Genomic DNA, 1153433 nt, shown 5'->3' on the forward strand with positions numbered 1-1153433 from the left:
TGTACGAGTACTGAATACAATACAGGGAAATTGGTGGAACACAAACGGCAGCTTAAATGGCACAGCAAGCGAGAGAATGAAATTGAATGGAGGAAAATAAACAAGAGCTTATGCAACAGTGGTAAAATATGATGATCTTAGAATTGTATGCCTTACAAACATACTGGATGTAACAGTAACAATTTGTACTGGCAAATACCTTTTCAAATTAATATATACAATTATGTTTTTAAATAATATTTGGCATTTGTTTCATTACAGAAAGGGAGTATCGATATGCTGGGCAGCACCTTCACGAGAAAAGATAAATAGGAAGACTGTAATCATAAACTAAAATGTTTTGAAGTGGTGGGTACAGAAATCAGAGGTATATTATTTACAGAATTCTGGCAACTTGGTAATTATGATCTCCAAAATGCTTATATCCATGGTCGATTGTCAGTGACATCTGTAAAATATAGATATACTCAAAGGGTGAAAGCAGCAGGTGAAGCAATAGTATCCCATATACTGTTTTGAAAGGTTCTAGTGCAACAAAGGTATGCAACACAGCATTTCTTAATACACATGGGCTTCAGGAACCAGGGGAATGGCAGAGAATTTGGCTAAAAATATATGAAACGGAATGAGCCCACTGCACTAGATAAAAGAAGGAAGAACATGTTCACACAGGTGCACAAAGATTTTGTGCTTCAGCATAACAACAAAATTCTGACATTTCAATGGCACTACTGCAGGCGACACAATATTGACAAGATATACACTGGCCATGAATTTGCAATAAGTAATATTAATGATGAGTACCAAAACAATTTTTGCAAAATGTGAGACATTAATCCAGTCTCAATGAACAAATACAGAAAAATATATCAATCACATAATATCTGTTTCAAACATCCCAAAAGTGACACTTGCAAAAAATGCAATTCATTTCATCTCCAAATTAGGGAATGCAGACTGATCCAGGAGTCCGTTGCACTGAACAAAGCACTTAAGGAGTAAGAATATCACTAAAGGAAGGCAGAAGCAAGGATATAAATTATAAGTAATTCAGAAAATTTGCTAAGGATGATACATATACAGTCATGTTAACATCTGACTAGCAAAAAGCTTTTCCTATTCTGAAATTGAGTACTGGACCAGCATTCTATTCAAGACAGATTTGGGGGTATGATCTCAACATACACAACTGCAAAAATGGAACAGGCTACTTTTACCTCTGGGGTGACTCCACTGCTTGAATAGGTCAGAGGAGAGAGTAAGCTCCTGAATAAACACTTTGAGTCATTGGACTTGTTGCATTCTGAAGTTACTTGGTTGCAAGTGGGTGTTTTGAAACAACAGAATATTACTTTCCCATCCCAGGCCACAAAATGCTATCTTCTGACCAAGATTTAGGGCAAGTGGAAACTTATGTTACAAGACACGTACAGTTTGTGTTCTCTCCTGAAGAGTGGCTGGAAATTTTAAAAATGGCCAGACACAAGAAACATTCTGCAGCTACACAGACGCATCAAACAGATTTTGTATCGCTCAAAAACCTAAGGAAAAAATTTACATTCCACATCAAAAATGAAGAAGGAAATTCTGCAAAGTTTAAGGAAGCTGTAACCTTTATCATCACAGAGCCTGATGTTCTGGAACTTAAGGTAAAGCATCATTACAGTGGGGGAGAGGTAACAGGAAATCTTTGTCATGGAGGACAAATAGGATGCCCGTGATCATCTCAGTTTTCACAGCAGTACAACAGCTAGAGAAAAATTGATGAAGCTAAATTGAAAAATTTAGCAGCTTTACAACAATATATTCTATCCATTGAGTACAATAACTACTTTGAGAAACTGCAAAAAAGCAAAAAACCTGAAGGAGAGTTGGATGAAGATATCAATGGAGATATGTATATGTCTGAAAGGGAGTAAGTGTGTTCAAATGTTTCTGTAAGGAATTAGTATCAGATGAAACAAGTGTTCCTAATAACATGTAATAACTCAAAACAGACATGAATCGACTGCTCAGTATTTCTTTCTTTGTACTAAATGGAATCATGCTTCTGCAATCACATCAAATAAATGCTTTTGTAATACTGACGACAACAAATTATCCACTTGAGTCACAAGGACTAAATAAAAGCCAAAATGTACAAATACAAGAATTTTAGTACATAAATTTATACCTACATATCAACAAACCACTCATAAAATAGAGACACAGAAAACTGAATCAAGTAGATTGCGTTAGATCAAATGCCAGATGTGTAGTTAAACAAAGAAAAGGCCAATGATATCTGCCTCATACTACTGAAAAGTAATCTGTAAAGCTATTTAGGGATAACATCAGATAGATATTACGTGCAGGAACACTACAGAAATGACACACACACCTTGAATCAACTAACAACCATTTGTTTACACATGAGATAGAACAAGAGAGAAATAAAAATATTATGCAGGTCAGTAACAGTAGTCGTAAATAGGAGACTACTATTTAGAGATTAAGTTTAAGTCTGCCATTCTAAATAAATAATAAAAATGTAGAATGATTACAAGTGTTAAATAACTTAAAATTTACCACAGTATAACTCCTGGAAGAAGTCTTACTGAAACTTATTTCTTACATATAATTAACAACTAATGTCAACTCTTTGGTACAGTCAGTGAGATTATACTCACACTAATTACAACTTGTTCACAGCTACAGAGCCCAACAACAGAAAAAAATGCTGACAAAAGCAAAGTTTCTAAAAAATGTGGGTTTTATACAACACAAATCAGGTACACTGTAAAAAAAAAATCTGCTGTCACAAAACATGCAACAACAGATTACATGTAAGCTATACAAAATAAAAATTACCAAACTTTAAAAAAACAAGAATGGCAAATGTTATGCTCATAAAAGTGAAAACACTTAACAAACAACAGCATAGAGAAATTCACATAGATCTCTATTATGCAGTCACTAGGAGCGGTTTCTAACAAGATGATTATAATACCTTCTCATTGGTTTGTTAATCCTATTAATTAAAACCACATCAATATTGATTTCATCAGAGAAAGAATAGATCACTACCATAAAGAATGGAGCACACATATTCTGAAATACATATGCCCTTCCATTAGCTATTATGTGTTTTGCAACACTTCTATATGATGCCTTTCTTACGATTGCCTTATACATTTGGTAAAAAGGTACAAACACCAAAGTTATGTCCACCTTTCAATAGCTATTTAATGGATGCTGCATATCTTTCCAATACTTAGACTTTTACAATACATGGACACAGACGTCACTTATTCTGTATATATTTATTCTAGACTACCACAACAAATAATTTCTTGAACATAAATATTAACATTGACACACATAATATAGCAAATATGTATACTTTTGTACTGAATATCACTGAAAAGATTTCAAGATTAGTTTTCAGTCTTCATTCACACTGTTACCTGAACATTTTGTACAATATTACTCCATTCTACCTTAGATGGTACAAAGTAAAATGCTGGCGAAATTTTGGACCCACAGGGACATTGGCAACCTGTAAAAATATTTATTATGATAAGTATACTTAAGCTGGTTGTTATAAATCAATGAGAAATAGCAAAATCAATTAAACTTATAAAGTTGTGTAGAATCAAAGTGTGTTATGGCACAAATAAAATGTAAAATGTAGTTTTAGACAAAAGACATATATTCAAAATTATAACATGTTTGAAATGTGTAAAATAGCTGTTCCAGCTTAATACAGCACGATGAATTACACACAGTAGGAATGCAGACCATAGAACAGTGTGCGAGGCTGGTTAAGGGTGGTATTTACGGGCTTCCTTAGGAAATGCTGTTTACAAAGCTATTCTGAATTTCACAAGGCTCTTAAGAGAACTACTGTCACTTTGATAGCTAACCTGCAACTCAACCACGAAGAGGACAGTCCCCCTCTGATCTGCAATTCAGTCTATTTTTAAGCTGAGGCTACTACAAGTAATCATGCCTTTGACAAACTGTGTATGGATGTCACACACCTGATTATCAAGCATACACAATATCTTCTGCATACAGTACTCAGTAATATCACGCTTCTAGTTGCCATAGTAAGGTGGCCTCACAAAAGAATTGAAAGTTCTTCAGTATTTCATATAACATCTCAAGAAAAAAGTTACACTGTCCTGAGAGCAAATGTGAATCACAAGGTACTGTTCACATTAAAAATTCTCTGTTAAAGCACAACAGTCACCTGGCCAAAACAATAACATTTTTCATTAATATACAATAACACAGGAGAACATATGCTTTGGCATGAAAATATGAAAAAAATATTCATTTCTGGTGGAGGATTTTCAATAGGTTTCCACCTGTAACCACAGCTGTCTGTAATCTGACTATGGCAGATCCTTATTTAGATTTACAAACATAAAACAAATAGTGGCCCTGATTTTTGTTCTCAAAAATTATATCTTCATATCTTTTTATTTCTTCTTACTAGTGTGGTCAAAAATGCACTGCAAGCACAGTATGTACAAGCAGTAGTCAATAACTATCTGTTTGTTTCTTTGCAAATACATGTCTGCAATCTTAGTACACACAAATGTACCACAGTACACAGCTAGAAGAGCTAAAACAAAATGACATAGCCCATTTATAAAATGGAATACATATGCGGGGGTAATCATAAAGTTTTAGTTATAACCTCGTAGTACAGAACTAACATATGGTGCACTGTTCTTCATAATCTTACTTGATATTTCATCACACCCATTCTTGCTTTGCTGGTTTCTTGTAGCTGCATGTGATATAATTGTCTCACAATATTAGCTTTTGTAAGAGTACTGCACATTTACTTGTAGCAATAAAATTTTGATTTGACTCATTATCTACTGACAGAAAATGATTATCAAATATTTTGCACTACTCTGGTAGGTCACAAACAGTTTCATTCTTACACAAAAGAGGTGTAATATGCTGAGCACTCAGTCTGCCCTGATGCCACTTTCAAAACTGACCATATAATGCTTTATTTTAAACTGACTGAAGACAATCTTCAGCACTTTCCAGTACTGTCTGAAATTCTGTAACTGCACTGTGATTATCCTTCATGTTACAATACAGGTTCCGTCACCTACACGATGTACCAATGTCTCTGGTTGCTTATTAGTACTGCACATCTGTGTGTAATGTTTTACAGGATAAGAGCTATCAAAGATGTTACTTAACGAGGAGGAAAAAAAAAACCCTCTTGTATATGAATGACCATCTCCTACAGCTTGTTCACAAGGTCCTGAAACATTATAAAGAAAGTATTGGTCTTGGGAGGTAGAGAACAATACTTGTTGACATTTACTGATTAATATTTAGTTAAGGACAGGCAGAAACAGGAAATGCAGATGAGATTTGAAAGATGTAACAGGTTAACCTGTCTTTATTTACACCACTTTATTCACTAGTAGATATTGAACTGGAGATTTTTCTATCATGTCATTACACCTTCAGTCCATGTTATGTACAACTGTTAAGATCTCATTCATTCCTTGCTATTTAAACATTTGGTTTAACTGTGATTTTGGTGTAACTTCTGCAGAGTGGCAGAGGATGACAATGAGAGCACATTACTAAAATCTTAAGAAGAAAACGTTTATACAGAAAACATAATTGATCTGAGGCTACAGGTAATTAACAGCAGTGCTCATGATCAGAATTTATATTATGAATCGGGAAGATATTGTGATTCTAGAAGAAGCAAGTCACAGTGAAATTTAAGTTCTGCACAGATCATAAACTGTTCTGCACATTAATGCAGTAAAAATTGTGCTGTGATAAGCATGGTGCACAAACCTTCTGCATTTTCTTTGATACTTGGTGTCTAATGGAACAGGATAGACTAACATGGAAGTTTGCTGGGGTGTTTTTCTTCACTTACCATCTGTTTGCCACAGGCCGTATTTTTTGCAACACCACTACAGAACCATGTCTGAAAGTGTGTGTATTCCTGATGTTTACACAGAAACTAATTCTTTTTGAAGCAACTTTGAGGAAATAATTTAGTTAAAAAACAGCTTATTATTTCACAGCTTGCAGTTTCACATCACTAGTTGATACTGAAGTAGCTATATTTCATTGATGGATACAGTTATAATATTGCTTTGAAATTAACCTTTCAGACCCACTGGCTACAATTAATATTGTTTTGAAATTAATTTTTCAGACCCACTGGCTACAATTAGGTACATTAGATTTTACTGTCTCTTAGTTGTTACAGAAATATTTTTCCCCAGTGGAAAAATCATATACACATTTGTGAACATTCAATCTTTTTATCAAGTACAAGCGTTCTCACTTGGTGTTCACTATAAAATTATTAAGTCACTGTAGCCCCGTGTAGCAGCTTGTGCCCATCAGAGTACATGGAAGTGGTTGGTTAGTTATATTCCATTGTATAAATGAATGTTATTATTATTTATTATTATTATTATTATTGTTGTTGTTATTCTGCATGGTAATTTTTGAATGATCAGTTTATTTATTAAAACAGTGACTATTTCAAAATTAGTTATTTTAGTTCACAAAAACAAGCTAAGTGTACATAGTATATTTTGAAAACAGGTACATATTTTGTATAAATCTTGCAACCAAAAATGATTAAAAATCACCCAAGAGCATTACAGCATAAAGAAAAATTTTCCTTCCTAAAAAAAAAAAAAAACTTGTCTGAAAGGATTAAGTAATGCATCATAATTCCTAGAGTTTCCAGTGAAAAATGTAGCTACCGGGTACTTTGCATCATACATTGTTGCATAAGAAATGAAACTACGATAACAAAACTTTTTCAAAAGTTAAAAGTAGAGCCATATTTATACTCAATATAGACTATATAGATTTCATATAATGCAGGAGCAGTGGCCGCCATCAAAGCTGCAAAGAGAGACTACATCATATCCAGTAGCATATTTATCAATCCCTGATATCTGCAGTGCGGAAATTTTATTTACTAAACAATATCCAGTAACTGTTATTGTTGCCAATATGTTAACGTCAATTTAAAGAAAGGGTAAGTGCAAAAAAGTTTAATAAATTTCAGAACACGTACTGTTTAATCTGAATGGAACATGTGATATATTTTTTTAACGATATCAAAAGACAAGACCACATAATTTTTTTCTTTTAATGGTATCATTTATGCAGAATCAAGTCAGCTGGTGAGTAAACATGAGAATAGAATTTATAGACAATTAGAGGTTACAATGGAATCGCCCTCTTCTGTAAGAGTTGTTATTGCTTTGGAACAAAAACTAAAAATAATTTTGGTGAAGCAGGCAATATACTTGTGGCATACGCCATGACGAAGAAACTTTCCTTAGGAAAATAAGCCTTTGCCAGACTAAAAATTGGTTGCTCAAGCATGCTTACACTTGGAGGAAATTGCGACACTGACAGAAAATAACAGTTACAGTCCAACACTATTAACTATGAGGGGCAGTCAAATTAGAACCTTAAAAATGTAATGAACATTTGACTTCCTGCAGCACTGTCCTTTGAGTTGACAGTACAGAGACAAGTGCTTTAAACAATGCCCAAAAGTTGGTAGCTTACTGCAGACAAGTGAAATATGGGCATAATACCAGTTTACAATGGTTGCATCACTTGCAACTAGCACCAGTGAAGAGCAGCATTCTGTCATATGTTTTTTCAGCAGTGAAGGTACACACTCTATTGAAATTCATCTGTGAAAGAAATTCCAGTATGGTGGGGCACATTTATCACTGCAGCAAGTGGTATAAGTGGAGCAGAGAGTTAAAAATGGTGCAACTTCTGTGGCAGATACTCCCCGCCCATGTCAGGCATACCACGTAGTGACAACAGAGTCTGTTGCAGCAGTGGAAGCCATGAGCCATAAGCTCAGCAAATCATATTATTCATGAAGTGCTTAGAGTTTCGAAAAGCATGTGCTAGGTGGGTGCCATGGCATCTCATTCCATAACTGAGTGCCACAACTGAGTGAGCCTGTGAAGAATTTCTGTGGTGCTTTGAAACAGAAGGTGATGGCTTTCCTGTGAGAATTGTTACAGGAGGTGAGACCTGGGTCCACTACTACCAATCAACCTGAAACCAAGAGAGCACAACCCAAGATGTCAGAGGCACAACTATCTGCAGAGAAGGTTATGCCAATTGGCCCTTGGGATGAATGAGGTGTTATCTTGGAAACCAGGAGAGAAATACTAGCAGAAATAAAGCTGTGCGCATGGGTGCCCAGCTAGCTCTGTCAGTGGAGCATTTCCCGGTGGAAGAAGGGTGATTTCATCTCGAACTATACAGGTCAAGAGCGAATGTGTCACATCACTATTTCAAAGTTTGCTGAAAAAAATATACGTTGAAGTTCTATGTGATCTCTCTCCAAAACTATAATATTTTGATCTTCTGATGATTTGTTAAAATGCTACAGATCACTCTAAATGAGAGGATGTGTGAAAATGTCATAACGAAAGGGAAAATTGAAAAATGTAATAAGTAAACCAAAAGTGATAGAGATCTGAATTTAGTTTCAATAAATACTTTGTTCCCAATACTATGAGACATGATTAATACAGATTTTTTTTTTTTTTTCCGGGAAAACAAACTATGAAAAGTTGTAGCTTTTCGTGAATTGCAAAATTATGTTTTGAAAATATGAATAGTCACAGGATGTTAACTGTCTTGAGAAATGATAAAGCGGAAGAACTGCTAACAGTCAGCTATGACATTAATGCATGAAATTCTTAAGCTGTCAAAGTATTTGTACACAAAGGTGAAAGAATCTGAATTTTCTGGTTATTCTGAAATTATTTTCTCCAAAACCCTCATCCTAAATGTTCTAAAAATTTCATGGTATGTTAGTCAGTCACTGTACTTAGGGACTGAACAATCAGAGTGGGCAATACTCGTCTGTACAAAATGTGAGAAATTTTTTAGGTAGACCTAGCTCTAATGTCAAGGTAAAAAAATCATGATCAATTTAAATCTTTTTTAAATATATATTTAAATATTTTGATTTTTAGCAAATGCCATGCAAAACTGGTATTTCTGAATAAAAATTATTACTTTACAACACTGTAAGTGCGTGTGACAACAATTCATAACTTCATTCAAAAGCATTTTATAACAAAAAGGAGATATAGGATATTTATACCCACTTTTCTTTTTATGAAATTATTCACAAATTATTATTGTCTTCTGTCATGACTTTCCACGAATTAAAATTGCCTACAATGTATCCAGCAATACTGCACTGTTGAAAAGTGTTCAATCGTTTTTTTCCATCTGCTTCTTGTTGAACCTGTATAGCCGAGCTGAATTTGCACATGGACAAGGATGATCCAACAAGAGCAGTACTTGGGAAATGGAAACCGTACACTGATCTTTTAATGATGGCCATTTGATAGCATTAGCAGGATGGACCATGAGGTGCCATAAAGAAGAAGGTTATATCTTCCAGCTCATGAGAGACACTTATGATCTGTCCCACCCACCACAGATTGTCATAGACACAAGAAATGAAGTAGCTCACTACAAAGTCTTCCCATGTATACTGTAGTCCCTGCATTTCACACACTGTAACAGGCTGCATTTCTTGGAGAACTGTTCTTGGGATGTATGTGCCACTCCAGGATGCGACCCAGTAGTGACTTGATTGAATTACTATCACAGGATTCACAGCAGACCACTCTTCTCTCTTTTTTAAACTGAATTTCCTTAATGGTCTTTCATTTAGAATTAAGAGTTTCATGTTTGTTACTAATGTTGATATGGTGTGTACAAATCCAGTAGCATCTCTTCTGGTAAACCTTCCGGGATGTAAGGTCGTGGTCCATTACCAGAAGATATGTCATCCGGTCGTGAAAGCCTTCATACTATGACCAATAGCATCTGTTATACCATCAACAGCTTCATGCTGGAGATTAAATCGTGTTGCAAGATGATTACAGAGACCTCCTACTCCATCACATGCAATTTTTCCATGACCTGTTGCTCAAAATATCCATTTTTTGTCTTAATTCCTGTATTACAGTGTTGAACAAGCTCATAAAGCTGAAAGCAGTTTTTAGAATGAGGTGTTGCACCATCAGTCACATACACATGTTCAGGAAATGCATGGCCTCTAGATGCTACGTCATCAATTATCATGCTGACAGCATAGCATGCACGTGCACTGTCATGAATGAGATAATCACTGACAACAGCAAAACAATGTGATGTTCCAAGGAAGTGAGCAACACATGAATACCAATACCTGCGATGTGTGCCAGTGGAAACTTTGAATTTTGTTCTGCAAAGCAACAGACCAGTCCTAAGCAACATGGAAATGAAGAACTAATGTGTCAGTATAGTGGGATGTGGCTGATTTTACTTCTGCTATGGTCTGTCTCTGAATCCTCCAGATATGACAGTGAGCTTTTCCTTTCATTACCCCAATGCCGAATCTCTGTAACAAACTTCTCTGGCTCTGCTGTCTTCTTTGCCAACTCTCCTCCCTGCCACAATGCATAGATTACATCACTGTCAGTATCCTGAAGGTGTATTGCTTCAACACCAGGACACATTGCACACTTCTGCAGCTAACATTTCTCTTGTGGCTCTTGACAAATATACAGAAGCATCAGGTCCATCTCTGTGTACTTCTTTCCTATGACACAGCTTATGGTGAAACAATGTGCATACTTCCTTCACTGGCTGGCATTTTACCCATTTTGACCAAAGGAGTAGAATTTTGTGAGACCAGTTTTTAAATTCGGATTCTCCTTTTTCATTAGGAGATATGTGGTTAGGACTTTGCCTGCTGCAATCTTTGACATCACTTTGGTAATATTCCAGAGCAACAGGAAGCATATCATGTAGCAACGGATGCCCACAGTAAGAATCTGGGCATGCCCAAATATCTTTTCCATTCTTTATTTTACGAGCTTTTGAAATCAAGAGGAAGTGGTATGTATTTCTGTATCTGTTGCTTACAGTAGCTACCTGGCATCAGTGTCAGTAACTGTACTGTCTCAGTATAGGTGGCTGCTGAGATAGCAGTATTTCGGTTTTGAAACCACACATCACATTTTGCGAATATATCACTATCTTCAGATTCTGCACACAGTGCATCTACATAATACACTTCATGAAGTTTTGGAGGTGTTGCTTGTGTAAAACTTGTTTCAATTTCTTCCACTTTTCTTTTTACAGTCTGTTTTTATCTCGTGCATCTTATGTTTCCCGGACTTTTAAGGAGGGGTATAGTAGGGGCTACAGCAGAAATGCTAACATTCAATGCATCAACAACTTCACACCCAGGAATATAAACATCTGCACTGTCTTCTTCAGTTTCACACTCGGGTGGTGGTTCAGGTGGGTTGTCATTAAATTTCTTGTAGTGAGTGTAGCAATTCCTGCACAATGAACATGATGCTAATACCGTTACTTGAGGACCAAGATATTTCTGCAATACCTCTGACAGATTTCCAACAACTATGAAGTGTTTTTTACGTTTCTTAAACACCATCTCCTTGTGTCTTTTTTTCATAGTCCAGACACCTCACTCTTTCAATCCTGTATTTCCTCACTGACACTGTACCTAACAAAAAGTTCAAACCAAACGCAAAACTTGGTGCAGAAACCATTATGTGCAAGTTCTTACTCGTTTGTTATAAACACAAGAGTGATGGAAACATTGTTGCCAACATGTATATTTTACACTAGAGATTCAGTGATGCGAATATGCAGAATGTTGAAAATTTTTTTAACACTTTACACAGAAAAACATTGCCCACTGTATGTGCTCTAACTATTAACATATTAACCAAACAATATTTTGTGTAACACTCAAAAGTTTTTGGATGGGGATTTTCGAGTAAATAATTTGTAAAAATGCAATTATTTTACATTTTTAGTAATAAATATTTGCATAATGAGATTTTCACTCTGCAGCGGAGTGTGCGCTGATACGAAACTTCCCGGCAGATTAAAACTGTGTGCCCGACCGAGACTCGAACTCGGGACCTTTGCCTTTCGCGGGCAAGTGCTCTAACAACTGAGCTACCGAAGCACGACTCACACCCGGTACTCACAGCTTTACTTTTGCCAGTACCTTGTCTCCTACCTTCCAAACTTTACAGAAGCTCTCCAGCTAAACTTGCAGAACTAGCACTCTTTCTGAAATTTTCCTTCCGAGAAACAATCGGACTGAAAGTGTCTAGAGTACTTATTTTTGCATTATTCTTAGTGTTTCTACAGTTGTAAAATGTAAACTTCCATGACTGCAAATGTCAAAGTTAATAAAATATTTTGGGATAGTATGCCAAGGGCAAATGGATTTCTCGATGGCCATAGATACTGAAAACACCCCAGGATTTCAGTAGCAAGGAGGGGGGCATGGAACTGAATAACACGTGGATCCCAGTGCTGAAGAAGACGTGTGTGACTCTTCCATCATGGGACGATAGCAACAGCGGACGATGGTAACTGAAATGGCCAATTGCACCCGGGTATTCAGAGCATGTGACAACACACCACTGCAAGAGAGCTGCAGTAAGTACCAAGCCAGTGTGTGAATCGGACACTCAAAGAAGGTACAATACTGCTTGGAAATGTTCTCCACAGATGGGCATGAAACATTGCATTTGAATGTAAAATTCATCTGACCCACAGTATTTTATTAACTTGTTCCTAAATTTGATGTATATCTTCTTGAAGTGATTTAAATTTTGTATGCCATGGCAACTTCTGGATTGCACCATTTCACTATATTTATTCAGTTTCAGAGCCAACAAATCCAGATTCCTTACCAAGCATTAACAAATTGGTGGAACCACAGGATCAAACACGACTGAAGCACAGAATACTGCCTCCTCCCTTCCACCCTTTCGATGGAAACCAACAGCAATAGACAGAGTAATGCATGCACCTTGAGCAGCACTTTGTACCTTACATAATTACAGGTAGCTTATAATTTTTTTTTCCTTGGCTAAGAGTGCATATTTTTGTCAGTGTAAGAAATTGTTCCCTCAAGTAGAGCCCCAAATCCTATCCCATTAGGATGAATTCTTTGAGGCTCAGATTCATGTAGCTGCTTATCGTTTCAAATTTTATCATTTGCATTGTCATAGGAATCAATCGTACAAGAAACGGCTCACTGAACTTAGGGGCATTGCTAGGAACTGTAAATTTAACTGCACTTGTGAAGATTCTTTTCAAGATGAAATGATTCACAATGCCACTGTTCAGAACCTTGTAAACACCAGATTCTAAAGCATAATGGCTCTTGTGTCAATGATATACTTAAAGTAATAAAAGTTCAGGAAATACAAGACTTCGTGGAACTCGACTTCAAAGTGCCTGTGCAACACTATCTGTGGGCACTATCATGTGTAGCACATGTTAACAGCCACAAGCCACAGCACATACAGTGGCCAACTTGTATTGCTAACTCACATGTTCGGAAGCCTTGTATCGAGCATTATGCCATGCACGATCACAAACACTGCTTCTTTTGACAAGTGGAAAGCCTACACTGGCACAAGGCAGAGGACACACAAGCAACTGTGCCTGCAAAACAAGTGCAAAGCAAACTCCATTCTACTTCAATTTAGATTTGAGCAAATGGAGGTAAATATGATTTCACATTCTGAATCTTTACCCACTACTCCTGGCAATACTCAAAAGAACTGTAGATGCAGGTGCACAAATTGCAAAGCAACATGCATGTGCAAAACTTGGGTAATTCAAATTAGCTGTCCTCATGTGGACAAATGCAAAAGGCTCTGCCTCTCACAAAACAGATAAAAGCAGTCGTCTGAAAGTGAGAACAGATAATAATACCCAGAAAAGAAACCACAAACTATTCATATCTTTATAGAATTGTAATCACTCTGTACCATTTCAGTTACATACTGGTGCTTCCGTCACACTGATTAATCAAACTACTTATGAGCAACTGGGACATCCTCAGCTCCAATAATTACGAATGTGCCTCACAGTCTACAATGGCTAAACTATCTGTGTTCTTGGTGTCTTGAAACCTATTTCTGCTAGTCAACGGGCTGCTTCTCTGGTTATCACACGAAAATCAAACAGAAAAATCAAATTTTGTGCAGACTTTAAAGCAACAGTTAATGTTCAAATGGTTAATGATTCATTCTCACCTCCACCTACTGAGAAGCTTATGGATCACCTAGTACTTACATAATTCTTTTCTAAAACTGATTTTGTCATATTTCCCTGGATGAGAAAACAAAAAACTTTATTGTTGGCTTGTACCAATACCAGCACTTTCCCTTCAGAAGCACACCAGCTTCTGCATTATTTCAAAGCAGTCTTGAACAAGTGATGTCGAATGTTTCATCGTATTCACATTATCTGGATGACATCAATGTGTTCAGACACACACCGGAATAGCATTTCAAAAATTTGGAGTATCTTTTTCAAGTTTTAACTGACACATGGCTTAAGTGTAATTTACAATAGTGTTCATTTTTCAGTACTGAAATTAAATATTAAGGACATCTCACTAACACCCACAACACTCGTCCCTCGATTAAGCATTTAGACGCCATCTGGAGATTACGTTCTCCTAAAAATGTATGAGAACTACAGGCAGTTCTGCGCAAGTTGACCTAATGTATCAAATTTATTCCGAATGCAGTGCAAATTGCTGTTACTTTGCATTGCCTTCTGAGTAAATATCTTCCTTTCCAGTGGACTGAAGAATTCAAACAACTGTTACAAAGGTCGAAAAATGCCATGCTTAGTCACCCACGCCTTACTTATTTTTACCCACAAAAACTAGTAGTGCTCGCAGTTGATGCATGATCACATGGAACAGGGGCAGTTTTAACTAACAAAGTTGGAAACACTGAATGGCCCATAGTATTCACATGGCCAAAGTCAACTACTGTCAGCTGGAAAAGGAAACTTTAGCAATCACCTAGAGTGTAATGAAATATCATCAATATCTGCAAGGCTGAAAATTTTTTCTCATGACTGATCATACACTGCTGACTGATGAAAGATGTACCTGATCGTACAGCACAGAAGCTGCAATGTTAGTCACTTCTTCTTTCAAATTACCAGTATGAAATTCTAGTGCCCTACAGCACAGCATGCAAATACACTCTATCTCACCCACCTACGACAAATAATTCACAATTTTATGCATAAAAAGCTTCTTATCCTCAGCTGATCAATCAGTTTCAAAAGCACTGGAAGGTTTCCCCACTAACTGTCAGCAGATTACACAAGCTACTGAACAGGATCAGCCACTATGACTGCTCCAGTATTACATTTGGATGGGTTTGCCTTGTAATATGAAATCAATTTTAGGTGGAGTAATATACAAATACTATGCACAACACAACAGCCTTTCTGTTCTGAATGGTGTAATTTTATTGCATACTCCTGATGAACAAATGTGTCATGATTCTCACATCTTTGCAGAAACATGTTTTGAAACTCACACATGAGGGTCATTGGAGAATCATTGGAACAAAGCAGCTAGCACAATAGCACTGTACGCAGCATGGGCTTGACAAGCAAATAGAACAGGTGACTACCAAATACCACGCATGCGCAGATAACCAGGCAGTGCTTGCCAGCAATTTTTCAATTGGCCTTGACCTGACAGTGTTTGGCAACGCATCCACATTGATTTTGCTGGTCCTTTCTGGAATACAAGGTAACTGATTACCAATGCCTACAGTAAATATCCACTTGTCAATTCAATGAATATGACAACTAGCACTAACACGATATGAACTGATTGTGTAACTGCAATGTGCAAGATGGTATCAGCATCTCTTCATACCCTACAAAAATATAAGCTCTTCTCCCTTGACCTGAACAAGAAACTTTTACAAACATATATACTTCCAATTATTGATTACAACGATTTTATTCAGCAAAGCCTCTCCCAAAAAAGGTCACGGAGCTTGGAACAGGTCATGAATGCCTGTGTTTGTTATATCTGGGATGTTCAGGTCTTTGATCACATTCCACCATCATATGCACAGCTATCCTGGCTGCGTGCAGGAAAGTACAGAACTTTGTATACCCCCCTGTCCTCTCTACCATATTATCAACATACATTGTCCCTGATATCTCTCTGTGACCTTAACGCTCATGTCTCAACAACATGGCAGAAACACCCAGTCCCATCAGAGCAAAATCCTTTCTGTCCCACTCCATCATTCAGCCACTTTCTCGAAGTCCTTCTCAGGAACAGGACCTTGACTCAGGGATAACCTCTCACAGTACATTAGAGAACAGAATAGCACCTCCAGCTTCAGGCGTCAGTTAATGGCACATCTACCAAAGCAACAATAATGATTACCATTGTCCCTTTATGCACTTGTTACCCCTGTACACCCTTCTTTCCACCCAGATGTTCCTCATTTCTCATTATTCTTAGCTGGTGCAGTCTCCTTAAAATTTCCTTTTCCCAGAATTCACTGTACCAGGGGTAATATCTAATTTGTACAATCATCATCATCATCATCCATCATCATCATCATCATCATCATCATCACTATTAGTGGCAGCAGCAGCAGCAGTAGTAGTAGTAGTAGTACAGGTACTGCCAGTATTAACTTTAGTTCATAGTCAGTATTACTTACTCGTATGAATGCGTGGCGTCCGTTCTTTTGGTCAAGTCCGAAAGAGCACAACAAACCCGCAGCTGTGATACATTGTATGTAAATTGAAAGTTCAGTGAGAGTGGAGGGTGGAGGGGTGGAGGTGGAGATGGGGTTGAGGGAAGGGAAGGGAGGGGAGGGGAAGGAGAGGGGAGGGGGAGGAGAGAGTGGAAGGGGAGGGGAGGGGGAGGAGAGAGTGGAAGGGAAGGGGAGGGGGAGGGGGAGGGGGAGGAGAGAGTGGAAGGGAAGGGGAGGGGAAGGGGAGGAGAGAGTGGAAGGGAAGGGGAGGGGAGGGGGAGGAGAGAGTGGAAGGGAAGGGGGAGGGGAGGGGGAGGAGAGAGTGGAAGGGGAGGGGGAGGAGAGAGTGGAAGGGAAGGGGAAGGCAAGGGGTTGGGAGGGGGAGGGGAGGGGAGGGAGGGGGAGGAGAGAGGGGAAGGGAAGGGGGAGAGGGGGGAAAGGAAGGGAAGGGAAGGGATAATTGATGTCAGTTGCATGGGGATTTGACATGGAATCAGCGGCGATAAGTGAAAAATGTGTGCCAGACCGGGACTCAAACCCATGATCTCCTGCTCACTACACAGTTGTGTTAACTACTGCGCCATCTGAACACAGTGGGTGTCCCACGCACTTATTTCACTCATCGCTGCTGACTCCGCGTCAAGTCCAGATGCAGCTGACATCATCAATAAACCCTTCCCTTCCCTTTCTCCCCCTTCCACTTTCACTTTCAATTGCACTTTCATGGCTCAGATGCCCAAACTTCATGCTTCATACTTGAGGGAAAATACTTTGTTTTTGTTCTCAGCACCTATTGCACTTTATCTCTTCACCACACTTTGCTGGCAGAATTACTATGTGAACACCAATCAAGTTTCAGTTTTGAGACAAACTCAGCCAGGAGTTGGAAACAATGTGAAACAAGACTCATCTGACCACATGACATTCTTCCACTGCTCCACAATCCAGGTTTTATGGCTTCAGTACCATATTTACTGTTAGGGGCACACCCACCTACAAGAAGGCTTGTAGAAGTGATCCACAAAGTTACTGTTTAATATCCCTGACATGAATCTGCAGTAGAATCTTAGAACAGTCTGAGATCAAATGTAACAAGGTATCCTGACCAGAATGATCTCTATGCCAACCGGTATGGATTTAGAAAACGTCGATCACATGAAACCTAATTCGCATGACATACAGAAGGCTTTGGATGAAGGTAACAAGGTAGATGTAGTACTACTTGATTTCCAAAAAGCATTTGACTTGGTACCATACCTATGCTCATTATCAGAAGTGTGATTGTATGGGGTACCAAGTAAAATTTGTTATTGGATTGAGGATTTTTTTGTAGGAAGGGTGCAGCGTGTCATCTTGGAAAAGGAGAGAGAGAGAGAGAGAGAGAGAGAGTGAGAGAGAGAGAGAGAGAGGGGGGGGGGGGGGATATGAAATGCAATGATCACATAGGCTCAGTCACAGGTAAAGCAAGTGGCAGCCTTCAGTTTATTGGTAGAATGCCGGGGAAATGTAATAAGTCTACAAAGGAGATTGCTTACAAATCACTTGGGTGAACCATCCTAGATTTTTGCTTGAGAGCGTAGGACCCGTACCAAATAGCACTAATAAGGAATATTGAATGTATACAGTGTGGGGCAGAAAAAAATGGCCAAAGGTTTGTTTGACCCTTGAGATAGTGTCACAGAGATGCTGACGGAACTAAAGTGGCAGACTCTTTAAAACAGCCATAAACTGACCCACTCATGGTGCTAGGAACAAATTCTAACAGATGGAGGAGTTGTTTGGCGAATTTTATCATAACTGTTATTTTTTTGGTACCTAATATTTTGGCCATTTTCAGGCTATGTGCCTTCTATCATACTCCTATTTAACTATTATACTGTACCATGGTGTATTTTAAGAAAACTCCTCCATCTTATCTCTCTCTCTCTCTCTCTCTCTCTCTCTCTCTCTCACACACACACACACACACACACACACACACACACACACACACAGTGAGGAAACTGATATTTTGGACAAGTTAAGTAGTCAGCTGTGTGATGGCAATCTACTTGCCATTCACTATGTAAAAAGAGAAATGTATACCTAATAAGACACATGTTCATAGTGGCATGAAAGAACATTTGTGTGTCCCAGTAATAATTTTAAAAATTCATAATTACAGTGAATCACACAGAGCAAAGTGTGATTACAAAAGTCAAGAAGGATATTAATGTGATCCAGGAAAAAACAAACTTGATGTAAATGAATCTGGCATTGTTGGTGGACTATGAAGCAGAACACAATTAAATGACTATACAATTTATTGAATTCTGGTTTCACCAAATTGGAAGTATATACTGTAATACATATTCAATAAATAAATCTTTAATGACTCAGATAATTAAATAATTAATTTCAGACACATGTAAACCTCATTAAAAAAAGGAAAGAAAGAACAGAAGGAAGGAGAGCTCCATTTAAATGTGTTCAGGCAAACCTAAAATTACTGCATACGCTGGATAAATGGAAATAGCACTGTCTAAAGAAACCATTTTAAAGAGAGCATCATATCTTTATAACTGGATGTGAGTCACAGGCTTGTGAATTTAAAAGACAACTCGTATCTCAAATATATGTAGGTCACATTACTTCAAAAAATTTGTCACCTGGGACTCTACAGGAAATTGTCGAGTGGCTACATCCAAAATACATCCTTGACTATAAAAAATGCTTTATGACCAACAAAATAGGAAAAAATTATCATAAATTCCAGCAGATTCTAAAAGAATTATTAATTCTTCATTGACAGAATGCAAGCTATATACAAATATCTTATTTCTCTGCCAAACCCACAGTATTCAAACATGAATTCCCTACTTTTAGTAAACAAATTTTGCTAAAGGGGTATTAAACTGACATCTACATACTGTACATACTCCACAAGCCATGATATGGTATGTCGTCGAGGGTATGTTATACCACTACTAATCATTTCCATTTCTATTCCACTAAAGAACAGAATGAGAGAAAAACAACTGTCTGCATACCTCCATATGGGCCCTCATATCTCTTATGTTTGTGGTCCTTAAGCCAATTGAAAAATTGGTGGCCGCAGGACCATTCTGCAGTCATCTTCATATACTGGTTCTCTAAATTTTCTCAACAGCATTCCTCAAAATTTACTTCATGTTTCCTAGATGGATTTCTATTTGCATTCCCAAAGCATCTACGTAACACTTGTATGTTGACTGACCCTGTCAGTAACAAATCTAGCAGCCTTTCTCTGAAATGCTTTGATGTCTTTGTTTAATCCAACATCGTGGGGATCCCAAACACTCCAGCAGTAGTCCTGAATGGATCACATCAGTGTTCTACATGTGGTGTCTTTTACAGGCGAACTATACTTTCCTAGAACTCTCCCAATAAATTGAAGTCACCTTCCCCACTAAAATCATTACAAACTCATGCCATTTCATATCGCTTTCACATCTATTATGATCCCACGCTGTTTGTTTCTAGCTGACGATTCTCTTTCACAGATAACAAATAGCAGCAGGGAATATTCGTTTCCAGTGGCCTTCACGAAAATGACTTCTGGAAACTGACAAATATAATTATAAAGATTACACAGATGTAAACTACATTAAATATTAGTTAAATTACCCATTGTCCAGCTGAAGGAACCCAGCTTTGCATTACACTTTGGGCAGTAAAGCTTCCCTTGCTGGGAGTTGGTGACTACTTTCATCCAGGCTAATGGCTCCACAAAGTAAGTTAATGTGCAGACATCAAGCTCGTTTGGCAAGCTCCATTTATTATCAGTCCACAATGGTTTCTCCTTTGCAATATGTGGCAACAAGTTCGATGCACTTGCCACAATTCTCCTGTTCAACAAGAACCATGTACAAATCATAAGTTGGAATTTGTTCATTACAGCTGAAGGTATATGCTAATGATCATTGGCCATAAAGAAATAGATACAAATAAGGCAATCTTTTCAGACTTGCATTCCGATTAATAAATATGTGTAGCAACAAATAGGTTAAGTATACATTACATGTATTTTTAGTCATTATAATTCAGTCATCCCTGGTGTAATTTATTTCTGATTGGCAACAAAACAATTCAATTTAATTGTATCTGGTGAAAGGGCTCCACTTGAAAGCAAATAAAATAAAATAAATTTTGACTTAAGGCTGATTAATAATGTTTTTTTTCCATCTCCTTCACCTTATTATAAGAACACAGAAATTCTTTTGTTTATACCTGCACAAAATAATATGACCATCTCTGGAAGCATACTGTCAGCTGATTGATATTAATTGTTTTAAAACTACACAGATGTGAGAATTTTATATTGTGAATGTGGTGTCTTACCCTATTGACACCACACCCAACATTCTACATCCAAAAGATTGGCAGCAACACATGTGACTGCCTTGCCAATCTGCAGTCAGCTCGTAGACAGCCCCTCTGCTACACATGTGAATAGTGCTGCCACCACACCAGCTTAAAAAGACACCGCACCAATGACAGCCAGTCTAATCATGGAGTTCACTTACAGCCTCCGCAGCTTTACTAATTTTTCTCTCTATTATTGTGATTATTTATGATGAATATGCTTGTGTAACAGACTAGGTTTGACTTGCAGAAGAATGCTAAGTAAACGATGTTACATACATATTATGTGTCATCCTAATTATTTTGCTCTCTGTCTTAGCACAAACCTATTCCTGGCATTCATTGCTGGACTGATCCAACAACACGCAACAAGACTGTAATCACAGGTGTTCCGAACTTTGGCCTGCACTTGCCTGTGTTTTTTCACTTTTCTCTGTATCTAATTCATTTTTTTCAGTGACTGTGCAAACTTTTTATTGTAATTTTTGTGTTTATTCATCACGGCTAGTTCTCCGCAAGAACTGTCAGTAACACAGATTGTTCAGATTGTACAGCAGATGCAAAATTTGATGGAAATGATGACAGGACTGCTCGCAGTGCAAGCTAACACACCATCAGCAGGGTCACCATTCCGTGCTTTTGACTCGACACATGAGAAATGGTTTGAGTACTGAGCACAACTCAATGCACCCATCACGGTGCATCACATTGAAGGTAGGGATAAGTAACCTTATATTTTTGCAACAATTGGTGTTTCAGTGTACGGGCTAAAAAAATTTCCACACCATCCGAATAATTAATTGCTGTGCAAGACAAATACTTTGATAAACAGAGTCAGCTCCACATTACAAATTCCTTCATTTGCGGAGGCAACCTAATCACACACATAAACAGTAGTTAAGCAGACTTACAAGGGCTTACACGCCATTGCATATTTAAGTGAGAGTGTGGACATTACACAGTGATGCCACAATCAGGAATACCATTACTCAAAATGTGTCAGATCCTTGTGTATGTGAACAGATTCTTGAGTATCCTGATTCTAGTTTTCAACATGTTTTGGAATCAGCGGAGCACCTTGTTTATATGACAGTGCAGTGATTGACTTTGTTTCCTCTCCTATTTGCACCATACATAGTAGTAGTAGTAGTAGTAGTAGTAGTAGTAGCAAACTGGTTGTGCTCATTGCTTGTGCACTGTGGCACACAAAGTATCAGCCAGGGCAGCAATTTAAAGATTCAGCTGACTGGCGGTGTTGAATCTTGCCCTTGGCATTTCACATGCACCAGTCATGCCCATCATGATGCTAAGCCTTATCATCGTGGTAAGCACTGTTGCATTTAAGCTGTCTGCAAAAATGCAAATCCAACAGGCACTTTACATGTTCTCCATAGTCTCAGTCAGTGAATGTTAATGCAGTTTTTTCAAAGCCCAGTGACTCCAGTGTAACACAGTACACATGACACTCAGTCTAAAGTTAATGCTAGAGTCAGAGTGAATAAAAACAGGGCTCAGACAAACAGTAGACATAGAGGTAAAAACTTTCAGTCTTGTAATACATGACATGTACTACAGAATACTATGAGGAAGTCTTATCCTTGGGGATTTTTGACTCATGATCGAAAAGCATGTTGTTGTCATGATGCAAAATGTTTCCAGTGTGGAAAGCAAGGTCAACAGTTTGTTTACAAGGCAACCCAGGCTTGAGCAACAGCAAATGCTGTGGAGGTATACAGCCGCAGCACAGCAATCAACAAGAGCACTCTGTAACGCCAAGGCCATTAAGCAACAGCTTGCACTTCTGCATCGTGAAGTCTTCCGCTGGAGTACGGAGACAGGAGAACAAACTTTCTGTTCAATTAAGAGCAGCTCAAAGGAAAACTAAATTGCAGTTCAACACTGGTGCATCAGTCTCTCTTATTAATAAAGGCACATATGAAAGGATGAGTGACCCATAGCTACAGCAGCCTACTTTTGTATTGCTGCATATAAACAGACACAAAATTCCAGTATCTGGCATCTGCAGTTTGCCAGCAACTTTTTATGAAGTTTCAAAATGCACAGTTTCGTGTACTCCATTCTTGAAACAGTGCAAACATTTTTGGTTTAGACTTGTTTGATTTGTTCAACCTTTGCACACAAGACAATGTTACAAATCAGTGTTTCAATGTCTCACACTAATGTTTATGGCTTGTGTAAGAAGTACAAGGAACAGTTTGAAACAGAATTAGGAATGGCTAAAAGATTTCGAAGTGCACATTACTGTTAAAGACAGTGCTCAACCATGATTTTTTCTTGCACAGCATTTCCCTCATGCAATACATGAGCAAGTTGCTCAGGAACCTGCAAAGATGTAACGGCAATGTGGTTATCCAATCTAAAACAGCCATCAGGTGGTTTACATCTGTGTCCTGGCTTTAAAGCAACAGTACACACACAATCTGTCGGATTCATTTCCTCTCCCACAACTGGAGGAATTAATGAATAGATAGGAATAAGGCAGATTCTTTACCAAGACTGATTTAAGTGAGACATTTTTACAGTTACCGCTGGACAAGCAGCCCAAGCAATATTTTGCAATCAACACTCACCTGGTTATGCTCCAGTCTCAAAGACTACCATTCAGAAGTGCTTCAACTCCTGGTATTTTTCGAAGTTTCCTAGAACAATTAACAGCCAAAGCACTTTCATGTATAAACCACCAGGATGATAATGTTGTCACGAGCCATACGCCTGCTGACCATTTAGGAAATTTAGAATGTTTGTTTAAAGTGCTTTCTGCAGCTGGCTTAAAGTGTAACAGGAAAAAGTGCTCCTTGTTCCACAAAGAACTTTAATATTTAGGGCATTTCATAAATGCACAGAGTATGCATCCTGCTTCTTCGCACTAGTCTGCAATTAATGATTTACTGGTGCCCTGCAACATCAGGGAGCTACAGGCTGTCATGGGCAAACTCACATATTATGTTAAGTTTATTGCAAATGCTGCGCAAATTGCTGATCCGCTGAACCAGCTGAGATGGGAGAACCGATAGAGGTACTCAGGGTACCCTCCGCCACACACCGCCAGGTGGCTTGCGGAGTATGGATGTAGATGTCGATGTAGATGGCAAGGTGTTCCCTTTGCGCTGTCCCAAAAATGTCAGGACACATATCTGCAATTAAAGGATGCACTGTTAAGATGATGATGTCGTCATCATCCTCTGATTCATTTTGATGCAGCTATGCCTATTCTGTTAGTATCTTCTTATGGGATACAAGCTGTGCACTCCCATAGAACCATTTCTTCAGACAGGCCCATTGCTTCCAATTCAAAAACTCTCAACAAAGAGCAGTGCAATTACTATTGACTTGAAAATGGGGAGCTCTTACCAAGTTCTTCCAATATTTATATGGTCAGAAGGTCTATTTGATTACTACAGATCATCAGCCTTTGATGGCTTCATTCAATCCTTCCACACCTGTCTCGAAGATTGCAACTTTGGGCTCTGTTGTTGTCTACTTATCAATATGAGTTGTTGTACAGACCCACTACACACAACAGTCGAACACAGAGTTCTTGTCTCAGTTACTGATTGATACCGTCAGATCATTTGACTCGTCTGAGGAATCATGTTATCAAATCAATACTTGAGATTTTGAAATTCTTAAAAATTTTCCACTTGACTTTTGGCATATTGCTGGGCAACTACTTCTGACCTAGCTCTTCATGTTGTTTTGGAATACATGCACTATGTATGGTCACGTGGTTTGAAAGAAATGCCCTACCCATTGACATGTTGTTTGTCACTAACTATCACACAGTCATGTGTTCTGCTGTTGCATAAGGAGAATGACAATGCATGTGTTGTGATTCCCCACTCCCTGCAGTGAGTAGACAATGGACCACAATTCACGTCAGCTGATTTTCAACAGTTTTGTGCAGCTAATAGCATCCACCATGTGACTACTACAGCTTTTCGCCCTCAGTCTCAGGGTAAAGCGGAACAGTTTATTTGAATGTTCAAAAGTCACATAGAGAAACTCTTCCTCCAATACAAGGGAGCAAGACTTAAAGGTTTTTCTATCCTTCTACTGCTCCTTGCCACATGATGATAAGCCGCTGGCAGAATTATTACACAGTTGTGGACACTGTACCCTGTTGCACCTCCTGTGGCTGCCATGGAAACAATTCGTTCCACCTTGTCAGAAAAGTTTCAACAGCAGGATCAAGCCTTCTTTAAAGTGCTAGACAAGAAACAGTGTTGGGAACATGGCGTCATTACAAAAGCCATCAACTGATCTCTTCACATCAACCAGTGTTTCACTATGCTGCATCAGCACCACCAGAACCAGCTATAGTGCACTTCCAAGTATGCTAGTGATTCTGCCACAGAATTTTTGCCCGCAGATAGAGTACGCTACTGGGGTCCACACCAGCAGTCACCTACACCTCTCCGCCAGTCGCGGCTGGCACCATCCACAGTAGTGCCCGTGAAGGTAGACATCCCACTGCCGTCGTTGACCCTAACAGATGTCGGCACCCATCCTGCAGCCTGAACTGTGTCCCCCAGAAGATCCCCTTGCTGCTCACTTGATAAGAGTGTAAGCTTCTCAGGATGCAGGCGTGCATCCTGTGACCGGTTTTTCAGTCGGTGTTCCTGGTCACTCGCAAGTGGGGTGCGGACAGGGAGCTGCCATTGGCAATTGTTACGGTCTCCTCATCTGCACCTGCATTCAGTCTTCTGGTCACCTGCCACTGCCCCACACGACGATGGTGCGGAAGGTTGGGGTGGTATTGGGGGGGGGGGGGGGGAGGGGGGGGGGCTTGTCATCAGACAAGCGAGGTGCCAAAGCAAGGTTGGTACTTCGCAACCACAAGAGAAAACTGTTGCTATATGCCGCATCAACAAAGGAGCGACACTGTGTAGCCACGCCCAGAAACCTTTCACTACACTGCTGCAACCACTGAGCACAGTACCACTCAGCCCAGTCTGCAATCATCGACTAAGATGACAGCATCATCCTCTAGTAGGCCAGTTGTGTGATCAGTGTATTAGGCAGAACTCAACATGAAGATAATTGTTAAATTTACTTTGAGTGAGACACTTGTATTTTACCTATATCAAGTGATATGTTAATGTTCAGAGACAGTACTAAATACTAACGATATTTCCACGGAAAGGGATAGTACAAAGTTAAGTAATTCTTCTTATATATGTTGTAACAAGGTGAACAAATATTTTATGCTTTAGAGTATCCACTTTGTCTCCTCCCACAGCAAAATAAAGAAACAAAACTAATTAAAAATATGATGAGAACAGTGGAACAGTATCTCGCACGTGTGCACTCTCTCTCTCTCTCTCTCTCTCTCTCTCTCTCTCTCTCTCTCTCACACACACACACACACACACACACACACAAAATGTGTATGTTTCAAATTTAACACTAGTATCTCCAAACCCACTCCTCTTTGCCAGCTACCAGTGAGTTACAAGTGGCAAGTTGTTACTGCAGTACTGGAGGTGCAACAAAACAAATAAAACCATCCAGGAACTAGAAGCAATTATTTCATTGGAATCCTTAATGTGAACAGTGTACTAAAGATGGTAATGGCAAAGAGTGTTACGTCCTTAACACTTCATTGAGGAGCACCAGTCTTGCGTTCCAATTTCTCAAACAGACCTTCACCAACACAGTGCATTAAAAACTACTGAAATTTTCATAATAAAACCTGCTTTAGAACTGACTCCACCAAGGTTAAGTTGTTGATGGTGTATAAATACCCTACACAGAGTGACTACAGAGCTTCCTGACCACTATGACCCAAATTGGTGGACCATTCATACCAACATCTTTCTTACACAGTTTTTTTTAAGGTGATGCTTCAGTACTTATTGGAGTATGAGATGCAGAATCAAGAGCCACTGACACTGCTGAATCCCAGTATCATAAGAAGGGTCGGAATCATTGGACCTGAAGTAAAACATATCCCTCTCCATGATATAACAGCTGGAGAAGGATATCAGATCCAGGTGGTCAGTTGTGGTAGTGTTGGCAAAAGACACTGCCATTGTATAGATGACTCTCCCCACCAAGCAGAGGCCCATTTTTCAAGCATATTACCGGTTTTAAAGTGTCAACAATCCCCCTAATAACCCTTTTGGATTTAAGAGAATGAGATTTCTTCAATTTTTTTCAGTACCAAAAAGATAGTCTGACATGCTATTTGTATTCTGTCCCTACTAGTTGTCTATCTTTTTTTAGTGGTTTTCTTGGGAGAACTCAACAGTCAACTATTTTTTGTTTGGTTGATTGTTGATACCCACCAGCAGCACACCCATTCTGCTGAGAAAGAGTACAGTCTGAACATTTCATCTTCATCCTGCAAGTAGACAGATAAATTTAGGTTGATCCAGAAAGTGGCTCACCATTACACAGCAAACATATTACATCTTGGTGGCAGATGCCCAGAGGTTGCCTGCCAATGACAGTTTCACCTCAACAGCTAACAGAGACAAAAATTTGTTCCTTGCAAGAACGTCAATGCTCCAGTACACTAGTCAAAATTTTCTATTGGTTTTTTGGCTGCAGTAAGCACCTAAAGCTGTTAAATGCGTCACCTAACCTCCACTTGAAGTTTTCACAAATGAAGACTTCGCTAAAAAATTTTATGGATCAATTTTCTAATAATGAAGAGCTCTTGCAGCTGAGGTATTATAAACTTGCCTAGCAACTCAAAGACTCAGTGGAACAAATAGTTTAGTCACTACAGCACTGAAGCACTGTAACAAATATGTATGAAAGGACCGCATAAAGAACTGCGGTTTGGGGAGATATTGGTGCTCGGTTCCTGTCTGAGATAGGGACATGGAGTACAAAGCTTATGGTTTAGCCTGAACCAGTGGCCATTTGTACAGCCATTCAAACATCTGTCCTCCTGTAGCTATGTTACACCAAATTAAGCAAAGTTTGAATGACAAGTCAGATCTGGTGTCCAGACAAATTGAGTGAATCAATTAATTCCTTTTGCAAAAGATTTTAAGTGGGGTGAAATTAATGTTCAGTTAATGGCACAGTTTGTATGTTTCAATCTTGTGTGAATCCGTTCAAAATTTTGTAAGAGGGTAGACAAATACATTTAATTAATGGTCATCCTCTTGTTCTATGAAAGGTTTATCCATTTCCACGAGATAAGCAACATGGTTCAAAAGTCAGTACAAAAACCTACACTGGATCAGTCATAAAAGTCAACAAAAATCTACATTGGTTGCCAAGCTATGGTACTCTAATGTCAAACTTTTGGTAGAGCGAAAGTTGGGAACCAGAATGAACTACCATATCACATAGTGGTGAATATGTCCTGGGCAGAGTTGGGGATGTAAAAGAACGGAACTAGCTTTTCAATTCGTTTGACAGCTTCAAAGACATTTAAATCAAAATATCTTTATATATATATATATATATATATATATATATACACAAGTTAACCCTACTTCCCCACCATGTGGGGTTTCCGTGGTGTGGACCGTGTAGATCCCCAAATCTTGTGGGACCAAGATGGACACGACTGACAAAAATAAATTAAAACAAACTGAGGGACAAACTGAGACCTCAGACACCCAAACATCGGGGTCAAGACTGATGGAATGCACTCCCACTACTGAATCAGTGGGAGCAAGAAGTGGGAACTGTAAATGAGAAGTTGGACCAGATCAAGATTAAAGCCTTGTCTGGGGCCCAAAGAAAGAAACTTCTCAGGGAACAGTAACAAAAGGAAGGAAAAGAATGGCTTCATAAACAAAATGGGGGAATTCAAAGGGCTTAAGCCCAAGACCCTCAAGGGAAAACTGTCTCAGGTTGACGGGGATACACAGACCCCCAAAATGTTGATGACAGGTAACAAGAGGATACAGGAGGAATCTAAGATTCCCTTCTCTCAGGATAAGTGAGCTGAAGCAATAAATAGGGAAACAGACTGGCTATCCACTGGTAGGCATCACCTCGCAGCAGGAGGAGCATGTACAGATGGCCCTCTTTGAAAAGATTAGGGGTGGGGATTCTGGTCCAGGACCCAATTTCAGGAGGGACTATCTAGATTGCGGGGCCCTCATCTTTTTCTGTGAGGGGGTGCATATGATGGAATGGCTCAAGGACAAGGTGCCCATGAGATCCCCGTGGGAGGATGCGAAGCTGCTGATCAGGATGGCATCTGAGCTTTTTAAGACTGCAAAGGTATTAATATGCGTACCAAAGATCCTTAAGGATGTTTCTCCAAAGACTCTATTCGAAATAATAGGGGTCCAGAACCCAAAAGTCTCGACAGAGGATTGGAGAGTAATCAACCAGAAGGCTGTACCGGAAGGACGAACCCTGGTGGTGGAGGTCGGAGAGAAGTCCCTGAAGGCGATGAGAGAGCAAGACCTGAAATTATTTTTAGGGTTCTCGCAGATCACCGTCAGGGTAATCAAATACCTCAAAGGCAATGATGGCAGCAAGACAGAGACTTGAGGTGCTGCAGATTAATCTGCAACACAGTTAAGGGGCCACTGCTGGCCTGAGCCATCGCCTGGTGAGACAGAAAGTGGACATGGCCCTGATACAAGAAACCTACTTGTTTAAAGGGGATGTATCGGGCCTCGTTGGCACTCGAGGTAAGCTGATTTATGCTAGAAATCTAAGAAACTCCAGAACATGTATCTATATGAGAAATGGAATCTCTTTCATGCCAATGGTGGATCTCTGTTCCAGGGACCTGGTGACCATCAGGATGCAGCAATGTGACGAAGGTACAATGATGGAAATTGTTTTGGCTTCGGGGGGGGGGGGGGGGGTTGGGTTGGGTTGGGTTGTGTGGGGAAGGAGACCAGACAGCGAGGTCATCGGTCTCATCGGATTAGGGAAGGATGGGGAAGGAAGTCGGCCGTGCCCTGTCAGAGGAACCATCCTGGCATTTGCCTGGAGTGATTTAGGGAAATCACGGAAAACCTAAATCAGATTGGCCGGACGTGGGATTGAACCGTCGTCCTCCCGAATGTAAGTCCAGTGTCTAACCACTGCGCCACCTCGCTCGGTGTTTTGGCTTCAGCATACCTTCCTTACGAAGACAGCTCTCCTCCTCCTCTGGAGCTGAGGAGACTGACAGAAGCTTGCCATCGGCAAGGCAATTGACTGTTGGTTGGCTGTGATGCCAATGCTCACAACCTAGTGTGGTGCAGCAAGGACACCAACAGCAGAGGTGAGTGCCTTCTTGAATTTCTCTTGTCTAACAACTTGGAGGTCCTGAACAGGGGTGATGAACCTACATTCAGGAACAGCTGAAGGGAAGAAGTAATTGACATAACTTTTGGTTCCATGATGATTGGCAGCTATGTCAAACAATGGCATGTGGCATTAGAGCCATCCTCATTGGACCACATGTACATTAAATTCAAGGTTGAAATGGGAATCAGACAGACTACAGCCTATAGGAGCCCCAAGAAAACAGACTGGGAGACATATAGGAGGGACCTTGACTTAAGCTTATCAGAAATTAAAACCTCGATAAGGAATCCAGTAAGTTTGAGGAAGTAGAAGGGGCTGTAACCTCTGCCATAGTGACCTCATACCAGGACAACTGCTCAGTCACCAAGAAGTGCACAAATAGGAGTGTGTCTTGGTGGAAAAAAAACAAACTTGGAAACATGAAGAAAACAGGTACGAAGACTGTTTAACCTTGTGAGACATGAAGGACAATGGGCAAAATATTATAAGGCCCTTGTCAACTAGACAAGCAAAGGAGGCATTCTGTGAGGAACTGGAAGACAGACTTCACAAAATCCTCACTAGAGTACCAACTAATCCAGGAGGTATGTTGAGGAAGGAGGATGGGGAATATACAAAGACAGCACGTGAGACGCTGGAACTGCTCCTTAATACTCGCTTTCCTCAATATGCTCTGGCGGATAAAATAGAGCAGAATGTGATCCATGAGAGAGAATGGTTCTCAGGCACTCCAAGAGAGGACTGGGAATCGGCCAAGGAGTGTGTCGACTTCAGTAAAATCCAACGGGCAGTGGGAACATTCCAACCGTTCAAGTCACCTGGCCCAGATGGAATCTTTCCAGCTCCCCTGCAACAGGCAGGAGACAATCTTATAAGAGTGCTATACAGGTTATTCAGGGATAGCCTAGCGGCAGGAATCTTTCCCAATACATGCAGGGGCTGTAACCTCTTATTCCAAAGCCAGGGAGAATTGATCATACCAAGGCCAAGGATATGAGACCAATCAGTCTATCCTCCTCCATTCTTAAAACATTGGAAAAAATGGTTAATGTACATGTTGGGGAGAGGAGGCTAACTGGGGTTTCTCTACATTCGAGGCTAATGGGGGTTTCTCTACATTCAAACCAACATGCATATCAACCAGGTAAATCATGTGAGACAGCTCTCCATCAACTCATTGGGAGGGTGGAGAAAGCACTCCACTTTCAAGAAACAGCCCTATGCATCTTCCTGGGCATCGAGGGGCTTTTAGTAACACAATCTACGATTCCATGGTTAGGGCAGAAGAGCTGTTTGACCACTATACATAGTTGGACAAGGGCCATGCTTAGTGGGAGGAAGATGGAGGCCAGGGCAGAGTGATGAAAGAAAAGATGGTAATTAACACCACTAGGGGTAATCCACAAGGTGGAGTTCTGTCCCCTTTACTGTGGAATCTAGAGGTGAATGAACTCATTGAAGAAATAAATTCCAGACAATGCTTTTGCCAAGGATACGCAGATGACCTTGTCATAGTAATATTTGGCAAATTTACTGACAAAGTTAGGAATATGGCACAAGGTGCACTGGACATTGTGCAGGACTGGTGTATTAAAAAGGATCTAATAGTTAATCCTAAGAAGAATGTTGCAGTACCATTCATGAAGAAGCACATCCAACACTCAAGTTGGAATCTAAAGCTTTTCGATAAAACTCTAACCTGTGAAGGGGATAGTGAAATAGCTACGGGTAATCTTAGATGAGAAACTAACATGGACCTCTCAAATTAAGAGCATCTGCTCCAAGGCGAAAGGTACCAGAAGAGCTTGTGGCAAAAACTGGGGCCTAAGTCCCAGAGGTAAGCACTGGAAATTTACCATGGTGGTTACACCTAGGATCTCCTACGGGGCCGTAGTGTGGTGGAAGAAGGTAGAACAGCAGGTTGCAGCTAAGGAGCTTGCTAAGGTGTAGAGACTGGCCTGCTTAGCCATAACAGGTGGAATTAGCAGCACACCAACTGCTGGAATGGAAGCCATGCTGGACATGCCTCCACTACATCTTTGGGTCAAGATGGAGGCAGCAACTAGTGCAGACAGTCTCAAAACTGGTAAAAACTGGATCTCATTGGGATATCCAGAATCACACACTAAAATAATGAGTGAGGTAAATATAAGAATAGCAGGGGAAATGCCGGCCGACTATATAACAACTCCTAACTGCTTCAACAAGCCTTACATTATAATAATTAGAAGCAGGGAGCGTCGGGAAAAAACAGTTTGACATCATACGTGGGACATCGTCTGGTTCTATGATGGGTCGAAATCAGACCGAGGCGCTGGGGTTACAGTGCACAGGGTTCAGCCAAGACTGGAGGGCATCATTTCTCTACGAAAACTGGCCTCGGTATTCCAAGCTTAAATTACCGCAATCAGGGTGTTTGTGGAGGAGAATATGCATATGTGTTACAAGGACAAAAGCATCTACATCTGTTCAGACAGCCAGGCAGCCCTGAAATCATTGGCAGCTCCTGCAACAAGATCTAAGATAGTTGCAGAATGTCATAGGGCTCTGGTGGAGGTAGGGCGAAGCAATAGCGTAAACCTAGTGTGGGTCCCTGGCCACTCAGGGATCTGTGGCAATGAACAAGCTGACAGATTGGCAAAGGTGGGGGCAAAGACTCCATTCATTGGACCAGAACCTGTCCTGACAATCACCAAGGCTATGATCAAAGTACAACTACGGAACTGGCTTAGGAGACAGCACATAGAATACTGGACCAAGGTCTATAAACAAAAACATGGTAACGTAATGATGCCAAAGCTGCATTTTAAAAGAAGCTCTGTAACCTGGGCTTGAACAGGAAAGAGATTAAACTCATGGTTGGACTGATGACCGGCCATGGGAATTTCAAAAAACACCTACATACAATGGGTATAACGGAAGAAGACACCCTGAATGTAGGATCTGTGATGAGAGTGAAGAAACTGCATCACACATAATCTTTGAATGCACGGCATTGGAGAGCGAGAGAGAGAGAGAGAGAGAGAGAGAGAGAGAGAGAGAGAGAGAGAATTTTCGGGACAACCAGATCTGAAGAAATTGTGACTAACAAAGAACGACTAAAGGGACTCCTTGCACTATTTAAGGGCATTGGTTTGCTTTACTAGGTATACAGGGAGTGATACTGCACAATAAACTCGGTTTCGGTGCGGACAGTGGAGGGTTAGACCAAAACTGTTTTAGCTTCCCTGCCAAAATCAAATCAAACGATAACATACTTGGCTGATGCCTCACCCAACTCATGCCAAACTTTTTTTTTAAGAAAATGAGAATTCTTTTAAAAGAAGTACTGCTGATTTATTGTGTCACATTGAATCATAAAATTGTGTATTCTCAGCACAAGTAGTTCACATGTCTGAAATTCATGGTGATAAGATATGCACTACGTAAGTACATCAGTTTGCCTCTGTTGACCAATGCAAAAATAGGTGTCGGATCAGAGGACTGCAGATGGCACGGAACTAAAGGAGGCAGAGCAAAGACTGATAAATAGCAGGTCCTAACATTTTCTGTAGGGGAAATTAACAGGTTCCACCGATAGAAACAATTTTTGTTGCAAAACACAGATTTGTGTGTGTGGGGGGGGGGGGGGGGGGGGAGTTAATTTATCCAGCTGCTGCTTTACGTTACTTACATCCTACTTTTCCTTTAAATTATACACTCCTGGAAATGGAAAAAAGAACACATTGACACCGGTGTGTCAGACCCACCATACTTGCTCCGGACACTGCGAGAGGGCTGTACAAGCAATGATCACATGCATGGCACAGCGGACACACCAGGAACCGCGGTGTTGGCCGTCGAATGGCGCTAGCTGCGCAGCATTTGTGCACCGCCGCCATCAGTGTCAGCCAGTTTGCCGTGGCATACGGAGCTCCATCGCAGTCTTTAACACTGGTAGCATGCCGCGACAGCGTGGACGTGAACCGTATGTGCAGTTGACGGACTTTAAGCGAGGGCGTATAGTGGGCATGCGGGAGGCCGGGTGGACGTACCGCCGAATTGCTCAACACGTGGGGCGTGAGGTCTCCACAGTACATCGATGTTGTCGCCAGTGGTCGGCGGAAGGTGCACGTGCCCGTCGACCTGGGACCGGACCGCAGCGACGCACGGATGCACGCCAAGACCGTAGGATCCTACGCAGTGCCGTAGGGGACCGCACCGCCACTTCCCAGCAAATTAGGGACACTGTTGCTCCTGGGGTATCGGCGAGGACCATTCGCAACCCTCTCCATGAAGCTGGGCTACAGTCCCGCACACCGTTAGGCCGTCTTCCGCTCACGCCCCAACATCGTTCAGCCCGCCTCCAGTGGTGTCGCGACAGGCGTGAATGGAGGGACGAATGGAGACGTGTCGTCTTCAGTGATGAGAGTCGCTTCTGCCTTGGTGCCAATGATGGTCGTATGCGTGTTTGGCGCCGTGCAGGTGAGCGCCACAATCAGGACTGCATACGACCGAGGCACACAGGGCCAACACCCGGCATCATGGTGTGGGGAGCGATCTCCTACACTGGCCGTACACCACTGGTGATCGTCGAGGGGACACTGAATAGTGCACGGTACATCCAAACCGTCATCGAACCCATCGTTCTACCATTCCTAGACCGGCAAGGGAACTTGCTGTTCCAACAGGACAATGCACGTCCGCATGTATCCCGTGCCACCCAACGTGCTCTAGAAGGTGTAAGTCAACTACCCTGGCCAGCAAGATCTCCGGATCTGTCCCCCATTGAGCATGTTTGGGACTGGATGAAGCGTCGTCTCACGCGGTCTGCACGTCCGGCACGAACGCTGGTCCAACTGAGGCGCCAGGTGGAAATGGCATGGCAAGCCGTTCCACAGGACTACATCCAGCATCTCTACGATCGTCTCCATGGGAGAATAGCAGCCTGCATTGCTGCGAAAGGTGGATATACACTGTACTAGTGCCGACATTGTGCATGCTCTGTTGCCTGTGTCTATGTGCCTGTGGTTCTGTCAGTGTGATCATGTGATGTATCTGACCCCAGGAATGTGTCAATAAAGTTTCCCCTTCCTGGGACAATGAATTCACGGTGTTCTTATTTCAATTTCCAGGAGTGTAACTCTCTTTTTTTCTCACTGGCGACCAACTGGGTCATATCTCAAATTGACAAGGTTAATGATGTAAAACGTACCAGAACTTTCTGGAAAATGAGACACGGATGTCAGCAACAAAAGTATGGGGTGCAGTCTTAATGTGGAAAAACAGTGTTTGTGGTAAGGGAGTGGAAGATGATTTTGCTTATTTTGACAACCATAAAAATGATTGTTTTTTTAACAAAACTTACATAATTTTCTGTTGATAATAGGATCAGGCAGTAGACACTAGCTGAACAGCTCCCAAAAATGGCACTGCAAAACAAGTAACTTCTCGAAATCTATCAGTTAAATGTCAAAGACTGTCATCCTGGGCAATTTCACATTCACTCTGGGGGTTGGTATTTACTGATTAAGTTAATTAATTTGAAACGAGCTTACACTGTGTGGAACACTTCACTCAGTGCCTGTGTTTTCATCAGGAGCCATACAAGACATTCCATGTGATGCAATTTGTGAAAACAATGTACTAGGTCATTATAAATACAACATTTACTCAAAAATATTATATGTAAGACTGAAATTGTTATTAAGAAGTACCTGTAGAACATAGCAAAGAATGATGCTTTTAAATTAATAACAAGCTATTGTTGGGAAAGGAATCGATAGAAGTGACTATCCAAAAAATATGTAACAATGAAACTGACCCTATATCAAGGGATGTTAAAAAAAAAGTCCTCAAATAATTCTCTATCATTAGGGTAATTTACAGTTTCCCATACAGCATCATCATCATCATCATCATCATCATCATAATAATATCAGTGTTCTGCCAAAAGGCAGGTTTTCACATGGTAGTTCTCCAGGCTGTCCGGTCTTCTGCCATCCTCTTCAGGTCTGCATAATTTCCTCTTCCCTTTATGTCGTCTATCATCTTACATCTCCTTCTTCCTCTCAGTCCTCTCCCACAAACCAATCCTTCCAAGGCATTCAATGAATGTCCCAACCAGTTCTTTTTCCTTTCTCTTACAACCTTCAGCAGACATCATCTCTCACCAACCCTTTCCAATAATCTTTCATTACTCACTCTTTCCATCCAGCTTATTCTCTCCATTCTCCTCCACATCCACATCTCAAATGATTCTAACCTTTTTTCATCCTCTTGTCTCAGCATCCATGTTTCCACCCCTTATAGTGCCACACTCCAGACGAAACTTTTGCCAAGCCTTTTCCTTAGACCTTTATCTAATTTGCCACATGAGAGTATGCTCTTTCTGTTGAATGCCTCCTTCGCTATGGCAATTTGCGTTTTCACCTCCTAGTGACGTCTCAAGTCTTCAGTTATTGTGCTTCCAAGATATTTAAATGCACTTACTTGGCTAATGGTACATTATCCTATTTTAATATTGGACAGTCTGTGTCTTGTACTGATGACCATACTCTTTGTTTTTGCTGTGTTTGTTTGCATCCCATATTCCACACAAGCTTCACTCAGATCTTTCAGCATGTTATTCACTGTCCGCTCACTTTCTGCCACTAATACCACGTGATCAGCAAATCTTATACATTCTATTCTCTTTCCACCGATACATATTCCTCTTTTCCCATCTAAGGCTTTTGCAATAATCTCTTCAAGGTATGCGTTAAACAACAGTGGGGAAAGGCAACAACCTTGTCTAACACCTCGTCCAATGCTGCTTCCTTCTGACATTTCATTTCCAATCCTTATCCTTGCTTTCTGGTGTAAATATAGATTCTGTATCAGCCGTCTCTCATTCCAATCTACTCCTTTCCTCTTCAAAAATATCCATCAGCTTATTCCACTGAACTCTGTCAAAAAGCCTTTTCTAAATCTATGAAAACAGCAAAGATTTCTCTACCTTTTCCCACATAATTTTTAATATTGAAAAAAATGTCAACTGTTTGCTAGATTCACATACAAATATACTCAACCCATATAAAAATAGTTCTTAACCAGTGTGATATAAAGTTTTAAAAAATTTTGTAGTGTATGGGAAACTTTCTCAAAAAAATAGTCTAAGTCAAGAGAAAGTTTCCCATACACTACAAAAATTTTTAAAACTTTATATCACACTGGTTAAGAACTATTTTTATATGGGCAGAGTATATTTGTATGTGAATCTAGCAAATAATTGACAATTTTTTTTTTCAATATTAAAAATTCTGTTAATTATTTAAACAAATATTCATATTATACCGCATATCCAAACACACTCAATATAGTTTGGATACTGGAGGCATCACCATCAACTTCTCAAACCGCATTTCTTGAAGCACCACAAGATATTAATTGAATGATTGATGAATTAAAACTTCAATTAAGCTACCAAAATATAAACCTCAACAAGAACAGAAGCTGATAAATTTGCTACAAATTACTAATAATTTTTTACTATAGCACACCAGAAAAGTAGAAATTTATAATGCACATCACAAGGAGTAGTAGCTGCGACATTTCACATTCAGAACTCTAAATCCATAAAATTAACAATAAAGCCAACAATGACACTCTGAAATTAGTAAAAGACACCTATCCTTAAATATTTCACTACATTTACATTCAATTTCCAAAGCTATCCTTCATATATATCGGTGCTAGACTGTGCAAAAGAATAAACGTAAAAACATTCTGTAGTATATATATTAATAATAGAAAACAATAATTACATGCATCCTTCCAAGATGCACACATGGGCAAAAAATCTGAAAACTGACATCCATCTGAGGCTATTGTCATTGGAGTTGTCAAAATTTTACGTTTTGTTGCACATTTCTCACACTGCAATGAAACATTGTGTATTTTTAGAGATTTAAAGCTTTCTGGCAGATTAAAACTGTATGCTGGACTGGGACTCCAACCTCGAACTCAGCCTTTCAAGTCCTGGTCTACGACACAGCTTTAATCCGACAGGAAGTTCCAATCACAGCACACACTCTGCTGCTGACTGAAACTCTTTTCTTGTAGAGATTTATTGGTAATTGAGCTAATATGCACACATTGTCAGCTAAAGCAGCTTATTTTTTTAAAGAAGTAAATTGCACTGAATGTAAATAAATTTGATCCATATTCCCTATCCACTTCCAAGGTTACAGTGTGAAACTCAGTATTATTTCCCACTTATAAAATACTCGATTCTCCTACAGTTCGTGTATATGTGAGAAAGAAACTAAAGTTTAAATACAAAAGCATATCTAATTAGACTTTTTATTATTTTAGATTGTTCTACATTTTATCTTAATGCAATTTCAAAAAAGCATGGGAAACAGACAATACTAAAGTTACACACTGTCCATGAGCACAAGGCACACACTGCAAAATCAGTTATCTGGTTTGCTTAGACTTATAAGGAAGAAAATTCAATGGTGGTTTAGAACTAGTGATGTAAACTAAACATTTACCAAAACTCACCTACATTTACGGCAACAATAGACCAGAGGCTCAGGTCTAACGGTGACTAAACCCGGATCTGGCTTCACAACATCTGCACAGCTTTTTGGCAATATCTTGACTGTAACAATTTTCTCTTGTTATGTTTTACCCCAAATCAAACAAGAAAGGAAACTATTTTAGGTTGAATTCATACTAGTTTCTTAAGAAGGCTGAAATGTGGTACAGTGGAACTTAGTTTCCCTGGACCTCATTAACCAGATTAGAGGCAACAATCTATGACAATACCGATTAAATTTAAATTTAACCGAGTGCTATATACAGATCCTGGCTACATGTCAATTAACAAGTTGACTCTGAGGTGTACGTACTGTATTGTCCTATTTGTTGAGTGTAAACTGGCAGCAAAGAAAAAGAAAGTTGTAGTGTCCATGGACAAAAATTTAGATGAACTGTATAGGATGGATAAAGGAAAACTGTTGAAAAACATTGCTGCTGAATTTGTCATGAAGCACTTGCAAAGATTTCAGCACGCTCAGTCATGCTGTGAAAAAACAATGACATTGGTTACAGTGTGATTTCTGATGATGAAATTATTGCCATTTGTTTATCTGCAAACAAAGATACCGTATTTACTCGAATCTAAGCCGCACTTTTTTTCCAGTTTTTGTAATCCAAAAAACCACCTGCGGTTTAGAATCGAGTGCAAAGCAAGCGGAAGTTCTGAAAAATGTTGGTACGTGCCGCCACAACTAACTTCTGCCGTCGACTTCACACTTTCACAGGCATGCTTTGCAGGCACAAAGATAAATACTGGCGCCAAAACCTCTGCGTCAGTAAATAAATTTAAAAAGGTGGAAGACGAGCTTTTTTTCCTTGGCCCCGGGTTTCAACCACTGCATTTTCATACATTATCCATCGAAGTAAATACAAATTCCGTATTGTTTATCTTCGAATGTTGCAGCGTTTGTCAATATGGCCAACTCTACGTTCTGAATTTTTTCCTACCTGTGAGAAGAGATGGTTGCTAATAGGAACTTTTATGAATTGTGAATCACATGCAGTATTCTCCTCACCATAAGAATAATACGAATATAAACATTTTGCCACGTATTCTTTCGTGTTTGCTGCTATCTCATTTAAATTCTATAACCTACTAAACTAGAGTGAGACAACAGCAAACTCGGAAGAATACACATATTATGTCATGTTTATATTCGTATTATTCTTATGCGTAATAGTGATACAGTCAGAAATGAAGCACGGCAATTGACTAGATTTTCAAATCTAAGATGACTAATTTCTGTGCAGAATGTGATGTACTAAAGAGGCGTCTGCAAAGATTTTCAAACGGAGAAAAATTTTCGCTAAACTCTCGTTCAGAACATATTCTATCATACGCAGTCTATTATTTGGTTCTTGTTGATCATTATCAAAGAAAGCAGCAGTGTAAGTAACAACAAATAGCAGTCTCTTGCCATTGTTTCGCTAATGAGACGATTGTAAGCGGCGGTAGCACGCACAAAAGCGAGCCATGCCGCGAGCGGCAACAGGCCGTAAACACTCATTATCAGAATGCGACAAACAATGCATGACACAGTACAGTAATGCATCTTCAGCTTAGAGTGACGTAAACACCTATAACAAAGAGAACGGCAATTATCAGATCAAAGAAAAATAATCAATCAATTCAAACCAGACGAAGCACGTGAAAAAGAAAGGGTAACCGTATAAACATGGACGGAGCGCCTGACACATAGCAATGGCTATCTGGTAAAGCTTAGCTGCTAAGCTTACATCTCGAACAAAACTACTGTAGCTGTATCGTCATTCATTCGACCTAAACTGTGTCTCATATTACAATGGACCAACTTCGTTTCGATTTGAAGGTGCGACCTAAAACTTTTCTCTCCACTTGAATTTCGAGTCTCGAATTTCAGGTGTGGCTTAGATTCGGGGAAAAAATTTTTTCCTTGATTTCGAGTCTCATTTTTCAGGTGCGGCTTAGATTCGAGTGCGGCTTAGATTCGAGTAAATACGGTAACAGAAATGATGGATTACCTGATGGAAATGGTGCTCACTCTAAAGGCATTATGACACATATGTAGGCAACAACACAGTTGGTCAAAATAATGATTTATTTCCATGACCATGAAGATTTGCTCCTCGATTTAGTCCTACAAGACTACAGGTGTAAAAAAACTCTTTAGCTGAACTGATGCTGGTGAAATCCCTACATTACGATGCTGCATGTAGGTGACATACAGATATGGCTCAAAAGAAATTTATTATTTCAGTGTATAAATCTCACGATTTTTTTACTTGATATCTAGTTATATGCAGTTCACTTGCAGGCCTCTGGTCCTCCTGCACTGGTACATTTAGGTTTGGAGTGTATAGTACAAAAGGACTCACTAACCTCCTTTTATTTCCTCTCCACAATGATGAGATGGAACACAACCTGTTAGGTAAAAATACTTTATTCCATAATACACAAGATGCTACTCCACAGTACTTTACAAACTGTACATTTCTATCTGCTGTAGTGCTTGGCTGGCCAGGATATAATTCTGTTCACTATGGTATCTCCAGGACACCCTATGTATCTGCTCTTAATGGCCACTTGGCAGAACTTGCACGTATATAAAACCTGGAAAGTCCAGTTCCATATATCTGAAGTCACAATATTCCCAGACAAGGAGAAGGTTATACTGTAAAAAGTGACCTATCCAGTTTGCAACATGCCACTAGATGGCATTTGGAGGGTGCAAAGTGAGTTATGGAACTCAACATACTACCACTCTTAGATTAGATTCATTCCATGGACCCAAAAATGAGATGATTCTTCTGGGTGTGGAACATGCCAGAAAGTACAACATAAAACATTCGAATACAATACTCACTACCCTGATTATTTGTCAGGGGATCGCCAAACAGATGAATACATTACAATAAACTGGAACTGCTAATATTTACAGAATACACTGTCAGGATGAAACATAGTTATGCACTTTTAATAAATTCATCTTACACAAGAATCTACTCTTGACTGTTGTGACCAAGTGCTCTCAAAACTGAAATCTAACAGACATTTTTACTCAAGCAGGTCTAACAGTCCTTGTTAAGATTTTCATCTATAGAGTAGAATGAGTTGCCCATAAAAAAGTCTTTCAAACTCTGTTTAAACCGTGCTTTATCTGAAACAAAAATTTTAATAATTCCTGGCAATTTATCGAAAATGTGGTTCCTGAATATTGGACCACTTTATGGACCAAGGTAAGTGATTTTAGGTCTTTATGTAGATTGTTCTTATTCCTCGTACTGACACTATGTATTGAGCTATTGGTTGGAAATAGATATATATTACTTGCAACAAATTTCATTAAGGAATAAATATACTGAGAAGCAGTGGTCAGAATACAAAGTTCCTTGAACAGTTTTCTATTAGATGGTCTCGAATTTACATCACAAGTGATACTTAGCACACAATTTTGCATGCTAAAAACTTTTGCTTGGTTTGATGAGTTGTCCCAGAATATGATCCCGTATGACATAACAGAATGAAAGTAAGCAAAGTATGCAAGTTTTTTTTTTTTATATTTATTTTTCCTACATCTGACATCATTCTCACTGCAAATACAGACTTGTTTAGGCACTTTGGCAATTCTGTGGTATGCCCTTCCAAACTGAATTTATTATTGAGTTGTAATCCCAGAAACTTAACACTGCTAACCTCGTCAATCTGCATGTCTTCATATGATATACACATGCTGGAAGGAAATCTCTTACAGGTTCTGAACTGCATATAGTGGGTCTTTTCGAAGTTTAATGACAGTGAATTAGCTTTAAAACATTTGTTAATGTCAGTGAAAATTTGATTAGCAGAAATCTGCACTTGACTAGCTACTTATTGCAATGTTTGTATTGTCTGCAAACAAAACAAACTTAGCATCTGGCAATGTAACAGATTTACGTATACAAGAAAAAGCGATGGAACCTTGAGGAACATCACATGTAATTAATTCCCAATCAAACGAAGACTGACTGCTTACTGAACAGGTATTTCACAATGACAACCTTTGTTTCTGGTTGGTTAGAGAAGACTCAAACTATTTCGTAGACTTACCAGTGACACCATAATATTCCAATGAGACTTCTCATTTTACAAGATAAATATAAATTTAACGAGCAACAAATGAAAATATCAATTCCAAACAAGGAAAACAATACAAACGAATATCACTAGACACAAAATCAGAGCACATAAAAATAAAATACAACATTAAGGATACACAAAAAGTAACAAAATATTACTGTCAGAACACATACAAAACATGAAAAATATTAACATTAAAAAGGGAGGGGGGTGAGGGGGTGGGAGACAGAGAGAGAGAGAGAGGGGGGGGGGAACAGAGGGGGGGGGGGAGAGAGAGAGAGAGAGAGAGAGAGAGAGAGAGAGAGAGAGAGAGAGAGAGAGAATATATTATTGCCACACTGCATAAGAGACATGAAGAGTACTTAACATTTAGGCCAGAAAAAGCAATAAAAATATTACTGCATCAATATGGCGGTTAAGAAATTAATACTGACAATAGTCACTCGATCCACAAGTGAAAATTTACAGTTTCTCAAGCTGAGATTGTGTCGTATGATTTGTTGCTGTAAACAGCAATTAGGTGATGGGCTTCTATTGTTTATCACCACACAAATGCGATGGAACACATAACTGATTCACTGCTAAGGCAGAAGAGACAGTTTTGCTGTAGGTCTCTTAATCTGTCCATTTGCAGTTTTTACTATCACTACACGCACACACTTGTCATGATTGGGAAACAGCTGCTCGACGACACCCAGCATCCACACCAAGGGAGACAAGGATACGTCTTGGTCAGAACATGAATGCCAATCCAGGGCTGCATTGCTCCCTCTGATGTGTATTTACTGCATTGCTACAGCTGATGCAAGTAATCAATAGATCACCTCTTCCAAGAGGACTGATGCAGCTGCTCTGTGCAACCTGTTGGCAGGAATCTTAAGGACAGAGGGTTCAGGATTGGCACAAACAGCTGTCCAATTAGAAAATGACCATGACTGAGAGCAGATGGAGAATCTATGTCATGAGAGAGAGCACATAATGGCCTTGAATTTAAACACACTTCTACCCAAGTTAACGCTGTACTCAAGTCTTCATATGTCAATACTGTGTTGCCAATGACACTTTTGAGATGTGACTTCATACATTTCTGTGCAGTAAGCTTAGTATAGCGCACAGTCCATCTTGCTTTACTGTGCCTAAGGCCTTGACAAGTCTATAAAAGCCATACACAATGGATAGCTTTGAGCTCTGTACGTCTCTTGCATCAGTTTGGCACTGAAAATTATGCACGGCATGGTATCATGTAGGATGAAATACATTCAAACATCCATCAGTGATTAGCAAAAGCTATTTTGCAAACTCAGCTTTAGGTAAGAATACTAATTACAGAAACTTGTTAGAAAGACCACTACATTTCATATGTTATATTTTGTTGTGTTTCTTAAGTTAATTTTTGAGAACTTCTAGCACATTCTCCTTCATTCACAATACATGAAATTGTAAAAAATATGCAGAATCAATAAAAACAAAGGATGCCGAAGTGACAACTATCTGATGACATAATAATTATTTAAAACAATAATAATTTCACTCCAAATGACATGATTACATACCTTTCTTTACATTTTCTGCTGCTATCTGTAGTCTGAAAAGACGAAACTGTAGGTTCTTTTTATCAATTTTCCACCCCATAACATGATAAAGTTGCAGCTGAAGCTGAAATCCTTGATTTGGCATTGTTACATTTCTCTTACTTTTCACTCTGAAACAACACAAATGAGTTAATCATAACTAAATCACAGTTTTCACATAAGTAATTCCAAGTGAAAACATTTAATCACTTGAGCATATTTATTGAGTTTTGATGCTTTACACATTCACTCGCTAAACATATATAGTAAGAAACACAGATTTCAACATAGCTTTATAAATGATATTAGTGAAACTCACAACATGTGGATGATTAGTATCAGTATGTATTGCCAATACAAACACTGCATCAAAATTTATGAAATTACATAAAATATTTTAATGTAAAAATGCTCATGAACAAGACATTTTGAATCACGAACAAATATTCCACTGATGTTCTGTAGGAATTTTGTTATTACGCATGCAGCAATTACATGTCCATTTATTATATTACTTCAAAGTAATGAGAAAAATGGAGAGAATCTGAAAATCCTGAGAAACAGAAATAGAGGTACACCTACAGCTATATGACTACCCTGTAACCCAAACTTACATGCTTGGTACAGGGTTCACAGAATCACTTTCAGATTATTTCTCAACAATTCAATTCTCAAATAGCATGTGAGGAAAAATGAATACCAAAATCTTTCTGTGTGAGCTCCGATTTCTGTTATTTTATGACAGAGGGCATTTCTCCTTATGTAGGTGAGAATCCACAAAATATTTTTGCATTTGAAGGATAAAGTTGGTGATTGAAATTTCATGCAAAGGTCTTGCCGCAACAAAAAACATCTTTGTTTTATTGATTGCCATCTGAACTTTTGTATCATACCATAACACACTCTCCTCTATTTTGTGACAAACCAAAATGAGCTGCCCTTATTTGAACTTTTTCATTGTCCTCCATCAATCCTATCTGGTAAGGATCCCAAATCGGGTATCAATCAATATTCTGGAAGAAGACAGACAAGTACAGTGTTGGTAATCTCTTTACTAGAACTTCGACAATGTCTGCTGAAATTCTACATTAAACAATTGGTTCTCTGTAAACTTGAGTGTCCCAGCTCTCAGGTTCTCACAGGAAAGGCTGGAAAACCTCACACACAGCCATATCCAGTAAAACACTGGTATTGAAACTGACAGACCACAGGTAGTGAAACTGCGGTCTGCATAATACTATACAAAACAAATAAGGAATTGTTATTTTTTCATCCTGGAATTATGACCCACAAAATGAATGGGTAAAAACTCATCTCATTGTAACATATGAGCAATCATGTAAGTCTATGTACACTCCATGTGGCTAACAGAGACAGAGTGTACAGTCTCGTGGCACATGAAATTTGAGATGTAAATGGAATGAGTACCCAAAGGCTCCATGAAAGCTTTTTACAGTGTGAACAAGTTGTGCAGTCTTCCAGATATTTCTTCTTGGCTTATCCATCCACACAGGGGTACTGTGGTGTGCGTACTGTAAGACCTCTGGTACACACACCATCAGATTATTTGACTTGTCGCTCTAACGAAGTAGGCGAGTGTCAGCAATATGTCTCGTGGTCTTATCGTGGCGTGTTTATCTTCTGCCGTTAGGTCAAACGATAGAAATGCCACTTGCATGCTTAGAGTAGCAGTTTGACAATGACCAACTTTAAACAGAACTTGATTAATTTTCACACATATTTATTAAAATAATAAAAAGCATAGAAATTACTTAGCTTGATTCTGGATGCTGTTTACAACTGACAATCTGAAGTTCCTTTGGTCTTGGTACGTTAATCTTATTCTCACATATCTCTGATACTTGACAAAGTGTTTATACATTTATCTTCATGGCTATGTAGAGGAATATGATAATCTTATTAGGCGCAGACTGAAACTTGACTATAGACTGGTACAGAGAAATGCAGACTAACTAATCGGAGGTCTGTACACTCGTTATAATACCTCACACGTTCAGGTATCACTGCGCGGGTGTGACCGCGAGGAGAAAAGGTTCTACGTTAGCAGCGATCTCATTGGCTGCGTTACATATTAATATGCGGATCGGCGGAAGCAGAATTTGGTCCATCTTTATGGCAGCGCCATCTTGTAGTGCGGAGACGGGCGAGCACTGCGCCTGTGCTTTTGTGCTTAGCGCGGCGCGCTCTAGTGGGAAAGTTGTGTACGCGCTGACTATGCGGAACTATGTACACAACAGGTACTCAAAAGTTCCACTTAGATTTCTCAGTTTTAATAAATTGGTTGCAGTGCCAGACACAGGAATATAGGAAAAACAATTTTGTGTTTGTATGTCAATGCCATTTATGGCTCACTGTGTATAGCTACTATTTCAAATTTATTCAGATTTAAACAACTACCACATAAATATAACTACTTTGAGTATTTATCAAAAAATGTACAACAAAAAGAGTATGCTCATAATGGACTCTCAATGATTTATTGAGACAAGATGGTGACAAGTTTTAAAACATGGCTCTGTGGGTACATCTCAGGTTACAAATCCTAATGTGTCTTTTACCACTGATACTGATTCAAGTTACAGCTTAGTTTGGATGCAACATTAAATTGTAGGTCTAACTGTAGGAAAGAAAAAACACATCTACTCACAACTATGTATAGTAAAGCACACAGTTGCAGATCAATAACTTGATGGGAGTTCTACTTTCTTGACAAAATAATGATTGGCAGGCAGATCATTACTCATTTTGAAGACAATATGATAGGCAGTAGACTTGTACAGAAGTAGAAATGACTTGTGTCCACTTGCAAATCCTCATTCTTTTTCAGGACAAAAAACTTGAGAAGTCGAAGTCAGTCTCTCTCTCTCTCTCTCTCTCTCTCTCTCTCTCTCTCTCTCTCTCACACACACACACACACACACACACACACACACACACACTACGATTGCTATCCTTCTGCCAATGTTCACTAATCTCATCTTCTTGTATTCCTCATGCATTCTTTCCATTTGTTGGCCACAAACTTCCCCAATTTATCTAGTATTTAGTTTATTGCTTCTTTATTATTATCAGTTATCCTGCACTCAGTAAGCTACAACCTTCAATCTTTTCCTCACTCTTTTTTTCTCTTTCTTTAATTTTTTTTCAGCTAGTTTTCACCCTCTGGGACTTTTCTCCTCAGCTCTGTGTACTGAACTGACCTTATCTGCACTCGGCTTTGAGAGGTACCCTGAAACAAAGTGATCCGATAAAACCTCACATTCTCCAGTTACCTGTAGTGCTGCCAGTAAAGGGACAATAGGAGTGGGGCTACCCACTTCCATTTATCACTCTCCTGCGATTATCAGTCAACATTACGCTGCAATCAGTAGTTCAGTGCACTTACTAAGGTAAAAATGGTTTCCAGAAACAACTGTTCTCTGATTGCTGTGCAAAGAGCTTTTTCTTAAAGCTTATTATTCCACAAAATGAAAATTTTCCTGACCAGAAGTATGTCTCACAGTAGGTCAAGAATATCTGTTATACGTTTAAAAAATAAAATCATCTAGTCTTCATACTACTGGCAATATTTCTGTATTTGATACTGATTAAATTTCGAAACAACAACATGATTTGCCAGGTTGCACAGCCAGTAGTATACCAAGACACTGATCTTCAACAAGAATGATGCACCGTTTGCTGGCCATCACCCTCTGCAACATATCATGTTATGTAGAAGAACCATGCAATCTCTGGGCCAGTTTCAGAAGTTGGTCTACCTTTGCATGATCTGCTTAATAAATACTACATGTTTCACACTAACACAGAGGAGAAAAGTCTCTACAACTTCATGCACTGTAAGATGGAAGAGAGCCACTGCAATTTCAGAAGCAATAACAATTCACAGCTCAAGAGGAACAACACAAGCAGTAGATCACCATTCTCCATCAACAGGTAGTAGAATTGTTAGCCACATCTTTGGATACAGCTCCATTGTACACATCATTTAAGGATGGTATTGAAACCACACACACACACACACACACACACACACACACACACACACACACACACACACATATTAGATCTGGTTGTTGCAGGAAATAGTTTTTTCTTCTTCAAAAGTTACATCCTCCTAAAGATCCAGAAAAGAAAACATACATCAAAATTTGTGAATGAGTTTCTGACTATTATAGGTACCCAACACACATCGTATGCTCCAAATCTGAAAGCAAATTTTAAAAGGCTACTCCTAATTTGCAGTTTTGTAGGTAAAAATGAACAGCTCAAGGAATCATATGATGAATCTCATCAGGGACTGGGTAATCACTATGCGCCTGACAAAGAAGTGTATAGTCAGATTTTGAGATTTGTCTTTAGGAGAAGTATTTTATATGAAACAAAAATTTTAAATTCACTCAAAAGTCAAAACAGCCCTGGCAACCATGCAAAGTTTCAGCATGGCGCACAGCTGAGTTTGACAAACAGTCAACGTGACCAGCATGGAAATACACTTGATTGGATTTCAGTGATAGTAAACACAGGAGTTCGAGGAGTAATCTGCCATGGCACAAAAAAAGAAACAAATCAGTACAACATTTTTCCGATTGAGAATCAAGCTCATCACAAAATTCCAGTCATGAAAATTCTGTGTTGCATATTCACAGAGCACCATTGCTACTTCTTTTATGAAGTTGGCTTGCACCTGTACACCATTCCCTATTCTGTCTGCCTCCTCCATCATACCCGCATTTGTAGTGCATCCCGTATCATTCACAATCTGCTGCATGTTTGACAGCTTTGGTCATGCCCCGCAATTCCTTCCCTCAACAGCTCCATCTGCCACTGTTCCACTGATGTTACGGAGTCTTAAAATGTGTCCTATGAGGTTGGCTATTCTTGTTTGGATGTGCCTCCAGAAAGATCTCATTTCTTGTATACTGCTCAGCACCTTTCATTGGTAATTGTCTCTCACCAGCTAATCTTCATCATCCCACTTAAGGTTACCTCAAGTATTTTGTACATATCACGTTCTAAAAAGAAATTTTCTGTCAACATATGAAATGTGGTCACATCAGCAGTGTGTGTCATTTGTAAGCTTCACACAAGACAAGAAAGCCAAACCCCTGTGCCACAGTGCACAAAATTCAAATGTTCAGGAACTTGGAAATAGACAACTCTCACACTATTAATAGAACAATAAAAATTAAGTAAAACAATATTATTTCATGTGGTCATGGAAGTATCTTCATCGCTGATTAATTGGATTACACACACTGCACTTTGATCTCCAGTAATATAAAAATGTAACAAGAAAATTAAGACATACAGTGGCCAACAAATACGTATAAGATTTCAAACTGATGTGTTGTATAAATGTGCAGTAAGGAAAATCTCTTGTTTGACTGGATCATTAAACATCTTTTTGTTTTCCCAATTAATGAAAAAATTCACCTAGTTTATGCTGACACTTCTTTTCAAATAGTAGATAAATTATGTACCAAATTCTGTGAGCTATTTTCTCTTCAGTTATGTTACCCAAAGGGGAAAAAAGCTTTCCCTGTGGCAGACTGCAGTTTCTAATCGTTCATATCCACTCCTGGGCACCCAGTTGGTCCAATGGATTTTTTATACATTCTTTTTCATGTGTCTGACAAGCAAATGTGGTGTCATTTCCTGTAACTGGAAAGTGTTCTCATTGTATTGGTGTTATGTACGCATGTTAATAAGCATTTTCTGAAAATCTAATGATGACAGCAAGATTCTGTCAAAACCATTCATCATGAAATAAAACAAAGATACCACATGATTTTGCTGGAGAAGATTTTCCTACAAAAAGAGACTGTCCATCAGTAATTGGGCAGACAGTCAGTTTTATGTCATGTTGCCATCTGCTCATTTTGGAGATAACATTGTCGGAGAAATTATCTTTTGACAGGTGATTTTATACAGTGTACCCCATGGGTGAAGATGTAGGTTCTGTGCCATGACTCGGTCCCAGCTTTTTTATTCTTGTTCGCCCCAAGTGGTCCTTAAATTGCTGTTTAAGTTCTCTGTACCTGCCTGGCCTGTGAGCTCTTTCTCTATAATGTGGCTTTTCTGGTAGGATCTTCTTGCCCTTCTGACTTATGTTCTCAGTATTTGGAGACACTAATTTTAAGGTACTTGTGAACTTGAACCTATTTGTTTTATGACTGGTACCGCATCTTTCATGGCTTCTTATGTTGCACTGATGAGTTCTTTAGCTTTTGTGTGCAGCTGTCATCTATTTCCACCTGCTCTGGACAGCAAAAAATACTTCTGAGAAGGTTCCAATCAGCTTTCTGTAAGTTCTACCATATCATGTCTTTAACGTGTTTAATGCATTATCATCTCAGAGTTCTTTCTGCAGGAGTCAACTGTAAAGTTTATAATGTTCTGGTCACTTGTGGTGAGGCCCCTTTCCAGGTTCTGACCTTCCTTACCATATGTTCATTAATTATTGTGACATTTATATTCAACTATGCACCATTTCTCCTTTTGTATGTGAATGTATTTCCACTTCTGTTTGCCACTTCCATATTTTACTTAGTTATGTTTTCCTGTAGTATGATGCCTCCTTCACCTTGCACTAAACTAAACCATAATGATGACATAGCATTCCCATCAATTGTATTGGATTCCTTTGACCACAGCTACTGATGTCTTTAAACAGCTCTATGTACTTATCTATGGCATCACTGAACTAGACACACGTTGATATGAAAGTCAAACTTGCCATGACCGTGGAAACAAACACATAAACATGACAATGGCTGTCATCAGTTTTTGATGTGACAACATGAGCTGTGACTAGCATTCCAGGGATTTTCCGATCTTTTATATACAGTTCCTGTAAGCATAGAATATCGAACTTCATTTCTTCAGCTACTTTGCATATTTCATGCATGACATACTGACTTCTCATACAATTTAGCTGGGCAATTTTTAAATACCTTCTGTCCATCTAAGGAGTGTATATGTTAAAAGTAGCAGTTTGGGCATGGTTGCTGAGGTTCAGATGCAGTTCTACCATGTGGTATAACAAACTGCTCAACAGCATACACTATATTTCTTCTACAAAAAACTAAGCAGTATGTTCTCCAGCAGCTGAGGACTCAGGGTCAATACGTAGTTTCTTCGACCCCAACTGAACACAATCTACAGCATCAGGTACAAGAAATGTTATAGATCTCCCTTTCGGATGCTTAGTCCTTATTATATGCCTCACTACTGGCAAGGCAGAGTGAATTTTCACTCCCTTCATAAAGTCGTTGCAGATTTATGTCCATTTTACTCTCAGTTAATTTCTACATTGCTCCCTCAATGTGTGTGTTGTGAAGTCTTTGTTGTGCTGACTCAAGATTTTAAGGTGTGTTGGCATCTCTTCTGTTGAACATAATATTTATCTTTGTGGTTGGTTCTGTTCCTTTACCAGTACTTGGCTGAAATGGGATGGTAGTTTGCAGTGTTTTTCATTTTTTTCTAGTTGCAATTGAAAGCTCATTGCATTGCATTTGGGTAACTTCTTTAGCGGAGGATTATTGTACTCTTTTTCAATGTGCAACCCATGTTTCCAGGTTTAGTAAATGCTGTACAGATTCCATTTGTTTTTATGGCATGGTTGTAAATGATTCTCCTCCATCTGAGTTACCTGCATCTCTCGTAAAACTTTTATTTTTTTCTTTTCTGCCAAAAATTCCATACTCTCACCTGCATAAAAATTTCTGCCTTCTTACATATTTGACAGTTATCTTCTCATTTCATAATGTTCAGTCATCAGATATGATTAGTCTTTTACCAAAAATTGATGCATAGGGCAAGTCTGTCTAGGAACATCTGATAGGTTTGGCTGTCATTCTGATTTTCATTATACTGGATTTCATTCTGATTTGCATTAATAACCTTGTACTTCTCACACACAGTACTAAAACTGGATTGTGTCTGCTCTTTCCACAGTCTAACTTCTTACATCCATCTCCCCCACAGTGAGCACAAGCGATTTCTTCCCTGGTGTAGGGTTATAATAATGATATTTATTGCTGTGGTGGACTACTACATATCCTTCACAGCTATATACCTTTTGCTCGTTGAGAAGGACTTTGCTCACGTCGGGTCCTACCTCCATTATGAGATGAACTGCTTTCCTTCCTTTTGGTCCAGTTTTACATTCTGGAATAAACTGAGTCAAAACGATCACTTTCATGTTCCCCTTCAAAGTTCTGTGCATACCCAATCTCCTTTAGTTGCAGCACCTCCACATCTGAATTGACATTGTAAGTTATAATGAAAGGGTTTATTTTTTGCAGTAGTTCGCAAGTGAGGCTCTTGCAGGGTAGTATTATTCATTAATCCTGCAGTATCATCTTCTGAAGCTGTTTTCACAATAACTGTATATTTCATTCTATCCATCTGTTTTACACAGATCTGCTCCTTTGTCCTCATTTGTACAAGACTTTACAAAAATAGTATTACTCTGTTTCTTAATTGCTATGTTAATTTTGTCAGTTACATTTTCTCATTTCTCTGCAGCACTTGTCTAGCCAGAACACTGGTACGAGGTGTACTCATTTTCTTTACTTGGCTCTCTGGCTCTCATTTTCCCATTTGACTTGCTGTAATTTCGTTGTTGTGATAACTTGTGAACTGCCCATAAGGTGATCATTTTCTTCATTTCTTCTGCCTTAACTGTTTTTTTTTTTTTAGATCCAGAGATCACTTAATCAATAAACTCCATAATCTCCTCTAAAATGTCACCCACACTGAGCATGTTTATTAGACCTCTCTGTCGTTTGCCATGAAAAGCTGAGAACAGTAGCTGTACACAGTCACTAACCAGTCCGCAACACACATCACAAGCCACACTACATCAGCAGGGCCAGGTGCCACTAGCCACAGCAGTCAATGCCAGCCTGATCAAACCACTGACGTCGCAGAGTCCGCCCAGTTGTTGCTGATGCCACACCACAGCATGCCCGTAGCATGACCTACTGGCTGCCCCCATAGCCAGTTAACTAGCTTCATCGACCAGGTACTTTCAATTTTAACTTCACATGTCCACATTATTGACTATGTCCAATTGATCACAGCCGAGGAGCTCTTTCATAGAAGACTACCAGTGTACTCATTCTTAGCACTGATAATTATCTCTCAACATCACTTTTAAACTGGTCCATAATTTTGCTGGTCTGTTCTTTCTTTAGGAACTTTGTTATAAATTTTTTCACAATTTACTGTTAAAATTTTGACATATACAATGTCTTTACTTTGTACACAATCTGACTGCACACACTGTATCACCTAGCTACCATTCATTGGAGAACCTCAAAACTATCGCCTAACCTAAGGGGGGGGGGGGTAAAAAGATCTGCACTCCACAAATTTTCTGCTGCCAGAGTTGCTGCTTCCTCTGTGTAGTGCACCCTTGCCCTTTGACAGGTCCTACAATTCCCCACCCCATCACAAAGGTCAAGAAATCTACAACCAAGTCTGGCACAGAATAGATTGAGCCTCTAGTTGAGACCCTACATACAACTCCAAACCAAAATACTCCAATCATGAACTGTAAATTGTAATCTCTGCTTGTGCCCGAGTGAGGCTAGTGGTCTTCACAATCACTGCCAGCTGCCCGAACAAACCGACGATAGCCTCCGAATCAAAGCAACACAACACAACATACAACTTGCAGATGACTGCACCCTCCACCTTCAACACTCACAGGACCCCTCACATATGTGTGGCCCCCAGCAGCCATATCAAGCACACACTAGACCTCTTTCCAGCCCTGGACACTATTTCCCTAAAGGGGTCTATAAAGTACCTAACATTAGAGCTCCTGGTAACACAAATCCTCCCAATGTGCCTGCATGGACCCCACTGAAGGGGCAGCCACCCATTCACAAGGTGTATTGGCAAGGTCATACAGCCACGGTCCACACACTGATTCTCTATCTTCAGCAATGTGAATGTGTTACCTGCCACTGATTCTGCAGTGAGCGCAGATCCCACACAGTGGGTACACTGCACTGGAGGTTGCCTCATTAGCAGAGCCCATGGATGAAATGCGCGACATCTGAGACATCCCATTTGACATGCCAGTTTCTCCGTTGCTGCTACAACCTGAAGCAACAGCTCGCAGAGGGCTGACCATAGCCAACATGCCTCACTGTCTTCAGTTGTTTGCGAACTGCTGTACGATGGTGGAGAAAACGGCTGCAGGAGGGTGGTGTGTGTGTGTGTGTGGGGGGGGGGTTGCATGTGGGGAGGGGGGGCAGCTGCATGAGCATTGTGTGGAGCCTGAGGGGGAGTGGGGGTAGTTTACACCATTTGTTTCATAAATATTTAGTTCAGACACATTACTGTTAGACACCAATATTAATAGTCAACACAACACTACTTTGAATTAGCTTCAGGAATTCACAACAAAATATCAACATTTTCATTATCGAGTTCCACAATCACATTATAAAAGCTAAATAGCTTGTTATTATTTCCAACTGGGTACTTACATTTCAAATGCATCATCATAGGAGAGGCAGTACTTCTTCATCATATATGCGATCACAACTGCTGGGCTTCGAGACATTCCAAAGTAGCTATAACAGAACAAAAACCTGCTTGTTACTGTTGGAGTAGAGAGCTCTCGATGAATTTTAAAAAGCTGACGTAGTTCATTGGATGAACTACAATACCTATATAGTCTCTCTCTCTCTCTCTCTCTCTCTCTCTCTCTCTCTCTCTCTCTCCCCACCAGTGTGTGTTTTCAGTCTATTAGCTCTGAGGAAGCACTTAATTTCTATCTCGTTGGTTGGTTGACTGAAGTAAGCGACTAAACAGCAAAGGAGCATTCATCTGGAGGTAGTGATATCCAACAGGAACGTGCTCGGATGGGTCATGTATGTAGGAATCGTGAAAGCAAGACACCAAAGGCAATACTGATGACTGAGCTGGAAACTGATTTATGGAGAAGTAAAAGTATATAGGTCTGATCGGTTCATAGGTTAGAGTAAACAAGTGGTCTCCCAGGACTCGGCCATGGCGAGAGAAACTCCACCTGGATCCAGCCCCCACCAACCCAACTAAGGGTGAAGACCGGTAAAGAGTAAAGAGTGCATCCTCATCAAGAGATATAGAACAGTAAAAGCACAAAGGCTAAAAATATAATGAGCATCCATTGAACCACCAATAATAAAAAACGACGAGACAGATAGTTAAGGATTCACGTGCATGTCCCTTGGGGCTCTGCATGCAAAGGGGGAAGGCACTTACAGTGTCCCACTCGCCGATTCATCACAGACAAAGCATTAAAGAAGAGCATAACACCCACTAATCAACAGAGTTCTACTCCAAACAAGTAAAAAAAGGATGTGGCAGGAAAAAACACAAATCACCTAAATGCAACTAAAACAGAAAATGGAGGGATTGGAGAAGCAGCAGTCAAAGGAGGTAGGATCATGAGGCCCACCTTGACACAGCATGTGGCATGAGAGACCTCCAAATACAATCACCCTGTCTCCACCCTGAAGACAGTTTAAAAAACTGTATCTGAGAATAAAAATAACTGTCAGGGAGAAAACAGAGAAACAGTTCAAGTGTCTGTGAGTCACCTGCCAACAAGGGAGGCAAAGAAGATCATTCTTAGCTTGGAGAGCCAGGAGGAGGGATCATTCCACCATGATATGAGCAAGTGTCAATAAGGCTCCACAACAACAATGTTGGGGTTGCTCATTACATACAATAAAACTATTTGAGAAGCAGGTATGACCGATGCAGAGGCAAAATACAATGACGAATTCTTAATGGGATGAACGGAAGAAAGAGTGCCACAAAGCAGTAGTCTCCTTGGTAGTGCAGAATTTATTTAGAGGGTGCAGTAGCCCACCAGTTGTTGTTCCATCTCGAGATGAGCAGAGGCCTTAACCGCACCTGCAAATCTGCACCTGGGAATGTAAAAGTGAATGACGGGAGGGGGAAGGAGTAATTGCTTCTCTAGTCACCCAGCCAGTTCATTCCCTGGGATGCCGAGAAAGGCAATACGATTAAGTTCAGAGAGGTCAGGGATAGTACATGTCACAGTGTGATACCTCACTGAGAAACCAAGGAAATTCAGGTCCTAAGTAAAATTGCCAAGCGAGTCAAAAGCTTCTATCCAGTCACTTGTTGATGAGTCTGGTGTGGCATTAAAAGACGACAAAAGGGAAGTTGAAGTTTTAAATTTCATATTTAAGAAATCATTCAAGCAGGACTTTACAAATATACCATTGTTTGAGTGTCACACAGACTCTCATATGGAGGACACAGTAGTAGGCAATCCTGCTGTTGAGGAGCAACTGAAAGAGTTGAAAACAAATTAGTTGTGAGGTCCAGGTAGAATCCCAGTTCAGTTTCACAGAGAGTACTCTTCAGCACTGACCCCTCAGCTTGCATTTATCATGAATCTCTCACCCACCAGAAAGTCCCAGGGTAAAGAACGGACTTGCAAAATTACTAACTGATATCCTTAACATCGGTTTGCTTTAGACTTCACGAACACATTCTCAGTTCGTATATAATAAATGTTCTTAAGATGGAAAAGATTCTGTCCACAAATCAGCATGGATTTAGAAAGCATGGCTCAATCAAAACACAGCTTGCTCTTTTCTTGCACAATATGCTGCGAACCATGGATAACCGACAACAGATATTTTTCATATTCCTTTCATATTCCTCGATTTCCAGACAGTGTTTGACACGGTGCCAAACTTCAAACTGTTAACAAAGGTATGAGCATACTGAACAGGTTTCCAAATAAGTGAGTGGCCTGGCGACTTCTTAAGTAATAGCACCCAGTACATTGTCCATGAAAGCGAGTGTTCATCAGAGACAAGGGTATCATCAGGAGTGCCTCAGAGAAGTGAGATAGTACCGCTCTTATTCTCTATGTACATACACTAGTAAACCCAGCAATGCTTTGCAATTGCTAAATATGTATGGGAATTGTACGTTCGTCCTAAACTACTCCTCGCCCTCTCTCAGTCCATGACCTCTTCCCACCTCGTTTCGCCCATCTCCTCTCCTCCTCTTCCCCTCTCTCACTGTCCATCTCCTCTCCTCCTCTTCCCCTCTCTCACTGTCCATCTCCTCCCCCTCCCCCCAATCTCTCTCATCTCCTCCTCATCCCTCTCTCTCTTTGTCCATCTCCTCTTCCCCTCTCTAACTGATCTTGAAACTTGTTTATTGTAATTTACAAACGAGATCTCAACTGGGAAAAGAAGTCACTTCATATGTATGGGTAAATCGGTTGGGATCATTAACCTATTGATCTAGAACAATGTGCGAAACTTGTGGTCAAGAATTCGGACCAACTGAGATGATCACAAGGCTGGCCCATGACATCAGTCATGTAAAATGCAAACCTGACGGGCCCAGCCTGCGGTATGATGGTCACAACTTGTGATGTGACCTCCTACACACAGCAGAGATCAGACTTGTGATAGTTCTTATCACTTTGTATCACATCTAGTTACATGTTATTCTCAGTCATGATTGCACATCTAAATATATGCAGTTTAATCTTAGGGATGTATCCCCATAAAACATAAATGTTGTGAGGAGAACAGAGACTGTTATTTTGATACTTCCGCTACCAACAGTGACATCGTACATCCTGTACGTCAAAAATGCAGGTAGATTATTTATTGAGGATGAACCACTGGTGAAGATCAACTGCCAGAACCTTGGATTTGAAAGAAATACAAGAGAGTCAAACAATCCAGAACTATACAATGACACCTGGCATGAAACAGGCAATCTTACATCAGGTAGGGGCAAATAAAAGTGAATAAGATAAATTCAATATAGTATTTGATAACATGATCTGAGAGAATACTGTAACTGAGACTAACCGGTATGCAGAACAAATACGAACCAATCCAAACAGAGTATGAAGGAGCATCAACAATTGCTTTCCTTTGAATTGTAATGAAGTTAAAAGATATTTAGCATTGTCCACAATACTGGTGCAGGTGAAAAAAAGAACAATAATTTAACCAAACTGGTCAAAGATGGCTGTTACAGAAATGCCCATATTTAGAAAAACAATGGTGCTAAAAAGATATCTACAAATTACAAGATGGTTACACTTTGCAAATAATGATCTGCTTGCCAATACAGACAAATTGAGCAAAATAAGACCTGTGACCAGTTATCTGAATCAAGACTTTAAAGAAGTGTAAAAAATGAAACACAACATTACTATCGATGATCATTCATGAAATTTAAGGGACGCATATCTTACAGACAATTCAATCCATCAAAAATGGGACCATTCCTCCGAAAGTGCTGTCAAAGAGCTATTGTAGTCAGTGTTACACAGAGGACACACTTTATATCTAGATAATTGGTACTTTTCATCAAAATTACTTATGACACTATCACGCAATTATAAAACAAATATCACTGTAACAGTATGTGTGAATAGAAAGAATACACCAAAATATTTCTGACGTTATATTAAAGAGAGGGAATACAGAATGACGAGCTGCAATCAAATACTCGTAAATTGGGAAGACAACCGAGATGTTCATTTTATGATGACAAAAATGACACAGTCGATATGATTACACAAGGAACCAATCGTACTTTGAAACTGAGTTGTGTTATTGAGTACCACAAGGGAATGATTGGGACTAATCAGCAAGACCAAATACTAGCATGCTTCCCAATCATGAGAAAATATGAGGGGGGGGGGGGGGCAGCCAAAAGAAACCAAACTAATTTTTTGGTGGGCAGAACTTTTGTAGTACCTTGTTTTGCTACTAGGAGTGAATACAGCAAACATTACAGAACCAATAAGCCAAGTGGCATTGCTGAAGGAGGTCAGGAATAGTTTCAGCAGAATTTATAGACACCTGTTTTGTCTGACTGTCATTTTTGCAATGGCTGATTTTCGTGAACAGCGTGCAGTGGTGAAATTCAGAGTTTTGCCCAGACAAAAGAACAGAAATGCTTGAAATGTTAAAAATGGCATAAAAGGACTATGCTATGGTAAAAACTTAAGTGTTTGAGTGGTTTTCCCATTTCAAAAATCGTGAGATATCAACTGATGACAAATCTCATTCTCGTCATCTTTCCACAGCCAGAACACATAAAAATATTGAAAACACTTATGCAATCGTCAATAAATATCAACAATGCACCAGTGAAGAAATTGTGGAGCTGTTGGGAGTGACTTGAAGTTCAGTGCAATGAACTGTGTCACAACATTTGGGAATGAAAAGGTCGGCTGTCAAATTCGTGCCATGACTGCTGACTGCTGAACAAAAACAAGGTTGTGTGGAAGCATGCTGTGCCTTGAAAGAAGAGTCCTAAAATGATCCAAACTTTCTCCAAAGTTATCACAGATGATGAAACTTGGTGATATGCTTATGATCCTGAATCAAAGCAACCATCAAACCAGTGGAAGACTTCAAGTTCACCTTGCCCCAAGAAAGCTTGTCAGATTAAATCAAACATTAAAAAAAATTAAAATTGGTGAGTTGTTTTTTCGATGTGGGAAGATTCGTCCATTCAGATTTTGTTCCACAGAATCAGACAGCTAACCAGGCGTTCTACTTGGAAATTTTGAAAATATTCCTCAACAGTGTGCGGCGGAAACGGTCTGATTTGTGGTAGTCAGGTGACTAGTTTTTCCATCAGGACAATGCCCCTGCTCACACAGACCTGTCTGTAAGACAATTCTTGACCAAAAATAGTATGACCCCTGTTCCTTGCACCCACACTCATGTGATCTTACCCTATGCGACCTCCCCCCCACCCCCACCCCCCTTCTACAAATTTATCTTCAACATGTACCACAAAAATTAATGGCTTTGTTTTAGTAAAAGCATCCCCACCAGTTCCAGTAGACACTAAGTATTGGATACATTCTATTGCTCCCAGATGTCTGGTTTGCCCCTCTTCCTTTAGGGTACCCAGAGTAGGAATAGTAGGGTTACATCTACCCATACTGAAATTTCTATGCCTGTCTGATGAGACGGCCACATCAGAACAGCCATTGTTTTGGTGTAATTTAATATGTTTCATGTACAAAACATCTGCCTTATGCCAGCTACTCTGCTCAAGGGTTCTCCCCACAAGAGTCATCCAGCCACAGCAAGGGTCATCTGGCACAATAGCCACTGCCACAGTAAGAAGGGAATCCACTTCTTGGCATGTGTGAGGAGCTACCAGCTCATGCAGTGTGATGCCAGTGTTGTCAGGATGCTCAACTGAATGGGTACATAACAAAACCACTACTTCAGACTGGCTGCACCATTGGCTTGAAAGTGCAAATCAGAGCATGCACAGTAGGTGCTGTTTACAGTGTTCTTTCCCAGTCCATCCACACTACAGAAAAAAATTTGGAAAATGAAGGTCAACCCAGAATGGGGCCAAAAATTACTTCAGGCAAAAGATGATATAAAGTAAATGAATAAATATTCCAAGAAAGGAAAGCCAAACCTAGGGAATAGCGAGGTTGACATCAAAGGCTGCTACCATTAGAAAGAGAGTACGGGAAGGAAGGATAGTCAACAAATGACAGACTGCACTACAGGAAAGGAAAAAGGTGCTGCAATAGTTTGAGGGCCTTTGCTCATCACACACATACTCACAAAAGAGTCATGAGCCACCTGTGGGAAATTTCAGCCTGATGTATGTGCCTGTCAACAACTAAACTATACAATAAGTGGTTACTGTTACTCTATCCATCATTGTATCCCACCCAGGACTTTCCAGTATTGTATTTACATAATTATGTATTGTTTTGAGTCATACCATACCTAACATAAATTTACATAGCTATATCAGTAGACATGGCTGTCGTTATCTAGTGAGTAGAACACTAGACTTGGGCACTGGAGATCTCAGGTTCAATCCTGGATAGGGGCAGGGATTTTCCATCGTTCCAGTCCCTCCAGAATGGCCTCAGGTTTACTCAGCCTGCTGTCAAAATGAGTACTGGGGATACTTCCAGGGGATAAAAGGCAGCCAGGGACAGGCACCTGCCACCCATCCCCTGCTCAGTGTTGTGGCAAATAGAAACGCTGCTCTCTACCTGAGTCAGGCCAATAGTCCAGTCACAGGCTTGCACCACAAACTTTCTACCTTATCAGTGTACACACACTAATTGTTATGCCTACAGTTTTTTTTTTTTTTTTTTTTTTTTTTTTTTTACAGCAATCTGGCAATTTTTTAAGCAACCTAGTCCTTCACGGTTCTCTCTATCAGTGTTTCCTGGTCCACTTGTAATTCTCACTCTTTTCTTCTTAAAAGAAACCTTGTATATACATAGCCTGAGACACAGGGGGAAAAGGATGGAGCCTCCAAGTAGAGGGTGTCTGCATCCCCTGGAAAGATTGCAATTTAAAGCAACACCCACTTCTTCCACATCTGGAAAACAAAGTGAAATGAGAGAGAGAAATGGTACTTGTCACTGATCACTGAATGCATAAAAGTCAAAGGAATCAGCAAAAATAAATAACTAATACTGTCAAAACTTTGCCACACACATGAATGGGATATACTGTGCATGCTAGAAATGCACCAAGGAGAAGGTGAAATAAAACCACACATAAGGGGAATGCATTAAAATATACAAACTTTACACCCTAAATATGGCAGCACAATCTCCACAAAACCTGATACTGCCATAGCATCAATGAACAAAACTGAATGCAACAACATTGACCTATTAATAACCGAATGCAGCACATTCACCTCAGTACAAAATCTTTGGAGATAGGCTCAAGCCTGACATTACTGCAGAATTTCTATAACAAAAACACACAGGAAGCTTGTTTTGTTGATTGGATTGGAGAGAAAGGGACCAAACTACAGGGTCATCAGTCCCTTTTTTCACATTCAAACAGGTTGCGGAGTAAAATTATTCCCCAAACAAGTCTGGGAAGTAAAAATGGCAGAAAACTAACTGGGAAACACATTTAAAGAGAAAATGAAAGAGGTAAGACAAAAGGGGAGAATAAGCATCAAAAGTAAAAACACAGGAGAAGGTATTAAAAGAGCATAGCACACACAAGAAGAAAAAAGAATGAGCCAGCCACTCTGCAACACACTAAAATCTCCAGCCTAAAAGACAAGGCCAGAGGAACACAGAGGGAAAAGACTAATACCAATGTGAACAAACCGCACAGAAAGAATGAGAAAGAGTTAAAATGGAGAGAGGGCAGAGGCCTGGGAGAGAAGGCCAGATGCCTACCATTAGATTGTGTGATAAAAACCCTGCCTCACGAATAAAATGTAAAACTATATCAGCTGTTGAGGCATTGTCTCCCAACACCTTAGGCAGTATGGCAGGAAGGTTAAAAATCCACTGCAGAGTGGCTAAAGTTGGGCAGTCCAACAAGATGTGGACAACAGATAATTGGGAACCACACCAACACTGAGGTAGGTTCTTGTGACAGCGGGGGCGGCCATGAGTCAGCTAAGTATGGCCATTGCAGAGCCGGCATAGGACAACAGAGTCCCTGCGAGTGCCTTGCACATATGAGCACCACACATTCGTTGTCTGCATGACAACAGGTAGTTTATTTGGTGCATTGAGAGTGCGCCATTCACCATCCCAGATCCCGAAAACTTTACAGTATAAGAACGATTGGCGATAAGTCTCCGGTGGGCCGATCTCCAGAGTTGGTTTACCGGTAGCTTGTTTAGCCAGCCTGTCAGCAAGTTCACTGCCCAGGATCTCAACATGTCCTGTGCTCCAAATGAAGGCCACTGAATGACCACTGTTTCCGAGGACATAAAGAGACTCCTGGATAGTTATTACATAAGTATGGCGAGGGAAGTACTGGTTGAGAGCTTGTAGGCTACTTAAGAAGTCACTACAGATGACAAAGAACTCACCTGCGCAGGAGCGAATATGCTAAACAGCTCGAGTGATGGCTACCAAATCTGCAGTGAAAACACTGCAGCCATCTGGCAAGGAGTGCTGTTCGGTATGTCCAATGTGAGCATAAGCAAAGCCAACATGACAGTCGACCATTGAGCCATCAGTGTAGACTATTTTTGAGTCCCAGAACTCGTTGAGAATAGAGAAAAATTGCTGGTGGGAGGCCTCAGGTGGAAGTGAGCATTTTGGGCCTTGTGATAGGTCCAAACAATGCTGTGGCCGAGGCATGGACCATGCAGACATATGTCAATGGACCTGTAGGAAAGGTGGTAGAAGGAAAGTATTGACTGCAATAAGAAGTGACTGGACACAGACTGCAATTGGAACCCCCAATCTGGGACACGGTTGCAGGAGATGGATCGCAGTGCTAGGGAAAAGGCAATGGTAATTTGGATGGTGAAGCGAACTATGGATGTGGGCAGTATAATTTTCAAGCAGTTGTTGTCACCTGATCCGCAATGGAGGAACACCAGCTTCCATGAGGAGGCTGTTCACTGGGCTCATTTGGAAAGCGCCCGTCGCAAGTCAAACTCCACAGTGGCGTATAGGATACAGCAGCCGCAATGCTGAGTGCAAGGCTGAACCATACACCAGGCTCCCATAGTCAAGACGGGACGGTACAAGGGCCTTGTACAGCTGCAGCAGTGTAGGGCAATCAGCACCTCAGTCAGTGTGGTTCAGGCATCGAATAATATTAACATGCCACCAGCACTTTTCCTTAAGCTGACGGAGATGGGGAAGCTCAGTTAAGCAGGCATCAAAGACCAGTCCCAAAAAGCGGTAAGTCCCCACTACATTAAGTAGTGATGAACTGAGAGCACGATCTAGCTCCTCGTGGTAAAGGCAGCATTGTAGCACTCACAATTCGGAGAAGAGAATGGTATCACCCAAGCCTCCTCCGATCATTTCCGATGGAAGAAGGCAGGGTGATAGTGGGAAGAGCTCGAAACTTCCGCAAAATGGCAGCCCCAGGTGATACAGATAGCAATAGGGTCCACGATGACATCGTCTGCTACTGTCACGCCAGAAATCAGCAAATGGACCTTGGTCCCAGAGAGCCATCATAAATTGGCCCACATGACAGAGGAAGGGGTGGAACCGTTAAAAGAACTAGTGAATGAAACCCAGCTAGCTTTTTTCTATCCCAAAGAACGCGACGAGATCCACGTTGCTGGAAACCAGATTTCCCGAACAGCAATGCAATAAGCAGGTGTAACGTGTAACAGGTGTCATAACTCAGCCAGGTGGGAGAAAAAAACTACTGCAATTCCACTGGAGGATGATGCTGGCTGTCGTCTAGGAAGGCAGGAAGGGACCAAGGAAGTAGCTTTTGCCTCAGGGTCACCTGCCGCCACCAGTCAGGTGCTGATATCCAGGACCACTGCGTTTGAAGCATTGGCAAGATCTATGTCCTCAGGAGATGCTAGAACCTCCACTTTCCTCGGACGTGGAACTGTTAAGGAGTGGTGGCATGGGGGTCACTGGAGTTCCAAGTTTCTTACCAATCTTCTTCTTGGACTGCCTGCCCCCTCACTGCTCTTTTGGGGTTTGCCTGGAGGGCTTCTGGGACACAGCTTCAGGTACAGATGAAGACCATGAAGCCCTTCGACCAGCAGCTTGTGGATCCTTCAGCCACTGGCTGGGCCACTTTTGCACAGGGGGAGACTTCAGAATAGAGTCCCAAGGGATATGAGCCGGAGGAGCTGTTGCTTCTCCAGCTGGGGTGAGGGGACCGATGTCCCTGACATTTGGGAAGGGTAGGTGCTTTGGGAGCAACAGAAGAAGAGGTGCCCCCAAACCACCAAGGGAGCGGATGTATTCAGGCACCCTGGAGGGGCCACTGTACGAGGCAGAGACGTGGGGACTACTGTTGCCAGTGCGGGTGACGTCGATGTAGCAGCAGCACATGAAGATGTCAAGCAAATGGGGTGCAACAGTTCATATATCCGTTTAGCCTCCAGGTAGGTCAGCCAGTCCAGGGTCCTTTACTCCCGTATTTTCCGCTCCTTTAGGAGTACCGTGCAGCCCGGTGAGCAGGGGGAGTGGTGCTCTCCATAGTTCACACAGGTGGGACGAGGGGCACATAGAGTATTTAGATGCAGTTGACGTCTCAGCATGTGGCACTGGAATTGCAGCAGGAAGACATGTGCCTGAACTTCCAGCACTTAAAGCACAGCACAGAGGAGGGACGTATGGTATGACGTCACAGCACTATACCATCACCTTGACATTTTCAGATTACGATTCACCCTCAAAGACCAATACGAAGGCACCAGTGGCAACCCTATTCTCTTTGGGCCTCCTATAGACACACTGGACAAAGTGAACACCCCATCATTCTAAATTGGCACAAAGCTCGTCATCAGACCTAAACTGAAGGTCGTGATGAAAAATAATTCCTTGGACCATGTTGAGGCTTTTAAATGGAGTGACCGAAACAGGGATACCATCCAGCTGGTCACAGACGAGTAACACCCAGGACTGGGCTGGGGAAGCCATCTGAATCAGAACTGACCCACTGCACATTTTGGACAGCACTGTTACTTCTCCAAACTTATCCTCCAGGGGTTCAACAAAAAATAGAGGTTTTGTATCCAGAAATGAGTCCCCACCAGTTCTGCTGCACACTAAATAATGAGGCGAATATGGCTCTCTTCTTCCTGTAGCCCTACATTCCTCCCATGGTGCAGCTTGGGAGGGGAACAATTTAGGGTCACACACAGCAGCATTGAATTCAACCTTCCCTTTCTTAGAGGCTTCAGGGGCCATTCAGTCCCCAACAAAAGATGACTTCATCTGCTTCACTGCAGTTCATCTGCCCTGATGACACCCAATCCGATCAGGGGCTCTCGCCATGGACACCACCCAGCAACAGCAAAGGTCCCAGACATGACGGCTGTTGCTGGGAGTCCCGACGTCCCAAGACAATGGGCATCTACTCCTTGGCATATGTGGGGAGTTTACAGCTCAGGGATCAGCAGTGTGATCCCTGTGTAGTCAGAGGGCTATGACCAAGAGGGTACACGATGACCCCTCCACGATGGACTGACTACCGTGCTGGATACTGTGTGTGTAGTTTGGGTCATGTAACAATAAGTAAGTTGTTTCAGCCCACTGTTCCAATAAGTGGTCATTGTCATCCATTGCATTGCAGTCTTGTGTAATGCTGTGACAAAGCCCCCTATCCCCCTTCAGGTTCCGGGATTAGAATAGTCCCGAGGTATTCCTACCTGTCGAAAGAGGAGGCTAAAAGGAGTCCGCCACTTTTCAGCCTAATACGTTATGGTCCCCTTTTAGGGTGTGACCTCCATACTGTCCAAATTTTCTGAAGTGAGGGCAATTTGGGAAAGGATGCCTTACATGGTGCATCTTATATCCCTCACACATTAGGATCTTCTGCACCTGATATTGTCATGGCGCTGCAACTCTGCCAATATTCCACCTATTTGGGTGAGGACACCTTACATGGTGCCTAATCTCCATCCATTGTTAGGTTAGTTGTTTTTGTTTTAACGTCTCGTCGACAACGAGGTCATTAGAGACGGAGCGCAAGCTCGCGTTAGGGAAGGATGGGGAAGGAAATCGGCCGTGCCCTTTCAAAGGAACCATCCCGGCATTTGCCTGAAACGATTTAGGGAAATCACGGAAAACCTAAATCAGGATGGCTGGAGACGGGATTGAACCGTCGTCCTCCCGAATGCGAGTCCAGTGTGCTAACCACTGCGCCACCTCGCTCGGTTCCATCCATTGTCCGCAGTCCTCTTTGCCACATGACAATATTGGATTTCTAATTTGTTCCTTTAACAGAAAAATATGGAAGTGTGATTACAGCTCTGACAGCTGCTTTGTTAGAGCAAATGTGCATAACCAATGTCTAAAAACTGCATACGAGTCTCCCTCTAAAACACAACACAGGCTAATTGTAAGCCAGACATATGCTGCTATTAGAATAATAAAAACAATATTCTGCAGATGGTTTGATTTTAGAAAGGTCAGACTGATGGCCTCAGCAATTTGGTCCCTTAGGAATTAACACACATTTGAACATTTAGAAAGGTCAAATACGTAGACTGCCTTAAAGGTTTCAAGGCAGAAATAAAGAAACTCAGCTCAAAACTGGGAAACTACAAAGGTTCACAGAGATTCTCCCAGTATCTTCCAAGAGACATACTCTGTTAGGCTGCAGATAATATTTTATTTTAGGCCTCACAGATGAACCAAAAGACACCCTGAATAAACACGAAGCACTGTACATACAAGCAAGAACCTTCTCATGAAAATATTATCTTGTATGGAACTGCACTAATGGAAATGTTCAGTGAGACACAACAGAGGAAGCAGACTGAGACCCTGTAAGTACTGGGACATGACCAACAGTAGCACAATGACCTGGAACTTAGTCAAAAAGCTCAACTGTGATCCACAAGTAGTGGAATAAATGTCAAAAGTAACACCAAACCAAGCTGCCATCAACTCCTCCTAACTAGATAGTCTCACAAAGGATGAAAAAAGCCCAAAATCAATAGATGCCTATAGCAAGATTCAAATTACTTCATTGAGCTATTTTCCTTAAAAGAATTCATCCTATGACTAAACTCAAAGAAAAATGAAAAAGCAGCAGAACAACATTGTGTGGAACGGATAAAACAGCCAAACAATGGATCCTGGACCTTATCAATCACTGCCTCAAGAAATGCGAGGTCCCAAAGATGTGGGAGGGGGGAGGAGGGAGAGGGGGGGAGAGGGGGGCGGGAGAGGGGGAGAGAGAGATTCAGCCTGTATACCAATGACCAACTGACACCAAGTTACATGACCCACTTCCCTTATACCAACGATCTGGTCATCACAGCTAAATGGAAGATTTTTGAGGTGGTAGAAGAAAACCCAGAATGTGCTCCAAGCACCACATCAGTATACTACCACAAAAACACCCTTAAATCTAATGCTGCAAAGACACAAATCGGTGACTTCCACCTTCACTCAAAACAAGCAAATTGAAAGCTGACTGTAACATGAAATGACATCATCCTGGAACACACAGATAAGCCATCATACCTGGGTACAATACAAATAAATATTTATATCTGAAAAGATGACACGGAAGGAACTCACTGCTGCCACTAACCTCTGATGTACAAACATCACAGTGAAAAGACCCTTCAAAGCTGCAGAAGACTTACTGAGAAAACTGGCTAACAGCAAATGGGGATCCCAGCCCAGGCACAGTACTTCTCCATAGCGCATAATATGCTTGCCTGGTGTGGTCGAGATCTGTACATGCCAAAAAGGTCAAATAAGATCAAATGAAACATGTCAGCTAATAACTGGTTGCATGAAACCCACGTTGCTAAATAACCTATACAAACCAGCCAGACTTACGAATCTCAACTCCTGAAAATATGGTTACAAACATACTGAGACGTTTAAGCATAATCTCAATGAATGACATACCATTTGGAGATTCCTGTGAACCTTGGAGACTTAAATCCCACATGAGATTCATGAACAAAAAACTCATCGAGCTTTGAAATGACTGGCCTGGCACTTCAGAAGATACCCAGTGACAAGAACTTGAGCTTGAAGATTTGGGCGAGCATGAACAGCATCAGAATGAGCAGAGTGCTAGTGAAAACAAAACTGATCAAGTGGGACATTATAGGTGCTTACGATAACAGATGTGATTGTGGCGAATATCAGGATATGGAACATCTTCTCACCTGTCCTAACCGTCCCAGTAAATACACCCTCAAAGAAGTCTGAAAATAAGAAAGTACTGAAGCACATAACAGTGCACACTCACCAATGAACAAGTACTGCACCATCCTCTTGTCCAGCCTTGATAAATTCAAATGTACCCTCAAAATAACTCAAAAGATCTTCACGGGGGTTGTCTGTAACTGAAATACGCACATAGTTTAGTACATCCAATGACATATAAGAAATAAATTATTAATACAGATAAATATTTATATCTGAAAAGACGATAAGGAAGAAACTAACTGCTGCCATTAAAACTGCAACACCAGGAAAGACAGCAAATAACAATATTTTACTTATTGTGCAAGTCCAGTAAAGCAGGAAGAATACATTATTAATTTTCTATGTCATTTGTGGGTATACAGAGTGTGTGATTCGCTACACAAAGCTGTCACCTCTGGCAGCAACAATGGCTGGTGCTCAACAGCGAGGTCATTAGTACCCTTACAAACATTAATAGGAACAAAATGGTTCAAATGGCTCTGAGCACTATGGGACTCAACTGCTGAGGTCATTAGTCCCCTAGAACTTAGAACTAGTTAAACCTAACTAACCTAAGGACATCACAAACATCCATGCCCGAGGCAGGATTCGAACCTGCGACCGTAGCGGTCTTGCGGTTCCAGACTGCAGCGCCTTTAACCGCACGGCCACTTCGGCCGGCTTAATAGGAACAAATTTGCTTGAAGTGTCATAATACTAAGAAGTCTTACACAAAAAGAAGCATTCTCTCTCATTCTCACTCACAATCACCGGACATTTCACACTAGGTCACATGTATTAAGACAGCATAAATGTGGGCAGATGCTTGAAAACTGCCAATTAAAACAGAAGAAAGATAAGAGGAAAGCTCAAATAATTATACATGGATATGTGACTGGCTGATCACTTACAACAAACATGGATAAGCCAGCCACCCTGATAATACATTAAAAAACTTCTAACTAATATTTTAGGGGACAATTCGGACATTTCACAAAACTAAAAAGTAGTCGCATTTTTTTTTTATTTTCAATTAAAATAGATGGCAAATGCATCAGCAAATGAGCTGCTGCCCTCTTGTCTGAATATAAAACACAGTCTACTAAAATGTGGTGCACCACGGTCTGTATGCTCCAAGCATCACACATTGGAAGCCCTCTATCCTCTCACTAGTCACAGGGCTGTGTCCTATGTGGAGACAGGTGAGAAGGACCTCATCCCATCTGCACGGCTGGAAGTCTGTGTTGTAGACTTCACTAGATGCAGCTTACTGTCTGCCACTTCCAGCCACTAGACTTCCAATTGATGCACGATTCTGTACCTCAACAGTGAGGTGATAGCAATGTAGGGGGGATGGCACACATGGAGCTGGTTTGAGGAGGGGTATCAGAATTGCATCCATCCATAAGTTGGGAAACTGGCCTGTCTGCCATATAAAATAAAAACAGTGTATTCCTTTGATGCCATTTTCAAGATCTGCAGCATACTACATCGGATTTTGTCGTGACCGGATGAAGTATCACAAGCCTCCAACTGTGATGCATCAAAGTCCTACGTAGAGAATAGGCAGTTGTAGGACTAAGAATTCTTGGACCTGAAGTCCAACTCACTCCTCTCCATGGTGGCATGGGAACAGTGGAACACTGGAGCTTGGCTGGCACTGGGAGTAATCACCGCAAAATGCTATGCCATTGTCTGGGCAATATTTTTGGGAACTGTTTGGAGACAACCACTGTTTTAGCACCACTGTTACAGGTAACTAACTGCGTTTACCAAAATTCCTGCCGACAGCTTCCCATATTTTCATAAAACAATTTGAGCAGTTGAGAGATTTCAGGAATACTTTTCATGACCTTTTCTTGCCCTCCTAGACGTATACTAATTGAAAGGCTGTGTGGTTTTCTGCCATTGGGCAGCATTTAAACCATCACAAAGCCATATGTCTGATGCAGATTGCTGAGTGGCACTCATTGGTCTACCGAGGTACAGGTTGACTCCGAAGATGACCTGAGGACTTTGGGATGGATAAATTAGGGGCATGGTGGACCACTGATGTGATGTGGTCCACCCATTCATGGATGCTGCCTTTGTGTTAAAACACAGCCACCTGGCAGAACAGTGTCTAGATAGCTCTGCTGATCATCCATCATGGTGGTGTCCTTTCAAGAATTGCTTCATTCGATAAGTGAATCTAATGTGGGAATAGGCCACTCAAATGAAGGTCATCACTGACTTCCCACTGGGCCGAATCCGCGAGGGCTGGGGAGGAGAATGAGCGGTGTACGGCTACGGGTGCCCAGTAGCAGTGTTGAAATAAGTAGGATTGCCTGTGTTGAGGATGCGAAGCTCTTGTGACATCATGAGACACTATAAATCTTGAGCCCTAAAAATACATTATGGGCATTGCAATTTCTCAGTAGGAGAAATGGGAGTTGATGTATAAGATCTCTGAGAGCCTCAGAATCTATTGCTCCCTGTGCTGGTAAGTACATCTACATCTACATCTACATGACTACTCTGCAATTCACATTTAAGTGCTTGGCAGAGGGTTCGTCGAACCACAATCATACTATCTCTCTACCATTCCACTCCCGAACAGCGCGCGGGAAAAACGAACACCTAAACCTTTCTGTTCGAGCTCTGATTTCTCTTATTTTATTTTGATGATCATTCCTACCTATGTAGGTTGGGCTCAACAAAATATTTTCGCATTCGGAAGAGAAAGTAGGTGACTGAAATTTCGTAAATAGATCTCGCCGCGAGGAAAAACGTCTTTGCTGTAATGACTTCCATCCCAATTCGCGTATCATATCTGCCACACTTTCTCCCCTACTACGTGATAATACAAAACGAGCTGCCCTTTTTTGCACCCTTTCGATGTCCTCCGTCAATCCCACCTGGTAAGGATCCCACACCGCGCAGCAATATTCTAACAGAGGACGAACGAGTGTGGTGTAAGCTGTCTCTTTAGTGGACTTGTTGCATCTTCTAAGTGTCCTGCAAATGAAACGCAACCTTTGGCTCGCCTTCCCCACAGTATTATATATGTGGTCTTTCCAACTGAAGTTGTTCGTAATTTTAACACCCTGGCACTTAGTTGAATTGACAGCCTTGAGAATTGTACTATTTATCGAGTAATCGAATTCCAACGGATTTCTTTTGGAACTCATGTGGATCACCTCACACTTTTCGTTATTTAGCGTCAACTGCCACCTGCCACACCATACAGCAATCTTTTCTAAATCGCTTTGCAACTGATACTGGTCTTCGGATGACCTTACTAGACGGTAAATTACAGCATCATCTGCGAACAACCTAAGAGAACTGCTCAGATTGTCCAGAGAGCAGAGAGTAATCTGTTGACCCAAATGAACTTCAATGGTAACTGCTCAGTAACGAGAGATAGACTAGAGGAGTGGTGTGTGTTATTGGCAAACACAGCGAACACTCGTTTGTCCCTTTCCCCAGTCAGGTCATCCTTGGGGTCAAGGGTATAGTCCCATAGCACAGGGGCATCAGTAGCTTTAAAACATGTTTCTTGCATACAGAAGCCCATGGGGTGTTCTTGTGCTATGAGTTTCAGTTCCTCCAATAACTGCAACGGGTGGAGGCTGTCTTGGGGTGAGATGGTTGCCACAGGCATTCATATTTCACTGGCTCTGAAACATGAGAACCGTCAAATAGAATGAGGTCTGCATGATCTGATGATATAGAACCTGGCTTCTTCTGACACTTGTCTGCCAAAGAAGGTTTTGTAGGAATGAGTGAGGCAATGGTAGCGACAATGCTGGTCTGTTTACTGGAGGTTGCCATTTAATGTGCCTGAAGCTCTGCCATGTTGGCAACCATGGTCTTTTCTGATGTTCTGGGGAGAGCTATGGGCTTCACAAAAACAGCACTTTTACAAATGCATTGACACTACCAACCACCGTTTGTGTAGAGGCATCAGCTTTCAGAATAGGCTTTCTAAGATCTGAAGTGAAAGAAGTAGTGACTGTGGGAGGCTGCATGGACTTCAAGGTCATTTTTGCCTGACCATAATGGTAACACTTGATTGTTATCAGTTCCTGCATATTCCTTTCTTCAAGACAGAAGCAGCAGTCCTTACTCCAGACAGGATGATCCCAGAGCAATTTACACGGGCTGCCCAGAAAGTAATGCACCACATTTTTTTCCTGAGTTGAAAACAATGCTACGAATGCAAAACATTATGTATGTATTATTTGAAGCCTCCTGAGTAAGCATGCCAAGTTTTCATCACTTCTGATAGATAGTGTAGCTGCAGGACAGTTTCAAAATGGTATCTGTAGGTGATGGACATTACAAGCAATGTGCTGCCATTGAATTTCTCACTGCAGAGAAAGAAAACTGTGGAGAATACTCACAAACACTTGTGCAAAGTCTGTGGAGCATCTGCTGTCAACAGAAGTACTTTTAGTTGCTCGGCACAGAGGGTGATGTCATCAGAAGGCGGTTCAGTAGACCTCCACGATTTGCAGCGGTCGGGGAAACCATCCACGGCTGTCACACCTGACATGTTGCTGCCAGCTGATGATGTCATCCACAGAGACAGATGCATTATGACTCGAGAAGACATTTCGAGGATGATGATGAGGTGATTCACACAGTGAAGCACTGGCTCTGCCACCAGGACAAGGGTTGGTACCGACAGGGCATATATGTCCTTGTTTCATGGTGGAAGAAGGCCATAGAATGGGATGGAGATTACGTGGAAAAATAGGGTGTGTAGATAAAACACCATTCTTTCATGTGTGTAACTCTCATTATGTTCAATAAAGAATTGTTGAAGAAAAAAAATGTGGTGCATCACTTTCTGGGCGACCCTCGTACATACTTTGGAGGAGATGAACAAATGACTCATTTGTGGGTGGCTTTACCACATTTGCCATAAATGGCTTCTCTGTTACATGCTAGTGTGATGTGCCCAAAGTGCTGCCATTTAAGACAGCGCATTGGGTTGGGGAGATAAGATCACATGTGTAAATGAAGGAAACCTGCCTTGATATGCTCTGGAAGTTCCCTGCTATCGAATGTAAGAATAAAGGAGTGCAATTTGAGCAGATCGACATCAGTCATTTTCATTATATTTTGCACGTCAGTGACACCTTCTTGGGCCCACTCATCTTTCAATTCTTCTTTGGGGATATTTACAAGTTTTCAACAAGATATAAAATGTTTGCTGTAGTTCAATGTGTCAAGTAGTTCTGTTTTGATCAAAAAATCCCAGAGGCACTTTCCTTTCTGGAAATTTGTTGCTTGTTGGGAACTACAAGTTTTGACCAACAGTATCCCACTTGACAATTGCTTCACAGATTTTGAAGTGTCAGCAATGCCCTCTAAATCCTTTTGAATGTACAAAGCTGTCCTCTTTGCTTTTAACTATTAAAAACACATTCTAACTAGCAGCACGTGTTCTGTTACTAGAAACAAAACTCTTTGAATTAACACTTGTATCAGGAGGACTGGCAACACAAGCTCTCTCTGTTGGAGCCAACCCCGTGTTACTAGTGGAGGCCGAAATGCACGCGTCTTAGCTCACGCAGGCTGGCGTGAGGAGGGAAGAACTATACTGACGTGAGGTCTGGAACATGACAAGGCATTAGAATTCAGAAAGCGCACGGAATTAGTTTGATACTTAACTTTAATCCATTAATGATGAACGTCGCTCTTGACGGTACATGAGTCACAATATTATCTGTTCAGAAGACATAGTAACTAAATGTGGCGCCTTGCTAGGTCGTAGCAAATGACGTAGCTGAAGGCTATGCTAAACTGTCGTCTCTGCAAATGAGAGCGTAAGTAGTCAGTGAACCATCGCTAGCAAAGTCGGCTGTACAACTGGGGCGAGTGCTAGGGAGTCTGTCTAGACTAGACCTGCCCCTGGGTCCCACGTATACTAACGGACCGCAGCCGATTTAAAGGCTACCCCCTATCAAGTGTGGTGTGTGGCGGTGACACCACACTCTCAGCTGGTGTTGGCACACACTAGCTACACCCATGCACTAGGATCTGAAAGAGAGAAAATTGGGGGTTCTATCTTAGTCCCAAGGGCAGCTACGGAAAATGGTCTGCCCAGACAGAGCCCTGCTTGTCTAGGTAAGCCTTCTAAAACTGAGGTGTGGCAGGTTCCTCAGAGGTTGACTGGTAATGACTGTTCACCTCAACAGCCACACATATATGTTTGGTCTGTAGCACACTTTGAGACTGACAGCTTCTTCTTCTTCTTCTTCTTCTTCTTCTTCTTCTTCTTCCTGAGGCTTTTACCATCTCCTCAACCTTGGCGGTTAAGCCAAGATCCCCATTCCCCGTGACACAACGTTCTACTGGCTTGCCACACAGTGATTGCCGAAGCATGCCCAGTGCTTACAGTGCCAAAGGACTGAAGGCACTCACTAGTCCCCAACTCAGGAAATCCGGGTTTCCTAAGCTCATAACATACCCAGCAAACGAATGCTGATTTCTCAGAAGTACTTGCCACTTAGCACAACCTGGGCAAGCAAGTGTAACTTATCAAATGTCATGGACACAGTGAGCAGTATTCTGAAGTACATCATTCCATGCCGCTTCAACTCTATACCAATCTGTTGTAGCCATGTTGTCTTGTAATGTTTTGTGTTCCTGGCTGTATGAGGAGAGGATGGTATGATAAGTGGGTGGCCAGTTTCCTCTCACTACTACACAAAATGCACACTTGGTTAAAATACACTTTATTACAGGAACCAAGTAAGTACTTAACTTCAATGATGTCCAGTCTGAAGTTCTGTGGTTAACAGCAATCAATCAACATGTACTAATTCTTGAATCTTGTCTGTATCCATATCACAACTACAGGGTGTTTCAAAAATGACCGGTATATTTGAAACGGTAATAAAAACTAAACAAGCAGCGATAGAAATACACCATTTGTTGCAATATGCTTGGGACAACAGTACATTTTCAGGCAGACAAACTTTCGAAATTACAGTAGTTACAATTGTCAACAACAGATGGCGCTGCGGTCTGGGAAACTCTATAGTACGATATTTTCCACATATCCACCATGCGTAGCAATAATATGGCGTAGTCTCTGAATGAAATTACCCGAAACCTTTGACAATGTGTCTGGCGGAATGGCTTCACATGCAGATGAGATGTACTGCTTCAGCTGTTCAATTGTTTCTGGATTCTGGCGGTACACCTGGTCTTTCAAGTGTCCCCACAGAAAGAAGTCACAGGGGTTCATGTCTGGCGAATAGGGAGGCCAATCCACGCCGCCTCCTGTATGTTTCGGATAGCCCAAAGCAATCACACGATCATCGAAATATTCATTCAGGAAATTAAAGACGTCGGCCGTGCGATGTGGCCGGGCACCATCTTGCATAAACCATGAGGTGTTCGCAGTGTCGTCTAAGGCAGTTTGTACCACCACAAATTCACGAAGAATGTCCAGATAGCGTGATGCAGTAATCGTTTTGGATCTGAAAAATGGGCCAATGATTCCTTTGGAAGAAATGGCGGCCCAGACCAGTACTTTTTGAGGATGCAGGGACGATGGGACTGCAACATGGGGCTTTTCGGGTCCCCATATGCGCCAGTTCTGTTTATTGACGAAGCCGTCCAGGTAAAAATAAGCTTCGTCAGTAAACCAAATGCTGCCCACATGCATATCGCCGTCATCAATCCTGTGCACTATATCGTTAGCGAATGTCTCTCGTGCAGCAATGGTAGCGGCGCTGAAGGGTTGCCGCGTTTGAATTTTGTATGGATAGAGGTGTAAACTCTGGCGCATGAGACGATACGTGGACGTTGGCGTCATTTGGACCGCAGCTGCAACACGGCGAACGGAAACCCGAGGCCGCTGTTGGATCACCTGCTGCACTAGCTGCGCGTTGCCCTCCATGGTTGCCGTACGCGGTCGCCCTACCTTTCCAGCACGTTCATCCGTCACGTTCCCAGTCCGTTGAAATTTGTCAAACAGATCCTTTATTGTATCGCTTTTCGGTCCTTTGGTTACATTAAACCTCCGTTGAAAACTTCGTCTTTTTGCAACAACACTGTGTTCTAGACGGTGGAATTCCAACACCAGAAAAATCCTCTGTTCTAAGGAATAAACCATGTTGTCCACAGCACACTTGCACGTTGTGAACAGCACACGCTTACAGCAGAAAGACGACGTACAGAATGGCACACCCACAGACTGCGTTGTCTTCTATATCTTTCACATCACTTGCAGCGCCATCTGTTGTTGAAAATTGTAACTAATGTAATTTCGAAAGTTTGTCCGCCTGAAAATGTACTGTTGTCCCATGCATATTGCAACAAACGGTGTATTTCTATCGCTGCTCGTTTAGTTTTTATTGCCATTTCAAATATACTGGTCATTTTTGAAACACCCTGTATATACAATGATTAATGTTTCCTCACAGCTAGCTAAGGTGCAAGGCGACAACTGTCACTGTCGAAGACTAGACCACAGTGCAACATATTGAGGTATGGAGATTGAGAGTTTGAGACAGCTCAGTCAGCAGTGGTGGCCTATATGCATGCTGCCCCGGTGTGTAGCCTGAGGATCATGTCTTGGTCTTCTCTTGTCATAGGCACACTTAGTTCAGCACCTGCCATACAATGTTTCCTTGTGTCAACAGGTGTGTTGGTGAAGGCATATGCCAGCACTCAATCAATGTGAGGGTTTGCTGTTCCCATGAAGGAAACTGTTACAAAAAAAAGTAAGGACTCTACAAGCAGTAGTTGAGAACTCTGCATGTCTGTGGAGAATCCCTCTGTTTACAGTTCATTAAACACCTGTAATTAATTTACTGTGCTCCACTCCACTTCCTTCTACAGATCCTTTTCACTATTATATCAGCATTAAAAATTAAATGAGTAAGCAAGAGGGTAACAAATTGGTTATTCTCTACTGACCCCTCCAACTCAAACTAATTTTTATTTTGATATTATGAGTCAAAACAACAATGCAATTATTTGTACACAGTTTTTTTCATTATAATGTAAAATTTAAAACAAATTGCATTAAGAGCAAAACAAAAAAATCTCTCGTATATATACAATGAAAGACCCTAGACCATCATGTAAGGAAGACTCTTAGCACTCTAAAACTTCCCACATAAGGCCTAACAAAAAATATCTGCCAGGCACACTGAATATCAACACTTTACTAAGACTGCAAAACTTAAACAATTGATGGATGTATTAAACAGATGTAACATACTCACACCAGCACTTCAGGAAAGCAGACACGGAGATAACAACATATTTGAAACGGAGGGCTACAGTACTTTTAAAGGTAAACAGACCATAAAGAATAAATAGAAAGTCACTATGCTTGGAGCAGCTTTTATGGTCAAATGGAATATAACAGAATCTATAACAAATTTTACATCCACATCACAGTGAATATCACTCATCCCATTTACATCAGCAAACTATGGCTATACCATCATAAAAGGAAATGAACCTACCATCTAGGACAATAAAAACATCCAGAAAAAGTCAAACAATTTTGGGAACCACTAGAAAAAGACATGTCAAAAATATGAAAGCATCATGCAGAAGTAGTCTTAGAAGACTTCAATCCACTGATTGGCAGAGAAGAGAATTAATTACAAAGAAATAATAGGAAGTTTGACATATTGCCTGTTGGCTTCTGTCACAAGTTCTTTGGTCAACATTTGTTTGAGGATTTTTCTGATGTTGGTTGGTTTAAAAGAGGGGGAAAGGGACCAAACTGTGAGGTCATCGGTCCCTTGTTCCTAATAAAACTACACCACAAGTGTGAGAATAAAACAGACGAGACATATAACACGAAAAAGAAAGAAAGGAAACACCACAAGAACGAAGGAAAGGCAACAAACACTAAAAGAAACAAAACAACAAGAAAATAGAGAGATGCAAGAAACAGTTAGAAGAGAGTAAAACAAGGAAGCAGATTACAGTGGCTGGCCGACCACAAAAATAAAAAGGACAAGCCAGCCACCCTGCAACACATTAAAACCTCCACCCTAAAAGCACTAGGGTGGAGGACACAGAGGGGCAAAGGACATGCACTAAAACTCAGATCGAATGATAAAACCCACCCTCACAAATGAAACTTAAAACCAAACCAGCCGATGAGGCGTTGCCTGCTAAAATTAATGGTAACGAGTCCGGCAACCGAAGATGAAGTCACAGGGCAGCCAAAGGAGGACACAGCAGAAGAATATGGGCCACTGTCAACCGGGCACCGCACCGACACTCACGCAGGTATTCACGGTGCAGGAGGTAGTTGTGGGTTGCCCAGGCATGGCCAATGCGGAGCCAGCAGAGAACCATGGAGTCCCTGCGAGAGGCCTTCATCAAGGACTTCCACACATTCGTGGTCCCCTTAATGGCTCGCAGTTTGTTGTGTGTACTGAGATTTTGCCATTCCGTCTCCCAAAGCTGAAAAATCTTGTGGCATAATGACAAACGCAGGTCTGTTGTGGGGATGCCCATCTACAGAAGTGGTTTCCGTGTAGCCTGTTTGACCAGCCTGTCATCAAGTTCATTTCCTGGGATTCCGATGTGACCAGGGGTCCAGAAGAACACCACTGAGCGACTGGACCGTGCCAGGGTACAGATGGGCTCCTGGATGGACGCTACCAAAGGATGACAAGGATAGCACTGGTTGATAGTTTTCAGGCTGCTCAAGGAGTCAGTACATAAAAGAAAAGACTCCCCAGGGCATGAAAGCAGATATGGAAGTGCACAAGAAATGGCCACCAGCTCTATAGTGAATGCACTGCAACCATCGGGTAAGGAATGTTGTTCAATATGGCCACCGTGAATGTAGCCAAAGCCAACGCGACCATCAGCCATCGAGCCGTTGGTGTAAATCACTTCAGAGCCCCGGAACACATCACAAATCAAGAGGAAGTCATAGCGGAGAGCCGCAGGGTTAAAGGAGTCCTTAGGGATACGTGAAAGGTCCAGACGAAGCTGCGGCCGAGGCGTACACCATGGAGGCGTACGTGAATGGGCCGCAAGTAGAGGTGGTAAAGGGAAGGACTCCAGTTAGGAGAGAAGGGACCGCACGTGAACCGCAATCTTTAGCCCCGATCTGGGCCGTCGATGCAGGAGATGGACTGCCGCAGGCGGGAAAACGAGACGGTGATTCGGATGCGCAGGAAAACTACGAATGTGTGCAACGTAACTGGTGAGCAGTTGTGCGTATCTGATTTGCATTGGAGGGACCCCAGCCTCCACCAGTATGCTGGTCACCGGACTCGCCCTAAAAGCCCCTGTCCCTAGTTGAATCCCGCTGTGGTGCACAGGTTCGAGTAAATGCAACAGTGAGGGCGCTGCCAAACCATAAACCACACTCCCATAGTCAACTGGGGATTGGACAAGGGCTCTGTAGAGCCGCAGCAGCGTAGAGTGATCTGCACCCCAATTGGTGTTGCTCAGGCGACGGAGGACATTGAGTGCTGCCAGCACTTCCACTTCAGCTGACGAAGATGAGGAAGCCAAGTCAATTGAGCATTGAAAACCAGTCCTAAGAATCAATATGTCTTCACTACAGTGAGTGGATCATCTGGGTCCAGATGAATGGTATGATGACGACAGAAGTGCATGACACATGACTTTGCAGCTGAAAACCGGAAGCTGTGGGCCACAGCTCAGGACTGTGCCTTGTACATGGCTCCCTGTAGGCAACGCTCAGCAACACCAGAACTGGGGCAGCAGTACAAAATGCAGAAGTCGTCTGCATACAGAGAAGGTGTGAGACGGAGGGCCTGACAGCTGCTGCTAGACTGTTGATGGCCACTAAAAATAAAGAGACACTCAATACAGAGCCCTGTGGGACTCCATTCTTCTGGATATGGGTGGAACTATGGGAGGCACCAACTTGGACATGGAAAGTATGGAGCAACAGGAAGTTTTGGATAAAAATCAGGAGCGGGCCCCGGAGACCCCAATCATACAATGTGCCAAGGATATGATGTCGCTACGTCATGTCGTATGCTTTACGTAAGTAAAAAAAGATGGCAACCAGGTGTTGCGGTCTGGAAAAGACTGTTCAGATGGCAGACTAGAGGGACACAAGAGTATCAATGGTAGAGGAACCCCGGCAGAAGCCGCTCTGACATGGAGCCAATAGGCCACATGACTCCAGGACCCAACCCAACCGACAACGTATCATACATTCCAGTAGCTTACAAAGAATGTTGGTGAGGCTGATGGGCCGATAGCTATCCACATCAAGCGGGTTTTTACCGGGTTTGAGCACTGGAATGATGGTACTCTCCCACCATTGCGATGGAAAGACACCATCGCACCAGATCCGGTTGAAGATGATGAGGAGATGTCGCTTGTAATCAGATGAGAGATATTTAATCATCTGGCTGTGGATCCGATGAGGCCCAGGGGCTGTGTCAGGGTAATGTGCAAGGGCACTGAGGAGCTCCCACTCTGTAAATGGGGGGTTATAGGATTGGCTCTGAGCACTATGGGACTTAACATCTATGGTCATCTGTCCCCTAGAACTTAGAACTACTTAAACCTAACTAACCTAAGGACATCACACAACACCCAGCCATCACGAGGCAGAGAAAATCCCTGACCCCGCCGGGAATCTAACCCGGGAACCCGGACGTGGGAAACGAGAACGCTACCGCACAACCACGAGATGCGGGCGGTTATAGGATTCACTGTGGGTGTAGTGAATGAGAGGACATTCCCTTCCAGCCACCGCTTGAGAGTGCGAAGGGGTGGGGGGTAATTCTCTAATGCAGAGGCTCGAGCAAACTGCTCAGCACAGTGCTCGGCAATCGCATTTGCATTGGTAGATAACATACCATTTATGGTAACATCGTGAACACCTGTTGGGGTCTGGTACCCGAAAAGATGTTTGATCTTTGCCCAGACTTGGGAAGGTGACGTATGGTACCCAATGGTCAAGACGTATCTCTCCCAACACTCCTGCTTCTGTCGTTTGATAAGATGGTGAACCCAGGCACGGAGCCGTTTAAAGACTGTGAGGTGCTCCATGGAAGGGCGCCACTTATGCCGCTGTAGAGCTCATCGAAGCTCCTTAATTGCTTCACCAACATTCGATGACCACCAAGGGACTGCCTTACACCTCAGGCACCGTAAAGAGCGAGGGATTGTGCTTTCTGCTGCAGAAACAATTGTTGTAGTCACCTGCTCAACCATCACATCGATGTTACTGTGTAGGGGAGATTCAACGGTGACAGTAGAGGTGAAAGTTTCCAGTCCGCCTTGTTTAAAGCCCATCTGGGCAGGCGTCCGTGGGCCTGACGCTGGGGCAGTGACAGGAAGCTGGGAAAGTGGCCACTACCACACAGGTCGTCATGTGCTCTCCAGCGGATAGATGGGAGAAGTCCTGGGCTGCAAATTGATAAATCAATGGCCAAGTAACTACCATGAGCCACAGTGAAATGTATAGCGGCCCCAGTATTTAAGAGGCAGAGGTCGAACTGAGACAGTAAAGTTTCGACATCCTTGCCTCGGCCAGTAAGCACAGTGCCTCCCCACAAGGGGTTATGGGAGTTATAATCTCCCAAAAGTAGGAAACGTTCAGGGGGCTGATCAATCAGTGCAGCTAATACATTCAGCAGTACTGCACCATCTGGAGGAAGATATACATTGCAGACAGTTATTTCCTGTGTCATCCTTATTCTGACAGCCACAGCTTCAAGAGGGGTTTGAAGGGGCACAGGTTCACTACAGACTGAGTTTAGGACATAATCGCAAACTCCACCTGGCACTCGATTATAGTCCCTACGGTTCCTGTAATATCCCTTATAGCCATGGAGTGAAGGGGTCCACATTGTCGGGGACCATGTTTCCTGCAGGGCAATGCAGATAGCAGGTGTAATGCTTCACAGTTGCCGTCGCTCAGCCAGGCGGTGGAAAAAACTGTCACAGTTCCGCTGGAGGATGACATCATCGTGAGACTGGGAAGGTATGGAACATTCAATGAGATAGTTTACACCTCAGAGTCACCTGCTGCCACCAACTTATTGCCTGAGCAGTCTATAACCATTGTGTCTGAGGGTCTAGCGAGATATAAGTCCTCAGCAGATGCCAAAATATCCACCCAATCCTCAGACGCAGAGCCTGTAGGTAGCCTGTGGGTGCCACCGCAATTTCCTTGGTCTTAGGGGTTTTCTTTTTGGATTTCTCTCACTGATCCTTGTATTTCCCTGGCTGGGAGGACTTCACTGGCTTAGTCTCCGGGACTGAGGATGAGTGTGAAGCTCTACCAGATGCTTTTGGGCTCTTCAGCCACTGGCGGGTGTCATCTTTCCCATTAGCAGAAACCTGGGGAGGGAGTAACCCCAGGGACCCTTTCCTAGCAAGACAAGCCAAATAAGCCTTATGCTTCTCTGGCTTAGAAGTGGGGACAGACGTCCCCGATGGTTGGGGGGGGGGGGGTGTTGCTCCCGAAGTAGGTGGTGTAGGAGCAACTGGGAGGGAAATGGCCGCCCCCCTCTCCCCCCTCCCCCGACCATCGATGGGGCAGGTGTAGTCTTCCGGTTCTGAGAGGTGACTGGGGTTGGTGGAGCTGATGGTGCCAGAACTGTTGTAGTGGCAGTGGCAGTGGCAGTGGCAGTGTAAGACGATGTCATACGTACAGGATGCAGGCGTTCAAATTCTCTCTTAGCCTCAGTGTAGGTCAGTCAGTCCAGGGTCTTGTACTCTGTGATTTTCCTTTCTTTCTGGTGAATCCTGCAGTCTGGCGAGCAAGGCAAATGGCGCTCTCCGCAGTTGACACCGATGTGAGGTGGGGCACATGGAGTACTGGGATGTGATGGGCATCTGCAATCTCGACATGTGATGCTTGAAGTACAGCAGGAAGACATATGGCCGAACTTCCAGCACTTAAAGCACCGCATCGGGGGAGGGGTAAAGGGCTTTACATCACAGTGGTAGACCATCACCTTGAACTTCTCGGGCAATTTATCACCCTCGAAGGCCAAGATGAAGGCACCGGTGGCAACCTGATTATCCCTCAGACTCCGGTGGACACGCCGGCCGAAATGTACACCACATCACTCTAAATTGGCACGCAGCTCATTGTCAGACTGCAAAAGAAGGTCCCTGTGAAATATGATACCCTGGACCATATTTAAGTTCTTATGGGGTGTAATGGTTACAGAAACATCCCCCAGCTTGTCACATGCGAGTAATGCCCATGAGTGGGCAGAAGATGCTGTTTCGATCAAGACTGACCAAAATCTCATTTTGGACAAGCCCTCCACCTCCCCAAACTTGTCCTCTAAATTCTCAACAAAAAACTGAGGCTTCATCGTCATGGAAGATTCCCCATCAGCTCTTGAACATACAAGGTACCGGGGCAAAGAAGAGCCGCTGCCATCCTTAGCTTGACGTCCCTCCCATGGTGTGGCCAGGAAGGGAAACGATTTGGGGTCGTACTTCTGTGCAATGAATTGAGCTTGTGACCGTTTAAAGACTGCTGGTGTTTCACCACCAGCAAGAGATCATGGACTACACTTCATCACATGTCATCCGTCCTGATGCCACCCACTCTGACTAGGGGACCACCCCATGGGAGCCACCCAGCTGCAGCAAAGGCCACCTGGCAGGATGGCCACTGCCGGGAGTCCTGATGCCCCAGGGGGATGGGCATCTACCCCTTGGCATACGTGGGGAGTTAACGGTGCAGGCATCAGCAGAGCAATCCCTGTGTGGTCAGAGGGCTACAACCAACAGAATACATGGCGGCCCCACCAAAACAGACTGACTACCGTGCTGGATATCAGGTGCAAAGACGTCCATGGTCATCATCGACGCAGAAAGCGACACTGCATAGTGCATGGTGGAAAGCGCATCCAGGAAGGTGTCCTCACCCAAGAGATGGAGAATGGGTGGGACTGCAATGCAACAACGAGAAAGTGGGCTGAAGATCTCAATGCATGATGGACACAATGCACCATGTAAGGTGCCCTTCCCCAATTGGCTCACTCTTCGGGAAAATTTTGAAAAATGAAGGTCAAACCCAACAGGGGACCATCACATTAAGGCCGAAACGTGTGAAACTCCTTTTAGTTGCCTCTTATGACAGGCAGGAATACCTCAGGCCTATTCTTTCTGATTTTTCGAAAGCATGAGTGGCTGGCATTGCCAGAGCTTCACCCTCAATTGCTGGTGGCCATGACTAGACTGGAGTCTAGCCCATGGCCAGAAATTATACGAACCTGTCATGTCAATGTCTGAAGGCTTTTCCATGGTTATTTCCACAGCACTTCTCCTCTTGCTACCTGTTACAGTAGTTCGCTGTAGCACAGGAATCCCAGATCCTTTTAGCTCGAGGCTTTCCTCTTTCTTACAAAGCAGTTGTCATGTTTGTGGATCTCTGTGGCTTCCATGAACAAGCGACCATGGTAGCTCTTCTCCACAACAATGGCTCCTGTGTCGACAGATTTCATTGTGTGGTTGGTCTCACGCAGCACGTGCTCTGCCATGGCCAATTTCTCCACCTGCCCCAACCTACAATGCCATTTATGTTCAGTGACCCACAAAATGGATCACCTAGTCATTCTCACACAGACTTTTCCACATGTAAAGGGTATGTTATATATTCCCAACATTGCGAGTGGGTCCTGAGACACACTTCGATCGCGGTATGTTTGTAAGTCATCAGTATGTCAAAAAGTGGCCATGAAAGCCTCAATACTTTTGCAATAGGAAATTTTCCCCCACACAAACACACCAACAAGATCAGAGAAAGGTATCAAATTCTGCAGACAATTCGACCTAAAAGTAATGTCAAGCTTTTTCAGAAAATTACCACAGAGAAGAAAGACCTAGTCTTCTCCTAATAACATTTAGGCTCATATCAACTGGATCATGTGGAAATAAACTAAACAAAACCATTGAGAAATCATGAACATATTTGTCAGAATGGAACAAAGCACAGACTCTTACATCTTTTCAACAGATATCAAAGCCAAATTTCAACCAAAACTATCAACACCTAACATTTAAGAAGTCCACATAATTGACACACACAATTTTTGTCAGACAACAGGAATAAATTCATTAAACAGATTCACACAAAGATGATGGGACACTGGACTGAGATCAGAGAAGCCATAATAGAACCAGTGAAAGAACAACAACAACCATGAAAAAGAAGAAAAAAAAAGATGGTGGAACACGATATGTGACTATGTGATAGAAGATATACATGAACACAATCCCTGAGATCAGGAAACAGACGAAACACAAATGCTACAAAAACTATTAAAAGTAATGAATACAAATTTCAGATAGAACAACAATAGTTACTTCTATAAAGTTTTCAAAAAATAAACAACACAGTAGAAGCCAGTAAGATTTCACTTCAAAGATTCGGCAGGCAGACTGATTACCAAAAATGAAGACAGATGCAAGTTATTAGCAAAATACTTCAGGAACCTTCTAAACAGCAACAAAAACCCCCCTTCAGAACCACCATCACTGCATCAAGCTGAAAAATACATTGGCCAGTTGAAAAATAGGGAAAGACAACAGGGTATAAGCTGAAATGTGGAAACTGAGAGGGAAGCAACCGGCTGAAATCATTCATGAGGTTATTAAAGATTTCTGGTAGAAAGAAAGAATATCAGATGATTGGAAATAAGCCATAACCCATCTACCATATAAGAAGGGAGACATTACAGATAGCAGCCATTACCGAGTCATGTCTTTACTTCCAGCCACCTATATCTTAACACTTTCAGAAAGCCTACAATTCTGTAAACAGACAGTATTTCTAACACTAAAAGAAGCAGATATCAACAAAGCTACCAGACAATTAACTGACTCACAGACATGACTTCGAAAAAATTTCTGCAAGAAATTCCCGAACCCTTCAGAATTAACTCAGGAGTTTAGCAGGGCGATAAGCTCTCACCAATTCTCTTCAGTTTGGTGTGAGGGAAGGATAAACAACTACAAGAGAAAAACATTGAAGGAAACCATCTGGGACAAGGCAGAGGAATATTCGAAGTGAAGTGTCTCACTTTTGCTGATGCTGATGCACTTATTTTTAAGGACAAATTAGTTGTAAAGACAATCACAGAAAAATGTCATAAAATTGCACCCTAAATCTAGATAACAAATATCATATGAGGAAACACAATACAGTGAACACATGCACACAGAGAGAAAAAATACATACAAATCAACATGGAGATATTGGAAGAGTTGATAAGTTTAAATATTTGGGAGAACAGATGCAATAAAATGGATCAGGCAACACATGTAAAGAAAGACGAAAATAAATAAATAAATAAATAAATAAAAATGGAATTTGCATACAATTTCACCCAAAACTGAATAATAAAAGATCAGTGACAAACAACAGTAACGCGAAGCACTACACAGATCTGAATGCCTTAGACCAAATAAGATGGGTGAATAAGAATGACCGGACAAGAAAGAAAGGCCAATACAAAGAAAAATTTTAGGGCCACAAAAGAACAAAAATAATGGGATTAATACGAGAAATGAAGATTTAAACAAACATACAGAAACAATTCCAGACACATTAGAGAAGAGGAGATTAAAGTTTTACAGCCATATTCATAGCGTGAATGACAATAGGCTAGGCTAATGAAGAACATTTTCAGTTTCATTTCAAAATAAAAAAAACTCAGAGATGGCTGGAAGAGACAAGAAGGCACTTCAGAAGACTTACAATCACAAAGGACACCACACAGGACTGGAAAAATTTCAGGCTACTGATCAACACTGCAAAATCACCCATCCACCAAAAAAAACCTAGGAGAGTTATATCAAATGAACAGAGGTAGGCCATTAGCCAACACATGAAGAACTTCTGGGAAGATAAAGACTGCACCATAGTTTTACGATCTAAGTGGTCTACAAGTGGTAAAATTTTGTAGACCTAATTTCTTCCTTTGGTAAACAGCCACTTTATACAACATACTAAATTTTGCAAAAACATGTTACTAACTCACCCTACAATAGTGAGACGGAATCAATAATCAACACAAAACTTTAAAGACACATACAACGTCTCAAGTTTCCTTCTGGTACACTGGATATGTACAAGAAAAGGTGTGCAAATTTCTCCCACCCTGGCCACCACTTGAAATGAGGTATCACTGTATGTACAAGCTGAAATGTGTTTTTTTCCACAGTTACTTTCATATTATGTGCACTTTGGTTTCAAATGAGATGTGACCTGCTTTCTTCAAATCATAATTATATCGAGACTGATGCATATAGGTAATGATATTTAATGTTATTTATTACAAAGTGTGTGAAAGAATACAAAACAATTCCAAGTTGCCATTCTTACCTTGAATAAATTTTGTTTTGATTCCTGGACCCATGACAATGTTCTTGGGAAGAGGACAAGAATCAACAGTCAGTATGTGATTTATTTTATATTTTTCCAGAGCTTCTAAATCAGTTGCTGCTGTAAGATTTCCTGATGGAGGAGATCATCACATGGTATAAATAGTACTTTTAGTAATTCATATATAAAGGCATGTAAAATATCATTTTAAAATATCTGAATGATAGTTCTTACTTATTTATTATACTTATCTAGTACATACCCAAAAGTATTATTAGAAAAAAAAACTGCATAAATATTCCAAATTATGTAGAGCAGAATTTGATCTTATGCAAGCAACGGTTACTAACATCAAACGTACAAAAATGCAGACTTGTACACTTCACTCAACTAAAAATGCAGTAGCAATTCATGACAGTATGAATGGCTCACAAGTGTGCTCACAGGGTGCAAATATGTATATGAGCAGTAACACGATATGGAACGATTGAAAATTTAGTTGCATGTCACTGACTCTTCAGTACTTGAGGATACTGCAGCCTATTCATGAAAAAAGATTGTTTGCAAAATCCTAGTCAAGATCTGTTTGGAATATCTACATCTACTGCTATATTCCGCAGATCACTGTGAATTTTATGGCAAAGTATACTTCCCACTGTACCATACATTAAGGTTTCCTCTTGGTCCATTAGCATACTGCAAATAGGAAGAATGGCTGCTGCCTCTGTGCATTGTGCCATAGATCTAATCCTGTCTTTGCAGTCACTACGGGAGTGTTACTTCCTTATGTTTGAGCTCATTATATGTTTTCAAACTCTACAATAGATTCACTCCAGAGACATTGGCTGGTACTTCTGTGGATCATTTCTGGTACTATTCTTGTAGACAGGTGTGACCAGTGTTTTCTTCCAACCATCTGACACACTTTTCTTTGGGAGGGGGGGGATTATGATTAATCATACAAATGATCCACAAAACATGAAGCTACAGCTATGGTATATTATGATTAAAAAAGGGGCTATCGCACAGTCAGCAAGAGAGAATCCTTGACAGCTGTCAGTGTTGTTGCTGCCTTTAAACTGTGAAGTGCAAATGGCTACAGGTGAAAACAAGTCATCCATACAGTTGCGACTACATTGAGACATTGCCATAGACACATACACAAAATTGCTTTAGGTGACTGGTTGACATAGATGTGCAAAGTAGATGCACCAAGACTATTGCAACTACCAGGGATCTTCTTTCACTGACTCTACTACAATACCTTAAAGTGTTTATTAATGATTCTGTCAACAGTCACAGTATATATATTAGGCAACTAGTTTCAAACTTTACAGGTTCTTTTTCAAGCCTGTCCTAACTGGGCTGCACGGACAGTGCTGATCTTAATAATAAACAGCAAAGTGGCATTCTGCAAACATTTATAAAGCATGTGTTGCAAGTCCGATTTTTATTATTACAATCTGGCACAGTCAGTGCACCTTCCATAGGTCAGGCATGAAAATGAACCTGTAAGGTTTGAAACTAGTTGCCGAATATAAATACTGCGACTGTTGACAGAACCGTTAATAAACACTTTAAGGAATTTAATAAAGTTGCTTGTTCCCTGTCAACAAAATGCTGAAACTGAAGTATCTGCTACATTATACTAGAAACTCAGCCTGGCTCCACACAGGGGGCACTAATTATCTACAGCTGGACTTCCTTGTGGGCTAGTCTACCTGTTAGTAAAATCGTATCAAAATCCCTACAGCACTTCCCGAGATTAGTGTTCACACTGACAGAAAAACGTGGCAATGGACTTTAATTTATAATTTGTATAGAAGTTATCTGTTGCAAATTGTGTATGATTAAAAGCACAATAGGAGCCAACCAAATGCAGCAATGTAGCTGTTAAACACATATTTGGGAGGATGGAGTTTGCTCTATCTGACTATCTACGTTAAATTTTCCTAAATCATTCAAGAAAATGCTGGAATGATTCCTTGAACCACTGTCAACCATCTGTTCTACCCTCTCAAAACATCTGTGTGTAAGTACATCAGAGTTAGTTCTTTTCATTGTACTACGATGACAAATCACGTAACTGAGAGATAATCCCTGCATGTTTAAATAAATAAATATTATCTAAAATTCTGGAATCTTAAGTTTTGAAGCAAATATCGGGTGGTTATAATTAAACTTTCCCCATTTTACATGTTACAACATGGAAACTAATTACCATACACGTACCAAACTTGGTAACATTAATGACAAGGACAAACGGAAGAGAAATAATGCAGAATCAATTCAATTGAAACACTTTTAATGTGCTGCTACAGTACATCATACCATTACACACCAGTGCCATTACTGCTACAAAAGGGGCTCAATATGGTGCGCATCAGTGTCCAGAAGAGTCTGAAAGCACAGGATTGCATTTGGCACAGCAGAAGGAAGCATATCTGTAGGTATGCTGGCTACCTCTCTTGATTTGCTGCACTTCAGATCAGCACATGTGAATGTTCCCCTGATAAACCCTGTCCTTCAGGTAGCCCCACTACCAGAAATCACAGGGAGTGGGATCACGTGATCATGCCAGCCAAGCATTTGGAAATGATCGGCTGATAATTTGATCATTTCCAAATGTATGTCGGATAAGCAGGTGAACTTCACAAGCAATGTGTGGTGGGCGCCATCTTGCATGAAAATTGTTGAGTTCAATGTGTCTCTCTCCGCTTGGGCAGGTATGACATGCTGGTGAAGCATATCACAGTAGTGCTGACCAGTCACACTGCACGTCTTTGGTCCTCGGGTGCCACCCTGGTCAAAAAAGAATGGGCCAATAATGAACACAGCCATGAAGCCACACCATACAGTGACGCGTTTATCACAAAGAGGAGCTTCATGCACAGTGACTGGATGTGAAGATCCCCACACTCAGCAATTCTGCGTGTTCATCTCACCCGTCAGAGAAAAATGAGCTTCATCTTCCCATAGGATGGTCCAGCACCAACCCTCATCAACTTCAATCCTTGCGAGAAAGTGGAGGTCGAAGTCAACATGTCATTGTGTGTCCTGTGGTGCAAACTATTGTATGATATAGATCTTGTATATATACCATTTGTTTGAAGCACCTTCTGTACAGTGGACCATGGGACGTTCAACTGTCGTGACATGGCATGCGCACTGCCTGACAATCGGGAATTGCGTATAACACTGTCTGCCATAGGAACAGCAATTCCATCAACCACCTGTGGTGCAACTGGTCGTCGGCCTCTTCCCAGAGCGACATCTATTTCTCCAGTTGATTCAAACTACTACTTCATGCTCAGCACAGCAGGTGGAGACAGATGGCCCTTCCATAATCCTTTCACCATGCTATATTCTCAAAGTGGGGCTGCAGCATTACTGTTGCTTTGATGTTAAGAGATTCACCAATAATGACCTGCTCCTTTTGTCCAAGCTCATGTTGACACGTCAACGCATGCAGTGCAACTGGTCAGGTATGTGAGACTATGAATCAAAATGACTGATGATGACACCTGGTGGCCACTGTTGTAGCTGGATGGAGGCGCCGTGATGCATAGAAATCATGCACCCCATACTCTGAATATTAGTTAAGTCACGTTTGATACTCATATGGTAATTAGTTTCTGTGTTATAACATGTTAAATAGGGAGATTTTAATTATAACCGCCCAATTATTGCTGAACATGGTGTGTAAGCAAACACGGAATATAAAATGTATACATGAAATAGCTGAATCCATGGACACATTTTACGTTCCACTGTTGAAAAACTTCAACAGATGAGAAGATTTCAACAGATAAGGTGAACAATATTGAATAGAAATCACTTTAAGAATGACATTAATTGTCCCATGGAAATTTCAAGAACTGATTTTCAGAGGGAATATATGGTCAAACTAGTCTGTAAAATTTTATTGGATGACATCATAAAACAAAGAACAGAAGACACAAACAAAACTTCTTGATTGTATGCAATGTCATTTCCAGTGGCCATAACACACTTTCAACAACATTATAAACAGAAAACCATCAACAAGGCTTCTAATCCAAGCACTGATGTCACAAGCCATTGGGTGCATGTCAAAATACGATACAGACAGCTGTATACTATGACCGTGTTGGATGTTTACCGTTCTTCTGATCTGACAGGTAGCACCAAATCTCATCATGTGTTTTGACGTTTGCAGAAAATATGGATCTCTGTCATATACATAAATGAAATCTAGTATTTTTTTTCTTCCCATGATGCTTTCTGTTCATCAGTCAATTTGAGTGGCATAAATTGGGAATGGGTCATCTATTTATTCAAATATTTGTAAATTATAGTGACCAAAATCTGCAGGAACGATTCCGAAACCGGTGGAACAGGCCAACCGACCGAGGGTGTCACAGTGAGTCGCCGGAAAGTAAACAGGTGGACAACAACTAGAGAAAGACAAGCAACAGAGACAGCACAGAAGAGTAAGTCCAGTGAATAAACCAAATAGTGAACCAAGACAACAATGTGTAGCGAGAGCAATACAATAGCACAGACAATCGCGACTGACTGACTGGCTGACTGACTGACCAGCTACACTGCTGGCTTTTAAAGGGCACCTGTGAGCATTGATGGGTCGGCAAGATGGGCATGTCTGCACAGTCAGTGCTGCACCAGCGCTGACAGATTAGAGCAGTACTGTCTAGTGTGGCCGTCATCGAGATCCCTGTCTTCCACAGACTTTGAAACTCACTGAGTCAGGATACCAGATGAATGACAGCTAATAACAATGTCCTTGATAATCCCCCTTTGATGTGATATTGATCTCAAGAGGTAGTAGCTAAATTTGTACCACTACCTGTTGTACTTGTTTGCACTTGTGCATCACTGACAGTTTCCTTTCTGGAAGAGTCTGAATGGGCTGTAAGTACATTTATGCTTCCAGCATTCATTTTGTAAAGTTTTACTAGTAATGAATGTGCCAAAATCAATGTCAGTTCTCCTTGACATACATCTCTGTGCACATACATGCATGAATTATTAACACACGCTGACATTTCATTGTAGGTCCACTCACTAAATATTTTAGATGCACCTCATTTAAACAACACTCACCTACATTTAACTGATGTACATGCCAAAACAGTAACAGTAATTGTAGGATATAAAGAAGGCACACGAGCAATCACTCTTCACATGTTCCTTCTGCAAATGTAGTGAGAGAAATGCATCAGATACAGTAGAGCATTAAGTACCAGTACTCACTGCCACACATTTCATTGTATAACGTAGATATGGATACAACAGTGCACATCTCTGTTGGAATGGTGTGACTCAGTCTTTGCATCAGAGTGATAGCCACCATGTGACCTCACCTTGGTCTTTTTAAAAAAAATTCAGTTCCCATGCCATCCACGAGTGTCTGGACAGTAACTCTGACATCACTAATAGCCTTTACATACGACCAGAATTTCTTTGGGTTTTGTGACAGATTTTTTGATATTATGTTGATATGACTGTCACTGAAAGTTTCACACATGACCCATTTGCCAGTTAAATGTGTTTCATTCAGCATCTCTTTACCTATAGCCCTTTGATTTCTTTTATATCTACAAGGCAATAGTTACTCTTTCTTTAGAAGTTCGTTTACAAAGACTGTACACTATGGAGGGTCCCTTCCAATATGAACTGTTCTACTAGGTACAAGGCTATGAAGTGTAAGGTGAAATACTCATTTAAACTTGAGCCAAATGTCCTCTAAGGTAAATGTTTTTAATTCCTCTTTCAGATATGACACTACTGTCTCTCTGCTTCAATTACTAAACATGTAAATTCTTCTACTTGTTTTAGCTACCATCTGTGCTTTCAACTTTGGTAATAACTGTTGATAAAAAAAAGCCACAGTGTTGTAGAGGCTATTTTAAATTTGTGTTTAACACAATGGGCACTAACTGGTGAAGGAAAATGTGTGTTAGGAACGTACATGTACATCAGTGCCCAGGTATGGATTTAGTGAGATATTATCCTACTCTAAGGGTGTTGAAAAACAGTGAAGATAAAATTTAAGATAGATACTGTATACCTGCTAGGCATGTGTGAACTGGAACTAAATACCTGAGAAACGAAGATAATGCCCTGCCTCAAAATGTTATAACTCAGACAAACACTAAAAGAAGAATTATGATCAGAGTAACAAAATGTCAACTATTGTAAAGTAAAATGTGTATCTCTTTCTAGGTGATAACTGTAATGAGGGTACGATGTGTCAGTCATTATAAAGTAAATGTCCATCTCCTTCAGGGAAGTAATTTGAAACCAGAATAGGAAGTGTCTTTCATTGTAAGGTAATTATGTATTGCTTCCAGGTAACTAGAATTACAGTCATGGTAGGCAATAAATAACTGTCTAAAAGAAATGTAATCATTCATGCTAAAGTAATACAATAGACTAAAACTTACATAAAAATTTGTAGTCACAGAGCACAGTACCCATAATTTTTTCCTCAGGGGAGGAAGGTGTCCCATATGGGGTCAATGCAACCCCTGCAAGCAAGAGTGGTAGCCATTGTGACTGATCCTGCTTGCTGAATACAAAGACACGCAAGTGAAAGGGCATTGATTGGGTGTAGCCCAATGTGAGATATGGCCGCCACAAGGAATGTAAGGTGGTGGCACATTGCCCAAGAGAGTTCAGTTAATCATGGAACAGTAAGTCAGAGGGCCCCTGTGTAGGTTGGGCCTGGACTCCGAATCTGCTCTGGCTCTGTTGTTTGATATTTGCTGTGTGTACCTTCCTCCAGGAGGTACTTTGTAGACTGTCTGGAGTGGACTACTGTACTTTCAAGTGTTCATTCAGGCAAGCTCTAAAGTTGTTAATCAAGTGTTGCATTCCTCTTCTGTTTGTATTTTCTTGGCAGCGTGCCATAATTCCTCAAAATATTCGATTACCCAACGCCATAAATAGCTAATTAAATAGACCTCCCTCTGAATACTGTCAACAAGTTCCTATATCATTTGCTGGATGCGAAAAGATGTGGAACACAAATGAATGAAATTCAACAGCATTATAAAAAATGTCATAAATAAATTTTTGATGAGGAACGTTTTGAGGGAAAGAACAGACACACCATGGTTCAACAGCCATTCCAAAAAGCTGCTACTAAAGCAACAAGAACATCACGGATTAAGCAAAGTCAGATACTTGTTGGGAGGGGGGAGGGGGGGGGGGGGGAGGGCTGGGTTCAGTTAAAGTTATAGTGACAGGAACCCAACAAATCCAAGGATGACAACAGAACCAATATTGGCTGGCCGACTTGGCCAAGAGTGTCGACAGCAAGTTGCCAAAGAACAACAGATGGACAAAATGAGAGAATGACAGACTATGGAGATGGCACGGCATAATAACAAGTCCAAAGGGAAAATCAGATTGAATACTAAGTCACAGCGAATTCAGAACTAAGGCAACAGTGTGTAGCAAGATTGATACAGTAATACAGAAAAATCACAAGTGAAGGACAGAGTGGCCCCACTGCTGGCCTTATAGGGCAGCTGCGAGCCATGATAGGCCGGCTGGACAGGTGTGGCTTATGGTGGTGCTTACATTGACACCCCAAATTGCAGCAGCACTGCCTAGTGGCCATCATTGATGTCCATACTGTTCCGCAGGTCTTCAAACGTGCTGCACTACGATACCAGAAAAGTGATCATAAGGAGCACAATGTGAGAAGCAGTTCAATGAACTGAAAAGTAAAATCTTGCCAACTGATCTGACAAAATTCTAATAAGTTTGTAGATTAAAATCAAAATAATCTATTTAGTTCCTCAGTGATCATACTGGTTCAAATGGCTCTGAGCACTATAGGACTTAACATCTGAGGTCATCAGTCCCCTAGAACTTAGAACTACTTAAACCTAACTAAACTAAGGACATCACACACACCCATGCCCGAGGCAGGATGCAAACCTGCGACCGTAGTGGTCTCGCAGTTCCAGACTGAAGTGCCTAGAACCACACGGGCACACAGGCCGGCAGTGATCATACTGGTACCAAAATGTAAGATGACAGAGAGACGGCTGAAACAATGTATTCGGTTTCTGGAAATGTTTCCTGCAGAAGATCATAATACATTTACTCCTTTCAATTCACTGCACGAATGCCAAAATGGCAGGTTTTGAGAGAATTTCTCATGGAACAGAAAATGTGAAACTGCTCAACAATGGAAAGGCATCTAGTCTGCACTTTATATTTTGAAGTTTTAAAACATTTTTTTCCAAATCCCTGCCTCACCAGTACATAACCTACCAGATATCACATGTCCGTAAGTCTCTTCCACATACACAGTTTTCTTTCATAATTCTTAAAACAAGTGTTTACATTATTCTTCTCTGTGCAACTTCTACCAAGTGGCTTCCACTTCCATTCCTTTTCCCCAGATCATTCTTTCCTTTCTTCTGCCCTCTATAAAAACCCAAAATACCACCACAATTAAATTTTCATTTCCCCTAACATACTGAATAACTTCTTTTATTTGAACGGAGACTCCATCAGGAGTTGCATGCACCAGGATCTTTACACCAATACTAATAACAACTGAGTCAGCGTTGGCCATTGAAGTAGAAATCTTTATTTCTGTTGCAATTTGATTCCAATCACTGTGTGACCATCTTCAGTGCTGTTGATAAAACAAAAATCTGCCTGCCCTACAACATGCTTCATCTGCCCAACTACACAGGTAACAACATACAGACAAGATTGTTTTTATCAACATACCTAGTATTAAAGCCCTCTGGACTCATAAATACAAGCAGTAACATTTGCAATATCTGCACATATCAATGAAGAGTACTTGTCAGATTGAAGGTACAAATGCAACTGAGCTAGCTGCTTACATGGACTTACACAGCTGTGCTCACTGCCAACACCAGACGCAACAGTGCCCTCTTTAGTGATCATTATTACAAGATCTTTTATTAATGACAATCAAAGACATAATAATGAAATGTAGTATCTAATCCATGCACCACACATCAAGAACATTACACAGCTCACACCTTCTGGCATGTGTTTCAGGAACCATGTCCAAAAGTATGCGATTTAGCATGAACCATCCTAGAACATAGTATTGCAACCATCATATTAACATAACAGTGAAATAATTCCACTAAAACCAAAAGAATTAGGTTCCCCTATTATGCCATTCGACATTTATTTTTATATTCATACATTTCCAAATGCCTTTTTAACAGACAATGTCTAAAATAAAATGTAGGTATAAAAATACACAACACCGTGAAAACATCTTTCAAATATCTCTTGACCTACTCAGATGTTTGTTTACCAGATTCCAATGTTGTCACATGGACATCTGTTGCTTCAAAAACAGATTCTCAAATTCTCTGTCCAAACTCGCAATTAGTTTCTTTTAAAACTATGAAAAGACAGGTAGTCAGTCTGATAAAACTATTTTGAGCCTCGTACTTGAGGACAAGAAACTTATTCATGTAATGATCCCCCAAATGCTCGAAGCAAAGGTACAGCTGTGGGACATATACGGCTTCCAAAGTTGGAAGAAATTTATGAGAAGATTTTCAGATCTAGTTCGGTTGAATGAGAATGATGTCAATCTCCACTTGAGAAATAATATAATGAAGCTGCAGTCACTAGTACACAATCAATTCTATTCACCAGAAGTCTTACGAATGTACTGATATATGCCCAATATTAATCCACTGTTTGATTTTTGCCTAAATTAAATCATGATGTTTAGAGGATCACCCACTATAATTTGAAATCCTGCTGAATTTTGCTTTATATTGCGCTCTCCATTGTGTGTATAATGTGAAGAAATTTTGTTCATCGTATGTGTATGGCAAAAAGCATTATGTTTTAATCATTTGTTTACAAATTATCACTATTGTAATGAGTTTGTATAATGATAATGTATTCTTTTAATTAGCAAAATACACTAATGTGAAACGGTAAAAAAATATGAATATAAAACAACAATTTAAAACATAAAACAAATATAAATAAAATAAATAATAATAATAATGATGAATATTCCAATATTTTGATTAGATATGTTGCAAATAATTCTATAGAACATTCTGTGCAGCTTGTTTTATACAAAAATAGTATTTCAGAGAGCACCTTTATTACACATGAATGTATGAGCTCAAACCTTCCGTAATTTATGTTGTAACAAAAGTTTTTATTTCTCAAAATTAATTAATGGTTGTGTGGTATTTAACAAAATTTCAAATTATTACAAAAGTTGATTATACAATTTACAAGAATATTAATTAAATATCAACATTTAAATGAGAATAATATTTTTTATATATCATTGTTTCGAGGATATTCTCTCTAAACTTAATATGCCAAATTACCTATCGGGGTGTTTTACCTCTTAAAAAGTGAAATTTGGCAGAAACAAAAATAGGCTACATGTATTGCATTATTTTGCTCCCTCTACACACCCACCAAGTTTCAACAACATCATTTGTTTATACTTCCAGGGAAGGTCCACTTACCAGTTTTATATTATGTACATCCCTCATGAGAGAACACATACAATGGAAACGGCAAAACTCACGAACTTTAATGTTTAATTACTTTTCAGTGACTGGAGTATGCAATATTAATGAAAATTTTTCTGCGCTGGGTTGCGATTGCCAAGAGAGTATAATTTTACTGTCATCGAAACCAGCTACTATTTGACCCAGTGATTTGTGTAATGGACTAATTTAAATGAATCACCAAATTGTAGTCACCTTTCACAAATTGCAAAAGACTACACTAAATTGGCACTGTGTCATTTTTTGATAAATTTGAACCATTAATCTTGTGCAATAAGAGAAGAAGTTACTTCCCACAGTAATTGCGAGTGCTAGTCTATAGACTTATGCTAATTATGTTTCATAGTGTAAAAAGTCATCACCGTAGTAAATGAGTGAATTCCACAAGTGTGTTGGATGTCAACCAAACAGCTGGTGTCATGTACATTATTGAATGAACGTCATGCCCCATTTATGTGAACTTCCAGCTTTGAGGTGTTCAAGAAGAGGTGCTACTGTGGGAGAGTTTATGAACACAAGATCAGCTATTAGCTATGCTGCACATGCAATTCTCCCATGCGTCTCTTGGCATTATCCGAAAATGGTAATACCAAAGACAAACTGTGACTTCTCCCTACTTATTGAACCCCCCCCCCCCCCCCCCCCCCCCAGATTAGACAGGCAGTAATTATTGCAAATGTCAATGTTACTTGTGCCACACTCTTTTAGTATGTAATGTATCCAGATGAACCAATGTTTAAAAATTACTGTGACTGCAGACAGGTTGAGATAATTCTATCACCTACACAGTGAGGTAAACTGGGACCAAATTACGTAAGTAAAATGATCTATGGGCATATGTGTGGGCAGAAAATGGCATTACAGCAAACAAAAAAATAGTTTTGAAACATAACATGACACCTTGCTTGCTAACATGCAAAATGAATAAACATTTAAGGGAATGAAATAAGTAAAGGAAAGGCTAATATCAATAATCATGCAACACTGATTTATGGTACTGGCCTGTCTGTATCTAAGCATATTCAGTTTACAATGTGAGTGTGCATGTAAACAAACAAATATTCTAACTGATTTGTTAAGGTTTTCGTGGCTAATTGTTGACAAACTGTCTCTTGGCTTCTGTCTTGGGTTCTTCGGCTAATGTTTGCTTGATGATTTTAGTAACATTAAGCCAGTACGAATGGCTGGCATTGTCAAAGCTTCACTTTCCACCACCTAGTCCACCACCAGCAATGGAGGGTGAAGCTTTGACAATGCCAGCCATTCATGCTGGAGAAATGTCAGAAAAACAGAAGCCAACAGGCAGTTTGTCAAATATTCTAATTCTAATTATCTATCACTACTCATATATCTTATAGAAGTATCAGTTGGTGCACCAAAAAATTCGATTTAAAAAAGAACACCTCACAGTAGCACCAGTTAGAGATGGTGTGATATTAGAAATCAAATGTTTTATTAAGAAGATACCATGCTGAATCTGTATTTTCAAAGTCAAAAACATCTAATATTTGCTAATGTAAATGTTTTGTCATAAGTATCTTGGTTGAACATTACATTCAAGGGAAAAGGACACAGCAATTATTTTCTGAATTATACGGAAGTGTACTACTCTTTCACATCCAGCTGCTCCAATGTTACAACAATAAGAGAGCATCAGTGAATGAGCTAAATAAACAGACAAATATACCCTACAAAAATTCAAATTTAGTCTGTTGTGGGAACCATCCAGCATTAACTGTTATCAACAAAACAGCAGCAGCACATGTTGCATGTCACAGGCTAAACGTGTACTGCAGCCTAACTTATCAATATTCATCTACTTGTAATGTGACTAATAATTCCTTCATCAATGAGATGTTAAGCTTCTTTCCTTCTGCATCCACACCCCAAAAGCAGCACTCCAGACAGTATGGAAGATACTTGTACACACACTATATCTCAATTAAAATAACTTTAAAATAATGTTTCAGTAGGTTAAGTGGTGGGCGCTACAAAATCATATTTCTTTCTCATGTGTAATGTGTTCACAGTGTTGCCAGTTTTGATCACCAAAAGGATGAACACATCAAAATCCAGCATATATACAGTATGCAACAACATGACAAAAATTATAGTTATTCTCATTACATCACATTTGTTGGCGTCACCAATTCAAACCTTATTGTCATCTTTCAACCTAACCTAAGCCTCAGGCTGTGCTACAGATCAGCCTGTCTGCACAACTTTCACTGCAAAGAGATTCTGGTCATACGTATAGTAGTGAAGCGCCAAGAAACAGTCAATGCCTTCTCTGCGCGATAGCAATGGAAATACTATCGACGACAGCACTACAAAAGCAGAGTTACTGAATGCAGCCTCCCAAAATTCCTTCACCACAGAAGAAGTAAATATTCCAGAATTTGAACCAAGAACAGCTGCCAACAGGAGTGACTTAGAAGTAGATATCCTTGGAGTTGTGAAGCAACTTAAATCACTTAATAAAAACAAGTCTTCTGGTCCAGACTGTATACCAATTCAGTTGATTTCAAGTATACTGTTGCAATAGCTCCATACTTAATCATATACAACCCCACACTCAACAAAAGATCCGTACCCGAAGATTGGAAAGTTGCACAGGTCACACCGATATTCAAGAAAGGTTATAGGAGTAATCTACTAAATTACAGGCCCACATCATTAACGTCAATATGCAGCAGGATTTGGGAACATATATTGTGTTTGAACGTTATGAATTATCTCAAAGAGTATGGTCCATTGACACAAAGTCAACATGGATTTAGAAAACACTGTTCTTGTGAAACACAACTAGATCTTTACACACACACACACACACACACACACACACACACACACACACACACAGACACAGACACACACACACACAAAGTGCTGCTGACAAATTATTTCAAATTGATCCCGTATTTCTAGATTTCCAAAAGGCTTTTGATACAGTACAACACAAGTGGCTTGTAATGAAACTGTATGCTTATGGAATATCATATCAGTTATGTGACTGGATCATCCTGTCAGAGGCATCACAGTTCCCAGTAATTGACGGAAAGTCATCAAGTAAAACAGAAATGACTTCTGGTGTTCCCAAGGTAGTGTTATAGGCTCTCTGCTGTCCTTTCTGGGCAGCCGTCTTAGGTTGTTGCAGATGATGCTATCGTTTATCATCTAGTTAACTCATCAGGAGAGCAAAACAAATTGCAAAATGATTTAGAAAAGATATAGGAATGGTGCAAAAATTGGCAATTGACCCTAAATAATAAAAAATGTGAGGTCATCCAAGTGAGTGCTAAAAGGAATCCATTAAAGTTCGGCTACATGATAAATTAGTTTAATCTAAAGGCCTTAAATTCAACTAAACACCTATGAATTACAATTCCAAACAATTTAAATTGGAAAGGACACACAGAAAATGTTGTGGGAAAGGCAAACCAAAGACTGCGCTTTATTGGCAGTGCACTTAGAAAATGTAACGGATCTACTAGAGAGACTGTCTACATTATGCTTGTCTCTCTTCTTTTGGAGTACTGCTGCATGGTCTGGGATACTTACCAGATAGGATTAACAGGATACATCGAGAAAGTTCAAAGAAGAGCAGCACATTTTGTATTAACGAGAAATAGGGGGCAGATTGATGAAATCTTCTCGGGCTTCCATCTGGGTCATTCTCATCATCTTCTGGCGAAGTTCGCCAATGAGAATGACACTCACTGAAATGTCGCAGATTTTCAACACAGCTACCCGGATGGAAGCCCGATAAGATTTCGTCAGCAGTATACACCGGGAAAGCCTACATTCACAGTGGACAGATAGTCACAGACATGGTACACGATTTGGGATGGAGACCATTAAAACAAAGGCATTCTTCGTTGGGCGGAATCTTCTCATGAAATTTCAATCATCAGGTTTCTCCTCCAAATGCTAAAGTATTTTATTGATGCCAACTTACATAGGGAGAAAGGATCATCATAATAAAATAAGGGAAATCAGAGCTCACGGAAAGATATAGGTGTTCGTTTTTTCCGCGCCCTGTTCGAGTGTGGAATAATTGAGAATTACTGTGAAGGTGGTTCGATGAACCGTCTGCCAGGCACTTAAGTGTGATTTGCAGAGTATCCATGTAGATGTAGATGTAGATAAAATAATACAGAGCCAAATAAACAATGTCAGTGTTATTTTTGCACACAAACTGGTATAGTGTCAGACACCACATAATTGCATCATAGATCATGGTTGATGCTTGGAATCAAGGGGTCCAACCCACCCAATTGCTTGTATTTAAAAATTGTGTACTTTCCTCACTGCATATCTACATCTACATCCATACTCCGCAAGCCACCTGACGGTGTGTGGCGGAGTGTACTTTGAGTACCTCTATCGGTTCTCCCTTCTATTCCAGTCTCGTATTGTTCGTGGAAAGAAGGATTGTCGGTATGCATCTGTGTGGGCTTTAATCTCCCTGATTTTATCCTCATGGTCTCTTCGCGAGATATACGTAGGGGGGAGCAATATACTGCTTGACTCTTCGGTGAAGGTATGTTCTCGAAACTTTAACAAAAGCCCGTACCGAGCTACTGAGCGTCTCTCCTGCAGAGTCTTCCACTGGAGTTTATCTATCATCTCCGTAACGCTTACGCGATTACTAAATGATCCTGTAACGAAGCGCGCTGCTCTCCGTTGGATCTTCTCTATCTCTTCTATCAACCCTATCTGGTACGGATCCCACACTGCTGAGCAGTATTCAAGCAGTGGGCGAACAAGAGAACTGTAACCTACTTCCTTTGTTTTCGGATTGCATTTCCTTAGGATTCTTCCAATGAATCTCAGTCTGGCATCTGCTTTACCGACGATCAAATTTATATGATCATTCCATTTTAAATCACTCCTAATGCGTACTCCCAGATAATTTATGGAATTAACTGCTTCGAGTTGCTGACCTGCTATTTTGTAGCTAAATGATAAGGGATCTATCTTTCTATGTATTTGCAGCACATTACACTTGTCTACATTGAGATTCAATTGCCATTCCCTGCACCATGTGTCAATTCGCTGCAGATCCTCCTGCATTTCAGTACAATTTTCCATTGTAACAACCTCTCGATACACCACAGCATCATCTGCAAAAAGCCTCAGCGAACTTCCGATGTCATCCACCAAGTCATTTATGTATATTGTGAATAGCAACGGCCCTATGACACACCCCTGCAGCACACCTGAAATCACTCTTACTTCGGGAGACTTCTCTCCATTGAGAATGACATGCTGCATTCTGTTATCTAGGAACACCTCAATCCAATCACACAATTGGTCTGATAGTCCATATGCTCTTACTTTGTTCATTAAACGACTGTGGGGAACTGTATCGAACGCCTTGCGGAAGTCAAGAAACACGGCATCTACCTGCGAACCAGTGTCTATGGCCCTCTGAGTCTCGTGGACGAATAGCGCGAGCTGGGTTTCACATGACCGTCTTTTTCGAAACCCATGCTGATTCCTACGGAGTAGATTTCTAGTCTAAAGAAAAGTCATTATACTCGAACATAATACGTGTTCCAAAATTCTACAACTGATCGACGTTAGAGATATAGGTCTATAGTTCTGCACATCTGTTCCACGTCCCTTCTTGAAAACGGGAATTACCTGTGCCGTTTTCCAATCCTTTGGAATGCTACGCTCTTCTAGAGACCTATGGTATATGTACTATACTGTGTTCTTTCATCAAAACGACATGTTCCCGAGTACTCTTCGCACTCCCGTCAGTTTTCTCATTCTGCTCTTTATTTGGTATAACAGGCATTACAGCACTCTCTCTTTCTTCTGCTGATTCTCCACAGTAAAAGACAAATTCTATTAGAATTACATACATTTTGCCAACCTGCTAACTGTATGTGACTTGCTTTCCCAAATCTTACTCAAGTCGTCTTGATACAGGTGATCTGAGTTTTCTTACCCCTTTTCCATGGCTTAAAGATCAGACAGACCAAAAAAGAATTAACTGAATTACATTCATGGAAAAAACATGAATAAAATAAATGACTTGAAATATTATCACTGAAATACGTTCCTGCAACTTAATCTACCCTGAAGTGATGTCAGCTTCATCCTGTAACCTAATGATAATGTGGCATGCAATGCCATATGTGAGCAAACAGAAACAGAACAAAACACTGTCAATGTTTCTTTCGCACCTTTATTAGTTTTGAGAACATATCAACTTCAGGTGACAGAATGGTCCGTAGTGCAGTGAAGGTCTAGGTTAGGTTGGAAGGTGATAGTTTGACTGATGATTAGTGAACCAGTATAAACACTTCCGTCACAGGTATGTGGGCCACAGGTTGGGAATCCTACTGGGCTTCAAAAGACATTTTTTCTCTTGGATGAAATTAGAAGCTCGGTGAAACTAAAACAACACGATGAATATTACTGTACAGGTAGTTTTTACTGCAAAGAGATTTTGTGAGACCACAATACTGGCTTATACACACAGGAACAAAAAGATTACTCTTTTGGGTCATGATATGGCAAATTCAAACTTGTGTCTAATGAGAATTTAATCCTAGATTATCAATTTACGTGCCATGTACAGGGAAAAAATTTCCATTTGAAACAATTCTTGTTTCAGTGTGTGTGAAATACTACATTTTAGATGGAAATTCATGTTTTGGGTTTTCTTCACAAAGAATTCTGATCAAATTGTTCTGCAGAAATTGCAAGTCAACCACAGCTCACAGTACCACCCATCTGCTTTCACTCATTTTGTGACGACATGATGGTGTGGCATACTGAAATGGATCTGTTTGCAGAGGGCACGTTGGAATGATGGGTGACACACACTAGTGAGGGATGCATATGTTCATAAATTGTTGCTGAGTGTTGCTTGTGATTCATTGGGCTGCTTTGTTGCTGTGTGTAACAATAATATTGGAAGTGTTTGTGGTGGTTTGTTAGCGAGTCATTCCGATATTGGCTAGCAGTTATGGGAAACAGAGTTGTTTTCAGGTCTGGAATCATTAGAATGGTGTGTTGTTTACTGCTGGAGACTATTTTTTCCAATTTTTTGTTAGTTACGGATATGACAACAAAGTTCATGAGTAGGTCACTGCATGCCACAAAGGGGGATGACAGGTTGACCATAATTAAATTTCTACAGTCATTCAGTCTAATTGCACAGTACATTAATTGTCATGCTTGTGAAGGTGGTACGAGACTGACCAAAGCTGCTACATCTCTGAGTATATATGAGGCAATGTCAGAGGGACAATGTATAGTGTTTTACCGAGAGGATTTTATGGTTTGAAAAGTATAGACTGGCCAGTTGAGAAACTGCGTTGATAACATACTGAAGACATCAGGGGTCAAAGCCAAAGGGTGATTTCGTAAATCTTCGGTTATTGGTAGTACAGTGATCTCACAGGGTCATTAATGTTACTTTCCAACTGTATAAGCCACACAAGGCCCTTGTGTCACATAATGATTTATTCTTTCTTACTAGATTTGTCCTCATCTCTGCCTGAAACAGAGTATAAACAATGCAAATCATTTGTTGATTCAGTAGAGCATAAGATGATCTGATCGACTGCCCTGTGAAATGGAGGAAAATTGCATCAGAAGTAGCAACAGAGATACCAACTGCCATGAGCATATCAAATGTAGTAGTACATATTTACAATGACTTAGAAATAAAACATATCCATTTTACAGCCTATATATTTGTGAAGCGATTAGAAAGATGGCTCAGTTCAAATTCTCCCCCCCCCCCCCCCCCCCTCCACAGAGAACATGGATTAATTTGTGTGATTCTAATTCTTGTGTAAAATCTAACTGGAAACATTGACACTCTTTTGTGAGCTTGTTGAATTTCACTTAACTAATAGACAGCTCGAACTACAATTCAACAGGCTAAGCATAGTTCCATAGCATACTGGTCCCTTCCACTAATGGTAAAATGCATGTGACTCCATAGTGATCTCACAGAGCATGAACAGCATTAAGGCCACATTGTTAATAGCAAGTTCCTATTTCTGGGCAGATTTTGTAGATATCAGTTCATGTTATTAAATTTTTTCTCCACTGATTTAATTAATTTCATTTAAGCGTACTTAAGTAAAAAGATACACAACCCTATTGCAGGGTACGCCGGTCCTCCACCCATCATCTTTCCCCAATTTCCTCATATTCTATGGAAGAACATCCAGTGCCAGTGTTTGAGAGCAACAGAGGAGTAAACATAATTAGCAATGAAAATCTGAGTCAGTTCTGGAGGGGTATCCTGATGGTGTATATCGATGGTTGGCAATCAAAACCTCGTAACTCCATCTGTCTGTGAAAACCTCATGATTCAAGTAAGCAGTAAATCCATTATCAATGAGAGAACTGAAAGTGCATGGATTTCTCTAATCTGTCAATAACTAGGATTCCACCATGTACACAGAAGTGTCAAAGAAACTGGCATAGGCATGCATATTCAAATAGAAAGAGAGGTACACAGTGCTGTGGTCAACAAAGCTATATAAGACAACATCTGTGTGGTGCAGTTGTTAGATTGGTTACTTCTGCTAAAATGGTACATTATCAAGATTTAAGTGAGTTTGAACATAGTGTTATAGTTGGCGCACGAGTGATAGGAAACAGTAACTCTGAGGTAACAATGAAGTAGGAATTTTTCCGTACGACCGTTTCACAAGTGTACCGTGAATATCAGAAATCCGGTAAAACACCAAATCCCGATCTCACTGTGAACGGAAACAGATCCTGCAAGAACAGGACCAAAGATTGAAATGAATCATTCAATGTGGCAGAAGTGCAACTCTGCTACAAATTGCTGCACATTTCAATGCTGGGCTATCAACAAGCGACAATGTGCGAGCCATTCAATGAAACATCATTGATGTGGGCTTTCGGAGCTGAAAGCCCACTCGTATAGCCTTGATGGCTGCACAACACAAAGCTTTACGCCTCGCCTGGTACCGTGAACACTGACAGTGGACTGCTGATGATTGGAAACATGCTGCCTGGTCAGATGAGTTTCATTTCAAATTGTATTGACTGGATGGACGTGTACGGGTATGGAGACAATGTCATGAATCCATGGACCCCTCATATGACAGCAGGGGACTGTTCAAACTGGTGGAGGCTGTGTAACGATGTAGGGCGTGAGCAGTTGGAGTGATATGGGGCCCCTGACACGTATGGATATGACTCTGACAGGTGTCATGTACACACGCATCCTGTCTCATCATCTGCATGCATTTCTGTCCACTGTGCATTCCAACGGACTTGGGCAATTCCAGCAGGACAATGCGACACCCCACAAGTCCAGAATTGCTACAGAGCGACTCCAGCAACACTCTTCTGCGTTTAAACACTTCTGCTGGCCACCAAGCTTCCCAGACATAAACATTATAGAGCATATCTGGGATGCCTTGCAGCTTCCTGATCAGAAGAGATCTCTACCCTCTCGTACTCTTACAGATTTATGGACAGCCCTACACAATTCATGGTGTCCAGCACTACTTCACACATTAGTCGAGTCCATGCCATATCGCATTGCAGCACTACTGCATGCTTGCAGGGGCCCTACATAATATTAGGCACATGTACCAGTTTCTTTGGCTTTTCGGTTAGTTACAAATGTAGCAAAATTATTTGTATCACTTTAGATGTTTTTTAAGAAACAACTGTTGCTTTTCTTGTAAAATTTAACAAAATGGAGTTATGAGATATTCAATGCCTCCACTGATATGGTTTAGGTGACTGACTGCAAAAAGAAAACAGGGGATTTGGTTTTTCCGGAGTGGCACATATTTTTTGTCATAAGATATTCACTGCACCATACGCCCAGTATTTTTACATGTATTTTAGTGATAAAATGTCACATCATTTACGTCATTCATTCCAATCAATGTAATGCAGTTGTTTCTGGTTCTGTATGATCATTAAGCCATGGGAAAGGATGTGGGAATTCGGCTAAAGTTTACAACAGGCCACCGATGTGCAGATGCTGGCAACACCTATGTGTGTATGATAAGGAGAAAATGTGTTAGTACTTTCAACAAAAAACTGAGATCACTTATCTGAAACACTGATTCACAATTCAGCTGTTTCGCCATCTTACATTTCCCCGACAGCCGTTTGTACAGTTTTTCTGGGAATTAAAAACATTTGTATCAAGAGGACAAGATTGAGCATTGCGGATAGCTACAGTCACTTACATTTAGCAAGCTGACAATAAGGCTGAGTTTTACTAAACCTTGGAGAACTAAAAGAAAACCAATGCAAGAAGAAATGAACAGTGCTGCAATGACTGTTATACAAAATAGAAGGCAGGAGGAGAAAACTAATGTGTTCGGTGAGTGGACCAAAAACTGGCGTTTTGAGAAAGCTGCACCCCACAGCTCTTATGTATTTAAAAAACGTCATAGTTCACTACCAAGAGCTGCTAGTGAATGGATTTTTATACAGCCATTCAAGCTGTTTTAAATGTATTAGGTTACCTTATGAAGGTCCGAGGACAAACAGTAATAAAGCAATATGAACTATCAGTTCCTGGTGGTGAATTGTAACATTATTTGATAAAATGTCATGTTTACGAAAGTAATACAATGCTAGTATCTAAAAGTAAAAAAACGATAATATATGTGAAACGAGAAAAGCAGACAACATACACATATATATTATTTGCGTTTAGTAGAAATCTAACTACGAGGCACACAAAAAGTTTTATTGCAAAAGCTGTAGAAATTCATAAACTAAGGCGAACAGATATTCTTACTTCAGTGAATTATAGCACTCTTCGTATCTTGTCTACAAATTTTCGGTCAATTTATATCAGAAGTGTAGAAGAATTCAGGCTATCACTGAACTGTGCATGCAATGACTTACCAATCCATAATTTCGGCTCTATTTCATTAAGTGTAGTTGGTCCTGCGTTAAAATCGTCTCGCAACAAAACGCTTACTTCTTTCAGTTTCAAGCCTTTCGTGCAATCCATTCGATGATTATCTTCTAAACTTAGTGGTCAACAACAAAGTTCTAGGTGAAATTTCTGAGGACCTGTCAATTGATTTTTCAATATTTCTATTTCAGTCTACGAGAACATTAATGACAATATTACTCGTTTACTGAAGATAAACATATTGTACGTAAACAATGATTAAGAGGGAAAACACTAATAAATCATTACTTTACTAAAATTTACCTATTTAGTTTCACTACGAGGACACAACAAGCAACAGTTTGAAAAACACACGCACAACACAATCAACAGAGCTGCCAACTGCCTTGACATTACCGAAGAAATTTTTGAGGTAAACGCAGCGAACATAGCAGCAGTAATTCCAAGATTTGCTACAACTTCTTTACAATTTCATTTATTTTAGTGTATTACTTTTCAACAATTTAAACTGGTTATTTGTAAAATATATAACTACAAAGCGCATAAATTCTGTTTAAAAGTTAAATCCAGTCTTTACGCGTTTGTATTAAACATTCATGCACAAACAATGGTGAAACATATTTTATTTTAACACCATCGGCGAATATGGAACTGTTTACATTACATACGATAAAACTTATTTACAATAATAAAATAAATGCTATGTAGCTGTAGCTATGTCAATGATAATGAAACTGCATCGCTATGAGATAGAGGAAAGTTGCCAATGTTATATAAAATATAATGTTACATTCGGAGAGTAAAGGGGTCCTCACACGCTCATTATTTCTTGCGCAGTAATTTGTGTCAATATATTGCACGAAAGTGCTAGGCCAAGAACGGTACATTATCGCTGCGTAATATTTACGCCAAATAGAACTCTTGTCTTCGTAGGGAACACGTCAGCCCTCAGCGATGTGGAACTCGTATGTATTGTGATTGAGTTGTTTGCCTTGAAAAACATAACTAGAAAGTACGCAGGGCGGACGAAGAAAGTCTGAAAAGTTTCCAGTAAACATTTCAATGCACCAGGGGCTCCAGCATAGATTCGTAAACTACAGCAACAACAACTAATTACAAATTAAACAAGCATGGTACGCTGTGTAATTTACCAAGTACATGTATGTGTTTCTCTACTGTGACAACCGTTGAAAACCAATTAAAACGATTATTTACTGGTTACTGATTGAAAGTTTACATGATCGTATGGCCATGGTGTGACAACTATTGTAAGGAAAAAAAAAGACATGTGAAGTATGTTCGTGTAATGTCCCACGGATCATTAGCACGATAAATCGTAATGCAGTGAACTTATAGTGGGGCGAGCACACTGTTATAGAAATAATTCAAAAGCCAAGACCGCTTAAATACTGTTTACTAGATAACAGGTTTCAACACACTAAAGGTGCCATCATGAATTGTGAAGATATAACATGACAGATTTGAGGGAGGGATTACATGAGTTACACTATATACATTGCTATTAGTACAGTACCACATATCTGAATGTAGATTAACATTTATAAACCATTTGGATATAACGATACATGAGGCAGACCAGCTGATATAAAATCATTGTCACAAAAAATAAAACACAACTGCTTTCATGGTCATTATTTTCCATAATATATGTAAAACCGCAGTCACAAGATTTGGCGCGTACGATACATAAGACCGTAGTGCCCAGACAGGTAAAACCCAGCATACAGGTTTTAATCACTCGTCACGTCGTACCTAAGTCGTGTTATGAACAGCGTACTATGTGTATATACCTGACTTCCATGTATGAATAAGGGTAAATTATAATTATGTAGTTTTGTATGGCGCTAATATGGATAATTCCTTTGCTTCAGATGTTTTTACTCTGTAATTGACGTACTTTATAGTGTGTATAGTACGCATAGTACGTATAGTATGTACAGTAAGTGTACACGAAAGTGTTCTTTGCATAAGTATTTGATTAGCAGTAATAGTAAAGTTGTATTGTAGAAGTAATGAGTGGTTATACCGTGGGACTGTGTGTGCACTGCTTGGACAGCGCTATCTAGTGGCCGGTTATGAACCATTAGAATCGCAGCAGGTATACATGCGCGGAATAGGGCAGTGTGATGCCGACCGTTGTTAGTCGAGCAGCGATCATGTACCAAATAGTTTTATCTTGTGACTGCAGTTTTACATATCTTATGGAAAAGAATGACCATGAGAGCAGTTGTTTTTTATTTTTTGAGATAATGATTTTATATCAGCTGGTCTGCCTCATGTATTGTTATATCCACATGGTTTATAAATGTTAATCCACATTCAGGTATGCGGTACTGTACTAATAGTAATGTATATAGTGTAACTCACGTAAGCTCTCCCTCAAACCTGTCATGTTACATCTTAACAGATCCGATGATGGCACCTTTAGTGTGTTGAAACTGGTTATCCAGTAAACAGTATTTAAGCGATTTTGGCTTTTGAATTATTTCATAAATCGTAATTATTTGTAACGAGTCATTTTACATTCACATCACAAAGTAATTTGTAAATATGACTATATGCTGAAAATTTATGTTTTTTTAAAACATACAGATGTCAGTTAGTAATTCTTAGCACCACCTTTTACACCTTACAATAACACAAATTCTTCTACAGAATAGGCGGAGTTGTCAAGGAGAAACGTATTCAGTTTGTTTTCAAATATCTGCTTTGCTGAATGTCTGACATTTTATATCATTGGGTAAGTTATAAAAAATTTTAGCTGCAGCATTGTGTAGCCCTTTTTCTGCTTGAGACCATCTTAATGTGGAGTAATGAATGTCATTTTTATTCTGGTATTGGAATTATCTGCATCATTGTTCCTCCTGAAGTTCAGTGGATTACTTACAAAAAACTTTATGAGGGAATAAATATACTGTGAAGCAGAATTTGGAATGTTCAACACCCTAAACATAAACATATGTCTACAAGACGATCATGGGTGAGCACCACACTCTATTCTCACAGCACCTCTTTGAGCGATGAAGACTTTCTTTCTTAAAGATGCGTTACCACAAAACATTATTCTGCATGACATTATTAAATGAAAATATGTCAACTTACTTATTTATATGACTGCAGGGTATTATGGCAATATGTAATGGCAAAATTCTCTCGAGCTTCCAGCCGTGTCAAGTGGTTAAAAATGCTTGAGCTTTTGGCCGAGTACTCCTCGGCTATTGTCAACTGGTGGCTGGTTTCCTGTTGCTGCTGCCGTCCTTATGTAGCCGCACTGCCTTCTGTGACATCACTGCTGCCAGGTCCAACGCCATACTTTGCTGTGTTTATTGATGGTGTTGTCAGCAGTGTTTACCTCGATCGCTTCATTAATTGCACTGTCCCAGAAACTTCTAGTCCGTACTATACATGATGTCTCTTTGAATGCAATACGATGCCTGTTTTTTAGAGCGTGCATATCTCGTGTTCTACATTGTGCAGTTCAGTAGTGCTTGTCCAACATAAAATTGTCCACATCCACACAGTAGTTCATATACTTTTGGCCTTCTGAGGCCTACATCGTCTTTCACAGGCCTCATTAGTTTTCGGGTTTTTGTTGGAGCCATGAAGACAGTATCTATTTTCTGTTCTTTAGGTGCCGGCTAATCTTTCCTGTTATTGAGTAAGCTTCTTCAAGTCCTCCTTGGTGTCACTTTCTTTCCATGTTTTCGGAAAGATGGCTTACGAAATCTGGAGGTTGTTGTAGACGTTTTCCTTGAATACTTTCCATAAGTGGCTTAGTTCTTTCGGCAGGCTTTCTGTGACGGAGATGAGTTCTGCTCGATGACCCAAGGTCCTCAGAACAGAACGTTTCTGTGACAGATGTTAGCGTGCAGATATAGGTATGTGTGAGTGGGTTTCTGGTAATCAGTGTGGGTGAGACACCTATTTGCTTTGCGGCAGACTCTTTGCAGGAGCCGAGTCGAGGGCGATGTCCTCAAAGTGCTCCATAAATAGGTTGGCTATAACTGAAGCTAATGGACTCCCTATTGCCACGCCGTCTATCTGATTAAAATATTCTCCATCATACAGAAATACGTTGACATCACAGTGCGCTTAAATAAATCCACAACAGTGTCGTCAGATAAGTGGGAGAGCAGATCTATGGAATCATCGACGGGAACGCGTGTGAATAACGATTCTTCGTCGAAGCTGACCATAATATTACCTTCTCCTAGATGCAGGCATTTAATTCGACCGATGCAGTCGGTCGTATTCTTGATGTGTTGCACACAGCGAGCAAAATGCAGAATAAGGAAGCTGGCCATATGTTTCGCGAGTCTGTAAGTCGGTGATGCAATGGTGCTCACAGTGGGACACAGAGGTGTGTTCTTCTTGTGAACCTTTGGAAGACAATACAGTGTAGTGGAGGTGCTCGAGGGAGGAGTTTTTCAATGACATTCTCTTCCAGTGAACACGTCTTGAGACTTCCAACTTCTTCCTCATTCATGTAGACGTTGGGCCCATTGGTAATTTTTGATATCCTTCTTCCTCCAGCATCAAAGGAATCTTCGCTTCATAGTCGGCTCATTCCATAATGACAACTGCATTGCCCTTGTCAACTGGCAAGGCTGTGAGGAGAGAAGCGTTGTCGATTTCCTTAACCCTAGGACGCCCAAGCCTTTTTTTCTAACTTGGATGCCTAAGGGGGGGGGGGGGGGTTCGGCGAGCCCACAGGTATTAAATAAGTCTACTGACGAAAAATTACAACTTTCAAAATGGTTTATGTATTTTAACTAAGACATCGGTTTATAAATGTTGTTAATTGTTATAAATATTGGACTGAGTGAATAAAAAATTGACATATTGCAATACAAAATACAGATGTATTCATACACAATAGGCTATCTGAGTCCTCAACTTCAAGGCAAGAGACACACTTCACAATTTTTTCTGAACGTGTGTACACACATGTTTATGACACTGTCCACAATACTGTTTTGGTTTTTCTTAGATTGTTGTACTTCTGCTTCTTTGTTTTAGCTTTTCTTACACAAATATGGCACCGACCTTTCCCTGCAGGAGGCTGACGTGCTTGTGTTGACACTTCTTTGATTTTCTTTTGTAGAATAGTCTCCACTGATTGAACAATTTGGTTAGATAACCCTCTTGCATTGGCACTTCTTTCTTCTACCTGCAATTTCACTAGTTCCATCCCAGCTTGTTGTGTTTCTTTTCATTCCATCTTGGACGTTGCTGGATGTATATGGTGATTGCATTGATAGAGCCGGCCGAAGTGGCCAGGCGGTTAAAGGCGCTGCAGTCTGGAACCGCAAGACCGCTACGGTCGCAGGTTCGAATCCTGCCTTGGGCATGGATATTTGTGATGTCCTTAGGTTAGTTAGGTTTAACTAGTTCTAAGTTCTAGGGGACTAATGACCTCAGCAGTTGAGTCCCATAGTGCTCAGAGCCATTTGAACCATTTTTGCATTGATAGGACAAATGTCAATGAGAGAGTAAAATAGAGATAGAGGCTATCTCTTTGTTCCCCTCTTGCAGGTGTACATACGCGCCATTTGATCAATGGTATCAGTTCCACCTTTAGTAGAATTATAATATGCATTTATCTCGGTTTTATTCTTCTCTCCTCCAACAGTGCCTTTATCTTGGTGCACTGTTGCCAAACATCAGTAAGTTTTTACTTGGTTTCGTTTTTGCTGTGTAGGACACCAAAGTTACTGGAGGCCTACGTGTTGGGAACTGCACTAACTCACTGCAAGTTTACAAGACAAATAACAGCTGACTGATATCAACAATCACTTCCTCTGAAAGTAAACCGATTGTTGTGAATATCAAGAATACCAACCAACAAGAAACTAACTTGCATTGTTGTAGAGATGAGAAATACGAAATCCTACTAAGGGAAATTTTCTATATCATGGAAGCCTAAGGGGGGGGGGGTTTGTTGGACCCATAATAAGTTTATTTATTTTTTCTTTCAAAGCAGGAATTTTCTATAAAATATATTGACACTAACGTTTCGTAAAATAGCCAACAAACAATAACTCAAAGGGAATATGTAGTATGAAAGTTACTTGGGCAAAAGCAGGGGACGTTAAAAAATTGTGGGTTCAACGAACCCCCCCCCCCCCCCCCACACCCCCTTAGGCGTCCTAGGGTTAAGACCGTTACGTTCAGCTGTTGTCATGTTCGAGGTTGGCGCCTTGGATTTTGAAAGAATGCTGCACATTTATCGACGAATTTATTCGCAAAATGCCCTGTGAAACTGCGGAAGAAATTCGTGGAGAAACGAACAGCATGCCTTCAAAATCCAAGCTGCCAACCTCGAACATGGCAAGAGCTGAACGTAACGGTCCTAAAGAAATCCACAACACTACTCTCCTCAGTAGTCCTGCCAGCTGACAAGGGCAGTGCAGCCGTCATTATGGAACGAGCTGACTATGGCGCAAAGAGTTGATTAATGCCGGAGGAGGAAACATATAAAAAATAATCAAGGGACCCAACATCCAGAATAATGATGAAGACGTCACAGCTTCCAAAGAGGTCTTCACTGGAAGAGAATGTCATTAAAAATCTCCCCCCTCGCGTACCTCGACCATCTACATTGTATGGCCTTCCAAAGGTTCACAAGAAGAACATACCTCTCTGTCCCATTTTGAGCACGATTGGATCACCGATTTACAGACTCGCAAAACATCTGGTCAGCCTTCTTACTTCGCACTTTGTTCACTGTGTGCACCACCTCAAGAATACGACTGACTACATCGGCCGAATTAAATGCCTGCATCTTGGAGAAGGAAATATGGTTGGCTTTGATGCGGTGTCATTATTCATGGGCATTTCCATCCAGAATTCCATAGATCTACTCTCCAAGTTCTTTGATGACACTGTTATGAATTTATTTAAGCAGACTCTGAAGTCGTATTTTTTGTAGGGTGAAGAATATTTCAATCAGGTGGACAGTGTCGCGATGTGGAGTCCATTAGCTCCAATTACAGCCAACCTGTTTACGGAGCACTTTGAGTACATCGCCCTTGACACAGCTCCTGAAAAGCCTAGTTGCTTTTATCGTTATGTCAACGATACGTTCATTGTCTGTTCTCATGGACGTGAAAAGATTCTTAAACCAAATCAATAATATCCATAACAACATCAAGTTCACGAGGTAGGTCGAGACTAATCGTGCCTTGCCTGTCCTTGATGTCCTTATGTGCCGTAAAGCAAATGGGTGTCTCAACCACACTGATGACCAGAAATCCACTCACACGGATCAATATCAGCACACTAACATCTGTCACCATCTGTCACAGAATTGTCCTGTTTTGAGGACATTGGTGCATCAAGTGGAAGCCATCTCAGATGCAGAAAACCTGCCACTTACGAAAATATTCAAGGATAAAGGCCACCACAACCTCCAGATTTCCAAGAACACGGAAGCAAAAGGACACCGAGGAGGAAGCAAAGAAGCCTGCATTTTTGCCATTTTGTGCCTCAACAACAGGAAAGATTAACCAGCTCCTAAAAAGGCAGAAAATCGATTCTGTCTTCATGGCTCCAACAAAAACTCGAAAACTAATGAGGCCTGTGAAAGACGATGTAGGCCTTAGAGCGCCAAAAGTATATAAACTACTGTGCGAGTGTAACATTTTTATGTTGGACGGCACTGTGTAGAAATGTTTTCACCTTCGGTACCCTGAGAAATCAGTGACAGCGCAGCATGCTCTAGAAAAAAGAGATCCTCTTGCATTGGAAAAGACATGAGTTATTACATGGACTATTAGTTTCTGGGATAGCGTAATTAAAGAAGCGACCGAGATAAAAATTTGCGGCAACGCCCTCAATAAAGATGGCGGTCTACAGGGCAGTACAGCTTCAGACCCGACCATCAGAAGGTTGAACCAAGTGCGGACAGGTGCGCAGTGAAAAAGTTATCTTATACTGCGTTGGAGCGGGCAGCAGTGATGTCACAAAAGGCAGCGCAGCTGTCTAAGGATGGCAGCAGCAACCAAAAACGAGACACCACTTGAAAATACCCGAGGATTACTCAGCCAAAAGCTCATGAATTTTAAACCACTTCATGCAGCTGGAAGCTCGAGAGAATTTTATCAACTTACTTGATTGTCTCTCCCCAAGATTTGCAATGATTCTAAGTGCAAATGTGGCTGAACAAAATTGTTTTAGGAGTTCCAAAATGTGCCTTGTCCAGTCGAGGGCAACCATTTTCAGGGGTAAGGGGGCTGCGGCGTCCCCCTCCCCCTGTGCCATAGCAAGGAAAAACTATAGTGCTTTCAGTTGTTTTTCTGTCAAGAAAATGATCAAAAATTCACTGTTATGTAGGGTCAGAACTGGACCTTTTTATTGGTTACTTGAAAGTTGCCATTTGTCTTCCAAAGTATTAAAAATACTCCATTCCCCATGTCTTGCCCCACTCCACCCTCTCTACAAACTATTGACTGGGCGCTCTTATTTCCAGTTTAAATTCTTATCAGTATGGACACCTAAGAATTTTGAAGTTTCAACCCTATTTATTATTTTCCCACCATGTGTTACACTTATCAATGTTGTAGTACCACTATATATGCAGAACTTTCTTAATAACTATTTCTCGGCACAATCTACCCCACAACACCCTTAGAAGCTTTTCAGACTGTTTCTGACCGCCCTGTATAGAGATGGGGTACACAAGGGAAATGAACTTGAAGGCAATATTACTGAAAGCGAAGAGGAATTAGGTGAAGATTGGATGGGAGGTATTCTGTGTGAGATATGCTGTAGGGAATATGCTTCTACTAGAACAATTTGAAGAATACTGAAAGTCCTTAGTGGAAACAAGGCTCTAGGAGTGGAAGACATCCCTCAGAGTTATTGATATCCTTGGGAGAGGTGACCATAAAAAACTATTCCACCTAGTATGCAAGATATATGAGACAAGCAAAATACTCTTAGCCTTAAGGAAAAATGTAATTATTCCAGTTCTAAAGAAAGTAGGTGTTGTCAGGTGTGACTATTGCTGAACTGTCAGTTTAATAATCCATGGCTGCAAAATACTGACACAAATTATTTACAGAAGAATGGAAAAACCGGTAGAACCTACCCTGTGGAAGATCAATTTGTGTTCTGGAGAAATGTAGGAGCATGCAGGGTAATATTGAACTATGATTCAGCCTAAAAGATAGGTTAAAGAAAGACAAACCTATGTTTGAAGAGTTAGGGAAAGTTTTCGACCATGTTGACTGGAATAAACTTTTTGAGTTTCTTAAGGCAGAAGGGGTATAATACAGGAAGCAAAATGTTTTTATACAGCTTGCACAGAAATCAGATGGCAGTTATAAGAGATGAAGGGCGTGAAAGGAACGCACAATGCTTGAGAAGGGAGGGAGACAGGTTTGTTGCCTGTACCCAATGTTATTCAATCTGTACACTGAGCAGGCAGTAAGGAAAACCAAAGAAACATTTGGAGAAGGAATTAACGTTCAATAACACTGTTATTTTGTCAGAGAGAGGAAAGGACTTGGATAAGAACAGTTGAACAGAATGAACAATGTCTTGAAAGGAGAATAAGATGAATACCAATAAAATCAAGAAAGGCCTATAAAAATTAGCTTCTACCTCAAGATGAATATTTCAACATCATGCTAGGCTTTTCCAAGTAAACTCTACAACAGATTCCAAAACACTACATCAAACTATTCTAAACATAAACTTCAGCAGACTCTGTCTTTCACATAATGTAGTACCTAAATTTATACATGGAACTGTATACAGAACATCACCTGCAGCACAATATGTCAAGCACAAAACCGAAATTAACTGGCTGAAACAGGAAATTAGACGCCTACCTACCATGAAAGAAACTCAGTGTAGAATTATTCATAATTCGTCTCAAACCATGAAAATACATCAAAATTTGCGAAACATTAGTGACATAATAAATACAGCCAAATAGCGTACAGAAAAACTAATAAAAATAAAATGGGAAAAATAACAACAGGTACTAACCACACACTTTACACACAAGACAGTGAAGAATCGTAGCACAGAAAGTGAGTACATAATAAAACAACAAGGAAAGTTCAATAGTTCAAACTTCAATGCTGGCCTGACAAAAGAATTTGTTGCAGAAGAAATTAGATGCATAATAACTGAAAATTAGAGTTACATAATCTCACAAACAAAATGAAAGAAAAAAACTCGCAGAAAAAATTAATAAATTGAGAAACAATGAAGCTCTCATCACAAAATCAATCAAGGTCAGCACTGTGTTAATAATGAAACAGGAGGAACGCAAAAAAAAAAAATCTCAAATTTTCTAGAAGCTGCCAGTATAGCAAAGATAGTCAGTAACCCAACAAAAAGACACTAGAAAAATACACATACTTCTAAAAAAATCTCACTCGCATTCACAAAACAGAAAATGAATTACGGAAAACAGATATCCAACAGCCATAAATGTATGGAATAATTTTATTATGCTGTCAGTATCAGAGCCTCACTGGCACCATCTTCAGGCCATTGTACAAATCAATAAAATCATCAACCTTACAGTAGCATGCAAATGTGTTAGTCAACTTCAACTGTCATTGTTTAAAATAATTTCACAATACATATGCATTAGTAAAAAGTAAAAAATTGAGCGATCTAAAATACAGAGATCGTAAGATAAAATGTATGACATACAAACACTGGTCACTGTAAACTGTCATGTGACTATTACTAGTGCTAATAAAAACAGCTCAAATAAAATTCAATACTAACGTAACTTAGAAAATGCTGCAAAAATTACTATATTATAGTAATTAGGAGAGTCTTCATTGCAAAATACACTGAAACATGACGTACAAACAGAAGTATCACATAAAATGGGCATACTATAACCAAATGGCATGAAGACAGAAAAGTAAGAAAAGGAAATAATGAAATCATAAGTGTCATAAAGGAAGAAGGTGAACTGATTATAATGGCGTAATTTAGCTGTTTGGAATGCAAAACCGCTGGAAAGAATAGAAAACCACAAATGAGAATCATGTACTTAGGTCAAAGCAAGTCTATGTTCGAAAATGTAAGTTTTTCTGTTTTTCCTTTTTTTGCTGTTGTGCAAATAAAAGACAAAACATGTGAAGCAAAACAAAATAAAAACGAAATACTGTCTTTAAACTTGTAGCATGTAGCTGTGACTAACGTGTCCTATTATTTGTGTGACTTATCCATTGGAAAACCGTTTTCATATAATGTAACCAAAGATATAAAATGGAAAAGAAAAATATAGAAGTGAAAATTTTGAATAAAGTAAACTTTCAAACTGTGTATGCTAGTGTAGGAGTAAAGAGGGAAATGAACTCTAAAATTCAGTCAACACCCATCACTATAAAACAGACATATAATAATTATTGTAATGAGAAACGTTATTAATCATTTTAAACTGTAATAGTATAGAATAAAATTGGGTATGACGGAAATTGATATGCTAAAAGAATATGAACTGATACTTACAAAAACATAAGTGTTGGAACAAAGGACCAAGAAAGACTAAATAATATTAATAAGACAGAATATGAACCAACATCTGTCAAATTGTAGAAGTACTGCGAATAATGTGTACAATAACACAGTGAAAGTTCAAAGTGTAGGTTTTTGCGGTGAAGAAAACGTAAGGGAAAACATACTGCACATGCAAACACATACACACACACACACACACACACACACACACACACATTCAGCGAGTGAGAGAGAGAGAGACTTTTCCACCTAGAATAAAACCATCCCAGTCATTTATTTCTGACGTAAATAATTTCATACATTAAGTTCTCTTGGTTGCAGATGACAAACTGTGAAAGAAAAGCAACTGGAGCCCAAAATACAGAAATCCACAGCATGTGATATCAAGTTGTACATCAAACATTTTGCCTGTTGTCAAATTTGCAAATACGTTTTCTATATGTGCAGATTGGAAAGAGCAAGATTGCTAGTTTTTCAATAGAAAGGAAATAAAAACCTCAGTGATGCCGCTATAACTTCAACAATACATGTCTGGGTAAAAAGAACAAAAAAGAAATGTTTCCTCAAAGCGAAACCCACCCAGAAAAGAGATATAATATGCTCGTTTCAGTAATTGCCAAAGAACTACTTTTAAGCATCAGAAAACAGGCACTGCTGTGCATGAGCATCTGTGATAATGTATGAACCCCATGTTCGGTGTATGTGCTGCTCAAACATGTCTACTTCCACATCTGTTTATAAATTCATTGCTTGGTCATCGGTGACACTAGTTATCAACCCCCAATTTATTTTACATCATGCTGGATTTCATCACTCCATAACTAAAATGTTGTGTTTGTCAGCTATCGTACTACAATTTTCATACTAAGAAAACGCCATGGTTAGATACACTGGTGCTTCAAAGATGTATCAAAATAACATAATTCTGTATAACTTGATGCACCATAGTTAAAATCGGGAAATGCGACGGCGGTGTATAAACGTGTTATCTTCAGTTTGTCTACATTTACAATTCCGAATCAAGCTCCTTTTTCAATCTTTTACATAATAGTATTAAATTATGTCCAGAAAGCATTTAAAACAAGTAGGTACATTCTTCTAGCAGAGCAGAAAAGTTTTAGCTGTATTGTATTTATGTTGGCAAGTTTTATATTTGAATTACTTGATGAAGAGGGCTATTTTTATAAAGAAAATGTTTCTTTTGTAAGAACATAGTGAGTCATTTTATGTCTTGTACTTTGAACATGGGCATTTAGTTTTTTTGCTGTTAGTTCCAACTATATCAGGTGATCTCAGTACGCTGCCAAGATGTAAAATAGGTACATTCTGGAAAACTAGGTCTTCCACATACAGATATTTGCTTTGTGCTGTTCACTGCTCCTTCCTGACTGAGATCAATGTTCGAAAAAGGTTGAGAGAGCAATCATAATATGTATGAAGCTATTAAACCAGGCTTATTACAGTGTCAGTCTCTGGTCTCATGTTGTGTTATGCACTAAATCAGTCTTAATTATTGTTCTTAAATATTGGAGTTAAGGAAAGTGTTTCTGCATAGTTTCAAGTAGAAATCGATCTGCTGCATCACTTACTTTTTAGCATTCTAATGTACAAACAGCATCAGAATTTAGTAAACCGCACTAAAAAGCACAATTCGGCTTAAAGTGCATGTGTTTTTGTCAGTATTCACACTGAACTACCAAACTTTTCTGTGTGATTTTCGGGACGCCAATTTTCTTGGAGTATTGTCTGATGTTCAATTGTTTATTTATCATATGCATGAGGAAATGAAAATTTTTACTTGAAATGGAGTGAACAGTTGAAGCCATCAAGAGTGTGGAATGAAACTCTTATTGCTTCGGCATAAAAGAATAGTTCGTTTTAGTTGATTTGTAAAAGCCAAACTTCTTCATAAATTCAACAAAATTAACTTTAGTGTTCTGAAGGACGATTAATGTTGCTAATAACGTGGGAATAAAACGAAATCAGAAAACTGAAACAAATAACATGTTATGCTAGTCTTTTGCAATTATGTGACTATATTTTATTTCACTTGACAGCTCCCAGTCACAGCAATCCGTTTTGTTTTCATTTGATATTTGAACTGTACCTGAAGCGAAAAAAACTGCAAAATAACGAAACATAAACTCAGGTCACATAGAGTCAACCCTTACTCCAACGGAGTGAATGTTGCAGCTTGGGAATGCCAGAAAAATATTTCATGGTAGATTCTGGCTGCTTGCTACTCACTACTTAAACACATATCAGCCACACTCCAAGTTGCCAGAAGCAGGAGATGGGACAGCTTAAATTCGACTTCAGCTCTGTGCATGCACATGAGCCGATTGGCAGCTGCTTAAAAGTGCCGCATGTGAATCACTGGGGTGTGTCAACTACTGAGGAAAGCTGTATTCATTTCATCTGATCTGTAATATTTTATAATATCGCTACCTCATTAAAGTAAGCCATACAAAGAGACAGACAGAGAGAGAGACGAAAAATTATACTGATTGTGGTGATTACATAGTGAGGCAAATGTATATATATTGTAAGTAATTTGTAGATGTTGAGTACACACATGTCAGTTGAAATTTAATGATGAGGCATTGCAGTATTTATAGAGGTGGAATCTCATGTATTGTGTTTGTGTTTCTCTGTGTGTGTGTGTGTGTGCGTGTGTGAAAAATTTGTAATGAGTTTCCCCCCAGATCTGTGTCAATTTACCCTGAAACTCTATCAATTTTTCCCCATCCCACCCTGAATGTGTGTTAGCTTGCCCCAAAACTATAACAACTTCCCCCCCCGCCCCCCCACAACCCAAAAATGTGTCAACTTGCCCCCTAAACTATATCAACTTGATCCCAAAACTGTGTTAATGTGCCCACCCCCCTCTCCCGAAACTGTACCAGCTTGCCCCTAAAACCGTATAGTTTAAAAAACGGAGGAGGTCGGAAAACAGAGACCATTTAAAAAACAGAACATGATGAGATTACATAGAATCTTTAAAAAAAGAGGACGGATATGACCATGCAGACTGTTTAAAAAAACTAAATAAATTCGAACACACACACCGTTTAAACAAATTGAATCTGATCAGAACACACAGACCATTTCAGAATGGAATGGAATCAAAACAACAAGACCATGAAAGAAACAGAACTGGACTGTAACGTAGAGAGAGGCAATGGTGGTCAACTGTTTAATTCTGTTATGTTTTTTTAAAAATGGACTGTGTATTTCGACCAGTTCCATTTTTTTAAATGGTCAGTCTGTTCCAAAGCCACTTCGTATTTCTTAAGTGATCTGTGTGGTAAGCTTCCAACGCAGGTGGGTAAAGACAGTAGGGCCTAACTGATAATGTTTTTCTTTGATGAAGCTCAAAGCAAGAAAATAACTGTTTTCCCAGTAATAAATGCCCTCCCTGATCGAGCTGCACAGTTAGTTACAATAGGTAAAATAATGCAATACAGTAAGGATATTCCTTAATTGAAATCAATTAGAATCAAAATGACTCTAGGACAAACGATTTTAAGAATGGTTTACAAGAGATGACATGAGATGAAATTTATAATGAACCAAATTCTAACATATAAATTCGTATCATTATTTGAAAATAGCTTCCTACACAGGGTAATCAGAAAAGACATTCAACAGCCCTGTACAAAACCACAGATCACTAGAGGGATTAAAGTATCTTGTAAAGGGAAAAAGGAAAGGTAAACTGCTAGCTAGAACAAGTAGAGATCGTGCAGAAGTTGCACACTATAAAAACTACACGAAATTAGTAAGAAAAGTTATTAAAATCAAAGAGCTTGCACATAATGTCCAATCAGTCATTTCGGCAACAGACACAAGGTTATATGGAATGTGGTGAAACGAGAGACAGGACAACCAGCCACAGAACAGGATTACATAAATATTGAGCTGAATGGAAGCGCTATAAACGATGTGTCACAGCTACAAATATGTTTAGTAACATTTATTAAGTATAACAGAAAGTAAAGCGACGAAGAGTTCAAGAGAAAAATTAGAACAGTGTGTTGAAAAAGCAACTCTAACAAAATTCAATCATTTTAATGTGTCACCAATTCCTCATTCTGAAATTAAGAGAATTATATATTCCTTCAAAAGTAAAAGCTCACCTGGTTTTGATGGTGTTTCCAATAGAGTACTAAAGATCTATTCTCATGCAATAAGCCCCATTTTATCTGAAATATGTAATGCATCACTAACCCAAGAGATTTTTCCACACAGAGTCCAATATGCTTTTGTTAAACCCTGCTATAAGAAAGATAATAAGAGAGATGGGGATGATTACCGATCTATATCACTACTGACATCATTTTCCACTCTTTTTGAGAAGGTGACGTGGTCTGGAACAATAACAGTAACATCCCCAGCGAATCATAGTTTGGATTTGAGAAGAGTTGCTCTACTGAGAATGCCATTCACATGGTCAGCCAGCTGGTATTTTCTGTGACATTTGTAAGGCATTTGTCTGTGTGAATTACATTATTATCCAAGATAAAGTAAAGATTTATGAGACTGATGGTATAGCCAACCAATGGATAATGTCATTCTAACCAAAAGAATACAGGAAATTGTACTTAATAATTCAACTAATCTAGGCCTGGGACAGTATTCTGACTGAGGAGAAATCACATATGGGGTTTCCCAAGGTTCAATCTTAGGTCTACTACTGTTCCTCTTATATGTAAAGATCTTCTGTCTAATACAAAACAAGTGAAATAAATTCTTTTTGCAGATGTCAAAGATATTGAAACCAGTCCTAGAATACATACAGAAATAAAACAAATGGTAATCACTGTCCTTAAAAGTATCATTGCCTGGTTTTCTGTGAATAGTCTCATCCCCAATTTTAGAATGATAGAACATATTCAGTTCTGTATATCTATGGGTGCAATGATAAATGTAACACAGGGTGAGGAAAGAATAACTAAGGTGGAAACTTCAAAGTTCTTATGTGTCTATGCTGACAAGAATTGAAATTGGAAAGAGAACATTTTGAAACTCCTAAAGCAGCTAAGTTCAGCCACATTTGCACTTAGCATCTTGCAGATCTTGGGGACAGACAAATAAGTAAGTTGACATATTTTGCATATATTCATTCAGTGCTGCCATAGGAAATAATGTTCTGGGTTAACACATCTTAAAGAAAGAAGTTCTGCATTGCTCAAAAACATTCTGTAAGAATATTATGTGGTATTCACCAAGATCATCTTGTATACATCTGGTTAAGAAGTTGGGCATTCTGACTAGTTCTTCACAATATGTTTATTCCCTTGTAAAGTTTGTTGTAAATAATCCGCTACAGTTCTAAAGGAACAATGATGTACATCATTACAATATGAGAACGAAAAAAGACGTTCATTGCTCCATATTAAGGTTGCCTTTAACAAAAAAAAGGGGTGCACAACGCAGTAACCAAAATTTCTAATAGCTTATGAAGTGATATAAAATATCTGACAGACAGCAAAGTAAAATTTGGAAACAAACGAAAAACATTTCTCCTTTACAACTCCGCCGATTCCATAGAAGAATTTCCATTATTGCAATGTGTAAAAAAGTGGTGGGTAGGAATTAGTAACTCACATCCATATTAAAAAAAACAACCCTTACAAAAGTACTTAACCACATTTATAAATTAATCTGCAACATGAATGTAAAATAACTTATTCCACATCATTATGATTTATCATGCAAATGATCCATGGAACATGAACTCCCATTCCTTTTTTTATGCAATTTGCGTGTTCCAATCCCATTCCATTTTTTTAAAACGATCTGTGTGTTCTGATCCTGATACATTTTTAGTGGTACGTGTGTTCTGATCAGGTTCCATTTTTTTAATATGATCTGTGTGTCCAGACCCATTCTGTTTTCTTAAACGACATAGTTTTTGCAGCAAGCTGATACAGTTTTGGGGGTATGTTGATACTGTTTTGGGTTCAAGTTGATATAGTTCTGGGGAAAGTTGATACAATACCAGGTGTATGTTGATATGATTTCATGGGCAATTTGAAATAGTTTTGGGGTTCAGGTTGATGCAGATTATGGGGCAAGTTGATACAGAATCAGGGCACATTGATACAGTTTTGTGGGGAGGAGAGGAAATGGACACAGATTTGGGGGGATTTGTTATTAACTTAAATACTCTCTCTCTCTCTCTCTCTTTCTCTCTCTCTCTCTCTCTCTCTCTCTCTCTCTCTCACACACACACACACACACAAAATCACACTTACACACTATGCATATGTTCCACCTTACTAAATACTCTACTTCCTCATCATTAAACTTCATCCTACATGTACCCATACAACTTCAAAAAATTATGTACAATATTTCCACATTTGCTTCATATCCATCATCATAATGAGTTAATATCAATGCTCTGATTTATATAACACCAGTCACAAAAACTGACAGAGCCAGGAGAGTGTTGTGCCGACCACATGCTGCTCCATCTCCGCATCCAGTGACGCCAATGGGATTAGGATGACACTGAGGCCAGCTGGTTTCAATAGGCCTTCAAGGCCCATTCCGATGGAGCTTAGTTTTAGTTTATATAACACAGTATATTTCCTGTCTTTATCTAGCTGTCTGTAAAACTTATTACAGTGAGTCAACAACGTATAATATACTACAGAGGGAATGAAGGGACAGCTGTTTTCGCAAGATTCCACAGTGCAACAGCAGAAGATGATTACATTTTGAACTGAAAGATGAAATTAATAACTTAGCGTCGAGTCACTAGGATACATGACTGACTTTGATATTGGAGGAGGTTTAGACAGAAGGGGAAATAACATTTTTTACTTTGGTAATTGACAAGTGAACTTTAAGTTGTAAGTTAGATGAGCAGTAAGGCCCATTTGTGTTTTCATTGTTGTAGAACCAATTTTTATCTGTTAAGATCAATTTAATATATGTTGCAGAGATTAAACTACACTTGTCTGCTAATGTACCCACATCAAAAAACGTTTCCCATCACCCAGATTCCCAGAACTCCTGAAGACAGACGTTGACTGTGGATATTGTGTGACAGACATAGTCCCTCTGACTGCACAGATATGTCACTAAACCTGCCCAAAGATGTAAACAACCATGCATTAGCAGCGCCTATTAGACAGAGGGGGTCCGACAGCCAATCAGTTCTAGTCGTTCCACCAGGAAGGAGGTACACAGCTCGTGTTGTCTGTAGTTCAACCAAGCCTAGACGGTCAATACCGCCGTTCGATCACATTGTTACTTTGTGCCAGGAAGGGCTCTCAACAAGCAAAGTGACCAGGCGCCTCGGAGTCAACCAAAGCGATGTTGTTTGGACATGGAGGAGATAGAGAGAGACAGGAACTGCCCATGACATGCCTCGCACAGGCCGCCCAAGGAATACTACTGCAAAGGATGACCGCTACCTACGGACTATTGCTCAGAGGAACCCTGACAGCAACGCCACCATGTTGAATAATACTTTTCGTGCAGCCACAGGACGTCGTGTTACGACCGAAACCGTGCGCAATAGGCTGCATGATGCGCAACTTCACTCCCGACGCAGATGGCGAGGTCCATCTTTGCAACCACGACACCATGCAGTGTGGTACAGATGGACCCAACAACATGCCAAATGGACCGCTCAGGATTGGCATCACGTTATTCACCAATGAGTGACGCTTATTCCTTCAACCAGACTAACGCCAGAGACTTGTTTGGAGGCAACCCGGTCAGGCTGAACTCCTTAGACACACTGTCCAGCGAGTGCAGCAAGGTGGAGGTTCCCTGCTGTTTTGGGGTGGCATTACGTAGGACCGATTTACGCCGCTGGTGGTCATGGAAGGCGCCGTAACGGCTATACGATACGTGAATGCCATCCTCCGACCGATAGTGCAACCGTAACACCAGCATATAGGCGAGGCATTCGTTTCCATGGACGACAATTAGCGCCCTCATGGTGGACATCTAGTGAATGACTTCCTTCAGGATAACATCGCTCGACTAGAGTATCCAACATGTTCTCCAGACATGAACCCTATCAAAAATGCCTGGGATAGATTGAAAAAGGCTGTTTATGGACGACGTGACCCACCAACCACTCTGAGGGATCTACGCCGAATCGCCGTTGAGGAGTGGGTCAATCTGGACCAACGGTGCCTTGATGATAGTGTGCCACGATGAATACAGGCATGCGTCAATGCAAGAGGACGTGCTACTAGGTATTAGAGGTACCGGTGTGTACAGAAATCCGTACTACCACCTCTGAAGGTCTCGCTGTATAATGGTACAACATGCGATGTGTGGTTTTCATGAGCAATAACAAGGGGAGAAGTGATGTTACGTTGATCTCTATTCCAGTTTTCTGTACAGGTTCCGGAACTCTCGGAACCCAGGTGATGCAAAACTTTTTTTGATGTGTGTATAATTTATTTCATTACTGACAATAAGTGAGCTATGTGATTTTCAATAAGTAGTAAAGACAACCTGAATGTGATAATACTTTCTTTGAAGGGCCATTATACTTGCAAAACATGGTGCAACATTCGAACTTTGTGGAGTGTAGAATAGTGACTGCTACAAGTCACAGTCGATATTTGGTTGTTAACAAGTCCCCTTGGCCTATAAATTTTTATCAATAGTGCCAATACGCAAACCACATTTATTTTTTAAAATCTTATAGAGTAATTAAATTACGATGTTACTACTATGTGTGCTAGGTACCAGAAGTCTTCCATATTTCGAGAAATAATACATTTTTTGTTTGCTGCAAAATTTTAATTTTCATATTTGATAAGAGATCTGGTATTACACTTACAAAATATGATAAGCTTCCTCTGTGTGTGTGTGCGCGCGCACGTGTTGAATCAATAAATTGTTAATAATTTTATTTCGGTTCCAAAGTTTATATTTTTGAAATACTTGATTTCCATCCCCATCCTATTATCTTCTTTTGCTATCTTTCATCTTTGTCTGATTCTAGCATAATCTTTTTTAATGTTTTGATGGATGTAAAGCTAGCAAACGTTCTCCTTTTGCATTACAAAAATACGTAGTTTATGTGAAACACAGCATTAAAAAAATCTCATCAAAACACCTCCTTCCTTCCTCCCTTCCTAAAATAGTGTTTAGTCAGTTTGTTTGCCGTTTGGCTGTTTTGTATGTGAGTGACTGTATTCTACATCATCTGTTTTGAGCAGATTTTGACGTTATTTAGTAGCTCGATTAAGGAGAATACAGGTTTAGAGTCTTGGTTCCACAGTTCTTGTTGTTATATATTGCAGCTTTCTGTGTTAGTTATTATTCCACATAACCTTGATAAAGCTCAATTATTTGTAATGGAAAGCAATAACTGCCAATTATCGATTCTATATAAAATTATGCATGATAAAGCAGACTATGACAGTTCGTTCTATGAATTGCCAACAACATTTCCTCAGGTTGCAGTGACAACGTCCTTTACATATTTTAGATGTGGAGATACCACTGTAGCACCTGACAAACATCACGGAACTATTTGGATCTTGAAATATTTCATTTGAGGATGCACTGTGTCTTACAATTCTGTAGGCCTTAATAATCAAATACATTATTCCAGTAGCTGGCAGAGCGTTAGTATTTTAGCTGACATGTGTTTTGTTCAGTTATAAGCTCAGTTATGCAACATCGTCTGATTGAGGCCTACACTGAAATGTTACATCTGTGTTTAGCATGTTATTTTTTACCCACATGTGTTTAGGTGTGAAAATAGCATTCAGACACTTTCTTTGTGAGTTCATCAATTTCACGTATATACATGGTGAATCACCTAAAACTTATACCGCAAATATTGTGGAGATGGAAAGAGCTATTGATGAGCGGCTTTCACAGAATGGTTTAACAGTCAAGGGTTCGTACTGTTAGCCAAACAGATTCTAGTAATACTTAGAAAGTGTATTTTTTGTGCTAACATACACACTTTAATTGGAACAATGCCTATTGACATTAACAAACTTAAAGTGTGATAAATTAGAATTCTTGCAGGATTCTAGTGCGTAAATCACGAGATATCATATTTTTAAAAGTTTCCACTCTGACACTTGTTTGTGCCATTCATCCTGCATAGTTCTTAGGTACGTTATTGTTATGTTTGCTTACAGAGTGCTTGTGTGTTTCTTGAATGCTTTGCGACTTGATAGCCAGTTAGTGTGTGATACTCCAAGCAGTAGGTCGTGAGGACACGATGGAATTTACTAATGCGGAAAAACCCGACATTCTCATGGTGTATAGAGAGTATGTAAAGAATGGTGTGTAGAGAGTATGGGAAGCACGCTGTGTGTATGCAGCAAGATATCCTAATAGACGTCAGCTATATGTCAACTTCTTCAACTAGTTACGTAAAAGTGGTAGTGTAACACTTAGACAACGTAATAGAAGGAAACAAGTGACGACAGAAGAGGGGTAAAAATTAACATTCTTGCTGCTGTTGCAATTGATCCGCAAGTTAGCTCCCGTGCTGTCACTCGATGAAGTGACAAAAATACTTTCTAAGTATTATTACAGTCTGTTGATTTTCTAACAATACGAGCCCCTGACCACCAACTCATTCTGTGAAAATCGCTCATCAATAGCTCTTACCAGCTCTGCAATATTTGCAGTGCAAGTTTTAGGTGATTCTCTCGCTCTCTCTCTCTCTCTCTATCTCATATACGAGTGTGGGTGCGCATGTGTGAGTACGCCCGCGCGAGGGCGCGCGCGCGCGCGCGCGCACGCGTGTGTGTGTAAAATAACATTGTGGCACTTGATGTAAACAATGCACTTTTTATGTTGCTGACGAATTACTCCAGGCATTTTAGACGTGGAAAGAACACTGTGACACTTTACAGGCATCATAGAACACTTTAGATGTGGAAAATATTAAATTTGTTGTGAATGAAATTTGACACTTCACATAAATATTTCATTTTTCTATCGCTGACGTATTTTTGTAGATCTTTTAGACATGTAAAGAGTAACGTGTCATTAGAAAAGCATAGTAGAACAATTGAGATGTGGGAAACAAATAATTTGAGGCTCTGTTGTGCCTTACGCCTTCTATGGCACAGGAATCGCACTTAGCACATTCACTAGTGCTCCTTGCATGTACATCTACGTGCGTACTCCACAAGCCACCATAGGTGTGGGGCAGAGGGTACCACGTACCACCACTAGTCATTACCTTACCTTTTCCACTCGCAAGCAGAACAAAGGAAAAACGACTATTTATAAGCCTTTGTGTGAGTCCTGATTTCTATTATCTTCGTGGTCCTTACTCAAAATGTACATGGGCGAGAATACAATAGTACTGCAGTTGGCATCAAATGCCAGTTCTCTAACTTACCTCACTTGTGTCTCGTAAAAAGAATGTCATCGTCCCTCCAGGGGTTCCCATTTGAGTTAACAAAGGATATTCGTAATACTGTGCTGACCGAACCTACCAGTAATGAATCTAGCAGCACACCTGTGGACTGCTTCGATGTCTGCCTTTAATCTGACCTGGTGCAGATCCCAAACACTCAAGCAGTACTCAAGAATGGATCGCACTAGTGTCCAGTATGCCTTCTCTTTATAGATGAGATACACCTCCCCAAAATCTCCCCAATAAAGTGAAGTCGATCATTTGCCTTCCCTGCTACCAACCAGACGCGCTCATTCCATTTTGTATTGTTCTGTAACATTACGAATAGATATTTACTCAAAGTTACAGTCTCAAGCAGCACCCTACCAATGCTGTATAGGAAAGTTACAGGATTGTTTTCCCTACTCATCCACATCGTCTTATATTTTTCTACATCTAGAGAAAACTGCCGTTCATCACACCAACTAGAAAATCTGTCAGAGTCATCTTGTATCCACCTACAGTCACTCAACGACGACACTTCCCTGTACACCACAGTGTCATCAGCAAACAGTAGAAAATTGCTACTCACACAGTCCATCAGATCATTTATATATGTGGAGACTAAGAGAGACTGGGGCAACCTGATGATACTCCTGATGTTTCTGATAAACACTCGCCATCGAGGACAACGAACTGTGTTTTTATTACTTGAAAAGTATTTAAGTCACTCACATATCTGAGAACTTAATCTAAGTGCTTGGATCTCTGTCAACAGGCTGCAACTTGGCACTGTGTCAAATGGATTCCAGAAACCTAGGACTACGGAATCTGCCTGTTGCCTCTTTGCTAACGTATGTTAGATATAGAAATGCTACAAAGCACATCTTTTGTCTCATTTTTTTATAAATAGTTTTCGATATGATGCACAGTTAGAATTCGTGCTCTGGGACTCTATGTGATGACTATTAAAATCCCATGCTGTGATTGACTCTTTTGTGTTGATCCTACAATGAAATTGTGTGCAGAGAGGAGGGGGAGTTGAAACATACCATATAAAAAGATGTATTATTTTTTATCATTTTTATGAAGAAACCACCATTCTGTAAAAACTCTTATGTCACAAAATGTACATATAATATCAAGGATTGAAGACGTTATGTCAACTACAGCTCACAGACAGTGCGCACAAGACATAACCCCTCTATTACATTAACCTTTGTGGGAAACAAACGATGTATTAGGAAGCAGGGACTTCCTCTTCTGGCTACTCACTTATGTTACACATCTCGATGTATTAGGAGGCATTTGTAGCTAGCTCCATGTCATATCTGATTTACTGAATAATAATCATATTATGCATCGTCACTGGTGTCTGCAGTTACCTTTGTCATTATCATATTCATTTTATTTAATGATCTCATGTGTTTCAGGTAGCTGTATCAGGAAATTGTGCACACATTGTTTGAAGACAGAAAGACTGATTGGTTGTTACATCTCATGGTTTATGTACTTTGTCTGCACAAGTCGAGCTTTCAGATCTATTTTTACAATGTCTGAATTAACATTTATTATCACTTCTTTCATGGAATTCAGCATATTATTTTTAGATGAATGACCCTTCAAACAGTGATGATCAATATCCACCAGAGCCTGATACATGAAAAGATCATGATGCATAATGACATAGGTATTGGAATGACAGTTATTCAGTCCAGTAGAAGATTTGATTTTATCTCGATGTGTGTCATATTATTAACCACATCATGCCGTCACACTTATAGTGTGTCTTTTTCATAAACCTTTATATATGCATTAGAATATTTTTAACAGAATTTAAATATTTATATCGCTTTTATTTGTTAGTGAGGAAAGAAAACTTGCAACTGGCGACTGTGCAGGACTCTTCTTGCGAAAATATTGAAATTTATGTATGTACATGTATTACAGATAATATCTTCCTTGTTTGTGATATGCCTAATAAAACAAAAAGTATATAAATGAGTCCAAGAAGAAGAAAGAGTCACGAAAGGGATGTCAAATTATATTTACTTGGATACAAGATAACTATATGATATTACGAAAATATTAGTCATTTCAAAAATCAACAAAAATACCACATAAGGACATCACTGCATTTCTCTCTTGCTGTCAGATGTCACAAATCTGGAGATTCTGCAGTGGACATATAATATATTACGAAAAAATTTCAATTTTCAACTTCAGAAATTTTATTTGTACTTATTATTGGATTATCACAGATGATGACATTAAGACTGCCATTTGTGCATTCCATGTAGTTCAAATCTTGGTGCGATTTTATCTTGTGTTGTAATGTTGCATGCATCTTCTTGAAAGTTCAAAAAGAATTTAATTATTGCTAATGGGCCAAGTAATGTGAATACCATTAGTTTTCAAAATTAGTAAGAGATAGAAAATATGGCTCATATAGAAGTAATACAGAGTCAAGAAAATGTTAAAAATGGCAACATGGTGGAGCCAAACGTCGAAATTTCAGATGCAGCCGCCATTGAAACTAAAATACAAGAACACCTGACTGCTACCAAAATAGTTTAACAAACATCTGCATGAGCAGATCAGTTCGTAGAGTTATATAAAACATTAGAGGCTATGCTGAGTACCACATTAAGCAATATTGTGAAAGAGCAACCAGAACTATCAGAGAACAGTTTTAATCACAGTTTGCAAGAGTTTGGCATGAAACTAAACAAATTTGACAAAACACAAGATCGTCAAATGAAAAACAATCTTGAATTCTTAGTGAAAAATTTAGATGTACAGGCAAAAGAGAAATTAAATCAGGTAGCAAAAGAACAATCAGTTCAAATCAAAACAATGCTTGATCGGGTCGTAAAAGAACTATCAGATCAGATCAATGCAAATTTTGTTGGAAGCACATTCTGATATAACAGCATGAAAAGAAGTAGGTCAAGGTATACCAGACGTGTTACAACAATTAACGAATGACATGGGCATGCTAATAACAGCGCATACGAAAATATAAACATTAGAATAAAGTCTCGCAACTCAATTTCAGAATTTAGTTGCGGAGCAAGTGGGTAAGATCAAAGAGAGTTTTGACAGGCAACGCCAGGAATTTGCAAATGAGTTTTAATCCTGGTTAAAGGTGCGACAGACTTAAAGTTAGTGAATCGACCAACAATGAATTACATGCTGCCGCACAAAGTGTGAGTCAAGAAGTAATGCGTGAGTGCAGCATCTATAATGATACTGTAAAAATGTATTAGCACAGATTAAGACTTAGTTTATACTATGGTGGTGTGAATAAGTGAATTCTGAGATTTATGGCCTGTGGCAAGAGATAGCAACGCTCAAAGTTGCTGTGCATTATAAGCCACCGGCAAGCACAGATACAGGTGATGTTTTCGGAAATGCATATTTGCTACAGTGTAGGGAGGAGATGGGACCAGTCAGTCCTTGCAGAGATAGACTCATGTGGGGTCAGGTCCGACATTATCCTCTACACTATTGGAAGAGAACCTTCTAAAACATAAGTATTTCCAGTTGATTTTTCTGCCGAAAAAGTTATCAAAAAATAGTTCAAATGGCTCTGAGCACAATGGGACTTAACATCTGAGAGCATCAGTCCCCTAAAACGTATAACTACATAAACCTAACTAATCTAAGGACATCACACACATCCATGCCCGAGGCAGGATTCGAAACTGCGACCGTAGCGGTCGCGCGGTTCCAGACTGAAGCGCCTAGAAGCGCTCGGCCACACCGGCCGGCTAAAAAGTTATCACATCCAGTTGAATTCATAAGAGGGTTCAGAGGTGTATTACTCCAAATGTGAAACGATCAGTGAAAGATCAAATTTATGGCCATTTACATACAAAGGTATGAAGCCTCTGGGTTATCGAAACAGCCAAAAAGTGTCAAAGAATTTGAAAGAATTTTCTTAAAAAAATACTGGTTTGCAACCGTAAAGGAGAGACTTCAGGAGGCAGTGTACAATCATCTACATCTACATCTACATGGATACTCTGCAAATCACATTTAAGTGCCTGGCAGAGGGTTCATCGAACTACCTTCACAATTCTTTATTATTAAAATCACGTATAGCGTGCGGGAAGAATGAACACCTATATCTTTCCGTACGAGCTCTGATTTCCCTTATTTTATCGTGGTGATCGTTCCCCCCATGTAGGTCGGTGTCAACAAAATGTTTTCGGATTCGGAGGAGAAAGTTGGTGATTGGAATTTCGTGAGAAGATTCCGTTGCAAAGAAAAACGCCTTTCTTTTAACGATTACCAGCCCAAATCCTGTATCATTTCTGTGACACTCTCTCCCATATTTCGCGATAATACAAAACGTGCTGCCTTTCTTTGAACTTTTTCGATGTACTCTCTCAGTCCTATCTGGTAAATATTCTAAAAGAGGACGGACGAGCGTAGTGTAGGCAGTCTCCTTAGGAGTCTGTTACATTTTTTAAGTTTCCTGCCAATAAATGCAGTCTCTGGTTAGCCTTCCCCACAACATTTTCTGTGTGTTCCTTCCAATTTAAGTTGTTCGTAATTGTAATACCCAGGTATTTATTTGAATTTACAGCTTTTAGATTAGACTGATTTATCGCGTAACCAATGTTTAACGAGTTCCTTTTAGCACTCATGTGGATGACCTCACACTTTTCGTTATTCAGGGTGAACTGCCACTTCTCGCACCATTCAGATACTTTTTCTAAATCGTTTTGCAGTTTGTTTTGATCTTCTGATGACTTTATTAGTCGATAAACGACAGCGTCATCCGCAAACAACCGAAGACGATGGCTCAGATTGTCTCCCAAATTGGCCGGCCGGTGTGGCCGTGCGGTTCTAGGCGCTTCAGTCTGGAACCGCGTGACTGCTACGGTCGCAGGTTCGAATCCTGCCTCGGGCATGGACGTGTGTGATGTCCTTACGTTAGTTAGGTTTAAGTAGTTCTAAGTTCTAGGGGACTGATGACCACAGATGTTAAGTCCCATAGTGCTCAGAGCCATTTGAACCATTTGTCTCCCAAATCGTTTATATAGATAAGGAACAGCCATGGACCTATATCACTACCTTGGGGAACGCCAGAAATCACTTCTGTTTTCCTCGATGACTACGAACTGTGACCTCTCTGACAGAAAATCACAAATCCAGTCACATAACTGAGACGATATTCCATAAGCACGCAATTTCACTATGATCCGCTTTTGTGGTATAGTGTCAAAAGCCTTCCGGAAATCTAGAAACACGGAATCGAACTGAAATCCCTTGTCAATAGCACTCAACACTTCATGTGAATAAAGAGCTAGTTGTGTTTCACAGGAACGATGTTTTCTAAACACATGTTGACTGTGTGTCAATAGACAGTTTTCTTCGAGGTAATTAGTAATGTTCGAACACAATGTATGTTCTAAAATCCTGATACATATCGACGTTAATGATATGGGCCTGTAATTTAGTGGATTACTTATACTACCTTTCTTGAATATTGGTGTGGCCCAGTCTTCGGGTACGGATCTTTGGTCGAGCGAACGGTTGTATATGATTGTTAAGTATGGAGCTAATGCATCAGCATACTCTGAGAGGAACCTAATTGGTATACAGTCTGGACCAGAAGACTTGTTTTTATTAAGTGATTTAAGTTGCTTCACTGCTCCGAGGATATTTACTTCTACGTTACTCATATTGGCAGCTGTTCTTGATTTGAATTCTGGAGTATTTACTTCGTCTTCTTTTGTGAAGGCGTTTTGGAAGACTGTGTTTAGTAACTCTGCTTTGGCAGCACTGTCTTCGATGGTATCTCCATTGCTATCTGGCAGAGAAGGCATTGATTGTTTCTTGCCGCTAACATACTTCACATACGACCAGAATCTCTTTGGATTTTCTGCCAGGTTTCGAGACAACGTTTGGTTATGGAAACTTTTAAAGGCATCTCGCATTGAAGTCCGCGCTAAATTTCGAGTTTCTGTAAAGATCGCCAATCTTAGGGATTTTGCATCTGTATAAATCTGGCAAGTTTGTTTCGTTGTCTCTGCAACAGTGTTCTAACCCGTTTTGTGTACCAAGGAGGATCAGCTCCGTCGTTTGTTAATTTATTTAGTATAAATCTCTCAATTGCTGCAGATATTATTTCTTTGAATTTAAGCCACTTATATTATTAATTTGGAATGAGTGGAGATTGTCTCTTAGGAAGGCGTCAAGTGAATTTTTATCTGCTTTCTTGAAGAGGTATATTTTTCGCTTATTTTTCGAGGATTTGGGGATTACAGTATTCAATCTAGCTACGACAACTCTGTTCACTAATCCATGAATCGGTTTTGATGGTCGTTATTAACTCAGGATTATTTGTTGCTACGACGTCAAGTGTGTTTTCACAACCGTTTACTATTCGCCTGGGATCATGAACTAACTGCTCGAAACAATTTTCAGAGAAAGCGTTTAGCACAATTTCGGATGATATTTTATGCGTACCTCCGGAATTAAACATGTATTTCCGCCAACATATCGAGGGTAAATTAAAGTCACCACCAACTACTATCGTATGAGTCGGATACGTGTTTGAAATCAGACTCAAGTTTTCTTTGAACCTTTCAGCAACTGTATCTTCTGAATTGGGAGGTCGGTAAAAGGATCCTATTATTATTTTATTCCAGTTGCCAACAGTGGCCTCTGCCCATACTAACTCACATGAGCTCTACAACATGAAACCAATTAGTTTGAGAAAGTATTTCGAGTGACATCTAAGCATAATGAGATACTGAGACGAACCCACGTCTTACAAAAATGTTATGAGACTGTTAAAATCGAAGTCACCAGCACGTATAAAGGAAAACTTATTCCTTGTGTGAAGAGGCGAATCTAGCACAATCGATGTTTGTTCTTGATCCACTGCATTAGCAGGCCCACCATGTAGCTGCGTGCCATTGCCATGCCATCTGGAGTTCCTGCTGTGATTGTTGTGACTGCTGCTGGCCAATGCCTGCAGGCCAGCACCATTGCTAGAGCTGACCTACAATCTTCATGTATTACATGAAGATTGTAGGTCAGCTCTAGCAATGGTGCTGGCCTGCAGGCATTGGCCAGCAGCAGTCACAACAATCACAGCAGGAACTCCAGATGGCATGGCAATGGCACGCAGCTACATGGTGGGCCTGCTAATGTAAACAGACCGCCACATAAAAATAGTACTCCGTTTTCAATAAAAGTGGAAGAATAATCACTGGTTTAACGCAGGATACAATAACAACCCACATGGGAATGATAGTCCGAACTGGCAGAGTAGACATGGACAATACTTGGGGGTCTCCTAGAATAAATGTCACTGGACCAATCCATGCACGCAACACGAGTGTTCGGAAAAGGCAGAGGCGTAATCCCTGCGACAACCCAAATTTGTTGCAGTCAGGCAACCAGAACTCGTCGCTACCGTGAAACCCATCTGTTAGAACAGTGGAGATGTCAGAAGACCATGCTCCACTGACCCCATTCGGTCGACTAAAACATGTTCATATTCAGCCCTCTGGTGCATGTCAAGGGGTGTAGTGTGGGCAATAGGTTGATTCCAGAATAGATATGCTGAGATACAACGACAATATGGACATTCATAATGAGTTATGCAATGACAATGAGATGCGCAAAGGGCAGACAGAGGGTTTGGTCCAGGAATCTTTAGTGTGTTAGTGGGAGAAGCTTTGCTATTGTTGTGGCAGGTACAGGTGCCATGGTGACTAGCAATTTATTTGATATACTCTGTGAGACATGATGCATACCCACTTTGCCAGTACAGAACTGCAAGGTTTTGGGAGCTATTGGCATGAAATCGCAAAGTGTGAAATAATAAGTGTATGTTAAATTAATATCAGGTAATGGGGTAATGAAATTCACATCCCTAAACGATAAAGGCTTAATTGTGAGTTGCATAATTGGTTAAAATTTAGATATGAGATAAACAGTGTCGTTGAACTTTCAGATGTTAAATGGATTTGGACAGTTCATGGCGAAGGAGTAATTTGAATCTGTTGAAAACTAAAGCACCAAATGGCAGATACTATCAGGATAACAGGATAAAAATTACATGTAAGGAATTACTGTGTATCAACTGAAACATCCCTTTGGAAAAATTATGAATGACTAGCCTGGTAAACCTCTTGCGTTATTTGATTTTCAAAGAGTGGAGCAAAACTGAACGTACTCAGACATTTCTTTCTTTACTTATTCTGATCATCAATAAACTAACACACAATATTTTTAGTGCAACTCAGTCTGACTTTCAATAATCCCTACAAAAGAATGGCTCTGACTAACAATAACCTATACCTTGAATGAATCAGTTACCTCACAAAAATCTTCGTTACTTGAACTACTGCAATACAGCAAGCACCAATACTGCCAGCTAAATAAAAGATTCTAACTACTGAAGGCACTAACAACTGATAGGCATAGTTAGAAAATGAAAGATTTTGATAGAGGACAGACAATGTATTTACCTTAATAATGTTCAAAAGTTATCATATATATATATATATATATATATATATATATATATATATATATATATATATATATATATACACATATATATACATATATCAATTCATGACATCCATCTTTACAAATTTCCTTTTTCTGGCGGACACACATCCAGGTTGTCCACTTATAGCAACCTCTCAAAACTCTGGCATCTCTCTCTCCACATCCACTACTGCTGGCGGCTCATCTCCAACTCCGCAACACTATGCGCTGTTCACATCCAACTGCCCAACACTACAATAGCGACTATTCCAACAATGCCACAGACTGCACACAGCACAGTCAGTGATTTTCATACAGAGCGCTACATGGTGTACCAACATAAAAACCTAAACAGCTTACTTACATAGCCCCCATGCTGCCCACAAAAAAAATTTACAAATTGTTTTGGGCAGTGCCCAATACTTACTTGAAAAAATGTTTTCATAATTACAATAACAAAGATATCAACTGCTCACAATTATTGATACACTGTTGGTCAAAAGCAAAATTGTCTACTATCCATAAAGACAGTCCTGATCATTCATCACCGTAGTAATTACACTGCACAAAGTCTGATCAGTAAAAGAAAATGCACAAGGAAGTAGTGGATTTCCATGCAGTCTTGAAGAAGTAGTGTTGTCCTTTCAATGGAAAGACAATGCTGACTCTTGACATGCAGACAGGTAATAGGCCACAACAGAGCAAACCCACAGCAGAGTCAGTCGAAGTTCTGAAGAATATTGGTAGGTAGGTCATCACAGAGCAGACCCACTGTAGTCCTGGTAGAGATTATGGTATTGGTGGGCCACCAGAGGTGCAGACCCACTGCAGTCCTTGTAGAGATAATGGTATTGGTGGACCATCAAAGGTGCAGACCAGCTGTAGTCCTTGTAGAGATGTCCTGCAGCCAACCGTTGCAACTGTACAGGTGCACAATCACTATCGAAGAGTCTTGCGATAATATAAGAGGTCCATAAGCCACCACTTGTGCAATCACAAAAAAATTCAAATGTGCTTAAAACCAGCAATGCTGTTAACCAGCCCCTTGCTGAATTATCAACACACTTGTGAGCACTAACAGTCCCTTTTTTTCTTTTTTTTTTTAACTTCTCATATATTATGCATGTACTCTGACCAACAGAAACGTGTAGAGTGAAATGAAAGTTAATTTGAAGAACTGGTGTCTATACAATTATAAATTTATGACATGAGAATATAATTACAAAGGTACAAAAAATATCATTAAAGAACATAATAATACAGATATCATTTGCAGTAATATGGGATTTACAAAAGAATAGAAATAAACATATACATCAGTGTTACAGGAATTATAACATAAGTAAATAAATAAAATAATGAGAATAGCTTTCAAAACATTAACTTCACCCATGAGCATTAAGACAGAACAGAATAAATAATGTCTAAACATCTTTACAAAGTAAATAACATTATTAATGCAAATTATATGTGAGGATAACAGTATTCCTAATCATATGAATGTAGCTTAGTATTAGAAAAATTATACAACATAACTCTTATCAGCTAAATACATAAAGACAGGAAGTACACAAATACACAAGGGTACACAAACACATAGTGGAATAACACAAAAGGGAAGGACAGGGTTTGTTTTCAGTATAACATTTGGTACTTGCGGTATTTATCGTATTTGATTTGCAAACAAAACTTTGTTTACTTCTTGAGGATCTCCCTTAGTTCATCATTATTCCCAAAAATTCCTATCTATACCTGTTGTCCCTAAACCCTACTTTTTTTGTTCATATCCTCTTTCAAAAGAATTGTTCTTCATTGTACACTACTTTTTTGGCCAAACCTTTTTCTTATACCTTGTCAATGCATTTCTTCCAATTCATCACAACTCATTCTCTTATAAAGCCTACCCCCTCTTAAGCTAACTTAAATCTACTGAGCTCAGATGCATAAACTAAGGGATGAGGCAATGCAGCAGCAAAAAACAATTAACACAAACAGCAATGACAAAAAATGTAAATTGGCAAAGCAAGCAGCAATAAATATAAATTAGCAAAGCATATGCAACATTATAACTAATATGAGCCAATGTGCAGCATCAAGAAAAATAAATCAGTAGTAAAACTGGCTTAGCAGAGTAACACAAAGTAAAATTCTGTAGCAGTATGTCCGGCAAACAGCAGCACCAGATGTAATAACTTATACCTAAACATGACAAAGCTCAAGCAGAAAAATATTACAGTAAAGATAGGAAATGTCTAATACCTATGTCACATCTTAAGATTCTAATGATGCATCGCAATAACTTACTCTCCCAAACAAGTTACCAAGTCGATAAAAAAATATGTCTGCAATTCCTGTGAAGGGAAATGTCTATTTGTGCTCCCTTTTCTAAGAAAGTAGATCATAAAATTATTATTAATGGGTCTGTAGACAGAAAACTTTCTATTAGTACATCTATTAAATTTTATTTTAACCAATGCTGCAGTGCAGCTAGAAACTAGATAGTAAACAAAATGAGCAAATATATACATAAAGCAAGGCATGAAACATCATTCACGAGCCATATGGAATTTCATAAGGCAGTAAAATATCTTTCAACTAGTAAGACATTAGCCATAATCCAGTGTATAGACATATAATATTTGTCATCATTTTATAGACATTTCAGTAAATATCAGAAAGTGCGAGCTCCAAAGTGTAATCATGTTGTATTTGCGATGCTTTCTACAAAGAAATGTCAACAGCGAAGTTAATGGCCTCTTTTTTGCCACCTAATGGCTTTTTTTCAGGCGACTGTCATGCAGCTGGATGCCCACAGCACATTACGTCAAGGTCACTTACTTTCCTTACCGAAACATTTACGACAGCAGTTTCCGCTACAGTGACAGTTTGATACCAATAAAATTTCACAGGTCAAAAAATTGCAGTAGAAATGTGCAGAAACGAAATCACATTAATAGCAGCGTTGTGATACTTTCACGCATGTACATATGGCATAACATTTAAAGTACGATTCTTGTTTTCCAACATCCTTTTCTGAAACCAAAGTCCCTAACTTCTACTCATTAGTCATATACATATAAACATGTAACCACATTCCTCATATAGCATCATTGATCATAAACATATCTCAACAGCATAGTACACATCGTTGTCGTAATAACATCATCATAACAGGTCAATCACATCTCAAAATCGTCGCAGCTTCTTTCAATAATCTGAAAACCTTAAGAAAAAAATGCTCTCTTCTCGTGTCAATAGTGTCAACTACCTCAAACGTACTTCAAAAATCATGATCCCTTACCAAATACATCATTCAAAGCTCTCATAGTATCACAATGGTTCCAAAAAAATATGAACAGTTGACAAAGTACAGACAAAATACAATTTCATAAGTGTGAAGTTATCCAACTGCGTAACTGCATAAACATCTGGCACTGATGTAGTAATATATATATATATATATATATATATATATATATATATATATATATATATATATATATATATATATATATATATATTTGTCTCTCTCAGTTAATGATCAGATAGCTGTGTAATTCTGTGTTAATGAAACATGGTACCGAAGAGTAAAGTTGTATAACCAAATACCATATTAGCTAGGGCTCCTAGCACTTGTCACATGCTTAGTACAGAAAGTAGGCGTGTACCCCCTGAGGATAAATGTAATTATACCCTCAGATGTTACTGATTACAGCAATCGAATGAAATGTATCACAAAAAACCTTTTTTGTATCTTTGTGATTCAAAAATCTTTAAAAATAAATGTTTTAAGTACAAAAATTAATCACTCAAACGCGTGTCCTGTAGTGCTAAACTGTGCGTCTTGCTGTAAGATAATTTCTGTCATTGCTTGGCGGTAAAAATGTGCCAAGTGTCGTAGTTATCGTCCTCCGCAAGCAAAGTTCTGCAGAAGTCAATGTACTTACCTCATGATAAACAAAGGTGAAATGCTTTGTGTATAGATATCGTAGTTATTACGCTTATTGCCGTAATCAAGAAAGTACCGTATTGTAACATATTGTTGTGCTACGGAAAAGGCTGTCTCATTGTAGCTATACCACAAAGTTACTACTAAAACATGTTTTACTTTCCAGAATAATACAGAAAAACTGTGCAGATATAAAACAGATACAGCGCAAAAGCAATAATATAAATTGTGTCGCTCATTAGTAGCGGCGTGATAAAATAGTGTAGCTGTCAAATAAACTAAATACTAAGTCATCTGTAACCTCACAGAAAGTACTTTAAAACCAGAATGTATTTTCAAGTTAACTTCAAAACATTGTTGCATGTTGACAGTTTCTAAGTGTGACAAAGCGTACTAGTAATGTGAAGTGAAAAATTTTATGGTAACGACTAATTCAGAAGGCAAATTATTTCTCAATAAATGTTTTTACATGTGAAATGTGGTGTAAGCCTTTACTCTTCCTAGTACACAGAGCTTCAGCTTCCACGCAATTATCATGTGGTATACATCAGTTAAGAATGCTCAAATTTTTCTCAAGGGTAGCGTCGATGTTAATTTTCTCTGAGCCAGCCGGCGCACGTCACTGCCTGCAGTGCGAGTCATTGTCTACTGTCTCTTTGTTGGCGAGCGTCGTTATTGGGATTAGGAGACCTAACTTCTACAAACTTACCTTGCCGAGAGGGCCCTGTCTTGTTTGAATCCCCCCAGTTCTGATGAAATTCAGGTCTGTCGTTATGATTATGTCGGTAGTTAAGTGGTGGAGAATTTCTCCCTGAATTGTAACTGCGCAGTGGACCATTGCGTCTGAAGTTATTCTGTCTCCCTTGATAATAATTATTTTGGTTCTCATATTGTCTGTTTCTCTGATTGCCTTTGTCATATTCATTACTGCAGAGAGACTACCTCCACTTACCTAACGCCCTCCCCACTCCCCTCCTTCCCTCCCATCCCCTCCTCCTCCCTCATCTGGAAATTGGCTGAGCTGCCAGATAGAATGGATGTAAGTCTTTATTTTATATGCATTGCTCCCCTCCCCTCCCTCATCTGGGAATTAGTGGGAAAAGGACTCAATCTGTGCTGGGCTGCCAGATAGGATGGACATAAGTCTTTATTTTCCATGCATTGTTTATTTAAACAATTTGAGTTGTCATAGGCAGTAGCTCCATCCAGTGTGTTCACCATGTAGTCCAGAGTCCAACTGACCTAGTTCGCAGTACTGCCACCAGAGGGCGCTGTCGTCTCTCCCTCTCTCCCTTCCATGACGAAATCCGAGACGGTGGTCTGGGGAGAAATGGCAGGAAAAGGACTCACTCTATGTATAGCTGCTGCACTGGGAGAATGGACGTAATTGTTTACTGTGTTCAATGGATGGGATGTCTGTACTGGAGAAGGAGGAATATACCAGCATCTGAGGACTGTGTCGATAGCATTGATATTTGGTGATGATGAATATGTGCTAAGTTACACTTCACAACTCATACGGATAAATGTGTGTACTGTAAATGTAGATCATTCGAGAAAAGCCCAGTCAGTCAGTCTTCCAAAACGCAAGAGACAAGATGTTCACTCACTCTGGCGCGTAGCCTTTTCCAACAGGCCCAGGGAATCAGGCAGGCAACGTGCCAGGCTACTTGCCCCAAGTCTCTGTGCCGGCTTATGGCATGGTCATGCGGTAGCTTTCTTACATCAACAGTGTTGTATTCCCCATGACTAATGGGTCAGAAACTTCAACAATCTAACATTATAACTTGTTTTAAGTGTAACCTTATAAGTGCATGTGATTATGTTCTCTCTTACCAATACCTTCTTGGAATTGACCCCAGAAACTAGAACAATACTTTAGAATTGATAAGGCAGTTGATTTACGTAAAATACTTCGAACTCCGTCCATCTGCAGCTCCATCATGCATAAAAACCACCCGTTTCTTATATTTAACCGTCTGTTATATCATCACAACATTTTCATATCTACTATACACCGACAGGGGATGCTGACCTCCTCGACATTCGCGCATAGAGAGAAATCTTGTGCTCTTGGGTGGGTGCGGGACAGCAGTTATGGTCTCAGTTCCCACTGTTTCTTCACGAAACGTGGAATGTAGCGCTCTACTTCTGGTTAGCTGCAGATTAAATCGGTGACAGTGCTGCAGGGAGCGTTAGTCATAGACAATGTGAGGAGGTCTCTCGGTCTCTAAGTCTATCCTAAGAATGCGAGAATGCCCTATGACTCTCATCCACATAGAGAAAGATCGTAAATTACGCACTGTCATCAGAGTGCTAGAAATATGTAGATCGCTGTTTGATATATTTTGGTGTATATGTTCGAGAATTAACAATGAATGGACATACTGCACAGTCATCTATCTACATTCGCAATGGTAGTCACAAAGTAGTGGAGGGGTAATTTACTTATAATATAGAAATTGGGAAGCATGCTGCTGTGGCACTGGTCGATGTTGAAATTACGTAAAATTGCTAAAACTGATCACACCATCAACTGTCATGCTTATTATCACAGTACATCGACGGTGTCTATTCCATCCCATCTGTCCACTGGTACGCTGTTGATTACCATATAATTATTGACTGAGATTGCTTATTTGAGATGGAGAAAGAGTCTTGGTGGAGACGCAATACCTTCTGGGGCTGGCTAGCACCGAAACAGTGATCACGTACATGACTGCAGTATGAGGAATCAGTCAAAATGGAACACGGAGCCATCAGCTATCCTGTCACAGTGAATGATGAGTTTAAATGTAGAGGTCGTCAATCACCGTTGGACAGCAGTTTGGAAACGCACCACGATGCCACAAAACTCTTCCAGTTTCCTTATGTTGTGACTGTCTTTTAATTCAATCACCCAGCATGTGTGTTGTGGGAGCAGCAGCAAAAACATGATTTACACCATGCGAGAGCCAATGGATTGAAACGTGTTAATGTCAGTTTAGAACCTGACACAGACCTCGAAGTCGTGGTGGAAAAAACAAAGTGTATGGAGGTGTACAAAGATGTGTCATATGTTGCTTGGACGTGTTACGGCAGATTAAAAAAACAATTTTTCAAACAATGACACATGGACACAGGGAGCCTCTCTTGCAACTGATAGTCTGTGGGATATGGTCCTCCTCCTACAGTACAGGTGATGACACCTTACACGGGTCTGTGCAGGCGACTGCGTGGTTTAACACCTGTATATTTAATAGTGTCGGCGCTTATTCTCAATGCCGGCACATAGGCAGTATTTGTTTTTGATATATATACCGAGTTCTCTGTCGGATGAAGTTAGGAAAATTTTTTATAGTTCGTAGTTTTTTATTCTCTGTTGAGTGGTACATGATAGAGAGAGTGTTTGGGTGACAGACGTGGATGCACTCTGAGAGACGCAGATCTCTTTAAGACTGCAATACCTGTATATAGTTTGGAGATGCGCTGCAATGCAGTAGCAACGTCGTCCTTTTCTCCCAGTTCCTGTAATGTCTTTTTATACTAAGATCTTGAGTTACAGGAGGAGCTTCGTTTGGTGTTGGGCTTACACATTGTACACAGTTGACGGAGCTACGACATGTTCCATTTCCACCAAATGGTCAAAGCTCCGTCCTATCGCACCAACTCAGCTTATCCTGTTTCTGCATGGGTCGCAGAAGGTGGTAGATATAACGCTCTCTGACTTCCTCTCAGTTCCCATTTAAATTGGAACGATCACTGTAGCAGATAGTTTCGAAAAGGGTGAATCGTTTTTGAAATACAAGAGTGCCACGACTATGATTCATTAGTGGCTGCAATCATTAAAAGACATCTCCATAGGATCAAACGTAGATATGTGGTTGAATGGAAAGACTTGATTCCAAATCGCAGACAGCATTTCTACCAGAAAGCGTACAGTTTAGATCTGAAAAGGTAGTGTACATTTCTTCTGACCTCAATCTAGCAATGCATTTTTTTAAAGTGATTCGTCGCATAGCGCACCATCGACCGTACGTTATTATTCTCAGTCAACCATCACCTATAACCCGCAGAATCTCTGACCTGGTATTGAGATAGAATGTGTTACAAATAGTGGAGAAATATTTAGTGGCGGCATGAGGGAGCTGCCAGTACCGGCTTCATACCACGTCCCTTAGCCGAATAACGTTTTAAATTTAGTGATATTATTGCCAGGTTACATCGTAGGCGAAGTGCACTCGCACTTTCGGTCTGTTAAGCCGCGCGGTCTTAGGTGTCTTGTCACGGTCCGCGCGGCTCCCCCCGTCAGAGGCTCGAGTCCTCCCTTGGGCATGGGTGTGTGTGTTGTCCATAGCGTAAGTTAGTTTAAGTTAGATTAAGTAGTGCGTAAGCTTAGGGACGAGGATCTAAGCAATTTGGTCCCATAAGATCTTACCACTTTCGGTTTGTTAAAACACACACAAGCGATCACCGTCTATATTCAATGTCGCGGTATTTGTGCGGAAAGCCACTTCATTCGGAAGCAATACCATAGCTCGATTTATAAAGCCAGTATCGTCTTTAACATGGATACTTGTGTGCGCTGGTAGAACCAAGACCGATTTTGATAGTAACATGGTCGTTGCCATCTTGTTTTTAACATCTGGTGGCTTGTAAAACGATTACATCCCCTTTTATGACACACTGGTACCACTCACAAGAAAAACTTATGAGACATTCCCATCCATAGCAGATGTTTGCTAAGTCTTGTTTGGTATCACAAGCATTCAGTTATTGGTGAAGTATTACAATTAGTTATAGGGGGTGCAGGACAGGTTCGCTGTGATCAGCGGCTTATAAAGTATGTGTGTGTTCCAACATGTGCAAAGAAAATTACTATGCCCTGCTTTAAGGAAGGTATGGATTTGACGTGGAAAACTTTGATAGCCGCTAGGGGAATGAACGATTTTTTTACTTGGAAAATTATGCCAGTCATAAGAATGCTACAGATTTTTCTATTTCCAGAGCCATATTCATCAGGAGGGGGTATCTCCAATACTTCGCTCAGTGTCAAATGTCGTCCGATTGGGGATGCAATCATAATATTTAATTGTAAGTACAGTGATAAAATATATGTGGCTGGTTTCCTAGGACGATTCAGTCTGCCGGCCGCGGTGGTCTAGCGGTTCTAGGTGCGCAGTCCGGAACCGCGCGACCGCTACGGTCGCAGGTTCGAATCCTGCCTCGGGCATGGATGTGTGTGATGTCCTTAGGTTAGTTAGGTTTAAGTAGTTCTAAGTTCTAGGGGACTGATGACCACAGATGTTAAGTCCCATAGTGCTCAGAACCATTAGATTCAGTCTGGGGCGGGCAGCGGCAGTGGCCTGTGGCGGGAACGACTAACGTTTTCGGCTCACGGCGGGAGCCGTCCGAGTGGAGAGGTCGGCTGGAGTACAGGGTTGTAGCTGACCTAACCGTGTCGCCCTCTAAACGGTTGAATAGCGAACTAATACTCAGTATGTGTTGGGCAGCCTTCGTGATCACGTGTGATCTCCGTGGGAATTTGATAAGATTCAATATGGATGTGTGTTTGCACTTGACAGTTATTCCCTCCCATGTCAATTGTCCGGTTGACTGGTTCTGCCCATTTCCCTTCTTAATATGATTGAGAGAACATCGATTGTGATGTGTGTTGTGTGCATCTAGATGGTGAGAGACGGGTGGAAGACATGTTTGCTGATTATGCAGGCATGAGAAATACCTTAGTTGACTTTGTAAATTGGAAGGATGATTTGGAATCTGTTGTATCACCGACATTCACGAGTGAAAATATCAATTACCTCTATTTTTTTCGAGTTTTCACGTAAAAGTCTTCGCAGACGAGAAAAGTTTCCAGTTTTCAGCGGTTTACAGCACGTTCCACCTGCACATCGCTGAAGTTTCGCATTTCTAGAGAAATAATTTCCAGTCTTTATCTACATCTACATGGATAATCTGCAAATCACATTTAAGTGCCTGGCAGAGGGTTCATCGAACCACCTTCACAATTCTCTATTATTTCACTCTCGGATAGCGCGCGGAAAGAATGAACACCTATATCTTTCCGTACGAGCTCTGATTTCCCTTATTTTATCTTGGTGACCGTCCCTCCCTATGTAGGTCGATGTCAACAAAATATTTTCGCATTCGGAGGAGAAAGTTGGTGATTGGAATTTCGTGAGAAGATTCCGTTGTAAAGAAAAACGCCATTCTCTTAACGATTTCCAGCCCAAATCCTGTATCATTTCTGTGACACTCTCTCCCATATTTCGCGATAATACAAAACGTGCTGCCTTTCTTCGAACTTTTTCGATGTACTCCGTCAGTCCTATCTGGTAAGGATCCCACACCGCGCAACAGTATTCTAAAAGAGCACGGACAAGCGTAGTGTAGGCAGTCTCCTTAGTAGATCTGTTCCATTTTCTAAGTGTCCTGCCAATAAAACGCAATCTTTGCTTAGCCTTCCCCACAACATTTTCTATAAAGTTGTTCGTAATTGTAATACCTAGGTATTTAGTTGAATTTACGACTTTTAGATTAGACTGATTTATCGTGTAACCGAAGTTTAACGAGTTCCTTTTAGCAGTCATGTGGATGACCTCACTTTTTTCGTTATTTAGGGTCAACTGCCACTCTTAGCACCATTCAGATACCTTTCCTAAATCGTTTTGCAGTTTGTTTTGGTCTTCTGATGACTTTATTAGTCGATAAACGACAGCGTCATCTGCAAACAACCGAAGACGGCAGCTCAGATTGTCTCCAAAATCGTTAATATAGATAAGGAACAGCAAAGAGCCCATAACACTACCTTGGGGAACGCCAGAAATCACTTCTGTTTTACTCGATGACTTTCCGTCGCTTACTACGAACTGAGACATGTCTGACAGGAAATCACAAATCCAGTCACATAACTGAGACGATATTCCATAAGCACGCAATTTCACTACGAACCGCTCGTGTGGTATAGTGTCAAAAGCCTTCTGGAAATCCAGAAATACGTAATCGATCTGAAATCCCTTGTCAATATCACTCAACACTTCACGTGAATAAAGAGCTAGTTGTGTTTCACAGGAACGATGTTTCCTAAACCCATGTTGACTGTGTGTCAATAGACAGTTTTCTTCGAGGTAATTCATAATGTTCAAACACAATATATGTTCTAAAATCTTGCTACATATCGACGTTAACGATATGGGCCTGTAATTTAGTGGATTACTCATACTACCTTTCGTGAATATTGGTGTGACCTGTGCAACTTTCCAGTCTTTGGGTACGGATCTTTGGTCGAGCGAACGGTTGTATATGATTGTTAAGTATGGAGCTAATCCACCAGCATACTCCGAGAGGAACCTAATTGGTATACAGTCTGGACCAGAAGACTTGTTTTTATTAAGTGATTTAAGTTGCTTCACTACTCCGAGGATATTTACTTCTACGTTACTCATTTAGCAGCTGTTCTCGGTTCGAATTCTGGAATATTGACTTCGTCTTCTTTTGTTAAGGCATTTCGGAAGGCTGTGCTTAGTAACTCTGTTTTGTCAGCACTGTCTTCGATGGTATCTCCATTGCTATCGTGCAGAGAAGGCATTGCTTGTTTCTTGCCGTTAACATACTTCAGATACGACCAGAATTTCTTTGGATTTTCTGCCAGGTTTCGAGACAAAGTTTCGTTGTGGAAACTGTTAAAGGCGTCTTGCATTGAAGTCCGCGCTAAATTTCGAGGTTCTGTAAAAGATTCCCAATTTTGGGGATTTTGCGTCTGTTTAAATTTGGCATGTCTGTTTTGTTGTTTCTGCAACAGTGTTCTAACCCGTTTTGTGTACCAAGCAGGATCAGCTCCGTCGTTTGTTAATTTATTTGGTATAAATCTCTCAATTGCTGCTGATACTATTTCTCTGGATTTAAGCCACCACTGGTCTACACATATATTATTAATTTGGAATGAGTGGAGATTGTCTTTCAGGAAGGCGTCAAGTGAATTTTTATCTGCTTTTTTAAATAGGTATATTTTTCGCTTATTTTTTTAGGATTTGGGGATTACAGTATTCAGTCTCACTACGACAACTCTGTTCACTAATCCCTGAATCAGTTTTGATGCTCGTTATTAAGTCATGATTATTTGTTGCTAAGAGGTCAAGTGTGTTTTCACAACCGTTTACTATTCGCGTGGGCTCAGAACTAACTGCTCGAAATAATCTTCAGAGAATGCGTTTAGCATAATTTCGGATGATATATTATGCATACCTCCGGAATTAAACATGTATTTTCGCCAACATATCGAGGGTAAATTAAAGTCACCACCAACTACTCTCCTGGAAATGGAAAAAAGAACACATTGACACCGGTGTGTCAGACCCACCATACTTGCTCCGGACACTGCGAGAGGACTGTACAAGCAATGATCACACGCACGGCACAGCGGACACACCAGGAACCGCGGTGTTGGCCGTCGAATGGCGCTAGCTGCGCAGCATTTGTGCACCGCCGCCGTCAGTGTCAGCCAGTTTGCCGTGGCATACGGAGCTCCATCGCAGTCTTTAACACTGGTAGCATGCCGCGACAGCGTGGACATGAACCGTATGTGCAGTTGACGGACTTGGAGCGAGGGCGTATAGTGGGCATGCGGGAGGCCGGGTGGACGTACCGCTGAATTGCTCAACACGTGGGGCGTGAGGTCTCCACAGTACATCGATGTTGTCGCCAGTGGTCGGCGGAAGGTGCACGTGCCCGTCAACCTGGGACCGGACCGCAGCGACGCACGGATGCACGCCAAGACCGTAGGATCCTACGCAGTGCCGTAGGGGACCGCACCGCCACTTCCCAGCAAATTAGGGACACTGTTGCTCCTGGGGTATCGGCGAGGACCATTCGCAACCGTCTCCATGAAGCTTGGCTACGGTCCCGCACACCGTTAGGCCGTCTTCCGCTCACGCCCCAACATTATGCAGCCCACCTCCAGTGGTGTCGCGACAGGCGTGAATGGAGGGACGAATGGAGACGTGTCGTCTTCAGCGATGAGAGTCGCTTCTGCCTTGGTGCCAATGATGGTCGTATGCGTGTTTGGCGCCGTGCAGGTGAGCGCCACAATCAGGACTGCATACGACCGAGGCACACAGGGCCAACACCCGGCATCATGGTGTGGGGAGCGATCTCCTACACTAGCCGTACACCACTGGTGATCGTCGAGGGGACACTGAATAGTGCACGGTACATCCAAACCGTCATCGAACCCATCGTTCTACCATTCCTAGACCGGCAAGGGAACTTGCTGTTCCAACAGGACAATGCACGTCCGCATGTATCCCGTGCCACCCAACGTGCTCTAGAAGGTGTAAGTCAACTACCCTGGCCAGCAAGATCTCCGGATCTGTCCCCCATTGAGCATGTTTGGGACTGGATGAAGCGTCGTCTCACGCGGTCTGCACGTCCAGCACGAACGCTGGTCCAACTGAGGCGCCAGGTGGAAATGGCATGGCAAGCCGTTCCACAGGACTACATCCAGCATCTCTACGATCGTCTCCATGGGAGAATAGCAGCCTGCATTGCTGCGAAAGGTGGATATACACTGTACTAGTGCCGACATTGTGCATACTCTGTTGCCTGTGTCTATGTGCCTGTGGTTCTGTCAGTGTGATCATGTGATGTATCTGACCCCAGGAATGTGTCAATAAAGTTTCCCCTTCCTGGGACAATGAATTCACGGTGTTCTTATTTCAATTTCCAGGAGTGTATTTTAGATTGTGTTATGTTCGGATGGATTTAGTGTTTTCGTGGTATTACCACAAGTATTTTTCTTTTACTGTTGTAGGGTTGTTGTCATGTCTCTTTGCGTTGTTTCTTGTTTTCTACTTCTCGTTAGTTACTCGTTTCGGCAGGATGGAGGGGATAATGGACAGTTCCTTTCTGCAGGCGGCAAGGTCGTGGGGACATCCTGGGTGATAGATAAGTATGAGGGTGTAAGAGGTGGCGTTGATTTCGGATAACAGGGAAGCTCATGTAGCTATGGTGATGGCGATTTGGAAAGTGCACTCAAGAGAGTATTGTTGTTTGTCCAGACAGAGCAGTACAGACTCATATGCGGACATGTGAGGCGACTAAGTTTTTTTCTGAAAACGAATGAGAAAGTTGCAAAAAGGGAATCTCACTCATATAGTCCTACTTCCAAAAGGTGGGGATGCACTGGTTGTAATCGGGAGTAGTAGTAGTAGTAGGAGTAGTAGCTTTATTCATCCGTAGATCTCTTTTCGCAAGGGTGTAGGACATGTCAAAGTATTTTCAAGTTTAGACTAATTTAAAAGAAGCTAATTCGTATACACATATATTTACAGACTTGTAGTTAGAGACAATCATTAGATTTACTCCTGTTATACAATACTTTTTTACAAATAACTTATTAAATAACGTAGTACCACACTGTTCACTCCTATCTCACGATCAGTCACTGCACACACTATACACACATTGTTTCAAAACACTTCACTCACTACACACACACACACACACACACACACACACACACACATCTCCTGGCCATTTTCTGTACCGTAACTTCCCATTTGCTATCCTGAAAAACTGAGTCAGCGTCCCTCCATAATGAGCGAGATGTTGAGCTCAGAAAGAGGAAGAGGTGTGCTATGCATAGCTTGGGGGTAAGTATTTCTAGAATGGAAAAAGGAAGGAAAAAAACATAAAGTGAAGGTGTTATGTGGAATGTTGGATGTTTTATAATCATTATTTATTTGTACAACATTTTTTATCAAACTTCTACTCTGTTTTATCTAAGTAATCCTTCAATGTATAAAATGTATTGCATAACAGGTACTTTTTAGCTGCCGTTTTAAATAAATGTAGTTTTGCAGTTTCTTTTATCTCTTTTGGTAATTTATTGTAAAGTTTTATTCCTTGGTAGAAAATGTTGTTTTGAGTTTTATGTTTATTTTTTCTTGGTAAATGTAAGGTGACTCTATCTCTTGTTGCATGGTCATGGACAGAGCTGTTTGTGCAGTAATTACCAATGTTATTTTTGATGTGTACAACTGACTGGTAAATATATTCACATGGAGCAGTTTATATCTCCAGTGTTTTGAACAGATCTTTACAATGAGCTTCACTAGTATTTTTGGTTATTCTTCTTATGGCTCTTTTCTGGAGTTTGAAAATTGTGTTCATATTTTGTGCGTTTGTTGCCCAAAAAAGAACGCCATAGCTAAGAACTGAGTGTACAGATGAATAATATGTAACTAAAAGACACTGCATGTTACAGACTGAGTATAGGATTCTAAGGGAATAACATGTTCACACCACTTTAACTGAGAATCAATATTCAGTCCTAGAAATTTTGCATGTGTTACACAGTCTATAGAGGTGCCATCTACATTTAATTTAACATTGTCATTCTTCCTCTTCAAACTGAAGTTCATGGCATTAGTTTTCTTTATGTTCAGTCTCACTTTATTGCTTATTGACCAATCATAAACTTCCTTGTGAGTTTCATTTGCTTTCTTGGCAAGGAGTTCTCTTGTTTTCTCAGTGACTATAATATTGTTGTCATCAGCGAAGAGAATTTTTTCACCATGAGTAACACTACTGGGAAAGTCATTGATATATATCAGGAATAATATTGTTCCTAATATGCTACCTTGTGGAATCCCTGTATTAATGTATTTTGGCTCTGATAAGTATTTTACTAAATGTTTAGATCTATTTGAAGTATGTGTTATCTCCACTCTTTGTACCTTATCTGATGGGTATGATCGAAACCAGTCATTAGCTACTCCTCTTATTCCTAATGCTTCTAATTTATTTAATAGAATCTTGTGGTCGACTGTATCAAACTCCTTAGAAAGATACAAAAATATGCCTGTGACACACTCATCTTTATCAAGAGCATCAAGTACAACTTTTGTGAATTCTACTATAGCTGACTCTGTATTTTTGCCACTTTGCAAACCAAACTGTGATTCTCTTAAAAGATTGTATTTATTCAGGTAATTCATTAATCTGTCTTTCATAATTGCTTCAATTATTTTTGAGAATGCTGACAGCAGGGAAATGGGTCGGTAGTTTTCTATGTCTTCTGCATTACCTTTCTTAAGCAAAGGTACAACTCTTGCCTGTTTTAACTGCTCTGGAAATGTCCCTGATGTGTGGGATTCACTTATTATATTTGTTAAGGGGCCTTGTATAATCCTTATGCATTGTTTCAGTACACACATTGGTACTTCATCAAAGCCTACTGACTTTTTATTTTTTAGTTTTTGAAGAGTTTTATTGACTTCATTCTCTGTGGTGGGAAGTAACATCATTGTATTTGGTGCAACATTATTTACAGGTGTTTTATCCGTTTTGGGAAATTTTTGCTGTAGCTTCTCTGCAATAGTTGAAAAATACTCGTTTACATATCTTACTAAGTGTTGCGGATCATTTATTACCTTATCCCCCTCCCTTAGCAGTATGTTATTCTGCATTTGTTTGCCTCTCCCCGTTTCCTTTTTTATAATATCCCAGACTGCTTTGCTTTCATTCTTTGGATTATATATTATTTTGTCATTAAATGACTTTTTTGCAGCACTCAGCACTTTCCTATAGATCTTTTTGTATCTATGATAGAAATTTAAGAATTCTGGACATTGCGAATCTTTTTCATGGAACTGAGGGGTTTAAGTGTTTGGGGCGACTTCTTAATGTTTTTGTTTTTGTGAGATGTTGATACAGACATGCATACTTTTGGAAATGCCTCTTCAAAGTTCAATTTAAACAATGTGGAGAATTTAGAGAATTTCATATTCACATTGTTTTCCTTATACACTTCATCCCAGCTTTGTTTTTCTAGTTCTTTTGAAAAAATCTTTTATTTTGATTTCTGATAGATTTCGTTTGTAGGCTTGTAGTTTATGGAATGATTCGATACCTGGTTTTACTGCTGTTATTTGACAGAAATGGTCTGATAGTCCCAGATCTGTTACAGCTACTTAACATTTTTCCCTGCCCGTATTTGTGGCCACATGGTCAATTACTGATGCAGTCACTGTAGTAACCCTTGTTGCACTATTGACCAATAGGGACACACTAAAACTTTGAAGGATGTTTATGAAGGTGCTGCTGGATTCATTTATGATATTAGTGTTGATGTTAATGTCCCCACACAGAATTATGTTGACCTTTGTGATTGAGACTTTATCTACAACTTCTGTTAATTTATTGAAAGAAGTGTCCACACTACCACTGGGAGATCTATACACACACAAAATGATTAATTTCTTGGTGGTATCAAGCCCTGTTATTTCAATAGCTGATATTTCAATGTGTTTGTCTTCACTTGCTGTACTGAGGTCATGTCTTGATTTGAACTGTTTTCTTTTTCTGATATAAATGCATTATCCTCCACCCCTTGAAGCAGTTCTGCAGTAAGAGTTTTCCCTTTCATACAATGATAATACTACATGTTGGATTTCTGTGCCTTTACACCAGTGCTCAGTAATACAAACTACTGTGCAGTTCAAAGATTGAAGCCCAGCTTCGAATAGTTCTATTTTATTTTTTATTGATTGCATGTTTTGATGGAGGACTGTTAAGTAAGTCTTTGAAATGCCCCATGTTACTCTTTCCAATCATTTGTTTTTCCTTGTGACATCTGTCATGTGTGATATTTGAAGTGTTAAAATCTGTCTTGTGAGTGACTGTTTCAGTATTTTTTGAACTACTGGAGATACTCTTTAGGCAGGGGAACCTGTTGTCTGGATTTATCCTAAAAAAGACCTACTTTTCCTATGACAACAGGTATTTGACCATATGTGGCCCGCCGGCCGAAGTGGCCGTGCGGTTAAAAGCGCTGCAGTCTGGAACCGCAAGACCGCTACGGTCGCAGGTTCGAATCCTGCCTCGGGCATGGATGTTTGTGATGTCCTTAGGTTAGTTAGGTTTAACTAGTTCTAAGTTCTAGGGGACTAATAACCTCAGTAGTTGAGTCCCATAGTGCTCAGAGCCATTTGAACCATATGTGGCCCAAGATCCACCCCCTACACTTTCATGAATCATCTGTACCAATCTTCCCTTCCCAGTCCTGTTTAGGTGTAGCCCATGCCTAGTGAAACCCCATTGATAGTCCTGACGAGCACCAGAGAAACATGAGCAAAGTTGGCTGTTCTTAGAGCCATCCCTAACCCCACATTGATTCGCCTCACAGCTCCATCAAGGTGTGGTCGATCATGATGCCGGAACAGGTCAACAAAGAGTACGTTGGTGCCATGAGTCAGGGAAACTATCTTGTCCAGGTCACCACCTATGTCACATGCCCCATCCCTGTCCAAACTGTTTCCTGCTCCACCCACTATCACTAGATGGTCCCCTTTTGTTAAGTCCTTACATAAAGACCCTAGGTCCTCTATCACATGACTTAGCCCTGCATTTGGTTTGAAGAAACTGATGGCCTGGTACGCTGCCCTTAAACTTTCCTGTAACTGAGGGCCTACCTCTCGCCCACGGCTGCTACGTAGCAGCAGCACTTTCTTCTTCCTAACACTTTGTACATTATTGGCCTCTGTTGAAGTGTGCTGCACATTTCCTGCTCCTCGTTATACCTGAGGCTCTTCTCCACTTAACTCTGGCAGTGGTAGATACCTGTTTATGGTGTTGATGACAAAACTGTCAGATCGCGTTCTCTTTCTTCCTATCCTCCTATCAGTTGCCAGTACCCAACCTCCCTCATCCCCCTGATCTCCCTTGATCCTTATGAGTTCCTTCCTTGCTTCCTCCAACTGTGCCTGAAGGGTACAGATTTTCCTTTCCTGTTCCCCAATCAAAATGTTCCTACTGCATACTCTGCAGTTCCAGGAGAGAGCCTCTTCTGTTCTCCAAACATTCTCCCCACTGCATCCCCCCCCCCCCCCCCCCCCAGTGAATATATTTCATACAAGATTGACAAGAAATCCCTCTACTCACTACCCTATAACAGCCCCCACACTCCTCATTCATGGTCAGTTTCTAAAGAATATTTAAGTTTAAAGAATGTTTTAAATTTGTCAAGGACGCGAGATTGCCTGTGTGTAAACAAAAAACGACACAAAGGTCTTACGTGCGGTGGTTGTTGTTTTTGCACAGATTTTTAAATTTGTCAAGGACGCGAGATTGCCTGTGTGTAAACAAAAAACGACACAAAGGTCTTACGTGCGGTGGTTGTTGTTTTTGCACAGATTTAGAGATACAGTGACAAAGAATGAATTTGTAATTACTTTTATATTTTGATTAAAATTCAGTCTTGATCACGTTATGTCTGTTTTAATGAGTAACCGGTTTCGGTTTTTTCTATAAAACCATCATCAGACCCATTGGCTCCCTTGGGTTGGTAGGTGGAGCTCTCCTTGCTGCTCTGATCAGTTGACTGCACAGCAGCAAGGAGAGCTCCACCTACCAACCCAAGGGAGCCAATGGGTCTGATGATGGTTTTATAGAAAAAACCGAAACCGGTTACTCATTAAAACAGACATAACGTGATCAAGACTGAATTTTAATCAAAATATAACAATTAATTGATCACTGTATTCCAAAAATGTTTACCAAAATTGTGTAATTACTTTGCTTTTAGAGAAAATTTAGGCCTAGACCCTGTCTATTTAACTAGTAATCAATACGAAATGTGTTAGTTAAATAAGGTTTAGCAACGTTTAATTACACTTTTATTGCGACAATAGACACTGATGAAACTAGTAGCTGTCCTTTTTAAACGAATTTGGCACTATCAAGAAAACTTGAATAGAATTTTGTTTTTTCAAGAACAAGCTCTGCTGAGACGCTAATATTCAGCTTTGTAACAAGAACGGGCACTACAGCATGTATACAAACAAAGAAAATTTAAATTTGACACTATTTCCTCTTAAATAAGTTCTTTTAGCGCACGAGGAAAATACCTGTGATCTCACTCGGCGGCCATCTTGGCGGTCTTCTCGCAGGAAGTGTGTTGACAAGTTGCAATGAAGAAGAGAAATCTGAGGGATTGCGGAAATAAGAGTCGCAGGTAAGTGGTGTTATTGTCAACGGTATGGCTTGTGAGATCTTTGGGAAGGATTTCTGTCTTCGGATTTCACTCATTGGTACAATTGTCATTTCAAATGGTTCAAATGGCTCTGAGCACTATGGGACTTAACATCTGTGGTCATCAGTTCCCTACAACTTAGAACTACTTAAACCTAACTAACCTAAGGACATCACACACATCCATGCCCGAGGCAGGATTCGAACCTGCGACCGTAGCGGTCGAGCGGTTCCAGACTGAAGCGCCTAGAACCGCACGGCCACAGCGGCTGGCCAATTGTCATTTCAATGACACGGAATACTTTACCGGAAGGGTCACTTAAGATATTACCCAGCCTAAATGTCCCTGAACTTATGCAGTCATTAGACAAATCTATCCAGTCACAGCAGGGTAAAATTTCAAGGTTTTCAACAAAGTCGTCAGCGCAAGTTTATATCGATAAGCATTTAAACTACAAGTTGTGGCGTGTTTCTACTAGATATTTCCATTTTTCTTTGTAATAAACAGACATGCACAGCCTACAGATTCACTGACACATCAGTTGCCAGTCGAGCGATTAGCTGGCATGGGACAAAGGAATAGTTGATGGAAGTAAAACCATGGTATTTAAGTAGTATAAGCATTAGTTTAAGGATCGTCCTGTAATAAGGTTCTGAAAACCCCACTTTAAGAGTAAGCTCATGTTGTAGTAGATAAGGGAGACACCCATATGGGACAGATAATGGTTAAAACTGGATGTTGCCGTCAGCATGCTACAGAGTTTTGTTGGTTAAGAGTAATTTCAAGGTAAAACTAGTCTTGGAAGGTGCAATACATCCCGAGAAAGTTCAGCGCCCGAATTGTAATTTTTTAAAGTTTAATTATAGCTGTGGACAGAAAGTAGAGGCCAGCTAGGACGATGTGCTAATCAAGTAAGCCACTAGTCAGCACTGTTGACATTACGTCACAACATGCCAGTCAGATGAAGTTTGCTTCACTGGCCGTGACCGAGGTATGTAGTACTGCGAACGTCTCAACACAGTGTGAGCAAGAGTGAAGTAATACTTTGTAACTAAGAGCACTTGCGTGTTTCTGAGAAACTCACACTTGGCATATTTAACCGTGCCTAGCAACCTGTGCTTGGGGCAGAACGGGCTAGGAAGAGCTGACAAGGCAACTAATATGGCAATCCCACTCAGCCCCTCCTCATCCTTCCTCACCCCCCACCCCAGTAGTGTGAACTCAGAAGTGTGGCTATAAAAGTATAATTAATCGACGTTAGAGGCTCAAGGCGTTCAGCCGTGCCGCTATTCTGTCAGCGTCTTCAACCGGACAGAATGACGAGCTTTTGAGTTACAGAGAAAGCACGACTATCTCTGGATGATGAAAATTGTCTGGCTACCTGTCCACTGATTAACTCATAATCTTCCGGCACGAAGCGCGCCATACCTGTGGCGAAGACTTGGGAGAAACTTCACCGACGCGGGGAGCAGTATCGGGCCAGACTCCGCCCGCTGAAGGACTTCGGCCGACGGACTGCAATGTGTTCACCTTCCACTTGCAGACAAGCACTTTCTCCTCCTTCATACATACAATCACATCTGGCCAGAGGGCACGTTTCCCAGATGCTGGAGTGAAGCCACTGTCATACCCATACCTAAGCTATGTAAGGACAAACCTCTTCCTTCTAGTTACCGCCCCAATTATTTTACCAGCTGTGTTTGCAGGGTGATGGAACATATGATTCAGGCCTGGCTGGTATGGTGGCTCGAGTCTTGCAATTTACTAACCACTGCACAATGTGGATTTCGAGCACGCCGTTCTGCAGTTGGCCGTCTCGTCACTTTTTCAACCCATCTCATGAATGGTTTTCTCCGAAAATACCGGCCTGTGGCCGTGTATTTCGATTTGGAGAAAGCCTAGAATACCTGCTAGACGACTGGTATCCTTCCGAGGCCGCGTGGCAGTTTCCTTCAAGAATTTTTAAAAGACCGAGTTTTCAAGGTACGTGTGGGTTCTGTCTTGTCGGACATCTTTAGATAGGAAAACGGTGTGCCTCAGTATTCCTTCCTGAGCGTCGCCCTCTTTGCTATTGCCATTAACCCTATTATGGCCTGTCTCCAGCTGGGTGTCTCTGGCTCCCTTTTAGTTGAAGATTTTGTCACCTATTGCAATTCTCCTCGGACTTTTCTCCTTGAGCGACGTCTTCAGCGTTGTCTGTATCGTCTTTACTCGTGGAGCATGACAATGGCTTTCACTTTTCCACCGACAAAAACGTTTGTATGAATTTCTGGCGGTGCCATTTGTTTCTTGCACCGTCTTTACATTTTTGGCCTGTTGCTCTTCTGTTCGTTGAAACTACGAAATTCCTGGAGCTCATGCTCGATAGGAAACTTTCTTGGTCCTCTCACCTGTCTTACCTGGCTGCCAACTGTAAGCGGTCCCTCAGTGTCTCACGTGTCATCAGTGGTACTTCCTGGGGAGTGGACTGGTCTGCTCAAAACTAGACTATGGGTTTTTCGTTTATGCATCTGAACGTCCGTCCATCTTACGGCATCTCAATACAGTCCACCATCGTGGCATCCGTTTGGCCACTGGCGTCCTTTACACTAGCTCGGTTGAGAGTCTGTATGCAGAAGCTGCTGAACTACTGCTGTCATATTACCGTGGTTTGCTCCTCAGCAGGTTGTTCGTCTGCCAAGCTTGATCACCCATTCTACGCTCCTTCTTCGATGACTCCTTCGATCACCAGTATGGGGTGCGTCTCTCTTCTCTGTTACCTCCTGGAGTTTTGCCTTCGGCTATTGCTGTGGCAGCTTAACATCACACTACCTGACACTTTCGAAATGGATGTGAATCCTTCACCACCTTGGATCCGTGTGGCAGCCCGTATTCACCTTGGACTTCATTCTGTTCCTAAGAACACTACTCCAGCCTCGAACTACTGGTGTAAGTTTCTCGACCTTCGTACGGATGGCTCTCGGACTGATCGTGGTGTAGGGTGTGGCTTTGTCATTGGCACCGACAATTTTTGGTATCGGCTTCTCGAACACTGCTCAGTATTTACAGCAGAGCTCTTTGCCCTGTATCAGGCCACGCAGTGCATCTGGCGACACAGGCTTTCCAATTGTATCATTGCTTCGATTCTCTCAGTGCCCTTCAGAGCCTCTGTTTGATGTACACCGTCCATCCCTTAGTGTCAAGGCTCCACTCCTCGTACCTTGGCCCGCTAGTTCTTCCATTCGCTCCGACGATCTGTGTTGCCGTCTGTCAGCAGGTGAAGTCATTGTGGCATCACCACTGGCTTTCCGTTCATGGGAACAAGCTCCGGGGAATTAAACCTCCCCCAGCGGCTTGGGTGATTTCCTCTCGGCCCCCTCATCGCTAGGAGACCGTTTTAGCTAGATTGCGCCTTGGGCACTGTCTTTTTACCCATCACCATTTGTTAAGTGGTGATCCCCCAGCTCTTTGAGCTCCTTGCCCCCAACCTTTGACGGTTCGCCATTTCCTGACGGATTGCCCTTTTTCTAATCACTCACGTTCTCATTTATGTTTGCCGTCTGAATTACCGGCCGTTTTAGCGAACGACACGCGGGCTGTCGACCGCGTTTTACTTTTTATCTGTCGTAGCAATATGGCGAAGGACATTTAATCTTTAGTTCAGGACCTCTGTTGTCTCTATGGCGTATTTTATAGACCTTTCTCCAAGTCCCTGTTTTTAGCCGTCATTCCTTCGGTCGACAGGGCTTAACGTGTAGTCGGTTTCAACTCCTTTTTCGTCGTGGTGTTCTCCGTTTCTGAGATGGGCGCATATGACCCTAGTTGTTTTTGCGTCCTAAAACAAAACAAAACAGACGGACTGCAAGCTGTCTACGATCCGTCTGGGGGAGACGTGCCCTCATGGCCTCCTAGCCACCTAGACGGCATCAGCCGTCATTCTACTTTACCCCTGGTGGTGACCAGGGCGTTGCTGCTCGGCATCAGGACATGTAGTGTCGGCTATCGCATCAAAGTGCACGACATAGGGGTGACGAGTATGCTTGAGTATGCCTAGACGACACAACTCTGGAGGGCCTGGGCAGGCTGCTCTCGTCTTCGCCTGCTGGCGACCCACATGGTGCTACGGCAGCTGCCGCCTGCGACCCAAGACAACAGACATCACCTGTGTGATCGGGACTTCAGCGAATTCCGCAACCGGCTGCGTTTGCATGCACATAGTATGAACCTGAGACGGGCCGGAGTCCGATATAGGGCAGCTTGAATAAACACATCAGTACGACCACTGTTTAACTGCACACCCTGCGTGAATTTACCTCCCCCTCACCATTTCTCTCCCCCATCCTATGCGTAGCGCCCCTGAAATAGGTCGGGTCGTTGCAATACCTTTCAGGTGATAAATAACATCCTTAACAAATGTACCTCCTATTTCAAACCCATCCTCTTCTCAAAAAGCTTTCGTTTTTGGGAAGCAATCGAACACATTAGTGTGTGCACAAGTTGCCTAAAATTCTGTTTTTCTTTTAAACTATGAAATTTTTGTGAACAGCAAATAAATTTACTTGTTTGTCTTTAAGGGATAAAGTATGTTCATTGACAGGTGTAAAAGTTTCGCTTGAATAGAAAATTTGCAACAGCTAATTCTATAAAATAATCTGTCATTCAATTCGAAAGTGTGTTCTAAAACAAAGCACGGACCTCATTCCTCAGGTAAAACATGTGGGTTAGTATTTTAACTCGAGATAACGATTTTGATTACCTCATCAAGAAAATTCTTGTAACTGGGGATAGTAGCAAGTGCCTGCCTATCGAGGGTGCAGAGGCTACTACAACAGTTTTAGAAGATATTCTTAATAACTTGTATCGTCTGATTAATTATGCCACTCGTGGCCTTTGCTCCATCGATACAGATATTAATACCGATATCTTACGGAATTTTATTCTCTTCAAGAAGCAAATTTAGGAGACCAAATATTTCATCTCCAGTAGTAAGTGTTAACAGAGATTTTCAAAAAAGAAAATCCTCAAGTATTGAGTTTTCTTGCTAATGCCTCACTGTTACACTTAATACTGCGAGTCCAACTACATATTTGGATTAATATGTTTGTAATGATAATTTGCGTGGTTTGAGACGAAAAGTAAATACATTCTTTATACACAGCCGCAGCTATAAATATATTAAATGAAAGCAACATTTTTACACTTACGCTGTATTTATTTATACTTCTTCATTCCTCGACCAGTTCTGGCTTTTTAAGCCATTGTCCAGTGATTAGCTACAAACAGGTGCCATACAACACGAGAACACGCAATAATTTTATAGCCCTAAACATAGCACCTTTTTGTAAACGCTGGATAATGATTTAAAAGGTTAAAACTAGTTGTGGATACAAACTAAGTTTAAATAAATAGAACGTAAATGAAAAATGCGTCATTCATTAATTTTTTATATTGTGTACTAAGTCTAATGCGCTGAGATACCATGTTATTCGTAAGTGGGGTCTTATCTATTTCTTTTTCTGATATTTCACCTAACAGACTTTTTACTATCTTTGTAGTGGAAGGATTGTGGTATCGATAGCTACGATGCCACTGCGTAGGTACAAGTTCTTAGATTGGCACTACGAGAGCGGACGAGTCGCACCGACGACAGTGCCCTCTAGCCGGCGCTGTGCAGCTCTACGAGCACCGTTCCAGATTCAGCCCATTTGATCACGAGCAGACGACCTAGCAAGATTGTTTCTACTGCATAGTGGGCGAGCCACTACAGATTTTGCCTGTGTAACTTCTGTGAGCTTTGAAACATCCGTCTTCGCACCTACGTGTTCCTCAGTGCAAAGTTATGTATTCACGTTATTATCTTGTTGTGATATAGTAAAACCACTTTTACTTTAATTGCAGTATCGCAAGTTCTACCTCACCTGCTCCTCCTAGCTTCCTACATTCGGCCTATCCTTCAGTTTTTAGGAGCAGACCCACGCGCCGCCTCCCAGACGGGATACAAAATGGATTAATAGAATTTTCCGGATGAGTAGACTTCACATTGAACTATCTGATTGCCGACTAAGTAGGAAGTCTCAGTTGAATTATTTACTGTGAAGACCATTTGCACACTCAGTTCAATAATGTACGAGTGTGCGAAATTTAAAGGACGAAAGTAACTTTCGTATGATGTGTAAGTAGGCTGTTTAAGTTTTTATATTGGTAACGCCACATAGCGCTCTGTATGAAAATCACTGGCTGTGCTGTGTGCAGTCTGTGGCTGGTTGACATTGTTGAAATATTCGCTATTGTAGTGTTGGGCAGTTGGATGTGAACAGCGCGTAGGGTTGCGCAATTGGAGGTGAGCCGCCAGCAGTGGTGGATGTAGGGAGTGAGATGGCGGAGTTTTGAGAGCGGATGATTTGGACGTGTGTCCATCACAGACAGTAAATTTGTAAGACTGGACGTCATGAACTGATATATATATATATATATATATATATATATATATATATATAATGACTTTTGAACTCTATTAAGGTAAATACATTGTTTGTTCTCTATCAAAATCTTTCATTTGCTAATTATGACTATCAGTAGTTAGTGACTTCAGTAGTTAGAATCTTTTATTTAGCTGGCAGTATTGGCGCTCGCTGTATTGCAGTAGTTCGAGTAACGAAGATTTTTGTGAGGTAAGTGATTCGTGAAAGGTATAGGTTAATGTTAGTCAGGGCCATTCTTTTGTAGGGATTATTGAAAGCCAGATTATTCGCGCTAAAAATATTGTGTGTCAGTTTAGTGTTGATCAGAATAAGTAAAGAGAGAAATGTCTGTGCACGTTCAGTTTTGGTCAGCTGTTTGAAAATCAAATAACTCTGAGGTTTATCAGCACAGTTATTCACTAATTTTTCTAAGGGGACGTTTCACATGTTTCACTGAAACTTGGACCATACACAGAAAGAACTGCTACAGTATAGTACAGAAGGTAACTGCAAGAAATTCACAGACGAACAAAAATGACCCTTTTATTCAAAGACAATAACGAGACTTAAGTTGGCACGATTTATTCCCCTGGACATTACTAAAGGCGGGAGGTGGTTCTTAATAGGGGATGTGATCACCACAGACAGCAGTGCATGTTCTGCGAAGTGCTCCCATGCTGTCCACAAATTTGACATCTGCTGGATGGCCGTTGGTACATCTGAACGTGTTGCAGCACGTCTCCCCAACACATTACACACGTGCTCGATGGAACTTAAGTGGTGGGGGGGGGAGGGGAGGGGGAAGGGGAATGTCAGGCCAGTCCATTCGTTGAATACCCTCTCGTGCCAAGAGCTCCTCTATCTGCGTTGTTCGATGTGGTCGCGCATTGTCATCCATCAAAGGGAAGGAGTACAGTGTTACAATAGCGTTGATCGGTGAGTGTCCGTGTTCATCATTATGCCTCCCCACACCATAACACTTGTAGCACCAAAACAATCATGTTCAACAAAGCTGGACCTACCCTCGTATGGTGAGGCACTCAGGAAATTTTCTCGAACATGATTGTTTCGGTTGTCCATGTGTTACAGTGTGGGGAGGCATAAATGCTACATGGGCGGCAGCGGTAAGCATTTTCCGCGGTAACGAGAGGCACGCGGAATTGGTGTTCCATCTGGAAGCAGCAGACGCTAGCGACTGCCAGTGACGGATCGTCTCTGAGATGTGGATGGGGACGCATGTAACGACTAGCATAATGGGCAAAGATTTATATGACAACATTTAAATTCGTCCATGTTGTCGGAGGATTGTATGTTAATGACTGCTGTAAATCCGGCAGTGCATGTGATTAACTATACCACGAAAGTGTGAGAAAGAAAGGCATACGAATTTAATTTCTTTATGGCATGCTAGCGAACCCGGGAATCCTTCTCAGTTGCTCAATATATATCGGAATTGGATATATGTCCTAATCTCCTTCTTCCCCTGTCTCTCTCCCTATATCTCCGGTCTCACGCTCTCCATCTCCTTCTTCCCTTGAGACTTGTTTATTGTTTATGCAAAGAAAATCTTGAGTGGGAACTGAAGTCGATTAAAATGAATGGGTAAAACGGTTGGGATCATTAATATACTCCGTATAAGCGTCTTCTCCTGCTGCTGGCTCTGTCAGGATAGGAGCTCTAATGACAGTCTTTCGCGTAGTTTTAATCTGCAGACAGGTACGACTACTAAGTTTCGGACGATTCAGATTCTGTAGTAGTAAACCGATAAGCCATAAATACAAATTTCGCGTTTTCTGCTAAAACCGGCTGCGTGGAAGAAAACATAACAGCACATAGCCGTGTATACAAATTTTTAAAATTATGCATAACGAAAAAGAATGTACAAGAGAAACAAATGGTATAATGGTTTCATTGTCCTGATATTGTACTTAAAACTGACAGCGAGAAAGAAAACGAAAGCGCAAATTTTCTCGGCACAACATTTTCTTTCTCGCATTCTGTTTTAACAGAAAACCTGTACATTGTTGTTTAAAAAATATATAGCATAAGTCCGTCTGAATGTTTATTAGAGTACAAAGTAAAAGTTTGAAGTAAATCAGTTAGGAAGTTTTCGATATATAGCCCGTACCCGTCCGAACGCCGAACGTTTGTTAGAATAGCATGAAAAATCTGAGGTAAATTATCCAAGAACTTTCTGAAATTTTTGGGTAACAACATTAAATGATGACTTGCATTTGTGAAGTAGTATAGTTTTTATGTATATATTTTTTTCACGTGTATTAAAAAGTATGCAGCCCATGTCCCTCCGAATGTTTATTAGAATATCGTGTAAAACTTTGAAGTCAATCAGTCAGGAACTTTTCGCGATTTTTGTTAAAAATATTTCCCCCTTACATGGTATATATATATATATATATATATATATATATATATATATATATATATATATGTAGCCTATGTCTGTCGGTACGTTTATTAGAATATCAAGTAAAAATCTGTAATATGTCAGTCAAGAACTTTTCGAGATTATGGTAACAACTTTAAACAACAACTTGTCTATGAAGTATTATAGTTTATCTCACATACTTCGTTATTAATGTTTTCTTATTTTACCATCAACAGATTTGACGAATTACCATTCGCTATTATTCTTTATCTCATTATGTAGTCGACAATATTTAGAAGAAGTCGTTCAAGTTGCTATGATTCTCATAACAGCTTTTAGTATTGCAATTTTCAGTAGTTAAATGCGGTTCACTAAATTGACAGTACATTACCTGTTATGCGGTAGGCACTTATTTATAACTGAAAATTTCTGACAGTTCCAGAATGAGATTTTCACTCTGCAGTGGAGTGTGCGCTGATATGAAACTTCCTGGCAGATTAAAACTGTGTGCTGGACCAAGACTCGAACTCGGGACCTTCGCCTTTCGTGGGCAAGTGCTCTACCAGTTCTGCAAGGTTCGCAGGAGAGCTTCTGTAAAGTTTGGAAGGTAGGAGACGAGGTACTGGCAGAAGTAAAGCTGTGAGGGCGGGGCGTGAGTCGTGCTTGGGTAGCTCAGTTGGTAGAGCACTTGCCCGTGAAAGGCAAAGGTCCCGAGTTCGAGTCTCGGTCCAGCACACAGTTTTAATCTGCCAGGAAGTTTCATTTCTGACAGTTGTTCCCCAGTATTTGCTTTTTTTATATCACGCATTTTCACCAGTCTGCAAGTGTTAGTTAAAGAAACAATCAATGAAGTTGTATCATAATACTCAACCATATCTTTAGCTATTAGCATTATCAGAGCAAAGATAGACACAAAGCCAACATCCACCACAGTGGTACAAGTTTACGTGCTTACTAACACCACATATGATGGAGAGATTGAAAGAATATACGATGAAATAAAAGACATTATTCAGATAGTTCAGGGAGACAAAAATTAGAAGTGTGATGATGAGTGGAATTCGTTAGTAACAAAAAGAAAAGGGAAAATAGTAGAACAACATGGATTTGGGGGAAGGAATGAAAGGGGAATCCACCTGGTAAAATTTTGCACAGACCATAATTTATTAATTGCTAACACTTGTTTCAAAAAGCTCTAAAAAGGTTCATATATGGAATAGACATGCAGAATCTGGAGGGTTTCAGGTTGACTGTATAATGGTACGATAGAGGTTTCGAAACCAGATTTTCAGTGGTAAGATATTCCACGGTGCAGATGCAGATTGATGATAATTTATTGGTTATGAACTGCGGATTAAAATTAGAGAAACAGTAAAAAGGAAATTAAGGAGATTGGACCTCTGTAAGTTAAGACCCAGAGCTTGTCAAGAATCTCAAAGGAATCATTAGACAATTATTGACTGAAACAGGGGAAGGTATACACTAAAATACGAATGGGTAACTTTGAAATATGTAGTGGGGGCAGCAGTGGAAGAAACTGGGATTAAGGTACAGTAGAAATCCTGGGATAGCATGCAGAAACCTACTGAATGTAACCGACAAAAGCGGATAATGTAAATATTCAGTAAATTACGTAGGCAAAAGGAAATAGATGGTTAAAAAATGAGATTAACAGAAAGTACAAAATAGAACAGCAATAATGGATGGCGGGAAAATTCAAGACTGTAGAAGTATGCATTGGAAAAGACAGATGCCACAAGTAGCAAAAATTAAATTAAAAAATTTGGAGGAAAGAAACTGTACGAATATCAAGAGCTTAGATGCCAAACCAGATCTAAGTAAAGAAGGGAAAGTTGGAGCGCGGGAGAAATATGTAGAAGGGGGGCTATACAAACGAACCTGGACACAGTGTTATATTCCTATAAAATATGTGAACACATGAGACAATACTGATCCTAGAATGTATCTTAGAGGATATATCAAAGTAATGCAATCTTACGTTAATAGCATTTATAGATGTAGAGAAAGCTTTTGATAGTCTTGACTGGAATACACTCTTCGAAAATCTGGAGGCATCACGTTTAAAACTCGGGGACACAAGGTTATTTACAACTTATACAGAAACCAGGCTGCAGTTACAAGAGTTCAAGGAGAACAGATGCAGAGAGAATGTAAAATGTGAACTGGCAAGAGCAAGAACAGCTTTTCTGAAAAAGAGAATTTTGTTGACATCGACTATAAATTTCAATGTCTGGAACTATTTTATGAGGTATTTGTGTGGAATGTTACCTTCAACATTAGTGAAAACTGGACGGCAAAGAGTTTAATCAAGAAGAGAATGGAAGCTTTCGAAATGTGGTGCTACAGAAGAATGCTGAAGATTAGATAGGTAGATCACGTAACTAATGCAGAGGTTCTGAATCGAACTAGAGAGAAAAAGGCAATTATGGCACAACTTAACTAAAAGGAGGAATTAGTTGATAGGACATATCATGAGGAAACAAGGAATCATCAATTAAGGCAAGAGTGGGACTTAAAAAATTGTAGATGGCGACCAAGATTTGACAACAGTAATAGATTCAAATAGATGCAGGAGGCTTGCACAGGATACACTAGTGCGGAGTGCTGCATCAACACATTCCTCAGGCTGAAGACCATAGCAAACGGTGACACAAACTGTCTTTCTGGTTAACACAATGTTGCAGCAACTGGAAACATCTTTGACTAGCTAGGTCAATTGCGTATTTATTGCAGAATATTTGTTTAGTATAGCCTCCAGCTCATATCACTAGTTACGTGCGCAATTTCTATTAGTCACTACAAACAGTAAAAAGTTACAGCTTGTAATGCAGTCTACTTACGGTGACCGTCAGAAAGTGATAATGTTGAATTACCGTGTTGGCCACTTTGCAGTTTCTGGAATTCCCTGTCAGACAAGTCAAATCATCTGAAATATCACAAATTCCTGCATCAACCAATAACGAATGACTGGTTACATTTTATCCATGACTTCAGAATTCATTGGGAGTTCTCAAACTGTTAAGAGCCATCAATGGCTAATATATCATATTGCAGTTCTGTAAATGTCGCCATACATATTTGATACAGAGGACTCTTTTCTACCGACTCGAGATATCATGTTACCATTCTCAAGCCGATTAAAGGATGCAGTAATCAGGTTAATCAAAAAACAAATTCTGCATTTTGACAACCAAATGTCGAATCGACTGTTGTGTTGCATCAGCTAAAGTGGAAACTCTAAACTAACTATTGTGACCATTGTGGTCCTACATAACTACTTGAAAGACAAGGTCCAGTGACATCGCCGATATATTACGACGTATTGTACTCCTGAGCTTGTAGATGGTGATGACGATGTACAGAATACTGTATTTGGTACTTTATGCCAAGGTGTTTCACTGAAGGATACGATCGGGAATGCATAATCTTTTGGTAAAAGAAACTGCATTAGTCGGAGGCTTTATTTCCCACTTACAAAAATTATTCTTGCGGTTCTGAAAAGACTATTTGGCAAGTTAGTGTTATTACACATAGTTATAAAATATTCTAAAAGTTACAGGTAAGCAAAAGGTCTTAATGCAGAATTAAATAGTAATTATTTGTACTGGTTTAAACTCAGTAGATCTATAAAGAATATAGTAAATATTAACCTGTTCCATGTCACTGTGCTTCTTACACAAGGTATTAAAGCTGTCAAAAAATACAGGGTGTCCCAAAAAGAATGACCCGATTTTAAATAGAATAATTTATATGGAAGAAGGGCTGAACACCAACAAATTGCATACTAAATTACTCAGAAAAGACAGAAGTTTATAAAAATCCATCATAAATGTTCAATATGTCCTCCATTGGCTGCACAGACGACATCGAGCCGATAGCCGAATTCATCCCAAACTGAGCGTGAGGTGGCTTCTGTCACTGAAGCTACAGCAGCTGATATTCTGGTTTTCAGTTCATCAATGTCACGAGGTAAGGGAGGAACGTAAACACATTGTTTAACATATCCCCACAGGAAGAAATCACACGGTGTTAAGTCAGGGGACCTAGGAGGCCAAGAGTGTAAAGCCTGATCTCGCAGTCCTGTACGCCCTATTCAACGTTGAGGCACACTGGCATTGAGGAAACTGCCCACGTTGTTGTGCCAGTGCGGTGGTGCTCCATCTTGCTGATAGATGAAATTGTCAGAGTCAAGTTGTGGGAATAACCAGTTCTGTAGCATTGCAAGATATGATTGTCGTGTTACGGTTTCTTCCTCAAAAAAGTAGGGTCCATAAACCTTGCTTTGCGAAACACCACAAAAAAATTCACTTTTGGTGAATCACATTCATGTTCAAGTGTTTCATGAGGATTTTTGAGCCCCAATATACGCACATTATGATGGTGAACCTTACGGCTAATATGGAAAGGTGCCTCAGCGCTGAATATCAACCGTGACATAAAAGTGTCATCTTCTATGTCCTCTAAAATAGCATTGCTAAAGTCCACTCGCTTCACTTGTCAGTATGCTGAAGAGCTTGTACCAGTTGTAAACGGTATGGTTTGAAGGCTAAATGACACCGTAACACACGCCACACTGTCATGCACGGTAACACCAATTCTTGGCTAGCACGACGATATACTTGCAGGGGCTCTGCTCAAAAGCTCTTCGGATTTGTTCCACTGTTTGTTCAGGAACGCGCTTCTGGCCAGGACTTTTGCCTTTACAGAGGCACCTTGTTTCTTCAAACTGTTTATACCACCGTCGAATGTTCTTTGGCGATGGTGGTTTAGCACGAAATTGAATATGAAACGCCCGCTGAACTGCGATCACTGATTGAGAACGACTTAATTCAATTACACAATACGCCTCCTACTGCGCGGACGCCATATTGCGCGAGACTGGCTGCACGCTCCAGGTCAGCGCTCGTAGCGACATCTAGCGGATTTTTTCTGAAACTCTAGACCATGTCGATTACATCTAGCGCTGTCTCAGTTACCTAGTGACATATTATTACAAGTTAAAATCGGGTCATTCCTTTTGGGACACCCGGTATATCCATTGATTGAAAAAAGTATAGTTACGTCCATATCTCGATAGATAAAAAAATCGTGTATTTATCACATGACAAACTGTGTGACTGTGTGCTATCATTTGCAAAAAGCTCATTTCCATATCTTGAACCGTTTATGAAGTATGACGATTCTTACGACCACATGAATCTCAATGCACATGGACTTCAGTTGGAAAGACCACATAGATAATATTGTGGGGAAGGCGAGCCAAAGGTTGCGTTTCATTGGCAGGACACTTAGAAGATGCAACAAGTCCACTGAAGAGACAGCTTACACTACACTCGTTCGTCCTCTGTTAGAATATTGCTGCGCGGTGTGGGATCCTTACCAGGTGGGATTGACGGAGGACATAGAAAGGGTGCAAAAAAGGGCAGCTCGTTTTGTATTATCGCGTAATAGGGGAGAGAGTGTGGCAGATATGATGCGCGAGTTGGGATGGAAGTCATTAAAGCAAAGACGTTTTTCGTCGCGGCGAGATCTATTTACGAAATTTCAGTCACCAACTTTCTCTTCCGAATGCGAAAATATTTTGCTGAGCCCAACCTACATAGGTAGGAATGATCATCAAAATAAAATAAGAGAAATCAGAGCTCGAACAGAAAGGTTTAGGTGTTCGTTTTTCCCGCGCGCTGTTCGGGAGTGGAATGGTAGAGAGATAGTATGATTGTAGGTTCGACGAACCCTCTGCCAAGCACTTAAATGTGAATTGCAGAGTAGTCATGTAGATGTAGATGAACTGGTCGAACCGCACGCGACCTGCACGCGACGCATCCACCAGACTTCCAATTCAAAATCTCGAGAGTGGAAAGAAATTTCTTTGTGCTTACAAATTTAAATACAATTTAGATATGTTGGCTACATTTCATATGCATCAGTATATGACCTAAATCGCACCATATGCAAAGTCAATTCAATGGGTTTTTACCTGTGCGTACTCTTAATATTTCGGCAATTGTTTACTTATTTCGTGCAGCACAGTAACTATGATGACTAACGGAAATAAGTTCAGTCCTTTATCGAGCGAAGGCATCAGGATGTAAAGTGAGAAATAATCAAATTGTTTCACTGAATAGTTTTCTTACAATCGGATGATGTATGTTTCAGCGTGCCCGCCACATCCGCTACAGCTCATTGCCGAGAATATGCATAACCCACTGTGGGCACAAATGACATTACACTCAGCTCGTTCTGTAATTGGCAGCATGGACCTGCGGTTAGGCTCGTGGCACCGGCGGTGGTTCAACATGCACAAACCGCGACATGGAGCTTGCCGCGAGATCCGCATAGTTTTTTCTACCGAAATCCTGCCGCTGCCATACACTTTTCCGCAGGGCAGCTCCTAAGGGAAAAATTTGTGAAGTCACAGAATTTTGTGCAGTGGTAGGAGGGAGTGCCCATGAACAACGTACTAAAAATCTCCATCGGTGGAGTGTGAGTGTGGGGTGAGTGGCTCAAACGTAACTTTGTTTTTCTTAAGTAACTCTCTCTAAAACGACGGATTCAAGTGAAAATGTTTCTCACTAAAAACTTAAACTTCAGTAAATTTCCCCCTAAAAAGGCCACAATTATTTTTTCTCTGGAACTTATAGTTTTTGCATAGCTGAGGATATTTTCCTTCCGCCTGGTTTTCTCACCAGACACGTTTCGTTTTATTGAGGTAAAGCATCATCAGGGATCTGTAATGAAAGATATTTACAATTTGATTAATTTTTAAGATCGAAAAACAGTTTGTTAACAATTTGTTGGTTTGTACTTACGGTAATTTCTGCTTTGTTCCTCGATTACGTCAGGAAAAGCAGTCTGCTAACACGTCTTTGGTTTCTTTCTTCATTAGACACTCATACTTACTTGTAGTCTAATTTTTTGCTGCTTTGTAGAACTATGAATTTTTTGCGTTTTACGCGGCATGCTTTTTCGTTCACCACTGTTACCTGTTTATTTTTATATTTCGAAGTGTGTGTGTGTGTTTTGTGTTTTGCAGTGATGCCAACATTGCCACTAGTCTGTCTTTGACCTATCCGTTTTTGTGGTTAATTATATATTATTCTATTTGTGTTGCTGTGCATTTGTATACTGTGTAAAAGTAATGAAGTAGTAATTGAGTGTTTTTTTTTGTGACTGTGTGGGAAAGGAGAAGAAAAGATAAGTTGACGTAAGTGCAGAGCAGAATGACGGAGAGCGAGTTGGAAGAAAAGATGAGGAGCAAGAAGTGAAATGAATCTGGGTGGGAGGACGGGAGCTGTGTGGGAGAAAACCTGAAAACACACAACCAGCTACCTCATGAACACACAGGTGAAACAATAAAATTGTTACACATGTTTTAGATATGCACAGAAACTGACGGCGAGAACTAACAAGTAAATCAAACGCTGTAAATTAAATCAGAAGTATTGTTTAGGTACCGCAGCCTCTTCAATTAATTTTTCTTTCCTAATTGCAGGGTTAGGGATTTTTGTTATTCGATCATAAATACGTATGTTTTCGTCTTGTTCTTGAAATGGTATTTTTCTCCGAAATAAGCATAATATACCTTTCAAACACCCATGTCCATGGTCTGTCAAATGAAAACATACTACACAGGCTGCTCTGTTCTGTTTTGTCTCACAGTGCTGCTAAGGGGAAGCTGGCCCACGCGGTTAGCCGTGCAGTCTAACGCACTGCTTCCCGAATCCGCCCGACGGATTAGTGTCGAGGTCCGGTGTGCCGGCCAGTCTGTGGATGGTTTCTAAGGCGGTTTTCCATCTACCTCGGCGAATGCGGGCTGGGTCCCCTTATTCCGCCTCAATTCCACTGGGGGCCGAACCGCATAGTAACCCTGGGTTCGGTGTGGGGTGAGTGGACTGCTGTAGCCTGTTGTGGGGTTGTGAACCACTGAGGGCTACGGCGGGGACGAAGCCTCGCCGTCGTTTCTAGGTCCCCACTTCCATACAATGCTACATAAGGGGACGTCCATCCAAAAATTAAGGTTCAAACTGTAGAATCAATACGTTAGAAACTGTATATTTTTCTGTAATTTTTTTTGCATGTATAGAACATAGCATCAACTACTTTTCCGTAAGTCAATACGTATTGTAACTATTGATATTTTCCCACTGTAGAAGCACTCTGCTAACGTCCTTAACCATTTTATTGTTCCGTCTTGTACCTCATTACCATCTGAATAAATTTGTCAACTGAGGTATTGCTTCGACTTCAGAAACAGCTGAAAGTCCGTTTTTTGACTCGAGATGTGGACTGTGGACTACATGGTGGGTCTTCTAGGACCAAAACAATTTGTGTCACATGTAACGTACGGACAGTTCTTTACAAGTAAACACATTACCTGCGACAGCATCCCTCAACGTTAAATGTGATGAGTCCAGAGCAGCTGTGTATCTTTTCACTGTAGCATTGATGTTCTGTTGATAGTTTGTGTCACATGTAATGTAGGGACAGTTGTTTAAAAGTAAACAAATTACCTGCGACAGCATCCCTCAACGTTAAATGTGATGAGTCCAGAGCAGCTGTGTATCTTCTCACTGTAGCATTGATGTTCTGTTGATAGTTTGTGTCACATGTAATGTAGGGACAGTTGTTTAAAAGTAAACAAAATACCTACGACAGCATCCCTCAACGTTAAATGTGATAAGTCCAAAGCAGCTGTGTATCTTTTCACTGTAGCATTGATGTTCTGTTGAAACCAAAATTGGACTACAAATGGGCCCTCGTATCCCAAAATTTTTGGAACTATTCTTTGTAGGGAAGATGATGTTTCGAAGGTTTCCCATGATATTCGTGGTGTATTATAAGAGCTGTAGTGAGCTGTACAGACTTTATCACCCTTCACGAGATTACAGCTTTACAGGCTATTTGGATCTCACTTGTTGAGCACAACAGCTTTGCAGTGGTTCAAAATGGTTCTAATGGCTCTGAGTACAATGGGACTTAACATCTGAGGTCGTCAGTCTCCTAGAACTTAGAACTACTTAAACTTAACTAACCTAAGGACATCACACACATCCATGCCCGAGGCAGGATAAGAACCTGCGACCGTAGCGGTCGCGCGGTTCCAGACTGAAGCGCCTATAACTGCTCGGCCACTCCGGCCGGCTTTGCAGTGGGGGGTCTGGAGAAGTAATACAGCGACCAGCACTGATATAAACTGTGGAACGAAATTTTTTTTTTACTTGTGTTACTTTTGTGTAACTCATGCAATTATGCAGGAGTACAAATTAAATTGTTAATTGCAAAACAAAGTAACAGTTGTTGAATGTGCAGTAGTGAGTGTCTTAGCTGCCATCTCTTGATTACTGTTTCTATAATATACATTCCTGCTCAGAACAGTACAACACATCATTTCATCAGAAGAAAAAGAAGGAAAAAGATATACATTCTAACATTTCAAGTGGGATTCTTACTAAGAATTTATTCAGATATTAATAGAAATGCTGGTACAGTAAGTAACATATTGAGAATAAAATTCGTTATGATCTTGGCAATCACAGTATGTTTTCACCAAATATTTTTAAATTATTTGACGTTTATGTACAAGAGGCTAATGTAATTACTTTCACATAGTTTTCAGAATACTGTTGTGTGATATTTCAACAGAGATAAATATTGTTTAAGTACAGAGCAAAACTCTTAAATCGCATAATATTTCTGTACCACATTCTTCAGTATGGCATGTTACAACAACAACAAAATGATTACAGGCTTTAAAAGTAGTTGGATGGTGAAAGAAAATTTCCAGTATAAAGTTCTCCTTTGTAAGGTGTAGAATAACTTCTTCTCTACCTGCACATACACAGGCTTGGACACGTCTGTATATTTAATCTAGTCTTGGTATATAAAAAGCTAGCAGCACTTTTTAAGCACGACAAAATTAGGTGCTCAAAAGTCTGTTTCGTTACAACATTAATGTTTAGCGTCTGTACCGTCCCGTTTGCTTATTTGTTCTGACACGAGCCCACCAAAGCTGCAGTGATTTGGCGTGATTTGCATTGATTACGACAATATTCGTGGATGAATGGACTGAAGGCGTCGATGTTAAGATATATAAGGTATATAATTGATCGTGTTGGTCCATTGCACTGAAGTGCATGTAGCACCTGATACACATGTGGGCCTTCTTTGACAAAGGGCCGGGTCCGTTGACGGCGTCGATGCTGAGCAGCCGGAGAGCTGGGTGTGTGAGATACTACAGCTTTCCAGGATGGATAGCGTACTGGTCCGCCCGCAGCCGTAGGTTGGCAAAGCTGTTGCTGACGCAGCTGTAGCTGGGTAGCGGCTGGGCAGGTTGTGCTGACGCGTAATGCGCCGATGCTGCGCCTGCTGAGAAAAGAATTCATTAAATCGAAATACATACAGTGTATGATTACAGTGTTCCAATTTAAACATGGCAGCCATAACAGTAAGGCACTACCAATATCTCGTGCGAGAGCATTTGCTAAATAGGCCGAGTAGGGAAAAAGATGCGTGATTAGCCACTGAAAGCAAATCAAACGGAACCCAGAACGTCAAACTTACACAGTCACCTCATCCACTCTCAATGCGATTTCAACTCTCACTCTACGGGGCTTTGGAGCCCATCCTAATATTCAGTCAGTCCCTACAGATATAGCAGATTACCAACTTCCCTTTCTATTTTTGGGGATCTTCCTATTCTCAACAGCACTGCTTTCCTTTTAAGAAGCTTGTTTGCAGATAATTCTTCTAAACTACACCACCCCCATCGTCTCCTCAACAGCACTTCACATTAAAGCAGAGGTGGCCAAGAATTCAGCACAGAGCTGCGCCCTAGCCCGCGTGCCATAGTGCTCAGTGAGACTATACGTTTACCGTAAATATGACTAAAAGTCATGATACAGGCATGCGATCACTGTAATCACAAGAATAAAAATGGCTGGTTGGTCGCGAAATAATAGTCACAGAATGTTTATAGACCCTTCTTTTATTCATTTCGCGTTTCAGGCTCTGCCTATCTTCAGATGACGCGGTGACAAATATATTTTTTCACAGCCTCACAAAATTAAACACGAGTATAAATGGAGCCCCTATGCTAAATCACCATACAATAAGACGTTTAAGACGTAACACATATCCTTTGAAACAGAGTGAATAAACAGTTTTGACGAAGTTGTCAATGAATGTCAAAAGCGACGTCATCAGAGAATGCTGTGTCGGTAAAGTCGACCACTCTAGCGGCAAGCTTATGTTTGCTTATTTTGCAATCAGGAACTGTAGTGCGGCTGTTGTCTTCCGCGATGAACCTATTCAATTTCTTCAAGTGCCTATGGCTGATAATTGAATAGGCTCATCGCGAAAGACAACAGCCGCAGAACAGTTCCAGCTTGCAAAGTAAGTAAACATAAGTTTACCGCTACAGTGGTCGACTTTACCGACACAACGTTCTCCGATGATGTCACTTTTGACATTCATTGACACCTTTGTCACAATTATTTGTTCACTTTGCATCAAAAGGTATGTGTTACGTCTTAAATATCTCGTTATATGGTGATATACGCTCATGCTCATAAATTAAGGATAATTGCAGAATATAGTGCCACACAACGTGGCACAACACAAAACAAGCGCTAGTAGCATAGACACGTTGGGAACACACACGACAAGATCTGTAAGTCCATGGTAGTGGTGATAAGTTGAGAAAACCTCCCCGAAATACATGTGCTACAAAACGCCATTCTTTCATGCGCATGTACCCCGACATCAATATGGGACATGATCACCATGCACACGTACGCAGGCCGCACAACGGGTTGGCATACTCTGGATCAGGTGGTCGAGCAGCTACTGGGGTATAGCCTCCCATTCTTGCACCACTGCCTGTCGGAGCTCCTGAAGTGTCGTAGGGGTTTGAAGACGTGCAGCGATACGTCGACCGAGAGCATCCCAGACGTGCTCGATGGGGTTTAGGTCTGGAGAACAGGCAGGCCACTTCAGTCGCCTGATATCTTCTGTTTCAAGGTACTCCTCCAAGATGGCAGGTCGGTGGGGCCGTGCGTTATCATCTATCAGGTGAAAGGTGGGATCCACTGCACCCCTGAAAAGGCGGACATACTGGAGCAAAATGACGTCCCGATACACCTGACCTGTTACAGTTCCTCTGTCAAAGACATGCAGGGGTGTAAGTGCACCAATCATAATCCCACCCCACACCATCAAACCACGACCTCCATGCAAGTCCCTTTCAAGGACATTAAGGGGTTGGTATCTGGTTCCTGATTCACGCCAGATGAAAACCCGGCGAGAATGTCTGTTCAGACTATACCTGGACTCGTCCCTGAACATAAACTGGGACCACTGTTCCAATGACCATGTACTGTGTTCTTGACACCAGGCTTTACGGGCTCTCCTGTGACCAGGGGCCAGTGGAATGCACCTTGCAGATCTCCGGGCGAATAAACCGTGTCTGTTCAGTCGTCTGTAGAATGTATGTCTAGAGACAACTGTTCCAGTGGCTGCGGTAAAGTCCCGAGCAAAGTTACCTGCAGTACTCCGTGGCCGTCTGCAGGCACTGATGGTGAGGTATGGGTCCTCTTGTGGTGTTGTACTCTGTGGACGTCCCGTACTGTAGCGCCTGGACACGTTTCCTGTCTGCTGGAATCGTTGCCATAATCTTAAGATCACACTTTGTGGCACAAGGAGGGCCCGTGCTGCGACCTGCTGTGTTTGACCAGCGTCCAGTCACCCTAATATTCTGCCCCTCATAACGTCATCAATATGTGTTCCTTGAGCAATTTTCAACACACAGTCACCATTAGCACGTCTGAAAACGTCTGCACACTTACTCGCTTCATCATACTCTAACATGTACCAACACACCTCTGCATATGTGGACTGCTGCCAGTGCCACCGTGCGACGACCGCAGGTCAAATGCACCGCATGGTCATACCTCGAGGTGATTTAAACCCACAAACCGCCCACCAGAGCGTTGTTTATTTATTTATTTATTGTTCCGTTGGACCAAATTAAGGAGAAGTCTCCATGGTCATGGAACGAGTCAATACATGAAATTATAACACGATAGTAGAAACAGATAACATGAAATACAAGAAACGTATTCAGGCGACAATTCGTAAGTTTAAATAAAGAAAATCAACAATGTAACACTGGAATTTGCTTAATTTTTCAGCTCTTCCAGGAGCTCCTCGACAGAATAGAAGGAGTGAGCCATGAGGAAACTCTTCAGTTTAGATTTAGTTGTTTCACCATGTATCAGCACTATGCTTAATTTATGAGCATGAGTGTAGTATAGGGACTCCATTTATACACGTGTGTAATTTTGCAAGATTGTGAGGAAACACCAGGTCATCTGAAGATGGGCAGAGCCTGAAAAGCGAAATGAGTGAAAGTGTCGAGAAACATGCTATGACTATTATGTCGCTACCAACCAGCTATTTGAAGCAATTTTTATTCTTGAGACTACACGTTCCCCACAACGTCACGCTATGCTGTCTGGGGGAAGTGGGAGAAGAGGGGTAAATGGTGGAAACGCCGTGTTTAAATGGGAGTGCAATCGTACTGTACACGACTTCGTTTCACATGTCTCAACTACATAGATGACAGAGGAAACAAATTTTCGCTATTATTTTTGGCCGGCTATAAAAATAACGTAATCTTTATCTGGTACAAAAAGTTGTCATACAGTCGGATGAAGAAAATTTCAATATTCGCACTCAGGATCCCACGTAATCGTGACTTATTTAGTTTCATAACAGAAAGAAAGCCTTTCACACACATTCTGATCAAAACATTTTATCACCTTTGCAAACTCGTTGTGGAGACGTGGAAATTCTGCCTGGGGAAAACAGTGTAGACACACTGGACAGTTTTAATGTCAAAGGATTTTAATTAATAAAAAGCGGCTCCCATTGCTTTTTTTAGAAATTTATTAAGTCCACACGATCGGTTTTGGCTTTTATATTACGAAATTAAGTGCATCTTTCAGATACACTTGATAATATCCTAATATACGAGTAAAGATCGAAACCGGTCGTGTGAACTTAATAAAATTTTAAAAGAATCATCTGGAGAGGCTTTTCATTAACTGAATATCGGTTACGGAATCAGCAGCATCATCAAGACAATGTGAAACTAATAATAGTAAAAGGATTTCTCTTTAAACGGAAATTACATTTCAGATCAACCAGTTACATCTGCACATACACAGGGGCGCTTTCAGCTGAAACGGCAAACGGTCTCGAAAACAGACGTAAGATTGGCGGTGTCCTCAAAAACGTTTAGAAAACTAACCTAGTAATTGTTTCAGGGCAACAATAAATTTTTCAAACGTCGCATTGTCTTTAATGCCATTTAACTTAGGGAGATGGGAGGTGTTTTTTGTCAGAATTTGTCCATTCTACAATACGATTTCCTTTTTAAATGCATCCCCATCAAATGAAAATACTTGTTTCTGACTTTGTAGAGTCATACTTTGGGCAGTGTGCAGCTAAGTACATTTAAAATGTGGAGCCTGCAATCCATTCCGAATGTTCTAATTTTCGTTCCTGCCCTTTTTTCCTTCATAAATTCAGCAATAGTAGGTTTTAAATAGAAAAATCGTTACAGGCATTCCCTTTGACGTAACCAATATACTTTGCAATATAAGATATACATCTACGTCAATACTCCGCAAGCCACCGTACGGTGCGTGGCGGAGGGTACCCTGAACCACTACTTGTCATTTCCTTTCCTGTTCCACTCGCAAATAGAGCGAGGGAAAAACGACGGTCTATATGCCTCCGTATGAGACCTAATTTCTCGTATCTTCGTGGTCCTTACGTGCAATGTATGTTGGCGGCAGTAGAATCGTTCGGCAGTCAGTTTCAAATGCCGGTTCTCTAAATTTTCTCAATAATGTTCATCGGAAATAAGATCTCCTTCCTTCCAGGTATTCCTCTTTGAGTTCCCGAAGCATCTCCGTAACGCTTGCGTGTCGTTCGAACATACCGGTAACAAATCTAACAGCCCGCCTCTGAATTGCTTCGATGTCTTCCTTTCATCCGACCTGGTATGGATCTCAAACACTCGAGCAGTACTCAAGAAAGGTCGCACTAGTATCCTATATGCAATCGCCTTTGCAGATAAACCGCACGTTCCTAAAATCCTCGCAACAGCCCGAAGTCGGCAATTCGTCATCCCTACCACAATCCTCACATGCTCGTTCCATTTCATATCACTTTGGAACGTTACGCCCAGATATTTAAAAGACATGACTGTGTCAAGCAGGGCACTACTAATGATGAATCCTAACATTTTCGGGGTTCTTGTTCCTCCTCATCTGCATTAACTTACATTTTTCTACATTTGCATCCAGCTGCCGTTCATCAAACCAAATAGAAATCTTTCTACAGTCACTCAACTTCGACACCTTTCCGTACACCACGGCTTTATCCGCAAACAACCGCTGATTGCTGCCCACCCTGGCCGCCAAATCATTTATGTACAAATCATTTATATACAAATCATTGTATATAGAGAACAACAACGGTCCTACCACACTTCCCTGGGGCACTCCTGACGATACCCTTGTCACTGATGAACACTCGCCGTCGAGGACAACATGCTGGGTCCTGTTACTTAAGAAGTCTTCGAGCCACCCCTATTTCTGTTAACTTATTCTATATGCTCATATCTTCGTTAACAGATTGAAATGAGGCACCGAGTCAAATGCTTTCCGGGAATCTAGAAATATGGAATCTACCTATTGCCCTTTAGTCGTTGTTCGCAGTACATCCTGTGAGAAAAGGGAAAGCTAAGTTTCGAGCGAGAGATGCTTTTTAAAACGATGCTGATCCGTGGACATAAGCTTCTCAATCTCGAAGTATATTATATTTGAACTGAGAATATGTTCAAGGATTCTGCAGCAAATAGAAGTTAGGGACATTGGTCTGTAATTTTGCGGGTCCGTTCTTTTACCTTCCTTATATACTGGAGTCACCTGCACTTTTTTCCAGTCGCTTGGGACTTTGTGCTGGGCGAGAGATTCACGATAAATGCAATCTAGGTAGGGGGCTAATGCCGTAGAGTATTCTTCATAAAATCGAACTGGAATTCCATCCGGACTTGGTGATTTATTTGATTTCTTATCTTTCAGTTGTTTGTCTTCACCAGGTATTCTTATTGCTATGTCGTCCATACGGGAGTCTGTTCGATCGTCAAATGACAGTATGTTCATAAGATTCTCCTGTGTGAACGATTTCTTGAACGTGACATTTAAAACTTCGGCTTTCGTTTTACTATTTTCAACTTACATACGACCAGAATTTTCTCGGGTTCTCTGCCAGATCTTTCGCTAAGGTGTGATGGTAGTTGTTGTATGCTTCGCGCATAGATTTTTTCACAGACGCACGACTCTCTACTAACCTTCGCTTGTCATAATTTGTGCGTTCCCTTTTGAACCGAGAGCGCAACAGCCTCTGCTTCTACCGTATCCGCCGAATCTAGTTAGTAAGCCAGGGTGGGTCTTTTCCATCCTTTATCCACTTTTTAGGCACTTAACTCTCCAGATCACGATTTACAATCTGCTTAAATTTTGCCCAAAATTCCTATGTATCCATCTTACTGAAACTACGTGATGCCAATTCACTATCTAATTGAGATGCTAATAACTGCTTATCTACTCTGTCTAGAAGAAACACTCTCCTAGACTTCTTGAATAGTTTATTAACTTTCGTAATCATAGTTGCTATAATATCATGATCGATAATCCCCGTTTCTATACTGACATTGTCAATAAGGTACGACCTATTTGTAGCTACAAGGTATAAAATACTTAATTGCGTGTGTGCTGCCGAGCTAGCTGCTCAAGACAGTTTTGAGAAAACCTGTTCAAAAGTATTACTGTCTATCTGTATCCTCCCCCCCCCCTCAACCCCTCCCCCTGTAATGAATCCATAGACATCCCAGTTTATATTCGGCAGGTTAAAATCGCCACCAACTAGTGTTGCATGATCTAGGTATTTACGCGCTACTGACCGTACACTTTCCGTGAATTGGCCGGTGGAAACATGGAACAATTAACTTGGTTTCACCTACACCTGATACACGTGACCAGATGACTTCACTGTCACACTCAAACTCGACGTCAATAGAAACACCATATTTGTCAGCTGAAATGAACACTCCCCCTCCTATGGCATCTAATCTGTCTTTCCGATATTCGTTCCATGACTCGCTAAATATCTCAGAGATTTCCAATTCAGGTTTCAGCCAGCTCTAGGTCCCAAGCGAGAGAACTTTGCTGGAGGGCAGTAAACTCGGGAACTTTATTACAAATACTTCGACAGTTTACTAATAAAATTGTGACAGTCGAAGTGTATTTTGAACGCTGTTTGACTTCCCTTGCTGTATATGGGCTGGAGAGTGATCATCAGACTACCTCAAACTACTGCCTAGTCTTAAAAACTCTCGTGTGCACTTCACTAGTACTCTGGTACCCGAGTAGCTGCTTCCTTTGTGTAGTGCACCCCTGACCTATCAAGAGGAGTCCTATAAATCCCCACACGACAACGCAGGTCCTGAAATCTGCAGCCAAAACCATCACAGAGTCGACAAAGCTTTTGGCTGAGACCCTTCACTCGGCTCCAAACCAAAGGACCCCAATCAACTCTGGGAACGATGCTGCAAATTGCAAGCTCTGCTTTCATCCCACGTGCGAGGCCAGCAGTCATAACCACCTCCGCCAGTCGCCTGCACGAACTGAGGATCGCCTCACAACCCATGCGACAGGCTTCGTCGGTGCCGATGTGAGCCACAACGTGCAGACTACTGCACACCGCACGCTTGGCAGCCACGTGCAAGGCAGCCTCCACACCTCGGATGAGGCCCCCCAGCAGACATTCTGAGTCTACATTGGCTTTCTTTCCAGCCTTAAAATCTATCTGCCAAAGGAGCTCCATAACGCCCCTAACATTGGAGCTCCAAATGACTAGTAAACACCTCCCCCCCCCCCCCCCACTCCCCGTCTGCCAGCTTGAACGCTTCTGGAGCACCGACCTGTCCACTCATAGGCTGAATGGGTGGCCTGTCTCCACATTGGCCCTCTGCCTTAAGTGACTCAAACGCATTAACACCCGCCACTCATCCTGCTGCAAGCGCAGGTCCACTGTGCCGGGCACACTAGGATGTGCCTGGGAAGCAGAGCCTGTGGGCAAAACAAACAACACCTGAGGTGTCTCATGCGACGCACCAATACTCCACCACCGCTACACCCCAAGACAGCTGCCTGGAGATGACTGACCGTAGTCAAAAGCACATTCAGCTAGATGTATATTCTCCATTCCCTTCGTTCAGATCCTCAAATTGTTGTAACTGACAATGAAATAATATGTGCAACTTCAGAAACTTTGCTATTCGTACCAACACTACTCGTACAAGCAACTTCTTCATAACAACTTTGCCTGAATTTAGTACAATGTCCTCCTTGATCTACACAACAACTTTTTTTGGTCTTTCATTATCAGTAAGCCTGAGAGATTGCAGAGCACTTGCACTTCTGATTCGGTGTAGGGAGTACGATCTACAGTGATTTGACTTCATACATTGTGATGAAATGGTGGGCAGCAGTTTATGGTCTCGTTTGCGTGCTCTAGGGAAAGAAATACGGTGGTAAGCTTTACCTGCATTCAATGGAACAGGGTGCCGACTTAAACGACTGCAGTCAAAGCACGACGTTGGTGGGGCGACAAAGCGCGTTTTTCTGGAGAACGATGAAGAGACATTTCCAGACGGCCCCATGGCGCGGTCGTAATGTGCAGAAACACATTAAGCTTGGCGCCATGGACAGGGGCAGACGTCCAGGTATACGGCCTAGCGCCGAAAAGTCGCCGACAGCGCATTGTAGGCCTTGTTAGCGAGCAAGCCGCCAAAAGAAATGTAAACGTTCTGAAAATGTCCATGGGACAGGAAAACTGGCGCCCAGACGTGCAGAGACTGTTTCAAAACATCTTTTGTCAATGCGAGTTTATGGCCGTTCTTTGCAAACTTTGAAATGGACGCAACAGGGGAGATAACAAGCTGCTTATGGAGGGCTGTGCTTCCACCCTGTATTGTGTTAGCAAAAGACATGGCAAACATGTGGGAAAGAGGCCGCGAAGCTGAACTTTTTCCGTTTTCTGCCAATTAACTTTAAGTCTCTGATTGGTCAAATCGGTTTGCAGTGCAAAGACCATTCACTGAGTTTAGAATGCCGTGCTCCATCTCGTGATTGGCTTGTGCGAAGTTGGGGGAAGTCAAAAAAGAGAAATGTGCTTTTGGAACCGAGCTGAGGAGGCAACACGGAGAAAGGGAGATCGTGGACTCTTGTACAAGTCTCTTGTACTGGCGCTTTGCTAGTAAAGAACTGCAGGTCTCTACCTAAACGGTGAGACTTGTGTCCTTTGCTTGGGTACAACTTAGAGCCTGTACCAGTCACCTTCTGAACCGTCAGAGGTACTGCTTATATCATCACCATCACAACGAGTGACGCGTGGGTGTACTTATTTGTCTTCAGTCGGCCGTCTAAACATTTGACATATTCCGACATGCACAGTAGTGGGACGGAGTTAAATTGGTTTGCAGGCCAGCAAAGCGAGTCCACCTGCACACTGGAATCCATCCGGGTTTCAGAGGCTCTTAGGGAAATACTTGCGTTTTGAATCAAACGAACGCGAGACCGTGTACTTGCATTTTTTGGGAACGCGCACTTAATAACAGATTTCCGCTGTCCCTGACTTCAGTCACCGAACGCATCGTAGTGTGCCGTCTTGACCAGTAGGATGGTAAAGTATTTGCTGCTGCGACGTAGGGCTATAATATCTATTGTTCAGCACCCTGTTCTTGCAAACCATATTTTTCCTTTTTTTTGTATGGTAGAATATAAATGCTTGGTGGTGCCATAGTTTGATGCCATAACCTGGATTCACGTGTGTGAAGTGAGATAGAGCGAGTAGTGTTCTGGTTAGTGTCGTGTGTCGATCCCCAGCAGATCACTTTGTCCACCATAGATCCCATTTTAGTAAGGCTTTTGTTAAATAAATATTTTTTTGTATGATGTTTCTTTAATAATTTTGTTGTCTTCTCTTGTTTAAGATCAATAAATCGATTGTGAATTAGACTACAACTTCTCCCTGAGTTCTGATTAACAGTTCCTTCGCATTTTTATGGCAGTCTAGATCAGAAACATAAGGTGTAGCTTTTTCATTTGGTGTCCACTACGTGGATCTTTTACTTCATTAACCGTAATCATCTTTCAAGTCTTCAAAGTTTTTTTCCTTGGTGTTGTAATGTCGTTTCATAGCAAATGTGCAGTACACATTGATTACGCAACTGCATAATAGATACTGAGAATCCTAATCCCTCTCTTCTATCATTCACAATCATTTTTCTAGGTTTATGACGATACATCGCTAGACTACCTTTTCTTGTGCGAACAGCCACTGGGCTGGTGAACGTTCGTTATACTACGAACAAATAGAGAAGGGTAAACAGCACTCACACCACGATTCTGCCGAGCTGAAGAGAGGCGTGCTGGCCGAAAAACGCCGCACCGAAACCCTAAATAAGTTGACGGCTGTACCGTGTACTTCCGAGAAAGAACAGGCAACCTGAACCAGACCGAGGCTTGGCCCGCCAACGGCCCGCACACCCCACACCCCACGTCCGCGTGCCGTTTGGCTCACCGTGGCTGGCCCTGTAATACAGGCATACCATCAGGATTCACCAAACGGATAACTTATATAATTACTTGATTCACATAATCCCCCTTAATGTTCCAGCCTTAATTTATACTACACTACCGGCCATTAAAATTGCTACACCAAGAAGAAATGCAGATGATAAACGGGTATACATTGGACAAATATATTATACTAGAACTGAGAAATCAGGACCCAGAACAACAACCTCTGGCCGTAATAACGGCCTTGATACGCCTGGGCATTGAGTCAAACAGAGCATGGATGGCGTGTACAGGTACAGCTCCCCATGCAGCTTCAACACGATACCACAGTTCATCAAGAGTAGTGACTGGCGTATTGTGACGAGCCAGTTGCTCGGCCACCATTGACCAGACGTTTTCAATTGGTGAGAGATCTGGAGAATGTGCTGGCCAGGGCAGCAGTCGAACATTTTCTGTATCCAGAAAGGCCCGTACAGGACCTGCAACATGCGGTCGTGCATTATCCTGCTGAAATGTAGGGTTTCGCAGGGATCGAATGAAGGGTAGAGCCACGGGTCGTAACACATCTGAAATGTAACGTCCACTGTTCAAAGTGCCGTCAATGCGAACAAGACGTGAACGAGACGTGTAACCAATGGCACTCCATATCATGACGCCGGGTGATACGCCAGTATGGCGATGACGAATACACGCTTCCAATGTGCGTTCATCGCGATGTCGCCGAAAACGGATGCGACCATCATGATGCTGTAAACAGAACCTGGATTCATCCGAAAAAATGACGTTTTGCCATTCGTGCACCCAGGTTCGTCGTTGAGTACACCATCGCAGACGCTCCTGTCTGTGATGCAGCATCAAGGGTAACCGCAGCCATGGTCTCCGAGCTGATAGTCCGTGCTGCTGCAAACGTCGTCGAACTGTTCGTGCAGATGGTTGTTGTCTTGAAAACGTCCCCATGTGTTGACTCAGGGATCGAGACGTGGCTGCACGAACCGTTACAGCCATGCGGATAAGATGCCTGTCATCGCGACTGCTAGTGATACGAGGCCGTTGGGATCCAGCACGGCGTTCCGTATTACCCTCCTGAACCCACCGATTCCTTATTCTGCTAACAGTCATTGGATCTCGACCAACGCGAGCAGCAATGTCGCGATACGATAAACCGCAATCGCCATAGGCTACAATCCGACCTTTATCAAAGTCGGAAACGTGATAGTACGCATTTCTCCTCCTTACACGAGGCATCACAACAACGTTTCACCAGGCAACGCCGGTCAACTGCTGTTTGTGTAAGAGAAATCGGTTGGTAACTTTCCTCATGTCAGCACGTTGTAGGTGTCGCCACCGGCGCCAACCTTGTGTGAATGCTCTGAAAAGCTAATCATTTGCATATCACAGCATCTTCTTCCTGTCTGTTAAATTTAGCGTCTGTAGCAAGTCATCTTCGTGGTGTAACAATTTTAATGGCCAGTAGTGTAATTTGATGCACCAACATTCTCTGTCAACTAAAACGTAAGAGAACGAATCACTAATCTGTATTTCACTTTATTTGAAGTATCAACTCAGTCGCCTAATTAAAATTTGTGTTTAATTTTATCCATTTCGTCTGCAACTGAAGAATCTTGAAGATGGTGAAACTGATGCGGAAAAAATTAATTTTTTTCATCTCGAGGAAGATGTGCTGGTCTGCTCCAGAAGGATCTTCAATGCGGAGAAATTTCCTCGTAGATTATTTGCTCTTCATCCCACCACCAATGATTTCGAAATGCATAACTTCATTTTTAGGTATACGCCGTCGTATGTTCACTGTGGCCAAAAGAGCACTCTGAAAATTGAATTATAAATTAGCCAGACAACACCTCTGTTGGAAATCTATACAAAACGAAGTTGCAGTCGTAAAGAAAGAAATGTTTCCATATTCCATTAAAATTTTAAATAACTACTCTCTAATAAAGTTTACTTTTTACAAGAACCGTTTTTCTTTTTATGCAGACTGCTTGACTATTACAGATACAAACCAAAGGGGCGAGCAGGGGACAATGAAGCAAGTAAATAATTCTGATAAACATAGGTACGGAAACCAATGGTTTTCCCGGTACGACTTACTACGACTGGGTAGGAGAACACGGCAAGTGCCATAATCCAATTTCCAAGAAACTTTATTCAGTGAAGGGAGTCAAAGCAAATGCAGATATGTCACGGCTTATCCATAAATACTGCACCCTTTCTGAGTAAACGACGCTCAAAGTCTTCGGCGTACTTTAGAAGCATTTCTCGGCAAATCTCAGCGAAATGGTGACACAGTGACTAGCCTGGCAGCCTTTCACGTTTGCGCCGCCACAGTGACTAGCCTGGCAGCCTTTCACGTTTGCGCCGCACGTTTGAAACCCCATTATTTTTATTTATTTTGTTTTTTCATTTATCTACCCATGTCTACAGGAGGTTACTGCGTGAATGTTTCTTATCAAGTTGAGAGATAAGAGGACGTTGATTAATTATAAAGTTACAGCTGGGTTTTAAAATGACATGCGTTTACTATAAGTACATGTATGGTATCAGAGATCACAAACCTTTTAAATTCTTATATTCTCATATTTCATTCTTGTATCAGTTCTTATATTTATTCTTATGTTCATTCTTCAAGAAAATTCTGTGCATTCTCTTGGATAATTCCGATCGTAAGAACATTCGAAACAGAAATTCCGAATACCACCAGTATTGCGCGAAGGCAGATTCGCCGCAATGACACTTCTTCGTATGGGTGTCACTCGGGAAAGAAACTTCATTAGCAATGCTAAAGATTTCGTGCGTTGGCAATAATTTCACAGCAAACAGAGCATAACCGATCACCTTTCCGAAAACTGGCTCTGGCAATTGATTGTAAACCAAGATACACTACAGGAATTTCGCCGAAAACAATTTCAAATAATTTTCTCATTCATTTATTATTTATTTTTAGTTCATTCACCAGACATACAATTATTAGAAGAATAAGGACAACGTTATTTCAATACACACTGGAAAACATTCGCATAGAAGTCTTCTTCGGACGTGGGTAGATAAATCAAAAATAAAAATAATAATAGAGTTTCTAACTCCGCCACTGCCGGTCCGAAGCCCGGGGCCTCATCTCGCAAGTGTTGAGGAAGGAGGAGGGGGAGGAGTAGCACCTCGTAAAACAACCTGGGTCCATCTGGCTCCGGATGGTAGAACCCTGTGAGGGCCCCTGCCTAGGGTTACAGGTGGAGCCCAGTCAACGGGAAGAGAGAGCGGAAGGACCTAATGGAGAAAACTAAGGAAAATAATCATTTCGGATTAACGATCCGATCTTACCTCGGAATTTATTCCCTACCATGTACAACGTACAATTTCAATTGCAGAATGGAAAGTCCGCTAGAAGAAAGCACTACCCCAGGTGGTAACTCGAAAGAGGAATCGACCATTGCTTTATGCAATGCATCGGGAGCTAGGGTTCTGGGGAGTCCCAGCGTCTGCATTAAGGATGAGTCTGAGCATTCTTGGTATTCTTCCAAACTCAAGTTCAAAAGAAAATTATTTGGAGGCACCTTGAACGTAAACTTATTACTAAAAATTGGTAACAAAAAGAACTTAAAATTCTCTTAGATAAGCATGAAATACAAATTTTAGCAGTTCAAGAAACAAGATTTTTGGATGAAAATGTTACAGAAACCAAAAACCATAGAATTTTTAAGGGTAAACTATCAACAAAACTCACGGAAGGCATGCCAAAACTTGGTACCGCTTTGTATGTTCATAAAAAATTAGTAGATAACATTACAGAATTCAAATCCAGTTCAGAAAGACTATCTCTTCTCACAGTTAAATGCAAAAATAAACAGTATACCTTTGTTAATTGTCAGTCTCCGATCAATGACGACAATAAGAAAAATCAGAGTAAAGTAGAAGAATTCTGGGAACTTTTAGAAGAAGAAATATCAAAAATTCCAAAATCAAATGTTATTATACTATGGGGGATTTTAATGCGCAAATAGGAGGGAAAAATCGTTTCGAAAAATAGTAGGGTATTATCCAGCCCATAAAAGAACAAACAAAAATGGCACAAGACTAATCAGTCTTTGTAGAACATTTTAGTTGAAGGTAATGTCAACCTTCTTCAAAAAATTACCAAGAAAGGCAAAAACATGGATCTCTCCAAATCCAGTGCTAGGGGAGTTCCAGTCAGATCACGTGGCTATTTCTAAATGAAACTTTAAAGAAATCATGAATGTAAAAGCAGCAAAAAACAGGGAATTTGATTTTGATCATTACCTGACTAAAATTAAACTGAAACTTCCCCCAAATAAAAACCAAAGGAGACAGCAAAAATTAATTAAATATAATACACACAGGCTCAACATCACCAAAAAGGTAATAAAAAATTTTCAGGAAGAAATTAAAGTAACTAAATCAGGGAAATGGGAAGAAATATCGAAAGAAATCAACAGGGCAGCGAAAAATTATTTGGAACAACAAAAATGAAGAAGAAAGTCTGGTGGAATGAAATCTGTGAAGAAGCAGTTACAGAAAGAACAAAATAGTGGAAGAAATGGAAATGTTCAGGGATGCCTGAACACCGAGATGAATTTAGAAGGCAAAGGAAAGAAACAGCAAGAATAATAAAGAGTGCTAAAAGATATTTTGAGAAATCACAACTTCTTGACATACAAAACAACTTTGTACAAAATAACTCCCGGAATTTGTGTCAGAAGTTTAAAGTAAAGTCATCTAAAGGGTTGCCAGGTTGCAAGTATTTGCTTCACAGATGAAAATGGTAAAGTAGGCCTAAGCAACAGCCAGAGCTGTGAAATACTAAGAAAGTACTTTGAAAAATTATTGAAGTGTGAAGAACCAAACTCTAAGCTAGAATTTCCAGATCTCCATGAAAATAGAGAAGCAGATCTACCACCTACAGCTGAAGAAATAATAAAAAAAAACAATAAGTACCCCGAAAGAAACAAATCCTGTGGAGAAGACTCTATTACAGATGAACGTTTTAAATGGTCTGAACCAAAAATTATAAGTAACCTTCAGCTCACGTTTGAAGAAATATGGGAAACTGAAAAGATACCAGAAGACTGGAAAGTGGATCTCATCCATCCCTTGCACAAGAAAAGTGATAAGCAAAATGTAAATAACTACAGAGGTATATGTTTGTTGCCAGTGGGTTATAAAATATTTTCAACAATACTACTAAACAAGGTAGAAGTAACACCTGATACCCATTTGGGAGGATATCAGAGTGGATTTAGAAAGGGCAGATCTTGCTCAGAACAGATTTTCAACCTGAAGTCCATAATTCGTCACAGGCTCACAAACTCCAAAGATTTAGTCGTAACATTTATAGATTTTAAAAAGGCATTTGACTCGGTTGATATGGAAACACTAGATCAGAGAATCTGGTATCAAAGTAAATAAGCAAACCTTATTCGTGAAACGCTAACAGACACCAAATCGAAAGTAAAGTTTAGGAGTGAAATATCGAAGGTGTAAGGCATGGTGATGGCCTGTCTCCACTCCTCTTTAACTGCGTACTAGATAAAATAGTAAGGGAATGGAAACAAAATCTAAAAGAACAGAAGCTATCACCAATAAGACTGGAAACTAAAAACAAAGGTATTTAAATTCACTGTTTAGCATTTGCGGATGATTTTGCCATTCTTTCTGAAAATCTAACAAATGCTAGAATACAAATCAAACTCTTAGAAGAAATAGCCAACAAAACAGGTTTAATAATATCTGTAGAAAAAACAAAATTTATGACAAATATAAAAAATGCTCCGGAATCCCTAGCAACAGATATTAGCCAGATAAAGAGGGTAAATAAATTTAAATATTTGGGAGAAGTTATACAAGAAAATTGCTTAGAAAAATTCGCTGCAGAAGCCAGAGTACATAAAATGGAGAGAGCGTATGGAATAGCTAGGAATGTCTACAACAAAAGGCGTCTGTCTAAAAATTTGAAGATACAGTACCACCACACAGTAGTAAAACCAGAATGTCTTTATGCAAGTGAATGTTTAGTACTGAACTACAAATTACACAAACTTGAAGTCCTAGAAAGAAAAATCATTCGAAAAATACTTGGGCCACCAAAAAATACAGAGGTATGGAAATTAAGAAGCAATGAAGAAGTTTATCGCAAGATAGAAAACACAAATGAAACACTACGAAAGAGGTGACTGCTATTTTTTTTCACTTATACAGGATGGACAGCAACAGGTTAACCAAACGGTTTTTTAAATATCTTTGGGACAAGAAGTTAACAATAGCCTGGATTCAAGAAATCAGGAAAGATTTGGAAAGACACAACATAAGTGAAAAAGATGCAACAGAAAGAGAGATTTTCAAGAGGAAAGTGTTAAAATGGAAGGATTTCAAGGCAGGAGGGAGAAGAAGATAGGTTGAAAATGGTCCGAGGAGAGAAAAAGGACACACAGTGAAAAGATGAAAGAGTATTGGAGGAAACAGAAAGAACAACAAAGAAGGAAGCAATGAAATTGGTGCGTGGTCCTTAGATGACCCAAACGAAAAAAGAAGAAAGAGGAATAGAGTTTCGAACATGGTGGCTCAAAATTGCAAAGCCGCAACGCTAGGAACTGTGCCATCGCTTCGGTTGACCTACTTACTCACTACAAGCCACATAAACTACCTCGAAAACTTTGACCGTAGTTTTATCACAAACGGTAGAGTATCTACGTACACTAAGGTGACAAGAGTCATTGGATAGTGAAATGCACATATGCAGATGACGGTGGTACCACGTAGACAATGTATAAAAGAGCAGTGCATTTGCGGAGCTGTCATTTGTACTCAGGTGACTAATGCGAAAAGGTTTCAAGCGTGATTATGACCGCACGACGAGAATTAACAGACTTTGAACGAGGAGTGATAGTTGGAGCTAGACGCATGGGACATTCCATTTCGGCAATCGTTAGAGAATTCAGTACTCCGCGATCCTCAGTGTCAAGAATGTCTGGAGAATACCAAAATTCAGGCATTACCCCTCACCACGGACTACGCAGTGGCCAACGGCTTCACCTAACGACCGAGAGCAGGAGCGTTTGCTTAGAGTTGTCAGTGCTAACAGACAAGCAGCATTGCTTGAAGTAACCGCAGAAATCAATGTGGAACTTGCGGTGAATGTATCAGTCAGGGCAGTGCGGCGAAATTTGGCGTTAATGGGCTATGGCGGCATAAGACCGATGCTAGTGCCTTTGCTAACAGCACATGTTCTGGGAAGCCTGAACGCCTTGATGAATTTAGAATGCAAAGGAAAGAAACAGCAAGAATAATAAAGAGTGCTAAAAGACCTTTTGAGAAATCACAACTTCCTGAGATACAAAACAACTTTGTAAAAAATAACTCCCGGAATTTCTAGCAGATGTTTAAAAGTCATCTAAAGGGTTGCCAAGCTCCAAGTATTAGCTTCACAGATGAAAATGGTAAAGTAGGCCTAAGCAACAGCCAGAATTGCGAAATACTAAGAAAGTACTTTGAAAAATTATTGAACTGTGAAGAACCAAACTGTAAGCTAGAATTTCCAGATCTTCGTGAAAATACAGAAGCAGATCTACCACCTACAGTTGAAGAAATCAAAAAAAGCAATAGGTACCCCGTAAAACAACTTAACAGCACATCGCCTGCAGCGCCTCTCCTGGGCTCGTGACCACATCGCTTGGCCCCTAGATGACTGGGGAATCGCGTACTGGCCAATTGAGTCCCAACTTCAGTCGGTAAGAGATGACAGTAGGGATCCAGTGTGGCACAGACCCACGGAGCCATGGATCCAAGTCGTGAATAAGTTAGCGTGCAAGCTAGTGGTGGCTCCATAATAGTGTGGACTGTGTTCACGTGGAGTGAATTGGATCCTCTGGTCCAACTGCTACATGGAGACCATTTTTAGCCATTGATGGACTTCATGTCCCCAAACAACAATGGAATTTTTATGAATGAAAATGCGCCATGTCACCGGTCCACAATTGTTCGCAATTGGTTTGAAGAACATTCTGGATAGTTCGAGCGAATGATTTGGCCACCCGGTTCGCCCGACACGATTCCCATCGAACATTTATAGGACATAATCGAGGGGTGAACTATTTCATAAAATCCTGCACCGGCAACACTTTTGCAGTTATGGACGGCTATAGAGACAGCACGGTTCAGTATCTCTGCAGAAGACTTCTAACGACGTGTTGAGTCTATGCCACGTCGAGTTGATATACTACGCCGGGCAAAAGGTTCGACACGATATTAGCAGGTATTCCATGTCTTTTGGCACCTTAGTGTGTAATCCGAGACACGTGTTCGCTTATTTTGACTCCTCTTCCAGTGAGTTATGTTTCTGGGAAAACAGTTTATTGCACTTGTCCTGTTCTCCTCGTGAGTACACGAACAGCTATTAAGAGAGTTTACGAGGATCCGAACTGCAGACACGCACTAGAAGACAAATACAGTAGCACACGTGTTCTTCATGGTCACCGTTCATGTGAAGGCTAGCTTCATCATGTCTCCATATCGATGCCTGTACACCCTCAAATATCCTAGGAGTGTTCTGAATCCATTGACAACGACCCACAATCCGTTTCCCGAGTTCATCAACACTATCAACATGGCTGGAATACGCCAAAGCATGTAAATACCCTCTCCCCCCCTCCCCCACACGCACACACTTACAAAAAATTCCAACGGGCTCAACTCGGGGTACCTTGGCTCATGGTATTGCCAAGCCACTACCGATACACTTGTTATTTGCTAGTAGTTATTTCTCGGCAAAGCGAAGTGGTTATCTCGCCACGGTGGCAGCATCGTCATGTTTACGTCCGATAAACAGGGAGGGGAAATAATGCTGACGTACACTCCATATTCTTACAGATGGAGCGCTGTCACACATCGTCCGTCATCACCACGTTTACAACCGCCACAGTTTGTGAATGACGAAAATCTAATGTCGAAATTCGAATGCGATATTTGCTGTTGTGGTTATATGTTAGGACAATATATTTTGATAACCCGATGAACCAGTGGTTCCCGAGTGTCACTTGTCTAACACCAATGGATTACCAGTATGTAAATCTGCTGTTTAGATTTAGCCAATTCTATGAAGTGAGACTATCGGCGCCAAAGAAACTAGTGTAGGCATGTGTATTCAAACACAAAAAGTGGTGCAAATGGCTCTGAGCACTATGGGACTTAACTTCTGAGGTCATCAGTCCCCTAGAACTTAGAACTACTTAAACCTAAGGACATCACACACATCCATGCCCGAGGTAGGATTCGAACCTGCGACCGTAACGGTCGCGCGGTTCCAGACTGTAGCGCCTAGAACCGATCGGCCACTCTGGCCGGCTATTCAAAACACAGAGACATGTAAACAAGTAGAATAGGCGCTGCGGTCGGCAATGCCTATGTAAGACAACGAGTACCTGGCGCAGTTGCTAGATCGGTCACTGATACTACAATGGCAGGTTATCAAGATTTAAGTGAATTTCAACGTGGTGTTATAGTCGGCGCACGAACGATGGGACATAGTATTTCCGAGGTAGCGATGAAGTGGGGATTTTCCCGTACGACCATTTCACGAGTGTGCCATGACTATCAGGAATCCGGTAAAACATTGAATCCCCGTCATCCCTGCGGCCGGAAAAAGATCCTACAAGAACGGGACCAAAGACGACTGAAAAGAATTTTTCAGTCTGACAGACGTGCAACCCTTTCGCAAATTGCAGCAGATTTCAATACTGGGCCATCAAAAATGAGTCAGCGTGCGAACCATTCAATGGAGCATCATCGATATGGGCTTCCGGAGCCGAAGTGTACCCTTGATGATTGCACGACACAGAGCTTTACGCGTCGCCTGGGTCCGTCAACACCGAAATTTGACACTTGATGACTGGAAACATGTTGCCTGGTAGGACGAATGTCGTTTCAGATTGCATAGAGCGGATGGATGTGTACGGGAATGGAGACAACCTCATGAATCCATGGACCCTGCATGTCAGCAGGGGACCGTGCACGCTGGTGGAGGCTCTATAATGGTGTGAGGCGTGTGCAGTTGGAGTGATAGTGGACCACTGATAGTCTAGATACGACTCTGACAGGTGACACATTCGTAAGCATCCTGTCTGATCATCTGTAACCATTCATGTCCATTGTGAATTCCGATGGACTTGGTCAATTCCAGCAGGACAATGCGACACCCCACACGTCCAGAATTGCTACAGAGTGGCTCCAAGAACACCCTTCTGATATAAAACACTTCCGCTGGCCACAAAACTCCCCAGACATGAACATTATTGAGAATATCTGGGATGCCTTGCAGTTTGATGTTCAGAAGAGATCTCCACCCTCGCGTACTCTTACGGATTTAAGGACAGCCCTGCAGGACTATTGGTGTCAGTTCCTTCCAGCACTACTTCAAACATTAGTTGAGTTGCGGCACTTCTACCTGTTCGCGGGGGCCCTACGTGAAATTAGAAGGTGTACCAGTTTCTTTGGCTCTTCAGTGTATATCGAGAGAGAGAGAGAGAGAGAGAGAGAGAGAGAGAGAGAGAGAGAGATTTAAGATGAGATGGTTAAAAGTCTTATATGTTATATGCGAGAAGGTAAAGACATTGCGAGTGATTAACACTAAGTATTTCGCTTGATCGGTGAAAACATTAAAACAAACGTTTTCTTTGTCGAGCAGTGGAGTAGCGTAGAGGCTTAAGACGCATTTGTGTCAGGCAAGAGGTTGAGAGTTCAAAGCAGGTGGCGTGGTTTTAAAGGTAAGCTTTTAAAAATTAATCAAAATGGTTTTATTCATTATTTTAATGCAATTAATGTATTTATTTTACTCCTAATCCTTTGCCGCGTCATTTTAATTATCTTATTAACGTTTTTACTTTTCCACCACCTTACATATGGTTTCAAAACGTCGATCCCACCCTTTCCCTTGCGAGGTACCGAACTGTTTGTTGCCACTAATGGTTGCTGACGAGAACGTTTGCTACTAAGAGAAAGTGGTTGTAATGATTTACAAATTAGACTGGTAACTGTTCTCGTCAATTGATTTCGTTTTGTTACGTAATAAAATATTTCTGATGCTCTATTCTTCCGTAAAAAGCTACTGTAGTATGCCGTTTATCGGCTATGTCCTATCGTTCGCACATAAAATATTTATTTTGGCACCTTTTAAAACTAAATGCCACAGACAGAACAACGATTCTAAGAACTTCCTTGCTAGCATTAAAGTTCAGTTTTCGCAAAGTGGTGTTTCTTCATATTGTTTGTAATAGCGTATAAACTGCTGCCTGGTAAAACATTGATCCATATCGTCAATGGAAAACTTACTGTGGGCGTCCTGCTTCTCCTTCTCTGGCTTAGAAACCTGAATTCCACTATGATCGGTTGCTTTGCAACCTGTACTCTTGCTCAGCTTTATCATTTTGGCTCCACGTTCCGTCATCTTCTCCGCCGGCATGATAAATCCCTTCTCTTTCTCATTGTCATCAAATGTAATCGTGTTTACCGCAAGGCGTCACGCATGCCCACGAACCGCGAAAACATTGCCCGCGATTATGTTTACTGCCACTGCAACACAGCAAGTACAGTGTTTTCATGGGAGCATGACTGAGCCTCGTCATGTGACAGCTTAGTTCCTGCTACTGCTGCATTACCACATCACCTTGCTGGATAACAGATATCATAAGTAAGTGTAAACTGCGGCAGTTTTCTAGTAGCTTTGGTCAGTTAAGGTCGTACCCGCGTTACCTGCGTATTGAGTGTGTTGCATACTTATCAGGCGTTGCCTCATAACAATCGCTTTCTTTACGTACCGGTATGTGATCGGTGTCTTACTAGATTCCCCTAAAAACCAGAAGTAGTGAACGATCTAGAAACTGACTGAGGATTTGTAAAGAGCCGTGTAATCTATGGAAAATTTTTGTTACTTAAGAATAATCAGTATTTATAGCAAAACTGAAATTTTCAATGTTAAATTTGGGTTTTATTCAAAAATTGCTGGTTTGAAAGGTGAAACAGATATGGCAATAAAAATAAAGAAAGCGATAAAGATATATCATATAGCTCTAAAACGCAATTTCCTGCATAAAAATGTAAAATAACAAAACTCACAAAATATATCAAACATCGCTTCAATACGTTGTTTCTGTCATTTATAAACAAATTTCGCATTTATCAGTAATAATAGGTAAGTCTTACCTTTGATGATGATGAAGAAAGTTCTACTGAGTACTAAATAATATACACTCCTGGAAATGGAAAAAAGAACACATTGACACCGGTGTGTCAGACCCACCATACTTGCTCCGGACACTGCGAGAGGGCTGTACAAGCAATGATCACACGCACGGCACAGCGGACACACCAGGAACCGCGGTGTTGGCCGTCGAATGGCGCTAACTGCGCAGCATTTGTGCACCGCCGCCGTCAGTGTCAGCCAGTTTGCCGTGGCATACGGAGCTCCATCGCAGTCTTTAACACTGGTAGCATGCCGCGACAGCGTGGACGTGAACCGTATGTGCAGTTGACGGACTTTGAGCGAGGGCGTATAGTGGGCATGCGGGAGGCCGGGTGGACGTACCGCCGACTTGCTCAACACGTGGGGCGTGAGGTCTCCACAGTACATCGATGTTGTCGCCAGTGGTCGGCGGAAGGTGCACGTGCCCGTCGACCTGGGACCGGACCGCAGCGACGCACGGATGCACGCCAAGACCGTAGGATCCTACGCAGTGCCGTAGGGGACCGCACCGCCACTTCCCAGCAAATTAGGGACACTGTTGCTCCTGGGGTATCGGCGAGGACCATTCGCAACCGTCTCCATGAAGCTGGGCTACGGTCCCGCACACCGTTAGGCCGTCTTCCGCTCACGCCCCAACATCGTGCAGCCCGCCTCCAGTGGTGTCGCGACAGGCGTGAATGGAGGGACGAATGGAGACGTGTCGTCTTCAGCGATGAGAGTCGCCTCTGCCTTGGTGCCAATGATGGTCGTATGCGTGTTTGGTGCCGTGCAGGTGAGCGCCACAATCAGGACTGCATACGACCGAGGCACACAGGGCCAACACCCGGCATCATGGTGTGGGGAGCGATCCCCTACACTGGCCGTACACCACTGGTGATCGTCGAGGGGACACTGAATAGTGCACGGTACATCCAAACCGTCATCGAACCCATCGTTCTACCATTCCTAGACCGGCAAGGGAACTTGCTGTTCCAACAGGACAATGCACGTCCGCATGTATCCCGTGCCACCCAACGTACTCTAGAAGGTGTAAGTCAACTACCCTGGCCAGCAAGATCTCCGGATCTGTCCCCCATTGAGCATGTTTGGGACTGGATGAAGCGTCGTCTCACGCGGTCTGCACGTCCAGCACGAACGCTGGTCCAACTGAGGCGCCAGGTGGAAATGGCATGGCAAGCCGTTCCACAGGACTACATCCAGCATCTCTACGATCGTCTCCATGGGAGAATAGGAGCCTGCATTGCTGCGAAAGGTGGATATACACTGTACTAGTGCCGACATTGTGCATGCTCTGTTGCCTGTGTCTATGTGCCTGTGGTTCTATCAGTGTGATCATGTGATGTATCTGACCCCAGGAATGTGCCAATAAAGTTTCCCCTTCCTGGGACAATGAATTCACGGTGTTCTTATTTCAATTTCCAGGAGTGTATATTTAATGTTTCGGCATGCAAACTGTACTTATACGAAAAATAATTGCTTTGTTTACATAAAAGAGCAGAAGTTACGCAATCACCTAATTCGTATTACTTATAAAATGCAATTTATATACTGCGAGGATATAAAATACACAATGGACGAACACTCAATGATTTACGGTTCTAATTATGTGCAAGGCAAGGGATCAGACAAACAGAAAACAAGAGCAGCCGTCGGCTCCCATTTTCTCTTTTACACATCCATTTACGTTTCTTTCACAACCAGTCTACGAATACTACCGGTGATCTTACTATTTACTGCGTCATTTATATAGTGCACCAAAATTACCGAACTGCACGCCTTGTACACGAACAGTGTTGTCATACTGGAATGATTACACTTGTGTACGTCATTTTGGGGAAACCATTGGTTTTCAGACCTATGGTCATTGGGATTATTTGGTTATTTCATTGTTCTTTACTCGCTGCTTTCGTTTGTACGTATAACAGTCAAACAGCCTATGTAATTTACTTGGTTGAAAGCCTTCGCATCTTTTACTAATGATAGCTCAATCTCTACCGGTATAGTGCTAGGCGGACGAAAGAATCAATAAGTAAACAAAAAGCAAATGAGTAGAGGTGGCCCAGTGATTGTGAACTTGAGTTGATTGCGTGAGTGATCGGGATTCAAATCTCGGTTCCATCATCATGATTTACGTTTCTCTGCTTTCGTAAATCTCAAAAGTTTCCTCTTACAAGTAAAGGACTACTTGCTTTCCCATTTCTGTCTAAGAAAAATCGTGTTACATCTCTAATGAACAGGTGTTTAAATTCAACGTTTTGGCACCTACATTACGCCATGTGAAAGAGGAAGAGAAAGAAAATATTAACTAATAGGAATAAACATGTGATTATCGTCACTTGTTTCACAGCTCGGTTACATTATTCTTAATGCCTCCTTCGTATGTTGTTGGCAGAGCGGCCCTTGAAGTTCGTCTCGTCGTTTCGTTTTGCTCGAAACTTTTGCTTGAACTTCACTCGGTTCTAGAAGTATTATTACTTCAAAATTTCAAACCATTCTTGTATGACATTTTGCTACAATGCTTAGATACATTTTTTGTTGATAATAAGTAATTATAGGCAATTTCACACTTTTTACGTCTCACTAAACAGGTTGTTTCAGCACCTCACCGACAATCTTTGCGCAATTATAAATTAAGTTTTGTGTCGTATTTAAGATGTCGTCTTTGAATTTTGCCCAAGATGTCTATAGGTTGCCGATAATGGAAAAAATGCTTGCATGAAACTCAAAATAATTAAGGGTCTAATGTCCCGCCAATCGAGCGATATGGAGACAAAGTAGCGGCGAAATTATTTGAGAGACAGATAGTTCCGTTTTGAGCTACCGCGCCTCTAGGGCTCCCAGCAAACACAGCAGATGAGAATGGCCATCGGCCCGCTTCGCAACAGGAAATTCACAAATAAAACTGCTCTGGATCTGAATTTTGATTTGGAATCATGTTGATCTGGCTATACACACATTACCTGATTTGCAGCAGTGAGCCGCCCAGTTCATGTCAGACTAGGACACAAAAAAGGTGTGTTCGAATAAATTTACAACAGATGTTCGAACAGTCTGCCTTGAGCCTCTCTGCATGCTTGTCATAGCAACGGACGCCAAGCTCCGTCAGGCATGACAGGACTCAGTTTCAAGTTGTGAAACCCGTAACTAATTTGGATAATCAATTGGGCTTTGGTGGTAATCGAAGTGATATACACAATCTTGATAAACATCGCAGAACCCCCTCCCCCCAACCAAAAAAAGAAGAATAATGGTTCCTTAAAGCTGGCAAACGTGCTGGCCTGGCTTCGGAATAGGTCTTACTCGACTTATAAGTAACCGTCTTCCTCAAAGTCAACAGATACTGAAAGTCGCGCGCCAACAATGAAATGTGCTGATGCTCCCCTCTATATCGAGTGGTTCTACAAGCACGGTATGCAGGCAGATGAGCAGATCGAAGAAGATGATTATCAACCATTCACCCAAAGTGTTCAAGGTAAGTCAGATTGAGCAGATCGAAGAAGATGATTATCAACCATTCACCCAAAGTGTTCAAGGTAAGTCAGATTTAACATCTATTAGTTAAATGAGGGACCTTATGGCTCTACTAGCCTTATTCCGCGAGTTCTCCTACGTATGCAGTTGACATACATATTGAAAACCCCTCCTCATCCCTCTCCCTGTGTCCATATCTTTTTCCTGACTATCCACCTTATCCTTCCACTTTTATCTGCATATCTCCTCCTTCCCCTCTCTTTGTGCATTTCCTCCACCTCCTCTCTCTGAGCATCTCTTCCTCCCCCTCCCTTTGACCATATCTTCTCTGCCCCATCTCTATCTCCACCTCTCCTCTCCTTTTCCACCTGCCCACAACCCCTCTACAACTTCCACCTTCCTCATTTATCTCTCACTCCTCCCCCTGTCTGCCTGTCTGCCTGTCTACCTGTCTGTTTCATCCTTCCCCTCACTGTGTCCATCCCCTCCTCTATCCAGCTCAACCTGTCTCCAGCCATGCTCATTGGTACATGTAGCCCCTGAAATACAATTCAATAAAGCAGGCCTATACTACTTCCACAACATACCTGTCATTCAGGGTAGGATACACAACAGGGGCTGAAAATCATTTATTTGCCCCTGACATACAGGCAACGAAGGAAAGTAGGTTGACAAAGCAGGCTAATACTGCTCAAACACAACACTCCTGTCATGCATGGCAGCCTACATGTTGGGACCTGGAAAACTGTTTTTTTCCCTGACAAGTAAGCTGTCCTGCATAGAGCTGGATGGTTGATTTGGCAGGCCTATTCTGTTCCCACACAGCATGCCAATAGTACAGTGCAGCCTATACATCATGGGCTGAAAAAGCACGTTTTTGCCTGTATCTCCACTCCTATTCGAGCTAGGAGTTTATGAACTCAACAGTGTTGACACTCATGAGGCCTGCTGATGCTGTACCAAATTTGGTTGACATCGATCATGGGGTTTTGGAGATCTCAGATATACACACCTACACACATTCACACATATACACTGCTTTATATATATAATAAATACGTATCTTTCTGACTGCTAAAATAAGTAACATGTATAAAGCAGACATCACCTGTGAGTTAAAAGTGTGTGTCAAAGGCAGTACCATTAATATTTTGAAGAAATCATAAAAAAACTGCTACTCGAGATGTGAAATCTGGTGGTTCTAGTACCTGAAGATGGTGCATGTATTGATTGTAATTCTACAATACTCTCTGATTGGTTTCATGATCTGTCCTTGTAGCATGTTTACTGGTTGAGGACACATTTCTAAACTTCTATTTGCTTCCATAAAATCTGACATTCTAACAATACACAATTCGTCACTAACATGCTCAGTGCTAAGACTCCCTGTTTTGCAAAGATGTTGATAAATTGCAGCTAGGGTACTGTGCAGTGGGTCTCCTGTTAGCAAATCCCTGCTCTTACATATCACGAGTGCCTTTTGTATTGTATGTCGCGTCATGTAGACATATACTCATGTCTACGAACTTAGTTTGTAGTTCAGAAAAATCACATGTAAGTATCACTGGTAAAGCGTATGGAAGGCTGAGAAACAGGACAACGAATTATGATTAGGTTTTGGTGCGTGGTTCTTTTGTACACATACTTCATAGACTAGGTGTTAAAAATGGCTTCTTCAACAAAAAATGATCTTCTGTGTGTGATTCGTCATCCCTCAACGTTTTTTGATGAGTACCAGGAACATTGTGTGTGTTTCTTGTGTGCAAAACTTTCATTGGTAGCGGTAGGTCCAATTTGCTGCTATTGTCTTGTTATGGACGAAAATACGAAATTCGTAAGAAAAAAAGATTATAGAACCATCCTTTAAAATTTTGCTGTGGGTTATGATTTCCTCATTTCCTTGTAAAGGTACAGTACTTTCACATTTCATAAGATGTGAGAGAACGTTAGAACCTATAGAATACAGGAAGTAAGCTTTAAATGGAGTATACAATAAGTATAAAACATTAAACGCATTCTGAAGAATAAAAAATTAAATATTAACTCATGAATATAAATTATAATAATGAGATTTGTTACATGTAGTGTATTACTTGTTTTGCTTACGTACCAATTTTTAGCTTTTGTATGAGACCTTTACTTTTCATTTGAGCTGCCTTTTCGGCTGTATTTGGTGAAACATCAATCATATAACAAAATATTTTCATCCGTTTTGTTCTACCTAATACCCCATCCATAACATTCTAATTGCGATTTAATCTGGGTTATGCATCAATTTAAATTGTATCTGATGCTGCGTCGTCTTAGTGAATGTTATACCTGACCGTTTTGGCATTAACACGAATATGTAATTCAAAAGTTTTGCTTTCGAAGCCATGTCTTTTAAATCTGAATCATTCGACTGATAGGTCTGTTTCTCTGTTTTACTGATGAAACTGGAGAATAATTGAGTTTTTACCGCTAACATTTCTATAGTTTTCTGTAGTGACTTAGCAAAACAATATCCTTAAGACTCAGTGAGGTTAAGGTAATAGACTTGTATTCGACGAGACTGGACTGCAAAAAGAGTCCTAAATTATTTATTACGTTTCCAGGATGATTTCTCATAACTACTATGTTATATTGATGGCGATGTGACGTATTAAATTGTCTTATTGATATAGTTAGCCTGGCTGAAGAAGTCTGCTACACAGCTCTCGGGTAGCTGGACTGAAATAATGGATTCTTCAACAAGTCTAACAAAAATACCTCTAAAATAGATGACTGGTCCGAGAAAACGGTACGATAATTAATCGCATGTGTTCTTCGAATGGTGATTTCAAAGAGCTACTTCTTTGCTCTCTCTTTACCGGAAATCCAACATCTGTCCGTTCGATGAAGCAGAAAACGGGATTCATCGGAAAAACAACCTTTTGCAAATCAGCAGTTATCTGATTTCAGCCCCTGCGTAACACAGAGTGAACAGAAGATTCGTGTTACACAATTCTCACGAGCAAAAAATATTTATGATGGTTTCTGTTTATCCAGTTTGTTTGTCCATGCAACCGTGTTCCTTGAAAATTCACTAAATCATATGTAATCGATTTCCGTGTACTTTAACCACATTCTCAGGAAACTTCCAGAACTCACAAGCAATCAGTGCAATTCTAAATTTTCAAAGAACGCTCCGGCCGAAGTGGCCGAGCGGTTCTAGGCGCTGCAGTCTGGAACCGCGCGACTGCTACGGTCGCAGGTTCGAATCCTGCCTCGGGCATGGATGTGTGTGATGTCCTTAGGTTAGTTGGGTTTAAGTAGTTCTAAGTTCTAGGGGACTGATGACCTCAGATGTTATGTCCCATAGTGCTCAGAGCCATTTGAACCTGCCGGCCGAAGTGGCCGTGCGGTTAAAGGCGCTGCAGTCTGGAACCGCAAGACCGCTACGGTCGCAGGTTCGAATCCTGCCTCGGGCATGGTTGTTTGTGATGTCCTTAGGTTAGTTAGGTTTAACTAGTTCTAAGTTCTAGGGGACTAATGACCTCAGCAGTTGAGTCCCATAGTGCTCAGAGCCATTTGAACCATTTGAACCATTTTTTCAAAGAACGCAGCAGTGTGGACAAGCTAATTCAGTTAACAGAAGTAAGATATTACAGGTGATCTGCACCTGTCCACCTTGCTATGAAATCTGTAACAATATTTTTGAGAACAGATGAAACTGATTTATATTAACATGGAAAGTGTAGTTTTTGAAGAAATAATACCCAGACAAGAATCTTAATGAATAAAAATTCTCCAATTTTATTCATACCCCCTAATTATGCATAACAATTATCTATGCGTTTTTTAACTGCTTATTTGTCTAATTTTTTGTAAAGGACTGCTATGCTTATTAAGCTGATTGTCACACACAGGTGAAACTATTCTTGTTAAATGTTATTAGGACTACATAACATATAAGGGTGAAAATGTTTTGTCTGACTGAGGACTGGCCTTAGAATGTTATTGCAAATGACATTAACGAATTGAAGTATGTAAAGTAAGCTATCTGTATGAAGCTTTCATTATCCTTCTGCGTCCTGAGGGCACATAAAATCTCATATTTTAATGGAAGTCTATTTCTGGGATACTACATGCATAAACTAACATGAAATTTTTCTTTTTGTAATTTTTATTTTTAATAAAATTTTACAGATGGTGTCATACTTGGTACCTGGGGACTCAACTACTGCATAATATACATGAAGCGGGAAAAATACATTGTCTTCCTACTTTGCAAATTTAAACATCAACTAATGTAGTTTTTTGATTACATACTGTGAAACTTCAAGAAACAATTGTGTTCACTTGTGATGCATAAAAATACCTTACATTATGTTCAACAAATGACGGTAAGACCCTTACATCCTGTGAACCAACATTTGGCTCTGCATTTCTGGTGAGAATTTCTCATAATCGTCACGTGTAAAGTGTTTGATGACCTAGACTGAACTGGTGGCATCGCCTGAGGTACTCTCGGACGTTTGGTCTCTTGCTGTTCATCATCCTCTTCTGAGCTGCTTTCATTTTGTTCAGCAGGCCTCTTGTCGTCCATCATATTTTGAGCAATATCATGTTTAAATGCGCAATACTGCATTACATTTCTTGTCCATTTATTTTGGATAGCATCCTGTGTGTATTGCAGCCATGCAGCAGCTATTGCAAAGCCCACAAAATGAAGTATTATTTTTACTGTTCACTTTTTTGTTCTCTCTCTCATCGCATACTTCCCAACAACCCTATCAAACAGATTTACTCCATCCATAAAACAATTTTACTGGATAACAGCGTTTGACTTAGGGATGCTCAAGTATTTTGCAACCTTCTTTCATTTTCAGAGAAGTGTGCAGGCAGTTAGAGTATGAATATAATCTCAATTATCAACACTGTGAGCTAACAAAAAACATGCTTTTAAAATTTTACTATCAAAGCATGATAATTAGGCGTAAGTATTTCAGGGTGTGGCTAATAAACGTAATTGCAGTAATATTCCCGGGGTATCATGGGTAATACCATGTAGACAACTGTTCGTTAGTAATAGTAATATTACTTTCAAGCACTGGTTTTTGCGTCATGTTAGATCTAAGGCATTTTAAAAACAAGACATAAAAACATCCGAAGTAATAACAATTGATAAAGCAGTCTAATTTGCCTTTGTTGTTTCACACGTCGTTGCAGTACAAAATCCATTTCTACCTGAACCTGGCTGTCCCCTGCTGGGGTAGTTGAGAATGAGAACCAAGTGAAAAAAATTGGAAATTCTTATGGGACAAAACTGCTGAGGTCATCGGTCCTTAAGCTTACACACTACATAATGTAACTTAAAGTACCTTACGCTAAGGACGACACACACATTCATGCCCGAGGGAGGACTCGAACCTCCGACGGGGGGAGCCGCGCGGACCGTGACAAGACGCCGAAGACCGCGCGGCTGAAACAAGTAACAGACGGCAAAAGCGTAACCTATAGCATACCATACCAGCAGCCCAACTCGCCAGCATCAACGCACAACGAAATAAAAAATAGAAACTGCGGTATCATATTTGATACCAAAGGACCCAGGAGGTTAAGAAAATTAGCAATCTTAAATAGTGAAAATGTTGGTATTTGTGGAAACCTATGAGTTCTTTTCGATTCAAGTTTTTATCAACATACACTAATTTTGAACCTTCGATGTTAATTATCTCCTTTACGCTACACTTTTTTTTTTTTTTTTTTTTTACCGATGGTGGTATATCATGCATTATGGAATGGAAATAAAGTCCCTTGCTTTTTGACACAGCGTAGGGGAACGATGCGGGAGACCCGCACCGCCGTGCTAGGCAAGGTCCTAATGGAAGTGGTTTGCCGTTGGCTTCCTCCGACCGTAATGGGGATGAATGATGATGATGACGACGATACAGCGACACCCATTCATCTCGGGGCAGGTGAAAATCCCTGACCCCGCCCGGAATCGAACCCGGGACCCCGCGCTAGGGAAATGAGAACGCTACCGTGAGACCACGAGCTGCGCACATTATGCATTATACAGAACTGAAACAACTTTTTTTCTAGTTAACTGGCAGAATTACAGAAAGCAAATCAACAATGTTCGTTAGAGTTTAGTTTAGCATTCTTTCTGTTGGTATATCTCTATAGGTCTTCTGATACTTTCTGCATCAGCAGAGATAACTATTTCTACGTTTTGGGCCTAAGCTTCACACAGAAATACCCTGGGTAGGCAGAAATTTGCTCGTTTTGATTCTCTGTGTTTCAACAGCATTTCACAGCGTGAGGCCCGGGCGAAGTACGAGTTGCTGAATTCGTATGAACAGTCATATAAAACTTCCTGGCAGATTAAAAATGCGTGCCCGACCGAGACTCGAACTCGGGACCTTTGCCTTTCGCGGGCAAAGGTCCCGAGTTCGAGTCTCGGTCGGGCACACAGTTTTAATCTGCCAGGAAGTTTCATATCAGCGCACACTCCGCTGCAGAGTGAAAATCTCATTCTGGAAACAGTCATATAGTTGAGTGCTGTAGTCACAACGGCAGCTCGCTGCTTTTCATTGCTCTATCAGGCCATCTAGCCAGTAGTGTTTACAGTTGTGGTACACGAAAATCACTATTTCTTCTTCTCTCTGCATGCTACATACTGCAGCGAACGAGGCTCTACAAAACTACAATTTGAGGTTGCAGTCGTTGGAGCCTCAGTGAGAGATATCTTGACGGTCATGTGGTCAATACACCATTTGACAGTCTTCGTACTCCAGATGAACCAATCGTCGACGTTTAGAGGAGTGTTGTCTCCAACAATAGTCGTTGATCCCTCCGTATAGTAAGCCATACAGCGACAGCTGAATTTCATGTTACTGTTAGATGCATGGATGACACACCTCGTTTTAATTTACATTGTGCCCACGCAGACATATTCCGTGACGATGTTACAAAACTTCAGGGCTGATGGAGAAGGGTAAATGCATCAATCTGAGAGATTGGTCTCTCGCCCGGAAACGAGCGAATCGTTGTGACATCTCTGACAGTGGGCCTCTCCTACTGCAAGATCTTTGCTTTCCACATTTGTGGAGGAGGTAGTATGGACCAGAAAAAGAACACAATGGACTGGTAAACATGGGCTCTAAAATGCATACCTTAAAAGTTACGAGCATTTGCACAGCAGACGAGATGTGTTTTACAGTATCAGAGATGAACAAGCGCTCATAGCTTTTAAAGTATGCAATTTTGAAGCCATGTTTACGAAACATTTTTTCCTTGGCAAAATACGGAAAGAATAGAGCTAGCAGTAGAAGAGGTCCACAGTCAGAGATATCAGGACAATTTTCGCTTATTTCCGGACCAGGGTCCTTTACCTCAGACTGATAAATTTAACCTTCTCCATCATCCTTGAAAGTTTGAAACATCATCACAGCTTTAACCTGAGTAGCAACCTCTACAGCATTACAGACTGCAGTTTCCGCGTAGAATGCCTAACGTCACTGGGTGAACCAATTGTACTCGTAATCATTGGGCTCACAACACGTAGGTGAACTCCCACCTGGCAACTTAATGTTCATGATCCAGTCATATTAATGTCACCACAACCTATGTTCGACGTCAAAGTGCAATAGTCACTCACAGAAGGCAGGTGGCAGCACTAGCAGTGGAGGATACGAGGGACTTTTGAAAAGTCCGTGCAAAGTCTGAGAGATGGCACCACCGGCGCGTATCGAGGTCATGTTTAGTTAGTAGCATCTTTGGAAAGAACGCACACCAAGGTTCAGCCATATTGGTCTATTTCTTTGTGTTTGGCATTCGTGTGAATCAAGAAATCGAGTGATTGTCAGAAAATGGATGAAGAAGAATTTCGTGTAGTGATTAAACATTACTTTATGAAAGGCAAAACGCCTCAGGAGACTACAGAGAAGCTTGATAAACATTACGGTGACTCTACACCTTCGATTAGAACAGTTTATAAGTGGTTTCAAAATTTTCGGAGTGGTCATATGGGCACAAGTGATGCTGAACGTTATGGACGCCCTGTGGAGGTTATGACTTCAGAAATCATCGATAAAATCCATGCTATGGTGATGGATGACAGAAGAGTTAAGGTTCATGAGATTGCTAGTGCTGTGGGCATCTCGAATGAACGGGTACATAATATTTTGCATAAACATTTGGACATGAGAAAGATATCTGCAAGATGGGTCCCGCGATTGCTCAAGCTTGACCGAAAACGGAATTGTGTGAAGTGTTTCAAGGATGGTTTGCAGCTGTTCAGGAAGAATCCGCAGGACTTTAAACGTCGTTTCGTCACTGTGAATGAAACATTGATACATTACTAGACTCCTGAGACCAAGCAACAATCTAAACAATGGGTTACCAAGGGAGAATTTGCACCAAAAAAGGCGAAGACCAGCCCTTCGGCCGGAAAGGTTATGGCGACTTTCTTTTGGGATTCTACTATCTGGAAAAGGGTAAAACTATTAAAGGTGCATATTATTCATAGTTATTGGACCGTTTGAAAACCGAGCTGCAAGAAAAACGCCGGCGACTGGACCGCAAAAAAGTCCTTTTCCATCACGACAAAGCACCAGCACACACCTCAGCAGTTGTGGTCGCAAAATTAATGGAAATAGGATTCCAGCTCGTTTCACATCCCCCCTATTCTCCAGACTTGCCTCCCCAATTTGAAGAAATGGCTGGCGGGACAAAGATTTCATTCAAACGAGGAGGTGATTGCAGCAACTAATAGCTATTTTACAGACTTGGACAGTTCCTATTAATCGGAAGGGATCAACAGATTAGAACAGCGTTGGACGAAGTGTATGAGTCTAAAAGGAGACTATGTCGAAAAGTAAAAGAAGGTTTATCCCAGACACGTAAGTAGTTTTTATTTTTGCACGGACTTTTCAAACGCCCCTCGCATATGAAGACTGTCGGGTGAAGTGGGAGGGGGCGGGGTGGGGGGGGGCGGATGGGACGCGGGAAGACGGTGTAGTTGTCGTAATGGGGAACCGGAGCGGTTTATCTGACATCCAAAAGGACATGATCGTTTCCTTTCAGGCCAAGTGTGGAAGGATTTCCGAAACGACAAAGTTTTTAAACTGTTCGCATGCCCGCCGTGGTTATGGTAAATTAGACTGTGCATGGCAAAATGGCTCACTCCAAACCTGGAGCCGAGTCACCAAGGGCCACAGATGAGAGGGATGAAAGACGACCGTGAAGATGTGTACGGGCGAATAGACGTGCTACCGTGGAGCAACTGACCGCTCAGATGAACCAATGAGCCACCAACAGTAACTCCTCTGAACGACCGTTCAGCGAACGTTGCTGTGTATGGGCCTCCGCAGTAGGTGCCTGGTTCAGCCACCCATGCGGACTGCTTTTCATCGGCGACGAAAGCTGGAATTTGCACGCCATTACCGCAACTGGAAGTCCACCGAGTGGTGACAGATGATATTTTCAGATGAATCACGTTTCATGCTCCATCGGGCGTTGGCGTAAACGATGTGAAATGTCTGACAGCAAACACACTGCAGCATTAATTGGAAGAATCCAGGCTGGAGAAGGGAGCGTTATTGTCTGGAGAATATTTCCGTGACATTCTGGAAGGCACAATGGATCAACACAAGTATCCATCTACACTCATGCTCATAAATTAAGGATAATGCTGATACGTGGTGAAACAACGCTCTGGTGGGCGGTTTGCGGGTTTAAATCACCTCGGGGCATGACCATCCGGTGCATCTGACCCGCGGTCGTCGCGCGGTGGCGCTGGCAGCAGTCTACATATGCACAGGCGTGTTGGTGCATGTCAGAGTACGGTGCTGCGAGTAAGCGTGCAAACGTTTTCAGACGTGCTAATGGTGACTGTGTGTTGAAAATGTCTCGAAGAACACATATTGATGACGTTATGAGGGGTAGAATACTAGGGCGACTGGAGGCTGGTCAAACACAGCAGGTCTTAGCACGGGCCCTCCGTGTGTCACAAAGTGTGATCTCACGATTATGCCAGCAGACAGGAAACCTGTCCAGGCGCTACAGTACGGGACGTCCACAGTGTAAAACATCACAAGAAGACCGATATCTCACCATCAGTGCCCGCAGACGGCCACGGACTACTGCAGGCAGCCTTGCTCGGGACCTTCAGACACACAGTCTACAGACAGGTGAACAGACATGGTTTATTCGCCCACAGACCTGCAAGGTGCAATCCACTGACCCCTGGTCACAGGAGAGCCCGTAAAGCCTCTTGTCAAGAACACAGTACATGGTCATTGGAACAGTGGTCCCAGGTTATGTTCACGGACCAGTGCAGGTATAGTCTGAACAGTGATTCTCACCGGGTCTTCATTTGGCGTGAACCAGGAACCAGATACCAACTCCTTAATGTCCTTAAAATTGACCTGTATGGAGGTCGTGGTTTGATGGTGTGGGTGGGATTATAATTGGTACACGTACACCCCTGCATGTCTTAGACAGAGGAACTGTAACTGGTCAGGTATATCAGGACGTCATTTTGCACCAGTATATCCGCCTTTTGACAGGTGCAGTGGGTCCCACCTTCCTCCTGATGGGTATAACGCACGGCCCCACCGAGCTGCCATCGTGGAGGAGTACCTTGAAACAGAAGATATCAGGCGAATGGAATGGCCTGCCTGTCCTCCAGACCTAAACCCCACCGAGCACGTCTGGGATGCTATCGGTCGACGTATCGCTGCACATCTTCAAACCCCTACGACACTTCAGGACCTCCGACAGGCACTGGTGCAAGAATGGAAGGCTGTACCCCAGCAGCTGCTCGACCACCTGATCCAGAGTATGCCAACCCGTTGTGCGGCCTGTGTACGTGTGCATGGTGATCATATCCCATACTGATGTCGGCGTACATGCGCATGAAAGAGTGGCGTTTTGTAGCACATGTGTTTCGGGACGGTTTTCTCAACTAATCACCAATACCGTGGACTTACAGATCTGTGTCGTGTGTGGTCCCTATGTGCCTATGCTATTAGCGCCAGTTTTGTGTTGTGCCACGTTGTGTGGCACCACATTCTGCAATTATCATTAATTTAGGAGCATGAGTGTATCTATCTTTAGGGACCATAATCATGCAGTTTGTTTTTCCTCAACACGATGGCATCTACCAGCAGGACAGTGCAACGTCTCACAAAGCTCACAGTTACGTGCGTGGTTCAAAGAGCGCCAGGATGAGTTTACCGTACTTCCCTAGTCACCAGACTCTCCAGATTTAAATCAAATCGAGAATCTGTGAGATCACGTGGATCGGGCTGTTCGTACCATGGATTCTCAACCGAGAAACCTAGCGCAGCGGGCCATGGTACCTGCATGTCTCGCAGCGATCCGAGCTGAACAATATGGTTGTTGAGGTTTTTGACAGGTGCTCACATTAATGCGACTGGGCGTGTGTAATCAATGTTCGTTGTAGATGGACTGCATTTTCCTAGCATCCACGAAAGCGCGACAGCCACCGTGGCCTAATGGAAAGGTCTCAAGATTGACTAGGCTTGTTAATGGTTAACTATCCATTTAAAATTTCTGTAAGATACAGTTCTATATCTGCCAGGCTATATTTCTTCAATTGACCAGCTTTACTTTTGTACACACAATGCATTTTCACGCTGACAACTCTTATGAACTGAACTCTAATGACGAAACAAGTTAACAGACAGGCACTTGCAATAATGACATCCTTATTCTACCACTAGCCTGTTACAGACAATTGTTGTCACGTTGTTTCTGCTTTTATTTAATCACGTTCTTGCTTCATTTGCCGCTCGGAGTGGCCGTGCGGTTTAACGCGCCATGTCACGGACTGCGCGGCGCCTCCCGCCGGAGGTTCGAGTCCTCCCTCGGGCATGGGTGTGTGTGTTGTTCTTAGCGTAAGTTAGTGTAAGTTAGTTTAAGTAGTGTGTAAGTCTAGGGACCGATGACCTCAGCAGTTTGGTCCCTTAGGAATTCACACACATTTGAACATTTTGCCTCATTTACGAATGTTTGTTCACAATCGAATGATTCGAGAAAAGATGGTCAACTTGACCCTGGTTCCAACAAGAATTTGCAAAGTTTTATATCTGTGTCTGTAAATATGTAAGTATAGTAGATTAACTTTTATTATTGCTGTAGTTTCGTTAGGCTAAGTGCACGACATACATAAGATCTAGACACATGAGCTGTTTGAGTCACACGGATAAAAGTCTTAGCTCATTAAAAAAGTTTAAAAAACTCGGTTCTTCTAAAAACGATTAGTATCCAGATGGGGGTACAGGATATTGCATATTTAGCTAGCGAATTAAGAACTTTCGAACAGTAAATATAATAATTAAAATAAGACTTTGCTTCACTAACGTGTAATTGTAGTACCACAGTTTCCCAAGCAGTACATGGCATGTCTCTCTCCATGTGAGAGAGCCCAGAGCTAAAATTTCCCCTCTCTCGGATCTTCGGAAGGGAAACACACTGAGAGGTGACGTATATAAAAGGAAGAAGAGAAGAATGAAGGAAGGAAAGATAATGATTGTAACACGGAATATCCGCACACAGCAGCAAGCACTAAAGCTAGGAAGTGCAAAACACGAGATGAAAAAGATCGTATTAGATATGCATAGCATGTGTGGAGTAAGTAGGTAAGTGTCGTGTGACTAGGGCCTCCCGTCGGGTAGACCGTTCGCCGGGTGCAAGTCTTTCGATTTGACGCCACTTCGGCGACTTGCGCGTCGATGGGGATGAAAAAACGATGATGATTAGGACAACACAACACCTAGTCCCTGAGCGGAGAAAATCTCCGACCCATCAGGGAATCGAACCCAGGCCCTTAGGATTGACATTCTGTCGCACTGATCACGCAGCTACCGGGGTCGGACATGTGTGAAGTGAGATGGGGGAGAACGGATAGGTAGAAAATGGCGATTTTAAGCTTTTATACCGAAGGGAAATAAAGAATGGTGAAAACGGAGAAGGAATACTGACACGAAATTACTTGAAAAATAAGATAATGAAGGTGCAATGTGTTGATAGAAGATTGATGATGATACGTCTGTGCAGGGTTGTTCGAAAGCTATAGCGAAGGAGGCGTTCGATAGAAAGGAGGTTCTTATGTCTCAAATTAGATAAAGGTCTAAGGAAAAGGTTTGGGAAGCGTTTTGTCTGGAGTGTGGCACCCTATGTGGCTAAGACAAGAAACATGGACACTGAGACGAGAGGATGAAAAAAAGGCTAGATGAATTTTGATCTGGATGTGGAGGACAATGGAGAGAATGAGCTAGATGGAAAGCATGTGTAGCGAATGGGTGTCGGAAAGGGCAGTTTGGAGGAGAAGACTGCTGCAGGTTATAAGGGAAAGGAAGAAGAACTGGATGAGACTTTCGTTGAGACGGGAGTGCTTGCTAACAGACGCTGTGGAAGGAACAGTTTGTGGGAGAAGATTGATAGAAAGGAGATATGAGATGATAAACGACATAAAGGGGAGCCCAAATCATGCGGACCTGAGGAGGAAGGCAAAAGACAGGAGAGCATGGAGAGTTACCCTGCGAAAACCTGTCTTTGGGCTGAACACTGATGATGGTTACGTGTAGTTATTTAACACAAAATGTTTTTCGAACTTTTCAGTCAACTTCACCCCGGCGGTCAGCCTCATCCCCTTTGACGGCATGACAGCGTGATCAGGAAATTACACACGACGTTCTCCAAGGTTCATTGAAACTTTCCGCCGCTACAGCTCTTGAGTCAGCTGGTCTGTAAAAGCGTCGGATTACTGTGTTTGGTACAGGTTTGATACCTACCTTCGTCCAGATTCTTCCGCGTTGGGAATATGTAGCCTAATAACATCACTAAAATTGTCGAGTTCTTTGTGGAAATAATTACATCACCACCCGTGTCCAGCCTACCCTCGCGAAACGAAATTTAAGGTTTTGGTCGCTACTGACTTTCAATTTTGAGATCGCTTTCTGTTCCTGTCACTGTTTTGACATAACGGAGACAAAGTATGGGACATTACTATGAACGATCCTAATGACTAATACCACATTAGAGTCTTCTCACTTTGATATGCAAGGGCTAATCTAAGGAGAGCGAATACGCACATTCGTATGTGTAAAGAACGACTTGAAGCATTGCCACTAGACACACAGCTGCTGGGCTTGACGATTAGGTTGCTTACCCGCTTTTCTATCTGAAAACGGCAAGTAATTAAACATCGATGTTAGTGAGGGCTCTTCCAACATAAAAAACAAACAGTTTGCACATCCTGTCTTCTCTGTTACCAGAGTAATCACTTCCTGTGTGTATTCCATGCCTGAGCCATTCAGAGTAAAAAAAAATCCCAATCCGATATCTTCGTAGAATCGTCTGAGTATCTGATACAAGGTTTCAAATCGGCGCCGGATCAAAGGACCGAAATCGATTCTGGGCACGATGTTGGAAATCACCAGCGGTACTTCCCCATTATTAGTTAAGCCAGTTGTGTAGAGGAACGGAGGACGGCCCAACAATACGGGCAACAGGCGTCACTGGTGTCAAAATGAGCTACGACTTACAGCCGGCTGCACCCAGCGCATCAAATAGCTAGAACTCTGACCGGATATGAGACCCACAAGTCTTTTATCTACACCTACGTATGCGGATATTAAAAAACCGTGGGTCGCTTTAATCAGTTCGGTCTGATGGAGCTCTAACGCTAGACTTGCCTCTGGCTTGAATTACCGTCTGTTGCAGCCAGTAATTACACCCCATAAATTAAGAACGTGGAGGCTGATCATACCCGCATTTAAATACAACATAGCCGGTCATATTCTGACACTTTTCTTAAGTTTCCTGTCATAATTCCTAAAAGGCATTTTCTGAAATTTTCACTGGAATATTTTATCGATGTTGGAAAGTCAAATGAATTCGTGTTATGAAATGTCTCATCATGCATACTGTTAAATACCAGCCATTCGTTCAGTTATCAAATGTAGGTCAATTCCCCATAATGTTAAATCATGGTAACTTCTCAATGTAATAACTGTTGGATTCTGTATTTGTAGGCATATTTCAGAACAACGTTGATAGATTCACTGATTTTATGCCGAACTTCATTTATGTCATATGTGATTCACGAACAGGAGTCGAACTATAAGCGAAGATTCCACTGGATGGAGTGATCTAGAACCACCTTCATGTAGCTTTGTGACAGCTTCAGCCAACTGCGTAAGTAACCTGTGTTGAAGTAAACGAAACAGCAATGACTCAGACGTAAGACAGCTCTCGGTATGGCGGAAGCAAAATGTAAGTGTAATTTTGTAGAAATGCAGGAAGATTGACTTTATCAAAATCAGTAACTCTTGCATATGTCAGTGACGCATCTACCATCTCGAGGATTCTACACATGCAATGGCACTCAGTCCTGAATTATTGATAGCAATGACTTAATTTATGAATGCATGGTTTGTTGGCGATATGTACTGATAAAACTCTCTCAAGCTTCCAGCGGCGTCAAGTGGTTTAAAATCCGCGAGCTTTCGGTCGAGTACTCCTCGACCACTGTCAAGTGGTGATTGTCTTTTGGTTGCTGCTACCGTCCGTATGTAGCCGCACCGACTTCTGTGACGTCACTGGTGCTCGCTCCAACACCACATAGGCTAATCGCGCCCGCTTCAACCTTCTGATAGCCGGGTCCCAAGTCGTGCTTAGCTGTAGGCCGCCCTCTTTATTGAGGGTGTTGTCACAAATTTTCATCTCGATCGCTTCTTTGACCCATTCAGATCTGATTTTTTTTCCTGGAGGAAGAAAAATTTTTATGTATGTGGTAATGCTTTTAAGCGATTTTTTAAAATGATTTTAGATGCAAGATTTATTCAGAAATATGTACCTGTTTTCAAAACATTATTTGTAGAGATGTGCATTTTCTGGTGCATACCGGAAGATTAACACAGATCCTACTAAAAAGGCGACAATAAGGACTGCTGCCTTGCTGAACGCTTAATCACTACCGAAGGGAGTCATAAGAAGTTTAAAAGTACGAGGTGCAGTACCACCGAGATTTTATGGTCTTCCTAAAGTTCACAAGATGGGTAAGGATGAGCGTCTAGAGGACTTGTCTATGAGACCTATAACGAGCACTATTGGTTCACCAACGTATTTTTCTGCCAAATATTTAGCTTCCTTATTAAAACCATTGGTAGGAAAACGTAGTCACCACATTCGTAATTCTCTGAATTTTATATAGAGACTTAGCAATGTCAGGCTAAATAGTACGGATGTGCTTGTTAGTTTTGACGTGGTATCGTTATATACCAAGGTACCTTTAAAGGATTCTTTATCTCTTATCGGCCAACATTTTGATAAGAACATTACGGCCTTATTTGAACATGTGGTTTTATCATCTTATTTTCAGTTTGGTGGTGAATTTTATGAGCAAATTGATGGTGGTGTCATAGGAAGCCCCCTCTCCCTTCTGGTAGCTAATTTATTCATGGAAGACTTCGAGGACAAGGCACTGGACTCAGCATGTTTTAAACCAACGGTCCTCTGGAGATACGTGGACGACACATTCGTCGTATGGTCTCATAGAATGGATGAATTACATCGATTTACTGAGCATTTGAATTCCATCCATGCTAGCGTTAATAGAAATAGAAAAAGACGCTGCTTCCCGTTTTTGGATGTTGTCGTTCGCCGTAAAGGTGATGGCACATTAGGATATGCCGTATATCGGAAACCAACACACACAAATCTATATCTTCATGTCAGTAGCTGCCATCACCATTCACAGACCATAGGTGTCCTTAAGACCTTAGTGCATCGGGCGCACTGTTTATTCGATAAAGACTATTTGCAAGAAGAGCTCACATACCTCAAGAGCATTTTTAAATCGAATGGATTTTCTCCGCAACAAATTCATAGAGCATTCGATGCAAAACCTAAAATGCAGGTATGTGACGGGACATAAGAGAGTAATTCCCTCAGATCTAGTGCATTTTTGCCCTATGTGGGTGCTCTTTCCTCGAAGATAGGCCGTATTCTTGAGAAACACTGTGTTAAGGTGATCTTCTGACCTCCCACGAAGATTGGTTCAAATGGCTCTGAGCACTATGGGACTTAACTTCTGAGGTCATCAGTCTCCTAGAACTTACAACTACTTAAACCTAACTAACCTAAGGACATCACAAACATCCATGCCCGAGGCAGGATTCGAACCTGCGGCCCTAGCGGTCGCGCGGTTCCAGACTGTAGCGCCTAGAACCGCTCGGCCACCCCGGCCGGCCACGAAGATTGCAGCTTCGTAAAGCGGGTGTGTATCAGATTCCTTGCGGAAATTGTGAGAAGTCGTACATAGGACAAACAACACGCACCGTCCATGAGAGGTGTGTGGAGCATCGAAGACACACACGCTTATTACAACCAGACAAGTCAGCTGTGGCCGAACATTGTATTGATACGGGGCATTCCATGAATTACAGTGATGCGAAGATTTTAACATCCACCTGTTCTTTTTGGGAATCTGTCTTCAAGGAAGTTATAGAGATTAGATTAGCTAATAATTTAATAAAAAGAGATGATGGTTTTAATTTGGACAACGCATGGAATCCTGCTCTTGGGGTAATTAAACTGCAGAGAAGTCGTCATGGTGTCACCGCCGCCGATCAAACATCGATAAGCGAATCGAATGTCTGTACATCTTCGCCACAGACGGCGCATGTGTAAGCGTATTTCTCTGCCGCCGACCAGCATCTGTGACTCGCATGCGCAGTACCGCCATGGTGGAGCATATAAGACCGCGCTTGGCATCTTGTCGTCAGTCTTGTGACTCACTCTGAGGATGGCCGGACGATATGCGGCCGAAATGTCAGTGGAGGAAATTTTATTTGCGCGGCTGCATGCCCGAAATTTTATGGACTATAATTTGTACGCCTGGCTTCAATTTATGGACTAAAATAACTAATTACGAAATATTCTTTATTGTAATAAATAGTAAAATGATCATTCAATAATTAACATGCAAAATGACAATAACAATATTGGATTATACAGTGGAATATAACGAACGAACCACACTCGTGTATTCGGGTGGTCACCAGCTGCTGCACAATGCTACATTGACTTACTGATGTTTTCATAGTGATGCCCAACAGTCGGCAGCACTTGCACACGAGGAAAGAGTTGAACATTCACGAATGTGTATCTCAGGTTTCCATTGGGAAAAGATACCGCTGTTGCAGCTAAGACACATTAAAATTTAATGTGAACAGTTGTAGCCAGGGTGTCTGAATAGTTTAATTACGCTATTCCAGAAACTACTAATCCATGTTATAACTGATGTCTCTTCGAATGCATTACGATGTCGGTTTTCTAGACCACGCTCATCTACCGCTGATTTCTCAGGGTACCGAAGACGAAAGCATCTCTCATGTTCTACACAGCCTTGTTCAATCGTATGCACAGTCTGCTCGACATAAAACTATCCATACACACACAGTGTTTTATATGCTCAAGGCGTGCTGAAGTCTACATAATTTTTCACAGGCCTCATTATTTGTCGAATTTTTGTTGGAGCCCTGAAGCCTGAATCGATTTAATGCCTCTTAGAAGTTGACTAAGTTTTCCTGTTACTGAGCCAAAGAACGGCAAAAACGCAAGATTCTTAGTCCTCCCCGGGGTCCTTATGCTTATTTATTATCAATGTTAACATTACTCATATTACTTTACCTACGCAAAATTTGTGCCTTTCTAACTCTACGTCTTTTAGTCCGATCCGTTAGTGTTCATCTTCAAGACGTAGCCAAAAACAAATATAGTTTCCGCATAATAAGCGAAGTCATAGCTATCAAAATCAAGAAATAGAAAATTAGAAACACTTCAACATTTGTGGTGATGGCGGCTAACGCACACAAAGTTAATTCCGTTTACTCATAGACTTAAGTAAGTAAAAAAACACTGAGAAACAACGTGTCTTGCCCCCGACCGCTTCGTTACTACGTTTCTTTTTCCGCTGCTGACAACATCAATATAGTAGATATGGTGTTGTAGGTACCCAGTAAACTTGCGTTACTGCAAATGAACTAACTGCACCATTTAAACGCGAGTGTTCGTAGAATGCATTTTTACGGAAAGTTGTTACCTTCATGTGCCATTTCTAGCATAGTACCTGGTCAGTACGCAGGACGGAAGTTGCTAGGACTTCAATTTTCGTTATTCATGTATTGGAGATTTTAATGCGTGAAGGAGAAGGTATCGTCAAAGCTACGAATATGGAATCACCTCCTTCCTTTTACAACTCTTAACAGGTACGTACTCACACGTTGCTTTTGTCGCTACGTCGACGACGCTGCCTTCGTCTGGTCTCATGGACGTGAAAAGTTGTATGAATTCTTGGGCCGCATAAACAAAGTCCATGACAACATCAGTTTCACGATGGAGGTAGACCGATGGTCCCTTGCCGTTCCCTGGCGACCCCGTTCGGCGTAAAGCAAATGGGTGTCTCAGCCACAGTTTTAACCGGAAACCCACCCACACGGACCGATATCTGCGCGCTAACAGCTATCACCATCTTCGCAGAAACGTTGTGTTATGAGGACCTTGGTGCATCCAGCGTAAGCCGTCTCAGACGTAGAAAACCTAACGAAGAAACTGAGGCACTTACAGAGCCGGCCGGTGTGGCCGAGCGGTTCTAGGCGCTTCAGCCTGGAACCGCGCGACCGCTACGGTCGCAGGTTCGAATCCTGCCTTGGGCATGGATGTGTGTGGTGTCCTTAGGTTAGTTAGGTTTAAGTAGTTCTAAGTTCTAGGAGACTTATGACCTCAGATGTTGAGTCCCATAGTGCTCAGAGCCACTTGAACCATTTGAACCACTTACAGAAAGTATTAAAGGAAATGGACTACAACAACCGCCAGATTTCGCAAGCCGTCCGCCCAAAAACATGGAAGCAGGAGGATCCCGAGGAGGACTCTAAGAAGCTTGCGTTTTTGCCGTTCTTTGGCTCAGTAACAGGAAAGGTTTGCCGGCTTACAAGAGGCATTAAATCGATTCAGTCTCCAGGGCTCCAACAAAAATTCGACTGCTAATGAGGCCTGTGAAAGATGATGAAGACTTCAGTACGCCATGAGTATATAAAACACTGTGTGCGTATCGATAGTTTTATGCCGGCCGCGGTGGTCTAGCGGTTCTGGCGCTGCAGTCCGGAACCGCAGGACTGCTACGGTCGCAGGTTCGAATCCTGCCTCGGACATGGGTGTGTGTGATGTCCTTAGGTTAGTTAGGTTTAAGTAGTTCTAAGTTCTAGGGGACTTATGACCTAAGATGTTGAGTCCCATAGTGCTCAGAGCCATTTGAACCATTTTTTTGGATAGTTTTATGTCCGGCAGACTGTGCGTACGATCGAACAGCGCTGTGAAGAACATGAGAGATGCTTTCGTCTTCGGTATCCTCAGAAATCAGCGATAGCGGAGCAAGCTGTAGAATACGGAAATCGTCTTGTATTCGGAGAGACATCAGTTATTACACTGACTAGTAATTCCTGGGATAGCACAACTAAAGAAGCGATCGACATAAAAATTTGTGACAACACTCTCAATAAGGACGGCGGTCTACAGCTAAGTACGGCTTCAGATTTGGCCATCGGAAGGTTGAACCGGTTGCGGTGGGCGCGTAAAGAAAACAATAACTTATATGGCGCTGGAGCGAGCACCAGTGACGTCACAGAAGGCAGTGCGGCTACATAAGGACGGTAACAGCAACCAATAGACAGTCACCAACTTACAATGGCCGAGGAGTACCCTGCCGAAAGCTCGTGGATTTTAAACCAATTGGCGCGGCTGGATATTAGAGAGAATATCATCAGGAAATTACAATAATCATGGTTACCGATCGCTTATAGTGGAAATATACGAAAACTGTAAAATTGACTCTTCCATTTAACTTTTAGATGCAAGGTACACTACTGGTGATTAAAATTGCTACACCAAGACGATGACGTGCTACAGACGCGAAATTTAACCTACAGGAAGAAGATGCTGTGATATGCAAATGATTAGCTTTTCAGAGCATTCACACAAGGTTGGCGCCGGTGGCGACACCTACAATGTGTTGACATGAGGAAAGTTTCCAACCGATATCTCATACACAAACAGCAGTTGGCCGGCGTTGCCCGGTGAAACGTTGTTGTGATACCTCGTGTAAGAAGGAGAAATACGTTCCATCACGTTTCCGACTTTGATAAAGGTCGGATTGTAGCCTATCGAGATTGCGGTTTATCGTATCGCGACATTGCTACTCGCGTTGGTCGAGATCCAATGACTGTTAGCAGAATATAGAATCGGTGGCTTCAGGAGGGTAATACGGAACGCCGTGCTGGATCCCAACGGCCTCGTATCACTAACAGTCGAGATGACAGGCATCTTATCCGCATGGCTGTAACGGATAGTGCAGCCACGTCTCGATCCCTGAATCAACAGAAGGGGTCGTTTGCAAGACAACAACCAGCTACACGAACACTTCGACGACATCTGCAGCAGCATGGACGATCAGCTCGGAGACCATGGCTGCGGTTACCCTTGACGCTGCATCACAGACAGGAGCGCCTGCGATGGTGTACTCAACGACGAACCTGGGTGCACGAATGGCAAAACGTCACTTTTTTGGGATGAATCCAGGTTCTGTTTACAGCATCATGATGGTCGCATCCGTGTTTGGCGACATCGCAGTGAACGCACATTGGAAGCGCGTATTCGTCAACGCCATACTGGCGTATCACCCGGCGTGATGGTATGGGGTGCCATTGGTCACACGTCTCGGTCACCTCTTGTTCGTAATTGACGGCAATTTGAACAGTGGGCGTTACATTTCAGACGTGTTACGACCCGTGGCTCTACCCTTCATTCGATCCCTGCGAAACCCTATATTTCAGCAGCCGAATGCACGACCGCATGTTGCAGATCCTGTACGGGTCTTTCTGGATACAGAAAATGTTCGACTGCTGCCATGGCCAGCACATTCTCCAGATCTCTCACCAATTGAAAACGTCTGGTCAATGGTGGCCAAGCAACTGGCTCGTCACAATACGCCAGTCACTACTCCTGATGAACTGTGGTATCGTGTTGAAGCTGCATGGGCAGCTGTACCTGTACACGCCACCCAAGGTCTGTTTGATTGAATGCCCAGGCGTATCAAGGCCGTTATTACGGCTAGACGTGGTTGTTCTGGGTACTGATTTCTCGGTATTGCGCGAAAATGTAATAAAAAAAATGGTTCAAATGGCTCTGAGCACTATGGGACTCAACTGCTGAGGTCATTAGTTGCCTATAACTTAGAACTAGTTAAACCTAACTAACCTAAGGACATCACAAACATCCATGCCCGAGGCAGGATTCGAACCTGCGACCGTAGCGGTCTCGCGGTTCCAGACTGCAGCGCCTTTAACCGCACGGCCACTTCGGCCGGCGAAAATGTAATCACACGTCAATTCTAGTATAATATATTTGTCCAATATATTTATATATTTATATATTTATCATCTGCATTTCTTCTTGGTGTAGCAATTTTAATGGCCAGTAGTGTAATTGTTATTACGGATCTTCGCAGTTTAACCATTTGATGTCCCAGGCCTTGATCTCCAATGTAAATATGACTGGATATTCACGTTTATATCAGCCACGAATGGAGCCGACACTCTGGCAAACATAACGATTGCTCAATGCTCTCGTCTCCCTGCTTTGCAGCTGCATCCCTGACAGGCTCCATTACCCGACAAATGGTTGGTTGGTTGTTTGGTTTGGATTGTTAAGGGAATAATCTGACAAATGCTGGAGCTTCAAGTAACCAACATACTCACCTCTGTTTATGTCGGGACTTTTCTGTTGTTGTTGTTGTTGTGGTGGTCTTCAGTCCTGAGACTGGTTTGATGCAGCTCTCCATGCTAATCTATCCTGTGCAAGCTCCTTCATCTCCCAGTACCTACTGCAACCTACATCCTTCTGAATCTGCTTAGTGTATTCATCTCTTGGTCTCCCTCTACGAATTTTACCCTCCACGCTGCCCTCCAATGCTAAATTGGTGATCCCTAGATGCCTCAGGACATGTCCTACCAACCAATCCCTTCTTCTAGTCAAGTTGTGCCACAAACTTCTCTTCTCCCCAATTCTGTTCAATATCTCCTCATTAGTTACGTGATCTACCCATCTAATTTTCAGCATTCTTCTGTAGCATCACATTTCTAAAGTTTCTATTCTCTTCTTGTCCAAACTAGTTGTCGTCCACGTTTCACTTCCATACATGGCTACGCTCCATACAAATACTTTTAGAAACGACTTCCTGACACTTTAATCAATACTCGATGTTAACAAATTGCTCTTCTTCAGAAACGCTTTCCTTGCCATTGCCAATCTACATTTTATATCCTCTCTACTTCGACCATCATCAGTTATGTTGCTCAGCAAATAACAAAACTCCTTTACTACTTTAAGTGTCTCATTTCCTAATCTAATTCCCTCAGCATCACCCGACTTAATTTGACTACACTCCATTATCCTCGTTTTGCTTTTGTTGATGTTCATCTTATATCCTCCTTTCAAGACAATGTCCATTCCGTTCAACTGATCTTCGAAGTCCTTTGCTGTCTCTGACAGAATTACAATGTCCCTGTATTTTACCCCTGCCACCTTTAGAATCTGAAAGAGAGTATTCCAGTCAACATTGTCAAACGCTTCCTCTAAGTCTACAAATGTTAGAAGCGTAGGTTTGCCTTTCCTTAATCTTTCTTCTAAGGTAAGTCGTAAGGTCAGTATTGCCTCACGTGTTCCAACATTTCTACGGAATCCAAGCTGATCTTCCCCGAGGTCGGCTTCTACCAGTTTTTCCATTCGTCTGTAAGGAATTCACGTTAGTATTTTGCAGCTGTGACTTATTAAACTGATAGTTTGGTAATTTTCACATCTGTCAACACCTGCTTTCTTTGGGATTGGAATTATTATATTCTTCTTGAAGTCTGAGGGTATTTCGCCTGTCTCGTACATCTTGCTCAGCAGAGGGTAGAGTTTTGTCAGGACTGGCTCTCACAAGGCCGTCAGTAGTTCTAATGGAATGTTGTCCACTCCCGGAGCCTTGTTTCGGCTTAGGTCTTACAGTGCTCTGTCAAACTCTTCACGCAGTATCGTATCTCCCATTTCATCTTCATCTACATCCTCTTCCATTTCCATAATATTGTCCTCAAGTACATCGCCCTTGTATAGACCCTCTATATACTCCTTCCACCTTTCTGCCTTCCCTTCTTTGCTTAGAACTGGGTTTCCATCTGAGCTCTTGATATTCATACAAGTGGCTCTCTTTTCTCCAAAGGTCTCTTTAATTTTCCTGCAGGCTGTATCTATCTCACCCCTAGTGAGATAAGCCTCTACATCCTTACATTTGTCCTCTAGCCATGCCTGCTTAGCCATTTTGCACTTCCTGTCGATTTCATTTTTGAGACGTTTGTATTCCTTTTTGCCTGCTTCATTTACTGCGTTTTTATATTTTCTCTTTTCATCAATTAAATTCAATATTTCTTGTGTTACCCAAGGATTTCTACTAGCCCTCGTCGTTTTACCTACTTGATCCTCTGCTGCCTTCACTACTTCATCCCTCAGAGCTACCCATTCGTCTTCTACTGTATTTCTTTCCCCCATTCCTGTCAATTGTTCCCTTATGCTGTCCCTGAAACTCTGTACAACCTCTGCTTTAGTCAGTTTGTCCAAGTCCCTCCTTCTTAAATTCCCACCTTTTTGCAATTTCTTCAGTTTTAATCTACAGTTCATAACCAATAGATTGTGGTCAGAGTCCACATCTGCCCCTGGAAATGTCTTACAATTTAAAACCTGGTTCCTAAATCTCTGTCTTACCATTATATAATCTATCTGATACCTTTTAGTATCTGCAGGATTCATCCAGGTATACAACCTTCTTTTATGATTCTTGAACCAAGTGTTAGCTATGATTAAGTTATGCTCTGTGCAAAATTCTACCAGACGGCTTCCTCTTTCATTTCTTAGCCCCAATCCATATTCACCTACTATGTTTCCTTCTCTCCCTTTTCCTACTGTCGAATTCCAGTCACCCATGACTATTAAATTTTCGTCTCCGTTCACTACCTGAATAATTTCTTTTATCTCATCATACATTTCTTCAATTTCTTCATCATCTGCAGAGCTAGTTGGCATATAAACTTGTACTACTGTAGTAGGCATGGGCTTTGTGTCTATCTTGGCCACTATAATACGATAACTATGCTGTTTGTAGTAGCTTACCCGCACTTCTATCTTTAATTCATTATTAAACCTACTCCTGCATTACCCCTATTTGATTTTGTATTTATAACCCTGTATTCACCTGACCAAAAGTCTTGTTCCTCCTGTCACCGAACTTCACTAATTCCCACTATATCTAAGTTTAACCTATCCATTTCCCTTTTTAAATTTTCTAACCTACCTGCCCGATTAAGGGATCTGACATTCCACGCTCCGATCCGTAGAATGCCAGTTTTCTTTCTCCTGATAACGACGTCCTCCTGTGTAGTCCCCGCCCGGAGATCCGAATGGGGGACTATTTTACCTCCGTAATATTTTACCCAAGAGGGCGCCATCATCATTTAACCATACAATAAAGCTGCATGCCCTCGGGAAAAATTACGGCTTTAGTTTCCCCTTGCTTTCATCCGTTCGCAGTACCACAACAGCAAGGCCGTTTTGGTTAGTGTTACAAGGCCAGATCAGTCAATCATCCAGACTGTTGCCCCTGCAACTACTGAAAAGGCTGCTGCCCCTCTTCAGGAACCACACGTTTGTCTGGCCTCTCAACAGATATCCCTCCGTCGTGGTTGCACCTACGGTGCGGCTATCTGTATCGTTGAGGCACGCAAGCCTCCCCACCAACGGCAAGGTTCATTGTTAATGGGGGGAGGGGACTTTCCTGGAGGATAAAAATCAGTAGACGAGTTATCTCGAGCTGGCTAAGGTGTGCTGTCAGTAATGGACAGCACCTTATATCTGTTGCGTAGGCATAAAGATCAACAGTGTGGGCAGTGTGTACATTCGTTTTCGTCCTGAAATGCCACTCACCGTCGGGAGAGGAAGAAGCGAAAAGCTCATGTGACTTGGAGGGCGCAGCTACATACACTGATCAGCCAGAACATTATGACCACCGACCTACCATAGATATAAACGTGTCCAGGCGACAGCAGATTCACCTGACGAGGAATAACTGTTGATCATACACAGGCTCGATGCATGTAGTATCAGTGAGCATGCTGTCCGTGTGTGCAATGCGGAAGGTGCGCGATCTATCTGAGGTTGACCGAGGGCAGGTTTGATGGCTAGGAAGCTCGGCACGGCATGACTTATTGAGTGTTGCAGAGCTGTGGTAAGCGTCTTCAACACGGGGCGAAACCAAGGTGAAACCACGTCCAGACGTTGTGGGATTGGGTTCGCCACCTCTCATTACAGATGTTGGATGTCGTAGGCTGGGCAGATTGGTAAAACAGGACAGGCTGCGAACAGCGAACTGTGGCGGAACTAACATCACAGTTTAATTGGGCAGAGTACAAGTGTGTTCAGACACACTGCTCTGACCACCCTTAACCATGAGCCTTTTCAGCCGACGACCTGTGCATGTGTCAGTGTTAACACCATGACACAGGCAACTACGACTGAAGGAACGGCTCCTTGACACACGTACTGTGGGAAGGAGACAAGCTATCGCCTGCTCCATTATGTTCTGCTGAACATCCACGTGGGCATCCATGTGTCCATTGGAGCTCGTGCAATGCACCATGACGGCCAAGGAGTATCGCGCACTGGTTGGAGACCATGTCCACTCCTTCAGGACGATCATGTCCCCTGACGGCAGTGGCATTTTTCAACAAGATCATGCGCCATGTCACAAGGCTGCAGCACACTTCGACAAGGGGCCTGCATCTCGTGGTCGTGCGGTAGCGTTCTCGCTTCCCAAGCCCGGGTTCCCGGGTTCGATTCCCGGCGGGGTCAGGGATTTTCTCTGCCTCGTGATGGCTGGGTGTTGTGTGCTGTCCTTAGGTTGGTTAGGTTTAAGTAGTTCTAAGTTCTAGGGGACTGATGACCATAGCTGTTATGTCCCATAGTGCTCAGAGCCATTTGAACCATTTTGAACTTCGACAAGGTGCTGTGTGGTCAGTTGAATGACACCTTTGGCAACAGATGGATTGGGTGTGAATGCCCTGTAGCCTGGCTGCATCGCTCATCGGAACTGACACCATTGGATTTTCATTTCTGGGGACACTAGTATACGAGACACCTGTGAGTAGGGTAGCAGTGGGCATTTCGGAACAGATAACGATCTTGTCACATCCGGTGTCAGGTTGGACACCCGGTGACAGGATCGACATTTGGGCTCCTTATATTCATGGTCACCCCCTCCCCCAGGAACCAGCGGGAATTGATAAAGGTCAGTCAGGGAAACCGCCACAAACCTTAGGTAGCTACGTGAGCTATAGCCCAGGTCATGGTATAACTTGATACTGGTTATGAAGTCCTACCCACACACATTAGGCAAGTGGACTATCTATAAACAAGGCCATGAAGTAACTCTATACTGGTCATGTGATACAAAATTGGCAAGAATCCCCTCCCATGTCTCTCTCACCACATTAAAATGGTAGGAAACCTCTCCCTTGTCTGTCTGCCAACAGGAGCACAATAAAATGGCGAGTAAACCATTAAGATTCGAGATCCCCTCCTCCTCCCTCTTATCTTTTATAACTAGCTTAACTGCTTAGGCCACTTCATGGGAGGTCATAGTATCATTGGAGGACAGGTTAAGGCTTGCTATAAACAACAGCAATTAAGTTCTGGATTATCAACAATAATTTTCTCTCTGTCCGTAGTTCAATTACTGCATGAGCCTAGTCAACTGTACTCTGTAGTGAAGGGTTTGTAAATAATGACACTGAAACAAAAAAATTACTTATTGTTTATTGACGAATTTTTTGTTAAGCTTTTGCATATTTATTAAAAATATTTTCGTAATTTACAAAATATTTACAAGTTTGTTTTACAATAATTTTTCTTGTAAATTGCTTATACATTTTTCTTTAAAACTAATACTATCAGGTACTGTTAGCACTAAAACTAGAACAACTTAACTACTACATTTCCCATGTAATAACTAGTTTCTGATTTGTTTCAGTACACCCAGTTCTTTCACTATATCAACCGTTTACATTTAATCAGTATTTCTTTCTGTTTACAACAAACACGGTGCGCAAAAGAATTAAAGGATCACTTTTTCGAAACCCTGTAATTGTCTCCCTTTCCGACGCATAAGTTCGAAATTTGGCTCAAAGGTACCTACATCCTTCCTCTGTAATGGTGAAATGTCGACGTCACATTGGGGCTCGACAGCAAGGTGTAAAGTGGGTTAATAATGTCCCGTTGGCACCAAATTTTACCACAATTATACCCAGCGCCACCGAGGACGTGTCGCACGATAAGGTCGTCACCGCCCTCCTTATCCACATTTCACTCCTTCTTTTGACGCCTCTGCGATGGAGGTAAGAACGGCGACGCGTAGCGTTGAAATTACGGGATTTCTAAAGAGTGGCTGAGAAAAACATTTCAAACACATCACCGCTCAGAATCGAAATGAAGACGCTGCACGGAAGGCATAAAGGGCGTCAATGAAATCATCCCTTTCCTTTGGGCGTTGATCCCACATATTTCGTGTTCGGAAACGGCATTCCGCTGTGCGATGAGCCATAGGACGACTTTGTTGACAACCTCTGGCACTGTTGAAACCTCCTGGGCGATTCAGTCCTTCTCGATGGACACCACAGGACTGCAACCGAATTGAACGTGATCTCACCCCTTTGGAGTGCAGTGTGAGCGCAATTTTTGCTGTGGTGTGTAGGTTGCCACTATGGACCGTTCAAAACCATTCAACGAAATTAGAACATGATCCGAAACAGCAAAGGTCCCTTATGCTCTTTCAGTGCTCCTGTTCACGCCCGACTGTTACGCGATCACAGAGGGGTGTGACATTGATATATGTGTGAATAAAACGGCAAAGGGTCCCTCTAATGATCCCTCAGTTGGCAAAACCTTCGGAGACACCCGCCCACATTTAACGAGTATTTACAAAAAATTACCTTTACAGAGAAAACCACCGAAGTAGCCTGAGACACCGGCAGGTAGGCAACATTTGACACATCTCTGAGGGCAGTTCCCTGTCTGTAGGCTCCTGGGAGTACTTCCCAGGTTCTCTCTGTAAAGGCATCATTCAGCTGAGATTAACCTTACGGAGCTGCTGCCTTGACACTGCTATCCAGTTCCGTTAATCTTACATCGATTGTCTCGACTTTTCTGTTTTCATACCATTTGGATGACAAAACTGCATCCTTACGAACTTATCCATAGCTCACAATATACTGTCAGGGTTACCTTTTGGTACACTGCCTCATCAAAGTTTCGCCTATATGGGCCCTCATTCAACGATCTCAGTAAATATGTTTTAAATTTTGATTGTCCTGCCTGAAAGCTGTAATGAGGTTCGCATTATCCTTGACCAACTGCTTTGTGGTCCTTGAGTATGTGCGGCTCGAATAAAATGTAACGACTTGCATGTGACGGCCAAAGCAGAAATTTTCTTAATATCCTCCTGATTTTGCACTCTTACTTTGTCAAATATGAATAAGCTATTTGGCTTCACTTATTTAGGAGGTGGAATATTGCTGCTTTCACTGAATGTCAGGTACATTACCCCTTCAATGCTGAACAATAGCTTGTGCAATAGGTGAAATTTTGGCTAAAACAGTGCTTTTGATGAAATATATGCATGCTTGAAATTGACCACCTCAGGATACGTTAAGTGTTTGAACAAGATTAGTCCTCCTACAATCTGAAGGTTCTTTAATCAAAGCACCTATCTTATCAGGATATAATCAGCCATTCTTCTTTTTCTTCTTCTTCTTTCTTCTTCTTATTCTTCTTCTCCCTCCGGCTTCCAGAACATCACTGCATGAGCAGTAGGTTTCCACACGACTCTTGTGAAGATGTTTTGTCCAATCCATCATCATAACTACACGCCCACATTGGCGTACAGAATATTTTGTTTGGAACACACAAATATAGCTCCCAAACCCTTATAAGCACTTAAGGACTGCAGGGTACATGAACAGACTTAAATTGATCGCATTTCAGTGCCTATATGTGGCACAAGTGGCTCATACATTTCTATCTCCATTATGGCACTATATGAATAGTAAAACTGAGCGACGATTTCTTCTGATGCGCCAAGAGTTCAGCGAGAAGACTCCTACACTTTACTCCACACTGTCTCGTAGAATCGATGGACGTAGGACTGCCCCCTCAGTCGATAGTCTATAGCAGCAGTGGTCAAGATTTCGGCTTGTGGGCAATGCCTGGGCCAGAGTGTCAAAGTGCTCAGTCTCGCTTCACATCTTTCCCGCCACAACGCCGCGCTGTTTGAGCATGAATGGGAAGGGGGAAAACAGGGAAAGCGCCGCATTTAAATGGCAGTACTGTTGCACTGCATATGACTTGGTTTTATGTTTCAGATATCTCAACAACATACACACCTCAACAAAGGGGGCAATATCATAGAGTTTGCTTCGATGACTTCTTGTAGTACACTCACTGACGTTTCTACCATACTTTATTAACACAATGAACATAATGCCTTCTGAAAACAAGAGCAGGTTTGATTAGTTACAAAAAATGATTACAAAACAAAGCAGGCTCTCTCCTAAGTGTACAAAAACAGTGAAAATCTTCAGCTCATGACGATGATTATCAGTATTTAGTAGTGAGTACGTCCTCCCTACACACGGATGAGTTCTTCCACTCTGCGAGCCGGCCGCTGTGAGCGAGCGGTTCTAGGCGCTTCAGTCCGGAACCGCGCTGCTGCTACGGTCGCAGATTCGAATCCTCCCTCGGGCATGGATGTGTGTGATGTCCTTAGGTTAGTTAGGTTTAAGTAGTTCTACGTCTAGGGGACTGATGACCCCAGATGTTAAGTCCCATAGTGCTTAGAGCAATTTGAGCCATTTTTCCACTCTGCGAGGTATGCTCTGGATGAGACCAAGTTTATCTTGGGGTATGAGGTCCCACGCGTCAATGGCAGCTTCAGTGACGTCCCATGAATGCTCAGTTGCATTCATAGCTGGAGACTGCACATTTGAAGATACCGAGACACTGGTTGTTTGGTTGATTCAGGGGAAGGGAGCAAACAGCGAGGTCATCGGTCCCACCGGAATAGGAAAGGATGGGGAAGGATGTCGTCCGTGCGGTTTCAAAGGAACCATCCCACAATTTGCCTGAGGTGATTTAGGGAAATCACGGAAAACCTAAATCAGGATGGCTGGAAGCGGGTTTGAACCATCGTCCTCCCGAATGCGAGTCCAGTGTGCTAACCACTGCGCCACCCCGCTCGGTACCGAGACACTGCTAGAGTACAGTACGATCTCTAATTGTTATTGACTAGGATGAGATTGTCACAGCTTTCACGTCTGCAGGGTGTTATAATCGTTTGTAGGAGCTCTTGGAAGTATGGAGGGCCAGTCAAATTGCCGTCCAGAACACTGCACTGCTACCTGTAAACGATTAACTTCCTGAACGTATCGTCGTTCCTCATGTCGTCTAACGCTTCTCTAAACTCTAAAACGTCTAGTGTCCGATCGTAAACCAGTCCTAATCTCGTCAGCAAAGATGACATTACTCCATTCTTCAATGTTCCAGTGTTGAGCCCAGGTCTTTAGATTTCTTCGTTTCCGTTGGTTTAGTGCAAAACTTCTCATTAGTCTTCCGGAATGAAGACCATCCCGATGCAATCTTCTACGGACTGTTTGGTCTCAGATGTGAATCTTTGTTGCCCGGGAGAAGTTATTTCCAGTTTTTATGGCAGCTGATGTTGGGCGCCTGCAAGCCGATAGTAGGACGAAACTATCCTGCATTTGTGCTTTCATAAGAGGACGACCACTGCTATGTCTGTCATTCACATTTCCCGCATCTATGTATCTTCTCCACACCTTAGACATACCACTTTGACATGTAACCGATCGGCAACATCGTGCGGGCATGTTACTGCAGTGCTGAACACAAAATGAATGAATTTGTTGTTGATACTGGATTGCTAGCGGTGTGCCGCAGCGGCAGCAATGTGTTCACATGACAGGGAAACGGCCACAAAGCATGCCCGTAGTAAACATAGTCCAGTATATGGCCTCTAACTGGATGATCCATGAAGTGCCTAGGTCAGTGAGACCTCTAGTAGACTACTGGCCATTAAAATTGCTGCACCAACAAGAAATGCAGATGATAAACGGGTATTCATTGGACAAATATATTATACTAAAACTGACATGTGATTATATTTTCACTCAATTTGGGTGCATAGATACTGAGAAATCAGTACCCAGAACAACCACCTCTGGCCGTAATAACGGCCTTGATACGCCTGGGCGTTGTGTCAACAGAGCTTGGATGGCGTGTACAGGTACAGCTGCCCATGTTGCTTCAACACGATACTACAGTTCATCAGGAGTAGTGACTGGCGTATTGTGACGAGCCAGTTGCTTGGCCACCATTGACGAGACGTTTTCAATTGGTTGGAGATATGGAGCATGTGTTGGCCAGGGCAGCAGTCGAACATTTTCTGTATCCAGAAAGGCCCGTACAGGACCTGCAACATGCGGTCGTGCACTGTCCTGCTGAAACGCAGGGTTTCGCAGGGATTGAATGAAGGGTAGAGCCACGGGTCGTAACACATCTGAAATGTAACGTCCACTGCTCAAAGTGCCGTCAATGCAAACAAGAGGTGCCCGAGACGTGTAACCAATGGCTCCCCATCCAATGGCACCCCATACCATCACGCCGGGTGATACGCCAGTATGGCGATGACGAATACGCGCTTCCAATGTGCGTTCACCGCGATGTCGCAAAACACGGATGCGACCATCATGATGCTGTAAACAGAACCTGGATTCATCCGAAAAAAAATACGTTTTACCATTCGTGCACCCAGGTTCGTCGTTGAGTACGCCATCGCAGGCGCTCCTGTCTGTGATGCAGCGTCAAGGGTAACCGCAGCCATGGTCTCCGAGCTGATAGTCCATGCTGCTGCAAACGTCGTCGAACTGTTCGTGCAGATGGTTGTTGTCTTGGAAACGTCCCCATGTGTTGACTCAGAGATCGAGACGTGGCTGCACGATCCGTTACAGCCATGCGGATAAGATGCCTGTCATCTCGACTGCTAGTGATAAGAGGCCGTTGGGATCCAGCACGGCGTTCCGTATTACCCTCCTGAACCCACCGATTCCATATTCTGCTAACAGTCATTGGATGTCGACCAACGCGAGCAACAATGTCGCGATACGATAGACCGCAATCGCGATAGGCTACAATCCGACCTTTATCAAAGTCGGAAACGTGATAGTACGCATTTCTCTTCCTTACACGAGGCATCACAACAACGTTTCACCAGGCAACGCCGGTCAAGAGCTGTTTGTGTATGAGAAATCGGTTGGAAACGTTCCTCATGTCAGCGCGTTGTAGGTGTCGCCACCGGCGCCAACCTTGTGTGAATGCTCTGAAAAGCTATCACAGCATCTTCTTCCTGTCGGTTAAATTTCGCGTCTGTAGCACGCCATCTTCGTGGTGTAGCAATTTTAATCGCCAGTAGTGTATAATAAACTACATTTTACGATAGTATTCCAGACATTCGTTGAGCGGTGCAGATCGCAAACAAAACAAGTCTTCAGCATAAATTACTTTTGGAGCGCTGAAGACATATAACAGTTTTTATCTGGTAGAAACTGTCGTCATACTGACAGACACAGACAGTTCCACAGGGTATCACACTCACGTTGCCACGCAATCGTGACTTATTTAGTTCCATAATCGAAAAAGATCTTTCAGACAAATCTGTCGATTGAAATATTGTAGCACTTTTGCAACCTCATTATGGAGATTTGGAAAATATAATTGAGATAACAATGTAGACGGCCTGGACAGTTTTAACACAAAATGATTTGTTACTATAACTGGAATTACCTTGCAGGTCAATCAGTTACATCTGCACAAGCACAGGAGCGCTTTCAACTGAAACGATAAAACGGTCTCGAAAATAGTTCGATATAAGATGTAAGATTGGCAGTGTCCTCAAAACCTTTATAAAACTATCGTAATTCATGCAAGGCGACAATGAATATAAACGTCGCGGTTTCTTTGACATCAGTTAGCTTAAGCAACTGGATTGTCTTTGTCAGAATGTGTCCTTTCTACAACGCGATTTTCTTTTTAAATGCAGCCCCATAAAATCAGAAAGATGTTACCTTGCAATTTCTTACTGCGTGCAGTGTGCAGTCAAGTCCACTTAAAATGTGAATGTTCTAATTTTAATTCCTGCACTCTTATATCCTTCACAGATTTAACAATAGCGAGATTTTCGAAAAATCGTTCTAGGCATGCCACTTGACTTAACCAAAGCACTTTGTAGTAATACACGAGGCGTATTCGGAAAGTAAGGTCCGATTAGGCGCGAAATAGAAACCACTATGAAAATCTGATGGAACTTTGCACAGATGTGTTGGGCAGTGTCTTTAGCGTGCCTGTCGATCGCTTCACGTCGCTATTTTCAGTTCAGAGCGCAAAGTGATCACGAAGAAATGCATAAAACAACAGTGTCTCCCGCCAAGTATGTGTATCTTGTGAGAGATTTCTCCTGAAGCTATGCAGCCCATATAACATAAACGCAATGCGTTTGTTTCTTCAAGACAATTTTCAGCCGCATTATGCAGGGGCAATGAAGACGCTCCTGCAGCGTTTCCGATGGGAAGTGTTTGATTACCCACGATACAGCCCGTAATTGGCTGTCTCCGTTGTTCATCTCTGCTCACATGAACGACTGGCTACGAAGACAACACTTTGGCACAAACAACGGAAGGCAGAGCAGTGTAGAGAATTGGCGGAAAGCACAGATGGCGGCTTTCTGTGCGAGGCTTTCAACTTTCCCCACGGAAAAATGTCTACAGGCGTCAAATCTAGGCAACGGGGCGGCCAAGGTACAGCTCCTCTGCGTCCAGTCCAATGATATGGAAACAATTCGCGAAGACATTTTGTAGTACTTCGTGCACTATGGACTGGACAGCCATCATGCTGGAATCACAGGTTCCTCTTAGTCTGCAGAGGAACGTCTTCTAGCGTCCGTGGAAGATGGTCTGTTAGGAGGCTGCGATACTTGGGCGCGTTCAGTTATTCATCTATGAACAACTTAAACTGGAAGGGACACATAGAAAATGTTGTGGGTAAGGCTGAACAAAGACTGCGTTTTATTGGCAGGACACTTAGAAAATGTAACAGATCTACTAAAGGGACTGCCTACACTAGGCTTGTCTGTCCTCTTTTAGAATACTGCTGCGCGGTATGGGATTCTTACCAGATAGGATTGACGGAGTACATCGAGAAAGTTCTAAGAAGAGCAACACGTTTTGTATTATCGCGAAATATGGGAGAGATTGTCACTGAAATGATAGAGGATTTGGCGTGTTTCGTTGCGGCAGAATCTTCTCCCGAAATTTCAATCACCAATTTTCTCCTCCGAATGGGAAGATATTTTTTTGACGCAGACCTACATACGAGAAACGATCATCATAAATGATAAGGGAAATCAGAGCTCGCACAGAAAGATATTGTGTTCGTTTCCCGCGCGCTGTACGAGATTGAAATAATAGAGAATTATTGTAAGGTGGTTCGATGAACCCTCTGCCACGCACTTAAATGTTAATTGCAGAGTATCCATGTATCTTTAGAAGTAGATGTATGAAAAAACGGCCTATGGACTGATGGTTCACCATCGCACACCACACGTTTATACTCCATGGACGCTGAAGTTCCATCTGACGAAGCCAATGGGCATTGTCAATAAACTAATAGTGTGCGTTTCGGCGGTTTACACAGCCATGACTGGTAAATGTCACTTCATTATTAAATAAGATACGTGATAAATCTGGAGTAGCCTGTTTGAACTCCCGTGCACAGAAGTTAAGACGATTCTCGTAATTGTTTCCATGCAGCTCTTGATGGAGAGAGATGTGATAGGGATGGGACCTATGTCAATGGCGTTAGCACTTGCCTGACTCATGCCACTTGCTCGTATGATTACCCGGGAGCCGTACGGATCAACCGCAACAGTAGCAAGAACATTAATTCTCCCCTCTTTTATATATATATATGAAGACAGTAACTGTTCTCGAAAGAACAGATACTGTAGATGACCGTGCAGCTTTTCCCTGGAATAAATGATGACTAACTGAAACCCTCAGCTGCCGACAGGTGTTGTTAATATACCTTGATGTGGACAGCTGAAAATGCGTGCCCCGACCGAGACCCGAACCCGGGACCTCCTGCTTACATGGCAGACGCTCTATCCATCTGAGCCACCGAGGACACAGATGAATAGCGCGACTGCAGGGACTTAGCCTTTGCACGCTTCCCTTGCACGAGACCCGGTCGGGGCACGCATTTTCAGCTGTCCACATCGAGGTATATGAACAACACCTGTCGGCAGCTGAGGGTTTCAGTTAGTCATCATTTACTGCCCTCTTTTGTTGGTTGCTTGATTTGGAGGATGGACCAAACAGCGAGGTCATCGGTCACATCGGATTAGAGAAAGATGGGAAAGGTAGTCGGCCGTACTCTTTCAACGAAACCATCCCGACATTTGCGGGTTGGGGTTGTTTTGGGGAAGGAGACCAGGCAGCGAGGTCATCGGTCTCATCGGATTAGGGAAGGACGGGGAAGGAAGTCGGCCGTGCCCTTTGAAAGGAACCATCCCGGAATTTTCCTGGAGCGATTTAGGGAAATCACGGAGAACCTAAATCTGGATGGCCGGACGCGGATTTGAACTGTCGTCCTACCGAACGCGAGTCCAGTGTGCTAACCACTGCGCCACCTCGCTCGGTTCCTCGTCTGTCGTCACTTGTTTCCTTCTGTTACGCTGTTGAGGTGTTACACTACCACTTTCACTTAACTGGTTGATGATGTTGATAACTGCCTAGATGGTTGACGTCTATTGGGATATCTTTCCGCATACATCATACAAAAACGAACTGCATTCTTCCTACACTCTCCATACACCATGAGCATGTCGAATTTTTCTGCATTGGTAAATCCCATCGTTCATTCAATACATACTGCTTAGACTGTCACACACAAAAGGACTAGCAAGTCGCGCTGCACGCACAGAACACAAAAGCACACTATAAGCGAATATGACAAGATTTTACCTAGCTATTACGCAATTGAATGACACAAACAAATGTCGGTGTGAAAAATTTTCAAAATAGAATACCTCGTAAATGACTAGCACTATAACCCAGAAACAAATGCCAGTGACATTATAATTTACCCTACTTCTAGTTTATTAATGCCAATAGGCATTGTTCCATTTAAAAAAGTGTATGTTTGCACAAAAAATACTTTATAAGTACTGTAACAGTCTGCTGATTGGATTGGTGGTCAGGGGCTCGTGTTGTTAGCCATTATGTGAAAACCACACATCAATAGCACTTTCCATTTCCTCAAATTTGGTGTGCAAGTTTTAGGTGATTCACCCTGTACACTGCGAATGAGGTCCGTTTATGCTCCGACCGTTACCTCGCTATTTAGGCTGCCCAACTTTGGTGTATTCAAGAAAACGACTCAACCTAGAAATTATGGTTATTCATGACTGTTACGATGATTCAGCTGGAGGGCTACGACTTCCAAGATGACGATGACGTTCGACTTGCTACTGCCTATTCCATGTTCGAGAGGGTGAAAGCAATGAATATTTGTAAAGTGCCTTTGAACATCAGTAGGAAACTTACTAGTAGAATTAACAGTTTAAAAGTTGTAGATTGCTACCTGTTTCCTACACAGCTTATAATTCTGCTATGTGACCTTTCACACAGTTTTAAGTTACTGTTTCACGTGTTTAAAAACGATGTGCTTCTTTCTATGTATGAGCCCCGCTATAAACATTATGATGTGAATGCTTGGAGGCAGACTGACGGGCCTCCACCTATTAAACTGCACTGTGTAAAATGGAAAATGATAATAAATGATTTTTTCCTAGTCAGTGTATTTTTTAAATTAATAATGTGTAGACACAGAGGTTCAGCAGGTACATAAGCCACAACTATTATTTCAATGAAACACAGTTGGATCTAGCGTCATCCCTTACTGACATATGAACTGCTGTGGGCAAGCGGAGGCCATTTATTGGGTACCCAGTAAGCCACTAGCCTTCGGTTAACATTGGACGCTCTGTATCAGGAAATCATTCAGTAGTTTTCATTTTTTCCGTTAAGGACAGAAGCTGAAGCAATGAATTAAAATTTGTGCCACAGCCAGTACTTCAACATGGGTTTCCTGCTTACTAGGCAGATGTTCTAGCTACAACACTATTATAGGGTTGTGGTTACCACATCTGCGCAGATTAAGTCCTGTACTTTCGCTAACACAATCTTCAATTCAAACCTTCAGCCCATTTTCGCCTTCTCACATAGTCACTATTGCTGAGGCTCTGCGGCGTTGGAATAGCACCACAGCTTTAAAAACTTGTCTTGCAAATCAAACTGCCTTTTCCTGCTGCTAGTTATTTTATTAATCCCATACGCGTTTCGCCTTCTTTTCTAAGGCATCATCAGTGGGATCTATAATGATACAGTTTTGTTAGTTATAGATTATCAAACAGTTCACTTCGCGATTTTTTGTAAAAATGTAATTACTTACGATTTTCTGATCTGCGTTTCCTCACATCTGGTCTGGAGGTCGCACTACCACATTTATCACTGTTCTATATTCACCTCTTCGTGTTTTCGCCCTCCACACGCTGTATGTACACCATGTTTCTCACTCTTTTCCACTACAAAAAGAGCGGGAAACAGAAGAAGGCGAAACGCGTATGGATTAAATAAAATAATTGGCAGCAGGAAAAGGCAGTTTGATTTACAAAACAAGTATTTATATGCTTGCTGCGGAGGATGGCCACACAAACAATCTTGTTATTCATCACAGCTTTCTTTGTAATGGGTAAATACTGCCTGTACCTCAGGCATAGGTGATCTATTGATCTGATGGAATTATATATTCTAGAGACATGCGAGTCTCAACTTTCTTCGAAACCTTAGTCTCCTGTTTACTAGGCAGCTTCTGTCCTTATTGAAGATAAAGTTGACACTCATATGAATAATGTAATTCCATCATATCAATACATCACCTATGCCTGAGATACAGACAGGATTTCCCCACTACGAACAAAGGTGGGGTGTTATTCCAATGTCGGAGAGCCTTGGCAATAGTGACGATGTGAGAAGGGGAAAATGGGCTGAAGGTTTGAAGTGAAATATGTGTTAGGGAGGGCATTGCATTTAAGTGGCCCCTGCAGCTGTGGTAGCCACTACTATACAGTGGTGTAATGTCTAGCACGTCTTCGCAATAAGCTCAAGACCTGCGTTCGAGTCCCGGCCGTAGCACAAAATTTAATTCATTGCTTCAGTTTTTGTCCTTAACGAAGATAAAGTGGGGACTCATATGTCTCTGGAAAAATATAATTGAATAATTCAATAGTGCTTGATTCAGCGACAGTGGCAAGGGACGGTGGCGGCAGCGTCCTAGAGGTTGCGGCGGAGGCGGAGGCGGCAGGGCAACCAACATTGTGTATGAGTGTTCTCACTCCCGGTATGAAGAAGCTGTATGTGTTTTTAATAGGCTGCCGGATAGAACGCTAGTGGGTGGGGGTCTGTGACTGAAACAACTCTGCAGGAAAAACACGCCATGCTTTATTCATTTTTTAATATATGTTTCACTGCGTTGTTCCAGCAAAAAAATTTGGAAACAGTTGCCTTCTGTAGGCCTAAAACTTTGGACTGTATGGCGTTCAGGCCAATAGGCGGCATGACCCACATACGAGTTCCGTCTGTCAAGTCACCCTCTACAGCAGGGCCGGCCAAACGCTGCACAGTGTGCAGACGTGCGGAAGTGCTGCACATGTGCGCACGTGTGCGACAGCGACATCTGTTATTAGACATGTGTCCTAAATGCACGGCGGCGGCTCCACTTCCCTGTGGTACAAGCAAGAGCGCAACATATCCAGTCTCGTTTACCCCTGGTGACCGTAACCTTAACAGCGAAGTACTGAGAAATGGCAAGTACTGTGAAAAAGCAAAGGACGGGAGATTTATGTTCTCAGTCGTTTAAAAATGACTGGGAACTGCAATTCTTTTTTGTTGCCGTTGGTGAAAACTCACAGTGTTTGCTGTGCCGCCGAATAATAGGCGTCCAGTGTAAGTTTTCAATTGAAAGACATTACAATACATATCACAAAGACGAGGGTAGTGTACTCAACAGTGAAGAACGGCAAGCAAAATTAAATGTCCTTCAGAAAATGGATGAGACACATCAACTCGATTTCACTGTACGTCAACGTAACTGATACTTCTTGAACTCTTAGTTTCTTGTGTTACATTTATGTCTGTTTTACTGTAGGCTGTACAATGTACTGTTTTCAATTTTCCAGAGTGACAACCACACTAAATCTTCACTGCGAGCAAGTTTTAAAATCGCATTAAGAATTGCACATTCTGGGAAACCCTTTTCCGAAGGGGAGTTTGTGAAAAGGTGTCTGATTGATGCTGCAGAAGTTGTGTGTCCCACGAACGTTAGTAGCTTTCAAGAAATCAATCCAAACAAACAGTGACAAGACGTATCAGTGCTATGGCCGGCGATCTGCACAGGCAGCTAATAAATAAGGCTAAATACTTTGTTGCTTTCTCCGTTGCGCTCGATGAAGAAACAGGTCTTACAGATACAGCCCAGGTTGTTATATACATACGAGGTGTCGATGACGCACTTTGTGTAACAGAGGAGCGACATCTGTGTGTAGAAACATGCACTACCTGTACGCTGACGGCTGCGGCGTGCACGCTGTGACCCGGAAGTTGCACATGTGCAAGAGCACCGCACGCGTGCAGAATTTCTGGCCGGCCCTGCTCTACAGTCTTTTCAGATTCTAGAGTTACACATTTTGGTACAGGCGGTACACAGGAATTTATACATTGCTCCGCTCGGTTCACTGTAACAAAATGTTCGCTCAGATAGTAAAAAAAAAAAATGGCTCTGAGCACTATGGGACTCAACCGCTGAGGTCATTAGTCCCCTAGAACTTAGAACTAGTTAAACCTAACTAACCTAAGGACACCACAAACATCCATGCCCGAGGCAGGATTCGAACCTGCGACCGTAGCGGTCTCGCGGTTCCAGGCTGCAGCGCCTTTAACCGCTTTTTTTTTTTTTTAAATTCATTTTGTTCGCTTTTGATCGTTGCATCTGCTCAGGGCGGACGTCGTAAAACATCCATTGAAGTTCGTTGTTAAACGAGTAACTCAGTTTTTTTATTACAGAGAGCACGTAACCCTCTGACCGAACACGCTGAGCTACCGTGCCGTCGGCCACTTCGGCCGGCTCTCAGATAGTCTACAAACACATAGTAAACACCTCTTACATACGGCTACCAATGACACAGTCTTTCTGTAGCGATTAATAAACCACAGCACAAATTATCTAAATTCACAACACTCGAATATTTTAAGTACAGGGTGTCCATAAGTAAAGTTTCAGTTTCAAAACGCTGGAAAAAGAGAACCACTGTTCAGAATGTCAAATTTAAACAGCGTACTATTGACGAAGAGGGAACGTCATGGGACATAAAAAAATACGAAATTTGACCAATAGTAAGCTACAGAATATGCACACCAACAGGTGCTTGGCACATGGCTGTTGCTTAGTTTGCGTCTGGAACGCCCAGCCTGACTGTCTCCATGGTAGTTCTGGAGATTTAGTGGTATGGGGAAAAAAGGATTGGTCCGACGTCTGCTATCCGTCCGGAGAAAACTATTACAAAATTTGAAAAGAATGGTTCTTTTGATACGCTTTGTAACAAAGGGAGAAAGGTAGTTGATCCTATGTCTGTCGAAGATATGGCCACAGCGTTGCAGGACGGGTCGAGTGGTTGTGTGCAAACATGGAGTGCACGGAGAATTGCCCGAATGTGGACATTCCTGCGAGCGCGGCGGATGAAATTCTACCAAACGTGCTGCATTGCTATCCATACAAAATCGTTCACGATCAGGACTTGCTTCTTGCCGACATACCAGCAAGGAAAACGTTGGCGCTGGAACTTCTCGCTCTCATGTAAGTGGACAATGAATGGGCACGCAACATTCTGTGAACAGACGAAGCCTATTTCCGTCTCCAAGGACACGTCAATACGCAGAATTGCAGAATGTGAGCAACGGAAAATCCGCGCGCACATCAGCCTGTACCACTTCATTATGCAAAGGCGACTCTGTGGCGTGGGCTGATAGCATCGTTTATCGTAGGGCCGTATTTTTTCGGGGAGACGAGTCCTGTGGGGGCCGTTACCCGTGCCGTCGCTGGTAAACGCTTTGAGTGTCTTTTGCGCACCGACGTCATTCCAACTCTTCAACAGCGTGGATGTGAAAGCAGGAACGTTTTTATACAAGATGGCACTCCTCTGTACATTGCACAGCCAGTGAAGCGGCTGCTGCGGAGGCTCTGAGATCTATTGTAGAACATGACGTTTCTCGATTTCAAATTGTGGTAGGAAACGGTGGAAAGCATATTGAACATGTCTCGTGCCAGTCTCATGACAATTAGAATCCTATTCATTTTGCGTTTTATGTGTTTTTTGGCCACAGGAAAACTAAAAACAGAGGACATTTTGCCTTTTATGCTGTTTTATACCTCGGCATAATATGATGACAAGCAGATAGAAGAAGTGGAGAATGTTAAATTCGTGGGATTACAACTTGATAATAAATTCAATTGGAGGAGCACACCACAGAACTGCTGAAGCGTCTAAACAAATCTCTATTGCAATGCGAATTCTGTCAGACATAGCGGATATAAAAATGGAAAAGCTGGCATACTATGCTCACTTTCACTCCATAATGTCATATGGGATTATTTTTTGGGCTAATTCATCAACCTAAGCTAAAGTTTTCCGGGCACAAAAAAGTGCAATAAGAGTTATATGTGGTGTGAACTCAAGATCATCCTGCAGAGGCCTGTTTAGGAAACTAGAGATACTAACTACTGCTTCCCTAATATATTTATTCCTTAATGAAATTTGTCATTAAAATATATCACTTTTTCAAACCAACAGCTCAGTTCATGGAATAAATACTAGAAATAAGAATAATCTTCACAAGGATTTAAAGTCACTTACTCTTGTATAAAAATGTGTGCATTATTCAGAAACACACATTTTCAATAACTTGCCAGCAGCCATAAAAAGCTTAACAACCAATGAAATTCAGTTTAAGAGAAGTCTAAAGGATTTATTGGTGACCAACTCCTGCTATTCCATTGATGAATTTCTCAGTAGAACCAACTGATTTTGTGTGTGTGTGTGTGTGTGTGTGTGTGTGTGTGTGTGTGTGTGTGTGTGTGTGTGTGTGCGTGTGTGTGTGCGTCGTACAATCTAACTACTGCACCATTTCAGTGCAGTAATGTTTTCATTTTAAATAAGTATTGTAGTAGTTCTATTGTATGTTTATTACCTTATAAATAAAAAACATTTTTTTTAAATTTTAAATTCAGTGCATTAATGTGATCTTAGTAAATGAGTGTTGTAAAATGATCCTTTCATATGGTGTTCATTAAAAAAAATGACGATCATTCCACTTGGGACCTGTGGAAGGCACATTAGCTTACGTGTTTTAGTTATAAATATTTGTCATATATTATTGTTTTTTGGACATGTTCTACATCCTGGAGGACCTCCTCACTATCGATCAGTTGGAATTAAAGTAAATCTAATCTAATCTAAAACAAAAACGACTTTTCCCATCTGATGTGGTACGTATTCGTCGTGGCGGATTGGCTTATCTAGCTAATAGTGCCACAACTGTTGGCTGCCGAACTTGTGCACTCATGTACAATGAACAGTACAAATAGTGTAATGTGCAACTCAAACCATAGTCGTTGTATTGCGATTCGTCTATTACATGTTGCCGACCCCATTTATGTTAAGATGCTTACAACTCCAACTAATAGTAAAGATTTCGTTTATTTTTTTGTTTTTGTTCCATGACATTTCCCGTGCGTCAGTAATTTGCTGTTGAAATTTGACTTCAATCTGAGCAATAGTTCTCTTTCTACAGCGTTTTGAAACTGAAACTTTAATTATGGACAGCCTGTATACGCTTCTGTCCCATGAAATAATCGCCGTACGTATCAACTACTGATACTTCACGACCATAGATATGAATGTCAGTTGGGGTATGGAATTGATCGTACTCGTCCATCATCTCATTCCTTACATAACCCATCATATTACACAAACATTCACACTTGTACCATGAATACTGAAGTCTGGTACCGACGCGTTGCACGTTTTCAACTTCAATAACCAGGGCAAAATCATTGTCCGATAATACGAGGGTTGTTCGGAAAGTAAGGAACGATCGGTTGCGAAATGGAAACCACAGTGAAAATCAAAACTGTTTTCTTTGCACATTTAGCTACACCTTCCAGGTACTTCTCTACATAGTCGCCGCTCCTACTTAGACATTTGTCGGAGCGTTATGCCAAATTTCCAACACCATCGTCATAGAAGGCAGCCGCCTGTGCTTTCCAATAACTCTACGCTGGTCCATAGCGCGTAGCCTGAGTGTTGTCTTCGTATCTAGCGTTTCATGTGAACAGAGATGATACTCGGGACGAGCCAGTTAGGGCTGTGTTGAGGGTGATCGAAGGCTGCAGGAGCGTCTTCACTGCCCCTGCAGAGTGCGGCTGAGAATTGCCATGAAGAAGGAAGTGCGTGGCAGTTGTGTTAAGTGGGCTGCATTCATTAAGGCGAAGCCTCTCAGCGGGCCCTCTTACTTGGCGGGAGACATTGTTGTTCTAAGCACCTACACTGGCTCACAGTGCGCTCACAACTGAAAAGAGCATCTTGATGCGATCGACAGGCATACTAGAGACACTGCCCAAAACTTATTTGAAAAGTGTCGTCGGATTTTCGCAGTGGTTTCCATTTCGTAACCGATCGTTCCTCACTTTCCGAATAGCCCTCGTAGACTCACAATTACTTGTGTCGATCAACCTATAGTAACTTTATATGTGCTAGCGAGCACTAGTACTATTGATGGGGGCCTTGCCTACGATTCTGCGAGTTGTGCCAGCAGCTGCTGCGGCTGCTGCGAAGCTGAATGCCTGGTGGTGGTGGTGTGGGCACGTGACGCAGTAAGGAAAGAATGTAAGCGGAAGAGAGGCGAATGGGCAGTCATTATAGCGAAGTTACTGGCCAAAAATGCGGAAATCCACATATATACTCTGTTCTAACAAAGGGCACTTTGTTATGGCTCTGCAGATGGAAACGAATATCTCTGAATGGGCGAAACTGGTCGCCTGTTGGGGTACTACTGTCGTGCGCACTTATGGAAAGTGGTTGAAGAATGGTAAATAACGAGTAGCCCATATACACTACTGGCCATTAAAATTGCTACACCACGAAGATGACGTGCTACAGACGCGAAATTTAACCGACAGGAAGAAGATGCTGTGATATGCAAATGATTAGCTTTTCAGAACATCACACAAGGTTGGCGCCGGTGGCGACACCTACAACGCGCTGACATGAGGAACGTTTCCAACAGATTTCTCATACACAAACAGCTGTTGACCGGCGTTGCCTGGTGAAACGTTGTTGTGATGCCTCGTGTAAGGAAGAGAAATGCGTACTATCACGTTTCCGACTTTGATAAAGGTCGGATTGTAGCCTATCGCGATTGCGGTCTATCGTATCGCGACATGGCTGCTCGCTTTGGTCGACATCCAATGACTGTTAGCAGAATATGGAATCGGTGGGTTCAGGAGGGTAATACGGAACGCCGTGCTGGATCCCAACGGCCTCGTATCACTAGCAGTCGAGATGACAGGCATCTTATCCGCATGGCTGTAACGGATCGTGCAGCCACGTCTCGATCTCTGAGTCAACAGATGGGGACGTTTGAAAGACAACAACCATCTGCACGAACAGTTCGACGACGTTTGCAGCAGCATGGACTATCAGCTCGGAGACCACGGCTGCGGTTACCCTTGACGCTGCATCACAGACAGGAGCGCCTGCGATGGTGTACTCAACGACGAACCTGGGTGCACGAATGGTAAAACGTAATTTTTTTCGGATGAATCCAGGTTCTGTTTACAGCATCATGATGGTCGCATCCGTGTTTGGCGACATCGCAGTGAACGCACATTGGAAGCGCGTATTCGTCATCGCCATACTGGCGTATCACGCGGCGTGATGGTATGGGGTGCCAGTGGATGGGGAGCCATTGGTTACACGTCTCGGGCACCTCTTGTTTGCATTGACGACACTTTGAACAGTGGACGTTACATTTCAGATGTGTTACGACCCGTGGCTCTACCCTTCATTCGATCCCTGCGTAATCCTACATTTCAGCAGGATAATGCACGACCGCGTGTTGCAGGTCCTGTACGGGCCTTACAGAAAATGTTCGACTGCTGCCCTGGCCAACACATTCTCCATATCTCCCACCAATTGAAAACGTCTGGTCAGTGGTGGCCAAGCAACTGGCTCGTCACAATACGCCAGTCACTACTCCTGATGAACTGTGGTATCGTGTTGAAGCAACATGGGCAGCTGTACCTGTACACGCCATCCAAGCTCTGTTTGACTCAATGCCCAGGCGTATCAAGGCCGTTATTACGGCCAGAGGTGGTTGTTCTGGGTACTGATTTCTCAGTGTCTATGTACCCAAATTGCGTGAAAATGTAATCACATGTCAGTTCTAGTATAATATATTTGCCCAATGAATACCCGTTTATCATCTGCATTTCTTCTTGGTGTAGCAATTTTAATGGCCAGTAGTGTAGTATTGGACGACCACTTATCATCACGAAGCGCAGAGGTCGGAAGGTCCCCCACTGTGTAATCCATGATAGGCAACGATCTGTGGCAGATCTGACAACAGTGTACAACGCTGGTGCAGGCACAAGTGTTTCGAGCACAATGTTCAAAGGTCACTGTTTAGCATGGAGCTCCACATCACACAACCCCTACATGTTCCTGTGTTGACGATATCGTTTGTTATGATTATAGTGGGCAGAGCATCACTGAGTTTTCATCGTGGATCCATAGAAACGTGGTGCCTGTCGAATGAATCGCATTTCTTGATACACCTGGTCAATGACTGGCTCGTTACATGTCGTCATCCAGGCGAATGGCTGCTTGAAACGTGCACCGCGCTACAGTTGCAGGCCGGTGAGGGCAGAATTATGCTATGGAGTACACTGAGTTGGGCTTCCATGGTTATCTGTGGTGGTAACCGAAGGCATCATAACAGCAGTGAGCTACGCGAACATTATTGCGGACCACCTGCATCTCTTCACGCTTGAAGTCTCCCTCTACAGCGATGACATCTTCCAGCAGCATATCTGTCCGTGTGGGAAGGTCAGAATCCTGCTTTAGTGGTTTGAGGGGAATTACAGTGAACTCACATTGTCTTTGGGATGCGTCCTCGGATTTGATCTCACCGTGAGGCGGTATGCAGACCTGCATTATGCTAACTCGGAATTCTACAAAGAATCCCCCTGACATTACGCCTGAACGCAAAATCTGCCTTTCAGTCCATTGGCCCTGTTGAAGAATCAAGCCAGGTGAAGACGCACACCGCACATACAGTAATCAACTTAATAAAAACACAAAAGTAATCTCCCAAAAGAATGACTGGGTTGAGGGGACTGGCGGGTAATTTTTAACTGGAAACCACAAATACTGTGCAGAATAAAACAAATTTTTATTACTACTAGGTTTTTACATTAACATATCAATATGCAGGACGAGCTGATGGCTCCTAATTAATTATGTCTTAGGGTAAGTTCGCCGATGACATTGTAATTCTGTCAGAGACAGCAAAGGACTTGCAAGAGCAGTTGAACGGAATAGACAGTGTCTTGAAAGGAGGATATAAGATGAACATCAGCAAAAGCAAAACGAGGATAATGGAATGTAGTCGAATTATGTCGGGTGATGCTGAGGGAATTAGATTAGGAAATGAGACACTTAAAGTAGTAAACGAGTTTTGCTATTTGGGGAGCAAAATAACTGATGATGGTCGAAGTAGAGAGGATATAAAATGTAGACTGGCAATGGCAAGGAAAGCGTTTCTGAAGAAGAGAAATTTGTTAACATCGAGTATAGATTTAAGTGTCAGGAAGTCGTTTCTGAAAGTATGTGTACGGAGTGTAGCCATGTATGGAAGTGAAACATGGAAGATAAATAGTTCAGACAAGAAGAGAATAGAAGCTTTCGAAATGTGGTGCTACAGAAGAATGCTGAAGATTAGATGGGTGGATCACATAACTGATGAGGAGGTACTGAATAGGATTGGGGAGAAGAGGGGTTTGTGGCACAACTTGACTAGAAGAAGGGATTGGTTGGTAGGACATGTTCTGAGGCATCAAGGGATCACCAATTTAGTATTGGAGGGCAGCGTGGAGGGCAAAAATCGTAAAGGGAGACCAAGAGATGAATACACTAAGCAGATTCAGAAGGATGTAGGCTGCAGTACGTACTGGGAGATGAAGAAGCTTGCACAGGATAGAGTAGCATGGAGAGCTGCATCAAACCAGTCTCAGGACTGAAGAGCACAATAACGGTGGAGGTAGATAAAAATGGCAACTAACAAAAAAATATTATTTTTTTTTATTTTTTTTTTTTTTTTTTAGTTTTCAATGCGAATTGGCACCGTTCCTATCACTGACAGAGCGCACGAGATTCTAGTTGATTTACCTATCAACATGAAGGTTATTGACACACAGAAGAAACCTACACTTTGAGAACACACTGCACTGAATATATGGCCCATAACTAGCCCACCTGTACCTATTTCGGCAAGAGCGATTTGAATACGGCCGGAGATGCGGATATTTATCTTGTGATGTTCTCTGCAACGGCAACACCACAATAGGCTGCTCCCTTGTGGTGTCGATATTTGTATCAGCGTCTCGCTGCAGCTGTGACTGTCCCACGCGATCAAGGGAAAAACTAATTTCCGGGCTGCCGGAAGAAATACAAAACTTCACTATCACTCAGTCGCACGGACCGGAGCAAAAGCGACCGCTTCCCTTCGAAGTCAAACCGCGAGTCCTTAATTCCTGTAGCCATCAGACGTACTTGGCGCTCCGCGATGCCCATCCAATAGTAACAATTTTCTTATGGACTACCAAATTTCGTCACTCCCGCTCGCTGTCTGGATGCCCAGCGACTGTCCAATCACCTCTTCGTTGGGAGGCGCCCGTTGCCTGTGGTCTCTGGCCCGAGCACCACACCGGTGCGGTTTCCAGCATTGGCGGAAGGTCCCTCTGCTGGCTGGCGACGGCACCGTCATTGCCTGGTACGGGCGTCCGGTCTAGGGTAAGATCTAAGGGACGCTTTTGCACAGGATGCCCCCTCTGTGGGTGTTATAAAATATCTGCCCCCCTACCCCTCTTCTTCTCAGCACCGACTCTGCCGCGGAAAAGTTCTTCATAATACGTAGGTTTCAGTGCAACGCAACTTTTGCTCATTGTGCCTTTTAATAGACCTGTGATAGTTACAATTATGCGTGCCGAACCCTTAACTTGACTTCCGCACTTTGCTGATTGCCATGGCAACCCTCAATTCAGTAATAAAAATACAAATTGGCAGATAATGTGGGCCTTGCACTTGCAGTACTGCTGGAATCGTGTCAAGGATTTGTAGAATCCATGCCAAGCAGAATCTCTGTTGTGCTTTGTCTGAAAAGTGGAACAACACGCCATTTAACAGGTGGTCATAATGTTTTGGCTCATCATTTTTTAGTTTAAGGACGGTGGTTGCTGCGGTTGAGCAGTATCGCTGAACGTCACCACATCCGGTAAATCAGGAAGCCCAACTGTGGACTTCTGTTGCTGCGGCAGTGCGGCCAGTAGAACGTGTTCTTGTCCAGCAGTTCCATTACCACTGGTTCAGGTGTGTGTTGCTATGCTGGAGCAATAACAGACCATAAGTATATATTTGAATATATATTTGTCAGGGACAATATTAATAATTGAATTATTGTTACATACTTTCAAATCTGCCAGTCTCATTCCTCTTGTGTCTGGGGCGCTCGCTGGCCCCTGGTGCTGTTGCTGCTGCTGGTGCTTCATCATTTTCTCACTATGAAGCTCAGACTGCGAATGAGTAGGATGACCAGACGTCCGGATTAATCCGGACATGTCCTCCTTTTTAGCACTTTGTCCGGGGGCCGAGCGGATGTTTACAGTGTCCGGCTTTTTCGCAAAGTTGAGCGTAATACAGTTAAATTTACAATTCGTCCCGTTCTATTGCTCTTTTCTTAAATACTTTTACTATTGGCACAGCCTTCGTGATAAACACGCTCGAAGGCGGTGTTAGTAGGTGGCACCAGGATCGTCGATGTTATCGTTGATCGACCTATAAGCGAATGAAAATATCGATTATTTAAAATTTTCGTTTCGTATCTTCGCTTTGTATTGGCTTGGCTTCCTGTAGTGCACGTGTGATTCGTGAGTGTAATTTTTAACCGAGTGAGTTACGTAAAATATTTGGCTATGCCTACACGAAATTGTACATTTTCTGATGTCCTTTCCTGCAAATATCCGGGTTTCAAGAAAGGGAGAAATGAAATTGAAGCGGAATGTAAGATATGTGGAGCTGGAACGTACGTCTGAGTGGCCAATAAAGGTAAGAAACAACTCGACAGATTAACTGTCATGGTTTTATTTCATTGTTTCGTAGTCATTCAATTTATTTGTATTCAGATGGTTGAAGTGCAGTTTACATGTCGTCAGCTGCTGCTTGTGTGTGTGTGTGTGAAATCTTATGGGGCTTAACTGCTAAGGTCATCAGTCCCTAGCTGCTGCTTGAATTGTAGACGTTGGTAGCGGTGCGTCGAATGAAGGGAGGTGAATGATCTTACGTTTTTCGCTTTGTAAACAGTTCCATGTTGTTGACATAACAAAATAAATGACGCCACACTGTAACCACAATCAATGTTTTTAATTTTTTTATATTGCTCACTTAACCACCACCTGACCATCAACTACTTTTAATTCCCGGCAGAAACACGCAACCCTATTGGCTGCCTGAACTCTATAAGACGAAATGCATGTTGCTTTGTCACTGAAATGTTAAATTTCTTGCACAGGTGGCCAAGATCTTGAACATCACATTGCCACTCAGAAGCATAAAAAAAACCTTCAGGCTTCCAGTTAAATGTCTAGGATAGAGATATTATTTCAGCAGCAACAATCTACTTCTGCTATAAGCCACAGAGTTCTTGCTGGAGAAGGAGCATTAGCATTCCATAATGTTAGGCATCATTTTGGCTACAGATCAATGGATTGTACGCCAAAATTAAGTGAAACAATTTATTTTGACTCGGATGCTGCTAAAACGATTTTCTTAGCCAGAACAAAAACTCAAAGTATTATAAATAATGTAATTGCTCCACATGCCTTGACTGTAACAATGGAAAATTGGAGTGGCATATCTTGTTTTGGTGTCTCTACTGATGGTAGTAACCATGACAATATAAAAATGTTTCCGATTGTTATACAATATTTTAACTACAAACAGGGTGATTTAAAAACAAAAGTAATAGAGATAAAATCTACTCTAAATGAAACATCTGAGACAGTTGCAGAGTACATTAAAGAAACTTTACAGAATTTGGGTATTGTTAATAAGTGTGTGTCATTTACTGGTGATAATGCAAACACAAACTTTGGTGGTATTAACCGCAAGGAAGGCAATAATATATACAACAGATTAAAGACATCTCTGAAAAATGAGCATTTAATTGGAGTGGGATGTCCAGCTCACATTTTACACAAGACAATTCAGCATGGAGCTGATTGTCTTTCTATTGATTTAGAGTCTATTATTGTAAAAATACATAATTATTTTTCTATTTACACAGTTAGAACAGAACAGTTGCGATCTTTCTGTGAATTTGTTGAAGTTAATTACAAACAAGTCCTGTTTCATGTGAAGACTAAGTGGCTGTCTCTATTTCCAGCCATTGAAAGGGTACTGGAAATGTATGCTGCTCTTAAAGCTTACTTTCTCTCTGAAAACAAACCAACAAAAGTTTTGTTTCAATATTTTGAGAACAGATTGAGTGAAGCTTACTTATGGTATTTGCATTCATTGATGTCTTTGTTCAGTACAAGTATTCTGGAATTAGGAAAGGAGGACAACTCTGTGGTTGATGTCACTGACATTTTAGAGTCAGTATGTAAGGTGCTTGAAGACCGATTAAGTGAAAAATTCATTTGCCTTAAGGTCAAGTAGATCCTGAAAATTGCAACAGAGGAAGGCTTCGAGAAAGAAGCCAAACTTTTTATGGAGGAAGCTATTTTACTTTATCAATCATCGTATGAATGTTTGAAACAGTGGCTCTGTATGTTTGAGGACTAATCATGTTTTAGATGGAAGTCACTTAAAAATGATTTTTGCTACAGTGATGTTGAGAAAAGCCTTGTGTATTTGCACGAGAAATGTAAAGCCTTGGAAATTGAAGATGCAAAATGTTTTGATCAGTTCTGCAATTTCAGGCAATCTCTAAAAAGGAATAATGATGATCCAGAATTTATGATTTTATCTTGTAGTAAAAAATGGGCAAAATTTTTTTTGTGACAGTAAGTCAGTTCACTGTCACTCAGAGTTGCTGAAACTTGCTGAATACTTTTCCAGTATTTCAGGGCATAACGTTAATGCCGAAAGAATATTTTCTCTAATTACCACAGAGTGGACTGATGAGAGGAATAGATTAAACCTTGAATCAGTGAAACGTCTGTTGATGGTCCAATATAATTTAAAAGAATTTTCATGTGTGTCATTTTACAATTATCTGTTAAGTAAGCCTTAACTTCAGCAAAAAATTGGTTCCTCCGAGAAATATCAAAAATTGTTAAGGAATGTATGTATGTTATGTCTATAAATAATAAGCTCATTTATTAAAACTGAACGTATGTTTGATGGGGAATACCGCAGATGAGGATACCACCCGTCAGCTTTGGACAAGTCACATGAAAGTAGCCAATCAGGAGTGGTGTTTAGGCAGCCGTCTTTGTTAAATCTTAAAACTAGGCGTAAATATAAAAGCAATTGATGCCACACTGTCACCACAATCAATGTTTTAATGTAAAATAAAAAATATCGCTCTGAGAATCACCACCTGACCACCAGTAACAATTAACTACTAGTTTCACCGGTAATTCCCGGCAGTCAGGTGACTTGTCCAAAGCTGACGGGTGGTGTCCTCATCTGCAGTTGACCCGTTTGATGTGTCCTCTTTTTTTCTTCCTTTGCCTTCCTTTTTGAAGCTGTTTGTCCTCCTTTTTAAACAAATGAATCTGGTCACCCTACTAATGAGGGGGCTAAGGCAGCTGGATTCATAATGTAATAAAGTGAACGGAGAGCTATATTCCTATTAGTGCAAGGATTTCCCGCCATTTTAGTGTGATCTCATTGGCTGAGAGGGATAGGGATGGGTTTCCCGCCAATTTCATATCACGTGACTACTATCGGTAGCTCGTACAGTTACCTAAAGTGTGTGGGGACTTCCCTGGGTGACGCTCATCAATTCGCTGTGGTTCCCCACGGGAGGGAAGCGGGGGGTAACTTTAAATGTAAGGAGCACAAGTATGCAGTCTGACACGGGATGTGTAACCTGACACCGAATCTGATAAGATTATCTCAGCATGAACCAGTGTCAGTAACCTACTTCCGTGGTGTAGTAGCTGCAGTCATCCATAATATGCCGAGAATCTTTCCAAGGGTTCGGCAAGACATCATCAGGCGATATACAAAATGTATCGAAGTTGCTGGCATTTATATTGAGCAACTTCCTTAAGTTAACTAAACTGATATTTTCTGACATTAATCTACAATGTCTAATTTACACCTTGCCTAACTTGTGGGTCCAGACCGCATACGTCCTCTTTCACATTCCAGAGACACTGGCACCCAAACGAATGTTTTCGAACATACGTTTATAAGCACAGTATGTTCACATGGTACCCATCCACCAACCACCAAGTCTTGTAAAATAACTTTTGATACACTCTGTAATAATAGTAATGAGCTACGATGTGCTAACACACAAATCGGAGATTAATTATTCTTGGAAAAAGAGAACTACAATAGGAGAGCACCTAGGCTACTGACAAGGGGACAGACCTGCTGAAACGGATTTTGATGAGTCTTAGGTATGTTGTAGAGGAAACAGTTCTCAGTGCCTGAGCAGTGGCTTTTTATTCGACGGTCCCTTGTTTCCGAGAAAATTGTTGTTGAAGTTTTATGTGGCTCTGCTACACCTATAACGTTAACCTTCGACCAAGTGAGAGCAGCACAGCTACTAAAGTTCACGGCTACCTCACTGACAAAACAGTTCAGATCCTACCCTTGTACTTTTTCTTTTTTCAGTTTCATCTTACAGCTTATCATTAAATACTACGTCATTCTAGATATTAACGAAAGTACTTATCTCTAATTTTGATCTGGATTATGTGATTAACACCAGTCAAACAGGCTGCCAGTACTAATCGACGTACAATAGACTCGTTGCAGAACAAGAAGCGATAACCGTCCCTGAGCAGAAAAAAATATTTGAATAAGATTAGCCATTCTTCCACAGCACACTGTTCCATAACTGCTTCAGGAATGTTGGTTGGTTGGTTTAAAAGAGGGGGGAAGGGACCAAACTACGAGGTGATCGGTCCCTTGTTCCTAATAAAACAATGCCACAAGTGTGACAATAAAACACACGAGACATATAACACAAAACGAAAAAAAACCACAAGAACGAAGGAAAGGCAATAAACAGTGAAACCAACAAAACAGGACAAGAAAACAACATTGAGAGGCGAGAAACAGAAGAGAGTAAAACAAGAAAGTAGATTACAGTGGCTGGCCGACCATGAGAATAAAAAGGAAAAGCCAGCCATTCTGCAACACATTAAAACTGTAGTGACTTGGCCAGACATCAAGCCACTGTAAGGTAGCCGAAAGGCACGCGTTTAGCTCACGCAGACTGGCGTGAGGTCTGGAACAGTTAAGGGAAATTATAGTAGCAAATAAAGTACGTAGTTGATGTAATACTTAACTTTAATCCACAATGGGTGAACATCTCTCGTTACTGTACATGCTTCACAATATTAATTATCAAAGGCTATGGCGCCTTGCTAGGTCGTAGCAAATGACGTAGCTGAAGGCTATGCTAACTATCGTCTCGGCAAATGAGAGCGTGATTGTCAGTGCACCCTTGCTATGAACGTCGGCTGTACAACTGGGGCGAGTGCTAGTAAGTCTCTCAAGACCTGCCGTGTGGTGGCGCTCGGTCTGCAATCACTGACAGTGGCGACACGCGGGTCCGACGTATACTAATGGACCGCGGCCGATTTAAAGGCTACCACCTAGCAAGTGTGGTGTCTGGCGGTGACACCACAAAAACCTCCACCCTAAAAGCACCAGGGCGGAGGACATAGAGGTACAAAGGACATGCGCTAAAACTCAGATCGAATGATGAAACCCACCCTCACGGATGAAACGTAAAACCAAATCAGCCGATGAGGCGTTGTCTTCTAAAATCAATGATAACGAGTCCGGCAACCGAAGATGAAGTCGCAGAGCAGCCAAAGAAGGACACAGCAGAAGAATATGGGCCACTGTCAACCGGGCGCCGCACCGCACTGAGGTGGGTCTTCACGGTGCAGGGGGTGGCCGTGGGACGCCCAGGCATGGCCAAAGCGGAGCCGGCAGAGAGCCACGGAGTCCCTCGTCGAGGACTGCCACACATTCCTGGTCCCCTTAATGGCTCGCAGTTTGTTGTGCGTCCTGAGATTTGACATTCCGTGCCACAAAGCTGAAAAACCTTGCGGCGTAATAAAGAACGCAGGTCAGTTGCGGAGATGCCGATCTCCAGAAGTGGTTTCCGTGCAGCCTGTTTGGCCAGGCTGTCAGCAAGTTCATTTCCTGGGATTCCGACGTGACCAGGGGTCCAGACGAACAGCAGGGCTCCTGGATGGACGCTACCAAAGGATGACAAGGATAGCACTGGTCTATAGTTTTCAGGCTGCTTAAGGAGTCAGTATATAAAAGAAAAGACTCCCCAGGGCATGAACGGGGATATGGAAGTGCACGAGAAATGGTCACCAGCTCTATAGTGAATATACTGCAACCATCGGGTAAGAAATGTTGTTCAATATGGCCACCGTGAATGTAGGCAAAGCCAACGCGACCATCAGCCATCGAGCCGTCGGTGTAAACCACTTCAGAGCCCCGGAACACGTCAAGAATCGAGAGGAAGTGATCGCGGAGAGCCGCAGGGTTAACGGAGTCCTTAGGGCCACGTGAAAGGTCCAGACGAAGCTGCGGCCGAGGCGTACACCATGGAGGCGTACGTGAACGGACCGCAGGCAGAGGTGGTAAAGGGAAGGACTCCAGTTAGGAGAGAACGGACCACACGCGAAGCGCAATCGTTAGCCCCGATCTGGGCCGTCAATGCGGGAGATGGACTGCCGCGGGCGGCAAAAGGAGACGGTTATTCGGATGCGCAAGGGAACTACGAATGTGTGCTGCATAACTGACGAGCAGTTGTGCACGTCTGATTTGCAATGGAGGGACCCCAGCCTCCACCAGTACGCTGGACACCGGACTCGTCCTAAAAGCTCCTGTCGCTAGTCGAACCCCGCAGTGGTGCACAGGGTCGAGTAAATGCAACGCTGAGGGCGCTGCCGAACCATAAACCACACTCGCATAGTCAATTCGGGATTGGACAAGGGCTGTGTAGAGCTGCAGCAGCGTACAGCGATCTGCACCCAAATTGGTTTTGCTCAGGCAACGGAGGCATTGAGGTGCTGCCTGCACTTCTGCTTAAGCTGACGAAGATGAGGAAGCCAAGTCAATCGAGCGTCGAAAACCAGTCCTAAAAATCAATATGTCTCCACTACAGTGATTGGATCATCATGAAAGTAAAGTTCTGGGTCCAGATGAATGGGACGATGCCGACAGAAGTGCATGACATACTATATTGTGGCTGAAAACTTTAAGCCGTGGGCTAGAGCCCATGACTGCGCCTTGTGGATGGCTCCCTGTAGGCGACGCTCAGCAACACCAGTACTGGTGGAGCAGTACGAAATACAAATTTCGTCTGCATACAGAGAAGGTGAGATGGAGGGCCCGACAGCTGCTGCTAGACAGTTAATGGCCACTAAAAATAGAGAGACACTCAATACAGAGCCCTGCGGGACTTTATTCTCCTGGATATGGATGGAAATATGGGAGGCACCAATTTGGACATGGAAAGTACGGAACGACAGGACATTTTGGATAAAAATGGGAGCGGGCACCGGAGACCCCACTCACACAATGTGGCAAGGATATGATGTCGTCAGGTCGTGTCGTATGCTTTACATAAGTCAAAAAAGACGGCAACCAGGTGTTGCCATCTGGAAAAGGCTGTTTGGATGGCAGACTCTAGGGACACAAGGTTATCAGTGGTAGAGCGACGCTGGCGGAAGCCACCCTGACATGGAGCCAGTAGGCCACGTGAATCCAGGACCCAACCCAACTGCCGACATACCATACGTTCCAGCAGCTTACAAAGAACGTTGGTGAGGCTGATGGGTCGATAGCTATTCACATCAAGCGGGTTTTTACCGGGTTTGAGCACCGGAATGATGGTGCTCTCCCGCCATTGCGATGGAAAGGCGCCATCGCACCAGATCTGGTTGAAGATGACGAGGAGATGTCGCTTGTAGTCAGATGAGAGACGTTTAATCATCTGGCTGTGGATCTGATCAGGTCCAGGAGCTGTGTCAGAGCAATGTGCAGGGGCACTGAGGAGCTCCTAGACTGTAAATGGGGCGTCATACGATTCACTGTGGCGTGTAGTGAATGAGAGGAGTTTCCCTTCCAGCCGCCATTTGAGAGTGCGTATGGCTGGGGGCTAATTTTCCGATGCAGAGGCTTGAGCGAAGTGCTCGGCAATCGCGTTTGCGTCGGTAGATAACACGCCATTTATGGTAACACCAGGGACACCTTTTAGGGCCTGATACCCGAAAAGACGTTTGATCTTTGTATCTCTCCCAACACTCCTGCTTCCGTCGTTTGATAAGTTGGCGAACGCAGGCAGGGAGTCATTTAAAGGCTATGAGGTGCTCCAGGGAAGGGTGCCACTTATGCCACTGTACAGCTCGCTGACGCTCCGTAATTGCTTCAGCGACTTCCGGCGACCACCAAGGGACTGCCTTGCGCCTCGCGCACCCTGAAGGGCGAGGGATCGCCTTTTCTGCCGCAGAAACAATTGTTGTAGTCACCTGCTCAACCATCACATCTATGTTAGCGTGTGGGGAAGATTCAACGGTGACAGCAGAGGTGAAAGTTTCCCAGTGCGCCTTGTTTAAAGCCCATCTGGGTAGGCGTCCGTGGGCCTGACGCTGGGGCAGTGATAGGGAGATGGGGAAGTGGTCACTACCACACAGGTCGTCATGTGCTCTCCAGTGGATAGATGGGAGAAGTCCTGGGCTGCAAATTGATATATCAATGGCAGCGTAACTACCATGAGCCACACTGAAATGTGTGGCGGCCCCAGTATTGAAAAGGCAGAGGTCGAACTGTGATAGTAAAGTTACGACATCTCTGCCTCGGCCAGTAAGCAAGGTGCCACCCCACAAGGGGTTATGGGCATTAAAATCTCCCAAAAGTAGGAAAGGTTTAGGGAGTTGAAACTTCTTGGCAGATTAAAACTGTGTGCCCGACCGAGACTCGAACTCGGGACCTTTGCCCTTCGCGTGCAAGTGCTCTACCAACTGAGCTACCGAAGCACGACTCACGCCCGGTACCCACAGCTTTACTTCTGCCAGTATCTCGTCTCCTACCTTCCAAACTTTACAGAAGTTCTCCTGCGAAACTTGCAGAACTAGCACTCCTGAAAGAAAGGATATAGCCGAGACATGGCTTAGCCACAGCCTGGGGGATGTTTCCAGAATGAGATTTTCACTCTGCAGCGGAGTGTGCGCTGATATGAAACTTCCTGGCAGATTAAAACTGTGTGCCGGACCGAGACTCGAACTCGGGACCTTTGCCTTTCGCGGGCAAGTGCTCTACCAACTCGGTCGGGCACACAGTTTTAATCTGCCAGGAAGTTTCATATCAGCGCACACTCCGCTGCAGAGTGAAAATCTCATTCTGGAAACACCCCCCAGGCTGTGGCTAAGCCATGTCTCGGCTATATCCTTTCTTTCGGGAGTGCTAGTTCTGCAAGTTTCGCAGGAGAACTTCTGTAAAGTTTGGAAGGTAGGAGACGAGATACTGGCAGAAGTAAAGCTGTGGGTACCGGGCGTGAGTCGTGCTTCGGTAGCTCAGTTGGTAGAGCACTTGCCCGCGAAAGGCAAAGGTCCCGAGTTCGAGTCTCGGTCGGGCACACAGTTTTAATCTGCCAGGAAGTTTCATATCAGCGCACACTCCGCTGCAGAGTGAAAATCTCATTCTGGTTTAGGAAGTTGATCAATCAGTGCAGCTAATACATTCAGGGGTACGGCACCATCTGGAGGAAGACATACCGGGTGATCGAAAAGTCAGTATAAATTTGAAAACTTAATAAACCACGGAATAATGTAGATAGTGAGGTAAAAATTGACACATATGCTTGGAATAACATGGGGTTTTATTGGAACCAAAGAAAAACAAAGTGCACAAAATGTCCGACTGATGGCGCTGGACAGCAAAACGTCAGTGACTGCGCATGACAATCGTGTATAAAAGGTGCTGTAATGAGAGAGAGAATCAGATGCGCCAGCAGTCGCAGCATGTTGACGTTACCTGAAAAGGCGCTTTTAGTGAACCTGTATTATCAGAATGGGGAATGCGCTAGTTCAGCGTTACGATCCTATCGCCATAGGAACGGGATTCGAACGGATAAAGGTCCGTTGACAAATGCAGCTGTGGCGAGAATGATTTCGAAGTTCGAAGCCACGGGTTGTTTAGACGATAGAGCCTGTAGTGGCCGACCGAGCACAAGGCGTAATGCTGCTGATACAGTTGAGGAGGAAATGGAGATTGTATCGGGTTCGTCTAAGCACGGGGAAGTCAGCGCTCGTGCAGTCGCACGTCGCACCGGCATTCCATACACTACTGTTTGGTTGGCACTTAGGCGTACCCTCCGATGCTATCCGTACAAAATCCATCGGCATCATGAACTGTTACCTGGCGATTTAGTGAAGCGGAGGGCATTTGCGGTGTGGGCGTTTCAAAAGATGGCGGAAGATGACGATTGGTTGAGTAACGTGTTGTGGACCGACGAAGCTCATTTCACGCTCCGAGGGTCTGTCAACGCCCACAACTTCAGAATTTGGGCTACCGAAAATCCTAGAACTGTAGTGGAAACTCCACGGCACGACGAGAAGGTCACGGTATGGGTTGGATTTACCACATCTACCGTTATCGGGCCTTTTTTCTTCGAGGAAATGCGTGATTCTGGTTTGGTAACTGCTACCGTGACGGGTGAGAAGTAGGCCGATATGTTACAGAATCGCATCATCCCCAGCCTAGCTGATAAACACCTGCTGGAATGTACGATGTTTATGCAGGATGGCGCTCCACCCCATATTGCTAGACGCATGAAAGATCTCTTGCGCGCGTCGTTTGGTGATGATCGTGTGGTCACCCGCCACTTTCGTCATGCTTGGCCTCCCAGGTCCCCAGACCTCAGTCCGTGCGATTATTGGCTTTGGGGTTACCTGAAATCGCAAGTGTATCGTGATCGACCGACATCTCTAGGGATGCTGAAAGACAACATCCGGCGCCAATGCCTCACCATAGCTCCGGACATGCTTTACAGTGCTGTTCACAACATTATTCCTCGACTACAGCTATTGTTGAGGAATGATGGTGGACATATTGAGCATTTCCTGTAAAGAACATCATCTTTGCTTTGTCTTACTTTGTTATGCTAATTATTTCTATTCTGATCAGATGAAGCGCCATCTGTCGGAAATTTTTTGAACTTTTTTATTTTTTTGGTTCTAATAAAACCCCATGTCATTCCAAGCATGTGTGTCAATTTGTACCTCTCTGTCTACATTATTCCGTGATTTATTCAGGTTTCAAATTTATACTGACTTTTTGATCACCCGGTACATTATAGACAGTTCTCTCCTGAGTGGTCTTTATTCTGATAGCCACAGCTTCAAGAGGGGTTTGAAGTGACATAGGTTCACTACAGACTGAGTTCAGGACATAAACGCAAACTCCACCTGACACCCGATTATAGATCCTACGGTTCCGGTAAAGCCTTTATAGCCGCGGAGAGCAGGGGTCCGCATTGCCGGGAACCAGGTTTCCTGGAGGGCAATGCAGATAGCAGGTGTAAAGCTTAACCCTTTGACTGCTGAAGACGCGCCAGCTGCTTGGCGCGCTGAGGCGCCGCGGCTGCGGTGTAATCCGTCTACCTGCGCTGCGTGCCTGTTTCTCGGAGCCGCCGCCGGGACCGGATCAGCCCGCGCTTCTCACCCCGCCTTGTGCTGAATATATCACGGCTGAATACGACTCGCGCAGATCAAGCGTGAATTTTTGGTGACTTTGAGCTGTAATATCTCGGGCCATAGTTTTTGTAAAGAAATAAAATTTGGCTATCTTGTTCAACTTTATGCATTCTCTTAAGAATAATAATGAAAAGAATTTTACGAGCCATATTGAGACAGAAAATTGTAGGTAAATCGGTCAAAAAATTAGGTACCCGAAAAAATTTCGAAGTTTGGCTTCTTGCATCTCCTGAACTAATGATATGACGAACGTGAAACTTGGCATGTAGTAACCTAACAACACAAGGTTCTTAAATATGTTTCAGTTCTATAGCACTTTTCAGTACTGAATGAATTCCCCTACGTCAAAAATGCAGTATTTTCGTACCAGTTTTCCTAAAAAAATATGCTCCATAAAACATACCAAGCTGTACAACTGGAATGAAGTTGGGAACGAAAATCAGGCCCGAAAACAATGTAAACTTCAGGTTAGCATGTCTAGTAATGTGAACGCATGATGAAAATGAAAGCCGGCCGAAGTGGCCGTGCGGTTAAAGGCGCTGCAGTCTGGAACCGCAAGACCGCTACGGTCGCAGGTTCGAATCCTGCCTCGGGCATGGATGTTTGTCATGTCCTTAGGTTAGTTAGGTTTAACTAGTTCTAAGTTCTAGGGGACTAATAACCTCAGCAGTTGAGTCCCATAGTGCTCAGAGCCATTTGAACCATTTTTTTTGAAAATGAAATTTGGAGTGCAATAGATTGACTGCACAATGATAAGGAATAAAAAATTTTATTCCCCTACTATTTTCCAATAATCTACAAATTAGTCGAAAAGATGCTGATTTTTATGAAAAGATGATGGCAGGGTGTATTCGATACTTCTTTTTCAAATACCGTTTTTTATTAATGCTTCAAAACCAGTCTCATTCAAACAACAATCCTCCCCAGAACAACCAGTTTCAATTTCAATATTGGCTAACAACAGAGGCAAAGTAGCAAGAAAAATGGCACTGAAAAAAGAATTTTAACTTTGGCTTGTTGTTTCTCGTTGATCAAAGGCGTTTAAATCAGTTATAGAAAACATGTTTTGTACAAGTAGACCGAGTGTGATATACATTTGTACTACTAAGGATAAAAGAACATAAGTGTCGATGTTACGTGTTAATAATTTAAATGTATCGTACGCAGATTAATGTATGGGTTTTGTTATACTTGCGCAATGTACTTGACGTAATTAAATTTTCCACAGTGCAGATATTGAGCCATCTCAATCACCAAGTCCGTTCATTTGCCAGTAAACTGCTACATATGAAGAAGTCAGGCTTCGTTTGAATAATTTTACACTGGTTGTATCTATTTCCAATCCTTCTTTTCGAGGGTTGTATCTATTTCCATTCCTTCTGTTCGATCCGGGCTTTGGGCCGGCACTGGCGAAGTTAAAAATAGATTTATATATTTTTTACATTTTTGCCTTTTTTTTAGTACATCATTCAGAAGCATCAATAAATTTTCTCAGATATAGTCACCAATGATTAGTAATGCTTCTTTGTAAGTGTTGTGTACATAGTTCCGCGTAGTCAGCGTGTACACAAATTTCCCACTAGAGCGCGCCCCGCTAAGCACAACAGCGCAGGCGCAGCGCTCGTCCATCTCCGCACTACGAGATGGCGCTGCCTAAGAGACGGACCAAATTCTGCTTCCGCCGATCCGCGTATTAATATGTAACGCAGCCAATGAGATTGCTGCTAACGTAGAACCTTTTATCCTCGCGAATCACACTCGTGCAGTGATACCTGAAGGCGTGAGGTATTATAACGAGTGTACAGACCTCCGATTAGTCAGTTTGCATTTGTCTGCACCAGTCTGTACCAGTCTACATTAGTCTGTACCAGTCTATAGTCAAGTTTCAATCTGCACCTAAGAAGATTATCATATTCCTGTACATAGCCATGGAGAGAAATGTATAGCCACTTTGTCAAGTATCAGACATATGTGAGAATAAGATTAACGTACCAAGACCAAAGGAACTTCAGATTGTCAATTGTAAACAGCATCCAGAATCAAGTTACGTAATGTCTATGTTTTTTATTATTTTAATAAATGTGTGTGAAAATTAATCAAGTTCTGTTTAAAGTTGGTCACCATCAATCTGCTTCTCTAAGTGTGCAAGTGGCATTTCTATCGTCTGACCTAACGGCAGAAGATAAACACGCCACGATAAGACCACGAGACATATTGCTGACACTCGCCTACTTCGTTAGAGCGACAAGTCAAATAATCTGATGGTGTGTGTACCGAAGGTCTTACAGTACGTACACCACAGTAAGATAAGTCTCAAAGCAGGGTGCAACACATAATTGAACGTTGCAAGTTTTGCATTAGTATCTAGTTTCCCGGCGCACTTTCTGTTTCGTGCAAACCACGCATCTGAACATCAGCGTACTTTTCTGCGAATGTCCGCTCACGATAACAGCCGGAAAATGTCTCCCTGTGAATCGTAGAGGATTCTCGTCATCGTAGCGCCTTCCCCTACCAGCTTTTCTCCGTTCTGTAGCATATTTTTCTACAATGTCCATTACGAGAGAAAGGTGAAACTCTGCGAGTGCCATTTTCGACCGCTGGAGAGCATGAACATTTAGAATGCACAAATCCAGAACGTGAAAAAAATATTTCTTATACCATTTCACAGTCTTACGCACTGATCCCACTGAGCTAAGTAACATGTCACAACGGTCAACTGCACCCATACTCGAATTGTACTCTACAATACATTGCGGTTTCTTTATTTTTTCGCCAGTATTTCTGTCAGTCTTCTCTGTTTCAACCATTCTTGTTGTGTGACTTGTGGTCAACATGTACACCTCTCTCTTATCGCACTACTTGATAGCTAGGACCTTGTCAGTGGACCTAAACTCAGTTTTTCCCCGTTTTAATTTCTTCTGCAGATTTCGCATGTTGTGCCTGTTCTCACGAACAGTGCCACATGCGGCTGTCCCATGGTTGTTAAGCCAGAGGAACAGGTACGGGCTGGAGTACCAGTTATCGACATATAGAATATGACCCTGTTCCAGATATGGTTTCATAAGAGTTGCCACGTCGTCGCCACTTTTTCCCAAATTGTGGAACCCAATTTCTGTTTTTGCGCCTGCATATACAATAAAATCTAAAATATACCCACTCCGACAGTCACACAGTCCACATGTCTTTATTCCAAATCTACTTCGCTTGGTTGGAATAAATTGCTTAAAAGATAATCGTCCTTTGAATAGCAAGACACTTTCATCTATACAAAGCTTGTGATGTGGGCGAAATGAATTACGAAACGTATTACGAACTTTGTCAACAATCGTCCTAATTTTAAATAGACTGTCGCCTCCAGTACTCGCAGAGTTATCACTGAAGTATAACATTCCCAGAAGTAGACAAAAACGGCCTCGGACCATAATTTCGCTGAAAACTGGTGTGTTCAAAAGTGTATCTCTGGACCAATAATCACTTAATTTTAACTTCTTAACTTGCGACATTAGAAGGCAAACAACAACAAAACAATACATTTCCTAATATCCAGTGTCTTTCCACTTTGACAGTCGAGAATTCACAGATTCTGTAGAATTTTCTCTGGTGTAAACATAAAAAGAACTTGTTTTGTCTGCAATAAATTGCAACAGTTCTTGAGACATAAATATAAAAAAAATGAAAGAATGCTTGGGTCAGTATCTAATTGACATTTGTGTCCTGAACTCGAGTCATCGAAGTAATGGTTTAACGGCTGGAAATCGGTTTCTTTCCAGTCAAATGTGTCACCTAAGCGCTCTCTTTTCTAAACCGTTTCACTGTCACTTTCTGATTCCACGGATTAAGAGGAACTGCTGACTGTAATTCTTGCTCTCCCTTCTGATGTAAAGGGCTGAGGACTACAGCTTCGAGATTCTGTTGAAGACTCATCACTGTTAGCAACGCCAGATAATTCACACTCACTGTCGCTGTTAGTGAGCATATCCAGGATTTCTTTATCTGTGCAACCACGGCGACGTGACATTTCTCACGTAGAACACAAGAAAAGTGAAGAAAATACAGAAATATAAGTCGAATTCTACAAAGAGCGAACACAACAACAAAGATATATGCACTCTCGAACTATGCAATCAGACCAATGAACAGCTACAAGAAGAGCAGGGCGGAAAGACAGCTCTGCGTGTATACACGTCCTAGCGCTCAGGTAACTGTGACTCAACGCACCTACATTCGTCTGTGCGGCTGGTCCCGGCGGAGGTTTGAGTCCTCCCTCGGATATGGGTGTGTGTGTTTGTCCTTAGGATATTTTAGGTTAAGTAGTGTGTTAGCTTAGGGACTGATGACCTTAGCAGTTAAGTCCCATAAGATTTCACACACATTACATTACATTACCTAAATTCGTCCCTAACAGTGGGAAGGCCGGTGTCGCGGGACGCGTAAACACGTCCCTAGCGCTGTAGGGAAGACCCAAAGTCGCGTGTATACACGTCATGCGAGCCAGGGGAGCGGCGAGGAATGACGAGTTAACACGTCCGCAGCAATCAAAGGGTTAACAGTTGCCAAAGCTCAGCCAGGCCATGAAAAACGTCGCCGCAATTCCACTGAAGGATGACGTTATCGTGAGAGTGGGAAGTCGTGGAACATTCAATGAGGTAGTTTACGCCTCAGAATCACCTGCTGTCACTGACTTTTTGCCTGAGCAGTCTATATACATTGTGTCTGAGGGTCTGGCGGGATCTAGGTCCTCAGCCCAAAATCTCCATCCCAGCCTCAGACGCAGAGCTTGTGGGTAGCGGTGGTGTGGGTGCCACCGCAATGTCCTTAGTTTTAGGGGTTTTCTTTTTGGATTTCTCTCGCTGCTCCTTGGGTTTCCCTGGCTGGGAAGACTTCACTGGCTCAGTCTCCGGGACTTAGGATGAGCGTGAAGTCGTACAACCAGATGCTTTTGGGCTGTTCAGCAACAGGCGGGGGTCAGTTTTTCCACTAGCAGAAACTTGGGAAGAGATTGACCCAAGGGACCCCTTCCTAGCGAGAGAAGTCAAAGAAGACTTATGCTTCTCCGGCTTAGAAGTGGGGACGGACGTCCCTGATGGTTGGGGGGGGGGGGGGGGTGTTGCTCGTGAAGTAGGTGGTGCAGGAGCAACAGGGAGCGAAATGCCCCCCACCACCAAGGGGGCAATTGTAGTCTTCCAGCTCTGAGAGGTGACTGGGGTTGGGGGAGCTGATGGCGCCAGAATTGTTGCATCAGTGGCGTAAAACGATGTCATACCCACAAGATGCAGGTTACAAATTTTCTCTTAGCCTCAGTGTAGGTCACTCGGTCCAGGGTCTTGTACTCCATGTTTTTCTTTTCTTTCTGGAGAATCCTGCAGCCTGGCGAGCAAGGCGAATGGTGCTCTCTGCAGTTGACACAGATGGTTGGTTCAAATGGCTCTGAGCACTATGGGACTTAACTTCTAAGGTCATCAGTCCCCTAGAACTTAGAACTACTTAAACCTAACTAACCTAAGGACATCACACATATCCATGCCCGAGGCAGGTTCGAACCTGCGATCGTAGCGGCCGCGTGGTTCCAGACTGTAGCGCCTAGAACCGCTCGGCCACCCCAGCCGGCTGACACAGATGGGAGGCGGTCCACATGGAGGGAGTATTGGGATATGATGGGCGTCCGCAATCTTGACATGTGATGCTGGAAGTACAGCAGGAATACATATGGCCGAACTTCAAGGTGAAGGCACCAGTGACAACCTGATTTCCCTTCGGAGCCCAGTGGACATGCAGGACGAAATGTACACCTGATCGCTCTAAATTGACGCGCTGCTCATCGTCAGACTGTAAAAGAAGGTCCCTGTGGAATATCATACCCTGGACCATATTTAAGATCTTATGGGGCGCGATGGTTACAGAAACATCCCCCAGCTTGTCACAAGCGAGTAACGCCTGTGACTGGGCAGAGGATGCTGGTTTGATCAAGACTGACCCAGATCTCATTTTGAACAAGCCCACCACCTCCCCAAACTTGTCCTCTAAATGCTCAACAAAAAACTGAGGGCTCATCGTCATGAATGATTCCCCATCAGCTCTTGAACTTACAAGGTACCGGGGCGAGTAAAAACTGCTGCCATCCGTAGCCTGATGGTGTGGCAAGGGAGGCGAACGATTTGGGGTCGTAGTTCTGAGCGTTGAATTGAGCTCATGACCGTTTAGAGACTGCTGGTGTTTTACCACCAGCAAGCGATGATGGACTACGCTTCATCGCGTGTCATCTGCTCTGATGCCACCCACTCTGTCCACAGGCCCTCCCCACGGGCGCCACACAGCTGCAGCAAAGGCTACCTGGCAGGATAGCCATTGCCAGGAGTCTCGATCCCTCAGGGGTATGGGCATCTACCCCTTCACATACGTGAGGAGTTAACGGCGCAGGCATCAGCAGAGCGATCCCTGTGTGGTCAGGGGGCTACAAACAACAGGGTACATGGCGGCCCCACCTAAACGGACTGGCTTCCGTGCTGGATATCAGGTGCAAAGAAGTCCATGGTCATCGTCGACGCAGAAAGCGACACTGCATAGTGCATGGTGGAAAACGCACCCAGGAAGGTGACCTCGCCCAAGAGATGGAGAATGGGCGGGACTGCAATGCGACAACGAGAAAGTGAGCTAAAGATCTCAATGCACGATGGACACAATGCGCCATATAAGGCGCCCTTCCCCAGTTGGATGGCTCTTCGGGAAAATTTTGAAGAATGGAGGTCAAACCCTACAGGGGACCATCACATAAAGGTTGATACGTGTGAAACTCATTTTAGTCGCCTCTTACGAGAGGCAGGAATACCTCGGGCCTATTCTTATCCCCGGAACCAAAAAATGGTTCAAATGGCTCTGAGCATTATGGGACTTAACATCTCAGGTCATCAGTCCCCTAGAACTTAGAACTACTTAAACCTAACTAACCTAAGGACATCACACACATCCATGCCCGAGGCAGGATTCGAATCTGCGACCGTAGCAGTTGCGCGGTTCCAGACTGAAGCGCCTAGAACCTCCCGGCCACCAACGGCCGGCTCCCCGGAACTGCAGGGGGACTTCAGGAGAGACATTCCTTTACGTTTTCTTATGTATACAAGAACCATCCTTGAAGTTTGGTAGAATTGTTCGAAAAGGAGTTGACGCGTTGACTCATAAATTTAAAAAATGTGGTTGTGACCCGCACGGAACCGGGGCAGTTCACGGAAGAGCTGTACGAAGACTTTTTCACAGATGGCAGAAGAAAAATTTCTATAACGTCTAATTCGTGGGAGGGCAGATGATCAGACACTTTACGATCAAATCTTTCTCGATGAACGAAAAGCATGCACGTGCACAGTGAGAATTATCCCACCTATATGCACTCCAGTTTGTGCGTGGTGGTTTCTGCTGTTTCTACGACAAATACCATACGAAATACTGTTCTAGTGCAGCAAGTGATAGCGAGTAAAACGATTCTTATTTAATGGTATTCCATATGAAGTGAAAAAAATAAAAAAAAAAATATTGGAAGGATTTGCAGCGTGGATGTTGCGAGCCTTAGCCGCTGCGCTACTCTCACTTCGTCAACACAAAAACATGATTAACGTTACAGGTATATGAGGTTCAAGGGTCGTCGCATAAAGTCACTAGCCAGACAGGTCCTTCTACAACATACACAAGGCTCATCAAAATCCGTGATTAATAGGTATGATGGACCACATGTGTGATGCTGCAAGAGGCACAAAGTTATTGTACTAAAATTACGAACTACAAAGAATGAAAGAAAGGAAATAAAGATGAGAGAGAGTGCAGTTTAGACAGCTATAACACTAAACTTTTCCACAAAAAACAAAAACGCAAGCTATTGGACAAGGGCTGACATTCCACACAGAGAATCGTGTGCGAGTAACGGCGTTCAACTGTACGACGTTTAAACCACATGGCTATGGTGCTGCAGGCCGCGCAAAGCAACGCTACTGAAATTCCGAACTGTGAGGACTGAAAGGAAAGAAATAAAGACGAGAAATAGCGTCGGTGACAGCAACACAGATAACGCACACAGGCGGACAAACCAGTTTTAGTTTTCACTGGAGGAGCATAAGCTGCGATTTACATTCATATCAAGTAGAAATTACGTGTCATACTTGTACTCGATCCCGAATGCCTTCCGTTCGCAGGTGATACGTCACAAACTGCGATATCCGTACCCATCAATGTGACAGGCTCAAAGCATCAAATTGCCATTATTTTTGAGGAGTGGAATTCTTACTCAAATGTGTCGAAAGGACTATGTTGGATGAAGGGTGTCTCGCGGACTCAACAACTCCTTCTACGTGGCAGTCGATTTTCACAGTTACCAAAACTCGAAACAGCCATAATCGCCGCTGATACTCCTGACAATCACGCCAGGGATGAGTAAGGAGAGATGGAAACAAGGAAGATAGGGGATTGACGTCCCGTCAACAACGAGGTTATTGGAGACAGAGCACAATGATGAGGAGAAACGCTGGCGGAAAAACACCGAAACACCAAAAATATAATTAATGTAGAGTAACGAAATTTCTATACTACATTTGTCGAGGTAACATGTTTAAGTGATTAACATTGCAAGATCACAGGTTAATGTAAGAGTGAGATAAGCCATTGCAAATGTGAAATGCTGGTACATTAATAACCGGTGTAACAGCCAGAGTGTTCCATGCAAGCATGGAAACGTGCATGCAATGTTTTCAGAATGAGATTTTCACTGTGCAGCGGAGTGTGCGCTGATATGAAACTTCCCGGCAGATTAAAACTGTGTGCCGAACCGAGACTCGAACTCGGGACCTTTGCCTTTCGCGGGCAAGTGCTCTACCAACTGAGCTACCCAAGCACGACTCACGCCCCGTCCTCACAGCTTTATTTCTGCCAATACCTCGTCTCCTACCTTCCAAACTTTACAGAAGCTCTCCTGCGAACCTTGCAAAACTAGGCAAAGGTCCCGAGTTCGAGTCTCGGTCCAGCACACAGTTTTAATCTGCCAGGAAGTTTTGTGCATGCAATGTGTTGTACAGGTGGCGGATGTCAGTTTGTGGGATCAAGTTTCCTGCCTGTTGCACATGGGCGGTCAATGTAGGGACGGTTAATGCTGATTGTGGATGGCGCAGGAGTTGTTGCCGATAATAACCCACATTTGCACGATTTTCCAGCAGCTCTGGTGGTCGAGTAGGTAAAGACTGCCCAAAATGTCGACACTTTGTAGAGCATGTTGGGTTGCAACAGCAGTATGTCGGCGAGCGTAATCCTGTTGGAAAACACCCCCTGGAATGCTGTTCATGAATGGTAGCACAACAGGTCTAATCATCATACTGACGTATAGATTTGTAGTCAGGGTGCGAGGGATAACTAAGAGAGTGCGCCTACTGTCATACGAAATCGCACCCCAAATCATAACTCTAGGTGTAGGACCAGTGTGTCTAGCAAGCAGGTAGGTTGGTTGCAGGTTCTCAACTGGCCTCCTCTTAACCAACAAACGGCCGTCACTGCCAGCGGTGCAGAACCTGCTGTCATCGGAAAACCTCCACCCTACCCTCCTATCAGCTCTCGCTTGACATCATTGAAGTCACAAATGGAAGAGGTTTGGGGTCAGTGGAATGATTATTACATCTCCATCTACATTTATACTCCGGAAGCCACCCAACGGTGTGTGGTGGAGGGCACTTTACATGCCACTGTCATTGCCTTCCTTTCCTGTTCCAGTCGCGTATGGTTTGCGGGAAGAACGACTGCCGGAAAGCCTCCGTGCGCGCTCGAATCTATCTAATTTTACATTCGTGATCTCCTTGGGAGGTATAAGTAGGGGGAAGCACTATATTCGATACGTCATCCAGAAACGCACCCCGCGATGCAGAGCGCCTCTCTTGCAGAGTCTGCCACTTGAGTTTGCTAAACATCTCCGTAACGCTATCACGCTTACCAAATAAATCTGTGACGAAACGCGTCGCTCTTCTTTAGTTCTTCTCTATCTCCTCTGTCAACCCGACCTGGTACGGATCCCACACTGATGAGCAATACTCAAGTATAAGTCGAACGAGTGTCTTGTAAGCCACCTCCTTTGTTGATGGACTACATTGGTTCAAATGGCTCTGAGCACTATGGGACTTAACATCTGAGGTCATCAGTCCCCTAGAACTTAGAACTACTTAAACCTAACTAACCTAAGGACATCACACACATCCATGCCCGAGGCAGGATTCGAACCTGCGACCGTAGCGGTCTCGCGGTTCCAGACTGACGCGCCTAGAACCGCTCGGCCACACCGGCCGGTGGGACTACATTTTCTAAGGACTCTCCCAATGAATCTCAACCTGGCACGCGCCTTACCAACAACTAATTTTATATGATCATTCCACTTCAAATCGTTCCGTACGCATACTCCCAGATATTTTACAGAAGTAACTGCTACCAGTGTTTGTTCCGCTGTCATATAATCATACAATAAAGGCTCCTTCTTTCTATGTATTCGCAATACATTACATTTGTCTATGTTAAGGGTCAGTTGCCATTCCCTACACCAAGTGCCTATCCGCTGCAGATATTCCTGCATTTCGCTGCAATTTTCTAATGCTGCAACTTCTCTGTATACTACAGCATCATCCGCGAAAAGCCGCATGGAACTTCCGACACTATCTACTAGGCCATTTATATATATATTGTGAAAAGCAATGGTCCCATAACACACCCCTGTGGCACGCCATAGGTTACTTTAACGTCTGTAGACGTCTCTCCATTGAGAACAACATGCTGTTTTCTGTTTGCTAAAAACTCTTCAATCCAGCCACACAGCTGGTCTGATATTCCGTAGGCTCTTACTTTGTTTATCAGGCGACAGTGCGGAGCTGTATCGTACGCCTTCCGGAAGTCAAGGAAAATGGCATCTGCCTGGGAGCCTGTATCTAATATTTTCTGGGTCTCATGAACAAATAAAGCGAGTTGGGTCTCACACGATCGCTGTTTCCGGAATCCATGTTGATTCCTACAGAGTAGATTTTGGGTTTCCAGAAATGACATGATACGCGAGCAAAAAACATTTTCTAAAATTCTGCAACAGATCGATGTCAGAGATATAGGCCTATAGTTTTGCGCATCTGCTCGACGACCCTTCTTGGAAACTGGGACTACCTGTGCTCTTTTCCAATCATTTGGGACCTTCCGTTCCTCTAGAGACTTGCGGTACACGGCTGTTAGAAGGGGGGCAAGTTCTTTCGCGTACTCTGTGTAGAGTCGAATTGGTATCCCGTCAGGTCCAATAGACTTTCTTCTGTTGAGTGATTTCAGTTGCTTTTCTATTCCTTGGACACTTATTTCAATGTCAGTCATTTTTTCGTTCGTGCGAGGATTTAGAGAAGGAACTTCAGCTGTGAAACAGCTTTGGAAAAAGGTGTTTAGTATTTCAGCTTTGCGCGTGTCATCTTCTGTTTCAATGCCATTATCATCCCAGAGTGTTTGAACATGCTGTTTTGATCCACTTACCGATTTAACGTAAGACCAGAACTTCCTAGGATTTTCCGTCAAGTTACAGGGCGTCTATCTCGGGGCTGTCAAACTAAACGATTTGTAACAGTTCGTTGTGTCAATATGGTGCCAACTACTGTTCAGATTGGTGCTGCTGATGCATTACGCACTACGATGCGCCAGAGCCATACGCTGAATGCGATGGTCTTCTGCCTCGGTAGTGCCACGTTGCCGTCCGGAGCCCGGTCTTCTTGTGACTAGGTTCTCGTGAGCACTGCTGGCAGCAATCACGTACAGTAGCAGTAGCTACATTCCTACCAAGTCTTCCTGCAATATGGCAGGAGGGACATGAAACTTCTCACACTCCTATACACAGTAAGATGCTGACTACTTTGTTGCCTAAAAGGCATTCTTGACTGCCATCAACTCGCCAAGCCCATCTAATATGACTGGTGCGAAATCGGAATAGACATCTTTCAGATGTCGACACACGCCTACCAACTTTCGTTTACGTTCCACAATTCCTGCTTGCTGTTGAGATTTTTTAGTGTAAATCTTTCGAGCCCTTTTCAAGGAATCAACCCAAGATTCGCCACTATAGATTTAGGGAAATCATAGAAAATCGATTGCCACATAGGGATATGTGTGTCGCTCTTTGTGATTCCAATGCTTTAACCACAGCGCAAATTAAAGATTCAATAAGAAGCACATTTCAAAGGCGATATCTAGAAATAAACGAGGAATATTTATGTGTAAAATACTGAAATAAGATATTCTTTCACCTGGAGTTACGAAGACACAGGAAGGAGAAGCTTCGGCGATGACTGGGTACTGGGCGCCGCTAGGTGTACTGGATCTCCAAGGGCACTCATAGCTGTAATACTCAGCACCTGCGAAAAAAAAAGTTTGTACACTGGTTTCCATAAGGCAGTGAAAAATCTCAAGAACCACGAGAACTCGACACCTAAGTGTGGAATCTAATGAAAAGAAACCAAAGACGAAAACATGCAATACAGTATAAACAAACTTGAAGATTCGGCTGACAATGTATACATGCTCGAACGTGAAACATATTTATATCTACGATATGGGTGTAGCAGTTCACGTAATCCAGAATGAGATTTTCACTCTGCAGCGGAGTGTGCGCTGATATGAAACTTGCTGGCAGATTAAAACTGTGGGCCGGACTGAGACTCGAACTCGGGACCTTTGCGCGGGATTAACCGAGCGGTCTAGGGCGCTGCAGTCATGGACTGTGCGGCTGGTCACGGCGGAGGTTCGAGTCCTCCCTTGGGTATGGGTGTGTGTGTTTGTCCTTAGGATAATTTAGGTTATATAGTGTGTAAGCTTAGGGACTGATGACCTTAGCAGTTAAGTCCCATAAGATTTCACATACATTTGAACATTTCGGGACCTTTGACTTTCGCGGGCAAGTGCTCTACCAACTGAGCTACCCAAGCACGACTCACGTCCGGTCCTCACAGCTTTACTTCTGCCAGTGCCTCGTCTCCTACCTTCCAAACTTTACAGAAGCTCTCCTGCGAACCTTGCAGAACTAGCACTCCTGAAAGAAAGGATATTGTTGAGACATGGCTTTGCCACAGCCTAGGGGATGTTTCCAGAATGAGATTTTCATTCTGGATCAGAGTGTGAGCTGATATGAAACTTCCTGGCAGATTAAAACTGTGTGCCGGACCGAGAATCGAACTCGGAACCTTTGCCTTTCGCGGGCAAGTGCTCTTCCAACTGAGCTACCCAAGCACGACTCACACCCCGTCCTCACAGCTTTGCTTCTGCCAGTACCTAGTCTCCTACCTTCCAAACTTTACTGAAATCTGCCAGGAAGTTTCAGTTCATGTAACGCATGTAATGCCAACACAGTGTTATTGTCAACTTCTCTCCTTCAGCAAAGAATGCAGGAGCAACAATAGGTGGTAATCTAATGTGGACTGAGCAGGTAATTGCAGTGTGCAAGAAGGAGTTAGCAGCTCCCTATCAAAAATGGTTCAAATGGCTCTGAGCACTATGGGACTCAACTGCTGTGGTCATCAGTCCCCTAGAACTTAGAACTACTTAAACCTAATTAACCTAAGGACATCACACACATCCATGCCCGAGGCAGGATTCGAACCTGCGACCGTAGCAGTCGCACGGTTCCGGACTGCGCGCCTAGAACCGCGAGACCACCGCGGCCGGCTAGCAGCTCCCTATCGCGTATAAAAATATGAAAAGCTCTTTCTTCTTGAACTGAAAAAGAAACTTGTACGAGTACAAACAATTCCAGTTATTGATTACAGCGATGTGACCCTGCGAGGCCTTACTCAGGATAGTTCACTGCGCCTGAAACTGGTTATGAATGCCAGTGTTCGTTACATTTGTGTTCGAGTTTTTGATCACATTTCAGCATCAAATGCACAGCTATCCTGGCTGCATGTAGACAAGCGCAGATACTCCCATACCCCCCCCCCCCCCCCCCCCCCGTGTTTTATGTTCCGTTTTATGTAAATGTTCTGAGTTTTTTTTTTTTTTCCTTGACACCCGTCTCACTATGATACTGAACGGGCGCTGAAGACCTTGCTGTCGTGCGCCCACCAACCCCTTCTACTACTACTACTACTGTGGTGTCACCGCTAGACACCACACTTGCTAGGTGGTAACTTAAATCGGCCGCGGTCCTGTAGTACATGTCGGACCCGCGTGTCGCCACTGTGGGATCGCAAACCTAGCGCCACCACAAGGCAGGTCTCGAGAGACTGAGGAGACCTCAGCCCCAGTTGTACGGACAACATAGCTAGCGATTGGACGTGCTAAGCCTTGCTCTCATTTGCCGAGAGATAGACAGTAGAATAGCCCTCTGCTAAGTTAAATGGCGACCACCTAGCAAGGCGCCATTTGTATCAGTGCCTATAGCTTACTAATATTCAAGAGAGATGTATTCCAAGGACTAATTAAAAGTTAAGTAACAAGCATCTACGTACTTTCCTTCTTATTCATTTATAAGTTCTCATGTTCCAGACTTCACGCCCGTCTGCGTTAGCCTTGCGTGCCCTATCGGCTACAGCATTGTGTCTAGGCTGTATGGTCTAGACACAACATTATTGGCGACGAGAAAAAGAGTTTGTATTAATTCGTTTGTGTCATGGCTTCGCCACAATCTCCGGATGTACTGTCCGAATTTTTTCGCTTGCAGAATCAGCAGTCGCAGGCGTTATTGGATGCCCTGGGACAGCTCGTCCAGGGTCAACGTGTGCTGCAAAACGATGCGGCAGCCGCCGCTTCATCGCTACCGCCTCCACACCATGCTGTTGCGCCGCAATTTAGACCATTCGATGCCACCAAAGAGACCTGGCACGAATGGTCTCGCCAGTTCCACTTTCATCTAGCAGCCTACAGAATTCAAGGTAACGAGCGGCAGCCGTTTTTGCTTTCTTGTGTCGGTGTGTCTACCTACCGTGTGATAGTGAAATTGTTTCCCCGACGCGACGTAGCAACTCTGACCTACGAAGAAATTTTGTCTGCTTTAGATGCCTATTTCAAAGAAACAGTTAATGTAGTTGCAAAACGGTATACGTTCTTTCGTACAAAACGTACGGCCGGTCAGACTAATAGGGAGTGGTTTGCAACTTTGCAAGGACTTACTAGGGAGTGTGCGTTTGAATGTGAATGTGGCCTCCCTTATTCAGATACTATGGTGCGTGATGCAATTGCACAGAACGTTTCTGATGTTCGCATACGGGAACAGATTTTGAAACTAGTAAATCCCTCCCTTCAACAAGTGATAGACATATTGGATAGGCAAGACACACTTGACTTTGCTCAGGACTCATTTGAAACTTCGCCAGCAGTGTGTCACATTCACCGGCCCGCCGGGCCCGCTGCACGGGACGCTAAGCAGCCCTCGCGCCCGTTACCGCGGCGGCAGCCTACCTTGCAAACACGTGCGCCGCGTAAGCAAGCAACTGCAGTGAAATCATGCCCGCGGTGTGCCACTAGACATTCGCGTGAAAATTGCCCGTCACGCCAAGCTATTTGCTTTTACTGTCAAAAGAAAGGACATGTTCAAAGTGTTTGCCAGAAAAGGCTTAGATCAGACAATCACAATAATTCCAGGCCCTTTGCTTCGCGCCGGAATCGAACCCAGGACAATCAGGCTCGTGGACCTTCGCCCATGGACATTCATGTAGTTCATTCCAACCCGTCCAGTGACACTTTCGCTAACAGTGACTATGTTCGTCCCACCAAAAGTGTGCGTCGACGTCGCCGGAAATCCCGTACAGTCGCCAGTGCTTCTGTACCTGTATCAGTTCAAATTGCACGTGACAGTCGCTCTTGTCGTCAGCAGGACAATAAACTTTTTGTGGACTTAGACTTTGACGGCACAGTGATACCATTCCAGCTCGATACCGGAGCTGCAGTTTCATTGCTCCATCACGACACGTACAAACAACTGGGCAAACCGCCATTGCGTGCCGCAAATGTTAAGTTACATAGTTACTCTGGACAGCATATACCTGTGTTAGGACAGTGCAGCCTTCTTGCCACATACATGGGACAGACAAAACTTGTATCATTTTACGTTCTTCGTTCTACTTCTGCAGTGAACTTGTTTGGTTTAGATTTATTTCAATTGTTTAATATGTCTATAGTAAATCAGGTCCTATCAGTGAATCAGACTGTGCCTTCCGCCAGTGTTTCTAGTCTTTGTGAAGGATTTGCAGACATTTTTGCACCGGGCCTTGGTTGCGCTAAGAACTATGAAGCGCATTTGGAACTGCAAGAAAACGCGCAACCGAAATTTTTCAGAGCGCGCAATGTTCCCCACGCATTGCGTGATGAGGTCGCCAGAACATTAGCCGATTTAGAATCTCAAGGTGTCATTGAACGTGTGCAGGCTTCTCTCTGGGCCTCACCCTTAGTCATTTTGCCAAAACCTTCCGGTAAACTGAGACTTTGTGTGGACTTCAAGGCAACAGTGAATCCACAACTTGTGACTGCCACTTTTCCTTTGCCCCGCCCGGAAGATCTTTTTGACAAACTGTGCCCGGGAAAATATTTTTCCAAATTGGACCTAGCAGATGCGTACTTGCAAATACCTGTGGACGAAGAATCCCAGCGCGTCTTGGTGGTAAACACGCATCTTGGCTTGTATCGCTTCAAAAGACTGCCATTCGGGTGTGCATCCGCCCCTGCTTTGTTTCAGCAATATTTACAAACTGTTTGTGCGTCGGTCCCTACTGCTGCGAACTATCTGGACGATATTGTGATCTCAGGAAAGACAGAAGCCGAACATTTGCAAAATCTCCGAACATTATTTCAGGTCTTGCGTCAGAATGGTCTTCGCTTGAGGAAGGACAAATGTGTGTTTTTTGCTCGGGACTTACCCTACCTGGGGCATGTCATAAATGCCCAAGGTATACATCCGAGTCCAGAGCACCTCCGTGCCATACAGGAGTTGCCTTCGCCACGGGATGTTAAACAACTACAGAGTGTGCTGGGTAAAATTAATTATTATGCAAAGTTTGTGCGCAATGCTTCTTCCATTTCAGCTCCGCTTCATCGCTTACGCCGTAAAGGTGTTCCGTTCGTCTGGACGACGGAATGCGAACGCGCCTTTCGCCAGTTGAAATCGGCGTTACTTTCAAATACTTGCCTTACGCCATTCGATCCCCGAAAACCCCTTTTGTTGATGGTAGATGCATCGGATTTCGGGATCGGTGCTGTGCTTGCGCACAAAGATGGCTCGCATGATCGCCCTATTGCCTTTGCGTCAAAATTGCTCTCCTCTGCGCAAAGAAATTATTCACAGATAGAGAAAGAAGCTTTAGCTCTCGTGTTTGGTGTTACAAAGTTTCACGATTTCTTGTATGGTCGTCACTTTACCATCATCGCGGACCACAAACCTTTGACATCGCTTTTTCATCCGACCAAGCCTGTACCTCCACGTACAGCGCAGAAATTCATTCGCTGGTCCCTTTTTCTCTCGCAGTACCGCTACGATATCTTGTATCGGTCCACTGCTAAGCACGGAAACGCTGATGCGTTGTCCCGTTTGCCTGTTGCTGAGGATAAAGCATTCGATTCTTCCGAACTTGCTTGCATGTTTATTGATTCGGAAACCGATGACGTGGTCGAATCGTTTCCGATTGATTTTCGTCGTGTAGCTACAGCCACAGCTGCTGACCCTGTCCTTGCTACTGTTTTGCGTTTTGTTGCTACGCAATGGCCCTTGTCAAAGTCACGGATCGAGGATCCTTTGGTTCGCCGTTTTTTTGCCCACAAGGAGAGACTTTTTGTACGACGTGGTGTTTTGTTGTTGCGTTCTGATAATGATCAGTCCAGAGTCGTGGTCCCACGTTCGTTACAGTCCTCTGTCTTAAAGCTTCTCCACCAAGGACATTGGGGTATAGTGCGTACGAAACAACTTGCTCGTCAGCACTGTACTTGGTTCGGAATCGATGCTGCGATTACGAATATGTGCTCCTCTTGCGTGGCGTGTGCCGAACAGCAATCCGCACCGCCGCGGCAATTCTTTGCATGGCCGAAAGCCACTTCCCCTTGGCAACGCTTGCACATCGATTTTGCTGGTCCATTCTGGAATGCTCGATGGTTGGTTGTGGTCGATGCTTTCAGTTATTTTCCTTTTGTTGTCCGGATGTCTTCCACGACGTCTTCTGCCACAATCCAAGCCTTGTCTGCTATCTTTTGCATTGAAGGTCTTCCGCAGACTATTGTTTCCGACAATGGCCCACAATTCATGTCCGCAGAATTTCAGTCCTTCTGCGAGGCCAATGGTATTCAACATCTGACATCCGCGCCGTTTTCGCCTCAGTCAAACGGTGCCGCTGAACGATTGGTCCGGACTTTCAAGTCACAGATGTTGAAATTGAAAGAGTCGCATTCTCGGGAGGACGCTTTGTTGCTCTTTTTGTCTTCGTATCGCTCTCAGCCCCGCGATGGTCGCTCGCCGGCTGAATTGCTCCATGGTCGTTCTCATCGCACCTTGATGTCTTTGCTGCATCCGCCACATCAGGTTCCTGTGCAGCGGCAGACTCCTGCTTTTGCTCCTGGCGACGTTGTCTATTATCGCACCTATCGCGGTTCACGGCGTTGGCTCGCAGGGCGCATTCTTCGCTGCCTCGGCCGCGCGATGTATTTGGTTTTGGGGGCCTCTGGTGAGGTGCGACGGCATCTCAATCAGCTGCGCCTCTGTCGTCGCCTGGGTTCTGCCGCTCCCCGTCTGCTTTCAGCGACGGTGCCGTCCGGTCAGCGCCTTGGGGACCCATCTACTGGCTCGTCTCATCCCCAGGTGTTACCGACGCTGCCTTCCCTTTTGCCTCATGGCGTCGCGCCGCCGCCGCAGCCGCCGCCGGCGCCGCCCGCAGTGGACGCTTCGCTGCAACCGCCCGGCGCCTCCCAGGGTCACGCGCCGCCGCTCGCTTCCCGTGACCAGCCGTCCTCCGCCATGGACCTCTTGCCCGCTCCGGACCAGATGTCGTCATCGCGCGTCGGATTCCCCGACGCAATGGAGGTCGACCCTTCGGCCCCTCCTGTATTATTACGTGCGCATACACCGCATGTTGACGTGCACCCTGGACTAGGTTTTCAGGCGTTTCCTAGCTCCCCTCGGACCGAATGGCCGGGTGCGGGTGGCACAGCCTCGCCTGTTGTTAGGCTCCCCACCTCATCGCATACGTCCACATGCGGTCCTCCCCACGGCGGGCGGAAGCCTTATCTCACGACCGTTCGCCGATTTGCGGGGGAGGAATGTGGTGTCACCGCTAGACACCACACTTGCTAGGTGGTAACTTAAATCGGCCGCGGTCCTGTAGTACATGTCGGACCCGCGTGTCGCCACTGTGGGATCGCAAACCTAGCGCCACCACAAGGCAGGTCTCGAGAGACTGAGGAGACCTCAGTCCCAGTTGTACGGACAACATAGCTAGCGATTGGACGTGCTAAGCCTTGCTCTCATTTGCCGAGAGATAGACAGTAGAATAGCCCTCTGCTAAGTTAAATGGCGACCACCTAGCAAGGCGCCATTTGTATCAGTGCCTATAGCTTACTAATATTCAAGAGAGATGTATTCCAAGGACTAATTAAAAGTTAAGTAACAAGCATCTACGTACTTTCCTTCTTATTCATTTATAAGTTCTCATGTTCCAGACTTCACGCCCGTCTGCGTTAGCCTTGCGTGCCCTATCGGCTACAGCATTGTGTCTAGGCTGTATGGTCTAGACACAACAACTACTACTACTACTACCCATACCCCCTGTAGTCTCTACTGTCTTGTGAATGAACACTATCCCTCATATCTCTCTTCGATTTTAACGGTCTTGTCAGAACAATTTCAGAAATATCCACTCCCCTCAGAGCAAAATCCCTTCTGTCCCACTCTGTCGCTCAACCACTTTTTCGAGGTCCTTCTAAGTAACAGGAACCCGGATCTGGGATAACTTTTTATTATTATATTATAGAAGCGAATAACATCCCCAGTTTCAGAAGGTAGTTATGACGGATCTGCTAAAGCAATAACAATGATTACCGTTGTTCTCGCTCGCATTAGTTATCCTTGTACGTCCCTATTTCCAACTTAACGTTCCTCATTTCTCAGTACTCTTAGCGGAGACTGTTTCCTTAAATTTTCTTTTCACCAGAATTTGCAGTATCAGGAAACATCTGTTTTGTACACCTATAAATTCGTCTTACATCTGCCACTATCATTATTATTATTGTCTTTGTTATTATTATCATTATTAGTAGTAGAAGCTGCGGTATTACAGGTACTGCCAGTATTAACTTTATTAGTTCAACTCAGTAGGTATATAATTTACTTACATTGCCGCTTCAGACATTCGGATCCTTTTAACACTACTTGTCGTATTGAAATTGTTATCTCTTAGGAAACTATGATTTAAAAGAGGCACTGCACTTGTGTGTGAAACGCTGATCCGATGAAAGAGATGGCCCTAATCAGATGCAAATAAATAAATAAATAAAACAAATAAATATTACCCAGGCAACATTACACTGTAGCGCAAAAAAAAACTGTTATTGGCATGCCTGTTCAAATACAGACATATGTAAACAGCCACATACGGCGTTGCGCTCGGCGACGCCTAAGTAAGACAACACGTACCTGGCGCAGTTGATAGATAAGTTACTGCTGCTATAATGGCAGGTTATTAAGATTTAAGGGAGTTTGAACGTGGTGCTGTAGTCGGCGCATGAGCGATGGGACGCAGCATCTCCGAGGTAGCGATGAAGTGAGGATTTTCCCGTTCGACCATTTCACGAGTGTACCATAAATATTAGGAATGAGACCAACGCCGACTGAAGAGAATCGTTCAACCTGACAGAAGCGCACCTTTCCGCAAATTGCTGCAGATTTCGATGCTAGACTATCAACAAGTGTCTGTGTGCGAACCATTCAACGAAAGATCATCGATATGGGCTTTCGGAGACGAAGGCCCACTCGTGTACCCTTGATGACTGCAAGACACAAAGCTTTAACCCTCGCCTAGGCCCGTCAACACCAACATTGGTCTGTTGATGACTGGAAACACGTTGCCTGGTCGGACGAGTCTCGTCTCAAACTGTATCGAGCGGATGGATGTGTACGGGTATGGAGACAACCTCACGAACCCATGGGCACTGCTTGTCAGTGGGGAACTCTTCCAGCTAGTGGAGGCTCTGTAATGGTGTGGGGTGTGTGCAGTGATATGGGACCCCTGATACCTCTAGATACGACTGTGACACGTACGTAAGCATTCTGTCTGATCACCTGCATCCATTGTGCATTCCGACGGACGTGGACAATTCCAGCAGGACAATGCGACACCCCACACGTCCAGAATTGCTACAGAGTGGCTCTAGGAACAGTCTTCTGAGTTTAAACACATCCGCTGGTCTCCAAACTTCCAAGACATGAACATTATTGAGCATATCTGGGATGCCTTGCAGTGTGCTGTTCAGAAGAGATCTCCACCCCTCGTACTCTTACGAATTTATGGACAGCCCTGCGGTATTCATGGTGTCAGTTCCCTCCAGCTCTACTTCAGAAGTTAGTCGTATTGCAGCACTTCTGCTCGCTCGCGGGAGCCCTACACGATGTTGGGCACGTGAACCAGTTTCTTTGGCTCTTCAGTGTAGATCACATGTGTGATGCTGTTACTAACGGTGTCTGTTAATTCCATAGAAGAAGAATGACATTTTTCCTGAAAAGATTTTCTTATTGTGGCAAAATTCCGGAGAGGGGGACTACGAACGGCAATACACGTTTCGGGAATAGCAAATGAGCTGTATCTGATTTCGATAAAAAAGTCAAACTGTTTTATGTTGGCGAGACGAGTCCACAGTCTTCCAGATTTGTTTCAGTGTGAGATGAAATCGCCAAATATTGCACCAGCTTAAGGGCGTACACGAACTTCAGCGACGCCATATCAATAGACCAGTGTAATCATAGTTCCAGGAAGTAACACATGAAGCCATGCGCGGCCATCTACAGATATTTTATGTTTACTTGCGTTCGCAGTTGTCATTTCTCAAACACACAGATATACAACACGCACAGAACCACATACTCACTGTCTCTTCCAAAAGCTTTCCTTTCATGTATTTTTCATGACTGACAATGGTTTGCGGTTTTTCGCGAAATTAGAACAAGCCTGCCATCAGTTTTGCAATCTGAACTAGGACACATCGGTGGAGAAAATGGTCCTTCAGTGATATATAGTCTAGCGTACTGCACATGTAGGCGTGCCTTTGGCAGACGCTGCTTTTGGCGACAAGCGACGAGCGTACGAATACCACCTTGTCGAGCCTCCTGAGCTGTGTCCAGTTGCGAGCAGTAGTTAGGAAGCTTTAATTATGAACTCGAAAAAGTTAAGCTGCGTACATAACACATGGACATGGTATTAGTCCTTCTTAGAGTTGTAAAACTACTGTAGGCTACCGCAGATTATCGCAAGTAAGCGTAGACTATGGCAGTTTTTCGAGCAGCTGTAGTCAGCGAAGATCATAACTGCGTTACCTGTACATTAGGTGTGTTGCATACCTATTGGGCGTTACCTTATTTTGACCCCTTTGTTTTCGTATGTGATCAGTGTCTTACTAGGTTCCCCTAGACAACTGAAAGCGGTGAAATATCTTGAAACTGAGTGTGGGTATATAAAGGGTCACGTAGCCTATGGAACGTTATCGTCTTGTCGTGTTAAAGTTCTTCTTATTTCTGTGCTTGTTAAGAAAATTGTATGAGGAATTCCGCGTTATGCAGGAGACACACACAAAGGTGTCTTGTATAAGGCGGGATTTCTCATCGAATCTGTGGAACATTTTCGTTATACGTCGTTATCCTCCTGTCTGTTACTTAAAAATAAACCGTATTTATAGCAAAATTGGACCTACCATTGTTTAATTGAGGTTTTAGTCGAAAATTGTTGATTTATAACGTGAAACGGAGGGATGTTGTTGAGAAAATTTAAAAAAATACATATTTATCATATAGCGCTAGAAACAACACACGGTATTTATACAGAATATTCCGAGAAAATATACTTATATGGATATGATGTCTGTTCTTTCGGCAATATCGGACATGACCTTCCTCTTCTGTGCGGATGCACACATATTACCCGAACTCTTACGGGACTTGGTAAGAATGTCTTCCACGAGTAATGAGTGTGTTGGGTAGGAACACCACGAATGTAGTGTGTGGACATACAAGGTGAGAATGTGGGTCTCGCGGGAGGCGTGCGCGACATAGTCCCTGCAGTCGCACTATTCTCTGTGCCCTCGGTGGCTCAGATGGATAGAGTGTCTGCCATGTAAGCAGAGATCCCGGGTTCGGGTCCGGGTCGGGGCATCTATCCCCGTTGATATATATCAACGCCCGTCAGCAGCTGAAGGTATTAATACATAATTCTAATTTCGTCCGAGAAAGTATGACAGAATATCAACCTCCAAGCTTATGCCTCAAAAGACAAGATGGAACACTGGAGACAAATCCGAAGAAAAACTGTGAAATATTAGCTCGATACTTTGACACATTACTCAACTGCGATGAACCAAAACAGAGATTACAGTTTACAAACCCAGAACTTAACCAGGACTCCTAACCCCCAACTAACGAAGAAATAGTGAAAATAATAAAATCATTGAAAAATAACAGAGCACCAGGAAAAGATTGACTGGTTGCAGAAATATGGAAATTACACCATGAAAACATTACACCCAAAATACACAGCATAATCAGAAACATCTGGGAAACAGAAAAGGTGCCAGAAGAATGGAAGTCAGCCTTAATACACCCCCTCCACAAGAAAGGAGACAAAACAGACACTAATAACTATAGAGGAATTTCGTTACTGCCTGTGACATACAAAATTCTATCCGACGCTCTGTTAAATCACCTAGAACCTCAGATCCACATATCGGAGAGTACCAAGCAGGGTTCAGGAAGGGAAGATCGCGCAGTGAGCAGATCTGGTGCCTGAGAACAATATTAACAATGAGAAAGTCCAGAAACACCACAAAAACATTTGTTGATTTCAAGAAGTCCTACGATTCCATAGACAGAGAAGCACTTTTCAGTACACTGGAAGAAATGAAGGTAGACAACAAGACCAGGAAACTAATCCAAGAAACATTAACAAATACAAAATCCAAAGTGAAGTTCATGGGAGGGATCTCGGAACCGTTCGAAATCAAGACAGGAGTGAGACAGGGAGATGGCCTGTCACCCATTTTATTTAACGCAGTTTTAGAGAAAACAATCAGAACATTGGACACAGGAGTCAATGGGGTAAAGGTGGGGAGACACAAAAATAGAACCATCATCATAAAATGTATTGTCTTTGTCGATGATATGACCATCATAACAAATAACAGAAAAGAAGCCAGTTAAGCCCTAGAGACACTACATGAAATTGCAGCCAGAATAGGACTACAAATGTCGTATGACTAAACCCAGTACATGCACACAAAAGCCACAGACAGAAACCCACTGGTAACAAAGTATGGAAAGACAGCACAAGTAGAAAGTTTCAAATACAGAAAACAGGACTACATTCGACAGCCAATGAAGAAAGAGTTGCAAAGCTATAAAAAGCTTACAGACTAACATGGAACCTTTACAACAAAAGAAGTATTTCCGTTAATGCCAAATTAAGACATTACAAAACAGTTGTCTTACCTGAAGCCTTGTATGCCTCAGAATCGACAATAATCAGGGGAAGGACTAAAATCAAGGAAATGGAAAAGCAAGAGAGGAAAATTCTGAGAAAGATCTATGGGACAGTTCAGTGACAGGGGATCTGGATAAAAAGAGCGACAAAAGAACAGTACAAACAGACAGAGACAATTACAAACAACATCAGAAAAAAAGGGCTAAATTCTATGGGCACATTTATAGGATGAACGAAAATAGGCTGATCAAGAAGATTTTTAACATAGTGATGAGTAATATAATGGAAACTAACTAGGCAAAGGAAACCATGGAAGACCTCAAGAAACCAAATATCTCCACAGAAGAAATAATGAACAGAGAAAAATACAGAGAAAAAAATCAGGAAACAGAAATTCGAGTAAACGCCAAAGGAGAAGAAACCAGGAAAGAAGTGGACAGAAGAGAGGAAGAAGAAACACAGTGAATATATGAGAGGTTTTTGGGAAGAGAAAAGAAAGAGACAAAAAAGTGCCATGAAAATTGTGTTTTAACGCTCTCCTAAATGGGCATTTAACGATAATAATAATAATAATAATAATAATAATAGCGGTAAAAACGCAGTATCCTCAATAACAGGTAAAATTAAAAAAAAATCAAAACAAAACATATTAAACTTCGGTTCAATACATCGTCGATCTTATATAAAACATGGCTATTATTACCAAGCAATTTTCACAGCTATCAACTCTAATAGGAAAGACCAAGAACTTACTGTTGACTACAAGATAACAACATTAATTACATACATTTTTTGTTTGTGCATCTAGATCGTACTTGCATGGAAAGTAATTGTTTTAGTTACATAATAATGCAGAAGTTACGCGAGGAGCTAATTTTTTTACTTTTAAAATGTAATTTATAACTTGTAAGGATATAAAATACACAGTGGACTAAAACTGAACGACGTGCGGATAGAATTATGTACAAAAGAAACAACCAAAAGCATTTCCTGGCTCATATATTCATTTGCTTCTTTCCCTACCAATGCTACCAATACTACCGGTATTCCTACCATTTACGTCACATATGTAGTGTGCCAAAACTACTCAGCTGTAGTTTTGGTAGAGCGCAGCTCTAGTTCTTCTCTACATAATTCACCTTTCAGTGTTCCCAAAGATGGATGACTTGCCGGAGTCCTTGACTGCGTAAGTCTGCACCTTCGGTGACCAGGAAACGTTCCATGCTGAAAACGATCTCGTCGTCATTGTCAAAATTCCTGCCCAGAAACACTTTCTTCGTCCGAGGGAAGAGGAAGGAATCATTGGATGCCATGTCAGCAGAATACGGAATTTGAGTCAAAATTTGAGAGTCAAAGACGCAGCGTTTCACAATGTTTGTACAGACCTGAGGCGTTGTCGTGGAGCAAATTCACAACAGTGGACAGCTTTTCGCGCCGCTTCATCTTGATAACTTCCCTTAAACTCGTCAGATTTTGGTAGTGCGATTGCGGCGTTTTATGCCACATACCTGTCCATTTTTATTACTATGTTTTATCGCACAGTATAGGTAGATTTTTTTACGGGAGGCTAGCGAGTAACTGGGATCACAACACAGACTGTGCGACGTCCCGGATGGTCACACAGCGCAAGAACGTCCGGGCGAGCAGGAGGCGTATCGTACTGGAGCAGACAGACGGTGGGGACTCATCTACAACGCTCGGCGCCAAGAAGCGAATTTTTTATGGACTGCCTGTTGGCTTCTGTCTCGGGTTCTTCAGCCGACGTTCGTCTGATTATTTTTCTGATGTTTCGCCAGCACGAGTGGACCACCAGCAGCAATGGAGGGTGAAACTTCCACAATGCCAGCCACACATGCTGGCGAAACGTCAGAAAAACCATCAAACGTACGTCGGCCGAAGAACCCGAGACAGAAGCCAACAGGTGTTTGTCAACAAGTGGTCACGAAAGCCTCTCGTCCACGGTGATTAGGCGATCAAAAATCGTCTGGGTTTGCCTGCTATGTCTACAACGTATCCGCTGCAGCATTGTTTCGGCGAACTTTTTGAATTGGTGTAAGCAATCGCGGACCCCAGCGCGCGGTGAACTTTGTAACGTTAAAAATGTAGTGCACGATGTTGAAAATTGATCCATAACATATTTTAACTGTTTACTCTGTCAGGTGTCATACGGCAGCTTTCGAGCAGCAGGGCCTCAAGTTCTCTTCAGATTTCCTGTTCTTCTGAGAGGTGGTTCGCCACATCGTTTTTCGTCTATACTTTCTAACCTTTGTGTCATACGATGGTGCAATGTTGCCGAATTGTTTCACTAACTCAGCAAGGATTGTTTGCAGCGTTATTACCCGTTAATTACCGCACGATACTCCACTTCAGGTCTGCATATGCTGCAACTGCCTACGGATCCCACTGCTGTCGATAATTAAAACAGAAACCTGTCTTGGCGTCATCTACTCCTCTCTGATCTTGGTCTGTGTGCTTTTACAGACTTATTCCATTTATGGCGTGTGTCTCCCTCGATCCGCAGTCTTACACTACTGGCCATTAAAATTGCTACACCAAGAAGAAATGCAGATGATAAACGGGTATTCATTGGACAAATATATTATACTAGAACTGACATGTGATTACATTTTCACGCAATGTGGGTGCATGGATCCTGAGAAATCAGTACCCACAACAACCACCTCTGGCCGTAATAACGGCCTTGATACGCCTGGGCATTGAGTCAAACAGAGCTTGGATGGCGTGTACAGGTACAGCTGTCCATGCAGCTTCAACACGATACCACAGATCATCAAGAGTAGTGACTGGCGTATTGTGACGAGCCAGTTGCTCGGCCACCATTGACCAGACGTTTTCAACTGCTGAGAGATCTGGAGAATGTGCTGGCCAGGGCAGCAGTCGAACATTTTCTGTATCCAGAAAGGTCCGTACAGGACCTGCAACATGCGGTCGTGCATTATCCTGCTGAAATGTAGGTTTTCGCAGGGATCGAATGAAGGGTAGAGCCACGGGTCGTAACACATCTGAAATGTAACGTCCACTGTTCAAAGTGCCGTCAATGCGAACAAGAGGTGACCGAGACGTGTAACCAATGGCACCCCATACCATCACCCCGAGTGAGACGCCAGTATGGCGATGACGAATACACACTTCCAATGTGCGTTCACCGCGATGTCGCCAAACACGGATGCGACCATCATGATGCTGCAAACAGAACCTGGATTCATCCGAAAAAACGACGTTTTTCCATTCGTGCACCCAGGTTCGTCGTCGAGTACACTATCGCAGGCGCTCCTGGCTGTGATGCAGTGTTAAGGGTAACCGCAGCCATGGTCTCCGAGCTGATAGTCCATGCTGCTGCAAACGTCGTCGAACTGTTCGCGCAGATGGTTGTTGTATTGCAAACGTCCTCATCTGTTGACTCAGGGATCGAGACGTGGCTGCAAGATCCGTTACAGCCATGAGGATAAGATGCCTGTCATCTCGGCTGCTAGTGATACGAGGCCGTTGGGATCCAGCACGGCGTTCCGTATTACCCTCCTGAACCCACCGATTCCATATTCTGCTAACAGTCATTGGATCTCGACCAACGCGACCAGTAATGCCGCGATACGATAAACTGCAATCGCGATGGGCTAGAATCCGACCTTTATCAAAGTCGGAAACGTGATGGTACCCATTTCTCCTCCTTAGACGAGGCATCACAACGACGTTTCACCAGGCAACGCTGTTTGTGTATGAGAAATCGGTTGGAAACTTTCCTCGTGTCAGCACGTTGTAGGTGTCGCCACCGGCGTCAACCTTGTGTGAATGCTCTGAAAAGTTAATCATTTGCATAGCACAGCATCTTCTTCCTGTCGGTTAAATTTCGCGTCTGTAGCACGTCATCTTCGTGGTGTAGCAATTTTAATGGCCAGTAGTGTATATGCCACGAAGTCAACACTTTCTCCGATTCGTATATCCGGAGTTACAATTACCAGCAGAAGGCGTCCTATCTCTTGCAAAATATAACAGCAGCTCCGGTCCAGGTAGCAATATACCAGAGCAACAAGTTGACGCGGTCACCAGTTCACGGCGCCCGACAAATAATCCCGTGAGACGACTCCAAAATCTACGAACGCGATGTGCCGAAAGATGGGGAGCTCTACACAAGCGATGTAGCAGCACTCTACATGTCGAGCACTTTATCGACTTTGCTCTGTATACGTTAGCTGGTCAAAAGTATCCGCACACCTATTTGTGGACATTAATATGGGGTGTGTGCACTCTTCGACTTTATGACGGCTTGAACTATACTGGGGACACTTTCAATGAGGTGTCGGAATGTCTGTAGAGGAATTTCAGGCCACTGTTATCAAAAATCCGAAACCAGAGAAAGTAGTGATGCTGGGCGCTGGGTTCTGGAGCGAAGTCGACCTTCTAACTGATCCCAAAGATGTTCCATTGGGTTCAGGTTGGAAGTTACGAGCAGATCAGTCCGTTTCAGCAATGTTACTGTCCACAAACCGTTACCTCATGAAAGATGCTTTATGATGACAAAATGGCTCTGAGCACTATGGGACTTAACATGTGTGGTCATCAGTCCCCTAGAACTTAGAACTACTTAAACCTAACTAACCTAAGGACATCACACACATCCATGCCCGAGGCAGGATTCGAACCTGTGACCGTAGCAGCCGCGCGGTTCCGGACTGAGCGCCTAGAACCGCTAGACCACCGCGGCCGGCTTATGATGACAAGGTACACGGTCATGCTGATACAAATAATCATCGTCCACGAAGTGTTCCTCTACAGTACGCAATATAAAATACTGCAAAACGAGTTCATATCCTTCAGCATTTAATTTTTTCTTAAGCGTAATAAGGGGACCACACCATAACCATGAATAAAACCATATACTGTAACACAACTTCTTCCGTATGTTGCTGTTGGAACTACAGATGATGGCAGGTAACTTCCTCTCGGCATTAGCAAAATCCAAACCTTTCCATTGGACAGCTACAGAGTATAACGTGATTCATCACTCCAAAACACTCGTTTCCAGTCATCCACTGGCAAGAGACGTCACTGTTTACACCACCTTAACCGTCGCTTAGAAATGATTGCAAAAATGTGTGACCTAAACTGTTCGACCATTGTACCTCATTGCTTTTTAACTCCCTACGCAGAGTTTTTGTGCTAGCTAGACAGCTGTTAGCACTTTTGGAACTCAAGAGTGATTCCTTTCGCTGAATTCGTGTGATTTTTTGCAACCACCCTCTGCAATGCCCGACGGTTCTTGTCCGTCAGTGTATGAGGTGGACCTGGTGTTGATTTAGCTCTGGTTGTTACTTCGGGTTTCCACTTCACAATAGCATTGCCTACAGTAGACTTGGGCAGCTTTAGAAGGGTTGAAATATCCCTGTTGGATTTGTTATCACTTGACACCCAACGACTAGACCACGTTAGAACTCACTCATCTCTCCTGTCCGACCAGTTCTACATCTACATCTACATATATACTCCGCTAGCTACCAAGCGGTGTGTGACGGAGGGCACAATTCGCGCCAAAGTCATATTCCCCCCCCCCCCCCCCCCCCCCCCCCCTCTGTTCCACTCGCGGATCGCGCGAGGGAAAACGACTGTCTGAACGCCTCAGTACGAGCTCTAATTTCCCTTATCTTTGAATGGTGATCATTGCACGATTTGGAAGTTGGTGGTGATAATATATGCTCTACATCCTCGGCAAAGATCGGATTTCGGAATTTAGTGAGGAGCCCCTTCCGTTTAGCGCGTCGTCAATCTGCAAGTGTGTCCTCCTTCAAACTTTCTATGGGATTTGTAACGTTCTCGCGATGGCTAAATGTACCAGTAATGAATCTTACCGCTCTTCTTTGGACCTCTTCAATCTCTTGAATCAGACACAACTCGTAAGAGTTCCATACAGACGGACAATGCTCTAAGACTGGACGAACTAACGTATTGCAAGCAATTTCCTTTGTTGAAGGACTGCATCGCTTCAGAATTCTACCAATAAACCGCAACCTAGAGTTCGCCTTGCCCGTTACTTGTGTAATCTGATCATTCCATTTGAGATCATTTCGAATAGTCACACCCAGATAAAAAAAAATGGTTCAAATGGCTCTGAGCACTATGGGACTCAACTGCTGAGGTCATTAGTCCCCTAGAACTTAGAACTAGTTAAACCTAACTAACCTAAGGACATCACAAACATCCATGCCCGAGGCAGGATTCGAACCTGCGACCGTAGCGGTCTTGCGGTTCCAGACTGCAGCGCCTTTAACCGCACGGCCACTTCGGCCGGCCACACACACCCAGATACTTTACGGATGTTACCGCTTCCAAAGACTGGGCATATATTTTGTACTCGTACATTAATGGGGATTTTCGCCTTGTTATACGCAGTAGGTTACACTTACTAACATTGACAGATAACTGCCAGTCATTACAGTACGCATTCATTTTCTGCAAATCCTCATTTATTTGTTCACAACTTTCGTATGATACTACTTTCATGCAGACTACAGCATCATCGGCAAACGATCTAATGCCGCTGTCAATACTATCAACCAGACCGTTTATGTAAGTCGTAAAATGCAGCGAACCTATTACGCTGCCATGGAGAACACGTGAAGTTACGTTTGTCTCTGTTGAAGTCACCGCATTCAGGACGACATACTGCTCCCTGTCTATTAGAAAACTTTCTATCCAATCGCATATATCATCGGATAGACCGTAAGCGCGCACTTTTTGGAGCAAGCGACAGTGCGGAACTGAGTCGAACGCCTTTCGAAAGTCAAGGAATAGGGCATCAATCTGGGAGCCAGTGTCTAGAGCCTATTGTACGAGTATATCATGCACAAAGAGGGCCAGCTGTGTCTCGTATGACCGCTGTTTCCTAGAACCGTGCTGGTTTCTGCAGAGGAGCTTCTCAGAGTCGAGAAAGATCATTATGTTCTGCTGTTATAACAACACAATACATCTCGCCACCTTTTGTATTGGCGGATCCGGCTTTTGTGACATCTAGTGGTCAATTTGTATTTCATAAAGGTGTCCAGATATTTTCGATCAGATAGTGTACATATATAAAAAAAACATTTTCCCATGTTACAGGCTTCCAAATTTTTGTCTGGACCAAATTGTTAAAGAACTAAATTAAAAGTAATTAACACTCCCCTGTTTTGACCAATGTTTTCTGGAGATTTTCTCTGGTTGTGAGACAAATGCCGGAACTGGAAATGCCCTACCATATATTCATAGTTTGGATTTGGCTCTGCCGCGCTATGAGGCAGTTTTGTATTTGTATGAAAAGAGCCTGATTCCACAGTGGCTTAGAACTGTCACATCCCTGGCAGTTACGTCCTTTTACAGCCGAACAGACTTGATGAAGAACACGCCGTTTGTTAGAGTGCCATGGGTATCGTAAAATGGAGTGAATAGAAATGGCGGGGTGAATAGAAATGGCACTTCCAAAAAAGTTCTATGCTATCGTGTCAGAAGACAAATGGGATTATCGTTCAAAGATTTGTTTGTCTAGGATGGTAGTGAACCAGTGTAACAGGAAAATTATGACTTTCAACTTTGGCGACACTCTAAGTTCATATTTTGTTTACTCCGTGACAAACATAGGATGTGGCGCTAAATTTGCTTCGAACATTATCTGTAAGTACGAGTATAAATTGTGTCGTTTTAAGTACGTGGTTATCAAATTTGCAATTCTTTAACTAACAGTTCAGTTTTAAATTATACTTCAATCTGACTTGAAGTTCGTCCAATTGAAAATGTAGAGTTTGCGGAATTTGTGAGGTGAATAGAAACAGTAATCGTTAGTATTTCTTCAGAAGAAGGCCAAGAATGTAAGGGAAATGAAAAAGCATCTGGCACTGTTCTCATCCAAGGAGATTACGTTGAGACTAAAGCATATGGGAAAAGTAAGCAGTCCTTTAATTTTTATACATGTAACATTTGTAATTTAGGAGGAAAAGATTATGTTGGGCTTTCTTTTAACAAAGAAGGCTGATTAACCACGTTTATTTTAATAGTTGTGGAGTCATTTTTTAGTCAAGGAGATGTTCGAAATCCCTCCGTCACTTCTGGGGATACGACTTGTAGATTCAAAGACATGATCGTTTTTAAAGATAGTGCCAGTACTTCATATATTCACAAATAAACCAAGTTCAACAGTTTAATGTTACAGTAAAGTTTATTTATTGCTATAGTTTCGGCCTGCTATGGACCACGAAGATTTTTATGACTTCCCTGATTGTGTTTCCCTCTTTTGCCAGTAGATTTTCATTTTGGCTGACTGTTCTTCTTTTCTCTGTTTTGACCATTTGCAGGCAGGACGTGGAACTGGCGTAGTAAGCGAAATAAGGCTTTTAGTAATTCTGACTTTTTCTCTGAAAACGTCTCGATCCTGAATGTCATCAAATGAAATTTCAGCGTCCTGTAAATCCTTTTTAACTTGGCTTGCCCATTTTGAATACGATTTTGTTTTTGAAATTGATGAATGCATGCGATGAGTAAGTCTTTGCGGGTTCATTCTTTCCAGATGACCAAAAAACATCATTATCCGCTTCCTCATGCTGGTAACAATGTCTTCTGTATGTTCGTATAATTTGCAGTTGTGTCTTCGGCGGAATTCTCCGTTTTCATTGATAGGGCCAAGGATTTTCCTCAAAATGTTCCAGTCTTTTATTTCAAGTTATCGTAGTGGTCCTTTCTTCTTCATGTTTAAGCATTCTGATGCATACAAAGATGACGGTCTAATTACGATGTTATACTGACAAAGTTTTACGTTTAAAGACAGGCTTTTGCTTTTGTATAAGTCTTTGCACAGATGAAAAGCACCTTTTAGTTTAGAACGCCTACTTTCTACAGCTGCATTTTCTGAACCGTCAGATGTAATTATTTCTCCAAGAATTCAGTTTTGTTAAATGCTATTATTAGGCCAGTCTTAGCAGTAATTGATTGTAGGCTGGACACTTGAACCTTAGCTTCGTCAATATTATTTGTAACGAGTGCCAGATCATCAGCAAAAGCCAAACAGTTTCCACTGAGGCCATTTCTTTTGTGTCCAATTTGAATTCCATAACCTGGCGGTACGGTTGTTTTCCACTTTCTGACTATCTTTTCCAGGACGCAGTTGAAAAGCAATGGAGAGAGCAGGTCACCTGTACAGATCTCAAATGGTAATTAGAGATATAACATGCTTGATTTGGAAATCAGGATAAAATACAATAATTCGCGCAAAATCTTTTGTTTTTTGTGTAAAATAAAACTTTTTTTCAAAAACATCAATTTTGTTTCTTATTCTCCTAGATCCAAAACAGATTTCGATGTGTCCCTACTCCTCCGAGAGACCAGTACATAGATATAATAAAACGATAACACTAGTGTTCTATTTTATTATACAGGAATGAGGTACGTATCAAACCTAATTGTAAGTTTAAAGTTAGGCGCAAGACCTATAATTCCATGCAATTTTGATTTTCATACTTCTACTTAAAATCATAATTTGTTTTTCTTCCACAGTTGAAAACTGTTTCTGTTCACCTCATCTTACGGTAATCATGCCTTCCGACATGGAATCTTTTGGCCAGTTTTAGACTATTCCATCGACCTGTTCGGTATGTGTCTATTCATATGCCTTACAGAACATGACTTTTAATATTGATATCGCATGTCCTGGGAGGACAGAGGCACTAATAATACATTGTTATTCCGATGAGTCGTCCTAGAATCGCAATGCTCTGTCCTGCATTAATTTAACGACATGTGAATTTTCTAAAAGTGTGCTGAAAAGCTAATTGGATAACATGTATAGATGTAAGAACTGATGAAAGATTGCTTGGCAGTTGAAACAAGTTAGTCGACTAGATTCGACAAGCTCAGATTGAAGCAACCTTGTTAGACAGACAAGAATAATGAATAACATGAGAAACTTTCGCTTCTCCATGTACTGCAGAATGATAGTAATATGTTCTGGAGATTAGTGGAGGAGATTTAGTGTTTATCGTCCCGTCGACAACGAGGTCATTAGAGACGGAGCGCAAGCTCGGGTTAGGGAAGGATGGGGAAGGAAATCGGCCGTGCCCTTTCAAAGGATCCATCCCGGCATTTGCCTGAAGCGATTTAGGGAAATCACGGAAAACCTAAATCAGGATGGCCGGAGACGGGATTGAACCGTCGTCCTCCCGAATGCGAGTCCAGTGTGCTAACCACTACGCCACCTCGCTCGGTGCAATATGTTCTGGAATCTTGCGTTATGTCCTGCGGAATGGGGTGACTGCAACGCTGCAGCGTGCGACGCTTCGTCTGTGAACGTATTTTCCAACTGCTTGCCCTTGATATGAATTCGCCTCGGCTCTGTGCAAATGCATTTCGAATACGCTCAACGTTTCCATTTGACGCTCTTCCGCTTGTAGATGCGATTTTTTGTAACGTTATTACGTTTGCCTGTGACTAGAGGGCTGTTTGTTGAACCGGTTGTGGATTTTATATTGCATATGAGCAATTAATTCACTCTTTGAAAGCTGTAGAATACAAATCAAGTGTTCCACTTGCATCGCCGTTTTATTGCGAAGAGAAATCAGCACAGTTTTGTTGCACTGACAAAGAGAACTAGGTGGTATTTAATCTCTCTCCAACAAGGTTCAATATACTTTTCTACCTTTAACAGTTGTTTGAAACGAGACTAAAAAGTTGATTTCTTTTGCTCAAGAAACGGAGTTTTATTCACAGTTAGTGCTACGTAATTATTAAGAATGTACCAAACGTGGCCCGGTCATAATTATAGTGTCAGACTACAACTTCTAGGTAATGCGGTTCTATCTTCATTCGGCCTGATTATTTCTTTGCTTTTAGAGTTGACGTGAATTTAAATTCTCACGACGTTTGGTGGAGTGAAAAACTCAAGTCCCTCTACAATTGGCTGGCTCATCTGGGTTTGAGGTCGGGGAAAGCAAACACATTGGGCCAACCACAATAAAGCACAATGGCACTGAAATGAACCTCAGCGTGACAGATGAACTTTTAAATAATAACGTAGACATGGCCTTTGGATTTGATGATTACCTCAGTTCTGTATGTTAGGACACGCTGCACAGGCTATAAAAGTGCAAGTATCAGGAGGTCCCAAGATTTTTTTAGATTATGAATCTCTGTGTGTGTCTTCCCTGTCCTCCGAAATTTCCACAGTTTCTCTACTGAGCATCGCTTTTTAGAAGTAGATAGTTAGATAAGATAGCGCTTCAGAATGCTCATAATTTCATGCAAGGGCAATGCGACACATACTCACGCAGTAACTGCAGTTTCAGGAGACAGGCGGTCCGCACATCCATGAAGGAACTATAGGCTTTAGAACAATGTGGGGTTTTCTATGTATCAATTCAGTTAACTGCCAGAGATGACCCAATTCGAGAAACTGAGAAATACCACTCTACGTGAAAATTCTTCTTCATTTGAACAAAATTATCATCACGATGAGGGTGAAGAGATGTATTGGGTTTAAGATGAACTCGTCCCATCAATCCATTTTGCCGTGCCCATTTCTCTGAAGCTGGTATATGGAACGTAAGCAGTGATATTTCCCATGGCACTGAGATATTTCTTTACTTGAGCGATGTGTCGTTGTTCAGACACGGGACCCGTTTACACGATGGAGAGAAAAATGGAGGTGTAACGTCTCGTCAAGATATTCCGCAAGTCACTGTCGTAGTGTCTTTGACCCGCCACCTACAGCTTAACACCTTGCAATACATGAAGGTGAAGTACTCCCTGATCGAATCTGAGGGGAGATTTAACGAGCGTTCGTTTGGTACACTGAGCAGCCTGGCTATGGTATTTAGGCGGTTTTCCACTCTAGTTTAGGCAACTGGGCGGTTCACAAATCTCCACCTACGAAAATAAACAGCTAAAATTCGATAACACACAGATCAAAGTGTACATAAATCACAGACAAATGGCATATAAGACATTCTTCCATTAGGCTGACTAACAAATGTGGCGACAGAACGAGCATTTGACCAAAAAGTTAAAATAAAATGAAATTTGAGAAATTGTGTAAACAACGGATGATGCCTTGTACTGTCTGTAAAAGAAAGAATTGCTTCCTAACTCGAACAGACACGAGATGCTAAGATAATGAAAATCAGTACATTACGTGTGTACTGTCTAAGTCGTGCTAACACCACAGAGTTACTAAAATAAAAATAACTAGAACGTTCATTGTCGCTCATGTAGCATTCCCATATTGAACAGGAGTAGACTCGTCATATGAAGGGCAACCCTGTGTAAAAAATGCTTTGTTCGTGTGCCGCTTCTAAGTGCAACAGAAAGAATGGAAGCAAAAATAAAGATGTAAGTAATTTATGTTTCACAAGTTAATTATTTCTGGTTATTGTTTACATTCTAATATTATTTTTCCATTATATTTTCTCAGAAAACAAATGGTTCTACCATAATCAGGTGATAGGATATGGATGTTAGTTTCCGTTTGGATTCCATCTAAATAATTATTTCTTTAAGCAGAAGTGGATAGACGCGACTTCTAAAGAGAATTTTAGATATACAGCATATCACTGGCTGTGCTCTTCTCATTTTGATATGACTGATACCTAGAAAAATATGGGAATAGACGTCAACTAAAGGACGACGCTATACCCACGTCGCCTGTATATACACCTCATAAAGATAAAGTACAGTTTCTTGGGAATCGCGTAATATACGTGGAAATAATCTCATAAGTATCTAAGAGGTGCAGTTAAATGAAAACGAGACAGGTGGAAAATGTAAGTAAACAGTTTATTATTTCAAAAGTTATCCCACTGTGAGACAAGACTGTCAATAGTTCATGGAAAATGTTTGTGATTGCCTACGGAACCATAATTGTGGCCAGGAGTGCACCTATTCGTCCGAAGCAAATCTACAGCCACGAATGTCCTTCGTCAGTGCTCCAAAAATATGGAAATCGCATGGGAAGAGATCGGTACTGTATGAAGGATGTGTAAGGGTTTCCCAGCGAAACTTCTTCGCCCAATTCGAAATAACAGGCAAGTCAGTCCCGGAAAAATCATGATAACCTTTATTTTTTTTGACTGAAAGGGCCCGCTGCTCATTGACTTTCCGGAACATGGCAGCACAATTAACGCACTGCGGTACGTGCACACACTGCAAAAACCGAAGTGTACCAAGTCCAAACGGCCACAAATGTTGACGGACAGCATCATTCTGACAAGGTTGCTCAGACAACGCTGCAGAAATTTCGCTGGGAAGCCCTCACACATCCTCCATGTAGTCCTGACCTCTCCCCACGCGATTTCCATACTTCTGGAGACCTGAGGGAGGACATTCAATGTCGTCAATTTGCTTCGGACGAAGAGGTGCACTCCTGATTACAATTATGGTTCCGTTGAAAATCGCAAACATTTTTCTATGAAGGCACTGGACGTCTTGTTTCACCGTGGGATAAATGTATTAACAATTACTGTTAATACATTTATCCCACGGTGAAACAAGACGTCCAGTGCCTTCATAGAAAAATGTTTGCGATTTTCAACGGAACCATGATTGTAATCAGGAGTGCACCTCTTCGTCCGAAGCAAATTGACGACATTGAATGTGGTTACGTTTGAAATAATAAACAGTTTTCTTCCTTTTTCTGGACTGTCTCGTTTTCATTTGACTGCCCTTTATATAATAATTGTATCTTTTCCAGGTTACTAAGGAAGGTAAACCACGGAAGCCGACGAATTATATTGACTGTTCAAAACGAGCGTGAGAATGAAATTGTTGGTTCAAACGGCGCAATATAAAAATATAAACATAAATAAAAAACAGTGAAAAGTACGAGCACAAGACAGACGCAGAGTGTGTGGTAGTTGGGAAATATTAAACGTGAACTGAAAGTGAAAAACTTAGTGAATGATAAAAGACGTAACAATCTTGAATCATTAACTTGCCGCATTTTCGCTCCCACATCTCAGAAAGGACTCTACATTCTTGTACAGATATCTGTAAATTCCTGTCTTTTAATGTAGATCTAATACAGTAAAATAGGAAACTACATCCGTTTAAGAATAAGTTGAAATGGCTCTGAGCACTATGCGACTTAAATTCTGAGGTCATTGGTCGCCTAGAACTTAGAACTAATTAAACCTAACTAACCTGAGGACATCACACACATCCATGCCCGAGGCAGGATTCGAACCTGCGGCTGTAGCGGTCGCTCGGTTCCAGAATGTAGCGCCTAGAACTGCACGGCCACTCCGCCCGGCAGAATAAGTTGAAGACAGACCCGATAATTCAGTAGAATTTCCGAAACAAACAAGATTTTATTTTGTTCTTCAATTTGCTTTTGTTGTAACTCATTCCGGTCAAATCAGTATGCCAGTATTTATATTCGTCTCGGCAAATGCCAGCTGCAGCTGTTACAGGCTCCACTTGGGGAACAATTGCTTCAACTCTCCGCTATGGCGTTGGGCTTGGCTCTCAGTTTATACTGAGGTGACAAAAGGGCTTGGTTCGGACTTTACACTCAGCTGACAGGAGTCATGGGATAGCGATATGCACTTGAACACATGGCGGTAGTATGGCATACACAAGGCTTAAAGTGCAGTGCATTTGCGGAACTGTCATTTGTATTCCGGTTATTCACATGGAAATGTTTCTGACGGGATTATAGCAGCACGACGGGAAATAAGGATTTAACGCCGAATGGTAATTGGAGTCAGACGCATGGGACATACTGTTTCGGGAACCACAGGGTCAAGAGTTTGCCGAGAATATCAAATTTCAGGCATTACCTCTCACCACTGACAACACAGTGGCCGACGGCCTTCACTTAAAAATCGAGAGCAGCGGCGTATGCGTTGATTTGTCAGTGCTAACAAACAAGCAACACTACGTGAAATAACGGCAGAAATAAATGTGGAACGTATGAGGAACGTATCAGTTAGGATGGTGAGGTGAAATTTGGCGTTAATGAGCTATAGCAGCAGACGACCGGCGCGAGAGCCTTTGTTAACAGCACGACATCGCCTGCAACGCCTCTCCTGTGTTAGTGGCCATATCGATATGACAGGAAAACTGAGGCCTTGTCAGGTGAGTCCCGATGTCAGTTGGTAAGAACTAATGGTATGATTCGTTTGTGGCGCAGACTCCCCCAAGAAGCCATGTACTGACTTGGCAGAAAATCCTAAGAAATTTTGGTCTTATGTCAAAGCGGTAGCTGGATAAAAACAAAATGTGCAGACACTCTGTGATCAAAATGGTACTGAAACAGAGGACGACAGACTAAAGGCCGAAATACTAAATGTCTTTTTCCAAAGCTGTTTCACAGAGGGAGACTGCACTGTAGTTCCTTCTCTAGATTGTCGCACAGATGACAAAATGGTAGATATCGAAATAGACGACAGAGGGATGGAGAAACAATTAAAATCGCTCAAAAGAGGAAAGGCCACTGGACCTGATGGGATACCAGTTCGATTTTACACAGAGTACGCGAAGGAACTTGCCCCCCTTCTTGCAGCGGTGTACCGTAGGTCTATAGAAGAGCGTAGCGTTCCAAAGGATGGTAAAAGGGCACAGGTCATCCCCGATTTCAAGAAGGGACGTCGAACAGATGTGCAGAACTATAGACCTATATCTCTAACGTCGATCAGTTGTAGAATTTTGGAACGCATATTATGTTCGAGTATAATGACTTTTCTGGAGACTAGAAATCTACTCTGTAGGAATCAGCATGGGTTTCGAAAAAGATGGTCGTGTGAAACCCAGCTCGCGCTATTCGTCCACGAGACTCAGAGGGCCATAGACACAGGTTCCCAGGTAGATGCCGTGTTTCTTGACTTCCACAAGGCGTTCTATACAGTTCCCCACAGTCGTTTAATGAACAAAGTAAGAGCATATGGACTATCAGACCAATTGTGTGATTGGATTGAAGAGTTCCTAGATAACAGAACGCAGCAAGTCATTCTCAGTGGAGAGAAGTCTTCGGAAGTAAGAGTGATTTCAGGTGTGCCGCAGGGGAGTGTCATAGGACCGTTGCTATTCACAATATACATAAATGACCTTGTGGATGACATCGGAAGTTTTAAATCACTCCTAATACGTACTCCACGATAATTTATGGAATTAACTGCTTCCAGTTGCTGACCTGCTACATTGTAGCTAAATGATATGGGATCTTTCTTTCTATGTATTCGCAGCACATTACACTTGTCTACATTGATATTCAATTGCCATTCCCTGCACCATGCGTCAATTCGCTGCAGATCCTCCTGCATTTCAGTATAATTTTCCATTGTCACAACCTCTCGATATACCACAGCATCATCCGCAAAAGGCCTCAGTGAACTTCCGATGTCATCCACAAGGTCATTTATGTATATTGTGAATAGCAACGGTCCTACGACACTCCCTTGCGGCACACCTGAAATCACTCTTACTTCGGAAGACTTCTCTCCATTGAGAATGACATGCTGCGTTCTGTTATCTAGGAACTCTTCAATCCAATCACACATTTGGTCTGACAGTCCATATGCTCTTACTTTGTTCATTAAACGACTGTGGGGAACTGTATCGAACGCCTTGCGGAAGTCAAGAAACAAGGCATCTACCTGGGAACCCGTGTCTATGGCCCTCCCATCGCCTCACTGCTTCCATGGCACCATGCGTTGCCGCTGTTTTATATGACAGAGATGGACGAACAGGCTATTAAGTAGATGGTCATAATGTTCTGGCTGATAAGTGTATGTCGATGGGTGAGAAACAGCTTTCTGTATTAGAGTTTCGAAATCGAAGAGTTCGTCAACGGACGAAGCACCCTTCCCTTCAGCATTACACTGCGACACCATATACGATCGCTGCGAAAAGAACTCCTTCGACGACCTCCCTTTGATGATGATGATCGTGACGACGATGATGGTGATGGATGAAGAGGTGCAAGAAGAGGTAAGGTTGCGGCTCCATCAATGAAGTCAAACATTCTACAGTGACGGTATCAACAAAATGGTTTCTCGTTGGGAGAAATGTGTTCGTCGCCCGGGTGACAATGTCTCAAAATAGAGACGTAGGCATGAAGAATAAAGATGTAAAATGTTAATATCGTTCGTTTTATTTAAAAAGCAGTAAGACGCCCCGTGACTGAGTGGATTTTCGTTATTGCTCATTAATATGCCAGCTAGATACTATTAAATACTTTTGCATTTCTGCCTAGCACGCCTCTCCCTTCCTCCCACAACATGGTCAATGCAATCGTAGATTTTAGAGTGACCCCTGGGCGCAGTGTTTTCCGTTTCGTTGTTTCTCTCGTACCCTTCGATCGACATATAACTGTCTAAAATAAGATCTATATAACTAGATACTGTCCCATGTGCATGGATGGTATCTGAATGTAAATTTCCTTTATATGCCGCTTTCTATGTGTATGTAATTATAGCAAATAAATAGGGCACTGACTGGACTTTTTCTATTAAACCTGTAGTTAGAGAATCCTTGCCCCTGGCATTAAATGATTTGGCAAAGACGACATCCATTATTCACTCACAAGGGCCTATTCCTTTTAACCTTTTGCGTAAATCTTAAATTACGTGTCTGAATAAATGGGGAGCGTTCTGACTGCCTGGAGGTCCAGTCGCCATCGCACATGAAAGACAAGTTACTTCGATACTCACGTGCCGCTCCTTGCAACCCTATATTTAAGGGGACCACATCGTGGTTCAGGTCGAAAAAAATCGGTTTTCGGTTTTCATCATATTTCGATAGATTAAGGTTTTATTTAAGTACTCTGAAAAGGATTTTGCTGAAAAAAATTTTTTTCGAGCATTTAAAGAGCATTTTCCTACCACGTGTGTTTATGTGCCACGCCCACTTTTCTGTCACCCAAAGACATCACACATATCCATGCCCGAGGCAGGATTCGAACCTGCGACCGTAGCGGTCTCGCGGTTCCAGACTGCAGCGCCTAGAACCGCACGGCCACTTCGGCCGGCGGAAACAAGTTAAGAAAGAGAATGAGATTTTCACTCTGCAGCGGAGTGTGCGCTGATATGAAACTTCCTGGCAGATTAAAACTGTGTGCCCGACCGAGACTCGAACTCGGGACCTTTGCCTTTCGCGGGCAAGTGCTCTACCAACTGAGCTACCGAAGCACGACTCCCGCCCGGTACTCACAGCTTTACTTCCGCCAGTACCTCGTCTCCTACCTTCTAAACTTTACAGAAGCTCTCCTGCGAACCATGCAGAACTAGCACTCCTGAAAGAAAGGATATTGCGGAGACATGGCTTAGCCACAGCCTGGGGGATGTTTCCAGAATGAGATTTTCACTCTGCAGCGGAGTGTGCGCTGATATGAAACTTCCTGGCAGATTAAAACTGTGTGCCCGACCGAGACTCGAACTCGGGACCTTTGCCTTTAATCTGCCAGGAAGTTTCATATCAGCGCACACTCCGCTGCAGAGTGAAAATCTCATTCTGGAAACATCCCCCAGGCTGTGGCTAAGCCATGTCTCCGCAATATCCTTTCTTTCAGGAGTGCTAGTTCTGCATGGTTCGCTGGAGAGCTTCTGTAAAGTTTGGAAGGTAGGAGACGAGGTACTGGCGGAAGTAAAGCTGTGAGTACCGGGCGGGAGTCGTGCTTCGGTAGCTCAGTTGGTAGAGCACTTGCCCGCGAAAGGCAAAGGTCCCGAGTTCGAGTCTCGGTCGGGCACACAGTTTTAATCTGCCAGGAAGTTTCAAGTTAAGAAAGCTTTCTGTACAAGAGGTTATGTCGCCTGGCAACGGTGTTTCTAATTCTAATTCTTCAACAAGTGCATCATGAAAGAAGCTCTCGCCATTTCAAGGGAGTTACATCGAATTTACTGTAAGTGACAAGGGGTGCAGTAACAGTATTATAAATTTGAGAATATTATTAGATGTAATTTCTAAATTTGTACAATGCTGAGTCACAGAGTGTGAAAATTTCTGAGAGTGCCAGTGGGGGAAAAGGCCTAGCAATTGGTTCGGATTTAATTTGCACTAAATGCTCGGCTGTGATTTCATTTATGAGTTCTTCAAAACCAGATGCAAGTGGCCCTTATGAAATAGATACTAGATTAGTTTATGCCTTACGATCCATTGGCAAGGGCATGGCTGCAGGGAGAACATTTTGTTCAGTGATGAACTTACATCAATCAACAAATAAATTTGAAAAACTGACTGCAATATTAGAGAAAGCTGTATGTGAGGTCAGTGAGGAAAGCATGAAACTGGCTGCTAGGGAAGCGGTGGAAGAAAATGATGGATTTTCAGATATTTCAGTTGCAATTGGTGGAAGTTGGCTGAAAAGAGGACATACTTCTCTGAATGGAGCAGTGACTGCCACGAGTGTAGACACCGGTAAAGTGTTAGACGTGGAGATAATGTCTAAATATTGCAAATGTTGTAAAGTCAGTGAACATAAAGAACACAACTGTGTGGCTAATTTTAGAGGCACAAGTGGTGGTATGGAAGTTCATGGAGAGCAATAAATATGTCATCGCTCCGTAGAAACAAGAGGTGTACGGTACACCAAATATTTGGACGATGGTGACAGTAAGGCATACAATAATGTGGTGAACTCTAAGCCATATGGATATGCCATTATTAGCAAAATAGAATATGTAGACCATGTTCAAAAACGTTTGTGAACAAGGCTGAGAAAACTAACTGTTGATATGAGAGGAAAAAATTAGAAGATGGAAAATTGTTGACCGGACAGGGTCGGTTAACTAAAACTGAAATAGAAAACTTGCAGGTATACTATGGGCAGGAAATTAGGAGAAATAAGGAAAACCTGGAGGCAATGGAGAGAGATGTTTGGGCCATATTCTTCCATAAGTCCTCTACTGATGATAAGCCACGTCATGGATTGTGTCCATCAGGAGAAAATTCGTGGTGCAAATGAAATAGGGCTCAGGCAACTGGAGAACCTTATTCTCACCAGAATTCTCTTCCTGCTGCTGTTATTACAGCAATTAAACCTATTTTCAGAGACTTGGCTCATCCTGACCTTCTAATGAAATGTCTGCATGGGCAGACACAGAACCCAAATGAATGTTTCAACAGCATAATTTGGAACCGCCTCCCTAAAACTGTATTTGTAGGCATTCATACATTGAAACTAGGAGTTCATGATGCTGTTATTACATTCACTTGTGGTAATATTGGAAAGTGTTGGCTACTGAAAAAGCTGGGAATTAATCAAAAAATGGCTCTGAGCACTATGGGACTTAACATCTTAGGTCATCAGTCCCCTAGAACTTAGAACTACTTAAACCTAACTAAACTAAGGACATCACACACATCCAGGCCTGAAGCAGGATTCGAACCTGCGACCGTAGCGGTCGCTCGGTTCCGGATTGCAGCGCCTAGAACCGCACGGCCACCGCGGCCAGCGGGAATTAATCCTGGTGAAAATATGATCACTGGGCTGCAACATTGCGACAAAATGAGGATAACCGATGCAGACAGGTGTGCTTCTAATGTGGCCAAGAAAGCAAGAGAAAAATCCAGGAAGGTGAAAAAGAAGCTAGAAGACCTGCTAGAGGCCAAAGAAGGGCCATCTTATGCAGCAGGACAGTTTTAAGTAACTGTAAGGAACAAATTTCAAAAGTTTTTTTTCTTTAAAGTCAATTTCCCGCAAATTAAAATTTTCAGTACATATGCCACATGATATCAGAAACTATCATAGATAAAAGGCCCGCCCGGTTGGCCGTGCGGTCTAATGCACAGCTTTCCGGGCGGGAAGGAGCGCCTGGTCCCCGGCACGAATCCGCCCGGCGGATTTGTGTCGAGGTCCGGTGAACCGGCCGGTCTGTGGATGGTTTTTAGGCGGTTTTCCATCTGCCTCGGCGAATGCGGGCTGGTTCCCCTTATTCCGCCTCAGTTACACTATGTCGGCTATTGCTGCGCAAACAAGTTCTCCACGTACGCGTACACCACTATTACTCTACCACGCACACATAGGGGTTACACTCGTCTGGTGTGAGACGTTCCCTGGGGGGTTCACCGGGGGCCGAACAGCACAATAACCCTGGATTCGGTGCGGGGCGGCGGAGGGGTGAAGTGGACTGCGGTTGTCGTCGTGGGGTTGTGGACCACTGCGGCTGCGGCGGGGACGGAGCCTCTCCGTCGTTTCTAGGTCCCCGGTTAACATACAATGCAATACAATAAACCATAGATAAATGAATGAAATTTTCAGAGACTCTGCATAATATAAAATGCCACCTATGGCACTACATTCATTAATATTCCCCCATTAGGAAGTTCACAAAAAATATTTTCTGTTAATATTTTTTGTTAATAAATTTAAAAAAGTATTTCTTAAAAGCTACAAAATGTATAAAGAAGATTTTAGTACAGTTGACTCTATTAGCATCATGTAACATACAGTAAAAATATTTAGGTGCTGCATCAAATAGTTTTCTCAGAGATGGGTCAAATACTTGCCTAAATTAAGATGGGTTAGATAGCAGGGTGTGGTCCTCTTAAACGCTTAACTCTCTCACTTCGCGAGGCAAAGATGCCTTTGTGGGCGAAGGATAGAAAAACTTTCGCAGTTAAGCGGCTGAACCTTCCCTTCGGGGTCTCCCAGTGAACAGTGCCATACATTTTCACTTTCTTAGAGCAGGACATCTGTGTTCCCGATATAATCAAGTATGTCTCACACTTAAGACAGTGCAGTGACGGGATCTTTTGTTGTGCAGTTGCCACATAGAAACTGGGCCACGAATGTGTGGAGGAAGGTGTTCTTCGTAGGTGAACCGCGTTTTAGTCGCCAATATTCTAGTCTGATATTCATCTGAAGGTAAATTGTTAGTCGATACAGTCACGGGAATATCGTGGAAACAGAATGGTTTGGCGATGATTGGGTCCTGATGCGAATGGACATCACTTTTGATAGTTTCAACGGAATTACTTTCATGATTTTTTTTGAAGGTGAAGATTTCTAGCCTCGATGAAAAAGTTCTCGTACGAAAGCTGTAGAGTCCAGAATTGGCAAGCCAATGAGGCAAAACTGCCATCGTCATCTAGGCAATCATCCCATCGATGCACCAGGTTGAAGATACGCGTTTGGTAGAACACTGTGTCCTGCTACGTGAAGAAGTCCGTAACTACGTGTTGTGTACATAGTTCCGCGTAGTCAGCGCGTACACAACTTTCCCAATAGAGCGCTCCCCGCTAAGCACAACAGCGCAGGCGCAGCGCTCGTCCGTCTCCGCAGTACGGGATGGCGCTGTCTTAGAGACGGACCAAATTCTGCTTCCGCCGATTCGCGTATTAATATGTAACGCAGCCAATGAGATTGCTGCTAACGTAGAACCTTTTCTCCTCGCGGATCTTACTCGCGCAGTGATACCTGAACGCTCGAGGTATTATAACGAGTGTACAGACCTCCGATTAGTTAGTCTGCATTAGTCTGCAGTCAAGTTTCAGTCTGCGCCTAATAAGATTATCATATTCCTGTACATAGCCATGAAGAGATATGTATAGACACTTTGTCAAGTATCAGATATATGTGAGAATAAGATTAACGTACAAAGACCAAAGGAACTTCAGATTGTCAATTGTAATCAGCATCCAGAATCAAGTTACGTAATGTCTACTCTTTTTATTATTTTAATAAATATGTGTGAAAATTAATCAAGTTCTGTTTAAAGTTGGTCACCGTCAATCTGCTTCTCTAAGCGTGCAAGTGGCATTTCTATCGTCTGATCTAACGGCAGAAGTTAAACACGCCACGATAAGACCACGAGACATATTGCTGACACTCGCCTACTTCGTTAGAGCGACAAGTCGAATAATCTGATGGTGTGTGTACGGAAGGTCTTACAGTACGCACACCACACTACGTATTGCACATCCTCGTCCGACAGGTATCGTCGACCCTTTAAGGCCGTTTTTCAAAGAACCGAAGGAGTAATAATCGCATGGGAAGAGATCAGGACTATAGGGCGGGTGCTCGAGTGTCTCAAAGTTGAGATGGCGTAACTTCTGTGTTACGACATTTGCGATATGGAGACGTGCGTTATCGTGATGCAGCAATACACCTTGGGGCACCGTTCCACAACGGCGGTTTTCGAATTACGTGTTGCCATATACACATTCTTCATTCTCCGATGGATGTCCACTGATATAAGTCCTTCAGCAGCCAAGAAAAGAATAATAGCACGTTGGTCCTGTTTCGATGCATTTGGTAATAACGTCGCCATAGTTCACTATTCTGCACTTACTGCACACACATCGAAAAGACACGAATGAAACACTGATCCCTTGGCAGGATGACTTCTCTCTTCCTCAGTGGTGTGAGGTACAAACTGTGGAGTTGCTCTTGCGCATATGGTTGCAAAGAAGCGTAGACAATTACATATATCCTCTATTTTGTTTGGCTTCTTTATTTTTTTGCTTCATTTTTATTTCTTCTGTGCTTTTCAGCGCTTTTATTTATTCCTTGCCTACATGTCGGTACTTATATAGCCGCATCAGAGTCATGCTTTGTTGTATATTGCTGCAGCAACGCCCTCGAACGGAAATCGATCTAATCTACTCGAAAAGCTAACTGCGGCTTTCAGATTTATATATTTATTTAATCCTATGGTGATTTTATACAATATACAAATGATATAAGACAAGATTAAACCTTAAAGTCCGTGTTTTTCAACCAGTTAATTAAGCTGGGTGTGAGAGTGAACAAGTCATCGGGAATACCTGGGTATGGATGAAGTGGACAGCGTTGGACTAAATTTTCAATTCTCTGCTCTTCTTGAACACATTCACACATTTGTGAACTGATCCAGCCCCATTTGTACCTGAAGTAGCTACAACAACCATGTCCAGTCCTTAACCTGTTGAGGCGGCACCAAAGTTTCCTCGGTAGGTCAAAACCTTTTGGCTTCTTTGTGGGATCAAAGTGATGGGCTCTTGTTCCCAATGTTTTTGTTGACCATTCATGCTTCCAGCTTTCATTTAGATCAAAACCATCCGCGATGAGTTGTCCTGCAGTAACACTTGCTGGTCTTCTTGATCGCAATCGTTCCTGTGGCGGATGACAGAATTCCTGGTGCAGTGGTAGAGAAGGTGATGCAGAGATTTTCTTGGCCTCCCTCAGTAACTTCCGGGAACGCAGCTGGATAGCGTCCGGAGAAACTGTCGGTGTTTCGACAGGTGAACCTCGAAAATGACGTGTGTTCAGCTGCCGAAATATCGGCGGTAGTCGCGGACCCTACCCGGCTGCATTCCCAAAAGTTATTCGAAAATTCGATACGTCGGGAAAAACTCAAGTTTCACATCACGGTGGTCAGCGCTCGTAAATGGGATTCTTTGAGAAAGAGCTGCCGTTTTTTCTCCCGAAATCCTGATGGCTAAATTCAAAGAAGATACGAAAGATTAGCGAGCGGAGGTTCATATACAGTCTTTTTTTGTTCTATTTAAAAATGTATTTTCATGGTTTCGTGTCGTGTTACTTGATCCACAAATTTCCTCGAATGCAACAGTAAAAATATTCGCTTCATCTGATATTACTATTGCAAAACTTCCAGCTATTTTCTGAGCAATCTGTAAGACTAACAGGAGAGCTTTTCTTTGTCGATCGTTTCATTCTCGTCACGAAGGGGGTGGGGCAGGCCACTAGCCTTAGCTGTTTTGTTGCTCTGGAACCAAATGATGTTAGAATATACACATTTTAACAGTTTCAGATCTACCTAAGTATATTATTTTGGCACAATAGGCGAGTCATATAAGTACATTCATAAATATACAGCACTCGTGGATTTGCTCATATTTTGGTCGTAGATTTGTCCAAAGTTGTAGATCCACGACGTCATACAGGGTATCCCAGGAGGAACTGTCAGTATTCGGGGATGTCACAGGAACGACCATCTAAAGCAAAAAACCTTTTTGTGGACATATTCCCTATTCCGAATAGTTTCCGAGATAATATACATTATTTATTTTCTGCATTATTTAGTAAATAGCCAGGTTTACACATCTGCACAAGTGCAACAGTTAGTAATGTTTACAAAATGCGGTTTACAGAGTATCAATAGAAAAATGCGTATGTTTAACACATTCACCTCTAACCATTATCATTCACGTCACATTACAGGTGTTGTATAGTTCGCCTGCCACTACAGTGTATCTGTGCACTTTTGCGACATGTGTTGCTTGCCTAAGCGCCTCAACACGTTCCCTAATGAGGGCAGCAGGGTTCATGATGCGACGAAGCAGTCCATCACGCGTATTCACCTTCCGTTTGGACAACTCAGACTTCATCCAGCCACACAAACGAAAATCTAATGGCGTAAGGACTGGCGATTTTGATGGGCAGTTAATTGTACTATCACAACCAATCCAGCGATTAGGGTAAGCGCATTTGAGATGTTCCCTCACACGTATGGTAAAACGTGGAGGGGCTCATGGTGGAAGTACATAGAAGTCCGCAAGGCCAAAGGAATGCCCTCAAGATGTTCAGTAAACGAATTTCCAAAAAGATGCAAGTAATTTTACTCCGTCATCCAATTTTCTAGAATTGGTGGACCTATCAATATCTTACCGAACATGCCGCACCAAAAATTGATCGAAAAACAAACTTAAAACTTGATTTCGCTGCAGTGTGTGGATTTTACTGCGACCATCGATGATTATTACGTATGTTGTTGATTCTATTCAGTATAAACGTGGCTTCATCAGAGAATTGTATTAATGGGAGGAAATGACGATTGACATTTTACTAGCGACAATATTCAAGTTATGTGGTACTATTACCAATGCGAGGATTGTGGAGAAGCTGTATGTGAAATGGGTAAACTTTTCCGAAGCTGAAAAGTAATGACTCTATTTTTTTAACATTATAACTCTTTAAGCTTTTTAAATAAAACTCTGTATCAAAATTCTACATGTTTATTCTTCATGTCTACGTATTTATTTCTCAAAATATTCACACTGGCGACGAACACATTTCTCTCAATGAGACACCATTTCTTTCATGCTGTCACTGTAGAATGTTTGACATTCTTGACGCAATCACAACCTCATCTCTGCTTGCATCGCTTCATCACTATCAAAGTGATATCCTCGAAGATATTCTTTAAGTTCTGGTAAAAGATGGAAATCGGATTGTGTCAAGTCGGGGCTGTATGGAGGATAATTGATGACGGTGACCCCGACGTGTCAGTCTGGTGCAGATGTCGCAGCGGTCGTGTGTGGTCTTGCATTGCCCTACTGAAGGAGAGGGTCACGCGTGTGTGGACAAAGACGTCGGATTCGAAACTCGATTATAGCATGCTGTATCTCACTCACCGACAGTTACGTTACAAACCATCATGTTTGTTTGTTGTTGTTGTTGTTGTTGTGGTCTTCAGACTGGTCTGATGCAGCTCTCCATGCTACTCTACCCTGTGCAAGCTTCTCCATCTCCCCGTACTTACTGCAGCCTACATCCTTCTGAATCTGCTTAGTGTATTCATCTCTTGGTCTGCCTCTACGATTTTTACCCTCCGCGTTGCCCTCCAGTACCAAATTGGTGATCCCTTGATGCCTCAGAACATGTCCTGCCAACCGATCCCTTCTTCTAGTCAAGTTGTGCCACAAACTCCTCTTCTCCCCAATTCTATTCAATACCTCCTCATTAGTTATGTGATCTAACCATCTAATCTTCAGCATTCTTCTGTAGCACCACATTTCGAAAGCTTCTATTCTCTTCTTGTCTAAACTATTTATCGTCCATGTTTCACTTCCATACATGGCTACACTCCATACAAATACTTTCAGAAACGACTTCCTGACACTTAAATCAATACTTGATGTTAACAAATTTCAATTCTTCAGAAACGCTTTCCTTGCCATTGCCAGTCTACATTTTATATCCTCTCTACTTCGACCATCATCAGTTATTTTGCTCGCCAAATAGCAAAACTCCTTTACTACTTTAAGTGTCTCATTTCCTAATCTAATTCCCTCAGCATCACCCGACTTAATTCCTCTACATTCCATGATCCTCGTTTTGCTTTTGTTGATGTTCATCTTATACCCTCCTTTCAAGACACTGTCCATTCCGTTCAACTGCTCTTGCAAGTCCTTTGCTGTCTCTGGCAGAATTACAATGTCATCGGCGAACCTCAAAGTTTTTATTTCTTCTCCATGGATTTTAACGCCTACTCCGAACTTTTCTTTTGTTTCCTTTACTGCTTGCTCAATATACAGATTGAATAACATCGGGGAGAGGCTACAACCCTGTCTCACTCCCTTCCCAACCACTGCTTCCCTTTCGTGTCCCTCGACTCTTATACGTGCCATCTGCTTTCTGTACAATTTGTAAATAGCCTTTCGCTCCCTGTATTTTACCCCTGCCACCTTCAGAATTTGAAAGAGAGTATTCCAGTCAACATTGTCAAAAGCTTTCTCTAAGTCTACAAATGCTAGTAACGTAGGTTTGCCTTTCCTTAATCTTTCTTCTAAGATAAGTCGTAAGGTCAGTATTGCCTCATACTGGAGATACTAGAAGGTTTCAGATAGATCATGTTACAGGCTACAATTCTCAGCTTTCTATCGGCAGAGGGCAGTAAATATATAGGCATTAAAAATAACGTTGTAATAACGTTGTTGATCGTTAATAATGTTTGTTGTATTTAAAAAGCTTTAAGGTTTTTCGCACTAAACATTCTGAGGCTTTACGTTTCAGCATTGCCTCGAAGTTCGTCATATACGTACTTTGGGACATTGATACATGCAGAAAGTCGCCGTGTGCTGGTATCAGGACTTTGCTGCTCCATTTCAACATTGTGTTGCTATTCCTGCACAGGTTGTTGAACTACACGTTCAGAAGAAAAATGAGAACTTGGAAGAATACCTGTTTCGCACAATGTGCTGGAAACTCTATTAAACACTCTACGATCAAGAATTCGACGTGCCGGAAACAACCCACGGTATCTTTCGACAGCAGCAGCAGAAGCTCTACCTCCGCAGAAGCGGTAAACAGAAACCTTATTTGCATATTCTCCATTAGCGTATCGGTGTGGCATTTTAGTCACCGCGTCTACAAAACACAGTTAATTGATGATTCTCTCCGATACACCGTCAGTCCTTCGCACTACTTCACTCACAACACACCACAGACAATTGCACATTCAACGAGCCAATTTAATGGCGGAAAGAAATCCCGAGCAAAGAGGTTGAAAGCAACGAGGTAGGTTGCGCTAAAATAAAACGTTAAAGAGGGTGGGTGGGTAAGACACGTGTGCGCCTCAACCCAGAAACAAATGTTCATTAAATAAGATATTGCAGTGCATGTGTTGTTACGAAGAGTGATGCAATGTTCCTCTGGACATGCATGCATGTCCGAAGGAGCTGCAGTATCTGCAAGAGTACAGGTTGTGATGCAGGAATTACGACATATGGAAGATTGCGTCTGGCCGTGGCTCGTGCACGGATAGCCAACGTGGTTAAGGCGAACGCTCGCGTAGAGAGAGAAATCCGGGTTCGAACCCCGGTCTGGTACTAATTTTCACTGTCGTCATTCCATTATACAGCTAATTTTTATGTGTATTCGCAACTGCAAATACATTTCACTTATTACACTAAATGTGTTCTATCAGGGAAAGCATTCGGAATGTGGCATGTGTCCGTATGAAGGTTTTCGGCTCAAATGAGTGTTCATGTCATATCCCTGAATATTGACCACTCCTTCTGGGACTGCCTGTATTATGTTAGAGGCGGTATTGAAATTATAAATAAAAGAAAAATATTCTTTGTTGTTATTCGGCACAAAATAAAAACATGTTGCTCCATTTTAATATAGGGTCGTCAGTGTTTCTATCTTACACAATAGAATCGAATCATATCAAACAGCTACTCCCATTACTGTATAGTAACTGGCGTAACTCACTAGAAATTCACGAGAACTGTCCAGAACTGCAGCTTCTTTTTATGGTGGCTTGTGATATCATTCATATGACGTCAATCAAGCCTTATGTCAGGATTATGAAATGTCATGAAATTCATAATCATTTGGTCAGATTCCAATGACACTGAAGACAATTTTTATTAAGCTTCAGTCAATCAAAATAGAATTCGGGAACCATCCCAGTTTGTCGGTTTCATTCGCATGAAAATCACATAGCAATGTATTTCTTGAACTGGTCTGACGTGGTGACTGAAGGGCTAAACACTACAAAAACGAAAATCACTACAGCAGTGTCTAGATCATAACAAAATGTGGTAGATATAAAACTTCCTCTTGATTAACATTAGTTAAATTACCGTCTTTTGAAAGAAACAGATTACCTGTATGGAGGCGAAGCGATATGAAATGGAACGAGCATGGGGGTATTGTGGTAGGAAAGGTGACTGGTCGACTTCGGTGTATTGTGAGAAATTGAGGAAAGTGTAGTTCATCTGTAAGGCAAATCGCATATAGGACGCTAGTGCGACCTATTCTTGAGTACTGCTTGAGTGTTAGGGATCCGTATCTGGTTGGATTGAAAGAAGACATCGAAGCAATTCAGAGGCGAGCTGCTATATTTGTTACTGGCAGGTTCGATCAGCATGCAAGTGTTACAGAGGTGCTTGGGAGTTCAAGTGGGAATCTCTGAAGCGACGAAGACATTCACTTTGAAGAACCCTACTGAGAAAGTTTAGAGGACCGGCATTTGAAGCTGACTTCAGAACGATCCGACTGCAGCCAGCATACATTTCGCGTATGGGCCACGAACATAAGAGACGAGAAATTTGGGCATATGCGGAGGCATATAGCTAGTCGTTTTTCCCTTTCTCTATCTGCAAATGGAACAGGAGAGTTAGCGACTATTTGTGGTACAGGGTACACTCACCGTACGGTGTCTTGCGGAGTATGTATGTAAATGCAGATGTAGATGTATTTTGACGTCATGCATCGAATGTGAAACCTAAATGGCAACAGAATGCCTGTCAGAGAGAATGTCGAAAAGAAAGATGAGCAGGGCTCTCATATCAGAATTTTCGGGATTAGGTCACACAGGCTATTCCTCACGAAAACTATCATGTCACTTCGTACAAAAGGCGTTTCTGACTTACAATAAATGTTAATAATGTTGGGGCTGGTTCCTGAAAGGGAAACCCAAGTGCGTCAACTCGAATACTACGATGAGAGTTGATAAAGGAGACGTAAGTAAAAAACTTGATATGAAAAGGGACGGATAATTGGAAGTATAATTTACTTTGCAGCCGACAGTTTCTGTTATGTTACATCAGAAACAATTGTTTTTACACGAAAACTTAGGTTAGGTTCAACAAAGGGGCTGACTTGTGAAGCACTCGGTCAGGTATGTTTCGAATGTTTGCAATCGACCACTGACTTGGAAAAAGAACCGAGAATTCGGTAGAATGATACCACAAGTCAAGAGTATTATTATTATTTTTATTTCACTACTGGCCATTGCTACACCACGATGACGTGCTACAGACGCGAAACTTAACCGACAGGAAGAAGATGCTGTGATATGCAAATAATTAGCTTTTCAGAGCATTCACACAAGGTTGGCACCGGTGGCGACGCCTACAACGTACTGACATGAGGAAAGTTTCCAACCGATTTCTCATACACAAACAGCAGTTGACCGGCGTTGCCTGGTGAAACGTTGTTGTGATGCCTCGTGTAAGGAGGAGAAATGCGTACTATCACGTTTCCAGCTTTGATAAAGATTGGATTGTAGCCTATCGCGATTGCGGTTTATCGTATCGCGGCGTTGCTGCTCGCGTTGGTCGAGATCCAATGACTCTTCTTCTTCTTCGGTTATCAACCCACAGGTTGGTTGGCAGCAGCACGCCATTCCGTTCTTTTGTCAACTTTCTTCTTCATATCTGCATAGGTCTGGCACCCGATGTCATTTATTACTTGTTGAATGTAGCTTAATCTAGGTCGTCCTCGGCGAGTTCTTCCTTCAATGATTCCTTCTAATATTCTCTTAATGAAATTGTTATGCCGTAAAATGTGACCTATGAAGGTTATTCTTCTTTTCTGTATATTTCGCCAAAGAGATCTGTTTTCTTTCACTCTTCTGAGGACATCTTCGTTTGTAGCCTTGTCTCGCCAGCTGATTTTTTCCATTCTCCGGTAGCACCACATTTCGAATGCCTCTAATCTTCTCTTTTCTTCTTTTCCACTAGTCCAAGTTTCACATCCGTAAAGGGCTGTACTCCACACATAGGTTTTCATGACTCTCTTTCTTACGTCTAAACTAACATTTCTACTCGTCAGTAAGTTTCTTTTTCCATTGAATGCTATTTTGGCAAGTTGTATTCTGTTTTTAATGTCACTTTTGCTCCTTCCATCTGCTGTTATTTTGCTACCTAAGTAGTTAAATTCTGTAACCTGCCCTAGTTTCTCTCCCTTTATTGTTATTCGTATGGGTTCATTGTAGTTCAGGGCGCCACTCACCATCACTTTAGTCTTTTTCTTATTTATTTTCATTCCATACTGTTCTTTTAAGGTGTTTTCCATTTCATTGAGTGCGGCTTCTAAATCTTCTTTCCTTTCTGTAATTATGGCGATATCATCTGCATATCGCAACATATCTATTTTCATTCCGTTAAGTTTTATTCCTACTTCAATATTCTCTCTTATTTTATCTATTGCTTCTTGGATATATGCGTTGAAAATTACTGGAGATAGTGGGCATCCCTGTCTCACTCCTTTCCTTATTCTTGCTGTTTCTTCTTTGTTTTCCTTCTTAACTAAGGCTGTTTCATTTTGGTATATTTTAAAGATTATCCTTCTATCATTATATTTCAGACCAGCCTTCTTCAGAATTCTAAACATTTCTGGCCATACAACATTGTCAAATGCCTTTTCGAGGTCTACGAAGGCTATAAATACTTGTTTGTTTTTGGAAATTTGTTTCTCAATTATTAGTCTTAAAGATAAGATTGCTTCCCTCGTCCCTACACCGCTTCTAAAACCGAATTGGTCTTCACTTAGAGTGCTATTCAATTGGTTTTCAACTCTTTTCAAAATTATTCTTATTAGAATTTTTGATGCGTGTGAAAGAAGACTGAGTGTTCGATGGTTTTCACAGTCCATGGTAGATGCTTTCTTAGGTATGGGGAATATGATGCATTTCTGATAGTCTTCAGGAACTTCACCTGTTTTGTATATTTTCTGTATGAGTTGCAGTAATGTAGCTTTCATTTTGTCTCCTGATTTCTTAATTAGTTCAGAAGGTATATCATCAACACCTGCCGCTTTCTTATCTGGTAGTTCTTTTAGTGCTTTTTCAAATTCATCTTTCAGAATTGTGTCCCCTAGTTCTTCTTTCTCTACTTCTTCGCTTAATTCTATCATATTATCTGTTAGAGGGTCTCCTTGATATAGCTCTTCAATGTATTCTTGCCATCTCTTCAGCGTGTCATATCCAAATAGTACCTTGCCCTCTTTGTTCTTTATAGTTCCTGAAGATTTTACTTTCCGTTTAGCAAAGTTTTGTTTTATTGTTCTGTAGGCCAAGTCAGTTTTTCCTTTAACCATGTTTTCCTCCACCTCTTTACAAATGCTGTTGAGGTAATTTTCTTTTGCTTTCCTAGATTCTCTGTTTATTTGGTTTCTAAGCTTTCTATATTTGTTTTCGCTTTGCTCGTCAGAGGCATTTTTGTATAGTCTTCTTTCTTCCATTAGACAAATTATTTCAGGTGTTATCCACTCTTTCCTGTTTACAGGTTTGGCTTTCCCAATAAATTCTTCTGCTGCTTTATGTATGCCTTCTTTGATTTGTTTCCACTCCTCGTTAGTACTCCCGGGAATAATGTTTGATGCCATCTCATCAGTTTTCCGTGCATAAGGGATCACTAGTTCTTCAGACTTTAGGTTATCTCTGTTCCATACTTTGTTCGTTTTTCTCTCTAATCGCTTGAGTTTGAGTAAGCATTTCATCATTACAAGGTTGTGATCACTATTAATATCCGCAGACGGGTAGCTTCTGCAATCCTTGATTTGGTTTTTAAAACGCGATTTTACTAATATATAGTCGATTTGGTGTCTTCTAGTATCTCCTGGGGCTTTCCACGTGTACCTTCTTCTTTTATGGTGGTTGAAAAGGGAGTTCGCTATGACCAACTTGTTTTTGGCACAAAATTCAATTAGCCGGCTTCCTCTTTCGTTCCTATCTCCTAGACCATATTTCCCTACAATTCCGTCAACTTTCTCTTCTCCAACACTAGCATTCCAATCTCCCATTATAATTAAGTTCTCTTCACCTTTAACATAATTTATAACTTTGTTGATGTCTTCATACACTGTTTCTATTACATCGTCTTCTTCTGCCGATGTCGGCATATAGACTTGTACTATTACCGTGTTCTTTGGTTTGGTTCCAATTTTGACTAGTATTATCCTAGAGTTAAATTGCACATATCCTGTGACTAGATTCCCGAGTTTTCCTTTTAGAATTATTCCAACTCCACCGATTCCAGTTGTTCCTTGGTTAGTACCTGTATGAATGATACGATAATTTCCTGATCTGAAGTCTCCTGGTTCAGGCCATCGCATCTCAGATATTCCTATTATGTCTGTTCCCATTCTGTCCATCTCTAGTTTGAGGTTCTCTAATTTCCCGCATTGGAGGAGTGTTCTTACATTCCATGTTGCTATTTTTAGTGTATTCTTCAACTTTGCCTGACCTTCCATTGTCCCCACCCGGAGATCCGATTGGGGGACTATTACTCCGGATTTATGTTTAACAGAAGATTCTGGCATGGTGCGCTACTGATTCTTGGGATATCTTGAGTGATCTTTAATGGAGTGGTTTCCCGTTGCCTTCTCCATCCTATGCCGTTGACTGTGAAGTTCTTCCGCCTTTAGGAGCAATTTCTCACTCCAAGGACAAGAGAGTGCCCTGCCTCTATCCGCTCATCCGCTCTCTTTGAGACCGTTGGCACTTGATAGGGGGGGTTTCCTTATCCCGGGAAACATTCGGTCGTCAGAGCCTCGTTAGCAATAACAGGGTGTACCGTGCAGCAATCCTTAGCTGCAACTCGGGTAGGTGAGGTTGACATTTGTACAGGAGAGGCTGTTAGAGTCGCTTCACTGTACCTTACGCCAATGACTGTTAGCAGAATATGCAATCGGTGGGTTCAGTAGGGTAATACGGAACGCCGTGCTGGATCCCAACGGCCTCGTATCACTAGCAGTCGAGATGACAGGCATCTTATCCGCATGGCTGTAACGGATCGTGCAGCCACGTCTCGATCCCTGAATCAACAGATGGAGACGTTTGCAAGACAACAAACATCTGCACGAACAGTTCGACGACGTTTGCAGCAGCATGGACTATCAGCTCGGAGACCATGGCTGCGGTTACCCTTGACGGTGCATCACAGACAGGAGCGCCTGCGATGGTGTGCTCAACGACGAACCTGGGTGCACGAATGGCAAAACGTCATATTTTCGGATGAATCCAGCATCGTGATGGTCGCATCCGTGTTTGGCGACATCGCGGTGAACGCACATTGGAAGCGTGTATTCGTCATCGCCATATTGGCGTATCACCCGGCGTGATGGTATGGGGTGCCATTGGTTACACGTCTAGGTCACCACTTGTTCGCATTGACGGCACTTTGAGCAGTGGACGTTACATTTCAGATGTGTTACGACCCGTGGCTCTACACTTCATTCGATCCCTGCGGAACGCTACATTTTAGCAGGATAATGCACGACTGTATGTTGCAGGTCCTGTACTAGCCTTTCTGGATACAGAAAATGTTCGACTGCTGCCCTGGCCAGCACATTCTCCAGATCTCTCACCAATTGAAAACGTCTGGTCAATGGTGGCCGAGCAATTGGCTCGTCACAATACGCCAGCCACTACTCCTGATGAACTGTGGTATCGTGTTGAAGCTGCATGGGCAGCTGTACCTGTACACGCCATCCAAGCTCTGTTTGACTCAATGCCCAGGGGTATCAAGGCCGTTATTACGGCCAGAGGAGGTTGTTTTGGGTACTGATTTCTGGGGATCTATGCACCCAAATTGCGTGAAGATGTAGTCTCATGTCAGTTCTAGTATAATATATTTGTCCAATGAATACCCCGTTTATCATCTGCATTTCTTCTTGGTGCAGCAATTTTAATGGGCAATAGCGTAATTATTTATTTTGGAAACAGCTCTCCCAGTGTCTCACACTCGCATGATGAATTTAAAATTTCTTTACATGATATTAGCTGAGTACCCAGTATTTCCCGGTTTGTATTTATTCCAATTCTACTATCCATCTCCTCCTACCCGTATCTGTGCACCTCCACCCTCATGTGTGTCCATGTCCTGCTTCCCCCTCTCTGTCTGTCCATCTCTTCCTTACCCTTCACTCTTCACGCTATCAGCTCCACCCTAATAGGAGGTTGCTGGTTCTTAGCCCAAAAGGATTTCTTTCCAGATTGTAAGTAATACGAGTATCAAGTTTTGTCAGCCACGGCTTTGCCGCATACGCACATGTCACATACAGTTCACATGTATTTGATACATTTCACACATATTCGCACACGTATTTTACCTGCATCTCTAGCCAATTTCCGCCTGAAGTTCAGTTCCCACGCACCTCGATATGTATGACGTCACATCTGCTGAACTATGTGGCGTACAACGAATTATCTGGTAGGTATATTCATCCACGTATGTGGATACTGTTGTGGCGTAACAAGCTAGTCACGCCACACTGAGGAGGAAGCCGAAAGGCACGCGTACACACACGCCGACTGGCGTCAAGTCTGGAACAGGATAAGTTATGACTGCTATAAAGAAAATACGTAGCCTTGGAATATACTTAACTTTTAATCACTCCTTGTGGTACATCTCTCGTGACTATACAAATGAGAATCGTAAGATACATGCACTGTTACAATTGGCGCCTTGCTAAGTTGTAGCCATTAACTTAGCTGAAGGCTATTCTAACTGTCTCTCGGCAAATGAGAGCAAAGGCTTCGTCCGTATAGTCGCTAGCAACGTCGTCGTACAACTGGGGCGAGTTCTCGTACGTCTCTCGAGACCTGCCGTGTGGTGGCGCTCGGTCTGCGATCACACAGTGGCGACACGCGGGTCCGACATGTACTAATGGACCGCGGCCGATTTAAGCTACCACCTAGCAAGTGTGGTGTCTGGCAGTGACACCACAGATACTATCTGCAAAATGTGTTGAAAATACACTTAGTAGTAATGAAGTAATAAATTAAGACGTCATGAAAGATGCTGCTGTTTTCTGCATGAACAGGGAAAATGTAGTTTTTTGTGGTGCTTGTCAGCGAGAAAAAGATTCATAAAAGTTTGTTAAAAGTCTCTAAGTGCTCTCATTCTCAAATACTAAATAAATAAAGTTTGGGCATTCGTGCGTCGTGAGCTACAGTTCTTTTTCGCGCCCCCCCCTCCCCCCACTCATCCCTTTATTATGTAGGTGGTACTTATGCCCACAAAGACTCTTTCCAGACAGGAAGTGATGTGTACCAAGTTTGGTTGAAAATAGTCCAGTCGTTTAGATGTGGAATATACACACATACACCAGCTGAGTACCTGGTATTGCCCAGGTGTGTATTCACCCCAGTCTTCTGTTAGTCCATCTTCTCCTTCACCTCCTTTCTGTTCATCTCCTCCTCTCCCATTCTCTTTCCATCTCCTCCACTCTCAATTTCTGTCCACCTCCATCTACTTCTCTCTCTATCCACATTTACATCCTCCTCTCCTTGTTCATCTCCTCCTCTTTCCTTTCTCCGTTCTTATCTTCCTCCCCCTCTTTCTGTCCATCTCTTCCCCTTTCTCTGTACATTTCCTACTAACCCTCTATTGGCTCATCTCCACCTCGCTCCTCTATATGCTTCTCTCTTCCTTTCCCTGTCTCTGTACATTTGATCCTCTTTCCTTTCGCTATCCACGTGCTCCTCTTTCCTTTCTCTGTCCATCTGCTCCTCCTTCCTTTCTCAGACCATCTGCTCCTCCTTCCTTTATCTGTCCATCTGCTCCTCCTTCCTTCCTCTGTCAATCTGCTCCTCCTTCCTTCCTCTGTCCATCTGCTCCTCCTTCCTTCCTCTGTCCATCGCACCTCTCCCTTCTCTATGTTCATCTTTTCCCCTTTCTCTGTCCATTTCCTACTCCCTTTGTATGGGTTCTCCTACTCCTCTCTCGTTCTGTATGCCTGTCTCTTCCTCTCCCTGTCTCTGTCCATCTGATCCTCTGTCCTTTCTATGCCCATCTGCTCCTCTTTCCTTTCTATGCCCATCTGCTCCTCTTTCCTTTATCCATCTTCCTCTCTTCCAACTCTGTCCATCTACTCCTCTTCCCTTTCTGTCCATGTCCTCCTCTCCTCACTCTGTCCATGTGCTCCTCTCCTCACTCTATCCATGACCTCCTCTCTGACCATCTCCTCCTCTCTGTCCATCTCCTCCTCAATGTCCATCTCCTCCTCTGTGTCCATCTCCTCCTCTGTGTCCATCTCCTCCTCACTGTCAGTCTCATCCTCTGTCCATCTCCTCTTCCCACTCTGTCCATATCCTCCTCTCCACACTCTGTCCACATCCTCCTCTCTGCACTCTGTCCACATCCTCCTCTCCCCTTTCTGTCATTTCCTCCTCTCCCCTCCCTGTCCATCTCATCCTCTCCCGACTCTGTCCATCTCCTCCTCTCCCCACTCTGCCCATCTCCTCGTCTCCCCACTCTGCCCATCTCCTCCTCTCCCCACTCTGCCCATGTCGTCCTCTCCCCACTCTGCCCATCTCCTCCTCTCCCAACTCTGCCCATCTCCTCCTCTCCCCACTCTGCCCATCTCCTCCTCTCCCCACTCTGCCCATCTCCTCCTCTCCCCACTCTGCCCAAGTCCTCCTCTCCCCTCTCTTTCCATCTCCTCCTGTCCTCACACTCTCCTGCTCTCCCCACTCTGTCTATCTCCTCTCCCCACTCGATCCATGTCCTTCTCTCCCCACTCGATTCATCTCCTCTCTGCACTCTGTCAAATGGTTCAAATGGCTCTGAGCACTATGGGACTCAACATCTTAGGTCATAAGTCCCCTAGAACTTAGAACTACTTAAACCTAACTAACCTAAGGACATCACACACACCCATGCCCGAGGCAGGATTCGAACCTGCGACCGTAGCAGTCCCGCAGTTCCGGACTGCAGCGCCAGAACCGCACGGCCACCGCGGCCGGCTGCACTCTGTCCACATCCTCCTCTTCCCTCTCTGTTTTTTCCTCCTCTCCCCTCTCTGTCAATCTCATCTTCTCCCCTCTCTGTCAAGCTCATCCTCTCCCGACTCTGTTATCTCATCCTCTCCCCACTCTATTCATGTCCTCCTCTCTCCTCTCTGTTCATCTACTTCTCTCCTCACTCTGTCCATTTCCTCCTGTCTCCATTCTGTCCATGTCGTCCTCTCCCCACTCTGCCCATCTCCTCCTCTCCCCACTCTTTTCATCTCCTCCTCTTCCCACTCTTTTGATCTCCTCCTCTTCCCACTCCCTCCATCGCCTCCTATCCCCAGTCTATTCATCTACTTCTCTCTCAACTCTATTAATCTCTTCCTCCTTGCAGTCGATCCAACTGTACCCTTGTCCTTCCACCTCACTTTCTCTCCATCTCCTCCTTCCCCTCCTCTCTCCACATTGTCACGCTCACTTCAATAGGAGGATGGTAATTCATACACCAACAATGCTTCTTTCCCGACTGTAAAATCTGTGCACCAAATTTGGTTTAGGATGAGCTTTTTACCGTGGCTTCACCCACGTACACACATGTCAGACACATTTCACATATATTTATCACATATGTGGCTACTGTGTGTGTAATGTACCTAGAATTAGTAGTAAAGAAGTAAGAAATTAAAACGTCGTGCAACATATGGCAGTTTTTCATGCATCCGAGTGTTTATGGGGCTATAATTCCTGAACAATGTGTTGTCCAATCATATAATTTCCTGGGTACATTTGACGGCATATATGGATACTGTCTGCGAAATGAGCTGCGAATGCAGCTAAGAGAAAAGAAGTAATAAATTACAATGTTATGCTTCATGCGACAGTTTGCTACATGAACAGTGAAAATGTAGTAAGCCATACACTTTTTTCCTTTCATCATTTTGTGGGTGCCGACTGCGCGACAAGTATTTTATATGTTTGAAATTACGAGTAAAGTTTGTAGCAAGTCTCTAAATGCGCTCTTTCTCAAATACTGGATGACTACATTATGAATATTCGCGAATCTTGGGCTACACTGCTTTTTCACCCTCATCCCCCATTACTTTGACAAGGAGGTTAGTCTTATCCCCAAAGGTGTGATTTCTAAGCAGTAAGTGAATTGTGTGCAAACTTTGTCGAAATTGTGCCAGTGGTTTAGGAGAAGATGGGGAACATACATACGTACATCCATTTTTATAGTATGGATGTATGGATGGATGTATGCATATGTACATCCATTTTTATAATATGTATGAGTTATTGGTTTACACCTTCAATTAGCTACTTTTACTTATAAAGAACTTAAAGGACTGTATATTTGCCATCGAGTAGCTGGAGAGACTGGAGGCAGTACGAAATTTACACATGCTAACAGAAGTAAAATTGAGGTTCAGATAACTCTTTCAAGGGCGGTGGGCCGGCCGGTGTGTCCGAGCGGTTCTAGGCGCTTCAGTTTGAAACCGCGCGACCGCTACGGTCGCAGGTTCGAATCCTGCCTCGGGCGTGGATGTGTGTGATGTCCTTAGGTTAGTTAGGTTTAAGCTAAGTTCTAGGGGACTGATGACCTCAGTTGTTAAGTCCCATAATGTTCAGAGCCATTTGAACCATTTTTTTAAGGGCGGTGGTTACCGATGTTAACCACTTATTTTACAACGCATGTTGGTCAAATAGGGCAGCAGTTGTCATTGCGAGTCACACACGTAATTTAGGGAATTCTCGCTAGATAACATGGTATTAGATATCAAGTAAGTATTTTCATATGTGAATGTAGTTAGGTAATTAAAGACTGATTTAATGAAATACGTTCTGCCACTGATAAAGACAGACAGCCGAGGAGAGCGTAATCTGCAACTCCACAACTGAGTGCTCGCGGCCCAGCTACCGCCCAGGGACGCGGTCGAACGCACGGCCGGCGCTGTAAACACACCGCTGACGTACGCGGCCGCAGCTACGAGGGCAACGCACCCCCATCCTGTGACGTCAAACAATATTCTGGAAACGTACAATGAGAACGTCTCACAGACTGGTAACATAGATATGCACGCTGAGTTTACAGATACCGATTCTAGTCAACGTAAAATGGAACCTACAAAAGCACCGAAAACTGCGAAGTTCTCCTACCAAAATCCGTACCGACTGTCATACAAAACGTGGAAAAGGGCAGTAACGCATCTGAAGATCGTATTGCAACAACTCGTAAGAATAATACATTCAACATCTGAGACTGAGGCTCCCAAAACGAGAAGCAAATTGCGTAAAACCAATATGAAGGACAAAGCACAAAGTCACGACATATCAGATTAACAAAAAGACTTTCCAGTACGAGTCGAGGCAAGGAAGACAGCAGAAGCAACCTCTTGATGAGCCCAAATTAAAGAACAAACAGCGTAGGAAGCCAAGCAGCTACCGGTCGCACTTCTGGAAAAAGGAAATCTGAAGTAAAAAATGAAGATAAAATCTTAGCTGCGGTAAGGTGGAGCCAAATGAAACATTTCAACTTTTTGGGCCCCTATAGCACATATTTTACTAGCCATGTTAAATTGTAATGGTGAAGAGATCACAGTTTTAAGTTATATATGATAAATGCACGTTGCTTAAAATGTTCAAATGTGTGTGAATTCCTAAGGAAGCAAACTGATGAGGTCATCTGTCCCTAGAATTACACACTACTTAAACTAACTTACGCTAAGAACAACACACACACCCATGCGCGAGGGAGGACTCGAACCTCCGACGGGAGGGGCCGCGCAATCCATGACATGTCTCCTCCGACGGAGACAGCCACTCGATCTATGACAAGGCGTCTGTAACCGCGCGGTCACTTCGCGCGGCATTGCTTCAAAATCTATTATTCTTCATCGTAAAGAGCAAAATTTAAGATGTTGAAATAACGGCGAAATTAAAAATTCGTGGGGATATTTGAATCGTAAATGTGGCTACGTGAATCACTGAAAACTGTCATAAAGTTATACACAATATGGAAGATAATAGCCGCGCGGGGTAACCGCGAGGTCAGGGGCGCCTTGTCACGGATCGAGTGGCCGTCCCCGTCGGAGGTTCGAGTCCTCCCTCGGGCATCGTTGTGTGTGTTGTCCTTAGTGTAAGTTAGTTTAAGTTAGATTACGTAGTGTGTAAGCTTAGGGACCGATGACCTCAGCGGTTTGGTCTCATAGAACTTAAAAGAAAAGATAACATTTTTTAAGTGTTCCAGTAGTTGTTACACGCGTTTTCCACAGCGGCATTGGTTACGACCACAAAAATTCCGTGAAACCACTCCTTGCACTTATCACAACTAATCCAGTCCACTCTCTTCACAGATATATGTAGTAATATTTGATGCCGCGAAACCACATGGTATGTTTTTTTCTCCGGACTCAACTTCCGGAAATGGTGAAGAAGAGTCCTCTTCTGTATTTGAAGTTTCTCTTTAACATCCAGTGCGTTTCTGGAACCTTTGACATTCTTTCTTTGGGAGTTTCAAAGAGCAACTTTCTCTTCCCTCATGTAAGATTGAGATGAACTGGTGATGTTAGATGGCAAGCTCAATTTTTCTCCCTCGTCGCACGTTTGGTACCAAGTGATTTTCGTTGGAATTGGTAAAACAGAAGAAAACAATTATGATTAACTTTCTGAGCTCTGAATCTCCGAAATTGTTAGAGGAGTAGGAGTTGGAGGACCTGGATCTACTTCAAAAAAATGGGTCAACTGTCTCTGAGCACTATGGGACTTCACATCTGAGGTCATCAGTCCCCTAGAACCTAGAACTACTTAACTAACCTAAGGTTATCACAATCATCCATGCCCGAGGCAGGATTCGAACCAGCGACCGGGATTTACCTCGATTCTGTGGTAATACAGCGGGGATCATCATTCAGAAATGTGGACGAAGGAATGCATTTGTGTGATGGTATCAAGTTTTGATTAAAGGCGAAAATTTCCTTGCACTCAGATCCCTTCACAGCATATTCTACATTACTTTCACGTCTCAAGCCGACGTCGAAAATTTTACAAGAACTAATTCTGAAACTGAGGCTGAATGATTATTGTCTAAAAATTAGGCTAAATAAATACTTTAATAAATAAGGAATAATACAAATTATATTCAGATCCAGAAAGTACCACGAAGTCTAATTCACATAGCCCCACTCCTTTTTTTTTTTGACGTGTAAGCAGTTGCTTAAATTTATAACAAATGTGACTAGTCGTTCTGTTGTCCGATCTGGTGGATAGTACAAAACTGGTTGCGGAAAGCTTATAATAATAACAATAATCATTATTTTAAGAAGATTTAAAACTACACGACGGACCGTTATAAGCTATGTCTTCCCTCTTCTGTTTCCATCTGAATGATTTGTGTCTAAATTAAATATATTTCGTTAAAGCTCCTTGCCACTTGTGCACAACTTGTCTTGCTACGTCCAAGATGTGCACACAGACTAAGCAGTAAAATATTTTCTTGTTTATAATTCAGAAAGTCCCACCCTGCCCTAGAATGGACTGAGCCACTGAAACGGAAACTGATGAGGAAACCTGACATCGACAAGCAACGAATCACTTCAATTGGTAATTGATATTTGGAAGTGGTGACGACAATCTTCATGAAATCAATTCTGGGTCATTGCAGTAAAAATTGGAAAATAAAGTTTCGTCAGCATATGAATCCATAAAATTACAAGAAAGTATATTATTGAATAATGCCTAAGTGAAAGTGTAAAATTATATGGTAGAGATGGAATAAACTTATAACATAATGACGTTAAACATGATCATAATTTGAAGTCCACACAAAAATACAAAATGGAAAATACCTATATAATTCTGTCACCAATATTGCTGTTTTACTGTGGTAATGACTCCATGTCTTAAGATTAAAGCTTTCTTGAAATTTTATGTCGATGTCGGTAACTTTGTGGTCTACGCATCAATAAAATCGGATCCGAAGCATTTTAGGACACAAATTTTACATCGAAATTAAAGAGTTTATTAGACAAATTTTACCAATTTGTTAAAGACAATATTTCATAAGCAAGGTATAGGTTTATATCGTAAAAAAATTACAGTAGGACACACATTCTGGTACAAGAAATACTGAACAAAAATGAACGCCACGTACTAGCTACTTTCACATGTTTGATTCAGAGATTAAACTACACGTTCGATTCCAAAAATGTTACATAAATCAATGAACTATGTGCACCGCATACGTTACATTTGCTTTTGAACCTGTTTTAACTACCTTATGTAGGGGATGTGACACTCAATTCACATCAGTTCAGTAGCATATATTAATGACTTTAAAAGAGGGATGAGTATTGTTCATGTATGAAGAAAAAGACAATTAATGTAGACTCAAATATATTCTATTGATTTTATTTTCTCTTTTTGAAGAGCATAAGCGAAAAAGGTTACTTTTATGAAGATGTAATTATTTAAGGAGTAGGTATCTATGTTTATTGCTTGCATCTGAAACCACGCCGAGAACGCAAAAAAAAAAAAAAAAAAAAAAAAAAAGATGAACGCAGGGTAGGGCTGAAGGGAAGGAAGGAGGACCTTTAAAAAAGAGCAAATCGAGAAGTGGAATAAAAGTCGGCAGAGAACAAAAAGTCTGTAAAGCACTTGCCCGGGAAAAGCAACGTCCCTAGTTCGAGTCCTGGTTTGATTATAAGCTGCCAAGGAGTTTCCTTCGTGTATAGTTTACAGAAGTAAAACTAGCCTCCGGGTCCGTTTTCTATCAGTACTTATATAAGGAAAGTTGCTCAAACTTTGTGAAAGAATTTGAATGGCTCTGAGCTCTATACGACTTAACTTCTGAGGTCATCAGTCGCCTAGAACTTAGAACTAATTAAACCTAACTAGCCTAAGGACATCACACACATCCATGCCCGAGGCAGGATTCGAACCTGCGACCGTAGCGGTCGCTCGATCCCACACTGTAGCGCCTAGAACCGCACGGCCACTCCGGCCGGCAAAGAATTTGACTTGCAAAGTAATCATCACTAGCATAACTTCGAACAAACTGCATATAAGTGATTGTTACTTTTAACTTGAATCAGAAAGCTGCCTGAATTACTTAAAAGTATTGCAATGTTTTTGAAAGAATGTTGATACTATATCTTGTTTCCTGTATTATATTCATGCATAATGGTAGTGAACTGTGTATGCATGTGACTGCGGTGCTGTAACGCTGCTAGGCTCCCTTGGGTGCGCGTTGTTTCAGTGTACTACCATTCCCCTGAAATCCCATCGGATATTCCATTTAATAAAGTAATGACTCCGCAATATAAATAAGATAACGTTATTGGTATTAGGTTTATATAATCAAAATTTTTGTAGAGCGTTTGCTCATCCACTTCAAAACCTAAAACCGCAGCAATCACATCCGCGGAAAGTCCCATTGCTGTAATCAATATTCCGATTGTTAATAGAGAAACCACCGGGTATGTTGCAGTTTGTATGAATTCCGTATTGCCTACAGCAGTCGGAGGCCACAGAAATTTCACGGCTATGCTCCTCAGCGCAGAGGGAGCTGGCGGCATTTGACGCACCTGTGCTGGAGTGTTCGGCGGGATGCGGCGGTGTGAGGGGCAGCGCCGGTGAGCCCCTCTGTAGCAGCAGGCTGCGCTCGTTGCGGCGAAACTTGGCGCGCCTGTTCTGGAACCACACCTGTGGACACAAACACAGACGTCACAAGGAGAGTCAGTCTTGTCAAACTGCACCTATCTGTTTATTCACCCTGTCCTGCGATATATCGTGCACACAAATGTTTAGACTAATCTGCACATATACCCTGGTGGCACTGCTGTTACAATCGGTAGACTCTAATTCGGAAGTAGCTGGGACCAAATTCCTACCTGACCCGGACATCCAGAATCGAGTTTTACGTGAGCTTCTTAAATACGCAGCTGGTCGTTAAATGAATGAAATCTTACTTAATGTCTGCAAACAGTAACTTGGGTAGAAAATACTATTAAATTTCTAGAAGAACTGTGGGTACACAGGGTGCAAAATTTGGTACACAGAGCTTCCACTGTGACAGCAACAATGGCTCTAACCTGGCTGGGAATCGAGTCGAAGTGACGTGTTGTTGTTGTTGTGGTCTTCAGTCCAGACTGGTTTGATGCAGCTCTCCATGCTACTCTATCATGTGCAAGTTTCTTCATCTCCCAGTACTTACTGCAACCTACATCCTTCTGAATCTGCTTAGTGTATTCATCTCTTGGTCTCCCTCTACGACTTTTACCCTCCGCGCTGCCCTCTAATACTAAATTTGTGATCCCTTGATGCCTCAGAACATGCCCTACCAACCGGTCCCTTCTTCTTGTCAAGTTGTGCCACAAACTCCTCTTCTCCCCTATTCTAGTCAATACCTCCTCATTAGTTACGTGATCTACTCATCTAATCTTCAGCATTCTTCTGTAGCACCACATTTCGAAAGCTTCTATTCTCTTCTTGTCTAAACTATTTATCGTCCATGTTTCACTTCCATACATGGCTACACTCCATACAAATACTTTCAGAAACGACTTCCTGACACTTAAACTAATACTCGATGTTAAACAAATTTCTCTTCTTCAGAAAAGCTTTCCTTGCCATTGCCAGTCTACGTTTTATATCCTCTCTACGTCGACCATCATCAGTTATTTTGCTTCCCAAATAGCAAAACTCCTTTACTACTTTAAGTGCCTCATTTCCTAATCTAATTGCCTCAGCATCACCCGACTTAATTCGACTACATTCCATGATCCTCGTTTTGCTTTTGTTGATGTTCATCTTATATCCTCCTTTCAAGACACTGTCCATTCCGGTCAACTGCTCTTCCAAGTCCTTTGCTGTCTCTGACAGAATTACAATGTCATCGGCGAACCTCAAAGTTTTTATTTCTTGTCCATGGATTTTAATACCTACTCCAAATCTTTCTTTCGTTTCCTTTACTGCTTGCTCACTATACAGATTGAATAACAACCCTGTCTCACTCCCTTCCCAACCACCGCTTCCCTTTCATGTCCATCGACTCTTATAACTGCCATCTGCTTTCTGTACAAATTGTAAATAGCCTTTCGCTTCCTGTATTTTACCCCTGCCACCTTTAGAATTTGAAAGAGAGTATTCTAGTCAACATTGTCAAAAGCTTTCTCTAAGTCTACAAATGCTAGAAACGTAGGTTTGCCTTTCCTTAATCTTTCTTCTAAGATAAGGCGTAAGGTCAGTATTGCCTCACGTGATGCCAGTCGTAACGGCTGCTGAGTGTGGCATGCCGGTGTCTTGCAACACATGGCCATACATTTTCAGTGGGTGAAAGATCTGGAGAATGTGCTGCGTATGGCAGTGATAGAGGTAGATCAGGGCAATCGAGGCAAGGTGCAGTTTTGTGTTACCTTGTCGAAATATAACTTCACAGACCACAGTCACGGCACTCAACAAGTCAAAAATGTAACGGCTGCTGCTCAGATTACAGGCGAAGCTAACTGGAGGCCACCGTTTTGTATACCCAGCAGCATGTCATACCATCACAACAAATGCTGGGCCGTATGAAGATGACAAATGCAATCAGTCATGATTCATTCTTCTCGGAGCCTCTGAACACAGATACATCCACCGCAATACTGTCCGTACACAGAGCCGGGACCAGTCATAAAAATGTGGTACTTAGTCCAAGGCTGTCACTGGATACACCACTGTCTCTGTGCTGCCGCGTCAAGGGAAGTCGCAACAATGATCGATGCGCTGACAAGCCGTGGGCCCCAGTGTAGTAGCGGGGTAACCGATTGTTTTCAACAGCCGTTTGGCAGTCGACTGTTTTTTCCCTAACTTGTTTTTTTCAATCGAAAGAAGCAGAGGAATGAAATCTGTCTGGAGCCCGTCACCCCACGTTTGAATGGTATCACTTATTGATAGATAAACGGCTGACCTAAGTATTTGTCAGTTTCCAAGATAGCAGATACTGATCGAAGTGGCACAGGGGGTCACTGGACTCACATTCTGGAGGGTTGCGACTTTCAATACCCCACCCGAATATTATGAATTAGTTTTATCATGCTTCCTCTCACTTGCATAAGCAAATACATGGATGGCTTGTTCGATAAGGAAACGACTGATTTCGTCACACTTTCTCTTCCCCGACCCGTAATTCTGATACGTTTCTAATGACCTCTTCGTCGACGTCGCTTTCGACTCTTCATCGACATCTACATCATACTCCGCTTGCCACTTAACGGTGTGGTGGAGGGTACTTCTTGTGCGAGTAACTGACCCCCCACCCCCCACCCCTTCCCTGATTTACTAGCGACTGGCGCGCGGGAAGAATGATGTCGGTAATCCTTTGCATTACCACAAATTTCACGAACTTACTCATCGTGCCCATTTCACGAAATGTGTGTGGGTGGAAGTGATATGTTGTTCGACTCATCCCGGAAAGTGCTGTCCCGAAATTTCCGCAGTAAACATACACGTGATGCACACTGCCTCTCTTGTAGCGTCTGCCACTTTTGAGCACCTCTGAAACGCTGTCGCGCTGACAAAACGATACCGAAAGGAAACGCACCGCTCATCGTTCGATCATCTCTATCCTTTCTATCGGTCGTATCCGATAAGGATCCCACATTGATGAGCAGTAGTCTAGAATCGGTCGAACGAGCACCTTGTAAGCCACGTCCTTCATGAATGGTTACATTTTCTTAATTGTTCCTATGAATCTTAATCTAACATCTGCTTTTCCTACAATTTGCTTTATGTGGTCATTGTACTTAACGTCGCTCTGTATTGTTACCCCTAGATATTTTACGGTAGATAGTGTTTCCAGCAATTGGTCACCAATAGCGTAGTAATATAGTAGGGGATTTCATTTCGTACGTATGCGTAATATGTTACATTTGCTTACTTTCAGGCCGGCCGCGGTGGCCGTGAGGTTCTAGGCGCTGCAGTCCGGAACCGCGGGACTGCTACGGTCGCAGGTTCGAATCCTGCCTCGGGCATGGATGTGTGTGATGTCCTTAGGTAGTTCTAAGTTCTAGGGGACTGATGACCTAAGATGTTAAGTCCCATAGTGCTCAGAGCCATTTGAGCCATTTTATTTACTTTCAGGATCAGCTGCCTGAGACTACACCATTCCATCAGTCTTCTGTGGGTTAGCCGGCAGGAGTGGACGAGCCGTTCTAGGCGCTTCAGTCTGGAACCGCGCGACCGCTACGGTCGTAGGTTCGAATCCTGCCTCGGGTATGGATGTGTGTGATGTTCTTAGGTTAGTTAATTGTAAGTAGTTCTAAGTTCTAGAGGACTGATGACTTCAGATGTGGTCGTGCGGTAGCGTTCTCGCTTCTCACGCCCGGGTTCCCGGGTTCGATTCCCGGCGGGGTCAGGGATTTTCTCTGCCTCGTGATGGCTGGGTGTTGTGTGCTGTCCTTAGGTTAGTTAGGTTTAAGTAGTTCTAAGTTCTAGGGGACTGATGACCATAGATGTAAAGTCCCATAGTGCTCAGAGTCATTTGAATCATTTTGAACTTCAGATGTTAAGTTACATAGTGCTCAGAGCCATTTGAACCATCTGCGGGTCATACTGCAAATCAATAATGTCTTCTGGCGTTGCTACTTTCTTATAGACAACCGCTTCATCTCCGAACAATCTTAAAGAGCTTCAGACGCTTCCTACTAGATCATTTATATATATTGTTAACAGTAGTAACACTCCTACCATACTTCTTTGGTGTACTCCGAAAATTACCATTACAACTGTCGATTTTGTTCCCTTCAGTCGCAAATCTAGTCCGATGGTCAGCAATCTTTTATTATCCTTTTTTCGCTCAACAGCATTGCGGGACCGAGCATGGTGGCGTACTAGTTAGCACACTGGATTCGCATTCGGGAAGACAACAGTTCAAAGTCGCGTACGGCCATCCTGATTTAGATTTGCCGTGATTTTCCTAAAGCGCTTCAGACAAACACCAGGATGGTTCCTTCGAAAGGACATGAACAATTTCCTTTCCCATTGTTCCCTAATCCGAGATTGTGTTCTGTCTGTAATAACGTCGTTGTCGACAGGACCTTAAACACTAATCTCCTCCTAGTCCTCCTGTCATTGCGGGACGGTGTCAAATGCCTTCCTAAAGTTGCGGAGCACAGCGCCAACCTGACCTCTGTTGTCTACAGCGCTGTGCATTTAATGGAGGAACAGAGCGCTCTGAGTTTCGCAAGATCTCTGCGAAATCCATGTTGATTTTTGTAGAGAACATTTTCGTTTCACAAAAACGTCATAATTCTCGCGCATAAAAATATATTCCATAATTCTACAACAGATTTACTTAAACGATACAGACCTATAATTATGTGCACCTGTCCTACGACCCTTCTTGAAAACGGGAGTGACCTGCGCTTTTTTCCAGTCACTAGGTACCCATCGTTGTTCCAGCGAACTACGATAAACTGCTGCTGGCGGGGGAGCAATGTCTTTGTTATAAGAGAGGTAGAATCTTACATGTATCTCATCTGGTCCTGATGCCTTTCCATTACTAAGCGATTGTAGCTCCTTTTTTTATTTCGCCATCCGTTATCTCAATATCTGCCATATCGCTGTTCATTCGATGACTGAAAGGAGGTATCGTACTACGATTTATCGCGGTGAAACAATTTCGGAAGATGGAATTCAGTATTTCGGCCTTCTCTCTGTTATCTCCTGTTTCGGTGGCTGTATGGTCACTGAGTGAATGAATAGATGATTTCGACCCGCTTACTGATTTTACCTAAGACCAAAACCTCTTAGGGTCTCTAGGCTGAGAGGTTTACAAAATGTTACTTTCAAAGTCTCTGAACGTTTTCTCAATGATACCCATACGCTCATTTTTGCTTCGTTTAGGATTTATTTTCCTGCTAGATTTTGACTTTTCTTGAAGCTATGATGCTCTCTTTGTTTACGAAGCAGCTGTCTGACATGGCTATTAAACCACGACAGTCTTTCCCATTCCTCAAGACCTTGCTCGGAACGTACTTGTCTAAGGCATATTGAACGATGTTTTTGAATTTTTTCCATCTGTGTTCCACATCTTCGTCATCAGCACTGAATATTTCTTGCTGGCCAGTGTGGCCGAGCGGTTCTAGGCGCTTTAGTCTGGAACCGCACGACCACTACGGTCGCAGGTTCGATTGACTTCAACGATATAGACCTATAATTATGTGCATCTGTCCTACGATCCTTCTTGAAAACGGGAGTGACCTGCGCTTTTTTCCAGTCGCTAGGTACCCATCGTTGTTCCAGCGAACTACGATAAACTGCTGGTAGAGGGGGAGCAAGGTCTTTGTTATAAGAGTAGTAGAATCTTACATGTATCTCATCTGGTCCTGATGCATTTCCATTACTAAGCGATTGTAGCTGTGAAAAAATTTCCGTCGCTTGAACTCCTTCATGAGCAAGGATTTTTATAATTATGCTTTACCCAATGGAGTGGTGCTCCTGTTGCTACGACATCACGAGCGCTTCTCGGGCATGGATGTGTGTGATGACCTTAGGTTAGTTATGTTTAAGTAGTTCTAAGTTCTAGGGCACTGATGACCTCAGATGTTAAGTCCCATAGAGCTCAGAGCCATTTTTTGAATATTTTTTGTTGACTACTCAGATACTAAGCAATTTGTATCCTGTCGCTCTTGCTAAGCAAAAATATTTTCCTGCCTTTCTTAACATTCCATTTAATACCTGTAGTCATAGTCGTTATCACAGATAATTTCATTTAGGTTAACTGATTCGGTAAGTTCAGGTCTGTTTGTAGGTAGAATGACTAAGATGTTTCATTCTCGAGTTGTTTCTTCCATGTTTCGACGTGAAAGTGTAGTGGTGAACCCACGTGTCGTCACAAGTGACGTACCGACTCAAAAATGCGTTATCTTCTATCGGAAACGTCGGTGTAAGCTCTGATTGATTTCCGAACGTCTCGACTTCCGATATTCGGTCAAAAGGCGAGGGGACGTTTTGGTACACAATTCGCGGAACTTTAAGTTGTTTGTGATGATCGCTTGACAGGTCCCGTAACTTATTCCCACCTGTTCTGCAATTTTGGATACAATCAACCGTAGGTCGTCTTCAAGAAAGTCTCGAGCCGCGGGAATGTCTTCGTCGGTCTTGCAGGTCCGAGGATGGCGATCGTGTTCCTGATTTGCCATTTGTTGTCGCCCTCCTTTGAACTCTGTACGTGAGGCAAACAGACGAGTCTGGGTAAAAATTTCTGTCGCTTGAACTCCTTCATGAGCAAGGATTTTTATAATTATGCTTTACCCAATGGAGTGGTGCTCCTGTTGCTACGACATCACGAGCGCTTCTGACAAACTGATCGTGAATGTGGAATGGTCAGCTCTCCCCATTCCTAACGCACCCCTCTCCTCCCTTTTCCCCAAAAAAGCATACAAGAAACGCGGGTCTATTCCTACCAATCGTAGACTAAAAAACTAAACTAAACTCCTCCCGAACAGGCCGTGAAGGCCCAACGGTACCGACCGATCGCCGTGTCATCCACAGTTCACAGCCGTCACTGGATGCGGATATGGATGGGCATGCCGTCAGCACACCACTCTTCCGGCCGCATGTCAGTTTCCGAGACCGGAGCCGCTACTTCTCAATCACGTAGCTCCTCAGTTTGCCTCACAAGGGCTGAGTGCACCCCGCTTGCCAACAGCGCTCGGCAGATCGGATGGTCACCCATTCAAGTGCTAGCCCAGATCGACAGCGCTTAACTTCGGTGATCTGACGGGAACCGGTGTTACCACTGCGGCAAGACCGTTGGCACCAACCGTAGACTATCAGGAAGAAAAATCCCGTTATATTTGATTTACCACCGTATTTTGGAAACCACAAAAGGCCTACACTAGAAATGTGGGATTGGAGTTTTAACCATTTTCCTCCAGAAATTTACTCCAGCGTAGAGTTGTAAAACTATTGAAGGCTACCGTAGACTGTCAGATGTATGTGTCGACTACGGTAGCTTTTCTAGTACTCTTTGTCAGTTAAGATCGTAAACGCATTACCTGTGCATTAGGTGTGTTGCATACCTATAGGGTGTTGCCTGATTTCGACCTCTTCGTTTGCGTATGCCATCAGTGTCTTAGTAGATTCCGCTAGAAACTGGGAGTGACGAACCATCTAGAAACTGAGCGAGCCAGATAACCTACGGAACATTTTTGTTGTACGTGGTTATCTTCCTGTCCGTTACTTAAAAATAATTAGTATTTACAGCAAAATTTAAAATGTTAGTGTTTAATTCGGGTTTCATTGGAGAATTGTTGATTGGTCACGTGAAAATGAGGAATGTTAGAGCAAAAAGAAAAAAAAAAACAATAGAAATTTATGATATGGTGCTAGAAAACAAAATCTCATCGAAAAAAAGGGGACAATTACAAAAAAGGAAAAAAAAATACACACTGTACAACAGAAACATATCAAACATCGATTCAGTACTTCGTCGAGCTTATATGAAACATGTTTCCGTGATTTATGAAGAACTGTTGCTCTTATCAGTAATAACAGGAAACTCTGGCCTTTGATCATGATGAAGAACGTTCTACTGAGTGCAAAAGAAGAACAACAATTATATAGATTTTTATATGTTTGTGCACGTGCATCAAAGCAATTGCTTTGGTTACATCAATGCGCAGAAGCTACACTAGCAATTAAATTTTATTGCTTACAAAATGCAATTTATATCTTGTAAGGATATATATTGAGCGACGTGCGGTTCTATTTGTGTGTCACACACACACACACACACACACACACACACACACACACACACACACATGCACACACACACAAACTCACACAAAAAAGTCTTCGTCTCACAGTTTCTCTCACACATTCATTTGTGTTTCTTTCGCTACCAATGCTTCCAGTCCTATCCATAATCCTACCATTTACTGCGTCATTTATGTAGTGTACTAAAGCTACCGAACCGTAGTTTTGATAGAGCGTAAGTCTGCTCAAGTACCATATCTACCACGCTCGCATTTACGCTAAAGTATCATTGCTGAATAACTAGGAAATTCCGAATGACCTAGATAAAATTTATATTTGACAAATTGAATGTCAGCTCGTCTGTAACGTCAATGAACGCAAGATCGGGAACAACAACCGGAGAAAAATTAGTGGTGAAGAAAGGAAAAGTGATGTTTGAGGTCGCGTCGACGAGGAGATCATAAGAGACTTATCACTAACCTGAAATAGGAAAGGATGGGAAAGGCAACCGGACGTGTCCTTTTCAAAGGAACCACCCGAGAACTTACTATACTAGATGTAGGCAATCCAAAGGAAACCTAAGTGCTGACGGCCAGACGGAAACTAGAACATCATTCCTCCCGAATGCGAGTTCAGTGCCTTACACTCGTGCCACCTCACTCAGTAACATTATTAAAGGATAAACGTTCATTAAACAGTTTGTAGAAAACCAGTTACTGGGAAAAGCTACTGCTTCTCCAGTTAGTTGCTGCTTATCTACTGCTTGATTAATATATTGCACAAATGCACTGACTAATGCAAAGAATATTAGTCCATAACATGCTGTAAGAATATAGATATATTTACACGAAATACTGTTACTTATCATACTGGTAGTTTCCAATCCGCTACTCTAAATAATAGAAATATTTTTAAATTTGTAAAAGAAGTATATTTTAATTTGTGGGAATGCCGAATATATTACGTCTGCAAGCACCACAACTGAGAATTCTGTTCAGAATCCTACTACAAAGTACAAAACTAAACGAATATAATTTTTGGGTTTTTTACTCCAATACTATTAACGAGTAAATGGTCTGCGAAATAACCCTGAAGGGGCCTCTGCAGGTACACGATTATCTACTTTATACTATATTTTTATTTTTCGCTCTTGTTGAATAAATAATTCTTATCTTACTACAAAACTTAATTTCATGAGATTACAGGGTGAGAAGTATTAGAATAATCTAATATTTTGTCTGTACATTAAAAGAGTGAAACACATTCCTAAGTAAAAGTCACGCCAGTCTAAAATGTTGGATGGAATTGTCAATTTGCCGACGGTTCTAGCGTGTTATCCCTAAAAGCAGAAAGAAATTAGATAAATATTGTCTCATTTAGTGTATGATTAACTTCTATGTTTGGCCTCCGTACGCCTTTTTATTAATTTGAAATTACTCAGTATGTTTCTTACACCCTGGAGTTAAAGCGCTTTCTGTGAAGCAGTCATGAGCCTGGGCTCCTGTCGTCTTGCTTGCGTTTGAAGTGACTGAGGTTGGACCTTTGAGTTAAATACTTCTATCATCGGCAATAATTACACATTTAGAACCCTTCTTTAAATGGAAACGTCTTCATAATTATGAATGGTGAGTGTCGTGTCAGAATTTGGGCTCAAGAATAAGATTCATTTGATTTTCCTCATTTAACAGTCACGTGTTGCCATAATGCACAAGAGCACAATCTTGCATGTGCAAATCTTCTACATCTATATACACTCCTGGAAATTGAAATAAGAACACCGTAAATTCATTGTCCCAGGAAGGGGAAACTTTATTGACACATTCCTGGGGTCAGATACATCACATGATCACACTGACAAAACCACAGACACATAGACACAGGCAACAGAGCATGCACAATGTCGGCACTAGTACAGTGTATATCCACCTTTCGCAGCAATGCAGGCTGCTATTCTCCCACGGAGACGATCGTAGAGATGCTGGATGTAGTCCTGTGGAACGGCTTGCCATGCCATTTCCACCTGGCGCCTCAGTTGGACCAGCGTTCGTGCTGGACGTGCAGACCGCGTGAGACGACGCTTCATCCAGTCCCAAACATGCTCAATGGGGGACAGATCCGGAGATCTTGCTGGCCAGGGTAGTTGACTTACACCTTCTAGAGCACGTTGGGTGGCACGGGATAGATGCGGACGTGCATTGTCCTGTTGGAACAGCAAGTTCCCTTGCCGGTCTAGGAATGGTAGAACGATGGGTTCGATGACGGTTTGGATGTACCGTGCACTATTCAGTGTCCCCTCGACGATCACCAGTGGTGTACGGCCAGTGTAGGAGATCGCTCCCCACACCATGATGCCGGGTGTTGGCCCTGTGTGCCTCGGTCGTATGCAGTCCTGATTGTGGCGCTCACCTGCACGGCACCAAACACGCATACGACCATCATTGGCACCAAGGCAGAAGCGACTCTCATCGCTGAAGACGACACGTCTCCATTCGTCCCTCCATTCACGCCTGTCGCGACACCACTGGAGGCGGGCTGCACGATGTTGGGGCGTGAGCGGAAGACGGCCTAACGGTGTGCGGGACCGTAGCCCAGCTTCATGGAGACGGTTGCGAATGGTCCTCGCCGATACCCCAGGAGCAACAGTGTCCCTAATTTGGTGGGAAGTGGCGGTGCGGTCCCCTACGGCACTGCGTAGGATCCTACGGTCTTGGCGTGCATCCGTGCGTCGCTGCGGTCCGGTCCCAGGTCGACGGGCACGTGCACCTTCCGCCGACCACTGGCGACAACATCGATGTACTGTGGAGACCTCACGCCCCACGTGTTGAGCAATTCGGCGGTACGTCCACCCGGCCTCCCGCATGCCCACTATACGCCCTCGCTCAAAGTCCGTCAACTGCACATACGGTTCACGTCCACGCTGTCGCGGCATGCTACCAGTGTTAAAGACTGCGATGGAGCTCCGTATGCCACGGCAAACTGGCTGACACTGACAGCGGCGGTGCACAAATGCTGCGCAGCTAGCGCCATTCGACGGCCAACACCGCGGTTCCTGGTGTGTCCGCTGTGCCGTGCGTGTGATCATTGCTTGTACAGCCCTCTCACAGTGTCCGGAGCAAGTATGGTGGGTCTGACACACCGGTGTCAATGTGTTCTTTTTTCCATTTCCAGGAGTGTATGTACATATATACTTCGATAGCCACCAAGCGGTGTGTGACGGAGGGCACAATTCGCCAAAGTCATATCCCCTCCCCCCCTTCCCCCTCTGTTCCACTCGCGGATCGCACGAGGGAATAACAACTGTCTGAACGCCTCAGTACGAGCTCTAATTTCCCCTATTTTTGAATGGTGATAGTTGCGCGATTTGAAAGTTGGTGCTCTACATCCTCGGCGAGGATCGGATTTCGGAATTTAGTGAGCAGTTCCTTCCGTTTAGCGCGTCATCTATCTGCAGGTGTATCCCACTTCAAACTATATATGAGATTTGTAACGCTCCCGCGATGGGTAAATGTACCAGCCACGAATCTTACCGCTCTTCTTTGAACCTTTTCAATCTCTTGAATGAGACCCAACTGGTGAAGGTCACATACAGACGAACAATACACTAAGACTGTACGAACTAACGTATTGTAAACAATTTCCTTTGTTGTAGACTGCATCGCTTCAGGATTCCACCAATAAACCGCAATCTAGAGTCCGCCTTGCCCGTTACTTGTGTAATCTGATCATTCCACTTTCGATCATTTCGAATAGTCACACCCAGATACTAGGCGGATTTTACCGCTTCCATAGACTGGGCATATATTTTGTACTCGTACATTAATGGGGATTTTCGCCTTGTTATACGCAGTAGGCTACACCTACTAATATTGAGAGATAGCTGCCAGTCATTACACCACGCATTTATTTTCTGCAACTTCTCATTGATTTGTTCACAACTTTCGTGTGATACTTCTTTCCTGTAGACTACAGCATCATCGGCAAACAGTCTAATGCCGCTGTCAATACCATCAACCAGATCGTTTGTGAAAATCGTAAAAAACAGCGGACCTATTACGCTGCCCTGGCGCACACCTGAAATTACACTTGTTTCTGTTGAAGTCACCCCATTCAGGACGACATACAGCTCTCTGTCTGTTAGAAAACTTTCTGTCCAATCCCATATGTCATCGCGCACTTTTTGAAGCAAGCGACAGTGCGGAACTGAGTCGAACGCCTTTCGAAAGTCGAGAAATATGGCATCAACCTGGGATCCGGTATCTAGAGTCAGTTGTATATCACGCACAAAGAGGGCCAGCTGTGTCTCACATGACCGCTGTTTCCTAAAACCATGCTGGTTTCTGCAGATGAGCTTCTCAGAGTCTAGAAAGGTCATTATGTCTGAACACAAAATATGTCACATGATTCTACAACAAATCGATGTCAGTGAAATTCGCCGGTAATTAAGTGCATACAATTTTCTACCCTTTTTATAGATAGCTATGACCTGGGCCTTCTTCCAGTTTCGTGGAACTTTCCGCTGTTCCAATGGTCTCTGATAGATGATGGATAAGAATGGTGCTATATTTGTAGCATAGTCAACATATAATCTTACGGGGATACCGTCTGGGCCAGATGCCTTCCTGGCGTTAAGGATCTTAACTGTTTTACAATCCCAGATACACTAGACACTGTCAGCCATCATTGCGTTTGTTAGATAAATGAAACGGGGAATGGTGCTGCATTCGTATACCGTAAACGAGTTTTTGAAAGATAGGTTTAGAATTTAGGCCTTCTGTTTCATCATTTTCCGTTGCATTACCCATACTGTCAGCAAGAGAAGGTATTGAATTATTTGTAGCGTTCATAGATTTTACGTACGACCAAAATTTTTTGGGGTTATTTTTAGAATCTCAGATAAAATATTGCTTTCAAATTCGTTAAAAGAATCTCTCATTGACATTTTGGTTGGCTTAGAGAGTTTTGGGATTTCAGTTACATCTCTTTCAATGTTAGTGTCTATCAGAGCACAGAGACAGCTCTGTAATTTCTCACAGAGACTCTGTGGCCAGTTTCGCTGAGATTTTGTTGCATTAGAATTTACGGTCAATTTGAGCAACATCGTTTTCGTCCCTCTTTACTTCACATCACTCAAAACACTCAATAAGATTTTAATAACATTTCTTTGCGTGAAAGGTTAACTATTTCGTCACCTGTTGGTGACATTAAAAAGGCCATGAGGCGACGATTTCTCGATTGTCAAAAACATGCGTCAACAGTGGGTGATATACAGTACGTGCCTGTAGAATGAGATCATTGGGTACCCCCTAATCTCGTGTCGGACCTCCTTTTCCCCGGCGTAGTGCAGTAACTCTACATGGCATGGACTCAACGAGTCGCAGAAATATTGAGCCATGCTGTCTATGTAGCCGTCCGTAACTGCGAAAGTGTTGCCGGTAGAAGATTTTGTGCACGAACTGAGCCCTCGACTATGTCCCATTGATGTTCGGTGGGACTCATGGCAGGTGATATGGCTGGTCACGTCATTCGCTCGAATTCTCCGAAATGTTCCTCAAACTAATCGCGAACAACTGTGACCCAGTGACATGGCACATTGTCATCCATAAAAATTGCATCGTTGTTTGTGAACATGAAATCCATGAATGGCTGAAAATGGTCTTAAAGTAGATGAACGTAACCGAAGATCCAGTTTACTCCATGTGAACACAGTCCACGCCATTATGGAGCCACCAACAGCTTGCACACTGTCTTGTTCACACCTTGGATCCATGACTTTGTGGAGCCTGTGCCACACTCAAATCCTACCATCAGCTGTTACCAACCAAAATCTGAAGTCATCTGACGAGGCCATGGTTTTCCAGTCGTCTAAGGTCCAACCGATATGTTCACGAGTCTAAGAGATGCTTCAGGTGATGTCGTGCTGATAGCAAAGGGCCTCGCGTCGGTCTTCTGCTGCCATAGGCCATTAACGTCAAATTTCGCCACAATATCCCAGCGGATACGTTCTTCCTACGTCCCACATTGATTCTGCAGTTATTTCAAACAGTGTTGCTTGTCTGTTAGCACTAACAACTCTAAGCTGCTCTCGGTCGTTAAGTGAAGGCCGTCGGCCACTATGTTGTCCGTTGCGAGAGGTAATGCCTGAAATGTGGAATTCTCGGCATACTCTTGACACTGTATATCTCGGAATATCGAAGTCCCCCAGCGATTTCCGAAATGTAATTTCCTATGTGTCTAGCTCTAACTATCTTCCCACGTTCAGAGTCTGTTAATTCCAGTAGTGCAGCCATAATCACGTTGGAAACCTTTCCACATGAATCCCTTGAGTGGAAATGGTAATTCCGCCAGTGCACTGCCCTTTTATACCTTCACCTGCCTCGAGATGACTGGGTGTTTGTGTTGTCCTCCTCATTTCATCATAATTCATGAAAGTGGCGAGATTGGGCTGAACAAAGGTTGGGAATTTGTATGGGCGCTGATAACCACGCAGTTGAGAGCCCCACAAACCAAACATCATCATCGTCATCATATTTTATACCTCGTGTACGCGGTACTACCGCCATCTGTCACTTCAGTGTGTACAGGAAATACGATGGAATCTGCATAGCGGGACGTCACGTTTGCTCGCTTCTGTACGACCAAGAATATAGTATTGATTCATGAACGTTAAATAAAGTCAACTTCATATCTGAAAGAAACTTTACACCTTCTTGTTATATGATCTGCGAGCTGGTCTAGTTTTTGTGTAGTGTAAAATACTGACACAGGGGCTTAGGTACATACGCGTTTGCCTTATTTTATCTGACCTATATTTTGGCAATAATGTGAGCACTTCGAGGGTTACCTAAAAGAAATAAAAGCTATATGTCTCCCGTAAAAGCCGGAGAGTAATAAAGTGACGACACAAAAATCACAGGATAGTCATTGTGAAGAGCTGCCAATCTGTCTCAGTTATTTGTTAATGTACAACAGGGGCAAATATTTATGGATTTTTAAACGGAGACTATTGTGAATACACATTCGAAGGAAATCAGTGCAGTCTATATAGAAAGGTGCTCACATTCTCAGGGGGAGGCAGGTCACTACGGTAAGGCCTACAAATGATAAATGATACAGAAGACCCGGTACAAGAGGAGAATGGGTGATTGTAATTCAAAAGTAGAGTGATAACAAAAGAACGAAAACCTTTTGAGAAATGTCAGAGGTCAAATACTACTTCAATTTCTCTAGCAGAACGACACTTTTGTCGTTAAAACATTTTTCCTGAACAAAGCAAATAGAAAATGCCTTCATCGAGGACAATGTTTAATTAAATCTGAAACGAATATAGTAACTGAAATGTATATGACAGTCCTAAATTAATTCATTATTTCAAGCTATCACAGCGAAGAGAAAAATACATATAAATAAACTTATCAAATCGAAAATTTGAAATTTTGTCTATGAAATGTAATTTAAAAATGCGGAGTATATTGTATTAATTGAGGCTATAAGTTCAGGCCTTCCTAAAAAGAAAATTGTCCATAGCTGAAAGGGCAAATTAATTATAAAAACTGTTTAAAGAAAGCTCCAAAGGTGGTGAGTTACGAAGAAGACAAATGGAAACACCATCTCGAATGGAAGAAGGCAGCTATTAAAGGGAAGGTGAAAGTATCACACAAATGGATATAAGAACGTGATAAAATATGCCGATTTAACAAAACTGTTCGGAAATGCCTTCAACGCTATTTAACGAAGTAGAATGAAAATTTAACTAGAAAAATAGTGAGTGATCAGTTTTATGATAGACATATGTAACATCTAATTATCGAAGATGGCACATAACTAGCAACTGATTTGAAGATTTCATTAAATGTTTGCATAGCGGAGGTGGTGATTAAAAACACTTTTTTTTTAATAATGAAAATAATAGCATTTCTGAAATAGCTGCAAGGACATTTTAAGCATGGAGGAAGAGATGGTCTTTTGAAGGAAATAATTAAAAATGTTAAGAAAATTTATACAGAGTGTTACAAAAAGGTACGGCCAAACTTTCAGGAAACATTCCTCACACACAAAGAAAGAAAATATGTTATGTGGACATGTGTCCGGAAACGCTTACTTTCCATGTTAGAGCTCATTTTATTACTTCTCTTCACATCACATTAATCATGGAATGGAAACACACAGCAACAGAATGTACCAGCGTGACTTCAAACACTTTGTTACAGGAAATGTTCAAAATGTCCTCCGTTAGCGAGGATACATGCATCCACCCTCCGTCGCATGGAATCCCTGATGCGCTGATGCAGCCCTGGAGAATGGCGTATTGTATCACAGCCGTCCACAATACGAGCACGAAGAGTCTCTACATTTGGTACCGGGGTTGCGTAGACAAGAGCTTTCAAATGCCCCCATAAATGAAAGTCAAGAGGGTCGAGGTCAGGAGAGCGTGGAGGCCATGCAATTGGTCCGCCTCTACCAATCCATCGGTCACCGAATCTGTTGTTGAGAAGCGTACGAACACTTCGACTGAAATGTGGAGGAGCTCCATCGTGCATGAACCACATGTTGTGTCTTACTTGTAAAGGCACTTGTTCTAGCAGCACAGGTAGAGTATCCCGTATGAAATCATGATAACGTGCTCCATTGAGCGTAGGTGGAAGTACATACTGACGAAACTAAAATGAGCTCTAACATGGAAATTAAGCGTTTCCGGACACATGTCCACATAACATCTTTTCTTTATTTGTGTGTGAGGAATGTTTCCTGAAAGACTGGCCATACCTTTTTGTAACACCCTGTATAAAAGGCACATTAAAAGTTATTTATTGAATGTCTTTGAAGGAAGACAATTTCCCACTACTGGATCAATACTGTATTTGCTCCACTGACAAAGAAAAGACAGGCAAGACATAAAACTGTAGAATAACTAGAACTCTTTGAGTAATCACAAGATTTTCAGAAAATTGTCCCTAACCGCACAGAAAAAGTATTAGATTCGAAGCAATCGAAGGAACAAGTAAATTTTTTAACTGGGTATCCCACAATTGGCCAGTGGCAAGTTGCAAAAATTTTATAGACCTGTCAGATGTCTGTCAAACAGAACGTTTCCTGGGGTTAACAGATTTTGAGAAAGCTTTTGACTTATTTTCAACAGACTCTGTACTAACGGCTCTTGGGAAACGATGCATGATTGAACCTATACTAGTATACTGAAGAATATACGTGCCAATACTACGGCATGCAGCGACTTCATCAGTATGGAGCTAAACTGAGCGGAAAAACGAAGGAGGGAACGTATAATTGGAGATAGCTGAACCATCACTCTACAGATGAAACGGTAGTGTTAACTTCTAGAGTAAATAAACTTCGTCGGCTAATACTTCAGCAACTGACAGAAAAAGTTCATTATTCACAGTGTTGAGAATGGCTGTGATGTGGAGACCGAGTGGGGTACGGTCAAATGGGGTGTATCCAGGGATCAGTGTTGGGACCACTCCTGTTCCTTATTTACATAAATGACATGCCCTGTAGTATTACGGGTAATTCTGAAATACTGCTGTTTGCTGATGACACTAGCTTGATAGTAAAGGATGTTGCGTGCAACACTGGCTTGGTTTCAAAAAGTGCAGTTCATGACATAAGTTCATGGCAACGCTAAATCACAGAAGATTCAGTTTTTACAGTTTCTAACACGCAATACAACAAAACCTGACGTTTTATTTTAGAAGAATGGGCATATGATTAGTGAAACTGAACAGTTCAAATTTCTAGGTGTTCAGATAGATAGTAAACTGTCGTGGAAAGCCCATATTCAGGATCTCTTTCAAAGACTTAATGCTGCCATGTTTACTATTCAAACGGTATCTGAAGTAAGTGATCGTTCGACACAAAATTATTCCATATTGCCTATTTTCATTCGCTTATGTCGTATGGTATTATATTTTGGGGTAACTCTTCCCATTCTAAAAGGATATTTTTCATTCAGAAACGGGTAGTACAGTGTTGTAAGTTCGCGAAACTCTTGTCGACCACTGTGTTTTGAAATTGGCCTCTCAATGCATATATTCCGTACTGTCATTTCTGGTTAATAATATTAGCTTATTCCTTAGAATAAGCAGCTTTCACTCAGTTAATACAAGGCAGAAAACAAACCTGCATTTGGATCGGACTTCCTTAACTCTTGTGCAGAAAGGTGTGCCATATACTGCTGCATCCATTTTCAGTAAGCTACCACAAGAATTCAAAAATCTTAGCAGTAATCCACGCGCTTTCAAATGGAAGCTGAAGTGTTTCCGCGTGGGTCACTCCTTCTATTCTGTTGAGTTCCTTGAAAAATTAAGCTGATTCTTGTTGTATTGTTGATTGCGTTTACTTAAACTTATGTCCTAACTTTTTTCGGGTACATAAACATTTTATTTTTATCTGTTATTACTTTTACGTTGTAATTTGATGTACTGACACGTTCCGTGGCCTTGGAGATTTGCTCCTAAATTTGGTCCTACGAAACTTGACGTGTAAATAAAACTAAAAATAAAATATTTAACAATATTCAAAGTATGTTCACTATGGGTTCTGGTCCTATGCCAAATTTAGTTTATCTGATTCGTACAGCTGGACTAGGACTGGATATCCGCATCCATCCCGCGTTTCTACTTCTTTTACTGTAAGATAGTACACATGTGTGCAAAACTTAAGCACGAATGTAACTTTCATGTGATGTGTCGCTGCGCAGTAACATAGCTCGATGAAACTTGGAGTACATATAGAATGAACTGCTGCAGTATAGTACAGAAGGAAACTGAAAGAAAAACGCAATGAGAGGCAGAAATGGCACTTTCATTCAAAGACAATAATTACACTGAAGATACCACAATTTATGATAGTCCCCTGGATATTATAAAAAGCGGTACATGGTTCTTAATAAGGCGTGTGATCACCATGGACAGTAATGCATGCTATGCATCGTGCTCCCACGCTGGCGAAAAAGATGTGTGTTGAAATGTGTGTGAATTCCTAAGGGACCAGACTGCTGAGGTCACCGGTCCCTAGGGTTACACACTACTTAGTCTAACTTATACTAAGGACAACACTCACAACCATGCGCGATGGAGGACTCGAACCTCCTGAGGGAGGTGCCGCGCATTCCGTGACACGGCGCCTGTGACCGCGCGGCCATGCTGGCGACAAGGCTAGTAAGGAGATATTAAGACAGGACGTCCCATTCCTTCTCCAGTGCGGTTAATAACTGCTGGATGGTCGTTGGTGCATGTGGACGTGCTGCAATACTTCCCCAAAAGTTCTCGATGCGATTTGAGTCGGGGAAGCGGGCAGGCCAGTCCATTTGCCGAATATCCTCCCGTTCCAAGATCAACATCCACGTATTTCGATGAACTCGCGTATCGTCATCTATAAAAATGAAATCAGCGCCCTGGAAAGCCGCACATCGGGAGGCACTACAGTGTTGGAAGGCTAGTGTATCGTGTTCAAGAATTTGTAGGTCAGTACGTCCAGGCAACGTTATGGCTATACACACCGTAACATCTGGACCACCAAAACGATCGTGTTCAGCAATGTTCCCGAGTGCATTACGTAAGGAAGGAAAGAAAGACGGTTGGTTTTAAAGTCCCGTCGACATTGAGGTCATTAGAGACGGAGCACAATCTTAGATAGTGTCAAGGATGGGGAAAGAAATAAATCACGGTAAAACTAAATCTGGATGGGCGGACTCCGGTTTTGAACCGCAGTCCTCCGGAATGCAAGTCCAGTGCGCTAACTACTGCGCAGTCCCGCTCGGTGCAATACGTGTAGCACCTCTAGCTATATGAGGGTACGTTCAGAATCACAGCTCAGAAGAGCACGCAACGCCTCATGCTCTTGATACCACTGCAACCGGTGCTGCGGATGTGGGGAGGGGAGGGGGGAGATGGGTATCGACGAAACATATTGTACTGGTCGTTGGGGGCAAAGAAACTGTCCCCCATACGCCATGCAGTCGCCCTGCCACTATGGAGAGCGAGAGTGCGTTCCTTAGAGTCTTGTTAAATATGGTTGCAACTGCACCCACTGTTTGACGTGGGTCCTTTGTTGTCTGCGACATGTGGGCGGACCACATTTTGCCAAGCTCGTTTAGAGTGCGATGAATAAGTTTCGCTGGGAAGCCCATACACGTTCCTCACACAGTCCCGATCTCTCAGTATGCGATTACCACATTTTTTTAGTTCTGAAGAAAAACATTCGTGGTCGTTGTCTTGCTTCGGACAAAAAGAAGCAAGCATGAGTACAATCATAGTTCCATAGGCAACCGGAAACATTTTCCCGTGAAGGCAGTGACTGTCTTGTCTCGCAGTGGGATAGGTGTATTTCTTTTGAAGTAATAAACTGTTTCCAGGATGAAATTTTCACTCTGAAGCGGTGTGTGCGCTGATATGAAACTTCCTGTCAGATTACAACTGTGTCCTGGACCGAGACTCGAACTTGGGACCTTTGCCGTTCGCAGGCACGTGCTCTACCAACTGAGCTACCCATGCACAACTTCCGAGCTGTCCTGACAGCTTTAATTCCGCCAATACCTCGTCTCCTATCTTCCAAACTACACAGGTCGTGAGTCGTGCTTGGGTAACTCAGTTGGTACAGCATTTGACCACGAAAGGCAAAGGTTCCGAGTTCGAGTCTCGGTCCGGCACACAGTTTTAATCTGCCAGGAAAATTCATATCAGCGCGCACTCAGCAGCAGAGTGAAAGTTTCACTTTGGAAACATCCACGAAAGCAAAGCAATGTCTCCGCAGTATCCTTTCTTCCAGGAGTGCTAGTTCTGCTAGGTTCGCAGGAGAGCTTCTGTGAAGTTTGGAAGGTAGGAGACGAGGTACTGGTGGAATTAAAGTTGCGAGGACGGGTCGGGAGTCGTGCTTGAGTAGCTCAATTCAGTCGTGGTCGGGCACTCGGTCAGTGCACATCGCGTGGTGACGGCCGGTGGCGTGGGCCACTGTACACATCGTGAGCGGTGCCGAGGTGGGGAACCGAGTAGCGTGTGGGAGCGTTGCTTCCGTCTGTTTTCTTTATAACTGTTGTAAGTACGATGTCGACAATTACCAGCGTTCAGTGTGTTTTCAATCGCGCTGCATTGCGGCCGACGGCGTTTGAAATTCACGAGTGGATTTTTGTGCATTTGAAATTGCCTGAAGATATAGTCGACACGTTTCAGTTGGACTTTGTGCAATACTCGTTATTTGTCAAATTTATTTCGAGTGAAGCTTACGAGAAATTCGTTGGCATGAGGCAATTTCGTCATAGTGATGGTAGTATTAGTAATGACCAGATTGTGCCTACGGGATACGGAGTGAGAACCGTCAGGGTATTTAATGTGCCACCTGAGTGTCCTGATGAGCTCATTGCACGTTCTCTGTCTCTGTACGGCGTTGTTTTGTCGGTCACCAATGAAAAATGGTCAAGTGCATATCGTTACCAAGTTAACAGCGGCGTGAGAAGTGTACGTATAGACTTAAAAAAGCATATACCTTCGTATGTTGTCATTGGCGGCTGTCGGGTGCAGGTAACTTACATCGGACAAGCTCCTACCTGTTCGATCTGCCATTCAACAGAAAATCTGCGGATGAACTGCACACGTCGACTTCCAGTTCTGCTTCCGCGGGAACGTCCTGCAGACGGTAGTGAAAGGCTTGTTCCATTATTGAGCGAGATAGTAGCGGGGACTGTACCACAATCCCGGCAGCCGGAACATCTTAACGAAGCGGCAATGCCAGTAATGCTGGAGAGCAGTGACAAAGACTTTCCCTGTAGGACGAACGGCACTTCGGCCCCGTCATCCACGCCGGGACAGACGCTGCACCGGCCTCCTCTGAAACTCAGCCGTGTGAGACGCAGGAGCAGGTGCAGATCAGTTTGCCTGAACCCCCCCCCCCCCTTTCCGGCAGAGACTGCAGCAGAAATGAAGAAATGACGTCGAAGGAGAAGTAAAGGGAATAGCGGCAAATAGGAAAAGTTGGATGCTTTGATAACAGTATCCATGTCAGAAAGTAGCAGCGAGACGGAACCTTAAGCCGTCGGCACACGGACCGTGCATCCGAATGTTGAGCGTTGAGCGTGCCCAGTTTCTGACGTCATAGCGTGGAATAGCACGCTCGCGAGTCTTTCCGAACGTGCAGAGCAATATCTAGCATGTCAGATATTCTGAGCGTGCGTCTGAGCGTTGACCAATGAGATGGCACAACGCCACTTACGTCACACGCACGCCGTCTCCCTTCAGCACAGAGTTGTGAGGCGCCATATTGGCATTCATTTCGAGTATATACATGTATATGCCGTTTCTGAGCACCAGCGAAGTGAGAATAACTGGGAACCCCGTTGTTAACTGTGTGATTCGTTCCAATAAAATAATGAGAAACATCATAGTCGTGGCAAAAGAATTATTGTAACGAGCGTATTATGAGAGTAGGCTATTTGAAGGCAGCGACACACTGAAGATCCATCCAAAACGCATTGTTCTTCGTACACTTTGTTATAATTAAATTTCAATTAGTAACATAATTATCTACTATTAACGTTTCTGGCATGGGGTAATCCAATATGATGAAGAAATAGGATTGTGTTGTATGTTTAGCGTAATGAGTGGCGTCTGTGTCCAGTAATGAACTTTTGTTGGGGCGGTGGTTCGCGTCTGAACAGTTCCAAATTTTGTTTCCCAACATTCGCGTTTTTATTAGGTTCTGATACTTTATTATTAGTTTAATATAAGAATATGCTACAATATTTGATGTTATGTAAATATAAGTTCACCTTTTTATGAGGGGTGACATTGTTGGATTGGCTTAATCTACAGGACAGCTTGCACTACTTGTATAAAGATATTTTGTTCCTTTTTCTTTTACGATTCGTAATTCACATGTTGCAGAAATTCTGCTGCTGGGTAGGAACAGTGATCAAGTAAGACTGACCTTGGGGTTTTACTAAAATGTGGGAATGATGAAATAATGTTTATATTATTCGGAGAAGTATTCTAAATTTGTACCGCACTGTTTGTAATGGAACTTTTATAAGCCTGTGTCCTTATTGATTGGACATGGCACTTTCCTTTTCGTGGACGATAGAGGAAATGTGCGTTTTAATAGAGCTAACGTGGGAATTTTATGCGCGCCTGTTGAGTAAACAGTGTGATTTACGAACTAGAAACATCCCTCAAACTGCCGCTGGAGTGCGTTGCGATCGCGTATACCACGTTGGGGCCCACCTACCGCATGCACAAGTCGCATCGTTCCTAAAGCCGTCGGCACACGGACCGTGCTGCCGAACGTTAACGTTGAGCGTGCCCAGTTCAACGTGCTGCTCAACGCTCAGGAATGATGCGACTTGTGCATACGGTACGTGGACCCCAACGTGGTATACGCGATCGCAACGCACTCAAGCGACAGTTGAGGGATGTTTCTAGTTCGTTAATCACACTGTCTACTCAACGGGCGCGTAAAATTCCCACGTTAGCTCTATTAAAATGCACATTTCTTCCATCGTCCACGGCCGGCCGAAGTGGCCGCGCGGTTCTGGCGCTGCAGTCTGGAACCGCGTGACCGCTACGGTCGCAGGTTCGAATCCTGCCTCGGGCATGGATGTGTGTGATGTCCTTAGGTTAGTTAGGTTTAACTAGTTCTAAGTTCTAGGGGACTAATGACCTCAGCAGTTGAGTCCCATAGTGCTCAGAGCCATTTGAACCATCGTCCACGAAAAGGAAAGTACCATGTCCAATCAATAAGGACACAGGCTTATAAAAGTTCCATTACAAGCAGTGCGTTACAAAATTGGAATATTTTCCGCATAAGATAAACATTATTTCATCATTCCCACATTTTAGCAAAACCCCAAGGTCAGTCTTACTTGATAACTGTTCGTACCCAGTAGCAGAATCTTTGCAACATGTCAATTACGAAGCGTAAAAGAAAAAGGAGAAAAAAATACCTTTACACAAGTAGCGTAAGCTGTCCTTTAGATTAAGCCTATCGAACAAAGCCACCTCTCAAAAAAAAAAAAAAAAAAAAAAAAAAAAAAAAAAGGTGAACTTGTATTTACATAAAATCAAACATTACAGTCTATACTTATATTAAACTAATAATAAAGTATCAGAACCTAATAAAAACGCGAATGTCAGGAAAAAAAAAATTGTCGTGTCAGGACGCGAACCACCGCCCCAACAAAAAAACCTCATTAGTATACAATGATGCTATTCATTACGCTATACCAACATGACATCTGCTGTATCTAATGATAGTACCTTACCTGTTGCCAAAAACTTTAATCGTAGATATTTTACTAACTGAAATTTAATTATAACACATTGTACCAAGAACAATGCGTTTTGGGCGGATCTTCAGTGTGTCGCTGCCTTCAAATAGCCTACTCTCATTATACGCAAGAAACAATAATTATTTTGCCGCGAATATGATGTTTCTAATTATTTTATTGGAACGAATCACACAGTTAACAATGAGTTTTGCAGTGATTCTCAATTTGCTGGTGCTCGGAACGGCATATATACGTATAGGCTTGAAATGAATGACAATATGGCGCGTCACAACTCTGTACTGAAGGGAGACGGCGTGCGTGTGACGTAGGTGGCGTTGTGCCATGTCATTGGTCAACGCTCAGACGCACGCTGAGAATATCTGACATGCCAGATATTGCTCTGCACGTTCGGAAAGACTCCCGAGCGTGCTATTCCATGCTGTGACGTCAGAAACTCGGCACGCTCAACGCTCAACGTTCGGATGCATGGTCCGTGTGCCGACGGCTTAAACGTTCAGCAGCACGTTGAACTTGGCACGCTCAACGTTAACGTTCGACAGCACGGTCCGTGTGCCGACGGTTTTAACGTTGAGCCTACCAAGTTCAACGTGCTGCTGAACGCTCAGGAACGATGCGACTTGTGCATACGGTACGTGGGCCCCAACGTGGTATACGCGATCGCAACGCACTCCAGCGGCAGTTGAGGGATGCTTCTAGTTCGTAATCACACTGTTTACTCAACGGGCGCGCGTAAAATTCCCACGCTAGCTCTATTAAAACGCACATTTATTCCACGAAAAGGAAAGTACCATGTCCAGTCAATAAGGACACAGGCTTATAAAAGTTCCATTACAAACAGCGCATTACAAATTTGGAATACTTCTCTGCATAAGATAAACATTATTTCATCATTCCCACATTTTAGTAAAACCCCAAGGTCAGTCTTACTTGATCACTGTTCCTACACAGTAGCAGAATCTTTGCAAGATGTGAATTATGGAGCGTAAAAGAAAAAGGAGCAAAATATCTTTATACAAGTAGCGCAAGCTGTCCTGTAGATTAAGCCAATCGAACAAAGTCACCCCTCAAAAAAAAGGTGAACTTATATTTACATAACATCAAATATTATAGTATATGCTTATATTAAACTAATAATAACGTATCAGAACCTAATAAAAACGCGAATGTCAGGAAATTTTTTTTGGAAGGGTCAAGACGCGAATCACTGCATCCACAAAAAGCTCTTCACAGGTCAGTGACGCTACTCATTACGCTTATTTTTAATATTTTTTTAATCTCATTTTGTTCGTCTTACTTCGTTGCATCTGCTCGAGGCCGACGTCGCAAGACACCCGTTTCAGTTCATCGTTGATTTATTAACTCAGTTTGTTTATTACAGAGGACAGCGAACCCTCTGACCGAACACGCTGAGCTACCGTGCCGGCATCTAAACCAACATCACACCCTTTCACCTAATCATAATGTGTTACCCTTGCTGAAAACCTTAATCGTAGATATGTTACTAATTGACATTTAATTATAAGAAATTGTATCAAGAACAATACGTTTTGGGTGGATCTTCAGTGTGTCGCTGCCTTCAAAAAGCCTACTCACATAATACGCAAATAACAGTAAATCTTTTGCCACGAATATCATGTTTCTCATTATTTTATTGGAATGAATCACACAGTAACAACGGGTTGTCCAGTGATTCTCATTTTGCTGGTGCTCAGAAGCGGTATATACAGGGTGTTACAATAAGGTACTGCCAAACTTTCAGGAAACATTCCTCACACACAAATAAAGAAAAGATGTTATGTGGACATGTGTCCGGAAACGCTTAATTTCCATGTTAGAGCTCATTTTAGTTTCGTCAGTATGTTCTTCCACCTACGCTCAATGGAGCACGTTATTATTATTTCATACGGGATACTCTACCTGTGCTGCTAGAACATGTGTCTTTACAAGTACGACACAACATGTGGTTCATGCACGATGGAGCTCCTGCACATTTCAGTCGAAGTGTTCGTACGCTTCTCAACAACAGATTCAGTGACCGATGGATTGGTAGAGGCGGACCAAATCCGTGGCCTCCACGCTCTCCTGACCTCAACCCTCTTGACTTTCATTTATGGGGGCATTTGAAAGCTCTTGTCTACGCAACTCCGGTACCAAATGTAGAGACTCTTCGTGCTCGTATTGTGGACGGCTGTGATACAATACGCCATTCTCCAGGGCTGCATCAGCGCATCAGGGATTCCATGTGACGGAGGGTGGATGCATGTATCCTCGCTAACGGAGGACATTTTGAACATTTCCTGTAACAAAGTGTTGGAAGTCACGCTGGTACGTTCTGTTGCTGTGTGTTTCCATTCCATGATTAATGTGATTTGAAGAGAAGTAATAAAATGAGCTCTAACATGGAAAGTAAGCGTTTCCGGACGCATGTCCACGTAACATATTTTCTTCCTTTGTGTGTGAGGAATGTTTCCTGAAAGTTTGGCCGTACCTTTTTGTAACACCTTGTATACATATAGGCTTGAAATGAATGCCAATGTGGCGCCTCACAACTCTGTACTGAAGGGAGACGGCGTGCTTGTGATGAAGGTGGCGTTGTGCCATCTCATTGGTCAACGCTCAGACGCACGCTCAGAATATCTGACATGCCAGATATTGCTCTGCACGTTCGGAAACACTCCCGAGCCTGCTACTGCACGCTATGACGTCAGAAACTCGGCACGCTCGACGCTCAGCGTTCGGATGCACGGTCCGTGTGCCGATGGCTTTAGTCTTCTTGCTCAGTGCGCTGCGAGAACACCTCGAGGCAAGACCGTATTCGTGAACAAAGCAAAGACCTGAAGGCACTACTGAGCGCCGAGAGGGAACAGAGCGCTGTACCAGCTAAGAAGAAGAGCAGAGCAGCGAGCAGCTGCCGCAGCGCTCCCGCAGGAACTCGCTGACGTCAGTCGCAGCCCCGAGTGATGGCCAGGCGGATGCGGCCACGTTGACAGACTCAGCCGGCGGTGGCGGGCAGGGCGGCGCGCGCACCGCACAACACCCCGACAGCAATGAGCCATGGTGGCGGCAGAACGAGGGGATGCAGCAGTAGCGGCTCTCGCGCATTATCGCACTGCGGCCCTCTGCCACTCCCTGACACGTTATTGCTCTGACGTATCGCCTCATACTCCAGTCGTTGCAAAACGAGTGTGGTTTGAAGCTGTCGAGAAGGGTGATCCCAACAATCAGAGCTCATCGCCCTATATGCCTTTATGTGCGATAGCCAAACCTACAATATTACCACAGTTAACATCAATAGGATCCAAAGTGCGGTGAAACTCCGTTCACTAACTGATTTCTTGTATGGTACCAGCGTTGACATTGCCCTGCTACAGGAGGTACTCACAGTCTTGGAAGTGCCCCGTCAATACGCCGGATGATGTGGGCACTGCCATACTTCTGCGCTACGTTATACCCTTTACGGACGTTCAACGGCTACCTAGTGGTCGTGGCATTTCTCTTCGAGTGAATGGTGTGCAGTTTGTTAACGTGTACGCCCCCTCAGGTAACAGTCATAAGAGAGAACGTTCAACTTTTTACAAAAGCGAGGTTCTCATGCTCCTTAGCGCATATCGTGCAAATCTCATTCTTGGCGGTGACTTCAATTGTGTGCTTAACGACAGAGACCAAACTCCGAACACGAACAGATGTGTAGAACTTGAACATTTAATTCATGGCATGCGTCTTCACGATACGTGGGAAAGACTGCACGATGAACAGGTACCGTACACCTTCGTTACCAGTCATTCTGCCAGTCGGCTGGATAGGATCTACACTACTGGTCATTAAAATTGCTACGCCACGAAGATGACGTGCTACAGACGCGAAATTTAACCGACAGGAAGAAGATGCTGTGATATGCAAATGATTAGCTTCTCAGAGCATTCACACAAGGTTGGCGCCGGCGGCGACACCTACAACTTGCTGACATGAGGAAAGTTTCCAGCCGATTTCTCATACACAAACAGCAGTTGACCGGCGTTACCTGGTGAAATGTTATTGTGATGCCACGTGTAAGGAGGAGAAATGCGTACCATCACGTTTCCGACTTTGATAAAGTCGGATTGTAGCCTATCGCGATTGCAGGTTATCGTATCGCGACATTGCTGCTCGCGTTGGTCGGGATCCAATGACTGTTAGCAGAATATGGAATCGGTCGCTTCAGGAGGGTAATACGGAACGCCGTGCTGGATCCCAACGGCCTCGTATCACTAGCAGTCGAGATGACAGGCATCTTATCCGCATGGCTGTAACGGATCGTGCAGCCACGTCTCGATCCCTGAGTCAACAGATGGGGACGTTTGCAAGGCAACAACCATCTGCACGAACAGTTCGACGACGTTTGCAGCAGCATGGACTATCAGCTCGGAGACCATGGCTGCGGTTACCCTTGACGATGCATCACAGACAGGAGCGCCTGCGATGGTGTACTTAACGACGAACCTGGGTGCACGAATTGCAAAATATCATTTTTTCGGATGAATCCAGATTCTGTTTACAGCATAATGATGGTCACATCCGTGTCTGGCGACATCGCGGTGAACGCACATTGGAAGCGTGTATTCGTCATAGCCACACTGGCGTTTCACCCGGCGTGATGGTATGGGATGCCATTGGCTACACGTCCCGGCCACCTCTTGTTTGCATTGACGGCACTTTGAACAGTGGACGTTACATTTCAGATGTGTTAGGACCCGTGGCTCTACCCTTGATTCTATCCCTGCGAAACCCTACATTTCAGCAGTATAATGCACGACCGCATGTTGCAGGTCCTGTATGGGCCTTTCTGGATACAGAAAGTGTTCGACTGCTGCCCTAGCCAGCACATTCTCCAGGTCTCTCACCAACTGAAAACGTCTGGTCAATGGTGGCCGAGCAACTAGCTCGTCACAATACGCCAGTCACTACTCTTGAAGAACTGTGGTATCGTGTTGAAGCTGCATGGACGGCTGTACCTGTACACGCCATCCAAGCTCTGTTTGACTCAATGCCCAGGCGTATCAAGGCCGTTATTACGGCCAGAGGTGGTTGTTGTGGGTACTGATTTCCCAGGATCTATGCACCCAAATTGCGTGAAAATGTAATCAGATGTCAGTTCTAGTATAATATATTTGTTTAATGAATACCGTTTATCATCTGCATTTCTTCTGGGTGTAGCAATTTTAATGGCCAGTAGTGTATATCCTGCATGGTGAAACTGCGCTAACTGGGCTAACTGTAGTGCACCACGGTACAGATAACAGGGGTGAACGATGGCTATGGAGATGTCTACGGGCGAATGAGACGTGCAACTGTGGAACAGTTGATCACCCACATAAACCAAGAGGCTACCAACAGTGTCTCCTCAACTAACGTTTAACGAACGTTGCTGCGTATGAGTCTCTGTGGCAGGAGCCTGGTGCATGCACCCATGCTCACTGCTGTTCGTTGGCAATAAAGGCTGCAATCTGCACGCCATTACCGCAATAGGACGTCCACAGAGTGGCGACAGGTGCCATTTTCAGATGAATTACGTTTTACGCTCCATTGAACAGATGGCTGTTCGTGTGTACGGCATGAAACATCTGAAAGCAAACACCCTGCGAACAGGAGGGAGCGTTATGATCTGTTGAATGTTTTCGTGGCATTGCTCGAGTGATCTCGTCATTGTGGAAGGCACAAATGGCTCTGAGCACTATGGGATTCAACATCTGAGGTCATAAGTCCCCTAGAACTCAGAACTACTTAAACCTAACTAACCTAAGGACATCACAGACATCCATGCCTGAGGCAGGATTCGAACCTGCGACCGTAGCGGTTGCGCGGTTCCAGACTGAAGCGCCTAGAACCGCTCGGCCACTCCGGCCGGCGTGGAAGGCACAATGGACCAACAAATGTATGCATCTATCCTTGGGGACCATGTCCGCCCCTATTCGCATTTTTTTTTCCTCGGCACAATGGGATCTACCAACAGGAGAATGCAACATGTCACACAGCTCGTAGTGTACATGCGTGGTTCGAAGAATACCATGGCGAGTCTACTGTACTCCGCTGGACGCCAAACTCTTCGATTTTAAACACAACCGATAATCTGTTGGACCACTTCGATCATGTTTTATGCCCAATGGATTCTCAACCGAGAAACCTAGCGCATGTATCTACGGCACTGGTCTCATCGTGACCTTGCTGGGTTGTGGTGATGATGTTTGGTTTGTGGGACGCTTAACTGCGTGGTTATCAGCGCCCGTACAAATTCCCAACCTTTGCTCAGTCCAATCTCGCCACTTTAATGAATGATGAGGAAATGATGAGGACAACGCCTAGTCATCTCGAGGCAGAGGTTGTGGTGTTGTCTCTCGCTACTGTCTCCTGGAGCTCGCCTTGCTATCCTAGCTACACACTTCTAGAGTAGTACTGGTTCTGTTATTTGGACGATATGTTCAGCTCTTCTTCAGAAGCGAATGTGAACCGTTGCAATCTATTTCCATAATCCAGTGCGTACTGTTTGATAAACGAAATCGAAATCAATAACTATGTAAACTGTTTCCAAATGTCTGAAATGAACTTTTCGGGGACACATCTCAACAAATGAAGTGTCTCCGCATACAACAACACAATTAGCATTTCAGTCTTTCACTTCAGCATTTTTTCAGACAACGTAAACATCTAGGCAACAATCAAATGCTTCATGAAGTTCTTCAACGGATTTTTTGTCACTGATGTATAAATTATGACACAGCTAACAAAGTTTTAACAGCTGTAGTAAAATGGTACTGACATTGAACTGCATTTTGTGGACAATCGGCATCTTGAAACGCTTAGTTGCTTCTTCGAGTGAAGGAGGAAGGTCACATTTCCTTCCTAAGCTCGGTGCCGATTCATCTCCACTCTTTAATTTGATTTGCAGTGTGCTACGAGGTGTTTTAAAATTTTCAACAGGTTGTTTTGCCCTTCTCAAATCTTCCGCAGTTCATTTTCTGCGCATTTGAAAGAAAAAATTGGATAAGGTTAATTTACCGAATGACCAACACATGATTCTATTCGACAACTGTGAGATAAAAAGCAGAGCTTACCTTCGGGTCCGATTCATTTCCGCTGTTTAACCTGTCTCGAAGTGTGCTATGAGGTGTTTTAAAATTTCAGTTGTTTTTAAACTTCGGGAGTTCATTTAGCTTGCTGTAGCTTCCTTATATATTTGCTATACTATCTAAAAGACAAAGAAAATGCGCTATGCCAATACTCCAAATGTATGTCTTCAATCAACAACAACAATGTGACGCAAATTAGGGCTTACCTTGATGCTATGAAGTCAACAGTATGCGGCAGTTAATTGCGATCTGTGTTAACACCGTTACTTGCTCGACGTCCAAACAACTGACAGGCGAGCTCACACTGCCACTCTTAAATATAGAAGACTGCCGCAGTCACCATTGTGAATGACAGTGTGGTTGTGGTATCAACGTTCGATACCACACTTGTTAGGGGTTGCAGATATCGACCGCGGTCCGTAATAGATATCGCTGGACCCGCGAGTCGCGAATAGCGCCGCTAGCGCAGCTCCGCGGCTTGTGACAAATATCTAGCGAGCTATCGTCCACTTGCTCGGGACGTCAACTGGGAATGTAGCATAGCCTTCAGCTGATAGGAAGCAACCTCTAACAAGGTGCTTAGTGGAGTATGGCACAAGTAATGCCTCTCTAGATATCTGTTTGTAATTGTATGTGTGCAGCATATGAAGAAGCCTGTAAAACAAGGACAATATATATTATTTTTTACCAACGGCTACTACACTACTGGCCATTAAAATTGCTACACCGAGAAGAAATGCAGATGATAAGCGTGTATTCACTGGACAAATATATTATACAAGAACTGGCATGTGATTACATATTCACGAAATTTGGGTGCATAGATCCTGCGAAATCAGTACCCAGAACAACCACCTCTGGCCGTAATAACGTCCTTGATACGCCTGGGCATTGAGTCAAAGAGAGCTTGGATGGCGTGTACAGGTACAGCCGCCCATGCAACTTCAACACGATACCACAGTTCATAAGAGTAGTGACTGGCGTATTGTGACGAGCCGGTTGCTCGGCCACCATTGACCAGACGTTTTCAATTGGTGAGAGATCTGGAGAATGTGCTGGCCAGGGCAGCAGTCGAACGTTTTCTGTATCCAGAAAGGCCCATACAGGACCTGCAACATGCGGTCGTGCATTATCCTGCTGAAATGAAGGGTTTCGCAGGGATCGAATGAAGGGTACAGCCACGGGTCGTAACACATCTGAAATGTAACGTCCACTGTTCAAAACGCCGTCAATGCGAATAAGAGGTGACCGAGACGTGTAACCAATGGCACCCCCTACCATCACAACGGTTGATACGCCAGTATGGCGATGACGAATACACGCTTTCAATGTGCGTTCACCGCGATGTCACCAAACACGGATGCGGCCATCATGATGCTGTAAACAGAACCTGGATTCATCCAAAAAAATGACGTTTTACCATTCGTGCACCCAGGTTCGTCGTTGAGTACACCATCGCAGGCGCTCCTGTCTGCGATGCAGCGTCAAGGGTAACCGCAGCCATGGCCTCCGAGCTGATAGTCCATGCTGCTGCAAACGTCGTCGAACTGTTCGTGCAGATGATTGTTGTCTTTCAAACGTCCTTATCTGTTGACTCAGGGATCGAGACGTGGCTGCACGATCCGTTACAGCCATGCGGATAAGATGCCTGTCATCTCGACTGCTAGTGATACGAGGCCGTTGGGATCCAGCACGGCGTTCCGTATTACCGTCCTGAACGCACCGATTCCATATTCTGCTAACAGTAATTGTATCTCGACCAACGCGAGCAGCAATGCCGCGATGCGATAAAACGCAATCGCGGTAGGCTACAATCCGACATTTATCACAGTCGGAAACGTGATGGTACGCATTTCTCCTGCTTACACGAGGCATCACAACAACGTTTCACCAGGCAACGTCAGTCAACTGCTGTTTGTGTATGAGAAATCGGTTGGAAACTTTCCTCATGTCAGCACGTTGTAGGTGTCGCCACCGGCGCCAACCTTGTGTGATGCTCTGAAAAGCTAATCATTTGCATATCACAGCATCTTCTTCCTGTCGGTTAAATTTCGCGTCTGTAGCACGTCATCTACGTGGTGTAGCAATTTTAATGGCCCATCGTGTATAAGGGTCGTCCTGAAAGTACAAAACGTTTTGGCAGAAGTAAATAAAGATGAAAGATATCAACACAAAGCTTTATTTACGGCGTTACAGTACATTTCTCTATTTTTCAATGTAATCGTCATAGCTGCCGTAGCACTTATTTTAACGTGAGACCAGTTTTTCCACTCCTCTGCTGTACCGCTCTACCACCGAAGATCTGAGCCATGATGTCACTGTTTGTGTCTTTATCGTTTGCGAACTGTTCCTTCAGGTTCGTGAATAAGTGAAAACCACTTAGTGCCAAGTCAGGGTTGAAAGGAGGGTGTCCAAACATTTCCAACTGTAGACGCTGATGTTCTTGTTGTGTTGGTTCTGATGCATGAGATTGCGCATAATCATGAATCAAAAACACCTTTGCTGACAACATTCCGCGTACCCTAATCATAAGAGAGGTAGACAGTTGCCGACAAGGATCAAGTCAAGAGCCGCATTTGTTGAATTAAACCAAAAACACATGCGAAAACGAGTTAATGAACAATATTGGAACCATTTCAAATAGGAGTCAAATCATTTTATACTCCTATTTTTTATTTTGGATGAGTCATGGTCCCCCACTTCAAGTAAAAATTCACAAAGGGCGAAAGCGATTTAACCTTCGGGACATGGTATCCATGTTTTATACGTAAAAGGGACTCTTAATGTTGATTTTCTTCTTCTTCTTCTTACCGCCATCCCATAGGAACGTTGTCCGCTTTTGGGGTCAATGCACGCTATTTCTTACGGTCTAACGCTTCCTGTGGATTTAGACTTCTTGATCTTAGGTCTGCGTTTTTAGTGTCTAGCCACCATAATTTAGGTCTTCTACCTTGTCTCTGACCTTCGACAGCGAGGTGCTAGGCTGATCTAATGGCTAAAGTAGGTGGTGCCCGTATGATGTGTCCACTGAATATTTTCATTGATTGGAGCCACTAGCTAGTTGTCGGATCATTGTATTGTTGATGTGGTCGATCAGAGAAATGCCTAATGACTTTCTCAGTATCCTTGCAATGAGTAAAATAATAACTGGTGAGTACTACGCAAGTTTTCTGGACGATAGGATTAAAAAATGAATACGTTTTCCAGTTATCAGCAGAATGATAGCTCAACACATTAAAATACCTGTTGCTGTAAATGTTGAATTCACACTGTTCTGACATGCGTTGTATACTTATATTCCTCGACAATCGCTGCTTGTCGGCTGTAACAGTTTCTGGACACGTACAAGCGCTCTGCAGCGCTTGCCTCTTTCAGAACCGGGAATAATTGTTTCATTCCAGAAACTTCCCTCGATAATCGGAAAACTGGAGAATATTGAATATGGACTGTAGGTACATCAACTCTATTCACTAGATTTCGCAGCCGCTGATACAAGCCCATTTCTTTACTCAAAGAAATTTGTTCCTCGAAACGTTTTTGAGTCCAGTCGAGTGGTTATTGTTACTGGCTACTGCAAATGGTTATTTGGCAAAACTTCTAGAATCATGCTTCAGGAATGGGGTATAGTTGCTGGAAAACGTAATTTCCCAAAAGGGGACTAGATGGAAAAATACGACTAATAAGTAGGTCGGGAAATTTTCTCGTTGCCCTCTCATTATACCTAACGGACGGCTAACGCTTTTGGTGGTGCTGCAGCCATTCGGAAATTGCATACTTCTATTGCGTAACGCGCAGCGTGCTAACTTTGCGAGACAGGGAGTTGAACCGGATCCGTGCTAGATCCGTGCAGCGGATTAACGACAATGGTCCGGTACAGCACCCAGGATGAGTGCCGTCACAGCCGATTTTTTACTCTCGTTTAGACAAGTACTGGGCTGATCCTCAGTGTCCAACTCAGAAAATACATACACCAACATTTAAAATGAGAAAACATGTGCAACAAAGTTTACACGATTCAGACAGATGGCGTAAACGACTTCCCTCCATTATCTTGACTGCAGACAACGGCGATAGCAAAGGTATATGGCCACAATCTTAAAACAAAATGAATTTTCCAAATCATGACAGACAGCGAACTCTGTACAGTGAGATTCAAGAGGTAATAAAACAAGAGAGCTTTACATATGTAGGTGAGAGATGGCGGCCGACCTATGTACACCTATGACTTGAGTCAACTCCAGAAGCAAACGTTATAATTTGGACGGTGTCGAGACATTGGAGATCAGACACTAGGGAGAGAGCTTCAGAGCTAGAAGTCTGCAGCTAGCGCTTATGCTCGCTCGGTGCATGTAGTTCCGCTGAAGTCCAACAGATGACAATACAGTCGCGTTGGACGCGGATTGCAACTGCACTCGACTTCCATCACGCTGGTTCGAACAGAGCGCATACGTCACATCACGTGACATGACAAGTCTCAGGCGGGGAGTGTGTAATTATTTCAGACTAGTTTAATAATTCTTAACTGCGCGCTTAAATGGATGCAAGCGCTCGACAGCACAAGACTAAGATCATGGGTGCCTACATTTTCGTTGACATATTGATTTACCGTGGATCTTACAAGGAGCCGAGAGTTTGCGATGTATGGGGGACAAGACGACTAGCGTGGCGTCACAAGTTCGTTGCGGGGCCCGCATTTCTCATGGGCCCTGCATCTGAGCGTACCGTGCTTGAACGGCCCGACCGTCTATAGTCCCATTAAAATTACCTCTTAGTTGAAACGTCACTCGTTGGAGCCAGTTTCCTCCAATTAGAGCGCTCAATGTCACGCCCAGACCGTTCGCTGTTGCCAAACTGCCACAACGATTGGTCAGTTCAATTCTTTCCCAATGTGTATGCACATCGAATCATAGGCCTGGCACTTTTATTTCGTATTTCATCATACATGATAACAACACCACAAACAAAACACACACATAATGATGCTGATGAAATACGCACGTTTCATACACAGCACTAACTAACCACTACTGGATACATCCGCTCAAGATGCGATTCAGCGTCACATATGCGGTTATCATAATCAGAGTGATCGGCTTACATTACATAAGCTTTGCACGACATTAAGTGAAACCGAATTTTTGAAGGCTGCAATTCATCATTGTGACAGTACGATGAGTTAGAAACAGAGGACGTTGTCTATTGTTCTACTTTACCGCAATGGTTAGCGTTTTAACCTGCCATGTTAAAGGTCGCAGATTCGAATCTCGTCAAAAGCAGTCGCTTTTTTATTTCGAAATCTAACTGAAAGATTTTGGTTATCATTTATATTCAATTAATTAGTTTAAATGTATTTTTTTCTAATTCTCTTCTGCGTTATTTTCATCATAGTATCGACTTATTTTTCTACCTATCATTATTTTTCGTATGGAATCTGCCTGTGTCGTCTATAGCCTGCAGCCAAGTGCCAACCAGGTTTGCTCGTCGGTTGGTAACGCGGCAGCTCGTGTAGCCAGTGAGAGAACAGTTTCAGTAACCAGTGACAGCGAGAAATTATAGTTTGCTTTTAGCGCTGAAACTGAACTTTTTCTGTCTTCAGTTTGCTCGTAGAGATTAGCTTTAACAGTCACGAACAAAGCGATTGTGATTTTAGATTTGCCATAGATCGCTGACCACTGCTTTCTCGGATACATTACTGACCACGAGGTTGTGGTTAGCTTAGGACACGAGTCGAAATTTAGGGCTGCAAAACGCGTCGTTTGCCATGGTTCAGTCATTAGTCACTTAGAATCAGCAGTAAACAAACCATCTCATACTTCCGACATACCTTGCGGCAGCCACTTCCAACATTGCTCCGCATTATACATTAACAGCATTTGTGAAGGGACTTGCCGTGTTGTGTGTTGTCTATAACCGAGAGGGAGCCGGTGATCGATGTGGCAACACTGTAGCGGCAAGTGACAAAAGTCAACTACCAAGTAATTTTAAACAGACTATAATTACCCGAACTGCGCTGAGATGCTCGTTGCAAGATCATGACTCGTGAACGTGACACGAAGGTGAGTGTGAAAGCGAAATTGTTTCGAAAGAATATAGCCTGGATGCGAAAGATGGTGGTCGTAACAGCGTCTGGCAAAGATTTTCAGCAGCGTAGAAATCATGCCAGCTTCAGGTCAGGTGCTCCACTCTCCTGCCTTACACGTCCAATAACACATATCTAAAAGCACATGTTTGCAGAACACAAAGTGCGAGTTCGAAAAATTTCCAGTTTCAGTTAAAGGTACGATAACTAAAAAAGTGTGTAGAAATTATTGCAGAGATCTTTGTTCTTTTACATTAAGATCAGATGGTGAATTTAGGACTTTGTCAGGGGCTTGCGGAGAACTGGAGCCTCTGAGAAGCTTACTGGTTATAACAACAACGCTGCAAAAGAACTCGAGACATATTTAGACACACTGAAAGCTGCAACAGAGTTGCTGGAAGGCGAGAAATATAATACAACTCAGATTACTTTTTTTTATGAGTGCATAAATTGGAAAGTCATTGTAATGCATAGTCTGAAGACATAGAGGTACAGTTTCTTGTTCAATATACACGGTGCTCGCCCTACAAATGAAAGTCGTACTTTACTACGAAACAATACAGGGTGATTCAAAAAGAATACCACAACTTTAGGAATTTAAAACTCTGCAACGACAAAAGGCAGAGCTAAGCACTATCTGTCGGCGAATTAAGGGAGCTATAAAGTTTCATTTAGTTGTACATTTGTTCGCTTGAGGCGCTGTTGACTAGGCGTCAGAGTCAGTTGATGCTAAGATGGCGACCGCTCAACAGAAAGCTTTTTGGGAATTTGTCACCGTATAGAGTAGGGTAAACATAGTCATGTGTAGGGACTGTGGTTGTTGTGAGCGGACGCAAGGAGAATTGGCCACTCTTCGGGGGCAGGTGGAGGCTTTGTTAGGCTCATCGAGCTCGAGGCGCAGGCGTCGGCTCGTAGTGGCGTTGGGGCAACTGTGGTGAGACCTATGCCTACCTCGGTGGTCTTGGAATCACATGGAACCCCTGATGTCGCTGCGTCTTCCGGCAGTGAGCATCTTACCGGTCAGCCATCACTCCAGGGTGAATGGCGGACAGTGGTGGGCTCGCGCGTGCCTGGCCGAAAGGCGAAGGTGGGATCTGGCCGCGTGGCAGCTGCCTTACCCCTTTCCAACAGGTACGGGGTGCTTCCTAGTGGTGATGACATCGTTTCCGAGCCACCACAGGATGCCTCGCCTGTTGGGCCAGTGGCCGATTCTCCGGCAAGGTCCCGACAGTCACAGAGGGCGGGCCTATTAGTTATAGGGAGCTCCAACGTTAGGCGGGTTATGGAGCCCCTCAGGAAAATAGCGGGTAGGTCGGGGAAGAATGCCAGTGTGCACTCGGTGTGCTTGCCGGGGGGTCTCGTCCGTAATGTGGAGGAGGCCCTTCCGGCAGCTATTGAACGCACTGGGTGTGACCGGCTGCAGATAGTAGCACATGTCGGAACGAATGACGCCTGCCGCTTGGGTTCTGAGGCCATCCTTGGTTCCTTCCGGCGGCTGGCTGGTTTGGTGAAGACAACCAGCATCGCACGCGGAGTGCAAGCTGAGCTTAATATCTGCAGCATAGTGCCCAGAGTCGATCGCGGTCCTCTGGTTTGGAGTCGTGTGGAGGGTCTAAACCAGAGGCTCAGACGACTCTGCGACTATAATGGTTGCAAATTCATCGACCTCCGTTATTGGGTGGAGAACTGTAGGGCCCCCCTAGACAGGTCAGGCGTGCACTACACACCGGAAGCAGCTACTAGGGTAGAAGAGTACGTGTGGCGTGCACACGGGGGTTTTTTAGGTTAGAGGGACCCCCCCTTGGGCGAAACGATAAAATACCTGACGGCTTACCAGAGAGAACATCAGCATCGTTGATAAAGAACGTCCGTCCTCAGAGACCAAAAACAGGAAAAGTTAACGTAATATTGGTAAACTGCAGGAGTATCCAGGGCAAGGTTCCTGAATTAGTATCGCTTATTGAAGGAAATAGTGCGCATATAGTATTAGGAACGGAAAGTTGGTTAAAACCGGAAGTGAACAGTAACGAAATCCTAGACACAGAATGGAATATATACCGCAAGGATAGGATAAACGCCAATGGTGGAGGAGTATTTATAGCAGTAAAGAATTCAATAATATCCAGTGAAGTTATTAGCGAATGCGAATGTGAAATAATCTGGGTTAAGTTAAGTATCAAAGGTGGGTCAGATATGATAGTCGGATGCTTCTATAGACCACCTGCATCAGCAACCGTAGTAGTTGAGCGCCTCAGAGAGAACCTGCAGAACGTCGTGAAGAAGTTTCGTGATCATACTATTGTAATAGGGGGAGACTTCAATCTACCAGGTATAGAATGGGATAGTCACACAATCAGAACTGGAGCCAGGGACAGAGACTCTTGTGACATTATCCTGACTGCCTTGTCCGAGAATTACTTCGAGCAGATAGTTAGAGAACCAACTCGTGAAGCTAACGTTTTAGACCTCATAGCAACAAATAGACCGGAACTTTTCGACTCCGTGAATGTAGAAGAGGGTATCAGTGATCATAAGTCAGTGGTTGCATCAATGACTACAAGTGTAATAAGAGATGCCAAGAAAGAAAGGAAAATATATTTGCTTAACAAGAGTGATAGGGCACAAATCGCGGAATATCTGAGTGACCACCATCAAACGTTCATTTCTGAGGAAGAGGATGTGGAACAAAAATGGAAAAAATTCAGAAACATCGTCCAGTACGCCTTAGATAAGTTCGTACCGACTAAGGTCCAAAGCGAGGGGAAAGATCCACCGTGGTATAACAATCATGTACGAAAGGTACTACGGAAACAAAGAAAGCTTCATCATAGGTTTAAGAGTAGTCGAATCATAGCTGATAAGGAAAAGCTGAACGAAGCGAAAAAGAGCGTAAAGAGAGCAATGAGAGAAGCATTCAACGAATTCGAACATAAAACATTGGCAAACAATCTAAACAAGAACCCTAAAAAGTTTTGGTCATATGTAAAATCGGTAAGCGGATCTAAATCCCCTATTCAGTCACTCGTTGACCACGATGGCACCGAAACAGAGGACGACCGAAGAAAGGCAGAAATACTGAATTCAGTGTTCCGAAACTGTTTCACTGCGGAAAATCGTAACACGGTCCCTGACTTCAGCCGTCGCACGGACGCCAAAATGGAAAATATTGAAATAAACGATATCGGAATTGAAAAACAACTGCTATCACTTAGTAGCGGAAAAGCATCCGGACCAGACGAGATACCCGTAAGATTCTACAGTGATTATGCTAAAGAACTTGCCCCCTTTCTATCAGCAATTTATCGTAGATCTCTGGAAGAACGTAAAGTACCTAGCGACTGGAAGAAAGCGCAGGTCGTTCCCATTTTCAAGAAGGGTCATAAATCAGATGCGAATAATTATAGGCCTATTTCGCTTACGTCAATCTGTTGTAGAATAATGGAACATGTTTTATGTTCTCGTATTATGACGTTCTTAGATAATACAAATCTCCTTCATCATAACCAACATGGATTCCGCAAACAGAGATCATGTGAAACTCAGCTCGCCCTATTTGTCCAAGAAATTCACAGTGCCGTAGACACTGGCGAGCAGATTGATGCCGTATTCCTGGACTTCAGGAAGGCATTTGATACGGTTCCGCACTTACGTTTAGTGAAAAAAAATACGAGCTTACGGAATACCGGACCAGGTTTGTGATTGGATTCAGGATTTCCTAGAAGAAAGAACACAACATGTCATTCTTAACGGTTCAAAATCTGCAGATGTAGAGGTAATTTCGGGAGTACCGCAAGGAAGCGTGATAGGACCTTTATTGTTTACAATATACATAAATGACTTAGTTGACAACATCGGTAGCTCCGTGAGGCTATTTGCAGATGACACGGTTGTCTACAAGAAAGTAGCAACATCAGAAGACTCGTACGTACTCCAGGAAGACCTGCAGAGGATTAATGAATGGTGCGACAGCTGGCAGCTTTCCCTAAACGTAGATAAATGTAATATAATGCGCATACATAGGGGCAGAAATCCATTCCAGTACGATTATGCCATAGGTGGTAAATCATTGGAAGCGGTAACGACCGTAAAATACTTAGGAGTTACTATCCGGAGCGATCTGAAGTGGAATGATCACATAAAAAAAATAGTGGGAAAAGCAGGCGCCAGGTTGAGATTCATAGGAAGAATTCTAAGAAAATGTGACTCATCGACGAAAGAAGTAGCTTACAAAACGCTTGTTCGTCCGATTCTTGAGTATTGCTCATCAGTATGGGACCCTTACCAGGTTGGATTAATAGAAGAGATAGACATGATCCAGCGAAAAGCAGCGCGATTCGTCATGGGGACATTTAGTCAGCGCGAGAGCGTTACGGAGATGCTGAACAAGCTCCAGTGGCGGACACTTCAAGAAAGGCGTTACGCAATACGGAGAGGTTTATTATCGAAATTACGAGAGAGCACATTCCGGGAAGAGATGGGCAACATAGTACTACCGCCCACATATATCTCGCGTAATGATCACAACGAAAAGATCCGAGAAATTAGAGCAAATACGGAGACTTACAAGCAGTCGTTCTTCCCACGCACAATTCGTGAATGGAACAGGGAAGGGGGGATCAGATAGTGGTACAGTAAGTACCCTCCGCCACACACCGTAAGGTGGCTCGCGGAGTATAGATGAAGATGTAGATGTAGATTGAGTACGGCAGAAGTGAATCGACGACAGTTGTTCAGCGTGCATTTCGAACGAAGTATGGTGTTAAACCTCCTGATAGGTGGTGTATTAAACGTTGGTATAAACAGTTTACAGAGAATGTGTGTCTGTGCAAAGGGAAAAGTTCAGGACGGCCGAGAACGAGTGATGAAACTGTAGCACGCATCCAGCAAGCATTTGTTCGCAGCCCAGGAAAATCGATTCGCAGAGCTAGCAGAGAGCTGCAAATTCCACAATCAACTGTATGGAGAGTCCTACGAAAAAGGTTAGTTATGAAACCTTATCGTCTGAAGTTGGTTCAAGCACTGTCTGCAGCTGATAAGATTAAAAGAATCGATTTCTGTGATTTTATCCTTGCTCAAATGGAAACAGATGAATCTTTCGTTTCAAAGATTGTGTTTAGTGATGAAGCAACTTTCCACACTAACGGGAAAGTCAACCGTCACAATGTCTGTATACGGGGCACTGAGAATCCGCGGGAAACAACTCAGTATGAACGTGACTCGCCTAAGGTGAACGTTTTCTGTGCCATTTCAGCCAATAAAGTTTTTGGTCCCTTTTTCTTCGAAGGTGCTACTGTAACTGGACTACAGTATCTGGAGATGTTAGAGAATTGGCTGTTCCCTCAGCTCGAACAAGAAGCACAACAATTCATATTTCAGCAGGATGGAGCGCCACCACATTGGCACTTATCTGTCCGTAACTACCTGAACGTCAATTACCCGAGGCGATGGATCGGCCGCCAGGCAGCCCGTGACAGAGCACTTCATCACTGGCCTCCAAGAAGCCCTGATCTTACCCCCTGCAATTTTTTCTTATGGGGGTATGTTAAGGATATGGTGTTTCGGCCACCTCTCCCAGCCACCATTGATGATTTGAAACGAGAAATAACAGCAGCTATCCAAACTGTTACGCCTGATATGCTACAGAGAGTGTGGAACGAGTTGGAGTATCGGGTTGATATTGCTCGTGTGTCTGGAGGGGGCCATATTGAACATCTCTGAACTTGTTTTTGAGTGAAAAAAAAACCTTTTTAAATACTCTTTGTAATGATGTACAACAGAAGGTTATATTATGTTTCTTTCATTAAATACACATTTTTAAAGTTGTGGTATTCTTTTTGAATCACCCTGTATTTTCAGTATCACTCATATTTTGCCAGTACAGTTTAAACTTCCGTATTATCTACTAGGAGCTGTAAACGCTACGGTCGCTGACAGAGCGCTGTCTCTGCCTCATCGAGATTGAAAGTCGGCATTCGGACTTTACGCAGAATAGCAACATTTTTGTTACCGTGCATTATATTACATTACATCAATGTACTGCTTCCGATTATTAAAAATCATGCCCGTATCTGATAGAGATGTGACACTTCTATGATGATATACCGGTTCTAGGTAAGCTAGAACAAAATATGAGATAGTAATATCTGCCGGCCGGTGTGGCCGAGCGGTTCTAGGCGCTTCAGTCTGGAACCGCGCGACCGCTACGGCGGCAGGTTCGAATCCTGCCTCGGGTATAGAAATGTGTGATGTCCTTAGGTTACTTAGGTTTAAGTAGTTCTAAGTTCTAGGGGACTGATGACCTCAGATGTTAAGTCCCATAGTGCTCAGAGCCATTTGAACCAGCCAGTAATATCTTACTCTTTTTGTGGTATCTGTAAATATTTATTTTATGTCAGTCGCGCTCATCAGCCAAAAAGTGTAGTATTTGTTTTCGAGTGAATAGACTGTGCACCATGTCATACTCAATCCACCGATGAGGTTGCCTTGTATTTAATCCGAATGGAAAGCGGTGCCGTCGACGATCTGCTTCCGAGGTGGACGCTCAAAAATGGTTCAAATGGCTCTGAACACTATGGGACTTAACAGCTGAGGTCATCAGTCCCCTAGAACTTAGAACTACTTAAACCTAACTAACCTAAGGACATCACACACATCCATGCCCGAGGCAGGATTCGAACTTGCGACCGTAGCAGTCACAAGCTTCCGTACTGAAGCGCCTAGAACCGCTCGGTCACCGCTGCCGGCTAGGTGGGAGCGTAACAGTAATATCTTTGCTAAGCTATCTAATCTAGCGAGAACAAAGTTTTGTGGTCAGACTCAAATGTGGCTACCGAATGATATTACAGTCGACATGGAACGTTATTTAGGACAAACGTAGGAAACTTCATCCGAAAAAAAGTTATATGAAATTCTGACAATTCATTCTAATTACCACGCTAACAGTGAATAATTCGGAGATAATTTTGTTCCTCTTAGAGTTCTAATTTCTTAGGTTTTAAAATTGACACATGTAAATTTGAATCAGTTAAGCAGACGGCGTTTTAAAAAACAGCATTGTGATTTTTCACTCCTAGACCGGCAATCATTACAAAATTTGGTGGTTACTTAGTTATCCTGCGAGACTTTAAAATGTTTCCAAATTTTCGTTATTGTATAAAGCAAGCTATTTTCTCTAATGGATGACGAAGTTGTCACGATCCAGCAATATTCATGTACAGCGTACGTAAATTGATCTGAATGTAGTTCCATTAGATGGTGGGAGTAAATCAGAAGCAACACCAACCTGCAGACACACAGGGCTACTACTGCTACTATTAGTAAAACGTTCACAATAGCAGAGCGGTGAGCGCGCCATGCCGGGCGGTCTCTCCCTTACCCCTTTCCCCCTACCCCCCCCACCACATCACCTCCCTCCCCTCCCCACCCGCCGAGCCGCGCATTCGACCACAGCCTGCCCCCTCCGAGCATTCACACTCGTGAAAGCTATGCCGGCTCGCGGAGCTCACGGGCGAATACTACCGAGTAAAACGTCCATTTCGCCGACCTCTAATACAGACGCACTACTACTGACACTTGCCGATTGTAACAGTTCCGGGACATGTAGAGGAACTCTGCCGTTGATGAATGTTAAACCCTGCAGCGCTTGCCGCTCTTGTTAACGGGTAATAATCTTTCACTTTCATTTCCTTCATAACGCTCACCTGTGCAGAAACTGTCTGCTTTGTTGACTTTCTAAAAGAGAAAGGGCCTCATAATGACAAGCACGGTAAATTCTTCCGTATCTACATCCACATCAGAAGGCCTATTCCGCAAGCCATCTGACAGTGTGTAGTGGAGAGTTCTTCTGATACCACTAACTGATCTGATCTCTCCCTTCCGTATTCCGCTCATGAATGTATTAGCTCAAATTTCTCGAATTTTGCATCATGCTCGAGAGATGTATGTGGTAGTCTCAAATGGCTCTGAGAACAATGGGACTCAACTTCTGAGGTCATCAGTCCCCTAGAACTTAGAACTACTTAAACCTAACTAACCTAAGGACATCACACACATCCATGCCCGAGGCAGGATTCGAACCTGCGACCGTAGCGGTCGCGCGGTTCCAGACTGCAGCGCCTAGAACCGCTCGGCCACTCCGGCCGACCGTATGTGGTAGGAAAGTAATATGTTGTCCGACTTCTCTCAGAAAGTACTCTCGCGAAATTTCAATACTAAATCTCTCCGTGATGCACATCTCCTCTCTTGTAGCGTGTGCCACTGAAGTTCGTTGAACTTTTCAATAAAGCTCTCACGACGACCAAACGATCCCGTGACGAAACGCGCTGCTGTTCGTTATATATTCTCTCTCTCTCTCTCTCTCTCTCCTACAAGTCCTACGTGGAAAGGGTCCCAGATTGCTGAACAGTATTCAAGAATCGCACGAACAAGTGCCTTGTAAGCCACTTCTTTCGTGGATGAGTTATATTTCCTTAAGATTCTTCCTAATGCCCGCCCGGTTAGCCGTTTCGTCTAACGCACGGCTTTCCGGGCGGGAAGGAGCGCCTGGTCCTTGCCACGAATCCGCCAGGCGGACTTGTGTCGAGGTCCGGTGAGCTGGCCAGTCTGTAGATGGTTTTTAGGCGGTTTTCCATCTGCCACGGCGAATGTGGGCTGGTTCCCCTTATTCCACCTCAGTTACACTATGTCGGCGATTGCTGTGCAAACAAGTTCTCCACGTACGCATACACCACTACCATTACTCTACCACTCAAACATAGGGGTTACACTCGTCTGGTGTGTGACGTTCCCTGGGGGGAGGGGGGGGGGTTCACCAGGGACCAAACCACACAATAACCCTAGGTTCACCGGGCGGTGTGGCCGAGCGGTTCTAGGCGCTACAGTCTGGAACCACGCGACCGCTACGGTTGCAGGTTCGAATCCTGCCTCGGGCATGGATGTGTGTGATGTCCTTAGGTTAGTTAGGTTTAAGTAGTTTTAAGTTCTAGGGGACTGATGACCTCAGAAGTTAAGTCCCATAGTACTCAAAGCCATTTGAACAATTTAACCCTGGGTTCGGTGTGGGGCGGCGGAGGGGTGAAGTGGACTGCGGTAGTCGTCGTGGGGTTGTGGACCACTGCGGCTGCGGCGGGGACGGAGCCTCTCTGTCGTTTCTAGGCCCCCGGTTAACATACAATACAATACAAGATTCTTCCTATGAATCTGTCTGGCGACTGCTGTTCCTATTATTTGCGTTATGTAGTCATCCCATTTAGGGTCTCCGGCTAAGCGCGTGTCTGCTAAGTCCGTAGGACAATGGATTTCTTAAGTTCAGCCTAACTGAAAATTTAATCACCTTTATTTCAGGTTTAGCTCTAAAAATCTAATGTTATCTTAAATTGCAACGCAGTGTAATTCGAGTGTGAAGTTCAGAATATATTCCGGTAGTTGCTTTCTCACTACTTTGTGAGTAAAGTGGAACCACGTGTTGATCAGTAACTCTAACTAGCATCATCAATCTTAAATGTGAATGTGCGTGTGATTATAGCGTCTCGTCTTGACAATATTTTTCAATGTAGCAACTTTTCTTTATGTTCAACCCACGTGGGGTGTACTTTGTGAGACCAGTATCACGTTCTTATACAATTGTTTGACCCGTCAGGTTAATAGTAAGACGTTAGTAACCAGTTCGAGGTTTATTTTAATTATCAAAATTAATGTGGTGCTACACTCTTTGTGTAAACCAAGTTGACCACGTGATGCATGTGGTGTAAGCATCAAAGTAACCCTCAGCTATTCTTTTCGGGAAGATTTCACACAGAGTTAGTATGAATATACCAGTGTGTGGTAATTACATGACGGACAGGATTGCGCTGTGAACGTAACTTCTTTGGGGGAAAATTGAATCGGTTGGTTATGGTTAATTTCCTCTTGCATATGTTTCAACGTGCTTCGTGTGTTATTTTATGAATGCAGTGTTGTATGCAGTCTCCCAATCTTGGCTCCATATTTGATGTGTTCCGTAAGATTACAAACTCACATTTTCACAGTCCTAAATAAGGCACCAGCTTAGTTATGACTCAAGTTTAATATGCTGAAATTTCAATGATCGATGTTAAAATAAATTTCCAAATATAAACTGATTTATTTCTTTTATTTAAATTCTCTTTTATATATATATCACCGGTTGTCGTATGACTATTATAAGATTACAATTAATGTTAGTCTGGTTGGGAATTTGGTAAGCTAGACTGGATACCTGGTGAAACAGTTGCTCAGTAATGCAAGGTTAACTTCCTCAGACAGCTCACAGCTTTTAACCCGCTTTTATTGTCTATCAGCACCGCTTTCAGAACAAATTAAAGCAGCAACGTTACACATGGCGACCCTGTTTTGTGATTCCGCTAGAGTCTGGAATCTCTGAAACGTTAGATTGCGAGCGTTGTATAATCTTAATTTTTTTCCCTGCAGCGCTCAAACAACTTCTGCGTTGTTTCTGAGCAGACTTTCAAAAGATTCATGGCATTGTTGAGTGGCGTTGTGCTGTTTGTTTTGTTTTGTTTTCTATATTTGTGTGTTTTATATGTATGTGTTTTTCTTCTCGCTTGTAAATTGCACTGACTTCGATCAAAGATATAAATTTGTGTTGCGTGAGAAAAAGTGCGTACTAGGTTGGGTACCTATCGCGTGACTGTCGTAATTTTTGGGGGATACATTTATTCTGATTAGTGTGTTGCGTACCGGGTATAAATTGAATTAATGCAGACACGTAACCAAGCTAAAAGTAGGCGGTCCAATAACTTAAGCATCATGGACCAAGGGGATAATTTGATTTCGAATATTAACGCGTCGGACGGTTCCGAAAATGCATTGGGGAATATTTCAGAGGAAATGCAAAACAGGACGAACGGGCTCACATCAGAGCCAGAAACTAATTTGCCTCCAACTAACCAAATTGATTTGGCAGAACTCATGAAAGCCTTATTGCAACAAAATAAAGAAAACGCAGATAAATCTGAAAAATCGATCCGAGAGCTAGGCTATCAAATGACGCAAAAATCTGAAAAATCGTTCCGAGAACAAAAAGAATCATCTGAATAATCGATCCTAGAGCTAGGCGAACAAATAACGCAGAAATCTGAAAAATCGATCCGCGAGCTAGGCGAACAAATGACAGAGAAATCTGAAAAATCGATCCGTGAGCTAGGCGAACAAATGACGCAGAAATCTGAAAAATCGATCCGCGAGCTAGGCCAACAAATAGACGAAAAACTAATCCAGCAGACAAATAAAGTCGACAAGTCGATGCAGAGATTGTCCGATGATATCTCACAAAGAATAAACAATCTGGCAAGTGAAATAAAAAGTGATATTATGAAAGAATTAGGCCATACATTTGAACAAATCGATGACCGTCTGCAAGCCTTAGAACAGGGCAAGCGGAGTCGCGATGCGGAATCTAAAGAGAGCGAAGAACAGCTACTTAGGAATTTCCAAGTGCTGAGAGAAGAATGCCAAAGAGAACACCAGCAGGTACTCTCGAGGGTCCAAGAGGCGGAAACGCATTGTTCCACGTCCGTTAGCAACACAGTAGCGGACAACAGTCAAGCGATTCACGCACTGGAACAGCAAGTAGAACAATTGAAGCAGACTGGGGCGGAGGACAACAGACAAATACATGATAAGATTGCGGCATTAGCGGACATCGCAGGCACGATGAAGGTGACGGAAAGCGAGAACAATACTACACCGGTAGCGGCCGCAGAGACCGAAGAAGTGCGTTCGCTTCTTAGATTTCAGAAGGGACAGTTCGAAGTGAACAGGCGGCACAAAGCTGTAACAGGTGAATTACAAGAACTCGTGGCGCATCTGGAAAGCCGCATGGGATGTGATTCCGAACTCGCCAATAGCACTAAAAATAGCCGTACAAACAGTGCAGAGAGGGACTCCGGCCACGAGGGAGATTTTGACGACAGGGAAGAATGTATTTTGAGGGTCAGACATGAGAAAAATAGAAACATTCAAGGGCCTCGCCGGGAGGAAATGCGGGGATTTGATTTCAAACATTTCCTTACGGTGAGAAAGTTTGAGATATTTCGAAATTCGCAAAAAGGAATACATCCACGAGCATGGCTTGAGCAATTTGAGTTCTGTCTTCCCCCTGACTGGGCAAGTTCACATAAGATAGAATATATGTGTGGCTATTTGGAAGGCGAACTGGCGATTCGCATGAAGTCAGCAGCGCGTCACTGTAACTCCACTCGGGAGTTTCGACAAGCCTTTCTGTCTGCCTATTGGTCGGAAGTGGCACAAGATAGGGTCAAGCATGGCATAATTATGCTGCCAAATTTGAACCAGTCTGGTTTCGGCAGCCCAGCACGCCTATTCGACCACATGCTGCAGGCAAATCAATTTCTATACGACCCATACGGGCCTGCGGAACTAATTAGGATATGCATCACCAAATTGCCGATGCACTTGCGCCACGTCATTCTTGTGGGGCGATGCAAAGAGGACGTGGAAACGTCTAAGACGCTTCTCCAAGAGTTGGAATACAATACAGGAGAATGTCCGCCTAATCAGATACAAAGTTATTACGGGGCACAGCAGCGCGACCGAAGTCGTGGCCGTAGTACTAATCAACGGCGTAACTGGTCGTCGCGACGCGAACGGAACAATAATCGGGACCGACCGTATAGAAACTGGGGTAACACTCGTGAGCACAGGTGGAACAACGGAAATGATCGAGGACGTGGACAAGATCGTGAACGCTACAGGTACGGCAACCAGAATCGATACTACGGTGAACACGGTGGGAATAGGACTGTAGGCGGAGCACCTCATGATGGTGAAATTCGGCCGGCTAACCCTAGAAATAATCCAACAAATGGAAATGAACAAAACCGGCAATGACAAACGATCAGCGCAGAAGGCGCCCAATCGGAACAAATATGCGACATGGCAAATGAGTAGAAAGGACAGTGAGGAGTAGAGAGGACGGTGAAGAGAAACAATTGATTAGTTTACATTTGTAGTAAATGCATTTTGAATAGTATGTTGGTAAAAATAATGATAAAGATGTTTCTATGTGATGTTTCAGTTTTTTTTCTTTCCTTGTGCAATTAGGATTTAGGTTGGTTCAAAATGTGAGGATAAAAGGTTTCTTTGTGAACGAGTGAAATGCCGTTTATGGTTTTTTTCGTGTAAATTGAAAAGAGTCGCTCCTGAGAGAAGCATGATCTGTGTTGAATTAATGCAAAACTCAGGGGAATATCCAATCTGTGGGTATTATGGGTCTGGCAAACCCAGGTCCCCAGGTGTTAGTAGCCTTGTTTCCGATTTTCTACTTTCAGTGCTACTATCTATCTATTACTATTCTATATCTGTCAGTATAAATGAGGATCTCTTACTATAGTATGCGTGCTGTATGAATATTTTAAGATAGGAGAACTCTGAGAAAGGAATGAGTGAGTTTAGAATCTTGAAAACAGGATGCGATAATACGATTGTTTAACCATTGGCTTCTGAATATGCGAAGATATATTAATATTGATGATACATGTCTTTTTTGTTCTTTATAGCTGAGTATGTAAAGTGCTGTCTGTGGATTTCGTCAGTATATTGATTCCCTTCAAGGTGAAAGAAGAATTGTGGGTTGTGTAATTTATGTGGCCCTGAAATATTATTGTTGTAGTCAAATACGAACAGTTTTTTCAACAAATGGAGAATGGAACAGAAATATGGATCCTTTCTGTAGTCTTGATTGATGTTGAGCCAAAGCCTGAAAAATTATTCTGCGTTAATACTTCTCCTAGAAAAGCGACGTTTATGTGTTTTGCTGATGCTGTGAGCATTACAGCTTACTGTTTTCGCTGGTGCGGGATGCACTGCAGCCTATATGATTTGTACTGAGGAAATTTCCCTCTTGAAGGTAGAGGAAGATTAAATAATTTTGATTATGGGATCGAAGGAAAGCTTGGTTTAAGGTAATAAGGATGAAGTAAAACATTTGTCGTTTAAACTACAGGAGGATTCGGATCTTTTGTGTCTGTTGTAAGTTCAATGTGTTAAGATGAAACTGTTTTACAGAATAGAGGAGACCACAATTTTTCCATTCATGAGAAATGAATCCAGAATAACCACCACAGGCGAAATAACTGATTTCGAAGCGAAAGGTAACTTAAAGAAGGAACGAAATGGGTAAGAAAATGTAATATACCCTGTATAGTGAAAATATTTTTACCCTGCTCAGAGTCGTCTGTGTGATTAATTCTTGTGATAACGTAATTTTAGATGAAATTTTCTTACTGTTTTATGTGTCAATATTTGAGGATGATAAATGTATAATTGAGAGTCTCTTATCAGGTGTGCCAACTGGTATAAATGATTTGGCGTGCAAATAACCATTGTTCTTTTTACTGTGTATGTTTAAGGAAAGTTTCTCCATATTTATCATGTGACAAGACATGTGCCGCGAACATCAAGAAGAGGACGAATTAGAACAATGTTGTAGTGGTATGAACACTGTGTTGATGTAGCATTGAAGTAGCTTGTTGGATTAACTAGTAGTGGATTGAAGTAGAATTTTGAGTAATACATGTTTATGGGTAGCTAGTTTGTAGTATAGACAACAGGTGTGCATGTGTGTGTGTGTAAATATCATGTGAACCCTATGCTGCCCTGACCTATTGACCTATACTTGCACAAGGCATAATCCTATTCATTTTAATGAATTAATAAGTAGCATTTGATTTATTAAAATGGAAGTGAACCACATTAGTGATGTGGATTTAGATATTATATTGTTAGTTCGTTTAATTTTTATGTTTATAGTGTCAAGTCATTTCACTTTTGCTTTTTATATTGTCAAGTCATTTAACTTTTATTTTTATATTGTCGATTGATGTAACTTTTTTATTTAAAAAAAATAGAATAAGTCTCACTTTTGTTCTTAAAAATTGTGAAAGACAATACTAAGTGGTATTATGTACGACATATTGTAATCACGTACCTATGATGAACAATTTCTGTGAATGCAGTTGAGAACGTGAAAGCGAACCGGCTAAACTCTTACGAGACAGCGGGAGCAGCGAGGAGGAGGACTAGTTGGAAACAGGTGGGTTTCCCAGCAGGACATGCTGTCAACTGGGCCACTTCGGGAGCGCGGTCGACAACAAAAGAAGAGAACGCGGCAAACACTTTCCCTTGCACCTGGAGCTAATGGGCGGCCGCACCAGTGTGACCCTTGGTGGAGGCGATGACCTGAGATGGGCGAGCGGTCCACCGCGCGGAAATCCATCTGCTGCCAACGCACCACACGCACGCGACCGTGGCGAGACGGGCGCGGTGAAACGACAGAAGACGGGATAAAGGGGCGTGGAGCCTTTTCACAGGTACTGTCCAGAGAAAATGGCAGATTTCAACGACGCCTATCAACATTTCCTGACGGATGCCCACTGTCAAGCGACAGTAAATCATGGTTCCATGTTCTCTGGTTGCTAAGGGTGGCACAAAGAAGAGCCAATAAGTGTCATCCTTGCCCAGGAATATCAAACTGGCGAGCCAATTGAGGATAACTCAAGAATTTAACAACACAAGGGGCGTGGAGCCTTTTGACACATACTGTCCAGAGAAACTGGCAGACTTCAACGACGCCTATCAACATTTCCTGGCGGATGCCCACTGTCAAGCGACAATAAAAATCATAGTTCGATGTTCTCTGGTAGCTAAGGGTGGCACAAAGAAGAGCCATTAAGTGTAATCCTTGCCCAAGAATATCAACCTGGCGTGTCAAACGAGGATACTGCACGAATTTGACAACACAAACATGGAACCAAATCGAGATGTACGTAACATGGGCCACCAAGAGAAACTTCATGAGAGGGCAGAGATGGCGGGATTGCACGCAACAGATGGACAAAAATCCCTACTGACAGCTGCGGCGACGAACCCAACCCCCCCTCCCCTTATATTGTGCCTCGGAACAGTGGAACTACTGAGTGTGTCAGTGAACAGTGATTATACGGATCTTAGTCCAATGCATATATGTGTGTTTTTTCAGAGAAACTTTGATCGTGTATTTTGCAGGGGTTCCATTTAGTGGTGTTTTTTTTTAGTAGACTGACTCTTGTATTTTGCAAGTGTTTTATTTATTGGTGTTTTTTTTTAGACATTGACTATTGTACTTTCAGAGCTGTTTTATTTCTCAATGTTTGTTTATGTGTGATGTATTAGATTTGTGATATTTTGTTTCATAAATTCATTCCTGTGGCATTGCTTCGGTTATCAGTCAGATAGCTATTCATTCTCATTGGACTGTGATCGATTAGCCTTTGCATGGAGCATATTTATAGTGAGGAACCCCTTAAGGGTAAAAATCACGTAATTAATTGTAGTTTCAGTATAATGACACAGTGCTCATTGTTTGCTAACTAACTGAAATATAGTAGAGTGATTAAATTAGTGCCACAAAGTTATTTTAATTCTACAAATTATTAGTTTTATAAGATATAGAATTTTTTTGCGATAACCACTTTGTAAAACATGTTTTTTTTCTCTTATCATTTTTTTGCTTTTTCAGATTGTGCATTGTAATGTTCTTATTTATAATACTGATTTTATTTTCATATTTTTTTAAATTGCTGTGGCACCTTTGCTATTTTCATAAATTTTACTTGTTAATAAACAGTCATAAATTTTCCTGTGATCAGTTGCCTCTTGCAATGAGCAAATACTGGTGAACTCTATAAGAGTAACAACCAGAAATTGTTTTCTTATTAATGACACAGGAACCATTGTTTTTACTTGCTGACCGAATTAGGTCTACAATATCTTTTAAATAGGTGTCACAGATTGTGTTGTTTTTCTCTTTGAAATTGGTAGATTCTAAAGACGTGTTGAAATTATAGTGTTTTAGTACCTGGTGAACTTTTGCCTTTTCTTTACATTTTTAGTTTAAGTTGGGTGTGAGAAGCCTGCTTGGCAATGTCCTAGCATGGCCAGAAAATTCCCTGCACAGTCTTTTCCCGGAGCGTTGGGGTTATGAAAGGTCTCTGTTGGATTCCTTTCATGTTAATTTCTTTAATCTGTTGTCATTTACGGCATAAATTCCTCGTCTAAATTTACTGTGGTGTTTCTGACTATCTGGGAGGAGACTGTGCAATGAAACGTGTTACTTTTACACATAAACAAGAACGATCTGTCACACAACTACACTTTAAAACACAGTTTATATGTAATTCATGTCACGCAGTCTCATACGGAACCTCCATCCGCTTTCTTTTATGTACTGTATATGATAAGATACTGTCATCCCCCTTCCCTTCTGTGTGAGAGGGTGAATGAGCAAATGTATTTCTAGTTACATGCTGGATGGTAGCAGACAAGCCTGTCTGCTAGAGAACAGTAGGACCAACGTCGGAACAGGTAGCTACGCTTTCTAAAAGCAAAGAGGTTTCTATCCTTAGTATGGTCTTGTCCATCCCTTGTCATGTTGGTATAGGAAGCTGCCTCTCTGGTCACTTCCGTTGGTATTTGTGAGGCACCCCTCAGGAAGGGACCACGACAGTCTGTCCCCGGCGAGCGTCTGAAGTGGTAAGATCTCCGGCTAAGCGCGTGTCTGCTAAGTCCGTAGGACAATGGATTTCTTAAGTTCAGCCTAACTGAAAATTTAATCACCTTTATTTCAGGTTTAGCTCTAAAATATCTAATGTTATCTTAAATTGCAACGCAGTGTAATTCGAGTGTGAAGTTCAGAATATATTACGGTAGTTGCTTTCTCACTACTTTGTGAGTAAAGTGGAACCACGTGTTGATCAGTAACTCTAACTAGCAGCATCAATCTTAAATGCGAATGTGCGTGAGATTATAACGTCTCGTCTTGACAATATTTTTCAATATAGCAACTTTTCTTTATGTTCAACCCACGTGGGGTGTACTTTGTGAGACCAGTACCACGTGCTTATACAATTGTTTGACCCGTCAGGTTAATAGTAAGACGTTAGTAACCAGTTCAAGGTTTTTCTTTTGTAAATTGCGTTTCGATGTAATTTATTTTAATTACCAAAATTATTGTTGAGTTACACTCTTTGTGTAAACCAAGTTGACCACGTGAAGCATGTGGTGTAAGCATCAAAGTAGCCCTCAGCTATTCTTTTCGGGAAGATTTCACACAGAGTTAGTATGAATTTAGTATACCAGTGTGTGGTAATTACATGACGGACAGGATTGCGCTGCGAACGTAACTTCTTTGGGGGAAAATTGAATCGGTTGGTTATGGTTAATTTCCTCTTGCATATGTTTCAACGTTCTTCGTGTGTTATTTTATGAATGCAGTGTTGTATGCAGTCTCCCAATCTTGGCTCCATATTTGATGTGTTCCATAAGATTACAAACTCACATTTTCACCGTCCTAAATAAGGCACCAGCTTAGTTATGACTCAAGTATAATATGCTGAAATTTCAATGATCAATGTTAAAATAAATTTCCAAATATAAACTGATTTATTTCTTTTATTTAAATTCTCTTTTATATATATATCACCGGTTGTCGTATGACTATTATAAGATTACAATTAATGTTAGTCTGGTTGGGAATTTGGTAAGCTAGACTGGATACCTGGTAAAACAGTTGCTCAGTAATGCAAGGTTAACTTCCTCAGACAGCTCACAGCTTTTAACCCGCTTTTATTGTCTATCAGCACCGCTTTCAGAACAAATTAAAGCAGCAACGTGACAAGTTTCTTGAAAGGAGGATATAAGATGAACATCAACAAAAACAAAACGAAGATAATGGAATGGAGTCGAATTAAATCAGGTGATGCTGAGAGAATTAGATTAGGAACTGAGACACTTAAAGTAGTTGATGAGTTTTGCTATTTGGGGAGCAAAATAACTGATGATTGTCGAAGTAGAGAGGATATAAAATGTAGACTGGCAGTGGCAAGGAAAGCGTTACTGAAGAAGAGGCATTTGTTAACATTGAGTATAGATTTAAGTGTCATGAAGTCCTTTCGGAAAGTATTTGTATGGAGAGTACCCATGAATGGGAGTGAAACATGGACGATAAATAGTTTAGACTAGAAGAGAATAGAAGCTTTCAAAATGTGGTGCTACAAAAGAATGCTGAGGATTGGAGGGGTGGATCACGTAACTAACGAGGAGGTACTGAATAGAATTGGGGAGAAGAGAAATTTGTGGCACAACGTCACTAGAAGAAGGAATCGGTTGGTAGGACACTTTCTTAGGCATCAAGGGATAACCAATTTAGTCATGGAGGGAAGCTTGGAGGGTAAAAGTCGTAGAGGGAGACCAAGAGATGACTGCACTAAGTAGATTCAGAAGGATGTAGATTGCAGTAGTTACTCGGACATGAAGAAGCTTGCACAGGATAGAGTAGCATGGAGAGCTGCATCAAACCAGTCTCAGGGCTGAAGACCACAACAACAACAACAACAACAACAACTAGCCAGTGGTGTCACTTTGGCAGCTTCGGCTCGGCAGAAACGTCAGCGTTGCACATGCACCCCTGTAGTCTGGAGTAAAGAACTTTTGCTTATATATTAGTGGATAACTAGCAGTTTTGTGGGAAATAATAAGTTTTTCCTGGAATCTATAAAATTTAGTTCCTATGTCGTGACATGTCTCGCAACTGAACAACTTATTTGTTTCAAAAGTGACAATATTAGTGTCTAGACGTCCCTCCTCCCTCTGAAGAACTTTCCATGAATAAGTCCCCAAATTATTCCTAGATTGTTCAGGAAGAAAAATTCATAGTGTGATGAAAAGGAAACTCTTTTCCTTTTGATGAATCTTCAAATCGGTAATATGTATTAATCCAGTTTCTTGTATCTGACTAGCTATTTAAGACACCATCTTAACAAAAAGCAGTAAAACCGAAGCCACTGTTTGAACTATCTGTTTTGCCAAGAACAAATTTTTAAGACGCTAACCAATTTTAGGGTTTCGTACCTGTCAGTAAAAACGGAACCCTTATAGCATCACTTTGTTGCTCGTCTGTGTGTCCGACAATTAAGATATCTTTTTTCAGGAACGCATATGTCAACTTGGAATTTGTCAGGTACTGAGATTTATGGTCCCTTGGTGGCTAGACATGTATGCTTCTAAGTCAATGCAATCAAAATATACGGCTGTTTACGTCACATATTTCGATTCTCGCACACTCTCGTCAAAACTTGTAGGGCACTTCCGTTGACGTAGAACTGTAAAATTTAGGAAGAAGCACAGTTTCTGAGTACAAGTACAGGAAAAAAATACGAAAATTTTCAATTGTTAAATATATTACATACAAACATAGTTTTTGCCATTTGTTGTCTGTCGTTCTGTCTTTTCCTCTATCAGTCTGTTGGAAACCTTTTTCCTAAAACTTTTAATTTATAATTATATCACATGGCATTTTTTTGCAGTTTGTTGTCCATCAGTCCGTCTGTCCTTCGGTTAAGACCCCTGTTTCTTAGGAACGTGTAGAAGTGACAAGATGAAATTTACTCCAAATACTAAGGTGTACGGTTCCTTGGCGGTGTAAAAAATATAAGCTTTCAAGTCAATACCATCAAAAAGTACAGTCATGTGTGTCATGTTTTGATACTCGCAAACTCAGTCATGAAAACCTATATAGATGAAGTGTCTATATACATGTCGAACCTGGTTGTCTAGCGGTAAATCACGCGCCTTGAAACGGAGAAATCGCAGCATCGAATCTCGGTATGGTCGCAGATTTTTCTGTCTTCATTTTAGTAGTAGTAGTAGTAGTAGTAGTAGTAGATTTATTCATCCGTAGATCTCTTTTTACAAGGATATAGGACATGTCAAATTATTTAGAAGCTTAGATCAATTTAAAATAAGCTCATTCGTATACATATACATTTACAGACTTCTAGTTAGAGACAATCATTAGATTTACTCCTGGTATACAATACCTTTTTTACAAATAACTTATTAAATAATGTAATGCCACACTGTTCACTCATACCTCACTATCAGTCACTGCACACACTACACACACATTGGATCATAGCACTTCACTCACTAGACACACAAACACACACACACACACACACACACACACACACACACACACACACACACTGGTGGTCTCTGGACCATTTTCTGTGCCACAACTTCTCATTTGCTATCCTGAAAAACCGAGTCAGCATCCCTCTATAATGAATGAGATGTTGAGCTCAGAAAGAGGAAGAGGTGTTAGTACTGTGCAATGCATAGATTGCGGGTAAGTTTTTCTAGAAAAGGAAAAAAGAGGGGGAAAAACAGTGTCAAGGAGTTATGTAGAATGTTGGATGTTTTATAATCATTATTATTATTTATTTGTGTAACATTTTTTTACCAAACCCCTACTCTCTTTTATCTAAGTAATCCTTCGATGTATAAAATGTATTGCATAACAGGTACTTTTTAGCTGTCTTTTTATACTCATAAATAAGTGTATTTTTACAATTTCTTTTATCTCTTTTGGTAATTTATTGTACATATTTATTCCTTGGTACAAAATGCTGTTTTGAGCTTTATGTTTAACCTAGCTTTCACCTCTCAACGATGTGAGGAGTAGCAACAAACAACACGTGGTTCGGATTCCACTTTAAACTGTAGATCTCTTTCCCCGGTTGTATAACTGGGTTAGGATAGGGACACACAAGCCGCCAAAGTGGCGTCCAATAGAAAGTCTTGCACCAAGTCTTGAGCCACATGAAATTATTATTATTATACATATTACCGGCCAAACCCGATTTTAGGTAGAACTAATTTCATCTAGGTCAAACTCATTCATCCTGTTACCGATAGGATAAAACAGTTTAGCCTAGTTCGTATCGGTTTTTCCTAGTTAGAATTAAATCTGAACTAATTTCACCTAGTTTGCATCTTCTAGAAGCTTTTCAAAGTAAACTGAATAAAGGAATAGAAATAAAATAGTCAATATGATTCATTAAAGTTATTTATTAACTATTCAGTAATTTCACATCTATCAATAGATCACCTTACCTGCAATTTGCTTATTTACTTATTTTTGCAATGTTTCCTTTGGTGGCACTTAGAATTGCAGAGTACTTTGTTTTTCTTACAATTGCACTTGTTTGTTGTACAGTTTTTCATGCAACTGCCTTTCACGAAGCCTTGACCTGATCCAACAATGTTTTGTGGCTGCAGTCCTTAAAGATATTTCAGTATCCTGGTTAATATCTCCCACATCTAAAAACTTCTGAATGCAGACGTCTAAATCAGTTCTAAAAAATTAAAAAGAATTTAAAACAAATAATTTCAATATTTTATTACAAAAAATTATGGAAAATTTTAATACCATTATACCTGCAATAATGTTTTTGAAGTACGCCATGTTTGGTGCCAACTTTGTAGTGGCCCTCATCAGTCTTTTGAAGTATTACTCCAATTATGTTTCGAAGGTCAGCTCTGACTTTATCTACATCTGGAATAGGTATGGCTACGTTGTCTCCAATGTCAGCTGGTGGATGGAATTTGTCAGAGGAAGCTTTCATTCCTTTAGCTTGTTTTTTAAAATTTTCTGTCGCAATTTTTCTAACATTTTGAATGTCGTTTGTGACAATTTTCACAATGTTATCATCATCACTGTCTTCGTACTGTTCAGTGTTGCTGTCATCTCCGATTGCCTTCTTTAGGTCATCTTCATCCTGAATATCATTTATGATTTCTTAGGCAACGAGGAAGTGGAAAGTCCTACTCTAGGTTCGATTCCGGTTAATGCTTAGTAAGATGATTGTTTTATGCCAGAGTGGTAAGCTCGATTTTACATGAATTGGACATACCTTAATCCTTCCGACAACTTCGTCAAATTGTTGTCCTTTAACCAAGTACTTATGATATTTTCAATGTCTTGGATGGCACGTTCAATAGAACCCTGATTTTGGCTGTGCCATGGTTTTCTATGCACAATTTTCAGTTCTAACCAAAGCTTTGCTAGTTCACTTATAACATTACTGACAAATTCTCTGTCATTGTGAGACTGAAGAATACACAGCGCCCCTACAGTTAGGAATATGTCATTCAAATGATAAGCCACTTCTTCTGCCCTCTTTGATGTTAACGCACGAAGGAGAACAAATTTTGTGAGATGGTATTGGTAAACTAGAACGATTTTTAAATTCCCGTCTGGTTGAGTTTGGAAATCAATCAAATCGACTTGACATCTGCTATTCATTTCCGAATGGAGAATTGACTTTGAAACGAGCCCTCTTTTCTGTTTTGTCTTCTTTTGTTGACAAACATCACACATTGATAAATAGAGGCATATCATTTCCTTTGTGATATTGGCATATTTTTTTGATGTCTCAGCTAACATCCTATCGCGACCACCATGATCCACAGCTACATGAGCTGCGTCAATCACATCATAAAGTTCATCTGCGGGAACAAAGTATTTTATATTCCCTTCACACCGTGAAATGAGTTTTTTCACATCACCAGTTTTGAAAACAGCAAATCGCTTCAGTCTTATTTTTTCTAATGATATTCTTTTTTCGAACTTTTCCGCGTCTTCTAGTTGTTTAACCAAATCCGCATGTTTGTCTACTGATAACACATTATAATGAGAAGAGGTTCGTTTTCACTCTGCAAAATTTCCTCCAGAAACTTTTCTCTCCACAGCTGTTGATTGGCTTGTCTACTACACGAAGGCTCATCCATGATGAAACGCCTCACAATAATTATACTATGATTATAATAAAATCTTTTAAACGCAACCAGCAACATAACACGCGCACTCGTCGATGAAAAATACCGTTCAAATTAAAGAACAGTGCTAGCGAAGAGCGGTTGAGAGGCGAGAGGGGCGAGCCAAAGATGATTCGAGAATTCCCCGTTCGTACAGGCAGCGACATGCGTTTCGACTAGGGAAAATTAGTTCAGACTAGGACGTACCAGTTTGTTCTAAAGCATGTAAATTCTAACTGGGCTAAACCGATTCGACCCAGGCTAAACTGTTTTATCCTATCGGTAACAGGATGAACGGGTTTGACCTAGGCGAAACTAGTTCACCCTGAAATCGGATTTGGTCGGTAACATATACATAATTAAGTCTGCACGGAACCCTAAGAGCGGGAGACCTACTCCCACTCATCCGGTTTTTCTACTCACAGATGACTCACTTAATAACAACGTCACTGAGCCTACTTTTTCAATGGGTATTCAGAGATACGGAGGTGTAAGCGCTGCCATGAAAAGGACACCCCTGCTACGATACACTAGTTACGCCACTGATCACATGTGCTAAATTTTGTAAGGATATACGCAGAGGAAGATACAAGTTATCGTCACTTTTTGCAACACAAAAAACTCTTTTGTTTTGAAAATTCACGTGAGCAACATTCGCAGGGCGTTGAAAATGTCGGCATTACACCTCGAGCACAACTTGAGCTGATGTTTTCGCTGTCCTCGCTTCTTACACGTGCTCCCATAAATCCTATTTAATCAAACATTTTAACCGCCTTTTTCAGTACGAAGCGAGACACAGACGCTTTATACTACTAACAACCTAGTTGTACTTTTACTTCGGAGTTAGGCAATGTAGCTTCTAGTGCTACAGGTGTGTCCTGAAAAGTAATGCCTCCGAATTTTTTATGCGAAAACTCTTGAAGCTTTTTAAATGAAATAAATTTTATTAACATTCTACATGCTTATTCTTCATGTCTACATATTTATTTCTCAACACAGTCACCCTAGTCCGCCCCGATGGCTGAGTGATTTTGTTCAATAAAGATTATTGCATCTTCAAAAAAAAAAAAAAAAAAAAAAAGTGGTCAGTGCTCAACGCTGCGGTCTGTCACCCCAAGGGGCCCGGGTTCGATTCCCCACTGGGTCGGAGATTTTCTCCGCTCAGGGACGGGGTGTTATGTTGTCCTCATTATCATTTCATCATCATCAGTGGAAGGCAACGGGAAACCACCACTGGAATCACTTCCCTAGACGCTCATGCGGTGGACCTCTCTGAGGCTTCCCCCATGACAAGACCTGCCGTCAGGCAGAACACAAAGTTTTTTATAGTCATCCTAAAGATGATCACATTTCTACCAAGAACAGTCTAGTGTTAGTACCGACAACTTTACCTCTGCTTGTACCGTTTCATCACTACCATAGTGAAGTCCTCGATGGTGTCATTGAAGTTCTGAAGACTGATGAAAATGGGATGGGGTCAAGTCGGGACTCTATGGAGGATGATTGATGACAGTGAATCCAACCCGAAAAGTTGTTGCCAATGTCGCAGTGCTCGTGTGTAGTCTGGCATTGTCGTGCTGAAGCATAGCGTGCTACAGATGTGGACGAACTCTTCGAATTCGTGCTGTCGGTTTCCTGAGGGGTTACAGCGTGCTGCTTCTCACGCACCGGCATAATTAAGTTACACTGCGCCATGTTACAAGCTGCAATTCAGAGCCCTCTAGCGGCAGAGGGTTGCAATTTGTGCCAGCGAAGCGGGAAAGCCGGCCGCGTAATACGCATGATTTGTAATACCTCCACCGATATCGAGAACAAAATAAATTCGGAGCAATTACTTTTCAGTGCGTGCTCGTACATCTGCATCTACGTACATACTCCGCAAGCCACCTGGTGGTGTAGGTCTAATGCGGAGGGTACCATATACCACTTATTTCATTTCCTGTTCTACTCGAAAATGGAGCGAGGGGAAAACAACTGTCTATTTGCCTCCGCACGAACCCTAATTTATCTTATCCTGTGCCGGCCGCTGTGGCCGAGCGCTTCTAGGCGCTTCAGTCCGGAACCACGCGGCTGCTACGATCGCAGGTTCGAATCCTGCCTCGGACATGGATGTGTGTGATGTCCTTAGGTTAGTTAGGTTTAAGCAGTTCTCAGTCTAGGGGACGATTGACCTCAGATGTTAAGTCCCATAGTGCTTAGAGCCATTTGAGCTATCTTATCCTGTCTTCGCGTTCCTTACGCGAGAAGTGTGGCGTCGTCCGAAGAACGAGATTCCAAGCAAGTTTGGTATCTCGCGACGGAACCAAAAGTAAGCATAGTCGCTGCCAAGCGCAACGACGAGTAGCAGACGTCGGCTTAGACACGCCATCGAGAGTTGTACACGCGGCCGCTGAGGAACGCTAACGAGAAAGTGAAGCCGTGGCACGTACATCAGAGCACATGACACTGCGTCTTACGAGTGACAGCAGGCGTGTCCGGAGGGAGAGCAGATAACTGTCAGACGAATTTAATAATTCTGGAATGCGTGTTTAAATGCATGCAAGTTGTCGATAGCACACGAAACAATTAAGACCTTTAGTGGGCACATTTTCAATTAAATACCGATTTTTCGTGGGCGCTGCACAGAGCCGAGCGTTCGCGAAGTGTGGGGGAAAACCCTACTAGTGTGACGTCACAAGTTCGTTGCAGGGCCCGTATATTCAAGTCTGTCTGCAGTCAAGTCTGCTATCATCGCCAAAGACGACAGCATCCTCTCTCTACAGCCAGCAGTGCGAGAGATATATTAGACAGAATTATTCACCAAATTTTATAGACGATTGCACTTTGAGAGAAGAGACTTCTACTGTATCAAGCGATATTTTAGAGTCCAGTGGCAGTAACGAATATAAATGACATCTTTTTTTCAACATTTCGCGGCCCTTTCAGCAACTGTATAAATATTAATTTTAATTTTAATAACCAACAGCCTCAGTTGCAATGTTTACCTAGATTTACCTACGTTTCAATCGGGATAACCCAACCTTCTTCAGAATAAAAGTACAGCACTCGTGGCTGCCCCATCGCGGTCGTGAAGTGGGGCCGAGACAGTTTCAGATAAGCTTTTACAGTCTGACGATAATTTATGGATTTGTAGTTTTAGCGTGGCGATGTCCACTATGGACAAACGGTAGTTACTTGTATTCTGAAGAAGGTTGGATTATTCCGACTGAAACCTAGGTAAGTCTAAGTAAACATTGCAACTGAGGCTGTTGGTTATTAAAATTAAAATTAATAAATGTCATCCCTGTGGACAAGGATAGTTTCAAAGTTCAGTGTTTCATCTTGTTCGAATTACAATAAAGTGATCTCATATTTTGTATTTGTTATAGTATGAACTCAGCCTAATCGAGAAGTAAATCCAAGAACCCACCACTGTACCGACGAGTGCTATTTCGTCCGGTGCAACAAAAAGTACGTTGGCGGCAGGTAGAATATTTTTGCAGTCAGGTGCAAATGTTTGTTCTCTAATCTTCTCAGTAGTCGCTGCCCAAACGTGGTCTTCCCTCCACGGATTCCCATTTGAATTCATGAGACATACCCGTAACTCTCGCATGTTGATCGAAACAACTGGTAACAAATCTAGCATCTACATCGATGCTCTGTGAATCATACTTAAGTGTCTGGCAGAGGGTTCATCGAACTATCTTCACAATAATTCTGTTATTCCACTGTCGAACAGTGCGCCTATATCTTTCCGTACGAGCTCTGTTTTCCCTTATTTTATTATGATGATCGTTGCTCCCTATGTAGGTCGATGTCAACAAAATATTTTCACATTCGGAGGAGAAAGTTTATGATCGAAATTTCGTGAGAAGATCCCGCCGCAACGAGGAACGCCTGTTTTAATTATGTCCACCCCAAATCCTGTATCACGTCCGTAATACTTTCTCCCCTATTTCTCGATAATACAAAACAAGGTGCCCTTCTTTGAACTTTCTCAATTGACTTCGTTAATCCTGTCTGGTAAGGATCTAACACCGTGCAGCAATACCCCCAAAAGAGCACGGACAAGTGCAGTGTAGCATTCTCTTTAGCAGATCTGTTGCATCTTCTAAGTGTCCTGCCAATATATCGCAGTTTTTCGTTCACCTTCTCAACAAAATTTTCTAAGTATTCTCTCTCCTTTTAGCACTCAAGTGGATGACCTCACGCTTTTCATTATTTATTGCCAACTGCCAAGTTTCGCAGCATACAGACACCTTTTCTAAATCATTTTGCAATTTGTTTTGATCTTCTGACGACTTTACTAAACGATAAAAGACAACATCATCTGCAAAAAACCTAAGACGGTTGCAAATACTGTGTCCTAAATCGTTTATGTAGACAGGGAATAGCAGAGGGCCTACCTTGAGGAACGCCAGAAGTTACTTCCGTTTTACTCGATGACTTTCCGTCGGTTACTACTAACTGTGGTGGCCTCTCTAACAGGAAATCATGAATCCAGTCGCATAGCTGAGACGATATTCCATAAGAACGCAATTTCACTACAATTCGCTTATCCGTTTGTGTGGCACAGTGTCAAAAACCTTCAGGAAATCTAGAAATAAGGAATCAATTTGAAATGCCTTGTCGATAGCACTCAACACCTCGTGTGAGTAAGGAGCTAGTTGCGTTTTACAAGAAATATGTTTTCTAAATCCGTGTTGACTGTTTGTCCATAGTCCGTTCTCGTCGAGGTAATTCATAATGTTCAAACACAAAATATGTTCCAAAATCCTACCGCATATTGACGTTAATGATATGAGCCTGTAACTTAGTGGATTACTTCTATTGTCTTTCTTGAATACTGATGTGACCTGTGCAACTTTTCAGTCTTTGGGTACGGATCTTTCGTTGAGCGAACGGTTGCATATGACCTAAGTACGGAGCTGTGTCATCAGCGTACGCTGAAAGGAACCTAACTGGTATACCGTCTGGACCGGAAGACTTGCTTTTATTAAGTGATTTAAGTTGCTTCACTGCTCGGAGAATATCTGTTTCCAAGTTACTCAAGTTGGCAACTGTGCTTGATTCGAATTCTAGAATATTTACTTCGTCTTTTTTGGTGAAGGAATTTCGCAAGAATGTATTTAGTAACTCTGCTTTGGCAGCACAGTCCTCGATAGTATTTCCATTGCTGTCGTGCAGAGAAGGCATTGATTGTGTCTTGCCACTAACATGCTTTACATACGACCAGAATCTCTCTGGATTTTCTGACAGATTTCTGGACAAAGTTTCTTTATAGAAACTGTTACAAGCATCTCGCATTGCAGTCCGCGGTAAATTTCGAGCTTTTGTAAAAGATCGACAATTATGAGGATTTTAGGTTCGTTGGAATTTGGCACGCTTTTTTCGTTGTTTCCGCAACAGTGCTCCGATCCACCTCTGAAATGATTCGATGTCTTCTTTTGAAAGGACGTAGTGGGAATCCCAGACACTTGAGCAGTACAGAAGAATAGGTCGTAGAAGTATTCTATACACGGTCTCCTTTGGTCATAAGCCACGCTTTCCTAAAACTCTCCCAGTAAACCGAAATCGACCATTCACCTTCCCTACTACGATCCTTAAGTGCTTGTTCCATTTCATATCACGCTAAAACGTTACGCTCAATCTTTAAGCGGCATAATTGTATCAAGTTGCACACCAATAACACTGGACTCGAAAATTACAGGATTGTTTTCCTTACTCACCTGCATTAACGTACAAATCAAATAGAAATTCTGTGTAAGTCATCCTGTATCCTTCTACATTCACTCAACGACAATACTTTTACGTATACTACAGAGTTATCAGTAAGCAGTCGCAGACTGCTGAAAACCCTATCTGGCAGATCTTTTACGTAGACGGAGAAAAAGAGTGGTCCTACCACACTTCCTTGGCGCACAGATGACGATACCCTTCTCTAACAAGGGGAAGGCTCAGACACGGCCAACCGATTCGGCTCAAATTTGGCAGGTCGCTTGTGTACAACCTAAAACGAAGGAATCTAAGATATATTGGGTCAACATCCCCGCGTTTTTGAGAAAATCAACCCTAAAGATTATGACGAGCAATCGACTCAAAATTGGAGGGATCGATAGATAATTGTAAATAGAGCATTTTTCATCATTTTTACTAACTCACGGCGTTTGGTAAATTAGTTTGCCTACCTTATTATTTTCTTATTGATTTACTTACCTTATTAACCCTTCTATCCCTATCAATTGAGATATGGAAAAATACAAACGAAAAGAATAACATCCGATTGTTTTGAAACTTCCAGGCAGATTAAAACTGTGTGCCGGACCGAGACTCGAACTCGGAACTTATTTTTTATATAAGTTCGAGTCTCGCTCCGGCACACAGTTTTAATCTGCCAGAAAGTTTCATATGAGCTCACACTCCGCTGCAGAGTGAAAATTTCATTCTGGATCCGATTGGGTTCTCCGATTCCCCGCCAGTTACCTTGGCCGTTGTGCTATCGGCGCTGTCAGCGAAAAGCTTTTACCATGTGGGTACAGAAGGGCAGTTGTAAATGTTTCTTTCCTCGATTTCTGGAAAAGTTTGCGTTTACGGACCCCATACCTGATGATGAAAAATGCTCTATTTACAATTATCTATCGATCCCTCCAATTTTGAGTCGGTTACTCGTCATAACCTTTAGGGGTGATTTTCTCAAAAACGAGGGGCTGTTGACCCAAAATATCTTAGAATCCTTCGTTTCAGGTTGAACACAAGCGACCTACCAAATTTGAGCCGAATTGGTTGGCCGTGTCTGAGGCCTTCCCCTTGTAAGATGACTATCCGCCGTTTAGGACAATATACTGGGTTCTACTAGCAAAGAAGTCTTCCAGCCACTCAATATGGACAAAAAATGGAAATAAAGCGAGAAATTCATGCTTAAACGTAACTGATGCTAGCGAAGCTTGCAGATTCCGTTACTGTGTTGGACCAGGGACGGCGTCTGTACAATGTCCTCAATACGTTGAAAGTGGCTGTCGCGGTCAGAACAGTGTTCTGTGAAGTTGTGTGCGCGTTGTGTCTGAGCTAAGTGACTTCGAACGTTGAAAAATTATAGGCTCTCGTATGGGGGGGGGGGGGGGGGGGAGGGGGGGGTGTTTCCGTGTAACCAACGCAGCTGAAGTGTTTGGTGTTTAAAGAGGCATAATATCGAAGATTTATACAGCACACATGGAAAGCGGAAAATCATCATCCACCAAGTCACGACGCGGACGGAAATATGTAACGTGTGATCGCGACAGATGGTCATTGAAGAGGATTGTGAGGAAAAATAAGAGGACGAGAGCTGCAAAAGTCACTGCAGATCTGAATGTCGCACCAAAGTCACACGAAGGTGGCTCCATAAGCAGGAAATTTTAGGTCGAGCTGGAATTCCAAAACAACTTACGAGTGATGTCAATTCCCGTAAAGGGAAAACGTGGTGCCGAAGGCATAAAACCTGGACGATGGAACAATGGAAGACAGTATTTCGATTGGATGAGTCGTGTTTCACACTGTTTCCAACTTCTGGCCGAGTTTACGTCTTGCACCATGACGCAGACCGCTTGCTACCAAGAGTGAAACATGGCGGTGGTTCGGTGGTGCTTTGGGCAGCCGTACCGTGACGGTATTCAACGGGCCCCATGCGTAGTATCCTAGATGCCATTACTGCCAAGGATTATGTACCCATTCTGGCTGATCAGGTCCATCCCATGGTCCAGTGTTTGTTCCCGAATTGTTGCATGTTCCCTGGTCACTACAGTCACCAGTTGTCAATATTATTGAGCCTTTGTTGTTTACTACAGAGAGAAGGGTGTGTGATCGCTATTCACCTCCATCGACTTTTCCTGAAGTTTCCATTATTTTGCAGTTAAAGTGGTATAAGATTCTCTTGAAAATCATAGGGGACCTGTTTTATTCATTCCGAGACGAATGGAAACTGTTTTGAATGGCAATGGGTTTCCTGCACCCTACCGGGCATGGTAACGTGTTGCGATTTTGGTGGTACCATACGTGCGCCCCCTGTATCGGGGAACCTATTCTCTAAGTTTTGATCTTACAAGGGGACAGCGCGGGACGGGTCTCGAACTGTGAGAGTAGAAGTACACTGTTCAGCCAGAACGTTATGACCACCTGCCTAATGCCGCATTATCTTGTTGAAAAATGCCACTGTTGTCATGAAGGTGTACGTGGTCTGCAATCAGTGTACGGTACTCCTTGGCCATCATGGTTCCTTGTACGAGCTCCACTGGACCCATGGATGCCCACGTGAATGTTTCCCAGAGCATAATGGAGCCGCTGCCAGCTTGTCTCCGGCCTGCAGAACAGGTGTCAAGGAGCTGTTTTCCTGGAAGACGACGGATTCGTGCTCTCCCATCGACATGAATAAGGTATTGGGATTCATCAGACCAAGCAACGCTCTTCCACTGTGCCAACGTGCAGTGCCGATGGTCACGTGCCCATTTCAGTCATAGTTGACGGTGTCGTGGAATAAACATTGGCACACGAATGGGCCGTCTGCTGCGGAGGCCCATCGTTAGGGTTGTTCGCACACACTTGTACCCTGCCCAGCATTAATGTCTGACGTTAGATCAGCCACAGTTACCACCTGTCCTGTTTTACCAGTTTGTCCAGCCTACGATGTCCGACTTCTGTAATGAGGGGTGGCCGCCCAACCCCACGACGGCTGGACGTGTTTTCACCTTGGTTTCGCCACGTGTTGAAGACACTCACTACAGCACCCCTCACAAACCGACAAGTCGTTCAGTTTCCGAAATGCTCGTGCTGAGTCTCCGAGCCATCACAATCTGCCCTCGGTCAAACTCAGATAGATTGCGCGCCTTCCACACTCTACAAACGGACAGCATGCTCACTGATACAACATGCACCGTGCCTGTGTCTGTCTAGCAGTCACTCCTCGCCAGGTGACGCTGCTATCCACTGGCTACCCAACTGTTACATTGTTCATATTTTATTCCTCGCAGTGTTAAACTGTCAATTATAAAACGTAAATATAGTTTAACATTTCAATTAATGTACGCAAAATTAATATATACAGTTACTTACGATTACTTTAATTTGAATAATAAATATAGTTAACAGTTAATTTTCATAACTGGCTGAAGTTTTGAATGAAAATAATATTTCCGAAAGTTCTAGCAAGGAATTATCCGCTTTTTATTTGTTACAGGTAGATATATTGCGTTTTTTGGGTGATAGTCATCAAAGAAACGTTTAATATATACACTACTGGCCATGAAAATTTCTACACCACGAAGATGACGTGCTACAGACGTGAAATTTAACCGACAGGAAGAAGATGCTGTGATATGCAAATTATTAGATTTTCAGAGCATTCACACAAGGTTGGCACCGGTGGCGACACCTACAACGTGCTGACATGAGCAAAGTTTCCAAACGATTTCTCATACACAAACAGCAGTTGACCGGCGTTGCCTGGTGAAACGTTGTTGTGATGCCTCGTGTAAGGAGGAGAAAGGCGTACCATCACGTTTCCGACTTTGTTAAAGGTCGGATTTTAGCCTATCGCGATAGCGGTTTATCGTATCGTGACATTGCTGCTCGCGTTGGTCGAGATCCAATGACTGTTAGTATAACACGGAATCGGTGGGCTCAGGAGGGTAATACGGAATGCCGTGCTGGATCCGAACGGCCTCGTATCACTAGCAGTCGAGATGACAGGCATCTTATCCGCATGGCTGTAACGGATCGTGCAGCCACGTCTCGATCCCTGAGTCAACAGATGGGGACGTTTGCAAGACAACAACCATCTGCACGAACCGTTCGACGACGTTTGCAGCAGAATGGACTATCAGCTCGGAGACCATGGCTGCGGTTACCCTTGACGCTGCATCACAGACAGGAGCGCCTGCGATGGTGTACTCAACGACGAAACTGGGTGCACGAATGGCAAAACGTCATTTTTTCGGATGAATCCAGGTTCTGTTTACAGCATCATGATGGTCGCAACCGTGTTTGGCGACATCGCGGTGAACGCACAATGGAAGCGTATATTCGTCATCGCCATAGTGGCGTATCACCCGGCGTGATGGTATGGGGTGCCATTGGTTACACGTCTCGGTCACCTCTTGTTCGCGTTGACGGCACTTTGAACTGTGGACGATACATTTCAGATGTGTTACGACCCGTGGCTCTACCCTTCATACGCCAGTCACTACTCTTGATGAACTGTGGTATCGTGTTGAAACTGCATGGGCACCTGTTTCTGTACACGCTATCCAAGCTCTGTTTGACTCAATACCCAGGCGTATCAAGGCCGTTATTACGGGCAGAGGTGGTTTTTCTGGGTACTGATTTCTCAGGATCTATGCACCCAAATTACGTGAAAATGTAATCACGTGTCAGTTCTAGTATAATATATTTGTCAAATGAATACCCGTTTATCATCTGCATTTCTTCTTGGTGTAGTAATTTTAATGGCCAGTAGTGTAAATATTGTCCACACATCGCAAATTTTATGAATGCATTTTTTGAATTAGATTTTTTTTCTAAAATATGCTTCAATGGAAGGCATATTTCATTCACGTCTTTAAACGACTTTTCCTCAGTCAATTTTGACACGTACCAAGCACATCGAATCATTGGGGTGAGAAAAGGGGCACTGAATTGACGCTGCATGGTCGAATGTATTTTATTTACTTATTCCTTTGACGATAATTCTCCCTGTTGTTGTAGCAAATCAAGGGCACCTTGTAATCTTTTAATTAGATTTTTGACTTGGCGATAGAAATATACATAACAGGGCTGAGCAAGAGGAGTACATTTGTGTGGAATGTTTTTTACAGTAAACGTTACTTCTCCTTTCTCATTCCTGACTGTCTCATCATCTACTGTCAAATCTGTTTGCCCCGCCCCCCCCCCCCCTCCCCCACGAATCCACCAATAGAAGGAACATGTTGTTACCAACGAATGATTTTAATGTAGTTCCAAAAAATTTTGCTGTTAACTCTTTGTTAGCTTTCCTGTCTCCGAGCGGGTAACGACGACATTCTTGTACACTTCTTCTGATTTATTCACGGTACCAGCAACTCGAGGACAAAATTTTCTGTCAGGCTCTTGCATACATAAAAATACAAGGGTAACAGTTTTCCTGAAGCGGTTAAATTGTAATGCGCTGTGTAAAATTGGGTGGTTTTGGAGAGATTGAGTTTTTTCACCAAAATAGTTTTCACTTCCTTGTAATCTGCCGTCGTGTTATACGTTGATTCATACTGACATCTTGTCCGATCAGTGTTAATTACATAACCAAGTTGAAGTTTGGAACCATATGTCTCTTCTGTACGCAAAATTTCTCTGCTGTTTCCATCGTTTCTTCCAAACTTGTAGCATAACTTTTACTGACAAAATTGGGCATTTTTCGCTGTGTTATTGAATGTTTACGTTTGAAGGTTTGCACCCAGGTATCATTAGCAATAAATTGAAATTTTTCTGATATACATGGGTATGCAATTGTCATTGCTCATTGTTGTAATGCCCTCGTCGTCTCCTGTTCATAACAGCTTCTTCCATACTGAAATCTTTCCCATATTTCGGAGTTGATGAATGATCTTTTGTCATTTCCAGTGCCATTTTGTTCTATTTATTTCCTCCAAATCTGACGATAAACAATTTGTTTCAAGTGGGAATCGGGATTTTAGTGATGGGAACTTCCATATTGGATGAGCATCAGCAATATCGATCACTTTCTTCTTATCAGGCAAGGACACCAAAGTAGTAGAAGAATATACGTCTGGATCGTAAGCATAATCACGTCTGTACTTGAAGAAGGAATCTGCTACAAATAAAATAAGACTGCATATATCAAAACCGTATGTGGGCACAGAAAGAAAGAGATAATGAGAAAATTCACATATTTCTTCATAAAGACATTGTTCACCGAGATCGGTCGATAATATAAAATCTAGATCATTTGCTGTGAAACTATCAGTCATAAGTTCAATAACCTGCTCAGCAATTGCTTGATCTATAGCTATTGCTGCAGAACCTACAGACGTTGGAAGACTGGCGGTCATCATGCCATTTTATTTATAAATTGAATAACGCACCGAAGAGCACTGGTGAAGTTTTTAAAAATCTTCGTCAAAAGTTTTAAATACGATGTTTTCATTTGTCATTTCACTGGTAGAAAATTCTTGCTCAGTTTCCATTTTCCAATAAAATAAGTTTTTACGAAAAACCACCGCAGACACTTTCGAAATGCTGTTCATAACTGTAGAGACTTTTACAGTATCTCAGAATATAGTTGAAATCAGAAACTGTCAGACATGAAGTATTTAAAAACAGTCCCTGTTTAACTATATTCATTATTCAAATTAAAGTAAGCGTAATTCATCGTAAACTGGATATATTAATTTTATATATATAGACTGAACTGTTAAACTATATTTCAATATTGTAACTGATATTTTAACGTTACGAGAAATAAAATATAATCAAATTGTCACTCCTACGCTTACCGAATACGCCACGGCACTAACTGTGCAATTGTTGTTCAAACAATGCTTACAACGTACTTAGCTGCAATTGAACAGCTCTGTCAGAAGGCTCACTATGGAGGTAGATCAGTTGCTTCGGGTAGCTACTTCGTCAGGCGTGGGTTTCGTTCCTGTAGATACTATTCGTGGGTGGGACTTCACAAGGCATGGCACGCACCTCAAGAGGAAATCTAAGGGTAAATTGGCCAGGATGATAGCAAAAAAATAAGGGGGGGGGGGCGGCACTGAAAGTTTTAAGTGTGCCTTATTTTGAAGCTAAAATCAGTGTCCAGTGATTCAACACTGAATGATATTGAACTTAATGATAAGGTCAGACTGGCAGGTATTAGATATGATATCTAATACCTGATATTAGATATGATGTATCACAAGGTTCTCATAAAAGTACAGTAAAAATAGTGTTAGTATACTACTTCAGAATATCGGATAGTTAAAAAACGAAGTAAATCAGCTTCTTGTTTGCTTAGAAGATGTAGTAACTGAGGGTGGAACAGATGTGCTACGTCTGTCGTATAGTCAGAGATAGGGAAAAGGTAAATGTAGGTGGATATAAGCTTTCAGCACATACGAGTATAAGTGTTAAAATTTGTCACAGTATGAAAAATTTAGAAACTAAAAAATTCTGTGTAGAGCATCATAGAGAAGCATGCGCCTGTGAGGTTGAACTGAATAATGATAATTTACAATTGTATTTGTGTATAGTTCCCCATTAGGAAGTTTTCAGCTATTTTTGAAAAACTTGAATTTTTTGTTGTGTTATCTGTCAGACAGAGGCAAGCAAATTATTGTTTGTGGGAATTTGAATGTCGATTTTCTGACAGTCTGATAGAAAGAATGACCTAGAAGCATTACTTGATTCTTTCAGTCTGACATCAAATATTGATTTTCCTGCTCAGGTAGTACAGGAAAACAGCACACTGATAGAAAATGTTTTTTATAGAGCAAGATAAAATTAATCAATTAAAAACTTAACCTGTTAAGGATGGTCTTTCTGATCATGATGGACAGCTAGTAACAGTATATGACATAGTTCCATTCACTAATGCAAAACAATCCTCCAAAATAGTGCATTGAATTAATGACTTATTAATTCCAAATTTTAGAGAAAGCTCGTAACAATTACAGGTGTACAGGGAACCTGATGCTAATTTAAAATTTAACCTTTTACATGATACCTTTGTGAGTATATTTGAAAACTGTTTCCATAAGAAAACAGTCAAATATAATTGTAAGAACCCATCTAAAAAGCCATGGTTTACTAAAGGGATAAAAATGTCTTGTAAATAGAAAAGGGAAGTGTGTCTTATAGTATAAGAAGTAATGATCCAGAAAAGAACATTAGAGAGACTACTGCACTGTACTAAGAAAAGCTATTAAAAAGTCCAGAAGTATGTGTGCATTCTGTCTGAGATTGGCACCTCTGAAATAAAATTAAAGCAATTTGGAATATTGTTAAAAGGGAAACAGGGCAACCAGGAGCACAGGAAGACTGTACTTCTATCAAACTCAATGAAAAGTTCGTTAACAAAAAGTCAGAAGCAGAAAATATTGTTACTAATCACTTCAAGTTTTGTAGGGAAAATACAATCCAGCTGTTCATTAGAAAATTCAAGGCTGTATATGGAACAGGCAATACCTACGCCATTTAATAAATATGAAATTCAACCCATTTCTCCTACTGAAGTTAGGAAAATGATAAATTCACTCAAAAGTAAAAGCAAAACGTAAAAGTGAAAGTAAAAGCTCGCATTGAACTGACGGCAGTTCCAACAGAGCTTGTTACCAACAGATTAGTAGGATTCTCAGCCACAGATGTAGTAGCTCACTGAAACAGGGTATTTTTCGAGACAGACTGAAATACGCTGTTGTTAAACCATTACATAAAAAGGGGGACAGGTGAGATGTTAACAATTGCCTCCCAATCTCACTTCTGACACCTTTATCTAAAATTCTTGAAAAAGTAATGTTTTTGAGAGTAGCTTCACATATTTGTGAAAATGAAGTACTATCAAAATGTCAGTTTGGTTTTCAGAAAGGCTTTTCAACAGAAAATGCTATGTATGCTTTCACTGATCAAATATTAAATTCTCTGAATAACTGTATATCGCCTATTGAGATTTTTCTGATCTCTGAAAGGCTTTTGACTGTGTGACTCATGAAATTCTTCTAGATAAGCTTAAGTATTGTGGTATGAGTGGGAAAGTGCACAGATAGTTAAGTTCATATTTAACTGGAAGAATGGAGAATATTGAAATTAACAGTACAGATAGTCTGCAAAAATCAGTAGTGTCCTCTAACTGGGAAGGTATCAAGAACAATGCCCCACAGGGTTCATGCTCGGGTGCCTTATTGTTCTTAGCTTATATTAATGATTTGCCACTCTGTATTCATAAAGATGTAAAGCTCGTTCTATTTCTGATGATACAAGTGTATTAATCACATAAAAAAAACAAGTATTAGCTGAGGAAACTGTAAAAAATGTCTTCCAGAAAATTATGTTCTCTGCAAATGGTTTCTCACTAAATTTTGAGAAAGCATAACACAGTTCCTCAGAGTTAATAGCATAACACCATTGATAAAAGTAGACTCTCAAAAAAAGTCTGTTGCTACGGCAGAATATTCGAAATTTCTGGATGATGAAGAATTGAATTTGAAGAAACACATTGATGATCTGCTGAAACGTTTAGGTTCAGCTACTTCGCTATTAGGGTTACTGCACTACTTAAGCTACTAGAGTTATTGTAAATTTTGGTGATAAACATATAGTAAATTAGCCTACTATGCCTATTTGCATTCACTGTTTTCATATGTCGTCATATTTTGGGGTAGTTCATCATTAAGAGAAAAAGTACTCATTGCACAAAAGCGTGTAATCAGAATAATAGCTGGAGTCCCCACAGAATCACTTAACCGACAAATATTTAGAGAGCTAGGGATAATCACAGTACCTTCACAATACGTGTATTCTCTTACGAAATTTGTTATTAATAACCCATCCCAGTTCAATAATAAAGCAAAGTGTATAGCTACAACACTAAAAGAACAGACGATCTTCACTATCCTGCGTTAAATCTGACTTTGGCACAGAAAGAGGTGAATTACGCTGCCACAAAAATCTTTGGTCATTTACCAAATAGCACTAAAAGTCTGACAGATAGCCAACCAAAATTTAAAAACAAATTAAATTCTGAAGGACAATTCTTTCTATCCTGCAGGTGAAGTTTTAGATATGAAGTCGTAATAGTAAAAGAAATTAATTATATAGGGTAAAGAAACCTTACGTTAAACTGCTTACAGCTATTACACATCATTACGAATTGTATTCATGATCTATGGAACGAGTATTAGTGTAATGTAAATGTTTCATGAGCGGCGCAAAGATCGAGCGGGAGCCTCCAGCGGTTATTTGAAGGGTCGGGAATTTTACGCCACCGGATGAAATCTTCACTGAGTCGACGGTCGTGTACCGCAAGAAGCAACCTGAGGCCACACTCCCCTTTTATGACCATTATTATAATAATGTAAATAAAACTGAACGTGTACATGCGAGAAAAGTGTGGAGTAAGAATGTATTGAGTTGCTGATGGAGCCACGCTACATTTATATAACCGTACTTAAAACGTTAATTCCTTGGCATTTATTGTACTCAGTATCGAAAATAAACCATTTTAAAGTTCTTGTGATGTTAAAGGTATTTCAGGAGCTCTGAATTCCTGAAAGTATATAGCATTTAGGGACTTTATTTTCATTTGTGTTTTCATGATTATTTGAAAGACGATTGCTTCAGATGGGTATCTCTGGATGGAATACGACACTCCTTTCGGGAGTCGCTATTGTGAACATTTATAGAACCGGTATTTGAGGCTGACTGCAAAGCAATTCTAGTGGTGCCAACATACATTTCGGATAAGGACCATGAAGATAAGAGAAATTGCTGATCTTACTGAGGTTTACAGACAGTCCTTTTTCCCTTGCTCTCTTATAGAGTGTAACAGGGAAGGAAATGACTAGCAGTGGTACGTGGTACCCAAGGACATGTACCGTGCATTGGCGTGAGGCGTATGTATTTAGACGTAGAATAGTAAAGAGAGGGATACTGAACATTACGGAAACTAAAAGTTAATAATACCTCTGGCCATACAGTACTTCGACAAAGTAAATTTACGACAGATTATTTGATTTTTTTTAATGGAAGGAAGTTAAAAGTGATATAACATTGAAAAAAAATATGAATTACTATTTTGGAAAGTGATCAGAGTGAGACACACATCTTAAATTTGGATCCAACTGAGGAAAAGTGATTTGCGTACAGAAAGTAAAGCTAGTTGCTGCGCGCCAATGTAGTTTTACCCTGGTTCCTACGGTTAAAGGCTATCAACTGCGCATAGATCACTCAGATCCTTAAAGCGAAATTTTTACTGAAGGAAAATAGGATACCTTGTGTCCATATTCCATCAGATTATCGGTTAGAATGAACCTCCAAACTCAAATTAACTTCAGACAGAAAAGTGATCTACAATGTAGTAAAGCGAAACTATTACCATTCTTGAGCGCAGAAAACTAATTCAGTAAGTCGCACAAAGAAGCTTGCGCTAAATACGTGGGTCGTAGTCATTTTAAAATTCAATGAAAAAAATTACCTTATCAAGGCAACACACCTTAGCTTACCAGAATGTTCAAAATCGGTGGAAAATTTGAGCGTGCAAAATTTAAATGTATAACAACTACAACAGATATGTAAATTTCTCATTACAATATCTGAATGATTAGTATTCGCAGTCACGAGTAGGAAAAAAGAGCGACAGCTGGCAAATCCGTTTAAGTATTGATGGACAGCAGTTGCTGCTTCGACATACAAGTGAACGATTTATCCAGTTTGGTAAAAATGTTTCATTACTAAATAAACGTCATTCTCATTGTGTGAAAAAATACATCGAACTGATCAGTCTTTGGTTTTAGGTGTTTTCCTGTTGCTGCGTTTGCAGAAATAGTTACAGGAATCGTGTACACCGAAATAACTCTCAGTACATCTGTGCCTTGTCGAAGGGCCTTCACTTCATATCTGAAAATTAAAAAAAGATCATTAACAATTACAATCTGATAATTTTTAAGGCGTATACCTACTGCTATTAATATTGTTGATTTCATTACTTAGTTTAATTAATAGACTTTTGAGTGTATAACTCGTTTTTCGTTTTGGCAGTCCGACAAATTCAGGGACTAAAATAGAATCGTAATGGTAGAAAAAGATGTCATTGTGTCGAGAGGAGAAAACAACAACCTTGTTTCATACTTCCGTGAAGAATGTACAGTATACACTACCAGCAAAAGCTAATGTTGGTCCTTTAATCGTTTTATTGACGCGGCTGTGTTTTAGATATAGACCGTAAATTCAACTAAATACTTAGGGATCATAATTACGAATAACTTAAATTGGAACGATCACATAGATAATACTACCGGGAAAGCAAACCAAAGACTGCGATTTATTGGCAGAACGCTTTGAAAATGTAGCAGGTATACTAAAGAGACTACTTAGTCAGTTCCATAAGAAAATGTACGCCATAATTTTAAATGTATCGTCCGCAGCGACATCTCTGGTAGTGGTCTCGAATGTGTAATCAATGCGCTTTTTCAAATTGTATAGATAAATAGCGTGAGAGTTGAATGTTTTGTTTTGTCGGTTGCAGTTTAAAATTAGTGCAAAATATCTGAAACATCACGAGGCACTTTTCCTTGTAAATCATCCAAAGGGACCAGAACGTTCATATGGAGCCGCTGCTAAAACTCTTAGAAAGTCAGACATTCGTTGCAAAGTGCGTCAAACGATATTTAGAGGTAGGAAACGTGGATGATTTACCAAAGAAAGGGCTAACATGCCCAGCTATAATCGATAATGGTGGCGATTGAATTAACTATTAGGTAGTTGTACAATTAGTAATAACATGTATTTTCATGTAAATATATATTTATAATAGTGTCTTATTTCATACAGATAATGGCGTACACTTTCTTGTGGAACTGACTGTACACCACGCTTGTCGGCCTTCTTTTGGAGTATTACTGTGTGGTGTGAGATACGCATCAGATGGGACTGACGGAGGACATCGAAGGCCAGCTCGTTTTCTATTATCGTGAAATAGGGGGGTTAGTGTCACGGACATTATACGTGAACTGGGATGGCAGTCATTAAAACAAACGCGTCTTTCGTTGCGGCAGGATCTTCTCGTGAAATTTCAATCACCAACTTTCTCCTCCGATTGCGAAAATATTTTTTGGCGTCCATTTACATAGGAGAAACTTTCATCATGATGAAATAAGTCAAATCAGAGTTGGCACAAAAAGACTTAAATGCTCAAGTTTCCCGTGCGCCTTTTGAGAATGGAATGTTAGGGAAACAACTTGAAGATGGTTCGATGAATCCTCTGCCAGGCATTCATTTGTGAGTTGCAGACTAGTTATGTAGATGTAGACCTGAAGATGGCATAATTCGGTCACAGCCGTTTACTGAAACAAATAATTCTACGTGATTTAGACTACACTTCGTTCATAAAAATCACACTCGTAACAGCAAAAAGGATAGGGTTTAAAATTTGTTAACCACATTGTATTTCTTACGACATATTTTTGAAATATCGGTTACGAAATGTAGCCTATAAAGATTCTTCGATGATATTACAGGCGTGTGGGTAAATGTTTGAATAGACAAAAAAACCGTTATGCGTATCAGCAAAAACACCAGACTTTACGTCCTATATTCGCTGCGTTACGATGCTGCTCTTCGAATTATTGAAATTCCACATTTTGTGTTACTTTTGGATATCCGGGTAAGTTACATTATTTGTGGAGGCGCATGACCAGGGGGGAGGGGGGGGGGAAGGCAATTTAAATGGTCAGATTCAGTTCCTTTGTTACTTTACATACACTATTAATCACTTTCGTAACTTATTTCCTCACCTCTAAGTATTTAGAACGGCGACTGGACTGGGAATGTTGGCTATGAAAAAACAGTTAGTATGAGATGAATGCGTTTCGATTTTGGAAGGGACATAATTAACTACATGGACTAGGTAAATGGAGATGAATTCTATTTACAGATTTTTCTGACTCGAACGTGCGTTCACGCTTACTTGAATGCTGTTAGGCAGACAAAAGACGGGCACAGGTGCGGTGGGCGACGGGTTGAAAAATACTAGGGGCGAGCCGACTTGAAAAGTAATCCGATATTAGCCGAGGTGGAGCGACGTTAGTAAAGATTGGAGATGGCGTGTCTCCGTGTGGCAGTAAATGAGAAACACATGCCAAGTGGGCGCCTCGCCTACCATCACGCCCTTAGCACCGCCCAGTTTCTCCGGGTTGATGGTCGTACTCGAATGAACAAACATATCGAAGCACATTTCACATGTTATGACAAGGGAAGGTCACGGTAGTTGTCACGGAGAACAGAACAAAACTATTTCTGTTTACTGACTAGAAATAAAAACTCTTTGTAACGTTTTAGCTGCTATTCTGCAACGGTATTGACAGGAGAGGCAGGAATGGATGGAGCAATAATAGGTTTCCCCTCTACTAAAGTCCTCCATTTACGTATCGCTCTGCAAGCATCATTGTGGTCGCAATACGTCAGATGGGTTTTTGTCTGCTGGTACACAAGTGCGGGTTATCTTTGTGGTGTGGAAGTGTGTTTGCAGAGGTAGAAAGTGTTTTACGCCGGACAGTGAGACATGCAGTAATTATGAACCTGTTGGTGGAGTACTTTGGTATTGCAAAACAATGTACCTCCAGGAGCAGAGGGTGTTATTGATAAACAAATAAAGCTATAGTTGACAAAAGAGTATTCTGTAAGAGCAGAGGTTACTACAAAAATGGTTCACATGGCTCTGAGCACTATAGGAGTTAACATCTGAGGTCATCAGTCCCCTAGAACTTAGAAATACTTAAACCTAACGAACCTAAGGACATCACACACATCCATGCCCGAGGCAGGATTCGAACCTGCGACCGTAGCGGTCGCGCGGTTCCAGACTGTAGCACCTAGAACCGCTCGGCCACATCGGCTGGCTGTTACTACATTTCTAATAGATGAAGAGGCGTCAGACGAAGAAAATGATGGTGATATGACAGTGAGGGATTAAGTAATGTCACCAGTGGCGGATTTTCAGGAATACAGCGGTTCATCTCATCAGCCATCACCTCCAAGTAAACGATATTTCCAGAAGGATATCAGGCTGATGCTTACAAAATAAGGACAAAACAACCAAAGGAAAAAAAGATGGAACTGTTGATCCTCCCTGTCTGTGTCATCTTGGGTTAGCAACTGGTATAACACCGCACCTGAAAATTACAACAGTGTTGGCACAGGAAAGGAAAATAAAGAGAGAGACTACGATACGAAAGTTTGAAAACAGGCTAAAACAATGTCATTCGTCAAACCCAAAAATTCTGCAAGATATGATAAACCATGATTTACGGCCTTGCCGCAGTGGATGCACGTGTTCCCGTGAGATCACCGAAGTTAAGCGTTGTCGGACGTGGCCGGCATTTGGATGGGTGACCATCCAGGCCGCTATGCGCTGTTGCCAATTTTCGGGGTGCATTCAGTCTCGGGATGCCAAGTGAGGAGCTACTCGACCGAATAGTAGCGGCTCCGGTCACAGAAAACCATCATAGCGACTGGGAGAGCGGTGTATCCACATCCCCAACTGAGGATGACACGGCGGTCGGATGGTCCTGATGGGCCACTTGTGGCCTGAAGACGAAGTGCTATTATAGCAAATAGACAGGGAAACGCGATAATACATGACCGCACATTGAGACTTTGGGCAATGAAAATAAGAAAGAGAACTGACTTTCACAGTTCACTGTAGTTCAAAGCTTCCAACTTGTGGGCAAAGTAATGTAAATGTAAGAATCAGATGTCTGTCGCAAAATGACCTACAAAGTAAGCGAGAGGTTGGTTGAAGGGGATGCAGGTATTCAACAAATAGCTTATCAGTTCGTAAAAGAAATCAGGTCTCTCGTTGAGGAAGAACATCTGAAACCAGATCAAGTGGGAGTCGTGTGACTAGGACCTCCTGTCGGGTAGACCGTTCGCCGGGTGCAAGTCTTTCAATTTGACGCCACTTCGGCGACTTGCGCATTGATGGGGATGATATGATGATGATTAGGACAACACAACACCCAGTCCGTGAGCTGATAAAATCTCCGACCCAGCCGGGAATCGAACACGGGCCCTTAGGATTGACATTCTGTCACGCTGACCACTTTTTTATATAAAAACATTTATTAAAAAAAAACAATGTTACACATTACAAATACATACTAAGATCATGTACTAAACATGTACACATGTTACACATGAAGTTATTTAAACAAAACGGTTTGATCATTTCAGTTACGCTGACGTTAAAGAAAGACAACAGAAGATCGTGTTACTGACTAAATTACCAGAAAGAATTCAGTTAAACATCAAGAAAAGTTTTTTAAAGACATTCAAACTTCAACCTGAATAAATGAAATCTGCGCTTTGAATTACATGACCTTCAATCTTTACAGAAGCATAATTAGTTCTTTATGATGGATGTCAGCAAGTTGGTGGGATAATTTTAAATATAAAACAATTTAATAATCATATGAGACAATTTCGGAAATACACTCCTGGAAATTGAAATAAGAACACCGTGAATTCATTGTCCCAGGAAGGGGAAACTTTATTGACACATTCCTGGGGTCAGATACATCACATGATCACACTGACAGAACCACAGGCACATAGACACAGGCAACAGAGCATGCACAATGTCGGCACTAGTACAGTGTATATCCACCTTTCGCAGCAATGCAGGCTGCTATTCTCCCATGGAGACGATCGTAGAGATGCTGGGTGTAGTCCTGTGGAACGGCTTGCCATGCCATTTCCACCTGGCGCCTCAGTTGGACCAGCGTTCGTGCTGGACGTGCAGACCGCGTGAGACGACGCTTCATCCAGTCCCAAACATGCTCAATGGGGGACAGATCCGGAGATCTTGCTGGCCAGGGTAGTTGACTTACACCTTCTAGAGCACGTTGGGTGGCACGGGATACATGCGGACGTGCATTGTCCTGTTGGAACAGCAAGTTCCCTTGCCGGTCTAGGAATGGTAGAACGATGGGTTCGATGACGGTTTGGATGTACCGTGCACTATTCAGTGTCCCCTCGACGATCAACAGTGGTGTACGGCCAGTGTAGGAGATCGCTCCCCACACCATGATGCCGGGTGTTGGCCCTGTGTGCCTCGGTCGTATGCAGTCCTGATTGTGGCGCTCACCTGCACGACACCAAACACGCATACGACCATCATTGGCACCAAGGCAGAAGCGACTCTCATCGCTGAAGACGACACGTCTCCATTCGTCCCTCCATTCACGCATGTCGCGACACCACTGGAGGCGGGCTGCACGATGTTGGGGCGTGAGCGGAAGACGGCCTAACGGTGTGCGGGACCATAGCCCAGCCTCATGGAGACGGTTGCGAATGGTCCTCGCCGATACCCCAGGAGCAACAGTGTCCCTAATTTGCTGGGAAGTGGCGGTGCGGTCCCCTACGGCACTGCGTAGGATCCTACGGTCTTGGCGTGCATCCGTGCGCCGCTGCGGTCCGGTCCCAGGTCGACGGGCACGTGCACCTTCCGCCGACCACTGGCGACAACATCGATGTACTGTGGAGACCTCACGCCCCACGTGTTGAGCAATTCGGCGGTACGTCCATCCGGCCTCCCGCATGCCCACTATACGCCCTCGCTCAAAGTCCGTCAACTGCACATACGGTTCACGTCCACGCTGTCGCGGCATGCTACCAGTGTTAAAGACTGCGATGGAGCTCCGTATGCCACGGCAAACTGGCTGACACTGACGGCGGCGGTGCACAAATGCTGCGCAGCTAGCGCCATTCGACGGCCAACACCGCGGTTCCTGGTGTGTCCGCTGTGCCGTGCGTGTGATCATTGCTTGTACAGCCCTCTCGCAGTGTCCGGAGCAAGTATGGTGGGTCTGACACACCGGTGTCAATGTGTTCTTTTTTCCATTTCCAGGAGTGTACTTGAGAATGGCGGAAAGGAGATATATAATGAAGTTGACTAGCCTTCCAACTACACTTTATGGACATTAATTGAATGTTAAGTATCTGAAGTGATCAGACATATATAATCAGTCTTTTATTGCGAAACTGACTTACACATCACAGTGCAAAAACGAACAGGGCAATGTGCCAGTCATTGAATATTATATTTATCAGATAGAATCTTATGGTTTTAACCAATCGATAAGGACATTTATACAAAAACTGTCTATTTCCAGATTTCTAATATAAGGCAATAATGCACCTTTAATGTTTTGTTTTTTGACACTATTAGACACACAATCTCAATGTCACGTAAGTTCTGTACATTAACTTATAAATTTCAAAAACTGCTCTCTGAAATAGAAAAAGCACACATAATAAATATACTGTAAAATTTTAAATAATATCCTTAAGGTAACTACAATACACCACTGTCAACACAGTCTTCTTTTTTATATTAACCAATGCCCATTCTTTCAAATACAATTTTTAACATATTACCGAACTTTTTCTTGTGATTCGAATACCTTCTAATTTTGTGGAATTCACACAGCATGTGTACGTTGGACTCCATGATGCTATCGGATCATAATTTGTTAAGGACGTAATTAACAAAATTTTCCAGCAACCAGTACACAACGTTATTTTTTGCTTCTGGGAAATAGCGTGCTTCAGGCCTGTGTATCAATGACAGCGATATATACTCAGGGGATGTTCTTGTAATCAGAGCTATTTGATCCTGGATCCACTTCCAACTATTCATGTGACCACTGCAAGTATATCTATGAATTATTGTGTCAACTAGATGGTATTGTTGACATAAATTTGTTTCACCGAGTCCAATTGCGTGCAGTCTTTCATTGGTGCTAACTATGTTGTTAACTGTCTTGTACCATGACGTTTTTATATTAGAACTAATGTTTTTTCCAAATCTCAGTCCACTCAATGTTTGGAAACTGTCGTTCTATTTTGTTCCTTTCTTCGCTCTTCTTTCGTTCCCGCATTATGGCTCTCGATGTTAAGTGTCGTCCGCAGCTGGTAGTCGTGCGGTAGCGTTCTCGTTTCCCACGCCCGGGTTCCCGGGTTCGATTCCCGGCGGGGCCAGGGATTTTCTCTGCCTCGTGATGACTGGGTGTTGTGTGCTGTCCTTAGGTTAGTTAGGTTTAAGTAGTTCTAAGTTCTAGGGGAGTGATGACCATAGACGTTAAGTCCCATAGTGCTCAGAGCCATCTGAACCATTTGTTTGTTAAGTGTCGTGACTGCCTGAGTTCGACACTGACATAACTAAACTCAACATAGAAAATCCTCACATGCTGTAAGCGACTGTTGATGTTCTGCACGTCAATCGGGGGAAGCAGGTTTCGAGGTTTAATGCTCTCGAAAAGTTGGCTGGTTATGCTTTCTCACGAGTCTTTTATTAAATTAACTTGCCTTTTGATAAAAAGTGCAGAGGCTTTATCCGTTATATCAGTTAATACTAGTCCACCATTTTTAGGACCTAAAGTGGCTACTTTAGCAGGTACTCTGAACACTTCACCTCTCCACAAAAAGTTGGTGATTTTGGACGTTATTCTCCTCGCTATCATTCTCCGTATTGGAAACAGCTGGGCTGTATAATAAGGTTTAGCAAGGATGCATGAGTTGATATACTGTGTTCTTTGAACTTGGTTCATATATCGAGTTAAATTCTCTAAAATGACTCCTTGCACTTTATCTGCTGCAACTTTCCAATTTAAAGCCGTCATTTTCATAGGGCATGCTGTCAGGGTGATCCCAAGTGTTTTATGTTGTCGGACCAATTTTGCCCACTCGACGTTGATATTATCAAAACCTCTGAGAATTAACATCTTACTTTTTTTTGTTTGCATTGACTCCAGATCCTCTACAGTACGAATCAATCACTGTTGCTTGCATGGTTACCTCGTCATTATTACTTATAATGACCTCTATATCGTCAGCATAGGCTCTTATAACTGTTTTATTTCCTGATAATGTTAAGCCTTTTAATCTAGCATGGACATGTCGGAAGAAAGGTTCCAGCGAAATGGCGAAGAGCGACATGGACAGAGGACTTTCTTGAGGAACACCTCGTTGTATTTGTATCGGCCTGGATTGTTGACAATTCACCGCTATTTTAGCATTTATTCCAGTTGCTATGCTCTTAATCAATTGTATGACCCTATCGTTGAAGCCTATTTTCTTCAATGTCTGTAGAAGATATTCATGATGTACTACATCGAACGCTTTATAAAAGTCTAAAAACAATAAAGCACACTTTATGTTTGTTACAGAAGTTATTGCAATGATATCCCTGAATTCTGCTAGATTTTTAAAAATGGCTCTGCCTTGCGCGCAGTTTTGATGTTGACTATAATTTTATCAGTAACGCATGAAATTCTCTTGTTTACTATTCTAGCTATTAATTTATAATCAGAATTCAGCAGTGAAATTGGACGAAAATTATTTAAATCTTTGTTTCCATTATTTTTTGGTACCAGAACAATTTTACTCTCCTTAAACTCAGCCGGAATCATTTTACCCTGAATAACCTCATTTACAATGTCCGTGATTTTCGCACCTACTATTGGTGAGTAACGGATGTAAAACTCTGCTGGCAGACCATCCGGTCCTGGGGATTTTTTTGGTGGTGAGGCGCACAGAGTCTCATACACGTCTTCTTCACTGACAACCTCGAGAAAATTTTCGTTGTCATCTTCTGTCAGCTGTGGGGCTAGGATGTCGAGGAATTCTTCCAAGGAAGCATCACTACTTTGATGTACTGAATATAGCTCGCAATAATAGCGATAAATCTCGTCCATGATTACTGGGTTCTGAGAATCGTGCCGTGTTTTGTTCGAATTTCATCAATAAAAGTTCTTGTCCCGTTTTTCGTATGCTTCACTAAATGATATAGGGAAGTAATTTCAACTTCTGACACCGAATTTGTCTTCGATTTTATTTTCAACCCTTCCATTTGACTTCTCTTGATATTAAGTAACTTGGCTTTGACTTTTTTGATGTCTGCTATCCGAAGTGAGGAACCTGCTGAAACTTGATCATATAGATCTCTCAAAACGGAATAGTAATATTCTATAGGGCATTTCATTTCCCTTGCGCTCTGAGCACTGTATTGAATAAGAACCTTCCTCAACTTTGGCTTTGCCATTTTAGCTCACCAGTCAATAGCAGTGGCATATCTACTACAGGCACGCAGGCATATTGCCCATGTTTCTTTAATCAGGTCTTCCAAATCATGATTTAGTAACAAGGAAGTGTTCAAATTCCACTGATTCTTGAATCGGCGAACCGGCTGTCTTGTTAGATTTATGCAAGCTAAGACACTTGAATGGTCTGAAAAGTACGTAGGAATGGTTTCTACTTTTGTCACGGAAGTTTCAAGATTGTTATAAATATATAGTCTATCAATCCTGCTACGTGATGTTGCCGTGACATAAGTGAACTCAGAAATGGAGGGGTATTTGATTTCCCATATATCCTTTAATTCTAAACCAGTAACTAGTTGTTTTAGTTCACTTGAGAAATTAAAATTTGGTAACTGATCTTTTCGATTTAAAACACAATTAAAATCACCTCCAAATAATAACTGTTTTGGAGCGGACCCCGTTAAAACTGCAGTTTAAAGCGAGGCGACCATCTTTCATTTGCAATTGATTTAACGTCTCTGTAGTTTGAAAGAGCTTCCTTAATTTTATCATTTTCAGTTTCAATGGGAAGATTCAAGACACGATCGGTTTTGTAATGAATGTCCGCTCTATAGATGGAAACCTTACTTTTATAACCATTTCTATGCACAAAATCTATTTCATAGCCCCACTTTCGTAACACTTTATCAACAGTCGAAGCACTGATTAACGTGACAAAAACACAGTATTTTTCCTGATCCAGTTGCCAGGTATGGACGGTTTCAGAATTTAGACCAGTTACCTGTGTAATCCAGTCATCTATTTCCAGGGATGTCGGCTGAACAGGACGGGATTCCTTGTCAAAAGCGAATACCAGAGTATTCTTCCTGAGGTTTGTAGCCATGGTTAATCCAGGGAAGCAATTTCGGTTAAACAACCGAAATTCCAATTAGCAGTAGCAAGACCAGAAAGAGCGATCAGATCACAAGGAATAGGAACGAACACGGACGGACGGCACTCGGCGAAGCACAAGTATAGCGATGTAGCGCAACAGTTAACAGCGGTCACTCGCGAGCGCGGCTGAATCGGAACTGCCACTCAGCTACCAGCGGCGGACGCCAGGTCAAGTAATTAATGCCGACTAATCGAGATCTGATAAAGAGTTACGACCCCGCCGGACTCTCGCAGTAAAGGGAAGCAAGCATGTCTTTGGTGCGGCTGGACCCATAGCGGCTACCACACACTCTTATATGGTAATGTCTGGGATTGTGATGGATGGTACGCTGCTACCCCAATTTGTATGACCTTGTATCGGAGCCCACCAGCTTTTTCCTGAAAATATAAACATAAATTTACCGAACGTAGAGGCGCTTGCTATCAAATTTGCTAATATAACAAAGGGGAATTTAAAAGTCTTCCTAGAGCAAGTTATGTGGTCAGATATACAGAAAAAATTACAGCCGTTCTCTTGGCTGACTCTTGGACAGCCAGTAGAGATGAACTATACAACCATACAGTTCGTGAAGGCGTTGAATCCGTCAAGAAGCTGATTTCGGCTAAGTTCACAGGTATTGTGCAACTTGCCGACGTTTCCCTCTTCCGTCCCTACAAAAATTTCGTAAAATTTATCACAGATATAATTGTGATAGCTTCTGACAATGACACTAACATATGGCATAGAGACCACTTCTCACGCCTTCAGTCGTTTATTTCCAGTTCTCGGCGGCCCTATTCTCCAACTTAAAAATTTTGCATTTTTCCAATGCAGCTACATCAAAGACTTTCCTGGTGGTTTTCAAACACTCTTGGAATACAGCGTCAAAGAAGGATTAACGGAAGAGTGTTCCCACGAGAACTGTGAGCGAACTGCATCAACTGTGCCCACTGCGAGAAGTGTCTATGCATTGACCATGCTGTTATCGCTGACTTGCATATTTTTTGCCTCCTACAGCGTAGGCAACTCTGTTATACCGTGGTTCATGTCATTTTACTGACTATATCTCTCAAATAATCCATTTGTGTAATAAATCATTCATACTTAAAGTATCCTCATCGTAACTTCGACGACTGATTCTCCTGTTGTAATAGTCCGTAGCAGCTACAATTTCAGTAGTGTGTTTACACTTTTTCGGTTTATTAACTGCGCTTTGTATGAATACAATTTGTGCGACAATATATCGTGACCTTCCGTTGTAAGACGGGTCCAACTAGGTATTCAGGTCATTAGTTATTAAGGAATTTTGACGAGAGCTTCTTATCGTAAATTTTTCAAGGCATGTGAAACGCCCTTTACTGTGCCAGATGCCTATACAGAGAGGTTGGGGGTTGTTTGGGGAAGGAGACCAGACAGCGAGGTCATCGGTCTCATCGGATTAGGGAAGGATGGGGAAGGAAGTCGGCCGTGCCCTTTCAGAGGAACCATCCCAGCATTTGCCTGGAGTGATTTAGGGAAATCCCGGAAAACCTAAATCAGGATGGCCGGACGCGGGATTGAACCGTCGTCCTCCCGAATGCGAGTCCAGTGTGCCTATACAGACTCGACAAATTTGCCAAATTTGCTGTCGATTGGAGCTTTTCGGTTCATACTAAATGAACGTTTAACGACGTAAATGTGGGTTCTGTGGTCTGTTCTTTGTTTGACCCTCATCAACATGCTCGAAATGTGGCAAGTTGGAGTCGTCGGCCTATTCGTAACACATCTTATTACAGATGAACTTAATTTTTTAAAATTCCTTGTATCCAACTAACAAGCGCGTTTGAAAGTATCTTGCACTTTTTTTCCTTTTTTCCTCTCAGTATCTCTTCATTTGTTTGCTGTGTTTCATTTTACGTTCTTCTGTTCAGCGAGAATTTTTTGGACTAGGCTTCTGAGCAAATTTGTGTTTATGAATTAAGGTTTTAAGTTTCGTGCTATCTTGGATAATTTCATTACGAATGACGAGTTCCTTTAAGCCTTTTTAGGACTTCTGTTAGCCAATTGTACCGGTTTTTCATGGCTAAGGCTAAGTTTAGAATTTTCTTCGTCGAGACCCGTTTTCTGTTACTTGATAGATGTCTTATGAATTCTTTTTCTTCCACATTCAGTTTTCACGTTCTTGACGCAAGATTGATTGGAGAATTTTCGTTTCTTGCTTTCCAATTTTTATTTGGGGTCCCCCACCAATTATCGTGGTTTCAGATAAGTAAAGAGCTTCTGTTTAATACCTGTCTTATAATGCCGTAATCTTTCCCCTATGTGATATAGGCTTTTGTTGTATTTGTTCCAAGCGGGTACATGCTCTTTGTAGTTTTGCAATTCTTTCATTGTTGGCTTACCATTTAGCCCAATAATTTCACCTAGATACTTGAAGTGGCCTTCTTGGAAGATTTTGCCAAATTTGGTGATTGAAGGTTGACCCTTCAATCATTATATGATCCTTTCCATACAGTGAATCTCCTCATATGAAATATGAAGCCCACTTCTTGCTATTTCATGGAGTTTGTCTAAAGACGGGATTTCTCCTGGTATCTTAGTGGAGAGGACTGAAATTCCATAAGGGAGTGCTAGACAATGAAGACGAATTTTATTTTGGGGACTTCTACCATTTTTCCATTTCGTGATCAGTTTTTCCAGAACGAAACTGTACAGTAATAGTGTTAATATGTTCCCTTGTCTGATCCCTGTTTTGACATCGAACGGTTTTGAAAAGTCTCCGAAATATTTAACAGTTTTTGTTGTGATAGATAGTTTGCTTGGTCATTTACCTCGTTATTTAGTCAACTTGGAACTGCTGTAGTACGTTAAACGTGGTCCGTCTATCTGTGGAATGACTTTTTCAAATCAGTAAATATAGATCTGTTTGTCTAGTTTTTCGAATTTAGAAGGTGGTTTTAAGGTTTATGACCTATTCTCCTCGTTTCTCCTTTTCCTAATTCCTGCCTGATGTTAGCCATTTAACTGATCTCTTTGTTTTTATTTCCTAATAAGTAAGGCTTTAGAAAAGATTTTATAGTGTGCTATATGTTAGAATATTCCTCTGTAATTATTTTTATGTGGTTGGTTCCCTTTCTCATGAAGTCAAAGAAAATTAATGCACAGTCCTATTCTTTGGGGATTTTCTCACTACACAAGATATTTATTATTATTTCTTCTTCTGCTGGTGCCTTATTGCTTTGCAAGTTAAAACCTAAAAATCCGAATCCTTTCATATTCAACATCTTCAGCAAATTTTCCTGGCTCCTTTTACTGTAAAATATCTTTAGTTAAGAAATTGAAGTCGTACTCTCACCTTATATGTCATGATTTACATTTTCATTTCCTAATCAATGCGAATTTTATAAATGATATTTCACTGCCTTTCCAAATATTAATGCGGCCCGACAAATGAGACAGTATAAAATGCGTAACCGCATTAACGTAGAGGAAGGAGCTACACTGAAATATTAAAAGTGACGAGATGTTTCCAATAACGTGGATAACTATACAAAATCAGTCTTTTTATGCACAAGCCTACAGCCGCTATAAACTTCTTGAATAAAGACGTTTTTCTACCTGATATTTTAAATTTGTAATAATCACGTAATTACGTTATTAACGCTTAGATAGTTTAACTCCAGTAAGCAGAACTGAGCTGTATCACACCAAAACTAATGTAATGCTGAGGCTGACGTAGATGAGTGATCGCATCCTTTCCAACTCTTATTCGTTTGCATGGAACTACCAAAAATATTGTCTTCTTCATGACGGAATGGTGTAGTTATCACTCATTAACGCGCCAGAGGTCATGCACAACTGTTGATTGCATGTTAACGAAATCAAACGTTTGAGCTACCAAATATGTTTTAGTTTTGTTTACACAGTTGGTTTAATCTCAGTTACATGTCATTTCAAGTGTATTACGTTTTAATGCTGAGGAGAGCGCTGTCACATAATAAAATGTACAATTTCGGAAGACTTGCGACGCGATCACGTATATTTAATTAAGTAATACACCTGAAAAATACGTGTATTCGAGTTAAACATCGTTTTATTCATGAAACTTCAATACATTTGGCAAGTGAATCGTGTGATTTAAATAGGCATAACACATTCTTTATAAATAGTCTTTACAACTAATTTTACATGCTAGTGAGGAAGATTGTATACTGTTAAGTCAGACACTTGGAGTTATGTAAATTGCTGTTTTTTATCTTATTGATGGAGAAACTAAGAATACACGTACATATAAAACAGTCGCAATGCTAAAACGTCAATGAATTTGTTTCAGAGTTAGTGGCTACGTCTTACATCACAAAACGTTCCCACAGTTCTAATAAACACGCCTTCCCGAAACGAATGTCTGCAGACGGCGTCCACTTAACTAAATGTGGTCGTCATAAAAGGGAGTTAAGTGGCTCAAATTCCTCACTTTAGCGAGAGGTTGTCATCCAGCTTTTCCAACAGGGATTCAACCGTACCACACGTGCTTTTTGTGAGGAGGAGTTCTAGTCAGAAACAATAAATCAGGCACCATACGGCGGTACAGGCAACACACAACCAACACCAGACAGAGAGCTGACACTTTAATTGGACCTTGTATAGGTCGAAGAAGGTTTATTGAATACCCGTCACCGTCTTTAAACCTTAGACATCTCGACTTCTACGTATGAGGGATCCTGAAGAATGAAGTTTTTCGACAAAGCACAGCTACGGGATAGTATCGAAGCGCAGTAACCAGCTACTACCTGTTCGACAACAGCAGTACTACTTAGTTTTAACGTCAATCACTCAAATCACCAACAACGCCTCAAAAATGACGCAATGATAGTCCCTCCCTTAACATTTATTTCAAAGCTACTTCCTATCAAGAAGAGTGCATAATGATTGTTGTTGTTGTGGTCTTCAGTCCAGAGACTGGTTTGATGCAGCTGTCCATGCTACTCTATCCTGTGCAATCTTCTTCATCTCCCAGTACCTACTGCAACCTACATACTTCTGAATCTGCTTAGTGTATTCATCTCTTGGTCTCCGTCCGCAGCTCGTGGTCGTGTGGTAGCGTTCTCGCTTCCCACGCCCGGGTTCCCTGATTCGATTCCCAGCGGGGTCAGGGATTTTCTCTGCCTCGTGATGACTGGGTGTTGTGTGATGTCCTTAGGTTAGTTAGGTTTAAGTAGTTCTAAGTTCTAGGGGACCATAGATGTTAAGTCCCATAGTGCTCAGAGCCATTTGAACCATTTGAATCTTGGTCTCCCTCTACGATTTTTACCCTCCACGCTGCCCTCCACTACTAAATTGGTGATCCCTTGATGCCTCAGAACATGTCCTACCAACCGATCCCTTCTTCTAGTCATAATGATTAGAGGGATTATTTAAAGAGAGAATTAACGCAGAACAGATAGACCATTTAGTGTTTACTAGCCATCCGATAGACATGTGAAACCATAGCACTATAAACACATTGGAAATGGCTTACGTTAATGTGATTAAAATGATTTAATACTGAGAAACTCTTGTTTTATAAAGAATAAATGATAAAAAAGGTGCCTCCAAGCAACTTCTGACGCGATTACATCTAAATCTTCTAAGACTACGTCTGAAAGAAGCAGGCCAAAGTCAGTTCTTTAAGAAAACATTTGAAAAAGCAAATTTCTTAGGTTAACCACGTAGTTAGGATCTCGAAATCGAACTTCAAAGTTCAGAAGGATAATTAAAGTACTTATGGCAAAGACACACTGATGGAAAAACAATCGCAAGACCGAGAATGAGACGTGAGACTAAAATGAAAGTTGGTAGGCATGTTTCTATTCATTTTCGCGTCAGTCGCATAAGAGTCAGGCTAGCAGCGCCGTTACGAGGATGCAAATCAGGTTTGCTTTAAACACACGCTGTAACGGTCGTAAGCGTTGGTTACTTTTGATACTGGACGTGGTGAGTTGATGTTAGTCAAGAATGCCTTCAAGGCGACGAAGACGCCATTATCAACACTTTACTGAGTTTGAACGAGGTCTTGTAATAGGGCCATAAGAAGCTGGATGTTCCTTCTGCAGTGTTCTGCAGAAAGACTTGGCAGGAACCAGAATATACAATCGCAAGAAGACCGGACTCCGGACGGCGAAGTGGTATTGTGGGGAGGCAAAACCATCGTGTTCGACGTATGGCTTTGCATTGTACTGCATCTGCAGCAGCAATCTGAGCAGCAATTGGCACCACTGTAACAGAAAGAACTCTTACAAATCTGTTATCTGTTTGAACAAAGTAAGAGCATATGTACTATCAGACCAATTGTGTGATTGGATTGAAGAGTTCCTAGATAACAGAACGCAGCACGTCATTCTCAATTCCGAAGTAAGAGTGATTTCGGGTGTGCCGCAGGAGAGTGTCATAGGACCGTTGCTATTCACAATATACATAAATGACCTTGTGGATGACATCGGAAGTTCACTGAGGCTTTTTGCAGATGATGCTGTGGTGTATCGAGAGGTTGTAACAATGGAAAATTGTATTGAAATGCAGGAGGATATGCAGCGAATTGACGCATGGTGCAGGGAATGGCAATTGAATCTCAATGTAGACAAGTGTAATGTGCTGCGAATACATAGAAAGATAGATCCCTTATCATTTAACTGCAAAATAGCAGGTCAGCAACTGGAAGCAGCTAATTCCATAAATTATCTGGGAGTACGCATTAGGAGTGATTTAAAATGGGATGATCATATAAAGTTGATCGTCGGTAAAGCAGATGCCAGACTGAGATTCATTGGAAGAATCCTAAGGAAATGCAATCCGAAAACAAAGGAAGAAGGTTACAGTACACTTGTTCGCCCACTGCTTGAATACCGCTCAGCAGTGTGGGATCTGTAACAGATAGGGTTGATAGAAGAGATAGAGAAGATCCAACGGAGAGCAGCGCGCTTCGTTACAGGATCATTTAGTAATCGCGAAAGCGTTACGGAGATTATAGATAAGCTCCAGTGGAAGACTCTGCAGGAGAGACGCTCAGTAGCTCGGTACGGGCTTTTGTTAAAGTTTCGAGAACATACCTTCACCGAAGAGTGAAGCAGTATATTGCTCCCTCGCGAAGAGACCATGAGGATAAAATCAGAGAGATTAGAGCCCACACAGAAGCATACCGACAATCCTTCTTTCCACGAACAATAAGAGACTGGAATAGAAGGGAGAACCGATAGAGGTACTCTAGGTACCCTCCGCCACACAGTGTCAGGTGGCTTGCGGAGTATGGATGTAGATGTAGATGTAGACAGCTCCGCGCCAAACGCTCTGTAGCGTGCATTCCACTGACCCCAAAGTACCTCCGTTTGTGCCTTCAGTGGTGTCAAGCGGGAGCTTATTGGACGGCAGGCTGGAGATCTGTTGTTTTCTGATGGGTGCTGGTTCTACCCCGGTGTTAGTGATTGCCCTGTGTTGATTAGGAGGAGGTCAGCTGAGCGCCTGCAACCAACCAGTAAGCGTGCTAGACACACTGGACCAACATCTGGAGTGCGATTCTGTATGACAGCAGGGACACACTCGTGGTTGTCCCACTCACCCTGACTGCGAAACTATACGTCGGTCTGTCGATTCGATCTGTTGCGCTGCCATTCATGAGCGGCATACCAAGTGGTGCTTTCCAATAGAATAACGCACGCCTGCATTCCGCTGTTGTAACCCACCATGTTCTACGGGGTGTCGACATGTTGCCTTGGCGTGCTCGATCACCAGATCTATCTACAGTCGAACACATACGGAACATCATCGGACGACAACTCTAACGTCATCTGTATTAATCGTCCGTGCTGGGATCGACGAAGTGCAACAGCCATGGAACTCCATCCCTCAATCTGACATACGGCACCTGTACAATATAATGCATGCACGTTTGCATGCTTGCATTCAGAATTCTGACGGTTACACCGATTATTGTTGTACCAGCATTTTACATCTTGCAATATTAGTCACTTAACTGTGTTACCGAGACAAATGTATTCCCGAAATTTCATTACTCTACATTCAATATTTTTTAGAGTAGCGATTTTTTCTGTTAGCGTATCTGTGGCTACTCTTTGATCCCTCTATAAACGATATGCGAAGTGAGATATCGATTTAAGAAGATACACTTGGTTCTCTGAATTTTCAGTTCAGTGGCACTTCGAGTAAATTCTATCATATCTATCCATCCTGAAATCATTGGATCTTAAAGCGGAGCTAATTTTTCGCTTCACTTGTTGACGAGATTGAGGCCAAGGAGCTGTGGTACGACGCTGCAACAGCGAAGCCGTCGGAGTATATATATTACATGCACGGCGCAACGGTAGTGATGTGTCGCTGAAATGACACCTTGTAATCACAATACCTATTACGGGTCGATAAGATGTAGTCGACAATAGTAGCACCATCGCGGCGCGTATTTTCATGTGCAATCGAATCATGAAAATACCTTTGAAAATCTATTTTGATATTGTGGAAATTAGATGGGAAAAATTAAATGTTTATTGACTCCAAGAGTGAGGCTATGTCTGTTTTTAGTATGAGCAACATAGCTGTGAGATTGATCGTAACTGTTCCTGTGCTATTGGAAAGAGGAGTTTAAACAGACTAAAAAAACTGTCTTGCAGCAGGGCAACCATGCTGACGTCGTTTGAAGCTAAAATACACCGAGCGAACAATCTTCTAGAACCGGCCTTCAGCTTTAATGAGAAACGAAGGGAAGGCGATCCGAAGGGCACCCGTGGCTGTGCATACGAAACTGGCGGGAGTCTTCAGGCCGCCGAGGCTGCTGTCTACCACTGTCTCAGATGAATCTACTGCAGTATTGGAAATTATTATAAAGGTACGGACATTTCTAGGAAAGTTAACATTGTCAGCTGGAATAACTGTGCACAATGTATGTGCAATAGTATGAGATCTATTGTACTTAGAAATGTCAGTAGTACAGTATACAAGACTTCAACGATTTGGGTGGTAGAGGGTGGAACTCAGTATAAAGGCAGTCGGTTCTCTGTGATGTTATTGTGTGTGTACGTCGCTTTACAGGAGGTAGGAAACAGTAACCATTAGTGGCAGTGTGTGCTGTGTACAGAAACCGCAATAGTGACACTTCTACGCGGAAAATGAAATGAAATGTCGTGTGGCTCGCCCGCATCTCGTGGTCGTGCGGTAGCGTTCTCGCTTCCCACGCCCGGGTTCCCGGGTTCCCGGGTTCGATTCGCGGCGGGGTCAGGGATTTTCTCTGCCTCGTGATGGCTGGGTGTTGTGTACTGTCCTTAGGTTAGTTAGGTTTAAGTAGTTCTAAGTTCTAGGGGACTGATGACCATAGATGTTAAGTCCCATAGTGCTCAGAGCCATTTTGTCGTGTGGCTAGGGCCTCCCGTCGGGTAGACTGTTCGCCTGGTGCAGGTCTTTCAAGTTGACGCCACTTCGGCGACCTGCTCGTCGATGGGGATGAAATGATGATGATTAGGACAACACAACACCCAGTCCCTGAGTGGAGAAAATCTCCGACCCAGCCGGGAATCGAACCCGGGACCTTAGGATTGACATTCCGTCACGCTGACCACTCAGCTACCGGGGCCGGACTTCTACGCGGAAAACAGTTATCTTGAGATCGATTCCATATTCCTAGATTTCCAGATGGCTTTTGATACCGTTCCTCACAAGCGACTATTAATCAAATTGCGTGCATATGAAATATCGTCTCAGTTGTGTGACTGGATTCGTGATTTACTCTCAGAGAGGTCACAGTTCGTAGAGATAGACGGTAAATCATCGAGCAGAATTGAAGTGATATCTGGCGTTCCGCAAGGTAGTGTCATAGGCCCTCTGCTGTTCCTGATTTACATAAATGATCTAGGTGATAATCTGACCAGCCCCCTTAGATTGTTTGCAGATGACGCTGTAATTTACCGTCTAGTAAAATCATCAGACGATCAATTCGAATTACAAAATGATCTAGAGAGAATTTCTGTATGGTGCGAAAGGTGGCAATTGGCACTAAACAAAGAAAAGTGCGAGGTCATCCACATGGGTACTAAAAGAAATCCGATAAATTTTGGGTATACGATAATTCGCACAAATCTAAGGGCTGTCAGTTCGACTAAATACCTAGGACTTACAATTACGAGCAACTTAAATTGGAAAGACCACATAGATAATATTGTGGGGAAGGCGAAACAAAGACTGCGCTTTGCTGGCAGAACACTTAGAAGATGCGACAAACCCACTAAAGAGACAGCCTACATTACACTTGTCCATCTTCTGCTGGAATATTATATCGCGGTGTGGGATGCTTACCAGGTAGGATTGACAGAGGACATCGAAAACGTGAAAAGAAGGGCAGCTCGTTACGTGTTATCGCGCAATAGGGGTGAGAGTGTCACTGATATGATACGCGAGTTGGGGTGCAGTCACTGAGACAAAGGCGGTTATCTTTGCGGCGAGATCTATTTACGAAATTTCAATCACCAACTTTCTCTTCCGAATGCGAAAATACTTTATTGACACCCACCATGTAGGGAGAAATGATCATCATAATAAGATAAGAGCAATCAGAGCTCGAACAGAAAGATTTAGGTTTTCGTTTTTCCCATGTACTGTGAAGCAGTAGTCAGAATCAAATGGTTCAAATGGCTCTGAGCACTATGGGACTCAACTGCTGAGGTCATTAGTCCCCTAGAACTTAGAACTAGTTAAACCTAACTAACCTAAAGACATCACAAACATCCATGCCCGAGGCAGGATTCGAACCTGCGACCGTAGCGGTCTTGCGGTTCCAGACTGCAGCGCCTTTAACCGCACGGCCACTTCGGCCGGCAGTAGTCAGAATGCCCAACTCCTTAAACAGATGTCTACAAGAAGATCTTGAGTAAGTACCTCGCATTATTCTTACAGCACGTTTTTGAGTAACGAAGACTTTCTTTCTTAAAGATGAATAACACACAGAACGTTATTCTATGTGACATTATTGAATGAAAATATGCAGACTATGTTAACTTACTGATTTGTCTCTTCCGAAATTTTGCAATGGTTGTAAATGCAAATGTGACTGAACTAAGTTGTTTTAGTAGCTCCAAAATGTGCTTTTTCCAGTTTAAACACTCATCAATATGGACGCCTAAGAAGTTTGAAGTTTCCGCCCTATTTATTGTTTCCTCACCATGCGTCACACTTAACATTGGTATAATACCCCTAGATGTGCAGAACTGAATAGGTTGTGTCTTTTTAAAATTGAGGGTGAGACCATTCACAGAAAACCAGACGATGATACTGTGAAGAACATGATTTACAATTTCTTCTGTTTCTGTATGTATGCTTGGATTGATTACAATAGTAATGTCATCTGCAAAAAGAACTAGTTCTGCTTGTTGTACATGTAGAAACGGCGAGAAGCGATCACAGAGCTGGCCCTCAGGCACAAAGCGGACAGCGGCGGTCGAAATGTCTACGGGTCATGTGCAAGTTTCGCTGGAAGGCAACACAGAAAACACTGGTAATACAGACATATAGGGCAACGTGACAGCACCAGATGACTATGTATCACGGCCACCAAGTATCGACGTCTTATGCAGTGTGAGGTGTATGTGAGTCAATTTAGCTGCCACATGCGCCGAATTTGTGATTTGTCTATTATGGAACCGTTATACTAATCTGTGCAGCAATTCTATTAAAGATATTGATAATGAAATTACATATTAATATGAAACACTTGTTATGATATTATACCGACGTTTTCGCGAAAAAATCTACGGCGCGGACACGAACTGTGCACACAGAAATTTTTATTTGTAAGTAGTTGCTGAGCGCATGTTCATGGGTGACGGGCGTTGCGAGATCATCATGCCCTTGGCTGAAGATGTACCTAAACGATGGCGGTGGTGGGTGAACCTTTGATAGGTGCAACAGGCCAATTTATAGATTTCCAGATGTAGATGGAGATGTACTTAGTGGACCTAGCAAATAACTGCACAGGCTGCTGAATACACATGCAGACTATAACACCATTTCGAACAAAATGTTCATTTTTTCTTAAACAACTGATAACTCTCAAGTAATATCTAATGTAGAACAAACTGTAGAAACCTAATTCTGCAAAGAACACTAAGCAGCATACGCTACGTATGAATAGTTCAAATGGTTCAAATGGCTCTGAACACTATGGGACTTAACATCTGAGGTCATCAGTCCCCTATAACTTAGAACTACTAAAACCTAACTAACCTAAGCACATCACACACATCATGCCCGAGGCAGGATTCAAACCTGCGACCGTAGCGATCGCGCGTTACAAGACTGAAGCGGGCACACCGGCCGGCTACGTATGAATAGTGCTTCTAGCTTAGCAAGGTCCATATATTTTCTTTGCACAATGAAAGAAAAAGAATACGTGCATCATTTACACTTGACAGGTCTATTTCAGATAGAAACAGTAAAAATAAATATTAGGATTCGGTGACCAGACGTCCTATTTTTTGGGGATCTCTTAAGTGTCAAGTCGCCCCGACAAAATACATACGCGATGTGTATTGTCCTATTTCTCATTAATCTTCTCGTATATTTTGAACTAGCGTGTTGTTACGTGATTTGTAACATAACCAAATGGAGAACACATGTTGTCTTAGAAAACACAGTCTTAGATTAAACCAAACTGAACAACGTCTATCATTTTCAACTTCTTTGCATCTCAAGATATCTGCTGCAAGGATTTGCAGCTCACTACTGTGCTTGTGCTAGCTCTAACTGGCACTGATGCAGCCGCAAGAAGAGTGTTCTTTATCACAAAAGGTTTATGGAATTATGACTAGTACAGCTTTAGTGAGGAAACTATTAAAAACTAAGAATCATTTTCAGGATACTACAAGTTTTGAATTTTATAAAATTCTGTTTGACAGTATCAAACTTCCAAATGACATACAAGGGTTGGAACTTTAATAGTGGCAACAATTTATTTACAGCTCATGCAAAATAGATACGTGTTTCAAAGTTTTACTGAGCTTCAGAGTAGTCACCAGCAGTGCGCATAACCCGTTGCCAGCGATGTGGAAGTCGTAGGATACTCTTAGCAGTGCCAGTTGTGTTGACAGTTCGAGCGGCGCGATCTAGTGCTGTTCATTTTTGGAACACAACCTACGACCAGCTTAGAGACAGAAGTGATGACACTTTCTGCAGGACCTGACCAATATTTTGCAGGACAATGCTCAAGCACATACAGTGCAAGCTGTTACTGATTTGTTTGACTGATGAGGCTGGGCCGCGCGGGATTAGCCGAGCGGCCTCAGGCGCTACAGTCATGGACTGTGCGGCTGGTCCCGGCAGAGGTTCGAGTCATCCCTCGGGCAGGGGTGTGTGTCCTTAGGATAATTTAGGTTAAGTAGTGTGTAAGCTTAGGGACTGATGACCTTAGCAGTTAAGTCCCATAAGATTTCACACACATTTGATGAGGCTGCTAAGTGCTATACCACCTACTGCACTCCCCTGACTTAATCCCTCGTGAGTTCGACTCGATTTCTAAACTGAAGGAATCACTTCAGGGCATTCGCTTCATAACTGCTGAAAATTCGTCGGGCAATAGACCGCGCCGTTCGAACTGTCAACACAAATGGCACTGTTAAGAGTATCCTACGACTTCCATATCGCTGGCAACGGGTTATATACAATGGTGGTGACTGCTCTGAAACTCAGTAAAACTTTGAAACGCGTATCTATTTTGTAAATAAGTAGTTGCCACTATTAAAGTTCCAACCCTCATACAATCTTCTGCGAAATATAACAAAATAATTTTTTAGGAACCACCCACGGCGAAACACCCAGGCCAACTGATAGTTATATTAAACTGATATAAACAATAAAACAATTACATATTTACTCGTTTAGTAATGCACGATACTTTGGTGTGTGTGTGTGTGTGTGTGTGTGAAGAGAGAAAGAGAGAGAGAGAGAGAGAGAGAGAGAGAGAGAGAGAGATTTCATTTCAACTCCCAGTTTTAGTTCCGTATAATGCTTTTGGAAATCTGGTGACACTGTATTAGGAGCACAGATGTTGGCAATGACATTACGAAATCCGACACACAAATAAAGATATTAAAATAGAAAGTCTATCATTTTGCATTCAAGCAAGAGGCTAAAAGAACAGTGCATTTAGATACGAAGAAGGGAGGGCGGGGGTGGGGGGAGGGGGGGGGGGAGGCCTTTAGCAGAATAGTGAAAGGTCAGATCACCTTCTGACTATTGGCAGCCAATCCTTGCCATATTATGCCAAGACTCGATGATTAGATATATTGTATTTCCTTTCAATCCTTCTGTGAAAATGTGTTGCACAAATTTTCCTAATATTTCGCTACGTAGGCAAGCAGTGTCACGGACAGCCGAAGTACAGCAACTCTGACGGTGACCACTCATTAGACCAATGAAGAGCGGCCACTTTTGTACGTGTGAGGCTACAGACAGCAAATTCTGGAAGATGGCGGTTCATGTCCCCCTCAGGCCATCTAAATTCAGGTTTTTCATAATTTGCGTAAATCACTGTAGGCGAATGACGCGATGGTTCGTTTGAAACAGCACGGCCTATTTCGTTCCCCACAGCGAGCTTGTGCTCCGTCTCTAATGAGGTCGTCCTCAACGGAACGTTAATCCCTAATCTTCCTTCCTCCCTTCCTTCCTTTCTACCTTGCTATAGACTGCGTATGCCCAGAATATTTACGGAAGTTGTAAGTATAAGAATTAGATACGTTTAACAGCTTCATTTAAAGAAGTGGAGAATAAGTTAAGAAATAAATCGTACACCCGGAAAATTACTTGCTACTATTGGAGAAATATTTACTGGTTGAGGGAAACAGCAATGACACGACTTGACACGACTGCAGAATTAAGAAAAGGCCGGTCAAAAAGGCGTAGCAAAACAAAATACAGTCATAACTCCCATCTAGGAACAAAACTAAGGGCAATAATGATTAGCCTCATTCTTCATTGAAATGTCTTCACAAATGCTTTAAGAGATAATGATTTGGCTGAAATAGTGTTAATGTACCTTGCGAATGCAAAGAAAAAATATTTTCAAACTTTTGGCAATTCGGATGATTGGTCTCTCAGGCAACATGTATTAGATCAGTTGTTCAAGAAGAATATAAAAAGAAAAATACTTAATAAGAGGTAATATTGGAGGCACTACCACCTAATTAAAGTTGCTGTTCGCAGGGAATTATGACACCCGACCAAACTGGAACGCTGTGAAAAAGAGTGCCTGGAATTTCTAAACACTCTATTGTTGAAAAGGGAATAGACCACATCAGTAAGTTTCCAAGTTATAGATCACACTACACTCGAAAGGATGGAAATGATATGAAACTGCCTGAACTCTAAATTTACGATCTATACAAAGCCGAAAATGAAGAAAAAGGACAGAGTAGGTTCCAGTTAAAATGCGATGTATTACAGTTTACTGTCGTACTATTTTCATAGTGACAAATGTCTTCGTTTTATTGCGTAAAAAGTGTGTCAGTAGACTGTGACCAGGCATTTCAATAATTCAGTTGTCGCAGGTTGCTCCACTTGACAATGTATAAAGCGTTTTAGTATCTCTGTTGTCGACGGGACGTTAAACTCTACTCTTATTTCCTTCATAAGTTTCAGGTGTTACAGAAATACATTTCATAGTGATTTAAAGACGAGTAAAGATAAAAAATATAAAGAATACGACAGTATGAACGCGACAAAAATTAGATTTAACATAAAAAAACAGTGGACGGTGATTTGTGCACTGCTAATGAGAATTAAATTATTTTGACATTGATAAAAAGAAAAACTGTGCTTGCCAAGAATACTTGCAGATATAACTTTCATAAGGCCTAAATGTGGGTACATAATAGTGGAATCCACGCTGGAAACGACAGATGGAAGATATGCAGCTTCTGCTTGAGGAGGCACATACTGAGTCGTGTCGAAAGACATGACAAATGTAACATACGAATTTATAGTGAAGGATAAAATAGCAAGATCAAAAAAGTTCTCATAATGAATATTCTGTTCCATGAACTGCAGCAGCTAGAGTTTGAAATCATGACATTTCTGATATCAAGGCGGAGATATCTGCCGAATATCTAGCATTTTGGTAGTGTGAAATCTGCTTGAACGAAACAGTAGCGATTCTATCTTGGACGACTTCATTCATGTAACGGCATAATGTCGCAAGGAAACGAAATTGGTCGGGTCCCAATTGCAAAATAATAACAAAAAGTCATAAAGTAGTAATTAACCTGAAGGTGGACATGGAAGGAGGGCAGCTAGTTCGATGTTTGGACAATCAAAATAGAAAGGAGCAAGCCGTTTATCATTCACATTCACAACCTCAGGACGCTGAGACGAACGTTATAGGTCAACGGAAGGGGAGACGATCTTGTAAGTTTTACTCGGTGGGACTGATTTCGCTATCGCCGGACGGGAAATCTATAAGTAGGGAGAAGCTTAGGGACATTCTTTCTATCAGTCACCTAATACCGTGTTCCGAGGAACTGCGGTCTAGCAGTTCTGTTGATTGTACAAAAGACTAAGATTCTAACGCTCCTTAATGTTTTACAAATCAGGAAACCAAAGCAGAAATGGCAGTTCAAATAGATGTTTTAAAATTTTCATATACAACTGCTAAATTAAACTGTGTTACTATAGTCGGCACAATCGTCCTGAGAGTTGCAACAACTGTTTACATAATTAAGATAATTTTCATTTATTGTTACACCTCAGTTGCACATTTTTTAATTAGATTGCATGTTTCGATCACACTGGATCATCTTCGGATCTAAAACAAAGTAAAACTAAATATGACTATCTAATATTTTACAATAAGTAGAAAAGACGGGAATTATCCACAAACGTAGAATTTACCTAAGTAGTTAGATTCTGTAAAAAGACGACAGTTGGGCAACTGGACGATGATTAGTTAAGGCTTTCTTCTCACCTTTCTTATAAAGCGGTTTAACAATGTTGGTACTTTATGTGTAAAACTGCTTGCTATGTCAAAATTCTACAGTGTATTTTAATTTAGAATAAGATTGTTTAAAATAGCATTGGAGGAAAATTTTATTCATGTTAGCGTTGTTGAAGTGTACGTAACATTTTAAGTTACAACCACATGTTGTATTTACTTATACTTAAAATTACTGAAAGTTGTTTCGTGTATTAACAGCCATATAACTTTTTCAATGAAGAACATTGACAACTTTCTTTGGCTTATTCATTTTCTAGTTGTCTCCCTTTTTATACAAGTTGTCCAGCTGTATTATATAATAAACCATCTCCCTCACCATAAGATACAAAATACCGTTTCCTCCCTCCAAACCGAGTGAGGTGGCGCAATGGCTAGCACACTGGACTCGCATTCGGGAGGACGACGGTTCAATCCTGTGTCCGGCCATCCTGATTTAGGTTTTCCGTGCTTTGCCTAAATCGCTCCAGGCAAATTCCAGGATGGTTCTTTAGAAAGGTCACTGCCGACTTCCTTCCCCGTCCTTTCCTAATCCGATGAGACCGATGACCTCGCTGTCTGGTCTCCTCCTCCAAAACAACCCAACCCCCTCCCTCTCCAAGTACATAAATTCCAAATTTAGTCACGATGGTAATATAGAAGGCAATCACAAAATCCAATATAGCGCGAGAATATCTGTCTCGTCAGCACTGATTAAAGGTAGCACCACCTGGAGCACAGCAAACACATGGCACTCATTTGATAAATATCAAGGTAGTGCAGCAACAGCACAGTCCAACTAACAAATCTCAAAATTGACGAAGAGTGGAGACGTCTAAGGTTCTCAGTGCCAAATCTGACATTTGTCATGAAAATCAAGAAACTATGTATCTCCTTCTATACTTAACTAATTTGCATCCAGAAATTAAGATGTTAATCTCGTATTACATAATTATCTGGTCCATCTTATTACTGAAAAAAATAGCGAGACAAATTAGAAGATAAATAACTTATTAAGAACTTTCTAGGTGTCATATCGTGAAACTGACTGGTTCTAATTGCCAATAAGACAGGTTTTATTTCAAGTGCCATTAGTACTGAGGCACTACATTTTATTTGTGATGACACTAGTACAGAAATACAGCAGTATTTTTAACTAGTACAACTTCAGTCAACAAAAGCCATTTCTACAAGAGGACAACGAAATTAAATTTAAGGAAAAAATCTACCAGTATTGACTAGTGTTTCTTACACAATTTTAGACTCAGGAGCAGATGTTGAAAAGTTATTGTAGAACCCCCAGTGCGATTGAGGAAGAAATGGTAACATTGTCAACAAGTCTTTCTCTTTTTGCAGCCGATAAGCATGGTTTGTCTTTCAGATGAAGTACTGCATGACATATGCATGACATACATCTGTCATCATCTTTCCTCTTTTGATTACAATGACATTTTTCCATTTTTCTGTTTCAGAGTAAGAATTTTTGTATACTTATTTGATATGGGTACGTATGAGACACGTCGATCATACTGAATTTGGAGATGTTACATGCCTGAATTATCAACAACGTTTTTGTAGCATCTATAAAATAAAAAAATCAGCTGTATGCACTGGAACATGGTATAAGTTCATAGCTTTAGCTGGCTCAACCATCTTGTGTAAATCTTAAGGAGAAAACGGCTTGCTTACCCCTCATTTTCCAGACACACATTATTTTGTCTGTTTACTTCAACTTTTTATACCACTTTTTCAACCAAAATTATCTGCTTCCATTACACAGATGTTTTATAGATATAAAGAAAAGCTTACATACACTCTGCTTACCACACAAACTGTGCATGAAGTAAATGGGGGAGAATTTGAGGCATTTCACTTGGATCTTCAAAGGGAAACACTGTTTGGCACAAAGACAATGCACCAGTTGGCAGTGAATGTCTGAAACATTTTCTCTGTGATTTGGGGCTTGCAACGAAGTATCCAGAAGACAACAGCTCTGGAACCGCATTTTATGAAGTAATGACAATTCGAATGGCTGGCATTTCTATTCTTCATATATGCTTACTTTGCTGTGCATCATCAAATCTTGGATCTGTGTGGTCCAACAAGGGACGCCAAAGAAGTAAATTCTAATCCCCCCACCCCCCCAAAAAATTAATACAAAATAACTAATACTTGCAATAATGTAACTATCCATCACTAGGACATTTATTTATGACGAAATACCCGGTTTTGGCGGACATCATCCATCCTCAGATAACAGAGTACAGGCCATGGTGTGCAGAGTCCATGGAGAATACAATGGCTGGTAGTTGCGCAGACGGCAGGGCATGCATGAGGAGAGTGGTAGTGGTAGGGGTTGCAGACAGGCGCTCTAGGGGAAATGCTGAGCGCTGGAGGGGAAGTGCCATCCTAAACTGAAGCCTACGCTCACATTTTTTGTAAATATTGATATGGAGCCCCTCCACGCCAATACTTGCATATTTAACATTCAAAAAGATCTGTCACCTCGGCTTTCGTTAGTATCTAAAAAGAATTCCACCGAAAATGCAGCGATTTATTTTCACCTGGCTTGTTAACCATTTGTAAACTTTCAGAAAACTTCACGAGTGGCAAAACCACCTAAATACCTAGAAATGTGTAAAACCTACACATTTCTCTTGTTGCCATGCTAAAATTTACTTCTTTTGCCAAAACACAGCGGAGTTTACACCATCTCACTTCACTAACATTTTGTGCAGATGCAGTTGTGTGAAAATTCTGAAACAGCAGTTTATTAAGTTTATTTATGAACTGAGACATGGTAAGGTCAGTATCTTATGCAACACCACATCCTCGGTACAAAATCAAGGCATAATGTCTTCACTTATGTTGTTCCAAAATCCATAGCATTTCTCGTTTTACCGGCTATCGATGGCCCTTAAAAATTTCATTGAAAAAGTATGTAGTTAGTGGAATAACATGGTAGATAATGAAGTTTTGCATAATAACCATACGGCAAAATACTCTCCTCTTTGCATGCTATCATTTGCCAAAATCTCGTTTCGATATCTCAAACCGTTTATAAAATACTAGGAATGGTTTGGATATTTGAGTCTTGCTTTATCGCTCGTGTGGCGCGATCGCAAATGAGTGTGTTATGTCAGATCAATTTTCTCGACATTATTGACAGATAGAGACTTCCATCCAAGTCTAAAGAAAAATTTAATATTCTATCTAAATGCAGTAACATACACTGAAGCGCCAAAGAAATTGGTAAAGGCATGTAATTCAAATACAGAGAGCTGGCAGTTGTGGATGAGCGGTTCTAGGCTAGGCTCTGAGCACGATGGGACTTAACTTCTAAGGTCATCAGTCCCCTAGAACTTAGAACTATTTAAACTAAACTAACCTAAGGACACCACACACATCCATGCCCGAGGCAGGATTCGAACCTGCGACCGTAGCGGTCGCGCTGTTCCAGACTGTAGGCCGGCCGAAGTGGCCGTGCGGTTAAAGGCGCTGCAGTCTGGAACCGCAAGACCGCTACGGTCGCAGGTTCGAATCCTGCCTCGGGAATGGATGTTTGTGATGTCCTTAGGTTAGTTAGGTTTAACTAGTTCTAAGTTCTAGGGGACTAATGACCTCAGCTGTTGAGTCCCATAGTGCTCAGAGCCATCTGAACCATTTGAATCAGACTGTAGCGTCTAGAACCACTCGGCCACCCTGGCCGGCCATGAATGTGTGTGATATCCTTAGGTTAGTTAGGCTTAAGTAGTTCTAAGTTCTAGGGGACTGATGACCTCAGATGTTCAGTCCCATAGTGCTCAGAGCCATATATATATATATATACACTCCTGGAAATGGAAAAAAGAACACATTGACACCGGTGTGTCAGACCCACCATACTTGCTCCGGACACTGCGAGAGGGCTGTACAAGCAATGATCACACGCACGGCACAGCGGACACACCAGGAACCACGGTGTTGGCCGTCGAATGGCGCTAGCTGCGCAGCATTTGTGCACCGCCGCCGTCAGTGTCAGCCAGTTTGCCGTGGCATATGGAGCTCCATCGCAGTCTTTAACACTGGTAGCATGCCGCGACAGCGTGGACGTGAACCGTATGTGCAGTTGATGGACTTTGAGCGAGGGCGTATAGTGGGCATGCGGGAGGCCAGGTGGACGTACCGCCGAATTGCTCAACACGTGGGGCGTGAGGTCTCCACAGTACATCGATGTTGTCGCCAGTGGTCGGCGGAAGGTGCACGTGCCCGTCGACCTGGGACCGGACCGCAGCGACGCACGGATGCACGCCAAGACCGTAGGATCCTATGCAGTGCCGTAGGGGACCGCACCGCCACTTCCCAGCAAATTAGGGACACTGTTGCTCCTGGGGTATCGGCGAGGACCATTCGCAACCGTCTCCATGAAGCTGGGCTACGGTCCCGCACACCGTTAGGCTGTCTTCCGCTCACGCCCCAACATCGTGCAGCCCGCCTCCAGTGGTGTCGCGACAGGCGTGAATGGAGGGACGAATGGAGACGTGTCATCTTCAGCGATGAGAGTCGCTTCTGCCTTGGTGCCAATGATGGTCGTATGCATGTTTGGCGCCGTGCAGGTGAGCGCCACAATCAGGACTGCATACGACCGAGGCACACAGGGCCAACACCCGGCTTCATGGTGTGGGGAGCGATCTCCTACACTGGCCGTACACCACTGGTGATCGTCGAGGGGACACTGAATAGTGCACGGTACATCCAAACCGTCATCGAACCCATCGTTCTACCATTCCTAGACCGGCAAGGGAACTTGCTGTTCCAACAGGACAATGCACGTCCGCATGTATCCCGTGCCACCCAACGTGCTCTAGAAGGTGTAAGTCAACTACCCTGGCCAGCAAGATCTCCGGATCTGTCCCCCATTGAGCATGTTTGGGACTGGATGAAGCGTCGTCTCACGCGGTCTGCACGTCCAGCACGAACGCTGGTCCAACTGAGGCGCCAGGTGGAAATGGCATGGCAAGCCGTTCCACAGGACTACATCCAGCATCTCTACGATCGTCTCCATGGGAGAATAGCAGCCTGCATTGCTGCGAAAGGTGGATATACACTGTACTAGTGCCGACATTGTGCATGCTCTGTTGCCTGTGTCTATGTGCCTGTGGTTCTGTCAGTGTGATCATGTGATGTATCTGACCCCAGGAATGTGTCAATAAAGTTTCCCCTTCCTGGGACAATGAATTCACGGTGTTCTTATTTCAATTTCCAGGAGTGTATATATATATATATATATATATATATATATATATATATATATATATATATATATATATATAGGCAGAATACGGCGCTGCGGTTGGCAACGCCTATATAAGACAAAAAGTGTCTGGCGCAGTTGTTAGATCGGTTACTGCTTCTACAACGGCAGCTTTTCAAGATTTGAGTTTGAACGTGATGTTGTAGTCGACGCACGAGTGATGGGACGCAGCATCTCCGAGGTAGAGATGAAGTGGGGATTTTCCTGTACGACTATTTTACGAGTGTACTGTGAATTTCAGGAATGCGGTAAAACATCAAATCTCCGATATCGCTGGAACACGTCTCAGCTGTTGACAATAAATGTCAGCGATGTAGGTTACACGTCGGGGATGTTAAATTCTGCTGTCTAGGAAACCTGCTTTCTCGGATCGCTAGACAACATTCAAGCAAGCCGGCCGGAGTGGCCGAGTGGTTCTAGGCGCTGCAGTCTGGAACCACGCAACAGCTACGTTCGCAGGTTCGAATCCTCCCTCGGGCATGGATGTGTGGGATGTCCTTAGGTTAGTTAGCTTTAAGTGATTCTAAGTTCTAGGGGACTGATGACCTCAGATGTTGAGTCCCATAGTTCTGAGAGCCATTTGAACCATTCAAGCAAATAATATTAATGAGTTATATTGCAAAATAAGCAATTACAATACTTAATTTTGTATTACACAGATGTGTCGCAAGCAAAGGGTGACAGATGAAATAATCAAGTTTCTTCAGTATAACAGTTCCATAGATGGTTCAAGCGAAGTAATGAGCTCTGACGCTTCTATGCACGTCGCTAGGCTTCAGGTGCCAGCATAGTAGCTCAGCGTGTTCGGTCAGAGGGTTAGCAGCCCTCTGTAATAAAAAAAAAATGAAAACTGAGTTAATAGCTCAAAAATGAACTTCAACGGGCGTCAGGGGACGTCCGCCACGAACAGTTACAACATACTATAACGAACAAAATGAGATTAAAAAAAAAACAAAAAAAGGCTGTGTTCGACTGGGTCGCGACCAGTCGGGCGCGGCGCTTATGTCCTCTTCACATAGAGGCCGCTGCTGTCGCGTTGTCGTCCTGGAGAGGAGGAGGAGGAGGAGAGTAGTGTTTAACGTCCCGTCGACAACGAGGTCATTAGAGACAGAGCGCAAGCTCGGGTGAGGGAAGGATGGGGAAGGAAATCGGCCGTGCCCTTTCAAAGGAACCATCCCGGCATTTTGCCTGAAGCGATTTAGGGAAATCACGGAAAACCTAAATCAGGATGGCCGGAGACGGGATTGAACCGTCGTCCTCCCGAATGCGAGTCCAGTGTGCTAACCACTGCACCACCTCGCTCGGTCCTGGAGAGGAGTCCGTCAGCGTGCAATTTGCTGACGGCGGCTCACAGCCCTCTGTGCTCTATCGTTCCCGACTGGCGTGGCGGCGCTTGACTTTACACCGTAACAGGGGAAGCAGTTAGTAGTGCAACGCACCGTCGCTGTTCCACCAGATGCATAACATTATCTTTTGTGAATACGCCCAGGTCTTTCTACTGAGAGTTGCTGCTTTTTTTGGACTCAACCATTCATTTCTTCTCCTTAAGTTAGCATAAGGACACCGTTACTCATCACCAGTGACGATACGGAATAGTAATGGTCGGTGTTGTTCATGAGCCAATTGATGATGAGCAAGCAGAGATACACCCTCTGATTTTTGTGATTTTGGCTTAGGGCATGCGGTACCCATACACCAGATTTTTGTATCTTTGCCGGCAGGGATGGCCGAACGGTTCTAGGCGCTGCAGTCTAGAACCGGCGACCGCTACGGTCGCAGGTTCGAATCCTACCTCGGGCATGGATGTGTGTGATGTCCTTAGGTTAGTTGGGCTTAAGTAGTTCTAAGTTCGAGGGGACTGATGACCTTAGAAATTAAGTCCCATAGTGCTCAGAGCCATTTGAACCAAATGTCGTATGTTCGTTACTGTATTATGCATTACTTTGTTACAAGCAACTTTTTATTTGTCTATGCAATTCATTATTTTCTTTCTCCTCTTCTTTTCAAAATGGTTCAAATGGCTCTGAGCACTATGGGACTTAACATCTGAGGTCATCAGTCCGCTAGAACTTAGAACTACCTAAACCTAACTAACCTAAGGACATTACACACATCCATGCCCGAGGCAGCATTCGAACCTGCGACCGTAGCCGTCATGCGGTTCCAGACTGAAGCGCCTAGAACCGCTCGGTCACAGCGGCCGGCTCCTCTTCTTTCCAAAGACTCCATATTTCTGAACCTTCTATGAAACTTGATCTCAAATGTTGTAGCCATGTTTTTATTACAGTTTCTTCGCAGTTGGAATATCATCTAGAAATGTTTGAAAATCTCTTCGTATACACTACTTTTTGTATTGTTCTTCGTGTAATGTTCCTGGGTCACGTTCCACAAACAAGGTGTTTAGCGGTACAATATTATACGTCTTTCTTTGGTCAGTAGTCCACTCCTTCGCTATACTGGAAGCAACTGGAACTTGCTGTCACGTGGAAACCACAGGACATTCTGAAGGTGGCCTGGCCTGTTGCTGCGCACATGTTCGTCCATCTAACAAGGCCGGATCGGCTGTTCCGAGAACTGCAGCTGACGGCTTGAAGGTCGTGTCTTCGCTAATACATAGGCGGAGACTGTAGATGTTCCAGAATCCGTCAGAAATATCCATGGCCCGTCTCTAACATCCGTTCGTGTATGAGCAGCTACAGCTGGCCTGTGCAGACAGTTCAGCGCAAGATTTGGGTTAGCGCATATTATTACACTAATGGCCATTAAAATTGCTACACCAAGAAGAAATGCACATGATAAACGGGTATTCATTGGACAAATATATTATACTAGAACTGGCATGTCATTACATTTTCAGGCAATTTGGGTGCACAGATGATGAAAAATTAGTACCCAGAACAACCACCTCTGGCCGTAATAACGGCCTTGATACGCCTGGGCATTGAGTCAAACAGAGCTTGGATGGCGTGTAAAAGAACAGCTGCCCATGCAGCTTCAACACGATACCACAGTTCATCAAGAGTAGTGACTGGCGTATTGTGACGACCCAGTTGCTCGGCCACCATTGACAAGACGTTTTCAGTTGGTTAGAGATCTGGAGAATGTGCTGGCTAGGGCAGCAGTCGAACATTTTCTGTATCCAGAAAGGCCCGTAGAGGATCTGCGACATGCGGTCGTGCATTATCCTGCTGAAATGTTGGGTTTCACAGGAATCGAATGAAGGGTAGAGCCACGGGTCGTAACACATCTGAAATTTAACGTCCACTGTTCAAAGTGCCGTCAGTGCGAACAAGAGGTGACCGAGACGTGAAACCAATGGCACCCCACACCATCACGCCGGGTGATACGCCACTATGGCGATGACGAATACACGCTTTCAATGTGCGTTCACCGCGATGTCGCCAAACACAGATGTGACTATCATGATGCTGTAAACAGAACCTGGATTCATTCGTGCACCCAGGTTCGTCGTTGAGTACTCCATCGCAGGCGCTCCTGTCTGTGTTGCAGCGTCAAGGGTAACCGCAGCCATGGTCTCCAAGCTGATAGTCCACGCTGCTGCAAACGTCGTCGAACTGTTCGTGCATATGGTTGTTGTCTTGCAAACGTCCCCATCTGTTGACTCAGGGATCGAGACGTGGCTGCTCGATCCGTTACAGCCATGCGGACAATATGCCTGTCATCTCGACTGCTAGTGATACGAGGCCGTTGGCGTTCCGTATTACCCTCCTGAACCCACCGATTCCATATTGTGCTAACAGCCATTGGATCTCGACCAACGCGAGCAGCAATGTCTCGATACGATAAACCGCAATCGCGATAGGCTACAATCCGACCTTTATCGAAGTCGAAAACGTGATGGTACGCATTTCTCCTCCTTACACGAGGCATCACACCAGGCAACGCCGGTCACGTGCTGTTTGTGTATGAGAAATCGGTTGAAAACTTTCCTGATGTCAGCACGTTGTAGGTGTCGCCACTAGCGCCAACCTTGTGTGCATGCTCTGAAAAGCTAATCATTTGCATATCACTGCATCTTCTTCCTGTCGGTTGAATTTCGCTTCTGTAGCAATTTTAATGGCCAGTAGTGTATATCAGAAATACATATCGAACAGCGAAGGTCCTCCCAACGCCTAAAGATTAGTAAATGTGTAGAAGAGAGAAAAAAAATTTCCTTGAAACTGGAGGAGGTAGCCTACACTCGTCTGAAGAAATCAGGAGATAGCATGATACGGCACAAATTAACACCGATTGTAGGTAATTATAATAGGTTTTGCAGAGTTTAATGGCTTTCTCTGATGGCAGTACCAGTACGCTGTTGCGACACTTAAATACCTGTAACGCTTCTCCTAATTGTCAGATCAATAGTAGTGACAACCTTCTGGCGTCAGGAGAATCCATTGTGCTGGTAAAGTGTGTAACAATGCATGCAAGAGATCTGTGGCCGTTCAGCACAGTGTCAGGAGACGTCTTGCTAGATACTACCAGAAATAGGAGCACAGTACCCCACTGGAAGTGTGAACCGTGACGGAATGTCACGGTTCGTTCTCTGCGTCTCCTCCTTGTCTGTAGCTCGTTCCTTTTGAAATTCCCGCTTCGCGCTATGTTGTTTCCTTACCCTAACCAGAGGTCGCTGTGGCGTCGGTGCGGCTAGAGAGCCTGTATTCAGAGAGAGTGGCCATAGGTGAAGTTGACCGTGACTGGTTGATTAGCTGTGGCGCCATTTTTCTGCCAAACGTCTCTCGCGCTTCCTATGTTCGCCGTGCTTTTGAGTTGAATTGAAGTTCAGAGGACTTTTGGAAGCTATTAAAAGGTATTTGAATTATTGAGAGACTTGTTATGCGTTGTGCATGTATGTTAGATTTAGTTGTATATCGTTTTTAGTACGTAATTAGCGTTTGGGATCTTAAATACGAGTTGAAATAATGAAGCGTTTTGTGATGAAGTCAGTAGGCCTACATGTTTGAAGTAAACACGTTACTAATTGTACAGTATTGTTTTTGGCATCTATAGTCGTTCTGCAGACGTTCTTAACCGACGCCAGGTTGTGCTACATTTGGTTGTTCCAATAGAGGCGAAGGTGGATTTCGCATGTTGGCATTTCCACGCAATGAAGAAAGACGAAAGCAGTGGACAGTTTTTTAAAATATTTTTAGTCACGCAAAACAGGTAGGCCTATTACAATTTACTGCATGTTTAAGCTCTTATTTCTTTAACAGTTCGTGCATACTGGTAACATCACAAGCTTTTCTGAAGCCAATATCTGACGTCCTTGCTCGAAACGGAAAGTTCCTGTAATTGTTGTGCCATGCTCATTCGACTTTATAGCGTCAAACCTTATTTCGTTCCGAATCAGAACACTAGGCATTATTTTGGTTTCAGTATTATTGCCGGACTGTTGACGCAGGCAAGTTGTAAGCACGTTTTCCGCAGTTGTCGTGGTAGCTGAAACGTTATTCGTAGTAAATAATTGCAGGTACTCTTGAAGACAGTTTTTAATAGGTCTACTTACTGTGGGGTAGAGGGGATACGGTAGTTTTCTTGTTATATTTGGTCGTTATTACAGTAGCCTACATTTAACATTGCCTGATTTTTGTATTTCGTTTGTTATCTACGACAGGAATTCAGTATCAAATTTTCCTGTGCTGTACGTACTAGGCTACTATAAGTACATTATAGCTGTAAAGAAAGGCATTTAACGAATGATTTCGCCATATTGTCTTGTGCTTTTGATTCGGTGAGTGTGTACTCCATTACTCCACTACTGGCCATTCAAAAGTCCCGCCCGCAGTTTGGCAGAAAATGGCCGCCGTATAGTCCGGTTGGCCACTCTCTCCCTATACCGGCTCTCTAGCTGCGGCCGACTGCCTGCCGTGTTCGCTGGAGAGCGTCGGTCTCGAGGAGTGATTGCGGACGTCTGGGAGCGTACAGGAAGCCACGCCGTTTTGTTGATGTTTGGCGTGACTCGTGTCAAATGTGGTGCATCGTTAAGGCCGTGATAGCAGCCAGTGTTACTGTCTTGCTCGGAAATGGATCAAGGTGGATGAGGCCTGGTTGACCATTGAAACTCCTATCCTACGGATGTCGTCGGACTTAAAGTAAGACGTTTTGACCATTGTTTTGCGTATTTGCAAAGCAACTGGGCATTCCGGCGCCTACACTAGTTCGGCGAAGATTGTTTCGTCGGTGTGTAAATGGCTGAACAAGGAGCCGCTTATTTAATGTTCACCTTATGCTCGTGTTCTGCGTGTGCTGTTTGCGAGTGTAAACTTGACTCTCACATTTGTCTGTTGATTTTGAGCGCATCATCAAATACTGGATACAAGTAGTGACTTTAAAGGAATTAGCTGGATTCTTCCTTTTCCTCGTCACGACGCGTGTTAAATGGCGAAGTAGAATTGTAAACCTTAACTTGCTACCTCATTCGCGTGGCTTCAATAACAGAGCCAAACCTGTTAACTAATTGAGGCGTGTGGTAAACAAAGGTATTTTAGTATGTTGTTTGAAAATATTATGTGAAATGTGTCAATGATTTATGTTGCGCTAGTTGATTCTGGGCTATGATCGGATGTGTCGGCACGTATGCCGTGTAAGGGAATCCTGATAGTTTTGATTACCTTCTGACCAGGGTCCTTGCTCGACGCTTGTCTTTAAATACGCCGCTAACCTGGTTAGCGTATGTTGTGGCTATTTTAATTTAATCACTGCTCAATAGCCCAACACAGTTACTCGGCCGTCAGAAGCCGTGTATGTGTTATTTATTCCTTTATTCTAGTCAATCTATAAGCATGCTATTCTCAATTTGTTACTCTAGGTAGCCATTAAGTTGCCATTTTTGGGGTATTTAGATGGAGTGCGGCTCCTTTGAGTATAGATTAGTCAATTTCTAATTGATTGTTTTTCCACCAGTTTTTAATTGTGCTTATATATATATATATATATATATATATATATATATATATATATATATATATATATATATATATATATATATGGGTGGAATCAAAATTATTTTATTACTATTGAGCTGTACTTAATGTCATATTGTAAAGAAAGGAACTTATTGGAAGTTAACTGTCGCCGTAAGGTGTTGTGGACGGTGCACTTTCCTGTTATTCGTTTTAATGTTTTGGTTAATGTGTAAACTTGCTAATTATTTTCTCTTTATTTGGAATGTGCCTGCCTTCATGTTATGATTGTTTCATAACCAGTTCTTTAACGCGCCTGCGCGCATATTTATATTTATGGGAGAACTTAAAGTGTGTTTCCCTGTTGAACTTCAGCTAAAGTGCAGAAAGACAAATTAATTCAGTTTCTCAAAGTATTTCAAGAGACTACGAAGGCTACAGAATCTGATAAGGGTCTGACTCTGCAGTTGCTTGTGTCACTGATGTACCAGCTACAGGAACACTGTGCTGAGAATGCGGCTGACAGTGAGATAAGCACTCCCACATACGTAAAACGACGCATTTATAAACAAAACACACTGTTCGAACAGGGCGTGAAGTCCCAACGGTACCGACGGGCCGCCGTGTCATCCTCATCCCTTAGGCGTCACCAGATGCGGATAAGGAAAGACATGTGGTCAGCACACTTTCTCTGCCATTGTCAGTTTTCGTGACCGGTGCCGCTACTTCTCAACGAAATAGCTCCTCGATTGGCCTCACAAGGATTGAGTCACTCCGCTTGGCAACAGCACTCGGCAGACCCAGAAGGCGCCCCATCCAAGTGCTAGCCAAGCCCGATAGCGCTTAACTTCTGTCATCTGTCGGGATCCGCTGTTACAACTGCGGCAAAGCCGTTGGCCATTCATACACAAATGAAATTTAAATTTTGGTTCAATATTTTGAACACTCAAAACAGGATAAGACATCGTATTTAAATAAGACGGTGCGCCTAATTATTGTAAAACATCTGCGGGAAATAGCACTGCTGAAAGCACGCGCTCGAAATCTGTTAGTCGGAAAAATGGAAATAAAGCCGCTGCATCTGCTTGCGTCATTTCTAGTAGCACAGGCGCGTCATCTGAAGCAACGCTCGATAACTGAGAGAGAGGAAGTTTATGCCGAAGCGCGCTCCGGTTGCTCTGCACTTTAAGGTAAATGCGATGCCTTGTAGGTCTGATAAGTTAACATTTTATCAGCACTAACGTTCTCAATGTTTGATCGTGTAGTAGTAGAAAGACGTAAATTCATGTGAACAATGCGGTAAATTTATTAGCAGCTACGCTATATAACATGTTTATCCTCCGCGCAGGCATGTTGTACTATTTGCAGAATGTCGTACAGAGAACTAAGCCTCAGCATCGTCGCCTTCAAAACCTGCAAAGAGTGTCTTTACATCGTCAGCAGAGGAGGAGGGAACTGCCGATGAAGTGTCTATATATTTTTTGATAGGAAAACCAGATGAGGGTCAGTCAAGAGCAACAACTTATCCCAGAGTGTCGCAAGTGGCATGAAAAGTTCTGCGTAAACCTGCCTCTAGTGCCTGTAGTGTGAGGGTAATTAGTGGAAATGGGCTTGTCAATATGGATAAACTTAATGTAATATCTACGGAAAATGTGAATGACTTGCTTATGGTGCCCTTCAGTACTACTGTAAATTTCAGGTACATTTACATAGCATCATATTTTCGTTGTCATAAATCTCTAGCATCTTAACTGATTAAGTTACAAATTCATACAAAAGTTCGTTTAGCGTTACGAGACGAAGAATATTTCTTTGTTTATTTGAAGCAAAAAAGCTTTCAATAAACTTCATGTGCCTTTGTCTGTAGTTTGTATTCGGTCATTATTTTGATTTTAATTTTAAGAAATATATCTGGAGCCAATAGATAATTTAGTGGCTGTATCGTATGACTGATGTCGTGTAGAGATTTTTACATATACCAAAGAACAGTGATTCCTTAACCTTTCCGACCTGTGACCACCATTCACAAAAATCTAACATGTGCGAACCCCTGCTTTGTAAAAAAAAGTGGTACCCACTGTGACATGGAAGTAATTGAATTCAAAGCAAATGTCTTAACAGCCACAATGCTTTTATAATGCTTTACATTTTAGCTACCATTTTAAAAGGGCTGATGAAGGCTTTTGCACCATGGGTAGGACTAGTGTGCTATATTAAAGTAATTTATATTTTTTTTCGTTACGCTATTAGTTTTCATTATGGAAGCAGCTGTCTCATCCCCTCCTTGGAATTCTGTGAGAGGATCTGCCTGCTCTGCATTGACGAATTTGAAATCAGGAATCACAAAAGTTAAAGAAATCTGAAATTACTTTCGCTGAGAAGTTCGTTTTTGGATTTACTTTTTTATGTAAGCGATGGAAGGAAGAGTGTTTTCACATAAATATATGGACGAGACAGGTAATAAATTTGTTACCTCTTTACTTTATGGCACTGAAAACTCCGCCTATAAGCTAAACCAGAACTTACCGGTGACAAATGTTTCTTTCCTGTAACTTATAGTCACTAAGTTTCGACTAGCTGCTAGTTTAATTTACGCTTCATATGGATTCCAAAAGTTATTGTCTCTTCCAAGCGATTGCGAATCCCTTTGTTATTACTAAATAGGGAAGGGAAATAGTCTTTGAAAGATTTTCCAAATCCCTTCAAATATTCCGTAATTATATTTTTGGCATTTTCGTCGGAAATAAGATCAATTTATGATAGTAAATCGTGAAGGATATAGAAGCAATCAGTTTCATTGGAATTTAGATTTGTCAAAGTGTTGGATTAATAGAAGAGATAGACATGATCCAGCGAAAAGCAGCGCGATTCGTCATGGGGACATTTAGTCAGCGCGAGAGCGTTACGGAGATGCTGAACAAGCTCCAGTGGCGGACACTTCAAGAAAGGCGTTACGCAATACGGAGAGGTTTATTATCGAAATTACGAGAGAGCACATTCCGGGAAGAGATGGGCAACATATTACTACCGCCCACATATATCTCGCGTAATGATCACAACGAAAAGATCCGAGAAATTAGAGCAAATACGGAGACTTACAAGCAGTCGTTCTTCCCACGCACAATTCGTGAATGGAACAGGGAAGGGGGGATCAGATAGTGGTACAATAAGTACCCTCCGCCACACACCGTAAGGTGGCTCGCGGAGTATAGATGTAGATGTAGATGTAGATTTTAATGAACGATTCGGTACGGTGTTGCCTGTTTACAGGCTTGTGTTTGGTCCCTAAGTGATAAATATAACCGGTTGCTTTTTAACAAAATGTCTTCAAATAAGCCACAGTCTGAAGCCAGAATTTGGCTTGGGAAAGGCGTACCAGGTGAGAAAAAGATATACTTAATACAATATGAGAACAGTTCTGCTCTGATATAACTAAGTTCCGTGTATGTCCGTGTGTGTCAATCAAAACTTTTTAATATTTGCCGTTTCTTCATACAGTATTACAAAAATTCGACAGTAAAATTAACTATTTTCTGTGCACCGTGAGACACAGTTTTTTTTCACATGCACATAACAATAAGTTGATTTAACAATTACAAGCAAGTAGAATTGTAAGGACGGAATTTTTTATTGTTCTTATGTATCACCAGGTCTGTTATGGATTTAGCTTCATCTAATTGAACTAAGTTGGTTACACCACTGTTTTTGTTTGTTACACATCTGAAGATGGCAGTAGCCGAAACCGATAGTATTAAAGTGTAAAAGTTTGTGATCAAGACGGATCTGTAAAATAAAGTGCCACAATATGATCACAGACTCATTTTCAGTCTTTGTATTCAATTGATTTAGTTAGTTTAATGTACAGACATACTGAACGAGCAGCTTCATGCCGAATTTGTCCCACCTGAGGGGCTGTTTATGAAATACAGCACAGCATGAGCCATACTAAGTCGTTTCTGGTATTAAGGAGTCACTGTGAACAAGAACATCATGCTCGTAAATCTCAGTGTCTGGTGCGACAGTTGGTAAGACAGGGAGTTGAATAAAGTTTGCAACAAATACGCGGGTTAAATGAATCTACCGACACAAGATGACGGTTGACGTAATGAGGTGGTTGTGTGTGACGTCATACATGGGCAAACGATAAGAAGTCGGAACACTGAATTTTTTTTCGTCTATATTTTTTGGAATGTTGGTTGCGGCGACAGACTGATCAGTAGTGTAGCGCGATGTATAGATTAGGCTTAGAGGTGGCACTTTGTGCTTTTGCGAAACCCATGAATGGGAATACATCTTAACTGTGGTGACATACTGATCTGTATCGTAGCTCGAGGTCTACGTTAGGTTGAAAGATGACAAATTCGTTGTGAGTTGGCGTCTCTTATGACCTCGATGTCGACAAGAGCTAAACCCTAACATTCCTTCCTTCCTTCTCCAAAGACTTCACTTAGCCTCAAATACGCACGCCGAATCCACGAGCCTTATTATGGTACACAAGCTGGCCTAAGTTTAGTTTTTAGGCGGTTTCCCACATCCTCTACGCAAATGCCTGTCTGGTTCGCCAATTACGTCTCTGAAAGACGATACACAAATAATTTAAACACAAAACAAGAGCAAATTTTATAGGTTTCTGAGACAGATTACGTACACAATTGACAAGAATGGGATCCGACCACAGAAAACAATACTAAGTACAGATATGTCAGTGTTTTCGTGGGCAGACACCGGAAACGGGAATAATTCTATGAACGAGAGACGCTGAGATAAATCAGAAAAATACATCAAATAAAATTACAAATGAGGACTGATGAGTGGCGCTGGGATTGGCAGCTAACCCTGAACGTAAATAAATATCAGCCGGACGTTAGAGTTCATGGTGGTCGAGTGATTCGAATTCGGGTCGGCAAAGGACGTTTGGTATTTGGTGCGTCAGATATTGGCTTTTCTCACACGCTCGACACCCGACAGGATAACTACATGATCACTTCTTTTCCCACATGGGGTGTATTTTCCAAGAGCAAAAACGAACTCTGTGACGTGGATTAGCGGCCACGCTGTTCACTACCTATTCGGTAATGGCGAAAAGACAATACCCGATTTTTGGTATTACCTCAACGAGCGACATTGTGCTATCGTCAAGAACCCTTACTATAGACAATATTTTTCTAATTTTCTTTGAAGCGCATTCCATAACCCGCCTCTCAGCTGGATTATGCATTACATGAGAAGATAACCTTCGAACCTCTTTCCAGTTCCTTTTATTAATGAGATTGAACAAACAACGGAAACAACACAGCGACGGAACGACAGTCATCGGAAAATCCGCAGCGGGGTATAGCATGGAGCATCCTTATGTCGTAACGGGACGACCTTTATTATCTGGAGGAACGGCATTCCTTTGTCCATTTGTGTAAAAAAAAAAAAAAAAAGTGAAAAGCGTTAGTGTTTCGTAAGACAAACATATGTTTCTCTGCCTCGTGATGACTGGGTGTTGTGTGCTGTCCTTAGGTTAGTTAGGTTTAAGTAGTTCTAAGTTCTAGGGGACTGATGACCATAGATGTTAAGCCCCATAGTGCTCAGAGCCATTTGAACCATTTTGAACAAACATGAGGCAACGGTTCTACTCCCGCTTCATCCGTTTTTCATTTTCAATCACTGGTCATATTATTTAATTTATACGACGTTTGAGAGGTAATAAAAAAAACCACGTGTATTTGCATGACGTTTTAGTGAATTTCATGTTATTTGACTACTTACTAGTTTTAATTAAATTTAAGTATTACAACAAGCAAACGAACAAACGCGTAGAGTTTTCCTGAAAATGTATGCCTACCGTGATTTGCGAAAGGTATCCGGAACTACTTCGCATCTCGACGCTTCGAGCTGCGGACACAGAGGCAGGCCCCATTTAGCAGTGAGACGTTGCTAATGTACCCAGAACATATAGTGTAGGTGCAAATTTGTTGAGTATCACAGAATTTACACTTCTACTACAAAAATAATTGTGACCAGTAATGAAAAAATAGATTAAAAAATAAATGGCATCGGGATTCGAACTGTCACCTCGTACACGACCATCATGCACGCTAACCACTTCACCACAATCACTTCTAAAAGCCAGCCCCGTTGCACAGGTGCATGTTACATAATAAACGCGTAAAATTTCTCTATTGGTTTTCTCTGAATTGCCAGAGTAGTGTACCTTACTACTTGCACATTAAGTTGTTTTCATGGCCTAAAAACGGTGTACAAAGTTTGAAGTAAATCCGTGATCCAACGTCGTGGCTTCCTCTTGCAAGCACAACTGTTAATGGTATATTCTGCAACAGCACTACAATGTGTCTTAGTTAGAAAGACTGAATCAAGCTTACCTCTGGATAACACACAGCCATTGCTGGAATTCGTTGTATTGTCCATTAATTACTCTGACTTGGGTTCCACATTTGCTATGATTATATTTACGAGCTTCTGACAGATCCGTGGTAAGCTCTTGCTAATAATAATGACCCACAAATTGTAATAAAAAATATAATAAAATCAAGACTTATGTTTTAGTGTCTTTTAAAACAACCAGTAATCAAACGGAATCAAAGACATAATTTTTATACCTAAGACAGATAAGTCTTCAGAAACTGTAGTGAGTAAAATTACATGTCAAGACTGCAAGAGCCGGCCGAAGTGGCCGCGCGGTTCTGCCGCTGCAGTCTGGAACCGCGAGACCGCTACGGTCGCAGGTTCGAATCCTGCCTCGGGCATGGATGTGTGTGATGTCCTTAGGTTAGTTAGGTTTAACTAGTTCTAAGTTCTAGGGGACTCAGACCACAGCAGTTAAGTCCCATAGTGCTCAGAGCCATTTGAACCATTTGACTGCAAGTTTGAATACATAGGGCGGACTGGAAGGCCCTCCGACGTTTATTTCAAGTAACACGTGGAAGAGCAACTGGTCAGCGTTGGAACTTTACCTTAGCAGAGCAAGACATAATAATACTAACAAGAATCAAAATGTTCCTCCCAAAATAAAATTCCCGAACAGATATGGAATTAGAAATTTGTTACCAAACTAAAAGACCTAACTGACCACAATCAGTTCGTAAGGGCTATCTTTGACGATGTTTTATAAACACTTGGTTCCACCTGTGATCTGGAGCTGCATGTGAATGCCTTGACAACACGACGGGTCGAGTCTGCTTGCTGCCTACTCGCTAGAGCGCTGTCAACAAGGAAGCGAATACGCATGCAGCAGGCAGGACACAGGACTTCCGTGCCCTCTGGTGGTCAAAAACGCAATTATCTACACCATGCAGCAACCCTGAATATGATTATTGGTCCCTTTTAGCAGTAATGTTTTTGTGTAAGATTTTATTTCGTACGAAGTTTTTAGAGGATGTTAAAAATTTTTGATTTAAAAGGTGTAAAGTTATTACTATACTTTCATATCATTTTACATTATACAACAGCTTGTTACAGCTACAACACATATGGATTCGTGAATTCCTATTAGAGGGGCCACAGTTTGTAGTAACTGACGGAAAGTCATCGAGTAAAATAAGTTATTTCTGGCGTCCCCCAAGGTAGTGTTATAAGCCCCCTTCTGTTCCTTATCTATATAACGATTTAGGAGACAATCTGGTTCAAAATGGTTCAAATGGCTCTGAGCACTATGGGACTTAACTGCTGTGGTCTGAGTCCCCTAGAACTTAGAACTACTTAAACCTAACTAACCTAAGGACATCACACACATCCATGCCCGAGGTAGGATTCGAACCTGCGACCGTAGCGGTCGCGCGGTTCCAGACTGTAGCGCCTAGAGCCGCTCAGCCACTCTGGCCAGCGAGACAATCTGAGCAGCCGTCTTAGGTTGTTTGCAGATGATGCTGTCATTTGTCAACTAGTAAAGTCATCAGAAGATCAAAAAAGTTGCAAAACGATTTAGCCGGCCGTTGTGACCGAGCGGTTCTAGGCGCTTCAGTCCGGCACCGTGCTGCTGCTACTGTCGCAGGTTCGAATCCTGTCTCGGGCATGGATGTGTCTGATATCCTTAGATTAGTTAGGTTTAAGTAGTTCTAAGTCTAGGGGACTGATGACCTCAGATGCTAAGTCCCATAGTGCTCAGAGCCATTTGAACCATTTTCTTGCAAAACGATTTAGAAAAGATATCTGTATGGTGCGAAAATTGGCAACTGTCCCTAAATAATGAAAAATGTGAAGTCATCCACATGAGTACTAAAAGGATTCCGTTAAACTTCGGTTAAACGATAAATCAATCAAATCTAAAGGCCGTAAATTCTACTAAATATGTAGGAATTACAATTACGAGCAACTTAAGTTGGAAAGAATATATGGAAAATGGGGTAGGGAAGGCGAATCAAAGACTGCGATTTACTGGCAGATCACTTAGAAGGTGCAACAGATCTACTAGAGACACTGCCTACACTGCGCTTGTCTGTCCTGTTTCGGAGTACTGCTGCGCGGTGAGTACGTCGAGAAAGGTCAAAGAAGAGCAGCACATTTTGTACTATAGAGAAATAGGAGAGAGAGTGTCACGGACATGATACAGGATTTGGGGTGGACATCGTTAAAACAAAGGCGTTTCTCGTTGTGGCGGGATCTTGTCACCAACTTTCTCCTCCTAACATGAAAATATTTTGTTGACGCCGACCAACATAGGGATAAAAGGTCGTCATAATAAAATAAGGGAAATCAGAGCTCACACAGAAAGATATACATTATGTGTTAATTTTTTTCCACGCGCTGTTCGAGAGTGGAACCATAGACAATTATTGTTAAGTGGTTCGATGAACACTCCGCCAGACACTTTCAGTGTAATTTGTGAAATATCCAGGTATATGTAGATGAATGTCAAATAACACGGTAACAGTAGTTTTTGTAATGTATTTTACTGACTGAAGTACTAAATAATTCTGTTAAAATTTTTATTAAGAGGTTCGCTCTACCAAAGCCGCAGTTCGGTAATTTTAGTACACAACGTAAATGACGCAGTAAATGGTAGGATTACTGATAATATCTTTAGATTTTAACGTCCACTTAATTAGAACCGCACATCATTCAGTGTTGGTCCATTGCGTATTTTATACCCTTATAGAATATAAATTGCATTTTATTACTAATAAAAATTAGTTGCTCGTGTAACTTCTGCGCTTTTACGTAACAAATAAATTGATTTTAATGCAAGCACAGTTCACATGCACAAACATAAAAATATATGTATATTTATGGTCGTCTATTTGTACTCAATAGAACATTCTTCATCGTACCAAAGGCAAGCGTTCCTTTTATTATTGATAAATGCGAAAGTTGTTCATGAACAACAGAGATATGTTTTATTTAAGTTCGACGAAGTATTGAAGCGATGTTGTTGCACTGCGTTTTTTAAAATTTTACCTTTTTATTGAAGAAATTGCGTTTTCTAGCGCCATGTGATAAATCTGTATTGTTTCCTTTATTTTTCCTTCAACATACCTCTGTATGACGTTACAGTTGTTAAAAAAACCACAATTAAACATCGAAAATTTCAGTTGTGCAATAAATACTGTTTATTATTAAGTAACAGACAGGAGAACAACTATATTGAACAAAAATGTTTCGTACGTAACCTGGCTCTTTATATATCCTTTGTCAGTTTCTAGACGGTTCACCGCTTCTGGTTTTTAGGAAAATCTATTAAGAGACTGTTCGCATATGTAAAGAATGCGATCGTTATGAGGTAACGTCCAATAGGTATGCAACACATCTGAAGTGCGAGTAACGCGGTTACGACCTTAACTGACCAAAGCTACTAGAAAAATTACCGTAGTGTATGCTTACTTGCGACAGTCTGCTGTAGCCTGCGGTAGATTTACAACTCTGCTTACAGAGCGAGGTGGCGCAGTGGTTAGCATACTGTACTTGCATTTGGGAGGACGACGGTTCAAACCCGCGTCCAACCAGCCAGATTTAGGTTTGCCGTGATTTCCCTAAATCGCTCCAGGCTACTGCCGGGATGGGTTCTTTGAAAGGGCACGGCCGATTTCCTTCCCCGACTGTGACAGAATCACATCTTGTGCTCCGTCTCTAATGAACTCGGTGTCGACGGGACGTTAAACCCAATCTTCCTTTCTTTCCTTACAACTCTACTTGCGTGTAATTATTAAATCAGCTTATTGTTAAGTGCATGTGAAAAAACTCTGTGCCTTACGATGCATAGAAAATAGTTAATTTCACTATCGAATTTTTACAATACGGCACGAGGAAATGGTAAATATTCAAAAGTTTTTATTGGCACACACGGAACTTCGTTATGTCACGGCAGAACTGTTCTCGTATTGTATGTAGTATATCTTCTTCTCACCTGGTACACCTTTCTCAAGGCTTCAGAATGGCTTATTCGACAGACATTTTGTTAAAAGCAACAATTAAACCAAGACCGCTACGGTCGCAGGTTCGAATCCTGCCTCGGGCATGGATGTGTGTGTTGTCCTTAGGTTAGTTAGGTTTAAGTAGTTCTAAGTTCTAGGGGACTTATGACCTCAGCAGTTGAGTCCCATAGTGCTCAGAGCCATTTGAACCATTTGAACCAATTAAACCAAAGCCGCTTTGTCATGCTGGAAGGTTTCGACTTACAGATGTGATTTTGTTTTTAAATCTTTTACACTGGCTTTTACACAATTTCGTGTTTTATTTTGCCGGGATAGGAGCTTCCCATTATTACTGTTTGCACTTTTTATGTGGATTTAAAGTATGGATCTAATTCCACATATTGTATGTCAATGTTTTGTTGTCATACGCTCTTTTTGCTATGTGAAATAATTTTAATTAACGACTACGCATACTGAATTTTTAAATTTGTTTGGTTGCACATGTACCCTAGCTATAGTGCCCTCTGCTGACCACAGCTATTTGTATAAATGCCAGACGCATCCAGGTCATCACCAGCACATAACATGTACCTACGTGTATAATTTGACGTTATTACCTACATCAGCATATTTTATGGCATCTATGGCTGGTATTCGTGGCTGTTGATCATGTAAATATTTTTTTTGTTCTTATGTGTCACCAGGCGTGTTATAGATTTGGATTCAGCTAATTGAACTTAGTTGGTTACACCACTGTTTTTGTTTGAAACCAACTAAAGCTGCTCTCAACGTAAGGGATGATTCTTTAACGTAATGGTGCTTGACTAGGCATTATCTTAAACCGACATTTTAATTAACATACCCCGAACCGCGATGCAGTTTCGCATTTTTGGTCAATTTTGGCAAGTCGTTTGAAGTCCCCTGAAGAATATTGAGCCATGCTGCCTCTGTAGCCCTGTATAATTGTGAAAGTGTTGACGGAGCAGGATTTTGTGCGCGAACTGACCTCCCACAGATATGCGATGGGATTCACATCGGATGATATGGGTGGCCAATTTATTCGCTCCACCTGTCCCGAATGTTCACGCCAATCACGAATAATTGTGGCCCAGTGACATGGCGTGTTGTTATCAATAAAAATTCCATCGTTGTTTGGGAACATGAAGTTCACGATTGGCTGCAAATGGTCTCGAAGTAGCCGAACATAACCATTTCCAGTCAGTGATCGGTTCAGTTGCACCAGAGGACCTACTCCATTTCATGGAAACACAGCCCACGGCGTTATGGAGCCACAACCAGCTTGCACAATGCCTTTGTTGACAATTTGGGTCCATGGTTTCATGGGGTCTGTGCAACACTCGAACTCTACCATCAGTTCTCACCAACTGAAATCGGGACTCATCTGTCCAGGCCACGATTTTCCAGGCGTCTATGGGTTCAACCGATACGGTCACGAGGCTAGGATTGGCGCTGCAGGCGGTGTCGTGCTGCTAGCAAACGCACTCGCGTCGGTCGTGGGCTGCCATAGCCAGTTAACGTCAAATTTGCCGCATTGTCCAAACGAATACGTTCGTCGTACGTCCCACATTGATTTTTGCGGTTATTTCGGGCAGTGTCGCTCGTCTGTTAGCACTGACAACTGTACACATCTACATCTACGTGATTGCTCTGCTATTCAGAATAAAGTACCTGGCAGAGGGTCCAATGAACCACCTTCAAGCTATCTCTCTACCGTTCCACTCTCGAACTGCACGCGGGAAAAACGAGCACTTAAATTTTTCTGTGCGAGCCCTGATTTCTCTTATTTTATCGTGATGATCATTTCTCCCTATGTAGGCGGGCGCCAACAGAATGTTTTCGCAATCGGATGAGAAAACTGGTGATTGAAATTTCATGAGAAGATCCCGTCGCAACGAAAAACGCCTTTGTTTTAATGATTGCCACTCCAATTCCCGTATCATGTCTGTGACACTATCTCTACTATTTCGCGATAATACAAAACGAGCTGCCCCTCTTTGTACTTTTTCGATGTCATCCGTCAGTCCCACCTGATGCGGATCCCACACCACACAGCAATATTCCAGAATAGGGTGGACAAGCGTGGTGTAAGCAGTCTCTTTAGTAGACCTGTTGCGCCTTCTAAGTGTTCTGCCAATGAATCGCAGTCTTTGGTTTGCTCTACCCACAATATTATCTATGTGATCGTTCCAATTTAGGTTATTTGTAACTGTAATCCCTATGTTTTCAGTTGAATTTACAGTCTTCAGATTTGTGTGATTTATCGCGTAATCGAAATTTAACTGATTTCTTTTAGTACTCATGTGAATAAGTTCACACTTTTCCTTATTCAGGGCCAATTGCCACTTTTTGCACCATACAGATATCTTATAAAAATCATTTTGCAAGTCGTTTTGATCATGTGATGACTTTACAAGACGGTAAATGACAGCATCATCTGCAAACATTCTAAGACGGCTACTCAGATTGTCTCCTATGTTGTTAATATAGAACAATAGAGGGCCTATAACACTTCCTTGGGGAAAGCCGGTTATTACTTCTGTTTTACTCGATGACTTTCCGTCTATTACTGCGAAGTGTGACCTTTCTGACAGGAAATCACGAATCCAGTCGCACAACTGAGGCGATACTCCGTAGGCACGCAGTTTGGTTAGAAGACGCTTCTGAGGAACGGTGTCGAAAGCCTTCTGGAAATCTAAAAATATGGAATCAATTTGACGTCCCCTGTCGATAGCACTCATTACTTCATGAGTATAAAGAGCTAGTTGTGTTTCACAAGAACGATATTTTCTGAAACCGTGCTGACTATGTGTCAATAAATGGTTTTCTTCGAGGTACTTCATAATGCTCGAATACAGTATATGTTCCAAAACCCTACTGGAAATCAACGTTAGTGATATAGGCCTGAAATTCAGCGGATTACTCCTACTTCCCTTTTTGGGTGTTGGTGTGACTTGAGAAATTTTCCAGCCTTTAGGTACGGATCTTTCTGTGAGCGAGTGGTTGTATATAATTGCTAAATATGGACCTGCTCTCGGTCGTTAAGTAGAGGCCGGAGCTGCTTTCGGTCGTTAAGTAGAGGCCGTTGGCCACTGCGTTGTCAGTGGTGAGAGGTAATGCTTGAAATTCTGGGCACACTCTTGATACTGTGGACCTCGGAATATTGAATTCCATAACGATTTCAGAAATGGAATTCCACATGCATCTTGATCCAACTACCATTCGGCTTTCAAAGTCTTAATTTCTGTAGTGCGGCCATAATCAGGTTGGAACCATTTTCACATGAATCACCTAAGTAAAAACAACAGCTCCGGCAATGCACTACTATTTTATACCTTGTGTACGCGATACTATCGCCATATCGCACAAATCTAAGGTTCAAACGGCTCTCAGCATTACGGGACTTAACTTCTGAGGTCATCAGTCCCCTAGAACGTAGAACTACTTAAACATAACTAACTTAAGGACATCACACACATCCATGTCCGGGGCAGGATTTGAACCTGCGACCGTAGTGGTCGCGTGGTTCCAGACTGTAGTGCCTCGAACCGCTCGGCAACCCCGGCCGGGGCACAAATCTAAGGGCTGTCAATTCGACTAAATACCTAGGAATTACAATTACGAGCAACTTAAATTGGAAATACCACATAGATAATATTGTGGGGAACGAGGAACAAAGGCTGCGCTTTGTTGGCAGAACACTTAGAAGATGCAACAAACCCACAAAAGAGACAGCCTACATTGCACTCGTCCGTCTTCTGCTGGAATATTGCTGCGCCGTATGGGATCATTACCAGATAGGTTTGACGGAGGACATCGGAAAAGTGCAAAGAAGGGGTGCTCGTTTCGTGTTATCGCGCAATAGGGGTGAGAGTGTCACTGATACGCGACTTGGGGTGGCAGTCACTGAAACAAAGGCGGCTTTCTTTGCGGCGAGATCTGTTTACGAAATTTCAATCACCAACTTGCTCTTCCGAATGCGAAAATATTTTGTTGACACCCACCTACGTAGGAAGAAATGAGCGTCATAATAAAATAAGAGAAATCAGAGCTCGAACGGAAAGATTTAGGTGTTCCTTTTTCCCACGCGCCATTCGAGAGTGGAATGGCAGAGAAGTAGTATGAAAATGGTTCGATGAACCCTCTGCCAGGCACTTAAGTGTGAACTGCAGGGTAACCATGAAGATGTAGTTGTACATATCGCCATCCCATGACTTTTGTCAGCTCAGTGTATCATCTACAATTTCGTCTTTTATTAAGGAAGCGTTGTTACATTTTCGAAATGACGGAGAGCTCATACGAAAGCGGCGAAAACGCAAGAAGTCAGAGGTCGCAGGGTGTTGGCCAGGGAGGGCGGTGGCTTCCGCCCACGGCGTGCGGCTGATTGATTATCGCCACAAAAGCGCCGCCACAATCCCAGAGCAACAATTGCTCCGTAACAAACTGGGGAGGGGGGCAGCAGCTGCGTGGAACTGTCCGGAAGAAGTCGGGACGACGAGGCAGTCGAGAAAGCAGGAACGACGTAAACTGCAAACACTGAACTTTAGCAAAAGTTCTCCGTGTGTTACGTACTGGAAAGATAACATTACGAGGGGCGGTAAAAGAGTGAGGAGCAAAAATTTATATGTGTGCACTTCCGGTCCGTGCCGTAGATTTGTTGTGAAAATATGATATTGTAGTGTCTGTATTATTCCGAAATACGGACATGAATGCACATGAGAAGGAACATTGTATCGTAATTCGGAATAACACAGGCACTGGAATATCGTATTTATCCACCGACATCGGGCAAGCGACTGTAAAGTGAAATGTCTCCCCTGTACGGGGATATACATAATGAATATACGAGTACAGGTTGTAGACACATGGTTGACGGTATATGAAAGTTCGGGTGTGGCCCTGAGTCGTGCTCGGATAGCTAAATGGTAATGCGACCACTCGCGATAAGTCCCGGTCCGGCACAAATTTTCATTGTCATTCCATGATACAGCTGATGGTCTCCATATTCGCAACTGCGAATACATTTCATGTATTTTTGTAAAAACTTCCGGATTACATCATAGCAAGTGTTTCCTATTCAAAAATGGTTCAAATGGCTCTGAGCACTATGGGACTTAACTTCTGAGGTCATCAGTCCCCTAGAACTTAGAACTACTTAAACCTAACTAACCTAAGTACATCACAAACATCTATGCCCGAGGCAGGATTCGATCCTGTGACCGTAGCGGTCACGCGATTTCAGACTGTAGCGCCTAGAACCGCTCGGCCACTCAGGCCGGCATTTCCCATTAATATGTGGTTTAATTATCAGTCTATTTAATACAATGGTTATAGAGAGTTCTATAATGGTTAGGGTATAGATAAATCACAAGTTTGGACTGTCGCTGGGCGCTTATGCCCGACGGGCAAGCTACGTAATCGCTTTCCGCCGTTTTATCACGTCCTTTCCGACGTTGCCGTAGCTCTCGTATTAGCTCGACACTGGAGTTTTAGCTTTTTGGGTTCATTTCGAGTCGGGCTTTCCGCCGATTTGCTCTTTTTCTAATTCCGAGCATATTTAAGAGTCACATTAGACGATATCTCCCATTTGTTTTTAATAGTCAATTTAAAACCGATTTTTATTGTTACAGTTTGGGTTCTATTAGCACTCCGCAAGCTCTTCACAGTGATGCCAGAATCACGGTCCTAGCTAAACAAGTTGCCACACTATACCAGTTTATAATGTTAGGCAAAGCTAATTCGTAATAATCACGCGCATGTGCCTACACTGGTTCGGTAACGTCTCAGGCAAAACAAATACCGCACGACAAACACATACGGAAAAGGTCTATCCATTGTGACCTAAACACTTGTTTAAGAATTATTAAACTCGTAGTTATTAGTAATTTTGTTACACAAGAAAGTTCGACTGACGAGCGCATATACGTTTTCACGTCAGAAAGGTAAAAGAAACCAACTATCATTGAAAACGTCGCCTGAACAGTAGTGACAGAAACGCTTACGTTGATGGATCATGTCGATGTTGAGTGACACTAGATCATCTGTCGATTCCCTAATGCGCTGAGGGTAAATACCGGGATGGTTCCTCGAAAAGGACATTGTCGATTTCCCTCCCCATCTTTCGCCTATCCAAGCTTATGGTCCATTTTTAATTCCCTCGTCTTCGGTTTGTATTTGTTTTCGGTTAATTACACTACTGGCCATTAAAATTGCTACACCACGAAGATGACGTGCTACACACACTAAATTTAACCGACAGGAAGAAGATGCTGTGATATGCAAATGATTAGCTTTTCAGAGAATTCACACAAGGTTGGCGCCGGTGGCAACACCTACACCGTGCTGACATGAGGAAAGTTTCCAACCGATTTCTCATACACACAGCAGTTGACCGGCGTTACCTGGTGAAACGTTGTTGTGATGCCTCGTGTAAGGAGGAGAAATGCGTACCATCACGTTTCCGGTCGGATTGTAGCCTATCTCGATTGCGGTTTATCGTATCGCGACATTGCTGCTCGCGTTGGTCGAGATCCAATTTTGTTAGCAGAATATGGAATCGGTGGGTTCAGGAGGGTAATACGGAACGCCGTGCTGGATCCCAACGGCATCGTATCACTAGCGGTCGAGATGACAGGCATCTTATCCGCATGGCTGTAACGGATCGTGCAGACACGTCTCGATCCCTGAGTCAACAGATGGTGACGTTTGTAAGACAACAACCATCTCCACGAACAGTTCGACGGCGTTTGCAGCAGCAAGGACTATCAGCTCGGAGACCATGGCTGCGGTTACCCTCGACCCTGCATCACAGACAGGAGCGCCTGCGATGGTGTACTCGGCGACGAACCGGGGTGAACGAATGGCAAAACGTCATTTTTTCGGATGAATGCAGGTTCTGTTTACAGTATCATGATGATCGCATCCGTGTTTGGCGACATCGCGGTTAACACACATTGGAAGCGTGTATTCGTCATCGCCATAGTGGCGTATCACCCGGCGTGATGGTATGGGGTGCCATTGGTTACACGTCTCGGTCACCTCTTGTTCGCAATGACGGCACATTGAACAGCGGACGCTACATTTCAGATGTGTTACGACCCGTGGCTCTACCCTTCATTCGATCCCTGCGAAACCCTACATTTCAGCAGGATAATGCACGACCGCATGTTGCAGGTCCTGTACGGGCCTTTCTGGATACAGAAAATGTTCGACTGCTGCCATGGCCAGCACATTCTCCAGATCTCTCGATCTCTCACCAATTAAAACGTCTGGTCAATGGTGGCCGAGCAACTGGCTCGTCACAATACGCCAGTCACTCCTCTTGATGGACTGTGGTATCATGTTGAAGCTGCATGCGCAGCTGAACCTGTACACGCCATCCAAGCTCTGTTTGACTCAATGCCCAGGCGTATCAAGGCCAGAGGTGGTTGTTCTGGGTATCGATGTCTCAGGATCATTGCACCCAAATTGCATGAAAATATAATCACATGTCAGTTGTAGTATAATATATTTGTCCAATGAATACCTGTTTATCATCTGCATTTCTTCTTGATGTAGCAATTTTAATGGCCAGTAGTGTATATGCAACCATATAGAACTTGATATAGAAATATTTTCACATGAAAATTTACGACTGATAGTGTTAGACTGTTACGGTTAAGCTTATTATATTGTATGTGGATATGTGTGTGCGTGTGTGTGTGTCTGTGTGAACGCGCGCGCCCGCGCGCGCTCGAGCGCTTGTGTGCGTGCGTGTGTCTGCGTCTGCTAGAGTAGAAAAGAATAAAAAATTATGTTCGCTCAAGGTGAAACCCATTCAAAAACAAATTTGTTTCTAAGCAAACACGCTCACAAGAGTGAGCTTCAACCTCGAGATGAGTGTCGCCAAGGGTAAGAATATATCTGCAGAAAGTTGAAAGAAAATGTTTTTTCAGAAATATTTCAAGCAGTATGTCTCTTGGTCCATTAGGTAAATATACACCATCATACATTTAAAAAAATGGTCTCATTAAAGATCTCATTGTTGGATAAATACCAAGAAGTTCTGACAGAGCATTGTTTGCTGACAATAGTATTATCCTTTTAACTTGCTAGTACTAAAATAATGACCAACACGATACTGGATAGATGAGATTTGTTACTGCTTACAAGTAACGAGCACTCGGATACGAAAGCTACTGCCATCAATAACATCTGTACCGAACGTTGCACGTAATATAGGTATCCCCAGTTTCATAAATAATTCAAGGTATCGAAACTAGGCTTTCAGTAGGAGCTAATAAGCAAAAGTATAAGTATTTTTCTGTACGACTAGCTCTACCTCATTATCAGCTGATGTACTGAAACTACTACTTTCTTAATCAAAATATCCATGGGTGTGCTGCCGGTCTATAGTGTCCTACAGGCACAATATTTCGGCGATCATACATGTCGCCATCATCAGGTGAACTGACGGACTGAGCTCCTGTGAACGTGCCGGCACGGAGATCCGTATGCTATGGCTGCTCAGAGGGAACTGGGTTCTGTCGCGACGGCGGCCGATTTAAATACCGCCCGCGGCGCGCTCCCTCCGCCGTCCGCGCCCCGCGCCACGGTCGCTCGGTGGAACAGATTGTGACGGCATCTGAGATGACGTCGGTGTGATGGCTCTGTCCGCCGTGGTCGTCACAACTATACGATTGCTCGATTTACTCTTGATTAACCCGATCGCTGGTTCCCAAGCCTTGCTAACATTATAGCCACAGTCACGGTTTATGAGGTCGTCATCGGTGCGAATTTCGATGGCCTCTCTAACAACGCTATCCCAGTATCTCGACGTCTGTACCAGAATCCTCGTGCGGTCATACTCCATAGCGTGATTTTCCGACAAACTGTTCAGCGACCGCCGACTTGCTCGGATACATCAGTCGAGTGTGCCTCTGGTGTTCACGGCATCGATCCTCGACGGTACGCATCGTCTGACCAATATACGACTTGCCACATTGACACGGAATCTGGTACACGCCGGCCTTCCTCAAACCGAGGTCATCTTTGGCGCTCCCCACCAGTGCACGGGTTTTATTCGGAGGACAAAACACAGTTCCGACCCGGTGTTTCTTCAGAATGCGGGCGATTTTCCCCGAGAGTGCGCCTGTGTATGGAATAAATGCAGTACCTACCTCCTCCCTCGTGACTTCATCCATCTCAACAGGTTGGGCTGCAGTGGTTGGGCGGAGAGCACGTTGAATCCGCCACTCTGAGTACCCATTTTTTCGAAATACAGTTCTCAGATGTTCCAATTCCTGGGGTAGACTCTCTGCGTCAGAGATAGTGCGCGCCCTATGTACTAGAGTTTTAAGTAACCCATTCCTCTGTGAAGGGTGGTGGCAGCTGTCTGCGTGCAAATACAGATCAGTGTGCGTGAAGAAATCGTTGAGAAAAGAAATCGTTTTAACTATGCCACTTGTTCTTGGATGTTTAATGAATATGTAATACAAATATTAGGCCATTACAAATGTTGGTATAAACACAGAAAAAGGTTACAGAATTGAGAAAAATCGATCGAAAATGTACCACACTAGGTACAATTGTGATCAATTCGTGGTACAATGTTGATCACTGGCATCTTCCTCATAAAGAGCACTTTTCCCCTCGGGCACCAACGCATACTTCGTGGTACCAAACATTGCATTTCTGGCAGCGAATCCAGTCACCCTTAGCTACTGATTCTGCACCATAATACTTCAATAAACAAAATCCACAATTATTCTCTTTGTTTGCTGGCGATTTAAAGCTTGGTACACTTCTTTCATCATTACTCACAGACGTACATTTCTGTTCAAATGGTTCAAATGGCTCTGAGCACTACGTGACTTAACTGCTGAGGTCATCAGTCCCCTAGAACTTAGAACTACTTGAACCTAACTAACCTAAGGACATCACACATCCATGCCCGAAGCAGGATTCGAACCTGCGACAGTAGCGGTCGCGCGGTTCCAGGCTGTAGCGCCTATGGGGAAAATTACACACGAAGTTGTAATAGTAGAATCTAAAATCGAATCAGTGGAAAAAGATCTTGGAAAAAAATGGATAAGGTACAGGCGGAACTTGGGGGCAAGGTAAGTGACTGTATAAAAGCACAAGATGCTCATAAGAGCGATATACATTTAGCAGTTAGTGACATTGCCAGTCGTTTAGGTGAGGGGGAGAAAGAAATGGGCAAAATTAAAGATAAAATAGAGTTTGGTATCACTGTGAAAATGAATTTAAAAGCCGGCCTGAGTGGCCGTGCGGTTCTAGGCGCTACAGTCTGGAGCCGAACGACCGCTACGGTCGCAGGTTCGAATCCTGCCTCGGGCATGGTTGTGTGTGATGTCCTTAGGTTAGTTAGGTTTAAGTAGTTCTAAGTTCTAGGGGACTGATGACCTCAGAAGTTAAGTCCCATAGTGCTCAGAGCCATTTGAATTTTGTGAAATGTTACACAGATGACGGAAGATATCGCCCAGTAAATTTCTTGGCTCTGTGTAGGGACGCTTTTCTTCACGGCACGTCGGCCGAAGCGAAAATAAAACACGTTAAACGGCATTTGGGGGGAGTCCCACAGTCTTGGGCATATGTTAAATGTAGGTCGTGCGAATCGTACGAATAGTTCGAAAAGTGATTTTTGAATAAATTTTGGAGCGAGGCCAAACAGATGCAGACCCAAAATGTATTTTTAAACGGGCCGGGTTACAAGTACGGTAATGGGACGATGGGAGATTTCTGCAAGCGCGAACTTCGCAAGCTTATCCATGTGAAACGTCTGTTGGGAGTTTTGACGGAAATCACCACGTTAAAAAGGCGATTTCCTGAAAATTTGCAGTGGGATCTTGTCCATAGTCCATGTGATTCCGTGGACGAATTTGTAGAAAAATTAGACAGGGCTTTGAAGCTCAAACCTCAGAGCAAACAGGGTGATAGTTATCAAAATGGAAATCCAGATAATCATCACCAGAATAATAAATGGTTCAAATGGCTCTGAGCACTATGCGACTTAACTTCTGAGGTCATCAGTCGCCTAGAACTTAGAACTAATTAAACCTAACTAACCTAAGGACATCACACACATCCATGCCCGAGGCAGGATTCGAACCTGCGACCGTAGCGGTCGCTCGGTTGCAGACTGTAGCGCCTAGAACCACACGGCCACTTCGGCCGGCCCAGAATAATAATCGTCAGAGAAATCAAAGGACTTCTCAGGGAGATAGTAGATGGAATGAGCAGAATGGTCGGAAAACGCTCAGGAGTGATAACTTCCGTGAACGGGACCCAAGTAAAGAACGCAGATTCGACGGGGGAAATTCGCGCGAGTTGCAATCGCGTAATATCCGGTCGGGAAACTGATGTTCGCCACGTATCAGGTCCGGGGATAGCGATCTGAACAGTTGATCAAAAGGACTGGAGATAATGGTAGAAATGTTGATAGGTTTGGAGAAAGGCAACAAATATGTAATATGGAGTATGTTAAAGAGGAAGGCTATATACGCGTAGGTGGCTCTTTCAATAAAATCAATTGCTACTTTTTGCTAAGACCTCTTCAGAATTCTTCACACAATTTGTTTTCACAAAATTCTTCTCCTCTTTAACTTCTTTTTGAACCACTGAATCTTTCCGTTCATCACCATTCACACACTCATTCATTACACGTTCATAACTTACATCATTCCCCGCAAATTTATTACCATTACTTTTACCTAAGTCTCTCATTGTAGACTCAGCAGTATCCCAGCCCCTAGACAACGAAACCAGACAAAACTTTTAATATTTCAACTCTGAGTCAGTGGGTACCACACCACATCTTTTATTGTTTGAAAGCCCACAACCTTATATAACGTTGAAAAAGCCGGGAAGTTCAAACGAAGTTCTAGAATTTACGTTATTATTACTGTTATATGATATGTAATAAAGTCAGTATCTTCTTTTCTTATTAACACTTAGCGTGCTGATGACGTACAATGACGGCGCTTGCGGGAGAAGGGACCGTGCGAGCGGACTGAACGTACGTTTACAGCTCCCGCAAACTTCTGTGAGGTCTGCACACTTCGTAATTTCTGTTGCGATTACTAGATGGCAGTTGCCGTATCGACAGGAAAATTCTTCAGTTTTGAAAGCTTTCTTATTGTCTCTTGCTTCGTGGGCGTTTCAAATTCTCTGTGTTTCGAGCGTTTTGTGTGTTTTTGAGTTGATTTTGCTTCAAAATGTGCAGTGAGGAGGGGAAAAGCTTGGAGCAAATGATTTACAAAGTCCTTGACCAGTCTGCAGATGATGGAAGGGAACCATTTGACGATTATTCAGATTACAAGTATTCTTAAAATAGTAGTAGTCCTAGACTTTTTGAAGACGAGTTGCTGCATACGTTTATCACATTATTTTCACAGATTGTGTTGTTCTGAAGGATTCTCGACGGGTACACTATGAAGTGAGTCAGAGCATACGAGTACAGTGAATGTAAAGTTGGTCGTGCGGTAGCGTTCTCGCTTCTCACGCCCGGGTTCCCGGGTTCGATTCCCGGCGGGGTCAGGGATTTTCTCTGCCTCGTGATGGCTGGGTGTGGTGTGCTGTCCTTAGGTTAGTTAGGTTTAAGTAGTACTAAGTTCTAGGGGACTGATGACCACAGCAGTCGAGTCCCATAGTGCTCAGAGCCATTTGAACCATTTTTGAATGTAAAGTAGGACTGTGTATTTCTCCACATTTCAATATGTATTCCACTTTACTCCTCTATGAACACAAAATTTTGCTTTGATCTTGTGTTTTGTGTGTTTCTGTAGACGTCAATTTGCTGTTAAGGAATTGAAACATAAAGATCGCGTGTTTGCCTGTGTATTGCAGTACTATAACTTCTTTTCAATTTTTTGTGCGATAATTGCTGCTAAATTGAAGTTTCATGTGTAGTCATGTTTAGCACTAGCGAGACCAAAACATGCATATTTAAAGTTGTTGTTGTGGTCTTCAGTCTTGAGACTGGTTTGATGCAGCTCTCCATGCTACTCTATCCTGTGCAAGCTTCTTCATCTCCTAGTACTTACTGCAACCTACATCCTTCTGAATCTGCTTAGTGTATTTATCTCTTGGTCTCCCTCTACGATTTTTACACTCCACGCTGCCCTCCAATGCTAAATTTGTGGTCCCTTGATGCCTCAGAACATGTCCTACCAACCGGTCCCTTCTTCTTGTCAAGTTGTGCCACAAGTAGAAAGTCCAATAAACATAAAAATCTTGTGAAATTCCAACAACATTTTTGTGCAGACGAGTTGTAACTTCCGAAAAATCACATATTTCAGCTAGTCCACGGGTAACGGCAGCTACCTGCGAGACCAGCACGGTATGGATTAGGGAGAGAGAGTCATTATTATTGTGAACTCATGAGACGTAAAAGAAAATATAGTAAAAAAGAACACTGGGTACACCCTCTTTGGAGTGGCAGACTAATAACTGGAAAGTTTTATACAATGTTTCATAGACCTCGACAGCATTCAAAGAAATTTTATCAATATTTTCGAATGAGTGTCGAATGTTTTGATGAACTACTTCGCTTATTAACTTTATTAACATACATTTTATTCAACTCGCTGAAACAAGCAAACTCAGTGTGCAGTCATGTAATTGGCATCAGTGTCTTGGAAGAGTTGCACTATGTTTCGATTTTAGTTTTATGTGCGGCATAAAGTTATTAAGACAATATAAGGACAGTTTACGAAAGTGTATTTTCTGCCGATGTTACCGAATTTTCGACATGTGGGAAACTTTTTTGGTAATGAAGTTATGTGAACATCAATGCGAAAGAAATCTTGCGAATACAACTCATTTTTATCTACTCTAAACGGGACCTGTTAGAGCTTTCTAACACGAGATAATTTCATTTAAATATGATGACCCACAGTCCGCTCGCTAAGCGGTCACCCGTGCGGCTTCGTTACGAGAAACAGGTCTCAAGATTTGTAACTAAGCAGTTATTAATTTTTCTAATGTTTTTTCTCTCAGGTTCAGATGAAGTATATTATCCTATACGCTTTATTCATAAAAATTCCGAAAATAAAGTGCATTCTCCGTTTTATTCATACGACCTATTGTGCTGACAGTCGGCAGTCAAACGTGGAGCGGAGAATGCACGGAAAGTGACAATTTTGTCACCCGCCCGCGCGTTGGATCAAATCCTAGCAACGCAGTAACTGTTCTGTCACGGGCTTGTTCGCGAGTTGGCGGAAAAAAGCGTTACCCGATTGACACGTCATAACATGCGCGCACTTCCGTATACACCCACGGACTGGACAAGAGTGACAAAACAATTACGGTGACAAAAATAACCCGTGTCCGCTAGCCCTAAGCGTTAAAATAGGAGCGACAAATTTTCTTCCGTGTTTTTGTTTCTCTTCGCTGCGCGACTTCGGAAGCTGACAAAATATGGCCGTCTGTGATGTCGATAATAGGCCATGCAGCAGGGCTGGAGCACGTAAATAGCTGGACTGCGTGCGCGTCTCAAATTCACACACCTAATATGCGCCGTAAATTTGTATATAAGCATATACTATAAATAACGTTTCTATAGTATAAGCTAATGAAATAAGTATAAAAGGTGACGAAATATATACACTCCTGGAAATTGAAATAAGAACACCGTGAATTCATTGTCCCAGGAAGGGGAAACTTTATTGACACATTCCTGGGGTCAGATACATCACATGATCACACTGACAGAACCACAGGCACATAGACACAGGCAACAGAGCATGCACAATGTCGGCACTAGTACAGTGTATATCCATCTTTCGCAGCAATGCAGGCTGCTATTCTCCCATGGAGACGATCGTAGAGATGCTGGATGTAGTCCTGTGGAACGGCTTGCCATGCCATTTCCACCTGGCGCCTCAGTTGGACCAGCGTTCGTGCCGGACGTGCAGACCGCGTGAGACGACGCTTCATCCAGTCCCAAACATGCTCAATGGGGGACAGATCCGGAGATCTTGCTGGCCAGGGTAGTTGACTTACACCTTCTAGAGCACGTTGGGTGGCATGGGATACATGCGGACGTGCATTGTCCTGTTGGAACAGCAAGTTCCCTTGCCGGTCTAGGAATGGTAGAACGATGGGTTCGTTGACGGTTTGGATGTACCGTGCACTATTCAGTGTCCCCTCGACGATCACCAGTGGTGTACGGCCAGTGTAGGAGATCGCTCCCCACACCATGATGCCGGGTGTTGGCCCTGTGTGCCTCGGTCGTATGCCGTCCTGATTGTGGCGCTCACCTGCACGGCGCCAAACACGCATACGACCATCATTGGCACCAAGGCAGAAGCGACTCTCATCGCTGAAGACGACACGTCTCCATTCGTCCCTCCATTCACGCCTGTCGCGACACCACTGGAGGCGGGCTGCACGATGTTGGGGCGTGAGCGGAAGACGGCCTAACGGTGTGCGGGACCGTAGCCCAGCTTCATGGAGACGGTTGCGAATGGTCCTCGCCGATACCCCAGGAGCAACAGTGTCCCTAATTTGCTGGGAAGTGGCGGTGCGGTCCCCTACGGCACTGCGTAGGATCCTACGGTCTTGGCGTGCATCCGTGCGTCGCTGCGGTCCGGTCCCAGGTCGACGGGCACGTGCACCTTCCGCCGACCACTGGCGACAACATCGATGTGCTGTGGAGACCTCACGCCCCACGTGTTGAGCAATTCGGCGGTACGTCCACCCGGCCTCCCGCATGCCCACTATACGCCCTCGCTCAAAGTCCGTCAACTGCACATACGGTTCACGTCCACGCTGTCGCGGCATGCTACCAGTGTTAAAGACTGCGATGGAGCTCCGTATGCCACGGCAAACTGGCTGACACTGACGGCGGCGGTGCACAAATGCTGCGCAGCTAGCGCCATTCGACGGCTAACACCGCGGTTCCTGGTGTGTCCGCTGTGCCGTGCGTGGGATCATTGCTTGTACAGCCCTCTCGCAGTGTCCGGAGCAAGTATGGTGGGTCTGACACACCGGTGTCAATGTGTTCTTTTTTCCATTTCCAGGAGTGTATATTCCATTGTGATCTGTTTAGTCAGATTAAATGCCATGTTGGTATCACAGAATGTTAACGTGATGTTCAGTTGTTGGTATATAATGCGAGTTATTGTTCATATTTATGATAAAACGTGGACAAATTTTGCGGTACCATCATGGGAAAAGTAAAAGGCACAATAGCATATAAAGCGTCTTATAAATTCAAGTTTCCGTGGATCAAGAGAAGAAATGTTAACACAGATGCTATGTGTGCATGGTGCAATACTTCAATAAAAATTTCTTCTTTATGGCAGGCAGCTCTTACCAGCCACACACATTCGAAGGAACACAAGAAAATAGAAGAGTGACAGTCACGAAGTGAATAAAAGGGTAGAAGCCATCTGCAGTAATTCTTCAGAAGAAGGTATGTTCCTAAAACAATGTAACTTGTTGAATATGTAAGTTTAGTTTTCTTATTTCAGTACATTTTATTCATTTATTTATACAAACACAAATGCTCGATTTAGCCAGAGCACACATCTGCAAACCAGAGTGAATTGGTATGTCCCATTGTACCAGTTATTAGGGTTTCTTCCTATTCCATTCACATATAGAGCACGGGAAGAATGAGTGATTAAATGCCTCTGCGCCGGCCGAAGTGGCCGTGCGGTTAAAGGCGCTGCAGTCTGGAACCGCGAGGCCGCTACGGTCGCAGGCTCGAATCCTACCTCGGGCATGGATGTTTGTGATGTCCTTAGGTTAGTTAGGTTTAACTAGTTCTAAGTTCTAGGGGACTAATTACCTCAGCAGTTGAGTCCCATAGTGCTCAGAGCCATTTTTGAAATGCCTCTGCGCATGCTGTAATTTGATTAAATGCTTCTGTGCATGCTTTAATTGATGTAATGTTGTCCTAATAAGTCCTGTGGGAGGAAAACGTAAGGGGCTGTTCTATATTCCTAGGGTCATCGTTTAAAGCTGGTTCTTGAAACATTGTAAATAGGCTTTCTCGGGATCGTTTACATCTGTTTTCAAGTCTGCCATTTCAGTTTCTTAAGTATCTCTGTGATAGCCTCCCATGGATCAAACAAATCTGTGGGAACTCGTGCTATCCTTCTCTATGTACGTTCAGTATCCACTTAGACCTATGTGGTATGGGTCCCACACATTCGAGCAATATTCTAAAATGGGTTGGACAAGTGATTTGTAAGCAATATCCTTTGTAGACTGATCGCACTTCCCCCGTACACTGCCAATAGATCGAAGTCTACCACATACTCCACCCACAACTGAGCCTATGTGAACATTCCATTTCATATCCCTACAAAGTCGTACACCCAGCAGGTATTTGTACGACTTGGTCGATTCTGTGACTCAATGATGTTATATTCACAGGATACCATGCTTTTTGTGAAGTGCACAGTTTTATATTTCTGAACATTTAAAACAAGCTGCCAGTCTGCACTACTTCGAAATCTTATCAAGATCTGACTGAATACTTGTGCAATTTCTTTCACACGTCATTATGGATAACTGCATCTTTTGCAAAAGCCTGATTTTACTATTCATATTGTCTGTAAGGTCATAAATATACAACATGAACAGCAAGCGTCCCAACACACTTCCCTGGGGCGTACCCAAAGTTACTTCTGTATCTGACAATGACTCTCCATCCAAGATAACACTCTGTGTCTTTTCTACCAAATAGTCTTCAATCCTGCCACAAATTTCACTTGAAACCACATATGATCGTACTTTTGGCAATAGGTGTTGGTGTGGTACTGATTCAAATGCTTTTTGGAAATAAAGAAACACTGCATCTACCTGGTTGCCTTGAACCAAAGCTTTGTCATGTCATATGAGAAAAGTGCGAGTTGGGTTTCACATGATAGATGTTATCGAAAACCATGCTGGTTGGCATTAAGGTCATTATGTTCAAGTTACCTCATTATGTTTGAGCTCAGAATATGTTCTAAGATTCTGTAACAAATAGACGTCAAGGATATTAGATGGAAGTTTTGTGCATCATTTCTACTACCCTTCTTGTAAACCGGTGTGACTTATGCTTTCTTCCAACTACTGGGCTTGGGTTTTTGGTTGAGGGATCCATGATAGATTATAGTTAGAAGAGAAACTATCTCAGCTTCAAATTCAGTATAGAATCTGACAGGGATTCCACTGGGCCCTGGAGCTTTGTTCAGTTTTAACGATTTCAGCTGTTTCTTAATACCGCTAATACTAATACTTATTTCACTGATCTTTTCCGTGGTACGAGCATTAAATTGGGGCAATTCTGCTGGATTTTTCTTTCTAAAGGAACATTTGAAAATAAGAGTTAAGCATTTCAGCCTTTGCTTTGCTTTCTTCAGTTTCATTTCCTGTCTCATTCGCAAGTGACTGGGCACTAACTTTTGTGCCACTAACAGTCTTCATGTACCACGAGAATTTCTTTGGGTTTTGTGAAAGATCATTTGACAATATTCTGCTACCGTAGTCAACGAAGGCTTCACGCATTACACTCTTGACAGCCAAACGTATTTCATTCAGCCTTTATCTACCTAATGCAGGGACGCGATCGCTCGAATTCGTGAAAATTTACCGAATAGGTAAGGTACTATACAAACAAACGAATAACAATAGAATAAGCAAATTCAGTGTTGCCAATATGCGTAAGAAAGAAACGTAATGCGTTTTAAATAAGGCGCAAAGATCGGCTGCAAGGCTGTTTAGAGCATGTCGCTATTAATTAAGAAAGTGAAGAACTTTTATTGCAAAAAAACTAAATTTTCTCCCCGGTTGCATAACTTTAACTATGGAATCTCTTTCAATAAGTGTCTGCAAGATAGTCTTTCACCAATCACTGATACTATCTTTATAATTGTTAAAATGCAAAACTTCTTACATTAAGTTTGTGTGATAAGCTTAATGTAGAGTTTTTGTTTTCAGGGAGCACTGTGATTGCATGTGGCCATGAAAATACTTCAATTTCTGCAAGTTCTACAAGCGAATTAAAGTCATTGAAAGCTGAAACATCAACGTCACTGAAGTCACTCATGTTATAAGATGATCTTACCAAGTCAGAAATACAGTGGTGTCTTCGTACTGTAGTGAACCACATCTCATTCCTTGGTTCAAATGTCTCTAAGCACTATGGGACTCAACATCTGAGGTCATCAGTCCCATAGACTTAGAACCACTTAAACCTAACTAAACTAAGGACATCACGCACATCCATGCCCGAGGCAGGATTTGAACCTGCGACCGTAGTAGCAGAGCGGTTCCGGACTGAAGCGCCTAGAACCGCTCGGCCACAGCGGCCAGCATTCCATAGTTCTTCCTAACGTGCATCCGTATTTCCACTGACTTTTCCCGATTCAAAAATAGCACAAAGAATACAGATACTCAGAGCGACACTGGCATAAAGTATATTCCATGGTCTCGCTCCCCATTTTATCAAAGAACTGCTCTCGTTGCTTACCTGTTGTGAGGATATAGTTGTAGGACTGGATGAAAGTTTAAACACTGTCGCACAAAAAGCACAGATGGACATCAGTGTAACATTTTGAAATCCAGAATCATCTAAAATATCAGAACAATACATTGATTCTGTGTTTATGCAGGAAACTTTTACTGTTGACTTGTTGGAAGGCCTAAAATATTCTGCTGGAACGTATAATTTGAATAAAATTTTACAGGTTTCTATGGATGGCCCAAATGTAAACTTTAAAGTACTCAAAGATTTAAGTGCAGAAATCAAGGAATCTTTTAATGGGATGGGATTCGTGTGATGCATGGAGCATTTAAGATTGGTATAAGAAAACCTAACTTGAACATTATTGCCTTTTTACGAGCAATTTATTATGTATTTAAAGATTCTCCTGCTAGAAGAGAAAAATTTGTAGAATTGACTAAATGTACAATCTTTCTTAAAAAATTTTTTGTTCAATGAGACGGGTAGAGAGTATTGATATTGTTCAAAGAGCATTAGAAATTTTGCCTAATGTGATAAAAATACGTTTCTGACTCGATAAGAAAGAAATCTGTGCCTAGAGCTTCAAAACTATATCTGCTGCCCTCAACAATAAAATGCTTGCACCTCGTCCTGAAAAATTTCGGATGGATTTAATACGTAATTCACAAAAACCTTGTGAAAATGTGAAGGATTTTGTTAAAAAGATTCTTACTTCATCCCATGGCAGTGTAAGCATCGAGCGTGACTTCTCTGTGAACTCAGAGCGTTTACTGGGAAATTAACACAAAGAAACCCTGGTGGCACTACAGCGAATTTATGATTCTGTTCAAGATGCAGGAGGTGTGGAATATATAGCAATCAACAAAAGTTTCATACATTCAACGCATAATACACAGTCCAAGTGTAAAGAATACTTGGTTAAACTGCGAAGCGATAAAGAAAAGAAACTGGTGGAGGAATCGCATGAAACACGCAAAGTAGTAAAATCAACATCAGTGGAAATTAAGTTTCTCTGTTTTCACAATTCACTGTCACTGTTTTGTGAAGTGTAATTACTGTTGTCATCGCTCAAATCACTCACATCGCTCACACTTTCATCCAATATTTCCAATACTGCTTCAGGATTATTACTTAAATTAGTCGTTTTTGTTGTTATGGTTCCGAATGAGGCCTTTCGAGGGAACTAAAAACGTGTAAACAAAACAACAGTCGTATGCATTCGGCAAATGCGTTGCGTAGTAGTTACTGGGTTGGTTAATAATTTCGTAACGTTTCTCCGTAAGTTTAATAAACGCAACAGATACACGTAACAAACAAATTTAGTCATCAATAATATATTATCCTTCTCTATTTACAACAGTCTGCCAACTCAGGGGTGAATTTCGTTTCCGCAACTGTAGAAATTACATGGTTTTGAGGCGAAGAACTCGGCGAGTCATGTTCGGAGCGTATTTTCATCCGGAAAAGATGAAGGTTATTCGATAGCGCATGGAAAAGGTGAAAATCTGAGAGCGCAAGATCAGGTATAGTGGGAGCGGAATGACTTTCCAATCCGACACCTGTATAGTGTTTCTTGTCAGTCTAGCAGAATTCGGACGGGCGTTACGTTGGAGTAGCATCATCCTGTCCGCAGCTCGTGGTCTTGGAGTACCGTTCTCGCTTCTCGCGCACGGGGTCCCGGATTCGATTCCCAGGGGGCGGGGGGGTCAGGGATTTTTCCTGCCTCGAGATGAGTGGATGTTATTGTGTCGTCTTCATCATCATCATTCATCTCCATTACGGTCGGAGGAAGGCAATGGTAAACCACCTTCGCTAGGACCTTGTCTGCTCGGCGGTGCTTGTCTCCCGCATCGTCCCCTACGCTCCTCGGAGTATGGGACATCATCATCATCATCAGCAGCATCACCTCACGCAATCTTCCTGGTCTTTGTTCTTGATTCTCGCTTCATAAAAAATAATTTTCCAGACAATTTGCGATCCAGATTTTCAGTCGGCATAATTGTATACGAATGCGTTACGGCATTGATGTTAGTAGATCTTGATACACCTCTGTGTCTAATTTTCAAGGTTCCTTTCATATGCACTTCGTCTTCGAATCCCGACTTACTGACGATAGAATAAGTTTTTTATCTCAGCTACAAATTTTCGGGCCGATTCCGCAGTTTGCTGTGCATCGTAAAGTTAACGCTTTGTTTGAAATTTCTTTATCTTCCAGTTCTGTAACACTGAAGTTATACAGTCATCTACTGCTTCCCTTGAAATCACTGTTACCTATATCGCGCAGTTTGATATGCACAACGTAGTACATCACTATCACACATATCCTATAAACTGAATCGTGCATCCTTGAATCGACAAACACCAATTTTTGTAATAAGAGCGCCTTATTCTCATTAGAACATCCGTACTTTTTCTTATGCACTACAGATCATATTGCTGCGGACTTACTCGAAATCTGTTCATAATAGTTTTTTTACTGTGCTGCGGATGATCTTCCATGTACGTAATTATGTTTAGTATCCGCTCCTTGGACAACGATTGTCCTTTACTACGTTTTACTGGAGAGGAGATTTGTGCTCCCTGTCCGACAAGGATGATAAACTACGACTCGACATCTGTTTCAAAATCACTTTCACCTGTTAGGAACATATCGGCATCATTTTCCTCCTCATGCACATTGCCCGCACAATATAGCGTATACGGCACCACACGTTCCAGTTACTTATCTTGCAGAAACGTTTGTATTTCATCTGCCGCTTCTTTCTGTCTCTACGAAATTCCTTAGGTTCCTTTCGGACGAAATGTCAATTTCGGCAACTGTTGTTGCAGATATAATGCCGTGTTTGTTTTGTTTATCGTTGCCATTTCTTTGCTTTGTATCAACACCACTAGCGCTCTAGTGTTGTGATTATCGTCGACTAAGCAGCGCAACTACGCTCCGTCGCCTCATGCTGTGCTCACCACTGGATATCTTCAGTCCCGCCCCCTGTTGCCATTAGGAGCCAATATTGTAGTTGCACGGTAAACACCGTGTGGGGCGTCGAATGCCGAAAACATCATTGGCCTCTTGCGAACACGCACTCAAGAAGTTCGTTCTTAGAAGATTAAATACACTACTGGCCGTTAAAACTGCTACACCACGAAGATGACGTGCTACAGACGCGAAATTTAACCGACAGGAACAAAATGCTGTGATATGCAAATGATTAGCTTTTCAGAGCATTCACACAAGGTTGGCGACGGTGGCGACGCCTACAACGTGCTGACATGAGCAAAGTTTCCAACCGATTTCTTATACACAAACAGCGGTTGACCGGCGTTGCCTGGTGAAACGTTGTTGTGATGCCTCGTGTAAGGAGGAGAAATGCGTACCATCACGTTTCCGACTTTGATAAAGGTCGGATTGTAGCCTATCACGATTGCGGTTTATCGTATCGCGACATTGCTGCTCGCGTTGGTCGATGGTGGCCGAGCAACTGGCTCGTCACAATACGCCAGTCACTACTCTTGATGAACTGTGGTATCGTGTTGAAGCTGCATGGGCAGCTGTACCTGTACACGCGATCCAAGCTCTGCTTGACTCAATGCCCAGGCGTATCAAGGCCGTTATTACAGCCAGAGGTGGTTGTTATGGTTTCTGATTTCTCAGGATCTATGCACCCAAACTGCGTGAAAATGTAATCACACGCCATTTCTAGTATAATATATTTGTCCAATGAATACCCGTTTATCATCTGCATTTCTTCTTTGTGTAGCAATTTTAATGGCCAGTAGTGTATTTTACTTTTCGAGAGAAAAGGGCTCGTAACAAACAGACAGACGTACATATGGATAAAAAATGACAAAACATATTTTATCGTGTGATATAATTACAAATTAATAATTTTTACTGTTAAAAAGTTAGTTTATGTAAAACTTCACGATTCTAGTCAACGGGAAGTACCCTATAAGTTTTGATGAGTGACTTTTCGAGTATCAACATATGATAGACAAATGGCCGGAACTTTTGATTGCATTGACTTAGAAACGTAAAATTTTTTACACCGACAAGGAACTACAGACCTTAACGTGTGACATAAATTGCCTACCCGTTCTTGAGGAAAAGGGTTCTTAAGACAGTCAGTCAGTCAGACGGATGGATCCTAATAGGGTTCTGTTTTTACAGACTGAGGCACGAAACCCTAAAAATTAAACTAAACTCCGTGATCAGTCCCTGAGGACAACATGATACCGAACCTAATGTATTACCACCAGTAAACCGCATTGACAGTCAGCGCATTGAGGCGACGCAATCCAATCGTGCCCGTACACGTGAGACACTCCGTGGCTGACGCATTCACGACGTGGTGAGAAGCCTGGTCTGTGGCTATGGGATCCAATACCCCGGACCACACAATGGGCTCCTCGAGCACTGCGTACCACGTTTAGCTTTCACTGGCCTCGGGCGGTGGGCGCCGTACGTCAAAGGCTGTGGGGTAGACAGATAGCTGTAGGATACGTAGCGCTGCACGCAGCTGCTCTCAGGGAACCACTTCAATCAACTGATTAACAATTAATCTATTACAGGTCAAAGGTACTTAGATATCGCGATGAAAATTTATTCTCCTCTTTAACAGAAAGCACAAATCAGCAATCAGTTGATATCCCCACTACGAACGAAATATAAGTCAATCAGAGAAAGTTCTGGTATTACGAAATACGGTAGAGCCCCGGTATTTCGAGTTTCCGTGCAATTCGAGCTGGTCTTAAGAAAATTAAAATTTTACAGAAACTATAGCCAAAACCTGTTTTCATACGTTGTCAACGTGTACCTCTTACGCACTTTCGAATGTGTTACATTTTACACTTTGTTTCAATTTTCCATGTACAATACAGGTAAAACTGTCCCATTTGGGGTTTTCGTTCGTAATACACAGAAATAATTTTGGCTACCACTTCTGTTATAGATGGACAGGTAACATTAGGTTTCAAGGAGTGCGCTTGCTCTTTCTTTGTCGATCCTTCAGTAACTGGGCCCGCCTGAGAATTAGCTGTACAGTGCATGCTACCCTTACTGTTACCCCTATTCTTGTGCCTACTCAGCAACAGTGGTCATTAAAATGCAGTACGCCCAAGTAACAATACAGTACACATTTTACAACATTACCTGGCCATTGTTGTATGTACTGTGTAGTAACATCTGTACTGTCGTGAGCCACCTGTGTCACGTTAATTTTAAAGTGTTGTATGTATGTGTGTATGTATGTATGTACATACGTAATTGTTTGTTTCTTAATGCTTTAATTCATACATTACAATAAGTGATAGGAGTAAGAGAAAATATGCGCCGTTGAATGTGAAACTGGAGGCCTTGAAAAGACTAGACAAAGGAGAAACATTTAAAAAAATTTGCTGCTGAGTATGGAGTCGGTGAAGTGACAGTCGGGGATTGGCGTAGAAAAAAGTGGAGAAATTTTCTTCAAACAAGTGATCTATTTCGTCATTTGGACGGATGTCAATGAAGCAATATGAGTATGAAAAAGCGAGTGAAACTTTCTTCGCTTGGTTTACTGACCAAACTCCAATTTCTGGGCCATTCTGAAAGAAAAAGCTGTATTTTTTAGAACTGAGTGAAATGAAGATGAGGACGATTTTACTGCAAGTTCAGGACGGTTGGGTAGGTGGCAGAAGCGATACGGCATAAGTCAGCTTGAAATTCGCGGTGAAAAACTTTCTACATCTACATCTACATTTATACTACGCAAGCCACCCAACGGTGTGTGGCGGAGGGTACTTTACGTGCCACTGTCATTGCCTCCCTTTTCTGTTCCAGTCACGTATGGTTCGGGGGAAGAAAGACTGTCTGAAAGCCTCCGTGCGCGCTTGAATCTCTCTAATTTTACATTCGTGATCTCCTCGAGAGGTATAAGTAGGGGGAAGCAATATATTCGATACCTCATCCAGAAACGCACCGTCTCGAAACCTGGCGAGCAAGCTACACCGCGATGCAGAGCGCCTCTCTTGCAGAGTCTGCCACTTGCGTTTGCTAAACATCTCCGTAACGCTATCGCGGTTACCAAATAACCCTGTGACGAAACGCGCCGCTCTTCTTTGGATCTTCAAAAATGGTTCAAATGGCTCTGAGCACTATGGGACTCAACATCTTAGGTCATAAGTCCCCTAGAACTTAGAACTACTTAAACCTAACTAACCTAAGGACATCACACACATCCATGCCCGAGGCAGGATTCGAACCTGCGACCGTAGCAGTCCCGCGGTTCCGGACTGCAGCGCCAGAACCGCTAGACCACCGAGGCCGGCTTTGGATCTTCTCTATCTCCTTCGTCAACCCGATCTGGTACGGATCCCACACTGATGAGCAATACTCAAGTATAGGTCGGACGAGTGTTTTGTAAGCCACCTTCTTTGTTGATGGACTACATTTTCTAAGGACTCTCCCAATGAATCTCAACCTGGTACCCGCCTTACCAACAATTAATTTTATATGATCATTCCACTTCAAATCGTTCCGCACGCATACTCCCAGATATTTTACAGAAGTAACTGCTACCAGTGTTTGTTCCGCTATCATATAATCATACAATAAAGGATCCTTCTTTCTATGTATTCGCAATACATTACATTTGTCTATGTTAAGGGTCAGTTGCCACTCCCTGCACCAAGTGCCTATCCGCTGCAGATCTTCCTGCATTTCGCTACAATTTTCTAATTCTGCAACGTCTCTGTATACTACAGCATCATCCGCGAAAAGCCGCATGGAACTTCCGACACTATCTACTAGGTCATTTATATATATTGTGAAAAGCAACGGTCCCATAACACTCCCCTGTGGCCCGCCAAAGGCTACTTTAACGTTTGTAGACGTCTCCATTGGTAACAACATGCTGTGTTCTGTTTGCTAAAAACTCTTCAATCCACCCACACAGCTGGTCTGATATTCCGTAGGCTCTTACTTTGTTTATCAGGCGACAGTGCGGAGCTGTATCGAACGCCTTCCGGAAGTCAAGGAAAATAGCATCTACCAGGGAGCCTGTATCTAATATTTTCTGGGTCTCATGAACAAATAAAGCGAGTTGGGTCTCACACGATCGCTGTTTCCGGAATCCATGTTGATTCATACAGAGTAGATTCTGGGTTTCCAAAAACGAAATGATACGCGAGCAAAAAACATGTTCTAAAATTCTACAACAGATCGACGTCAGAGATATAGGTCTATAGTTTTGCGCATCTGCTCGACGACCATTCTTGAAGACTGGGACTACCTGTGCTCTTTTCCAATCATTTGGAACCTTCCTTTCCTCTAGAGACTTGCGGTACACGGCTGTTAGAAGGGGGGCAAGTTCTTTCGCGTACTCTGTGTAGAATCGAATTGGTATCCCGTCAGGTCCAGTGGACTTTCCTCTGTTGAGTGATTCCAGTTGCTTTTCTATTCCTCGGACACTTATTTCGATGTCAGCCATTTTTTCGTTTGTGCGAGGATTTAGAGAAGGAACTGTGGACTCTAAAACTGTTACATAATCCTCGAAGAAATAGAGGATAAGGGACAATCAATATATTAAATTTCTGATTAAAGAGCTTTGGACAGAATAAGACCTGTGGCGGAACAAGCGTTGTATCATTTGAGAGATGCAGAGGCGAGAGAGCGTGCCGGGACTTACCCCAGTTCACTGCTGATAGCACCACGTCACTACAACGAGAGGCACACAAGTGTTGCACCATAATTTAAAAATGTAATTAATTATAAGTTTAAAATTGCTTTTCAGCAATTTGTCAGCATGTGCTTTAGTATATTAATGTTTAAACCGTCAAATCTCAAATTAATCAGATGAATATCTTTCCCTAAACACATGGTTTTAAGAAAAAATAAGTGTCGCTAAATAATAAAGCTAAGAAGCCAAAAATTTGTGCGAAGTTTCAGTTCAACATAAATATAGTAACTACATGACCCCATTCAGCTACCTCTAATATTTTTCGAGTAATTTACTGACAACTAAATTTGGAACAAAAACGTTCTCATTTGTAGTAGATTAAGTATATGTTACACTAATCCCAGGAAGACCCGCCAGGGTAGCCGAGAGCGCTAACGCGCTGCTTCCAGGACTCGGGTAGGCGCGGCGGCCCCGGATCGAATCCGCCCGGCGGATTAACGACGAGGGCCGGTGTGCCGGCCAGCCTGGAAGTGGTTTTTAGGCGGTTTTCCACATCCTGCTAGGTGAATACCGGGCTGGTCCCCACGTTCCGCCTCAGTTACGCGCGTCGCAGACATGTGAAGCACGTTCGCACTATTACACGATTTAAACTAGATGCAGACAGCTGGGGTACACTTATTCTATCCGTGGGCATACGGGGTGGCGGCAGGAGGGGCATCCAGCCACCCCTGAAACTAACCTTGTCAAATACGTTGTAGCCACGCCGATCCTGCGAACGCTGCAGGACTATGGCGTAAGCGAAAGAAACAAATACTAATGCTAGAAACCTATTAAATAATATAACTATAACAAGTTTCAAGACCTGGAAGTAAATAACAAACAAAAGGTCTCTTAAAGTTGTATGCAATTCAGAGATCATGTTCTACTGTCAGTTTTGTTCTAAAAATTCTAGATGACAAAAGTTAAATGCAGGCGGGCTAAAACTTATTGTGTGATTTTAACCAACTTAACTACATTAATACAAAAACTACGAAGATTCTAAATTGACTCAAGACAGTGTTATAAAATATTGTATGTCCGAGAAAGCGGCCGTTTAAAAGGCTAATGCTGTGGGCATAGAGTGGATGACAGCAGATGTTGCCTTGGCCGTCTGCTGCGCCCGTATATACACTATGTGATCAAAAGTATCCAGACACCTGGCCGAAAATGACTTACAAGTTCGTGGTGCCCTCCATCGGTAATGCTGGAATTCAATAATGTGGTGGCCCACCCTTAGCCTTAATGACGGCTTTCACTCTCGAAGGCATACGTTCAGTCAGGTGCTGGAAAGTATCTTGTAGAATGGCAGCCCATTCTTCACGGAGTGCTGCGCTGAGGAGAGGTATCGATGTCGGTCGTTGAGGTCTGACATGAAGTCGGCGTTCCAAAAAAACCCAAAGGTGTTCTATAGGATTCAGGGCAGGACTCTGTGCATGCCAGTCCATTACAGGGATGTTATTGTCGTGTAACCACTCCACCAAATGCAGTGCATTATGAACAGGTGCTCGATCGTGTTGAAAGATGCAATCGACATCCCTGAATTGTTCTTCAAGAGTGGGAAGCAAGACGGTGCTTAAAACATCACTGTAGGCCTGTGATGTGATAGTGCCACGCAAAACAACAAGGGGTGCAGGCCCCCTCTATGAAAAACACGACCACACCATAACACCACTGCCTCCGCATTTTACTATTGGCACCACATACGCTGGCAGATGACGTTCACCAGGCATTCGCCATACCCACACCCTGCCATCGGATAACCACATTGTGTATCGTGATTCGTCACTCCACACAATGCTTTTCCACTGTTCAATCGCCCAATGTCTAGGCTCCTTACAACAAGCGAGGCGCCGTTTGGCATTTACCGGCGTGATGTGTGGCTTATGAGCAACTGCTCGACCATGGAATCCAAGTTTTCTCATCTCCCGCCTAACTGTCATAGTACTTGCAGTGGATCCTGATGCATTTTGGAATTCCTGTGTGATGGTCTGGACAGTGGTCTGCCTATTACACAGTACTACCTTCTTCAACTGTCGGCGGTCTCTGTCAGTCAACAGACGAGGTCGGCCTGTGCGCTTTTGTGCTGTAAGTCTCCCTTCACGTTTTCACTTCACTATCACATCGGAAAGAGTGACCTATGGATATTTAGAAGTGTATAAATCTCGCGTACAGACGTATGACACAAGTGACACCCAATCACCCGACCACGTTCGAAGTCCGTGAGTTCCGCGGAGCGCCGCACTCTCCTCTCTCACGATGTCTAATGACTACTGAGGCCGCTGATATGGAGTACCTGACAGTAGGTGGCAGTACAGTGCAACTAATATTAAAACGTATGTTTTTGGGGGTATCCGGATACTTTTGATCATGTAGTGTAAATACGGCCCGACAGGCAATACTTCATTTCGCACCCAGCTACCGTATGCTCCATGTCTGTTAAACGCCAGAGTACGCGCTGCCTCGGGTAACGTCACAAACAGGCTATTACTAAACGCATATTTTCAGTAATAATAGAATGTGAAATCGCGAGGACCGTACACCGTTTTGGATCACTCAGATTTTGCAGAAGTAACTGTTAGTGTGCCTCCTGTAAGGTTAACAAATCTGCATGGCAAGTGGTAACAGTTATTTTCTACTATTGTGGCGAGGAATTATTTTGATTATCAGAAGTCAGGGCGAAAGACCATTTAATGGGAACTTATTGTAGAAGTCGTCTCTGAACTGATCATAGTGCTGTTTAGCTAAGAGAGATTTATTATTAGTATTAACATCATGAGTACTAAGATGTTGAGCGTGTGAAAATTTATCAAATATATCTATCAATTAGAACTCATAATCTTCATTTATAATCATAGTTGCTGACCCCACTGAGTAAGCAGAGGATAGAAACATTTCTTTCAGTGGGCAAGACAAGAATGTGGAATTGCAGACTAGGAACTATAGTCAGTTTGTTCTCCATCGCTTTCTGGCTGACCACAAAAATGGTTTCCTGGCTCTCGTAAAAGACTGCGAACAATATTCTAATATTTCCTGTTACTTATGATTTATTATTATTAACCCGCCGCCCCACAGACGGCATGGCGCAAAATCTTCCCCCAGTAGTTTTAACATTGGAGAACTAGTGTTTGTCAAAACTAAAGAAAAATCTATTAAAATTTCAGCTGAAAGAAAGAAGTTTATGCATGTTTATCAAGGACCATTCGGGACAACAGGCAAGCCGCATCCAAACGCATATCGTTTGGAATACTCGAAAAGTAAGAGAGAACTAGGTTCAAGCAACGTTGTAGATTCGAAGCCTTTCAAAACATATAATAATTAGGTTTTACAGGCAGGTACACAGTTTGACGTACTGTGCGGTCCCAACTGGATGAGGCTTTATTTCTCTTTCAAGTTTCATTCTCTTCTTCTGTTCTATCTATAGTTAGTAAGGAATATACGACTTCATGTTGTACATATGCTATTAGTTCATATCTTCATTGAAAGTAAGAATTGATTCCAAAAAATGACTAAATCCGAATGATGACTTATAAGAGAACATTAGAGGTAGTTGGCAGTAGTAAATTCTAAATGTTGAAATAACAATGGGTAACGTACGAGCACGAATCAAAGAAAAATAATGGCTGAAACAAATAATAAATGAGATCCACAAACAGGATTAGTAACAGTAAAATACAGATACTTTGCGTTGAGAGAAGTAATTGAAGCTGGAAATTCCTAAAATCTGAAAGAATAAACTCTGCATAAATTAATAATTTTCATGTTGCAAGTAAGATTGTCTGTAGGTCAGAGAGAGTAATAGTATGGTGCCAATAGAGACAAGCCAAGGGGGTTTGATATTAATTAAAAAAAAGTGTAGAATTTCTGAGGATTACACCAGAAATATAAGTAAATAATAAGGTCAGTAAGCTGACCAAGATAAAAGGGAGAAAGAAGCGTAGAAATACACAGAAGCGCCAAAGAAAGTGGTATAGGCATGCGTATTCAAATACAGAGATATGTAAACAGGCAGAATACGGCGCTGCGGTCGGCAACACCTACATTAGACAACAAGTGTCTGGCGCAGTTGTTAGATCGGTTACTGCCGCTATGATGGCAGATTATCGGGATTCATGTGAGTTTGAACGTAGTATTATAGACGGCCGCGAGCGATGGGAAACAGCATCTTCGAGGTAGCGAGGAAGTGGGATTTTCCCGTACGACCACTACACTAGTGTACCGTGAATATCGGGAATCCGGTAAATCATCAAATCTCCGACATGGCTGCGGCCGGAAAAGGATCCTGCAAGAACGGGACCAACGACGACTGAAAATAATCGTTCAACGAGACAGAAGTGCAGCCCTTCCGCATCAACAAGCGTCAGCGTGTGAACCATTCAACGATACATCATGTATATAGGCTTTCGGAGTTGAAGGCCCACTCTTGTGCTGGAGACATGATGCTTGGTCGGACACGTCTCGTTTCAAATTGCATCGAGCGAATGGACTTGTACGGTATGGAGGCAACCTCATGAATCCATGGATCCTGCATGTCAGCAGGAGACTGTTCAAGCTGGTGGAGGCTCTGTAATTGTATGGGGCGTGCGCAGTTGGAGTGATATGGGACCCCTGATACGTCTAGACACGACTCTGACAGGTGACACGTACGTAAACATCCTGTCTGGTCATCTGCATCCCTTCATGTCTATTCCGCATTCCGAAGGACTTGGGCAATTCCAGCAGGACAATTTGACACTCCACACATCTAGAATTGCTACGGAGTGGCTCCAGGAACACTCTTCTGAGTTTAAAAATTTCAGCTGGCCACAAACTCCCCAGACATGAACATTATTGAGCGTATCTGGGATGCCTTGCAACGAGCTGTTCAGAAGAGATTTCCACCCCATCGTACTCATACGAATTTATGGACAGCCCTGCAGGATTCATGGTGTCAGTTGCCTCCAGCACTACTTCAGACGTTAGTCAAGTCTATGGACGTCGTGCTGCGCCACTTCTGCATGCTTGCGGGGGCCCTACACGATATTAGGCAGGTGTACCAGTTTCTTTGGCTCTTCAGTGTATAGGGATAAATGAAAGTATGGAGAAATAGGAGTAATGAAAATAGTGGGCTGGCATATGGTAAAATGGTGGAAAATTGGTGAGTCAGTTTTTCAAGTCTCGTAAAAAGGTAGAGAAACGCGGAATCCTACTTGAGGCAGATGGCCATTTAACAGATAAATATTGACATAGAGGTATACAGACAACAATACAGGTAAACGAATGTTTTAAGAAATGCAGTATGTAGAGTAGTGGTATGTTATGATAAATGAGCTTTTTGATATTGTGAGTAAGAAAGCAAAGTAACTGCTGTCAAGCAAATGAATTATTTAGCATACTAATCCGTACGATAATTGAGCCACATGGAGACAGAGTTTACAAAGGTTACTCAATTTTCTAAGAATAGCAGCATCTAAGGTAGTGAAATAAATTGCAAACCAACCCAACATCTGACTATTTTAAAAACCTATGTTGACTTTCAGAGCAGAATAGCAATGGTTAAAAAAATAATAGCGAAGTTCGTGATTCAATCTTAATAGTAAAGTAAAAAAATGGTTCAAATGGCTCTGAGCACTATGGGACTTAACTTCTAAGGTCATCAGTCCCATAGAACTTAGAACTACTTAAACCTCACTAACCTAAGGACATCACACACATCCATGCCCGAGGCAGGATTCGAACCTGCGACCGTAGCAGCAACGCGTTTCCGGACTGAAGCGCCTAGAACCTCTCGGTCACAGCGGCCGGCCGCCAGTTCAGGGTAAGCCAGACGACCATGTGGAACATCCTCCATGGTAATCGTTAGTAACCTTTTCACTTACAGCGTGTGCAGGGCGTACTAGCGACAGACTTTCAATATCGGGAGCAGTTTTATCACTGGTTTCTTCACCAGGCAACCACGATTCCTGTTTTTGTGTCACCCATTCTATTTACAGATGAGGCCACCTTTCCGCGGAACGGTCATATCTGGATAGTATACAAAACCGCCCATGGTATGGTGACAGCGAATCATTAGCATCGGTACAGCCGGAATGTGTGGGCTGGGATAATTGGTGACAGTATTTTGGGACCAGTCTTCCTTCCACGTCGCCTAACAGGCCGGAACTATCGCCGTTTGTTGCGGGTGACTTTGCCTCCCCTGCTGGAAGAAGTGCCATTGATGATTCGAAGGGTTATGTGGCTGCTACATGATGGTGCTCTAGCCCACTTCGCCGTTAACGTCCGGACGCTTCTCAATCGTCTCTTCCGTGGTCGATGGATCGGACAACGGGGGTCCAGTTGCATGGCCTGCTCATTCACCAGATCTCAACCTGTGCGATTTCTTGTTATGTGGCCATCTCAAAAGTATCGTGTATGCAGAGTCCATTCCAGATGTGGAGAGGCCGGCCGAAGTGGCCGTGCGGTTAAAGGCGCTGCAGTCTGGAACCGCAAGACCTCTACGGTCGCAGGTTCGAATCCTGCCTCGGGCATGGATGTTTGTGATGTCCTTAGGTTAGTTAGGTTTAACTAGTTCTAAGTTCTAGGGGACTAATGACCTCAGCAGTTGAGTCCCATAGTGCTCAGAGCCATTTGAACCAGATGTGGAGACACTGGAGCAGCGTATTCATGCTTCCTTTGACAGTGTTCGGATACAGCCTGACCGAAATGAACGCGTGAGATAGAACATGCTACGGCGCGTACATGCGTGTGTTGAGGCACATGGAAACCATTTTCAATACATACTGTATCTGTGGCCGCATGGTACAGCGTGTGTTAGACCGCGGTCTCTGTAACAATGTATAATTGAATAAATGGTCTCCAGCATGGCAACTCTGCATTTCTGTACATTTGTTCATTTGACCGTTTTTGTTCCGTATGCTTTCATCGATCAATCCCTAGATTTCATACACGGTGGAAAAAAGTCACCCTGTGTAGGTTAATTTTTATGTGTGGTATTAAGGAAAATTTCGCTAAAATCGATTTCATTTAAAAGAGGTCAGCTATAGTGTCATAACTTATTTCTAATTTTTAATTTTGATAAAAAATATTTTTTTTTACAAAATAAGTAGGGGATGATAAGGGAAAACGAGCGTTGTGAGAGATACAAAGGCCAGAGAGTGTGCCGTGTCTTACCCTAGATCACTACTGCTAGCGCCACGTCATCGTAATGCACCTGTGCGTAGTGTACAAAGTATTGCGCAATAATCTAAGAGTGAAATTAAAAATTGAAAAAACTTTTCCAAACTTAGTTAGCGTATGCTTCAGTATATTAATGTCAAACATTGTGAAGCCTCAGAATCATCCAATGAATCTGTTTCAGTAATTATATTGTTGAAACTTCCTGGCAGATTAAAACTGTGTGCCCGACCGAGACTCGAACTCGGGACCTTTGCCTTTCGCGGGCAAGTGCTCTACCAACTGAGCTACCGAAGCACGACTCACGCCCGGTACTCACAGCTGTACTTCTGCCAGTTCCTCGTCTCCTACCTTCCAAACTTTACAGAAGCTCTCCTCCCTCAGGCTGTGGCTAAGCCATGTCTCCGCAATATCCTTTCTTTCAGGAGTGCTAGTCCTGCAAGGTTCGCAGGAGAGCTTCTGTAAAGTTTGGAAGGTAGGAGACGAGGTACTGGCCGAAGTAAAGCTGTGAGTACCGGGCGTGAGTCGTGCTTCGGTAGCTCAGTTGGTAGAGCACTTGCCCGCGAAAGGCAAAGGTCCCGAGTTCGAGTCTCGTTCGGGCACACAGTTTTAATCTGCCAGGAAGTTTCATATCAGCGCACACTCCGCAGCAGAGTGAAAATCTCATTCTGGAAACATCCCCCAGGCTGTGGCTAAGCCATGTCTCCGCAATATCCTTTCTTTCAGGAGTGCTAGTCCTGCAAGGTTCGCAGGAGAGCTTCTGTAAAGTTTGGAAGATAGGAGACGAGGTACTGGCAGAAGTAAAGCTGTGAGTACCGGGCGTGAGTCGTGCTTCGGTAGCTCAGTTGGTAGAGCACTTGCCCGCGAAAGGCAAAGGTCCCGAGTTCGAGTCTCGGTCGGGCACACAGTTTTAATCTGCCAGGAAGTTTCATATCAGCGCACACTCCGTTGCAGAGTGAAAATCTCATTCTGGAATTATATTGTTGTAAAACAGGAGGCGCTAAATAATAAAATTAGAGAGCTAAAAATTTCTCAGAACGTGTAAATGTAAGTTACAATGAAACGTTACTAGTCTCAACTTGATCGGTGCAATATTTTGGTCAAAATCGGCGTTTTTACGACAAAACTGAAGACTCTAAATATTAGCCTCGGAAAGATGAAATATCCTATGTAGCCTCAGTTTAATATAAAACCACTAAATATGTAACTCCATTAAGCTACCCCTATTAATTTTCAAGTTATTCACTAAAAACTAAATTTGAAACAAAAACATCCCTATTCATAATGGATTAAGTATCATCTGTATTTGTTGTAGAATGTTCTAATTACAGCATTCGATTACATTGATGAAAAATACAGCTGTACCAGGTTTCAAGACTTAAGTGTAAATAACGATCATTATAAGGAATCTAAAGAGGCAGTTCAGATGTCATGTTCTACTGCCGATTTCGTTCTAAAAATTCTAGCTGGCAAAGTTTAAATGCAGTAGAGCTAAAAAAAATTCAGTAACTAAAGCCAACTTAACTCCTACATCTACAGCGATACTCCGCAAGCCACCATACCGTGCGTGGCGGAGGGTACTCTGTACCACTACTTATCATTTCCTTCCCTGTCCCATTCGTAAACAGATCAAAGGAAAAACGACTGTCCGTATGCCTCCGTATGAGCTCTAATTTCTCATATCTTATCTTCGTGGTTCTTACATGCAATTTATGTTGGCGGCAGTAGAATCGTTCGGAAGTCAGCTTCAGATGCCGGTTCTCTAAATTTTCTCAATAGTGTTTCTCCAAAAGAACGTCGCCTTCGCTGCAGGGATTTCCATTTGAGTTCCCGAAGCATCTACGTAAGACATGTTGTTCGAACCTAGTGGTAATTAATCTAGCAGCCCGCCTCTGAGTTGCTTTAATGTCTTCCTTTGATCCGAGCTGGTATGGATCCCAGACAGTCCAGCAGTAGCCAAGAATAGGTTGCACCAGCATCCTATATGCTGTCTCCTTTACAAGTGAACTACTCTTTCCTAAAGTTCTTCCAATAAAACGAGGTCGACCATTCGCCTTTCCTACCACAGTCCTCACCCTCCCATTCTATTTCATACCGCTTTGCAACGTTACGCCCAGATATTTGAATGACGTGACTGTGTGAAGCGGGACACTGCTAATGCCGTATCCGAACATTACGTGTTTGTTATTGCTTCCCATTCGCATTAAATTACATTTTTCTACATTTATATTTAGTTCCCATTCATCATACCAACTAGAAATTTTGTGTAAGTCATCTTGTATCCTACAGTCACCTAACTGCGACACCTTCCTATAACCTCAGCATCATCAGAAAACAACCGCAGATTGCTGTCCATCCCGTCCGCCAGATCTTTTATGTATACGGAAAGTAATAGCGGTCCTGTCTCACTTCCCTGAGGCACTCCTGGTGAAATCCTTGTCTCTAATGAACGCTTGCCGTCGAGGACAACATATTGGGTTCTATTATTTAAGAGGTGTTCGAGCCACTCAGATATCTGTGAACTTACTCCGTATGCTCGTACCTCTGTTAACAGCTTGCAATGGGGCACCGTGTCAAATACTTTCCGGAAATCTAGAAATGTGGAATCTGCCTGTTGCCCTTCATCTTTAATTCGTAGTACATCATGTGAGCAAAGCGCAAGTTGAGTTTCACACGAGCGATGCTTTCTAATACCATGCTGATTCGTGGACATAAGCTTCTCAGTCTCAGGAAAGTTTATTGTATTCAAACTGGGAATATGTTCAAGGATTCTGCAGCAAACAGAAGTAGGGATATTGGTCTGTAATTTTGTGGGTCGCTGAAAAGTATTTTCCTGGCACGAACACTGCAACATGTTAGAACTAATGGTAGACATGTGTTTGGCACCTACCACTGTTTACGTGCACACAGAATGAGAAAGTTGCCATTAGTGAGAATCTGAAATTAGAAACAGAGTTCCAATTTCTCTGTTTATCGTGACTCTTATCAACTAATACGAATAAAGAACATCACGTGCGATGCTTTACATGCAGTAAACTTTCATCGACTGCTCCTTAACATTGTTTACAGCTGAGGGGGTCTTTCATATCTTCTACGTGAACGAATATAGAAACCTGGGATAAGCTTTAGCTTCCGCATTTAAATGACAAGTTTCGCTCCTATTGTAAGTTGCGGGTTCGTGTGGTTGCCTGCAGGGGTCTAGCTCGCTCGCTCGAGTACAGGAAACACGTACGTCGATAAATGGAAAATATAGCAATTTACACGATTCTGAGAACAAGCCGACAATATAGTTCTTCGATAGGATGGATCACCACCGTACTGGCACATGTATGCAAGAGCGGTTCTTAATAACAGGCTGCCTCAACGACGGATTGGTTGTAAGGGGCGTACGAATCTCGCATTTCACCATTCGCCTCTAAGGTCGCATCATCTGACAGCATGTGATTTTCTTTTCGTTGGGATATGTGAAAGATTCGGTGTATGCGATTCCTCTTCCAACTTTCGGCAAACCTCTGCGCCGCATATTAAAAGCAGTTTATGTATTAACCCCAACAATTCAAATGGTGAACGGAAAATTGAATTTTTGTGAAAAGAAAACGAAAACTTTGATCTAAACGTAACTGCTACATGTGGAATGTAAAGTGAAATACACTCCTGGAAATGGAAAAAAAGAACACATTGACACCGGTGTGTCAGACCCACCATACTTGCTCCGGACACTGCGAGAGGGCTGTACAAGCAATGATCACACGCACGGCACAGCGGACACACCAGGAACCGCGGTGTTGGCCGTCGAATGGCGCTAGCTGCGCAGCATTTGTGCACCGCCGCCGTCAGTGTCCGCCAGTTTGCCGTGGCATACGGAGCTCCATCGCAGTCTTTAACACTGGTAGCATGCCGCGACAGCGTGGACGTGAACCGTATGTGCAGTTGACGGACCTTGAGCGAGGGCGTATAGTGGGCATGCGGGAGGCCGGGTGGACGTACCGCCGAATTGCTCAACACGTGGGGCGTGAGGTCTCCACAGTACATCGATGTTGTCGCCAGTGGTCGGCGGAAGGTGCACGTGCCCGTCGACCTGGGACCGGACCGCAGCGACGCACGGATGCACGCCAAGACCGTAGGATCCTACGCAGTGCCGTAGGGGACCGCACCGCCACTTCCCGGCAAATTAGGGACACTGTTGCTCCTGGGGTATCGGCGAGGACCATTCGCAACCGTCTCCATGAAGCTGGGCTACGGTCCCGCACACCGTTAGGCCGTCTTCCGCTCACGCCCCAACATCGTGCAGCCCGCCTCCAGTGGTGTCGCGACAGGCGTGAATGGAGGGACGAATGGAGACGTGTCGTCTTCAGCGATGAGAGTCGCTTCTGCCTTGGTGTCAATGATGGTCGTATGCGTGTTTGGCGCCGTGCAGGTGAGCGCCACAATCAGGACTGCATACGACCGAGGCACACAGGGCCAACACCCGGCATCATCGAGTGGGGAGCGATCTCCTACACTGGCCGTACACCACTGGTGATCGTCGAGGGGACACTGAATAGTGCACGGTACATCCAAACCGTCATCGAACCCATCGTTCTACCATTCCTAGACCGGCAAGGGAACTTGCTGTTCCAACAGGACAATGCACGTCCGCATGTATCCCGTGCCACCCAACGTGCTCTAGAAGGTGTAAGTCAACTACCCTGGCCAGCAAGATCTCCGGATCTGTCCCCCATTGAGCATGTTTGGGACTGGATGAAGCGTCGTCTCACGCGGTCTGCACGTCCAGCACGAACGTTGGTCCAACTGAGGCGCCAGGTGGAAATGGCATGGCAAGCCGTTCCACAGGACTACATCCAGCATCTCTACGATCGTCTCCATGGGAGAATAGCAGCCTGCATTGCTGCGAAAGGTGGATATACACTGTACTAGTGCCGACATTGTGCATGCTCTGTTGCCTGTGTCTATGTGCCTGTGGTTCTGTCAGTGTGATCATGTGATGTATCTGACCCCAGGAATGTGTCAATAAAGTTTCCCCTTCCTGGGACAATGAATTCACGGTGTTCTTATTTCAATTTCCAGGAGTGTAGTTATGTGGGGAAAAAACCTTGTAGTCCTATATGTATGTTAAGTTACACAAGTTTCTACAGTCATTCATAAAGAAGTTACCTGTCTCTCTTCCTTCCTTCTTCTCTTGCTTCTAACTTTCTATCTTCTACCTATACATATACACTTCCCAGTCACATTAATGTAACCACCTGCCAGAAGCCTGAATTACCACCTTTTATAATGAGGACCAATGCGAGGCGTGCAGAAAGAGAGTCATTGGGTTTGTGGAACGTAATGGCAGGGATGTGGAGCCATGACGACTCCAGTGGCCAACTGTACTAGATTTCTTGGCTGGGGATCCTTGGCGCGAACAGCCTGATGTTGGTCGTCCCACATATTCTTGACTGGATTCAAATCCGGTAAGTTTGCTAGCAAACGTCATCTTGGGCTCTGCGAACCATGCACGTATATTGCTAGTAGGGGTGGACATGGTCCCCAAGGATAGATGCTTACTTGTGGTGATCCATTACACCTTTCAGAATCACAAACGGAATGTCGCGAAAACATTCCTCAGACCTTAACACTCCATCCTCCGGCCTGTGCCTTTCGACGATTGTTGGAGGGTGTTTGCTTTCTTATGTTTCACAACATACACGCCGAAGCTCACCTGCCAGTTTTGGATAGCGTCATTTTGCCATGTACGGCATACTTTAGCCACGGCGGCAGTTTAGCCGTTTCGTAAATGTTTGCACCCTTAGCCGGAAAACCAATGATCAAGCCCTTTTGGATGTCAAATAAATCACTCCATTTTCGCACAACGACAACGATTGCACTGTTTTCAGCATCCCCCCATACTTTGATCCCTCCACTGCTAGTGCTGCCACTTGCCGTCTGTGAGTTTTTACACGTTAATGTTGAACGTGTATAAAATGAAGTTGCCTGCTGTGATCTTGTCTCTATGTTCGTTCTAATCTCAGGAACTACTGTAGGGATTTTGATATGGTTCACAGTAATAGAGTGATTTACGTGGAAGATTTGAACTTACAAACTGGCTAAACTGTGATGAATTAAAGACCCCATCGCTTTGAAAACTATGTCGTTGTAATCTAGCAGTGAATAGCAAAACTCGTTGTAGCCTCGCTCACTCGTGTCACCTGGCATTGTTTGGGTGGCAAAGAATGCTTTGTACCAATGTTTCATGGCAGAGGGTGTTTTGGAGTGGTGTTGCGTTTGCAGCGGGTGCTACATGCCAGTGATGCGTGGCGGAGAGTGCTTCTTACCAATTCTGTGCAGCAGAGGGAGCTTCGTACCGTTGTTGCGTGGCAGAGGGTGCTTCGTACAGTTGTTGTGCGGCAGAGAGTGCATTATACCGGTGTTGTGTGGCAAAGGGTGCATCCTGTCGATGTTGTGTGACAGAGGGCGCTTCGTACCGATGTTGTGTTACAAAGAGTGCTTTGTACTCATCTTTTGTGCCAGAGAGTGCTTCGAACCTATGTTGCGTGGCACAATGTGCTTCATATCAATGTTGTGCAGCAGAAGATGCCTCCTTCCGAAGTTACACATGGTATAAGGTGCTTCGTACCAATGCTGTGAGACATACTTCGTAGCAACGTTATGTTGCAGATTGTGCGAGTGCTTTTTACTAATTTTATGTGGCAGACGGTGCATGCCACTGTTGTTGTGGGACAGAGAGTGCTTCGTAGGAAAGTTACATTGTGAAAAGGAGCAAAAATCACACAGAAAATATAGCTCGTGCCGTACTTGGGAAATGGGGAAAAGGTCACACAGAAAATATACACTTGTAAGCCGAAACATTATGAGCGCTGCCCATCGTGACGTTGGATGCCGCCTGCCGCCTGCCGCCTGGTAGCGTTGCAGGCACTTGTTAAAAAAAAAAAAAAAATGCGGAGCAGACACGGACGGGGGATCATCCTAGCGAAGTTACTGGCTCCAGATTGGGAAATCCATTGAGATAAGTGACTTTGACTTAGGGCAGATTATTATTACGCAGAGCCTCTGAACGAGCTTCTCGAAAACACGCGAAGCTGATCCACTGTTCACGGGTTACTGTCGTCAGCATCTACGGAGAGGCGGTAGGACAGTGAAACTACCACTAGGCGCTAAATGGTTGGACTTCCACGACTGTTCACATAACGTGGGATTCGGAGGCTTGTCTGCTCTGTAAAGTAGGATAGATGGTGATCAGAGGCATCTCTGGCGAAAGGACACAATGCTGGTAAACACACAAGTGCTCCGGAGCACACTGTTCACCATATATTGTTGGACATGGAGCTCCGTTGCAGACCATCCCTATGTGTTCACATGTTAACGCAACGGTGTAGTCAATTACGATTGCACTAGGCATGGGACCATCGAGATTCGCCGATCAATGGAAACGTGTCGGCTCTTCGGGTGGATCAAAATTTTGCTACATTAGGTCGATGGTCGTCTCCCCAACTGTTGTAATCGTGGTGAACGTCGGACTGAAACGTGCAGCGTGCGACGAAGCAGGGTGATGGGAGCAATATTATGCTATGGGATACATTCTCCTGCACTTTCATGGGACCTGTGGTAGTAATCGAAGACACGCTGCTGGCCACGGTGGCCGAGCGGTTCTAGGCGCTTCAGTCCGGAACTGCGCTCCTGCTACGGTCAAAGGTTCGAATACTGCCTCGGGCATGGCTGTGTGTGATGTCCTTAGGTTATTTAGGTTTAAGTAGTTCTACGTTATAGGGGACTGATGACCTCAGATGTTAAGTCTCATAGTGCTCAGAACCATTTGAACCATTTTTTGAAGACACGCTAACAGCTGAGAACCACCTGCATCCCTTCATGGTTAAGGTCTTCCCCCGACGGCAACGTCATCTTTCAGGAGTATAATTTCCCATGTGTCGGAGCCATAACCATGTTATAGTGGTTTTGGGAGCAGCATAGTGCACTCACGTTTATGTCTCTGTGACCAAATTCGCGTGATGTAAATCCCATGGAACCCACCTGAGTCACTATTGGGCACCATCTACGAGTACGCAAATGAGCACCGCGTTATTTACGTGAATTACGTGAGCTGTGAGTAGTTATCTAATGCCACATACTTTCACAAACCTACCAACAAAATGTCGGGTCCCTGATACGCAGAATCAGCGATGTATTTCGTTCTAAAGACGGACAAACACGTTATTAAGCAGACGGTCATAATGTTTCGGCTCATCAGTGTAGCAGGCCGTACTGGCGATCGGGTGTGGCGGCCGGAACGTGGTCGTAGCTCGCGGCAAACTCCGCTGCGGTCAGGCGGACTGCGCCATACTGGCTGGTAATGCAATCAGGTTGGCTGGGGTGCGGTAGCTCGCAGCAGCACCCATCATTCCCACGAGATGTCACTCCAAATGTCAGTTAAATAAAGAACAGATAACAATCGTGCCTCCCGAAAACTTTCGTGATGTGCACTGCTTGAATCGTTTAAGTTATGTGATTAATTGTATTTAGTTAACTAAATTGTTCTCTGAATTTTGGTTGTGACTCTAAACAGTTGCCCGTCAACAAATACATCACTACACCAGCCGTAGATACTTACTGCTACCCGCGTGAATCTGTGGTGGCTGCTAACAGTCTTATGAAATCGGATGAATTTTTTTAATATCGTGTATTATAGGTAGTGGTATACTAACAATGATGACAGCTATAATCGTGAGGCTACGAAAGTAAGCCGGCCGGTGTGGCCGTGCGGTTCTAGGCGCTTCAGTTTGGAACCACGTGACCGCTACCGTCGCAGGTTCGAATCCTGTCTCGGGCATGGATGTGTGTGATGTCCTTAGGTTAGTTAGGTTTAAGTAGTTCTAAGTTATAGGGGACTGATGACCTCAGATGTTAATTCCCATAGTGCTCAGACCCATTTGAACGAAACTGACGGAAAACTGCTACTGGAACCAGTCAGGTAAGGTAATGTAGAAGTGAGCCCAATGTATGTGCAGTAAATGTCGATCATGCATCCTTTAGGAGTTCCTTAGAGAAAGTTTTATGCATGGTACGGGAGCAGATATTTACCTTCGAGGCTGTAGGGTTAATCGAAGATGACTAGCCAGATTCTTGAGCTTTGAACCACACTAAACGCAGTGTAGCAGTAATGAGAAAGAGGAGGTTACTAATTGGGACTTCCGGAGAAGATTATATTTTAAAAGTGCTGCGAATACATCGAAATTATAGGAAAAGTGAAGTCATAGACGTAAGAACGATAACCAAGAAGCGATGCGAAGTAAAAAAAAAAAAATCCACTTTCGCAATACATGAAACTTGAGAAAGAGAGAGAGAGAGAGAGAGAGAGAGAGATTCGCAAAGGATACGGGAGGATGTGGACGGTAATTGGGTTACTGATTCTTACAGATCACGTGCAGAACATCAGTCTCATACAGTGATTCAGAAGGGTCTTTGACAAAATCATTGCGTCTAATCTGCCTGAGCATGAGATAGTCTTCGAAAGAGTCTACAGATTGATGTTCAACAGAATACGTTGCCCAAAGCAAACGTTGTGTGCATATCATAAGCAAATGTAGCGGCAAATTTGTCTCAAGTAACATAGTTTTGGTGTTACAGTTTTGTAGTTGTATCTTAAGTTAAGTGTATTGTGATTTTTTTTATCTAAGTGTTCTTTTTGATTATTTATTTCTTCCAGCGTTGGGTATGGCGCGGTTTTGGTGAGTGTTTGTGAATATATGAAGTAATCAAGTTTGGTAGAAAAAAATGTGATCGCAACTTGCGGACGGTAGCCAGATTTAGAAGTTATCCATGATCGGACTTGTGGTCGTGACTGTAATCTACTTGAAAATCAGACCCAGCCACACATAATGCAAATGCACTAATTTCATGGTGGTACGAAGGAACGTAGCATCATCATTTGAAATATCTGCACACAAGAATCTTCATGCATGGCTTACATCTAGAAAAGTTCGTTCACAGGAAGTTTTCACAGTTACGTCATGTGACCTGATGTGTGTGGTCGTGTGTCATTTATATGATACTAATATAAAAATCCGCCGCACTTGTCTATCAGAATATTTTTATGAGTATGCCGGGCAATAATGGTTCAAATGGCTCTGAGCACTATGGGACTTAACTTCTGAGGTCATCAGTCCCCTAGAACTTAGAACTACTTAAACCTAACTAACCTAAGGACATCACAAACATCCATGCCCGACGCAGAATTCGAACCTGCGACCGTAGCGGTCGCGCGGTTCCAGACTGTAGCGCCTAGAACCACTTGGCCACCACGGCGGGCGCTGGGCAATAGTTTGAGCTTATTTTATTTGTGTTAATAAACATTAGCGAATGATCTCATTTTATTACATTCTTGTTTCATAAGTGTAGCTTCTTTCAGTTCCATTTTGCGACAACCTGAGTGTGTGTACTTAAATAATTTACGGGAATGCAGCGTGGTGACGTTCTCGACGAGAAAGGCGCTACTCGACTGCTTTCTGGTAAGTTACTTGGGCATTCGACGCGCCGGGAGAAGATTAACTGCATATAAACTGCCGGAAAATACAAATTAGTACTCGTGAAGAGACGATGTCGATTTGGTACGCCACCTGGGGGTAGTAGATGTACTGATAGCGGTTTCAACGTAGTCAGCCAACAGATGCCCTACCAGAGCAGCATCTGTGCCTACCGTTTAATAGGGTATGTTCACAGTCAGAAGGCAACCGCCAGGGTAGCCGAGAGCGCTAACGCGCTGTCTTCTGGACTCGGGTAAGCGCGCCGGCCCCGGATCGAATGGATCGAATCCGCGCGGCGGATTAACGACGAGGGCCGGTGTGCCGGCCAGCCTGGATGTGGTTTTTAGGCGGTTTTCCACATCCCGCTAGGTGAATACCGGGCTGGTCCCCCAGTTGCGCCTCAGTTACAGACATTTGAAAACGTTCGCACTATTTCATTACTTACACTAGACGCAGACAGCTGGGGTACACTACTTCCGTCCCGGGGGGTTCGGGGTGGCGGCAGGAAGGACATCCGGCCACCCTCTACAATTAACGCTGCCAAATCCGTCATAACAAAGCCGACCCCGTGTTGGAGCGGGACAAAGGCCCGAGAAAGAAGAAGAAGTTCACAGTCAGAAGGCTCAGTGTAGTGGAAACGTGTGAAGCAAAAGGGCAACCATGCCATGGAGATGCACTCGTACTTCCTACAGCCAACTGAGGGAGTCTGAAAGGGGTCATATTGTGGCATTCTGAGTGGCGGGATGGTCATTTCGGAGAAATGCCACACAAGTTCGTCATACTGCGTCACTTGGCAAAAATACTGGTGTCAGTGGTTACGTGAACGTTCTCACATTCGTAGACGAGGTTCTGGATGTACACGTAACACTGACGCTCGTCAGGAACTTTTGCGAACCGTTTATTAGTAGTACGACAACGGGCACACACACCTGTAGCCCATCTTCCAGTCACGCCACACCAAGGATGCGCATGGCTCGACTGGTGCCGTCAGAGGATCACTTGGAAGATGGAATGGCGCGCCGTAGTCTTCAGCGATGAAAGCAAGTACTGCCTGCATGCAAGCGATGGTCGTTCGCTCTTACGACATAGAACTGGTAAATGCTGTCTCCTAAAGGGCCATCGTCCAAGACTCACTGGTCCCATCCCAGACCTCATGGTCTGGGTGCAATAAGCTAACTCCTCTTTACTTTTGGTGTTTCTGAAGGAGACGCTAACCAGCGCTTGGTACGTGCAGAATGTTGTTAGACCCGTTGTTTTGCCGTTCTTGTAACAAGAAGGTGATGTGTTGTTCCAACAGGATAATGCTCGCCCACACATTGTCCGTGAAAATCAACGTGCTCAGCAACTTCTGCCAAGCACGATCTCCGGACTTGTCTCCAATCGAGCACGTGTGGGATATGACGGGAAGAGAAGTGATTAGTGCGATTCGTCAACCAACAACTCTTACAGAATGACTGGTTGCCAGGGTAAGGGCCTGCCTCGTCGGCCTAGAGGCTACATCACGTGCTAATATGGGTATTTCAGCATGGATCGACACCTGTCACGTAAATGGAATCGTTTCATGTACTCCATATGCACTGTTGCAACAATAAATCTTGAGTGAATTGGAAACCTCTATAAGGGTGTACAATTTTTTTCAGGCAATGTAAAAAAATGGTTCAAATGGTTCTGAGCACTATGGGACTTAACAACTGAGGTCATCAGTCCCCTAGAACTTAGAACTACTTGAAACTAACTAACCTAAGGACATCACACACATCCATGCCCGAGGCAGGATTCGAACCTGCGACCGTTGCGGTCGTGCGGTTCCAGACTGAAGCGCCTAGAACCGCTCGGCCACACCGGCCGGCCTGGCCGGCCCGGCAATGTAGGTTGGCGAGAGAGGCCCAGTTTCCTCTTGGAAATTAAGTAACACGGCATGGATGCATAATGGGGCCCATCGTCCCTCTTTTCATGCGGCTTTTTCTCATGTTAATTTGTTTGCTGGTCTCAAAGCATTATCACTTTTTTAGGGCATGTTTGCTGCAGTTATTGCTATTGCCTGCATACTGCTTTCATATCACATGCCCATATGATTTATGCTAGTGAATTTTTTTTCAACTGCACTGATTGTATTATTATTTTATTATAATTTTCAAGAGACTACAAGCATGACATGTTGGAATTTTGGTCGTAAATTATTTTTACATATGTTTTGCCAATACAGTTTGTGACGTAGCATGGTGGAACAGTTTACCCTGTTTTTTTACCTTTTGTTGTTGTGATGTACATCAGTGAAACATTTCAGAGTTACCATTATCAAGAAACAGTGCCTGAAAGTAATCAGTAGCTGAAGCTGTAAAGTGACCTAAATCAAAGAGTACAGTGCTTCCTGTGGAGTCGCTGTCAAGATGTGGGGAGAGCTTAAGATAAGTCTTTCAAGTTCTTGTGCAGTAAATTGATAAGTAATGACAAGGAGCTGTATGTACACCCTTCTGTAATGTGGAAGACATACATTTGACGTTCGCTAGTAAATCGAATTTATTCTTCGGCACAACTGTTTTTCGCGTGATGCAACAACTGTTATCCGTTATTCGTTCACACAACCTGGTACTAACTTAATAAATAAAACCTAGAATATGGGCGGCTCACTTGTTGCCAAAGCTGTTTCGGCTACACCGCAGAGGTTCAGCTTGGAACCCCTTACACGTCCTCCAATCACACAGTCCTGATCTCTCCCTATGCGACATCCATATATTTGGAGGTCTGACGAAGGATGTTCGTTGCCGTCGATTTGCTTAGCACGGAGAGGATCAAATGGTTCAAATGACTCTGAGCACTGTGGGACTTAACTTCTGAGGTCATCAGTCCCCTAGCACTTAGAACTAGTTAAACCTAACTAACCTAAGGACATCACACACATCCATGCCCGAGGCAGGATTCGAACCTGCGACCTAGCGGGCACGCGGTTCCATACTGCAGCGCCTAGAACCGCTCGGCCACTTCGGCCGGCCACGGAGAGGTGCTCGCCTGAGTACAATCATGGTTCCGCAATCATACAGGGTGATTCCAAAAGAATACCACAACTTTAAAAATGTGTATTTAATGAAAGAAACATAATATAACCTTCTGTTATACATCATTACAAAGAGTATTTAAAAACGTTTTTTTTTCACTCAAAAACAAGTTCAGAGATGTTCAATATGGCCCCCTCCAGACACTCGAGCAATATCAACCCGATACTCCAACTCGTTCCACACTCTCTGTAGCATATCAGGCGTAACCGTTTGGATAGCTGCTGTTATTTCTCGTTTCAAATCATCAATGGTGGCTGGGAGAGGTGGCCGAAACACCATATCCTTAACATACCCCCATAAGAAAAAATCGCAGGGGGTAAGATCAGGGCTTCTTGGAGGCCAGTGATGAAGTGCTCTGTCACGGGCTGCCTGGCGGCCGATCCATCGCCTCGGGTGGTTGACGTTCAGGTAGTTACGGACAGATAAGTGCCAATGTGGTGGCGCTCCATCCTGCTGAAATATGAGTTGTTGTGCTTCTTGTTCGAGCTGAGGGAACAGCCAATTCTCTAACATCTCCAGATACTGTAGTCCAGTTACAGTAGCACCTTCGAAGAAAAAGGGACCAAAAACTTTATTGGCTGCAATGGCACAGAAAACGTTTACCTTAGGCGAGTCACGTTCATACTGAGTTGTTTCCCGCGGATTCTCAGTGCCCCATATACAGACATTGTGACGGTTGACTTTCCCGTTAATGTGGAAAGTTGCTTCATCACTAAACACAATCTTTGAAATGAAAGATTCATCTGTTTCCATTTGAGCAAGGATAAAATCACAGAAATCGATTCTTTTAATCTTATCAGCTGCAGACAGTGCTTGAACCAATTTCAGACGATAAGGTTTCATAACTAACCTTTTTCGTAGGACTCTCCATACAGTTGATTGTGGAATTTGCAGCTCTCTGCTAGCTTTCTGTTGAGTGGTCGCCATCTTAGCATCAACTGACGCTGACACCTAGTCAACAGCGCCTCAAGCGAACAAATGTACAACTAAATGAAACTTTATAGCTCCCTTAATTCGCCGACAGATAGTGCTTAGCTCTGCCTTTTGTCGTTGCAGAGTTTTAAATTCCTAAAGTTGTGGTATTCTTTTTGAATCACCCTGTATTTTCATGAAGGTATTGTCAGCCTTGTCTCACTATAGGGTAAATGTATTAACAGTGATAGCGAATACTTTTGAAGTAATAAACAGTTTACATACTTTTTTCCATTTGTCTCGTTTTCATTTGACAGCCTCTTATAGGTATAACATGTATTTTCTGCATTTGAAGGAATTCTGATGTTATTTGTGACCTTGAGGAGGACATGGTGTCAAGTGGAAAACAACGAATGCTTCCGACCTACATTTTTTTTTTTAATTCAGTTGTAGGACGAAAGCATCAGAGGAAGGTAAAATATTTGTACCACTTAAGACGGGACGAGACAGATTCTGTCATATCATAGATGACTGCTTTTACACGAGCGATTCGCAACTGCCAACAACACAGTGGAGCTTTGATTTGTAGCACCCAAACACTTTGATATACCTTATGTCATCAAAAGTAACCCGACACCTATTAGTGGACATTAATTTGGGGTGTGTCCACCCTTCACCTGTATGATGGCTTGAACTCTGTTGGGGACACTTGCAATGAGGTGTTTAAACGTCTGTGGAGAAGTGGCACTCCATTCTTCCTCAACAGATGAAAACAGAGAAGGTAGTGATGCTGGACGCTGAGACCTGGAGCTATGTCGACGTTCTAACTCGTCCTGAAGATATTCCATTGGGTTCTGGTCGGAACTTTGGGTAGGCCAGTCCATTACGGAAATGATATTGTTCTCATATCATTGTCTCAGGCATGCTGATTTATGGCGGGATGCATTGCCATGCTGATAACAACAACACAGTGCTGTAGCAGAAAAACGACTAAGAAATAGACAGAAAGAAAAAAAGTTAGCAGTGTCGCTGCCTCCAGATCGCGTGGTGCCAGGTTCGATTCCCTACCAGGTCGGACATTTCCTTCGCTTGCGGACCGGGTAAATGTGTTGCCCTTACCATTTCATTACGTCTCCATCTCCGAGGTATGATCAAATATAAAGACTTGCAAAGACAACCCCACAGGGGGTCTGCTGGCCAATAGTACCGTATCACTTCATTTTTAACCCTTTCCCATCCCTGTCCAGCTGAAGCTTGTGATCAGTCCCTAATGAATTCATCCCCAACAGGATGGTAAATAGTTTTCTTCCTACAAGTCCCTGTCCAGAAATGTAACGATATGCGTTGACGTCTGTTGCTAGTAATTTAGGCGCTTTGTGGTAGTAGTTTATCTACTTAAACTGACCAAGAAGTTGGCATCAACTGCTCTTGCTACAAAGTGAACGCCTACACGCTGTTAATACGATGATAGGAGCTATCCATTACCTCGGCTGAGTAGTGACTTCACATCTTCAGTATTCTCGCGATCATACTTTTCGACCTAACAGCTATTCAATAATCTGTGAAGGTACTTCTTCGATATCAAAATCCTTTTTAAACTGCGCTAATAAAATGTTCATCAGAAAACGAGCTGTTTTTTATACAGGGTGATTCAAAAAGAATACCACAACTTTAGGAATTTAAAACTCTGCAACGACAAAAGGCAGAGCTAAGCACTATCTGTCGGCGAATTAAGGGAGCTATAAAGTTTCATTTAGTTGTACATTTGTTCGCTTGAGGCGCTGTTGACTAGGCGTCAGCGTCAGTTGATGTTTTTGGTCCCTTTTTCTTCGAAGGTGCTACTGTAACTGGACTACAGTATCTGGAGATGTTAGAGAATTGGCTGTTCCCTCAGCTCGAACAAGAAGCACAACAATTCATATTTCAGTAGGATGGAGCGCCACCACATTGGCACTTATCTGTCCGTAACTACCTGAACGTCAACTACCGGAGGCGATGGATCGGCCGCCAGGCAGCCCGTGACAGAGCACTTCATCACTGGCCTCCAAGAAGCCCTGATCCCCCTGCGATTTTTTCTTATGGGGGTATGTTAAGGATATGGTGTTTCGGCCACCTCTCCCAGCCACCATTGATGATTTGAAACGAGAAATAACAGCAGCTATCCAAACTGTTACGCCTGATATGCTACAGAGAGTGTGGAACGAGTTGGAGTATCGGGTTGATATTGCTCGTGTGTCTGGAGGGGGCCATATTGAACATCTCTGAACTTGTTTTTGAGTGAAGAAAAACCTTTTTAAATACTCTTTGTAATGATGTATAACAGAAGGTTATGTTATGTTTCTTTCATTAAATACACATTTTAAAAGTTGTGGTATTCTTTTTGAATCACCCTGTATTTTAAAGAGAGACACTTATCCAGCGCTGGAAGAGAGGTGTGAATAATGGATAATTCGTTTAAAACAATTACTTTTACCGTAGCGAAAGAGCTACGAACTTCTGCAAGGATCTAATACTCTTATTTCTACTTGCGAAGGAGGTGTGTGGAAATGGTCACCTGTACACGCGCCTCGGTGAGGTTGACGCGGCGTGCCAGCTGCTCCCGTGCGAACGAGTCCGGGTAGTGCGTGCGCTCGAACACTCGCTCCAGGGCTGCCAACTGCGCCGCAGTGAACATGGTACGGTTGCGTCGCGGCCGCTTGCGGCGAGACGACCCCTCCTCCTCTGAAACTGCAAACGGGGATCCACTCACCGCGGTGCTCTGACACAAAAGTGAAACACATCAGATGAATTCACAATTGCGAATAATGACTACCATCAGCTGTAGAACGGAATGACGGCAATGAAAATTCGTGTCGGACCATTATTCGAACTCGGATTTCCCCCTTATCGCGATAAGCGGGAAATCTGGTTTCGAGTCCCGGTCCGGCATAAATTTTCATTGCCGTCATTCCATTCCACAGCTGATGGTAGTCATTATTCGCAATTGCGAATACATGTGTTTCGTAACGGCTGTGGTCGCCGCGGTGCACCGTCATCAGAATAACACAGGCACTGCAATATCGCAAAAATGAAACATACCTCGTCTTGCAGTCTGCTTTGCAGCACTTCTGCATAGCTCGTGCATTCATCGTAGATAACCTGTGGTAGTACAGAGTAGCGCACGAAATGATCACACGTATGTTTTGGGATTAATTTTTTCATATTATCAGTTATTACTGTAAGTTACATTGGACTAAGAGAGAGTAGCTGATGGAGGTTAGTTCTTTTATTTCCGAGTGCACTGTTTATCGTTCCAAGATGGCTGATAAAAGAAGACTGGCTGTTGAATACCGCGTGTGCTACTTTTTAATGAAACCACGTGTGCTACTTTTTAACGAAACGAGAAGTGTGATGTTTTCACAGAGACCTAGTAGATAGTGTCGGAAGTTCCATGCGGCTTTTCGCGGATGATGCTGTAGTATACAGAGAAGTTGCAGCATTAGAAAATTGTAGCGAAATGCAGGAAGATCTGCAGCGGATAGGCACTTGGTGCAGGGAGTGGCAACTGTCCCTTAACATAGACAAATGTAATGTATTGCGAATACATAGAAAGAAGGATCCTTTATTGTATGATTATATGATAGCGGAACAAACACTGGTAGCAGTTACTTCTGTAAAATATCTGGGAGTATGCGTGCGAGCCGGCCGGAGTGGCCGAGCGGTTAAAGGCGCTACAGTCTGGAACCGCACGACCGCTACGGTCGTAGGTTCGAATCCTGCCTCGGGCATGGATGTGTGTGATGTCCTTAGGTTAGTTAGGTTTAAGTAGTTCTAAGTTCTAGGGGACTTATGACCACAGCAGTTGAGTCCCATAGTGCTCAGAGCCATTTGAACGATTTTTAGTATGCGTGCGGAACGATTTGAAGTGGAATGATCATATAAAATTAATTGTTGGTAAGGCGGGTACCAGGTTGAGATTCATTGGGAGAGTGCTTAGAAAATGTAGTCCAGCAACAAAGGAGGTGGCTTACAAAACACTCGTTCGACCTATACTTGAGTATTGCTCATCAGTGTGGGATCCGTACCAGATCGGGTTGACGGAGGAGATAGAGAAGATCCAAAGAAGAGCGGCGCGTTTCGTCACAGGGTTATTTGGTAACCGTGATAGCGTTACGGAGATGTTTAATAAACTCAAGTGGCAGACTCTGCAAGAGAGGCGCTCTGCATCGCGGTGTAGCTTGCTCGCCAGGTTTCGAGAGGGTGCGTTTCTGGATGAGGTATCGAGTATATTGCTTCCCCCTACTTATACCTCCCGAGGAGATCACGAATGTAAAATTAGAGAGATTAGAGCGCGCACGGAGGCTTTCAGTCAGTCGTTCTTCCCGCGAACCATACGCGACTGGAACAGGAAAGGGAGGTAATGACAGTGGCACGTAAAGTGCCCTCCGCCACACACCGTTGGGTGGCTTGCGGAGTATGAATGTAGATGTAGATGTAGATGAACAGTTTAAAACTCGGTGGTCGCCCTCATTTAAAACAATATATAGACTTTACGAAGCATTTACTAATGATGGGCCGCGCGGAGTGGCCGCGCGGTTTGAGGGGTCATGTCACTGACTGCGTTGCCCCTCCCGCCGGAGATTCGAGTCCTCCCTCGGGCATGGGTGTATGTGCTGCTCTTAGCGTAAGTTAGTTTAAGTAGTGTGTAAGTCTAGGGACCGGTGATCTCAGCAGTTTGGCCCCTTGGGAATTCACACACATTTTAACATTTTGAACTAATAATGATTGTATCCGTACAAAATAACGTTGCTGTCTAAATCAACGACGGACAAGAAACGTCGAAGAATAGTGAATGGGCTGTGAATCACTGCGTACTGTTGAACAATGTTAGATTTTCAGAGCCGGCCGGTGTGGCCGAGCGGTTCTAGGCGCTTCAGTCTGGAACCGCGCGACTGCTACTGTCGCAGGTTCGAATCCTGCCTCGGGCATGGATGTGTGTGATGTCCTTAGGTTAGTTAGGTTTAAGTGGTTCTAAGTTCTAGGGGACTGATGACCTCTGAAGTTAAGTCCCATAGTGCTCAGAGACATTTGAACCATTTTTTAGATTTTCAGCTTCTTGAAGGATTTCAATTAGAAAACCTGTGGTTCATACCGGATGCTGCCACACCACACACAGCTAATGCTGTCTTACACTTCTTGCATAACATTGTAAGGCAAATGACATTTCAGACAGATTTCCTAATCGTCTCACTTGTGGACAAAACTGGCCCCCGAACGGTTCTGATCTGAATCCATCTGATATTCTTCTGTGGAGATTTCTAAAGGAAAAGATTTTCTCTACGCTTCCTCGTACAGTAATGGAAGTGCGAGTGCGGATAACTGAGGCGAGCAACGAAATAACCAAAGATAGGTGTGAGCGAGTAATTCATAGCATGAGAGGTCGTGTTGAAGAAGTTGGTAGAGGTTATGATCGTCATAGTGAACACGTCATAAGCAGAACATAATCTTGAGGTTTATTGTTAACACGCTGTACGTTATATTAATGTATTTCAACTGAAACAGATAATTTTGTACAGAAAAAAATGTTGGGATTGTTTCGTGTGCCACACTATACGTAACTTCCGCTAGCTGCTTTTCTGTTGTACGCTTAATTTATGCAGTTGATCCATATTACGGCAGGGATTTGTATCTACAAATTTCCAAGTTTCTCAGCTGACTTTCAGAGAATAAAGGAGAATGGCCTGGAATTCTGGAAGTTACAAGCTATGTTTAACGCAGGGGTACTTTCCATTTGGTGTGGGGAGGCTGGTCTACTTCCTTGGGCTTGCAGATTGATCGCCTGCAAAGAACGTACAGCCAGGAGAACGAGCATTCTTTTTAAGTGGCTTTCGGGGCGCACCCAATCATCCAACACAACACCCAGCCCCTAAGTGGATAAATCAACGATTCGGCTGGGAACCGAACCCGGTCCTCCTACACTTAGCAATCTGCTGCGCTGACCGTGCAGCTGCCGAGCCGGACAACGTGCATCTTCACCGCCTGACTGTAGCTCCTATCAACAAATCCGCTATGTATTCCGAGTCAACTGAAGGGGTAAATCACGGGGAGTGGAATAAGCAGAGACAGAAAGGGAAAGACCCTCTCCTAACACAAAAGGCTGACTGCCTGAACGTAGTAGCAAACAGCAAAAAGAAATAGGATTCGCTTTATTTAAACGCTCGCACTGACAACGTCTGCAGACCTGTATTTACAATCCTAATGCTAAATGAAACACTGATAATGGTGAGTACACAACACTATTTTATTCCGTGTAAATTATGACGCTTTCGAAGTTGCGTGTCAGTGTCTATGGCTATTCTTGAATTAATTGCATGTCGCATGCACTTCTAAAATTTTCAGACGAATGTTTTTGAAATGCTGTATTTCTCTGAACTGTAATTTCTTGGAAGTTAAGCTAATGTTACATGGCTCTGAGCACTATGGCACTTGATATCTTAGGTCATCAGTCCCCTAGAACTTAGAACTACTTAAACCTAACTAACCTAAGGACATCACACACATCCATGCCCGAGGCAGGATTCGAACCTGCGACCGTAGCGGTCGCGCGGTTCCAGACTGAAGCGCCTAGAACTGCTCGGCCACTTCGGCCGGCTAATGTTACATGTTAAGCACAACAGTATACACAAATTGTTGTTTTGTTAAAACAATTTAAATATTTTACTGTCATTAAAAAATTGTGTTCTATCGTTGTTACTGTTAAAATGGTAAACATTTGTGCTACATTAAAAGTGTGGGGATGACAACACGTTATCTGGGGGAGGGGGGGGGGTGGAGGGAAGGGAAGGTGGTAAGTTCCTATGGGACCAAACTGCTGAGGTCATCGGTCCCTAGGCTTACATACTACTTAATCTAACTTAAACTAACTTCCGCTGAGGACAACACACACACCCACGCACGAGGTAGGACTCGAACCTCCAACGGCGGGAGCCTCGCGAACCGTGGCAAGAGGCCCCAGACCGAGCGGCTGGTGGAGGGGGGAAGGGGGGGGGGGGGCGCAGGAGGAGCCGGTAACAAACTGCAACAATAAGAGGGCCTACAACACCGATTAATAAACATTACTTGTTTCATACAAAGTTTTTATGTTTAATAGTTTCCGGTCATATAATTGTAGGGGGCAATACTGCCCCTACGACATATCTTAGAAAATAGGTTAAGGAAAGGCAAACCTACGTTTCTAACATTTGTAGACTTAGAGAAAGCTTTTGACAATGTTGACTGGAATACTCTCTTTCAAATTCTGAAGGTGGCAGGGGTAAAATACAGGGAGCGAAAGGCTATTTACAATTTGTACAGAAACCAGATGGCAGTTATACGAGTCAAGGGGCATGAAAGGGAAGCAGTGGTTGGGAAGGGAGTGAGACAGGGTTGTAGCCTCTCCCCGATGTTATTCAATCTGTATATTGAGCAAGCAGTACATGAAACTGAAGAAAAATTTGGAGTAGGAATTAAAATCCATGGAGAAGAAATAAAAACGTTGACGTTCGCCGATCACATTGTAATTCTGTCAGAGACAGCAAAGGACCTGGAAGAGCAGCTGAACGGAATGGATAGTGTCTTGAAAGGAGGATATAAGACGAACATCAACAAAGGCAAAACGGGTGTAATGGAATGTAGTCGAATTAAATCGGGTGATGCTGCGGGAATTAGATTAGGAAATGAGACGCTTAACATAGTAAATGAGTATTGCTATTTGGGGAGCAAAATAACTGATGATGGTCGAAGTAGAGATTATATGAAATGTAGACTGGCAATGGCAAGGGAAGCATTTCTGAAGAAGAGAAATTTGTTAACATCGAGTATAGATTTAAGTGTCAGGAAGTCGTTTATGAAAGTATTTGTATGGAGTGTAGCCATGTATGGAAGTGAAACATGGACGATAAATATTTTAGACTAGAAGAGAATAGGAGCTTTCGAAATGTGGTGCTACAGAAGAATGATGAAGATTAGATGGGTAGATCACATAACTAATGAGGAGGTACTGAATAGAATTGGAGAGAAGGGAAATTTGTGGCACAACTTGACTAGAAGAAGTGATCGGTTGGTAGGGCATATTCTGAGGCATCGGGGGATCACCAATTTAGTATTGGAGGGCACCGTGGAGGGTAAAAATCGGAGAGGGAGACCAAGAGATGAATACACTAAACAGATTCAGAAGGATGTAGGTTGCAGTAGGTACTGGGAGATGGAGAACCTCGCACAGGATAGAGTAGCATGGAGAGCTTCATCAAACCAGTCTCTGGACTGAAGACCACAACAACAACAACTATTGTAGGAATGTTTCTTCTACTTTCTCCAGTAGGAGTATGTGACACTTTTTTAACCGCTCTCTCTCTCTCTCAATATTTCACAAAAATTTCGCTTCATTTTCCAAGTCTTTATCACCGGAGAAAGAGTTAGCAGCTGAGTACCTCATTATCAGCCACAAATTCTTATATTTTCTAACTACATGTTTGTTGTGTATCTGGATTACACGCATAAATTAGGTATCTGTGTTCCTTCTAGCTGCCTCGCACTTTATTATGATTTGTTAACATTGTTCTTCTATCATTCTTTCTCATTCCTCCCGTCTTGGAATGACAGAGTAAGTGAATACGTCTCTCTAGTGGGTTTTCATAATGTTTGGTAGCCGGTAAAATTCTCGTTTGCTCTGTGGCAGTTTAGCCAACTCTAGTACGGATTAGAGTGAGGCAAAGAGGTTTGGTTCGTTCTGGTCGAAGACCTATTGTGCGTAAGTTGGCAGGGTGCGGAAAGGGTATTCTCTGAGCACTTCCGCGCCCTGAGTGGAACCCGATGTTGCTAGTATGCTCTTCACTCGTTCCTGGGATTTTGGTGCTAGAGGTCGCTCGTCGGACCATGTTTTTTCACACAATTTGGGTGCGTAGATCCTGAGAAATCTGTACCTCTGGCCTTAATAACGGCCTTGATACGCCTGGGCATTCAGTCAAACAGAGCTTGGATGGCGCGTACAGGTACAGCTGCCCATGCAGCTTCAGCACGATACCAGAGTTCATCAAGAGTAGTGACTGGCGAATTGAGACGAGCCAGTTGCTCAGCCACCATTGACCAGACATTTTCAATTGGTGAGAGATCTGGAGAATGTGCTGGCCATGGCAGCAGTCGAACATTTTCTGTATCCAGAAAGACCCGTACAGGACCTGCAACATGCGGTCGTGCATTATCCTGCTGAAATGTAGGGTTTCGCAGGGATCGAATGAAGGGTAGAGCCACGGGTCGCAACACATCTGAAATGTAGCGTCCACAGTTCAAAGTGCCGTCAATGCGAACAAGAGGTGACCGAGACGTGTAAACAATGGCACCCCATACCATCACGCCGGGTGAAACGCCAGTATGGCGGTGACGAAGACACGCTTCTTATGTGCTTTCACAACGATGTCGCCATACACGGATGCGACCATCATAATGCTGTAAACAGAGCCTGGATTCATCCGAAAAAATGACGTTTTGCCATTCGTTCACCCAGGTTCGTCGTCGAGTACACCATCGCAGGCGCTCCTGTCTGTGATGCAGCGTCAAGGGTAACCGCAGCCGTGGTCTCCGAGCTGATAGTCCATGCTGCTGAAAACGTAGTCGAACTATTCGTGCAGATGGTTGTTGCCTTGCAAACGTCCCCATCTGCTGACTCAGGGATCGAGACGTTTCTATACGATCCGTTACAGTCATGCGGATAAGATGCCTGTCATCTCGACCGCTAGTGATACGAGGCCGTTGGGATCCAGAACGGCGTTCCGTATTATCCTCCTGAACCCACCGATTCCATATTCTGCTAACAGTCATTGGATCTCCACCACCGCGATCAGCAATGTCGCGATACGATAAACCGCAATCGCGATAGGCTACAATCCGATCTTTATCAAAGTCGGAAACGTGATGGCACGCATTTCGCCTCCTTACACGAGGCATCGCAACAACGTTTCACCAGGCAACGCCGGTCAACTGCTGTTTGTGTATGAGAAATCGGTTGGAAACTTTCCTGATGTCAGCATTTTGTAGGTGTCGCCACCGGCGCCAACCTTGTGTGAATGCTCTGAAAAGCTAATCATTTGCATATCACAGCATCTTCTTCCTGTCGGTTAAATTTCGCGTCTGTAGCACGTCATCTTCGTGGTGTCCAAATTTAATGGCCAGTAGAGTAATTCTTTTACAACTTCAGATCTTAATAATCATGCTGAATATTTTGTTCCGTATAGGGAGTGCTGGAGTGTCTGTAATAGTTCCATTTTATAGGTAGTTTGCTCAGACGAAACTTAGGAATGAGGGTGCGTGGTGTATGAACTATGCTAGCTGTCAGTTAGCATTCGTGTCTCTCAGTCTGGATGTGCGTGTACTTGCATGTTTTATATTCTTAATTCTTCTGTCTCGGTAGTTTCATTTCTGTTCTGTAATTTCTATCCCTTAGTACGTATACCTTTGTTTGTTCTATCCGACGTGCTAGTATATAGTTCAGAAAGCCTTCAATTCACGGAATGTGTTTCCTCTTGAAATTACCTTGCGGCAATTTCCTTATGTGTACAATTCTTTCTCCACAATAAAAGACTTACAAAAAATGTTCAAATGTGTGTGAAATCTTATGGGACTTAACTGCTAAGGTCATGAGTCCCTAAGCTTACACACTACTTAACCTAAATTATCCTAAGGACAAACACACACACACACATGCCCGAGGGAGGACTCGAACCTCCGCCGGGATCAGCCGCACAGTCCATGACTGCAGCGCCCTAGACCGCTCGGCTAATCCCGCTCCAAACGACTTACGGAATTTTCATATTTACTCTTGGTTTGGCTTTGTGAGGCTTGGGCTGATTTGTGTTTGGTTTATCCGTATTTCTGTATCTCTTTATTTCCGATCTTAATAACACGTAGTGTCATAATTTCCACTCACTTCTTCGGTATGAAATTTCGGTGTTCATCGTTGGAGCGTTAGGCCGGTGAAGCAAACCTTTGCTGTCTATATTTGTTCTTGGGGCATGTGGTAACTCTTCTAGTTTATGTTCTTTCTTTTGTTTGGTGTGAGCATGGATGTGAAGGGCGTGTGTGTTTACTTTAGAATAAAATTATTCCCATTTTACGAGCATACAATGGTTTACAAGCCCATCAGGCAAGGTATCTGGACAATTTTTGCACTCAGTTGTCTATCTAAAGCAAGCAACAGTCACCATTAGGATTTTCTGTAAAATTATCATGTTTCACCAATTATTTGCATAGAACAAATGTTCAGTCCGGTTTGAATTGATTTTCGCTGTTGCTAAACAGCCGAATCTCTGTTTCACTGGATAGAACCTACAGCTTTTTCCTTTGTACATTGTATACAGGCCATTCATTTACACTCCTGGAAATGGAAAAAAGAACACATTGACACCGGTGTGTCAGACCCACCATACTTGCTCCGGACACTGCGAGAGGGCTGTACAAGCAATGATCACACGCACGGCACAGCGGACACACCAGGAACCGCGGTGTTGGCCGTCGAATGGCGCTAGCTGCGCAGCATTTGTGCACCGCCGCCGTCAGTGTCAGCAAGTTTGCCGTGGCATACGGAGCTCCATCGCAGTCTTTAACACTGGTAGCATGCCGCGACAGCGTGGACGTGAACCGTATGTGCAGTTGACGGACTTTGAGCGAGGGCGTATAGTGGGCATGCGTAGGGGACCGCACCGCCACTTCCCAGCAAATTAGGGACACTGTTGCTCCTGGGGTATCGGCGAGGACCATTCGCAACCGTCTCCATGAAGCTGGGCTACGGTCCCGCACACCGTTAGGCCGTCTTCCGCTCACGCCCCAACATCGTGCAGCCCGCCTCCAGTGGTGTCGCGACAGGCGTGAATGGAGGGACGAATGGAGACGTGTCGTCTTCAGCGATGAGAGTCGCTTCTGCCTTGGTGCCAATGATGGTCGTATGCGTGTTTGGCGCCGTGCAGGTGAGCGCCACAATCAGGACTGCATACGACCGAGGCACACAGGGCCAACACCCGGCATCATGGTGTGGGGAGCGATCTCCTACACTGGCCGTACACCACTGGTGATCGTCGAGGGGACACTGAATAGTGCACGGTACATCCAAACCGTCATCGAACCCATCGTTCTACCATTCCTAGACCGGCAAGGGAACTTGCTGTTCCAACAGGACAATGCACGTCCGCATGTATCCCGTGCCACCCAACGTGCTCTAGAAGGTGTAAGTCAACTACCCTGGCCAGCAAGATCTCCGGATCTGTCCCCCATTGAGCATGTTTGGGACTGGATGAAGCGTCGTCTCACGCGGTCTGCACGTCCAGCACGAACGCTGGTCCAACTGAGGCGCCAGGTGGAAATGGCATGGCAAGCCGTTCCACAGGACTACATCCAGCATCTCTACGATCGTCTCCATGGGAGAATAGCAGCCTGCATTGCTGCGAAAGGTGGATATACACTGTACTAGTGCCGACATTGTGCATGCTCTGTTGCCTGTGTCTATGTGCCTGTGGTTCTGTCAGTGTGATCATGTGATGTATCTGACCCCAGGAATGTGTCAATAAAGTTTCCCCTTCCTGGGACAATGAATTCACGGTGTTCTTATTTCAATTTCCAGGAGTGTATTTTCTTATTAAGTAAAGATTCATTTTATAGTGTGTTCCATCTAGGAACAGACTGATTGTTTGATTAAGGATAGATTTAAGCCGTGACTCGTCTACTCTCAGCCCAAGGATCAGTATTTGAATGTTCACTATCCTTTGATTATAGAGGCTTATCCTTTGATTGTTACATTTAAATTATTTATTGTCGATGTAGGAGAATGACGTGGTGATGGAGATACTTCTAAATAAGCGCGAGGTTCAGCTACCAGTTGCACCACTGTCTCAGATCAGTCGGTTATTCTGAATTGAATCAATTAACCAGTCGATTTTTATGAAAACCAACATTATATACCAACGACCATATTTTAATACGCCCTGAGTGAAATCTGCATTGACTCTGGCTCTGAGCACTATGAGACTTAACATCTATGGTCATCAGTCCCCTAGAACTTAGAACTACTTAAACCTAACTAACCTAAGGACATCACACAACACCCAGATCTGCATTGAGTTAAATATTTATTGAATATGTTTGTAACACACAGGGTGTATCGACACTATATGTTCCAATTAATAAAGGTGGTACAAAACATTACAACAAATATAATTAGTTATCAGAATGGAAAATGGTCCTATCATTGCACAATGAAAGACGAAAATGTCCCGGTCAGTGTTAGGGATGTAAAAGAAGGTAACCAGCTTTCCTACTTAACTGACAGCTTCAGGGGTAATTAAGTGAAAAAATTTAGACATACTCGCGAATTTTTACTTGTTAGTAATATTCGCGCTTTTATACGTTTTAATAATGCTCGCGCTTTTTAATTTGTTACTACACTACTGGCCATTAAAATTGCTACACAAAGAAGAAATGCAGATGCTAAACGGGTATTCATTGCACAAATATGTTATACTAGAACTGACATGTGATTACATTTTCATGCAATTTGGGTGCATAGATGGTAAATGCCATGTAGGATGACATGATGCATATCTCATTTTATACGACATGACATCATGTATCATATTACTTTGCTTAACATGACACATTATATTAATGACATGGTACTAATACACTAATGGCCATTGAAATTGCTACACCACGAAGATGACGTGCTACAGACGCGAAATTTAACAGACAGGAAGAAGATGCTGTGATATGCAAATGATTGGCTTTTCAGAGCATTCACACAAGGTTGGCGCCGGTGGCGACACCTACAACGTGCTGATATGAGGAAAGTTTCCAACCGATTTCTCATACACAAACAGTAGTTGACCGGTGTTGCCTGGTGAAACGTTGTTGTGATGCCTCGTGTAAGGAGGATAAATGCGTACCATCACGTTTCCGACTTTGATAAAGGTCGTATTGTAGCCTATCACGATTGCGGTTTATCGTATCGTGACATTGCTGCTAGCGTTGGTCGAGAGCCAGTGACTGTCAACAGAATATGACATCGGTGGGTTCAGAAGAGTAATTCGGAACGCCATGCTGGATCCCAACGGCCTCGTATCAACTAGCAGTCGTCATGACAGGCGTCTTATCCGCATGGCTGCAACGGATCGTGCAGCCACGTCTCGATCCCTGAGTCAACAGATGGGGACGTTTGCAAGACAACTGTGGTATCGTGTTGAAGCTGCATGGGCAGCTGTACGTGTACACGCCATCCAAGCTCTGTTTGACTCAATGCCCAGGCGTATCAAAGCCGTTATTCCGGCCAGAGGTGGTTGTTCTGGGTACTGATTTCTCAGGATTTATGCACCCAAATTGCGTGAAAATATAATCACATGTCAGTTCTAGTATAATATATTTGTCCAATGAATACCCGTTTATCATCTGCATTTCTTCTTGGTGTAGCAATTTTAATGGCTAGTAGTGTAAAATCTTTAACGTATAAACAACGAAACGATAAACAACTGTAAGAACAAGTTTTTTAAATTATATCCTAATGCAACGCTTAAAATGCAACGCATTTCTACTAAATACAGTTTCATGTGCAAACTCGTGATTTTTCGCAAGCAAAAACCAGAAATTAAAGATTTTTGCAAATTCTTCTTATAATTAACATAAAAATATTTTTTACCGTCATCTGTATCACTTTAAACCGTCTTAGCACTTGCGATTCGCGTAAAACGGGATTTTACGTGCATTTTATGTGCAGCTTCAGATCGCTATATCGTGGCAACGGATGTAGCTTTCACGAAACAGGACGACCATTAATTACATTTCTTTGTCTACCTTCTTACAGAATTTGAAGCGATTCGCACAAGTTTGAAACATAGACGTGGTGCGCGTAAAAATACTCTGAAAAAACGTGATTTTCGGACGTAAAATTCGAATGAAACTAGATTTTTGAAAACGAGTTTTCAATTATATCGTAACAATGCATTTTTCTTTTATCTGACTCACTTTATACCCTTTACGTGCATTCAGTTCACATAAGAATTTTACGTGCTACATTTAGCTCGACAACGAATGAAGATTATTGCATAAAAATCCATTTATCTACCTTCCTGCGAAGTTTGAAGCGATTCGTACGAGTCTAAAATATAGAAGTGGCGCTTCAAGGACTCCCAGAAAAACTTGTTTTTTGCACGTTATAACCAAATGAAGGAATATATTTTAAAAAATGGTTCAGATGGCTCTAAACACTATGGGACTAAATATCTGAGGTCATCAGTCCCCTAGATTTAGAACTACTTAAACCTAACTTACCTAAGGACATCACACACATCCATGCCCGAGGCAGGGTTCGAACCTGCGACCATAGCAACAGCGCGGTTCTGGACTGAAGCGCCTAGAACCGCTCGGCCACAGCGGCCGGCAAGATATTTTCAATCTGTCCAGAGTAATTTAAGGATGACTTTTTGCACGTAAAATTCGAACGCTGCACATACAAATGGTGCCATTAGGTTAGTATAAATTTTAACTCAGTTAAAATATTTTGCGAACGGAATCAATCGATTTGCACAATTTGTGCGCCAACTCTGGTTCGTCGTTCAAACGTAGTTTAATATACTGTAATATTGTTACAGTAAGACAGATATTGGAATAACTATACAAATGTCCGCTGGTCAGGGCTAAACTGAAAAGTGTTTACTCCATGTTCCTAGGTCAAATATGAATGCAGCACCAAGACCCTCCCACCCAAACCCCGATTCTGCGCACGGTCTTTCCATATATGTTTGTTAAATGATCCGTGGCGGCAATTTCTGAAGCTAGGGAAGATTTACACAGAAGGTAGTTCAGCATGCTAATTACAGCAGTGGTACTCTCATGAACTGCTCGAATGCACGACCATTGGCCTGTATGCACGCAGTCCATCGTCGAACCATTGATTCTCGCGTCCGTTCAAAGATTTCTGGCATGTCCACAATGGTATCAGCAGCGACGTTAACTCTAGCGACGAAGTCTTTTTGTGTTTCCAGAACGGTTTCATGTAACAGCTGTTTCATATACCCCCAGAGGAAGAAATCCAGACACTTGAGGTCAGGTTGTAACAACAACAACGTTGTCCTATTGTACATATAATAATTTTTTCTTCTTCTGAATGTTGATAAATTAGTGTAATCGATATTCTGATTTCATTTATTTTCTTTTCATGTCATTGTGTTAAGAAAACTGTAAACAAATTTCGATGTGAATATTAATGTTTGTCAAATGTCAAACAATATTGTAACAGAATTGAAATGTAAGAAACGTTGAATCTGTTGTAAGATGTTAATGTTGTAATTGTGCGTCTGGTCCATACGTAGGCAATGTATTGGGATATGTAGAATGCAAAACCTCTGGTGAATACCCTGTCTGTAGGGGAGCGGTAAAAGGTGGATGGCAGGCGACCGCGGGAAAATGCACACGGGCGCTGCACGGCATAACGGGCTCAGCAGTAGTAGTCGGAGTTGGGCATTGGTCTGAGCCACACGTTCTGGATCAAGGAGGCTCTCCTGGAAGACGTAGTTTCATTGAGCCTCGGATATGCCGTCCCGACGCCTATACAGCATGGCAAAATTCCTTAGGCACTAAATGGAAAAGAATTGCGACGCTAAGAAGAAGCAAAGTGCCGATACATCAAGAGCCATTGCTGTGATTGTATGTGTGCCCTGTGCCTCGCTATCTCGCCGCCCGCCTACCGCCGTATCGATACGAACAGGTTGAAACTTTTAGTACTGTATTCGTGTGGACCAGTGTTACTTTGTTCCATACTGTTCAATAACAACTTAAATTTTACCAGAACTGTCCTATCATTTAATTATCCTCACTACTAACCTAGACAGGGTCCTTTCCACATGTTGTGCAATCCGAGTGTCCCGAGATGAAGATTCAAAGTTTATATTAATAATAATTACCTGCAGACCTAGCTATGTTAGAATGATGTTTAAGGAACTTTGTTGTTAATGAAATAATAGACGAATAACATAGGTCTGACAAAGTTGGAAGATAATTTTGATATCGATTTAGAAATGAAGTTTAATTATTTTGAGGCAGATATAATGGTATTTAAATGAGCAGGAACTAAGACAAAAAAGAGTAGTAACTCATATAGTGGAAATTTTGAGTGCTTAATGCTTTAAATCGTTAATAGCTTCAATACAGTGATCATAAGTTTCAGGCCCCCCCTCCCCCTTTTTTTATTCATTTGAATTCTGAAGTGTTCTAAACTGATTAGACCAGTAAAGTTAAAGCCAATATAAAACCCAAAATTTATCAGTGTTTTACATCTATCAAAATTGACATTGTGTGTGTGTTTCGAAAGTGCTATTTCTAGGGTAACCTATGCCCGATTTTAATCAGATCAATAGACAGTATGAAGTTTTGTAGTAAACATTATAGTGTAATGTTATGTATTTATGGTTTATCCATATTCGTACAGAAAGTGAAATTATCAGTTCAGTAGATTTTCTGGTTCTAAAATTTACCATATTATGCAGTGTTACTACGTGTTGTTATGCTCGAACGTACATCAACTTGTACAGGGAAGAAACTCAGTTTATGCCTAATTAGGCTAGCGACCGTATTATTAACAAATTGGTAACATCTTCTGTGTTGTTTCTTGTCCGTCCTGACGTGTAGTTGCATTTCGGACTTGCTTGACGCATCATTGTAATGACTGAGTGGGTGTAAGTCTGATTTGCCTCCATTCAGGTACACGCGGTCAATGTCTATACACAAATCCTTTCTCTTAAGGTGAAGCCCGTCAACTTACTATAGTACAGGCTTTAAGGAGTATCGTGCGCCCGAGCGTAGTGTTACAAGGTGACCTGGGAGACGAGGACACAGGGTCACTCGGCCTATCCATCGATTCCTGAATATGGTTCTCAGACGATTACTCACAGCAATGCTGAAATTGGTTGGCGCCCCATCGTGCCGGAAATACATCTTTTGCCTAACATTCAGAGGTACAGCCTCCAGCAGTTGTGACAACACAGGTTCCACGAAGATGTGATATCTCCATCCTTTGAGGCGGAGTGGTAGAATGTATGGTCCAGTCAACCTATCACCGAGAATACTAGCCCACATATTAACACCGAGTCGCTGCAGATGAGCACGAGATCGAGTACCTTGTGGATTCACATGTGCCAAAACATGCGAATTATGGATACTGAAGGAACCTTCACGAGTAAACAAAGGGCCGTAGGTGTACAGAACCTCGTCCAGAAGTAAGGGGTAAAGAGCAGTCTGTTGTAAAAACCACTGTGCGAACTGCATGCGTTGGAGAAATCTTCAGCTGGTGCTGCAGGATGAAGCTGCTGATTATATAATACGTTCCATTCAAGGCTATGCCTGACGCCAAGGATGTGTGCAATACGTCGTGAACTTGTAGATGCAATGTCTTCATGTCGCAGAATCTTGTATTCCGTTTAGGGAGATCGCACAGTTCGATCCCAATTTGTATCAGACTTACTTATACGAAAAGTAGCTGTTTCACGTAGCAGCCGATGCAGACTTCTGTGTGTTTGGTGTTGTGGTACCCGACACTCTCTCACTGTATCTCGCCCATTTTAGTTCTCAGGCCCGTATACCAGATTCAAGTCAGCAATTTCAGCGTATGTAGACCGCTCCGTGTTTGCTGTGCTTGTCACAAAGCGGTAATGGTTGCGACTGAATCGGTGTGTTCACAAGGAAGTCACCGTTGTTGTCACAAGGTGGTGATACTTGCGAATGAAGCGGTGTGTTCCCAAGCAGACCTCAGAGCCAACCATCTGTACACAGAGCAGTTTTGAATGTCAGTGTACACTCCCAGTCAGCGACTCCGACACAGCAGCTTACGTCAGAACCATAAACAGAATTTTCCCTGAGGTTACAAGTCTACTTCAGAGACCAAATTTTCCTTATCGAAATATATGCTTTTTATGTACTCTACCTCTTGTATTAATTTGAAACAATAGTTTCGGGAAACCCTGTATACATAACGTGCATAAATTACATATATCATTTATAATGTACATATATCGTTCAATGATTATCTGTTGCGACCTTCCATTCACAATGACGAGCCAAAACATTATGACGATTGCCCACCGCGTCGTTGGATGCCGTCTGGCGGCGTTGCGGGCACGTGACGCGGTAAAGAAGGTATGTAAATGGAGCAGACACGGACAGGGGATCACCCTAGCGAAGATATGGGCTGCACATAGGGAACTCCATTGAGATAAGCGACTTTGACTTAGGGTTGGCTCTGAGCACTATGGGACTTAACTGCTGAGGTCATCAGTCCCCTAGAACTTAGAACTACTTAAACCAAACTAACCTAAGGACAGCACACACATCCATGCCCGAGGCAGGATTCGAACCTGCGACCGTAGCGGTCGCGCGGTTCCAGACTGTAGCGCCTAGAACCGCTCGGCCACTCAGGCCGGCATTTCCTATTAATATGTGGTTTAATTATCAGTCTATTTAATTGACTTAGGGCAGTTTCTTAGAGCCAGTGAACAAGTACCTCGAAAACAGCGAAACTGGTCGAATGTGCACGTGCTACTGACGTGAGCATCTACGGAAAGAGGTAGGATAGTGAAACTACCAGTAGGAGCTAAATGAAGGACTTCCATGAGTCTTCACAGAAAGTGGGATTCGGAGGCTTGTCTGCTCTGTAAAGTAGAATAGATGTTGATCTGTTGCATCCCTATCGAAAGAGCACATTGATGCTACACGCAAAAGTGTTCAACGTACAATGTTGAACATGGAGCGGCCGGCCGGTGTGGCCGAGTTGTTCTAGGCGCTACAGTCTGGAACCGCACGACCGCTACGGTCGTAGGTTCGAATCCTGCCTCGGGCATGGATGTGTGCGATGTCCCTAGGTTAGTTAAGTTTAAGTAGTTCTAATTTCTAGGGGACTGATGACCTCAGCAGTTAAGTCCCATACTGCTCAGAGCCATTTGAACCATTTTTTAAACATGGAGCTCCGCAGCATACCACTCCTAAGTGTTCACATGTTGACCCAACGACGTTGTCAGTTACGATTGCAGCAGGGACAGGACCATAGGGTTTCGGCTATCGATCAATGGAAACGTGTCGGCTCTTTTGATGAATCACATTTTTGCTACACTAGCTCGAAAATCGTCACCAGAGACGCCGTCATTGAGGTAAACTGTGGCTCGAAACATGCAGCGCTTCACGACACAGGCTGGTGAGAGCAGAATTATACTGTGGGAGACACTCCTGCGCTTGCTTGAGACCTGTGGTAGTAATCGAAGACACGCTTACAGCTGCGAACTACCTGCATCCCTTCATAGTTGATGTCTTCCCCGACGGGGAGCCAGAGCCGTACTACTTTGGTTTGGGGAATACTGTGGGAACTCATGTTGATGTCTCTGTGACCAAATTCGCCTGATGTAAATCCTATGGAACCTGGCTGGGTCGCTATCGGGTGGAATCACCGCATACTCAAATGAGCGGCCCGTTATTTACGCGAATTGCACTAGCTGTGGGTAGAAATCTAATGCCACATAGCCCTATAAACCTATCAAAAAACTGTCGTGTCCCTGATTCGCAGAATCAGTGACGTGTTCCGTTCCAAAGACGGACAAACAAGCTATTATGCAGGGGGTCATAATGTTTTGGCTCTTCAGTATATGTGGAAAGGTTAATTGCAACAATGTGAGAATGTGTCGCATTGAAAATACTCATGAAATTGTGCCGCATGAACGAGATTCGCCGAAGGTTAATGTCATCTGTGGAGTGTCACAGGCGAAGCTGTATGGGTCGTTTTTCTTCTGTCAGACGACTGTGACGAGTACCTTTCACCTTGTTACGTTACGGTTGTGGTTGTTTCGAAAAGTGACTGCGGTTCCAGAGAATTGCATCTTCCAACAAGGCAGGACACTGCCTTATTGGAGTATCGCCGTTCGTTGCTACCTAAGCGACGAACTTCAACATTGCTGGATTGGGCATAGTGATAAAGATGATATGGCTCTGTCCCCCCACCAGGTCGCTTGAGCTATCGCCTTGTGACTTTTTCCTTCCCTTGAGGACTATGTTTACGTACCCAAACTGCCAAGAACACAGGAACTGATCCGAGAACACGTCAGTGCTGCTGTGGTGATCATTGACATGATGTTGCTACATCAGGTATGGAACGAGCTTGGCTGCTGCTTGGGCGTCTATCGTGTGACCTGAGGGACACTGACAGAACATTTGTAGAGTGCCTAGTTCAAACGTGGTCAGATTACGGTTCTATCCATGCATCAATCATATTTGTACATGTTATACAGCGGAAAATACTGAGCTTTGAAAACGTACGAATTATTCATAAGTAGCAGCTCTCTATATAGTGTTACAAAGTCGTTACATCAGGCGTCTAGGTGTGATAGGTCACGCCATGGGGAACAACTTTTGTTAGAGACAGAGTGTTCGTTGTTTCCCGACGACGGTAGGCGTCGTATTTATTTGTTGCGTCTGTGAGAGATGGCAGGCTGTAGGCACTGTGAAATATGCATAAGCAATGTGTGTTGCCTGCAATACGGCCATTTGTTCGCCATGAAAGAGGGTAGGGCAGTGATCGGCAAAGCTTTCTGCTCGAGAGTCAGTATTAACATTGAGGGACGACACCTCGGGCCGCATATGTACCAATCTTATTATTAATTGGTAAGCTATACAAATCGGTAAGTTGCAAGCGTCCAGTAGACTAGTTGTGGTAAGGGCGCGATAAGTTGGCAGCTGTCCCCCATGTAGTACCATTCAGACCACTTCGTGTCAGCTGTTCTCTGTTTCAGATAGTAGCACCCTCAGCGACCCCAAAGTCGTAGCACAGCTTACCCTAGCTAAGTCTTGTGTTGTCTGTGTGAACGGATGATTAATTGGTTAATAAAAGTAACTGTACTTAGGTTTCAAAGAATTATTCAATATGAGCCACTATGGCATATGATTTGAATGTCAGTTTTCTTCTACTCATTACACTGTATTATAAGATCTTTAATGTAATGTTCTTCACTGCAAGTAAGTACCACATTTGAAGATGACCGTCTCTGTAACACGGATTGACAAATCCATGTTACTTCCGTCTCAAAATTCGTACCGTAGCAGCTGATCGCTACGAGACGCTCGCACACTGGAAGACAAAACGATAAACGTTTCCTGTGGTGTCACCGCCAGACACCACACTTGCTAGGTGGTAGCCTTTAAATCGCCGCGGTCCGTTAGTATACGTCGGACCCGCGTGTCGCCACTATCAGATTGCAGACCGAGCGCCGCCACGCGGCAGGTCTAGAGAGACTTCCTAGCACTCGCCCCAGTTGTACAGCTGACTTTGCTAGCGATGGTTCACTGACAAAATACGCTCTCATTTGCCGAGACGATAGTTAGCATAGCCTTCAGCTATGTAATTTGCTACGACCTAGCAAGGCGCCATCTTCAGTTACTATTGATATTTTAAATAATGTACAGACAAGAGCTCCGTTCAACATTAATGGATTGAAGTTAAGTATTCCACCAGTTACCTCCTTTTTTCTGAAGTCTAAATTCCTTGTCCTGTTCCAGACCTCACGCCAGCCTGCGTGAGCTTAAACGCGTGCCTTTCGGCTTCCTCTAACATTCGTGGGTTGGCTCTCCTGCCAATCCACATTTCCCGCTGTAACACAGCAGTGGCCGCGCTACTTGACCCCTATACCCCTGAGTTAAGCGGCGAACTTTACTTTGCTCATGGTTGAATTCAACAACATCGATTAAAATTAAGCACATCTTAAAATCGTGACTGGCTGTGTAAGTATTTTTTGTTACTAAGCAGGAAAACTACAGCTCTTTATGTTGTTTGACCTTTTGGATTCGGCTGTTAGTTGTCAGTTATAAAATACGGCCGAGAATCGCGCGCCACACGAATACTTGATTCGGGCCGCATGCGGCCCGCGAGCCGCAGTTGGACGACCACTGGGGTAGGGTGAGACAATTGAAGTTTCTGATTCACTTCTGAAGTACTTTTCTCCGCTCAGAGACATTCATTTTTAAGGTTTTCTCGTTGAAAATCACTCTTTCAATTTATTGGCATGGGTAGTTCGCAGCACACACGGTTAGTAGTTCCCGCTAGTTCGCTGGAATCTCGTCGTCCCATGGCTGGCGAGTACTAAATGTCGCCTAGCATCGCGTCAGCGAACATGAGGTTGGAACATTTGCACGAAGTCTGTGGCTTTTGCCGGGCTAACCGGCTATTGACAGGTACAGGCACACTAAGAAGTCTAGCAGTTCATGGCAGCTGCTCATGCGAGCTGGCTCGCGCTCACACCACACGGTGGGTGGCTCATTAACGCGTCTCGTGGAAAATTTATTTTGAAGACTGTGGTATTATTGAAAACCGACACTGATATTCTACGTAATGAGAACTGACAATGAAATTCAACATTTCTTTTACTATATCGGTGATGCGAAGAACGCGGGGGCAGCTAACGCCGGGAGTTCCCAGACGGGAAGCTCGGCCGGCAAGTGCAGGTCTTCTTGAGTGCGACGCCACATTGGGCGGCCTGCACGTCGACAATGGGGATGAAATGATGGTGACGAAAGCACAACACTCAGTTCCTGAAGGGAGAAAAATCTCCTGCCACACTCGGGAATCGAACACGAGCCCCCGTGCGTGGCAATCCAACGCGCTGACCAATTATCTAATGTGGCGGACAACGTTACCCATAAAAACACAGAATGTCAATGAATATCACTTATTTTGCTTTTTACTAAAGGATTAATGTCTGGTACCACTTTTCGAGTAAAACTAATTAGGAGACAAGCTCTTAAGCTGAAGTCTGCCACTGAGCTTCTGTGGGTGGATTTCATTCTCTTCATTGCGTAAGAAAGCGGCATGTATGTGTAAGTTTAAACATCGACATAATCGTAGCTGCAGACTTTTAAAGCCGTGATAATTAACATTGCGGAAACAGAAGTCTACGTGACTAATTTTGCTATGAAATTAATCACGCAGTCACACTGCAGGTGTTTTAAATTCTAGCTGTAGCGGAGTTTCCAGAATATGTCGCAGATATTTTTATGGATGACACTTCGGCAAGTCACCGGGCAACAGTTTTTCGCGGTTGGTTTGAAGAACATTCTGGACAGTTAGAGTGAATGACCTGGCCACCCAAATCGCCCGATATGAATTCCATCGACATAATCGAGTGGTCAGTTTGTGAACAAAGTCTTGCACTTGCAACACTTTAGCAGTTATGGACGGCTACGAGGCAGCATGGCTCAAAATTTTTGGAGGGGACTTCTAACGACTTGAGGGGCTCCGGAAAGGCTCAAAATCATGAAAAGTTCAATTTTTACTTTTTTGCGTTTTCTGAATCTGCAGACTATTACCTTTTAATAGATATATAATTTATTCAATTCCGAAGACTACAACTATTTTTAAATTTTTTTTGAAATGTGTTCTACATGGGCGTGACCTACTGTGGCGCTGTTAAACTGCTGTCAAATGGTGTTATTATTAACGTCCGTGTTCATCAGGTACATTTTAGTGATGTGAGATAAAGTATGTGTTGTGGCTAACCTGTGATGGTTCAATTTATATCGCTGGTGTGATTGTCGATTGTTTCATGTTTATTTACTCTGTCGTTATCTCGAAAATATTCGTAATTAATTCTGTTTCTTGAGTCTCTGTTTTGTTGAAGTATAATAATGAGTAAAAGTAAAGTTATTAGAAATCCTCTGAAGGCTTTTAAGAAAAGGAGAAATGTTGGAAAGCCAAAGGTATGTGTTATTACTGTAAACAATAAAGACGATGAAAATCCCCAACATAGCTTTTGTCCCAAAGAAGAAGACAGTTGGTGTAAATATAACAAAGGATTGCTAACTGGTGAAGTGTACACTCATAAGCATAGTCTGCCTCATGCAATAATCGAGGTGATAGAACCTATTTTCAGAGACTTAGCAGCACCTGAACTGTTGAAAAAGTATATTCACGGAAAAACTCAAAACCCCAATGAAAGTGTAAATAGTGTTATATGGTCGAGAATCCCCAAGACTCTATTTGTTGGAATAGAAACACTTCACTTTGGTGTGTATGATGCTGTTGCGACTTTCAATGATGGCAACATTGTAAGGTGCAAGGTATTTAGAAATATGGGAATGAAGATAGGTTCTAACATGGTACGAGCGAAGCTTGCTTTAGACAAGGAACGCCTTCGGGCTGCAGACAGGGCTGTAAAGAGTCTAGAAATACAAGCAAGAGTAAACAGGAGGAGGAACAAGAGGAAGCTGGAGGAAGAGTTTGCAGAGGATGAAGATAATCCATCCTATGGACCTGGAATGCACTAAAAAGTTAATCCAATCTTTGTCGCTCGATTCCCAAAACTTTTATTTTCTCATACTAATTACATGTTTTCTAAGGATCTTCCAAACATATTTGTTTCAAACTTTCAGTAAATGTTACACAGTACCTTCTGCATAATTTAACACAGCCTTTTTCCAAAAAAACTGTATATTTTTGAAAATATAGATAAAAAATTGCAAAAAAATGTTGTGAATTTTCATTACAATTGAAAAAAATCATCTTTAATAACTGAACTAAAATTTTGTAAAATGCCTGTGTTAAGTTGTAGCCCATATTCCAATAAATAATCTGTAGAAAGTTCAACTTCCTACCTCAAATACTTTGTGAGGAAAGATGTAATTTATAAGCGTTATTTTAACATTGCAAGTATAGGGCGTTCCGGAGCCCCTTGAGTCCATGCCACGTCGAGTTGCTGCACTACGTCGGGGAAAAGGAGGTCCGACGCGGTATTAGGACGTATCCAGTGGCTGTCGTCACCACAGTGTAATAGGGTAGTCGTTTGGGGAATCTTCTCTCCTGAATGTAGGGCAGTGGATTCCGGTGCTATTATCTTTATACTATTTAATCAAGTCCCATACATGTTACGTCGGCGAAGTTTATTTACAAGGGAACCTCCCCATCTAACCCATCAGATTTATTTATAAGTTGGCACAGTGGATAGGCCTTGAAAAACTGAACACAGACCAACCGAGAAAACAGGAAGAAGTTATGTGGAACTATGAAAAAAATAAGCAAAATATACAAACTGAGTAGTCCATGAGCAAGATAGGCAGTAGCAAGGATAGTGTGAGCTCATGAACGACGTGGTCCCGTGGTTAGCCTGAGCAGCTGCAAAACGAGAAGTCCTTGATTCAAGTCTTCCCTCGAGTGAAAAGTTTAATTTTTTAAATTTCTTAAATTTATTTTTTACTTCACTCCACAATCTATATTTGCGTCTTTTAATTGGTTTGGACAGTTACCTGTATTGGAGCGTTTCCTTCATGTAAGCCAAAGAAATACACTCCTGGAAATGGAAAAAAGAACACATTGACACCGGTGTGTCAGACCCACCATACTTGCTCCGGACACTGCGAGAGGGCTGTACAAGCAATGATCACACGCACGGCACAGCGGACACACCAGGAACCGCGGTGTTGGCCGTCGAATGGCGCTAGCTGCGCAGCATTTGTGCACCGCCGCCGTCAGTGTCAGCCAGTTTGCCGTGGCATACGGAGCTCCATCGCAGTCTTTAACACTGGTAGCATGCCGCGACAGCGTGGACGTGAACCGTATGTGCAGTTGACGGACTTTGAGCGAGGGCGTATAGTGGGCATGCGGGAGGCCGGGTGGACGTACCGCCGAATTGCTCAACACGTAGGGCGTGAGGTCTCCACAGTACATCGATGTTGTCGCCAGTGGTCGGCGGAAGGTGCACGTGCCCGTCGACCTGGGACCGGACCGCAGCGACGGACGGATGCACGCCAAGACCGTAGGATCCTACGCAGTGCCGTAGGGGACCGCACCGCCACTTCCTAGCAAATTAGGGACACTGTTGCTCCTGGGGTATCGGCGAGGACCATTCGCAACCGTCTCCATGAAGCTGGGCTACGGTCCCGCACACCGTTAGGCCGTCTTCCGCTCACGCCCCAACATCGTGCAGCCCGCCTCCAGTGGTGTCGCGACAGGCGTGAATGGAGGGACGAATGGAGACGTGTCGTCTTCAGCGATGAGAGTCGCTTCTGCCTTGGTGCCAATGATGGTCGTATGCGTGTTTGGCGCCGTGCAGGTGAGCGCCACAATCAGGACTGCATACGACCGAGGCACACAGGGCCAACACCCGGCATCATGGTGTGGAGAGCGATCTCCTACACTGGCCGTACACCACTGGTGATCGTCGAGGGGACACTGAATAGTGCACGGTACATCAAAACCGTCATCGAACCCATCGTTCTACCATTCCTAGACCGGCAAGGGAACTTGCTGTTCCAACAGGACAATGCACGTCCGCATGTATCCCGTGCCACCCAACGTGCTCTAGAAGGTGTAAGTCAACTACCCTGGCCAGCAAGATCTCCGGATCTGTCCCCCATTGAGCATGTTTGGGACTGGATGAAGCGTCGTCTCACGCGGTCTGCACGTCCAGCACGAACGCTGGTCCAACTGAGGCGCCAGGTGGAAATGGCATGGCAAGCCGTTCCACAGGACTACATCCAGCATCTCTACGATCGTCTCCATGGGAGAATAGCAGCCTGCATTGCTGCGAAAGGTGGATATACACTGTACTAGTGCCGAAATTGTGCATGCTCTGTTGCCTGTGTCTATGTGCGTGTGGTTCTGTCAGTGTGATCATGTGATGTATCTGACCCCAGGAATGTGTCAATAAAGTTTCCCCTTCCTGGGACAATGAATTCACGGTGTTCTTATTTCAATTTCCAGGAGTGTACCATCAGATTGAAGTCGCAGTATTTCCTCTTCGTGTTCTTCGTACGGATCTTCAACAATCTCATCATCAGGTACATACAGCCCCGCAGCAATCAGCAAGGTATCGTCATCACCACACATACTGTTTATCAACAAATGTAGGAAATAATCATACAAATATTCGACAATCGTTCGATCCCTTATGGAACTTTCCGTTTCTTACAGTTCGGCAAACATTCATTGACCTTGTTATTGAAGCCGCGAGATTTGCTGGATTCGTATTGCCCACGGAATACATCTCACGTATTTAATGCACTCTCGTCCAAAGTAGCGAACAGTCAACTGCCAGCCAGGGAGCCTCGTTAGTAGGAATACTCTCTCTTCCGTGCGCTGTAGTCGACTGACGTCGTGTGTTTCGTTGTTTGTTTAGGTGTAGTGTCCCCATACTACGGCGCAGTTATCTCGTATCGGACGGACGGACAGATAATAAGTGTCTGAAAATAAAAGATTAAACTTTTCAGCCGGCCAGGGTGGCCGAGCGGTTCTAGGGGCTACTGTCTGGAACCGCGCGATCGCTACGGTCGCAGGTTCGAATCCTGCCTCGGGCATGGATGTGTGTGGTGTCCTTAGGTTAGTTAGGTTTAAGTAGTTGTAAGTTCTAGGGGACTGATGACCACAGAAGTTAAGTCCTATAGTGCTCAGAGCCATTTGAACCATTTAAACTTTTCAATCGAGGGAAGACTTGAACTAAGGACCTCTCATTCCGCTACTGCTCACGCTAACCACGGGACCACGGCGCTCCTGAGCTCTCACTATCCTTGATGTTGCCTATCTTGCTCGTGGACTACTCAGTTTGTATATTTTGCTTATTTTTTTTCATAGTTCCACACAACTTCTGCCTGTTTTCTCGATTGATCTGTGTTCAGTTTTTCAAGGCCTATCCACTGTGCCAACTTATAACTAAATCTGACGGGGGTGCGATGGGGAGGTTCCCTTGTTAGCAGTTTCTTTCAAATACCTCAGGAAAAAAGTTGACTGTTCGATTACAAAAGCCGCCTGGTCTGAGGCGCTGCAGTCATGGACTGTGTGGCTGGTCCCGGCGAAGGTTCGAGTCCTCCCTCGGGGATGGGTGTGTGTGTTTGTCCTTAGGATAATTTAGGTTAATTAGTGTGTAACCTTAGAGACTGATGACCTTTGTAGTTAAGTGCCATAAGATTTCACACTCATTTGAACATTTTTGATTAGAAAAAAGCAAAGTCGTGTCGTATTCGGAGACTTATGTAAGTCAGGAAATTCGTCGTTTCGTCCGCTATAACTTGGCGAAAACCGCACCTCGGTATATTTATTTATTCTGCAAACGTTTGAGTTGACCTTTCTTAGTTGTCTCACCTTGTACACATCGGGTGCCGCTCCTGAGAGACGCCAGGCACATTGACTCTCATATTTCGGCAGACATTTGCAATCTGGGTTTTGTAATTTGTAACTGGAGTCGGCCCAAACAAATATTGCTCATCCCATCTTCCATGCGTCGCCCACTGTCGACAGAAACCATTGGTTTTCTTCCCGTTACAAATAAATTGATTTTTAAAGCTGAATTTTACGTGCTCGTTCGATGGAGCGGTCCCATATTAGTCAAATGCGATATTTTTTTTCATCAATATGACGGCCATCATACTGTCGCTGGGTGTGCCTTTTATCTCTTGCGAACAGAAACCAGACTGTCGCCGTGTTTTTTAATTGCGTGTGTACTATGTTACTTGTCTGATTCCTGTGTCTTTTATTAACGTTGCCAACCCCTTTTGCTTTCTGTTTTAACTTTCCGCATTTTCCGCCATTTTACACTTGACGTCACCGTTTTATCGCCTGTTTTTCTTGTTTCTTTTCTTCTTCCGTTCTTTAAAGTAAAAGGCTGTAGGCTGTAGAGCAGCGTACTAAGCTGCTTCCAGCCCGCCCCCCTTCGGGGGGAATTGAAAATCCACAAAGGAAAAAAAAATCATCAATATGTATTAACTGGGACTGTAAGTGAGGTGTACGTACAGTAAGACCTTCAGTACACACACCATCAGATTATTTGACTCGTCGCTCTAACGAAGTAGGCGAGTGTCAGCAATATGTCTCGTGGTCTTATCGTGGCGTCTTTATCTTTTGCCGTTAGGTCAGACGATAGAAATGCCACTTGCACGCTTAGAGTAGCAGATTGACGGTGACCAGCTTTAAACAGAACTTGATTAATTTTCACAGACATTTATTAAAATGATAACAAGCATAAAATTACTTAACTTGGTTCTGGATGCTATTTACAATTTACAACCTGAAGTTCCTTTGGTATTAGTACGTTAATCTTATTCTCACGTATATCTCTGATACTTGACAAATGTGTCTATACATTTATCTTCATGGCTATGTACAGGAATATGGTAATCTTATTAGGCGTAGACTGAAACTTGACTATAGACTGGTACAGACAAATGTAGAACTGGTACAGACTAATGCAGACTGGTACAGACTGGTGCGGACATATGCAGACTGACTAATCGGAGGTCTGTACACTTCGTTATAACACCTCGCGCGTTCATGTATCGTGGCGCGAGTGTGATCCGCGAGGAGAAAAGGTTCCACGCTGGCAGCAATCTCATTGGCTGCGTTACATATTAATACGCGGATCGGCGGAAGCAGAATTTGGTCCGTCTCTAAGGCAGCGCCATCTCGTAGTGCGGAGACGGACGAGCGCTGCGCCTGCGCGGTTGTGCTTTGCGGGGCGCGCTCTAGTGGGAAAGTTGTGTACGCGCTGACTACGCGGAACTATGTACACAACAGTAAGACATAGAGAATAACTAATACTCCGGCACTGACTGTGCAGCGCTGCAGCATTGCTGTAGCTGCCAGAGCGAGCCAGGGCTGTGCTGTCGCTGTCCGTATTAATACATATCGATGATACGAATGTCAAACTAGTCTACTTTGGGAACCCTCTATCAAACTGCCACGTAAAGTTCCGCTTTAAAAATCTCTTGCTTTTAGCAGGAAACAAACCGACGCTTTCCTTCGACGCTGGGCATCGCGTTTGAAAGCCGTCAGGATCAGTATTTAAGGGGCTGACTCCAGCTACACAATGCAAAAACTAAATTGCAAATATCTACCGAAACATCAGAAGAAATGCTGCTATGAGTCTGACGACTCTTACACCCCTCAGATTTGGTAGTAAAATGGCCCAGTGGATAGCCCGTCAAAAACTGAACATAGATCAAGCATGAAAATAGGAAGAAGGTGTACTGAACTCTGAAAAAAGAAGCACAATAAAAAGTGAACGCTCCAAGCTCAAATATGCAACATTGAGTAGATGGTAACGGTACTGTCGTTGTGGTTGTGTAGTCATGGTGTATGATAGCGAAGTGGGAGGTCCGTATTCAGATCTCCCTTGCGCCTTTTTTTTATCTTCCACAAAATTATGAACTTTCCATTTGGTCATCAAGTGCCTGTTTTCTTTCTCTAGTCTTGGCAATTGTCATACAATACGTTGATTATAGAACAAAAGTCATGCGGTGAGAATATGTTACTATCGCAAGTAAATATGATATATAGTGAGAGCAGTCGAGATCCCACGTAGACCTATTACAGAAATGAAAACAACAAATAAACGGGCGTGAACTACTTTACGACAAAGAAATTCAGGAGTCGACACTTCCAAAACAGAGCCGAGAGTCATAACATGTGGTACTTGTGTAGAACAAATCGGAAGTATGTATTTATGGAGCTCGTTTCCGTACACCTCGCTGTTACAAATGGATATTACAAGACACAGACACAAATCTGAATATGGCGAACAGACACATCAATGACCGGACCGACAGTTCATAATTTTGTGAAAAAAGGGCACAAGAGAGATTTGAACACGGATATCCCCCGTCGGAGTCCAACAAATTTTGGAAAATTGTGGTAAGTTCCTATGGGACCAGACTGCTGAGGTCATCGGTCCCTAAGCTTACACACTACTTAATCTAACTTAAACTAACTTACGCTAAGGACAACACGCACACACACCCATGCCCGAGGGAGGACTCGAACCCCCGACGGGAGGAGCCACGCGAACCGTGTCAAGGCGCCCGAGACCGCGCCGCTACCCGGCGCTGTAGAGTCCAACACCATAACCACACAAAAACGACACCGCGGCTACAGAAAGGTGTTCAATGTAAAATATCTTGAACTTAGAGCGTTCGCTGTTTCTACACTACAGGCCATTAAAATTGCTACACCACGAACATGACGTGCTACAGACGCGAAATTTAATCGACAGGAGGAAGATGCTGTGATATGCAAATGATTAGCTTTTCAGAGCATCACACAAGGTTGGCGCCGGTGGCGACACCTACAACGTGCTGACATGAGGAAAGTTTCCAACCGATTTCTCATACACAAACAGGAGTTGACCGGCGTTGCCTGGTGAAACGTTGTTGTGATGCCTCGTGTAAGGAGGAGAAATGCGTACCATCACGTTTCCGACTTTGATAAAGGTCGGATTGTAGCCTATCGCGATTGCGGTTTATCGTATCGCGACATTGCTGCTCGCGTTGGTCGAGATCCAATGACTGTTAGCAAAATATGGAATCGGTGGGTTCAGGAGGGTAATACGGAACGCCGTGCTGGATCCGAACTGCCTCGTATCACTAGCAGTCGAGATGACAGGCATCTTATCCGTGTGGCTGTAACGGATCGTGCAGCCACGTCTCAATCCCTGAGTCAACAGATGGGGGCGTTTGCAAGACAACAACCATCTGCAGGAACAGTTCGACGACGGCTGCAGCAGCATGGACTATCAACTTGTAGACCATGGCTGCGGATACCCTTGACGCTGCATCACAGACAGGAGTGCCTGCGACGGTGTACTGAACGACGAAACTGGGTGCACGAATGGCAAACCGTCATTTTTTCGGATGAATCCAGGTTCTGTTTACAGCATCATGATGGTCGCATCGGTGTTTGGCGACATCGCGGTGGACGCACATTGGTAGCGTGTATTCGTCATCGCCATACTGGCGTATCACCCGGCGTGATGGTATGGGGTTTCATTGGTTACACGTCTCGGTCACCTCTTGTTCGTATTGACGGCACTTTGAACAGTGGACGTTACATTTCAGATGTGTTAGGACCCGTGGCTCTACCCCTCATTCGATCCCTGCGAAACCCTACATTTCAGCAGGATAATGCACGACCGCATGTTGCAGGTCCTGTATGGGTCTTTCTGGATACAGAAAATGTTCGACTGCTGCCATGGCCAGCACATTCTCTAGACCTCTCACCAATTGAAAACGTCTGGTCAATGGTGGCCGATCAACTGGCTCGTCACAATGCGCCAGTCACTACTCTTGATGAACTGTGGTATCGTGTTGAAGCTGCATGGGCAGCTATACCTGTACACGCCATCCAAGCTCTGTTTGACTCAATGCCCAGGCGTATCAAGGCCGTTATTACGGCCAGAGGTGGTTGTTCTGGGTACTGATTTAGTAGGATTTATGTACACAAATTGCGTGAAAATGTAATGACATGTCAGTTCTAGTATAATATATTTGTCCAATGAACACCCGTTTATCATCTGCATTTCTTCTTGGTGTAGCAATTTTAATGGCCGGTAGTGTATTTTGTTTCTTTCTTCGCATTTCAGTACACCTTCTTCGTATTTTCATGCTTGATCTGTGTTCAGATTTTGACGGGCTAGCCACAGGGGTCATCTTACCACTAAATGTGAGGGTGATGCAATGCAGAGTTTCCCTTGTTAGTAGGGACACTATAAAATGAAAACGAGGCAGCTGGAAAAAAGGAAACAAACAGTTTGTTATTTCAAAAGTAATCACAAATGTTAACACATTTATCTCACTGTGAGACAAGCCATTCAATGCCTTCTTGGGAAAATTTTTGCGGTTGCGTACTAAATAATCACGGAAAAATGTGGGCCCACCTACATGTGACCAAAGTTGTTTTGAGGATGCTGCAGAAGTTTCGCTCTCAAGCCCTTACACAAGCTACATAAAGTTCCCATCTCTCGCCATGCGGTTTCCACAATTTTGGGGCCCTGAAGAAAGACATTCGTGGCCGTCGATTTTATTCGGACTAAGAAGGTACAGTCATAGTTCGTAGGAACTCAAACATTTTTCATGAAGACACTGACTGGCTTGCCTCAAAGTAGGAGAACTGTATTTGCAGATATAGCAATTATTTTTGAAATAATGTACAGTTTACTTACTTTTTTTCTGTCTGTCTCGTTGTCATTTTACTGTCACTGTACATGTATAACTATTTTTCTGGAGGATCACAACTTCACCGACAAATTTTCAGAGGTTGTTCACGGAGACCTTCAGATTATTTTGGGGTAATGTGTCTACGGTCTTCGGCAGCTCGTTACAGAATAATAATGAACTTATAATTTATTCGGTTTGTTACCGCATTTACCCTAGTTTCTGTGAAAATATCTTCAGAACATCAAAGAAGCCTGTAATATACAATAACCAAAACGTACAACACGCAACACAGATTAATGTGACAACCATCGGACGAAACACGCACACTTTTTTCACAATGTGTTCAGTCTGATCTGTCAGTGTACAGTAAAACACGTAACTTGTACAGCGAAGTACCATCGATTGTCTTACACGCTCAAAAATTCCAGGAGTTTGGCGAATTACTCCGCGGCTGCGATAATCCTAGCAACCAGGTCTTTGCGAATATCGAGAGGTATCTCAAAATTAGGTTCTTCACATGCCCCCAGAAGAAGAAGAAGAAATCAAAAATGGTTCAAATGGCTCTAAGCACTATGGGAGTTAACGTCTGAGGTCATCAGTCCCCTCGACTGAGAACTACTTAAACCTAACTAACCTAAAGACATCTCACACATCCATGCCCGAGGCAGGATTCGAACCTGCGACCGTAGCAGCAGCACGGTTCCGGACTGAAGCGCCTAGAACCGCTCGGCCACAGCGACCGGCGAAGAAGAAGGAAAAGACCACCTTTGGTGTCATGTTTTGCGGCAGAGTTGGCTGTGCGCGTATGTGTGTGTGGTAATGAAATAACATTTAGCAGGTTTACTATCATTTTTTACACATTGATTATGAATAAGACATCTGAAATGATCGTTTTTGATGGTTTCAGTGAATGAAAATGCTAAGTTGTGTGAGTTTTATGAGGTACTGGGGAAGACTGTGTGTGTGTGTGTGTGTGTGTGTGTGTGTGTGTGTGTGTATTAGCTTGGAGTAGTGAGTGTCCAGCATTTACTGGATACTGGCGTATTCATCGTAACAATCAATGTTTATATTTACAGTGAAAAGTGATTAACCTCTATCCAGTAGGAAATTATGGAGATAAACAAATGTTTCAAAAACTGATTGGTTACAATTTTCTGTTTTTGTATTTAGTACACAACCACAGGTTTTATAAAATCCGTGCCGGCCGGAGTGGCCGAGCGGTTTTAGGCGCTAGAGTCTGGAACCGCGCGACTGCTACGGTGGCAGGTTCGAATCCTGCCTCGGGCATGGATGTGTGTGTTGTCCTTAGGTTAGTTAGGTTTAAGTGGTTCTAAATTCTAGGGGACTGATGACCTCAAAAGTTAAGTCCCATAGTGCTCAGAGCTATTTGAACCATGGCATGGATGTGTGTGTTGTCCTTAGGTTAGTTAGGTTTAAGTAGTTCTAAATTCTAGGGGACTGATGACCTGAAAAGTTAAGTCCCATAGTGCTCAGAGCTATTTGAACCATTTTTATAAAATCCGTAATTTAGTGCCCGAGTATGTGCTTAGTTTTACAAGATTAAACTTTCTGTACCATTCTGAAAAATAGTCGTTGGCAAAGTCAATTTATTCATTTAAGATGGTACGGGGTGAATTATGATTATTGGTGCAAACATGTAATTTTTTCAGAAGGTCCGTCTTTACCCCGTTGTCTACAACGTGTGACGAAATAGGACCCCTTCGAATGTTAATCTACCTAGAAATGGCCGTGCTCATCTAATAAAAATCGAGGAACCCTCACACCTCTCCCCTGATTTCTTACGTACATGAGTTTTGAGGTAACCGAAACCAAGAATATTTAACTTTTCTCAGGACTAATTGAATATTACTGTCACATAGGCAAGCATGGTTCAGAAACCTATAACTTAATGAGTATTCACACATTCGTCAAAATCAAAAACGTTTCCCCGTAACAAAATATTTCACCGAATATTCTGGACGATTCGTGGTAGGCTATTGTTTGCTAACATAATGACGGCCACTGCACAATTGCTCAGTACACATTAATCAACCCGATAATTGGCGTAAAAACAAGGGAACATTAAAATAAAACTAAAACTGTCTAACAAAACAAATAAATATTCACAATCGATTAAAAAGCTGAACACTGAAAACTAAATACTGAAAAACCTTGGTCTCACTTATTACAATAGTAGTTATTTGCAAAATGGACAGTGTTGGAAGCTAACTGTTTTGCAGAATTATATCGTCTATACTACAAAATGAACGAAACAAAATTTAATTATAACTCTGAATATTATTGAAAAGAAAAGAAATGTAGTTCAGTGTGATAATTTGCAGTTACGTAAAAATCAGAGACTACGAGAAACTACCGTTGCGTCTGGAAAAACTCTTTACAGCATTATTTAGAGAAATAGTTCGCGAGAGATGAGCTTTTTATCAGAGTTTTTCAAAGTCAGTCTCCACCTAGGTGGTGCAGTCGGCGAGTCGGTGACGTCCATAATCCTTGAGCGAGCAGTCCAGTAATTATGCAGCAGGAACGCGCGATGTTTGTAGAATTATCTCATTTAGCGCAGCTACAAAAGTAAGACACGCTTCTTCCAATTAACGAGTGCTGTATTCCGACGTCATAATGTTTGTTAGCCGTTACTAGTCACAGTTTCAAATTTATGTTTTTCCGTTCGGTCGCCGCGTGGCACGTTTCACAGTACAAGCCTTCGCATTAAGACAAAACATTAATATACATTTATAACTGAATTACCAGAGGTGTTGACAAGTGGGGGCTATGGGGGCTATAGCCCTCTCCCCCTCTCCCCCAATGGAGTATCATATTACACTGGATAAAATGACTTCAGAAATCAGCGAATATTACTCCAACAGATTCAATCTTTCTTTTTATAATTATGTAGCAATATAGGTTGCAATGTATTTCAAACACATTTTAACAAAAGAATGAGAGTGGCAAATACCATACTATCTAAACCAGTAAATATCATTTAACTTAAATTTGGCGTCTTATTATTTATTAATATAGATTTTTTTACCCTGAACTCCAAAACCAAATTTGACCAGTTTGTTGGAGGAGCACCCGAACTCTCCGTTTGTTAAGCGATATTCCACTTTCCCAAACCCCCTCACCCCCCCCCCCCTCCCAATTAGCCCCTCCCTCATTAACCGACTTCTAGAATCGCCGCTGTGAATTACCAATCTGCGGTATGCATCAAACAATCCGCACTGTTCAAAATAGTCACTGCACGCTCACATTAATTGCACGGCGATCGACACACCGTACACGCATAGTTAAAGTTCTTAGTATCAGTTCGCGACACGGAAATACATTATAGTTCTGTTTAATTTCGCTGTCCCCGGTTATGTACTAAACAATCTATGCTGTGTACAATCAAAACAGTGCACGCATGGCGTTCGCGCAGCTTAGTGGTCTGCATACCATAGTTCTTATGATTAATGTGCTGAGTAGCAGTTCCGACCAATCAGCAACCCGACACGTATGGTTATTAATTTCCACACTGTCGTCACATCTCACTTCCCATCACATTTCCAAAAATTCCGAGTGCATCGATTTATAGCTTCATACGAAGTTGCTACATAACGTTATCGTGTTAATGGAAAATGAATTTAAATATGTTATTAAGTGCGAGAACATACAGCATCAGAACAAATCTAAATGGAAATTACATTCATTACAACGGCGTGACGTAAACAGAAAAATAGTTGTATAAAGAACCAATTTTATTATGAATGTAAAAAGAAGCTCATGCAAATCCTCTATTTCGTAGATTTATGCGTTACATAACTTCTAATGATGCAATAAGTTGTTTTACATTATTTGGAGTGCGTCTGCGATAGGTGTTTTAGTTACGGAATAAGCACGCCATGCTATTATTTTCCATATTACTATGTATTTTTGTTGATTTTCAAGTTTTCTTGATAATTTTGTTTGGTTCATGGTCTAGAGAATTTTGTTCATTCTGGATTAGTTTTGCCGATATACTGGCTGTTTTACTGCTCTTAATTGGGGTAATTGTTAATTGTTTTCCTCAAGTTTTGTGAAAATATCGTGTTTATGCCATTTATTTAGCATATTTAATTTTGTATTTTTGAAAACAATGTTAATCTTGTTAATCACTCTATCAAAGAATTTACATTGTTAACGGGTGGGTTTTCCTGTGATCTGGTGGATTCAGAGCTTTCTCTTTTATTTTTAATTTCTTACTTCCTCATTATGCATAATTGTCAATGTATGTCAAAAAATTTTAGAAGTTGGACTGGATTAAGACAGTCCCATAACTCTGGTTGCATTCTGTAGAGGTCGTTGTTGAGTATGTCTGTCTTTTCTGTCGTAATGAGATCTGTTTTAATTTTTCATCCATGTGGTTTCACATTTTCTTTTGGCTACTTGTGCTGATTTACTTTGATCCATAATTATAACTCTGACATAATTAGGAGTAACATTCACCGAAACATATCGCTTATTGAATATAATGGCGAGAATAGTTTTCATTAGCTTCAGTTTACGTTTCCTGTGTGTTTCGATTTTTTTTTGTCTGGCTAGGTAGTGAAACAAAACTGTTATCCATTGTGCATTTGGAACATCGCAAAAGGGATGAGTAAATGTTTCCAGTAATGACTGCAATCAATCGTCTTTTGTGCTGGTACAAAATTTATTTTTTCGTTACCGGTTTCATGTCGCTTAGTGACTCATCATGAGATGGTACAGTTTTAGTATTTGTTTACAGCATTGAGGAAGTGGCTGCCTAGGTATGGAAAGACACAAAAAGATCGAAACCAGTAAGTAACAACGTTGGCGGTTTATGTGCTGTGTTCTCAATGTCATTACTATTTTGTAACCTATCTCGTACAATATCCCCTTTTAAGTAGCAGCAAATACTACAATGAACCGAACTGTAACCAAGTAATAACAATATATTTAAGAATTTGCATATGTAACTAAGGTCCGCTGTATTTGTAATTAGGGCAATAAAGCATAATCTAACAGCCTTATGTAAAGCTTTGTACATCACATAAAATGAAAAAGGGTTCAAAGAAACTAAGTAACTCTTAATGTGACATCATAGTAATTTATTCGTGGTATTTTGCATTTGTGTCTAAGTTAACTGTTTTAACAGTTTTTGGTTTATCTTCTGTAGCGTTGTTTCCGCTGAAAACGTGCATCTTATTCGACGCCGGTACAGCTTGTTTTCGAATAAATAATGTTTTCTGCTGCTTGTGTCGATTTCAGAAGCGCGATGTGTTCTTCAAATAGCAAGCAGGTGTCTGTGTAAACACTGTAGACAACATCAGTAATACAAAACTCTTGAGGCTTCCGTAACCGCTTGTTGACGTATTACCTGTTCACTTCTGCCTCGGGGTCTTCGGCCGGAGTTCGTTTAACAGTTTTAAAAGATGTTTCGTCAGCACGAGTGGCTGGCTCTGTCGAAGTTTCAACCTCGACTGGTGGTGGCATCCGTCTACCGAAGATTCAGAGCCGGCCGAGGTGGCCGAGCGGTTCTAGGAGCTACAGAATGGAACCGCGCGACCGCTACGGTCGCAGGTTCGCAACCTGCCTCGGGCATGGATGTGTGTGATGTCCTTAGGTTAGTTAGGTTTAAGTAGTTCTAAGTTGTGGGGGACTGATGACCTCAGAAGTTAAGTCCCATAGTGCTCAGAGCCATTTGAACCATTTGAAGATTCAGAGACAGAAGCGAACAGTCAATATTTCAACACCACTGGTTTCGTACTGCAGGACCTGAACCACGTTAAAAACCCTTGGAATGCACGGAATGTATTCGCATTTGCGACTGCGAACAACCATGAACAGTATAAGGGAATGACGGCAGTGAAAATTTGTGCCGGACCGGTAGTCGAACCCGCTTTTCCTGCGTTTCGCGAGTGGTTGCCTTAATCGCGTTGGCTATCCTGCATGACTCAGGGCCACACCCAAACTTCGATATGTCGTCGGTCCTGCGTCACAACCTGTACTCGTACACAATATGTAATTCCCGTATAGGGGAGGACATTTTAACTGAAAATCGCTGCCTGTCCGATGGAAAATTTTACCGTTCCTCTTGACACAGGCACTGCAGTATCGTACCTTTGGAATGGATTAGAGCGTCAATTGCTGATGATATAATTTCGTCAAAAAAGGTAAAACTATTCATTGTTGTTGTGGTCTTCAGTCCTGAGACTGGTTTGATGCAGCTCTCCATGCTACTCTATCCTGTGCAAGCTTCTTCATCTCCCAGTACCTACTGCAGCCTACATCCTTCTGAATCTGCTTAGTGTATTCGTCTCTTGATCTTCCTCTACGATTTTTACCCTCCACGCTGCCCTCCAATGCTAAATTGGTGATCCCTTGATGCCTCAGAACATGTCCTACCGACCGATCCCTTCTTCTAGTCGAGTTGTGCCAGAAACTCCTCTTCTCCCCAATCCTATTCAGTACCTCGTCGTTAGTTATGTGATCTACCCATCTAATCTTCAGCATTCTTCTGTAGCACCACATTTCGAAAGCTTCTATTGTCTTCTTGTCCAAACTATTTACCGTCCATGTTTCACTTCCATACATGGCTACACTCCATACAAATACTTTCAGAAACGACTTCCTGACACTTAAATCTATCTAAGATAAGTCGTACGGTCAGTATTGCCTCACGTGTTCCAACGTATATACTAGTACACCCAATCCTATGAAAAGGTTTCTGCAGAAAGTTCTCGAACTCACATCACAAATAATTCCTAATATGTGCTTTCGTACTCGAAAAAACTTAGCTTCGATTGAAATGGCGAATACGTTTGGAAAGCTAGTTATGTAGGAATGAGACTGAGACAGCCCCATTGTACAGGACGTCAGCACGTGCCAGCCGTCCATTCAGGGTGATTAAACGTATAGGAGAGAGTTCACGTGGAAGCAGTTAATAACTGAAAATAAGAGAAACTGCTAGCAGGCAACATTTGTTCTGCGAGCTTCAACGGTACACTGGAAGCGAAACGAAAACAGACCACCATTCAACAACGGCTAAACGGTCATCGGGTGGATTCAGTTCCAGCTAAAGAACAAAGCTCAACAGCGCCGCAGTGATGGTCGATCGTGTGTGAAATAAGCCATTGACGGCAGGTGTATTCATAGGAGTGCTAGAACAAACAGGTGCGCCGTGTCTAACTAGCAGCCGGCTGCTTTTGTTGCGCCCTCTGGCTGGACCACAATATTGTGGCCACACCGCTGGCGGGACAATGGGTGTAGTCGCAGGCAGGTCAGATGAAACCGCGCGAAACGTGAACTAGAGAGAAAGGTTACCTCACTGTTAGTTCCATAGGTATCACCAACGCATCTAACAGCGTTTCGGTGCCCCTCTCGCTACTATTACAGTGTTTATTGTTTGAGGAAAGCTTTCCACCAACATCTGCTGCAGTGAAGGTGAAGCTCATTTCCATTCTTCATGAACCTTAATGAATTACCGAACTATCAGTTTAATGAGTCACAGCTGCAAAATACTAAAGCAAATTCTTTTCAAACGAATGGAAAAACTGGTAGAAGCCGACCTCGGGGAAGATCAGTTTGGATTCCGTAGAAATATGGGAACACGTGAGGCAATACTGACCCTACGATTTATTTTAGAAGCTAGATTAAGAAAAGGCAAACCTACGTTTCTAGCATTTGTAGACTTACGGAAAGCTTTTGACAATGTCGACTGGAAAACTCTCTTTCAAATTCTGAAGGGAGCAGAGGTAAAATACAGGGAGCGAAAAGCTATTTACAATTTATGCAGAAACCAGATGGCAGTAATAAGGGTCGAGGGGCATAAAAGGGAAGCAGTGGTTGGGAAGGAAGTGAGACAGGGTTGTAGCCTCTCCCCGATGTTGTTCAATCTGTATATTGAGCAAGCAGTAAAGGAAACAAAAGAAAAATTCGGAGTAGGTATTAAAATCCATGGAGAAGAAATAAAAACTTTGAGGTTCGCCGATGACTTTGTAATTCTGTCAGAGACAGCAAAGGACTTGGAAGAGCAGTTGAACGGAATGGATGGTCGAAGTAGAGAGGATATAAAATGTATACTGGCAATGGCAAGGAAAGCGTTTCTGAAGAAGAGAAATTTGTTAACATCGAGTATAGATCTAAGTGTCAGGAAGTCGTTTCTGAAAGTATTTGTATGGAGTGTAGCCATGTATGGAAGTGAAACATGGACGATAAATAGTTTGGACAAGAAGACAATAGAAGCTTTCGAAATGTGGTGCTACAGAAGAATGCTGAAGATTAGATGGGTAGATCACATAACTAATGAGGAGGTACTGAACAGAATTGGGGAGAAGAGGAGTTTGTGGCACAACTTGACAAAAAGAAGGGACCGGTTAGTAGGACATGTTCTGAGGCATCAAGGCATCACAAATTTAGTATTGGAGGGCAGCGTGGAGGGTAAGAATCGTAGAGGGAGACCAAGAGATGAATACACTAAGCAGATTCATAAGGATGTAGGTTGCAGTAGGTACTGGAAGATGAAGAAGCTTGCACAGGAGAGAGTAGCATGGAAACCTGCATCAAACCAGTCTCAGGACTGAAGACCACAACAACAACAACAGTATATACCGGGTGATCAAAAAGTCAGTATAAATTTGAAAACTTAATAAGCCACGGAATAATGTAGATAGAGAGGTAAAAATTGACACACATGCTTCGAATGACATGGGGTTTTATTACAACTTGCCCCCTTCTGGCAGCGGTGTACCGTAGGTCTCTAGAACAGTGTAGCGTTCCAAAGGATTGGAAAAGGGCACAGGTCATCCCCGTTTTCAAGAAGGGACGTCGAACAGATGTGCAGAACTATAGACCTACATCTCTAACGTCGATCAGTTGTAGAATTTTGGAACACGTATTATGTTCGAGTATAATGACTTTTCTGGAGACTAGAAATCTACTCTGTAGGAATCAGCATGGGTTTCGAAAAAGACGGTCGTGTGAAACCCAGCTCGCGCTATTCGTCCACACGGGTTCACAGGTAGATGCTGTGTTTCTTGACTTCCGCAAGGCGTTCGATACGGCTCCCCACAGTCGTTTAATGAACAAAGTAAGAGCATATGGACTATCAGACCAATTGTGTGATTGTATTGAAGAGTTCCTAGATAACAGAACGCAGCATGTCATTCTCAATGGAGAGAAGTCTTCCGAAGTAAGAGTGATTTCGGGTGTGCCGCTGGGGAGTGTCATAGACCGTTGCTATTCACAATATACATAAATGACCTTGTGGATGACATCGGACGTTCACTGAGGCTTTTTGCAGATGATGCTGTGGTGTATCGAGAGGTTGTAACAATGGAAAATTGTACTGAAATGCAGGAGGATCTGCAGCGAATTCACGCATGGTGCAGGGAATGACAATTGAATCTCAATGTAGACAAGTGTAATGTGCTGTGAATACATAGAAAGAAAGATCCCATATCATTTAGCTACAATATAGCAGGTCAGCAACTGGAAGCAGTTAATTCCATAAATTTTCTGGGAGTACGCATTAGGAGTGATTTAAAATGGAATGATCATATAAAGTTGATCGTCGGTAAAGCAGATGCCAGACTGAGATTCATTGGAAGAATCCCAAGGAAATGCAATCCGAAAACAAATGAAGTAGGTTACAGAACGCTTGTTCGCCCACTGCTTGAATACTGCTCAGCAGTGTGGGATCCGTACCAGATAGGGTTGATAGAAGAGTTGGAGAAGATCCAACGGAGAGCAGCGCGCTTCGTTACACGATCATTTAGTAATCGCGAAAGCGTTACGGAGATGATAGATAAACTCCAGTGGAAGACTCTGCAGGAGAGACGCTCAGTAGCTCGGTACGGGCTTTTGTTAAAGTTTCGGGAACATACCTTCACCGAAGAGTCAAGCAGTATATTGCTCCCTCCCACGTATATCTCGGGAAGAGACCGTGAGGATAAAATCAGCGAGATTAGAGCCCACACAGAGGCATACCGACAATCCTTCTTTCCACGAACAATACGAGACTGGAATAGTAGGGAGAACCGATAGAGGTACTCAGGGTACCCTCCGCCACACACCGTCAGGTGGCTTGCGGAGTATGGATGTAGATGTAGATGTAGAACCAAAATGCAGGATGGCGATCCACCCCATAGTGCTAGACGCGTGAAAGATCTCTTGCGAGCGTCGTTTGGTGATGATTGTGTGCTGAGCCGCCACTTTCGTCATGCTTGGCTTCCCACGTCCCTCAGTCGGTGCGATTATTGGTTTTGGGGTTACCTGAAGTCGCAAGTGTATCGTGATCGACCGACATCTCTAGGTATGCTGAAAGACAACGTCCGACGCCAATGCCTCACCATAACTCCGGACATGCTTTACGGTGCTGTTCACAACATTATTCCTCGACTACAGCTATTGTTGAGGAATGATGGTGGATATATTAAGCATTTCCTGTAAAGAACGTCATCTTTGCTTTGTCTTACTTTGTTATGCTAATTATTGCTATTCTGATCAGATGAAGCGCCATCTGTCGGACATTTTTTGAACTTCTGTATTTTTTGGTTCTAATAAAACCCCATGTCATTCCAGGCATGCGTGTCAATTTGTACAATTGTAATAGTGCCTGCCATTTAATGGCCTAGGTGGCAGATACGGCCCAATTAAACAGTCCCCAACAACACTGAGCCACATATTAACAACGAACCGCACTTGATGAGCGCTAGTGACTGTGGCATGTGGATTATCCTCACTCCAAACATGCGAATTGTGCGTGTTGAAGTCTCCGTCACGCTCGAATGTGGATGGAAATGTAGGACACACTGTTTCAGGAACCACTGCGAAAATTGTGCTCTGGGTGGATAATCAACTGGTTCCAGATTGTGGACACGCTGTAAGTGAATTGGACGTAACAATTGCTCTCGAAGGACTGTTCTTACATTCGTGTGATTTGTCCCCATGTTACGTGCAATTGCACGAGTGCTGATTGAAGGATCCCGCTCCACACGCTGCAAGACAGCTTCCTCAAATTGCAGCGTTCTTGCCGTGCAACGGCGTCACTGTCCAGGTAATCTGCTAAATGACCCGGTCTCACGCAGAGGTTGGTTCACAGCAGCAATGGTCGTATGATGCGGGATACGGCGATTAGGATACTGTTGTTGATAAACCCGCTGTGCAGCTCGTCCGTTGTGGTGTGCTACGTAGTACGCACCAACCATATCAGTGGACTCACTCCAGGTGTATCGATCCATTAGTAAACAGCGACAATGCACTACTACACTGGTGGACAGCAGTTGTCTACAACTGAAGAGTGTATGTAATACGCCCTCTAACAACTGAATATCGTAATACGGCCTCTAACAACTGAAGAGCGTAATATGGCCTCCACTGGTTTAAATAATCCTCATAGGAAAAAATGGCATCAGGGAAAAATATTTGTTTTGATGTCCCCTACATCCTCCCAGAGTTTGTCGGTTTAAATACTTTTCACCCTGTATATACATTATTCCGTGATATATTCAGTTTTCAAATTTATACTGACTTTTTGGTCACCCGGTATATACTAGTACGTTCTGAGTATCCTTTTCTCAGTGAAATTTATTGCAAATGATATAGCTTTCCTTTCTGTCTACAGCTCAGTTCACGGAATCAGTACTGTGAATACAACAATCTACAGACAGCAAAAAGTACAAACAGTTGCCATGATTTTTACTGCAGACTTCGCACTTGATAAGACAACGCCACTTTCTTAAATTTATGTGCGCACGTCTTTTAAGTAACCAATCAGTCTCACACTCATATAATAGTTTCGGTGGTTACTTATACAAAACTAGCTACTTGATTATACTACAAAACCCGTCGTATCACTCCAGTAGGGGTCGTCGCACTTAGTGGTTTAAGCAACCATTCTTCCTGCGCTCCATACATGAATGGAACAGTAAGAAGTTCTAATGAATGGTGCACTGGGAATTACACTTGACATGTACTTCACAGTGGTCTTCAAATCAGAAAGTTAGATGTCGACTAGCGGCCTGCCATACATTCGCACTGATCGTTTAAATATCTACGGTTTGACGACTTGTCTGGTGGATCAGTTCATGTATTAATGAAAACCGTATTAAAATACTTATACTTGTTTTGTAATTAAAACCGCCTTTTCTTGCCGCAACTTAATTTATTTTCCCTAGACGCGTTTCGCTTTTTCTTGCTCTAAGGCATCTTCAGTGGGATAGTTTGCTGTGATCTGCGTTTCCTCTCATCTAGCCTGGAAGTCGCACTACCATTTTATTTCCGAAACATATGCACAACTTTGTGTTCCGAACTTTCACACACTGTTCACCATGTTTTCGTACTAGGAGAGAGGAAGGAGAAACATTGTAAACAGTGTGAAAAAGTAAAAAGTTTGGAATAAAAAACTTTGCTTATGTTTCGGAAATAAAATGGTAGTGCGAGCTCTAGACCAGAAGAGAGGAAACGCAGATCACAGCAAACTACCCCACTGAAGATACCTTAGAGCAAGAAAAAGGCGAATCGTCTCAGGGAAAAATAAATTAAGTTGCAGCAAGGAAAGACTTTTTTTTGACAAAACAAGTATTTCTTTGCTGCGGAGGATGGCCGCTCAAACAAACTTGTTAAAATATTTATGGTAGCTCTTGAGGTTTACCTTCACATGCAGACAGAAAAACGCAGCAGCAGACTTTAATTTATGATGTGTATAGATGTAGAACACACATACACACTTCGTGTAAGTAACTACTCACATACTTACGTAAGTGTAAGGATGGTTACTTATACGGAATGTGTAGATAAGGTCATGTCCATAGTTTTGTATGTTCAGATTTGAAATCTGTAATATAAGGCATGGAAATCGTTTACGGTTCACAGTAAGAGAGGAATAAATGTGTGTATTTGAGAGATGAAGTCACCAAATTGCTTCAGGTAGCTTTTTCTTATGCGAATAGGCCATATGAGCACCACGTTCCAATATCAGTTCTTCATTCCTTGCTCTTGTCTTTTCTTACAGTAAGCTTTAATCCGTTCACTATGTTTCTTCTTTCTATCTTCACACCATTTCGAACCAGTCCTTTTAGCTACCCTGCCTTGGAATTCTTGCATTTCAATACTTTTTCCCGAAAGGCTTCTCTGTTGTTTACATCTTCTGTTTTTATATTTTTTCTTTCTAAATCCTTTTTTACTTCGTTGACACAGCTTGTTGTGGGCTTATTACTCCTCAAAATATTTGAAAATCTCGTTAGTTAATCTACTGTCGTTCATTCTAAATAAATGCTCAAAAAAGATGAGTCTTCTTTTTCTCATTACGTTTGAAATATTTTTTGTGGTTTGGTATATTTCGCATTACTTCGTGATTTCCAACATTCTACTGTTTTATGGTCCTAATATTTTCCTTATAATTCGCCTCTGTAGTATTTCTAATTTATCTAAATTATAGTTTAATGTCAAGCATTCACTTGCATATAGGCATTCTGGCTTCTCTACGGTAATGCCTTACTTTTGCATTTTTGGACAGGCGCTTTATAGTCTAGAGGTTTTTGGTGATTCTATATGCTCTTCCCGTATTATGCAACCTTTCCTCTATTGCGGACTTTTCCAAAGCATTTTCTTTGATTATCTCCATTAGATATTTGAATTTTTTTACCCTCCCCATTTGGCCAATATCTATTTTTAGGAATTTTGGAGCATCCTTATTGTTTGTTACAAATTTTGCTTATCTGCAGAAATTCTTAAGCCAGTCCTGCTGGCTATATCTTCCAGGAGATTTATTTGTGTTATAGCAGATGCCACATTTTCGGGAAGTATAGCAAAATCATCTGCAAATGCAAGACAGTTGATTTCGATCTTTTTGCTTCTTCTTCCTAACCTTATAGGCGAAATGTTGAGTTCAATAAGTTTTTCGTCTCAAAGTCTTAGTGTTTTCTCTAACACACCATTAAAAAGAATTGGGGATAGGTCATCTCCTTGTCACACACCTGTTTTTTTTTACCTTAAAGACTGTGCCTGTAAGTGTTTCACGGATTAGGTTTGCCTGTTTAGACTTCACGCCAAATTCTCGAATTATTTTGTCTACAGTTTTTCTGTCAACAGATTCAAAAGCCTTTTTGAAATCCACAAACTTAACTACAATGTCATTTGAGTTAAGTAATCTGTGACGAATTACTGACTTGAGATTAAATATTTGTCCTGAGCATGACCTTCCTTTGCTAAAACCGCCTTGATATTCACCTAAATGAGTATCTACTATTGTCTCTATTCTGCTTAATAAAATCTTGGAAAATACTTTATACGCTACTGGCAGTAAAGCCATTCATCTGCAGTTGTTTACATCCGCTTTATTATCTTTTTTGTGGAGTGGATGTATCAAGGCAACTTTCCATTCCTCTCTGATTTTTTTTTTGTTTTCTAGATTTCTTCAAAGAGTAAATTTAGCTCTTTTGCTATTTTTGGCAAGGACCACTTCAAAAGTTCCGCTGTAATAGAATCTCCTCCACCCGCTTTTTTATTTTGAGGGTTTTAATCACTTCTTCAATTTCTGCTATCGTTGGTGGTAAATCTCCGTCCAAATTTTCGTTAATATCTAAGAATTCCAATTTGTGACTTGGTTCAGGACAGTTCAGAAGCTGATTAAAATATCTTGCTAGTATTTCACAATTTTCAGTATTGCTTAAACAAATTTTGCCGTTTTCATGTTTGAAACAGATATTTGGAGTTTGGTACTCCTTTAATTTGTTCTTAAAATTTAGATAAAAGTCACGGGTATTATTTTTCACAAAGTTTTTGTCTATTTCCCATAGTTTTTCCTTTTCAAAGACTCGTTTGGTATTTCTGATTAACCTGGATGTTTCCTTTCTTTGTTGTCTAAATTGATCATAATCTTCAATTTTCTTTGAACATTTCCATCTTTCTCATTCTGAGCCCTTTCCACTATGGTTTCTTCACATACTTCATTCCACCATATTTTCCTTGTAGTTTTTATTCACCCAGATGTTTTCTATGCAGCATTATAAATTGCTTTGGATATTTCTTGCCAGTTGCCATATTTAGCCACTTTAATTTTGTCTTGATAGTTTCTAATTGATTCTTTTGTTATAGTAAGTCTTTCGGTATTACATTTTATTAACCTTTGTGACTTTCTTTGTTCTTTATTGGGTAGGACTTTGACTTTAATTTTAGAGAGGTAATGATCAGAATCAAATTCACCATTTCTTACTACTTTCACATTCATAATTTCCATTGCATTTCTTTTGTGAAATAGCCACATGATCCAACTGAAATTCTCCTTACATTGGGTTGGGAGATATCCACGTTTTAGCTTATGTTGGAAGTTTTCTAGAGAAGACTGACATTAGTTTCAGGTGAGAGCTTTGACACAAACTTATTAGGCTCGTACTATTTGCGTTGGTTCTCTTACGAGCTGGGTGTTGTGCTACTACATTTCTAAATTTCTTTTCTCTTCCTATTTGTGCACTGAAGTCACCTAATAGTAATATGGTGTTCGTCTTTGGAATTTTAGATATTTCAGTTTCTAAAAGACCCCAGAAATCCTTTGTTTTTTGTGGATTATTGCTGCTGTCTTCATTTATTGGTGTATGGCAATTAACAAGTGTGTATGTCTTCTTTTTGCTTTTAACCGATAGGAAGAGATGGATTCAAATTCTGTTACATTTCCTATTATAATTTAATGAACATAGAAAGCTGTACGCAATAATGACATCTGATTCATAATTTTGATTGCTGGTTTTCCTTTGAAGATTTGTAGTTACAGGTATCTACTACATTTTCATCTAGGAACCTTGTATCTTGAACTACTAAAATTTGAATTTTGTTTTTCTGTAGAAGTATTTCTAGTCCTTTTTGTTTACCAGTCTTGATTAGAGAATTTACATTTGAAGTTCCCAGAAAGAATTTCTTTTTGAGTTTTATTTTAGAAGGATTCCAAGGTTGCTCCGATCCAACCTACTAACTGCAGTTGTTGAGAGTCCCCAGAACCCTTGCCCCCCAATGCATTGCTTGACGCAGTCGTGGATTTCTCTCTCGAGTTACCACCTGGGGTAGTGCATTCATTTTGCGGACTTTCCATACTGCAATTGAAATTGTATTACATACAACGTAAGGAATTGATTTCCAAAATAAGATCTGATTGGTAGTCCGAAATCTGATTTTTTTGTTCGTGGTTCGCTCCACTACGCTCTTCCGTTCTCTCCACCGTTGGGAATTAAATCAGAGTTCCAGTTCCGCCTTCGAGACCGTTGGCCACGTTTTACTTGTAACCCTAGGCAGAGTACTAGCATCCGGAGGCAGATGGATCCAGGTTTTTTAACGTGGTTGTTACTCCTCCCCCTCCTCTTTCCCCGTCACTAGCTAGATGGGACCATCGTTTGGGATCGGTGATATTCTCATAGCTTTATTTTATGACGTAAGGTTTCTGCTGTCGGTGTTCTTTTATTTACATCTACGCTGGAAATTTTATCTTGTTTATTCCGATATCATGTTTACAATTCTCTTGGATATGAAAACAGTTGAAAATGATCTTTGGTCCGTAATATTTTCAGTGTGAAAAATAGAAGTATATGCCGCAACCAAAGGTGCAGGATGATGGTGTCAGACTGTTTCTGCTGGCTGAAAAGCATGGAGCCTACTAAACATAATTTGTTACATCATGAAAATTCAGTAAAACCGTTTCTATATGTTTCTTAATTTAGAAAGCACCGTTCAGCTTTCTATTTCTTCTGCAGTCGTAACATTTGCTGAAGTTGTTTCATATCTTGTAAGATGTTAGAGTGGTTTACAGAAGCGTATTACAGATGTGCAGTAATGTCTGCACTTCTTCCTTTATATCTTATCCTCTTACAGTCTTCTTTTAGGGAACTTCCCACCATATTCAGCTATAGCGATTTCGTAACTGTATAATGAAAATAAGCTTTGTATGTTTTGTAAATTTATGCTACGACAATTTAATTACCACACTGTTTTATTTGCGTGTCAGATAACTATTTAATTTTTAACAAGATTTAATTTTTCTCTCTCTTTAATAAATAAGACCTCTGTGTTACCACCAGTTGCGTTTACGCTCACTTAAATTTTTTTGCGTGCTATTAAAAGAGATGCTGTTTCGTTCCACTAAGCATCCATATGTAGCGAGAGCTATTAAAACCCACTGGTTTTTGTTTCATTTTAGTTCCGACTTTTAACGTCGTGTTAGCAAAGACGTTGTTTCAAACGAAGCACTACAGATTACATTTCACGGGTTCCGTATCAGTTAGCGCTCCGTCAAACTCACGAAGGCGTTGAGTTAAACACAGACAACGATAATTTTTTAATTGTTCCTTTGCGAGGTTTCGGGGTGCGAATAGCTTCCGTTGATTTTTGCTTCTGTCTTAATGGAGAAATTCCCTAGCTGTTACAGAGTTTCTCAAGCTCCTACAGAAAATGTTTCGATTGCCCACAACGAAAAAATCAATTTTGATATGTTACAGACCGCATTAACAGAATGCTCCATAGGTACTTTCAATAAGTGAAACACAATTCTGTCAACGTCATATAACTGAAAGTACGCTTTTGCTTGTGGAGATATGTCTGGTGGCTGCAAATAAATAATTTCAACTGAAATTATAGAAAGGTAAGCAACAGTCGCATAAAAATTTTCTGTAATGTTCCTAAATTTCCAGAGACAAGTTTGAACTGAAAAAATAAGCTGAGTCAGTGTAGAAAGAACCTGCAGAGATCTCTTCCTTCCTTTATTTTTTGTTTGTTTTGACAACTGCCGTACGTCCGTCTATCGCAGCAATATAGTACCACTCTTAACACATTTGATACTTTCAGTTTATTTAGTATTATGCCTCGTTTGGACAATGATGGGAAAGGGAATAGGCCATGACTTTTCACAGGAATATTTGCAGAATCTACCTGTAGTGATATTGCGAACTAGGGAAAATCTAAATCTGGGTGATCGGAGAGGTATTTGAAATTTTGCAGTTCAGAATGAGTGTCGCGCCCGCACGAATCTTATTAATCTGAGGTTTTGCTGCTACAAAAAGATACACACGTACAACTGTAAAACTGACAAAAAATAATATAGGAGCGTCAGCTGCAAAAATTCAAGCAAAATGTATGTTATTTACGGGATATTATTTTCCCGTTCCTTACAGTGCAACTGTCTCCTATTTCGCACGCAATCGTCCCTGTGAAATTGAAAGAAAACTGTGATTCTTTCCAGATCTTGATTGCACAGACTCCCATCACCCTGTAAATGCAAGCCACTTCCTAGAGGCGGTGGCGAAAGAAACTCGGCTGAGGTTTTTCCGCGAATGCGACAATGGTACACCATTATTTCCGAACTCCTCAGAGCTGGTGCGCGGCGCGGAACCGAGCGCCTCTTCAGAACATATGCGCTGCATTAAGAGCGTCATTTGAGAAGACTTCTGGCGGCAAGCCGACAGGAGTATCAGCGAACAAGGCGATGTTTCATCTCAAATCACGTACAAGGGGCCGCTTCAGACTTTGTGGGAACACTTAACACGAGGCTGCCCTTCCCTCCCGCATCCCTCTTACGAGGGCGCGCGGCTCTGACACGCACCAGAGCAGAGTGCTCGCTTAACACGTCGGCCAAGCTCTGCCACGGAAGCGCTAAATGGAAATTACGACGTCTAAAATATTTACCGAGTGAGGTGGAGTAATAAGTCTCTACAGTCATCAAATTCTCTGATATTCTTCTTACATCCCGCTTTTTCATTGTTGAAAAATGTTGATATACTTTCTGGCGTCCTTTCTTTTTGTTTACGCCAGCACGCTTCGCTGGTGATAGCGTCCAGGGTGTAATATTTCTGGCTTATTCAGCCATCATATTAGGCTCCAGGAAACTATTCCCAGGGCAGTGGAGATGCAAGAAGCATAGAGATGACGCAATGTGGGATGAGGTACCGGTGACAGATGTTAGATTCGGTACCATTCCCGTGAGAAAGACCGCCTGCATGATGCTGCTGCTCTGTGATTGGCTGCTGTGATCGGCGGTAGGGCGCCAAAACGTTAAACTTTAGTTGCTATTATTAATTAAACCTGTCACCCAAATTACTTCATTTTTTAAAATAAACATCTCTCAATAGCCGGCTATCAATCAGTCATTTCAAAATTATTAAAATCAAAGTATTACTAAAACAAAAGACTGACGATATTACTGCCGATGCACTTCGGTGGCGTTCGGGTCACGCCTTGCTGGCTTGGCGCGTGAAGTGTCTCGGGCAGTCCGGCTCTCCAGTTCTGACCGTTCCAGTAGACAGACATTGTAACGTCCCCTTAGAAAAATTAATGAATTACTGTGCTGGTAAGCCCCTACGTTATTTGATTTTCAAACAACTGAGCAGAAATGAACGTACTCAGACATTTCGCATTTCGCTCTTTACCTATTCTGATCAACACTAAAATGACACACAATATTTTTAGCGCAACGCAATCTGACCTTCAATAATCCCTACAAATGAATGGCCCTGACTAACATTAAACTATACCTTTCACAAATCACTTACCTCACAAAAATCTTCGTTACTCAAGCTACTGCAATACAGCGAGCGCCACTACTGCCAGCTAAATAAAAGATTCAAACTACTGAAGGCACTAACTACTGATAGGCATAGTTAGCAAATGAAAGATTTTGATAGAGAAAAAACAATGTATTTACCTTAATATTGTTCAAAAGTCATATTATATACATCAGTTCATGGCATCCAGTCTTACAAATTTACTGTCTCTGTCCAGATCATCCGCTCTCAAAACTCCGCCATCTCACTCCCCACATCCACCACTGCTGGCAGCTCACCTCCAACTGCGCAACGCTACGCGCTGTTCACATCCAGCTGCCCAACACTACAATAGCAGACAACAATGCAAACCAGTCACAGACTGCACACAGCACAACCAGTGATTTTCATACAGAGCGCTACGTGGCGTTACCAATAAAAAAAAAACCTAAACAGCCTACTTACAACGTGTTGTCTGTTAGAGCAGTATTTGTTTCATGCAATTTTATTTACTACAGTTCCGACCGTCGCTAGGTACAGACATGTTGTCTGTAATAGTAGTATTTGATTCATGTAATTTTATTCTCCAGTTCTGACGGTTCCAGTAGACAGACGTGTTGTCTGTGGCAGGATGTATTTCATGTTATTTTATCCAGATATAATGACTGTGGAAAGATATGTTCAATACGTTGTGATCAAGGATAGTTACTTGTGTCTATGTCAATAAAAAACGCGAGTGGCATCCCAAATGAGTTATAGTTTATTTGTAGCAGCAGTTCCTTGCGAAGTTAATTTCAGCCTCAAGAAAAAGAATCCACGACCTGCGTGCTGTTTTCTGCGCTGGGGACATCATTATCATGAAGACAGCACGTTGGTGAAGTGTACAAGAACTTATGTATCCCACACAGAGCAGTGGAAACAACTAGGCACCTCACGTGTACTGCATGCACAGTACAAATGTGCTCAGTGACACGTCATCTGCAGTAATGCAGAGGAGGTAAAGAAGGATGAAAGTATTAACACTATCTCACTTTTATTCCTTTTTTTTTGTCGTAAGGGGAGTGGAAATGTTAAAAGTTCTAGAATGAGATTTTCACTCTGCAGCGGAGTGTGCGCTGATATGAAACTTCCTGGCAGATTAAAACTGTGTGCCCGACCGAGACTCGAATTCGGGACCTTTGCCGTTCGCGGGCAAGTGCTCTACCAACTGAGCTACCGAAGCACGACTCACGCCCGGTACTCACAGCTTTACTTCTGCCAGTACCTCGTCTCCTACCTTCCAAACTTTACAGAAGCTCTCCTGCGAACCTCGCAGGAGAGCTTCTGTAAAGTTTGGAAGGTAGGAGACGAGGTACTGGCAGAAGTAAAGCTGTGAGTACCGAGCGTGAGTCGTGCTTCGGTAGCTCAGTTGGTAGAGCACTTGCCCGCGAACGGCAAAGGTCCCGAGTTCGAGTCTCGGTCGGGCACACAGTTTTAATCTGCCAGGAAGTTTCTTAAAAGTTCTAGTCAGATCTCACTTTTTCCGGGAGAACCAAAATATAAAGTATCTCGATTTGCAAATAACTCATTTGTGTCCAAAACAAAATTGAGGTGGTTTTCTGATACCATAGAATTATACTGTCTACCACAGTACTGCAAAAACCAATGAGAAAAATTAGAAAATAAATAACGTATGATGAAAGTTCTAGGCACCATACCATGAAACTGACTCGTTCCAAATTTCAACAAGAAAGTTTTTGTTTCAGATATAATTAACACTAAGGCACCGCACTTTTTTGTGACAGTACAAGGACAGAAATCCAGAAGTAATCTTTTACTAGTAGAACTGTAGTCAAGAAAAACAATTTCTTGTACCTTTTAAATTTTTTACAAGATAATAACAAATTAAATTCTAGGAAAAATCTCGTTTTTGGCTTCTGTTTATTACACAACTTCATTCTTTGGATTAGGTATTGCAAAGATTGCTGCAGCACACTCTGAGTTGTTGAGGAAGAAATGGCAACATCGTCAACAGGTGTTTCTGTTTTGCAGCTGATAAACATAGCTGGTCTCTCAGATGAAGTACGGCACGGCACACATCAGCCATGGTCTTTCCTGTTTTGAATACTTTGACATATTTCCATTCTTCTGTTTCAGGATTAGAATGTTTAATAGCTATTGGAAATAAATGAGTATGGGACGCGTTGATCATTCTGCAGTTCATCTTAAACGCCTGTATAGACAACAATATTTGAGAAACAACTTTAAAATTACATAAGGCAGTTGCAATCATTGGAATTACATGGATTTAGCTGACTCAAGAATCTTGTGTAAATTTTGCGGAACTAAGGCCTTGCTTAACTGTCTTTCTTTCTTTCTCTGTAACTGCAAAATCTTTATCGCAACTCGAAAAGCCATAATCACTCACCAATAACCTGTGTGGTATTTACGATAAGTATCCTAACCTCACCATAACCATCGTTAAAAACCATGTGGACTTGACGCATGGCACTTAGAATTAAAGAGGGAAGCACTGCCTGGCACGAATACTGTGCGCCATCTAGTAAAGAATGTCTGAAACATTTTCTCCATCATTTGGCATTTTGGACAAGTCTAAATGCACGCAACAGGGTACTGAAAACACTGTAACACTGAGAACGAGATTTTTGAAAAATGGAACGTTGAACACATAAAATTTTGAACTCCTCAGTTAGTTTGTTTGAATGGCCATCGTCCGTAGCAAGCACAGAATGATTCGGTTTGTAAAGAAAACCCACCTTTTTCTTCCTGCAATGTATCTTGATTGTTCCAGACGAGTTTCGCCTTTTACTTTTTAGCATCGTCAGTGGAATCTTGAATGATGCATTGTCTTTTGATATGCGATATTTGTAAATTATAAAACAGTACACGTCTTATTTTTTACGTAAGTAAGTGATCGCTTACAGTTATTGGAGTTTTTGGCTGTCATCTACGTTTCGTCTCATCTAGTTAAATGCTGGAGTTCGCACTATAACTTAACTTACGAAACATAAGCACATTTCCACGTTAGGAACTTTTTTCTTCACAATATTCATGTTACTTGCGCTAATTGCTGTGGAGCACTATTATTGTTCTGTCACTAGCCGTATATATTTTACCGAAAACTGTGATTTAAAGTCGTAACTACTTTGTGTTTACTTTATGTCACTTTCTGTTTGATTTATTTATGTGCATCTAAAGTGAACACACATTAGTTACGACTTTAAGTCACGGTTTTCGGTAAAATATCTACAGCTAAATACAAAAGAATGATAATCCACAGAAATTACCGCAAAGAACATGAAAATTGTGAAGAAGTTCGTAATGTGAAAATGTGCTTTGTTTCGTAGGTGAAGTTATAGTGCGACCTCGAGTATGTGACCAGATGAGAGGAAACGCAGATTCCAGCCACAAACTCTTATAACTGTAACTAATCACTTATTTACATAAAAATAAGACATGAATTGTTTTATAATCTACAAACATCGCATATCAAAACAAAAATGTGTCATTCTACATTCCACTGGCGATGCCTTAAAGAAAAGGCGAAACGCGTCTGTAACAGACAAAATACTTTGCAGCAAGAAAAAGGCGGTTTTTATTCACAAAACGAATCTTCAGTTAGTCGTCAAATAATGTAACGACCCATATAAAAAATAAAGCTACGTTTTGTATCAAAATCAAACGAAGAAAATGCAAAGATGTCCGTAAAAAGATAAACCGACAGGAAACTGGATCCTTTCATCTCCACAAGAAAATAAGCGATTTAAAGTGACAAATAATTTGGACGCTTAACACACATTATTCGAAACAGAGAAAAGTGTAAAACTTGATAATAAAATTCGTTTACTGTCTTATAAAAAGCGTTTTATTTTGCCAAGGTAAATTTCGAAACACAGCTTCAATAATTAAGTTCATTACATAACTGAAGGCCTGGGTGATGAAGCTGTGTTTGGATATGAGCATTAGAAACGTAAAAACTTATTTCTAAGACAGTAAACGGATTTTATTATTGTTGTTGTTGTTGTTGTTGTTGTGGTCTTCAGTCCTGAGACTGGTTTGATGCAGCTCTCCATGGTACTCTATCCTGTGCAAGCTTCTTCATCTCCCAGTACCTACTGCAACCTACATCCTTCTGAATCTGCTTAGTGTATTGATCTCTTGGTCTCCCTCTACGATATTTACCCTCCACGCTGCCCTCAAATGCTAAATTTGTGATCCCTTGATGCCTCAAAACATGTCCTACCAACCGATCCCTTCTTCTAGTCAAGTTGTGCCACAAACTTCTCTTCTCCCCAATCCTATTCAATACCTCCTCATTAGCTACGTTATTATTAGGCTTCCCATAAATTTCGCTGTTCAGGTTTGCCAAGGATGGCCACCATGAAGGAAAAACACAAATTAAACGAATCTGTAACCACCCCCATTCTATTGGTGCTGAATACTTGGAATCCTCACCCTACTTCTCAATAAAATACATCAGCGTAATTATATTAATTGGAAAGTTAGGTCAACTGTCTGTTTCAATATTCACGGCTTCCTCTATAGTACCCGGTCTCTCCTGTCGGTACGCCGTTATCTTTGAGCTCGCCCAGAGAACCGGCTCAACGACATACGGGTTAGATGTTCTAGCGACTAAACTGTATTTATTTAACGCTTTCCGTACCTAGAAACTACCTCATTCCGGTGGACTGCCCTCTCGAAAGTTCTGTTTCCGTAAGTGTCCGATAGTTACTCCAATTTAGCAAAGCTGGAACAACCATTGCTTTCTAGAATTCCCGTTATGTTTCCTTCATCGTTTTGTTCTTAAGAAATTTCTGTATTATTCCATAAATTTTGTTGAGTTACTGCTGTTTGTCGCCGCCTCTATTGAAACTTAAATTACATTCAAAATATCTGAAGTATGACGATATTCGTAAGCGTTATTCCCAAGCACGGTTTTGGTGAATACTAGACATTTTCCCTATAAGGCTGTCACTTTTATTTTATTTTTAGGTATTAGCAGATTAGATGCAACTTGTACGTTCAGTTACGCGAATCGTTATGTGTAGTAACCAGGTCATAATGGCATTTCCAGTCACTCATAGTGCTACAAACAAGTCCTTATTATTCACACTGAAGTATAAGATAACGTGTGGCAGAACGTTTAAGAATACCCCACAATTCATAAATAATAAAATGTTAAGCCACAATCTCAGTAACTTTGCGATTTGGAAAATGCATTTTGTAAGGTATTGGGATTAGATGCAATAAAAACATTGTACACTTCTGACTCCATACTCAACATAACACCTCCCACTGAGTATGTAGTCAGAAGTGTCTGCTCAGATCACGTTTCACCACGTTTTTTGAAAGTGCATGGGAAGTGAACTAGTCAACGAAAAAGAAAAACAAAATGTGAAAAACTATGTGAAAATCTTCACATGACATGCTGTCAAAAAAAAAAAGAGCACAAAACACCGGTGTTTAATAATGCAGTTCATTTAGCCATGTAATTTTAAGAAATAAAAATTTGAGCCACAGAAGATGACACATAGGTGCCGAAACCTGTCTGGGTAAACATATATACACAGGGTGTTACAAAAAGGTACGGCCAAACTTTCAGGAAACATTCCTTACACACAAATAAAAAAAGATGTTATGTGGACATGTGTCCGGAAACGCTTAATTTCCATGTTAGAGCTCATTTTAGTTTCGTCAGTGTGTACTGTACTTCCTCGATTCACCGCCAGTTGGCCCAATTGAAGGAAGGTAATGTTGACTTCGGTGCTTGTGTTGACATGCGACTCATTGCTCTACAGTACTAACATCAAGCACATCAGTACGTAGCCTCAACAGGTTAGTGTTCATCACGAACGTGGTTTGGCAGTCAGTGCAATGTTTACAAATGCGGAGTTGGCAGATGCCCATTTGATGTACGGATTAGCACGGGGCAATAGCCGTGGCGCGGTACGTTTGTATCGAGACAGATTTCCAGAACGAAGGTGTCCCGACAGGAAGACGTTCGAAGCAATTGATCGGCGCCTTAGGGAGAACGGAACATTCCAGCCTATGGCTCGCGACTGGGGAAGACCTAGAACGACGAGGACACCTGCAATGGACGAGTCAATTCTTCGTGCAGTTGATGATAACCCTTATGTCAGCGTCAGAGAAGTTGCTGCTGTACAAGGTAACGTTGACCACGTCACTGTATGGAGAGTGCTACGGGAGAACCAGTTGTTTCCGTACCATGTACAGCGTGTGCAGGCACTACCAGCAGCTGATTGGCCTCCACGGGTACACTTCTGCGAATGGTTCATCCAACAATGTGTCAATCCTCATTTCAGTGCAAATGTTCTCTTTACGGATGAGGCTTCATTCCAACGTGATCAAATTGTAAATTTTCACAATCAACATGTATGGGCTGACGAGAATCCGCACGCAATTGTGCAATCACGTCATCAACACAGATTTTCTGTGAACGTTTGGGCAGACATTGTTGGTGATGTCTTGATTGGGCCCCATGTTCTTCCACCTACGCTCAATGGAGCACGTTATCATGATTTCATACGGGATACTCTACCTGTGTTGCTAGAACATGTGCCTTTACGAGTACGACACAACATGTGGTTCATGCACGATGGAGCTCCTGCACATTTCAGTCGAAGTATTCGTACGCTTCTCAACAACAGATTCGGTGACCGATGGATTGGTAGAGGCGGACCAATTCCATGGCCTCCACGCTCTGCTGACCTCAACCCTCTCGACTTTCATTTATGGGGTCATTTGAAAGCTCTTGTGTACGCAACCCCGGTACCAAATGTAGAGACTCTTCGTGCTCGTATTGTGGACGGCTATGATACAATACGCCATTCTCCAGGGCTGCATCAGCCCATCAGGGATTCCATGCGACGGAGGGTGGATGCATGTATCCTCGCTAACGGAGGACGTTTTGAACATTTCCTGTTAGAAAGTGTTTGAAGTCACGCTGGTACGTTATGTTGCTGTGTGTTTCCATTCCATGATTAATGTGATGTGAAGAGAAGTAATAATATGAGCTCTAACGTGGAAAGTAAGCGTTTCCGGACACATGTCCACATAACGTATTTTCTTTGTTTGTGTGTGAGGAATGTTTCCTGAAAGTTTGGCCGTACCTTTTTGTAACACCCTGTATAAAAAAATAAACTAATAGTGTTTACATGAGGCGAATTTTCAAAACACCAAATTTTTCATACCTCTCTGTTTTTTTTTTTTTGTGCAAAGTCTTACAGATTTTGAAATGAAACAAACGTTATCTTTATTCTTCATGTCTACATATCTGCAGCCCCTTGGCGCTAGAAGGTTCCGAACTGTAGCGTGTACCATGGCAGTGTATAACGTAATTATGTCGGTGCGTGAGAAACAGAATGCTGTAATCGAGTTTAGAATTCGATAAGTTCGTCCACATATGGAGCATCCTCTCTTTCAGCATGACATGCTAGACTACACACGAGAGATGCGACATTTGCAACAATCTGACACACTGGCTTCACTGACATCGATCATCCTCCATACAGTTCCGGCTAGGGCCCATCTGATTTTCATCTCTTTTCAAAAGAACATCTTTGAGGACTTCCCTTTGATAGTGATAAAGCGGTAAAAGATGAGGTTGTGGCTCCTTCAAATAAGACAGACATTCTACAGTGACGATATCAACAAACTGGTCTTTTACTTCTAAGCACGCTCTCGTAAATAACACTGAAAGTTCTTGTTTTACCAGTGACATATTGGGTCAAAGAGAGAATAAAATCTAACAATGAATTATCCAAACGCTGAGGAATGCTCTAATAACGTCAAATAATGACGTTAAATTTCCTTGCAGTTATTCAATTATCCGAGAAACATAGAACAGCGTATAATATTCTTTAAAAATTAAAGCATATTACTCCAGTTATTTGCTAACACCTGTTTGTTCTTTTCATCCTTAAGGAAAATATTTAAAACGCCTCATAGAGACTGTTTACCATTCCCGTTCAAAGTTTTTGCTGTGCGCTGTTATTTCGTGTCTTACAGTACGGTAACTCTGTATCAGAGCTCGTTTTTATCCTTCGTGTATCGTATGGATTTTTCATTTAGTTGAAAAAATTCAATTTGTGTGTCTCTTCTTTCAGACGACAGCCTCCGTTTTAATTCTAATGCCGTTAATTAAAGATCAAACGCAATAAATTTTGGTAGCGACGTATGCTGGGATCTGGTGCAGAAATCCAATCATACCTGGAAAACGTTGTAAAGTAGTATAAAAGCTTCAATTTACTGTCACTAATTGAGCAGAAGCCCCCTTATTCAAGTATTATAAAATCAGCAACCTTCATTACGAACCAGAATATTCTGTTTTACTGGCATAGGACGCCCTCCAAATGAACGTGTTACGTTCAACTGCCCGCGGATCCAGTTCCTGTAATTAAATTGCAACGTTTCAGAGGCTCCTGCTGTTGCACAGAAGTTTGCATGGATTTGTAATTACCTCTTATAATCAAATAAAATATTTGTTTTTTACAGATCAGTAGCTGGGATGCTAACATGCCTAATAACTGTTCATCATCTCATGTAATATAAAGTAACTTAGTTTTCGGTAGCGTATATCAGTTTGAATAACTATTTTACTATCGTTAGAAACGCTGTATCCTAATTTATTAAATACCAATACATGCTATAAGTGTTCGTAAAAAGTTAAAATTATGGCTTTCTTATTTACTATTATTCAACACACATATTCTCAACATACCCAACAGTTTTAACAGATCAAAATACAGCAGAAGCAATATAGTATCAAGTAAAAGAGGATTAAGTTTTACGGTGATATTTTATATTTGTGCAGACTGTTACCTGACATGCGTGTGCAAGTGCTGTTTTCAAACAGTCGTCTTCGTGAAAACACCATCACTACGAGACAACCGTGAGTAAAGAATAAGATTTACGCCAGCTCATATTGGCAATGACAAAGTAAATGAATGACTGCATCGAAACAAAAACGACTAAATTTACACATGAATTCAGCTTTATTGGTCACACTAAATCACCCTTTCTTTTAGGGTCTTTGGCCTATTATCAGGCAGTCCGTGTGTTCTGGGACAGATTCATTGAGGCAATTTATCCCGTTATACGAGGGGCGTCCAGTAAGTAATGCAACACTTTTTTTTCTGAAAACAGGTTGATTTTATTCAGGATTACAGTACACTTTTTTCCGCACTTATTTGGCTATAAACATAATTTGGCTACTACGCGATCTCCATCCGATGTGACGGCCTTCCGCCACTACTTGGAGGACCTGTATGCTCGCATGGTACAACTCTACTGGTCGACGTCGGACCCGGCGTCTTAACTGCGCCAGTTATCTCCCCATCATCCTCGTACTGCTTCCCGTGGAGTGCATCCTTCTTTGGGCCAAACGGATGGAAGTCTTCTATTAGGAGGCCTGGAACTCAGCGGGGACACAACTTTGTTGACCTCAACTAGTGAACAAGTGTGTCAGCACCACCAACAGACACGGCCAGTTGAGCAGCCAGGTGTTTGCGTGTGATCCGTCGACCACCTTGAATTAGAGTGTCCGCACTTTCTGATATTGCAGGAGTCACAGGTATGCGCAGCCGTCTGGCACGCGAGAGATCGCACACGTTTGTGCTTCCTTGTTGTGATGATAACAGACACTTCGCCCAACGACTCACCGTGCTTTTGTTCACTGCCATGTCTTCGTAGAAATTCTGTAAGCGCCTATGAATATCTGCGATGCTCTGGTTTTCCGCCAAAATAAGCTCAATTATAGCTCTCTTCTTGGAACGAATCTCCGTTACCGATGCCACTTTGAAGGCTACGTATAGTGCCGACACCTAACGGAAGTTCAAAAACTATACGGGCTGAAGCGGGAATATCCCACGATGTCCCATAACAAATTCATATTTTTTTCAATCGAAATTGTCAGAGAAAATAATGTGTTGCATTATTTGTTCAAAGCCGTCGTATAATGTTTCCAACCTGCTCAACTTGGAGTCAATAACTGGTGTACCAATTACAGCACGTTGGTACTGCCAAGTGACAGTATGGACGTTCAGTGGAGGTACACAAAAAATCTGCTGTGTCGTGAATGTAACTTGAACGACGTGGGTACAAGATCGTTCTCTAGTTGGAATATGCACATATTACCAATTTAATATGGTTGTTATGCAGTGTTATTTCCGTCCTGACGACATCAAGGTTTCGTTGTTCTATGGACGCCATGAGGCAGTAACATCTTTGTAGAACCGTGGAAATCAATTATCACTTTAACAGTAACCAATAACTCTCAGTGACTGGTCCGCGCAGGTTTCAAGCTCTTGCGTTCTTCTCGATAGCATTCCAGATGAGTTCGAAATGACTGATATTAGACAATTTCGAGACCGAAGAAGTACGTTCATTTTTGTGGAATGCTCCAACTGAATTTCACACAGTTTAAGGAACGTCTGGGTGGCGTACAGAGCAGTAGTGTGATGTTTCAAACCAACAAACGGATGCACATAATTCGTTAGTGAGTCCCTGCATAAAATGTCTGTGAGGGACTATGAAAATACCATGAGTCCAATTCTGTCACACACAAATAACCCATAATAGGCAGCCACGTGTGGCCTGAAATATATCCCACTGATAAGACAGACTCGTATCTGCGTGATCTTTGCGGCTCAGCCATACTAATATCTGTTATCATACATTACTCTCTGCTACTCTTACCTATTATTCGACGGTACAACAGAAATGTTCACGCTCATATTCTAATGTCTGTGCCACGTGACAGACATTTATAAGAATAGAGCGTCAGAATTTATTACTTCTCTGATGATCCTGAATAGTATGGCTGCTCGGACGTTTCTATCCAGCACTAAATTGCTGCGTAACGTGCTACAACTGCCAGTTGTTGTAATTAAAATCAGCCGAAAACGATACCTATGTTTGATCCATACGTTTTGACCACAGCAGTTGAATTTAGTCTCAGCGGAATCACCGAATAAAGATTTTCACAGTTGACCTTGGCCTTACAAGGAAATGGCTAGATTTATGTCGAAACGAGCCTTGTTATTTGACACTCATCGTTCACATCAGTTAAAATCCACATTCTAAATTCGAGCTGACAATGTGACCTAGAAGATACTGAGAAAAATTACGAAACGTGTCATTTTTTGCATTGTTTCCGCCCTTGAAACAGCGTGGTGTGCAGCCTTGAATTCTATCGCCGCGCCGGCCGCTGTGACCGAGCGGTTCTAGGCGCTTCAGTCCGGAATCGAGCTGCTGCTACGGTCGCAGGTTCTAATCCTGCCTCGGGCATGGATGTGTGTGATGTCCTTAGATTAGTTAGGTTTAAGGAGTTCTAAGTCTAGGGGCTGTTGACCTCAGTTGTTAAGTTCAAATGGTTCAAATGGCTCGGAACACTATGGGACTTAACATCTGAGGTCACCAGTCCCATAGAATTTAGGACTACATAAACCTGAGACTGTAATATGTTCAAATATCTATGGAGAAACGAATGTACTATTTTATTCACAAATTTATTTACAAATTGGTGTGGAGTATAATAAGTAAATAGAAAGTTTCCGGCATGTCATCAGTACCTTTATTCCTTGTAACTACTGAAGAAGTATGGAATACTGGTGCTGGGTTCGAACTTTATATTTTTTGTGTACCATGAACATATGATTAAGGAAAAACTTGACAGCCATGGCAGTCACGCCGTGGCGTAGTTATTATTAGACAAAATGGGCCGAGTTAGGAATGGGTTATCGGTATACACTCCTGGAAATGGAAAAAAGAACACATTGACACCGGTGTGTCAGACCCACCATACTTGCTCCGGACACTGCGAGAGGGCTGTACAAGCAATGATCACACGCACGGCACAGCGGACACACCAGGAACCGCGGTGTTGGCCGTCGAATGGCGCTAGCTGCGCAGCATTTGTGCACCGCCGCCGTCAGTGTCAGCCAGTTTGCCGTGGCATACGGAGCTCCATCGCAGTCTTTAACACTGGTAGCATGCCGCGACAGCGTGGACGTGAACCGTATGTGCAGTTGACGGACTTTGAGCGAGGGCGTATAGTGGGCATGCGGGAGGCCGGGTGGACGTACCGCCGAATTGCTCAACACGTGGGGCGTGAGGTCTCCACAGTACATCGATGTTGTCGCCAGTGGTCGGCGGAAGGTGCACGTGCCCGTCGACCTGGGACCGGACCGCAGCGACGCACGGATGCACGCCAAGACCGTAGGATCCTACGCAGTGCCGTAGGGGACCGCACCGCCACTTCCCAACAAATTAGGGACACTGTTGCTCCTGGGGTATCGGCGAGGACCATTCGCAACCGTCTCCATGAAGCTGGACTACGGTCCCGCACACCGTTAGGCCGTCTTCCGCTCACGCCCCAACATCGTGCAGCCCGCCTCCAGTGGTGTCGCGACAGGCGTGAATGGAGGGACGAATGGAGACGTGTCGTCTTCAGCGATGAGAGTCGCTTCTGCCTTGGTGCCAATGATGGTCGTATGGGTGTTTGGCGCCGTGCAGGTGAGCGCCACAATCAGGACTGCATACGACCGAGGCACACAGGGCCAACACCCGGCATCATGGTGTGGGGAGCGATCTCCTACACTGGCCGTACACCACTGGTGATTGTCGAGGGGACACTGAATAGTGCACGGTACATCCATACCGTCATCGAACCCATCGTTCTACCATTCCTAGACCGGCAAGGGAACTTGCTGTTCCAACAGGACAATGCACGTCCGCATGTATCCCGTGCCACCCAACGTGCTCTAGAAGGTGTAAGTCAACTACCCTGGCCAGCAAGATCTCCGGATCTGTCCCCCATTGAGCATGTTTGGGACTGGATGAAGCGTCGTCTCACGCGGTCTGCACGTCCGGCACGAACGCTGGTCCAACTGAGGCGCCAGGTGGAAATGGCATGGCAAGCCGTTCCACAGGACTACATCCAGCATCTCTACGATCGTCTCCATGGGAGAATAGCAGCCTGCATTGCTGCGAAAGGTGGATATACACTGTACTAGTGCCGACATTGTGCATGCTCTGTTGCCTGTGTCTATGTGCCTGTGGTTCTGTCAGTGTGATCATGTGATGTATCTGGCCCCAGGAATGTGTCAATAAAGTTTCCCCTTCCTGGGACAATGAATTCACGGTGTTCTTATTTCAATTTCCAGGAGTGTATATGAAATAAAATCGTCATAACTTCTGAACGGTTTGCGTTAGTACGATCAAACTGGATGGTTGGCTACGGGGAATGATTGGAATTAATATGCACTGCGTGGTTTGGTTTAGCAGTATAGCCCACTTTCATTTCGATGGGTTTGTCAATAAGCAAAATTGGCGCATTTGGGATACTGGGAATCCGCATTTCGCTATCGAGAGGTCTCTTGACCCTCAAGGGGTGACGGTGGAGTGTCCAATGTCCAGTCACGGAACAATTGGAGCCATATTCCTTGATGGCGCGGTGACTAGCGAACGGTACGCGGAAATTTGGAAGATGATTTCATCCGTATTATCCAAAGTGACCCTGATTTCGACAAGATGTGATTCATGCAAGACGGAACTCGACCCCATTGAAGCAGGAGAGTGATGTCCAGGAGGAGCACTTTGGGACCGCGTTCTGGCTCTGGGATACCCAGAAACCCCTGCATGAGCCTCTATTGGCCGCTATATTCTCCGGATCTGAACACATGCGACTCCTTTTTGTGGGGCTATATTAAAGACAAGATGTCCAGTAATAACCCCAAAACCATTGCTGAGCTGAAAACAGCCATTCAGGAGGTCATCGACAGCATCGATGTTCCGACACTTCAGCGGGTCATGCAGAATTTCGCTCGTCGTCCGCCACATAATCGCCATATCGAACACATCATAACCTAACCCGAATATCTGAAGTGACGCATACATGTTGAATAAAGGGTGTGCACGCCATAGTTTGCAACTAATTTACTTTTTTTCAGATAGTTCAATAATAGTCCCCTGGACCACTATCGTTCACACAATACACCACCGTTTGTTCTTTGTCTGATAAGGTAATTTCAGTTCTTGGCATTTCTTTCGGAGATGACTGATAATTAAATATGGCACTGTGATGTTGCGGCCTCCAGTCCACAGACTGGATAGATGCATCTCTCCATGATATTCCAGCCTGCGTAAGTCTCTTCATCTACGTATAACTACTGCAACCTACATTTATGTGAACCTACTTCCACACTTGTCTCTTGGTGTCTCTCTACAATTTCCCTCAAATAATAAGTTGATGATTAATTGATATTTCAGAATGTGGCTTATCAACCGATTGTGGCACTATCAGTCGAAAAATATTTACGATGACAACATATTTCAGATTTTCGTCGTCGGTGGATTCAGTCTGCAATATGAAGTACACTACTGGCCACTAAAATTGCTACACCAAGAAGAAATGCAGATGATAAACGGGTATTCATTGGACAATTATATTATACCAGAACTGACATGTGATTACATTTTCACGAAATTTGAGTCCATCGATCCTGAGAAATCAGTACCCAGATCAACCACCTCTGGCCGTAATGACGACCTTGATACGCCTGGGCATTGAGTCAAACAGAGCTTGGATGGCGTGTACAGGTACAGCTGCCCATGCAGCTTCAACACGATACCACAGTTCATCAAGAGTAATGACTGCTGTATTGCGACAAGGAGTTGCTCGGTCACCATTAACCAGACGTTTTCAATCGGTGAGAGATCTGGAGAATGTGATGGCCAGGGCAGCAGTCGAACATTTTCTGTATCCAGAGAAGCCAGTACAGGACCTGCAACATGCGGTCGTGCATTATCCTGCTGAAACGTAGAGTTTTGCAGGGATCGAATGAAGGGTAGAACCACGGGTCGTAACACATCTGAAATGTAACGTCCACCGTTGAAAGTGCCGTCAATGTGAACAAGACGTGACCGAGACGTGTAACCAATGGTACCCCATACCATCACGCCGGGTGATACGCCATTATGGCGATGACGAATACACGCTTCCAATGTGCGTTCACCGCGATGTCGCCAAACACGCATGCAACCATCATGATGCTCTAAACAGAACCTGGATTCATCCGAAAAAATGACGTTTTGCCATTCGTGCACCCAGGTTCGTCGTTGAGTACTCCATCGCAGGCGCTCCTGTCTGTGGTGCAGCGTCAAGGGTAACCGCAGCCATGGTCTCCGAGCTGATAGTCCATGCTGCTGCAAACGTCGTCGAACTGTTCGTGCAGATGGTTGTTGTCTTGCAAACGTCCCCATCTGTTGACTCAGGGATCGAGACGTGGCTGCACGATCCGTTACAGCCATGCGGATAAGATGCCTGTCATCTCGACTGCTAGTGATACGACGCCGTTGGTATCCAGCACGGCGTTCCGTATTACCCTCCTGAACCCACCGATTCCATATTCTGCTAACGGTCATTGGATCTCGACCAACGCGAGCAGCAATGTCGCAATACGATAAACCACAATCGCGATAGGCTACAATCCGTACTTTATCAAAGTCGGAAACGTGATGGCGCGCATTTCGCCTCCTTACACGAGGCATCACAACAACGTTTCACCAGGCAACGCCGGTCAACTGCTGTTTGTGTATGAGAAATCGGTTGGAAACTTTCCTGATGTCAGCATTTTGTAGGTGTCGCCACCGGCGCCAACTTTGTGTGAATGCTCTGAAAAGCTAATCATTTGCATATCACAGCATCTTCTTCCTGTCGGTTAAATTTCGCGTCTGTAGCACGTCATCTTTGTGGTGTAGCAATTTTAATGGTCAGTAGTGCATTATGGTCGTTCCTAAGCCCATATGCTGAGGCGACAAATGTCATGGGATAGCGATGTGCACATTTACAGATAGCAACAATTTCGCATACAAAAAGAATAAAAGGGCAATGCATTGACGGAGTTGTTTGTACTCAGGTGATTAGTGTGAAAAAGCTTTCCGACATGGTTATGCCGGAACAACGGGAATTACCAGATTCTGAACGCGAAATGGTAATTGGGAGCTAGACGCATGAGACATTCCATTTCGGAAATCGTTAGGGAATTCACTATTCCCGAATCCACGGTCTCAAGAGCGTGCCGACAATACAAAATTTAAGGCATTACCTCTCACCATGGACAACGAAGTGGCTGACGGCCTTCACTTAACAGCCGAGAGCAGCGACGTTTGCATAGAGTTGTCCTGCTATCAGACATGTCACACTGCGTGAAAAACCCACAGAAATCACTGTGAGATTTGGCCATTCAGATTGCCAGGTATGAATACCATCAAACATCTATGGGATTAATCCAGAGTCAGTTCGTCCATAAAATCCTACAAAACTTCCGCAGTTATGGACAGAATCTTCATGCGTGTTTTCCGCTGATGGATTCACAGGGTTTCCCGTTCACCTGCGAGGCGAGATCGACTACATAGATTTTTTTTAACTCGAACTAGGTTCGGAAAGATGTGCTTCAAAATAATTGACAAAAATTAAAAGAAACGACCCCGAAAAACGTATGTTAGTTTTCCTCTTTTAGCTGAACCATGAAGTGGTATTCCACTTCAGTGAGCGCTGCGGAGATAACAAGACGACTGAACTTTCCTCATCATGTGCGTAACGCTCGCCTCGCCGCGACAAGAGCCAGTGAGATCCATGGGTCTCCATCTCTTAGTTGCAACCGCTACGCCAGGAATTAGCCGTTTTTATAAATTTTCTGTTAACTTCCAGTTCATTCTGACATCTGAAATTTAGCTTATGGATTTCAACTGAGATGAAACACGAGTGATAAAAAAAAAAAAAGAGACACTCGAAATTTTGACATGACAGCTCTGACCATCGCCTTGTCACTGAACTATAGAACGTGCAATGTCTTCGCGGCGTCAGGGAAGAAATACACTAGGTGAGAAAAAGTGGAGCACTAGAATGGGAGCGCTACAGTCTGGAACCGCGCGACCGCTACGGTCGCAGGTTCGAATCCTGCCTCGAGCATGGATGTGTGTGATGTCCTTAGGTTAGTTAGGTTTAAGTTGTTCTAAGTTCTAGGAGACTGATGACCTCAGATGTTAAATCCCATAGTGCTCAGAGCCATTTGAACCATTTTGAACTAGAGGGGGAGGAGGAAACGAATTGTAACTTTCCGGGTTGTGAGGGTATATGATTTTGTTTGTGGGCTTATAGAATAGAATCAAATTTACAAAAAACTTGGCGCCGTGACCCCATTTGTCAGTTTAACGTTGCACCCCCTGTTTCCAAGATGCATGCACTGATCCAATTGAAAACGGTTTCATAAAGCCGCTACATCCTCACGTGAGGTGAACTGGCCCACAGTTGTTGTAACTTGACCTCGATATCTTTATAATGCGTTAGAGCAAATGTCTAAAATTATAAGTCCCCATTTTAGAGGTGATGTACACAATCCACTCAAAATTACAATACATAAACTAGGGTCATGATCAAAAATGTAATGATGATTGGTTGATCTTTGATATGCATACGTGTGCTATCTCTGTTCAAAGTCAACTTGCATGGCAAAACTCTACCTAGTGCGATATATGAATGTCAACAAACTGCGAAACTGGTTGTACGTACTGTTACTCCCATACTATATTGTTCTCAGTATTTTGTCTTATGCATCGTAGATGCTTGAAAATGGCACAGACGCCGATTTCGTAATAGTAAAATAAAAACAGTAACACCTAAAACAAATACGTCATTTAAAAAAAATTATAGGAACTGTAAAAAAAAATGGTTCAAATGGCTCTGAGCACTATGGGACTCAACTGCTGTGGTCATTAGTCCCCTAGAACTTAGAACTACTTAAACCTAACTAACCTAAGGACATCACACACATCCATGCCCGAGGCAGGATTCGAACCTGCGACCGTAGCAGTCGCACGGTTCCGGACTGCGCGCCTAGAATATAGGAACTGTGGACAAAGTTACAAGAAAGTGATGAAAGATAGACAACTTGTCCGCCTCGGTAGTTTTGCCGTACAAAGGGGGCCGGGTTCGATTCCCGGCTGGGCCGGGGATTTTCTCTACTCAGGGGCTGGTTGTTGTGTTGTCCTCTTCATCGTAATCGTCTTGTGTCCTCCTCATCATCCCACCCACGGGTGTGGCGAGAGGCAGGCCATCCAGCCGCCCGGTCAATGAACCATGCCCCGTCTGAGCTTAACCATGCCGATCCTGCGAAACTGCGGGACAAAGGCACAAGGAAATGAAGAAGATGAAAGACAGACGGCTTATCAGAATAATTTTTCCCTCTCTCTTTTCCAAGTGAATGTGGCACACTGGGAAAAGTATTGTTGTACCTCTGCATAAGCTTGCCGTTTTCTTATTACGCCCTCGTTCTCAATATGCGAGATGTATTTTCGAGGAAGTAATATGATGATGTTTCTTGTCTTGGATCGGAACATGGACGGGGTCTCCCAGTGATATTGACTGGACATTTCTGTAATGTTCTCGCGCTGACTAAACCAATCTGTCCAAAAGTTTACAAACATACAAAGCCGACAAATAGTACTTAAGAATTCGTCGAACGACTGTTGTTAGGTCACTGGGTCTTTAGCAGGAAGGACCATTGCTCCAAGTCCCGTCCGACGATCCGGATCCAGACATTGCTACTCTGAATCTATTAAGCTGAACGCCGAGAGCATTTCTTTGAAAAAGGACACGGCCGATTTCTTTCTCCATCGTGATTCATGTCTAATGGTCTCGTTGTTGACGGAAATTTAAAGCCAAAGCTTCCTTTCTTACTAGTGCCACATGGAGGCGGACTGCCTGTCCTGCTCTTAGATAATTATACTACTGGCCATTAAAATTGCTGCACCTCGAAGATGACGTGCTACAGACGCGAAATTTAACCGACAGGAAGAAGGTGCTGTGATATGCAAATGATTACCTTTTCAGAGCATTCACGCAAGGTTGGCGCCGGTGGTGACACCTACAACGTGCTGGCATGAGCAAAATTTCCCACCGATTTCTCATACACAAACAGCAGTTGACCGGCGTTGCCTGGTGAGACGTTGTTGCGATGCCTCGTGTAAGGAGGAGAAATGCGTACCATCACGTTTCCGAGTTTGATAGATTTCGGATTGTAGCCTATCACGATTGCGGTTTATCGTATGGCGACATTGCTGCTCACGTTGGTCGAGATCCAATGACTGTTAGCAGAATATGGAATCGGTGGGTTCAGGAGGGTAATACGGAACGCCGTGCTGGATCTCAACGGCCTCTTATCACTAGCAGTCGAGATGACAGGCATCTTATCCGCATGGCTGTAACGGATGGTGCAGCCACGTCTCGATCCCTGAGTCAACAGATGGGGACGTTTGCAAGACAACAACCATCTGCACGAACAGTTCGACGACGTTCGCAGCAGCGTGGACTATCAGCTCGGAGACCATGGCTGCGGTTACCCTTGACGCTGCATCACAAACAGGAGCGCGTGCGATGGTGTACTCAACGACGAACCTGGGTGCACGAATGGCAAAACGTCATTTTTTCGGATGAATCCAGGTTCTGTTTATAGCATCATGATGGTCGCATGCGTGTTTGGCGACATCGCGATTAACGCACATTGGAAGCGTGTATTCGTCATCGCCATACTGGCGTATCACCCGGCGTGATGGTATGGGGTACCACTGGTTACACGTCTCGGTCACCTCTTGTTCCCATTGAAGGCACTTTGAACAGTGGACGTTACATTTCAGATGTGTTACGACCTGTGGCTCTACCCTTCAAATGGCTCTGAGCACTATGCGACTTAACTTCTGAGATCATCAGTCGCCTAGAACTAATTAAACCTAACTAACCTAAGGACATCACACACATCCATGCCCGAGGCAGGATTGGAACCTGCGACCGTAGCGGTCGCTCGGCTCCAGACTGTAGCGCCTAGAACTGCACGGCCTCTACCCTTAATTCGATCCCTGCGAAACCCTACATTTCAGCATGTTAATGCACGTCCTCATGTTGCAGGTCCTGTAAGGGTCTTTCTGGATACAGAAAGAGTTCGACTGCTGCCCTGGCCATCACATTCCCCAGAATTCTCACCAATTGAAAACGTCTGGTCAATGGTGGCCGAGCAATTGGCTCGTCACAACTCGCCAGTCACTACTCTTGATGAATTGTGGTATCGTGTTGAAGCTGCATGGGCGGCTGTACCTGTACACGCCATCCAAGCTCTGTTTGACTCATTGCCCAGTCGTATCAAGGCCGTCATTACGGCCAGAGGTGGTTGTTCTGGGTACTGATTTCTCAGGATCTATGCACCCAAATTGCGTGAAAATGTAATCAGATGTCAGTTCTAGTATAATATATTTGTCCAATGAATACCCGTTTATCATCTGCATTTCTTCTTCGTGTAGAAATTTTGATGGCCAGTAGTGCACGGAGTTCTGCATCTTCGCGTCTTAGTGCATATAAATGCACATGTAAGGAGTGAGTTCATTTTTAACTAATTTGTGTATATTTATGCGCATATTTTACTTTTTCAACGATGATTCTTGTAATAGAAGTATTTCACTACGATACTTTAAGAAGAAGAGAAAGACACGCAAATTTCTTTGTTATTTCTCTGTTTGTGTGGAAGGAATGACTCTTATCTACCATGTTTTAAATCCATAACATGGCTCACAAAAGTGAAAAAATAGCTATCAAACTTGAGCGGTTCCAAACATTGTATGAAAATATGCCACTCAATACCTTAACATAAACTAAATAGCGTTCATTAATCATGAGACAAATCTTCGAAGTTCGGTGCACCCGTCGCATCATACGACTAGATAACGGTTTGCTTCATGTTACAAACGACGCTGTCTGCCACATCTGTAACATTTCCAGGAATTAAAAAAGTGCCATTTTCAGTTAGCCTGTAACTAGTGTGCTGTTCCCCGTAATTTCTGAAGCGTGAGAGTAATGCCAACATTCTCGATTTGAAGTAATTGATTGTTATTATTATGTTGCAATGTTGACATCCAAATTCTGTCTAATTTAACACCCTCCTCTTTTCTGTTAAAATTATTGCAGTGTTTATAAACCTCAAAAGCCTCACCATACCCTCGCGCCTGATAATGCGAAGTTTTCCATATGACACTCGTCTCAGTGAATTTTATTTCGTGATCGCCCTCTTGGTAAAGATGTTCCGCTACGGCCGATTTATCCATATGTTCCTCTTGTGTTCCACCAGACGAGTGTAAACACTTCTTTTTGCGGTACCAATATAAACCACTCCACAAGTATAAGTAACAAAGAGGAATAAAACTCCTCCGTTGATCTATTGAAAGTGATTTCATATCACACATTATTCAATGTCACGATTAAAAATCTCTCCAACCGTTGTTCGTATTTCAGATGTGAAATAGTCTTGGTATGATCAGTCTTTGTCATTTGAACAAAATCTAACAGAAACGATGTTTGTTGTCCATCGCGTAATGTATATGTTGTCCTAAAACCGAAGTCCAATCTCGCCACAGTATGTGACCTAAGCTTATTTTGCGTCTCCCTAATGCTGATCATAACACCAACTCTCTTTCTAACTCACATCCAAATTTCGTAGTGGGGGGTGGTCTTAGTTCAGCTTCATGTTGGTCCTCTCTGAGGGTATTGTATTATTGACCATTTCATAACATGCCACTATTACGCTAGACGTAAGATGACATTGCTAATATTATTCCACACCCTTTAAAAGTCGGCTTTCCGGCGTTTCACTCCTATTAGATGTCTTATGAAATTGGCTGACAGTTCTATACACAGAGCTTTCTTCATTGTTAGTTGTGTTGCTTCCTGTAGGTAACTCAGTTCCAGATAATATATGCGCATATAACCCAAGTCTAAATCTTTCTCCTCCAAACTGATGTGCGGAATTCTTAGATAGGCATCTCATACACAACAGCAGGTACGTACCCTGACTTAACATAACAGTGCGTTGGTCTAGTACATTTTGATGGCTTGGTCCCCTTGCAATTTTTGGCAAGGTGATTGAAATAAAAAAGAGTCTTAAAGGTCTTGTTTCTCAACACGAACCCCTCCTTCTGGCGGTCGGAATAAAAACTGGTAGTAAGCAACTATGTAATTTATTTTCCCAGATCCATATCTCTTGACGATATAAACAATCTGTAATTTCGTATGTTCACTTGGGTGATGTTCGTTTATTGGTGCCTGAAGTCTTTTGATTTTTCTTGTCCACTTAACTTTTGCCATATTTTGTGGACTAGTTGTAATCAGAAGCTCTACTTGTACTCTATTTTTAGACTTTTGTGGCCAGTCTTCAGTGAAGGAATTATTTTCAGTATTTACTTCCAGAATTTTCGACTTATGACAATTAAGCTAAGCGCTTCACTAAATTGGATGAATTTCGTTTTAGACCAATGCTGTCATGATTCATTTAACAAGCTGATCGCCAATCCGATCTCTACCCTAATCCATCCGATTAAGCCTCGTCGGTAGATACCGAAAGAGGCCACAATGATACAATTTTGAGGAGTGTGGTTCAGTACCTCGTCAGACTATCCTGATTTAGGTTTTTGGGGTTTTTATACAGTATTTCGAGTAAATACAGATCGTTTGCTTCTCCAATCTTTGTCCAATTCGAGCTAATGCTGCGTCACGATAAATTGATATCACGAAAGAATCATTGCAACATCATAAAATCTGAGTCACGGAGTACCAGAGTGGTCTTCACATAAGAAGAGTGCTGTGTAATATCTTCTGTGAGGAGAGGGACACAGATTACTATTAAATGTTCGTTCTGATCATCCTACATCAGATTCTCCAGCTATTCTCTCCTTCCTATGCCGGGTTATGCTGCACAGGAGGGGGGGCACATTTCTATTTCCGACACCTTTTCGAAAAATTTATATGTGCGGAACACCATCGCTAACGTTTGTTAATGTGGTAATTGGCATGTGTGATCATTTCAGGCGCAGAAAGTCCCTCGCGAAGCGTGCTCTAACATCGTCTAAAATTCATCGCGAGTTCATAGTGCACGCCCCAGACAGATGCGGTAACAGGACGCTGTTGAGTGGTACACCGTCTCTTTCTGCTGGACATCACCCTGATCGCTATCTTACATACATATACTTTAATACTGATGTAAATGAATGTTTAACTGTTCAGTTTAGTAGAATTATGTTGAGATCAATTATCAAATGCCTTGTAATGTGCCAAGCGGAATTATAGAAACGGTTCGTTTGAAGTTTTCTGACGTATTGTACGCCACGCTGTCTGTGCCTGTGTCTGCAGTTTATTTGAAGTGACTTCTGTGGGAGACATACAGATTAGTGGACTTTTCGGCATCCCTTAGTTTAACATACAAGCCAGATGCAGTGAAGATGGCTTGAAAATTCTGAGCAGTACGTCACAGAGTGTTGTTATCTTGAAATACAGGTCCGGGGGTGTGCGGGAAGAAGGATATTACTGTGTGCTCTGTAGCAACATCTATGGGACATTTATGGGAACACCTATGGGACACCCATAACTCGTAACTGCCGGGATTGTTTATGGTATACATAGCACACCTGCCATTCATAGATTCTACAGTGCGCGGGTAAACGTTACAATCACCTAATGCACATGTCATCATTGACGTAACTATTCTAAAATGGAACTCGTCCGACAAAACGATGTGTTGCCGGTTTGCATGCCCCAGACACTACACAATATATTGTTGCAGCCTGAAACTTCAATGATATGAGATCACGTTCATGTGCAAGTACATGAAATGGATCTTTAAACTAAGAGAACAACCAAATAGGAATGACAGGTAATAAATTATTAATTATGGCTCTTTTTAGTGTGAGAAACTAAAAACTCTAATAATATACGAATTACACCGATGGAAAAAATCACAACGCCAAAAAATAATTGCAGTAGAGTAATGAAAATTTGGGAATACATTTGTCTAGGTAACATATTTAAGCGATAAACATTGCAAGATCACAGATCAATGCAAGCGCGAGATAAGCCGTTGCAAATGTGAAATTTTTCGACATTAATAACCGGTGTAACTGCCAGAATTTTGAATGCAAGCATGCAAACGTGCATGCATTGTGTTGTACAGGTGCGAATGTTACTTTGTGGCATGGAGTTCAATGCCTGTTGCACTTGGTCGGTCAATACAGGGACGGTTAATACTGTTTGTGGATGACGCTGGAGTTGTCGTCCGATAATGTCCCGTATGTACTCGCTTGTAGACTGATCTGATGATCGAGCAGTCCAGTTCAACATGTTGACACTCTGTAGAGCGTGTTGAGTTACAATAGCGGTATATGGGAGAGTGTTATCCTGTTGGAAAACACCCCCTGGAATACTGTTAATGAATGCCAGCACAACAGGTCGAATCACCACGTAGAAGTATGATTTGTCAGTCAGGTTGCGTGGGATAACCACGAGAGTGCTCCTGCTGTCATACAAAATCGCACTCCGGGCCGTAACTCCACTGTGTCTAGGCCACAGACAGGCTGGTTTCAGGCCCTCAACTGGAATCCTTTTAACCAACGCACCATCACCACTGGCACCTAGGCAGAACCAGCTTTCACCAGAAAGCAAACAGACTAGCACCCTGCCCCGCCAATGACTCTCGACTGACACCACTGAAGTCGTAAACGGCGGTGGTTGGGGTCAGTGGAATGCACGCTATAGGGCGTCTTCGAAGCAAACGATTTGTAACATTTCTAGAAAGACATCATGTTTACGCCAGTGACTGTTAAACTTTTTGTTTCCACTATTGCAATTTCGGCCTTAGGTCATTATCTACATCTACATCTACATCCATACTCCGCAAGCCACCTGACGGTGTGTGGCGGAGGGTACTTTGAGTACCTCTATCGGTTCTCCCTTCTATTCCAGTCTCGTATTGTTCGTGGAAAGAAGGATTGTCGGTATGCCTCTGATTGGGCTCTAATCTCCCTGATTTTATCCTCATGGTCTCTTCGCGAGATATACGTAGGAGGGAGCAATATGCTGCTTGACTCCTCGGTGAAGGTATGTTCTCGAAACTTCACAAAAGCCCGTACCGAGCTACTGAGCGTCTCTCCTGCAGAGTCTTCCACTGGAGTTTATCTATCATCTCCGTAACGCTTATGAAGTGCAGATGTTTTGGCTTTAAGCCATGTCTACTTTATAGAAGCTAACACATTTATATGTCGTTGTCATTTGCTGTTATATAAATTTCACATGGCTGTGAAATCCAGTTATGAAAAGTTAACGATTTGTAACAGTTCGGCCACGCGGGATTAGCCGAGCGGTCTGGGCGCTGCAGTCGTGGACTGTGCGGTTGGTCCCGGCGGAGGTTCGAGTCCTCCCTCGGACATGGGTGTGTGTGTTTGTTCTTAGGATAATTTAGGTTAAGTAGTGTGTAAGCTTAGGGACTGATGACCTTAGCAGTTACGTCCCATAAGATTTCACACACATTTGAACAGCCGACCGTTGTGGCCGAGCGGTTCTAGGCGCTTCAGTCTGGAACCACGCGACCGCTACGGTCGCAGGTTCGAATCCTGCCTCGGGCGTGGATGTGTGATATCCTTAGGTTAGTTAGGTTTAAGTAGTTCTAAGTTCTAGGGGACTGATGACCTCTGCTGTTAAGTCCCATAGTGCTCAGAGCTATTTGAACCGTTTGTAACAGTTCGTTACGTCACTATGGTGCCAGATATCGCTCAAATTGCTGCTGCAGATACAGTACGATGTGCCAGAGTCATACGCCGAACACTTCCTTCTTCCTTCGCGGTAGTGCAACGTGGCCGTCCGGGTCCCGATCTTCTTGCGACTGTACATTCCCGTGAACACCGCTGCCGGCAATAATGTGCAGTAGCTACATTCCTTCCATGCCTTTATACAATATCGCAGAGGGAACATCCAGCTTCTCGTAGCCATATTACACGAGCTCGTCGAAACTCATTGAGGTGTTGATAATGGCGTGATTGTCGCCTGGAAGGCATTCTTGACGAACATCAACTTACCACGTCGAATCTCAAAGGTAACTAACGCTCACGACCATTACAGCGTGTATTTCCGGAAAGCTTTTGACACCGTTCCTCACAAGCCACTTCTAACCAAGCTGCGGGCCTAGGGGGTATCGTCTCAGTTGTGCGACTGGATTCGTGATTTCCTGTCAGGAAGGTCGCAGTTCGTAGTAATAGACGGCAAATCATCGAGTAAAATTGAAGTGATATCAGGTGTTCCCCAGGGAAGCGTCTTGGGACCTCTGCTGTTCCTGATCTATATAAATGACCTGGGTTACAATATTTGCAGTTCTCTTAGGTAGTTCGCAGATGATGCTGTAATTTACCGTCTAGTAAGGTCATCCGAAGACCAGTATCAGTTGCAAAGCGATTTAGAAAAGATTGCTGTATGGTGTGGCAGGTGGCAGTTGACGCTAAATAACGAAAAGTGTGAGGCGATCCACATGAGTTCCAAAAGAAATCCGTTGGAATTCGATTACTCGATAAATAGTACAATTCTGAAGGCTGTCAATTCAAATAAGTACCTGGATGTTAAAATTACCAACAGCTTCAGTTGGAAAGACCACATAGATAATATTGTGGGGAAGGCGAGCCAAAGGTTGCGTTTCATTGGCAGGACACTTAGAAGATTCAACAAGTCCACTAAAGAGACAGCTTACACTACACTCGTTCGTTCTCTGTTAGAATATTGCTGCGCGGTGTGGGATCCTTACCAGGTGGGACTGACGGAGGACGTCGAAAGGGTGCAAAAAAGGGCAGCTTGTTTAGTATTCTCACGTAATAGGGGAGAGAGTATGGCAGATATGATACGCGAGTTGGGATGGAAGTCATTAAAGCAAAGACGTTTTTCGTCGCGGCAAGATCCATTTACGAAAATTCAGTCACCAACTTTCTCTTCCGAATGCGAAAATATTTTGTTGAGCCCAACCTACATAGGTAGGAATGATCATCAAAATAAGAGAAATCAGAGCTCGAACAGAAAGGTTTAGGTGTTCGTTTTTCCCGCGCGCTGTTCGGGAGTGGAATGGTAGGGAGATAGTGTGATTGTGGTTCGATGAACCCTCTGCCAAGCACTTAAATGTGAATTGCAGTGTAATCATGTAGATGTAGATATTTAAAGCAAACCAGATTCGCATCCTCACAGTGCGCTACTGACGCCACTCTTATGTGACGCCGGCCGAAGTGGCCGTGCGGTTAAAGGCGCTGCAGTCTGGAACCGCAAGACCGCTACGGTCGCAGGTTCGAATCCTGCCTCGGGCATGGATGTTTGTGATGTCCTTAGGTTAGTTAGGTTTAACTAGTTCTAAGTTCTAGGGGACTAATAACCTCAGCAGTTGAGTCCCATAGTGCTCAGAGCCATTTGAACCATCTTATGTGACGGGCGCGAAATTCGAATAGACATCATCTTTCAGATATAGAAATACGTCTACCAACTTTCGTTCATGTCGCACAACTTCTTCTTGGTGCTGGGATTTTTATATGGCAATTTATGAAATAAGGTTTCCTTCAAAATTGCAAACAATGTGACAGAAGGTCGGAAACTAGGTCACGAACATTTAATTATCAAAATGTTCTATAGGTAACAAAAACAAATCACAAATGAACTTAATCTTTTACCTGTTTACCTGCTTAGTCACCAACGTTCTCAACATATTTCTCCCATCATGGTACCAGTCTCAATATGTCCTTTCTTAAAAGTCTGTTTGCAGTATAGCCATATGCGAACTGCTGATTTCCTTTCTGCATCTATCACAAACTATTGGCCAGCCAGGAATTTCTTCATGGGACCAAACAGATGAAAGTCCGACGGTTGCAAGGTCCGAACTGTGTTGCGGATTCTGGGGCACTTCCCAGCTAAATCTGACGATTTTCTCGTGAACAGGAGTAGCAGCATAGGGGCGAGGATTGTCATGAAGAAGTTTGACTTCGTCGGCATTAATATTGTGGCGCTTGTCACGGATGGCAGGACACAACTAATGGTTTAAATGTCTCTGAGCACTATGGGACTTAACTTCTAAGGTCATCAGTCCCCTAGAACTTAGAACTAATTAAACCTAACTGCCGGCCGAAGTGGCCGTGCGGTTAAAGGCGCTGCAGTCTGGAACCGCGAGACCGCTACGGTCGCAGGTTCGAATCCTGCCTCGGGCATGGATGTTTGTGATGTCCTTAGGTTGGTTAGGTTTAACTAGTTCTAAGTTCTAGGGGACTAATGACCTCAGCAGTTGAGTCCCATAGTGCTCAGAACCATTTGAACCATTTAAACCTAACTAACCTAAGGACATCACACACATCCATGCCCGAGGCAGGATTCGAACCTGCGACCGTAGCGGTCGTGCGGTTCCAGACTGTAGCGCCTAGAACAGCTCGGCCAACCCGGCCGGCAGGACACAACTTATCCAAAATTTTAATGTAGGCTGAAGAATTCAGTGTTCAAGTGTTCAGCAAAGTACACCAATAACACACCATGCATAACCCAGAACACTGTCACAAACTCTTTCCTAGCAGAGTGAGTCACTTTGAATGTTTGTTCGTATTGGGGAACCAGCATATTTCAATTCCATGTAGATGGGTTTGGTTTTGGGTGTGCAGTGGTACGCCCACGATTCATCACCAGTGACGATTCTTGTCGGAAAGTCATGCCCGACTGCAGCGTATCGCGTTAAGTGGTCCAAGCTTGTCATCATTCGCTGGCCCTTGAGGTTGTCTGTCAGGTTCTTAGGCATCAAATGAGCACTAACTTTACGAAATCTCAGCATGTCATGAATAGTGTCGTACACCGCAATCTGGGAAACGTTGAACTGCAACGATAAGGTTCGCAGTTGCCCACGCCGGTCGTTCAAAATTACTGCCTCAATGGCTTTGAGATTCTGCTGGGTTGCAGCCGTTACTGGCCGCCCGGAACGCGGGGAATCACTAAGGTTCACAGAGCGCTCTTGGAAGAATGCGCACCACCTGGAGACATGATACTGTCTTTACAGTCGTCTACATACACGTCATGAGCGTTCCTATGAATTTCACTCGGTTTATGCCCTCTGGCCCACAAGTATCGAACGACACATCGGTGCTCTTCACAAGTTGCCAACAGTAACATGCGCGCCATGTTTGTTTCGCATTTTAGGCTTCTCTCGCTAGAGCTGAACATGAAAACAAAGTACCATCTGTAGCTGCAAACTTCAGACTATATCGTCATGAGATTTCAACTGTAGTACTAAGGGAGAAAAAATATTGTGCTTTACTTTCCGATTCACCCTCGTATTTTTATTAGTGCTTAGTTTCGAACATTTTCGTTTATTCTCAAACCACTGCCTGCATTTTTAATGTTTGACAGTACGTTATATACTACTGGCCATTAAAATTGCTACATCTCGAAGATGACGTGCTACAGACGCGAAATTTAACCGACAGGAAGGAGATGCTGTGATATGCAAATGATTAACTTTTCAAAGCATTCACACAAGGTTGGCGCCTGTGGCGACGCCAACAATGTGCTGACATGAGGAAAGTTTCCAACCGATTTCTTGTACACAAACAGCAGTTGACCGGCGTTGCCTTGTGAAACGTTGTTGTGATGCCTCCGATTTTGATAAAGGTAGGATTGTAGCCTATCGCGATTGCGGTTTATCGTATCGTGACATTGCTGCTCCCGTTGGTCGAGATCCAATGATTGTTAGCAGAATATGGAATTGGTCGGTTCAGGGGGGTAATACGGAACGCCGTACTGGATCCCAACAGCCTCGTATCAATAGCACTCGAGATGACAGGCATCTTATCCGCATGGCTGTAACGGAACGTGCAGCCACGTCTCGATCCCTGAGTCAACAGATGGGGACGTTTGCAAGACAACAACCATCTGCACGAACAGTTAGACGACGTTTGCAGCAGCATGGACTATCAGCTCGGAGACCATGGCTGCGGATACCCTTGACGCTGCATCACAGACAGGAGCGCCTGCGATGGTGTACTCAACGACGAACCTGGGTGCACGAATGGCAAAACGTCATTTTTTCGGATGAATCCAGGTTCTGTTTACAGCATCATGATGGTCGCATCCGTGTTTTGCGACATCGCGGTGAACGCACATTGGAAGTGTGTATTCGTCTTCGCTATACTGGCGTATCACCCGGCGTGATGGTATGGGGTGCCATTGGTTACACGTCTCGGTCACCTCTTGTTCGCATTGACGGCACTTTGAACAGTAGACGTTACATTTCAGATATGTTACGACCCGTGGCTCTACCCTTCTTTCGATCCCTGCGAAACCCCACATTTCAGCAGGATAATGCACGGCAGCATGTTGCAGGTCCTGTACTGGCTTATCTGGATACAGAAAATGTTCGACTGCTGCCCTGGCCATCACATTCTCCAGATCTCTCACCAATTGAAAACGTCTGGTCAATGGTGGCCGAGCAATTGGCTCGTCACAACTCGCCAGTCACTACTCTTGATGAACTGTGGTATCCTGTTGAAGCTGCATGGGCGGCTGTACCTGTACACGCCATCCAAGCTCTGTTTGACTCATTGCCCAGGCGTATCAAGGCCGTCATTACGGCCAGAGGTGGTTGTTCTGGGTACTGATTTCTCAGGATCGATGCACCCAAATTGCGTGAAAATGTAATCACATGTCAGTTCTAGTATAATGTATTTGTCCAATGAATACCCGTTTATCATCTGCATTTCTTCTTGGTGCAGCAATTTTAATGGCCAATAGTGTAGATTAATTTTTACTTCAGATCAGTATAGCAAATGTTTGATTGTATTAAGAGGTTAACAAGTCGATGCACATGGCCTGTCTGGTTATAGAAACCAAGGTACAGGTTAATCGGGGAGCTCAGAGAGCGAGTTAAGTATTGATTTTTTGACAGTTACGTCATGATACTGGTCTGAAAGCATTGACCGTTAACGTAATGAGGCATTTTTGTTGTTTACATGTTAACAAGTTGTCGTTGTGATGAGGGCGAGCGGTTCTGTGTTGATGGGCTGGAGATGCCGTTGATGTAGGCAGACAATCTGTTGCCAAAACTGTGTGAATCAGGAACATAGATCAGTGCATCTCCAGGCAGATCATAGCCAGGTGGTAGCCACGGATGAGCAGGTGAATGGTTCAAATGGCTCTGAGCACTATGGGACAATTTCTGAGGTCATCAATCCCCTAGAACTTAGAACTACTTAAACCTAATTAACCTAAGGACATCACACACATCCATGCCCGAGACAGGATTCGAACCTGCGACCGTAGCGGTCGCGCGGTTCCAGACTGTAGCGCCAAGTACCGCTCGGCCGCTCCGGCCGGCTGAGCAGGTGAGCCTAGGAGGACTACCCGAGGAGTGAGCACAGGACTGTAGGCTGCAGAGCGACGGCCGTTGCTGGGCTGTCGAGAACTCACGGCTCGGCCTGAGCCTGGGGGACGGTGGTAGGTACAGACGGCCCCGCTCTCTGACAGGCAGATGGCGGCCGCTGCTTCACGGATCAGAAACGGAAATCGTAGCTGCGTCAGATATACTGTGACCACTGGCGCGGGCTATACGTCATATTGGGTCCGTATGTGCCGACGACGTGGGACTGCACCTGGGGGTTTAAATACTGCGACCCGGTTCTGAGTTTGCAGAAAAGCCGTGTTTCTGTGGCGCCGGGAAACTTCTGGAACAGTGGCCGAAGACTGACGTCCAGCAGTTGTTATGCGTTCATACTGCTGAAGTTTTCCGTCTCAACAAATAACGATTCCTATCGAATTTTCAGTGTACCAAGACACTCATAATACAGTCAAATAAAGTTTGTTATAGTGATGAGGACTGGGTTCACAGCCTTTGTGAAATTTTTGAATGAAGTGATTATGCTGTAGGCTGTTAAAATATTCTTTAGGCACTTAAATATTTTTCCATTCAACTTATGGTTTTTAGTAAGATGTCCTTTAACAAGACAAACATTTCTTTTCTGATTACGTCAACGATCGACGCTTTCAAATCAATATATTGATGTAACTGTCAAAAAACCACTACGGTACTTAACTCGCTGTTTCTGCTCCCCGATTTATCTGTTCCTTGAAATTACAATTAAGTCAATACCATCAGCTGCCAACAGGCGTTGATATACATCAACGGGGACAGTTGAAGATGTGTGCCCCGACCGGGCCTCGAACCCGGGATCTCCTGCTTACATGGCAGACGCTCTATCCTTTTTTTTATCTCATTTTGTTCTATATTGTTCGTTGAGTTTGTTCTTGGCGGACGTCCGATGACACTTGTTCAGGTTGTTCGTTGATCCGTTCACTCAGTTTTTTTTATTACAGAGGGTAGCTAAACCCTCTGACCAAACACGCTGAGCTACCCGTGCCGGCATCTGAGCCACCGAGGGCACATAGGATGGTGCGACTGCAGGTACTTATAGCCGGTACACACCCCGTGAGACCCACATTCTCACCTTATAGTCCACACACTACATTCGTAGTGCCCCTACCATTATACTCATTACTCGCGCAGACGATCCAGCCAGTCCCGTAAGAGTTCAGGCAATTCATGTGCATCCGCTGTCGCACTATCCTCTGTGCCCTCGGTGGCTCAGATGCATAGAGCGTCTGCTATGTAAGCAGAAGATCCCGGGTTCGAGTCCTGGTCGGGGCACACATTTTCAACTGTCCCCATTGACGTATATCAACGCCTGTCGGCGGCTAATGGTATTGATTTAATTGTAATTTCATTCTAAAGAGCTGCACGGTCACCAATGCCATCTGTTCTTTCAGACATGTCTGAAAGAACAGATGCCATCTTCATAGCTGTTCCTCGGTTTGTGTAACCAGACAGGCCATGTGCTCCATCTTGTTAACACATTACCCTACGTATTAATTAGTTACTTTCCTGCATTCCATAAATTTGATGCAATTATACCTAAAAATGATATAGATGAAAATGGTAATGATTGGATGGATGCACTGTAATTAATGTCGTTTTTCTATACCTGAGGATTGGCTGTTGTTTGACTGAAACAGGTAGTTTCAGTAAAGTGGAGTACAGCTATTAACAAAGCTACGATTTCGCAAGCAAGTGCTCTACCAACTGAGCTACGCAAGTGACCCGTCCTCACAGCTTTATTCCGTCAATATCTCATCTCTTACCTTTCATGCTTCACAGAATGTCTCCAGAAAGTCTTGCAGGACTATCACTTTTGGAAGAAAGAGTATTATGGAAACATTGGTCAGCGACAGTGTGGGGGATATTTTCGGAATGGATTTCTCATTACGCAGCAGTCTGTGCACTGGTTTGAAATTTCTATGATGATGGCTCGTGAGTCCTGCTTGGGTAGCTCAGTTGGTAGGCAATTTTTAGAGAGAAAGAGGGGTGGCTGGGGCAAAAAGTTGACCAGATACTGAGTACTGCTATGTTCCTAAACTGGGTCTCAAAAATAATGCAAACATACAAGACGGGGTAATATACTGGCTGGAATATGACATGACTGGGAACCACTCGAGTACCACCAGAAAATTGGCCTACTCGCCAGCACATTTGAATAACAAGTCCAGTAATAAACCAAAATCGAAAACACAAGAAGCAGCGAATCCTGAAGCAAACGACGATGTGTTGTGAGATCAGTGAGAGCACAGTGAAATAACAAGTGACTGTCTGAGCTGCTGCTCTGCAGCCAGGCCGCAGTGGCGACGCCAGCACTTACTGGTTTTAGCAGTGCGGTCTAATGGATGTCATTAACGTTCATGTCTTCTGGCGGGCTTTCAAACTCGCTGGGATGGGATACCTGATCCCTCTTCCCTGAAATAGTCGCAAGGGGCGGGAATGCTCAGGACGATGTTTCTTCAGCTGCAGTTACCCCCCACAGAAAACTATTTGGTCTGTGCTATGTCTGGCAAGGCAAACAGGCGGCGCAGTTGGAGTCCCAGCATTGAAGCTCGCCAGTTGGTGGGAGAAACCTGGGACATCTGACAATGCACTGGGGTGCGGCAGCGTAGGGGATGATGGCATGGGTAACAATGGCTTAGGGGACGAAGGCTGCAGTGAGACTGCACACCTGCACTGGTGTTGTGGAGCAAAGGCTGTACCTGTGCAGGTGTGGGATCTGAAAGGGCAGGAATTCCAAGTCTGATTGAGACTGGTGGTCCAGTCAGTAGGCGTGGAAGGTATAGATGGAGTTGGTTGGCATGATGGCCCACCAAATCCCTTGTAGTGTTAGTAATCCTAGGGTGAGACCCTTGAGTGGCAACCACTATAGCTAGCATCCACAAGGTTTTTGCCCCATACGAGCATGCTTACACAGCTAGGCTTGGCAGATAGTGCATGATGTGCTTGGTCGAGGGTTCTTTGCCCTGTGGAGCCAGGAGATACAAGAGAGTAAATGGGTGCACCCATGGAGGAGCTCCAGTGGGCTATGGTCATGGACAGGCATTGTCCTGTAGGTGGTGAGACACATTATGAGTGTGGCTGCGGTAGCGCAGGTGCCCGCCGCTTTTTTAACATTTGTTGTTTAAACATTCACATCATACACTTTGTTTCACCACTAGATGATGGGTCACATGGCTGATTAATCAGGTGCTTGATGCCAATGGAAGTGCAGGACTGTTCGAAAGTCATCACTGTGAATTGGGGCCCATCGTGCAACAGGATCGTGCAGTGGAGCCTTTCAATGCCGAAATGAGTGCATTGAATGTAGCAAAAGTGGTAGTGGACGCCATGCTGACCACATATGGGTAAATAGAATAAGCATCCATGACAATGAGGCACATAGAGCCCAGAAAGGGGCCAGAAAAAGTCAACATGAATGTGGTTCCAGGACCGATTGGTGGCTGGCTAGGGAGTTAAAGACCGGGACAGAGCAGCCTGGTGCTGCATGCAAGTGGAACATCTCTGCACTATGGCATCCACATCATTGTTCACGCCTGGCCTGTAGGCAAGTCACCTCGTGAGGGTTCTCATCTCTGACATACTACAATGCCTGTGATGGAGAACTTACAAAACGTGAGAGCTCACGGCAAGCAGGATGACGAGACGATGGGTATCTGCCTCCCCATAAAGCAGGAGAGCATCAGTAACGACTGTCAAACGATAGGAGAGGCGACACAGGTCTGGAGCTGTGGATTTTCGTTCTTTGAAAAATAATTGGTCCACTCATGGAGCACATAGTGCATGACCTATTGTAAGATAAGGTCGTTGTGTATGTCTGCAGCGATATGAGTTGTTGTGATAAGAAAATCATCCAAGGTTTGGCACCATGCCACATCGGTATGGAAAAAGGAGATTTTCCTGTTGGTCAAAGCTGGGTCTGGTCTCACAGGTAGACGGAGAGAGCATCTGCATTTGTGTGTTGTGCTGTGAGCTTGTATTTAATGGTATATCTATAGGAGCTGAGTAGAAGCACGCAACGCTGGCGCCATTGTGCCATTCACTCTGGCAGCCGGGGATGTGGCCAAAAGAATGCTACTAGCGGTTCCTGGTCTGTAATGAGTGGAAACTTGGTCCTGAATAGGTAGACATGGATCTTCTTAACCACAAATGTAATCGCCAGAGCTCCTTTTTTGATGTGCAAGTAATTATTTCGAACAGGTATCAGTGTCTTCGACACACAGACAATCCGTTGCTCAGTACCGTCATAATTTCTATATGCATTAGCGGCCAGAACCATATGATATGACTGGGGAAGGGGCTGTAAGTCATGGCGCCGAGTGCAGCAGATGCTTCAGCTGTGTGAAAGCGTGGTCGCAGGTGGTCGTCCACCTTCACTGAATGCCTTACTTCCTCAACTTGCTTGGTGGATGCACAATATGGGCAGCTTGTAGTAGAAACTTCTAATAATAATTCACCTTTCCCGAAGAAGCCTGCAGCTTCTGTAAGTTTCGGGGACAGGGAAGAGAGCCAATACATGCGACGTTGCTGTAAGTGGATTGGATCGCTTCTTTGTTGAGCAAGAGTCCGAGGTATTTCACTTGCTCTTGAAGAAACTAGAATTTGTGTGAGTGACACTTGTGACCTTCATCTCAAAACACAGTAAAGAGGGTATGAAGGTTGTGCAGGTGGTACTGACTTTAAGTGACCATGACAATTATGTTAAAAAATGGTTCAAATGGCTCTGAGCACTATGGTACTTAACTGCTGAGGTCATCAGTTCCCTAGACCTTAAAACTACTTAAACCTAACTAACCTAAGGATATCACACACATCCATGCCCGAGGCAGGATTTGAACCTGCGACCGTAGCGGTCGCGCGGTTTCAGACTGTAGCGCCTAGAACCGCTCGGCCACTCCGGCCGGCGACAGTTATGTTATCGAGTTAGTTAGTGCAAGTGGGTACAGACGTGGTTAACTTTTCCGGATATCCCTGAAAGACTGCCAGAGCAGAAGAGACCTCAGAAGGCAAGAGCTCGTATTTGTATAAGCCAAAGGAAGTGTTCATGACCATAATGCTTTGCGACTCCTCATCCACCAGGATGTGCAAATATGCATCGTCTAGGTCTATCTTAGAAAAATATTCACCCCTGAACAACTTTGTGAGGAGGTTCTCTGGACATGGTATCGGGTAGGTTCCCACTTGTGCCTGAGCTTGAGGATTTAAAAGTCTCCACAGATCCAGAGGAAGCCATTGGGTTTGCTGATCACTACCAGGGGTGTGGCCCAAGCGGTGGTTTCAACATGTTCAATCAACCCAGTGTCGTGAAGGCGATCGAGTTCGTGCTTAATGGCTGCCTGAAGGGAGATGGGAATGGGCCATGCCTGAACGCAAGGAGAAATGAACCTGGAAATCTGTGGTTCACTCCAGGCTAGCCTCGAATACAGGTGCGAAAGCAGCACAAAGGTCGTCGATTTCCTGGAAGGCAACCATGTCAGAGACAACCTGAACTTCATCACTGATGGAGAATGCAATCAACGAGAACCTAACCTAACCTAACCTAGCCCATACACTAAGACATCCAGACCAAATTTGTTTCTGGCTGAGAGATTATCGACAATGAACAGCATTGTTAGCTGTGCCACACTTTTTTCTGCGGTGGTGATTACGAATTTTTTTAAGTTATTGGAACTCAGGACGTTACCATAATGACATTTCAACAGTCGGATGTCAATAATGATGATACGAATATAAGGACAGCAAAACACGCAGTCCCCGAACAAAGAAAATCTCCGATCCGCCCGGCAGTTGAAACCTGGCCCCTTCAGTTTCCAATCTGTCATGTTGATCGTGCAGCTACCATGAGGACATGACTGTGACTCGACGCCAAAGAGGAATCAAACTGTCGCCATATGTGACCAACATTCTGGAGGGTGGGGGAGGAGCCTACTCAGTCAGGGGAACTGAGACGAGCATATGCAATGAAGTTCACTAACGAAATGGTAGCGCTCATGTCCACTTGGAAACGGATGTCTTAATTCGCAACTGTGAGGTCGATAAACAATTTGGTAGCACAGGGATCACAGTAGGGAACAATCGCCTGAAGTTCGTACACTGTAGTGTGCTGTACGGCGTCTAACTGTCCAGACAGTATACGGAAGACAATCTGGAGCTGCCCGTCTTTTACATAATAAGTGCAGTACACTCACCGATCTGAGCAGTCAGCATGCGGGTGCACTGTGAACCAGTCAGGACAAGACAGGAGGCTTCGCTGCTTACGCCGATTGGGTGTGACTGGCTGTTCAGAAGACAACAGATCAGAAATCAGATAATCACGAAGCTGTCATCGGGGCAAACCCTTAAGTGTTTCTCCCCCCTCCCCCCCCCCCCCCTTAGCCCACCCCCCTTCCCGGTCGGGCATGATGCAGTGGCTGGACCGCTGTTACTTATGGACGAGCCACCACACATTCGTTTGCTCCCTGTGGGATGTGGGATTTTCAAACTATCTTATAAGGCAAGGACGCCCAGTTTAATAGCTGCAGTACGTACTTCTGGATCGGGAGGCAATTGGACCACTGCATCCAGAATCTGGAAATCGGCATGTAAGGTTTTGCAAGCCATGTACACACAAGTGAAATCGCAAGCCTACTCAGTTCTTGCAAATCCGCCACACACAAGCGAAACGACTGACCAGGTTTCTTGTAGTATTGATGGAATTCAAGACGCTGTGTTGCCCACTTGGAATCGTTGTGAATAGTAATTTGAAAGCAACGAACACATCTCCTCGAACATGAGTGAGACAGAATTCGAGAAGGGATCGAACTTCTTCACTAAGAAGAACGTTTCCGGGGAAGTCTGTGACGGGAAGGTCGACCACTGGAGAGCATCAGTAGAGACAAAAAAAAGGGGGGGGGGGGAGCTGCAAATATGACGGGTATTCGGAAAGTAAGTTCCGATCGCTCACGAAATGGAAACCACTGCGCAAAATCGATAAAGCTTTGCACATATGTGTTGAACAGTGTCTCTAGTCCGCCCGACGATCACGTCACGTCACTCTTTTCAGTTCTGGGCGCACGGTCAGCACGTACAGGTGCCTAGAAAATAGTGTCTCCCGCCAAGTGTGAAGGCCTGGTGAGAGATTTCGCCTGATGTCATTAATTCTCGCTCGCACTGTGTAGGGGCAATGAAGACGCTCCTCCAGCGTTTTCGATGGGAAGTGTTTGGTTACCAACAATACACTCCGTAATTGGTTTCCGCTGAGTTTCGTTTCTGCTCACATGAACCGCTAGCTATGAAGACAACGTTTTGGCGCAGAAAAAGAGTTGTAAATCAGGTAGAGAATTGGCGGAAAGCACAGGCAGCTGCCTTCTATGACGAGGGCACTGGAAAACTGGCACAACGCTACGACAAATGTCGAAGTCACAGGGGTGACTATGTATAGAAGTGGCTGGAAGGTGTAGCTAACTGTTGTGGCTGGCCGCTGTGACCGAGCGGTTGTAGGCGCTTCAGTACGGTTCCGCGCTGCTGCTACGGTCGCAGTTTCGAATCCTGCCTTGGGCATGAATGTGTGTGATGTCTTTAGGTTAGTTAGGTTTAAGTAGTTCTAAGTCTAGGGGACTGATGACCTCAGATGTTAAGTCCCATAGTGCTTAGAGCCATTTGAATCATTTTTTAACTGTTTAAACAAAACATTTCTGATTTTCACAGTGGTTTCCATTTCGGAACTTTTCGAATAGCCTTCTAACGTGTCACAGTCGTCTTTGGCGTTGTTTAATGGCAGAAAGGCTGGTGGACGGCTCTCGGCATGGGATCTGATGGGTACCCTGCAGTTAAACCTTCAAAAGCTGAATTTCCTGGTGGACCAACTAAGTTCGCCGGTGGAACTGAAGTTGCAGTTGCTGCTGCAAGAGCAGGTATTGCTGTTCCACGAGCTGCACGAACTTCACGTCCCTGGGACACTGCTGACCTTCAGCCTAGGATCTCATTGACTGGAGCACAATTGTCTTCAGTGATGAGTATTACCGCGAAATGAGCTGTGATGACCAGTAAAAACGTGTCTGGAGATGCCCTGTCCAGTGGTGGAATACCAATCCGGCTGTCAGCAGCCATACAGCCTGACGACCAGGGGTGATGGCCTGAGGTGCCATTTATTTTCATAGCAGCATTGTCACCTGCGGAACTCGTACTGCACAGTGGTATGTCGACGATAGTCTACTTCCCATTTTGTTGCCGTTCATGACAAGCCAGCCTGGGCTTACATTTCAGCAGGATAAATTCCCCCGCTCGCAGTGAGTGTTTCTACAGCTAGTCTTCGTGCTTGCCAAACCCTAACTTGGCCAGCAAGGACGGTGGGTCTCTCCCTAATTGAGAACGTTTGGAGCACCATGGGCAGGGCCCTCCAACCAGCTCTGGATTTAGGCACAATATCCCTCAGGAGGACATCCAACAACTCTACCAATCAATGTCAAGTCGAATAAGTGGTTGCATAAGGCCCAGATGTGGATCACATGTTCTTGAGTTGCTCAAGTTGTGAAGCTCTTTCTCTTGAATATATCATCCATTTTTGCTGACATTGTAATCATTTGTTTGTCCGTACATGTACACTACTGACCAATAAAATTGCTACACCAAGAAGAAATGCAGATGATTAACAGATATTCATTGGACAAATATATTATACTAGAACTGAGAAATCAGGACCCAGAACAACAACCTCTGGCCGTAATAACGGCCTTGATACGCCTGGGCATTCAGTCAAACAGAGCTTGGATGGCGTGTACAGGTACAGCCGCCCATGCAGCTTCAACACGATACCACAGTTCATCAAGAATAGAGACTGGCGCATTGTGACGAGCCAGTTGCTCAGCCACCATTGACCAGACGTTTTCAATTGGAGAGAGATCTGGAGAATGTGCTGGTTGGGGCAGCAGTCAAACATTTTCTGTATCGAGAAAGGCCCATACAGGACCGGCACCATGCAATCGCGCATTATCCTGCTGAAATGTAGGGTTTCGCAGTAATCGAATGAAGAGTAGAGCCATGGGTCGTAACACATCTGAAATGTAAGGTGCACTGTTCAAAGTGCCGTCAATGCGAACAAGAGGTGACCGAGACGTGTAACCAATGGCACCCCATACCATTACGCCGGGTGATAACGCCAGTATGGCGATGACGAATACATGCTTCCAATGTGCGTTCACCGCGATGTCGCCAAACACGGACGCGACAATCATGATGCTGTAAACAGAACCTGGATTCATCCGAAAAAATGACGTGTTGCCATTCGTGCACCCTGGTTCGTCGTTGAGTACACCATCGCAGGCGCTCCTGTCTGTGATGCAGCGTCAAGGGTAACCGCAGCCATGGTCTCCGAGCAGATAGTCCATGCTGCTGCAAACGTCGTCGAACTGTTCGTGCAGATGGTTGTTGTCTTGCAAACGTCCCCCATCTGTTGACTCAGGGATCGAGACGTGGGTCCACTATCCGTTACAGCCATGTGGATAAGATGCCTGTCATCTCGACTGCTAGTGATACGAGGCCGTTGGGATCCAGCACGGCGTTCCGTATTACCCTCCTAAACCCACCGATTCAATATTCTGCTAACAGTCATTGGATGTCGACCAACGCGAGCAGCAATGTCGCGATACGATAAACGGCAATCGCGATAGGCTACAATCCGACCTTTATCAAAGTTGGAAACGTGATTGTACGCATTTCTCCTCGTTACACGAGGCATCAGAACAACGTTTCACCAGGCAACGCCGGTCAACTGCTGTTTGTGTATGAGAAAACGGTTGGAAACTCTCCTCTTGTCAGCATGTTGTAGGTGTCGCCACCGGCGCTAACCTTGTGTGAATGCTCTGAAAAACTAATCATTTGCATATCACAGCATCTTCTTCCTGTAGGTTAAATTTCGCGTCTGTAGCACGTCATCTTCGTGGTGTAGCAATTTTAATGGCCAGTAGTGTACATCACGTCTACCGATTTCCGTCCATTTCAGATAATTCCTAAATGGTGTGTCTTTTTATTCTTTTAGAGCCTATATAATTCGGCACGGCGTTTCATTAAACCAGATGTATTTGTGGAATATTGTTTGCTTCGACCCATCTCCATATTTCAGTCATGCTTATTGTGTTGCCACAATACTGCGTGAGTGGCCTGATGAATACGTGTCCAATTTGTAACATGTCTAAGTAGCGTGCAGTTGAACGTTGATGTTCTGCGGAGAAGACTTGGACATTCTGAACATGAACTAGCTGGGAGCTGTCTTTTTGGACTTTAGAGGCACATTATGGTGAACTTTATCGTCGTAATCCTCTATTATTAGTGGCCATTGCTGACCGTTTCTGCATCTGTAAAAATATGAAGATCGACTGTCGCACATGATGCTTCACATATTCAGTTGCTTTTTGACCCGTGCAACGCTCAAAAAGGTCTCGTAAGACCTAATACACCATATCACTGAGTCAGCCTTAGGCTACAAATCATTTCTCGTGGACAACTGTTTCTATTCCACTGACTAATTTTTACTTAAAAACTGGTAGCCACAAAAAGGCAACTTGTTTTCAAGTGTAGTTGAATGAGTAGGAATAAATTAATAATGTGTTCATTAATGTTAGCATTAATCATGTATACATATCCTGTAAACCGACTCGTTCCACATCATTTCGATAAAAGAATCGTTCAAATGATCGATGGTATACGTAAGTAACTAACTAACTAATTAACTAATTAATTACGAGAATACTGTCAGTGGCGCGCAGACGTTACAGTTCGCATACATAATCCAGATATAATATTACGCCCGCCTGCGTGTTAGATGAGACCTATGCCCGTCTATGCAATTTGGAACTTCGTAATGGACATCATCGATGTATTTTGTTACTAATGTGTGTGGGATTAAAGGGACCAGACTGCGATGGTCATCGGTCTGATACTAATGACCTGTGTTAACAATACACGATGGCTGACTCTTGAACTTACTAGCCGATCTTCACAAAAATTTCTTCTTCTCAACGTTTCGCCAGCACACATGGTTAGCATTTTGAACGGTTTGCTACCAATGATTGATCTGTTGCTCTACGCCTCACTTTGAGTTCACATTTTCACACCCCGACGTGATTAGCTGCCAGACTCGTTGTAGATCGAAAATGTGAATATAAATTTAGATATAGACCAGTAGAGCGATCAGTGCTAGGAAACCCTTGCTACTCACTCACGCTGCCGAAACTCCGGGAAGGAGAAATATACGTAGACTGTGGTCGGAACGGCATAGTAATCCCCAGCAGCTGAATTCTACAAACAACAACTGCGAAAGCCTGAAAAACTGTAGCAGCAAATACTATGTACAGAAAATAACGGTAGGTTCAGTTATGAGTTTTTTCGTTACATTCCCTCTCTCGCAGACAAAAAACGATAAAAGTTTGCCACCTGTTTCCTCTACTGTTGAAATCTTCGACACAATTCACTGTACATCGCTTTTTTTTATGACTCGGCAGTAGACCTGGAGTTCCGCCGATCGAAAATTTATGCTATTATGTAGATTTTCAGTGTGGTCGTTACATTTGACCAGAAGTTATTACACGTTAGTTGCAATCAGATATAGAAACATGATAGAAATACCTTCGAATTGATGCCACGATGTAAAGAAAAATCTAACTTCAGCTTTGAGTATCATAACAAAATACATGTTTCATTTTGCTAATGTAATACTGTTTGTCTGTGAATTCTGTCGTGCACTTTTGTCACTATCAGGTAAACCTGTAATAATTATATATTTCTATAATTATTCTTTCTTAATGGTGTAATGTTTTTGTTACATTTGAACAAATATGAAACTACGCATACGACACAAACAAAAGACGAATGATAAACACACAGCGACAGTTGGTAACACTACACACTGTAAACCCAACACATAATGCAAAGTGCAAGTGAAGTGTTGTAATAAATGAGTGTGACAAAGCACCAGAACTCGGCCGTCTGGAGTATGGGGACCGAGTAAACACAACTCAGGACCACACGAAGTATTAACAACAATGGAAACCGTAAGTAACACCGAACGATAAATTAACTTCACGAAACTTCTGCTGCAAAAGTTATTTCTAACCTGAAAAACAAGAGAAAACCATGAGAAAAAGTAACATAATAACATACTGATAACGACTACATAATGCATTTACTTCACGTATAAAAACAAATGTGTATTACAGGCCACTGAAGATGCAACAAAAATGAAAGAAGCGAAACGCTTATGGCAAAAAACAAACTGTCTCTCATTTAGTTGCAAAGATGGAACATACCTCCATGAATTATGTAACAGTTCTGGAGTAGTTACTGGCTAGTGGCAGCAAACTAATCAGCACTACGTAATGGTTCACTTAGTCCTTCTTTGTGGGTCGTGTGTGCTGCGTTAGTCATTAATATGCATTCTAGCTTCCACAGTCAATTATTCTTTAAAAGACGTTATCGTCTTCGATCTTGATTGTATTTATTACCAAACATGCATTTATTTATACATGACCGAGAGATTTAGGCTTATGCCATTTACAAGTGGTCGTGTACGAATCACAAATCCTACATCATATGTCTACACACATAATTTGTAGCTGCCATAATAACAGAAAAACAAATCCTGTGACCAGTCGTTCTGTGATCTTCAAAACTTAAAGTAAATAACACTACACGGTGCGTAACAGTAAAAAATAAGATTGTGACATTAGAAACAATAACGAAGTTCGATTTAGTATATTTCTCTTTTGTACACACAGTTGAAACAGACAATGATTTTATATTAAAGAAGCATACACCGAAACATTACAGCAAAATTTAATTTAACCTGCTGAAGATTTATTTGAGTGAAGTTTTTTTTTTTTTAATAAGAGCGTCTGGAATATAAAGACGTATCTGCTGAAATGCCGGTAGAATAGCCTCCCGGATAAAGACGGCGAGAAGAGGGGAAGGAGGTCTCGCAACGGAGTTCCGCATTCCTGCAATTCCGCGGGGGACGGCCCCCTCTGATGAACGTCAGCCACCAGCCGCCCTACCCACGGGGAATGAAGTTGCTGTAATTCGGCAGCCCGTGTTACTACGGCGCTTGGGAGCCCTGCAGCCAGAGTTGTGGCTGCAGCACCTTGTACGCAATCGAAAGTGTTTCCTCCACACCCATTTCACCATCTACATCGATGCTCCGCAATCCACCTTACGATTTATGGTGGAGAGTAGCGTGTACTACTACTACTTGTCATTTCGTTTCCTGTTCCACTTGCAAAGAGAATGGGGGAAAAACTCTATCTATATGCCTCCGTAGCCTTAATTTCTCGTATCTTATCTTCATGGTCCTTACGCGCAATTTGTGTTGGAGGCAACAGAATCGTTCTGCAGTCGGCTTCAAGTGGTGGTTCTCTAAATGTTTCCTCGAAAAGAACGTCGCCTTCCCCCCAGGGTTCCCATTTGAGTTGCCGAAGCATCTCCGTAACACTTGAATGTTGTTCGAACCCACCAGTAAGAAATCTAGCATCCTGCCTCTGAATTGCTTCGATGTCTTCCTTTAATCTGACATGGTACCGACGCCATACACTCGAGCAGTACTCAGGAATTAGATTAGATTTACTTTCATTCCAATTGATCCGTTGTGAGGAGGTCCTCCGGGATCCCTACGTAATTCGGTGCTCTCCGATACACACGATCGAACAGCGGAGGAGTGGTACTCAAGCGTCAACTTTAGGTTACAATATCTCCGGATGTAATTAACATTTTACAGTGCAACAAACGGCACTGATTACGTATTTGTTTTATGTTCAGATGTGCTAACAAAACTAACGGGGTTCCATTTAAAAAACGTAGGTTTGTGTTAAAAAACAGACTTCCGTGCATTTTTTTATGGTTTGTATTAACCAATTACACTAGCCCCTCTCCTCCCGTTCGGTTTGTGGAATCGATTCGTCAGTATTTGATGTGGTTTACGAAATATATCCAGCGGTAATGTTAGGAGGAGGAGGAGGAGATTAGTGTTTAACGTCCCGTCGACAACGAGGTCATTAGAGACGGAGCGCAAGCTCGGGTGAGGGAAGGATATGAAACAACGTATTGTGGCAGCCTGCGGCGACATTACATCAGATGCACTGCGGCGTGTACGACATGTCAGAAAAACAACAATACATGACAAATATTTACAATTCAAACAAATAAGCTAATGTACCATTCCACAGGTCCCAAGTGGAATGATCGTCATTTTTAATGAACACTATATGAAAGGATCATTTTACAAATACTAATGTACTGAATATAAAATAAAAAAGTTTTATTTATTTATTTATAAGGTAATAAACGTGTAATACAACTACCATAATACTTATTTGCAGTGAACACATTACTGCACTGAAATGGTGCAGAAGTTACATTGTACTTACACACACACACACACACACACACACACACACACACACACACACACAAACACACTTATTTACAATGAACACATTACTGCACTGAAATCGTGCAGAAGTTATATATATATATATATATATATATATATATATATATATATATATATATATATATATATATATATAGGGTGAGTCACCTAACATTACCACCGAGCGAGATGGCGCAGTGGTTAGCACACTGGACTCGCATTCGGGAGGACGACGGTTCAATCCCGTCTCCGGCCATCCTGATTTAGGTTTTCCGTGATTTCCCTAACTCGCTTCAGGCAAATGCCGGGATGGTTCCTTTGAAAGGGCACGGCCGATTTACTTCCCCATCCTTGCCTCACCCGAGCTTGCGCTCCGTCTCTAATGACCTCGTTGTCGACGGGACGTTAAACACTAATCTCCTCCTCCTCCTCCTAACATTACCGCTGGATATATTTCGTAAACCACATCAAATACTGACGAATCGATTCCACAAACCGAACGTGAGGAGAGGGGCTAGTGTATTGGTTAATACAAACCATAAAAAATGCACGGAAGTCTGTTTTTTAACACAAACCTACGTTTTTTTAAATGGAACCCCGTTAGTTTTGTTAGCACATCTGAACATAAAACAAATACGTAATCAGTGCCGTTTGTTGCACTGTAAAATGTTAATTACATCCGGAGATATTGTAACCTAAAGTTGACGCTTGAGTACCACTCCTCCGCTGTTCGATCGTGTGTATCGGAGAGCACCGAATTACGTAGGGATCCAAAGGGAACGGTGATGGACCTTAGGTACAGAAGAGACTGGAACAGCACATTACGTCCACATGCTAACACCTCTTTATTGGTCTTTTTCACTGACGCACATGTACATTACCATGAGGGGTGAGGTACACGTTCGACGGGCGTTTCATAGGACGTGGAGGACGCATAAATTGGCCAGCCCGTTCTCCTGATCTTACACCTCTGGACTTCTTTCTGTGGGGTATGTTAAAGGAGAATGTGTACCGTGATGTGCCTGCAACCCCAGAGGATATGAAACAACGTATTGTGGCAGCCTGCGGCGACATTACATCAGATGCACTGCGGCGTGTACGACATTCATTACGCCAGAGATTGCAATTGTGTGCAGCAAATGATGGCCACCACATTGAACATCTATTGGCCTGACATGTCGGGACACACTCTATTCCACTCCGTAATTGAAAACGGAAACCACGTGTGTACGTGTACCTCACCCCTCATGGCAATGTACATGTGCGTCAGTGAAAAAGACCAATAAAGAGGTGTTAGCATGTGGACGTAATGTGCTGTTCCAGTCTCTTCTGTACCTAAGGTCCATCACCGTTCACTTTGGATCCCTACGTAATTCGGTGCTCTCCAATGCACACGATCGAACAGCGGAGGAGTGGTACTCAAGCGTCAACTTTAGGTTACAATATCTCCGGATGTAATTAACATTTTACAATGCAACAAACGGCACTGATTACGTATTTGTTTATATGTTCAGATGTGCTAACAAAACTAACGGGGTTCCATTTAAAAAAACGTAGGTTTGTGTTAAAAAACAGACTTCCGTGCATTTTTTTATGGTTTGTATTAACGAATTACACTAGCCCCTCTCCTCACGTTCGGTCTGTGGAATCGATTCGTCAGTATTTGATGTGGTTTACGAAATATATCCAGCGGTAACGTTAGGTGACTCATATATATATATATATATATATATATATATATATATATATATATATATAAGTTGGTTCTACTGAGAAATTCATCAATGGAGTAGAAGGAGTTGCCCACCAATAAATCCTTTAAGCTTCTCTTAAACTGAATTTCATTGGTTGTTAAGCTTTTTATGGCTAGTGGCAAGTCATTGAAAATGTGTGTTTCTGAATAATGCACACCTTTTTGTACAAGACTAAGTGACTTTAAATCCTTGTGAAGATGATTCTTATTTTTAGTATTGATTCCATGAATTGAGCTGTTGGTTTGAAAAAGTGATATATTTTTAATGACAAATTTCATTAAAGAATAAATATATTGGGAAGCAGAAGTTAGTATCCCTAGTTCCCTAAAAAGGCTTCTGCAAGATGTTCTTAAGTTCACGCCACATACAGGGTGAAAAGTATTTATACCGACAAACTCTGGGAGGTTGTAGGGGACATCAAAAGAAATATTTTTCCCTAATGTCATTTTTTCCTATGAGGATTATTTAAACCGACGGAGGCCGTACTACGTAGCGCACCACAACGGACGAGCTGAACAGCGGGTTTATCAACAACAATATCCTAATCGCCGTATCTCGCATCTTAACGACCTTTGCTGCTGCGTACCAACGTCTGCGTGAGACAGGGTCATTTAGCAGATTACCTGGACAGGGACGCCATCACACGGTAAGAACGCAGAAATTTGAGGAAGCTGTCTTGCAGCATGTGGAGCGGAATTCTTCAATCAGCACTCGTGCAATTTCACGTAACATGGGGACGAATCAGGCGAATGTAAGAACAAAAAAATAGTTCAAATGGCTCTGCGCGCTATGGGACTTAACATCTGTGGTCATCAGGCCCCTAGAACTTAGAACTACTTAAACCTAACTAACCTAAGGACATCACACACATCCATGCCCGAGGCAGGATTCGAACCTGCGACCGTAGCGGTCACGCGGTTCCAGACTGAAGCGCCTAGAACCGCACGGCCACACAGGCCGGCGAATGTAATAACAGTTGTTCGAGAGAAATTGTTACGTCCATTTCACTTACAGCGTGTCCACAACCTGGAACCATTTGATTATCCACCCATGTTACGTCCCGCTCCCTACAAGACAACGCATGTGGATCCAACATGACGGGGCGCCGGCACATTTCAGTCGTCGTGTGCTTCGATTCCTGAACCGACGGTTCCCAGAAACGTGGATTGGCAGAGGTGGTCCTGTACCATGGCCTGTTCGATCCCCAGATATGCTCCTCTGGACTTTTTTGTGTGGGGAGAGATGCGCAACCTTGTTTACGCAACTCCTGTTGCATCAGAAGAGGATCTGGTTACCCGGATAGTAGCAGCAGCAGGAACAACTGAGGATACTCCTAGAGTTTTTGCCGGTGTCAGACTGAACATGATCCGACGGTGTAACCTTTTTTTAGTGTCAATGGAGGCATTTGTGAAAATCTACTGTAATTGAAATTAGGTTGTGTTAATGTTTTGTGTCTTGGTCATAAAAAAATGGAAAAGTGTTTGTTGGTTTAATTAATTTGCCGCCAGAGAAATCGTCCTCTACCGGTTTAAATACTCCTCATAGGAAAAAATGACATAAGGGAAAAATATTTGTTTTGATGTCCCCTACAACCTCCCAGAGCTTGTCGGTTTAAATACTTTTCACCCTGTATAACTCTTACTGCACGTTTTGGTGGCCGGAAAACTTTAGCTTGGCTTGATGAATTACCCCAAAAAATAATCCCATATGACATAATGGAATGAAAGTAAGCATAGTATGCCAGATTTTTCATTTTTATATCCCCCAAGGCATGCCCCATTCGCATTGCAAATAGAGATTTGTTAAGACGCTTCAGCAGTTCTGTGGTGTGCTTTTCCCAGTTGAATTTATTATCAAGCTGTAATCCCAAAAATTTAACACTATCCACTTCCTCTATCTACTTGTCATCGTATGTTAGGCATATACTCGTGGGACATCCCTTACAAGTTCTGAACTGCATGTAGTGTGTTTTTTCAAAGTTTAGTGACAAAGGATTGGCTAGGAACCAGTGATTAATGTCCACAAATATTTTATTAGCTGATCTTCTAAGACTTTACTAAGACTAGATCGCACTAGCGTCCTGGTTGTTGGTCATCCATCCCATCGTATTAGGGAAGGATAGGGAAGGAAGTCGGCCGTACCCTTTCAAAGGAACCACCCCAGCATGTTCCTGGAGCGACTTAAGGAAATAACGGAAAAACTAAACCACCATGGCCGGACACGGGTCTGAACCGTCCTCCTCCAGAATGCGAATCTAGTCTGCTAACAACCACTGCGCCATCTCGCTCGGTGCACTAGCGTCCTAAATACAGTCTCCTTTACAGATGAACCGCACTTTCCTAGAATTCTCCCACTAAACCTAAGTCACCCATTTGCCTTTTCTACCACAACCCTCATCGTTCTATTTCATACAGCTTTGTAACGTTACGTCCAGACATTAAAGGATGTGAATGTGTCAAGCAGGACACCACGAGTCCTGAATCCGAATATCAAGGGTTTGTTTATCCAACTCTGCATGGTGGCTTAATTATTTATAATGCAAATATTTTTTAATTTTCGTCGCTGTCTGTCCGGTTACGCATTCTCGTAACCGGTTGGCCCTGACCAGTATTAGTAAGCAATCTGACTGCATAGAATAACAACAAGAAATGAAAGAAAACTTCCGTTAACACAATTAATTAATTAAGTCCCCAGCAACTATAAAAGCTACGAAACAAAAACTACGAACAACAAAGCACAAGTGTAACTGTTCTGTGTGTGGAAGTGTGATTCAACGTACACATCTGGCACGGTTCTTCCTCAAAAAGACAAGATATTTTAAATACCATTTACACTGAATTAATTAAATAACACTGAAATACTATACTTGCACATAGAAACCAGAATTACGCTCTAATACATGAACACAAGCCAGATGCTTTATTGACTGAACCTGTGACCAAGAGGCATTATTGTTTAAGACATTTGAAATAAAAATAAAAAAATTATTACCTTCATATATATTGACGAAACATACACTCTGATCATTACAACATCCGCAATCGAATAGCATCGGCTGTCTAGCCCATCAGAACAACTGCATACAACATGCTCACAACTAGTCACGGCTACATCAGAACTCCTACTGCCCACTTCTCAATATGCACTCTCCACGACGACTTCTCGACAAGCACTCTCCACTACGACATCTCAACAAGCGCTCCCCACGTCGACTTCTCAACAAACACTGCCAGTGGAGGCGGCTGAATAATACTCTTTGGCGCTATCTCTGGCGCTGTGACTCAGTGTAGCCACCTTTCATATGCCCCTCCTCCACGGGATAGAATTTGACGGTATTGGTGGTGAAAATACTACCAAATTCGTCCAAAAAATACAGACAAAAATTAAAAAGTAATATTAATAAGTAAATGTCACATAACTAAATAAATTTTGGCTTTGCACTGACCCTTCAATAACCTAATATGTAAAATACAATAAGGAAGACAAATGCTTGCATACATATGATTTTACATAATAGTTTACACAAGTATCATGTGGTTAAACAATTCAATCAATAGCGTCAGCAATGACGAATAGGTGCAGGTAAGAGTCTCATAACATCTCATAAACAGTAAACACACAAAAAATCAGTTTATACAAATATTCACATAAAATCCTTTCAATAGTTCAATAAACAAGTAGAACTCCTCAGAGTAGTTGACAGTTCCAAAAGTAGCACCCAGAAATGATCAACAGGTGCAAATAGCAGTCTCATAACATTTCATCAGCAGTATTTAAACAGCTCCAACAGTGGCACCCAGCAATGGCGAGCAGGCGCAGACACCAACAAGTGACATCATTTCAGTAGAAGCAGTTCCATTAGTGGCACCCAGTAACGTTGAACAGGTGCAGACACCAACAAGCGACATCATTTCAGTAGAAGCAGTTCCAACAGTGGCACGCAGCAATGTTGAACAGGTGCAGACACCAACAAGCGACATCATTTCAGTAGAAGCAGTTCCAACAGTGGCACCCAGCAATGCTGAACAGGTGCAGACAACAACAAGTGACATCATTTCAATAGAAGCAGTTCCATCAGTGGCACCCAGTAATGTTGAACAGGTGCAGACACCAACAAGTGACATTATTTCAATAGATGCAGTCCATCAGTGGCACCCAGTAATGTTGAACAGGTGCAGACACCAACAAGTGACATTATGTCAGTAGAAAAAGTTCCAGCAGTGGCACCCAGTAATGTTGACATGTGCATACACCAACAAGTGACACTATGTCATTAGAAGCAGTTCCATCAGTGGCACCCAGCAATGTTGAACAGGTGCAGACAGCAAGTCACATTATTTCAGTAGAAGCAGTTCCATCAGTGGCACCCAGCAATGTTGAGCAGGTGCAGACAGCAAAAAGTCACATTATTGCAGTAGAAGCAGTTCCATCAGTGGCACCCAGTAATATTGAACAGGTGCAAACACCAACAAGTGACATTATTTCAGTAGAAACAGTCCCACCAGTGGCACCCAGTAATGTTGAGCAGGTGCAGACACCAACAAGTGACATTATCTCAGCAGAAGAAGTCCATCAGTGCACCCAGTAATGTTGAACAGGTGCAGACACCAACAAGTGACATCATTTCAGCAGAAGCAGTCCATCAGTGGCACCCAGTAATGTTGAGCAGGTGCAGGTAACAGTCCATAATATTCACTATCACTAATTAGACAGTTCATCAGAGTTTATCAGCAGAAATTATACATTTCCAAGTGGCACCCAGCAATGTTGAATAGGTGCAAGCACGAACAACAGTTTGAAGGCACACACAATTACTTTTACAAAATTATTATCAATGCTCTTACACTAAACATACAAATTAAAATAAGCACACAAATGATATCAGATAATTGTCATATTAAATATTACAAATACACAAATATCAGTAAACCTATAATATTTATGGGTGTCAGTGCAAGCCACAACAAAGAAGTAAAATAATATTTAGGAGATAGGTCGGTACCAATTATTTGGGGTTAGGAAAGGAAAACACACAAAACACACTCACTCATCTTTCATCCACATATTAAGTGCTACTGTGTAATTGAATAGTGTTAACTGTGTAAATGCAATTCTGTCAAAGATTTGATGTTCGACATGTGTATCAAGTAGTAGTGGCAGAAATGTATAACAGCCAATAATAGTCAACGTCATAGTCATCATGTCAAGACCAATGTTTGCCAAGACATATCAAAATGTACGGTTTCTGAACAACTGTCAGTGTGCCAAGATATGCAAATACTTCCTCTCTCAAAAAAAAAAGTATATACTGCTTATTGATGTAACAAAGTGTGTGTGTAGACAATCTTCCTTCCACTTGAGTGTTCTAGTCTGCCATCTTCATCCTCCTTGTTCCATATAGACCAACAAAAACAAAAAGAAATGCTCCTCAGTTACTTCACCTCTTATCCACCAAAACTCCAATAATCATTATCATCACATAATCTTAATACTTCAATAATACCTCTTACGTCGATACATATAAACCTTATCATCAATATCATTTACCTTACCTCTTGTCCACCAAAACTCCAATAATCATCAACTTCACACAATCTCAATACCTCAATAATACCTCTTCAATACGTCGACACATATAAACCTTATCGCCAATATCATTTCACTTCCATAACAACTCTTTCCTCTAGTCAGTCTTCTCGAACAAGTACAGATAAAATCCTAGTGCAAACCTCAATTCATCATCCCATACAATCTGAAGACACAATGTCCACACACAACCTCTGTGTAGGCCACCTGAGCCAAATCTTCTACTCATCATGAATTATAAAATACATTTTGGTTACCTTGTCCATCATTAAATAAAAGAAATGCATACATGACCTCTAACAGCCTTCAGTTTGAATAACTTCCAGTAAGTAAGTACGAGTTCGGAGTGTGAATGATAGTAATATTTCACAGTGTGTACATCACTTCAAGAATCATGGCAAAACAGAAGCAAACATGTGGAGTATTTCTTGTGTCAAGTGTCATTTACTATTTCAATTGCTCACGAAGAACGCAGTGTAATAACTGTCAATGGTCTAAACCTAGTGTTGGTATGTCATATCGTTAGCTTCCTTCCTATTAGCGTAAATTTATACAGCTTCCATAAAACCTCCAGCTCATGTGACTTCAATGAAGTTTCTTGTACCAATGTCGTTCGTAGAATTATAGCAGTTCATTTTCTTATGAAATGATAATTAAATGGACACCCTAGCTGCAAACAGGCGTTGATGTACTTCATTGGGGACATGTTGAAAATGTGTGCCCCGACCGGGACTCGAACCCGGGATCTCCTGCTTACACGGCATTTTCTTATCTTAAAATATAAGGCACTAAGCGTAGGCAAAACATGCAATAGCGAGTAAATATACCAGTAGAGAACAGAATGTCAACAAGTGGATGCAGCACAATCCCTATAACGAGTCTCTGTCAAGCGAACAATCTATAATTAACACCATACTGTGGCCTAAACTCCATGTTCGTACACCTTATATCAGCATTTCTATATACCAAATTAGAGTATATTTATGACAACAAAACAGAAATGTGTAAATATCCAATCCATACGCAAGCAGCAAATATGTATCTTACATAATAAACAGGTCATTAGCATCATTGGGGAATGGGGGAAAGAAATACAGTAGAAGAGGAATGGGTAGCTTTGAGGGATGAAGTAGTAAAGGCAGCAGAGGATCAAGTAGGTAAAAAGACGAGGGCTAGTAGAAATCCTTGGGTAACAGAAGAAATATTGAATTTAATTGATGAAAGGAGAAAATATAAAAACGCAATAAATGAAGCAGGCAAAAAGGAATACAAACGTCTCAAAAATGAGATCGACAGGAAGTGCAAAATGGCTAAGCAGGGATGGACAAATGTAAGGATGTAGAGGCTGATCTCACTAGGGGTAAGATAGATACGGCCTACAGGAAAATTAAAGAGACCTTTGGAGATAAGAGAACCACTTGTATGAACATCAAGAGCTCAGATGGAAACCCAGTTCTAAGCAAAGAAGGGAAAGCAAAAAGGTGGAAGGAGTATATACAGGGTCTATACAAGGGCGATGTACTTGAGGACAATATTATGGAAATGGAAGAGGATATAGATGAAGATGAAATGGGAGATAAGATACTGCGTGAAGAGTTTGACAGAGCACTGGAAGACCTGAGTCGAAACAAGGCCCCCGGAGTAGACAACATTCCATTGGAACTACTGACGGCCTTGGGAGAGCCAGTCCTGACAAAACTCTACCATCTGGTGAGCAAGATATATGAAACAGGTGAAATACCCTCAGACTTCAAGAAGAATATAATAATTCCAATCCCAAAGAAAGCAGGTGTTGACAGATGTGAAAATTACCGGACAATCAGTTTAATAAGCCACAGCTGCAAAATACTAACACGAATTCTTTACAGACGAATGGAAAAACTAGTAGAAGCCGGCCTCGGGGAAGATCAGTTTCGATTCCGTAGAAATACTGGAACACGTGAGGCAATACTGACCTTACGACTTACCTTAGAAGAAAGATCAAGGAAAGGCAAACCTACGTTTCTAGCATTGGTAGACTTAGAGAAAGCTTTTGACAATGTTGACTGGAATACTCTCTTTCAAATTCTAAAGGTGGCAGGGGTAAAATACAGGGAGCGAAAGGCTATTTACAATTTGTACAGAAACCAGATGGCAGTTATAAGAGTCGAGGGACATGAAAAGGAAGCAGCGGTTGGGAAGGGAGTAAGACAGGGTTGTAGCCTCTCCCCGATGTTATTCAATCTGTATATTGAGCAAGCAGTGAAGGAAACAAAAGAAAAATTCGGAGTAGGTATTAAAATCCATGGAGAAGAAATAAAAACTTTGAGGTTCGCCGATGACATTGTAATTCTGTCAGATACAGCAAAGGACTTGGAAGAGCAGTTGAACGGAATGGATGGTGTCTTGAAGGGAGGATATAAGATGAGCATCGACAAAAGCAAAACGAGGATAATGGAATGTAGTCAAATTAAGTCGGGTGATGTTGAGGGTATTAGATTAGGAAATGAGACACTGAAAGTAGTAAAGGAGTTTTGCTATTTGGGGAGCAAAATAACCGATGATGGTCGAAGTAGAGAGGATATAAAATGTAGACTGGCAATGGCAAGGAAAGCGTTTCTGAAGAAGAGAAATTTGTTAACATCGAGTATAGATTTAAGTGTCAGGAAGTCATTTCTGAAAGTATTTGTATGGAGTGTAGCCATATATGGAAGTGAAACATGGACGGTAAATAGTTTGGACAAGAAGAGAATAGAAGCTTTCGAAATGTGGTGCTACAGAAGAATGCTGAAGATTAGATGGGTAGATCACATAACTAATGAGGAGGTACTGAATAGGATTGGGGAGAAGAGGAGTTTGTGGCACAACTTGACCAGAAGAAGGGATCGGTTGGTAGGACATGTTCTGAGGCATCAAGGGATCACCAATTTAGTATTGGAGGGCATCGTGGAGGGTAAAAATCGTAGGGGGAGACCAAGAGATGAATACACTAAGCAGATTCAGAAGGATGTGGGTTGCAGTAGGTACTGGGAGATGAAGAAGCTTGCACAGGATAGAGTAGCATGGAGAGCTGCATCAAACCAGTCTCAGGACTGACGACCACAACAACAACATAGCGTCATTTCAGCATAAGCAAATAAATGTTCGTATGTAATCTTAATAAGTAAACATGAAGGCGCAAGCAGATAAATCACAAAGTATAACTTACATACATAACCATATCAGCACAACTAATCAGGTGACAATTATAATTTAAATAAATAAGCACAGCTGGCACATAATAAAAAAAATATGACATCAGTGAAAAAGCAGTGAAGCCAAGCGATGCATAATATACACAAGTAACAACCCTGTTCATTAATCAATCATTGTCAAAATCAGTTAATGTTCGCAAGCACGTCGCTTCACAAGTAAATTCATAGAACATGAAATTTAGCACAAAGTATGAATCACGTAATCGCGAGCAGCAAATTACGTCTAAAGTACGTACCTAAGTGGAAATATGTTACCTGAGAAATAAACTCAATTAATAGTTACCTTTTTAGTTTATTAGTTTCTTCTTCGAAATTACATTATTCCTGAAAATTTCTCGATAGCAAGTCCTCTTAACGTCGGACACACACAGAATTTACCAGAATTTCTTAAATATTTTATACAACCGTATCCTGAAAAATACTGAACGTTAATAACATAATTTATCAAGTCACTATAGCTTTATACTGAATTTATTCGGAGAAATTAGACTGTGTATTTGTTTACGGCTGTCAGTGCATTCGCACTGAGCGCTCGATCAGCTGTAGGTACGCGTGACGTAGGAAGTAATTGTTTGCGGTAAACGACTGCCTTGTGCGGCGCGCAGACTTGACTGTTGCTTTGAATATGTGCCGCCGCCGGAACACGGCGCGGTATCCTTGTATTCTCTGCGTGTTTACATGTAACTGTTAGTCTCTCAAAAGTATGTCATTCCACAAAAATTTTAACGTTCGATATATGATGTACTCCCTTAGAGCGCCGAGATTTAAGAGTTTCTACTTCGACAGTGTTATCATGAATAATTTTGCGAATCCTATATTAACCGTTATGAAGCAGAAAAAATTTGCGACACAAGACTTTTCCTTTGTGAGACAAACGGTGAGACTTAATTAACACCTTTTGACCATCTGACAAGATTTTTAAACGACCAGGACGTTTAGCTGATTTCTCTCTTCTAGCAGCCGCAGATGCAATATTTTGCAGAGCCAGGTTCACAACTTCAGAATGCCACAGTTTCCGTGTAGGCGGAAAAGGAACGATTACAGAAATGCGATTTGTCGGTGCTTTATTTTTTAATATCAATATAGGCGGTAAAGAAGTTGAATCATTAGGGAGTTCATTCAGAATGTTTTGAAAAATATGAAGATACTGATCCCAAGTTCTGTGATTCTGATGACAATAAAGTCGACACAATTTATTGATTTCCTTCATCCATCTCTCTGAAGCGTTAGATTGAGGGTGAAAAAGTGAGATGAAAATTGGTTTAATCTTACGACGCCGTAGAGTACGAAGCCAAATTTTAGAGCGAAACTGTGATCCATTATCTGATATAACCTTATCAACATGACCCACTTCTTTAAGAAAATGTTTTATGAAAGCATTAGATACTGAACGAGCTGTTGCTTTGCGTAAAGGCGTGAAACACACATATTTTGATGTCAATTCCACTGCTACCAAAATGTACGCAAAACCATTAGTAGAACGAACCACTGGACCGAACAAATCGACTGCAGCCATCTCCTTTAATTTCGCTGGAATGATAGGAAACAACAGTGCTCTGTGAGAAATAGTTGGCGGCTTTGCCTTTTGACATAATTTGCATTTGGCAAGAACAGATAGAATACGTTTTTCCATATTACTTAAGTAGCAGTTTTCTCGTAATTTATGAAAGCATTTTCTGGGACCAAAGTGTGCATAACTGAAATGTGTATACCAAATCAATTTATTGACCCACTCATCAGGAATACAAACTAACCAACCAGAGTTGTCGACCCATTTTCGTTTAAAAAGAATATCATTGCGAAGTAAATAATACTGTCTAATCGCTACGCTTTCGTTTCTCCTCCACTTCTCCTTAATGTCCTTCCAAATTGGATCCTTATTTTGCTCCTTAGCGATGTCCTGGAGCGAAGACGAAATAAAATTCTCAAACGCAACACCTTGAATATACATCAAACAATAATTGTTTTCTTTGCAGTCCTCCTCAGCACTTTGTTTCAAACCCATCGGTGCACGTGATAAAGCATCAGCAATAATATTTGAAGAACCCTGTATGTAAACAATACTAAAGTCAAATTCCTGTAGATACAACGCCCATCGTGACAATCTTCCATGAGTTAATTTTGTTGACATAAGAAATTCCAGAGCTCGATGATCGGTGTAAACTTTAGTATGTCTGCCATACAAAAATATGCGAAATTTTGTGAAAGCCCATACAACAGCCAAGGCTTCAAGTTCCGTAATCGAATAATTCTTTTCTGATTTAGAGAGATCACGACTTCCAAATGCAATAGTTTTTTGTACTACAACGCCGTTTTCTTCTATCTCTTGAAATAAATGTGCACCTAGGCCTTTGTATGATGAGTCCGTCGCCAAACAAAAATCTTAGATAAATCCGGATGTGAAAGAAGTGGAGCAGCAACTAAAGCATCACGAAGTTGTTCAAATTCTGACTGAGCTTCCTCATCCCAACACCAATTAGAATCCTTTCCAGATAGTTCACATAAATGAGGTGTGGTCAAATCGTCCAATTTAACAAAGCGTCTAAGAAAATTACAGACACCAAGGAAACTACGAACATCACGTTTTGTACTAGGAACAGCATAATTACGAATAGCGTCTAGTTTTTCTGGACCAGGAAGAATACCTTCTGTAGAAATAATATGACCAAGAAATTTCACCTGAGAACGACCAAATTCAGATTTTTCCAAGTTCACTGTAATGCCAACTCTTGCAAAAATACGTAATAATGAATCCAAAATTTTGTTGTGCTCACTCCAAGAACGTTTAGCAATAAGAATATCGTCAACATATGAAGTAATATTGTCACGAAGATAAACAGGTAAAATTTCGTTTAAACTACGAATGAATGCTGCTGAAGATACAGTAAGTCCAAACGGTAATTTCCGAAATTGGTAACAGTTACCAAAGGCTAAAAAGGCAGTGTATTTTCTACATCCGGGTGGAGTTCTATTTGCCAAAAACTTGCGCGCATATCAATCGTGGATAAAACTTTAATTCCATGGAAATGTTGAAGAAGTTCATCTAAATTTTGTGGACGGATAGTTTCCGGAATGATGATATTATTTATCTGTCTGGAATCCAGAACCAATCGAATTGACCCATCCTTTTTAAGAACGACGTGTAATGGGCTGGTATAAGGACTGACTGCTGGCTCAATAATGCCTTGATCTAACATGTATTGAAGTTCACTCTTAACCTTGTCTCTGTAAGCCAAAGGAATAGCGTACGTTTTCCCCCGAAATGGTGTGTGTTCTTTTACTTTAAATAAATATTGTAAGCCTTGTATAGTTCCTGTGTGTTGACTACATACTGTAGCATGTGAAGTCAAAATTTGGTGCAGTTCTTCTCTTGCAACGTCATCCGGCACTTCAGCTTTCTTAACCTTTTCATTAATTAATTCTTCGCTATTAATTATATCATCCATCCCGTCTCTGTATCTATTGTCATTGTCATGAATGAACACATTGTCGTCATAATGCTCAGCGAAAACATCAGAAGTAAGAAACCTTAAACATTTTGTGTCTGATACAGATTTTGTTAAACACTCGAAAAATTTCAAACTTTTCGGCATTCCGGCAACAGTCAAATTCACACTTCCTTCTTTAAAGTTTAAAATTGCCTCATGTGCGTTAAGAAACTCCATACATAATATAATTTGTGTGTTGAGTAATGGAACAATAATAAAATTAGCAAAAAATTCGTATCATTGACAAATGAAATTTAAGTTGGTCTGTTGTTTGACTTCCACACTTTTTCCAGAAATAGCGCCTCGAATTGTAGTTTTAGAAACAGGTAACACAGGACAAGCAATAGTTCTTACACATATACAAAAAACTGATTCACTAATGACATTCAATGGGCTCCCAGAATCTAAAACTGCAGTGAACTTATTCTTACCCACACATACTTCAATAACAGGATGTAAAAATGCGTCTACATTATTTTCCTTTTCGTCTAGCAAAATGTCTCTCATGTCTTTCAGGCGTACGTAGTGTAAAGTCGTAGTGTCATTACTTTCTGAACCGTCTATATTGCTGCCAAAAGCCGAAGCTACAAGTCATTGTCGATTGTTTGCGTCACGTCTTTGATTATTCGCGTCATTTCGCGGATCAATTTCTACGATTTGCACTTGTCTCTCTGAATTTCTGTCACGTGGAGGATGCCAATTAGGTCCCTCCTGTCTGTTACATGTAAATTCTTGGTTGCGTCTGTTATTAAAATTTCTATTTTCCTGGTTATCTGCACGACTACTTCTTGTGTAATTTCGACTGTCACTTCTGAAATTATTGTTATATCTACTACCCTGGTTATTTCTGTAGTAAGAATTCCTATTATTGTATGAATAATTTGTGTCTTGATGATACCGATTACTGTTTCCGTATGATTGATCATTCCGGTAGGAATTTCCGTTATTATAACTGTCTGTGTAATTTCTGTTAGACCGTCTGTTATTGTCATAAGGCTGGTATCTATTGTCCTGTCTGTTACGTCTGTCATTTTCAAAATTACCACTATAACGTCCGTTCCGATCACTATCCCTTTTCTCTGGAAATCTATTGTAATTACTGTTACTGAAAAAATTACAAGAAGTACCGTCGTCGTTGTCATACTCAAGTTCTTGTGGCAACGTCTTAAAAGTCTCAATGTCGTCTTTACATCTTCCGGCTAAAACAATTTGTCTTATCGATTGTGGCAGCTTAGTTAAACAAATGCGAATTAATTCAGTCGGGCTATAAGGGTTGGAAAGGAACTGATTCTTTCGAATCATGTCTTCAAAGTATTCTGCTGGCGTGCGGAACTCAGACTGTTTAAAATTACGCTGCATAATAAGACTATGTTTGACTCTGTCTTGCGTGTTTTCGGACCAATATGTCGATAGAAATGCATGATAAAAATCATTTGGATTATTACAATCTCTAATAAGTGCGCGCATGCGCGTCGCCGGTTCGTTTTCTAAATATCCACACATAAATTCCAGTTTGTGACTTAGTGGCCAATTTGGTGGAAGTGCATACATAAATTGATCTAACCATGAACATGGATGTATGTCATTCTTAGAATTGCGAAAGATCTTAAATTTCCGAACAGTTAAGAAGTGTTTATAGTCAAAGTTTTCGCCTCGTGGCGACAAAGACCTACCGCGTCTGTCCCAGTCCCAATGTCGATTATTGTCAAGTTCGCGCGCCTGGCGCTCTCTTGTTGCTTCTCGTAAATGAAATAAATTACTTTCTTCAAACCCTTCTGCTATCTGTGATTCTAAATTTCTTCTGCTGTCTTTTCCTACGATTTCGCTTTCAATATGTTTGACTTGCTTTTGTAATGCCTCAAATTCCCTTTTAACGCGATCATTAAATTTTCCCTGATTTTCAACATGCTTATTTATGTTCTGGTACTCTTCGGTTTCTGAAAATGGCAATGGAGCTGTATCATCTGAATCTAAGACTTGTCAATTTATCTGAAATCTCCTCAACTCTTTCCGATAAGTCACCTATTTTTTCTTTCTGTTTATCTACGTCTTCCATAAGTGTCGCGACTCGGTATTCAGTATTGACACATTTAGTAGTTAATTGTTCATACTGTTGTGTTAGGTTATTTATTCTGTCATTTGGTACGGATTCCTCGATTCTTTCAAACATTTCTTCCTTATCGTGTGCACGTTGTAAATTTAACTCTGAAAATTTTTGTACTATCGCACGATCTCTTTCTTCCTGTTCTCTATCCTGTTCCCTTTGTCTGATTTCTATTGAAATTAATCTATTATTGTGAGCATTCAAAATCGGTTGTACTTCTTCTCTAATTTCTTTTTTTAATTCATCTTTCATGTTTTTGAAACATGTCCCTATCCGTGAGTCTAACCGTGTTTCCATTGTTCCCATATCAGTTTCTAACCGTGTTGCCAAAGTTCCCATCTCTGTTTTTAATTCAGATCCTAACTGCGATCCCAGTGAGTCTAGCCGTGTTTCCATTGTTCCCATCTCAGTTTCTAACCGTGGTGCCAAAGTTCCCATCTCTGTTTTTAATTCAGATCGTAGCTGTGATCCCACTGTTTTTAATTCAGATCTTAACTGTGTTTCCATTGTTCCCATATCAGTTTTAATTGTTCCTATTTGTGAGTCTAACCGAGATCCCAAATTTAATATTGCACTCATCAACTGCTCCATGTTAACTTGTTCTAAATTCTTTTCGCCCCTAACATTTCCCGTAAAACTAACTTCCTTCGACATAGCCGTAAAGCTGTCTGTGTTCGATACTATTCCAGAATCTTCTGTCGTTAATCTCGAATTCTGAAAATTTTTTGATTGTGAAAAATTTTGAACTGGTTCCGGACTATTTTCCCGACTTATTAAATTGTTTTCTACTTCATTATTCATCATACTGTTCTCCTGTGTTGGCGAGTTCGCCATGTTAACAATTTCGTCATTCTCACTATCCATCATTTTTGCCTTTTTCATCGATCGCGTAATCATTTACAAAACATACAAAACTCGTCACTATACGAAAATTACACACAATGAGACTTTATCTCCAACAATACCGTTCACACGAAATGCTTCCCGACAAACACGCCTAACGAACAATTAAAACCTTCACAATTGCACAAAATTGTCAAACCCGTATACAAGACATCAAAAATTAAATTCTGCAAAAATACCATTAGAAGAAAGACAAGACAACAACAAATGTTCATTGCCAAATCTACACATGCGATATAGACTACAATTACGAAACTACAAATTACTTCAACAATACTACTGTCTGCTATTTTTACAATCAAAAGAATTCCAAGGGACGATCCGAAGCAGCGGTCGCCACGTTCATGGTGGCTTAATTATTTATAATGCAAATACTTTTTAATTTTCGTCGCTGTCTGTCCGGTTACGAAGTCTCGTAACCGGTTGGCCCTGACCAGTATTAGTACGCAATCTGTCTGCATAGAACAACAACAAAGAATGAATAGAAATTTCCGTTAACACAATTGATTAATTAAGTCCCCAGCAACTATAAAAGCTACGAAACAAAAACTACGAACAACAAAGCACAAGTGTAACTGTTCTGTGTGTGGAAGTGTGATTCAACGTACACATCTGGCACGGTTCTTCCTCAAAAAGACAAGATATTTTAAATACCATTTACACTGAATTAATTAAATAACACTGAAATACTATACTTGCACATAGAAACCAGAATTACGCTCTAATACATGAACACAAGCCAGATGCTTTGTTGACTGAACCTGGGACCAAGAGGCATTATTGTTTAAGACATTTGAAATAAAAATAAAAAAAAATTATTACCTTCATATATATTGACGAAACATACACTCTGATCATTACAACATCCGCAATCGAATAGCATCGGCTGTCTAGCCCATCAGAACAACTGCATACAACATGCTCACAACTAGTCACGGCTACATCAGAACTCCTACTGCCCACTTCTCAATATGCACTCTCCACGACGACTTCTCGACAAGCACTCTCCACTACGACATCTCAACAAGCACTCCCCACGTCGACTTCTCAACAAACACTGCCAGTGGAGGCGGCTGAATAATACTCTTTGGCGCTATCTCTGGCGCTGTGACTCAGTGTAGCCACCTTTCATCTCATCCACATTAACTTGCATTTTTCCACATTTACAGCTAGCTGCCATTCATCACGACAACTAGAAATTTTGTCTGTCATCTTGTATCCTCCTACAGTCACATTACTTCGACACCTTACTGTACATCACAGCATGATCGGAAAACAACCACAGATTGATGCCCATCCTGTCCGCCAAATCATTTATGTATATAGAGGATAACAGAGTACTATCACACTTTCATTGGGCACTCCTGACGATACTCCTGTCTCTGATGACCACTCGTCATCGAGGATAACATGCTGGTTTCTCTAACTTACGAAGTGGCGGTGGCGGTTAGTGTTTAACGTCCCGTCGACAAGGAGGTCATTAGAGACGGAGCGCAAGCTCGGGTTAGGGAAGGATTGGGAAGGAAATCGGCCGTGCCCTTTCAAAGGAACCATCCCGGCATTTGCCTGAAACGATTAAGGGAAATCACGGAAAACCTAAATCAGGTTGGCCGGAGACGGGATTGAACCGTCGTCCTCCCGAATGCGAGTCCAGTGTGCTAACCACTGCGCCACCTCGCTCGGTAAAAAACTTACGAAGTCTTCGAGCCACTCTGTGAAGTTATTCCATATGCTCGTACCCTCTTTAATAGCCTGCAATGGGACACCGTGTCAAACGCTTTCTGGAAATCTAGAAATATGGAATCTGTCTATTGCCCTTCATCCAGAGGTTGCAGTATATTATGTGTCTGCCCCGATAGCTAAGAGGTCAGCGTAACGGATTGCTCTCCTACGGGCCCCGGTTCGATTCCCAGCTGGGTATCTGGCGTCGAATGTAATAAGACCTGCATCAAGGTGGCCGGACCTGCCCCGCAAGGGGCCTCCCGGCCAATGACGCCAAACGATCACTTCCATATCAGTATATTATGTGAGGGAAGAACAAACTCAGCTTTCTAAAACCATGATGATTCGTGGAAAAAAGCTTCTCGGTCTCAAGAAAATTTATTATATATCCCTTCTGCACTTTTTATATATTAGTCTGCAACTCCAATGTTTGGTGTTTGTAGCGTACAGATCACTATGCACCACATTTTATTAGACCGTGATTTATTTTCGAGCCAGAGGGCAGCGTAGATTTGCCCGCAGATCTGGCCTCTATTTTAAGTAACATTGAAACGAATGTGGTTAGAGTTTTAAAGTTTTTTAATCTGTCTAACTAGTTTGCAACACTGCCGTGAGTAGGGGCAGTAGGTACAAACTGCTCAGAAAAGTTTTTTACTGTCGATATAGAAACGTGCGTTATCATGAGGCAACAATACCCCTTGCCGCAGTTTTCCCGGACATTTCGCCTAAACTTCACACCGTAATTTCTCCAGCGTTGCTCATTACCGGTTCCCAGTGATAGTGACACCATGTTCCTTGAAATGGGGCTGATCTCCCAGATCTACCGGTACACAGTAGGCTGGATCTGAAAAAAGGTGGGCAAAAATCGAAAAAAGTTATAGTCATCGAATAAGGTGCCTACCACAGAATCTTGTAGAGGAGGCTTTCGAGCATGATACTCCAAAAGAAAAGTGGAATTTCTTTGATACCTGAGATGTTACGTTAGAGATGTTACCCAAAGAGATTCTGGTCATACATAAAGCACACCAGTGGCAAGACGCAATGAATACCTTCACTGCGCGATAACAACGGTGAAGTCACTGCTGACAGTGCCACTAAAGCACAGTTATTAAACATGGTTTTCCGAAACTCCTTCACCAAAGAAGACGAAGTAAATATTCCTGACTTCCAATAAAGAACAACAGCCAAGATGAGAAACATAGAAGTAGATATCCTCGGAGTAACGAAGCAGTTTAAATCACTTAATAAGGGAAAGGCCTCCGGTCCAGATCGTATACCAGTCAGGTTCCTCTCAGAGCATGCTGGTAAAATAGCTCCTTATATAGCAATTATATACAACCATTCGCTCACAGAAATATCCGTACCTAAAGACTGGAAAATTGCTCAAGTTACACCAATACCCAAAAAGGGAAGTAGGAGTAATCCGCTGAATTTCAGGCCTATATCACTAACGTTGATTTCCAGTAGGGTTTTGGAACATATACTGTATTCGAATATTATGAAGTACCTCGAAGAAAACGATTTATTGACACATAGTCAGCACGGTTTCAGAAAATATCGTTCTTGTGAAACACAACTAGCTCTTTATACTCATGAAGTAATGAGTGCTATCGACAGGGTATGTCAAATTGATTCCGTATTTTTAGATTTCCAGAAGGCTTTCGACACTGTTCCTCACAAGAGTCTTCTAACCAAACTGCGTGCCTACGGAGTATCACCTCAGTTGTGCGTCTGGATTCGTGATTTCCTGTCAGAAAGGTCACAGTTCGTAGTAACAGACGGAAAGTTATCGAGTAAAACAGAAGTAATATCAGACGTTCCCCAAGGAAGTGTTATAGGCCCTCTATTGTTCCAGATCTATATTAACGACACAGGAGACAATCTGAGTAGCCGTTTTAGATTGTTTGCAGATGATGCTGTCATTTACCGTTTTGTAAAGTCATCAGATGATCAAAACGACTTGCAAAATGATTTAGATAAGATATCTGAATGGTGCGAAAAGTGGCAATTGACCCTGAATAAGAAAAAGTGTGAAGTTATTCACATGAGTACTAAAAGAAATCAGCTAAATTTCGATTACGCGATAAGTCACACAAATCTGAAGGCTGCTAATTCAGCTAAATACTTAGGGATTACAATTACAAATAACCTAAATTGGAACGATCACATAGATAATATTTTGGGTAGAGCAAACCAAAGACTGCGATTCATTGGCAGAACACTTAGAAGGTGCAGCAGTCTACTAAAGGGACTGCTCACACCACGTTTGTCCGCCCTATTCTGGAGTGTTGTTGTGCGGTGTGGGATCCACATCAGGTGGCACTGACAGATGACATCGAGAAAGTACAAAGAAGGGCAGCTCGTTTTGTATTATCGCGAAATAGGGGAGATAGTGTCACAGACATGATACGTGAATTGGAGTGGCACTCATTAAAACAAAGGCGTTTTTCGTTGCGACGGGATCTTATCATGAAATCTCAATCACCAGTTTTCTCCTCCGATTGCGAAAACATTCTGTTGCCACCCACCTACATAGGGAGAAATGATAATCACGATAAAATAAGAGAAATCAGGTCTCGCACAGAACAATTTAAGTGCTCGTTTTTCCCGCGTGCCGTTCGAGAGTGGAACGGTAGAGAGAAAGCTTGAAGGTGGTCCATTGAACCCTGTGCCGGGCACTTTATTGTGAGTAGCAGAGTAATCACGTAGGTGTAGATGTAATTCAAAGTCACTGTTCTCGGTATGCCGTTAACGACATGTAGCAGCTTCGGAATATCACCGTTATTGAAAGTGCATGTAACTTTTTACTCGAGTGTCCTATTTCAGTTCTATTCGATAGGGGATGTTCAGGAAGGTGTGTAGAATATAAGCGTATATAATGTGTTGGTAAATTCATGCTTCTGTGTGTTACAAATCAATGTCAGATGTGTGTCTACATAATGGTTTTCCTTGTAAAAATGTTTACCGAAAGTTAGCAAAACAGTTATGTATTCAGCGTTATTCAGGAATTTCCGACGCCGAGCCACGAGGGGCAGCTGCTTTGGTAGACTGTGGTCGAATGCTATCACCACTGTTGCTTATTTTTGCATTTGTAATACATATGACGGGTGTGTTACTTTAATGTGTCGTTAAATTTTTATCATTTGTGTAACTAATAATTCAAATGGATGTTGGAAATATGAAAGCGGTAATGTGGAAACGATTAGTATATGTCTAGTCTTCGGTATGTGCCCTCTATAGCGCTGCCCTCCAATGGGATTTGCAGGAAATAGCTGTAATGGATCCTGTCTTTCACGGCAGAGAGCAATTACTATTATTACACTGAATTTTAGATTTGCATGTTTATAAAATAATCTGCATTGGTCGAGAATTGTTAGAGGCTGCACAGAACGATATGAACTCGGACTTAGGTACGTGACTTAAATTTTTAGAGCAACATTTTGCGACAAAGATGAAAAACTGTTATCAAATGCTGGATGAGAATAGACAATCTTTGAAAGTGTTGTTCACACTTATGTGGAGATGAAAGTAAACTCAAAGAACAATGAGTAGTTTCTTCAAAACAATAAAAAGTGGCTTCTTCTTCCACGATTATTAACGTGAGTGTTGAAATTAAATACAGAAATACGGAAACTTAAATTTAATTAGTGTAAAAACCTAAAGTAAGACCCAAATTTCGCAAAATAATTTCACTGCAAACTGTAGAGATTGTTTGGAGGACTAATGATACACAAAAAATATGTCTCATATAAAAGTTGATATGTAATTAACGTTCTTGAAATCTGTATAACTGAATTTTGTAATAATTTGAAGTTTTTCAAAATAACCTCAACACAATAATCAATTTTGAAAAATAAAAACTTTTGTTACAACATAAATCAAAGAAGCTTTCAAGCTACATACATCTATGTGTAATAAAGCTGGTTTCTGAAATACAATTTTCGGAAAATAAGCTGCAGACAGTGAGCTGTCAGGGTATTTTCAATGTGCCTAATTAAGACGTCTAAACATTCACTATAAGTCAAATTATTTATTTTACTTATATTTGTTTTGTATTGTTATTTTACCTTTTCCAGTCATTTTTTGTGTTTTGGTTTACCGTTCCACATACGTGTATTTCGTTAACTGGAAATAATAAGTAACTCATTGTTATGTGCGAAATCATTACAGTAATGATAACCTGTAAATAAGGGCTTAAAACATAACGTTTTCTTACAACATGCACATAAAATTACGAAATTTCTTCGCATAATATACACGACAGAGAACACAATATAAAAAAAATACAACAGGATTTCAAATTGTCGTGGGCGACCCTCTAAATATCCTGGTTTACATCAGGCGTATTTCAGTACATTGATAAGGCTTGGAGAAGAGAACTGATTATGTACTGTTGATTGTAGTTTGAGTATATTGTTATGTTTATGTTGTGATAAAAGTTTTCATTTTTCAAAATAATTAATGGTTGTGGGGTATGTTGCAAAATTTCAGATTATTACAAAATTCGATTAGACAAGTTTCAAGAACATTAATTACGTATCAGCTTTTGTATGAGAAGCATTTGTATGTATCATCGTTTCTAAGATATTCTCTCCAAACGTAATATGCCAAATTACCTTTTGGGTAAGTTTTTCCCCTCAAAATTGAAATTGGGCACAAACAAAAGAATATGTATTGCATTACTTTGCCCCCTCTACACACCCACCAAATTTCATCGAGATCGTGTATTGACATTTATGAATGTTCCTTTGTCGGTCGACTTTCCCGCTTCACTGACTCAAGTTGCAACGCTCTGCCGCTACAGGGCTCCGAACAGTGAAAGCACGAATTCGAAGAGTTCGTCCACACATAGAGCAGCCTCTCCTTCAGCAGGACAATGATGGACCACACACGAGGCCTGCATCAACTGCAACAATTCGGCACCTTGAGTTCACTGCCATCGATCATCCTCCAAAGAGTCTCGATTTAGCCTCATCCGATTTTCATCCTAAAGAACACCTTCGAGAACTTCCTTTGACAGTGATGAAGCGGTGTAAGCAGAGGTGAGGTTTTGGGTCCGTCAACAGTGAAACATTCTATAGTGACTATCAATAAACTGGCCTCTCGTTGGGAGAAATTTGTTCGTTGCCAGGGTGACTATGTTGAGAAATAAATACGTAGACATGAAGAATAAAGATATAGAATGTTAAAGAAGTTTGCTTTATTTAAAAAGCTTTAAGAGTAGGCGTTACTTTTCAGCACGCCCTCGTAATTACGGCTAAATAACTTCGACAAAAGTAGCGACTGGTTGCAACGTTTTAATCAACGTAAAAAATACCTGTTGTGTGTGGCGTTACTTCTCCCATCAGGTCCATAAACGTGATTCTAGAACTGTTTCTTATAACTGCTTTGTGGAGACGTACGTTCCAATAAAATACTGTATTTCCTTAGCAACTTCTAACGCATAAAAATTAACCCACTTGAGATAACAAGTTGACGGGTCAAATATGTCACTGGCGGAGAAGTATTCACAAATAAGATTCGCGACGATAATTACACTTTAGTAGTCTATATTTACAACCAAACTATTTGGAAAGTAAAATTATGAAACAACAAAAAGCGGAACACCTGCTGTGGTTACGAGTGCTGGTAGATCCTTATGACTGAAACTGGTTCATTCAGCTTACAGTGTTTTCAGTCGTCTTGCAGGCTGTTGGGTTACGTTACTATGATAAAACTATGATGTGCTTACGAAGTCAACGGCAAAAAAAGTAGTCGCTTGAGATGAAGAAGAGGTCTTGCTAAGGTAAAAATATAGCTGTACTTGTTTGGAATCAACCATGCCGGAATCTGAGTGGTGTAAGGAAATGTGTCTAGGACGTGTAGATCCGCTAACTATTACGGTAGGGAGACTACTTTGGTGTGTGGAAAAGGGAGGTTCTTGATATCAACGAATTTTTTTTATATTGGTACAACACGTATATTAGCATGTAGTGGATAGTTTTAGTAGTATTTTGTGTGATTTGTTCAAATGTATCATCTGAAATGCCATGGCGTCATTAAATACGTTTATTTAGAATGGCAACAAAACTTGAGATCCAGCTGCGAAAACATGAAGTATGAAATTAATTCCCCCTTCTAGATTACTGCCGCTGGGGATGGCTCTGGGATTATCACCTTAAAGGCCTTCAGATTTCGTTTTCAAATTTGTTCGAGATGTAATCAGATTCTAGCGTAGCATATCAATGAGAAAAAGAATTCTTCATGATGACGCTGCTACTTAGATTAAGGGAGTAAAAACAGATAAAAAGGTTTTAAAAGTTCTGTTTTGCCTCGAGGCTGCTTTTACTTGTTTCCCATAAAAATATCGGCGTAAGGCATGGCATGTGGCGTTTTAAATTCGCAGAATAAGATGTAAGAGAAAGATTGACTACTCAGTTAATTGTTAGCGCCAAGTGAGTTTTCGTGACACTTATTTTAATCACGTAGAGCCAATCTGTGCTTTCAATAGTCGTCACTATATCAGATACCTTTTGATATACTGAAAGAGCTACTGCCCTGAGTGTGAAATAAATTCCATTAACCGCGTATGCATTTAGAATTTCATTATCAGTTTGTTTCAGAGGCAATTCCCCTTGATGTTTTTGAAACGACTTTATTGCCACGTCGGCGTGCTGAATTCCTGAATTAGAGCGAAATTACATTTAGCTCTTTATTCGTGTTGCGAACTGGCTCTTCCAGCCCGAGGCGCTATTCGACCTCAAAGATCACAAAAATAATATATTGACAAGCAGAGCATTAATAAAAACGACGACTACTGCCTGGCACTGCGTCAGCAGAGAATGAATATTTTCCGTCTGAAAGCTGAATACTCAAATAAACTTCACGGTGCTGCAATATATTCACAGTGCTATCTTACAGATTGTTGTATTAACTAAATGAAACACTTTTTTAGCCTTGTTTCACGCTATATTATTACTGTACGACGTAGGCTTTGGATTATAAACCCATTTTCAAGTATATAACTGATTGAAATGATCATAAATTGTTTGTGCAAGACGAGTGGAGGCTATTCAGACATAAACGGTAATTTTAAACATTACAAAAAAGAGGTTGGTAACAAGTAACTTCATTAATAGTTTCATGTATTCTGTATGCAGTCTCAGAGCTGGAGGGGGCGCTTTTCCTGAAATAAGTCTGTCGTCGTTTCTTCTGTGTAAGGTTCATTCATTCTGTTGCCAACTCTAGTTTTAACGTAACTGTAGTGTTTCTGCTATCTCATTTAACCAAAAATGTTTACTTGTGCGGAAGTTTTAGTTGAACTTCACAGTTACCCGTCGCTGAAAATTGTGTATATGCTATGTGTGCTTCTTTTTTCAGAACCACATACTTTTGTTGTATTTACACAAGTAACGTGTGCAGGCCTCTTCCAAATACACGTTTCGTCAGTACCACTGTCAGACAATGGAAACAAATATATTTTGTGGAGGTGATGCTCCACGTCATACACACACCAAAAAAAGTTTTGCATCACCCCGGTTCCCGGAACTCCTGAAGATAGACGTTGACTGTGGATATTGTATCACAGACACAGTCCCTTTGATTGTTCAGAGATGTCACTAAACCCGCACAAAGATGTAAACAATCATGCATGAGCTGTGTCTATTAAACGGAGGGCGGGCAGACAACCAATCAGTTCGAGTCATTCCACCAGGAAGGAGGTTCAAGGCTCGTGTTGTCTGTAGTTCAACCATGCCTAGACGGTCAATACCGTGGTTCGATCGCGTCCGCATTGTTACTTTGTGCCAGGAAGGGCTGTCAACAAGGGAAGTGTCCAGGCACCTTCGAGTGAACCAAAGCGATGTTGTTCGGATATGGAGGAGATACAGGGAGACAGGAAATGTCGATAACATTCCTCGCTCAGGCCGCCCGAGAGCTACCACTGCAGTGGATGACCGCTACCTACGGATTATGGCTCGGAGGAACCCTGACAGCAACGCCACCATGTTGAATAATGATTTTCGTGCAGCCACAGGACGTCGTGTTACGACTCAAATTGACCACAATAGGCTGCGTGATGCGCAACTTCATTCCCGATGTCAATGGCGAGGTCCATCTTTGCAACCACGACGCCATGCAGCGTGGTACAGATGGGCCCAACAACATGCCGAATGGACCGCTCAGGACTGGCATCACGTTCTCTTCACCGATGAGTGTCTCATATGCCTTCAACCAGACATTCGTCAGAGATGTGTTTGGAGACAACCCAGTGAGGCTTAACGCCTTAGACACGTTGTCGAGCGAGTGCAGCAAGGTTTACGTTCCCTGATGTTTTGGGGTGGCCTTATGTGGGGCCGACGTACGCCGCTGGTGGTCATGGAAGACGCCATAACGGCTGTACGACACGTGAATGGGATCCTCCGACCGGTAGTGCAACCATATCAGCAGCATATTGACGAGGCATTCGTCTTCATGGACGGCAGTTCGCGCCCTCATCGTGTACATCTTGTGAATGACTTCCTTCAGGATAACGACATCGCTCGAATAGAGTGACCAGCATGTTCTCCAGACATGAACCCTATCGAGTTTGCGTGGGAGAGATTGAAAAGGGCTGTTTATGGACGACGTGACCCATCAACCACTCTGAGGGATCTACGCCGAATCGCCGTTGAGGAGTGGGGCAATCTGAACCGACTGTGCCTTGATGAACTTGTGGATAGTGTGCCACGACGAATACAGGCATGCTTCAATGCAAGAGGACGTGCTACTTGGTATTCGAGGTACCGGTGTATATAGCAATCTGGACCATCACCTCTGCAGGTCTCCCTGTATGGTGGTACAACTTGCAATGTGTGGTTTTCATGAGCAATAAAAATGGCGGAAATGATGTTTATATTGATCTCTATTCCAAATTTCTGTACAGGTTCCGGAACTCTTGGAATCGAAGTGATGCAAAACTTTTTTTGGTGTGTATAGTTCACTACCAGAATAATAAATACTTATTTATTACAAGCTGTTTCAGATTCAGACTGTCATTAGGTATCATAAGACTTTTAAAACAGATTACATGACGATGAAAAACCTATTGCGTCAAATAGCATAAAATGTATAACACGTCGCTCTTATCGCATAGTAAAATATATTATGTGGTCAACAATATTATGTATCGAATACTGTCAATCTTTGTTCTGTAGATCATGTCTGGTTCTAACATTGAATGTGGACGCAATCAGTATATTGGCAATTACACAGCTTAACTTATACTGCGGTTTCAAAGTGTTTGGTAAATGTTATTATTGACAAGTTAATATATTTTTCTCCATTACAGCGGTGACTTACAATATATTTTATGCTATTCGGCGTCTTGGGTTTCATATCGCCATGTAAGCTGCTTTAAATGTCTTATGATACTTAATGATGGTCTGAGGACAGAGACTGATTATAATAAAGAAGCGTTTACTAGCAGATTTGACTGTGAACTATGATTTTTTTGTAAAAAGAATCAAAGTTAATCGTATAACTTCTTTTTACCAACTGTCTGGTTGGTATCTTTATAGGTGTCTTCACAAATAAATCTCTTATTAGAATCAGATAATGAGCGCGTAATCTTCTTTGCAATGCATGAATGAATGGAGTTGACTGCAAGGCCATGAAAGAATATGACAACATGCTTCCAACTGACGCACAGATACTTAAGTCACTATCTGTTTTCAGTCGTTTGTTGGACTATATGCTATAATATCAATGTGGTCAGGATATAATTCCTTATTATTTGTTTAATTTTTCGGCCCTTTTCCCAGCAATAAATTGCTATTCACTCTGTCCGCAAGAAAGTAAGAGCGATGCTATCACACTTACCCGGCGCACTCCTGACTATACCCTTGTCTCTGTAGATTAAAATTGTTCTACCTGACCAATATCTGAACCTTTTCACAGACAATGTGATTACACATTGAACTACGTAGGTAGTCCTCTACGACTAGCATAAAAACTTCTTTGCAGACCAAATATTCCTTCGGCTGCGGCTTAACTATCCTTCACCATATTCATTCTCCCTGGGGCGATAGACTAATAGGTATCTACATCTACATTCCGCAAGTCGCCACACGATGCATGGCGAAGGGCATCTTGTTCAACTACTTATCATTCCCTTTTCTGTTCCGTTAGCAGCTGGAGCGAGGGGAAAAATGACTAGCTGATCCATACGTTTCGGTACAAGCTGTAATTTCTCTTAACTTGTATTCGCCGTGCTTACGGGAAAAGTACATAGAATCGTACTGCATTCAGCCACAAAAGCCGGTTGTCTAAATTTCATTCTCAGTGTTTCGCAAAAAGAGCATCTGCCATGTAAGCAGGAGATCCCGGGTTCGAGTTACGGTCGGGGCACACATTTTCAACTGTCCCCGTTAATTTATATCAACGTCTGTCGGCAGCGTAGGGTCTTGATTTAATTATCATTTCATTCATGAATCCATGGACCCTGCATGTCAGCAGAGGACTTATCAAGCTGGTGGAGACTCTGTAATGGAATGGGGTGCGTGCAGTTGGGGTGATGTGGGACTCCTGGTACGCTTAGATACGACTCTGACAGGTGACACGTACGTAAGCATTTTGTCTGATCACCTGCATCCATTCATTTCCATTGTGCATTCCGGCGGACTCGGGCAATTCCAGCAGGACAATGCGACACCCCACACATCCAGAATTTCTACAGAGTGATTCCAGGAACACTCTTCTCAGCTTAATCACTTTAGATGACCACCAAGCTCTCCAGACACTAACATTATTGAGCATATCTGGAATGCCTTGCAACGTGATGTTCAGGAGAGATCTCCATCCCGTCGTACTCTTGCGGATTTGTGGACAGCCCTGCAGGATCCCTCCAGCACTATTTCAGACATTAGTCGAGTCCATGCCACGTCGTTTTGCGGGACTTCTGCGTGCTCGCGGGGGCCCTACACGATATTAGGCAGTTCTTTGGCTCTTCGGGGTAGGAAACCATGACCGGAAACGTCATTCAATGACGCTACAGAGCGCCAGCGCTTGCAAATGTATGTATATAAAGGGTGATTCCGTGATGATATTACAATCTTTCTAGGACGATGAAGAATGATAAATTGGATCTTTGGTGTGACGTCATAAGCGAGTGACTGCGTGTGAGATCGCTCTCCAAGTTTTTATATATTTTTAGGTTTCAGATACATATTTTAACGGTTTTTGTGATAATATTTACTATGAAAGTGACGTATTAGTGTTTTCTTCATTCACCTCTGCCTTTCTTGTGACCTGATATTTGTGAATGTTTCGTATCGAGCAACTTAACCTCTTGCCTGTGTTTACATTCCGCGCTGACCAGTTGCAGCTGTAGCGGCGTATCGAAAGCTAAGTAATATTTAATTGTTTGTGTATAGTGGTTTATTTAGGAACTTTAGTAGTCTTCAACCGGTGTTCTTGGTGTTTTCTGGTGAAATAATTTCAGAAGAACCTTTTGGGAACTGTTTTCAGCTTCGTTACTGTGTCATTAGACGTTTGATTCTCTTTCTATATTAGTCTTTTGTTATATTCACATTTGTTGTTTATTAATACTGTTAATAATACTAGTTACTTCCCTTGTAGAGTAAGTTTGTGATTATTGTAGTCAGGTTTTTAACATCTTCTTATTGTAGTAGCGGAACTTAGAAAAAGTAAAATTTTACCATGAGTGAGAAGTGTGGGCTTTGCCGTAGGTTCGTGAGTAGTGGATTGCGGTGTGAGACTTGTTCGAAGTATTTTCACTGGGGGGAATGCAATGGGGAAGCCAGTGGGCATTCTGGTGAGATCCTCTCCTGGAACTGCACGTTATGTAGCAAGAGTAAGTTGATAGAGGAGCAGGAGCGTAAGATCTGTGCCCTTCAGGTGCAGTTGAAAAACGCACAGGAGGAGCTAGATAGGATGAGGAGGGAGAATGGGGTTGGGGAATGGGAGCTGGCTGTTGGCAAGAGATCTGCTAGGAGAAGAAGATTTTCAGGTAGTTTTACTATTGGTGTTTACAATAGATATGACCAACTGTCAGAGTCTAGTGGAGAGGAATCTCTAGTAGCTGTAGATGTAGGAAGTATGCAGCAGACCTCAGTAGTTATGGTGGCTAGAACAGTTGCAAAGTCGAAGAGGATGAAGAAGATTCTGCTGTTAGGTAGTTCTCATGGCAGAGGTGTAGGCCAGCACTTGCAGGAAGTGCTGGGGGGTGAGTACCAGGTCACCAGCATTGTGAAGCCTAATGCAGGATTGGCTCAGGTGACTGTTAACATAGGGGGGTTATGTAGGGATTTTACTAAAGAGGATCAGGTAGTGATTGTGGGTGGGGCTGGTAATAGTATTGATAGGGATGGGGAGTATAACATAGATGGTGACCTGGAAAAGATAGCCACTCAGACTGGCAACACGAATGTGCATTTAGTGGGACTGTTTCAGCGTCACGATCGGCCTCATGTTAATACAGCCGTCAGGCGTAATAACATGAGACTTGGGGGTGCGCTGATGACAGAAAGCATGGGTCACATTTCAGTGGTGTCGGTGGAGTCTATCAGCAGGACGGGTTTCATTAGACATGGCCTGCACCTCAACAGGTGTGGGAAGGGGAGGTTGGCAAAGCTTATAGGTGACAGCATAGGTGGGGTTGGTGGGATCACTCATGGGAAAATTCCTGCAGTAGCGGGTGTTAGAGCTGCACGTTTTTTAGATTGAGTCAGCTGATAGGTATTCCTGCTTAAGAGAAGTCTCTCTAACAAAGGAACCACTTTTGACAAAGCTTAGGTATCCGAGTAATGAGGGAAGTAGTATATTTCATCAAAATATACAAGGTATTAGAGATAAAGTTGGTGAACTGCTTATAGATGTTTACTCTGAAATAATTGGTATATCTGAACACTTCTTAAATAAGGAGATAATTCAGAGGCTTCCTTTACCAGGATACAGGTTGGCTGGCAGTTTTTCGAGGAGCTCTTTGCGGTGTGGGGGAGTAGCCATGTATGTGAAAAACGGCATCCCATTTGAGTCAATTGATGTTTCAAAGTACTGCACTGAAAAGGTGTTTGAATGTTGTGCAGGAGTGGTTAAATTTAACGGAGCTAAACTTCTAACTGTTGTTATTTATAGATCCCCAGACTCCGATTTCACAACATTTTTGCTAAAGCTAGAGGAGGTTCTTGGTTCACTTTATAGGAAAAAAAAAAGTTAGTTATATGTGGTGACTTCAATATTAATTGTATAAGTGATTGTGCAAGGAAGAGGATGCTGGTAGACCTCTTTAATTCATATAATCTTATGCAAACCGTATTCTTTCCAACGAGAGTGCAAGGGAACAGTAGAACAACCATAGACAACATTTTTGTTCATTCCTCATTACTAGAAGGGCATTCTGTTAGCAAAAAGGTGAATGGCCTTTCAGATCACGATGCACAAATTTTAACTCTAAAAGGTTTTTGTGCTGCAACACGTGTTAAATATAGTCATTAGCTGTTTAGGAAAGCTGACCCAGTTGCTGTAGAGACCTTTGTAAACCTTATCAAGGAACAAGAATGGCAAGATGTTTATAGCGCTGATACAGTAGACGATAAATATAATGCTTTTCTCAAGACTTTTCTCATGATCTTTGAAAGTTGCTTTCCGTTAGAACGTTCAAAACAGGGTACTAGCACAAACAGGCAGCCTGGGTGGCTGACTAGAGGGATAAGAATATCTTGTAGAACAAAGTGGCAATTATATAAAAACGTTAGAAACAGTCAAAATCTAAATGCAGCAGCCCATTACAAACAGTATTGTAAGGTGCTTAAAAATGTTATTAGGAAGGCAAAAAGTATGTGGTATGCAGATAGAATAGCTAAGTCTCAGGATAAAATTAAAACCATATGGTCAGTCGTAAAAGAAGTGGCTGGTCTGCAGAGACAGGTCGAGGATATAGAATCAGTGCGTAGTGGGAATGTCCGTGTTACAGATAAGTCGCATATATGTACACTATTTACTAATCACTTTCTGAATATAGCAGGTGAACTAAATAGAAACCTAGTCCCAATAGGGAATCATATAGCGCTCTTAGAAAAAAGTGTTCCGAGACTGTTACCTGAAATGCTCCTCCATGATACTGACAAGAGGGAGATTGAGTTAATAATTAAATCACTAAAGACCAAGAACTCTCATGGATATGACGGGGTATCTAGCAGAATACTGAAGTATTGTTCTATGTATGTTACCCCAGTACTTAGCCATATCTGTAACTTTTCCTTTAGGAGTGGTCGGTTTCCTGACCGATTAAAGTACTCGGTAGTGAAGCCACTTTATAAAAAGGGAGACACTGATAACGTTGACAATTGTAGACCTATTTCTATGCAATCGGTGTTTGCTAAAGTCATCAAGAAGGTTGTATATACAAGGTTACTGGAGCATTTAAATTCACATAATTTGCTGTCAAATGTTCAGTTTGGTTTTAGAAATGGTTTAACAACTGAAAATGCTATATTCTCTTTTCTCTGTGAGGTTTTGGACGGATTAAATAAATGGTTGCGAACGCTAGGTGTTTTCTTTGATTTAACGAAGGCTTTTGACTGTGTTGACCACAAAATATTACTGCAGAAGTTGGACCATTATGGAATAAGGGGAGTAGCTTACAATTGGTTCGCCTCTTACTTTAAGAACATAAAGCAGAAGGTAATTCTCCGCAATATTGAGAGTGGTAGTGATGTTCAGTCCCAATGGGGCACTGTTAAGTGGGGCGTTCCCCAAGGGTCGGTGCTGGGGCCACTGCTGTTTCTTATTTATGTAAAAGATATGCCTTCTAGTATTACAGGTGATTCAAAAATATTTCTGTTTTCTGATGACACCAGCTTGATAGTGAAGGATCTTGTCTGTAATATTGAAACAGTAACAAATAATGTAGTTCATGAAATAAGTTCCTGGCTTGTGGAAAATAATTTGATGCTAAACCACAGTAAGACTCAGTTTTTACAGTTTCTAACTCACAATTCAACAAGAACCGATATTTTGATCAGACAGAAAGGGCATATTATAAGCGAGACAGAACAGTTCAAGTTCCTAGGCGTTCGGATAGATAGTAAGCTGTTGTGGAAAGCCCATGTCCAGGATCTTGTTCAGAAACTAAATGCTGCTTTATTTACCATTAGAACAGTATCTGAAATAAGTGACACTTCAACACGAAAAGTAGTCTATTCGAATATTTTCATACGCTTATGTCGTATGGTATTATTTTTTGGGGTAATTCTTCTGATTCAAAGAGGGTATTTTTGGCTCAAAAACGGGCTGTTCGAGCTATTTGTGGTGTAAGTTCGAGAACCTCTTGTCGACCCCTATTCAATAGTCTGGGAATTCTGACATTGCCCTCACAGCATATATTTTCTTTAATGTCGTTTGTTGTTAGCAATATTAGCCTATTCCCAAGAGTTAGCAGCTTTCACTCAGTTAATACTAGGCAGAAATCAAATCTGCATGTGGAATGCACTTCCTTGACTCTTTTGCAGAAAGGAGTGCAGTATTCTGCTGCATCCATTTTCAATAAGCTACCACAAGAACTCAAAAATCTTAGCAGTAGCCCAAACTCTTTTAAGTCTAAACTGAAGAGTTTCCTCATGGCTCACTCCTTCTATTCTGTCGAGGAGATCCTGGAAGAGCTGAAAAATTAAGCATATTTCAGTATTACATTGTTGATTTTCTTTATTTAAACTTACGGCTTGTCACCTGAATATGTTTTTTTATATTTCATTTTATCTGTTTCTAATGTCGTGTTATAATTTCATGTATTTACTCGTTCCATGACCATGGAGACTTCTCCTTAATTTGACCCCACGGAACAATAAATAAATAAAATAAAATAAAAATCAATTTGACATAAGGCTCCCCGTACCGGAGAAGAACGAGTCGCAAGTTGAAAGCGAAAACCGCTCTGACACCTCTGGCAGTGTTCATCAGAGACAAGGTTAACGTCAGGAGTGCCCCAGGGACGTGTGACAGGATCGCTTTTATTTTCTATGCGCATACACAGCCGGAAAAACTTAGTACGCCCGGAAAGACTACGTCGATTTTGATCCGATGACGTTATATGCCACCAGGGGGATAGTAGATGCACTGATATTGGTTTCAACGTCGCCCGTCAACAGATAGCGTCGTGATATTGCTACCAGAGCACCATCTGTGTCTTCCCTTTAACAGGGATTGCAAACAGACAGAAGGTTCAGTATAGTGCAAACGTGTGAAGCAATCAGGCAACCATGACACGGACATGCATTCGAGGTTCCTACAGCCAACTGAGCCTGTTTGAAATGCCAGACATGTTGGACGTGCTGCGTCAGTTTTGCACTCTCAAGCCCGTAGGCGAGGTGCTGGACGTCCACAAAGCAGAGATGCCCTCCAGGATCCTCGCATTGAGAGGGCAGTAGTATCAAATCGTACAACTACCACAGCACAGATGTGAGAGCTTTTGAGCCCAGTTGCCTCAATACAAACTGTTGTGAATCGGTTAACAGCAGTGGGACTACGGGCACGCGCACCTCTATCCCGACTTCCACTCACTCCACAGCATCGACGTGCACGGTTCGACTGGTGCCGTCACAGGATCACTAGGAAGATGGAATGGCGGGCCGTGACCTTCAGTGATTAAAGCAGATTCTGCCAGCATGCTGGAGGTGATCGTTTGCGGTGTACAACGTAGGTCTGCTGAGTGCTGTTTCATAGAGTGTATTCGTCCAAGACAAACGGGTCCCACTCCAGGCGTTTCAGCATGGCTCGGTACTATGTACCTCAGAACCACTTGTGCTATTGTATTATTAAGCACGTCTAATCATTGATATTGATGGAAACATTTCATGTACTGCCGGCCGGTGTGGCCGTGCGGTTCTAGGCGCTTCAGTCTGGAACCGCGTGACCGCTACGGTCGCAGGTTCGAATCCTGCCTTGGGCATGGATGTGTGTGATGTCCTTAGGTTAGTTAGGTTTAAGTAGTTCTAAGTTCTAGGGGACTGATGACCACAGATGTTAAGTCCCATAGTGCTCAGAGCCATTTCATGTACTCCATACGCACTGTCGCAACAATAAGTCTTGAGTGAATGAGATTTTCACTCTGCAGCGGAGTGTACGCTGATATGAAACTTCCTGGCAGATTAAAACTGTGTGCCGGACCAGGACTCGAACTCGGGGCCTTTGCCTTTCGCGGGAAAGTGCTCTACCAACTGAGCCCAAGCACGACTCACGGCTCGTCCTCACAGCTTTACTTCTGCCAGTACCTCGTCTCCTACCCTCCAAACTTGCCCTCGAAAGGCAAAGGTCCCGAGTTCGAGTCTCGGTCCGGCACACAGTTTTAATCTGCCAGGAAGTTTCAAGTCTTGAGTGAATTGTAAACCTCTAAAAGGATGTACTGATATTTTTCTGGTAGTGTAAATGATCTGGCGGACATGGTAGGCGGAAATCTGCGGTTGTTTGCTGATGATACTGTGGTGTACAGAAATGTGTCGAAGTGGATGTAGGAGGATACAAGATGACTTAGACAAAATTTCTAGTTGAGTGATGAACGGCAGCTAGTTCTAAATGTAGAAAAGTGTACGTTAATGCGGATGGGTAGGGAAAACGAACCCATAACGTTTGGATACAGCATTAATAGTGTACCGCGTGAGACAGTGACGTCATTATAATATCTGTGCCTAACGTTGAAAAGTGATACGAAATGGGACGAGCATGTAAGGGTTGTGGAGGGAAGGCGAATGGTCGACTTCGGTTCATTGGGACACTCTTGGGAAAACGTGGTTCATCTGTAAAGGAGGTCGGATTTAGGACGCTAGTGCGACCTATTCTTGAGTACTGCACGAGTGTTTGGGGTCCGTACCAGGTCAGATTAAAGGAAGATATCGAAGCAATCCAGAGGTGGGCTGCTAGATTTGTTACTGGTAGGTTCAAACCTTCTTACCATCGACCTTCAAACCAATAACGTTCTTGAGGACAATATTATGGAAATGGAAATGGATGTAGATGAAGATGAAATGGGAGATATGATACTGCGTGAAGAGTTTGACAGAGCACTGAAAGACCTGTGTCGAAACAAGGCCCCCGGAGTAGACAACATTCCATTAGAACTACTGACAGCCTAGGGAGAGCCAGTCCTCACAAAACTCTACCATCTGGTGAGCAAGATGTATGAGACAGGCGAAATTCCCTCAGACTTCAAGAAGAATATAATAATTCCAATCCCAAAGAAAGCAGGTGTTGACAGATGTGAAAATTACCGAATTATCAGTTTAATAAGTCACAGCTGCAAAATACTAACGCGAATTCTTTACAGACGAATGGAAAAACTGGTAGAAGCCAACCTAGGGGAAGATCAGTTTGGATTCCGTAGAAATGTTGGAACAGGTGAGGCAATACTGACCCTACGAATTATCTTAGAAGAAAGATTAAGGAAAGGCAAACCTACATTTCTAGCATTTTTAGACTTAGAGAAAGCTTTTGACAATGCTGACTGGAATACTCTCTTTCAAATTCTGAAGGTGGCAGGGGAAAATTCAGGGAGCGAAAGGCTATTTACAATTTGTACAGAAAGCAGATGACAGTTATAAGAGTCGAGGGACATGAAAGGGTACCAGTGGTTGGGAAGGGAGTAAGACAGGGTTGTAGCCTCTCCCCGATGTTATTCAATCTGTATATTGAGCAAGCAGTAAAGGAAACGAAAGAAAAATTCGGAGTAGGTATTAAAATCCATGGAGAAGAAATAAAAACTTTGAGGTTCGCCGATGACATTGTAATTCTGTCAGAGACAGCAAAGGACTTGGAAGAGCAGTTGAACGGAATGGACAGTGTCTTGAAAGGAGGATATAAGATGAACATCGACAAAAGCAAAACGAGGATAATGGAATGTAGTCGAATTAAATCGGGTGATGATGAGGGAATTAGATTAGGAAATGAGACACTTAAAGTAGTAAAGGAGTTTTGCTATTTGGGGAGCAAAATAACTGATGATGGTCGAAGTAGAGAGGATATAAAACGTAGACTAGCAATGGCAAGGAAAGCGTTTCTGAAGAAGAGAAATTTGTTAACATCGAGTATTGATTTAAGTGTCAGGAAGTCGTTTTTGAAAGTATTTGAATGGAGTGTAGCGATGTATGGAAGTGAAACATGGACGATAAACAGTTTAGACAAGAAGGGAATCGAAGATTTCGAAATGTGGTGCTACAGAAGAATGCTGAAGATTAGATGGGTAGCTCACATAACTAATGAGGAGATATTGAATAGAATTGGGAAGAAGAGGAATTTGTGGCACAACTTGACTAGAAGAAGGAATCGGTTGGTAGGACATGTTCTGAGGCATCAAGGGATCACCAATTTAGTATTTATGGCAGCATGGAGGGTAAAAATCGTAGAGGGAGACCAAGAGATGAATACACTAAGCAGATTCAGAAGGATTTAGGCTGCAGTAGGTACTGGGAGATGAAGTGGCTTGCACAGGATAGAGTAGCTGCATCAAACCAGTCTCAGGACTGAGGACCACAACAACCAACAGGTTCAAACAACAAATAATTGGAGTTTTCATCGAAAAAACTGAAACCGACAATCTAAAACTTGGAAAACACTCCTGAACCAATTGCACATCACTTTGAATACTGCGCAGCCTCCCTCCATAAGACGAGAAAAAACTGTTCCTCTAATTTCAGCACTTCGATAGATGTGTGCTGTGACGACTTCTGACGTCACGTACCACGGACCAGGCAACACACTGTTATTTTGCACGCGGGGGAAATTGTGCAGTCTTGGGCCCTTTTTTTTTTTTTTGTCATCAGTCTGCTGACTGGTTTGATGCGGCCCGCCACCAATTCCTTTCCTTTGCTAACCTCTTCATCTCAGAGTAGCACTTGCAACCTACGTCCTCAATTATTTGCTTGACGTATTCCAATCTCTGTCTTCCTCTACAGTTTTTGCCCTCTACAGCTCCCTCTAGTACCATGGAAGTCATTCCCTCATGTCTTAGCAGATGTCCTATCATCCTGTCCCTTCTCCTTATCAGTGTTTTCCACATATTCCTTTCCTCTCCGATTCTACATAGAACCTCCTCATTCCTTACCTTATCAGTCCACCTAATTTTCAACATTCGTCTATAGCACCACATCTCAAATGCTTCGATTCTCTTCTGTTCCGGTTTTCCCACAGTCCATGTTTCACTACCATACAATGCTGTACTCCAGACGTACATCCTCAGAAATTTCTTCCTCAAATTAAGGCCGGTATTTGATATTAGTAGACTTCTCTTGGCCAGAAATGCCTTTTTTGCCATAGCGAGTCTGCTTTTGATGTCCTCCTTGCTCCGTCCGTCATTGGTTATTTTACTGCCTAGGTAGCAGAATTCCTTAACTTCATTGACTTCGTGACCATCAATCCTGGTGTTAAGTTTCTCGCTGTTCTCATTTCTACTACTTCTCATTACCTTCGTCTTTCTCCGATTTACTCTCCAACCATACTGTGTACTCATTAGACTGTTCATTCCGTTCAGCAGAGCATTTAATTCTTCTTCACTTTCACTCAGAATAGCAATGTCATCAGCGAATCGTATCATTGATATCCTTTCACCTTGTATTTTAATTCCACTCCTGAACCTTTCTTTTATTTCCATCATTGCTTCCTCGATGTACAGATTGAAGAGTAGGGGCGAAAGGCTACAGCCTTGTCTTACACCCTTCTTAATACGAGCACTTCGTTCTTGATCGTCCACTCTTATTATTCCCTCTTGGTTGTTGTACATATTGTATATGATCCGTCTCTCCCTATAGCTTACCCTTACTTTTTTCAGAATCTCTAACAGCTTGCACCATTTTATATTGTCGAACGCTTTTTCCAGGTCGACAAATCCTATGAAAGTGTCTTGATTTTTCTTTAGCCTTGCTTCCATTATTAGCCGTAACGTCAGAATTGCCTCTTTCGTCCCTTTACTTTTCCTAAAGCCAAACTGATCGTCACCTAGCGCATTCTCAATTTTCTTTTCCATTCTTCTGTATGTTATTCTTGTAAGCAGCTTCGATGCATGAGCTGTTAAGCTGATTGTGCGATAATTATCGCACTTGTCAGCTCTTGCCGTCTTCGGAATTGTGTGGATGATGCTTTTCCGAAAGTCAGATGGTATGTCGCCAGACTCATACATTCTACACACCAACGTGAATAGTCGTTTTGTTGCCACTTCCCCCAATGATTTTAGAAATTCTGATGGAATGTTATCTATCCCTTCTGCCTTATTTGACCGTAAGTCCTCCAAAGCTCTTTGAAATTCCGATTCTAATACTGGATCCCCTATCTCTTCTAAATCGACTCCTGTTTCTTCTATCACATCAGACAAATCTTCACCCTCATAGAGGCTTTCATTTTATTCTTTCCACCTATCTGCTCTCTCCTCTGCATTTAACAGTGGAATTACCGTTGCACTCTTAATGTTACTACCGTTGCTTTTAATGTGACCAAAGGTTGTTTTGACTTTCCTGTATGCTGAGTCTGTCCTTCCGACAATCGTATCTTTTTCGATGTCTTCACATTTTTCCCGCAGCCATTTCGTCTTAGCTTCCCTGCACTTCCTATTTATTTCATTCCTCAGCGACTTGTATTTCTGTATTCCTGATTTTCCCGGAACATGTTTGTACTTCCTCCTTTCATCAATCAACTGAAGTATTTCTTCTGTTACCCATGGTTTCTTCGCAGCTACCTTCTTTGTACCTATGTTTTCCTTCCCAGCTTCTGTGATGGCCCTTTTTAGAGATGTCCATTCCTCTTCAACTGTACTGCCTACTGCGCTATTCCTTACTGCTGTATCTATAGCGTTAGAGAACTTCAAACGTATCTCGTCATTCCTTAGTACTTCCGTATCCCACTTCTTTGCGTTTTGATTCTTCCTGACTAATGTCTTGAACTTCAGCCTACTCTTCATCACTACTATATTGTGATCTGAGTCTATATCTGCTCCTGGGTACGCCTTACAATCCAGTATCTGATTTCGGAATCTCTGTCTGACCATGATGTAATCTAATTGAAATCTTCCCGTATCTCCCGGCCTTTTCCAAGTATACCTCCTCCTCTTGTGATTCTTGAACAGGGTATTCGCTATTACTAGCTGAAACTTGTTACAGAACTCAATTAGTCTTTCTCCTCTTTCATTCCTCGTCTCAAGCCCATATTCTCCTGTAACCTTTCTTCTACTCCTTCCCCTACAACTGCATTCCAGTCGCCCATGACTGTTAGATTTTCGTCCCCCTTTACATACTGCATTACCCTTTCAATATCCTCATACACTTTCTCTATCTGTTCATCTTCAGCTTGCGACGTCGGCATGTATACCTGAACTATCGTTGTCGGTGTTGGTCTGCTGTCGATTCTGATCAGAACAACCCGGTCACTGAACTGTTCACAGTAACAAACCCTCTGCCCTACCTTCCTATTCAAACGAATCCTACACCTGTTATACCATTTTCTGCTGCTGTTGATATTACCCGATAGTCATCTGACCAGAAATCCTTGTCTTCCTTCCACTTCACTTCAATGACCCCTACTATATCTAGATTGAGCCTTTGCATTTCCCTTTTCAGATTTTCTAGTTTCCCTATCACGTTCAAGCTTCTGACATTCCACGCCCCGACTCGTAGAACGTTATCCTTTCGTTGATTATTCAATCTTTTTCTCATGGTAACCTCCCCCTTGGCAGTCCCCTCCCGGAGATTCGAATGGGGGACTATTCCGGAATCTTTTGCCAATGGAGAGATCATCATGACACTTCTTCAATTACAGGCCACATGTCCTGTGGATACACGTTACGTGTCTTTAATGCAGTGGTTCCCATTGCCTTCTGCATCCTCATGTCGTTGATCATTGCTGATTCTTCCGCCTTTAGGGGCAATTTCCCACCCCTAGGACAAGAGAGTGCCCTGAACCTCTATCCGCTCCTCCGCCCTCTTTGACAACGCAGAATGAGGCTGACTTCTTATGCCAGAAGTCTTCGGCCGCCAATGCTGATTATTTATCAAAATTTAGGCAGTGGTGGGGATCGAACCCGGGACCGAAGACGTTTTGATTATGAATCAAAGACGCTACCCCTAGACCACGGGTCTACTCCTGGGCGCTTACGTGACTTCAAAAAAATGACACAGCATTCTTTGCCACCCAGAGTCCAGCCACCAGCAGTGTTCCCGCGAAATGTTTTCGCCGATCAAGCAGAAAACAATATGTGGACCTCTGCCGTTCTCAAATTCCTGCGCAACTCCTTGAAAGAAGTGCGAGAAGTGTTTTTCGTCTGGCTACATCAACAATGCGCCATGGCCCCTGCAGATGGCTCGGGTGCGTCCTCTGCGTTGGCTTCTTCTGTGCAAAAGCGCCAGCCCGGCTGCCCTTCGCTTTTCCTATACCTGTCATCTACCATATTCTCAGAGCTGGCACCATTAAGCCTCACCTGCAGCAGCCGAGTTTGCCTGACCAAAAACAACACTAATCTCCTCGACTTCAGGTAACTGCACCATCTAGCTACGATTGAATTCAGCGATACAGTCACCGTCACCCCTCTCTAATAATCTCATTAGCCATAGAGGAAGTGACTGTCAGTTCGAATGCGTAAATAAAATGGAGGAAAGGCGGGTCTAAAGGACCTGCCGTGTTTCAACAACGATTAGTTCAAAAATGGTTCAAATGGCTCTAAGCACTATGGGACTTAACATCTGAGGTCATCAATCGCCTAGACTTAGAACTACTTAAACGTAACTAACCTAAGGACATCACACACATCCACGCCCGAGGCAGGATTCGTACCTGCGACCGTGGCAGCAGCGCGATTCCGGACTGAAGCGCCTAGAACCGTTCGGCCACAGCGGCCGGTACAAGGATTAGTGATCATGAAATCATCATACCAGTGATGGTTACTGAAGTCAATAAATCCATCTAGAGGCTAGGAGAGGATTTATGCTAGAAAAAGCACATCAGAGTTTGTTAACATCCAACTTAATGAATGAACATCAGTTAATTCAAACAGGAAGGATGTAGAGGAACTATGAGCAAAGTTTAAACTGATGGTTAATCACGCCCTGGAGTCACATATGCCAAGTAAGTTGATTAAGGATGGAATCCGACGTTTAATAATCAAATTCGGGAAATGTTGAGAAAACAGAGATTGTAGAACTCTCGACTGAAAAAATGTCGGCAGGCAAAAGTTAATAGAAACTCGTGCTTTCGTAAGAAAATCAATGTGCTATGCACACAACTTTCACCGTCATACGTTAGCGAAAGATCTTGCCGGAAACGAGATAAAATTCTGATCATAGGTAAAATCACTTGGCGGGTCAAAGTCTTCTATCCAGACACCAATCGGCCAGTCGGGTGTGGCAACACAAGACAGAAAAAGGAAAGCTGAAGTTTTAAATTTCACACTTAAGAGATTATTTATCCAGAAGGGTCGTACGGACATACCGTCGTATAACTTTTGCACAGACTTCCGCATAGAGGAGATACGCATTCATGGTGTAGAGAAACAACTGAAAGAGTTGAAAACAAATAAGGTGCCAGCTCCGAATGGAATCCCAATTCGTTTTTTTGGGCATTACCTCCTTACTTAGCCTGTATTTATCGCGAATCTCTCGTTCAGGGCAAAGTCCCAAGCGACTGGAAAAAAAAGCGCGGGTGTCTTCTGTAGATAAATTTAAAAGAACGAACCCGCGTTATTAAAAAAAAGAAAATGGTTCAAATGGCTCTGAGCACTATGGGACTTAACTGCTGTGGTCATCAGTCCCCTAGAATTTGGAACTACTTAAACCTAACTAACCTAAGGACATCACACACATCCATGCCCGAGGCAGGATTCGAACCTGCGACCGTAGCGGTCGCGCGGTTCCAGACTGTAGCGCCTAGAACCGCGCGGCCACCCGGGCCGGCCGCGTTATTACAAACCAATATACTTAACATCCGTTTCCTTCAGAATTCTCGAACACACTCTCCTTTCGAATATAATAAATTTCCTTGAGACAGGAAAGCTTATGTCAACAGATCAGCACGGATGTACAAACCGTCGCTAGTGCGAAACTCAACTTTCCCTTTTCGCACATGATATCCATGGATAGCGGGAAACAGGCAGGGTCTATATTTCTAGTTTCTGGAAAGCGTTTGACACGAAAGCCCACTGCAGACTGTCGACGAAGGTCTGAATATACTGTTAAGGTTCCCAGGCATCTGAGTGGGCCGAAGCCTTTTTAAGTAATAGAATCGGGTATATTCTTCCGACAGCGATTGTTCATCAGATACAAGGGTATCGTCAGGAGTGCTCCGGATAGCGCGACTGCAGGGACTTTCTCGCGCACGCCTTCCGCGAGACCCACATTCTCACCTTATACGTCCACACACTACATTCATAGTGTCCCTATCGAACACTCTCATTACTCGTGGAAGACATTCTTACCAAGTCCCGTAAGAGTTCGGGTAATATATGTGCATTCGCACAGAAGAGGAAGGTCATGGCCGGTATTGCCAGAACTATATACTTATATGGATATGGTGTCTGTTATTTCGGACATGCACGAAAGAACAGACACAATTGATGAAATGCATCCGTCTAGAACGAAATTAGAATTATATATTAATACCTTCAGCTGCTGACGGGCGTTGATATATATCAATGGGGACAGGTGAAAATGTGTGCCCCGACCGGGGCTCGAACCGAGGCTCTCCTGTTTAAATGGCAGACGCTTCTATCCATCTGAGCCACCGAGGGCATTCGTAGTGTGTGGACATTAAGTTGGGAATGTGGGTCTCACGGGGAGCGTGCAAAGGATAATTTCCTGCTGTCGCACTATCATCCGTGCCCTCGGTGGCAGAGATGGATAGAGCGTCTGCCATGTAAGCAGGAGATCCCGGGTTCGAGTCCCGGTCGGGGCACACAATTCCAGCTGTCCCCGTTGATGCATATCAACGCCTGTCGAAAGCGTAGGGTCTTGATTTAATCATCATTTCATTCTAGAGCGCTGCTTGGTTACTGATGGTATCTGTTCTTTTTGAGATGTCTGGAAGAACACATACCATCTTCATATGGATTCATGAGGTTGTCTCCATGCCCGTATACATCCATCTGCTCAGTACAATTTGAAACGAGACTCGTGCGACTAGGCAACACGTTTCCAGTCGTCAACAGTCCTGTGTCGGTGCTGACGGGCCCAGGCGAGGCGTAAAGCTTTGTGTCGTACAGTCATCAAGGATACAGGAGTGGGTCTTCGGCTCCGAAAGCCCATATCAATGATGTTTCGTTGAATGGTTCGCACGCTGACACTTGTTGATGATCTAGCAGTGAAATTTGCAGCAATTTGCGGAAGGGTTGCACTTCTGTCACGTTGAACGACTCTCTTCAGTCATCATTGGTCCCGTTCTTGCAGGATGTTTTGCGGCCGCAGTGAGGCCGGACGTTTGATGTTTACTGGAAGCCTGATATTCACGGTACACTTGTGAAATGGTCGTACGGGAAAATCTCCACTTCGTTGCTATCTCGGTGATGCTGTGTCCCATCGCTCGTACGCCGGCTACAACACAATGTTCATATGCACTTAAACCTTGATAACCTGCCATTATAGCAGCAATAACCGATCTAACGACTGCGCTAGGCACTTGTCGGCTTATGTAGGCGTTGCCCACCGCAGCGCCGTATTCTGCATTTTTACATATCTCTGTATTTGAATACGCTTCAGTGTGTATAGAAAACGTGTACTTACAGTTGCGAAATTTCTGGAGGAGAATGAAATTGTTTGTGAACATACTTGGAACGTTTAGCCATACATTGAGCCTACTCAATGTAGCCTCCATCAGCTGTGACGCATCTGGCTGAACGTTCTTTCCATGATATAAATGCACTTTGATAAAATTCTGGTGATTGAGTTTTACACCATCGCTTGACACATGAAATAAGGTCTTTCTCACTATCAAATGTTTTACCGTGCAGGTGGGCCTTCAGACGACCAAAGAGGTAAAAATCAGTCGGAGCCAAGTCCAGACTGTAGGGACGATGAGGAACAATTTTCCAACTCATTTTCCTGATTTTCTCCTGCGTCATAAGGTCTATATGGGGTTTGGCATTGTCGTGGTGTAGTCTGATGAGCTGACGCTGAATCTGTGGTCTGTGGGTCTTGATGGCACGCCGCAGCTTGTCCAGTGACAAACAATAACGGTCCCGATTAATTGTGGAGCCAGGTTCCAAAAAGTCAATGAAAATGACACCACACTGATCCCAGAAGTAGGAGGCCATCACCTTTCGGCCTGCTGTTCGTGGAAGTCTTGGTTTCTTCTTCCGAGGGGAACCAGGATGACGCTACTCCATGGAATGGGTTTTGCTCTCAGGTTCGGACAAAAACAACCATGTTTCATCCTGGGTAATGACGCCATTAAAACACTGATTCCACTCTTCAGTAAAGGTCTTCATGAGACCCTCGCACACATTCATCCTCATCGTTTTGATTTCTCTTGCCAATAATCTAGGCACCCAACGTGCGAAGATTTTTCTGTACCTTACTGACTGTACCAGTGATACCACACTACCCTATAACAAACGAGTCATTTCAGCAAGCTGTCGTGTAGTCACACATCTGTCATTTTGGATGATTTGATCAATAGTCTGCGTATTCACGTCACTCACTGCCGTCGATGGTCTACCGCATCGTGGAATGTCCAGTTGAGAGAAATCACATTCTTTAAACCTGAAACCCCCGCTGGATACTGCTCCGATCCACTGTGTCCTCCCCATAAACAGGGAGCAACTTCCTGTGGCAGAGTCATCGCCGGTCTTGAAGATGGTGGTGGTGTTTAGTGTTTAACGTCCCGTCGACAACGAGGTCATTAGAGACGGAGCGCAAGCTCGGTTTAGGGAAGGATTGGGAAGGAAATCGGCCGTGCCCTCTCAAAGGAACCATCCCGGCATTTGCCTGAAACGATTTAGGGAAAGCACGGAAAACCTAAATCAGGATGGCTGGAGACGGGATTGAACCGTCGTCCTCCCGAATGCGAGTCCGCCGGTCTTGAAGAGAAACTCCATCACCGACCGTTGTCGCAACCTGACATCCACTTCACGTTCCATTATGGCTCACCTGTAAATAAAATAAAATACTTTTATATATCAATTTATAGCTAACTCTTCCAAGTGTTGTTGTTGTGGTCTTCAGTCCTGAGACTGGTTTGATGCAGGTTTCCATGCTACTCTCTCCTGTGCAAGCTTCTTCATCTTCCAGTACCTACTGCAGCCTACATCCTTCTGAATCTGCTTAGTGTATTCATCTCTTGGTCTCCCTCTACGATTTTTACCCTCCACACTGCCCTCCAATACTAAACTGGTGATCCCTCGATGTCTCAGAACATGTCCTACAAACCGATGCCTTCTTCTAGTCAAGTTGTGCCACAAGCTCCTCTTCTCCCCAATTGTGTTCAATACCTCCTCATTAGTTATGTGATCTACCCATCTAATCTTCAGCATTCTTCTCTAGCACCACATTTTGAAAGCTTCTATTCTCTTCTTGTCTAAACTATTTATCGTCCACGTTTCACTTCCATACATGGCTACACTCCATACATATACTTTCAGAAACGACTTCCTGACATTTAAATCTATACTCGATGTTAACAAATTTTTCTTCTTCAGAAACGCTTTCCTTGCCATTGCCAGTCTACATTTTATGTCCCCTCTACTTCGACCATCATCAGTTATTTTGCTCCACAAATAGTAAAACTCCTTTACTACTTTAAGTGTCTCATTTCCTAATCTAATTCCCTGAGCATCACCCGACTTAATTCGACTACATTGCATTATCCTCGTTTTGCTTTTGTTGACGTTCATCTTATACCCTCCTTTCAAGACACTGTCCAATCGGTTCAACTGCTCTTCCAAGACCTTTGTTGTCTCTGACAGAATTACAATGTCATCGGCGAACCTCAAAATTTTTATTTCTTCTCCATGGATTTTAATATCTACTCCGAACTTTTGTTTCCTTTATTGCTTTATTGCTTGCTCAACATCGGGGAGAGGCTACAACCCTGTCTCACACCCTTCCCAACCACTGCTTCCTTTTCATGTCCCTCGACTCTTATAACTGCCACCTGGTTTCTGTACAAATTGTAAATAGCCTTTCGCTCCCTGTATTTTACCCCTGCCACCTTCAGAATTTGAAAGAGAGTATTCCAATCAACACTGTCAAAAGCTTTCTCTAAGTCTACAAATGCTAGAAACGTAGGTTTGCCTTTCCTTAATCTTTCTCCTAAGATAAGTCGTAGGGTCAGTATTGCCTCACGTGTTCCAACGTTTCTACGGAATCCAAACTGATCTTCCCCGAGGTCGGCTTCTATCAGTTTTTCCATTCGTCTGTAAAGAATTCGTGTTAGTATTTTGCAGCTGTGACTTATTAAACTGATAATTCGGTAATTTTCACATCTGTCAACACCTGCCCTCTTTGGGATAGGAATTATTATATTCTTCTTGAAGTCTGAGGGAATTTCGCCTGTCTCATTCATCTTGCTCACCAGATGGTAGAGTTTTGTGAGGACTGGCTCTCCCAAGGCTGTCAGTAGTTCTAATGGAATGTTGTCTACTCCGGGGGCCTTGTTTCGACTCAGGTCTTTCAGTGGTCTGTCAAAATCTTCACGCAGTATCATATCTCCCATTTCATCTTCGTCTACATCCTCTTCCATTTCCAAATATTGTCCTCAAGTACGTCGCCCTTGTATAGGACCTCTATATACTCCTTCCACCTTTCTGCTTTCCTTTCTTTGTTTAGAACTGGGTTTCCATCGAAGCTCTTGATATTCATGCAAGTGGTTCTCCTTTCTGCAAAGGTCTCTTTAATTTTCCTCTAGGCAGTATCTATCTTACCCCTAGTGAGATAAGCCTCTACATCCTTACATTTGTCCTCTAGACATCCCTGCTTAGGCATTTTGCACTTCTCTTCCAAGTATGTTCACAAAAAATTTCATTCTCCTCCAGCAAAAAATTAAAAAAATTAGAGACGACTGAGCAGAACTTAAAAAAGTTTGTATATCCTGCTACAAACTATTAATATTAGAAAATGTTAGCAATGTTATATGCGACATAGAAAACCAATGATGTAACCAGTTACCTGCTGTCACTTCACGTATCTCCTTTTCTTTTTTTGCGTCTGAAACCTACTGAAGCGAAACCCACAGTAAAAGAGGAGGGCGGAAGGCTTCTTCGGAAAAATTCCCAGCGTTATCCATCCGTGTGACAGCCGTGAATGGATGCTGGGGGGCACGAGAGCGAGGACAGGCGGGAGGTCGGTGGGTGGAGGAGGCGGTGGAGGGTGGAGGGTGGAGAGCGGCTGAATGTGAACCAGGGGAGGGTGCGTTCTGTCAGGGGCCTGCGCGCTCCCCGGGGGCCACACCTAAATCTATATCTCACCGCCGAGGGCGCTGCTTAAAAGGATATTCATTTTACCGAAGACCACATGCCCACTTCTTCTCTTACGAATTACTCTTTGAACAACACTTCAAACGCAGTAGGTCAATGGATCAACGTCGGTGCAATTTAAAGAGCCGAAGCCTTTTAATGCAAAATATGTCGATTTTGTCACAACTAGTTCCCAGCCTTGCAGTTCAAAGTATTGAAGTTCGTCATCTTTAAGCGTTTCTACATCTGCGGAAACACCGAGACATAATTAATGTACAGTAATGAAATTTTGGGAATACGTTTCTCTCGGTAATATACTTCAGTGATTAACGTGCAAGTTCACAGGTGAAGGTAAGCGCGAGAAAAGCCATAGCAAATGTGAAATGCTAATAACCGGTGGACAACGCAAGAATGTTAAATGCAACCATCCAGACGTGCATACATTGTGTCGTTCAGGGGCCGGATGTTAGTTTGTGGAATGGAGTTTCTTGCCGGGTCCTTCTCTTTTTGTGATTATTTCATTTGCTGCTAACGGATGCAAACTAATCAGATTCACAATATTTCAGCATTCACCATCATAGTGAATTTGCTGATTAAATTAATTCACGCAAAACTTAGTAGTAGACGAATGTTGAGCACTGTAATTGTATTTTCACGGTAACGAATCAGTTCACTTAACTTGTTTCTAATCGAATCCTATACCTCATCTCCGTGTGGTATATTGGCTTCGTTTTGCCTAAGAGCGTGATTAATTCTTGCTTCACTGCAGAAAGTTGATGGGTCTCCAGTCTCGTGCGATGCTAACCACACACACACACACGCACACGCACGCACAAAAATGGTATCAGGTGAGAGCAGCATTTTATTCTTCTGTTACTATCAGCTAGTTGGTATATGTACTATCATACAAAAAGTATTCGAACGATCTGAATTCCGTTTCGCCTGATTTGCATGCAGCACACATAATGTAGTTGTCTTCCAGGTCCTCTGATCTCTTTCCAAAAAAATGGCTCTGAGCACTATGGGACTTAACTTCTGAGGTCATAAGTTCCCTAGAACTTAGAACTACTTAAACCTAACGAACCTAAGGACATCACACAACACCCAGTCATCACGAGGCAGAGAAAGTCCCTGACCCCGCCGGGAATCGAACCCAGGAACCCGGGCGTGGGAAGCGAGAACGCTACCGCACGACCACGAGCTGCGGACTTGAGACTATCTGCACTCTAATATACCTTGGCAATTCCAAGTATTTTTGCATTTTAAAAGGTTTTCCTACATCTGTGAAAAGTCATTCCTGCTACGAGTGGTTTGTCATAAACTGGAAGTTGAACCAACCAGTTAAAAGCAACGCGATTAAGAGCGGTAAGCGCTCTGCGGGAACCTCAAAATTAACATCGTACCACCAGTAATTTCTTTGTACTCATGATTGAATAATTATTTGTCCACATATTTGAAATTTAAGCTATATGACAGACATTTCTGTTCTGTATCTGGATTGAAACCAAGCACCTATAGCCACTGTAACTAAGCAAAGCTTTCGTGCCTGACCGAGACTCGATCACAGCAACGTTCGTTATTGGCGACTAGGCACAAAGAATCGAGAAATATCTAAGTTTTCACCAGTATTAGTTAGCAAACCTGAACTTAAAATTATTTGTGCTCTGCCTGGAATGCCGTCAAGATCCTTATCTCCTTGTTAACTAACCACGAAAAATGTTTAATATAATTTCAAGTAACAATGTTTGCACGTGTTTAAAACGTAGTGCCGTGATGTAAGGTTCGGTTCGGGGACTCTAATCAGATTTTTCCATTAGTGAAATTAGATGTTGGATACCGAATTTTTCACCTGCAGCGAGATGTCTGAATTTGAAATGAAGATGCAGATTTTTTCCTAACCAGGAATGGAACTCAGCACTTATTGCCGTTGTTTTCTATCCACGAATTGTTTCAATCAGTAGTGAGATGTGTGCATGTTTGACCAGAAATAAAGGCACCTTCGTTGGTGTTCACAACACATGAGGAGACATTAAAAATGAAAATTACTTATCACTAATAGCTCGGCGTGCATATGCTAGGGTTTGAAATGAAATCACGAATATTTTAGTGCTAGACGAGGATTCGAAGCCACATATGTGCCTTTCATGGAGACCTATAGGAGTGTGCAATCAGCGATATAGATCTATAATTGTGTGGATCTGTCTTACGGCCTTTCTTAAAAACGGGAATGACCTGCGCTTGCTTCCAGTCGTTAGGTACCTTTCGTTGCACAAGCGATTTATGATAAATGACTGCTAGAAGGGGACAAGTTATTTCGCATAATCTTTATAGGAGCTTATAGGCATCTCATCTGGTCCTGAAGCCTTTCCACTACTAAGCGATTGTAGCTGCTTTCCAATTCCGCGATCGGTTATCTCAATATCTGTCATTTCGACGTTCGCACGACGATTGAAAGGAGGAACAGTGTTACGATCTTCCGCAGTGAAACAACTTCGGAAGACCGAATTCAGTATTTCGGCCTTCACCCTGTTATCTTCCGTTTCTGTGGCGGTGTGGTCGCTGAGAGAATGAATAGATGATTCTGACCCACTTACTGATTTTACATGCCACCAGAATCTCTTAGGGTTTTTACTTAGGACGGTTGACAACGTCTTACTTTCGAAATTATTGAACGCTTCTCTCATTGCTCTCCTTACGCACATTTTCGCTTCGTTCAGCTTTTGTTTGTCAGCCAGGTTTTTACTTCTCTTGAATCTGAGATGGAGTGCTCTTTGTTTACGTAGCGCTTTAACACGGCTATTAAACCATGGTGGATCTTTGCCATCGCTTAAAACTTTACTCGGAAAATACTTGTCTAGGGCATATTGAACGATGCCTCTGAATTTTTTCCATTTGTTCCCCACATCTTCGTCCTCATCACAGAATATTTGATGCTGCCTGCTGAGATATTCTGAAACTTGTATCCTGTCACCTTTGCTGAGCAAATATATCCTCCTACCTTTCTTAACATTCCTTGTAGGACCCGTCGTCATAGATGCTGTCACAGCCTTATAATCACTGATACCTTCCTCTACGTTAACTGATGCGATAAGTTCAGGAGGTCAAAGACGTTACCCTCACGAATTGGTTCTCTAACTATCTGCTCAAGGTAATTTTCGGACAAAACATCCAGAACAATGGCACACAATTTCCTGTCTCTGGCACCAGTACCAGTTTTGATGGCATAACGGTGTCCGGACATTTGCTACACCGGACATTTGCCACGCCGGACATTTGCCACGGTTTTACGTGCTCCGAAGGGTTCGGTCCCTTGCCTCCCCCATCCCCTTCCTCCTCCTCCTCCTCACCTGCCCTCCCAGTTTTCTTTCGAAGTTCCTAACGTGACCATCAGTATGGAAGTTATTACAACGAACAAGGGCAGGCCTCCTGCTCATTAGAAAGGTTTCGCGTATCTTAAACAGAGGGAATCTAAAGAAGGTGTTGTTACATGGATGTGCTTACGCCGAAAAGCGGATCATTGCAAGAGAAAGCTGCTTTCGAGGAACAGAGAAGTGTTGAGCGTATTAGAACATCTCTGTGGACCACCTGACGATGCAGCTCTGAAAGTGAGAAAGCAAGTGGAAAGAGCGAAGAGAAGATCTCGAGAAGAAACTACACAGTTATCGGAGATATACGCGGATGAAATGGGAAATCTACATAATAAAGTTTATGACTTTATTACAGTGATGCCTAATTCAGAATCTATATAAAGAAACAATCGTCGTCGATGGAGTCAAGAGCAGGGGAACCAACAATAGCCTAAGAACTCTTATGAAATTGATCTTCATGAAGATCTATTAAAAATGGGAGAGGGCAGTAGTTTTCTTTTGGAAGACGATAGATTAGAGGTAAGAGTAATGATTTTTAGTGGAAGCAAAGGAAAAGAATGTTTAAAAACATGTTCCCATTTTTTTATGGATGGAACATTTAAGAGATGCAGCAAGCAGTTTGCACAGATCTACACCATACACGTAGACTTAGGAGGCCCGATTAAAGAAACAAACATTCTTCCTACTGTATTTGCACTGCTCCCTAATAAGAAGAAAGACACATATGTTCGTTTGTTTCGTCTGATAAAACAGGCAGTGTCTGAGTGGTGTCCTAAACAAGTAAAGGTGGACTTTGAGGCAGCTGCGATATCGGCCATTCGTCAAGTTTTTCCCACAACTGAAATAAATGGATTCTGTTTGCATATGAAGAAGAGTTTATGGAGAAGAACTCGAGTTCTCGGTCTAACTGAGGAGTACCGCTAGAACGAGGATTTAAGACTTCACATCAGCATGTGTGCAGCGCTGGCGGTTCTAAAACTGGAGGACGTAAGCAGTGGATGCATTGAGATTCATGCAGAAGCTCCTTATAACGGAAGGTTCTCTCAATTTTTTGACTACTTTGTGGATAACTGGCTAGAAAATGATTATATCGCAATAGAAATGTGGGACTGTTACGGAAAAAGGCACCGAACGACGAATGCTGTTGAAGGGTGGCATAACAAAATAAATAGTATTATTGGAAACCCTCAACCTAAAATCAACTCTTTGTTGGAGTGCTTGAAAAAGGAAGCAGAGCTCACAAACTGCATGTACATGAAATTGGAAATGAATCTTGAAGGTAAGAAGAGGAAGAAGATGTACCTGAAGCTGGACGACAGGATAGAGAGAATCGTAAATAATTATGAAGGGACTGGCAACATTAGGCCTTGCTTGAAAGCCATTGCCCATATTTAGAAACTGGACTAAAATACGTTAAAAATAATTTATTAAAAACTATGAAGACCACGGAGTCCTCGCAGGTTACTGAGATAAAATTATTAAAAGACTGAAGCAGAATTATCGGAGCTAATATTAAGTTGTAATTGTAAATAGAGTGTACATTAGTTAAGCGTGTTTAGGCTGATTTTAGACACGCCAGAATGGTAGATGGCCATTTATCATTTTCACGGTCCAGAGCCTGTGCAAAGTGTGATGTGAATCAGCCTTTAATGTAAAAATTAAAAAGTGTTCCAAGCCTCACAAAAGTATCCCTATTGTTGTCACGTTAAGATAAATTTTTTCTACCTTCCAATATTATGGCCATACTATTAAATAACTGTGAGTTCTAAAATAATTTTCTGAAACTTCAGAATCGCAACTATAACCTAAAATATCATGGTTTGTTAAACTGATAGTATACGCTTTCGTAAAAGAAAATGGGAACTGAACCTTTGAATTGCACCTAAAATTGACATCCCAAAAATGATCTGATGCTAAGGTTGACAATTTTGGCACCTCAAATATTTTTTATTTACGTTCAGCTGCAAAAATTTATAGTAGATGTAAATCTACTTAAGTACATTTAGATATAGTCCTTTAAAAATTAAAATTTATTACTAAATTGTCGATTATCTTTAAACAGGTCAGTAAAAGCAAGGAGCTTACTACTGAAAATTAATTGTTCCTAAAGAACATCAGAAACAAATGTATTAGACCTACTTTTCTTATACATTAGAGACTTTTTGAAGAGATATTTGATCATTTCCTCTCTCACTGACAGTGTAATTTCAGTTGCTTTGCATCACCAGGGATATCTACTTCTAAATTATGTTTGCAGTTGTTCTCATTTCGAATTGTGGAATATTTACTTCGTCTTCTTTGGTGGAGGAATTTCGGAAAATGCATTTACTAACTCCACTTTAGTGGCACTGTCATCAGTAACATTACCGTCGCTGTCGCGCAGTAAAGGTACTTACTGAGCCTTTCCGCTGGTTTACTTAACATGGGACCAGTATATCTTTGGATTTTCCGCCACATTTCTACAGCGAGTTTCGTTGTGGAAACTATTAAATGCATCTCGCATTGAAATCCGCACCAAACTTCGAGTCTCAGTAAAACTTCACCAATCTTGGAGATTTTGCGTTCGTCTAAATTATACGTGCCTTTAGCGGTGCTCCTGCAACAGCTTTCCGTTGTGTTTCGTGTACCATGGGGGATCAGTTGCGTCTCTTATTAATTTATTTGGTATGAATATCTCGAGTGCTGTTGATACTATTTCTTTGAACTTAAGCCACATATGGTCTTCATTTACCTAGTTTGGAAGGATTGGAAACTATCTCTTAGAAAGACGTCACCCGAATTTTTAGCTGCTTTTATAAATAGATTTATTTCGCATTTAGTTTTGGTGAATTTCTTTGTTACGGAAGTGAGCCTTTCTACGACTGCGTGTTCACTAGTCCCTGTATCCGTCGTGATGCTCAGGATTATTTGTGGCTAAGAGGTCAAGTGTGTTTTCGTAACCATTTACAATTTGAATGGCCTCGTCAACTAATTGTTAAAAATAATTTAAAAAAAATTTAGAACAGTTACGGATGTTGCTTCCTTTTTACAATAGGGTATGAAAACCTATTTTTGTCAACATGCGGAAGGTAGATTGAAGTAACTGCCAACTATAATTGTATGAGTAGGGTACCTATTTGTGATGAGACTCAAGTTTTCTTTTCTTTGAACTGTTCAGCAACTGTTGCATCTGAGACACGGGGTCGGTAAAAGGAGCCAGTTATTAATTTATGCCGGTTGTCGAATATAACCTCTGCCCATACTAAGTCACAGGAACTATATGCTTCAAAGTCGATAGTGAGCTTACATTATTTTTCCTTAAGTTGTCCTTCTTGTTTCTGTTCTAGTGTAGATAATTACAATTACGGCTTTTCCCTCCAGAACCTAAGATGCTTTCTCTGTGGCCCTGTAAATACCAGAGTTAAACAATGTAGAACAACAACGTACGTTACAAGCGTAGCATTCTGTATTACTTCATTTCCTTATTTCTAACATTTTAAAATTGTAAGTCGACTTTAGATGACATGTCAATCATAGATGTTCTTATCTCTATTTAGTGAACGTGTTTTCAGTTATGTTTTGAACATTGTCCCGTTACACTTCATTAACTAATGTTTTTAGAGAGTAAATTAATATGGAGTATGTCGTTCTTCTTTTCAAACATTCACAAACCCATTTATTCTTTCCCTATTGTCTTTTGAGTATGCAGTTATAGTAATCAAATTAGGCACAAATGCAGTGATAAAAAAAGAAATGATTAGCGTACAGTCGTGGACAAAACGAGCGAGACCCCTCGCCTTTTCGTTATGCTGATCCGCACGGCTTTAAAGTCTGCTACACAGCATAACAGGCAAGGCGACGAAGTGCTACCAACATACTACGCGCAGGCGTGAAATTGACAAACTATCTGAACTTTTTTAGACTGTATTCCATAATTTCTAAGACTATATTAATGCTGATTAGTGTGTTAAATACAACACGTAAACATAAGACAGAACTGAAAGAAGAAACGCTAATTTGTATGAAACGGACGAATAAAAATGAATTTCAGCTTATCCAGATAACAGACAAAGAACCCCAGACCGTTACGAATTAGCAAAATATTATCCGCATTCGCCCGCGAAACGGTCTGTGTCAACGTTCAGACCAGTCATACTGGATTACCATTGCTGACCTACCATGAAAGTGTGCAAATTTAGCAATGCGTGAAGATTCATAACGAAATTCACTTAAACATCATTCAGTGCCACACTTAAGTCAATTCCATTATTGACAGAAGCGGAAAAAGGAGGCAGTATCATGTATGAAATTCTACAAGAGTGTCATATTGACATCCACAGAGCGCCAGTACAGAATAAAGGTAGCGATAAATCGTATTGGGTGCGCGAGAATTTCTTAAAATTGCTTTACTGATATTCTACCTGCCTCCATAGAGATTAGAACCGAAAACAAACCAGACCTTCCTTTCACTATGCTAGCGGACAACCTAGGCAAACAGCCCTCTATTATTACCCCAGACATGAACAAGCCGGCAATTTCGCAATAAAAATCTGCAGTTTCTGTTGCATAGAGCTTTCTGGACTCAAAAACATGAATTTTCTTCCTTTATGTCACCACTTATGCGACAATCATTCGGGATGATTATCGAAATAACAAATTACTGTTATTAGAGAGTAAATTTTGTAGGATAATTCTGCACCACCCCAGGAAATAAACGGCTACATAGCTGCCAAACGTATTCTGCATTGTTTCGAATTCTCCACTAGACTCGCCACAGCCAGAAAACGTTCATTAGCAGAAGTGTTTCTTAAGCTAGCTAGCAATGAGAATGTTCGTACTTCTAAAACGCGGTGGCATTAATACTGGGATGTGAATTACCACGTGTATAGGCAAATACATTCTATTTGCATTCCTGTAAACGTGATTTGGATCGAAAACGTAGCTACGACTAATATGCTTATGTATCGACAGCAACTAGAACATTTCGAATAAAGAGTAGCGGGTGTTATTTATGCGGCCCTCATCTTCAGTGTTTTCGTTGTTAGGATTTCGTCACCTAAACCGGTAAAAACGGAACCCTACTAGTCTCACTTTCTTGACCGTCTATCGGTCTACCCAACCCTTAAAACCCGTTTACCTCCAGAACGGGTGGACATAATAAGCGGAAATGTATCGCACTTCTTGCTGTAACCGGTCCCTTGCTGGTGGAAAAAAGTGAGCTTCTATGTCAACGCAATCAAAAGATACGACGGTTTATGTAAAGAAAATTTACGCGAAAGGTCAAAAAATGGCTTCAAGAACTATGCGACCTAACTGCTTAGGTCATCAGCCCCTAGACCTAGAACTACTTAAACCTAGCTAGCCTAAGGGCATCACAGACATCTATGCCCGAGGTAGAATTCCAACCTGCGACTGAAGCAGCCGTGCGGTTCGTCACTGAAGCGCCTGGAACCGCTCGGCCACCGCAACGCGGCGAAACCCTACTCACCTCATGTATAATGATAATATATACTGTCTAGTGAGGATAAACTGTATTCTCCAGCAACTCAGATCGTTTGATCACGGAACTTTTACGAAGCTACATTCAAACTTTGTCGAAGTCGTCTGCAATATCCATTACAAACACCCTAGGAACTTCGTATGCGATATCCACTTCTGAATACGCTGGCAGATAATGCAGTACTATAACAAGTAGGTGGGAACTTATTGTTATTGGTCCATGCATGACACTTTATTTCAATATCACTTTAACGCGCCTAGGTGTTCGTATATGGCTGAAATTAATGAACAAAAAGTAAATAAACAGTAAACAACTTCGATGTTCAGATCAAGTGAAAGTCACATGTCGTAATTACAACATAATTTCGTTGTTACATCTACATGACTACATCAACAGGATTTCTTTGCAATCCGGACTTACGTGCCTGGCAGAAGGTTCGGATTATTTCTCCACCGTCCCACTCATTAACAGTGTGCGGGAAAAGGGACTACTTAAATCTTTTCTTGCGAGCCTTGAATTACATTATTACTATGGTTTCTTCTTGTGTAAGTACCCTAGGAAATAATGTTTTGGCATTCAGAACATATGGTGGTGATTGAAATTTCGTGAAAAGATCTCGTGGCAACGAAAAACGCATATGTTTTCATGAATGTTACCCCAACTCGATTATCAAATCTGGGATCCTCTCTCCCCTATTTCGTGACATTACAAAGCGTGCTACCGTTCCTTGGACGTTTTTGCGTGCACAGTCAATCACGTCTGTCAAGGATATTATAGCAGTGGACGGACAAACGTAGTGTAGGCAGTGTTTTCAGTTGGCCTGTTGCGTATTCTTAGTGTGCGGCCAATAAAACGCAGTCATTCGTTTGCCTTCCCCACAAAAGTATGTTTTCGATCTTTCCAGTTTAAGTTTTACTGGGTACTGAGATGAACTGACAGTGCTTCGACTTGTGTTTTGTCATGTAACCGAAAGTTAATTATTGTTATTGGACGCAGCTTTCGTGTTTAATGTATTCCTCAGTCAACGACAGTAGACTCCTCGTACACCACACATAACTGTTTCAAAGTATTAAATTGTTACTGATCTTACCATGTTGCAGTGGTCATCTTAACTTGCCGTTTTGAAAAAAAGGAAAATATTTTAGCGAAATGTAGCAACTAAGAAGCGGAGTATCCAAACAAACAAACGTTTCCGGTTTAAGTAGTTGCAGTAGGTCTACTACACAGTAACGTAAATTAGGAGCAAAGTCCATAAGTAGATCCTCATCAGGAAAACCAGCCCTCATAATGCAAAGTGCAACTACAACAAAGAAAGTTTCCAAACATGTCAATGAGTAGTCGAGGAAAGTGGACGCATTCTGTCTACTGAATCCCAACGCACGCAATTTACGAGGGGGCACGCCAAGTGTCAGACCCCGATCTTGCTTTTAACTACGCTCATTGAAAGAGGGGACAAAATAAGCTTAAACTCTACCGCTTCTGAGAAAACGACGGTCAAAGTGTTCAATGCGTTGTTGCTATAGTGTAGATACCGCTTAGCGGTTAAGGATTCAACGGAAGCGGTGGCTCTGCGGCTACCATAGCGACTTCGGAACTTTGCGCTGCGAGTTCGAAACCCGGTTTTTCCTTTTTTCCCCCCTCACTCTCTGAATTATCTACGAATGTTTATTCCAATTTATGATGAAACACTGTTGTCGTTATTCGTCAGTTAATTTACTGTGTAAAGAAATAAGTTAAAAAGGGAACACACAGTGCGTAGTGGGGCGATCACTCTGTTGTAGAAATAATTCAGAAGCCAAGATCGCTTAAATACTGTCTACTGGATAACCGGTTTCAACACACTAAAGGTGCCATTATCGGATCTAAATGTAGATTAACATTGATAAACCATTTGGATATAACGATACATGAGGCAGACGAGATGATTTTGTATCAGCTTGTCTCATTCGTTTATTATTTTTTTAATTCATTAATTACACATAAAGTTAATTGTCGAGTAATGACAACATTATTTCAACATAAATTAGAAAAAAAACATTCGAAGATAATTCTGATAGAGAGGCAGGAAAATACAATAATTAAAAAACCCAATATGGTCTCGAACACGGGAATCAATGCTAAGAAGGAACGACGGTAGCCACTGAGCCACCGCTTCAATTGCGTTCTCGGCTGCAGAATGTATCTACACTAGAGCAACAGCGCGTTGATAACTTTGGCCGTCGTTTTCTCGGAAACGGTCGAGTGTCTGCAGATAAGCCGAAACACAAGTTCGCTTATTTTGTCCTCTCCTTCACTGACAAGGGGAGGCCGCCAATTGTGAAATTCAGATTCGATTCATACTGCGCATAATAAAAGCTCATGGCCAGAGGTGTAATGTGGCAAAGCACCAAGATGCACTTCTCAGCCGTTGTCGAGAAAATCGACAGTTAGAAGAAACCGCTGCGGTGAAATACTCTCTACGATTCATAATTTTCTACAGCGTCGTGGCGCAGCGGTAAGCGCTCGAGTTCGTAATCCGAAGGTCGGCGGATCGAATCTCGCTCCATGCAACTCTTTTTTTTTTAGTATTTGTTTTTTGTAATTCAAATGTGTGTATAAACACACACACACACACATATATATATATATAAAATTCCCGGCAACAGGTTGCAACAATTATGCATATAATAAGTTGTTGAAAGTCGTTTGTCGTGGAAAAACTGGCGACTTCGAACATCATTATGTTTTCCGCAAACAAATTTGTATTTCACAAATTTTATTAATTGTCTTCATAATGTTAACCACGTATAGTTAGCGGAAGACGTAGAAACGATATTCCGAAACGAATACGTATAGCGTAAGTCAAACGTTCGAATTAGAATAGAAACCCCACGAACACAAATTTGCTGTGGCAGGTATGAAATATAAACTCCGTTAATCGCTCGTTACACTTGAAGGACAGATGTTGAATGGGCCGAAACGAGCCGCCGCATAACAGCGTAGTTGCCTGCTAACTTCGAAAGACGGTAGATGCGGTCCCTAGCACAACTTATAACACCGTCGAAAATCAGTGCGGACGTGAGAGCTTTGGTACACCCTGTTAAACAAACGGTAAAATGGAGGCGGTACAATTGGAGAGCGATCCGCCTTCACCAACATGCATAAGCAATTCATTAATAGTTTATATATATATATATATATATATATATATATATATATATATATATATATATATATATATATATATATATTTGAATTACAAAAAAATAATAATAATAAAAAAATGTTGCATGGCGTGAGATTCGATCCGCCGACCTTCGGATTACGAACTCGAGCGCTTACCGCTGCGCCACGACGCTGTAGAAAATTATTAATCGTAGAGAGTATTTCACCGCAACGGTTTCTTCTAACTGTCGATTTTCTCGACAACAGCTGAGAAGTGCATCTTGGTGCTTTGCCACATTACACCTCTGGCCATGAGCTTTTATTATGCGCAGTATGAATCGAATCTGAATTTCACATTTGGCGGCCTCCCCTACATCTACATCTACATCTATACTCCGCGAGCCACCTTACGGTGTGTGGCGGAGGGTACTTATTGTACCACTACCTGATCCCCCCTTCCCTGTTCCATTCACGAATTGTGCGTGGGAAGAACGACTGCTTGTAAGTCTCCGTATTTGCTCTAATTTCTCGGATCTTTTCGTTGTGATCATTACGCGAGATATATGTGGGCGGTAGTAATATGTTGCCCATCTCTTCCCGGAATGTGCTCTCTCGTAATTTCGATAATAAACCTCTCCGTATTGCGTAACGCCTTTCTTGAAGTGTCCGCCACTGGAGCTTGTTCAGCATCTCCGTAACGCTCTCGCGCTGACTAAATGTCCCCATGACGAATCGCGCTGCTTTTCGCTGGATCATGTCTATCTCTTCTATTAATCCAACCTGGTAAGGGTCCCATACTGATGAGCAATACTCAAGAATCGGACGAACAAGCGTTTTGTAAGCTACTTCTTTCGTCGATGAGTCACATTTTCTTAGAATTCTTCCTATGAGTCTCAACCTGGCGCCTGCTTTTCCCACTATTTGTTTTATGTGATCATTCCACTTCAGATCGCTCCGGATAGTAACTCCTAAGTATTTTACGGTCGTTACCGCTTCCAATGATTTACCACCTATGGCATAATCGTACTGGAATGGATTTCTGCCCCTATGTATGCGCATTATATTACATTTATCTACGTTTAGGGAAAGCTGCCAGCTGTCGCACCATTCATTAATCCTCTGCAGGTCTTCCTGGAGTACGTACGAGTCTTCTGATGTTGCTACTTTCTTGTAGACAACCGTGTCATCTGCAAATAGCCTCACGGAGCTGCCGATGTTGTCAACTAAGTCATTTATGTATATTGTAAACAGTAAAGGTCCTATCACGCTTCCTTGCGGTACTCCCGAAATTACCTCTACATCTGCAGATTTTGAACCGTTAAGAATGACATGTTGTGTTCTTTCTTCTAGGAAATCCTGAATCCAATCACAAACCTGGTCCGATATTCCGTAAGCTCGTATTTTTTTCACTAAACGTAAGTGCGGAACCGTATCAAATGCCTTCCTGAAGTCCAGGAATACGGCATCAATCTGCTCGCCAGTGTCTACGGCACTGTGAATTTCTTGGACAAATAGGGCGAGCTGAGTTTCACATGATCTCTGTTTGCGGAATCCATGTTGGTTATGATGAAGGAGATTTGTATTATCTAAGAACGTCATAATACGAGAACATAAAACATGTTCCATTATTCTACAACAGATTGACGTAAGCGAAATAGGCCTATAATTATTCGCATCTGATTTATGACCCTTCTTGAAAATGGGAACGACCTGCGCTTTCTTCCAGTCGCTAGGTACTTTACGTTCTTCCAGAGATCTACGATAAATTGCTGATAGAAAGGGGGCAAGTTCTTTAGCATAATCACTGTAGAATCTTACGGGTATCTCGTCTGGTCCGGATGCTTTTCCGCTACTAAGTGATAGCAGTTGTTTTTCAATTCCGATATCGTTTATTTCAATATTTTCCATTTTGGCGTCCGTGCGACGGCTGAAGTCAGGGACCGTGTTACGATTTTCCGCAGTGAAACAGTTTCGGAACACTGAATTCAGTATTTCTGCCTTTCTTCGGTCGTCCTCTGTTTCGGTGCCATCGTGGTCAACGAGTGACTGAATAGGGGATTTAGATCCGCTTACCGATTTTACATATGACCAAAACTTTTTAGGGTTCTTGTTTAGATTGTTTGCCAATGTTTTATGTTCGAATTCGTTGAATGCTTCTCTCATTGCTCTCTTTACGCTCTTTTTCGCTTCGTTCAGCTTTTCCTTATCAGCTATGATTCGACTACTCTTAAACCTATGATGAAGCTTTCTTTGTTTCCGTAGTACCTTTCGTACATGATTGTTATACCACGGTGGATCTTTCCCCTCGCTTTGGACCTTAGTCGGTACGAACTTATCTAAGGCGTACTGGACGATGTTTCTGAATTTTTTCCATTTTTGTTCCACATCCTCTTCCTCAGAAATGAACGTTTGATGGTGGTCACTCAGATATTCTGCGATTTGTGCCCTATCACTCTTGTTAAGCAAATATATTTTCCTTCTTTTCTTGGCATTTCTTATTACACTTGTAGTCATTGATGCAACCACTGACTTATGATCACTGATACCCTCTTCTACATTCACGGAGTCGAAAAGTTCCGGTCTATTTGTTGCTATGAGGTCTAAAACGTTAGCTTCACGAGTTGGTTCTCTAACTATCTGCTCGAAGTAATTCTCGGACAAGGCAGTCAGGATAATGTCACAAGAGTCTCTGTCCCTGGCTCCAGTTCTGATTGTGTGACTATCCCATTCTATACCTGGTAGATTGAAGTCTCCCCCTATTACAATAGTATGATCACGAAACTTCTTCACGACGTTCTGCAGGTTCTCTCTGAGGCGCTCAACTACTACGGTTGCTGATGCAGGTGGTCTATAGAAGCATCCGACTATCATATCTGACCCACCTTTGATACTTAACTTAACCCAGATTATTTCACATTCGCATTCGCTAATAACTTCACTGGATATTATTGAATTCTTTACTGCTATAAATACTCCTCCACCATTGGCGTTTATCCTATCCTTGCGGTATATATTCCATTCTGTGTCTAGGATTTCGTTACTGTTCACTTCCGGTTTTAACCAACTTTCCGTTCCTAATACTATATGCGCACTATTTCCTTCAATAAGCGATACTAATTCAGGAACCTTGCCCTGGATACTCCTGCAGTTTACTAATATTACGTTAACTTTTCCTGTTTTTGGTCTCTGAGGACGGACGTTCTTTATCAACGATGCTGATGTTCTCTCTGGTAAGCCGTCAGGTCGGGACAATCAGCCTATGACACTTGGCGAGTTCCCCTCGCTCGTCGAGTCGCTTCTTACGCCCGGCGAGAATTATGTATGCCTCCGAGTAAACTGCGCCACCTGGAAACACGGCGAGCGGGGATAAACACGTTTTCCTTCTTATAAGGCAACCCTCTACAGATACAATTCATGAAGTGTTCTTCAGGTTGCCTCAGATATTTCAGAAATGTTTCTTGCGTCAGGCCTGCCGCATATGCAAAACGTAAACATTTCATTTCATGTAATATTTATCAGGATAAGACATGACAAGAGTGGACCAGTCCCTTCTGAGAAAAATTAGAGATTTTAAGTTGCTCCACTATGTAATGACACGGGTATGGGCTTGCGATCTCTCTTTTATGCCATCGATTTCCGTGTTACACATACTTGGCCACTGCGTTGTGGCTGCCATCGTGGAGGAGGCAGTCTGTTTCCTGCCAGCGCTGTTTCCGCAGCCAATATTAACCGCGACGAATCATTCAGTCAACGCTAAATGGCCCATCTGGCTGAGGCAGACAAGGGCGCTATAATAGAACTCCATGCAGAGGGATCTTCAAATGCCGACATAGCAAGAACTATGGGTCTTCACAAGTCGACGGTAGCCAGGTGGATCAGACGAAAGGAAGAGAGTGGTAACTTGAATGGGAGGCCTCATGGCCGTCGCCGCAAAACAACAGCAGCTCAGGATCAGCAGATACGCCGTTTCAGTGAGAACCACCCATTTGTCAACGCACGACAAATTCAGCAAACTTTGGGTCTCAATGTTAGCAGTAAGACCGTCACTCCTCGTGTAAGGGAAGGTGGACTGAGAGCAAGAAGCGCTGCTGTGAAAGAGACATTGACTGTTTCCCAAAGAGAAGCTTGCCTTGCTTTTGCTACTGAAAATGGCGACAAACCTCTCCAGTTTTGGAGGCGAGTGATTTTCACGCACCAAAAAGTTTTCTCTACGGCATCATCCGGAAAAGTACTAGTTTACCGGCCTAAATGTGCTAGGTATAATCGAAAATATATTTACAGTTGCCGAAGGAGTGGCAGGTTGTCGGTGCCGGCCGGTGTGGCCGTGCGGTTCGAGGCGCTTCAGTCTGGAACCGCGTGACCGCTACGGTCGCAGGTTCGAATCCTGCCTCGCGCATGGATGTGTGTGATGTCCTTAGGTTAGTTAGGTTTAAGTAGTTCTACGTTCTAGGGGACTGATGACCACAGATGTTAAGTCCCACAGTGCTCAGAGCCATTTGTAGTCGGTAACGGTATGGGCGTGGATATCGGCCGAAGGGTGTGGGCTCCTGTGGGAAGTGGAAGGAAGATTCGATGCGCGCAATTACATATCAATTCTGGAGAACGTGATGTTGCCTGCTGTGGCAGCAAGATTTGGCGATGATCAGATCATGTTCCAACAAGATCGCTCGTCTATTCATATGGCACGTGTGGTTAAGAGGCGGGTCGACGACCATAGTAATATTACTGTAACGGAATGGCCACCTAAAGGAGCTGACACGAATCCCATTGAGAATATCTGGGCAGAAATGGTCAGAGTAATACGAGAAAAGGGCAGTCACCGTCGACTCGCCGACAGCTTTCTGATGTGATTCATGACGCTTGGAATGAGTTACTTGAATCTCCTAGTTATGTGGCTCGAGTTGTGGGCTCAATGCCCAACAGACTTCGAGCTGTTGTGGAAGCCAAAGGAGGCTTCACCAATCAGCTGTTTCAAGCTTTGTTTCTTTCTTCTTCGTCTTTTTTTTTTTTTTTTACTTACAGACGTATATTTTATATAATTTCAAGGAAACGCAGTAAATGGAATGTGGACTGATTTTTGAGGCTTCATTTTGTGACGGCTAAACAGTGCTGCATCATGGGACCCGCTATTTGTCCACATGTGGCTGAACATCAGAGGTGTAAAAAATTTTGAGGTGCCGAAGTTCTCTGGAAGAATAACGTCTTTTAGACAAGGAGATGATTTTTAGTTCATTTCATTTTAACCATTCACACTATGATTTGACATTCTAATCTTTGATTTCATTTTATTATTATGTATCTTTTCTCCAGTGAAAGTCAACGGTAGTAAGTTTCAAGATATGAAGAATAACTGGAAGTTTCTAATTTGTGGAAAGCGTATTTAACAGTTAATATTTTCGACAAATCTGTAGTTATAGGACATATTAAGAAGCGAGTCAAAAATGGCATTGTGGAATGATCAGGTTGGTCTCTAAAGGGTAACGACGATAAAATAGCAAATATGAAACTATGGGTAACAACTATTGTTGATGGTGAGGAGCCATAATCGATATGTCACTTTTCCGTAATTGTATTTCTGAAGTTTATCGTCAATCCTAGGACTGACACCGATACTCTGTTTTACGTAAAGAATACAACCTTCAAAATTTATTTAGCAGCGCAGAATATTAAATCACAGTTTATAGATCAGGAACCTAATCCAACTGCCTTTAATTTTATTTTCACGGATGACATTGAGACAGTAAATAACAAGAGAAATAAGAAAACTCTCAGAATCAATATAGAGAATTCAAGTATCATGTGAATTCAAAAGTTTGCTATAATAGCGATTAATTGCTTTTTACAGACCCCTTCATGCCTACGTTTTCCGTCAGACAGACAATGTTTGAAACTAGGACTAACGAGGTAAACAATTTTTCCACAAATTGTCAAATTGGAAGTCGGAGAGCCAGTTACATAAATTACGATGACAACAAACGTTTTTCAAGTAAACTGATCACAGGAGGAATCCAACGCATTTATTGTGAGTTACATGCACAGTATGTAAACTGGCAACGCCACCAACACACAATACCACTAACAAGGGAACATCCCCATCGCACCGCCCTCAGATTTAGTTATAAGTTGATACAGGGGATAGGCCTTGAAAAACTGAACACAGATCAATCGAGAAAACAGGAAGAAGTTGTGTGGAAGTATGAAAAAAATAAGCAAAATATACAAACTGAGTAGTCCATGCGCAAGATAGGCAACATCAAGGATAGGTTGAGCTCAGGAGCGCCGTGATCCCGTGGTTAGCGCACGCAGCTGCGGAACGAGAGGTCCTTCCGTCAAATTTTCCCAGGAGTGAAAAGTTTAATTTTTATTTTCAGACAATTATTATCTGTCCGTCCGTCCGTCCGATGCGAGGTAACCGCGCCGTAGTATGATGACGCTACACCTAAAAAACATCGAAAGCCATGACGTCAGTCGACTATAGCGCACGGAAGAGAGAGTATTCCTGCTAATGAGGCTCCCTGGCTGGCAGTTAACTGTTCGCTACTTTGGACGAGAGTGCATTAAATAAGTGCGATGCATTGCGTGGGCAATATGAATCCAGCAAATATAGCTCGTGACTCCAATAACAATGTCAATGAATATTTTCCGAACTGTAAGGCATCGGAAAGTTCCTTAAGGGATCGAACGATTGTCGAACATTTGTATGATTATTTCCTACATTTGTTGAATAACAGTACGTGTGGTGATGATTGTCTGAAAATAAAAAAAATCAAACAACTAACCCGAGGGAAGCCTTAAACCAACGACCTCTCGTTCTGCAGCTCCTCACGCTAACCACGCGACCACTGCGCTCCCGTGCTCAAGCTATCCTTGATGTTGCTTATCATGCACACGGACTACTCAGTTTGTTTGGTTTGAATATTTTTTTCATAGGTCCACACAACTTCTTCCTGTTTTTCGAATGATCTGTGTTCAGTTTTCAAGGCCTATCCACTGTGTCAACTTATAACTAAATCTGAGGAGGGTGCGATGGGGAGGTTCCCTTGTTAGCTATGAAACAACTGTAGCAAAACGGAGCATCCTCGTTATCCATGTGATGGATAAGACGACTAATTCGCAACATAAATGTCAATGTAAGCATCAGTTTCTGTTGGAACGTGCTTCCCGGACCAAATAACATACATTTCCTACGTCTTCAATGCGAATCATGTAGCAAATGTAATTTAAAGGACATAAAAATATCGAGTGAATTTACTAAAATAATTATGAACCACTTGAATTTGCATTCAACAGGCAATGTTCAGAAGTCTGGTGTAGGAGTACTGCATGCTCTAATTCGAAACAACAAAAATCAACAGAGTAACTATTATTGAACGTCATCAGGTCACTCATCGAGCATTCCTATGCAGTACTGTTACTGGTGACGTGTTATGATGCCTTTATCGTTAACTTCCTAAGAAGAAATGAAAGGCTGAGCCCCACCAAAAGACGTAAACTCGAGGAAAGAGTTGCGTGAACATATTATTTTACATCTGATAAATCCAAAAGTGTGTTTTGGGCTACGAATTCTGCCCCCAGGGTGTGTGCAACACAGCTGGAATTTGTTGCCAACAACTGAGACACCTTTCGGTCACAGTGTAAGAAAATCGAGCAACAAAACTACATCACCTGTGCTACTGCATGATAACGCACCATGTTGATTTGAGAAACAAAACTATCCAGGAGATTGATAGGAAAGTCGTCTCTCAGGCACATTTGTATTGATAGGGAAGTCCTCTCTCAAGCACTTGTCCCTCTCGTCATATATTTGTAAAATTTTACCTTTCCCACTCTAGATCGATCAACCGTCAAGGCAATTCATTTCTAGACGAAAATACTTTTAAAACTACTCTTGTTTATTGACATCGTTAGAACAAGTAGGTTTCTACAGGCGTAGAATTTGTAAACAACTTTAGCATTGTCATATCGTTTTAGATATCGTGAAAGAAAATTCTGCTGCTAATTAATTTCTCTTTGATAATTACTGTTGCGTTTAGTAAACTAATGGAAAATGCAATTAAAATATTCACTGTACTAATACAAACTAAAGTCAGCTTAATACAGAAACATCACGACGGCAGTCTATCTTAATAAAGCATTAAGTTTCTGTGAGACAATTGGGCTTATTTTAACACGAATTAGTAGGATATTACAGACTTTACACTTAGAAAAGATCTGTATTTATTTCATTTCCTGTACCATTCGTAAGTGTTATGAAAATGGGGCTTTTCATAGATAAAATTATGTATTCACAACAACAACAAAATGTCGGCAGAAAACAAAAGTGGCATTATGAATCTGGCAGTACCGTAAGGTTTTCACTCTGACACTAAGAGTTACTGAAAGTAGCAAGAAGAATTTTGCTCGAGCGTTGTCTTACGATTCCCTTATTAAGTTTTTATCTGCCTGCTTGTAGCTGTGCTACAAAAGAATTAAAAATCTGGCTTTCAGCAAGTCTCGAAAGGCGAACAAAAGCAGCTTGCACCTGGTTACTAAGCATGTTACCTGGGGACTGGTTTTTTCTTAAAGCGGGAAGACATCCTTTTGTGGTTCAATTGGCAAATGTCAGTCAGACGTGTGACGTTAGTCTAAGCGTTTCGGTGTGTTGAATTTGTACCAATGATTTTTCTACACGTTTTTTCTGTCCCAAATAGAGTTGAAGTCTCCCATTAGTATTTTCACGTCATCTTGGTGAATTTTGCTCATGGTATTTTCGAGTGTGTTCCAGAATTTTTCAACATTGTCGGTGTTTTTCTTATTTTCGATGTTGGTGGGTTCAAATGGTTCAAATGGCTCTGAGCACTATGGGACTTAACTGCTGTGGTCATCAGTCCCCTAGAACTTAGAACTAGTTAAACCTAACTAACCTAAGGACATCGCAAACATCCATGCCCGAGGCAGGATGCGAACCTGCGACCGTAGCGGTCGCGCGGTTCCAGACTGTAGCGCCTAGAACCTCTCGAACACTCCGGCCGTCGATGTTGGTGGGGACACGTGCATTGATGAGTGTATATGTTTTACTGGGGCTCTGAATGACCATAGTCATAAGTCGCTTGTTGACGGGCCAGCCGCGGTGGCCGAGCGGTTCTTGGCTCTTCAGTCCGGAACCGCGCGACTGCTACGGTCGCAGGTTCGAATCCAGCCTTGGGCATGAATTTGTGTGATGTCCTTAGATTAGCTAGGTATAAGTAGTTCTAAGTTCTAGGAGACTGATGACCTCCACTGTTAAGTTCCATAGTGCTCAGAGCCATTGGAACCTTTTGATTGTCGATCGGTGTGATTTCTTTGACAGAGTTGATAGATCGGTGTTCGAGAAATGCAATGCCGAAGATTGGTACGCCTTTCGTTACCTTTTGTTGTATTCTGCTCTTGAAGATGCAATGGTTTCCCTAATGCACGGTTTCATTGTCAGTTAGTCGTGGTTCTTGAAGTGCAAGGATGAGAATTTTTTGTCGGTCCATTTCTTTTGTGAGATTATTTAGTTTTCGTGTTTGGATCAAGGTATCGATGTTTACTTTTAAATGCATGTTTTTTGCTTGTAGGGAAATTTACCAGAGATCTTCGATATTCTCTGTCGTGCTAACCTGGACTCCCCAGAATCCGAAAATCCAACTGCCGCCTGTCGACAGCCGGGTTGTGTACCACCTGGGATAAAGTTGACTTTGCTTGCATAGTTTACGTTTGCTTGTGTTTCATTGGTTGTGCTTGGGTGATACCAGGACCGGACAGGACCAGAGGGTGTTGAAGCCTTTGAAAGCAAATATTTTCAGCCAAGCTCATTGAGCTAACACGGTGACCAGAGTAACGGTGATTTTCACTCAGACGTGTCTGGATTTTGCGTTCAACGGATTGAGTAGCCGTTCAGGATTGTGTTAGTATTTGGTTCACCCCTAGTATTTGATTTCCTCGGTACCACCCATATGGGGGAGGGTTTCCACTATCCGCCACACGCGATTATTATTATTATTATTATTATTATTATTATTGTCATTATGTCTCAGCAAATCCCATATGGTGTATCTTCCCACCACTGAAATAGATGTGTATTGTTCGATTCAGTATTTCCATCACATAAATGTGGTTTATAATTACGTTACATTGCTACTAGTAGACATATTTCTCACTTTTTCTTAGACAGTTGCTACCTGTTACTCCATCATAGGAATTTATGTGCGAAGCATTGTTGAAATACAGACGTTCAAATTATCCGATTTCTGTAATTTCATTTCGATACCAGATCGTTCTAATCGGATTCAGCCAGGTAGTCTTAATGTGGATATCCGACCACGACTGTCATCATATGATAGACTGTGTAAACCACATTCTTTATCGGACTGTTGAATATAGATCACTTATCTATGACAGGACCTGAATTCTTAAACACTGTGGAAAATAATAATCCGATGTGCTTATTACAAATACGTTATTCCAATATAAATATGTGAACTAACGAGATAACAGTTTATTTACAGGAGCAGAACTAATGTTCAAATGTTCAAATGTGTGTGAAATCGTATGGGACTTAACTGCTAAGGTCATCAGTACCTAAGCTTACACACTACTTAACCTAAATCATCCTAAGGACAAACACACACACCCATGCCCGAGGGAGGACTCGAACCTCCGCCGGGATCAGCCACGCAGCTCATGACTGCAGCGCCCTTGACCGCTCGGCTAATCCCGCGCGGCTACTAAAAGTATACTCGTCCACAGATAATTGTCCACGGTACTGCCAGATTCATAATGCCACTTTTGTTTTCTGCCGACATTTTTTTGTTGTTGTGAATACATAATTTTATCTATGAAAAGCCCCATTTTCATAACACTTACGAATGGTACAGGAAATGAAATAAATACAGATCTTTTCTAAGTGTAAAGTCTGTAATATCCTACTAATTCGTGTTAAAATAAGCCCAATTGTCTCACAGAAACTTAATGCTTTATTAAGATAGACTGCCGTCGTGATGTTTCTGTATTAAGCTGACTTTAGTTTGTATTAGTACAGTGAATATTTTAATTGCATTTTCCATTAGTTTACTAAACGCAACAGTAATTATCAAAGAGAAATTAATTAGCAGCAGAATTTTCTTTCACGATATCTAAAACGATATGACAATGCTAAAGTTGTTTACAAATTCTACGCCTGTAGAAACCTACTTGTTCTAACGATGTCAATAAACAAGAGTAGTTTTAAAAGTATTTTCGTCTAGAAATGAATTGCCTTGACGGTTGATCGATCTAGAGTGGGAAAGGTAAAATTTTACAAATATATGACGAGAGGGACAAGTGCTTGAGAGAGGACTTCCCTATCAATACAAATGTGCCTGAGAGACGACTTTCCTATCAATCTCCTGGATAGTTTTGTTTCTCAAATCAACATAGTGCGTTATCATGCAGTAGCACAGGTGATGTAGTTTTGTTGCTCGATTTTCTTACACTGTGACCGAAAGGTGTCTCAGTTGTTGGCAACAAATTCCAGCTGTGTTGCACACACCCTGGGGGCAGAATTCGTAGCCCAAAACACACTTTTGGATTTATCAGATGTAAAATAATATGTTCACGCAACTCTTTCCTCGAGTTTACGTCTTTTGGTGGGGCTCAGCCTTTCATTTCTTCTTAGGAAGTTAACGATAAAGGCATCATAACACGTCACCAGTAACAGTACTGCATAGGAATGCTCGATGAGTGACCTGATGACGTTCAATAATAGTTACTCTGTTGATTTTTGTTGTTTCGAATTAGAGCATGCAGTACTCCTACACCAGACTTCTGAACATTGCCTGTTGAATGCAAATTCAAGTGGTTCATAATTATTTTAGTAAATTCACTCGATATTTTTATGTCCTTTAAATTACATTTGCTACATGATTCGCATTGAAGACGTAGGAAATGTATGTTATTTGGTCCGGGAAGCACGTTCCAACAGAAACTGATGCTTACATTGACATTTATGTTGCGAATTAGTCGTCTTATCCATCACATGGATAACGAGGATGCTCCGTTTTGCTACAGTTGTTTCATAGCTAACAAGGGAACCTCCCCATCGCACCCTCCTCAGATTTAGTTATAAGTTGACACAGTGGATAGGCCTTGAAAACTGAACACAGATCATTCGAAAAACAGGAAGAAGTTGTGTGGACCTATGAAAAAAATATTCAAACCAAACAAACTGAGTAGTCCGTGTGCATGATAAGCAACATCAAGGATAGCTTGAGCACGGGAGCGCAGTGGTCGCGTGGTTAGCGTGAGGAGCTGCAGAACGAGAGGTCGTTGGTTTAAGGCTTCCCTCGGGTTAGTTGTTTGATTTTTTTTATTTTCAGACAATCATCACCACACGTACTGTTATTCAACAAATGTAGGAAATAATCATACAAATGTTCGACAATCGTTCGATCCCTTAAGGAACTTTCCGATGCCTTACAGTTCGGAAAATATTCATTGACATTGTTATTGGAGTCACGAGCTATATTTGCTGGATTCATATTGCCCACGCAATGCATCGCACTTATTTAATGCACTCTCGTCCAAAGTAGCGAACAGTTAACTGCCAGCCAGGGAGCCTCATTAGCAGGAATACTCTCTCTTCCGTGCGCTATAGTCGACTGACGTCATGGCTTTCGATGTTTTTTAGGTGTAGCGTCATCATACTACGGCGCGGTTACCTCGCATCGGACGGACGGACGGACAGATAATAATTGTCTGAAAATAAAAATTAAACTTTTCACTCCTGGGAAAATTTGACGGAAGGACCTCTCGTTCCGCAGCTGCGTGCGCTAACCACGGGATCACGGCGCTCCTGAGCTCACCCTATCCGTGATGTTGCCTATCTTGCGCATGGACTACTCAGTTTGTATATTTTGCTTATTTTTTTCATACTTCCACACAACTTCTTCCTGTTTTCTCGATTGATCTGTGTTCAGTTTTTCAAGGCCTATCCCCTGTATCAACTTATAACTAAATCTGAGGGCGGTGCGATGGGGATGTTCCCTTGTTAGTGGTATTGTGTGTTGGTGGCGTTGCCAGTTTACATACTGTGCATGTAACTCACAATAAATGCGTTGGATTCCTCCTGTGATCAGTTTACTTGAAAAACGTTTGTTGTCATCGTAATTTATGTAACTGGCTCTCCGACTTCCAATTTGACAATTTGTGGAAAAATTGTTTACCTCGTTAGTCCTAGTTTCAAACATTGTCTGTCTGACGGAAAACGTAGGCATGAAGGGGTCTGTAAAAAGCAATTAATCGCTATTATAGCAAACTTTTGAATTCACATGATACTTGAATTCTCTATATTGATTCTGAGAGTTTTCTTATTTCTCTTGTTATTTACTGTCTCAATGTCATCCGTGAAAATAAAATTAAAGGCAGTTGGATTAGGTTCCTGATCTATAAACTGTGATTTAATATTCTGCGCTGCTAAATAAATTTTGAAGGTTGTATTCTTTACGTAAAACAGAGTATCGGTGTCAGTCCTAGGATTGACGATAAACTTCAGAAATACAATTACGGAAAAGTGACATATCGATTATGGCTCCTCACCATCAACAATAGTTGTTACCCATAGTTTCATATTTGCTATTTTATCGTCGTTACCCTTTAGAGACCAACCTGATCATTCCACAATGCCATTTTTGACTCGCTTCTTAATATGTCCTATAACTACAGATTTGTCGAAAATATTAACTGTTAAATACGCTTTCCACAAATTAGAAACTTCCAGTTATTCTTCATATCTTGAAACTTACTACCGTTGACTTTCACTGGAGAAAAGATACATAATAATAAAATGAAATCAAAGATTAGAATGTCAAATCATAGTGTGAATGGTTAAAATGAAATGAACTAAAAATCATCTCCTTGTCTAAAAGACGTTATTCTTCCAGAGAACTTCGGCACCTCAAAATTTTTTACACCTCTGATGTTCAGCCACATGTGGACAAATAGCGGGTCCCATGATGCAGCACTGTTTAGCCGTCACAAAATGAAGCCTCAAAAATCAGTCCACATTCCATTTACTGCGTTTCCTTGAAATTATATAAAATATACGTCTGTAAGTAAAAAAAAAAAAAAAGACGAAGAAGAAAGAAACAAAGCTTGAAACAGCTGATTGGTGAAGCCTCCTTTGGCTTCCACAACAGCTCGAAGTCTGTTGGGCATTGAGCCCACAACTCGAGCCACATAACTAGGAGATTCAAGTAACTCATTCCAAGCGTCATGAATCACATCAGAAAGCTGTCGGCGAGTCGACGGTGACTGCCCTTTTCTCGTATTACTCTGACCATTTCTGCCCAGATATTCTCAATGGGATTCGTGTCAGCTCCTTTAGGTGGCCATTCCGTTACAGTAATATTACTATGGTCGTCGACCCGCCTCTTAACCACACGTGCCATATGAATAGACGAGCGATCTTGTTGGAACATGATCTGATCATCGCCAAATCTTGCTGCCACAGCAGGCAACATCACGTTCTCCAGAATTGATATGTAATTGCGCGCATCGAATCTTCCTTCCACTTCCCACAGGAGCCCACACCCTTCGGCCGATATCCACGCCCATACCGTTACCGACTACAAATGGCTCTGAGCACTGTGGGACTTAACATCTGTGGTCATCAGTCCCCTAGAACGTAGAACTACTTAAACCTAACTAACCTAAGGACATCACACACATCCATGCGCGAGGCAGGATTCGAACCTGCGACCGTAGCGGTCACGCGGTTCCAGACTGAAGCGCCTCGAACCGCACGGCCACACCGGCCGGCACCGACAACCTGCCACTCCTTCGGCAACTGTAAATATATTTTCGATTATACCTAGCACATTTAGGCCGGTAAACTAGTACTTTTCCGGATGATGCCGTAGAGAAAACTTTTTGGTGCGTGAAAATCACTCGCCTCCAAAACTGGAGAGGTTTGTCGCCATTTTCAGTAGCAAAAGCAAGGCAAGCTTCTCTTTGGGAAACAGTCAATGTCTCTTTCACAGCAGCGCTTCTTGCTCTCAGTCCACCTTCCCTTACACGAGGAGTGACGGTCTTACTGCTAACATTGAGACCCAAAGTTTGCTGAATTTGTCGTGCGTTGACAAATGGGTGGTTCTCACTGAAACGGCGTATCTGCTGATCCTGAGCTGCTGTTGTTTTGCGGCGACGGCCATGAGGCCTCCCATTCAAGTTACCACTCTCTTCCTTTCGTCTGATCCACCTGGCTACCGTCGACTTGTGAAGACCCATAGTTCTTGCTATGTCGGCATTTGAAGATCCCTCTGCATGGAGTTCTATTATAGCGCCCTTGTCTGCCTCAGCCAGATGGGCCATTTAGCGTTGACTGAATGATTCGTCGCGGTTAATATTGGCTGCGGAAACAGCGCTGGCAGGAAACAGACTGCCTCCTCCACGATGGCAGCCACAACGCAGTGGCCAAGTATGTGTAACACGGAAATCGATGGCATAAAAGAGAGATCGCAAGCCCATACCCGTGTCATTACATAGTGGAGCAACTTAAAATCTCTAATTTTTCTCAGAAGGGACTGGTCCACTCTTGTCATGTCTTATCCTGATAAATATTACATGAAATGAAATGTTTACGTTTTGCATATGCGGCAGGCCTGACGCAAGAAACATTTCTGAAATATCTGAGGCAACCTGAAGAACACTTCATGAATTGTATCTGTAGAGGGTTGCCTTATAAGAAGGAAAACGTGTTTATCCCCGCTCGCCGTGTTTCCAGGTGGCGCAGTTTACTCGGAGGCATACATAATTCTCGCCGGGCGTAAGAAGCGACTCGACGAGCGAGGGGAACTCGCCAAGTGTCATAGGCTGATTGTCCCGACCTGACGGCTTACCAGAGAGAACATCAGCATCGTTGATAAAGAACGTCCGTCCTCAGAGACCAAAAACAGGAAAAGTTAACGTAATATTAGTAAACTGCAGGAGTATCCAGGGCAAGGTTCCTGAATTAGTATCGCTTATTGAAGGAAATAGTGCGCATATAGTATTAGGAACGGAAAGTTGGTTAAAACCGGAAGTGAACAGTAACGAAATCCTAGACACAGAATGGAATATATACCGCAAGGATAGGATAAACGCCAATGGTGGAGGAGTATTTATAGCAGTAAAGAATTCAATAATATCCAGTGAAGTTATTAGCGAATGCGAATGTGAAATAATCTGGGTTAAGTTAAGTATCAAAGGTGGGTCAGATATGATAGTCGGATGCTTCTATAGACCACCTGCATCAGCAACCGTAGTAGTTGAGCGCCTCAGAGAGAACCTGCAGAACGTCGTGAAGAAGTTTCGTGATCATACTATTGTAATAGGGGGAGACTTCAATCTACCAGGTATAGAATGGGATAGTCACACAATCAGAACTGGAGCCAGGGACAGAGACTCTTGTGACATTATCCTGACTGCCTTGTCCGAGAATTACTTCGAGCAGATAGTTAGAGAACCAACTCGTGAAGCTAACGTTTTAGACCTCATAGCAACAAATAGACCGGAACTTTTCGACTCCGTGAATGTAGAAGAGGGTATCAGTGATCATAAGTCAGTGGTTGCATCAATGACTACAAGTGTAATAAGAAATGCCAAGAAAAGAAGGAAAATATATTTGCTTAACAAGAGTGATAGGGCACAAATCGCAGAATATCTGAGTGACCACCATCAAACGTTCATTTCTGAGGAAGAGGATGTGGAACAAAAATGGAAAAAATTCAGAAACATCGTCCAGTACGCCTTAGATAAGTTCGTACCGACTAAGGTCCAAAGCGAGGGGAAAGATCCACCGTGGTATAACAATCATGTACGAAAGGTACTACGGAAACAAAGAAAGCTTCATCATAGGTTTAAGAGTAGTCGAATCATAGCTGATAAGGAAAAGCTGAACGAAGCGAAAAAGAGCGTAAAGAGAGCAATGAGAGAAGCATTCAACGAATTCGAACATAAAACATTGGCAAACAATCTAAACAAGAACCCTAAAAAGTTTTGGTCATATGTAAAATCGGTAAGCGGATCTAAATCCCCTATTCAGTCACTCGTTGACCACGATGGCACCGAAACAGAGGACGACCGAAGAAAGGCAGAAATACTGAATTCAGTGTTCCGAAACTGTTTCACTGCGGAAAATCGTAACACGGTCCCTGACTTCAGCCGTCGCACGGACGCCAAAATGGAAAATATTGAAATAAACGATATCGGAATTGAAAAACAACTGCTATCACTTAGTAGCGGAAAAGCATCCGGACCAGACGAGATACCCGTAAGATTCTACAGTGATTATGCTAAAGAACTTGCCCCCTTTCTATCAGCAATTTATCGTAGATCTCTGGAAGAACGTAAAGTACCTAGCGACTGGAAGAAAGCGCAGGTCGTTCCCATTTTCAAGAAGGGTCATAAATCAGATGCGAATAATTATAGGCCTATTTCGCTTACGTCAATCTGTTGTAGAATAATGGAACATGTTTTATGTTCTCGTATTATGACGTTCTTAGATAATACAAATCTCCTTCATCATAACCAACATGGATTCCGCAAACAGAGATCATGTGAAACTCAGCTCGCCCTATTTGTCCAAGAAATTCACAGTGCCGTAGACACTGGCGAGCAGATTGATGCCATATTCCTGGACTTCAGGAAGGCATTTGATACGGTTCCGCACTTACGTTTAGTGAAAAAAATACGAGCTTACGGAATATCGGACCAGGTTTGTGATTGGATTCAGGATTTCCTAGAAGAAAGAACACAACATGTCATTCTTAACGGTTCAAAATCTGCAGATGTAGAGGTAATTTCGGGAGTACCGCAAGGAAGCGTGATAGGACCTTTACTGTTTACAATATACATAAATGACTTAGTTGACAACATCGGCAGCTCCGTGAGGCTATTTGCAGATGACACGGTTGTCTACAAGAAAGTAGCAACATCAGAAGACTCGTACGTACTCCAGGAAGACCTGCAGAGGATTAATGAATGGTGCGACAGCTGGCAGCTTTCCCTAAACGTAGATAAATGTAATATAATGCGCATACATAGGGGCAGAAATCCATTCCAGTACGATTATGCCATAGGTGGTAAATCATTGGAAGCGGTAACGACCGTAAAATACTTAGGAGTTACTATCCGGAGCGATCTGAAGTGGAATGATCACATAAAACAAATAGTGGGAAAAGCAGGCGCCAGGTTGAGACTCATAGGAAGAATTCTAAGAAAATGTGACTCATCGACGAAAGAAGTAGCTTACAAAACGCTTGTTCGTCCGATTCTTGAGTATTGCTCATCAGTATGGGACCCTTACCAGGTTGGATTAATAGAAGAGATAGACATGATCCAGCGAAAAGCAGCGCGATTCGTCATGGGGACATTTAGTCAGCGCGAGAGCGTTACGGAGATGCTGAACAAGCTCCAGTGGCGGACACTTCAAGAAAGGCGTTACGCAATACGGAGAGGTTTATTATCGAAATTACGAGAGAGCACATTCCGGGAAGAGATGGGCAACATATTACTACCGCCCACATATATCTCGCGTAATGATCACAACGAAAAGATCCGAGAAATTAGAGCAAATACGGAGACTTACAAGCAGTCGTTCTTCCCACGCACAATTCGTGAATGGAACAGGGAAGGGGGGATCAGGTAGTGGTACAATAAGTACCCTCCGCCACACACCGTAAGGTGGCTCGCGGAGTATAGATGTAGATGTAGATGTAGGGGAGGCCGCCAAATGTGAAATTCAGATTCGATTCATACTGCGCATAATAAAAGCTCATGGCCAGAGGTGTAATGTGGCAAAGCACCAAGATGCACTTCTCAGCTGTTGTCGAGAAAATCGACAGTTAGAAGAAACCGTTGCGGTGAAATACTCTCTACGATTAATAATTTTCTACAGCGTCGTGGCGCAGCGGTAAGCGCTCGAGTTCGTAATCCGAAGGTCGCCGGATCGAATCTCACGCCATGCAACATTTTTTTATTATTATTATTTTTTTGTAATTCAATGTGTCAATAAAGTTTCCCCTTCCTGGGACAATGAATTCACGGTGTTCTTATTTCCATTTCCAGGAGTGTATATTTATACTTGGCAGAACTAATTACATACTGACATAATCGTCGGTATTGCTTTCGTTTCCCAAAAGTTATAGCCGGCCGCGGTGGTCTCGCGGTTCTAGGCGCGCAATCCGAAACCGTGCGACTGCTACGGTCGCAGGTTCGAATCCTGCCTCGGGCATGAATGTGTGTGATGTCCTTAGATTAGTTAGGTTTAAGTAGTTCTAAGTTCTAGGGGACTTATGACCACAACAGTTGAGTCCCATAGTGCTCAGAGCCATTTGAACCATTTTGAACCAAGAGTTATAAATGTTTCGATTTCGGGAAAGAAGCTCTGTATTTGGCCAAGAGGTCGAAGAAGAAGGTCCCTTACGTACTGGTTGTGTCGAGTAAGAAGTGGATTCGGCGGTTTGAAAGCGGACAGAGGTAGTGCGGGGAAGGGCGTCCCTTACCTGAGGGATCGCTACTCAAGCTACCTGGCGAAGGGGTAAGTGTGGCAAATGTCCGGCGTGGCAAATGTCCGGTGTGACAAATGTCCGGCATTCGGCATAACACTCCCAATCTATACCTGGCAAGTTGAAGTCACACCCTATTACAACGGCATGATCAGGAAAATTACTAATGATATTCTGCAAGCTCTGTCTAAGGCGCTCTACAACTACAGATGCTGACTCAAGTGTTCTATAAAAGCATCCGATCACCATTTTTGACCGTTCTTTGATACTCAATTTCACCCAGATTAATTCACATATGGAATCCGTGATGACCTCGCTAGATTTTATCGAGTTTTTACTGCAGTAAACACGCCACCACCACTGGCGACTAACCTATTTTTACGACAGATATTCCAGTCTGAACTTAGGATTTCGTTGTCATGGACGTCTGGCTGCAACCAGCTTTCTGTTCCCAATACTATCTGTGAATTATAACCTACTACAAGCGATACTAATTCTGGGACCTTCCTTTGATGCTCCTGCAGTTTACTAAAATCATATTAATCTTTTCTATTTCTGATCTGCGAGGACCTAGATTCTCTGAGGTCTCTGTGGCTGATTTAACAGGCAAGTCGTCTTTGCTCCCAAAGGAGGGGTCCTCTTACCTAAAAAAAGCCCCATGTGCACGCCACACGTACTCCGCTACCCTGGTAGCCGCTTCCTGCGTGTAGTGCACGCCAGACCTATTACGGGGAACCCTACAATTCTGCAACCGATAGCGGAGGTTAAGAAATTCGCATTCGATACCGTCGCAGAGCCGTCTGAGCCTCTGGTTTCGACCTTCCACTCTGCTCCTAACCAGAGGACCGCGATCAACCCTGGGTACGATGCTACAAATAAACGGCTTAGCCAACACCCCGCGTGCGTTGCTAGGTGCCTTCTCCAAATCAGCCAGCCGCCGAAAGAACCCAAGCGGCAGACGTAATTCGTGCCGACATGTGCCACTACCTGCAGCCGGTTGCACCCAATGCGCACGATAGCCGCCGGCAGGGCCTCCTCCACATCACGGATGAGACCTCCCGTCAAACATACCGAATGCACACTGGAATTCCTTCTCGCCTTTCCTGCTATCTCCCTGAGGGGCTCCATCGCCCGCCTAACATTGGAGCTCCCAATGACTAGCATACCCACCCTCTGTACTTGTGGATTGGGCAGGAAAATCGACCGCTGGCCCAACAGGAGAGGCATCCTGTGCTGGGTCAGAGTTATCATTAACATTGGGAAGCACCTCGTACCTGTTGCTAAGACGTAGGCAGCCAGCCGCACGGCCTGCTCCCTCTTTCGCCTTCCACCCAGTGACACGCGAACCCATCAGTGTGCCACCCACTCTGGAGTAAGGACGGACCGGTCAGATGTTGCATATCGGAAGTCGCAGCGACGTCCGGGTCACCAGGGGATTCCAGTGGCACCAAAGGTGTCGCGGGTCTCGTCACTGGCGCCCCGACGTCACCGCAACTTCGAGCATTAGCTAGAAGCTTGTCGCCGCCAGCCAACGTAGCTTCCAGCTGTTTACGGACAGCAGCCAATTTTCCTTGTGTCCGTTCACAACAACCACAGTCCGTAGCCATATGGTACTGTGTATAAAATAGATATGAGGTCTCAAATGGCGCTACTGAGTTTGAAAATATACCAAAGGAGAATAAAGTAACGCTAAAAGCTCGTGTGCAGATTTCTCCTTGAACGCTGAGACCGCAAGCTATTGAACAGAAATAAATTTCACTACACGGAAAATTTACCATAGGAAGCAGCACTACACAAGGATATTCACAAGACTTACGCAAAAATAAAAAAATATGATTAATTTTCCAACCACTAGTCTACACACTAAAATACACACGTACAGTTCACTTCTTTGCAGAAGCACGTGAACAAAAAACAAACACTAAATTAATTTACAGCTTATCACACAAGTGCTGCTGCTACCCTGCTGCGCGTGCTGACCGCGGCTGCCGCTACACATTTTTCGGATAGTATTTTACATGTAACTGATTTCTGAGAAAATACAAGTGATGTGAGAACATTTGTTTTGCTGTCTAGCCGCGCGGTGTATCCGCGTGGTCTAGGCGTCTTGTCACGGTTCGGGCGGCTCTCCCCGTCGAAGGTCCGAGTCCACCCTTGGGCATGGGTGTGTGTGTTGTCCTTAGAGTAAGTTTAAGTTAGATTAAGTAGTGTGTAAGCTTAGGGACCGATGATCTCAGCAGTTTGGTCCCATAAGACCTTACCACAAATTAAAATTAATTACCGATTTCGGTATTCGTTAAAATTATTTCTTTCTTGATTTCATCTACTTTCGTGTTAACAATTGCAATATAATTGTTCACATTCTTGATTGCTTTGGGCTGAGCCTTTATTAATTCGGATTGAGCTTTTATTGATTTGCTGTCTGTGTAATGGAGCTTTAACGGCATCCTTTCCTTATTCATTGTTTTCTGATGACGCTAAAATATTTCAGATACATGTGACCCAGAGTGTAGCGCCTATTTATTCAAATAATTAATGGTCAGTATATTACAGAACAGCAGAAGCAACAATGCAGCAAGCTGATTACTTAACTGACTGTAACATACAGAACCTGTGCATTGGCTGTCATTTCAGTTGCATAACAGGCGGCTATTTGTTAAGGAAATACCGTCAGAATTTATGTATTTACCACAAGAATGAACTCTGCGCCTGCTTGGTGCTAATGAGGTAGCTGTAACATATATTAGATAGAGCACACTGACAGGTGTTTCCCTTCTAATTTTAGTAGGAGTTTTTGGTTCCATTAATAGCTTGTTTGTGAGTATAACATAAGGCAGCATCAAACTTCCAGGCAGATTAAAACTGTGTGCCGGACCGAGAAACGAACTCGGGACCTTTGCCTTTCGGGGGCAAGTGCTCTGAGGCAAGTGCTGTGAAGACGGGGTGTGAGTCGTGCTTGGGTAGCTCAGTTGGTAGAGCACTTGCCCGCGAAAGGCAAAGGTGCCGAGTTCGAGTCTCGGTCCGGCACATAGTTTTAATCTGCCAGGAAGTTTCATACCAGCGCACATTCCGTTGCAGAGTGAAAATCTCATTCTGGAAACATACCCCAGGCTGTGGCTAAGCCATGTCTCCGCAATATCTTTTCTTTCAGGAGTGCTAGTTCTGAAAGGTCCGCAGGAGAGCTTCTGCAAAGTTTGGAAGGTAGGAGACGAGGTACTGGCAGAAGTAAAGCTGTGAGGACGGGGCGTGAGTCGTGCTTGGGTAGCTCAGTTGGTAGAGCACCTGCCTGCGAAAGGCAAAGGTCCCGAGTTCGAGTCTCGGCCCGGCACACAGTTTTAATCTGCCAGGAAGTATCATATCAGCGCACACTCCGCTGCAGAGTGAAAATCTTATTCTGGATAAGACAGCATATCAGGGCAGATTTTCATAGTCACACATCAGTGCATAGTGTAAGCTAACTTGCGTGGGAAGATGGTATGAGTAGAGCTTAATCAGAGTTACTCGTCATAAGAAGCGACAACGCCATCAAGCCATCTTTACTTATGTAGGCAGCATTAGATTAAGTCAACAATCACTAATGTCATTCAGAACAGGTGGATCGCCTACCACCGCCAGATTCTCTGACCGCCCATACCATTCTGCTCATGCAGTTGTTACTATTATCTACTCGTGATGATTACAATATAATTGCTGCCGATGTTTTGCCAAGAAAAACGGAAACCGCCTGCTGAATGTGAATTTCCATCTGCAGTTCGCCTTGAGTTCTTGCTGTTTGATCTTAATTAGTGGCTGATAGTTTCAGCCACTAACCGGTCCTTTCAGCCATCAGAACAACCGTATGGCAATTATCAAGGTGTAGTGCTGGAACAAACAACTACCTTAAGCAATACTTCATTATGGGTTGAATATGACTCGAAAAGCGGAGTTAATTTGACTTTGAGTCCATCTCCTGACGGCTTAATGAAAGATGTCTGAAATATTCTGATAATGGTGTCCTCTACCACATCTATTCTGTAAAGGGTTGTGGCAGCTGTCAGTCAGTACTGAATGCAGACACACAAAAAATGGTTCAATTGGCTCTGAGCACTATGGGACTTGACATCTGAGGTCATCAGTCCCCTAGAACTTAGAACTACTTAAACCTAACTAACCTAAGGACATCACACACATCTATGCCCGAGGCTGGATTCGAACCTGCGGCCGTAGCAGTCGCGCGGATCCAGATGTAGCACCTAGGATTTTTTGCCAGAGGTAAGGCTCTCACGTTTAGTGGCGTAAGAATCGTCAACGTCTATGCGTCTCATTTGGATTGGGTCACCGCCATGAACGTTCCACTTTCTTCTCTGAGACGGTCACATCTCTTTTCCTCTGTCGGCAGGATGCATTGATCATGGGAGGCGATTTCAACTGCACCCAGGCACCCAAAGTCAACTACCACGTTATTCTCCGTGCGCGTCGCTAGCGACAATTCTGCAGCATCTTAGCCATGTGGGTTCTTGGGACCATGTTCATGGTGATCGTCCAGCGTTTATGCATTTCACTAGCCATTCTTCCAGCCGCCTCGATCGTGTTTAAATCTCCCGCGATATTGTCAGTGGGGTGCAGGCTGCTGAAGTCTGACCACGACGCATATACAGGGTGTTTAAAAAATGACCGGTATATTTGAAACGGCAATAAAAACTACACGAGCAGCGATAGAAATACACCGTTTGTTGCAATATGCTTGGGACAACAGTACATTTTCAGGCGGACAAAGTTTCGAAATTACAGTAGTTACAATTTTCAACAACAGATGGCGCTGCAAGTGATGTGAAAGATATAGAAGACAACGCAGTCTGTGGGTGCGCCATTCTGTACGTCGTCTTTCTGCTGTAAGCGTGTGCTGTTCACAACGTGCATGTGTGCTGTAGACAACATGGTTTATTCCTTAGAACAGAGGATTTTTCTGGTGTTGGAATTCCACCGCCTAGAACACAGTGTTGTTGCAACAAGACGAAGTTTTCAACGGAGGTTTAATGTAACCAAAGGACCGAAAAGCGATACAATAAAGGATCTGTTTGCAACATTTCAACGGACTGGGAACGTGACGGATGAACGTGCTGGAAAGGTAGGGCGACCGCGTACGGCAACCACAGAGGGCAACGCGCAGCTAGTGCAGCAGGTGATCCAACAGCGGCCTCGGGTTTCCGTTCGCCGTGTTGCAGCTGCGGTCCAAATGACGCCAACGTCCACGTATCGTCTCATGCGCCAGAGTTTACACCTCTATCCATACAAAATTCAAACGCGGCAACCCCTCAGCGCCGCTACCATTGCTGCACGAGAGACATTCGCTAACGATATAGTGCACAGGATTGATGACGGCGATATGCATGTGGGCAGCATTTGGTTTACTGACGAAGCTTATTTTTACCTGGACGGCTTCGTCAATAAACAGAACTGGCGCATATGGGGAACCGAAAAGCCCCATGTTGCAGTCCCATCGTCCCTGCATCCTCAAAAAATACTGGTCTGGGCCGCCATTTCTTCCAAAGGAATCATTGGCCCATTTTTCAGATACGAAACGATTACTGCATCACGCTATCTGGACATTCTTCGTGAATTTGTGGCGGTACAAACTGCCTTAGACGACACTGCGAACACCTCGTGGTTTATGCAAGATGGTGCCCGGCCACATCGCACCGCCGACGTCTTTAATTTCCTGAATGAATATTTCGATGATCGTGTGATTGCTTTGGGCTATCCGAAACATACAGGAGGCGGCGTGGATTGGCCTCCCTATTCGCCAGACATGAACCCCTGTGACTTCTTTCTGTGGGGACACCTGAAAGACCAGGTGTACCGCCAGAATCCAGAAACAATTGAACAGCTGAAGCAGTACATCTCATCTGCATGTGAAGCCATTCCGCCAGACACGTTGTCAAAGGTTTCGGGTAATTTCATTCAGAGACTACGCCATATTATTGCTACGCATGGTGGATATGTGGAAAATATCGTACTATAGAGTTTCCCAGACCGCAGCACCATCTGTTGTTGAAAATTGTAACTACTGTAATTTCGAAAGTTTGTCTGCCTGAAAATGTACTGTTGTCCCAAGCATATTGCAACAAACGGTGTATTTCTATCGCTGCTCGTTTAGTTTTTATTGCCGTGTCAAATATACCGGTCATTTTTGAAACACCCTGTATCTGTGCCATCAATCTCTGTTGCCTAAGGGTGTGGTGCGGCGATGGACCATGGAAACTGAAAACGATCTACCTTACTTCACCCGACTGCCAGTAGCTCATCGAGACCACGTGGGCAGCTTTTCGTCGACGCCGTGGTGCCGATCGGTCTGCACTGTCTTAGTGGGTGATCTGTGCAAAGCCTGCCCTCTGCAAGGCCTTGTTTGGTTACGGAAGGGAGATTGCATGTCGCTCATCCCTTGCGACACCGTTGTAAATTTAAAGTTAAGTATTGTCTATCTTCCTTACTGTAATAAAAACTATTAATGTTATTTGCTTGAATTGTTGTATAGCATTCAAAGAACGCAGCATCCTTTAGGCACCCTTTACGAGGGGAGTGGGCAATACCCCACAACTAGTTCATTTGTGTAGCCTCTTTTATAATTAGTTTATTGATGCAGCCACGGAAATTCTTTTTGTCATCACGACAAGCCGATTAAAACATTGTTATTCGTGAGGGCTTCTTGACTGTTTCTAGCTCGCAGTGGAAATGTATTTTCCACATCCACGTCCTATAATGCCTCTTATTACATCCACATCCAAATAATGACAATGAAAATTATGTCCTTCATATCTTGGAAGCTTTTTACCAGGAGTACAAAGGAGTGATGCCTGTGGAAATTACGCCTTTTCGACTTTTTGTAAAAGATCGTAGAGATACGTCAGCATAACAGGCAGCAAGTACACAACCTTGTTTTACTTTCCTGCCTTGCTTCTACATCACATGATTTTTAATGTTCCTTACTTCCTTATTCAATACTCTCACCATGAATTGTGTGTCCCTGCTTACGATCTCAAAACGTTGTGAAGCTGAAGATATAATCCCAGTGGCTAATGGTTCGCCAGATATTGAACTGTGCATTGTTCTTGACAAAAAGAATAAACAAAACAAAGAAGTATACAGCTATGCGTAACTGAAAACTATTATAAATTAACGAAAAGAGACTGAGCGTTTAAACGGCGAAAAACGAAACAGCAGTCAGTGATAATAAAATTCAGAATGCAGTAAGGCTGTATTTTTCGGGCCGGCCGAAGTGGCCGTGCGGTTAAAGGCGCTGCAGTCTGGAACCGCAAGACCGCTACGGTCGCAGGTTCGAATCCTGCCTCGGGCATGGATGTTTGTGATGTCCTTAGGTTAGTTAGGTTTAACTAGTTCTAAGTTCTAGGGGACTAATGACCTCAGCAGTTGAGTCCCATAGTGCTCAGAGCCATTTTTGTATTTTTCGGATGGGCAATACTTCCACTGCCCATATGCGCCATGCCGAAGTGAGCATATGGAAGGACTGCCAATCAGCCTCACCTCTCCAGCAGTGCTCACGTGACGAGCGGCGCGAGAAACTGTGCAACCACCACAAAGTCGCCCGACATAGCGCAGTTGCTTGTCGCGTCCCAGTCGGGTCGCGTCGCAATTTGTACGGTCCCATTTGAACCTGTTTTAAGTTACAAAAAAATCGTGCCGCGCTGCGCCGCTCCACACGCGCCATACGCGTCTCAAACGGTTCAAATGGCTCTGAGCACTATGGGACCTAACGTCTGAGGTCATCAGTCTCCTAGACTTAGAACTCCTTAAACCTAACTAACCTAAGGACAGCACACACATTCATGCCCTGGACCGTAGCAGCAGCGCGGTTCCACACTGAAGCTCCTAGAACCGCTCGGCCACAGTGGCTGGCATACGCGTCTCGATTTGCTCCTAGCGTTACTGTGTCACGTGTCAGCAACGCCACCAGGAGGCATCAAACGTTTCATTGGGCAGTGGTCATAATGTTTTGGGTTATCAGTGTATACTGACCTCAGCGCGAGGCCGCTGCTATACTAAGAGGGAGAGCGTGTCTTCTGAAGTGTCTCTCATTGGTTGTTGCACACTGGGCAGCGAGCCCTCACCAATGTCTCTGGTGTCGATTCGCGTGCCAACTATGCTGTGGCATCGCAATCTCTGCAAGATACCACGGTACCCACGACAGATGCTGCAGATCAAAGTGAATAAGTCATACATTGATAAGGAAAGCGGAGGAAGCCCTCAGAGTTGTTAAATCACTGACTAATATATCGTAAGCTAACACTGAACGTAAAGAAATTAAAGCGACTAAGGTTCGGCGAGGTAAAACACTCGATTCGCATTCCGCAGGACGGCACTTCTAATAGTTGTCTTAACGTCAACCAGGTTTAGGATTTATTCGCTTTCCTTAAATCGCAAGAAGCAATGTCCTTCGAAAAGGACACGCTCTATTTACCCTTCTAACCTTTACTATTTCCAGATTGTACATCGTCGCCAGTGATTTCGACACTACGTTAAATACTAATATTCTTTTTCTTTCTATAAATAAAGAAATCAACCCGAATTTCAATTTAAGGGGGGAAAGAATAAAGACAAACTGAATGTAGATGACAAATCCGAACATTGTCACTCACACGAAATTTTTAGGGTTATCTATTGGTTTAGTCCTGTCGAGAGGTAACAGCGAATGTCTTGTGAAATTCCAATGTGCGCTGATGACCTCAAACGTTTCGCACCATAAAGTTAAAAAACTGTTGTTCCTATGTGGAAGCCAGCTTTGTCTATGGAACCATTTTTTTAGAATCAAATGTCAAAATATGGGCACAGTTTTCTAACTACAGCACAGATTGTATGGATTAATAACTAAAAATCATATTCAAAATATCGGTTTATAAAATTATGGTTGGATAGCTCAGAGTAGTCTTTATATACATTAAAAATAAAACATCTGCTTTATTCTATAATATCCTCTAACTGCTAATGTATATTACTGGAAAACCTTATGCTCGAGATCAGTTATGGACAATACAAACCTCCTTTCAACTTCTTGAGATCAACACTGAATTTAGCATGAAGAATGCTGATTTAGTTTTTCGGACAAATGCATGCGGAAATTCGATAGATGTAACACAACGGTACGGATGTTCTCATGGTCCACATATCAGCGTGTGTGTGTGTGTGTGTGTGTGTGTGTGTGTGTGTGTGTGTGTGTGTGTGTGTGTGTGTGTGGAAAGGGGGGATGAGGTGTCAGTATGTGCATGGCATGTAATATCTGCACTGAATGGAAATTGTGACTTTTTTACATTATTAAATACCTTACGTACAAACGAACATTAGAAACAACGTAAAAATCGTTTTCAGACTACACATGCAAGTCATTATATGTCTGTTTTATAATCTCATTTCATTGGGCTGGTAATTGTCATATCATTACAAAATAGATCTATGAGTGAATATACAACTTCTGACGCATCACAAGAGCATATCTTCTGGACTATTGTCAACTCAGTATGAGGAAACATAAAAAAGAAGTGATATCAGATAGTTATCTTCCGAAAATATTCGTCCCTATTTCTCCAAGTAGTGGCATACGTAAGATCCTAAGTAATTCCTCACATGGAGGTATCACTGATATTGAGGAAGTCGATTTTCCTTGTTATATGAAGGTAAACCTGCACTGTGGAATCTATTCGAATGTGTGGAAAGGAGGGATGAGGTGTCAATATGTGCACTGCTGTAATATCTGGATTCCAAAAAATGGCTCTGAGCACTATGGGACTTAACAGCTGAGGTCACCAGTCCCCTAGAACTTAGAACTACTTAAACCTAACTAACCTAAGGACATCACACACATCCATGCCCGAGGCAGGATTCGAACCTGCGACCGTAGCGGTCGCGCGGTTCCTGACTGAAGCGCCTAGAACCGCTCGGCCACTCCGGCCGGCCTATCTGGATTCCAAAGGAATGTTTATTTGCTACCATATCAATGGAAGATCGCTCTGGATGCTTAAATAATAGGACTCGTATTCGCGAGGACGACGTTTCAAACATGCCTCTGGCCGTTCTGATTTAGATTTTCCGTGATTTCCTTGAATCGCTTAAGGCAAATGCAGGGATGGTTCCTTCGAATGGGCACGGATGTTTTCCTTCTACATCCTTCCGTAATCCTTGCTTGTGTTCCGCCTCTGATGACCTTAGTGTCGACGGGACGTTAACCACTAATCTCCTCCTCCTTCACTTAAATAACAGCATATTTTCGAGTTATCGATAATTGATCGAAAGCATGTAACCGTAAATCGAACAATATCAGTTGACGAACACTCTCTATAAATACTTTTTTATAGTGACAGCTCTTACTTTGTGCTCCAGTCTTATTTCCGTTGTCTGGCCAGGTTTTATTTGTTCTTAGTAACTGTTTCATTCAAGGATAACTGCAGCTAAAATCCACCGTAAAATTCAAATTTAAATTGGTCCCAATTTTGACCGCACACTATTCATCGTCCAAGGAAAGCAGGACTTCATGAAACCTAAATTTGTCGGTAAGATGATGTAGCAGATTATGCTCCCTTCATTGTTAAAATCTCTTTTGATTCAATACGCAGCTATCAATTTTGATGTTGGATGTATCTTTTAATTTGTGATTTCATTGGAAGCAGCATGTAGACCTAGTACTGGATGAAGGTGGTTTAAAAAACGAAGGTAAATCTGAGAGTCACCCGAGGAAATACATTACCCAGCCACTTTTTCTGAGACGATGTGTTTAGAACTTTCGCCTCTCGTCAATTGGTTTAACACAGTCACATATTTTCTGAGTACATGTCAGCACCAGTTGCACATTTCTTTTTAAAATAAGATAAAAGTGCAACTGATGCTGAAATTTTCTTCAAACCATTACTACAGTTGCGGAATCTACACCAAGATGCTCAATATGCTGGACAAGAAAGTTACATGTTTACCGTCAATTTGTCGAATCCATTGCGAATACTGCAGCTGTCCTATGCAAAATACCACATTGGCTCAAATGGTTCAAATGGCTCTGAGCACTAGGCGACTTAACTTCTAAGGTCATTAGTCGCCTAGAACTTAGAACTAATTAAACCTTAGCGGTCGCTCGGCTCCAGACTGTAGCGCCTAGAACCACACGGCCACTCCGGCCGGCAAAACACCACATTCTTTGGGCTTCCATGTTTTCAGAGTACCCTAGTAACATTAACGTCTATATTACAAGGGAGGAACATTACCATAATTCTGCAGTCGGTACCTCATTGTTCCAGTACTGCGAACATATTTCACATATTTTTACACACTGATAAAAAATCTCGCTCTTTGTTAGGCCGCAGCATATATCTCTCAAGACTTCTTCACTGCTCGATGTTTCGATCTTTCAGCTGCTATGTTCTTCGGGATTCGACTGGTATACCTGGATGGCTGCACACTTCCGAAAGACAGTGCCGCGTTCACTCCTAAAAGGCTATCTTCCCGCACTTTTTCGGGAATGTGAAGTAGTAGTAGTAGTAGTAGTAGTAGTTGTTGTTGTTGTTGTTGTTGTTGTGGTATTCAGTCCAGAGACTGGTTTGATGCAGGTCTCCGTGCTGCTCTATCCTGTCCAAGCTTCTTCATCTCCTAGTACCTACTGCAACCTACATCCTTCTGAATCTGCTTAGTGTATTCATCTCTTGGTCTCCCTCTACGATTTTTACCCTCCACGTTGCCCTCCAACACTAAATTGGTGATCCCTTGATGCCTCAGAACATGTCCTACCAACCGATCCCTTCTTCTAGTCAAGTTGTGCCACAAATTTCTCTTCTCCCCAATTCTATTCAATATCTCCTCATTAGTTATGTGATCTGCCCATCTAATCTTCAGCATTCTTCTGTAGCACCACATTTCGAAAACTTCTATTCTCTTCTTGTCCAAACTATTTATCGTCCATGTTTCACTTCTATAGATGGCTACACTCCATACAAATACTTTCAGAAACGACTTCCTGACACTTAAATCTATACTCGATGTTAACAAATTTCTCTTCTTCAGAAACGCTTTCATTGCCATTGCCAGTCTGCATAAATAGCGAAACGTCTTCTACTTTGTCATTTTCTAATCTAATTCCCTCAGCATCACCTGATTTAATTCGACTACATTCCATAATCCTCGTTTTGCTTTTGTTGATATACATCTTATATTCTCCTATTCCGTTCACTTGTACTTCTAATTCTTTGTTGTCTCTGATAGAATTACAATGTCATCGGCAAGATCAAGGTTTTTATTTCTTCTCCCTGTATTTTAATTCCTACTCAAAATTTTTCTTTGGTTTTCTTTACTCCTTACTCAGTGAACAGACTGAATAATATCGGGGATAGGCTACAGCCCTGTCTCACTCCCTTCTCAACCACTGCTTACGTTTCATACCTTCCGACACGTATAACTGCCGTCTAGTTTCTGTACAAATTGTAAATAACCTTTCGCTGCCTGAATTTTGCACCTGATCCCCTCAGAAATGTAAAGAGTGTATTCGAGTCAAAGTTGTCATAAGCTTTTTCTAAGTCTACAAATGCTATAAACTTAGATTTGCCTTTCCTTAACCTATCTTCTAAGATAAGTCGTAGGGTCAGTACTACCTCGCGTGTTCCTACGTTTCTACGGAATCTAAACTGGTCTTCCCCAAGGTCGGCTTCTACCAGTTTTTCCATTCGACTGTAAAGAATTCGTGTTAGAAATTTGCAACCGGGACTTATTGAACTGATAGTTCGATAATTTGCAAATCTGTCAACACCTGCTTTCTTTGGAATTGGAATTTTTATGTTCTTCTTTAAGTCTGAGGGCATTTCGCCTGTCTCATACATCTTGCTCACCAGATGGAATAGTTCTCCTAAGGCTACTGTGTTCTAACGAATAGTTGTCTACTCCCGCGGATTTGTTTCGACTTGCGTCTTTCAGTGTTGTATCAAAGTCTTCTAGCAGTATCATATCCCCCTTCTCATCTTCATCTGCTTCCCCTTCCCTTTCTGTGATATTGCCTTCCAGTTCCTTAGCTTTTTATAGTCCCTCTGTATACTGCTTCCACGTTTCAGCTTCCCCTTCTTTGCTTAGAACTGGTTTTTCATCTGAGGTCTTGATATTCATACAGCAGTTCTCCATTTCTTCAAACGTTTCTTTAATTTTCCTGTAGGTGATATCTATCTTTCTCCTGTTTACATATGCTTCTGTATCATTATATTCGTTCTCTAGCCATTTCTGCATATCCCTTTTGCTCGTCCTGTCACTTTAATTTTTAGACGTTTTTATTTCCTCTACCCTTCTCCATTTGCTAGATTTTTATATTGACTCCTTTTATCAGTTAAATTCGACATCTTGTATGATTTCCAAGATTTTGTACTAGGACTTAACGTTTCTACCTATCACTCCTGAAATTCAAACATTCTTATAATTATGAAAACAAAATGAAGACTTTGTGATTGTTTGGAACAAACCAACCGTTCGTTGCAGTGAACATATATTTTGGAGAAACGATTCTGTATTTGATATGTACAGTTTTGTGGAACTTAACACATCACGAACTTCATAAATATTTTCTCGAATCTCACACCCGACAATTTTACCCAGTAAGTTTTCAGAGCCAGTATAAACTGACTGCAGCTTAGGCCAGACACGCACTTTAATCTTGTGTCACAGCGCGTCCTTTATCCTGGTAACGTGCCAGGACTGTCTATCTCCCTGGCATTTTCTTGCGGTTGCCTGCCAGCGTTTTGGCAGCCAATGCGCAAATAGCTTCCGATGGCTTGTTGCTTCCGTAACTGTTTTAGCCGCTTCCGGACACTGTCCGTGATATTCATCGATCGTGTTTGATGGAACTATGAGGCGACACTAGGATTTAAAATGTGCACAATGAATTTCTCGAATACAGAACTAGTTTTTCATTAATACGCATAAATATTTACGAAAAGAAGTAAATGCAACTTACATGTGTATAAAGGAACAAAGTTTTGTTTTTCTAAGCATAATTGTTGTTGCTAGCGCAACTCAGCCGAATGGTATGAAGCAACGTAACAGTCTATGAATGCAAAGAGGCAGGGTGCCAAGAACACGTGTTCCTTAGATTTCTCCTTTTCTTATCGAAGAGGGATTATAGGAGGTCAGGAGATTTGAACTGAAAGCACTACACATTTTTGAAGAGCACGCTTAGTATAATTCATTATCACATAATCATGGCCTCAAGACGCTTTGCAAGAAAACTATAAGTCAGATTAACCGTAGTTACTTTTGAAACCGTCATTTTGCGACTATAACCGTGTGATGGTCCGAGATGTGAAAATTTACCCAACAAGTGAGAGAGAACATTACATGTTCGGACCACACGAAGCGTTAAGTCAGTTTTACATTAGGACAGTCCGAAAATTTCTGTTGTTCATTTTGAATTTGCATCGAGATGTGATTTTAAAATAAGAATGTATTTAAATTTATTCCTTCACCTGCTTGTCTGGTGTCAGAACGTAAAATTCGAAATCATTTACTTAATAAAGTTTTACGTTTTTTCTGTATTCTACCTGGCTCATTGAAATAAATTAAAAATCTCTCGTCTTTCTGTCAGTTATGTTAAATCTCACAAATCAGCTACACAGTCCTATCATATGAATGTGACCATCGCCGATGTTCGACGTCAACGTGCAGTAGCCACTCATAGACGGCAGGTGACAGCACTATCAATGGAGGGTACATAATGGGTATCGGGGGTTGGGGGGGGGGGAGGGGATGCTGAAAACCGTGCAGTCGTTGTCATAATGCGGAAACGACGAAGAAAGTAATGTCCGGATCGGTGGATTGGAAGGAACGGTCCAACACCCTGTCCACCCCGCATCCAGACATTACGCCCCTTGACTTTTTTTTCTGGGTCTATATCAAGGACAGAGTCTTCGTCACACCAGTTGCTGACGTCGACGAACTGAAGGCTAGGATACAGGCTGCTGGGGGTATTGTGACAGAGTAGTAGTAGTGGTAGTAGAGGGGTTTTTGGGCGCACAACAACAAGGTCTTCAGCGCCCGTTCAGTGACAGAGGGAGACGGGTGTCAAGAAAAATCCCAGAACAGGAATATAAAACGGAACATAAAACACGGGGAACAATCGTTGAAAAATATTGTGACAGAACACATGTTACGAAACACCTGGCGGGAACTGAAATACCGCCTCGACATTTTCCGAGTTACCAAGGGAGAACACGTTGATGTTTACTAACGTAACTGGTCTTAAAAAACTGGGAACACTAACCTACGTAACGACAGCAAAGGTATATTATTATGTCAAACGGTTATTATGTAATAAATTGTTATAATCAGGGCAAAACTTTGTGCGCACCCTGTATATGACGACACTGAACGGGTAATACAGTATGTAAAGATAATCTAATAGTCATGGGGGATTGGAACATGCTTGTAGGGGAAGGAATAGAAGAAATTTTTACGAGAGAATATGGGCTTGCTGATAGAAATGGGAGAGGAGAAAGACTAATTGAGTTCGACAATAAATTTCAGATGGTAACAGTGCGTCCTCTGTTCCAGAATTAAAAGGCATGGAGGTATACATGGGAAAGACTGGGAGACACGGAAGGTTCCAGCTGGATTATATCATGATCAGCTGGAGATTCCGAAATTAGATATTGGATTGTACAGCGTATCCAGGCGCAGGCATAGACTCAGAACACAATTTAGTAATGATGAGGAGTAGACTGAAGTTTAAGATAATCGTCCGAAAGAATCAATGTGAAAGGAAGGGGGATACTGATATACTGAGCAATGACGAGACCCGTTGAAGTTCGCTAAGGAGGTGGATACTGCGATATGGAACACCAGAGTAGGCAGCTCAGTTGAACACGAATGTACATCTCTAAAAAGGGCAATCAGAAATGAGGGACAGACAAATATAGGTATAAGGAAGGTAAGTGCAAAGAAAGCTTGGTAACATATGACACACTTCTCCAATTGATTAACGACAGAAGGAAGTACAAAAATGTTCAGGGAGAGACAGGAATACAGAAATATATATCCCTTAGGAATGAAATAAATAACAAAAAATGGTAGGCAAGGCGAAATGGCTGCAGGAAAAATGCGAAGAAATCGGAAAAGAAATAATAGTCACGAGGACTGATTCAGCATTTAGAAAAGTCAAAACAGCCTTCGGTGAATTTACAAGCAATGGTGACCGGTCACAATATTAAGAGTGCAATATGAATTCCACTGTTAAATTCAGAAAATAAAGCTGATAGGTGGAAGGAATACACTCAATGCCTCTATCGGGGGGGGGGGGGGGGGGGGGGGGGGATGAGAAGGGTGGGAAGGAGGGGGAGGACTTGTCTGACGTGTTAGAAAAGGAAGGTGGAGTCGACTGGGATGAAACAGGAGGTCCAGTATTAGGGTCGGACTTTAAAAGAGCTATCGAAGACTTGAGATCAAATAAGGGAGAAAGGATAGATAACACCGGACTCTCTAAAATCATTGGGGAAGTGGCAACCGAACGACTATTCTAGTTGGTATGTAGCATCTATGAGGTTGGAGACGTACCATCAGACTTTCGGAAGAATATCATCCACACAGTTCTGTAGATAGCAAGGGTAGATAAGTACGAAACTGTCGCAAAATCAGCTTAAAAACTCACGCATCCAAGCTGCAGACACGTACAGTATACACAAAAGCGGAAAAGAATACCGAGGATTAGTTAGATGACAATACGTTTGGCTTTAGGAAAGGTAAAGGCACCAGAGGGACAGTTCTGACTTGGCGCTTGATAATGGAAGCAAGGTTGAAGAAAAATCAAGGGACGCTCATAGCATTCTCTACCTAGAAAAACCGTTCGGCAATGTAAAATGGTGCAAGATCTTCGAAATTAGAAAGACGACTAATATACTGTACAATATGTACAAGAACTAAGAGGAACAGTAAGAGAGGAAGACAAAGAAAAAGTGCTCGCATTAATAAAGGATTAATACAGGGACGCGTTCTTTCACCACCACTGTTCAATCTATACATCGAAGAAGCAATGTCGGAAATGAAAAAAAGGTTAAAGAGTGGGATTAAGATGCAGGGTAAAAGGATATCAATGATAAGATTCGCTGATGGCAATGATATCTACAGTGAATACGAAGAAGAATTACAGAATCTTTTAGATGGAATAAGTCTAATGAATACAGAATATGGACTGAGAATAAACCAGAAAAAGACAAAGGTAATGATATGTAGCCGAATTGAGAATAGCGAGAAGCTTAGCATCATAACTGGAGATCACGAAATAGACAAAGTTAAGGAATTCTGCTTCCTTGGAAGCGAAAATACTCATGACGGATGAATGAAGGAGCACATAAAAAACAGCCAAACACAGACGAAGAGGGTATTTCTGGCCAACTTCTGGTTTAAGTATTTCTACGTCTAGGGGACTAAAGACCACAGATGTTAAGTCCCATAGTGCTCAGAGCCATTTGAACCATTTTTTAAACATTGACTGAAATGTTGTTACTTAGATAACACATGTGGATTCAACGAAATTTAGATGTGTCCCTAAACTTTCTGCAAGCATTGTACTGATACATTCGACGAACTAAAACAGGAAAAGTTTTGTTGCAGATCTGTCCCCAATATTTGAATCTTCCAGCCGGAAGAAAAGACTGACAGCATTGTTTCAAATATTGTGGCTGATTCCAGAGACAATACAGATGTTGTATCCATATCACTTAACCTGGGAGAGCCTGAGATGCGGGAGAGAGATAAAAGCTCTATTAACTGTTTGAGATGGACATACAACTTTCGTGCAGATAAATAAAGGTCTTGATCCCAGTGGCACAAGTTTACGTAAGAGGAAGAAAATGAGTGTTGAGGACAAGATGTAGGTCCTGCTCGAAAAAAAAAAAGTCAGCCTGAAAGGGAGAAAGCATTCGCACGATTGAAAATAAAATACCTAGAGGCACCTACGAAAGAATATGTAAATTTATTTCTACGAGCATGGGTGTGGCTATGAGAACATCCCACTTCATTATTTTAGTTGAGTCAAAAAAGCATATGGAATTTAGGAATTAAGTGATTGATATAGAACTCAAAAATGAGAAGTAGAAAGGTGTCGGAACAAACTGATATTATTAGAGAATGATTACCTTATGGGCATGATGTACTTCCATTTAAAATAAAATTAAAATGTTGTTTAATTTTTTTACTACGTTTTGTAAATTTCTTAGAAGCAGTTTGCCATTTTAATAAAAACATTTTGTATTAAGTTCTCTGTTTCTTCGTTGCAGTAAACCTGTTGATGATGGGAGGGTATATAAGGGCTTTTATCACAGTGATTCAGTACTATGCAAAAGTTATTACCTAAATGATACGCAAGAGAGTTAATAAATATCTGTTTTACAAACGAATCGCTGTTTTCACCTTAAAGGAGAAATGTGACAGCTTGTAGCAGGAAGGGGTTCAGTTACCATCTGAAAACATTCGTTCTTAGTAATAAATGAGGAATTACGTAACGTTCCATGATGTGTTAAAATATTACGAGTTGTTGAACTATTAGAACTCTGACGAAGAGAAAAATTATTTTAATAATTTTATCTAAAAATTTGTGAATTACATAAGAAAATAAGCGTCACTGAAAGTTTTTCAGCTGAACAGATGGGTTTCTTGAATAGATAGCACTTTTTTCTGTAAGGTGCAAAATATGCCCAAACTAACCTAAAATAAAGTCTGAATCTGGTACAGTCATTTAAGAGGTGCCTATTAATCAAAATGATGTAACACGCCTTCACTGTTGTGAGCCGCCAAAATACTATTAATCTTCTTCTTCAAAAAAATGGTTCAAATGGCTCTGAGCACTATGGGACTTAACATCTTAGGTCATCAGTCCCCTAGAACTTAGAGTCCCAGTCGCGCGGTTCCGGACTGCGCGCCTAGAACCGCGAGACCACCGCGGCCGGCTCTTCTTCTTCTTCATCATCAGGTTGAGCTACCACGATAATATTAGGGTGTCATTTTCTTCTTGTAATAAAATATCTAACAAGGGAACCTTCCCATCGCACCCTCCTCAGATTTAGTTATAAGTTGGCACAGTCGATAGGCCTTGAAAAACCGTGCGGTTAGTAGACGAAAGGAAGTGCCTCTCCAATGGGAACGGAAAAAATTTCATCGCAAGGTCATAGGTCAACCGATTTCTCCACAAGAGAACACGTCTGATATATCCAATACGACACTGGTGACGGCATGTGCGTCACATGACAGGAATATGTTGTCGACCCACCTAACTTGTACACATGGCGAATGGGTAAAATGATTCTTCTACCTTGCCCGATTTAGGTTTTCAAGTGGATGTTTCGATGTTTGTTTAGATGTAGCGTCCCCATACTACGGCGCAGTTACCTCGCATCGGACGGACGGACGGACGGACGGACAGATAATAATTGTCTGAAAATAAAAAATTAAACTTTTACTCGAGGGAAGACCTGAACCAAAGACCCTTCGTTGTTCAGCTGCTCACGCTAACCACGGTACCACGGCGCTCCTGAACTCAGAACAGCCTTGATGTTGCTTATCTTGCACATGGACTACTCAGTTTGTATATTTTGCTTATTTTTTTCATAGTTCCACACAACTTCTTCCTGTTTTCTCGATTGATCTGTGTTCAGTTTTTCAAGGCCTATCCACTGTGCCAACTTATAACTAAATCTGAGGGGGGTGCGATGGGGAGGTTCCCTTATAAGTAGTTCACAGTCAGATTCAATTCGGCCGCGCTTCTCTCCATCCCGGTGTTGGTGGTGTCGGAGCTGCGCCTGCGTCGCGCTTTGGCAAACAGTGGCGACTTGCGCGCGATACTCTGTCGCGCCACCGTATACCTGAGCGAGCGAGCAACCCATTTCGCCGCCGAGGATCTGTAGCTGCCGCAAACCGCCGTCACGCCCCGGTCAACGCACCTGTAGTGACGCGAGCAATCTCGTTCCTTTTGTGATCAGATACGACATATTACACGTGAATATGTATTTCATTTTGTAGAACTATTTTTAAGTCATTACTCACATTATCTCTCTTTCCAAGCATGAATCCCGACTTCGCGGGGTCTGCTGTTATGGTTAACCGGATTTGGCGTTTTAATTTGGAAGGGATGGCCGGATGCCCTTCCTGTCGCCACCCCGTACCCCCCAGGACGGAATCGATGTACCCCAACTGTCTGCGTCTAGTGTAAATCGTGGAAGAGTGCGGACGTGTCGCAGATGTCTGCGAGCCGTGTAACTGAGCCGGAACGGGGGGGACCAACCCGGTATTCATATAGCGGGATGTGGAAAACCGCTTAAAAACCACATCCAGGCTGGTCGGCACACCGGCCCTCGTCGTTAGCCCCCCGGGCGGATTCGATCCGGGGCCGGCGCGCCTACACGAGTACAGGAAGCAGTGCGTTAGCGCTATCGGCTATCCTGGTGGGTTCATTACTCATTACTCACATTATGTTCCCAAAATAAATACAAAGATTGGTTTGAAATTACATTCTTACCACAAAATCACGTGTCTCTTAGTGGGTATAGTGCACCTTCTACGTGCTTGGACAGTTTCATTTCTTGTTGGTCTGAGGACACGCAAGTGCGTCATTTTTAGTGGCCCGTATGTCCACCAGGTGTTCCGATGAGCTATGCGGTACTGGCCGCAATCCGGGCAGCCGCACCTTCAAGTACATACGCCGACGGTAAGGCCCTCGCGTTTCCTATAGCCGCCACCTCGCCACGAGGGCGCTGCAACGAACGATTCCGCCGCTGCCAATGAGATGCAAGAGTCTCCTCTCCGGAGATCCAGCGGTGAGTGTACTTAAGTTCGAACATTCATGCACTGATCCTATTTTGCGTGTTTGTCAGTTGAATAACATTTACATACTTTCGTAGTGGCCAGGCCTCGACATCTTCTCAATAGACATTGTATTGAAGACTGACAAATTTATAAATTTTTTGTATCTGCATACATTCCTTCATTCAAATAGACTGTTAGCAAATGACGCTGCAAATACATCAACAAAGATAAGTTTTGTTTTTACTATTTCATATTAGATGTAGCATAAATTAATATCTTAGTTCTCTGTTCGTGAACAGCACCTATTCCTGGCTCCTGTATCCACTAAAGTATCACACAGTGCGCAAAGGAAGCCATATCAAGCTTCAGGTTCAAAGATACTGATAAGGAATACTACTAGACATTAGACAAATAACATAACCCGATTGTTTGTTATAACCAAACGCTTGAAAAGCAATACACATTCAAAACAATAATTTCTAATCCTTACGTCCCTCAGAGCCAAGTATTTTACAACTCTCGCGGACATTACTTAATAAGTTATTCAATCTTTTGCTGACGTCACAGTACATTTAATCTCTCACGACGTTTGTTGTTGACGACATGTATTTACTCGAAAGGAACAGCTGTGTCCTTCCATTGAACACATGACAGTGAAATTATCTGCATGACAGAAGTCTGCGTTACATACACATTCATTCTTAGCATTCCTTCACGTACCACATTCCTACAAGATCGAGTTGAAAGTCATCTCTTTCAAAACTATTTCTACTCTCCCAACAAGTAATGAAGATCCATTTAAATGCGGTTGCTGTACTTGAATGTACTAAAACGTCCAGAATACCGGAAATGTATACTCTAGTTTGTTACTTGGTAGAGCCATTCTCATGTAAGTTCTACGTGGTTTTCCGAAATCATTACTGGTGAATGATGGCGATAGTTCTCATACACTGTCCAACAGCAGTAACAAATCAACGTCCTGTACAATAACATTATTATTATTATTATTATTATTATTATTATTATTATTATTATTGTTATTATTATTATTGTTGTTGTTTTTGCTACGGTCGCGGGTTCGAATCCTGCCTCGGGCATGGATGTGTGTGATGTCCTTAGGTTAGTTAGGTTTAAGAAGTACTAAGTCTCGGCGACTGATGACCTCAGATCTTAAGTCTCATAGTGCTTAGAGTCATTTGAACCATTTTGTTATTGTTTTGGTCCATAGTTTTCTTAATTGAAATGTCCATTTAAAATTATTAGTTAGCAAGATGATTTTACTTTCTCATCCTTCAAAAATCTTACCATGAATTCTTCACGGTGTGGCGCCTTTCGTTGTTATAATCATATCTTGCCACTCCTATTTTTCAAATTCTCTGTGAATTTGTGCACTTTATTTGTTCAAAAAAATGGTTCAAATGGCTCTGAGCACTATGGGACTTAACATCTATGATCATCAGTCCCCTAGAACTTAGAACTACTTAAACCTAACTAACCTAAGGACAGCACACAACACCCAGCCATCACGAGGCAGAGAAAATCCCTGACCCCGCCGGGAATCGAACCCGGGAACCCGGGCGTGGGAAGCGAGAACGCTACCGCACGACCACGAGATGCGGGCACACTTTATTTGTGTTCTAAAGGCTACACGAATTATTATGACGTGTTGTGTTATGTTCATTTCTTGTAAATTCTCCTTTGTTTCTACTAGGCATTTAATCTTGACCTTGGAACAGACAATCTTAAATAAAATTTTGATAAGCCTGCTGGTGTCCATTTCGTAAATATTTATACAGAATTTTATGAGAAGCTTGAGCCTTCAGTATTTTTCTTTATCTAAACTCGATTTTCTTGTAAGGGTTCATATAACTTCCTAAGAATTTTCAGTATTTTGTTTTCAATATTTGTTAATTTAGAGGGAGATATGATGGATATTGTTTTTGTTGCATATGAGGCATCTGGTAATATGGGTGCCTTATGATGCTTCAGTTTCGGATTGTTGTAGAGACTATACGATGGTCTACATTCCTTTTGAAGTTTGATGGCTCAACCAGTGTCGGAACCACTATTCAGTCTCGACGGCAGTATGCTCTCTGAAGGGTATTTGAAGTAGTTTTGACATTGAAGTGATCCCCTATCCATCATCAAAAGAAAACCCTGCTATGTAGATTTACACACGTTGCTTTTTCTTAGGTGCCATTTAGATGACTGCCTTCAAAGCCGTCTCCTTTAGTTTTCATACGGAAAACTGCTACATTGTCAGTTATGGCTAAGCAATTAACAGTAATTTTGCATACAGAATTTACGAAGTTTATACAGTTTGTCACAAACATTAAGCGCCAAAGTATACGAACACTTGGAGATGGTCGAAAGCGAATATTTACATAAACTACTTATTATAGCAACACCTTAGGTTAATAGCAACTCTTAAAAAATTACGACCACCAGACTCAGTGAATGCAGTACAGTGACACAAAAATCGTTGTCGTACTCTCTCAAATACATTACTTGATCAAAAGTATCCAAGCACCCCTATGTAATGCGGAATTGACTACTAGATGTCACAAGAGGCGGACCTGGTAAAGCAAAAGAGGACGGGTAGTACTGTGCGCTCAGTAGAGAAACAGTAAAATCATAATGGGTTGGTCAGAAAATCTTATTAACTTTGAACGTGGACCAGGCACTGGATGTCACCTGAATAACAGATCCATCAAGAGAATTCCAACCGTTCTAAAGCTGGCCAAGTCGACTGCTGAAATGATAATTAAATCAAGACCATAAGCTGTCGACAGGCGTTGATATACATCAACGGGGACAGATGAAAATGTGTGCCCTGACCACGACCGGGACTCGAACCTGGGACCTCCTGCTTACATGGCAGACGCTTTATTTTTTTCTTAAATCTCAGTTTTTTCGCTTTAGTTCGTTGCATCTGCTCGGGGCGGACGTCTTAAGACACCCATTTAAGTTCGTCGTTGATCGATTAACTCAGTTTTTTATTACAGAGGGCAGCTAACCCTCTATCCATCTCAGCCACCGAGGGCACAGAGGATAGTGCGACTGCAGGGATTTATCCCTTGCAACGTCCTCGTGAGACCCACATTCCCAACTTAATGTCCACACACTACATTCGTAGTGCCCTGCCCATTACACTCATTACTCGCGGCAGACAATCTTACCGAGTCCCGTAAGAGTTCGGGCAATGCGTGTGCATCCAGCACAGAAGAAGAAAGTGAATGGCCGGTTAGCCTTAACTATAAGAAGATGGTATCTGTTCGTTCGAACAAGTCCGAAAGAACAGATACCATCTTCATAAAGTCGACTGCTAGTGGTTTGATTGTGGAGACGCGAAGGAACAACTACAGCTAAACCCGGACCAGGCAGAGCTCATGTACGATAGACAGCCACCGTTAACCATTGCGGAGGCTAGTTGCAAAAAATCGCATGATACCAGTGGAAGTAATCACTCTTGAGTTCCAGAGTGCTACCAGTAGTTCAGCTGGCACACTGACGGTGCGAAAAAAAAAAAGAGGTAGAATGGTCGTGCAGCTCCTCACAAGCCACACATTTCAATGCTTAATGTCCCCCCCCCCCCCCCCCCCCCCGGTAGCTGAGTGGTCAGCGTGACGGAATGTCAATCCTCAGGGCCCGGGTTCGATTCACGGCTGGGTCGGAGATTTTCTCGGCTCAGGGACTGGGTGTTGTGTTGTCCTAATCATCATCATTTCATCCCCATCGACGCGCAGGTCGCCGAAGTGGCGTCAAATCGAAAGGCGAACGGTCTACCCGACAGGAGGCCCTAGCCACACGACATTTAATTTTTTTTTCAGTGCTTAATGACGCTTGATGGTGTAAAGAGCGGCGCCACTGTATAGTAGATGAATGGTAACGAGTGATTTGGAGTGATGACTCACCCTACACCTTGTGTTAACCGGATGGAAGGGTTTGGGACTGGTTAATAGCTGGAAAAAATTACCTGTCATCATACTTAGTGCCACCAGCGAAGTACGGATTGTTTGGGGGTGTTTCTCGTGTGCTCCCCTTATTGCGCTTAGGAAAATGCTAAATGCAGATGGACGTGAAGACATTTTACAGGAATGTTTTCTGCATACAATAGAAAAACAGTTCGGAGACGGTAGCTGTTTGTATGAACGTGGCTATACATCCCGTCCGAAAGTGACATCTGGGGTGGGGGTGGGGGGGGGGGGGCAATAGCTTTTGGCGCTACAGTCTGGAACCGCGCGACCGCTACGGTCGCAGGTTCGAATCCTGCCTCGGGCATGGATGTGTGTGATGTCCTTAGGTTAGTTAGGTTTAAGTAGTTCTAAGTTCTAGGGGACTGATGACCTTAGAAGTTAAGTCCCATAGTGCTCAGAGCCATTTGAACCATTTTTTTTTTTTTTTTGGTACGTCCCACTGTGCTCGTTATTAGGGCTTTCACCTGTCCCATTCACGTATGGAACGTGGAAAGAATGAGTGTCTAAATGTCTATGTGAATACTGTAATTAATCTACCCTTGTGTTCACGATAACCTAAGGGAACAATCTGTAGGGAGTTGTAGTGTATTCATAATTTTATCATTTAAGGGCAGTTCTTCAGATTTCGTAGACAGTCTTGGGGTAGTTTACGTCTATCTACAGGAGACGGCCAGTTAAGTTCTTTCAAGATTTCTTTGACACTCTCCCACGGATAAAGAAGCCTGTGGTCATCTGCGCAGCCCCTCTCTGTATACGTCCAATATCTCCTGCTAGTCCTATTCGGTAAGGGTTCCACACACGTCAGCAACATTCTAAGATGTTTCTCACGAGTGATTTGTAAGCACTCTCCTTTGCAGATTTATTGTATTTTAGTAGTATTCTACCAATAAACCGATATGAGCTACCTGCTCTACTCACGACTGAGCCAATGTGATCGTTCCATTTCCTGTATCTATTAAGTGTTAGAGGAAATGGTATAACATTGGGCTACCATTTACTTTTTAAGATATAACTTATGTTGCAAATAAATTAAAAAAATTATGCAGAAAACAACACTTTGAAGTTACCTGCTTTAAATCATTATGATGAAATGTGACGTATCCACACTATTTTTTCTTATTTTTCGTTTAAAAAAATAGTGACAGGTTGACACAACTTTGAGATGTGGTCTAAATTTGGGCAGGTTCAAAAATATTGAGGTATCATTGAGTAAAATTCAGTAAAACTAAAGAAATACAATTTATTTAAAGAATACTGTATTAGAAACATTTTATGACGTAGCTGAAAAATAATACGGCAAATTTCTGTTTTTAAATCACAGTCGTTCATAAAAAAATGTGGTCACATAATACAAAACATACTACCCAATCGAAAAAGACACTAAATTTCTTTATCAGATCCTCCACATTTGTTATGGGCCCACGTATTATACGTGATGCATATAACGCACAGCTCTCCTTGCACGTCATCAGAAAATTGCACTCCGCATCGTCAGTACCTGGCTTTTTTCTTTTTTCTCTTTTTCAGTAGGGATGTCTAAATCACTCAAGTTGTCATCAATGAGTGGCGTGACCGGTTCATCTAACCGTGACTCATTGAACTATCTTATTGCATTTTTCGTCCATTTCAGTTTCTATTTTTTTCATTTATTTTTTTCATCCCCCATCTTTTTGGATGAGACTTCACCCTCTTTTTAAACTTCTGTTTCTTTTTTGCAGCGTTTCCTTTGGGGGCATTGGTAGAAAATTCTTCTTCCGAAGGACTAGCACTTTTTTTGTAATATTATTTTTCATAGTGCGCCAGTTATCAGAGCAAATCCTACGGCCTTACGTCCTGTGTTGTTTTTCACTTTGTTTGTCGTAGGAATAGAAGCAATTTCGTAAGGATCAACAGCCGATGAGGTAGGCGTCTGCCTCGTGATGACTGGGTGTTGTGTGATGTACTTAGGTTAGTTAGGTTTAAGTAGTTCTAAGTTCTAGGGGACTGATGACCATAGCTGTTAAGTCCCATAGTGCTCAGAGCCATTTGAACCATTTTTTTTTTTAGGTAGGCGTGTTTGGCTGAGGCTGTTGCGTTAGAGTAGCTGACACGTGTGATGTTCCCCGCCTAGGACTATCCGAGATTGATGCGGGTTCTTGAGAAGGTTATTCTTGGTCGTTTTGCTGTGGTACTGACAACGACCTACAGCTTTTCGCTGCTTCATTCGTGGACTCCAAGCAGTCAGTTTCAGTACATATATATTTGTTAAGAGGATATATTCCTGTGACTGTGAAACTATTGAATGCATTTTCTCCTGCTTTTACTTTCAGATACGCTTTTCCAAACAATTCTACCATTTCGTAAGTGGTTAGTGGTCTATCTGAATGGTGAATCCATTACCTTACCTCTTCACTGTAGCAAACTTTTAAAGGTACGATGAAAGTTTTGTCTCGGGGCTGGAATTTGTGTGCGCAATCTGGCGTGGGTGAGACAATAATCACGTGATTACTGCTTGCACTATCAATGAGATCGACATTGCACTCATGAGTGAAATGCCCGTCCAGGATGAGTAAAATTGGTGACTCCTTTGAGGGATTTACTTTTTGCAGAAAATCGTTGAGCCATGTACAGAAGATGTTGGTCTGCAATCATCCTCACGTATGTGTAACACCAGTTTTCCATGGAGAAGTTCCCGTCTTTAGTTGGTTGCTCATGTTCTTGCAAGGAAGCATGACCAACGGTGGGACTTAGTACCCAGAATCACTCCTGCAGGCAGTCGCTGTACATATTGTGGTGTCACCGCTAGACACCACACTTGCTAGGTGGTAGCTTAAATCGGCCGCGGTCCATTAGTACATGTCGGACCCGCGTGTCGCCACTGTGTGATCGCAGACCGAGCGCCACCACACGGCAGGTCTCGAGAGACGTACGAGAACTCGCCCCAGTTGTACGACGACGTTGCTAGCGACTATACTGACGAAGCCTTTGCTCTCATTTGCCGAGAGACAGAATAGCCTTCAACTAAGTCCATGTCTACGACCTAGCAAGGCGCCATTAGCCTTAGATTGCTTGTATCTAAAGAGTCGCACTTGTATCGCCACAATCTCCAGATGTCTCATCAAGAACGATGTATACAAAGGAAGGATTAAAAGTTAAGTAGTCCAGAAGTTACGTATTTTCTTTATAGCATTCATTAAGTCTCCTGTTTCAGACCTCACTCCATCCTTCGTGAGTTAGCGCGTGCATCTTGGCCGCCTCTTTCAATTAGTGTGCATAGTGTTGGCAAGTCTGCCGACACTACACATATTATACTTCTTTTCGAGGAACAATACTGAGAAAATTTAGAGAACCGGCATTTGAAGCTGACTGTAGAACGATTCTGCTGCCGACGCCATACATTTCACGCAAAGACCACGAAGATAAGATACGAGAAATTACAGCTCATACGAAGGCTTATAGACAGTCGTCTTTCCCTCGCTCTTTCGCGAATGGAATTGGAAAGGAAATACTTAGTAGTGGTACTGGGAACGGTGACTTGCGGAGTATGTATGTAGATGTAGATGCACAGGTAAGGGCAGCAATTTGCCGCTTTCATTTCCATCCAATAATAGAAGGAATTTTAATTTGTACAATTGTTAATCCCGTCTCATTTACACTGTAAATCCTGTCAGCAGGAAAATTGTGTTTCAGATAAGCCTCTTGTAACAGATTAGAGAAATGTACAGCATTTTCTTTATTAAATCGTAGAGCACGTGAAAAAGAATTTCCAGAGGGCTTACGGAATGACACAATCTTCTTATGACGTCGCAAAAATAGATCTACCCACGCTCTTCCTGCCTGTCGTATGTTGTGGACCATTCCTTGTCGCTAACTGGTAAGCCATTCGATGTAGGTCACCGCATGTGACGCCATAAAAATTCTCTTCTATGTGATGTAGGTAAGACATAAGCTCCTTTTCTAATTCTGCATCTAATACGGGTTTTCTTCCAGTTTTCGGTGAAATTAATTGTGAAGGCGGAAGTTTAGCCTTGCAAAATGCTAGTAACGTAGATCGTGGGGCATGAAATATTTTAATAGCCCTTAGTGTACCCATGGTTTTATCTGTGACTGCACGAATCGCTTTGTTCATATCTGTTTCATTCCATTTCTTCCTGGTTCCCTGCGGGCTATATTTTGGCTTCGTTCTCGGCATTCTAGAACGAAAAAAGGTCAGGTTATTTACCCATACAAAATGGTGCAAACACCGGCTGTAGCCCAAATTTGGACCATATGTACTAGCTCGAATTTAGACCATTACTACTACGTACTTTTTATGTTAGGTACATAACAACGAAAAATAGTAGCTACTGAAATTAAAAACATTCTAAAAGCTAAGATTATTCTCAACATGACATACTAGAGAGAAGACTGTACATAAACACAGGAATTGTATAAAAAAATAATGAACTCGTCCCTGCAAAATGGCCAAAATGGTGTTCATGTTAACTACAATCGAATGCGACAATGAATTGACATGGTGTTTCTCAGAACAATTGACGTGGCCTAAAGCGTTGTTTTACATTGCTTGCGCTAAAGCATCTCCCAAAACGAAATATCGAGGTAGCCTAAATTTAGACCCTAGCCGAAATGTCTACCAATTCCTCCGCATCCAAGTTCTATGTGTTAACGAATTCCAGCCGCGACTCAATCATATTATATTCATAAGATACTATGTTTCGCGACGAGTCAACGTTTTCGTTATTTCCAACATCGGGCCGGGTTTACGTCTGGAGAACGCCAAAAGAAGCCTACAGTCCTGATTGCCTGATTCCAACGGTTAAGCATAGAGGTGGTACTTTGATGGTCTGGGCAGTCATACCATGGTATTCTGCTGGTCCCATCGCTACTCTCAAAGGTCGTGTTACAGTCACCGATTATGTGAGCATTTTAGGTGATCAAATGCACCCCTTGATTCAAATGTTGTTCCCCAACTATGACGCCATATTTCAGGATCACAGTGCACCCATTTACACAGCAAGGACAGTAAAATCGTTTTATGAGGAGCATGCAACTGAACTGCAGCGTCTCCCTGGCCAGCACAGTCCCTTGTGGGCGGTATTGAAGCGCAGACTCCGGAGTAGATTTCCGCCTCCCTCGTCACTACGGGAGTTAGAAGAGGCTCTAATTGAAGAGTGGCATAACATTCCACTGGAGACTGTACAATTATTATATGCCAGTATTCCAAGAAGAATCACAATTGCATTACGGTAAAATAGGGTTCCAATCAGTCATTAATAAACCATTCCATATTGAGTACAGGTGTGCGCATTATTTTGCCTATGCCCTGTATATTGTCCAAGAAACGTTTGTCATCTTTTTCATTGGACACATGGCGTCGTTCACTTGCAGAATGAGCCCTTGGTTAATTAAATAATGATTACGGTAGCGGTCAACACGCAATGCATTTGGTCCTCTCGAATACAAGACTGGTGGATTCGCGGATTTCTGTATCGAGTACCGGCTGTCAGATGACACAACACTTGGCGAAATTCACTGTTGTAGGCAGCAGTCAGAACAGTTCGTAATTCATTCAATATGTCGTCGTCAAATTAAAATTAGAATTAACGTCTCCAACTGAGCATTTCTTTACGTACTGGTCTAGTAATTACACAGCGATTATTCGCAAATGATCACTGATAGTTTCACAATAACTATGACTTTAGGCATAACAACCGAGAATAATTAGTCGTAAATTCGAAAGACAGCTGTTGAATGAGCACGTCAATTTGCAGTATGCGTAAGCCAGAAGAAGACAGTAGTAACCATTGCTGCATAGAAATCTACCTTAACACCTCACCAATTCATAATTTGTTGTATAAGTTGCTATAATGGTCGAGAATGGTATTCCTGTCTACGGTTTAGCCTCTTAGCACAGTTACTGAAATGGGAATAAAGCTCAGTGTGAATTAGTGCAGGTAATTATTATTACACCCATATTTTATTTTCAGACATATAATTACGAAGTTCAATTTATAAATACAATTTCTGATACAAAACTTTTGGTAAATGTACTGCACTTCATTTTCAACTATTTAATATCGAAATTACAATCTTTTCTTTTACATTACATCTACCATAGTCTTTTTTATAAAGTTACCGTATGTATTCTCTCTGTTACTTTATGGTTGAGCTCTCGAAACCACTCGAGTAGTTTGGGTACAGATAGTAGAGTACATGGTAATTGACAACATCGCAGGAAATGTTTGATAACTCTGTGGACTTCCACTTACTTTCTGGTGTGCGCTGAACTACCCGTCTACATTCACTTGATACTTTATTGTCATGTCGATTCAATATTCTAAATGATTCTCATTGAAGCTGAGACACTGAAGAAGCAAAATTCATTGTTTGAGCCCAGGATGGATTTTCGGCGTCTATGCCACGACTGCTCACATCTTTTGATGTTCTGTGCAATCTTTCTTAGATGATGGATTACAAGCAAGTCCGAAAGAACAGGCACCATGCCTCTATAATATGCAATGATCAGCGAGAACATTATGACCACCTGCTTTTGGTACGGATAACAGTGGCGACGCGTCGTGGCATGGAAGTAATAAGGCCTTGGTAAGATGCTGGAGGGAGTTAGCACCACATCTGCACACACAAGTCACCTAATTCCCGTAAATTCCGAAGAGGAGGGGGATGAGCTCTGACGCCACGTTCAATCACATCCCTTGTGTTCGATCGACTTCAGATCTGGAAAGTTGGGGGAGGGGGGGGGGGGAGGGGCAGCGCATCAATTGGAACTCACCACTGTGTTCCCCGAACCACTCCATCACACTCCTGGCTACGTGACCCGGCGCATTAACTTGTTGAAAAATAATACTGCCGTCGGGAAACATGATCCTCATGAAAGGGTGTACGTGACCTGCAACCAGTGTACGATACACCTTGGCCGTCATGGTGCCTTGCACGAACTCCACTGAACACATAGATGACCACCTGAATGCTCCCCAGAGGATAATGGAGTCACCCCCAGCTTCTCTCTGTACTGCAGTTCAGCTGTCAAGGAGCTGTTCCCCTGGAAGACGACGGAATTGCGCCTTTTCATCAGCACTATGAAGAGGGTATCGGGATTCATCAGACCGTGCAACGGTCTGCCACTGCGCCAACGTCCAGTGCCGACGGTCACGTGCCCATTTCAGTCGTAGTTGCAGACGTCGTGGTTTTAACATTGCCACATGCACGGGAGGCTCATCGTTATGCGTGTTCGGTGCACCGTGTCTTCAGACACGCTTGTACTCTGCTCAGCGTTAGGGTCTGATGTTAGTTCCGCTACAGTTCGCCGCCTGTCCAGTTTTACCAGGGTGCCCAACATACGACGTCTGACAAGTGCAATGAGTGGTGGCCGCCCAACTTCACGACGTCTGGACTTCACCTTGGTTCCACCAATTGTTCAAGACACTCACCACTGCACTCCTGGAATACCGGAAAAGTCGTGCAGTTTCCGAAATACTCGTACCGAGCCTCCGGGCCGTGACAATCTGCCCTCGGTCGAACTCAGATAAATCGCGCGCCTTCCCATTCGACACATGGACAGTACGCCGACTGGTACAACATGCACCTTTCGTGTGTCTGAATAGCAATCATTCCTCAACCAGGGGACGCTGCTATCGTCTGGACGGGTGTATATCGATAGTAGGCCAGTGGTCATAATGTTCTGGTTGATCAGTGTACATACGCCAGGTTGCGTTACGATTTTTCATGGACAGTACGCCGACTGGTACAACATGCACCGTTCGTGTGTCTGAATAGCAATCATTCCTCAACCAGGGGACGCTGCTATCGTCTGGACGGGTGTATATCGATAGTAGGCCAGTGGTCATAATGTTCTGGTTGATCAGTGTACATACGCCAGGTTGCGTTACGATTTTTCATGGACAGTACGCCGACTGGTACAACATGCACCGTTCGTGTGTCTGAATAGCAATCATTCCTCAACCAGGGGACGCTGCTATCGTCTGGACGGGTGTATATCGATAGTAGGCCAGTGGTCATAATGTTCTGGTTGATCAGTGTACATACGCCAGGTTGCGTTACGATTTTTCATGGACAGTACGCCGACTGGTACAACATGCACCGTTCGTGTGTCTGAATAGCAATCATTCCTCAACCAGGGGACGCTGCTATCGTCTGGACGGGTGTATATCGATAGTAGGCCAGTGGTCATAATGTTCTGGTTGATCAGTGTACATACGCCAGGTTGCGTTACGATTTTTCATGGACAGTACGCCGACTGGTACAACATGCACCGTTCGTGTGTCTGAATAGCAATCATTCCTCAACCAGGGGACGCTGCTATCGTCTGGACGGGTGTATATCGATAGTAGGCCAGTGGTCATAATGTTCTGGTTGAGCAGTGTACATACGCCAGGTTGCGTTACGATTTTTCATGGACAGTACGCCGACTGGTACAACATGCACCGTTCGTGTGTCTGAATAGCAATCATTCCTCAACCAGGGGACGCTGCTATCGTCTGGACGGGTGTATATCGATAGTAGGCAAGTGGTCATAATGTTCTGGTTGATCAGGTTGCGTTACGATTTTTCATGGACAGTACGCCGACTGGTACAACATGCACCGTTCGTGTGTCTGAATAGCAATCATTCCTCAACCAGGGGACGCTGCTATCGTCTGCACGGGTGTATATCGATAGTAGGCCAGTGGTCATAATGTTCTGGTTGATCAGTGTACATACGCCAGGTTGCGTTACGATTTTTCATGGCCAGTATGCCGACTGGTACAACATGCACCGTTCGTGTGTCTGAATAGCAATCATTCCTCAACCAGGGGACGCTGCTATCGTCTGGACGGGTGTATATCGATAGTAGGCCAGTGGTCATAATGTTCTGGTTGATCAGTGTACATACGCCAGGTTGCGTTACGATTTTTCATGGCCAGTACGCCGACTGGTACAACATGCACCGTTCGTGTGTCTGAATAGCAATCATTCCTCAACCAGGGGACGCTGCTATCGTCTGGACGGGTGTATATCGATAGTAGGCCAGTGGTCATAATGTTCTGGTTGATCAGTGTACATACGCCAGGTTGCGTTACGATTTTTCATGGACAGTACGCCGACTGGTACAACATGCACCGTTCGTGTGTCTGAATAGCAATCATTCCTCAACCAGGGGACGCTGCTATCGTCTGGACGGGTGTATATCGATAGTAGGCCAGTGGTCATAATGTTCTGGTTGATCAGTGTACATACGCCAGGTTGCGTTACGATTTTTCATGGACAGTACGCCGACTGGTACAACATGCACCGTTCGTGTGTCTGAATAGCAATCATTCCTCAACCAGGGGACGCTGCTATCGTCTGGACGGGTGTATATCGATAGTAGGCCAGTGGTCATAATCTTCTGGTTGATCAGTGTACATACGCCAGGTTGCGTTACGATTTTTCACGGCCAGTACGCCGACTGGTACAACATGCACCGTTCGTGTGTCTGAATAGCAATCATTCCTCAACCAGGGGACGCTGCTATCGTCTGGACGGGTGTATATCGATAGTAGGCCAGTGGTCATAATGTTCTGGTTGATCAGTGTACATACGCCAGGTTGCGTTACGATTTTTCATGGCCAGTACGCCGACTGGTACAACATGCACCGTTCGTGTGTCTGAATAGCAATCATTCCTCAACCAGGGGACGCTGCTATCGTCTGGACGGGTGTATATCGATAGTAGGCCAGTGGTCATAATGTTCTGGTTGATCAGTGTACATACGCCAGGTTGCGTTACGATTTTTCATGGCCAGTACGCCGACTGGTACAACATGCACCGTTCGTGTGTCTGAATAGCAATCATTCCTCAACCAGGGGACGCTGCTATCGTCTGGACGGGTGTATATCGATAGTAGGCCAGTGGTCATAATGTTCTGGTTGATCAGTGTACATACGCCAGGTTGCGTTACGATTTTTCATGGACAGTACGCCGACTGGTACAACATGCACCGTTCGTGTGTCTGAATAGCAATCATTCCTCAACCAGGGGACGCTGCTATCGTCTGGACGGGTGTATATCGATAGTAGGCCAGTGGTCATAATGTTCTGGTTGATCAGTGTACATACGCCAGGTTGCGTTACGATTTTTCATGGACAGTACGCCGACTGGTACAACATGCACCGTTCGTGTGTCTGAATAGCAATCATTCCTCAACCAGGGGACGCTGCTATCGTCTGGACGGGTGTATATCGATAGTAGGCCAGTGGTCATAATCTTCTGGTTGATCAGTGTACATACGCCAGGTTGCGTTACGATTTTTCACGGCCAGTACGCCGACTGGTACAACATGCACCGTTCGTGTGTCTGAATAGCAATCATTCCTCAACCAGGGGACGCTGCTATCGTCTGGACGGGTGTATATCGATAGTAGGCCAGTGGTCATAATGTTCTGGTTGATCAGTGTACATACGCCAGGTTGCGTTACGATTTTTCATGGACAGTACGCCGACTGGTACAACATGCACCGTTCGTGTGTCTGAATAGCAATCATTCCTCAACCAGGGGACGCTGCTATCGTCTGGACGGGTGTATATCGATAGTAGGCCAGTGGTCATAATGTTCTGGTTGATCAGTGTACATACGCCAGGTTGCGTTACGATTTTTCATGGCCAGTACGCCGACTGGTACAACATGCACCGTTCGTGTGTCTGAATAGCAATCATTCCTCAACCAGGGGACGCTGCTATCGTCTGGACGGGTGTATATCGATAGTAGGCCAGTGGTCATAATGTTCTGGTTGATCAGTGTACATACGCCAGGTTGCGTTACGATTTTTCATGGCCAGTACGCCGACTGGTACAACACGCACCGTTCGTGTGTCTGAATAGCAATCATTCCTCAACCAGGGGACGCTGCTATCGTCTGGACGGGTGTATATCGATAGTAGGCCAGTGGTCATAATGTTCTGGTCGATCAGTGTACATACGCCAGGTTGCGTTACGATTTTTCATGGACAGTACGCCGACTGGTACAACATGCACCGTTCGTGTGTCTGAATAGCAATCATTCCTCAACCAGGGGACGCTGCTATCGTCTGGACGGGTGTATATCGATAGTAGGCCAGTGGTCATAATGTTCTGGTTGATCAGTGTACATACGCCAGGTTGCGTTACGATTTTTCATGGCCAGTACGCCGACTGGTACAACATGCACCGTTCGTGTGTCTGAATAGCAATCATTCCTCAACCAGGGGACGCTGCTATCGTCTGGACGGGTGTATATCGATAGTAGGCCAGTGGTCATAATGTTCTGGTTGATCAGTGTACATACGCCAGGTTGCGATACGATTTTTCATGGCCAGTACGCCGACTGGTACAACATGCACCGTTCGTGTGTCTGAATAGCAATCATTCCTCAACCAGGGGACGCTGCTATCGTCTGGACGGGTGTATATCGATAGTAGGCCAGTGGTCATAATGTTCTGGTTGATCAGTGTACATACGCCAGGTTGCGTTACGATTTTTCATGGCCAGTACGCCGACTGGTACAACATGCACCGTTCGTGTGTCTGAATAGCAATCATTCCTCAACCAGGGGACGCTGCTATCGTCTGGACGGGTGTATATCGATAGTAGGCCAGTGGTCATAATGTTCTGGTTGATCAGTGTACATACGCCAGGTTGCGTTACGATTTTTCATGGCCAGTACGCCGACGGGTACAACATGCACCGTTCGTGTGTCTGAATAGCAATCATTCCTCAACCAGGGGACGCTGCTATCGTCTGGACGGGTGTATATCGATAGTAGGCCAGTGGTCATAATGTTCTGGTTGATCAGTGTACATACGCCAGGTTGCGTTACGATTTTTCATGGCCAGTACGCCGACGGGTACAACATGCACCGTTCGTGTGTCTGAATAGCAATCATTCCTCAACCAGGGGACGCTGCTATCGTCTGGACGGGTGTATATCGATAGTAGGCCAGTGGTCATAATGTTCTTGTTGATCAGTGTACATACGCCAGTTTGCGTTACGATTTTTCATGGCCAGTACGCCGACTGGTACAACATGCACCGTTCGTGTGTCTGAATAGCAATCATTCCTCAACCAGGGGACGCTGCTATCGTCTGGACGGGTGTATATCGATAGTAGGCCAGTGGTCATAATGTTCTGGTTGATCAGTGTACATACGCCAGGTTGCGTTACGATTTTTCATGGACAGTACGCCGACTGGTACAACATGCACCGTTCGTGTGTCTGAATAGCAATCATTCCTCAACCAGGGGACGCTGCTATCGTCTGGACGGGTGTATATCGATAGTAGGCCAGTGGTCATAATGTTCTGGTTGATCAGTGTACATACGCCAGGTTGCGTTACGATTTTTCATGGCCAGTACGCCGACTGGTACAACATGCACCGTTCGTGTGTCTGAATAGCAATCATTCCTCAACCAGGGGACGCTGCTATCGTCTGGACGGGTGTATATCGATAGTAGGCCAGTGGTCATAATGTTCTGGTTGATCAGTGTACATACGCCAGGTTGCGTTACGATTTTTCATGGCCAGTACGCCGACTGGTACAACATGCACCGTTCGTGTGTCTGAATAGCAATCATTCCTCAACCAGGGGACGCTGCTATCGTCTGGACGGGTGTATATCGATAGTAGGCCAGTGGTCATAATGTTCTGGTTGATCAGTGTACATACGCCAGGTTGCGTTACGATTTTTCATGGACAGTACGCCGACTGGTACAACATGCACCGTTCGTGTGTCTGAATAGCAATCATTCCTCAACCAGGGGACGCTGCTATCGTCTGGACGGGTGTATATCGATAGTAGGCCAGTGGTCATAATGTTCTTGTTGATCAGTGTACATACGCCAGGTTGCGTTATGATTTTTCATTTCGAATGCACGACACACAGTATCCGAATCCTTGGAGGAATACAGCTAGGCTGTGAGCAAGTCGATTAATGGATAGAGGGCGCTACTATGTGCTGTTCGCCATATGGATATTTGGGTGGGACGGAGGACATCTACAAACATCCGAAGCGGTTAGGCGACCACTTCCGTAAAGTAGGAAATTCGAGTTTGGCTCCCGGTTCGGCAAAAATTTTCATCTGTAGCCGTTTCGTTCGCTCAGTGGCCCACTGCAGCTAAATGTCGGATATTGCTTTCGTCATTAGGTGATGGATGTTGTAGTAGAGTCTCGTTGGCTCTGCGATAACGTGCTAGCTCTCTGAAGCGCTTGCGGGTTTAGATATCTGTTCAGATCTTGGAGAAGAAACGCTATGGTTTGTACGTTCTCTTTTTCTTTTCCTTTATTCGATCTATAAGCGGCCAGACCGAAATTCGATAACGAAATTTTAATATAAGCTCTGCATCATCCATCTCCCAGCGTCGATTCAACACCACGTACGATTAACCATAAATTTACAGGGTGAACCACCTAAAATTTGCACCGCAAATATTGGGGGAATGGGAAATGCTATTGATCTGCGGTTTTCACAGAATTGATTGGTAGCCAATAAACAGCTGGTAATAATACTTAGAAAGTCTATTTTTTGTGCAAACATTAACTTTTAAAATGGAACAGTAGCTTTGATATTAACAAACTAAAAATAGCCTAAATTAGAATGTCAATGATTGCGAAATTCTAGTGCGAGTCGTTTACGTCATATCCCACCGACACTTGTCTGTTCCATTCTACCTACGTAGTTGCTAAGTACAATGTTCTTATGTTTGCTTACAGTGTGCTTGTGTGTTCCTTGAGTGCAATGCAACTGTCTAGTCAGTTAGTGTGGCAGTCCATGCAATAGGGAATGAGTAGACGATGGGATATACCAGTGCAGAAATAAACCGACAGGCTCATGATGTATGGAGAATGTAGGAAGAATGCAGTTCTTCATTGTACGGTGTATGCGGCAAAACTTTTACTTCGCGTTCTGCCTTACGGCAGGTCTTGCCACGGCGGAAGCCTCGTCAGAGAAGTCCACCGCATGAGCTTCTAGGAAAGTGAGTCCAGTGGTGGTTTCCCGTTTCCTTGCTCTGATTATGATGAAATGATAATGAGGACAACACACCACCCTGTCCCTGAGCGGAGAAAATCTCCGACCCAGCCGGGAATCGAACTCGGGCCCCTTGGCGTGACAGATCGCCGTGCAGACCACTTTTTTTCAGATAGCATGCCCACTCTCTTTTTTTTATGGCAGACGCTCTATCCATCTTTTTTATCTTTTTTTATCGCATTAGCGCTCTTTTTTCCGTGATTCTACCATCTTTTTTTCGTTTTCTCGTTTTCTCTTTTTTTTACCTTTGCCTTTCGCAGGCAATTGCTCTACCAACTCATTTTGTTTTCTTGTGTTTTTATTTGTTTTTTATTTTTTTTAATTTTTTAAATTGTAAATTATTTCCTCTGCCAACCTATTTTTTTTTATATAGATGGAAAAAGGCGTCTTTCAGTTACGACAAACAAAGTTAGAATGTACATCCGTAGCAACAACAGAACAAGAGCTCCTTCTAAACTATGAAATAGAATTTGAAACCAATAGTGTGATGATAGATAATAAAGAAAGAAAAATGTAACCAAATCCCGCACGCCATTCCATGTGCATGGCCCATCTGCGTACAGATTCCATGTTACAAATTGGTACAATATTTCGCAGCGTGTGGAGCCCCATGAAGCCGGTCATCCTCTGCCCGGTACTCCCCAACTGTGAGGGGGGTTATCGAAGACACTGCGCAAATAGTTCGCAAATACACTCCTGGAAATTGAAATAAGAACACCGTGAATTCATTGTCCCAGGAAGGGGAAACTTTATTGACACATTCCTGGGGTCAGCCGGGTTCCCGGGTTCGATTCCCGGCGGGGTCAGAGATTTTCTCTGCCTCGTGATGACTGGGTGTTGTGTGATGTCCTTAGGTTAGTTAGGTTTAAGTAGTTCTAAGTTCTAGGGGACTGATGACCATAGATGTTAAGTCCCATAGTGCTCAGAGACATTTGAACCATTTGAACCTGGGGTCAGATACATCACATGATCACACTGACAGAACCACAGGCACATAGACACAGGCAACAGAGCATGCACAATGTCGGCACTAGTACAGTGGTTCAAATGGCTCTGAGCACTATGGGACTCAACTGCTGAGGTCATTAGTCCCCTAGAACTTAGAACTAGTTAAACCTAACTAACCTAAGGACATCACAAACATCCATGCCCGAGGCAGGATTCGAACCTGCGACCGTAGCGGTCTTGCGGTTCCAGACTGCAGCGCCTTTAACCGCACGGCCACTTCGGCCGGCCTAGTACAGTGTATATCCACCTTTCGCAGCAATGCAGGCTGCTATTCTCCCATGGAGACGATCGTAGAGATGCTGGATGTAGTCCTGTGGAACGGCTTGCCATGCCATTTCCACCTGGCGCCTCAGTTGGACCAGCGTTCGTGCCGGACGTGCAGACCGCGTGAGACGACGCTTCATCCAGTCCCAAACATGCTCAATGGGGGACAGATCCGGAGATCTTGCTGGCCAGGGTAGTTGACTTACACCTTCTAGAGCACGTTGGGTGGCACGGGATACATGCGGACGTGCATTGTCCTGTTGGAACACCGAGTTCCCTTGCCGGTCTAGGAATGGTAGAACGATGGGTTCGATGACGGTTTGAATGTACCGTGCACTATTCAGTGTCCCCTCGACGATCACCAGTGGTGTACGGCCAGTGTAGGAGATCGCTCCCCACACCATGATGCCGGGTGTTGGCCCTGTGTGCCTCGGTCGTATGCCGTCCTGATTGTGGCGCTCACCTGCACGGCGCCAAACACGCATACGACCATCATTGGCACCAAGGCAGAAGCGACTCTCATCGCTGAAGACGACACGTCTCCATTCGTCCCTCCATTCACGCCTGTCGCGACACCACTGGAGGCGGGCTGCACGATGTTGGGGCGTGAGCGGAAGACGGCCTAACGGTGTGCGGGACCGTAGCCCAGCTTCATGGAGACGGTTGCGAATGGTCCTCGTCGATACCCCAGGAGCAACAGTGTCCCTAATTTGCTGGGAAGTGGCGGTGCGGTCCCCTACGGCACTGCGTAGGATCCTACGGTCTTGGCGTGCATCCGTGCGTCGCTGCGGTCCGGTCCCAGGTCGACGGGCACGTGCACCTTCCGCCGACCACTGGCGACAACATCGATGTACTGTGGAGACCTCACGCCCCACGTGTTGAGCAATTCGGCGGTACGTCCACCCGGCCTCCCGCATGCCCACTATACGCCCTCGCTCAAAGTCCGTCAACTGCACATACGGTTCACGTCCACGCTGTCGCGGCATGCTACCAGTGTTAAAGACTGCGATGGAGCTCCGTATGCCACGGCAAACTGGCTGACACTGACGGCGGCGGTGCACAAATGCTGCGCAGCTAGCGCCATTCGACGGCCAACACCGCGGGTCCTGGTGTGTCCGCTGTGCCGTGCGTGTGATCATTGCTTGTACAGCCCTCTCGCGGTGTCCGGAGCAAGTATGGTGGGTCTGACACACCGGTGTCAATGTGTTCTTTTTTCCATTTCCAGGAGTGTAGTTCCTGCAGTCCCACTATCCTCTGTGCCCTCGGTGGCTCAGCTGGATAGAGCGTTTACCATGTAAGCAGGAGATCCCGGGTTCGAGTCCCTGTGGGGACACACATTTTCACCTGTCCCCGTTGATATATATCAACGCCCGTCAGCAGCAGAAGGTATTAATATAACTCTAATTTCGTTCTAGACGGCTGCAGATCATCAATGGTGTCTGTTCTTTCGGACATGTCCGAAAGAACAGACACCATATCCATATAAGTATATTCTCCATCGAGAGCTGTATGGAAACGATTGTGAGAATCGTGTTAGTTTCTGTACATTGAGATTAAAACAGGCTACTCCAGATGTATAACGTACCTTGAAGCCACATTTACCAATCATGGCTAGATAAACCACAAAAATATGAGCTATTTGTTGACAGTCCCCGTTGGCTTCGTCAGGTGGAATGTCAGCGTCCATGGAGTGTAAACGTGTGGTGTGTGGTGTGGGATAGTTAACGATCAGTTCATAGGGCAGTTTGTCATAGACGGGGCACTGAGCGCGCACAAGTATCGTAGCCTCCTAACAGACCATCTTCCACGGATGCTAGAAGACGTTCCTCTGCAAACTAGGAGGAACCTGTGGTACCAGCATAATGGCTACTCAGCCCATAATGCACGAAGTACTACACCATGTCTTCACGAATTGTTCCCATATCGTTGGAGTGGATGCAGAGGAACTGTACCTTTGCCGGCCTCTCTTCGTATTTGACGCCTACAGACTTTTTTCAGTGGGGAAAGCTGAAAGACACTGTCTACAAGAACATACCAACTACACTCGATGATACGCAACGACGTATTACTGCTCGAACATCTCCTCTGAAATGCTAGCACGTGTTCAACAGTCGTTCCATACGACACTGGAAGCGTATATTTTAACACAACCTGTGGTGGTAAATTGTCTCGTTAATAGTGTATGCACTTGTCGTTGTACTTTAGTGTGCGCTACCACAGGTAGTGTACAAGTGTCATTGAGGGAACTTTTCAAAATACGATATCTCGTAAACGACTAGCACTAAAATCCTGCAACAAACACGACTTACATTCTCATGTACCCTACTTTCAGTTTGTTAATAGGTATTGTTCCATTTTAAAAAAAAACTGTATCTTTGGACAAAAAAATACTTTCTAAGTATTATTACACTCTGTTTATTAGTTAGGACTAGGAGCCGCTGATTACCGCCGGCCGCGGTGGCTGTGCGGTTCTAGGCGCTTCAGTCCGGAACCGCGCTGCTGCTACGGTCGCATGTTCGAATCCTGCCTCGGGCATGGATGTGTGTGATGTCCTTAGATAAGTCAGGTTTAAGTAGTTCTAAGTCTAGGGGGCTGATGACCTGAGATGTTAAGTCCCATAGTGCTTAGAGCCGTTTGAACCATTTTGAACCCTGATTACCAATCCGTTCTGTGAAGACCGTAAATCAATAGCACTTTCCATTTCCGCAATATTTACGAGTTTTAGGTGATTCACCCTGTATACTTTGGAATCTTGAGTTACTTCACAATGACAGCGATTTGTGTTTTACCCACCATGTAGGCAGTCACCATCCCGGAGAAAAATTATGAAAGCAATGGACACACAGAGTGGCACTTGTCTGTGGTAAATCTGAAGGTGAAAAACGTATTGAATAACAGAATTTTGCGCTTGTTCATACCTTTATTTTCGTCTCTACTTCGGAAGAAATACGTTTTTCTCGTAAATACAGATTTTTTTATTAGTGTGTGATTTAGAATTATTTATCTTCCGGTTTCCCTTAAGCCTCTGCTTCCTGCTTCATCTTTTGCACATTGTGGAAGGTGTCCTGAAATTCTGCGTATATCAGACACCCAACCGCACATGTGAATAGCGTGCAGTATGTTCCTGCTTCCTGGTGTTTTGATAAGTTGATTTTGCTGTTACTTGCTCTTTATAAGGGCAGATATATTAACCTTCCCTATTTTAAAGTTTTAAAAGCAATAATGGTATTAAATGTTACTGATTACGTTGAAACCAACGAGTACAGGTGTGAAGATGGCCTCTAGCGTTCGAAAACGGTCATGACCACTTGAATCATTTCACAACTCTGACTGAAGTAATCCAGTTTTCTCTTTTTTTTTCATTATAAAAAGCTTCCGTCGTGAGACAGTTAGATAAGTATATAACTCAACTGCATTATCTGCTATATTTTAATCATGTTGCTAGATTATATGATTCGAGGATCCTCATGTCATATGCTGCAGGAGCAGTTGCTGCCTGTGTGACGTTGCCATTTATATATCGAAATTTAAATACATTTGTGTTATCAGTTATTATGCATTCACACCCTCCCGCACTCAGCGTCTCCAACAAATGCACTTCTGAAAATATCCAGTAGAATACCTAGTACGTAACTTTCAATCAACTTAACGTCTTTCATAACTCCATTCATAGAATATAAAGTAAGACTGCCTGTTTGTGTTTCCATCGAAGACGTAGAGCACTGCTTTCTATATACATCTACATACATACTCCACAAGTCACTGTATGGTGCGTGGTGGAGGATATCTTGTACCAATACTAGTCATTTCTTTTCCTGTCCCACTTTCAAATAGAGCGAGGTAAAAGCGACTGTCTATATGCCTCCATAAGAGCCCTATTATCTCTTATCGTCGTGTCCTTACGCAAAATGTATGTTGGTGTCAGCGGAATCGTTCGCAAGTCAGCTTCAAATACTGGTTCTTCAAATTTACTCAATACTGCGCAAAACTCCTTACGTACAAATATGTTTACCCTGAGCCAGAAAGTTAATTAAGAGCTGAACAAGCCTTCGAAAACCAAGCTGTAATTATTGCGCACTATGGGATGGCTTTAGCAATGTGTACTAAATTGGAGAATTGTAAAGAAAATAATTTTAATATGAGTGGAAGGTTTAACAGAAGCAAGCTATGGATTTACAGATTAATTTATGCAATTAAGTCACATTAAACGGAACTGACTAAAAAAAGTCAGTTGGTATTAAAAATGTATGCTATATGAATTACACAAAGCAAAACTATTGGTTTCCAGCGTTACTTGAATGAACAAGAAAACATGTCCCTTAGACGGGGCAGTTGATGATCTGAAAATTACTTGCGAACATATATCAAAAGGAGTACGCGACTGCCGGCCGCGGTGGCCGTGCGGTTCTGGCGCTGCAGTCCGGAACCGCGGGACTGCTACGGTCGCAGGTTCGAATCCTGCCTCGGGCATGGGTGTGTGTGATGTCCTTAGGTTAGTTAGGTTTAAGTAGTTCTAAGATCTAGGGGACTTATGACCTAAGATGTTGAGTCCCATAGTGCTCAGAGCCATTTGAACCATTTGAAGTACGCGACTGTAGCCCTGATAAATTTCGAGAAACTCGTGCATTTACTAAAGCAATGCTGAACTTGAGACGCATGATAGCATTGACCAAGAGTCGTCCTAGTATATGCCGGTGCTGATAATATTGTCGCCATAATTAGTCAGCATGAGACTTGCAGAAAGTCACCGTTGGCGATGTGGTTTAGTGGTACAATATAAGGGTTGAGCTTCTGTCGGCACGAACTCTCGTCTGCTAAGACGCTCGCCAAGTGTGCACAGCTCTCCATCTCCGAATCAACGCTACTGATGTGCACAATAAGCGCACACCTCTCCATCTGCCAACGAACTCCAAGATTTGAAGCTGAACCGTGCAGCTTGCTATTCCTTTCCACCAAACAGGACATGCCAGCCAACCGCAGAATATGAACATTCAACCGGCCAATGGTACCGTCCTTTCACGCACACAAATCTCACCAAGACAAAAGCACTGCCGTTAAACGCCAATGACCTCCTTCTTCCAAAAAAGTTGCTGCATCAGCTCCATCCCTGTGACGTCACAGACATTTGTATCAATCGTCCATTTTCGCGCCCAGTAAGTAGACTGGCATCAGAGGTCCTCTGAAACTAAAAAGTGCGGTTGAGGCTGGAGTTTTATTTTTCTGCAAGCCGTGTTTCTTAAGGAAAGCCAGAAGCCACTCTTCAGAACATGAGAAAGCGCTAGCTGCCCTACTACGGAGTCCCTTCCGAGAGCTCAACTCTATCATAGGGCAGGGCTCGGTCGTAAACGCACAACTGACAACCCCCGCCCCCGCCCGGCATGGCCACTTTCATGGAGTCAACATCAGAGGCTGCCCGCCTGTGCCGATGCCAGAGGGCCGCTTTTTACGTTACGTCACTGCCTTTCCTGCTCCAGATCCAGCGTGGTTCCTGTTCCCATGCACTCACAGAAGGCATAGAGAAAAACATGGAAGCCCTACACCATGTGAAATGTGTTTTATATTACGTTACTTGAAAGTCAGTATGTACAGCCGTTCCAATCCAGTTCACTTTAATAAAATATCATTATCGTATTCTGCTCAATCATTATCTTCTAGTTAGAGTGTTATTACAATATTAAATTAAAAGAGGCATGCGAAATGGCTTGCCGCTTTTCAAGCGTTCTGCAGAAAGAACGTCGTCTTCCCTCCACGAATACCCACTTGACATCACGAAGCATCTCCATAATACTCCCGTGTTGATCAAAACCACCTGTAAAATATCTACCAGCCCACCTCTGAACTGCTTCGATGTCTTCCTTTAATCTGACCTGGTACTCAAGAATGGGTCACAATAGTATTCTATACGTGGTCTCCTTTACATATGAACCACACTTTCCAAAAATTCTACCATTAATTCAAAGTCGACGATACGACTTCCCTACTGCAATCCTTGCGTGCCCATTTCATTTCATATCACTATGCAGAGTTAAACCTAGATACCGGGTGATCAAAAAGTGAGTACAAATTTGAAAACAGAAGAAATCACGGAATAATGTAGATGGAGAGGTACAAATTGACACACATGCTTGCAATGACATGGGGTTTTATTAGAACAAAAATAAATAAATAAATAAATACAAACGTTCAAAATATGTCCGACAGATGACGCTTCATCTGATCAGAATAGCAATAATTAGCATAACAAAGTAAGACAAAGTAAAGATGATGTTCTTTATAGGAAATGCTCAATATGTCCACCATCATTCCTCAACAATAGCTGTAGTCGAGGAATAACGTTGTGAACAGCACTGTAAAGCATATCTGGAGTTATGGTGAGGCATTGGCGTCGGATGTTGTCTTTCAGCATCCCTTGAGATGTCGGTCGATCACGATACATTTGCGACTTCAGGTAACCCCAAAGCCAATAATCACACGGACTGAGGTCAGGGGACCTGGGAGGCCAAGCATGACGAAAGTGGCGGCTGAGCACACGATCATCACCAAACGACGCGCGCAAGAGATCTTTCACGCGTCTAGCAATATGGGGTGGAGCGCCATCCTGCATAAACATCGTACGTTCCAGCAGGTGTTTATCAGCCAGGCTGGGGATGATGCGATTCTGTAACATATCGGCGAACCTCTCACCCGTCGCGGTAGCAGTTTTGCTGTCCAGAGCCATCTGCCGGACATTTTGTGATTTTTTTTTTGGTCTAATAAAATCCCATGTCATTCCAATCATGTGTGTCAATTTTTACCTCTCTATCTACATTATTCCATGGTTTATTAAGTTTTCAAATTTATACTGACGTTTTGGTCACCCGGTATTTAATCGATGTGATTGTGTGAGTACATTACTAACGCTATACTCGAACATTACGGGCTTGTTGTTCCCATTCATCTGTATTAAGCTACATTTTTCTACATTTAGAGCAAACTGCTGTTCATGATGTCAACTAGAAATTTTGTCTAAGTTTTCTTATATTCTCCTACAGTTACTAAACAACGACACCTTCGCGCACACCACAGCGTCATCAGCAAACAGCCACCGACTGCTGCACACCCTATCCGTCGGATTATTTACATATACAGAGAGTAAGAGCGATCCTATCACACTTAACTTGGGCATTTCTGACGATATCCTGCTCTCTGATGAAGAATCCCTGGTGAGGACAACGTACTGCGTTCTATAACTTAAGAAGTCTTTGATCCACTCACATATCTGGAAACCTATTCCGTATGCTCGTACCTTTGTTAGCAGACTGCAGTGGTGTACTGTGTCAAACACTTTCCAGAAATTCAGGAATATGGAATCACTCGAACTTTAAATTCTTTTCCATTGAACCTAAGACAACAATTATGAATAATATTATACTAGCCAAAACGAAAGCTGTGGCATGCGCCATAGATCGTAAGCAATCGCTGTAACAGGCAGGCAACACCTGATCATAGCTAGAGACTGCGCCATCTGTGTTGAGAACTCTCTTCGGAGCGTTGTGGATACACAGCCTAGAACTGTCGAAGAAATACTTTAGCGCTATACTCCAATTATCGGCGTGCCAAAAAGTGAAGGTATGATGAAAAGCACTCCGTATTCAGGCCACGAGTGGCCTACAGGGACCATCCGACCGCCGTGTCATCCTCAGTGGAGGATGCGGATAGGAGGGGCGTGGGGTCACCACATCGCCCTCCCAGTGAAGGTATGATAGACATACAGTTTTAGTATACAGACAAAATGTAGTATATCTAGTGGACTTCAACGCAGTTCTTACCGCCGTGTAACACCATACTACTACCACACACAGCACGCAATAGTTCTAGCAGTTGACAACATTTTCTCTATAATTTCCACATCCTACAGTGTGGCCAGAGTATGCAGATTGCCAGACATAGAGATCTGATTGTGGTCATGTTTACTGCCGCCTGAAAATGTCATTATTTGGTATTTAACTATGACAAATAGTAACAAAACGGCGCGCTTTTGATCGATAACTGTGCCGTAGAATTGAAACGGTATACTTGCATAGCACACAATGCGTAACACAAAACACATCAAATAAAGGATGTCCTCAATTACCGATTTGTAGTTACCAGTGATTTTATTGTAATACATCGTAGCTAAAGCGACGCGTTTTAGAGATACTGCTAATTTGCTGATGCTTTGAAACAGCTTATATTCATACCACGTCGTCTGTGATAAAGAAAACCTACCAAATACACTGACTTCAAACGATATGGCGGCTCCAAAATCCTACTTGTGATGTAAAAACGATGTCGCATCTCACTTACCACGATCTTCTCGACGGTACATAAATCTGACATGCCATATTCTTAATTTCACACTATGAAGTGTAGTGGAACGTGGAGTTCCACGCTGAAATGTCACCAGCTCCCCGACTAAGTGGATTTTCCCATTCCGTGAGAGGACGGCTTAAGGAATTTGTTCAGTTTTAACCGCTGCGTAGGCTGTACGGCGGCCAGATGTTCTTGTCATTTTCGAATACTTTAGAAGTGAAATTTAGTTTGGATAGTGTTTCAGGGAAATGTCTGCCCGACTATTGTTTGTTTCTAAGCAAAGTGTTGACCTCCCAGACAACATTTTACCATTCGGCAATAACAGAGTACGTGAGTGCTAGGATTACGTAGTAATTAAATTGGTAAATTTGTAAGCTGTAGATCTTGAGTTCGAATACTGTCTCATTACAAATTATAATTCGTGGTAACAGTTATTATTTTAGGAAGAAAAGTAAAATGGTAACCTTTAAAGTATTTGTAATTATATAGCGTGAGTCACGCTTCATTTCGTGAATTATTCCAGATATCGAAACCAGGTTTTCTGCAGTTGATATTATGTTGAGGGGCACTTAATGTTTTGTAAGATAATGCTCTGAACTTTGTTATCAACCGAGATATTAAAACAAGTATTTTTGTAACGGAATCGTATACGTTTCATAATTAGCTGCATTCAGTAGCTCTTGGAAAGACAATTACAATGATACAGCGCCTGTTAATGCTGACGTTGAAAGATTTCGCAAAAGAATCTGAAAATCTACTACAACTTGAAATCAATACGGCCAGCATCGGCTATTACGGTGTAAACACCTCGAGCAGAGCTCTTATGCCAGGCTCCGTCGTTATATGCAGCAAGACAGGTCTATGCGACTACGGTAAACCTTGTTGTTTTTAAGAGATAAACAATTTTGCCTCCAAAACATTTATCATTGGTTGCTGTATTGTCCTGCCATGAATTGGAAAAAGTTCTAAAACCTCAGTGTTACGTTTCCAGGTTTTTATGGAAACAAATTCAGTTTCATCAGGTGGTTTTTCACTTAAACCCTTCCCATTGCTGGTTACTTGTTGAAACCGAAACCGAAACGTCCCTCGTTCGTACGAGGTGCATTCAAGTTCTAAGGCCTCCGATTTTTTTCTCCGGACTGGAAAGAGATAGAAACATGCGCATTGTTTTAAAATGAGGCCGCGTTCATTGTCAATACGTCTCAGAGATGGCAGCACCGTACGGCAGATGGAATTTTACCGCCAGCGGCGAGAACGAGAACTGTTTTAAATACTTAAAATTGCGACGTTTTCCTTACTTGAACAGCGTGCAATCATTCGTTTTCTGAATTTGCGTCGTGTGAAACCAATTGAAATTCATCAACAGTTGAAGGAGACATGTGGTGATGGAGTTATGGATGTGTCGAAAGTGCGTTCGTGGGTGCGACAGTTTAATGAAGGCAGAACATCGTGTGACAACAAACCGAAACAACCTCGGGCTCGCACAAGCCGGTCTGACGACATGATCGAGAAAGTGGAGAGAATTGTTTTGGGGGATCGCCGAATGACTGTCGAACAGATCGCCTCCAGAGTTGGCATTTCTGTGGGTTCTGTGCACACAATCCTGCATGACGACCTGAAAATGCGAAAAGTGTCATCTAGGTGGGTGCCACGAATGCTGACGGACGACCACATGGCTGCCCATGTGGCATGTTGCCAAGCAAAGTTGACGCGCAACGACAGCATGAATGGGACTTTCTTTTCATCGGTTGTGACAATGGATGAGACGTGGGTGCCATTTTTCAATCCAGAAACAAAGCGCTAGTCAGCTCAATGGAAGCACACAGATTCACCGCCACCAAAAAAATTTCGGGTAACCGCCAGTGCTGAAAAACTGATGGTGTCCATGTTCTGGGACAGCGAGGGCGTAATCCTTACCCATTGCGTTCCAAAGGGCACTGCGGTAACAGGTGCATCCTACGAAAATGTTTTGAAGAACAAATTCCTTCCTGCACTGCAACAAAAACGTCCGGGAAGGGCTGCGCGTGTGCTGTTTCACCAAGACAACGCACCCGCCCATCGAGCTAACGTTACGCAACAGTTTCTTCGTGATAACAACTTTGAAGTGATTCCTCATGCTCCCTACTCACCTGACCTGGCTCCTAATGACTTTTGGCTTTTTCCAACAATGAAAGACACTCTCCGTGGCCGCACATTCACCAGCCGTGCTGCTATTGCCTCAGCGATTTTCCAGTGGTCAAAACAGACTCCTAAAGAAGCCTTCGCCGCTGCCATGGAATCATGGCGTCAGCGTTGTGAAAAATGTGTACGTCTGTAGGGCGATTACGTCGAGAAGTAACGCCAGTTTCATCGATTTCGGGTGAGTAGTTAATTAGAAAAAAAATCGGAGGCCTTAGAACTTGAATGCACCTCGTAATTCGTAATGACAAACGGCCCTATTCACCACAAAAAGGAAACTACAGTATCAATATTTTTTAGATTTGAAATAAAAAGTAATACCTGACCTGTCTTTGCCTGGAGACTCCCTAAAGGTAAAACACTTGCTGTCGAACAAATATGTCTATAGGTGCTACTCGATTTTGTAATAAGACGGAACACACTTTAAATAAACTAAACATTTTATTCAGAATGACTGACGATGTGTCACTCACAAAATAAATACCTTTCTTAACGAAATGTTATTTTACATTGTAGTTAAGGATGTGCTCAAACTGTTTACTATCGACTATAAGACACATTTTCATTCGCCGTTCGAGAGATAGGTGCATAATATGCCGTTGCATGCTGTGGCTATTCGACGTTGCATATCGTCTGGCGTCGTTGGGGATTCGTGATGGACTGCAACTTTCAGTGCTCCCCTTAGAGACAAATCAGAGGAGTCGAATCAGAGGACCTGGATGGCCATTTCGCTGCACCATTCCGTCCTACCCAACAATCAGGAAATTTTTTATGCCGTATTTGCGTTGCAAAACGGGAAGAAAGAGGTGGGCAGCCGTCTTGTTGGAACCACATACACTATCGTCTATCCAGTTGTACAGCTTCTAGAAGAACAGGTAGAATATTCGTAATAAAGTGTGTGTGGCTATTTCCATCTAATGCACGTGGGATGAGGTAAGGACCTAAAATGGAATTTCTTCTGGTGCCGCACCATACCTTTAAGCTCCATGGTCGTTTGTGTTTTACCTGACGAAGCTAGCGTAGATATTCAGCTACCCATTGGTGCATGTAACGTTCAGTTTGCATTACCGTGGTTGGTAAACGTTGCTTACTCGACAAAAAGAGCATATTGAAAAACGCAGCGTCGTCTCCCAGGCGCTGCAGGGCAAACCGATAAAACTCTATGTAAGACGCGAATGACACTCGTTTGGCTGATCCCACGTTCCTTCGTGATAGTTCTCGTACCGCCATGTGGATTGATAAGTGTTGTAGTCAGAACAACAACATATACTCTGTCAGTTACGGTGTTTGTCCTCGTCCTCTGTTTGACGTTGAAGCTGCTTGTTGACATTAGTGACCTAATAATACGTGCAAGTGCCTGGCGCGTCGGACAGCGACGATTAGGCTAGACTACTCTATACCGCTGTAGCGTTTCGCAGCCTTTTTTTTTTTTTTACGTTCGTCATATGAAAGTAGCATGTCTAACTTATCCTCGTATTTGTCTATGTCTGGAAGCAAGGAATGCTGAAACAGAAATGACCTCCGGACAGATGACACAGTTCCTGCAAATTCTGAAGCGCAGAGAAGTAAACTGTCCAAAGGCTCGATACAACAACGTAGCCTGGCATGAGCGTGTTTACAACGTAATAGCCGATTTTGGGCGACTTGCCTTTCAATTTAAGAAAGTTTCTAGGATTCTTTTGATAAGAGTTTCAACTTCAAAATTGATAAGCATTATATCGCTGCCCTTGTCTTTTCGAGGGCTTTCGTACACCGTTCGAAAAAGTACAGCATTCTATTTAAAAAATCATACTTGCTTCAATATCTCGATCGACACAGGAGTTAAGACGCCTTATCGCATAATAAAAGCACGTACCCCTTAGCGAACTATCATTTGCCCAAAGCTCGTTTCGATATCTGGATCCGTTCACGAAATAAAAGGGGTATTGTCCTACGTGACTCACCCCGCACGTCTGAGGAAAACGGGCCATAAACGTTCAAAAAAATGGTTCAAATGGCTGTGAGCACTATGGGACTAAACATCTGTGGTCATCAGTCCCCTAGAACTTAGAACTACTTAAATCTAACTAACCTAAGGACATCACACACATCCATGCCCGAGGCAGGATTCGAACCTGCGGCCGTAGCAGTCGCGCGGTTCCGGACTGAGCGCCTACAACCGCTAGACCACCGCGGCCGGCCATAAACGCTCGCATTTGCATCTACATAACAGGCCGCTCATCATTTTTTCCTTTAAATATTGTGCCTTCTGCTTTGTATTGAGAGTGCATCGCCTGCACCAAATAAGGAGAGCAGAAACGAATCTGGTGCCTTCTCTTTGACTTAAAAATACTAAATGTTCTGTCATTGGTGCCTACGTCGGCATAATTGTCACAGTGGTCTTCGTCTTTTTGATCAATGGTCGTAAAGTAATTTAAAATCAAGTGTCGATATATATATCCTTTCAGTCGTTCATTCGACACTTGTCGATATATATCTTTTTAGTCTTTCAATCGACACTTGATTTTAAATTATTTTACGAGCGTTGTTCAAAAAGACCAAGACCACAGTGTACCTACATCGCAGATGTTAATGCAACAATATCTACGGTTTAAGTGCATCACACTTTTTTTTGAAAAAGAAAGACAAGAGACGTTTTCCTTTTGGTCATATTTACGTTGTTTGCCGTCATAGTTGAGTGGTCAGCCTCTCTGGCTGCTTGTGGCCGATTTGTTTAGGACACGGGTTCGAATCTCAGTACAATCCAGGAGTTTTCCTTGGAAGGGGAACTGGAAAGGGTTACACTCCGCCTCGTGATGCCAACTGAGCAGAGCTCTTCTGACACCACGGCCCTCCATACCGCTTCCAATGACGCCGCTGGCAGAGGATCACACAGCGGTCGGTCGGTTCCAGTCAGCCCATCAGGAAGATTTGCTTAGCATAGTACCTTTAACGGTGATGAAAAGTACTCGGAGGGTAAACATTCATTTGCTTTAAACCAAGTTTCCTTCCTTATAACACCGTAGGTTCGGTACCACGTCCCGTTTCCGTCCTCCTCTACAACTGCATTTGGAAAAGAAGCAAGAAATAATCTGTTACTCTGCGACATCACGCAGCATGACGTGCTTCGGAGAGCGCTGCCTTGGGTGTTGGTGCAGATCTACTACTCCTAATAATTGTGTCCATCTCTGTGCATAAAAGCTCTATAAGTCTACAGTACTGAGATCAGCACCTTCGGGACGCTAGTCCATCACATCAACGTCTCCGTTCATTTGGATGCAGTGTCTTCACAATCGCTGTGTGGACTGGGGAACAGTCTCCCGAAAATCTGAGACGAACTGAAGGAAGCATTATGTTCTCCAGTAGTTGATATTAGTAATCTCTGGAAAACTATCCTTAAAGTTTCCACAATAAGCGGTAGCCATTTGATGATAGCCACCTTCAGATTATCAAGGATTTTCGCCCCCCAAAATTGCCTCTGATGGACACACTATGGAATACGTTCCTCTTGAACGACATACATTGGCAGAGTTATTAGGAGCAGTGGAAAATTCCATCTCGTCCGTGAATGTAACCTTGTACCAGTATAAAAGCGGCTTCCTGTACTCCAATACGAAGTTTACCTGACATCCATATGTTGTTCTTTCAGCCGAGTTTCGTCCTTAGCTTCCTTCCCCGTTGAGCTAAATGGTTCAAATGGCTCTGAGCACTATGCGACTTAACTTCTGAGGTCATCAGTTGCCTAGAACTTAGAACTAATTAAACCTAACTAACCTAAGGACATCACACACATCCATGCCCGAGGCAGGATTCAAACCTGCGACCGTAGCGGTCGCTCGGTTCCAGACTGTAGCGCCCAGAACCGCACGGCCACTCCGACCGGCCCGTTGAGCTAACGACATATGGTCGACCTTCTCGCACATAAATGATGTTCTTAATTTCTGTGCTGATCCTGAAGGAGTTTTCATCACGGCGGTAGAGTAAAACCTTGTCTTCATTATCTGTAGTAGTCCTTGGACGTTCAGAACGACGACAACGGATGATGTGGCTTTCACCCGCCATACTCTTCACCCAGTAATGAATTGTAAATTTACCGTATTCTAGTGTACGGGTGCCAACGGCCTTGCTGCAGTGGTAACACCGGTTCCCGTCATATCGCCGAAATTAAGCACTGTCGGGCTTGGCAAGCACTTGGATGGGTGGCCGTCTGGGTCTGCCTAGTGCTGTTGGCGACCGGGGTGCACTCAGCCCTTGTGAGGCCAACTGAGGAGGTAACTGAATGAGAAGCAGTGGCTCTGGTCACGCAAACTGACAACGGAGGTCAGAGCGGTGTGCTGACCACATGCCTCTCCTAACCTAAACCAATGACATTTGTTGGCTAAGTATGACACGGTGGCAGGTCGGTACCGTCGGGTCTTCCGAAGCCTGTTCGAATGGAGTTTAGTTCTAGTTTTCTAGAATACTGGTAATGGCAATGATACAGTAGCCATCTGGATAAAATGCAAGAATGCGACATTTATCAAATCCACTGAGCTGCGATGTGTCGTTTTAATGGAAGTATGAGTATTCTGACAAGATAAGAGAGACGAAGTGCTGTAACTGGGGGAGAGCACTTCCTTCGCCACAGAAGTCATACTCATTCCGAACTATATACTATCAAAAATTTGAACACGGATTTTATTCATTGATATTGCTGAAATTTTAATTTTAATTAATTATCTGTAATTAATGTCTTTTTCGACGATACAGTTATATCAGATAACTGGGCTCAATTTATGAGTATTTCGGCCAAATTTATTGGTTCTACAAACGCAGATGTGGATTTTACCACTTTTATGTTAAACCAAACATAAAGACTTCAAATAATTTTTTAGGCTTCCGGTTTTACCGGAATCCTTACAGGATCGCTTTGTTGTCCGTCTGTCTATCTATCTGTCCGACTATTAAGACCACTCTTTCTCAGGAACTGACAGTGGTATCAAGTTGAAATTTTTGTCACATACTGGTGTGAAAAATTTAAGCTTGTAAGTCAATGAAATCAAAAGATACCGCCAGTTATGTCACATATTTCGATAGTCGCAAACTCACATATCAAAACCTATAGATGAATTACCTACAGGTATGTCGGGCCTAGGTAAAACTGAAGATCTTGACAAGATAGAGATTGATGTACAACATAAAGTGTCAAGTGCGAGTCACGGAACGGAACGTAGTGATAGTGCAGAGCGAATGGTAGCAGTTTCAAGATTGGTATCACAGTCTGAGAATGCACAAAAACGAACTAATGACGTATCTAGTGGGTCAGAAATAGAATAAAAGGACGAGCAACTGCGGTAAGTTGAACCGAATATAGTAATTTTGAACCAAACGGGACAGTTTCCAACAGAAAGAATGTGTTTAAGTGCGTCCGCACTGTGCACGAAGTCGGTGAGACACCACGTGAAAGACGCGAACGGCAAAATTTTCATCAAATGGTGACAAGTGACAATGGCGTAGAGTCAGATAGTGTATTCGCATTATTGAAGCAACTCAGTATGGTCGTAAAGCAAACGAGTGAAACGACAAATGCAGGCTTAGCAGACTTAAAAACTGAAACAAATGAAAGGTCAGAAGACTTAAAAACCGAAACGGCAAATTTAAAAACAGCAACAGATGCCGGGTTATTGGCCACGAATGCTGCCTTAAATAGTCTCCAATTTGAAACCTATGCTGGCTTCGAATTGTCCGCGAAGTTCAGCAAAAATTACGAACGGAGGTTAATGAGCAGTTTACTGAAATCCGGAGAGAGGCGAGAGACTCGCGCGAGCTTATACAATCGTTAATGGCTGACCAGAAATAGATGAGTTCTGACGCTGATCAGGTGCAAGATGTAGTGTCTAACGTTAATCAAAGAATGGGTATGTTAACCCGTAAGACGTCTGGTAAGGGGCAACAAATCGTGGAAGAGCTCAATGTCAGAAAACGTGTCACGCGAGCCGCATTAAAAAGATTCGACACGCGCATTGAAAACATAGTCTCGAAAAATCAGAAACAGTATGAAGACCTTCGTAAAGAATTGAAACAGTGTATCGAGAATCGTACAGAAAACAGTAGCGAGGTGACGGAATCGGTAGTATCATCCCACATAATGATGGACAGAAATCCAGAAGTGAGCAAGTCAGTTGTGCAAGCTTCCGTAGCAATAGCGGAAACACAATAACTTCATGAAACTCCAGTCATATATCCCCAAGAGGTTGCGTCTATAAGCACGCTAAAGCTAAGTCACGGCATCTAGTCTCGGTCGGTTCACGTATTTTTCAGTCTTCGTTCGAATCGCCAGAAACAACACGTGGTTCGGATTCCACGTTAACCCCCACGTCGTAATTTGATAACAATTGTAGACCAGACACGAGGATCTCGAGTGAGACTTGTGGAAATAAATTCGGGCCAAACTTATACATCACGAGTCACATTCTTATGAACGAAAGTCAGACTACACGTAAACATCGCACGTCAAACTCATAAGACTAGCACTTACCAGTGACAATCGTGGTTTACTTCTCACCATTACGCAGCGAGAATTGGTCACAATTCATTAAATCTAAGTTATCAAGCCAGCACGCTAGTGGTTTTGTACTATCGTTTCTAAAGAAAAAAATTAATAAATTTTTACATAATGTTAAGAAAGGGGCGTTTACATGGGAGTAATGACCAACATTCCAATGATAGCGAAGTGACTGTACAAAACAGAGAGCGTGCAAAACATCTAATTATAGATGACGACAGTGAAGAGGAAAATTCAATATCTAAAACATGTGTATCGTAGACTCCGCAGCAGGCAGAAAACACACCAAAAATTTGGAAATATTCAGAGACTTGTGAAATAAAAGCATCTGTTTCAAATCATTTAAGGGAACATAAACGATAATTAGAACTATTTTCTGCGATGTTTGATGACAAATTTTGGGAAATACTTGCTACGGAAGCAAAGCTATTCGCACGTCAAATAATAGAAAACGAAAAGTGGACGACACTTGTTACCCCGTAACTTTTGACGAAATGAAGGCCTACTACGCACATTTTGATGACTCAAGTCAGAAAGCCGAATATCTAAATGTGCTGGACTAAAAGACCAATAGTAGTAATGACACCATTTAAAAAAGTAATGCATTTTGAAAAATTTAAGCAAATGTCGAAATTCTTACATTTTTACAATAATGAAACTGCTGACAGTACTGATCGGCTTATAAAGATGAGAACTATCATCATCCTTTGGAATGAGCAATTTAAAGAAATTTATATACAGGATTAAAGCGTCGGCTTACACTTTTAGCATGTTAACAATTTAATCTACCGAAAAGAGTGAGATTTGGATCAAAAATTTACAAGCTATGTGAGGAAAGTACCAGTTTTTGTTATGATTCCAAAATATATACCGACCAGAACAAAACGACGGTATAATAGTGCATCAGAGAACGTTCCCATGGAGTTGTCAAAATCCCAACTGAATAAGGGACATACCTTGTTTATCGACAACTGGAACTCCTACCCCAACCTGTTTTTAAAATAACACCAGAAAAACATAGATGTTATCAGGTCAGTACGCAGCAACAGGTAAAATATGGCACAAGATATTAAAAAAATTAAAGAAAGGAGAATATTTGTGAAGAAACTATAATAATTTGTTGTTTGTGTGATGGAAAGACAAGCGAGACGTTTAGATCAACCAAACCTGGAAGTATAGAGATGGTTGAACATATAAACAAACACTTCAGAATAAAAATCTCAAAAGCATCCTCGAGTACGTTAAGCGAATGCTTGGAATTGATCGTTAAGATCAGATGTCGGCTTATTTCCCAAACATGAGTAAAAGTCCTCAGAGAATACCGAAAACGTTATTTTCTTATGTGTCTGGTATTGCTTTCTCCAGTACGTACATTTTGCATAATACGCGATCAAAGAAAGGAAACACAAGTTGATTGCCGATTAAATATAAATGAGATAATTTTCAAAAATGTCCAGTTGCCGGACTACGAAAACTGCGCGATACTTCCACTAGGTGAAACACCCCTTAGACTCCAACCGCAATATTGGGACCTTTTCAAAAAACATGTCGACTCGACACTTAAAAGAAAACACTTAACAAAAATATGAAATATCTGCACAAAACAAAAAGTGCTAATCGAAGCGAAGTGGTAATGAAAGGAATATAAAGTGGAGCCACACCTACCACAGTGGTTTCGAAACTACCATACCATGCAGGACTACCGATTTTTGGAGTTGTAGGTATTTTCCTATTAGTAATTCGCTCAAGAGTAGCATGTATTCCCCTAAATTTTTTGTTGAAAATGTCCCTTTTGGCTTCATGTTATTAGATTCCTTCTGAAGGAGTCACTCTTGAAAACGCTCAAGAAGATTGTAATTTCTATTAAAATATTGTTTATGTATAAAAATTTATACACTGAAGTATTGTTTGAAATACCTTATTAATATAGCACTCCGTCTTCAGGCCACTAATAACCCATCGGCACCATCCGACCGCCGTGTCATCCTCAATGAGGATGCGGATAGGAGAGGCGTGGGGTCAGCACACCGCTCTCCCAGTCGTTATAATGGTTTTCTTTGACCGAAGCCGCTACTATTCGGTCAAGTAGCTCCTCAATTGGCATCACGAGGCTGAGTGCACCCCAAAATATGGCAACAGCCCATGGCGGCCCGGAGGTCACCCATCCAAGTGCCGGCCACCCACGACAGCACTTAACTTCGGTGATCTGACGGGAACCAGTGTTCCCTCTGCGGAAAGGCCTTTGCCTTAGTAATATACAGGAACAAGAATTAGATTTGTGTGTACGTCCACAAGAGCAGTATTGGTGAAACAAATACGCTTATAGCTCCATAGCACAGGTCCGTATTATGCGGACAGTATGTCGTGGCAGCCGATAGCGACGGAAAGCAAACTAGAACTTGGACTCCCCAAGGGAGAGGAGAGGCGCCGGGAATAAGTCCCGCCTCTGTTTCGAGAACTGACATAATCGTCATAGGGACTTCTGATTCCTTTTGTTGTGATGAGAGTCTCATTCGAAAACCCTTTATGCGCGAGGATTAGTCTCTTCGCCCATTTCAAAAATAAGAAATAAAAAACAAGCAATCCACAACACAAAGCTAACTGAAGTACACAAAACGTTTGGTAATGGCTATATCGCAATTGCTTGATGCGGTTGGCATCGGTAGTTCAGGCCCGACCTATACTGGTGTCTTACGCAACCATAGTTCAAAACACACCTCACCTAAAACTGCCACAACGGTGTCCGCATAATATCTCGGCTGTACTGTAACTGTCTCGCGAGTCTCACTGGCCCGTTTAGCTCGTGTCGTCTCCAACCGCTTGGGTACGGATTTCGTAGAACTACTTGGTACGGCAATAGGTTAACCTATGGGTCTCCTTTCCCCCAAAGGATAACTGGGTTACGTTAGGGACACGCAGAACACCGAAGCGGCATTCGGTAGACTGACCCGCACCAGCCATTGCGCCACACGAAATTGTTATTATTATTATTATTATTATTATTATCTATATACATAATCAAGTTCGTACAGAACCCTCAGATCGCGGGTCCTTCTCGCACTGGTCAGTTTTTTTTTTCAAGGAATTATTTTAGGTGGCAAATTACAAATGTTTAGCAAAGTAGAGTATGAGCAGAATATATTTAATGGTTGAGGTTAGGTTTTGCAATAATTCCTCCTTATACTGCTTGAAATAAGTTATCTGCAAATGGTGACCATGACATTAACGTCCTCCGGCTATTTACTACCAGTTTCAGGATTTTATAAGTGTCGTTGCGAAGCTCAAATAGCCCGCATCTCGTGGTCGTGCGGTAGCGTTCTCGCTTCCCACGCCCGGGTTCCCGGGTTCGATTCCCGGCGGGGTCAGGGATTTTCTCTGCCTCGTGATGGCTGGGTGTTGTGTGCTGTCCTTAGGTTAGTTAGGTTTAAGTAGTTCTAAGTTCTAGGGGACTGATGACCATAGATGTTAAGTCCCATAGTGCTCAGAGCCATTTGAACCATTTTCGAAGCTCAAATAAACGAAGTAATTCAGAGCGGTTTTTGATATGAGGTATTGTCTTCATAAATAAATTTAATTTTGATGTAATTGATGAATAATTCGAGATGTCCATATTACATTGAAAAAAATCCCTGCCTATAGAAAGAACTAAATAATTATTTGCTTCTAAAAATCAATAAATTCTTCTTGCAAGCATACCTGTAGCAGAAACCGAGTCAAGAGATAATACTAATAACGACAGTGATAACCGAATTATCTTAGTTTCATACACTGAAGCGCCAAAGAAACTGGTAAAGTCATGCGTATTCAAATACAGAAATCTGTAAACAGTAGGATATGGCGCTGTGATCGGCAACGCCTATATAAGACAACTGTCTGGGGCAGTTGTTATGTCGTTTACTGCTGCTACAATAGCAGCTTATCATGGTTTAAGTGACTTTGAACGTGATTTTATAGTCGGCGCACGGGGATTTTCCCTCACGACCATTTCACGAGTGTTTCGTGAATATCAGGATTCCGGTAACACATCAAATCTCCGACATCGCTTGAAAAATATCCTACAAGAACGGAATCAACGACGACTGAAGAGAATCGTTCAACGTGACAGAAGTGCAACTCTTCCGCAAAGTGCTGCAGTTTTCTATGCTGGGCCATCGACCAGTGTCAGCGTACGAACCATTCAACGAAATATCATCGGTATGGGCTCTCGGAGCCGAAGGCTCAATCGAATACCCTTGATGACTGCACGACACAAAGCTTTACGCCTCGCCTGGACCCGTAAACACCGACATTGGACTGTTGATGACTGGAAACATGTTGCCTGGTCGGACGTGTCTCGTTTCAAGTTGTATCGAGCGGACGGACGTGTACGGGTATGGAGACAACTTCTTCAATCCATGGACCTTGCATGTCAGCAGGGGATTGTTCAAGCTGGTAGAGGCTCTGTAATGGCGTGTGGCGTGTGCAGTTGGAGTGATAGATAAGACTCTGACAGGTGACACGTACGTAAGCATCCCGTCTGATCACTTGCATCCACTCATGTCCATTGTGCATTCCGACGGACTTGGGCAATTCCAGCAGGTCAATGTGAACCCCACACGTCCAAAATTGCTACAGAGTGGCTCGAGAAACATTCCGCTGGGTACCAAACTCCCCAGACATGAACATTATTCAGCATATCTGGGATGCTTTGTAACGTGCTGTTCAGAAGAGATCTCCACCCCCTCGTACTCTTACGGATTTATGGACAGCCCTGCAAGATTAATGATGTCACTTCCCTCCAGCACTACTTCAGACATTTGAGTCCATGCCACGTCATGTTACTGCACTTCTGCGTGCTCGCGTGCGCCATACCCGATATTAGGCAGGTGTACCAGTTTCATTAGCTCTTCAGTGTACTATGTAGTGGCAATTCTCAAACTCAAAAAAATGTGGAAACAGTGATAATTTTCAAACGGTTTCGAATTGGAGGTATAACGGCAAGAAGCGTCTTTACACCCCTCCCTCTAAACATAATTTCTGCGTTAGAAACACGCTGATAATTAATCAGTGAACAGAGAGCCAGTGTTTCTTCACCGTGCAGCGTGTCTAATTTTAAGCTCCTTTTAATCTCTTCACTGCTAATCCCGTTAACAGACGGGACGCGAAAATTTTGGTAGATTGCTGCTCCCGTCATTAGATCGGTAGGATTTCTCTCGCTTTTATATACGAAATCACGTATTTCTACTGGTGCGATCTGTTTTCATTATGTTGTGAGGGAGATGGAGTTTGTAAAACAGCCTATAGCAACGGAAGCTGTTCGTTCAGTACGTAAAGAAACGAAAGACATGGCTTCACGTTTTCTTAGGCCGACAAACTTTTGGGCTAACTAAGAAAGAATTTGTTGACGGTGACAACGAGAATGACGTTACCGATGAGTCAGATGATAATACTGTCTTTGTGCAAGAACAACTACGTCAAACTTCAAGTGAGTACTTTTCGTTTTCATTTAGTAAAACGTATGTTGTAATTACTGTTTGTGCTTTTTTCGATGTTTCTTCATTTTCTGTACCAGGAAAGAGTTTTTGTTATTTGTTGTAGGTTCAGAAAATGAGGTCAGTGATTGTGCTAAGAATATAGAACCATGAAATGTCAGTAGTAACAATACCGAAAGGAGCCGAAGAGGAAGGGATATCACACAAAGACGTTATAAAATGTGAAACAAACTCTAACAATTTATAATTATGGTTTCAAGTTGTGAGTTTTTAATTGTTGATAGTATAACATTGTACAAGACTGGTAAAGAAAAATTATTTTTACTAAACTAGAAATATATTTTATTTAATGAACCAATCGTTAAGTAAGCTCACATGACACTTATTCTTATTTTATCTGAATTTGAGACGTTGGAAATTTTGGTGCTGGACTGAGATTTGATTCGGGGTTTGACCCTGTTGACACGTTAAGTTCCATAATTCCGTTGTTTCACTCAAGATTAGAAACTTCTCTGTCTCCACTAAAGTCAGGAATCTGGTTTCGAGTACTGATCTGGCACAAAAGTAGTCGTTATTTAACTTCAAACTCTACCAAGTGCACTCCAAACTACTGGTGAAAAATAATTTTGATTTCCATGGACGCAAACTCGGAGGAAGCTGAAAACGTGGCAGTTGGTAGAGTTCGCAGGTGGAAGCTTGATGCTTGATATGCTGTTTAGCGATGGAGGTACCAAGGCCAATTCTTCGTACTTTGTCAACAATAACGATAGGTGCCGGCTTCAAGAACTATCCAGAAAATCCCTTTAAGTTGAAACTTCTCATCACATCATTTGAAGTCCACACACGACACTCCTAGCTATTGGCTGAAAAAAATCAATAGTTAACGTGTCTTCGTGTTGAGTCAACAAAGACAATATTTGTCGGATTTGACTCTGTCAGCGCAGAACTTTGCATCGTCTCGTTCAAGTCAGACATGCTAGTCCTAGCTACTGGTGAAGAAGAATTCGATAGTAACGTATGTTCGCGACTATGAGTGCCGGATTACACTCACAGTCAGCAATGAACATTTCGTAGCGCCGTTTCTATTCAAATATGCGAACATCTAGTTACTGGCGAAAAACTGTCGCTATTTAACGTCTGTTCGTGGCTAGAAAGCAACGGCGATAGGTGATTGGTTCGAATAATGGTGGAGCACAATATATTTTATCGTCATTTATTTTCAAGCTCAAACTTGCTAACTGTTATTGATGAAAGCTTCGATATTTCGCGACTCTACATGCCTAGTCGGCAATGACGATTGGTGTCGCGGTCGAGTATCCGACAGGCACCACAGCTTTGCTTAGTTAGCATTGACTATAGTTGCTAGGTTTGAATCCAGATCCAGAACAAGAAGGTTCGACATTTAATTTAAAGCTCAAGCATGTGCACAAGTTGAATACCATAGATATTTAGTCGCAAATAGTGATAGACAACGAGGGTGGTAGGTGACTTTCGAAGTGCACGTGGATCCAAGCGTCATCAGGAGTACAGTGAAATTACTAATGATACGCTGTAGCCGGCCGTGGTGGTCTCGCGGTTCTAGGCGCGCAGTCCGGAACCGCGCGACTGCTACGGTCGCAGGTTCGAATCCTGCCTCGGGCATGGATGTGTGTGATGTCCTTAGGTTAGTTAGGTTTAACTAGTTCTAAGTTCTAGGGGACTGATGACCTAAGATGTTAAGTCCCATAGTGCTCAGAGCCATTTGAACCATTTGATACGCTGTAAGTGTTGATGTTCCCATAGCGCTTGCCGCTTAATCGCTGTTCTGTAACTGTCTCGTTAATTAATCAGTATATGTAAAATCACATGTCATGCGAATGACAGTAGGTCGGCTGTTGGAAATCCTCTTGGACAGCAAAAATACTTTTATTGCCATAAATCTTTGAGAATCTAGATTATCTTTAAGAAACACTTATTCATAAAAGTATTTAGCCTTGACTGAGAATTACAGAGTGATTAGTGTAACAGAATTGTGAGTGTTAATCCGTTTTATATAGTCAAACGATTGTACCACGAAGAGATTAGAAGACTTGCACGAAAGCTACGTTATGTTGGCTAGATGCAAAGAAGGTAGAACGTAATTACGGTCGAAATGGCTCTAAGCACTATGGGACTTAACATCTGAGGTCATCAGTCCCCTAGACTTAGAACTATGTAAACCTACCTAACATAAGGACATCACACACATCCATACCCGAAGCAAGATTCGAACCTGCGACCGTAGTAGCCCCGTGCTTCGGACTGAAGCGCCTAGAACCGCTCGACCACAGCGGCCGGCAATAACGGTCGTTTGGATACATTTGAGCATGATAGTACATATGCTTTCAACTCACAAAATATGTCAAGTCGAGAATGAACGTTTAAAACTGAATCTTACGGTGTCGCTCAGCTATATTTTACGAACTCTTAAGAGAGCGTAACAATTCACATTTTAATGTTTGAAGGTGAACGTAGATAAAATGTAATAAACGTGTTACAAAACATATGTAGAGGAAAATAGTAGTTAGGTGGTTGTAATAGTAAGTAGAAAATGAGTAGGAAGTTCTTCCTATGCTCCTTTGTAAAGCCCGACTTTAATGACGACACTGTCGACAGAACGTTAGGTTTTAATCTTTCTTCTTCTTCTGTCTGCAGCGTCCATATGATCTATGTGTGTGGTTTCCTGGTTACCTGTTTCAGTTTCAAACTATTTATTGTATTTATTTGACGATAATTACGGGATTCAGGCCCTGTCTGAAGAGCGCCTATATAAAAATAATACATTACGGATGAACCTTTCATTATAGAGATACAAATTTTGTATTATATTATAACAGCATTATGCTGCCATTAACTTACGTACTAAACTACAGAAGATTAATCCCTACAAAAAGCAAAATATGGAATGAGCTAGAAATAACTATGTAATCTGTAAGGAAACGACCTTTATTCGTCACGGGAATGAAACAGGTATCATTCGTCCGAAGGCAGTGAAAATGTGCAGAAGGAATAATAAATATAAACCGCACCATGTGAATAAATATAAAAATCAATATTCGTTTTTCCAGAGAAGGACTTCTCTTTGATTATTTATTTCACGCAGCTATGAAAATCGCGGCGTTTAGCTTATTTCTTCGCTTAAGATCAAGAACAGGTACGGGGCAATATGGGAAGCGGTGCTATCGACACATTACAGAGTTTAATATTTAACGAATATCTTTATAATGGGTCCCACTCGTTACGAATTAATTTTACACAGGAACGCCTGAAAATGGGGCTGTGATTCGTAAACTAGCCGCGAAGAAAATGAAATATAATAAAACAAAATAAAAACTTAGTGTAGCTGCAGTACAGCTATGTATAAAATAAATACATCATCAGCTAAGTACACGCAATTAGAATTCTCCGTCGAATTTAGTGCAGGTCATGAAGCATGTATGTAGATACTTAACAGATTAATTCTACATAAAGTCACCATGAAAAATTGATGATGTGACTGTATTGACATTTGAAGCAACTAATATAATCTGCCTGACACATTAGCTCAATAAAAGATCGTCGACCCTAAAAATCTGGAAATTTAAGATTCAGCGTCACCTGAGGAGTAAACTTACAGACGAAACTATGTCCACCTGAAAAAAACCGTAGATGCGTTATTCTCGGAATTCCCAATAAACTGCTCATCTACCGAAAGCGGCTTGTGTAATTATGGCACAGGGCGAAGGAAGGGAAGAAAGTCCTACATTAATTCACTGTTGGCAGTATGCATGAATTTTAGCGGTTTATGCTTAATGTAAGATTAAATGGCAAGAACAAGAGTCCATTGTCTTAACACCACAGTACCCATCTCGGCGCAAAAATGAAGTCATGACCATGATGAGAAAAGAATAAATATATCACGCTCTAGCAAACATAAACATTAAAGTAATTTCAGTAGTACGTGCTGGTTCACCAAGAACGATATATTGCCAAGAGAACAGACACTGATAAGCGAAAGGGAATTTCTTTAGAGGAAACCTCTACGGCACACGTCAAAGCGAAAATATATCTGCAGTGTGAGTTATTTTTTCAACATTCACCACCTCTGTCAGAGTCAACAATAGCAATTATCTGTATTTCATATTTAAGGGCTCTTCTTCCGCGTTATTCATTCACTTTTCATTTATACCTTAACCACGTAACGCCAGAACAATTATGTTTGTTTCTTTTTGATTTGACCTATCACTTACTGTACGTGGCTCGGTCACTAGATATAGAACACTCTTTCAGAAGACAGGTTTGAAAACGGAAATGAACAGCAAGCAGTTCGTTGTGATATATCATCTCACCGTAAGTTCGGAGAAACTTAAGAAAACGAGATTACTGATGCACAAACTACGATTTATCCATGCGGTTCCTGAAATGATAACAGGAGATTAATCACAACTGCGCCCATTGTTACACGTGGGATTAAATACGAAAGGCTTAGTCCTGATGATTATTGCTAACACGATATTTAGTTTACGAAATATTCTGAAGAAATTATTGAGTGACGAATGCTAATTGGATGAAGATCTATAATTATTTTAAAGAGCAACTTTCATCAAAATGAGCCCATGGAAATATAATGCATGCTAATGCCCCAGACGAAATGAAACGGCATGTATTGCTCCAATGGATTTCAATTATAATATGCGTATCTGACGCACTCATTGTGTCTGCACCAACGATTTGTAGTAATATTATTTTTTGTCAGATGATTCTGTTACTGAATAATGATAACGGCGTGCCAATAGCTAATGGTAAGATGCGAAAAAGTGATTTGGGAGCTCTTGAACTACACATAATATTTAAAGTGGTGCGAGACGACTGCTTCTATTAAATCTTAAGTGGGAATGAATATAAACTTGTTTTAAACAGGCCATAAATTCAAAATTTAGCTAACTAAGGTTCTTTGACACTGACTTTCTGCCGCAAATCGTTGATAAAATCCAAAGATCTGTCCTAGTCCTGAAAATAGGTTGAAACGTACTGTTGACAAGCACATTCTAGTTTTACTACTTATTTGATGCTTGTAACACATTCGTCGCTGACATTTATGAAGCAGTCAAACACACGACGAATACGACGCAGTGAAAAACGACTGAAACACTTTCAGAGTCTACTACTTGGTTTAGAGGAAACTGCAAAGTGTTTCAACTTGTGCCGATAGAATTTACTGTGGAAATCTGTTACACATCGCCCTGTTGTTTGCGACAAGCGTGTCGCACGAGATTGCCACCAATTATGTTCCCCCATAATAAAACTATTTCCTTACAACTAAGATAGTCCCTCACAGAAGGCTCCTTCGTGCTATCGCGAGTCTAAGAGCTGACGTGCTGTAAAAATGCTTGCAATTACGTCGACAAAATCCCCTGGTTGTTTACAGACAGAGGAAAGGCAGAGAGAGAGAGACATCCTTTCTTACCTTGCAGTGTCATTCAACAATGCGAAAACTGCTCAAAAAATTATTTCGTTAATCATAAATAACATGTAAACATGCAGGAAAATTCCTGACCTTACATACTATGCCTGATTATCCTTTACCGAAGTTTCATATTCAAAAGTTACACATACCACAACATTTCTATTATCATTGAAACAGAATTTTCAGGTTTATATACGACAGTAAATGCTATGAATGCGTAACAGGAAAAATAAGTGTAGCTTGCTTGGTTATCGACCAACGAATTAGCACATAAATGTGTGAAAACTTGTGCGGAGTGTTGATGATTTGTGTTGCCAGGAGTCCACAAAATACAATTTGACATGAACAACCTCCTGCGTTTACACTAGTGCCTTTGATGAGTTCTTCCACGTTGAAACACGCTCAGCTATTCTGATGGGTTGCACTTAAGCATTCATTTGAAGACCGGTTAACTATGGAAACTGAACAGTAGTGAAAACAAAGTACAGGGATGTTTGATTTCATTCAGTGACAGCCAGTGTGGTAAAATGTTAACTTTAGGACGCTGTTGCAACCATAATAATTATTTATTTTCTTCTCTTTTTTTTAAAAAGCTCGATACTTGTAATAGCTTTGCGCGTACCATTTATATATTTACGCGCTGTAAACTAATACAATACATAAATATATGAAAATACATGCACATTGTTGCTTAATTTACATTAGATGGTTTGAGTTAAAATACAATGCCAGGAAGGAGTTTCTTTCAGTTGTTAGAATATGTTACTTGCGACGTGTACTCAATGCGGAAAGTAACCAAAGCGCTTATCAGCCGTTAACATATTTCTAAAACGAATATTCACTAGGTTGTTTTGTATGTGTATTACCAAGAAACAGATTGTAGGCTTAATCGTTTTCTAATGGGATAGTTCTGAAAATTGACTTCATTGCTCTTTTTCTTAACAGTTAACGTTAATGATTAACACTATTATACGAATATGAGTTGACAAATGTAATATCAAGAAATAGAAAATCGTTGAGGTGCACATACGTGTCAATTTTTTTTTTTTTCTCTGCTGGTGCCTGCACAATGTACGACTGTTGTAATTTACTTGCAGTACTACTAAGGTGATACCAGGCGTTGGAATGTCGTTCACGGGAAAAAGTCACTATCTATTTAATTAGACACTCTCTAAATTTAAGTTATTATCTTACCTGTATTGGTGGGTTCGCTTCTTCGTTTGTCGCACTCCAGCGCTAGCAAATTGCTCACGGAAAATCGTCTCGCGTTGTCGGTCGCTGATGATGCCGCATCTTGCAACAACATTCCACTGTAGCTCATCATCTTGTCTCTGCGGATTTTACGACTTACTGCGGCATGGCTCACGGTTTAGAAATTACAAAAAAAAGTTGTCGAGGCTGTCGATAGCGAAAGAAACGAACTGTCATACGAGTTCGAACTAATCAGTCTTCCTTCTCGAAGAGTAAATGCCAAACCAAAAACGGACGAACGTCTGTGAGAGATGTGGTAATACGGAAACGATTTATGCAGTGTTGTCAGCGCGACAAGTGATTCGTCAAATTACTGAAATGTAGCGAGCTGGTCCGATGCACCGAAGAGGCAGGCGACCGAAGCGGTTGTAAGGGATACGGGTAGGAGTTGCGGCGATGATATCCTCCCCCACTCTTTTGGGCGCCTAGGCTCCGCCCCCCTTCCCAAACACGTGCTCCTCGCCACAAAAACAGTATCATCCGTCCCTCCCTCCCCTTTTCTCTCATCCCTCCTTTCCGCGGCAGACCGCTGGACCATAGAACACGCCTATAGACATATTTTCTAATCAGCGCATCAAATGGAGTTGTAATAAATTGCTAGATAATTCACCTGCGGTGTGGATATGCTTATTGCTCTATGTAAAGAGGCGCTTCAACACTTCTGTTGCAGGCACAGCTTAGGTACGGTGAAACATGCCGTCGGGCGTCAGACGCCGAATCGGGATGAGTGGTGACGCTGTATTATAACAATGACGTGTTGCAAATTCGGTTCCTTTTACTTTCAATAAAATATTTTCGCAGTCAACCGTAGTTATTGTACGTAGCCTTAGAGCACCGTTACAGGTATGACAGTCGATTTTTCTCTGGTATGTCCTTCGTGTACATATCGTATTGTTGTACGAGTGTGTAGTGTGGTCCACTAAGGGGTTGGTGTACATAACAGGGAAAGTCACAAAGCTGTAAAAAACCTTGCGTACTACTCCTCAAAGATAATAAAACTATTTAATTTGTGATCAGTGCAAGAAAGGTATTGACAAAAGACTAATCGAGGAACACTAGAGAAGAAAAAAAAAAAAAAAACAAATCAAATCCGATTTTGGGAATTGGTCGCTGTGTTAGTCTGTATAAGGAATTACCACACAAAAAACGATCGAAACGATTATGATGGCATTTAATCCATTGCCTACATATAACTTTCTTGAGCATACAGCCATTTCTTCGCTATGTAACCACATCAAAACATTTCAGGGTACAGCACCACGGCTTCTGATAACTGATGGTACGTGAATCGGTGTTTACATTGCTTCCTAATTTATGCTCCTAACTTTTACGTGCACACATATAGGAGAAACTACGATACTTCGAATGGTTCTATCTACATTTTAATGTCATTCCTGAACCCTTCAAAAGAGAAGTGTTATGATATGGTGCTTTTATAAATTTGGAGTGAAGCTTATTAGAAACAAAAGTGCCGAATCTGCTAGATGTCTAGGCTAAGAGTGCCGACAGGATGCAATTTCTGATCCACTCCCTGATGTTTACATGGTGAAGCGAGTCAAAGTGCTGAGGTCGCGGGAATGAGTCCCGCCTTAGGCATTGGCGTGGATTTCAAAAAATGGTTCAAATGGCTCTAAGCAATATGGGACTTAACATCTTAGGTCATCAGTCCCCTAGAACTTAGAACTACTTGAACCTAACTAACTTAAGGACATCACACACATCCATGCCCGAGGCAGGATTCGAACCTGCGACCGTTGCAGTCCCGCGGTTCCGGACCGTAGCGCCTAGAACCGCACGGCCACCGCGGCCGGCTGTGGATTTCAAATGTGCCGTTACTTTGTATGTCTTTTGTGACAAACGGGACTAGATCAATTTGAGGACTAAGAAATACCGAAAGTAAGAGCTAAGGAAGTTGCTGTTTGGTTACATCGTCAAGTATTAACTTTTTTCTTAAAAGCGGAAATTTACACTGAGCCGGAATTTTGGATCCTCATATTTAACACACCATCTCATAATTTCTGCAAAAAGTTTTACCGCAAATCTCAACAATGATAGTATCCCTATACTTTTCTATTCAAGAGTTCTCTAATGTTGTTAAAAATCACACAGTTCAGTTCTGGCAAGTAAAATAGCGGGATATAGCCATCGGATAGATAACTATTCTCTCCTTTGCTTAGAAGTTCTTGTCAAGAACACTGTTTCATCATTTTGAACACTTATACACTTATTGGAATATTATGGGAACCTCGCTACATTGAACAGTGTGTGTGTGTGTGTGTGTGTGTGTGTGTGTGTAAGCTATGTTTGAGGGTTATCGTCTCCATCATAGTCTGCAAGTCTCCTAATGGTGCGTGGCGGAGGGTGCTTTTTGTACCACTAACTGAGACCTCCAGCCCTGTTCTACTCGCGAATAGCGCGTGGGAGGAATGACTGTCGGTAAGCCACTGCATTGACTCGAATTTCTCGAATTTTGTCCTATTGGTCAATACGCGAGTTCTACGTGGGAAAAAGCAATATGTTGTCTGACTGCGCCGGCCGTTGTGGCAGAGCGGTTCTAGGCGCTTCAGTCTGGAACCGCGCGACCGCTACGGTCGCAGGTTCAAATCCTGCCTCGGGCATGGATGTGTGTGGTGTCCTTAGGTTCGTTAGGTTTACGTAGTTCTCAGTTATAGGGAACTGATGACCTCAGATGTTAAGTCCCATAGTGCTCAGAGCCATTTGTATCTTTTTTTCTGTGCTCTCTCGAAATTTCAACAGTAAATTTCTCCATGATGCACAACGCCTCTCTTGTAAAGTCCGCCAATGGAGTTTGTTGAGCATTTCCGTAACTCTCTCATGCTGGCTAAACGATCCCGTGGCGAAACGCCCCGCTCTTAGTTGGATCTTCTCTATCTCTTCTATCAGTCATACCTGGTATATATTCCAGATTAATGAACAATACTCAAGAATCGGTCGAACGAGCGCCTTATAAGCCACTCACTTCGTGGGTGAGTTACATTTCCTTAAGATTCTATCTATGAATAGGTATGTGTGTGTGTGTGTGTGTGTGTGTGTGTTCAAAATGGTTCAAATGACTCTGAGCACTATGGGACTCAACTGCTGTGGTCATCAGTCCCCTAGAACTTAGAACTACCTAAACCTAACTAACCTAAGGACATCACACACATCCATGCCCGAGGCAGGATTCGAACCTGCGACCGTAGCAGTCGCACGGTTCCGGACTGCGCGCCTAGAACCGCGAGACCACCGCGGCCGGCTGTGTGTGTGTGTGTGTGTGTGTGTGTGTGTGTGTGTGTGTGTGTTTTGTTCTTAGCGTTAGTTAGTTTAAGTTCAATTAAGTAGTGTGAAAGCCTAGGGACCGATGGCCTCAGCAGTTTGGTCCCATAGGAACTTACCACATTAAAAAAAAAAAAAAAAAAAATTGATTCTGGCATGTGATTTTCCCACTATTTGTTTTTTGAGGCCATTTCAGTTAAGGTCTCTCTGGATACTTACTTCTAGATATTTTGCGGTAGATATTATTATTACCGTTAGAGATGACACAGTGATTAAGTAACTGGACTTGGACGGGAGGGAAATCAAGTTCGGCCATCCACATATACATTTTCAGTGGTTACCTCAAATCAGCGCCAGCATTGTTGTTTGAAATTGCTACTACCGACTTTCTGTCTTATTTTTATAAAACTGAACAGATTTTTCATCCGTAATAATCACGCTGTCAACAGGACGCTTGATTCGATTTTTCTCTCCATCCTTCTCTACCTACAACCTATTCGACTTTACTTCCTCCCTTCATCGTTATCAGTGCCCGGGAAGAATGATTACATTTACTTAAAATTCAAGTCAGTTGGTTAGATCTCTTTTAAGAACAACGTATGGCAATGCGAGTATTTTCATCACGCAAACGACAGATGCACGCGAAGATCAACGACGTTGGGGCTTTATAAAATATGCTAATGTTATCTACGCGTCAACTGATGACAGTGTATGCTTCTTAAACACGCAGACCTATCTGTCAACTAAAATTACTTATGCACACTTGTTCCCGTCTAATATTAAATCGATTCCTGAGCCTTATGAGCCTTATTCTTGGAACATTGAAACAAACTTGCCATCAGCATATAGATGCCTAGATTTTCTTATCATTTGGATATCTATTGGTTATAGCTTATGGGTATTTAAATAAATATCTGTATCGCCAGAAACGATGTTATGAGATCATACTTACTTATTTGAATTTTGTAGATAATAAATTTCTGTCCTAGCAAGTTATATGATTATTGAAAGCCACTTTCTCAATAGTATTGCTACATATTTCACAACCAGAATTAAATAAAAATAAAACCTTTATCGAGAACCCCTATCTTAAATCAGTATTTATTGCGTGAAATTGAGCCCATCTTAGTGTTCGTAAAACGACTATGAAACTTTGAACAGAATGAAACACTACGGAAATGCGTTCTATGTGTAACTGTGGAACAGTTACCGGTTATGTGTGTTTTGCATTGGCAATATTTTGGTGTAAATAAGTACCTGATGGGTTCCTCATTAAAACTGTATTTGCGCAACCGAGAAAGTATGTAAGTTTTATATCGTAGCAGCTTAATGCAAGCTGCCACAATTTCAATAGTAGTAAAATTAAGCAATTCGTGTTTAATATTCATGTACATACAGACAACGCAAAGACTCTGGTCTAAGACATTACAAGGGACAGAGAAAGAACTAGATTTCTATGCGTTGTTTTCTTTATGTACGGCAAATGTACTTCTCGTGCGGAAGACCCGAGGACAAAATAGGCGATCAACAGGACCTGATGAGCCATCATATGAAATGATTGCACCGGGGAAGGTATTAGATTGCTTTCGTGGAGAAACTGAAGACTAATATTGTCAATTATAGTCATTTACAAAGTCAGAAGTCAGATAATTTGATCTATACCAGCTAGCAGAACGTATTGAGCCAAGTATAGGTATAATATGCAGTTACCACTTCTTATGAATGACTATTATTAAAGTGTGACGGGAGTATTGCAGTGTATCTAGACTAAAAATAAAAAAATCGGTCTGTGATAATATGTGCCATTTCGTTCACCCCAGAAGGGATTTATTTTGCGCGCAATGACCGGTGCAAGTAACAAATCACGAACATTGTTGGTCTTGTGAGAGAACAATGATATTGCCATTGAACAATCAATATACAACTTTTAACAAAGGTGTACTGGCGCAGTTAGAGTGTATAGTGTGATTACTATAACTGTACAACAATCTTGTGAAGTTTCCACTTTTCCCGACGAAATTTAAAAATTGGTTACCATCACTGGTCTTTCAACTCACTAAATAAACTATAAAAAGTCAACGCTTCAGTTATTAAACAGAAGAACAGTAAACCGAGCAAAGCGTATAACGGCGTTCGACATACAGTGATGGGTGTAAATCAGGATGTTTAGAAACGGAACCATATGATCAATTCTTTCTTTATTGGCACGTAATCCCTTCATCACATAGTAATATCCTATGGTCGTATTTTTATATGGCACGTAATTACCGAATAAAATAAGTTGTTTCAGTATACAAATTCGTAATTGTTTGACAAAAGGTGAGTACAAATCAAAGAACTATAAAGCCATATTCTGCGTACATCATTAAATAAAATACATCATGAATATTCAAGTTACATGCATCAAGTTAAATTTTCAGTAACAATAGATTTTATCTGATGTTCAGCGCGTAATTAAGGTTTAATTTCTGTCTGAAGTGTTAAATAATTATTTCGATCTTCATTGGGACGATTAATAGCAATGGAAAATAAATATCAGTACATTGGTTGGTAAGAGAGCAACAGTATCTTACGGTGTTCAAATAATATACGAAGCTGAATTTTCACAGTATAAGCTTATACATTGTATTTGCTACATTACTTTTCATGTTGTTATTATAGACTTGCATTAAGTGTATAACTGACTTTCAGTAGATATTTCATCAATAGATCATAGATGGTAGCATTTACTCGTCAAAAAGGTGTCTGGTTGACCCCATATGATCAGTTGATCGCTCCTCGTGACCGTTTTTGATAGACCAAGATTTTCAAACACTGACACGTGCACCCTTTACTGTTCGGTAACTTCGTTGATACACCATCGAAATAAAGTCAGGTATCGTCACTTGCAACAGTTCTGTTCACAGAGCGAGATCCACTACTTTCGAGTGTTTTGGACATTAATTTAATCAAATGCTACAGCGTTCCACTTGCTTCTCTGTCGAAATGGGTGGCAAATAACTTTAATACTCAAACTTGGTGGCAGACCGGTGCCAGACCGGGACTCGAACCTGGGACATTTGCCTTTCTCGAGTAAGTGCTCTACGGGGAGCGATCGACTGCCTCACATGCAGTCCACCAGATATCTTTTCTTTCAAATCAGCACGCAATCCACAGCAAAAGGAAAATACGTTCTGGAAACTTTGATTTTATTTTACATAATTGATGAATTTCTGTTACAGAAATTTAGGGAGTATCGTCCATCCTGAAACTAAACAGCTCGGAGCGGAGCAAGGAAATAGGTATATTTAACCTATTTTGACATCCATAATGTTAATTCCGTGTATTATGGTATCTGAATTTGCTGGGACGTTAATTCTGTTCGGATTATTAGAACAGCAGTGTTCCAGCGAGGTAATATGAAAAGGGATCAAAGTCTTGAGCTTAGCTTTTCCTCAGCGACATAGTCATTAGCGACAGATCACTAATTCAGCTGAATATGAAAAGGGGAAGGATCTTGTTCCACTTTATTATTCCGACATTTTCTTAATATATTTAGGAAGAAGGAAGGAAGAGTACTAATCTTTCGTTTATCGTTAGTTATGGAGCACGAGTTGAAAAGAGACAACGATGGAACAGGAAAACGGCAGTGTCATTTTCGAAGGAATTGCTACGGCATTTACCTTAACTGATTTACGGAAACCACGAAAACTCTAAATTACAATACTCGCACAGGGATACAAATCACTCTCCTCGTGAATCAGAGTTCATTTCGTCAGTCACCTCTCAACCACTCTTGGTGACAGATTCTCATTCTCCTTCACCTCTATCTCGCATGTTAACGGTCTACGTAGCGCATTATACGAGCAGCTAATTTGTTTTGATTTAGATAAAATAAAGGAGTTGTTCTGAGTTATACTTGAGTGCCATTTTCAGAGAATACCAATTTTTCGTGCTAATTGCCTGAACGGCGACACTTGGGGTTGACTGTAGTGTGTGCACTTCTTATCAGAAGTGGTTTCTCGTCATAAAACTCACTTGAACCTTTTTTAAATGATTTCGTGATGCGTTTACCTGATATTCTCTTTATCTGATGTTCGTCTGTAGAGTTTTGGCCTTCGACCATTTTCTAGTATCGAAAAAGGAATCATTATAATTGGATGCATTAGTACCACTTATGAATTTAACACAGGAACAAGTCAGCAGAAGACATCACGAAATCATTTAAAACATTCATCGCAGCTGCAGACCCTATCGCAATGAAGACTTTAGAGTCATTTGAACATGTGTACACCGCTGGGAATTGTCGCATGATTCAGTTTTTGGATACTATCGATCGATTATGACACCCATATTACTGTAGTTCCTACACATCCAAGGGTTTAAAAACACGTCAAATTTTAATGTTTACAGTCTTCGTAATCCTGTGGATCTTTATGCGGTTGTCATTCAGCGAAATTATTCTTAATGGAGACTGGTCTTTCAATCCATTTCTCCGCTTTACTTCTTTTTCATGACGTGGTATTGCCTTGTTTCTGCACTCCAGACAGGTTAAACGTAGTCCTCCCTCCTTTCCTTCCTTCAGATATCTTTCACATCTATTCGTATACATCCAATTTCTACGATTTGCTTCGGTCTTAGCATCCAGGACCGTAAAATAGTTCACGTTTTGCTGTAATGAAAATTAGTTTTTCCTCCAATTCTCGCACTGGTAGCTCGCTTCAAAAATACACATTTCCTGTTCTTTTGTTTCCGTTACCACATGAACATTCGTAGCTTCAGATAACTTCTAACACAAAATCATCTTTAACAATACTCTGTTAAATTCCTCATATTTCCTCAGCTGCGATTAAATTCTTATCCAACTTCTTTCTGAATGTTTCTTTCAACAACTGTTTTTGCAACCGAAAACTGTTACTTTATTGCAGAAATATGTTCCTTGGCCATGTGAGCCATCTTCAACCAGTTTTCTACTATCAACAGGAAAGCCTAAATATGGATAGATATTAACGCATTTGCGTCGTCATTATAAATATAAATGTGTAAACCTCTGTTGACAATGATAATACTCATTTATATTCATTATAGAAAATCAACTGGCGATGCGCGAGATAAGCATGAAAACATATATGAGTAGTAAAGACAACAAATTTCAGTTGTAAAGACGGTTAACTACTTAAAGAAATATTCACACCAACATCAAATAACATTTCAGGAAAGGTGCAACCACACCATAAGACTATTAAGGATAGGTTTTAGACAGTGGCCGCTCATGATTATACATACTGCATGTTCACAAATTTTTACCGAGCGAGGTGGCGCAGTGGTTAGCACACTGGACTCGCATTCGGGAGGACGACGGTTCAATCCCGTCTCCAGCCATCCTGATTTAGGTTTTCCGTGATTTCCCTAAATCGTTTCAGGCAAATGCCGGGATGGTTCCTTTGAAAGGGCACGGCCGATTTCCTTCCCAATCCTTCCCTAACCCGAGCTTGCGCTCCGTCTCTAATGACCTCGTTGTCGACGGGACGTTAAACACTACCCACCACCACCACCACAAATTTTTAGATTCAGATAAATTTGAGAGTGTGAAATTAATAGCATCTGCTGTATAACAGTTATGCTTATCAACAAGTTATACACCTACAGCCAGTAATAATAATAATAATAATAACAGTAATAATAATAATCATATGCATAACTTGTCTGAAAAAGAAAGAATTGCGTTTGAGGAATTTTGTTGTTTTGCACATAATTAAGTACAGTTTAGGGTAAGAACGAAATAACGTTTAAGCTTTCGCTACTCCCCGTTTCGCATTTTTGTGTAAGAGGAGTTTTCGCTCTTTTTTATTTTTGTGCAAGATCCTTAACGTGTGTATTATTCCACGAATTAACTTTCGGGACATTCTTACGTTGCACCTACAGAAGAACTTACGCTTATTATATACTTCTTCATTAAATGTTCGCTTGTAGGCACACTTATTTGATTTCGTCACTTTCTGACTCAATGGATCTGGTGTGGGAGGCCTTAGTTTGTTTGTGACTAACGTGTCCTGGTAATTTTCTTCTGTGCTAGCACAAACATGTTGACACTACAGACGAAAGCCGATTCCAGAACAGTAAACAACAAACACGAAAATGCCGTTTGCGGAAGTGATTAAATTCAGGCAGTAATGTCTACCAGCATGGTCGCTTGACTAGAATACAAACTAGGCGCTGAGAACCATATGGACCAAAGGCACACTACTGTCGATCCAACATTTAAATGAATATCAGACAAACCAGTGAGAATGTTTATGTATACAGTGTGTGCCTACAGCACAGATAAACTTGACCCTGACCCGCCCAAAGATCAACAGATGTCAGGAGCATGAATAAATGCCACAATCTCAGAGTCGAGGATGATGCACTTTATGGTTCTCAGCGCATCAAATATATGGTAAAATTCAAAACTTAATAAACTATATCCCATTCAGAGACCCAAAAATGATTTTTGTATCAGTATAACTGTAATATATACTGACATCTGATATAATTTTACTATACAGTGAATGAATTGGCATATCTGAGGAGTGTGCTACCATCTAGCGGGATTTACACGGAGCAAACTGGGATAAAAGTCTGCTGAAGTGTGAAACCACTGACGTAAACTTGTAGTGGTAAGGGCTAGCTGTGCACGCCATGAACTGTGCACACTGTTTATTAAATTCGTATGTATTTGACATTTAAGGCAATTACATCACGCCAGTTGCGCATGTGTGAAAGCTCCCTAAAATGTGAACAACTGAAGGTGCGCTCACGACCCTGATTCCTACTTTAACGAAGTCTAGAGTAACATTATAGCATAGCGCGTAAGATTTAGTGCCTTGTATTACAGATTACGGCATCTACGCTACGTTTAACAGCATTCAGACCAAAAAAATAACGAAAAAATCCACAAGGTGTCAAAAGTTAGGGTGTTCACGTACACTTGTGCTCTTACACAGCAGCCGCCACTGGTTTTAGGGTAGTTTGGATTAGAAGCTGTCTGACAACATGAAAATTCATGGGGTAGTTTTAAAGGAAAGACGAAAGCGGAAATGAGCTGTGTTCGTGAGGTAATTGAAGGAGAAACTGATCTGCATTATAACAGACAAGTTCATAATTTTGTATTGTTGTACAAAATTCCAAAATACACATCAAACAAATCGAATTAATCAGAATGTATTTAAAATGGTACCTGAAAGAAAGGGAGAAAGTTTATGGCTCAAAGTCCCGTAGAGGTCTAGTTTTTATTTTTATTTTATTTTATATTTTTGTTAGTGAGCCTTAGCTTAATTAAACACTTATGGAAGAGAAATTTCCGGAGAGGATTTGAACTACACTGCTCCAGAATTGGATTTAAGGACACTAAATATACCGCCTATCTCGGTGTACGAGAAAGCGACAGAGATAGCAACAATGTTTGCTCTTCTATACTTCCAAATGGAGCTTCGTCAGGTATTAAATATCTACCACACATTCATCGTCACTTGTTTGACAATACTCCTCGCACACTTTCAAGCAGCAAGAATTTATTCAAAGTTTAATGTGAAAGAATCCACATACATAAATGTACCACCGCCAGTTTCAATTCCAATGTTTCATTTTTTTTAACGTAAATCCCCGAGATGGAATAATTGTCTGTCAGTTTATCTGAAAACATAAAAGTTGTAAAGATTCCACAAGAGTGAATTAGTAGATACTTTCAGTGGAATGTTTATTGCAAGCACTTCGCTCCTTCACCTTTCGGCTGTGTGTGGGATTACTTGTCCCTGTTGCATCGTGTACGTACTTCCGTAATTTGTCACCATCGTCTTATTCCATGTGAAGATGATCCTTCAAGGACAGTCTGTCGCATTCTCCATCGCTGCATCAATACATTCTCCTTCGCATCGCTACTAAACTGAGTGACGCTAATAGCAAGCAGGCGAGGGCCTGCGTATTTTCCAAGAGCACTTTCTTGGTTTTGCTTCTTTGATCTTGAACGCGACTGCAGTTAAGCTCGTTACTAATTTAGTTCTTCCTACGTTGAGGACTACAGTTTACTCTGCCTGGTAATTCTCGGACGAACAGTCGTATTTTCGAAACACGAGTAAGCCTGCAGTGTTGTCGAGAGGCCTGGCGGATGGGCGTCGTGAGGCAACCTGCAGGGCGGCTCGAGACGAAGTGGAGACAGGTGTTCCGTGTAAACACTGCCACCAGTATTAGCCTGGAAGGCAGCGTATTTAACAAACTCACAACACTCGTAATTTATATGCCTGGCGTGGCACGCCGCGGCGACGAACTGCTTTATGAAGCCGCCCGCTCGCAGGTTTTGTGTCGCTTCCTTAAGCAAATTAGATGTTCCAACTTCACGCCTACTTTACTGTGAAATCGGAACGCCTTCTGACGGCTAAGCGCTGTGCACTTGCGTGTCGCCATGCGACTGTGATGTCAGAACGCAGACGTTGCCTCTTATACACGAAATTTGGAAATTCATTTCGTTTTCACCGGTGGGTTTTCCGCGGAATGGAACGCCATATTAAATCCTTATTTCTTATCAGCTTTGTGCCACCGAGCGGCAAATTGCTAAGAACCGGCTAGAAATGAGGGGAACATTTGTCTCGTTTCTCCCTGTACTGTACTGCCAGATTTTAATTTCGCGTACTTGGAATTAGACTTGAATGTCCGTGACTGTGATGACTCTGAATAGCGTATCGAATGAATGAAACCAGTTATATGTTTGCATGGCAATCTTGCGCAGCAGCTGTTAAAATCAAGTGTTACTGGTTTCTCTGTCTTAAGCTTACAGCTATTAATTAAAGAGAACTTTACGCCAGACGCGTTTCGCTTTTATTTACAAAGCATCTTCTGTGGTCATTGGTGTTTCTGCCTCTCGTTCACGTATTCTGCAAACTACTGCTTTTTCTTTCGTTGTTAGCGGAGGTTGAGTTCGAAAAAAACTTCATTGTACATATACAGATGGCAGGATTTTTCCTTTTCTGAAAGAACCTTCTCACACACTTCATTGGCGTTATTTGCACTTCACCTCACTTTATAAATAGAACTGCAGTTACATATGTTCGCACTCAGCACGGTATTACAGTGTTTATGTTTGTCGAATTTTTATGAAGAAATACAAATCCTGTAATACTGTGCTCAGTGCGAACACATGTAATTCAAGTTCTATTTCAAAAGCAAGGTGAAGCGCAAATAACGCAAATAACGCCTTCAAGAAAGACAACAAATTGCTAAGTGTGTATCTACAACGAAATTTTTTTCCACCTCGATTTTCGTTAACAACTAAGCGAAAAGCAGAGGTTTGCAAACTATTTCAACGAGAGACAGAAACAGCAATGACCACAGAAGACGCTTTGTAAATAAAAACGAAATGTGCTTGGTATAAAATTACGTGCAGTAATCTTGAGACTGCGAAACCAATAATAATTCGTCAAAAACCATTTATTTTTAACCTTTTTTACTGAACACTTATATGATATGTATTCGTAGTTACAAAGACAGAAAATAGTTCGTACTTTTTCTTAAACATAGTAGATGTTCGTAGTTATTTATATTTTTATTTTGAATACCACAAGTCCTATACTTTTTTGCTGCAGAGAGCTACAACTCTTAGAAATAGTGTGAGTAGAGAATGCATTTCTCTATTGTCTTTGCCGTGCGGGATAAGCCGAGCGGTCTTAGGCGCTGCAGTCATGGACTGTGCGACTGGTCCCGGCGAAGGTTCGAGTCCTCCCTCGGGCATGGGTATATGTGTTTGTCCTTAGGATAATTTAGGTTAAGTAGTGTGTAAGCTTAGGGACTGATGACCTTAGCAGTTAAGTCCCATAAGAATTCACACACATTTGAACATTTGAATATCGTCTTTTCGGCAGCATGAATATATCAAGGGTGACAGTATTAAATAATTTTTCTGGATACGAGGAAGACACGGCGGCCGGTCGGTACCGTTGGGCTTTCCAAGGCCTATTCGGACGGAGTTATCTTTCTACCATTCTGTAGTGAAACTCTGTATTGAATTTATCGCACTTTATTATTATTATAATTATTATGACTCGTATTAACATTAATCCCCCGTTAAGGATAGCGCTAAAATACAATTAATTTTCATGGCATTTTTTTCTGTCTCTTTCTTTTTTCACCCAAAATCCTCTCATATATTTACTGTGCTTCCTCTTCCTCTTTTCAGTCCACTTCTTTCCGGTTTTCTTCTCTTCAGGGCCGGCCGCTGTCGCCGAGCGGTTCTATTCGCTTCAGTCTGGAACCGGTTCGAATCCTGCCTCGGGCATGGATGTGTGTGATGTCCTTAGGTTAGTTAGATTTAAGTAGTTCTGAGTCTAGGGGACTGATGACCTCAGATGTTAAGTCCCATAATGCTCAGAGCCATTTGAACCATTTTTTGTCCCGTTCCCCTCTTTCCGAACTGGCCCGAAGATCTTTCTCAGTATTTTCCTCTCTTCTTTTTCCATCTCCTTAATTTTAGTTCTTCCCTCGATTACTGTTGTTTCTAAGGCATACAAGGACTTTGGTAAGACTACTGTACTGTAGTGTCATAATTTGGGATTGATGGAAATACTTCTTTTTTGTAATGGTTCCATGTAAGTTGGTATGCTTTTGCAGTTTTGTGATCCTTTCTTCATTGGAGGTTGCGTTCAGTGCTGTTTTCTGTATAATCTCTCCCAGGTATTTAACTATCTACTTGTGTTATCCTTCCATACTTTGTTACTAGTGTGTGTTTGTTTGTGGATTTTGTGTCCATGTATTACGCGTTTTTCCATGTGAGATTTGTTGTACTGTATTGACTGAGATTGTCTCTAGAGCTTCCTTGTTATTTGTTTTGATGGCTTTGTCATCGAGCTAAATCTCAACCGACGTTCACAGCAGAGTGCCCGGGCACGGACTGACGCAAATCCGACCCACACAGTAAACAAAACATTGACCAGACGGAACCGACAGTCAGAAGACGCTAGGAGTAGCGTCGTCCGGAACCGCGCTGCTGCTACGGTCGCAGGTTCGAAACCTGCCTCGGGCATGGATGTGTGTGTTAGGTTTAAGTAGTTGTCAGTCTAGGCAACTGATGACCTCAGATGTTAAGTCCCATAGTGCTTAGAGCCATTTGAACCATTTTTGAGTAGCGTCGGCCACCTGCTATTCCTTGAGCGAACGAGCCTGGCGGTGCGGGGGCACTGAAAGTGTTAATGACACCGCTGCATACTTATACTGTTACTCGTTCCGTACTCTTTCACTTTCTTATACCTTTCAGTTAATTTTACGAATACTGAAGTGTATGCTGTTGGTTCTTGTTACTCCCCATGTGTAATGATTAAGCTGTTTACCCCAGTTCGGCTGCCGGCTTCTGGTGGCCGAGCGGTTCTAGGCGCTTCAGTCTGGAACCGCGCGACCGCTACGGTCTGAGCTTCGAATCCTGCCTCGGGCACGGATGTGTGTGATGTCCTTAGGTTAGTTAGGTTTAAGTAGTTCTAAGTTCTAGGGCACTGATGACCTCAGAAGTTAACTCCCATAGTGCTCAGAGCGATTTGAACCATTTTGAACCCAGTTCGGCTCAAATGGCTCTGAGCACTGTGGGACTTAACTTCTGAGGTCATCAGTCCCTTAGAACATAGAACTACTTAAACGTAACTAACCTAAGGATATCACAAACATCCATGCCCGAGGCAGGATTCGAACCTGCGACCGTAGTGGTCGCGCAGTTCCAGACTGTAGCGCCTAGAACCGTTCGGCCACCAAGGCCGGTTTACCCCAGTTCGTTCAGTTAGTATATTTCCTACTCCTTTTATAGTTAAATTTAAGTTTTATTTTATCTTGACGTTCCACAAATAAATACTGTCTCCTTATGTTTCTACCATTCCGAATATTGGGGGATCACATTTTTAAAACTTTGATGGAAACAAATTAATTCGATGTTCCTTTAGTAATATGTAATTTCATTTGGTTATTTGCTGTATAATGGAGAAGTAATTCTATTTTTTAATCATTAATATTCTTTGTGTAATTTTATTTCTCTACAGTATTTCATTTCAGCACGCTACGGTCGCAGGTTCGAATCCTGCCGCGGGCATGGATGTTTGTGATGTCCTTAGGTTAGTTAGGTTTAACTAGTTCTAAGTTCTAGGGGACTAATGACCTCAGCAGTTGAGTCCCATAGTGCTCAGAGCCATTTGAACCATTTCATTTCAGCACACAAGTCAAAATTTGTTATTTTCTTCACATATGGCTAGAAGTTTGAGACCGACAAGCTGAACGCTCCCTTTGTGACGCCAGATACAATGACTTACCACCTCTGGCACGTTTTTTGTCGGACTGAGTAATCGGAGAGAAACGAACGAGTTCTAACGAGGTATGATTTTAGTGGCCCACAAGTTCAGCAGGCTCTTTCAGAGAATTCGTGTGTGTCATAAGCACTGTTAGCAGTATTAAGCTATAAACGGTACGGAAGCACTAAAAGCAGTCACGGTCTTTGTTAGGCCGAGAAATTGATAGCGACCGCCTAAACCTAAATCATCAGATATATTTTTGTGCCGTTTTAGAGGACTTACGTTGCAGCTCACATACGAAGGTAGGTGACAGAACGACATGTCAAGAAGCCATACAATTCAATTCTTCTTATGGTACATACTACAAGAACGAATAGACGAAGCCTCTTCGAGAGCTTCGAACAACGCTGTTGTTGTCTTGTGGAGAATATATTTTGAAACTAGCAATTAGTGTACAGCATGTGGCTCTTATATGTGACTGTATTTCGTGGATGGCTTGCCCTTAAAAGGCATTATTTACCTCAGTGATTTCTGGCGATTGTCCAGTAAAGGTAATGTGTTGGTCAGGGCTGTTTTACCTATTTTGCACTCAAAAAATTAGTTTGATCAAACTGAAATCGAAGACACGTCTTTTTGAAGGAAAATTAAAAACCAGCGATAGCACGCTTTCCACTCTGAGGCAACGACTTAGAATCAGACACTGTTCATGATTATTCGGAAGTAGTATTTATTAATGAATGGATCTTAATTTATTCGCAATAAAAACGAAATTCAGGATATCTGAAATTCCCCTTTGTGATGGTACAAATTTTAAAACTTGCCTGTATTTATAGATGTTTTCTCTATATTTATCCAGTAAGCGGTAGAAGCAAGAAAATCTGTTGTTACCCATTCGAAATTTTGTTTCTAATTGTGTCAAATATAAATAAGCCTCCGGAAAACAATGCTTATTTGAAGTATCCAACGTGGTGACAAATTGTCATACACATTTTCTACGTGAAAGAAGTGGGCTGCGTGTCTTACGTAAGGAGCATTGACTGGGTTCTGCCTGATTTCCATGTTTGTGGAAAAATTGATAAAGTGGTTGCTGATGAGCATCGGCGATTCATAACTTTTGATAAACAGCTTTAGTCTGACGAATAATTGTAATAGTAACTGCTGAAGTTTATGTGAAATGTTTGAAACCAAACCACGAAGAATCAATAATCTGTGATTTAAATGACGAAACAGTGCACCAGTTGCGTATTTATTCGTGCTCAGCACGACGCGTTTCGAGAATGTGTTCTCATTTTCAGATGCAAACACTTACATAGGCATTTTGTGTGATGTTTACATACATGTTTTTCTGCCTCTCTTCCACTGTGGTCGTCTTTTTGAGGTTATACTGTAATCGGAAAATCGCACATAATAAATCTTCGCATGTGAGAAATAGTATTTTTATCTGATTGCCTATAGGTACTGTGTCTCCTCCACGACGTATCGAAACACACTCACACCACCATCATTTACACTCTTTTTTGTGAAGTCAAAATATGTTACTAAGATATTATGACTGGCTGGCTTCATAAAGATTTTGGATACAGTCGCAGATGTTACATTTTGTGTGGATTACGTTCTTCTACATTGAGTTGTGAATTTTATCTTCGCATTGATTATGCTGTATTTTATATTTTGTTACAAATATTGAGCTGTGTGCATGAAGAAATGAACAAATTTAGGGAAATTGCTACAGATAAGACATAAGGGAGAAACCCTTGAAAAACTGATTCACTATCTAGTTTGTCACTGAGAAATTTTCTCCTTGCTTTTTGCAGTGTATAAAAATTTCCAGGCCTTCCACTGAAACCATTATATGTGATTTCTGGAAGTAATGAAGTGTCTCAAAATCTTCTTCTATTTTTTTGAATGGGTTTCTGTAGAACAGAAAGGGAGGAACTTTCATAGGAGATACACTGAACACATCACCTGTTAAACACATAACCAATTCACTAAATGAGCAATTGTAGCATACTTAAAAAGCGGCAGACGTCATGAATGATCTAGTTGATGGCTTTTCAAAAGCATCGATTATGATTGTGGCTATCGTCCAAAGATCGCGGTGCTACACCAAAGTCGGTAACTGCGAGTGATTTGTGAGGTAACTGCGAATGGTTTGTACCGATTAACCACCGATTTCAGTCGGATATATTGTCATAGTTAGTAAAAATCCATTTGAAATGTACTTTTTGATTAAGTGCCCATATAACTGGTTTCAAATTTGACGTGAACCAATATGCTGTTCATGAGTCATCATATAAGCGACATATCTGTCTGAACGTAAGATTAGGGGTGCCAGGTGATCTTCCTAGTGGGCCACAAATTCTCCCAAGATATCTTTGATTACTGTGACGGAATGTTCCAGGATTCCTCGAGATGGTTTCTCTTGTGCATCGTTGGGATATGTAGTACATGCATGATGGACATCGGTTCATTTTGATGCTGATGTAAGATGACACATAATTCGCCAGTATGTACCAGTAACAGGATGTATATCTTGCTTTCAAATATCGCCTGATCTCAGATCTCTCGATTTTTCTGTCTGGGGCATCTTGAAGGTCAAGTGTACAGCACTTACGTTATACGATTGAAGAATCGGAGCAGCGAAATAGTTTCGTCAGGTTCTGTGAGATGCTCTGTGTGTATTTGAAAGAATTCTAACATCGCTACAGAGACGAGAATATTAATTCATCAAAATGCGGGGACGATGTGTGGCACATCTGCTTGTTAAGTTAGCCTCTGGGTGAAATTTAAGGCCAATTGGATTGGGACATAATTGTAAAGTTTACATTTCAAATACGTTTCTACTAACTACTCGAATATTTTATACTGAAGTCAATGGGTGTTCATAACAACACATTCGCAATTACCTTGCCAGAACGTTTAGGTTTTCATTATCTCGTACTTTCACGTCAATAGTTTTCGTTATAAATTATTACTAGCAGAAAAATTCTTCTGTCGGAGCATAAGAAATGTGAATATGTTGCTGTTTATTTCAAAGGCTGACTGAAAAGTGGTAGACAAGTTGCCTTATATTACCTTCCTCAGCACCTTTAAAAGTTTTTCCAAAAATTTTGGTATGCGAACCTATTCGCGCTCTTTTTAACATTGAACTCACCTTCCGCTCCCACAAGCTCCTATAAGTGTAACTCACTCTAATCCACTAATCCATTACTGTAAGTCGCTCATACCCATCCATTTCCAGTTGCTCTTTCTCACTCACTCATTCAGCCGAACTCGTTGTTATTATCTCTTTGTGTCTCTCTGTCATTGTGTCACAATTCCCTTCGTTCTCTCCTATTACTACATTCGCCGCTCGCTGTCACTGTCTCATTCTTGCTCTCTCTTAGTGCTAATATCGCATTCCTTCCTTCCTACCGCTGTTGTCTCTTCTCACTGTCGGTATCTCTCTCCTCCTCGTTGTCATTTTCATATACTCTGTCACTGGCTCACACCCACTTCCACTTGCTCTTTCTTTTTATTCCTCTCCTCCTGACACTGTCTCCTTCACTCTTTTCCAGCACTGTTCTATCACTATCAACTATGTTCCGCTGCCACTGTATACCTCATTTCTCTCACACTACCGTTGTCTCATTCGCTCTTTCTGTAACACAACCACTGTCTACTATCTTCCAGTATTTGTTACTTCTCGGTCTCTTTGTCATTGTCACTCTTCTCGTCTCTCAGCATAAAAAGCACGAATTCGTTCGCATGCCAAAGTTTTTGGGAAAAGTTTTAAAGGCAGAATGAAGCAGCTGGTGCTCCACTTTTCCGTCAGAGTCTTTTAAGTAAACGGGAACATATTCGTATTTTTTGTACTTCCATTGGAGTATTTTTTCCGCTGGTTTCCTTCTTTTCCCTGCTGCAAAAAATGGTTCAAATGGCTCTGAGCACTATGGGACTTAACTTCTGAGGTCATCAGTCCCCTAGAACTTAGAATTACTTAAACCTAACCAACCCAAGGACATCACACACATCCATGCCCGAGGCAGGATTCGAACCTGCGTAGCCGTCGCGGGTTCCAGACTGTAGCGCCTAGAACCGCTCGGCCACTCCGGCCGGCTTTCCCTGCTGCAGCAGGGCATGTAATTCATATGAAAAGAGATGCATTGATCAGTAAAATTTAGATAGTTTATTTATGTTAAACTAAGCAAAACTAATTTTACTCTCAGACCCGATTTTACCGAGCGAGGTGTTGCAGTGGTTAGACACTGGACTCGCATTCGGGAGGACGACGGTTCAATCCCGCGTCCGGCCATCCTGATTTAGGTTTTCCGTGATTTCCCTCAATCACTCCAGGCAAATGCCGGGATGGTTCCTCTGAAAGGGCACGGCCGACTTCCTTCCCCATCCTTCCCTAATCCGATGAGACCGATGACCATGCTGTCTGGTCTCCTTCCCCAAACCAACCGACCATCAGACCCGATTTTACGCTCAAAAAATTGAACATGTACTTCAGTACTATAATATGTGGTTCCTAGACGACAACGAAGATAGTTTACAGCATATTTCTCCATGCTACATCACTTTATATACTATGTTTTCGCCTCACACCGGCTTTTACGAACGCAGGGAAACTTTGAAACTCTATAACTCGGAAGTGGAAAAAAATATGAAGAATATTTTCAAAGCTGTCAGAGATCAGGATCTTTGGAACATAGCCAAAAAATGACAGCCATTAGATGTGCATAGCCCTCTGGGAATCGCGGTTGGGTACCCCTCCCTCCCCCCCCCCAAAAAAAAAATAACATTTTGGGGTGTTTATCGTTAACGGAAAATGTTTGGCTCTTCTAGATAAATGCCTAGAGGATATACCGTTTGAATTTGTGCAATTTTCTGTGGTTATTTATGATTTAGATTTCATCTTTGGTCTTAATAACCGGTTCAACTATATTTAGTCCTTTATTATTGGATCACTACCGGTTTCGTGGCACTAAAATCCACAGAGCACGCGTTCGCGTTCCCTCGTCGCTATTTCGTGTAGATCGGAGAAGCGGACCCATCCACTATATTGGAATTATACTGTGACATATCGTCTTTTAGCGGTGTTTCTTTCTGACGGACAACGAATGTTGATTAAGGGGGGTAGGACGTCAAACGGGCCGACTTCGAAAAGGAGAGGCACCACAGGACATTTTAATTTGCACTGTCTATATTTTTACAAATAAATTCATAAAACTTTGTCAGCATGACCAGGAAGGATTCAGGATTCACACTCATAGCAGTGGAAGTTCAAAAACACGAAAAATATTATTTTTTAAATGTGAAATTTCATGATTTTTTTCACTTACTGTTGGCTGCATTTGTTGCTATAGGTACACTTTTCTTCATAAGTAAGAGAGATCCTTCGATGAATTTTGCACAGCTTACAAACCATACTTACAGGTGTATGAAACTCTAGAATTTATTTAATCTATGGAAAAATGAATGGGCTGTTACGTTTTAAACTTCGTGTTTAGAGAAAACTCGAATTTTATAGATAATTATCTCAATTTTTACCACAGTTTTTAACAGATTTGGGAAATTCTAGAGTTTCATACACCTGTATGTATGGTTTGTATGCTGTGCAAAATTCATCGAAGAATCACTTTTACTTATGAAGAAAAGTGTACCTACAGCAACAAATGCAGCTAATACCAAGTGAAAAAATGATGAAATTTCACATGTAAAAAAAAAATTGTTTTGTTATGTTTTTGAACTTTCTCTGCTATGAATGTGAATCCTGAATCGTTCCTGGTCATTCTGACAAAGTTTTATGAATTTATTTGTAAAAGTATAGACAGTGCAAATTAAAATGTCCTGTGGTGCCTCTCCTGCTCCAAGTCGGCCCGTTTACGTCCTACCCCCCTTAAAAAGGTTCAGAGCTTTTCCGCTCTAATGTTTTAGTCATACGTTCACCAGAAGATGTGGCTTTTAGTGCCACGAAACCGGTAGTGGTCCAATAATAGAGGACTAAATACAGCTGAAGTGGTTTTTAATGTCCAAGTTGTCTGCTGATAGCTGTGGTTGCCCCACCTACACGGTTGTCTGCAGTATTTAGATTTTGCCTCATACCGAATTGAAGTAAGGTAACTTTGAACCTATGTGTCTCAGAAGCGGATAAAGATATCAAGAAAATTTCCAAGGTTGTTCGAGATCGGAATCTTAGTAATACATCGCAAAACTTTTAGCCATTTGCTGTGCATAGCCGTCTTGGAATCCTCGGATGGTGTTTGGTTCGCTAGTGACAGCGAAAATACAGTAAAAAAACAATTTTTTGCGGTTTTCCAAGAAACCGCCTGTGAACTAATAGTGCCTACATGTCCCGTAAATCCAATCTTAGACCACATCAAATGCAAAAAAAACCAACAGAGTTGTTCCATTTGCCTAAGCAGGAAGAAGTGTGCAATATTCATACTTTGACCCTGTAGTGTAGAATAGTGACACGAAGACAGTCTTTCTGTTGAGTAAACAAATGGTGCCTAGTCCAATGCCTATCCTAAATGCTTGACCTTAACTTTTCATCACCAACAGAACCCGAGATCTTAGCACCAGAAACTCCCGTTTCTAAGGGCGGTGTTTTGGAACATGTTAGGCGCGCATGCTGCCCCATGCATACCGATACACCCATTATATGAGGACCAAATAGCCATTCTGTTATGAACATATTATGTTACATTAGAATGGTGAAGGATTTTCTATTAATTTTGTGGAAGTTTTAGTCTCTTAGACTGCGAGGCCAGTATATTACAAAAAGACAGGGAATAAAATAAGTTGACGGAGAGACGGAGTCGTCTTGAAGTAATCTTTGTAGTATTTATTTGTAGATCCGTGGAAGAGACGCGGAGATGAGACTATAAAATGCGATTTCCGAAAATAATAGCGCCTGATGTGTGACCGAGTGCTTTACCAGCACTGCACTGCGTAGTACTTCTCTGTAGCATCGATCTGACTTAACTTGGGAGAACTCTTGCGTGACTGCGTAAAACTGCGTATAAACGAAATGAAGATTGGCTGACATTTCGGAATTCGGACTTTATATACGCCATTGATTAATACCAACTCTGTAGTTGCCCGTGGCTATGAAAGTCTTCTGCTAAGCCACCCGCCCGAATCACGGCAGCAGTCTTCCTCTTCTCCATCGATCACCATTTCTTATGTCTGCGCTCCAGGCTCCGCAGGAGAGTCGCAGTTATGATTGAAATCGATTGGAGAATGAAATTGGAAATTGAAGCCGTGCGGCTGGGGGGCGAGGCTTTCTCAGATCTCAGATGGCCACAGCGTTGCGTGCGTCTTTGGGCAAGTCACATCACGTAGAATTTGCCAACACTCGTATTTTACGATCACATCCGAATACCGGAGATTTGTAATATTTTGACTGTAGATTGCAGCCTGCCTTAGGCGGGGAAGCCATACATGTGATATCCTCTTCGGATACTTCATGCTGGATATCGAAAAAATGAAAACACCTACGCTGGCAGGAAATGACGATGATGTTTGGTTTGTGGGGTGCTCAACTACGCGGTCGTCAGCGCCCGTACGAAGTCCCAATTTTTACACAGTCCAGTTTTTACACAATCCAACTGTCACGAATGATGATGATGATGATGATGATGAAATGATGAGGACAACACAAACACCCCAAACCGGCAGGGAATCGAACCCGGGGCCCCGTGATCCACAGGAAGCAAAGGAGGAAACGATGCGAACGTCTGGGCATAGTATTTTCTGGGACATGTTTTCTCAGTTACTTGTAACGCCTGTCATGTTATTTTGTTCTCTCCTTGTATTGTAAAATCTCTGGGAATCGTTATGAGCAGTTAGTAATTGATCGTTGTTGTAGTATGTCCACCTACTCTTCTGTCTGCCGAGGACGACTGTATCTAGTGTTGTGGCGGTATACAGAGTTCGAGCGGAAATTTAGTCTGCTAAGAACTACAACAGAAGAGACACCAAATTTGCTAATTAAGATATGGCCATTTTGCAAAAGGATTGTAGTATGTCCACCTACTCTTCTGTCTGCCGAGGACGACTGTATCTAGTGTTGTGGCGGTATACAGAGTTCGAGCGGAAATTTAGTCTGCTAAGAACTACAACAGAAGAGACACCAAATTTGCTAATTAAGATATGGCCATTTTGCAAAAGGATTGTTAGCTCTAATTGCTGCGCTTAACATGCTTCTAGATAGATCAGTTTCAAGGGAAAAAAAGCACAAAAATTTCGTTGTAGAGAAACCATTGCCAAATCTCTTGTAAATCAGGTACTTGGAACGAAGATGTTTCGTTTATGCGAAGAGCATAAAGCTAGAACTCCCGACCAATTATAAATAAGTATAATCCGAGAACTATTTTTTTCGTACTCTCCACAATCTGGAAACGTTTATCCATGGAGAACATGAAAAGAGGTGTGCAATTCAGAAAATGTATTCCCAACTGTGACACAAGGTTTTGCGATGGCTTGTATTTTCTGGGGTCCCATGCTCTCACTTAAAAGCAGGTAACTGTTAAAGTCCATGAAACCATTCTTGCTGACCACTTCATTCATTGTGGCAGCCATTTTTCGAAGGAGGGAATAGCAATTTCCATAACAATAACAATGGCCCTTTGCTATATGGCTGCAAATGTCCTATATAGGTTATATCAACATGACGGTAACTAACACTTTTTCACTGGTCTACTTAAACAATGAATTTGATTTTCATGTGATGGATTTCTGTAGAAAAAAATTACTTTCTACCTGCACCTCTATGTGCTCTTTTGATAAGACGCAATGGTTTTACATCATACTAAGTTGTTGCTGATATTTTATCCTAATCCAGCATTAATGTTGTTTAATAAAACAAGATAAAATGTATCTGTAGAACTATGTGGCAGTTTCTTGTTCAGCACTGAGTAGTGATGTGGGCCAGGCAAATGTCCAGTGGACAGGACAATGATAAATGGGCGTTAGCTCGGGAATTTGCCCAAAGCAATTTAAAACACCAAAAATCTGGGAATTTATAAAAAAGTACATTTAAAGTTTTTACTGCTGGAATGTATAATTTACTAATTAAAATAAGGGATGGGGGCGATACTCCCGAAATTAGAAGTTAGTAAATGTTTACATTTAAACATACGTACGAGGTATGTTCAAAAATCCTTGAAAATTGTCTGCAAATTTTTTCTACACTTACTTTTTACTTATTGTGCACGTTCCCCTTCGAAATACTTTCCTTCACAGCTGCTACGCCGCTCCAAACGCCGTTTTGTCTTCCGAAACCAGTCTGCAAATTTTCTTTTATCTCGTCTATCGTTGCAAACCCTCGTCCTTTCGCGCCGGCCGAGGTGGCCGAGCGGTTCTAGGCGTTGCAGTCTGGAATTGCGCGACCGGTACGGTCGCAGGTTCGAATCCTGCCTCGGGCATGGATGTGTGTGGTGTTCTTAGGTTAGTTAGGTTTAAGTAGTTCTAAGTTCTAGAGGACTGATGACCTCAGAAGTTAAGTCCCATAGTGCTCAGAGCCATCTGAACCATTTTTTTGAACCTCGTCGCTTCAATGGGGTTTTCATCTTTGGAAATAAAGAAGTCCTCAGGGGCCAGGTTTGGAGAGTGCGGAGATGAGGCAGCACAGTGATTTCGTTTTTTGTGTAATATTCTCGCACCAACAGGAATGAATGTGTGGGTGGGTTATCATGATGCATGAGCCATGAATTGTCTCGCCACATTTTAGGCCGTTTCTTTCTCACATTTTCTCACAGGCATCGCAACACTTCCCGATGCTACCATCGATTAACAGTTTGTCCCTGTGGCAAGAACTGATGATGAATAAATCCTTTAAAGTCAAAGAAAACTATCAGCATGGGTTTGACATTTGACCTGACCTGACGAGCTTTTTTTGGTCTTGGAGATTTTTTATGAAGGTTGAAGCTTGCTCTCAACATCATAACTATAGACCCACCTATTAAGGAACATCTCGTACTCATTTGCGTGATCCAAAAGCTCCTCACAGATTGCGGGGAGAAAGTCATTCCGGTATTGACTCATGAGCCGTGGGACCAAGGTGGGGGCAATACGATGCATTCCAAGATGCTTTGTCAGGATTTTATGACATGATCCAACTGAACTGTTACATTGTTCTGTAATCTCTCGGACAATCAGTCTTGGATTGGCACGCACAATTTCGCTGACGTTACATGAGCGTTTTCGGTAGCTGTCGAAGGGTGTTCTGAAAGAGGGTCATCTTTAACTTCCGTCCGGCCATTTTTAAAGCGTATGAACCATTCGTAACACCGAGTACGGATTAAGCATTCATCGCCGTAGAATTCCTGCAATATTTGATATCTCTCTGTAAAGGTATCCTTGAGTTTCACGCAAATTTAATGTAGAAGCGTCGCTCTTCAACTCTGCCATCTCGAAATTCGCAAATGTTCTACTCAATACAGCGCTGAACAATAACTAACAGACATACAACAATGAAATTTCTCGCAGTTACACATTAAACACAGGCGTGTGCAGGGATCAGGGATGCCAACCGCATTCCACTCCAACACACCACTGGCTCGAAATTACGAATATTCTGGAATTTTCTGAACAGACCTCGTATGTCATTCATTGTCCTTTTTAAATTTACCAGTCCTGCTCCCCCCTCCTCTCTCTCTCTCTCTCTCTCTCTCTCTCTCTCTCTCTCTCTCTGTCTCCCTCTCTCTATCGTGCGGCCGCTCCGCCTCCCCCCACCCCCTACACACACCGCATCAAACTTGAACAGCTATGCAGTGATAAGCCGCTATAAAAAACATTGTCCTTAGGTCATCGCTTTGTAATGTAACACACTTTATAATCTGTGTCAAATCTCTGAATAAGAACGATTATTGATAGCAAAATTATTACTGAATGTCTTCAACAGTTGGCATGTGTTTCTTGATAACATATGTATTCTTCCATGTTAAACTATTTTCAGTGAAATAAAAACAAAAAAATGCTTTATTGTCAGATGTATCGACATTTGAGGCAGACTATAGTTTTCTGTGCTGCTCCTTTCATTATCTACTTCGTATGACTGCACTGCTGTGAAGCTAAAATGAGAACACTAATATAAAAAAGATTTAATAACAAAGAATATATGCCCAATACCCTGGAATCGTTAGATTCTTAGAGAACTGGCGATTCTTGGGCTTGTGGAATCGGAATCGGCAAATGAACCATCCCTAATTAAAATCATTATGGATGAGATTTTTTACTCTAATTTTTTTGCAGTGGTAGAGTGTAAGTAAAAGTACTACCTACAGGCTACCTTCTTAATATAAACAGCACTTTATTTCAAGAATTAATTTTAAACCTGAGTTTAGTTTTTTGTGTTATATACTACCCCAGGAAATACCTCATTAAAAATTTATAATTATGTTTATAGTCCAGTTTATTTCTCCTAACTCTCAAGCAACTTTTCAACTTGGTCACCCAACGGCTAGAGAAAAAGTGTTGCAAAATACCTTATCCAATAGAAAACATCAGTTCTAAGGAAATTTTAAAGCGCAGCCTACCAATTAATCTTTAAAATGCATAAATCCCCGGGCATTGATGAATTTTGGACATTTGTCTAGGTATTTACCCTGGGCATTTGCCCCCACGTATAAATACCCAGGCGTTTTACATCACTAGCAATGAGCAATAATCAGGAAAGTCTTGACGAGACCTTCTACTTATTTTGTCCTCTTTAGTTAATTAATTAAAGTTTTTGCGATTAGTAGCTTCCAGAATATCAATGAGTGCCGGTATGTGTTTATAACATCTTTATGAGGTGGTATTACCAAATATTCCCGAGCCACCGCTGTTGCTTGGGTCACATGCTCTCACTGCAAGGGCAGGTAAGGAAGGAAGCTAACCTATCTTCCACTTTGTTACTTTGCGTACAAGGTTTCGTCGTCGACATTCATATCTTCACTGCGTTTGTTGTAGACACTTCATCTAAATTGCCGGTCCTTAATTGCGACAGTAGCTGGTCGTGCGAAAAAGTTTGTATGCCATCAAAACCACCAGTTAATGGAACTCACTGATAAATACAGAGTGTATACAGTACATGGAACACCTAGCCTATGTGATCTACTCCTCTCGAATACACAAATAAACTATGACAGGTTGACCTCAAATCCCAGCTTGGATTTCGTTGCATGCGCTGTCCCGTCACCTCAGTCTCTACTATAAATGAATATCTGTTTGTTATTCATCAAGTTGGATGTATGCTATTTTCGGTATTTTCCAGCCATCTCTAGTTGTAGGAATTATTCCGAATGTTGTTATTATTAATAATAACAAAAATGTTGAAACGTATCGTGAAACTGTCACAGTTTGTCACCGGTTTAGCGGCATACGGACATATTAAACCACAAAATACCTTGTACACTGTTCTCACGCACCGACTTAGTTACATTAGACACCGCAGTGTTACGCTGTACTATTCGGAGCCCTCTAGCGGCAGAGGCCTGCAAATATGTAGACACAAAGAATAAAGATATAGTATATTAATAACATTTTAAAAAGCTTTAAGAGATTTCATAGAAAATATTCTGAGGCATTGCTACTCGGCACGTCTTCGTATTTTTCACGCTAAATTTCAGAGAGATTTAAGTTTACCAGCGTACAAAACTCGTAGCAAGATATCATTAGCGAAGTGAAATAGTAGATACTCAATTCCTCAGTGATCAGAATATGAAGAAAGCCGCTACAAAGAGCCGCACTGATCATGTTACACATTTGAGTGGACGTCGGTTCAAATCCGCGTTCAGCCACTCATACTTCGTTTGTCCGTGATTTCCCTAAATTGTTCCAGGCAAATGCCGGAAAAGTTTCTCTGGTAGGGTACGACCGCTTTCCTTCCCAATCCTAGAAACAATTTGAGCTAGTGCTCGGTATCTAATCACGTCGTTGTCGATGGGAGATTACGCTCTAATCTAATCTAATAATAGTATTACACAAAAAAATGGTTCAAATGGCTCTGAGCACTATGGGACTTAACATCTGTGGTCATCAGTCCCCTAGAACTTAGAACTACTTAAACCTAACTAACCTAAGGACATCACACACATCCATGCCCGAGGCAGGATTCGAACCTGCGACCGTAGCAGTCGCGCGATTCCGGACTGAGCGCCTAGAACCGCGAGACCACCGCGGCCGGCAATAGTATTACACAACTGACGCCAGAACTCACAGTCAGTCAGCACCTCGAATGTCTTCCACCTGTAACTGTAGTAGGGTAAGAGCTGCACAAAGCGAACGTTAACAGTTCAGTAGTCGTCCAGAAAACAGCGGCCGCTGACAAGCATGCCTTAGAGCTAGAAATTGGTGTCAGCACCATAGAACAGGCGTCAGCCCTTGTTAACAGAGAATAAGACGGTTCGGTGAATCGTCCTCTCTTCTTTCCGTAACACGTTGAGTTGAGTGCTACTGTACAGCAAGGCTGTTAAGAGATTTCTCTGGAAACACTATTACACAGCACATACGTATACGCACCACCAAATAATTGGCTTTAAACCTCTTGAATAAACCTTTTAACGTCACGTTCCGACCCGTTCTTCGAGGAGCGAAAGCTTCTTCATCTCTCTGCATCGGAGAATCTCAACATATTCTGGATTTGTGCGGCACTCGTCACCGATTGCGTGCCAAAGAAACAAACGGGACACTAACGACGGACTATCGACTGTTGACTGCAGCTATGTGCTTTGATTACGCACCAATCTGACAATTGTTTAAAGTTATTTGCCCGTATACGAGATGGCATCCTAGTAAACGGAGCTCAGCTCTTTCGACCAATTCTGCAAAAATCATGATTACCTTGCGGGCTTTCACAACAATATGAAAATGCATGAAATGAGGTGGCCCTGAACTATGTACCCTCCGACTCAACGTTGAAATATTAAAAGTTTTGGCTGGTTTCGTTGTCTAGGGTCTGGGATACGTAGTTGCCGCATTACAGGCCACATACTGCTGTGTCTACAGTATACGATAAGAATACACACATGAATCGAATGGTCGAAGGTGAATGTAACATATAAATTTATAAATGAAAGATTGCAATTAAATAAAATCTGCAGGTACGATCTTAACGACTTTAAATGATGAGTACGATAGTAGAAGTACTTTTGGGAATGCGGTATATTTCTGCAAAACACTTATTGGTGTCGATGGTCCAGCAGTAAAATAAAATATAAGTTGAATAACAGGGAAGCAATAGATTCCTACAGCACGTAATTAGCTACGAACAACAACACAGCTCGCGAAATATTCACTTCTTAACGCACACTACGTCTTCACTGCAGGAGCCACGGAAATCTCACAAGCGCACAAGTCGGCACTCCAATGTATTTCTATCTGCCGCGTCACGCGCAAACAGCTCCACACTCTCCAAGTCTCTCTGCGACTCTGCGTCCGTCGCGTGGTCGCGTCCAGCAATTTCCGTCTCCTGTGCGACTGTCAGTCGCGCCGCGCTGTTCCAAACTACGTCGTGCCTTCTCCGGAAACGATGCTCCTCCCCAACTTCAATACGTCTCTCCTAGTAATGAGTTCTGTAATTGGCTAGAGTGCTCCCTCGATGTCTCCAAACCAATGTGCACTCACAAACATATTGAAACACATACCAAACACTGGATTTACATTTAAATAACTTGAAATTAAATAAATATTCCTACAGATGGACCATAAACACTCTCTAACACACATTACATACATAAACAAATTAAATAAACATATATCAAAGGAGTAGAACAAAAGGTAGCCCAGTAGCCTAATGTCTCTGTGCTTTCTAAAACACAGTAAATATTTAACCAATTTCTTCAGGAATAGTATATATCGGATATAAACAAAGACATAGATTCTAACAACTCTACCACAACAAAGGTCAAAATTTCATAATGATTGTGGTGTTGCTCACGCTGCTAAATACTGCATTTTCGGGCAACAACATAGTTATTACGTGGCAGGTGTCATTAGAGCACAGTTAATAAAGTCATTTCATGTAATAATGAATAAACTAGGTGATGTGTTGGCAGAAGAGCCAACACCGTGTTGCTAGAGGAGGCCGAAATGCACGCGTTTAAGCTCACGCAGGCTGGCGTGAGGTCTGGAACAGTTAAAGGAGTTGAGTCTAATAAATAAAGTACGGAGCTCTTGGAATACTTAACTTTAATCCATAATTTGAGAACATCGCTCTTGATGATACATAGTTACAATCTCAATAGAAACTGGTTATGGCGCCTTGCTAGGTCGTAGGAAATGACGTAGCTGAAGGCTATGCTAACTATCGTCTCGGCAAATGAGAGCGTATTTGTCATTGATCCATCTCTGGCAAAGTCTGCTGTACAACTGGGCGAGTGCTAGGACGTCTCTCTAGACCTGCCGTGTGGCGGCGCTCGGTCTGCAATCACTGACAGTGGCGACACGCGGGTCCGACGTATACTAACGGAGCGCGGCCGATTTAAAGGCTACCACCTAGCAAGTGTGGTGTCTGGCGGTGACACCACACTAGGCACTCATCTTTTCGTGTTTCCCATGCTGGTCTCGTTGTAAAATCATGGCTCAATCGTCGAAAATCTAGGTGGTGATGATTCCAAGCTCGGATGCAAAGAGGCCTAGGTTTTATTCTGCTATATTCAAAAGTTTCGTAGATGCGCTTCACAAACCATTCTTGAAGATTAAACCTTTCAAAGTTAGCACAATGGTGATATAGAAAAATAATCAGCACTCCGAATTTAAGTTACACTCCCGTTTTATTGCTTTTGTTGCAATATCGCGTAACACACAAAACATCACTTCTCAATACAAAACATACTTGAAAACATCTTCCTCACTGTTATAGTTCACATTTTATAAGCTGACTACAAAAATGCGTCTTTCCAACATGACGTCCAAGACTTGACTTTCTCAAGGTCCGACTCTCTAACTAACTAATAATCGCTTACGCGCCCAAAAATCAGAGTTACAAGTACGTCAAAGATCATAGTGACAAAAGAAAGAATACACATAAGAATAATATGATTGCAACATAAACATATCGATGTATCGAAGTACCTCTACATTAATGAAATCAAATCTGAATGTTGTCTCAGAAACATGTTAACTACTTTACAGAAACACAGTAGAATATTGCTGGTATCGAGAGGTTCAGGTGAGCTGCCGTAATGGTTACGTAATTCAAGTACCATTACAAGATGAACAAATATATTTATAAGCATGCTGCTACCGTTTTTCGTGTAACTGTGAAGTACTTATGGCCTGACGCGATCGATAGTAATTGGCAACTTTGACCTCCAATAACTCATGTACTATTAAAGTTACATACCTGTAATTTGTACCAATTTAGGTTTACACTAATAACTTTCTAAAGACATGTCTATCGACGAAATCGGATGAAGCGTTTAGATTTTGGAAATTCGTTGCTCGGTGTTACTTGTGTAATTCACCGTCAGATACTAAACTTTAAACTAATAAAGATATTGAAAATCTGATTACACCATCAGAACCGTCGTGCAAATAATAGTAACGTTTATTTTCGAGGTATCATGATTCATCTGGCTACTATTAATTTCTATACGAACTATGAAATGTCTGCCATTAAGGTTTCACAAACTCCGCCATCTTTGGCCCTCCCGGCGCACAGTGTCACCAAGGAATTCCCAGCCACGTGCTCGATGGACCACGTGGTCTGGCCGGCCGGGGTGGCCGAGCGGTTCTAGGCGCTACAGTCTGGAACCGCTCGACCACTCGGGTTCCCGGGTTCGATTCCCGGCGGGGTCAGGGATTTTCTCTGCCTCGTGATGGCTGGGTGTTGTGTGATGTCCTTAGGTTAGTTAGTTTTAAGTAGTTCTAAGTTCTAGGGGACTGATGACCATAGCTGTTAAGTCCCATAATGCTCAGAGCCGAGCCGCTCGACCACTACGGTCGCAGGTTCGAATCCTGCCTCGGGCATGGATGTGTGTGATGTCCTTAGGTTAATTAGGTTTAAGTAGTTCTAAGTTCTAGGGGACTGATGACCTCAGAAGTTAAGTCCCATAGTGCTCAGAGCCATTTGAACCAACCCTGACGCGCGGCGCGATCGGTGACCGCCAAATCTGAACTTAGAATATTTCCAGGGCGCCGCTACTCGCCCGTTACCTCACAACCTCATGTACCACTCTGAACAACAAACCATTTACATAAATACTCGGCAAGCGTGCGCGGTGGAGGTTATCCTGTATCACTACTAGTCATTTTCTTTTCTGTTCCACTCGCAAACAGAGCAAAGGAAAAACGACCGTCCGTATGCCGCCATACAAGCCCTAACCTCTCTAAGCTTAGCTTAGTGATACTAACGAGAAATGTATATTGGCAGTAGTAGAACCGCTCTGCAATCAGCCTCTAGTGCCGGTCCTCTAAGTTTTCTCAATAGCGCTCATCGAAAAGAACGTAACCATACGTCCATTAATTCGCATTTGAGTTACCGTAGCATCTCCGTGATACTGGGGTGTTGTTACCTACCGATAACAGATCTAACAAACAGCCCCTGGATTGTTTCGATGTCTTCATTTAATCTGACCTGGTGCGGATCCCAGACATTCCGACAATGCTTGACAATGGGTCAAACTAATGTCCTGTTACCAATGAATTAGTCTTATGCAAAGTATTTATTTGTGACATGTAGGCCAATAAGGTAGAGCCGGAAGATATTATCATTTTTGGAAATTGGAAATTTGTGGTAAGGTCCTATGGGACCAAACTGCTGAGGTCATCGGTCCCTAGGCCTACACACTACTTAATCTAACTTAAACTAACTTACACTAAGGACAACACACACACCTATGCACGAGGGAGGACTCGAACCTTCGAGGGGGGGAACCGTGGCAAGGCGCCCTTACACCGAGCGGTTACCCCGCTTGGCACATATTATCATTATTATTGACGGGACAATGAGTATGGCTCAACGCCTGCTCCACATACAATTCATTGATACGAATGGAATATTATAATACGACGGATGCAAATATGCGTGTAACTTATGTTTATTGGAGAGTTAAGATTACGTTATCTGAGATATTTCGGTGCGACGACCCGAGGTAACGCTGAAGTGGCGATTTTCCCGTACAACTGTTTTACGAGTGTACCGTGAGTACCAGGAATACGGTAAAACATCATATCTCCAATATCGTGGCGGTCGGAAAAAATTCTGCAAGAACGAGACAAACGATGACTGAAGAGACTCATTCAACGTGACAGAAGTGCAACCCTTCCGCAAATTGCTGCAGGTTTCAATGATGGGCCATGAAGAAGTGTCAGCGTAAGAACCATTCAACGAAACAACCTCGATATTGGCATTCGGAGCCGGGGGCTCACTCATATACCCTTGATGACTGTGCGACACAAAACTTTAGGCCTCGCCTGGGCCCGTCAACACCGACATTGGACGGTTGATGTCTGGAAACATGTTGCCTGGTGGGACAAGTCTCGTTTCAAATTGTATCGAGCGAATGGACGTGTACGGCTATGGAGACAACCTCATGAATCCATGGATTCTGCGTGTCAGCAGGGGATTCAAGCTGGTGGAGGCTCTGTAATGGTGTGGTACGTGTGCAGTTGGAGTGATATGGGACCTCTGATAAGTCTCTGACAGGTGAAACATAAGTAAGCATCCTGTCTAATCACCTGTATCCATTCATGTCCATTGTGCATTCTGATGGACTTTGGCATTTCCAGCAGGGCAATGAGACAACCCACACGTCCAGAATTGCTACACAGTGGCTCCAGGAACACTCTTATGAGTTTAAACACTTCCACTGGTCATCAAACTCCTCAGACATGAACATTATTGATGCCTTGCAACGTGCTGTTTAGAAGAGGTCTTCACCCCCTCGGTATTCTCTCGGATTTATGGGCACCTCTGCAGGATTCGTGGTGTCAGTTCGTCAGACATTAGTCGAGTCCATCGCATGTCGTGTTGCGGCAGTTCTGCGTGCTCGCGGGGGCCCTGTACGATATTAGGTATGTGTACCAGCTTCTTTGGCTCTTCAGTATATAATTTGTGGTGTCACCGCCAGACACCACACTTGCTAGGTGGTAGCCTTTAAATCGGCCGCGGTCCGTTAGTATACGTTGGACCCGCGTGTCGCCACTATCAGTGATTGCAGACCGAGCGCCGCCACACAGCAGGTCTACAGAGACTTCCTAGCACTCTCCCCAGTTGTACAGCCGACTTTGCTAGCGATGTTTCACTGCCTACTTACGTTCTCATTTGCCGAAACGATAGTTTAGCATAGCCTTCAGCTACGTCATTTGCTACGGCCTAGCAAGGCGCCATATTCAGTTACTATTGATATTGTGAATCATGTACCAGCAAGAGCGACGTTCATCATTAATGGATTAAAGTTAAGTATTCCACCAGCTACATCCATTTTTTCTAAATTCTAATTTCCTTGTCCTGTTCCAGACCTCACGCCAGCCTGCGTGAGCTAAAACGCGTGCATTTCGGCCTCCTCTAGTAACACGGTGTTGGCTGTCGTGCCAACCACAATATTGGCGACGAGGCAAAACCGCGTTCTTATTCGATATTGCCCGGATTTACTTGTGTAATGGGTTCGCCACAATCTCCAGATGTACTGTCCGAATTTTATTGCTTACAGAATCAGCAGACGCAGGCCTTACTGGATGCCTTTGGACAGCTCGTCCAGGGTCAACGTGCGATGCAAAACGATGTGGCAGCAGCCGCTCCACCGCTAACTCAGCCACAACACGCAGTTGCACCAACTTTTCGACCTTTTGATGCTGCACTGGAAAGCTGGACGGAGTGGTCACGCCAATTCCATCTCGCCGCCTACAGAATTCAAGGTAACGAGCGGGAGCCTTTTCTTTTGTCGTCCGTCGGTGTGCATACCTACCGTGTGATAGTCAAATTATTTCCCCGACGCGACGTAGCAACTCTGTCCTACGAAGAAATTTTGTCTGCATTAGATGCATATTTCAAAGAATCAGTCAGTGTAGTTTCAAAATGGTATACCTTGTTTCGTACAAAATGTATGGCAGGTCAGACTATTCGGGAGTGGGTTGCCACCTTGCAAGGCCTTACTAGGGATTGTGCTTTTGAGTGTCAATGTGGACTCCCTTATTCAGATACTATGGTAAATGATGCAATTGCACAGAACGTTTCGGATGTTCGTATAAGGGAATAGATTTTGAAACTAGTCAATCCCTCTCTTCAACAAGTGATGGACATATTGGGTCGGCAGGACACACTTGACTTTGCTCAGGAATCATTTGAAACTTCGCCACCCATGTGTCAGGTTAACCGGCCCGCCGGGCGAGCTGCACGGAACAGTAAACAGTCCTCGTGCCCAGCCGCGCCTCTGCCGCCAGGCTCTCAGCCACGAGTGCCGCGCTGGCAAGCAAATGCAGTGCTAAAATCATGCCCGCGGTGCACTACTAGACATTCGCGTGAGAATTGCCCGTCACGCCAAGCTATTTGCTTTTTCTGTAATAAAAAAAGACATGTTCAGAGTGTTTGGCAGAAAAAGTTCAGATCGGAAACTCACAACCATTCCAGGCCCTTTGCTTCACGCCGGATTCGAACCAAGGATACTCAGGCTCGTGAAACTTCGTCCATGGAAATCCATGTAGTTCATTCCACTGCGCTCAGTGCCCCTCTCTCTAACAGTGACTGTGTTCGTTCCACAAATAGTGTGCGTCGACATCGCCGGAAATCCTGTCAAGTCGCAGGTGATTTTGTACCAGTGTCAGTTCACGTTGCACGAGACAGTCGCTCTTGTCGTCAGCAGGACAATAAACTTTTTGTGGACTTGGACATTAACGGCAAAGTGAAACCATTCCAGCTTGATACCGGAGCTGCAGTTTCACTGATCAATCAAGACATGTGCAAACAGCTGGGCACAACTCCGTTGCATGCCGCAAATGTTAAGTTAACTAGTTATTCAGGTCAAGATATCCTTGTGTTAGGACAGTGCAGCCTTCTTGCAACATACAAAGGACAAACAAAACTTGTGTCCTTTTATGTCCTTCGTTCTTCTTCTGCAGTGAACTTGTTTGGTTTCGATTTATTTCAGTTGTTTAACTTGTCTATAGTAAATCAGGTCCTATCAGTGAACCAGACTGTGCCTTCAGACAGTGTTTTCGTCTATGTGAAGAATTTGCAGACATTTTTGCACCGGGCCTCGGTTGCGCTAAGAACTATAAAGCACATTTGGAACTGAAAGTAAACGCGCAACCGAAATTTTTCAGAGGGCGCAAAGTTCCCCACGCATTGCGTGATGAGGTCGCAAAAACATTACACGATTTGGAATCACAAGGTGTCATTGAACGTGTGCAGGCTTCTCTCTGGGCATCACCCTTAGTAATTTTGCCAAAACCTTCCGGAAAATTGAGACTTTGTGTGGACTTCAAGGCAACAGTGAATCCACAACTAGTGATTGCAGCTTTTCCTTTACCCCGCCCGGAAGATCTTTTTGACAAACTGTGCCCGGGTAAATATTTTTCGAAGTTGGACCTCGCAGATGCATACTTGCAAATACCAGTGGACGAAGAATCCCAGCGCGTTTTGTTGGTTAACACGCATCTTGGTTTGTATCGATTCAAACGACTGCCATTCGGGCGTGCATCCGCCCCTGCATTGTTTCAGCAATATCTACAAACTGTTTATGCGTCGGTCCCCACTGCAGCAAATTATCTGGACGATATTGTGATCTCCGGAAAGACGGAAGAAGAACATTTGGCCAATCTCATAACATTATTTCAGGTCTTGCGACAAAATGGTCTTCGCTTGCTGAAGGACAAATGTGTGTTTTTTGCTCGTGATTTGCCATACCTGGGACATGTACTCAATGCCCAAGGCATACATCCCAGTCCCGAGCACCTTCGTGCCATACAAGACTTGCCTTCGCCGCAGAATTTGAAGCAGCTACAGAGTGTCCTGGGAAAAATAAATTACTATAACAGATATGTGCCACGTGCCTCTTCCATTTCAGCTCCGCTTCATCGCTTACCCCGTAAAGGTGTTCCGTTCGTCTGGACGACGGAATGCGAACGCGCCTTTCGCCAATTGAAATCGGCGTTGCTTTCCAATACTTTCTTACGCCATTTGATCCCCAGAAGCCCCTTTTGTTGATGGTGGATGCATCGGATTTCGGGATCGGTGCTGTGCTTGCGCACAAAGATGGATCGCACGATCGCCCTATTGCCTTTGCGTCCAAATTGCTCTCGTCTGCGCAAAGAAATTATTCACACATCGAGAAAGAAGCATTGGCTCTCGTATTTGGTGTTACGAAGTTTCATGATTTCTTGTATGGTCGTCACTTTACCATTATCACAGACCACAAACCTTTGACATCGCTTTTTCATCTGACCAAGTCTGTACCTCCACGTACAGCGCAGAAATTCATTCGCTGGTCTATTTTTCTCTCGCAGTACCGCTACGATATCTTGTATCGGTCTACTGCTAAGCACGGAAACGCCGATGCGTTGTCCCGCTTGCCTGTTGCTGAGGATAGGGCATTCGATTCCTCCGAACTTGCTTGCATGTTCATTGATGCGGAAACCGATGACGTGGTCGAATCGTTTCCGATTGATTTTCGTCGTGTAGCTACAGCCACAGCTGCCGACCCTGTCCTTACTACCGTTCTGCGTTTTGTTGCTACGCAATGGCCCTTGTCAAAGTCACGGATCGGGGATCCGTTGGTTCGCCGATTTTTTTGCTCACAGGGAGAGACTTTTGGTTCGACGTGGTGTTTTGCTGTTGCGTTCTGATAATGATCAGTCCCGGGTCGTGGTCCCACGTTCGTTACAGTCCTTTGTCTTACAGCTTCTCCACCAAGGACATTGGGGTATAGTGAGAACGAAACAACTTGCTCGTCAGCACTGTACTTGGTTTCGAATCGATGCCGCGATTACGAATATGTGCTCTTCTTGCATGGTGTGTGCCGAACAACAATCAGCACCACCGCAGAAATTCTTTGCATGGCCAAAAGCCACTTCCCCTTGGCAACGCTTACACATCGATTTTGCTGGTCCATTCTGGAATGCTCGATGGGTGGTTGTGGTAGATTCATTCAGTAATTTTCCTTTTGTTGTCCGGATGTCTTCCACGACGTCATCTGCCACCATCCAAGCGTTATCTGCTATCTTTTGCATTGAAGGTCTTCCACAGACTATTGTTTCCGACAATGGCCCACAATTCATGTCCGCAGAATTTCAGTCATTCTGCAAGGCCAATGGTATTCAACATCTGACGTCCGCGCCGTTTTCGCCACAGTCACACGGTGCCACTGAACGATTGGTCAGGACTTTCAAGTCACAGATGTTGAAGTTAAGAGTCGCATTCTCGGGAGGACGCGTTATTGCTCTTTTTGTCCTCGTATCGCTCTCAGCCACGAGATGGTCGCTTGCCAGCTGAGTTGCTCAACGGTCGCCGTCATCGAACCTTGATGTCTTTGCTACATCCGCCGCATCAGGTTCCTGTGCAGCGGCAGACACCTGCTTTTGCCCCAGGCGACGTTGTCTACTACCGCCACTACCGCAGTTCACGGCGTTGGCTCGAAGGGCGCATTCTTCGCTGCCTCGGCCGCGCTATGTATCTGGTTTTGGGGGCCTCTGGTGTGGTGCGCCGGCGTCTCAACCAGCTGCGCCTCTGTCGTCGCACGGCATCTGCCGCTCGCCGTCTGCTTTCAGCGACGGTGCCGTCCGGTCAGCGCCCTGGGGACCCATCTACTGGCTCGCCTCAGCCCCAGGTGTTACCGACGCTGCCTTCCATTTTGCCCCATGGCGACGCGCCGCCGCCGCCTGTTCTCCCGCCGGCGACGCCCGCAGTGGACGCGTCGCTGCAACCGCCGGGCGCTTCCCTGTGTCACGCGCCGCCAATCGCTTCCCGTGACCAGTTGTCCTCCGGCATGGAACTCTTGCCCGCTCCGGACCATATGTCGTCTTCGCCCGTCGGGTGCCCCGGCCCGATGGAGGTCGATCCTTCGGCCCCTCCTGTCTCTCTGCGGGCGTATACACCGCATGTTGGCGTGCACCCTGGAGCAGGTTTTCAGGCGTTTCCTAGCTCCCCGCGGTCCGAATGGCAGGGTGCGGGTGGCACAGCCTCGCCTGTTGTTAGGCTCCCTACCTCGTCGCATACGTCAACATGGGGTCCTCCCCACGGCGGGTGGAAGCCTTATGCCACAACCGTACGCCGATTTGCGGGGGAGGAATTTGGTGTCACCGCCAGACACCACACTTGCTAGGTGGTAGCCTTTAAATCGGCCGCGGTCCGTTAGTACACGTCGGACCCGCGTGTCGCCACTATCAGTGATTGCAGACCGAGCGCCGCCACACGGCAGGTCTAGAGAGACTTCCTAGCACTCGCCCCAGTTGTACAGCCGACTTTGCTAGCGATGGTTCACTGCCTACTTACGTTCTCATTTGCCAAAACGATAGTTTAGCATAGCCTTCAGCTACGTCATTTGCTACGACCTAGCAAGGCGCCATGTTCAGTTACTATTGATATTGTCAATCATGTACCGTCAAGAGCGACGTTCATCATTAATGGATTAAAGTTAAGTATTCCACCAGCTACGTCCGTTTTTTCTAAATTCTAATTTCCTTGTCCTGTTCCAGACCTCACGCCAGCCTGCGTGAGCTAAAACGCGTGCATTTCGGCCTCCTCTAGTAACACGGTGTTGGCTGTCCTGCCAACCACAAAATCACTGCTTAATGATAACATTGTTTTACTGCGTTTCGCAGCTAGACTGTTCTTTTGCTGCCTATTAACAATGTAATAAGATGTGTAACATCTTCGTACGTCAAAAATTTTTCAGAATTTCTTTAGACCTACCTATGATTATAAAGTTTACACATAAATCTACTCAGAGCATATTTTCATCCCTGTGGCACTGGAAATTCGTGGAATTATGAAACAGAAGTTGAAAGAAAGCTATTTCTTGTATGAACATGACGTTTCAGGCAGCGTTCCACGCGGAGAGAAATCGGTGATATTTTAAGCACAGTGGGAGACATAATGAATACGAGCCCAAGGCGCATGCGAACATGCCATCAAAACTCACTACTCAAATTGTAGCTTAAAGAAATGCCAAGGTGGGTGTGCGATTAACTTAGCAATGCCATCCTTCAGGATTTTATACGCATGAGCTACACTAAGTTAAAACGAAGAACAGATTGACTATATCTTTATAATTTATGCGAAAATGGGAATAAGTATCAAAATGAAGTCTAGCACAAGTTTGAAATATTAGACTTCATTCTGCACAAATATGAGAGAAGAAAAACTGATACAATCCGTATCTTCTGGCCGATCCGTTCTAGGCGCTACAGTCTGGAACCGCGTGACCGCTGCGGTCGCAGGTTCGAATCCTGCCTCGGGCATTGATGTGTGTGATGTCTTTAGGTTAGTTAGGTTTAAGTAGTTCTAAGTTCTAGGGGACTGATGACCTCAGATGTTATGTCCCATAGTGCTCAGAGCCGTTTGAACCATTTGAACCGTATCTTCTGATTAAACGTGAGATTATTGTTTCTTCTCCTTTAAAATTTGCGTGATTATTAGATGAATTTTAAGAAAATAATTGTTGTGTGTCATTTTCACGAGTTCGATTTTCAAATTTCCATGATATATTATATGTTACAGTTGAACTGATGAGAGGTGTTGCGTTAATGGGTTTTACACGTATTATAGCAGCACACAACTTTCAGGTACCTTATACGAAAAATTCTATGTTATTTGCATTAAGATTAAGGTGACGTGTACAAATTCGTGATACATACTAAAGTAATAGGAGCATCTGTAATGGTTGTGGTTTGTAGGGGCGTATAGGTAGTGAAAAACAAGTTCATAAACGATTTGAAAGCTGTATCCTTTACTATTTCTACACCATAGATGAATTTTTGAAAGTTAATATTTATGTATCGTCCGTCCGTATTTGTACATGCGCATGTATTTCAAGCAATCGCACACACGCACAGCCGGCCGAAGTGGCCGTGCGGTTAAAGGCGCTGCAGTCTGGAACCGCAGGACCGCTACGGTCGCAGGTTCGATTCCTGCCTCGGGCATGGATGTTTGTGATGTCCTTAGGTTAGTTAGGTTTAACTAGTTCTAAGTTCTAGGGGACTAATGACCTCAGAAGTTGAGTCCCATAGTGCTCAGAGCCATTTGAACCATTTGAACACACGCACAATGAGAAGCGAAAAGATTGCCGGGCCCGAATAATTTAGAGTCCAAGATCAGAGCACTGCGCATGCCCAAGTTCAGAACCGCCAGTGTTAATAACTCTAGCCGTCTGTGGAGATTCAGCCTGGTGTTTACATCGTCAAATGTAAGGGAAATAATAGTTAGGATACACTGCATGTAGAGATTGATTGCAATTTAACTGATCGTATCATTTCTTTTGCAACTCATTATTCGAGCACGTGGAAATGTAAGAACTGCTGCCGGCCGCGGTGGTCTAGCGGTTCTGGCGCTGCAGTCCGGAACCGCGGGACTGCTACGGTCGCAGGTTCGAATCCTGCCTCGGGCATGGGTGTGTGTGATGTCCTTAGGTTTAAGTAGTTCTAAGTTCTAGGGGACTAATGACCTCAGATGTTAAGTCCCATAGTGCTCAGAGCCATTTTAAGAACTGCTCTTTGGTAGAGTTACTAAATCGATGAGCTTTTCACATCTGTTTCAATGGCTGAGTAGACAGTTGCGAGCCAGCCGCCGAGCGGGTGTAGCGAAGTCCGACGTTCTTCCGATATAAACAACGGCTATGTCGCCGCGTACCACCTGAACCTGAGTTGCTAGCTGAGGCTTCTACGCTTCACCATATTGTTTTGGAATTGGTATGAGTATTTCAAATTATCAAGGAAAGATACGATTTGATTTGGATTTGACCGTAATTCCATACGAACTAAGGCAATTGAATTCATACTGCGGCTACATGAGAAAGTGGGAGTATTTGCAGAAGACATTATGATCATTCACTTACCTTGTTACAAATAACGTACTTCTGCACATGAAAAATACAGAAATATGCTGGTCTCTTGTGGAGGGATGTGGTGGTGCGTAAAGTTTAATCATTCTTATAGAACACTTAATGACGTTATTGTGTCTTATGCTGGCTTGGCGCCCGCATCTCGTGGTCGTGCGGTAGCGTTCTCGCTTCCCACGCCCGGGTTCCCGGTTTCGATTCCCGGCGGGGTCAGGGATTTTCTCTGCCTCGTGATGGCTGGGTGTTGTGTGCTGTCCTTAGGTTAGTTAGGTTTAAATAGTTCTAAGTTCTAGGGGACTTATGACCACAGCAGTTGAGTCCCATAGTGCTCAGAGCCATTTTAGCTGGCTTGGCTATTCGCACAATTAGAATTTTTCACTTTCGTTTGAGTTCCCTGCTTAGGAAATAAATTCTGCTCTAAAAGGTTATGGTAGATCATATCGAACATTGCAGAACCATATATATTCCCTGTCCTCAACGGAGTTCGACTAGTAAATATCGAACTTCAGAAGCACATTCCGTCTTTTACAAATGTCTGCGAATATCGTGCTCTTGTAATTTATGGTGCGCAAAGTCGGACATGTGCGTTGTGAACTTCTACTGAACATATTCGTGAATAATTTAATAGAAGGCGCTTGCCGCAGATCCCTACCGGTGAGGCTCCTAGTCTAAGCCCTGTAACAGTATGTTTTGTCATACGGTGATGTCACGGCCGTTCGAGATCTTCGTGAACAGGAACTGTCCGGACAGTCGGTAGAATCCGGGACGCAAGGAGACTCGAATAAGAATTTAGAATCAGTTTCTGTCCAGGGCAAGCAGATAATGAAACCATTGAAATTTCATATGAGCGCCACCTCGTCCATTACCGACATAGATTGTACTATATCGCTATCTGGTGAACATCAGGCTGACCAATGGTCGCCAGCCGGAGTGGCCGTGCGGTTCTAGGCGCTACAGTCTGGAACTGAGCGACCGCTACGGTCGCAGGTTCGAATCCTGCCTCGGGCATGGATGTGTGTGATGTCCTTAGGTTAATTAGGTTTAATTAGTTCTAAGTTCTAGGCGACTGATGACCTTAGAAGTTAAGTCACATAGTGCTCAGAGCCATTTGAACCAATGGTCGCAATAATAGGATACCGTAAACAAGCTATCCCATGAGGAGTGCATCTCCGGAAATGTAATCGAACCAGTCATACCAGTGGCACACAGTGAGGGAGGAACAAAACAGTAATTATGCGATCCCCGAACGATGTATAACGCAACAGCGGAGAGGGAACAGAGGGGGATAAAAAATGACCAAGACTCGAACCATGGCGAGGAAATAAATAAAGCAAATGCGCGGTCTGTGGTCCTGTCTGCACGGAGATAAGTGACGCGAGACGATGATGTCCCGCAGGAAGGATGGGAGGCGGTCGCAGAGGTTCTCGCCTTCGAGATCGCCGACGGCATCGCCTTCGCCATCTCCCAAGAAATCTCTCAAAAATAAGAAACGGAGACGGGCACACCAGGCGGCAGAGAGTCTGGCGCCCGCAATAAGAGAGAGACTGAGAAAGATATTTGTACGTGAAAAAGAGGTGGACGATATTACAATTGAACAGGACAGCGACATGGCGATGTTGTTCACAGGTCAAGGAGGAACCGACTGTGCAAGAGAAACTGAGACTCGATGTGGACATGACAGGTCGGAACATACACTGAATGTCCAAAGAAACTGGTACACCTGCCTAATATCGTGTAGGGCCCCGGCGAGCATGCAGAAGTGCCGCAACACGACGTTACATGGACTCGACTAATGTCTGAAGTACTGCTGGAGGGAATAACACCACGAACCCTGCAGGGCTGCCCATACATCTGTAAGAGTACAAGGGGTGGAGATCTCTTCTGAACAGCACGTTGCAAGGCATCTCAGATATGCTCAGTAATGTTCATGTCTGGGGAGTTTGGTGGCCAGCGGAAGTGTTTAAACTCAGAAGAATGTTCCTGAAGCCAATGTGCAGCAATTCTGGATGTGTGTGGTGTCTCATTGTCCTGCTGGAATTGCTCAGGTCTGTTGGAATGCACAATGGACATGAATTGATGCAGGTTCAAAAATGGTTCAAATGGCTCTGAGCACTATGGGACTTAACATCTGAGGTCATCAGTCCCCTAGAACTTAGAACTACTTAAACGTAACTAATCTAAGGACATCACACATATCCAAGCCCGAGGCAGGATTCGAACCTGCGACCGTAGCGGTCGCGCGGTTCCAGACTGAAGCGCCTAGAACCGCTCGGCCACTCTGGCCGGCAATTGATGCAGGTGATCAGACAGGATGCTTACGTATGTGTCACACGTCAAAGTCGTATCTAGACGTATCAGGGGTCCCATATCACTCCAAGTGCACACGTACCACACCATTAGAGAGCCTCCACGAGCTTGAATCCCCTGCCGACACGCAGGATCCATGGATTCATGAGGTTGTCTCCATACCCGTACACGTCCATCCGCTCGATACAGTTTGAAGCGAGACTCATCCGACCAGGCAACATTTTCCAGTCATCGACAGTCCAATGCCGGTGCTGACGGGTCCAATCGAGGCCTAAAGCTTTGTGTCGTGCAGTCATCAAGGATACACGAGTGGGCCTCCTGCTCCGAATGCCCAGATCGATGACGTTTCGTTGAATGGTTCTTACAGTGACACTTGTTGATGGCCCAGCATTGAAATCTGCAGCAATTTACGAAGGGATTGCACTTCTGTCACACTGAACGATTCTCTTCAGTCCCGTTCTTGCAGGATCTTTTTCCGGCCGCAGCGATGTCGGGGACTTGATGTTTTACCGGATTCCTGATATACACGACACACTCGTGAAATGGTCGTACTGGAAAATCCCCACTTCGTATCTACCTCGGAGATGCTGTGTCCCATCGCTCATGCGCCAACTATAACGTCACATAAGAAGTCACTTAAATCTTGATAACCTGCGGTTGTAGCAGCAGTAACCGATCTAACAATTACGCCAGACACATTTTGTTTTATATAGGCGTTGCCGACCGCAGCTCCGTATTCTGCCTGTTTACATATCTCTGTATTTGAATCCGCAAGCCTATCCAGTTTTTTTTTTTTTTTGGCACTTCCGAATATGTTGCTTCTATTGGAAGATGTAAACACCAAACTGAAGCGCCACAGTCCGCTAGTTATGAACAGCGGCAGTTTTTAAGTTGGTCATGTGCAATGCTCTGTTCTTGGACTGTAAATTATTCTGGCTCGGCTACCTTTTTGCCTCTCATTATACGTAGTATGAAATGTTCTCATTGTGCTTGACATATTAAATCTGTAAAATTCCAAGCTGTCGACTATATCTACTATTATTTTCGTCAAGAAAACAACTGATTTTCGAAACGATGACGGAATTGCACACATGAAAGAAAGGTAGTGGTGCTGCTTGAAACCAGATATAATTTAGCACGGGAGATGAAACGTAATTCGCAGCTTCAGTGTTCCGCTCACGAGGTATGATATGAGAAATAACTTCCTGTAGTCTCCTAATACTTAGCACTCGCTTTCTCTCACTGCAGGGTCCATAGCTCGTACGATGTTAATGCTACTGACAGACGTACTGAATTCCACAGCGTTTTGATGCGTAAGTCCCAATTGTTTGATGTGTAGGCTACCTAATAGCCACACGCAAGTACATAACAGATGTGGGCGAGGTATCAGGTAACGTGATCATGAATGTAAGCCACGCAATTGTCCGAGAGGTCTGGACGAAGGGAGCAATTCTCCGGAAGCGTAGATGTGACCCTGAAATAATATAATTATCTCTCTTCATAATCTCACAGCTCTAGTACTTACACGTGGGATACGTTTATGGGCTAGTTTGCCTCAGGAGAGGATACATCGACTTTATGACACGCTGCTCAACCGAATCAGTACATGCATCTAAGCCAGTGGGAGTTCAACGTCATACTAATAAGTGGACCCATACTGCCCAGTTGTTTGTAATTTTGAATCATTTTGTAGTAAATGAAATATCATCATTTTCCCTCTCAACTCATTATGTTTCATTTCGTTTCCTTCTTCCCTCCTGGGTGGTACAATTTTTTGTCACACAGTGACTAAAGGAAAAAAAAGATTTTCTTAGTAATGCAGCGTGCAGTTAACTGGCACACCACTGGAGGTATTTTTATGTCCATTGTAGATTAGGTGCTAGGTCCATGTCCTATTATGCTTCAGTATGGAGGACTATATTGGATACACAAAAATGGTTCAAATGGCTCTGAGCACTATGGGACTTAACATCTGAGGTCATCAGTCCCCTAGAACTTAGAACTACTTAAACCTAACTAACCTAAGGACATCACACACATCGATGCCCGAGGCAGGATTCGAACCTGCGACCGTAACAGTCGCGCGGTTCCAGACTGTAGCGCCTAGAACCGCTCGGCCGGCTATTGGATACAAATCAGGCAGTAAGCTACCAGGTACCATCTGTTTGATCAATGTGCAGGCCTGCTATGAATGTTAATTTCACCGAAAGTAACTTGAACCTCAGCCGGCCGGTGTGGCCGTGCGGTTCTAAGCGCTTCAGTTTGGAACCGCGTGACCGCTACGGTCGCAGGTTCGAATCCTGCCTCGGGCATGGATGTGTGTGATGTCCTTAGGTTAGTTAGGTTTAAGTAGTTCTAAGTTCTAAGGGACTGATGACCTCAGAAGTTAAGTCCCATAGTGCTCAGAGCCATTTGAACCATTTGAACTTGAACCTCGGGGATCTCTTAGGCCCCCAAGTCAAAATACGTCTTCAATACACAACCAGTATTACATCACAATAAGCAACGCCCAAGCACATGGCTTTAACATGTTTATACCAGATGGCTACTGTAATGCAATAATTCCCCTCTCCTTCACAACACGGAAGTAAAACTTTCTTCGTCGGTTTACTATTGACTCAGTGGATGGACATTGTAGAACTGACAGTATATAATGCGGTGAATAGTTGGTCTGTTATTGCGCTCCTAATTTTAGTACAAGTCAGTTGTCGATTGACTTTGAACAGACTGCTAGGATCTACTCTGTTCCCTAACGTCGTCGGGCAGCCCATTATTTTACGCTTTCTGCAACTGTATGCTACGCGTGCAAGGTTATGCGGATGTTCAGAATAGTGTGTCATAGCATTAGGAGATGGTACTAGTTAAAAACAGAAAAGAGTCCTGCAAACATATGTTTATTAAGATTTGATATATGGACCATCTGACTTACGTCGGGACAGGCAGCACTCAGCTGACTTCTTACAGACGTTTGTTGCTTATTTGTTAATGGTTGCGTTTGCCTTCGTACTTATTCGTCTAACTGTAGTGCTGTTCTCAGACATACAACGGACTGCTTTTACCTTTTGAAGCTGTACTGATGTCAGATCAAGATTATAGATTTCACAGGATGTGAAAAAAATTGTTATTCCATGTGGGAAATGACAAACACGGTATTCTTCTATAGTTTAGCAGACGGCTTTAATCGACGTGTCATATACGAAGAACGACATCTATAATGCAGAATTTGATGAGAAAATATTTAAATCAAATGGTTCCAGCAACTTTCAAGGACAGTGCCATTCGCCAGAACGATTAGGCGTTGCGGAAGGTCTCTCACAGTTTGCACGTCGTATATGGGTCGGCTACTGTTGTAGCGAAATTAAGATGATCCTGAAACAAGCCTCGAGCTCTGGAAGTGATCGTGGTTTGTCTGTGTACAAATAAAATTTCAAGTACATCCACAGAAAGAAATCATTTGATGTCAAATCACAGGATCTGGGTGCTAAATTCACGCCACCGTTGGAGAAGTCACCAGGCTAGTTATTGTTGCAATATATGTGTGGCCGGTTACTCCATCTTGCTGAATTCAAACCTCTTCAGTAGTCGCACGATCCAGTTCAGACAACATATTGCAGTTATTCTCGCCGTCCACTGTTAACGCGTTTTCGGCGCCATCTTCGAAGAAGCACGTCCTAATTACAACCTCAGTCCAATATCCAAGCCACACAGTCATTCGTTGTGTATGTCATCCCTACTCCATAATTGCACGAAAGTTTTCTCTGCCCCGAATCGTGCACTTTCGCTTGTTCACGAAGTCATTCAACAGAGAGTACGTCTCATCATTGAACATTATTTTCTAGATGAAACTGTTGTCCGCAAACACTTTGTTTCGCAAGCAAGCAAAAGGAAAATGCTCGGCACTTTTCCCGGTCGTTTGGCTTCAGTTCTCGTGTCAGTCGTATTTTATAGACCGAAAGATGCATATCGTGTTTCAAAATTCGTTGCATGCTGGTTCTGGGTATATTTACAATATTGGCCATTAAAATTGCTACACCACGAAGATGACGTGCTACAGACGCGAAATTTAATCGACAGGAAGAACATGCTGTGATATGCAAATGATTAGCTTTTCAGAGCATTCACACAAGGCTGGCGCCGATGGCGACACCTACAACGTGCTGACATGAGGAAAGTTTCCAACCGATTTCTCATACACAAACAGCAGTTGACCGGTGTTGTCTGGTGAAACGTTGTTGTGATGCCTCGTGTAAGGAGGAGAAATGCGTGCCATCACGTTTCCGACTTTGATAAAGGTCGGATTGTAGCCTATCGCGATTGTGGTTTATCGTATCGCGACATTGCTGCTCGCGTTGGTCGAGATCCAATGACTGTTAGCAGAATATGGAATCGGTGGGTTGAGGAGGGTAATACGGAGCTCCGTGCTGGATCCCAACAGCCTCGTATCATTAGCAAAAAAAATGGTTCAAATGGCTCTGAGCACTATGGGACTTAACATCTATGGTCATCAGTCCCCTAGAACTTAGAACTACTTAAACCTAACTAATCTAAGGACATCACACAACAACCAGCTATCACGAGGCAGAGAAAATCCCTGACCCCGCCGGGAATCGAACCCGGGACGTATCATTAGCAGTCGAGATGACAGGCATCTTATCCGCATGGCTCTAACGGATCGTGCAGCCACATCTCGATCCCTGAGTCAACAAATGGGGACATTTGCAAGACAACAACCATCTGCACGAACAGTTCGACGACGTTTGCAGCAGCATGGACTATCAGCTCGGAGACCATGGCTGCGGTTACCCTTGACGCTGCATCACAGACAGGAGTGCCTGCGATGGTGTACTCAACGACGAACCTGGGTGCACGAATGGCAAAACATCATTTTTAGGATGAATTCAGGTTCTGTTTACAGCATCAAGGTGGTCGCATTCGTGTTTGGCGACATCGCGGTGAACGCACATTGGAAACGTGTATTCGTCATCGCCATACTGGCGTATCACCCGGTGTGATGGTATGGGGTGCCATTGGTTACACGTCTCGGTCACCTCTTTTTCGCATTGACGGCACCTTGAGCGGTGGACGTCACATTTCAGATGTGTTACGACCCGTGGCTCTACCCTTCATTCGATCCCTGCGAAACCCTACATTTCCGCAGGATAATGCACGACCGCATGTTGCAGGTCCTGTACGGGCCTTTCTGGATACAGGAAATGTTCGACTGCTGCCCTGGCCAGCACATTCTCCAGATCTCTCACCAACTGAAAACGTCTGGTCAATGGTGGCCGAACAACTGGCTCGTCACAATACGCCAGTCCCTACTCTTGATGAATTGTGGTACCGTGTTGAAGCTGCATGGGCAGCTTTACCTGTACACGCCATCCAAGCTCTGTTTGAATCAATGCCGAGGCTTATCAAGGCCGTTATTACGGCCAGAGGTGGTTGTCCTGGGTACTGATATCTCAGGATCCATGTCCCCAAATTGCGTGAAAATGTAATCACATGTCAGTTCTAGTATTACATATTTGTCCAATGAATACCTCTGCATTTCTTCTTGGTGTAGCAATTTTAACGGCCAGTAGTGTAATTGTTCTGAACGTCGACGAATAGATTTCACCGGACTTACTACAACATTATCACTCGCTGTGGCTATACTTTTTCACAGAACGACTAACACGAGAACGTCCCGCGTGTTTAATGTCAGTATCAGAATAAGTTTTCCCAAATTTACCAATCAGTCTCATTAGAGTCGAATTATTCGTTGCGCAACGTTGACCAAATATTCAATCGAGTTTGTGAAATTTCTGCAGAACTTCCACCATATTTGTTATAAGTTTCCACTTTGACAACTTGCCATTCCGTCGTGAAGCGCTCTATTGCTAACCAAAAAGAAAACATAAAAATCGTGTAACTTACAGTGCTGCCAACATACTAGAACAGAAATAGCGAGATTTCGAAACTTGCGTTCTTAATAGGACATCCTACATTTCTTGTAGGAATATGGGACACCTTTTTTCATGTTGCATAAGCTAATGGAAAATGCGTCACCCTCATATACGTGTTTCCCCGCGAATAATTAAACCGAGAGGAGTGAGTTAGTTTGAAAGGATTTCTTTATGTGGGTCTGTAAGCTTATGCATTCTCTCAGACGTATTCAGAAATAGTGACTTATGCCCTGGTACACTGTTAGCGAAGTTATTTTGAAGTTAGGTAAGCACTGAATCCAATCCTCGCTTTGATTGGCTTAAGAAATCATCGAATGGAAACTGCCGAACGATAAAGTGCACGATAAAGCCAGTCATTCTCGTCAACTGTTACAGAGAGTTCGTTTAGTAAATAAAAACGCCTTTTTCTTGCTGCAATGTATTTTATTAGTTCTAGATTCGTTTCGCCAAGCAAACGGACTTGTTATTATAGACTGTAGCAGAGCAGTTGCAAAGAATATCAGATTCTTCGAGAGGGGTAGCACTCGGTTATTACGACTGTGATGCTATCGAGAAGCTGCTGATCACAAGAACGTTAGTACGACGTCAATATGAATAGTGGAAACGTCAACATCGGTCTGTGTGGCAGGAAAGGGACATTCCGTGGAAGTCCGCTACGAAACATGACGTGGCACTCAGATGGGCGTAGGGGTAACTCTATTTATATCATTTAGTTGTGACGAGCGTTCAGTTGACAGACAGTCTGGGATGCTAGCGGTCATATTTCAGAGCCGCATTCTATGACTTTGTAAGCTATGTGCGCAAGCATTGTGTAAGTAGAAGTATGTGAGAAAAGTGTATATATTCCTATGTTCATTAAGTGCGAAAGTATGCAACTGCTGATTCCATAAGTTTAAAATTCGTAGAAGCGGAATTTAGATGGAATATGATGTATTTTGTCGGTCCTATAGGGTTGAATGCGATACAAGGCAATTGAAGGCATAGAGTAAACAATTGTTTGAAAAATATCGCAGTACAGAGAGACTGTAATTTTGTTATGTTGACAGTATGGAATTAGAAAAGTAGCTTATATACAATAACAATAATATTTCCTACAAAACTGTTTCATTTTCCTCCCATCTTGTCACTGAGATGTTTTATGAAGATGGGTAGGCACAACTGGCTATAGTGTGGTGGCCGCCCGCACGTCATATTCAGTGACATTTTCTTTAAGTACGCCCACTGTTATTTGTAGTTTGTTGCAGTATTACCGATTTTTGTGTAAATCCTCACTCTAAAGGCACACTTACATGCTTGAGTGAACAATTAGCACGCTGTAACAAATACATACCCAGTGTAGGAGGAACTAGTGGTTGCTCATAACGCTGCACATACTACCACCGTCGCCGTTCTCTTGCATACATCAGGCTGACAAAAAGAGATGGGAGAGCGATATGCACATATACAGGGTGATTTTCCACCGTGTACGAACACTAGAGATTGATCTATGAAAGGATACGGAACAAAAAAAAACCGGAAATGTATGGTTCAAATGGCTCTGAGCACTATGCGACTTAACTTCTAAGGTCATCAGTCGCCTAGAACTTAGAACTAATTAAACCTAACTAACCTAAGGACATCACACACATCCATGCCCGAGGCAGGATTCGAACCTGCGACCGTAGCGGTTGCCCGGTTCCAGACTGTAGCGCCCAAAACCGCACGGCCACTCCGGCCGGCTGAAATGTATGGTTTCCATGCTAGAGACCATTTACTCAATCGTACTTTGTTCAGAGACTGCGGTCTAATACGTGCTGTACCATGCAGCTACAGTTACAGTATGCATGGTTTCCTTCTAGAGGGTGGTACTGTTCCTCATACTTCATGTCCAAGAACCCTCTCCTTCCATAGTAATGGGTAATGCTGTGTCCGATTAATTTCTCTTACTGACTCACCTTGTAGTGGGTGTGATACAGCGTCGAATTGAGAGCTTGGCGGTGGGCAAAAAGGTTCTATTAGGAGACCTATCCTCGCCGACAACTACCACAACGTTCAATGTCTGCAATAGTGTTTCGCCATTTGTCTGAGACAGGGTCGTTTCAGGGTCACGTATCCGAAACGTTCGGACACCAGACTAGGAGGAAAATGTGATTACTGTGGAAGGCGACCGCCTTGTCAGTACCAGACAGTTGGTCTGCAAGTACAGGGTAAGCGAGAGGACCATGTGGAACATTCTGCATGACAATGTTACTCCTTTTATCACTTACAGCGTATGCAAGGCTTACTAGCGACAGACTTTTCACACCTGGAGCAGTTTTGTCACTGGGATCTTCACCAGGAACCACGATTCCGGGATATGTGTCATCCATTCTATTCACAGATGACGCCACTTTTCTGCGGAGTGGTTTCTTCAACTTTCATAACAGTCTCCTGCGGGACAGTACGCAGAACCCCCAAGGTATAGTGACAGCGAATCATCATTATCGGTGCAGCTGGGATGTGTGAGCCGGGATATTTGCCGACTGTATTTTGGGACCAGTCCTCCTTCCACGTCGCCTAACAGGCCGCAACTATCGGCGTTTCTTGCGACTGACGTTCCCTCCCCTCCCCTGCGACTGCTAGATAAATGATGGTGCTCCAGCCCACTTCGCCGTTAACGTTCGAACACATCTCAATCGTGTCTTCCCTAGTCAATAGATCGGACGAGGGGTCCAGTTGCATGGCCAGCTCGTTTGCCGTATCTCAACCAATGCGATTTTTGTTTATGGGGCCATCTCAGAAATACCGTGTATGCGGAGCCCATTGCAGATGTAGAGACACATAAGCAGTGTATCAATGCTGTCCTCGACACTGTTCGGATGCAGCCTGGCCAATGTGAACGTGTGACGCAGATCATGCTACGGTGCGTACATGCATGCATTGAGGCATATGGAAAACGTTTTCAACACATACTGTAACTGTGGCTACATGGTACAGACCTTATTAGACCGCAGTCTCTGTAAGAATGTATGATTGAATAAATTCTCTCTAGCATGGAAAGCATGCGTTTCCCGACATAAATTCGTTAGACCTTTTTTGTTCCGTGACCTTTCATCGATCAGCCCCTAGAGTTTGTACACGGTGGAAAAATTCAACTTGTAGAGACGACGGTAGTGTCACGTACACAAGGTATAAAAGGGCAGTACATTAGAGGAGCTGTCATCTTTAATTGGCTATGGCAGCAGACGAGAGACGCGAGTGTCTTTGCTAACCACATGGCATCATCTGCAGCGTCTGTCTTCGGCTCGTAATCATGTCGGTTGGACCCTGGACGACTGAAAAACCGTGGTCTGGTTGGATGAGTCCTGATTTAAGTTGGTAAGAGCTGATGATAGGGTTCGAGTGTGGGTAGACACCACGAAGCCATGGACCCAGATTGTCATCAAGACACTGTGCAAGCTGGTGGTGGCTCCATAATGGTGTGGGCTGTGTTTACATGGAATGGACAGGGTTCCCTGGTCCAACTGAACCTATCACTGACTGGACTTCATGTTCCCAAACAACAGTGACCCAGTCCACGTCAAGTATCTACACCGTGCCGGAGGTCTGACAGGATATTAGAAGATATCCCATGACTTGTGCCATCTCAGTGTATATGTCATACAGCGCGCAGCCGGAGAGATGTAGCTGCAGTTCCACTCTCGATAAGCCAGTAGGTGTCATGCCGCCGAGACGCATATCCAAACATCCCAATGGTAAGAATTATCCTACACACCTGAGAGGAGAATCCTCGTTCTGTGCCGCTCTTTCTTAACAGCTAGGGGCTATCCGTTTCAAGGGGCAGTCTGCATCTACACACTCATACTTGTTAGATAACTCTACTGGGGATGGCTTTGGGTGCTTTCTGTCGCATACTAAACATAGCATCTGGCAGTATTCACGCGCAGCCTACTCTTCACAGCCCCCACACAATTCTTACCTGAGAGAAATAATAATTCCACCACCTCTTCCGAATGTGGCAGCAGTCAGGATTCAAATGCGAGTTAAAAGTTAATAAATGCTTGTAGTCACCATGGCTCCGTGTATGATTCTTAACCTGAAAAAGTTCCTATTACCATAATATAATCAACCGGCAAAATTTTGATGACTATATGTATTATTATAAATCTGTTAAAAAAGAAAAAATAACACATTTAGAAAACATTTTTTATTTGTTTCTTTCTACAACTCTCACAGTGCAGTATAGCAGGAGGGACATAAAGTTAACATCGTGTATTCATATCTTAATGATTGCAGCAAGGTTCCATTTTAGAAATTAGAGCCTCACTCTTAAAAACTTGAGATAGCCAGTGAAATCTTTATGAAGTATTGCATAACAATGGTATAAGTTGTGTAGGAAACAAATAATAATTATTTGCATTCAAACTACGATTCCTTTCTGTAAGTTTCCTATAAATGTTTAAAAGTAGTTTGCACCAGTTTTTATATTTTAATCACTTGGACATGTAATAAACATTAACGCATTCGTCAAGTCCGTAGCTCTCTAGCTGAGGCTTCGAGATATATTGAGGTGTAATTAGTTCTAAAATATTTAGGACTCAGAGCTCGTGAGATTTCCTGAATAGACCAACGGCGTGCTGTCGTCATTATTATTTAAGAGTGACTTCATGGATATCTTCAAAGTATGGGCAGAACTTGCAGTATACATTCACCCCCTGACACAGGCTAACAATGAGTACTATCGCTCTGCATTTATTGGGTTTAGTGTCAAGGACCTTAACCTCGTTTATTTTGCAAGAGCGATAGTGATGAACCCAGAGCGAATTTTTCTTTTATACAAAAAAAAAGAAAAAATGATGTAAACTAATTTTTGTTTAATGCTACATATACTGTTGCTAATATTATGTATATTTACGGTGATTGATAAATCGTTCAGCCGTCTGTGTAAGAACTCTCAAAGGGTAAACATGACGAAACACATAGCAACACTGCCCGCAGCAAGACAGTCATCATTTATGTATTAATGAATATAATGAATAAGAACTTAGTTGCAAAAAAGGTAAAATATGTGTAGCTCTTCTTTTTTCTTATCGTGCAGGTCATGATAAGTCATTGCAGCAGCTACCTAAAGTGAAAGAATGATGCTTAATGTTACTTGCAGTTTAAACGGCAGTGGAAGTAAACACATCAATGTGGCATTGACCTCGGATCGTGAGTTCTACCCATTGCAGGCTTTCTAAAATTCTCATATCACCCTGGATGAGTGGATCTGCCTACATGACACAACAATGAAAATTTCCTCTACGTCCTACGGAAATGCCCTCTCCATCAACGATACTGGATGATCAGATGATCTTCACAAGGGGCTTTCCACAAACAATTAAACTGCGTTACTTTATAGAGTGCAACTCATCTACAATAGCACCCGTTTTAAAACCTAATGTATACCAGTTACACGGTCCAGCATACTCTAGACTAGTCATACTCAAAATGTGCTCCGTGGAATCTTGGGCCTCTGCGAGGGCACCACCAAAATAATATCAACCTAAAGAAGAAAGCACATCAAGGCTTGTCACACAATGAGGAAAACAACTGTTATAAATATCACATCAATGTTTGTTTTATAAAAGTTTTTTTTTGTCTCGACACACAGTATCCGAAAACGAGGCGACAAGCAGCATAATAAATCCACAATAAAGCTACGATCAAAAACTACAGACAAAAGAATTTAGCTTGTGCGAGCAGGTACGTGGAAATTCAATACTCATCACTGCACAGGGACCCTCCCTCACTCCCTCCTCTCTCCCTCCCACCCACCCTCTCTCTCTCTCTCTTTCTCTCTCTCTCTCTGTCTCTCTCTCTCCCGCTCTCGCTGCGTGTTGTCTCATCTACACATGCCGCGAACATTCCACTATGCTCTCTCTCTCTCTCTCTCTCTCTCTCTCTCTCACTCTCACTCTTCCTTCTCTCTCATCCACAAATACCTCGAACCGCCTCGAAGGATTTCGTCAGTTCTCTATCTATGCTTCAACGCTCTAGGGCTATATAATCCCATGCCGCACGCACAGAACACAGTTCCGGCTTGAGTCTGCAATTGATACATGCAGCCTAATTCGGCATGCAGAATCCGTGTTTCGCTCTCGGATAGCTGTATATTAAATTTGTGTTTGTTATTGACTACAGTGGTAAAACTCGGTATCCTGTGACGATATTATTGTTATATTTTAAAATTAAGCTGTTAGTTGTAAAAGACAGAATCGAGCGTTGGCTCAAAGGTGTTGCAACAAAATATTCCATCGAAAGCTCAAAGGTGGTTCGCCCAGGAGATGTGGTGTCAACCTCAAGGATTTCCGATCGGTACCATGAGATTCAAGAAGGTGATGAAACGATTTCAAGCTTCATCGTTTCAAGTAGTAAGACATCTAACGTCTCACTAAAGGTTACGAAAAGAAAGTATGACGAATCTTACATCAAACAAGGATTTGTTGATTCTAATGGCTCACCTCTCTGTGTGATTTGCAGCAAACTACTTCCAAATAGTTCCATGGTACCTGCTAAGATGTGCTAACATTTACAAACCATACACCCCGATTGCAAAGACAAGAATGAAGAATTTTTTATACTTCAATAAGAACAACTATTACGATGTCAAAAATCTATGAAGTATACGACCCAAAGCGTGAATGAAAAGGCCTCGTAAGCACTGTCTTTAATCGGCTATCACACTACATAAGCGGGCGAAGCACACGGTGTTGCTGAGAAATTAATAAAACCGTGGGTGTCTAACGTACGTGGGTGTCAGATAACGTATGCACGACGAAAAAACAGCTGACCATCTTTCTACAGTGCCGCTTTCGATTGACAATGTTTCGCGTGGAATTAATGATCTGTCAGGTCACCTTCAACACAAAAAATTCGTCTTGCAAATGGATGAGTCGGTGGATTTCGCCTTTCTGGCCATCTTGCTGATAACGATATCCCGATAAACACTCACTCAAAGAAAACGTCCTTATGTGTGCATCGCAGCCAACTAAAACTACCGCAAAATAAATTTATAAAATGATTAAATTCTTGTTTAAGAAATCATCTCGATTGGAACGATTGTATCGATATTTGTGCAGCTAGGTGCAAGTCAATGACTGATAAAACCCCAGGAGCAGTATCGCTAGTAAAATGTAAAGCACCAAACTGTAGTCCCAGCCATTGTATTCACACAGATAAGCACTCGCGATAAAGAAGATACCACCAAATCTAAACCAATCTCTTGATGAAACAGTAAAAATAATCAATTACATTAAGTGACACCCTCTTTAGTGGCGATTGTTTTCAGTACTGTGTGAACATTTTGTGAATAGACATAAAAACTACTGCTACCCACCGAGGTTAGATGGTTACCTCGGCGTAAGACCTTAACAACATTATTCGAAGGAAGAGCAGAATTACAAAGTTTTTATGACTGACATTTCTTATAAACCAAAAGAGAATTTGAGCACTGTGACTTGGTTGCTCAGACTAGCTTTTTTGGCAGCTATACACTGACGGAAAGAAATCGCAACATCGAGAAGGAGTTGTGCGATATAAACGAAAGTTGTAGACGTGTTTCTACGTGTGAAAGATGACGTCTATTCAAATTTATCGCCATTTGCAGAGAGTAACACTAGCAGCGCCACTATGAGGATGCATTACGCGCTGCAACGATAATGAGCAGATTGGGCGTAGTGCGTTGATGTTAGTCAGAAATGCCTTTTAGGCGATGAAGACACCATTATCGTCACCTCCCTGAGTTTGAACGAGGTCGTGTAGTAGGATTATCAGAAGCCGGATGTTCCTTCTGCGATATTGCAGAAAGACATGGCAGCGGTGATCACGAGAATGTACAGTTGTAAGAAGACCGAACTCAAGACGACCATGTGGCGCTACCGAGAGGGAAGATAATCGTGTCCGGCGTATGGCTCTGGAGCATCGTACCGCATCTGCAGCTGCAATATGAGCAGCAGTTGGCATCACAGTGACCCAACCAACTGTTAGAGATCGATTACTTCAACGACAGCTCCGAGCCAGACGCACTAAGCGTGCATTTCACTGACCGCAAACCACCGCCATCTGCCACTTTAGTGATGTCAAGCGAGAGCTCATTGTAAGGCAGGGTGGACGTCTGTCATGTTTCCTGATGAAAGCTGGTTCTAACTTGGTGCCAGAGACGACCGTGTGTTGGTTAGATGGAGGCCACTTGAGGACCTGCAATCAACCTCTCGGCGAGCTAGACTCATTGGGCTTGCACCTGGAGTTGCAATATGGGGTGCAGTTTCGTGTGACAGCAGATGCGCTCTCGTGGTTATCCCACACACCCTGAACGCAAATCTGTATGTCAGACGATTCGACGTGTTGTGCTGCCATTCACGAACAACATTCCAGGGGGTGTTTTTCAACAGGACAGCGCTTGCCCACTTACTGCTTTGTAACAGAACATGCTCTACAGAGTGTCGACATCTTGCCCTAGACTGCTCAGTCACCAGATCTGTCTTCAGTGGAACACATATTGGACATAATCGGACGAGAGCTCCAGTATCATCCACAAACAGCATTAGCCGTCCTTGTATTGACCGAGCAGTTGCAAGAGGCATGGAACTGCAGCCCACAAACTGACATTTGGCACCTGTACAACACAGTGCATGCATGTTTATAAGCTTTCATTTAACATTCTAGTGGCTACACCGGTTACTAATGTACCAGTATTTCACAGTTGCAGCCGGCCGGGGTGGCCGAGCGGTTCTAGGCGCTACAGTCTGGAACCGCGCGACCGCTACGGTCGCAGCTTCGAATCCTGCCTCGGGAATGGATGTGTGTGATGTCCTTAGGTTAGTTAGGTTTAAGTAGTTCTAAGTTCTAGGGGACTGATGACCGCAGCAGTTAAGTGCCATAGTGCTCAGAGCCATTTGAACCATTTCACAGTTGAATAGCTTACCTTGTGCTTACATTAAACTGTGAACTTACAGTGTTAATCACTTAAATATATTACCTAGAGAAATGTATTCCCGAAATTTCATTAGTCCACATTAATTATTTTTTGGTGTTGCGTTTTTTCCCATCAGTGTATTTGGCAGAATTAATGAATTAAATCTATCTTTACAAGGAAAACAGATAAGTTTTCAGTACCAACAACAAAATAACTGCGTTACAAAAATTAAATGATTTGGATCGTTTACGTTGGCAAGAAAGAACTGGAGAGTTTTTTAACTCTAAATGTCTTCGTTGGTGACAGAGAGAAATTACCAAATTAAGTATTTTAAGAATTGGTCCAATTTCTCCATGACATGCACGCATCTAATGAAAATAATTCCATGAAGAGCAGAATACAAAACTTAAAATGAATTCATGAGTTCAGTAGCCCTCTGTATCGAATTTTCAGAAGCCAGATAATGTCAAATGAAACCCGTGAGTACTTTTTAGCAACGGCATCAAATTCAGCCATGGATTAATTGCGCAAAGCAATGTCACTTTATGATTTTTGTTGCAAAGTTGATGATTAATACCCACAATTTACGAAACAGGTTCTGGCTGTAGTTCTTCGATTCCCAGCAACATAATTGTGTAAAACAAGATTCTCAGCGTATCGAGCTACAAGCACAAAATACCTCGCCAGATTGGATGCTGAACCTGACATGTGTCTTAAACTGTCTTCTATCAAGTCTGACATTAAACAGTTGGTCGAAAATAAAAAAAACAACAAATTCATGCCTCCTATTAACTGGAAAAATTTTATCAACTTACAGTGCGATAAAGTCTTACTTTGTTTCTTATATTATTGTGTGTCGTTTTGTGTGTTGTACAAATCAATAGTGTATAATGCACCTGTCTTTCAATGATTTTCTTTAAACGAACATAATTTAAGAATGAACAGAAAACCATGTTTTGCTTGTTTTAGGGCTCCCAAAAATATTTAGTATTTCAAAAGTGTACCATCACCAAAAAATTTGAGAATAACTGCTCTAGACAGTCATATTAGCTGGAAACATTATGTGTACCGATTGTACGAGAGTATGGTGTAATATGTTGGAGTTACCATGCCAAACTCTTCGTCAATTGGAAGAAACCGTCCGTCAACTTACGATTATGTTGTGCACCAACACATATATATTTGTGAACCAACTGTACCAACTGTATACTCACATATTCTGTAATATGTAAGAGTTTATAAACAAAAAACAAAAAGTATGAGAGATGTACTGTGTTTTTTATTTTGCTGTGTAATCCATGTATGCTAATGTAAGCACATAATCATCACCATGACCGAGTGGGCAAAATACCTCCACCACAAAGGCCTTGTAGTAACTGACTGGTTTCACAATGAAATTGAAAACCAGAGGAAGACGAAAAAGGAGAAGAATAATGGAGCACTCCTTCCGAATAATATATGAGCTTCAGTTGTTGACTATCTGACTGCAGGAAGACTAAGGTTGTGATTTGATTGCTAACACACCGTGAAGACATCCGTTTCGAGCACTTGCATACGTTCTCAAAAGTATTATTTCAGCACAAATACTAAATATTACAAGAGATTTTGCATGGCATCAATGGTGTTACCTACCAGAAATTCACCAAAAGCAGTGAAATCCTGCTACTTGAAAAAATAAAGCCTCACAGTGTATTCATATTTGACGATACTGCAGTGAAAAACCAGGATAAAATGGCTCAAATGGCTCTGAGCACTATGGGACTTAACATCTGAGGTCATCAGTACCCTAGAACTTAGAACTACTTAAACCTAACGAACCTAAGGACATCACACACATCCGTGCCCGAGGCAGGATTCGAACCTGCGACCGTAGCAGTCGCGCGGTTCCGGACTGAGCGCCTAGAACCGCTAGACCACCGCGGCCGGCCAGGATCAAATATGGAAATATTTTTGTTTTGGCCACCATATGGGAGTTGACATCTTTTGTTTGAGCCAGACACATACCAGAAATCTGAAGCAGTTGGATAATGTGAGCCTTATTATTGCTTTCAAACACGAGAATATGAATTGTAAAACATCTAAGAACTGACACGAAATTCAACGATTTTATTATTAAATGTGGGGACTACTGGAATCACATGTAGTATGGGTTTCTGGTCATTGATAAAACAGGAAAATTGAATGATGGGTGATACAGATGAAACTTCTAGGTGTTTCTAAAAGTATTTAACCAGTACATAAATGTATTAGTATATTGGGGACTGTTGATAAATTCACATCCATGGCATGCATTCAGTCCGAGGGGATAACGCACAGGGCAAAAGCACATGAATATGTCTACAGAAAAATCGAAGCAATAAATGAAGGTCTTAAAAACTGTACTACAAAAACTAAAAATATCAAAAAAATTCTTAAACATTTTACTATAGAAATGCAAACTTTAGGAGGTGCTGTGAAAACAGTAACTGTAAAGATCCATGAAACGTAAAAAAACCTTAGAAGATATGGAAAAAGCTACTCCTGTAAATATTAAGAAACGAAGTGCCTGGGGAGAAAGCACTAAAATCCTTCTGAGACTAATCAATATAGTAAATCCAAAGGTTGAGAGACTGAAAGAGATTTGGACATACAAAGAGGAAATATTGTGTAAGTTTTGTGATTGACTATATAAGTTATATACAATCTCGAAATCAGGTTAGTATGCAACAGCATGTCGACAAAACTCAAAAACGCAAAATACAATTTAGATTAGCTTATCGATTCAAATACATATTCTCAGACATAATTACTGTGAACTTCAAATAAAGCTGAAAAAGTGTCTAGCTCATAGTGATAAGGTGTTAATCAAGTGGACGAAGCCTACAAAGGACACGATTTAGAATGCGGTGGAAGTAAAGGTTTCCCAGAACATAACGATGCTGATGGAATTTTAGCTGATAAAGACAAGCAAATATGTAGAAGGTACATAGACATATAAATACAAAATCAAATAGGGGTAATGCAGGAGTAGGTTTAATAATGAATAAAAAAATAGGAGTGCGGGTTAGCTACTACGAACAGCATAGTGAACGCATTATTGTGGCCAAGATAGACACAAAGCCCATGCCTACTACAGTAGTACAAGTTTATATGCCAACTAGCTCTGCAGATGATGAAGAAATTGATGAAATGTATGACGAGATAAAAGAAATTATTCAGGTAGTGAAGGGAGATGAAAATTTAATAGTCATGGGTGACTGGAATTCGTCAGTAGGAAAAGGGAGAGAAGGAAACATAGTAGGTGAATATGGATTGGGGGGAAGAAATGAAAGAGGAAGCCGCCTTGTAGAATTTTGCACAGAGCATAACTTAATCATAGCTAACACTTGGTTCAAGAATCATAAAAGAAGGTTGTATACCTGGAAGAATCCTGGAGATACTAATAGGTATCAGATAGATTATATAATGGTAAGACAGAGATTTAGGAACCAGGTTTTAAATTGTAAGACATTTCCAGGGGCAGATGTGGATTCTGACCACAATCTATTGATTATGAACTGCAGATTGAAACTGAAGAAACTGCAAAAAGGTGGGAATTTAAGGAGATGGGACCTGGATAAACTGAAAGAACCAGAGGTTGTAGAGAGTTTCAGGGAGAGCATAAGGGAACAATTGACAGGAATGGGGGAAAGAAATACAGTAGAAGAAGAATGGGTAGCTCTTAGGGATGAAGTAGTGAAGGCAGCAGAGGATCAAGTAGGTAAAAAGACGAGGGCTAATAGAAATCCTTGGGTAACAGAAGATATATTGAATTTAATTGATGAAAGGAGAAAATATAAAAATGCAGTAAATGAAGCAGGCCAAAGGGAATACAAACGTCTCAAAAATGAGATCGACAGGAAGTGCAAAATGGCTAAGCAGGGATGGCTAGAGGACAAATGTAAGGATGTAGAGGCTTGTCTCACTAGGGGTAAGATAGATACTGCCTACAGGAAAATTAAAGAGACCTTAGGAGAGAAGAGAACCACTTGTATGAATATCAAGAGCTCAGATGGCAACCCAGTTCTAAGCAAAGAAGGGAAGGCAGAAAGGTGGAAGGAGTATATAGAGGGTTTATACAAGGGCGATGTACTTGAGGACAGTATTATGGAAGTGGAAGAGGATGTAGATGAAGATAAAATGGGAGATAAGATACTGCGTGAAGAGTTTGACAGAGCACTGAAAGACCTGAGTCGAAACAAGGCCCCGGGAGTAGACAACATTCCATTAGAACTACTGATGGCCTTGGGAGAGCCAGTCATGACAAAACTCTACCGTCTGGTGAGCAAGATGTATGAGACTGGCGAAATACCCACAGACTTCAAGAAGAATATAATAATTCCAATACCAAAGAAAGCAGGTGTTGACAGATGTGAAAATTACCGAACTATCAGTTTAATAAGTCACAGCTGCAAAATACTAACGCGAATTCTTTACAGACGAATGGAAAAACTGGTAGAAGCGGACCTCGGGGAAGATCAGTTTGGATTCCGTAGAAATGTTGGAACACGTGAGGCAATACTAACCTTACGACTTATCTTAGAAGAAAGATTAAGAAAAGGCAAACCTACGTTTCTAGCATTTGTAGACTTAGAGAAAGCTTTTGACAACGTTAACTGGAATACTCTCTTTCAAATTCTGAAGGTAGCAGGGGTAAAATACAGGGAGCGAAAGGCTATTTACAATTTGTACAGAAACCAGATGGCAGTTATAAGAGTCGAGGGGCATGAAAGGGAAGCAGTGGTTGGGAAAGGAGTGAGACAGGGTTGTAGCCTCTCCCCGATGTTATTCAATCTGTATATTGAGCAAGCAGTAAAGGAAACAAAAGAAAAATTCGGAGTCGGTATTAAAATTCATGGAGAAGAAGTAAAAACTTTGAGGTTCGCCGATGACATTGTAATTCTGTCAGAGGCAGCAAAGGACTTGGAAGAGCAGTTGAACGGAATGGACAGTGTCTTGAAAGGAGGATATAAGATGAACATCAACAAAAGCAAAACGAGGATAATGGAATGTAGTCAAATTAAATCGGGTGATGCTGAGGGGATTAGATTAGGAAATGAGACACTTAAAGTAGTAAAGGAGTTTTGCTATTTAGGGAGTAAAATAACTGATGATGGTCGAATTAGAGAGGATATAAAATGTAGACTGGCAATGGCAAGGAAATCGTTTCTGAAGAAGAGAAATTTGTTAACATCGAGTATAGATTTAAGTGTCAGGAAGTCGTTTCTGAAAGTATTTGTATGGAGTGTAGCCATGTATGGAAGTGAAACATGGACGATAACCAGTTTGGACAAGAAGAGAATAGAAGCTTTCGAAATGTGGTGCTACAGAAGAATGCTGAAGATAAGGTGGGTAGATCACGTAACTAATGTGGAGGTATTGAATAGAATTGGAGAGAAGAGGAGTTTGTGGCACAACTTGACTAGAAGAAGGGATCGGTTGGTAGGACGTGTTCTGAGGCATCAAGGGATCACAAATTTAGCATTGGAGGGCAGCGTGGAGGGTAAAAATCGTAGAGGGAGACCAAGAGATCAATACACTAAGCAGATTCAGAAGGATGTAGGTTGCAGTAGGTACTGGGAGATGAAGAAGCTTGCACAGGATAGAGTAGCATGGAGAGCTGCATCAAACCAGTCTCAGGACTGAAGACCACAACAACAACAACACATAGACATAGGGTGACATAAGGCAGCGTTTGCTATTGATAAAGCAATGTTTGCATAACTAAAATAAGGTGCTGGGATAAATTACCAACAACTTATGAACGTACATCGTCATACACTAAAGATGAAAAAATCACACATGAGGTTTTCAAAAAATTGCATGCAGTCAGCGGTGCCAGCGGCTAAAAATGCCTTGAAGCAGAAAGCTAAGCCAATTAACCCACAAATGAGTGAGGAGGAGTTCAAGGCAACTGACGATTTCAGTTACATCCTATACTCCGAGGTAAACAGCATATATGGGCATAACATGCAAGAATCTCCGCCGATTGGAGGGTTTCAGCGGCTGTCTAATGACGAAATTGTCAGATTCGAGCCGCGCGGGATTAGCCGAGCGGTCTGGGTGCTGCAGTCATGGACTGTGCGGCTGGTCCCGGCGGAGGTTCGAGTCCTCCCTTGGGCAAGGGTGTTTGTGTGTGTCCTTAGGATCATTTAGTTTAAGTAGTGTGTAAGCTTAGGGACTGATGACCTTAGCAGTTAAGTCCCATAAGATTTCACACACATTTGAACATTTGTCAGATTCTATAAGTTCCAAGATTTGGCTGCGGAATATGGTATAGGAATGTCGTGAAGGCAGAACTACTAGTTCTCATGATGCACACATTGACTTGGTTGGTTGGTTGGTTTGGGGAAGGAGACCAGACAGCGAGGTCATCGGTCTCATCGGATTAGGGAAGGAAGTCGGCCGTGCCCTTTGAAAGGAACCATCCCGGCATTTGCCTGGAGCGATTTAGGGAAATCACGGAAAACCTAAATCAGGATGGCCGGACGCGGGATTGAACCGTCGTCCTCCCGAATGCGACATTGACTTGCCTCTATGTTCAGAGCGACTAGTTTTGTGCAGTGGTTCCATACCAAAGCTGATGACGACGTTGGGGGTAAAAAGAAATACGTTATGCACTGCAGAAGTCTCCAGAAGTGCCTCAGTTTGGGAATGAAACTTACTAGTCACTCGAACTATCTCCTTCAATCAGTCACACCGGTTAGCGTATACACAGCTCAACATTGGAAAGGGGCTCTCACGACTAGTGATACTGAAAGAGTTTTTTTTTAATTCAATGCACAGTTCAGGTTTCGGAAAGACCATGCAAAATTTTAAGGAATTACCAAGAAATTCGCTTAGTCTGACACCCGGAGGGGCTTTATGGCGCGGTCAGGATTGTATCGCAAGCCCAAATTTGAAGCGTGCAACTACTCGTATCTTCAATCAAGGATTGGTCGCGCAGGAGAGGGCTAAGTTTTCGGTAGTGTTCATGAATCCTTTATAGATCTGTGTCACTGTGTGTATACTGGATTTTTCCCAACTCCATGTGTACCAATTTCATTCTGGCTTTGCGGAACGTCATTTTACTGATCGACAGTTGCTTTATATGGATACAGACATTTTCAAGTACTGGGTGGAAGGCTGCAAACCATGTGTGATAACAAGGCGCCATCCTGATGCGTTCGGCATGTCTGGCTGGATATGTGGCCAGTAATCCTTATGGTATTACACCTCAAGACAAGGTTTTTGACATTACGTAACACGAGACAAATGGGTCACAGATAGTGGGCTTAGATCGAAATGCACGCATACCATACAAACACGGGCCCCACCCTAAGACACTCTAAGAATGTGCATCATGCTACCTCAGTGGCTCTAACGATCGATAATTGCAAGGACTGGTGTTGGCGGTGCTTCATCTCATCCTCAGCATATGCTGCACCAAGTAAGTACTTGATTGCGAGACAATGTGGTACATACTCTATCACAACTGAAAGTCAGTTTGTTGAGCCATGAAAACAAACACTTCATCTGTGAGGATCGGATCGGAACCTTCCCATTCTCACATTATTCACTTGAGTGACTGAGAATGGATGGATATTCATCTGGAAATAGTGTATGTGTGTACGAGTCTATGTGGAATAATAGTATGGACTGTATGTCATAGGTGTGTGAGTATAAGCGTGCCTGAGTTAACTGATTGTACACTGTGTGTCTACATATTACATGTGTCTGTGTGAATGGTTGTTTCTTCACTTGCTGCTAGGTGTACCTGTCATTGTAATTAATGTCTCGTTTCCCATATAAAAATAGCATCTATATATTCTAACATATTGTGTAAAATGATGATAACTCAATTCACTTAACTAATGTAATAACTTTGCTGTGAGAGCACAACATCACGTATTTTGCACTGAAAACAACCTCTAATTACAGGCAGATGCCCAACAAGCAAGCCAGGATTCTTCTATAGTGCCAGAATCTTGTCCTAGAAACAAAATAATAAGAATTACCAGTTTTACAAGAGAAAATTAGAATGCGTCGAACGTGAACATATACTCCAAGTACAGTGCTTGCTCGCAGAACACGAAATCCTCAAAACAGATGAAGAAATTAAAGTGTTGGAATTTTCAGAAATTAGAAGATAATCAGACTTTTAATCTGACATATTGTAAATTTCTTTCAGTCTTGTCACTTTCTGTATAAATACCTTGTTAATAAATTTCATACTCATTGCATTGTGACTGCTGTTACCTTAGTTTTCTGTTGATACATAACAATATGGAATTTCTTCGTGAACATATTTTAATCCAGAAGTAACATCTTGTGTTTTGTATACATTTTAATACGCTCTGATTAACTTTTTGAGACGAATTTGTTGTGTAAAATGTAGTTTACAATATTATTCTTGGTGTTCTAGTTCTGATACAGAATTCAATAACCAGAGACAGAAAAGTAAGTAGAACTAAAAGAAAGGAAAAGAACGTCTTACACTTTCAAGCTGACGCTTTGTTCGTTCATTCCTATTTTTTAACTTCTTACATAAACACGTTATTAATAAACGCCGCCCCCACTGCATTATGATCCGTGTTAGCTTCGTATTCTGCAGGTACTGGAATTTCTGCATACACTCTTCTCCCAGAAAATTCATTCTCATCAGTTTCAAGCTGTTCTTCTGATGCATTGACAGCCATATTGTGCAGGACAATTGCTGCAACTGTTATAAGTGCTGCACGATTTACTTTCATAATGAATCATAAACTCAAACAGGGAAATCGTGTTATTACTACTCCAGACATCGTCTGAATTGCTACCCTCCAGGGTAGATGAGAGCGCTAATCCGCTGCTTCCTGGACTTGGGTAGGTGAGTTGGCCGGCCCCAGATCGAATCCGCCCGTCGGATTAACGACGAGGGCCGGTATGCTGGCCAGCCTGGATGTGTTTTTATTTGGTTTTCCACATCCTGCTAGGTGAATACCGGGTTGGTCCCCACGTTCCGTCTCAGTCACACGACTCGCAGAAATTTGAAAACGTTCGTACTATTTCATGGCTTACACTAGAGGCAGACAGCTGGGGTACACTATTTACGTCCCAGGGGGTTTGGGGTGGCGGCAAGAAGGGCATCTGGCCACCCTTTGCAACTAACACTGCCAAATCCGTCTTAACACGGCCGACCCCGCGTTGAAGCGGGACAAAGGCCGAAAGAAAGAAAAACATTCTTTCAACTGCAGATGTAGTTTTCTTGTGGGCACGATTATAGAATCGCTCAGCTATCGTTTCTTCACGAAGCACCTGCGTCAACGAATACCTGCAACACTGAGATTTCACTGTCCCCAGAAGTATGCCTTCCGGAATTTCTTCCGTTTCCAACTGAGCATGTGCACGTGAGTCTCCGACAATATTGCTGTCATGGACAGATCCTGACCATCTAGCCACGATATTTAAACATCGCAACTTAGTGCCTGTGATCAGTTGTAAATTTAAAGAAAACTACCAGTATCTCAGCATTGTCGCCACCAGGTGATTTGAGGGTGATATGAGTGGGGTCAATAGCACCTAAAACGCAAGGAAAATGCTCTATTTGATAAAAATCACGCTGAGTGTTCCTAACGTCATTGTCATCCATTGGCATGTTGATAAATTCATCAATAAGGTAATGCAGATCGATGCCTTATGGACAGTTCTGCAAGCTGTTGCTATGTCTACTTTAAACACATCCCCAACCACTATTTGAAAGGTTCCAGTGGCGAAAACTCTTAAGGTTAACAGCAACATGGGCACTGCAGTCAGTGGCTGGTTCATTTGGTTGGTTTCATCAGATAATCTCTGAGCCTTAATTCCAACTGCTCTACAGTACTTTCCTCCAAACGAAATCTCAGCTTAAACGACTTGGTATTTAACTCCAAGAGTGGGTTCACTCTCTCACGGATCTCGCTGGATCTCGTCGTCTTCCTCAGTGGCCACATCTGAATGCTCAGATACCTGTAAAGTAGACGAAAGGAAACAATGTAATTCACATCGGATAGGATTGTTGCACAAAGAATTTTGTCGACAGTGGTCCAGAACGCTCGGAAAACGGAGAGAGTGGTATGGTTCCAACTGTATGGAATAGAATTCCATGGTAATGTTGTTATAATTATCTTTATGACCTATAAAACAGAGAAAGTAGTCACAACAAAAAAAAAAGTTCCAATAATTGACGTGGGTTCGAACATGCGATCTCCTCTATTACATCCCCCAAGTCAACCGCTGAGCCACCGAGTCACATGAAACGCTGCTCTGTGGTTAGGTTATTTACAAATTCTTACTTATGTTCTATTTATCAACGCACGTGGAATTCTCATAGCAGTTTAACGACGTGTTCGGTAGTTAACAAATTAATACGAATTGCATAGCTACTGCTACTCGAGCAGAGACAGAGCATGTATTAGAGATGTTGAATCGTTGTTGGCTGCTGTCAAAATTCCAATACTTAAATGTTCACTGTAAATATTTAGAATTTTCATTTCGTACTCTGGCGCTGAGTGTCTATAAAATACTACTGAACTAATTACATAAATTATGAGTCATCTCCAAAGAGCCTTTATGAGATTGATCATTACCTACACAAGGTAGCCGGTAATTTCCTTAACTTAAGCTCCCAGATCAAGGAAAAAGTATTTCGAGCATCAGCAGCGTGGGAGTGCGTAGTCACATATTTACTTACCATTTTTTGTGTTAATAACAACCTTTTCATATCAGCTGGTATCTGTTAAAAACAAAAGCGATGGATCGCAATGCCATTACAGTGTAACCTGACGAATAGAGCTGAACCTGACATTTGCGAAGCGAATTTTCGCCAGTCAAATATGATTCGACTTCACGGCAATATCATCTGGGAATAACGTTTGTACAACGCAAATTTCCAGGTTAAGCGTGATCCGACGCCTATTTCCACCTTAACAGAAGGTTAAATGCTTTATACAATGAAACGCTAAATAAACTGGTATAGGCATGCACATTCAAGTACAGAGGGATGTAAACATGCAGAATACGGCGCTGCGGTCGGCAGCGCTTATATAAAACAAGTGTCTGGTCCAGTTGTTAGATTATTTACTGCTACTACAATGGCAGGTTTCAAATGGTTCAAATGGCTCTGAGCACTATGGGACTTAACTTCTGAGGTCATCAGTCCCATACAACTTAGAACTACTTAAACCTAACTAACCTAAGGACATCACACACATCGATGCCAGAGGCAGGATTCCAACCTGCGACCGTAGCGGTCGGGCTGCTCCAGACTGTAGCGCCGAGAACGCTCGGCCACTCCGGCCGGCTATCAAGATTTAACTGAGTTTGAACGTGATGTTATAGTCGGCGCGCGAGCGACGGGACGCAGCATGTCCGAGGTAGCGAAGAAGTGGGGATTCTTCCGTACGAGTGTATCGTGAATATCAGGAATCCGGTAAAACATCAAATCTCCGTCATCGCTGCGGTCAGAAAAGATCCTGCAAGGACAGGACTAACGACTACTAAAACGAATCGTTCAACGAGACGGTAGAGCAACACTTCCTCAAATTGATACAGATTTCAATTCTGGGCCATCAACAAGTGTCATCGCACGAACCATTCAACGAAACATCATCGATATGAGCTTTCCGAGCCGAAGGCCCACTCGTGTACCCTTGCTGACTGGACGACACAAAGCTTTACGCCTCCCCTAGGCCCGTCAACACCAACATTGGACTGTCGATGACTGGAAACATGTTGTCTGGTCGGATGAGTCTCGTTTCAAATTGTATCGAGCGGATGGACGTGTACGGATACAGGGACAATCTCATGAATCCATGGACTCTGCATGTCAGCAAGGGACTGTTCAAGCTGGTGGAGGTTCTGTAATGGTGTGGGGCGTGTGAGTACGGAGTGCTATGGGGCCCCTGATACGTTTAGATACGACTCTGACAGATGACACGTACGTAAGCATCCTGTCTGATCACCTGCATCCATTCGTATTGTGCATTCCGATGGACTTGGCAATTCAGCAGGACAATGCGAAACCCTACACTTCCAGAATTGCTACAGAGTGGCTCCAGGAACACTCTTATGAGTTTAAATACTTCCTCTGGCCACCGAACTCCCCAGACATGAACATTATTGAACATACATGGGATGCGTTGCGACGTGGTGTTCAGAAGAGATTTCCATACCCGCGTACTCTTGCGGATTTATCAACAGCCCTGCAGGATTCATGGTGTCAGTTCCCTCAAGCACTACTTCAGACATTAGTGGAGTCCATGCCACGTCTTGTTGCGGCACTTCTGAGTGCTCGTCGGGATCCTACACAATATTAAGCATGTGTACCAGTTTCTTTGGCTCTTGATTGTACAATCGGCCCATTCGGTTTTAAAACATTCTAAGAAAAAGCCTTGCACGGTTTATTAAAATTATGAAAAGTTCATTTATACACTGATGTCATTAAAAACTGTTCGTTTCCTTTTAAAGCAAAAAGAGGAATGGAAGAGACGAAAATGAAATGAAGAATTTCACTACTCTGAACATCACAGATCCGATTAAGTTGCGAGAGGTAAGATGTAGTTGGCTGAGGTATGAGGGTAGCAATGGAGAAAGATGGCATGAGTGGGGGTTGTACTGGGCAGCGCAATGGTAGGAAAATGTGGGACCTGAAGTAGCGGTAAATATGGTGGAAATCAGCATGTCATTAGTATGACGGAAAAGAGAAAGATGTAGGAAGAGTTCCTTGGTGCGGTGAAACAAAAATTAGGGAGGAATGAGTTAGATCTGACAGGACGAGTAAATGATTGTTTGGAAGAAGGAATTTGTCGAAGTTGTGTGGGAGTGGACATGGAAAGTGTGTACATGTTGAGCCGGCTTAGCAAAAATTGTACTAGTGTACTCGAAGTTGAGAGAAATTTTTAATCACTGACATGAAAATATTATTTAGACTGTCGAAAACCTTGAGTAATAGACGGTACAATACTGAATAACTAATTTAGAAACACTTCTCTTGCGAAGCAGATTAACATTCCCAATTACCTTGACAGTGATGAAGACTCCTAAGTTATTTACTATCCAAAGTACAAAAAACTTCAGGGGAACAATACTGATCCAAGATCATTCGACGCCAGACTGTGATTCGCAGAGACTAGTCAGAACAAGGTAGAAGCTGAACACATCCCTCTTAACAACACTACAGGTAGCTCAAGGGATTGTAGTAAGCTAGGAAGAATCTCCAAGCTCGAGTGTAACGAAATAACTTTTATAATGCTGAAAGTTTTTTCGTTTTCTTTTGTTATATCTGTGCAAGGTACAAACCTTCAGTCACTCAATACTATTATCACTGCCTGTATCGCTCGGTAATTATATGGTTTTCGATGTTATTTCCTGTTATCTGGCATTTACTGTTAAGTCGGAGGGGACAGGTTTAGGTACATCTACATCTACACACATCTACATATATACTCCGCTAGCCACCAAGCGGTGTGTGGCAGAGGGCACAATTCGCGCCAAAGTCATATTCCCCACCCCCTGTTCCACTCGCGGATCGCGCGAGCGAAAAACGACTGTCTGAACGCCTCAGTACGAGCTCTTATTTCCCTTATCTTTGAATGATGATCATTACGCGATCTGAAAGTTGATGGTAATAATATATTCTCTGCATCCTCGGTGAAGATTGGATTTCGGAATTTAGATCGCAGCCCCTTCTGTTTAGCACGTCGTCTATCTGCAAGTGTGTCCCACTTCAAACTTTCTATGAGATTTGTAACGCTCTCACGATGGCTAAATGTACCAGTCACGAATCTTGCCGCTCTTCTTTGGACCTTCTCAATCTCTCGAATCAGACCCAACTGGTAAGGGTCCCATACAGACGAACAATACTCTAAGACTGCACGAGCTAACGTATTGTAAGCTATTTCCATTGTTGAAGGACTGCATCGCTTCAGGATTCTACCAGTAAACCGCAATCTAGAGTTCGCCTTACCCGTTACTTGTGTAATCTGATCATTCCAAGTCGATCAAGTCAGCAAATCAATAAGTCCATGCCGTCATGCGGAATACGACCGCTCCCTCATGTGAGTAGTTGGCAGACCATCCGTTGCTTGCTACATTATCTTTGACTCCCGTAACGCCATCTGGGTTCAGAACTTAGTGAAATTACTTTTTGGACGTTTGCAGTAAACGCAGCGGTTTTCAGGAAGATCGGAGTGTAGTACCAAGGGAGGCCTCTTGGAACCTATACTATACCGTTGCATAGACTGTCAGGGGTCTTAGTTTTTATTTATGTGTATTATATAACAAATAGGTAAGTCTATTACACCACGTAATACACAACTAAGGGAGTCCTGATGTATGGATCGACGTTTTGGACTCTTTCTTTTATTAAGGGACTGAACAGCCTGATCAAGGTGTTCCCCCTGATTCTCGACTGGATTAAAATCCGAGGAATATGGTGGCCAAGGGAATACGATAAACTCATCCTGTTGCTCTTCGAAACACGCATGGAAAAACGGAGTTCATGTAGGGTTGGCCATAGTTCCTACGGATAGGTACAGACTTGTGTTGATCCATCGTGCCTTCCAGAATGACGATATCATTCAAGGGGATGCCATGAAAACATTCCCCAGATCATAACGCTCCCTCCGCCATCCTGGTCCCTTCCGACGAATGTTACAGAATGCTTGCTTTATGAGTTTTACGTCCTACACGCCAACGGCCATCTTTCCGATGGCGCATAAAACGTGGTTCATTTGAAAAGACCACCTGTCGCCGCTCAGTGGATGTCCAGCTGGTGTACTGGATGGTTAGGTTAGTAGTGTTTAACGTCCCGTCGACAACGAGGTCATTAGAGACGGAGCGCAAGCTCTGTTTAGGGAAGGATGGGGAAGGAAATCGGCCGTGCCCTTTCAAAGGAACCATCCCGGCATTTGCCTGAAACGATTTAGGGAAATCACGGAAAACCTAAATCAGGATGGCTGGAGACGGGATTGAACCGTCGTCCTCCCGAATGCGAGTCCAGTGTGCTAACCACTGCGCCACCTCGCTCGGTTGGTGTACTGGAGTGCAAACTTCAACCTTCGTCGCCGATGAACGGTCGTTGAGTAGAGACTGTTGGTACCTCCTTGGTGCATCAGGGCTCTTAGTTGTTCAACAGTTGCACAATTATTCGCCTGTACTCATCTCCGCAGCAGTCGTTCACCCTGCCTTCTACGGCCCCTTGATGCACCACAGTTGCCTCTGCGCCGCTTGTGGATAGCGGCAGTTTGCCATGCACTGAATATTTTAACCACGGCGGCACGCGAACTTTTTAAAAACTTAGCCGTTTCGGGAATGATCCCACCCTTGGACCAAAAGCCAATGATCATGCCCTTTTGGTCGTCAGATAAATCGCTCCGTTTCTGCACTACGCGTCCTCCAGAAACGCTTTATATACACTCCAGTGCTAATGTTGTCACCTGCCATCCATGAGTGGCTATTGCACGTTGACATCGAACGCAGGTGGTGGTCACATTAATGTGACTGGACTGTGTATTTGATGTGGCATCTCTTAGCTGCCTCACGCTGTATAGATTCCCCTTAATGTCCAGAAGAGACCAAAATGTCAATACATACATCGGGACTATGCCTCCTTTAGTTTTATATTAGGCGATGGAGTACATGTATCCACATCTGATGTAATATACATAACATTTTGAGATGAAATACATGCCACTGCATACTATGGGCTCCAAGGGGCTTCCCTTAATACTACACATTATCCTTGTCAAAAGGGGAGAAGTGTCGGCATTCGAGGTGATGTAGCTGTGATGTATATTATCTTTAAATTTACGTGACCTTACTCAAGTTATTACGTAGCTCAGGCTACGCTGTAGCTGTTTCGTAGGTGCCACGTGTTGGAATTGGGCCGTGGTCCTATTCCTTTGAGTACATTACACAAGGTACGGTCATCGCTGTGAATCTTTTCATTTGATCGTCCTTCACTAAACTTCTGGATGCCAAAATAGGTTTTAGAAAATATTGACACTGTCTGTGAACAACATAACGATGAAAAGAATTACGAATCAGGCAAAGTGTATTGGAACTTGTCCTCCCTCTAATCTGCTAATGACCCTGCATATAGTTTGCACGATAAATGGTGTCATCACGTCAGTGGCGAACTAATGGGAGTGGGTCGGAGTGGGGGAAAATGATGACCTGCTCTTGGCCTCTGGTCCTCTAGGAGGGTGGCGGAGGGGAGGGGACTAGTGGATCCAAGTCTCGATGCCCAATAAGAGGCAGTTAGAAGTTCGAGCCCCGATACGTATGGAAAATACAATATAAAGCTACTTACATATTATCAGACTATATCATTTTCGTATGGGAGTGTTCAGAATTTTTAGAAGTTTTGTAAAAGCCTACAAGAAACTTAGCAACTGTTGATTGATAACCAGTCGTCTGCTAGACGCAATTATATTATATGAAAAGTTTATTTTATACCTATGCCATCGACACGAGTGTACTACAAGTACAGTATATAAATACGTGCATAAGAGTAGTTAAGAGCTTACCAGCGACTTATTAATTTTTAATTAATTCATTACATCCTAAAATTACTTTTTCAAAGGTTATATATAGTTACTATGTAGTTTATTTTATGAATATTAAAATCCAACTAGATAATTTGGAGCACAGTCATTTAGATTCATGCAACGGTTTTTACCGACTGTAGAAATCAATATTAACACTATGGTCATCTAGAGTTTATACGACAGAACTAACTGTAGAAAAACTTTTTGTAACTTTTTTTCTGCTCAACACACCCAATATCGCTTACATTTGTATTTAGTTACATTAGTTGCGTTCAGTGCCTTAAATGGATGTACTCCGCTTGCCGTATGACGGCTTCGTCGCGGAACAAATAACAGATCCGAGCAACAGAGAAATTATGTGATGATTTCTTTATCTTTTTTTATCTTTTTTGCCCTAAATGGATGTACTCCGCTTGCCGTATGACGGCTTCGTCGCGGAACAAATAACAGATCCGAGCAACAGAGAAATTATGTGATGATTTCTTTATCTTTTTTTATCTTTTTCTTCGACATTTGTTGTGGCGAGTTAAGTGAGTTTAATCAGTGAGTGTAATCGTATTACAGTGTATCTAAGGAGAACCCAAAAAGTAAGTATCTGTATTTCTAATTAGGTTATTATTATCTAGAGATATTCTGGTACAAGCTATCAAGTTCAAAAATGCATCGACACCTAAAGTTATACAATCCTCTGCATGCATTACATTTTTTCTTCGCACAGTTTTAGCAATTAATGCTTTGATAATACCGAAATGTGATACAAATGATAGAACCATGATATTTAACAAACACATAATGATTTATGAAGTAGTAAAATGAAAATAACTTTTTTATTCACTGAATTTTTTTCAGCCGCAAGATAAAAGCTATACACAACATTCCATTGGAAGTGATCATGCAGTTATGACATGACGTTACGTATCTACTCTCTACTACGAGACTAAAGGATACACAGAGAGAAAAAAATACTGTTAATAGATATTAGGACATTAACTGTCACCGAAATAATCTTCCGATACATTTTACAGTAAAAATTCATCCTTCTGGTTCTCGGAAAAGAGAACTAACGAAAGCAACGACTGAAGAGGTTAAGTCACCCGCTCAGTCTTTAACTAAATACCCTTCCACTCGTGGAGAAAATAAAGATAGCGAAGGAAAGAGTTATCAGACTGTTGAATCTGGGTTCGGCGTACTGGTAGTTATCGACGTTTGAGACTACAAACACAGGTGGACAGCCTAGTGTATGTAATTTTAATGAAGACTTGAACGCAAGCGACACTGAAAAAAATAGAAGATGACGAAGATAGTGATGATGAGAAAATTACTCACAATGAAAATATTTATGATGCGCCTGACTTCGACTCCTCTTGACCGAAGGATGCTGCCCATTGGCCAATATCCGTTCCAGAACATATCGGAATTGTGATTATTGAGAAGGGTAGTGAAGCATATGAAAACAAGGAGGGACCTTTTGAATCTATACAAAAACCAATTGAACAGACTAAGGGAAGACGGCGTTGTGTAACTTCGTCACCGTTATATTCACATTTGAACGAGACCAAATATGTAAGGAAACGGATGTTATACACACCATCAACAAAGGAACTGTATTGTTTCTGGTGCCGATTATCAGCCTCCGAGGGCGATACCAACAAAAATAAATTTCTGGCTTCTTACAGTGCTGGAAATTCAAGCTCAAGATCAAAGCATGAATGATGGATGGCCTAAATATGTATCAGATTTGGAAACATGGAAAACATTACGAACTTGAAACTTAATCATTCCACTGACACAGACAATCAGAAGATTGTTAATGACAAGGCCAAGATATGGAGGAACATTTCAAATCACCTTTTAGACACTACACTATTTTTAGTCCAGCAAAACATTGCTTTCCGCTATCATCGTGAAGACGTTTCATAGGAGAGCAGAGTAAGTTTCCTAGAACTTGCACTTTTGATTGCTAAATAAGATGTGCTGTGCTAAAGGCTAATTCGTATTCTAAGTTAATCACCTATATCTTTAAGTATGTTTACTGCAGTTACAGAGCGTAGAGTACACATATTACAAATACTTGTTCCTTTTGTCAGCCATTACTTCTATATTATCCATTTTTTACAAAATGTACACTTCAAATGCAATAATTTCTAAGCAGACGAGAGGCTTCATTCAACTTCACCGTCCTGGTCCGCCAATGGGCTTAATCCGTCACTGCTACACGTCACTGGATCAAGTTGGTTGTTCCAGCTCTGTTGAGCCACTCTCGCGTTATCAACAGATCTCATATAGGTATCTGTGTTCTACTTGTGGATGACGGTACAGTATTACGCTGCTATCATCGCTTCATCTGAATCACTCTGCAAATCTTCATTAAGTTCGTGACAGCTTTTCGGAAACACCGGCTCTATTTGGCTACAGTTTCGAATTATGTGTTTTAAGCAATCTTCAGACACTGTTTCGTAAGACGTTTTATCTCCAATTTTCCTTAGAAATCGTAGTTTTCTAAGTTTATTGTGGACTAGCAGAAATTTTTCTCGCAGTTAAGGAATTACTCTGGAATATGTACACTAGTAAACTAAGCTATTCTCTGAAGTTTTCGGTTACTTATGCAGATGATGGTGGGAGGACAAGAAAATCACTCGATGCCGAAACCGATTAATAGAGTGTAACGTTTAGAATTTTCGAATCACGTGTCATTGTCGTGATGGAACATAATTTATTACATTTTACAATTCAGGCTGCAACTTTCATTGAGTCCTTGATAGATTTTCTTCCTGAACCATTTGTCATGCAGACTCCATTTGTACTTCAGGTTACTTAACATTCTTCTGTACTACTGCCAAGTCGTCATCTCTCGCAGGTGTCCTGTATTTTCTCTAAATACTTAGATTTGTCCCAGATATCTCACTGGCATAAATATCTGGCAATATTCAACTCTCATTTGCGAATGTTATGAAAGTTTTAAAGCTTTTAAATACCGCTTCAAACCACGGTAATGTCAATCAGTAAAATCTTTAAGAACACACTGAGTGGTGTCATTTGGAATGTGTATTTGGAATCCCTTCGCAGCGACATCCATGCTGACTGGACGAGAAATCGCGTAACGTACAAAAACAACGTGCAATGTTCCCGAAATGGCGCTAAAAACAGCACTTTCGTGAAACAGCACACTTAATTCGCGAGGTAGGTCGATTTTACGGTTAATCTATTATGTCCAACGATTAGAGTCGATGTCGCATAAGCAAGTATGGAATGCACGCAAAATTGCTGAAATTTATTGGACTGAAACAGTTTCTCACCCATGAGTTTATTAGATATAGGAACAGCTGCGAGTTAATGGATGCCAAGTACGGTTGACAGGCTATCTGTTCCAAAATTCCCACTTCAAATACCTAAATTGCAACTTCAAAGCACGTGTCTTTGACAGGATGAAAGGCGATGAACTTTATTTTACAATCCAGGACTAGTTTGGCGTATTTTTAAGCATTTAGCGCAGACGAATTGTTTTATATTGTTCACTTATTATTTAACCCTTTTGAAGATAATCGGCGAGAAGAATTTCACTAAAGGTGATACAAGTGGACGCTTTTACTGTGAAAGTCAGAAGCTTCCCGGTTATGAAAGAGGAGTCATGGTAAGCTACAACAGGTATACGATTTGGAATAAAGCGGAGCTGTTTCACACTTGGTGTGCCGTCTAGCAGCGGAAGCCCAGATCCCTCTGTGGCGTCTCCCGGATATCCCGGTAGCAGATGGCTGGGACAGGATTTTCCCCCGGGATCCCATTACCCCCGGCAATGAAGCGTCACACACTCACCGCGGGTAGATACTAAATTTCTCTGCTCTCTCCTAATTGCGTCTCGTTTCCTACCCTAGTCAACGCTCTTCTTCTGAGGGCGGCCATGACAGGTCCGAATTTCTTATGTGTTAGTGACAGCTAGAATGCCTTCTTCTTTTTTTTCTTCTTCTTCTCCACTTCACGTATTAGGCGAACTTCCTATTACGCTATTCTGTCTCTTGTATACTCTTCCTGCATTTCTTCTTCCAGTGCATTTACCGGGGGTCCTTCTCTACCCACACGATCTACACATTCCTTCCATGTCCTTTCCTTTTCCGTTATTTTTTTATCCAGGTTATATATTCTTAAATCTTTCCTTGTATCCTCATTTATTTTACGATCTTCTCGGGTACATTCTTCGCTTCTTATTAGAAATCTCACTTTTTGAATCTGTCTTCTAGTCTCTTGGTGTCTTTCTGTTCCATAAGTAAGAATTCGTACTGCTGTCGTTACGTAAAACTTAATGCGGGTTTCTTCCCTGGATTTTTTCTGCAAACTTTTTTCGATCGTTCTACATATGAAAATAAATTTATTTAATTTTTGGTCGACGACAAGGTTATATTCGTATGTGATGTCGGATCCTAGATACCGAAAATGTTCATATTGTTAAGATTTTATTATTGTAAACTATTTTTTATCATTCTTGTTGTATGCTCTGAAATGCCATCTCTGTCGTTTTATCTTCAGAGTGTTTTACGTTGCAAAAACGAAATGATCGTATGCCATTTTTGGTCGGGAGGCCCCGTCCGGGGAAGTTCGGCCGCCGTGTTGTAAGTCTTATTTCATGTGACGCCACATTGGGTGACTTACGCGCCGATGAGCATGAGATGATGATGAGCACAACACAACACCCAGTCGGGAATCGAACCCAGGTCCGTTGCATGGTGGGCAAGCACGGTACCACTCAGCTTAGCAGGCGGATGTTTTATTTTGTAACTGAGTCTAACTGCTGAAACCCCCATATGAGGGTCATCTTCATTCTATACAGTCAGTGTTCGGTCATCTGCATATGAAACTGCATTTAATATACATTCACGATCTAAAAATACTAACTTTTTATTCAGCTAGAATGTGAAAAATAACTGTCGCTCTTAACTGGCAATGGACCTATGTAATCTCTCGGCAAAAATAAAAAAGTCCATAAAAATTGTCTTTCTGTTAAGTATCAGTTATCCAGAATCGAAATCAAAGAAAAAGTGGAAAAAGTGACAATACTGAAAATCTTTACACATAATCGTATTTTTGCAAATTGTGTACGTGAGCGCATGTTAAACTGTTAACCTACGAGAGTACTCGGCGAGAAGTCATTTAAATTTATGGGCCACAACGAGTTTCGGGGACCTCCTCCATGTGATAACCTGGGTAAGCTATGTAGTTCGGCAGTATAGCTCCCATGTATACAATGTCGTTAGATGTTTTGCAGTTTTGTCTTGTTTCTACTGTGTGTCATCCTGGCGAGATTCACATCCGGACTTTACACTTTTCAATGTAAAATAGCCTGTTCATTCTGTGAGAGACTAAAGGATTACATATTCAACTCATTAATTTCTTACGTAGTAAATGTTGTAAATGATACAGATATTATGTTTGAGATAATGATTTTTAGTGAAACTTTGTGACTTTTAAACCATTGTTATTTATTGATCTTAACGTCTCATTACGCCTCAGCTTTCCAAAACATTTGACTGGCTGATCTTTACTGGAGTTTCCGACTGGGTCACAGAACTGATAGTCAAAGACATACCTTTCAGATAATATTATACCAGACAAGATATCTGATTCTACCAATAGCTTTCATAGGATTATTTTGCAAAGTATGTACCGATGACTTAAAGGAAAGCAGTAGAAAGGAATACATTGTGTAGCAAAAGATTCATCATGAAAGTGAGCGATAACGGTAGCAAGTCACAGACGGCTGCAGGAATATGAAAAATAACTTAAAAAGTAACATTTTCATTTCTGATGTTACATTTACGAAAGCTACTGTTTTCAGATTGTGAATGCTTGTTAACGACGAACTTCATAAAGGAAATAATCGTATTTTAGTCATGTATGTCTATTTGCGTAAGCAGTTGTCCATAAGAGGCTCGAAGGTGTATGTCTTAGCTAGAAAAAAGCAGAGGTATTACAGAGCAATACTGTGCAGGATATGAAGTAGTGATGTCCACTACAGTATTGGTTGTCTTCGGATGACGAGATATTTCTATTACTTTGTAGAGTCTTTGTCAGCTGCGTTCGTAGCTGCGAGTGTTTTCTGCCGGGAACGTCATCAACCATGGGCGGCTTTTGTCTGCAGCTGAAGGCGTGCAGGAAACACACGGGCCAGTTGACGTTTACGCCAACCACATTTGTAATCCTATTTACACTGCTTCAGATCATAATTAGAACTCTGTGAAACAAGACGCTCTCTCTTCTAAAATACAAGTCACCCGCAGCCGTTAATCATCGCATGGAAATAAACTTCTGAAAGCACAAAAGTGGTACGGTGCTCGGAGTAAACTACTAACACAAAACCAGTTAAATTATGACTACGTTAAATGTATGTCTTGTTTACTCATGTTACGGAACATCTAAGAGAAAACAGTATGAATAGAAGAGCATCATACCACATATTTCCTGTTCTCAAAAGACTACATTTTTTGTACATATTATGAGCCTGTTGCTAATATTTTGGAATACGTCAGAGGTAATATTCTACTTTTAAAGCATCAGTGCGGGGGCTTTTACAAGGGGCAGGGCTTTTAAAAATTTGACCTTCAAAACTTTCAAGGCTACTTGAAATTTGCTGAGGATTTTACCGGTTAATTACAAGTGTTTTTTTAATATCCGTTTGGATGTTTAACCGAGAAAATAAAATGTACTACCAAGTTACCAAATGTATGGCGGCACTTATGTGTAAACGCAGCCGATATTTGCCCCTTTCCCTGCCTCATTTTACAGCGTCGGGAACTGTTAACGGAGTATTTACCTTCATTACATTCACACAAACGTCTGAGTAAATATGGACGCAATGAAGTCTAGCGCCATTGAGTGATCCATTAGACGAATACTCAGAGAAGTACATTATTTACGAAGCAAATTAACTGCAACACTGGAGTTCGGCTCTGTGGAAGACAAACCAAAAACTGCGCTTTACTGGCAGAACTATCATAAGACGCAGCGGATCTACTGTGGAAACTGTCTACACTACTCTTGTTAGTCCTTTCCTGAAGTATTGCTTCTGGCGCGGTATGGGGCCCTTACCAGATAGGACTGACGGAGGACATCCAAAAAGTTCAAAGAAGGGCAACTTTGTTTTGTATTATCTAGACGCACGGCAAAGATTGTCATGGATATGAACAGCTACTGTAGCTGGGGTGGAAATCATTAAAACAACGGAGTTTTTCGTTGGAGCGAGAGCTTTTCACGAAATATCAGTTACTAAAATCCCAAAATATTTTGTTGACTCCCAGATCATTGGGATAAATGACCATAGTGATAAAATAAGATAAATCAGAGATTGCACGAAACTATTTACTTGTTAATTTTTCCTATGTTCTGTTCTAGTGTGGAACGGTAGAGAATTAACGAAATTTTGTTTCATTACGTTGGTAAATGATGCTAAATATTGTAAATCAAATGAAAACTAGATTTTCCGAGTAGTTTAGATTATATGGCTAAGTAGTTGTAGTTGGGCTCTTCGCCAAGTTGGGTGCATTGGAATATCTTTTCGTCACTGAGTTATTCGTCATCGATGCTTTATCGCTCACAGAACTCTTACAACTGACGAAGGTTTATATGAAGTCTTCTCGTTCGCTTTGAACGGTAGAACCTTGTCTCAAGGTTTCGAAAGGGAAAGGTAACCTTTGGAGTTGGTCAAGCTAGAACACAACGGTTCTCATGAGATAAACGGCTGAGCACAGTAGCAGAACATTTATTGGTTCTCTTAATTTACTTAAACATACACCGTTATACAGAAAATTTGTACTTTCTTTTTCTTAAACCTTAAAACAAATAATACGTAAGACATTAAAATCATGCAAATATTTTTTAGAATATCGATTGAGCTTCTGAACTTCGCAAATTTCCCTTTTTTCAACCATCAGAACCAGTAACCTTTAAAAAAATTTACGATCATTCAAAATATTTAAAGGTTATTACTGAATTTCTAAACTACCCAAAATTTCGTTTTCTTTAAACATTAAAACCTGTAACTTTCAAAAAATTAAAATCATCCAAGGTATTCTTTTTAAAACAATTAACCCTAAGTTCAAAATCACTTTCGCATTAGTGCACCGTAACTGGTCATAGGGATACGTACATATGAACAACTTAATGTCAGTTCAACCAATCCGGTTGTCAGAAACCCAACGTTAGGATAGTTACTAGAAAAATCTATAACAAAATTTAATTACACTTTACAGAAGCATAACATGCGCTAATGCAGCCACACACAAATCATAAGGTACCAGTTGCATTGGTACATGGTTCACTTTACTACAATCCCAAGCTAAGAACGAATGTTGCAAGCGACAAATTATCACTATCAATCTTAAACTACTTTACGTTCACCCTTCGTCTTGAACATGTGATTTGGAACAATACAGTTAAACGTAGCTCTGCAATCGCAGAAATTAACTAACCTCCCTTACATGCAAATTTCGGCCAGTGGAACCCGATAACATGTATCCGCAATTACGAAGTGCCTTCAAGCTGACATCACTTCTCTAGAATATCTTGCACATATTCAACATGATTTCTACAATAGAAAGGCATCCGATTAGCCAGACATAACATGTAAATTTTCCGAACACTGTCAGGGTACAATTCCGTGACACTACAATCAATGATAAGCCCAACCCGCTCTTAGGCGCTACATACAATGTGATGTGTCCCAGAAGAAATAGGAAAAATACTTGCTAACAGAAAACAGGATAATTTACAGTATGATCCTGCACGCTACTGCAATCGATCATAGACAGAGGAATTACTGTTCCTGCCAAGGCGAATGACAGTTCAAATTCTAAACTGAATACCGACGCTGACCAAATTCAGTAAAAGTGCGAGCCACTAATTCCGATGTGATGCGCTTCCCGCCATTCGCCGACTAAACAGCAACCTCCGTGCCCGTGACCCATCACTCAGACGACGCTGTAGCACTTGCCGCGCTTGCAGTCCACAGCTAACATGCACCCGGCTCTCGCTACATGGCGTACTCGCCCTTCTGTCGTCCAGACCACCAATCCCATAAGGCTCTCCCTGCGCGCGCTTAAAAGCACTATCCACGCCTGGCCTCTCTGACCACAGAACAATTTTTACTTGCGTAAAGGCGCGCTGCTGCCAGGAATCGTTACGGTCGCATGTATGCATCGCAGAAGTGCAAACCGAAAACCATACGACCATACCAAACAGTTAAGAAATGGGCAACCGAAATCAAATGTGGCCCTACTTTTCCTACAGAGACAATTTGTGTCTCAAAAGTGAAAAGGTTGAAAACATCTAGAAAGTGTGAAATATCGTACTGGATGATGACTATTAAAACATATTAAAGTATCTGATGCTGTAAACGTATAATACATGATACATTTTACATTCACTTCGTACAAAATTGATGACGTATACAGGGTGGTCCACTGATAGTGGCCGGGCCAAATATCTCACGAAATAAGCATCAAAGAAAGAAATTACAAAGAACGAAACTCGTCTAGCTTGAAGGGGGAAACCAGATGGCGCAATGGTTGGCCCGCTAGATCGCGTTGCCGTAGGTCAAACGGATATCAACTGCGTTTTTTTAAATAGGAACCCCCATTTTTATTACATATTCGTGTAGTATGTAAAGAAATATGAATGTTTTAGTTGGACCATCTTTTTCGCTTTGTGATAGATGGGGCTGTAATAGTCACAAATGTATAAGTACGTGGTATCACGTAACATTCCGCCAGTGCGGACGGTATTTGCTTCGTGATACATTACCCGTGTTAAAATGGACTGTTTACCAATTGCGGAAAAGGTCGATATCGTGTTGATGTATGGCTATAGTGATCAAAATGCCCAACGGGCGTGTGCTATGTATGGTGCTCGGTATCCTGGACCACATCATCCAAGTGTCTGGACCGTTCGCCGGATAGTTACGTTATTTAAGGAAACAGGAAGTGTTCAGCCACATGTGAAACGTCAACCACAACCTGCGACAAATAATGATGTCCAAGTATGTGTTTTAGCTGCTGTCGCGGCTAATCCGCACATCAGTAGCAGACAAATTGTGCGAGAATCGGGAATCTCAAAAACGTCGGTGTTGAGAATGCTACATCAACATCGATTGCACACGTACCATATTTCTATGCACCAGGAATTGCATGGCGACGACTTTGAACGTCGTGTACAGATCTACCACTGGGCACAAGAGAAATTACGGGAAGGTGATTTTTTGCACGCGTTCTATTTAGCGACGAAGCGTCATTCACCAATAGCGGTAACGTAAACCGGCATAATATGCACTATTGGGCAACGGAAAATCCGCGATGGGTGCGACAAGTGGAACATCAGCGACCCTGGCGGCTTAATGTATGGTTCGGCATTATGGGAGGAAGGACAATTGGCCCCCATTTTATCGATGGCAATCGAAATGGTGCAATGTATGCTGATTTCCTACGTAATGTTCTACCGATGTTACTACAAGATGTTTCACTGCATGACAGAATGGTGATGTACAGCAAACATGATGGATGTCCGGCACTTAGCTCGCGTGCGGTTGAAGCGGTATTGAATAGCATATTTCATGACAGGTGGATTGGTCGTCGAAGCACCATACCATGGCCCGCACGTTCACCGGATCTGACGTCCCTGGATTTCTTTCTGTGGGGAAAGTTGAAGGATATTTGCTATCGTGATCCACCGACAACGCCTGATAACATGCGTCAGCGCATTGTCAATGCATGTGCGAACATTACGGAAGGCGAACTACTCATTGTTGAGAGGAACGTCGTTACACGTATTGCCATATGCATTGAGGTCGACGGACATCTTTTTGAGCATTTATTGCATTAATGTGGTTTTTACAGGTAATCACGCTGTAACAGCATGCCTTCTCAGAAATGATAAGTTCACAAAGGCACATGTATCACATTAGAACAACCGAAATAAAATGTTCAAACGTACCTACGTTCTGTATTTCAATTTAAAAAACCTGCCTGTTACCTATTGTTCATCTAAAATTGTGAGCCATATGTTTGTGAATATTACAGTGCCATCTATCACAAAGCGAAAAAAGTGGTCCACCTAAATCATTCATATTTCTTTTGTACTACACGAATATGTAATAAAAATGGGGGTTCCTATTAAAAAAAAACGCAGTTGATATCCGTTTGACCTATGGCAGCGCCATCTAGCGGGCCAACCATAGCGCCGTCTGGTTTCCCCCTTCAAGCTAGAGTAGTTTCGTTCCTTGTAGTTTTTTCGCTTGGCGCTTATTTCGTGAGATATTTGGCCCGGTCACGATCAATGGACCACCCTGTATTTTGTTGAACGATGATCAAAAGCGAGTGTAAAAACACAGTGATTTGTGACTGCAAATGAGATATGGATCTTACACTACATGGTAGAAACGGAAACAGCAGTCGACGCAGTATGTCGCGCTCTGAGCTGACAAATTGACATGCATCCGTTGAAATACTTGTGTGCTGTGCATTCTGGGATGCGAAAGGAATTCTTTGTACTTATTTATTGATTTATAGTATGACACATAGCAGTGTCACACGTACAAATAAAAGTAATGTAATAAAAAAGAATACAAACGTGCAACACGTGTAAGAGAACATAAAGGACGTAATAAGTATCACATAACAAACACATAGACTGAAAATATGTAGCATACAAGACTACTTGTTTATTACACATCCATATCTAGATTTTGTATCCACATTGCAGCATGAGGCTTAGCTTCTACAAAGTCCTCAATTGATCCATCAGATTTTCTTATAGGGGAGAGTTTCATGATATAGTCCACAGTCTGTTCAAGTGCTCCACAGTCACAGCTTGGGCTGTCCACAAATGCCCCATTAATAAAGCATGGCCTTGCATATCGTGTGGCTGCATCAGATACGGCTGAGTCTAGTCCGCTCTTTTCTTGGGAAGTTGGACCCTTACAGTGAGTTTGAGGAATCAGTTATAAGATAAATAAATGTAAATGTCGTGTGACTAGGGCCTCCCGTCGGGTAGAACGTTCGCCGGGTGCAAGTCTTTCGATTTGACGCCACTTCGGTGACTTGCGCGTCGATGGGGATGAAATGATGATGATTAGGACAACACAACACGCAGTCCCTGAGCGGAGAACATCTCCAACCCAGCCAGGAATTGAACCCGGGCCCTTGGGATTGACAAATGGTTCAAATGGCTCTGAGCACTATGGGACTTAACATCTGTGGTCATAAGTCCCCTAGAACTTAGAACTACTTAAACCTAACTAACCTAAGGACATCACATAAATCCACGCCCGAGGCAGGATTCGAACCTGCGACCGTAGCGGTCACGCGGTTCCATACTGAAGTGCCTAGAACCGCACGGCCACACCGGCCGTCTTGGGATTGACAGTCTGTCGCGCTGACCACTCAGCTACCGGAGGTGGACAGTTATAAGATGATGACTACTGCGTTCTCCAAAGTCGTTTTGCCACGTGTCTACTAGGTTAAAGGTGTTCTGTCCTCTTAAACATTTGTTCTTACATACTGGCTGCATTTAAAGGGAAATCTGGTAAATTCACTACTACATCTTGAATAGGTAAATTTTTTGCGTGGTCTGTGAGTATTATATTTTCCCCATTCCTTAATAGTTTCTTTTTGTCATTTTTGATTTGGTGAAGCTATGTCACTGATTACGGAGATCCACGGTATTGGAGTATACCTTATGGTATCGATGATTATACACATGGTTTCATGGAGCTGGTCGTCTACCTTGCTCTTATGGTGACTTCCTTGCCAGAACGTAGGACAATAATCTGCAGTGGTGAAGGCTGTTGACGTTGTGCTTTTCGCAGTGTGAATGTATCTGCATCCTAGGAACTACCAGCCAATTTCCTAATAATATTATTTCACGTCTTTAGTTTTCGACCAAATTTTGAAGACACTGTTAATAGGTTAAGGAATTTTCCAATGCAATTCCCAGATATTTAGGATGAAAGTTGTGTTTCAATCTCTGTTAGTTAAATAACACCTTCAGCTGTTTATTGGCGATCTTATTCTTGAGGTGAAAGGCACAAAATTCAGTCTTAGATGTACAAACATCACCTTCTGTAAAATCTGTCAAGGGTCTCAAGATCATCAGTCGGAGTCCTGGCAAGTGAACGTTGAAAGACTTTCTCATGACAAATTTTTTGAACTGATTGTCTCTCAAAAATAGAAAACTGCCGTGTGTACACTGCGCAAGTCATTTGATCCAGATGAATGAAAAAAAGGCAACACGCCAGACGAGGCCTTAATTGCTACATAATCACCTTTCATCAGCAAAATGAAAGGTGCTTTGACAACGGGAAAAGTAAAAGAATCTGAAGTAACAGTTGTTGAGACATACACTTTTCTCACCAAATGTGATTTCTACATATTATCGCACCTTAGAAAATTTATGGCTGGCAATACTGAGAGTTCAATGAAATGGTTGTATGTTGTACGTTAACCGGGGACCTAGAAACGACGGAGAGGCTCCGTCGCCGCCGCAGCCGCAGTGGTCCACAGCCCCACGACGACTACCGCAGTCCACCCCTCCGCCGCCCCAGATCGAACCTAGGGTAATGGTGGTGTACGCGTATGTGGAGAACTTGTTTGCGCAGCAATCGCCGACACAGTGTAGCTGAAGCGGAATAAGGGGAACCTGCCCGCATTCACCGAGGCAGATGGAAAACCGCCTTAAAACCATCCACAGACTGGCCAGCTCATCGGCTCTCGACAGAAGTCCGCCGGGTGGATCGGTGCCGGGGACCAGGCGCTCTTTCCCACTCCGGAAAGCCGTGCGTTAGACAGCTCGGCTAACCGGGCGGGCACACAATGAAATGGTAATGTCAGGTCTAGATAGGTATTTTGGAAATATCCCAGACTTTCACTTAGGTGGTGGAATAAACTCACTGGAAAAAGTTTGACAATGTTTATTGACTCAGTACGAGACTAGGTCGATAAATAAGTGGATTTTTCGACTAGGAAGTATAGCCTTTCACAGTTAAACCAAGAACTTACCTTGGTGCCTTAAAAAGTATCGAGCTCAAAAGAAAGTGCTATTTGCTCCCAGTGAGTAGGTAGTTGTCTGTCTTACCATGCAAGGAGTAGACGAATGTGCTTTCGATTTTACGTCATGAATATCCCGCGCATGTGAATAATTGTTGCAATACAGACGACAATACGCCAGGAAACTGCAGGGTCACATATCGATACGCCAATGACAGCGTTTCACGGTACAGCCAACATCTAGATGAGTCTTCATGGGATATCACAGCAATGCGTATTGGTGTCTCTGATCGATGACGACGTCACAGTCCGGATCTGTTGGGCACACGCCTCCCACACAAACACGTACGTGTAATGTTATTTATGGTCTGCACGGGGCAGCAGTCTCACAATACGAGAATTCACGTTCGTAAAGGCTAGCTCTTCCGTGGGGTTCAAACTAAGTGATGTAGTCAGGCTCACACTTTGACCACAGCGAAACGTAGTAATCCGTAAAACAAGGTTACCCATTGTCAGGCATCTCACCACAGCCCACCTAACAGTGTAGGGGCTATTCATTTCATACACGTGCTACCATTTCTGTAACACATACCTCCGTAGCCAAGGTCGAAAACACAGGCCTCTGCCGTGGCGCTCGGCAAGGGGCAAGGCGGTTCGAATCCTGCTAGTGAACGAAATTTTCACTGCCAGTATTTGGCCAACAATGGGAGGAGAGGTGATAGCCTGTAGTTACCGATCACCAGTCTCTTCGCCAATATCCTGGATTGAATAAGAAACCCCTCCACAGTGTCTTACGAAGTGAGAACATCTCACATTGTTTGTGATGATGCGTTCGTCGAATGTGGACGTTAAACTCGGCCGCCCAGTTGGTGTTATTAGAGTGAAGTATGCTGTGTGCCAGTACCGGGTTTCATCCTCTCCCTTTTCTCATCATCATACAACACACAAATAACACTGCACTATACACTCACCCATTACACACGCCTACACTCCGCAAGTGCAAATGCAACACAGCCGTCACATACCCGCAAGAAAAAGGGCCAATGTGCGTGGACAAAAACACATTTTCCGCCCGGCAGCTAAATCCACCCATGGGATACTCTGCCTAACAATGTCATAGGCCATTTTAATTTAATCTCCATAACGCTGATCATAAACGTGCCGTAGCCACCTAAGTATGTTCTGTGACGTTTGAATGTTGCCTGTTTTCATAAATCGTAGTACATAATAATAGTAGGATGAAGTTGTTAATTTTTGTTAAATTATTACCTTTAAATTTTACCGACCGTCTGGTTCTAATAGTTATACATATATGCAGATACAAAATTACTTCTGCGCTACAACAGCCTTCTACACCAGAACGGAAAGTTAATTTCCTGTCCACAAATACAGAAATCTTTTAAATGTAGCGCGATCAAAGGAGGTGGTCTACCGAAAGAACGAATTCGACAATGGAACCCTCCAAACTTCACAGAAGCTCTCCTGTGAACGTACAGAACTAGCACTCCTAGCATTGTAGCCTATCGCGAGCGCGGTTTATCGTATCGCGACATTGCTGCTCGCGTTGCTCGAGATCCAATGACTGTTAGCAGAATATGGAATCGGTGGGTTTAGGAGGGTAATACGGAACGCCGCGCTGGATCCCAACGGCCTCGTATCACTAGCAGTCGAGATGACAGACATCTTATCCGCATGGCTGTATCGGATTGTGCAGCCACGTCTCGATCCCTGAATCAACAGATGGGACCGTTTGCAAGACAACAACCATCTGCACGAACAATTCGACGACGTTTGCAACAGCATGGACTATCAGCTCGGAGACCATGGCTGCGGTTACCCTTGACGCTGCATCACAGACAGGAGCGCCTGCGATGGTGTACTCAACGATGAACCTGGGTGCACGAATGGCAAAACGTCATTTTTTCGGATGAATCCAGGTTCTGTTTACAGCATCATGATGGTCGCATCCGTGTTTGGCGACACCGTGGTGAACGCACATTGGAAGCGTGTATTCGTCATCGCCATACTGGCGTATCACACGGCATGATGGTGTAGGGTGCCATTGGTTACACGTCTCGGTCACCTCTTGTTCGCATTGACGGCACTTTGAACAGTGGACGCTACATTTCAGATGTGTTACGACCCGTGGCTCTACCCTTCATTCGATCCCTGAGAAACCCTACATTTCAGCAGGATAATGCACGACCACATGTTGCAGGTCCTGTACGGGCCTTTCTGGATACTGAAAATGTTTGACTGTTGCCTTGGCCAGCAAATTCTCCAGATCTCTCACCAACTGAAAACGTCTGGTCAATGGTGGCCAAGCAACTGGCTCGTCACAATACGCCACTCACTACTCTTGATGAACTGTGGTATCGCGTTGAAGCTGCATGGGCAGCTTTACCTGTACACGCCATCCAAGCTCTGTTTGACTCAATGCCTAGGCGTATCAAGGCCGTTATTACGGCCAGCGGTGGTTGTTCTGGGTACTCAGGATCTATGCACCCAAATTGCGTGAAAATGTAATCAAATGTCAGTTATAGTATAATATATTTGTCCAATGAATACCCGTTTATCATCTGCATTTATTCTTGGTGTATCAATTTTAATGGCCAGTAGCGTAATTACAGGGTGTACATAAAGTCGGGGAACACTTTTAATTATTTCTTGCACTAGAACCAAACACTGTACAGATTATCATACATATGTCATTTTGAAGAGGAACCCTGAAAGTTTTTTCATGTATACCGCACCAGCGTAGTTTGATAATCTGCCGATGGTCAGCGCTTGTCTCAAACATGGCGGCCGTGCTACAGAAGTGGACTGCTGTTTCATGAAACGGCCTCCCGATCACCAGATCTCACTCTGTATGCCTTTTTTCTGTGGGGACAAAATAAAGATCTGGTGTAGGTAACGCCTCTACCATGTGATGCAGCAGTGCTCAGGAGAGAATACGGGAAGCGACTGCCGCAGTCGACAACAATGCCATGCTGGGACGGATATGACAAGAATTCAGTAACCGTATTGACGTCTGCTGGGTCGCTCATGGTTCGCATTTCGAATGTTTGTAAAAAAAAAAAAAAAAAAAAATTCAGAGTTTCTCTTTAAAATGCAATATGTATGACATCTGTGCAGTATTTAGTACTTGTGCAATAAATAATTGAAAGTGTTTCCGAACTTTATGTACACCCTGCATTTGTTTAATATTTTGAAGTGACATTATACAAAAAAGACGCACAACTTAAAAAAAATTATGAAATTCACATCGCATCGCAAAGATGTATGAATAATTGTGCAGTGAAGTGTTGTGTTGCATTAATGAAAAGAAAAGAATGAAATTCCTTCTCGAAGAGCAACAATGAACGCTTTGCTTAACATCCACATCCGACAGACGGATCATCGGTACAAATGACGCATGCACCCTCTCCATGAAATATTACACAAGGCTCAGGGCTTTATTCAGGGGCAACGGTACAAATTATGGTTACCACGAACATACGTTACTAGTGGTAACGATGGAAATTTCTTCACTGCGAGGGATCGAACCTGTATATCCGAGTCGAGCGCCATCGCACAAGCACACAAGCACGCATTAGCGAACACTGCAGTGCATGTGGGTCCTTCCAATTAATACTGCCGCCTCACAAATGAGCACATAATCCGCTCATTATTATATGCAGTGCGAGAGATCATTATTGACAGCCCTTTGCAAGTAACTAATAATGCAACCGTTGGTGTTAAATTACAATACTATGAGAAAAAAATCGAGACCCCTCACACTAATAAGAAGCTACTTGTCTTCGCGTGTTAGTGGAACTGTGTCCTTGCTCTGTAATAAGTTTCATCAAACTCCATCAACACATTGTAAGTGGACGAGCAGGCTGTTATAGATATTTTGTTGCCCTGCGCTGGATGGCGAAAAAGCGGACCTTCCTCGCAGAGTGACGAAAACCGACATACAGGAATATTCTGAACAGAGGAAGGAAGGAATGCTGACTTATGTGGACTCAAATGGTTCCTACTTTGGCAGCATCACCAACTATCGAGTGAATTTGGTAACTACAAAAATTAGCATCGTAAGTCTGGAATGTTTTGTCGTTTCACATACGAGACATTTTTTGGTGGAGCGTAAGAATATGCTCGTGGTCAATTCGTTTACTCCTTCGAGTTTATTAATTTTTATGAAAGCTGTCATAGCTTAGGAAAACAGTTCTAGGTCGGAAAAAAGTCCAGCTCCAATTCACCATGATCATTATTACTCACTAGCAGTGTCTCGGGGTAATATTGTATTCCTTCGTTTGCGATTCATGAACAAACATAATAAATAAGGAATATTAGGGTTTAGTGTCCCGTCGACGTCTAGCTCTTTAACGATGGAGCGCAATCTCTGACTGAGGAAGGATCATCATCAGACGCTAAATTGAACACCTTGTTGATGTAACCATCCTCGTTTGTCTTGCGCAGTCTTTGCCATTTAGTTGTAGTTACACAAGTTTATTCCACTGATAAGACATTCTAGTGTGAATTTACTAGCCCTGCTTCTTGATTTTTTCCCAGGGTTTCCCTTCTAAGAGTTTTTTCATGAAGCTTTTATGTGGAATTAGGTGTTCAAATAATTTAGTTTTTCTTCTCTGAATCATGTTAATCAACGCCTTTTTCTATTTAATTTCTCTTAGTATTCTTCACTGGAATTTCCTTCGGTCAAGGAGATTTTTGTGACTCCTCTCTATGCCTACATCTCTCTTCTTTCTAATTTTTTCTCTTCATGTTACCGTAGAGTCTACCTTTCACAATTAAAACTTAAAATCCTCGAAATAAATGTCTTGAAGAATTTATTTCTTAGTTCTGTATTAAGAAGACTTTGTTAAAAAATAACTCTTATTTATGAAAGCTTGTTTGGTTATTGCAATTATTTTATTAATATCCATTAAACTAATGTTGTCATCTCTTATCTTACTTCCGAAGAGGCAAAACTCATTTACTTCTTAGTACTTAATACCATCGATATACATTTCTGCACTCTGAATTTTGTATGGATTCAGAATCAGTCTTTTATCTCTCCAGCCCACTTCACTTTGATTTAGTTCAGCCAACTTTATCGAAAGAGTTCTCCAGATCAATGATTGCTGTATACGTATTGCTGTTCATCTCCATTCTTCTTCCTAAAATCATTTATAACGCCATTCCAGCTTCCCTGCTTCCTTTTCCGTTCCTAAATAAAAATTGGTATTTTTCTTTTTTTCGTGCTCAATAAGTCGGCTTCAGTTGTAAAATGGTTCAAATGGCCCTGAGCACTATGGGACTCAACTTCTGAGGTCATCAGTCCCCTAGAACTTAGAACTACTTAAACCTAACTAACCTAAGGACATCACACACATCCATGCCCGAGGCAGGATTCGAACCTGCGACCGTAGCGGTCTCGCGGTTCCAGACTGTAGCGCCTAGAACCGCACGGCCACTCCGGACGGCCCTTCAGTTATAATTTAAAAATCCTTTATTTGGGTAAATAACTAGGCAAGGAACTCTAAGAGGGATTTTTCATAAAATTAGTTAACACTAAAAAGCCATTAAAAATTTGAACATCGGGTTATATCTTGATTGCGCACGAGAAAGCAAATTAGTCAAGTAGCATGCGACATCCCGTGCAGCTGAAGCATGAGAAGGTTCTCTGAGTCGACTGGTACCACATCGGGTAAACGTGGCCAAATCGAAAAAATATGAAAGTAACAGCAAATAAGCACACATTTCCAGTCTAATGTAATCATGTGAAGCAACAGTGAACGACTGTACATGTGGCATGGGCTTAATAAATCAAAATGGAGGCATAAAATCCGCAGTATGCCAATTTGCTAACCTCAAAAGCAGCTTACCATATATGTGCCCAGCCCGCCACATACCGTGCAAAGCCAGCAGGAGCGGTCATCAGACAGCCATGAGGCTCCTGTGTACACACGTACGTCAGAGAGTGGCCGCCACCGGTACTAATACCGAGGGCGGCAGGGACCACCAACACGGCGGCACCCCACGTTTCCTCCCAAAAGCCACCCGCTACGAATAGTGCTGAAACCACCTTACTTATGTATGGTATTAGCTAATATAGGCCTAGTACAGAGTAAGCAATAAAAGCAACACATGCGATGTATAATGAAATTGTCAAGAAAAAGATATTAAAAAGGTATAATGAAATTGTCAAGAAATACAATTAATAAAACTGTAGCATAAAATATAAAATGGACTAAACCGATACACGAAAAATTGAACATAATAGTGGAAGATATGTCAATATACAGAGTGCATCATATAAGAATACAAGGATATGGATGCTGATAGTGCAGCACAAAGTATAGCGTAAAATTCATAATCATGGTGCATAAAATCTCCAGTAAAGTAGAAACCAGAGTGATTGGTAAATTCCAAAAAATACTAAATACGTAATAGCTTAGGTACTAAGATGAGGAACAATATATTACCTACAACCCATTAAAAGAAAACTTGAAACTAAGTTTGAAAATATTATGTGACAACATACAGATGACATGACACGCAACCTCCAAGATCAGGGCACCGAATGTTACAGATAGAACTTACGCGAAGATGACCAAATACAACACCTATTGTAGTGGAGACCGCTGTAGACATTGCGTATAGTTGCTGAGCATCCCTTTATTTTTAAATTCGGTTTGCTCATTGCGGCTACTGTCTGGACAACTTTCGCTCCATGATTTCTGACACTTTCAAAATGTTAAGGACCGGGCCTTTTGATTGTATGTGAGATTTCTAAGTCATCTTTAATGTTACGCAAGTGTACTTTTTGCTTAAGCAATCAAGTTACGTATAACCTGATGTTTACATTTGTATGGGCGAAAAGGCGGAACCCATATCCTACAAGTTGTACGGGCACTTTTGACATGATGGACGCCGATGACCTCTCTGCTTGGCGCCCTAGACATGTCACCACCACTACCACTACCTCTTGATGTTAATTAATTTTACGAAGAACCCTCTTAGTTTTCATTGTTTATTGTAGAGCCTGAAGATGGGATTTACAACCTGAAACCCAGGTCGTGTATACGATTTTATCCAAACACAGAATTTATCATGTACATCTGGAGCCGATTTATTCATCATGAAAAATTTTAGCAACAGTTGTGGTTGTCCAGCAAAGAGTATATTATTTATTTAAATGTTGGTTAACCTTTACTTTTCATTATTGTTTTAGAATACTGAGCAGATTTTCTGAAGCATGGTGTATTAAAGCCAAGGATCGATGATTTGGATGAGCATTGGTATATTCCTTCTTAGTTTTGGTTGGGGTAGGAAATCGGCAGTACTCTTCCCAAGTAACTTGGTTCAAATGGCTCTGAGCACTATGGGACTTAACATCTGAGGTCATCAGTCCACTAGAACTTAGAACTACTTAAACCTAACTAACCTAAGGACATCACACACATCCATGCCCGAGGCAGGATTCGAACCTGCGAGCATAGCGCGCAAGTAACTGTCTCGGGATTAGCTAATAAAGATTTATGGAGATAATGGAAACCTTGATCTGGATGTCAGAACGGTCTGAACCAGCGATCTCTGGAACGTGAGTTGACCGTTCTACCTCTCTCATTACGTAAAAAAAAAAGTCTCTCTTTGTCACTCTCTCTCTCTCTCTCTCTCTCTCACACACACACACACACACACAGGCGTGCGCGCGCGCCCACCCACGCACGCACCCGCGCGTTGATTACGCGCCTGTGTTACCAAACTAGTTAAGGCAGTGGCTATAAAACGTGAAACCATCCCAACTCGCTGCCTGGAAGCCAATACCACCGCAGTCGATAATACTAAAGCCAAGAATTGCGCGGAGTATCTCATCGCTCTTGACAGAGACCAGGAGAAGGCGAGCCCTTTTACAAGGTTACCCTCGGGGGTTTGATGGATGTGATTACTGGAGATGGGAAGCCAAGAGCGTTGAGGGGGCCGAGGAAGAGGAGGGTCTGCCGGGGATAGGGCTGAGGGCGTGGGCGGACGCACGTGGGCGGGCATCGCAGCTAATGAAGGCCTTCTGCACACGTGCGGACGGCCTCCACCGTGGCGCCACCCTCGCTGTCTGCGCCCCATTCGTTCCAATATCCACAGCTTCTACAATACAGGCTGCTACGACTCGCGCAAGTCTGTATGTGTTACCATCTCGGCTCATCGCACCGCATAGAAGCTTATAGGCGCACCGCGTACCCATGTTTAACTGATATGAAATTTTAAATAAATTTGTAAGTTTTCATGTCATATAGGATTATTATTATTAACTTATTTATTGGTTGGATAAACAAATAAAATTGCTTTCATAAAAAAAACATAACTCTTTACCAGATATAGAACGTAAATACGCAGTCCTTGCAGTATCCTTAGATGGCCACTTAGCACACTATCTTTTCATAACCACTTCTTCTTGACAGCCAGAAAATGAACCCTCAACGTCTTTTTTAATTTTTTTATTTTAAATAACTTAGATAATGATGTAAGTGTCAGGAAGTCGTTTCTGAAAGTATTTGTATGGAGTGTATCCATGTATGGAAGTGAAACGTGGACGTTAAATAGTTTAGACAGGAAGACAATAGAAGCTTTGGAAATGTGGTGCTACAGAAGAATGCTGAAGATTAGATGGGTAGATCACATAACTAATGAGGAGGTACTGAACAGCATTGGGGAGAAGAGAAATTTGTGGCACAACTTGACTAGAAGATGGGATCGCTTGGTAGGACATATTCTGAGGCATCAAGGGATCACCAATTTAGTATTGGAGGGCAGCGTGGAGGGTAAAAATCGTAGAGGGAGACCAAGAGATGAATACACAAAACAGGTTCAGAAGGATGTAGGTTGCAGTAGGTACTGGGAGATGAAGAAGCTTTGCACAGGATAGAGTAGCATGGAGAGCTGCATCAAACCAGTCTCTGGACTGAAGAGGTGGGGTGTTTTGGGGAAGGAGACCAGACAGCGAGGTCAACGGTCTCATCGGATTAGGGAAGGACGGGGAAGGAAGTCGGCCGTGCCCTTTGAAAGGAACCATCCCTGGAGCGATTTAGGGAAATCACGGAAAACCTAAATCAGGATGGCCGGACGTGGGATTGAACCGTCGTCCTCCCGAATGCGAGTCCAGTATCTAACCACTGCGCCACCTCGCTCGGTCTGGACTGAAGACAACAACAACAACAACAACAAGTAACATAACATTCCATCGTGACATCTGTATTCTTTTGCCTAATTTTTTTTTTATTTCTTTCATCCATAATTTCTAATTGTTAGCGCAAACGCATATGGTGACATTTACTACAATGTTTGGTTTCATTGGTGATGTCTGTTACTTCTTTCGTGTGCTGCTCTGCAACTACAAACTGTATAAAATGCAATGGAATGATAATCCACAAGAGCTGACTTCTTATATATATTTTACATGAAATACATTCGCAGTTGCGATTACGAACAACCATCAGCTGTATAAGGGAATGACGACAACGAAAATTTGTGCCGGAGCGGACTCTCACCGTTTAAAATGGTTCAAATGGCTCTAAGAACTATGGGACTTGAAACTTCCTGGCAGATTAAAACTGTGTGCCCGACCGAGACTCGAACTCGGGACCTTTGCCTTTCGCGGGCAAGTGCTCGACCAACTTTTTTTTTTTCTTTCGTTCCATTAGATCGATAACTTCAGCAGACAGCAGTATGGCGTTTTTTTAAAAAAAAGTAGCAGTAAATGTACCCAAACTCGCTACGTCTTATCAACAGTGCGCTACGCTTACCGTTACGCTGTTAGCTGACACATTTTTAAAAAATTTTTTTTAATAATAGACGCTACCCCTAGACCACTTTTTTTTTTCGCGACGTCTTACCAACAGTGCGCAACGCTTACTGTTACGCAACTGTTTTTTTTTTTTTTAGACGTCGTATTATCTAGTCGCGCGTCTCACCTCAAGACTATTTTTTTTCTTCTCATACCCTTTTTTCTTTTTTTATTTATTTATGTATTTTTTTTCCTAGACCTCTTCCACTTCAGGCGTTGGCCCGTATCACCCATATCACCCCCAAAATCCTATCTAACACTAAAAAAAAAAAGTCTGTTGCCACCGCCACTTTCACCCTAACTTAACCTACATTCTTTTTATTTTATTTTATTTTTTTTAAATTTTTAAAAAAATAATATATAAAGAAACTGAATAAATTGTCTTTCCGTGACAAACTGTCCAATACCCGTAAAACAGAAGAACACGAAATCAAGCAAGCACTTCTGATTTGTTTTCTGTTACAGCTTCTGGCAAAATTGTTTTTCCTGAGACACTTTGATTGCCGTTCTACAAAAATAAATAAATAAATAAATGCCAACTTAATTAGAATGAAGCATAATTAGTATCGACTCTCTGTAATGTTGTGCATCAACCAAGAATTGCCGCTTCATTATGGCAAAGTGTGAAGTAAGAAATTTTGAAACAAAACTTTGTATTTTCGACTCGTTTTAAGGTTGTGGTGCTCTTCCATTATATACTGTATGTACTTGTCTATACTCGCATGCGTATTCGTAACTGCAAAATATGCAAACTGGCCGGTAATCCGAGTGTAGCTATTGTGCTTTGTTGCAGGAAAGAAATGCCATTCTGGTTGAAGTACATCATTAAGTGTTATAGCAGAGTCTGTACTTCTACTAATTATTGCAAGTTTTTTCCTAGTCCAGTTCCATATGTGGTATTGGTCTCGGCAAATGAGAATGTGTGCCAAGGTATCTACCGTATGGCAATGATCGCAGTATGGACTCTGCTTCATTTTGATATTGTGCAGCTTTTCACCTGTGGGAACCTTCTCGTTTACAATGTCATACCATGTGGATACTACTTTGGAGTGGAGGATGGGATTGTTAATGTTTTTTCAGACGTTACTCCAGCTGACCGTTGGATATTTCGCTTCCATTGGGTTTTGCCTATGGTGTCTCGTGAGATGGTAATAGGTCCTTCTGGTGTTAAGCAGCTGTGAAGTATCTTGAATATAGCTCATTTCCAGGTAGTAAGTCCGGACGTGATCGAGTTGAGCGCTGATTCGACCAACATCGACTGGAGCCTTTTTGATCGTTGGGGATAACCTGTTGAATAACGTTTTTGGAATTGTCGGATGGGGTGTCTGCAGTATTTTGCGGATTCGGTCCATATATATGGCAGTGCATTGGTTCTTGATGTCTTTGACGCGGGTTAACACTATGGTTGGCATGGTGACTTTAGAGATGTTTCCGCACCATATGAACCAATACGCTGCAGCTAAAAGCTTTCGTGCTGTATCCTGGGGTACTGGTAACACTGCTGAGATGTGATATATTTTGCTTAGCGCATAGCTGTTAATCAAGAGAGCTCTCTGTATCCGATTGAGCGTTCTGGTTTTGTTTTCACGGAGAGTAGCCCTGAATATATTTAGTTTATGGTCCCAGTTGGCTACTGTCATCTCTCTTGGGTTGGCCATTAGAATCATACCTAAGTGGTTCGTCTTCTCTGTCCTTTGTAGCCATGTTCTTTGAATTGTCTCCAAATGGGGTCCGACAGGTAAAATTTTCGATTTGTGTTAATTGAGTTTGGCTCCGGAAGAAGTGGCGTAAGCGTGGATTATTTGTTGAACGACTTCTTTCTGAGTGCGTGTTAACTACTACACTGATGTCATCAGCATAAGCGTGACACACGGTTTTTGCACCCAACACCTGTAGACCTTGTAACCTGTGATGTAGGGTTAACAGTAGCGGTTCTACGGCGATTGCGTATAGTGCCATAGAAAGGGGGCAGCCTTGTCTCACAGATTGCTTGATCGGGACTGTTGAACTTAGCTGACCATTAATTTTGATTCGAGAGGAAGTTCCGACTATACATTTGCGTATGATCTGAATAAAATGAGCACTGAATCCCATCCGTTGCATTACAGTTAGTAGAAAGTGGTGGCTGATGCGGTCAAAAGCCTTATCGAAGTCTAAAAACATGAGACCAACATTGCATTTACATAGCCACGACAAATATATTATGTCCCTATACTCACATAATGCAGTCGACATTGATCTCCCTGGGACAGTACTCATTTGATAAGGGCCAAGTACTTTCGGCAGTACCGTCTTCAGTCTACAGTTGATGAGGCGGGTGAAGATTTTATAGTCGGAATTGAGCAGTGTTAGTGGTCGAAAATCCTTCAGCGTAGTACTACGCGGTTTTTTGGGAATAAGGACAATCAGTCCTTCGGTAAACTGAGATGGCATCTGCACGTCTCCCAATAATTCATTGCACATTTTGGTGAATTACGGTCCTATGATGTGCCAAAAACAAGCATAAAATTCTATGGGTGGGCCTTCTAAACCAGCAGATTTCTTTGTAGGCGAATCTTTGATTATGGCACATACTTCTTCCTCAGTTATGTGGGCTACAAGGTCGGCGTTGTCAGTCGGATGGACCGTGGATTGAATGTTGGATAAAAGCGGCTCACTTGCCGTCGCATCAGTCGCCGACGCGGCGTAAAACTCTGTATAATGTTGCACCACGTGGTTTTTTACTGTGACTTGGTGATCGTATTCGTTCCCCTGTTCATCACTGAGAGTGTGGATTAACTTTTGTTTACCTCTCTTGGCTTCCCGTATCACGTGATATGCGGACGTATTCTCCTGCGTCAGATCAATCGGAGGACGTGATCGAACTTTTTCCCCTCTAGTGATTGTCGTACCAACGCCGTTATTCTTGCTTTAGTGCGTTTTATTCTAGAGCTGTTTGCTACTAATCCCATGGGGTCATCATATAGTTCGCGGAGGCAAAGAAAGTGATACTCCAAGGTGCGTTTTCGCCAGTACCCTTTCATGCGACCATATCGTGCGATGCATTTTGTTATCTGTGGTTTCGCAGACTGTAGCCACAACATGATGCGTGTTGGATATCTGGATTGCGTCCGAAGACGACGCTGCCATGTATCATGGATCTCCTGTTGCATTACTGCGTCCTGCAAAAGTGACACGTTTAGCTGCCATACGCCCCTTCCCAGGAATGTTTTTTGTTTAGTGTGCTGCGCGGTTATGTGAAATGCGCAGTGATCCGAGAAGTTAAGAGGCCAAATTTCGCAGTCAGTTACATTATGAATAAAACCTTTCGTTACATACAGCCTGTCTAGTCTGCTTGCCGATGTACTGGATACGTACGTGTATCCTCTGGTGTGCGGGCGAAGATGGCACCAAGCATCTATCATATCTAGTCCGTTAATTAACATCAACAGCTCCTCACAAAAGTTGAAGTTTGGGACTTGATCTTCCTGACGCAATACGCAGTTAAAATCTCCACCCAAAATTATGTGCAGTCGAGGATCCGTTATTAATGGGACAGTTTGCCCCTTGCTCTTTTTCCGCTGGATCCAGAGGGAGCATATATATTAACAAGAAGCAGATCATATATTTGTGCAGTGATGCCTCGTCCAGATTCAAGTATTGCTTTTGCTGTACATGGTATGCCGTGTTTGAACAATATTCCCGTTCCACATTCATTGCTTATGTTTAAGATCGCCTCATATCCGTATACATCCGCTATTTTGGTCGTAACTACCTCTTGTAACATCGCTATGTCAATGTCGGCGGCATATAAGTAGTCCTTCACAGATTGTAACTTTAATTCCGAAACTATTCTGTTTACATTGAGCGTGGCGATTTTATACGCCTGCGTCATTCGGTAGTCCAACTAAGCGCATTCAGTGTCTTCAGACCATGCTGTCCCCGTATCAGGTCCACAGCGGTCAACAGTGTCCATTGGTTCTTCAATTGGAGGGGCGAGGTTCATCTGTACATCCTCATTCGGGTTGGGGATGTCTGGTTTTCCGATATCTGCCTCGCCTTGCTTTCCGCTTCGATCTGTTTTAAGGATTTTTTTGGTACGGGAGAGTTTTTTTTCCAGTTCTTGAATCTCTTCAGGGCTCTGTTTTCGTGTTTGCCGTTTAGGTTTCACCGGCTGCTGTCTGATGTTGTCTTCCTCAGCATTCTTCATATCTTCTAAGCGGGTGGTGTTTCGAGTCAAATTGTCGACCGTGCTCTTGGTGGATGATGGTGTCAATAGAGAAATCGGTTCACTATGAGGTTGCTCATTCCGGGATGGTTCTTGCATGTCATTCTCAACGGCGGAGGATTCGGAGAATTTCCTGTTGCTCCCAATATCTTTCGGTGTCTGTTGTGTTGAAACCGTTACAGCTGTCACGATTTCCTTACGTTCGGGTGGTCTAGCTTCTGTTGTGTCAGTAGTGGCAATCTGGGCTTCTTCTCGGGGTGGATGGTTCTCCGTGTTCACATTAGGGCTTGGGGTCAGGACTTGGCCGCGAGCAGCCGTAGCGTAAGTCGCTGTCAGCGCAGTCATAGCCGGCGATCACGGCGCCTCGCCAGCCGGCAGCTGCGCCACTCGCCGCTGTAAACACTCAGCGCGGACGTGGCCGGGAGAGTTGCACGCCGCGCACGACCTCGGCTGGCCGTCGTATATAACGATGCCTCGGTATCCACAGACGTTGATGTATGACAGTACATGCTTGTGCAAATCGACTTTTAATTGTCTCACTCCGTTGAGAACTTGGAATTTGCGTGCGTTGGACCACCGTTCAGCAACATTGCTGAGGACTTTACCGTACGGCGCTATCACTGCGTTTATTTGTTCCGCCGGTACTTCGAATGGTAGTTCGAATATCCTGATCGTTCGTATTCCAAACCCTGCATGTGTTACGGTGACTTCGCCTACGTTTCCATCACAATGTTTAAACTTCATAATTCCTCCGCAAGACTCGACTATTTTGTCACATAAGTTTGCATTCTTCAATTTCACAAATACAACACTGCTCACTATCGAAAGATGCATTCAAATGACATCCTCTGAATCAACTTTCACTTCATATTCCAACCAATTTTCGATTTCGTGTAGTTTAGGTCGGGCGTAATTACGATCAACCGAGAATTTCAAAGTATCTTGTCTGTTCAAGTGGGCCATCACGAATTCATATTTCAAATTTCAATATGCGTAGAATTTCTGCAACGATGCAAGAAGCACTGCGACTTACCACGCCGAAGCACAGCAGACCGCGGCGCACGAAACTCAGCACACGTCCGCACAGCACGGCTGACGCGGCGAGACTTCTACCAACTGAGATACCGAAGCACGACTCACGCCCGGTACTCACAGCTTTACTTTTGCCAGTACCTCGTCTCCTACCTTCCAAACTTTACAGAAGCTCTCCTGCGAACCTTGCAGAACTAGCACTCCTGAAAGAAAGGATATTGCGGAGACATGGCTTAGCCACAGCCTGGGGGATGTTTCCAGAATGAGATTTTCACTCTGCAGCGGAGTGTGCGCTGATATGAAACTTCCTGGCAGATTAACTATGGGACTTAACATCTGAGGTCATCAGTCCCCTAGACTTAGAACTACTTAAACCTAACTAACCTAAGAACCTCACACACATCCGTGCCAGAGGCAGGATTCGAACCTGCGACCGTAGCAGCAGTGCGGTTTCGGACTGAAGCGCCCAGAACCGCTCGGCCACAGCGGACGGCACTCTAACCGTTTATTTTATTTTATTTTTTTACACAAAGTAGATGTCTGTTGATGCACGAAAACGAAAGGGAGTCATTTTCATAACGAGTAAGGTGTGAATAAACCTGTTTTTTTTTCTTGTTTTAAAAACTATTTACATACTTTATTTCTCACTTGGTTCATATTTCATAAGTGTCCCTCAAAATGAGATTTTGTGACCAAGGTGGCAGTTAGCTAGCGAAAGATAACTGTAAATAAATTAACATTTACAACCTTGATCTTAATGTGATGCAAAGGTAGCTGCTGATGACATTGTGTCCTCGAATACCGAAGTTCCATTCCAAAAGTAATAATGCTTTAGAATATTTTCATTCTTTTTAATATGAACACACTACCGTGACAGATTACAACAATGAATGAATTATTTACGTTATATGTTTATGTCTGAAGTTTGTTACTTCCTTTCAATTGCTTTGGTTATCTGTGCACGACTCACGCCGAGTCCCAAAATTTCAGATTTCGACGTTTCTGTGTCACAACCTGCACTCGTACACACATTATTTAATTCCCATACAGGGGAGGACATTTCAACTGAAAGTCGCTGCCTAGTAAAGGGGGATGATACGATATTGCAAAACTTGTGCTGTTAAGAAGAACGGCATGCATGCACGCCTGAAGGAACGTTGCATCGTAATTCTTAACAACACAGGCACTGCAATATCGTATATCTTTTTTATTTATTGCTACCGGTTTCGAGCATGGCTCATTTTCAACGGTACCTAAATATAATCAAACTATTATCAGTACATATAGCTCATAATAGATTGATTTCATTTAGGTGCCACTGGGAAATAAGCATTTCTCGAAACCGGAACCAACAAATAAAAAAGATGAAGCAGTTCTGGTGGACTATCATTACGATGTATTTCCTCTACTAAGATTTGCTTCATCAGTTGGTGATGGATTTACCTGTAAAATCTCTTCTGCCTCTTTATGCTGCAATGAAATTTTTCTCTCATTATTAGGCTCATTACTACCACCTAAATCAATTGTGGAAGATGGCTGGTAAACGTTTGGTAGAGCATTAGGCCTAAATTTACGTTTGATAAGAAGATTGAACAGTTCACTTTTCAAATCCGTTCCGTACTGCGAATCAGCGAAATGTGTTGAGCTTAGACAAGCGTTAGCAACTGGATACGAGTCAGCACGTTTACAAGCGTTTACCTGTTTTTGTTTTGTCTCATTGTTTTTAAGAAATACCTGACAGTTTATTCATAACTTCTTCAGTTGTCTGCAGTCGTTACTAAAACTCGTGACTGCACAACAGTTTCGATCTTTCAGTGAAAACTATTCAAAACATACTCTCAGAAACCAGGGATGAATACAGAGTGATGACTTAGCTGTTTAGTCTCCTTAAACACTTACTCAGTATTAACAGGTAAGTGCAAAGGCACTTCGCTTTTTTACGGCAACTGTCACAGGTCAGATAGTGCTTTTCTGTTATAGAAGAAGAAAGGACAATCACCGCTATTCATAAGAAAATATTAGTCACACTTTCTCATTATCCACGTCATAAATACTGGTACTATAGTTTCATTTGTGACTAATTTAAAGTAAACTCAGTGATTTGAAACTGGAAATAATCCGGAGATAATGACACTTACTCTTGTATACAAATATTATTTGTGAATATTTCTAGAAATGTGTGCGCACTCAACGGATTGCCTGACTATCAGCACTCTCCCCGTCTGTCGAATTCGCGTAGCAAAAAAAAAAAAAAAAAAAAAAAAAAAATGGCTCTGAGCATTATGGGACTTAACGTCTATGGTCATCAGTCCCCTTGAACTTAGAACTACTTAAACCTAACTAACCTAAGGACAGCACACAACACCCAGTCATCACGAGGCAGAGAAAATCCCTGACCCCGCCGGGAATCGAACCCGGGAACCCGGGCGTAGGAAGCGAGAACGCTACCGCACGACCACGAGCTGCGGACAATTCGTGTAGCACTTGCCTCGTAAATATGTGACTATACAGTCACGTAAATTAGCCGCATGATATTAACTTTTTACTGTAAAGTATCTCGATATTTTTCAACACATGAAGCTCCTCTTATTACTATGTTCACTATAATGAGATTCTTGTGCTACTTACCTATGGAAAGTAACATTTCCTCCTTCAATGTATTTCGATTTTCATCACTAAAAACAATAGTTATTCGGGAAAATAAGCGTAAAACTAAAGTTTCAGTTTTAGCGTAAAATGTAAACAATCAGCGTTGTACTGAAGTCTCGTGACAATTCCTGCGTGTAGTTACATGCGCGACAAGTGACGCTCACCGTTTAGACATTCCTACTCTATTGCACTGCGGCGATATTTTAAAGAATACCTCTTGTACAGACAGCATGTTTCAAGACTTCGGCGAACCATATCTAGTGATAATCTGTGACAAATTAAACCTGTATTGGACCGGGACTAGATTTTGCTAGGTGATTTGCTTTCGGTGATTAAAGAGCTACAAGTTGCTCTCTTCCTTTTTTATAATTTGACCTCCATCAAGCCCTTGTATGCGGTCTTACTCTCGATTTTAATGCCTCCTTTGGCGTTTTTTGTAAAAAGAATAAAATTAATAAAGAAATAAATTTCTTCTTCATAAAACTTGGATGATATTCTTGAGAACTAAAACTCAACTTGCAAATCTGAAATGTCCTTAGAAACTAGTTTATTCCCGAAAACTAAAATTCTTCTGAAGATATAAAATCTTCCTGTAGGCTGAAAACTTCCTTTTGAAATGTAAATATTCGCCCAACAAACTATGTTCTTGAAGTCCAATCGCCAATTGAGATTTTATTCAGGTACTGGATCTACAAATTTTGTAGGTTATTATAGAATTTGCTTCTTTACCTCTTTTTCATTTGTCAATGTGACATCCAATACTGGAAACGAAGGTAATCTAGAAAGTATTTTCGAGTTCAATTGTTGGTATTCACAATGTAAGATGTGAGAGCCTTCCGCTGAGAAAAGGCTTTTAGTCAGGCCGCTGGTAGTGCTCCCAGTTACTTGAGGAACTATCCTCATAAAGACCACATTTTTTCTCCTCAAATTCAAAATTGGTATGGGTTCTTGGAATAGGAAGAGGTGATATGCAGTAACAGCTAAATTGCACACACTGCCACGTGAACCGGGATTCAGGTGGAGCCTATAATTTTTATACGGAAACGTCTCTGCGATTACCGCACAGCAGACAGCTCTGATATATTTTCATGGGGTGGGGAGCAGAGATCGAGTATTTTTCCAAATTAAAGGCCAGTCTGTTTGTTAATACTTGAAGAATATGCACGGGACGTCTCCAGCAGGATTTATTATATCTGTTCCGCTGCTTGTCTTGAAACGCTGACATAGCTTGGATCTGCTCTCCACGGATTAACTTCTAATTGTATTGTGGTGTTCGGGAGGAAGTGAAAACTTTTCGTAATGATATCTAAGAGTGCATCGAGGATCTTGGATTCTGTTTCAGATGTTTTTCGACTCTGTGTTTGTGAACGCGTTATCGTAACCAAGATAAAGCTAAGACCCACAGCAGTATGTAGGTACACCGGGTGATAATGACATTTAAAAACCCTCGAAGCGACGTAAGAGAAGGTGGAAAAGTAATTCAGTATGAGAGATATGGAACCACAAATCTAGGGAAATACCCCAAAAGTTGACGGCAAATGTCGAACATGTGACGCCACATCCGAAATACGGAGGGGATTTTCGAGCCGATGCAATACTTGTATTCCAGTAAACGGTGCAAATTTCGAACACCTTTTGTAAATGAAATCTGTTGAAATCGCAGAAGTTAGAAAATTATTGTCCTCACTGTAATGAAGCAAAAGCTGCTCTTATTTTGCGTTTCTTTTCTTTGGTCCCTTCTCTTTTGTTTAGAGACGTTATTAGTAAAGATAACGTACGTCATTCAGTGGTAACGTTGCAATGCAGAAGCTTATACTCATTTACTTGTTCAGCAATAGGGTTAGTTGTTGTGCTGTACTTTACAATAAACCAGCGGAGAACCTCGAGACTGGTAAATAAATTAATAACTCAATACCTGAATGTAAACATACAATTGTCTCACACGATGGAAAAAAAGGCGCAAGACCCAAACGGTGAACCCCAAGCGCTAAAGTTGCGCACGTAGCCGGAAGCCACACCGACGTGGAAGCTGTAATTGGACTGAGACGTTCGAGTGCAACAGATCAATAGGCTCTGCTGCACGTGCGGCAAGGTACATCTGCTGACTTCCTATGTTCAACATTTGTCATCCACTTTAGGGGTATTTCCCGACGTTTGCGGCCCCGTGTGTCTTACATTAAATTATAGGTTGACTCTTACACAGAAGATTACAGCAACCAGCCACTTTTTACAATGCCAGCGCCGTTACCGGTTTCGGACCGACAGGTTCTTCTTCAGACGGTTAGTTCTCGTTTTTCATTAGATATCTCCTTTAGTTTCCCCAACTGACGAAATTTCCTTGGGATGGTGGTGTCCTACGACCAAAACAAGATGTGAGACAATGTCTTTTTAATTGTAATTGTTCCTCACAACAATTTTAAGTGAAGTAAACAAATTATTAAAGGGAAGATGTTTCAGTTACTTACAATGAAGCGTCCGCGCCATTATGTTCCAGTGCAGACTGCTTACGATCTTGCAGCAGCGGAAAGATGAACATGTCGATTCGAAACCGCTAACGGCGCTGTTTAAATAAATAAATGGAATTGTAAAAAGCGACTCAGTGTTGCAATCTTCTATGTAAGAGTCAACCTATATTTTGTACACAGCCACGGGCTCAGAATGTCAGTTTTTGACAAAATGGCATTACATTAAATTACGTGCCTTAGCGTCATCTACATCGCTTGAGAGCTTTCTAAAAGCTAATAAGAATCACCGAGGATATGCAGAGTAGCTCCGAAGATGATGAAGAGATTCAAAAAAATTAGGATTAGATAAAATTAATTATTCAGTTCGTTAAGCGAGTCGAAAATTTAGTTATGATGGGGGGCTGGATTTAGACAGTAGGAAAAAACAGAAAGTGAAACAGTAGAACATGGACTGGGATAAAGGAATAAAAGAGAAAACCATGTTGTAAAATTCTGCACAAAACGGGAATGAATCATTGCAATCACAACAGTATACGTGGGAGAGACATGGATACACCAGGAGGTATCAGGTAGATTATGTAAAGGTCACACAGAGATTTTGAAACCATATTTTACACTTCAAAACATTTCTAGGAGCAAATCTGGACCCTATCCATAACATGAAATGCAGACGAAACTGAACAAATTACGGAAATGAGTTGGGACCCGGACAGGCTGAAAGAAACAGAGACGTTCGAGCGTTTCAAAGGGAGCATTAGGCAATCGTTGACTGAAACAGGGGAAATGAGTGCAGCACAAGTTCAATGGGTATCTCACGCAAATGAAATTGTCCCTTGAACCACGCCTAATGCTCATACAACAAAAAACGGCATTAACACAAGCCTCGTAGGAATTCCTGGATAACTCATAATGTATTACATTTAATTCGTGACGGAAGACAGTAAACACCGTCCAATCACATTTTATACGTGTGACCCTGGCCTCCCGTCGGGTAGACCGTTCGCCTGGTGCAAGTCTTTCGATTTTACGCCGCTTCGGCGACTTGCGCGTCGATGGGGATGAAATGATGATGAGTAGGACAACACAACACGCAGTCCCTGAGCGGAGAAAGTCTCCGACTCAGCCGGGATTAGAAACCGGGCCCTGAGGATTGACATTCTGTCGCGCTGACCACTCATCTACCGGCGGGCGGACAGTTATAAGATGATGACTACTGAGCTCTTCTAGTCGTTTTGCCACGTGTCTACTAGGTTAAAGGTGTTCTGTCCTCTTAAACATTAATGTGACCTATTTGTGGACGCATTATCGGAGCCAAGAAAACCTAAGACACATGGCAGTATATACGTACAACTGGTGATGCTAACGTTTAAAAACTCCCCGAAGTGACGTAGCTGATGCTGAGACAAGTAATTATATATGAGAGACAAGCGACCACAAATGTAGGGTCCGCAGCTCGTGGTCGTGCGGTAGCGTTCTCGCTTCCCGCGCCCGGGTTCCCGGGTTCGATTCCCGGCGGGGTCAGGGATTTTCTCTGCTTCGTGATGACTGGGTGTTGTGTGCTGTCCTTAGTTAGGTTTAAGTAGTTCTAAGTTCTAGGGGACTGATGACCATAGATGTTAAGTACCATAGTGCTCATAGCCATTTGAACCATTTGAACAAATGTAGGGAAACATCCCAAAAGTTGATGATGTGACGTCGCATCCAAAAAAAAGGAGGGTATTTCCGAACGTGAGCATGAAGGGATGACTGACCGTTGCAATACTTGCATTCCAGTACACGGTGCAATTTCGAACACCTTTTCTAAACGAGAGCTGTTGAAATAGTAGAAGTTACAAAATTATAACTACCTTTTGCAGCACGAGACGTGCAGGAAGAGAGTCAGTGAGGTTCTTGAAACCACCGATAGGGTTGTGGAGCCACGCTGACTCCAGTTCCGCGATCAGCTGCGCAAGATTTCTCGGTTAAAGAGCCGTGGCGCGAACAGCCCGACAGAGGTGGTCACACAGATTCTCAGCTTGGTTATATAATCCAGGGAATTTGGTGGCCAAGGGAGTTCGTTAAACTCATCCTGATGCTTTTCGAACCACGCACTTACACAGCGAGCTATGTGACACGTTGTATTGTCTTGTTGGTAGATGCCATCGTGCAGAGTAAAAACAAACTGCATGAAGGGGTGGACATGGTACCAAATGATAGATGCATGCTTCTACATCTACATATGTACTCCGCTAGCCACCAAGCGGTGTGTGGCGGAGGGCACAAATCGCGCCGAAGTCATATTCCCCCCCCCCCCCCCCCCCCCGGGCCGCCCTCTTTTCCACTCTAGGGTCGCGCGAGAGAAAGACGTCTGTCTCAACGCCTACGTACGAGCTCTTATTTCCCTAATCTTTGAATGGTGATGACTGAGCGATCTGAAAGTTGGTGGAAATAATATAGGCTCTACATCCTCGGCGAAGATTGGATTTCGGAATTTAGTGAGCAGCCCCTTCCGTTTAGCGCGTCATCTATCTGCAAGTGTGTCCCACTTCAAACTTTCTTGAGATTTGTAACGCTCTCGCGATGGCTAAATGTACCAGTCACGAATCTTGCCGCTCTTCTTTGGACGTCTTCAATCTCTTGATCAGACCAAACTGGTAAGGGCCCCATACAGACGAACAGTACTCTAAGACTGGATGAACTAATGTATTGTAAGCAATTTCCTTTGCTGAAGGACTCTATCGCTTCAGGATTCTACCAATATACCGCCTCCCTTACTGGACTTGAATATTTCGCCGATCGAGATGTCATCGCCTACAAGACGTGGCATTGTGGTATTGATCCGAAGACCAAAAGTAGACCTAGCTATGTTTATAGTAACATGCCATTTTCATTGTATACCCACTCCTGTAGAAAAGTTAGTAATGATGAAAAGATACATGTATGTATGAAAGGACTTGGTGTACTTGTAGAAAATGTAACTGTAATTGGAGGCATTATTTTGTACTATAATTATTAATTGTGATCCGTGACCCCTGTAACCGGGAAACGTACATCGCGAACCGGGAGCTCAAGGATGCAACAGTTTGAAAAAAAATTCCAAAACATAGTGCCGCACTGCCCGCTGAGCGCCTAGCGAGCCTTACTCGTTACTTATGTAATCTGATCATTCCATTTGAGATCATTTCGAATAGTCACACCCAGGTACTTGATGGATGTTACCGCTTCCAAAGACTGTGCATTTATTTTGTACTCTTACATTAATGGGGATTTTCGCCTTGTTATACGCAGTAGGTTACACTTACTAATATTGAGAGATAACTGCCAGTCATTACACCACACATTTGTTTTCTGCAAATCCTCATTGATTTCTTCACAACATTCGTGTGATACCACTTTCCTGTAGACTACAGCATCATCGGCAAACAGTCTAATGCCGATATCAATACCATCAACCATATCGTTTATGTAAATCGTAAAAAGCAGCCGACATATTACGCTGCCCTGGGGAACACCTGAAGTTACGCTTGTTTCTGTCGAAGTCACCCCATTCAGGACGACATACTGCTCTCTGTCTGTTAGAAAACTTTCTATCCAAACGCATTTTTTTTTTGTCATCAATCTACTGACTGGTTTGATGCGGCCCGCCACGAATTCCTTTCCTGTGCTAACCTCTTCATCTCAGAGTAGCACTTGCAACCTACGTCCTCAATTATTTGCTTGACTTATTCCAATCTCTGTCTTCCTCTACAGTTTTTGCCCTCTACAGCTCCCTCTAGTACCATGGAAGTCATTCCCTCATGTCTTAGCAGATGTCCTATCATCCTGTCCCTTCTCGTTATCAGTGTTTTCCACATATTCCTTTCCTCTCCGATTCTGCATAGAACCTCCTCATTCCTTACCTTATCAGTCCACCTAATTTTCAACATTCGTCTATAGCAACACATCTCAAATGCTTCGATTCTCTTCTGTTCCGGTTTTCCCACAGTCCATGTTTCACTACCATACAATGCTGTACTCCAGACGTACATCCTCAGAAATTTCTTCCTCACATTAAGGCCCGTATTTGATATTAGTACACTTCTCTTGCCCAGAAATGCCTTTTTTGCCATAGCGAGTCTGCTTTTGATGTCCTCCTTGCTCCGTCCGTCATTGGTTATTTTACTGCCTAGGTAGCAGAATTCCTTAACTTCATTGACTTCGTGACCATCAATCCTGATGTTAAGTTTCTCGCTGTTCTCATTTCTACTACTTCTCATTACCTTCGTCTTTCTCCGATTTACTCTCAAACCATACTGTGTACTCATTAGACTGTTCATTCCGTTCAGCAGATCATTTAATTCTTCTTCACTTTCACTCAGGATAGCAATGTCATCAGCGAATCGTATCATTGATATCCTTTCACCTTGTATTTTAATTCCACCCCTGAACCTTTCTTTTATTTCCATCATTGCTTCCTCGATGTACAGATTGAAGAGTAGGGGCGAAAGGCTACAGCCTTGTCTTACACCCTTCTTAATACGAGCACTTCGTTCTTGATCGTCCACTCTTATTATTCCCTCTTGGTTGTTGTACATATTGTATATGATCCGTCTCTCCCTATAGCTTACCCTTACTTTTTTCAGAATCTCGAACAGCTTGCACCATTTTATACTGTCGAACGCTTTTTCCAGGTCGACAAATCCTACGAAAGTGTCTTGATTTTTCTTTAGCCTTGCTTCCATTATTAGCCGTAACGTCAGAATTGCCTCTCTCGTCCCTTTACTTTTCCTAAAGCCAAACTGATCGTCACGTAGCGCATTCTCAATTTTCTTTTCCATTCTTCTGTATATTATTCTTGTAAGCAGCTTCGATGCATGAGCTGTTAAGCTGATTGTGCGATAATTCTCGCACTTGTCAGCTCTTGCCGTCTTCGGAATTGTGTGGATGATTCTTTTCCGAAAGTCAGATGGTATGTCGCCAGACTCATATATTCTACACACCAACGTGAATAGTCGTTTTGTTGCCACTTCCCCCAATGATTTTAGAAATTCTGATGGAATGTTATCTATCCCTTCTGCCTTATTTGACCGTAAGTCCTCCAAAGCTCTTTTAAATTCCGATTCTGATACTGGATCCCCTATCTCTTCTAAATCGACTCCTGTTTCTTCTTCTATCACATCAGACAAATCTTCACCCTCATAGAGGCTTTCAATGTATTCTTTCCACCAATCTGCTCTCTCATTTGCATTTAACAGTGGAATTCCCGTTGCACTCTTAATGTTACGACCGTTGCTTTTAATGTCACCAAAGGTTGTTTTGACTTTCCCGTATGCTGAGTCTGTCCTTCCGACAATCATATCTTTTTCGATGTCTTCACATTTTTCCAGCAGCCATTTCGTCTTAGCTTCCCTGCACTTCCTATTTATTTCATTCCTCAGCGACTTGTATTTCTGTATTCCTGATTTTGCCGGAACATGTTTGTACTTCCTCCTTTCATCAATCAACTGAAGTATTTCTTCTGTTACCCATGGTTTCTTCGCAGCTACCTTCTTTGTACCTATGTTTTCCTTCCCAACTTCTGTGATGGCCCTTTTTAGAGATGTCCATTCCTCTTCAACTGTACTGCCTACTGCGCTATTCCTTATTACTGTATCTATAGCGTTAGAGAACTTCAAACGTATCTCGTCATTCCTTAGTACTTCCGTATCCCACTTCTTTGCGTATTGATTCTTCCTGACTAATGTCTTGAACTTCAGCCTACTCTTCGCATATGTCATCGGATAGACCGTAAGCGCGCACTTTTCGGAGCGAGCGACAGTGCGGAACTGAGTCGAACGCCTTTGCCGGCCGAAGTGGCCGTGCGGTTAAAGGCGCTGCAGTCTGGAACCGCAAGACCGCTACGGCCGCAGGTTCGAATCCTGCCTCGGGCATGGATGTTTGTGATGTCCTTAGGTTAGTTAGGTTTAACTAGTTCTAAGTTCTAGGGGACTAATGACCTCAGCAGTTGAGTCCCATAGTGCTCAGAGCCATTTGAACCATTTTTCGAACGCCTTTCGAAAGTCGAGAAATATGGCATCAACCTGGAAGCCAGTATCTAGAGCCTGTTGTATATCATGCACAAAGAGGACCAGCTGTGTCTCGCATGACCACTGTTTCCTAAAACCGTGCAGATGAGCTTCTCAGAGTCTAGAAAGGTCATTATTTCTGAACACAAAATATGTTCCATGATTCTACAACAAATCGATGTCAGTGAAATTGGCCGGTAATTATGTGCATCCGATTTTCTCCCCTTTTTATAGATTACTATGACCTGGGCATTCTTCCAGTCCAAGGGAACGTTCCGCTGTTCCAATGCTTGTGTTGACCCATTGTGCCTACCAGAATGACGAGGTCATCCAGCCAATGTACCCGGCTGGGACCCTTACACGCCGACAGCTATCTGTCCGATGGAGATAAAATGTTATTCATCTGAAAATACCACGTGTCATCACTCAGTGAACGTTCAGTTGCAGTACTGGTGGGCAAATTCCAGCCTTCGTCGCCAATGAAGAGCAATCAGCATAGGTGCATGAAACAGATGCCTGCTGCGGTGGCCCGTATGCAGCAACGTTCGCTAAACAGTCGTTGAGGAGACATTGTTAGTAGCCCCAGGTTCATCTTGGCGGTCGGTTCGACAATACTTGCACTTCTCCTCGCCCTCGTTCACCCCTGTCACCTGTGGCCGTGATGCACTACGATTGCCTCGGCACCGATTGCTGATAGTGCCATTTTGCCATACGCGGTATAATTTGATAACGGCCGTATGCGAACAGTTTACAAACTTAGCCATTTGGGAAATTTTTCCACCCTTGTCTCTAAAGTCAATACCCTTCTGGACGTCAGACAAATCGTGCCGTTTCCGTATTACGACGTGTCAGCAGTGTTTTTCAAGTTCTCCAAAACTCTTTGTTTACAGCCGTCCGTGAGTGATTATTGCACTCTGATGTCGAACGTTCGTGGTGGACACAATGTAATTGAACGTGTAAAAATGCGTTAATAAAATAGGCAAAAGGGAACATTGACATATAAAAAACGAGATTGATAGGAAGTGTAAAACAGCAAAGCGAAAATGGATATTGGAGAAATAATTAGAGGAGAAATGCAAAGCTGCTTAAGCATATATGACTTATAATTAGCGGTGCGGCGTACAGGAAAATTAAAGAAATCTTTGGTGGAAAGAGAAATAGCTGTATGAATATCAACAGCTCAACCGGAAGAAAAGGCTCTGAACACTATGGGACTTAACATCTGAGGTCATCAGTCCAATAGAACTTACAACTACTTAAACCTAACTAACCTAAGGACATCACATACATCCATTCCAGACTGAAGCGCCTAGAACCGCTCGGCCACACCGGACGGCTATTTGAAGATATGCGTCGCGCAAATCAGGGTTTTGAAAAGTAGCATCCAGCGTCTAACTTGTCCACGAGATTCTCAGGACGTGGCAGTGGGTAAGTATCAAAGACATTTTGTGGGTTGACTGTACATTTAAAGTCAACACAGAGGAAATGCAACCTGAAGGTTTGGGGAGCTAAACCAGTGGACTTGCCCACTGACTAGCTGATACGGGCGCAGTAACTCTGTTATCTTGCAAGTTGAGCCACGACTTTGTCCTGTAATGCAATGGGAACAGTTCTGATCCTGCAAAATTTCGGCTGAGCATTGTCTTTCAGCGTAATATGTGCAACAAAATTGTTGGATTTGCCTAAGCCTCCAGTAAGGAGGAGTTCCGGGAATTTTTTTAGCAAGCTAACTACACTGTCTTTTACACTGAATGCAGACACTGAAAACACGTTGTCCTGAACGTTAAAGCCAAACAACACAAAAGAATCAAGACCAAATATGTTCTCATACTCGCGTGATTGTAGCACTGTAAAAGTCACTGTTTGTGTATCCGAGCGATACATGGCAGGCAAAGTACATGTTCCGAGAATGGTAATGTCTTGTCTATCATAAGCCCTCAGTTCGTGCTAGTTTTAGACAGGCGTGGGGAGCCTAACAGTTCATATGTGTGACGACTGAGCAATGTGACAGAGGCACCCGTATCGAACTGAAATTTCACACGTTTCCAACAAATAAATAAATGACGAAAAAGTTTGTTTGACTGACATATCACTGACGAAACTGCACGCTTGTTAGTTTCAGTCTTGGAACAGACTGCATTAATGACATGGGCATTGTGACGAGTTTTGTGAGTGGGCTGAATTCTTATGTTTGTTCCATTGCAAACATACGGATAGCACATGTCCTTTCCTACCACAAGCGTAACCCTGAGGTTATCAGGAGGGGCAGTCTTGGCGTTTGTGCTGAGAATAACAGCGAAGACAAGACTTAATTCTGTTCGCCTGTGCAGCCGCCTGTTTAGCGAATTGCTTACGTGGCACGGAAGGTTGTTTACCCGGCGTGGCTAGCGTACGCCGCCGGTGCGGAATGGGCGATCACAACTAAGGGACTCAACCCGACAAATAGCTGGCTGCTTAAAAGTATGAGCCGACAAGGCACCGGCTTATTACTGATCTAATATTTGCACTACCTGCTGAAATGCTGGATCGGACTGTTTCAAAATTAGTTCTCTGATTTTGACATCAGACACATATTACACGATCGCATCACGCTACGTAACATCTGAATATAAAGCACTGCGAGCACATTTGAATTTACATTTCCTTGTCATACCTTGCTAATCTGTCACCCACTCGCGATATGTTTGCTCTGACCGTTTTTTTGCAATTGAAGAATTGATACCTAGCTGCTACCAAATTCATTTGTTGGTCATAATACTTAGTTAGGGACTGTGCTTAAATGGTTGAAATGGCTCTAAGCACTATTGGTCTTAACATCTGAGGTCATCAGTCCCCTAGAGTTAGAACTACTGAAACCTAATTAACCGAAAGACGTTGCACACATCAATGCCCGAGGCAGGATTCGAACCTGCGACCTTATCAGCAGCGCGATTCCGGTCTGAAGCGCCTAGAACCGCTAAGCCATAGCGGCCGGCAGGGACTGTACTACTTGGTTGTAATTAAGTTCACTTGGAATAGCGTTAGGAAAGAGCTTTTGAATTAATCTGAAACCTGCACTTCCTACCATGTATAAGAGATGGGTAAGTTTCACAGTGATATGAAATGATCGTATGGAATTGTTGGCTGGGAGGCCCAGTGCGGGAGAGTTCGGCCGCCGTATTGCAAGTCCTTTTTAGTTGAAGCCACTTCGGTGACTTGTGGGTCAATGATGATGAAAATGGTGAAGGACACACAACACCCAGTCCGCTGCCGGGAATCGAACCCGGGTCCCCTGCATTGTAGGCGGAAACGCCACCGCTACGCTACGGAGGCGGACAGTTTCACAGTACCTGCAACATTGTGAATGATGACGTGCGCTTCAAACTAAGAGCCACTCGAGCCATTCCTCTTCCTGTTCACTAAACTGTCGAATAGGTCGTATAGCAGCTGTAGTATGTGCTGTTTCTTCCGGCGGGCGCGCAGCGTTGGCCAGTAATTGCTGCACCGTGTTGAGTAACGTGGAGATTTGTTGAGTCTAGAACTGAAACATCTGCATTAGCTGTGTTGCGTGTAACGCTTGCGGCTGGGAGCCTGAGCAGGGTGCGGGACAGGATTGATGGACATGTTGGAAGACACAAATGCAACAATAAGTCAAAAACGTGAACAAAGGAAGTTTCGACAACGCCCATCTTAAAACACTGATTAGCAATAACGACAAGAAACTGTCCAAGTGAGCAGCCCTGCAAAATAGAGACAAGAGAGAATTAAAGCGCCCGCAAAAATATGTTGGTGGCCGGTGGCACAGAGTGCGTTTGTAACATCTCGTCACCAGTTGTTGGATGTTGCCCACTCGTCACTTACAGGGTACCTAAAGGGTACGGCGTTCTCAGAATGCTATACAACAATTCAAACAAATAACATTAGTAGTTTTATTTCAAATAAGCAGATTGACAATACTTAACATTAATTACAGCAAATGTCGCTAGCGGGAGGCGACATGCAATATAGTTCTGAATCGTTGGCTATGTGTAATGTTCCAGGAAGTTGAAACACGTCACTAATACTGCTCGGCGAATCCTGTCCACTATTGTCCGTATACGGAGCCAATCTGTGCAGCCGAGGCGGCGCTTATATTCACTTCTTGCAGGGGGCGCTCCCGGCGCGGCTCAGTCCTTGTCAGCAGGCTATTGGCTGAAGTTTCCTTCCTCGGATTTTCTAGTTTTGGTTTCTTCGTCTTCAAAAAATGGCTCTGAGCACTATGGGACTTAACATCTGAAGTCATCAGTCCCCTAGACTTAGAACTACGCAAACCTAACTGACCTAAGGACATCACACACATCCATGCCCGAGGCAGGATTAGAACATGCGACCGTAGCAGCAGCGCGGTTCCAGACTGTAGCACCTAGAACCGCACGGCCACCACGGCCGGTTCTTCGTCTTCATTCCGGCGCTTGTGGTTACGACAGAACAACTTAGTGGCGCAGTTATGACCATGAAGAAAACATCAGTTAGAAAATTATGCTACGTGTTTGTACGAAGACTATTCGACGCAGAGAAAAACACCAACACACTGATGTGTGTCATATTAAGGTAACACATATAAAAATATCTGCACTTAATATTATTAAAACCTATATGTTTATAGCATTTGTAGATTTAGAATTAGGTTTTGAAAATTTTGACTGGAACACACATTTTTAAATTCTAGAAGTAGCGGGGATAAGACATGGGAAGCGATAAGTTATCTGCATCTTGTACAGAAACTGGATTGTAATTATAAGAATCGAACGACACAAAAGGGGGGCAGCAGTTGTGAAGGGCCGCGCGGGATTAGCCGAGCGGTCACGGGGGTGCTGCAGTCATGGACTGTGCGGCTGGTCCCGGTGGAGGTTCGAGTCCTCCCTCGGGCATGGGTGTGTATGTTTGTCCTTAGGATAATTTAGGTTAAGTAGTGTGTAAGCTTAGGGACTGATGACATTAGCAGTTAAGTCCCATAAGATTTCACACACATTTTTTCAGTTGTGAAGGGAGTGAGACAGGGTTGCATCCTATCAGCCACTTTATTCGATCTGTACACTGAGAAGTATCTTGCTGAAATGTAAACCCTGGATAGCTTTCTATGGATGTCAACAAAACGGGCCGCAGAATATCGCTGAAAAACCACTGTGCTTTAAGGATGGCGCAGATGACAACCAAAGGGATCCTGCTATGTAAAGAAATGGGATCCCAGACCGTGACTCCTCGTTTTTGGCCCATATGGCTGGCGACATCTAGGTTGGTATCATGCAACTGTCCGGAGCGACTCCAGACATCTCTTCTCTGTTCATCAGGGCGCAATTCGAAACCGAACTCCCCACTGATGACAATTCTATTCCACAAATTTCCGTCCGAAGAAATATCTGGAGACGCCCTAGACAGCGATGGGATACCAGCCCCAATCGTCGCCCACCATACGGCAAGCAGGAGCGACGGTCTGGGTTGCCCTTTCTTTTCGTAGCAGGACCCCTACGCGGCACTCATTCTGCACAGAGGTGAGAGTTTCTACTGTTTGTCTCCAAGCTTTCCAGTCCCTACCTCGGCCACAAAGTCGCCAGACCTCTCCCCAATTGAGAATCCCTTTGGTGTCCTACGCGGCACTCATTCTGTACAGTGGTTCATCGACGATATTCTACGCCCCGTTTTGTTGTCCTTCATGACAAGCCATCCCAGGCTTACATTCCAGCAAGATAATGTCCGCCAACACACGATGAGAGTTTCTACTGTTTGTCTCCATGGTTTCCAGTCCCTACCTCAGCCATAAAGTCGCCGGATCTCTCCAAAAATTGAGAACGTTTCGAGCATTATGGAAAGTGCCCTCCAATCAGCCCGGGATTTTGACTATCTAAGAAATACATAGGACAAACCGATAAGTCATTTCGAACAAGATTTCAGGAACACCTTAACTTAAACAACCTACGATCTGCATTAACAGCGCACATATGAGAAGAAGGGCACAGCATCGCGACCCTTTCAGAAAAGTTAAAAATATTTCATAAAAACGACAAAAGCCATGTTTTGAATATATTAGAGAAAGTGGAAATTTTTAGACGTGGAAACGAAAACGCAGTTGTCATTGAATAACCAGCTGGAATTAAAGCACCATAGCATTCTCGTTAATTTCGATAGTTAGTATGATTAGGCGTTAGAATGTAATAAAATTCTGTGTTATTGTAGCTTGTAAAGGTAGTGACCCAGCGCTCCTAGTCATGAGTATATGACGTCACTCTGTCCACATGGATAGCTTCCGTTCCGCCAGCCAGCTAGTCTCTCTTTGTCGTTCTTGCGGGCCAGTTTTGCCTCGCCGTGCACCGAGCTATCCTGCTATCGCACTGGTAACACACTGCCACCTGATACTTTCCACACAATGAATTGCACAGTGCCGCGACTGATCATGTTAGCAGTGATAATTTTTTATCAGTCCAGTCCCTTTTTAAAAACTTTTGGCGTCGGCTTACTATTTTTTTTCCCTTTATAGATGCAGGTAAATTTTGAAGAATGGAGCGTGTCTTCTTTACCTTCGCTCAATATAGTGTTGACGATATTCCCTGAATAGCACTAGGAGCAATGATCTTTTAACGTTGTGAGTATATTTTAGACATTCCCTTATTCATTTTAATATCCACATAGTGTGGTGACACTGTAATTTACGTTTTACCGTGTAGGTTCCACCTGATGTTGCAGCTTTAAGCGTTTGAACAAACAACAATTGTACCAGCTGTAACTGGAGCTCTGCCTAACATCATTCTTGCATAAGGGCCAGATGTAGAACAACGCGTTATTTACTTGCTAAATTCTTGAACCTCTGTTTCTTGAATAAACTATCTCATTTTTCTGAACTTGTAATAATTTATTTGTATGTACGTGTATATCACATCTCCCGATTTCCGTCCCGTTCGGACAATTCCTTCGTCGTGCACTGCTTTTTTTTTCGTTTTAGGATGTAGGATACCTGAAGAAACTTGTCGACATTCTTCCTCATCGCACTGAGGCCGTCATCAAGGCTAGAGGCAATAAGAGACAATATTACACGGTATTAGCGTAATATATCCTGGGGATGACTAATCTTTTGTCGGTTGTGGTTATCAATAAGTATTTGCTGGACATAAATTCGTACTGTGAAGCTTGCTATGGCGGTAGTCACACGTATCTACCATTGAATGGTGTTCGTGCAACCGAATATCCATCAAAAGAAATTTACGGATTAAATTACGTAATCCATGTTCGGTGTTTGCATGACAGCTGAAGTCGCCGGCTAGCATGTTTGGTATCCGTAGTTCCGTAATCACATCTGCCAACGGATTTGCATAAAACACACACTTCGTTATCTCCTCATTTCCTATAGATGGTGCATGTACGTTTATAATACACTGAAAAGCCAAAGAAACTGGTACACCTGCCTAATATCGTGTAGGGCCCCCGCGAGCACGCAGAAGTGCCGCAACACGACGTGGCATGGACTCGACTAACGTCGGAAGTGGTGCTGGAGCGAACTAACACTATGAATCCTGCAGTTGTTGTTGTTGTGGTCTTCAGTCCTGAGACTGGTTTGATGCAGCTCTCCATGCTACTCTATCCTGTGCAAGCTTCTTCATCTCCCAGTACCTACTGCAACCTACACCCTTCTGAATCTGCTTAGTATATTCATCTCTTTGTCTCCCTCTACGATTTTTACCCTCCACGCTGCCCTCCAATGCTAAATTTGTGATCCCTTGATGCCTCAAAACATATCCTACCAACCGATCCCTTCTTCTAGTCAAGTTGTGCCACAAACTTCTCTTCTCCCCAATCCTATTCAATACCTCCTCATTAGTTACGTGATCTACCCACCTTATCTTCAGCATTCTTCTGTAGCACCACATTTCGAAAGCTTCTATTCTCTTCTTGTCCAAACTGGTTATCGTCCATGTTTCACTTCCATACATGGCTACACTCCATACAAATACTTTAAGAAACGACTTCCTGACACTTAAATCTATACTCGATGTTAAGAAATTTCTCTTCTTCAGAAACGATTTCCTTGCCATTGCCAGTCTACATTTTATATCCTCTCTACTTCGACCATCATCAGTTATTTTGCTCCCCGAATAGCAAAACTCCTTTACTACTTTAAATGTCTCATTTCCTAATCTAATTCCCTCAGCATCACCCGATTTAATTTGACTACATTCCATTATCCTCGTTTTGCTTTTGTTGATGTTCATCTTATATCCTCCTTTCAAGACACTGTCCATTCCGTTCAACTGCTCTTCCAAGTCCTTTGCTGTCTGTGACAGAATTACAATGTCATCGGCAAACCTCAAAGTTTTTACTTCTTCTCCATGAATTTTAATACCTACTCCGAATTTTTCTTTTGTTTCCTTTACTGCTTGCTCAATATACAGATTGAATAACATCGGGGAGAGGCTACAACCCTGTCTCACTCCTTTCCCAACCACTGCTTCCCTTTCATGCCCCTCGACTCTTATAACTGCCATCTGGTTTCCGTACAAATTGTAAATAGCCTTTCGCTCCCTGTATTTTACCCCTGCCACCTTCAGAATTTGAAAGAGAGTATTCCAGTTAACGTTGTCAAAAGCTTTCTCTAAGTCTACAAATGCTAGAAACGTAGGTTTGCCTTTTCTTAATCTTTCTTCTAAGATAAGTCGTAAGGTTAGTATTGCCTCACGTGTTCCAACATTTCTACGGAATCGAAACTGATCTTCCCCGAGGTCAGCTTCTACCAGTTTTTCCATTCGTCTGTAAAGAATTCGCGTTAGTATTTTGCAGCTGTGACTTATTAAACTGATAGTTCGGTAATTTTCACATCTGTCAACACCTGCTTTCTTTGGTATTGGAATTATTATATTCTTCTTGAAGTCTGTGGGTATTTCGCCTGTCTCATACATCTTGCTCACCAGATGGTAGAGTTTTGTCATGACTGGCTCTCCCAAGGCCATCAGTAGCCCCTGCAGGGCTGTCCATAAATACGGAAGAGTACGAAGGGGTGGAGATCTCTTCTGAACAGCACCTTGCAAGGCATCCCAGATATGCTCAATAATGTTCATGTATGGAGAGTTTGGCGGCCAGCATAAGTGTTTTAACTCAGAAGAGTTGCTGGAGCGACTCTGTACCAATTCTGGACGTGTGGGGTGTCTCATTGTCCTGCTGGAACTGCCCAAGTCCATCGGAATGCACAATGGACATGAATGGATGCAGGTGATCAGGCAGGATGCTTACGGAGGTATCAGGGGTCCCATATCATTCCAACTGCACACGCCCCACACCATTACAGAGCCTCCATCAGCTTGAACACTCCCCTGCTGACATGCAGGGTCCATGGATTCATGAGTTTGTCTCCATATCCGTACATGTCCATCCGCTCGATACAATCTGAAACGAGACTCGTCCTACCAGGCAACATGTTCAATAACAATCGAATGTCGGTGCTGACGGGCCCAGACGAGGCTTAAAGCTTTGTGTCGTGCAGTGATCAAGGTACACGAATGGACCTTCAGTTCCGAAAGCCCATATCGATGATGTTTCGTTGAGTCGTTCACATGCTGACACTTGTTGATGGCGCAGCATTATCTACAGCAATTTTCGGGGGGGGGGGGGGGTTGCACTTCTGTCACGTTGAACGATTCTCTTCAGCCCTCGTTGGTCCCGTTCTTGCAGGATCTTTTTCCGGTCCCAGCGATGTCGGAGATTTGATATTTTATCGGATTCCTGATATTCACGGTACACTCCTGAATTGGCCGTACGGGAAAATTCCCACTTAATCGCTACCTCGGAAATGGTGTGTCCCACTGGTCGTGCGCCGACTATAACATCACGTTCAGACTCACTTAATTTTTGATAACCTGCTATTGTAGAAACAGTAACCAGTCTAAGAAATGCTCCATACACTTTTTGTCTTATATAGACGTTGCTGACCGCAGTGCCGTATTCTGCCTATTTGTATATATCTGTATTTGATTACGGATGCTCAAAAAAATGGTTTAAATGGCTCTAAGCACTATGGTGCTTAATATCTGAGGTCAGCAGTCCAATAGACTTAGAACTACTTAAACCTAACTAATCTAAGGACATCACACACATCCATGCCCGAGGCAGGATTCTAACCTGGGACCGTAGCAGCTGCGTGATTACGCATGCCTATAGCAGTTTTTTGGCGCTTCAATGTGGGTATCCCCGGTAAATTGAAGGCTGCGCTTGTAGCACGGTAGTTGCACATTGTAAGCCTCGCCTGTACAATATCACCGTGGCTTTTAACGGTCAAGTTATATTCTCCGTAAATTCGCTTTTTTATTCACTGACAATATCTTAATATAAAACGTAGTACTGGAATAGAGCATTGTTAATGTTTTGTTGCGTGATGGGATAAGGGAAGTAAATATGGGAAATTCCTATTTTAATAGTTTTTGGAACCTCCGTAGACGTAAGAATGTTCGAGTCGCCAGTCAGATGCGCACTCCAGGGAAAGAAGTATCAGGACTGAGGAGGCGCAAGCGGCGAAGGAGAGAAAATAATGAGACAGACAGCACGGTGTCTACAGATGCTGTTGTCGTGCCAAAAGAAGACGTGATTAAAACTTTCTACACGCCAGCCTTTGTCTTGGGTTCGTTACTGAATGACGTAATCTTTTCTTTGTGCCAGGTCAGAATAACTGAACTTAATATTGCTTGATTTTAATTAAAAGATAGTTCCCTATTGTCACGAGCCGCAGCGAAGGAATTGTTATTAGAAGAATATCGAGGAATATTTGTGTTCAGCAATTCTCTGTTGTTCTTTTACTTGGTGGTAGCTCATTAGTGACGGTGTGGTGAATTATTTCAATTAATTACAGTGGAGTACAGTTTTCGTTTTATTTCATGATTACTTCGTCAAGTGGAGGAAGTTGTTTATTCTTAGAATTAGTGCGGTGTATTCTTTATATTATCACAAGCGTGGAGCGGGGGCACTTTATTATCGTAGGAAGGCGGAGCCATTAAATGCAGTCACATCGAAATGTTTTAAGGACCCAGTAGGGCTTTTGTAATGGAAAAGTTACAATAACAGGTGATTTTTATAATAGGCCGCTTCTAGGTCAACCCGAACAGAGGAACTTCTAAGGTTTTACGATACGTTCGGGAATTATGGTGGGGACTCTTGCAGTAAAAGTCACTCATTCAGTAAAACAACAGTAACACCTCAGGCTGCTTCATCCACGCATATTATAAAAATGTATGCACATATGTACCTATGTTCCATATCTCTTCCTAAACCAATGGGCTGATTTCAACCAAACTTGTTACACATGTCACCTATTGTCTGGAAAGAAACGCTAACGGGATAAGAACCACATACCTATCACAGAGATGGAGGTGAAGAAGAAATGTAGCTCGCAATGAACGAATACTGAAACTTTATTCATTCAGTATTTGAGAATGAGAACACTTAGTGATTTACAAAAGCTTTAAACGTAATTTCAAACCTTCATGAAATTTTTTCTCTCTGACAACCCTGACAAAATCATGAAAGGAAGAAAGTTAATCGCTTACTACTGCACATTTTCGCTGTTCATGCAGTAAAACTGCCGCGTCACGCTTGACGTTTAAATTTTAACTTCTGTACTACTAGCTGTGTTCGCGACACACTTTGTAGTCAGTATTCACGTCTACCACTGAATGTATCTGTAAAATAATATCATTGAACGATACATAGGTCATTATATACGACGTCATAAACTCTGAGCTGACGCACCATACGTGATGTTTAAATTTATTACTTATTTGCTACTAACTCTATTTACAACATATTTCGCAGACAGTATCCACATATGCCTCTGAATGTACCTACAAAATTGTATCTTTATTCGACACATAGTTCAGAAGATATCTGGAGGACGACGGTTCAATCCCGCGTCAGGCCATCCTGATTTAGATTTTCCGTGATTTCCCTAAATCGCTTCAGGTAAATACCGGGATGGTACCTTTGAAATGGCACGGCCGACTTCCTTCCCCTTCCTTCCCTAATCCAATGACACCGATGACATCGCTGTTTCGTCTCTTCCTCAAACAACCCAATCCTCATAATATATGACGTCATAAACAATGAGCTGCGTGAAAACTAAACTGCAGTGTGAAATTCGTTAACCATAAAGGTGTAATATGTGTACAAATATGTGTGAAATATGTTCAATAGCTGTGAAATATATATGATATGTGGACAAAGCTATGGATAAAAAGCTTCTCCTAAATACCTGAATCGACTTCACTCAAACTTGGTACACATATTAGGAAAAAAAACTGTGGAAGTAAGAACCAGCAACCTTGTATTCGCGTGGGTGTGATAACGTGGAGAGATAAAGGGAAACAAAGAGATCGACAGGCAGAGAGGTGAGAGGAGGAGATGGACAAAGATATGGGGACGGTGGAATAGGGCAGAAGAGAGGCAGGGGGAAATGGAAATGGAAAGAGAAAGGGAAGAGAACAACATGGACAGAGAGTGGTGGGAGGATAAACTGGCTGGGGTGAGGGGGGGGGGGGGCAGGAGATGGAAAGAGAGATGGGGAGGAGAAAATGGACAGAGAAACGGAAGAGGAGGTGGGAACATTCCTGTTCCTCTCAATATATATTCATTACTGTCGTTTCTTGTTAACAATATCAGGTTATTCCCAAGAATTACACTACTGGCCTTTAAAATTACTACAACACGAAGATGACGTGCTACAGACGCGCAATTTAACCTACAGGAAGAAGATGCTGTGATATGCATATGATTAGCTTTTCGGAGCATTCACACAAGGCTGGCGCCGGTGGTGACGCTTACAACGTGCTGATATGAGGAAAGTTTCCAACCGATTTCTCATACACGAACAGCAGTTGACCGGCGTTGTGAAACGTTGTTGTGATGCCTCGTGTAAGGAGGAGAAATGCGTACCATCACGTTTCCGACTTTGATAAAGGTCGGATTGTAGCCTATCGCGATTGCGGTTTATCGTATCGCGACATTGCTGCTCGCGTTGGTCGAGATCCAATGACTGTTAGCAGAATATGGAATCGGTGGGTTCAGGAGGGTAATACGCAACGCTGTGCTGGATCCCAACGTCCTCGTATCACTAGCAGTCGAGATGACAGGCCTCTTATCCGCATGGCTGTAACGTCTCGATCCCTGAGTCAACAGATGGGGACGATTGCAAGACAACAACCATCTGCACAAACAGTTTGACGACGTTTGCAGCAGAATGGACTGTCAGCTCAGAGACCGTGGCTGCGGTTACACTTGACGCTACATCACAGACAGGAGCGCCTGCGATGGTGTATTCAACGACGAATCTGGGTGCACGAATGGCAAAACGTCATTTTTTCGGATGAATCCATGTTCTGTTTACAGCATCATGGTGATCGCATCCGTGTTTGGCTTCTTTACGGTGAACGCATATTGGAAGCGTGTATTCGTCATCGCCATACTGGCGTACCACCCGGCATGGTGGTATGGGGTGCCATTGGTTACACGTCTCGGTCACTTCTTGTTCGCATTGACGGCACTTTGAACAGTGGACGTTACATTTCAGATGTGTTACGACCCGTGGCTCTACCCTTCATTCGATCCCTGAGAAACTCTACATTTCAGCAGGATAATGCACTACCACATGTTGCAGGTCCTGTACGGGCCTTTCTGGATACAGAACATGTTCGACTGCTGCCCTGGCCAGCACATTCTCCAGATCTCTCACCAATTGAAAACCTCTGGTGAATGGTGGCCGAGCAACTGGCTCGTCACAATACGCCAGTCACTACTCTTGATGAACTGTGGTATGGTGTTGAAGCTGCATGGGCAGCTGTACATGTACACGCCATCCAAGCTCTGTTTGACTCAATGTCCAGGGGTATCAAGGCCGTTATTACGGCCAGCGGTGGTTGTTCTGGGTACTGATTTCTCAGGATCTATGCACCCTAATTGCGTGAAAATGTAATCACATGTCAGTTCTAGCAGAATATATTTGTCGAATGAATACCCGTTTATCATCTGCATTTCTTCTTGGTGTAGCAATTTTAATGGCCAGTAGTGTAGAAGCTTTCACTCAGTTAATACTAAGAATTAGAAGCTTTCACTCAGTTAATACTGGGCAGAATTCCAACCTGCATTTGGAACGCACTTCCTTGACTCTTGTGCAGAAAGGTGTGCACTATGCTGCTGCATTCATTCTCAATAAGCTACCACAAGAGTTCAAAGATCTTAGCAGTAATCCACGCGCTTTCAAATCAAAACTGAAGTTCCTCATGGGTCACTACTTGTATTCTGTCAAGGAGTTTCTTGAAAAATTAAGCTGATTCCTGTGTTGTATTGTTGACTGCGTTTACATAAACTTACGGCTTGTTTTTTTTTTGGTTTGATAAACATTTTATTTTATCTGTTATTACTTTTATGTTGTAATTTCATGATACGTTCCATTACCTTGGATATTTCTTCCTCTGTTTGGTACTACGGAACTAGACATGCAAAATAAAATAAAAATGACAGTGAGAAGGGGGGAGGAGGAGATGGACAGATGGGAAGGAAAAGGCAGGCAGAGGGGGGAGGAGCAGATGGACGGAGAGAGGGGGAAGTAGTGGATGGACAGAGGGGCAGGAGGAGATAGAACAAAGAGCAGGAAAGTTCTATGTACTGACTTGGCAGAAAATCCTAAGAAATTTTAGTCTTATGTCAAAGCGGTAGGTGGATCAAAACAAAATGTCCAGACACTCTGTGACCAAAATGTTACTGATACAGAGGATGACAGACTACAGGCCGAAATACTAAATGTCTTTTTCCAAAGTTGTCTCACAGAGGAAGACTGCACTGTAGTTCGTTCTGTAGATTGTCGCACAGATGACAAAATGGTAGATATTGAAATAGACGACAGGGGGATAGAGAAACAATTAAAATCGCTCAAAAGAGGAAAGGCCGCTGGACCTGATGGGATACCAGTTCGATTTTACACAGAGTACGCGAAGGAACTTGCCCCCCTTCTTGCAGCGGTGTACCGTAGGTCTCTAGAAGAGCGCAGGTCATCCCCGTTTTCAAGAAGGGGCATCTAACGGATGTGCAGAACTATAGACCTATATCTCTAACGTCTATCAGTTGTAGAGCTTTGAAACACGTATTATGTTCGAGTATAATGACTTTTCTGGAGACTAGAAATCTATTCTGTAGGAATCAGCATGGGTTTCGAAAAAGACGGTCGTGTGAAACCCAACTCGCGCTATTCGTCCACGAGACTCAGAGGGCCATAGACAGGGGTTCCCAGGTAGATGCCGTGTTTCTTCACTTCCGCAAGGCGTTCGATACAGTTCCCCACAGTCGTTTAATGAACAAAGTAAGAGCATATGGACTATCAGACCAATTGTTTGATTGGATTGAAGAGTTCCTAGATAACAGAACGCAGCATGTCATTCTCAATGGAGAGAAGTCTTCCGAAGTAAGAGTGATTTCACGTGTGCCGCAGGGGAGTGTCGTAGGACCGTTGCTATTCACATTATATATAAATGACCTTGTGGATGACATCGGAAGCTCACTGAGGCTTTTTGCGGATGATGCTGTGGTATATCGAGAGGTTGTAACAATAGACAATTGTACTGAAATGCAGGAGGATCTGCAGCGAATTGACGCATGGTGCAGGGGATGGCAATTGAATCTCAATGGTGACAAGTGTAATGTGCTGCGAATACATAGAAAGAATGATCCCTTATCATTTAGCTACAATATAGCAGGTCAGCAACTGGAAGCCGTTAATTCCATAAATTATCTGGGAGTACGCATTAGGAGTGATTTAAAATGGAATGATCGTATAAAGTTGATCGTCGGTAAAGCAGATGCCAGACTGAGATTCATTGGAAGAATCCTAAGGAAATGCAATCCGAAAACAAAGGAAGTAGGTTACAGTACGCTTGTTCGCCCACTGCTTGAATACTGCTCAGCAGTGTTGGATCCGTACCAGATGGGGTTGATAGAAGAGATAGAGAAGATCCAATGGAGAGCAGCGCGCTTCGTTACAGTATCATTTAGTAATCGCGAAAGCGTTACAGAGATGATAGATAAACTCCAGTGGAAGACTCTGCAAGAGAGACCCTCAGTAGCTCGGTACGTGCTTTTGTTGAAGTTTCGAGAACATACCTTCACCGAGGAGTCGAGCAGTATATTGCTCCCTCCTACGTATATCTCGCGAAGAGACCATGAGGATAAAATCAGAGAGATTAGAGCCCACACAGAGGCATACCGACAATCGTCCTTTCCACGGACAATATGAGACTGGAATGGAAGGGAGAACCGATAGAGGTACTCAAAGTACCCTCCGCCACACACCGTCAGGTGGCTTGCGGAGTATGGATGTAGATGTCGATGTAGGAGGCGGACAAGGAGAAGAAGGAGGTGGACATGGACGCGGGAGGAGGAGACGGACGGAGAGAGAGGGAAGTAGGAGGTGGACTAATAGCACTGAAATAAATACATCCCAGGGCAACGCGGGGTACTCAGTACTTTTCCATGTTAATAATAAATTTGTATCTCGTCAAACTGGCTAATATGAAGGATGCCGTCTTCGGCAACACTAAATTTAGATGAGTTGAACGAAATTACTGTTGGATGTTAAGTACTTTTGTGGTGGCCGATGTTCTGGTACCACTGGCCGTCGTAGGCAAATAGGTTTGTTGCATGTCTGTATTAATGCTTCTGCGTCTCATACCCAATTTTATGAGTAGCCTCATTGGACAATTGAGATACCTTCATCAGCTCGTTTACCATTGTGGTTCTTTGGGCTACACTACCCTAGGTTGAGGGTCTTAATTTCCGTGTCACTTTGTTGAGTTTCCTGCTTACTGTTTCTCCGGTTCGGTTTTTGTGAGCTTAATAATCTTAGTTTTCGATCGATGTCTCGTCTCTCCTGACGGGTCTTGAGTATTCGTTTTGGACTTCCGCACTTTATCAGGTTGGATTCTGGAAATGCTGGCTATGAGTCGAGACACTGGTTGCGTGCTAGCTTCACGCTATGAGAGGTGCGCCGTACATTTCAGTAATGTTCGAGTGTCGCGTTGCATCTCCGCGCAATCATTTATCGCCCTAACCTCAAGCATGTTCATACTTATTTTTGAAATCTCTGATATAAAGCGGGAGGTTATCCGAGAGCCTGGTTCTTGCAAAGGAATTCGAGAAAGTGAATGAGTAATGGAATGGGACAGACAGGATTTAGCTCTGATGGCAACGGGGGTTAGTGACATGTTCTTCAGACAAGAGCATTAAGGTCGAGGGGAGATGTGAGAGAAAACGTTCGTTGATAAGACAATAGTGCATGGAAATCCCTGCACTTTCTAGCACACAGCCAGGATAACGCAGCATATGATAGTGAATTCATAACCAATTTCAGCACTTTGAGCGCTCTTGAGAGAGACATTGCAGGATAACGTCACAATAGTCAACAGTTGGAAATATAAGCGTTCGTGCAAATTTCTTTTCCAGGTCAAAAAGGAAGACTTTTTTATGTCAGGTTACCTTCCATTCAGAAAGCTGTTGCACTCAGCGACTGTTATATTGACTTGTAAATTATAGATTGCAGCGATCAGTCGTCCTTTTTTAATTTTATTGTGCAGATCTAGACTCCAGCTAGAAGATAGCCATTCTCAATGCACTATTATTTTTTTTCGCTCAGTGCACGTAATGCCTGTTAGTCGGGCTTCATATACAGTTCATTGAATGAACTGTGGATCAAGCCCGACCAACAAGCATTACATGCATTGAGCGAAAAAAAATAGTACACTGAGGATGGCTAGCTTCTAGCCGAAATCTAGAAGTGCACAATAAAATTTAAAAAGGATTACTGATCGCTGTAATCTATAATTTACAAAAGTTTTTATGTTTTTGTAGGGCATGCAGAGATGCTGATACCTTCCTGCGCATTGCAGCTATTTACTCAGTTCAATGTAGAGTTTCACACTTCATAACTCCTAAACTATTTTCTGAGGGGGGCAGTGGATATTTGTCCCATTTAGTATTAAAGATGGTAGAGATTCCAGATATTTTCGGCTCATGAGCCTAGAATGACCAACCAGTACCGTTTGGGTTTTTGATGGTTTGAGCGATAACCCTACATTCTGTGCACATTTTGACAGTGCACACATGTCAGTACTGTAATTCTCGATAGCTGTCTTCAAGTTTATTGGATTTGCACGTAGGTAGGCCTACAACTGGAGATCATCGGCATACCTGTGATATTTACAGTAGAACAAAATTGATGGCACGTCATTGACATACAATGAAAAAGTGTGTGGACGTAATGCGGAAACGTGGAGACGCCTGATTGTGAGTATATGCTGCCGACATGACGTATTGCTGGCGAGACATCGAGTACGAGTGAAATCATTGCACTGTACTTGGTGAAATTAATAGGCTGCTAAGACTGGAAAGTAAAATGTCTAAATCGGTTGTGTCACAAGATTCGACGAAGTCTAAGAAGCACATGATAATCTTCTCTTGACGGTCATGGAAAGCTTCAGGCCATCTGTTATATTTATTACGGCAAATACTGTGCTGCGTTGTTTATGAAAATCTGATTGGTGTTCGTCCAGTGTGGTGTTTGTAGTCAAGTGGCTGAGTCATGGACCATATATTTTAAAGCCTTGGAAAGCGCCGGAAGAATGTAAATAGGTAGCTAATCAAAGGGTGCTGTGGTAACGCACTTTTAGGTAGTGGCTTAGTTAGTCCCTGTTTCCAGACCTGAGGAAAATTATTTTTGGTTGAGGAGGGTTTTAATACATCAGTTACAGGAGTATTGGCGGGTCGGTAATAAGCTTCATCATTTGGATAATTTATTTTTCTTTATTTTTAATTTCGTCCATGTCAGTTGTATTTATAAGTTATCCAAGTTCCTCAGTAGTGAACAGTTGCGGACCTACTGTCCAGTGGCAGCATGCCTCGAATAGGCAACTTCATCATTTGAACCGTGACGCTATCGTGTGCAGTAGGTGCTGATCGGATACTCACGATGGATTCTTGCGTGATACTGCAAACAACATGCTTTAGACAGAATTTTTCGCAGGTACCGTCGTTTATTTCCATGAAGTAATAGTGACAAATGTAAGCGTATGCCGTTATTAAGGACTTCGAAAGGTAAGTTGCGTACTCTCATGAAGCGCTATCCGAGCCCTGCACTGATGACTGTCACTTTACTTTTTTCTCGATGTCGGTTTGAAGATCACGACACTACTAGTTCGCATCTGTCGTCTGATACACTACTGGCCATTAAAATTGCTACACCAGAGACGTGAAATTTAACCGACTGGAAGAAGATGCTGTGATATGCATATGATTAGCTTTTCAGAGCATTCATACAAGGTTGGCGACGGTGGCGACACCTACAACGTGCCGACATGAGGAAAGTTTCCAACCGATTTCTCATACACGAACAGCAGTTGACCGGCGTTGCCTGGTGAAACGTTGTTGTGATGCTTCGTGTAAGGAGCAGAAATGCGTACCATCACGTTTCCGACTTCGATAAAGGTCGGATTGTAGCCTATCGTGATTGCGGTTTATCGTATCGCAACATTGCTGCTCGTTTGGTCGAGATACAATGACTGTTAGCAGAATATGGAGTCGGTGGGTTCAGGAGGGTAATACGGAATGCAGTGCTGGATCCCAACGGCCTCGTATCACTAGCAGTCGAGATGACAGGCATCTTATCCGCATGGCTGTAACGGATCGTGCAGCCTCGTCTCGATCCCTGAGTCAACAGATGGAGACGTTTACAAAACAACAACCATATGCACGAACAGTTCGACGACGTTTGCAGCAGCATGGACTATCAGCTCGGAGACCATGGCTGCGGCTACCCTTGACGCTGCATCACAGACAGGAGCGCCTGCGATGGTGTATTCAACGACAAACCTGGGTGCACGAATGGCAAAACGTCATTTTTTCGGATGAATCCAGGTTCTGTTTACAGCATCATGATGGTCGCATCCGTGTTTGGCGACATCGCGGTGAACGCACAATGGAAGCGTGTATTCGTCATCGCCATACTGGCGTATCACCCGGCATGATGGTATGGGGTGCCATTGGTTACACGTCTCGGTCACTTCTTGTTCGCATTGATGGTACTTTGAACAGTGGACGTTACATTTCAGATGTGTTACAAAACGCGACTCTACCCTTTATTCGATCCCTGCGAAACTCTACATTTCAGCAGGATAATGCCCGACCACATGTTGCAGGTCCTGTACGGTCCTTTCTGGATACAGAAAATGTTCGACTGCTTTCCTGGCCAGCACATTCTCCAGATCTATCACCAATTGAAAACATCTGGTCAATGGTGGCCGAGCAACTGGCTCGTCACAATACGCCAGTCACTACTCTTGATGAACTGTGGAATCGTGTTGAAGCTGCATGGGCAGCTGTACCTGTACACGCCATCCAAGCTCTGTTTAACTCAATGCCCAGGCGTATCAAGGCCGTTATTACGGCCAGAGGTGGTTTTTCTGGGTACTGATTTCTCAGGATCTATGCACCCTAATTGCGTGAAAATGTAATCACATGTCAGTTCTAGCAGAATATATTTGTCCAATGAATACCCGTTTATCATCTTCATTTCTTCGTGGTGTAGCAATTTTAATGGCTAGTAGTGTTATAACTTTACGTCAATCATGTTTGTTAAAAAGTCGTATACAAATCGACAACTTCGTTCTCCTTCAATTTGACTATCTTGGCTAGTCATTATTTTACAGGTTGGGACAAAAGGAAGTGGCCTGGAGAACTGAGTTCCACTGTACAAAATAACGCAGCAGAAGAAGGGAAATACAATACTAACCTGACTGTAGCAGATGTTGAAAGTGGCCACCATTCGTCTCTTGGCATTTTTGGATCCATGTCAGCAAGTTTCTGAAGGCGAATCGAAGCTGGATACATTAGACTTGAAAACGCTCCACACAAAGCAATCGCACACTGACAAATCCGCTGACCTACGTGGCCAGCTAGGGCTGCGACCAGACAGACCTCTGCTAACAACTCTGCCAGGCACGAAGATTGTGTAAAGGTGCTCCACGTTTCGGTTGGCTGTATGGGCATTTGCTCTATCCTGTTGGAGGTAACTGTAGGTCTTTTCCTCCTGCGTCAATGCTGTCACAAATGGTTTCAAAATGTTGGCAGTATAATGCGCCGAAGTCAGCGTCTGATGAAAGAAGATGGAACGAATAATGCAGCGTGCAGACACTGCACACCCAACCCCAAACTTCTGATCACGCAGTGGTATTTTGTGGAAGTTACGCGGATTCTCCGCTGCCCAAAACCTGAGTGTTTTAGTTGACATGACAACTCAGGCGGAAACAGGCTTCATCAAATGTAAAGAACAGATGCATGTCCAACCCATTCAGTGTTATCTCAGTCCGCCCCCGCTAGCTGAGTGATCGGTCAGAGGGTTAGCTGCCCTCTGTAATAAAAAAACTGAGTTAATGGATCATCGATGAACGTGAACAAGTGTCATAGGACGTCCGCCCCGAACAAATACAATGATCAATTGCGAACAAAATGAGATTAAAAAAAAAGTGGTCAGCGCGACAGGATGTCAATCCTAAGGGCCCGGGTTCGATTCCCGGCTGGGTCGGAGATTTTCTCTGCTCAGGGACTTGGTGTTGTGTTGTCCTAATCATCATCATTTCATCCCCATCGACGCGCAGGTCACCGAAGTGGCGTGAAATCGAAATACTTGCACCAGGCGAACGGTGTACCCAAAGGGAGGCCAGGGTCACACGACATTATTATTATTATTATTGTTATCTCAGAGAACAGCCACTGACGAAACTGGTGACGCTGAGGAGCATATACCGTTTTTAACGCGCGAACAACAGACACTCGGTAGGGATGCATGTGGAGGTCCAGGTTTAGTATTCATCCGCATGATCAACGTAATATGCCCACCGCTTGCTACAGCCATCAGGTTGACTTGGTAGGACTCTGAAGCATTTTTTGATGAACTGCAGCCACATTTTCTGCTGTGCGGGCACGATTCGGAATGTTTTTGAATTGCTCAAAGCAGATCCTATCTGACGCCATTTTCGGACTAAGCGTTGCATGACATTTGCTGGCATTTTGACACAATAAACTTCTCAGAAAACAACGGACCACACAGCTTCCACGATTATGTTGTCACGTAACTTTCCACAACGAACACCTGCTGCTCCATTGTGAGTACCTTCACTGCTCCACTCTCAACGCCACAGCCCACACTACGCTCTGAACCAGTGTGGATCACGTGGTGGGCGTACACGTCGTGTGCGCGTCATGGGGTGTGGTTATATGCATACATTCACATCAAGCCGTATCCACTCGTACGGGCCACTTTTATTTGCCCCACCCTGTATTAATGCCATCTTGGGACGTTCTTCAAAAAGGAGTCAGAAAGGCGAAGTGCATCTTGTTACTGCACGTGCTTTAATGCGCCGCAGCTTCCTTACAACCGTCGAGGCTCACTTGACTGTCGCAATACAAGCAGACGGAGACCTGTCCTATTAGTGCAGCGCTACGAAACTGCTTTCTCAGAGCGCGCTGGAGGGATGCAAGCCGCTACAAGTGCACTTCACGAAGCGCAGCAGATAGTTAGAAGCACTGACTAAAAGGACCACCTGTACCTTGCAATGTAAAGCAGAACGTGCCACCCAGCGTCAAACTAAATAATTCTGTGGAATATAAAACCGTTTACACGTAATTAATTGACTACATCATTAAAGTATAAATAAATTTCGTAGTAACACTTCAATTACAAAATTATCTTCCTTTTCATTTCCGTGATCTGCAGTATGCATCAAAAATGAGTCAAGCTCAAAGGATTATTTCTAAGGCAAAAAAACTCTCAAATGAGTTTAATGCAAATCATGAGTCTGTAGCCAGCTATTATTAAATGATGTCCTATTGCTGTACTGATCCAGTCAGGATGATGGGTTTGCCACATATAGTGGAGAGTCTTGCAGTATCGGCCGGCTTACACCATCGGCCGCTACTGTGATTTCCCTTTATGGCCTCCAAATGACAGAACTGTACAGTAACCCGAAGCAAGCTTGTGTATCCATGTGGGCTGGAGTCGGATATCTTCTTCCTCTCTTCAGTGCTTTCTTTGCTCTGAGTGCTTGTATGTTGTTCCTGCATCTCTTATGACACGAAAGATATTTTGAGGGCTGTATTACTAGTTTTTAAGGCAACTGATTTATTTCGTTGCTGTATTTCTGTTACCTGTGTTGTGCAAGGAATGATATATAACAGATGTTTCACGATAATTTCTATAAATGAACATTTAGTATGACTAGATTCGCAGATGATGAAGAGACTGAGGAAATGTGTATGATGAGATAAAAGAAATTATTCAGATAGTGAAGGGACACAAAAATTTAATAGTCGTTTGGGAGTGGAATTCGACAGTAAGGAAAGGAAGAGAAGGAAAAGTAGTAGATAAATATGGAATAGGGGTAAGGAATGAAAGACGAAGCCGCCTGGTATAATTTTGCACAGAACATAACTTAATCATAGCTAACACTTGGTTTAAGATTCATGAAAGAAGGTTGTATACGTGGAAGAGGCCTGGAGACACTGGAAAGTCTCAGATACATTACATAATGGTAAGACAGAGATTTAGGAGCCAGGTTTTAAATTGTAAGACATTTCCAGGGGCAGATGTGGACTCTGACCACAATTTATCGGTTATGAACTGTAGACTAATACTGAAGAAACGGTAAAAAGGTGGGAATTCAAGGAGATGGGGCCTGGATAAACTGAAAATACCTGAGGTTGTAGAGAGTTTCAGAGAGAGCATTAGAGAACGATTGACAAGAACGGAGGAAATAATTACAGTAGAAGAAGATTGGGTAGCTTTGAGAGATGAAACAGTGAAGTCAGCAGAGGATCAAGCAGTTAAAAAGACGAGGGCTAGTAGGAATCCTTGGGTAACAGAAGAGATACTGAATTTAATGAATGAAAGTAGAAAATATAAAAATGCAGTAAATGAAGCAGGCGAAAAGGCATACAAACGTCTCAAAAATGAGATCGTCAAATGGTTCAAATGGCTCTGAGCACTATGGGACTTAACATCTGAGGTCATCAGTCCCCTAGACTTAGAAGTACTTAAACCTAACTAACCTAAGGATATCACACACATCCATGCCCGAGGTGGGATTCGAACCTGCGGCCGTAGCAGCAGCGCCGTTCCGGACTGAATTGCCTAGAACGGCTCGGCCACAGTGGCCGGCAATGAGATCGTCAGGAAGCGCAAAATGGCTAAGCAGGGTTGGCTAGAGGACAAATGTGAAGATGTAGACGCAAATATCACTGGGGGTAAGTTGGATACTGCTTACAGAAAATTAAAGAGACCTTTGGAGAAAAAGAACCACCTATATGAATATCATGAATTCAGATGGAAAACCAGTTCTAAGGAAAGAAGGGAAAGCAAAAAGGTGTAAGGAGTATATGGAGGTTCTATACAAGGGCGATGTACTTGAGGACAATATTATGGAAATGGAAGACGACGTAGATGAAGATGAAATGGGAGGTATGGTACTGCGCGAAGAATTTGACAGAGCACTGAAAGACCTAAGTCGGAGCAAGGCCCCGGGAGTAGCCAACGTTCCATTAGAACTGCTAATAGCCTTGGGAGAGCCAGCCCTGACAAAACTCTACCATCTGGTGAGCACGATGTATGAGACAGGCGAAATACCCTCAGACTTCAAGAAGAATACAGTGATTCCAGTCCCAAAGAAATCAGGTGTTGACATGTGTGAAATTTACCGAGCTACCAGTTTAATAAGTCACGGTTGCAAAATATTAACACGAATTCTTTACAGACGAATGGAAAAATTGGCAGAAGCCGACCCCGGGGAAGATGAAGTTGGATTCTGTAGAAATGTTGCAACACCCGAGGTAATACTGACCCTACAACTTATTTTACAAGATAGGTTAAGGAAAGGCAAACATACGTTTCTAGTATTTGTAGACTCAGAGAAGGCTTTTGACAATGTTGACTGGAATACTCTCTTTCAAATTCTGAAGATGGCATGGGTCAAATAAAGAGAGCTAAAGGCTATTTAAAATTTGTACAGAAACCATATGGCAGTTGTAAGAGTCGAGGGGCATGAAAGGGAAGCAGTGGCTGAGAAAGGAGTGAGATAGGGTTGAAGCCTATCCCCGATGTTATTCAATCAGTATACTGAGCAAGCAGGAAAGGAAACAAAAGAAAAATTCGGAGTAGGATTTAAAATCCACGGAGAAGAAATAAAAAGTTTGAGTTTGCCGATGGCATTGTAATTCTGTCAGAGACAGCAAAGGACTTGGAAGAGCAGTTGAATGGAATGGACGATGTCTTGAAAAGAGGGTATAAGATGAACATCAACAAAAGCAAAACGAGGATAATGGAATACAGTCGAATTAAATGAGGTGATGCTGAGGAAATTAGATTAGGAAATGAGACAAAGTAGTAGATGAGTTTTGCTATTTGGGTAGCAAAGTAACTGATCATGGTCGAAGCAGAGAGGATATAAAATGCAGACTGGTAATGGCAAGGAAAGCGTTTCTGAAGAAGAGAAATTTGTTTACATCGAGTATTGATTTAAGTGTCAGGAAGTCCTTTCTAATAGTATTTGTATGGAGTGTACTCATGTATGGATGTGAAATATGGACGATAAATAGTTTAGACAAGAAGGGAATAGAAGCTTTAGAAATGTGGTGCTACAGGAGACTACTGAGGATTAGATGGGTAGATCGCATAACTAACGAGGAGGTACTGAATAGAATTGGGGAGTAGAAGAATTTGTGGCACAACTTGACTAGAAGAAGGGATCGGTTGGCAGGACACATTTTTAGGCATCAAGGGATAACCAATTTAGTATTGGAGGGAACCGTGGAGGGTAAAAATTGTAGAGGGAGACCAAGAGATGAATGCACTAAGCAGATTCAGAAGGATGTAGGCTTCAACAGTTACTCGGACATGAAGAAGCTTGCACAGGATAAAGTGGCATGGAGAGCTGCATCAAACCAGTCTCAGGACTGAAGACCACAACAACAACAGATCATATTGGGTGTTTGTCTTGCAGTACCGGTCACCTGACTTCTTTCAATAGTCACCAGACATAATTTCAGTTTTTAGATTATATTTTCTTCTGCCTAATTCTTTTGACGTTGAAACTGCGGAAAATGAGAAAAAGTAATAGGAAAATTGAATGAGGAGTGCATGAAAATTGCTGTGAGCAAGTTTATGCCTAACAAAATGACCGCGAGGGAAGCAGCTGAAACTTGTTCAACGTTTTTCTATTAAAAAAAAGAACACCACCGAAGAGGAGAGAGTTTAAGAAAGCTGAACTTAAGTCAGGTGTTCGAAAATAAAATTAACACTCAAAGGATGGCATGGAAAGTAAGTTACAAAGTGGCGAAGAAAATTGGAATCTACTAGAAATAATGAGTCAACAGAAGATTGTGAACAGTGCATTATGTGTTGGGAGTCTTTTGAGGAAGACTGGATGTTGTGACCAAGTGTGGAGGCTGGGTACATGGTGGATGTGTGGCTCAATATAATGTTTTGTAATTTATTTGCAATCCCTGAAGAACAGTTACCTAAACATTGGTGAACTGAACCGAAATAGGAACAGAAAGTTCTCGTGCTTGTGTATTCTATTATTAAGACAATGAACCATACTGCAAGACACTTTCCATGAACTTCGTAATTGTAGCTTTTTTACTTTCGATATAATTAAGTGTCATAAATAACTAATAAGAATCATTACACTCTCCTATTCATGGAATATATCATAAGGTAACAGAGAAGTATATTACTATTCCGATCAGCCACCACAGTTACACGGTAGAGCCAAAAAACTTAAGCCGGCCGCTACCGTAAAACTCTCCGCTACCCGTACGTCAACCAAGGGTAATCAAAAATGCTCTAGCTCATCTAGAGGTGATATTGAGCGAGAAACTCATTCATTCTGAATGAATGACAGATCTTTTCCCAACTGACGTATTTCAACGAAGACGAAACGTTAAGACCTATATCGATTCCATCCAGCGATGTAAAAGTCTACACTCCTTCTTTCAAATATTGCACGTCGTAAATACGACTCTAAATGTTAATCCTGATATTGTGTAAATATTCGTTCCATATTGCAATTCCGACCCTAGACGCCAGTGTCACGTGAAGTCACAAAAAAAAAAAAAAACAGTAACCTCACATCGTGTAAATTAGAGTAGTACGTGGAAATCCCATTGTCAGTTCAATTTGTTTGCTTATATTTAAACTTTAATCTGCAATAGGAGCCAGCAGAAGCGTGGTTATTACGTTAGACTGGATAGCTTAAATTATGTGTAATACGGAGAACAGCTCATTATTGTTTCAGGTAATCCGCTACAAATGTTTCTTCTGAATGTTTTCTTCTTGAGCGCCATGTGGATTGACTCTCTTATACAAATGCGAGTGTAAATGGTGTTTACTTTAGTTCTTCCACGTCCGTAATTCTTCTCGTCGAATGAATGACATATATGCTGACTGCGTTCTTTGTGGTACAGTAAAAATTAGTCCACATTACAGACTATTTCTTCTAGCCAGGCACGATGGGGCCTCTGTGTTAAAGAAGCTGTAGCTCTGTCTTGGTAGCACTTCCCGTAATTATTGTAACCTGTTATACACAGTTTTGAACACTTCTGCATCACGTAACGTATTCCGACTGTAGCGATCATTAGCTACGATGTCTTTTTTCGATTCCTAGAGCCGTAATAGATGTCACCCACCTGTTCTTCAAGCTAGCTGTAATTGCTCGTGTCAGTGTAGAGCATACTAATAACATACCATTTAATGTGATTAAAACAGTTTCCTGTAGTTTTATAAGTTTAACCGTACAAGTTAAACAAGTCTAGGTATTGCATATTGACGATTAATTATGCTACCAAGCAACGTCTCGCTGACTGACTCAAAGATTCACCTTGTCTTTTGTTTCTCTGCGTACCCTCGAACCAGTAGGCAAGTTCTCATACGATGCTTCAGCCCTACAAACTATGTGAGAAAGGATCTAAGTTCGACGTAACTAAGGCCTCAGGGATGTTACTAGGATGAAATTATTTTACTCTTCAGCAAAATATATACTGCGATGTCAGTTGGTGACAAAAAAAAAATGGTTCAAATGGCTCTGAGCACTATGGGACTCAACTGCTGAGGTCATTAGTCCCCTAGAACTTAGAACTAGTTAAACCTAACTAACCTAAGGACATCACAAACAGCCATGCCCGAGGCAGGATTCGAACCCGCGACCGTAGCGGTCTCGCGGTTCCAGACTGCAGCGCCTTTAACCGCACGGCCACTTCGGCCGGCAGTTGGTGACAAACTAGAGAGCATGACACAGGGTGAAAACGTGAAATAAGTGATAGGGAAGAGGTCAGTTAGTGACTTAAAACTGTTGGCAAGATTTTGGGAAGAAGCAATGCATAGGGGGGCGAGGGGGGGGTCAGGGGGGGGGGAGAATTAGGAGATGGACGAAACGAGGACAGGCAGTGGTTAATATTGATATTTGGTATCCTGCTTAATGCACTGTACACTGGTACAATGACATGGTGAGTATATGCATAAATATAAGTGTAAAATGAATGAAATTTATATCGTGTATGTCCTGTACTACGATAATATGCCCGTGAAGGTATATAATGTTTACCTTTCAAAAATATTTGAAGTGGATGATCAGTTCGGTCAGTAATCTAAAACTTCTCCATATTGTTCTCAAACAAGTGCACTACGTACACAAAAGTCACCGGGAAGTACTGCTGTCAGTTCCAATCACACTCTAGCTAAGTCTAGCGTGTATCATGCCTAGTTAGTACTGGTATAGTGTTATATCTTTGGGGAATATTTTCCACTAATCTTTGTTGAGGTAAAGGCTGATTTTGTTTCCTGTCTATTTTATTAAGAATGGAAAGTGCTTTATCGATCTATCGACTAACTGAATTCGCACGCAGGAGGAAGGAGGGGGCGGGGGGCTTGATGACAAATCCAAGGATATTCTGCGGGATTCATAACCGAAATTTGATATGGACAGTCGGAAAAATCCTCATGATATGCTCACGACCTCGATATGACAGCCTTAATCACGTAGATATGAGATTTATTATGTATCTAAGATCAGAGCTGTTTACATACTGATGCCAGGTTATAGGACTGTTGATATTATTAAAAATATTGGGAATCCGATATATCGATATTTAAAACATACACTGAAGAGCCAAAGAAACTGGTACACCTGCCTAATATTGTGAGGCCCCCGCGAGAACGCAGAAGTGCCGCAACAGGACGTAGCATGGACTCGACTAATATCAGAAGTAGTGCTGGAGGGAACTGACACTATGAATCCTGCAGAGCTGTCCATAAAAACAGAAGAGTACGAAGGGGTGGAGATCTCTTCCGAATAGCACCTACCATGGCGGCCCAGATATGCTCAATAATGTTCATGTATGGGGAGTTTGGCGGCCAGCGTAAGTGTTTTATCTCAGATGAGTTCCTGGAGCCAATCTGTAGCAATTTTTCGCGCGTGGGGTGTCGCATTTTCGTGCTGGAATTACCCAAGTGCGGCAGAATGCACAATGGACATGCATGGATGCAGGTGATCAGAGAGGATGCTTACGTACGTGTCACCTGTCAGAGTCGTATCTAGACGCATCAGGTGTCCAATATCACTCTAACTGCACACTCCCGACACCACTACAGAGCCTCCACCAGCTTCAACAGTCCCCTGCTGACATGCAGGGTCCATGTATTCATGAGTTTGTCTCCATACCAGTACACATCGACCCGATTGATACAATTTGAAACGAGACTCGTCCAACCTGACAACACGTTTCCTGTTATCAACAGTTTAATGTCGATATTGACGGGCGGAGGCGAGGAGTAAAGCTTTGTGTCGTGCAGACATCAAGGGTACACGAGTGGGCCTTCGGCTCCAAAAGTCCATATCGACATGTTTCGTTGAATGGTTCGTACACTGACAGTTTTTGATGGCCCAGCACTGAATTCTGCAGCAGTTTGCAGAAGGGATGCACTTCTGTCACGTTGAATGATTCTCTTCAGTCGTCGTTGGTCCCGTTCTTGCAGGATCTTTTTCTAACCGCAGAGATGTCGGAGATTTGATGTTTTACCGGATTCCTGATATTCATGGTACACTCGTGGAAAGGCCGTACGGGAAAATCCTCACTTCATCGCTGCCTCGGAAATGCTGTGTCCCATCGCTCGTGCGCAGACTATAACACTACGTTCAAACTCACTTAAATCTTGATAGCCTGCCATTGTAGCAGCGCTAACCTATCTAACAACTGTGCCAGACACTTGTTGTCTTATAAAGGCGTTGCCGACCGTAGTGCCGTATTCTGCCTGTTTACATACCTCTGTATATGAATACGCATGCCTATAGCAGTTTCTTTGGCGCTTCAGCTATCGGCTCCCTATATATGGTAAAAAATTAGCGATATACCTATATACCAACGGAAAAAATATCGACGTACCGACCTAGAATAAGGTCGGATGCACTTTGTAAATATACAGCTTCTTTTAAAGCTGTATATTTAAGTATTGATTTACTATTAGATATCTGTACATCAACAAGCTAGCAGCCTGACCCCATAGAGCAAGAATTTAAAGGAAAACAGTGCACTTTCACGCTTTCTGATAGTCACTTTGCTAACATTGATAACGGCATGTAAATGGCATAATAAAAGGTGTCCGATATGTCCGCCGTTCGGTTTCGTCACATATCGGATTTATCTGCAACACTTCATGTCGACTTCTCTGATGTTATCATTTTTGCCAACGCCAGTGACCTAGCAGTTTTAGTGTCAACATTGCGTGGTGAAGCTAAACATGGCAGTTTCCTCCCACACGTATGTCCACCGCAAAGACAATCTTGTCATTTAGATTTTTGTTCTTTATTTTCAGCAGCTGTTTTTGAAGAATGTGACGTGAAGAAATAGCACCCTAGCTCCGATTAAAATTGGTTTTTAACGCAACTGGTGTGCTATTTCTTCACATCGGTAATGCTGTAATTCCATTCACACCGCCGCGCAGTGCAGCCGAGCTTCTTCTTTTGTGCCACCTATACTACCTTCACACAGTCAAATAGAAAAGCTGTATGTAACGAAAGCTCAAAATATAGTAAGACTCTTTCACACAATGAAAGTAAAATTGTGTTCTACTACAGTTTCAAAAGAACTCAGCGAAAACTGTGAAAAAATATAATGTAAAATAAAAATATAGGCACTCGCTATTGTCATTTTGGTGCCTGTACATCGATATATACGGGAATTGTGCCGCCGATATATGTCGATATATCAGGGAGAAATAACGATATGCATCGTTATTTTATCAGCAGCCTTAGCAGGCTGTGTACAGTATTTTTGGCAATAAAACTCTCTATTCGTTTTTTTTTATGAAACAGAAGTAAAAGTCCAAGTCCAAACAAGGGAAAATATCCCCTGACCATTACACCTCGTCTACCAGATTTCACTAACAAAATACACCACATAAGTGCCATATCACTTATCGAGGCATATTACTGTATGATTTCGACGTTACGGCAAAATTCATTCGCTTTATCTTCACTACTGTCTGTGGAAGAACATCCACTCTGATAACTTTAAAACCGCTCGGTATTTGCAGTGACTGATTTTATTGATTTAAATACCGTTAATATTAAGCACACTGAACAAAAAGTAAGATACAACCAAGAGGCATCACGTCAATACCATTTAACACCGTTTCTAGCCTAATGATCTCAGTTCGACTCTAGGAAGACAGTCTACAAGTTCTTACAGGTACGCTGCATTCTGCCGAAGCCGTTCATTGGTGATAAGATCGGATAGAGCTACCAGATTACCCCACTGTTGACCGATACGTGTGGTATTGTCCAAGTATCGCGGTGGCGTAACAGAGTCGGCACCTCGCAGTAATATCACACAACGTAACGATGTCTCGGTGCATGCTGCAACGACGAAAGGGAGATGCTGGTGAAGCGACATCCTCTCTCATCTTTGCCGCACCTCCGCGCCGAGATACCGATACACAGCAGAATAGGAAAACGCCCGATCCATTTCGTGCCATCCGATCAAGCAGTAGAACTGTCTACTACTCAACCACGATATTATTACACTTGGCCGTTATCGGAACACCTGATGACGTCACAGTAAAAAAGTACAGTGGTGACGAAGGAAAACGCATCACCCTGTCAATGCTTTCAGGTCAGCTGTACATATACAGGGTGGTCCACTGATAGTGACCGGGCTAAATATCTCACTAAATAAGCATCAAACGAAAAAACTACAAAAAACTCGTCTAGCTTGAAGGGGGAAATCAGATGGCGCTATGGTTGGCCCGCTACATGACGCTGCCATAGGTCAAACGGATATCAAATGGGTTTTTTTAAAATAGGAACCCCCATTTTTTATTACATATTCGTGTAGTACGTAAAGAAATATGAATGTTTTAGTTGGATCTCTTTTTTCGCTTTGTGACAGATGGCGCTGTAATAGTCACAAACGTTTAAGTACGTGATATCACATAACAGTCCGCCAGTGCGGACGGTATTTGCTTCGTGATACATTACTTGTGTTAAAATGGACCGTTTACCGATCGCGGAAAAGGTCGATATCGTGTTGATGTATGGCTATTGTGATCAAAATTCCCAAAGGGCGTGTGCTATGTCTGCTGCTCGGTATCCTGGACGACATCATCCAAGTGTCCGGACCGTTCGCCGGATAGTTACGTTATTTAAGAAAACAGGAAGTGTTCAGCCACATGTGAAACGTCAACCACGATCTGCAACAAATGATGATGCCCAAGTAGGTGGTTTAGCTGCTGTCGCGGCTAATCCGCACATCAGTAGCAGACAAATTGCGCGAGAATCGGGAATCTCAGAAACGTCGGTGTTGAGATTGCTACATCAACATCGATTGCACCCGTGCCATATTTCTATGCACCAGGAATTGGATGGCGACGACTTTGAACGTCGTGTACAGTTCTGCCACTGGGCACGAGAGAAATTACGGGACGATGACATATTTTTTGCACGCGCTCTATTTACCGACGAAGCGTCGTTCATCAACAGCGGTAATGAAAACCGGCATAATACGCACTATTGGAGAACGGAAAATCCACGATGGCTACGACGAGTGGAACATCAGCGACCTTGACGGGTTAATGTATGGTGCGGCACTATGAAAGGAAGGATAATTGGCCCCCATTCTATCGATGGCAATCTAAATGGTGCAGTGTATACTGATTTCCTACGTAATGTTCTACCGATGTTACTACAAGATGTTTCACTGCATGACAGAATGGCTATGTACTTCCAACACGATGGATGTCCAGCGTTTTAAGCGGTATTGAATAGTATATTTCATGACAGGTGGATTGGTCGTCGAAGCACGGCCCGCACGTTCACCGGATCTGACGTCCCCGGATTTCTTTCTGTGTGGGAAGTTGAAGGATATTTGCCATCGTGATCCACCGACAACGCCTGACAACATGCGTCAGCGCATTGTCAATGCATGTAGGAACATTACGGAAAGCGAACTACTCGCTGTTGAGAGGAATGTCGTCACACGTATTGCCAAATGCATTAAGGTTGACGGTCATCATTTTGAACATTTATTGCATTAATGTGGTATTTACAGGTAATCACGCTTTAACAGCATGCGTTCTCAGAAGTGATAAGTTCACAAAGGTACATGTATCACATTGGAACAACCAAAATAAAATGTTTAAACGTACCTACGTTCTGTATTTTAATTTAAAAAACCTACCTGTTACCAACTGTTCGTCTAAAATTGTGAGCCATATGTTTGCGACTATGCAACACCCTGTATACAACACAACTACAGGCTGACTAACGATAAGCAGACCGAAACGGCCTCACTTCCAGGTGCAATAATATTGTGGTCCACTAATAGTTAGGACACATGTGTGACTAATGTCGTAGATTGAACTGTCATTCTGAACTTTGTACTTCAAGAGAAGAGTTTAATAAACGTATGCATATAAAACGGCGCTTTAATATTCAATGACAGTTGTAAATATTTGGTGTAGTTTCACGTATCGATAATATCCCACAGGCGCCGCATAGCTGGTAATGGAATTGCAAGTTTCCGTTCCACGCCGGTAGCTGTCACGCGGTATCTGGCGGACCCAATGACGTGCGCCCACTTAACCACACCCCAGCGGCTCCGTACCACGAGCGCCGCTATAAACAATGGCCAGCGGCAGCCTCTTAGCCCACTCGCGTTCGGGGCCACATCGCTAGGACACCATCGTTCGTGCTATTCTTCAGGGAGCCTCATCCTTCTTGACAATGCGGTAGCTGGACTCTGCTTCTTGCTGCATTATTTGTAATCAGTCTTTATACACTTGGAGAAAAACGAATTAAGTAAATCTTCCGTTGTGTTAACTTGTTCGCTAATCATTTCTGTTCCTGTCCAACTTTTCTGCAGAAAAAGTTGCCGCAGCACTTTGTGGCCTACATGTCCTTACCGTTGTGTATGAAGTCGTACACAACATCCGTCACTTTCCTGTGGCAATGGATTGTATAAAGCTAAGTAAATCTTTTTATCATTCTTATAATAAAGTGGGAATTTAAGGAGACGGGACCTGGATAAACTGAAAGAACCAGAGGTTGTACAGAGTTTCAGGGAGAGCATAAGGGAACAATTGACAGGAATGGGACAAAGAAATACAGTAGAAGAAGAATGGGTAGCTTTGAGGAATGAAATAGCAGGCAGCAGAGGATCAAGTACGTAAAAAGACGAGGGCTAGTAGAAATCCTTGGGTAACAGAAGAGATACTGAATTTAATTGATGAAAGGAGAAAATACAAAAATGCAGTAAGTGAAGCAGGCAAAGAGGAATACAAACGTCTCAAAAATGAGATCGACAGGAAGTGCAAAATGTCTAAGCAGGGATGGCTAGAGGACAAATGTAAGGCTGTTGAGGCTTATCTCACGAGGGGTAAGATAGATACTGCCTACAGGAAAATTAAAGAGACCTTTGGAGAAAAGAGAACCACTTGCATGAATATCAAGAGCTCAGATGGAAACCCAGTTCTAAGCAAAGAAGGGAAAGAAGAAAGGTGGAAGGAGTATATAGAGGGTCTATACAGGGGCGATGCTCTTGAGGACAATATTATGAAAATGGAAGAGGAGGTAGATGAAGATGAAATGGGAGATATGAGAATGCGTGAAGAGTTTGACAGAGCACTGAAAGACCTAAGTCGAAACAAGGCCTCGGGAGTAGACAACATTCCATTAGAACTACTGACAGCCTTGGGAGAGCCAGGCCTAACAAAACTCTACCATCTGGTGAGCAAGATGTATGAGACAGGCGAAATTCCCTCAGACTACAAGAAGAATATAATAATTCCAATTCCAAAGAAAGCAGGTGCTGACAGATGTGAAAATTACCGAACTATCAGTCTACTAAGTCACGGCTGCAAAATACTAACGCGAATTCTTTACAGACGAATGGAAAAACTGGTAGAAGCTGACCTCGGGGAAGATCAGTTTCGATTCCGTAGAAATGTTGGAACACGTGAGGCAATACTTACCCTACGACTTATCTTAGAAGAAAGATTAAGGAAAGGCAAACCTACGTCTCTAGCATTTGTAGACTTAGAGAAAGCTTTTGACAATGTTGACTGGAATACTCTCTTTCAAATTCTGAAGGTGGCAGGAGTCAAATACAGGGAGCGAAAGGCTATTTACAATTTGTACAGAAACCAGATGGCAGTTGTAAGAGTCGAGGGACATGAAAGGGAAACAGTGGTTGGGAAGGGAGTGAGACAGTGTTGTAGCCTCTCCCCGATGTTATTCAATCTGTATATTGAGCAAGCAGTAAAGGAAACAAAAGAAAAGTTCGGAGTAGGTATTAAAATGCATGGAGAAGAAGTAAAAACTTTGAGGTTTGCCGATGACATTGTAATTCTGTCACAGACAGCAAAGGACTTGGAAGAGCAGTTGAATGGAATGGACAGTGTCTTGAAAGGAGGATATAAGATGAACATCAACAAAAGCAAAACTAGGATAATGGAATGTAGTCGAATTAAGTTGGGTGTTGCTGAGGGCATTAGGTTTGGAAATGAGACACTTAAAGTAGTAAAGGAGTTTTGCTATTCGGGGAGCAAAATAACTGATGATGGTCCAAGTAGAGAGGATATAAAATGTAGACTGGCAATGGCAAGGAAAGCATTTCTGAAGAAGAGAAATTTGTTAACATCGAGTATTGATTTAAGTGTCAGGAAGTCGTTTCTGAAAGTATTTGTATGGAGTGTAGCCATGTATGGAAGTGAAACATGGACGATAAATAGTTTAGACAAGAAGAGAATAGAAGCTTTCGAAATTTGGTGCTACAGAAGAATGTCGAAGATTAGATGGGCAGATCACATAACTAATGTGGAGGTATTGAATAGAATTGGAGAGAAGAGGAGTTTGTGGCACAACTTGACTAGAAGAAGGGATCGGTTGGTAGGACGTTTTCTGAGGCATCAAGGGATCACCTAATTTGATACTGGAGGGCAGCGTGGAGGGTAAAAATTGTAGAGGGAGACCAAGAGATGAATACACTAAGCAGATTCAGAAGGATGTAGGCTGCAGTAGGTACTGGGAGATGAAGAAGCTTGCACAGGATAGAGTAGCATGGAGAGCTGCATCAAACCATTCTCAGGACTGAAGACCACAACAACAAAAACAACAATAAAGTGAAGTTATATTCCATATGCTGTAGTTCCACTCCACCACGTCCCAGAGCTATCGAGGAACCTACAGTTATACTGTTCTAGTTTTGAGAAATCATAATAATGTCCGAGGGTTGGAACTTAAATAGTGGCAACTATTTATTCACAATCGATACAAAAGAGTCACATGTTTGCAGCTGTTACTGTCCTTCAGGGTAGTCACCAGCGTTGTGTAGAACCCGTTGCCAGCGATGTGGAGGGCGTAGTATACCGTTAGCACAGCCTGTTCTGTTGATGGTGCGAATGGAGTGGTTTACTGCCTGTCGAATCTCTGGAACAGTTCTGAAGCGAATAGCTCGAAGCCAAAATTGAAACGCCAGTCGCCGGCCGAAGTGGCCGTGCGGTTCTAGGCACTACATCCTCGAACCGAGCGACCGCTACGGTCGCAGGTTCGAATCCTGCCTCGGGCATGGATGTGTGTGATGTCCTTGGGTTAGTTACGTTTAATTAGTTCTAAGTTCTGGGCGACTGATGACCTCAGACGTTAAGTGGCATAGAGCTCAAAGCCATTTGAACCATTTTTTTGAAACGACAGTCCAACAAATGGCGTCATTATGGATCGCCGCGAAAGTCGAAAGTGCGTCAGAGCCACAGTATGGTGAAAGTTATGGTGATTTTCGTGTACGACTGTGATGGTGTTATCCTAACGCATTACGTTCCTCCACCGCATGCCGGTCGGTGTGGCCGTGTGGTTCTAGGCGCTTCAGTCTGGAACCGCGTGAACGCTACGGTCGCAGGTTCGAATCCTGCCTCGGGCATGGATGTGTGTGATGTCCTTAGGTTAGTTAGGTTTAAATAGTTCTAAGTTCTAGGGAACTGATGACCACAGATGTTAAGTCCCATAGTGCTCAGAGCCATTTGAACCATTTTTGAACCTCCACCGCAGACCGTCAACGCACAGTATTACTGTTCGTTTTTGGAGCAACATCTGACACCAGCCTTGCGAAAGAAGCGGCAACCACCCACCATTTTGCACGACAATGCGCGGTCGCATACAGAGCAAGCTGTAGCTGCTCTGTGCAGTCGATGGGACTGGGAAATACTGTACCATCCACCATACTCCCCGGACTTAAGTCCTTGTGACTTTGATATGATTCCGAAGATGAAGGAACTACTTCGTGGCATTCGCTTCAGAACTGTTCCAGAGATTCGACAGGCAGTAGACTGCTCTATTCGCACCAGCAACTGAACAGGCTCTGCTAATGGTATACTACGCCTTCCACATCGTTGGCAACGGGTTCTACACAACGCTGGTGACTACTCTGAAGGACGGTAACAGGTGCAAACATGTCACTCTTTTCTATCGGTTGTGAATAAATAGCTGCCACTATTTAAGTTCTAACCCTCGTATTTCGCTTGCTATTCCAAATAGCCACAGAAATTTTCAATGGGATTAAATAAGGATGATATGGAGGGCTAGTCTAGCTGCCGTATGCAGCCAGAGTTTCGTCAAACGTATGCATTCAGCACAATGAAAGGGGCTGTTGTTATTTTGGAAGATGGGAATGTCCATAGCATACTCATTACGAAGATGTAGAAGAAAGGTCAACCCTCGGCCACCAAAAATCGAAATATATGATTCCAGAGACCTTTTCAAGTCTCAAACAACTATGATGTGTATATGCAGACCGAAGTGATGAATTAAAATTTGTATCAAGGCCGAGATTAGAAACTGCATCTCCTGCTCACTAGGTAGATGCCCTAACCACAACGCTACTCTGGCACACTTGCTTTGCACAACTGCAAGGGCTACCCTAGCTCCCCTCCCTCCTCAATCTAAATTCCCATTCACGCCTCAGTCCACTTGATGTTCCTCTAAACTCAAATAGCATTGGATATCGTCTCCATCTGTATTGGAATAACACCTCAGCATTGAATGAAACGTAGAATCCAGCCTCAAACTCAGATATAGGTGCTTTAATCAAGTGAAATTATGTGGTTCCAGGGACCTTCACAAGTCTAAAACAGGAGACCCGGGTTCGAATACCGGCCTTGATACAATTTTTCTTTCATCGGTTCAGTCCGCATGTATACAGCTCTGATGTTTGAGACTTGAAAAATCTTTAGAGTCATATAGTTTCATTTGATTAAAGCATCTATATCTGGGTTACAGGCAAGATATCTATTTTCGTTCGACGCTGAGGTGCTATTCCAATACAGCTGGAGACTGTCTGCAATGCTGTTCGGGTTTAGGGGTAAATTGGAATTTGGATTGAGGAGGGAGATGTGCTAGGGTAGTCCGTACAGTTATTCAAAGCCAGGGCGGCGTAGTGGTCAGCGCATCTCACTACATCAGGAAACCCTGTTTCGAATCCTGGCCTTGGTAAAAAATTTCATTCGTTGCTTCAGTCTGCATATATAAATCGAGAATGTTGAAATAAATGGCCTGCTTCAAGTTAAAAGTAGCCTGAATGAATGAGCTCAAGTCATGATAAGAAAAATACTCCCAGAATATCACAGAAACACCTCCAGCCTGAACTGCACTCTCAACACACTCTAGTGAGCTGCAATCTAGTCTCTGTGTTCTTTGATATGATGAAGATGTGCAGCTTACGGGTCTCTGTGAACGTGACCTTTAGCGAGTTACCCGACGTGAAATATCCACTGTATTCAAGATCCTTTAGAATGTTCGCTCGGAAACTGGTTAACAAACCTTTCCATGATTGACAGTAAGAATTCATGTCGAGCGTGAAACCGGCTGTGATTAACAGGGAATGGCAAACGTCTCCTGTCCATGTCGGTTTCACGACCACTGTTCTTACGCCGTTGGCCGTGCTGTTCTAGGCGCTACAGTCTGGAGCCGAGCGACCGCTCCGGTCGCAGGTTCGAATCCTGCCTCGGGCATGGATGTGTGTGATGTCCTTAGTTAGGTTTAATTAGTTCTAAGTTCTAGGGGACTAATGACCTCAGAAGTTAAGTCGCATAGTCCTCAGAGCCATTTGAACCCATTTTCTTACGCCGTGGGCGAGTGATACACCATTCCTTGTTGGCACTTTGAACAGTCCAGGTGCCTTTTTTTGTATTATTATTTGGCCTTCGGCAGCTAACGGCCATTTAGCCAGCTATAAGGTAAATATACTCAAGCTTAAAAAAGAGACGCATCACGAACGAATTATCCGAATGAGACTGAAATCGGTAGATGTGATGTTTATATACAGACAAACAAATCATTACAATTGCAGAAAAATTGAATTATTTATTTAAGAAAAAGAATTCATAAACTGAGCAAGTCCGTAACGCTTTGGTCCACCTCTGCCCGTATGCAAGCAGTTATTCGGCTTGGCAATGACTGATTGTGTTGTTGGTTGTCCTGCTGAGCGATTCCGTGACAAATTTTGTCCTACAGGCCCGATTGATCGTCAAAATCCCGAGCTGATTGGACGGCCCTGCTCATAATTCTCGGAATGTTCGCAATTGGGAAGAGATCCGGCGACTATGCTAGCAGAGGTACGGTCTGACAAGTATGAAGACAAACCGTAATAAATATTTCCGCGTGCGGGCGGGGAATATCTTACTGAAATAGAAGTCCAGGATGGATTGCCGTGAAGGACAACAAAACGAGGCGTGGAAAACCGTCAACGTACCGCAGTGCTGTAAGGGTGGCGTGGATGACAGCCAAAGGGGTCCTGCTATGAAAAAAAAATGGTACCTCTGAACATCACTCATGGTTGTCGCGCCGTATGGGTGGCGAAAGTCAGGGACATCTCCAGACACGTCCTCACCGGTCATCGGGGCTCACCACTGAAGACAATTCTACGCCAGTCAATGAGATTCCAGGCCGAAGACGTGTGTGAAGACAGCGATGGGATACCAACCTCATTGTCGCCCCCCATACGACCCACCAACCAAAAGTCATAGTGTAGGTCACTGTTTCTTTTCATGGCAGAACCTGTTTGGTGGTCATCCGCTGCTCCCTTACAGCACAGTGGCACGTCGACGATATTCTACGTCCCGTTTTGTTGTCCTTCATGACAAGCCATCCTTTTTATACAATTCAGCAATGTAATCCCCGCCCGTACACGTTGAGAGTTTCTACTGCTTGTCTTCGTGCATGCCAAACCCTGCAATGGACAGTAACGTCGTCGGATCTCTCCCCCAGTTGAGAACGTTTTGAGCAGTATGGGCAGCGCCCTCCAACAATCTTGGGGTTTTGATGATCTGACGCGACAAGTGGACAGAATTTGGCACGATATCGCTCAGGAGGACATTCAACAACCCTATCAATAAACGCCAAGCCGAATAACTGCTTGCGTAAGGGCCAGAGATGGACCAACGCGTTATTGACTTGTTCAGTCTGTGAAGCTCTTTCTCTTCGATGACTCATCAGCTTTCCTGAAATTGCAATAATTTGTTTGTCTGCACATGTACTTCACATGTACCGGTATCCGTCCCTTGCGGATAATTCCTTCGTGGTGCGTCTTATTTTGTTCCTTTTTTTAGCCTTAGAGTGTGACTGACACATAGTACAAAATATAAAACGGTGACATAATATGAGAGCATGCAGATAGAATTTTAGCAAAGAGCTTTAGAAACCTGCTGTTTATTGATGTATAGGTAAAATAATTTACAGGAGGTTTTGGTACTGTAAAGGAAAAGATGGAAGAAAAAAATGATTCAAATGGTTCTGAGCACTATGGGACTCAACTGCTGAGGTCATAAGTCCCCTAGAACTTAGAACTACTTAAACCTAACTAACCTAAGGACAACACACACATCCATGCCCGAAGCAGGATTCTAACCTGCGACCGTAGCGGTCGCGCGGTTCCAGACTGTAGCGCCAGAACCGCTCGGCCACTAGCGGCCGGCAAAGATGGAAGAACAGTATCACAATATTGATGATCCACAATGTTTTGCCAAAAATACAAATAAATATGCAAGTACACGTATTACAAAGGTGTTTGATATGCTGCATAAAATTGTGCACGGTAGTCAATTGTTCTGTCACCACATATTTATGATATATGAAGGTCACCACAAATTTATGATATATGAAGGTAGTGTCTGTTGCCGTAAGAACAGCTACCATTGATGACCGTGCAGCTTCTCTAGAATGAAATGATAATTAAATGTAAGCAGGAGATCCCGAGTTAGAGTCCCGGTCTAGGCACACATTTTCAACATGTCCCCAATGATGTATATTAACGCCTGTTTGCAGCTAGGGTGTCGGTTTAATTATCATTTCATTCTAGAGAAACTGCACGGTCATCAATGGTCTCTCTTCTTTCGGGAACAGATACTACCTTCATATATAGTTAAAATATGGCTACCCTGCCATTGATCTTCTTGCGCGAACGCACACGCTATGCCCGAACTCGTACGGGACTTGGTAGATTAATCTGCCACGAGTAATGAGTGCGATGGGCAAACACCTATTAGGCGCACTACGAATGTAGTGGTGTGGACATGTTGAGAATGTGGGTCTCACGGGGAGCGTGAAAGCGATAAGTCCCTGCAGGCGGCCGGCACGGTAGCTCAGCGTGTTCGGTCAGAGGGTTAGCTGCCCTCTGTATTAAAAAAAACCGAGTTAATGGATCAACGACGAACTTGAACGGATGTCTCACGACGTCCACCCCGAACAGATGCAACGAACGAAAACGAACAAAATGAGATTAAAAAAAAAATGTATAGAGCGTCCGCCATGTAAGCAGGAGATCTCGGGTTCGAGTCTCGGTCGGGACACACATTTTCAACACGTCCCCAATGATGGATATCAACGTCTGTTTGCAGCTAGGGTGTCGATTTAATTATCATTTCACACATTTATGAAACAGAACGAAAAGAATAGGAACAATGGAAATTTGAATGTCCAGTGCCCCAGTTGAAATAACTATGCATATAAAACGAGTAATTAACATGAATTGATGGTTAACATAGTTCTCAGTGATGCGTTATAGCTATCAATATCAATACAGGTAGTTACACCAGCAAATCGAGCCACTTCATTCATAGTGTTGCCACGGTAAACACGATACCTCCGTTGCGCTATTCTGTAACGTCTCAGTGTCAGTCGTTTCGACTGTGTTGATTCCATACAATCGACTGGTAGGTATCCATCACTTCTCTGCCGTAATTAACGTCAACTGGTGTCAGTTCCAAACCGTGTTATGTGCTCCAAAGCGACTTATGTGCCCTATAAGAGGCTGAATAAATTTTCTCCAGAGTTCTTATAACTGTTGTTTGTGGCAGCTTGTCTTTTTCTTGTACATTGCTACCTGCTATACAATGCTGTTCCTATTTCGATATTAATTTGAAGTTTATATTGGAAATAATTAATGCGTGAACCAAACATTTTTCTAACTTGCAAACTTATTAAATCATGTTAAATAATTTTCATTAGAATGCTTGGTTCCGTTAGGACAAAATACTATTAGTCTTAATTCTGCTTGTTTTTTTAAGTGCCGTTTTAGTAAAAGTTAAAGCATTAAATAATTTTCGACTGTCTTACTGGAGGAAAAAATTTATTTAGAACCTTTATGTTACGTGGTCGTATTTTATTGCCTGGATGTGTAGTATTTCAGCGTTGTCTTGTATATTGTGCACCTTTATTATGAATGGTAATAATAGGTGTATTTTCATAGTCGCATGTGAGTGCCAGTTTCAGTAATTACCGTAGGGCTGCTTCAGTTCGCGCATTTGTCCATGTTGCACTTTTTTCTTAGTGGGAACTTTACATTTTGTTACAAATGTTAAAATTTTGCGTCATTTCATATTATTATTAAACAGTCGTCACACATGTGCGTCTCCAGATTACGAGATTTGCTGTGATCCGAACCAGTTGGATGAAACAGTATAATCATGCTGTGTGATCTGGCTACCGTATTATTGAACTATTAGGTTATTTGAAAATCATTTTTGGGGGCATTCGAAACCAGGATAAAGTTTTTCGCTATCTCCGCTACTAATTAATTTAATTGACTAATTTGTAAACAGCATCTTGCTGCGAGGAAGTAATATAACTAAAGCGCTGAGAACATAAGGGCTTAAAGTACACCGTCATCGATTTTGAGATTTTAGCATGTATGAATGTTCCTGATATCTGTTCATCTTATGGTAAACCAGCTTTATCTATATGTGTAGCCCCGCAATTTATATTTGAACATTCACGAAAACTGTGTCACCGATTTCTCGGATATTCAATTCCATATAGGCCTAAAGCGCAATGCATAATTTTGTTGCTTTGCTCTGCTCAGTTCTTAGCAAAGGTTGACAACAGAATTTAGGATCTACATCATGTACATTGTAGTAATACATCATAATCAGAGGTCTATTGGCAGAATTATCTGAATCTTAAACAACAGAATGTTCGTAATTAAAATGCGGATAACGAGGACCATGAAGTGTTGGAAAAGGACGTAATTGTGTGTGCGGTGCATTTAGTATCTGTTCTTTATGTTCTGATTCTAGTTTAACGTTAACTGCAAACTTTACAACTGCCAAAAGACAATATTGCCATTAATCTATATACGGAAATATTGTGAATAATATTAATAATAAATATGCTCTTAAATATAAATTAATATTTCATAACATAAAGTGGGCACATTATTTTTTCGTGGGAGGTATAGAATGTTGCGACTTGGTTAAAAAACTGGTGGTTTCTCTGTGAATTTGAAATTCGCAAATGTCTGTTTTTTCTTTATTTAAAAAAACTTTGTTTCTGTCTGTTGTGGCTTTACGGTTCTGAGTTCCTCAATTTCTTTTCACACCGTTTTATGTTTTATGTATACGCTCCTCACCAGTGTTTCGTGTACTTCGGAACTGATGTCTTATTTCCAGTATACTGATTTACTGATCAGAGTAAGGAGGATGTTACAGAGTGAACTGGATTGTCGCCATACTTTTCATTGTGAATCATAACTGGAGAACCCAGTCAGCTGAAGAATTTACTGCGAAAAATAGGGTTATAGATTCTATTTATCAGGAAGTTTGAAAACCGAGCACACTCCGCTGTAGAGCAAAAGATGCGTTTGGGAAAAGAACACCTAGCTTCTAGCTAAATCATTTCTCCGCTGTACTCTTTCCTCCAGGAACCTGCCCAGATAACCCCGCGCTTTAGCACGCCGCTTCCAGGACTCGGGGAAGGAGTGCAGGTTCCGAATTGAATCCGCTAAGCGGACTAACGACGAGGGCCAGCGTGCCGCCCAGCCTGGAAGTGGGTTTTAGGCGGTTTCCCACACCCGACTAAGTGAATACCAAGCTGGTATCCACATACCGCCTCAGTTTGTAATATTTCTGGCTTTACAGCCATCATATTCAGTTACAAGAGGGTCTTCTTAGAGCAGTTGGGAAGGCAGCAGTGGGAAGATGTACAGCGGTGTGACGTACGGGTGACAGATGGTTTGCTCGGTACGGGGTATCGTGAGAAGAACCGGCTATATAGTGGTCCTTCTCCGCGATTAGCTGCTGTGTTCGGAATTATCGAGCCAAAATGATAAACTTCTGTTATTAACATTAGAAAAATTAAACAGTGAATTTACTTGCCTTCCATATAAAAGCGTCTCTCAACAATAGACTATCATTCCATTATTTCAAAAGTGTTACTTGCCAGAATAATAAAGAACTGCTAAACGAAAAGGCAGACGAAGCATTTCGGAGATCTTCGGACCGCGCTTAACTTGGATGGCGTGTGAAGTGGTTCGGCCGTGAGATCAGCGCTGGTTCGGCAGTCTCGGAGGATATGTATGTTGTCTGCCTTGATCGGTATCGGCTAAGAACTTAATTGGTAATCTCTGATTGTTTGGACATGTAGCTGAGAACAATTTGATAGTAATTACGCACGTACGCAGTTCATTAATTTATTAATTTTTTATGAAAGTGTGAAGAATGGACATTATTTGTGATTCGTAAAGTGGACTATAATCAGGCAGTTTCTCGTCTGCTAATAAAAAAAAGCTAATGGCATCCAGTTTAAACACACCAGTTCTAAATTTAATTATTTATGCAGTACCAGTGCCTCGCCAACAGTTCTTTACAGCCTCTATATAACGAACTCACGGCCTACGTGATGTTTTATGCGCAGGGGACAACAATTATAGAAGACTGCAACTTGGTGAACATAATTTAGAACTTACGCATTCCACTCAGGGAGCTGCAAGCACCTAGGCACCTCGCGCCTACTGCAATCTAACAACAAAGGAGATCGATGACACTTCATCTATGTTAACACAGAGGAGGTATGAAGGAGGGAAATTTTCGACGGAAGGGATTTATCATACTCACTTAAACCTCTCTCGCCATATATCTTTCCCCTCTCTTTCGCTTGCCATAAGTTACACGATTCGCAAACACGTATAAACTGTTCTCACCCTTTCCCAAGGGATAACACCACACGCAGCGATGTGGGGTGCACAAATTACGTCCCAGGCGAGAATGAAATGAAGGACATCCGGCGACCCTCTGCCACTAGCATTGCCAGATCCAGATTAACATGTCGCCCCGTGAAAATACGGGATACGACCAGGAAAAAGAACACTCTTCCTTCCAAGTCTGCTGGTTCGGTTAGGCAAAAAATGGGTCAATTGGCTCTGAGCACTATGCGACTTAACTTCTGAGGTCATCAGTCGCCTAGAACTTAGAACTAATTAAACCTACCTAACCTAAGGACATCACACACATCCATGCCCGAGGCAGGATTCGAACCTGCGACCGTAGCAGCAGCACGGTTCCGGACTGAAGCGCCTAGAACCGCTCGGCCACAGTGGCCGGCACCATGTAATCAATATAATGCTCGACAAGCAACGTAACTGTATTGTTTCTCATTCTGGGAAAGAAGATTGAATCGGGACGCAGGAAAATCTCACTCATCGCAGGAAGGGGGGAAATCTGGGTAACAAAATATTTTTTACGCAACTCTCAAGCTTCCAAGATCCAAACCTTATGAAGTAATGAGAGGGAGCGACGCTTGTGTTCAAGGATCGCTTCTTGAATCCTGTCCTCAACGAACCCCCGATTCAACGCAGCAATCTTCATCGGACAACAATCAATAATAACACCCAATGATCGATGGCGGGCGATCTCTACAGCCCATGGAATACATTAAATGTATTCGCTATAGCGAATATGGAAAACCATCAGCTGTGTAATGGAATGGTGACAATGAAAATTTGTGCCGGACTGGGACTCGAATCCGGATTTTCCGCTTATCGCCTACCATTTGGCTATGCGAGCGGCACTCGCTGCAAGAGCTGAACCTCCTTTCGTCATCAACCACGTTTCCACAACCTGTACTCGTACAGCCCTTATATCATATTCCCGTACAGGGCAGACATTTTACTCGAAAGGCTTTTGCCCGGTGCCGGCGGATAAATACGATATTGCGCGTCCGAAGGAATATTGCATCCTCATTTGGAATAACACAGGCACTGCAGTTCACTTCCCAAACTTAGTTGAGAAGATATTGTCAGCTAAACATTTCACCTGGTCCGAACTTTCAGTGTCAGTTATAGAGATAGTTCCAGGATCTGATTGCTGACCAAGAGTCCCTAATTTTGGTACCCTGGATTCCACTGCGTAGTCATAAATTAGTAATGCATATTAAAATATATATTTCTTATGAGAAATAATATACAAACGGAATACAATGACAAAATCAATGACCCATCAAAGATAAAATTTCTGATCTACAGAATTTGCAAACTATTATAATTTAAAGAAGCTGAACAGTATTTATAAGGCCAAATCTCACGCCACTTCATTCAGTCTTACTTTGGTTTTCTTTCAGGCCTGTAACCGCTACACAAAGGGCTAACCTTGCAGCCTCCTTTCTTTAGCCCGTGCTCGGGATCTCTTTGAGTTGCATCTCCGTTCGTGCAAACCGGACTGAGAGAACTTATCCTACAATAATAAATAATCAAAATATGTGTTGGATTATTCTAACAATGTTTGTGATTAATAATTCTTCTGTGACTTTTTATACTTAACTGCGTGTTGAGCAAACTACGTTCACTTCACCTGTACCATGTCAAATTTTTATTTTGAAGAAATAAGAACTGTTATGCTCCGCGTATGTACGAGCTAACTAACTGTTTGTAAACATCACAGGCTATGAAAGACCTGTGATTCTTCAGTTTCTCGCGACGTATTTCTTGATCGAACAGTTCACAGGTGTACTGCCGGTCTTATTGTCCAATGGGCACTGTTCATCACCAGTAGGATCTTAAAGACGGGATTAAAGACCGGTAAACTTTCAAATATGAAATTAAAAAGAAACGTCTGCCTATTCATTTTAAGGATAAGTCCAACTACAGCACTTTCAGGTGGCGATCCAGCGAAAGTTCGCAGCTACAAAGACTTATTTCATAACAGGTAGGACAACTTTACGTGACATAGCCTATAAAAATTCTGCTTCACGCAATGTGTTGCGAAGCTTATCTAATGTAAGCCAATCTCTGTGACTTTAGTAACTGTATGTGTAATGCTGAATCGCGTCTTGTGTAGGAGAATCCAGTACTATTTGGTTAGCACCTTTGAGTGTGTGTGTGTGTTGTTTTTGGTGGTTATCACGTGTTATAAAATAAGAAATGAAAGGGCCAGACACAGAATTCGGGTTCCAAACATATTAAGAAAGGAAGCCGATCAAGTAACTGGAAATTAATTATGTAATTGTTGCGGCAGTTTCGCAACGGCGAACAGTTCGGGCATGACGTTAAGCGCTTTGATTGGAGGAGACCAGCTACAACAAGTGAAGTGTCAACTATCAAGTAGTGTTACTTGGACTGTAGTTTTCTTTCGTTCCTGTTTTTTGTCTCCCTTTGCTCTACATTGGTAAATGGAAGAGACAGGCTGTCAGTAATAACATTTACACCAGCTTTTCAGCAAAATTGTTTTGAAACGAGTAAGAGGAGCACTGAACTCTTAAAAACATGTTCCAATATGAACGATTTAAGAATTTAAGTACAGTTCGTTGATGACGCAACAGAGGATCCGTGGCGATTCTCTTTTGTAACCAAGTCCACGGTAACTAGTCGTAAACAGCGAAAACACAAACAGTCCGCGGAATGCCCATATACACTATCGTGAAGTACCCAAAACGTGGCAGAACGAATCCGGAGGTTTGTTGAGAGCAGCATGTCCACAAACAACTCAGGAGGCTGCTTCGTAAACCCGATTTACAGGCAGCAGTGTACCAGACGTGTGGCCAAAATGCATCTCAGCGTCCTACGGTATTGCAAATGACGCCATGCCATTCGATGAGCTCCTACTTGATGTCTCCAGCAGCATGGGTGTCAGTGATGGTTCATCATTTAAATATCGCGAGATGCCAAATAGCCGGCCGCTGTGGCCGAGTGGTTCTAGGCGCTTCAGTCCGGAACCGCGCTGCTGCTACGGTAGCATGTTCGAATCCAGCCTCGGGAATGGATGTGTGTGTGTTAGGTTTAAGTAGTTATAAGTCTAGGGGACTGATGACCTCAGATGTTAAGTCACATAGTTCTTAGAGCCGTTTGAACCAGTTGATGCAAAATATCTTCCACTTGGGTTCTGCACATAAGGCGATGGATGACTGCTGTGGTCATGTCTTTGGCAGGGTTGACGCCACCGTGTCCAATACCGTGAAGCTGGCGGATCCAGAGACAGCGTCCTCAGAATGGCCAGCTTCAGTATAGTCTAGTTGTCATCTGGAAAAGAAACCTTGTCTTGAGGAAAGCTCTAGGCAGCCGTTTGGAAAAGCGGAAGACAATGGTGTTTCTGTTTACTGGATCAGACATGGTTACATTTCCAGAGACTGCATCAACTATACCCGTCTTCTGGCAAGAGCTGGGGTGCATTTATACTGGTGGTGCCCGTCGACATGGACCAACTGGTGGTCCTGGAATTTGTACCCTTCAAGGTCCACCTGTGGTGCTGAGACGGTGTGAGTATTGGTGGAACTGAGCTAATACGTTGATAACATTTGGGTGTTAACAGGCGTCTGTGCCAGACGGACGCCACTGCTCCTGTTGCTGTGCAGCTCGAGCGGAGCGGCGTCTGGAACGACTGCGGATAAACTTTATTTCGTTGGCACTTTCTGAATTCTTCAGATGTGGGCATAGTGTACATTATCGGTCCACGTGTTTCACCCGCCGTGGAAGACATCCATGTGCAACCTTCTTGAATAGCGCTCCCATATTAAGGAACCTGGTCTGTACCAAGAAGTAAAAGTAGGGGTGCAGAGAGGGGTTGGAGTCTGGGTATTTGAAACAGAAAAGTGAATGTGACTGATATACCACAATGTTTCAGTCGTGGATCCGATATTTCGGCTGTTAATCGCAGAGTCGTGCTGAAGGTGAATCGGTGACTGGGTTATTACGACTTGACACAATGAAATTTTGCGAAGCCAAACGAGCAAGCGTCACAGATAAGACAGTTGGCACAACAGCTTCAGTCATAGACGAAACTTCATCTGTCTGAGAGCAAACCATAGCAAGCGCCAAAATAGCACATCCATATTTCTTACAAATTACGTGGTTAATTATTGAAATTATAGTATGTGTTGGAATGTCACGGCAACAAATACTCTGTGAGCACAGTCTTCAAATGAGTGGTTTCTGTGAATTTTCGAGCTGGAAACCCTCGTCTCGGTTGAGTGGTGTATCTGCCAGTGGTAGTCCTACAGCCTCCTTGACCATTGACTCCAAAGAGGATGAGGCTGTGCTTCGTATCCTGATTTTTCCATAATCCGTGCGATGGCCAGTGAAAATACCATTTTGAGACACTGTAGATTTGTTGTCATATAGAAAGCGTGTGTGCCGCTCGTGTTCGTTGCACCGTTCTTGTACAAGCGTGTTGTTTGTCCTACGTAACTTTTAACACATCGACAAGGAATTTCATACATACCCGCCTTTCGTGAAAGTAGGTCATCTTTTATAGATCCAAGAAGAGCTGCTGACCGGTGCGCGGAACATCTCGATGATTTTGTGTTTCTTTATTACTCTGGCAATTTTTGAAGAAACATTTACTACATAAGAAAGAAAGGCTGTAGACTTAACATTTCTTTCCTCTTACCGAGCGAGGTGGCGCAGTGGTTAGCACACTGGACTCGCATTCGGGAGGACGACGGTTCAATCCCGTCTCCGGCCATCCTGATTTAGGTTTTCCGTGATTTCCCTACATCGCTTCAGGCAAATGCCGGGATGGCTCCTTTGAAAGGGCACGGCCGATTTCCTTCCCCATCCTTCCCTCACCCGAGCTTGCGCTCCGTCTCTAATGACCTCGTTGTCGACGGGACGTTAAACACTAATTTCCTCCTCCCCTCTTTCCTCTTCCTTTGGTTGGTCTGGCGTTTTTGTCTGCAGAGGTTCTTTGATCTAAAGATCTATATATCCATTTTTACTGAATACTTCTTCCAGCTGTACCAGTGCTTCATGTAAGGTGTCAGCGTCAGGCACTTCTTCAGCCGGCCGTGGTGGTGTAGCGGTTCTAGGCGCGCAGTCCGGAACCGCGCGACTGCTACGGTCGCAGATTCGAATCCTGCCTCGGGCATGGATGTGTGTGATGTCCTTAGGTTAGTTAGGTTTAAGTAGTTCTAAGTTCTAGGGGACTGATGACCACAGATGTTAAGTCCCATAGTGCTCAGAACCATTTGAACCATTTTTCTTTGTCAGGCACTTCACGGGCCCTATGATCTGTAGCGTTAAATGACATCACAGTATGTGAAGGTTAGTGGCGGGTGGACGCCCGCAAGTATAAATGTTTATGGGTGGGCTTACGGTACACACAGCGCCCTGAAAAACCTATCCTCCGTACGTCGAGTTGATACATCCAAAAGCGGCAGATAGTCATTCATCTTCCGATTCACGGTAATCTTCGTATTTTCATAACTGGGGTTAACATGCTGAGGAAATTCCATCACTTTGTCCTTACCATGGGGTCAAATTTTGAACGTGCCACTGATCTTTCTCTAGAGCCCTGTCGGTTTTGAAAGGTGCTTTTTCCCCAATACTCCCAATACATGAATTAGCTACCAAGACTGAGAGAGGGCTATCCATTGCGACAACGTCAACCTATTTAAAATATTGATTATCAAATATAAAATACGTGGAGGTTGGTGCATGCTTAAATAACGCTGTTATGTCTTCCTTAAGCTTGCTTCTAATCATTGATAAATAGCCATCAATTAACATTTTAGTAAATAAGAATACGACGTCAAAGACAAGTAGTAAATAAGAGCTATTAAGCTTCTAAGTTTCTAACCCACTAATAAAATCTGATGAATTACGGGCATGCTATTGACACTTACCCACAAAATATCTCAACAATGAGGCCAAATATCTGGCCGTCCAATAAATAGGTGCACCTGTGTTACTCAGTATTACACTGTAAGTCAATACAATTAGTATATGCTCCAACCACGGTTTGTGTCTTCCATTTTCTCCTGAACCAGTCTGTTTCCCATATAGCTTCATGGACCTTGGGAAGGCCGTATAATGTTGCAGTGGGACAGCTGTTCCATTTCAGTCTGTTGGTAACCTCCTTAGGTAGAGAGACAGAGTTCAGCAGAGAAATACTTTTTCTTTGAACAAGGGCAGAGGGGTCTTCCCTATGTTGACGCCACCTGGCAGCAAAACAGTGCAATTACCCTTGTCCGCGGGACGAACTACCGTCTGGGATTCGTTCTGGAGATTACAAAGGGCAGCTCTCTCAGACTAGAATACGTTACTTCTTTGTGTTAGTGCTCGGCAAGTTAAACAAATTATTTCCTCAGCACTGTCACCAAGTAGTTTTCTGACGGCTTCTTCAAGTCCTCCGATGAAAGATGTTAATGGAAAGGGCTTCGATTTAGAAGCATAATTCAGTCCCTCTCTGTTTGTTAAATTAAAACACAGCATACCTCTTGAGCAAAATCTAAGTAAACTAATAACCACACTCTATACATATAACAAAAAATACACCGTAAGAAATCCGAGAACATTAGTCCACAATATAAAAGACATATAAATCCCTCAAACAGAGAAATTCATTTCATTTGACATAACTAATATATTTACAAATATACCAATAACAGAAACAATAGAGATCGTAAGGAAAAATGCAATAGAAAAGTATCGGTCATTGCAACTTATGAATACAGCTATTACAATTTACTTTATCTCAAAGCTATTTTAAATTTAAAAACAAGATTTATACGCATTCAGATGGACTAACAATGAGAAATCGTATTGGAGGCACTATAGCAGAGATATTTATTAATACATACGAAGACAACTTCTTCAATTAAAATTGACCAATTCTAAACAAAGGGATCTACAACCACAGACATGTTGATAACACACAACTACTACCACTAGATAGACATGATCAAGACACGTAAAATTTACAATGGAAATAGAAAAAGAAAAACCATAAACTTTTTAGACCTAAATATAAGCAACAACAGCAGTCAACCCCAATGTGAAGTATGCAGAAAACGTACTACTAGTAATATAAGCACAAACAAAAATTATTGTCACCCAATTTCGCAGAAATAGGCATATTTAACATCAATGATTAACAGAATTTTAAAGTTATTCTCGATAATAATGCGATAAAAAGTGAAATAAAAACACAACAATCATACCGGAAACAGTGCTAAAATTATATGAAAAGCATACGAAACCAAAACCGGAAGGCATACGTAAAGAAATAAAGTTAAAAAGAGAAGGGAAAAATAACAAAGAAACCTTCATGCATCACAGTACAGTACATAGACCAAATATCGAAGAAGAACAACTCGTTCAAGAAAACACAAATAAAATTAGCATTTTGTAGGAATAACAAGATGAGGGCCAAAATACGATCAACAAAAAAATCTCCGCTTTTTCAAACCCAGGCGTCTACAAACTTTATTGTAACAATTGTAACAAATTTCATGTCGGGAAAGTAGGTAGGAATTTTGGAATTAGATTTAAAGAACACACACGAAACTGCCAAAGCAACCAATCCACATTATCTTGCATCTAAAAAGAGAAAGAAAAGGCAGAAAATATTGAAAAGACCTAAAAATTCTACAAAGAGTACCTAAAGGATATGCAATCAACATTTTGGAGGAAACAGAAATTTACATCCATACGGAAAAATACGCAGAAATGTCCTTACTACTCAAACGGATTGTTATAATAAAAAACAGCTTGAACATTTTATTGAGATTATAAAAGAGAAAGGATAAATTATCAAGACAAACACAGAACAACAGAACATTTATTATTTACATAAAACCATAAATACTATCTCTGAAAATTAAACGTAATCACTGATATTCAGGGAAATATCATTTCCTTTATAGAAACATGTCATCACTAAAGCCATAGCTCACAAAAAGCTGTCAAAAAAAATGTCACCGAGATCAGACAAGTAAAAGTACATAGAAATAACGCGATCATAACATAACAGAAGACAACTGAAACTTACGCTCCAAGATGCAATATGTACCACGTCATACCACCTAAGACGTAAGCATGATGTTCCGCATGTAGACACAGAAACTAACATCGACATAAGGAACAATATTATATCTGTGAGGTATATGTGCAGCCTGAAGCAATGTATGAAAATTTGTACCAAGGGTCTCATGCTGGCTATGGTGATGCGCTAATCAGTACAGAGCTTCGCAAAACTGCGTGAACTACCGTAGCAAGCCTACCCCACACAAAATTCCCATTAATGTCTCAGCCCGCTTGGGATTTTCCCTAAACTCTATCAGTCCGTGCAGTTACGCAAAGCCACTGTGCAAAGGTGGCATAGTGGTTAGCATATCTGCCTAGTCAGCATATATATACACTCCTGGAAATGGAAAAAAGAACACATTGACACCGGTGTGTCAGACCCACCATACTTGCTCCGGACACTGCGAGAGGGCTGTACAAGCAATGATCACACGCACGGCACAGCGGACACACCAGGAACCGCGGTGTTGGCCGTCTAATGGCGCTAGCTGCGCAGCATTTGTGCACCGCCGCCGTCAGTGTCAGCCAGTTTGCCGTGGCATACGGAGCTCCATCGCAGTCTTTAACACTGGTAGCATGCCGCGACAGCGTGGACGTGAACCGTATGTGCAGTTGACGGACTTTTAGCGAGGGCGTATAGTGGGCATGCGGGAGGCCGGGTGGACGTACCGCCGAATTGCTCAACACGTGGGGCGTGAGGTCTCCACAGTACATCGATGTTGTCGCCAGTGGTCGGCGTAAGGTGCACGTGCCCGTCGACCTGGGACTGGGCCGCAGCGACGCACGGATGCACGCCAAGACCGTAGGATCCTACGCAGTGCCGTAGGGGACCGCACCGCCACTTCCCAGCAAATTAGGGACACTGTTGCTCCTGGGGTATCGGCGAGGACCATTCGCAACCGTCTCCATGAAGCTGGGCTACGGTCCCGCACACCGTTAGGCCGTCTTCCGCTCACGCCCCAACATCGTGCAGCCCGCCTCCAGTGGTGTCGCGACAGGCGTGAATGGAGGGGCGAATGGAGACGTGTCGTCTTCAGCGATGAGAGTCGCTTCTGCCTTGGTGCCAATGATGGTCGTATGCGTGTTTGGCGCCGTACAGGTGAGCGCCACAATCAGGACTGCATACGACCGAGGCACACAGGGCCAACACCCGGCATCATGGTGTGGGGAGCGATCTCCTACACTGGCCGTACACCACTGGTGATCGTCGAGGGGACACTGAATAGTGCACGGTACATCCAAACCGTCATCGAACCCATCGTTCTACCATTCCTAGACCGGCAAGGGAACTTGCTGTTCCAACAGGACAATGCACGTCCGCATGTATCCCGTGCCACCCAACGTGCTCTAGAAGGTGTAAGTCAACTACCCTGGCCAGCAAGATTTCTGGATCTGTCCCCCATTGAGCATGTTTGGGACTGGATGAAGCGTCGTCTCACGCGGTCTGCACGTCCAGCACGAACGCTGGTGCAACTGAGGCGCCAGGTGGAAATGGCATGGCAAGCCGTTCCACAGGACTACATCCAGCATCTCTACGATCGTCTCCATGGGAGAATAGCAGCCTGCATTGCTGCGAAAGGTGGATATACACTGTACTAGTGCCGACATTGTGCATGCTCTGTTGCCTGTGTCTATGTGCCTGTGGTTCTGTCAGTGTGATCATGTGATGTATCTGACCCCAGGAATGTGTCAGTAAAGTTTCCCCTTCCTGGGACAATGAATTCACGGTGTTCTTATTTCAATTTCCAGGAGTGTATATATATGGTTCAAATGGCTCTGAGCACTATGGGACTTAACATCCATGGTCATCAGTCCCCTAGAACTACTTAAACCTAACTAACCTAAGGACATCACACAACACCCAGCCATCACGAGGCAGAGAAAATCCCTGACCCCGCCGGGAATCGAACCCGGGAATATATATATATATATATATATATATATATATATATATATATATATATATATATATATATATATATATATATACAGGGTGTTTCAAAAATGACCGGTATATTTGAAACGGCAATAAAAACTAAACGAGCAGCGATAGAAATACACCGTTTGTTGCAATATGCTTGGGACAACAGTACATTTTCAGGCGGACAAACTTTCGAAATTACGGTAGTTACAATTTTCAACAACAGATGGCGCTGCAAGTGATGTGAAAGATATAGAAGTCAACGCAGTCTGTGGGTGCGCCATTCTGTACGTCGTCTTTCTGCTGTAAGCGTGTGCTGTTCACAACGTGCAAGTGTGCTGTAGACAACATGGTTTATTCCTTAGAACAGAGGATTTTTCTGGTGTTGGAATTCCACCGCCTAGAACACAGCGTTGTTGCAACAAGACGAAGTTTTCAACGGAGGTTTAATGTAACCAAAGGACCGAAAAGCGATGCAATAAAGGATCAGTTTGAAAAATTTCAACGGACTGGGAACGTGACGGATGAACATGCTGGAAAGGTAGGGCGACCGCGTACGGCAACCACAGAGGGCAACGCGCAGCTAGTGCAGCAGGTGATCCAACAGCGGCCTCGGGTTTCCGTTCGCCGAGTTGCAGCTGCGGTCCAAATGACGCCAACGTCCACGTATCGTCTCATGCGCCAGAGTTTACACCTCGATCCATACAAAATTCAAACGCGGCAACCCCTCAGCGCCGCTACCATTGCTGCACGAGAGACATTCGCTAACGATATAGTGCACAGGATTGATGACGGCGATATGCATGTGGGCAGCATTTGGTTTACTGACGAAGCTCATTTTTACCTGGACGGCTTCGTCAATAAACAGAACTGGCGCATATGGGGAACCGAAAAGCCCCATGTTGCAGTCCCATCGTCCCTGCATCCTCAAAAAGTACTGGTCTGGGCCGCCATGTCTTCCACAGGAATCATTGGCCCATTTTTCAGATCCGAAACGATTACTGCATCACGCTATCTGGACATTCTTCGTAAATTTGTGGCGGCACAAACCGCCTTAGACGACACTGCGAACACCTCGTGGTTTATGCAAGATGGTGCCCGGCCACATCGCACGGCCGACGTCTTTAATTTCCTGAATGAATATTTCGATGATCGTGTGATTGCTTTGGGCTATCCGAAACATACAGGAGGCGGCGTGGATTGGCCTCCCTCTTCGCCAGACATGAACCCCTGTGACTTCTTTCTGTGGGGACACTTGAAAGACCAGGTGTACCGCCAGAATCCAGAAACAATTTAACAGCTGAAGCAGTACATCTCATCTGCATGTGAAGCCATTCCGCCAGACACGTTGTCAAAGATTTCGGGTAATTTCATTCAGAGACTACGCCATATTATTGCTACGCATGGTGGATATGTGGAAAATATCGTACTATAGAGTTTCCCAGACCGCAGCGCCATCTGTTGTTGACAATTGTAACTACTGTAATTTCGAAAGTTTGTCTGCCTGAAAATATACTGTTGTCCCAAGCATATTGCAACAAACGGTGTATTTCTATCGCTGCTCGTTTAGTTTTTATTGCCGTTTCAAATATACCGGTCATTTTTGAAACACCCTGTATATATAAAACGTGTTTGAGACTTGAAAAGGTCTCTGGAACCATATAGTTTAGTTTGAATGTTGTACCTACTATACAATTTGCGCAGGACTCTTGATAATGGCAGAAACGCCGGAACGAGCTCGTCGTGTAACGTTGTAATCACTACCAGTAAATAAATCGATAATGTAGCAAAAACCTTTACCAATAATAAAAACAGCCGGCCGCGGTGGTCTAGCGGTTCAGGCGCTCAGTCCGGAACCGCGCGACTGCTACGGTCGCAGGTTCGAATCCTGCCTCGGGCATGGATGTGTGTGATGTCCTTAGGTTAGTTAGGTTTAAGTAGTCCTATGTTCTAGGGGACTGATGACCACAGATGTTAAGTCCCATAGTGCTCAGAGCCATTTTAACCATTTTTTAATAATAAAAACATATAGAAGTAGCTTAATGCTGCAATAGACTGGCTAGGCTTAAGGTCAAGCAGCCCGTCTGCTGGATTCTTTCCATTTACCGGTGAAGTATGATAAGATCTGAGCAGGAGAGTTGAAACTGCTTCCGTTGATGCCTCGATCACTGGCTTGCAAACTTCATATTTGTATGTCCAGACCAATCGCTCTGCTTCTCTGTTACTTTGTGAGTGGTATGGAGACGCAGTGACATGCTGAATACCGTTCGTTGTACAAGGCTTAGCATTTCTACTAAGAGTTTTGCCTCAGCTGTGGGTTGATTAGCGCATCACCCGGAACACTATCTTATCCCAAATCCATCTACGTAGCCTTCCCATGATGAGTACGATTCTGATGTCCGTCCGGCTATACAAGTTTGCGTTTCCTATTATTCCACGACATCGTTTAAAGCAAACGGCGGGTTGGCTCCAAGGAGAACAACACAGCTGATTTCCTTCTCCATCATCGTCATTCCCGTGCTTCGTATGCAGTCACATTAAACTCTCTTCCTCCTTGTCTTATTTCGGCGACGAATATTTCTATTGGGAGCGGCAAAGACCTCCGTGTGTCGCACAATGAAACTTTTCTCAAGAATAAATGCACTACGGTCGCCAGTTCGGTTCCTGCCTCGGGCGTGGATGTGTGTGATGTCCTTAGGTTAGTTCGGTTTAAGTAGTTCTAAGTTCTAGGGGACTGATGACCTCAGCAGTTAAGTCCCATAGTGCTCAGAACCATTTGAACACTTATGTAGCACATGTAGTAGTGCACATCGTAACCAAAGATTGTATCACATACAACTTTACACACTGATGAGCCGAAGCATTATGACGACCTGCTTAATAGCTTGTTTGTCCGTACATAACTGATTCTGCGCATCAAGGATCCGCCAGTTTACTGGTAGGTTTGTGGAAGTATTTGGCATTAGATGTCCACACACAGATCATGTAATTAGCGTCATGTAATTTGCGTATGAGGTGAAGGCGCCCGATAGCAACCCATGGGTTCCACAGCATTTGCATAAGGCGAATTTGGTGGTCGAGACATCAGCATCGGTTCACTATAATGCTATTCAAGTCACTGTAGCACGGTTCTGGCTCCGAAGCACGGAGAATTATACTGCTGATAGATAACATCGCCGGCGCGGACGACATAAAGCATGAAGAGCTGCAGGTGGTTTGCAGCTGCCAGCGTGTCAATTACTACCACAGATATCATACAGTCGCAGGAGAATGTCCCTCATAGCATAATTCTGCTCCCACCAGCCTGCGTCCGTGGTGCACTGCACGTTTGGAGCCGTAGTTCATCTCTATGGTGGCGTTTGTGGAGATGACCATCGACTTACAAGGGAACCTCCCCATCGCACCCCCCTCAGATTTAGTTGTAAATTGACACAATGGATACGCCTTGAAAAACTGAACACAGATCAATCGAGAAAACAGGAAGAAGTTGTGTGGAACTATGAAAAAATAAGCAAAATATACAAACTGAGTAGTCCATGTGCAAGATAGGCAACATAAAGGACAATGATAGCTGATCAGCGCCGTGGTCTCGTGGTTGAAGTGAGCAACTGCGGAACGAAAGGTCCTTGGTTCGAGTCCTCCCTCGAGTGAAAATTTTACTTTCTTTATTTTCGCGAAGTTACGATCTGTCTGTTCATTCATTGACGTCTCTGTTCACTGTAATAAGTTTAATGTCTGTGTTTTGCGACCGCACCGCAAAACCGTGCGATTAGTAGACGAAAGGACGTGCCTCTCCAATAGGAACAGAAAACATTTGATCGCAAGGTCATAGGTCAACCGATTCCTCCACAGGAAAACACGTCTGATATATTCTTTACGACACTGGTGACGGCATGTGCGTCACATGACAGGAATATGTTGTCGACCCACCTAACTTGCACACTTGGAGAATGGGTAAAAAGATTCTTCTACCTTGCCCGATTTAGGTTTTCTTGTGGATGTGATAATCACTCCAAAAAAGTGATGAAAACATAAGAGTTTGTCACATAAACTGCATCAAATGAATGCAACAGTTTCAGAGTCGCACAGTTTTCCCTGTGCTCTGTCAAAACATATGTTTTTTACGTTTTCAAATGTTTCCGTGCGTAGACCGTCAAATTCTGTATATGTCCAAGCAAATCTGAACATGTCCTGGAATTTTGGAGAGCGAAGTTGATTATGTGTGAGTGGCTGAACTTTGATAATTATCTGAAAATAAAAAATTAAAATTTTCACCCGAGAAAAGATATGAACCTACGACCTGTCGTTCCACAGCTGCTCACGCTAACCACGGGACCACGGCGCTCGTAAGCTAACATCCTCCTAGATGTTGCCTACCTTGCGCATGGACTACTCAGTTTGTATATTTTGCTTATTTTTTTCATAGTTCCACACAACTTCTTCCTGTTTCCTCGATTGATTTGTGTTCAGTTTTTCAAGACCTATCCCTGTGCCAACTTATAACTAAATCTGAGAGGGGTGCGATGGGGAAGTTCCCTTGTTAGTATAGCAAAAAGGTGATTCACCCAAAGATCTGACACGTTTCTAGTGATCGACGGTCGAACCCCGATGGTCTGGAGCCCACTGCAGTCGTAACTGACGATGTCGTCGGGTCAACGTATGAACACGTAGAGGTGGCCTGCTGCGGAGGTCCGTCTTCAACAATGCATGATGAACGGCGTGTTGCGAAACTCCTGTGCGTGCACCAGCATTCTGCTCTTTCGGCAGAGATGTCACATATCACCATCTATCCTACTTTACAGAGCAGACAAGCCTCCGAATCCCACGTTCTGTGAACAGTCGTGGACATCCAACCATTTAGGGCCTAGTGGTAGTTTCACTGTCCTACCTCTTTGCGTAGATGCTTACGACAGTGAAAGTTGGACGTTAATATTTTTTTGGGAAAGTTGGACACCGATTGTGCTGTAGTGTACATACACAAACTCTGAGTCTGCAATATTATTATCGTGAGCAGTAGCGAGCGAACAGGTGTTGGGAGTAGTCGAAAAGCGTCGAACGCAGTGTGTGGTGGAGAGAATCCGCTCGAAATGAGAGGTCGCAGCCTGCCGTGATCGTGCTAGCAGCGCATGAGGAGAATTGGGTATTAATTGAGGATTTTTTGGTAATTTGCGTGTTTTTACTGCACATAGTTGTTGCTTGCTAGCTCAGTGGAGGGATTTTGTCACATTTGTATATGCATATTCGTATCTTTGTTGTGTCAGAGACGTTATCATTGACTATAGACATTGTGGAATAATTAAAGTTCTTGCCAATCATACAGTCGAACAAAAGAAAAGGCCTGTGGAAAGTCTCTCACTGTGTAATTCATCAATTTTCTGAATATTGTAAATTAAAAGTTTTATTGGTTTCTTGCATTTTTACGCTGCTTAAGGCTTGTTGACCAAACACCTCCTGATCATCCAATTTTTATGTAAAATATGGCAGTAATTGTATCAGTAGCTGTGACCATGCATTGCACTTTTCATGGATCGCAGTATTTCTTTTGAATTACACTCCTGGAAATTGAAATAAGAACACCGTGAATTCATTGTCCCAGGAAGGGGAAACTTTATTGACACATTCCTGGGGTCAGATACATCACATGATCACACTGACAGAACCACAGGCACATAGACACAGGCAACAGAGCATGCACAATGTCGGCACTAGTACAGTGTATATCCACCTTTCGCAGCAATGCAGGCTGCTATTCTCCCATGGAGACGATGGTAGAGATGCTGGATGTAGTCCTGTGGAACGGCTTGCCATGCCATTTCCACCTGGCGCCTCAGTTGGACCAGCGTTCGTGCTGGACGTGCAGACCGCGTGAGACGACGCTTCATCCAGTCCCAAACATGCTCAATGGGGGACAGATCCGGAGATCTTGCTGGCCAGGGTAGTTGACTTACACCTTCTAGAGCACGTTGGGTGGCACGGGATACATGCGGACGTGCATTGTCCTGTTGGAACAGCATTTTCCCTTGCCGGTCTAGGAATGGTAGAACGATGGGTTCGATGACGGTTTGGATGTACCGTGCACTATTCAGTGTCCCCTCGACGATCACCAATGGTGTACGGCCAGTGTAGGAGATCGCTCCCCACACCATGATGCCGGGTGTTGGCCCTGTGTGCCTCGGTCGTATGCAGTCCTGATTGTGGCGCTCACCTGTACGGCGCCAAACACGCATACGACCATCATTGGCACCAAGGCAGAAGCGACTCTCATCGCTGAAGACGACACGTCTCCATTCGTCCCTCCATTCACGCCTGTCGCGACACCACTGGAGGCGGGCTGCACGATGTTGGGGCGTGAGCGGAAGACGGCCTAACGGTGTGCGGGACCGTAGCCCAGCTTCATGGAGACGGTTGCGAATGGTCCTCGCCGATACCCCAGGAGCAACAGTGTCCCTAATTTGCTGGGAAGTGGCGGTGCGGTCCCCTACGGCACTGCGTAGGATCCTACGGTCTTGGCGTGCATCCGTGCGTCGCTGCGGTCCGGTCCCAGTACGACGGGCACGTGCACCTTACGCCGACCACTGGCGACAACATCGATGTACTGTGGAGACCTCACGCCCCACGTGTTGAGCAATTCGGCGGTACGTCCACCCGGCCTCCCGCATGCCCACTATACGCCCTCGCTCAAAGTCCGTCAACTGCACATACGGTTCACGTCCACGCTGTCGCGGCATGCTACCAGTGTTAAAGACTGCGATGGAGCTCCGTATGCCACGGCAAACTGGCTGACACTGACGGCGGCGGTGCACAAATGCTGCGCAGCTAGCGCCATTCGACGGCCAACACCGCGGTTCCTGGTGTGTCCGCTGTGCCGTGCGTGTGATCATTGCTTGTACAGCCCTCTCGCAGTGTCCGGAGCAAGTATGGTGGGTCTGACACACCGGTGTCAATGTGTTCTTTTTTCCATTTCCAGGAGTGTATTTCAGTATGTTGCTGGTCACGCAGCTGCAGCGGCAAGACGAGGTAAGTTGTCTGTTGCGTACAGGAACATTGCAGTTTAGTTGTTAGGAGACGTTAGAGAATACTTTAAAACTCGCGGTCAGATACTAGAGAACTGATTTTTTTTAATGATTTGTAGGGAGAGTAATTAATTTCTGTTCTTTAGTTTTCAATCAGAATGCTACTATTGTCAGAGATCGAACTTCACATAACATAACGACTTTCAACAGTAGCACGCGAACATTCGACCAGCTTCGTCGTTTTTGAGATACTCGTTCAAAGGCTTTGGGTAATAGTAATCTGTCCTTTGTCAGAGTCGCTTATCTCAATGGATTTCCACATTTTCAGCCCATATCTTCGCTAGGGTGATCTCTCGTCCGTGTCTGCTCCGCCTACATACTTTTGTTACCGCGTCACGTGCACATACAGCCACCAGGCGGTGTCCAACGTTACGGTGGACAGTGGACGTATTGTTTTTGTTTATCAGTGTAATGTGGCAGCTACAGCCGTTGATATTCATGTAAAGTGAACTTACATCAAACCGCACACAGCTGTTAAGTGATGTTTTAGTCACGATCGGTTTCGCTGCCCTAAAGCAGCGTATCCAGTTGATTAATAATGTCACATAGATTAGCACACGGAGACGTTCCCAGCTACTAACGTTGGAGGCGTCGGGGTGTGCTAATCTGTGTCAGTACTAACCACCTGGATATTCTGTTTTAACGCAGTGAAACTGGTCACGATTAAATCATCACTTAACAGCTGTTTGAGGTTTTATTCAAGTTCTTTTTGCCTGGGATTATATTCTTGCCAAAAAGTTAGTTTACGAAATAGTTATATTATTTACACTGATCAGCCAGAACATTATGACCACTGTCTTACTATCGATATAAACTCGTCCAGGTGATAGCAGCGGCACCTGTCCAGATAGTCAGATACACGCACGGAGCGTGAGCGTGTTGTCCGTGCGTACAATCGGGAAGGCGCGAGATGTATCTGAATTTGACCGAGGGAAGATTGTGATTGCCCGGAGTCTTGGCACTAGCATTTCGGAAACTGCACGACTTGTCCGGTGTTCTAGTAGTGCTGGGTCGAGTATCTTGAGCGCGTGGCGAAACCAAGGTGAAACCACGCCGAGACGTCGTGGGTTTGGGCGACCACCCTCATTACAGTGTCGGACGCCGTGGGCTGGGCAGACTTGTCAAACGGAACAGGCGACGAGCTGTGGCGGAACTAACATCAGACTTTAATGCTGGGCAAACTACATGTGTGTCTGAACACACAGTGCACTGAACACTCCTAATGATGGGTCACTGCAGCCGACGACCCATGCATGTGCCAATGTTAACAACACGACATCGGCACCTACAACTGAAATTGGCACGTGACCTTCGGCACTGGACGTTGACGCAGTGGCAAGGCGTTGCATGGTCTGATGAATCCAGATACCTTCTTCATCACCACGATGTGAGGGTGCGAATCCGTCGCCTTCCAACGGAACAGCTCCTTGACACCTGCACTGCAGGACAGAGACATGCAGTCGGCTGCTCTGAGGAACATCCACGTGGGTACACATTTGTCCAGTGGAGCTCGTGCAAGACTCCATGATGGCCAAGGTGCATCGTACACTGGTGGCAAACCACGTACACCCCTTCATGACGATCATGTTTCCAGATGGCGTGGCATTTTTCAGCAAGATAATGCACCATGTCACAAGGTCAGGGGAGTGATGGAGTGGTTCGAGGAACACAGTGTTGAATTCAGGTTGATGTGCTGGTCCCCACAACTCGCCATATCTGAACCCGATCGAACACGTCTGGGATGTGATAGTTGTGGCATCAGGGCTCATTGCCATCCTCCGCGGAATTTAGGGAAGTTACGTGACTTGTGTATGCAGATGCGGTGCCAACTCCCTCCAGTGACTTACCAAGTTCTTATTGCTTCCATACCATGACCCATCGCTGCTGTTATCTGTGCGGAAGGTGGACATATCGGTAATTATGTAGGTGGTCATAATGTTCTGCTTGATCAGTGTGTTATTCCTTAAGAAAATGCTGTTTTGGATGAAACTGAGACTGTGTTATCTTTGAAAAAATTATAGCTATGTCTAATGTACGAAAACAAATCGCTGACTATTTTGACTCCCTTGACACTCTCCTACCAGGTCCAAATACTTAACCAAAATGTTTGATCATTGAAATACGATGGGACTTCAAAATGTTAGTTACTTGTTATTATAACAGCCCAAGTAAGTTTTATTGGATGCTGCACAACACTTCAAAGTGACACAGATAAATGACACTATTTTTCAACATCACCAAATCTCTGTAAATAACGGTCGGAACGTTCTACCAATCGTTGAGTTTTTGACAATAAAAATAGTCTCTTTGGTTATGGATCCATTCTAGAACTTCCCCAGCGTTCAAAACTAACTTTCACAAGATGTTCTTCCTAAACTGTCAGGACATTATCGTCTGTGGTCAATGTCGACGACATTCCTTTCCGATCAACATCACCCACGTTTCTGCTGCCTTGGTCAAACTGTTGGCACCATTTCACTACGTTTGGACGCGACATTGTGCTAGGTGCATATACCGCCAGAATTTCACGGTGCAGCTATGAGCATATTGGACGTCTTGTCCATCATTCTGTCTCATTATTTCAACTTTGGAGTGGGCCTACATTTCCAGTTGCTGCGCCATTTCTCTCCAACAGTATGTTGCACCTGATAGCCGTACCGCACTAAAACATTCTCTGTAGGAAACCCAGAACATGTACCGTCTTCTGACAATGAGACACTCTTGTTGTGCATCGGTCATAGCGTGGGACGACATGCGTAACTTCCTCTTCCGAGACTCCTCGTATATATGAGTTACATGGAAGGCCGTTATACAAAGCAGTCACAGAAGTCATTCGAGTTTTGAGAGTAGCTGATGGCAAATCGCAGTCTTATTAAGGGAGAAAATAATCGCAATACATTAATACTTTGACGTACAGGTAATAACTGGTCTGATCCCAAGAAAATAGGGAAATAATTTAAGGTATATTGTAACGAATTTGAACCGTTTATAACAATCACTGGCTAAAGCTGACGGTGACTGCTACATACAGGACGGACACCATGAAGACCGGAATGAATGTAACACAACGAGTCAGTGGTCAGTTAGCAGATGTACCTGGAACCGCGCCCTGTGTACTGCTTGTCTCGGCTGATGGAGTATTTGTTCCGAATGATCTCATTGTGGACACAACATTCCAAGTGGTGTCACACATACCTAACTGTGTTCGGTGAATTAGACAGTCACTGCAGCACGTGGAAGTACAGTCCAACCGAGCGACATGTTCACTATCGGGATGATAGTTCCCAGAAACTCTATTAAATACAAATTAGCCTGCATGAGTGAACGTGAATATTGGTTGAGAGTATATTCTGATTGTTTGAGCAGCTCCGTGAAATCCTAAAATGTCGTAGGCAGGCGGCAGTGTTATCAGCATAAGCTTGAATTCTACCACTATCTGATTAGATGTTACTTTGTGTTATTTTTTGCCTGATGTGGGTTATAAGATACAAGGAGGTAATCATTTACCAGTCAGCGAGTTTTCTGCTTCTATACCACTACGCAAACAGTAGCCTTTTCTACTGAGAAAACGTATTCAGCACGGTTCGGTACGTACTCATTTGTTTCAGGTCACTGTAGACAGAGGTATTCGCACAACTATTGTGTGAGAAGAAAAGGTGATATCTTACTGGTTCATTTCATCACGAGCTCCTCCCCTCTAACGTAACCTCGTTAAGCAACTACATACCAACATACACATCGTACGTCAATAGCGAGTGGTGCTCCGCGATTTCCATAAAACTCACTCGTAATTGTAGCATGTCTCGGGCTATGACACAGTCCAACTGAATAAGACAAATGTGCTATTCTACAAAAAGCGAAACCGCAAGTCTCACGCCAGCCACTGCTAATGGAGCAGTTCGGCATTTCCCCACTGAGCTAGTACTGATAATTAGCGTGGCAGTAAAACTCGGAAGTGCAAAACGACAGATGAAATTTTCTGTCAGTCTAATACTTCGAGCTGGATCGGGAATCGAACCTGGGACACACCTGCCCTCACAGCTTCACTTCCGTCACTACCTCTTCATTCTGAAGACGAGAGATTTGAGCGCATTTGATCGTGGCCAGATCATGGGTGCTCCATGCATAGGGTACTCAACACGTTCCAACATGTTAAGGAAGTATATCAAGTGCCTCGATTCTGGGAAAACCACCACCACCAGATTCATCTGGGCTGGCAACAACCTGTTGGCATCAAGGATCGTCGTCAGTTACCACAGAATGTGAGAATGTATAGACAAATGTCAATGAAGTAAACCGTTCAACTGCTGGATGCTGCACAAAAAGAGCCTTTGATTAACCATACCATCCAGGACAAACTCTCCGCTACAAGGTCGATAGACCACCACACTACGCGTGTTCCTTTGGACGCTGCAATGCACGTTAAAAGTCACAGAGATTGGCACGGCCGCAAAATCTACACTAATCAGCCAGAGCATTATGAACACCTTCATAATAGACGGTATGTTCACCTTTGGTACGGATAGCAGCGGCGACACATCGTGGCATGGAAGCAATGAGGACTTAGTAGGTCGCTGGAGATAGTTGGCATCACTTCTGCACACACAAATCACCTAATTCCCGTGAATACTGTGAAGGGTGTCGATGAGCTCTGACGCCACGTTCAATCTCATCCCAGATGTGTTCGATCGGGTTCAGATCTGGCGAGTTGGGGGGGGGGGGGAGGTGTCACATCAATCGCAGTTCGCCACTGTATTCCTCGAACCACTCCATCACACTTCTGCTGGCCTTATGGCATGGTGAATTATCTTGTCGAAAAATGCCACTGCCATAGGAGAAACACGGTGGTCAAGAAGGGGTGTACGTGGTCGGCAACCTGTGTACGATACTCCTCGGCCGTCATGGTGTCTTGCATCCATAGATACCCACGAGAATGTTCCCCAGAGCATAATGGTGCCACTGCCAGCTTCTCTCTGTCCTGCAGTGAAGATGTTAAGGAGCTGTTCCCCCGGAGGACGACGCACTCGCGGCCTCTCGCCGGCGTGATGAAGAAGGTATTGGGATTCATCAGACCATGCAACGCTCTGCCACTGTGTCAACGTCCACTGCCGATGGTTACTTGCTTAGTTGCCGATGTCGTGTAGTTAACATTGGCACATGCATGGGTCGTCGGCTGTGGAAGCCTATCGTTAGGAGTGTTCGGTGCACTGTGTGTTGAAACACATTTGCACTCTGCCCAGCATTAAAATCTGATGTTAGTTCAGCCACAGTTCGCCAACCTGATGTGATCATTCCATTTCATTTCACTTTGCAGCGTTACGCCTAGGTCTTTAATCTATGTGATTGTGTTAAGCAGCTCACAACTAATACTGTATTCGAACGTTACAATATTGTGTTTCCTATTCATCCGCATTAACCTACATTAGAGGAAGTTGCCATTCATCAGAAATTCTGTCTAAGTCACCGTGTATGCTCCTACAGTCACTTAATGACGACATCCTCCCGCACACCACAGCTACATCAGAACACAGCGGTAAATTGTTCGCTCTGTCCGTCACATCCTTTATGTATATCGAGAATAAGGGCAAACCTATCACGTTTTCCTCGGGCACTCCTGACGATAGCCTTGTCTCTGATGCACACTCGCCGTCGAGGACTACGTATTGCGTTTTATAGCTTAAAAAATCTTCGATCCACTCACATATCTCAGAGCATAATCCGTATGCTTGAACATTCGTCAACAATCTGCAGGGGTGCACAATGTCAAAATCTTCCCGAAAAGCTCGGAACATGATGAATGCCTGCTGCCCTCCCTGATCAAATGGTTCAAATGGCTCTGAGCACTATGGGACTCAACTGCTGAGGTCATTAGTCCCCTAGAACTTAGAACTAGTTAAACCTAACTAACCTAAGGACATCACAAACATCCATGCCCGAGGCAGGATTCGAACCTGCGACCGTAGCGGTCTTGCGGTTCCAGACTGCAGCGCCTTTAACCGCACGGCCACTTCGGCCGGCCCTCCCTGATCGTCACTGGACATAAAAAGCATGTAAAAGGTTTGTCCTCAGTGATGAATGGTGGTAGACGCCGATTGCGTTTCGCAAACCACTGAGGCAACCCACCGTGCTTATCAACAGGGCACCGTTAAGGCAGGAAGGCAAGAAGTTCACAATGGATGATATGGACCACCGTTATTTCCGCCATCGTCATTCATCGAAGCAACCTACTGTACGATCATGTGATCCACTTCTTCGTCTACACCACCCTGCAGGCGACCTGCACCTTTCGCAAGGTAATTCAGCACTCCATCTCTCTTGTATTGTGTGCGAATATTTGAGTGATTATTTGACCACCCTTCATGCCATCAGTCCTCAGTGCTACTGAGTACATATGAAGTAAAATCGAGCGAAATGTAATGACCTTAGACGGAGCTCCGTCCAGTCCCTGTGATGGTCGAATGATCTTGGAAACTGATGGGTCCTCACTATTGCAGAGTCTCGTTGAACCTGTGACATAACAAGTGACCTCTTATCATCAGGGCGAAGTGGGTACGAGGTATTACAAGGTAAGTTTCTGTTCAGTTGTTCACAAGTATCAGTCAACGGCACTATGATTTACGTTCCAAATATTGAAATTTTGTAAGAGTGTTTTCAGTGACTATTCAATTGCTCACGAGTATGATTCTGTCGATGGCAGTGTTGTTTATATTTCTATAACTGAAGTTCTGTAATAGTGATCGCAGGTCTTCTCATCAATTGTGTAATAAAAGCTGGTATTTATTCTGTGATTAGTAGAGTTTACGAATGCCAATGCCTCCTTACGGCGTATAAAAATGGCAGTTAGAGTTTTCCACCTTATTGATTACAGAGATCATAGGCATCTGTGGTTGTACATGATTTTGTAGTCCCCCATGAGAGACAACTGTGGTCCTTTGCACGACATGCAGCATCTAAACTAAAATAAAGGATAATGGAAAGTACTCATATTAAATCTGGTGATGCTGATAGGATTCGGAAATGAGGCACTAAAGGTGCCAGATGATCTTTATTATTTGGCCAGCAAAGTAACTGACGATGGCCGAAGTGGTGAGGTTATAAAATGTAGATTGGCTATAGCAAGAAAATAAGTTATGAAAAGAGAATTTTTTAATCATCAAATATAAATTTAAGTATATATGCTGACGGAAGTGATGAATGAAAATTTGTACCAAGCTTGGAATTCGAACTCAGGTCTCCCATTCAGTAGGCAGATGCGCTAAATGCTATGCCACCCTGGCATAGTGGCTTTGGTTAAGTGATCAGACCACCGTAACACACCTCCCTCCTCAAGTCAAGTTTCCATGTGCCAGAGTGGTGTAGTGGTTAGGGCATCTGTCTACGGAGCATGAGACCCGGGATCGAATCACGCCTTTGGTACAAATTTTCATTTTTCGCTTCAGTCTCCATATTTGCATTACAGTTGTTTGAGACATGAAATGGTCTCTGGAACCATACGGTTTCATTTGATAAATTTTAATTGTTGGGAAGACATTTCTAAAGGCATTTGTATGGAGTTTAGCCTTGTGGGGAAGTGAAATGTGGAAGATAAACCATTCGGACAGAATGGATTAGAGGCCTTTGAACTGTGGTCCTATAGAAGAATGCTGAATATGAAACTGGTAGATCGAGTAACTAACGATATGGTACTCAGTCGAATTGTCGAAAAAAGAAATTTATGACACAATCTCACTAAAAGGAGGGATCGGTTGACAGGACACATCCTGAGGTGTACTGGTAGTGAAAAAAGTGCCCTGGACAAAAATTGTTCAGCGAGACGAAGATTTAACCGCAGTAAGCACGTTCAAGTGGATGTAGATTGCAGTAGTTGGGCAGAGCTGAAGAGGCTTGCAGAGGACAGACTAGCGTGAGCTGCTTGAAATCAGACTTCGGACTGAAATCCACAACAATAACGATGTGCAAAGGTAAATGAAAGTGGATATTTCTTGGTTTCTTTGTCTGACACAATAGAAACTTGTACTGAATGCGTTCGTGCTCTCTCTCTCTCTCTCCCTCTCTCTCTCTCTCTCTCTCTCACCCGCGCGCGCACACACACACACACACACACACACACACACACACAAGCGGAGAGAGAGAGAGAGAGAGAGAGAGAGAGAGAGAGAGAGAGGTGGGGGTGGAGATTTAAAATAGGATGGTGATGAACACAGAAGAAGAAAGGTAGAACAGAAAGCATTTTGATATTTTACGATTAAATGAAACGGTGACTGTGTATTTGATAAAATTGTCTTCTTCGGTAAACTCAATTTAGGGTGACTAGTGTTTGATATTTGTTTTTGCTGTTTGTTTAATTAAAATGTTTAATTAAACTGTTTTTCGAATGGGCGTTCGTTTCTTTGAGTGAAAAGAATACACAGCTAAATGACTTTTTAAACATTATGACGTTGCCACAAAGAACCGGAATCAGAAAATAAATGAAATATAATGGGATAAGAAAATGTAAGGGACTACCGACGTTCGAGTACTGCGTTTACAATCTTTCTTTGGAGGAGAGCAAACGGCCAGCCGTCCTGCTGGCAGCGTTAATGAGGTTTCAGAAAACAATGCAGCAGCTCTTCGCTTTGTTCCCAACTCTCTTCGCAGTTTTCGTCTTTGCTGTTCGGAGAAATCCGTGAACAGTAATGAATTTAGCTACGGCCATTACGTCTCAAACAAATACATAACAAAAGATAGTGCTGGATTTGACAGAAGACTGGTCATCGAGAGTTGTCTTGCTCCTTTAAAGAAATGTTGTCCTTAGATTCGTGTCACTAGGGGTTCTTTTACCTTTTTGTAGCTATGGTACTGTGGTGTTTATAAGTGGCAAATTTTGTAGAAACTTACGGCAAATAAAATTTATTAAGCACAAGTTTTGCCCATCTGGATGAATGCTTATTTGTTTAAAACTCGTAACTATTATCTTAATTTATCTAGGTGTTTTATGGACGGTATGATATTTATGCAGTAGCCTATAAACAAATAAGCTGTGTCTTTAAAACCATATTGGTCTAACAAAATTGAGTTTATATATAATTCAATTTTTATTTCGATAGGAAATGATATGCGAGATACTTGATTCAGCTTGTAACTGACTGTTTCAAGATAGCACCAGATAAAATAAATACTTGATTAGTTATTCAAAGAATAAAGAAGTTAGTAATACTTTTTCTTTAAATGCCATTTTAAATCAGCCTAATCCTTGGTGATTGAGCTAACACGGGTCAAATGCACGAAAGTACGAAATAATTAATACGTATTTTGAAGCTGAGTACATCTTAACGTCAAACTTGTACTCTGGCAGTATGTGGCAGAGAGTACATGGTGTACTAGTCCTTCTTGCGGATTGACGGGCCGCGCGGGATTAGCCGAGCGGTCTGGGACGCTGCAGTCATAGACTGTGCGGCTGGTGCCGCCGGAGGTTCGAGTCCTCCCTCGGTCATGGGTGTGTGTGTTTGTCCTTAGGATAATTTAGGTTAAGTGGTGTATAATCTTAGGGACTGATGACCTTCACACACATCTGAACTTTAAAATGGACTGCAGCATTTAAGATTAAAGTAAACCCCAGTAGGGTCGCATTATAGACGTCTAAGGAAGAGTAGAGTGAACATCCATCATGTCACGAAGGATAGTCTCGACCAATGATCGGGCCCTCTTCTTCACGCTACACGCAGAAGGCTTTTCAACCAGCTAAGTTGGTCGAAGTGTGCACTGGAGTCAAAGTGATGTGCTGTGGACATGGAATAGGTTCTAATTATCAAGTGGTGTCGAGGACTTACACCGCACAGGCTGTCCACGTTCGACCGGTCCACAGGATTATCGGTACCTACGACTTTTGAGGCCAAGAAACCGTGGGCTGAGTGCTTCAGAACTGATTTCGGATTTTCAAAGACGCTGTAGGTGTAATGTATCGCATCAAACTGTTAGGAGATCATGTGTGCGATCGATTGAAACGGACTGTTTCTGGACTTCGACAATGACCACGCACTCTGCATAGCTTAAGCAGTATCGCCATTGAAAATTGGGACAATTTGGACCAACTGTACGATCTCATCGATGGTATGCCACGAAGGAATCAAGCATACAATAGAGCAAGGGCACGTTCCGCCAGTTACTGGCGTTGTTCTGTCAGCTATGAATAACTCCCACAGGAAACAGACGATTTTACGGTACACGAATGTTTTTAATTTCATGATCTGGAGAAATCACAAATGAATACACATGCATGCATCAGAGGCAGTTTTTGTTTTCTGTGCCATGAATTTCGAAATAAATGGTTGATACCTAACTTTTGGTGGTATGTGGGTACTATGCTACTTGACTCATCTGGAGCGTGACCTCTCGCAATTTTGCGAGTATGGCTATCCGCGATACACATTGTCACTCTTGTAACATTGCTTACTTCAATATACTGAGCCTTTTCGTTAACTCTCACGCTGGCTAAAGCACTCTGAAGACATGGCGGGTGTTAATGTAACTTTGTGGATTTACATATCATCCGCGGGTATGTAAACGAATAGAACTGCGATTCTCTCTGAAAAGTAGGTTGACCATCAGAGTACATTAATGTTGTTCATGTTAAGTGCTGTTACGGTACGTAGTAGGGTATAAAAAGAGCGTGAATAGCGACAGATGTTGAGTAATAACTGTGAAAGAAATGGAGATGCCGTTCACACACGTTAGACAACGTTATCAGCACTTGACACGAGCCGGCCGGAGTGGCCGTGCGGTTCTAGACGCTACAGTCTGGAACCGAGCGACCGCTACGGTCGCAGGTTCGAATCCTGCCTCGGGCATGGATGTGTGTGATGTCCTTAGGTTAGTTAGGTTTAATTAGTTCTAAGTTCTAGGTGACTGAAGACCTCAGAAGTTAAGTCGCATAGTGCTCAGAGCCATTTGAACCATTTTTGAACTTGACACGATTTGCATCTGCATTTGGTCACCTTGTCGAGTCGTGCAATGTCCAGGTGTGTGGGACAATCGGATGTGACAGTGGCCTGATGTAGGACTGCACGGGAACGTTATGACAGGCATACTACTCGTCAAAGTTCCAGTCGAGGACATCCAACCATCACAAGGGAAGACTGCCATATCGTGCACCAAGTGCCCTGGCACCGCCAACTCATCGGGCAGCCCCCTGCTCACGTACTGCTGACTCCTGCGCAGTCGGCTCTTGTGTTGCTGACTCCTGCACTGTGACCTCTGGTGCCGTCGACTCTGGTGCCACATGTATCCTCGCTGCTGGTCCTGGCGTCTCTTCCAACTCCAGCATCACTGGTTCCCTCCACTCTGTCGGCCCTCAGGCTGTGGGTCTAGCTTCTTGCTGTTGTCATCTGCAATTGTTCATAAGCAGACAGTGTGTACCAGAATTGTGAATGCTACATGTGTTTGGCTGTGACAGACGATGCCAAGGGGTACAGCAACGCGCCAGCGAATGATGTATGCTATGGTGCCAGTGGCCAGACAAGTGGCCAGATAGTATAGACCCTCCTCCTTTAAAAAGAGATGGCGAATCTACTGGGATGCAGACAAATGGAGGGAAGGAGAAGATGCACAGAAGGGTGGGGAAGGGATCTGCACAGTGGGTGCGACGCAGGTGCCAAAAAGGGGCAAATGAGCATGAGAATGCAAGGAGTTCGAAGGGCAGAGATCGGATCTGTGATGCAGGCGCGCCAGTGAGAATAAGCTGTTGGAGGTTGTGGTGTTATTGATGCACTAGGAATAAATGAATTGAAATTTTTGTAGAAAAGGCACTGAAGGAAGAAGAAAACTGAGTAAGAAAGGCACAGATGAAAACACATACGTCAATTGGGCACAAAAGGAAAACAGTAGACCCATCTGAAAAACTGGCGTGGACGGAGCAGTTCCACACAGAGAGAAGAGCGGTCCAGTCCTTGTTTGGGGGCTACAGCGTGTGTGTAATGCTGTGGTGTCGGTGTGGAAGTGACCAATGGGAGACTGTGGCAAGGCTGCAACAAGAGCCCAGCAGTATGCAGTGTCAAGCATGCTGCAGTCACCCAATGTGGCAACCATGGCTGCATCATCCACGCATTGTGGCATAACAGTGTCGGCCTCTGATGCTGGAGGGCAGTTGCCTAGCAGGACAATGCGGAGAGTAAGGCAGGAAGCAGACCCACAAAACAAGAGATCTGTTTGGTTTTTGCCAACAAAAGGCAGCCAGGTTGCCTGTAGGTGGCGAGTCCTCAAGTGGCAAGGCCTTGTGGTGGCAGTTCCAAGATCAGAAAACAGGAGCTACAAGAAAGTCCATGGGGCCGTAGGAGATGCGCATGATCAGATAGATCTAGCGGTGGTGTTGCCAGGCAGGTTGCTACAGAATGCACAATGAAAGCCATGGAGTCGTCTGTCAGAGAAAAAAAGGCGAGAGCATGAGATGAGTGCGACTCACATGCAAAAGGGAAGACGCCCAGGAGGGGAAACAGGGCACTGAGAATGTGGGGAAAGTGTGTGAGACAGATGGAAAGGATGATGGATCAAAATTTGATGTGTCAGGAGGTGACAGGCCAGAATCACTGGAAGCGGAAAAGAGTAGATTGATGCCACCATCTGAAGAGAACGTGAGGTTATGAAGAGGACAGGAGTTGAAGGAAGTACAAGGGTTGGTCCAATGGAGGAGAGCATTTATTGGGCTAGTGGTAGGTAGTCTGGCTGCAGACAGGTCAGCGACATGTGGCCTGACACAGTGTGCACTGGTGGCAAGTCAGCTGATAGCATGTGGGCCAGCAGCATGCAAGCCAGTGATGTGTGGGCCAGTGGAGTACAAGCTGGTGGTATGTCGGCCAGTGGCGTGTTGACTGTCAGTGTGAAGACTGACAGAGTGGAGGGCATTAGTGGTACTGGAACTGGAAGATGCACCAGGGCCAGCAGTGAGGGCATCCAAGGCGCTGATGCTGGTGGCACCAGCGCCAATGGCGCCAGAGTCCACAGTGCAGGAGTCAGCAGCACATGAGTTGGGGCTGCCTGATGAGCTGGGAGTGCCAAGGCAGGGGGCTGCCTGATGAACTGGCGGTGCCAGGGCAGCGCTTGAGGTGGCAGTAGGACCAGAGGGGATGATGGACAGTGCATTTGTCAGAAATGGAGAGGGTATCAAAGCCTGCAGATGCATCAGAGCTAGAGAGAGCACTGCGTCATAGAATGCATTGGAACAAGAAGGGTAATAAGCCAGAGGAGTCAGTGACTGAGGTGGACGTCCCAGAAGCAGAGGGGCTGAAGGCAGCCAGGTCAGAAACAACAAGAAGCGCAGAGATATAGAGCAGTAGGTTCAGGCCTACAACCAGTGTAGATCTGCAGAGAAAGTGGAAACAATATTGTCAAATCAGGGACAGGGGCGGCACCAGGACAGGTGAGTCGCCTATGGAGAAGCTCAGAGCTGCATAATAAGAGCTGAGTATGATGCAGAAGCTGTGCTATCCCATCCATAGCATTTGGGAAAGTTGTCACCAAACATTGCTGAGTGAAACTGCTGTGGCGTCCTAGACAACAGGCGCTGTAGAAACCACACAAAACATATTCATCATGCAAGTTTCAGAAAGCTCAGACCCTGCTGTTCAGATGACGTAGGACTTCTGAATCTCGGAACTCAGTGGCCAGGCCAGCAGAGGGCATCAAAAGCACTCTGGGCAGGCCACTAGAGGCCATACACTGCGACGACAGACATAGTTGACAAACTGCACCTCTTGATGGATCCACCATGTGGTGTGCCGAAAATAGACCTGTAAGTATCTATTCATGAGATGTCTATTGAGGTCAGCACACGAGCTGCGGACAGCAGTTGCATCGGAACCAGCAACCAAAAGACATTCACCTATGCCACGTCAAGAATTCAGCTGCCGCCCTGCTGGACAACATGCTGCCTCCATAGACCTGTGACCCTATACATTTGTTGGCATGCCATCTGGAACTTGGTATTATTTGTACTGTTGTCCTACTGACCGACAAGATAGTGCCAGGCTTGAAATTTCCTATCCTTGTTTCAGTAAGTGAAGTACCTGTAAGTGTTTATTCTTTCAATAAACTGAATTTGGCCGCAGATTTGTTTAATAAACTGGACCCGAAGAAACTAACTGCATTGATGAAGAACCATCATTTATTTTGTTTTTGGAGACTTTTGCCCTGTTCAGATTTACAGAAACTTTAGACGTGTTGGAACTGTTTTTATCAATAAATTTGTGTGGATGTGACTGCTTGCCTTCTTTTTTTGGATGTCTCCCTTGAATTCAGTCTGGAACTGCGCGACCGCTACGATTGCAGGTTCGAATCCTGCCTCGGGCATGGATGTGTGTGATGTCCTTAGGTTAGTTAGGTTTAAGTAGTTCTAAGTTCTAGGGGACTGATGACCTCAGGTATTAAGTCCCATAGTGCTCAGAGCCATTTTTTTTTGTCTCCCTTGAACTGACATATCACAAGTGAGCAATATTCTGGATCAAATGATACAACTGATGACTCTGTAAATGGAAAACTGCGGAGCGATAATTTCACCAGGAAGATGTTACCACGTGGGACTGAACAAGGCTCATCATCATCATCTTTTATGTCTTGTTCCTTACTAAGTGGCAAGGATAGCACGTAACAAAGTTGGTCTACAGGTTACAATGAAAGAAACATCTTTATTGCGAAATACACAAATGAAATTTCGCAGTTCTGACGTGAAATAAAAAGCAATATTACCTTCTGGGAGAAACATAATGTCTCTCACAGATGATGATGAGGAGATGTCTCTCACTATCGTTCAACTCAGTGTCCTTAGTCGGTGTCTGCTCGATGAGTGGTTGATGTTCTAGACAGTGGTCCGACCAGTGTCTGGGATGGTGTCTGGCTTGGCTGGGTGCAAGTGGTCATGCGTCGTGCATTTTTCGTGAGTTGTTGCGTCGTGTGGCATGCAGACGAAGCTAGTGACGTGTTTGCAGCGCTGCAGTCGACTGCACGCACTGCTGACAGGTGATGCTGGTATCTCTCGAGCAGCCCGCTGGAGTTCGGCGTGTACACAGAGTGACGTGTTGTTGTTGTCGTTTGGCGAGTACACAGAGTGGCGAATTGCTGTTGTCGTCTGCCATTGTTTGTAAGCAAGCGGTGTCTACGACCAAAATATTGTGGTTGCCACGTACGTCTGGCTTCAGCGAATGACGCCTAACTATACGGCATCCAGGTGGCCGCCGATGTTTGCCGTGGTCGCAGTGGCCAGATATCCCAACATTAAATTTTGGTGATAGATACGCGTATTGTATACATACCAATTTTATAGCAATTGTTTTCTGTTTTCCTATAAATGGACTTAAATTTGTACATAGACAATAGTCAAAACTGGGTTGGGTTGTTGTTGTGGGTTGTTTTTGGGGAAGGAGACCAGACAATGAGGTCATCGGTCTCATCGGATTAGGGAAGGACGGGGAAGGAAGGCGGCCGTGCAGTTTTCAAAGGAACCATCCCGGCATTTGCCTGGAGCGATTTAGGGAAATCACGGAAAACCTAAATCAGGATGGCCGGACGCGGGATTGAACCGTCGTCCTCCCGAATGCGAGGTCAAAACTGGGGTTGTTTCTTATATGAATAGATGACGGTTGGCTTTTTGGTCGTGAAATCAGAAGCCAACAAACTGTGGAACTGACAAGTTTTTTGTGCGTTCTTCATCTTTTTGTTTTATATATGTTGTATGTATTAATTATCGATTAAAACTAATTGGAACTAGTTGGTCTTCACTCGTCCTATAGCCGGCCGAAGTGGCCGTGCGGTTAAAGGCGCTGCAGTCTGGAACCGCAAGACCGCTACGGTCGCAGGTTCGAATCCTGCCTCGGGCATGGATGTTTGTGATGTCCTTAGGTTAGTTAGGTTTAACTAGTTCTAAGTTCTAGAGGACTAATGACCTCAGCAGTTGAGTCCCATAGTGCTCAGAGCCATTTGAACTCGTCCTATACTTGAATCACAACTAATTTAACATCCGACTAGTAATTCAGAGCGTGTTCAGTCCAATGTGGATATCCTTGTTTTCGTCATCTTACTTTAGAAGACCTTCCTCCATTTTTCAGTAAGCTTTCCCAGTACTTTTGTAACGACGTTTAATGTATAAACGTGTAGTGTTCGGTTCTGTATTGTACGGTCACCCATTGTGTGGTCTCAGCTTTCGGTCCCGTAAATATCTGTTGTCTGTGATTGGAAGCCCAAATAATTTTCCTAACTCTGATTACATAACAGTGATTTGTAAAAGAGTGTTCACCTGATTCTTCAACCCAAGCAACAACGCCTTATCTCCCATGATTCCCCGATCACCCGCGGCGTTTTGTATGTGAAGGCCCAGGAACTGCTGTACGGATTTTTATATGACTGTCACTAATAGACAGTCTGGCACACAAGGAAGGTTTATGTATACATGGTGTCCCGAAAAACATCGAAAAGCCTCAGTGACAGACTCCTTGTACAGGTATAAGTAAAAATGTATAGTAAAAATGGGCTCTAAAATACATACGTTAAGAGGTATTAGCATTTGTTCATCTTCGATCCAATGAAACAATCTCTTAAAGTTAAGGTCTTTGCTTTCCATATTTTTGGAGAAAGAAGTATTGACCAAAACATGAAAAGATATACAGTAAACAGGGAGTCTAAGAGGTGTGGGCACTTGTTCATTTGCTAGTATGAAACACATCTATTCCACTGAAGAAGTGCTCATTGTGGGAGACGTCCTCCGAGTTGATCTCACCGTCAGGCGGTATGCAGACGTGCATTATGTTAACTCGGAATTCTACAAAGAATCCCCCCGGCATGACTGCATTATGTTAACTCGGAATTCTACAAAGAATCCCCCCCGGCATGACTCGTAAACGCAATATCTGACTTTTAATCTCTGGCTCTTGTGGAAAATCATTCCAGGTGAGGGGCACACTGCATATATTATAAGAATCAATTTATTGAAAAACACAAAAATAGTCCGTCGAAAGAACGACGGGGTTGAGGGAACTGGCGGGTAATTTTTAACTGAAAACCAGAAGTACTGTGCAGAATGGAACAAACATTTAGTACTATTAGGTTATTACATTAACATCTCAATATACACCACGAGGTGATGCCTCCTGATTAATTATAGCACAGTGTGGATAGATAAAAATGACAACTAACACGGAAGTAGTAATTTCCTTCAGTTTTCATTACGGCTTGGCATCTCTCCTGTCACTGACAGAGCGCACGGGATTCTAGTTGATTTACCTATCAATATGAAGGTTATTGACATACAGAAGAAAACTACACACTGAGCACACACTTCACTGTGTATATGGCCCACAGCTAGCCCTCCTGTACCTACGTTATGTAATCAGAAGTATCCGGACACCCCAGAAAACATAGGTTTTTCATATTCGGTGCATTCTGCTGCCACCTACTGCCAGCTACTACAGATCAGTGACCTCAGTAGTCAGTATACATCGTGAAAGAGCAGAATGGGGCGCTCCGCGGAACTCACCGACTTCGAACGTGGTCAGGTGATGGGGTGTCAGCCGGCCGCTGTGGCCGAGCGGTTCTACGCGCTTCAGTCTGGAACCGCGTGACCGCTACGGTCGCAGGTTCCAATCCTGCCTCGGGCATGGATGTATGTGATGTCCTTAGGTTAGTTACGTTTAAGTAGTTCTAAGTTATAGGGGACTGATGACCTCAGATGTTAAGTCCCGTAGTGCAAAGCGCCATTTGAACCATTTTTGATGGGGTGTCACTAGTGTCATACGTCTGTACGCGATATTTCCACGCTCCTAAACATCCCTAGGTCCACTGTTTCCGATGTGATAGTGAAGTGAAAACGTGAAGGGACATGTACAGCACAAAAGCGTACAGGCCGACCTCGTCTGTTGACTGACAGAGACCGCCGACAGTTGAAGAGGGTTGTAATGTGTAATAGGCAGAAATCTATTCAGACTTTCACACAGGAATTCCAAACTGCATCAGGATCCACTGCAAGTACTATGACAGTTAGGTGTGAGGTGAAAAAACTTGGATATCATGGTCGAGCAGCTGCTCATAAGCCACACATCACGCCAATAAATGCCGAACGATGCCACGCTGACATCGGACGATTGAACAGTGGAAAACCGTTGTGTGGAGTGATGAATCACGGTACACAATGTGGCGATCCGACAGCAGGGTGTGGGTGTGGCGAATGCCTGGTGAACGTCATCTGCCACCGTGTGTAGTGGTTCAAATGGTTCAAATGGCTCTGAGCACTATGGGACTTAACATCTGAGGTCATCTGTCGCCAAGAACTTAGAACTAATTAAATCTAACCAACCTAGGACATCACACACATCCATGCCCGAGGCAGGATTCGAACCTGCGACCGTAGCGGTCGCTCGGTTCCAGACTGTAGCGCCTAGAACCGCACGACCACTCCGGCCGGCCGTGTGTAGTGACAACAGTAAAATTCGAAGGCCGTGGTGTAATGGAGTGGTCGTGTTTTTCATGGAGGGGCTTGCATCCCTTTTTTTGCGTGGTACTATCACAACACAGGTCTACATTGATGATTTAAGCACCTTCTTGCTTCCCACTAATTCGGGGATGGCGATTGCATCTGTCAACACGATCGAGCACCTGTTCATAATGCACGGCCTGTGGCGGAGTGGTTACACGACAATAACATGCCTGTAATGGACTGGCCTGCATAGAGTCCTGACCTGAATCGTATAGAACGTCTTTGGGATGTTTTGAAACGCCGACTTCGTGCCAGGCCTCGCCGACCGACATCGATACCTCTCCTCAGTGCAGCACTGCGTGAAGAATGGGCTGCCATTCCACAAGTAACCTTCCAGCACCTGATTGAACGTATGCCTTCGAGCGTGGAAGCTGTGGCTCTGAGCACTACGGGAGTTAACATCTGACGTCATCAGTCCTCTAGAACTTAGAACTACTTAAACCGAACTAACCTAAGGACATCACACGCATCCATGCCCGAGGCAAGACACGCACCTGCGACCGTAGCGGTCGCACGGTTCCGGACTGAAGCGCCTAGAATCGCTCGGCCACACCGGCCGGCAGTGGAAGCTGTCATCAAGGCTAAGGGTGGGCCAACACCATACTGAATTCCCGCATCACCGATGGCGGGCGCCACGAACTTTTAAGTCATTTTCGGCCAGATGTCCGGATACTTTTGATCACATAGTGTGTCTCACCTAGAGCGGTTTGAATATGTCTGAGCTGCGGATGTTTTACCCTCTGATGTTCTCTGTAACGTCGAAACCACAGTAGGAGGCGCCTTCGTGGAGTCGAGATGTGAAACGGCGTCTTGTTGGAGTGGTGACTGGCCCACGCGATCGTGTACGTACCAGACTGCTGGACGAAATTCCAAAATAAGAGTCCTTAATTGGTGCAGCTATCAGACGGACTTGGCGCTACGCGCCACGGCCCGTCAAATAATAACAGTTTTCTTATGAACTAGCAAATCACTGTCACTCCCGCTCGCTGTCTGGGTGCCCAGCGGCTGTCGAATCTGCTTTGCCTTTGGGAGACGCCCGTTGTCTGAGGTCACCGGCCCGAGCACCACACCGGCGCTATTTTCAGAATTCGCGGAAGGTCCACATGATGCCCGGCGATGGCACCGCCATTGTCTGGTACGGGCGTCCGTCCGGTCTAGGGTAATATACACTCCTGGAAATGGAAAAAAGAACACATTGACACCGGTGTGTCAGACCCACCATACTTGCTCCGGACACTGCGAGAGGGCTGTACAAGCAATGATCACACGCACGGCACAGCGGACACACCAGGAACCGCGGTGTTGGCCGTCGAATGGCGCTAGCTGCGCAGCATTTGTGCACCGCCGCCGTCAGTGTCAGCCAGTTTGCCGTGGCATACGGAGCTCCATCGCAGTCTTTAACACTGGTAGCATGCCGCGACAGCGTGGACGTGAACCGTATGTGCAGTTGACGGACTTTGAGCGAGGGCGTATAGTGGGCATGCGAGAGGCCGGGTGGACGTACCGCCGAATTGCTCAACACGTGGGGCGTGAGGTCTCCACAGTACATCGATGTTGTCGCCAGTGGGCGGCGGAAGGTGCACGTGCCCGTCGACCTGGGACCGGACCGCAGCGACGCACGGATGCACGCCAAGACCGTAGGATCCTACGCAGTGCCGTAGGGGACCGCACCGCCACTTCCCAGCAAATTAGGGACACTGTTGCTCCTGGGGTATCGGCGAGGACCATTCGCAACCGTCTCCATGAAGCTGGGCTACGGTCCCGCACACCGTTAGGCCGTCTTCTGCTCACGCCCCAACATCGTGCAGCCCGCCTCCAGTGGTGTCGCGACAGGCGTGAATGGAGGGACGAATGGAGACGTGTCGTCTTCAGCGATGAGAGTCGCTTCTGCCTTGGTGCCAATGATGGTCGTATGCGTGTTTGGCGCCGTGCAGGTGAGCGCCACAATCAGGACTGCAAACGACCGAGGCACACAGGGCCAACACCCGGCATCATGGTGTGGGGAGCGATCTCCTACACTGGCCGTACACCACTGGTGATCGTCGAGGGGACACTGAATAGTGCACGGTACGTCCAAACCGTCATCGAACCCATCGTTCTACCATTCCTAGACCGGCAAGGGAACTTGCTGTTCCAACAGGACAATGCACGTCCGCATGTATCCCGTGCCACCCAACGTGCTCTAGAAGGTGTAAGTCAACTACCCTGGCCAGCAAGATCTCCGGATCTGTCCCCCATTGAGCATGTTTGGGACTGGATGAAGCGTCGTCTCACGCGGTCTGCACGTCCAGCACGAACGCTGGTCCAACTGAGGCGCCAGGTGGAAATGGCATGGCAAGCCGTTCCACAGGACTACATCCAGCATCTCTACGATCGTCTCCATGGGAGAATAGCAGCCTGCATTGCTGCGAAAGGTGGATATACACTGTACTAGTGCCGACATTGTGCATGCTCTGTTGCCTGTGTCTATGTGCCTGTGGTTCTGTCAGTGTGATCATGTGATGTATCTGACCCCAGGAATGTGTCAATAAAGTTTCCCCTTCCTGGGACAATGAATTCACGGTGTTCTTATTTCAGTTTCCAGGAGTGTATATAAAAAAAAAATGATTCAAATGGCTCTGAACACTATGGGACTTAACATCTGAGGTCATCAGTCCCCTAGAACTTAGAACTACTTAAACCTAACTAACCTAAGGACATCACACACATCCATGCCCGAGGCAGGTTTCGAACCTGCGACCGTAGCGGTCGCGCGGTTCCAGACTGAAGCGCCTAGAACCGCTCGGCCACCACGGCCGTCAGGGTAATATCAGAGGGACGCTTTTGCATTAGGTGCCGACTTGGGTGGCCATCTCTGTGGGTGCTGCAAAATCTTCCTCCGACTGCTGAACACCGAGTCCACTTGCAGTTGTTTCCGGCAGAGAACTCTGCCACCGAAAAGTTATTAATAATATGTGTTTTTTTACTGCAATGCGGCTTGTGCTCATAGTGCGTTTAAATAGACCTGTGACAGTTACAATCACGCATGCGTAACCCTTAACTAGATCTCCGCACCTTGCTGGTTGCCATGGCAACCCTCAGTTCAGTAATAAAAATGGAAATCGGCGGATAATGTGGGCGTTGCACTTTCTGTGCATGACCCAGATAGGACACCACCTTCCATTCGCTCTTAACGTATGCGTTTTACAGCCCATGTTTACTAAACATTTTATTTCTAGTTTTTGTACATGCTACTACCTCCTTTCAAAACATGAAAAGCTGGCTCAAAATGGTTCAAATGGCTCTGAGCACTGTGGGACTTAACATCTTAGGTCATCAGTCCCCAAAACATGAAAAGCAAAGAGCTTGCTGTTGAAGAGCTGTGTTTCATCGTATTGTTGAACAAGTGCTCATTTCTCTTAAGGTATGCGCTTTAGACCCCTTGTTTACGGCATTTTTTTCTTGTTTTGGTGTAAGCAACCTGTCCCTACAGTTTGTCGGTGTTTTTTGGAAAATCAAGCGTAATTTATAAAAAGTTAGTGCAAATTGGCTTAATATGATGATGATTGTCGATTAAGTCATGCCCTCTGTGAACTTCCTTGGTATGCACTCCTTAAATTCTGTTAGTTGTACCATAATTTGGAGTACGTATTCAGTTACCTAACGTTTTTCTCTGGATTTTAAAAGTAACTTTATGCAGTTGCTTATAAACAAAATTAACGCTATGCCAGATAAGTCGAACGTCAGTAGACGCTTCGTGCTAGCCGTGCGGGGCGGTTCGCTAGTTACATAGGTCTGCCCTACGCACGGACCGAGCAGAATATAAATGTATTCTCTTTCAGCATACTAGATACGTTCATAGCTGTTCGAGTCCACCAGAGGTAGGAGAGATCAAGCACACATGCTCCCTGCATGTAACCGCATGTACAACAGTGAGGGTTTTCAGTTTCAAGGTACATTTTATTCAGTAAATTTAAATTGAAGTTAAAGCTTTTATTAAATAAATACGTTCAGTGCATTCAGAGAATGTCTAGTTCAAATCAGTTTAGCATTCAGTTTTCAAGGATTATGTTTAAATCCTCTAGACAAGCAAAACAGGACCCATTTCTTTCAATAGTATTATCTAGCTGTTATTTGCCGCTTTGCAAGTTAACCACGGAAACGGGTCTTATATTTACGGCTGTTACTTGTTATGTGTGGAGTGGTGGACGGAGTCTCACGCATGAAGTTATTTAGATTAATGTTAACATGATTTGCACGTAATTGGTGTATTCACTTCTTCATTTACTTTTAGTGAGCATTCAGCAAAAATGGCATCTGTCTCGAAACAAATATTTGTCATAGTTACAGTCAAGGAGGTTTCTCAGAGTTAATTCCTTACTTATAATTAACTGTCGCTTTCCTGTGATATTCATCTAGCGTCAGATATTTTCTCCAGCTTTAATCAACAGTCATCCAAATCGACATTGTGCACTCTCTCAATATTTTCATCTATAGGTACTGCACTGAGATCTATTTTTGACATATATCACTTTCAACAGATGTACGATCGCTTTTCAATTCAGACACCCATTTCGCAGGTGATGAAAAACAGGGATACCCTTCATCAACTTTGGATGAATTTTTGTCGACGTTTAACGTTACAGGGTAAAACTCATTTCACAACGCTACCTAAAAACGTGACGCTATTTTGACGTCACGCTCATCAACTATCGCAGAAACTAATACCGACATTCGTTAGCGTTCCATACGGGCCTCTCACAAGGCTTCATGCACACGTATCGTATTATTATTGTTATAATTAAATGTCGCATAACTATTTATCGATGGTTAATGCCTTCATATAAGAGTGTTCTCTTAGGAGTGAGTTGTTATCGTTAATAATTTACAAATTAAGCCTGAAACACGCTTGCATTATAACTTGCTGAATGCTGTCTCAAAGTAACGGAGCATTGAAAATTTATCGCAAAAACTTCACCATCATCATTCAGTTTCATATAATAACCCATCAACGATATACGCCTTCAAGAGATATTATGATAACCACGCCAAGAGACAAACAGCACATGACCAAGTGCTACTGTAGTGGATAACGTCATGATTTCTAGAGCCGAAAGATGAAGGTTCGCATCTCACCGTATGAAAACACATTTTTTTCCTTTTAACGTTGATAAAATATTTTGGTAATTTCTTATGAATTTAATACAAATTTGTTCTACAATATTCTATGCCATTTACATTTCCATCTGATTAGAGAACGAAGGATGAAACACATATCTAGCGATTTCCGAGTGTGTGGTTAGGCAGGAACCTAAGAGGACAGCTAAAATCGCAGAGAGTGAATCGAGGAGTGATAACATTTACGTTCATTCTCCCTTGTCACAAAATCGATAGCTGATCATGTGTTTGTCGATTTTACGCGTTACGTCAAAATGATGTCACGTTTGCAGGAAGTGGTGTGATATAAGTGTTACTCAACCTTCCAAAACAATGAATTTTGTGACAGTACGGTATTCCAAGTTATCCATGGGAAGGAAACACCTACGTATTGGTCGTAATAATTGAAATTTTTCCGGCGTAAAGGTATTCCATGATTCGGGATTGCAGCCGAGTGACGTAGACTTCCTGCTACGATATTTCGGCTGACAACCATTCAGCGATCTTCCGTAAGTTCAAAGCTCATATAACAGCGTTATTTCATCATGAAGTTTCCTCAAGATACATTTTATTCAACAGTGAATGTTCTCAGGAAATGGACAGGTTGCCGTGGGTAGTGCTCTCCATCCTCACATAGAAAACTTTTTTATGGAAGTCTTTGAGAAGAGGGCACCCGATTCTGCTGAATTTAAACCAAAAGACGTCTAGCGATATGTGGATGATTATTTGTAGTGTGGCCTCACGGTGAAGAAGAACTGTCACGCTTTTCGCAGCATTTGAATTCTATCCAGGAGAATATCAGATTTACGATGGAAGTAGAGAAGGGCGACTGTCTGCCATTTCTGGTCGTTTTAGCCGGACGAAAAGTGAATGGATCATTAGGGCATTCCGTCTACCGACAGCCCACACATACATTCCTGTCTTTGAGGCGTCGAGCTACCACTGCCCATCACAAACTATGGCCTCCTTCGAACATTGATGCGTCGGGCACATGTTGTGTCTGATGGAGACAACCTTGTAAAGGGACTGGAGCATCTACAATCAACGTTCAAAGATAATGGATATTCTCCACATCAGATCAGCACAGATTTAATGAAGAAGAAACGTGACCACCCACAAGAGGAGGTTAAAAAAAATGGTTCAAATGGCTCTGAGCACTATGGGACGCAACATCTATGGTCATCAGTCCCCTAGAACTTAGAACTACTTAAACCTAACTAACCTAAGGACATCACACAACACCCAGTCATCACGAGGCAGAGACAATCCCTGACCCCGTCGGGAATCGAACCCGGGCGTGAGAAGCGAGAACACAACCGCACGACCACGAGCTGCGGACCACACAAGAGGAGGAGGAGCGGTTTAAGTCCAGGGCGTCCCACCCGTACGTCCGCAGTGTTTCATTGAAATTTGGTAGAATCTTAAGAAAGCTTCATGTCAAAGTAATCTTTCGCCCATCTACAAGGACTTGTGCTCTTCTCGATTCGGCAAAGGATGATCTGGGATTGCGGAAGGCTGGAATCTACAAAATACCTTGTCAGTGTGGTAAAGACTAGATAGATCAGACGACGAGCACTGTGCGTGAAAGATGCATTGAACATGATCGCCAGACACGCCTTTCGACGCGCAGTAAGTTAGCCATAGCTAAGCATTGTGTCTCCACAGAACAATCCGTGGAATACTCTGACGCGGAAATCTTGGCCTCGACGGGATCATTCTGGGATTCAATTATTAAGGACTCGGTGAAAATACACTATTGGCCATTAAAATTGGTACACCAAGAAGAAATGCAGATGATAAACGGGTATTCATTGGACAAATATATTATATTAGAACTGACATGCGATTACATTTTCACGCAATTTGGGTGCATAGATCCTGAGAAATCAGTACCCAGAACAACCACCTCTGGCCGTAATAACGGCCTTGATACGCCTGGGCATTGAGTCAAACAGAGCTTGGATGGCGTGTACGGGTACAGCTGCCCATGCAGCTTGAACACGATTCCACAGTTCATCAAGAATAGTGACTGGTGTATTGTGACGAGCCAGTTGATCGGCCACCATTGACCAGACGTATTCAATTGGTGAGAGATCTGGAGAATGTGCCGTCAAAGGCAGCAGTCGAACATTTTCTGTATCTAGAAAGGCCCATACAGGACCTGCAACATGCGGTCGTGCATCCTGCTGAACTGTGGGGTTTCTCAGGGATCGAATGAAGGGTAGAGACACGGGTCGTAACACATCTGAAATGTAACGTCCACTGTTCAAAGTGCTGTCATGCGAACAAGAGGTGACCGAGACGTGTAACCAATGGCACCCCATACCATCACGCAGGGTGATACGCCAGTATGGCAACGACGAATACACGCTTCCAATGTGCGTTCACCGCGATGTCGCCAAACACGGATGCGACCATCATGATGCCGTAAACAGAACCTGGATTCATCCGAAAAAATGACGTTTTGCCATTCGTGCACCCAGGTTTGTCGTTGAGTACACCATCTCAGGCGCTCGTGTCTGTGATGCAGCGTCAAGGGTAACTGCAGCCATGGTCTCCGAGCTGATAGTCCATGCTGCTGCAAACGTCGTCGAACTGTTCGTGCAGATGGTTGTTGTCTTGACAACGTCCCCATCTGTTGACTCAGGGATTAAGACGTGGCTGCACGATCCGTTACAGCCATACGGATAAGATACCTGTCATCTCGACTGATAGTGATACGAGGCCGTTGGGATACAGCACGGCGTTCCTTATTATCCTCCTGAACCCACCGATTCCATATTCTGCTAACAGTCATTGGATGTCGACCAACGCGAGCAGCAATGTCGCGATACGATAAACCGCAATCGCGATAGGCTACAATCCGATCTTTATCAAAGTCGGAAACGTGATGGTACGCATCTCCCCTCCTTACACGAGGCATCACAACAACGTTTCACCAGGCAACGCCGGTCAACTGCTGTTTGTGTAAAAGAAATCAGTTGGAAACTTTCCTCATGTCAGCACGTTGTAAGTGTCGCCACCGGCGCCAACCTTGTGTGAATGCTCTGAAAAGCTAAAAATGTGTATATCACAGCATCTTCTTCCTGTCGATTAAATTTCGCGTCCGTAGCACGTCATGTTCGTGGTGTAGCAATTTAAATTGCCATTTAGTCGTGATTGCGGTTTTCAAGTGGATAAGGCGTGGGACCCGGTGATTAATTTCTTAGAAAAGAAAACAAATAAAATGGCTCTGAGCACTATGGGACTTAACAGCTATGGTCATCAGTCCCCTAGAACTTAGGACTACTTAAACCTAACTAACCTAAGGACATCACACAACACCCAGCCGTCACGAGGCAGAGAAAATCCCTGACCCCGCCGGGAATCGAACCCGGGAACCCGGGCGTGGGAAGCGAGAACGCTACCGCACGACCACGAGATGCGGGCAGAAAAGAAAACATTTTATGACCAATGACGCATCTAGTGATACTTACTTTTATTACTTTTGACATCTGATTTTTAACTTCACGAGTGCGCATTCCGACAGAGAGCGCTCGTGTAGTATCACATTACGCATGCGCCTACGCGCCATAAATGGAGCAGTATTCGAAGAGAGTTGGTAACTCGACTGACGTCACTCATGCAGCGGCTGTCTTTGCGCATGCGTCTTCGAGCGTTTTTTGGTATAAAGGTAGTGACATAAACTAACATCGTCCAGTGCAAGACACTCACCTGAAAATAGCTGAATTGTTGGCAGCTGAAATGTTGTGGCAGGAAGTCGACATTATCCGCCTGCAATCCCGAAACTTCAATGGAATACATACGTTATGGTTGTTTTCTGCGTAGAAACAAAACTATTCAGCAAACGTGCGACATTGCGATATAGACACCGTATTCGTAATAGGCCGAGAAATTTGTCGTTACCTTCACACTTCCCACGCCCGGGTTCCCGGGTTCGATTCCCGGCGGGGTCAGGGATTTTCTCTGCCTCGTGATGGCTGGGTGTTGTGTGCTGTCCTTAGGTTAGTTAGGTTTAAGTAGTTCTAAGTTCTAGGGGACTTATGACCACAGCAGTTGAGTCCCATAGTGCTCAGAGCCATTTGAACCATTTTTGAACCTTCACACTTGCAAGGCAAATTTGCCTGAAGAGGTCATAAATCGTATGCAGTAGCATTGCATATTACCTCCTAGAGGTGTATCGCTCGGTGGTGAAAATGCGCCGTTCGTGCATTGAAGGGTGTGAAAAACAACTGAACAATCTGTTTTCGTTGCATTACGCAATGACTTCGACTCAGTGGTTTGAAGTCAGGTGCATCCGTAACTGAGAACCTTGACCTAATCCTCTTTTGTCTAAGAAGTAATGCCGCGTGTCTAACGAGTTCAACGGTCGTGCGATTTCGAACAGCAAAAAGAAAAGTGTAGCTGGACAAAAGATACGACTCTCGATTCGTAGCCTTTAATTTACGGAGTTACGCGCTCGATAAAATTACTTTTCTCGTGGCGCCGTAATTGCTAATTATACTTACCGAGGGCGCGTTAAGGAAGGCCTAAAATATTGCGCTGTCGCGTTAAAATACAGGGCGTTTCCGTTTCAAAGGCTTTCGTCGCGCTTTGTGCGCGCGTGACGCTGATTGTGTGTGACGTCTGGGGCGGAGCGCGCCCGAAATAAACGAGCAGGAAGTGCGCATATGTCGCGTCACGCTGCGCGCCCGCCCGAATTAATACTGCCGGCAGGTGCATACATTACACGACACTCGTTACCACCAAACGCCGACGCCACTCTCTGTTAAGCCCGCCTGCGACATCACACGCGCGAAAAAGTTCTGGCAGTCCTCGCGATAAGCGAAAAAAAAAAGATAGAGCTGCGCTAGGGGAGGGTGACCTGTCCCCGGGGCCAATCAACTAGTCGAACTGACAACTACTGAAACGTTAGTAGCTCCCTGGGCAGATTCTCAGACGCCTAAATTTTACGGGGGGGCTTTTACATCGTTAGAAAAATGTTTGGTGGTGCAGGAAGACTTGCAGTTGATCGGCACTTCGTGGAAACACTGGTAGCTGGCCATCAAAGCAGATAAATGTAATAAAATTCCCGTCCACAGACAAAAAAAAGGCAATGACTTTTTACTACACGATAGACGTTAATTTACTGGATCTCAAGTTGATTCCGTATTTCTAGATTTCCAGAAAGCTTTTGACACCGTTCCTCACAAGCAACTTCTAATCAAGCCTATGGGGTATCGTCTCAGTTGTGCGACTGGATTCGTGATTTCCTGTCAGGAAGGTCGCAGTTCGTAGTAATAGACGGCAAATCATTGAGAAAAACTGAAGTGATATCAGGTGTTCCCCAGGGAAGCGTCCTGGGCCTCTGCAGTTCCTCATCTATATAAATCACCTGAGTGACAATCTGAGCAGTTCTCTTAGGTTGTTCGCAGATGATGCTGTAATTTACCGTCTAGTAAGGTCATCCGAAGACCAGTATCAGTTGCAAAGCTATTTAGAAAAGATTGCTGTATGGTGTGGCAGGTGGCAGTTGACGCTAAATAACGAAAAGTGTGAGGTGATCCACATGAGTTCCAAAAGAAATACGTTGGAATTCGATTACTCGATAAATAGTACAATTCTCAAGGATGTCAATTCAACTAAGTACCTGGGTGTTAAAATTACGAACAACTTCAGTTGGAAAGACCACATAGATAATATTGTGGGGAAGGTGAGCCAAAGGTTCCGTTTCAGTGGCAGGACACTTAGAAGATGCAACAAGTCCACTAAAGAGACAGCTTACACTACACTCGTTCGTCCTCTGTTAGAATATTGCTGCACGGTGTGGGATCCTTACCAGGTGGGATTGACGGAGGACATCGAAAGGCTGCAAAAAAGGGCAGCTCGTTTTATTTTATCACGTAATAGGGGAGAGAGTGTGGCAGACATGATACGCGAATTGGGATGGAAGTCATTACAGCAAAGACGTTTATCGTCGCGGCGAGATCTATTTACGAAATTTCAGTCACCAACTTTCTCTTCCGAATGCGAAAATATTTTGTTGAGCCCAACCTACATAGGTAAGAATGATCATCAAAATAAAATAAGAGAAATCAGAGCTCGAACAGAAAGGTTTAGGTGTTCGTTTTTCCCGCGCGCTGTTCGGGAGTGGAATGGTAGAGAGATAGTATGATTAGTGGTTCGATGAACCCTCTGCCAAGCACTTAAATGTGAATTGCGGAGTAATCATGTAGATGTAGATGGAGATACAGATCTGCTCACAACCGTTGAGAGAACATTATGATCACCTAACTGATAGCTGGTATGTCCGTATTTAGCAAGGATAACAGCGGCGATGCGTCGTGGCATGGAAGCAATTAGGACTTGTTAGGTCGGTGGAAGGAGTTGGTACAACATTACACTCGCAGGTCACCAAATTTCCGTAAATTCCTGGGAGGGGCCCGATGAGCTCTGACGCCACGTTCGATCACATCTCGAATGTGTTGGATCTGGTACAGATTTGGTGAGTTGGTGGGGCCAACATATGAATTGGAACTCGCCACTGTGTTGATGGAACCACTGCGCACACGCCTGGCCTTGTAACATGACGCAGTTTCTTGGTGAAAAGTGCCACTGCTGTCGGGAAACACGATAGTCATGAAGGAGTGTACGTGGCTTGCAACCACTGTATGGTTGTCTTGATGCCTTGCACGAGCACCACTGAACCCATGGATGCCCAAGTGAATGTTCCCCAGACCATAATGGAGCCGCCGTCCCGCAGTACGGGTGTCAAGCAGCCGTTCCCTGAAAGACGACGGATTCGTGCCTTACCGTCGGCATGATGCAGAATGTATCGGGATTCATCATACTACGCAACGCTCTGCCATTGCAGCAGCGTCCAGTGGCGATGATCACGTGCCAATTTCAGTTGTAGTTGCCGATGTCGTGGTGTTGCGATGGGCACATATATGGGTCGACGGCTGCAGTGACCCATCATTTGGACTGTTCAGACGCACATGTACTTTGACCAGCATTAAAGTCTGATGTTAGTTCCGCCACAGTTCGCAGCCTGTTGTGGTTTACCAGTGTACCCAGCTTGCGACATCCGACATTTGTAATGAGGGGTGTCTGCCCAACTCCACGTCGTCTGCACTAGGCTTAAAGATGGCTTCGTCACGTGCTGAAGACACTCGCCACAGCACTTCTAGAACACCCGACAAGTAGTGCAGTTTCCGAAATGCTCGTGCAGAAATGAAATTATATGATCGTCATTTTTGGCCGAGAGGCCCCATTCGGGGGAGTTCGGCCGCCGTATTGCAAGTCCTTTTTAGGTGACGCCACATCGGCCACTTGCGCTTCAATGATGATGAAAATTATGATCAAGGACACACAACTCTCAGTCCCCTGCCGGGAATCGAACCCTGCATAGTAGATGGTAAAGCTACCTCTATGTTACGGAGGCGGACTGCTCGGGCAGAGCCCCCGGGGGATCACGATCTGCCCTCGGTCAACCTCAAACAGATCGCGCGCCTTCCCCATTCTGCCCACGGACAGCACGCACATTCGTACTACATGCACCGTGCGTGTGTCTGACTAGGAGTCAATCCTCAGCAGGTGACGCTGCTGTGACGGATTTATATCGATAGATCGGTGGTCTCACATTATACAGGTTGGTCGGAAATTCCCGTTACAGACTTCTATAACGTGTAGAGAGGAGTGAGTACATCGTATTTTGAATAGGAACCCATGTCCGGAAACGTCATCCAACGAGACTACAAACCGTCGAAGTTATAGGCGCGATCGTCTGTAAATGTACGCATACACAGGGTGATTCCGTGATGATGTTACAGTTTCTAGGATGATGGAGAACGATAAATGTATTAATTTGAAGTAATGATCCCTGTACCGGAAACGTACGAGTCGAAAGTTATAAACGAAAACCGTTCTGATACCTCTGACAGTTGAATACATGTACCGGTCCTTGTGTTGCGAAGAGCGTAGGGCTGGTAACTTTCAGTGGTGGTAGTGTGGACAAAAACGAGAAAAAATGTCCAATAAATGTAGCTCTAAATTGCGTACCTGAGGAGCTATGAACATTCGTTCATCTTCGCTAATGTGAAACACATCTCCTCTATTGAGCAAGTGTTCATAGCTGTTAAGGTACGCACTTTAGAGCGCCTGCGATGGTGTACCCAACGACGAACCTGGGAGCACGAATGGCAAAACGTCATTTTTTCGGACAAATCCAGGTTCTGTGTATAGCATCATGATGGTCGCATCCGTGTTTGGCGACATCGCGGTGAACGCGCATTGGAAGCGTGTATGTTCGCACTGACGGCAATTTGAACAGTGGACATTACATTTCGGATGTGTTACGACCCGTGGCTCTACCCTTCATTCGATCCCTGGGAAACCCTACATTTCAGAAGGATAATGCACGACTGCATGTTGCTGGTCCTGTACGGTCCTTTCTGGATACAGAAAATGTTCGACTGTTGCCCTGGCCAGCACATTCTCCAGATCTCTCACCAAATGAAAACGTCTGGTCAATGGTGGCCGAGCAACTGGCTCGTCACAATACGCCAGTCACTACTCTTGATGAACTGTGGTATGGTGTTGAAGCTGCATGGGCAGATGTACCTGTGCACGCCATCCAAGCTCTGTTTGACTCAATGGCCAGGTGTATCAAGGCCGTTATTACGGCCAGAGGTGGTTGTTCTGGGTACTGATTTCTCAGGATCTATGCACCCAAATTGCGTGAAAATGTAATCACATGTCAGTTCTAGTATAATATACTTGTCCAATGAATACCCGTTTATCATCTGCATTTCTTCTTGGTGTAGCAATTTTAATGGCCAGTAGTGTATATACGGTAGTGCATTGCGGAGCTGTCTTTTGTACTCTGGTGATTCAAGTGAAAAGGTCCCTGACGTGATTATGGTCACACAATGGGGAATAACAGACTTTGAACGCGGAATGGTAGTTGGAGTTAGGCGCATGGGACAATCCATTTCGAAAATCGTTAGGAAATTCAATATTTTGAAATACACAGTGTCAGGAATTACCTCTCACCACGGGCAACGCAGTGGCCGAAGGCCTTCACTTAGCGTCCGAGGGCAGCGGCATTTGCATAGAGTTATCAGTGCTAACAGACAACAGACAAGCAACACTGCGTGAAATAACTGTAGAAATCAATGTGCGACGTACGAGAGGTGACAAAAGTCTGGGGTACATCCTAGTATCTAATATCGTGTCGAACCTCCTTTTGCCCGACCTCTCGATTAAGTCCAGTAAATGTTCGATGCGTGACGAAATAAATCGCTCTAAATTTCCAGAATGTTCTTCAAATCATTGTGACCCTGTGACCTGGCGCATTGTCATCCATAAAACTTCCATCTTTGTTTGGGAACCTAAAGGCCATGAACGGGTGCAAATGATTGCCATCTAGCCCAACTTAATCATTTCCAGTAAATGACCGGTTCTGTTGGACCAGAGGACCCATTCAATCCCATGTAAACACAGCCCACCCCGTTATGTAGCCACCATCAGTTTGCACAGTGCCTTGTTGACAACTTGGGTCCATGGCTTCATGGGGTCTGCGACACGCTCGAACCTTACCTATCAACTGGAATTGGTGATCATTTGACCCACCCACAGTTTTCCACTCGTCTACTCTCCTAATGGATACGTCCGTCGTACGTCCCACACTGATTTCTACAGTTATTTCACGCAGTGTTGCTTGTCTGTTGTCTGTTAGCACTGATAACTCTATGAAAATACCGCTGCCCTCGGACGTTAAGTGAAGGCCTTCGGCCAGTATGTTGCCCGTGGTGAGAGGTAATTCCTGACACAGTGTATTTCAAAATATTGAATTTCCTAATATACACTGTGTCATATATATATATATATATATATATATATATATATATATATATATATATATATATATATATATTAGGAAATTCAATATTTTGAAATACACTGTATCAGGAATTACCTCTCACCACGGGCAACACACTGGCCGAAGGCCTTCACTTAACGTCCAAGGACAGCGGCATATATAAAACATTTGATTGACTGTGATCCAGCAATTGTCAATTGTGCAACCTCACTTCCTCTCTCTCTCTCTCTCTCTCTCTCTCTCTCTCTGTCTCTCTCTCTATTGCTGGATCACAGTCAATCAAATGTTTAAGGGGAGGGTTTAGGAAAAATGGTCACAAACTGACATTCATACTGCTATCGACGGAAAATCAAAGTCGTATACTTTGGCGTCCGATGTATGAACGTGTGACGCTGCAGCGCAATTTCGCTGTGCAACTGGCAAGTGTAGCATACAGAGCACACCAGGGCATAAAATCTTTGCGTATTTCACTTTGTGTATTAGTCGACCATATTATTATGGCACTTAGGAGTGAAGGCACTTCGGTCAGTTTGTCGTGAGTCAGCACGTAATTAGTGTTTCGGAGGGAAGGAAGTAAGGTACAGCTACATTTATTCAATGTAAACTGCCCTAATCTTGATGATTTGAATTGTGAAGTGGATGGTCCACGACACAAGCGGTAGACTACAAGTTATTCATCGGCTGTATCAGTTCCACGAACCTTTCTGTTTTCAACCGCCGTGTCATTTCCCATATCACTGTTGTCGTCACGTACCGGATACTGATTTTAAATTTTCAGACCAACAACGATTATTGAGTTCTCCATTGCTTCTTCTATTATGCCATCTCTGCGCCAGTACTCACTTTCAGTTCCTCTACATTTTCACAACGTTTTAACCAATCATATTGCGTAATCTTAGATACAGATTCTTTGGATATTGGATTTACGGTAGTTAAATTAGTGGAAGAAACGTTTTTTCTCCAGTGTTTTTGTTTCATTGTATTCCACATGAGCGCTGTAGGGTTCCTATCACAGTGGGATGATGGGTGGAAGCCTCAGAACACTATAACCCTTACGCTTTAAAAGCACGTTTATTTTAAAAACAGCTGTTGGCTTATTACAACACACAATTTGTAAAATTTTATTTATAGTTTGTCTCGGTTCAAAACTAATGTTCTTCCGAATGTGCCGTTCAATTACATCCTTTTTGCGTATTACAGTAGTTGGAATTTTGTTTGTCTAAACAGTATGATACGGTGCGTTATCAAGAACAACAATATTATCTGCGGTGATGTTAGAAACCGACTTTTCTGCTAACCATTTATGATTATTATCCCCATTCATATTGTCGTGATAACCTTCGGATTTAGATTTAGAATCATAAATTAACTCTGCTCCATTTATGAAATTCGTTGCTCCTCCAGCATGAACAACAATAGGTCTTTAACCTGCAGTGCTGTTAGTCATTACACCCAGAACTTCTTCATGCTGCCAGCAAATCATTGTACAAAGCATATGAACCCACGTTCCATCTGCGAATATGACTGGTTTATTTGTCCCTTTTCATTATTCATGGTTGCTCCCAAGTATTCCGTATGCTTTGCAAAAATGACGAAACGTTCTGTTAGGATAATTTTCTTATTTCTTTCACAATTTTCATAAATATTTCTTGCCCACTGAAAATTCATCTCAGTTTTTGAAAATATAAGCAAGTTTCTCAATGTGGAAATGTCCTTCTCCTGCTCGTAACGCACCAGTTTTTTTCGAGTATGTGCTTTAACGAAGTCATCTAGCGAAGCTGATTTTCTACAACGCCTTTTTTTTTCTGGGAGTTTTAACTTCTTCCTCGGTTGCTTTCGCATTCTTAAAGTCTTTCATATAGTGTTTTGCTGCAGTTTGTTACTTCTCTACCATTTTTGCTACCGAAAGATCGTTTTCTGTACTGGTAGCATTCCTGATACTGCTTTTTTTATACCGGCCAAAATTGTATAACTTCGAATATAAGCACTTTTTCACCTGAATGTATCCAATTTCGCGACATCCTCTACTGATTCCCACTCTCAGGGGTATCATTATTATGGGTAACACCGTACTGCATTACTGGCGATTTTATTTATTTATCGTGTGGCAATACAGACACATAAGAAAGAAACAGAGAAATCACTAATATAACAAACGTTAATAATTGCAAACAAACATCACTAATATAACGAAGTTCAAGGATTACAAACAAACATCAAGTCTATTAATCTAATCTATCGACTCTGGAGTTGCGAGCAGGAAGTCTTCGGGGCTCCCAATATAGGCTCTTCTGGATCACTCTTCAACAATGTGGCTGATCGTCTGATTTCCTCCGCAGTTACACTGAGGGGATGGTATTTTACCCCATTTATACAGGGAGTAAGCACGTCTGCCATGACGAGTTCGAATCCTATTTAGAGTGGACCACGTTTTGCATGGTAGGTCAAAACCAGGTGGCTTTTGTGTGATGCAAGGCCTGTTATGATTTTATCATGCGTTCCATTTTTCAGACCATGCGTTTGTGATACTGAAACCTTCTTGTACACAGGTCCTTGCTGTTCTTGGTGGCGGGTTCTTAGATCGAAGCCTATTAGTGTTTGCAACCTCAATGTCTTGGTGGATTGGCAGGCTTCGATTTCCCAAGATGTTTTTGTATTCACGTACAAGGGCGTCAGTACGTCGCAGGTGTGGCGGCGGGATGAGGCTTAATATTGGGAGCCATTGCGATGGAGTGGGTTTAATTACTCCAGAAATCATCCTTAGAGTGTTATGCAACTGGACGTCCATCTTTTTTACATGTGGGCTGTTCAGCCTAATCGGAGCACAGTATTCGGCAGCCGAGAATACAATTGCTAAGGCAGAGGTGCGGAGAGTGGAGGCCATTGCTCCCCAGGTAGTACCACAGAGCTTTTGAATAATGTTGTTTCTTGTCTTTTTATTTTTCGGCAGTCTTTGTTAGGTGCTCTTCAAAAGATAGTGTTCTGTCCAGCGTCATGCCCAACTACTTCGGAGTTTTATTGTGCCTGAGAATGGTGTTTTCAAATCGAATGTTAAGTTCCATTCCAGAGAGTCTGTTGTTGAGATGGAAGCAACTAACCTCTGTTTTGGAAGCATTTGGTTGAAGTCTCCACTTACGAACATATTCACCCATTATCTTCATGTCTTTCGTTAGGATGTCCTCGGATGCTTCAATTGTGCTACATCTTGCAGCGAGGGCCCAATCGTCAGCATACCCGAACTTTCTTGATTGTGTTTCCGGCAGGTCTGCAGTATAAAGGCTAAACAGCAGTGGTGCGAGCACTGATCCTTGTGGTAAGCCATTCTTTAGCTTTTTGATGGAGTTGTAGTCATTGCCCATACTTATTTGGAACACCCTATCATTAGGCACGCTGTTTATTAAGCGTGCTATAGATTGGCAAGGAATTACTCGGAGAATTTTGTACATGATGCCTTCTCTCCACACTGTGTTCTAAGCTGCTGAGAGGTCAATAAAAGCCACTGATGTATTCAATTTTCTCTGGAATCCAGCCTCAATGTAAGTAGTGAGTGACAAAACCTGGTCAGTACAACTTCTTCCTGGCCGAAAGCCTTCCTGTTCAACTGGGATCACCCTGAACAATTCTGGGCTAATTCTGTTATATATAAGCCTCTCTAGTATTTTGTAAATTACAGATAGCAGGGCAATTGGTCTGTAGCTTTTTGGGTTGTCAGCTGGCTTCCCAGGCTTTAGAATAGCTATTACCTTAGAGCATTTGAGTTCTTGTGGGATATTGCCAGTTTGCATGATGTTTGTGAAAAATCGAGCCATCCATACTTTTCTATACTTGCCACAGTTTATTATGAATTCAGGGTGAACGTTATCGAAACCTGGTGCCTTTGTTGGTTTGGTATCTTTCAGAGCTTTTTCTATGTCTTCGCTAGAGAAAGGGCGAGGGTGTTCAGTTTCTGTGGCTTCATTTTTTAAGATTTTGAGTTCTCGCTTCACTTGTATTGAATGTGTTTTATGCTTTGGTGTCCTAGACGTGTTAACTAGATGTACAGCTATGGCATTTGGTCTTACAGCTGCTTTTTGTCGTTGTGCTAGTGGGCTGCTACCTAGTTTTCTCAGTAGTGACCATGCTTGCCTGCTAGATGTGTGGAAATTGAGGCTTTCTACAGTTTCCGTCCACTTTTGTCTTCTGGCAGCATCCAAGCTGTGAAGCAGTTCATCCGCTATTTCCTGATCTCCGGATTCAAGGAAGATCTGGCATAGTTCTTTGCTGCTTTTGGACCATCCAGGGATGTATTCTTTGCGGTACCCTCTTGGTATGTGCTTCTTAGCCGTGCTTATCATGGCACCAACAAATCTTCGGTAATTTTTGCTAGTAGGTGGTATCCATCCCAAACATTTGTCCAGATCTGTGGAGAACCAGTCCAATTGGCTTTTTTAAAATTCTATCGTGTGCGAGGAATAGAGGTAATTAGGGGAATTTGAGTTCCTACCTCTATTATGATTGGACGGTGTTGACTGTGCGGAACTCTGCGCGAGGCCTGTTGTCGGACGAGACGAAACTCAGGTCGGGGTTGTATTCCTGTCTCCAGGCAGCTAATCTAAACGTGAATCGATCCTTAGAATCGAATACATGATATAAGTATTCGTCTTCTGACCATTTTTCTAATGCTTCTCCATTTGCATCATTGTCTTTATACTTCCACTGTTCATGATGACTATTGAAATCCCCAACGTATTCAGCAGGATGTGGTTGAGTTTGAAGAACGTGGGCTGGTCAAGGTGTAGCAGGTGGCTTAGTAAATATTGGAGACGGTAATGCTTCCGATATTTGTGACAACATTATGAATGTCTTCGTTGTTGGATGTAGAAATTAGGAAAGCTTTTTCAGTATGACATATGTGGCTACTCCATAAGACCTATGATAGGTCGCTCCCAACAGCTCATAGCCTGGTATTTTTCCCCTTTTATTTACTTGTTGCACTGTATTACAATGGGTTTCCTGTATAGCAACCAAGTCAATGTTGTCATTTTTAATAGTTTTGATAGAAACTGGCACTTAGCATAGCTTATGCCTTCTATGTTTATGTGACAAATTCGAACCACAGGTCCGAGTTTCCTGGTCAGAGGGACATGAGAAGGGCCGTTTGGTTTGTCTGGTGACATAAATCTAAGTGTCTTATAGTCAGGATATCCTCAGATTATCTGACTGCCAGTATCTGCTAGTTCATTTAGCGTTACCAAAGGTGCACGTGTACTGTTATACTACGGACGCGAACTAGCTTTACACTCCATTACTGGCGATATTTCGGGAGGACACGCTGATAGTCTGCCCCCAACTGACCTGACAGCACTGATAATGCTATCGTTTACCTTAGACACAACTGCACTTGTTAACCATATCATGACCACGTGTTTTCGATAATGGCCACTGGAGGCCAGGTGCAATAATAATCGTGGTTGGGTAGTACCCAGACTGGAAACATGCAACGCAGACAAGCGCGTGAACAATATACGCAGATGTCAAGATTTGAGAGAGGCCGAGTAGTTGGGCTCAAAGAAGCCGGTTGGAGTAGTTGGTGAATAGCTCCACACTTGAATAGGAGCTATACCACGATGTTGGTAAGCAAGAGTGAACCATGGCCGAACACAGCGTTAAGAGGGAAGTGGTCAATCTAGAGAGATGACAGAACGTGAGGACCGAGCAATTGCCAGAGAGACACTCAGAACCCCGGATTCATCATTATCATCGATCCGACGGGCAACTTCAGTCATCAGGAGGACCATTAACAGGAGGCTCACAGAAAGAGGGCAGAGCTCACAGTGCCTCTTGTGCCGATCACCATGGCCTCTGTGTATCAACAAGCACGTTTGCAGTGGTGTCGCGCACATTCGGCCTGGAATCTGATTGGCTGGAGTAGAATTGCCTTCAGTGATATATCCTGCTACGAACTGAACCCCTATACAAACGAAGACGTTCTGGATATGCCCCGGAGAATGATGGGATAGCAACCGGCTTCTCAGCCGCCATTTGGCGGAACAAAGAGGAGTGATGATCTGCGGTGCCAATTCATTTGATTGTCAACCACGACACCCTCACAGCACAGCGGCACGCCGACGATATTCTACGCCCCATTTTGTTGCTCTTCGTGGCAAGCTATCCTGGGCTTACATTTCAACAATGCCCACCCGCACACGGCGAGAGTTTCTACTGCTTGTTTTCGTGGTTGCCATACCCTACCTTCGTCAGTCAGGTGACCGGGTCTCTTCCCAATTGAGAAAGTTTGGGGCATTATGGGCAGTGTCCTCCAAACAGATCGGGGTTTCGACGATCTAACGCGACAGATCGACAGAACTTCGCACGGCATCCTTCACGAGGACACCCAACAACTCTTTCAACGAACGCCATGCCGAATAACTGCTTGCATAAGGACCAGAGGTGGACCAACATGCTATTAACTTACTCAATTTGTGGAGCTCTTTCTGTCGAATAAATCATCTAGTTTTTCCCAAACTGTAATCATTTGTTTGTCTCTACGTGTACATCACATCTACCGATTTCGGTCCCATTCGGGTAATTCTTTCGAAGAACGTCTGTTTTGTGTTAGAGTGTATTTAAAAGGAATCTCCCGTACAGATATTAGTCAGTCCCTTAAAAGGTACTAGGCGCTTCAGTCTGGAACCGCGCGACCGCTACGGTCGCAGGTTCGAATCCTGCCTCGTGCGTGGATGTGTGTGATGTCCTTAGGTTAGTTAGGTTTAAGTAGTTCTAAGTTCTAGGGGACTGATGACCTCAGATGTTAAGTCCCATAGTGCTCAGAGCCATTTTTGAACCTTAAAAGGTAGTTTTCGAGTTGTGTAGATGGTGCGGAACTGGTATTAGAAGATCAAGTGCTCTCCCCTCCCCTTTCCTCCGCTGACGTTCGTCATGGAAGTGAAGTCACGTGTACGTGCCAGACGGTTTTGTGCAGTCAGCGACTTGGAGACGTGACGGAACGGCAGAGACGAGCTGTCGTGTTAGGACCACATCGTTAAGAAGTTGCCTGATCTGTTGGTGCGTCGACGCGGACTGCCCAACGTGCTTACAATGGTTGTTGTAGCAGTCGCAGCCATGTAACACGGTCGGAGAAAGATCGTAATCGAGACGGACCGCAGGCGAGTGATGTGTCTTGGAAATGACAATAGGTATAAATCCGACAGAAATTGTTGCTGTAAGTAAATGTAGGTCCATCCCAACAAGCTTCCGAGGGAACACTTTGAAGACAATTGTATGTAGTTGACGTGAGGATTCAGTTTCTCGCAAAAGGCCATGGCTCCCAGTGACACATAATGTTGCACGCCTTCAATTGTGGAAAACAAAAAGAAACTGGACAGTAGGTGACTGCACACGTGTATGGTCCATCGAGACGCAGTTCTGAGCTTTTAAGTGATGCAAGGCAGTGCGCCGGCGGCTTAATGAGGCGATTAACTCGCAGTGTGTGAAGAGCGTTGATCAGGCTAGAGGTGGCTCTGTAACGTTATGGGGGTGTTTTTCGTGGCATGACCCGGGCCCACTCCTCTCTAACTCACAACATCAACCAAGATATTTACTTGTACATTCTTGGTGACCTAGTTCAAATGGTTCAAATGGCTCTGAGCACTATGGGACTTAACATCTGTGGTCATCAGTCCCCTAGAACTTAGAACTACTTAAACCTAACTAACCTAAGGACATCACACACATCCATGCCCGAGGCAGGATTCGAACCTGCGACCGTAGCAGTCGCGCGGCTCCGGACTGAGCGCCTAGAACCGTCGGTGACCTAGTGCTGCACTTTCTTCTATATCTTCACGATGTTTATACTATGGACTGTCCTCGAGATAACAACAGCGGTGTTCACGGAGGTGCACGTTTACGTTCTTATTTTGGCGAATACTCAAGAACCGTATTGTACCTCGACTGGTCTACTGAATCATTTGATCTTAATCCGATAGAAAACGTCTGTAACTATTTCGAACAGAGGATGAAACATAGCAATCAACATTCTCGTAATATGGTAACCTTACGGGATCAATCAGCACTGAGAGACTCCAACTGAATGTGGCATATCTGAAGAAGCTGGCAGACGCTTTTCCTCGCCGAATGGAGGTGATTATCAAGGATAGAGGAGGTGTTGCACGGCATTAGCCTGATGTCTCCTGGAGGCGACCAATGTTTTCTCCACGATGTTGGAGTGCCTGTGTTATTCCGAGTTACGATGCTATGACCCTTTGGACACGCATGGCTGTGTTATTCCGAATTACCATGCTATGACCCTTTGGACATTCGTTCATGTCCAAAGGAACATTGCAGCGTAATTCGGAATAATACAGGCACAGCAATACCCTGTTTATCCGCGGACACCGGGCAAGAGACTTTCAAATAAAATGCCTCGCGTGTACGGGAATATCCAAGTTTTGCATCACGCCGGTTTCCAGTACTCCTGAAGATAGACGTTGACTGTGAATATTGTATCACACACACAGTCCCTTTGACTGCTCAGAGATGTCACTAAACCCGCCAAAAGATGTAAACAACCATGCATGAGCAGCGCCTATTAGATGGAAGGGGTCCACAGCCGATCAGTTCCAATCATTCCACCAGGAAGGAGGTACACAGCTCATGTTGTCTGTTGTTCAAAGATGCCTAGACTGTCAAAACCGCGGTTTGATCGTGTCCACATTGTTACTTTGCGCCAGGATGGACTCTCAACAAGAGAAGTGTTCAGGCGTATCGCAGTGAACCAGAGCGATGTTGTTCGGACATGGAGAAAACACAGAGAGACAGGAACTGTCGATGACATGCCTCGCTCAGGCCCCCCAAAGGCTACTTTTGCAGTGGATGACCGCTACCTACGGATTATGGTTCGGAGGAACCCTGACAGCAACGCCACCATGTTGAATAATGCTTTTCGTGCAGCCATAGGACGTCTTGTTACGACTCAAACTGTGCGCGATAGGCTGCATGATGCGCAACTTCACTTCCGACGTCCGAGGTGAGGTCCATCTTTGCAACTACGACACCATGCAGAGCGGTACAGATGGACAGAACGACATGCCGAATGGATCGCTCAGGATTCGCATCACGTTCTGTTCACCGATGAGTGTCGTATACGCCTTCAACCAGACAACTGTCGGAGACGTGTTTGGAGGCAACCCGATCTGGCTGAACGCCTTATACACACTGTCCAACGAGTACGGCAAGGTGGAGGTTCCCAGCTGTTTTGGGGTGGCATTATGTGGGCCCGACGTACACCGCTGGAGGTCATGGAAGGCGCCGTAACAGCTGTACGATACGTGAATGCCATCCTTCGACTGACAGTGGAACCATACTGGCAGTATATTGGCGAGGCATTCGTCTCCATGGACGACAATTCGCGCCCCCCTCGTGCACATTTTGTGAATGACTTCCTTCAGGATAACAACGTCGCTCGACTAGAGTGACCAGCATGTTCTCCAGACATGAACCCTGTCGAACATACCTGGGATAGATTGAAACGGGCTGTTTATGGACGACGTGACCCACCAACCACTCTGAGGGATCTACACCGAATCGCCGTTGAGGAGTGGGACAATCTGGACCAACAGTGCCTGGATGAACTTGTGGATAGTATGCCACGACGAATACAGGCATGCATCAATGCAAGATGACGTGCTACTGGGTATTAGAGGTACCAGTGTGTACAGCAGTCTGGTCCACCACCTCTGAAGGTCTCGCTGTTTTGTGGAACAACATGCAATGTGTGGATTTCATGAGCAATAAAAAGGACGGAAATGATGCTTATGTTGATCTCTATTCCAATTTTCTGTACAGGTTCCGGAACTCTCGGAACCAAGAGGTGATGTGTACATAATGTATGTACAATTACAGTGTGTAGACAAATGTTTGACGACATATGGAAGTTTCCGCCTGACTGTGGGTCGTGGACGGATACCCTAATGGTAAGGCGACCGCTCACCCGCTCACGATAAGCGGGAAATCAGGTTTGAGTCCCAGTCTGGCACAAATTTTTGTTGTCGTCTTTCCATTCAACAGCAACTGCGAATACATTTAACGTTTTCTCTGGAGTCCTGGAGTACTTACTTAAGAGCATCTAGCCCGAGCCGTTTAAGGAGGGAATACCAAGTACCACGCTGAGATTAATCGGAGGAATTCTAAGCAAGTGTAACCGACCAGCTCGCAAAATCATTACTCAATCAATTGTAGATATTATTCTCCGATCCAAGACGTATGAAGTTGGTTTATTTTAAAGGCGGGTGAGGGGGGAGAGAGAGGAAAAAAAAGATTCGAAGAGGAGAAATGCGATTCGTCATGAATTTGCTAGACAAGATGCGTGCATCAGAGATATGCTCAAGGAACGTCAATTGGCGAGATAACAAGAGAAGCGTGATGTTTCTTGAAAAGCCGTACTAACATATACAAACTTGTCCAATTCAAGAAGCATATTACTCTCACAACTTATACGTATTTCGCCTAGTGACCATGTCGATGAAATCAGAGGAGTGGATACTGGAAAATTTTCTTCCCAAGTGCCAAGCGTAAGTAGATCATGAAGTTGGGAAACGTTCAGCCACCATACATTGTATAATGGCTTACGGTGGGCAGAGGTAGACGTAGATGTACGTATCACACCAGCATCACTTTGATGAATCTGAGATTTGTAAGTCCCCTCCGCCATACACACAGACAGACAAATTCTGACTCTCAAACGAAACTTTCACTCAGCTGTGCTGTATGCACTGATGAACAATCCTGACGTTTTAAAACTGTCTACTACATCAAGACTCGAATGTGGATATTTGTCTTACTAGTCCCGGGGAGCAATACTATTACAATCTGTCGTGAAGATCTTGCTCACCATACTCACTGCTGCAGGAGGAGGGTTTTATCCTATATTCAATCTCTAGACTGACTATCAAATCTCAGAAACATCTTGACCACCGATACTAGGAGTTCGTCTGTGATTTTCCCTCCATTGCGTGAAGTTATCAAAGATATAATGGAAGGAGTCGTCCTCAGTAAGGAAAATTGAAGAGTGGGAGAGAAGTTTAAAGTAGGTTTCACATCTTCCGATCACATTAGGAATACAGTCTACTAGGTCAATCCCTACATTTCCAGATGGTACCACCTGTCAGCGAAATGTTCTGCGTCCTTCGCGTCGTTGGATGTATCCCCTCTTGTCAAGGTACATACAACCACAACTTCTAGAACATCTGGATCTTTTAGTTGATTTATGTGAACGTACAGGCTGCATAATCACCCAGAGTCGTTATTAGCTAAGTGGCCCAGTATGCAGAGTGATTAGCACATTGTTGTCCACGGTAACTGACTCAGGCGGCAGTGATTTTCCCTGAAACTTAGTGCTCACGGTACACGATTGGCCCCTTTGGTCTGTGAAAAGCTCAGTACCTGTAAACAGTTGAAAATGGAAGATCCCGCACAAATAGCATCCACGGTCTAGCCGCAGTTAAGTTCACAACTACCGAACGTGCTGCCCGTCATGGGTCCGACTCAAGATGAAAATCCAGGATTCACATGGCACAACAAACTATTCTACACATCCTGACGATAGGAACGTTCTCACCAACATATCAGCTCTCTCTGAGTTTCGAAACCGATCTAATTTAATCACAAAAGGTACGAAATACTTATTGATTGAAATTAATCATATAGAATACTCAGTTTATCGTTCAACGGAAGTAGTAATGATCCTGGCATGTTAGTGTTAAAGTGTAACTAGGTAGAAACTATGCAAAGACACATCGCTATGTAACATGACATACTAAATTTCGCTGTACAAAAGCAAAGTCAAAATAATATTCCCTTTAAGTGATAAGATTTTAATTAGCTAGCCGTGGCCTGAAAAACACTATCCGTCACTTTCGAGGCTATAGCAATTGATATAAACCTAATACACAATTAAATGTCCATTTCTGAAGCACTTTAACGCTGATAGTTTCAGTGATTACCCATGTAATGATTCTGGTACACGCATTTTTCCTCATGAGTGCGATGCCAGTACTTAAAACTGAGGCAGTTCAGCTAATCCCTAGATTCAAATGGCTCTGAACACTATGGGACTTAACATCTGAGGTCTTCAGTCCCCTAGAACTTAGAACTACTTAAACCTAACTTTCCTAAGGACATCACACACATCCATGTCCGAGACAGGATTCGAACATGCGACCGTAGTGGACGCGCGGCTCCAGACTGAAGCGCCTAGAACCGGTCGGTCACAACGGCCGACAGCTAATCCCTAGAATTTCAGTTGTGAATCTGTTATATATGAAGTCGGCCACCAGACCCAGTAGGAAGATTATTTATTTTAAACTTCCGCCAGTTCATCAGTTTCGTATGTTTATACCAGTATAAGTCGTCTCTCATTAGAAGACTTCGTTAAACTTTTATGTGCTGCTATAGTGACAAAAATAGTTCACAATTTTTATAAAAATCGTTCGTGAAATACATTTTAAGAAGAAGAGAAAAAAGAAAGATTGACGCACTACGAAGGAATTATCCGAATGTGACGGTAATCCGTAGATGTGACATAAATGTACGGACAAACAATTGATTATAATTTTAGAAAAACTGAATGATTTATTCGAGAGAGAGAGAGAGAGAGCTCCACGAATTGAGCACGTCAATAACGCTTTGGTCCACCTCTGGCCCTCATGCAAGCAGTTATTCGGCTGGGCATTGACTGACAGTGTTACTAAACGTCCTCCTGAGGGATTTAGTGCCAAATTATGTCAAACTGCCCCGTTAGATCGTCAAGACCGTCAAAATCCCGAGCTGTTTGGAGGGCTCTGCTCAGAGCTCCAAGCTCTCTCAATTGGGAAGAGATCTGGCGACCTTGCTGACCAAGATGGGTTTTGACAAGCACGAATACAAGCAGTGTAAACTATTGCAGTGTTATCTTGCTGAAATTTAAGCCCAGGATGGCTTGCCATAAATGGCAACAAAATTGACCGTAGAATATCGTCGAAGTACCGCTGTGGTTTAAGGGTACTGCGGATGATAACGAAAGGGGTCTGCTACGAAAGGTAATGGCACCCAAGAGTATTCCTCCTGGTTGTCGGGCCGTATGGCGGCTGACAGTCATAATGGTACCCGACCGCTATCCAGGCCGTCTCCAGCACGCCTTTGCTAGTCATCGGGGCTCAGTTCGAAGCGGGACTCATCAGTGAAGACGACTCGACTCCAGCTCGGGCCCCGACAAGCAAAGACGTGTTTGTAGGCGCCCCAGACAGCGGTGGAATACAAGTCTGATTGTCGCCCGACAGCCATGAGTCATGGTCTGAGGTGCCATTTCATTTCATAGCAAGACGTCTTTGGTTGTCATCCACGGCACTGGCTATAATCTACGGCCCGTTCTGCTGCCCTTCACGCGAAACCAACCTGAGCATACATTTCAACAAGATAATGCCCACCCGCAAACGCTGAGAGTTTCTACTGCTTGTTTTCATATTTGCAAAACACTTCCCATGCCAGCAAGGCCACGGATGTCTCCCCATTTGAGAAGTTGGATCATATTGGACAGGGCTCTTCAACCAGAACAGTTGTATAGAATTTGGAACGATATCCTTCAGGAGGACATCCAATACGTCTAACAATTAATGCCAACGGTTAGAGGTGTACCAACGCGTTATTGAGTTGCTCAGTTTGTGTAGCTCTTTCTCTTGAATAAATCATCCAATTTTCCTGAAATTGTGGTCATTTGTTTCTCTGTATATGTACGTCACATCTTCCGATTTCCTCCCATTCGGATAATTCATTAGTGGTGCATCGTATTTTTTCTCTTGGTGTGTATTAACAGATGGGAGCATCCATTTCACGAAAGTATTCAAGAAAATATTACTGAAATTTGAGGCCCTCGTAGTTCATTCTTTAGCACATTGAAAGAACATAAAGCAGGTTGCCCTATTAAAACTGTTAAGTTAAAGCAGAAAGGTGAGACTACCACACTATACCAAATAAGACAGTCATAACCCACAAATGAAATTCTTGTTAAATAGAATGAACTCAGGACAAGAAAAGGAAGAGTTATCTGGAAAATGATTACAGACGTACCAATAACATTGCAACAAACAAATGTATTGTCCTTTTCAAATACGAGAAGCATAAAGAAAGAAAGCTGATCTCCCTTTGCAAAACTAAAAGCAGTGATGAAATATTTTGCTTTATTACATTTGTACAATGCTATGTAGCTTCCAGTTAGAATTTTGCAGACTTTTCAAACCGTACAAAGCAAGTTATGCCCCAGTTCTGAACGACTATTCGGTCGCTTTCAACTAGCAGCATTCCCCGCTGTATTAAATCTGGACTTTTATTACTATTTCCTGGAACAAGCATCAATACGGCCCGCTTGTCTCTGTATTTTTCCGTCAGAGGCAATTAAACTTTCGTATCATTGCAATAGTTTGAAGCTGAGTGACTTTGATGGTAGCTAAACCGAGAATCACTAAGCTGTCGCAGTGCGCGCCAAGGCTCGATGCACAAAATGCGTTACTGTTTTCCCTACCTCTTAGTAGAAAATTACATTAAAACGTAATGGCATTTTTTCCCTCAGGGAACGACTAGCTTATCCAAAATTGCATTAAATAGGTAGTTCACCTACATCCACATCTACATTATTACTCTGTGGTTCACAATTAAGTGCCTGGCAGAGGGTTCATTGAACCACCTTCAAGCTCTTTCTCTACAGTTCTACACACCAACAGCGCGCGGGAGAAACGAACCCTTAAATCTCTCCGTGCGAGCTCTGCTTTCTTTTACTTTATTATGATGGTCATCTCTCGCTATGAAGATGAGCACCAACAAAATATTTTCACACTCTGAGGAGAAAGTTGACGATTTAAATTTTAATCAGAAGATTCTGCCGCAACGAGAAACCCCTTTGTTTTAATGACTGCCACTCAAATTCGCATATCATATCCATGGCATTCTCTCCCCTATTTCGTGATAATACAAAATGAAGTGTCCTTCACTGAATTTTCACGGTGTCCTCCGTGAGTCCTACCTGATGTGGTTCCCACACCGCATGGCATTACACCAAAAGGTAGCGGACAAGTGTAGTGAAAGCAGTCTCTTTACCAGACCTGTTGCATATTCTGAGGATCCTGCCATTAAACAGCAGTCTTTGGTCTGCTTTCCCCACAAGATTATCTATGTTATCGTCCCAATTTAATATATTCGTAACTGTAATCCCTATATATTTAGTTGAAATACAGTTTCATAACAGTTTCCACAGTATTTATTGTACAGTACAAAAAGAATAAATTCAAATGTAATTAAAGCAAGTACTAACATACACAATGTTTACTACTAAGTCACATAGGAAGGAAGTTGCAATGTAGTATAGTTAACAGGACCAGACAATCTCAGATCTATGCAGCTTTGTGTGTGTAGTGTAATGTTATTAGTCCTCCACGTAAAAGTAAAATACGAATTTTTGTCAAAATTTCTCTTGTTATTCAACATACTCCACATGCACTTCAATACACTTTGCGCAACACTTTTGCAGGGAGCATTTTATGTCCATGACACACAACTCTGGAAAGCCTGAAAATTGGTCTTCTACTGCTGCTATTCCCTCTTCATTGGTTACAAGCCACAAATTTCTTTGTCTGTGGAAAAAGGAGGAAGTCAGAGTATGCCATTTGGATGTTTCTTCTAGATTGGAACTACATGCACCTTTTTCCAGTGGCTCTATTGTTACAGGTACTTGCAACTATTGCTAACAGAGGGACCAGTTCTTTCTCGTATTCGGTACAGAATCTAACGATACCACTGTGTGACAGCGCGTTCACTACACATGGAATACTAGCTCATTCACATACGTGCGCAGAGAAGCTGCTGAGCTCGTTTCGTAGGCATCTTCCTTGCATTCACCTGAATTTCTATAGGTCAGTGTCTTCCCTCCTGTTGGTTTGTCTACATGGAATTTGGATATTTTATGAATGCACAATTACTGGAAATTCAACTTCGCGTATTATGTATAAATATTTATGTTGGTTTAAATCATTCTGTTTCTCCTTTTAATAATTTACCAATGGAGATTTTAGTTTTTGTTATGACTACCATACCAAATGAGGATGTCTGACATATTCCCTAATGGTGTCAACACAACAATGAATGTTACATCTGCACACGTAACATGACACATGATAGCGACCTATGAACAGGCTAGTACTATAAGACCTAGAAATATGATCTCTAAATGAAATCATTTTCCTCATAACTGACATTAAGTTGTGTAGTTGGCCCTTCTCATTCACGTAGCACCTGTAGGTTCCAATAGCTGTACCACAATATAGTGTGAAGTAACTGTGCTGAGATGGTGTTAGCAAATTATGGTTTTCCATTATTATTATAGCACCGAAGACACACACAAAAAAGGTCACCCAGAATATGTACCATGTGTTACTGGTTCTAAGGTACCATACCACGTCTTTGTTACTAAATCACTATTGTTTTATTTTTAGACTGACGGGTGCATCTCATTAAAAGGCCTGGCATAATCTTTTACAGCCTGAACTGTGCACAGTAATATCTAATACCACATGTGATATGATATTCAATATATTACTTTCGATCCACTGCTTTTAGTAAGGTAATGAATGTGAGAATAATGACATAATATGCAAGTAAACATGGCGCCAGTGATTTAGCTAATGTTATCATCCATCCCCAGATAGGTTCTAAATATCTTTGGTTATATCATAGCAGCTGTGACTACACTGTGAGATGATATCTTTCTGTTTGTGACCTCTAATAGACCTACCCATGTACAATAATATATTAATTTTGTGCCACGTACGCACATAAGTAAGATATAGTCCTGTCCACATGTACCAGCGATCTACTACACTACTGGCCATTAAAATTGCTACACCACGAAGATGACGTGCTACAGACGCGAAATTTAACCGACAGGAAGAAGATGCTGTGATATGCAAATGATTAGCTTTTCAGTGCATTCACACACGTTTGGCGCCGGTGGCGACACCTATAACGTGCTGACACGAGGGAAGCTTCCAACCGATTTCTCATACACAAACAGCAGTTGCCCGGCGTTGCCTGGTGAAACATTGTTGTGATGCCTCGTGTAAGGAGGAGAAATGCGTACAATCACGTTTCCCACTTTGATAAAAGTCGGATTGTAGCCTATCGCGATTGCGGTTTATCGTACCACGACATTGCTGCTCGCTTTGGTCGAGATCCAATGACTGTTAGCAGAATATGGAATCTATGGGTTCAAGAGGATAACAGGGAACGCCGTGCTGGATCCCAACGGCCTCGAATCACTAGCAGTCAAGATGACAGGCATATTATCCGCATGGCTGTAACGGTTCGTGCAGCCACGTCTCGATCCCTGAGTCAACAGATGAGGACGTTTGCAAGACAACAACCATCTGCATGAAAAGTTCGACGACGTTTGCAGCAGCATGGACTATCAGCTCGGAGACCATGGCTGCAGTTACCCTTGACGCTGCATCACAGACAGGAGCGCCTGCGATGGTGTACTCAACGACGAACCTGGGTGCACGAATGGCAAAACGTAATTTTTTTCGGATGAATCCGGGTTCTGTTTACAGCATCATGATGGTCGCATCCGTGTTTGGCGACATCGCGGTGAACACACATTGGAAGCGTGTATTCGTCATCGCGATACTGACGTTTCACCAGGCGTGATGGTGTGGGGTGCCATTGGTTACACGTCACGATCACCTCTTGTTGGCATTGTCGGCACTTTGAACAGTGGACGTTACATTTCAGATGTGTTACGACCCGTGGCTCTGCCCTTCATTCGATCCCTGCGAAACCCTACATTTCAGCAGGATAATGCACAACTATATGTTGCAGGTTCTGTACGGGCCTTTCTGGACACAGAAAATGTTCGACTGCTGCCCTGGCCAGCACATTCTCCAGATCTCTCTCCAATTGAAAACGTCTGGTCAATGGTGGCCGAGCAACTGCCTCGTCATAATACTCCAGTCACTACTCTTGATGAGCTGTGGTATCGTGTTGAAGGTGCTGTACCTGTACACGCCAATAAGCTCTGTTTGACTCAATGTCCAGGCGTATCAAGGCCGTCATTATGGCCAGATGTGGTGGTTCTGGCTACTGATTTCTCAGGATCTATGCACCCAAATTGCGTGAAAATGTAATCACATGTCAGTTCTAGTATAATATATTTGTCCAATGAATGCCGGCCGCGGTGGTCTCGCGGTTCTAGGCGCGCAGTCTGGAACCGCGGGACTGCTACGGTCGCAGGTTCGAATCCTGCCTCGGGCATGGATGTGTGTGATGTCCTTAGGTTAGTTAGGTTTAAGTAGTTCTAAGTTCTAGGGGACTGATAACCACAGCAGTTGAGTCCCATAGTGCTCAGAGCCATTTGAACGATTTTGTCCAATGAATACCCGTTTATCATCTGCATTTCTTCTTGGTGTAGCAATTTTAATGGCAAGTAGTGTATAATGAAAAATGAAGCTGAAAGCTTAAGATACAGAAGTAACTTGGGTTGTAAAGTTTATTTATGTGTGAGAGTTTGTAGTAGTTGATGCATAAACCGTGTCACTATTTCTGAACGTATGACAGGTGCTTGCAAATGACCAAAGGTTGAAATCGGCCAATCGCATAGATAATAAAAAAGTAATTCAGCCTACCTGGACCATATTTTCATTCTCAAAACGCTGGGTCTAGATTACGAGAAGTGAAAGTTTGTGTATTTTACAAGACAAGAAGGAGGGCTCTGTAGGTGGGGTCTGGTGTTAGATGAATCGGTGTGGTGCGGCCGATTCGTTGCGGTGAGCTACTCGGCCTGGGGGATCCGGCCGTGCTTTCCGGAAACGCGGCTGCCCCCTCGTCTCCAGGCAGTCGTTTCGCTCCAGGCCGGCAGCGGGGAGGGCCGCTTTCCGGGGGAGAGGCACTGCCCTCCGTTGTCTGGAAAGCAATCTCTGTAAACTACTGAAACACTTTCCTGATACTCTGTGGTAGGAAGACATTCATTCTCCAGAGAGAACGAACCTACAAAACAGGAACAACCATTATTCAGTAAGGATCTACATCAGCATCGATACACCACAATCCACTGTACGGCACGTGGAAATGGGTACCCGGCACCAGTACTAATCATTTCCTTTCCTGTTCCACACGCAAACAGAACGAGGAAAAACGATTGTTTGTATGCCTCCGTATGACCTCTAATTTCTCGTATATTATCTTCGTGGGCCGTACGCGCAATGTATGATGGGAACAGTAGAATCGTTCTGCAGTCAGCTTCAAACGCTGGTTCTCAAAATTTTCTCAGTTTTGTTCCTTGAAAAGAATATTGTTTTCCTTCAAGGGATTCCCATTTGAGTTCTCGCAGCATCTCCGTAACAAATTTAGCAGCCCGCCTCTGAATTGCATCGACGTCTCCCTTTAATTCGACCTGGTACTCATCCCAAACACTCGAGCAGTACTGAAGAGTAGGTCTCACTAGTGTCCTATATGCCTTCTCCTTTACAGATGAACCACACTTTCTATAATTCTCGCTATAAACCGAAGTCGACCATTCTCCTTCCAAACCACAGTTCTCACATGCTGGTTCCACCTCGTATCGCCTTGTATCGTTACGTTCAGATATTTAAACGACGTGACTGTGTCACGCAGGACACTACTAATGCTTTATCAGAACATTACGGGTTTGTTTCTTCCACTCATCCACATTAACTTAAATTTTTCTACATTTAGAGCTAGCTGCCATTCATCACACCAACTAGAAATTTTGTACATGTAAATAATAGATTTCAGCTATCAGTCGTCCTTTTTAAATTTTATTGGCAGACTAGATTTCAGCTAGAAACTAGCCATTCTCAATTCACTATCATTTCTGATCAATGCACGTAATGCCTGTTGGTCGGACTTCATCCACAGTTCATTGAATACTACAGTAGTATTCAATGAACTGTGGATGAAGCCCGACCAAACAGGCATTTCTAGCTGAAATCTAAATCTGTTAATAAAATTTAAAAAGGACGACTGATAGCTGAAATCTATTATTTACAAGTCAATATAACAGTCGCTGAATGCAACAGCCTTTTGAATGGAAGGTGACCTGATGAACTAGAAATTTTGTTTAAATGGAAATGTCGTGGGGCTAGGGCCTCCCGTCGGGTAGACCGTTCGCCAGGTGCAAGTATTTCCAGTTGACGCCACTTTGGCGACTTGCGTGTCGATGGGAATGGAATGATGATGATAAGGACAACACAACACCCAGTCCCTGAGCGGAGAAAATCTCCGATCTAGCCGGGAATCGAATCCGGGAAGTTAGGTATGACATTCCGTCACGCTGTCCACCAGCTACCAGGGGCAGACTTGTTTACAACATATTGTATTCTCCTACAGTCACTCAACTTCGGCACCTTACGGTACACCACAGCACCATCAACAAAGAGTCGCAGCTTGCTGCCCACCCTGTCCGCCAAATCGTTTGCATAAAAGGATAGTGTTGCATATTGCTTCCTGTTTGCGACGTTGACAATTTCATTATCGTCACTATAGTTCTGTGTGGATAAGAAAAATGCTCTCGGCATCTGCACTACATCCGTAAGTCCCTTCTCCGTGCCCGCTAACATTTATCCGAATATGGAGATATCTAAATATTGCGAAGCACTGTAACGCCTAAATTTTCGCATGCTGAAGTCTGACCACGTAATTTACATTTCGTAACTAATAACACAGAGGCCAATCTTGTCCTCATTTAAATGCAATATGATTTGTCATATTCTTGATACACTCCTTAAGGGGGGGATGTTGAGAAAAGACACGTGTACATATAAGCTACGGTAACTTTTACTGTCTGAAAGATAATTGAACCAAATTTTGTACATGTTGTCATTATGTTATAGGCTACAATCTGGGATATTTCAATCCTTCTTTTTCAAATAATTTTATCTTGATATTGTAGGGCACTTTTAGAACACATTTCATTACACGAGGACCATTTTTTCAATGGTTAATTTACGTATCGCTTTGAAAATGCGGTAACTTGATAGTAATGCACTTTAAAAAATTTGTACCACAGGATGTTGTATTATAATATGTACAAACGTAGGAAAGTTGATCTTTTTACCTGCAATGGTTCAGCAGAAAAAGCGCCTTATACACTGAAAAATGAAAGCTGCGAGAAATGCAGAAAAAGCCGGCCGAAGTGGCCGCGCGGTTCTGGCGCTGCAGTCTGGAACCGCGAGACCGCTACGGTCGCAGGTTCGAATCCTGCCTCGGGCATGGATGTGTGTGATGTCCTTAGGTTAGTTAGGTTTAACTAGTTCTAAGTTCTAGGGGACTAATGACCTCAGCAGTTGAGTCCCATAGTGCTCAGAGCCATTTGAACCATAAATGCAGAAAAAGATTTTCTTAGCTTTTATGCCAGAAACAAGTACCTTAATGTTGACCATAATCACACACTTGATCGATTTGGTCTTCATAAAGCTCTTTTCTTCCAGTCTGATCTTTCTGGCGCGCCCTTTTGGCAGTATCCTTCACTGACATTTCAGAACTAACAATAAGCACATAATGAAACTTCTTCAGGTTTTCAGTGAAATAACCAGTATCAAATCCTGGTCCCTTAACGGTCCTGATTCTTACAGTGTTACCGTCATTGAACATCAGACAAGAATCATATGAGGATATTTTAACTATAGTAGATGAGCAAAATGTTCTCTTTTGGCGTCTCTTCTAAATGAGGTTATTAAAGCTTTCATTCGGGTTTTGTGTTCCACCTCATGTACATTTTTTTAATAAATCGTAATTAATTGCATCGAAAAGGGGCTCACAGCCTTTTATACTCTATAGACATCATCTCTGATGGAAACAAATAATAAAATATCGCAAACAATGACAAAGTCGTTTGGAAAAAGAGGTGTGGCACTGCGCATTCGTTGAGAAAAGATGGCTTTTTTATCATACGTAGCACAAATAAAGCTCTAAAAATTGAGGACAATATTTTTATCATGCTGCAGAACAATGTGGTAGCAAAAAAGTTTCAACATTTTTGACCAATTTTACATACATCCCCTTAAGTAACAAGGTTCTTTCGTTATTACGGAATATTTTCATAACACTGGGAAGTCATATGAACTCTTGTTAAATGTTGTTGTCATATTTTGCATAGTAAGAGACGTTAATCATATAGTTCGTTTATAACCATTCCGTCCTCCGTCTTTTTTTGTCGCCTTATTACGTGTCAACACAGTGTCAGCATGTTAATCTGAATTTGACAATTCTAGTGGTAGAGTGTGGCTGGATGCCCGTATAACTGAGGGGTGATGCGGCTATGAGCTAGTTATTCAGCTAGTCGGGTGTGGGATTCCACCTTGGCTGTCCCACATGCCGTCATCGTCAATCCACAGAGTGTGTTCGATCTAGGGCGCTAGGCCTCCCGGAATCAAGGAAGCGACGAGCTAACTCGCTCAGCTATCGGGGAGGGTACATTTAAAAAATATTCATTAATTTAACCATAATGTTACATGAAAACGTTTTCGTAGTTAAAGAAACTCATATATCCCACTAACATTATATGCAGTTTTGAGCGTTGGGACAACAACGTATATACCATATAGGACAAGTGCAGCCACGGCGTGCCGAACTTCACGCAGACGCAGGGCGCGCCAGGTCCCCGCTTGTCACTCGGGTTTGTTCGGTCTTTCTCGGAAATACCTGGAATAGCGCGACATTTCATTTAGCAATGCGGTGCGCATTTTTCATTCGGCACAACACTCAGAGTTCAGCAGAATCGTGTTGTCAACGCTATATACCCTTTGCTATTTATTCGCGGAAGGACGAACATTAAGAGGTACAGTGGCTGTTTCGTAAAATAGGTAATCTAGCGATCTATCGTCACAATCCTTTAAAATGAATGAGAACGACAGAAGAGAAGAATGAGAATTCTCAATTCGCGTAAGCGACGGGTACTGCAATGAAACGACATTACAGTACCATGTAACTCCTCCCGAACAAGCCTTGAAGGTCCAACGTTACCGTCCGGCCGCCGTGTCATCACTCAGCCCATAGGCGTCACTGGATGCGGATATGGACGGGCATGTGGTCAGCACACCGCCCTCCCGGCCGTATGTCAGTTTCCGAGATCGGAGCCGCTACTTTTTAATCAAGTAGCTCCTCCGTGAGCCAGCCCTGACAAAACTGTACCATCTGGTGAGCAAAGATGTATGAGACAGGCGAAATACCCTCCGACTTCAAGAAGAATATAATAATTACCGAACTATCAGTTTAATAAGTCACGGCTGCAAAATACTAACGCGAATTCTATACAGACGAATGGAAAACCCGGTAGAAGCCGACCTCGGGGAAGATCAGTTTGGATTCCGTAGAAACATTGGAACACGTGAGGCAATACTGACCCTACGACTTATCTTAGAAAATAGATTAAGGAAAGGTAAACCTACGTTTCTAGCATTTGTAGACTTAGAGAAAGCTTTTGACAATGTTGACTGGATACTCTCTTTCAAATTCTGAGGGTGGCAGGGGTAAAATACATGGAGCGAAAGGCTATTTACAATTTGTACAGAAACTACATGGGCCGGCCGTAGTGGCCGAGCGGTTATAGGCGCTGCAGACTGGAACCGCACGACCGCTACGGTAGCAGGTTCGAATCCTGCCTCGGTCATGGATGTGTGTGATGTCCTTAGGTTCGTTAGGTTTAACTAGTTCTAAGTTCTAGGGGACTGATGACCTCAGAAGTTAAGTCCCATAGTGCTCAGAGCCAGAAACTACATGGCAGTTATAAGAGCCGAGGGGCATGAAAGGGAAGCAGTGGTTGGGAAGGGAGTGAGACAGGGTTGTAGCCTATCCCCGATGTTATTCAATCTGTATATTGAGCAAGCAGTAAATGAAACAAAAGAAAAATTGGGAGAAGAAATAAAACTTTGAGGCTCGACGATGACATTGTAATTCTGTCAGAGACAGCAAAGGACTTGGGAGAGCAGTTGAACGGAATGGACAGTGTCTTGAAAGGAGGATATAAGATGAACATCAACAAAAGCAAAACGTGGATAATGGAATGTAGTCGAATTAAGTCGGGTGATGCCGAGGGAACTAGATTAGGAGATGAGACACTTAAAGTAGTAAATGAGTTTTGCTATTTGGGAAGCAAAATAACTGACGACGGTCGAAGTAGAGTTAATATAAAATGTAGACTGGCAATGACAAGGAAAGCGTTTCTGAAGAAGAGAAATTTGTTAACATGGAGTATAGATTTAAGTGTCAGGAAGTCGTTTCTGAAAGTATTTGTATGGACTGTAGCCATGTATAGAAGTGAAACATGGATGATAAATAGTTTGGGCAAGAAGAGGATAGAAGCTTTCGAAATGTGGTGCTACAGAAGAATGCTGAAGATTAGATAGGTAGATCACATAACTAATGAGGAGGTATTGAACAGAATTGGGGAGAAGAGAAATTTGTGGCACAACTTGACTAGAAGAAGTGATCGGTTGGTAGGACATGTTCTGAGGCATCAAGGGATCACAAATTTGATACTGGAGGGCAGCGTGGAGGGTAAAAATCATAGAGGGAGACCAAGAGATGAATACACTAAGCAAATTGAGATGGATGTAGGTTGCAGTAGGTACTGGGAAATGAAGACGCTTGCACAGGATAGAGTAGCACGGAGAGCTGCATCAAACCAGTCTCTCGACTGAAGACCACAACAGCAACAGCTCCTCTGTTTCCCTCACAAGGGCTGAGTGTACCCCGCTTGCCAACAGCACTCGGCAGACCGGATGGTCACCCATCCAAGTGCTAGCCCAACCCGACAGCGCTTAACTTCAGTGATCTGACGGGAACCGGTGTTACCACTGCGGCAAGGCTGTTGGCCCTAAAGTACCATGTAGAGAGAATTGAAACATTTAGACGACAATGAAAGAGCAAAAAATTACAACGACAAGGTTAAGTTTTATGTATATCAATAAGTACTTTGTGCTAAATTTACAGGCATTGAGCACTTGAAGTAATTTTTGGTACGAATAGCAAAATTCCTGAAGGCGCATCCATTATTTCATTGTCTGTTGTAACAGTTTTCAGTTGATAGGAACGAAGACTATGGTACTTTATATGTTACTGCATAGTATGTTGGTTAAGTCAAGGAGCATGCCTGAAACAATTTTTTGATATGAAACTCGCCATTTGTGAATTTATGAAGGAAAAAGGAGTGCAGAGACGAAAATTACAACATCCGGAATGGATTGCAGACTTCTCATTTTAAGTGAACTTGACTGCACACCGCCCACAGTGAAACATTGCAAGGTAACTTCCTTCTGACTATGTGGGAATGTATTTAAAACGAAAATCGCGTTGTAGAAAGGACACATTCTGATAAAGACAGTCCAGCTCTCTAAGCGTACTGGCGTTAAAGCAAGCGTGAGGGCTGAAGATTTCATTGTAGTCCTGCAAGAATTAAGAGGACAGTTTTATAAACGTTTTGAGGACAATGTCAGTCTTATGTCTCCTTTAGAGCTGTTTTCAAGACCGTTTCCCCTTTTAGTTGAAAGTGCACATGTAACTCCTCGCGCTAAGACACCGAGGCTGAGCCCTCTGGCGCTCTGGTTCGGGCATGGCCCGCGTGTCTAGGGCGTCACCATAGCGAGATGAACTTGAGGGAAAATATTACCGACCATTATGTACAAGATGTCTTACTATTATAGGTACAAACGTAAGGGGGGAATAGAGGACAATGAAATAACTAAGTAAGACTAATAAACACAGGTCTAGAAACTACTGAGTACATGCATACCTTATAACAGAGTCGTAGAGGGTCGATACAACAGATCTGTACTTGAGGACAAATTCGAGGACGTACTGAAAAATAATGTCTCCGAATTTTCTAAGTGAAAACCCTTAAAGCTTTTTAAATAAAACAAACGTTATTAACATTCTACATCATTATTGTTCATGTGTACATATTTGCAAATATCTGCCACTACAGGGCTACGAATTGTAGCGAGTAACATGAGGGTGTCTGCTCGGCTCGAGAGAAGCAGTGTGCTGTAACAGAGTTTAGAATTCGAAGGTTTCGTCCACACACGGAGTACCTTCTCCTTCAGCATAACAATCTACATCTACATCTACATCCATACTCCGCAAGCCACCTGACAGTGTGTGGCGGAGGGTACCCTGAGTACCTCTATCGGTTCTCCCTTCTATTCCAGTCTCGTATTGTTCGTGGAAAGAAGGATTGTCGGTATGCTTCTGTGTGGGCTCTAATCTCTCTGATTTTATCCTCATGGTCTCTTCGCGAGATATACGTAGGAGGGAGCAATATACTGCTGGACTCGTCGGTGAAGGTATGTTCTCGAAACTTTAACAAAAGCCCGTACCGAGCTACTGAGCGTCTCTCTTGCAGAGTCTTCCACTGGAGTTTATTTATCATCTCCGTAACGCTTTCGCGATTACTAAATGATCCTGTAACGAAGCGCGCTGCTCTCCGTTGGATCTTCTCTCTCTCTTCTTTCAACCCTACCTGGTACGGATCCCACACCGCTGAGCAGTATTCAGGCAGTGGGCGAACAAGCGTACTGTAACCTACTTCCTTTGTTTTCGGATTGCATTTCCTTAGGATTCTCCCAATGAATCTCAGTCTGGCATCTGCTTTACCGACGATCAACTTTATATGATCATTCCATTTTAAATCACTCCTAATGCGTACTCCCAGATAATTTATGGAATTAACTGCTTCCAGTTGCTGACCTGCTATTTTGTAGCTAAATGTTAAGGGATCTATCTTTCTATGTATTCGCAACACATTACATTTGTCTACATTGAGATTCAATTGCCATTCCCTGCACCATGCGTCAATTCGCTGCAGATCCTCCTGCATTTCAGTACAATTTTCCATTGTTACAACCTCTCGATACACCACAGCATCATCTGCAAAAAGCCTCAGTGAACTTCCGATATCATACGGTTCACTAGCATGGTCGATTGGGAGATCATTCCAGTCTGGCAGGCAGCGAAAAACTTTCCGAGGGGCCGATCGTAGGACCTCCCCGGTTCGTTTGACGAAAAGGTTTCAGGCATTATCTGTGGCTGACGAAGTCTCTGAGCCGAATGCAATCGTCCACCCTGTTCCAGAGAAGCTTCTTGGCCCGCAAGGTCTGGGCATTCACAGAGGGTGGGTTTGCTGGTAGTTGGGAGCTCCTAAGTTAGGCGCGTAATGGGGCCCCTTAGGAACATGGCTGCCAAAGAGGGGAAGGAAGCCAGTGTGCACTCCGTGTGTATACCGGGGCGAGTCATTCCGGATGTGAAAAGGATGCTTCCGTATGCCATAAAGAGTACAGAGTGCAGCCAACTGCAGGTGGTGGTTGATGTCGGTACCAATGCTGTATGTTGCTTTGGATCACAGGAGCTTCTCTCTGCCGGCCGGAGTGGCTGAGCGGTTCTAGGCGCTACAGTCTGGAACCGCGCGACCGCTACGGTTGCAGGTCCGAATCCTGCCTCGGGCATGGATGTGTGTGATGTCCTTAGGTTAGTTAGGTTTAAGTAGTTCTAAGTTCTAGGGGACAGATGACCTCAGAAGTTAAGTCCCATAGTGCTCAGAGCCATTTGAACCATTTTGAGCTTCTCTCTGGTTTCGGGTGGCTAGCGGAAATGGTAAAGACTGCCAGTCTTGCTTGCGAGGTTAAGACGGAGCTCACCATCTGCAGCATCGTCGATAGAACCGACTGTGGTCCTTTGGTGCAGAGCCGACTGGAGGATCTGAATCAGAGGATCAGGCTGTACTGTGACCGTGTGGGCTGCAGATTTCTTGACTTGCGCCATCAGGTGGTGGGTTTCTGGGTTCCACGTAATAGGTCAGGAGTCCACACACAGGAAGCGGCTACGCGGGTAGCGGGGGCTGTGTGGAAGGGACTGGGCGGTTTTTTAGGTTAGAGGGTCTCAGGAACCACAGAAAGCGTGTCCGTCTAAAAGGGGACAGGTGAAACACAGTAAGTTAGTTGTAGAAACGATCGTTATTGTAGTTGTAAATTGTCGTAGCTGTGTTCGGAAAGAGCCAGAGCTCCAAGCCCTAATAGAAAGCACTGAAGCTCAAATAGTTATAGATACAGAAAGCTGGCTAAACCCGGAAATAAGTTCAGCCGAAATTTCTTGAAACGATCTAACAGTGTTCAGAAAGGATAGATTAAATAAAGTTGGTGGTGGAGTATTTATTGCTGTCAGAGGTAGTTCGCCTTGCAGCGAAATTGAAGTAGATAGTTCGTGTGAAATGGTATGGGTAGAGGTTATACCTGATAATCGGACTAAACTATTAATGGATCGTTTAACCGACCCCCCGACTCAGAAGATATAGTTGCTGAACAGTTCAAAGAAAACTTGAGTCTCGTTTCAAATAGATACCCCACTCATACCGTTATAGTCGGTGGTGACTTCAATCTACCCCCGATATGCTGGAAAAATTATACGTCTAAAGCCAGCAGCAGGCATAAAACGTCATCCGAAATTTACTGAATGCGTTCTCAGAAAATTATTTTGAACAATTAGTACATGAGCCCACTCGAAGCATAAATGGTTGCGAAAGCATGCTTGACCTTTTAAGAACAAATAATACTGGACAAATAGCGAGTATCGTGAGGAATACAGGGATAGGCGACCATCAGGAAGTTGCTGCTAGGCTGTATGCCGTAACACCTACAACCATCAAAAAGAAACGCAAAGCATATCTATTTAAAAAAGCTGATAAAAATGATTTTAACCCCATTTTAAGATACAGTCTTCACTCCTTCCGATCTGATCATGTAAGCGTAGAAAAGTTGTGGAATGATTTCAGAGAGATAGTATCGATAGCAATTGAGAGATATATATCACATAAATTAATAAATTAGACACAAAATGGGTCAGATCGCTGTTCCAGAAGCAGCGAAAAAAGCATGCCAAATTTAAAAGAACGCAAAAATTCACCAAGACTGGCAATGTTTTACAGAAGTTCGAAATATGGCGCTTACTTCAATGCGAGACGCTTTTAATAATTTCCACAACGAAATTCTGTCTCGAAATCTGGCGAAAAACCCAAAGAGATTCTGGTCATACAAAAAGCACACCAGTGGCAAGACGCAATCAATACTTTCACAGAGCGATAACAACGGTGAGATCACTGACGACAGTGCCACTAAAGCAGAGTTATTAAACACGGTTTTCCGAAACTCCTTCACCAAAGAAGACGCAGTAAATATTCCTGAATTCCAATCAAGAACAACTGCAAATATGAGAAACATAGAAGTAGATATCCTCGGCCGGCCGCTGTGGCTGAGCGGTTCTAGGTGCTTCAGTCCGGAACCGCGCTGCTGCTGCGGTCGCAGGTTCGAATCCTGCCTCGGGCATGGATGTGTGTGATGTCCTTAGGTTAGTTAGGTTTAAGTAGTTCTAAGTCTAGGGGACTGATGACCTCGGATGTTAAGACCCATAGTGCTTAGAGTCTTTTGAACCATTTAAAGATATCCTCGGTGTCGCAAAGCAGCTTACATCACTTAATAAAGGCAAGGATTCTGGTCCAGATTGTATACCAGTCAGGTTCCTCTCAGAGTATGCTGATACATAAGCTCCATATTTATCAGTTATAAACAACCGCTCGCTCACAGAAAGATCCGTACCTAAGGACTGGAAAACTGCTCAGGTCACACCAATACCCAAAAAGGGAAGTAGGAGTAATCCGTTGAATTACAGCCCCATATCACTAACGTCGATTTGCAGTAGGGTTTGGAACATGTACTGTATTCTAACATTATGAAGTACCTCGAAGAAAACGATTTATTGACACATAGTCAGCACGGATTCAGAAAATATCGTTCTTGTGAAACACAACTAGCTCTTTATACTCATGAAGTAATGAGTACTAGAGGCAGGGGATGTCAAATTGATTCCAAAGTTTTAGATTTCCAGAAGGCTTTCGACACCGTTCCTCACAAGCGTCTTCTAAACCAAACTGCGTGCCTATGAAATATCGCGTCAGTTGTGCGACTGAATTCGTGATTTCGTGTCAGGAAGGTCATAGTTCGTGGTAATAGACGGAAAGTGATCGAGTAGAACAGAAGTAATATCCGGCGCTCCTCAGGGTAGTGTTGTAGGCTCTCTGTTGTTCCTAATCTATATTAACGATATAGGAGACAGTCTTAGTAGCCATCTTACATTGTTTGCAGATTAGACTGTCATTTACCGTTTTGTAAAGTCATCAGGTGACCAAATGAATTGCAAAATGATTTAGGTAAGATATCTGTAGGGTGTGATACGTGGCAATTGACCCTGAATAAAGAAAAGTGTGAAGTTATTCACATGAGTACTAAAAGAACTCCACTAAATTTCGATTAAGCAATAAGTCACACAAATCTGAAGGCTGTGGATTCAACTAAATACTTAGGGATTACAATTACAAATGACCTAAATTGGAACGATCACATAGATAATGTTGTGCGTAGAGCAAACCAAAGACTGTGATTCATTGGCAGAACACTTAGAAGGTGTAACAGGTCTACTAAGGAGACTGCTCACACCATACTTATCCACCCTATTTTGGAGTACTGTTGTGTGGTGTGGGATACGCTTCAGATGGGACTGACGGATGACATCGAAAAAGTACAAAGAAGGGCTGCTCGTTTTGTATTATCGCAGAATAGGGGAGATAGTGCCACAGACATGATACGTGAACTGGAGTGGCAATTTTAAAACAAAGACGTGTTTCGTTGGGACGGGATCTTCTCATGAAATTTCAATCACCAGGTTTCTCCTTCGATTGTGAAAACATTCTGTTGGCACCCACCTACATTGGGAGAAATGATCATCACGATAAAATAAGAGAAATCAGGGCTCGCACAGAAAAATTTAAGTGCTCGTTTTTCCAGCGCGCCGTTCGAGAGTAGGACGGTAGAGAGACAGCTTGAAGGTGGTTCATTGAACCGTCTGTCAGACACTTTATTGTGAACAGCAAATCATGTAGATGTAGATGAAGCGCTGCGACATCTGCAACAATCCAGCGCCTTGCATTCACTGTTGTCGGCCGTCCTCTATACAGTCCCGAATTGGCCGTATCCGATTTTCTGTTGTTTCCAAAACTTAAAGGACACGTTAGATGACTTTTCTTTGATAGTGATGAAGCGGTGCTAGCAGAGGTGAGGTTGTGGCTCGGTTAACGAGGTCAAACATCCTACAGTGACGGTATCAACAAACTGATCTCTCGTTGGGTTGAAAATGGCTCTGAGCACTATGGGACTTAACATCTTAGGTCATCAGTCCCCTAGAACTTAGAACTACTTAAACCTAACTAACCTAAGGACATGACACACATCCATGCCCGAGACAGGATTCGAACCTGCGACCGTAGCAGTCCCGCGGTTCCGGACTGCAGCGCCTAGACCGCACGACCACCGCGGCCGGCTCTCTCGTTGGGAGAAATGTGTTCTTCGCCAGGGTGACTACTTTATTTATTTATTTATTTAAGCTGATATGATTAGGACCATCAAACCTTCTCTTACACGGACCAGAGTTTCACACATACAGTACCTTTTATACATTATAGTTACCTAAGAAATAACAAATTTAATATGACAGATAGTATTAAAATGATTTCAGTGTTTATAGTGACAACGCGAGTAAACAATACTGTCCATGAGCTAATAAAATGAATACTGGCAGTTCTGCTACTGCTGCTGCTGCCACTAATAATGCTAACAGTAATAATAATTATAGAACCATAATGATAGCGGCAGATATAAAAAGAATTTAAAGGTTTAGAAAACAGATGTTTTTTGATATAGTGAATTCTGGGGAAGGGAAGTTTAAGAGACTTCACCAACTAAAAGAACTGGGAAATGAGGAACAACTGGTTGGAAAGAACGATTTACGAGCGTAGGGTGCGAGTACATGAACAATGGTAATCATTATTATTGTTTTAGCAGGTATGTCGTTAACGATCTTCTGAGGCTGTAGATGTTATTCGGCTCTCTAATATGTTGCGAGGGTTTATTACAGAGTGGGGTTCCTGCTACTGAGGACTTCGAGGAAGTGGTTAAACGATTAAGTGGGACAGAAAGGATTTTGCTCTGGTGAGAACTGGCGTTTCTGCCATTTTGTTCAGACAAGAGCGTTAAGTTCGAGGAGAGAGATGAGTGACAGTGTCGTTGATAAGAGAGTAGCGACGACAGGGGGTATGGAAATCTCTGCGCTGGTGTGCACGCAGCCAGGTTAGCTGTGCGTACGATGGTGAAATATGATCAAACAATCGACCATCGTAGATATGGCGAACACAGCAATTCATAATGAGTTCCAGGCGCCGTCAGCTGCACTGAGAAAGACCTTGTTAGATATCATTACTGTAATCGATAACTGGAAGGACAAGTGCTTGTGTACGTTTCTTTTTCATATCAAAATGGAAGAGCTTTTTATGACTATGTTGAGAAATAAGTATGTAGGCATGAAGTAATGTTAATAGCGTTTATTTTATTTAAAAAAGCTTTAAGAGTTTCCACATTATAAATTCGAAGTCATTAAATACTTGTTTTGGAAATCAAACTGCTTTTTCCTGCTGCTAGTTATTTTATTAATCCCATACGCGTTTCGCCTTCTTTTCTAAGGCATCATCAGTGGGATCTATAATGATACAGTTTTGTTAGTTATAGATTATCAAACAGTTCACTTCGCGATTTTTTGTAAAAATGTAATTACTTACGATTTGCTGATCTGCGTTTCCTCACATCTGGTCTGGAGGTCTCACTACCACTTTTATCACTGTTCTATATTCACATCTTTGTGTTTTCGCTATACACACGCTGTTCACCATGTTTCTCACTCTTTTTTGTGGCGGACTATCGTTCTTCTGTCACTTGATACAACTATTTCGTCGTACACTTCTTTTCACAGCGTAAATATTGCGACTCCATTACGTGTTTCATCGTCTTTGGTATGTTTACCTATGTGTTGCCACCCTAACGAAGTATATGTTCGTTACTAACTTCTGTTTATGTTGTTTATACCGAGTGTGTGCGTATGAGTCAGAGAGAGAGAGAGAGAGAGAGAGAGGGGGGGGGGGGAAGGAGCCGATTTTTTTGTGGGGGGGGGGGGCGTGGCAGTTATACTAGCTGTTAGCGAGTGGCTGAAAACTTTGGTGACACCTGTTTTGACTTTTCGTTTCAATATTCTGGGGAGGGGTCATGGATAAGTGAGTGTAAAGATGTTGGGTTCTATTGTTATTACATTGAACAGTATTATTATATTTATCCTTTTTGCCAACATTATTCTATTATTTAATTATAATGAATTGCTTGGCATGTGTACTTGGTCATTCAATGGGATTTTTCCCTCTGCTTTGGTTTTATGTATGTGGTAATTTTCTTGCATGGTCAGAAGGTGCTTTTTATTGTTGATTCTAATTATTCTCATGTTATCTTCTCTAGTGGTTGGTTTGTGGTCATTTTCTCTTGGGTGTTCTACAAATGTGGAGTGGTTTGTCCCATATTTCCATGCTCTCATGTGTTCCTTGTATCTGACATCAAATGTTCTCCCTGTTTTCCCTATGTATGTGCCTTCACAAGTGTTACACTGTAACTGGTATATGCCTGCTTTCTGGTATATGTCTCTGTTTTTTGTCAGTTTTTGGGTGTATTTTTGTATAGAATTGTCTGTTGTGTATGCTATGTTTATTCCCTGTCTTTTGAAAATGTTGGTGATTTTATGGGTGAGTTTGTGATTCTATGTCATTGTGTACCATCTTGTGTTTACTTTCATCTTTTTCTGATTATCCTGTGTAGTTTTTATGGGACTGCAAGTTTGTGTTTGGTTCTCTTGTGTTGTTATCTGTGGTTTGGAGCTTTCTGCTTTTATTTTACTTTTTTGTCATTACTTTTCAGCAACAAACGTACATTACAAGTTTTCCACATGGCCGCCGTTCAAGTAAAGGTAGGCTTCAGCACGTCTCTCCATCGACGCCCGTACATGTTCAAAAATCGGAGGAGTGTTCTGAATGTATTAACAACCATTCGCAACGCATTCCAGGAGTTCATCGACACTATCGACAGAGCCGAAATACACCGAAGCTATTAAATATCCCCACACAAAAAAATCCAATGAGTTCAAGTCGGGAGGACCTGGGAGGAGATGGTACTGGCGAACCACGACCGATACACTTAGTATCGAAAATTCGTGCTACCTAGTGCATTCCTGAACAGCCACATGAAAGTGTGGCGGTGCATCACCGTGCACGTACTACTTTCGCATCGTTTCTCAATAACGAGCATCATCCCTATCAGATCCGACAACAGCTTGCCAAACTTCACGCGCACCGAGTGTGCTGGCCGCGTGTGGGCCACGGTTCGTACTGTCTCGCCTTTGCTCGGTCCTTCTCGGAGGTACTCGCTACAGCGCTACATTTCATTTAAGGATACAAGGTACTTTTCCGGCTCAATATTATGTAAAAATCAACACCTATTTCTTTCAGGCACTGTTTATAATGCATATGTTTTACAGATTTTTTGTTGATATTAGGTAATGCAGCACACTTTCTAAACAAATTAGAAGTATTTTGAATATTTTTGATCCTGATCAGAGTTATTAAAAAAATTACAAAGAAACTGATGCAATTTTTTTCCCCAATATGCTTCCTCAAATTGAGGTACCATTTTATCCAATGTTATACATTTAAACGAGACCATATTTTTACGAGATATGCATGACATGATCGCTGAGGTACTAGACATATTTAAATCCACCTATTATGTATATTACAAGAAGAAATAAATATCACACCTTATATTTTACTTTTTATATTTTTTTCCTAATAACAATGTTGTTTTTCTATAATTTAGTTGATTCTGCAATAAAGCTTAGTTCTACTACATAAGTATGGACTATTGCAAGTTACGGAAAAAAATTAGAGCAATGCTTTATAAAATTTAGGAAATATTTGTACCTGAATTCTAAAAAATACAATTTGTGGGAAATTGCGAATGAAGATATGAGTCCAATTAAAATGTGCTTCAGAACATTCTCGAAGCATAGTCTTCATCCTGCAGCATTTCTTCATCTTCAAGCATCCTCTTGGCATTCCTTTTAGCACTTCTTGCTTCTTTGGTAACTTGACGAGCGAATCTTTCAGCTTCATGCACCCGTTGTTTGTCACACGCAAGCAGTTGACCTTCCACATTAGAGCCACATTTTATGCCTAAATTTCTCAGAACTTCCAACCTTCCTATTACTTTATCACTGAAACGTATCACTGCATCTAGTACACCAACTTTTAATATACACTCCTGGAAATTGAAATAAGAACATCGTGAATTCATTGTCCCAGGAAGGGGAAACTTTATTGACACATTCCTGGGGTCAGATACATCACATGATCACACTGACAGAACCACAGGCACATAGACACAGGCAACAGAGCATGCACAATGTCGGCACTAGTACAGTGTATATCCACCTTTCGCAGCAATGCAGGCTGCTATTCTCCCATGGAGACGATCGTAGAGATGCTGGATGTAGTCCTGTGGAACGGCTTGCCATGCAATATCCTCCTGGCGCCTCAGTTGGACCAGCGTTCGTGTTGGACGTGCAGACCGCGTGAGACGACGCTTCATCCAGTCCCTAACATGCTCAATGGGGGACAGATCCGGAGATCTTGCTGGCCAGGGTAGTTGACTTACACCTTCTAGAGCACGTTGGGTGGCACGGGATACATGCGGACGTGCATTGTCCTGTTGGAACAGCAAGTTCCCTTGCCGGTGTAGGAATGGTAGAACGATGGGTTCGATGACGGTTTGGATGTACCGTGCACTATTCAGTGTCCCCTCGACGATCACCAGTGGTGTACGGCCAGTGTAGGAGATCGCTCCCCACACCATGATGCCGGGTGTTGGCCGTGTGTGCCTCGGTCGTATGCAGTCCTGATTGTGGCGCTCACTTGCACGGCGCCAAACACGCATACGACCATCATTGGCACCAAGGCAGAAGCGACTCTCATCGCTAAAGACGACACGTCTCCATTCGTCCCTCCATTCACGCCTGTCGCGACACCACTGGAGGCGGGCTGCACGATGTTGGGGCGTGAGCGGAAGACGGCCTAACGGTGTGTGGGACCGTAGCCCAGCTTCATGGAGACGGTTGCGAATGGTCCTCGCCGATACCCCAGGAGCAACAGTGTCCCTAATTTGCTGGGAAGTGGCGGTGCGGTCCCCTACGGCACTGCGTAGGATCCTACGGTCTTGGCGTGCATCCGTGCGTCGCTGCGGTCCGGTCCCAGGTCGACGGGCACGTGCACCTTCCGCCGACCACTGGCGACAACATCGATGTACTGTGGAGACCTCACGCCCCACGTGTTGAGCAATTCGGCGGTACGTCCACCCGGCCTCCCGCATGCCCACTATACGCCCTCGCTCAAAGTCCGTCAACTGCACATACGGTTCACGTCCACGCTGTCGCGGCGTGCTACCAGTGTTAAAGACTGCGATGGAGCTCCGTATGCCACGGCAAACTGGCTGACACTGACGGCGGCGGTGCACAAATGCTGCGCAGCTAGCGCCATTCGACGGCCATCACCGCGGTTCCTGGTGTGTCCGCTGTGCCGTGCGTGTGATCATTGCTTGTACAGCCCTCTCGCAGTGTCCGGAGCAAGTATGGAGGGTCTGACACACCGGTGTCAATGTGTTCTTTTTTCCATTTCCAGGAGTGTATTTAGTCCTTTAAAAACATTCTTGGGTAAGCTTTCCCATATGCAATGGCTTCAACTGTCATTTGTATTCTGAGTGCCCCAATGAAGACATTTACTAAGCAAAACAGGGTCACTCAGGTCTCTAAAAATTCGTTTTATTTCATCCATAACAGGCTCAGGAAGAGAATGCTTATGATGGTATATTTGACCACTTTCTTTAGCTTTTTGGTAACCACACCAAGAATCTGCTCCTTTAGGGCAAAGTCCGTGAACAGGGTGGTTATCTGTGGACAAATTATGAAAGTAGGTGGCCCATACAGCTTTTCTCATTGCTGTAACATCATTCAGAGGTGAAGTTCGTCTAATAAAACTCTGAAGAAGGTCTATTTCAGTTTCTGTCAATCTGCCTCGGCCAGACAGAGATTTTCCATCAGATAGCAACTTTCCTTTCATTTCTCTTCGTAGCTTCCTCAATCTAGCACCCATCCTGTTTTGCACATGTCCACAACACTCTAGCTTTGTTGGCAAGGTGTCATAATAAACATTGAGCTCATTAATTTTATTGAAAGCTTTAGAGTCCCCAGCGCCTAGGTACTTTGTATATCTAACTTTATAAACGGGCACCGACTTCTCAAATATTTTTAGAGCTCCATCACACTCCATACCTCCACTGTAACCATCATAAGTCTTAGAACACTGATATTCAATATGTCCGTCAGTGTTACCATGGCAGGTGTGGCAGTACTTAGATAAGCACTCAACTTCAACAACTTTTCCATTCTCCAGAGAAGTAGCACTGACAACACCATTCAAGGAACGATGTTCTCGACGTTGTCATGTCCCATCAAGTACAACAGCAATGTCCCTGGTTCCACTAATATTTAGTTTCTCCTACTGTTCGTTTCATAGATGCTTTATACACAACAGTCAAGGCACCTAAAACTATCTTTATGTACTTGTTGGACCTACTGGGAGGAGGAGGAAGGTCCATCAAACCACAAAACGTTTGAGCAGCCTTTTTCCCTTTTCCTATTGCAGGCACTGCATACACCAACTTCAAATTCATATCATATGAGTTATGCACAATGTTCGAAGTCATTTTCAAGGTAGATTTATTGCAGGATCTACACAGAACAACTAATTTTGACGCTGAACTCTTCCTGCTACTTTGTTGTCAGTTATTTCCAGACAGCCTACATCATCACATTGTTTACATTTCGTTACTTCCTTTATCAAAGAAGACAAGATACCCACATCGGGGTGGCCGAGCGGTTCTAAGCGCTACAGTGTGGAACCGTGCGACCGCTACGGTCGCAGGTTCGAATCCTGCCTCGGGCATGGATGTGTGTGATGTTCTTAGGTTAGTAAGGTTGAAGTAGTTCTAAGTTCTAGGGGACTGATGACCTCAGAAGTTAAGTCCCATAGTGCTCAGAGCCATTTTGAACCACATCAACAGCAACAAATCCAGTAGAAACAGCGTCACTGTTAACACAAAAATTTGAACCACCAGGAGGCGTGCCATGTGGGAGTTTCTTGCCTGAAGAACTGATACATAGGTTGCTTTCAACAGTGTGACTTGCTTTGTTTGTGAACTGGTTACCACAGAATTTCCTTGTATTTAATTTATTGATGTGTGGCATAGTTCGTATTTATTGCGCACTAAAGGATATGTACCTCCACAAATGTATGTAGCACTTGGGCAACAAACATTCAGTAACACGTGAACAAACTGCTTCAGCGAAACAAAAGTAAATACTAGCAAAGATAATCAGTTACAGACACTAGTAACCTGCACTGTTACCAACGTATACAATGTATCATACGTATAATCGCTGGAAACAGAAAGTTCACAGTTCCTTTCGAAATAATACTGGTTTCTGTAGCAGAAATGAAGGGGGCGTGGCGGCATTCATGACCGTAACTTATATATAGGTCATTTTTCATGTGTATATCAATGTAATCAGGAAAGACTATAGAATTTAATAAAATCATTAAATAATTTCGACTTTTCCACCATTTATCAGTACCCAGTATCCTGAAGTACTGCGGTGTGGCATTTTTAGGTTGGCACGACTCTCCTGAGTTCAGTAAATCAAAGCGTCGGCGCTGTTACCCAACATTATTTGTTCGTGGTAAGAACGACATTCATAGGTAAAGCGGCTGTTTGCACAAAAAAGAGGCGGTCTAGCAATCGGTCGTCACAAGTCTTTACAAATGAATGGGATGAGAATTCTCCATATTTGTTATGCAATAGCAAAAGCGACAGCTACTGCAAATCTGTTATTAAACGACATTACAATACCATGCAGAAAAAATTTAATGACTTAGTTGCCAATGAAAGAGCAAGAAATTACAACGGTGGGGATTCATTGTTCCGTACATCAAGAAGCACTTTGTGCTAAATTTGTAGACACGCAGTATGTGAAGAAAGTGATGATATGAACTGTAAAATTTCTGCAGTCGCACGCAATATTCCATTGTTAGTTGTAACATTTTTCAATGAAACCGAACGAAGAGTACTGCAACTTTATCTCTTACTGTAAACTACGCTGGTTAAGTCAAAGAGCATGTCTGGAACGATTTTTCTATTTAAAACTCGCTATTGTTGAATTTATGACGGAAAAAGGTGAGCATGAACGAAGATTAGCACATCTATAATGGATTGCAGACATTGCATTATAAATGGACTTGACTTCACAATCACCACTGTATACGACCTGCAAGATGAGAAACAACTAGTTACTGATTTGATGGAGATGCATTTAAAAATAAAACGGCATTGGAGAGGGGACACGTTCTGACAAAGACAGTCTGATTCCCTAAGCTCACTGACGTCAAAGAAAACAATAAGTGAAGAATTCATTGTGACCTTGAAGGATGAGCCGGCCGAATGGTTCTGGGCGCTACAGTCTGGAACCGCGCTGCTGTTACGGTCGCAGGTTCGAATCCTCCCTCGGGCATGGATGTGTGTGATGGCCTTAGGTTAGTTAGGTTTAAGTAGTTCTAAGTTCTAGGGGACTGATGACCTCAGAAGTTAAGTCTCATGGTGCTCAGAGCCATTTTGAACCTTTAAGGAATTACGAGGACAGTTATCTAAACGTTTTGAGTACACTGCCAGTCTTACATCTGTTTTCGAGCTGTTTTTCAAGACAGTTTGCATTTTCAGTTGAAAGCGCGACTGTGCATGTGCAGATATAACTGTTGATCTACAAGGTAATTCTCATTTCAAAGAAATATCCTTTTACATTAAAACTATCCGGGGTATCTACATTCCTTTCCTCAGGTAGGGTTTCCACAGCTCCACAATGTGGTTGCAAATGTGCTATAATATTATATCGAAATAAGAGTATGACAAGCTTTTTTCGATCATGAAGCTAAGTCACGATTACATGGCAGTCTGAGTGCGAAAATCTGTGAAATGGTTCTGACAGTTTGAACCGCATAAAAGATATATTATGGCTTTAGCGTGCAAAAAATAATTAAATAATACTGTTTGTTTTGTTTGTTATATGTGCTGCTGAGAAGTGTTAAATATAAATCCAAGTTGTATGCTGTGCGACTGCGATGCCAGTTAAATGCGGGGCAATTGCGGTTTCCCCCTCTTCCCCTCCGCGCGCTCGGTCAGCGCGGCGGGGTTGTAGGGGAAATGTGCAGCGGTCCCGAGCGAGCGCTATGACGTTCGAACCAGGGCACGGCCCGAGGGCCGAATTCTTGGCTGTACCTAATCTGAATAGTCTTTTATAAGATGTTCATGTACTCCGCCGTGATACACCGTATCGGGAAGACCATCGATTTCCGGACTTATTTTTACGAGGACTATTTGCCTGTTTAATTGTCTACTCGCCCCTCACGTTTGTACCTGTAACAGTCAAACACCCCATACAGAAGGCCGAGAACGATCAAATGGGGCGACCTGTTTTTATAGCTGGCGCAGTCCACGTGTTTCACGGAAAGCAGATCATTTTATCATCATCTAATCTATCCCTAGAATGTCTGAAGTAGCTGACTGTGTTTTCTTAAAAATTATAGACATTATTTTGAAACATTACTACTCTCATCGGTAATACTGTTGGTTTTACATAATTTGTATTTAGTGGGATATACATGCTCCAAAAAACTTCTTAGAATGTAGAAAAGGTTGACATGCGATAATGCCAAACCATTATGAATATTTTGTTGAAATTAATGTTTCCGATATTTCTTGTTTTTCAATTTCACGAGAATAAACATATTTTAGTGCCGCGCGTGATTAGCTGAGTGGTCTAGGACGCTGCAGTCATGGACAGTACGGCTGGTCCCGGCGGAGGTTCGAGTCCTCCCACGGGCATGGGTGTGTGTGTTTGTCCTTAGGGTAGTTTAGGTTAAGTAGTGTGTAAGCTTAGGGACTGAGGACCTTAGCAGTTAAGTCCCATAAGATTTCACACACAAACATATTTTGGTACTGGTGTGTTTTGCTGTTTTTTTGGGTTTCTGGGACACATGTCCCACATCCGCAATTTTCAGAATCGGTCAACTTAACTTTTTTGGTAGTTATAGTGTGTTATTAATCATTACGAAAGAATGTTTTTGACCTTTTATTTTTCAAACATACATAAAGTAAATTTTAACAACAAAATGGTTAACGTGCTACATTCTCAGTGTATTGACCGTTGCACTGTATTCGTGTCAATATATTTAAGAAATACTTTGATAGTTTCACTGACTTCATTGCCAATATTATTTATGTCGTATACGATAGAGAAACAGGACTAAGACTATGAAGTGAAGATTCCGACGAACGGACTGTCCTAGAACGTCCTTCACTTCTCTTTCAGAAAGCTATCGGTAATTACTTATATAATCTCTGTCAGATCAAACTAAGCAGAATTGTCTCTTACGTAACGGAGCTCCTGGTACAGCGGAAACAGGATGTACCCGTAACAGTGCGGAAATCACTGTGTTGCCATCTTTAGCCTTCGCAGACGTCAGCAACTGATCCATAACCTTCAGGATACTGCGCATTCAGACTAATTATCGTCACTCCTTTTCGATTACGTAATAACAATGACACAAACAACAGGAATTGTTATTACCGATGTGTCGTGATGCAAAAATGGACTAAAATCCTACTACTTGCACTGTTCTTTAACTTGTGACTGAAAAGTAATTATTATTGAACATATACTCACATACACCTGCAGATAAGAGCATCATCTCTGGCTTTAGTCAGCAAAGGCGATATAATTGCGGTTACCGTATCTGCACATACATATAACCATTCTTATAACCATCATGGATTAGCCTATGCGTGTTGTTTTGATTTACTTGTCAACATGGGACATATTTAATGTTTACTGTTTATTAATGCATTTCAATAGCAAGTTTTTTAAGCGGTCATGAATGTAAATATGTAGGTCGACAAATCTACGAAATTTTTGGAGAGCGTATTCATATTCTACAGACTAGTATGGGCAGAGGTCATTGTTGGCAATAGGAATGAAATAATAATTGGATCCTTTACCGTCCTCCCAATTCAGATGATACAGTTGCTGAAAGGTTCAAAGAAAGCTTGAGTTTGATTTCAAACACGTACCCGACTCATACGATAATAGTTGGTGGTGACTTTAATTTACCCTCGATATGTTGGCCGAAATACATGTTTAATTCCCGAGGTACGCATAAAATATGATCCGAAATTGTGATAAACGCATTCTCTGAAAATTATTTCGAACAGTTAGTTCATGAGCCCAAGCGAATAGTAAAAGGTTGTTAAAACACGCTTGACCTCTTAGCAACAAAGACTTCCTGAGTTAATAACGAGCATCAAAACCGATTCAGGGATTAGTAAACACAGGATTGTCGTAACGAGACTGAATATTGTAATCCCCGAAAAATATACCTATTCGAAAAAGCAGATAAAAATTCACTTGACGCCTTCCTGAGAGACAATCTCCACCCATTCCAAATTAATAATATACGTGTAGACTAGATGTGGCTTAAATTCAAAGAAATAGTTTCGGCAGCAATTGAGACATTTATACCAAATAAATTAACAAACGACGGAGCTGATCCTCATTGGTACACAAAACGGGTTAGAACACTTTTGCAGAAGCAACGAAACAAACATGCCAAATTTAAACAAACGCCAAATCCCCAAGATTGGCAATCGTTTACGGAAGCTCGAAATTTAGAGCGGACTTCAATGCGAGACGCTTATAACAGTTTCCACAACGAAACGTTGTCTCGAAACCTGGCAGAATATCCAAAGAGATTCTGGTCGTATGTGAAGTATGGTAGCGGCAAGAAACAATCAATGCCTTCTCTGCGCGATAGCAATGGAGATACTATCGAACACAGTGCTGCCAAAGCAGAGTTACCAAACACAAAATTGGTTCAAATGGCTCTGAGCACTATGGGACATAACATCTGTGGTCATCAGTCCCCTAGAACTTAGAACTACTTAAACCTAACCAACCTAAGGACATAACACACATCTATGCCCGAGGCAGGATTCGAACCTGCGACCGTAGCCGTCACGCGGTTCCAGACTGAAGCGCCTAGAACCGCACGGCCACACAGACCGGCTTACCAAACACAGTCTTCCGAATTGCCTTCACAAAAGAAGACAAAGTAAATACTCCAGAATTCGAATCGAGAACAGCTGCCAACATGAGTGACGTAGAAGTAAATATCCTCGGAGTAGTGAAGCAACTTAAATCACTTAATAAAAGCAAGTCTTCTGGTCCAGACTGTATACCAATTAGGTTCCTTTCAGAGTATGCTAATGCATTAGCTCCATACTAACAATCATATACAACCGTTCACTCGACGGAAGATCCGTACCCAAAGACAGGAAAGTTTCACAGGTCACACCAATATTCAAGAAAGGTGGTAGGAGTAATCCACTAAATTACAGACCTATATCGTTAACGTCGATATTTAGGAGGATTTTAGAACATATATTGTGTTCGAACATTATGAATTACCTCGAAGAAAACTGTCTATTGACACACAATCAACATGGGTTTAGGAAACATCGTTCCTGTGAAACACAACTAGCTCTAGTGCTATTGACAAGGGATTTCAGATCGATTCCGTATTTCTGGATTCCGGAAGGCTTTTGACACTGTACCACACAAGCGGCTCGTAGTGAAATTGCGTGCTTATGGAATATCGTCTCAGTTATGTGACTGGATTTGTGATTTACTGTCAGAGAGGTCACTGTTCGTAGTAATTGATGGAAAGTCATCGAGTAAAACAGAAGTGATTTCTGGTGTTCCCCAAGGTAGTGTTATAGGCCCTTGGCTGTTCCTTATCTATATAAACGATTTGGGAGACAATCTGAGCAGCCGTCTTCGGTTGTTTGCACATGACGCTGTCGTTTATCAACTAATAAAGTCATCAGAAGATCAAAACAAACTCCAAAAAGGTTTACAAAAAATATCTGAATGGTGCGAAAAGTGGCAGTTGACCCCGAATAACGTAAAGTGTGAGGTCATCCACATGAGTGCTAAAAGAAACTCGTTAAACATCGGTTACACGATAAATCAGCCTAATCTAAAAGCCCTAAATTCAGCTAAATACCTAGGTATTACAATTACGAACAACTTAAATTGGAAGGAACACATAGAAAATGTTTTGGGGAAGGCTAGCCAAAGACTGCGTTTTATTGGTAGGACACTTAAAAAATGTAACAGACCTACTAAGGAGACTGCCTATACGACACTTGTCAGTTCTCTTTTAGAATACTGCTGCGTAGTGTGGGATCCTTACCAGATAGGACTGACGGAGTACATCGAAAAAGTTCAAAGAAAGGCAGCACGTTTTGTATTATCGCAAAATATGGGAGAGAGTGTCACAGAAGTGATACAGGATTTGGGCTGGAAATCGTTAAAAGAAAGGCGTTTTTCGTTGCGACGAAATTTTCTCACGAAATTCCAATCACCAACTTCCTCCTCCGAATGCGAAAACATTTTGTTGACACCGACCTAGACAGGGAGGAACGATCACCACGATAAAATAAGGGAAATCAGAGCTCGTACGGAAAGATATAGGTGTTCATTCCTTCCGAGCGCTATACGAGATTGGAATAATAGAGAATTGTGAAGGTGGTTCAATGAACCCTCTGCCGGGCATGTAAATGTGATTTGCAGAGTATCTCTGTAGATGTAGATGTAGATGTAGACTCGACTGCGGGTGTAGTTTAACACCTTTCTTTTTATTTTAAGGATGTCTTGTTAGTATGACCAACAAGTGAAACAAACGACAACATTGGATACTTTGTATATTTGTTTATTCATCAGTTATAAACAAGAAACGATAATAGCACTGATACTCTAACGCAGTTACACACATCAAAAAAAGTTTTGCATCACCCCCGTTCCCCGAACTCCTGAATACAGATGTTGACTGTGGATATTGTATCACAGACACGGATCCTTTGACGGTTCAGAGATGTCAGTAAACGAGCCCAAAGATGTAAACAACCCTGCATGAGTAGCGCCTATTACACGAAGGGGGTCCGACAGCCGATCAGTTCCAGTCATTCCATCAGGAAGGAGGTACACAGCTCATGTTGTCTGTTGTTCAACGATGCCTAGACTGTCAAAACCGCGGTTTGATCGTGTCCACATTGTTACTTTGTGCCAGGATGGACTCTCAACAAGAGAAGTGTTCAGGCGTATCGCAGTGAACCAGAGCGATGTTGTTCGGACATGGAGAAAACACAGAGAGACAGGAACTGTCGATGACATGCCTCGTTCAGGCCGCTCAAGGGCTACTATTGCAGTGGATGACCGCTACCTACTGATTATGGCTCGGAAGAACCATGACAGCAACGCCACCATGTTGAATAATGCTTTTCGTGCAGCCACAGTACGTCGTGTTACAACTCAATCTGTACGCAAAAGGCTGCATGATGCGGAACCTCACTCCGACGTCCATAGCGAGGTCCATCTTTGCAACCACGACACCATGCAGCGCAGTACAGATGGGCCCAAGAACATGCCAAATGGACCGCTCAGGATTGGCATCACGTTCTCTTCAGTGATGAGTGTTGAATATGCCTTAAACCAGACAATCGTCGTCATACCTTACACCATATGGTTCAAATGGTTCTGAGCACTATGGTACTAAACATCTGAGGTCATCAATCCCCTAGAACTTAGAACTGCTTAAACCTAACTATCCTAAGGGCATCACACGCATACATGCCCGTACGCCTTAGACTCACTGTCCAGAGAGTGCAGAAATGTGGAAGTTCCCTGATGTTTTGGGGTGGCATTATGCGGGGCCGTCTTACGCCGCTGGTGGTCATGGAAGGCGCCGTAAAAGCGGTACGATACGAGAATGCCATCTTCAGACTAATAGTGCAGTCATATTGGTAGCATATTGGCGAGGCATTCGTCTCCATGGACGACAAGTCGCGCCCCCATCGTGCACATCTTGTGAATGACTTCTTTCAGGATAACGACATCGCTCGATCGGAGTGGCCAGCATGTTCTCCAGACATGAACCCTATCGAACATGCCCGGGACAAATTGAAAAGGGCTGTTTATGGACGGCGCCACCCACCAACCACTCTGAGGGATCTAGGCAGAATCGCCGTTGAGGAGGGGAACAATCTGGACCAACGGTGCCTTGAACTCGTGGATAGTATGCCATGACGAATACAGGCATGCATCAATGCAAGAGGACGTGCTACTGGGTATTACAGGTACCGGTGTGTGCAGCAGGTCGGCCCACGACCTCTGAAGGTCTCGCTGTATGGTGGTACAACATGCAATGTGTGGATTTCATGAGCAATAAAAAGGGCGGAAATGATGTTTATGTTGATCTCTATACCACTTTGGTGTACAGGTTCCGGAATTCTCGGAACCTAGTTGATGCAATATTTTTTATTTATTTTTTTTGGTCGGTGTATAAAACACTGAAGAGCCATACATCTGCCTAATATCGTGTAGGGCTCCGCAAGCAGGCAGAAGTGCCGCAACAAGACGTGGCATAGACTCGACTAATGCATGACGTGATGCTGGAGGGAACTGACACCATAAATCGGTGGGAGTACGAGGAGGTGGACATCTCTTCTGAACAGCACGTTGCCAGGCATCCCAGATATGCTCGATAATATTCACGTCTGGGGAGTTTTATGGCACCGGCCGGGGTGACCGATCGGTTCTAGGCGCTACAGTCTGCGACCGCTACGGTCGCAGGTTCGAATCCTGCCTCTGGCATGGATGCGTGTGATATCCTTAGGTTAGTTAGGTGTAAGTAGTTCTAAGTTCTAGGGGACTGATGACCTTAGCAATTAAGTCCCATAGTGCTCAGAGCCAGTTTTATGGCCAACGGAAGTGTTTAAACTCACAAGGGGAGGCCGCCAATTGTGAAATTCAGATTCGATTCATACTGCGCAAAATAAAAGCTCATGTTCAGAGGTGTAACGTGGCAAAGCACCAAGATGCACTTCTCAGCCGTTGTCGAGAAAATCGACAGTTAAAAGTAACCGTTGCGGTGAAATACTCTCTACGATTGGTAATTTTCTACAGCGTCGTGGTGCAGCGGTAAACGCTCGGGTTCGTAATCCGAAGGTCGCCGGATCGAATCTCGCGCCATTCAACCTTTTTTTTTAGTATTTGTTTTTTGTATTTAATATATATATATATATATATATATATATATATATATATATATATATATATATATATATATATATATATACTCCTGGAAATTGAAATAAGAACACCGTGAATTCATTGTCCCAGGAAGGGGAAACTTCATTGACACATTCCTGGGGTCAGATACATCACATGATCACACTGACAGAACCACAGGCACATAGACACAGGCAACAGAGCATGCACAATGTCGGCACTAGTACAGTGTATATCCACCTTTCGCAGCAATGCAGGCTGCTATTCTCCCATGGAGACGATCGTAGAGATGCTGGATGTAGTCCTGTGGAACGGCTTGCCATGCCATTTCCACCTGGCGCCTCAGTTGGACCAGCGTTCGTGCCGGACGTGCAGACCGCGTGAGACGACGCTTCATTCAGTCCCAAACATGCTCAATGGGGGACAGATCCGGAGATCTTGCTGGCCAGGGTAGTTGACTTACACCTTCTAGAGCAAGTTGGGTGGCACGGGATACATGCGGACGTGCATTGTCCTGTTGGAACAGCAAGTTCCCTTGCCGGTCTAGGAATGGTAGAACGATGGGTTCGATGACGGTTTGGATGTACCGTGCACTATTCAGTGTCTCCTCGACGATCACCAGTGGTGTACGGACAGTGTAGGAGATCGCTCCCCACACCATGATGCCGGGTGTTGGCCCTGTGTGCCTCGGTCGTATGCAGTCCTGATTGTGGCGCTCACCTGCACGGCGCCAAACACGCATACGACCATCATTGGCACCAAGGCAGAAGCGACTCTCATCGCTGAAGACGACACGTCTCCATTCGTCCCTCCATTCACGCCTGTCGCGACACCACTGGAGGCGGGCTGCACGATGTTGGGGCGTGAGCGGAAGACGGCCTAACGGTGTGCGCGACCGTAGCCCAGCTTCATGGAGACGGTTGCGAATGGTCCTCGCCGATACCCCAGGAGCAACAGTGTCCCTAATTTGCTGGGAAGTGGCGGTGCGGTCCCCTACGGCACTGCGTAGGATCCTACGGTCTTGGCGTGCATCCGTGCGTCGCTGCGGTCCGGTCCCAGGTCGACGGGCACGTGCACCTTCCGCCGACCACTGGCGACAACATCGATGTACTGTGGAGACCTCACGCCCCACGTGTTGAGCAATTCGGCGACTTCGAACATCATTATGTTTTCCGCAAGCAAAGCTGTATTTCACAAATGTTATTAATTGTCTTCATAATGTTAACCACGTACAGTTAACGGAAGACGTAGAAACGATATTCCGAAACGAATACGTAAAGCGTAAGTCAAACGTTCGAATTAGAATAGAGACCCCACGAACACAAACTTGCTGTGGCAGGTATGAAATATAAACTCCGTTACTCGCTCGTTACACTTGAAGGACAGATGTTGAATGGGCCAAAACGAGCCGCCGCATAACAGCGTAGTTGCGTGCTAACTTCGAAAGAAGGTAGATGCGGTCCCTAGCGCAACTTATAACATCGTTGAAAATCAGTGCGGACGGGAGAGCTTTGGTACACCCTGTTAAACAAACGGAAAAATGGAGGTGATGAATTACAAAAAAAAAAAAAAAAATAATAAAAAAATGCATGGCGCGAGATTCGATCCGGCGACTTTTTTTTTATCTCATTTTGTTCGTTGCATCTGCTCGGGGCGGACGTCGTAAGACAGCCGTTTTGGTTCGTTGTTGATCGATTAACTCAGTTTTTTTAGTACAGAGGGCTGATAACCCTCTGACCGAACACGCTGAGCTACCGTGCCGGCACCTTCGGATTACGAACTCCAGCGCTTACCGCTGCGCCACGACGCTATAGAAAATTATTAATCGTAGAGAGTATTTCACCGCAACGGTTTCTTTTAACTGTCGATTTTCTCGACAACGGCTGAGAAGTGCATCTTGGTGCTTTGCCACATTACACCTCTGGCCATGAGCTTTTATTATGCGCAGTATGAATCGAATCTGAATTTCACAATTGGCGGCCTCCCCTTGTCAGAAGAGTGTTCCTGCAGCCACCTAGCAGCAATTCGTGACGTGTGGGGTGTCTCATTGTCCTGCTGGCATTGCCCAAGTACGACGGAATGCACAATGGGTATGAATAGATGCAGGTGAACAGGCAGGATGCTTGCGTAAATGTGACCTATCAGTCGTATCTAGACGTATCAGGGGTCCCATATCACTCCAACTGCACACACCCTCCACCATTACAAAGCCTCCACCAGCCTAAACACTCTCCTGCTGACACGCAGGGTGCAAGGATTCATGAGGTTGTCTCCATACCCGTACACGTTCATCCGCTCGATACAATTTGAAACGAGACTCGTCCGACCAGGCAACATGTTTCCAGTCATCAACAGTCCAGTGCCGGTGTTGACGGGTCCCTCCGAGACGTAACACGGTACACGGTACACGGTACACGAGTGGGCCTTCGGTTCCGAAACCCCTATCGATGATGTTTCGTGGAATGGTTCGCGCTCTGAGACTTCTGTCACGTTGAACGATTTTCTCCAGTCTTCGTTGGTCCCGTTCTTGCAGGATCTTTTTTCGGCCGCAGCGATGTCTGAGATCTGATGTTTTACCACATTCCTGATATTCACAGTACACTCGTGAATTGTTCGTACCGGAAAATCCCCGCTTCATCGCAATTTCGGTGATGCTGTGTCCCATCGTTCGTGGGCCGAGTATAACGAAAATAGTTCAAATGGCTCTGAGCACTATAGGACTTAACATCTGAGGTCATCACTCCCCTAGACTTAGAACTACTTAAACCTAACTAACCTAAGGACAGCACACACATCCATGCCCGAGGCAGAATTCGAACTTGCGACCGTAGCAGCAGCGCGGATCCGGACTGAAGCAGCTAGAACCGCTCGGCCACAACGGCCGGCCGACTATAACACCACGTTCAAACTCACTTAAATCTTGATGACTTGCCATTGTAGCAGCAGTAGCTGATGTAACAACGGCGCCAGACACTTGTTATCTTAGATCTGCGTTGCCGATCGCAGCACCATATTCTTCCTGTTTACATATTTGTGTATTTGAATACGAACGCCTATACCAGTTTCTTTTGCTCTTCAGTGCATAATAGAACTCAGTTTTGCTATCATAGAACCTATTTCACACTAACAATAGGAACTGGCTTGTTTAACTCGCAGCTTGTATCGACCTATTGCTTATATCAGGTGAAACGGATGCTTTAAAAGCTATGGCTCCTGATGTTACTGATCGAGCTTCAACCGAATTAGACATCGTAATGACATGACGTATAAATCAATAGATGTATAGCGTTGTTTCGGAAATGTCTCTGCCATTTTGCAATGGTATGTGGACTCTTATAATTTTGATTCAGGCTGAAGCCCATTTACTGTGCTTTCAGTTATTTATAATACAAAAGGCAGTATCAGAAAAAGTGTCAGTTCTGTATGCTTGCACCTCATGTATTTGTGGTGTCAACTGAACTGCGTTCAGATGAAGATGGTAGCGCTATACAATGATAATTCAAAACACTACGACCACTGCCCACCACGACGTGGTGCTGCTGGGACATGACGCGGTAACAAAAGTATGTAAGCGGAGCAGACACGGGTATGGGATCACCCTAGCGAAGATATGGGTCTCAAATGGGGAAAACCACTGAGATAAGCGACTTTGAACAAGGGCAGAGCTGAACGAGTATCTCGAATACGGCGAAGCTGGTCCAATGCTCACGTGCTACTGTTATGAGCTTCTACGGAAATACGTAGAAGGACAGTGAAACTACCACTAGGGGCTGAATGGTTGTACGTATACGACTCTTCACAGAACGTGGAGTTCGGAGGATTGTCTGCTCTGTAAATTAGGATAGATGGTGCACGTACAAGTGTTTTAGAGCGCACCGTTCATCACATACTGTTGAATATGCAGCTCCACAGCACACCACCCATACGTGTTCACATGTGGACCCAACGACACTGCAATTACGACTGCATGGGCTCGAGACCATCGGCATTGGAAGGTCGATTACTGGACACGTGTCGGCTCTTCGGATGAATCACATGTTTGCTACACGGTTTGCACAAGCATCGTAATCGAGTGAACGGCAGCTCTAAACGTGCAGCGCGTCACGAACGCAGACTGGTGGGAGCAGTAGTATGATATGCGACATATTCGCCTGCGCTTGCATGGGACCTGTGGTAGTACGGTAATCGACGACACGCTGACAACTGCGAACCACCTACATCCCTTCCTGCTTGATGTCTTATCCGACGGCGATGTCATCTTTCAGCAGTATAACTGTCCGTGTCTCGGACCCAGAACAGTGCTACAGTGCTTGGAGGGGCATTATAGTGAACTCATATTAATGTCTCGGCAACCAAATTTGCCTGATGTAAATCCTACGGAATCCACCTGGGTCGCTACCGGGCGCCGCCACCGCTTACGCAAATCAACTGTCATTTATTTACGCGAATTACATGACCTGTGTGCAGGAATCTAAAGCCACAAATCCACCAACAAACAGTCGGATCCCTGATACGCAGGATCAGTGACGTATTTCGTTCCAAAGACGGACAAACGATCTATTAAGCAGGTGGTCATAATATTTTGGCCCATAAGTGTATAAACATTGCTAGTCATCAAAATTACAACATAATGAAGACGGCGTGCAACTCACGTCAAACTGACATCAAGTACGCAGCTTGGATATGCAGATGATTAGCATTTCAACCCAACAGCACAAAAGAGGTGGAGAAACGTCATCTACATTCCTGATGTTGCGGCAACAAAAGCACTGAAAGAGTCATTGGATAAACTAACACACTAATATGATAGTGGCTAAAATACCTCACCGGTTTAATCTAACAGAACAATTTCGTGTTAATAACGATATAAAAGCATGTAAGCTCTGTGATTCAGTATGAAAACATTTTAAAAATGTAACAGTGGTTGACACTAACGATATTTTGGTCTGTAGCGACACCACTGCTATGCCCTCAGTAAATCCTGCATTGCAACAAAGCTTGCCATAAACCACATAGTCAGCACCTAAACTGATCAACCAGAACATTATGACCACGGGCCTACTATTGAGATACCCGTCCGGGAGATAGCAGCATTACCTGGTGAGCGATGACTCCTAGTCGCCGACCGGAGTGGCCGATCGGTTCTAGGCGCTACAGTCTGGAACCGCGTGACCGCTACTGTCGTAGGTTCGAATCCTGCCTCGGGCATGGATGTGTGTGATGTCCTTAGGTCAGTTAGATTTAAGTAGTTCTAAGTTCTAGGGGACTGATGACCTCAGCAGTTAAGTCCCATAGTGCTCAAAGCCATTTGAACCATTTTTGACTCGTAGTCAGACACTCGCACGGTGCATGTAATACCACTGAGCTTCCAGTCCGTGTGTCGAATGGGGAAGGCGCGCAATCTGAGTCTGAACAGAGGACAGATTGTTATGGCGCAGAGGCTCGGCACGAGCATTTCGGGAACTGCACGACTTGTCGGGTGTTCGAGGAGTGCTGTGGTGAGTGTCTTCAACACGTGGCGAAACCAAGGTGAACCACTTCCTGACCTTGTGGGACTGGGTGACTGCCCCTCATTACAGATGTCGGACATCGTAGGCTGGGCAGACTGGTAAAGCAGGACATTCGGCGAACTGTGGCGGAACTAACGTCAGACTTCAATTCTGGGCAGAGTGCAAGTGTGCCTGAACACAGTGCACCGATCACTACCAACGACGGGTCTCCGCAGCCGCCGACCCATGCATGTGTGAAAGTTGGCTTCGCGACATCGGCAAGCATGACTGAAATGGGCACGTGACCATTGGCACTGGTCGTTGGCATAGTAGCAGAGAGTTGCATGATCTGATGAGTCGTGAAAGCTTCTTCATCACGCCGATGGGAGTGCGCGAATCCGTTGTCTTGCAGGGGAACATCTCCTCGACACCTGTATCAGAGGACGGCGAAAAGCTGGTGGCGGCTCCATTATGCTATGGGGAACATTCACGTGGGCATCTGTGCGTCCAGTGGAGTTAGTGCTAGGGAACATGACGCCCAAGGAGTATCGGACACACCTTCATGACGGTCATGTTTCTCAACGGCAGTGTTATTTTTCAACGAGATAAAGCGCCATGTCACAAGGCCGTGAGTGTGACGGAGTGGTTCGAGGGAAACAGTGGTGGGTTGTAGCTGATGTGCTGGCCTCCCCCAACTTGCCGGATCTGAACCTAATGGAACATATCTGGGATGTGATTGAACGTGTAATCAGAGCTCAGCAGCCCCCTCCTCGGAATTTACGGGATGATGTAGTGCCAGCTCCCTCCGGCGACCAACTACAGCCTCTTTGCTTGCATGCGTCGCCATGGTTATCCGTGTCAAAGGTGGACATTGCGGCTATTGAGTAGGTGATCATAATGATCTGGGTAATCAGTGTAAATGGCTTGGGGAATCACTTACAAGGAAAAATAAAAACAGATTTACCTGTGGAGACGAAAAATACATAGGCTTCAGTTTAAAGAGTCAATACAGGGACTCCCAGCCGTGAAAAAACCTGATGCATGTTGGATTTGGTCACAACAATCTACAGTGAGCAGTAAAGATAACGAAGTAGAGGAAGCAAAAACAAAAATAATTTAATGTTATTGTGAGGGCGTGCTGAAAACTAACGTCTCCAAATTTTTATGCGAAAACACTTAAAACTTATTAAATAAAAGAAAATTTATTAACATACTGCATCTTTATTGTTCATGTCTACATATTTATTTCTCAACATAGTCACGCTACTGACAATCACGTTTCTCTCAACGAGAGACCAATTTGTTGACACCGTCACTGTAGAATGTTGGACTGCGTTGACCTAGCCACAACCTCACCTAAGTTTGCACGGCTCCACCAATACTAAAGTTAAGTCCTCGAAGGAGTTCTTTGTCTCTTGGAAGCAGATGCCATAGGCGGTCGGCTTCTCGGAGCTCTGTCACATACAGTGAGGTTAGCACTCCCGGTTCCTTCATTACGAATATGACCAACACACCGTCGCACATTACTGATGTAGATACAGTCTTCACTGTACGTAGCTTTCATTCCATATGGGTTTCAATCGGAGGTGTGATTTCTACGGTTAGAAACTAGATTACAGTACACTTTCTCACGCACCGACGTAGTCACGCCATACACCTCCCACCTCCATATCACACGCTACAATTCGGATCCCTCGAGAGGGAGAGGGTTACAGTCTGCATCAGCAAAGCAGGAAAGTCCACCGAGTAACATGTATGACATATAATACCTCAGCCAATATTGAGTAGAGAATACAAAATTCGGAGTAATTACTTTTCAACAGGCACTCGTACATGTTACTGTACAATCCCTAAGAAGTAAACTTAATCAATTACATTACTAGTCACACAAACTGAACTGCAGTATTCTACGCATTAATGAGCACTAGACATAACTCAGAAATAGACATATGAGTATGGCAACATATTAGCCACAAATTAATGGTAGAAGAAATATTGCACATGATGGAGTGGCAATTTACATCAAAGAAAATCAAAATTTGGCAGCATTCAGTGATAGACCTAAGCAAGTACTACGTTGAAGGTGCATTTGAAGCAGCAGCTTTGGTATTGCAAAAATAAAAAATTAACATTGCTTCTGTGTAATGTACGCCAGCATCTGATGAGAAAGTTCTTATAGATAAAGTAAATACATTAAATAAATTGTCCACTAAAATAAAAATCACAAAATTTTTACTGCGTGAGACACAGACATAACAGAAACTATAAAACATATGAATCACATGTTTAATTGTCTACAAGCACTAAACTGCTACTGTATAAATAAAAAACCTACCAGGTAAGTCGCTTGCCTTGACAGTGGAGTTAGCAATGTAAATAGGGATCAACTAAAGTATGCCGCGCGGGATTAGCCGAGCGGTCTGAGGCGCTGCAGTCATGGACTGTGCGGCTGGTCCCGGTGGAGGTTCGAGTCCTCCCTCGGGAATGGGTGTGTGTGTGTTTGTCCTTAGGACAATTTAGGTTAAGTAGTGTGTAAGCTTAGAGACTGATGACTTTCGCAGTCAAGTCCCATAAGATTTCCAACACATTTTAACATTTTGAACTAAAGTATGGTTTGATTAAGTTCGAGTTGTCTGATTACAATGGGGCATGGCTCAGAATATACAGTACGAATCCTGACAGTACTAAGCAGCTCCTCACATGCAGAATATCAAACGAGGACAACAATGAGCAAATGAAACATGAATTGAACGTGGTTGATCGGCCAAACATACTGTATAAACAAAGATATTTTGCTGGGTGTTTTTACAGGTTTTTATCGGTAATGAAAAATGCACTCGAAGGGAAATGCCCAACTTTTTACACTAAAACTAGCAATAGAGAAGAGCGTAGCACTGTAAGTGGTAGTGGTTGGCACACTGGTCTCACATTCGGGAAGACGACGGTTCAAACCCGTCTCCGGCTATCCTGATTTAGGTATTCTGTGATTTCCATAAATCGTTACAGGCAAATGCCGGGATTGTTTCTTTAAAAAGGGCACGGCCGATTTCCTTCCCAATCCTTTCCTAATCCGAGTTTGTGCTCCGTCTCTAATGACCTCGGTGTCGACGGGACGTTAAACACTAGTCTTCTCCTCTTCTAAGTGGTACACTCCAAAACTAAGACAAATGATGACGCTGCTGCATATGCACAAAAATAGGAGTGGCGAAAGTGAGGGAGCTAGAAAACACTATCTGACCCTTAATAAATTGTACAAATATAAAATAAAATCAGCAAAATGTAAATTAAATAATGAATATATCACAGGCTCAAAAGCAGTTGTCAAGGAGCTTGGAATACCATAAAAAGTGAGATCAGTTTGGGCAAAGGGCAGACCACAGTCACAATACACTGCACTACCCTTAATGAATACATCTACATCTACATCTACATTCATACTCCGCAAGCCACCCAACGGTGTGTGGCGGAGGGCACTTTACGTGCCACTGTCATTACCTCCCTTTCCTGTTCCAGTCGCGTATGGTTCGCGGGAAGAACGACTGTCTGAAAGCCTCCGTGCGCGCTCTAATCTCTCTAATTTTACATTCGTGATCTCCTCGGGAGGTATAAGTAGGGGGAAGCAATATACTCGATACCTCATCCAGAAACGCACCCTCTCGAAACCTGGCGAGCAAGCTACACCGTGATGCAGAGCGCCTCTCTTCCAGAGTCTGCCACTTGAGTTTATTAAACATCTCCGTAACGCTATCACGGTTACCAAATAGCCCTGTGACGAAACGTGCCGATCTTCTTTGGATCTTCTCTATCTCCTCCGTCAACCCGATCTGGTACGGATCCCACACTGATGAGCAATACTCAAGTATAGGTCGAACGAGTGTTTTGTAAGCCACCTCCTTTGTTGATGGACTACATTTTCTAAGCACTCTCCCAATGAATCTCAACCTGGCACCGGCCTTACCAACAATTAATTTTATATGATCATTCCACTTCAAATCGTTCCGCACGCATACTCCCAGATATTTTACAGAAGTAACTGCTACCAGTGTTTGTTCCGCTATCATATAATCATACAATAAAGGATCCTTCTTTCTATGTATTCGCAATACATTACATTTGTCTATGTTAAGGGACAGTTGCCACTCCCTGCACCAAGTGCCTATCCGCTGCAGATCTTCCTGCATTTCGCTATAATTTTCTAATGCTGCAACTTCTCTGTATACTACAGCATCATCCGCGAAAAGCGGCATGGAACTTCCGACACTATCTACTAGGTCATTTATGTATATTGTGAAAAGCAATGGTCCCATAACACTCCCCTGTGGCACGCCAGAGGTTACTTTAACGTCTGTAGATGTCTCTCCATTGATAACAACATGCTGTGTTCTGTTTGCTAAAAACTCTTCAATCCAGCCACACAGCTGGTCTGATATTCCGTAGGCTCTTACTTTGTTTATCAGGCGACAGTGCGGAACTGTATCGAACGCCTTCCGGAAGTCAAGAAAAATAGCATCTACCTGGGAACCTGTATCTAATATTTTCTGGGTCTCATGAACAAATAACGCGAGTTGGGTCTCACATGATCGCTGTTTCCGGAATCCATGTTGATTCCTACAGAGTAGATTCTGGGTTTCCAAAAACGACATGATACTCGAGCAAAAAACATGTTCTAAAATTCTACAACAGATCGACGTCAGAGATATAGGTCTATAGTTTTGCGCATCTGCTCGACGACCCTTCTTGAAGACTGGGACTACCTGCGCTCTTTTCCAATCATTTGGAACCCTCCGTTCCTCTAGAGACTTGCGGTACACGGCTGTTAGAAGGGGGGCAAGTTCTTTCGCGTACTCTGTGTAGAATCGAATTGGTATCCCGTCAGGTCCAGTGGACTTTCCTCTGTTGAGTGATTCCAGTTGCTTTTCTATTCCTTGGACACTTATTTCGACGTCAGCCATTTTTTCGTTTGTGCGAGGATTCAGAGAAGGAACTGCAGTGTGGTCTTCCTCTGTGAAACAGCTTTGGAAAAAGGTGTTAAGTATTTCAGCTTTACGCGTGTCGTCCTCTGTTTCAATGCCATCATCATCCCGGAGTGTCTGGATATGCTGTTTCGAGCCACTTACTGATTTAACGTAAGACCAGAACTTCCTAGGATTTTCTGTCAAGTCTGTACATAGAATTTTACTTTCGAATTCACTGAACGCTTCTCGCATAGCCCTCCTTACGCTAACTTTGACATCGCTTAGCTTCTGTTTGTCTGAGAGGTTTTGGCTGCGTTTAAACTTGGAGTGAAGCTCTCTTTGCTTTCGCAGTAGTTTCCTAACTTTGTTGTTGTACCACGGTGGGTTTTTCCCGTCCCTCACAGTTTTACTCGGCACGTACCTGTCTAAAACGCATACCTGATCAACTGTGCCAGCTTCTGTTCTTCAGTCAGTAAAAATAATTCTAATAACAATTCAGTTGCAGTATCTCTGCATAAGCAACAAAAACTAGCAACCAAACGAATTTCTCGGTGAAAAATAACCTCAGGTAACATCATCAGATTTATAAACAAACATAAAAAATCAAAAAAAGAGGATTCCTAGCCTTTGCAGTCATTATACCACCAACGTATCTGACAAATAGTATTTCTATGAAGGTTTGTTCCCTGGATGCCTGAAACGCGGTTACATTTCCAACCTATAAAAAAAGGTGACTGAAAAATGTCGAACGATTATAGACTAATATAAATAGTTCTCATTATATCCAAAGTCATAGTAAACAGTATACATATGCAAATTTATAGTTATTTTTAAAGTAGTTTATTTTTAATTCCTTTTGTTGTTGATAGTTGACATTGAATACCAAACTGGCTATTACTCAATAATTTATTACTGAGTAATAGCCAGTTTGGAATTCGATATCAGCTGTTAACAACAAAAGCAGTAGAATGTCTCCTCAGTAATGTACATGAAGGATTTGGGAATAAAAAGCTCACTTGTGCAATACTGTCAGATTTAAGTAAAGCCTTTGACTCTGTCACACGATATTGTGATAAAAAAGCTAGAGCATTATCTTCATCTACATCTACATGGATACTCTGCAAATCACCCTTCAGTGCCTGGCTGACTGTTCATCGAATCACCTTCACAATAATTCTCTATTATTCCAGTCTCGTACAGAGCACGTAAGAAACTATCACCTATATCTTTCCGTGCTACCTCTGATTTCCCGTATTTTATTATGATGATAGTTTCTCCCTATGTAGGTAGGCGCCAACAAAACAGTTTCACATTCGAAGGAGAAAGTTGGTGATTGAAATTTCGTGTGAAGATCCCGCTGCAACGAGAAACGCATTTGTTTTAATGACGGTCACGTGAAATCCTGCATCATGTCCGCAACAATTTTTCCCATAATTCTCGATAGTACAAAACGTGCTGCTCTTCCTTGCACTTTCTCGATGGACTCCGTTAATCCTATCTAGTAAGGATCCCACACCGTGCAGCAGTACTCCATAAGAGTACGGACAATCGTAGTGTAGGCAGTCTCTTTATTACATCTTCGTCTTCTGCCAAAAAATCGCAGCCTTTAGTTCGCCTTCCCCACAGTATTTTCTGTGGTGTCACCGCCAGACACCACACTTGCTAGGTGGTAGCCTTTAAATCGGCCGCGGTCCATTAGTATACGTCGGACCCGCGTGTCGCCACTGTCAGTGATTGCAGACCGAGCGACACCACACGGCAGGTCTAGAGAGACGTCCTGGCACTCGCCCCAGTTGTACAGCCGACGTTGCTAGCCATGGTTCACTGACAAATTACGCTCTCATTTGCCGAGACGATAGTTAGCATAGCCTTCAGCTACGTCATTTGCTACGACCTAGCAAGGCGCCATTATCAATAGTTATTTAACTTGTGATGCCTGTACCGTCAGACCGATGTTCTACAATTATGGATTAAAGTTAAGTATTACATCAACTACGTACTTTATTTGCTAGTAAAAATTCCCTTAACTGTTCCAGACCTCACGCCAGTCTGCGTGAGCTTAACGCGTGCCTTTCGGCTTCCTCCAAACCCCGTGAATTAGCTCCTGCCAATTCACAACATTTTCTGTGCGTTCTACACAACTTAAATTGTTCGTAATTGTAATTCCTAGGTATTTAGCTGCATTTACGGTCTTTAACTAGACTGATTTATCGTGTAACCAAAGTTTAACGGATTTCTTTTAGCACTCATGTGGATTATCTCACACTTTTCATTACTTAGGGTCAATTTCCAATTGTCGCACTATTCAGATATCTTTTCTAAATCGTTTTGCAATTTGTTTTGATCTTCTGATGAGTTTACTAGACGATCAACGACAGTATCATAGCATCATCTGCAAACAACCTAAGAAGGCTGCTCAGATTGTCTGCTAAATCGTTTATATAGATAAGAAACAGCAGAGGGCCTACAACATCACCTTGGGAAGCGCCAGAAATCACACCTTTCTCACTCTATGACTTTCCGTGCCGCGCGGCATGGCCACACGGTTCAGGGCACCATGTCACGGATTGCGCGGCCCCTCCCGCCGGAGGTTCGAGTCCTCCCTCGGGCATGGGTGTGTGTGTTGTTCTTAGCATAAGTTAGTTTAAGTAGTGTGTAAGTCTAGGGACCGATGACCTCAGCAGATTGCTCAGTTAGGAGTTCTCACACATTTGAATATTTTTTGAACTTTCCGTCAACTACCACGAACTGTGATCTGTCTGACAGGAAGTCACAAATGCAGTCACATTACTGAGACGATATCCCATAAGCACGCAATTGCACTAAAAGCCACTCGTGTGGTGCAATGATAAAAGTCTTTTGGAAAAATAGAAATACGAAATCAATTACAAATCTCTCGTCACACACCTTGTGTGTGTAAAGAGCTCGTTTTGTGTCATGAGAACGATGTTTTCTAAATCTATGTTGACTGTGTGTCAGAAGATCAATTCCTCCGAGGTAATTCATAATCTTCGAACACAATATATGTTCCAAACTACTGCAGCATGTCGACGTTAATGATATGGGCCTGTAATTTAGTGGATTACTCCTACCCCTTGACTATTGGGGTGACCTTTGCAACTTTCTAATCTTTGGGTACGGATCTTTCGTAGAGCGAACGTTTGTATATGATTGTTAAGTATGGAGCTATTACATCAGCATATTCTGAAAGGAACGTAACTGGTATACAGTCCGGAACAGAACACTTGCTTTTATTAAGTGATTTACGTTTCTTCTCTGCTCCGAGGATATCTGCTTTTATGTTACTTATGTTGGTAGCTGTCCTTGATTCGAATTCTGGAATATTTACTTCGTCTTCTTCTGTGAAGGCACTTCGGAAGGCTCTGTTTAGTAACTCTGCTTTCACAGCACTGTCGTTGATAATATTTCCGTTGTTATCGGGCAGAGAGGGCATTGATTGTGTCTTGCCGCTAGCATACTTTACATACGACCAGAAATTCTTTAGAGTTTTCAGCAAGGTTTCGAGATAAAATTTCGCTGTGGGAGCTATTATAAGCATCTCGCATTTACGTCCGTGCTAAATTTCGAGCTTCTGTAAAAGATCGCCAATCTTTGCGTTCGTTTGAATTTGGCATGCTTTTTACGTTGTTCCTGGAACAGTGTTCTGATCCGTTTTGTGTACCAAGGGGTATCAACTGCGTCGTTTGTTAATTTAAATTGTATAAATCTCTATCGATGCTATTTATTAGAATTCAAGCCATATCTCGTCTACACTTACAATGTTAATTTAGAAGGAGTGGAGATTGTCTCTCAGGAATGCGTCAAGTGAATCTTTATATGCTTTTTTGAATAGGTATATTTTTTCGTTTGTTTTTGAAGGATTTGGGGGTTACAATATTCAGTCTCGCTACGACAACCCTGTGTTCACTAAGCCCTGTATCCGTTTTGATGCTCGTTATTAGCTCAGGATTATTTTTTGCTAAGAGGTTAAGTGTGTTTTCACAAACAATTACTATTCGTGTGGGCTCATGAACTAGGTGCTCGAAATACTTTTCAGAGAATGCGTTTAGCACAATTTCGGATGATGTTTTATGCGTACCTCTGGATTTAAAAATGTATTTTCGCCAATATATCAATGGTAAACTAAAATCATCACCAACTATAATTGTATCAGTCAGGTACGTGTTTGAAATGAAACTCAATATTTCTATGAACCTTTCAGCAATTATATCATCTGAGGAGGGAGGTCGGTAAAAGCATCCAATTATTGTTTTATTACCGCTGGAAACAATGACGTCTGCCCATACTAACTCACAGGAATTGTTTACTTCAGTTTCACGACAAGCTAAAGTACCTCTAACAGCAACAAACACGTAACCGCCAACTGTGTTTAGCCTATCCTTTTGGAACACCATTAGATACTTCGCAAAAATTTCGGCTGAATTTATCTCAGGATTTGGCCAGATTTCAGTGCCTATAACGATTCGAGCATCAGTGCTCTCTATGAGCGTTTGGAGCTCTGGTAATTTCCCATCAGAGCTACGACAATTTACAACTGTTATACCATTGCTTCCTGTATCAATTTTTGTAGTTCACTGAGATCCTCTAACCTTAAAAATCGCTCAGTCCACGCCACACAGCCCCTACTACTTGTCTAGCCGCCTCCCGCATGTAATGGACTCCTGATCTATTCAACAGAACCCGAAACTCCACCACCGTATGGCGCAAATCTAGGGATTTGCAGCCTACACGGTCGCAGAACCGTCTGGGCCTCTGATTCAGACTCTCCACTCGGCTCTGTACCAAAGGTCCCCAATCGGTCCTGTAGACTATGCTGCAAATAGCGAGCTCTCCTTTCATCTCGGGAACAATACTGGTAGCCTTTACCACTACTCTTAGTCGCTCGAAACCAGAGAGAATCTCTTCCAATACAAAGTGACACACGTCATTGGTGCCGACGTGAACTGCAGTTGGCTGCACCTTGTGATCTTCATGGCATCTGGAAGGATCCTCCCACGTCTAGAATGACTTCACCCATCACATACAACGAGTGCACATTGCCTTTCTTCCCCTCCTTGATATCTGTGACCCTAAGGATCTCCATAAAGCGCCAACAATTGGAGCTCCCAACTATCAATAATCCCACCCTCTGTGATTGCCTGTATCTTGCAGGCTGAGTGGCTCCCTCTGAAACAGGACAAACGACTGAATCTGGCTTAGGGACAGTGTCAACCACAGACAGCGCCTATAACCTTTTTGTCAAACTAACCAGGGAGGCCTTATGTGCGGTCCCCTGGGAAGCCTATCGCCGCCTGCCGCACCTGAGGCGACCTCCCACTCGACCTCGGGTGAGTGCGGGCCGATCGGCGGACTCAGATGTGCTGGACGTCAGTTGGATATGCATGGCCAGACCACAACAGTGATGCCCGTCCACTGCAACTTCAAGCTGTGTAACCGAAGCCATCACAACCTGGAGCTGAGAGAGAAGTGTCACCAACTCGGCTCCCATTCGCACACAGCCATCACAGTTCCTATCCATACTAAACACCATGGAAAACTGCGCTACACAGCCAAAACAGCACAGTCGACACGGAACATTACAGTAGACACACACGAATTGCGTCCAATAAGTTAGATTAATACACACAATTCGCTCCTGATTGTTGTTGTTGTTGTTGTGGCCTTCAGTCCTGAGACTGGTTTGATGCAGCTCTCCACGCTACTCTATACTGTGCAAGCTTCTTCATCTCCCAGTACCTACTGCAACCTACATCCTTCTGAATCTGCTTAGTGTATTCATCTCTTGGTCTCCCTCTACGATTTTTACCCTCCACGCTGCCCTCCAATGCTAAATTTGTGATCCCTTCATGCCTCAAAACATGTCCTACCAACCGATCCCTTCTTCTAGTCAAGTTGTGCCACAAACTTCTCTTCTCCCCAATCCTATTCAATACCTCCTCATTAGTTACGTGATCTACCCACCTTATCTTCAGCATTCTTCTGTAGCACCACATTTCGAAAGCTTCTATTCTCTTCTTGTCCAAACTGGTTATCGTCCATGTTTCACTTCCATACATGGCTACACTCCATACAAATACTTTCAGAAACGACTTCCTGACACTTAAATCTATACTCGATGTTAACAAATTTCTCTTCTTCAGAAACGATTTCCTTGCCATTGCCAGTCTACATTTTATATCCTCTCTACTTCGACCATCATCAGTTATTTTACTCCCTAAATAGCAAAACTCCTTTACTACTTTAAGTGTCTCATTTCCTAATCTAATCCCCTCAGCATCATCCGATTTAATTTGACTACATTCCATTATCCTCGTTTTGCTTTTGTTGATGTTCATCTTATATCCTCCTTTCAAGACACTGTCCATTCCGTTCAACTGTTCTTCCAAGTCCTTTTCTGTCTCTGACAGAATTACAATGTCATCGGCGAACCTCAAAGTTTTTACTTCTTCTCCATGAATTTTAATACCTGCTCCGAATTTTTCTTTTGTTTCCTTTACTGCTTGCTCAATATACAGATTGAATAACATCGGGGAGAGGCTACAACCCTGTCTCACTCCTTTCCCAACCACTGCTTCCCTTTCATGCCCCTCGACTCTTATAACTGCCATCTGGTTTCTGTACAAATTGTAAATAGCCTTTCGCTCCCTGTATTTTACCCCTGCCACCTTCAGAATTTGAAAGAGAGTATTCCAGTTAACGTTGTCAAAAGCTTTCTCTAAGTCTACAAATGCTAGAAACGTAGCTTTGCCTTTTCTTAATCTTTCTTCTAAGATAAGTCGTAAGGTTAGTAGTATTGCCTCACGTGTTCCAACATTTCTACGGAATCTAAACTGATCTTCCCCGAGGTCCGCTTCTACCAGTTTTTCCATTCGTCTGTAAAGAATTCGCGTTAGTATTTTGCAGCTGTGACTTATTAAACTGATAGTTCGGTAATTTTCACATCTGTCAACACCTGCTTTCTTTGGGATTGGAATTATTATATTCTTCTTGAAGTCTGTGGGTATTTCGCCTGTCTCATACATCTTGCTCACCAGATGGTAGAGTTTTGTCATGACTGGCTCTCCCAAGGGCATCAGTAGTTCTAATGGAATGTTGTGTACTCCCGGGGCCTTGTTTCGACTCAGGTCTTTCAGTGCTCTTTCAAACTCTTCACGCAGTATCTTATCTCCCATTTCATCTTCATCTACATCCTCTTCCATTTCCATAATATTGTCCTCAAGTACATCGCCCTTGTATAAACCCTCTATATACTCCTTCCACCTTTCTGCCTTCCCTTCTTTGCTTAGAACTAGGTTGCCATCTGAGCTCTTGATATTCATACAAGTGGTTCTCTTCTCTCCAAAGGTCTCTTTAATTTTCCTGTAGGCAGTATCTATCTTACCCCTAGTGAGACAAGCCTCTACATCCTTACATTTGTCCTCTAGCCATCCCTGCTTAGCCATTTTGCACTTCCTGTCGATCTCATTTTTGAGACGTTTGTATTCCCTTTTGCCTGCTTCATTTACTGCATTTTTATATTTTCTCCTTTCATCAATTAAATTCAATATTTCTTCTGTTACCCAAGGATTTCTATTAGCCCTCGTCTTTTTACCTACTTGATCCTCTGCTGCCTTCACTACTTCATCCCTCAGAGCTACCCATTCCTCTTCTACTGTATTTCTTTCCCCCATTCCTGTCAATTGTTCCCTTATGCTCTCCCTGAAACTCTCTACAACCTCTCGTTCTTTCAGTTTATCCAGGTCCCATCTCCTTAAATTCCCACCTTTTTGCAGTTTCTTCAGTTTCAATCTGCAGGTCATAACCAATAGATTGTGGTCAGAATCCACATCTGCCCCTGGAAATGTCTTACAATTTAAAACCTGGTTCCTAAATCTCTGTCTTACCATTATATAATCTATCTGATACCTTTTAGTATCTCCAGGATTCTTCCAGGTATACAACCTTCTTTTATGATTCTTGAACCAAGTGTTAGCTATGATTAAGTTATGCTCTGTGCAAAATTCTACAAGGCGGCTTCCTCTTTCATTTCTTCCCCCCAATCCATATTCACCTACTATGTTTCCTTCTCTACCTTTTCCTACTGACGAATTCCAGTCGCCCATGACTATTAAATTTTCGTCTCCCTTCACTACCTGAATAATTTCTTTTATCTCGTCATACATGTCATCAATTTCTTCATCATCTGCAGAGCTAGTTGGCATATAAACTTGTACTACTGTAGTAGGCATGGGCTTCGTGTCTATCTTGGCCACAATAATGCGTTCACTATGCTGTTTGTAGTAGCTAACACGCACTCCTATTTTTTTATTCATTATTAAACCTACTCCTGCATTACCCCTATTTGATTTTGTATTTATAACCCTGTAATCACCTGACGAAAAGTCTTGTTCCTCCTGCGACCGAACTTCACTAATGCCCACTATATCTAACTTTAACCTATCCATTTCCCTTTTTAAATTTTCTAACCTACCTGCCCGATTAAGGGATCTGACATTCCACGCTCCGATCCGTAGAACGCCAGTTTTCTTTCTCCTGATAACGACGTCCTCTTGAGTAGTCCCCGCCCGGAGATCCGAATGGGGGACTATTTTACCTCCGGAATATTTTACCCAAGAGGACGCCGTCATCATTTAATCATACAGTAAAGCTGCATGTCCTCGGGAAAAATTACGGCTGTAGTTTCCCCTTGCTTTCAGCCGTTCGCAGTACCAGCACAGCAAGGCCGTTTTGGTTAATGTTACAGGGCCAGACCAGTCAATCATCCAGACTGTTGCCCCTGCAACTACTGAAAAGGCTGCTGCCCCTCTTCAGGAACCACATGTTTGTCTGGCCTCTCAACAGATACCCCTCCGTTGTGGTTGCACCTACGGTACGGCCATCTGTATCGCTGAGGCACGCAAGCCTCCCCACCAACGGCAAGGTCCATGGTTCATGAGGGTCGCTCCTGATTAGGAACTCGTAATATGTCACAAAATCAGCTTACTTCCCGAAGCAAACGAAAACATGAGAACTGTGACTATTAGATATTAAATTAACACACGGAAACTCAAGAAACTAGACTTCCAAAGCACACAGACAAAACTATACAATTCGCTCCTGGTTAGGAACTTGTAAAATGCCACATATTCGTTACCTCCCTGTGGCTGCTTGTGTCTCGGCTGACTGCTTATGGTGTCTTAGATAAGCCATTACAGCTATTTCAGTCATACTCAAGCAACAGGATACAATCAGTAAAGGCAAATAACCAAAAGTCAACACCTATGAAAATAGAGAAATTCCACAAGGCTCAGTGGCTGCACCTTTCCTGTTCATTATGTATATTAACAACGTCGCAAATTATGGGGTGTTCATGATTAAAATTCCAATTTCAAAATGCTGTAGAAAGAGAACTAATGAAAGAAATATTTTTCCAGCACATCACATTCATCCTTCTTGCATGTTTCTCTATAATAAACTATGGTAACAAACTGTAAAATGAAAAAACTACTTTCTTAAAATATCGATTCCATGTGATACATGCACAATGCAGCTTTCCAGAGTTGTATAGCACCCACTGTTCACATACGATCACGGTTCAGAAATTATACTATGTTCATATCAGTTCTTTGTAAAATGATCTCTAGTAACAGAGAGTACCTCTTACAAGGAAACAGATAAACGTGTAGCAGAGGCGTTTGACATGTAAAGTTACACGTCATGTCACCACTAACTCTGTAAACAGAACATCTGTCAAGCGAATGTATACACGGGAATTGCAGTACTCTACAAAGACCTGTCGGTAACTTAGAATCACCTTAGAAGTGAAAACTCGAATTTATACCCAATATGCGACAGGGAATGTATCAAAACAGGATGGTCACGTTTCATCACACACGAGATGGAAGTCCTCTGATGACCGAGAGGTTTGCTGTTAACGATTGCAAGTAGACAGTGCTCTAAGTCACAATCCTGACAGAATAACGGAAAAAAATGGTCAAATGAGCTGCAGCAACATCTCCCACCTTCTCTGGCATGCATCATCAGTTTACCATTAGATCGTAGCTCGTTACAACTCCATCTCAACCGGTCGGTCCATCCACACTCTGTCATCTTTTAACGCAGATGCACGTAAGTTTAGAGGCAGATGGATTTCTGCTTTCCTGGAAAGCGTCAAATACAGTAGTCAACTCCAGTGTATCACTGTTACCTCAGTAGACATATAGTAGAATGCTGGCTCATTGGAAAAAAGTGACTGTTTCCCTGGTTCCGGGCGCCTCCATGTCAACATTATTCGGATTCCTCTTGCTGTCGCATACTCGTTCCCATGTACAAGAATTGTTCTGCGTCAACGAGAAGACACACAAGTACTTCCTCAATTTCCCCACATTTCGGTGTATTTTCCCTCAGTTTATACGTACTTTCCATCATTTTTCGTAATTCTATAGATTTTATGTCACTTCTACCCATACGATCATGACATCACTTCTCGTTCCATGTTCTAAAATTGTACAGTTGCCAACACCTAGCGCAATTACACTATTTTTCTGATCAGGTAGCATAGTATAGCACTGTTTCGATTGCATCGAGTAGCCACATATTCTACATCTGCATTGCGTTTGCTCTGTCTATGTACATGTGTTGCGGATAGCTACCAGGACCCTGCAGTAACATGGTAGTTAGGATCGCGATTTTAACATCTGGCGGCTTGTAAGACTATTACACCTCTCTTTCCAAGACACAGTGCTACCACTCGATGGAAAAACTTATGAGACATGTCCACCCATGGCTGATTTTCCCTCAGTATTTCTTCGTATCGTCAGCAATCAGTTATTGGCGAAGTATTATACTTAGTAGTAGGGGAGGCGGATAGGTTCGCCTTGAGCATCAGGCTTATAAAGTATATGTATGTGTGTGCTTCGACATGTGCAGAGAAAATGATTATGTCCTGTCGTAAGGGGCCGGCCGGAGTGGCCGAGCTGTTCTAGGCGCTACAGTCTGGAACCGCGCGACCGCTACGGTCGCAGGTTCGAATCCTGCCTCGGGCATGGATGTGTGTGATGTCCTTAGGTTATTTAGGTTTAAGTAGTTCTAAGTTATAGGGGACTGATGACCACAGAAGTTAAGTCCCATAGTGCTCAGAGCCATTTGAACCATTTTTGTCGTAAGGGAAGGTATGGACTTGATGTGGAATACACCAAAAGCCACAAAGCGAATGAAGAATTCTTTTTTTTTACTTGTCAAAGTATATCTAATCCTAAGAATGGTACAGATATTTCTATTTCCACACCCACAGCTGTCAACAGGGGGTATTTTTGATACTTCGCCCATAGTCGAACGTTGTCCAATTGAGACTGCAATCGTAATATTTAACTGTAAGTATAGCAATAAAATATATATGTGGCCAGTTTCCTGAGGCAATTTTGTCTGGGGGTACGTGGCGCGCATCGACGGTGGCCTGTGGTGGGAATGGTCTACGTTTCCGACTAACGGCAGGAGCTGTCCGAATGGAAAGGCCTGTTCGGGTATAGGAATGTACCTGACCTAACTGTGTCGTCCTCTTGACGGCTGAACAGCGAACTAATACTCACTATGTATTAGGCAGCCTTCGTGATCGCATGTGCTCTCTATGGAAATTTGAGAAGATTCAATATAGACGTGTTTGCGTTGGACCATTATTCCCTCCCATGTAAACTGTCCGACTGACTGCTTCTGCACATTTCCCATCTTTATTTGGTTGAAAGAACATCCATTGTGCTGTGTGTTGTGTGAATCTAGCAGGTGACAGACAGGTGGAAGACACATTTGCTGGTTCTCTAGACATCAGGAACATGTTGGTTGACTTTCTAAATTTTACTCTGTGCTCAAGAAGTAATGCGAAAATGGTATGATATTCTGGCAAATGGTGTGAAAATACGTATGTTCTTGTAATCCCATAGTCTGGAGATGGGTGTAGAAAGCAAGCAATCAAGCAAGCAGGTAGGGTCCAGAAGCAGTGACGTCTTTGTTCCAAGGGGGATTGACCAAGCCTTTGTACAGAGGGCGGTCTGGTCACACATCGTGCCAGTGTGTGTGGGGATGAGTTATGATGTCGCCTGCAGTGTATGATCACCCGACCTTGTAGGCAATATCTAGTACCGCAAGGAGTATATACAGTGCAGGTGCTAATGCCATCTGTCTTCATGGTGTATGTACGTCTGGTGGTCGATAGCTATGTTCAGAACTCAGAAGTGGCGATTTTGTATGGCGCAGGATACGAATTGGGTGTTTACTGCACTGATACGGTATGTGGAGATCAGTTTCATGCTGAAATATTCAAGCTTACAGTATCACTACACTGTAATTAAGAAGTGTCTTTCAGTATTTGGCGATCTGTTCATCAATCACTCTTTCAGGGTTCACTGGCAGTGCAATAGGGCGATCTGCACAAAATAGTTTTGCTGCTGAACATCTCGTCTGCAGAGAAAAATGGCGAACAGTGCTCCCACAACAGCAGCAGCAGCTGTTTGGTGAGTAAATTCAGTAAGAGCCAACCAGAATGCTCCATTCATTCACAATACATCCTTTGTGGTGGGTCATAGGAGCCTCTTCAGACTGGTTCAAACAAGATGGAGGAAAGGTATCCATGGAACGTTCTGAGTGTAAGATGATGTATTTTTGTTCAAGAGTTCAAAGACAAGTTGAAGCAGACCATCCATCTCTGGCGTGATGCTGTCCCTCATCCGCCATTGTGACATTACGACATCTCCAGACCAGTAGCTGTAGGGCACCGAAAATTCCCGCCACGCTATACAAACTTCTCACATCTATGCATCAACCACACTGGGCAGGTAAACATGTGCATGCAGCTGACGCGTCTCGCATGTGGGATGGGCTGTCCTGTTAGGATCGCTAGGAAGACTGCATCCTGTGTTATTCTGGGAAGCATTGCAACAGATTGCTATAGCGCGTCCAGAGGGAGAGGGTTGGGGTTGGGTTGGGTTGTTTTTGGGAAGGAGACCAGACAGCGAGGTCATCGGTCTCATCGGATTAGCGAAGGACGGGGAAGGAAGTCGGCTGTGCCCTTTGAAAGGAACCATCCCGGCATTTGCCTGGAGCGATTTAGGGAAATCACGGAAAACCTAAATCAGGATGGCCGGACGCGGGATTGAACCGTCGTCCTCCCGAATGCGAGTCCAGTGTTTAACCACTGCGCCACCTCGCTCGGTCCAGAGGGAGACTTGGCTGTTATTTACATAGGCACGTGACATCGGTATACGACTGACAAACTTTCAGCTGCACTTTTGATGGTGTGGCACTAGGCTATCATCTCTCACTAAGCAATTAGGCCTGCACAAGTACAAAAGCTATGCATCAGCAGCAGTGAATACGTGTGCGCTCAGACACATCTCGCATGTGGGACTGGCTTGAGCACACTGGCTTGGGGGCTCTGTAGGGAACAGTTTGCTGATACGTTGCAGTCGAATTTCTTAACGATAGTTTGAAATGAGTATTTGTGCAGTGCATTATTTTCGGCTTTTTAAGCGTTGTGAGCATGTTTGCCAAGGGTTATACATGCATTATTTTGCCAATGTTACGTATAGTGAACATGTCTGTTGCATTATTTTGTGAACAGGTCTGTAGACTGTGCAGTGCATTATTTTGACAGTTTACAATTAGCGTGTGTGTTTGCAGAGCCTTTTACATGCATTATTTTGACAATTTATGAATTGTTTGCACGACCGTTCATCAGTGTAGTATATTATTTTGGTACTTTACGAGTAGTTTGCAGGTCTGCAAGATGTGCAGTGCATTATTTCGAAAAGTTTACAATTAGCCAGCATGTTTGCAGAGGATTATACATGCAACATTTTGACAATTTACGAGTTGTTTGCGTATCTGTACATCAGTATACAGCATTATTTCGGCGATTTACGAGTAGTTTACAGGTCTGTAGGCTATTTTTTGTGACCCCAGGCTTGTCAGGGCGAGTGTTTTGTATCAGTGTAATAGATAAACTACATGAAATCAATCCTTAAATAAACTGTTCCAAAATAAATAAAGTACACTACTTCCTCTCTCCAGCAGCTGGACACAGACTGAGTCCTTTTCCTGTCATTTTTCCCCAGACTGCCATGGGATGACAGTGCCCTCTGGTGGCAGTTCTGTATACTAGGTCATTAGGGCTACAGACCTCATGGCGAAGACACTGGATGGAGCTACTGCCTATGACAACTCAGATTGTTTAAATAAGCACTGCATGCAAAATAAAGACTTACATCCATCCTACCCAGCAGCCCAGCACAGGCTGAGTCTTTTTCCCACGAATTCCAGGAGATGGTGGTCAGATGACTTAGGTTAGTGGAGGTAGCCCAAGTGACCTATTTTCCTTGCACTCTGTTAGGTTAGTGGAGGTAGCCCAAGTGCCCTGTTTTTCTGCCAAAATTTGAACTTGTTGCCATTTTGTTGGGGAGTGGGAAGGGGAAGGTGGGGAGGGAGAGGGGAGGAGATGGGGGGGAGGGTTAGGTTAGTAGAGGTAGCTCAATTCAGCTGTTTTCCTACCAAAATATGAACTTCCCACAATGACGTCATTGCGACGTTGCCACATTTCTCGCCGCCATCTTGGAACCGCCATTTTGGAATCGCCATCTTGAATAAAATTGGCAACAATGCAATGTGGGGCCATGTCTTTGTTGCCCCACTACTGTTATCCTCTGAAGATGGCAATAAGGTGAATACAGCCAGTAGCAGAGCAAGAATCTATCAATAGTAAAATTGTATGTTTGATTAAGAACCAGAAACTGTTATAAGAAATCATGACCCAGAGAAAACACAAAAAATTGAAGAAATTCTCAAAATCCTTTTAAAAAAATACATGGTTTCCCAGTAGGAATGATCAATAATCAGGAATATGACAGGAAGATTCATATGAAGCAAAAAATCTGTGTACGGATAAATACCTTAATCACAAATGTTACTGAATAGAAGACTTTTAATGACCAGTTGTTTTTGGGATACTGACACACACGTATGTGTCTTAACAACCCAACTGCTTTGGTGTTTTATTCTAGCCCAACCTATCTCATCGCTTTCAACTTCTTTACTAGTGATGTCTTTTTGCCATTAAATCAACCTATAAAATTTGCAGTTGTCCTTGATGTGTTGCGAGTGAAGTAGTGAGAGGAACTGAGAGCGTATTAGAGAGACTCATCAGTTAACTGTGTTTTTACGCTCTAGATCTGCACTAATGAAGAATATGCAGATATGGTGTATATTTAACTGCTTCTGCGGTAGTAGTGCTACTTCTGCTGTCGAAGGATACCATCGACGCTTTCTGACGCGTCAAATTCCTGATTGTGGAGTGTTTATCAGAGTTTTCAGCACCATGCGTGAAATAAATATTCTTCCAAGTTCCTGTTTTTCTTCTGAACGAGTAGTTTAACAATCTGTGCAGGAGCATCAACACATTGTTGAAATGGTGCAGAGTAGTTCTAGTAAAAGCCAACGGCGATTTTCTGCACGTATCTGTGTCCTACGAACAGTGTATGGCGAACATTACATGTGGAAAACTTGTACCTATCTGACATAGAGCGTGTCCACAATCTTCACAATTCACGATTCGAATTTTATCAGTGGTTGAATGTGTTGTGATCAGACGAAACTACTTTCGTCCGACCATACCTGTCATCGATCAGCACAGCATCACTTGATGCACTAATTAACAAACTGTTCTCTTGAGGTAAATCTAGATGATGTCTCAAACAATACCTAAAATTGGTAACCTAATCTACAGGGTGTTTCAAAAATGACCGGTATATTTGAAACGGTAATAAAAACTAAACGAGCAGCGATAGAAATACACCGTTTGTTGCAATATGCTTGGGACAACAGTACATTTTCAGGCAGACAAACTTTCGAAATTACAGTAGTTACAATTGTCAACAACAGATGGCGCTGCGGTCTGGGAAACTCTATAGTACGATATTTTCCACATATCCACCATGCGTAGCAATAATATGGCGTAGTCTCTGAATGAAATTACCCGAAACCTTTGACAACATGTCTGGCGGAATGGCTTCACATGCAGATGAGATGTACTGCTTCAGCTGTTCAATTGTTTCTGGATTCTGGCGGTACACCTGGTCTTTCAAGTGTCCCCACAGAAAGAAGTCACAGGGGTTCATGTCTGGCGAATAGGGAGGCCAATCCACGCCGCCTCCTGTATGTTTCGGATAGCCCAAAGCAATCACACGATCATCAAAATATTCATTCAGGAAATTAAAGACGTCGGCCGTGCGATGTGGCCGGGCACCATCTTGCATAAACCACGAGGTGTTCGCAGTGTCGTCTAAGGCAGTTTGTACCGCCACAAATGCACGAAGAATGTCCAGATAGCGTGATGCAGTAATCGTTTCGGATCTGAAAAATGGGCCAATGATTCCTTTGGAAGAAATGGCGGCCCAGACCAGTACTTTTTGAGGATGCAGGGACGATGGGACTGCAACATGGGGCTTTTCGGTTCCCCATATGCGCCAGTTCTGTTTATTGACGAAGCCGTCCAGGTAAAAATAAGCTTCGTCAGTAAACCAAATGCTGCCCACATGCATATCGCCGTCATCAATCCTGTACACTAGATCGTTAGCGAATGTCTCTCGTGCAGCAATGGTAGCGGCGCTGAGGGTTTGCCGCGTTTGAATTTTGTATGGCTAGAGGTGTAAACTCTGGCGCATGAGACGATACGTGGACGTTGGCGTCATTTGGACCGCAGCTGCAACACGGCGAACGGAAACCCGAGGCCGCTGTTGGATTACCTGCTGCACTAGCTCCGCGTTGCCCTCTGTGGTTGCCGTACGCGGTCGCCATACGTTTCCAGCACGTTCATCCGTCACGTTCCCAGTCCGTTGAAATTTTTCAAACAGATCCTTAATTGTATCGCTTTTCGGTCCTTTGGTTACATTAAACCTCCGTTGAAACCTTCGTGTTGTTGCAACAACACTGTGTTCTAGGCGGTGGAATTCCAACACCAGAAAAATCCTCTGTTCTAAGGAATAAACCATGTTGTCCACAGCACACTTGCACATTGTGAACAGCACACGCTTACAGCAGAAAGACGACGTACAGAATGGCGCACCCACAGACTGCGTTGTCTTCTATATCTTTCACATCACTTGCAGCGCCATCTGTTGTTGAAAATTGTAACTACTGTAATTTCGAAAGTTTGTCCGCCTGAAAATGTACTGTTGTCCCAAGCATATTGCAACAAACGGTGTATTTCTATCACTGCTCGTTTAGTTTTTATTGCTGTTTCAAATATACCGGTCATTTTTGAAACACCCTGTAGTATTACAATGACGATACATATCTTCGATCAACTGGACTTTTCCGCTCGAAATTCCACGATCTTAGTTTTTGCTGTCAAGATTTTAAGATTATACAGAGTGAACATTAATAAAATCGACAAACTGCAGAGACGGCTTCTTGACTGGAAATGGTGGAAAAAAGGCCCCATGAACATATGCCCAGAAGTGCATCATTGCCAAGTTAGATGGCGGCGGCGAATGACATTTCGTCTGATTCGTGCCGTGCATTCTTTACGTGTTGCAGGTGTTAGGGATAGCAGCGGTTGTCATGCAGATACACATAATTGTAATTTGCCATGCACCATGTTGGCGGACCACTTGCCTGAAGTTAGTACTGGGGTTCATCTCAATATCCTGTAGAATTAGGGCATCCCAATTTCGTGTACGCACGGTTCGCCGTCTCCTTACACGTTCGTCTGTCTGAATGGATCCATGATCTCACAAACGCCCAAAAGGCTTTATGAAATTTTCATTACTAGACGATCGAATTTCTGACAGTCGTCCTCTGAAGCTGCTAGCAAAATGAATACAGCGAATATGAGAAAAACAATATATAGCTATTGAAATGGTACGTTCGATTAAGAACCAGACACTGCTGTAAAAAATGTACTTGCAGTAGCCGTTAATGTCATGGGAGCAAAAAAAGAAAACTTACTATAAGTATCAACCACTAACAACCACTGCATGTTCCAGAATGGACCCGCGAAACCTATGTGAATGCTTTGACACGACGGACGTGACCAATCAAGAAAGTGTTGTGGCGGAGTTGACTGATTTTCCGCACAAACTGTGCAACGTGCGGTCATTTGCTCAGTCTGAACGTCCATGCCACGCCAAGTTCAATGCTGGCAGGCTAGTTGCTTCGTGCGATCTACACCCCAATGACCTTGATGCAATGAAGACAGAACTTCGCTCTGTGTGGACTGAGGTATCATTACCCGTGCATCGTCATTCTCTGTATGCAAGAGCAGAACACCTGCTGGCGCGGAAAGCTTGTGACGTTGCGAAAAACAGCGACGCGTCATTGCGCGGGAAATTTCTTTCAAACTAATTGGCCACCCATTGCGCACCTATTACAAACCAATCTGAAGAGCTGCGGTAGAAGCAGTTGCTGGGGCAACAAGCCGAAATTCGAGAGGATAATTTTGAAGACATTCAATATCCTGAGAATCGATTTGAGAACATAATTACTCAGACGAATGAAACGCTGTGTCGGTACCAGCCGGTAACTGTGACAACATGATAGTGTACAAAAGTTGGTTGTAGTGTGTACAACAACTCATTCTTATAATTATACAACATCACAGCCCAACATTGTAATTTTTGCGCTATTGTAAATGGCACAGACTTGGCAGAATCGAACAAGGCCGTCAAAGACCATTGATATCTTAGAAAATAGAACTCCCGATCGTACAAATACATGTGGAATTTCGTAACACCATAGATAATGGGGAGCACATCTTTTTCAAGCTGACTGCAGTTACACTGTGCTTTGTTAACAGTTTTCGTGGCAAAAGTAATAGGTCCGTCAGATTTACTTTTCAGAATATACATAAATGACCTAGTAGATAGTGTCGGAAGTTCCATGCGGCTTTTCGCGGATGATGCTGCAGTATACAGAGAAGTTGCAGCATTAGAAAATTGCAACGAAATGCAGGAAGATTTGCAGCGGATGGGCACTTGGTGGAGGGAGTGGCAACTGACACTTAACAGAGACAAATGTAATGTATTGCGAATACATAGAAAGAAGGATCCTTTATTGTATGATTATATGATAGCGGAACACTGGTAGCAGTTACTTCTGTAAAATATCTGGGAGTATGCGTACGGAACGATTTGAAGTGGAACGATCATATAAAATTATTTGTTGGTAAGGCGGGTGCCAGGTTGAGATTCATTGGGAGAGTCCTTAGAAATTGTAGTCTATCAACAAAGGAGGGCACCGAGCGAGGTGGCGCAGTGGTTAGACACTCGACTCGCTTTCGGGAGGACGACGGTTCAATCCCGCGTCCGGCCATCCTGATTTAGGTTTTCCGTGATTTCCCTAAATCGCTCCAGGCAAATGCCGGGATGGTTCCTTTCAAAGGGCACGGCCGACTTCCTTCCCCGTCCTTCCCTAATCCGATGAGACCGATGACCTCGCTGTCTGGTCTCCTTCCCCAAACCAACCAACCAACCAACCAACAAAGGAGGTGGCTTACAAAACACTCGTTCGGCCTATACTTGAGTATTGCTCATCAGTGTGGGATCCGTACCAGGTTGGGTTGACAGAGGAGATAGAGAAGATCGAAAGAAGAGCGGCGCGTTTCGTCACAGGGTTATTTGGTAGGCGTGATAGCGTTATGGAGATGTTTAGCAAACTCAAGTGGCAGACTCTTCAAGAGAGGCGCTCTGCATCGCGGTGTAACTTGCTGTCCAGGTTTTGAGAGGCTGCGTTTCTGGATGAAGTGTCGAATATATTGCTTCCCCCTACTTACATCTCCCGAGGAGATCACGAATGTAAAATTAGAGAGATTCGAGCGCGCACGGAGGCTTTCCGGCAGTCGTTCTTCCCGCGAACCATACGCGAGTGGAACGGGACAGGGAGGTAATGACAGTGGCACGTAAAGTGCCCTCCGCTACACACCGTGGGCTGGCTTGTGAAGTATAAATGTAGATAACCAATTTTGTGGGAGGGCATCGCTATGATCCCATAAGAAGAAACATCCGCACCTAATATGGCAGGCTTACCCGGGTCAAAGTGAATCAGACATGTGCGGCTTAACAGTGCCTCTTCCAATTGCTGAAATGAGTTAATGCATTCTTTGAACCACACTAGAGGAACATCTTCCTGGCGCTGCCAGTTAACCGAAACAACAGTTTGCACTGCGTCAGGAATAAATTTTATATAATAGGTGAGCTCCAGATGATTGATTGGAACAAATTAACGTTACGGGGCACCTGCAGATCTCCAATTGCAGCAAGTGCGATGTAGTTGGATGTATGCAATGAACATTCATCACGTTTCCTAAATGGTCAGTTCTTCCTCAAAGAAGGAGCACTTTTCCTTATTTCACTGTAAGCCAGCTGCAGAAAAGACTTGAAACAAACAGTCTAAATTTGCTAAATGTTCAGCAGGCATACAACCTGTGACGACAATGTCGCCTAAATAGTTTGTACAAGAAGAGAATTTTGCTGTTAACTGTTCCAGGAACGGTTTGAAAAATTGCAGGAAATGAAGCACTGCCAAACGCTAGTCTGAAACTGGAGCAAATCTAAGTGAGTGTTTATCACAAAGTATTGTGTGTGTGAATTCCTAAGGGACGAAACTGCTGAGATCATCGGTCCCTAGACTTACACACTATTTTAACTAACTTAAACTAACGTATGCTAAGGACAACATAAACACCCATACCCGAGGGAGGACTCGAATCTCCGGCTGGAGGGGCCGCGCAATCCGTGACATGACGTCTAAGACCGCACTGCCACCTCCAGCGGCCCCAAAGTATTACTTGGACTGTTCGTTCAGCAATGACTGTACACATGTCTCTTGCAAACTTATCTGTGGAAAGTATCTGGCCTGTCACAGTCTGTCCATCAAATCCTCCGCATGTCGAAGAGGAAAGGAATCCACTAAATTTTGTGGGTTAACTGTTGCCTTAAAATCAACGCACTAAAGTAAACCACCTGAAGGCTCCTTCAGAACGACCAAGGATGATGTCCATGGGCTTTTAGAAACGGGTTTGATAACTCACTGCCTTGCTGCCCTTGAAATTCCTGAGCATCTTGTTCACGTACTGCGTAAGGGACAGGTCGCGCACCAAAAAATCCTCTTTGTGCACTGTCCTTCACAAAATGGTTCAAATGGCTCTAAGCACTATGGGACTTAACATCTGAGGTCATCAGCCCCCTAGACGTATAACCACTTAAACCTAACTAACCTAAGGACATCACACTACCCTTACCCGAGGCAGGATTCGAACCTGCGACCGTAGCAGCAGCGGGGTTCCGGTCTGAAGCGCCTAGAACAGCTCGGCCACAAGGACCGGCTGTTCTTCACAGTGATTTGAGCTTCAAAGTATTTTGCCCTTTGTATACCCGGTTCAGATAGTTCCTTGAACTACTACACAAGTCAGAAAACTTATTGAGAGGCACAGAAATACTGATCTCTCTTCTGAACGCACAAATTGAATAAATCAAATAAATCTAACCCAAATATGTTTACACTGTTGTTAGAATTGAGTGCATGAAAAGAAACACACTTTGTCGTTGCGTGGAATATTGCTGGAAAACTACACACGCTAGAACAGAACAGAAATATCGGTATGTTGCTGTAGCGGTGGTCTACCGATTCTGGCATAAGTGTCTTTGTCACGGAAACAGAAGCACCAGTGTCCACCTGTAATTTAATAGTCTTTTGTTTCACTTTTAAATAAACAAAAGGTTTCTTTGCCTACCTGCGTATTGCAGCGTAAGTTTACCGCGATGCGAAAGTACTTGGTTCGGCTCGCGCCTTTGTGAGTGGCGTCGCTTGAACCGTTTAACACTTATTGACAGCGTTGTTGTGGCCACTGTGCGGTAGCAGGATGGAGGCACCCGCCTTTGCCTTGCGTGCCACGTAGACATATAGTCTGACTGTGACCTTCGTGTCGCAACTAGATTACAGCACGGCAATTTTTTCCGATCATGCTTCGGAAAACATTGAGGACACTGGTTTCTCCCAGAGTTTAGTAACACATGCGATGTGCTACGAAACTGAAAGTTTTTACTTCTACTGTTCATGCTGTTCTTACTCTTTGCCTGAGCTCTTTTCCTAGCTACTTGAACACTATTCTGGACGTCAGACTGAGTGTCCAATGCCCTGCGGACAAAAGAAATACACTAAGCCTCAAAATGAGCCTCTGTCGAGTCAACAATTGTTTGAGATACCGCAATAGACAGAACTGTTTTTAAATTAAGGTGAATCAGTTCGACAATTGCAGCGCGAATGCGAACATCAGATATATTCTGCATAATAGAATAACGTAAGAGAATCATGTAAACGTCGATTTGCAGCAGGATTTTGGAACATATATTGTGCTCGAACATTATGAATTACCTCGAAGAAAACGGTCTATTGACACGCAGTCAACATGGGTTTAGAAAACATCGTTCCTGTGAAACACAACTAGCTCTAGTGCTATTGACAAGGGATTTCAGATCGATTCCGTATTTCTGGATTTCCGGAAGGCTTTTGACACTGTACCACACAAGCGGCTCGTAGTGAAATTGCGTGCTTATGGAATATCGTCTCAGTTATGTGACTAGATTTGTGATTTCCTGTCAGAGAGGGCACAGATCGAAATAATTGACGGAAAGTCATCGAGTAAAACAGAAGTGATTTCTTGCGTTCCCCAAGGTAGTGTTATAGGCCCTTTGCTGTTCCTTATCTATATAAACGATTTGGGAGACAATCCGAGCAGCCGTCTTCGGTTGTTTGCAGATGACGCTGTCGTTTACCGACTAATAAAGTCATCAGAAAATAAAAAAAACTGCAAAACGATTTAGAAAAGATATCTAAATGGTGCGAAAAGTGGCAGTTGAACCTAAATAACGAAAAGTGTGAGGTCATCCACATGAGTGCTAAAAGGAACTCGTTAAACTTCGGTTACACGATAAATCAGTCTAATCTAAAAGCCGTAAATTCAACTAAATACCTAGGTATTACAATTACGAACAACTTAAATTGGAAGGAATACACAGAAAATGTTGTGGGGAAGGCTAACCAAAGGCTGCGTTTTATTGGCAGGACACTTAGAAAATGTAACAGACCTATTAAGGAGACTGCCTGCACTACGCTTGTCCGTCTTCTTTTGGAATACTGCTGCGCGGTGTGGGATCCTTACCAGATAGGACTGACGGATTACATCTAAAAAGTTCAAAGAAAGGTAGCACGTTTTGTAGTACCGCGAAATATGGGAGAGAGTGTCACAGAAATTATAGAGGATTTCTCACGAAATTCCAATCACCAACTTTCCACTCCGAATACGAAAATATTTTGTTGACACCGACCTACATAGGGAGGAACGATCACCACGATAAAGCAAGGGAAATCAGAGCTCGTGCGGAAAGATATAGTTGTTCATTCTTTCCGCGCGCTTTACGAGATTGTAATAATAGAGAATTGTGAAGGTGGTTCGATGAACCCTCTGCCAGGCATTTAAATGTGATTTGCAGAGTATCCATGTAGATGTAGATGTATGTTACCACAGTTACTTCCACACGAACATTTTAACTTGCAATGTCTGGTGAAACCTCTGAGTTCTGCTATCAACTGTTTGATTGTTTGAGAAGACTGCTGCTCCAGACGAAAAAAATTAAACCGTGAAGCTCTACATGAATTTGTCGAAACAGTCATCTAATAATTTCAGAGGGCCGTCGTACGTGACTTTCTCGGGAACAGTTTCACCACAGAGTTTAATACAGAGGCGATAAATTTCGGGACCAACAGTGGACAAAAAGTAAGCACTGCGCTCCACACCTGTTATTTTGTATGTGGCGGAGTGTGTCTTTATTCCAGTCCCGTATTCCGGCCATTCTTCGTCCTGGCTGTGGTGTGGGTGAAACTTCTAAGCAGCTGCCGGCGGCGGTGCTGCTGGCTTTTTCAGTAAAGACGTAATTGGCTGACAGTGAGCAGCAGGCGTTCTATCTGCTGCACCTGAAACTGTGCGAGTTCATTCAGAGACATTTACTGTGACGGTTCAGACCTGTTGTTGAAATGTAGGAGACACAATATAGCTACAGAACAAAATAGGCAACAGTAAGAAAAACGTCCGCAACTCACGCACAGGCTGGCGTGAATTACGAACTGGTTAAAAGTCAATCATCGACGGCATTTGCTGGGACCAGGCGAAGCTACTTTCGTCTAGCCACAACTACCATGGATCAATGTTTGGTGCAGCATGATCGGTAACGTGTTGATAGGTCTAGTTATTTTAGAAGAAAGAATGACATTGCAGAATCATTTGCATTTCTTTGAAAATGCGTTTGTAACAGGGTATGGATTGACCCTAAGGGATATTCTGAAATGTAGAAGAATATTGCCGTATCGACTTTCCACTGATGAGATGGCTGTATCGTCACATAGCTAAAACCAATAAATAAAAAGAAATTCTTAGGGAGGGAAACACTCTTGTCCATCCTGTTGTTGAGTTCGCTTTCTCTATCACTGAAACCACTTGTTAACGATGGAGGTAAGGAAGCTGCAAAGAAGAGGCACGTGGTTTGTCATACTGTCCTGTTATGCAGAAGGGAGATAAAACAATTGTTCGAGTTAATCGAGATTCCACCAATCAATGGGGTCACGAGGTCGAATCCCACTATGTGGAGTTTCATGTGCATATTCACGGTCTGCATACTGGCTCCTTTATTGTCTAATGAAGGTTGACATATGTATTCTAGTCCACAACACGATGAAAACCCTTCTGTGTTCTACAGCTTCTTTAAGCACAAAAGCGATTGAATTCACGAGACTGAGATGTAAAAGTGGGGAAAATTAATTGAAATGGGAAAGGCTGATTGCAAACGAATAATATGACCGATTATTAGGTATCGTTCCTCTGCTCCGAATTCTTATCGAACAGAACTAACAGAAGACACTGAGATGTTTCAAATAATTTCCCCTGTTTAGTCAGAGTGAGGCTATCAGAGATAAGAACAACAAATTCCAATGACAGACGCAGCACACAATAACGAAGAAAACTTCGAAATTTACCTTTGGAGATCAATCGAGAAACATAATACTACGTCGGACCTGATTTACAAGCGTCCCATAGGGTCCAGGACTATTAAATGAACACAGAGTAGCGCATTTCCCTTGAAGTGTCTGCGAATTGAACAGCGAGGGGTGCGAATGCCGTGGATACACTAAGAGAACTGTGTGAAGGAGTTAGTAAAGGTTTATGGTGAATCAATCTCATTATTTTCCACAGTTAAAAAAAATGAGCTGCTGAAATGAAACCTGGCCTTACTAATCTTGCAAGTGATCCAGATGAAGGACCCTCGAAAATAGAAACATTCAAGAAAAGCATAAAATGCCTAATATGGTATTTGGACATCAGCTATATGTATTAGTTGTCGCCATAGGCATATGGAAAGAAAAAAAGAGAACTTTCCCATGAAGAATTGCGTTGTCGAGTACTGACTGAAACCAGCTGTGGAAACGAATTTCTCAATAATGTTACGGCCATTATAAATTGAATTCCACCCATTTTTGTGTTGTTGTTGTGGATAAGGATTTAGTACTTCATGCCAGAAACTGACGTAGTAGTCAATAGTTGGTGGAAATCGCTGGCCTTGCTGTGTGAAAAAAGGATAACGTTGATTTCATATCGTGGAAAGTGAAAAACTCTTAAAAATTATTTACTGTCCGCGAAAAATTCTATGAATACTGTAACTAACAATATTATTTCTATTTGTAATGACGGATCAACTACAATGTTAGCTCCACACGACGTACGCCACCTAGCGGCAATTAATTCTCTTAGGTGGGTACGGCCGCCAGCCACTTCACTCGGCCGTTAGTAACAAAAATATGGTTCAAATGGCTCTGAGCACTATGGGACTTAACGTCTATGGTCATCAGTCCCCTAGAACTTAGAACTACTTAAACCTAACTAACCTAAGGACATCACACAACACCCAGTCATCACGAGGCAGAGAAAATCCCTGACCCCGCCGGGAATCGAACCCGGGAACCCGGGGCCGTTAGTAACACATATGTTTAGGTGAAATCTCATTTTGCTGTGTATATGTATATATCAACCAGTCAACTGAAGATGGGCAGAGTCCGAAATAAAAAGAGAGTCCAGAAACATCGCGTGACTATTATTTCGCGAGCAACCAGCCATTTTATAGCCATTTTCATTATAGTGAAAGTGGAAAGAATCTGAGCAGTGTTTCCTGGGATGATAAAAATAAGATCCACATTGATTACGTAGAAAATGGTGACAAAATAGAAGGCGAGTACTACGCTGGTCTTCTGGATTTTGTAGCCTTCTCAATCCTTATGTAGCAAACATACTACATCCAGCGTTTTTTCTAGCTCAGGGAGTAAGCTAAACTCGCTGTCCTGACTTTAGCATATTCTGGTAATTTACACCATGTGCTTCTAATGCATCTCTTGTTTTCGATTTTGCATGCTCTCAACAGGATGCAGCATTTGCCTGAAGAAATATATTTATCGCAGTGTCTTTGAGAAGGCTTGCCCCGATAACTGGGAAGTCTGCTTGTGGCAGTGGTACGGCTCTGACGTCTATTTAAATACTCACCACAGACGTTTGTGGGCATGCATGTAGTTGTTTACCTATTCAGCATACTCGCAAGTTTTGAGGCAACCTCTATAGAATGGCACATTCATACAGAAAATCGACTCTCAGGATCTGATTTTCCAACGACTGTGCATCACTTAAAGCCTGTCTGCCCCCGGTGGCTGAGTGGTCAGCGCGACAGAATGTCAATCCTAAGGGCACGGGTTCGATTCCTGGCTGGGTCGGAGATTTTCTCCAATCAGGGACTGAGTGTCGTGTTGTCCTACTCATCATCATTTCATCCCCATCGACGCTCAAGTCGCCGAAGGGGCGTCAACTCGAAAGACTTGCACCCGACGAACGGTCTACCCGACGGGAGGCCCTAGTCACACGACATTTACATTTACTTAAATACTATGGAATTGAGACGAGACGAAATTAAAAATGATTACATTTTTACTGGAATACACCTCCCCATAGTGAGCAGTATCGTCTACACAATACTAATTAATGATGCAGTGTGCGACAAAATCATCCGAGATGCAGAGATGCAGCTGCCTGCCCTGTTTCAGAGGATGATTCTCAGCCTTCAAGGTCCAGGCAATCACAGAGGGTGGGCTTATTGGTAGTTGGGAGCTCCAATATTAGGCGCGTAATGGGGCCCCTTAGGGATATGGCGGCTAAGGGGGGGGGGAAGAAATCCAGTGTGCACTCCGTGTGCATTCCGGGTGGAGTCATTCCTGATGTGGAAAGGGTCCTTTCGGATGCCATGAAGAGCACAGGGTGCAGCCAGCTGCAGGTGGTGGCACACGTCGGCACTAATGACGTGTGTCGCTTTGGATCTGAGGAAATTCTCTCTGGATTCCAGCGGCTATCTGATTTGGTGAAGGCTGCCGGTCTTGCTTACGAGATGAAGGCAGAGGTCACCATCCGCAGCATCGTTGACAGAACCGACTGCGGACCTTTGGTGCAGAGCTGGGTGGAGGGTCTGAATCAGAGGCTCAGACGGTTTTGCGACCGTGTTGGCTGCAGATTACTTGACTTGCGCCATAGGGTGGTGGGGTTTCGGGTTCCGCTGAATAGGTCAGGAGTTCACTTCACTCAGCTGGCGGCTACACGGGTAGCGGAGGCTGTGTGGCGTGGACTGGTTCAAATGGTTCAAATGGCTCTGAGCACTATGGGACTTAACACCTATGGTCATCAGTCCCCTAGAACTTAGAACTACTTAAACCTAACTAACCTAAGGACATCACACAACACCCAGCCATCACGAGGCAGGCGTGGACTGGGCGGTTTTTTAGGTTAGAAGGACTCGGGAAAGTATGGGGTGGGCTGCAATCTCAAAGGGTGCATGGCAAATACAGGACGTGCTTGGATGAAGGAAAAGTCGGAATTGTAGTTGTAAATTGTTGTGATTGTGCTGGGAAAGTCCCTGAGCTTCAAGCGCTAATAGAAAGCACAGAAGCTGAAATCGTTATAGGTACAGAAAGCTGGCTAAACCCTGAAATAAGTTCTGCAGGAATTTTTACGAAGTCTCAGACGGTATTCAGGAGAGATAGATTAGGCAGAATTGGTGGTGGAGTGTTTGTCTTCGTCAGTAGTGGTTTATTTTGTAGTGAAGTCGAAGTAGATACTCCGTGCGAATTGGTATGGGTGGAGGTTATACTTAAGAGCCGAACTAAGTTAATAATTGGCTCCTTCTACCGACCACCAGACTCCGATGATATAGTTCCTGAACAGTTCAGAGAAAATTTGAGTCTCGTAACAAATAAATACCCCACTCATAAGGTTATATTTGGTGGGGACTTCAACCTTCCCTCAATATGTTGGCAAAAGTACTTGTTCAAAACCGGTGGTAGGCAGAAAACGTCTTCCGAGATTGTCCTAAATGCTTTCTCCGAAAATTATTTCGAGCAGTTAGTCCACGAACCCACGCGAATTGTAAATGGTTGCGAAAACACACTTGACCTCTTAGCCACAAACAATCCAGAGCTGATAGAGAGCATCATGATACAGGGATTAGTGATCACAAGGTCGTTGTAGCTAGGCTCAATACCGTTTCTTCCAAATCCACCAGAAACAAACGCAAAATAATTTTATTTAAACAAGCGGATAAAGTGTCACTAGGAGCCTTCCTAAGAGACAATCTCCATTCCTTCCGAACTGACTATGCAAATGTAGACGAGATGTGGCTCAAATTCAAAGATATAGTAGCAACAGCAATTGAGAGATTCATACCTCATAAATTGGTAAGAGATGGAACTGATCCCCCGTGGTACACAAAACAGGTCCGAACGCTGTTGCAGAGGCAACGGAAAAAGCATGCGAAGTTCAGAAGAACGCGAAATCCCGAAGATTGGCTAAAATTTACAGACGCGCGAAATATGGCACGGACTTCAATGCGAGATGCCTTTAATAGGTTCCACAACGAAACATTGTCTCGAAATTTGGTAGAAAATCCGAAGACATTCTGGTCGTATGTAAAGTACACAAGCGGCAAGATGCAGTCAATACCTTCGCTGCGAAGTGCCGATGGTACTGTTACCGACGACTGTGCCGCTAAAGCGGAGTTATTGAACGCAGTTTTCCGAAATTCCTTCACCAGGGAAGACGAATTGAATATTCCAGAATTTGAAACAAGAACAGCTGCTAGCATGAGTTTCTTAGAAGTAGATACCTTAGGGGTTGCGAAGCAACTCAAATCGCTTGATACGGGCAAGTCTTCAGGTCCAGATTGTATACCGATTAGGTTCCTTTCAGATTACGCTGATACAATAGCTCTCTACTTAGCAATCATATACAACCGCTCGCTCACCGATTGATCTGTACCTACAGATTGGAAAATTGCGCAGGTCGCACCAGTGTTTAAGAAGGGTAGTAGGAGTAATCCATCGAACTACGGACCTATATCATTGACGTCGGTTTGCAGTAGGGTTTTGGAGCATATACTGTATTCAAACATTATGAATCACCTCGAAGGGAACGATCTATTGATACGTAATCAGCATGGTTTCAGAAAACATCGTTCTTGTGCAACGCAGCTAGCACTTTATTCGCACGAAGTAATGGCCGCTATCGACAGGGGATCTCAAGTTGATTCCGTATTTCTAGATTTGACACCGTTCCTCACAAGCGACTTCTAATCAAGCTGCGGGCCTATGGGGTATCGTCTCAGTTGTGCGACTGGATTCGCAATTTCCTGTCAGGAAGGTCGCAGTTCGTAGTAATAGACGGCAAATCATCGAGTAAAACTGAAGTGATATCAGGTGTTTCCCAGGGAAGCGTCCTGGGAACTCTGCTGTTCGTGATCTATATAAATGACCTGGGTGACAATCTGAGCAGTTCTCTTAGGTTGTTCGCAGATGATGCTGTAATTTACCGTCTAGTAAGGTCATCCGAAGACCAGTATCAGTTGCAAAGCGATTTAGAAAAGATTGCTGTATGGTGTGGCAGGTGGCAGTTGACGCTAAATAACGAAAAGTGTGAGGTGATCCACATGAGTTCCAAAAGAAATCCGTTGGAATTCGATTACTCGATAAATAGTACAATTCTCAAGGATGTCAATTCAACTAAGTACCTGGGTGTTAAAATTACGAACAACTTCAGTTGGAAAGACCACATAGATAATATTGTGGGGAAGGCGAGCCAAAGGTTCCGTTTCATTGGCAGGACACTTAGAAGATGCAACAAGTCCACTAAGGAGACAGCTTACACTACACTCGTTCGTCCTCTGTTAGAATATTGCTGCGTGGTGTGGGATCCTTACCAGGTGGGATTGACGGAGGACATCGAAAGGCTGCAAAAAAGGGCAGCTCGTTTTATTTTATCACGTAATAGGGGAGAGAGTGTGGCAGACATGACACGCGAATTGGGATGGAAGTCATTACAGCAAAGACGTTTTTCGTCGCGGCGAGATCTATTTACGAAATTTCAGTCACCAACTTTCTCTTCCGAATGCGAAAATATTTTGTTGAGCCCAACCTACATAGATAGGAGTGATCATCAAAATAAAATAAGAGAAATCAGAGCTCGAACAGAAAGGTTTAGGTGTTCGTTTTTCCCGCGCGCTGTTCGGGAGTGGAATGGTAGAGAGATAGTATGATTGTGGTTCGATGAACCCTCTGCCAAGCACTTAAATGTGCATTGCAGAGCAGTCATGTAGATGTAGATACTAGATATGGTCTCAAATTCCCTCACTCTGCTGGACATGTCAGCAGGACTGGGATTACGGAGCATATCCGTCTTTGAAATCCCTGACGAGTTTCTGTCTTACTAAGTAATTGCTGCACTAAACCCACACGGAAGAGTGCTTAGGCGCCGGCCGGTGTGACCAAGCGATTCTAGGCTCTTCAGCCTGGAACCGCGCGACCGCTACGGTCCCAGGTTCGAATCCTGCCTCGGGCATGGATGTGTGTGATGTCCTTAGGTTACTTAGGTTTAAGTAGTTCTAAGTTCTAGGGGACTGATGACCTTAGATGTTAGGTCCCATAGTGCTCAGAGCCATTTGAACCATTTAATGCTTAGGCACTTGGAGGAAAAATGGTGCAACTTCACGACCTATCCCTTTCTCAATGGGGTGAGACAGGTCAGAATAGAACTTACACAACATGTACCCTCCCACTTGATCATCAGTGGATGCAGAGCAATAGTCGTCTATGATGGACAACTGGAAGCATACTCGGGATGCGGAAAGGAAGGTCACATCATTTCAGAATGCATACAGCAGAGGACTGTGCATATTCAAACTGGTGAACCTGTGCCTACGTCCCATTGAAACTAACGTATGCTGATGCGCTCCAGACAGACACTGTCCGAAAGACTATTCAGCTCCACCCGCGGCAGAGACTGCCACCCCAGAACAAACGATGTTCGCTCCAGCCACTCCGGTTCAAAAAGGCTCTGAGCACTATGGGACAACTTCTGAGGTCATCAGTCCCCTAAAACTTAGAACTACTTAAACCTAACTAACCTAAGGACATCACACACATCCATGCCCAGCCACTCCGGTGCCGGCATCGTCGACCGATGGGGAGATATTAGTAGGACTGATGAAAATTGATCCTATGGTAGTGCCGATAGCTGCTTTCGTCCCCAAACGCCAGGATTCATTTTCGCATCGAAGAAAAATACGCCTAGCATAGTAGAACACTTGCTTGATGAATTCCACGATAGAAGAAGTTCCGTACAACGACGACACGGTGAATCTCGATGCACAACGGGAGGTTCTTCCTCCCTCAGAGCAGTTCGAAGCGAATCACGTGAGGTAGGGGCTGAATGCACAGCCACGAGACAGAGAGATGCCGCCGGTAGGGGCTCCTTTATACAACGTAGCAACACCTTTGCCTTTCACCTACCCTGCCAGAGAACCACCCCGAGAGATGGACCTCGAGCAAGAAAATTGTGCCAATAGATGCGATACTGATCCACAGAAGGACGACGCAGCCACAACGGCGGGTGCGCCGTCCACCGAATGTCAGTCATGCAGAAGACACAGACGGTCTCGCACACACTAGGTCGCCGAGCAGTAGCACACAATTAACATAAGCGTTCGTGTGTGGTGCGCTTTACGCGCTGACGAGCAGAAGCAGGCATACTGAACAGCCTCCATTAATATTAATAGAATCAGAACGCTGGTCGAGTTGCAATTACTACGGGACATGCAGAATGCGACGGATGACTTGTTGAGATGGTACATTCCGAAGATGCAAAAAAAAAAAAATTTAACAACAGATGTGGCCATGCATGCACGCCCTGATTGGCACTTTGCTAGAGGAACTGGCAGAAGCGGTGACACATTTCAGCATCTTTTGCTCACATACGCACTTTTTCCATGGAATGTAGTTATGTACGTACGGAACTACCGACTACGAGGACGGTAACGCCACGAGATATATATTGTGTTTTGACTCGAGGACGGCCGCGTAACGCTGTAGAGAAGCGGCAACCAACAGCGACGTGGCCGGTGGTATGGTGTACAGTGCTCGACGTACGCCTTGATAAGGAAACACGCACGCTGTGATATCAAGATGTAAATGGGAAACATGTGACACATTCCAGGCTACATACAATTCACAAGACGTATACGCCACTGTGTCCACAGTGCAGTGTCATAGACACAGATGGACATCGCCTGACATGTGGGCCTTGTGTGCCACTGTGGTGTTTGGTCCAAAAAATTATCGCCTTTCTCCGTCGGATGGTGCTGCAAGGAAGTGAACCACAAATGCTGCTTCTTCTGGATACGACATACTTTCACCGAATGAAGACCAACGCAGTGACTGGATTCGGCGTCTTACTGTACTTTACCTTTTCCGAGAGGGCGCTAAGAATATGCTACACTTTTAGCCTTGCTACAAGAACGTCACTCATTTACTTTGCAAAATCCAAGATACCGAACACATTACTCTAATTTTTTAGCAGATGTATTGCTTGATTCCTCAACCATTTGGGGTGTACCGGTTAGGAGAATATAATTACTACATATGATGACACCGGACAAGGAAGGACCACAACAGTCGATCGGATTCACCACCACACGTGTATACGTGCCTGGCGGTACAACGGGATCGGCAAGGAAAATGCCCCCGAAAATGGAGGCGGCCAATTTCTTTCTTTTTTTTTTTACACTGAAAGAAGCAGTTTATATCTATTATTTGTTACAGCATCTATGTAATATCACGTGTTATCACTTTATATTTCTCAATAACAATAATAATAATAAAAATTAGCTCGCAAAAATAGTGTAAGGGTGCAGATATAGTTTGTATGCAGCTTTTGACTTGTCAGATTTGTCATGGCATTTTTTTCTCTTTCTCATGCTGTGGGAAAAAAATTCGGTAGGGCAAATGCGCGATGTCGTTTTCAGGCGGTTTCCCACATCCGACTGAGCTGCTCAGATACGCGCCCAACCCGTATAACAATGCCGACTGTACAGAAGAACATGCTAAAATACCCTACACAATCGAAAAAGTAATTTTTTTTTCATCAAAACGGTGCAGTGGTGTGTATTTTTCGATCTAGCACTGAGTCTACATTCGGTACCGACCTACACGTTTATCCTCTAGTGGCACTGTTTTCATAAATTTGTGTGTATATTATTGAGTTTTCTTAGCATTGCTCATACTTAAATTATTTTCTAACACAAATCGTATTCACTTTGAACATATGGTAAAATTTTGGTCTTACAATTTTTCTCAGATCTAGTGTTTTATTCTTACTGTATCCCAGAACAATTCATTGACCACTCATATAAACTTTTCATTCAAGAAATCGAAGCTCAGATTTGAGGAGACGAGATGAAAACTTGCGCGAGAAGAAATAGAATTTCAAAAGGAAACGATTAATTATGACCCGCTCATACAGGTGCTTTGAAAACTAAAGTAATTAAATTATTAATTGTTGTAAGATCAATCGGCCGGTGTGGCCGAGCGGCTCTAGGCGCTACAGTCTTTAACCGCGCGACCGCTACGGTCGGAGGCTCGAATCCTGTCTCGAGCATGGATGTGTGTGATGTCCTTAGGTTAGTTAGGTTTAAGTAGTTCTAAGTTCTAGGGGACTGATGACCTCAGAAGTTAAGTCCCATAGTGCTCAGAGCCATTTGAACCATTTTTTGTAAGATCCATTCTGTACATTAGATTAAGCACCCTTGGAGATCCAACCATTTTCAGCTCTTAAGAAATCGTTTTGAATGTAATACAAATGTAGATGTAAATAATATGGGTCGCTTCTGTGAATGTATTTGGATCATGCACTTACCAGTCAGAATATTACGACCAACGACTTCTATCGACATATACCCGTCCAGGCAATAACAGCGTCACATGGCGAGGAATGACTCCCAGTCAGACATACGCACGGTGCATGTTGTATCAGTGAGAGTGCTGTCCGTGTGTAGAATGGGGACGTAGCATGATCTATCTAAGTTTCACCGAGTTTGACAGAGGGTTGATTGTGTTGGCTCAGGGGCTCGGCATGAGCATTTCGGAAACTGTACGAATTGTCGGGTGTTGAAGGAGTGCTGTGGTGAGTGTCTTCAACACATGGCGAAACCAAGGTGAAACCACGTCCAGACGTCGTGGGGTTGGGCTGTCATCCCTTACTACAGATGTCGGACGCCGTAGGCTGGGCAGACTTGTAAAACAGGATAGGCGGCGAACTGTGGTGGAACTAACATCAGACTTTAACGCTGGACAGAGTACAGGTGTATCTGAACACACGGTGGACCAGATAATCCTAACGATGGGCCTCCGCAGACGACGACCCATGCATTTGCCAATGTTAACACCACGACATCGGCAAAATATGACTGAAATGGACACTTGACCATCAACACTGGATGCTGATGCAGTGATAGAGCGTTGCATGGTCTGATGAATCCCGATACCTTATTCATCATGCCAACGGGCGGGCAAGAATCCGTCGTCTTCCAGGGGCACAGCTCCTTGACAACTGTACTACGGGACGGAAACAAGGTGGCGGTGGCTCCATTATGCTCTGTGGACATTCTCGTTGGCATCCATGGGTCCAGTGGAGCTCGTTCAAGGCACCATGACGGCCAAGCAGTATCGTACACTGACTACGGACCACTTACACCCCTTTATGACGATCATGTTTCCCGACAGCAGTGGCATTTTTCAACAAGAAAATGCGCCATGTCAAAAGACCAGGAGTGTGATTCAGTGGTTCGAAGAACACAGTGGTGAGTTCCAATTGATTTACTGACCCCCCAATTCGTCAGATCTGAACCCGATCGATCACATTTGTGATGTAACTGAACGTGGCGACAGAGCTCATTGCTCCTTCCCAGTAATTTACGGTAATTTAATGACTTGTGAGTTCAGATGTAGCGCCAACTCCCTCCAGAGGCCTACCAAGGCCTCAGTTCTTCCATACCATGACGAGTCGGCGCTATAGTCCGTGCCAAACGTGGACATACCGGCTATTAGATAGGTGGTCATAATGTTCCGGCTCATCAGTGTAAGTGTAGCACAATGATATACGAGTGCTTATAAAAGCATTCATTGTATTACAGCTATTTTAAAAATTCCACAAACATTTCGCTTAACTAACCATCACCAAACCCTTTATTTAGGTACAAGATTTTATTCTTGCCTTTAAGGATACAAAATGCCTGGCGCACTGAAATCATGCTACTAATGTCCCGATGGTTTGACTATGTATCTTCCTAGGGTAAGAAGGCGTGACATATATCGAGAGGTCCCGTTCCTTTGTGCTGGACTGGGTGTGCCTGCGCCCCTTTTTATAACAGCGTCACGTGGTCCTGAAGGAACGTCATATTCGCATTATAGAGTGATTCGCTGGCCAGACATTCCGCGCGTGCCCGATCGATTGGTGGCGCAAACAGCGGAGGAATCATTATTACACCGTCAGACGGTCAGCAGTCGTTCACGTTCTCAGGAACCTGTTGGCCCAATGGCTGCCAAACGAAAGCCAGTACCTCGCGTGGCTCGGACGTATATAATTATGCTGTCCTAAAAACTTGCTGTGGAACTTTATATTCTTCTGAATAAAAACACAAGTACTACTATACGACGGCCTGTCTGTCCTATTAGTAATTGTCTGAAAGACACAAAGCATGAATCTCTGCGATGTTCAAAAATGTTAGCGAGTTTCATAGGAAATACAGTCAACTGGAATATTTAAAACTATTTTAATATGTCTTTTATTTTTCAATACCAGCTGTACATTGTTTTCGACAGTATGACTAGTTTTGATCTCCCTGGATCATCTTGAGATTTATGTAGTTACGTCAGCAATCTGTCGTGTCTGTATCAGAACCTCACATCAGCATACTGTAAATTACTTCGAGAAACCATGCAGAAGAATGGACTAGAAAAATTTGCAATACATGCAGGAACTGATGAAATGGAAAGAACGTAGTGTTTGACAAAATATATCTACAAGAAAAAATGCACATGTAGGAAAACAGAATTAAAACATTATATCACGGGGATGAGACAGGAATGATTACGTGTATGTGAATGCTTAACGATTATCTATAAAATGGAAGTACTTGAAAGATATATTATTAGAAACAGAATGGGTGGAATAAAAACTACATATGGTTGGAAAAGGAGAAGTGAAAAGGAGATTTATGAAAATTTACATAGAACATCAAAGTAATGTTAAAGCTGAGATTAACTTTCTGTGGAAAGCTAACTAGAGCTAACTAGAACAGGCCAACGAAACAAGTATTTCTGTATTTCTGAAAAAAGAAATCGACAGCAACATGAATTAAATAGCAAAGGACTAGAAAAAAACAAAGAACTGGAAATAAGATAAAGAAGCTTTTCTAATAATACAATATTTAATTTAGAGCGCTTTCAGAACCGAAGAAAAAATCGGGAATAATGTGGACAGAACTAAGGAGATATCATCACGAGAAGAAGATGAAAGAGTACTGAAGAAATAAGAAACAGTAAAGAAAGACAAGGAACTGAAGTGCACGTGATCTTAGTTGGTTAATGAGGAATTAAGAAAAGACGCTACTGGCCCCTTCCATCATGTAATTAGTTTTTGACGAGTAACAACAGTATCTTCACAAGAAGAATGTGTATCATATTTGTAATTTCAGCGGGAGGTGCTATGTTAAAAGTGAATGAAGAGATCAGGAATCAGATACTGATACTCGTCTACCACAACCCTAGGAGTACATAAGAACTATATGCAATAATACCAAAAATTTCTAGTACGATATCTATTCAGAATTGAACACAAAGTATTCATAATATCTCTCTCACCTTTCATCATCAACTACAGTGTTTCCTGTGAAATAAAAAAACTAACTGCAAAGAAAAAAAGACATAGCTGAAAGATTAAAGAAAACATAAAATTAATAAGTATGTACATGATCTGATTGTCTCTGCTGGTAGTCTGGGGACTTTAATTGCATAGGTTCATTAAACTGCATGCAGAGGGACCACGTTTCATCCTGATTGACTCATTTGTAAATGGATGCCATCAGCGTCATGTTCAACGAGCAGTTATTGGATTTCATGGGTGTGGGCGCGTCGAGGTGGGCTGTGAACTGAAGTGCACACTAACGGCGAATGCGCTGCGTACGTAAACTTCTGAAATGGTCTTCTAGAAAAGTTACCATTTTTTCTTTTGATATCTTGTGCTACTGTACATCACTGTAACAGAATGTTGTTCTCAACATGTATTACTTAGCAGTATTTCATTTTGATTTGTTTGGAGTTATCCTCGGGACAGCAAGTGCATTTAAGATGTATTGACAACTTACTACTTCATATTAATCTTTTTTTTCTGAAAACGTACTGTTTCGTATTGCGTACAGAAGGAATTTGCGCATGAGAGACAGCCAAAATCAGTTTACGAACTTTCGTAATATTTCATCGCTCGTTTTGATGCGATAGTATTTCAACATGGAATGTTTTCTCTGCCTGAAATAAAGCAATTGTTTTACTGACTGTGCCTAATGGCTTCGATAACTGTGAACTACAATGTTTGCTCAAACTTTAAAATTATATTTTAGCGACATCACCTCCAAATCTTAATTTGTGAATTCTGACGATAACATAGACTATGCTGCCGTAAGACCTCAGACGCTACAATGAACGCGCTCTGTGTGACTGTAGGCAGTCTGTCCATTGTAAGCCAAGTCCAAAGAAATCGAGATAATTGTTAAATGTAAACGCCAATGAAACTCTAAACCCAGTCACGGCTCTAGTAAGCCTAAGAAATGAAAGGAAAGGGACCGCCAACTTTCACGGTTAATGTGCTCTCCTGAAGCCATTTATTGTAAAAACGCGTGCCTGACGTTGCTAGAAAAAAGATTTTTCGCTACTCAGCGGAGCACTGGAAGAAGTGTTTACGGAATAATTAGCCATGGTACAAGACATTTCTCTCAGTCGGCGTATGTGGGTGTAAAGTATGTATGTATATATGTATAAACGCCTGAAGATCAACAGAGCTTGATCGAAACGCGTTGTATTATGTTAGATTAAACATAAAACAAAAAATAAAGTGACTGGTAGCAGAAATTACAAATAAATAATTATCCCACACAGTCACGGTTCCCAAATGTAGCCATTATGCCAGAAAATAATTACAACTTACGATTATTTATAAGACAATCAGCCCCATATTCATTAATGATAGTTGGTGGCACGAAACACACTAAAGGAATAAAATAGGAACATCAAGAAGGAATTTTTCGACATAAACGAATGGTGGCAGGTGTGTTGCTACATCTGAAGATGATATCTATTCATATGTGAAGCCAGTCATACAAGAGTCTCGCTAGTAGCGCCACTATGAGAATGCAATTGAGGTTTGCTTTAAATACGTGCTATAGCGGCCGTGAGCGTTAGTTACCTTTGAGATTGTACGAGTGAGTTGATGTTAGTCAAGAATGCCTTTAAGACGACAGAAACTCAATTATCAACACTTCACTCAGTCTGAACGTGTAACAGGCTACGAGAAGCTGGAGGTTACTTCTGCGATACTTCAGACAGATTGTGCAGGAACGTAGCCGCGTTATACGATTGCTGTCAGCGGTGGTCACTAGAATGTACGGTCGCAAGAAGGCCGCGCTCCAGACAGCCACGTAACACTATCGAGAGGGAAGACCATCGTGTTCGGACTACGGGTCTGGCGCACCGTACTGCATCTGCAGCAATTCGAACAGCAAGTGGTACCATAGTGACACAAGAAAATGTTTCAAATCGGTTAATTCAAGTACAGCTCCGAGCCAGACGCCCCGTAGCGTGCATTCCAGTGATCCCAAACCACCGCAATTTGTGAATTCAGTGATATCAAGCGCGAGCTCATTGGAGGACAGGGTGGAGGTTTGTTGTGTTTCTGATCACAGTTGGTTTGCCTCGGTGCCAGTGATGTCTGTGTGTTGGTTGGCGGCCTGCAACTAATCTGTCTGCATTCTACGATTCCATATGATAGAAGGAGCACTCTCGTGTTTATCCCACACACACTGACTGCAAGACTACGTAAGTCTGGTGATTCGATCTGTTGTGCTACCATTCATTAACAGTATTCCAACAGGTTAGCGCCCGCTCTCATACCGCTGTTGTAACCCAACATGCTCTTCGAAGTGTCGACATGTTGAGGACATATAAGGCATGATCAGAGGGTAACTCCAGCGTCATCCACAAATAGCGTTAACCGTCCCTGTAGTGACCGACCAAGTGCAACAGGCATGGAACGCAATGCCACAAACTGACATCTTGCACCAGAACAAGACAATGCGTACTTGAATTCAACGTTCAGGTGGTTACGTCTGTTATTAATGTATCTGCATTTCACATTTGCAATGCCTTATCTCGTGCTTACATTAACTTGTGATGTTGCAATGTTAATCACTTAAACATGCTACCTAGAGGAATGTATTCCACAAATTCATTACTTTACGTTAATTACTTTAGGGTGATGCGATCTTTTTTCTGGCAGTGTACAAGGAAAGGCGCAAAACCTGACGTCGCCACTTCTCACGAGTAGATGTTATAAACCCTCTGAAGCTAAGCCTGTATCCGAGACAAAGAGCAGTAGTTTATTCTTTTCGGCTACAGCTCTTTGGAGATCCCATTCAGCTGCTGTTGAATAGGTCTGAGATGGCGGAAACACTACAGGAACGAACGAAGCAAAATTTGGTTTCAGGTCTCGTTGGCAACAGTATCATTTGAGGCAGAGCAGACACTGCTATAGAACCAATATACGAAAGGAACTTTTCGAAGATACTCTAACGCCACACCACTCCAGTGCTATGGAAACATACTCAGAGAATGACAGAGATTTTACTTATGTGACTCGTAGTTCTGCTTTCGGTAGTCACAACTCCAAGGATGGAGGCGAAATATCTCATGGAGATACTCAAAGGCTTCCACGATAAAGAAGTGCCTGTCACTGAAGCCTTCGTTAAACCTATTTCCTGATGCAACAGTTATTTCGCTTTTGGGGACGGTTCTAGGCGCTTCAGTCTGGAACTGCGCGACCGCTACGGTCGCAGGTTCGAATCCTGCCTCGGGAATGGATGTGTGTGATGTTCTTATGTTAGTTAGGTTTAAGTAGTCATAAGTTCTACGGGACTGATGACCTCAGATGTTAAGTCCCCTAGTGCTCAGAGCTATTTGAACTTTTTTCTTTTTTTTTTTGGGGGGGGGGGGGAGGTGGTCTTTTATTTCGAACTTTGCTTGAATGTGTGTTATTGTGTAAGACGGTTGTGGCTTTGGCCATTTGTACTGAATTGTGCCAAGTTACTTTCATTTACATTGTTCGCTCACCGCGGCGTTTTGAGCCATGGACTAGGCACCGCTTTCGCTTTCCACATGCTACGTGCTTCGTGGGAATTGATTGGGTACGACACAGAATGAACTTATAATCAGGAATTGACACAGTTCAAGTGGTTCAAATGGCTCTAAGCACTATGGAGCTTAACATCTGAGGTCATCAATCCTCTAGACTTAGAACTACTTAAAACTAACTAACCTAAGGACATCACACACATCCATGCCCGAGGCAGGATTTGAACCTGCGGCCGTAGCAGCAGCGCGGTTCCGGACTGAAGCGCCTAGAGCCGCTCGGCCACAACGTCCGGCGGAATGAACAAAGTAATAAGTCGCGTATCAATCTATATTTTGTTGCAGATCTTGTTAGAGTTCAGCTACAGTATAGTCATCATCAGTGCTAAAAAGAGTAAGAAAACATATAAATCAGAACTTAAACTGGTAATATGAAGAAGTACTTAGCAGCTATACGTCATGAAGATTGCATGGCAAGACAAAGGTACAGTTTAGTAGCGAGTCGTATAGACCCAGAAAGCTAGCATAAGCACATGTTGTTAAAACGACATTAAACTGTTCCTAGCTCAGTTTACACTGAGGCTGCTGTTTACAATCCTACACAGCCAAATTCAGTATAAATCGTATATAATAAAAGACGCCCCCTATAAGTTCAGTACTAGAGTGCCATCTGATTTTAAAATGCACAAAGCTAAAATTTCATATTCGACTACGAATAGCCTTGGTCGTATCTTAATTAACAGTGTGGGCAAAAGGAATATTTATCGTGAATCAGATGTAGCTCTTGTTTTTTGTGGTAGACTGAAAGGCGGCTCGAGATCAGTTTCGGTGAGTGCGTCGCTTTGGAAAGGAACGACGTGGCTGAAAAATCTACTTTCGCTGCCAATCTGATCGAAAACAAACATAGCTTTCCAGTCAAGACCTCGTACATGAAGCTGCTTTGTAGAGGGGAGAGAAGGGGATTATGGACCTGATGGACGAGATTTTTGCTACCTAAGATAATACAGACAAACTACAATTTCTGTAAAGTACTATTTTATTTTTGTGCAAAAATCGAATTTTTGTTCATGATCGGAGATTGTACTTTCCTCTGTGTGGAACCTTGTCCATCGCAGTAGTACGATTAATAGAATGAGGAATGTCTTTGATCGGAGCAAATCGAGCAGCTGTCATGCTGATATAAGTGGTTATGACGCTACCGTATCGTATTTGGTTCTACTCGTAGTTATACCTGTGTATTACGAAAATATGTAATTCATGTGATACGCCGCATTGAAGATCTCAGGAAAAAGTGTCGTTAATGTACTGTTTCCTCTGTTAAACTGTCAGAAAATGTGAGGTTAGTGGATAAATGTGCTTGGTATTATGTACTAGTCGATTATTGACAACAAAGGAATACAGTCAGTAAAATTTTTTAGAGAGCCCTGGCACCATATTTCCGATAGGTGAATGTTGCAGTCTTCCTAAGAGTTCGCTCTGTACCGTACCACCAGTGGAACATAACCTCTAGTGGGCCTATGATAAAAAGAAATAAAAAACGCTGTATTATCCAGTCGTGATGTCGATCCATAAAATTTCGGGCGTGCAGTCGCATAAATTTATGCGGCTGCACGCCCGAAATTTTCTGAATCAGTATTTGCGCCGCGAAAATATGAAGATGCACAGTCGTAATGTCAGCTATACTTTTCTAATGCAGAACACGATGCATTTGGTCATGTGATCAAAGTTCGTTTTCATATCATCAGCGCCGGCATATATATATATATATATATATATATATATATATATATATATATATATATATATATAATTTAGACTTGGAAATAGCGATGTGACACCTAATTTTAGAGTCTCTTGTGGCTTCCACAGGGATCGAACTATTGTACCTTGCCTGTAAACTGTAGCAGTAGAATCAATCTATTTAAACATTTTGACACAAAATACGGAAAATTTAGAGATGGAAATAACAAGACTCGACAGTCATGTTTTAGATCTCAAGTGCATCTTAACCTGTAAGTTACACCATAAGTGTGAATATTGTTATGTATTTGGATAAGTAATAAAGGAAATTTAGAGATTGAATTAACATTGTTTAATTTGAGGTGCCATTGAGCCTTGCACTAACTGAGATACAAATACTGAAGTTCTGCTGTCACAAAATGAGGTGCAGGAAACAAGGTGTCTGATTTTGGGATATATACTAATTGTCTTTTTCGTTTCAGTGGCCTGTAAAATACTATGGTGTGACTGGGAGGACAATTTTAATAGGCAGTAAAATACTGGGCTGTTATGTGTGTGTGTGTGTGTGTGTGTGTGTGTGAGTGAGAGAGAGAGAGAGAGAGAGAGAGAGAGAGAGAGAGAATGTGTGTGTGTGTTTGTTGACTTATAAGCTCTCCGACCAGCCTATTTTCAAGAATGTGGTATGGCTTAGGGGTGGGGTGTGAGGGAAGATTGATGGATGGGGGTGGAGGGGAAGGTTCACAAATTAAGAGAGGGGCTTGGTTTAGGAGAGGGGTATGGCATGATGAAGCCATGTGTTTGTTCTTCCCTCCAGATGTAGGCCAGCAGATGGTTCAAGGTCGAATTATACCCAGAAGGTACATTGCTCTACCACTATGCCACATACATGAACAGCCCATTCTGTTACTCAAGATGTAATCATATTACAGAGTGTACAGTTGAGCTCATAAAATAGAGGGCACTTGGCACTGTGATTGTAACTGACAGTTTCCTGCCTTATTGACACTCAGCACGAAACACAACACCTCAAAACATACGCAATAAAATCTGCTTCGTGTCATTCTTACGATTTCAGACTTTGAAAAAGCGCGTGAAGTCCTGAAGTGGAGTCAAGGATAAAACAACAATAAGAAACATCTCAATATCACAGGCTTTACTTCGCAGTTTCAGAGACACAGGCGCTAGACTGCTGAATTAAGATCAAATCTCATTTTTATTTATCACTTTTAATTTTGCTATGTTAATTTGTTTAATCTACTGAAAACACGAAGCAAACAAAACGAACAGTGGAGTAATGGTTAGGTACTGAACTAGTATTAACTGGAAGCAGGATTGAAATATCCGTCCGCACATCGTATTTTATGGCTTGCTTATATTCCCTACATAATCTCTACCGACAGAGGTGGTGCAGTGATTAGCACACTTGACTCTTATTCGATAGGACGACTGTTCAAACGTGCGTCCGGCCATCCTGATTTAGATTTTCGGTCATTTCCCTAATCGCTTCAGATAAATGCCTGGATGGTACCTTTGAAAGCGCACAGACAATTTCCTTCACCATTCTTCTGTAACCCGAGCGTGTGCTCCGTCTCTAACGACATCGTTATCGACGGGACATAAAACACTAACCTTTTCCTCCTCCTCCATCACCACTGGTGAGTATATCTCCTTGACCAACTTTTTGTTTCTTCTGTGTCTGTTTCGTTTCCGATTCGAAGTGAAAACTAATTCTCCCCTGCGTCCCTTATCATTCGTTTGTTAGACGATCACAACTTTCTTCGAAAAAAAAAATCACCTCATCATCTTCTACTTCTTCTTCAAAGCAGATTCTTAGCAACATTTAATGACACTGAGTGAGGAACAGTCTACAGAAGATATACAGTTTTTTAAATTTGTACGTCTATGAAGGATCATCTCTGTGCAAGGAAATTTAAAATCTATCAATCCCAGAGGCTAACACACACACCATTAGCGCCACCACACCAACCAAAGATGACCGACGTCAGAAATTAACGATAGTGAAAATGACTGAACAATGGTTGAGATAGAATTAACTCTGTCCCTCCGGTTTTGACAAAGGAAAGAGCAAGATACCACGCAAAATTTAAACAAAAATCTCCATACCTATTTGAAAAGTTATTACTTATTTAATTTCAAATGCTTACTTAATAACAATCTCCGTTTTGATATATTCCGTAGGGGTGACTGGTGCCAAATCCATGAATGTTCTGCAGTAGCAGATTTGCTCGGCTGTTTTAAGGGTGTGTGACGCTTACTTTCAGTACACTGATCCTCCACGGTTCTGACAGTGTGACCAATAGATGACATGCCACAACTGTAAGGAAGGCGATAGGCACACGCCTTACGTAAATCAAGCTCATCCTTAACGGAATCTGAGAGGACCCTAATATTCGATGGGACCAGAAAACACATTTCACGTCATATTTATGCAAAATACGACCAGTCGTTTTGGAAATGCTCCTTGTATAAAGGCCGTAAACGTTGGTGTCAACTCGGTATTATCATCACTCACCCAGAGTACGGCTGGTCGATATCACAACGCTAGCTTGATCTTTCTTTCACTAAACCCATTCTGAGGAAAGGCGTTCACAAGATGCGTGAACTCAGCTGACAAACTATCAGGGTCTGAAATGACGTGGGCCTTGTGAACCAAGGTCCGAAATATCGCTTCATGCTAAGTCAGATGGTGACAACGAGCAGCCTGTAAGTACAAGTTGGTGTATGTAGACTTCACATAAAACTCATGTCTCTACCTACCATCACCCTTCCTCCTGACCAGCACATCAAGGAAGGAAAGGAAACCATCCTTTACCACCTTCATCGTGAAACATATGTTCGGGTGGACTGAATTCAGGTGTTCTAAAAAGTCGTTCAAATTCTCACTGCCATGAGGCCAAACGATGCAAGTGTCTTCTAAATTTCTGTGAAGCACGCAAGTCTGAAAGCCACCGATTGAAGGACACTTTCCTTGTAGCCTTCCGTAAACAAATTTACAATAATAGGTGTCAACTGGCTTCCCATCGCAACTCCATCTGTCTGTTCATAGTACTGGTCATTGAATAAAATAAGTGAAACTTAACACATGTCGAAACAGGTTTGTTAATTCTACACCAAACTTAACCTCAGTTAACCGTAACGACTAACAGAGGGGAACACTAGTTAAGAGACAGAACACATCAAAATTTACTAAAATATCTGAGTCATTTAGATGAATTCGCTCTAATCGAAGAAAGAAATCCGTCGAGTCCTTAATATGATTTTCACACCGACCAACTACTGGGCTCAGCAGAGTAACAAGGTTTTTTATTACACGACATGTTGTCGAAGTACCAATGTTACAATAGCACGAAAACGAACACCTTCTTTGTGGGTCTTCGGAAGGCCATCTACCGTAGCGGGAACAGTAAAATAAGTATTAAGACTCTTGACAGACTCCTACGACAAAGAACTTTTCTTCTGAATGCTGTTAGTCTTTTCCTCAACTCCTTTGTGCCATCGGCACCGATGCAGCGATACGCTAAACAACACGGTAAACATCGCATCTTTTGAACGTATTCCTGCTTGTCCAGAACAACTGTAAATGAACGTAAAGCAGTCCTCTTTGCTGCCTTTCATGACTCTTGGGTGGACGCGTTCGGTAATTTCCACCATCTATAACTGCTGGCGACTGTCATCTCTGAAAGGGGTGGTGTCTCTAGCGTTTACAGTGTGTGTATGCGTGTGTTTGTGTGTGTGTGTGTGTGTGTGTTTGTGTGTGTGTGTGATCTATCTGCAATTGCTCTGTACACCAAGGTTTTAAATTTCCTTGCACAGCTCTTTCCTGCTGCAGTTTTGCCTTGAAAATGACAGGGTAGTCTCCTGTTGAAACATCAACGGCTGTCGATGACGTTATTCCCCTGTTGAAACATCAGCGGCTGTCGATGACGTTATTCCCGTAAGTTATATGAATGTTGTATACGCCGGGAGAAACTCTTGTTTCAGCATGCTACATAGTTTCTAACATTATAGAGTATTAATCTTTACCGTCTGCTAGACAAGTGTCACACATAAGTCACGAAATGAGGAAACACGATTCGTTGTCAATTACAAGTCACTGTATGTATGAGCTCATTGTAGCCTTCAGCGAATTTCACTTGGTTCCATGGTACTCTGCGCAGTGCACTTCCTGTAAAGAATCAACAGGACAGAAAACATGAGCGAACTGCGTGGTTAGTCTATGGCATACATGTTACACTGCAATACCTCTCCCCGCTTCCCCCCCCCCCCCCCCCCACCACAAATCACCAGCACCTCTGGGGACGGGAACTCTACGCTGCTATGCTATGTAGCAGGATTGTCTGTGATCTCATTCCGACATCGTATTGATAAACCCACTGCTCACTGACGTCGTTTTAATAAATCCACTGCTTTCCATCAATCACCACTGTCTACGCACAATGTTTGAAATCAAGTTTGTGGTAGATAACACTTGTCAACAAATGAAACTTTCTTTCGTTGCCTGCAGTGCTGCAACACTTTTAGGATGTTTATGTGTGTGCTGAATTCAAATATGACAATAGTTTCGTCTAATTGGCTTTAGTTTGTGTGATATGTTGTATCACTCTTTGAGTGTTGCATATAGGTGCAGACATGTTACAGCAATGCGTTTTCTGTCTATATACTTGTGAACACTGATATTTTTGTAATGTAAAGCGTGTGTCATTATCACAAAATACATCCAAAAACATAAACATAAATTTGTGTTCTTTTTGTGCAAGTAAAAAAAAATGAGTTCTCCAGCAGAGCCTATGTAAACCACCGGGCTGCCTTCTGTTACATAAGCTCCGAGTGTACGCCGTAAACACACAGGACAAAAATCAGTGACTTCGTGAAGCAGGGATATCTCGCTTAGGTCGATGTACGACTCGGTGACCAAAATAAGCCGTGGTGTCCCCATAAGGCATGTAAGACGTGCGTGGAGTGTTTGCAACAGTAGAAAACTGGAGCAAAAAGAAGTTTACAACTGATGTGCCCATGGTGTGGAGAGAACACACAGACTACCACGAAGAATTATTTTTGTGTAGTGAATGTGACAGGGTTCAATAGGTACAAAAAAAAAAAAACAAGATTTGGAATCAGCAAGACGACCTGTGGCACACAGCGAATATATCTCCATAGCAGTATTTACTACACTGCCTGATGTAGCCTTTTCACACAGTGAAGGAAGGTAATACACACGTCAGAGGAATAGAAATGAATATGACGAATGCGAAACGCCTCAGCAGTTCTGCCAGCAAGGACTGAACGATCTGCTACGAAACCTCCGTCTGTCAGGGAAAACTACCGAAGTTCTAGCTTCGAGACTAAAAGAAAGGAACTGTCTAAAGCCAGGAGTTAAAACAACAGTTTATCTGACAAGACAAGATCAACTTCTGCCATATCTCGGCTAAGTCGATAAACTTATATACGGCAGAAACATTTCAGGACTTCTACGCGAATTTGTATTACAGGAATATCGAAAAGAATAGTAGCAGATTTTTGTAAACTGGTCCACGCAAAGCTTAAAATGCGTCTTACTGCACTACAGTCACTGTTATGCATCTGTGGCAATTGCGCACTCAAGATAACTTACCGAAAAATATCAGAGCATCAAAATGGTCTTGGAGAAGCTCCGTTATCAGGGGCAACAGTAGTATATGTGCGTTGACCTGAAGATTGTATATCTTGCTTGGCCACCAAGGTGGACACACAAAATACCCGTGTTTAATTTACATGTGGGATAGCAGGGCAACCCAAGATCGCTGGGAACAAGTTACATGGTCCTCAAGGACAACATGACAGAGGGTGCAGGAAAAATCAGTGGGCCATTGGTTGACAGAAACTACATCTTTCTGCCATCCCTTCATATCAGGATAAGACAGATGAAGCAATTTGTTAAAGTTTTGAGTAAAGAGGGCAGTTGCTTCAGATACATTTGTAAATCATACCCTGGGATAAGCAATGGAAAACTAAAGGCTAGTATCTTTGATGATTCCCAAATTCAGAAACTCATCAACGATTAAAATTTCATGCAATCTATGACTGATGCTAAAGCCTCTGCCTGGTGTGTCTTTGTTGCAACTATAAAAATCTTCTTGGGTAACAGAAAAGCAAGCTATTATGAGGAACGAGGAAATTTGGGTTGCAATATTGAAAGTACACCTCTCCACAGCCACCTTGACAGATCTGAGAACCTTGAACGTTAGAGTGAGGAACAAGGTGAGAGGTTCAACCTGAACATAAAAGTCATGTAGGGAAGTTATGAGGGTAAATGGGACAGATATATGATGGCAGACTATCGTTGGAGCCTATAACGGGACTGCTCTGATAAGCCACATAAAATCATACAGATGAAGCTTTACCATGCTGCAAATGTTACAGTGTGATTCAGAGCGCTTTAAATCCACATAATTTTGTTCTCATTGTGTTTTCACTTTTATTGTATGTAACTGATCGCTTGGTATAAATTTCTTGTGTGTTCCTGTGTTTTTCTAAAGAAATCGACGATACACGTTGAGTCCAGATACTTCTAGGTGGCTGTGACGAACACATATCTCCAGTTACACTAATTTCAGCCACTCTTGAGTCAAGGAATGGTGCCTCATCTGGAATAAAATGAACTGTTCGTGCATCGGACCACATAACTTCGGATTATAGGGACTCTACTGTATTTCAAAGTATAGAGCCAATCTGACAAAAATGGTTCAAATGGCTCTGAGCACTATGGGACTCAACTGCTGTGGTTATCAGTCCCCTAGGACTTAGAACCACTTAAACCTAACTAACCTAAGGACATCACACACATCCATGCCCGAGGCAGGATTCGAACCTGCGACCGTAGCAGTCGCACGGTTCCGGACTGCGCGCCTAGAACCGCGAGACCACCGCGGCCGGCTGAGCCAATCTGACAAAGCGGACGATATATTCAACATCACCTACCATCGAGCGCTGATGACGGCGCAGTTGAGCGCCTCACAAACGAAACATCATCATCATCATTACCGACCATAATTTACCCTAGAATCACTGGAACCTTTCTGGCAATAAACTATCCTTGACTAGTGTAATTGTTCGATTATCCATCAAGAAGCTCTTTTCCTCCTCTAATCTTAATGCGCAAGTAATGAAAGCTAGTATTGAAGTCGCATAATACGTACTTTTGACTGTAATTTATTATTGCTTGAAAATAATATACATTTTATGAACAGAAAGCAGCTTACAAAGATAAATTTAACTTTCTATTTCCTTTTTTGAGATGATGCTTAAAGTTGCTATCATCAACCGATAGTCAGAATCATCTTTTATTCACATTCAAATTTCAGGTATTTTCAGGACGTCGTTTTATTTTACATAATATGAAATTTGACGAATATACTTGTTTTTATTTAGCAATACTAGCTTGGATGAAAAGTAGTTGCAACACTACCATAACATAAAGGATGTGCATCTAATGGCATGTGCACTGTATGCGTCGGTTCCAGTGGGTACCGTCCGAACGTGTGGGAGGCATTTTAAAGCGCCCTAACAGTATGTTTAGGAAGTGGGTTGAAGTGGCACAGTCTGACAAGGGAATGGTCGAGTAAGACATGTCGAAACGTACCCTGAAATTTTTTACACGGGAAATAGACAACGAAAGAAATGCACTGCCAAAATTTTAGCTGCTAAGAGGCACTGCAAATGTTTTGTAAACAAATGTTCATGCTTCCGCACGGAGAACAACTTGTAACAGCGGTTTGTACAGCCCTGCCCGCCTAGCGCGCGACTCGGCGAATCACTCACGCAGCGCCGCGTAGTGGAATTATCCGGAGTCACAGACACCAATTTTAAGCATCAACAGTCTGGTTTATAATGGAGCGAATGAAAGCGGACACGTGCGAATGAGCAGTTGTAGAAAATTCACTTCCATTCGCTTGTATATGGGTAGAATCGTTTCTACTAGAGGGAACGGAAGAGAACACGAGGTAGCGAACATTGCCTATGAACGTTGTGTTATTAGTTTTTAGTTTTTGGAGCTAATATTCGGCATACAGGATACAACTCTACCTTGTTAGAGCCACAATGCGAAACTTTGCTATTCAGTGAGTATTATTTTGCATGGCGATCGCACTGTTCTTGACAAAGTATGCAAAATGGCGCAGGGAAGAAAGAATTTAAGTCTCTCAATTTGTATGGAAGCGTGACGTGCGTGGAGATTGTGCACTGTACATGGAATTGCATCTCCACCTCTACTTAGCACTGGTCCAAAATTTTCCTTGTATACCGGCTCCGGCTGCCATTTTTCTCTGGCTTCTCGTTACCATTGAGGGGAAATTTATAAACAGAACACTAATTACCGACGTTGAGCATCATCTTAAGAGGTAACACAGCTAGCGTTTCCACTACGCGTGTATGGTGTAATGGTCATAACAAAAATTGTCTAGTGGCGAGGAGCACGCTCCGTGGACCAGAGAGCTTTTTCACTATGATTTTTAACCGAGCATTCACTTCTCACAGATGTCAGAGTGGCCACGAAAGACATGTGGTTCGGGTTGCACGTGAAACTGCAGATTTCCGTTCTCCGATTAGGTAACTGGGGGAGGTTAGAGACACGTAAGTAGCTGCAGTGACGTCCAGTGAAAGATCTGCAGGGGGATTTCCGGGTACGCGACAGAATTCTCTTTTCCTCGGGCTTCTTGTTTGCTCCGGTTGAAACCTGGCTTAAAATATACAAACTTTTTTTAATAACCTCTTATCGACAGTTCAATTCTTGCACATGTAACTTTGATAAAAGTGGCGGGCAGAGAAAATAATCGTGGCAGTGTTTGACGTCACAGAGGACTTCCATCAATGAGGACTTGTAATTTGTTGAAAATAAATGTGTCTTTCAGTGCTACCAATTCCTGTAGGCCAGTCCTTATAATAATGCTTGAGTGTTGTAAATGAGACTATCAGTGAAACAGTTCTTTGTTTATTCCCTGTAGTCGTCACAAAAATGCAAAGTGTCTACTGAATGACAAAAACAATCATTTTTCTTGCACCAGGCACACCAGACAAAGTGTAACACTACGCTACTCTACACGATACTCTTTAAAGCCTGTACTATGCTAAGTTGACGGGCTTCACCTTATAAGAAAGGATTTTGGTATATATTTTGACCGCGTGTACCTGAATGGAGGCAAAATCCGACTTTCACCCACTCAGTAACAACAATGATACGTCAAGCAAGTCTGAAGTGCAACTACACGTTAGGACGGACAAGAAACAACACAGCAGATGCTACCAAATTGTTAATAATACGGTCGCCAGCCTAATTAGGCATTAACTGAGTTTCTCCCCTGTACAAGTTGATGTATTTTTATACAAAACAACACGTAATAACACTGCATAATATGGTAATTTTTAGAACAAAAAATCTACTGAACTAATAATTTCACTTTCTGTACTAATATGGACAGGCTATAAATACACAACAATACACTATAATGTTTACTACAAACTTCGTACTGTCTATTGATCTGATTAAAATCGGGCATAGGTTACCCTAGAAATAGCACTTTCGAAACAGACATACAATGTCAATTTTGGAAAAAGTAAAACACTAATAATTTTGATTTTATATTGTCTTTAAATTTGCTGGTCAAATCAGTTCAGTACACTTCAGAATCTAACTGAATAGAAAAGAAACAGGGGGCGGGGGCCTGAAACTGTTATGATCACTGTACTGAAATTTTTTTTATCGAAATCGTTAAGCACTCATGATTTCCAATATATGATTTATAGCTCTTTTTAGCTTATTTCCTGCTCATTTAATTACCATTATTTTTGTCTCAAATAAATTAAACTTCATTACTAAACCAATTTCAACATTATCTACCAACTTTATCAGACCTTTGTTCTTTAATTATATATTCATTAACAATAAAGTTCTTTAAACATCATACTAAGACCGCTAGGTCTGCAGGTAATTATTATTAACATAAACTTTAAATCTTCATCTCGGGACACTCGGAATGCACAACATTTGGAAAGGACCCTGTCTAGGTTAGTGATGAGGATAAATAAATGATAGGACAGTTCTGGTAAAAGTTAAGTTGTTATTGAACAGTAAGGAACAAAAGTAACACTGGTCCACACGAAGACAGTACTAAAAGATTCAACCTGTTCGTATCGATGCGGCGGTTGGCGGGCGGCGAGATGGCGAGGCACAGAGCACACATACAATCACAGCTATGGCTCTTGATGTATCGGCACTTTACTTCTTCATAGCGTAGCAATATTTTTCCATTTAGTGCCTATGTAATTTTGCCATGCTGTATAGTCGTCGGAAACGGCACATTCGAGGCTCAATGAAACTACGTCTTCCAGGAGAGCCTCCTCGGTCAAGAACGTGTTACTCAGACCGATGCCAACTCCGACTACTACTTCTGAGCCCGTTATGCCGTGCAGCGCCCGTGTGCATTTTCCCGCGCTCGCCTGCCATCCACCTTTTACCGCTCCCCTACAGACAGGGTATTCACCTGAGGTTTTGCATTCTACATATCCTCATACATTGCCTACGTACGGACCAGATGCACAATTACAACTTTGACATCTTACAATAGTTTCAACATTTCTTACATTTCCATTTTGTTATAATATTGCTTGCAATTTGACATAAACATTAATATTCACATCGAAAATTGTTTACAGGTTCTTTAACATAATTACATGAAAAGAAAAAAGAAATGAAATCAGAACATCGCTTACACTAATTTATCGAAAATCAGAAGAAAAAATTATTGTATGTACAGTAGTACAGCGTTGGTGTTGTTACACATGCCCCTGTTTCCATTAAATTTCACTAAGTGCAAATTTGATGGGAACACTAAATTTTACATTTATACAGTGGTTCTGAATCTTTATGTGAATATCCACAAAAAAATTTATACCACAAACTTCCTCTCACTCACATTATATAGGTCTACACTCTTTAACATATCAAGAACATTTACTTATCATTTACTTAAGTGCCTTTGCACAGTCCAACCTCCTATCACAACATTATTTAAATAGCAAATAACATATTTTTACTAAATTTCTCAAAGAAATAATTTCAAAATCTGGAACACAAACATTTAACTACAAAAGCAAATGCAAATATCTATATACACTATAAGACAATTTGTTGCTGCTTGCATTGAATGGCAGTCAATTTCCTTACTTACTAAAAAAAACACACAATAATATTTAGAAAAATCACTACATATATTTTTGCTGCCTATTATTTAGATTTGGGCAGTCCATTTCGCATCATTTTACCACATCACCTGTACCACACTTACAATTCTCCTTTAACTATTTATCTGCCCCCATTGGTGTATGGCAGTCCTTTATATTATGACTCATATATTGCCCACTTTCATTTTTGACAGTCCCATCTTTTATTTGGCTTGCAGCATTTACCCTTTCTTTTCAGCCCTTTTCTCCATACATCTTTACATTTACAGTACATTTGGTAATCTGAAACTCACATAAGTACATTAGCACACTGATATTGGTACACATATATTTACAAAGATTTGTTACATTTGAAAATAAAATAGTTTCAGTATAAAATATAGCACATTTATTACAAATTGCTTTCTGAGTGTACATAGGTCACTCACTCCTAGGAACATACAGTTTCAGGTCCACAACATTTCTTACACCTAAAGGTCTTTTGGATTTTGGGTAGATCAGGTAGTAAGCATTATCGTGTGGAATTTTCTGTATTATATATGGTCCATTATAAATATATTCAAATTTGGAAATTTCATGGTTCAGTTCACTAGACTTTTCGTGGGTTTTTAAAAGAACATAATCCCCAATTTTAAATTTTGAAACTTTCAGATTTTTATCATGTCTTTTAGATCTAGATTCAGCTTTTTGCTTTGCCCTTTTTCTGACTATTTCTTTCTTTTGACTCAGCCCCAAGCTTGTACAAGGTGGAAACTCTAGTTTTTCCTCAATTAAACTTTTACTTCTGCTGCCTAACAAAATTTCTTCCGGTGGGAATCCAGTAGATTCATGATGTAAGGTGTTCATGACATTCTCAAAATCCGATATAAATCTGCCCCAGACTCTAAATCATGCCCCTTCCTGTTTTTTCCACAACGCACCTTGGACGACTGTGACATTTTCCCAAGATACGTTCCTGACCTGTGAACCATTTATATCTGGCGGCTTTTTCGGTTTCTGGAGTTCAAAGTCTTTACTTACTTGAACGCGTTGCAAAATAAACATTGAGTCATCCGGTGGCTCTTTCTTTCTTTGTTCAGTCTCAACATCTGGATTTTGTTTTGAAACTTCGTCATCATTAGGTACAATATCGCAATTAGCTGTATCCCCATTATTTTCACTAGTACCGAAATACTCATCATCTGAACTATCGTCAGAATCCGACCATTCTGGATCGCTTTCAGGTTCTAACATAAAAGCTTTTCTGAGACAGGCACTAAGTTCTCCCTCTGCATTTTCGTCAGGCTTTAATTTTAATTCAATATCCTCTTTTGGCAAAACGGCCTCATTATCAGCTTTACTCACATCCACTGTTACTTCATATTTAGTGTAATCCTCGTGGACTTCAATTACGTTCAGGTAATTACCTGCCCCTTCTCCACGGTGCCTTTCGGTAGCAGCGTGTACTGGTGGCGGATCGTTAACAGAAGTTACTTCCTCGTCTATGCTCAGGATTTTATCCTCCAATTCCTTCCTATCTTTAACCTTCGTCCTATAGGCAGCACGCATACTTTGCGCGGCGCTATTTACTCTCTCCTCTTTAAATTCGGGCCACGTCACCTTATCGACGTCCCTACTATCTCCTTTTCCGCTAACTAACTTCCTTGCCTCATACTCCTTCTTAAAATCCTCCCACTCACATTGCTTTAGGCCCTTGTACAGATCGTCGATCTGCACACGCCAATCAGTTACTTCTGCTAATTCATTCTTGCCATTTACTTCATTGCTAATACTGCTAACCGCACCTCTCTGTGTATCCACTGTTTTATCTACTATTTTCTTTGCCATGGAATTACCACTCGTTATGTATTCACCAGTTCTTACGGCAATGTTCGTACATAATGCTGCCGCCTTGCTAGCGGCTTCTCTCTGAACAGCTGTTCTGCTAGACTGGGCCGTTGCCCTCTGATGCTCCACTCGCCTGCGCGGCGAAGATGACTCATTCGCTCTCGCACCTGACGCTTGTTTCGCAACAACACGTTGCGACGTTCCACGCCTGTCTCTAACCTGTCTCATAACTTTACTGTCAGTTCGGTAACCTTTCTTAAATTGGGGCCGGTATGTACTGTCCGCTTCCGTTTGGCCCGCAACGTTCGCGGAAATCAGTTTCCCGCGTCGTTATTATTTTGCGCGGTATACCCTCTACCGCGATCTGTATAACTTCCTCTTTCTCTACCTCTGCCTCTCTGTATCATATTGACGCGAACCCCATCGCCGTCATTTCTCTCGTCATTATTGCGGTTATTCCTGTTACCAAAATTCTGAAAATTGGCACGACTTCCGCGCCAGTGATCTTCGTCTTCGACCCTTTCGAGAAATGCTTGGAAGCTGCGATGATTGCTTCCCACGTATCTCTTTGAATCTTCTGGAAGCTTTTTGTATAGCTCCCATATTATTTCAGAATTGGATCTTCTCCCTCTTAAGTGTGTCAACTTTCGGTACCAATATTCGCAGAAATCTTTCAAAGAATTTCTGCCCCTGTTATCATGAAGCTTGGCCATGATAAACTCGCGCCACAAATGATCCTGTTCTTGTTCGGACCAATATTCTTCCGTAAACTTTTGCTTAAATTCTTCGAACGTCATTCGTTCGGTATTCAAATTAATTCCCCAGCGCTTAGCATCACCTGCTAAGGCGCTAATTACAACGTTTATCTTTTCCTGATCAGACAAGTGTTCAGGAAATATCCTCTCGCAATTTTTCATGAAATCTAACGGATGCCATCCGTTATGTTTCTTGGCGGGATCGAAGCGTTCCTCACCTTCCAACAGCTTCGTAAATGGTGTGCCATTACAGACAACACCAGGTCTATCTTTAATTTTACTCTCAAGATCGAAAATTTTGCCTTGAATTTTCGAAGTATTTTGTTCACATTTTTGTACACATCCGGTAACTTTTTCACCTAAATCTATTTCAGTGTCTGAAACTGCCTTTTTCAACTGTGCGATTCCGTGTTGACATTCGTTTACGATCTCAGTTTTAAGACCGAAAACTTTTTCGTCTACTTTTGTTTCGACTAGCGGCTCTACTTTCTCTTGGATGTTGAGAATTTCAACATCGAACCTACTGTTAATGCTGCCAATTTCCCCCTGCATAGTATCCATATTTTTGTTAATGGTGTCAATTTCAAATTTCATAGTATTTACCACAGAACTTAAATTACCCACTTTTTGTTCTACCTGTTCTACTTGTTTACTAATTTTAATTCCTTGTTCTTCGACCTGTGCTTTAATCTGACCAACTTGTGTTTTAAGCTGCTCGTCAATGTGTGTTTTAAGCTGATTAACCTGATTACTGACTTGTTTTTGAAGCTGATCATTCTGTGTTTTGAGCTGATTACTTTGTGTTTTGAGCTGCTCGTCAACGTGTGTTTTAAGCTGACTAACCAGATTACCGACTTGTTTTTGAAGCTGATCATTCTGTGTTTTGAGCTGCTTGGCAATGTGTGTTTTAAGCTGATTATTCTGTCCTGCAATTTGTTTGGTTAATTGTTTAAATAAATCGTTCATGCTTACAGTTTTCACACTGTTTTCTTATACGGAATCTGTGTATTCTGATCCTACTTCAAAAGTTACTTTCGGTTCTTTCTTTATCTGTGGTGAATCAAACATGTCAGTGGATTCATTCACATACCCACTATCATCTACAAAGTCACCCTCTACTTCTTGTTTTATCCCTTGCTGTGTTCGAGGCACTCTCGACATTTCAATCTGTTTGTTAAGATGTTCGTGATATTGTATGTACGCCAATTGTCTTCCGCTAACGCCTCTGTTATCTGGCCGCGTAAACTCCTGCTACTGCCAGCCGCATTTTCCATTACGCTCGGCACATCTACTGTTTCTACGTTCTTGTCCATACTGAACGCAAATTACACCACACTATCGTACTTGACGTTCACAGCTATTTACTTTACTAATTATTATTGCAATTCGTGCCACTGAACATCCACTGTTCGGTATTCACTTTAATTTGTGACCGACAACAACTGGATGTCCTGTCACCGGGAGCCACTTGTAACACTACGCTACTGCGCACGATACTCTTTAAAGCCTGTAATATGCTAAGTTGACGGGCTTCACCTTATAAGAAAGGATTTTGGTATATATGTTGACCGCGTGCACCTGAATGGAGGCAAAATCAGACTTTCACCCACTCAGTAACAACAATGATACGTCAAGCAAGCCTGAAGTGCAACTACACGTTAGGACGGACAAGAAACAACACAGCAGATGCTACCAAATTGTTAATAATACGGTCGCCAGCCTAATTAGGCATTAACTGAGTTTCTCCCCTGTACAAGTTGATGTATTTTTATACAAAACAACACGTAATAACACTGCATAATATGGTAATTTTTAGAACAAAAAATCTACTGAACTAATAATTTCACTTTGATGAGGATAAATAAATGATAGGACATTTCTGGTAAAAGTTAAGTTGTTATTGAACAGTAAGGAACAAAAGTAACACTGGTCCACATGAATATAGTATTAAAAGATTCAACCTGTTCGTATCGATGCGGCGGTTGGCGGGCGGCGAGATGGCGAGGCACAGAGCACACATACAATCACAGCTATGGCTCTTGATGTATCGGCACTTTACTTCTTCATAGCGTAGCAATATTTTTCCATTTAGTGCCTATGTAATTTTGCCATGCTGTATAGTCGTCGGAAACGGCACATCCGAGGCTCAATGAAACTACGTCTTCCAGGAGAGCCTCCTCGGTCGAGAACGTGTTACTCAGACCGATGCCCAACTCCGACTACTACTGCTGAGCCCGTTATGCCGTGCAGCGCCTTTTACCGCTCCCCTACAGACAGGGTATTCACACGAGGTTTTGCATTCTACATATCGTAATACATTGCCTACGTAAGGACCAGATGCACAATTACAACTTTGACATCTTACAATAGTTTCAACATTTCTTACATTTCCATTTTGTTATAATATTGCTTGCAATTTGACATAAACATTAATATTCACATCGAAAATTGTTTACAGTTTCTTTAACATAATGACATGAAAAGAAAAAAAGAAATGAAATCAGAACATCGCTTACACTAATTTATCGAAAATCAGAAGAAAAAATTATTATATGTACAATAGTATAGCGTTGGTGTTGTTACAAAAGGAAAAATTCATGCAGTCAGGCACTTTGCAGTAACCACTAGTTTTATTTAGACAGAACTGGGATGGGGTTAGAAATGGTCCTGGCCGTTGTTCTGCACATTGCGCTGCATACCAGGCATACTTGATCATATTCGTAAACCTTGGAGAAGAAAAGTGGTAATGTACAGATCACTGGAGCTTGAGACTACTGTTCCGCTGGTAAACCCGAAATGAGAGAGAGGTATCGGAAATTAGTTGTCTGATAATTTCCTGAAAAATGCTTGCCTCTGTCAAAAAGTTCTTTATTTGGAGGTTGAATCGCACTAGTAGTTCCAGGCGGAATCCACATAACATCTACAGATTTTTCGTCGTCTTCCACAAAAACAGAGGCGTCGTTATGTCCAGACCTTGAATCCAACAAAAGCAATGAATAAGTTTCTGCAGCTGGTGGAAATACGTTTCGAACGAAATGTTGAAATTTATTCTTTCCCATTTTCCCAGATTTTGATACGTCGATTACAAGATTTTTGCAACTAAACAGTCCATTTTTAATTTTTGGTCCTAATTTGCCTTGTGGTCCTTGAAGACAGATATACAGCTGTGGAAACAGTAAACCAATCATACTTATCACTGGCATTATCGTATATGAATGTGTCATTGCATTCATTGATTGGGCAACCGATTTCGTCTTTTTTTCACCCAGAAATGATAAAGTGCGGTGTGCACGCAGTCCTTTCACGATACCTGACTCATCAGTGTTATAAACAGTAATTGTGGGGACAACAGCAAGTTTCGTCTTTACGTCAGCTATGAATTTCTCTATACCATTGTCTATCACTGGCAGCTGCTCTACACGTTTACGTGACGTAAATTTGGTAATTTTGCGACTCCCTATTTTGTACATTTTCTTGAACCTACGTAGCGAGGTCGACGAAGCCTGGAAATTAGCAATGTTTATGTCAGATGCAATTCGGAGGGCCCAGTCTCGTAGATCTCCATCGGTAACGATGGATAGCCTCTCACGAGCAGTCCTAAATCTTTCGAACAGTTTTTAATTCAGATGGTTTCTGGTTTCTGTTGTGGCGTAACAAGCTAGCTACGCCACACTGAGAAGTAGCCGAAAGGGCACGCGTCAACTCACGCCGTCTTGCGTTAAGTCTGAAACAGGATACTTTATGAATGCTACAAATAAAAGAACGGAGCTTCTCGTATACTTAACTTTAATTAATTATGGTACATTTCTCTTGATAATACAAGTGAGACTCTCTCCAGATATGGTTAATGGCGCCTTGCTAGGTCGTAGCCATGGACTTAGCTGAAGGCTATTCTAACTGTCTCTCGGCAAATGAGAGAAAGGCTTCGTACGTGTAGTCGCTAGCAATGTCGTCCGTACAACTGGGGCGAGTGCTAGTCAGTCTCTCGAGACCTGCCGTGTGGTGGCGCTCGGTCTGTGATCACTGTGGCGACACGCGGGTCCGACATGTACTAATGGACCGCGGCCGATTTAAGCTACCACCTAGCAAGTGTGGTGTCTGGCGGTGACACCACAGTTTCCATTTGGTGCATATTTCTTACTTCATGTAATTCATTCTTCCATTTGTACAGTTCACGCTCCGATTTTACGAAACGAAAAGGGCTTCACACATTGCGTAACTTCAAGCCTTTTTCCCTCCATCGTTTAACCAGTATTTCACTGCTTTTCCTTTGTCACTCGCTGAAAGGTGTTGCAGCACATGTTTTTTTAGGTTTGGAAGGTATTCTTCTTCAGAATTGTTACTGGCGCAACTGACGTTGTCCGAACTACAATCCAAGGAATCGTCACAGTTATTTCCTATTTCTTCTAACGTATCCACAATTTCAAACGAAATGTCGATATCATTCTAATGACTGTCAAGGAAATCAACTAACAAATGACACATACGTACGTCCTCAGGAGAAGTAGGTCATTTCGGCTGGAAACCACTTTCTTCATCTCTAAATTGAGAACGTTAATTGGATTGTACATTACTGTGAAACTGGAAGAAAAAGGAAGGTACTACTAGGAGGTATGCCTTACTGAAGCACAATAAATATTAATTCAGCTTTATCTGTATTGTCAATACTTACCAATACTGAATAAAGCAACTGATAATTTGTAATAAATGTTACTTGAGTGGCTAATTCGAGAGAATAGTAGCTGTGTACTGTAGTGTCAGAGAAAGTAACAACGAACAGTGGCCTGAAACGTCCTTTACAAATTAAGATCTTGTTGTGTCGTGTTTCCTGTTTACAAATGTACTGCAGACCTCGGCTGTGTGTGTGTGTGGGGCCGGGGGGGGGGGGTGTAGTTGCGCATGCGCAGTTGCTACAGCGCTAGTAGGGGTGTACATTTCTACCGCCGCCTGCTGCGCTACGAATTCGAAAATTTTCAGCTTGTTTTTTTAATACTTTGCAGTGCCTCTTAGCAGCTAAAGTTTTGACGGTGCATTTCTTTCGTTGTCTTCTTCCTATGTAAAAAATTTCAGGGTGGATTACGACATGTCTTATTGTACCATTCCCTTGTGAGTGCACAACACTGCTTTCAGGGAAAGCGTGTGGCGTGTGGTGAGGCAGTAGTGCCAGATCTTATGGCAGTGGGATGGGTGAAAGTGTTTTGAGACGGTAGGGATATTATTCAAGATCGGCCCAGTAATTGTAAACGCTGTGGTTCTCCTCGCCTCCAGAAAGTGCACCGTGGACGAGCTGGTACCAAAGTGATGGTTACTGAGCCTTATCATGTACAAGGGTTAAACCTGCATCACGTTATACCGTAGAGGCAGACGGTCACTTGTGACGTCAGGTTCGTCCCGCACTGAGAACAAGCGACGGCACCTTTTGGCACTGCATCCCGTCATCCTCCGTGACGATGCACGATTCCACACGGTGAACCCCCATGTAGGATCTTCTGCATGCGTGGGAGTGGGATATAGTGGAACATCTATCGTATTCACCCGATCTGAGTCCGTGCGATTACGACTTGTTCGCCAAAATGAAGAAACCTCCTCATGTCACGTGCTACGACACAAGAGAAGACATCATCCATGGGGTAGGGTGGTCCTTGAGAGACATCGACAGACATGGGAGCGCGGGCGGTGCAAGACGTCTTTCATGTGTGTGGGGGAAGGTGATGGAGATGTAGGGCGATTAAATTGAGGGCCTGTAATATGGTGAATGTCTGTCAATATAGTCTGGAATGAATTATGAATGGTACCACTACTTCTTATCCACTACTTTTATTTATCCACTATTTTTGTTTCGCCATCCCTAAAACAACCTGATTCGCTCACTGTTTTATTTTTTACTTGCATGCTCGAAAAGAGGCATTCTGTTATGGACATTTTTCGCGGTTACAGTACTTTTATTTGTATAAAATCTGGATGTATGAACAAAGACAGCATATGACATGCGAAAGAAAATGGCATTTGGTTAGGAGAATGAGGCAGTCTGAATCAATATTTCCAAGTGAGACATGAGATGTGGTTGTAAGGCTTTGAGCAGAGACCTTATGGTTGCAGAATAACTAAGCGTCGAGTATGGTGCGCTAATGAAATAGTAATAGCAACACATGCATTTTTTTTCGATTTAAATGTCACAACTCAATTATCTTCTCTACGGTCGTGGTGAGGGCAGTGAATGGAACACACAGCCTATGAATGCACTTACTTGTCCACTTTAGTAGATTCTCGAGGCCGATGTCTCCACCGTGGCTGGTCATGTAGCACAATGGTGCCATGCAAGGCAGCGAGCTGCAGGCACAGCTCGTAAATTGGCGTCGACCACTGACTGGATCGTCGAATGATTTTTAGTTGGGCATTCCCATGACATCGAAGCTGTGTGTCGAAGTAAACTCCAGCAGCTCTGCACAGGATATACATGGTAGTGTAGAGTTACGGCTTACAAGTTAGCCTGTCCACCAGAGTTGGGCCACAGACGCCAGTGTCTATTCCCAGATGTAAGTCGGGCGCAGCAGCCCTTAGCACACCTCCCAGATACAACGACAGGTTCACAATGTGCCAAACACCATCACTTTGGCTATCAGAAAGCCATAGGTAGAAGTTCCCAAGATTTCATATCAGCAGATGAGATGTTGGCAGCTCACAGCGGACAGGTTCGACAGACAAGGTGGACAGCAATCTCGAAGGTAGAAATCATCAGGCGCATGACAGGAAGCATGTCACACGGTCTGCATCGTAGATGGCTCTCTGTTACTGAATAGCAAATAGGTTTGGAAACCTGAGGCAATAACGTTATGTCTTGCCAAGGATGACGGCACGTGTCGTCGTTTTCTGGGCTCGTTACCATTCTTCGCCGCACCTCAGTACCATATCAGTGGCTTTCAGGGCTTCAGCTTGTTTCCACTTCGTCGTGTGAGAGGGGTGACAGGTGTTCTTGTGGAATACTCATTCATTGGTGCGGCATCGTACAGCGCAGTCAGAAAAACTTAATGATCGCTTTTCAGTGTGGTCACGTTGAATTAACGAATCAGACTTTTCAGTCGAGTGACGTGAAGCAATAGCTTCTGGGGTGTACCATATTAGGCCAATTTGCAGTATCGGCTTTGTGTCTGTGTGTCAGTCTCATTGCTACATGGTGCACTGACCTGGTTTGACTTGGCTTAACTCTGGCTGGAGAAAACTTTCAGAAAATTCTGCAGAGTGAAAATCTCATTCTGGAAACATCCCCCAGGCTGTGGCTAAGCCATGTCTCCGCAATATCCTTTCTTTAAGGAGTGCTAGTTCTGCAAGGTTCGCAGGAGAGCTTCTGTAAAGTTTGGAAGGTAGGAGACGAGATACTGGCAGAAGTAAAGCTGTGAGGGCCGGGCGTGAGTCGTGCTTCGGTAGCTCAGTTGGTAGAGCACTTGCCCGCGAAAGGCAAAGGTCCCGAGTTCGAGTCTCGGCCGGGCACACAGTTTTAATCTGCCAGGAAGTTTCATATCAGCGCACACTCCGCTGCAGAGTGAAAATCTCATTCTAGAAATTCTGCATTTGCCAAGAATACTTTTCTGCAGCACAACCTACCCCTCTCGTTTAAAAATATTGGTCACGAATTTTCCTTAGTTTGCCTCCAGAAAAATCTCATTACGTATATGTTACGATGATAATTACATATTACATAATTTCTTGGTATTCAAACGTTTGTAAAAGGTTATTCACGAAGACTGTTTTGTGTCTCAACCCTTTATGGCCTCTGCTGAATCCTTATGCTCCAACACAAATTTAAAATCTACAATTAATTTTTTCTTGTACTTTGTTATTCGTTATTAATACTATTCATCCATGCGACAGGTATTTGATGTGTTTGTCATTCAGCGAGATGAGTGGTTTTATGTCTCAAGCGAAAGTAGAGTCCCCAAACTGTCAGCAGAACTGTGGTAGCACTGGTGCTGGTAATGTTTATAGTCGTGATGTTTTACCGTTGTCTATGCTATAAGTTCATCTGATAAGTGTGATAGATTGGTGTTACATGCGATTTTTGGGAACATTAGGTTCTGTGCTGGTAACACTTCTAACAGCTTATGGTGGTAGATTTGGACTAAATTGGTGAGGTCATCAGTCCCTAGGCTTACACACTACTTAGTCTGACTTAAGCTGACTTAAGGACGACACAAACACACCCGTGTCCGAGGGAGGGCTCGAACCTCCAATGGGGAGAGCCGCGCGAACCTTGGCAAGGCGCCCAAGACCCCGTGGCCACCCCGCACAGCTCTAACGGCTTTTCTCGTAGGTTGTGGTAACTTTATAAAGGTCGTGCTGGTGATGGCCGCTGGAAGGCGCTGGAAGTTGTACCATTTATCAATATACCATTGTTTCGTATTTCTAATTTGTTCATGGCTGTGAGTTTTCAGTTTTTGTGACAGTTTACAATGCCAACTTCCGGTGTGAAAACTGAATAAATCGAGTGTGCTCCCACTCTCGGGAAATATGGTCATGGGGCAACACTTCACTTTGGCACTTTGCTTCTTGTGCATTCCGTAACAATAACTGTACCTCACATGCCCGTGCATTAGTCTCTATCACACTGGCTGGACAAATCTTGCTTTCCCTTAGATATTCTTGCGACTTTGCTAGCGACATGAGGACGTACCCCTCCCTTTGTCCTGAGACTAATAGTACTTCCTGCTTTTGTACATGTATTCACTTGCACACGGTATCCAATTTAACAGATATGGGTGAATGGTAAAACACTGGTGTCGTGTGTTTATACCCACTATCGGAAATTGGATAGATACATGCAGTTTTGCTCTATCTGAACTGATTTAAACGTTTGATAAGTGATAGAACAGTGCTAGGTCGTTCTCAGGTAAGTACATTACATGTTACAATTCTGCAGGAAATTTTTTTCTGCTCTGCTATGAACTATTTTGGAGGTAAGAGTCCAAAACTCGTTTGCCCGTGTATTGCATGACAAACTGCTTCTTGCAGTGTTGTTACTTCTAGTCTCAAGTAATTCACATTATCTGTTAATGCTTGCAACAGTTTGGATGCAGTAGTTTGTCGCTCTAATGCATTTGAGTCTGAATTCTTTCTAGGTTGTTATTTATTGTCTGCATAGTACTTTTGCTATACTGCACAATTTTTGTAGTCACTTCTGTTACGACTCTTGTATTATTTAACACACTTTGTTCCGTGTTTTATAGATGCGCAGTATGATATTCTCGCCGGCCGAAGTGGCCGTGCGGTTAAAGGCGCTGCAGTCTGGATCCGCAAGACCGCTACGGTCGCAGGTTCGAATCCTGCCTCGGGCATGGATGTTTGTGATGTCCTTAGGTTAGTTAGGTTTAACTAGTTCTAAGTTCTAGGGGACTAATGACCTCAGCAGTTGAGTCCCATAGTGCTCAGAGCCATTTGAACCATTTTATGATATTCTATTATGGTGTTCGTGGTATCCGTTACTACCCATATTTGCTCTACTGTGTTATTTAGATTTTGAATACCTTCACTGTCTGTCGTGCCAAATACAGTTTTCATTAATCTTCCCCCCGTATTTAACCATCCTCTTTTTCTTCATATTAATGTATGTGGCACTATTTCCGTTAAATAATTCAGCTGTGCTCTTAGTTTCTCATACGCGAGTCTCAGCTCTAGATATCCTTTTTATATTTTCCCTAAGGCTTTCTCTTTCTGAACTTCTTCATACAGTTCCGTAAATGCTTTCTATAACCTGCGCACCTCGTTTGCTTACTGCATGTCGAAAGCTAATTTCAAAATCAACAAATTGCTAATTAGTAGCATATCCGGCGGTCTGGAGAACACTATTTCAGAATTTAAAGGCTGGTTCTGAGCTGTATTCAGTACTCTTTCCTTGACGAAATGAAGTGATGCCAGGAATATGATAACCTTCCTGGATGACAGTGTTAGCAAACCACCTAAGACAAAGGAACCTTTTATCAATTCCCTTCCTCTCTTCTGACAAAGAGTGTACACGTAAAAATTAAATAAACTCAGCCCTACTTATAGACCAATAATACGCAGAACTGAACTCTATCGTACGTGATATACCAATCAATTTATAACAGTACTTAGATAACGAATGTACAGCAAACTCTGAAAACAACATAAAAATATGATCATAACTTTGAATCTCGCGTCCTGAGTGCGTAAGGCATTTTTCGTATCTCTTCATCGTCGTCAGGAACCCGTTTTTCAATCTTGTTAGATGCTTTTTCCGATACTGGTGTAGGTGCTGGGACATGAGGTAACGCATAGACAACGACTATGAATGGTTTAACCCTACTCACATGAACAACAGATGTTGTTCTCGGCAGCTCTCCTTAATGTTAACAGGTGAAGTCACTTCAGTGACTTGACATGGGCTTTGATATCTGGTTTAAAACTTCTTGGTTTTACCTTTGGATGTATAGAGGTTTGTTAACAATGTCCACGGATGAACTCTGCATTGTGGCAGTTTCCCTACATGTTGCCCTCCCCGCTCATGACGTTCTAAGGCTTTAATGTTAGCTCGTTTCACTCTTTGCCAAACCTCCCATAAAAGTTTTGTGAATTCTTTTACTGTCTCACTATCAGCTCCAAACTTGCGTTACATCGTGTCAGAAGCAGATGACATCTAAATGCCATAAACGGCCTCATACGGCAAAAGATTGTTACTGGAGTGGCATTTAGAGTTGTACGCCGAAATTATGAATACTAACAAGGGAACCTCCCCATCGCACCCCCCTCAGATTTAGTTATAAGTTGGCACAGTGGATAGGCCTTGAAAAACTGAACACAGATCAATCGAGAAAACAGGAAGAAGTTGTGTGGAACTATGAAAAAAATTAGCAAAATATACAAACTAAGTAGTCCATGCGAAGATAGGCAACATCAAGAAGACCTGAAGCCAAGGAGCGCCGTGGTCCCGTGGTTAGCGAGAGCAGCTACGGAACGAGAGGTCGTAGGTTCAAGTCATCCCTCCACTGAAAAATTTTTTATTTTCAGTTTACGTGACAAACTCTTATGTTTTCATCCCTTTTTTGGGACTGATTATCACATCCACAAGAAAACCTAAATCGGGCAAGGTAGAAGAATCTTTTTACCCATTCGCCAAGTGTACAAGTTAGGTGGGTCGACAACATATTCCTGTCATGTGACGCACATGCCGTCACCAGTGTCGTATAGAATATATCAGACGTGTTTTCCCGTGGAGGAATCGGTTGACCTATGACCCTGCGATCAAATGTTTTCGGTTTCCATTGGAGAGGCACGTCCTTTCGTCTACTAATCGCACGGTTTTGCGGTGCGGTGGCAAAACACAGACACTAAACTTATTGCAGTGAACAGAGACGTCAATGAACGAACGGACAGATCATAACTTTGCGAAAATAAAGAAAGTAAAATTTTCAGTCCAGGAAAGACTTGAACCAAGGACCTCTCGTTCTCTAGCTAATCACGCTAACCTCGGGACCACGGCGTACCTTGACTACTAGTGTTCTTCATGTTACCTATGTTCGCATGGACTACTCAGTTTGTATATTTCACTAATTTTTTTCACTGTTGCACACAACTTCTTCCTGTTTTCTCGATTGACCTGTGTTCAGTTTTTCAAGGTCTATCCACTGTGCCAACTTATAACTAAATCTGAGGGGGGTGCGATGGGGAGGTTCCCTTGTAAGTACCTATCCCAGCCATTGTGTTGGTTACTGACATAGTGTCTTAACATTATGGAAATAGTCATATGTACTCTTCCTGTACATCTATTTGCTTGTGGATGAAACGGTCTTGCTCCTAACTTCGAAATGCGAAGCAAATGAAAATTGTTTCATGAGATGCAATATGAAATTTGTACCACGATATTTTATTATGGTACCCAATACCCCAGATTTAAGGATCGAATTACTTACCAGCGCTTGTGCAACTATGTTAGCTTTTAAATTAAATTAGAACATTTGATGGTTGGTTGGTTGGTTTGGGGAAGGAGACCAGACAGCGTGGTCATCGGTCTCATCGGATTAGGGAAGGACGGGGAAGGAAGTCGGCCGTGCCCTTTCAGAGGAACCATCTCGGCATTTGCCTGGAGTGATTTAGGGAAATCACGGAAAACCTAAATCAGGATGGACGGACGCGGGATTGAACCGTCGTCCTCCCGAATGCGAGTCCAGTGTCTAACCACTGCGCCACCTCGCTCGGTTAGAACATTTGAATATAACACTCTCTTCCCTTATCTACATCTACATACATACTCCGCAATCCACCATACGGTGCGTGGCGGAGGGTACCTCGTACCACAACTAGCATCATCTCTCCCTGTTCCACTCCCAAACAGAACGAGAGAAAAATGACTTCCTATATGCCTCTGTACGAGCCCTAATCTCTCTTATCTTATCTTTGTGGTCTTTCCGCGAAATGTAAGTCGGCGGCAGTAAAATTGTACTGCAGTCAGCCTCAAATGCTGTGTCCCGCGCGGCTCCCCATATTCCGTCAGAAGATTGTCAAGATATGTGAATACATCACAGTGAATTGGAACTGCTAATATTTACAGAATTAATATACTCTCAGAATTAGACATAGTTATGCACATCAATAAATTTATCATACACAAATCACCAGATCTTGACTGTTGTGACCAAATACTGTCAGAACTGAAATATAACAGATATATTTACTGAAGCTGGTCTAACAGTCCCTTTTAAGATATTCTTCTATTCATTAGAAGGAGTTGCCGACCATAAAGTCCTTCAAACTCTGCTTAAACTTTGTTTTGATTCAGGTAAAAGTTTCAATGATTGCTGGCAGTTAATTGATAATGTGTGTTCCTGAATATTGGACTCTTTCTTGAACCTCAGTAAATGATTTTGGATATTTCTGTAGATTGTTCTTATTCCTAGTATTGATACTATGTGTTGAGCTGTTGGTTGTAAATAAAGACATTATTTGCAACAAATTTCATTAAGGAATAAATATACTGAGAAGTTGAGGTTAGAATACCCAGTTCTTGAACAGGTTTTTTCATGACGTTCTTCAATTTACACCACAACTGCGTCTTCGTACACGTTTTTTCACTCAAGAAACTTTTGTTCAGTTTGACAAGTTACCCTAGAACATACGCCCCCGGCTTGCCGTGCGGTCCAACGCCCTGCCTCGCGAGCAGGAAGGCGTGCCGGTCCCTGGCACGAATTCGCCCGGCGGATTAGTGTTTAAGTCTGGTGTGCTGGGCAGCCTGTGCATGGTTTTTAAGGCGGTTTTCCATCTGCCTCGGAGAATGCGGGCTGTTTCCCCTTATTCAAAAATGTTCATATGTGTGTGAAATCTTATGGGACTTAACTGCTAAGGTTATCAGTCCCGAAGCTTACACACTAGTTAACCTAAATTATCCTAAGGACAAACACACACACACACATGCCAGAGGGAGGACTCGAACCTCCACCAAGACCAGCCGCACAGTCCATGACTGCAACGCCTTAAGCCGCTGGGCTAATCCCGCGCGGCTCCCCTTATTCCGTCTCAGATACACTATATCGGCGATTGCTGCACCAACACTGTCTCCGCGTACGCGTACACCATTATTATTATATCACGCAAACATTAGCGTTACACTCGTCTGGAATGAGACGTTCCCGGGGGCGAGGGGAGGGGGGTTCACTGGGGGCCGAACCGCATAATAACCGTAGGTTCGGTGTGGGGCGGCGGTGGGGTGAGTGGACTGCTGTAGCCTGTTTGGGGTTGTGAACCACTGAGGGCTACGGCGGGGACGAAGCCTCTCTGTCGTTTCTAGGTCCCCAGTTCAATACATAAATACATACATACATATATACATACACATACATACATACATAATACACATACATACCCTAGAACATGATCCCTTTTGACATAATAGAATGGAAGTATGCAAGTTTTTTTTATATTTCCTACATCTGACGTCATTTAAGTTGCAAATACGAACTTTTTTAAGCGCTTCAGCAGTCCTGTGGTATACCCTTCCCAACTGAATTTATTATCGAGTTTTAATCCCAGAAATTTAACACTGTCAATCTCTTCTACCTGACTGCTTCATATGTTATATACATGCTGAAAGGAAATTTGCTACAGCTTCTGAAATGCATGTAGTAGGTCGTTCCAAGTTTAATTACAGTAAATTAGCTTTAAACCATTTATTAATATCAGTGAAAATGTTACTAGCCGCCATTTGTAAATCTGTACGTGACTTGCTATTTATTTCTTTCTTTGTATTATCTGTAAACAAAACAAACTTGGCATACGGCATTGTAACAGATGAGATGTCATTAATGCACAGAAGAAAAAACAAGAGACCCAAGATAGAACCTTGAGAATCACTACATGTAACTAATCCCCAATCAGACGAAGACTGACTGTTTACTCCACAGATATTGCGCAGCGACACGCTTTTCTTCCTGTTAGGTGAGACTAACCATTTTTCTACTCTACCAGTGAAGCCATAATATTCTAATTTACTTAAGAGGATGTTGTGATTCGCACAGTCAGATGGTACCAACAGATTACAGTAAATGCCAGTATCCTCTAATTTGTTATCTAATGAATTAAGTACATTCTCATTGTATCTCTAAATAGCCTTCTCTATATTGGAACCATTAAGGAAACCAAACTGTGACTGGGACAATATATTATTTGTAGTGACATGCTTAAGAAAGCCTGCAAAAGTGGAGTTGATTTATAGTTCGATGGTAAGTCTTTATCCCCCTTCTTGTAAAGAGGGTTACTTTCAGCATAGCCGGCTGGTGTGGCCGCGCGGTTCTAGGCGCTACAGTCTGGAACTGTGCGACCACTACGTTCGCAGGTTCGAATCCTGCCTCGGGCATGGATGTGTGTGATGTCCTTAGGTTAGTTAGGTTTAAGTAGTTCTAAGTTCTAGGGGACTGATGATATCAGAAGTTGTGCTCAGAGCCATTTTTGAACCTTCAGCATATTTTCGACAGCATGGAAATGTTCTGCCGATAAGAGATTTATTACACAAATAACTTAAAACAGAACTCAACTCACATAAACACTATTCGATTAACTTTTTTGATATGTTACCATAACAACTAGAATACTTTGATTTTAAGTACTCTATGGTGGATGCTACTTCTTTGGAAGAAGTGAGTGTCGTTTCCATTGTACTGAAGTTATTTGTAGATATCCCGTTCCACTGTTTACTGAACCAAAAACCCCAAGCTGTCAGTAACAGAAACAAATTACTTGTTTAAGAGGTTTGCGACACCACATACATTTGTTACCAATGTCCCAGTCATCTGTTCCTCTTCCTTTCTGGCCCCACCTGTTTCTCTACGTTATATCACATATATTTTATATTTTGTTGCCTCTTGTAATTATATTTTTTCATAATAAATGGCTCTGAGCACTATGGGACTATGGTCATCAGTCCCCTAGAACTTAGAACTACTTAAACCTAACCAACCCAAGGACATCAGACAACACCCAGTCATGACGAGGCAGCGAAAATCCCTGACCCCGCCGGGAATCGAACCCGGGAACCCGAGCGCGGGAAGCGAGAACGCTACCGCACGACCACTAGCTGCGGACAATAAATATGCTTACATTTCTGAATTAGTTGCTTCAATATTTTGCACAATTCCTTGTAATGCAGTACAATTTTAATATCAGAGCTGTTCCTAGACAGTAAATACAGTTTCCTTTTTCTCCCACATTTATTCCTTGTGTAATCGATGGTTTATTTTTAGATTTTTAGGTCGGTCTGGAGCGTTTAAATGATTTATTGTTAATATGTACTTATTTCTTGATGGGGTTCTGTTAAACAGTCCCATCATATCCCTTCCAGTTATTTCAAGTTGTTTGTTTGCTTCTGGCAATCTTTGCGACGTGCGTTTCTGATGACAGGTCAATCCTGTGTGCACAAGGAATGGAGTTTTTTAAGTACTGGTCCACATCATATCTTCTAGTTTTCCACCGGTATGATTTTGGTGACTTCTGTCCATAGTTATGCGACCACCATTATCTTCTAACTTGTGGCCGAAGTATCTGCGCTAGCAGAATAGAAATTCGGAAAACCCAAGTCCGAAAACAATTTATTGGACTCACCAAAACGAAACAATAATACAATCTCCAAAAGAACAACAGAATCGATCCCGACTGCGGATCGTTACAAATACAAAATAAAAAAATGATAATAGAAGAGACCCGACTCTTCAAGGGAAGAGATCATAATCAAACAATTCTACAATGTCCATCTGCAAGCGATCGACCAGCTAGAAAAGGCGCCTGGTCGTGGCTGACAGGGGGGGGGGGGGGGCAGGCTCTGCGAGCACGTAGAGGTCCCTGTCTGCCGTTAGTGGAGACCTGGTGTTGTGTTGTGTTGTGGCTGCCGGTAAATATTTGTATTGACAACACAGACGTCGTAAGTTTTCTGGCGAATATACGCCCTGTTATGCCGGAATCCCGTGTTGGTTGGACGTGAAGTGGGATGCCGATGCAGTAGGCGCTATGATGTATGAAGCGGTCGGCCACAGCAGTGGACATGCACTCGTTGCAAAGCTTCGTCCCTGAACACTGCTAGAACCACCATGAGTGGTCCGCAGTTTGTTGATATGTCAAAAATTATGGCTGTAGTCCGAATGCCTGATCTCTGTAAACTGCTTGCGCCTTTTTCCACTGAGCCACACTCTTGCTTAGTGTTTGTGTACTCCAATTTTTCTGCTGACATATCTGCATTGTATGTGTCTTCCCTGGTTTATAAACTTCCTTATTGTGAAATTCACTCAGTTTGAATGCTCTGCTTGTCAATCTCCTCGAAGGATCCTATAATCCCAACAATTATTTTAGCGATATGTAGTCTTGTACCACTTTTAATTTCTGACCATACAAATAATAGCGAAAGTAAGTAATTCCAAAAATAACTGCTTCCATCTCCTTTTCTGTTAAGGAGTAATTCTGTTTCACCTTATTGAGTTGTCTGGACATAAAAGCCACTGGATATTCTTTACCATCCAAATTTTGATTGAGAATGGAACCAGCCGCACTGTTGCTGGAATCACAAGACAGAATAGCTACTCAAACCGGTAACACTAATGTGGACTTCGGACAACTGTTCCATTGTCACGATTGGCCTCATCTTGATGTGGCTGTTAGGTGTGTTAACATAGGGCTTGAGAATGCACTGATGGCAGAGGCCATGGGTGACACTGCAGTGCTGACAGTTGGGTCTATCAGTAGATCGGGTTTCACTAGGCATGGCCTGTACCTCAATAGGTATGGGAATGGGAAGCTGGCAAAGCTTGTAGGTGACAGTGTAGTGGGTGGTAGTGGGATCACTCATGGAAAAATTCCTGTTGTAGTTGGTGTTAAAGTTGCACCTTTTTTAGTTTGAAGTCAGCTGATAAGAATACCTGATTAAAGGAAATCCCTCTAACTAAGGAATCACCCTCAGAGGAGGTCAGGTATCCAAATAGAGAAGAAATTAGCATATTTCATCAAAATATAAGAAGTATTTGAGATAGAATCAGTGAAATGCTTATAGATGTTGACTGATATTATTGGTATATCGGAGCACCACTTAAATAATTTTACAATTCAGAGGCTTCCTTTACCAGGATACAGATTAGCTGGCTGTTTTTCAAGGAGTTCCTTGCAGGGAAGGGGGGGGGGGAGTGGCCATGTACGCAAAAAACTGTGTTCCTTTTGAATCCATAGACGTATCATGGCACTGCACTGAACAGTTATCTGTATGTTGTGTAGTGCATTTGAATTTAGTGAAACTAAACTTCTAATTGTTATTGTTTATAGGTCGCCTACCTCTGACTACAGAGCATTTCTGCTCAAGCTAGAGAGGGTTCTTGGTTCACTTTATAGGATGTAACAGAAATTAGTTATATGTGTTGATTCCAATATTAATTTTGTATATGATTTTGCAAGGAAAAGGATGTTAGTAGATCTGCTAAACTCATATGCTCTGATTCAGACTGTGCTTTTTCCAACTAGAGTGCAGGGGAACACTAGCACAACCATAGATAATATTTTTATTCATTCTTCATTACTAGATGGGCAATCTGTTAGGAAAAGGGTGAATGGCCTTTCAGACCATGATGCAGAAATGTTAGCACTAAAAGGCTTTTGTACTTAAACAAATGTCACGTAAAATAACAAAATATGCAGGAAAGCTAATCCATTGGTAATAGAGAGTTTTTTTTAAATCTCGTTAAGGAACAAGAGTGGCAGGATGTTTATAGTGCCGATAACATACATGACAAATATAATGGCCGGCCGGGGTGGCCGAGTGGTTCTAGGCGCTACAGTCTGGATGTGTGTGATGTTCTTAGGTTAGTTAGGTTTAAGTAGTTCTAAGTTCTAGGGGACTGATGACCTCAGATGTTAAGTCCCATAGTGCTCAGAGCCATTTTTGAACAAATATAATGCTTTCCTTAATGCATTTCTCATACTCTTTGAGAGCTGCTTTCCATTAGAACGTTCTCAACGGGGCACTAGTAGTAAAAGGCAGCCTGAGTGGCTGACTCGTGGCATAAGAATATCATGTAGAACAAAGCGGCAATTATATAAAAATGTTACAAGTAGTCACAATCAAGCTACTGTAGCCCATTCCAAACAATACTGTAAGGTGCTTAAAAATGTTATAAAGAAGGCAAAGAGTATGTTGTATGCAAATAGAATAGCTAATTCACAGGATAAAATTAAAACCATATGGTCAGTTGTGAAGGAAGTGTCTGGTCAGTCGCACAAGGTCGACAATATAAAGTCAGTTCGTATTTAAAATATTTCTGTTACTGGTAAGTCAGATATATGAACAGTATTTAACAATCACTTTTTGAGCATTGCTGGTGAATTAAATAAAAACTTAGTTTCCACATGGAATCATATGACCCTCCTGCAAAATGCCTCTCCAAGACTGATGTCTGAAATACTTCTCTGTGATACTGACATGGGGGAGATTGAGTCAATAATTAAATCACTGAAGACTAAGGACTCTAATGGATATGATGGAGGTACTAGCAGAATATTAAAGTATTGTTCTGCAGGTGTTAGCACTCTACTTAGCAGTATTTGTAACATTTCCTTTAAGAATGGCCAGTTTCCTGAACGATTAAAGTACTCTGTAGTAAAGCTGTTTTATAAAAAGGGAGAAAGGGACATGTAGACAATTTCAGACCTATTTCTATGCCATCGATGTTAGATAAAGTTATTAAAAGGGCTGTGTATGGAAGTATAATTGATCGTTTTGTATCACATTATTTGCTATCTAATGTACAGTTCGGCTGCAGAAGTCGTTCAACAACTGAAAATACTGTATTCTCTTTTCTCTGTGAGGTACTGGATCGATTAAACAATAGATTTCGAATGCTAGGCATATTTTTTTATTTAACTAAGGTGTTTGATTGTATTGATCACAAAATACTGCTCCAGAAGTTTGACCATTACGGAATACATGGAGTAGCTCACAGTTGGTTCACCTCTTACTTTAACAACAGACAGCAAAAGTCATTATTCGCAGTGTTGAGAATGGCTGTGATGTGGGGTCTCAGTGTGGTACAGTCAAATGGGGGATGCCTCAGGGATAAGTGTTGGGTCCATTCCTGTACCTTATTTATGTAAGTCATATGCCCTCTAGTCTTAAGGGTAATTCTAAAATATTACTGTTCGATGGTGACACTAGCTTAGTAGTAGAGGGTGCTGTGTGTAACATTGGCAATGTTTCAAGTAGTGCAGTTCATGACACAAGTTCACGGCTTGTAGGAAATAAACTAACGCTAAATCACAGAAAGACTCCGTTTTTACAGTTTCTGTCACATAATTCACCAAACCCCGAGTTTTTAATTTCACAGAATGGACATAGATTAGTGAAACAGAACAGTTCAAATTTCTAGGTGTTCAGATAGATAGTAATCTGTTGTGAAAAGCCCACATTCAGGTTCTTGTTCAAAGAGTTACTTCTGCCATTTTTTCTATTCGAACGGTATCTGACGTAAGTGATAGTTCGACACGAAACGTAGTCTACTTTTCTTATTTTTATTCTATTATGACGTGTGGTGTATTTTGGGGGTAACTCTTCTCATTCTCAATGGATATTTTTGGCTCAGAAACAGGTGGATCGGGCAATAAGTGGTGCAAGTTCGCTAAGCCCGGTCGACTCCTGTTCATTAGTCTAGGTATTCTGACATTGGCCTTTCAATATATATATTCTTTACTGTTGTTTCTTGTTAAGACTATGAGCTCATTCCCAAGAATTAGCAGCTTCCACTGAGTTAATATTCGGCATAAATCAAACCTACATTTGGATAGGACTTTCTTAACTCTTGTGCAGAAAGATGTGCAGTATACTGCTGCATCCATTTTCAACAATCTTAGCAGTAATCCACGTGCTTTCAAATCAAAACTGAAGCGTTTCCTCACGGGTTACTCCGTGTATTCTGTTGAGGAGTTCCTTGAAAAATTAAGCTGATTCTTATGTTATACTGCTGACTGCGCTTACTTAAGCTTGTGGCTTGACTTTTTTGGATTTGTAAACATTTTATTTTACCTGTTATTACTTTTATGTTGTAATTTCATGTACTGACCCGTTACATGACCTTGGAGATTTGCTCCTCAATTTGGTCCTATGGAGGTAGACGTGTAAATAAATAAATAAGATTAATTCCTTTTCGAAATCTGGGAATATCAGTATAGGATCTGATACCAATTTTTTTTCAATTTCTCATATTTCGCAAAATCTTTGATGAATTTTTATAATAATTTCATAAGTCACGGACTACCGATATTAACTGGGGATAAGTTTTCACACCTTCTCCACTAATTACGTGCCCAAGGTGGTTAACTTCCGTGTATACGAAACGCTATTTTTCTATGCTGAGCATCAGACGTTCTGTTTGTAGCTTGTTACACGGAAATATACATAATTACGCTGCAATTCACAATTAAATGCCAGGCAGAGGATTCGTCGAACCACCTCCAAACCATTTTTCTATCTTTCCACTCTCGAATAACGTGCGTGAAAAATGTACACTTAAATCTTTCTTGTGAGCTCTAATTTCTCATATTTTATTACGATGATAATTTCTTCCTGTGTACATAAGCGCCAACAAAATATTTACGTATTCAGAGGTGAAAGTTGGCGATTGAATTTCATGAGAAGATCCGGCCCCAACGAAGAAACCTTTGTTTTAAGGATTAACACCCCCAATTCGCGTATCATATCCGTGACACACTCTCCCCTGCTTTGTTATAATCCAAAACGACGTACCCTTTATTGAAGGTCTTGGATGTCCTCCGTCAATCCTATCTGATGCGGATCCCATACGATGCAGAAGTACTACAGAAGAGGATGGGCAAGCCTAGTGTTAGCAGTGTCTTTAGTAGATCTGATGCATTTTTTGAGTGTCTGCCAAGAATTCGCTTTTCCCAAAACATTACCTATGTTATGAACAACTTAAATTGAAACTATAATTATAATCTCTAAGTATTTATCTGAATTTACAGGCTTTAGATTCGTGCGAATTATCGTGTACCCGAAATTTAGCGGATTCCTTTCACACTTTTCATTACTTAGTGTCAGTTGCTACTTTTCGCATGACACAGATATCTCATCTAAATCAACTTGCACTTGGTATTATTGATCATATGATGACTATACATGACGGTAAATGACAGCATTGTTTGCAGACAGTGTGAGATTGTTGCTCAGATTGTCTCAAATCATTTATACAGATTAGGACCATCAGAGGGCCTATGACGCTTCCTTGGGGAATGCCAGATATTGCTTCTGTTTTAGTCGTTGACTTTCCGTCAGGTACTATCAACTGTGACCTTGTCGACAGAAAATCACTAGTCCAGTCGCACAACTGAGACGATACTCTGTAGCTACGTAATTTGATTAGGAGTCGCTTGTGAGGAATGGTGTTAAAAATCTTCTGGAAATCTGAAAATATGGAACTAATTTGACATCGCTTGTCGATAGCACTAGTTACTTCGCGAGAGTATAGAGTTAGCTGCGTTTCACAACAACGATATTTTCTGAATCCGTGTTGACTATTTGTCAACAAACCGTTTTCTTCGAGGTAATTCATAATATTCGAACACAATATGTTCCAAAATGCTACTGCAAATCGACGATAGTGATGTAGGTCTAGAATTCAGTGGATTACTTCTACTTCCTTTCTTGATTATTGGTGTGACTTATGCGACATTCTAGTCTTTACGTACCGATGTTTGAAACTGTCTCTTAGGAATTCGTGAAGCAAATTTAAGCTGCTTTCTTAATTCCATGTATTTTGCATTTATTTTTGATGGCTTTTGTTGTTACGGTAATTAGTTATGCTACAACTACCTTGTGTTCACTTAAGCCTCTATTCGTCATGAACTAGATTTACGTAGTTCTTAAACTAACTTATTCTAAGGACAACACACACACCCATGCCCGAGGGAAGACTCGAACCTCCGGAGGGAGGGACTGCACAATCCGTGCATGGCACCTCAAATCGCGCTGCCACTCCGCGCGGCCTCTAACGAAGAATTCGTTATGATTTCGGACGACGTTTTATGCCTACCATCGACTTTAAACGCCTATTTTCGCCAACATATCGGTGGTAAATTGAAGTCTCCGCCAACTAAAGTTAACTGAGGTTCCTATCTGAGATGACACTCAAGTTTTCGGTCTAAGGCGCTGCAGTCATGGACTGTCCGGCTGGTCCCGGCGGAGGTTCGAGTCCTCCCTCGGGCACGGGTGTGTGTGTTTATCCTTAGGATAATTTAGGTTCAGTAGTTTGTAAGCTTAGGGACTGATGACCTTAGCAGTTAAGTCCCATAAGATTTCACACACACACCCACACTCAAGTTTTCTTTGAAACGTGTAGCAACTGAATCATCTGAGGAACCAGTTATTAATTTATTCCGGCTGTCAAGTATAGCCTCTACCCATACTAATTGACAGGAACTATCTACTTCGATTTTATTATAAGGTAAACTACGTCTGACACTAATAAACACTCCACCACCATCTGCATTTAATCTGACCCTCCCGACCATGGTCAGGTTCAAATGGTTCAAATGGCTCTGAGCACTATGGGACTCAACTGCTGAGGTCATTAGTCCCCTAGAACTTAGAACTAGTTAAACCTAACTAACCTAAGGACATCACAAACATCCATGCCCGAGGCAGGATTCGAACCTGCGACCGTAGCGGTCCTGCGGTTCCAGACTGCAGCGCCTTTAACCGCACGGCCACTTCGGCCGGCCCATGGTCAGGTTCTTTACAAAAATTTCTGCTGGACCTATTTCCATCTTTAGCCACGTTTCCATACCTACAACGATTTGAGCTTCAGTGCTTTCTATTAGCGCTTGGAGCTGTGTTTCTTTCCTAACACAGCTATGAAAATTTACAAGTCCAATTGTTGCTAGGTTTATCCTTGGCCTGTGTTTGCCCTGCACCCTTTTAGACTGATGCCTTTTTCTTTTATTCCCTGAGACCTTCTAACCTACGAAACGACCCAGTCCCATTCTCACAGCCCCACTCCTCGTGTAGCCGTTTCCTATGCCTAGTAGACCCTTGATCTATTAAGGGGAATCCGAAAATCCCCCAAGTCGAGGAATCTGCAGCACACAGTTGCAGAACCATCCGAGCCTCTGTTTCAGACCCTCGTCTCCATATCACAGTCGGTCCTGTCGTCATGCTACAGACGCCGTGCTCTGCTTTTATTTCGCAGATAAGGCTAGCAATCTTTACCACTTGAGGTAGCCACACGAAACAAGAGAGAATTTCTTCTGATCGAAAGCAACGCACCTCATTAGAACCGACATGAGCCACTATCTGCAGTTGGGTGCATTCTGAGCTCCTCACTGTATCTAGAAGCACTCGGTTCCCATCTGGAATGACTCCTTTCGGTATGCATATGGAGTACGCACTGAATTCCTTCCCTTCCTTGGCAGCCATATCCCTTAGTGACCACATTACATGCCTAGCGTGGAGCTCCCAACTACCAGTTATCCCACCCACTGTGACTGCCCACATCTCGCATGTCGAACGATTTCACCTGAATCAGGGTAAGTGACGTCTTCTGGCAGAGGATGTTTGCAAATACAAACAGCACGCCGGCCGGAGTGGCCGAGCGGTTGTAGGCGCTACAGTCTGGAACCGCGCGACCGCTACGGTCGCAGGTTCGAATCCTGCCTCGGGCATGGATGTGTGTGATATCCTTAGGTTAGTTAGGTTTAAGTAGTTCTAAGTTCTAGGGAACTGATGACCACAGAAGTTAAGTCCCATAGTGCTTAGACCCATTTTGAACAAACAGCACCCCAAATCTGTTAGTCAGAGGAACCAGGGAGCCCCTCCAATTGGATCTCTGGAGAGTCTTTCACTGCCTGCCACACCTTGTATCGATTTCCTACTCAGTCATGGGGGAGGTGTGAACCTTACTGTGGGCAGTACCTTGGGCGGCCACAGAAGGGGACCTGTAGGATCCACACTTCTGGCCCCCAGAGTGATACCCACAGGAAACAGTGTCAAGCTGTGTGATCGAAGCTAGCACTGCCTGGAGCTGTGAGTGACGCGGCACCAGCTCAATTTGCATCTGAACACAGCAATCACACTTCCTGCTTATACCAAAGACAGCGGAAATATGCTCGAGACAGTTATTGAAATGCGGAACAGTACCTAGTAAATACACAAACATGCACGAAATGTAGGAGGTTAAACTAAAGAGGAGAGTGGAAATTACAATTAGTTGCTCGTTGTTATGAGAAGGTGTCTGAATTCACAAACGTAACAGTATAGTTCGATAAACTGCTACAGTAACGAAAGCTATCACTCAACTGAAACTTCTTTGAAACATTTCATGTGCTCTTCCATATCTTTCGAAAATACGATGATGTTATCCGAGTATACCATACATTTCTTGTGTTCTAATCTATGAAGTACCCCTTGTAACAGTCTTTGCAATTTAGGTAGTGCGTCTCTGAGTCCAAATGGCATTGTGTGATACTAGTAATGACCCTGTGGTATTGTGATTTGTCATATCTTCAGGAATTACTTCCAGCTTGTAATATCTGTTTCTTGTATCCATTGCTGAAGAACATCTGCAGTGGCCTAGATTGTCTAATGACTCAGTAAAACTGGGGATAGGATAGGCATCAGTAACAGTTTCGCTTTCAAGTATTGATAATCGTAGCAGGACCTGTACATCTTAGTAGAACAATAACGACATTTGCACGACATGTACTACATCTATGTTCTGTAATTCCTTCTGCCAGTTGTTCATCAATGAATTCCTCCATCAGTTGTTATGGATCCTTAGTACAAGATATAACTTCCTATGAACTAGAGCATTGTTACTTGTTGGTATATATTCCTCTAACAGGAGTCACTGGTTATGGACCATTTGTCTTAAAGAAATCTAGAAATTGTAGCAACGAAGTCTCCAACACTGGTTGATCACTTTCTTGCTAGTGATTCTTTTTTTAGAAAATGCAGATACAGTAATGGTCTGTTTGTGGTTCTGGTCATTACATGACCTATCGATGTCCCTTTCATCCAGAACATCTAAAGTGGCAATCAGTTAGCGCTTTGGCAGACTGACCTCATCTACACCAAAATTATCCAGGCTAACATTAACCACAAACTCTCCATTTATACTGCTAATGCACATCACGTACCTGTGTATGAAACAATGCATTTCATCTAACTCTTCGCTACGTTGTAGCAGTTCCACACCGAAGCGCCGAAGAAACTGTTATAGACGTGTGTATTGAAATACAGAGATGTGTAAACAGGCAGAATACGGCGCTGTGGTTTGCAACGCCTACGTAAGCAACAAATATCTGGCGGAGTTGTTAGATCGGTTACTGCTGCGACAAAAACAGGTTATTTAGATTTAAGTGAGTTTGAACGTAGTGTTGTAGTTGGCCCGCGAACGATGGGACACAGCATCTCCGGGGTATCGATGAAGTGGGAATTTTCCCGTACAACCATTTCACGAGTGTACCATGAATATCAGGAACCCGGTAAAACATCAACTCTCCGACATCGCTGCGCCCGGAAAAAGATCCTGCAAGAACGGGACCAACGACGACTGAAGAGAATCGTTGAATGTGACAGAAGTGCAACCCTTCCGCAAACTGCTGCAGATTTCAATGCTGGGCCATCAACAAGTGCCAGCGTTACGCCTCGCCTGCGCCCGTCAACACCGACATTGGACTGTTGATGACTGGAAACATGTTGTGTGGTCGGACGAGTCTCGTTTCAAACTGTATCGAGTGGATTAACGTGTATGGAGACAACCTCATGAATCCAAGGACCCTGAATATCAGCATGGGACTGTTCAAGCTGTTTGAGGCTCTGTAATGGTGGGGGGCGTGTGCAGTTGGAGTAATGTGGGACCCCTGATACGTCTGGATACGACTGTGATATGTGACACGTACGCAAGCATCCTGTCTGTTCACCTGCATCCATTCATACCCATTGTGCGTTCCATCGGACTTGGGCAATTCCAGCAGGATAATTCGACAATCCACACGTCACGAATTGTTAGAGAGTGGCTACAGGAACACTCTTCTGAATTTAAACACTTCCGCTGGCCACCAAACTCCCCAGACTTGAACATTATTGAACATATCTGAGATGCCTTCTAACGTGCTGTTCAGAAGAGATCTCCACCCTCTCGTACTCTTATGGATTTATGGAAAGCCCTGCAGTTCCCTCCAAAACTACTTCAGACATTAGTCGAGTCCATGCCACGTCGTGTGCGGCACTTCTGTGTGCTCGTGGGGGCCCTGCACGATATTAGGTAGATTTACCAGTTTCTTTGGCTCTTTGGCATACTATACTCAGTACTTCTCGTGGCACATCGGTGTCAGAAAGAACCTAAACTAATTTTCCATACCTGATGACACGTTCATGGGAACCAAACCATGTTTGCAGTTCAGTTGGCAACACCTTCACGAGCGATGTACCTTGCGACATTTCTTTGCTTGTAGTCTTCGTTCGCAGTGAAAACAACGTTCCGCTGAGTTCAATTGAATAACGCAAAAAATCTATTTTAACATAAAGTTTATCTAGGATGTGTAGTCCCTTGATCGCAGAATAACGTCCACCAATATGTGGCAATACTACCATGCACTCATCAAAACTCAAAGCTCCAGCGCTAACGTCGAGCGATATTGTCCCAATGACTTCACGTCATTGTCACCTATCCCACATAACCTGTACTGTTGGGAACTAAATCTCTTCCTGCCGGTCCAGAATAAAGACCAACACATGTACACCTGCGTCTACTAAGAAGTTGTGTTCCTTGCTCTTTACTACGCCTAACAAGCAGCATTCTGTCTCTGCATACGTATGTGCAGTATTCCATTCTACTGGGAATACTTTCCACTGTGTAATTAATTCCCGTTTGCATTCAGTGGACATTTTTTATTATTATGTTACCCTTGTTTCTTATTCCTGCATTCTTGTGATTATAACCACACTCATTGCACTCTGGTTGAAGCCACTGCTTTTGCAGATTATTATTACATCCACATTTTATAGCAATTCAGTTCAGAAACGAAGACCTGACTGTCTTTACTCTCTTTTGTAGCGGTATCAATTTCTCCAATTGTGTGGAGATCCCAGTAGCTGCAACTGGGTCAGAAGGATTGTCCATCATGACTCTGCATGGCATGTCATGCGTGGATGCCCAATAATAAGACATCGGTAGCCCTATTCTGAACTTCATGCAAGCTAAGTGCATCAGCACTTGCACTTTTTATCAGCTGATACGTTTGTACATCAACCATCCATATTGTATTCGAGAAGAATTCCACTGACTCACTGGGCTTCTGCATCAAACTACTTAGTTTTTCCTAAATAATATCTCGCTATGTTTCCGATATCGCTGACTCAGGCCATCTGATAGCTCCTTGAACGGTTCTTGATTACTAAATGCCTCATGATACATTACATACAGTTTAGTGTCGCCAACAAAGCGTAAGTAAGTGATTCATTTGTCCAATTGCACCATTTGGCGGTAACTAATACATATTTAATAAACACAATTACATCCTCCATTGTCAATTCGGAAAAAGGCGTTATCAGACTCGCTGCTAATGGATCGAGGGTACACTCAGGACTTCCTTAGTTTCCAGTGATCCAGATTGTAACTGCTGTACTACAGTTTGTGAACTTTCAACTTGCCTACGTAGTTCTTGATTCTCCTGCCCACGCATCTGTACTCGTTCTATTGAAGCAATGGCAGTTTCAAGTGTAGTAGCAGCGTGTGTTTCTATCATTTTGCATATTCTACAGCTGCCATTTCAGTAACAGAGATATGGGGAAACGTAACACATATTACACACAGCTGTGAAATAAACTAGTTTTTACGCCGGACCATCGTCCATCGTGTTTCAGAAAGGTCATATGCTAAATGGCCAAACTGTCAATACATGTCACACATAACTGTTACTGACTTAGTGCGTGGCAACTCATGCCCTGATAAATTACAAAATTTGCATCTCACTGGCGTTAAATACATTTTCCTGTCATTTCCCCTAAACAATGAGAAGCCTGCAGATTCCTGCTGTTTAACAATCGACATTTTAAGAGTGCCATTAATGTTCGTACAATTCCGCGTGGTCAATAAACACAACCAGAAAAGCGAACAGATAGATGCTCATTCACTATTATGTATTACGCCAGGATGGAAATCCAGACGGTGACGACGAATCTGCTGCAGATGTGGTTCCACTAAGGCGACGGCAGCCAAAGTTAATGCTTTTGGCTCCTATTTTTAAGGTCCTGGACTGAGGCACCAACGACTGCAGGATGGCGAAGCGCGGAGTACGGCGCTAAAGACTAGTTGACGCACTGTACGATAGTGAAATAGCATTAGCGAAACGTATTTTTTTTAATTTAAGTGTTACATTAGAATGAGTTTCTCTGCACCAATTGAGAGGGCAGTGGATGCAGCACACAGTCTTGGAACAAGCTGAACCGTCCACCTCAGCACATTCTTGAGGCAGTTGTCTCGATCGCATCTGCTGACGTAACACCGTGGCACCATGCAGGGCAACGAGCGACAGGCACAGATCATACAATGACGTCGAGCAACAGGTTGTCGACTGCTTTTTACAAGGGCACTCATGGACATCAGAAGGGTGTGTCCTAGTCAACTCCATTAGCTCAGCGAGGCATGTAGATGTTAGTGCATAACCTCTCCACCAGATGTAGACCGTGGACGGCAGTCTCTGCTCACAGATGTAAATCGGGGGCAGCAGCCTTTAGTGTGCCTCCCGGATAGAGTGACAGATTGATGGTGCACCAAACACCACCAGTTCAGCTCTCAGCAAACCAGAGGTAGAAGTCCCGAAGACTTCACATCAGCAGGTAAGACGTTGGCAACTCCCTCCTCAGTGACGTCATGTTGTTAAATTAATAATTCATACTCCTCCTTCCAGAGAGGTGGAGCAACAGAGTCCGGGCCTTGACGAATTATTTCCAGTATCGGTTCCCTATCTGTTTGTCATTCTGATTGCTACATAGCGTGCTGGCCTGGTTCGACATGACTTAGCGCTGATGGAGAAAACTTTAATAAATTTTGCATGTTCCCATGATATCTTTCTAGGGCACAACGTAATTGTCACCACTGTTCTGAGAACGATGTTAAAGAATATTTAAGTTGACGGCCAGAATGATTAAAGTAATGTTGGCGTATGAATATTTATTTACGTGCATATTAAATTATATCAAAGATAATTGTTCTATAAAACCAAATTAGAAGCTATCCTATAATTATTTACTACAAATATCATTAATAAATCGTGTGACCAGTACCTTTAGACAACGAGATTATGAATCTTTATGCAAGATATGTATAAATAGCCCATCTTAATGCCGATTATGAGCTGTGTCAAAAATTAGTAGGCCACAAATTGCACCTTGCCTTAAGTCCCATTGGCAGTTAAAATCATATTCTGACTTCGAAACCTACGTTCTAGGACAATATACAATAAGGTGTCAATAGTCATAGCGGTATGCACGTATACAGATGGCGGCAGTATCACGTGCACAAGATATAAAATGGCATTGCATTGTCAGAGGTATCATTTGTACTCAGGTAATTCTTCTGGAACAGTGTCCGACGTGACTACTGCCGTACGACGTGAATTAAGAGACTCTGAACGCGGAACTGTAGTTGGAGCTAGACCAGGGCCGGCCAAACGCTACACAGTGTGCAGACGTGCGGAAGTGCTGCACATGTGCGACAGCGAGCGACAGCGACATCTGTTATTAGACATGTGTCCTAAATGAACGGCGGCGGCTCCACTTCCCTGTGGTAAAAGCAAGAGCGCAACATATCCAGTCTCGTTTACCCCTGGTGACCGTAACCTTAACAGCGAAGTACTGAGAAATGGCAAGTACTGTGAAAAAGCGAAGGACGGGAGATTTACGTTCTCAGTCGTTTAAAAATGACTGGGAACTGCAATTCTTTTTTGTTGCCGTTGGTGAAAACTCACAGTGTTTGCTGTGCCGCCGAATAATAGGCGTCCACTGTAAGTTTTCAATTGAAAGACATTACAATACATATCACAAAGACGAGTGTAGTGTACTCAACAGTGAAGAACGGCAAGCAAAATTAAATGTCCTTCAGAAAATGGATGAGACACATCAACTCGATTTTACTGTACGTCAAATTAACTGATACTTCTTGAACTCTTAGTTTCTTGTGTTACATTTATGTCTGTTTTACTGTAGGCTGTACAATGTACTGTTTTCAATTTTCCAGAGTGACAAAATGGTTCAAATGGCTCTGAGCACTATGGGACTCAACATCTTAGGTCATAAGTCCCCTAGAACTTAGAACTACTTAAACCTAACTAACCTAAGGACATCACATACACCCATGCCCGAGGCAGGATTCGAACCTGCGACCGTAGCAGTCCCGCGGTTCCGGACTGCAGCGCCAGAACCACTAGACCACCGCGGCCGGCCCGGAGTGACAACCACACTAAATCTTCACTGCGAGCAAGTTTTAAAATCGCATTAAGAATTGCACAATCTGGGAAACCCTTTTCCGAAGGGGAGTTTGTGAAAAGGTGTCTGATTGATGCAGCAGAACTTGTGTGTCCCACGAACGTTAGCAGGTTTCAAGAAATCAATCCAAACAACCAGTGACCAGACGTATTTATGCTATTGCCGGCGATCTGCACAGGCAGCTAATAAATAAGGCTTAATACTTTGTTGCTTTCTCCGTTGCGCTCGATGAAGCAACAGATCTTACAGATACGGCCCAGGTTGTTATATACATACGAGGTGTCGATGACGCACTTTGTGTAACAGAGGAGCGACATCTGTGTGTAGAAACATGCACTACCTGTATGCTGACGACTGCGGCGTGCACGTAGTGACCCGGAAGTTGCACATGTGCAAGAGCACCCCTCGCGTGCAGAATTTCTGGCCGGCCCTGAGCTAGACGCATGGGACATACCGGAAATCGTTAGGGAATTCAATATTCCGAGATTCACAATGTCAAGAGTGTGGCGACAGTACCAAATTTCAGTCATTACCTCTCACCACGGACAACACAGTGGCCGACAGTCTTCACTTAACTACCGAGAGCAGTGGTGATTGCGTAGAGTTGTAAGTGCTGATAGACAAGCAATACTGCGTGAAATAACCGCAGAAATCAATGTGGAACGTACGACGAACGTATACGTTAAGACAGTGCGCGACATGTGACGTTAATGGTCTGTGGCAGTAGACAACCGACGCGAGTGCCTCTGCTAACAGCACGATATTGCCTGCTGCAGCTCCCCTGGGCTCGTGATCATATGGACTGGACCGGAAAAACGTAGCCTGATCAGATGAATCCCGATTTCAGTTGGTGTGAGCTGATGGTACGGTTCGAGTGTGCCGCAGACCCCACGAAGCCATGTTGTCAACAAGAGACTGCGCAAGCTTCTGGTGGCTCCATAATGGTGTGGGCTATGTTTACTTGGAATTCCAATCTGATCATTGACTGGAAATGATTAGTCATGGACCTCATGCTCACAAACAACAATGGGATTTTTATGGATGACAATGCCCATATCATCTGACCACATTTCTACGTGACTTGTTTGAAGAATACTCTGGACAATTGGAGCTATCGCCCGATAGGAATCCCATCGAATATTTATGGGACGTTGCCGAGAGGTCAGTTCGTGCACAAAATCCTGCGCCAGCAACACTTTTGCAATTATGAATGGCTGGGGAGGCATCATAGTTCAATTTCTACATGGGACTTTAGCCGGCCGGTGTGGCCGAGCGGTTCTAGGCGCTTCAGCCTGGAACCGCGTGACCGCTACGGTCGCAGGTTCGAGTCCTGCCTCTAGCATGGATGTGTGTTATGTCCTTATGTTAGTTAGGTTTAAGTAGTTCTAAGTTCTAGGGGACTGATGACCTCAGATGTTAAGTCCCATAGTGCTCAGAGCCATTTGAACCATTTTTTTCTACATGGGACTTCCAACGACTGGGTGAGACCAGGACACGTCAAATTGCTGCACCTAATCGGACATAAGGTCCTACACGTCATTATGAGATACCCCATGACTGGTCACCTCACTGTACTAAATTATATCAAATTGGAACATATCCTATAATTATTTATTACAAATATCGTTGATGAATCATAAAACCACCACCTCTGAACAACGTTACTACGAATCTTTATGCAAGATTTGTACAAATAGCCCACCTTAATGCTGATTGTGATTTGTATCAAAAAACAGTACGCCACAAACTGCACTTGCTCCAAAGCTCCATGGGCAGTTACGATCACCTTGTGACTTCGAAACCTACGTTCTAGGACAGTATAGAAAGCAATGTAGAAAGTGCCAGCTTTAAGAGATACGAGAATATAACTCCACGTTACGGTTGCTCGCTATTGACAACGGACGGAAGGAAGCTGGCTTTATTTTCCCTCTAGAGAAGCAGTCAGGACGAAGTTGAGCGAGTGCTCTGTATGAGATGCAGAAACGCCAGAAACTATAGTTCAGCCAAATTAGCAACCGTAAGAAAGAGCAGCTAGTTGTTATGCTGGAGTCAGTGATGCGAGGAGAGAATGCTTGCCATGCAATTACGCTGCACCGTCACAGCACAAAGCGACGCGGAGCGCTCGCTTCTGAGGGTGCTGCCCTAGGCAGCTCGTCTGCTCGCCGTACTTAATGTTCACATAATAGCACATCTGCTGCTACCCGGCTGCGGCCGGTTCCCAGAATGTGTGTTCTAAAATTCATTAACAAAATGAAATAAAGGTACAGGGAATACGTCTTAATTTCTGTATATCTATGATCTTTTAAAGAAACAGTAATTGTAAGAAACTTAGTTTAAAGGGAGTGTGTGCAGTGTGTTAGTAGTCACTGTTTTACTGAGTTCGCATAAAACAGCGAAGAAGATGAGACAGAAATGAGGGGCCTAAAATGTTCTTTATAGAGCGAAAACGACATGTTCTGGAATAAGCTGGAGAAGAATTCATCTGCAGCAATTTATTTCTTCATTGTAAAAGTAAGTATCAGCAGCTGATCACAGAACTGCAGTAACATGACATCTCTGGGGTGGAATGCTTTCAAGCTTTAAGATGATTGCAGGATGTTTTCTTTGAATCAGGGTTTTCGTCAATGATAAGGACAAATACCGGCCTTAATTTGAGGAAGAAATTTCTGAGGGTGTACGTCTGGAGTACAGTATTGTATGGTAGTGAAACATGGACTGTGGGAAAACCGGAACAGAAGAGAATCGAAGCATTTGAGATGTGGTGCTATAGACGAATGTTGAAAATTAGTTGGACTGATAAGGTAAGGAATGAGGAGGTTCTACGCAGAATCGGAGAGGAAAGGAATATGTGGAAAACACTGATAAGGAGAAGGGACAGGATGATAGGACATCTGCTAAGACATGAGGGGATGACTTCCATGGTACTAGAGGGAGCTGCAGAGGGCAAAAACTGTGGAGGAAGACAGAAATTGGAATAAGTCAAGCAAATAATTGAGGACGTAGGTTGCAAGTGCTACTCTGAGATGAAGAGATTACCACAGGAAAGGAATTCGTGGCGGGCCGCATCAAACCAGTCAAAAAAAAAAAAAAAAAAAAAAAAAAAAAAAAAAAAAAAAAAAAAAAGACGACATCCACCATTTCTTTTTATGCTATGTGATGATCAGAAGAGCATATTTGTGGCCGTCCAAATGATCCTCCGTAAACTAACATGCAGATTTTTATGAAGTTGGGGCCTACGACATGTCTGTCGTCTGGAGACCACCGCGATTGTTGTAGCTCTTATTTTCATTTTAAGGCAATCACTACTGCATGTTCAGATAATTGCAGTCGACTGTCTCAAATGGCTACCCATTCGAAAACAGTATGAATAACACGACGGATGTTTCATTAGGCCTCTGGGCTTTTGTTTGATTTTAGCAATTTCAGCGACGTTTCAACACCAGTATTACTGCAGAATGAGATTTTCAATCTGCAGCGGGGTGTGCGCTGATATGAAACTTCCTGGAAGATTAAAACTGTGTGCGGATCGAGACTCGAACTCGGGGCCTTTGCCTTTCGTGGGCAAGTGCTCTACGAACTGAGCTACCCAAGCACGACTCACGCCCCGTCCTCACAGCTTTACTTCTGCCAGTACCTCGTCTCCTACCTTCCAAACTTTACAGAAGCTCTCCTGCGAACCTTGCAGAACTAGCACTCCTGAAAGAAAGGACATTGCGGAGACATGGCTTAGCCACAGCCTGGGGTATGTTTCCAGAATGAGATTTTCACTCTGCAGCGAAGTGTGTGCTGATATGAGTTTTAATCTGCCAGGAAGTTTCATATCAGCGCACACTCCGCTGCAGAGTGAAAATCTCATTCTGGAAACATTCCCCAGGCTGTGGCTAAGCCATTTCTCCGAAATATCCTGTCTTTCAGGAGTGCTAGTTCTGCAAGGTTCGCAAGAGAGCTTCTGTAAAGTTTGGAAGGTAGGAGACGACGTACTGGCAGAAGTAATGCTGCGAGGACTGGGCGTGAGTCGTGTTTGGGTAGGTCAGTTAATAGAGCACTTGCCCGCGAAAGGCAAAGTTCCCGAGTTCGAGTCTCGGTCCGGCACACAGTTTTAATCTGTCAGGAAGTTTCAATAGATAGATTACTGATTAATACATCTTCCAGTGACATTAATGTGACCACGTGTCGAAAGCCTAAATAACTAACTTTTACTGGGCGGACCGTAGCGAGGCGTTTAGGAAGAGAGTCAGTAGCGTTGTGGAAGGTACCGACACAGATGTGGAGCCACGCCGACTCGAGTGCTGTGGCCAGCTGCGCTAGGTTTCTCGGTCGAAGATTCATGGAGCGAACAGCTCGATCGAGGTAGTCCCACAGATTCTCGACTGGGTTTGAATCCTGGGAATTTGGTGACCAGGGAAGTACGCTAAACTCATCCTGGTGCTCTTCGAACCACGCACGTACACTGCGAGTAGTGTGATGAGTTGAATTGCTTTGCTGGTTGGTGCTATGGTGCCAAAGAAAAACAAACTGGATGCAGGGTGGACACGGTTCCCAGGGATAGGTACCCGCTTGTGTCGATTCACTGTGCCTTTTGGAATGACGACAGCAGCCAGGGAATGCCACAGAAACATGACCCAGACCATAAGGCTTCCTCCTCCGGTGTGGATCCTTCTAAGGATCCAACGACCATCTGGCCAGTGGATCATAAAACATGATTAATCTTGCTGTGGCCTTCTCCACGAGACATCACGGCGCCTAGAGTATCAGCAACCAAACTGACAGCCTGCAGCCCCGGGTGGCCCGCTCGCAGGCACACCGAAGCACTACACAGGCAATATTGATGAACGGCCACAACAGCAACAACAACAACAACACTTCATAGACACCAGCGGCCACCAGGGGCCACTACCGGCCCACATAAACATAAGTAAGAGGTCGATGCAGATCCCGGAACTATTTTCACACGTCGAACCACGTGATGGAAAATAGTTCCGAGGTAATCATACGCCGAAGCGCTATAAAGGCCGGCGCTCGGCCCCACAACGGCAGTTCATCGACGCCAGCAGACGTAGATAGCTGCCGCCCCGGCAGCCCCGCTTGGATCTTCTCGCTGATTTCTGGATTAGGCTTGGTATATCGGAGAAGTCTCTGGTCCAGAGTAATAGGAAATTATTTCGGTTGTTTTCTATATTATTCTTGTATGTAGTTGTGGTTCGAAGATGGACTTCTATTTTGTGTTGGTGTTGTACTTGGAGAATTTGTTTTGGTTAATTGAACAGTCCAATAAATTGTTTTCGGACTTTGATCGTTAGTTTCTTCCGCTTACGCAGACATAGCAAATCTGAAAAGCCCACCTGTCACCCCTTAATGGACGTAGAGTTGAGAAATTGTCGTGCATATTCAAGCCTTGTCGTTGATGAACAGCAGTAAGGGTTCATGAATCAGGCACCTGCAGCGGAGACCCAGCAACGTTCGCCGAACGGTCGTTGAGGAGACACTGCCTGTATTCCCTTGGTTCATCTGGGAAGTCAGCTGCTCAACATTTGCAGGTGTACTCACTAGTACACGTCTCCGCAGCCGTCGTTTACCCCTGCCATCTATGGGCCGTGGTGTACCATATTTGCCTTGGCGCCGGTTTTGGATAGCGCCATTTTACCATCTACAGTGTACTCTAAGCACGGCGGCATGCGAACAGTTTACAAACTTGGCCGTTTTGGAAATGCTTCGCCCTTGGCCTGAAAGCCAATAACCATGCCAGTTTGCCGGTTGGTGTGGCCGAACGGTTCTAGGCGCTTCAGTCCGGAACAGCGCGACTGCTACGGTCGCAGGTTCGAATCCTGCCTCGGGCATGGATGTGTGTGGTGTCCTTAGGTTAGTTAGGTTTAAGTAGTGCAAAGTCTAGGGTACTGATGACCTCAGATGTTGAGTCCCATAGTGCTCAGAGCCATTTGAACCATGCCCGTTTGGACGACAGATAATTCGCTTCGTTTCACTATCATAACAATGACTGCTCTTTTTACCGCGTCCCCGGTTGCGCTTTATGAATCTTCCATTGCCAGTGCTGCCACCTGGAGTCCTTCAGTGGCTATTGCACGTAGACATCGATCATCACATCAATGTCACTGGACCGTGTAAGTCTCTCATCGTTGCCACATGAGAGCAGTTTAGTCAACAGTATTCTTAGAGTTACTTTTGTGGACTTTTAATTTGAAGACAGATTTGAACTTTTCAGTTCCCGTGTCTCTGCTAATTTGCTTTGCTCACAATCTCATCAACAAATTTATGACACTGTACTTTGTGCCAGAAACATCTTCAGAATGTGAGCTAAAGTTTTTCGATTGACGGTGAAGAACGCAACCAGCCACATATACTTCTAAGAAACTTCATTTTAGCGTCATAAACGGTTTAGGGCTATCACGTCCATTCTTCAGATGCAAATTTTTTCCAATTTGCAGTAATATACTTGTCCGTAAGATGTCGTCAGCTGCTGCATTGCGCAAGAATATTAGAGTATTCAGCCCGAAATTAATAACATCAAAAAGAACCTTTATAAAAGTATTTGTGGCCTTTTGTGTTCTTTACCAATTATCTTTAATGAGGCTCCAGAGTTCAAGGTCCAGCATCGACAAATTTCTCAGAATTTTTGGATGGATGTCGCGATAATATATTGCTTCCGTAGTTATTACTGGCTTAACGCATTACTCTTCTGGTAGTCAAGAGCGATCTGATAAATATTTTTTATAATTGTGGATTTATAGTTAGGTTTTTACCTGTTATACAATGGGTACTTTTTGTTAACAAATTTTCTGAGTTCATTAGTATACCAATAGTGTTTCAAAATCATTCTAGTAGTTAAATATTTCTTCTAGAATTTTGTTGACTACTCCGCATGCACTTACGCCACAGTTCGTCAATATATTCAAGTGATGGAAATGCAAGATAAAAACAATAACGGAATGCAGATGATAGAGTTAGTTTCATATTTCTCTGATTCTGAGTACAGAGATCCAAAAATGTCTTTCTACAAGTTACAATTCTTTTTGACGTCTTAGAGGCTTTGACCGCAAAGGCAAGTTTCCCCAACTGCAACATACGCTGGTTGATCGCGCCCCTGCAATGGCCGCTACCCGCAGCGCAATGGTGCTGAGGGGGCTGCGATCGTCTGGCGTATTCCCGACTTCTTCCTCATTATCACTCGCATTCCGGGTGCAAACGGATAACCTGGACCTCCTGATCTCTACGAATTCCGGGCTCCTTCGGAAATCATGTCTCTTAAGCTCAATACATTTGAACACAGCAAAAGTTCCAAGAATTAATGTTTGCGAATCAGCACTCTAAAGTAGAATTCGTGCCAGGTTTGCACTGATGCAATCATCCATCTCGTGTTTCTGCGGATTCAGAGAAAGGTTAAAGAGATTAAATATTTGCTGAAAGATATCTTATAAGAAAATGAGGAATAGTCGGTATTTTAGGTGTAGTAACGCCGGCGAGAGGAAGGGGGTGGGGGAATTGGGTGCGTATTTGTTTTCTACTACGGACGTCGCTCATACCACAAACTAATCCAGTTTAGGATGCAACACTTTGAAGCATGTAAGTGCATATGAGTCACAGCGAAATAATGTACTCATTACTGTTTTAGGAAAAATCATTTATTTACATGAATATGACGCATTGGAAACTCGGTGAAACTTATGTTTAACAGAGAGAGCCTGCGATCTTAAAAACCCAGCATCCATTTTCTTGTATCAAACGTTCGCTGAGCGATGAAAATTTTGATATCTTCTCAACAGTGACGAAAGGCTTTCTTTTTAAATTTTCCTTCAGCTGTATGTATTGTTATTTTTCCACAGTCCAAATTTCGAAGCCAGATAGATTCACAAACAAGTGCCTTAACTGGACGCTGTAATCAACTGAGGTCTACGAACTTGCGCTGTTTCATAAAAACCCAGGGCATACAGTACAGGTCTCCATATAACAACTTCGCCAATAAAACGATGTAACTATAAAGCTATTAAACGATCTTTAGACAGTCGCATTCCTTTGAGAACTGTCCAGTAGCTATATAGTTTTTCAAGTAAAGCCAACACATTCGAACCAGATCTATATACTGCTGTCACTGTATGGAACAGCACACACACATGTTTGCTAATCTAGACTGATTCATGGTGCTTGAAGATGAAGCTGTCTAGCTTCGAAATTGATAGCACGTAAAGATAAATTCAACTGGAAGAGAAGAGAAAAATTATTTCATCAGAACTCCATGCCTATACATGCAGTCTTGATTTCTCAGTTCTGTAGAGATGACATTCTTGCTACTTACTTGAGCAATAAACGAAGATTTCAGCCTGTAAAACGATAACACACGGCTTGTTTCGTGTACAAATTCCTTCAGCGACGTGAAGTCCATCAAAGCAACTGTTCACTCGATTTCCTTACCTAAATCCCACAAATCCCACAAAGCAGGTCTGGGATGTGTAACACTGCTCGCAGTCTCTTATTTCCAGTTCGAAGCGATGTCAGACACTACCAGCATTTCAAGAAACTGCGTTGTCTACATTTCTATGTGTGGTGACGGCTATGTACTTTAGACCAAAGTGATAAATTCGTGTTGAAAATTTCTAAGATATTATATGTAAAAAATATATAAGTCTGGGTCTGAAACACTGTTTTGAGGTGTTATTGATGCCATGTGTTCTAAATTTTTAGTAATGTTCGTTGTATAAATCTTTCACTATCTGTATTTTAGTTATTTGTCATGTCCGACTCCAGGTAGTCTATGCCACTTCTACGCAAGTAGTGTGGTCTTAGTTAATTTCATTACTAAAATGTCCGAGGTAGCTACCCATAAAAATTGTTTGTAATCTGAAATAGAGGCTTAAGCTGATAAACAGTTGCAAAATCATTGCATAAATTTATACATGTCTATGAATTAAGGAGTCTTTTAAATTCAACTTACAAAGTGAGGCAGGACTATAATATGTGTGTGTGTGTGTGTGTGTGTGTGTGTGTGTGTGTGTGTGTGTGTGTGTGTGTGTGCGCGCGCGCTCAGTGTTCTGGTAATAGGGTGGCAGATGTCAGAGTATACCGAAATACAGTTTACGGGCCGTGGATGACAAGGGTCATGTCTGGCGTTCCTCCACAGGTGAGATATAACAAAATACAACGGCAGTGTATGACACACAATAAGTAGGGATACAGCTGTTCCAGGACTTGAGGTAGCTCCCATTGGTGGAAAAACGCCGTCTGGAGGTTCCTCGCATGCCGTTTTTTCCAGCGAAATTGTTATAACTAATATTCAGTTCGCGTCCAACCTTGTATTGACTGTTCCCAGTAATCTGACACAAATAAAGTCGTCCAGATGTAAGTGACCGTTGGCTTTCGCGGCCAGAATCCTTTCAATAAGATTCTTTTTCGCGACTTACCCTGGGCAGAAGTGTAGAATATCAGGCAAGTGACGGCCACCATCTTAAGTACGTGTTAAGCCGCTGGAAGTTACTATGTTCTATGAAGAATGAAATACCATGTTAAATCTGAGGAACAATGCTGTCATTGTGAGTTAAAAAACGACAAGAGTGATGTGTCTGTTATTATGACACGAACACAGCTGACTGTCACATCATGTTGAGGGACCACATCAGTAAGCCTACTTGTAGGGAACTGATGAGTCATTCTACTGCCAAGATAATTAGCCACGGGTTCTAATAAAGCAGTAAAGAATACAATGTGACACAGAAAGAAGGATAATGCCCCTAGTTGCGACACCACCGACAATTTATGAAGTGCCCATTAGGTCACGTAGTTAATGGTGTTAATCTACCTAAACGTATGTTACCGACATTCCTTACAAAGGAGTGCAGACGTTTGGTGGGCCACATATAGTCTTATGATCGGGACCCTGAACACATCGTGGAACAGTTAAGGGATCAGTATGATTCACGACCCGTCCTCAATTTTACTTCCACCAGTACTTCATCTCCTACCTCCCAAACTTCGCCGAAGCTCTCCTGCGAAACTTGCGGGTCTGACACTCCTGAAGAAAAGAAATTGTGGAGACATGGCTTAGACGAAACTTGGACGACGTTTCCAGAAAGAAATTTTCACTCTGCAGCGGAGTGTGCGCTGATAAACTTCCTGGCAGATTAAAACTGTGTACCGGACCGCGAGCAAGCGTTCACTTTCGCGGGCATGCGTTCTAGCAACTGAGCTACCGAAACACGGTTCACGAGCCGTCCTCACAATTTTCCTGCGAGGTTACGACGAACTGGTGGAAGTAAATTTATGAGGACGGGCGGTGAGTCGTGGTTGGGTAGCTTAGCTGGTGGGAGACTTGCCCATGAAAGGCAATGGTCACGAGTTAGATTTTCGGTCCACCACACAATTTTATCTGCCAGGAAGTTTTATATCAACGCACACTTCGCTGCGGAGTGAAAATTTCATTCTGAAACTATCCATCTAATCTGATACCGCTCTCTCCTGATAACAACATCCAATCAATTTACGGTAGGACAGAGCACCTACTCCCTTTCAGCTGTAGGGACAGGGACGCAACAAACACAAAATCATCAAGTAGACAACTTGATGACCTGAGTCTCTTCAACTTGTCTTTCGTGTGCCAAACAGAAGACACACACACACACACACAAACACACACCTTCAACCCACTACACTCAATATCTCTACCCATTGTGTCTGTTGCAGATTCAGTAAGTGGTCACCTACCGCAGCGCTCTGTATGTTAGGCACTTATGGGCTGTTCGTCCACAGATTAGTCATTACAGAGTTGCGATGAGGTAATTTTTTATAGTGTACCAGTATGATCACTTAACATAGTAACTTCAGTGTTGTGCTGTAGTGATATTCAGTACGAAAACTGTTCGTCGCAACTTTCCGTGCTAGTCTGACCTGTGCATGTTCTTCCATCTCTGCATAATTACTGCAGCCCACTTCCATTTGAACCCAGGCCGGCCGGGATGGCCGAGCGGTTCTAGGCGCTACATCTGGAACCGCGCGACCGCTACGGTCGCAAGTTCGAATGCTGCCTCGGGCATGGGTGTATGTGATGTCCTTAGGTTGGTTAGGTTTAAGTAGTTCTAAGTTCTAGGGGGCTGATGACCTCAGAAGTTAAGTCCCAAAGTTCTCAGAGCCATTTGAACCATTTTTGATAAAGTCACTGAAATTACGGAAACCAACATTATGAACAAAACACAAATGAAACAATGGCGGATTCAAACATGGCAGAGAGCGTGGGATGCATCCGACAAGAGTCGCCGAGTACACTCTTTCTTTCCTGATGTACACGAAAGACTACAACTGAAACATGTCGACCCAAGCCGGGGATGGTCCATTTCCTGACCGGCCACGGGCCGTATCCGGTACATTTAAACCGTATGGGACTAACTAACGATGAAGTATGCCTATGCGGAGAAACTGGGACTCCAGAACATGCCACACTGTTGTGCAGCACGCAAGCACCTATACAGAACGACAATGACATCGCCAGAATGAAACATAATCCCGATGACTGGAACACAATAAATAGCGTAGCCGACACTGTATCGAATCCTCTGCACGAAGAATACAAGTGCCAAAATCCATATGGAAGGAGGCGTAGACAAGCACAAACAACATGGGAGGACACGAACACAGATTCCGAAACCGAGGAGGGAACTCTAAGTGAACATGACTCCGAAGGCATCAAAATGTAAGGGACCAAAACCAACAATGCATGACACTGCATGCAACAACAGTCACAAACAACACAACAATCATAAAACGAATAAACACCGGCACCGCATACTAAGATTGTAGTAATAAGGTAATGTCGCTTGGGAGGAGAAGGCCCGAAGACCTTTCATTCTGAGGCTCCTCCTCCCCAGTGACATCCTTCATAGTGTTTAAAGTATACTGCACACAAGCAGTAATGTATTGCTCGATTTATTGTATGCAGACAGAAGTATATTCTCTTTTGTATGCAAAGCTATAATCAATTAATTTTATATATCAGAAATGTATTAAATTATTTAAGGAATAATGCATCCAAGTAGCAATGAACTATCTTCTATTTCTACTAACAACTTACAAACATAAGTGTATTTCCCATGTAAAGCTAAAATTCATGTATTCCATGTATGAATTGCTCTATCAGCATTTAATCTGTATAACTGTGTAAACATTAGCAAAACCCATTTCAGATGAGAATACCTTGAGGTTGTACCGAGACCTTTTCATCTGAAATAGGTAGAAATAGGCCATTATTAACCAACATGCTACTTAGACTGTATTACACATCCAAATACAGCATATCACTTTCCTCTACATACTACAAATTATTTTCACCACGCTCATTGTGTTACATTTTCTTTTTTTTTTATTTTTCTTTGCCTATTGCATTATATGAATTATATTCTCATCAGCTAGGTAGTTACAAATTATATGGAACCATTTTAACAATTGTTAAGCATTCAATTCGCTGTAACCTCAGAGAAATCTTCATATATTATGTTCTTTATACTATTAAAAAAAGCATTAACAACTGTATACCAATAAGATTGTAACAATGAGAAGTCTTTGCTATTAGATTCAGAAGCATCCGACCCACCTTACATTTCAAGGCGGTGGGTTACTATGTACTGTTAATCAAATAAATGAATAATAAATAAATACGAAACTTCCTGGCAGATCAAAACTGTGTACCGGACATCCCCCAGGCTGTGGCTAAGCCATGTGTCCGCAGTATCCTTTCTTTCAGGAGTGCTAGTTGTGCAAGGTTCGCAGGAGAGCTTCTGTAAAGTTTGGAAGTTGGGAGACGAGGTACTGGCAGAAGTAAAGCTGTGAGGACGGGGCGTGAGTCGTGCTTGGGTAGCTCAGTCGGTAGAGCACTTGCCCGCGAAAGGCAAAGGTCCCGAGTTCGAGTCTCGGTCGGGCACACAATTTTGATCTGCCAGGAAGTTAAATATCAGCGCACACTCCGCTGCAGAGTGGAAATCTCATTTTGTATTGCACTGTTTGTTTTGGCGCTTTTATAAGCCTGTGTCCTTATTGATTGGACGTGGCACTTTCCTTTTCGTGGACGATGGAGGAAATGTGCGTTTCAATACAGCTAACGTGGGATTTTACGTCCGCCCGTTTAGTAAACAGTGTGATTTACGAACTAGAAACATCCCGCAACTGCCGTTGGAGTGCTTTGTGATCGTGTATACCACGTTGGGGCCCATGTACCGTATGCACAAGTCGCATCATTTCTGAGCGTTCAACAGCACGTTGAACTTAGCACGCTCAACGTTGACGTTAGACAGCACGACCCGTGTGCCGACGGCTTAACGGTTGAAGAAGCTATAGCAAAACTGGACAGATACTTCGCAGACACTATCAATGTGGTCGCAAAAGATTTAAATTTTTCCGAACCTCCCGTAATCAGTTTCAATCGAACAGTGAGTGGGTAGCGGAACTGCGTGGACTGTCGTGTGACGGCAATCTTTCTTGCTCCTGTGGAATTTCCTATGCAGATAGCCGGCCGGTGTGGCCGTGCGGTTCTATGCGCGTCAGTCTGGAACCGCGTGACCGCTACGGTCGCACGTTCGAATCCTGCCTCGGGCATGGATGTATATGATGTCCTTAGGTTAGTTAGGTTTAAGTAGACTGATGGCCACAGATGTTGAGTCCCATAGTGCTCAGAGCCATTTGAACCATTCCTATGCAGATAGCATGGTTAGAGATGCGATAGCTCATAACATTGCCGATTCGAGAATCAGAGAACAAATTTTGAAATTGTCAAATCACTCCCTGGAACAAGTGATAGACGTTCTTGAAAGACAGGACACATTAGATTTTGCCGCAAAATCCTTTGAATCGCCGCCCGGAGTCTGTGGCATGAGTTCGCCGGCTGCTCGCCGTGCGCCCAGATCTACACGTGGCCAAGTTTCTGCGCATGCTGCTCACGCATCGCCCCCTGGCCGCCAGCGTAAACAACTTTCGTCCGCTGTGCGGTCTTGTCCTAATTGCCACCGCAAGCATTCGCGTCAATCCTGCCCCTCCAGGAACGCTACTTGCTATTTTTGTAATCAAAAAGTACACGTCCAGTCTGTATGTTTGAAACGCGAACGTTCAAATCACCCTTCCATTTCCCGGAGCAGTAACTCCCGGAACGGTTCTCAGGTCAAAACCAAATTTAAAGAGGCTGTACCTATGGATGTTAATGTGGTTTCTGCTCGACAAATGAACGTTGCCATACTGAACTGACTCGACCGGATTCAGCTCTGAACTTTGTCAATTGCGCACGCAACGCAAGTCTTGGTCGCGACGTGTTTGTTTTGCTTATCAGGATGCTCAAGTGCATCTAGCCACGTCCTCTGACGTATTTTCACAACGTCAGAACAAACTTTTTGTGGATTTGCTTATACACGGACGACCAATTACTTTCTAGTTAGATACTGGAGCTGCCGTTTCTCTTATTAACAAGGAAACGTATCATTTGCTTGGAAGCCCTCCCTTGCGTGAAGCGAATGTGTCGCTTGCAACATACGATGGTCATGACATCCCGGTATTAGTACTGTGTAGCTGGCCAGTGACATACCGTGGACATACACAAGTGTTAACTGTGCATGTGCTTCATTCCCGCAATTCTGCCAATATCTTCAGCTTGGACGCCTTCGATCTGTTTTCGTTACCAGTGCGTATTAAGTACTGTCCGTCACCTCAAGTGTTCCAACGAAGCCTTGTTCCATCGAAGCCTTGTGTAACGAATTTACTGACTTGTTTTCGCCAGGTTTAGGCTGCGCGAAGAATTTTCAAGCTCATGTCGAGTTAAAAGAAGATGCACGGCTGAAATTTTACCGAGCGCGCCCAGTCCCACACGCGCTGCGTGACAGTGTTGCACAAACCTTGCGAGATCTGGAAAAACAAGATGTAATAGAATATTTTTCAGCATCACAATGGGCTTCACCACTTTTTATCGTAACAAAAGCTTCCGGAAAGTTGAGAATGTGTGTGGATTACAAGACCAGTCAACCTAGAAACTGTTGTAGCAACATTTCCATTGCCTCGACTTGTTTGATCGGTTGGGACCCGGAAATTTTTTTTCCAAGATAGATTTGCAGGATGCCTATCTTCAACTACCACTTGATGAAGAAACCCAAAAGTTCTTGGTAGTGAATACTCACCTCGGGTTGTACAAATACAAACCCCTTCCTTTCGGATGTGCTTCTGCCATAGCTATATTTCAAAGTTATCTACAAACCTTTTGTGCATCGGTACCCTCTTGCCTTAACTACTTAGATGACATTGTCCTGTCTGGAGTGACACCAACGAACCATTTACAAAACTTGCGTCATCTCGTTAAAGTGCTTCGGGACAATGGGCTGAAAATAGACAAGTGCACCTTCTTCGCGAGTGAACTGACTTACCGTGGGTATGTAATCAATTATCAGGGTATACACCCATCGCCGCAACATTTGCGAGCCATCGCCGATTTGCCAGCTCCAACGACGGTAAAGGAACTGCAAGCTATGTTAGGCAAGATCAGTTACTACCACCGCTTCATACCCCATGCCTCTTCTTGTGCAGCTCCTCTTCATCGTCTTCGACGGAAAATTGTTCCGTTTGTTTGGTCACCAGAATGTGACAAGGCTTTCCAGAAGCCGAAAGCAGCGTTCTCATGTAGTACTTGTTTAACACCCTTTGATCCTTAGAAACCTTCTCATGGTTGATGCTTTTCATTTTGGGATCGGAGCGGTTCTTACCCATAAAACCGGTTCTCGCGATCTTCCAATTGCTTTTGCATCTAAATTGCACTCATCTGCTCAGAAAAATTATTCGCAGGTCGAGAAGGAAGCTTTAGCTGTCATTTTTGGTGCGACATAATTCCATGACTTCTTGTATGGTCGCAAGTTTATTCCCATCAAGGACCATAAAACATTGACTTAGTTCACCCATCGAAGCCCGTACCTCCACGTACGGCGCAAAAATTGATTCGCTGCTCTTCGTTTCTTTCGAAATAGCGTTACGACATACTCTCTCGGTCTACGGCTCAGCACGGTAACGCTGATGCGTTATCTCGTCTTCCCATTTCTGAAGTCACAACTTTTGATGAATCTGAACAGGCTCGTATGTTTATGCTGTAGTCGAAGGTTTTCCGCTCGACTATCTTCAAGTAGCGGCCGCTACTGCTGCCAATTCTTCAAATGGTCCAAATGGCTCTAAGCACTATATGATATAACATCTGAGGTCATCAGTCCCATAGACTTAGAACTACTTAAATCTAACTAACCTAAGGACATCACACACATCCATGCTCGAGGCAGGATTCGAACCTGCGACCGTAGAAGCAGCGCGGTTCCGGACTGAAGCGCCTAGAACCGCTCGGCCACAATGGCCGGCGCCGATTCTTCTCTTAGACTCGTTTTGCAATACAGAGCTACGCAATGGCCTCCTTCTAGTGCACGGATTTCAGATCCTGTTGCTCGCTGTTTCTTTGGACACCGACAGCGGTTATTTGTGCAACGTGGTGTTCTTTTGCTCCGCACGGAGAACGATCAGTCACGTGTTGTCGTTCCACGTGCTTCGGAATCCGCTGTGTTGCACTTGCTACATCGAGGTCATTGGGGTATTGTACGGACGAAACATTTAGCTCTCCGTCATTGCACCTGGTTGGGTATCGATTCTGATATTAACAAGCTTTGTTCTCCTTGCACGGCGTGTGGTGCCAATCAATCTGCACCGCCACAGACATTTTTTTCTTGGCCTCCTGCCACCGCTCCTTGACAGCGCTTGCACTTGTATTTTGCTGGTCCATTTTGGAACGCACGATGGTTGATGGTCATCGATTCGTACAGCAATTTTCACTTCGTTGTGCAGATCCCATCAACGACTTCATCAGCTACGATTCGTGTCTTGATTTCAATTTTTTGCACTGAAGTTCCCGTTACCTTCAATGGACCCCAGTTTGTCTCTTAAGAGTTCGAGAATTTTTGTGACTCGCAAGGTGTTCAGCATATCACTTCTGCTCCGTTCTCGCCTCAGTCGAACGGTGCTGCTGAACATTTTGTTCGCACATTTAAGACCCAATTGTCAAAGTTCCGCGAGTCGCATTCTCGGGAAGCAGCACTACTACTGTTTTTGGCCTCTTACCGGATACAGCCACGCTCCGGATCGTCACCGGCTGAATTGTTACACTGTCGTCCGCATCGGACATTGACGCATTTGCTACATCCATGGAACCGCGTGTCCGCGCCACGGCCGATTCCCAAATTTTTGCCCGACGACGTATCTTTTCGCAACTATAGCGGCACTCGCCGGTTACAAGGTCAGGTTATTCGCCGCAGAGGCAAAGTCTTGTACTTCGTCCTGTCCCATCTGGAGAGGTGCGCCAGCATCAGAACCAGATGCGCCTTGTCCTCCGAGGTCTCTGCCGCTCGTCATATGATTTCAGGCCCGGTGCCGCCAGGCGATACGCCTGCGCGGTTCCCCAGTGCCACGCCGGAGCCGCCTGTAGTTGAGTCATCGCTACGGCGCCCGGGTGATTCCTTGGGCCTATCGCCGATGACAGTGGGTGTGCCTCCAGATAGTGACGCCATGGTGGCCTCCACCCCCACTGCACGACCTGCCCCATGGATTGCGATCAATATTTGCCCGTCGGGTGCCCGGGCCCGATGGAGATCGACTAGGCGGACCCTCCTATCATAGTAGACATGCACACACCCCATGTTGGTCATTTGTGGAAACGAGGCGGCCGATATAGCGGCCAAGGCTGCAGTCTCTCTTCTTCAGCCTGCTGTTCGCATGGTTCCATTCGCCGATCTATGGAGTGTTTTATGTAGTCGTGTTGCTCTTTTATGGCACGCACAATGGTCGACACTTCCCAATAATAAATCGCCTGGACCTCTTCCTCCCGAACTCGTCGTCGGGAGGAGGTATTTCTAACTAGACTCCGGATAGGGCACTGTCTTTTTAGCCATCGACATCTTTGTCCCCACTGCTCTCAACTATGGACGGTGAGACATCTTTTACTTGAGTGCCCCTATTTTACTCAGTTACGCGCCCGTCTACAGCTGTCGCCTGATATATCTTCCATTTTAGCAGATGAGACGTGCTCAGCCGATCGCGTGCTCGAGTTTATTAGCGTCAGTGAGATGACGTCAGTCATTTGAAGCTCTTTTTGGGGACACACAGCCCCCCTTCTATAGTGGTTTTTTAAGCTTTCCTTCTGTTTTTAGTTTCCCCACTGTTTGAGTTTAGCTCCTATTGCTGCTGGTTTCCAGTTTCTTTATTTTTTTTTTACCTTTTCATAAGTCACAGACCGGGCGCTAATGACCATAGCAGTTTTACTCCCTAAAACCATAACAAAAAAAAAATGTTGACGTGCATCCTGGAGGCGGTTTTCTGGCGTTTCCGTGCTCCCCTCGGTTCAAATGGCGGGATACGGATGGGCGAGCCTCGCCTTAATTTCGTAGTCCCACCCCCTCATCCACGACAGCATGGGGTCCTCCCCCCGGCAGGAGTAAGCCTTATTCCACGTCTGTTCGTAAATTTGCGGGGGAGGAATGTGGTGTCAATGTTAGACACCACGCGATAATGGATAGCGGTCCTGCACTTGCAACATCTCTGTACTCGCTGGCGCTTGCAGCGCTGCCATACGGCACGAACGGAGAGACTTGCAGATCGCACCGCCCGAGTCAGCGACAGGCCGTGAGCGAAGACAGATTAGAATAGCCTTCAACTCGCTAGGTTCGCAGCCTCTAGTTCGAGCATGTATTACGCACGTAATACCCAAATTGTTATCTTGCTTGTTGTATAATCCAGTTAATGTTTGTTAATGAGTGATTTGTATTCAAGAAAGATAGTTATTAGTTATGTTCCTGGAGTGCAGTAGCAGGACAAAGTGAAGAAAAATTTATTTATGAAAGTGTTCCAGTGCTAATTATTATAGAATACTCCAGATTCCTACAACCACCCCACTCGTGCTAGCCTCTATCATTCCACTGCAAATCTCGGGGGGTACCGATCGAAAAGCATCCTGCATTTGTGTGAGGTCATTACACGTTGCCTTCGACCTTCACATCAGTTAGAATCCCACTTAAACAATGAACAGAGACCATTTAGTCCAGTACGATGGACGTAGAGGAATTATGGGCAAAATTTAAACATTATAAATTGCACTCATGAGAAGAACGTGTCGCGTCAGTGGATTAAGGACGGACAAGACCCTCCGCGATTAAACATCGAAATTAGAAAAATACTGAGGAAGCAAAGGGTGTTGCATTTTCGCTTCAAAATAGAACGCGCAAATGAGGACAGGCAAGAGTTAACGGAAATTCGTGCGTATAAAAATATCGATGCTCGAAGCTTGCTGTTACTACTATTACTACTACTACTACTACCACTACCACAGTCATTCCATAGCAATAGATCTTGCTGAGAATCCTCGACGATTCTGGTGTTACGTAAATTCGCTAAGTGGTTGTAAAGCTTCCATTCAGTTACTCACTGACAAGTCTTGTGTGGCGTTAAAAGACAGCTAAAGTAAAGCCGAAGTTTAAATTTCGCATTTAAGAAGTCGTTCACGCAGAAGAATCGTACAAACCCGTCGTTTGACCATCGCACAGACTCCCGTAGGGAGAACATAATAATAATTCCTGGTGCAGAGAAACAACTGAAAGAGTTGGAAGAATGTTAAGTCGCCAGGTCCTAATAGAAACCCAATTCGGTTTTACAAAGTGTGCTCTACGACATTGGCCGCTTACGCAGCTTGCGTTCATTGCAAATCTCTCGTCTTGTGCAAAGCCTCAAGCGACTGGAAAAAGAAAAAATACTTCAGGTCACTCCTATATACACTCCTGGAAATTGAAATAAGAACACCGTGAATTCATTGTCCCAGGAAGGGGAAACTTTATTGACACATTCCTGGGGTCAGATACATCACATGATCACACTGACAGAACCACAGGCACATAGACACAGGCAACAGAGCATGCACAATGTCGGCACTAGTACAGTGTATATCCACCTTTCGCAGCAATGCAGGCTGCTATTCTCCCATGGAGATGATCGTAGAGATGCTGGATGTAGTCCTGTGGAACGGCTTGCCATGCCATTTCCACCTGGCGCCTCAGTTGGACCAGCGTTCGTGCTGGACGTGCAGACCGCGTGAGACGACGCTTCATCCAGTCCCAAACATGCTCAATGGGGGACAGATCCGGAGATCTTGCTGGCCAGGGTAGTTGACTTACACCTTCTAGAGCACGTTGGGTGGCACGGGATACATGCGGACGTGCATTGTCCTGTTGGAACAGCACGTTCCCTTGCCGGTCTAGGAATGGTAGAACGATGGGTTCGATGACGGTTTGGATGTACCGTGCACTATTCAGTGTCCCCTCGACGATCAACAGTGGTGTACGGCCAGTGTAGGAGATCGCTCCCCACACCATGATGCCGGGTGTTGGCCCTGTGTGCCTCGGTCGTATGCAGTCCTGATTGTGGCGCTCACCTGCACGGCACCAAACACGCATACGACCATCATTGGCACCAAGGCAGAAGCGACTCTCATCGCTGAAGACGACACGTCTCCATTCGTCCCTCCATTCACGCCTGTCGCGACACCACTGGAGGCGGGCTGCACGATGTTGGGGCGTGAGCGGAAGACGGCCTAACGGTGTGCGGGACCGTAGCCCAGCTTCATGGAGACGGTTGCGAATGGTCCTCGCCGATACCCCAGGAGCAACAGTGTCCCTAATTTGCTGGGAAGTGGCGGTGCGGTCCCCTACGGCACTGCGTAGGATCCTACGGTCTTGGCGTGCATCCGTGCGTCGCTGCGGTCCGGTCCCAGGTCGACGGGCACGTGCACCTTCCGCCGACCACTGGCGACATTATCGATGTACTGTGGAGACCTCACGCCCCACGTGTTGAGCAATTCGGCGGTACGTCCACCCGGCCTCCCGCATGCCCACTATACGCCCTCGCTCAAAGTCCGTCAACTGCACATACGGTTCACGTCCACGCTGTCGCGGCATGCTACCAGTGTTAAAGACTGCGATGGAGCTCCGTATGCCACGGCAAACTGGCTGACACTGACGGCGGCGGTGCACAAATGCTGCGCAGCTAGCGCCATTCGACGGCCAACACCGCGGTTCCTGGTGTGTCCGCTGTGCCGTGCGTGTGATCATTGCTTTTACAGCCCTCTCGCAGTGTCCGGAGCAAGTATGGTGGGTCTGACACACCGGTGTCAATGTGTTCTTTTTTCCATTTCCAGGAGTGTATAAGGAAGGTAAAAGAACGGACCCGCAAAATTACACACCAATATCTTTAACATCGATTTACTGCAAATTCCTTAAACATATTCTCAATTCGAATATAATGAACTTTCTTGAGAGGGAAAAGTTTCTGTGCCCATTAGGAAAGCATTGCCCTTTTCTCACATGATGTCCGGCGAACCATAGATGAAGGGCCACAGGTGGATTCCATGTTCCTAGATTTCCGTACAGCATTTGACACGATGCACTGTCGACTCTTAACGAAGGACAAGCATACGGAATAGGTTACCAGGTGTGCGAATTGCTCGAAGTGTAGTATCCTGAACTTCGAACATTTCTACATGAAACACACGAGCATTTAGTTCGTCCTCTATATTTAAGAACACAATGCATTCAACACAAATCGTTTTAGTTGACTCTCAAAAGAAACAAGTAACCATCTTTGTAACTCTTTCCTAACAGGGAAATCAGTTCACATCTAAACGTAAGTACTTGGAAAAACAAAAAGGAAGGCTTCCACAGTCGGACTTAGTTGTCTACGAGTTGATTATCAAATGTTTAAGTCCTCCCTCTCCTTGAGCGGAGCACATTGGAGGAGATTAACACTCAAGTTACGGTCTGGAAGAGTTCAGTTTCTATAGTCTTGCCAAGGGGCCTCACAGAATACCAACAGGCCCACGAGCCGGTTCCAAAGTCCCTTGGTGGCGACGGCGGCGGGAGATCCTCTCTTGGCTGGCTGCGTCGTAACTGCAGTGACCGTTTCTTTTTTTTTTTTTTTTTTTTCTTCCCTTATTGCATTTCGATTCCCCCCCGAAGGGGGCGGGCTGTCAGCAGCTTATTACGCTGCTCTGCAGCCTACAGACTTTATAAAACGTAAGGAGAAGATAAGAAACAATAAAAGCAGGCGATAAAACGGTGACGGAAATTGTAAAACGGCGGAAAATTGTAGAAAGTTAAAACATAAAACAAAGCGTTGGCAAAGCTAATAAAATACACAGGAAGCAGACAGGTAACATAGTAGACAGACAATTAAAAAACATGGCGACAGTCTGGTTTCTGTTCGCAAGAGATATAAAAATCACACCCAGCGTCAGTATGATGTCCGTTCGCAACACTTCGGGGAAGACACACAACACTGAACACTCACTGTAAACACTGCACTAAAATGTCGGCACAAAGATAACACGCCATAGCCGAGGGCAGATGGGGGGGGGAGACCTGGCCAGATGGGGGGGGGGGGGAAACAAGGAGGGAGGAGAGGAAAAACGAAAGGGGGTGGGAACCAAAGGAGGGAGAGGACTCATAAGGGGGGGGGGAGGGGCATGGCAGACGCGAGAGGAAATGGGGAAAAGGCAGAGGAGGGAAATGCAAAAGGACTCGGGAGAGAAGGGGGGCAGAGAGAGGGTAGGTGGGGAAAAAAAGAGGATGGAAAGGGGGGAGAGGGAGCCCAGTAAAAGGACGGAGGAAAGGAGGGGGGTGAGGATCAGAGTTGATAGGAGGGATAAACGGAGGGAGAGAGGGCATCATCTGGGAGGGAGAGTTGACGGAAGCCACCTTGGAAAAGGAGATGAAGGGTGTAGTGGTGAAGGGTAGGGGGGCACAACAGTGAAGACGTGGCAGGGGGCGGGGATGGGAGAGGAGAGGAGCAACCAGGGGGTGAGGGGGATCAAGGCGGCGGGAGGTGTAGAGTATGCAGATATGTTCGAGGAATAGGAGCAGATGGGGGAAAGGAATGAGGTCATAGAGGAACCACGTGGGGGACGGGAGGCGTATACGGAAGGTGAGGCGGAGTGCATGATGCTCAATGATCTGGAATGATCTGGAGGGACTTATATAATTTGGGGGGGGGCAGATATCCAGGTGGGACTGGCATAACAGAGGATGGGACGGATTAAGGATTTGTAGGTGTGGAGGATGGTAGTGGGGTGCAATCCCCATGTCTGGCCAGAGAGGAGTTTGAGGAGTCAGAGGCGATTGTGGGTTTTGGATTGGATGGAGCGGAGATGAGGGATCCAGGTGAGGTGACGGTCAATGGTGAGGCCAAGGTAGGTGAGGGTGGGGGTGAGGTGGACAGGACGGGCGCAGATGGTAAGGGAGAAATCCAGGAGCCGGAAGGAGCGAGTGGTACGACCTATGGTGATTGCCTGGGTCTTGGAAGGATTGATTTTCAGGAGCCACTGGTTACACCATGCGGCAAAAAGGTCAAGGTGATTCTGGATAAGGTGTTGGGACCGTTGGAGGGTAGAAGCGAGGACGAGGAATGCGGTGTCATCAGCATATTGCAAGAGGTGTATTGGAGGGGGGGGGGGGCATATCTGCCGTGTACAGGAGGTAGATGAGAGGGGAGAGGACAGAGCCCTGGGGCACACCTGCAGAGGGGTAGAAGGTGTGGGAATTGGCATTATGGACGATAACATAAGAGGGGCGGTGGGACAGGAAGGAGGCCATCAGACGGATGTAGACGACAGGAAGGACGTAGGTTTGGAGTTTAAACAGGAGACCGGGATGCCAGACACGGTCGTAGGCCTTTTCGAGGTCGAGGGAGACAAAAATGGCGGAGCGAAGGGAGATAAGCTGAAGGGAGAGGAGATGAGTGAGGCAGAGGAGTCGGTCATCGGCAGAGAAGGAAGGTCGAAAGCCACATTGGGTGTCAGGGAGGAGGTGGTTTTGGTGGAGGTGGTGATGGATTCGCCGGGTAAGTATGGATTCTAAGAGGTTGCTGAACACTGATGTGAGACAGATAGGACGATAGGAAGCTGCAGTGACCGTCGCGGAAGCGGTTCCAAATACCTGCACAGCGGAGGTGCAAAATGGTTCAAATGGCTCTGAGCACTATGGGACTCAACATCTTAGGTCATAAGTCCCCTAGAACTTAGAACTACTTAAACCTAACTAACCTAAGGACATCACACACACCCATGCCCGAGGCAGGATTCGAACCTGCGACCGTAGCAGTCCCGCGGTTCCGGACTGCAGCGCCAGAACCGCTAGACCACCGCGGCCGGCACAGCGGAGGTGCACTTCTTCCTGATAGGCTGCCCGCGACATTCGCGGATGCAGCGAAAGGTTCACGGTACGTGCGACCTCTCTTGCCGAGTTACACCCCCTCTGTACAATCGTCCGGTGTACGCGAATGCCCTCTGCAAGTAGCGATGCAAATGACAGAGTCTGAACGTTGTGTAGTCGCAAGGGCTGAGCTTGCAACCATGTTGATGGCGGTGTGTTGCCGTGCGGCATCTACATCTACGTTTTCATCTACATGGTTACTCTGCAATTCACACTTATGCGCCTGGCAGAGGGTTCATCGAACCATTATCATACTATTTCTCTACCATTCCGCTCTCGAATGGCGCGTGGGAGAAAGGAACACGTAAATCTTTCCGTTACAGCTCTGATTTCTCTTATTTTATTATGAGGATCATTTCTCCATACGTAGATTGGTGCCAACAAAATATTTTCGCAATTGGAAGAGAATGTTGGTGATTGAAATTTCGTAAATAGATCTCGCCGCAAAGAAAACCGCCTTTGTTTCACTGACTGCCACCCCAACTCACGTATCATAACAATGACACTCTCACCCCTATTGCGCGATAACATGAAACGAGCTGCTCTTCTTTGCACTTTTTCGATGTCCTCCGTCAATCCTAGCTGGTAAGGATCCCATACCGTGCAGCAATATTCCAGCAGAGGACAGACAAGTGTAATGTAGGCTGCTTCTTTAGTGGGTTTGTCGCATCTTCTAAGTGTTCTGCCAGCAAAGCGCAGTCTTGGTTTCGCCTTCCCCACAATATTATCTATGCGGTCTTTCCAATTTAAGTTGCTCGTAATTGTAATTCCTAGGTATTTAGTCGAATTGACAGCCCTTAGATTTGTGCGATTTATCGTATACCCAAAATTTATCGGATTTCTTTTAGTAGCCATGTGGATGACCTCGCACTTTTCTTTGTTTAGTAGCAACTGCCACTTTTCGTACCATACAGAAATTCTCTCTAGATCATTTTGTAATTGGAATTGATCGTCTGATGATTTTACTAGACGGTAAATTACAGCGTCATCTGCAAACAATCTAGGGGGGCTGCTCAGATTATCACCTAGATCATTTATTTCAATCAGGAACAGCAGAGGGCCTATGACATTACCTTGCGGAACGCCAGAGATTACTTCTGTTCTATTAGATGATTTACAGTCTATCACTACGAACTGTGACCTCTCTGTGAGGAAATCACAAATCCAGTCACACAAGTGAGACATACTCCATATACACGCAATTTGATTAATAGTCGCTTGTGAGGAACGGCATCAAAAGCCTTCTGTAATTCTAGGAATATGGAATCGATCTGAGGTCCCTTGTCGACAGCACTCATTACTTCATGGGAATAAAGATCCAGCTGCGTTGCACAAGAACGATATTTTCTGAATCCGTGTTGGTTATGTATCAATAAGTCATTTTCTTCAAGGTGATTCATAATGTTCGAGTACAGTATATGCTCCAAAATGCTACTGCAAATTGAGGTCAGTTATATGGGCCTGTAATTCAATGGGTTACTCCTGTTTCCTTTCTTGAATATTGGTGTGACCTGTGCTACTTTCCAGTCTTCAGGAACAGACCTTTCGTCAAGTGAGCGGTTGTATATGATTGCTAAGAAAGGCGCTATTGTGTATGTATACCCTTGACGGCTTTTGCGACACGCCACGAACACTTCTCACGTAACAGAACCCAGAGTGTTATCGTCGACGGCGAGTATTCATCTCAGCTAGGGTTATCGTCAGGACTGCCCCAGAGAAGTGTAATACGTCGGCTATTATTTTCCATATACGTAGATGATCTGGCGGACAGGGTGAGCAGCAATCGGCGGCTGTTTGCTGATGGCACTGTGGTGTATGGGAAGGTGTCGTCGTTGAGTGACTGTAGGAACATACACGATGATTTAGACAAAGTTTGTAGTTGGTGTGATGAATGGCAGCTAGCTCTAAATATAGAATGATGTAAGTTAATGCAGATGAGTATGAGAAGCCAAGCCATAATATTCGAGTACATCATTAGTAGTGTGTTGCTTGACACAGTCACGTCAATTAAAGATCTAAGCGTAACGTTGCAAAGCAATATGAAATGGAATGAGCATGTAAGGATTGTAGCAGGGAAGGTAAATGGTCGAATTTGGTTTACTCGAAAAATTTTAGGGAAAGTACGGTTCATCTGTATAGGAGGCAGCATATAGGACGCTAGTGCGACCCATTGTTGAGTACTGTTAGAGTGCTTAGGATACGCACCATAGAGGATTAAAGGGAGATATCGAAAGAATTCAGAGGCGGGCTGCTAGATTTGTTATCGGTAGGTTCGAACAACACGCAAGGATTACGGAGATTCTTGGGGAACTCAAATGAGAATCACTGGAGGGAACGCAGCGTTCTTTTCGAGGAGCATTATTCAGAAAATGTAGATAAACCGCTTTTGGGCTGCCTGGAATGATTCTGCTGCCGGCAACGTACATTCCGCATAGGGACCATGAAGATAAGGTTAGAGATATTAGAGCTCGAACAGGGCATACAGGCCTTTTCCTGTCGCTCTATTTGCTATTTGAACAGGAAAGGAAACGACTAGTAGTGGTACAGAGTACCCTCTGCTACGCACCATATGGAGACTTGCGGAGTATGTACGTAGATTTAGATGTAGATGTCACCCACCTTCGTAGCAGTTAGATGCTCAGTCAGTCACAGTTTCGATTTCAGTAGGGATGCTCTACTGAAGCAAATATACTTACTTTCACTAAACACACAAAAATTTTAAATAACCATGCATCGCCAGTTGGTATCTTCAACGACGTATCGAAGATACTTTACTGTGTCAATCATAATATTCTATTGGAGGACTTAACTGTTTATGAGATCTATGATTGTGAGGACATGTCGAGTTTAGTTCATATTTAATTAACAAAATGCAGGAAGTTCGTGTAATATAAACAGAAACGCCACGTGTTATTCTCGGATGAAAGTAACAATGGCGTACAGCGAGGTCGAGCATGGGCTCATTACTGTTCTCTCTCTATGCTAAAAATCTGCTAGTTCATTCCAATCAGGAGGCAGAATTAGCTCCTTTTGTTTGGCGATACAATCATTGCTGCTGGGCGGTCGAAGAAGCACCCGTGGGGAAAATAATAACCGATGCTTTTGTTGACGTTCTGTACTGGTTGGTCACAGGTGAACTACATTTAATCTTAAAAAAATACATCTCATCCATTCTGTACTGGTAAAAATACCCCACCTTCCATTATTTTAGTGTACCAGCAAAAATAACAAAAAAGTTAAGTTCTTGGGATGTATACTATTGAAAACTTCAACTGGAAAAACCGTTTAGTCGATCTCGTAAAACGTATAGGTTCGGCTACTTTTAGCATAAGAATAATTACCAATTTGTGAACAGAGACATCTGTATTTTAACACGTTTTGCATGTTTTCATTGACCGATGTCTTTCTGGATAATATTCTGTTGTAACAAGAAATTTAGGAAAATATGTCATCTTAAAGAAGAAACTAATTATAATTATGTATGAGGTTCGCAAATCTCTATTTTGCAGGTATCAGTATAAACAAGTGAGAATATTAACCAGGGCCTCGCAGTACTATTGAAACTTTTTAACAGTTCGTTGCAGTATGAGGGTAATAGACATTCACAAATATACTGGTGAGAAAAACGTAAGGACAAAAGTAGCTTTCGCTTGATGTGGCGCTGCCAAGTAAAACAGCTCTATGAACCTTGGACTACAGTGTAGTACAGCAGGTACCCGAAAGCCAAACTACGATTATTTGTATCTTGCATGGAAACTGCTACTATCCCTATCGTACGCAACGAGTGCAAGGATTAACAGCATGAGATTTCTCTCTACTGGAAGGATGTTGTCAATGCTTTTTCCACCACACGATTACAGTTATAGGATTCCTGTCATCAGTTGTATACCGACGAACCGACGAAGTTACTTTTACCAGAACTGACATCAATATGGATAATCTACGTCTGTGGGCTACAGACAACCCTCGGGGAATGGTTGAGATGTCTCATCAGTATCGATACAGCATCAATGTGTGGGCAGCAATTCTGGGCGACGACATACTTGGACTGGTTATTATTCCACAACAGCTCGACAGAGGAACGTACCTGGGCTTCCTGAGGATAACTCTGCCTAGGCTGCTTCAGAATGTGGCCTTGGCAATGCAACAGGTTATGTATGTAGTTTCTGAATGACAGGCCACTACCCCACTTACATTTCGCCGACGTCTCAACAATATGTTCCCCCAGACGTTGGATAGGATGCAGAGGCCCTATAGTACGGCCTGCTAGATCACCGGATTTAAACCCTCTGAATTTTCACCTCTGTTAGCATCTGAGACGCGTTGTATATGCTGGACCAGTTCCTAATATGCAGACTCTTCAACAGCATGTTCACGACACCTGTACGCTATTAGGAGACAGGCTAGAACGTATGAAATTGTGCGGCAATCCATGATGCGACGTGTGAATGTGTGCACTGCATTCCATGGAGGCCACGTTGAACATCTGTTGTGACGTGGATATGATACAGCTCTGTACTGCGTTCCGGTACAAATTGTTGTCGTTGCGCGCACAAAGTCCATTTCCGAACACGTGTTCATAGGACTATTTCCCTCCATTTCCAGTCCGGAATCCGTCACTGCCGTTTGTCGGGTTTGTTGATATTCGCTCTGTATATTGTAATGGAATTGGACTAGGCAAGGGGCTGTACACCGTAAAGAAGGGCACTTACATCAAAATGCTGGCTCAGCGTAACACCACAGCACCACCTCTACGTTGTCGCCTGTCTGCCAGTCAGTGCCCGTCTAGTTACTGCAACCAGGGACTGTTCAACAAGTGATGTACATGACGTTTGTAGCAGCAAAACCACAACAAAGCAGCTTTGGCGTGTATAAATACTTGCCATCTGGCCAGGCAGGTCATCGAATCGGTGAGCCATCGAGTCAGTATTTGTCACAGTCACAGCATCAGCTTCAGCCGAGAGGCTGCTCCGTTCCACTGCCATGTGCGTGCCAGCTTCAGTCGGCGGCAGGCAGCCGTCTCGTAATCGGTGGACTGCTCAACCGTTAGTCCTGACCAGAACTGCGCTGTAGCAAAACTACGTTTCTGTAATTTTAGTATACTACATAAATGACGTCGAAAATGGTATGATTATGGGTAGTATTGGTAGCACTAGTAGGGGAAGAAATACAAAAGCACATTGTTCAGTGTTGGCCTATTGTGTATTTTAAATCCTTACACAATATAAACTGAATTTTATAAGTAATAAAATTAGCTGATGCATTCCTTCCACAGTTTTATGTAACCAAACCAGTTGCTTTTGATGCAAATACAATTTACATGCACAAACATAAAAAAATCAATTTCATTATTGTTGTTATTTTGTACTCAATAGAATTTTCTTGATTATGATAAAAGACCAGTGTTTCCTGTTATTACCGACAAATGTAAAAGTTGTTTGTAAACAACAGAAAGATGTTTTATATACTCTCGACGAGGTACTGAAGCGATGCTTGATACGCTTATGGTGTGCACTGGCTTTTTAATTTTGCCTTTCTTCGAGGAGATGGCATTTTCTAATGCTGCATGATAAATCTGTATTATATATACATTTAATTTTTACTACGCCATCCACTTGTGTAAAGTAACAGGTCAACAATTTTCGAATAAAACCTGAATTAATGTGCTGACAGTTTCAACTTTGCTATAAATACTATTTATTTATAAGTAAGAGACACGAGGATAACAATATAATACAACAATGTTCCATAGGCTACGCAGCACTTAGTTTCTAGATGGTTCGCCATTTTCGGAATTTAGGAGAATCTACTAAGACACTGATCGGTATGCAAACGAAGAGATCGAAATGCGGTAAAGCCTGATAGTCATGCAACACACCTAACATACAGGTAACGCGGTTGTGATCTTAACTGATCAAGGGTATCAGAAAAATTACCGCAGTCTGTGCTTGCTTATGGCAGTCTACTTTAGCTTACAGTAGTTTTACAACTCTAGCCCCGTCGTAGCTCAGACAATGGCTGGGGCTGTTGACAACGTGATGTCGTACCGCAAATGGACCACACTGAGCATAGCAGCTACACTGAGCGTATCATACACTGAAACGATAAAAGCCATGGGATAACGATATGCACATACACAGATGCCGAAGGCATCGCGTATGCACTGTATGAAAAGGCAGTGCTGTGGTGGAGCTGTCGTTTCTACTCAAGTGAGTGACGTGAAAAGGTTTCCGAAGTGATTATGGCTGTACGACGGAAATTACATGCTTTGAGCATGGAATGGTAGTTGGAGCTAGATGTGCAGGATATTCCATTTCGAAAATCGTTAGGGAATTCAATAGTCCGAGATCCACAGTGTCAAGAATGTGCCAATAATACCGCATTTCAGGCATTACCTCTCACCTCGGACAACACCGTGGCCAACAGCCTTCGTTTAACGACCGAAAGCGGTGGCGTTTGCGTGGAGTCAGATGAGTCTCGATTTCAGTTA

At 42.8% G+C, this 1153433-nt stretch overlaps 2 protein-coding genes, 3 non-coding genes and 3 pseudogenes across 6 annotated transcripts; 3 read left to right on the forward strand and 5 right to left on the reverse strand.

Annotated features, from left to right (window-relative positions):
• Positions 1 to 3358: 3358 nt before the first annotated feature.
• Positions 3359 to 110343, reverse strand: LOC126249558 (dual specificity protein phosphatase MPK-4). The gene is made up of 9 exons (XM_049951222.1): positions 110300 to 110343; positions 109984 to 110154; positions 88529 to 88660; positions 69257 to 69353; positions 55037 to 55123; positions 44493 to 44641; positions 38805 to 38904; positions 20298 to 20518; positions 3359 to 3538 (listed from the first exon to the last, which is right to left on the reverse strand). Exons 2-9 carry the CDS (start codon positions 110090 to 110092, stop codon positions 3435 to 3437), a joined length of 999 nt encoding a protein of 332 aa, XP_049807179.1. The 5' UTR covers positions 110093 to 110154; positions 110300 to 110343; the 3' UTR covers positions 3359 to 3434.
• Positions 110344 to 170860: 60517 nt separating this feature from the next.
• Positions 170861 to 170935, forward strand: Trnas-uga (transfer RNA serine (anticodon UGA)). Its single transcript has one exon. It is a non-coding gene; the product is annotated as a tRNA-Ser (tRNA).
• An 8861-nt stretch (positions 170936 to 179796) lies between these two features.
• On the reverse strand, positions 179797 to 764634 carry LOC126249559 (paired mesoderm homeobox protein 2-like). 2 transcript variants are annotated; one of them, XM_049951224.1, is made up of 5 exons: positions 764230 to 764634; positions 517665 to 517837; positions 337751 to 337868; positions 280618 to 280725; positions 179797 to 180583 (listed from the first exon to the last, which is right to left on the reverse strand). In XM_049951224.1, the coding sequence occupies exons 1-5, from the start codon at positions 764357 to 764359 to the stop codon at positions 180453 to 180455; spliced, it is 660 nt and encodes a 219-aa protein (XP_049807181.1). In that variant the 5' UTR covers positions 764360 to 764634; the 3' UTR covers positions 179797 to 180452. The 2 variants fall into 2 exon arrangements, with proteins under 2 accessions (XP_049807181.1, XP_049807180.1); XM_049951223.1 differs by having other exon boundaries at positions 179797 to 180586.
• LOC126250524 (5S ribosomal RNA) lies at positions 344848 to 344965 on the reverse strand (annotated as a pseudogene).
• Trnaa-cgc (transfer RNA alanine (anticodon CGC)) lies at positions 450275 to 450347 on the reverse strand. The gene has a single exon. It is a non-coding gene; the product is annotated as a tRNA-Ala (tRNA).
• On the forward strand, positions 749670 to 749788 carry LOC126250491 (5S ribosomal RNA; annotated as a pseudogene).
• Positions 764635 to 1002177: 237543 nt separating the features above from the next.
• Positions 1002178 to 1002295, reverse strand: LOC126250024 (5S ribosomal RNA; annotated as a pseudogene).
• Positions 1002296 to 1099040: 96745 nt separating this feature from the next.
• Positions 1099041 to 1099115, forward strand: Trnas-cga (transfer RNA serine (anticodon CGA)). The gene has a single exon. It is a non-coding gene; the product is annotated as a tRNA-Ser (tRNA).
• Positions 1099116 to 1153433: the final 54318 nt, after the last annotated feature.

This window comes from Schistocerca nitens, chromosome 3 (genome assembly GCF_023898315.1).
Source record: "Schistocerca nitens isolate TAMUIC-IGC-003100 chromosome 3, iqSchNite1.1, whole genome shotgun sequence".
NCBI classification, from domain to species: Eukaryota; Metazoa; Arthropoda; class Insecta; order Orthoptera; family Acrididae; genus Schistocerca; species Schistocerca nitens.

Bases quoted from the DNA above. Each gene is read 5' to 3' on its own strand.
- LOC126249558 (XM_049951222.1), bottom strand. From the start codon at position 110,092: ATGGATTGCACGAAAGGCTTGAAACTGAAAGAAGTAAGCGTTTTGTTG. The intron at 88,661-109,983 runs GTAAGTCATTGC...CTCCTCCATCAG, and splicing joins AGAGCCGAAATTATGGATTG to GAAATCTTACAGCAGCAACT. The intron at 20,519-38,804 runs GTGAGTTTTGGT...CTTGTTGAACAG, and splicing joins TATTGTTGCCGTAAATGTAG to GAGAATTGTGGCAAGTGCAT.
- LOC126249559 (XM_049951223.1), bottom strand. From the start codon at position 764,359: ATGATGAGCTACAGTGGAATGTTGTTGCAAGATGCGGCATCATCAGCG. The intron at 337,869-517,664 runs GTGACCATTTCC...TTGTGTCCACAG, and splicing joins TCACCGAGGCGCGTGTACAG to GTGTGGTTCCAGAACAGGCG. The intron at 180,587-280,617 runs GTGAAAGAATAT...TTCTTTTCTCAG, and splicing joins CTGTGTCTTCGTAACTCCAG to CAGGCGCAGCATCGGCGCAT.